This window comes from Anabrus simplex, chromosome 10 (assembly GCF_040414725.1).
Source record: "Anabrus simplex isolate iqAnaSimp1 chromosome 10, ASM4041472v1, whole genome shotgun sequence".
NCBI lineage: Eukaryota > Metazoa > Arthropoda > Insecta > Orthoptera > Tettigoniidae > Anabrus > Anabrus simplex.
The window spans coordinates 56126304-57279736 of NC_090274.1; the positions used below are offsets into that span (position 1 = coordinate 56126304).

Here is a 1153433-nt window from a genome sequence, read left to right on the forward strand (position 1 = left end):
GAGATCCAAATGTCCCCCCCCACCCCTAAGCAGCTCTTGCAGTGTTTCCGCTGTATGAGGTGGGGCCACAGTCAGGTTACTTGTCGGCTCCATTCAAGTTGCAACCGCAACAACACAGATTGCACGGCACCTAGTAAGACACCGGTGTGTGCAAACTGTGTGATAAGCCACCCGGTGTCTCATCGCACTTGTCCAGTATATAGGACCACGGCACGGGCAGAGAGGAAGGAATCTCGTTGACATGTGCCTGCACCCTCCAAAATATCGCATAGATTGGAGACTAAGCACGAGGGATCCCATGTACACCAGGTTGTGTCGCAGGTCATGGGGCATATCGTGACATTGCTCGGTAGCCGGAAAGGCCCGCGCTAGCTAAAGCAATGGCTCGAAGAACTGATTTTCAGTATAATTGGAACATCTCGGATCTTGTTTAATAATTTGTACATGACATTTGTACGTAAAATAAGCTGGACCATCCACCCCATTAAATGCTAGAACTAAACCAACGTAAGTCACATATTAGTCATTTTACAGGAGAGAGGATAAACTTCAGTTGAAGAGCATTTTTGCTGCATTATGACTTAGGCAATAAACGTTCATCATTTTTCTTGTGTCATTTTGATCACTGAACACATTCACTAACATATTTTACACTTAAAATGATTAACTATTATTTTATTGCCATAAAAATAAAATGACAGTGGACTTACGTTCATGTGGCTCTAAGTTTCATAAAATGTGACTTAAGACGCTTTGCCTCTCAGGTACAGATTTATTTTCCCCTTGTACTCCTTCCCAAAGACACTCTTCAAGCTTTTAAGATATAATTTCGACAGTTCTTCTGCAGACTCTGATAAAATACCAACATCATCGGGATAATTGCCAATAATGGCACAATGACAATTAAATTTGTATAGAGACAATGCTGTATGGCTATGTTGTTGTTTGCATTGTTGTTAGTGGTAATGGTGGCACGATTGTACAGAAAACAAAGGTTTTAGCCTAGCTGAAGTGTTACGTTTTACATAAAAAGGAATTAATAAGACGAAACTCAATGAGATAGTATTCATACTCGGTTGTAGTATACAACACTACTTCACAGAAATGTCTAGTGGTTTGCCTACACAGCTGGGCGTCAGACTATTTCTTTTAATCTGCTATGGTCTTCATAATTATTCGGTCATGCAGGTCTCCAGTCTAAACCCATAGCCTCCGTTACAGAGAAGCCAGTTTCATTAACGCTACTGAACACTCTGGCCTTCTAAATTGAGAAGGCATTATTATGCAGCACATATCCATGGGTATAAATCAAATATGTGAAAGCTATCTCTCACAAGAAGTTAACACCTCCGTTATTTGTGTAATTTCCTGCCCCCCAAAAGTCATTCTCTTAAAATTACAGATAACGAATTCTGGAGAAATTACCTCGGTGAAACTTCGGTCACCATTATAGCCTCAAGAACAAAATATAGTTGTAACGAGATAGAATCAACTTATCCCCTTAGACAGAATTGTTCGAAACACAACTTGGTTGAATGTGTTATTAATACAAGCTGGAGGCCATGTTCTCGCCCAGAACCCCAACTATAACCTCAACTCAGAAGTTTTACGAGCAGTCGTCTTGAGCGCCGCCGAGACGCAGATACGACCACCTTGCCATAAAAGTCAGCGGGGTGTTCCAAGCAATCCACCCAGAAAACAGGTAGCACTTGGAGTCGCCATCGCTACGCGCCAAATGTTTTTATACGACGAAGTACCAGAGATAATGTGAATATTTCCACGTAACAGTTGGAGGGCAGGAATATCAGTGGTGGTGTCTTATCAGGGTAGCTATGGAACTTTTGCGAAGTATATTTCCCAAGGCTGTCTGTTGAAATCCTACTTTAAATGGAACAGTCTTTCATGGAAAGGCTGGACCGTCGTGAAATACTTCTACATTGAAACGAACACCCGTGTTTCAAGACGTGAGTGACGGTTCCTTAGAGTTTGCAAAATGCGTAGTACAAGATGATAATTTCTTGACACATTGATGACGTATTGAGAAAGAATGTAAAGAAATGTTTTCACGTTTGTCTAATGGCTGGCGGGGGGGGGGGGGGCGGTTGTCATCCGAAAATGTGTGTAACGTAACGCAACGAAATTGAGTGATGGAAGTGTAACCGTAGCAACTTTGCAGGCAGTGGTTGGTCGGACAATCTTACCTAGCAACAATGCAGGCTATGCCTTATGACTGGTTGTCGTCTGAAATTAGCAGCCGTTGATGGATGGCCAATACTGAGAAACATATTTATGATCATTTAATCTTCACAAAGGGAAAAGTGGTTGGTTTATTTTCTAAATAGACTTTCAACCTATTAGGTCATGTTACGTACATTTAGTACGTGTTGAAAAGATGTTAAGTACGGAACAAAAATGGCCAACCGGACACAAGCGGGATCCGAACCCACAACCTCCCGATTTCGCGTCGGTTGCTCTACCAATTGAGCTATGGTGGCCTAGATCATACTTGTTCTGTTGGAAAGGATCTAAGCTACAGCTCTGACACTATTGCCATCACACTGTAGAGTGCGTTTAAGTAGCCCGTTGAGGGACAAGTCAATTAATATTGAATTTTCACGACCGCATTGTAATCGAAACAGACTTTCAACCTATTAGGTCGTGTTATGTACATTTAGTACCTGTTGGTTTGTTTGTTTGTTTGTTTGTCTTTTTTCCAATTTTCTTGACGTCGTCCCGACACAGACAGGCCTAGGTCTTATAACGACGATGAAACAGGAAAGGGCGAGGAGTGGGAGGAACTGGCCAGCCCTTTATTAAGGTACAGCCCCGGGGTGAAGAAGATGGCTTCACAATGTGTTCCAGGTGTGAACTTCATCTCCCCTTTGTCGTTTCCGGCCTTTCAGCTTTTCTGACGTAGAATATTTTATAGCAGGGTGTTACAATAAAGAACGTCGAAACTTTCAAGACACATTGCTCACCTATAGACGTATTACTACTACTAATATCAATCAAATTTTCCACAACAAGCCTCCTGTGAAGGAAAATATAGTGACAGTGCACCAGGGGAGGTATATACCGCCACTTCCATAACTGGCTGCCTTTGGCCTTATAAGGAATACCTGCGATAAAATTAAAATTTCTAAACTGTAGGCATATTAACAGACTCCCTAATGGAAAATATACACTTGTATCTAATATTATTTTTAAATCATTGAATTTTTTTAAGCTTACTACTACTATTCAGCGCTTTTTTGTGGCAGTACACAAGGGCTCGAAAGGAACAAAAAATTAAATTGGATATTCTTCGGAATATTACTATTATATTTCCTATGAAGTGTTTTGTACATATAATGTGTACGAGTGTATGATTGAAGTTTCTGTAAACTGCCGATATAAAATTATTGACTCTGTTCTATTACTCATTTCGTGTGGTGAGTTCGGAGTTAGAGGAAAATATCGTTGCTGTTCGAGCAAACGGTTATAACACACAATGCTCCCCTCTCCATTATTTTCCTTAACATTTTTCACGCCAGCAACATATGGATATGCAGTCCATAGAACAATTTTCATTCTGTTCATTTTCGTATGCTAACGTGTAAAGGAAAATTAACCTTAAGGACATTATACTGAAGGAGTGGGTAAATAAGTCATGCAAACATTCATTCCTAGAGTGCGGTAAAGTTTATTTTCCTTTATACTTAAGTAAAGGAAAAACAACACAAGGAATATTGTTCTGATGGACTAAATATCCATATGTGGCTAGGAAAAGTGACCAGTTTTAAGGAAAATAATGGATGGGAAGAGCATTTTGAGATATAAACTTTTGCCCGAACAGCGACGATATAATCTTCGCCTTGCTCTTTCTTGTCCCTCCAAATTTTTGGCTACCGGATTGCAATAGATTAGGAGGTTGGTTTTCTCACCCTTCAGCGAACAAGCTTTCCTTATCAAGGAGAACCTAACGGTATGCGTATGGCACCAATTACCATGAATACCAACGTAGCAGCAAACTATAGTAAATAGCTGAGAGTCATGAGTAGAGCCCGGATTTTTATGCATTAATAGGTTAGATTGCAAACTTACTGGAGCGAGTTGCAAGTATAGTCTACCTTCAAAACCATTATGCTATGAGGTTTGCATAAACCCCTATAATTTATGTAACTCTTGCTACATTATGGAAGAACGGGTGGCCGCCACTTCCTAGTAACCAAATTAGTTTGCAATCTAACCTGTTACTGCATACAAATTCGGGCTTTAGTCATGAGTTAAAGTATGTTTAAATTTAACTGATTTCGTAGTTTTCAAAACAGTCTGAAGAGCATGAAGTATTTGTTTTGTGCTGTAGAGACAAGTTATAGTTATTTAGTAGGAGCAAGGGGGGCACGTATTTCACAAGTTAGAGAAGTGAAATGAGTAAGAGAACTAAATATTTTGTACCGGTGTGCAATGAAAAAGCATGACAATTCCTTTCTAGTATCTCCTGAAACTGTGAATGTGAGGAAATCATCGTAAGTACCAATAGATTTACTGGAGTTCATGAGGGAAACTATTGTGACCATGATGGGCCCAATTATTGGACATTAACTCAGTAAAATGACTTCTTCGAGACAGACGAGTGCCTTTATGCGAAAAATAAAATACTAGGTTTTAAGTTGTGCCAAGATTTTACAAATTTACGACAAGAAAAACAGACAGAAGTCAACATTTCTCCAGAGTGGGCCAGTAGAAAAATCAGTACATTTGGGAGAGAAGAAGATGGTACATCTGGGGTTAAGAATGAATGAATGAATGAAAATCCACATTCTGTTTTAGTGTCATTCGACCGCGTCAGGAATGGGATGAATGAAGCCCCCATCTAGCGGCGAGGATGGGAAATGTATCGGCTGCCGAAGCCTGTCTGGCTGGCAGATGAAATTATATTGGAGAGTGGGTGTTTCTAGAATGAAACATGGCAGGTAATACCGGAGTACCCGCAGAAAAACCTGCCCCACCTCCAATTTGAACTATGGAACCCAGCGATGAGAGGCAAGTGCGCTGCCGCCTGAGCCACGGATGCTTCTGGAGTTATCAACAAAGTGGGGTACTCACTTTATAAAGAAGTTCGGGTGAGTACTACCACGTTTTCCTTAGAAAAATATACTAGTACTACTACTAGTAAGGTCTGTTCTTACGCACCTTCACAGGCCTGTGCCACATAGAAGGCATATAGTGGTGTTTCAACGGTGCACTAGCCACCAGTGCCTTGGAAAGGTATAGCAATTCAACTGATGATCCCACTCCTACGCTAGGGCGAAACGTTGATAATTTCAGTATTGGAAAAGCCTGAAGAGAGTGAATGATTTTAAAATTGCAATCGATGTAATTAAATTATTGTTTCCTTTCCAGAACAAGTGGTGGTGCGTATCTCCCCTAGTGCACCGTCACAGCATTGTACTACATAGGAGGCTAAACGGCGCATGAACCGCCAGCGTCTTGGGAAGTAGTAGCAATCAAGCTGATCAGCACACTGCTGAACTAGGGAGAAACGTTGATAATTTCACGATTTAAAAGACATAAAAAGCTGTAATGTTTTACTACATCTGCAATCATTTGGGAACTTGCCTAGATATTAAAAAGGTTTACCAAGAAAAGCTTTGTCCAGTCCATTCGGCGGTTCTGCTGGACCTATTTGCTTCGTTCCTATTTTATTCTTCCCGGAATAACTTGCCACTTTTTCTTGGCAGTGGAATGGTCAGGGTTTGACATGAATAAATAATCGAAATCGACCGAAATTAGTGTCGAATCCATACTTTTGGGGGTAGCTGAGAGGAAATGTTACAGCCTCCATCGACATAGGGGTCAGAAGGGTTGAAAAATGTCCAAAATAACAGAGATTAGTGTTGAATCCATAATTTTCTAGTTCGCTAGGCTAATTGGCGACACTCCAGTGACAGATGGAATCGTGTACATCATATATACAGCGCGACGCGTAAATACTCACAATTAACATTTACTTTTACTATTTATTTGAAAGGATAAACTACTTCCCAGTCAATATGGACTGCAATAAAAACAAAGCTAAACGCGAAACAAAATTATTGTGAACTAAATCTTTAAATTAAACACAGTTACTTCAACGAATGTCAAGTGATGTCACTGCTGTTAAGGAGACATAACACATAATTTAACAAAATGCCGTCTCATAAAGTATTGCTAAATTAACATGGCAGCAGTCCTGTGTTAAACCTGTTAACAGTTGTTTACATTTCAAAATCGCAGGACGCCGAAGACGTAAGTTTGAAGCTTCACTGCTTTACTCTACTAAATAGAAAGGACTTTTTAGAGTTGTCAGAAGAAAGTTTTCTACAGTGATACCTCATTACCAAAGCCATAAGTAATAAGGTACTAGAAGAAATTGAAAATCTGTCAGAGTTTCCCACAGATTACAACTTTTCAGTGTCCCCAGTGCAGCAGTTGCCTCTTGCTCTTATATATTATACTTCCATCGGGAAAGAATTCCTGCTGTCATTGCAGCATCAACAAGGCATTACATTAATTCCCGCACAGTAAAAGAATGCCCAAAGATCAATTATCACATTTTGCCGTGTTGTAGGAGCCTCGTATAAGAATATACACTGACTGACAGAGCAAATGCAACACCAAGAAGGAGTGGTTCGAAAGGGATGAAAGTTGGGGAAAAAACAGAGATGGCACGGACGAATAATTGATGTTTATTTCAAACCGATATGCAGGTTACACAATGCGCACGGCATCGACTCAGTAGGATGTAGGACCACCGCGAGCGGCGATGCACGCAGAAACACGTCGAGGTACAGAGTCAATAAGAGTGCGGATGGTGTCCTGAGGGATGGTTCTCCATTCTCTGTCAACCATTTGCCAAAGTTGGTCGTCCATACGAGGCTGGGGCAGAGTATGCAAGCGGCGTCCAATGAGATCCCACACGTGTTCGATTGGTGAGAGATCCGGAGAGTACGCTGGCCACGGAAGCATCTGTACACCTCGTAGAGCCTGTTGGGAGATGCGAGCAGTGTGTGGGCGGGCATTATCCTGCTGAAACAGAGCATTGGGCAGCCCCTGAAGGTACGGGAGTGCCACCGGCCGCAGCACATGCTGCACGTAGCGGTGGGCATTTAACGTGCCTTGAATACGCACTAGAGGTGACGTGGAATCATACGCAATAGCGCCCCAAACCATGATGCCGCGTTGTCTAGCGGTAGGGCGCTCCACAGTTACTGCCGGATTTGACCTTTCTCCACGCCGACGCCACACTCGTCTGCGGTGACTATCACTGACAGAACAGAAGCGTGATTCATCGGAGAACACGACGTTCCGCCATTCCCTCATCCAAGTCGCTCTAGCCCGGCACCATGCCAGGCGTGCACGTCTATGCTGTGGAGTCAATGGTAGTCTTCTGAGCGGACGCCGGGAGTGCAGGCCTCCTTCAACCAATCGACGGGAAATTGTTCTGGTCGATATTGGAACAGCCAGGGTGTCTTGCACTTGCTGAAGAATGGCGGTTGACGTGGCGTGCGGGGCTGCCACCGCTTGGCGGCGGATGCGCCGATCCTCGCGTGCTGACGTCACTCGGGCTGCGCCTGGACCCCTCGCACGTGCCACATGTCCCTGCGCCAACCATCTTCGCCACAGGCGCTGCACCGTGGACACATCCCTATGGGTATCGGCTGCGATTTGACGAAGCGACCAACCTGCCCTTCTCAGCCCGATCACCATACCCCTCGTAAAGTCGTCTGTCTGCTGGAAATGCCTCCGTTGACGGCGGCCTGGAATTCTTAGCTATACACGTGTCCTGTGGCACACGACAACACGTTCTACAATGACTGTCGGCTGAGAAATCACGGTACGAAGTGGGCCATTCGCCAACGCCGTGTCCCATTTATCGTTCGCTACGTGTGCAGCACAGCGGCGCATTTCACATCATGAGCATACCTCAGTGACGTCAGTCTACCCTGCAATTGGCATAAAGTTCTGACCACTCCTTCTTGGTGTTGCATTTGCTCTGTTAGTCAGTGTGTTATTGAATGTTGTGACATAAAAGTATGTTCTATAACCCTCGAAGTGCTATCGTCTCGCAGTGAGACGATTCGTAAGAATTTAATTTCGCATCGAGAATATTCCTAAAATTGATTGTTATACCAATTTTAGGAGTTACATCGATTTTACTGCGAGATGATAGCACTTCAGCTGGGATACGAATCGTCTCGTAGTGAGACGATAGCACTTCGAGGGTTAACTTTTCAAGCACACTAGCACACTCTCAAATTAAATCTATAATAACGTTTATCTCGTATTCATTATAATGACGCTTTTGTTGCCTCTTAACGTGTTACGTCTTAGCGCTCTCCGCTAACCATAACCTACAATAACGTCAACCACGTGTAACGAAGTACACGGCCGACTTGATGCGTCGCTCTAGCTAACTAGCGCGCAGCGAGGGATTCAGTCGTCCGTGCAAAGTACTATTTCAACACACCGCTAGAAGCGCTGTATGTAAAGAAACAAAAGCCGCTCACTGCCAAACGCGTTCAGAAACCCCACAGATACGTGTTAATTTGTCTTTAACTATTGTTTCGTGACGAATGTGTTCCTGATAAAACAGGGTACTTTTAACAGAAGTGGTAAATTAATAACAATATTAACAGTTTGTTAAATAAAATTTAAATCATATTTGAAGAAACCGGGCATAAAACTACAAAATAGTTCGTGAAATATCAATCAACGTCACGATAAAGAAATATATAAAATTTAACCTGACATGAAATCCTAAAAAACAATCAGAAAGTACCCGGACAAGGAATGGAGGATTTTCATGATAAAGATACGTTACCTGGCCTACATATTGAAAACGAATGCTGTGGAGCATCACGGGTCGAATAGTTTCTTTTTTTAATTATTCTAAAATTTGTATTTTTGAAAATGTACATTCCCCAGTTGTCATCCTTCTTTGCATGGAAGGTAACTACTTGGAGACCAGAACAATCTGACCACAGATGTGTAAATCAAATAGCATAGAAGCGAGGCTGACACTGGAACAAAAGCGTTACTCTTTAGCCTCACAATGGAGAGTAGAATTTCAGTTCAGCAGCGTCTTTCACTTCATAATCGATAGCAGAAATTATTTTAATTGCAATCTCGAACAAGAGAGAGAAAGAATGGTATGATAATATGAGTGAATGAATCTCATTAATTAAAAAGAATTCCCATCAAGCACTTTCGTGATAAAAGATGTGGGTACAAAGAAGGACTTATCGTCGCAGAATCAAAGCAGTACTTAAGAGAGAAAATTTCAAAATCGTTCTGCAAGCCAGTAAAGGAGAGAATTACTCCAGTTTCCAGATCTTAGTTAATGTAGAGGAGGGATTATAAGACATAGTTGCTGTCGTCAACAAACAGACAGTCGAGACTCAGTGGCTCGATTTACCGGAAAGGTGAGGTTTAATACCACTGTTTTATTTACGTTTAATCTTTTTTTTTCACCGATCAAGTGGCTGCTCTGTTTGCGTAACGTAACTATCAGATTGTATTCTGGAGATAGTGGGTCCGAACCCCCTGTCGACAAACCTGAAGATGGATGTTGATGATGATGAAAGCCCCGATTTTTATGCAGTAACAGGATCGACTGCAAACTAATTTGGTTAGTAGGAAGTATCGGCCACCCGCTCTTCCATAATGTAACAAGAGTAACATAAATTACAGGGGTTGTGATGGGGCCATACCCCTCGTGTTTATGCAAACCCCATCGCTTAATCGTTGCGAAGGTAGACTATACTTGCTACTTGCTTCAGTAAGTTTGCATTCTAACCTATTAATGCATCAAAATCCGCGCTCTAATGATTATGTTTGTTGTTTAAAGATATCTAACACCTAGCTAACCAGCCCCTGAGTGTGCGAAGTGCAACAAAATGACACGATAATTAATACTTCTAAATACATCCACTGACTAGAACCTAAAACGAATGATGATGATGAACAAAAAAATGACCATGAATTCAAAACAGTCAGTGAATCCTTATTTTCAGAGATGATGCTTGTTGTCCAAAGGGGTCCAAAATCCAGGTCGGCCGCCCCCCACATAAAAGAAATAGAAAACGTTCAGGCTAAATTTCTAAGATATTTATATTTCTGTATCTCTAAAACTAGTGCAAAATATAGTTTCATACTAGAAGAACGTTAACGAGTGTAAAATACCTACATAGAAATTTAAAAGTTATAGCAAATAACCGAGAGTTACCCCACCAAATAAACCTGTATTCACCGTTTGGAATCAAGATAAATAATTTAATATTCTTTATTAAGAGGTCAAATACAAATAACCATATGAATTCACCATTAAACAGAATATGTCAGTCAAATAATAAAATGCCTAACATGGACGTATTTCACGAAGAGAGTAACTTCTTAAGGTCAGTCAGAAGGGAACTCACACAGACAGAAGATAAAAATTAAATAAAGGTACACACTTATGTATCATGAAAAGTCTAGTCCTTATTATTAATTTAGATTAGCAATGTATATTTTAGGATAAATCAAAATATTAAGTTGAAACACTCACTCACGACTGTCCATAGTTCATATTTATAGTATTAGGTTTCATATTTTAATAATTATTGTATATTATTTATAATATTAGAAATAAGAAATGGAAATTTTCTGTAAGTGGGCAGGAATTCCTGTTGAACAATAAATCAAATAAATAAATAAATAATCACCAGTAAAGCAAAGACATGGTGTTCCTCTCTTGGCGGTACTGATCACAGGTCATGTAGTCCCATGGTATGTCACACACAATGGCCCCACTCTCACGCAACGCAGACCCATGGTGCTTCTCACAGAGCGAGACTAATCAAGAGCACCGGTACTCCCGTGGAGTTCCTCACTTAGTGGAACTAATACCGGTACTAAGCATAGGCAATGTAGACCCACGGTGCTTCCCATCAACTTGTACTACTCATAGGTACCACAGACTCATACTGAACACAGTGGAACCGACCGGTGGAATACACACGATGACACTGATCACAAGCAACGCTCAAACCCGTAATGTTCCTCGCATAATGGTACTGCTCCCATGTAATGTAGACCCATGATTTTGTCGCAAGATGGTACTAGTCAAAAGTAACGTCGAACCATGCTGTTCTGCACATAATGATACTAATCACAAGTAATTTCTTGGTCCTAAGTCGCCCCTTTTAGTCGCCTCTTACGACAGACAGGGTATAACGTGGGTGTATTCTTCATCTACGTCCCGCACCCATAGGAGGACCCTGAAGATGGTGGTTTTCAATGATTTCCACCGAGCTCGATAGCTGAAGTCGCTTAAGTGCGGCCAGTATCCAGTATTCGGGAGATAGTAGGTTCAAACCCCACTGTCGGCAGCCCTGAAAATGGTTTTCCGTGATTTCCCATTTTCACACCAGGCAAATGCTGGGACTGTTCCTTAATTAAGACCACGGCCGCTTCCTTCCCATTCCTAGCCCTTCCTTTTCCCATCGTCGCCATAAGACCTATCTGTGTCAGTGTGACGTAAAGCAACTAGCAAATTTCTATGATTTCCTATTTTCTCACAAGGTAAGTGTCGGTTTCTTACAACCTACTCTCAGCCCTTTCCTGTCGCATCCTCGATGTAGGAGCTGTCTGGGTATCTTTATTTCGCAGTATTCAATCACTGGCTGATGTACTAGGTAATTAATGACCTAATTGAGGGATTGGATGGCCCCCTTATGGTTAGATCATTAGCAACACATAAGTTAATCAGTGTTTAGGAACGCTCGATACATTATGCAGCCATTAATCAGAGATTAGTCCCTAACTAGGTTAGAGCATTGAATGCAACCAGCTGCCTGCATTGTCCGCAACAAGGAGCGATACATCAGGTCAACACACAAACAATAAGTGAACGCAGGAGGATGGGTTGAAAACCGTCAAGACTACGAGGGATTTATTGTTAAGGAGACGCTTACAATTCAAAACTAAACCATCCCTGGAGAAAATGTGATCGCACGCCGTATCCATTTGTAACTAGGTAATGCGACTTGCATAGCGTTTCCGGGAAGTTTCATCCAAATACCTACCATACGACCACGAACATTTCGTTCAACAGTTATTCTTGTTCCAGCACACCTCTTTGTCCACTATGAATATTTTCTCCGTGATATTAACCCTTCAAATTCTAATTTTAAAACATATGGAATTGCTCCCTCTCCTGAGATATTTTTACCGTTTTATTAAACTCATTTATGTATGCCTAAATATCTTACAATACATTTGTTTACGGTACCTAACTCGAGAGGAACAGATTGCTAATTTTTCTGCCGCCAAGTGTGATTCCAACTCCAGAAACTGAGACCTCCTTTGACGACATATCCTGCATAGACGTTGTACAATTGAGGTGATAATATACATCTTATGATTCTGAAGATGATAGGGATCAGATACCGAGAACGAAGAATTATCTACAATATGTGTAAAAATCAGTCTGCAGTGATAAGCATCGAGGGCTTTGAAAAAGAAGCAGCAATCCAGAGAGGAGTGAGGCAAGGCTGCAGTTTCTCCCCTCTCCTTTTCAACGTTTACATAGAATAGGCAATAAAGGAAATCAAAGAGAAATTTGGAGAGGGAATCACAGTCCAAGGAGAGGAAATCAAAACCTTGAGATTTGCCGATGATATTGTTATTTTATCTGAGACTGCAGAAGATCTGGAGAAGTTGCTGAATGGTATGGATGAAGTCTTGGGTAAGGAATACAAGATGAAAATAAATAAGTCCAAAACAAAAGTAATGGAGTGCAGTCGAACGAAGGCAGGTGATGCAGGAAATATTAGATTAGGAAATGAAGCCTTAAAGGAAGTAGATGAATATTGTTACTTGGGTAGTAAAATAACTAACGATGGCAGAAGTAAGGAGGACATAAAATGCAGACTAGCACAAGCAAGGAAGAGCTTTCTTAAGAAAAGAAATTTGCTCACTTCAAACATTGATACCGGAATTAGAAAGATGTTTTTGAAGACTTTCGTGTGGAGCGTGGCATTGTATGGAAGTGAAACATGGACGATAACTAGCTCAGAAAGAAAGAGAATAGAAGCTTTTGAAATGTGGTGTTACAGAAGAATGCTGAAGGTGAGATGGATAGATCGAATCACGAATGAAGAGATACTGAATCGAATTGGTGAGAGGAGATCGATTTGGCTAAATTTGACGAGAAGAAGGGATAGAATGAGAGGACACATCTTAAGACACCCAGGACTTGTTCAGTTGGTTTTGGAAGGAAGTGTAGGTGGTAAGAACGGTAGGGGTAGACCAAGGTATGAATATGACAAGCAGATTAGAGCAGATGTAGGATGCAATAGTTACGTAGAAATGAAAAGGTTAGCACAGGATAGGGTGGCATGGAGAGCTGCATCAAACCAGTCTATGGACTGATGACTCAAACAACAACAATATACAACCCTCCATTACTAGATCAATATTTCCCGTATTTCAAAACGATCATGAGGATCATTAATAAAGAATGAAACACGGATCACAATCAAGTAGCTTAAATATTACATATAAGAGGTCCGCCTATTCATTACATTTACAATTTATTAAATCTAGTACGTGTTTCTTCCCCTAAGGGACATGATCAGCTAGAATGAATCATACAATATATCACATACAAAAATTATAATAATAGATTGGTAAAACAAATTAAAGTACACTTTTATACACAAGATCACTTAAAATAAAATAATTGCAAACTTTGTTAAACTTTCATGTCATAAAATCAAAAAAATTTATGTGAATTTTTCATTAAAAATACTTGATGACAAAGTTCGCGGAAACTAACATTTGTATTCGTAAAATCGTAAGATGAACATTGATGTGAGGAAAAACTTTTGATTAAATATATTTCTTGATAAAGGATCCTGAAGATCTTTGATAGAAATGCCTTTAAATTTCGTTTCAGGATTCCAAGTCAACACGGGACCGAAGCAGTAAAGTTAGTTGTAGAACTGAATAATGTTACGAAAGATGTAAAGTTCAGAAATTCAAAGAAGACTCTTCATAATAAAGATTCAAGATTACACCTTTCCTTAAACTGCCCTTAACCATATTCTGCTTCTTCATTAACATACTCTGCTGCTCTCTTTTCTGCTCTAATCAACAAGAAAATAATATACGGCCTTCTAGTGTATAAACAACTGTCAGAAGTGTGTAAAAAGGCATCTTCCATTGCCTATGTGATGGTCGTGGCATACTTCAGTGCATGATTAATTAATTTTAAATGCAATTTGTAGATCGAATTTCAATGTAATATTTCGTGATTATATTCTACTTCATGCATACCTTCAAGAAAATCAGTACAAAGAAATTGTGTTTTATTTTTCTATCTGCGTCTCCTCTTAAAGACCTTTGCCGCTGGTATAGACGAAATGTTTGGAGCCACTATTTCAAGAGTACTGTAATCAGCAGGATTGCCAACATTGGTAGGAAGGCGGCGTCCTTATAATAATATGAAGAAGAATGATTAAAACTTGACAAAAATTAACAGGGACAGGTACAGGTTCTGAAACATTTGTAAGCAACAGTGGGTCATGATGTCGTATTTCAAGATGCTCGAGCTCTTACCCACTCTAAACGCTACAGGTCTAGGATTTTAAGGGAAGCTGTGAAAATATGTAAAAATCCAGTAGCAGTGCTAAGAAGCTCGGGGCCCGCCAGCAATAATTTAAAATGTGCCCCAAGTATCCTGATTAAAATGTTGCAAGTTTATTTCGTAGTACAGGTTTTTTATTATTACAATGAACAACAACTACACAATAATAATAATAATAATAATAATAATAATAATAATAATAATAATAATAATAATAATAAAAATAATAATAACCTAATTTCGTTTTCAAATCCGAAGGAATTAAAAAATACACTTACATGATACGAACACACACAGTAAATGCATATTCCAATTATAGTAACCAAAACGCGCTGACCGTCACAATATCAAGAAGTACTCTCATTCCTAGGACCAAATTATTGACAACTCAACCGTCCATCGTAGGCCTACTTAGCTACACCGACTGCCGAGAGTTATAAACAGGCTCGAAATGTCTTTGTTATCGCATCTTCGCTGACTACTTGGTTCTCAGAACTGGCTAATTACTTCAAAAGCCTTGTTGATTGTTGTGAGTGGCAGCAAGGGATGGTTATTATTGGAACAGACTGGGAAACTCACATTCATTCAGAAATAACTACCGTACTCCTATTGACGAATGAAGCTCTGCACTACGACGGCCTAAGTTTGGAATAACCCTCGGTAATACAAATAATACTGTCTTGTGTTCTGTAGCTTTATCAATATGTAAAACCACTCTTCAGCTACTGAAGTAAGAAACAGTCATGGGCCCCTCACAAAACATGATCCCCCTCCTCATCTCGCAGGATCTTCGGGGTCCTTATCGCCACTGTAAAAATCCTAACAATTTCAACAAGGACACTGGCTATCAATTAAGTAATACGTGGTGGCCAGCCGTTAAGGATTTACGTATGCAGATCTCTTCCGTCTCCTTTCTATGTTGTTATTTCGTTTCAGTGTTTTACAACGTTCGTCTCACCAGTTGGTTCATTCCAAGCCTTGGGTTTTGTGTTATGTCATATTGGAGCTCAATATTTCCTTCAGCTCCCGCTTGGAGCGCTGTGCCAGCATACAGCGAGCCACCTGGTGCAGAACGAGCGTACCCCTACCTTTCTCCCACGGCCGACTGGATCCGTCGCTGAGCTAGGAGCTAGCTAGAGCGACGCATCAAGTCGGCTGTGATTCTGCAATGGTAAAATAGTTATTCTTAAATTCTTATGAAGACGCTGAGCAAAGTTCTCTGGGAAACATAAAGAGTTTCACCTTGTTTTCTTGATACGGCATAAGCCCAAACGCCCATATCATGTGTAACAGTGAAAAATCTTAAATAGCATACAAGGCATGGACTTAACAAGTTTCCAGAACAAGAATATTGATGATGGTTTAATCTCACTCCCTATTAGACCCACCCATAAACATACGAAAGGAAGAAAACTGTGTAGACGAATAAATGTGATGTCTTCATCTTGGAAGAATATGAAAACTTTGCGGGTAAGAAGGTAATTCCACGGCCTGTGCACTTAACAACATCTGGTCCCCTTGCGAGCCCGACACATCTTATATAAAAAGAGGCTCCCATTACCGGCACAGCTAAGGTGTTAGTAAGTCTGCAGCCCCGGAGTTAAAGCATTAATATTAAGTGCGGGGCATCAGCAGAACCTCTCCACTCTCAAGAAATAGTGCTGCTTCCTAAGAGTCTCACCTCCTTCTCCTTACACACCATTAGCCTCCTAAATTACTCACAAGATATACAATAGAGTAGCTATGAATACTGAAGAAATAATGGAACAAGTATGGTACGAGGGTTGTTCAATTCAGACTAACAAATATGAGGGTATTTAGGTGTTGTTGTAAGGATGTAAAGGAGAGGGCATATAGGTATGGTTCCAGTGTGTGGGACCCTCACCAAGATTACTTGATTAAAGAACTAGAAAAATCCAAAGAAAAGCAGCTCGATTTGTTCTGGGTGATTTCCGACAATAAAGTAACCTTAAAAAATGTTTCCAAGTTTGGGCTGGGAAGACTTGAAAGAAAGGAGACGAGCTGCTCGACTAAGTGGTATGTTCCGAGCTGTCAGTGGAGAGATAGCGTGGAATGTTTGAGTGGTGTCTTTAAAAGTAAGAAAGATCACAATATGAAGATAACATTAGAATTCAGAGGATTAATCGGAGCAAATTTTCATTTATATGAAGGGGAGTTAGGGATTGGAATAACTTACCAAGGGAGATGTTCAATAAATTTCCAATTCCTTGCCAAACATTTAGGAAAAGGCTAGGTATAAAACAAATAACGAATGCCCTAAATGCAGATCAGCATTGATTGATTGATTGATTGATTGATTGATTGATTGATTGATTGATTGATTGATTGATTGATTGATTGATTGATTGATTGATTGATTGATTGATTGATTGATTGATTGATTGATTGATTGATTGATTGATTGATTGATTGATTGATTGATTGATTGATTGATTGATTGATTGATTGATTGATTGATTGATTGATTGATTGATTGATTGATTGATTGATTGATTGATTGATTGATTGATTGATTGATTGATTGATTGATTGATTGATTGATTGATTGATTGATTGATTGATTGATTGATTGATTGATTGATTGATTGATTGATTGATTGATTGATTGATTGATTGATTGATTGATTGATTGATTGATTGATTGATTGATTGATTGATTGATTGATTGATTGATTGATTGATTGATTGATTGATTGATTGATTGATTGATTGATTGATTGATTGATTGATTGATTGATTGATTGATTGATTGATTGATTGATTGATTGATTGATTGATTGATTGATTTCTCCCATCTTGTATGTTAAGAAGGAATCCAACATAAAAGCTTTTCAGACTGTCGAGGTAGGATTAAAAATACACAGTATTAAAAATGAATATCATCAGGTTCTATCAAGTCACAAGTCACATTTGGAAATATTTACGCTTATTTCTGTCTAAATATCCATGCTGGAGTGGAGACAAAGCAGGACTTCATTAAGACAAATTCCAAATTTCAAATTCCTAGGTGTAATTATAGTTTTTAAATAAAAGTATGAGTATCCCATAATTGAATTTAAAAATCGTGTAAATGAGATGTTTATTTAAATGTATATAAATAAATTTGTAGGAGGACAGCTGTCTGTAATTTCATTTATTTTGTCAATTTTCCAGATATTTATCCGACTTAGGTCAGCTCAAGACCGTATCAGCGGTTTTTAGCTTTCATGTCTGTCTGTTTGTTCCACCATCACGGTGAAATGGCTGGATAGATCTCGACGAATTTCGAATAAAAATCACGGGAAAATCTGAGGATTTATAGGGGAATAAAAGATATTATTTGATATTTCCTCATAAACTTTGGATTTTCTGTAAAAATCCGTCCACTATATGTGAAACGCCCCTACGTTTTAAATAGTTTTTTTCTATTTACATAATTTCGTTTACTCTTCAAATGTCGGAGAAAAATACTATTTTCTACACGTTTCATGATCTGTATCGAGTGACGGACACCCTCGCACACCGATAAAGACGTCTCTGACTGCTTGCCAGCAGGGAAGTAGCGTAATGCCATTTTCGTCATCATTCCTTTAAACTCGTGGTTTTTCGTTGGGTAGAAGGTGAGAGACGTCGGTCCCATGGTGTAGGGGTAGCGTACCTGCCTTTTACCCTGAAGGCCCGGATTCCATTCCAGGCCAGGCCACGCACATATACCTGGTTCTGGGGGCTGTTTCGAGGTCCGCTCAGCCTGCGTGATTACAAATGAGGAGCTATCTGACGGTGGGGTAGCGGCTCCGATCTCGAGAGCCGAGAGGATTCGCCGTGCTGACCACACGTCACTTCGTAATCTGCAGGCCTTCGGGCTGAGCAGCGGTCGCTTGGTACGCCAAGATTTTTTTTAGAAGGCGAAAGACACGCCGAACATTCATTCTGCGCTATATTTGTGGAATACCGTTGGAGGTTACAATCGTCTTCGAATAACACTAAAGGTGGCTGTCAATAGTTCAAGAATACCACGAAGTGTAGCCCATTATTTCACACCGTAAGTTGTTTTCTGGCGTTTACTACAATTCTTACTGTATTTCTCTTCCACTTCCGTTTTCTACTTTAATTTCCTGCCTATCCTTGACTCTTCAGGCTTAAGTTATAACAGCATAAGTTATCTTCTTATGTGATTATCTAAAAATCCCTGCGCCTAATTACTCCCATCTTACTGCTTTCTTAAATCCGTAACTCATAGCAGCACAATTTAGTGATGAACATTTTCATTTTTCCAATACATACGCTTGGTATTTACATATTTGTTCTATCCGGCTGTCCTCAGTAATTATACGGTACTGTCTTCAATTAATGTAAACTTTCTTCCTTAATTTATCCGTATCTATACGAGTGCTAATTCCGAAACCTGGACCCTCCTTCCTTTGACCAAAAAATCCAAGCTGTTCAAGTGTGTAACTTCTTTCGCCCCGCAAAAATTTCGAAATATGGAGACAATTTTAAAGACTTTGCAGATATTCGTTTCGGGTAATTGGTGGCTAATCGGTAAGTCTTATCACAAAAGAAATAGCACAATCACCGCTCAATTTGTTGAAATGTACAACTTTGGTCCAATGTCATGTTGTCGTACCTCGATCACTTCTACGTTGGATAGAGGTGCATTTTTCGATTATAATCAAAACTCGCCACTCGATTGTGACTGTCATTAGGTAAAGGGGCCGGACATTGTAACGAAAACTCCCCAACTCGATTGTGAATGGCAGTAGCAAGTGGGCCTGTCGTTGTGGTAGAAACTCTTGAAGTCGGTTGTGAATGTCAGTAGGAAATGTTCCTTGCTGTTACCATCAAAACACCCCAACGGGCACTTTTTTTTTTTTTTTTTGCTAGGAGCTTTACGTCGCACCGACACAGATAGGTCTTATGGCGACGATGGGATAGGAAAGGCCTAGGAGTTGGAAGGAAGCGGCCGTGGCCTTAATTAAGGTACAGCCCCAGCCAGCATTTGCCTGGCGTGAAAATGGAAAACCACGGAAAACCATTTTCAGGGCTGCCGATAGTGGGATTCGAACCTACTATCTCCCGGATGCAAGCTCACAGGCGCGCGCCTCTACGCGCACGGCCAACTCGCCCGGTCCAACGGGCACTTACATCGGAAAAAACGTACGGGGACCTTCCCGTGATGCATCTCGGATAACGCTAAGAGACATGCAACTTAATATAATCTTACTCACTGCGTGTACAGTAATTTACGTAGAAATCTGTATACAATGTAGAATACTGTATTGGAGCACGGGCACATTTGCTACGCAGATTTAAACTTAAAAATCAGATCATTTAGATTTGTTTTTATATAGCACAATATATGAACCCTGCATGTAAGAAACGATAGTTATCTACCTTGCTCTTTCACTCAAAAGCGATCTTCATCACTGCCAAAATTTAATTAATGAGAATGACATCTCCTTCCAAACACATAATGAGAAGCACAGACGTCAATAACTCACCTGCCAGATGAGGATGATGAACAAGTGGACGAATGCAAACGTACCTGAAATGGAGGAAAAAATGTTAGGAAATGGTCTTCAAGAAGACAGCACATGAAAATACAACTTATCAACCAAGGGAGTGTCCATACACAATTCACTTGTCCTAGTGTAACATTTATTATTATTGTTATTATTATTATTATGATTATTATTATTATTATTATCTATTCGTTATGCCCAATTAAGAAGCGCGTTTAAACTTATTAGAACATATTTGGAGGGTTTGCTTCTTCTCTTCCCAATATCTCTTCATCCTCTCGCTGTGTTCCTTTTTCCTTTGTACAGTACATCCTGTATTTAGTCGGGTGGGTTTTAGAGAAAATTAATGTTTTTGAATTCAGGTTCTGAATGTTATTCTGTATTGAATGGTTTCTTCATAAATGCCAATTTCATTTACGTCTTTCACTTTTTTTCACTGATAAGGTTAAGTTCAATATTTTCCCTATAAACCTGTTATTATCCATTCTATATGAGTCGCCATAAAATTGTAATCACCGTTTCCTTATTGTATCTGTGATCTGTTCTGTAATTTGATAGATTTCATGTGATTTTTTCTCATCCAAATTCCATTTTCGCATTTTGGTCCTACGATTTTCCAGGCCATTATTCTTTCTTGTTTTTCGATCATTTCTATTCGAAATCTGCTACTTATTATAGTAGCTTCCAATGCCTAAAGTGCTTCTGTTTCAACTACTGTGTTATAATGTCGTAATTATGCCTTTCTTGAAATGGTTCCGTATATTTATCTTTTATTGTATTATATAATTCACAATTTTACAATATTGGGCTTATGTACTTCTTCGGTACAATATTGAAAAACTGACAGATATTTACAGGGTATTATCAATTCATAAACAGCCAACATTATTAGTAGAGCCCGGATTTTTATGCATTAATTGGTTAGAATGCGCACTTCCTGAAGCGAGTAGCAAGTATAGTCTACCTTCACAACGGCTAAGCTATGGGGTTTGCATAAATATTTAGGAGCACGGCCCATCAGGACTCCTATAATTTATGTTACTCTTGCTACATTATGGAAGAGCGGGTGGCCGACACTTCCGACTAACCTAATTAGTTTGCAGTCTAACCTGTTACTGCATAAAAATCCGGGATTTTTATTAGTAGACGATTTTCATTAATCCTCTGTATATTGTGGATGGTTCACGCCAATAAACTTCATCAGCAAACGCTAAAAAGTAATATGAATAAATTACTTATTTTATTGATGTCAAATGACGGAGAGCACTGAAATTAGTTGGTTACGCCAAAATAAGAAAATCCGGAAAAAGGATCTAGTTTCTTGCCTGGATGAGTGAATTATGATCGAAGGAAAATTTTACCAGCCAACTTCCTCTTTCATTCCTCTGTTATTATAATTAGCACAATTTTCTTCTACTTTTACATGGGACTGCAATGCAATATTCCTGTGTGTATTCACAGTCTCCCGTAAACAATCTTAGCGGTCCATCATCCGTTGGTATCTTGTCTAGCCACGTGCCTCACCCACTGCCATTTCACTCTAGCAGTTCTGTCCCCTATGTTCTTCATATTTCCTCCACTGGAATTTTGTCCCTTAGATTGATGCCTAGCTTAGCGCGTTTTGTGTTTTCCAGCTTTAAAGTGCTGGTCTTTGTTCAAGTTATAATTGTAACTTGCAAGATGCGTGTGCTGTACTCCTTGGTCATCAAGCTAAATGTAATACCTCTGTATGTTTTCTAAACTCAGCCCTATTCTTCGACGGATTTCCCCAATGTCGTTGCTTCTTCCTGCATGCATTTTAAGGCCAAAGCAGGCGTATTCATAGGCAGCTTCGATAATTTGATGCCCAGTGTCAGAATGTTGGCTTTCGGGACTTACTCATATTTTCGCTATCTCGAGGTTCGTCTCTAATCCAGTCGCTAATGAAGCAGTCTCGAACTCGTAAATCATTATCAGTACATCACGTAAATACTAGTATCCTTCACTGCTACCTGTAAGGAGAGTAGGCACTATTATTAGCAGTGGGATGTCCACTAAAGTAACACGGAGTCTCTCTGCTAATTAATACTGTGCCATGTCTGCTGGGCTGCAGAACCGTCAGGGGCAGCTCAGTCTCTCTCCCGTGGCTCGTACCATCAAATATTTATACGTCCCAAAGCCTGTTGCCTGAGTATTAAGAGGGTTTGCTTGCCAACATTTCATCTAACGAACGTTATAAAAGAAGACATTACAAACCCAAGTGTCTGACCTGATTCATTTATCTGCGACCACTGGAACACAGGCGTAAAGGTGAAACTTTAAGAAGCTTCGAATTATAAAACCAAATAATTTTCGAACTTAGCCCTATGGGACATTCCTGTCAACTCGGATGGCAGAAAATTTACTTGGGTTAACAAAATATGAATATTTTTAAACTGATGTAGAAAGCTTTCAAAATCAAGACTATGTTAATGATATTTTCGTAACTATAATAACCGGGCGAGTTGGCCGTGCGCGTAGAGGCGCGCAGCTGTGAGCTTGCATCCGGGAGATAGTAGGTTCGAATCCCACTATCGGGAGCCCTGAAAATGATTTTCCGTGGTTTCCCATTTTCACACCAGGCAAATGCTGGGGCTGTACCTTAATTAAGGCCACGGCCGCTTCCTTCCAACTCCTAGGCATTTCCTATCCCATCGTCGCCATAAGACCTATCTGTGTCGGCGCGACGTAAAGCCCCTAGCAAAAAAAAATAACTATAATAGGGCTCACGGAAACTTTCATTAAATTTATCACGATTTCTGACTGGCCCATACTCCAGTTACCTTTAGATATAGGAAATTGAATGAGGTCTTGTTTTCGTAGGCTTTTTTAAAGATATGTAAATCATGCGTGTTGTTCGCAATGTTATTGAAATAATAATTAACATGTTCAAATATTTATTCTTATTCCACAATGGAAAACATATATGAATACATTAATACCTTTAGTTTCGGCAGTTGAATAGATCAGTGTTGTCAAATGTATGGGGCCACGGATGATATACGAATAGAAAATAAAGGATTACTATAGTGAGATTAAGCTCGTGGAAGGGAGAAGAGGCACTAATTGCCAAAGACATCTCTGGTGCACAGAAATAGATTGCTATTCAGGAAGAGCAAGCAGCAAAAGTAGGACATAAAATGTCTTGTGAAAAAGGTAAAATCATGACAAATACCAAAACTGCTCCACCTTAACTTACAATTGATATGAATACAATTGTAAGATTAAAAGAATTTAAGTACTTAGATGAAAGGATCACTGAAAATGTCAATGAAAATAAATCAGTAGCTTCAAGACTTCGGACGCATGTTTCGTCGCAGCTGACGATCCGACTCAATAATACATCGCCTTCTTCCGCAAACCTTGATGTAAGCCTCTAAATTGACCTCCAAAAGTCTCAACTTCAGATTTTCGGTCAAAAGGCGAGGGACCCCGCTGGAACACACTTTACGGAACTGTAGGTCGTTTGTGATGATTGCTTGACAGCTCCCATAACTGATTCCGACTTGTTCTGCAATTTACGATACTGTCGCCCGTCGATCGTCGTCAATAATGTCTTTAACCGCACGAATATTTTCGTTTGTAATGCTGATCCGAGGACGGCAATCGTGTTGCTGATTTTCCACACTTTCTCGTCCTTCCTTGAACTTTTTATGCCGAGCAAACATACGCGTCCTTGACAATGTTTGATTACCGACCTGTGCAGGCAATCTCTGGCAAATTTCCGCCACTGTAACTCCTTCACCAGCAAGAAATTTTATAATTATGCGTTGCGCAATGGAAGGGTGCACCTGTTGCTCCGACATCGTGAGCGTTACTGACGAAACGATGGGAAATATCTAACAGCACCCTCTCCCCACTCCTAACGGTCCCACCAAAGCAAAGCAGAAGCGCGGGGCCAGTCCTACCAACTGTTCATGTTCAGGAACAAAAATCCCGTTTATATTTGATCGTAATACTTTTAACAATAATTCAGAAAATAAGGGAATCACAAAATTTCGGTCATTGGTCCCCACAAAGACAACTCTTAAATTAGCTACCAACAATGCATTTACAAGATGATAAAGTCCCCGTCCACAATAACAACAGAAACACTACACAGAAGACAAACTGACTTATGAGGTTGAAGCCATTATTGTTAAAAACATTGAGAATATAAACAAGCTAACTTATCTGGGTCTTACCGGGGACCGTACTGTATTCTTGAATAATATGGAAGTAAAATTTGGCTTCTTCTTCTTCTGCGCGAAGGGGTCACGTGCAAATATATTTTAAAATATCTAAACTTACTGATACAATCAGACTGCGATGAATTCATATCCTAAGCCATTTGGAAATAATGAATAACAACAGACTTACTTAACGAATACACATTTTTTTGCCAATCAAACGTACGAGATCAACATGGCATAAGCAAGTAGAGCAGGGCCTCTCAGGGTGCATTCACTGTGCACGGTGTAAAAGAAGATCTCGCTTGGTTGGCCAGAGTGCAAACCCCCACTCCTCGATTTGGAGCAATTGTGCTTCATCTCTCTTTCCCACCGCCTGTCTCGCTCGCTCTGCCTGTCTCCCTCTTCCTCACTTGCTCCGTAGCGCTCTAAATCCGAGCCGAGTTGAGCCGATCTTAGCCGAGTAGCTCAGAGACGAAACGTTGTTGCGAGCTGAGCCGAGTGGGGCCGATGCACTATGCACAGGAACTCTGCGCCGCAGTTTTCACGCGTAAGATTTTGGGCGTTTGAGAGGCCCTTAAGTAGAGGAAGACCTCACTGAATTAGGATCACCAAATCTGCAGGATAGAAATTAATGAGGAAAATTGTTCACACAAGGGTATTTGAGGAAGATGAAAACAAACCAACACGACGTACTTGGTCGAGGAACAGAAGTTACAACAATTGATGAAAATGGAGAACTATTGGGCAAGGAGGAAAGCTCAATAAATGTTGATTCCGCGTGGTGCTAAGTGACCCTACAGTTCCGTAAAGTGTATTCCAGATGGGTTCCTCGCCTTTTGACCGAAAATCTGAAGTTGGAAAGTTTGGAAGTCTGTCAGAGGCTTACAGCTAGCGTTGAGGAAGAAGGTGATGTACTGTATTTTGTAGTCGGATCGTCACCTGCGACGAAACATGCGTCCACCACTACAATCCCGAATCCAAACAAGCCACTAAGGAGTGGGGGAGGAAAGGGAAGGCAGCATCAGTGAAAGCCAAAACTCGACTGTCAGATGGCAAAGTTCTTGCAACCGCTTTGTTTCGATCGGCGAAGCATTTTGATGATTGATGCTTTGGATGAGCGACACACAATCAAAGCTGCTTACTACTGTGCTGAGCAAGGCGAGGGTTGAATATCGCCGCAAAAGACGAGACCAACCGATTCGATAGGTCAACCTCCTTCACAACAATGCGCGGCTCCATACTGCAGCTCTAACTTTCTCCAAGCTACAGGAAATGCACTGGACTACACCTTATCATTCTCCTTAGAGCCCGGAATTATCGCCCTGCGATTTCCATTTGTTCGGACCGCTTAAAGAAGCTCTAGGAAGGCAACGATTTGAAGACGACAAGAGTGCGGAAAACTTCGTGCGCAACTGGCTGGTGACACGACCCGGTTCTTTTTACGACGTGGGCATCAAAAAGTTGCCTATAGGCTGGGGGAAAATGCATTTCCAAAGCAGGAAACTATGTGTGAAAAAAATTGGAATTGCCTTGTTTTTTCGAGAAATTAACTTAAATAAAAAATAACATCCCCTTTATATTTGATTCCCCCCCCCCAATCAGAAAATGGCAGAATATTTCAAGTTGCGCCGTTTTTGAACGTCGCACGGACATTGCAATAGGCTGCCGTGTGGGCGTCTCTGCCACGCCTACCTCACACTGATGGCATTTTATATTCTGACAGCATTTTGCCGTTTCCGTTTGATTTTGGCCCCAAGGTTTGACAAATGACAGCGGTATTGTGCCAGCGCTTTACGATCTTCCACTGTTTACCTCATAATCATTCAAAAAATAACAGGTACATTCAAAACTTCAGATGCCTTTTCTAACCTTCCATTTTTCCAGTGCTTTGCTTCTTTCGAAAAGCTCCAAGTGCTGCAGTTCTTGTCTGACTGGCATGAAACTTTCTGGAGTTATAGCAATACCTCCATCTAACAAGGCATACTTATAAAGAATTGTAATTGTTCACTGGAAACAACGTAACATGCATTCAGATCAAAATTTTCTAGTATGATAAATATTTTAGGAGAACTGCATTTTAACTAAGTTATATGTAAACACCATTATCAAAATTTGAAATCATAGAAACCAAAATTATGTCTTAAGGAATTTTTCGGTAACTCATGAATAAATATTAAAAAATAATAATTGAAGAAGATTGAACCAACCCAATGCTTTGAAACTTGGTATAAAATGTAATAATTACTTCATGAATATGCTCACAAAATTTCGTGCTGGTATGTGTAGAAGTTGAAAATCTCAGTCATAAGTCCCCTTATGAGAATAGCTCAATCTTACTAACACTAAACAAACGTGACTTACACCACTTTGGTGTTGACTGGTCCACACATCGTCATCATCATCATCATCATCATCATCATCTGTTTACCCTCCAGGGTCGGTTTTTCCCTCGGACACAGCGAGGAATTCCACCTCTACCGCCTCAAGGGCAGTGTCCTGGAGCTTCAGACTCTTGGTCGGGGATACAACTGGGGAGAATGACCAGCACCTCGCCCAGGCCGCCTCACCTGCTATGCTGAACAGGGGCCTTGTGGAGGGATGGAAAGATTGGAAGGGATAGACAAGGAAGAGGGAAAGAAGCGGCCGTGGCCTTATGTTAGGTACCATCCCGGCATTCGCCTGGAGGAGAAGTGGGAAACCACACAAAAACCACTTCCAGGATGGCTGAGGTGGGAATCGAACCCACCTCTACTCAGTTGACCTCCCGAGGCTGAGTGGACCCCGTTCCAGCCCTCATACCACTTTTCAAATTTCGTGGCAGAGCCGGGAATCGAACCCGGGCCTCTGGGGGTGGCAGCTAATCACGCTAACCACTACACCACAGAGGGACTGGTCCACACAAGAAAAATAATGCATGGTCATTAAAGGACAAAACAGTTTCACTCACGATTCAATGCAGATAAGTCATAAATTTTTAGAAACAAAATCAAACGCAAACCCCCTCATATAACGGAGAATATTTTCTACAACACTGCGTGAGAATCGGTTATTTCGTATTGTTTAAAAATAAAAAATACTTCTCCTGAGTGAATTTATGTCCTTGCTAATATCTGGTTCTCAGACATCGCAAACGACGGCCGTATACGTGGGCAAGAGCCGGATACACTGCAAGATATCAAATAAACTTAATTATGATTAGAAAGAAATTCAGAAACTAGGTGTTGATTTACAGGACCTTACCAGGACCTTACCAGGAGCAGACAACTTGGTGGTCGTGAAATGTTCCCTGAAGTTGAAGAAATTGAAGAAATGAATGTAAGGGGACGGGATCTAGTCAAGTTGAATAAAAATAGAGTGAGTGCAGTGCAATGATAAATTAGAACAAATCTGCGCTAATTACAATTATTATTTTTTTAAAATTAGTTTTACGTCACACCGAAACAGACGGGTAGTATGGTGACGATGGACGGGAAGGGCCTGGGAATGGGAAGGAAACCGCTGTGGTCTTAATTAAGGTACAGCCTCAGCATTTGCATTGTGTGAAAATTTAAAACCACGGAAAACTATCTTCAGGGCTGCTGACAGTGGGGTTCGAACCCACTATCTCCCGGATGAAAGCTCGAAGCTGCGCGCTCCTAACCGCAAGTCCAAGTCGCCCGGTATCCTCCGTATTGGTCTCCACTTTACGAGTAATTGCTATTACAGTATTATTATTATTATTATTATTATTATTATTATTATTATTATTATTATTTTTATTCATCTGTTTACCCTCCAGGTTCGGTTTTTCCCTCGGACTTAGCGAGGGATCCCACCTCTACCGCCTCAAGGGCAGTGTCCTGGAGCTTCAGACTCTTGGTCGTGGGATACAACTGGGGAGTATGACCAGTACCTCGCCCAGGCAGCCTCACCTGCTATGCTGAACAGGGGCCTTGTGGAGGGATGGAAAGATTGGAAGGGATAGGCAAGGAAGAGGGAAGGAAGCGGCCGTGGCCTTAAGTTAGGTACCATCCCGGCATTCGCCTGGAGGAGAAGTGGGAAACCACGTAAAACCACTTCGAGGATGGCTGAGGTGGGAATCGAACCCACCTCTACTCAGTTGACCTCCCGAGGCTGAGTGGACCCCGTTCCAGCCCTCGTACCACTTTTCAAATTTCGTGGCAGAGCCGGGAATCGAACCCGGTCCTCCGGGGGTGGCAGCTAATCACGCTAACCACTACACCACAGAGGCGGACATTATTATTATTATTATTATTATTATTATTATTATTATTATTATTATTATTATTAATTTGTTTTATTCTCTTCCTTGCCGCCTCAAGGAATAAACTACCAGCTAAGAGCCTGGAGTGCTGACTTTTTCTTGTGAATAGCATTTCGTGTCAATCAATGAACAAAGAAACGAAGATAACATCTGGGAGCACTGTAATCGATTTTATAGCTTATAACATTAAGTTGTCATCAAACTTTAATACGGCAGCACAGAAAAGGAGATCGAGCGACCGAAGAGACATAAAAATTGCCTTTCAAATTGAGTTTATTCGTGAAAGGTGCAGAAAGTAAACAATAAGCTCAGGTGAGAGATCTCTTTTTTTTTATAGCCAGGCGCAGAAAATAGCTTGAACTCAATAAAATGTATTGCAGAAAATACACGTCGGCATGTTCCATTGATAGTAGCGTGAATTGGGGAGCTGATATTCCTCATGAGATGCAGAAATACCGGGTGGCAAAATAAAACTGGACCGGAATATATTTACAATAGGACTGACGCGGGACAGACGCGGGACCGATGTGAGATTGACCCTTGTCAATGAGCATCACAGAAGATGCTGGAAATGGCCTCATCTGAAGAAATGAAAAGTTGGGGATCCAAAAGTCCTGAGTTCACTTCACTCAGAAACCACCGGCAGAACTCAAGACGCGAAGGTTCATCTGGACGCTTAAACGCATGCGCAACAGTAAATTTCTAAGGATATAAACGCAGGTCCTTTTTGATAGTATTTCGACACGACGATCTCCTAATTCTCACTCGCACAGACAAACGACGCTGACACTTCTTTGGACTTCGTTCCAGGCTTTCCTTCACTCGAGCAACGTTTTATGGTGATCGAACTCTTTTCGGATAGTTACAGCTTTATTCGCTACGCTATTGCACTGCAGACTTTGCTAAAGATTTTGGCAAAACACGTCCAGTCTTAAATTCTTACGCAAACAGTTCTGCACACGTTTTCCACGAATCGTGCTTCGCATAACATTCAACACGTCTGCTCCTGTCACTCATCCTTTCCTCAAGAGTTAAAGCTGAGTAGAAACATGTAAGTTTATGGGCCAAATTTGTAAAATATATAAGAAAAGTAAAATACCTTATAGTGTACTTACGGAAACGGTGAGGTGGGGTCAATAATGGCAGCGCTATTATTTCAACACTGGGTAGGACGATCACGGACAACATTAGTGAACAGCCGCTTCATCAAGAATTAGCCTCCAACTGAGGGTGAAGTATAAGTAACAGCAACAGTTACGGAGTAAAGTGAGGACCATTGTAGAGCTGTGCAGTGTGACTGGTGCCATAATCGACCACACCTCACCATTTGAGGGTTAACCTCCAAGTCGACTGGTAAAATATATATGTCTGCACACGGTGACCAAGTCCATATTATTATTATTATTATTGATTTAAACAAACTATAGAACGCTTATGACCAGTTTTTTTGGATGTTCGCTATCGTTCCCAGTACATTTTGAGTCCAGCTATTAATTCTTCCTTTCTTCCCTGTGAAAGAGGTTTGCGAGATTTAACAACATTCGGTAGAATAGACCATGAGTTTACCATTCTAAAAAATGTGGGGCAGTCTGAGACATCTGAGCCACAGGCTTCGAGTCCTCTAAGTTATGATGAGTGGGAAGTTCTTCGTAAGCTTGCCGTTGTCCATTCTTGGCCGCCTACGTCGCATGCTAGCGTTAACCGTTTCCAACTGTAGGTGCAGTTCAGAGTTCGCTTTCAGTCACTAAGTTCCGTCCTGGAGCACTATGGGCCGAAGAAGTTTCCGGAGGCTACGTCTTTCGACTTTCTCCAGGTCGTCGATCGTGCCTTTCCCGTTAATCAGTAAGATCTCCGCAGCATATAAGAACTGGGCTCTGACAACAGTCTTGTAATGGTATATTTTGGCGTTGTTCAAAATGCACTTCCTGTTGTAACGGGTTTGCGACAGTTGGTATTCTGCGTTGAGTTTGGTAACATCTGTCTACGATGGAGGTTCCGTCTCTACCATTGGGGTGGACCCATTCGCCAAGATACCGAAAGCGACATTACGGAAGCATTCGCCCGTATTTATGTTTGCTTGTGCGTATTGAAATTACCCCTGATAATAGACGGTCCCGCCGAATGTAAAATAAGCGCTGAGATAGTAGGTTCGAATCCCACTGTCGGCAGTCCTGAAAATGGTTTTCCGTGGTTTCCCATTTTCACACCAGGCAAATGCTGGGGCTGGACCTTAATTAAGGCCACGGCCGCTTCCTTCCCACTCCTAGCCCTTTCCTGTCCCATCGTCGCCATAAGACCTATCTGTGTCGGTGCGACGTAAAGCAACTAGCAAAAAAAAAAAAAAAAGAGATTCGATTTTTAAATGGAAAAGGCGTGAAAGCTGTTGAAATTCATCAGCAGATTAGTGAAGTGTATGGAAAACACACTACAAGCAAAGGAATTGTAAGAAAATGGGTTAGAACGTTTAAAGAAGGAAGACAAGGTTTGTAAAATGTCAATGCAAAGGTACGAGAAAACAGATCCTTTACGATTTCGTTATTAGTTACGAGTTGTGTTCTTTATGAAATTGTGTCAGGACACTTAGATCATCGGAAGTTGTGCTCACGCAATCCAAAATAAACGGCTTGTCATGCTCACAAGGGGCGTTCTTTTGCTTAATGAAAATGTGCGACCTCACATGGCTAATCGAACCCGAGACCTCGTCGCTTCACTTGGTTGAGGAAAATTTGATCATCTCCCGTATAGTCGTGACCTACTGTCTAGTGACTACCACTTGTTCCTGAGCCTGAAAAAGCATTTAGGAAGTCAACGCCACGACGACGATGATGATGACCTAAAAACGACCGCGCGACAGTATCTGGCGCATCAGGCGGCAGATTTCTATAAGGACGGAATTCAGAAGCTGCCTTTACGATATAAGTGCCTTAATAATCCTAGAACTTAGGTTGAGAAGTACAGTGGAACTTCGAAATCTCGAATCTTGAATCATGTATAGCACATAATGAATACATTATTTTTAACAATATTTAAAAATATACAAACAAACTCTATTTAACGGCATCATTTATTATGCTAACTTCTTAGAAGAAAGCATACATTACACACAGTCGTGAAACATGAAACATCCTTCCGTTAACACCTTTGGAAAAAAATCCGTTAGTCTCTTCTGTTTGTCACTGTTAATTTTTTCTCCCTTCATGATGAAACTTCTCGTAAATACCACGCAGGCAATATTTGTAAATGGAGCTTGTCATCCGCGACTTCGGGGGTTGCTATCGTACGTGACCGGTAATTAATTCACATCCGAGAAACAGCGAGGCTTCTCCGATTTTCCGATCATTACAAGTTTGACTTTTTCGGTTCCCGTCATATTATCAACCAGCATCATTGTAACCCTTCCTTTACTTGTTAACTGTTCCTCACAAATGCCATATTGCACAGTTAATGTGGCACAAAATTCAAGTTACAGAGCATTTTTTGCTACGAGGGAGGAAATGTTTGCTTCGAGAAATCGAGAAATTCCCGTAACCGAATTTTGAGTATTAGAGAAATAAATACACGTGAAGAATACGACAAATTTAAGTTACTTCAAGATATTGGAAATTCGATGAATGGAGGTTTGAGATATCGAGGTTCGACTCTAGTTTCAGGTACAGGCTTACATGTAAAAAAAGAACTGTTTAAAGAATGCATTACTTCTTGTTCTATATCAAAACGGTACTTACTTCAAACAACACGCCTCGTGTATAAGGATTAAGGCAAGTTTTACGACGACGTGAAAATTGGAAACCACGGTGAACCAACCATCTCCCGAACGCAAGCTAACAGCTACGCTAATGTAACCGTACGATCACCTCTGGTTCTCTTGCCGTCTACGATTGTGTACATCAGTGCTATTCACAGAGCGCTAATACGTTCATAACCGCTATCTCAACAAGTAGATGTCACAACTAAATTGGATGCTCTCCCTGAAGTGCGGGCCACTTAAAGAACAAAGACTGCCACAGAAAGAGGATTGTGCTCCACAAACTCCTTGTCGGCTGTTCATACTCTGCCTCACATCATTTTACAGCTAGTCATTTCATAAGAAAGACAGCGGCATTAACGAGTGCATGTGGTGTGACTTGACAAACGATCTGCGAGGCCTTCGTCGTTCCCTTCTGTATGGGGGTATAGAAAACTTCCATGGTTTCTCCTCCCCATCACAGCCCTACTGTGGCTCTCAACATGAGAGCGTCGGTTGGCGACCACGACCCATTTAGGTGAGGTGAGTCGTTTTCTTCATCTAGAAGTGTCATATTCTCACAGATGTTTTTCATTTATTTTAAACAAAAAATGTGTATAACAAGAAACGTCGAATTACTCTCTCAGACTCAAAAGAGGCTTACAGCACTTGAAGTGCGCCTGCGCTATGATTTGAGTTATTGACATGTGATTTGCTGCTTCTACATTGGTTGTTCCCTCTCCTATTCCTTCCCCTTCCCCTCTCAAGCGTAGCCTTGGTGACTGGTTGCGTCCAGCGTTTGTCTTTAATGAATTATTTGTCGCTCGATCTGAGCATCTACTAGGGGGTTCCTTTCGAACCCGAGACTGCTGGGCTGTGAATATCGGAGCATAAGTCGTGAGTGAATGTTGCATGTGTAAATTGAGTGTAAGGTTAATGCTTGTGGCAGCGAATGGGTGTGTAATTGGGTAAGAGTTGTGCTTCTGTGTGTGCTGTTTTGTGCTGTGTGGATGTGCCGGGTTCATAGCCCAGGGGCCTATGAGCCAGTTGAAGGCCGTTTCATTTTCGTAACATGTATTTCTTTAATGTTACATTCTGGTAATACTTGTATTTCTTTTATATTACATGTGGGTAATAGATCTTCTGTTCTCTGTTGAATGTACAAGGCCAATAGAAGTTTATTGGTTTACTATTGAAAGGGTGCTTCAGTTATGATATTGTAAATATTTTGTTACATTTGAATAAATGATGGATGAATTTACGGATGGAAAACTCCTTAACCTCGGTCCACCTCGCTTCCCCTCTGGGTGTGTTCCTTTTTCCTCGGCCCTTATGCTAGCACCTTCTCAGGTGGTAGCAGAGCGTGGTTTCGATGCACGGACCACTGGGTTATGGGCCCAGCACGCTTCCATATCTTCTTACACAAACTCTAAATCTACTAAGAATATCCTCAATGCTGTCAATCCATCGTCATCCCAATTGTAAATGTTTTCCGGGACAGTCTCCCTTTGCCGACCCGATATTTCTACATCTCAGGCTTCTCTACTAACAGCTGCTCTAAAGGTAGGATCGTATTCAAGAATATTTTTTGGCAAGTTGCTTTACGTCGCACCGACACATATCGGCCTTACAGCGACGATGGGACAGGAAAGGGCTAGGAGTGGGAAGAAACGGTTGTGGCATTAATTAAGGTACATCCCCAGCATTTTCCCGGTGTGAAAATAGGAAACCTCGGAAATCCATCCTCAGGGCTGCCGACAGTGGTGTTCGGACCCAATATCTCCCGAATACAGGATACTAGTCGCACTTAAGCGATTGCAGCTATCGAGCTTGGTGTGTTCAGGAATAAGTCCTTGAGACAAAGTCTACTTTGCACCCACTACCGTTACCATTTCCGTATTCAGAGTCGAGACTTTCCGGAAAGTAGACTTTGATTCAAAGACCCCAGTGGCCCATACTTTGACTTCATAAAAACCACTGTACAGGATAATGCAATGGCGGACATTCTAAACATAATCCAGTTTGAGAAAGACTTTGAATACGTCCAGGGGGTTATGAAGCCTCCGTAGCTCAGGCGGCAGCGCGTCGGCCTCTCACCGCTGAGTTCCGTGGTTCAAATCCCGGTCACTCCATGTGAGATTTGTGCGGGACAAAACGGAGGCGGGACAGGTTATTCTCCGACTACTTCGGTTTTCCCTGTCATCTTTCGTTGCCAGCAACACTCTCCATTATAATTTCATCTTTGTCATTAATCATTGCCCCAGAGGAGTGCGACAGGCTTCGGCAGCCGGCACAGCTTCTATCCTCGTCGCTTCATTCCATTCCTGATTCGGTCAAATGACTGGAAATAGGCTGTGGATTTTCATTTTTCCAGAAGGTTATCCAAGCCCTACATACTCCTCGTCGAGTTTAAGAGGTGCGCAAAATCCAATTGAGAACCAAAAATGGAAACGATGTAAGTGCCGAAATATGAAAATTGAGTTGTTTTTTGTAACAAGGAGATGTATTAGCCATTGCGTGTGTGCCTGAGGTCATAAATTTAGTTAGTAAGAAGTTCAACAGGTAGAGCCACAGTTCAATGTGCCCAGCTGAGTTTGGAGAGGGAGGATGAATGTGCCGAGCAATTCTGCTGTGCTGTGTATTGTGTCAGCGTGCAATCACTCTAGTGTTTTCTAATTTCTGAGCAACTTAATTAAAGAAATGAAGTTTATAGAATCTGAATATTGTTATGTAATTATATAACATGTATTGGATTTAGTATACTTGCACATGAAAAATTACGATACGCTCGGCCAGATCAGACAAAAGTGATTAAGAGAAGCCGCTCTTCTCCTGTTTTCTATTAACATTGCAGATGTTATCATTGCCAACCTCAAATAGAGTTCATAAAATTTCTACTTTGCAAAGTCTAGTTCAAGCAAAGTCAATTCTGGAGATAGTAGCGTCTATGAAACAGACTTAGAGAGAAATTAGACTTTCCCATCAAAGTAAATTTTGTAAAGTATCCGCTTAAAGACTTGTTGTTGAATAGTACCCTTACATAACTGTGCTAATATGGATGTTATTGTGCCTCTGGCCCCAAACATAAGACCCACTACTTCTATACACGTTAACTTATATTTAGTTTTCTAGTATGGAATTGTGGGTAGGCATCGCATTTCTCTTGATGAAAATTTGCTACTTGAGTTTTTCAGTGGTCTCAGGTCTAACTGAAGGGTCAATTATAAAATCATGAGTGGGGCCTTTTGAAATGGCTATTACATCTATCCTCCTGCAGATTCAATTTGGACTTCAGAAAAGTCAAATCTTCATAAACGATGTCTATCCGAGTAGAAAATGAAAATAAAAAAACATGTCACTAAAGAAGGGTTTGAACTCCCTCAACTCTGAGAAGCCTGCTTTCTTTCTTAATCCGTTCACCCTCCAGGGTTCGTTCTCCCCCGCCACTACCACCTCAAGACCTCAAGCGGAGCGTGAGACATTTGGTCGAGAATATAACTGGGGAGGAGTGTCCTTGTGGAAAGGAAGTAAGCAGTCATGGCCTTATTTAGGTACTTAGAAGATGGCTGAGGTGGGAATCGAACACCTCTCTACTCAGTTGAACTCCCGAGGCTGAGTGGACCCCGTTCCAGTCCTCATACCGTTTTTAAAATTTCGTGGCAGAGCCGGCAGTCGAACCCGGACCCCCGGGAGCGGTAACTAATCACACTAACCACTACACCACCTAATACTACGAAGCTAATAAAAGCGTGCATCTTTGTGCATTCTAACTCTGTATTCTGTAGGAGTTCTGTTTTAATTAATGGTATCTTCTTCACGTAAAATTTGTTAATAAATATCATTTCAGTTATTTTCTGAATTTATGTTGTTCTGAATCTTTCAAAAGAATGTAGAAACTCTCAGTTATAAAACTTCAACATTTGCATTTAATTTCATTTTGGCGACTCTTCTAGGAATACCGCACTAAATAAGCCAGTTGATGATGAATTGGACCACTGGCGTATGTTTCCTAACCAGGAAAAGCGTCGTCGCTCAGGGACTCTTCTTCCACTTACTATTCCTTGATGTACGAGTTGTTGGAGGTGGTATTTCTCGTTACGCATAATGTTGCCAAAGTATGCTGTCTCCCTTTCTCTGATGGTCTTTGTTACTTCAAGATTTCTTTTTCATGCACTGAAAAACCACGTCGTTCGTTACATGATGCAACCAATATGAGTCTGGCATTTTAATTACCTGTTTTAGACGAGTCATTTCTTTCCTAGAAGTCGCTGTTCGTGTGAACTTTCCAGTAAAATACTTGGCAATTGATCAGCGTTATCGCGACGTAGTGGCTATCTGGAAAATTTCGCCACGTGGCTGCCTCGTTAGTGTGTGAACCTAGCAATGGAACTTATTAATATCATGGTACGCTGGCAGGAACGGTGGGAAAACTTCAATTTCTTCCTCTACAGTAAATTACAGTAAACTAACCTCGTATCCTCGTCCCGAGGTGGTACAGTTCTTTTCAGTCACACCCCCAATGGAGGCGAGCTGTATACTAGGCCGGTTCTAACTCACAAGATAGCGCCCAGTTGGCAGCCACAGAAATTTTGCCGTCAGGTTGGCAGCGCTGCACCGCCATCTTCTGTGTTAAAACAGGCCTAGTATGACTACTATAAAACTATAAAGCTTCCCAACATCTATGAACCCGAACAGGGAAGGGCACCTCTCTTCACAACTTTGCGTTATTGTTGTGCCCAAAGACAGTAGGGCAATTAGCCGTAATAAATTCCACGAACTCAACAAGGGAAGGGCAGACCTCTATTCAAATAGGCCCCAGAGAAAGGCAGGCAGCCGTGAAACTGCGCTTCAGACAAACATAGAAGGGCATCCAGTCGTAAAACTGCGCTTCATCCACCTTAGAGCCGTAGAACGTATACGAGGACGAGAGGGGTAAAGGAGGAGCCCAGAGGGGGACGGGATGGAATTGTCGCCATCTTGTGAATTAGAACCCGCATTTAATCAGGGCCCCAACGTGTTTCAAGGCGAATGCACTGTCGCCATCTTGGAAGGGAAATTTCCCTCCTGTCAAGTTGGCAGCGAGAGAAATGTGTTTTTGTCTTCTTGAGAACACTGCGCCGCCATCTTGGTGGAGTAGAACCCGCTCTGAGTTAGTCCCCAGTCAGGAAGACTACTCTGCATGTAATATTTGTATCACATACCAGCTCTCCTGACATTCCTAAATCTCTGGAAGTACGGGAATCGAACCAGAGCCTCGAAGGACTCTACCGAAGTAGACACTTTCTTCGTTGATCTTGTTCGAAAGGGACTGACGGTACTTTAAATTGTCAGGTACAATAGAAGAGCTGAAACTAAGAGGAGAGAGGCCGTATTTAGAAATATGTGGTGATTATCCTCATCCTCTTTTGCTTTCCTGTTTGCCCTCTCCTCTCTCCATGTTCCTTCCTCTTCCCATTTCGACCTGTCATTATGTCTATCCTATAACATGTTCCTATCTGCATATGTGTTCCTTTCCATCACTCACATTGAAGGCTCATTTCCACCTACTGTGCTTGTCCCAAGTTCCAAGTCTTTTACCACCTACATGAATACTTCTCTCTCTTATTCTCTTCCTGTTTTATCCGATAACCTTCTTACCCTAAACTTCTGACTCAAGACTGAAAACCTCCCAAGATAATCTCTCAAAGTGCGCAGATGCTCGCCCTCCTGAGGATCCTGGCAAGAAGAAAAGAGTTCATCGAATCTGAGAAGAGATGCACGTGCAACAAAGGGGGTTGATATGGAGAGACTTCATCTACAAGGTTTCTTCAAAAAGTAAGGTAGAACGCGCTCGCACGGAGAAATTTTATTTCACAGGTTGATAAAGGATACAAGAAGCCTGCGTGGCTCAGGCAGCAGCGCGCCGGCCTCTCACCGCAGCGTTCCGCAGTTCAAATTTCAGTCAATCCATGTGAGATTAGTGCACGAGAAAGCGGAGGCGGGACGGCTTTTTCTCCGGGTACTCCTGTTTTCCCTGTCATCTTTCATTCCAGAAACACTCTACAAAAATATTTTATCTGTTAGTCATTAATTTTGGCCGCAGAGGAGTGCGACAGGCTTCGTCAGCCGGCACAATTCCTATCTTCACCGCTAGGCGGGACTTCATTCATTCCATTCTTGATCCGATTGAATGACTGAGGAATTTTTAACAAAAGGATACACAGTAGCATTGCTTTGACACGGATTACTACTCAATATATTCACCATCCTTGTCCAAGAATTTCTTCCCATGGTACACGAAGGCATGCATGCTGGCATGGAAAAAATATCCGTCCAGTCCCTGAAGCCACATCAAGATGATATGTTGAACGGCCGCGCCTTTACAACCCAGGTGATACTATAACGGTCCAAACAGACGGTAAACACTTGGTGTCAGATGGGGGGTTGTAGGGAGGATGGTCCAATAACTCCCACCGGAAGCGCCGCAACAATTCTCGCGTGCTTTTGGCTGCGTGTTTCTGCACCATGACTCGAAAATCTCAACAAGTTGCCGATTCATTTCTGCCCTTCAGACACAAAAAGCAAGTCAGAACACGCACTCCCACGTTTGACCATGCTTCCATGAGCGTAGCCGTCTTTTTGTTAAAATTTAGAAGGTATGACGAAACATATGCACCATCTAATGGCTGCATGAGAAAGCTGTGGTCTCCTGATTCGGTTATGGCGGAAATTTCGAACATGGAAGGTAATATACCACCCGTTACCTTATGAAGACATAAGTAAGTCTTAGAGCTGGAGGACACCCAAAATGTGTTTAACGGAAGAGTCTCATGCAAAAAATGCCTGACGCCATGTTACCAAGGAACAGCACCTTATGTGCTGCATAGGCCGTTGATTGTATGTCATGGCCATCCATCAATACCTCATATCATAGCCTGAGCGGTTGCTAAGTAACATCGCGTCACTCGTTTCATTGAAAAACATATTCATGATTATTTGATCTGCTAAAAGTATATTTAATGACTTTTTGAAACGCCCTTGTATGCGAAGAGAATGTGGAAATTGACCTTCTACACCGTATTCATATTTATCCTTGTCTGTTCTCCCCATACTGACTCATTGTTTTCTTTCTACTACTATGTGCTCCTTTTCATACTCCTAGATTAATATCACCTATGCTGTCAACTAATGTCACACTGTGATCTTCATAGCGAATAGAGTTTATACAGTCCGAAGAGTCAGGATAAATTGTTTAAGATCTGTTTATATGTGATGCAAACTTCTGCTTTGAAACTCCTATGGAAGTTGACGTCATACGAGCGAACTGCTTTCCTAACATGAGACAGTTTCTGCATGTGAGACAGCTCATATCACAACTCAATAGCATGCGGGTATTTTGAATATAAGGTGGAGGTAGGAGACCCCTCTTCCTCTCATAGCTGAAAGGGTGGACTGTACAATGGTGCACCATTCTCTTTGTGGAACAAGGAAATGTCACGGCTGTCGTTCCGTTTAGAGAAAGACTTCAGTGTTCTTGACAAGTAGACACTTATTGCAAAACGAACAGCAGGAGCACAGATGTGTGTGTCCGAGAATCACAGACTGTAAGTGGACTTTATATGTCACCTATTTTCTTTGCATGAAAACACATTGTCACCGTTAGTGCACACCGGGATTAGTTTTGAATATCTTAATATAACAGTTTATGTTCTTCATACGATTTTTCAAATAAAACACAATTATTCTGAAAACATCATGTGCAAGAATACAGTACGTTCCTTTATAGAGTTTTACAAACATTCACCCAAAAAATGCAGGGTTCGGTCCCTCCTACTTATAGGAACCAAAAATATATGCCTTTTACAGTCATTAAGTTCGTGGACTGGCTGTCTGGTGTCGCTCTGGTGCACTACAGCAGAGAGTTTGCTTCACAGGATGTTGCCGTGACAGTTCGTGCATACAGTATAAGCAGAACTACGGTCTCTATTGTGAATATTGTATTCGAGCAACGGGAAAATTTTAAGATCTGCCAAAAACTAGGCAAATCCGCTAGCGGTACGTGTGAGATGATCAAGTCGAAATCGCCCGGATCACCACGACGGGAAGAAGACACGAAAAGACAGATCAAAGGACTACATGATCCTTAAACTGTTACGAATAGCGCCAGTCCATAAACATATTCACTGCAGTATGTACATAGGTGTACACTGTGTTGCCTACACTGTGAGCGCCAGTCCAAGACGTTATTGACCGCAGTACACGAGTGTAAGCCGTGATGTCTATACTGTAGCCGCCAGTCCACGAACATATTTACTGTAGTACGTACACAGGTGTACACTGTGTTGCCTACACTGTACGCACCAGTCCACGAACTTATTGACTGTAGTACGTACATAGGTGTACTCTGTGTTGCCTGCACTGTAGGCGCCGCTTCACGAGCATATTGACTGCATTACGTACATAGGTGTATACTGTGTTGTCTACACTGTAAGCGCCAGTCCAAAACGTTATTGACTGTAGTAAACGAGTGTACGCCGTGCTGCCTACACTGTAGTTGCCAGTTCACGAACTTATTGACTAGTAGTTCAAACATGGTGGGTCAGAAAATTTGCAGTTACTGAAATATCAGAGTGTGAAGTATCGTGAACGGGAATGGTATTTTCATCGGACATGTATGACCAGGTACAGATGAGAATTCAGGAAGTTTGTGAATAATTAAAATTCCAGGCTTGTGGAAAACCTGTTCACGGCGTTCAATCGGAGTGAATCTGAGTTGATGGCTTCTGCGAAGTTCAATATTTTCGCGTTTTTTACTCGTAATACTGAGAAAAACTAAAACGTGGGGATGCCAGGGATCGCACCCGCGGTTCCGTCGACAACCCGGCAGTATGCCACCCCCAGTGACATAATTATGTATCTGGTATTGTTTCCGACTTGTCAGACTTCACCTTCCCATCCGAGCTGCTTTAGTCACCTCCTGTGATACGCGTATTACTACACATCCATGGTATCCGCTGCCTGTCGTAAGAGGGAGGTGAGGGGCAATCACCCTCTCCACTTTTTGGAGATTTTTTTTAATACCAACATAAATGGCTCTTTATTGGACATTGAACATTGGTATTATAAATTTACTCATTCGGACAAATATTTAAGGTTCCCTATGGGAATCGACATCTACATCCATTTTTTTAAATTTCATTTTAGCCACCTGACTATTTTTTGTAATTGGACAGATTGAAGAACCTAAGAGTTATTTAAAAAATTGCCTGAAACTAGAAATTATAAAAGAAATCAATTTTTACAATCCGTATTGTTCTTAGATGCTTTAGATGATGGCAGTGACTTTATAGCCGATGATTCAGATTTTAGTCCGACTCATTGAGGGTAGCAGGGGTATAATTTTTGCCAAAGTCATGGACACAGGTATGATTCACCCTCTTGCCGCGCGCATTTGTCATTCCAACAGTCTCGCTCAGTAACTGCGTCTTTTTATTTCTATCTAGTGTCACAACTTCTTTAGTGTGTAGTCAAATACTAAATAACATTTTAATTTTATAATCACGCCGAACTTCTATTTAATTGTAATACATGTGTAATTATTGACACTTTCGTAAAGGTTTCCTTGTATAGTACTAGTATTATCGCACTAAGGTTGGTAGAGTCAAATCTTAGGTCCCTATTGAAACTCACTCAGAGAGGATTAAAAAGGCTTATCGTTTTGTAGCTATACATTTTTCAATTTTTATGCCCTACACCACTGCTCTGGCCGTTGTATCCGGGTACTTTTTGCTGTCTATAAATTTTGTGCTTCCCCACTTCTAAATCCCAATCGCCATTACGGGTTACAGTTCGCACAAAATCGCTCTGAAGACTCTACGTTGTAAAGGCCCGGTGTAGGGCGTGAGAATAGTTTATAATATTTGTCCCATCGGACCATCCCGAGCCACAACCGGTGAGAGGACTCGCTGCGGTCTTATCTCAGGTTGGCGTTCAAATTAATTTGTCCTCTGGTCGGGATGTACGAAGTCGATAGTTTTATCGTGCGACCACAAAATGGGACATAAATAATAGAGACAGATATTACTTTGACATAAATATGTCTTACAGGTGGGGGTCATCCAAAAATTTGTGTAATAAAATAGTTTACGTAACAAAATATGTGATGGAAGTGTAACCTAGCAACCGTGCAGGCTATGGTGGATGAATGGCCAGACAATGTTATCTAGCAACCGTGCAGAATGTGATGAAAAGAATGGATGGATGCCAAGACAACGTTACCTAGCAACCGTGCAGGCTGTGATGAAAAGTATGGATGGATGACCAAACAATGTTACCTAGCAACCGTGGCACTTGCTGGAAACCACGGTGGGTTAGCTTTTGATGCTCATTTCTCAGTATGACTCTCAAGCCCGACCAATCAACGTGCAGATTTAGCAACACCGCCTCGTAAAGCCCATCTGAAGTCACCCGCGAAGCGATCTGATTGGCTAACTTCAGAAGCTGGTAAAATGACAACGACGCGAGATATTGACGTAATTTTTTTGAATTACCTATCAGTTTGACCAACATTCTAACACACATATTCTCGGATAACGTAGTTTCCGACCACCCTGTATATGATAGTAGTACATAAGCCTGTCTCCGACAGTCGAAATTATTTTCTGTAGTAAGGATGTAAAGGAGAGGGCATATAAGTCTCTGGTAAGACCCCAACTAGAGTATGGTTCCAGTGTATGGGACCCTCACCAAGATTACTTGATTCAAGAACTGGAAAAAATCCAAAGAAAAGCAGCTCGATTTGTTCCGGATGATTTCCGGCAAAAGAGTAGCGTTACAAGTATGTTGCAAAGTTTGGACTGGGAAGAATTGGGAGAAAGGAGACGAGCTACTCGACAAAGTGGTATGTTCCGAGCTGTCAGCGGAGATATGGCGTGGAATGACAGTACTTTGAATGGTGTCTTTAAAAGTAGGAAAGATCACAATATGAAGATAAAGTTGGAATTCAAGAGGACAAACTGGGAAAAATATTCGTTTATAGGAAGGGGAGTTAGGGATTGGAATAACTTACCAAGAGAGATGTTCAATAAATTTCCAATTTCTTTGCAATCATTTAAGAAGATGCTAGGAAAACAACAGATAGAGAATCTGCCACCTGGGCGACTGCCTTAAATGCAGGTCAGTATGGATTTATGATTGATGATTGTATAAAGTCATTGCAAATTCTAAATGGACTATTAATATATCTTATGAATAGAAGTTACCCTTTCCAGGTTTTACATGGCATTCTAATGGAAACAGCATTTTCTTAGAACCATACTGAGGGCAGTTGTAGCTCGGAGTTGTACTTTGACGTCTATGGATCTGCGTGCTCTTGAGAAAGCTACATACAACTGTCCAAAAGGAATTACCATCTAGAGCGTCATATTCCCTCATTCCATTTGAGCACTGCGGAAGGCTTTTGGCACGCATTCTAGTGAATAGAAATTCTAGAAAACCACCTCCCCTGCCCTGACGGCCAACAATCTGATGGTAAAATTGTGTTCAACGAACGGGATTCGAACCACATTACCACGCTGCCAGACCGTATACATTTCATGCGATAAGAAACATGGCCATCACGTGGGATTCTTCATCTCATGCTTATCGATAGAGATAAACCCCAGAATGGAAAAAGATAATTTTCATTCATTTCACAGAAAGATATTATTTTTCACTGAAGAGTGCAGGTACGATGGTCATCATTGCAGTGCTCACCATTTTAAGTCTCTCAAACATATCTGTACCGGGAGAGTTGGCCGTGGGGTTAGGGGCGCGCAGCTGTGAGCTTGCATCCGGGAGATAATGGGTCCGATCCCCATAGTCGGCAGCCATGAAAATGGTTTTCCGTGGTTTCCCATTTTCACACCAGGCAAATGCTGTGGCTGTACCTTCCCCCGTAAGGGTCGGCTTCCCGGCTTACACATGAGCATAAAGGCAGACACTTCTTACAGGGGGTTGTGCAGAATATGTATTAATGACTGATGATGGAAGATTATTCTTCAGTTTCCAACCTTTTCTAGGAGTTGTGTGTGTTTCTCATAACGGGGGGAATATTAAATTTTTCCAGCAGATTGACTACAGCCCTGCGAGTGCTCTTTCTTATTTTATTGACGTAGAGCACGAGATCTGAATATTCATCACCTGTACAAACATTAGATCAACATTTAACTGTTGAATTATAAAACATTTCTATTACTCCGCTGTTTTCTCTCACGCATCTGCATTTCAGATGAGGTCGTCGGAAGACATACAGGGATACAAAGAAGTCTTCCAACTGGATGTCTTCACCGGTACATTTCGTTTAAAGATTAACATCTTAGGTAGGTCATTCTCTATCGGCTTATGATGCCTGTGACGATAGATTCTCGACTTAATCTGGCATTAAGTAGCTTCATCCAGTGCTGACGAGAAAGCTTTCAGCTGGAGGAGCAAATGTTACAGCAAGCAGAAATATATTTTAGTAAATAACGTTAAGAACGATTTCATTATTTTGCTTCTGAGTGCAATCAAATGATACACCTCATCCCTGTTCATAGACGACACATCAAAATGCCTTGAAAAATACTTTCAGTGATATCTACGAGGAATTTTCAAAATCACCTGGATAGATAGGGGAACAAATATCAGCGTGCTATAAGAAGCTGACCCTAATAAATTGAGTATAATTTAAGACTTCATAGTGGAGTACCGAGGCATAGGAGCGCAGAGAAGCGGTGGCAGTGAGCGAACGTAATCTTCTAAAAGAAGCGGCATGATTATTCAATAGACACTAAACGAGACCGGATGATGATTGTTTTTAAAGGGGCCCAAAATATAGATCATCGGCCCCTAATGCTACGAAATGACACGATAATTAAAACCTTTAAAATTTAACCACAGACTTGTAACTAAAACAAATAACGATGAAAAACGACCATGAATACAAACAATCAGAGGATCCTGTTTACAATGCCTTATTTTCTGAGATGATGCTTGTTGTCCAAAGGGGTCCAAAATCCAGGTCATCTAGCCATGTAGCCGTACTTCCATAATTCCTTCGCGTTTACACAATACAAGCTCAAACACACTAGGATACACCCAGCGCGCACTACGCGAGCTCACCAACTGACCAGATTTGACGTGCAAAACATCTGTCCGAACACGCCAGGGGCTAAGTCGGTGCATGTTTCAGTTAGAGCACTCTTACTTGCACGCAGCCACAAACAGTAAACATGAATCAGTCGAGTTTTGATTTTTGAATATATATCACGTTTCACAGTTTCTGCCCCACTGTGAGCTGGTTGAGAGATTTCCAAATAGCCCAGGGTAGTCGGAAACCAACATCCAATTCCTCTCTCACTTTAATCAATCGATTTCGTCTTTGTCGTCAGCACAACTCATAAGCCCTCACGCCATATGAAGACTGCGGAGAGGTTTCGAATTGGACCAAGACTTTGGCACGCAAACCAGTGATTAGAAATTGTATACCACCACCTGGCCGGCTCCAAGGCTAAATGGTTAGCGTGCTGGCCTTTGGTCACAGGGGTCCCGGGTTCAATTCCCGGCAGGGTCGGGAATTTTAACCATCATTGGTTAATTTCTGTCCGGCTCCATGGCTGAATGGTTAGCGTGCTGGCCTTTGGTTCAAGGAGCCCCGAGTTCGATTTCCAGCCGGGTCGGGGATTTTAACCTTAATTGGTTATTTCCGCTGGCTCAGAGACTGGGTGTGTGTGTCGTCCTTAAGCAGAAAACGAAACGAAAACAAGAAAAGAATGAGAAAAAAAGAAAATATCGGTAACAATAAAAAATAAAAAAGTAAAAAACACCTCTACTCCCGTGTCGGCCAACGTTCTGATGGTGAAATAAGTTTCCACCAACAGGTTTCGAACCAGTTAACCACAGCGTAGGACCTGAAGAAAATTGAAGACTTAACAATCGTGGTCATCAGAGGGCTATAATAATAATAATAATAATAATAATAATAATAATAATAATAATAATAATAATAATAATAATAATAATAATAATAATAATAATAATAATGATAATAATAATAATAATAATAATAATAATAATAATAATAATAATAAATGATAAAGTCATCCGTGAGTGGCGCAAAGAAGTTAACAACGATGGGCTCCAAAATCGTGTGAGATTAGGTTACAAGAACATGAACCTTTCAATTGATTGCTTAGATTTTGCAGATGATCTAACACTTTTCTCTGATTCTTTAGACATGGATGCAAAGCGAATTAAACACCTTATGACACAGGCGGAAAAAGCAGGCCTCCAGATATCTTTGGAGAAAACGCAATTCATAACTAATATCAAGCCAGCACCAAGAGAGCTAAACGTAAACCAGGGGGCAATCAAACGGGCAAATACGTTTAAATATCTTGGCGAATGGATAGAACCAAACATCTCTGAAAAAGAAGCCTTCGCGTCACGCATGAATGAAATGGAAACGGCTTATCAACTGATCAAAGACGTTTACAACAAAAAGTCCATATCTTTGTACTCAAAACTCAGACATTACTGCACTCTCATAAGACTGCTTTGTTTGCAGCGGAATGCCTTGCTATGAACAAGAAAGGCCTGATAGAAAAATTGGAAATTAAAGAGAGAAAGATCTTACGGAAAATTATTGGTCCAATTCAAGAAAAAGATTAATATAGACGTCGGCATATCTATGATCTATATACTCATGTCCAGAACTCTGATGTCATGGGGAGAAGGAAAATTGCATTTTATGGCCACTTGCTAAGATTGAAACCCACGCCTGTTTTAAAGATAAGAAGATCCAGCCAACTTGGTTCAAAGAGGTGGAAAGGGACCTGTAGGAGATGAGAATCACTTATGAAGATATACAAGAACGCAACCCACTCAGGAGGAAACTAAAAGACCACTAGGGTTTTCAAAAAAGGCTAAAGTTGAAGACGGGAAAGACATGGACGGAGGAAAGAAAAGAATCACACCGGCACCGAATGAAGGAGCACTGGGCAAAGATCAAAGCCCAGAGAAGACAGCTCAAATAACTTGGTCCTTAGTAGGCCGAAACGAACAAATAAATAATAATAATAATAATAATAATAATAATAATAATAATAATAATAATAATAATAATAATAATAACAATAATAATAATAGAAAACATTTTAGAAGAAGAAAGAAGAATCCTGAGGAAAATTCTCGGCCCCCGAAAAACAGAAGATGGATATAGACTGAGGTCACGCAAAGTGACAGAAGAGCTTTCCAACATTGCAGCAGACATCCGCAAAAGACGTCTGAAATTTTATGGGCACGTTCGCAGACTGCCGGCAAGTAGACTGACACACAAGATTCTCGCCTACATAGAACATCTAAAAAATATTCCATGGATACTGGAAGTGAAGAAGGATCTGGAAAAAGCCCATATGGACTCAACTGACACCGCGGACAGAAACCTCTACAGGAAAAAAATTAATGGATGGAAAGTGCAACCAGAGAACAAAGTGAAAAAGAAAACTGGAGCAATGTGGACAGAAGAACGAAAAAGGATCCACGGTGAAAGGATGAGAGCTGTTTGGCAACTCAGAAAACAGAATCGTTAGAGCTTTGCGTGATCCATTGGGTCCATACGCACATAATAATAATAATAATAATAATAATAATAATAATAATAATAATGGTACAATTCACAGAGGCCCTTAAATTTAAATACATCGAAGAATTTATCGAATCGACAGGCCTTGAAAAGATCACACTACAGTCTTGTCTCCAAAAAATTTAATTAGCATTAGTGTTAGTCGAAAACATCTACAACAAAAAAATCCATTTCAAGACATACATACATTCATTGGGCATTACAACACAGTCATAAAACCAACAGTCCTTTACTCAAGTAAAATATTGGCACTCCACAGAAAGCAAGAACTTAAAGAAATTAAAAATGAAGAGATGAAGATTATTAGGAAAATCTTAGGAGCAAGATACACCGAAGATGGTTACAAGTATCAATCAAAATAACAGCAACGTTCTCAAACAACGAAATTGACATTAGGGAAAGACGAATGAAATTCTTCAGCCATCTGATTACATTACCAGAAAATCGATTGACAATCGCTTAAGAACTAAACAGCCTGGCTTAACTAACTTCGAAAGTATCTCAAAAACGCAAATAGTCATCCTAGAAAGAGACATTTTCAGGCACAAAGTAAATAATTTGGAAGCTACATAACATCAACCGCAACAAAAACAGCACAGGCCGAAGTGAACGGAAGAACGTAAAGAAGGAAAACTTGTTGGAAAATTCGGAAGAACCCACAGAAGAAATGATTGAATTATTTACTTAACGTCTTCCAATATTGGGAGAATTCGCTAATAATAATAATAAAAACATGCCGGGCTGAGTGATTCAGACGGTTTGGGTGCTGTTCTTCTGAGCCCAACTTGGCAGGTTCGATCCTGGTTCAGTGTTGTTCAATTTGAAGGTGCCGGAAGATTTACTGTCACGTACAAGTACCCCGGCACCTCGGCGTCTCCGAAAAACTGCAAAAGTAGTCAGTAGTCGATGACGTCGTACACGAAGCACTGTGGGCTAGGAAAGTGACCATCCACGAAAAGAATTTCATTTTATAAACGGTTTTATGTGGAAATCTGTTTCTCCTTTCTCGTTGCGAAAGCTTCAATTGCTCTTGAGAATTTGTAATTTCAACAACTCCCGACCCAACTTTCAAGTCAAGTGGTTTGCGTACTTGTGTCAGAGTTTGGACAGCCCTGGATCGATAGAAATGGGGGCTGTACTCAATCACATGCTCCGAGAAGCATTCCAGGACTGTGCGTGGAACCTATCAATGGAAAGTATCTGATACATTTACAGACATTATAAATCCATTTGTGACTCTAAATGAGTTCTCTGTACATGCTCCATCTAGAAGGTGGAGAAAATAATCTACTAAGTCTTATTCTAGCTTTGTGGCGTACTAGGTCGGCTGGTGAACCACCATGTAGCCTCAAGAAACAAGATCCTGTCAGTGAACGAAATATCTCACAAGGCTGTGGTTTATACATGCCTTCCTTCATGAATATCTTAGGTACACACAAAGAAAGGGTTTGAAAAATTCTGCTCTTAGGGGATTGAAATTGAGGTTAAAGACCAAAAATTAAAATATGCCAGCCTGTGTGCTGTAGTGGTTAGTGTGATTACCTTCCACCCTCTGAGTCTCGGGTTCGATTTCCAGCTCTGCCAAGAAATTTGAAACGTGCAATGCCGGGATGGTGTCTAACTTAAGGCCAGGACCGCTTCCTTCCTTCTTCCTTGTCTATCGTTTCCAAGGTCCCTGTTCAGTAGATCAGGTGAGGCCACCTGGGTGCTGAACTGGTCATCCTCTCCATTTGTATCCCCGACCAAATGTCTCACCCTCCAGGACACTGTCCTTAAGGTAGTAAAGGTGGAATCCCTCTCTCTGAGTTCCTTACACATGCAATACAAACCCTGGAGAGGTTGAAGGAATATTTTGAAATTCTTCTCAACGTAAAAGGGTATCTTCCTTGCGATGTCACAAACAACCGATCTCATGAGGAGGAGGACAAATGATGTTTGAGAAATTACACTTGATGAAGTGGAAAGGATGATAAATAAATTCCATTGTCATAAAGCAGCAGGAATAGATGTAATTAGGCGAGAAATGGTGAAGTATAGTGGGAAGGCAGGGATAAAATGGCTTCATAGAGTAATAATATTAGCATGGAGTGTTACTAAGGTACTTTCAGATTGGACAAAAGCAGTAATTGCACCTGTCTATAAGCAAGGGAACAGGAAGGATTGCAATAACTATCCAGGTATCTCATCAATCAGTATAACAGGCAAAGTGTACACTGGCATCTTAGGTGGGAGGGTGCGATTAGAGGTTGAAACTAAGTTAGATGAAAACCAGTGTGGTTTCAGCCCCTCTGTGGTCTGAAATCAAACTGATTTCCATCCAAAGACTGGACTTCCATCGGAAACACCGAATAACTTTTCAAGTTGGCTAAGGAAAGTGGAGCTTTCTCCAGGGCGATCTCCAACGTTTGGAGGACCGGATTTGGCTCTCTCTCGAAGAAGAAATTTTCCTTATAGAGCTTCCGGATAAACTAGATATTTTAAGCGTCCTTCCATTTGGAGCTGAGATGTATAGTGTGTTTGCCTTTCCACCTCTTCAACAACCCATGTACAGTTGACAATGGAAGAAACAACGTTTCCGAAGATCGAGCCTTACAACCTTACGCGATTGTCCCTTTGCCTTGGTGGTGCACAAAGGGAAACTGAAACGAACGGGGAACTTCTGGCGTCTAAATTGAAACGGTATACCCCAAGGGATGTTTTGAATGCCAGGAATGAATACTACATCGCCCGCAGCATGTTCAGTCACGATGGTGGCTTCAATAACATTTCGCATCAGTTTCTCGACTCAGAGTCGTGCTCCGTTCCATCTAATGTAGTATATCAGGGCCTCGCAGGGTGCATGCCCCGGTGCATTGCGCGGCGCAAGGTGCAAAAGACGACTTAGTTGGGTTGACCAGAGTGCAGGCAACCACTACTTGATTCTGAGCAATAGCGCTCTCTCTCTCTCTCTCTCTCCTTCCCTAGACCTGACTCACTCGCTCCGCCTGTTTCCCACTTCCTCACTTTCTTTGCAGCGCTCCACCATCCGAACAGATTTGAGACGAGCTCAACCGAGTTGCCCCGATAGGAAACGCTGGCCCCAACCGAGTGGAGTTGGACCGCTGTACGGTGCACAGAACCTCTGCGCCTCGGTTTGCACACGTGAGATTTGGGAGGTTTGAGAGGCCCTGTACTATACGTTCCCTCTGAATAAAATAATAAATTATAAGACAGAGTTAGTTGAAATTCGGTTGAAGTTTTATACAGCTTAAGATCTGCTTTCATTATCATTTATAACTGTTTTAATCGTTTTAATTATTTTAAACTGGAAAAGTTTTAACAATATCAAAGATCAAAAATTAATTTTCAGTCGAAATTTTTCACTCTGACCGATTTTCCTCTCTCCTGTAAAATTTCAATTTTGGATTTTATAGCTTTCGGGAACTGCATTTTGCGTGTCGATAACTTTTACTCTGATATTGTGCCTTTCAGGTTTTCCTCTTTATTTACATCGTTGATTTGATGAAGAAGACGAGTATTTCTTATGAAAAAGAAAAATGTAATGTAGTGCTATCAGCGTACCAGCGTTTCTGCATTTTCCATTTATTTTGATATGACCCTTACAGCTTTTCGTTGATTTCCTTAGTACCCACACCCCGTAAATGTCGAATAATATGAGGTTTAGTACACAAACTTTGATGGAGCCTCTTTTCCTACTTTGAAGGACTCAGTGAATGTGTTATTGTCCTTCAATTCACTGATGTTCTTTCCATACGAGGATCTGATTATGGTAACTATAAAGAATGAGTTATCATTTCTGCGTCATGGTCTTCGGTTTTCAGCACCCTGAGTTAGATTACCGGCCAGGTTGAGGGATATAATCTTAATGGTAATATACTTAATTCCGCTGGATCGGAGACTGGGTATTTCTGCTGTTCCCATTATCACTGCACCTCAAAAGCTGTACACATCACACTATCCTCCACCACATTATCACAGAGTTTCCTACATACGGCAGACGCTACCCACCTTTATGGGATGGTCTGCCTTTCAAGGAGTGTATCAGACTAGAAACAAAGCCACACTGACTGACTTTTATCGAATTGTTAATTACTTTTCCGCTCATTTTCATGTCACCATTCCAGTCTTATGTTGTTTTCCACATTATCCACTTCCCGTATTTGGTGAATAATGTGGGGTTTAACATATAGCCTTGTGGTAACCCTATTCCTGCTTTGAAGGACACAGAAGCTTACTAGCGACTATTAGTTAACCACTGTTGGTTAAGTTAACTAGTTGTAATGGTGTTCTAGTTTCATCAAATGTCACTGACATCGACTGCCTCATGCATGCATTTACATTTCTGTTCCCTTTTATCGAACAGCTTCTAAACTCTTGTGGTCTCTTACAGTGAGACATCCGCAAAAGAAAAGGAGAAAGAGATAAAGCAAGGTATTTGAAGTAAAAGTTGAGTGGAGACTGATCAATAGAACAAGTTTTTGAAGAGATTCTTGATAAGAATAAATAAGACTTCCTTTTCATCTTCTTCTCGGAAAACTATTAAAGGAGTTTTATTTAGAGCGATAGTATCATATTGCAGAAAGAACTTAAAACTGAATAACACACCGATAGAACAAGTCACAGAATTCTCCACGGTAACAGATTCCTTTCGGAAATAAAGAAAAAAATATTGGTGGCAAAACAAGCTTTCGAAATAAGAAAAACTTATTACTAAACAACCATCTCAGTTTGCAGACCAGAAAATAATTTCTCAAGACCTTTATATGGAGTGTTCTACTGTATGGACACGAAACCTGGACATTAGAGAAACAGTAAGAAACAAAACCTGAGGCTGCAGAAATGTGGTTTTGGGGAAAATTACAAAAACAAGTTGGATGCAAAAACAAATGGTCTTGTTTTAAAAAACGTAAAGGTGTTTATTAAATACGATTAAGAAGAAGAAAACAAAGATCCTTGGACACGTACTGCGACAACCACTGAAGGTAAAGTACTGCGAAAGAGACCCAGGGGACGACCAAGGATGCCATACATCAGGAACTCCGTCCGTGAACTGGTATGTGGTTCATATAGCAACATGCAGAGGCTAGCAGAAGATCGTCAGATGTGTCTACAACAAGTCATTGCTTTTAGTCGATGATAAGGATGAACGTATACGTGCCAAGTCTAGTGAAAACGAACCCATGTTCGTAAGTCATAGAATCAACTGAATCGCCGCAGCCACACTGGACAAGCGAGATGTATCAGAACCTGGCAGTGCGTATGACGTCATGTCAGCGTCGGATGTACTATGTTCATCTTGTACAGTGCGTATCTCTTGAACGGATGGAGATATCTCGATGATTATATCACCATCATGTCTTTGTTGATGAGATCTACCTATGTTTGAATTTTTGGTGATATGTATTCAATAGAACCGGAGGCACAGGCTTTAGCTTCACCTGGAGTTTGTATCACAGTACTGTCACAAGTACTATGCTAGCACCTCTTCTGGAGTGTATGTCTGTTCATATTTTAAATTATACATCAAACAAATGAAGGAACTGACACCCCGGCTAGCAATAGCAAGTTAAAAGGTACAGAGTACAGAGCTCACGCTTGGATGGCGCATCGCAAGCGCCGTACACCCTGCACCTGCGACTGAATAAGCGTGCTTCAAACGAGCGAAGTATCGAATCAAGTACAGTAGCTACGTAACAATATGTGAACAATTGCTTTGTAGTTTATAGCCACACCAGGCATTAATTCTTCGTGTTTCCTTCGTATTTACTCGACCTGCCGACAGCATCTGTCTCCATAACGGGTGCGCACCTAGATGTACTTGCTCGATGTATGTTGTCCTGGCCGTGTTGCATTCCTCGTTCGCTCCTCTTTGTAGCTTGATACGTTCTCTTTTGTCTGTGTCTTTGTCTGATAGGTTAGCATAGTCACCTTCGGATCAGAGGACTCCGGGTTGGATTCTGGCCGGGTTGAGTGTCGGAGAGTTTCACCGTAAATGGTGATGTCCCATGGCTCGAGGAGTGGGTGTTTGCACTTTCCTCAACACTCCTGCAACTCACACACAAAACTATGCTCCACTATAAATACACGGACTTCTCATACACGGCAGACATCACCCACACTCCACAGTAACTTTTAAAGTGTCCTTTGTCTGCTTCGTTTGGGTTTACTTGGTCGTTTTACCACCAAGTTACCAAAACTGTGAAATGTTCACATTTCTCACCTGAAATGCCTATCCACTATTATATCTTAATCATAATCATCATCAACATATAGAATTTCCAGCCGTTGGCCAGGTCTCCTTTAAACAGTACACTCTCCTCCACTCCTTTTATCCACCTGAGTTTTGGTCTTCCCCTTGGTCGTTCTCCTGTAATCTCCATTTCGTGCATCCGCCAGGCTATACTTTCCTCTATCATTCTCTTCATGATCGCATACCATCCAAGACTAGATGCCCCTATTCCGTTCTGTATTGGCTCTTATTTTACTATGTCTCTAACCTTCACATTTCCCATCTTATCCATTCTTGTCACTCCGATACTGCTTCCCAGAAATTTAATTTCACTTGCCTGTATCCTACTTACGGCTCTCTTCCTCATTACCCTAGTTTCGGCTGCATACGTCAAAATAGGTACATAGTACGTCCTGTATATCACTCTTTTGCTTCTCTGAGGGACATCCTTACTCCAAACGAGGCTTCTGACACTCAGGAACGCTCCTGCTTGTCTTCCACGCTCGATTATTTCCTTATCATTTCTTCCACTTTCCTCTATGATAGTTTGCAGGTTCTTGAAACTCTCTACCTTCCTAAGCTATTCCCTTCCAAGCATTATCCCTTTCGTAGGTCTCCCCTTCTTTCTAATTATGATCACGATCTCGTTCTTCTTGGCATTAAATTTCATTCCATATTGTTCCACCTCTTCCTCACACGCATTTAACTGTTCCAGGATATCCTCTTCCCTTTCTACCCAGACTAACAATTCAATTACCCTTCCTCAATTTTCCTTCACCACTTTTGCCATTAGCTCGTCCATCATTAAATTGAACATCAAAGGTGACAGAGCATTTCCTTGTCATTATCCACTTTTTGCTCAAACCAGTCTGTTCTCTCTCCTACTATTTTCACAAAATCATAATAATGCTCATTAATCCTTATTTTTAGATCCATTAGCTATAAAACCACATTTTCCGAACTATACTACCACTCACCTTCTCGAAGCTACAATAATTTCCATGCCCTGGAACAAAGTAAATCACCAGTCATATTGACATCCATCTTATTGTGTTTGATGATGTCGTCAACGTAACTTAGCATTTTATTCTTTTGTGGTCCTTTAGTATTTTCTCCTTGTAAATACGCAGTAGAGTCATGAAGTTCGCGGACTGGCAGTCTAGCAGCACTGTGGTGCACTAGAGCGTAGAGTTCTCACCACAGGATGTTGTCGTGACAGTCCTTCACTAGTCCCTGCAAGCGTCAGTAGCATGCATACAGTATAAGAAGTACTACGGTCTCTGTTATGAAGGTTAGCTTAATGTCAGCGACGGAACTTGAGAATGTCGTATTTTGAGCAACGGGAAAATTTCAAGTTCTGCGAAAAATTATACAAATACGCTATCAAAACGTTTGAGATGATCAGGTCGAAATCGCCCGGATCACAACGACGGGAAAAGGGCGCGAAAAGGCAGGTCAAAAGACTATGTGATCCTTGAACTGTTAGTGCCAGGACTGTAGGACGTACATAGGTGTACACTGTGTTGCCTGCACTGTAAGCGCCAGTGCAGTAAGTTATTGACTGTAGTACACGAGTGTACGCAATGTTGCCTACACTGTAGGCGCCAGTCCATAAACTTACTGACTCTTGTAGTATGTCATTACATTAGTTCTAAGTGCAACGTAACTATGTTCTCTGTGCCTTTCATATGTGACTACAAATCTATTTCATCAACTATTGGTACCGAATTTAAAGTCATTTCCACGTCGAAAATCATGTGAAAAGTTTGTCCTACACCCGTGCTGAATAGATCAAACGGTAGAGCGCTGGTAGCTTCCATCTTGGCTCAGTCCAGTGGTACTTCAAAGTGCTCGAATTCGTCAACCTCGCGTCAGTAGGTTCACTGGCATGTAAGAGAACTCCTACGGGATAAACATCCAGCACATCAGACGTAAAAGCAATAACAAGTAAAAAGAAGTAACATATTATCCAGTAAGGTAATGAAAAGGAAACCGTAAAAATGTAGAAGCAATATACCTTAAGTAATGAAATTGTGTAAAAAAAAAGCCCTAGTGAACCAAACATGACTGCTTGAAAATGAACACGGATGGAGACAAATAAGCTTTCTGTCACATATCCTGTATATAATTATGATGTATGGTGCCACGGGGATAACTGAAACAGCTAGTGGAGGCATAGGAATAAACGCAATGCTATTTGTACATGACATTGAGATTTGAGCAGGAGGATGGGAGGGAAGTCGGCAACAGAATGACCTAGTGGAAGGGAAATTATTATCAGTAAGAAGAAAAATTATTTCTCTCTCTCTCTCTCTCTCTCGCTCGCTATTTCGGTAAGGTAAACTAAGGACCAAGATATTCAACGTTGACGTTTATGTGCGCAATCTCTGTTCGTGTTGCTACTTCCTCTCCTTTGTCTACAGGGCGCCTGTCTTCTTACGGGGCGGATTGCCCTGGAGCCTCCTCCTGAGTGGTGAACGGTCACTGACGTCACTCACAACTATTCCTAGTTCTTCAAGATATTTAGCCACTCCCATTAACCACGAGGTCTTAATCTTTCCCTTCGGCCAGTAGGACAGTATACGATTGGTCACTCTGGCAGAATTCATCCTTGCTATGTATCCATAAAAGGTCAGGCGTCTCTTTCTGCCCACGTCCGTGATCTTTTCCGTGTAGTTATAGAGATCCTGATTGTGTCGCCTCCTGTATGTATTTTGACTGGCCTATTAACTTCCTGAGAATCTTTCTTTCTTTGATCTCTAGTTTTCCAGCCAGACTTTTCCTGTTGAGCATCAGGCACTCAGAGGCATGCAGGGCTTCTAGGCAGATTTTATTTATATCGTGTCAGAAACTCATATAAGTTTTAAATTAAATATGAGGAAAGAACATAAAACATAATATAAATTCTTCAGTGACGAAGAGCCACATTAAACTATGCGAGCCCAAAACCTTGCGACATCAAATGCATTTGGCTTTGCTCTAACCAGGTCTTCTGTTGTGCAACTGAATGGGCATGAATTACATTGCAGCAAATGGGCTGTGGTTTGCTCTTCTCCACATACACACAAGGCACTATCTACTTCGGAACCCAATTTCTTCTGGTTTACCCTGGACAACGTAACACCAGAGCGCAGTCTGCGTATTCAGTGCTTTCCAATTCACCCAGTCTGTAACATGGCCAGGAGGGAGTTCCTCTTTTCGCGTCATCCATTTACTGATAGTCGTATGTTGACTCCTGGCGTACCATTCTTGAATTCTTGCTTGCTGGGCAGGTGACAGCATGGTAGTGTATGTATTTGGTGTTGCGGGAGAGACGCATTTTGCTGTCCGTGTTTATTTGGCCATATGGTACCGAGCTCGATAGCTACAGTCGCTTAACTGCGGCCAGTGTCCAGTAATCGGGAGACAGTGGGTTCGAGCCCCACTGTCGGCAGCCCTGAAGATGGTTTTCGTGGTTTCCCATTTTCACACCAGGCAAATGCCGGGGCTGTACCTTAATTAAGGCCACGGCCGCTTCCTTCCACTTCCTAGGCATTTCCTATCCCATCGTCGCCATAAAACATATCTGTGTCGGTGCGACGTAAAGCAAATAGCATTGGTCATATATTATTATTATTATTATTATTATTATTATTATTATTATTATTATTTGGATAAACATGGAGCACATAAAACATAAGTCTATCTGGCAAAATCTTCTTCTTCTGCTTCTCCTCTTCCAAGAAACTCAGGTACTCAAGAATTTCATCTTTATAGAAAACGACAATTTTTATATCCAAACAATAGCCAGATGTTCCTTTATATAAACTGGCTTTATCCATTTAATTTCCGTTCAAAAGAGCTATTGAATTACTTTGAGTTCCGTTTTCTCATAATGGTCTGCATGATGATTGGTTCTTTCTGATTAATGCTGTCAAATGAAGGTACAGTCCCAGCATTTGACTGGTATGAAGATTGGAAACACTGAGCAGTTTGGTTCACGTAGCTATCAGCTTGCATTCGAAAGATAATGGGTCCGAACCCCGCAACCCTGAAGATGGTTTTGCGTGGTTTCCCATCTTCACACCTCAATTAAGACCATAGCCGCTTTCTTCCCACTCCTAGCCCTTTCTTATCTCATCCATCGTAGAAAGACCTACGTATGTCAGTGGAACGTAATGTAAATTGTTAAAAAAAGGTAAACATAGGAAACTATCTTAGGGAGTGGCGATGGTACGGTTCGAACTTACCACATCCCGAATGCAAACTTGCAGCGTACACGATTCTGAAGGACTTATCAAAAATCAGCTTCCGCATATCAGTCATCAATCAATCATCAATGATCTGCATTTACAGCTGTCACCCAAATGGCAGATTCCATATAAGTTGTTCACCTGCACTTTCTTAAACGTTCTTCAAAGAACTTGGAAATTTATATAACATTTCCCTTGAAATATATTCCAATCGCCTACTCCTCGTCCTATAAACGAATATTTGAACTACAAATTTATCTTCATATTATGATCTTTCCTACATTTAAAAGCTCCACTCAAGATTAGTCTATTAATGTCATTCAACGCCAACTCTCCACTGACAACTCGAAACATACCACTTAGTCAAGCAGCTATTCTCCTTACTCCCAAGTCTTCCCAGCCCAAAGTTTGCAACATTTTCATCACTCCTTTGTCGGAAACCACCCAGAACAAATTCTTTGAAGATTTATAAAGACGCTGAAAAAAGAGCATTGTATCCAATGGGATATTTTGTGAAAGATGGTGAAAATATGAAAATAAGTTAAGGTTATTCGCCAACCGACGATAATGATGATGATGATGATGATGATGATTATGATCAGGGCCAGGATATTCACGGCCTAAAAATTAAAATTAAAATATGACAATATGACTTAAAAATTTTTGGTCACATTTTCGAAATTTTCAAAATCTTCCCGCTGATTAATTGCATTGAAAATATACTTTGAAAATCTATAACATTCAATAATAATCAATGAGTAATAATATTAATTTTATTATTATATTTTGAATTTATTTAACTACTCTCGACTCCACACAGAATCAAATAAATGTCACATTTTGATGGGCGATCAGAAAGAATTGCAATAGCAAATTACATATATTTACAAGTTTTAAAATAGGAGCGATGTTCTATTTTCAAGCAACATTGACTTGTAACGCGAAAAAGATCGGTCAAGTTCACAGAATGTTATCGGGTCATATTTGAAATATGTCAAATCATTAGAGTTCAATCGAGGTTCACGATTCTGACTTTTTATATGCATTTGTCTCTTTCTATAGAACTCACGCTCTTAATTCACGTAAATATGTATCTCTAAGAGAGATAATTATAAGAAATTATGGACAACAATTAGGAGATGTGAAAATCCGTCTTTGAGACGACTGAACGTAGGTATGCGAAAATGGAATAAAAAGATTTAAAAAATATAACAAAAACACGAAAAATCAAGGGAAAATATGGCTATAATATAAACAATTGCCTGAAATGGGAAAAAAAGGTTAAAGTCAAAGATGACTTTATATGACCCGTGAATATTGCGTAATTTTAGTCATCGTAGATAAAAACATGCTAAACTTGTATTTTCCAAAGATAAAATATGACATGTCATAAACATCCGGGGTTTAATTATGATGATGATGATGATGATGATGATGATGATGATGATGATGATGGATCATCATCATCTTCATGTATGATGGATGATGATGTATGTTTTTAAAGGGGCCTAACAGCTGGGTAATCGGCCCATAATGGTAAGAGGTGCAACTAAATGAAAATTAAAACTTCAAAATTTATCCACTGACTAGAATCTAATTCGAATGATGATGAAACAAGGATTGTGAATCCAAAACAATCAGTGGATCCAATTCACAATGCCTTAGTTACGGGGATGATGCTTTTTATCTAAAGCGGTCAAAAATCCAGGTCAAGGGCCCTTATAATGGTACTAAACACTGTTATACCGGAACGATGGTGTTCCTACTATGTTTGTTCAGTCCATGAGAGATTCCGCTGGTGAGATCCTCAACAGCTCTGCCATCAGCTGTCATATATGGCCTAGGCATCACTGAAGAGGCGTACTAGGGAAATGAGGAGTGAGGTAGTTTCCCGTTGCTTTCCTCACCGAGCCAGAGTTGCTATTACTTATCAGTCTGCCAAGCCCACTGAAATGCATACACCAACCAATCCTATGACCAACATTTTCACACCATTCATAGCAGGGACTAGCTGCACAAGGATTGGCACTACTAGCATCGCTCATTCCTCAGTCACTTTCATATTGTCAAAGCCAAGGATAAGACAGAGGCAGATCAATGAAAGTAACAAAATTGCTCTAGCCTATACCAGAAGACATAGTGCACTGTAAACACTAGGTCCTGCCAGCAAAGGCATGTTCCTACTATAGCGGTACCAATCAAAGGTAACGTAGACTCATGTTGTTCCTTGTATGGTGGTACTAATCATAAGTATTGTTTTTGCTATTTGTTTTACGTCGCACCGACACTGATAAGTCTTATGGCGATGATGGGATAGGAAAGGCCTAGGAGTGGGAAGGAAGCGGCCGTGGCCCTAATTAAGGTACAGCCTCAGCATTTGCCTGGTGTGAAAATAGGAAACCACGGAAAACCATCTTCAGGGCTGCCGACAGTGCTATTCGAAACCACTATCTCCCGATTACTGGATACCGGCCGTACTTAAGCGACTGCAGCCATCGAGCTCGGTAATCATAAGTATTGCAGACCCATGGTATGTCATAGATAACAGCATAACTCACAGGTAACACAGACCCATGGTATTCCTGACATACGGATACTACTTAGTAGCAACGAAGTCCCATAGAGTTCCCCACATTGTGGGACTAATCACGGGCGCTGGCTTTATCCGTGATGTTCCTCATATAGAGGTGCTAAGCACAAGTTACGTACACTCATGGTGTTCCCCACATAGTGGTACTAATCATGGACAATGTAGACTCACGGTGTATCAGACGTCATGGTATCACCCAGAGGCAACGCAGACCCATGGTGTGCCCCCACATAGTGGTACTAATCATGGACAATGTAGACCCACGGTGTATCAGACGCTATGGTATCACCGACAGTTCAAGACAGACCATGGTGTTCCCCACATAATGGTACTGATGACAGGCAACGTATAACCATGGTGCTAACTCGTAGGTAACGCAGACCTATTCTGAACACAGTGGAACCAACCCATTCCAGCGCAGCGCTCGGCACTTATTCCAGGCTGTGCAACTGGGCGCTGCTCCCCCACCACCCACCACCCTGGAATGCACATGACGGTACTAGTCACAGGCAACGCCCAGATCCATGGTGTGCCATACATAATGGTTCCGCTCCTAGGTAACGTAGCCCCAAGGTGCTCCTCACATGGTGTTACCAATCGCAATTAACATCTATGCATGGTGTTTATCACGTAATAGTACTAATCCAACGTAGCCTCATGGTTCTACTTCCATCATCCATTGGTCGCCACATTTAGTCGCCTTTTACGACAGGTAGTAGATCCCATGGATGTATTCTTCGTCTGCGAACCCCACCAACAGGGAGTTCGCCAAAAGAAATGCATAATAACTCTTTACTGAACAGTCCTCTTGTGTCGACACTGAGAAAAATAGAGTTCCCTACGTCAGTTCCAGAAGGAACAAATTAATCATGCCTGGTACACATCAGTGGGCAAAACTGTCCCCATAACATTCACAGCGGCTCTTAATTCTAGGAGAAAGTGAACCATATTGTTTAATAAAGTCCAATTAAAAGCGAGCAGAAGACCGACCACGGCCGTCTTTTGTTTTGTTAATGCAGGCAGAGAGCAGCACCAGCGGCGATGCTTGGTCCTTTGTAAAGGGATTACATTGCATTAGACAATTCCTGCTCCGTCCCATGTTCAAATAAAGCATTAGTGTACGTCTCCAGTGGGTAAATCATAGCGGCCTGCGTCCATAAAGCGACTTACACCAAAAATGTTTCACGGCACAGCAGAGCAGAAATTGTTTGAAGAGACCACGTTCTCTGTAATAAAGCTACACTCTGGTACTATTATACGAGAGTTCATTTTATTTATACACATAGAATCTATTCACAGGGTGTAGCATAACTAGAGACCGGGTTTTTATGCATTAATAGGTTAGAATGCAAACGTACTGAAGCGGGTAGCAAGTATAGTCTACCTTTACAACGTCTATGCTATGGGATTTGCATAAACATTAGGGGTACGGCCCATCAGGTCCCCTATAATTTATGTCACTCGTGCTACATTATGGAAGAGCGGGTGGCCGACATTTCCTACTAACCAAATTAGTTTGCAGTCTAACCTGTTACTGCATAAAAATCCGGGCTTTAAGCATAACGTATTCTTCTGCGAATCTGTCTTGAGATATGTATCAACTGGAGATCCTCCATGATTCTCTGTCCCGAGCATCTTGCTTCAGTTTTTCATAGGTTCGCCATGGTTTCTGTTAACATTCCAAACCTCCTTCTTCCTTTTCTTCCATCTATTTCTCCCACCATCACCCTCTGCGGAAGATAATTTCTACGTAGTATGTGACCCCACCAGGATATTTTCCTCTTCCTTATCGTTTTAATCAGGTGTCTCTTCTCTCCTACTTTTCTTAGCACTTCATCATTTCTCACTTTATCTGCCCACTTCACTTTTTCTATTCTTCTCCACAACCGTATTTCAAGACTTTCCAAATCCTTAGTTTCATTCTTTCCTATCAATGTGTCAGCTCCATACGACACTACGCTACACACACAAAAAAAACCACTTTGCGATCATCTTTCTTACATTAATAGGGATTTCCTCAGATGCCAAAAGCCCGTTTACCTTTCCGAAAGCTTCTTTTCGCATAGACAAAATAAATCACAATGCTCATCGTGTTATGTTAAGAACAATGGAGGCTCCAGGCGAGTTGGCCGTGCGGTTAGGGGCGCACAGCTGTGAGCCTTCATCCGGAAGATAGTAGGTTCGAACCCCGCTGTCGGCAGCTCTGAATATGCTTTTCCGTGGTTTCCCATTTTCACACTAGGCACATACTGGGGCTGTATATTGATTATGGCCACGGCCGCCTCTTTCCAGTTCTAGCCCTTCCTTGTCCCATCGTCGCCATAAGACTTATCTGTTTCGATGTTGCAATCGGATTGGCGGTGAAAATTATTCTTTCCGAGAAAATGACGTTACAATTGATGCTTTCACGGCTCGTACTTATAGACATGATACAGGCTTTTGGGTTTATGCCGTGTCAATAACATAAGGTGAAATTCTTTACGTTACGCAGAGAACTTTGCTCTGCGCCATCAGAAGAAAATCTCGACTGTCCAGGAGAAAAGAGTCTAAACAAATGAGGTTTGAATTTAGACGTTATAATAGGAGTGGAAGTGGTACGTTCATTCGTCACCAGATGGCTCGTCGGACGCGGTACAGTGCTAGCGTACGAGGCAAAAGCTGACGGAACCATCAGAATCTATCTCAGAGGGAGTCACCTAACAACAGGCCTACACACATACGAAATTATGACATACTGTAGATACAAGCCTGGAATGAAACATCTGTTACTCTGTTACTTCCGAGAGCGCGTTTCAAATTGACGAACTCGCCGTATTTTGCCATGCCAGAGCACAAGCCGCTTCAGGGACGAGGAGAGCAGGGAGGGGAAGTGAGATGTATGGTGGAGACAGAGATAATGCACAAGTTTCCTCGTTCGTCTCGCCCAGGATTGACCTTGCCCCTTACACGCAAAATCCACAGTTCGTTTATTAAAGAGACGTAACTGCACACAAAGTACAAGAACACACAGCAATTAAGATACACTCGTCAGTCAAGGAATGCATCAGATCGTTTATCCTCTCGTCTGTTGGTCGGAGTAACGTTCTGTAATATTTAACATGCTCGAAGATCCAACGTTGCCACCCCACGATTGTGTGTTCCATCACTCACAACTTTGCAAATGGAATGAAATACTGAGCGAAGGAATCAATACGCCCAGGGGATTCATTACAGTAGATGTTCAATATGCCCTACTCCTATTTCGATGCACGGTTCACAACGGTGTAGTAGTCACCCTTGGACTCTGTTCAGGATGTGTGGTGTGTCGCAAACGACCTAGAATGCTGCCTGTATTTATGGCACAAATTCATCTTCTCTTTCTACGGTGTTCACATAGTACTCAATTTGTACAGAACAAACTGCACACTGCCTTCTGGGGCTGAAAAGTGAGTATGCGAAATGAAAGAGACACTTGTGTATACACACCGAGCATTACCCCTTCCTTCCTTCCTTCCTTCCTTCCTTCCTTCCTTCCTTCCTTCCTTCCTTCCTTCCTTCCTTCGGACAGTAAATACAGTTTCTCGGAAAGAAAAATCGGATTGGACAATCGTTCTTAGCATAACAAAAAGAGCATCTCTGACTTTTTGTCGGTATATTTGTACTTCCTCTTAAAACAATAATCACCACCACCACCAGCTGGACGTGAAAGAAGATGGAGATTACTTGAGTTAAAAGCCAAAACAATTTCATCTTTCTTCAAGACAACACCAAACCGCATGCAGCAGGAACTGTTCGAAGGTAACTTCAGCACTCGAGGTAGGAAGTTTCTTACAATTTGCTCTGAGTCGCACCGACACAGATAGATCTTATGGCAACGATAGGATAGGAAAGGGCCAGGAGTTGGAAGGAAGTGACCGTAGCCTTAATTAAGGTACAGCCCCAGCATTCGCATGGTGTGAGAATGGGAACCCACGGAAAACCATCTTCAGGGCTACCGATAGTGGGGTGCAAAACCACTACCCCCGAATGCAATCTGATAGCTGAGTGACCCAAACCGCGCAGCTACTTCCTCGGTGTTTCCAATGTTCACACCCCTCGAATGCTGGGACTGCACCTTCATTGGACACCATAAATCATGAAGGAACCCACCATCATGGAGAACATTCTCAGAAAACTGAAGTCAAATGGCTACTTTGTCCGGAAATTAAATGGATAAAGATAGTTTATGTAAAGGAACAACTGGCTAGTGGTTCGTAGCGGTGGAACAACCGCCATACTCGCCGGACCTGTCTCCGTGCCATTTTGACCTCATCCCCAAAGTGAAAAAAACTTTGCATGGGAGATGGTCTCAGACACGAGAACACATCGCCAACGTGTTAAAACGCCTGATATCCGACATCTACTGCATCCTAGGCAACATATTATGGATAATCTAGGGGACTACTATGGCGGTTTACTGTAAAGTTTACTGTACACTCTCAGCACAAGGATTTTCTCGCTTTATATCCTACACCTTACTCGGCACTATTCACACATTCCACAGCACCTTATGCTCCCCACTCACATCTTTATATTTTTTTTTGCTAGGGGCTTTACGTCGCACCGACACAGATAGGTCTTATTGCGACGATGGGATAGGAAAGGCTTAGGAGTTGGAAGGAAGCGGCCGTGGCCTTAATTAAGGTACAGCCCCAGCATTTGCCTGGTGTGAAAATGGGAAACCACGGAAAACCACATCTCTATATCGCCATTTGTCTGGTCCATCCCAAATTCCTGCGAAAAAGAAGTAGTTCCCATGACATCCGTCCCAACGCTCCTAATTCCTAAAAAACAGATATTCAGTACCCCCCCTTCAAAGAAGAACGGAAGTTGTTCCTAGCAACAAAAATCTGACTTCCATGGCTGACGAGATAGACAGGCTAATGCGCGTAGGTCGCATTCTTTTGTGAAGTCCCGCAGTTGCTCTGACAGCTGTGCAGCGCAAATTAATGCTTTATCCACTGAATTATGTTATAAACAAACAATGTTTCCAAACGCGGATGGAAATGTAAACAATCACATAGTAATTATAATGAATATGAAGCTCTGAACCTTGTTTATACAAGAAAATGACAGGAAAACTATCAATAACGAACATGACTTTAATTTGCAGATACATATTTAGTATTCTAATAATAATGGCATTTTCCTCACGTCCCACACACTATTTTTACGGTTTTCGGTGACGCCGAGGTGCCTGAATTTTGTCCCGTAAAATTTCTTGTAAGTGCCAGTAAATGTACCGACACAAGGCTTAAGTGAGCACCTTCAAATACCACCGGATTGAGGCAGGATCGAACCTGCCAAGTTGGAGTCAGAACGCGAGCGCCTCAACCGTCTGAGCCACTCCGCCCGGCTATTTACTGCTCTGATATTACACTGTTACAACCTACTCCTTTTATTTTTTTACGTCTTACCTTTAAATACGAGGTGTGGTTATGAATGAGACAATAAAATGGTTTTAAGTACTTCCATATTTTATAACAAAGTCATCGTTGTTGCTTTATTATTATTATTATTATTATTATTATTATTATTATTATTATTATTATTATTATTTGCGAATAAGCCCATTAGGACTACGCAAAGTACTTAGAGACAGGCATTTGCCTTTCTTTGTGCCCACACTTCCTTCATTCGTTTGCTGTGTGCTCCTTTTCTCTCTTGAGACCATGCTGTTCCGGTCTTCTTCCTTGGTTCCTCCTCTTGCTCAACTTGCCACTTATGAACTTTGGCTCTGAAGATAACCCGGCTTTGGATGTCTTCAGGTGTAATTCCTGCCAGTTTGAGGTCTGTTTTAATTTCGCCAATCCATTTTATTGTGTCCGTATTGGCTTTACTTCGGTTTTCATAAAATTCAACTCTTTGCTTGGTAAGTCTATTGGGTTCATCATTTTTATATGTCCAAAGAATCTTAATCTGCGTTTTCTGATGTCGCTGTGAATGTTAGAAAATTGTTTGATTTCCTGTTTTCCTCTAAGGCGGTACTGTTCATCTACGAGTTTTGGGCCTAAATTTTTTCTAATGATCGTGCATTCCTTTATCTGGATATTTTCTAGATCAGTTTTCCTGTTCAAAATTAGTGTCTCTGATCCATAGAGGCATTCTGGTTTTATTACTGTATTATAGTGTCTTAGTTTTGCATGCTTGGAGAGACACTTTTTGTTATAGATATTTTGGGTGAGTCTATATGCAGTTTCCATTTTTTGGCATCTAACGTCGTTGGCTTTTGTTTCCATTCCATTCTCCTGAATTATTTCACCGAGATATTTGAATTGCTGGACCCAATTTATTTTGCCATATTTTGTCTCCATGAATTTAGGGGCTTCTTTGCTGCAGGTCATGTATTCAGTTTTTTCAAACGATATTTGGAGGCCGACTTTTTCCGCTGTTTCTTTCAGGAGTTCGATCTGGTTTATGGCTGTTGAAACGTCACGAGTTAAGATTGCCAGATCGTCCGCAAATGCCAGGCAGTCTACTGCTAATTTGCCCCTACCAAGAGTGATTGGTTGGTCAATCTTGAGGACAGACTTCTGTTTGCGCCATTCCTGTATTACCTTTTCAAGGACGCAGTTGAAGAGTAGTGGAGAGAGCCCATCTCCCTGTCTTACTCCTGTTTTGAGCGGAAAAGGGTCTGAGATTTCCCCCATGAATTTAACCTTAGATTTTGTGTCTGTCAATGTCTCTTTTACAATTATTATTATTATTATTATTATTATTATTATTATTATTATTATTATTATTATTATTATTCACTAGGGCCACTAAGGACTGCGTGAATGGACATACTTCAGTCGAGTTGGGATTCTTCTTGATGAACCTGTCTCAGTTTGTGTTTCAGTGGTGCTCGGAGTTGAATGTCTGTTTCTGAGATTCCGTACTTTAAAAGATCTTTATTTTTATTATTAATATTAATATTTATTCTCCGAATAATGTAGCCATATCTTACCTAAACGTACGTTAGGGCTATAGTTTATAACAATACAATATTAAATGTTATTAATACAATACCTAGTAGAAACAAAATACTGCAAATGATATTACTTTTTTTTTTTTGCTAAGGGCTTTACGTCGCACCGACACAGATAGGTCTTATAGCGACGATGGGATAGGAATGGCCTAGGAGTTGGAAGGAAGCGGCCGTGGCCTTAATTAAGGTACAGCCCCAGCATTTGCCTGGTGTGAAAATGGGAAGCCACGGAAAACCATCTTCAGGGCTGCCGACAGTGGGATTCGAACCCCCTATCACCCGGATGCAACTCACAGCCGCTCGCCTACAATTCTTTTTAAACATTTTCTAAGTTTACTTTGCAGTAACTCATATGTCCTAACAAACTCTTCCTTTTGATAGCATGTAGTAGGTAACAGAAAATTACATTAGCTACTTTTTGTTCTGATTGGTGAATGTATTTTATACCATTGAAAATAAACTGTGTAGGGAAAAAAAGACAATTTATATACTCCAGCGCTTTCTAATTTTGACAGTATCAATCAATCAGTCAGTCACTATTGTTGTATACACAGTCTTTTCTTAAATAATTGCAAATACTTTTGAAATTTATTGAACATCTCCCTTGGTAAGTTATTCTAATCCCTACATCCTCCTCCTATAAACGAATATTTTCCCCAATTTTTCCCCTTGAATTCAAACTTTATCTTCATATTGTGATATTTAATACTTTTAAAAACACCACTCAAACTTATTCGCCTACTGATGTTATGCCACGCCTTCTCTCCACTGACAGCTCGGAACATACTACTTAATCGAGCAGCTCGTCTCCTTTCTCCCAAGTCTTCCCAGCCCAAACATTGCAACATTCTCGTAACGCTACTAATTCGTCGGACTGTTACGGCAATACTTGTTCTAACATAATTAAACGGAATCACTACATACAGCGTAGTAGAAAATGACTTCACTAAACACTTAAAGGGAAATACGCAATTAAGCAATATAATTTCACACAAGCATTATAAGAGTAAACATTTCTGTAATTATGAATGTCAAGCGAAAAAGTAAATATCGCTCTTGTAAAAACAGTAACGAATGGCGACAATTTTTTTACTCCTTACTTCATAACAATGTTCTTTTTTCCACCGCTTTCCCCCACTCGCGTACGGTCCCGAGTGGGAAATGTGCCTCACATGTGAATGCGGCCCTGTTTTACGGCCGTATGTCCTTACTGGAGCAATCCCTATGGGGAGAGATGTAATCTCTATTGCGTGTTTCTGTGGTGCTTAATATATGTGCTGCGTTGTCGGAATATGAAGAGGAAAGTGATGGGACAAATACAAAACACCCAAACACCGAGCCACAAGATTTAATTCAACCCAGGACCTTCAGAACGGAAGATCTCTTCTCTGACCATTCAGCCAAGGAGTCATAAACAGAAAAATAATAATAATAATAGAACAATAAACCGCGTGTATAAGTTTAGATGCCTTGATGAGTGGATCCAATCAAACGGACTAGATACAGAGACCTTAGCGGCCAGAGCAGGGAAAATTGAAGTAGCTTTCCAAACCATCCGTAAGATATATAACAAAAGGTGCTTTTCAATAAATACCAAAATTCATCATTATAACACTGCCGTCAAACCGGTCTCTCTCTATGCATCAGAATGCCTTATCCTCTCTCAGAAATGTGCACTCCCTAAGTTGGAGCAAAAGGAGAGAAAGATTCCCCACAAGATTTTTGGCACATATTACACAAAATCATAAGACCATAAGAAAATCCAGACATGAAATCTTCTCTAAGATAAAGGAAATCACGGACACAATGCGCAAAAGCAGGACTCACTTCTACGGTCTCTTACGACGGATGGACGACTCTTGATGGACAAGACGCATTTGCAACAGTTTTGACTCAAAACCAATAGGAATAAACACCTCGAAGAAATGGCCTACGACCATATGACGCGCACGAACGAGACCTTAATCACAACAAGCATCGTGACTGTTGACACTTTCTGGGATGCGAAGTGGACAACTGGGGCAAAGTGGTCGGATGAACGCCGTGATCGACACACCGAGCTAATGAAAGCCTACTCAGCCCGGCTGTACAAATATACGGATGCTTAAACGTTACATAAAACACCTTAAACCAGAATTGAGATTTTGAGATTTTTTTCATGCAAGGGACTATATCCTCTGAAAATACTACAAAGCACAATTAAAGGGAGAAAAAACAAAAGCACTTAGATCAGCTGCGTTTTGTCTACAGGAGGAGGCCAGATCGGAGATGATCGCTGTGTGTTTATCGTGATAGTAGAGCAACCGTCCTTCTTTAAATACTTGGGCACCAATCTTAACGACCAATGTGATTCCAAACGAGATATAAAATCTAAAATTGAGCAGGCCAGGAAACAATCCGTTACCGTGAAGAAATTATCGGCGAAAGATCCAAGGAATTGGTGCTGTGTTTAAGTGGTACAAACGTTTTTCACAGGGAAGAGGCTGAACGCAAGAACGAAGAAGTTGCTATTCTGGTGCGTGCCAACCGCTCCCAATCAATAGATGATCTAGCAGCAACAGTAGAGATCAGCCACGGTACGCGGCAAAAAACTCTGAGTGCTAATCTGAACATGTTGCGTATTACCCAGTGCAATGTGTCTCGCATCCTAACGCAAGATCAATTTGACCATTTACGGTGACCTGATAACTAGTGCTAACGAAGATTGCTCGTTTCTCAAGCGGAGACGAAACGTGGTGTTTTCTTTACGATCCGCAACCGAAACGACAATCGGCCACCTGGAAATCTGCATCACCGCCACTATGGATAAAGCTCCGAAAAGACGGGGCAAAAGGGAAAATTGATGCTTAGCCTGTTTTTCGAATCATTGCGTACTGTTCACATGGAATTCATTCAAATAGGAGCAACTATTTTGAGGGAGGATGTGGTTCTCTGTAAATGTACGCCGTGTTGTGCGGCAGCATGTAAGACTCACTGTTTCTGCTAGTAGCCTACACTCTAGGCGCCAGACCACGAATTTTATGACGACTTCTTCTTCTTCTGCCACATCTTCCACACCTTGTGATGTCTGGGGTGCGAACTGTGTCGCACATATGGATTTGGCCCTGCTTTAGGGCCATATGTCCTTCCTGACACCAACGCTATCTGGAGGGGTGTATATTTGGTGTTTCTTTGGTGGTTGGTAGTGTGATGCGTTGATTGAATATGAAGAGGAGAGTGTTCGTAAAAATACAAACATCCATTCCCCGAGCCATAATTAACAATCACACGCGATTAAAATCCAGGACCCAGCCGGAAATCGAACCCGAGATCCTCTGAACCGAAGGCCTGAACGCTGACCGTTCAACCGTGGAGTTGGACACTTTAAAAAGTAAACAATGGAAGGCAAAGCAATAATTCAAAAAAGTTTTCCCTGCACAATAAAAATCGCATAAACAATTTCAGTATCTTAAAAGTGATGGAAAATATTAAGAGAATTCAGGAAGTAATATTTGAAAATGGACCTGAGTGTCTGAAAACGGTTTCGGAACTGAAACATTTGTGTGCTGATACGACTGTTTATTAATAATAATAATAAAAACCAATAACAATAATAATGTCGCAGTAGTCGATGAATTGGGGATTTGTGGGTATAAAAGGATTCAATATTATAACATATACAATAACCTATTCTGAAATTCGAAAAAATTATTTGCTCCTAGTGTCTCTCATCCAACGGCCGTAGTCGTGTTGAAACACCGGATCCCGTGATATCTCCGAAGTTAAGCAACATTGGGCGTGGTCAAGATTTGGATGAGTTGCCACGCGCTGTTGGCGGGGGGTAAGGGAATGGAGGAGGGGAAAGGAGCTGGCCACCCTACCGTACGTAAACTCCGGCTCAGGCATACCTCTGCGGAGGTTCGGACTTGCCTTCGGGCAGAATACACCCTTAGTGTCACTCAGTCTTATTGGTCAGTTAGTTTCATTCCCCTGCTGACATCCTACGCAACTCCAAGACCTTATTGTAGACAGTAATTGGAATGCGGAATATTAGGCGGCATCTGTGATCTTATTGATCGCTCCCGCGTAGTTCGAGCATAGGCCAGCGCTGGTTATTTTTATTTTTTATTTTTTTTGCAGATTTATAGGCCTTTCAAATGTGGTGCTGGCGTCGCATGTTAAAAATACCCTGAACCGATTCATAAGAAATTAACAAGTGCTGAAAATTTTGAATGAAAAGTAATACCTGATAAAAGTATTACAGAACGAATAGATTCATAAGACACCTGCTAAGACATTCAAATAGGTGTGCCAGTCTGATGGAGGGAAGAATGAAGGCCAAAAGGAGAATAGAAAAACCAAGAAAAATCCAGAATCCTATTGGGAAAGCAGCGCAATGTTGAAAAAGTCCTAAGGATATGAGCTATGAATTTTAGGTAGATAAAATATAATAAAGCATGAGAATTTATTCTTTATTTATTCCTAAAAATTCAATCCTTTTCTTAATCACCGTTATCCGGAACGATAAGATTTTTTAAATATTTTTAGAATTTTTTACTTTTACCGATATTTCCTTATTTTTCTCATTCTTTCCTTGTTTTTGTTTCATTTCTGCTTAAGGACGACACACACACCCAGTCCCCGAGCCAGCGGAAATAACCAATTAAGGTTAAAATCCCCGACCCAGCCGGGATCGAACTCGGGGCTCCTTGAACCAAAGGACAGCACGCTGACCATTCAGCCATGCAGCCGAACAAAAAGGACATGTTCAGCTCGTCAGGTGCAGGTCTTTTGATTTGACTCCCGTAGGCGACCTGCGCGTCATGATTAGGATGAAATGACACATACACACAGCTCCCGTGTCAGCAAAATTAACCAATTACGATTAAAATTATCGACCCTGCCTGGAATCGAACCCTGGACCCCTGTGACCAAACACCAGCACGCTAATCATTTAGCCATGGAGCCGGACGATTAGCAGTTATTTTTTTACCACTACGAGCGCTAATGTGAGGCAATGCTGAGTTTCACTTAATTCCTTATAACTACAATCGGTGTAGACATTTTTCAAAACATCAAAAATCAACTGAGGGTATTGAACCAAGGAACACATTACAGAAAGAATTATGTAAATAAGTTAATTTGGCTAGGATTTGAATAAAAAAGAAAACGAGTAAAGAAATAAGCGATTTCAGACTGCTTCTTCCGCAACTGCATTTAGGCCGGAAGTGATTTCCAAAATTTGTTTTATTTAGTTTGATAGAGCTATCCAACACTGATATTTTGAAACCTTTCCGAGCCCTTTGGCACTTCAACTTTCATAGTATGGGGACCCCTTATTTGTCTTCGAAGAAATGTTTTCAACGTCAATAATAATAACTACTTTTCAACAGTTTTCGGAGACGACGAGATGCCGGAATTTTGTCTTACGTGCTAGTAAATCTACCAACACGAGGCTGAAGTATTTGAGCATCTTCACATACCACCAGATTGATTTTAAACATTAAAACATTATGAGAATGGACGACCGTGCACAACAGCAAAAATATTAGCACTGGTGGGAATGTCTCTATCGTGAGAATGACAATACTTCCCACCAACCATGTAAGGTTGAGGAGATAAAGAAGAAGAAGATGAAGAATTTTGCACCCGTGACCATTCCTTGGTGTGGGAAAAAAAGGGTACAGGATGTAGCCAAACTGTAGTGTCATAATTCGCTTTATCTTCAGCTTGAGAGAACTTTCTGCTGAACAGCGAAACGTAGCGTACTTATTGTATGCCCCGCGTTGTTTAGAATAGAGTGCTGTATAGGTCGACGACCCCAGTTTACCGTTGCTAGGCCAAAAGGTAATAAGTCTCATGAAATCAGTGGCCACATTCCGGTAGTGTTATTAGACATTTAGGTTGGTTTACGAACCGTTAGAGCACTGTGGGTGGACAGGGAGGGGCTTATCTCGCCCATAAAACAGAACATAAAAAAAGCCTATAGTGTTAATTATCACGGGTTTTAAAGCTGCAACTCACCCGTCAGCAGTAAATAGAGGCCAGCATCGTCAGCAACAGGGTGTTTCCCTAAACAAGTATACACAATCTGAGATAACCGCCGCATTTCCCATGTACAAATGTATACGGAAACCTACCCTAAACTATCCTGTTAAGTGTTGCTTACCCTATGTGGGTGGGAAATGCAGACAAAGATTACACCCACGGTACCTCCTGCCTGTCGTACGAGGCAACTAAAAGCGGCGACCATGGGTTGACTTAATTGCAGGGGCGGTGCGTGGTATTGTTGCAGGGTTGCACAACTCCCAATAATTTTGCATTGCATTTGTCGTCTTTTCTTCTAATGTTTTTGTTTAATAAACCTACATGTATTCGAGAACATGTTAAAATCGACCATCTTCGATCGTTCGTTGTACTAATGCCTCGTAACGGACCAATAAACGCTGCTGGCTTCGAATCAAACTCAAGGGGTTTGCTTTCCTACGGCAACTCCCTAGCAGACAGCGCGGCGCAATGTACCTCAGCAGGGACGAGCCCGCATAGCATTAGGTAGCATGAACGCCAGTATCCGTCTCAGGGAGTTGCGCGAGACTAGCAAGTCTCCTACCGAGAAACAGTTCCAAATGTCCCCGTTAGATTGCTCTACTCTGCGGAGATTTCTTCATTCCTACTTTATCTCCTCTCGCAAAGGTAATTCATTTCCATTTTTAAAATTCACAAATTTCATTTAGGTTCCACCGACGCAGATAGGTTTTATGGCGACGATGGGATAGGAAAGGGCTAGGAGTTTGAAGGAAGCGACCGTGGCTTTAATTAAGGCACGGGCACAGCATTTGCCTGGTGTGAAAGTTGGAAACCGCGGAAAAACATTTTCAGGACCTCCGACAGTGGTGTTCGAACCCACTACACCCCGAATGCAAGCTCACAGCTACGCGACCCTAACCACACGGCCAATGTTCTGGGCAATTTCTTTTCCACGCCATACCAGACCAGCCACAATATTACGAACATCTTGCTTCAATGAAAAACAGGAGGGCAAATTTTCCATTCAAGTGAGGCAAAAGTAACTGTGCCAGGCTGAGTGGCTCAGGCGGTTGAGGCGCTGGCCTTCTAACCCAACGTGGCAGGTTCGATCCTGGATCACTTCCGGTGGTATTTGAAGGTGCTCAAATACGTCAGCCTCGTGTCAGTAGATTTACTGGCATGTAAAAGAACTCCGGCACCTCGACGTCTCCGAAAACCTTAAAAAGTCGTTAGTGGGACGTAAAGCCAATAACGTTTTTATTAAGAGTAACTGTAGTTACAGTGTATAATTAGCCTCTTATTTCCTGGGTTGTAATTGACAGATATATGTTTATTTTTAGTAGGAATGTAGTTCATTATTTTACGATAGTAGGGTTTCGTGTTGTCCGCCTCTGTGGTGTAGTGGTTAGTATGATTAGCTGCCAACCCCGGAGGCCCGGGTTCGATTCCCAGCTCTGCCACGAAATTTGAAAAGTGGTACGAGGGCTGGAACGGGGTCCACTCAGCCTCGGGAGGTCAACTGAGTAGAGATGGGTTCGATTCCCACCTCAGCCATCCTGGAAGTGGTTTTCCGTGGTTTCCCACTTCTCCTCCAGGCAAATGCCGGGATGGTACCTAAATTAAGGCCACGACTACTTCCTTCCCTCTTCCTTGTCTATCCCTTCCAATCTTCCCATCCCCCCCGCGAGGCCTATATTCAGCAAATCAGGTGAGGCCACTTGGGCGAGGTACTGGTCATCCTCCCCAGTTGTATCCCTAGACCCAATTTCTCACGTTCCAGGACACTGCCCTTGAGGCGGTAGAGGTGGGATCCCTCGCTAAGTCCGAGGGAAAAACCAACCCTGGAGGGTAAGCAGATTAAGAAAGAAAGGAAAGAAAGGGGTTACTTGTTATTTCCTTTAGCTATAAAAATGTGACACTGGGAATGTTGGCGCAACACCCAGCGTCAGATACCACCAGCCGCCACTGCTTAGTTGTGATTAGTACCATCGTGTGCATTCTACCGAGATGGCTCGGCTTCACGGACTGGCGTCCGTGCGGGAGGAGGTGCCGTGTGACGCGCTAAATTGCGTTGGTTCCTCTGTATTCATAACGGGCCTGCCTGGTTACCTATGAGTATTGCCTTTATGTAAGGAACACCACAGGATTATGCATTGCCCATGATTAGTACCACTATGTGTGGATCACTAAGTGAGGAACACCATGAGTCTCTGTTACCTGTGATTGGAACCACTATAGGAGTAACACCTTGGTTCTGCTTTACCAGTGATTAGAATAATTATGAGGGGTCGGTGACCTGGATTGGACCCCTTTGGATAACAACCATCATCATCATCATCATCATCATCATCATCAAGTGTTGCTTATTTATACGTAGTAGAGTCATTAAATTCGTGACCGTCTCCTTGGTTGAATGATCAGCATTGAGACCTTCGGTTCAGAGGGTCCCGGGTTCGATTCCCGGCTGGGTCCGGGATTTTAATTTATTTTGTATTTTGTATTTAGGTATTATTTATTTATTTATTTATTTATTTATTTATTTATTTATTTATTTATTTATTTATTTATTTATTTATTTATTTATTTATTTATTTATTTATTTATTTATTTATTTATTTATTTCTGGTTAGTCTATACAGAGGTTGCCTCTAGCTTGGACCCTGTATTGTTAGTAAAGAACCAAACATATATACAGTTAAAATACACAAACATGCTGCGGAAAGTAAAGTAGACCCTCCACAGAGCGACCACCGCCCGGTGTGGCCCGGAGTATTGTGCCCTCCGCGCGATGTTCATTGCGTTTTGGAGTCTGGAGATTAGTATATCATCAGCGATTGCCAGTAATCGCGAGGCATTTTTGAAATAATAAGAGTAATAGGTCCCGCCAGTAGTGCTAACTGCTGGCGCGGGGTTATTCACAATAAAAATTATTGGGAATCGTGAGGCTTCTCACGATAGGGTCCGGGATTTTAATCTGACTCGGGGACTTTTGTTCAAAGAGTTCCATGTTCCATTTCCGGCCTGGTCAGAGATTTTGATCACCAGTGTGTATTTCTTCTGGCTTGGAGACTGGTTGTTTGTCTCAACATTGTTCTCTTCATATTCAGACAACACACCACACTTCCAGCCACCACAGAAACACACAATTGTGATGACATCCCTCCATATAGGGCTGATATCAGGAATGTCATCTAGCTGTAGAACAGGATCAAGTCTGCATGCCGACGATCCAACAAGGTGTCGAAAAAGCGGTAGTAGAAGAAGTAGTTTACTTTAAAAAATATTATATGAACGAAAATCCAAACAAAAATATCTTTTCATTTTTTCAAAAACAACTCGCAGGCATTTTTTTTTCTATTTTTTACAATTTGCTTTACGTCACAGGGCACAAATAAGTCTTATGGCGACAAGATGAAAGGAAAGGGCAAGGAGTGGGAAGGAAGAGGCTGAGGTCTTAATTAAGGTACGGTTCCAACATTCGCCTGGTTGTGAAAATAGGTGAATTTTCCTGATGCATTCTTTTTCCATAGCTCCAATCCATGTAGGTGCGCCGTATAGCATTGTTCCTTCACATATTATATTAAGAGCCTCATGTTGAAGCTCCCAACATATTTCCGCTGATTTTTTACAGCGCGTGAATTAATTTCGTGCACTTCTCAGGTTCATGTTATATATAGTGCTTAAAGTTAAGTTTGTGGTCGAATATTTACTCCGATATTTTATCCTATGAAGCCTTCGTGGCTCAGGCGGCAGCACGCCGGCCTCTCACCGCTGGGTTCCTTGATTCAAATCCTGGTTACTACATGTGAGATTTGTGCTGGACAAAGAGGAGGCGGGACGGATTTTTCTCCGGGCACTCCGGTTTTCCCTGTCATCTTTCATTCCAGCAACACTCTCCAATCTCATTTCATTTCATTAATCATTACCCCAGAGGAGAACGACAGCCGGCACAATTCTCATCCTCGCTGCTAGAAGGGGGGGCTTATTCACTCCATTCCTAACCCGGTAAAATGACTGGAAACAGTGTGTGGATTTTCATTTCATTTCATCCTGTCGACATGCTTCAAGGTACTATTACCGACGAAGAGTTTTATCACTTTAAATGAACTTTATTATTTTTAGCCCATATTGCTAATTTGTTCATTTCCATGTTCATGTAGCATTCAGTTTCTTTAACGGCGAATACTAAATCATCTGCGAATGCTTCTTCTTATGTACGTTTTGTAAATTCAAGGTTAAGCGAAGAGTTATACTGTATATTCCAAAATTCTGGTCCACAACCCGAACCTTGTGGGAAGCCCCTAGTTATATTTGTATAGAAATGTCAACATTAACGGTCATAAAAGCTGTCCTATGGCTTAAATAACTCCTTGTCAGATTGTATGTATGTATGTATGTATGTATGTATGTATACTGACTGGCCAAAGATCATGGGAAGACACTGAATGTGATGTTAATAAAGAGTTGATCCTCTGCGAGCCCTCAAAACGGCACCAGTAGGGCGAGGCATCGACTCTACAAGGACTTGGAACCGTTCGGGAGAGATCTGGACCTACGCATCTTGCATTGCTACCCACAATTGGTCTTGTGTAGTTGGTGCGGGGTTCATGGAGCGTACTCCAGCATCGATAACATCCCATAAATACTCGATTGGATTAAGATCGGGGGTTCTGAAGTGCCAATCCATGGTCGTAACTTCACTGGCGTGCTACTCCAAACCCCCCTGCGTGCCACCACAGAGCGATGACATGGCACATAGTCCTGTTGAAACATGGCACTTCCATCAGGGTACTCTAGGGCCAGAAAGGACTAGGTCGTCTGAAAGAATGTCCACATAACGTGCACCAGTCAGCGCTCCCTGTAGCCGGACAATGGGGCCTAATTGCGACCATGAGAACGTCGCCCAGACCAGAACTGAGCCACCTCCCACCTGGACACAACCTTGTTGACACGCAGGATCCATAGCTTCATGGGATGTACGCCACACTCTCACGCGCCTATCAGCAGGAACCGGGATTCATCGGACCATACCACACGCCGCCACTGTTCCATGGTCCATTGCCCATGTTCGTGGGCCCATGCACGGCGTTGAGCTCTGTGTCGAGGTGTCAGCAAAGGGACACGAGCTGGTCGTCGGCTGGTGAAGACTATGCGGTGCAGTTGCCTCCTTATAGAACTGGTAGAAATGGGTTCCTCACTCCCAACATTCAACTGAGCGGTGATCTGACTCACAGTAGCCAGTCGAGCGCTCAGTATAGTTCTGCGGACGCGACGTGATGTCCGTTCCTTAAACATCTGTGGTTTTTCCGTGCGGCGGTTTGCGCGGGAGGTAACATTCTCTCTGCGATATTGAAAATCCATCCTCGACACTGATGACCTCGGAAACCCAAATTCGCGTGCAATCTCCGCAACGCTATGACCCATGCGCCGTGCGCCGTGCGCCGATGGTCACCCCACGTTCAAAGTCTGTTAACGCGTGACGTGTTACCATCTTCACGACACTGGTGTCTGCGACAGACTACTCAGCTACGTCGCAGATAGCCGCAACGCTATATATATGAATGAATGTATGTTCCTTACAGAATACACTTTTGCTTTAATGGTCAGCGCGCTTACAAGTTCTCAATTTTCCAATATTAAATTCCAAGTCTGATGATCTCCATCTTTCTCTCTCAGCTTCGTCCGATTGGAACGCAATCATTTCCCCTCTTTCTTCTGCGCCTCATTCTTCAAAGCTTTGAGGCTCTGTTCCGTTCTGTACGTGCCATACAACTTTATGAACAGAAGCACAAGATTTGTATAGAAAAGAAAACAAGAAATAATATATTAGAACAGAAACATCGGTTCGATTTAGACTTTAAGGCTCAGAGTAAATACATTCCTTGTCGGAAACTCACCCTTATTATCGGAATAGCTTTTCTGTTTCCCTCCTTTAGAATACTAATTGCTTTCGTCTGAATCCAATTACCTACGTTCTACAGGAGTACGTATTCGACAATTGCAACTTTCTTGTTAGCATTCAGAGTGTGCTTTGATCTACCGTTGCCTCTCTATCTTCTTTCATTATGAGGACAAGTAATGATTGTTAAGGCCTCTTACAGGGCCCACTATTGGTCTCTCTTATGCACATATCGTATCACTATGCAAATGTTAAAACATCACGTTGACAACAAAGCAGTGGGAGTGATAATCAATCTAATCTGCATTTTAAATGAACGGTAATCAGATACTTTTTTAAAGTAGACTACAATCACTTGCTTCAATATTCATGGAGTTGTCTCGGAGATAAAATATTCAGCAAGATATATCTCGGATAATATGTCTCTGAGATAAAATGTTTTGCTAAGTATATCTAGCATAAAATAGCCAAAAGCGTATCTCTAGGATAAAATAGTCAAGAAGGAATCTCTAGGATGAAATTATCAGAAAGGTATCTCTGGATAAAATTTTCAGGAAGGTATCTGTAGGATAAAATTATCAGGAAGATATCTCTAGAGTTAAGTAATCACTGATGGAGTAGGCTACGCAGTTTGAGTCATGTGGCTGTGAGCTTGCATGGGTTTGACTCCCATCGTCGGTAGCCCCGAATATGGTTTTCCGTGGTTTTACCACCGTAAACCGTAGGCCTCTCACTTTCGGAGCGTAGATTTAACTACGGGTGCCCTATCTGAACTGGCATTGCTTCTCGTTATTTATGCAGGGGAAGTATGTATCCTTCTTTCCTGAACCTATCTTGAAACGTTGGTGATATGAGTTACGAGAAAAGCACATGTATAAACTAAGGGGCCTCTTTCCACTTCAAGGCTCTGAAGTACCCCCCTCAGTTACGCATATCAGAAATAGGAAAGTGATACTTGTCGCTACACATTGAATTGTACAGCCCTTACTGCAGGTGAGCCAACAGGGGAGTGGGGAGGAGAAACCGTAAATCAAGGTCCTCACAGCTTGTCAGTGAGACAGGGATGTCCAGATGTGCCGCGTTACTTTCGGACCACGTGGGGCCTTGCAAAGGAAACAGGCTGTTAATTTTCGCATGTAATCTTCTCGTAACTGCCCGACTCCTTGGTTCAATGGTCAGCGAACTGCCCTTTGGTTCAGAGGATCGCCAGTTCGATTCGCGGCCCCGACGAGTATTTTTATCGCTTATGATTAATTATTTTGGGCTCGGGAACTGGGTTTCTGTGTCTTTTCCAACATTCTCCTCTTCATATTCAGACGACATACCACACTACCAACTACCACATAGGGTTGGCGTCAGGAAAGACATCCATAAAATAGGACCAAATCAATATCTACAACGCAGTTCGCACCCGTGACCCCTCAGGTGTGGTAAAAGCTGTATTAGAAGAATTGTTCTCATCATTAAAGTTCCAAGGTAGGTTAAGGCACGGAACGTGTGGCTCTTCGATTGTCAGCTTTATATTTCTATCTGACCTTCGTCGGTCAGCTCTTGTTCGTTACAGACTCCGATGGTATTAACATGCTGAACATCCCTATGGACATCGGTGAATATTTTTCGATTTCCGACTAGGCCACAATGGACACGGTTGTCGGCTTGCAGAGGGTAAAAGAAAAGTTTCAGCCCACAGAGCAAAATTTCAACAAACAAAAATTGGCGCCCAACGTGTGAATTTTGCATGCCGAACAGTCATATTCACAACTCAATTTCTTTTCTCTTCCTCGAAGTTTTACAATTATCCATGTCAACTTTGATTAGTCTTGATAGACGTTGCCCTGATGTACGGAGTAGATTCCCGGTGATATCAAGGATTTTAGCCGCATTTGATTAAATCCTCTGGTTCGGGAATTGGCTGTTTGTGTTTATCTGAATACACCTTTCTTCACATACACACAGAAAACACATCGCATTATAAACCATCCTAGAAGCACGCAATAGTCAATACATACCTCCATACAGGGTTGCGTCGGTAGGAGTTTCCGGGCGTAGAATAGCGCCAGATCCATATTTGGGGGACAGTTATCACCTGCACTCTCACCAGGGTGTGTAAAGAGCGCTATAGCTCATTCCATATTAAGAAAACAGTACTGTTTTATGGACCTACAAGGAGCGAACACCCTCCCTGTTAGACACGCATAATATCCCGTGATTATGGAATGTTATATTATTATATTACGAAAGGAATAAAAAAGGATGAGGCATTTTTTCTCGTACGTTATTAAAATAACTACTAAAGTTTTTACATTTATAACCCTAGAGTACTAACATTATTCGGTAGTTGTCCAATACTAACATACGTAACATACGTGCATGTCCATATGTACGCTAAAACAATACTCAAACTTCACATTGTTGCCAGAAGTCGTATATTATTTAAGAACTACAAAGTAGAAGTTGCATATGTTGTTAATAAAGAATAATTCGAAACAGCTAAGTGGATCAGCTTGTACGTTCGACGTAAGTTCTGGTCGTGAACTATGTTCTTTCTTGGGTATTTTCCTGTGTTTGAATCAGTTGTTTTCCATATATGCCCAACCTTACCAAGGAGTTTATCCATTTCACAGACAAAAAAAAGTTGTTCTAGAGATTGAGAGGTTGAAGCCGAGCTGTTTGAAGTAGTCGCTTCTGTTATTCTCTTCCTGTTCCTTTTTGGGATCTCCCTTTTGATGGACGCTCTATTTGCTGAATTTCGCCAGAAGCTTGTATATTTGGATCACAGTCGAGATTATCTTCCGAACCATCATCACTGGGTGAATAGTTCGGTTCGTCATCAGGGAGTCTTCATACACAGATTCAGTTTTTAAACGGATGTCTTCCCCGCTCTCATCTTCATCCAGCTCGTCAAGAATATGGCAGATAAACATTTCTTATTTCACTCTGCGTTTATCCATTGTGTCCTGGGAACCCACATGCCTAATAACTAAAGCTCGGATTTTTATGGAGTAACTAACAGGTTAGATGCGAACTAATTTGGTTAGCAGGAAGTGGCGGCAACCCGCTTTTCCACAATGTAGCAAGAGTAACATAAAATCCGGGCTCTACTAATAACAATGAAACAGCCATCCAGAATGATCAATCTACCCGCGTATGTCAACATCCAAGTACCTGTTACATACCAACAATAATGCGTCAAAACTAACAATATGTAAAAGGAAAGCGCAGTGACTTACAGAAAATGAACTCTCCCGACATTCGCTCCTCACTCACGCATCTAAATGCTATGGTGGCATCATCTACATTGATTAGTGGAAGCACTGCAAAGAGGTGGTCTGTTGGGAACGAGCAGTGCGCACTTATATGAAGCATACACGTTAATTTTAAGTATTTTAGTATTCCAGAGATAAATACATTCGCAGGGAGGAAGCACAAAGGCGGGAACACCTATCGCTTTGTTCTCTTCCATCAGTTTCCTTCTGCGTCCCTCTGGTACATGTAAAGCATAATCCGTTACTCTGTGAAGCCCAGCAGCTTAACACTGTTGTAGAGAAGTCGTTTCCCATGTTTCTTACGCCCGGTTTCAGAAAAGCCAATCAAAGTTTGACTGGAGGTTGATTGGCAATCAGTGGATTTGATTGGTAATCATCCTATGTGAGTTGCAGAAACAGCAATCAGTGTTTGATCGACGATCAATCTCCCATCAGATTTCACCAACAAATTCATGCTGATCAAGCACTGATTCTTCAATCAGTGCTTGCAGTCTTTAAATTCAAGGGTGCTTTTCTTTCATTTAAAAAACCTGATTAAAGATTTCAATGATAAATTCAAGTTAATCTAGAAAGTGCGATTTGAGTGACGTACTATTTTGCTTTCCATAGTCATTATTCTCACAAGAAACCCTAATCCTGAACATGGAACTAGTTAATTTATATCAATCAAATCTTGAAATAAATACTTATTTCTGGAAACTCAGACCTTTTTGGAATTAATAAGCCAACGTTTACAAATCTTTAACCTATCCGCAGCATGGTTGCTTACTCTTTTGTAATTTTGCCCACACAGCATCCATGCTTTTTTTTCAATTATACGTACAGTAAGTATCCCTCAACTATATTAAGTAATCAGACTCTATCATTCAATAAAAAATTTGTCCCACTTGCGTTCTTAGTGGGGATATCACTCATATTGTTGACAATTAATTAAAATCAAACGACAGCCCCAAAATCCGCTCTTTTCTTCACCTTTCTCAAACACGATCAGGATCACCTGTTCCCTGATTCACTTCCACTTTGATGTCTTTGCTAGACACCAAACAGGATAAAATAGACACCATCCTTAACGAATCATCTCGGCAGGGGTCACTATTTGCACTGTTGCCAGATTTATTTCCTTCTCAGATCTTCAATCAGTAAATTATAAAATGTTGATCGGGGTTTAGGTTTTCCGCTATGCACTCTGGAATTAAAGTTGATTGGCAATCGGCTGATCTTCCATTAAGGACTAATTTGATGAACCTTTCTGTAACCGGGCATTAGTCTTTATTTTAGTGCGTACTTGTCTTGTGTTGAGTTAGTGTTACGTGATCACCTACGTGTGCGATTTCTTTCCTTAACATTAATACAGTGATTTATTTACTTTATGGATGAGTCTGAGGACTGTGCTTAATTTGGAGCTTATTTTCTTCCCCCCTTTAATCTTGAATTTAAAAACTGAATTTAAAAAATGTATGTACCACCGTTTTCCCGTTATGTTGTTGAGCAGAGATGTTCGATATGGCAACATTGTTGTCATAACAGCAATACAGATTTCTTAACATGGAATGATCTCTAGATTAATAAGAATAACGCTTCCCAGTTGTGCATCCACTTAAACACCACCACTCCCCACCTCCCAATTGAAGCTTTCAGCTATACGAGACTAGCTGAGTAGTCAAGCCACTTGGACTTTTCTCTGGCGTTTTTCACCAACTTCCAAAGTGTTACCATCCTGTTTTTCAGATCAAGGGTAGAAAAGCTTATTGAAAGCTTATTTTATACCAAGCACTAGATGTAATGGCAATATCCCGACCGTCAGCAGGCAGTTGTATCGAGAACAAAGGATCCATCTCAATTACATCACAAGCTGGAACAGTAATTGGGTGATCTGCCACAGCGAGTCAGCCTGGCCGTTCATCACCCAGATATTAATGTTCCCAGCTATATCTTCCTCTCAGTAACATTTAATGACGAAATTATCAATGCTTCGTTCTGTGATATAATAAACCAATATCGCTCGAAAAATATCATCAAAAAATTATTAAAATTATTGAATCGAATTCAAGAAAAGTGAACAGTCTTCATTTTCTACCGAATACTGATAATTATGTGGGGATACATGTTGTTTTGAACAGGTCTATTGAGGAAGAAGGAGAAAGACAATCTTAACAATAATATTTGGACTAGTCAGTACTGGGATTATCTGGATAATAAGAAAGAAGAGTTTGCTTACGCACACTCTCACCAACACAATATGAAAAGTAAAGTTCTTGGATGAGACTTCTCTTCACTGTACCAACACTCAGAGAAAATCTCAGACACATTTAGGAAAAAGAAACTTTACGGACATATTCTCAGAATGAGTGATTAGATTACCAGCCGAGTTCGCCGTGCGGTTTGGGGCGCGCAGCTGTGAGCTTGCATCCGGTAGACAGTGGGTTCGAACCCGGCAGCGCTGAAGATGGTTTTCCGTGGTTTCTCATTTTCACACCAGGCAAATTTTAAATAAATTAAAAAAGTAATTAGATTGACCAAAAAGCATACTGAACGTAAGAAAACAACTGGCTGCTCGAGGTTGCAAAAGAACTTCAGGAAATAGCCATCGCAAATGACATTATATTAGATAAATCTAAGTTCAGAAAATTAGTCGACAAGCACTGCTTTGCAGACTGTCCAAGCAGTACCACCAACAAAACATGGTCAAAAGATGACAGGAAAAGACACAACGAGAATATTCTATTTGCTTTACGTCGCACCGACACAGATATGGCTAATGGCGACGGTGGGATAGGAAAGGCCTAGGTGGTGGTGGTGGTGGTGATTATTGTTTTAAGAGGAAGTACAACTAGGCAACCATCCTCTATATAACACTAATCAGAGGGAAAATATGGAAGGGGTCCGACACTTCGAAAAATGCAAAAGAAAGACAATGGCCACGAAGGGCGTGAAAATGAAAGACTCCCTAGCCCTCGCAAACCTAATAGCGTCGGGGTCGGTAAAGAACAAGAGTCGACCAAGGGAGGTCGGATAGGATAGATGAAAGTGAGGAGCCTGGCACAAGTAAGTGGAAGCAATGCCAGGACTCAGCTGAGGGCTCCGTGTTCGCCAACCCACGCTCCAAAATTCAGAACCCCTGGGGCCAAAAGGCCTAGGAAGTGGAAGGAGCGGCCATGACCTTAATTAAGGTACAGCTCCGGCACTTGCCTGGTGTGAAATTGGGAAACCACAGAAAACCATCGTCAGGGCTGCCGGCAGTGGGGCTCGAACACACTATCTCCCGATTACTGGATACTGGCCGCACATAAGAGACTGCAGGTATCGAGCTCGGTACGAGAATACGAAGAGATTTGGGGAGAAGGAAAGCCAACATCAGCTAAATATGTTCAACGCGCTACTTATTGATGCATTTCCTTTCCCATCGCCGCCATAAGACCTAACTGTGTCGGAGCGACGTAAATCCAATTGTAAAAAATAAAAAGAAAGGATGTAAAATGCATGGTGTATAAGTCTCTGGTAAGACCTCAATTAGAGGATGGAACACACACCAGGAATACTTTATATGAGAAGTGAAAAAAGACAGAAAGGAAAGTAGCTCGATTTGTTCTGGGTGATTTCCGACGAAATAGTAATGTTACCAAAATGTTGCAAACACAGGGCTGGGAAGAGATGGGAGTAAGGAGACGAGATGTTCGTCTATGCGGTATGTTTCGAGCTGTCAGTGGAGAGTTGGCGTGGAATGAAATTAGTTGAAGATAAGTCTCAGTGGAGCTGTTAAACATAGGGAAGGTCATAGTATGAAGATAAAGTTAGTTGGAATTCAAGAGGACAAATTCAGGCAAATAATTTATAGGAATAGGAATTTGGGATTAGAATAATTTACCAAGGGAAATGCCCAATAAATTTCCAAGTTCTCTGAAAAGGACTGGTTAAACAAGTGAAAGGAAATCTGCCACCTAAGGCCTGTTCCACGAACGAACTTTGTGACTTTTCAACTTCGCGCTTTTCAATTATTGCAAAATGCAAAGTCCGTCTGTTCCACCATGATCTAGGTATTATTTTTCAATTTCTTAGCAAAGTGAAAAGTTTTTGCGTAAGAGCAAATCGATCAAGTGTATTCCATGAACAAACTTTATAATACTGCATGATTTTAATGTTTTATTTTTTACGGCGAAGACGATATAATTATGGTACCGGTAGTTTTAAAGTTTTGATTTTTGATAATGGAAAAGAAGGATAATTAAAATAATCTGGCTGTGCAGGAAGTTGTCAAAGAGAAACATACTGAGCGAGTTGACCGTGCGGTTAGGGGCGCGCGGTTGTGAGCTTGCATCCGGGAGATAGTGGGTTCGAATCCCACTGTCGGCAGCCCTGAAGATGGTTTTCTGTGGTTTCCCATTTTCACACCAGGCAAATGCTGAGGCTGCACCTTAATTAAGGTCATGGCCGCTCCTTCCAACTCCTAGGCCTTTCCTATCCCATCCTCCCATCGTAAAGCCACTAGCAAGAAAAAAGAAACGGGACATCCTTTTTGGCAACTTTAAAAATAATATTGAGGGAATGATACCCATGTATATCAACATCAACTTTTTCGTGGTCAGTAAGAGCATAAAAAATTAACGCACAAAGAAAGCAACCCCTCATTACAAATTATTTCGCTATATTATGTGAATTATCAGACCAACGTACTGTGTTAGGAAATATTACATTTAACATAGCATCGACGACTTTAGTAACAGTTCTGAAAATAGTTAATTTTGATGTCCCATGCATTGCTGCTACACCGTGCAGCTGAGCACCATTTCCTCATTAGTGTAAGCATATAAGAATTTGTTCCTTTTCCCAAATGGATTGTCTTCTTTTTGCTGCAGGTTTCAATAAATGAACAATCACTTAAAGAATATAGTCAGTTTATGTTGGGGTAACACGAAAACACTCACGAAATTCTATTGAAGTGAGGTTATGAAAATTGATGATGATGATGATGATGATGATGATGATGATGATGATGATGATGATGATGATGATGATGATGATGATGATTGTTGTTGTTTTAAGGGGCCTAACATCGAAGGTCATCGGCCCCAAGTTATGAAAATTAATCCTGTCTTTGCACGTTCTCTTGTTGGATTCTACATCACTATCCTCACTTGATGATAACAATATCTCTCGTCGTAACATGTTTATATCACTAAATCAAATTCTACGATTAGAAACTAGTGTAGATACTCTTGTTAATTAACAGGTGAAACGGGAATCATCTTTGCAACATTTCTGAAAACGTTTAAATTAATTTCTTTGCACTTTGCATTTCTGTACCGATGAAGGAACATAACAGGCTTGGAAAGTGAAAAGATTCCTAACTATTCACTTTTCACTTCGAAAGACAAATCTGAAAAGTGATGGTGGAACAAAATCTGAACTGAAGAATACAAAGTGAAAAGTTGCCAAGTTCGTTCGTGAAAGAGCCCCTGGGCCTGAACGATGATTGATAATGGTAATTATTATTATTATTATTATTATTATTATTATTATTATTATTATTATTCAGATGGCGCGTTCCGTCCCCCGAGCTTCGGCGATCATTCTGAGAGTATCTTTCTATCTTCAGCAATCTCGCTCACCATGTTGATACCCGTCCATGTTTTAATATTGTCCATCCATGAGATCCTCCCTTGTACCACACAGAGATTAACCTGTTACTTTTTCCTTCAGGATTAGCTGCGTAAATGGTACTTTTCTCCACGTAATATGTGTCCAAGAGAAACAATTTTTCTATATTTCACACTCAAAACGACTTCACTTCTTTCTTCGGCCCGTACCCGAAATTCTTCGTTTTTCAGTCCAAGGAATACGCAAAACTCTGCGAAGAACCTACATTTTAAACGCCTAAGACGAATTAAAGAGCTCTTTCATTACTATCCAGCTTTCTGCCCCATACAGAAGACTCGGCGAGACGTAATTTTGGACCAAACTTGACGCAACTTCTTGTCATTACAGAACAATTTTCTCATTTAAAAGGAACATGTTTTTAGTGCTTCTATGTTACTATTGATTTCCTTTACAGGATCCAGATCCTCTGTTATTATCGAACAAACTGTCCAGGTATTTGACTTCTGAGACACATTCAATCACAGTGCCATTGAATGTTAACGGGGCACTCGCATGGGAATCACGACTACTAACTTAGCACAATTGCGACAAGTGCATGCGTCTCGGAACACTACCCCGCCGCAGGATGAAATTCATCACTTGTATGCTCGCCTGCATGCGAGAAGACAAGCCTGTGTGGCTGCCGGAGGGAGAACACTGTGTATTGATGTGGCGGTAAGCACCTTCAGTACTTGGAGTCTATGTCTTTGTTTGGTCTGTATTCTTGATCATGTAATATAATCAAGCCATATTACGTCTAGTTGAATCGCGAAGAAAGTGGCATTTTATACAGTCACGGTGTTGGGGTGGTTTCTTCCGGCAGTGCACGATAAATAATTCTTCACACGTCAAACATTTATTCGTGCGTAAGAACTAAAGACTTAGCAGGAATAAGGATGTAGCCAACAAATCAATAATCTTCCATGAGAGAGGAAAATTATTTTCCGGTCTTGTTTCATGGTACTTAAACCAATTGCACATGCAAGTCTACAGAGGAGTTCGTCTATTAAAAAGAATATTTTACCGTTATACCTTAAGGTTAAAAAAATGAATGAATTGGAAGTTGTAACGGATTCGGCTTACCTCCGCCTCCTCAAGCCTTTGCATCCGCACTTCGCCTCGTGTGTCGAAATACTCTCAGATTTCTTCTCTGCCAGTCCTCCGGACTACGTCATCGGCGCTAGATTCTACTCCTAAGTTCCAGCATGTTCCTCGGCGTGTGTATTGTGCAACTGCGTCATAATTTACCTGCTGCCTCTCCTCTCTCCATGTGCCTAAATAAGCCCACTCTATCCGCCTACTATTCGACCGGTGGATGCACGACTCTATTATGGTTCTACGCCCCTACATTCGGGAAACGGGACAGAGCTGGACCTCATGGCTGGCCCCAATCGTCGGCTGTCCTGAGAATGGTTTTCCGTGGTTTTCCATTCTCCTGCACTAAGGTGAATGCCGGGACAGTTCCTAGTATAGGCCACGGCCGCCAACCCCCTCACCTTCTCCGTACATCTACATCACCGTAACAAATCTCCCGGCCTGAGAGAAGGCGATACCGACTAAGAGGCCCGTCTCCCCCTTCAAGGGAGGAATGAAAATATTTTAGTAATAGTAGTAGTAGTAGCCTAGTATTCGAGAGACGTTCTTCGACAACTGGAGAGAGGAGAGGCAGAGGGAAAATGTGGATGAGACGGAGAAAAGCCGCATGAGTTGCAAAGTGATACAATTGAAAATCATCTACAAGTACGTCACACATTTGTATATAACAGGAAAGAAATCGTGTACATGCACTTGGAACACAAATGATAGCAAATAGTAGTCTTCTCTGTATCCCACATGTGATTTTCCCCTGTTTTGCGGCCGGATGCCCTTCCTGACGCCAACGGAGGGATGTAATTGAGTGTTTCTGTGGTGGTTGGTAGTGTACTGTGTTGTCTTGTGTGAATATGAAGAGAAAAAATGTTGGGACAAACACAAACGCCCACTCCCAGGGCTAGAAGAATTAATCCAAGGCGATTAAAATCCCTAACCCGGCCGGGAATCGAACCCGGGACCCTATGAACCGATGGCCTCATCGCTGACCATTCAGCCAATGAGTCAAATAATAGAAATAACAACAACAACAATATAAATACCAAGAAAATAATATCAAAATTTAGACGTGATTTCGTCGGTTGCATTTTTTTATGATCTATTACACACAAGCACTGTTCAACACTTTGGCTGATGTTCCATCCCTGCACCACGGAGGACGACGTTCTACTGGCTGGAAACCAGCTTGAAGTTCAAATGTAAGACATAAGACGACGCTACAACATAGAGGCGTGGTAATACACCCTATTTCGCGTTTCAAAAATGTATTCGTTGCATGCTCATTTCGGAGATGTCCTCAATTATTTGACTCGTGGGAAAATTAAAAATAATTAACCGTATCGTCGCCATAAGACCTATCTGTGTCGGCGCGACGCAAAGCAAAATAGCAACAACAAAAAATTTAACCGAGCTGAGTATCTGAACGGGTACAGAATTAGCCTTCTGAACACAAGTAGATGCATTTCATCCTGTCTGGTATTCGAAGGTGCTTATTGTTAGGTACGTACGCCTCGTATCGCCAGGTATACTGGCGTGTAAATGAACTGCTGTAAAAGAAATTTTTGACTTCTCAGTGGCCTATATAGTATATATAACATTATTCTTGCAATTAATTGAAGTAAAATGAGGATATTTTAATCAATGAACTCCATTTGCAATACGACATTCTTACTAGAATGTGAAAAATCTCCTCAGATTGAGATTGAAATTAGGACTAGCATTTCATCGCCTTCACGTTAGAAAATTCCCGTTTTGGAGTCTCTAACTTCCAAAGCAGTTTATAAACAGACGGGATGAATAGCTCATGTGGTAGAACACTGCCTTTCTGAACTTAAGTTAGTGGGTTCAATCCAGGCTCAGTCCGCAAGTATTTGAAGGTGCTCAAATATTCCAGCCTCGTATCGGTGGATGTGCCACCACGTACGAGTGGGACCAAGCTTAAGAATATTGACGTCTCGGAAACAGGTGAAACACGTTAGTGGGACGCAAACCAAGACTGATTATTTATTTATTTATTTATTTATTTATTTATTTATTTATTTATTTATTTATTTATTTATTTATTTATTTATTTATTTATTTATTTATTTATTTATTTATTTATTTATTTATTTCACTCTCGAGGATTTCGTAATTTGATAAATATTACTAGGTCCTCGGTATTGCACTAAGACATTATATGTAAATCCCTCAAGTGTAAAACTCACCGAAAAATTGCACTTCATTAGACCCCAAAACCACTTTGTAAACCACGTTTGTGGCATTGCCTTTTGGGGCTAAGATGACCAGGCTACTGGCAGACCTAAATCTGGAACATGCGACACGGAACTCTATGTGTGAGAAACAGTCCTCCAAGTGCGGCCAGTATCCAGTATTCGGGAGATAGTAGGTTCGAACCCCACTGTCAGCAGCCCTGAAAATGGTTTTCCGTGGTTTCCCATTTTCACACCAAGCAAATTCTGGGGCTGTACCTTAATTAAGGCCACGGGCGCATCCTTCCCACTCCTAGCCCTTTCCTGTCCCATCGTCACTATAAGACCTATCCGTGTCGGTGCGACGTAAAGCAACTAGCAAAAAAAAAAAAAAAAAAAAGAAACAGTCGTCTTTTATGTCGAAAAAAAATTTCTTTATTTCTAAAGGAAATTCCAAATACCAATGTTCACGTCTGTAACATCTTAGTTTTAAAGATATAAGTATCCCCATAAATACAATTCAACACCTTCTTCACTTATTTTTGATCTCTAGCTATGTTGATTTGCCGAAAACAAAAAATTCATGTTTCTTTATTTTTAAAGGGGACTAAAATTTCAATTTTCACGTTTATAGATATACTCATTTGAGAAACTGCCCCACTCCTTGGCTGAATGGTCAGCGTTGAGGACTTCGGTTCACAGGGTTTCGGCTTCGATTCCGGGCAGGGTCGGGGTTTTCAATCGCGTGTGATTAATTCTTCTGGCTCGGGGACAGGTTGTTGTGTTTATACCAACACTCTACTCTTAATATTCACTCAGCACGCCACGTTACCAACCACAACAGGAAGCACAATAGTAATTACATCCCTAAACATGGGGTTGCCGTCAGGAAGGGCATCCAGCCGTAAAACAGGGTCAACTCCACATGTGCGACACAGTTCGAACCCGCAACCCCATAGGTGTGGGAAAAGCGCTAGAAGAAGAAGATACTCATTTTTTAAAATTCACCCGCTTTTTTATTCTTTTCACCCCTTTAAGTGGTTTTTCCAAAAGAGTGTGTTCATTAATTTTTAAAGGAGATTCCAAGTACCAATTTTAAAGTCTGTAACATCTTCAGCTTCTGAGATATGTGTATCCTCAGACAAAGAATTCAACACCTTCCTCATCCCTTTTCATCCCCCTCCCTCTCCCCCTTAAGTGGATTTTCTAAAAACAAAAATGTGTGTTCTTTTATCTTTAAAGGAGATTCCAAATACCACACGACACTCCGTAATCTGCAGGCCTTCGGGATGATCTGCGGTCGCTTGGTAGGCCAAGGCCCTTCAGGGCTGTTGCGCCGAGAAGTTTGGTTTATTATTATTATTATTATTATTATTATTATTATTATTATTATTATTATTATTATTATTATTATTATTATTATTATTATTATGTCCTGTTTTACGGCTGGACGCCCTTCCTGACGGCAACCCTATATAGAAGAATGTAATAACTATTGCGTGCTTCTGTGGTAGTTGTAGTGTAGTGTGTTGTCTGAATATGAAGAGTAGAGTGTTGGGACAAACACAAATATCCAGTCCCCGAGCCAGAAGAATTAATAAGACGGGATTAAAATCCCCGACCCAGCCGGGACCCTATGAACGGAAGTTTCCAACGCTGACCATTCAGCCAATGAGTCTGACGATTATTATTATTTATTCCTTCCGATGGGGCTCGCTAAGGACCACGTGCCAATTTCTATTCAATTCTTCATACTTTGTTGTTCTCTCTTCCGTTCCTTCCAGTATTCTTTCACCCATTCACTATGCTGCTTTTTACTGTCCTCGCAACAGGTTGCTTGTTCAGTCTTCCTTGGAATCCTTCAATACTTACTACCCTGTTCCTAAAAATTATTATTATTATTATTATTATTATTATTATTATTATTATTATTGTCATACTCCAATATAGGAATGGTTCACATTGTCACGGCTTCGCTTCCCGGCCGGCCGGGCGATTTTAACTGCGTACGATTAATTCATCTCGCCTGGGAATTGGTACCAGCTTCCTTTCTAAAACACACTCAACACACCATCCACAATTGAAACACGCATTAATGAACACATGCCTTCATGGAAGATTGGTGACAAAAAGGTGATCCTGCCGTTCAATTGAGCCAAATTCATATCAAGTTCCAACCATCATAGCATAAACAAACGCCATGAATAATAATAATTCATTCTAGAAAAACTCTCCAATATAATTTCATTTCATCTATCATTCATTAATCATTGCCCCAGAGGAGTGCGAATCTTCGGCAGCTGGCACAATTCCTATCCTCGCCGCTAGATGGGGGCTTCATTCATTCCATTCCAGACCCGGTCGAATGACAGGAAACAGGCTGTCAATTTTTCATTCCTAATACCTATTTTCATGTCTATAACATCTTTAGTTTTCGAGATATAAGTACCCTAATACAAAGAAATCAACTAATTTTTCAATTCATTCACACCCTTTAAGTGGATTTTCCGAAAACAAAATAATCGTGTTCCTTTACTTTGAAAGAAGATTCCAAATACAAATGTTCACGTCGTTAACCTTCCGTTTTTTTTAGATATAAGTATCCCCATAAAAAGAATTCAATTCTTTCACTTCACTTCCCTTCACCCTCCCCCTTAAGATAATTTTCTAAAACCAAAAACAAAAATACGTGTTTCCTTATTAATATAGGAGACTCCAAATACCGATTTTCACTTCCTTAACATCTTCGGTTTTAATAATAATAATAATAATAATAATAATGTTATTTGTTTTACGTCCCACTAACTACTTTTTAAGGTCTTCGGAGACGCCGAGGTGCCGGAATTCAGTCCCGCAGGAGTTCTTTTATGTGCCAGTAAATCTACCGACACGGGGCTGTCGTATTTGAGCACCTTCAAATACCACCGGACTGAGCTAGGATCGAACCTGCCAAGTTGGGGTTAGAAGGCCAGCGCCTTAACCGTCTGAGCCACTCAGCCCGGCCATCTTCGGTTTTACAGATCTCACTGTCCTATTAAAAATAATTCAAACCCCCCCAGTAAGTGTTTTTCCCGAAAACAAAAAAATATATATTTATTTATTAATTTTGAAAAGATTAAAATACCAATTTTCACGTGTGTAACATGTTAATTTTATAAGATGTTCTGTAGAAATTCTCATTTTAAAAATTCACCCCTCTTTCAGTTCCCCTTTGGTGGATTTTCCGAAAATAAGTTATGTTTCTTTACCTTTACGGGAAATTCCAATTACCAATATTCACGTCTGTAACAATTTACGTTTCAGAGATATACTCTAAATATAGTCTTTATAAAAATTCACCCACTTTGTCACTCCTGTTCACACCCCATTAATTGGATTTTCCAGACGCAAAAATATACATTTTTCTTTATTTTTTAAGTAGATTCCAAATACTAATTTTCACGTCTCTAAACGTTTAAGTATTTGAGATATAGATATGTTCATTTAAACAATTCATCCCCATTTCCACCCCCTTAGCGACGGAATATCCAAAACTCCTCCCTTAGTGAGCACTTACACTCTAATACAAATGTATTCCCAAAATTTCATTTCTTTATGTCCAGTAGTTTTGGCTTGGCGATGATGAATCAGTCAGTTAGTCAGGACATGTTATTAGATTTACCACCAATTATAGTAGTTTCAAATGTATAAAGTGCTCCTGTTTTAACTACTGTGTTATGATCTCGTAATGTTACCTTTTTATATTGTTCTCCTTTTTATTAGCTTGCCGATTTATCCTCGCTGGATCAATGATTTCACCTAGAAAGAAGAAGAAGAAGAAGAAGAAGAAGAAGAAGAAGAAGAAGAAGAAGAACGTCAAGAGAGGAATACTTTTCTGACATCGATCTCCTGTAATTAACCATATTTGCACACCGGTGGATAGTTCTTCGAATGCAGGTGTTGTTCATTTAACCAAGTACGGCTTGAACTGGTGTTTGAAAGACATAAAATTCCAGCAAAAATAATCACCAATGGGATTTGAAACTCAGTGCCTGGTAAGCCAAAAAACATCTCACAACGTACCGAGCTTCTCTAATCGGTATTAAAGCAATAATCGGTTCCTGAAAAACGTACTTAATAATTAAGGTTGAATTTTGTAAGCATAATAAATAAGTTAATTAATTATTAATGTATGTTGCAATATGTAAAATCCTACTTTTTGTGCAGTGATTTATAAAATTGCAGGTTATATGCAACCCTTCCTACAGCGTTGTATTGCGCGTGACTCAGGTAACAAGTTACCTGATATTCAAATGTAAATCGATAAATACCAGCTGAATTGCGTGTATAAACCTTGCCCCGTTCCTCAACGGGGCCGGGTATGAATGAATCTTCGTAGCGAGTTTATACGACCACATGCCCATCCTGACGTCACCCTCATCAAAAATGAGATGGAAGGAATGACGTTTTATATGATAACAGGAAGGGAGATGGTGAAACCAGATGCCGGCACATAGCCTGCTCCTGTCGAATAGCACGAACCTGTCTACTCAAGGCTTTACATCCCCATCCGACGTATTTAATTTACAACGCTATATGCCCTCACTCCATATGAATATTTCTGAGAGTTTTGGAATTGAATCCAAACTACCTCTCCATCATGCCAGCCAATATTCGGGTGGTGAAATTTGTTTCGACCAACGGGACTCGAACCGGTTAACCACGGTGTCAGACCTATGCTTCTTCTTCTTCTCCTTCTTCTCCTGTTTACCCTCCAGGGTCGGTTTTTCCCTCGGATTTAGCGAGGCATCCCACCTCTACCGCCTCAAGAGCAGTGTCCTGGAGAGTGAGACATTGGGTCGGGGGATACAACTGAAGAGGATGACCAGTATCTCGCCCAGGCAGCCTCACCTGCTACGCTCAACAGGGGCCTTGTTGGGGGGATGGGAAGATTGGAAGGGATAGACAAGCAAGAGGGAAGGAAGCGACCGTGGCCTAAAGTTAGGTACCATCCCGGCATTTGCCTCGAGGAGAAATGGGAAACCACGGAAAACCACTTCCAGGATGACTGAGGAGTGAATCGAACCCACCTCTACTCAGTTGACCTCCCGAGGCTGAGTGGACCTCGCCCCAGCCCTCGTACCACTTTTCAAATTTCGTGGCAGAGCCGGGAATTGAACCCGGGTCTCCGCGGGTGGCAGCTTATCACACTAACCACTACACGACTGAGACCTTTTATACTTGACGCAATAAATACCATGGTGGACATAAATACAATCTCAATTATATATTTTTAAATTTACGGTCCCGTTAATGTGATTACCGCAATGACGATCAAGGAACACCTAGGAACTTAACAATGTATTTTGACCCCCATAAACATAGTACCGGTAATTAAAAGTGCGAAGTACCGGGCGAGTTGGCCGTGCGGTTAGAAGCACGCGGCTGTGAGCTTGCATCCTGGAGATAGTGCGTTCGAATCTCACTGTCGGCAGCCCTGAAGATGGTTTTTGGTGGTTTCCCATTTTCACACCAGGCAAATGCTGGGGATGTACCTTAATTAAGGCCACGGCCGCTTCCTTCCGACTCCTAGGCCTTTCCTAACCCATGGTCGCCATAAGACCTATCTGAGTCGGTGCGATGTAAAGCCACTAGCAAAAAAAAATCCTGCGAGGACTGGCTGAACAGGAAACCAAACGATTAGAATCGAACGTAACAATCACCAAGACAAAGGCAGACTGAAAATCAGAGTCAGGTGATCTGCCTCGAACATATTTCCAACATTGCTTTGGATAAACTCCGTACGTTAGCAACCAGCAGCATACGTAATCAGAGTTAGGGCTTCAAGTATGCGAAAATTCAAATCATTTCAACCTTATTCTTATCTCTTGTTGCCGAGCTGAGTGGCTCAGACGGTTGAGGCGCTGGCCTTCTCACCCCAACTTGGCAGGTTCGATCCTGGCTCAGTCCGGTGGTATTTGAAGGTGCTCAAATACGTCAGCCTCGTGTCGGTAGATTTACTGGCACGTAAAAGAACTCCCGCGGGACTAACATCCGGCACCTCGGCGTCTCCGAAAACCGTAAAAGAGTAGCAAATAACGTTATCTCTTGTTACTGTTTATTTTGCGTTTACTGAAACAGACAGTACTTACCATCAGAAGTGACCCAGTGGTACAGAACTCACAATAAAAATGGGAAGCCACGGAGAACCACTTTAGGGCTTGCTACAGTGTGGTTTGAACCTACTATTTCTTGAACTCAAGATGACAGGTACATGATTCATACCGTAAAACCACTCGTTCGATCATTTCAATTTTCAATTGGTCAAGGTGGTGATTAATGGTGTAAATATTGTAATTATGAATGAAAGCTTTGACGCTTCGACGAATGACAAACACCACCCCTTAAGACCAATCAGAAGAGCAAAGTGAAAAAACCACATGCATAGAAAAATGGAGGCACCGAGTGAGTTGACCGTGCGGTTAGGGGCGCACAGCTGTGAGCCACACTGTCACAATAAGACCAATCTGTATCGGTACAACGTTAAGCAAATTAGAAAACAAAAATGAAGGCATCGACTAAGGAAAGGGAGGGCTACGAAGGTCGTGATACGAAAGGGTTTAGAAGGGTTGAAGAGAACAAGAATTGACCAAAGGAGGTCAGATATGAAAGATGAAATTGAGGAGCTTAACACAAGCATGTGAAAACAGACCATGTTCGGCAAAACACGACCCCCCCCCCCCCCAAATAAAAGAATTTCAGGAAATTGCAATTCAGATAGTCGAGAATAGCGAGAGAGTTGGTTGCGCGGTACAGTCCATGTGGCTATAAGCTTGCATTCTATAAATTTTGCCTTCGAATCCCACTTCTATCAGTCCATGAGATAGTATTTAATGATCTCTCATTTGCACATCAAATAATGCCAGAGCAATAGTGGTGGTGGTGGTGATTATTGTTTTAAGAGGAAGTACAGCTTGGCAACCATCCTCTATATAACACTAATTAGAGAGAAAAAATGGAAGGGATCCGACACTTCGAAAAATGAAGATATCGGCCAAATAAAGACAAGGGCCACGAAGGGCGTGAAAGTGGAAGACGCCCTAGCCCTCGGAAACCTAATAGCGTCGGGGTCGGAAAAGAACAAGAGTTGGCCAAGGAAGGTCAGTTAGGATAGATGAAAGTGAGGAACCTGGCACAAGTAAGTGGAAGAAATGCCAGGACTCAGCTAAGGGCCCTGTGGTTGCCAACCCACTCTCCAAAGTTCAGAGCCCCTGGGGCCCCTTTTAGTCACCTCTTACGACGGGCAGGGGATACCGTGGGTGTTATTCTACCGCCCCCACCCACAGTGGGATGCCAGAGCAATACTATGTGAAGATAAACTGCTATCAAATAAAAACAATTTTGACCAAAAGAGGTTAGAAGGAAAGTAAAGAACCTCGTATAAAGAAGTGGAAGGAATCACAGACTCAGCTACAGTTCCCGTGGTTCCCACACCACGCTCCGAACTTAAGGGGGAGTACAAAAGGTGGTATTGGTTAAAAATGCGATTTTTAGTGTTTTATAGAAAATTATTATTTGGAGTTTCCTCTGTAATTTAACGTATATTTCATTGATTTTAGTTGACAAAGTATTCAAAAATGTTAAAAAATGTTACTGCACAACCTACTTCTTCAGATTTCCTGAACACTTGTTCAGTTAAGACAAGATATCTCGGGGAATATTTGTTCTAGAAGACGGTAATGTATGTTGATTTATAGTAAACATCTTGCTGCATCAGACGGCCACATTGGATATCACTTTCTATCTAGTGTTTATGTAGTAAGAAACATGGTAGTAGTAGTAGCACTGCACTTTCAAAGTGATTTCTGAGAAACTACAATTTTTTGCAGATTTTTCCCTTTTTTCTCAGAAACGGCTGAAATTTATACCTGTCATTAAAAACATCATTGTTTTATATGGATCTACAACGGTAGGGGTACCACACATAGTTCGAACATAAATACGTGTTTTTGAATAAATACCTTTGAAAATGTAAGAACCTAATTTTGAAAATCCATATCTTGATTTCTAATAAACGTAGAACCAAGAAAATAGATCAATGATTGTACTAGGTATGAATCTAAATCTTAACAAAATTTCGTGTTAATACCTTGGACAGTTCCAGAGAACCGGGATGTAAATATGTTAAATTTAACATTACCAGGATAGGCCTTTGATACCTCCCTTAAAAGCCGTCTGGTGTATTCCGTTGTAAGTAGATATGAACAGGTAATAAGAAGAAATCTCAACAACTCACCTTAGAGAAGAGAGAGATCACTGCTTCCGTCGATTTTCGCCAATCTTCCGTATAGCAAAAATGATATGTCCCACAGATAATAAATTTCCGAATAAAAGCACTTATTTTAATTAAAATTTTAATCTTAGCAACGAATGAATATCTTGTGCAAAAATAAAGTAATATCTCTAAATGACACCACAAAAATATAATTAATTTCGGGGGGGTAAATATTAATTTAAAGGATATATTATTAAGCAATGGTATATAACAGCGAGTAATACTATGCGATTCATTAATTTCACTGTTAAGAAAATGTTAAAATTTAATTCCTCTTCTTTTTTTGTTAACAGTAGGTCCGAAGGCGCACGACGACAACTACCCCTGGCGCGGCAGGCAACACTCAATCCACTGTACGATAAACTCTCCTCGCTAGTACCAGGTCGCTCGCTATCGGTAGCGCTCCGCGTGCCAGCGTCGGGAACTAGCTCGCGTACAATCAAGGCAGAAAGCGATTCGTCATTCCCATACATCACAAGGAATAAGTGAGCTTTTAGTTTGATATCATGTAGATATACTCCGGTCCTCTGGTTCCTCGTATAATGCGAAAGCTATCTAACATATTCCATTCGAAAATTCTCAAACTCGCATTCGACTATTATGTCCCAAAATAAATGTAATGGATGCTGGAATCGTAAAGAGAGATTTTTAAAAAAATATTTTCGTCCTGAAAAATATCTGAAGGGCTTATTTCCAAAAGTGACGCATCTACAAGAAACACAATTTTTCAGGAAACACCGTTTTTAATTATTTGATTTCCTAATAAGGTAGAGACTCCATTTTTTCTATGCAGCATCATCACATTGAACAAAATCTGCTTGTCATGGTGGCTAAAATATTAGTGCAAAGAATACCATTAAAATGGAACTGAAATTTGGCTTGAAATAAAAATTATGCAGAACGGCGTAGGCTAGGTTTTATCGTATGTGTTCGAACATTCAAAATATAACGCCTAATACCTCACAAATGCTGTATTTATATACAATTTAAGAATTTCAAACTACACATAATATTAATAGAAAATAAAAAGGACTACCATGTAAAAAAAAGCACAAATTTAATTTAGCAAAGCCTAACACACGACTGAAAACAAACACGAAGATGATTGTCTCCTATTTTTGAACACACAAATGTTCGGGGGTAAATGTTTGGAAGGACCACATGATCAACTCACAAAATATATTTTAAAAAATCATTATTAATACATTCGAGTTAAAGGACGTAATATTTTTCTTTGTGGGTTTCAATATTCAGCAGTTAAGGGAGGCTGGGACTGAGTTTTTTGTGAAAAAAGTAAAAATTATCGATTTTTCAATTTGTGCATATTATTGTACCCCGGAATCCTGCGGATTATTTGCCGGTGGTATTTTTCGGGTTCCGCCATTTTTACAGTACTAGCGTGACATTTAAATGTCCGGTTGAGTCCCCGTCCACTAGTTTTACTTACAAAAAATATTTTTTTTTTCATATACACATTTTCAGGTATTTAAAAAAATGTTCCAGCAGAACCAATTTGGTTTCAAATTCCATGAGAATTTCATGGGTTGTTAACACCTGTATTGTCTTGATATTAACAGAAGGAATGTTTTATAATGTTGATACTTTAAAAGATAGTAGCCTTCAAAGGGGTATTTTTTAGCATAATGTGAGAAAAACATAAACACATAAAACACATTTTTTCCTCACATTTATGGACTACATATGCAGACTTTCTCTCTGTTAAAATTCTTTCCATACCTTGAAGTGCCTGTACACCAGTCTTCAATGTGATATTTGAAGTAACTGTTCAGCTGGAGCTTTTTTATGCTTACCGATTTTCAAAAATTTTAAATTGTAAGTGTTAATTTCTCAGAAAGTTCTGTTGCTATTTTTCTGAAAATTGGCATATAGCTTTATTTGACCATTAGGAGATCACAAACCAAATTTCATTCAATTCTCTGAAAAATTACTATTTTTTATAAATTCAGTCCTAACTTCCCTTAAAGTAGAAGAGAGCATTGTATCATGAAATGCCATGGTAGGACGTCCTTCACGTACACCCAGTTTATCGAGGAGGCTCCTAATATCCTTGACTTTGTCTTCTTTGAGGTCGTTGTTCCCCTTCAAGAAACAACCATTTTCTACCACTTCTCAGCAGGGTGTGTTTGTACACTGTAAAACCACGAGCAAAAAAGGAGAGTCCCGCCACAACCTGTAAGTGGTCACGTGATATGTGCACGCCGGGCCATTGGTCATGTGGAGTAGTGGTGGCACTTTGGAAATAAGCCCTTCAATTTGAAAATTTCGTTACTAATTTGATGTATCATTTGTAAAGAATTGCAATTTATTGAAAAACTAACGACATTCCGGACATTCTGGATTTCTACAAAGACAAAGTTTAACTACATAAAAAACATAACAAAATTAAATGTGAACTATTAATAACACATTATGCAGTCTACAGCACTAAGATCTATAGCTGCAGTCGCTTAGGTGCGGCCAGTATTCATTATTCGGGAGATAGTGGGTTTGAACATCCACGGTAAGCAGCCCTCAAGATAGTTTCCCGTGGTTTCCTGTTCTCACACCAGGAAAATACATACATAAATTAAGGCCACGGCCGTTTCCTTCCCACTCCTGTCCCTTGCCTGTCCCATCGTCGTCATAAGACGAATCTGCGTCGGTGTGACGTAAAACAACTTGTAGAAAATAAATAATAAAAATTTGTAAATACAAAAAATAATAATTTTTGTTTGCTATTTGCTTTACGTCGCACCGACACAGATATGTCTTACGGCGACGATGGGATAGGAAAGGCCTAGGAATTGGAAGGAAGCGGCCGTGGCCTTAATTAAGGTACAGCCCCGGCATTTGCCTGGTGTGAAAATGGGAAACCACAGAAAACCATCTTCAGGGCTGCCGACAGTGGGGCTCGAACCCACGATCTCCCGATTACTGGATACTGGCCGCACTTAAGCGACTGCAGCTATCGAGCTCGGTAAAAAATTTAAAGAACAATGCATTGGTTACTAGGTCATTAAAGAGAACTACTGTGAATACAGATGTTATTTTTAAATGTATAAAGATCCTTTCCAAATGGCAAGTACAAAAATATTGATCCTGGACTTCTGTAAGCCGAATCTGTTCCAGAAATTCATAAAAAAACTTCTTATAGTGCCATACGCCCCTACCATTAAACCCAATACTTCAACCTCTTCTAAATTTTACTTTCCCCTGTAAAATTCGATTGTAGGTGTGTATATGTTCCTCTTTCAACGTTAATCTCCTCAGGATGGCCGGTGTGATGCTCTGTTCTGACAGTGGGATCGAGAGAGATAATCCACTTGATATCTGCCCCAATTAGGCAATCAAACGATCGGCCTCCTAATCAATTTACATGAATAATATTTATTTTATATAATGTTTGGATTAAGCAGGCCTTGAGTCATAACTCAATATTACTATCACCACCATCAGGCAGATTGTCTGTTTTATTTGAGAAAGGAAATCCAATACATGTTTCTTCAAGTTAGAGAGTGCAAGTGGTGTCTTACAATCGCCAATGAAATTTTCAACGCTGAGTCCGCTATGGTCTGGATAATAGTGTCCGGGATTTTGTTTATTCTTAGGAAGTTCAGCGTCTCCTTAGGAATTGTTCCTCTAGCGCCAATCATAAGGCCAATGATTTCCCATTTTGTAATTTCGTACTTCTTTCTGAGATCGTTAAGGCATGGCCTTTTTTTCCTCACACATTGTTCATTTTCCTCGAATCTTCCAGTAGGATCCATCACCATACTCGTACCCTTCGCCCGGTCGATGACAACAATATCAGCTCGTCTTGTGGATCAATTTTTGGAAAGACATCCAACTTCTTCATGGATCTCCACATGTTGTTGTTTACTGAGGCTTCCAGCAATCAATTGTATTGTGCCGATGGACCCTCATGAGCTCTCCCTTACGACAGAACCCTAATACACGAGTTAAGGTTTCGAACCTTCCTTTCTGTCTTTTTTAAAAGCTACCATGTCAATTCTTCCGGTGCTCCCGTCTGTTGACAAGGCGTGAACCACTACGTAAACGGTACAACGCCTTTGCACGGAGCTCTCCGACAATGAATGATCTAATTTAATGAGGGTGCGCGTTTCTTAATGTATCATCATAAGGGTAGTTTCCCAAGATGTGACCCAGCGTTTCATTCTCTCTGCCACATCTGGGACAGAGGCTGCCGTCTCGAGCTCTCCCGGGGATACTTCTAACTGAGGAAACATTAGTTGTCAATTTTATTGTCTCGCGCCTTTTACTACATGTAATAAAGACATTGATGGTACTACATCCTGGTGTTGGCAGGAGTATATGCTACTCCTATGCCATTTTGAGGTCATTTACACCTCTTAAGAAAATCTCCTTCATGGACTTCACTGCGTATTTAACTTGTATCAAGAAGATTGGATTTCTGATTTAATATGGGTAAACGATTCAGGATTCCGAGTGTTTTCAAGCAATCCATAGTCTTCGTTGCGTGGTTTCTAGTTGCAGGTTGTGTGTAAATTAAGTTCCGTTTCACCCCGAAGCAGTATTGAAAAAACGAAACAGGTCCCTTGATCATATGATGAAGCATCAGTTAATAAGGAAAATCCGTTCTGGAAGTAATAAACAACATTTATTTATTTATTTATTTATTTATTTATTTATTTATTTCCTTTCTTAATCTGTTTACCCTCCAGGGTTGGTTTTTTCCCCTCGTAGTCAGCGAGGGACCCCACCTCTACTGCCTCAAGTGCTGTGTCATCGAGCGTGAGACATTGGGCTGAGGGCTACAAATGGCGAGGAGGACCAGTACCTCGCCCTGTCGACCTCATCTGCTATGCTGAACAGGGGCTGAGATTTTAATGAATTTTGTCGGGTAAACACCAAATGTGCCACCAGAGATCTTTTACATGCCGACATCGTACCACATGGAGTGTCGAATGGACTTTTTACCGCCCTTCAAAAATCCCACTATCTCTGCCGGGTTTGAATCCGCTATCCTGGGATCTGGAGGCCGACACTCTACCACTGATGCACAGAGGCAACTATAGCATAAGTAATATTACATCATAATATTAATTAATATTTAAATATTACATCATAATATGAATTAATATTTAACCCTTAAATGCACAGCATTGCACATGTGCAAAGGAGAATTTACTTGTTTGTTAAACCTGCTATACGATTTCACAAGTTTGCATTTATTTCTACCTTACAGATGAATTCGCTAGGTGTCACTAGTATATTAACAATAATAACAAATGCATTTATGATTTTTCTCGCTAATCAGTTGGAGTGAAGTGTAAACTTTAAACAGTTCTGGTAAAACAAAGGAAACGTTCTTTATCTCAGATCATTCGTAAGCAAGGATATCCCTAAGACTGAAGTGTGGCAGTAGATACCGTAATCTTGCAGCATGACGAATATAAGAACAAGGGTGAGGACTCTTGGAGTTCAAGCGCGCTCCGCCAGGCAGCGTTAGAGTGGGCAAGCTCCACCGTACCGATCGGCTGGTCTTAGGAATGATGCCACAGGAAACATATTACTCCGAAACAGATAAGTATATACACTGTCTTAAAAAATAATGAGAGATTACAACTAAAATACTATGGCAGAGTACAATGTAAAAAAATCGTATATGGAAATAAGAGCTACGGCCTTCATCACATGTTGCGGAAAGCACAGGTTACTGGAGTGTACATATACAGATAAATAATGATAATATTTTCTTTTCCACATCAGAAAGTACACTAGAATGACCCAAATGTTGATCAACATTAGATTGACATTTTAATTCCCCATTCGCTGTTGCACTCTCGTCTTCAATCTTCTTTCCTCTTTTCCTGATTGTGTCTAGATTCCTTTTCCTGTTGGGAGTTTCACGGGACTCGATCTCACTTGAAATGTATTCCGGCAAATTAGGAAAAATGTGAGGCTCTGCTCCTGGGCGTAATTTACATCTCACACGAGAGATATCCACTTTTTCACAATTCACTATAACATTATGTGATTTTGATATCAAATCATCAGAGAAATGAACATGACAAATTCTGCTATTACGCGTTAACTCAGTATCCTTCCGTGAAACGAATCGCATATCATCAACTACTTTACCATAGCCTGACTCACAGCCAGGCGCAATACAGTACGGCATGCTCAACTATTAAATTAATCAAGCCACATAAGATGCATGCTTGAAGTACACAAGCCGGGCTGAGTGGCTCAGACGGTTGAGGGGCTGGCCTTCTGACCTCAGCATGGTAGGTTCGATCCAGGCTCAGTCCGGTAGTAAACTGACTGACAGAGCAAATGTAACACCAAGAAGGAGTGGTTCGAAAGGGATGAAAGTTGGGGAAAAAACAGAGACGGCACGGACGAATAATTGATGTTTATTTCAAACCGATATGCAGGTTACACAATGCGCACGGCATCGACTCAGTAGGATGTAGGACCACCGCGAGCGGCGATGCACGCAGAAACACGTCGAGGTACAGTGTCAATAAGAGTGCGGATGGTGTCCTGAGGGATGGTTCTCCATTCTCTGTCAACCATTTGCCACAGTTGGTCGTCCGTACGAGGCTGGGGCAGAGTTTGCAAACGGCGTCCAATGAGATCCCACACGTGTTCTGGAGAGTACGCTGGCCACGGAAGCATCTGTACACCTCGTAGAGCCTGTTGGGAGATGCGAGCAGTGTGTGGGCGGGCATTATCCTGCTGAAACAGAGCATTGGGCAGCCCCTGAAGGTACGGGAGTGCCATCGGCCGCAGCACATGCTGCACGTAGCGGTGGGCATTTAACGTGCCTTGAATACGCACTAGAGGTGACGTGGAATCATACGCAATAGCGCCCCAAACCATGATGCCGCGTTGTCTAGCGGTAGGGCGCTCCACAGTTACTGCCGGATTTGACCTTTCTCCACGCCGACGCCACACTCGTCTGCGGTGACTATCACTGACAGAACAGAAGCGTGACTCATCGGAGAACACGACGTTCCGCCATTCCCTCATCCAAGTCGCTCTAGCCCGGCACCATGCCAGGGGTGCACGTCTATGCTGTGGAGTCAATGGTAGTCTTCTGAGCGGACGCCGGGAGTGTAGGCCTCCTTCAACCAATCGACGGGAAATTGTTCTGGTCGATATTGGAACAGCCAGGGTGTCTTGCACATGCTGAATAATGGCGGTTGACGTGGCGTGCGGGGCTGCCACCGCTTGGCGGCGGATGCGCCGATCCTCGCGTGCCGACGTCACTCGGGCTGCGCCTGGACCCCTCGCACGTGCTACATGTCCCTGCGCCATCCATCTTCGCCACAGGCGCTGCACCGTGGACACATCCCTATGGGTATCGGCTGCGATTTGACGAAGCGACCAACCTGCCCTTCTCAGCCCGATCACCATACCCCTCGTAAAGTCGTCTGTCTGCTGGAAATGCCTCCGTTGACGGCGGCCTGGCATTCTTAGCTATACACGTGTCCTGTGGCACACGACAACACGTTCTACAATGACTGTCGGCTGAGAAATCACGGTACGAAGTGGGCCATTCGCCAACGCCGTGTCCCATTTATCGTTCGTTACGTGCGCAGCACAGCGGCGCATTTCACATCATGAGCATACCTCAGTGACGTCAGTCTACCCTGCAATTGGCATAAAGTTCTGACCACTCCTTCTTGGTGTTGCATTTGCTCTGTCAGTCAGTGTATTTTGAGGTGTTGAAATACGTAATCCTCGTGTCGGTAGATTTACTGGCACGTAAAAGAACTAAATTCCGGCACATCGGCGTCTTCGAAAACCGTAAAAGTAGTTAGTGGGACGTATAGCCAATATTATTATTATTATTATTATTATTATTATTATTATTATTATTATTATTATTATTATTATTATTATTATTATTATTAAACCTGAAGTGCTGTATGCAAAAGAAATCTTGGTTCTTAATAATAAAGGTGATCTGGAAAACATCTTGAAGGAGGAAAGGAAGATCTTGAGGAAAATTCTGGGCCCAGATAAAAAGGAAGAAGGGTATAGGCTCAAATTACGCAAAGCTACGGAAAGACTGCCTAACCTTGCCGCAGACGTCAGGAAACGAAGACTGAAATTCTGTGGACACGTTCACAGACTATCGTCTTCAAGGCTAACCCACAAGACATTGACATACACCGAAAAACTGAAGAACGTACCATGGATACAAGATGTCAAAAATGATCTGGAAAAGGCCCAGATAGAACCATCAGAAATAGTGGACAGAAACATTTACCGTCACAAGATACATAGATGGGTAGTAAAGCCAGAGAATGAAGTCCCTAAAAGATCGGGGACTAAGTGGTCAGAAGAAAGAAAACAGGCACACAGCGAAAGAATGAAAGCAATATGGTCTGTTAGAAAGGCGAATCATAAATGTAATGCGTGATCCAACAGGGTCCATACGCAAATAATGAATTAATTATTATTGAAGTACACAACACACAGTTAACTGAGTTTAGGAACTGAAAGCCAAAAAAAATCAACTTATTCACTGAAGTATCTCGCACAGTAACGTCTCCCGCACTTTTCCATAACCGGCTTGCCGGAACTACTGGAGCACGTGTTGGATATAATCGCTTGCAGTGCTTGTAGCGGTGGGATCACAAACTATCATGCTATAATGGCCGAGTCGTCACACTTGGTCTTACATTCGCCATGCTTGCAGCTTTGCATATACTGGTACACAAAATATTCAAAACTCTTAACATTTCGACCGATCCAAATAAATTAAAAAGACTTATTTTGACAAATATGTTTTATAATTCTTTTATACCGTGCGAATTGGCCGTGCGGTTAGGAGCGAGCCGCTGTGAGCTTGAATTCTGGAGATAGTGGGTTCGAACCCCACTGTCGGCAGCCCTGAAGAGGGTTTTCCGTGGTTTCCCATTTTCACACCAGGTAAATGTTGGGGATGTACCCTATTGAAGGCTACGGTCGCTTCCTTCCCACTCCTAGCCCTTTCCTATTCCATCATCGCCACAATACCTATCCGTGTCGGTGCGACGTAAAGCCAATTATTTGTATTTTTAAAATATTTTTCTGATAATAATGTATTACTTCTGGAAAGAAATATTAAATTGCGCATTTAAGGGTTAACTTAATAATTTAAAATTATTAGAACTTGAGACATAATAAAGTGATGAGTGTTATTTACAATGTTAACACTAATTATTGTTAATTTCTTCATATCTATTACATTATATTGAGTATGGTTTATGTTTCGTTTCGACGAGCAAAGTTGTAGCTACACAAGAACTTCGTTTATCCGGCCCTCATTAATCAGGATCTCCGCTTTATCCGGATCGAAAATAATAAAGATGTATTTTTACTTGTACAGTATTTCTTTTACGGGGTCGATTCTACTTGAATGTCTTTCCCGCCAATGAGAGTTAAGATTTTATTTTTATTTTTACAAGTTGCTTTACGTCGCTCCGACACAGACATGTCTTATGGCGACGGTGGAACAGGAAAGGTCTAGGAGTAGGAAGGATTCGGCCGTGGCCTTAATTAAGGTACATCCCCAACATTCGCCTGGTGTGAAAATGGGAAACCAGGGAAAACCATCTTCAGGGCTGCCGACAGTGGGATTCGAACCCACTTTCTCCCGAATACTGGATACTGGCCGCACTTAAGCGACTTCAGCTATCGAGCTCGGTGAGTTAAGAAAAGGAATTGGAAGTAAGTTGGGCGCGGTCTATCAAAGGCATCGTCCCGACGTTTACCTCGAATTGAGGATGGGAAACCGTGGACTCTTCTGAGTTCCTTGACACATTTGCACGCATTCCCGGATGCTCGGACGTAGATGTGAACGACGTAAATGACTGGTTGAAAAATTGCTGTAATTCAGGCTATGACATAGTGATAGATGAATAAATTATTGCCTCTTGTTCCTCGGCAGATAATGATGATGATGATGATGCTTGTTGTTTTAAGGGCCTAACATCTAGGTCATCGGCCCCTGATGGTACGAAATGAGCGAAATGCAATGAAAAAATAAAATCCAAAATCTTCCACTGGCCAGAATTCAAACCGTGAGGACGAAATAAACGGATGGATATGAATTTAAAACAATCAGTGGAGCCGACCCGCAATGCTTCAGTCACAGAAACTGAGTGAAAACAGTAGTAATACTGACCAAGGGACTGCTGCTCTAGATCAATACTAAATCGGTGATGCTTGCAAGCTAAAGGGGTCCAAAATTAAGGTTATTGGCCTCTCATAATGGTACTTATCGCTTGGAAAGTAGAACCATGGTATTTGTCATGGTGCGGTACTAATCAAAAGTATCGTAGACTCGCGGTATTCCACACATTATGGTACTACTGACAGGTTATGAAATTCGCACATGTAATACAGACCTATGGTGTTCCGCACATAGCGGCGTCATTTACAGGCAACGCAAACCTATGGTTTTCACCTCATATAAGTGTACTAACCGCAGGAACTCGTATTATCCCGTGGCGTTCCTTATATAGTGGATACTAATCATAGGCAAGCCAGAACCCTGATGTCGCTCATATAGTGCTACTAATCACAGGTACTGCAAAAGCCTGACCGCACAGTGCTCCTGATTGCTACTAATCAAAAACCTATTTGGTACCTAGCATAGTGGTACTACGCACAAGTAAAAGCGACCCATGGTGTTCCCCGCGTGGTGGTACTAATCACAAGTAGTTTCATGGTTCTAATGCAATCATCCCTTGGTCGCCCCTTTTAGTCGCCTCATATAACAGGCAGAGGATACCGAGAGTGTATTCTTCGCCTGCGTCCCCCACCCACAGGGGGTTGCGTGTTTGGTCTGCCACAGGTATTTTATTTCCCTCAAATCCATCGGCAAGCCGGTTAGGACCCCCCTATCCGCAACCTGGGACGCGCCACGTGGGAGTATCACCTCTCCCCCTGCTACGCCAGCGTAGTAGGTTCGTGGCCTCGGCAGACAATGGCGAGAGTGATGGTGAATTCGAAAATGAAACCGGCGTTCCATCAGTAGAAACAGTGACTATGGAGATGCAAAAATGCAGCTGGACAAACTGATGGCCTACGTAGAATCCCAGACTGAAACCACACCGGCAGAACTGATGTTAGTAAAACGTCTTCGTGATCAAATGTAAAACAGAAAAAACCTTATATATTATTTTAGTGCATAAAACAGAGTCGTAAGTATAAGACAAATCTTCTTATATTTTTGGTACAATTCAAAGAAGTATTAGTGTACAACTTATGTTAATATATTGTATAACAGGTACGGTATTTGTTTTTTCGGATTATCCGGATTTTCTATAATCCGGATCAGTTCCGGTCCCACTTAATCCGAATAAATGAGGTTCTTGTGAACTTATTATAGCCCACAGTGGAATATTTTTCGCCAGTTACTTTTAAAAGTGCACCGATCCAACATTACTACTACTTCAGATTTATGACAAAACATATCATAGCAGATTATATCTATCTACAGATCGTCGCCGTGCCTAGAAAAACCGCTATGTGTTAATATTTCAGCTTAGAACTCTGGCAAGAAAGGTTCAATATTGCCTGACCTGTATCAACGACTTTTCGTTCTAAGTGGTACATGTGCTGCGGATCAGTATTTATCCCCTTATTACTGTCAGCCAGCGCATGCCTACATAATAATACGTTTGTGCGTTTTGTCTAACATACCTCTGCCACGCAAGGACCGATGTCAACCAAACTTCGTACACATATGACTTACTATCTGGACAAAGGTATTGTTGGATTTTAAGACAACCGCTAATACCCTAGGGGCAGGGGTGAGGAACGGAGTAAAAATTATCGAAAATGACCGATATTAGAGCCGAATCCATAGGTTTCGTGGCCGCTGGGAAGAATCGTGACACTTCGGATAAAGTCCGAGTTCGGCCCTCGTCGGCATGGAGGGTGAGAACGAGTGAAAAATATTGCCTGAACTTATGGATGTACGTGTGTATGTTCCAACATAGCTCTCGACCAAACTTGGTACACATACGAGAGAACTTCAAAAAGTAAGTTACACATTATTATGGCAGGCCAAGTAACTTTAATTGATTGTTGCATTACACTAAAACGTGGCACAGATACATGACACTATTTTTCAACATAGTCGCCAAGTCTCTGTCAAAGACGGTCTGAACGTTCTGCAAATCGTTCAATTCATCCACGATAGAAATCAGCTTCTTGGTCACGGAGACATTCGAGATCACCGCTGTGTGAAATTCCTCATCGCCGGAAAATCCCCCCACCCTCACGATGTTCTTTCAACTTTCCGAAAAGATGGAAATCGCATGGTGCAAGATCTGGACTGTATGGCGGATGATTCCATAGCTCGCATCGAAAACGCTGAAGCCAAGCTCGTGTCGTACGCGCCGTGTGGGGTGTAACATTGTTGTCCAGGACAACAATACCCTTGCTTTATTTTCCATTACTCTTGTATTTTATGGCGTTGCGTACTGTCCCTCGTATTTCAACTTTGGAGTACGTTCGCAGCTGACACGCAACTTCACTCGCACGCTGTGATGCACCTCTTACCAGTGCCACAGCAGAACTGTGCCTGCAGGAAGCCCAGAAAATGTACTCTTTTCTGACAATGCGTCGTTCTTGTTGGGCAATGGTCTAAGCGTTGGACGACTTGTGTAAATTATTATTTGTTGAAGTCCCTACCTGTGACCAACTATCTGAAAAAAATGCTGTAGAAGTAAGACACCCTAGGGGTGCGATGGGGTATCTGTATAAATAATCGAAAACAACCAATATTAGTGAAGAATCTAAATATTAGTGTAGAATTCACAGTTTACGGGGCTGCTGGTAAGAATAACTACACTCCAGAGCCGCTTTAGTCCAAGTTCGGCCCCATCGGTATAGAATGTGAAAAAGGGTGAAAATAAAATGTCCAGTATGACCGACGTTAGTGTCGTTTCAGGATCCCTACGCTGATTCGTGACAGTTCCTGTGACGGTTTTAATCGTGTATACCATATCTATAGCGCACCGCGTAAATACATTCTGTCATCACTTACATTTATTATTTAGCTGAAAGAATCAACCACTTCCCAGACAATCTGGATTGTCGCAAGGACAAAATTTAACGCGAAAAGAAATAATGCATATTCAAAGAATTTACTAAAAACAGCTTTAGCAAATCCGTCTCCCCATTCGACAAGACAGATTCTACTAGACAGATATGGAAGCATTACTTTGCTACGCTGCTGGTGGAAAACGCAACTAATTTTGGTAATGTCAAGCAATTAACATCACAGACTCTATTTTGGATACTGTTGCTACTCAACGATAGACTAAGATTGGTTAAAACGACTCGGCTTCCAACATCTCATTACTAGATCCTACACTTTCAGGCAGTCATAAGTTAGAGTGCAAACTACACTGGCGGAAAAAATATCCAAACACCATGAAATAAGGAATGTAGAAAACGGAAACTTTGGCAATATATTTGTCGAGGTAAAATGTTTAATTGTTTAAAGGTACAAGACTACAGGTTAATATCCGCGCGAGAAAACCCATCGCAAATGTGCCATGCTGGTCCATTAATAACCGGTGTAATCACCTGACTGTTGAATGCAGGCATGCAAAAGTGCATGCATTGTGTCGTGTAAGTGCCGGATGTCAGCTTGTGATATGGAGTTCCATGCCTGTTGCGCTTGGTCGGTCAATATAGGGACGGTTAATGCTGGTTGTGGATGACGCTAGAGTTTTCGTTCAATGATGTCCCATGCGTACTCTGCTGGAGACATATCGGGAGATCGAGCAGGCCAAGGCAACATGTCGACACTCTGTAGAGCAGGTTGGGTTACAACAGCGGCATGGGGGCGTAAATTATCCTGTTGGAAACACCCTCGTGAAAGCTGTCCTTGAATGGCAGCAAAACAGGTCGAATCACCACACGGGCGTACACATCTGCAGTCAAGGTGCGTGGGATAACCACGAGAGTGCTCCTGCTGTCATAGGAAATTGCTCCCCAAACCAGAATTCCCGACGTAGGTCCAGTGTGTCGACGCCGCATACAGGTGGAATGCAGGCGCTCACATGGCCTCCTAACCAACACACGGCTATCACATGCACCAAGGCAGAACCTGCTTTCATCGGAAAACACAATGGATCTCCACTCCATCCTCCAATGAGCTCTCGCTTGATACCACTGAAGTCGCAGACGGCGGTGGTTTGGGGTAAGTGGAATGCACGGCGCAGGGCGTCTGGCTCGGAGCTGTCCTTCCAGTAACCGATTTCGAACAGTTCGTTGCGTCATTATGGTGCCAACTGCCGTTCGAATTGCTGCTGCAGACGCAGTCCGCTGCGCCACAGCCATACGCCGAATACGGCGGTCCTCCCTCTCAGTGGTGCCACGGGGACGACCGGACCTCGATATTCTTGCGAGCGTACCTTCTCTTAACCAAGGTTTGTCTAGGGAGGTCAAGTCACGAATGTTACTTACGGAGCCGCCATATTGGGTCTTTAAGTGAACGTAGTCAAAGGCAAGTGTATTCCAATTTAGAGGGTTTAGGCACCAAATATTGAACAAAAAACAAACGAAAAATTATTTCTCATGCAGAATTTAACCGGGTATCTATTGTTCATGTATATATAATTTTACAACTCGTAAATGACATGAATGCATTCACAGCTACTGAAAAGGAAGATAATTAATAAAACGTAAAAATCATTTTGAGAAACAACAATCAGGAGAAGTGCTCATGCCTACCCTTTCACGTCTATATTACTTGATATTACCGTGTTTCTAATCTATAGCGTCTGTCAAAGTACGTAACGTCATTGACGGAAACATAGAAATCTGTACATTACCTCTATTATATCATGAATAGATGAATTATTGAGCTTAAAAGTATTTTAAGATAGTTGTAGTAAATTTCCATTGCTTTCTTGTTAGTTGCTTTACGTCGCACCGACACAGATATGTCTTATGGCGACGATGGGACAGGGAAGGGCTGGGAGTGGGAAGGAAGCAGTCGTGGCCATAATTAAGGTACAGTCCTAGCATTTGTTTGGTGTGAAAATGGGAAACAACGGAAAACCATCTTCAGGGCTGTCGACAGTGGGGTTCGAACCTACTATCTCCCGAATACTGGATACTGGCCGCACGATGTTGTTATCCATTCTTTCTTTCTTAATCTGTTTACCCTCCAGGGTTGGCTTTTCCCTCGGACTCAGCGAGGGATCCCACCTCTACCGCCTCAAGAGCAGTGTCCTGGAGCTTCAGACTCTGAGTCGGGGATACAACTGGGGAGGATGACCAGTACCTCGCCCAGGCGGCCTCACCTGTTATGCTGAACAGGGGCCTTGCGGGGGATGGGAAGCTTGAAAGGGATAGACAAGGAAGAGGGAATAAAGCGGCCGTGGGCTTAAGTTAGGTAGCATCCCGGCATTTGCCTGGAGGAGAAGTGGGAAACAACGGAAAATCACTTCCAGGATGGCTAAGGTGGGAATCGAACCCACCTCTACTCATTTGACCTCCCGAGGATGAGTAGACCCCGTTCCAGCCCTCATACCACTTTTCAAATTTCGTGGCAGAGTCGGGAATCGAACCTGCACCTCCGGGGGTGGCAGCTAATCACACTAACCACTACATCACAGAGGCGGACTGTTATCCATTCATGTGGTAAATTCTTTGTGTTCTGAGGCAAAAATACTCTTCTCATATATAACAAAATTGATGTTCTTAGCTACTCTAACTAGTTTATGGATAACCCATGCAGCTGACTAGTACAAAGTGAAGGTGGTGATTATTGTTTTAAGAGGAAGTACTATTGGGCAACCATCCACTTTTAACACTAATCAGAGGGAAAATTTTGAAACGATCCGACACTTCGAAAAAATTGTGGTACTGACCAAAGAAAGACAAAGGCCACGAAGTTCGTGAAAATGATAAACTCCCAAAGCTTCGATTGCTCTAATACCGTCGGGGTCGGAAAAGAACAAGAGCTGACCAAGGAAATGAAATGAAATGTCCTATGGCTTTTAGTGCCGGGATACCCCAGGAAGGGTTCGGCTCGCCAGGTGCAGGTCTTTCTATTTGACTCCGTTAGGCGACCTGCGCGTCGTGATGAGGATGAAATTATGATGAAGACAACACATACACCCAGCCCTCGTGTCATTTGAATTAACCAATTGGGAACATGCATCATTTTCAAAAATATTTTTTTTGAAAAGTACACTAATGAAATAGTACGTAAACGTATTACATTGTGGTATGTTGCCTTGTTTTCTACCATTAAAAAAATATTTAATAGTGCCTTTCCGCAAGGCGAGTGAAACGGCCTCTGACGTAAGCGGCGCGCTGTGACGTCACGATCCAGTACCGCATGGAGCTCTACCAGCCGTTGTGCATCAGCCGTTGCTAAAAGCCGATTGTTTATTATTCATGATCGCGAATAACTTCGATATGACAGAAGAAAGGTTCAAAACAGCACAGTCAGACAATCTACCATGTATAGATGTCATCATTCTTGAAAAATGCGACTTTTGTGGCCGCAGAAATTCGCGGATAACAAGCAAGTTTGTAAGTGGCGTCTTTTATATACGTGCAATGTACTGTAAACCATAGTATTAGGATAACAACGAACCTGGATAGATATCACATCACTTTCAACATTTCTTTCTAGACTGATTCCCCTATTAAAGAATAACATTACTAATGCTGAAAGCCCGAAAATGTAAAGTAAGAAATCGGATTTCAGCACTAACATAAACATATAGGTAGCATTATAGTACTAGTCCGCTTCTGTGGTGTAGTGGTTAATGTGTGCCACTCCCGGAGGCCCGGTTTCGATTCCCGGCTCTGCCATGAAAGTTGAAAACAAATAGTACGAGGGCTGGAACGGGGTCTACTCAGCCTCGGGAGGTCAACTGAGTAGAAGGGTTTCGAATCCCACCTCAGCCATCCTCGAAGTGGTTTTTCGTATTTTCCTACTTCTCCTCCAGGCACCTAAGGCCACGGCCGTTTCCTTCCCTCTTCCTTGTCTATCCCTTCCGATCCTCCCATCCTCCAACAAGGCCCCTGTTGAGCATAACAGGTGAGGCCCCCTGGGCGAGGTAATGGCCCTCCTCACCAGTTTCATCACCATACTCAAAGTCTCATGTTCCAGGACAGTGCCCTTGAAGAGGTAGAGGTGAAATCCCTCGCTGAGTCCGAGAGAAAACCAACCCTGAAGGATAAACTGATAAAGAAAGAAAGAAGGAAAGAAAGAAAGATCATAGTACTATAGGGCTATAATCTATCATTCCCAAAAATATATATATTTATGGTTGGGACAACAGGCCTACCCACTTTCGGGGCCCATGAAAGAGAATTAAATATCTTTGAGGAGGGAAAAAGTTAAACATGATAAAGGTAAATATGACTTCATCTAGTTTTCACAAGTCGGGCTGAGTGGTTCAGACTGTTGAGGTGCTGGCCTTCTGACCCCAACTTGGCAGGTTCGATCCTGGTTCAGTCCGGTGGTAGTTGAAGGTGCTCAAATACGTCAGCCTCGTGTCGGTAGATTTACTGGCACGTAAAATAATTCCTGCAGGACTAAATTCCTGCACATCGGCGTCTCCGAAAATCGTAGAAGTAGTTAGCGGGGCGTGAAGCCAGTAACATTAATTACATTTGGCTTTTAACAAGCTGAGCAGATCAGGAAAGAAAAGTGTCCTGGTGACATTTTAGTCGCTCAATACAGGAATGTCTTTGGGTGCTGTGACTTTATTATTATTATTATTATTATTTTTTTTGCTGTTTGCTTTACGTCACACCGTCACATAATGGCGACGATGGGACAGGAAAGGCCTAGGAATGGGAACAAAGCGGCCGTGGCCTTAGGTACAGCCTCAGCATTTGCCTGGTGTGAAAATGGGAAACCACGGAAAACCATCTTCAGGGCTGCCGGCAGTGGGGTTCAAAACCCACTATCTCCCGGATGCGAGCTCACAGCTGCGCGCTCCTAACCGCACGGCCAACTCGCGCGGTATTTTTACCCTTCGGTTTATTGACTTGGCTTGTATAACCTAAAACTTAGGCTAAGTTGGATTATATTTTAAACACCTACATCACTATTTTCACCTGTGTGCAATTATGTTATTTATTTCATTAATATTATGATAATTATTATAATTGAGCATTGTTAACTTATAAGACTCCAACAGACAAGCATTGGTTTTGTGTAGAGTTATACATTTGTTAAATTCACGTCGTTTCCTTTCATGCTGTACACGCCTATTCTTTGTTACATTATAGGGTATGTGCTATTGCACATCGGAACTCTACATCATTTATAAGTTTTCTGCCTCACTGTCTGCGCAGGATTCATTTTAAGTCTAAAATATACCACTCAGATTATTATCCAATGTATAGACCTCGAATTTAACCATACTAGACACTAACGTAAAGTAGAAATACGCGAAGTGTATCCTGCTTCTCACAGCACACTACGTGTTATTTCGTCTGCTAATTCAGTCAACCTGTACGATGACGTCAGGCCAATGAGATCGCGTACTTGCGTGACGTGACATTTTCGTAGATTTTTATCATGTTTGGAGTTATTATTTGTACATTCTGATCACATTTTTGAATTCTGCATGCAATTTTGTATCAGATTAGCATATTTTTAATTAAAACCCCGGATCATGCATGTTCCCTATTAAGGTTAAAATCCCCGACCCGGCCGGGAATCGAACCCGGGACCCTCTGAACCGAATTGACCAAGAAAGGTCGGATACGATAGAAAAAGTGAGGAGTCTGGCACAAGTAAGTGGAAAGAATGCCAAGACTCAGCTAAGGCCCCGTGGCCAACAGCACACGCTCTCAAGTTAAGAGTCCCTGGGGCCCCCTTTAGTCGCCTCTTACGACAGGAAGGGGATGATAGCCTGGATGTTTTCTACTGTCCTCACAAAATGGTTCAAACCCGACATGTGTATTATGTTTATGTCAACATCATTTGAAACCCGGTGATAATAATTTGTAGGGATACAGTCTTCAGTTGGCTTTTGGCCAAAAAATCAAGGTAGTACTCATCATCAGCATCATCATCATCAGAAGAAGAAGAAGAAGAAGAAGAAGAAGACCGAGCAAGTGACTGTGCGGTTTCGGTCGCGTAGCTATCAACTTGCATTCGAGAGATAGTGGGTTCGAACTCCACTGTTGGCAACCCTGAAGATGATTTTCCGTGGTTTCCCCATTGTTCACACCAGGCAAATGCTGGGGCTGTTCCTTAATTACGAGCCATGGTCGCTTCCATCCCATTCCTAGCCCTCTCCTATCCCATCGTCACCATAGGACTAGCCTATATTTATGTGTCGGTGCGACGTCAACCATATTGTAAAAAATTCTTACGCATTATGTGAATATTGGACTACGCTTATCATTCTAATCACACATATCGCTGATGTAGGAGTGGTATAACACTTGCGGTATATAAGTGCGAACCTGATTGTATTGGCTTTCATAATCTTTACCCCCTCCCTGGGTGGGGGGTGGTAGAATAACACCCACGCTATCCCCTTGCTTGTCGTAAGAGGTGACTAAAAGAGGCCCCAGGGTCTCTTAACTTGGAATCACGTATTGGTGACTACGGGGCCCTTAACTGAGTCCTGGCTTTTTTCTGTCACTTAGCTTACTTGTGCCAAGCTCCATACTTCATTTTATCCTAAACCACCTCCTTTTGTGTAGCTAACTCGAAAAAAAAGGAAACACGAATAATATTATTATACACTTCCTATTACATTTGCTGCGTCTTTAAAAACACGTATTTGTTTGGAAACTTTCCTGTAACATTTTATAGACTTGGGTGGATTAGAAACATTTTTGGGATCGAATTCCACTTGAGTGTTACCGTCCATCTACACTCTTCTGTTCAAATTTCGATTCATAAGAAAATACATAATGGAACCCACAAATACAAGAATTGTTCATATAAACATGTGATTCTTCAGGAATAATTCCATTGTAATAAGTGGGTTGCCATTTACCACGCCTGAATTTTTTTTACCGTATCCACTGTGCTCACCATTGCTTATCACTGGGAAGCGAAACACTATAATCCCGCCAGTTGACTTATTCTGACAATTTGGTGTAGCGCAGTATCTCATTTCCCTTAAAAATGCAAATATATTTCATATTATCACATCGGGCCCGCCCATATCATAACGATGCTTAAGACCCAATATGGCCGTCACCGCAAAGGATTGTGGTAGCGTGACCAGACCTTCCTATACTGACCTTGCTCGTAACCACTGCTGCCAGCACGCATGCACAGTGGAGACATTCCTGCCAAGTCGTTCTGCAATAGTGCGGAAAGAAAATCCCTATTATACGGCCTCGTCCAACCACAGCGAGCTGTTGATACTGGCCCTTTCGTCGTATTAAAGGTATTCTTGACCCACTCACAGTCACTCCGTCCAATCTCACAGGTAACTAACGCTCCCGCGCAGTACAGCCCTTGTTTAAAGCAAACGTGATGTGAAACGTCATGGAGCCGCTACTAGCGCCACGCTAATGCAATTTGCGGGAAATTTGAATGAACGCCATATTCCTGATGCATAAACACGCCTACCAAGTTTCGTTCCTTCATATAGCACAACACCTTCTTGGTGTTTGGATATTTTTTCCGCCAGTGTACAGTAATTTGGTTATAAGGAAGTGTTGTCTAGTCTATTCTTCCGTAATGTAGCGAGAGTAACGTAAGTTCTTGCAGTTCTTATGGACGAACCCCTAATGTTTATGCAAAACTCGTAGCATAACCGTTGTGCAGGCAAGCATATACTTGCAATTCTAACCTATTATTGACTAAAAATTCAACCTCCAAAGAAACACCTAAGAGTGAATACGTTCCTCCACTTCTGACTGGTGTCAGGAAGTGCATCCGTCCGTAAGACTGGATTTATTCCACATATAGAGCCAACGTCAAATAATTGAGGGAAAGTCAGCAAAAGTAATCATTTTCAATTTTTAACAGCTTACAAGGTGAGACTTTACAGTTGTAACGAAGAACTATCCTTTCAAGTTAATGAAGTTCAGTTGTATTCGAAGTGTTACACATTCTGCTGTATGTAATGCTTCAGATCTAATTACAGTTTGATAATGTCTAGTTATTACCATTACCGGGCGAGTTGGCCGTGCGCGTAGAGGCGCGCGGCTGTGAGCTTGCATCCGGGAGATAGTAGGTTCGAATCCCACTATCGGCAGCCCTGAAGATGGTTTTCCGTGGTTTCCCATTTTCACACCAGGCAAATGCTGGGGCTGTACCTTAATTAAGGCCACGGCCGCTTCCTTCCAACTCCTAGGCCTTTCCTATCCCATCGTCGCCATAAGACCTATCTGTGTCGGTGCGACGTAAAGCCCCTAGCAAAAAAAAGTTATTACCATTATCTACATAAATAAAGTTGTAGGGGTTCCGCTGTCTTTAATTTCGTTCATTTTTCCAATTTTGTAGACATTTATCCGTCTATTTGTTTGTTTCACCATGGCGGTTACCATAGCAAATTTCTGGCTGCTTGCCAGCAGGGAAGTGACGTAATGCCACTTTCGTAATCATTCCTGAAATTTTGCGGTCGTTCCTTAAGTTGAGGGCGATAGAGGCGTCAAACTGCCACTCTGCAGGACATTTGCGGAATACCGTTGGAGGCTACAGTCGTCTTCGAACTGCACTAAAGAGGGCTGTTAATATATGAACAGTACCGCGGATTGTAGCCCATTATTTCGCACCGTAATTTGTGTCTGGTATTTGATATAACTTGTAATGTATTTCTATTCAACTTCAGTTTTCTGCTTTAATTCCTTGTCTCTGCCTCTCCTCTTTAGGCGTAAGTAATAACATCATAAGTCATATTTTATCAGTTTATTTAAGATTCTTGCGCCTAAATGCCTCCTATGTTACCACCTTCTTAAAGCCGTAACTGATATCATCACAATTTAGTGAGGGACATTTCATGTTTCAATACATCCACTTGGTATTTACATATTTGTCCATTGGGCGAGTTGGCCGTGCGGTTAGGGGCGCGCTGCTGTGAGCTTGCTTCCGGGAGATAGTGGATTCGAGCCCCACCGTCAGCAGCACTGAAGATGGTTTTCCGTTGTTTCCCTGTTTCACACCATGCAAATGTTGATTCCGTGGAGGGAGTTTCTTAAAATTCACGCCGGGAGACCTTTAAGATGCGGTGATCAGAGTGATGTAATCTTTCGCTACGATGATTATTAGGGCTGTACCTTAATTGAGGCCACGACCAACTCCTTCCTACTCCTAGGCATTTCCCATCCTATTGTCGCCATAAAACCTATCTGTGTCGGTGTGACGTAAAACAAATTATTTACAAAAGTGTCCTATCTGGCTGCGCTCAGTTATGATCCTATTTTCTACTGACGACACCTGTCTTCACTGTTTTATTTCCTTCTTTAATTTCTTTTTATGTGTTCGAGTGCTAATCCCGAAACCTGGACAACTTTCCTTTGATGAAAAACTCCAAGTTGTTCAAATGTATAACTTTTTGCCCAGGAAAATATCGAAATATTGAGGTAATTTTAATGATGGTGCAGACCTTCGTTCCGGGGTAATAACTGCTAGATACACGCTAGGTCATATCACAAAACAGATTAGACAATCTCCGCTCAAGTTGGAGAGATCATCAACTTTGGTCGTATGACCTCAGTTCCTTATACGATATATAGAGGTGCATTGCTCGAGTATAATCAAATCTCTAACTCGATTGGGACTGGCATTAGGAAAGGGGACCTGTCTTTATAATGAAAACTCCTCATCTCTATTATGAATGGCAATTCGCAATTGTAGTAGAAACTCCCGAACTTGATTGTGAATAACAGTAGGAAACCTAGCCTGCCATTATCATCAAAACTACCCAAAACGCACCTTGCATCAAAAACAACGTATGGGGTCCTCCCCGTTTAGTTTCTCGGATTGCGGTAAGAGGCAAGCAATTTAATATAATCTTTTTCACCGCGTGTACCGTAATTTAAGTAGAAATCCGTATACAAAGTAGAATAGCGTAGCGACGCACAGGTACATTCTTAAATTTTTCTGCCTATTTTAGTCAGAACTTCCGGGATCCTAGTGACAAGATAAGGTAGCGTGGCAGGAGACATCGTTTTTCAACATCGGGACTTGTTACCGTGGTATTTTTGTTAACATGTGTGTGTTAGGGTTGGGCACTATGTCCCTGTTTCGGCACACTGTGCCGGTGCACAGTTATGTTCCGCTGTTCCAGAGCACCGAGTGTCAATTGTTCCGAAACATTCTCAAGCGAGCCGGAGACACTGACTTGCTGGCCCGTCAGAAGCGCCACTATGTACTGCCCTTCGCCTACTAGCTGAACTGTGCAGTGGGCGCGCGGGACTGTAACCGCGCAGTGTAGAGAGAACTTCGGGAGGCAACATTACATGCTCCGCGCCAGTGGGAATGTGCCTGTACAGAACGTGCTGTGTGGTGTGTGCCTGTGTGTAGTTATGGCCATGGTCCAGCATAAAGTTGCAGCGAACGTGAATGAACAGTCGGAACACTGAAATTCGCGCCTAATAATCACGTTTAAAGGCTGCTTTTAGGTAAAGTTCTTCCGGTCAATATAAAATACACATAACTCGGTTACAATGGCAGTGCAGGTGCTTACAAGTAACTAATTCAAGAATATTTTCATCAGTTTAATGTATTGGCCTGAATTGTATTTAGTGCCAGGATAAAACTTCACGGCACAAAATAAAGCAGTCGGAGCTCTGAATTAAATACTCACCCAAAAAATCATGTCTAAATTTTCTTTTTAGGATAATAATGTTTTCATTCATTCTGAAATACACCTGTCACGGTTACACTGACAGTACAGGTGTTTACAAATGTCACAATGTTATTTTCACCAATTGAAAGCATACTTGCACAGTTGAAGACACATTCGTCAGTGCTCTATTCACGTACACAATATACCAGCGGAACACGAAAATAAAAACTGTGAGATGTTTACGTTTCAAATGTCTTCTCATTGTGCCGGTTGAAGGTCCCTTTGCAGACAAAATAGAACATAAATTGCATTTCACTATGTCCGGTTTTCTTCTAGTAAAAGTCCTGAACAGGACTCCGATGCGACATTATGCAAAGTTTACCTTCTTTCGTACGGTTTAATTACTTTCGTGCTGTTATGCTCTTTGCACTTCGAATTCCTTCCCTCTCAACTTCCATTTACTTTCTTTAATATCTCGAAAATTTCCATCAACACTTTCTAGTAAAGTGGACTTCCATTTACTTTCTTTAATATCTCGAAAATTTCCCTCTACACTTTCTCGGGGATTGATGTTAAAAATTAATTTGGACTTTAAGGAAACTTTTAAGCCCAAGAAAAATACAGGTCATCGCTTTGGAATTAGAAATATAACTGGATGAAAACATTGTTGTACTTTCGTGCTGTTATGCTCTTTGCACTTCGAATTCCTTCCCTCTCAACTTCCATTTACTTTCTTTAATATCTCGAAAATTTCCATCAACACTGTCTAGTAAAGTGGACTTCCATTTACTTTCTTTAATATCTCGAAAATTTCCCTCTACACTTTCTCGGGGATTGACGTTAAAAATTAATTTGGACTTTAAGGAAACTTTTAAGCGCAAGAAAAATATAGGTCATCGCTTTGGAATTAGAAATATTACTTTATGAAAACATTGTTGTACTTTCGTGCTGTTATGCTCTCTGCACTCCGAATTCCTTCCCTCTCAACTTCCATTTACTTTCGTTAATATCTCGAAAATTTCCCTCAACACTTTCTAGTAAAGTGGACTTCCATTTACATTCTTTAATATCTCGAAAATTTCCCTCTACACTTTCTCGGGGATTGATGTTAAAAATTAATTTGGACTTTAAGGAAACTTTTAAGCCCAAGAAAAATACAGGTCATCGCTTTGGAATTAGAAATATAACTGGATGAAAACATTGTTGTACTTTCGTGCTGTTATGCTCTCTGCACTTCGAATTCCTTCCCTCTCAACTTCCATTTACTTTCTTTAATATCTCGAAAATTTTCATCAACACTTTCTAGTAAAGTGGACTTCCATTTACTTTCTTTAATATCTCGAAAATTTCCCTCTACACGTTCTCGGGGATTGACGTTAAAAATTAATTTGGACTTTTAGGAAACTTTTAAGCGCAAGAAAAATATAGGTCATCGCTTTGGAATTAGAAATATTACTTGATGAAAACATTGTTGTACTTTCGTGCTGTTATGCTCTCTGCACTTCGAATTCCTTCCCTCTCAACTTCCATTTACTTTCGTTAATATCTCGAAAATTTCCCTCAACACTTTCTAGTAAAGTGGACTTCCATTTACATTCTTTAATATCTCGAAAATTTCCCTCTACACTTTCCCGGGGATTGATGTTAAAAATTAATTTGGACTTTAAGGAAACTTTTAAGCCCACGGAAAATATAGGTCATCGCTTTGGGATTAAAGATATAACTGGATGAAAATATGTTGACACTCCAGCACAGGGCGGCACACAGCCCGTATCGACAGTCAGACACAGCCAAGGCCAACTAATCTATCCAGTGCGGCCTTGACATAGCACGTTCGGTTCAGGCACATTCCAGCTGAAGCGGAGCATATCATGTTGCCTCTCAAAATTCTCTCTAGGATGCAGTTACAGTCCTGTGTCCCGTGTCCCGGCACTCTGTACCGAAACACTCCGCCTCAAACTCATAATGTTGCGGAACAAGTGAATGTTCCGGTCTGCCCAACCCTAGTGTGTGTGATAGTCTGCCATTACATCATAACTGGAAGGTGGGTCAACGAGTTAGCGTGAAATTTCGCTTTAAACTGGCCAAGTCGGCCACTACTACTACTTAAATGTTTTCGTTCCTACCCTGAAGGGAGGAGGCGGGCCTACTGGATCGTGACGCCATCTCTCAGGCCAGGAGATTTGTATCGGAGAAGGAGATGTACAAAGGTGAGAGGGTGGCGGCCGTGGCCTATATTAGAAACTGTCCTGGCATTCGCCTTAGTGCAGGGGAATGGAAAACCACGGAAAATCATTCTGAGGACAATCGACGGTGGAACCAGCCCCTCGTCTCCCGAATATAGAGCTGAAAATCTGTGGTCACTGTTAGCCGAAGCTACTCTGCTTGTTAAAAGCAAATAGCTCAATATAATAGAGAAAACTCCTCCGAGAAAATGGCGACACTGCTTCTGCGTGCCATCCAGGGGTTCGGGAAGATAAGTCCACTTCCTACTGCAGTCAGCTATACATAGTGATGTGCACGAATGACGGCTGGAATCGCGAGAATCGGTCCCTACGACTCCGAGGTCGCACTCAATGTCGCATGCGAGGAATCGGTTCCGTGATGACGTCACCAGAGTGTGCTGAGCGCACTCACTAGAGTGAGGCGTCTGAATATAAGTGGGGCAAATTCGAACGTGCAATATTTACTATTTCTTTTATATACAGTATAGTATGACAACCATTTAAATTAAGTCTCTTATTGGTTGTCACGAATTAGGGTAAATATGCCACATAATAATTAAATAACAATAGAACCTGGTAATCTGGGTGTAGTCCGCCTCTGTGGTATAGTGGTTAGTGTGATTAGCGGCCACCCCCGGAGCCCCGAATTCGATTCCGGACTATTGCCACGAAATTTGAAAAGGGCTACGAGGGCTGGAACGGGGTCCACTCAGCCTTGGGAGGTCAACTGAGTAGAGGGGGTTCAATTCCCTCCTCAGCCATCCTCGAAGTGGTTTTCCGTGGTTTCCCACTTCTCTCCAGGCAAATGCCGGGATGGTACCTAACTTAAGGCCACGGCCGCTTCCTTCCCTCTTCCTTGTCTATCCCTTCCAATCTTCTCATCCTCCACAAGACCCCTGTTCAGGCTAGCAGATGAGGCTGCCTGGGCGAGGTACTGGTCTTCCTCCCCAGTTTTATCCCCCGACCCGATGTCTGACGCTCCAGGACATTGCCCTTGAGGCTGTAGAGGTGGGGACCCTCGCTGAGTCCGTAGGAAAACCAACCCTGGAGCGTAAACAGATTAAGAAGAAGAAGAAAATAGAAGAATCTGGGTGCGGCAATCGACGTTGTTATTTATGCTTATAATTTATTCTGCTTCTAGTGAGGTTTTCAAATATCGCTAGTATAAACTTATAAAATCTGTGGACTCACATTTGTAATAAGTACACAGCTTGTTTGGTAGCGTCCCCGTCTTCCATTACATTGAATTTGTAATGAACAGTTCATACTACAACTAAATATGATTATGAGAAACTGCTAGAATTACTATTTTTATTACCGAGCTCGATAGCTCCAGTCGCTTAATTGCGGCCAGTATCCAGTATTCGGGAGATAGTAGGTTCGAACCCCACTATCGGCAGCCCTGAAAATGGTTTTCCGTGGTTTCTCATTTTCACACCAGGCAAATGCTGGGGCTGTACCTTAATTAAGGCCACGGCCGATTCCTTCCCACTCCTAGCCCTATCCTGCCCCATCGTCGCCATAAGACCTATCTGAGTCGGTGCGACGTAAAGCAACTAGCAAAAAAAAAAAAATATATATTTTCATCACCTCTTAACACCAGCTAAGGTTGTCTCTTTAGTACAATTGTTCTACTACTACTACTACGAAGGTTTTCATTGCTCCCCTGAAGTAGGAGGCGGGCCACTTAGACGGTAACGCCGTCTCCCAGGCCGGGAGATTTGTGGCGGTGACGGAGATGCTCGGAGAAGGTGAGTGGGTTGGCAAACGTGGCCTAAACTAGGAACTGTCCCGGCATTCGCCTTAGTGCAGGAGAATGGAAAACCACGGAAAACCATTCTCAGGACAGCCGACGGTTGGGGCCAGCCGTGAGGTCCAGCACTGTCCCGTCTCTCGAATGCAGATGCGTAGAGCCACGGTAGAGCCGTGGCCACCCCTTCTCTGTTCGGTTGGTCGGTCAGACTACAGAGCTGTTGGACCACGGACCAGCCGTGACCAACGTAAAGGCCGAGACCCACTCTGTCTCTACCGACGGTACAATTGTATTTTGTTCAAATTGTAGTATTATATTACGTCATAATCCCCGTACAAGTTTTGATTTATTGTCAATCCATACAATTTGATTACTTTCTAATAGAGAATCATATATCCTGTTCAAATTACAGTAGTATTAAAATATCTAACTCCATGATCCAATAATGAGAGCAGGCATGCCATGTAAAGTGACCTGATTATAAACCGAAACGAACTCATATTACAGAACACATTCATACTGCCCGTGTTTACGTATCTACATAGTAGTCCCTCGGAATCGATTCCGGAATCGGGTACCAGTAGCAACCCATCGCTAGCTGTGTATGTTAGAAGTGGCACATTTGTAGTTCAGATAGTTTTGTTTTGTGCTTGCTGTGTATCACTATTTCGGAAATGGCAGGAAGAGGAGTTATGTGTGCTATAAACGGGTTTTTTTTATTTACGAAAGATAAATGGATCGCAAGTCATTTGACAGATTACGAAAACTGCTGTGAGTATGTGTTTTTAATGCTTACGTGCCTGTACTTTATTTTCTATTTATGGGAACGTACATCTTTAAAATATTCTTATGATTAAACCCATGCATTTAATTGATGTTCAGGCGTACTCGGTGGGTTGTGAAGGGCAGATTTAAGTGAAGTTCTGAGGACCAAAGGACCAGATCATTTAAATTAAAGTCTATGTAGTGTGCTCACACCACTTTACAGAAAAAGGTTTCAGAAACAAAAATCTTCCTTACAAACCCAGACCGTCCAGCGATGTTTCTACTCTCGGAGATCTAAGCAGCTGTACGTGAGGAGCGCGCATAGTTCTTGACCTTGCAAGCATCAGTCGCCAGTCTGAATGTCAGCTGTTAACATGGTGAGACAGTTATCATTGCAACACCGTATTTTCGTATGTACAAGTTATTTTAAGTACGAGTCGGCTGGATGAGTACGCGACGCATTTTGTTCAGCAATTTCCTGGTGAAGTGCCACCTTCATAAGCACAGATTCACCCAATTGTAAATAAATTTGAAAATACCAGCTCAGTGCTCAATAAAAAAAAAAGCATGTGCGCACATTAATAGTTTCAACAGAGGAAAAATTAGATGACATTGGTACGAATCTTTCATCTTAATGGTCGTGTGAACAGTCATAACTGGTATGCAGAAAATCCTAATGATGTTTATGAAGTCCCTCATTATGAAGGGTGAAACTTTCAGCGTCTTTTATAAGGTAAGATTTCATATAAGGTTGTATACCGCTTGTGGCAGGGCGGGCCGCGCGCGACGTAAGGTGGACTGACGCAGCTGCTGTAGCGCAGAGTACGAACACCGTGCGCCCGGTCTGTGTTTATAGGCGAGTCTCTGTAGTTTCTTGTGGTATTTCTGCAATGAAACTATAGTGCCATAAGAGGTGTAATGGTAAATCAATTGCTCTGTGCTTCAGATGACAGTAACTGTGAATCTGATATTGTAAACTTTTTATTGACATAATGATGTGATGAAGAGCAATTTTGATGCTAATGCCGCTAAACAGTGTGAGTTAAGTTATCAGGTAAATGATTATGACTGTGATGTAATACAGGAAAACGCAAACCATTATGTCATTGGCTGGGAATGTAATAAGTTACCCCAAGCTGAGTGTAGAGATGTATTGTCATCATATGATAATGATTATAGCATGGGGAATTCGCACATAGAAATGGAGAAGTATGATCATTTTAAAATGATGTTACCAAAAATGTGTGGGGAAAAGTTGTCTGCCAAAATATTAGGAACATTTGAAAATATTTTTTATTGGAAAGCACACATTGAATTAGAAGCAAATAACCGACAGTTTTTTATCAATTAATGTACTGAAGGTATGTATAAGAGTTTTATAAACTGACTGACTGACTGACTGACTGACTGACTGACTGACTGACTGACTGACTGACTGACTGACTGACTGACTGACTGACTGACTGACTGACTGACTGACTGACTGACTGACTGACTGACTGACTGACTGACTGACTGACTGACTGACTGACTGACTGACTGACTGACTGACTGACTGACTGACTGACTGACTGACTGACTGACTGACTGACTGACTGACTGACTGACTGACTGACTGACTGACTGACTGACTGACTGACTGACTGACTGACTGACTGACTGACTGACTGACTGACTGACTGACTGACTGACTGACTGACTGACTGACTGACTGACTGACTGACTGACTGACTGACTGACTGACTGACTGACTGACTGACTGACTGACTGACTGACTGACTGACTGACTGACTGACTGACTGACTGACTGACTGACTGACTGACTGACTGACTGACTGACTGACTGACTGACTGACTGACTGACTGACTGACTGACTGACTGACTGACTGACTGACTGACTGACTGACTGACTGACTGACTGACTGACTGACTGACTGACTGACTGACTGACTGACAAGTTTTAAAGGTGTTTTAAGGCGCATGTAAATAGAACCAATGATTCAACAGAAAATTCTTGCCAGTAATCGTCATCATCATCATCATCATCTTCATCATCATCCTTCATTCACCACCCTGAAGGGCCACCTAGAGGGTTAGCTTGTCTCTGGCCAAGAGATGTGATGGAAGACGGAGGCGGGTAAGGGATGTGAAGAGGTACGAGATGGGGTGAGATTTCAGGCCTCTTGGCTAAGCATTGTATAGGTTTATTTATTAAGTTAGTTACAATTTGGTCTTTTATATATATTGTAGATTTTTTGCTATGTCTACAGTTACATAAATTCATAAGTGAACTCTGCTTTTTAACAAGGAACTGACTGGTAATTTTCCCTTGAGTCCTACACATGGAAGTACTAATAAAAAAAGAGACTGTTGAATATGTAAAAATGCTAGTGTGTGGTATATTTGTCCTCTTAGTACACTTACAACCTACGATGAAAATAATATAAGTGGCAGCATTGGTGACTGTACACTGCGTGGAAAATGGAACTTATTGTTAAGCTGGGGGATCTGTGAGTGGTTTTAGACAAGTGTTTGTAGAGGTGTGAACTGAATTGAGAATTTAATCCAGAATAAGTGGATGAGAAGTGAAGGTTAAAAAAGTTCAGATTTGCCACGGCTTGTAAATTATGAAGGACTAAATATCTGTCGTAGGGATGAACATTGAGTAATGAAATGGTTAAGAAATGGATGAGATCTTCGATTGTAGGTAGCGAGAAAAGAGAACTGGTGGGTGATGTGGGCTTGCCGATGGTTCTCTTGGGGGCTATAACCTCAGGTTGGTTTCGGGGAGGTGCATGGCGCGAGTATACTGGGTGAGTGCCCCCACAGGTGTGACACGGGGGGAGGGGGTGTGGGGGTCTGTTGATGTGTGTTGGGACATCGGGGTGTAGAATGTTGTTAACTGCAGTTGCCAGTAAAAATACCAAACTAAAAAGTATATTAAATGTTTGATTTGCTCTTAGAGATGTTATCAGACTGTAGTCACAACATGACGATCGAATATTTTAATTTAATAATACGTACATTTGTTTTATTCTTATCACTGGTTCTTTCAGATCAACATCCACCTTCTTCCATCCCAATATTATGTTATAAGGACGACGCAAACGTCTTAAAATCTGTATTTCGTTGGCTTTTCGAAGTGAAAATATATAGTGTTTTAATAGCTTGTTTTGTTAGTGTTCTCCTCGAGCCACCAGATGGCATGTCGTATTCCCGCCAACAGGTGAGATGCCGAGCGGTGTGAATGGAATCACCTGATGGCTAACAACAGTTCTAAAAACGAAAGGAATATACGATGGTAATTTATAGGTGTTGGGTACGTTGGTTGTTAAGAGTTGAAATTCATATGATTTCCCATATATGTGCCTATATTAAACAGATGATGTACAGAGAATATACACGTACAATTGAAGTAGGTCACTTAGTGTGGCGTATTGGAACTAGCCTTCCTCAGAACGGCTACTCCAAGCAAATGCAAGCGGACTCTAAGACATTAAGTACCACTGAAATGCTAGAGCGATGTAAAAACAGAGTATCGTGGAGTCTCACAGAGATTCCTCAAGCTTTAAGTTGCCAACTACGATAAAACCCAGAAGATCGTCGTCATAAGACCTATCTGTGTCGGTGCGACGTAAAGCAAAATAGCAACCAAAAAACACAGAAGATCTAGGGCTGAAGTCGAAAATCAAAGTATGAATGAAGAATACCAAGTGTTAGCACCAGTGTTCAAACTTGATCTACTAAGAAATACAGCCTGTGATAATAAAGTTCGGTGAATAGTCCTGCACTATCAATATGATGAACAATGCACGACAGTGACCTTTCTGTCCTTCGAAATAGTCCCTTCCCATAACTATGCACTGTTGAGATCGGCGATACATGCCCTGGAAACTTTGCAAGAAGGCTTCTTTTGGGATGGTGTTCAAAAGCCTCATCACGTTTCGTATTATGGCAGGAATATCATCAAAAAAGGTGACGAGCATAGTTTTGAAGCCTGACTTTTCGGCTCTGACCTTTTTGTCGACGAGGGGATCACGTAGAACGCCATTCCATGCTTTGCCGTTTCATTTCACGGTCATACCTGAGATAGCAGGTTTCATCCTCAGTGGCAATACAGTTCAGGACATTTGGTGTCGTATCCGCCGTTTCGACAAAATCCTGTGAAGCCCGTATACGTTCCTGCTTCTCATCGTCAGTCAAATGATGTGGCAGAAGACGAGAACACGTTTCCCTCTTCCCTAACTTCTGGGCAACGATTTATCGCACGGATTCACGGTTAATCTGCAGTTCATCCGCTATCATGTGCACGGTTAATCGCCGATCATTCGTGATTTATGTCCTCACCTTCTCAATGTTTCCGTCACTGACGGCGGTCAGTGGTCTTCCGCTATGGGGGTTGTCAGAAACACTTTCCCGGCCTCCTCGAAAACGGACGAACCACTCGTACACACACTTCAAGGACAGTGATTGATCTTCATAAACACGTACCAACATCGCATGCGTTTCTTTCGGTGTCTTGCCAAGCTTAAAACAAAACTGTACTTTGATCTTTTGATCGTTCATGTTCCTGTTCGCAGTTCAGAACCAACGCACTAAACACGCACTGTGTCAAACAGGTCTTACACGGCGCACACACGTTGCTCATCTGAACAACGTTAGGAGCAAGTGATCAAAACCTGCTGATACACAGGTTGTGTGTCGCCAGTGTTGCCGGATCGACCTTCTGACTTCATTCACTGAACTTTATTGTCACAGGTTGTATTCTTAGTAGCGAAACCTCTTCGAGAGTCGACCGCGATTCCCTAACGTGAGCGGAAGTCAAGGCCTCCAAGACGAAAACTAAATTTTAAGTATGGGACCTTTCAAACTACCCCTTTTCTTGCTATCTTCAGACGATAGGACGTGACTATTTAGATTGGCGGTATCGACTTTCTCGTAAGACCTTCAGACCTCACAAGACTATGTTTTAAACTTCATTCCTTATCACCCTAACACATGGCTGCTTAGACAGCACTGCCAATGGATTGAGTTTTCAAAGTAATAACTATGTACCACTTATTTTACCCAATGCTACTTAAAGCAGGTTCGTGTCCCTGGACATGACAGGCAGCACTACGCGCTGTCGCTGCTACTCTGCGTAGTAAGTGAGGAGAGTTTCCATTATTATCATATTAAGCTATTTGGTAAAAGCAAAATTCACAGCAACTTTACTACAGTGCTGTATTGTTGCTAATGCTGGGAGATGCGAGCAAATTTCTTCGTTTTTAGATAACACGAAGTTCACCTAAATATAACAAGAAGATTAAAAGTTATACGTACCACATTTACCGGTGCTCAAATTAATTTCAATTGAAACTATTCTCCAACCACGATTACAGACACATATCTAGAATTACTAACGAAATCTTCCGGCATAGTAATGCAACTGTAACTTCTGACAGCCTACAGCTAACAGTAATACTGAAGGTGGCGGACCCTTGTGGTCAACTGTAATACTACGTCTGGTTTGAGCACGGCCGACTTGATCCCCGCTGAGCTTCTAGCTAGAGCGACGCATCAAGTCGGCCGTGGGTTTGAGCAGCGCCGCCTCGCCATCTCGATCCTCTTATATTGCCTGCTCTATGCTACTAGCATGACGAATAGAAATGAATAGTGTGACGACTCCGTCAGAATCACGCGTTAACAGAACGGCCGACCGCATTTATGACTGTATACCGTGGCTATGTGGTAAAATGAAATAGCGTATGGCTTTTAGTGCTGGGAGTGTCCTAGGACAAGTTCGGCTCGCCAGATGCAGGTCTTCTGATTTGACACCCTTAGGCGACCTGCGAGTAGTGATAAGGATGAAATGATGATGAAGACGACACATACACCCAGCCCCCGTGCCAGCGAAATTAACCAATGATGGTTAAAATTCCGGACCCTACCGGGAATCGAACTCCTGTGACCAAAGGCCAGCCTGCTGACCATTTAGCCATGGAGCCGGACGCCTGTGTGGTTTGCCGTCGGTCGACCGAACACCCGAACTCCACTGCAAAGTTTTTAGGGACTTGCTTTTAGGACTCAAAAAGAAAATTGTGTATCCTTGAACCGCAATCATTTAAGAGAATAACTTAAAATAGTTATGGGAAAGCACAATGAAACTATTAAACAGAACAGAAAAATTATGTCTTTTAATAAATAGTGTTTATTTTCTAGGCTATCAGCGACTTCTTTTAGGGGTCAAAAAGAAAGTAGTGTATCTTTGAACAGCAAATGAATTCAATAATATGGTCTAATTGACAGCTTTCTCTAAGTTGAAAACCACGCTACGCCCTTAGTAAATATGCATAAGAACCGGGTGTTCACGTGCTAATGTGCTCTTGAGAGCTCACCGTCACTGGCTGCTATGGTATGTTCTCCTGCTGTGCTGTGCTGTGCTGTGCTGTTGCACGTGTGCTGCACTCTGCGCACACGAGTAACGTTTCCTCGCTCTCAATCTCTACATAGTGCCTGCTCTGTGCCGCGAGAATTGCGTTTACAGCGACATTGCAGATGGCAGCACTTACCGCACCCAGAGGACATGTTGGTTTAAATGAGAGTTGGTCCGTAACACCAATATAAAATAATCCTTAACATGTTACTAATTGAGAAGATAATGCACATACAGAAATTAACATTTCACATTTGAGCTTGGTTTAATATATAGAAACGCAAAATATATAAAGTCTTACCAGTTACAGTAGATGTATTAGAATCATCCCATGCTGCATGGTGCATAACAATTTCAGAATTTTCTCGACACGAATAACGAATCACCTTTTCAGTCCTTTTCTTACGGTTATTTACCAGCAACGGACGCAAAAAAAATTCTATCACTATTTCGCTGACCCTTTGTTCATGACCAGTTTTCAGGATACGTTTTACAGCACATAGTGCAGTGCGTGCGTTCGTCATGTCATATCCACCACCCAATCTCACTGAACTAAATAGAGCTCCTATTGCGTCTCCAGAAAATCATCTAGTGAGAACATAAAATAACCGATTTTGTAACAGGTAAGACACACATTCCACTATAGATTTCACAGTTAGCGAGACAGCATCTGCCGTCTCTTTAGTCAGACGCTTCAGTTGTTCAGGTTTTGATTCCAACAGAATTATTTTAAAGTACTCGATGAAATCATTTCATCCTTTGTAAGTATTTATCTGATCGTGAATAGAAATGCACACAGTCTGGATTGTTTTGCCGAAAGGCATTACATTAATCATTTCTGAACTGGAAGGGATAGATAAATCGGAGACTTCTAAGCCTTTAACGAGGAAGTAGGCAGCAGGACTAGAGAACTACTTTGAAAGTCGGATTAAAAGAAAACACAACAGTTTATTCGCGAGAGCAGGAGATTTTACAATATCTGTGCCGCATACACCTTCAACATTGACCACGCAAACGAAGTCACTGGTTAGGTCGTAGAGGAGCCGTGCCTAATTAGGCATTTAATCGGCGATCACTGTTACACTCCTCTCTGTTGGTTTGAGAGTTTTTCATTTAGCTCTAAGTCTTTCCTTCACTAATTGAGAAATCCCGACAAACACTATCAACATTTTCCATTTAGGCTACCTGTCCTGTTACGTTGTGACGGAGCTGACACTAAGCCAGAGGTCCTGCCATATACGTAACCGTTTGTGATAATATTCCCCACGCCACATAGTACCGCGTGATTTGTTCTGACTGACCAGATTTTTTCTTGCGAAAATTATGGATTTGATCTTTTTTTAAACGGTCGTTTTTCCTTTATATTTGGCTGCTTCCTTTACTTTGTCCAGACCATCAATTTCTGGGTTGCCTTCGAATTGTCTCTGTAGTCATTATGGTTAGTCATCAGCTGTTATCGCAGTCTCAGAATTCTTGATCGGAGCCCATAATGTCTGATTTTCTGATCACTCCTGTCATTCTTACTCCTTGGAATATTGACTTGGATTGAGAAATCGTTGTTCAAATGAATTTCGTACTCGTCATCCAATGTATTTCCTGCGGTTGAAGAGCTTGCTTCATCACAGATTCTTCCGAAGAAATATCTTGTCGATGTCTGGTCTTTCGTGAAGCTATTTTTCTGATTTGAAGGTAATGGGGATAATTCGAAGACCGATTAGGCACGCTCTCTGGCTTCAATATATTTTTCTTTTACGTAGTTTTATGTTTTATCCCCATCTCTAAAATTCAGGCTAAAACACGAGAATAATCGGATGGAGTCCATTGATTACCCTTGGTTGATCCTTGCCTTGATATAGCGTTAAGCCAATTTTCCCAAAGTTCTTTAGTTGGGGGAATAACAGGAATCCTCACACCTGAAGAATTTGGATTTCCTGCTTTGATATACAGAGAGGAACATAACAGTTAATCATTTTACAACCAGAGACACACACATAAATGTTCGATGCAAACGCATTGGAACACAATAACGTGAGTACGGAGATAAGTTGGGTGCGTTAGCTGGCGCTTCTAGCGGAGGTTTCTGACACTAAGAGCTCACGCTGAGAAGCATGTTAACCGCATAGCATAGAGCAGGCAGTATATAGGATTGAGACGGCGGTGCTCTTGACATAAACAAAGAATCCACACTGGAAAGCGAATCAAGTAGAATTTTGGAATCCTTGCTTTTATTCTGAGCTGCGTTCTCGGGAGAGTGACCCAGAATTGAAAGTGTGTGTAATATACTCCAGCAGCTGCAGATGATTATCTAGTGACTACCATGTTCCATAACTTAAGTGTATTACCTCTCAAGTTTTAATGTTGGAAACAATTCTTAGCTGACAAAGTAGTTGTCCCCCACTGTACAAAAAACGTAAAATTAAGCGTCTTCCTCAATTGTGCCGAAAGTTGAAGGGCTAAAGGGCCCGTAAAGGTTTCAAATTTTGAGTCTTGAATAGTTCTGAAAATGAAAACCTACAACCTGTTTTCCAGTCATTGACCGGGTCAGGGATGGAATGAATGAAGCAGATATAGGCTGCTAGTACGATGGGGTCGCCACTCCCAAAGTGATTTATTTATGAGTGATAGATGCTATGAAATGAGAATGGAGAGTGTTGCTGGAATGAAAGATGACAGGGAAAACCGGAGTACCCGGAGAAAAACCTGTCCCGCCTCCGCTTTGTCCAGCACAAATCTCACATGGAGCGACCGGGATTTGAACCACGGTATCCAGCGGTGAGAGGCCGACGCGCTGCCGTCTGAGCCACGGAGGCTCTTGAATAGTTCTATCGAACTAAAAAAATTCTAAAGTCACTTCCGGCCTAAATGCAGTTCAGGAAATAAAGCTTAAAATCGATTGTTTATTTAATTCGTTTTCATTTCGATTCAAATCCTTGCCAAATTAACTTATTTACATAATTCTTCGCCAACGGCCGTAACCGTGTTGAAACACCGGATCCCATGAGATCTCCAAAGTTAAGCAACATTAGGCGTAGTCTAGATTTGGATGGGTTGCCACGCGCTGTTGGTTGGGGGGTAAGGGAATGGAGTAGCGGGAAGGAAGTGGCCACCCTAGCGCACGTAAACTCCGGCTCAGGCACACCTCTGCGGAGGTTCGGACCTGTCTTCGGGCGGATTACGCCCTTACCTTTTACATAATTCTTCTGTGATATGTTCCTTGGTTCAATACCCTCCGATGTTTTGATATTTTTAAATGTCCAAACCGAAGTGCTTAAGTGAAATTCTGCACTGTCTTACATCAGCGCTCGTAGTGGTGCTTAAGTGAGACAATGCATTGACTCACATTGGCGCTCATAGTGGTAGAAAATGGCAAACTGCTAATCTCATCGAGCGGATAACGATAATTAAGAAAAGGATTGTAATTGTTAGAAATATATAAATAATTTATTCTCATACAATCATAATTGTATTTTATTTACCTAAAATTCGTAGCTGATATCCCTAGGATATTTTCAACCTCCATGGCTCAGTCGGTTAATCGTTTTGCTTCAGTTTCTAAGATGATAGCGGACTCGCTCACAGCAACTACTGGGGAGGATATTTTTACGACAATGCGATGTTCCATAAAATCTATAGAATAGAAATAATGCTAAATAAATAAATAAATAAATAAATAAATAAATAAATAAATAAATATTTACTTATTTCTTCTTGATTCCTTATGCCTAACTAAGGAGCACTTTTGAACTTATTAACACTTTCTTTTTGTTTTGTTTTTCTTCTTCTCTTCTCATTATCACTTCATCCTTTCGCTGTGTTTCTTTTTACGTTGTTCAGTCCATTCTGTATTTAGTCGGGTGAGCTTTACAGAAAATTTGTGTTTATGAATTAAGGTTCTGAATTTCGTTCTATCTTGAATGATTTCTTCATTAATACCAATTTCAGTTAAGTGTTCACTGATTTCTTTTGGACAATTCTTGTGATCTTTCATTGATAAGGCTAAGTTTCTTTGTGAACCTATTATTATTCATTCTATATAAGTGACCATAGAATTGTAATCGCCGTTTTTGTCTGCAATATTTTCTGCAACTTGATATATTTCATGTGATTTCTTTTCCATCCGAATTCAATTTTTCGCATTTTGGTCCTAAGATTTCCCAAAGAAATTTTCTTTCTTGTTTTTCGATCATCTTTATTCGAGATCTGCCACCAATTATAATAGTTTCAGATGCATAAACTGCTTCTGTTTTAACTACTGTGTTATAATGCCGTAATTTTGCCTTTTTTTAAAATATAGATTTAATATAATTTGTATTAATATTTACGATGAGGCATCCTTACTTGTTGTTCACTCTTTCGTTCTTTTCAGTATTCCTTCAACATTGCACTATGCTTTATTCTTTTCTCCTCAGACCATTTCATTCTTCCTTGGAATCAGTCAATTCTTAAAAATTTATTTTTAGAAGTCTCTCTTTCTAAATCTTTCTTCGCCTCTTGTATCCAGTTTATTGTTGACTTTTTCCTCCCAAAAGTACTTGAATATCTGTTTTGTCAATCTGTTATCATCCATCCTATAGATATAACCGTAGAATAGCAATCTCATTTTTCTTATTGTTTCTGTTATACCTTCTGTGTTCTGGTATATTTCCTTGTTACTTCTTATTTTCCATTTTTCTGTTGTTCCCATTGGTCCTAAGATTTTTCTCATGGTTCTTCTTCCTAGTACTTCATGTTTATCCAAGGTATAGTTCAAAACTAGACATTCGCTTGGGTACAGACATTCTGCTTTCACCACCGTAATTTAGTGTATTATTATTATTATTATTATTATTATTATTATTATTATTATTATTATTATTATTATTATTATTATTATTATTATTCCCCTGTGAACCATGTGACCTTGCCGCGGTGGGGAGGCTTGCGTGTCTCAAAGAAGCAGATAGCCGAGCCGCAGGTGCAACCATATCGGATGGGTATCTGTTGAGAGACCAGACTAAGGAATGGTTCATCGAAATGGGGGTAGCAGCCTTTCGGAAGTTGCAAGGGCGGCAGTCTAGATGATTGACTGGTATGGTCTTGTAATAATACTCAACATGGCTTAGCTGTGTTGATACTGCTACACGGCTGAAAGCGACGGGAAACTACAGCCTAACTAACTCCCGAGGACAGCTCTCTCTGTATGAATGAGGTACTGATGATGGCTTCGTCCCGGATAAAATATTCCGTAGGTAAACTAGTCCCCCATTCGGATCTCCGGGTGGGGACTACACGAGAGAGGGCGATCATCAGAAAGATGGATACTGACATTTTGCGAGTCGGAGCGTGGAATGTTAGAAGTTTGAATCGTTGTAGTAGATTAGAGAATCTGGAAAGGGAGATGGATAGACTAAAGTTAGATGTAGTTGGTGCAAGTGATGTACGTTGGTAGGAAGAACAGGATTTTTGGTCAGGCAACTATCGAATTATCAACACAAAATCAAACAGAGGAAATGCAGGAGTTGGTTTAATAATGAATAAGAAAATAGGGCAGCGGGTAAGCTACTACGACCAGCATAGTGAAAGAATTATTGTCGTCAAGATAGACACCAAACCAATGCCCACCAAAATAGTGCAGATCTATATGTCTACTAGCTCAGCGGATGATGAGGTAATCGAAATAACATACGAAGAGATAGGAGATTTAATCCAATATGTAAAATGTGACGAGAATCTAGTTGTGATGGGAGACTAGAATGTAGTGGTAGGCCAAGGAAGAGAAGGTAATACAGTAGGAGAATTCGGACTGGGACAAAGGAGCGAAAGAGGAAGTCACCTGGTTGAATTCTGCACTGATCATAATTTAGTCCTTGCCAATACTTGGTTCAAACACCACGAACGACGGCTGTATACGTGGACGAGACCTGAAGACATTGGAAGGTATCAAATAGACTTCATTATGATTAGGCAGAGATTCAGAAACCAGGTGTTGGATGGCAAAACTTTCCCACAAGCAGATGTGGACTCTGGCCACAACTTGTTGGTCATGAAATGCTATCTGAAGCTGAAGAAGTTGAAGAAAGGAAAGAATGCAAACAGATGGGATCTAAACAAGTTGAAAGAAAAGAGCGTGAGGGATTGTTTCAAGGAACATGTTGCACAAGGACTAAATGAAAGGTTGAAGGAAACACAATAGAGGAAGAGTGGATAGTCATGAAAAATGAAGTCAGCGGGGCTGCTGAAGAAAAGAAGGAAGAAAAGATCAACTAAGAACCACTGGATAACTCAGGAAATACTAGACCTGATTGATGGACAACGAAAATACAAGAATGCTAGAAATGAAGAGGGCAGAAAAGAATACAGGCGATTAAAGAATGAAATGGATAGCAAGTGCAAGGTAGCTAAGGAAGAATGGCTGAAGGAGAAGTGCAAGGATGTCGAAGGTTGTATGGTCCTAGGAAAGGCAGACGCTGCATACAGGAAAATCAAGGAAACCTTTGGAGAAAGGATATCTAGGTGTATGAATATTAAGAGCTCAGATGGAAAGCCACTTCTAGGGAAAGAAGAAAAAGCAGGAAGATTGCAGGAACATATCAAACAGTTGTATCAAGGTGAAGATATAGATAATTTGGTCCTGGGACAAGAAGAGGCTGTTGATGCTGATGAAATGGGAGACCCAATTTTGAGGCCAGAGTTTGACAGAGCTGTGACCGACCTAAATAGGAACAAGGCACCTGGAATTGATGACATTCCCTCTGAATTACTGACTGCCTTAGGAGAAACCAGCATGGCAAGGCTATTCCATTTAGTGTGTAAGAGATAGGAGAAGTCCCATCCGATTTTCGGCAGAATGTTGTTATACCTATTCCCAAGAAATCCGGTGCTGACAGGTGTGAAAACTATCGCACCATTAGTTTAGTATCTCATGCCTGCAAAATTTTAACACGTATTATTTTCAGAAGAATGGAAAAACAAGTTGAAGCTGAGTTGGGAGAAGATCAAATTGGCTTCAGAAGAAATGTAGGAAATCAAAGAGGAATTTGGAAAGGGAATCACAATCCCAGGAGAGGAAATCAAAACCTTGAGATTTTCCGATGATATTGTTATTTTAAATGAGATTGCAGAAGATCTCGAGAAGCTGCTGAATGGTATGGACGAAGTCTTGTGTAAGGAGTACAAGATGAAAACAAATAAGTCAAGCAATCCTGACTTTACATCTGACCTTAGAGCATCAAGAAGGACAATCCCACGTACATGGCATTCGTAGATCTAGAAAAGGCATTCGATAATGTTGATTGGACCAAGCTATTTAAGATTCTGAAGGTGATTGGGATCAGATACCGAAAACGAAGAATTATCTACAATCTGTATAAAAATCAGTCTGCAGTGATAAGAATCGAGGACTTTGAAAAAGAAGCAGCAATCCAGAAAGGAGTGAGGCAAGGCTGCGGTTTGTCCCCCACCTTTTCAATGTTTACATAGAACAGGCAGGAAAGGAAATCAAAGAGGAATTTGGAAAGGGAATCACAATCCAAGGAGAGGAAATCAAAACCTTGAGATTTGCCGATGATATTGTTATTTTAAATGAGACTGCAGAAGATCTCGAGAAGCTGCTGAATAGTATGGACGAAGTCTTGTGTAAGGAGTACAAGATGAAAATAAATAAGTCGAAAACAAAAGTAATGGAGTGCAGTCGAACGAAGGCAGGTGATGCAGGAACTATAAAATTAAGAAATGAAGTCTTAAAGGAAGTAGATGAATATTGTTACTTGGGTAGTTGAGCGAGGCATTGTATGGAAGTGAAACATGGACGATAACTAGCTCGGAAAGAAAGAGAATATAAGCTTTGAAATGTGGTGTTACAGAAGAATGCTCAAGATGAAATGTATAGATAGAATCACAAATGAAGAGATACTGAATCGAATTGGTGAGAGGAGATCGATTTGGCTAAATTTGACGAGAAGAAGAGATAGAATGATACGACACATCTTAAGACACCCAGGACTTGTTCAGTTGGTTTTTGAAAGAAGTGTAGATGGTAAGAATGGTAGGGGTAGACGAAGGTATGAATATGACAAGCAGACTTGAGCATATGTAGCATGCAGTAGTTACGTAGAAATGGAAAGGTTAGCACAGGATAGGGTGGCATGGAGAGCTGCATCAAACCAGTCTATGGACTGATGACTTAAACAACATTTTTATTATTATTATTATTATTATTATTATTATTATTATTATCATTATTATTATTATTAGTGGTGGTGATTGTTGCTTGACGGCGTAATACAATCAGATAGCCGTCTCATAATAACAATTACAAATAAAACTCGAAGAGTGCTGACCATATAAAGAATGAGATTATCGCTAATGGAAATGGAAGATTCGCGAAGGATGTGGAAATGAAAGATTCGCAAATATAATAGTGTTGAGGAGGATGAGAACATAGTTCACCAAGAGAATTCGCATACGAAATACCAAAGCGAGGGGGCTGGTAGAAACAAGGCTCAGACAACAGCAAGCGGTCGCCATTCCAGTCTTGCAAGTTCAAAGACCCCAAAGTCCTCTTATAGTCGCTTCTTACAACAGGCAGTGGATACCGCGAATTTTTCCCATCCTAACCCTCAGAGGGGTAACTAAGACATGAATATGACAATGGTAGAGGAGACCAAGATATGAATGCAACAATGGTAGAGGAGACCAAGATATGAATATGGCAATGGTAGAGGAGACCAAGATATGACTGTAACAATGGTAGAGATGACCAAGATATGAATATGACAATGGTAGAGGAGGCCAAGATAAGAATATAACAACGGTAGAGGAGACCAAGATATGAATGTAACAATGGTAGAGGAGGCCAAGATAAGAATATAACAACGGTAGAGGAGACCAAGATATGAATATGACAATGGTAGAGGAGACCAAGGTATGATTGTGACAATGGTAGAGTGTCGAAGATATGACAATATGATAGTGGTAGAGGAGACAAAGACATGAATATGAAAATGGCACACATAAAACAAAGCAGAATCTCATTAATTCACCCTGTAATAATGTTTCATCAAGAATGCAGCTTTTTTAATCAACATGGACACAGAAAATCATGACTACTGCTCCAAATAGTACTAAGTCGCGGGATATATTCAGTCCATCTAGGTCAGGGCTGGACGTAAAAGAGTTATATTTTATATCGACCCGAGAGTAATGGACATCGTCGTGGTATAAAAAGGGTTTCTCGAGGGGAGCAGTGACGTTGCCTACTTTACTCGAGAGAGGGAGTAAAGGGCTACTTATGCGCTCCACTGAGCTAATGAGGCTCCTTGGACGAACTACAAGACAGGGGTACTCAACGTTGTCACAAGACCAAATAGGCCGTAGAGATTTCGATGAAGGCTACATACAAACAAGAACTGTGTGGCCGCGATTGTAAAGGCGATGGACTATTTTTTAAAAATATTTTACATCTCTCACAAATCAAGGTGTCTTCAATAATGTTCATTTTCAAATCAGTTCCAATAAATTACTTTTTTTTTGTCGGGAACTGGGTTCTGAAGAAGTATCGTACAGGAGCTGTTTGAGAAACAAATACGTCTATTCCCAGTATTTTGTGCAGCTTATTCCACCCTCTCTTTTCTGCATTATCGTGCTGTTCGCACGAATTGCTGCACGAACTAGGATGATATTGATCATGGAAGCAGGGGAAATAATGAGAGATGTGAAATATTGATCAAAATGACGTTTAACGGCGGGATTCGATCCAGTGATCCCGCAATTAAGAACCGGAGCGCTTGTCGCTGCGCCACGAGCTCGTTGTCTTGTCTGCAAACATAGCTTCCACATAAGCGCACTGAAATGTTTCATTAATTAATTTCTCGGAAACGGCTCAGAATTGCGCCTTACTACTTGCGCCTGTTATCCTCCTGGTCATGCCCTACATGTGTATCAAAGGTGGATCGAGTCTGTCACCCATGCGCCGTAGCCTTCCCTTGTAAGGAATTTCCAGGAATGTTTGGCGTTCCGTGCAAATGTCAACACATTCCATCTCCTTGCAAGTGTCACAACTTCCCCGGAAGTCACCTCATTACCTCGAAAAGAAAACTTTTCTTCGCTAATCCTATTGCACCACCGTTCTTGACATAACACGAAGAACATCCCTGAGTGTTTGTCGGCATAGTTTTGATACACGCTGTACATGCGACTATTACTATAGCCACCCCTACATCCCATTAATAGACACGACTTTCTTCGACCTCTCTGTCTTTGGACTTGATCTTCCCATCAACAAATCTTATTTTTGCTCGGCCGGGGGCTCTTCAACTATACTAAAGCTCTCTGCCGACCTGAATGAAGCATATGGCCGACACCGCATTGGAAGTCAGCCTCCCCAGCCTATATTACGCTCTAACCAACATGGCCAATGCCACCACCACGACCATGACGACCTCCTCCTTCGCTTATCCTTACCTTCCTATCACCACAGTATTTTCCCATCCATCACCGATTGCTACAACGATTCGTCCTCTGCCATAACACCCTGATCCGCCAACTTTTCTTCGCATCCCTCCCCGCTACAACAGTTTGTCTACCAACACCGACGCCTCAGCAACGCCACGGGTCCCGCAGTCATCCCCCTCAGCCGATACTGCACCATCATCTACGCCGCCGCCACCAGATCGCTCAACTGCAGAAGCCGCTCGAGAACCGTCATCACCACCACCGCCATGCGATCGCACCACCATGTACAGTTGTGTCCTTCGCGGCGTGATTCCTGCATTCTCAGACCACGACATCCTCCACGAATTGCACCTGGCGGACATACCTGTTCGTGGAGTCTTTCCAATCTAGAATGACTTGGGACCGACTTATTTAGTCCGCCTCCATCTGCCCACTGCGGACGAAGTACAACGCCTCATCGCCAGCGGAGCACGCCTTTACGGTCTAAGCCTGAAAGTGGAACCATCCCGTTCCCCTCCCAGACTATCCAACAGCCCACGTCATCGACCCTGGCCACCAACTCCATATCGTCCTCCACCACAAGTCCGTCCACCTCCTACTCCAATTCGCTCCTCCTCCTCACAACCATCGCAAGCCGAACTCCTCCGACATCTTACTACCTCCCTTTGCACTATCTCCGCTACACTTCACCTCCTCACTCTACATCTCGGAACTCCTAACTAAACCCCCGACCCCCTCAAAACGCATCACCGTAGCCAAGAGGCCCCTAACATTTCTCCTTCTCCAAATTGCATCTTCGCTTACCCACCTTTCCCATCTCACAAATCGCCTTGTTCTCTTTACTGTTCCTGGCCCGATAGATCGCGTAACGATCTAGGAGGCCCGCCCCACTCTCCAGGCGGGGAATGAAAACTATTCCGCCGCCGCCATTAATAACTGAATCTCACAATCAGCTTCTAATTCTTCTTTTGATTCCCTTATCCTCCATGCCATATTTATTAAGCGCTATGTCTGGAGTGTGGCTCAAAAGTCCCGGGTGTAGTGTACAAGCGCTCGCCACTTCTTCCTGTCAGGATATAGTTTCTGTTCCTCAGTGTCCTCCCACTTTATATTTCTCTGCTAGCCTCCGATTTCACCGTGTCTATCCATCGGCTCCGTGGCCTTGTGTGGCTCAGAAACGTGGACTGTGCATGTGATAAGTAACGTCCGGAGGCGTTTGAGACGTGGGGCTGGAGGAGGATGGAAAAGATAATAAATAATAATAATAATAATAATAATAATAATAATAATAATAATAATAATAATAATAATAATAATAATAATGTCCGCTTCTATGGTGTAGTGGTTAGTGTGATTAGCCGCCACCCCCGGAGGCTCGGATTCGATTCCCGGCTACGCCACGAAATTTGAAAAGTGGTACGAGGGCTGGAACGTGGAACGGGGTCCACTCAGTCTCGGGAGGTCAACTGAGTAGAGGTGAGTTCGATTCCTACCTCAGCAATCCTGGAAATGGTTTTCTGTGCCACTTCTCCTCCAGGAAAATGCCGGGATGGTACCTAACTTAAGGCCACGGCTGCTTGCTTCCGTCTTCCTTGTATATCCCTTCCAATCTTCCCATCCCCCACCCAGGCCCCTGTTCAGCATAGTTGGTGAGGCCACCTGGGTGTGGTACCGGTCATTCTCCCCAGTTGTACCCCCGACCCAATGTCTCACGCTCCAGGACAGTGCCCTGGAGGCGGTAGAGGTGGGATCCCTCGCTGAGTACGGAGGGTAAACAGATTATTATTAATAATAATAATAAAAATAATAATAATAATAATTTTGTTAAATTCAAGTACCCTGGTGATTTACTACAGCCTAACGGGCTCGATAAGGAAGGAAACCGCGAGAGAGCCAGAAAAATGGAACTTGCAATTCCATCTTACGAAAAACGCAACAAGAAAGCGATTTCTATTAGGACTAAACTACGACACTATCAGACAGTAACGGGACCAGAGTCCGGCTACATGGCTAAATGGTTAGCGTGCTGGCATTTAGTCACACGGGTCCCGGCTTCGATTCCCGGCGGGTCTGGAATTATAACCATAATTGGTTCATTCCACTGGCGCGGGGTTTGGGTGTATGTGTCGTCTTCATCATCATTTCATCCGCATCACGACGCGCAGGTCGCCTATAGGTGTCAAACCAAAAGACCTGCATCAGGCCCCTCCGGAGGCCACACCTGTTAATAATAATACCGAACCAGAGTGCCTCTATGCATCAGAATTCCTAGGAATATTTTTTTTTATTCGCTTTACGGCGACGATGGGATAGGAAAAGACTAGGAGTTGGAAGGAAGCGGCCGTGGCCTTAATTAAAGTACAGCCCCAGCATTTGCCTGTTGTGAAAACGGGAAACCACGCAAAACCATCTTCAGGGTTGCCGACAGTGGGGTTCGAGCTCACTATCTCACGGATGCAAGCTCACAGTTGCGCGCTCCTAACTACATGGCTAACTCGCCCGGTCCTAGGATTATTAAGCAGAAAAGATATTGAAGAAATCGAGAACAAGGACAGGAAGATTTTAAGAAAAATTCTCAGACCAAACAATATGCTGACACACACCGACTACGCAGTAAGAAAAGTTTGATCTTCGTCGAGAATTTCTGGCTTATACTCATCTAAATCGAAAAGAAAACCAAAAATTTCTGAGTCTTCTTCTTTTATAAAGTTCTGCAAGTAAGCGAAATTGAATGAAGACTATTGCAAGGATATAAAAACATACACTTAAGAAAATGGAAATTGCAACACCACGAAGGCATTGGTCGTTTGTGTTGATTGTCAAGATATGGAACGATGCCATGTAGGTATGTAAACGATCAAAGTTTCAGACCCATTGTATTGTTGCTACAGGTCTCCCCACGTGATTGGTCGCGGAGGAATCAACTCCAGTATACGAACTCTGGTGTAGCGTAGTTGACTTGCAGTCTGTGCAGTGAAGTGTTCCCCGTCAAACATGCCTCGACGACAGAGAAGAGCACGCTATCAACAACTGTCGCCGTTTGAGAGAGCTCGGATAATTGAGCTGTGTTAGGCTGGATTTTCGTTAAGGACTGTCGCTGCACGTGTTGGTCGACAGGCATCTACGGTACAACGTGTATGGCAGCAGTGGTCAAATGAAGGTACCCACACTCGTAGACCTGGCACAGACCCAGCGCGACAGACAACTGTGAGAGTGGATCGCCGCATCATTCGGATGGCCCGGATGGAACCCCATGCAACAGCAGCGCAAATTCGAGCAGCACCCCACGTTACACAACAAACAGTTGGTAATCGCCTACGTGCAGCTGGCTTACGAGACCGTGTCCCTGCAGAAGGTGTCCCATTGACCCCACAACAGCGACGTGTAAGGCTGCCCTGGTGTCGAGAAAGATCGACGTGGGTCGACGAATGGCATAGGGTCGTCTTTAGTGATGAATCGCGCTTCTGTCATGCCCGCAGTGATCGCCGGAATCGTGAGCGCTGACGTACCGGCGAGAGGGGCCGCCCAGATCTTATTGTCGAGAGCCACACAGGGCCAACACCAAGCATTATGGTCTGGGGAGCTATTGGCTTTAATGTGAAATCACAATTTTTTTTCTTTGCTAGGGGCTTTACGTCGCGCCGACACAGATAGGTCTTATGGCTACGATGCGATAGGAAAGGCCTAGGGGTTGGAAGGAAGCGGCCGTGGCCTTAATTAGGGTACAGCCCCAGCATTTGCCTGGTGTGAAAATGGGAAACCACGGAAAACCATTTTCAGGGCTGCCGATAGTGGGATTCGAACCTACTATCTCCCGGATGCAAGCTCACAGCCGCGCGCCTCTACGCGCACGGCCAGCTCGCCCGGTGAAATCACAATTAGTGCTTGTTGAGGGCACTATGACTGCTCGACAGTACGTTGACAGGCTACTCAATCCAGTGGTTGTCCCTATGATGGTGAACATTGCTACTGGGATGTTTCAGCAGGGCAATGCCCGGGTTCACACTGCACGCATCTCCAGAGAAGCTCTCCACGACATCACAACCTTAGAATGGCCCGCCAGTACCCCGGACCTCAGTCCTATTGAGCATGTGTGGGACATGGTGGGTCGACAACTGGCCAACCATCCTCAGCCACCCACAACTCTGGAACAACTGACCCGTGCAGTGCAGCAAGCATGGGCCACAATTCCTCAGGAAGCGATCCAGGGCCTTATTGACTCCATGCCTCGACGAATTCATCAATGTATTGCAGCTCGTGGTGGGCACATCCTGTATTGATTGTTGTCCAAACTTGCGTTCAGAGGGACCTGAAAGTGTAATCATCGAATCACAATTGAACACTCGTCCTGTATGTTCAATTTCAGCAGTGTAGCACCACTCCTTCTGGGTGTTGCAATTTCCATTTTCTTCAGTGTAAAACATGCAGGCAGGATTTCAGATACCGTATGCAAACGAAGGGTTAAATTCTCTGGACATGCCCGATGACAGGCTCACTAAGAAAATGTTTAACCATTTCAACAAGCCCAATAGGAAAGGCAACCATTATGACAATCGGTTTGTTAACACCAAGAAGGATCTGCAAGAAATGAACATCATGGATCAAGACATCCGCAATAGAACCACTTTCAGAAACAAGATACAAAAAGATTAGGTGTTTCTAGAGCTAGAAACAGTGACCAAGAAGAAGAAACATTGGAACAGCTGAAAAGAAAGAAGCTCTAAGCAGAGAATGAAGGAACTTTAGCGCCAAAGAAAACTGAATCATAAAGAGTTACTTTCGTGGTCTATATTAACCAGAATCGATTATGAATGAATGAATAATGTCATTAGCTTTACGTCCCAGTAACAACTTTTACGATTTTCGGAGACGCCGAGGTGCCGGAAGTTAGACTCACAGGAGTTCTTTAAGGTGCCAGTAAATCTACCGACACGAGGCTGACGTATTTGACCACCTTCAAATACCACCGGACTCTACCAGGGTCGACCGAATGGATAAGCATCGTGCCGCATGCGACCCATCAATCACTTACAATTGATCTGCATTAAGGGCTATCACCAAGTGGCAGATTACTTATAAGTAGCTAACTTGGTCTTTTCTAAAATAAAGGTCTGACACCGTGGTTAGCAGGTTCGAGTGCCGTTGGTCGAAAGAAAAAATATAATAATGTTGCTGGCTTTACGTCCCAGTAACTACTTTTATGGTTTAAGGAGATGCCGAGGTGCCGGAATGTTGTCCCGCAGGACTTATTTTACGTCCAGTAAATCCACCGACACAAAGTCGGAAGACCAGCATCTCAACCGTCTGAGCCACTTAGCCTGGATGAAAAACAAAATCACTATCAGAATGTTGGCCGGCAGGGTAGGAAAGTTGGTGGTAGACAGTTTCTAATCACTAGATTGCATGCCAAAAGCCGGGATTCAAATCCAAACCTTTTCGCAGCGTTCAAATGGAGTGAGGGGATATGATGCTGTTGATGGTGACTGGGCCGTCGGATGGAGACGTAAAGCATTGAGCAGACCCCTTGGTATTATTCGAGAGGAGTAGGCTACGTGCCGAAGCCAGGTTTCATCTCTCCCTACTTCATTATCATAATCCCACATCCAGACGCGCAGGCCGCCCACGGGAGTCAGGTAGAAAGACCTGCACTAGGCAAGCCGAACACGTCCTCGGACACTCCTGGTACTAATAGGACACGATAAGTAAGTAGGCCTAAGTCGTAAATAATTTCAGAGAATTAGGATCTTTTTTTTGTTTTGCTAGTGGCATTACGTCGCACCGACACAGACAGGTCTTAAGGCGACGATGGGATAGGAAATGGCTAGGAATGGGAAGGAAGCGGCCCTGGTCTTAATTAAAGTACAGCCCAAGCATTTGCCTGGGGTGAAAATGGGAAACCACGGAAAACCATCCTCATGGCTGCCGCCAGTGGGATTCGAACCCACTATCTCCCAGATGCAACCTCACTCGCCCAGTGGAAAAAGACGTAAACGCATCACCATGTTTCGTGTTGTAAAACGAGTTCCCCCCAGAAGTGTTATGTAAAGTATTTATTTATTTATTTATTTCATGCCTTCATTTGTGGCGAAGTTAAGGCTCACGGCCCTCTCTTACACTTAACCACATATCTAATAAACTTTATAAAACAGAATAATGAAATAACCACATATCTAATAAACTTTATAAAACAGAATAATGAAATAATTTAACAAAATATAAATCCTAACCTCATTCATTCTTCCATTCATACTGCCATTCATACAAGTAGGGGCAGTAGCTGCTTATAGGACTTACTGAAATGGCATTGCACTTCGTTTACCTTGCCTTATCTTGGGTGATGACACAACTTATCAAATGACAATTTGCTTGTCAACGCCGGTCGCATCCGGCACGGTTACAGATTATGCTGTTACAGGAGTAATATAGTTTTATTTTTATAGGTAGATCTGCTAAAACGAAATGCAGTCCTTCAGGTTTAGTGTTCTTTTTTTGTTGGTTGAAATCGAACCCGTGATCATGGGTCAGACACCACCACTAATCTCCTGAGGAAGCTAATTAACGAGTGAACGATGGGAACGACCGCTGTAAAATTCGACGTTTTTATTTAATGATTATTATTATTATTATTATTATTATTATTATTATTATTATTATTATTATTATTATTATTATTATTATTATTATTATTATTATTATTATTCGCGCAGGTCGCCTACGGGAGTCAAGTCAAAAGACCTGCACCTGGCGAGCTGAGCATGTCCCCTGACACTCCCGGCACTAAAAGCCATACGCCATTTCATAATAATAATAATAATAATAATAATAATAATAATAATAATAATAATAATAATAATAATAATAATAATAATAATAATAGTATGAGGGGGTTGATTTTGAAAATTGAATCGGGGCCATCGGATCAAAGGTAAGCATTCTATCCATTTAGCCACAAAGCCGGACTTTAATTTGATAAACCTTAGACTACCATCTCGACTGATCAGGTGTTGGGTATTGGCAGTGGCAGAGGCCAGGGGCAGTGGTTTGTGAAGCAGCCTTGACAACACAGCAGGCTTCTCCGTTGGCTACTGGCTGCAGCTCAAAACGCTGAAGGCTTGGCGTTCACTAAACCAACTATCGAAAAGGGGTAACCTAAGTCTAGTGGTAGCCCACGCCTTGATCCCAGCATACGCCACTGCAACGTGTCTACTGTGGTGTACTACACCTGCCCACGAAACACGAAGTCAGAATTGTAGTCGGAAAAAGATCCTGGCGGAGGGGACCGGAGACGCGTTTCCCGGCTTGTAAATCAAAATCACTTCCAAACCTGACGGAAATAGCTGCAGTCAGTGAATGAAGGTCCATCACAACCTGTTCGCAAGAGAACATTGCGACGGGAATTGCATGCAATGAACATCTGGAGTCGGTCACCTCGCTTTATGTACCGCTCACACCGGCACATACAGCTGCGCATCTTCAAAGGACTAGAAATCACCGAACGTGGACTGGCGGAACGTAAAGTGGTCTGATGAATCACGTTTATGTCCGTATTCCAATGACGCACGCCGTCGAGTGTACCAAAGGCCAAATTAAGCATTTCATCCTGGACGTGTGCAAGGTCAGGTACAAGTCGGAGGTGCGTCTGTGATGTTTTGGGGGCGTTTTTCGTTTCATGGATTGGGCCCGCTTTCTGAGATGACCACTAACACGAACCAGCATGTTTATTTAAACATTCTGGATGATCAGGTGTTGCCTTTCAGGCAACATCTGCATGACGAATATGGTATTGATACCTCAATTTTTCAAGACGACAACAAGAAAGTTCATAGGGCTGGAGGCATATGTGACTGGTTTTATGAACACTCCTCCACCCTATTAGGGGCTGCCTGGCCGAGGCGGTAAAGGCGTGCTCGGTTCGCCCGGAAGGACGTGGGTTCGAATCCCCGTTAGGAAGTCGTAAAATTTAAGAAACGAGATTTCCACTTCCGGAGGTGCATATTGCCCTGAGGTTCACTCAGCCTACACCAAAAATGAGTACCAGGTTAATTCCTGGGGGCAAAGTCGGCCGGGCGTAGAGCTAACCACTCTACCCCATCACGTGCCGAGGTTAACAATGGTGGAAGCCTTTACCTTCCACTCCTCCAAGGGCCTTCATGGCCTGTACGGAGGTGACTTTGCTTTGCTTTGCTTTGCTTTTCCTCCACCCTACTACATCTCGATTGGCCTGGAAAATCACCTGACTTGAACCCCATTGAAAATCTGTGGGACATGTTGGAACAACGGGTAAAACGCCGACATCTGCATCGCCGCAATTTGGTGGAACTGCCCGATCAAATCCCCAGCGAGTGGCTTAACCTGGATGCGACATGCCTGCACAACCTTGTAGACTCACTTCCTAGCCGAATCCAGGCAGTTATCAAGCCCAGAGGCCGAGTTACTGGGTATTAAATGATGCTTATAATGATTTCTCTAGGGGTGACTAACTTTTTGTGCGTTAAGCTTATATCGGGGAAATCAGGAGTGGGAATTAGTTTTTCCAAAGAAGTAAGTACAGGTACGTCAGTAACGCTTCATTTTACCTGGCAAGTTTATTTGTCAATAAATTATATATTAATTCTAAAACGTAAGGAATAGAGATGGCGGAAAAATACCGTAGCAGTTACTTTGTCACAGTTACATGCCTGTCACTGTTACAAATGTAACGAGGACAATAATTAACAGGTTACCGAGTAACGGCAATAGAATAGCGTACTAGTGAAAACAGTAACTGGGAAGTGGGAACTAATATCGTAGCAGTTATTTTGTCACAGTTACATGCCTGTCACTGTTACAAATCTAACGAGGACCATAATTAACAGGTTACCGAGTAACGACAATAGAATAGCGTACTAGTGAAAACAGTAACTGGGAAGTGGGAACTAATATCGTAGCAGTTACTTTGTCACAGTCACATGCCTGTCACTGTTACAAATGTAACGAGGACAATAATTAACAGGTTACCGAGTAACGGCAATAGAATAGCGTACTAGTGAAAACAGTAACTGGGAAGTGGGAACTAATATCGTAGCAGTTATTTTGTCACAGTTACATGCCTGTCACTGTTACAAATGTAACGAGGACCATAATTAACAGGTTACCGAGTAACGACAATAGAATAGCGTACTAGTGAAAACAGTAACTGGGAAGTGGGAACTAATATCGTAGCAGTTACTTTGTCACAGTTACATGCCTGTCACTGTTACAAATGTAACGAGGACAATAATTAACAGGTTACCGAGTAACGGCAATAGAATAGCGTACTAGTGAAAACAGTAACTGGGAAGTGGGAACTAATATCGTAGCAGTTACTTTGTCACAGTTACATGCCTGTCACTGTTACAAATGTAACGAGGACCATAATTAACAGGTTACCGAGTAACGACAATAGAATGGCGTACTAGTGAAAACAGTAACTGGGAACTGTCAGTAGTAGCAGCTTACAGACGCAGAATGTGACCTTCAGAGTTCAGATAGTACGCATGTCTTCCAAGTGAGAGCGCTTTCGTAGGAGATTGCTGTAAGTCAAATACACTATAGTGTATAATATACTCTATAGTGTATTTGTTTAAGTTGCTGCTGTCATCTGATAACTAAAATTTTAATCTGTTATGACATATTCAACTGCTCAGGGGTAATCGTTGACTCAGACATCGCGCAGGGCTACTTTCATTATAATATTTTCACCCGTATAATTTTTCTTGTACCATAAATAAATTAGTAAGCTAACTTTCCATATTGATATTATAGATAACATATTATAGATAACATAAGATTACTTCATTTTACTTAATCGATCCTCTTGTTCCAGTTTGTGCCGAGGTTTGGCAGACAAATCATCAAGTTTTCTTGTCTTCAATTCTCGATGGGGGCATTGTCAAACTCACTCCTCTAGATTTCAGAAAAGATGCTATGTTGTCTTCTCATTTCATCCGTTGTCAGCCTCTCGTTAATTTTATAGCAAATAGGAATGCGTGTTTGGCTGCAGCGACTTTCAACAGTGTAGTGATGCGTGCGCGCATGTGCGAGTGAATGAACGGGACTTCGCAACACAGACAAGCTTGAAGCCGTGACCAGGCTGTGACCAATTAAAGGTGAGTAACGTTAGACGTTATTTTTAACTGTTACTTTCTACGGTTACTTTATTGTAGAAGTGACAGATGTAGCAGTTAAACAAAAATAACTGTTTGTCACACCTCTAGTAAGAAAATTATTGTTTGGTTTTGTACACACCATTTATACAAATATTTGTATCGTACTTAGTCCAAATAAACGCCTGCAAGACCTTACCACTCACCCCACATTCCTCTACTTAACTAAACCTAATATCCCAGCCAGAGAAAAAAGAGAGTTGCGCTTTAGGTGGTCCGCTCCACCCCTTCAGGATGAAGAATTAAAACTATCAAAAAACATTAAAATGTAAAAAAAATTAGCACAGATGTGAAATATGATTGGGAACAAAGAAAACAAGTTATATGAGGTGACTGTTGGCCTGTAGGCTATTGATCGTCTCCACCTGTAAGCTGCCAGCGGTGAATTAACATTTTTCCTAGCGACGCTGTGGTGAAGGTCTTCCATTTTTAATTCGTGTTCAACAGGTTCCCTTGGCGACTCCAAGTTGCCTGATCAATCGCTGTGTACGTACAGTCAATCACAGCCACCTTTAAGTAGGATAACTATTTACGAAAGTAGTTTGTTGGTGAAATGGTAAAGACAGGTCAAGAAAATAAGGAAAACAGCTTTATTTCGGCACAGAAAATCAATAGTATAAGAGAAAATGGAAGAAAACTGTTGATGGTTTCCTATAAACCCCCAGTCTATTCAGTGATTATTAAATTATATGCATATCTAAACCTACGCCTGGATGAGTATAGTCTATATATGAAGTTTAGTCGAGATCTATCCAGCCGTTTCGCCGTGATCGTGGAACAGACGGACAGACAGACAGACAGACAGACAGACAGACAGGCATACTTTTAAATACTGTAACCCCATCGTGTACATTGGACAGATTTTTAACGAACCGTACGTGTCCAACTTAGAAGTTTCACTGTAATATTATTTGCTCACACTGAACCTAACACTTGCGGCCAGAAACAATAATATCCTAATACTGGTAGGCCTAATAATAATAATAATAATAATAATAATAATTGTTACCGTGTTTTAGTGGTAGGTAGAGGTGAAAGAAGGTGCGGGCGTGAACGGGTCTCAAACTACGGAATCAAAGTTAATGTAAAATTTAACAAGGTTATATTTTCTTTTCAAAAACAAAGAAATAACAAGCATGGCAGGTACAAAGTAGCAAGTCCAAAGGGTAGTTACAATATTCACAGGATTTGGGCTTCGCGCCCCGACCTCACAATGCTTGGGCAATCAGCTCAGTTTTACCCCAAACACAAGTTTCAACAGAGGGGCAGAAAACCCCATTCATGCCTAGGAGTCCTTGCTCCAAATTACACTGAAAAGCCTCCACGAGGCATACAACACTCAATTTTCAAAAGAGTCACACGCTCTCAACTTTAAGCCTCTCAAAGGCCACACCAAACTCCACCTTCGAGTTGTCCTCACTGGACATAGACACAGGGGTAAAATACCCAACCTACTGAGGTCTATTAAATGAAAAAGGGCAATTACATGACCTCTAAAATAACAATTTGAGAGGAGGCGATCTGCACTCCTAATACACTTGTTTTTAAAACCTAATCTGGCTCTAGGCCACTAATGCAAGGGCTAATCCCATACTACAGAGGTGACTTTAGAAAAGAGCAATTTGTTTTACGTTAAGGAGGAATAGGTTGAGAAAATAAGTTCACCTCAAAACAATGTGAGTGGGAGCTCGAGAGGGTTAGCACTCTCTATCCCAATATGCAGCTTTAAAAGAGAATAGATGAAAAGATTGGTTACATTTTAGGAAAAGGTTACATGGTGGAAACGCTTCGAACCCGCTCCGAGAGTTAAACTGCCAACCTAGCAAGAAAAGAAGTTATTAAGAGGCCATTACCTGGTGTTGAACAGCTGGAGAAGAAAGAGGCGCTTCCCGCCCCCTGCTATGTACTTTACACACTGAAAGATGGAACAGAAGTGGCGCAGAGACCCAAAAATCAGCAGTTTATATACTCTCGCGGAAGGTTCTAGGCGTTAGGGGAATGAAAACACCCGCCCACAATCACTTTATTGGCTAGGGTACGGAAACATATCCAAGTTGGGGGAAGATACATCGGATTGGTCGGAAATTACTAAAAGAAATTCGGGATTGGATAAATCTAAAACAAGGGGGAAAAGAGGGGTATACAGCCAACTTAAACAATAACAGAAAGAAATTTAACAAGAAACAAACTTTTGAAATAAGAACTTCTCCAAAAAAAATAGTTCTTTCACTCCGCACTAGGGTGCACTATTGTTGATCTTCAATAGTGTCCTCTAGAAGAGAAAGTTCACACTTCTTACTACAAGCAAAACAAAAATACGTCGAAAATGACACAGTTCAAAAACTCCAAAATTTCCAGGTAGAGACATCTTCTGAGAAACTTGAAAATTAATACTGTCCATAAAGTTCAGACTTCCTCCAGCAGAGGAGTTTCAACAGGCGCACATTTTAAATTAGCGGTGTGGAGGTGTACCGCCCGGTACAGACCTCCCCCCCCCCCAAAGTTCCTCCAGGGGTGACACATGAAATTGTTTGAAAACAAGGTCCAAGTTTTGATGTAGATATGGAGATTAATTGCCAAAAAAAATTTATAAGATTTTCTTAATTTGGTTTGATTCAGTTTCAAAATTTTGTTGTTGCAGGTGAAGTACAGTCTTTATGTTTGTAGAAGTTGAGTTCTGAAGATAAACTTTTAATACTTAAAAGTGATGAAAAATTTTGCAATGTCCACCAAATATTGCTGTTGAATTCCCAAATGTAGTCATTGCTTATAGTAACTGTTCATGTAGTTGATGTTGATGAAGTTGGATGGCCAGACCGGCCGTTGCAGCTTGCGTCCAAAGGAGGCCGCTCGGACCCCTCAAGTACCCTGAGATACCGCTCGCCCGCACTATGAGGGGAGCAGTGGTGTTGAAACACGCCGCGCCCGCGGTGAAGGTATACAGGCTGCGGGCAAGTAGCAGGTCGTGCGCCGCACATCAGCCTTGGCCGGGAGGAGAGCTCCGGCTCGCCGTGCACATGTCGTCCTCGCTGGGGCCGAGGGGGCCCGTCCTCAAACCCAGTCGTGGCACAGCGCCGCGCGGCTGCGGGGGCACTGAAACATTAAAGCTAGGCGGCAGAATATTGTTGGACCATCATCTTTTTTGAGGGCACAGGCTCGGTGGAGAGGTTGAGGGGCCAGCGGCGTGCAAATATCCATGGCATTTAATCTAAGCAAGCCACAGTGTGTATAGCAGGAGACGGGAGCGTGGTAATGGCCATGGTAAGGACAGAATGGCAGTTTAACGGATCGGGGAAGGTTTTACAAAAAATGCTTACATATAAAACAAAATAGAAGGAGCAGAATGCCTTAAGAGTGGAAACTCAAAAAAAAAATATATAACCTTCATATTCCTATCAAATTATATGAAGCAAGTTGACACAAAATTTACACCGGTTTCACCTGGGACAGGTGAACCCTAAATATCCTCTCGGTGGCTGGATTGCTTACTAACAATGTAACCGGCGTAAGAAAATCGAGAATGATACAAGGCCCATGAAATCTGGGGGCAAGCTTGCCCGCGGGAACAAAGTTCTTGACCATAACTTGGTCACCTACCTTCAAAGGGGTGGGTCTCCGTCCACGATCATACCTTTCCCTAACCTTTTCATGAGACACTTTAAGATTGGCTTTAGCCTTCTTCCAAAGATCTTTAATGTTGTCCGGATCTATTGTCTCGGGTAGAATGTCACTCAGAGACCAGAGGTTAGAGAGCGGCGTGTTGGGAACAAACTTGAACATCAACGAGGCTGGAGTAAATCTATGTGATTCATGAACCGCCGAATTCAAAGCAAAAGCTAACCAATGCAGGGACGTGTCCCACCTGGAATGATCTTCATGGTGATAGGCAATAAGTGCGGACCTGAGATTACGGTTAACTCGTTCAGCCAGAGATGGCTGAGGGTAATAAGCAGAAGTAGTTACATGAGAGATGGACAAATCAAAACAGAATTTACGAAATAAATTAGATGTAAAAGCCTTAGCATTATCAGATACAATATATTGGCACGGACCAAAAGAAGCAAAAATAGAATTTAAGCAAGTAATGGTAGACTGAGCGGTAGCCAGCTTAGTCGGAAATAACCAGGAAAATCTAGTAAAGCCATCTACACATACAAGGATGAACTTGTTAGCATTTCCCTTTGACTGGGGGAAGGGTCCTACATAATCAATATACAGGCGTTCCATGGGGCGCGACGCTTGATACGAAGACAAAAGGCCTACCTTGGTGGACATGGTGGGTTTACTAAGCAAACAAGATTTACAAGCTTTTACAAGTTCGCGGATTTCACCGTCCATACCTTTCCAAATGAACCTTTCACGAATCTTTTCACGAGTTTTAAAGATTCCGAGATGCCCGCCCAATGGGGTCTCATGATAGTACTTGAAGATCATAGGTACAAGTACAGCTGGAACGACAACTTTCATCATCTTATCATGCCTCGAAGGGCAACATAAAACACCATTCCTCAGAACATAAGGGACAACATGTTCCCCAGAAGAAAGGGTTTCCATTATCGGAGCCAGCGTCGGATCTTCACGTTGGTATTTCTCAATATCCCTAAAAAGCATGGGAGCATCTGTTAAGATGGCATTAACACCAGATAGTATGGACTCGGGAGGTGATGAACTGTCGACCGGTTCATGGGTCTCGACGTCGTTAGAAAACATACGACTGAGTCCATCAGCAACAACATTTTCGGTACCTCTGATATGCCTGACATCGAATTGGAAGGCAGAAATACGGATGGCCCAACGGGCTATACGACCAGTACGACGCGGCCTACCTAAGACCCAGCTTAAGGCTTGATTATCTGTCTCCAGGTCGAATTTGACGTGTTCCAGATAGAGACGGAACTTTTCTAAGGCGAATAAGACTGCCAAACCTTCGAGCTCATAGATGGAATACTTGGCTTCTTGAGCCGACAAGGTCCTAGATGCATAGGCGATGGGTCGCCTCCCTAGTTCAGTCTCTTGAAGAAGGACGGCCGCTACTGCTGACGACGACGCGTCAGTTTGGACGATGAATTTCTTCGAGAAATCAGGCATAGCAAGTACAGGGGCATTACAGAGAGCCAATTTAAGATCTTCAAAAGCGGCTTGTTGAGAAGGTCCCCACTCGAATTTGATGCCTTTTCTACGAAGAAGGTTTAAGGGCGCCGCTCTATTAGCAAAGTTAGGAATGAACTTTCTGAAGAAATTCACCATACCAATAAACCTGGCGATGCCTTTAATGTCCTTGGGAGGTTTAAAATCACGGGTGGCCTGTGTTCTCGAATGATCGACTGCAACACCATCAGGTGACACAATATGCCCTAGGAATGACATAGAGGGCTTAGCAAAGGCAACCTTGGACAACTTGACAGTTAACCCAGCCTTACGAAGGCGATTAAGGACTTCTCGCAGATGATCTAGATGTTCTTCGAAGGTTTCCGAAAATACGACGACATCATCCAAGTAGTGGTACAAGTATTCAAATTTGATGTCGGAGAAGACCCTATCTAGCAGCCTAGTGAGTACAGCTGCTCCCGTGGGGAGCCCGAAAGGCACGCGGTTGTATTCATATAAATTCCAGTCCGTGGCAAACGCTGTAAGGTGTTTAGATTCTTCGGCAAGGGGAATTTGATTATAGGCCTGATTCAAGTCCAAGATAGTAAAGAACTTGGCCTTACGAAACCATGAAAAACAAGAATGAAGGTCGGGAAGGGGCACAGATTGTAACACCACCTTCCGATTGAGAGCCCTGTAATCAATGACAGGCCTGAAGCCCCATTGGGGTTTCGGGACTAGAAAAATAGGCGAAGAATACGCTGACTTAGAGGGCCTAATAATACCATCCTTCAACATCTGATCGATAATTTCTTTCAGAGCTTTCATTTTAGGTGGAGATAGCCTATAAGGTGGAAAACGGACAGGAATCGAATCCGTGACCTCAATTTTGTATTCAATTAGGTCAGTAACAACAAGAGTATCAGAGAACACCTCCGGAAAGGACTGACACAATTTGCGAATACTATCAGCCTGCTACTCAGGTAGATGTCGAAGGTCTAACAACATCTCATCCTGGGTAGGCGAAATAGATGAACATGATACAGAATTACACTTTAACAAGGGAATGTTACAATTGGACGCAAATTTGAATGTGCACGACTTACTCTGAAGATCGAGCACAAGACCAGTGTGAGAAATGAAGTCCGCTCCCAGTATGATGGGGCAAGACAAGTGCTTAGCCACAAACAGTTTGGTTTTCCATGTAAATTTAAAAATACGAATTTTGACCAGTAAGGAACCTAGAATTTCTAATGGAGATGAATTAGCCGAAACATATAGGACAGGAGATGAGACATAGTCAGGTAGTTTACAAACAGATTTCAATTTAGAATACCATTCAGCCGAAATAATCGAACAGACACTGCCTGAATCTAATAAAGCGGTTATAGGCTCATTGTTTAACTCAATCTTAAGAAAAGGAATAGGTGCGGGGGAATCCGCCGCAATCCTAAGACACTCTTTGGGACATTCAAAAGATGCATTTGAAAATTGCTCGTTCCCTGAATTTACAACCTGTTTACTAGGGGCTGAGTCTCGGGAAGATGGATTAGTCGACTCAGCCGAAGCCACTAGTCACTTTTTATTATTGGCATAGGTGGAATTTGCACCAGAAGTTGAGCAGGAGGGGGTGCTATTCGAATCTGGGCAATTCTTGGCGATATGTGAGAAAGCCCCACATTTAAAACAGCCTTGTGATGAACCAGCCCCATTACTTGTCCCACTCGACTTGATCAGTGGACACTTATTGCGCAGGTGGTCAGGCGACCCACAAGCATAACATTTACGAGGGGTGACTGATCGGCGAGGTGGAGGCCGAGTATTACTAAAGGAAGGCGGGGGTTCTTTCGCTACACGCAAAGAATCGGCGTATCTAACTCCTTCCGCTGAGACGGCCAATGCTTCAAGTTCCGAGAAAGTTTGCGGGCACGCCGCGAAACACAAATATGACCTGTAGGGTGGTGAAATCCCTTCCACAATAGCTTGTACAATCTGATCCTCAGGGAAATGAAGAGCAAACACCCTAGTATAAAACTTAATATCTTGGATGAAGTCTGCCAAGTTTTCATCCAAGCGCTGTACCCGATAATAGTACTTCTGAATAAGGGAGGACCTGGCCCTCGCAGGGATGAAGTTAGCTAGCAAGTGGGCATAGAAATCCTCAATAGATGATTGCTCGGCAATGGCTCTTACGATTTTATCAGAGAGAATACCAATAGCATACGGATAGATAATTTGCAAAATTTGACATGGAGAAAGAGAAAAAACAAGGGCATGATCCTGAAATTCAACTAGAAATCTTAAAAATGAAATTACGTCACTGGTGGTATTAACGGAAAACTTAGAGATACCTCTGAGCAACATTGCCAAGGGATGAGGCAAGCTACTAAACCCGGGTGACATAGTAGGTAAAGGTTTCAATGGCAAGGTAGTTAATTCAGAACGTACATTATTTAATGAGTTACGGTGTTCAGACTCGTCCAATGGGGCAGAGGTTGTTTGAGCAGCAATGGTTTTCCTATTGACTTCTCCCTTATGAGGCTCTTCCTCGCTACCTACATTCACCGTGACGGGTTGATCAGTTTTGGGAGGAACCTCCCCAGTTAACAATTGAGTGACCTTGCTAGATAATTCAGACATATTTTCAAGCAGCGTACTAGCTTCCTTCTTCTGAACGTCATTCAACTTTAGAGACAACAGACCGTTAACTCTATTTGAAAAATGAAACAGCCTAGCTTGCACACGCTTAATTTGATTAGGAGAAGGATCATTTTCATCAAAAAAACTAACTACAGAAGCTAGCCCAGTAATATTCTCCGTGATCGTGGAAAGAGAGTCGTCAATTTCTTTCTCTCCCAAGGTGGGGATGGAAATGGGCAAATCAAGGGACTCTCTAAGCTTATTGGTGTCTACTGCAACCGTGCCTCCAGATTGCACATTTCTAATAGTTAACTCATATATCAACTCCTCTTTGCGCAAATAGTTAAGATGGAGAACATCGCGAGGGCCGGGCATGATGACAGAACAATTTTGAAAAAATCAAAAAAAAATTCCAGCAACTGAAAAAATTATTAGAGTTCGGAACAAAATAATGTTTAGCCGTCAAAAGGGGCTAAAATGATACCCATTCAACCACGCTCTGCTACCACTTGTTACCGTGTTTTAGTGGTAGGTAGAGGTGAAAGAAGGTGCGGGCGTGAACGGGTCTCAAACTACGGAATCAAAGTTAATGTAAAATTTAACAAGGTTATATTTTCTTTTCAAAAACAAAGAAATAACAAGCATGGCAGGTACAAAGTAGCAAGTCCAAAGGGTAGTTACAATATTCACAGGATTTGGGCTTCGCGCCCCGACCTCACAATGCTTGGGCAATCAGCTCAGTTTTACCCCAAACACAAGTTTCAACAGAGGGGCAGAAAACCCCATTCATGCCTAGGAGTCCTTGCTCCAAATTACACTGAAAAGCCTCCACGAGGCATACAACACTCAATTTTCAAAAGAGTCACACGCTCTCAACTTTAAGCCTCTCAAAGGCCACACCAAACTCCACCTTCGAGTTGTCCTCACTGGACATAGACACAGGGGTAAAATACCCAACCTACTGAGGTCTATTAAATGAAAAAGGGCAATTACATGACCTCTAAAATAACAATTTGAGAGGAGGCGATCTGCACTCCTAATACACTTGTTTTTAAAACCTAATCTGGCTCTAGGCCACTAATGCAAGGGCTAATCCCATACTACAGAGGTGACTTTAGAAAAGAGCAATTTGTTTTACGTTAAGGAGGAATAGGTTGAGAAAATAAGTTCACCTCAAAACAATGTGAGTGGGAGCTCGAGAGGGTTAGCACTCTCTATCCCAATATGCAGCTTTAAAAGAGAATAGATGAAAAGATTGGTTACATTTTAGGAAAAGGTTACATGGTGGAAACGCTTCGAACCCGCTCCGAGAGTTAAACTGCCAACCTAGCAAGAAAAGAAGTTATTAAGAGGCCATTACCTGGTGTTGAACAGCTGGAGAAGAAAGAGGCGCTTCCCGCCCCCTGCTATGTACTTTACACACTGAAAGATGGAACAGAAGTGGCGCAGAGACCCAAAAATCAGCAGTTTATATACTCTCGCGGAAGGTTCTAGGCGTTAGGGGAATGAAAACACCCGCCCACAATCACTTTATTGGCTAGGGTACAGAAACATATCCAAGTTGGGGGAAGATACATCGGATTGGTCGGAAATTACTAAAAGAAATTCGGGATTGGATAAATCTAAAACAAGGGGAAAAGAGGGGTATACAGCCAACTTAAACAATAACAGAAAGAAATTTAACAAGAAACAAACTTTTGAAATAAGAACTTCTCCAAAAAAAATAGTTCTTTCACTCCGCACTAGGGTGCACTATTGTTGATCTTCAGTAGTGTCCTCTAGAAGAGAAAGTTCACACTTCTTACTACAAGCAAAACAAAAATACGTCGAAAATGACACAGTTCAAAAACTCCCAAAATTTCCAGGTAGAGACATCTTCTGAGAAACTTGAAAATTAATACTGTCCATAAAGTTCAGACTTCCTCCAGCAGAGGAGTTTCAACAGGCGCACATTTTAAATTAGCGGTGTGGAGGTGTACCGCCCGGTACAATAATAATAATAATAATAATAATAATAATAATAATAATAATAATAATAATAATCGGTTCTCTGCCTATCAGCAGGTTTTCGCATGCATTTCCAAGCTGATCTGTCTTCTGCCATCCTTTTGGGGGGCTGTGACACTGGATCGATCGAACGACTGCGATCAACCGACTAAAGAAGTAAACCTACAGAGGGCAATCGTACCAGTCACACAACATCGATCGTCAGCAATCAACTACGAGCGATGAAGATCGACTGCATGGGTACCCATACCCGGGGGCAAGGTGAGGACGCCCCACCCCCTAGCTCTCAGAGAAAGGAAAAATTCGAATATATTCAAGTATTTTTCTTTCCAGAAAATGATTTAAAAATCTGTATTACGTAGAAGTGGTAGGGGATACCGTGTGTGGTATTCTACCGTCGAATACAAGTCGCCATTCATCTTCCAAAATATTAAAAATACAACATACCCCCAGATCTAGCCTCTCCCGCGCCCCCTGCCCCTAAAAACTGTCCTTGATATCCTGGTTTGTGAAAAACAAGCGTGTCCATTTTAAGTGCCAGTCGGTCGATTATGGCGGACGTAACATGTGCTGTGTTGATGAAAACGAAACATTAATTTGCCTAGTGTATAACCCTAGACATCATCATGAAAAGTTTTCATTTCCCTCCATGAGGGGGAGGGGCAAGCCACCTATAAGGTAACGACTTTCTCTCTGACCAGGAGATTCGGCGGGGTTGTGCGTTTAATGGAGTATGACACTGCCTTGCCAACGTCCGTAGCCGTGTTGAAACACCGGATCTCGTGAGATCTCCGAAGTTAAGCAACATTGGACGTGGTCAGGAGTTGGATGGGTTGCCAAGCGCTGTTGGTGGGGGCTAAGGGAATGGAGGAGCGGAAAGGAACTGGCCACCCCACCGCAAGTAAACTCCGGCTCAGGAACACCTCTGCGGAGGTTCGGATCTGCCTTCGGGAGGAATAACCCTTACCTACACTGCCTTCGTAATATACATCACGAAGGCAGTGAGTAGGAGGATGGGCTAGGGTGATTTGGCATGGTGAAGGAGGTGGGGGAATTTTTCTCTGGCTGTGTGCTTTATTACTAAATTGGGTCTTTTACAATTATATCAGAATTTTACATCGTTTCATTTACAAATTACGATTTGACTCCGATGCATTCTTCAGTGGTGGTATATACGGTGATGTATAATTACATATGTACAGTACATAAAATCATGTGAATAATAATAATAATAATAATAATAATAATAATAATAATAATAATAATAATAATTGGATTATTTACAATGATCTAACTGGGTAGTTGTTCTTACATACATGTGTTGTGTCCAGTCGACATTTCTATTTGGTCGGTTAGGGAGTTGGGAGGGCGTCTATGAGGGCTCACCGAGATGTTGACTTGCCTTTACGATGTGATTTATTGTCTTGTTGGGGTGTTAGGTGTGCGGGTGATGTAATAGGCGTGGGGTGGGGGTTGGGGGGTGATGGTTACCGTCACAGTTCTCTTGGAGGCATCACCTTATTGTGGGGGTAGGGATCGGTAAAGGTGGTAAAGTGTCTGAATGAATTGCGGGGAAGGGGGAGGTGGGCCATTGAGGAGGTGGTTTAGGGAGGGGCCATCCCGGTCAAGGGCTCGTCCGTAGGCGCGCTGAAATTGGGTGAGGACATAGGAGTCTAGTTTGCTTTACGTCGCACCGAAACAGATAGGTCTTATGACGAAGAGTCTAGTTTTGGGAAGGGAAAGATGACGTGGAGATCCGAGGTGGGTTAGCGGAATGGGAGCCTGAGGGCGTGGAGTACGGTGCGCCGTTCTATGGAAAAGAGGGGGCAATAGAGGTTAGGGTTGGATTTGACTACGGCTGCCCAGGCGGTGAGTCCATAGGTTATGGGTGGTCGGACAAAGGACTTGTATGTGTGGAGGAAGAGGGAGGATTTGAGACCCCACCGTGTGCCGGCCAGGCGGCGCACCACTAGGGCACGATTGGCTGTGTTGGATTTGAGGTGTTGGAAGTGGGGACGGAAGGTTAGGTGCTGGTCAAAAAAGGATGCCGAGGTATTTTAGGGTGGGTTGGGTGCGGATGCGTATGTCCCGGACATAGAGGTTGAGGTGGCCGTGATTGTGGGTGGTGCTCAGTTTACCGCGGCTGCGGCGGAAGAGGATGGCTTGGGTCTTATCGGGGTTTAGCTTCAGGTGCCACCAGTCGCACCAGGAGAGGAAGGTGTCGAGGTAAGGTAAGGTTGGATGTTTCGGTTGATGGCTTGTACTGAGTATAGCGAACTGTAGGAGCTGGGTGGGGGCAGGGGGTTGGGGGATATCTGCTACGAATAGGATATCTCCTGTAATCGAGTACTGGTTAAAATATTCGACACGTTATTTACCAGTCACCACTATGAGGTATTTTCATACCTCTGCAATACTTCCAAAGTCACGATAATTGTACCTACGACGATATTAAAATTAAATTAAACATAGGCATTCATTAATTGCCCCTGTAAGGTGGTGTCTTTACAGTAAATGCATAGATGTACGTTCCCTCAAAAGACTTAGAGATAAGAATCATATGAAACAATTAATTTACTTGGCAAATTATTTGAAATATTAGAAGTCATTAACTAAAATGAAATTGAGAGTAAAAGTTAAGTTCTACTACTAAATGTTTCCATTCCTTCCCTGAAGGGGGGAGGCGGGCCTCCTAGACGGTGACACCGTAATCTCAGGCCAGGAGATTGCTATCGGAGAAGGTGAGAGGGTTGGATGTCCTGGTTTATACTAGGAACTGTCCCGGCATTCGCCTTAGAACAGGAGAATGGAAAACCATTCTCAGGACAGCAGACAGTGGGGACCAGCCACTCTCCGTCTCTCGAATACAGAGGCATAGACCTATGGTAGAGTCGTAGCTACCCCGCCTCTGCTCGGTTGGTCGGTCGAAGTGCAGATCTGTCGGACCACGGACCAGCCGTGACCACTTGTGGACCGAAGTCTACTTTTCAACCACAGACCGGCCAAAGATAATTTCGAAATTTCCAAGGCATCATGTTTCATCTCAGCCAGTGATGATACCCACTTAATGTCTTTATGCTATTAATAATAATAATAATAATAATAATAATAATAATAATAATAACAATAATATGCTTTTGCAGATGACCTCGCTCTCCTTACTACCCCTTCCGAACTAGCTACTCAAAAAATCTATCACCTGCATGAATGCACAGCTAAGATTGGCCTAAAAATCTCCTACGCCAAAACCTACATCATTTCTCACATGACACATGCTCCATCACATCTTCTGACTTCCCACGGTAGAATCTTCAAAGTGCAAAGATTTAAGTACCTTGGTGAATGGGTTGAATCCAAGAATTCTGAGATGTTCGTCGTCTTAATACGTGTTAACAAGTTTGAAACAGCCTTCCGACTCACTCAAAACATACATAACAAAAAGTCCATCTCTCAAAATGCAGCAGAATGTCTAACACTTCGAACGCACAGCCTGCTTGATAAACAAGCAATTAAGGAAAGGAAGATTATCCGAAAAAATCTTGGTCCCAGTCTCAAAGATGGTGTTAAAAAGACTTCGGAGCAACTTAGAAATATACATCCTCACTGAAAAGATATCAAGCGTAATCTGGAAAAGGTAAGGTAAGGGTTATTCTGCCCGAAGGCAGGTCCGAGCCTCCGCAGAGGTGTTCCTGAGCCGGAGTTTACGGTAGGGTGGCCAGTTCCTTTCCGCTCCTCCATTCCCTTACCCCCACCAACAGCGCGTGGCAACCCATCCAACTCCTGACCACGCCCAATGTTGCTTAAATTCGGAGATCTCACGGGATCCGGTGTTTCAACACGGCTACGGCCGTTGGCTCCGGAAAATAAGGATAACATTTTACGCTCACCTCTTCAGATTGCCAGCTGAAAGAATATGTAAACGATTTCTCCTTGGTTAGTCGAGATCAATAAAGATCTTTTAAAGTATGGAATCTCGGAAACAGACATTCAGCTTCCAGCATCACTCAAAACACAAACTTAGACGGGTGCACCAAGTAGTTACAACTCGACTGAAGTATGTCCATTCTGATGCTTGGAAGAAAGCACTCTCTGAAAGGATAAAAACCTGGTGGGTCCGCAACAAGAAAAACAGTGGAGATCTCGCGGTCCTTAGTGGCCCCAAAGTGAATAATAATAATAATAATAATAATAATAATAATAATAATAATAATAATAATAATAATAATACCGTAATTGATTTAATTACTTCTGGAGAAAAAAGACCACCACAACATGGATTAAGGAAACGAAGAAGGATATGGAAAGGTTAAGCATCTTGGAAGACCAGCTGTTAGAAAGGAATGCGTTTAGGAGGAACACACTGAAGAATTTGGAAGGTGTTCAAGCCGCAGGAAGAACTAGGAAGACCGGAAGAGCCTGGACAGATGAACAACGGAAGCAGGCCAGCGAACGTATGAAGGAGTATTGGACACAGAGAAAACTCCGCACGAAGAGAAAGAAATGAAGTTGTAGCGTGATCCTTAGTGGTCCATTCACTTGTAAAATAATAATAATAATAATAATAATAATAATAATAATAATAATAATAATAATAATAATAATAATAATAATAATAATCATCATAATAATAATAATCATAATAATAATAATAATAATAATAATAATAATAATAATAATAATAATAATAATAATAATACTTGTACCGGAGGTACAGCCACTCCGTGCACTTCAATCGAGCGCCTTTTCGAAGGCCATCTGTAATATAAACTGAAACTGCTAGTGAATGAAGTTTGAGCATTTATCGTCGGATGCCCATACTGTCGACTTATGTGCGCCCTCTGGTGCGAAGATGAACAATCAATTTTTCGAAGTGATTCTGTGTTTCAAGGTTTCCTAAACTGATTTGTTTGTAGATTATTTTTGGTGTTCTAAGGTTTCTATCTCTTACCACCGGCTTTAAAAATTAACCAATAAGGAATGTTTTAAATTTATTTAATTTACCAATAAGAACTGTGGGTGTTCTCAGGGCTTCGGCCCAGAGATTCCTGGAATCTTGCTCTCTGCTACAAAAGCTGGGACCTTTCGGGCCATATTGTCTTTTGATCGCTCCAGTCCAGCAGTAGGTGTGTTAGTAGAGGAGGCAGGGGAGGGCTTGCCTCGTCCACCTGCGGAAGGTCCACCAGCTCAAGGTTATGGGAGACATATTTTAATCATGTAATAGTCTCAGAAAGCTAACTTGAGAGGAAGGTTTCAAAATTCTTTCTTAATATAATTCGGCCATGTAAATTCTCAATCTGAATTAAGATGTTAATTTAACTTTGGAATAAAGAGTGGGAACCCTTCAACTTCAACTTGGCCTTGAAGTGACTATGATTTCGTTAACTTTAAATTTATCTTACCCTTGTAATGTAAACTTTCTCTCCATCTGGTCACCTCCGTAGTACAGGCTTAGACTCTGAAACTTATTGCCATCAGCCCAAATAAGGTTTTAGGTATTTTTCAAGTGTATTTCAGAGGAGTGCAAGTGATCGCCTCCCAAAATTTTGATTTCCGGCCAATAACTTTAAGCTCTGCCTGCTGTCATTTCTTGATGGATACAGTACTTTTGCATCCATCTCTTGGCACAGGCCAGAGTAAAGTGTAGCTTCCACCGAAGTCCCAGTCTCATCCATGGCTGTTACAATATGGAAGTTGCTGGGGTATGGGTAGTGCTGAGTAATGACATTCGGAGCATGACTAGTGCATCTGAGTGTTATGAAAGGTGCTGCTCATAGGGTCAGCCATGCTGCAGTAGTACTTTCTGACCCAGTGAGGAAAGCAATGGCAAACTACCTCACTCCTCATCTTGCCCAGTACGCCTCATGTTGGTGCTGCCATTGGTTTTGGGGGTTTCCTTATAACCGCATAACCTTCGGTGGTGCTATTTGAGGATCCAACCAGCCTCTGGGCTGATGACCTAACAGACAGACAGACAACTTTAACCTTTTCTTTTACTAAGGCCCGGTAGAATGGGCACTTATTGCCCCTGTTAAAGTTAACTACTATTATTTTATTTCCTATGTAAATTCGATTGTTGAGCAAATAAGACCGTGTCTACTGTTCGGTTTTGGTAAAATATAGATCGTGCATTTAAGAGGCTTGGATCTTACAAATGTTGGATAACAGTCTCCGAGTATGTGAGCCAAAGACGCTCCTTGTGAAAGTGGTAAATTTTGGAGCTAAGTCTCCTTGAGTTTATTGAAAGGAGCAATAGTCTTCTTCTTCTTTTCCTACCGCTTTTCCCACACCTGTGCGGTCGCGGGTGCGAACTGCGTCGCACATGTGGATTTGGCCCTGTTTTACGGCCGGATGCCCTTCCTGACGCCAACCCTATATGGAGGGGTGTGAGCACTATTGCGTGTTTCTGTGGTGGTTTGTAGTGTAGTGTGTTGTCTGAATATGAAGAGAAGAGTGTTGAGACGGACACAAACACCCAGTCCCCGAGCCAGAAGAATTAATCAGAAGCGATTAAAATCCCCGACCCGGCCGGGAATCGAACCCGGGACCCTCTGAACCGAAGGCCAGTACGCTGACCATTCAGCCAACGAGTCGGACGAAAGGAGCAATAGTGCTCTTGTAAAAAATTGTAACTTGCGAGCTTCAAGCTCATTTCGTTAAATCGTTGTTGATCTATGCCATTCTGATATTGTTTATAGAGCTTTTAAGTAAATAAAGTATGAGAATATATGCTTTACTTGTTCCTAAAAAATGCAAGCCTTTCCTTAATCATCGTCATCTGGTCGATTAGATTAGATTAGCAGTTTGCCTTTTTCTACCACTACGAGCGCTTATGTGAGTCATTGCAGAGTTCCGCTTAAACCCTTGTAAGTCAGTGGCATATCCTGGAATCTCCACTGAGGCATGCAACTAATAACCATGCAGTTAACACAACGTATTAAGTAAATTTCAATTCTACTCACCCTAATTACATGTAGGAGAACTCGAGCCAAACAGTTTTACTGTAAGTTTCTGGATTGAACGTGCGTACACAATTCTTGTTTTCTGTTTTTAAATGTACGAGAGAAGTTAGAGGTCTCCCGGCTTTAACTATTTGAATCTTTTCTTCAAACGAACGGCCAGTAAGTGGCTTTTCAAACAGATTTACAATTATATCCGTTTTAGACTCATCCATCGTTAATACCACATGTGCGCAAAATATAGTAAAACACCGAAAACGACGAGTAGCGCAGGAACAGCACACACAGAATGAACTCACTAATCAGCAAAATACACAATGAATTAACTCACTAGTTAGCCACAAGTCAGGCACTGGAGGTACGTCCCCCAGTGGCACTGGCCAGTTTCGTCACGTTGAGTTCTCGCTGGCGGGTAATCTGTGGGTCCCGTTCGTTGTAAACTTATACATGCCGACTTTCTCCAAGTTGCTAACAGATGGCAGAGGGTAGCACGGGTATGGGGTGACAAATTCTGACCAAGTTTCAATTGTAGCGACATCATTCGGAGGGTTTCAGAACTATGTCTGCCACCGAATGCAATTTTAAGATTGAATGCCTTACATCCTTAACTCCACCATTTGCTGTCTATTTCTTCCTCGAGTGGAATAGACGGCGAGACTACACCAGCACCACACGTAGTCAAGCAACGGAACTAGTACAGTTGCGCGGAACTTTTGAACTTCTGAGAGATGAAATCGTTAATATTTGACTTGAAACAACCTAAAATCGTACATCAGATAGTTCTTTGTGTTATCATAACGCATGCAATGAATGCCTTGCATTCAAGGAGAATACGCCCCTGTTCCACATTCGGTGTGGATATTTTCAAAAAAAATCAAAAACGCATTAGGGTATTGAAACAAGGGACACATTACAGAAAGTATTATGTAAATTAGTTAATTTGGCTGGGACTTGAATCAAGAAGAACCTAGCAATTTTTTGCTGTTTTTTTCCGGAACTGCAGATAGCCCGGAAGTGATTTATCGATCTTAAACCTTTCCGCGCCCTTTATCCCTTTAAATTTCGACACAATTCAAGAAATTGCTTAATTTTATGTTTTTGTATGCTAAGAAATGTTTTCGTTATTTAAGAAAAGTTTCCCTGTTTGAAAATCAAATGATCATAAATATGTCTCTCGGTCAGGCCCGTCGATCAACGCCTGATAATTTCAGACGATCACCAGCCATAAGACATACAGTAACCTACAGGTTTGCTATGTAACATTGTCTGGCCATCCGTCCATACCTGCACGGTTGCTAAGGTTACACTTCTGCCACACATTTTGTGACGCTAACCCCCGTAATATGTATTTTCAGATAACCCCCCAGACATAAAGGGGCCCAAAGACGTTCAATATTATTGCGCAATATCGGGGTTTGTGCAATAAAATTGATAGTGTGTATTTAATATTGAAGGGTTGTGCAATATATTGTACGAAATCAAGAAAGTTTGAAATATATTGCGCAAATCACAAAATACTGTGCTGTGTGTTGGCAGTATTGTGCAATATCCCGTCCTCCCGCCAGTTGGTATCAACAAGCGTTGGAGAAGGTATCGTGATGGCGGGCAAAAAGGAGGAGAAAAAGTTTATTTTGGAGTTTATCGAAGTGTATCATGTCCCTCCGGCTCTGTGGGACGTTAAGAGCAAAGCGAGGAGTTCATCATAATTTTCACCATTCATGCGCAGAAAGTTTCGAAAATCATTTGATTCCCGTTTTCTCAGTTCATTGAGTAAATTTTCAAGAGTGTACTTTTCTCTGTCTAGAAACCACTATTTGGCCCTTGTGCTTCTTTTCTGTTTCTGCTTCTTTTTGGCACTTACGCCCACGGCGATCAAAACGCAGCAAAGATCAGTGTCACTCAATATAATCACCAAATAAAATACCGGCATGGACTGACTATATATTGCAACGCATATTGTACGTCTATGACCGCTTTGCACAATATATTGCACAACTATCAATATTATCTCCACAAGATTCTATTTATTGCTCAAACTCGATTTTTGTGCAATAATATTGCACGTCTATGGGCCCCTTAAGACAATTATATATGCCAAAAGAGAACACAAAATAAACACTTTTTCCTTGGAAATTTTTATTAGTCCAGTCCCATGCGAAAATAAAACCATGATTTCTTGAGGACTGAGTTTTTTTTTGAAACGTGATTGTAATCTTACATATTACTCGTTGAAAGCGTAATTTGTAAATGCAACTGAGTAACTTATTCATCCCAATTACCTTTATATTCTACTCTTTCAGTCACTGGCTATTTTTATTGTCTTGTGGCAATAATGTGAAATATGAAAGCTTTTGAGGTGCAAGTCTTGCCTAATATTCTGACATGTTAATTAATGTCCGATTAAACTGATTAGAGAATACGATCAACTTTTTGAAACATTTGACCTTTTAACAAAAAGTCAGTGCGTGACAATTTAAAATGTGCATTGGTCGTATTCTTCAGATTAAATATTAAGTTACAGTATCAAACGCGACGTTTTATTTTAACAATCCTAACAAAAACGTCTTCTTCTTCTTCTTCTTCTTCTTCTTCTTCTTCTTCCTCTTGCGTTCCGGCCTTCTAAGGACCACGTTACAATTTCAATTATTCCTCCTTAGTTGTTCTTTCCTTTCCTTCCAGTATTCTTTCATTGTTTCACTGTGCTTTATCCTGTCTTCAGTCCACTTTGTGCCTGTTTTCTTTTCATTCCTCCGTTGGAATCCTTCCATTTGTAAGACTTTCTTCCTAAAAATCTTTCTTTCCAATAATTCTTCTTCTCGTGTGTTGATCCTTTCCAGGTCTTTCTTGACTTCTTAAATCCAGGTGGTAGTTGATTTATTTTCCCAAAAGGTACTTGAAGATTCGTTTAGTTAGTCTAGTGTCATCCATTCTGTAAATGTGACCAAGAAATAGCAATCTCCTTTTTCTTATTGTTTCTGATATGTTGTCTATGTTCTGGTAAATTTCATTGTTACTTCTTAATTTCCAAAACTCTGCAATTCTTACAGGACCTAATATTTTCCTTACAATTCTTCTTTCTAATATTTCTAATTTATCGAGCTTGTAGTTCAGTGCTAGTCATTCGCTGGCATAAAGGCATTCTGGTTTCACTACTGTGTTGTAGTGCTTTATTTTAAGTTTTCTTGATAAGCACTTTTTGTTATAAGTATTCTTAGTTATACCGTAAGCTCTTTCCATCTTTTGTATCCTCTCCTCTATAGCAGATCTTTCTAAACTATTTTCTTGAATTGTCTCACCCAAATATTTGAATTTCTTTACCTTTCCTATTTGATCAATATCCGTTACTAAAAACTTTGGGGCACTTTTTATATTCGTCAAAAACTTTATTTTCTCAGCAGAGATTCTCAAGCCTGTTATGTTGGCTGTCTTTTCAAGGAGATTGACTTGCATTGCTGCATCTGTAAGGCTTTCTGAAAGTATGGCAAAGTCATCTGCAAATGCTAGGCAATTTATTGCAACACCTTTGTTCTTCTTCCCCAGCATGAGTGGCAATATTTTGGATTCTTTCAGTTTTTCATTCCAAATTCTTACAATTTTCTCCATGACACAATTGAAAAAGAGTGGAGATAGACCATCGCCCTGCCTGACACCTGTATTTATTCTGAAAGGTCGAGATATTTCACCCATAAATTTTACTTTCGAGATAGTGCTGTAAGTGTTTCACGAATTCACTATTAATATTAATACTGATTTTTAACATCGTTATAGCAGCTTTCTTTAGTTAACATTAAAGAACAAACACCGTACCGATATGTCTCCAATCTGTTTTCTTAACAACCTTCCTCAAGATATAGCACGACCAGGAACTGTTCGCAGATAGCAATAACTACACTTCCCGGTACAGAAAATTGGGAATCGCTTGGCCAGTGAGTTTGTAACGAACAAGTTTGTCACGATAGTAAAGGAACTGCTGGGGCAGGTTGTCGCTGCTCCATTTTGAGAATAGGTGAAGCTTACGTTTACATTAGTATTCAATACTTAAAAATAACCACATATCTAGAGGCATGATTTTTTCGCATTAACGATAAACGCGAAAAAATATTTTGAAGCGATTTTGAAATATCGTAACGAATCATAAGATTGTGGTTAAGAAATTAGTGATTTTATTTTCGCGAATTACAGCGAATTAAATCGACATGTCCAGCTTAAAGCGAAATTTACTTATTTTCCCGTAAGTGTGAAAATGCAGCGAAATTCACGCGGAAAATAACGATCTTAAAATTGTATTCCATTATCACGTGTCTGAAAGGGAAGAGAAGACAGAGTAAGGATTTCTCATTTCGACAGAAGTATCTTTTCGTATTAATATTCTATAAAATCCCTCAATGATATGGCCATGCAGGGTGAAAGGGTAAGTTGTTGTGTAATCTTGATTAGGGCTGTATTGCAGTTCGTATCAATATTATATAAGGAATAATGAATGATTATCAATATTGCTTCACGTTATTATTTATCTTTCGCACAAATCTCACGAAATAAACATTTTATGAATAACTTTAGGAAAGGATTAAAAGCGAATTTGAAGCGATGAGGTCAGTCCTATTTCGCGAAACAACGCCGTTTTTTTTCCTTTTCGCGAAATCGAACATAAATTAATGCGAAAAAATCATGCCTCTACACATATCCAACTACTGTAGTTACTAGACAGATAAATCTATCCGCCTGTTCAGGATATGAAACAACGAGATCTCGTTGGAAATCAACCAAGCTGGGAGCATTTTTCCTAGGACACACTATTTTGTTTTTATTGTACGAGTATATTTACGTCGCTCCGACACAGATAGGTCTTATGACGACGTAGGGATAGGAAAGGGTTCAGAGTAGGAAGGAATCGGCCGCAGCCCTAATTAAGGTATATCCCCAGCATTTGCATGCGCGACACTAACCGCACGGCCAGTTCGCTCGGCGTACCTTGTTTATATTAAGTACATAATGTTTATAAACCTTTATCATCTTCTACAGGATGACCCGAAAGTCTATTAACATTGGCGTGACATGGGGGTTATATGTGTCAATTATCACCTATCTTCCTCCAATATTCTGTGAAGTATTGCCTCGTCAAATGTGAGCGGGCTTTTGAATCACCCAGAACAGACGGTGACGCCGTCTCTTAGTCCAGGAGATTTGCTGCGGTGAAGGAGATGCTCGCAGAAGTTGAGGGGATTGCCGGCCGTGGCCTATACTAGGAACTGTCTCCGCATTCGCATTAGTGCAGAAGAACAGAAAACCATTTTCAGGACAGCCGACGGCTGGGGCCAGCCATGGGGTCCATCCCTATCCCGTCTCCCAAATGCAGAGGATTAGAGCCAAATACAGTAGAGACAATACACGACACTGAGCGAGATATCGAGGGACAGCTATTGGAGCGCACTCTAGCGGATAGACCTGAACGGTACTGATTCTGTCATAAGAGCACGTGTATTTTTGTGTGACGTTTTTGGTGTTATTTATGCGTTTTCAGTGAGTTGACATAATTAAATAGTAGCGTGTGTCATTCCTTGATATCTCCTCTCAACATGAGGGGAAAGGTATGTGCTGTGTTTGGCTGCAGTAATTACGAAGTAGAGAAAAATGCGCGGTCGTTCTTCAGGTTCCCTCGTGACAAGAACATGTAAGTAATTGTGTTTGCATATATATTCTGCCAGTGACAGAGATTTATATAGTACTTCATAATCTTCTGACCTGCTCGACCCATGTTTTAACGGGCTTAAAATATAATACGCATATTTTATTGCATAGTGCAGCAGTTAACCTTCAATACCGATGTGTTGTTGCAGGTGTGATCTGTGGGTTTTGAAATGTCACAGAAGCGATTTGGATAAAGTGTACAAGAAAGAAGGGACGTTACGCTTGTATAAGAATTATAAGATCTGTTCAGATCATTTCCAGGCCAGCGACTTTAAAAATCCTCGACTATACAGCCAAGGGTATGTTACATTTTTACTCTAATTGTACGTAAATATTCCTCAAAGCATCACTATCGACAACATTTTCAAACTTTTCTTTCTTTTATCCCTCTTCTCAGATTAAAGCCGGGATTTTATAGATTTTCTTTCTGTTAGTAGGCTTCATGTTAAGAGGAAAATTGTCCAGCTATTAAATGTTAATTCATTGCATCATATGTGAAGGAATGTGCCGATATTTTTATTGACAAATGTCTTAATGTGATGATACAATGTTTTTAAATGAGGAAAAAAGACAAATCCAACCGTAAGATTTCAGGCAGGTATGCTAAAGCTAAAAAAGTAATGCATAAATGAAAGATCAAGCCATTTCACACCTTGTTTATATGTCTAATTTCAGTCTTTGAATAATAACCTTTTAAATAATTCTTCATTCATTTATCCAGAATTGCTTTAGCAACTTCGAAGTTAATATCTCAATACCACTTTCTTTCTAGACGTAATTTATTTATCCATTTCCGTATATACATTTCCATTGATATTTGAATTTAGCGCGATTTGTTCAGGTCAAGTCACTAGGAGCGCCACCGTCGAATTGTCTCCCATTTTAGCAAGGCGAAATCCGTAAGTGTCGTGTATTGTCTCTACTGTATTTGTTAGAGCCACGGTATAGACGTTGCCACTCCTCCTCTGCTCGGTTGGCCGGTCAGAGTGCAGAGCTGTTGGACTACGGAGCAGCCGTGGCCACTTATGGACCGAGACCCACTCTGCATCTACCAATCTTGCACACGTATCTCAGTGATAAGTTCATTTCACTTTGTTTTGGAACATGTGAAGTTTTGATTGAACGTGTAGCATGCTCATTACGGTTGGTGATCACCATATACTGCTGCACTCTACTGTGGGAGAGTTACACCAGCGCTTGTTCTGAGTGTCGTCAGATAGCAGCACGGACCAGGCATTCCCGATTAAGTCGATACGTACCATTTCTCGCTTTTGAACCGCCCATTTGAAAGGCATTTTGTAGAAGACTTAATGGCCAAGTGCATCAACCTTGTTTAAGATTCTCCTGAACAGTGTGTACGTAAAAGTGTTTTACATTTAAAGACTAGTTACAGGGAATCACCGAGCACCATTCTTACTCAAGCACGTTTAGTTGACTGTGGAATTAAACACTAACCTGAAGGATCGCCTGCGAATGAACGTACTACGATGATTTCGCGTTTCCTTTGTGAGGAGGAAGAATAATATTCAATTCTGTATTGCTGAAAATACTTATTAGCAACAGGAAGAACAAAAGAGAAAAACGTCGCCTAATTGTCCTATTTATAAACCGATATTGTAACAGAATTAGTTATCAGACACAAAGACCCAATTGAAAATAAAAAAGACAGATAGAATTACCATAAAACATAAAGAAGAAACATGGAACAAAATCGCAGATTGCTGGCAGAAACAGGATGATTTAAATAATAAACAGGAGCTTCATTTAAACTTTTTTTTTCTAGTGGCTTTACGTCGCACGGACACAAATAGTTCTTATGGCCACGAGGGGATAAGAAATATTTAGGAGTGGGAAGGAAGCGAGTGTGGCCTTAATTAAGGTACAGCCCCAGCATTTGCGTGGAGCGAATATGGGTAACCACGGAAAACCATATTCTGGGCTGCCGGCAGTGAGGTTCGAACCCACCATCTGCCGGATGCAAATTGATAGCTATGTGACACAAACTGCACCGCCATTTGCTCGGTCCACTGGTTGATACTTGCTTGCATTATGTGTACAAAACTAAATTAATTTAAACAAGCAAAGAAAATAAATCGGGTTCGTCCTTCACAAACCCTACAATAGGCCCTATATCTGATTGGAAATGGGAATTCCAAGCAAGGGAGACCAAGTTCGAACATTATTGAAAAAGGCACAAAAAAATTTCGGGGATCATCAATCCATCCGACTGATGTAAGGAAGGACTCTAGTGACAACTGACCACAGCGCAACGAAAAAAAAGAAAACTCGCGGGACATCCCAGCTGCCCCGAACCTATCGGAATAGAGGAGGGTGGGGGGTGTTTCAAGTGCAAAACATTCAAAATTAAGAAACTTATCTTAATTTTAAATCAGCATTTTTAAAAATTGATGATCTCTAAGAATGAAAAATTAGAATTCATAAAATGCGCGTTTAAGTGTTAATTAAGGTAGCTGAACGCTATAATTTCCTTCCAGCATTACAACTGCATTTGCTGGTCTGTTGGGCTATACTTTAAATAGTAGTTACAGTAATTGTTGAAGAATGACTGCCCTCTCTCTGTCCAGGAGAAGCGTGGTGATTTGCGGTGCAGGAGGAGAGATACTACCTACTCAAGGTTTCGGTAATAATGTTCTTGGTTTTTACGTCCCGCTAACTACTTTATACGGTCTTTTAGAGACGCCGAAGTGCCGGGATTTTTTCTTGCTGGAGTTCTTTTACGTGCCAGTAAATCGACCAACACGAGGTTGACGTATCTGAGCGCCTTCAAGTACCATTGGACCGAGCTCTGAGCCACTCAGTCCTGCACGACAGGCAAGTCGTGGCCTATGATACGACATGTTCGGGCATTTACGGCGAAGTGACAAAAGGAAACCACGGAAAACCATTCCTCGGACACTCGAAGTTGGGGATTTAAACACACCGCGTCCCGAATGCAGAGTTGTTAAACCATAGCCACTCCGCTTGGTGGTGTACTCTAGTTGTACTCAACAACCCGAACGTCATCTTCCTACTACTGATAGAGCACGGCCGACTAGGGATGAATCACGCAAAACTTGTCCGCTAGGTAGCGTAATGGTAATACACGGTATGCACTTTCCGCTTCTCGATTGTTTTACATGAGACTCTACGGATTATTGCTAAAATTATGATCATCCAAAGGAAACTGTTACTTTAAATGCATGAAAATGAAATTACAACATTCTGCTGATGTTTTGAAAGAAATGGGAAATGACGACTGCGGATTTGTAAATGGAACTGAAGGAAAAAGCGGAAAATTATTCGGAAAGAAGCGAGTTCACGGGAAGCGAAGGACTAAAAGCAAATACAGTAGAGATAATACGCGACACTAACGGATTTCGCCTTGCTAAAATGGGAGACAATTCGACGGTGGCGCTCCTAGTGACTTGACCTGAACAAATCGCGCTAAATTCAAATATCAATGGAAATGTATATACGGAAATGGATAAATAAATTACGTCTAGAAAGAAAGTGTTATTGAGATATTAACTTCGAAATTGCTAAAGCAATTCTGGATAAATGAATGAAGAATTATTTAAAAGGTTATTATTCAAAGACTGAAATTAGACATATAAACAAGAAGTGAAATGGACTGCTGTGAAATGGCTTGATCTTTCATTTATGCATTACTTTTTTAGCTTTAGCATTCGTGCCTGAACTCTTACGGTTGGATTTGTCTTTTTTCTCATTTAAAAGCATTGTATCATCACATTAAGACACTTGTCAATAAAAATATCGGCACATTCCTTACACATATGATGCAATGAATTAACATTTAATAGCTGGACAATTTTCCTCTTAACATGAAGCCTACTAACAGAAAGATATTCCTTACACATATGATGCAATGAATTAACATTTAATAATAATAATAATAATGTTTTTTGTTTTACGTCACACTAACTACTCTTTTACGATTTTCGGAGACGCCGGGGTGACGTAATTTAGTCCCGCAGGAGTTCTTCTACGTGCCAATAAATCTACCGACACGAGGCTGGCGTATTTGAGCACCTTCAAATACTACCGGACTGAGCCAGGATCGAACCTGCCAAATTGGGGTCAGAAGACCAGCGCCTTAACCGTCTGAGCCACTCAGCCCGGCGAATTAACATTTAATAGCTGGACAATTTTCCTCCTAACATGAAGCCTACTAACAGAAAGATAATCTATAAAATTCCGGCTTTAATCTGAGAAGAGGGATAAAGAAAGAAAAGTATGACAATGTTGTCGATAGTGATGCTTTAAGGAATATTTACGTACAATTAGAGCAAAAATGTAACATACCCTTGGCTGTATAGTCGAGGATTTCTAAAGTCGCTGGCCTAGAAATGATCTGAACAGATCTTATAATTCTTATATAAGCGTAACGTCCCTTCTTTCTTGTACACCTTATCCAAATCGCTTCCGTGACATTTCAAAACCCACAGATCACACCTACAACAACACATCGGTATTGAAGGTTAACTGCTGCACTATAGAATAAAATATGCGTATTACATTTTATGCCAGTTAAAATATGGGTCGAGCAGGTCAGAAGATTATGAAGTACTATAAAAAATCTCTGTCACTGGAAGAATATATATGCAAACACAATATTACTTACATGTTCTTGTCACGAGGGAACCTGAAGAACGACCGCGCATTTTTCTCTACTTCGTAATTACTGCAGCCAAACACAGCACATACCTTTCTCCTCATGATGAGAGGAGATATCAAGGAATGACACACGCTACTATTTATTTATGTCAACTCACTGAAAACGCATAAAGAACACCAAAAACGTCACACTAAAATACACGTGCTCTTATGAGAAAATCAGTACTGTTCAGGTCTATCCGCTAGAGTGAGCTGCAGTAGCTGTCCCTCGATATCTCGCTCAGTGTCGCGTATTATCTCTACTGTATTTGCTAAAAGTAGCAAACCTATCTTTCACAAGAGGAGGCCATGGCGCATGGGTGACCTTTGGTACACGTGTAGGGTATGACCACGAGTATGACAGGTGCAAGTAGTAAGGCGCAATTCTCAGCCGTTTCCGAGAAAATAATTAATGAAAAACTGTAGTGCGCTTATGTGCGCAAGTTATGTTTGCGAAAACGACGATGAGCTCGTGGTGCAGCGGCAAACGCTCAGCTTCGTAAGCGCGCGATCGATGGACGAACATTTTCAAATATTTCACATTTCTCACAAATTAATAATGTTAACTTTCAAATCAATTCCAATATTTTATTTTTTTAGCGAGAAAAGCGTTCTGAAGAAATCGTAAAGGAGCTGTTTAAAAATTAATATATTCCCAGTATTCTGTACAACTTATCCTACTCTATTATTTTATTCACTATCGTGCTGTTCGCGACAAATTACTGCATGAACTAGGATGATATTGGTTATAGACGTAGGGAAAAACAATCATTATTGCGTCATCTTGCGCAAGCGTAAATGCTGTATTTTTACATTGGCAGGTTTTTTTAAAATACATCTATCTCAAAGCAAACTTCGGTGACATTCATGAACAATTTCCTGTCATCGCACAATTTGGCCACGAACCACGCGTATTTTAACATGCTGCAGAAATCTGGTGCCGACAACAGATGGTGTGCCAGAGATCAAATTTTTATACACACTTCTCTTGTTGTGGAAGTTATTGAAGACACCTTAGTTTGTGAGAGGTGTGGAATATTTGAGAAAATCGTCCATCGGCGGAATTCGATCCATCGATCCCGCGCTTACGAAGCAAACATTGCTAGCACATAAGCGCACTGCAATTTTTCATTAATTAATTCCTCGAAAACGGCTGAGGATTCCGCTTACTACTTGCATATGTTATACTCCTGGTCATGCCCTACAACACACACTTTACGTCAGGACCAGAGAAGATCTCCTCACCAAACTCAGAATCACCAACACACCTCAAAATGTTTGCGGCTGGGTGGCCCTCAACTTTATTTGCTACTCAGTCGGCCCAAGAATAATTAATAGGCAGACGCCTAGTTGGCTGTCGCCTCCCCACTACATCACAATACGTCATGTATTCCTGCCTCATCACAGGTGTGGACACCGCCCTCACGGAGTACTCCATCCTAAGTGAACTTTGCAAGTCCGGCTCCCGAGTCGACGACGTTCGCAGGCTCATGGACCGAACAACCTCCCGGCCTTCAACTCAGGTCCTAGCTTATCTACGAGACGGCAATGAAACAGCAATCCTCGAAGCCTGCGGCGCGAAGATAAAGGACAGAATTCATCAAGTGGTGCCAACCCCAGAATATATCTTGGAACAAATGTTCAATAATCGTACCATTCTTCCCACCGTCAACAAATACCAACCTAGCACAACTCAGCAGCTCCACCGCCTCCAACCACCATTTCCTCCACACCAACTACTACTACTACCACCATCACCACTTCGGCCTACAATCCTCCCAATACTTCCATCATCACTACCACGATCACCACCCCTCTCCCATAATGTCTATATCCATCACCACCCCAAACACTACACCACCAAGTCATCAGCAACCCCCTGCCAACCCAACAGATGCAACCACCACAGTACAGCCAGCCTCTCAAGAAAATACAACCGCCGCAGCACCAGCACGTCAGCAGCCACCATTTCCAAGCTGTGTAATACGAGGCACTGACCCAGCCATCGCAACAAGTGACATAGTAGAAGAACTTCAAACAGTAAGCGTCCCAGTCCTCCGGGCATATCGCATCCACAACAGTAATGGTCCAACATTCATGGTGCGGATTCAACTCCCCTCCGAAGAAGCAGCACAGCAATTGATAACCACCGGCGTCCGAATTCACAGCCAACACCACCGAGTACAGCACTCTCGCTCCCCACCCCTTACTAGCCTCTCCTCTCCCAACAACTCCCACCGTCACCCCCGGCCAACCCCACCACCCACCCCACCCCCGCAATCCGAATTCCTACCTATTCCCCATACTACCTTCTTCTTACCACCCCTCCCGATACTAGATCTACTCCGTCTCCTAGCCACATCCATTGCCAACATCACATCAACTCTCTACCTCCTTACATCCCAACCCTACCCTAATGCCACCCACTAAACCTTCACGTCAAATCAACTAATACTTTCAACACTGTATGTATCTGTAAACTCTATGTAAGCGACTCTATGTATGTAACCCAATATTGTAAATCTGTAATACCACTGTTGAAAAAATTTCTGTACTTCCTAGCGTAAACCCCTTGATATAATAAAGCACCTCGCCATCTCCTACATATTCACATCCTTTACCCACCTCCTTCTTCCGTCACATCTCCCAAACCTGCCCGCATCTCTTGGCCAGGGAAAGGGCGTTACCCTCTAGGTGGCCCGCCCCACCCCTTCAGGGTGGGGAATGAAAGCATTTGTAGTTAGTTAGTTAGTTATGCCCTACATGTGAACCAAATAGGGATCGAATCGGTCACCCATGCACCATAGCCTCCCCTTGTTAGTGAAAATGGAATTCTTTCAGCGCAAATAGCCTTTCGAAAACATGCGTAATTAATATATTTTAGATTGGAGGTGTACATAAAGCACTATATTCGTACGACTGTAGTACCAGAGGCTACATCCAGTTGACCTACTAGTGAATTGAATTTCCCTTGAGCGCACTACATTCAGGACATTGCTTCAGGTCATAAGACATGTAAATAATTTAATTTTGGAACTGAGGAATTATTTCGTGTTCGGGAAGTCTCGAACTGATGGTGTTCCAGTGTCAAATTATAGGTTACTCTCTTATTCAGGGTACACCACCGCCACGGAGTTATGCCTGCTTCCCTACTTCTAAATCCTCTTGCTCAGGGAATTATTTCCAAGGTGCCGGTGACATTCCATGAAAATATCGAAGGTACAGCGTTCTCTTTAAGTCTTCGTCTTTCATCTAAAATTACTGAATAATAATGAAAACCCTCAATCTGTTTTCCATTCCTTCGACCGGGTCAGGAATGGAATGAATGAAGCCCCCAACTAGCAGCGAGGATAGGAATTGTGCCGACTGCTGAAGCCTGTCACACTCCTCTGGGGCAATGATTAATGGCTGACAGATGAAATGAAATGAACTTGAAGAGTGTTTCCGGAATGAAATATGACGGGGATAACCGGAGGAAACGGGGGAAAATCTATCCCACCTCCCCTTTTAGCAGCACAAATCTCACATGGAGTGACCGGGATTTGAACCATGGAACCCAGCGGTGAGAGGCCGGCGCGCTGCCGCATAAGACACGGAGGCTCATTGAATAATAATAATAATAATAATAATAATAATAATAATAATAATAATAATAAAGAATTTGTTTGTGTTTACGTCCCACTTAGTACTTTTACGGTTTTCGGAGATGCTGACGTGCCGGTATTTTGTCCCGCAGGAGTTCTTTTACGTGCCAGTATATCTATCGACACAGGCTGACGTATTTGAGCACCTTCAAATACCACCGGACTGAGTCTGAATTGGTCTTGGAAGGCCAGCGTTCTACCCTGCGAGCTATTTAGCCCGGCTAAAATGATGGAAGCAGGTCATATTAACTAATCGTAACGTCACTAACTTATTATAAAATGATTTAGAATTAATCATCTCATTCACTCATTTCAGCAATTACAAAATCTTCAACTGCAAAATGTTTCGAGCAGACATTGATATTATGAGTCACACTTATATTTCTTAGGTCCTGTCACCGGGCGAGTTGGCCGTGCGGTTAGGAGCGCGCAGCTGTGAGCTCGCATTAGGGAGATAGTAGATTCGAACCCCACTGTCGGCAGCCCTGAAGATGGTTTTCCGTGCTTTCCCATTTTCACACCAGGCAAATGCTGGGGCTGTACCTTAATTAAGGCAACGGCAGCTTCCTTCCCATTCATAGGCCTTTCCTGTCCCAGCGTTGCCATAAGACCTATCTGTAAAACAACCAGCAAAAAAAAAAAAAAATTACGTCCCGTCCACGGAGCGCATGCAACCACTTTTTACAGAAGGGCTCCTCCTTAGGAAATTGATGGTATGAATACGATTGCCATTAATTTTGAAACATTGGAATAGTGCAATAGTCAGGCAAAACAGTTTTCTTGCTTTTCTTTCTGCCTTTGTGATATATTAAAACTTTCACTTCATCAATTAACTAGGCAACTTCCATTAAAAACACAGAGGAACAAATGACGATCGAGAAGCGCATACCGTGCACTACTCGTGAGACTTCAATCGGTAGTGTTTCAGTACATCACTACTACTATACTGCCAAAATGTTTTCATTCCTCTCCTGAAGGGGGAGGCGAGCCTATTGGACGGTGACGCCGGTCGGAACACGTCACAAAAATTCTACTCATTACATTCTGCAAAAAGGATGAGGGACTTCCTTCCAAGAAACACAAGAAAATTATTAGTACAGAGTCTAATATTTCCAATATTTGACTACGGAGATGTAGTTTACAATAGTATGAGCAAAACACTTTCATGTTGACTACAGCGAGCCTACAATGCTTGTGCTTGATTCGTATTAAATATCCCAATACAAACTCATATTAGCCCTTTCCTCTCTCAGCTGTCGTGGCTAAGATTGACTGAACGACGTAAATACCACGCTGTTTCCCTTCTCCACAGTATTCTGCAAACGAGCAAACCAGACTATCTTAGAACAGACTTTAAATACCTCTCCCCTTCCGATAGAGCTCCCTCAAGGTCATCCACACGTTCCCTCTTGTCCATTCCCATTCACCACAGTAACTCGTAAAACAACTCATTCATACCTGCTACCATACGTTCCTGGAACTCAATCCCAGCTGAAATTAGAGGCATAGGCAATCCGAGGCTATTTAAAAGGAAATGTTTAATGTGATACTCGAATATGTAAAAAGTAGATTTCACCAACGTAAAAATTTAATAATTAGCTCTTAATTATCAAAAAGGATAGAAAATTATAGAGGTTAAGTAAATTACTTTTAGTGATTTTTAGAAATATATGTAAAAATGATTTTATAAAGCTGTTGTATAATATGGTTTGGCATAATAGCAGGCTTCATAGCCTGAGCCCCGCCATATAAGAAAGGCAATAAACTAAACCCTCAGGCCGGGAGATGAAATTTGTTACGGTGAAGGAGATGCTCGGAGAAGGAAAGTGGGTTGGCGGCCGTGGCCTGTACTAGGAATTTTCCCGGCATTCGCCTTTGTGCAGGAGAATAGAAAACCATTCTCACGACAGCCGACGGTTGGGGCCAGCCATGAGGTCCAGCACTGTCCCGTCTCCCGAATGCAGAGGCGTAGAGCCACGGTAGAGCCACGGTAGAGCCATGGCCACCCCTGCTCTGCTCGGTTGGCCGGTCAGAGTGCAGAGTTGTTGGACGACGGACCAGCCGTGGCCACTTAGGCCGAGACACACACTGCATCTACCGACTATCAGTATATCCCTCTTGATGCGTCTAGATTTGTCTGTGGATGCGGCGCTTCAGCTAGCGCAGCGAGAGATGAAGTCGACAGTGGACAGATACTAACACAAAGCATCTAGTGGGAGATACTGAAAACTGTATTTGACAGAGGCATTCATGAACAACATACTTATTTTAGAAGTTTAAGATCTTCAAGACATTCAGAACAATTGTGTTCACTCCATAGTATCTTACTTTACGTAGGCTGTACCAAGACCAACTACAGTATTGTAGATTGTAGTAAACTCCACGATGCGACGGCACATGTTTATTTCAGCAGTGATAGGTAGCAGCACAAACACGGAGCTTAGTGGTATTTGAACGTGCTCAAATACGACAGCCTCATGTCCGGCGCGATCAAAAACAATGTGGAACATCGACATTCGTCCGACACATATTATATTCGAAGTAAGACATTTTGTGACAACTACAATATTATATATGAACTTGTTTGAAGTAATATATTATTCTTGAAGCAATTGTATGACTAATCAAAGTATTTTATAACGTATTCGGGACTGAAGACAATAAAACATAATTACGCTCGTAGTTACCTAGTAATTAAAATCATTGAAATTAATACACGAACTGTTTTAATCATAGTCGAGCTTGTTGAAGCTGCAGGTATGTCCAAAATTGGACTGTACTGCAGATTCAACGAGTTCGACTATAATTATAACCAAATAACTAAATATTGTAATAGTGGAAACTCCTGCGAAAAACTGGCATGCCGCTTCTGCGTGCTATCTAGCTGTTCGAGGAGTTAACTAGTCTTGCTACTGCTGTCAGCAGTGTATGTTAGAAATGTCTCATTTGTACTTCAGATTGTTTTGTGCTTGTTATGGATCACTATGTCCGCCTCTGTGGTGTAGTGGTTAGCGTGATTAGCTGCCACCCCCGGAGGCCCGGGTTCGATTCCCGGCTCTGCCACGAAATTTGAAAAGTGGTACGAGGGCTGGAACGGGGTCCACTCAGCCTCGGGAGGTCAACTGAGTAGAGGTGGGTTCGATTCCCACCTCAGCCATCCTGGAAGTGGTTTTCCGTGGTTTCTCCTCCAGGCGAATGCCGGGATGGTACCTAACTTAAGGCCACGGCCGCTTCCTTCCCTCTTCCTTGCCTATCCCTTCCAATCTTCCCATCCCTCCACAAGGCCCCTGTTCAGCATAGCAGGTGAGGCCGCCTGGGCGAGGTACTGGTCATACTCCCCAGTTGTATCCCCCGACCAAGAGTCTGAAGCTCCAGGACACTGCCCTTGAGGCACTAGAGGTGGGATCCCTCGCTAAGTCCGAGGGAAAAACCGAACCTGGAGGGTAAACAGATGATGATGATGTATCACTATTTTGGAAACGGCAAGCCGGGAACGGCAGAAGCGGAGCAGTTACTTTCACTCTTGCTCCGGAGACCTCCGATTGAATTCACTGGCGGAATATTCGAATTTTTTTAATGTGGGCAAAGTGATCTTGGGTGTAATTACAATTTAAGTTTCAGTAATAATTCCATAGATGCATGTGTTTCCCTGCGGCTGAAGTTCAGTTTGCAATAGGTGCAGGTGGATAGAATAATGTACACTGAATAATGCCATATATATTGTACCCTTGTAAATGCATTTACAATATTATTAACTGTAAAACTGTTTAAGTAATAATTATATTCCATTGCTTGTAAACATGTATTATATACGATGCTCTTACATGAATTATACTCGTAGCCCATTTATTACTGAAGAGTAAGAACTGACTGAAATTGTTTATATGCTATACCGGGCTGAGCTCAAGTCTGCGGTTTCAATTCCGACTTTGCTCGGTGGTACTTGAACGTCCTCAAATACGCCAGCCTCATGTCGGCAGGTTTACCGGCACATAAAAAGAATGCCTGTGGGACAAAATTCCGGCACCTCGACGTCGCAGAAAACCACATAAATGGTTAGTGGGACGTACAATAATAATAATGATAATAGTAATAATCCTTCTTTCCGTTTACCCTCCAGGGTTGGTTTTACTCTCTACTGCCTCAAGAGCAGTGACCTGGAGCGTAAACTTTGAGTAGGGGATACTTGTTTTTTTCTTACAATTTGTTTTACGTCGCACCAACACAGACAGGTCTTATGGCGACTATGGGAAATCCACCTTCAGGGCTGCCGACAGTGGGGCTCGAACTCACTATCTTCCAAATACAAGCACACAGCTGTATGCCCCTAACCACACGGCCTACTCACCCGGTAGTCGAGGAGAAAGACCAGTACCTCGCCCGGCCAGCCTCACTTGCTATGCTAAATAGGGGTCTTGTGGGGGGATGGGACGATGGGAAGGGATAGACAAGGAAGCGGCCGTGGCCTAAAATTAGGTACCATTCCGGCATTTGCCTAGAGGAGAAGTGGGAAACCACGGAAAACCACTTCGAGGACGACTGAGGAGGGAACTGAATCCCCCTCTACTCAGTTGACCTCCCGAGGCAGAGTTGACCCCGTGTCAGCCCTCATACCACTTTTCAAATTTCGTGGCAGAGCCGGGAATCGAACCCGAGCCTCCGCGGGTGGCAGCTAATCACACTAACCACTACACCACAGAGGTGAATAATAATAATAATAATAATAATGACAATAATAATAATGAAACACTAACCATAAATGAGAATGTATATATTTCATTTATTCGCCTTCTCCATGCGTATTTAAAAAGCAGTATTTACTACGTCGCTAGCACATCCGTTACGCACCACTACTAGAACTGCAAGCGAGCACACATTCAGTACTGTTCCTCCGTCCTCCGCTGGCCTCCGCCGCTGCCTACCTATAATAGTATCTAGTAGGCTTGGCCTCCGCTCGGCTTCCGAAACACCGATTGGTTTCTAAGTAACAGTTTACTACCGGAGAACACCGGATGGAGCGCTGCACTCGCACTACCGATTGCAATCATAGGAGCAACTGCACCGTTCCCAGCCCTAGGAATGGGAAGGAATCGGCCGTGGCCTTAATTACGGAACAGCCTGGTGTGGAAATGGGAAAACCACGGAAATCCACTTTCAGGGCTGCCGACAGTGGGGTTCGAACCCACTATCTCCCGTATGCAAGCTCACAGCTGCGCACCCGTAACCGCACGGCCAACTCGCCTGGTATTTAAAATTCTAGTGCAAGGTATGAATGAAACGTAATCCGAAACTATATTGAAATTTAAATTTAAACATGTTTGAGTCAAAATATTTATTGTTATCTATACACCGAATATAGAAAAAAGGAAGACTTATGTTTTGTCCAGCCCCCTTCCAGTCAGCAACAGTTTAAGAATTTTAAAACTCTAATTGAATAATGACTCTTAATCTCAAGCCTAACATCAGAAGATAAAAGTGTTGTGGTAAGTTCCGCTATGTATCTAAATGCTATGGATAATAAAAGTGATTGTTATTATTCCTCACAGTTAAGGAACGTCAGTTGGACTACTCCGTCTCTCCGCAGTTTCATTACCCGACATTATTTTGGCAAACATCAACGAAAGTAGCCTTCAAAAGTATTAGTAAATTACATTCTCCTTCTTTCCCTAAATTAAAATAAATCGGTAATCAGAGTCAATAACAGAACGTCAGCTGGACTACTCCATCTCTCCGCAGTTTCATTTCACATTATTTTGGCAAATATTAACGAAAGTAACCTTTAGGACTAATCATTTTAACAGCATTAACCTATGAAACGTTCTCCATATCGCTAAAATACGATAAATCGGCAATCAAAGGAAATATCTTTTCCAAAGAGGAGTAGATAGGCCTAGGTCGCCAACGCCTCGTGTCGAGCTATGAAATTACTCCGATTACAGTGCGTGGGCCCAATTGTCAAGGCTGGTAAGGAGCTAGCTAGAGCGACGCATCAAGTCGGCCGTGCTACTATACTACTAAAATGTTTTCATTCCTCCCCTGAGGGGCAGGTGGGCCTCGGAGACGGTGACGCCGTCTCTCAGGCTAGGAGATTTGTTACGGTGAAGGAGTTGCTCGAAGAAGGTGAGGGGGTTGGCGGCCGTGGACTATACTAGGAACTGTCCCGGCATTCGCCTTAGTGCAGGAGAATGGAAAACCACGGAAAACCATTCTCAGGACAGCCGACGACTGGGGCTAGCCACGGTAGTAGTAATGGAAAGAAGCAGTTCACCTCTGGGAACTAGTTCATTCACTCTCGCTCCCAAGAAAGAACTACTTCACGAACTACTTCGCGAACTACTTCAAAATGTGTAACTTTGCCGCTAGAGTACTCTGCAACCGCTGAAGTAGTTCGCGAACAAGTTCTTTCTCATTCCCTTCATACAAGGCTTCATCGCTTCGCGAGCTTTCCAGAACGAGGAAGTACACAAAGCGGACAACAGATAGCACGCAGGTGCACTTCTCTGTAACATTCATAAATGCTATAGAGGTGAACGTTCCTATTACCGGTAATGTCAGTTCACACTCCCCCCGCCCTCACACCCTCAGAAATGTAAGTGTAGGAAAAATCTATTTCTTTTCAAAGATAATCAAAATTTCTGTTAAATATTGTCGACTTGAAAATGAAATGTTTTAAACGTGGATTTGCTATCGCAGGAGAACCCTTTTCTTGGTTGTGATTTCATCCCCTGACTGAAACATAAATTTATAACATCTGAGCGTTGGTCAACCTTTTCCTCGCCAGTGGCGCTAAACGTCAGACTCCAACACTCTCGCTCCCAAGAAAGAACTACTTCACGAACTACTTCAAAATGTGTAATTTTCCCACCAGAGCACTCTGCAACCGCTGAAGTAGTTCGTCCGCACACAAGTTCCTTCCCATTCCTTCACACTCGTGAAGTCCTACAGTTCGCGAAGTAGTTCTCGAGAGAGGAGTAAACACTTCACAGTTCGTGGGAGTGAAGTAGTTCCCGAGAACTAGTTCGTTCGCGAACTACCCATCACTACACGGTAGAGACGTGGCAACCCTTCCTCTGCTCGGTTGGCCGGTCAGAGTGCAGAGTTGTTGGACGACGGACCAGCCGTGGACATTTACGGGCCGAGACACACACTGCATCTACCGACCATCAGTACATCCCTCTTCATGCGTCAAGATCTGTCTGTAAATGCGTCGCTTCAGCTAGACCAGCGAGATATATAGTTGGCCGTGGAAAGATACTAACACAAAGCATCTATTTAATAGTGGGTACTGAAAACTATCCCTGACAGAGATATTCATGAAAAACATATTCATTTTCGAAGATCTTCAAAGATCACAACAATTCTGTTCACTCCATAGCACCTTTCTTTATGTAGGCTAGTGATGGGACATTCGATTCATTTTACTGAATCGATTCATTTGATTCCGTTCACGTTACTGAATCGATACAGTGATCCGATTCACGGCTCATCGGTCACCGCTCCTACTGCATCTGTGTAGTATGTGCTGGTAAGACAGCAGCAACAGCATTCAGTGCTCGCAGCTGCCATCTGGTCTTCATACTATGAACTCCTTTCTTAGAAAAAATGCTAGTTACTCTAATACATCGAAGGTTTCCGGTGACGCAGGGTGGGAAAGGTTAGGATTAGGAAGGTAGCAGCCATGACCTGAATTAAGGTACAGTCCCAGCATTTCCTGGTGTGAAAATGAGGAAACTACGGAAAAACCATCTTAACGGCTGCCGACGGTGGGATTCGAACCCACCATCCCCCGAATGCAAGCGCATAGCCACGCGATATTAACCGCACGACAACTCGCTCAGTCATTTTTTTTAAAAAAGTATTTTTCTATCAGCTGAGGATTTTTTTTAATAGTCATATTTTGTATAGGCTACCCGAGATGTACAGTAGCCCGCTGGTTTTCTGATTCAACATACTGTTATTGCGTCTGTCCACATATGATTGAAGTCTTGTGCAACGATGTGACATATGAACTGAGAGAATACTGAGCCGTTCTTCCCAATATAAAACAGGTACTTTTGAGTGGTCATGAGCATGACTCAGTCATAGGGCAGGCTAGAGTCGAGTTTAATTGTCAAATGTCAACTAAGTTATAATACTAAGATTCATTAAACTAATAAATAGTATAACCTAATAGCCTACCTACTTACTAGCTACTTCAGAATTATGTTGTGACTACCTTTTTAACACTGCAAATAAATCCATCTATTATTTAAACCTCCCTGTAAGAAGAGGACAGTGAATGCAAATGGGTATTATTTTCAAATGAGCTGAGCTCGAGAGTCCATTATAGCATACGATTCTTTCAGTGTAGCATGGCTCACTGTATGTCTCGCTGCAGTGAGCCGATAAGGAGCTGTGTGTATCTTGTGTCTCACTGAGCCGCGCTCGTTCACGATTCTTTCGATGTGCCATGGCTCACTGTATGTCTCGCTGCAGCGGAAGCTCGGCTCTCCGCGTGTCCAGTGAGCCGATGAGCCGTGTGTATCATGTGTCTCACTGAGCCACGCTCGTTCACGATTCTTTCGATGTGCCATGATTCACTGATTCACTGTCTCGCTGCAGCGGAAGCTCGGCTCCCCGTCAACGTCCAGTGAGTGCGCCACTCAGCACTGTCCGCTGGGAGTAAGCTGAATCATGTGCCGTGAGCTCGCCGTTCCTGTGAATCGATTCACTCGGACACTTGAATGAATCGATACACTGCTTCGAATCATACATTCAGTAGCCAACACTAATGTAGGCTGTACCAAGACCAACTACAGGACTGTAGAGGCCGGGAAGTGTGCCCTAGTTCTGAGCATAAAAACCGTCCCCAACCAGGTTCGCAGTATCGCCGCCAGATGTCTCGACATCGTGCTATAGTTTGCATTTTGCTGTAGTGTATTAACATATGGAGAAAAGTATTTTTAATACGTTTACGTATAGATTTCACTTATTGTTAGTGTTCAAATCAACTCCAAGTAGATTTCATATACACTATAAAATATGGTATATCGTACGGTAAGTCCAATTCGTCAAAGAAAGGAGAACATTGGAGTTTTCTATCGTTTTCTGCCGATCCAGTCTTAAAGGAGAAGTGGAGAACTGCTATATCCAGACAGGAGGGCAAATTAGGTTCCTTTGGTCGCCTGGGATGTCATCCAGATTCTGTAATTTACATTTTAAATATTGAGCCTTTAGTTTATGGGCTACAGATTCACTGGATCACTTCACTGCCTCCGACTTCCGCATCAAAAGACACTTAAGAAATATGTCGGCTTTTTGAATGGAGAAACTGGAATATCTTCCCTCATTCAAGAAAGGCTCCATTACGAAGCATTGAATCTAACATGCGTGGAGAAAACGTTAGGATCCCTTATCATAGATGAAATGTCTATCAAGCCCAGAGTACCCAATAATCGTAATCTTGACCAGCAATAGTTCTGGAATTACTTGATGAGACGCTCGAAGGTAAGCTAACTAATCAATTCGCGATTATTGTATTTTCTTTCAGATGTACTATTTTTAATAGGCCTAAAATATCTGCAAGTTTTATATTATCTTAGACGCTATTGGCATTAAAAATGACACCATGCTTTTTCAGAGAAACCTGTCACTCTGGAGTTGTCTTCCTTAGCCATGACAGGTGGTTATCTTGTTCGAGTTGCGGAGGAAAATTCAAATTGTGAATCATGCTTGGGACAGATATCCTCGGCCACTATTGAGAGACCACGGATGTGCCTCATTAGGATGAAAGATCGTGAAGCATTACGCTACCCCTCAAGAAAATTTGTTTACTTTCTGCAAAATATGCTGAATTTTACGCGTCACTCCTTACGTTATCTTGGCAATACGAATTTAGTTTAAAAACCTTAACGTTTTTGTTGTTCCAAATTTCACTGAGGCATTCAAATGTGACGAGTGTGATCAGAGAGCACTGACTGTAACTCTCATGACTCTCATTACTTTTAAAACCAATACTCGACAATGAAGCTCATAAAATTACAGATGCTCTTGACTTGGAAAAGAACTTCAGGACAAAGCATTTAAGTTGGAAAATCTTTAAAATGTGAGTGATACGAGCAGTGATCATAGTAAGTCATTTTAATGTGTTGCTTTTATTATTTATTGCACTTGACTTCGCCTAAAATAATTCCAAATATCACTTAATTGTGCTCTACTTAACATTCAATCACTCTAAATAACATTTAGGTCCTAACTTCATTTTTAGCTTTTTACGTCTTTTAAAACCAACATGTACTAATAATTAAATGTATTTCGCGCGAACAGCATTGCACAATGTCGAGACCTCTAGTGGACATTCGTAAAACTACTTGCGACCCGCATTTCTATCGGTCCACTTCCCGGACTTATATATCTCGTACGCAACGCTACAACCGAATAATATTTGCAACTCATTCAATTAATTTATTCGATTATTTATTTGATTATCTAAATAATCGTACGGAGATTATTTGATTATTAAAAGACAGTATTCGATTTTCCCATCAGTAGTTTGAACTTTGTGGTATCAATGCTGCTGCGCTCTGACGGTACTTTTATAAACTAAACGTGTTTACTGTGTGATTACTGCATAGTGCTGCACTCTAGCGTGAGAGTTACACAGAAGCTTGTTCTAAGCGACATCAGATAGCAGCACGGACCAGGCTTTCCCGATACAGTCGATACGTTCCTCACGTCTAGGTTTTATAAATCGAAACCTCTCATTTTAAAAACATTTCAATCAGACTAACTCCATAACACCACATAGGGTGTCAATTGAGGCGCTGCCCTCCTGACTCCAACTTGGCAGGTTCGATCCTGGCTCAGTCCGGTTTTATTTGAAGGTGCCCAAATACGTCAGCCTCCTGTCGGTAGATTTACTGGAACTTACAATAACTCCTGTGGGACAAAATTCCGGCATTTCGATGTCCCCGAAAACCATAAAAGTTGTTATTGAGGCGCAAAAACAATAACATTGTTATGAAATGAAATTTGAAACGAAGCTTATAATTGCGGTTTAGATCCTTTTTTTTTTTTTTTTCTATTTGCTTTACGTCGCACTGACACAGATAGGTCTTATGGCGACGATGGCATAGGAAAGGCCTAGGAAGTGGAAGGAAGCGGCCGTGGCCTTAATTAAGGTACAGCCCGACATTTGCCTGGTGTAAAAATGGGAAACCACGGAAAACCATCTTCAGGGCTGCCGACATTGGGGCTCGAACCCACTATCTCCCGATTACTGGATATGGCCACACTTACGCGACTGCAGCTATCGAGCTCGGTGGTTTAGATCCTTTAATTAAAACGGTTTTGGAAGGCAAATTATTTTTAAGACATTAAAATTTAATGTTCCTTTTTTTGCTTTTGTTTTCATGTCACATGGGACTCGGAAGGAAGCAACCGTGGCTTTAGTTAAGATGTATTTCCAGTATGTTCGGCGAGAACATAGGAACATGCCGACCGCTGGGTTCGAATCCACCACCTCCCGAGTGCAAGCTCACTGTTACGTGACCGAACCACATAGACAACTTGCTGTGTATCTCAGACAATAGAAAATTCCATATATAAATTCGAAAATGTCTGTTTTATATGCCCAGAATTCAAAAGAACAAAGAGTTTATCCAACATAATTAGTACTGACTTTGTATAGAACATTCAATTTTACATGTTTCTTGCTCCCTACTAACTTGCTGATCTTTCCAAAAGTTCAATCTGCCACCGGAGTGAACATTTTCTACGAAGTACTCGATGCCAGAAAGCCGGTGCTGACAATGAATGAGGTATTCGACTAGGGAATATTTTTTCCATTCCATTATTATTTGATTATCCGCCCGAAACTCCATTAGAATCAATGAGGTAATCGAATAGTGAATTTTTCCAGTCGATTATTTTTTTCGATTATTCATTCAGAACTGCATTCGAATGAATGAGGCAATTTAATATTGAATGCTTTCGAAATAATTGAATGAAAAGTGATGTTATTAAGACAGTTAAATCACTCATGTAATTTCAACATTTGGAGATACGTTTGGAAAAAGGCGTATTTCTATTTTCCATAAGAGTTCATCTATTCGCTTATTTCAATCGTTTATCCATCCGGCACACTTAAAGCTAAAAATGTATTCATGACGCATCCGAATATTCTATGCGATACAACTGAGTGATATTTGAAACTCGTTCGATTATTTATTCGATTATTTAAATAATCGGATGGAGGTTATTCGAATATTAAAAGTATTGAATTATGCCATTGCTACAACTAAATCATATTTGAAACTCATCGATTATTTAATTAATCCGATGGAGGTTATTCGAATATTAAAAGCATTCAGTTATCCCATCACTAGGCTGGCCCCACCGTCGGCTGTCCTGGGAACTGTTTTCAGTGGTTGTCCATTTTCCTGCACTAAGGAGAATGCGGGGACAGTTCCTATTTTAGACACGCCATACCTTCTCTGAATTTTACGCCATTGCCGCAGATCTCCTGCCCTGAAAAAAGGACGTCACCGTCTAGAAGGGCCGCCGGACCCTGTCCGGATACGAAATTAAAACTTTCACCCATTCAGGATCCAATGTGACTGAGGGTTGACACATGTATCAATGCTAACGGAGGGCATTTTGAACATCTCACGTGACGTGCTGGTACGTTATGTCCTTATGCGTTTCCGATTATTACTGTACTATGTAAAGTTTTAGAAAATTATCTCTAACTTGGAAATAAAGCATTTCCGGATCCATGTCCATATAACATAATTTCTTCTTCTACGTATGAGGAATATGTTCGGAAAAATTGGCTATACCTTATTGTAGCATTCTGTATATTAAATCAATAAGAAAAATTAAAGTCTATACTCCTAAAAATCAAATATGAACTCAAAAGTAAGTGTCTTTTCTATCCTGGTAAGTTAAATGAGTTTATCGTAACAGAACCTACTTATATATGAAGATCACAATGGCCGGTTTCTGAGGGCTTATAGGTCTCTGGTAATACCCCAACTAGAGTATCGTTCCAGTGTATGGAACCCTCACCAGGATTATTTGATTCAAGAACTGGAAAAAATCCAAAGAATAGTAGCTCTATTTGTTCTGGCTGATTTCCGACAAAAATGTTGCAAAGTTTGTGCTGGGAAAACTTGGGAGAAAGGAGACGGTCTGCTCGATTAAGTGGTATGTTCCGAGCTGTCAGTGGAGAGATGGCGTGGAATGACATCAGTAGACGAATACATTTGGGTGGTGTCTTTAAAAGTAGGAAAGATCATACGGTAATATGAAAATAAAGCTGAAATTTAAGAGGACAAATTGGGGCAAATGTTCGTTTATAGGAAGGTGAGTTAGGGATTGGATTAACTTACCGAGGGAGATGTTCAATAAATTTCCAATTTCTTTGCAATCATTAAAGAACAGGCTAGGAAAAAAAGGACAGTAGTGATTGATTGATTGATTGATTGATTGATTGATTGATTGATTGATTGATTGATTGATTGATTGATTGATTGATTGATTGATTGATTGATTGATTGATTGATTGATTGATTGATTGATTGATTGATTGATTGATTGATTGATTGATTGATTGATTGATTGATTGATTGATTGATTGATTGATTGATTGATTGATTGATTGATTGATTGATTGATTGATTGATTGATTGATTGATTGATTCGTGTACCTAACAGAAATAGACCTACAATAAGTAGGGAGGACTTTAAAAATCTAAGGAACAATTTCTGAAGAGATATAGATTGTCAAAATTACGTCGTCAATGAAATTCTCGAGAGGTTATAACAAATAACTGACCGAAACAGGCCTATCTCTCTCTCCTATACTAAAGGTATTGATTGCATTAAAGTTTTATACCATAGGGTCATTTCGTACAATTGTCGGAGACAACAAGGGTTATTTTTCGGTCAGGTAATCAGTGATTCTAACCTCGAAATTCGTTATAAAGATGCAAGATGGCCTGTAATGTAGGCAACGCTATTAAATTCCCCTGTTATTTATTCCCATGTGACCGGGCGAGTTGGCCGTGCGCGTAGAGGCGCGCGGCTGTGAGCTTGCATCCGGGAGATAGTAGGTTCGAATCCCACTATCGGCAGCCCTGAAGATGGTTTTCCGTGGTTTTCCATTTTCACACCAGGCAAATGCTGGGGCTGTACCTTAATTAAGGCCACGGCCGCTTCCTTCCAACTCCTAGGCCTTTCCTATCCCATCGTCGCCATAAGACCTATCTGTGTCGGTGCGACGTAAAGCCCCTAGCAAAAAAAAATAAAAAAATATATTCCCATGTGTTGTCCTTTTCTTTTAATTTTACACCGTCATTCTTCTTGTATTCTATAATGCTTTAGTACTTGGTGGCAAATTCAATAACTAATGTTGTTGTTTTTTTTTGTTTTTTTTTCAAAAGCAGAAAAATTTGTGCATTACTTCTTCCATTTTTCGATCACTCGCAATCAGTTCTATCACGATCACGAAAGAACAATATCTACCACGGAAGTGAGGTAGAAAACGAAATAGTGCGCAAGAAATAAACGAAAGAACCACACAAGAAGTGTGTTCATAATCTCTGAATTTTAGTCGCTGCCTCCTTGATCGTTACGGCAGCTGTTTCCGGCGAAGGTTAATACGGTGTTAGTTTACTCTCTGCTGAAATAGCTTGGTGAACTCGTGACTCGTAAGAATGAGTTAAAATATTAACCCTAAGTTAACAAACCTAGGGTTAGAGTATATTTAACCCACATTGATGAAACCAGGCCTAAGAAAATTTAAAATCTATACTCCTAAAAACCAAATATAAAGTGTCTTTTCTATTCCTGATATGTTAGGTGATTTTATCGTAACGGAACCTACAGTACTTATGTATGAAGATCACAAAACATGTGTTGTTTGTTTCACCAGTCCACAGACTGGTTTGATGCAGCTTTCCATGCCACTCCATCCTGTGCCAACGTTTTCATTTCTACATAACTATAACTACTACATCCTACATCTACCCTAATCTGTCTGTCATATTCATACCTTCGTAACGAGCTCGGTAGCTACAGTCGCTTAAGTGCGCCCAATGGTTTCCCATTTCACACTAGCCAAATGCTGGGACTGTACCTTCATTAAGGCCACGGCCGATTAATTCCCACTCCTAGCCCTTTCCTGTCCCATCGTCGCCATAAGACCCATGCGGCGTAAAAACTACTTGTTAAAAAATCTTACCATGGTCTACCCCTGCCTTTTTACCGTGAACACTTCCTCAAAAACCAACTAAACAAGTTCTGGGTGTCTTAAGACTTGACCTATCATTCTATCTCTTATTTTGGTCAAATATCGCCGAATTGTTCTCCCCTCACCGATTCGATTCAGTATCTCTTCATTCGTGATTCGATCTATCCATCTCACCTTCAACACTCTTCCGTAAGACCACATTTCAAAGGCCTCTGTTCTCTTTCCTTCTGAGCTAGACACAATGCTCAACATACGTGGAACTCGAGTGAGCATTTCTGGACTTAGCTCTTCTTTTAAAACGCACTGGGCTTGGTACTTACATCCAAAAGCCATCAACATCTATTTCTGTAAAAAGACATCAAATGGCCCTTATTACCAACAACATTCTCTCGGATAATAACATTTCAGGTTGGCAGCTCATCGACGACTGGAATATTTAACTGAAACAGAACATCACAGTGACGAGGAATATGGACTAAGATTATGCAATAAAACATCTTAGATAGATAACTAAAGCCCGGATTTTTATGCAGTAACAGGTTAGACTGCAAAATAAATTGTTAGTAGGAAGTGTCGGCCACCCGCTCATCCATAATGTAGCAAGAGTAACATAAATTATAGCGGTTCTGGTGGGCCTTACCCCTAATGTTTATGTTACACCCCATAGCATAGACGTTGTGAAGGTAGACTATACTTGCTATTCGCTTCAGTAAGTTTGCATTCTAATCTATGAATGCATAAAAATCCGGGCTCTGTAGATAAAAAATGTGCTACATACTTTGAGGACTTCGTATACACTGATTTTGAAACTAGTTTTCGGTTATCTAAAGCTTGGACACTGTCAGTCTTACCCATAACCTGGAATTGCGAACAGATAATTAATATGAATTCTCGATTATTGATTATCGTGTATGGTTCAAGAATGGGTATGATTTTTTAATTCCTTTTTCCTCTTCTCATTGCTGCATCCTCTTTTGTACATAATGTGATATTTATTTATTTATTTATTTATTTATTTATTTATTTATTTATTTATTTATTTATTTATTTTTACTGCACTATACCGTTACTTATGTGTACCGTCTGTATTTATTTTACTGTGCCTAGCTTTAAGTTCTTCTCTTCGTTTTTCGTTCAATCTTCAAATTTCCTCGTTGTTTTTTTGCCTTTATGTTTTGTTGTCAATTGTTTTGTCTCTACAGTTATTTTATTAGTTTTTAATTGTTCTCTATTTTTATCATTAGATATTTTTTCTTCATTCTCCTTCCCCTTATTTTTTTATGTTTGCCTGGTACTATTCTATTGTAAATATATTTTTCATTGTGAAACTCTGTAATTCGGCTTCTCGCTGTTTTGGTTTCGTAAATAAATAAATAATTAAATAAATAAATAAATAAATAAATAAATAAATAAATAAATAAATAAATAAATAAATAAATAAATAAATAAATAATGAAGAACTAAGAAACATTGCCTTATTTATTGAGTGAAGTATGTCCTACAATGTGTAGGCTATAATTCGATTTCTTATTCTATTCGAAACGAATGTTTTCTTCCATCAAATTTAATAAAAATGCCTTCCTTTTTTTGCTAGAGGCTTTATGTCGCACCGACACAGATAGGTCTTATTCCGACGATGGGACAGGAAAGGCCTAGGAGTTGGAAGGAAGCGGCCGTGGCCTTAATTAAGGTGCAGCCCCAGCATTTGCCTGGTGTGAAAATGGGAAACCACGGAAAACCATCTTCAGGGCTGCCAACAGTGGGATTCGAACCCACTATATCCCGGATGCAAGCTCACAGCCGCGTACCCCCAACCGCAAGGCCAACTCGCCCGGTCCTTCTGTTCTGGTCAATAGTGGACATAATTTATGATTAGAGCCCGGAATTTTATGCATTAATAGGTTAGAATGCAAACTTACTGAAGCGAGAAGCAAGTATAGTCTACCTTCACAACCATTATGCCATGCGGTTTGCATAAACATTAGGGGTACGGCCCATCAGAACCCCTATAATTTATGTTACTCTTTTTACATTATGGAAGAGTGGGTGGCCGACTTTTCCTACTAACCAAATTAGTTTGCAATCTAACCTATTACCGCATGAAAATCCGGGCTTTATTTATGATAAACCGGAACTATTTGCAAATACTAAACCTATTTGAAAACTTTTTTACATTTCAATAATGGCGGCAGTACGTAGTCAATCGTTTTCCAGAAGTTCAAGGTTCACCTTTGAGGATGAAATTCAGGTTGAAAGGAAAAGTAAGTTTTCGTAAACCGAGATAATACATTATGTGGTGAATACAAAAGTAAACCTTATCCGAGATAATGACATTCTTAATTAATTAATTTATTTATGAATGAATGAATTAATTAATTTATTTATTTATCACGATCTGCTTTACGTCGCACCGACACAGATACGGTAGGTCTTAAGGCGACGATGGGGCAGGAAAGCGCTAGGAGTGGAAAGGAAGCGACTGTGGCCTTAGGTAAGGTAAAGCCCCAGCATTTGCATGGTGTGAAAATGGGAAACCACGGTAAACCATATTCAGGGCTGCCGGCAGTGGATTCGAACCCACTATGTCCCGAATTCAAGCTGATATCTACGTGATCCAAACCGAAGAGCCACTTGGTCGGATTTTGGAAATATAAGATAACAGCAAAAGGGGTCTTAGTCCCCTTTTGAATTCGAAGTCTTCGGTTACTGATCTCAAAACTGAATATATTAATTATCGCTTATTCGTGCTATGGTATTATCTATAATACTGACCACAATGGCCACCAATAGGCCGTATTGACTTTCATCACTGTTATTAGACGTCCACCCTGTCAATAAAACATTGTCAAATATTGTTGTGGTATGAGAATTGTTAATCAGTCTAATATCAAGGCCGTAAATGTGCTCTCACACGTTTTCTTTTTTTTTTTTTTTTACAGAACAAGACTGGGCATGATATTCATGTTTGAATTTTTAATATGCCTTCTTGTATTGTTTTTAACCAGTTTTATGTTAGGGTAATTTCTTAAATTATTTTAAATTATTTTCTTCTTCTTCGCGAATGGGTCACCTATTACCACTTGGAATCAACTATTTTTGACCTTCCTTTTTTTTTTGCCCAGTAGTTCTTCATCTTCAATCATTGTGCACCTCTCTGGTCCTCCGAGCATGCCGATCGTGCGGCGAGATTCCTGTCTTGTTCTCAAATCCCCGTGTTTGAATGATTTTTGTATTTCCTTTCGATATTGTAGATTTGGCGATCCTAATTCATTAAAGTCTTCATCTAATAATCTGTACCACTTTGATCTAGTGGCCTAGTTTCGTAGAAATTTGTAAATTTCATGTGAAAGTCTTTAAATTATTTTATTATTAAATTATTTTGAATTATTTAATTTTTTAAATCACATTACACGTATGTGATTTTAATCTGTAAGCTGAAGAAGAGAATATTAATGGATTTTCGAAATATGTACTTGTGTATATTTATGTATTTGATGCATTAGTAAATATACTAGACTTTGAGTTGTATTGACAAGGCGGACCTTTAAATAACTAATAACAGCAGGGTCTTATCTCTCATTCTTCCTGTGGGATCTCCAATGATCGACTCTTATCCTCTGTCGGTTCCGACTGGATTTGCGATACCTAATGAGATCCTTATTTCCCGGATGCTTCCGTATCCAATACCTCATTTCTGGAAGAGCAGAAATATTTCCCTTTCCTCTATTGTACCCGTTATGGACTACTTTTATACACTTCTTGGACCTACACATAAATTCATTTAAGGGGAGTCGTACTGCTGTATCTCATCAATGTTAAAATAGCTGAATAAATGAACCTTTTTTCTCAGTAGCCATTGAATGTAGAAAGACGATTTTTTAACATGATGTTAATTCATGTCTTTTGCATACACTAATCTAGAATGGCTTTAAAATATGTGCTACCAAAAAAATTATAACTTTTTGAAAATATTCCCCAATTGTAATTTTTTCTGCAGGTATTTTATTATAAAAACAAACTATTCAAGAAATGTCAACCAAAGTAGATCCATACTACCACAATAGTATCACAAATATTTCGTAACCATTTCACGAAAATGCACCCATTAGTTTCTGAGAAAAGGGAGCATTTGTTTCGGAAAAATGATTTTGAGTAAATTGCACTTAAAATTAAACATTTACGGTAAAGCTCACCTACTGCAGATTAGAAGCTTTAAAATCCTGCGGCAAAACAACACTGCGTCTTGCGATTGCAGTTCAGGCAAGGCGACCAACTAATAAACAGATATTTATCTTCAAAACACGGCAAATCAAAGCTTTCTAGAGTGAATAGGCCCTAATATATGTGCAAATCAGTGATACATTGCATACAACGTGTCTTTAAATAGAAGTGCACCAATATTAAATACATTATTTAAAATAGTGAATATTAGAATATTTTAATGAAATGCCACATTAAACGGACAGATTCACACGTTAATAAAATGAGAATGTCAAAATTTGCCAATTTGGACCTTTACGACTTCCTTTAAAAAACAAGGCCAAAGTGATGATAGAGCCAGAACTAATGGCAACCTCCCAACAATGTGGAGAGTTGACGGTTTCTTATGTTAATGACAAGTTCGTATACGTAGGATCACTATTATCAAACTCTGGAGGCTCTACACCTGAGATAGCCAAATAATTCTGATGGCAAAGACGGCTGTAGTAACATTAACAAAAATCTGGAGAGATCGCGTCATCACCAAATGGGCAAAACTTTGACTGAATTAGACACGGCCGACAGGATCCCTCGCTGCGTTCCTAGCTAGGTAGAGCGACGCATCAAGTCGGCCGTGGAATTAGATTAGCATTTTGTCTTTTTCTACCACTACGAGCGCTAACGTGAGTCATTGCATTGTTTCACTTAAGCACCACTACGAGCGTTAATGTGAGTCATTGCATTGTTTCACTTAAGCACCACTACGAGCGCTAAGTGAGTCATTGCATTGTTTCACTTAAGCACCACTACGAGCGCTAACGTGAGTCATTGCATTGTTTCACTTAAGCACCACTGCGAGCGCTAACGTGAGTCATTGCATTGTTTCACTTAAGCACCACTACGAGCGCTAACGTGAGTCATTGCATTGTTTCACTTAAGCACCACTACGAGCGCTAACGTGGGTCATTGCATTGTTTCACTTAAGCACCACTACGAGCGCTAACGTGAGTCATTGCATTGTTTCACTTAAGCACCACTACGAGCGCTAATGTGAGTCATTGCATTGTTTCACTTAAGCACCACTACGAGCGCTAATGTGAGTCAATTCCGAGCAAGGTCAGTCAGAGTTTTACGTAAGACCTCATAACTACATTCGGTGTGGACATTTTTTCATTAATTCGAAAAACGCCTGATTGTGTTGAACCAAGGGACACGTTACAGAAAGAATTATGTAAATTAATTTGGCTAGGATTTGAATCAAAATGAGAACGAGTAAAGAAACCAGTGATTATAGGGTGTTTTTCCGAAACTGCATTTAGGCCGGAAGTGATTTTGGAGGTGTGTTTTTTAGTTTGATAGAGGTGTCAAAGACTCGAAATTTGAAACTTTTCCGGTCCGTTTAGCCCTTCAGTTTTGGGCACAATTAAGGAAATTGCTTCATTTTACATTTTTCGTAGTATGGGGACCCATACTTTGTCTGCTGAGAAAAGTTTTCAACATTTGAAAAAAATAAAGTCCTTAGCCGAAATTAGAATTTTTTTTAAAAATGCTATTTGTTCGGGACGTCGACCTAGAAAGATCTTTTGCGCCTACTTGCCCCATATGTGAGAAACCTGCGTGTATTTTGTAAAGGGTGGAAGTGTGTAAAGTGTTGAATGTGAGGAAGGACTACACAAACACCCAGTCCCCAGGCCAGGGATATTAATAATAATTTTCAATTTAAAAACCCTGACCCGGCCGGGAATCGAACCCGGGGCGGCCAGGTGACAGGCGGACACGTTGCCTCCTACACCGCGGGGCCGGACTGAAATATTAGAATTACTATGTGATGGTATTGTATTTACAATGTAGAGCTAATAGTTAGATTATTGCAGTGATCAAAGCTAATAGCAAGAGAGTGTTCCACTCAATCTACTGATCTAATGTAGATCGTAGTGTTAAAGCACTGGGAATGTTAAGTACCAGTGCTCTTGACAATTGTTAACGAAGTTGTGATTGTCTTATAACAATTATTACTGTGTTACACTACTTGTAATGGAATATTTTGTAAATTTTGGGTGAATTTCTTAGTGACCACGTTATAATTGTGTTACATTAAAATGTAACGGAATATTTAATTTTATTTTTCGTTATATTAGTGTAAATTTTTATGTATTTACGTTAATGATAACGCTATACTACTCATACGTCATTTATTTGTCTTTTCTTTGCTTCCCGTTTTCATGTATAGACACCCTTTTTAATTTTTCTGCTGTAATCGTAATTTATTTTTTGTTTTAGGAAATTTCGATGTAACTTCTTGTAATAGTTGATTTCCATGTAATTGTTCGTAATATTTTGTTGTTATGTAATATATGGTTTAATTTTAATTCGTTCTAATGCAGTACTCCTGTAAATAAGCATTGTGTTGAATTTTTCACAGCTTGCCCATTCACATCCACAACCACCTTAAATAGGTATGGGCTGAGGGCTGATCCCTGGGGTAAACGAACTCTTACTGGCAAGCTCGCTATCCTTCCTACACTACTTCTCAATTGTGCCACCATATCTTCTACCTAGGTAGCCGGTCATAAGTTATACCTTCTCTAGGTCTATGAACATGTGAAGGTGAGTCTGTACCTCCCCGTATCTTTCCGTAATACAAAGATTGCATCCATTGTACTACATCCTGGCATACATGTTTAAATCTCCGACCCGGCCAGGAATCGAACCCGAGGTCTTCTGGACCGAAATCCACTAAGTTGATCATTCGGCCGAAGAGCCTTACACTTAAAGGCACTTCTGCGAAATGGAAATTTACGTATTTTTAAACTATGAATACCGTATGTTAAAATGATGAATTATTTATTTTGTAGTTCTTTTAGGAGGTAAGTGTGATAATAAGTCCTGTATTATTGTATTAATGTAATTTTATAACCTAGTAAAATGCACATATGAAAGCATGCAATTCTTCTTCTTCATCATCATCTTCCTCTTCTCCTGTGGGCTATGGTTGTTAAAAGCATCTCCGGATTGTTAATAGTAACGTGCCTTCGCAAGTCTTACTCTTAGAATTTTGTACATCATGAGGGATGAGTTGGTTCAATATGGCCACTCATACGCCAAGATTCTAACCTGAGATATTTGAGAACGCATCATCCCAAGCTTTTGTGAACGATACCAATATTGTGGTTCATGTTGCTATTTGTAACTTTATATCTTGTAGACCCTTTCACTGATTTGTCAGATTTAATTGTTATAGTGCGTATTACATAACTTTGACAGAAAAATGTTTGTTTCAGAAGGTATTTAATGCGTTGTTTTGGTATTTCTGACGATACCATTACATCTATCAAACAACTGTGTGATACATTTTTCTATGTTGGCGTTCATGTTCTGGAACGCTCTGGTGTGAGATGTTCTAGCAGGCCTCGCCTCGTCTTATTGAAATTCGCGCTTTACAGCTGTAGCAGTGGTCGTTCTTAGGTTCACCGTGAGAGTGCAGCACAGTCCTTCACTTACAGAGTAATCCTATCGACCAACAGATGGCACTAGCACGCTGCTTCGTTTACCCAGCGGGACTTGCTACGAACGAGATATATTTTGAGGTAAAGAACCAATATTCCTCCAAATACACATATATTTTATATGATCTTAAAAGGTGTGTTTAAATCAGCGTACGGAAACAAGAAATAACTTTCGGTACAGAACTGCCCACTCGAGTTGACAAGTCGCAAGAAATGAAGCGTATTGACATCAACTAGAACGTTTATCTTTGCATATTTCAAAAGAAAATTTACTGACCATCTTTGGTGGAAAATTTATAGCTTTGTTATGTTGAAAAACTTAACATATTTTAAACAAATGTAATTAACTAAACCAAAATTAATAATATTGCAGTTTCTTATTTGGGAAGATAAATTTAGATTTGGGTCGTTTCTCTCATGTATTGGCTTAGTATGGTTAGCTGCCACCACCGCCCCCTTCCCCCCATTCCCGGAGGCCCGCGTTCGATTCCCAGCTCTGACACGAAATTTGAAAAGTGGTATGAGGGCTGGGACCGGGTCCACTCCGCCTCGGAAGGTCAACTGAGTAGCGTGGGGTTTCGATTCCCACCTTAAGCCATTCTCGAAGTGGTTTTCCGTGGTTTCCCACTTTTTCTCCAGGCAAATGCCGGGATGGTACCTAACTTAAGGCTACGGCCGCTTCCTTCCCTCTTCCTGGTCTATCCCTTCCAATCTTCCCGTCCCTCCCCCACAAGACCCCTGTTCAACATTGCAGGTGAGGCTGCCTGGCGAGACACTGGTCCTCCTTCCCAGTTGTATCCCGCGACCCAAACCTCGTGCTCCAGGACACTGCCGTTAAGGCGGTAGGGGTGAGATCCCTCGCAGAGTCCGAGGGAAAATCCAATCCTGGTGGGTACACGGATTAAGAAAGAATAAATGAATGAAACAATTTGTTTGAAACTGATTTTGAAAAAAAGGATCCGCTATGCGTGGTTTTTCTCAAATTTATTGCCAACACGTGAAATTTCCAGTAATATTAACGACGTTTATTTGCCTAGTCATATTTCCTCCCAGAAATATAACTGTGGCAGACCTACCTTCGCGCGATGCTCGTGTTATGAGAAATTTCTGTGTTTCGAATGCTTCTACGATCGGCATCATCTAAGAGTCCGACTCGTTGGCTGAATGGTCAGCGTACTGGCCTTCGGTTCAAAAGGTCCCGGGTTCGATTTCCGTCCGGGTCGGGGAATTTTAACCTTCATTGGTTAATTCCAATGGCTCGGGGGCTGAGTATTTGTGCTGTCCCCACCATCCCTGCAACTCACATACCACACATAACACAATCCTCCACCACAATAACACGCAGCTACCTACACATTGCAGATGACGCCCACCCTCATCGGAAGGTCTGCCTTACAAGGGCTGCACCCGGCTAGAAATAGCCATACGAAATTATATATCATCTAAGAGAATGCACCGTATCTCCATGAAGCGTTAAGTGAACTTACAAAACATTGAACTCTCTGAAAATGAACACACATATAGATAGGCTATATACAGTATAATAAATGCATAACACTTTTTTGTGAACCCCAGTTGTAATTTACAATCAATATAACGCCCTTGTATCCACTAACTTGATAAGAAACATTCGTGTAGTCATCGTCAATGAATATACTGTAAGTAGATAAACGAAGTCCGCCCCTGTGGTGTAGTGGTAAGTGTGATTAGCTGTCACACCAGGAGGCCCGGATTCGATTCCCTGCTCTGCCACGAAATTCGAAAAGTGGTACGAGGGCTGGAACGGAGTTCACTCAGCCTCGGGAGCTCAACTAAGTAGAGGTGGGTTCGATTCCCACCTCAGCCATCCTCGAAGTGGTTTCCCGCGGTTTCCCACTTCTCCTCCAGGCAAATGCCGAGATGGTATCTAACTTAAGGCCTCGGCCACTTCGTTCCCCCGTCCTTGTCTATCCCTTCCAAACTTCCCATCCCCCCACAAGGACCCTGTTCAGAATAACAAACCAGGCCGCCTGGGCGAGGTAGTGGTCCGCCCTCCCATTTGTATCCCCCGAGCCAAAGTCTCGTGCTCCAGGACACTGCCCTTGAGGCGGTACGGGTGGGATCCCTGCTGAGTACGAGGGAAAAACCAACCCTGGAGGATAAAAGGATTAAGAAAGAAAGAAAGAAAGAAAGAAAAGGCAAAACAAACAAACAAACAAACAAACAAACAAACAAACAAACAAACAAACAAAACAATTAATTGGGATTTGAGAGCACAAAAGTGTCAAGCCACTGCGTCACCGAGTCAGTTACATTTGTTGCGTGCTAAAAGTCAAATAAAGCACGTCGGAAACTCAGAATGTCATTTTTTTGGAAACGGTCGGATGTCTACGAATATGCCGACACATGTGTCCGCTTATTTCGATCCCTCTTTCCCTGACCGATGTTTCTGGGAAATCGGCTTGTTAACACTTGGCTGGCTCCCCTCCTTAGTTCTTCGTGGACATTGTTGAACCATGCGGCTGGCAGTGTACCTTTTAGCGCCAACGTCGCAACATAGTCAAGGTCTTTATTTCCACATGTACAATAGGCATAAACCGTGGTCCGTCTGCATGCGATTCAGTTGCGATGAGATCTTTCTAGGATGAGTAAACCTAGGCAGCTTCTTAGTTACTCATAACATTTCTGAACTCTCTGGAGGGGCAAATAATTTTGTTTCATGAGACTATTTCTCTCCCTGGTTGAAATGAAATGAAATGGCGTATGGCTTTTTTTTTTTTTTTTGCTAGGGGCTTTACGTCGCTCCGACACAGGTAGGTCTTATGGCGACGATGGGATAGGAAAGCCCTAGGAGTTGGAAGGAAGTGGCCGTGGCCTTAATTAAGGTACAGCCCCAGCATTTGCCTGGTGTGAAAATGGGAAACCACGGAAAACCATCTTCAGGACTGGGATTCGAACCTACTATCTCCCGGATGCAAGCTCACAGCCGCACGCCTCAACGCGCACGGCCAACTCGCCCGGTCGTATGTGCTGGGAATGTCCGAAGACATGTTCGGCTCGCCATGTGATGGAGACGATACATACACCCACCCCCGTGCCAGAGAAATTAACCAATGATGTTTAAAATTCCCGACCCTGCCGGGAATCGAACCCGGGATCCCTGTGGCCAAAGGCCAGCACGCTAACACTGCCTTCGCAATATACAGGCCGTACTGTAGAAAGCAAACCAAGACAATCCGCTGATCAATTGAGGCGAGCTAAGCGAATATTACAAGTTGTACTGGTGAATGTAATTCATAAGGATTGGGATCGTGCCTTTGCTGGCGGTACCTAGTGTTTACAGTGCACTATGTCTTCTGGTATGGGCTAGAGCAATTTTGTTACTTTCATTGATCTGTCTCAGCTTTATCCTTGGCTTTGACAAAATGAAAGTGACTGAGGTATGAGTGATGCTAGTAATGCCATTCCTTCTGCAGCCAGTCGCTGCTATGAATTGTGTGAAAATATTGCTCATAGGGTCAGTTGGTGCATTTCAGTGGGCTTGGCAGACTGATATGTAATAGCAACTTCTGGCTCGGTGAGGAAAGTAACGGGAAACTACCTCACTCCTCATTTCCCCAGTACGCCTCTTCAGTGATGCCTAGGCCATCTCCGACAGCTGATGGCGGAACTGTTGAGGATCCAACCAGCCTTCTGGCTGAGGTAGAAGGAAGGATTGGGATCATTCTTTGGGTAATTGTGACTGTGAAAAACAAAACTTTATATTTAAGTATATTGCATCTTTGTTCTTTAAATTTATTACATCAGGATTTACGTAAGCAACTGTTATTAAGATAATGAGACCTCATAGTTTAGGTTAGGTATTGTATCTTCACGTGATGAGTTATATAAATTCAAGGGTGTAATACTTATCTTGGAATTTATTCATTTAATTATTATCGTATAACACTTTTTTTGGGGGAAATATGATGTGTTGCCGAATTTAAATACAATGTGTAAAAGTTCGCAGTTGCCACAGTGCTAAGAACGGTTGCGTATCACGGCGAAAATGCAACTATACAATTAAATATACGCTAATACTTTCATTTTCTTCGTATGAGGGAAGGATACCTTTATGAAAAAAGAAAATCCCGACCGAAAATATACCTGTTACGAGGAATAAAAGGGTATGTTTCACTCATTATCCTGAGCTGATGATGAGTTCTACCTTTGACTTTCATGTTACACAGATTTACATCAGGGCGTTTTATTGCTGACATAGAATAAGCATAAGAAATGGACAGTAACCAATTGAACGTACGTATGGTAAAAGTAAATAAATGCAATTTATAAAACCTAACCTTCTGTTAAATGATTTTAGGAACCCCACTGTCGGCAGTCCTGAAAATAGTTTTCCGTACTTTCCCATTTTCACACCAGGCAAATGCTGGGGCTGTACCTTAATTAAGGCCACGGCCGCTTCCTTCCCACTCCTAGCCCTTTACTGTCTGTGTCGGTGCGACGTAAAGCAACTGGCAAAAAAATAAATGATTTTAGCACTTTTATGCATAGCAAAGCAAAGTCATCTCCATACAGGCCATGAGGGCCCTTGGAGGGGTGGAAGGTAAAGGCTTCCGCTATCCGTAACCTCGGCACTTGATGGGGTAGACTGATTGGTTCTACGCCCGGCCGCCTTTGCCCCCAGGAATTACTTCGGTACTAACTTTTTGGCTGAGTGAACCTCAGGGACATGAGATGAGCACCTATGGAAGTGGAAATCTCGTTTCTTAAATGTTTACGATTTCCTGACCGGGATTCGAACCCACGTCCTTCCGGGCGAACCGAGCACGCCTTTACCGCCTCCGCCATGCAGCCCCTCCACTTTTTTGCATACATTTAAAAATTTTACTGTTGCTGGCAGATAACATTTAGATGTCAGAAGCAATGCAACTTAAGTAATCAATACCTAAGTAATAATTAAGAAATTATTCCTCGGCAACGTCTATGAACGTGGGAAATAACTAACAGATCTTGATGGTCAGTGCATCAGTAATTGGGAAAACATGGGCTATTCCTAAATAAAAAATTATTCAAATGTTTGTGTGGAAGAACGGGTCTGAAGAATATCGCCAGAAGTGTCAAGGGAAAAAAAAAGAAAGCTGCTGTATTTATGGCCATCTTGAGGTATGCAGTAAAGTCTATTATTATTATTATTATTATTATTATTATTATTATTATTATTATTATTATTATTATTATTATTATTGTTATTATTATTATTATTATTATTATTATTATTATTATTATTATTATTATTATTATTATTATTATTATTATTATTATGCGTTTGTTGTCTCCATATTTGTATTAATGCATAATCATTATTTGCTGGGTACATTCACGACTAAAACCCTCCAGCTTTGATCGCGTTGATCACACTTCAAACCTAATTTTCCTAAAATTACATAGACCTGACTTACGAGTTATGATGCGATTACAGGTGATCTCACCTGTTATATCAATACAACATTTGTGAATATTTCATAAGATCAAGGTACAGGCGCATCATGTGTTTGCATTGCACGGGTCGGATGGTGGAAACCGTTCGGCTATTTGCGAACAGCTACAGTACGGCCTGTACATCACGAAGGCAGTGACGCTAACTATTTAGCCATGGAGCCGGAATTTGTTAGCTATAACATTCTCTGAAGTACAACATTTCTAAAAAATAGAACACGGAGAATTAGGTGAAGTGTTATCTGATCGTGTAATGATCAAGAGTAGGGTTCTAGTGTTATTGGACATTTCTTATAAAAAGAACTGGAATCAGAGGTAAGGAAGGCTATTTGCGGACGATGTTACACTGTATAGAGTATAGTAGGGCCCACGAGAGTTGAAGTCTGACAGGTGAGCGGCGAAAGCTGTAACTACGAAGTACGCTGCGTTGTCATAGTTACCTCCATTTGCAGCCTACCACCCTTTCAGACAGGCTGAGTGTTTAATAAAACATGTAGGCCTAGGCCTAATACAATTCGTTTACCTTAACCGGTTCCTAAGCTCGTGTTAATAATTCCAGCATTTAAGACAGAACACGACATTATCGATATATATAAAAGATTTCATAAGCACTAACAAAATCATCAGTTTCTGACAATAACCTCAACAAATGCACATGTTAATCACAGAATAGAACAACACTACCCACATTGATAGTTTTTTATTATTTAACTCCGATTGATAATGGTACCTGTACAATTCAAAAATAATCTACGGCATAATAAACACAATAGGAAGACGATACTTCATCGAGAAAAGAAATCAGTCAGAATATGAATGACAAAAGTGACTGAGAGCAAGCCAACCCACGTGGTGATAGCGTCCTAAAATGTTGCAACTCTGTTATCGTTGCCATAGCAACAGGCCATTTTCGAGCAGCGTTAGTCAACTTTTTTTTCGCCGGTGGCGCTAAACGTCAGACTTCAACTCTCGTGGGCCCTACTTTAGTATTAAGTTACTGCATTGTGAGCGACAGTGTTGTGAGGTGGACAGCAGGCAATGGTATGATAGTACACGAGATGAAAAGTCAGTTTGTAAGTTTCACCAGGGGGAAAAGTCATCTCAGTTTTAACAATCGAACCTCGATATCCCGAACCTCGATATCTTGAACCTCGATATCTCGAATCTCGATATCTCGAACCTCGATATTGAACCTTGATATCTCGAACCTCAATATCTTGAACCTCGATATCTCGAACCTCGATATTTCGAATTTTCAGCATCTCGAAGTAACTTCAATTTCCCGACCGTTTGTCCTCTTCTTCACGTATATTTATTTCTCTATTATCGAAATTCGGTTAGACGAATTTCTCGATTTCTCGAAGCAAACGTTTCCTCCCTTGAAGCGAAAAAATACCCTGCAACTCGAATGTTGCACAACATTGACTGTGTAATACAGCACTTGTAGTTTGTGAGGAACAAGTTAAAGAAAGGGTCACAGTGATGCTGGGAGCTAATATGAGGGGAAGCGAAAAACAAACTTCTAGTGATAGAAAAATCGGCGAAGCCTCGTTGTTTTTCCAGTGTGAATTCATTACCGGTCACGTAGGAAAGCAACCCTGAAAGTCGTGGATGACAAGCTCCATTTACGAATCTTGGCTGCGTGGTTTCGAACCTACATACAGAACCAGTCAAATATAAATGACCGTGTTTCCCACAGCAATAAATATTGTTGAAAAGGATGTGGAAGGAAAGAAGGTTATAACAAAAAAAAAAAAAAAACCACAGAAGAGACTAACGAATTTTTGTCAAAGGTGTTAACGGATGTATGTTTCTTGTTTCCCTACTGTATATACTGTATTCAATCTTCTAAAAAGTTACTTTCATAAGGGTCGTAATTAAAGCGATCCCGTAAAATACGAGTTTGTTATTGTATTATTTTTTAAATACTGTATTCAGTATAAGCCCGTAGATATATATGATTCAATGATGCGCTATATATGCTCTATATGTCGAAACTTCTATAACCCGAAGTAAAATTAAGCTCTCGAGGTGATTTGAGATATCGAAGTTCCACTGTATTTCTGTGTTGATGGGGTGAAAGTACCTGGTGGTTGTGGTTACTCTTTTAAGAGGAAGCACAACCAGGTCATCATCCTGTTTATAATACTAATCAAAGGGAATAAAAGGCATCGGCCAGGCAAAGACGAAGGCCACGAAGGGAGTGAAAAGGAAAGATTCCCTAGTATTCGCAAACCTAATACGGTCAGGGTCGGAAAAGAACAAGAACTGTCTAAGGGAGGTCGGATAGGATAGATGAAAGTAAGGAGCCTGGCACAAGTAAGTGGAAGCAATGCCAGGACTCAACTAAGGGCCCTATGATCACGAAAGCACCCTCCCAAGTTAAGAGCCGCAGAGGCCCCTTTTAGTCACCTCTAACAACAGGCAGGGGATACCGTGGGTGGGTGATAGTACCTCATGGGAATCAGTGTAAGTACCTAGGTGTTAATGTAAGGAATGATCGTATTAACTAGGGTGAAAATAAAGCTTACAGATCTCTGGCCGATGGATTGATGACTGATTGAATATAATAATAATAATAATAATAATAATAATAATAATAATAATAATAATAATAATAATAATAATAATAATAATAATAATAATACCGGGCGAGCTGACTGTGTGGTTAGGGACACACTGCTGTGAGCTTGAATCCGGAAGATAGTGCATTCGAGCCCCACTGTCGGCAGCCCTGAAGATGGTTTTCCGTGATTTCCCATTTTCACACCAGGAAAATGCTGGGTCTGTACCTTAATTAAGGCCACGGATGCTTTCTTCCCACTCCTAGACCTTTCCTGTCGCATCTTCGCCATAAGACCTATCTGTGTCGGTGCGACGTAAAACAACTTGTAATAATAATAATAATAATAATAATAATAATAATAATAATAATAATAATAATAATAATAATAATAATAATAATAATAATAATAATAATAATAATAATAACAGCCGTAACCACCTCCCGAGGACATGCAGCTCTCTCTGTATGAAAGATGTACTGATGATGGCTTCCTCCCGGGTAAAATATTCCGGAGGTAAACTAGTCCCCCATTCGGATCTCCGGGTGGGGACTACACGAGAGGGGGCGATCATCAGGAAGATGGATACTGACATTCTGCGAGTCGGAGCGTGGAATGTTAGGAGTTTGAATCGTTGTGGTAGGTTAGAGAATCTGAAAAGGGAGATGGATAGGCTAAAGTTAGATGTAGTTGGTATAAGTGAAGTACGTTGGCAGGAAGAACAGGATTTTTGGTCAGGCGACTACCGAATTATCAACACGAAATCAAACAGGGGTAATGCAGGAGTTGGTTTAATAATGAATAAGAAAATAGGGCAGCGGATAAGCTACTACGACCAGCATAGTGAAAGAATTATTGTCGCCAAGATAGACACCAAACCAATGCCCACCACAATAGTGCAGGTCTATATGCCTACTAGTTCAGCGGATGATGAAGAAATTGAAAGAATATATGAGGAGATAGAAGATTTAATACAATATGTCAAAGGTGACGAGAATCTAATTGTGATGGGAGACTGGAATGCAGTGGTAGGCCAAGGAAGAGAAGGTAGCACAGTAGGAGAATTTGGATTGGGACAAAGGAACGAAAGAGGAAGTCGGCTGGTTGAATTCTGCACTGACCATAATTTAGTCCTCGCCAATACTTGGTTCAAACACCACAAACGACGGCTGTATACGTGGACGAGACCTGGAGACACTGGAAGGTATCAAATAGACTTCATTATGATTAGGCAGAGATTCAGAAACCAGGTGTTGGATTGCAAAACTTTCCCAGGAGCAGACGTGGACTCTGACCACAACTTGTTGGTCATGAAATGCCATCTGAAGTTGAAGAAATTGAAGAAAGGAAAGAATGCAAAAAGATGGGATCTAGACAAGTTGAAAGAAAAGAGTGTGATGGATCGTTTCAAGGAACATGTTGCACAAGGACTAAATGAAAAGGCAGAAAGAAACACAGTAGAGGAAGAGTGGAGAGTCATGAAAAACGAAGTCAGTAGGGCTGCTGAAGAAATGTTAGGAAGGAAGAAAAGATCAACTAAGAATCAGTGGATAACTCAGGAGATACTAGACCTGATTGATGAACGACGAAAATACAAGAATGCTAGAAATGAAGAGGGCAGAAAAGAATACAGGCGATTAAAGAATCAAGTGGATAGAAAGTGCAAGGTAGCTAAGGAAGAATGGCTGAAGGAGAAGTGCAAGGATGTCGAAGGCTGTATGGTCCTGGGAAAGGTAGATGCTGCATACAGGAAAATCAAGGAAACCTTTGGAGAAAGGAAATCTAGGTGCATGAATATTAAGAGCTCAGATGGAAAGCCACTTCTAGGGAAAGAAGACAAAGCAGAAAGATGGCAGGAGCATATCCAACAGTTGTATCAAAGTAACGATGTAGATAATTTCGTTCTGGAACATGAAGAGGCTGTTGATGCTGATGAAATGGGAGACACAATTTTGAGGTCAGAGTTTGACAGAGCTGTGAGTGACCTAAATAGGAACAAGGCATCTGGAATTGATGATATTCCCTCTGAATTACTGACTGCCTTAGGAGAAACCAGCATGGTAAGGTTATTTCATTTAGTGTGCAAGATGTATGAGACAGGAGAAGTCCCATCCGATTTTCGGCAGAATGTTGTTATACCTATTCCCAAGAAAGCCGGTGCTGACAGGTGTGAAAACTACCGCACTATTAGTTTAGTATCTCATGCCTGCAAAATTTTAACACGTATTATTTACAGAAGAATGGAAAAACAAGTTGAAGCTGAGTTGGGGGAAGATCAATTTGGCTTCAGAAGAAATGTAGGAACACGTGAAGCAATCCTGACTTTACGTCTGATCTTAGAGGATCGAATCAAGAAGGACAAGCCTACGTACATGGCATTCGTAGATCTAGAAAAGGCATTCGATAATGTTGATTGGACCAGGCTATTTATGATTCTGAAGATGATAGGGATCAGATACCGAGAACGAAGAATTATCTACAACCTGTATAAAAATCAGTCTGCAGTGATAAGAATCGAGGGCTTTGAAAAAGAAGCAGCAATCCAGAAAGGAGTGAGGCAAGGCTGCAGTTTGTCCCCTCTCCTTTTCAATGTTTACATAGAACAGGCAGTAAAGGAAATCAAAGAGAAATTTGGAAAGGGAATCACAGTCCAAGGAGAGGAAATCAAAACCTTGAGATTTGCCGATGATATTATTATTTTATCTGAGACTGCAGAAGATCTCGAGAAGTTGCTGAATGGTATGGATGAAGTCTTAGGTAAGGAGTACAAGATGAAAATAAATAAGTCCAAAACAAAAGTAATGGAGTGCAGTCGAACGAAGGCAGGTGATATAGGAAATATTAGATTAGGAAACGAAGTCTTAAAGGAAGTAGATGAATATTGTTACTTGGGTAGTAAAATAACCAACGATGGCAGAAGTAAGGAGGACATAAAATGCAGACTAGCACAAGCAAGGAAGAGCTTTCTTAAGAAAAGAAATTTGCTCACTTCAAACATTGATATCGGAATTAGAAAGATGTTTTTGAAGACTTTTGTGTGGAGCGTGGCATTGTATGGAAGTGAAACGTGGACGATAACTAGCTCAGAAAGAAAGAGAATAGAAGCTTTTGAAATGTGGTGTTATAGAAGAATGCTGAAGGTGAGATGGATAGATCGAATCACGAATGAAGAGATACTGAATCGAATTGGTGAGAGGAGATCGATTTGGCTAAAATTGACGAGAAGAAGAGATAGAATGATAGGACACATCTTAAGACACCCAGGACTTGTTCAGTTGGTTTTTGAAGGAAGTGTAGGTGGCAAGAACGGTAGGGGTAGACCAAGGTATGAATATGACAAACAGATTAGAGCAGATGTAGGATGCAATAGTTACCTAGAAATGAAAAGGTTAGCACAGGATAGGGTGGCATGGAGAGCTGCATCAAACCAGTCTATGGACTGATGACTCAAACAACAATAATAATAATAATAATAATAATAATAATAATAATAATAATAATAATAATAATAATAATAATAATAGCAGCAGCTAGATGCATTCAACCCATTCCATAAATATATCGTTATGTAAACTTACCCGTTTAGAATGGTAATCCGGTAATTAATTAAATTATTTGTGAGACTCCTTGGCTGAATGCCCTTCAGGTCAGAGGATCCCGGATTTGATTCCGGGGACTGGCTTTTTGTGTTTGTCCCAACACTCTCCCCTTCATATTCAGACAACTTACCCCACTATCAACCACTACAGAAATACGCACTAGTGATTACATCTCTCCGTACATCGTTGGCATCAAGAAGGACATCAGACCATAAAACAGGGCCAAATCACCATGTGTGACGCAGATGTGATAAAAACGGTATAATAATAATATTATTTATTTATTTATTTTTTTATTATATTTATTCGGTTCGTTTGGGCCTACTAGGGACCACGGAGCTCGCCTTAACTCTTAGCTAGGGTCTTATGCTTTTTCTTGGCCCAGTACACTTTCGTTTTTTGGCTGTGTGCCTGCTTCCTCCCACCCATCCACTTAGGTCCGGCGGTCTCTGTGCTCCTTTTGCTTGTGAGGGACATTGGGAAGACTCCCTGTCAGTACTGAGATCGGTTCTCCGTGGTCTCTAATGGGATCTGCAGTTCCTCTAGCTTTGATTTTACTGAGGTCTTTCTTGGTCTTGGGAGCCTTCCCCCTACTTGTCGCTGTGAGGATTCTCCTGGTGAGCCTGCAAGGTTTCAAGCAGGTCATGAGCCCGTAGAAGGTCAATCGCATTTTCCTCATACACGCGACCATGTCTTCCTGATGTTCGTAGAGTTTGGTGCCTGATCCTGTAGATGCCATCCTCCTCTCTGATGGGTCCTAGTATCCTCCTCAAGATCTTCCTCTCTTTAAGTTCTAGTTTCCTGAGTGGGTCTTTTCGATTTATTTATTTTGTTTATTTGTGTGCAGAAGTCTGTGGGACCTCTTAAGCCCCGGCTCTAACAGCATTGCAGGATTCGCGGGACCTAACGTTACGCTACTTATTACACTACAGGCCCACAATTTCCAGAGAGTACAATTTATGGCACTACTTAATACTCCAGACCCTCAAGTTCGAGTGCATTTAGAGTTCAAGATTTCTTAATTTTTTTGTTTTACGACCCACTAACGAGCTTGACTTATTAATATAAGGGGCATAGCTAATCATAAGGTAACCTCAACTCAGATGTGGGGTTATGATTTATAATACTTGCATTCCTTATCATTTCCCATGATATTATCTTGCTATTTGCTTTACGTCGCACCGACACAGATAGGTCTTACGGCGACGATGGGATAGGAAAGGCCTAGGAATGGGAAGGAAGCGGCCGTGGCCTTAATTAAGCTACAGCCCCACCATTTGCCTGGTGTGAAAATGGGAAACCATGGAAAACCATCTTCAGGGCTACCGACAGTGGGATTAGAACCCACTATCTCCCAGATGCAAGCTCACAGCAGCAAGCTCCTAACCGCACGGCCAACTCGCCCGGTAAAACTGGAGATAACAGACTAGTTTGAATAAGACGGAATCTGCTCGTTTTCACATCAACTTACCAGTTCCTTCCAACGCCTTCCACTGTGTTTTGAGGTCTAACTTCATGCCTCACCATACAGTGGAAATTCTAGCCGGAGGAAGTCATCACAGTAGCACCATCAGAATACACTCAGCCATCATTTCAGCAAACCTCGTCACATTTTTAAGCTCGTGCAGTATTAATAATAATTCTCACGCACAGGTGTGCTTTTTTTCTACCCTCTCCCCTCCTCCCCCCCCCCCCCACCGATGCACGTGACAACCCTTTTAATATATTAATGACGATGCAGTTTTACAATGCGTTTTTAATAATTAGTCATGCATTATAATTACACAAGATCAAATTTTTTAAATACCTGCAGTTTGCAATGTTATTTTTAAAATTATGACGCACTTAATTTTAATAAATTATAATTTTTTTAATCGCATACGTATTTTTAAAATGTTTTATGATTGTATATATTACGGGATTTTTAAATATGTTATCATCGTGGGAAACCAAAATTGCTGTTTTTAACTTGGCGTAATTTCCGCTGCAGTAAACACGTTATGTTTGTGGAATTACACAACAAATACCCCAACTCATTGTTTAGCGATTAAGGCTGTGAAACATCAGTATAGTTTCAAATGTTATCACACCTGTATTAGTAATAGATATAGTAATTTAGGAAAAGGTCCACCCGCCTCCTATAAACTAGTTTTATGTAACCCGTATAGATACCCTGAAAATATTGGTCCCCGTCCATAAGAGGGGTTAGTAGACTGACATATTTGGGCTTTAGCTCGAAAATACAGATGGAATCCTTAGCGCCGATTATAATTCAATAATAGAAACTGTACTTGTTATAAAAAAAGAACCCTTTTAGAAGATCAAATGATCATAAATATATATCTCGGTCGTGGCCACCCATCAATGGCTGTTAATTTCACATGACCGCCAGCCATAAAACATAGCCAGCACGGTTGCTAGGTTACATCCATGCAAGACCAACTACGAGTACAATACCTCAGACCTTAACCGTTCTATCGAAACTATGGCGGCAATTATAGTACTAGCTTGTGTCTATTTTGATTTGTATAAGTCGTGTTGATGCCTTTGCTGGCGAGATGTAGTGTTTACAGTGCACTATTTCTTCTGGTATGGGCTGTATAAAATTTGTTACTTTCATTGACCTGTCTCAGTCTCATCCTTGGCTTTGACAACATGAAAGTGACTGAGGTATAAGTAATACCATTGCTTATGCAGCCAGTCCCTGTTATGAATGGTGTGAAAATATCGCTCATAGAGTCGGTTGGTGCATGCATTTCAGTGGGCTTGGCAGACTGATATGTAATAGCAACGGCTGGCTCGGTAAGGAAAGCAACGGGAAACTACCTCACTCCTCATTTCCCTAGTACACCTCTTCAGTGACGCCTAGGCTATTTATGACAGCTGTTGGCGGAGCTGCAGAGGATCAAACCAGCCTTCGGGCTATAGTCTTTAAAGGTCTATAGAGCCTCTTTCAGTGCCGTAAGAAACCGTGTGTTCTTAAAGAGCTTATTTATTCGCTGTAAGCCCAATTATAGGGGTAGTGCACTATCTTCGGTTTTCAAATTCAAAAAGACCTCGTATTAAGGCAAATATGGGTTAAGTGCAGATGCAGATGCCGCCCACCTTCATCGAAGAGTCTGCCTTACAAGGGATGCACTCGGCTAGAAACAGTCACACGAAATTATTATTTATTTCTTTTTGCTAGCGCATTTACGTCGCACCGACACAGATAGGTCTTTTGGCGACGATAGGATAAGCCTAGGAGTTGGAAGGAAGCGGTCATGGCTTTAATTAAGGTACAGTCCCAGCATTTGCCTGGTGTGAAAATGGGAAATCACGGAAAACCATCTTCAGGGCTGCCGACAGTGGGATTCGAATCCATTATCTCCCGGATACAACCTCACAGCCGCACGCCCCTAACAGCACGGCCAACTCGCCCAGTGAAATTAGTATTATTACGTCGGAAGTTTGTTATGCGAAGAGAGAGTTTCTCCAGATTTATTATGTCGAGTATGGCCTTGGTTGCTATGTGCTTACTCAACATAATAAATCTGGAGAAAATGTCTCTTGGAATAGCATTGTGGCCCTTTCACATAAAGATTGCTCCAATAGCCTGCTATGCTCTGAGAGAAATATGGGCACTTCTCGCCGTTGCGAATTTGAGAAGACTGGAATCATTGAAAACTACATACATTAAAAGAACACTCCGGTTATCCAAAACTACCCGAACTAGGCTAGCGTATTTCCTGGCAGGCACGGATTTCTTTATTAAGGAACTGGCAGTGAGTTTTACCTTGGTATCTACCTCAGCGTATGATATTCTCATCCAGGATGTGGAACAAAAAGCCTTAATGGTGGACCTCGACTTCCTTCAGACGAAAACGCATGAACACTGACGAATGGCAAGTCAGACTTTGCTCTTCGACACGTGTATCCCAGGTTGAGCGTTCATGGTTTCCACCATAGATTCTGCACCCTAAGAACATATCAAAACAGCAAAAACAAAGTCATCTCCTTACAGGCCATGAAGGCGCTTGGAGGGGTGGAAGGTAAAGACTTCCACTATCCGTAACCTTGGCACTTGGTGGGGTAGAGTGGTTAGCTCTACGCCAGGCCGCCCTTGCCTCCAGGAATTAACCTGGTACTCATTTTGTGGTGTAGGCTGAGTAAACCTCAGGGCCATAAGCACCTCCGAAAGTGGAAATCTCTTTTCTTAAATTTTACGATTTCTTGACGGGGATTCGAACCTACGTACTTCCTGGCGAACCGAGCACGCCTTTACCGTCTCGGCCAGGCAGTCTCCAGTAGTTAATTCATTATTTCTGTGCTCTCTGTGGTCATATATGCGAGCAATATCATATTTTTTGTTGTCAGCCTAAAAGTAAAACTTTGGCGTACTATGCAGATGATAACATTTTGAATGGTGTGTGTTTATTAAATATTTAAAAATCAACCGATATGAGATTAGCGTATTTCAGCACCTTCAAATACTACTACACTGAGCTGGGATCGAGCCCACGCACTAGGATTCAGAAGGCCAGTGCTATATCGTCTAAGTCACTCAGCCCATCCTGAAGGAAACTATAACGCGCGGTTCTTATGGTGACCATGTTGACCCGCTCAAATCACAATAATTGATCAGAGGGATGCGGTAGTCACACCTGGCTTGACAACTCTCCAGTAATTCATCCAGCCAGCTCGCGAGAGAGAGAGAAGGAGTAAGAAACCGTGAAGAAAGGAGCGGGACAGAACGAGGAGTTGATAAAAGTTAGATGAGGAGTTCCTCCCTGAGGACAGGCAAATAAGAGCGCCAGACGGATATAAAGACGGAAAAGTTTCCTGTCTTATTCGAATAAAAAAAATATATAAGGAGAGGAGAGAAATGCGGAAGAAGGAAGGGGGGATGGAGAAGAAAAAGACGAGCGAAAGAAAATTATGCATGACAAATTTAATTAAAATAGGCGAAGTGTATTCCACAACCTCCCTCTGCATCGTCCTCACCTCATACTGTGTGTGTGTTATAATACTGCTCGCCTAAACTTACAGTACCTCTCCTGAAGGTTTGTGTTGTGCGCTACATGGATTTTGCTTAAAATTGGCTACTCATTACAACTCGTCAAGAGTTTCACCTGATTAATTTACGAGTTTTTTTTTTTCAGATGACGTTCACTTAATCTTGTGTGCAGTTAATATCTGTCCGATAGAGAACTGAACGCGGAGGGCATCCCAGTCAAGAAGACATTCAGAATCAAGAACTTCACGTGGCCCACATTCTTCTGCCAACGCCCGAAGATGTCGACTATGTCTTGGCCAGCGTAGTCTCCATACATAGACATCACTATAAAGTGGAATCATCTCACGCCCCACCTTCACAACCCATCCGGTGTGAGCGCTGTCTCACGCCCAATAATTCATACTATCATTCAGAGTACCGCCAAGACTCCTAAATGTGGACATTGTAATCAATACCACTTTACAATCAGGTGTCCCAACACGCATCAACCCCCACTGTGGAGGTAATCTCGCAGTGTATAGGGTCTCTTTTATAAACACTGACCGACCGCACACTGTTTGTACTCTGCGCTACAGCAACTGCCTCAGCCCAACTTACGTTCCGCGCGGCCGCCCTGCTTTAAGCGTGTATACAACCTTATATGAAACCTTACCTTATAAAAGAATCTGGAAGTGCCATCCTTCATAACGAGGCACTTCATAACCACCATTTGGATTTTCTGAACACCAATAGCGAGAGTTACGACTGTTCACACGACCATTACGGTGAAAACAGGCCTCATCTGAAAAGAACACGACCTATGGGTTGAAGAACGATCATTCCACGATGCAAGATACCTCTCACAATATCTCACTCTTCTGGCTGGATCAGCAGGTTTTAAACAATGGGCCCATGTACTGTTTGATGTGTAACAGCTTTGTAGCTCTGTGTTCAGAAAAAACCGAAACCCATACTTGTCAGTGCTAATTTTGTGGGTGATTTATTCGTCGATCGTTCAAGAATCGCACCAATGTCATCTAGCTTTTCCTCTGTTAAAACTATTGAACTACATGAATATGTCCCTCAAGATATCACCAGAATTACAGAGAACTGACAGCTGACAATTGCCAAGAAGCATTTTTTTTTTTTTTTTTTTTTTTTTGCTAGTTGCTTTACGTCGCACCGACACAGATAGGTCTTATGGCGACGATGGGACAGGGAAGGGCTAGGAGTGGGAAGGAAGCGGCCGTGGCCTTAATTAAGGTACAGCCCCAGCATTTGCCTGGTGTGAAAATGGGAAAGCACGGAAAACCATTTTCAGGGCTGCCGACAGTGGTGTTCGAACCTACTATCTCCCGAATACTGGATACTGGCCGCACTTCAGCGACTGCAGCTATCGAGCTCGGTTTGCCAAGAAGCTGCTGAGGAATTATTCTCCTATGCATTAAAATATGACCCATATGACTGATGATTGTCCCATAAGGGGAAGTTATGTCATATCCCAAAATGAGTTTGCAACAACTTTATATTCTTCTTCTTCTTCCATGTTTCTTCAACCCGAAGGTTGGTGGGCAGCATGGTCTTCTCCCAATGACTTCTGCTCTTGAGCCAGGTATTTAATTAGCTGGTGGGGGCACCTTCTTTTTATGTCATCCAGAAATTCTGTTCTCAGTCGACCTCTTTGTGGTCTCCCACTTTTCCTTCGATCAGTGAGATGCACCAGCATGAATGACGCAATAGATGACCAACCCAGCTGTTCCGTCGTTTTTCAATGGTTGGTAATAAAGAGTGTTTCTCTTCCACTCTATTTAAAACTTCATCATTGTTACCTTACTTGTCCACCACCACATGCCAACACCACATTTCAAAAGCTCTTATTCTTGCCTCGTCCCTTTTCAACAGAGTTCAGGTTTCGGAGGCGTAGATTGCAATGCTCCAAACAAAGATTTTAGTTAAATATTTCTTCACTGAAAGTGAGGTAGCCTTCGATGTTAGTAGACTTCTCTTCTTATTGAAGGCTTCTTTGGCCTGGGCAATACCAGGGCGGACATCATTTTTACATCTTCCATCTGAAGAGATGAGATTTCCCAAGAATTTGAACTGTTTCACTTGGGTAAGTCTTTCTCCATCCAAGCAGACATTTGCAGTCTGATTTCCGTCATTTTAATCCCATGTGTGCATTCAGATGTGAACTCCATTACTTCATCATTGTGCAATATTAAAAAGTAGAGATTACAGACTGCATCCTTGCCTTACTCCTTTGGTGATTTTAGCTTTCTTTTCTCTCTGCCTCTTAGTGAATTTCGTTCTTGTACAATTGGAAGATGACTCTTCGATCTCTATAATCTACTTTTAAATGTTTAAGGATTCTGAACAAGCTAATCCAATTTACCTTATCAAAAACCTTTTCTATATCAATAAATGCTCTTGCAAATTTCTTGTCCTTTTTCAGAGATTTTTCTATTATTAGTCTGAGACTTAATTGCCTCTATCGTTCCTCTGTTTCGTCTGAAACCACACTGATCTTCCGAAAGATTCTCACCTATTTTCTTCTCCATGCGGTGGTATATAATTCTAGTCAAAATTTTGGACGCATGGGTTGTTAGGCTTATTGCTCTGTAGTCCTCACATCTTTGTGCATCCTTCTTTTTTTGGAATCGGAATCATTATGGTATGATCATGAAATAAATGTTGGTAACAAATCTCAGGTAAACTATTATCTATAGCTAGGTGAACGAAAAAGAAAAACATTTCTTTTCAGTTTTTGATAATTCAATTTTTCCAAGAACCTTTCATTTTTAATTCTGTTTTGGAGCAAGTTAATAGGACAGTTCATGTAAATTGCATGCCTGAGTCACGTCTTCCAAAACAAATCATGTACTGCCAGTTGAAGGTCGGACAGAGAAAACAGGGTGGGCAACAAATACGCTACAAAGACGTTCTGAAGGCGAGTCTAAAAAAATGTCAAATCGAGGAGCTGGGTGGAAAAACGATTTAACGTACGTTAGGCAGATTTTCCGATTATTGAACAAGTAATATCCTCCATGTTCTGTTTCTCGACCTAGAAAGTATTAATTCAATACCTCCATCATAGAAGGCGTGGTCTACATTTTAACATCACAGTCTGTTAAGCAGTTGTTCCATAGAGCGCGCGGGCTCGCTTGGACAGCTTAGACAATACCGCCAATCGCGTGTAAACAGTGTGTTGTGTTTCTTGGCGAGTTAGAAGTTTTAAGTGTTATGTTAAAATCTGTGCAAAGGATTTTTTTTGTTTTGAAGCACTCCATTATATTCATGGCATTTTACTTTTTTGTACAGAGTGTGGAGATGGCTCAAAGTTCTGAAGAATGGGATTGCTACAACAGCAGCAGTAGCTGTAATTCACATTCATCAACCGAGTGTGCAGTAATAAATGTTGGTGTTAAGGAACATATACGTGGAGAAATGGAAGAAAGAAATTGCCAAAAATAAAAGGAACCCCGAAAAATCATATGTTTCTGCAGTAGCTTGGAGAAAGGTCAAAGGTAGGGTTGCGATACGTCCTGAAAAAGGTGGATTGTCCTGAATTTGAACGTTTCCCGACGTCCTCACTGAATTTTTTAAAAAAACTAAATGTCCTGAATTTGAATAAATCAGAGCATTTTTTTAAAACTTTGCTCAAATGCTTTTGAAAGGGAATGTCCCATTTGTTATAAGTAGTATAATACAGGGATTCTGCCGCCGCCTCCTCCTCCTCCCGCGGGAAATTTGAATTTTGGCGAGAAATTTGAATTTTGGCCGGAGATTTGAATTTGTAAACAAAGCCACGTGCTTTTTGACAGCCGTCATCGACAACAACGCATCGCTAACCTCACTGCTGCCATCTTGACGGGCCTAAACCTCAGTGGTACCAACTTAACCTAACTAGCCTAACGTTGTTGTCTGTCAAAAAGCACGTGGCTGTCGAAAAACACGTGGATTTGTTTACCTATTGAAATCTCGCGCTAGTGAGGTTAAGTTGGTACTACTGAGGTTTAGGCCCGTCAAGATGGCAGCAGTGAGGTTAGCGATGCGTTGTTGTCTGTCAAAAAGCACGTGGCTTTGTTTACCAATTCAAATCTCGCGCTAGTTAGGTTAAGTTGGTACCACTGAGGTTTAGGCCCGTCAAGATGGCAGCAGTGAGGTTAGCGATGCGTTTTTGTCGGTGACAGCTGTCAAAAAGCACGTGGCTTTGTTTACAAATTCAAATCTCACGCCAAAATTCAAATTTCCCGCCAAAATTCAAATTTCCCGCGGGAGGAGGAGGAGGCGGCAGAATCCCTGTATTATACTACTGTTATATAAAAATATAGGCAAATAACATTGAATATTATTTAATTTTGGAGTGGTCTGTAAAGTAGGTATTTTACATAAAGTATGATTTCTTATTCTTCCTCTATTTGATTTTTAACATTAACATCATAAAACAAGTGTGTCTTTTGGTAATGGATGGGACAGTTCACATGGAATTACCCAAATACACTCGTTGGAACCATAGGCGCCAACTTATGATCTTGAGCACGAGGGCAAGGATGAATATATAAACTATTTTTACGGGAGCAAAAGCACGATTGCGTCCCCGTATCATTATATACATGGAGGCAAGGGCTCCCGTGGAGTCGGTATCTGTGTTTGGAACTTGTCGATGTTGGCCTCCTGAATTTCATCCTGAACCTTATGGCAACCCTAGTCAAAGGTTAGACGTTCGTAGTTTCTAAGAAGTGTTGTGCCAAGAAATATTTTCCCTAAGGGATACTTATAATCAGGAAGAATTTTACAAGAACTTCTGAGCTGTAAGCAAGAAAAACAATCAAGATACAATGCTTTTAGGTCTTATAGATCAAAGATGTGTGTCAAGAAGGACAAGTGAAACGAAGTCGGGTAAAAACAGAAGTACGTAATGCTTATGTACATCAGATGAAAGTGGATGGAAATAAAGTGCCTATTTGTACATCGTTTCTTTTACAAGTTCTCCAGATTAGCGAAGGTAGAATGAAAACTATTTTAAAAGCGGTAAATTCAAGAGAGATTTAATTTGAAGACAAAAGAGGACACCATCAAAATCAGCCCCACAAAATTAACACTGATGTTCGGAATATGGTGAAAACACAGTGGGATTTGTTTCTTTCGAAAAGTTCGCATTATGGGCAGAAGAGACACGAACAATCTGTTTTACGTCGCACAAACACAGATAGGTCTTATGGCGACGGTGGAATAGGAAAGGCCTAAGAGTGGGAAGGAAGCAGCCGTGGCCTTAATTAAGCATTTGGCTGGTGTGAAAATGGGAAACCACGGAAAACCATCTTAAAGGATGCTGACAGTGGGGTTCGAACCTACTACCTCCCAGATGCAAGCTAACAGCTGGCCAACTCACGCGGTATGGACTGAAGAAATCTGAGTGAAATTACTTTGACCTCTTTGACAGAAAAGAAAGGAAACATTAATATCAGAACTCAAGAGGAATTGTGAAGGAAAGCGAGCATCCAAAAAGGACTAGTCATAAGTGTTCTCTAGTGGGCTTAAATCAATAATATTTTAATGACTCCGGATTGAACCCGCTGTCTTCGGATCTGGAGGCTGACATTCTATGTCTGTTTCATAGAAGGAACTGTCTCAGAATACATGACCTCAGTGAAGAAGTTTTTTCAGTACTTTAAACAATAAACAATTTTTTATACAAATGAATGCAATCCATCATTAAACTTTCAACAGGAGGAGAGCTGACGAAACACCTGCCGCTTGGATCGTAGGGATAGGAGGACTTCCTCAATACACTGACTGATAGATTATTGGATTACTGCTCCCCAAAGTGTTCTCGGCCTCCCCCAGAATAATACATTGTTTTAATTAAAGAAAAAACTTGTGATGACAGTCGTTCGCCCTGAATCACTGCACAAGTGAGGGTGGGTTCAGAAGAGAAATTCGCGGGACGTGTCGCTTCAAAAGGATGAAAGCACAGTGCTACAACTGGAATAAGGCCATACTTCCGGTATCGAAAAATAACCTACATTATTTTGTAAAAGAAGATGATGATGCTTGTTGTTTAAAGGGGCCTAACATCAAGGTCATCGGTCCCTAATGGTACGAAATGAGACAAAATGGTATGATAATTTAAAAATACATAATCCTCCACTGACCATATTCGAATACGTGAGGACGAAGAATGAATGGATGGATATGAAGTTAAAACTATCAGTGGAACCGACCCGAAATGCCTCACATTCCCAGAAACTATCGTTAAACAATAGTATTACTGACCCTGGGACTGCTTCTAAAGCACGATACTGAATCGATGATGCTTGTAGTCGAAACGGGTCCAAAATCCAGGTCATCGGCCCCTCATAATGGCACTTATCGCTAGGAAAATAGAACCATGCTATTTGTCATGTTCCGGTACCAGTCAAAAGTAGCGTAGACTCGCGGTATTCCACACATTATGGTACTACTCACAGGTAATGGAATTCGCACAAGTAACGCAAACCTATGGTGTTTCGCACACTGCGGCGCTATTTATAGGCAACGTAAACCTATGGTGTTCCTCACACAGTGGGTACTAAGCACAGGCAAGGGAGAACCATGGTGTCGCTCATCCGATGGTGTTGCTCATATAGGGGTACGAATCACAGGTACTGTAAAATACATCCTGAGCCACACACTATCGCTACTAATCGCAAACCTATTTTGTACCTAACACAGTGGCACTAGCGCAAGTATAACGACCCATGGTGTTCTCCACATGATGGTACTAATCACAAGTAGTTTCATGGTTCTAATAAAATCATCCCTTGGTCGCCCCTTTTAGTCGCCTCTTACGGCAGGCAGGGGATACCGTGGGTGTAATTCTTCGTCTGTGTCCCCCACCCACAGGGGTTGTGTGTTTGGTCCACGAGAGGTAATTTATTTCCCTCAAGTCCTCCGGAAAGCCGGTTAGGGCCCCATTATCCGCCACCTGGGACGCGCCACGTGGGAGTATCACCTCTCTTCCTGCTACGCCAGCGTAGTAGGTTCGTGGTTTTGTAAAAGAAAGGAAAATCCAGGTCATGAAGTCCCGTGGAAGAGGAGAAGATGAAAGGCCAGGCCCTGCGTCCAACCGATTTCAATGAGCTTCAATGTACCTGTCGGGGGACACTCAACAGTAACTCCTGTGGAACGGTTCAGGTCAATAGGCTTTCGTTTCCGAAAAAATTAGATCAAATGTCACGACGCTGGGTCCTCTTCGGACCAAGCGGATGTGACAGAACACTAAAAGGCGAACAAATCTATATAAATAAGATTGTAGGGGGTCCACTCTCTGTAATTTCGATTGTTTTGCCAATTTTTCATATTTTTATCAGTTTTAGGTCACCTCAAGACCGTATCGGTGGTTTTTATTTTTCGTGTCTGTTTGACAAAAGACACTCACTACTGATATGCATTTAGGGCAGTCGCCCAGGTGGCAGAGTCCCTATATGTTGTTTTCCTAACCTTTCCTTAAATGATCGCAAAGAAATTGGAAATTTATTTAACATCTCCCTTGGTTATTCCAAACCCTAACTCCACTTCCTGTAAACGAATATTTGTCCCAATTTGTCCTCTTGAACTCCAACTTTATCTTCATATTGTGATCTTTCCTACTTTTAAAGACACTACTCAAATGTATTCGTCTACTGGTGTCATTCCACGCCATCTCTCCACTGACAACTCGGAACATACCACTTAGTCTTCTTTCTCCCAAGTCTTCCCAGCCCGAACTTTGGAAAATTTTTGTAACGCTACTCTTTTGTTGGAAATCACCCAGAACAAATCGAGCTGCTTTTCTTTGGATTTTTTCCAGTTCTTGAATCAAGTAATCCTGGTGAGGGTCCCATACACTGGAACCATACTCTAGTTGGGGTCTTACCAGAGACTTATATGCCCTCTCCTTTACATCCTTACTAAAACCCCTAAATGCCTTCATAACCATGTGCAGAGATCCGTACCCTTTATTTACAATCATATTTATGTGGTTACGCCAATGAAGATCTTTCCTTATGTTAACACCTAGGTATTTACAATGATCCCGAAAATGAACTTTTACACCATCAACGCAATAATTAAAATTGAGAGGACTTTTCCTATTTTTAAAACTCACAACCTGACTTTTAACACCGTCTACTATCCATCTCACAACATTATCGAGGTCATTTTGCAGTTGCTCACAATCTTGTAACTTATTTATTATTCAGTACAGAATAACATCACCTGCAAAAAGCCTACCTGTGATTCCACTTCTTTACTCATATCATTGATATATGTAAGAAAACATGAAGGTCCAATATTACTGCCTTGATTAATTTCCCTCTTAATTGTTACAGGGACAGATAACGCTTCGCCTACTCTAATTCTCTAAGTTCTATTCTCTAGAAATATAGCCACTCATTCAGTCACTCTTTTGTCTAGTCCAATTGCACTCATTTTTGCCAGTAGTCTCCCATGATCTACCCTATCAAATGCCTTAGATAGGTCAATCGCGATACAGTCCCTTTGACCTCCTGAATCCAGGATATCTGCTATATCTTGCTGGAATCCTACAAGTTGAGCTTCAGTGGAATAACCTTTCCTAAACCCAAACTGCCTTCTATCAAATCAGTTATTAATTTCGCAAACATGTCTAATATAATCAGAAAGAATGCTTTCCCAAAGCTTACATGCAATGCATGTCAAACTGACTGGCCTGTAATTTTCAGCTTTATGCCTATCACCCTTCCCTTTATACGCAGGGGCTACCATAGTAACTCTCCATTCATTTGGTATAGCTTATTCATGCAAACAATAATCAAATAACTACTTCAGATATGGTATTATATCCCTTTAGTACATCCCCAAAACCTTATTAATTCCAGCTGCTTTTCTAGTTTTAAACTTTTGTATCTTACTGTAAATGTCATTGTTGTCATAGGTAAATTGAATACTTATTTGGTATTAGTCACCTCCTCTATATGGACATTATCCGTGTAACCAACAATCTTTACATACTGCTGACTGAATACTTCAGCCTTTTGAAGATCCTCGCATACACACTCCCCTTGTTCATTAATGATTCCTGGAATATCCTTCTTGGAACATATTTCTGCCTGAAAGTTCCTATACGTACCCTTCCATTTTTCACTAACATTTGTAAGACAGCCAATTATGCTTGCCATAATGTTATCCTTAGCCGACTTCTTTGCTAGATTCAATTTCCTAGTAAGTTCCTTCAATTTATCTTTAATTCCACAGCCATTTCTAACTCTATTTCTTTCCAACCTGCACCTTCTTCTTAGTCTCTTTACTTCTCACCCATTTCCCACCCATTATAATTAATTTAGAAGGAAGATAGTAATTATTATTATTTTTCATTGGCGAATTATCATTATTCAGCAATTCTGGTTTTAAGTTTTGGATATTTAATTCAATTAACATGCATCAGCCTGCCGTCGAATTTAATCCCAGTACAAGAGCAAGAGGTGAGCCTCCGTGGCTCAGACGGCAGCGCGTCGGCCTCTCACCGCTGGATACCGTGGTTCAAATCCCGGTCAATCCATGTGAGATTTGTGCTGGACAAAGCGGAGGCGGGACAGGTTTTTCTCCGGGTACTCCGGTTTTCCCTGTCATCTTTCATTCCAGCAACACTCTCCATTCTCATTTCATAGCATCTATTACTCATTAATATAAATCACTTTGGGAGTGGCGACCCCATCGTAATAACAGCCTATATCTGATTCATTCATTACATCCCTGACCCGGTCAAAGACTGCAAAACAGGTTGTAGGTTTTTTTCACAAGAGGAAGAGAGTCTTCGCACCCGTATCAAAGTTAATGGAGAGCATTTTGGACATTCCATGCAAGAAGTAGTTTCATGTGTTATGCTGGTAGGTTTTGTTCCTGTGTGTTTCCCGTAATTAATGTACTATGTAGAGTTGTAGAAAATGAGTTCTGACGTGAAATAAAGCGTTTGCGGACCCTTGTACATATAACATACTTTTTCTTCTACATCGATTCCATGAAAACAGACATTACGCCAATCCATGTGTCTCCCTTGTTGATAAGAAGTGCAAGATTGACGTATTTCAATCGGAAAAAATATATATGTGCAGTTTTACTTATGACTTTTAGAATAATATAAACACGCTTTTAGTGGAAGTCTGCTTGTTTACAACAAAGAATTCAATGAAAACTGTTTGTTCCTCCTGGGACTCATCTGCAGTCAGCAATATTTTTATGGAGCCTGTGTTCGAAGTTATTCTACTTTGTAAATATTGACATGGTTTTCCTTTGGCGCTTAAGTGAAGTGATTGTAAGTTGTGTAATAGAGTTTCAATGTGTGTTTATGCCTAACCAATATTGGTATTGTTTCAGAGATGTCAAGTCATAGCGAACTAACAGACGAGCCATTATTTGCCATATTGGAAGAAATTCTTGCATTTGTTATATACTGTAGCTAGGAATATCGGGGAATCCTATTTGAATTTTAATAATCGCCTGGCAGTAGCAACCCCAAGGGATGTTTGGCTACCACACAGCTGTTGGATTTCTAGACCGGGGCCGTCTCTCACTGTCATTTCCCTGTGGGTGGGGGTGGAAGAATACATCCACGGTATCCCCTGACTGTCGTAAGAGGCGACCAAAAGGGGCCCAAGGATCTCTTAACTTGGGAACACGAGTTGGCGACCCTTAGCTGAGTCCCGGCATTGTTTGCACTACATCTATTCTATTCGACCTTCCTTGGTCAACATTTGTTCTTTTCCAACCCCAATATGGAGGCATAGGGTGTCCTTCATTCATACACCCTTCGAGGCCATTGTCGTTCTTTGGCCGATACTTTCATGTTTCGAAATGTCGGATCCCTTTCTTATTTTCCCTGTGATTAGTGTTATATAGAGGATGGTTGCCCAGTTGTAGTTCCCCTCAAAATAATAACCACCACGACCACCACCTCCCCCTCTTCTCCTCCCATATAAGCTTAAAATCAAGAAAACCGAGCTCGATAACTGCAGTCGCTTAAGTGCGGCCAGTATCCAGTAATCGGGAGATAGTGGGTTCGAGCCACTGGCTAGTGACTCAGACGACCTGGGATCTCCCAGCAGGCTTGTGGAATGGGGCCGGCCCTGCCGTGTATTGTTTTCGTCGGCCGACTTACCTGTGAGTTTCTTGGGAGATTCAACGGAAATGTTCTGCCTCAAGTGACATCGCGAAATTTTTGGCTCAAATCACCCGAGCTATAAAAAGGGAGGCTAGCCGTGGGCAGTCAGTCAGAGTTGGACTCCGTGTGAGACTCAGTGTGTTGGGCTGAGGGCGACAGAGGTGTTGGCTGCCGCTAGGGTCCCACCGAGGTCTGAACGAGGAGCTGTTGTTGTGGTGTCGGAGAGATCAGTGAGTGGGTTGGCTGGAGAGGACGAAACGGAAGATTGTAATGTGTGTTCGTGTATTTCTGCGGACTGAGGCTCGGTGTGAGTCAGCGAGGGTAGCCGCTATCGTGAGTGTGAGGATAAATGGACCTGTGTCAATGTACGCTGTTGTGAGTATCGTCCTGCTGTTGAAACTGCTGAGCTTTAAGTTGTTCACTGCATGTGACTGTACGAATTACTGGACTGTCTGTGGAGTCGAGCAAATGAACAGTGATCGTGTGCCGAGTTGCCCCTACCCCTTTGTTGAGATATAACGGTGTATATACAGCTGCTGCATGAGGTGACTAGACCTGAGGAAGTGAAAGTAAGGACTAACCGTTCGCAGATATAGCAACGGGCTGGACCGCCTGCTGTGCCGTAAGGAAGAGAGACTTGTAAATAGACAGTAATTAGTAAGTGTGGCCATTCATGGTCAATTAGAATTGTGTGAATATATATATGTGTGTGTGCATTTATTGGGTCATCCTGAAATAAATGAGAGTAGTGAAACATATGGAGTTTTATTGGTAACAATATGTTAATTCATTTCTAACAAATAAATGTCGAATTCTATCAGATCACACTCAAATATTTAGAAATAAATATTTATGTTTATTTCTATTTAAAATTTAGGAATTTGAAATCTGGAAGTTATCTTAATGATGTTCTCCTTTTTCTCCACTCCAACATTTACTGCAGTAAGTTGTTTCTTTTCCAGGTAGTTTATGAATTTATTTACTCGAAGTTAGTTTCAGTACACTAAGGAACCTAACAGTTATAAATTAACTGAGTGGCCAAAAGTCATGGGAAGACACTGAATGTGATATTAATAATGAGTTGCTCCTCCGTGAGCCCTCGAAACGGCAGCAATGCGGCGAGGTATCGACTCTACAAGGTGTTGGAATCGTTCTGGAGGGATCTGGACCCACGCATCTTGCACTGCTACCCACAATAAGTCTTGTGTAGTTGGTGCGAGGTTCATGGAGCGTACACCATCATCGACAGCATCCCATAAATACTCGATTGGATTAAGATCGGAGGATCTGGAGATGGTCGTAACCTCACTGGGGGTGCTCATTCAACCCTCTGCGTGGCACCACAGAGAGGTAACATGGTGCATTTTCCTGTTTAAACATGGTAGGCCCAGAAAGGAATGCAGATGGTCTGATAGAATGTCCACATAACGTGCACCATTCAGCGTTCCCTACAGCCGGACAATGGGGACTAATTGCGACCATGAGAACGCCGCCCAGACCAGAACTCAGCCACCTCCCTCCTGTACACAACCTTATTGACACGCAGGATCCATAGTTTCATGAGGCATACGGCACACTCCCACGCGCCCATCAGCACCATACAACTGGAACAGTGATTCATCGGACCATACCACACATCTCAATTATTCTATGGTCATTTCCGATATTCGCGGGTCTGTGCACGTCATTGAGCTCTGTGTCGAGGTGTCAGCAAAAGGACACGAGTAGGTCGTAGGCTGGTGAAGCCCATGCGGTGCAGTTGCCTCCTTACAGTCCTGGTAGAAATGGGTTCCTGACTCTCAGCATTCAAATGGGCGGTGATCTGACTCACAGTAGCCCGCCGAACGCCCAGTACAGTTCTGCGAAGGCGACGTGATGTCCATTCGTTAAAAGCCCGTGGTTGCCCGTGTGGCGGTTCGCGTGGATCGTAATATTCTCTCTGCGATATTGAAGATCCACCCTCGACATTGCTGACCTCGGAAACCCGAATTCGCCTGTAATCTCCGCAATGCTATGACCCACGCGCCGTGCGCTGATGATCATCCCACGTCGGTTAACTCGCAACGTGTTGCCGTCTTCACGACACAAGTGTCTGTGACAGACTACTCAGCTACGCCGCAGCCAGCCACAAAGCTCAGGGGTCATACACGGTACATTTTCTAATAGGACACCCCTTCCCGTGACTTTTGGCTACTCAGTGTATATTGTGATGGCGGCAGACTACTTGAGGTGGGAATGCAGAGACGCCATTGTTGCTGTAGATGGGTAAGGAATCACAGTGCTGCGATCAGGCGGAGAAGGAATTCAACAGGGTTAAGTTAGGTGTTCACTGCTTCCTAATTTCCCCGACTATCCATGTGTACATTACTGTGAGGTGGAATTCAACCTATCAGAGACTATTTCTAACATAACATGGCGGTAACTAAATTACAGTACGGTAAAGCGGCATTACCCGTACTCTTTTGAGTATGGAGAAAAAGGTAACTACGTCATAGTATGGGATAAAGCATATTTTACCTTTCCGCTGTAAGGGAGAAACGGGGAATGTAAAGCGTGTTTGAAGAAGTTTCCAATTCTCTTTTTTTTCTAAAAAAAATGCATTAATAAGCAACCTAATTTAGAGGGCGGTGTTAGCAGTAATCCCCTGCTAAGGCAGATACATATGGATGAACCTAAACACGCAAGCACTCACAACATTGAAATTCAATTTGTGTGTCTTATTACTGAGGCCCAGTTGTCGCCAGATCCCAGCTACTAACTAGTTCCCGAAGATATTTATTCCTTTTGGCTCCTGGAAGAGAAATGGTAAGGGAATAATCTGTGCGGAGATTTATTGGCAAAGGAGAGCATTGCAAGAACACGCCCTGTAGATCAAGAAGTTAATCACATCCTGTACGTGTTATTTCCATCTTGCAAAAATACTTTAAACGGATGTTTCAACATCATTGGTTCACTCTAACAATAATAATAATAATAATAATAATAATAATAATAATAATAGTCTAATAATAAAACTTGAAATCCAGGAAAGAAAGATAATGAGGAAGATACTGGGGCCAGTCAAGGAAGGGGACAGTTATAAAAGACGGCCTAACCAAGAGCTCTACAAGTACTGTGAAAGAATAACGAGTGTAGCATGGAAGAGACGCCTAGCATTCTATGGGCACGTCTACAGGATGCATCCTACCAGGTTGACCAACCGGATTCTCAGCTACTGGCAAAATAGGAAGACCAAGTCACCATGGTTGATGGAAGTGGATAAAGATCTACAGGAAATGGGAATAACAGAAGGAATCTTAAAGGATCGTACAGCACTCAGGAAGATGCTTAAACATAAGAAGTTCCAGGACAGATTACCAACAAAGAAGACTGGCGCCCTTTGGACAAAGGAGAGGAAGGAGCAACACAGCCTGAGGATGCGCAACTACTGGGCAAACATCAAAGCCCATTCCAAAATGCAATAGTTGAATGTCGTGGTCCTTAGCTGGCCTATACGAAACAAGAAGAAGAAGAATAATAATGTTGTATGTTGCGTATTCATCCCGAAGGCTGGTTTGATCCTCTGCAGCTCCGCCAACAGCTGTCATAAATAGCCTAGGCGTCACTGAAGAGGCGTACTAGGGAAATGAGGAGTGAGGTAGTTTCCTGTTGCTTTCCTCACCGAGCCAGCCACTGCTATTACATATCAGTCTGCCAAGCCCACTGAAATGCAGGCACCAACTGACCCTATGAGCGATATCTTCACACCATTCATAACAGGGACTGGCTGCATAAGCAATGGTATTACTAGCATCACTCATACCTCAGTCACTTTCATATTGTCAAAGCCAAGGATGAGACTGAGACAGGTCAATGAAGTAACAAATTTGATATAGCCCATACCAGAAGACATAGTGCACTGTAAACACTACATCTCGCCAGCAAGGGCATATAATAATAATAATAATAATAATAATAATAATAATAATAATAATAATAATAATAATAATAATAATAATAATAATAATGATAATAATAATAATTGTACCGAGAGGTACAGCTTAACCCCGTGCATTTAAATGAAGCGCCTTGAAGAACGCTATCTATCACATAAAAATTGAAACAACTAGTACAAGAAGTTGGGACATTTATCAACAGATGTCACTACTGACGTGATAGAGTAATGTACTATTTTAAGGTTTCCTAAACTGACTGGATTTCTTTTGTTTTTCTTTGGTGTATCACAGTTTGCAACAACTATTTCAAGAAGTTTGGACTTTTCTCCATAGGTGTCTCTATTTCAGAACTGATGTCATGCACTCTGGTGCAAAGTGGAATAACTGGAAATTTAAAGAAATTTTGTATTTATAAGTTTTCTGTACTGAATTTACTTTCCTTGTTTTTGTACTTTAAGGTTTGCAACATTTCTTACTCATCACGCCAGCTTTGGAGTCTGGCCAATTAGAAAATTTGTGTATTTATTTTTCAGCCAATCAAACGCTTCTTGTACCTATTTTATCTGCCAATAAAATGAGAGGGTGTGTCTGGTTTTAGTCCAGAGCCTTCTCGAAACTTCCTCTCGGGTATAAAAGCTGACGCCTTTTCGAGCTAACTTGTCTTATTGATCGTCATATTATTGAGTGTGTGTACTAAGAGAGGAGGCGGGAGCCTCGTTCTTCGGCAGGCAGAACATCAGCTAAGGTAATGGCCCCCATTTTTCTATCTCAGTAGTTATCTCCGCAAGCCGACTCTAGGGGAAGTTTCCCATCTTTAACTATGTAACAGTCAATTTCCTCAAATGTAAACTTTCTTCCTTCTGATGTAAAAGTTCAAGTAAGTCATAAGTACTTAAACTGAAAACCGGGGATAGAGAGTGCGTCACCCTCTCGACTTCCCCTTCAATTAATCTTGAGGTGACTATGATTTTTTAACCGTTTTCGCTTGTAAATTGTGACTTAACTTGTCCATCTAGTCACCTCAGTAGTTTAGGATTAGTCTCTGCATCGTCGGGCCACAAGCCCCAGTAGGGTTTTAACCTCTTGATTTCCATAAAGGCCCAGTAGACTGGGTACTAGATACCCCTGTGTAAAATTAAAAAAAACAATTGATATGTCTTATAAGTTGTAGGTTGTGCCTAGAGAGGCCTGAAAGTGTAATTTTATTGAGCAAAGATGCTCTAACCTCTAGTGTAAAAGGTAAAAGTTGCCTTGAGTAGGCGGTTAGGGTTTGGGAGCGCAGTCTCCTTGGTTGAATTATAGAGCATGGAGGCTCTTTTGTAATGTAATACTGTAGATATTTGTGTGGTGCCTTTGGAAGGCCATAACTTGTAACCTTTGGAGTAAAGTGCTCTTGAAAATTATGATTTAGAATTTCCTGTGAAACAAATTGGGAGATTCGTCTCCTTGCTTATCTAACTAAGCGCAACATTAGTGATGTTGGGACCTTTGTAATTTATGAGCTTTAAGCTCACATTGTAAATTACCAATTCCTGGTTCTTCCAGTTTTTTCTATTTTGTACAAAACTACCTCTGTACCCGAAATCTTGTTGTTTGTTAAAATTTTTATTTCTGAAAAGAAATCAAAAGAAAATTTTAAATGAGTCTTCTGACTGTCAAAGATAGACCCATTCAAGCCCGCACCCTCTTTCACCTCTGTGATCCACGAAAACTCGGTAATAATAATAATAATGATAATAATAATAATAATAATAATAATAATAATAATAATAATAATAATAATAATAATAATAATAATAATATTGAGAATGGGGTCAGGCTAGGTTGTAAGAGAAAGAACCTAACAATTGATTGCTTAGCCTTTCGCGGATGATCTGGTGGTTTATCTATAATTATGTTATTTGCTTTACGTCCCAACGACTACTCTTTCCACGGTTTTCAAAGACGCCGAAGTGCCAGAATTTAGACCCGCAGGAGAATTTTACGTGCCAGTAAATCTACCGTCACGAATCTGACGCATTTGAGCACCTTCAAATAGCACCGGACTGAGCCAGGATCGAACCTGGCAAGTTGGCGTCAGAAGGCCAGCGCCAGAGCCACTCAGCCGGGCGGTTTTTCCTTCTGATTCACATGACACAACCAGAAACCAAATAAACCAACTTCAGATGCAAGCGGCTAAGGCAGGCTTCCAGATTTCACTTAAGAAAACCCGGTTCATAACAAACATCAAGACAGCTCCCAGAAATCTACAGGTCATGCAGGGCAAAATAAAACGGGCAGAGAAATTCAAATACCTAGGCGAATGGATAGAACTTAATATTTGTGAGAAAGAGGCATTCAAATCAAGAATCATCAAGATGGAAATGGCCTACCACGTCACCAAACATATCTACGACAAACGGTCAATATCTTTCAAATCCAAGCTTAGACGTTACTGTACAGTAATTCGACCTGAAGCTCTATGTTCAGCAGAATGCTTTTCAATGAATAAAAAAGGTCGGTTAGAACAAGTGGAAGCCAAAGAAAGGAAGACCGGGCGAGTTGGCCGTGCGCGTAGAGGCGCGCGGCTGTGAGCTTGCATCCGAGAGATAGTAGGTTCGAATCCCACTATCGGCAGCCCTGAAGATGGTTTTCCGTGGTTTCCCATTTTCACACCAGGCAAATGCTGGGGCTGTACCTTAATTAAGGCCACGGCCGCTTCCTTCCAACTCCTAGGCCTTTCCTATCCCATCGTCGCCATAAGACCTGTCTGTGTCGGTGCGACGTAAAGCTCCTAGCAAAAAAAAAAAAAAAGGAAGGAAGACTATAAGGAAGATCTTGGGCCCAGGAAATGAAAATGGAAAATATAAGAGAAGACACAATCATGAACTATATCTGCATATGGAGAAAATAACTGACACTATTAGGAAAATAAGGATTTCTTTCTATGATCACTTAACACGAACCAGACCAGAAAGAAAGTCCACTCAAATCTTTGCCTAATTTCTAAATAAGGAAAACTAAAGGGGCTTGGTGCACCAAGATGGAAAAGGATTTACAAGAATTAAGGGTCTTACGTGATGACATCTCGCAACGTGATCCTTTAAAGAAGAAATTTGAAGGTCTACAGAGTTTTCGAATAAAGAAGGTTGCGGGAGTACTGGGCGAGTGTTATAGCTCAAGACAGAAAACGGAAATAAAAGAAGAATAAGAAAAAGAAGAACATGAAAATCCGTGGCACAACCATTTCATTCTATGATGAGGAAGTCGAGCAAGTGGACAGTTTTACATACTTAGGAAGCTACGTTATCAAAGATATGCACTCTTCAAAAGATGTAAAAACTACAGCTGCCATAACAAAGGAAGCATTCTGCAGGAAACGAAGGCTGATGTGTAGACCACAGAATAAAGATCTAGAAAAGATGATGATGATGATGATGATGATGATGATGATGATGATGATGATGATGATTGCTCTGCCACTCCTGCTTCCAATGAGACATTATCAAATGCCTCAACTGAGAACGAATGTCACTGGCTGGAGCTTTGCACAGCAACGGGGGGCAACACTTCGTTTAATGGGTTCTAACATCTAGGTCATCGGCCCCTGATGATATGAGATTAAACAAAACAAAAATATATTTTACAATTTACCCACTGACTAGGATTTAAATAAAGATGACAAAGGTGAGAAAAAATTACTCTGCATTAAAAATAACCAGTGGATCTAATTCGCAATGCCTGATGTTGGTATAAAATTATTAAAAACCAGAGTGAAATACACTGGTGTAAAAAATCCAAACACCAAGAAGGGGTTGTGCTAGATTACGAACGTTGGTAGGCGTTTTTACACATCTGAAAGATGACTGTACTGTGCAAGAATGTTAGTTACCTGTGAGATTGGACGAAGTGACTGTGATTGAGTCAGGAATGCCTTTACGACGACGAAGAGGCCAGTATCAACAACTCACTGCTGTTGAACGAGGTCTATAATAGGGCTACATTAAAGTGGATTTTCCTTGCGTGCTATTGCAGAACGACTTGGCAGGACTGTCTCCACTGTGCATTGCATGCTGGCAGCAGTGGATACTAGAAGGTACGCTCGGAAGAAGACCGGGCTCCGGACGTCCCCGTGGCACTTCGAGCGGCAGTTGGCAACACAGTGACGCAACGAACTATTCGAAATCGCTTACTTGAAGAACAGCTCCGAGCCAGACGCCCTGCGACGTGCATTCCACTTAACCCAAACCACCGCCGTCTGCGACTTCAGTGGTGTCAAGAGAGAACTCATTGGAGGATGGAGTGGAGATCCGTTGTGTCAGTGATGGCCGTGTGTGTGTGTGTGTGTGTGTGTGTGTGTTAGGAGAAGGCCAGATGAGCACCTGCATTCCACCTGTCTGCGGCGTCGATACTCTGGATCTAAAGCAGGAGTTCTGGTCTGGGGAGCAATTTCCTATGACCCTGACTGCAGATGTATACGTCCGTCTGATGACTCGACCTGTTGTGCTGTCATTCAAGAATAGCTTTCACGAGGGTGTTTTCCAACAGGATAATGCACACCCCCATGCCCCTATTCAACCCAACGTGCTCTACAGAGTGTCAGCATGTTGCCTTGGCCTGCTTTGATCCCCGATGTCCCTAATCGAGCACGTATGGGACATCACTGGACGACAATTCCAGCGTCATCCACAACCGGCATTAACCGTTCCTGTATTGACCAACCAAGTGCAACAGGCACGGCACTCCATCCCACAAGCTGACATTCGGCACCTGTACGACACAATGCATGCACGTTTGCATGTTTCTATTCAACAGTCAAGCGATTACACCGGTTATTAATGGACCAGAATGGCACATTTGCGATGGCTTTTCTCACGTGGATATTAACATGTAGTCTCGTACGGTTAATCAATTGAATATATTACCTCGACAAGTATATTGCCAAAATTTCCGTATTCTACAATCCTTATTTCCAGTGTATAATAAAATTGAACAAGGTGCTGCTTTAGCAGTAAATAATGTGGTAAAGAATTGTTATATGAGAGTTGGACAGACGAAGAAATTAAGTTCGTAGTCTGAGTGAAGCAGGGGAAAAGATGGTAGTGAGCCTAATATATTTAGATCAACTCATCATGAAACGATATTCCGAGGTATCTCACGGTTTCATTGGAGCGTCTGGTGGGAATTTATCCACAATCACTGAGTAACACAGGGTTTTGGAGAGAACACCTTCGACGATGTTCATGCACTTGGATTTACTGATGCTGATATCCAGATCTATCTCACGGAATTTTATAATGGCTGAATTATGTCGCTTTATGAACTCGGTACATAAAGTCTTAAGAAACTATTAAAAACCGTTCCTATTTTGGTCCGTTTCATGGTGCTAAACCACTGTATACTAATATAAAAAACGGTATGAAAAGCTAAAGAAAATTAAACCACCTTTTCCTTTGTAAAAAGTAAATGACCATAAATATGGGAAGATTGAGCAAAACGGGGTAGTGGGCAGAATAGGGTATATCGCTTATCTCCCCGTTAAGTGGTGCAATCTGACGGAATCTTTCGTAAGTTGGAGAACACGTGGCTATCTGCTACTACACAACAGCTTTCTGCCATTCTTTGCGTGTGTTATCTTGGCCACTGTACAGTATTCTGCGATTCTTTTGCAACTGGTCAGCATTCTTTCGTCTCGGGTAAGTAGAAATGATATATATGTAGACAACATGTTTTATCAGTTGGAAGTGCGCATTACGAGCTTCTTATTCTGTTGCGTTACTTAAAATATTTTAATAATTTTTTTTTTCTGTCGAGACCTCACAACCGTGAAAAATGAGCACTTGAGACAAAATGGGGTGGGGTATAATTGAGGTAGTACCCCTTCGAATTTGATTATATATATTTTGTTTATTCTTATGGATTACTTTTCCAATTCTATCTTTCAAAGTGGTCAGAAAATATAAAAGGAAGACGAAAGGGCACCAGTGGTCCACTGTATGCATGGAAGGAGCAGTTCAGGCTGTTGTGAAGGGCTCTGTGGGGTACAAATGGACAGCTACTCAATTTTGCATGAGCTTCACATTAAGAAAACAAGGGAGAATATGTAGTTCAAAGTTCATAAAAATATGGGACGTTATGTATGTACTTTTAATTAAGCGTAGGAAGTAGAACTTGTGCATTTTTTTTATTAAAACGTAGCCTAGACTTACCGCAAACCAAATCCCAAATGTTAAGCAAGAAAAACAAAATACCCTTCTAAGCATGGCAAAAGCATTAATCAGGAAACTTCTTCCTCTCACCCTAGAGGCGTAAAATCCTGCGATAAATAAGATGGGTATTTCTATTGCCATGATTTTTCAGAAGAGGAATTGATTGCATATGTGTCGTGCAAGAAATGGATCCTCAATTCATGTGCAGAAGTTGAGACAGATAACGAGGATGCCACCTTGTGCATTATGCGAATAGAACAACTATGTTTTCAATTTACTTTGCCACGTATGATACACTAGCCGTTATCCGCGGCTTCGCTCGCGTGGATTTCGTAATTTGATTTCAGTAATCGTTCCTCGGTACTGCACTAAGACATTATCTGGAAATCCCTCAAGTATAAAAGCTCACCGAAAAACTGAGTTTCATTTTCTCCAGTACCTCTTTGTTTGTGTTATTGCCTTTCGGGGCTAAGATGACCAGCCTACTGGCAGAGCGAACTCTGGAACATGCGACGTAGAACTATATGTGTGAGAAACAGTCCTCTCTCAATTCAATTAAAAAAAGCGTTTCTCTATTTTAAAGGAGATTCAAATACCAGTTTCCACGTCTGTAACATCTTTATATCGTCATAAAAAGAAATACACTCTTTTTTCAATTCCGAAAACAGAAAGAAATACGCGTTCCTTTAATTTTAAGGAGATTTCGAACACCAACTGTCACGTCTGTAACCTTCAGTTTTTTGAGATATAAATCATCCTCATAAAAGTAATTCAATATTTTACTCTTCCTTTCACCCTGCCCCCGTAAGTGGATTTTCCGAAAAAAATCACGTGTTCATGTATTTATAAAGGAACTTCCAATAACAATTTTCACGACCAAAAAATTTCAGTTTTGGAGAAATAATTTCGTGTGGCTATTTCTAGCTGGGTGCAGCCCTTGTAACGCAGACCCTCGGATGAGGGTGGGCGGCATCTGCCATGAGTAGGTAACTGCGTGTTATTGTGGTGGATGATAGTGGTATGTGCGGTGTGTGACTTACAGGGATGTTAGGGAAAGCACAAACACCCAGTCCCCAAGCCAAGGGAATTAACCATTTTAACGTTAAAATCTCCGACCCGACTGAGAATCGAACCCGTCACCCTCTGGAACAAATCATATAGCCTCGAAGCCGGAAAGTTTTGAGATATAAGTATATTAATAAAAATAATTCAACTCCAACCCCCTTAAGTTGATATTCTCCCCCAAAATAAGGGTTTATTTCTAAAGGAGATTCCAAATACCATCTTTCATGTCTGTAACATCCTTAGTTTTTGAGAAATTGGTATCTTCATGAAAGGCATTCAACCCCCTTCTTACGTTTTTCCATCCCCCTTAAGGGGATTTTCCGAAAACAAAAAATATATGTTTCTTTATATTTAAACTAGCAAGATACCCGTGCTTCGCTACGGTATTATACTGAAATTTATAATTGAATGCTTATTGTTTTAGATATATAATCCGCCGAAATTCGCGATCTGACTCGTTTTCTGCGAGAATCCACCAAAATTCCCGATCTGACTGGTTTTCTATGATTTTAGGGCACGTTTCCTCCCATTTTTAAATGTTCCATTCCAGCAATCGATTTCGTACTTCCCGGGCTAAACTCAGGTATTCCTCCCGGTCAGTTGGGTTCGTAAATCTTTGCCATCTTTTCCTATAATATTTTTAATATGGATAAAATCCTTCAGGAGATCCGGCGTGGTGTCATATTGGGTGCCTTGGTGGCACTGAACCCGCGTCCGGACTGCATTCTTAGTCATTACCCGTCCAGGAGCCGTTTCCAGCGCGGTCCGCGCATTTGACGACGGTCCGGAATATTATTATTATTATTATTATTATTATTATTATTATTATTATTATTATTATTATTATTATTATTATGTGTTGCTGGAATGGCTGATGACAGGGAAAACCGGAGTATCCGGAGAAAAACCTGTCCCGCCTCCGTTTTGTCCAGCACGAATGCCACATGGAGTGACCGGGATTTGAACCACGGAACCCAGCTGTGAGAGGCCGGCGCGCTGCCGCCTGAGAAACGGAGGATCCTGATAAGTACATTAATAACAGTAAAATCAATTGGTCTCACCTCCTTCTACACCCCACCCCCCACCGCCGTTAAGTTTAATTACCGCCACCCCCACCCCCACCAACAAATTTAAAAGAATGCTTGTTTCTTTATGTTTAAGGGAGATTCCAGACACCAATGTTCACGTCTATTACCTTCGATTTTGAGATGTAAATATCCCCATAAAAATAATTCAATTTTTTTCACTTCCTTTCACACTCCATCCCCCCCCTCCCCTAAGTGAATTTTCCCGCAAAAAGTACTTGTTTCTTTAATAGTAAAGGATCTTCTAAATACCAATTATCACGACTCTGACTTCTTCAGTTTTTGATTTATGTGTCCTCATGAAAGGAATTCAACTCCTTTACACTCCCGCCCTCCAAGATGGTTTCCCCACCAAAACGCGTTCTTCTTTGTTTTTAAAGGAGGTCCAAATACGAATTTTCACGTCTGTAACAACTTTAGTTTTTATTAGATGTATGTATTCTCATACAATTAAGTGAATTAATTTTTCAATTCTTTCACCCCCCCCCCTCCCCCTTCTTTGGATTTTCCGAGAATACGTGTTTCTTTACTTTTAAAGCAGATTGCAAATATCAAATTTCACGTCTGTAACATCTTCATTTTTGAGATATTAGTAGCCTAATTAAAAGAATTCATCACCATTTTCAGTCACTTTTCCCCCCCCCCTCCCTCCCTCCAACCAAGTGGTATTTCCGAAAACTAAAAGTACACGTTTCTTTATGTTTAATAGAGATAAAAAAATACCATTGTTCTCTTCTGTAACATTTTAAGTTTTTTTAGATATACTGTAAAAATTCTCATTTTAAAATGTCACCCCTTTTGAGTTCCCTTTAAGTGGAGTTTCCAAAAACAAATCACCTATATTTTTTTACATTTACAGGAGATTTACACCCACTCTTTACGTCTGTAACATTTTACGTTTCCAAGATATTCTGTAGATAGTCTTTCAAAAAATTCACCCCAATTTGTCACTCCTGTTTAACCGCCATTAATTGGCTTTTCCAAAAACTAAAACATAAGTGTTTCTTTATTTTTAAAGGAGATCCCATATGCAAATTATCAGTTCTGTAATATCTTTCGTTTATGAGATATGTGTATCCTCATTAAAGGCATTCAACCCATTTTTCACCCTTTTACACCCCTCCTATTAGGATTTACGGGAAACAAAAAAAATACGTGTTCCTTTATTTTTAGAGGAGATTCTAACTACCAATTTTTACATCTGTAAATTTTAAAGTTTTAAGATGTAGACACACTCATTTTAAAAAATTCACCCCCTCTTTTCACCCCCAATATTTGGATTTTCCAAAAACGAAAAAATGCGTGTTTCTTTACTTTTAAAGTAGATCCAAAATACCAATTTTCAGGTCTGTAATATCTTCAGGTTCTGAAATATAAGTAGCCTCATGAAAGGCATTCAACCCATTATTCACCCTTTTAAACCCTTCCTATTGGGATTTTCCGAAAACAAAAGAATACGTGTTTTTTTATTTTTAAAGGAGATTCTAAACACCAATTTTTACATGTATAAACTTAAAAAGTTTTGAGATATAGATACACTCATTTTAAAAAATCACCCCCTTTTCAACCCCCCCCCCAATTAATTATATTTTCCACAGAAAAAAATACGTGTTTCTTTAAAAGGAGATCCCAAACACCAATTTTCAGGTCTGTAATATCTTCAGGTTGTGAAATATAAGTAGACTCATGAAATGCATTCGACCCCTTTTTCAACCTTTACCACCCTTCCTATTACGATTTTCCGAAAGAGAAATATACGTGTTTCTTTATTTTTAATGGAGATTCTAAATACCAATTTTTACATCTATAACTTTTAAAAGTTTTGAGATATAGATACAATCATTTTAAAATATTACCCCCTTTTCACCCCCCTTAATTGGGTTTTCCAGAAACAAAAAAATACGTGTTTCTTTATTTTTAAAGGAGATCCCAAACACCAATTTTCAGGTCTATAATATCTTCAGTTTCTGAGATATAAGTAGCCTCATTAAAGGCATTCAACCCCTTTTTCACCCCTTTTCACTCCTCCTATTGCGATTTTCCGAAAACAAAAAAATACGTGTTTCTTTATTTTTAATGAAGATTCTAAATACCAATTTTTACATCTGCAAACTTTAAAAGTTTGGAGATATAGATTCACTCATTTTAAAAATTCACCCCCTTTTCACCCTCCCATTAATTGGATTTTACAAAAACAAAAAAATACGTGCTTCTTTATTTTTAAAAGAGATCCAAAGTACCAATTTTTAGGTCTGTAATATCTTCGGTTTCTGAGATATAAGTACCGGTATCCTGATTAAAGGCATTCAACCCATTTTCCCCCATTTTCACCCTTTTTCATCCCTCCTATTGGGATTTTCTGAAAACAAAAAAATACGTGTTTCCTTATTTTTAAAGAAGATTCTAAATACCAATTTTTACACCTGTAAACTTTTAAAGTTTTGAGATATAGATACACTCATTTTAAAATCTCACCCCCCTTTTCACCCCCTTAGCGACGGAATATCCAAAAATCCTCTCTTAGCGAGCACCTACATCATAATGTGAATATATCCCCAAAATTTCATTTCTTTATGTCCAGTAGTTTTGGCTCGGCGATGATGAATCAGTCAGTCAGTCAGGACAAGTTATTTTATATATATAGATGACATTCCAAATACCAATTTTTACGTCTGTGAATTGTTAAGTTTTTGATATATAGATATACTCATTTAAACAATTCACCCCCCCCCCCCCCCGTCCCTTTTCACTTCCTTAGCAACGCAATATCCAAATACCCTCCCTTAGTGAGCACCTACACTCTAATGTAAATGTATTCTCAAAATTTCATTTCTCTGTGTCCAGTAGTTGTGTGTCGGCGATGATGAGTCAGTCAGTCAGTCAGTCAGTCAGTCAGTCAGTCAGTCAGTCAGTCAGTCAGTCAGGTCATGTTATTTTATATATATAGATTATGTATGTTGGGTATTCAGTCCGAAGGCTGGTTTGATCCTCTACAGCTCCACTAACAGCTGTCATAAATAGCCTAGGTGTCGCTGAAGAGGCATACTAGGGAAGTGCGGAGTTAGGTAGTTTCCCGTTGCTTTCCTCACTGAGCCAGAAGTTGCTATTGCATATCAGTCTGCCAAGCCCACTGAAATGCAGGCGCCAACCGACCCTATGAGCGATATTTTCACACCATTCATAACAGGGACTGGCTGCATATGGAATAGCATTACTGGCTTCGCTCATACCTCGGTCACTTTCATATTGTCAAAGCCAAGGAAGAGACTGAGACAGGTCAATGAAAGTAACAAATTTATTCTAGCCCACAGCAGAAGACATAGTGAACTGTAAACACTACATCCTGCCAGCAAAGGCATATATATATTAAATATTTAATTAAAAAAAGGATAATGTACTCTGTTTTACCCGGGTTAATTACACTTTTTTGATGATTGATTGGGTTGAAAGGACTGGATTTCAATTATAAACATATTTTGTACTTTCTGACACTGTAATAAATGCGTATATGTAGTAAAAATAATGCTTTTAAATTATTTGATGATTACGAATAATCAGATCCAAACATTAAGTACCCCGTTTAGCCCCACCTTCCCCTACGTCTCCTGGTCATGCCCATCCATCAACAGTTGCTCATCTCAGATGACCGTTAGCCATAAGAGAGCCTGCACAGTTGCTAGGCAACGTTGTCTGGCCATCCATCCTTACTCTACATCACAGTCTGGATGATTCCTAGGTTACAACTCCTTCACATATTTTGTATCGCTGATTTCCTAACGCATAATGTCAGATGACACCCAGCCGTGATATACAGGGTTATTCACCTAACATGTTACACGGAAGTAACTTCTAAAGCATTGAAGATATCGGCATTCTGTTTTCATATTCGCAAATGGTACGCAAGGTCTTATAAAATAACGTGCTACTTAGTCTTATGAGGGTGATTAACAACCGAGATATTGATACTAACTCTATATTTTTAAATGGAACGGCACAAATTCATACAGCTGATTTAAAAGTTCATTTGCGTACAAGTTCAAATATGTAAGTATTTTCAAAATCGGACAATTACTTTTTGAGATATAAATAAGAACAGCATGCGCTGTTTTGCATGCCGCATCAGACGGCGTGAAGTCGGGCAAGGACATATTGAGGCGCAAGCAGTTTCCTGGGAGTGAGTTCAGTCACAGAAGGGATACCAGGCATGTAAGCACCTCGTACACATGTGATGGGTTGGCAAAGTGTGTACGACAGCGAACACATTACAGGACAGGGAGGGTTGATGTGTTTAAAAGGAATAAAATAAGTACTTTGCCTTGAAAGGAACATAACGAAAGCTATAATTCTCACTGGTTTTAGTGTTCAGTTCATACTACTCTATGAGTTGAGAAATAAACATAACACAAAACACCGGAAGAGCTCCTTCTAGGAAAGTAAAAGTTCAGAGCTGATCGTGGTGAGATGGTAGCAACACTATTATTTATGTTTTATTTTACACGCATTAATCTCCGCAGAGCTCCAGCGTGACTGTAGTAGCGTGCATTCGGGAGAGCGTAGGTTCGAGTCCTGCCTCGCCCAACCTGAAAGTGATTTTCATGGCGTCCCATGTACCAGGCAAATATCGGATATCGGATAGGTACCTTTGTGATAGGCCACGGCCGACTTCCTTTCCAAATCCTCCCCATTCCCATCCATGGGAGAAAACACTAAACTGAGCGCAACCTGTTATATGTCAAAACAAAACAACATAACTTTAATCTCCCTTCCCCGTTGTGTGTTTGCCAGTCATACAATAACGTTGCACACCCAGGGTATGTTACGGTACATCACATTATGTTTACAGTACATCCTGGTATCCGTTCTGTGGCTGGAATCAAGGCCAGGAAGCAGCTTGCGCCTCAGTATGTCCTTACCCGACTTCACGCCGTCTGATGCGGCATGCAAAACCGCGAATGCTGTTCTTATTTATATCTCAAAAAGTAATTGTCCGATTTTTAAAATTCTTAGATATTTGAACTTGTACGCAGTTGAACGTTTAGGCCAGCTGTATGAATTTGTGCCGTTCCATTTAAAAATATGGAGTTAGTATCAATATCTCGGTTATTAATCACCCCATGAGACTAAGTAGCACGTTATTTTACAAGACCCTGGATACCATTTAAGAGTATGAAAACAGAATGCCGATATCTTTAACAGTTTAGAAGTTATTTCTGTGCAACATGTTTTTTTTTTTTTTTTGCTAGTGGCTTTACGTCGCACCGACACAGATAGGTCTTATGGCGACGATGGGATAGGAAAGGCCTAGGATTTGGAAGGAAGCGGCCGTGGCCTTAATTAAGGTACAGCCCCAGCATTTGCCTGGTGTGAAAATGGGAAACCACGGAAAACCATCTTCAGGGCTGCCGATAGTGGGATTCGAACCTACTATCTCCCGGATGCAAGCTCACAGCCGCGCGCCTCTACGCGCACGGCCAACTCGCCCGGTGTGCAACATGTTAGGTGAATAACCCTGTATATTTATGTCACGTGCCTGATACACTATCCGGATATTTCTAAACTTAAATAATGAGCTTCATGAAAATGATACCGGACTTTTAGACAGTAAACGGTTAGAATATAAATGAATTTGGGTATTAGAAAGCGTTATCCCTAATAGTTATGCAAAGCTCATAACAGAACCGTTGTCCAGGATAGACTATACGTGTGGCCCGCTTTAGGAGGTTTGCATTCTGACCAATTAGTGCCCACAAACCAGGACTATATTCATGACATTTTTCAAGCAAGTTTCCCATGATGTATACACAAAATTGAACGGAAACCACTTGCAAATTATATATACTCAATCCGAGAAAAAACGAAGGATGTGGCAAAAATCTGAGGGGTAAAAAAATTATAATGTTATATAAATGACCAAAAATCGAAACCACACCTACCTTTCTCCATAGGAATAGCTCTCACAGCGGGTTGTTCATGAATTTCAGAGTCAAACATTTTGCAACTTACCAATTCCAAAAATGGGAAGAGCACGCTTCATTAATATCTTACGCTGTCATTTTAGATACGTCGTACATCCATAAGGAATCCATTTTAAGTCTCCATATGTCTTTCTTTTAAGTACAGGGTATTTTATTACAGAGATTTATATAGAAAATTGTACGTTGGCAAATTCTCTGCCTGAGTGTAATAATTAATAAGGCCATTTCGTTCTTTCAGAAGAGTGAAAGATGATGCTAGTCTGCATGTTGCATGAGGCAATATGGAGTGGAAAACAAGTGGTTCATCAAACATGCATAACGGCATTCCAATGAATAAAGAGAAACCTGGTGAATAATACAAAAGGTAGTATATTCTTGTTCTCGGGTTCCGTTGTTGGCATGTGACTGAACTCGAGCGAAGATTTGATATTAAACGTGCTAGCTCGGAGAAAGCCAAGACATGAATTTGACAATAGTAGAAAAGGCCAAGACATGAGTAAGACAATAGTAGAGGAGGCCAAGACATGAATATGACAATAGTAGAGGAGATCAAGGCATGAATATGGCAATAGTAGAGGAGATCAAGGCATGAATATGGCAATAGTAGAGGAGGCCAAGACATGAATATGGCAATAGTAGAGGAGGCCAAGACATGAATATGGCAATAGTAGAGGAGGCCAAGACATGAATATGGCAATAGTAGAGGAGATCAAGGCATGAATATGACAATAGTAGAGGAGATCAAGGCATGAATATGGCAATAGTAGAGGAGGCCAAGACATGAATATGGCAATAGTAGAGGAGGCCAAGACATGAATATGGCAATAGTAGAGGAGGCCAAGACTTGAATATGACAATAGTAGAGGAGGCCAAGACATGAATATGACAATAGTAGAGGAGGTGAAGACATAATATGACAGTAGTAGAAGAGACCAAATTGTGAACACAACAAGGGTAGTCATATTCAAGAAGATATGCAGATTGTCACACACGCGATCACTTGTAAATAATCGAATGATTGGTCGCCATTTAATTAAAGGGCAATGAATAGTGGCAAGTATTCCCCATTTTATAACAGACGTGCTACCACATTTATTAGGATGCATGCCATTGAACATACGGTAATATACAAGGTACCTAAAAGTTGGCTGTAGTTAATGAAGAATTACAGCAATTCTTAAAGGAACATGTCAAGATCGCTGATTGGTCACTTCGGACAGAATTGCCCCTGCACGTTCACCAGACTTGACACCAAAGGACGTTTATTTGTGGGGAAAATTAAAACATCAAGCATAACAAGAGCACCAAGGGTAGCGACGAGTTCTGAATTCTGTGACAAGTCGGGTGAAATTCGACGTTAACTGTTGTCCGTACAAAATTATTTTCCAGCATGTAGCATTGCTCACGAATTAGAACACAAATGTAAGTCTCATTTATCGAAGTTATTGATCGTTTCTTTGATTTATTTATCTTTGAATGTTTGTTTAGTTTATTGTCGGTTTCCTCTTTATTTTCCTGTTTGTTAAAATTCTAATCCCCCAGTGACATCCCCCCCACCCTCGGGACTGTGCTCCTTCATGCTACACACAATCAATCGGAACCATTCAGGTGACGACCTGCCACTAGTGATGAGATTCAGGCATCTTGGTTCCACGATTGCTGATGATGACCGACTTATCAAATGAAAGGATATCTGCAGCCTGGATGAAATGGCGAACAACGACCGGCGTCACTTGCGACTGGAAGATTAAAGATAATCTCAAATCAAAAGTTTATCGCACTGTCATCCTACCGGCTGGACTGCATGGTTGTGAATGTTGGCCAACTACGACTGAGACGGAGCATCGATTGGGCGTCATGGAGACTAATAGATGCTGAGGTGAATAGCTGGATCGCGTCTCCAATGAATCCATTAGAGAGAGGGATTTGGCGTTGCACCGATTCAAAAACAAAATACGCAAGTGTCATCTACAATGGTGACGCCGACACCATCGCGAAGACCGGTTACATGTTAGAAATCGCTGGTACGAGACCAAAATAGCGATGGGCCGACACCCTTCACAAAGATCAGAAGAGCATCAATATTCACCCGCATGGCCCAGGACAGAACTCAACAGAGACAACGAATCCATGTCGCGGACCCCGCCAGCAGGAGGAACAAACGCTGAAGAAGAAGAAGAAGAAGAAGAAGATCAAGATAGACTACTGACAGAAATGAGGTCTACTGGACTAAAAAGAGAGTGGCTGAATGGGAGGCCAAATTTCTAGAAAACATAAATCAGAATTGAAGTGTTATCTGAGCCTATAATAAGAGGTGAGTCCGTCAGGGCGGAATTATTGGAACTATATATTTTCTTATAGCCTATATACAGTAAATACGAACATATAAAACGGGTTCCACACTTCAAATACTTTGGAGAAATTGCAGAACCAACAGGAACTGTGATCAAAGGTGAAGTTCTATATGCGAGCGAAGCGCTGGTACTCAGTAGCAAAGGGGATTTAGAGAAGACTCTGAAAGAAGAACGAAAATTCTTGATCCAGAAAAAACTGAAGACGGATACAGACTGAAATACCATAAAGCAACAAAGAAACCGTTCAACCTGACAACAGATATTAGAAAACAAAGATTGAAATTTTACTGACACGTTCAAAGACTCTCCCAAAAACGAGGCTCACACACACGAAGATCACGACATAAAGCAGAAAACTGAATAGTCTACATTGGATCCAAGATGTCAAAAAGGACCTGGAGAAAGCTCATAAAGTTATATAAGAAATATTAGCCACAAATCTGTTCCGTAAAAAAGCAACATATGGGCAGTACAGCCAGAGAATGAAGTTCCAAGGAGACAAGGAGCCAAGTAGACTGAAGAAAGAAAGAGAGCCCACGGAGAAAAAATGAAAACCATATGGAAGACCAGAAAGGCATGATCCAACAGGTTCCATAAAGTTTGAAATAAACAGCCTTCCGACTCAATCAAAATATATACAACAAAAATTCCATCTCTCAAAATGCAAAAATTCGACATTATCAAACTGTAAATTAGACCTGAAGCATAATTTTTTTAACACTTTGAACGCACAGCCTGCTTGAAAAACTAGCAAATATGGAAAGGAGGATTATCCGAAAAATTCTTGGTCCCAGTCTCAAGAATGGTGTTTAATTCGGAGCAAATTCGAAATATACACGCACACCGAAAAGATATCAAGCGTGATCTGGAAAAGAAGGATAGCTTTTCACGCTCACCTCTTCAGGTTGCCAGCTGAAAGAATCTGAAAATATTTCCTATCCTACTTCAAAAGTCTCACGATGATTCCTCCTTGTTGGTGGAGATCGACAGGGATTTTTTGCGAGTCTGTCCATTCTATGGATATGGCTATATTATTGTCAATATTGGCGTTAACGTTCAAAGTATGGAATCACAGAAACGGACATTCAACTCCGAGCATCACTCAGACAAAGACTTAGACAGGTTCACCAAGAAAGAGTCCCAACTCGACTGAAGCATGTCCACTCTGATGCATGGAAGAAAGCACACTTCGAAAGGATGAAGATCTGGTGGGCCCACAAGAAGACAGACAGTTGAGATCTCGCGGTCCTTAGTGGACCTAAATAAATCAATAAATAAATCAATCAATAAATAAATAAATAAAAAAATAAATAAATAAATAAATAAATAAATAAATAAATAATAATAATCTTTCTTAATCTGTTTACTCTTCAGGGTTGGTTTAACCTCGGACTCAGCGAGGGATCCCACCTCTACCGGCTTAAGGGCAGTGTCCATGAGCGGGAGGCTTTGGGTCCTGAGATACAAACGGGGAGGAGGACCACTACCTCGTCCAGGCGGCCTCACCTGCTATGCTTAACATACATCTTAGGGGGGATGGGAATATTGGAAGGGATAGTCAAGGAAGAGGGAAGGAAGCGGCCGTGGCCATAAGTTAGGTACCATCGCCGCATTTTCCTGGAGGAGAAGTAGGAAACCACGGAAAACCACTTCGAGGATGAAGGGATGAGGAGGGAATCGAACACACCTCTACTCATTTGACCTCCCGAGGCTGAGTGGACCACGTTCCAGTCCTCGTACAAATTTTCAAATTTCGTGGCAGAGCCGGGATTCGAACCCGGGCCTCCGGGGGGTGGTAGGTAACCACGCTAAGACCAAAAGCATATCCATGATTCTATGATTTTTCAGTGTAGCGGAGAACACGTAAGAGTGTGAATTTTTTCTTTTAATAATTTAAATAACGGCGGCTTTAAAGAGTACACCCCTCTAAAGCAGTAGTTTCCAATTAGCTAAGAGCTTCGCACTGCCTGTTGTTTTTGAAAATCTGCTACGGACCCCATGCTTTTAATAGTAATATTTTTAAACAGGGAACCTTCCCACAAACCTCATTTATGACAAGCTAGCCGTTACCCGCGGCTTCGCTCGCTTGGATTTCGTAATTTAATAAAAGTAATCGTTCTTCGGTACTGTACTAAGACATTATCAGAAAATCCCTCTAAAGTGTAAAAACTCACGCAATTATTGAGTTTCATTTCCCCCAGAAACTCTTTGTGAACCACGTGTGTGGTATTACCTTTTGGGGCTAAGATGACCATGCGACATAGAACTGTACATGTGAGAAACAGTCTTCTCTCAAGTCGAAAAGAAAACCCAACATTTTTTAAGGCGATGTTAAATACCTATTTCCACGTCTGTAACATCTTCAGTTTTTGAGATATAAGTATCCAGAAAAAAAGAATTCAACCCCTTTACCAGTCCTTCGCCCATCCCCACCTAAGTAGATTTTACGAAAAAAGAAATACATGTTTCTTTATTTTTAAAGGAGATTCCTCATACCAATTTCCATGTTTGTAACATATTTAGTTTGTGCGATATCAGTATCCTAATAAAAAATAATTCCACCCGATTTTCATTTCTTTTTACACCCCCTCCCCCCACAAAGTGTTTTTTCCGAAAACAAAAATGCATGTGTTTCTTTTCTTAAAGAGATTTAAAATACCATTGTTTACGCCTGTAACACGTTAAGAAGAAAATATGCTCATTTAAACAATTCACCCCGATTTTCACCCCCTTAGCAACAGAATATCCAAAAATCCTCCCTTAGTAAGCACCTACGCCAAAATTTAATTTCTTTATGTCCAGTAAGTTTTGGTTCGGCGATGATGAGTCAGTCAGTCAGTCCATGCTACTTATATAGATTAAATTTAAAAAGTACAGACTCGTAACTTGTTCATTTAAATATCACGGGAGAAATCATGCATCTTTTCGTTTGCAATAAATCCTGATTCTGTATTTCCCACCAGTAGCCTTAATGATGATGAAAACGGAGGCGATTTCTATGTTTGTCCTTCGGATAAGTAAATATAGAAATCGTTTCCTACAAGGTATGTGAAGCAAAATGAAAACTAATTATTTCCAAGCTTGTTCACCTACTTTCTTAAATACCTCCTGTGAGTGCGGGACGCAGATGAAGAATACAACCACGGTATCCCCTGCCTCTCGTAAGAGGCGACCTAATGATGATGGAATTCTAACAAAGAGATTACTTGTGGTTAGTATCATCATGTGAGGAACTCCATGGGTCGAGGTTACTGGCCATTGCCTGTGATTACTACCACTGTGTGAGGAACACCATGGGTTTGTGCATTGCCCGTGATTAGTACCACTGTGTGAGGAACACCATGGGTTTGTGCATTGCCCGTGATTAGTACCACTATGTGAGGAACACCATGGGTTTGTGCATTGCCCGTGATTAGTACAACTATGTGAGGAACACCACGGGTTTGTGCATTGCCCGTGATTAGTACAACTATGTGAGGAACACCACGGGTTTGTGCATTGCCCGTGATTAGTACCACTGTGTGAGGAACACCACGGGTTTGTGCATTGCCCGTGATTAGTACCACTATGTGAGGAACACCACGGATTTGTGCATTGCCCGTGATTAGTACCACTGTGTGAGGAACACCATGAGTTTGTGCATTGCCCGTGATTAGTACCACTGTGTGAGGAACACCACGGGTTTGTGCATTGCCCGTGATTAGTACCACTGTGTGAGGAACACCACGGATTTGTGCATTGCCCGTGATTAGTACCACTGTGTAAGGAACACCATGAGTTTGTGCATTGCCCGTGATTAGTACCACTGTGTGAGGAACACCATGGGTTTGTGCATTGCCCGTGATTAGTACCACTGTGTGAGGAACACCATGGGTTTGTGCATTGCCCGTGATTAGTACCACTGTGTGAGGAACACCATGAGTTTGTGCATTGCCCGTGATTAGTACCACTGTGTGAGGAACACCACGGGTTTGTGCATTGGCCGTGATTAGTAGCGCTATGTGAGGAACACCACGGGTTTGTGCATTGCCCGTGATTAGTACCACTACGTGAGGAACTCCATGGGTTTCTGCCTTTCTCGTGATTAGTACCACTGTGTGAGGAACACCATGGGTTTGTGCATTGCCCGTGATTAGTACCACTGTGTGAGGAACACCATGGGTTTGTGCATTGCCCGTGATTAGTACGGCTGTGTGAGGAACACCATGGGTTTGTGCATTGCCCGTGATTAGTACCACTATGTGAGGAACACCATGGGTTTGTGCATTGCCCGTGATTAGTACCACTACGTGAGGAACTCCATGGGTTTCTGCATTTCTCGTGATTAGTACCACTATGTGAGGAACACCATGGGTTTGTGCATTACCCGTGATTAGTACCACTATGAGAGGAACACCATGGATTTGTGCATTGCCCGTGATTAGTACCACTATGAGAGCAACACCATGGGTTTGTGCATTGCCCGTGATTAGTACCACTACGTAAGGAACTCCATGGGTTTCTGCCTTTCTCGTGATTAGTACCACTACGTGAGGAACACCATGGGTTTGTGCATTGCCCGTGATTAGTACCACTATGTGAGGAACACCATGGGTTTGTGCATTGCCCGTGATTAGTACCACTATGAGAGGAACACCATGGGTTTGTGCATTGCCCGTGATTAGTACCACTACGTGAGGAACTCCATGGGTTTCTGCCTTTCTCGTGATTAGTACCACTATGAGAGGAACACCATGGGTTTGTGCATTGCCCGTGACTAGTACCAGTATGAGAGGAACACCATGGGTTTGTGCATTGCCCGTGACTAGTACCAGTATGTGAGGAACACCATGGGTTTGAGCATTGCCCGTGATTAGTACCACTACGTGAGGAACACCATGGGTTTGTGCATTGCCCGTGATTAGTACCACTACGTGAGGAACTCCATGGGTTTCTGCCTTTCTCGTGATTAGTACCACTATGTGAGGAACACCATGGGTTTGTGCATTGCCCGTGACTAGTACCAGTATGAGAGGAACACCATGGGTTTGTGCATTGCCCGTGACTAGTACCAGTATGAGAGCAACACCATGGGTTTGTGCATTGCCCGTGATTAGTACCACTACGTGAGGAACTCCATGGGTTTCTGCCTTTCTCGTGATTAGTACCACTATGTGAGGAACACCATGGGTTTGTGCATTACCCGTGATTAGTACCACTATGTGAGGAACACCATGGGTTTGTGCATTACCCGTGATTAGTACCACTATGTGAGGAACACCATGGGTTTGAGCATTGCCCGTGATTAGTACCACTACGTGAGGATCACCATGGGTTTGTGCATTGCCCGTGATTAGTACCACTATGTGAGGAACACCATGGGTTTGTGCATTGCCCGTGATTAGTACCACTATGTGAGGAACACCATGGGTTTGAGCATTGCCCGTGATTAGTACCACTATGTGAGGAACACCATGGGTTTGTGCATTGCCCGTGATTAGTACCACTGTGTGAGGAACACAATGGGTTTGTGCATTACCCGTGATTAGTACCATTATAGGAGGAACACAATGGGTCTACGTTACCTGTGATTAGTAACACTATAGGAGAGACATAATGCTTCTGCTTTACCACTGATTAGTACTATTATTAAGGTCCAGTGACCTGGAATTTGAATCCCTTTGGACGACAGACATTATCTCAGAAACTAAGGCATTGTGAATTGGATCCACTGATTGTTTTGGATTCACGGAAATATTTTCATTATCATTCGTTTTAGATTACAGTCCATTGATATATTTTGAAGTTTTAATTCGTGTGCCATTTCGCTGCACCGCGTACCATTAGAGGCCGATGACCTACAATAATACAATATTACAAAAAGGAATATATTCTGAAGTTGACGGTCTTTGTAGAAATGATGTCACGGACCACATAAATTTGTTGCCTTCAACGGGCGAGACTGCTCTTAAGCAATGTAGATTTCCACTGCAAATAAATGTACCTTTTTTAATGAAGGGGTTTTGATGAGCCGATATTTGTCAACTCTACCCAACATTTCCTGTCTTAAATTACTCGTCGTGGTTCTTGAGATGTTCATCACGTGCGATCTTTTGATCTTGCAGGCTTGTTAGTGGGGGCTGCCAAATATGTGTTAACACATGTTGCTTGGTTGGTTGCTTGGCAACTCTACTCTGCTTCGATGTCCTACGACGTGTGTGTGATTCGGAGCGTGAGGTGGCTGAAGGCTGTCTTATTCGCAACGAGCTATCGTTGAAGGGTTAGGTTCTGGCTTGACAACTCCTTGACACGGAAGGATGTTTGCACTGAAAACAGAGATCACTATAACAGTATGCTGCTCTGTGACTAAAAACTGGAACGCAATTGTTTTCATTTCTTGACTCCAAACCTCATCCGTAGGTGCGGGGTGACACGGTGCTTGTGATACGCCATTCGATCTCGCTCTCAGGACCTTAAGATTGCTGCTGCTAGCTGACGTGTTTGTTTGATTCTTTCACCTATCACTTGAAAGCCGAATACGCAGTCTGAGTATCTCAGGTGGAAAAACGCTGGCATTCTTAGCTCCATTTAGCGGGTTCGATACCGGCACAGTCTGGTGTTATTTTGTAGGTACTGAAATACGTCAGTTTCGTGTCGGTAGATTTACGTTATAAAGAACTCCTAAGGGACAACATTCCGGCACCGAAGCTTATCCAGAGCGTCTCGTAGTTAAGAGCATCGTGAGGCGACTTATAAGCGCAAGTGGAGACACAGCTAAGACACATCTACTGACCCAGTGGCGAAACATTTACAAGCCATACTGACCGGACACTTAATTTATACAATACCTATAACGCGGTATTATTCTTTATAGCTTAAGTGCGGCCAGTATCCAGTATTCGGGAGATAGTAGGTTCGAACCCCACTGTCGGCAGCCCTGAAAATGGTTTTCCGTGGTTTCCCATTTTCACACCAGGCAAATGCTGGGGCTGTACCTTAATTAAGGCCACGGTCGCTTCCCTCCCAGTCCTAGCCCATTCCTGTCCTATCGTCGCCATAATACCTATCTGTGTCGGTACGACGTAAAGCAACTAGCAAATATATATTCTTTATCGAAACTCATGGCCTTGACCCTGACAGACACGTGTTCGAATTTTTATTTTATATTAGGTACCGTATACAAAAGTGAATGAATTTTCACGAAACTTTGTGGGAATGTCACTTACATAAAAGTAGAAAACATTTCTTTCATATACAATTAATAGTTTTTTCCAAAATATATTTTTTGAAATTTTAAATTCCAATTTTTCATGAAATCTCATTAACATGTTAATGTTAATTTGTAATTAGGTAGATAATACTTCTTTCAAAAGCACAACGTATTGATTTTTCTGTACATAATTTATATGAGGAGATATTTGGTTCTAAAGTTTGTGTGTGTGATTTTTACGTTCTAAAATTTTGGGCTTAACATCCCTATTAACCAAATCAAAACCAAACCCCATAGCACTACAGCCCTTGAAAGGCAATGGCCTACTAAGCGACCGCTGCTCAGCCCGAAGGCCTGCAGATTACGAGGTGTCGTGTGGTCAGCACGACGAATCCTCTCGGCCGTTATTCTTGGCTTTCTAGACCGGGGCCGCCATCTCACCGTCAGATAGCTCCTCAATTCTAATCACACAGGCTAAGTGGACCTGGAACCAGACCTCAGGTTCAGGTAAAAATCCCTGACCTGGCTGGGAATCGAACCCGGGGCCTCCGGGCAAGAGACAGGCACGCTATGCCTGGATTGGAAGGGATAGACAAGGAAGAGGGAAGGAAGCGGTCGTGGCCTTAAGTTAGGTACCATCCCGACATTTTCCTGGAGGAGAAGTGGGAAACCACTTCCAGGATGGCTGAGGTGGGAATCGAACCCACCTCTACTCGGTTGACCTCCCAAGGCTGAGTGGACCCCGTTCCACTTTTCAAATTTCGTGGCAGAGCCGGGAATCGAACCGGGGCCTCCGGGGGGTGGCAGCTAATCACACTAACCACTACACCAGAGAGATGGACGAGGTTCTCATTTTGCGCATGAATGTGCTTTTTGATGGCCTCTCGTCTAGGTTTCCATCAGCTTTTCGTCTTATACCGTACAAGCACGCACATTAATTGTGTCCCGACATAAACAATAAACACTGCCCCACTCCAGTACTGAAAAGGAGGGGAGAGAGTGAACAGGTAGTGCTGAATACATAGTGTATGTATTCCGGCGTTATACTGTAACATTGTAATAAGATGGCCCCTATCCTATCACAGGTGAATCGAGGCCGTATTATTGGCATGTGGGAGGCTCACATGGTCCCCCAAGCAATAGCACAAGCAATAACATGCAGTCTTAAGACAGTTTGGAGATGGATAGAAATATGGCAAGAACGAGGTGAAGAAAGATTGGTAGACCCGATATAACGCAGCTACAAAATATTCCTAACTAGTATAAAATACTTTTCGGTTAAAAACCTCCTTTACCTCTTAATACTGTAAATATCAGAGTAGGTTACTTTTTGTAATTGTTTATGTTAAAATGCTATTTGTTCGGGGTGTCGACCTATAGAGTTCTTTTGTCCCTACTTGCACAATATATGAACCTGCATGTAATTGGAATTGCGGAAGTGTTGAGTGTTGAATGTGAGGAACGTTAAGGACGACACAAACACGGAGTCCCCAAGCCAGGGATATTAATAATTTACAATTAAAACCCTCTGACCCGGCCGCGAATCGAACCCGGGGCGGCCGGACGCGTTGCCCCGTACACCGCGGGGCCGAACGAGTAGGTAGCTGTACTTCAGTACATCCGCTACTGTGCCCATTTCGATCACAACGAAGTCTTGTCGCGGGCTGTCTGCGTGCAGTCCATGCAGCAATGCGTTAAGCGAGAAGGTGAGTCGTTGTGCCTTCGACACTACCCCTTCACTCTCACCCCTCTTTTTCAGTACTGGAGTGTGGCAGTGTTGATTGTTTCTGTCGGGACATCATTAATGTGCAGGTCTGTACGAGGTTGATTTCAGACAAAGAACCTCGTCACTAATCTCTTCATGGGTATGGATGCATTCAGCTCGAGAAAATGTCATATCTCCTATAGTAAAAAGCGTAGCTTCGCATTTATTTTTAGTAAACCTCCAGCATCGTTTAGTAGGACTTTTTATTAGACGATAAGACTTATATTTAAAGTTTTTGTAAATGAGAATTTGTTTACCTTTCTCACTGACCATAGTGTCCGACTCGTTGGCAGAATGGTCAGCGTACTGGCCTTCGGTTCAGAGGGTCCCGGCTTCGATTCCTGGCCGGGTTGGGGATTTTAATCTTCACTCGTTAATTCCAATGGCTCGGGGGTTGGGTGTTTGTGCTGTCCCCAACATCCCTGCAACTCACACATAACACTATCCTCCTCCACAATAACACGCAGTTACCTACAAATGGCAGATGCCACCCACCCTCTTCGGAGGGTCTCCCTTACAAGGGCTGCACCCGGCTAGAAATAGCCACACGAAATTATGTATATACTGACCATAGTCTGAATAACACCACTTGCTTCCATAATAAGAAATGTTACAAAAACCACTTCGTCCGCCTCTGTGCTGTAGTGGTTAGTGTGATTAGCTGCCACCCCCGGAGGCCCGAGTTCGATTCCCGCCTCTGCCACGAAATTTGAAAAGTGGTACGAGGGCTGGAACGGGGTCCACTCAGCCTCGGGAAGTCAACTGAGCAGAGGTGGGTTCGGTTCCCACCTCAGCCATCCTGGAAGTGGTTTTCCGTGGTTTCCCACTTCTCCTCCAGGCAAATTCCAGGATGGTACCTAACTTAAGGCCACGGCCGCTTCCTTCCCTATCCCTTCCAACCTTCCCATCCCCCACCAAGGCCCCTGTTCAGCATAGCAGGTGAGGCCGCCTGGGCGAGGTACTGGTCATTCTCCCCAGTTGTATCCCCGACCCAATGTCTCAAGCTCCAGGACACTGCCCTTGAGGCGGTAGAGGTGGGATCCCTCGCTGAGTCCGAGGGAAAAACCGACCCTGGAGTGTAAGCAGATTAAGAAAGAAAGAAAGAATGCTACACTGTTGAAATTGAGTACAGATATTCATAGTACCACATACTTTGACCCAAAAAATATTAAGATGGTATAGTGATATTTAAAGGAATCAGAAATTTCAGTCCAAGTGTCCCTTAATATAATAAATTTATTTGAATTCAAAGAGACTTCTTTCTTCTTTCGATGTATAACATCTAGGGACAAGTGTGACCCGACAGGACTGACTAACAGGTTAGGAAAACGGGGAGGAGAGGTTAGTCGACGCAGCAGGGCCAGGTGGTTTTTTTTTTTTTTTTTTTTTGTCTGGGCAGCAAATCGCTCACTTCGAGTGTTGGGGTTTAACCAAGGCAGATAGAATTTGCTCAGTTCGTCTGCGCCGGTAAAATATTCAGCTTAGTTCGAGTATATCCCAATATTCAATTTAAAATACACTCTCGCGTCAGGAACATACAGTGTGATACATTCCTAAATTCAAGAACACTTACTCTTTCACAGGAAAAAAGATTTTTAAAATATGATTTTATGAAGCGTCTAGGTGCCCTTAAAACCTTACTGAACATCTGAATTATGTGTAAATGAAATGAATACGTCTTATTGGTTTAAGATGCTAATCGAACACGAAGCCATTACCATTAAAATGAACAATAACAGTGGCATTGTCTAGCTTACCTGTCACCTCTCCCAGTGATATCGACATTCTGCTGAAATGTTATGTAGCATTATAAACCATAGAGCACTCACTAAATACACTTTATTTCCAGCACATTGCATTTACACTGCATTAGTTTAAAGGAACACGAAGCACCCTTCACGATGTTGTTATTCCCGGCAAGTCTAACACTCAACTGACTGGGGTGACACGACCTTGAACAGGCTACGTTACTCATGATCTATGTGGCAGTGCCTTCCAAACACGTGCCAGTCCAAAAACTAGGTTACCGATCTGTAAAGATATTACTCCTAGGCAAATATGCATTTGTCTTGCTCATAAAGACGGCCATGGTTTTAATTTCTCAATTCTTTTCACAGTTGGCTTTGTACTGTTTCTATCTACGAACTAGTGGCAGTGAACTCACGGTGAATATAACTAACTCTCTTTGTTGATCAGTGGTAGGGTGTTGGCAGAGGAAGTCTCATTCCTGAAAGGGGAAAGTCCGTCGAAATTGATATACAAGCAGCCTAAAATAGAGTCAAATGCACATACGAGTTGAGACCATATTATTATTATTATTATTATTATTATTATTATTATGCAATTTAATCCGTTTATCCTCCAGGGTTGGTTCCTCCCCGGGACCCCACCTGTACAGCCTCAAGGGCAGTGTCCTGGATAAAACTGGGTTGGACGACCGGTACCTCGCCCAGGCAGCCTCACCTGCTATGCTGAACAGGAGTCTTGTGGGTGGAATGGGAAGATTTGAAAGGGATAGGCAAGGAAGAGAGAATGAAGCGGCCGTGGTCTAAGTTAGGCATCATCCTGCCATTTGCTTGGAGATGGTTTGGGAAGCCACTTCGAGGATGGCTGAGGTGGGAATTGAACCCCCTCTACTCAGTTAACCTCCCAAGGCTGAGTGGACCCCCTTCCAGTCCTCGTACACTTTCCAAATTTCGTGGCAGAGCCGGGAATCGAACCCGGCCCTCCGGGGGCAGCTAATCACACTAATCACTACACCACAGAGGCGGATATTTTATTCTTCTTCTTCTTCTTATTATTATTATTATCCTGGCCTTTTCCCTTATCATCTGTCGTCGACCCTAATGATGAACGAGTTTTACGACAGGATGCCCTTCCTGACACCAACCCTATGTGAAAGGAAGTATTCACTAATGCGTGTTTCTGTGCTGGTTTGTAGTGTGATGTGTTATGTGTACATGAGGGTGTATGAACACAAATACCAAGTCCTCGACTCGGCAAGGAATCCCATGCTTTTCTGGACCGTGTGCTGGCCAATACGCCAAGAATTCTTCTTCTTATGATTATCATTATTATTATACTGAACAAGTTAGCATTGCTGTAATGGGGTGCGTAGCTGTGAGCTTGCATTCGGGAGATACTGGCTTCGAACTCCACTGTCAGCAGCCCTGAATATGGTTTTCCGTGGTTTCCTATCTTCACACCAGGCACATGCTGGGGCTATTTCTTAATTAAGGCCAAGGCAGCTTCCTTCCCACTCCTAGCCCTTTCCTGTCCCATCGTCGCCATAAGATCGATCTGTCGCACCGACGCACATAGGTCTTATGGCGGCGATGGGATAGGGGAAAGGACTAGGAGTGGGAAGGAAGCGGCCGTGGCTTTAATTAAGGTACAGCCACAGTATTTGCCTGGTGTGAAAATGGGGAAACCATGGAAAAACCTCTTCGGGGTTGCCCCGATAGCCGGATTGCAACCCACTATCTCCCGAATGCAAGCTCACAGCTGCGCACCTCGAACCGCACGGCCAACTCGCTCGGTATTATAATTGTTGTTGTTGCCGGCCCCGCACGCCCGGGTTCGATTCCAGGCTAGGTCAGGGATTTTTACTGGAATCAGAGGATTGGTTCGAGGCCGACTCGGCCTACATGATTACAATTGAAAGGCTATCTGACGGTGAGATAGCTGCCCCGGTCTAGAAAGCTAAGGAAAACGACCAAGAGAATTTGTCGTGCTGACCGCACGACGCCCCGTAATCTTTAGGCCTACGGGCTGAGTGGCGGCTCTTTGGTACACCATGGCCCTTCGAGGCTATTGCATCATGAGGTTTGGTTTGTTTGGTGATATTATTATTTATGAACATTAGCAGTAAATACAAAGCACCTAATGTTACGTAAGACTTATGCCCTGTGAATTGGCAACATAATGCATGTGGGGTAGCCGTAAGCCTGCATCTGGAAGATGGTGGGTTCGTATTCCTGCATAGCCAGTCCTGAAAGTGGTTAATCTTAATTTTCTATGATACTACCTGAACCCCTTTTCAAGAGGGCGAAATACTGGACTGGAAGGTTTCAGCATATTCTGGCATGAATACTATATATACAGTACATCCAACTGAATCCTTCTTCCTTGGCTCAGGAAAATAATCGATGTGTTTTACACGACGTAATTTCGCACTTCAATTAATTCTGTTAGCCTACTTAAAAAGTAGGATACACTACCTGTTGAATCCGGCGTTGTTGGGTTATTATTTAGATAATTACAGTAGTAATGGCATCTAGCAGATGGGAGTGGGAACTGAAGAGATGATGGCGGTGACTGTTTTGACATAAATTAATATGTCTTATGTATTCTGAAAATTTGCGTTACGGAAGTTGGTGTGACGGATGTGTAACCCTAGTAACTGTACACTCTGTGATGTAAGCTATGGATGGAGAAGAAATAACACAAGGAAAACAATGTAATGAAAAACGAGAACAGAAAAAAGAAAAGAAAATAGAAAAAGAGAAGAGAAAAGGGGAAAAGGAAAGAGATATCCGGAAGACAGAAAAATGCTCAGAAACTTCTAGACCCAAATGTAAAAAATGGGGAGAGGAGACCCATTTCTAACAAAGAATTGTATCAAAGAACAGAAGGATTGGTGGAATCCATGAGGAGGAGTGTGGACACTTGTTGAGGATGAACAATAACGGACTAACGAAAAGAACCTTTGAATTCTTCAGAACTTGTAGCTCGTGAACTAGCCTCGTGTAAACGCCCCTTAAGGGCCTCAGGGCAAATAGTCTGGTTCCATCATTTCGGGCTCAGGGAAAGCTTTGTAACAGTATCCCACAGGGAGGGGAGGGAAATTGGAATTGATACTTCGAAGGGAAATGGCCGATTTGGCTTGTAACTTGAAAATAAAATGTTTACTTTGGTTGGAAGGCCACTGAACACCGCCGGGGATTGGAAGACACCAGAAGGCACCGTGCAGAAGGTGGAAAAATTTGAGTACCTTGAAGAATATGTGACAGGAAGGAAAACAGAAGCAGCGAGGGGATAAAAGAGATGAAGACGACTTACCTTGCGACCAGACAGGTGTACAATGAAAGAAACATAACATCGGATGCAAAGTTCAGACACTACAATGCAACAATGGAGAACGCGGGACTGTACGCGGACGAGACCATGATAGTAGGAAGGCATGGGGCAGAGCAACTGTGGAAAGAAGATAGGAAGGTCATGAGGAAGTTACAGAGGCCGAAGATCAAGGAACGAACTGTACCGGAACATGAGGACGATTCGAGAAAGAAGTACCATTCAAAAGAGCAAGATTTTGTGGACCTGTGGTCAGATTGGACATGGAGAAAATAGAGTATGGGAGACAACAAGTAGGATGAGAGGAAGAACAGGAACCAAGCGGGTTGTCTGGACTGAGTTGTGGATCAAGGTGGAAGGGACAGAGAGCTTGATAAATAAATATATACCAACAATCATGACGGAGCTCAACGACACAGAAGGGTACAGGAAAAGGATAGAGAAGCACCACTGGGGGTGACAAGAAGTTCAGGGAGGAGGAGAAGAAGAAAATCCAAACCATCACGAAGATTTCCACTGTTCTACAGAGCCACAACAAAAGAAGAAGAACTAAAAGGTGAGCTTTCAGATACCAGAGGCTTCTACTCTCGCGAAGTATTCCTATAAAAGGCAGGCTGGACGAGCTTCAGTGGTTCAGTTTCGGGAGCGATTGGTATGATCACTATGTGTGTTTGTTGGTTATTGTACTTGCCAGTCTGTTTATTTAGCTATCCGTCCTCACATTACACAACGTTCACCTATACATATCAGCCGTAGTATGACTGTTACTTTCCCGCATTGTCACTGTGCATATCTAAGCACTCGTTCCACTGGTACAACACCGAATCTAAGCCGACACAGGATAATTCCCTGTCAAGCCCCTAAGACCATGCTGGAACCGTTTGCTCTCCCTTCAATGGTCCAAAACAGATGAAAAATCACTAGATCCAGGATTCTTAGGCTCTAATAGGTTAGAATGCAAACTCACTGGCGCGGGTAACAAGTATAGTCTATCCTGCACAACGGTTACGCTATGAGATTGGGATAAGCATTAGGGGTTTGACCCATCAGAACCCCTAGAATTTATGTTACTCCTACTACATAAAGGAGGACGAGCTAGACCAGAGGGTTCTAAATGGCGGCCCGCGAGGGCTTTAAAAATATTTATTAGGAATGTGAAGAAAATTTACAAAAAATTATTTCTTAAAGAATGTGTTAACTTTGATACCATTTTATAGACCCAAGTTCATTTTTTAATATTATTTCCTGTTTTTAACTATTCATTTGGGCTGAATAGATTACATTAAAAATAAAATCCAAACTTCGGTGGAAAGCCAGCCCTCACAAATGCCAGTGCTTTGTCTTAACCATTATAAATTCTTGCTCCATGGCAAGCTCACTGTGGACATGTTATCCAACGTAGTATGCTATGAATACTAAGAAATACCGTACTTTAATTGTCATTGTAAAAGAAGCGGTTTCAGTTACTCGTTCCTCTCTCATTGGTAGTACTAGCTGGAACACAGCGCTGCACATTTGAAGAAATTTTCAGGGAAGTACTCGTGGAAGTGCATTGCTGGGATTTTCAGCTATTACAACTATATATCATTGTTCCCTTCACATTACTTCCACTAAACTGTCCTTTAAGTTTTGTTTTGACTGCATTACTCATTTCAGTTTGTACCTCGGCATTTTTTATTTTACTTTTTGTCATTTGTTAAGTATTCATTCAAATGAACTGACATTGTTGGGTGCTCTTCATCAAAAATAAATTGTCCTGGGTATGATGGAATATCCTCTTACCAGGAGGCCCCGGGTTCGATTCCCGCCCAGGACAGGGATTTTTACCTGGACCTGAGGGCTGGTTCGAGGTCCACTCAGCTTACGTGATTAGAATTGAGGAGGTATCTGACAGTGAGATAGCGGCTCCGGTCTAGAAAGCCAAGAATAACGGCCGAGAGGATTCGTCTTGCTGACCACACGACACCTCGTAATCTGCAGGCCTTCGGGCTGAGCAGCGGTCACTTGGTAGGCCAAGGCCCTTCAAGGGCTGTAGTGCCATGTGGTTTGGTTTTTTATAATAGAGAATATTTTTAATTGTACTATTTTATGCAATTTTAAAACAGTGTTTTAAGCATTTAAAATTATTAAACCTTCATTTCGATTGAACTTTGAGTATTATTTCATCCTGTTCCTCTGTTCTGTTTAAGGAACTTTACGAAAATTGGCCTATTATTAAAGCGTGGCCTACCATTATGTCTAAGGTTTCCAAGGTGGCCATCGAACCTTTACTAATTGGAAACCCCTAGGCTAGACCAAACTTCCTAATAACCAAATTAGTTTGCAATCTGTCTAAGAATACAGAGTCTAAAAATCACTGGGGTGGATGCGGTTGGCCAGCCTGAGCTCTTACTGAAGGCAGTGCCCCACAAGCACACCCATTTCCGTGACATTAAGTTCGCGTGGTATATCTGGACAAGTTTGGCGATGATCTTTTCCTGGTGTAGTCCCCTTATGGTCGCACTTCAATGTTTGTCCACTCGCAGCCATAGTGCAAGTGATGTAGCAGGGAATGCCTGACATGCTGCCCCAGTGAACGACCTCGCTCTTATCCCACCTGGTAGACAACGCGTCAAGTCTCTCTGTTTATTTATTTACAATTTTCTGTACGTCGCACCGACAAAGAAAGCTATTCTGGGAACGACAGGACAGGAAAGGGCTAGGAGTGGGAAGGAAGCGGCCGTGACCTTAATTTAGGTACAGCCCCAGCATTTGCCTGGTGTGAAAATGGGGAAACCACGGAAAACCATCTTCTCTATGGTCGAACACCGTGGTTGGCCAGTTCGAGTCCCGTTACTTGAAGAAGTTTTCACCATCACGGTGTTGGCCGGCAGGGAAGAGGACGTGACAGTGTACAATTTCACCGAGCTCGATAGCTGCAGTCGCTTAAGTTGCGGCCAGTATCCAGTAATCGGGAGATAGTGGGTTCGAGCCCCACTGTCGGCAGCCCTGAAGATGGTTTTCCGTGGTTTCCCATTTTCACACCAGGAAAATGCTGGGGCTGTACGTTAATTAAGGCCACGGCCGCTTCCTTCCAATTCCTAGGCCTTTTCTATCTCATCGTCGCAATAAGACCTATCTGTGTCGATGCGACGTAAAGCAAAAAAAAAAAGGTGTACAATTTCCAATCAGTGTGTTGCGTGTCAAAGGCGTGGATTCAATTCCAAGCCCCTCCGCATGGAATGAGGGCAGAGATCGGCCTACAAGTGCCCACGGCTAGTTCGTGATCCGACCGACCAACCGGCTAAACACCTCTGCATTCGGAAGAGGGGCTGGTCCCCTTAGTCGACTGTCCTGAGAATGGTTTTCTATTCCCCTGCACTAAGGCGAATGCTAGGACAGTTCCTAGCATAGGACAAGGCCGCCAATCCCCTCACCTTCTCCGCACATTTCCAACATCACCACAAATCTCCTGGCCTGAGAGACGGCGTCGCCGTTTAAGAGGCCAGCCTCCACCTTCAGGGGAGGAATGAAAACACCCCCCCCCCACTGTGGGTCAATATGGTAGAAAAACATCTACGGTATCCATTGCCTGTCGTAAGAGGTGACTAAACGGACCCCCAGGTTCTCAAAACTTGGGAGAGTGGGTTGGCGACCACGGCATCCTTAGCAGAGTCCTGGCATTGCTTCCACTTACTTGTGCCAGACTCCTTACTTTCATGCGTCGTATCCGACCTCACTTCGTCAACTCTTGTTGTTTTCCAAGCCCGCGAGGCCTACGGAATCTTTAATTTTCACGCCCTTCATGGACCTTATCTTCCTTTGGTCGATACGTTCATTTTTCGTAGTGTTGGTTCCCTTCAATTTGTTTCGCTCTGATTAGTGTTAACGGAGGATGTTTTGCCAGTTCTACTTGCAGTTAGAACAATAATCAGCCGGGCTGACTGACTCAGGTGGTAGAGGCGATGACCATTTGACCCCAACTTTACAGTTTGCATCTTGGCTCAGTCCGATGGTATTTGAAGGCGCTCAAATATGTCGGCCTCGTGCGGGTAGATTTACTGGCACGTAAAAGAACTCCTGTGGGACAAAATTCCACCACCTCGGCGTCTCCGAAAACCGTCAAACTAGTTAGTGGTACGTAAAAACAATCTTATGATAATTTATTAAAACAATAATCACCACCACCACCAGAAAACAATTTAGTAGTGGTAGTGTTGATGGTGATTCGTGCGTCGGATAGGGAGCCTTAAAATATGAGCAGGCCTCTTGGCGTTATTCGACAGAAGTAGGTTTCACCCTCTCCGTACATCACCAGTCGTGTCGAATAGAAAGGCCTGCACCAGGCGAGGCGAACATGTCTTTGGACACTCCCGACACTAAAGCCCATACGTGAAATAGAGCAGAGGGAGGTATATTCGTGATATAAATCTTTGAGCAAGTGCCATGAACTAAGCATTTCAGCTTTGTTTCTAGTTCCATGAGTTCTCAACAGATGTCTCTAGCTACTTGCGCTAGAGTAGTGGAAGCGGGCCCTCTAAACTAGCAAGGGCAGGCCGTTCGAGAGGGCATTCAATTAATAAATTTGGATTTTATTGACGATTTTCACTGCCGAGTCACAGGCGCAACTCTTGGCACCCACTTCCCGGTAAATATGTTCTTATTCTTCTGTTGCCCTCTAGACGTTTCGAGTATGTGACTCGATTGAAGACAGTAGTAGTCTAGTAGTAGTGTGACTACTGTGCTTTTCGACTCAGAGGTCCTCAACCTCACTACAACCTTGCATGTTATCAACTTCATGATGTTGCACATGATTTTATATATTACAGGGTGCGGCAGAAATACCTGATGAATTTCAGACGTAAATAACTTAGCAACGCAACAAGACATTCGCAATTTTGTTGCGCAGTTTAAAAGAGCAAGGTTTGCCATTAATGTCACATACAGTAGATTGGTCGTATTGGCCACAGCTTTCAAACAGGTGTTATTGACGTAGTGCGCGCGGTCTTGGCCTTGGAGAACACGAGCATCGTCTCGTCCGGGCTAGTCAGTCAGTCAGCCAGCCAGCCAGTCGCTAGCATGGTGTGGAGTGGTGAACACCGAGGTTTCGTGATTGAGACTTATTTCAGAAATGCCGATTCCTTACGGGGTGACGTTCCATGGCCAGTCCATTCCCCTGACCTCACCCCGTATTTTTCATTGTGTGTTTTGTCATAACATTCTTTTAGCTTTAATTATCTAGCTTTTCATATTTTCACTGAAGATGACTCTAAAATGAGCCGAAACATGTCTGATTGAATTATTCTATCTAACATGGATATACATATATTGAGCAGGTGGACGTAATAAACCTTTTTCCTTTGCAAAGTGAAAACTGTCAATACGGAATGATTTCAATATCTTGTAATATATCCCTTTATCCTAAATAATAATTAATCTCCCCGGCTTTAGGGTTGGCAGCATTCGAACACTAGAGTGAATATTACAGCCCCGATGGTACTTGTTACACTAATTATTGAACCGCCCTCGTAATATTTAACATTTCTCACTCAGGTGATTCTACGATTGTGTCTACCCCCTTGTATTTCTCCTGTGGTTTTGAGCGGTTTCTTGGGAAGGTTCTTGGAGGTGAGTTAAATACATTCAGACACACATACACACAATAATTGCACTTGGGTGATATACTTTAATATGGACACAACAAAATATACAAATAGCGTATTCCTAAGGAAGATCGGGCATCGAACTTCCTAACATGTCTCACTTAATAACCCATAACAATAAAGAAACCAATGAAATAACTGACCAGTATTTTATATCCTATTTATAATTAATAATATTTAATTAATTTATTTATTAAGAACTCTGGCGCAGGATTGATTTTGTTTGTTTCTTTGTATTTATATATGTATATATTTATAAGTAACATATTTACACAATTCAGCTATACGAAACACAGTTTATTCATTATCATTTTCTTCCACAATACACCACACTAGTTCTGAATCCACATAACTTGATTTCTTCCTTTATATAGGCTGTACCTAAAAAGTCACTTTACAGTCACATAGAAGTTTGACTTTTGACAATAAATAGGATCCAAACATTACGGGAATATGTGCGTGTCACGAGTTAAAGCAAGTGTCTGAAATACGCCCTACAATCCCTCTACTTCATAAACAGAATGGAAAAAAAGGGTAGTGTACGATGATTCTATAATGGCGAGATCCACTCGGGGGGATTTTTCACATTGTTAGTCTTGTTTGCCCTGCGAAGTAAGGAACATGGATAATGACATTTGATTGCTGTTAGTGCTGTGTGTGTATGTGTGAAATAACTGCGAGCGCACGATAGTGCGGCAAGGAACAGTGAACGGACAGTGTACAGCATTGTAAGATTGGGACGTGCTCGCAAGCTGTAATGTGTCTAATCTTGATAGTTCACAGCAAACGTAGTAGTGAACCGAAATATGTCTATGTATGTGGGGTTGGGGACTTTTTCACAGTCCTAACGGTACAGTACAGTGACGAGATAACAATTCAGCAGGATCGTAGCAAAAGGAAATTCATGACAGAAGCAATTGTATTTGCTTTCAGAATTCATTCCTGTCAGCAAAACAGGGCACTATATCTAGATATTTTTCTTTCCCGTCGTTTCCAGGAGTCCATTAGTTGCATGCATCCTGAAATGTGGCGACAACATCCTACGAGTACCAAAAACTTTCCGGACAAACATGCAGTTTTTGTGATTCTACACGCCGCCTAATGACCAGACTTAGCCTCCTGTGAACTTAACCTCCTTACAAGGACGAAACAACATCTAAATTGATGCCATATTGCATTAGGAAATGGGCTACAGTAACTACGTTACTCCAAGGATTAAAAGGCGTCTGTAGTTACATTGTCAACATTTGGGATAAAAGCACTTTCGGAGACTTTCACGATGACTAGATGATGGCGAGATCAAAACTCAGCAGGACTGTAGCAAAGGGAAATTCTTTTGACTTACAAGAAAATGTGCTTCTGGAGTATACTCCTGTGGGTGAAACAACAAGGTATGTCTAGGTATCCCTTTTTCACCGGTTCCGGGAGTTCATCAGTTGCATTTTGTACATCCTAGGATGTGGGAACAACGTACCTACTGGTCTCAATGTTGCTCACCAAACACACAACTTATCTGCTTCTACCTGCCACCTATTCGCCTGACATAGTCCCTGATACTTTTATTTCTTAACAGGGATAACAGATACCTGAAGTATATCTCTTTGGATGCACAAATGAGGTTAAAGTAGCACCGCAAGAGGTATTACAGGAGGTTTCCACAAAAGGTCGCTTCCAGCATCTTTACCAACTCTGACAAAAACTGTATAGTCACCCAAGGGAATCACTTTGAAGGTGGTTGCATTTCGTTGCTTTAAAGTATTCTTGGTGAGAAACTATACGCCATGTTCTCGAACATTTGGATCCTACTTCTCTTCCATTTGTTTTTAAACACTTCATGGCACCATCTATTTTTGTGTTGCAATTAATTCGTTCCTTATGTACAAATCAACAATATTACACAATATCTTCGTCTAGAATGAGTTCCATGAAATAAGTTCTTATTGTACAAAGGAAACAAAATAAAAATCACATTTGACTATCTTCTTGAGTCCTGTTCTTCTAAATTCGTAATAAGAGTCTTATGTACATTATATTTATGATTCGTTATTAATCAACATTCTAGTGCCCTTTTAAATAAAAAAATGAAATTTTTGTTTTTCATTTAAAAACAAAATACGCACACGCACACACTTCACATCTGAATATGTACACCGTATATGCGGTAAGCCACACACGTTGAAAAAACACACAATGATGTTCGCTTCATTTTTTTTTCAAATTTTAAATAGTTTTTTCTTCAGACACAAACAATGTGAAACTAGAAAATGGTAACAGAATAACAAATTCTTTATTATATTCTCTTTGTTAAGCTGCCTCAAAACGAATGACTTCATTATATTGAACAATAATTATTACACTTTTAATTTTTCTTTCTGTTAACCATTGTTATTATTATCTTGAATCAACCCCTCTGGAGAAAGATGCGCAATGATGTAGAACAAACCGAGAATGACTGATGGAGGTTAGATAATACACATATACAGAATGTAATTGATCAATTTTTTGAAAGCCAAGTAAGAACTTTTACGTATCTTGGAAGTATAATAAATAGAGTCCGGATTATTAGGTGCTGATAGGTTAGAATGCAAACTTACTTAAGCCAGTAACAAGTGTACCCTACACTGTACAACGGTTATGCTATGAGATTTGCATAGATAGTAGGGGTACAGCCTAGAGAACTCCTTGAATTTATGCTACTCTTCCTACATTATGGTACAACGGGTTGCAGGACACTTCCTACAAACCAAATTACTTTGCATTCTAACCTATTACCACCTACAAATCCGAGGTATAATAATAATTGAAGGCATGAGAGATGCAATCAGGAGGTGAAAACTCGCATAACTGTAGCGAAGGAAACGTTCAATAGGAAGATGAGATTATTATGTGGCACATAAGATAAAGGTTTGACAAAATAAAACTCGGAATGGTTTGTTTGGAGTAGCATTATATGGGACAGAGACGTGGACATTGAGAAGAGAAGGCGAAAAAAGGCCAGAAACGTTGAGTGTGGATGTGGAGAGAATAAGCTGGATGGAAAGAGTGAGAAATGATGAAAAATATTGGAAAGAGTTGGAGGGAAGAGAAGATTTATGCACGTTATTACGAGAAAGGAAGCAGAATTGGATGGGATACTTGTTGTTTGTTAACAGAAGCACTGGAAGGATTAGTTAGCGGAAAGAGAAGATGCAAGATGATAGGTGGCACCAAAGGAGGAACTTACAAGGATCGGATTGGACGATAGTCTCCCATGTCCGAAGGCGTTTGACTTTTCAGAAGAGGCAGCACAATAGCCTTCTTCCAGAAAGTTGGATATGTGGAGTATAATAGAGAGAAATTGATTATATGAGTTATGGTTGGTATTATAATAATTATTAGTTTGACCATGACAGTCCCAACGTTATCAATTCGTTTCGCTTTCGTGCTTATCTTAAGGACTGATTTTCTGAATTGGAGGGTTGTCACGTGTCTGAAATAGAATTTATCCCTGTCAGGGGTGGGGTGTGTATCGTAATAGTTCATACGTTCCTGTTTGTTGTCAGGTCGTACTGCAGAGGAACTAGCAATAAAGTATTCGTTTGAGAGTCCCGAGCGGGCACTGTAACTTCGTCTTTGTTTTGTTCTTCGTAAGTCCAAGGTTATTAACAGATTTCCACAATGTCGTCGCTGTTCTATCGTTAGGCGTAATTAAACTGTAAGCGTGTCGCAGTTTAGCATTTCGTATTTGTTGTGTTGTCTTGTTTCGTAAATTTCCTATATTCGTCAAATTTGTATACGGTAGGGTCATTTTTGTATTTTCTGTGGGCGCAGTCTCTTTGTTTCATAGTTGTCTAATTTCGTCATTTAACCACGGGGAGAGTCCTTTGGATATTCTCGCTCGCCGCTTTGGGGCATGCTTGTCACATAGTTCCGTTACTTTGCTGTTAAAGAAGGTGGCTTTGTCGTCTAGTTTGTTATTGGACGTTATGTCACGCCATGGTATTTTGCCTTTCTTTTTATTTTTCAATGGTCGGTAGGTAATACATTTCTGGGAGGGTGTCGGTGGGCGGAGGTTATACGAGATGTATACTGCGTTATGTGCAGACATACCAGGCACAGAGGTTTGATCAACATTGAGAACTCTGAGCTGCTGGTACTATAAGATATAATTAAATCCCGGATTTTTATGCAGTAACAGGTTAGATTGCAAACTAATTTGGTTAGTAGACAGTGTCGGCCACCTGCTCTTTCATAATGTAGCAAGGGTAACATAAATTATAGGGGTTCTGATGAGCCGTACACTTATGTTTATGCAATCCCCATAGCATAATCGTTGTGAAGGTAGACTATACTTGCTGCTCGCTTCAGTACCCAATTAATGTATGAAAGTCCGGCCTCTAGATATAATAGTGTGTGAGAATGAGATATGTAGTGAGTTGGAGAGAGAGATGCAGGAAGTCCATTTTATAGGCTTGAAACAGTGTTTTGAGTAGCGTGGTTTCGGAAGAAGTTACGTCCGTATTAAAGTCTCCCATAATTATTGTGTGAGGGTAGTCTGCCAGTGGTTTAGATAAGTCAGCTTCAAAATCTTCTAAATGCTCTGTACTCGGGGCTTTGTAAACTACTCCTACAAGGGCTTTAATTCCGTTCGCTGTTATTTATCCCAACATGTATTCTGGTTTCCTCTTGTACCTACTTGGCCAATGACCTAACAACTTGGGTTTGAGGCTGGTTAAGAAATATCCACAAACCCTTCCACAGCATTTGCGAGTTACCTTCAAGATAAAACAATAACAGGCATCTCAAAAAAACAGACCTGCTATGCTATTGCCTCCAGTCAGTCAATAAGCGACGTGACCCTACAGCCCCGTACTTTCTACTTGTAAGTGTCCCATCTATATTAGTGATGAACAAGATGCCTAATCACTAGTTTACAAAGGAGCGCTACAACGTGTTAAGCAGACCCTACACGGTCAATAGAACTGTCAGTACCGAAAAATATTGACAGCAATACTGATCGCGTGTGGACTGGAATGATGGAATGAAAACCAGATTTCCCGATCTGCGAGCGTCAGTTCTGTAGAGTTGTGGCGATACTGACAGTTATGCTGACCGTATGAACGCGTTCGTCATTATTTCTATCAGTATTAACGGAGCAGCGATGGAGGACAAATGTGTTTCTCACCAAGGACAAGTGGAACCGCCAAGTATGCAAAAGTTTATCGAACTCTATGACACGCTGCCAGAGTAAACACAACACAATACTTCAGATGTTTCCACAACCGGAGTACTGATGGGAACTGGTGATATTATAGCGGAAAACTTTAAATCTTTCAAAATTTCTACCAGTTGTAAGATACCTCAACGTCACCGCTGATCTCTCTTCCACCGATAAGTAGGTCCGCGTATTTGTATTTTGCCTTATTAGAAAAGGCTCTACCATTCGCAAAAGTACCCTCACTCATTCGGAGATAGTTTCGATAATCTGCCTTGGTATATTGTATTTCTCTCTGCGTTTCGTGCAGAGTACTAATATGATAGCTACACATGCCCGTCTTTTACGATCCATTTTGACAGAATACCGCAATGGTAAGCAAGTGCACTAGTAATGACCAAAATATTGACAGCAATAATGATCACGTAAGGTCGCTACAGTATTAATGCGTACTGTCATTATTATAGATTCAGTATTACTGACCTTGTAGGGTCTGCTTTATATTTAGGATGGGAAACGAATAGCAATCATATTACTACACATGTTTTATAACAGGTGCGTTTGTAAATTACGCCAAAGATACAGATAATATTTAATAACTCTTTGATTTATACACGTACAGACATTCCACCCTGCTAAAGATTTACTTGCGTGTGGCACGTGCCTTGAACGATCCATTAGCTGTGAATTGAAGTTCTGTTCGGCAAATTACGTGTGTAGAAGTCAGGCTGCTATTTAGATACTCCTGTGCACACCGTCCGCGAGCTTCGGCTGCATTCCAACCAGATTCTTAAGAGATTAAAATTATGTCTATGTATTCTTCGTTGCTGAACACATCAGTCATTGTCAATATGTTGACAGCAACTGTAGTGCTGTTGTATCAAATACCAGCGTTCGAAACGAAGGCTTACTAACGCAAAGCGGCGCATTAGACGAGGAGTGGTGAGGAACACGGCCGTCCGGTTCTTAATCCTTCTGAAGTAACATGCCTGCTGCAGGCAGTAGTACCCCTCTGCAAATCAGATAATAGACATCCCATTCATCATTAGTGCATACGGGACACTTATAAATAGAACGTATGGACTTGGCGAGCTACCTGTTATTTCTAACACAATAATCGCAAAGTGTTCATTTTTGATTCCATATCAAGCTGATTTCCACAAAGGAATAACAAACAATATGACTAGATGCTAAACAAAAAATCTTGAACACTAGATATCACATAAGATTATCGAATAGCGATCAATATTATTATCACCGCCACAATCAGCTCAAAACAACAAGGCTGTTTTTTTTTTACAAAATATTCTATCATTTGAGAATCACAGCGTGACTTTCAGAGCCAAAAAGGTTTGTGAACCTGTTTTTTGACATGCACAAATTTGTTTGTTATCTGAGGAATTGATTCAAGATAATATTTGTTTTGTACTGAGATGTATTAGCTCTTCCATTAGGGCCTACAAAATTATATTTCTGAAGATGGATTAAACCACAAATTCAAGTTAGTAAAATTATTACAATATTCTAAAGGAAACTTATAATGTACAGATATTTACACTGAGATATGAGACGATGATATTCTTGCATGAGAAAAGAAATGGATGAATAAAAGAAGGAAGCTATGGCACTTACAGCTGACTTGGGAGGGGGGGTGTTGTTGAAGGGTTCACTTCTATATTTTGGACACATGATATCCCTAGTATTACTATTACTATGTTAATATGACTACAAAGCTTAACATAACAGCATTTATTTCACTACGTCAGCAAAGTACAATATTTGAACACACTTTCCTCAATTTTTAAAAATCAAATATAGAAAGTGAATGATTACAAAATATCCTATACAAAAATGATTTCCAAGTATTGAAATCTTTCGAAACTAAATTTTCCAAGTCTGTTGTTTCATCAACCGCAAATTTCTGAGTTTTAAATATAAGCTCATTCTGAGAACAGACAATTTTGTTAAATGTATTTCAAACGGTCAGAAATTTGCAGTTAAGAGGGTATTGGAATTTGTGTTAACTTTTTAACAGTACTTATAATAATAGAAACTGAAAAAGCCACCAGGTTTAGAATTATCGCCAATGTATGAGAGAATACAGTGTTTGTGGTTAAGATTTTAGAGATAAAACTCTGTATCACTAACACTGGTAATAACGCGAAACCTAATTTATCCTCAACTGAGTTCTAACCTTCAATACAATATTCAAAAATCATTATCAGAGTCCGAATTTTTATACAGTAATAGGTTAGAATGCAAACTAATTTGGTTTTTAGGACTGTCGACTAGCCCGTTCTTCCGCTATGTAGCGAGAGTAACATGAATTCTAGGGGCTCTTATGGGCAGAACCCCTAATGTTTATACAAAACGCACAGCGGGATAGGCTATACTTGTTACTCTCATCAGTAAGTTTGCATTCTAATCTACAACTGCAGGGCCTCTGAGGGTGCATGTACCGGTGCATTGCGTGGCGCAAGGGGCAATAGACGACTTGGCTAGGCTGACCAGAGTGCAGATCACCCCACTCCTCGATTTTGAACAATAGCGCGCTCTCTCTCTCTTTACCTACGCCTGCCTTGTTCGCTCCTCCTACCCCCCCCCCCCTTACCTCAATTTATCTGCAGCGTTTCACCACCCAAGCAGAGTTGAGCCGAGCTTAGCCGAGTCGCTCCGAGTCAAAACGCTGGTCCGAACCGAGCAGAGTCGGACCGATGCACGGTGCACAGAACCTCTACCCCTCGAGTTGCACGCGTGAGAATTTGGGCGTTTGAGAGGACCTGTACTCCTGTCTAAGCACCCGAGATCTAATTATTATATTTAAAATAAATCACGTTTAATTGAAGAAAATGTGTTCAAACGTTTAGGTGTGTAAATGCTGTGGTGACATCAATACTCTCTGAACAGACGATGTACTGTATATCAATGAACCAAGCGATTTGTCGTCGTCTGAATGGACATTCATAACTATTTCATAAATAAAACAAGTAGTTTCCTGATTTATTTAAAATTTGTATGTTCAAGTCTTATACTGAATAATATTGTCCATCAATCACACTGTTCGGTCAGTTGAACTGTCCTACTGAAAATCACTTTTAGAACAACTAAATAGACGCAAAATAGCTATCATAGTCACATTAATTTTAAGGTGGTCATATACTATATTATTATTTATTTAAAATTTTTACATTTAAATGTCGGCTGCAATAAATATGATTTTTGTGCATTGTATTATCATTTGATACAATAATAAATAACGTGAGTGAAGCAATAATTTGCATACCAAGATAGAGAAAATAATACAGTTTCTTGTGAACAAGAGGACCAAAGTACGCTGGATCCAAGAGGTACAAAGGGATCTAGAAGAAATGGGAATACAGGAACTAGAGATATACAACAGACTGATTTTTAAATAACAATTCAGGCTTGCACAGCTTTTCAAGACAGAACTAGGCCCAGAACGGAATCATCTTGGACAGAAGAGCGAAGAAGGTTGCAAAGTATGAAATTGAAAGACTAATGGACATGGAAAAAGACCAGAAGAAACGAAGCTAATGGACAAAACGAAACTAAGAATAAATGATTAATTGTATAAAATTTAAGCCTACTAAACTGACATTATCTACACACAAAATTCTTCGGAAAGCAAAGGATTCACCAATTCAAAATGCTCGAATTTTGTGAAAGCAGCACATTCGTATCAGTTGGTACTTATCTCGATCTTGTGAAATTGCTTCTGGATGAGCTATTGTTCAGTGGATATTTCTCATAAAATATCAAGACACTATTTACTGTACAACTTCACCTAGCAGAGACAATAAAGTTATGCTGAGTTCACCCACAAGGTTGTCTGTTCGATTCCCTGCCAAGAAGTAAACAACGAGACTTCTGAAAAGGCACACATATCCTGGGTTTTCTATTCAGTCTACATCAGAAATCACTAACAGATTAATTCCCAGAGACAAAGGCGGCCAAACTTAGAACTCACTACCTTATCCCACTTTGCACTCAGGTTACGAGTAGTAGAAATCATTACCTTCCACTAACCTAGGAGGCTCCATGGCTCACACGGAAATTACGTTGCCATGTGTAAAAATCTAGATGGTTAACTATTAAAATTCAAGCTCTTTGTGTATTGGAATATACTCATCATTCATTGAATAGACGACATAATTAAATTACCTAATAATAGCTATTGCAAGGTTTATTTTGTAGTCCAAACAAACTACTTCCAGAAGGAACTGCTATTGTACCATTCGGTACAAACATCGGCAAGTTCCGTAACATTTATAATTATTCACACTGCATAAACACCTGGAAAAACAAACATGGTTCCATAATAGCTGTTTGAAATTCAAAGAATGTACTTACAGATGATCCCAAGAATTGAATAAACCGTAGTTAGAAAAAAATACGCAATTTTGTTTTTTACGAATTTGAATAAGTTATTAATTTTGGTGAACATAGAACACAGAATGTGGAGCTTCGCGTGCTTAGGAGTTCACGTGATCAATGTAATGACTAAAGCCCGGATTTTTATGCAGTAACAGGTTAGGTTGCAAAATAATTTGGTTAGTACAAAGTGTCGGCCACCCGCTCTTTCATACTGTAGCAAGGGTAACATAAATTATAGGAGTTCTGATGGGTCTTACCCCTAATGTTTATGCAATCCCCATAGCATAATCGTTGTAAAGGTAGACTATACTTGCTGCTCGCTTCAGTAACTTTGCATTCTAACCTATTAATGCCTGAAAGTCCGGACTCTAGTAATGACTGTTTGGCTCTCGTGACAATGGAAATTACCTCTCATATCTGACAACTCCTTAACTTGGTGTATAGTTTTCCATATATGGAACAGAAAACTCAGATCTTACAGAAAGAAACTGTCCGCTTATTCCACACAGTTTAGAACACTTCTTTGCATTTTGATAAAGAAATATGATGCCTGCAAAGTTTTCCAACTTGAAGCAAAAATAACAAATACTTAAGTTATGATAAACAATTATTTAAGAAAGAATAAGTTTGAGACAGTGTTAAGGTGAAAATTATACATCTATAGGAAAGATTAGAAAGATTACCATTAGTGTGACATTCGTTATTGAAAACAAACTGATCTAAGTATATGACCACCTTAAGAACGAAGTACAACAGAGACTGGACATCAATTTGAAATTCCACAAACTTTTAGCACGTATATTTTGCCACTGAACCAAGCATGTATCGGCCATTAAATGTAGCATGATTTCTCGACTCTCTGATGCGTGTCCTGGAACTACATACCATTGAACAATTCCGTTCGAACAAACGGTGTCCTATATGTGCCATCCAAGAAAATAATTATATCCCTTTCCACCCTCAGGATTTGTACCCGCAATGTCAACATGTTTGGGCTCAAACTGCTAGTAACACAATAGAAAGGTATATCTTGGGCTATAATTTTCTGAAAAAATCCACCAGGAATAAAATATGTGGTATGGCTAAATCTAAATTGTGAAATCTATATTGCTCAACTTCAAAATCGTTCTCGTGAACCTTTCTTATTCATGGAAGAAAATCAATAAAACAAACTGTGTGTTTCTAGTTGTCTCAACAAACTTTGTAATGCCCGAAAAATGCCTATTTAAAAACTCTTCATTGGCATCCTTTAAAATGAAAATTATTCCACTTACAGCACAAGGAAACAATACAACTCCTTAAAATTCAATAAATCCAAGGCATCGTGACAGTATCAATCTCGTGAAAATCCAATGGCATACATTTTCAAAGGTAGCTTCTTGCCACCAAGATGGTGGTATTTAACAGCTTGTAAATGTGATTAATGATGCACCCCCATGGCTGTGCGAGTCTATCTGCTCGTATATATACCCATTCTCGTATAGTGTAGCAGCAAGAGAGCAAAAAACGGCCTCATTGGATTTTGAATCCTTTCTTTTCAATAGAAAATCTATGACCAGTCACGATGTCAGCAGGGATCAGCTCAATATACCCGCACATTTTGTAGGCAACACTACCAACAGAATCATATTCTCATCTGTTAGAGAAGGACTGCGCTGCATACTAACCGGGAACTCAATTTCTGCAGTCTCTGTCATATTCGGCAACTTGTCTAACTTGACACTGTTGCGGGTAGCCGTTTCGCTGCATTACTTTGAATCCTCCTACACTCGATGAGGTAGACTACCCATTCTACAGTGGAGTATGTATCTGAAGCATCCGACATGCAGTATTAACCACATGTATTCACGCATAATCAATGCTCTAAGTATCACCGCACAGATTCGACGCGTCCTTTTCTGGGAAAAATATGTATTTAAAACCGTACCCACAAGACGTGAAACGGAAACAGTTGATGCGCCACATACGAAACTGCCACAATCAAAGACATTAAATAGTAGAAGTAGTTGTACTTCCTCTGAAAACAATAAATCACCAACACCTTTAAAATAATAACACAGACTCGCGTGGAGCGCTAGTGTATTACTCCCCCGCTTGAAGTGAAACTCTGCCGTCATCTTGGAGGCATGAAGCATTCGGACTTCGATGGAAAGAGATATGGCACCTGGTTGCTAAAAACTGACTACTGACCTCTCTCAACATGGTGTAAACATTCATTCAAGAAAATTAACATTATTTGTACTAATATTTATTACTATCTACACAATATGAGATCTTAATACATAAAGATTGGTTTTTAAGGGCATAACAAAACAACTAACAATTTTACTAAGTAACTTGATTCATGAAGGAGAAATGTATAATATTGTATTCGTGTACGGCCCTAATGAAAGAGATAACTCTGAAGCACTTATTCTTAACACAATTCGAGATCACAATTTCCTGATGTAACTGATACAAAACGATAAACAATAATTACCATTTCCTTATCAATTTTACTAAGAATGGGTCAACAACAGTTGATAGAATGTAAGACAACAACAATAATAATCATTAATAAGTCCACAACAATCTGTGCTGTTGTTGGCTAATTCGGTTCGATCTTTTAACCTCCAACTATCGGCAGGTGCTTAAGACGCAGCAGCTCTCGAAGCACCTGAAACAGACCAAAAAAGGGCAAATATAGTATATTTCATAAGTACACATATATCTTTTTTTACGTAAAGAACTATTATGCAAAGGTAAGCAATTCTATCTGATATCGCGATTATAGACAAGGGATCTCTAATTTTAGATTAAATCTGTATCATAGAAACGCTAAAATTCCGCAAATACTGACCGTGGTTCGAACCACGATCACCCTGACGAGGAGCCAGTGACATTGTCTCTAAGCTATCACAAACCAAAAACCTATAATGTGATTGATTTTTCTTATAATAATAAAATGATAGCTCAAATCCCGTACAATGCGTGAGGTATTTTTGAAACAAATATCACGTGTTTGTAGTTGGGATTCGACTGGAAACTGAAGATCCCGAGACTATGATCACGATATCTACATGCATGTAGAATGTAGGGCTAGTTCTCCTTTTCATAATAATAATTATTATTATTACTAGGAAAATTGTTCAGACATTGGTATTTGAGGAAGATAAGAAGAAACCATCACGACGTACTTGGTCGGAGGAACACGAATTACAACAATCGATGAAAATAAACAAAACCTGTTGAACAAGGAGGAAAGCTCAAGAAATGTTGATACCAGGCCCTAAATAACCCATTCGCGCAAAATAATAATAATAATAATAATAATAATAATAATAATAATAATAATAATAATAATAATAATTGGAGCTAGGACTTTTAGGCTGTAATAGGTTATAATGCCAACTTAATGAAGCGGATAATAAGAATAGACTCTCCTGCACAACGGTTATGTTATGAGAGTTGCATAAACATTAGGGGTATGGCCCATCAGAGCCCCTATAATTTATGTTACTCTCGCTTCAGAATAGAATAACGGGCTAAACGACAGTTCCTAACAACCAAATTAGTTTACATTGTAGCCTATTACTGCCAAAGAAACCGGAGTCCAATAACAATAATAATAATAATAATAATAATAATAATAATAATAATAATAATAATAATATGTACCGGTATTGTCTTTGGCTGGTTTGTCGTAACAATAACTATCTTGGGCAGTCCTCCTAGCATCCTCGTAATTCTTAAGCCAAGTACCGGTGAAGAAATTCTTCATCAGGGCGTTTTCTGGACTTCGACGAGGGCGTTCTATACTCCATCCACGATAATCCTCTCCTCTGAATCTAGATGACCAACTGGTGTTCCTAGAGTACTCAATCAATCATATCAGTACTGGACATCCTTTATACCCAGCTTACTTTTCTCCAAACGGTGCCAACACTACATCTCAAAGGCCACTAATTTTATAAAGTCTCCTTTACTCAGGGTGCAGGTCTACAGTGTATCACAACTACCATGCGTAGATCATCAAGGGTATTTTTCTTAAGCTATTAGAGAAAAAGTAATATTCGGGATATCGATGGCATACTTCTAAAACCTCGTATGTCCCAATGCTTTTTCCGTTTTTCATTATTCATGTAGTTTGGTGCTATTTTAGGAGCAAAAATATGAAAGTAATATTCAACTGATAATAAAATATTTATGTATGTATACATAAATACATACTGAAACATTATCTGCAAATTTCACAACTCTACCGCAAGGAGGATTTTGTACATGGCAAAGAGCTGAAAATATTTTAAGCTAGAAAATTGCAACTGAAAATATTAAGAAACGTACTGTACTTGCTTTAAAACTGCTCTGGGCTGTAAGTTCTTCTTCTTCTTCTCCTTCTTCTCCTTTTCTTCATGGGGCCTCAAAATATTAGTTCCTAATTAGCGTCGACCTCAAAGATCTTTTGCTACCATGTTTTTCCTTCATTCCCACCTAGATATACCTGCTCCCTTCACAAAGCTGCAGGTTGTTCTTATTGGGTCTTCTTGGATTTCTTCTCTCTCTTCACCTGGTGGTCCTAGAGTGGAGAGTCTGACTCTACCCAGCGCCTCACATTCGAGAAGTATATGTTCAGCTGATTCCTCTGCTTCATTGCATTTCCTACATATATTGTCTCTTATTACTCCAATTCTACGTAGGTGTTTTTTCAGATGGCAGTGTCCTGTCAATAGTCCTACTACCCATCTTATATTTTCTTTGCGGAGTTTCAACAGTTCTTTAGTGTGCTTCTTGTTTGGTCCTTTTATCAGTTCCTTTGCAAGCCTGCATTCTGGAGTATTTTTCCAGTTTTCCATTTGTTTCTTTTGTACCCATTCTTCTATGTAGTGTCGGGCTTGTGCATAGGAAATCCCGCATACAGGTTCTGGGCCTACACAAAATGTGTTCCTGCCCCTTTTCTAGCCAGTTTATCTGCCTTTTTATTTCCTTCTATTACCTGCATGCCCTGGTACCCATATTATTTTGACAATGTTATACTTTGAGAGCTTCAGGAGAAGTGAATGGCAAAACCAGACAATTCTGGATATTATCCGGACTGCTTCTAGTGCTTTAATGGCCGCTTGGCTGTCCGTAAAAATGAAAGTGTTCTTATTCCTATAGTTCATTTCCAGATTTTCTTCAAGACATATTGTGATAGCTACACTTCCGCTTGAAAGACTAGTGTGTTTGCCGAGGCTCATCTGGATTGATCTCTCATGTCTTCGCCCGTTGATTCCTCCTCCTGTGCCATCCCCAGTCTTTGAACCATCACTCCACCACGCCTATCTTCTTTTTCAGTATTCCATTTGTTGATACCCCAGTCTTCTTTTTTTATTATCTGGGTCTCAAACAGTTTTTCAAAGTTGTACTTTGGTATCATATGATCAGAAGGCATGTCTAGAAGCTCTGTTATTACTCCATTAATTTTGCAGTGTCCTAGATTGGATCCTTGTGCATTCCAGCACTCTGATTGTGCCAGTCTATATGAACTCATTCTAGCCTGTCCTTTCATGAAAATGCATAGTGATGGGAGGTCTAGTAAAGTATTCAAGGCTTCTATCGGCTAAGTTCTCATAGCCCCAATTATGACTATGCACGCCATTCTCTGTAGGCTACCGAATCTACTGCCGACTTTTCCTTGACTTACTTTCTGCCACCAGATGATTGCAGCATAGGCCGTCAAAGTTCTAATGATCGTTGTATATATATACATTACCATTGATGGCCTTTGGCCCCATGTCTTCCTAACGGCTTTTTTACATGCATACAGCAAGTTCTTGGCCCGGGTTATGTTCCTATCTATATGTGGATTCCAGGTTAGATTTTTATCCTACACTATACCTAGGCGCAGTGCCTGTTCTTTCATATATATGTCTTGTCCAAATATCTTCAGTGATCTCTTTCCCTCCAATTTTCTCCTTATTGTAAAAGGGACCAGAGTTATCTTGTTCGGGTTGACTGATAGTTGTTCTTCCCGACACCAGTTCTCCACAAGGTTAAGTGATCTTTGCATGAGGTCCTGGATAACACTCATCAACTTACCTTGTACGACAATCACTATGTCATCTGCGTATCCTTGTATATAGAAATCTTGTACGTTGAGCATAGCTATGATTTTGTTCACCACGAGGTTCCACAGCAGAGAAGAAAGAACTCCTCCCTGAGCACAACCTCGGGTGGCCCTAACCGTCAGCGTTTCTTCAAAAAGGGTTGCTTTTATCTTCCTTTCGTCTAACATGGATTTAATCAATTTGACGACGGTTTTACTCACCTTGCTCTTTTCCAAGGCTTTGATCACAGAGTCATAAGTTGTATTTCTGAAGGCTCCTTCTATATCTAGAAATGCCGCCAGTGCAATTTTTTTATATTCTAGGCTTTCCTCTAGTTTACAAACCAACAGGTGGAGTGCTATTTCAGTGGATCTGCCAGGTGTATATGCAAACTGATTTTCATGCAACGTTCAGTTCAGCTGCATCGTTCTTCTGATTTATTTATCCAGAATTTTCTCCACTGCTTTCAGCATGAAGGAGGTCACACATGATGGTCTGTATGCTTTGGCTTGGGCATAATTTGCCCTTCCAGGCTTAGGTATGAATACTGCTTTAGTTTCAGACCATGATTCCGGCACTTACCCTAAAGCTAGACTAGCTCTGAAAAGGTCCGTCAGGGCATTGACGAGTATCTCCCGTCCTTCCTGTAAGAGCATCGTAAGTATCTCATCAGGTCCCGGAGTCTTTATAGGACGAAACGTGCCGATTGCCCATTTTGCATGGTTATGTTTTATTATTCTGTTGGAACAGTTCCCAGTCTGCTCTTCGAGCTCCGGTCTCTGGTCCAACCGTTTCTTCTTCTGTCATCTCCTCAGCCTCAGGAAAGTTACACGCCATTAGTATCTCCAGCGTGTACCTCCCCGTCGAAGTAAATGACCCATCTGGTTTCTCCAGTGTTCCTACTTCATTTATATGGGATGCTTTCAGAACCTTCTGGAGCCTTGCTGTTTCAGTGTATGATTTCACTTTCTCACAGAACAGTCTCCAAGATTTTGTTTTAGCTTTCCGTATCTCTAGGTTATACTCTGTGAGTTTCCTATGATATACGCCCCACATACCATTTCTAGACGATATTCTATACAACATCTTAACCTCTTTTTTCATTTTGGCTACTTTATTGTTCCACCACCTTACTGTCTTGGTGTTCTTCTATTCTTTGAGAGGACACCTTTCATGGAATGAGTCTATAATGGCCTCTTCTAATAGTTCCACTGCCTCATCCAATTCTTTCTGTCCTCTCACGTTAGTAGGAATTTTTTGTACAGCCTTCCCTAGAACTTGTCTGTATCTGTCCCAGTTAATTCCTTTTGGGTCTCTGTACATCTCAATCCCACATAGTCTCGCATCTATGGCAAATTGGATGTGCTGGTGGTCTGCCAATGATGGTTCCTCCAGCACTTTCCAGTCTTTAATAAAGTTTGCAATAAGCGTTGTGCCTAGTGTAATGTCTATTACCTCCCTACGATTTTTTATTTATAAATGTAGGCTTGTTTCCTAGGTTTAGTATCGTCAACTAAGTTCCAATAATAAACTCTAGTAAAGACTTACCTCTTGCGTTGCAGTTCATGCTGTCCCATGCCGTGTGGTGTGAAATTGCATCTACTCCAAGGACTAGGTGTTTGCCTTTCCTCTTTGCGTTGCAAATTAGGTTCTCAACTTCTTCTGATGGGGGCAGATTAGTTGAGTCACATGGGAGGTATGCAGAGGCTATGGTTATTTCTCTTGGTCCCTCCCAATTTCCAAGTTTAATCTTGGCCACTGTTAAATCCCGTGAACAGTGTTCCTGCAACATAAGACATTTTAATTTCCTGCTCGCCTTACCTCCAGATTTCGCCAGTCCTGCTACTCTGCCCTTGACTAGCCTCGAACTTAAACTTCCTGTCGAAATTGGCCACAGCCGCTTCTTTATCCTGAAGATTGGCCTGAAGGACCTTCAGCTCCATCTTTATCAACACTGGGTTTCTTTTTTCCCGTGAAGACTTGAAACTTGATATGCCCAAGTCCGAGCTTAGCTTAAGGCTTCTCTTTTTGAGCTCTTCAAAGTCTCTTTCACCAAGGGCTAAAACGACTGTCCTTCCTGTCTTGTCGATTGAGGTGGCATTCAGCACTCTCCACTCTTGTGTTAGAAGTTTGGTATCGTGCTGATTGACTCTGACAGCAGTCTGCTATACTGGAGCTTCTGTTGCCATTTCTTGTTTTGAGTCGGCGACAGCCAATCCAATTGAGACTTCTGTATCCAATTTTTCATCTTCGGCTTGCTCCCGGATCTGCTCTACTGGAGCTCCCTTGGCTTCCCTTGATGTCGAAGTTTTTGAAATTGGTTCTTTATAAGCATCCCTATTTCAATCAATTATAGAGTTTTGCCCCTTCTAGGGTCCTGAGCGTCGTTCTCACCATCCGTGGTGAGGCATACAGCCAGACATTGTCCTCCCGCAAGTCAGGCTCTCCGTAGCAGAGACCACGCCCCTCAGTCGTCCATCCAGCGGTCCGTCCCTGGCGCGAACCTAGCCAGGTTTGTTCCTCCTTCAGTAGGCCTACTCACGTGGCCTCCACTTGGCATTATAATGACTGAGTTCCGAGCCATAACTTTCCCCCTAGGTTGGGATCGCCCCTTTCCCAACCCACGGCTCGTCCAGGCTACGTCGAGCAAAGTGATGTGTTGGTTTCAGCACCCCGCAGTGAGCCTTCACCTCAATCGCCAACCCCACTTCACCTGAACCACCGTATCACCCATGAGGAGGAACCATGGATGACACTCTGGCATGTGTGGGCGAGGCCAGCACTTCCAAGCCTTGACTAGGGCTAGTAACAATGGGTTGTAAGTTACTCCTACAGAATTCTGTCTCCTCTTCTACACAGCCTAGGCCAGGGATGGCGAACCCACTAGGTGACACGTAACACGACTCCTGTGGCATGTTTTTAACACGTAATATATAGATCGTAAGTACAGCAACATATCATATTCTAAAATTACGCTTTAATAAAGAAGTATATCTCAATTAATTATATGGCCTATTTTTACAATTTTTTTGCTAGTGACTTTACGTCTCACCGACATAGATAGGTCTTATGGCGACGATGGGACAGGAAAGGCTTAGGAGTTGGAAGGAAGCGGCCGTGGCCTTAATTAAGGTACAGCCCCAGCATTTACCTGGTGTGAAAATGGGAAACCACGGAAAACCATCTTCAGGGCTGCCGACAGTTGAATTCGAACCCACTATCTCCCGGATGCAAGTTCACAGCCGCGCCCCTTTAACCGCACGGCCAACTCGCCCGGTTTTTCAAATTTTATCAGGTTAAAGCAAAAATATACATTATTCTTAAAACCTACCTGTTTTTTAAATGTAACTGCCATTGACTCGAATGAATCAATGAGTAATGCATTCTTCTTTCTGTCTGTCTTCCTTGTTTAATCTGTTAACCTTCAGGATTGGTTTTTCCTTCGGAATCAGCGAGGAATCCCACCTTTACCGCTTGAAGACAGTGTCCTCGAGCGTGAGACTTTGGGTTGGGGTATACAACTAGGAAGGAGGATCAGCACCTCACCCAGGCAGCCTCACCTGTTGTGCTGAACAAGGGATGGGAAGTTAGATACCAGCCCGGCATTTGCATGGAGGAGAAATGGGAAACCACGAAAAACCATTTGCCTGGCGGAGAAATGGAAAACCACACACCCCTCCTCGACTCAACTGACCTCCCGTGGCTGCGTGGGCCCCGTCCAGCCCTCATACCATTTTTCAAATTTCATGGCTGGGCTGGGAATCGAACTCGGGCCTCCAAGGGTAGCAGAAAATCACACTAACCACTGCACCACAGAGGTTTGACTGTTGTTTAATGCAATCTAATACCAAATAACCGATGGCACACTAGAGAGAAGAAAGTAATAATTGACTCCGCATACCTGCCAACCTTACAACACCAAAAATCGGGAGATTTTGATATGAAAATCACAAAAAGCAATTGGTCAAAACTGCTTGATCTACATGTCTTGCGCAATGCAGGAGTACTATGGTACATATTATAATAGTCCTTGTCTCAAAACCCGACTGTTGCTATACGAGGCTACAAGGCTAAAAATTACACATCTCTATTCCCTCATAGGAAGTATGTGAATGAGATGATCGGTCTCTGAGAAGCCTTCCGAAAATAGTATGACCTCATGCTCCACACGTGTGAATCACGCATGCACTTAGATGCCATTAGTTAGCAAATGTATAGATTAATATATTGCATCACGTGCCCACGCGATTATGCTATGCCCGGCCACCTTTGCCCCCAGGAATTAACCTGGTCCTCTTTTTTGGTGTAGACTGAGTGAACCTCAGGGCCATATGCACCTCCGGAAGTGGAGATCTCGTTTCTTAAATTTTACGACTTCCTGACGGGGATTCGAACCCACGTCCTTCCGGGCGAACAGGGCACGCCCTTACCGCCTCGGCCAGGCAGCCCCTTTTAACTTAAATATAGCTAAACAATTTTTTTCAAGTAATAAACTAAAATTCGCCAGAATTGTCTCCAAGTGGCTCCTAAGAAAAGTCAATAGTCGTTATTTTTGAAATTCTGTCACAAAATTACTAAAAGAGACTCCAAATCTAGCGACCAGTCTCTAGAATCGACTAGACTTATGTGAAGGAACACGAACATAACAAGGGATTGATAATCGATATACGCGTCGCGATATACAGGTTTCAATAATCATCGCACATTCGCACGTATTTCTCGTATTAATAATCGTCGATATTTCATTTGAAGGAAGCCAATTAGCGAAGGACTTCCGGCCATTGGCGTACAAAGCTGAAATGGCGGAATTTGAAATCAAATGTTTAAAGATCACCAAAAAATGAAAAAGATAAAATCGGGAGAAATAATAGAATAATGGGGAGGCGGGAAAAACTGTCGAAAATCGGATCCTACTTTTAGCCGTCAAACAGGGCTAAATCTAGACCCATTCAACCACGCTCTGCTACCACTTGTTACAAATTCTCTCTTCTAAATTGGAAAAGTTGGCAGGTATGGACTCGCTAGTTGGTAAAGGTTTGACCTCCCATTCCTAGGACTACTACAAGGTATTATTGAAATGGTAGTCCGAAAGGACTTTGAAGCTAATGTTGACTGACAGTGTGAGAGAAAGTGGTGTGGTACGCCGTGCCGTCACCCTATAAATCCGACACTGAGAGCTTTTAAAATAGCGTTAGGGCAGAACTGATATCGGATTTGAAAGAGAAAGAACTGGCGGATTTTAAGGTAAAGTTTCAAAAATTATATGTATTTTTGGGTGAGAAATCGCAACATTTCAATCAGGACTCCCCCTTCCTTAAGCATAAGACAAACAACGAAGAGATACCCACCAACCAGTGTTGAAGATGACGCTCAGAATCTGCGGAAAAATTGGTGGGCTTAGCACGGCTACGGCTAGTTGTACCTGCAACAAGAAAAAGAATGTATTCCAGTTAATACATTGGCAACATTTACTTTAAAACAACAGGAGAGGATCAACAAAAATGAACTTCAGAAACAGGTTCTCAATACATCTTTTTACGAAATTAAATAAATTTAAATACAATAAAACACTAAGGTGAAACACAAACTAACTAAGAAATAATACTAAAACTATTAATAATAATAATAATAATAATAATAATAATAATAATAATAATAATAATAATAATAATAATAATAATAATAATAATAATGATGATACATTGGCAACATTTACTTTAAAACAACAGGAGGGAATCAACCAAAATGAACTTCAGAAACAGGTTCTCAATACATCTTTTTACGAAATTAAATAAATTTAAATACAATAAAACACTAAGGTGAAACACAAACTAAGAAATAATACTAAAACTAATAATAATATTAATAATAATAATAATAATAATAATAATAATCATAATCATAATAATAATAATAATAATACTTATAATAATACATTTAATTTAAATATAGCAAAAAAAAGCAAAGTCATCTCCGTACAGGCCATGAAGGTCCTTGGAGGGGCGGAAGGTAAAGGCTTCCACCATTCGTAACCTCGGCCCGTGATGGGGTGGAGTGGTAAGCTCTACGCCCGGCCACCTTTGCCCCCAGGAATTAACCTGGTACTCATTTTTGGTGTAGACTGAGTGAACCTCAGGGCCATTTGCACCTTCGGAAGTGGAAATTTCGTTTCTTAAATTTTACGACTTCCTGACGGGGATTCGAACCCACGTCCTTCCGGGTGAACAGGGCACGCCCTTACCGCCTCGGCCAGGCAGCCCCTTTTAACTTAAATATAGCTAAACAAAATGTAGGTAAAACTGCAAACAAATTGTCATTACTAGCGTCTACTTGTACTTCAGATTTAATGCGCTGTTCATACTGATTGCCACAGCTCTTCTCTTCATCATCATCATCATCATCATCATCTGTTTACCCTCCAGGGTCGGCTTTTCCCTCGGACTCAGCGAGGGATCCCACCTCTACCGCCTCAAGGGCAGTGTCCTGGAGCTTCAGACACTTGGTCGGGGGGTACAACTGGGGAATATGACCAGTACCTCGCCCAGGCGGCCTCAACTGCTATGGTGAACAGGGGCCTTGTAGGGGGATGGGAAGATTGGAAGGGATAGGCAAAGAATAGGGAAGGAAGCGGCCGTGGCCTTAAGTTAGGTACCATCCCGGCATTTGCCTGGAGGAGAAGTGGGAAACCACGAAAAACCACTTCCAGGATGGCTGATGTGGGAATCGAACCCACCTCTACTCAACTGACCTCCCTAGGCTGAGTGAACACCGTTCCAGCCCTCGTACCACTTTTCAAATTTCGTGGCAGAGCCGGGAATCGAACCCGGACCTCCGGGGGTGGCAGCTAATCACGCTAACCACTACACCACAGAGGCGGACTAGCTCTTCTCTTACCAAACATATATATTTCATGCCTTACTTTTATATATCAGTTGCTTTAACTGGTGTCAGTTTAAGACTAGAGTTATTTCTTTTATAGATACTAATTCTTAATTTATTTTATGTTTCTGTATTTCTACTTTTATTTTATTCATTTTTAGATATTAATTATTTTAGGTCATAAGTCCACTTTGAACTTGAAAACGTATTGATATGCTGTAAATTCTGTTTGCTGCTTTATTCTTAATATATTGTATATTTTTATTTTTAGATATTAAGTTCTTTCTGACATTTGTTATTATTGATAATTAATGTATAATGACTACGCCACCTGTAAATGGAGAAACATCTCTGTTGGTGGTATGAAATAAAATAAATTATTATTATTATTATTTTCAGGTGGTATGAAAGCTATGCGAAGAATTCACGATATATTTTCATGCTCTGTATTTATCAATCTGGGAAACGTATCAACTGTGAACCAGTCGCTTCTTTGGAGAGATCGGGAAGTACTAGGCTTTTCTGTCGCCCCGGTTGAAAGTAGAGATAGACTCTTCCCCTTGTAGGTAGACACCCACCTCAACTTTCAATTAATATTAAGAATGGCTGGATTATACGCAATTCTGGTGGAGGCTTAGGAAGACGTAAGACGCAGGTGTGATGGTGGACGTGCAAGGAGACTGGTTTCAGGGATCGGCGCAATGTTTGCGGAACACTTAGTGGCCTTACCTCACTACTTCACTTGGTAAAACAATGTAGAACCATGCATCGCCAATCGAAATGTCCACTTAAATTCCCTGCTTCATGTTTGCTTTATGCTACTTACTCGCGATTTCATAAGATTCTGAAGAACGTCGGAATCAAATAGAGAGGAAAATCCACAGTTCTAGCCCTTCAGGCAAGCAACTCAATGTTGAAAACATCCTAGGGATATGATCCACAAAATTTAGATAAATAAAATATAACGAAATATGCGTATATATTCTTTATTTCTTAAAATTTCAATGCTTTGCTTAATCATTGTTATCCGGTCGATTAGATTAGCAGTTTGCCTTTTTCTATCACTACGAGCGCTAATGTGAGTCAATGCATTGTTTCACTTAAGCATCACTACGACCGATAATGTGAGTCAGTGCATTGTTTCACTTAAACACCACTACGAGCGCTAATGTGAGTCAATGCATTGTTTCACTTAAGCACCACTAGGAGCGCTAATGTGAGTCAGTGCATTGTTTCACTTAAGCACCACTACGAGCGCTAACGTGAGTCAGTGCATTGTTTCACTTAAGCACCACTACGAGCGCTAATATGAGTCAACACATTGTTTCACTTAAGCACCACTACGAGCGCTAATGTGAGTCAGTGCATTGTTTCACTTAGGCACCACTACGAGCTCTAATGTGAGTCAAAACGGGCGAGTTGTCCGTGCAGTTAGGGGCGCGCAGCTATGAGCTTGCATTCGAGAGATAGTGGGTTCGAACCGAACAGCCGGCTGCCCTGAAGATGATTTTCCGTGGTTTCCCGTTTTCACACCAGGCAAATGCTGGGGCTGTACCTTATTGAAGGCCACGGCCACTTCCTTCCCATCGTCGCCATAAGACCTATCTGTGTCGGTGCGACGTAAAGCAACTAGTAAAAAAAAGTGAGTTAATGCAGAGTTTCACTTAAGCCCTTATAACTACATTCGGTGTGGATATTTATATTAAAAAATTAAAAACGCCTGAGGATACTGAACAAAGGAACGCATTACAGAAAGAATTATGTAAATAAGTTAATTTGACTAGGATTTGAATAAAAAAGAAAACAAGTAAAGAAACATGCGATTTTAGGCTGTTTTTTTTTTTCTGGAACTGCATTTAGGCCGGAAGCGATTTTCAAATATTTTTTAGTTCGGTAGAGCTATCGAAGACTCACAATTTAAAACCTTTCCGGACCCTTTAGCCCTTCAACTTTCGCCACAATCGAGGAAATTGATTAATTTTACGTTTTTCGTAGTATGGGGAGCCCTACTTTGTCTGCTAACGGCCGTAGCCGTGTTGAAACACCGGATCCCGTGAGATCTCCGAAGTTAAGCAACATTGGGCGTGGTCAAGATTTGGGTGGGTTGCCACGCGCTGTTGGTGCGGGATAAGGGAATGGAGGAGCGGAAAGGAACTGGCCACCCTGCCGTACGTAAACTCCGGCTCAGGCACACCTCTGCGGAGGTTCGGACCTGCCTTCGGGCAGAATACACCCTTAATTTGTTTGCTGAGGAAGGTTTTCAATGTTGGCTGTTCCCCTCTTAGTAGCCTAACACCCACGGTATCCTGCCTGTCGTAAGTGGCCGACTAAAACGCGCCCCACGGGGCTCTCAACTTGAGAGTTTGGGTTGGCGACAACGGGTCCCTCAGCTGAGTCGTAGCATTGCTTTCACTTAGTTGTGCCAAGTTCCTCACTTTCATCTCTCCTACCTTCCTCGGTCTTTCATTTTCACGCCATTCGTGCCATTTTTCTTTCTTTGGCCGATACCTTCATTTTTCGAAGTGTCGGATCCCTTCAATTTTTTCCCTCTGATTAGTGTTATAAAGAGGATGGTTGTCTAGTTGAACTTCCTCTTAAAACAACACCACATTTTAGCAGCCTATTACATCAAACACCACTGAACTTAATTTCGGGCAATCGCCTAGGTGGCATATTCCCTACCTGATTACCTAGCCTTTTCCTAAATAATTGCAAAGAATTTGGAAATTTATTGAACGTCTCCGTTAGTAAATTATTCCAATCACTAACTCCCCTTCCTATAAACGAATATTTGCCTTAATTTGTCCTCTTGAATTCCAACTTCATATTGTGATCTTTCCTATTGTTAAAGTCACCACCCAAACGTATTCGTCTACTGATGTCATTCCAAGCTATCTCTCCACGGAGAGCTCGGAACATACCATTCATAAACATTAAAGAAATAATTTTACATCTCCTTTCCAATATTTATCTTTCCTTATATTTACGATATAAGCATTACAACTGGTGTTGTTAGATGGGACATGCTTCGCTTAACTGTCGTAAGCATCATTAGCCGAAATAATTCTTAGCCTAAAGTTAGGTCAGGGCCCCGAACCTAGTGGCCTTAAAGTATATGGTACCCTAAGATTCGCATTTATTTTATAGAAAATCAATAGTCTTAAAACTACTGTGAAAACTTCTAACAATGTTCGACATGGCTAAGAGCATCTCGTCTCATTTCTCCCAACTCTTCCCAGCCTAAACTTCGCAACATTTCATGACGCTATTCTTTTGTCGGAAATCAACCAAAACAAAACGAGCTGCTTTTCTTCGTTTTATTTTTTTTCATTCCTCGAATTAAGTAATCCTGGTAAGGGTCCCATACACTTGAACCATACTCTAATTCAGGGCCTATCAGACGCCAAAAATCTCACGCGAGCAAACAGCGGCGCAGAGTTCCTCTGCACAGTGCATCGGTCCCGCTCGGCTCGGACCAACGCTTCATCTCTGGGCTACTCGGCTAAGCTCGGCTCAACTCGGCTAAACTCAGCTCGGATTTGGACCGCTACGGAGCAAGTGAGGAAGAGGGAGACAGGGGAGCCAGCGAGACAGGCGTGGGGAAAGAGAGAGACAGCGCTATTGTTCCAAATCGAGGAGCAGGGGTCTGCACTCTGGTCAACCAAGCGAAGTCGTCGTCTGCACCGTGTACAGTGCATGCACCATTTATGTGATTACCCCAATGAAGATCTTTCCTCATATAAACACCTATGTACTTTCAGTGATGCCCATACGGAATTTTCACCCCATCAACGCAGTAATTAAAACTGAGAGGACTTTTCCTATTAGTGAAACTCACAACCTAAGGTGTTCAGAAACAGCATCCTTTGACTCTGTCCATAGCGCTGGTAAAATGTCCCGATAAATCGAAAGAAAATTAGCGTATCCATACAGGAATGGTAAGACTTATGAATTGTGAGAAAATGAGACACATTGTTTACCTGGTCATTATTATTATACCAGGGGTGCACCTTCTCCGACCAGTTAAACTGCGCGCCTTCTCTAAAGCCATCTATGTAAACAAACTTGAACTTGTGTACTACAAGATACTTTGGTCATCAACTGGTAGATGTCTCTACCATCGGTTTAGTTGGTCCCTCTAGCGGGTTAAACTCTAGTTATTTCATAAAGAATCAGTCTAAGCGGTTCGGTCAGCTTCCAATTAGAACGCTAGTGTGGTGCCACGTCCTAGGAACCATCTGGTGGCGAATGAACGTACCAGTTCCCCTTCTATTATAACGTCTAAATTTGAAGAGTCATTGTTTAAGAAGCCTTTCTCTTGGACAGTCGAGATTTCTTCTAAGAACACAGAGCACAATTCTCTGCGAAACGTGAAGAACTTCACCTTATTTCTTGACACGGTATATGCCCAAAAGCCTATAAAGTATCATGTCTATAATTACGGGCCGTGAAAGCATCAATGACAACATTAAAAACCTCTATGTTTTTGTACGATTATTATGTGGACGATGCTGGAAAAGGTGATCACTAAAACCCGGATTTTATGCAGTAACAGGTTAGATTGCAAACTAATTTTGTTATTAGGAAGTGTCGGCCACCCGCTCTTCCATAATGTAGCAAGAGTAACATAAATTATAGGGGTTCTGATTGGCCTACCTCAACGTTTATGCAAACCCCATAGCATAATAGTTGTGAAGGTAGACTGTACTTGCTACTCGCTTCAGTTAGTTTGCATTCTAACTTATTAACGCATCAAAATCCGGGCTCTAGTGATCGCTTATCGTGACACCTGACACCAAGAAATAGCTTTTCACTTGAAGAATAATAACAGGAAATATTGACTCGACTGCAAGGAGGAAACTGACTTTAATGACATATTTCTACATATGCAAGATCTGTTTAAATGCATTTTCATTTCTTAGTATATAGACATTTTCCTTATTGACTTCAAAGAAACTTTGAACTTTCCTTATTTTGGTCAAAAAATATGTTCAAGGAACTCAGCCCTCTCCGTTTCAAATTGTATACAGAACAGGCGGTGCAGGAATTCAAAGAGAAATTCGGTGAAGGAAAGATATAATTCTGAAAATTTTGGGGAACGCACTGATTTTTTTTAAAAAATCTACACACGATAGTAGGTACACATCTTGGAGAAGACGCACCTGCGCACAACCGAAAGTTATGCAGTTATATTGGTTTCCTTCTCCCACCAACTCTATTTGACTACCTTCGAATACAATTACACTGAGTCGGAATCAAACCGGCCAAATTTGGCTTATAAATCCAGCCCTCTACTGTCTCAGCCTGTAGCCAGGCTTCTTCTTCTTCTTCTTCTTCTTATTATTATTAGTATTATTATTATTATTCATCGATAGGGCCACTAAGGACCGCGAATTCTCAACAGTCTGTCTTCTTGCGGGCACGCCTTTCGGAGTGTGCTTTCTTCCCTGCATCAGCATGAACATGCTTCAGTCGAGTTGGAACTACTTCTTGGTGAACCCGTCTATGTGTGAGTGGGGCTCGGAGTTGAACGTCTGTTTCTGTGATTTCATACTTTAAAAGATCCTTATCGTTTTGAGACTTTTGAAGTAGGATAACAATCGTTTTCAAATTCCTTCAGCTGGCAATCTGAAGAGGTGAGCGTAAAAAGTTATTATTATTTTCCGGATTACGCTTAATATTATTATTTCTAAAAAAAAAATAACTTCGTCGCCATAAGACCTATCTGTGTCGGTGCGACGTAAAGCCCCTAGCAAAAAAAAACTCTTTCCATGATTTCTTCTCTTCTATTATGTTGTTTGATATAGCTATCCACGCCACCCTATCCTGTGGTAATCTTTTCATTTCTACGTAACTGCCACATCCACTCTGATCTCTCTGTCATATTTACCCCTTAGCATTCTTCTGTAACACCACATTTCTAAAGCTTCTTTTCCCTTTCTTTTGAGCTAGTTATCGTCTCTGTTTCATTTCCATACAGTGCCACGCTCCAGACAAAAGTCTTCAAAAACATTTTTCTAATTCCTATATCAATATTCGAAGCGAATAAATTTCTTTTCATAAAGAAAGACCTTCCTTGCTTGTGCTGGCTTGCATTTTATGTCCTCCTTATTTCTGCCTTATATTATTACGCTCCAGATATTTCTTGACCCCTTGAATTTAGGTTGTTGTTAACCTTTTCCCCACAGGTATTTGAATAACATTTTTGTTAATATGTTTTTAATCCATCCTAAGTGTATGGCCAAAAGACATCCTTTTTCTTATTGTTTCCATTACCTTACTGCTTAATTTGCAGAATTGAACCCAAGATTCTTTCAACTGTTGTTCTTTCTAATATTCTAAGCTTATATTACTTGCGGCTTCGCTCGCGTAAATTTCAAGGAAACGTGCGGGAAGATGAACCACGCGTCCTGGTCTGGAGACGACCTGGGCAGTACCACCATTGTGCGCTTCCTTTCTAGTTTTGGTACGTTGAGGGTCGGTGGTGGTACTGATATTTTCTTTGAAGGGGAAAGCTGCTTTGAACCGGTATACTGAATTGCGCTTAGTTGATCCATCGACACCACTAACTGGGTTTTTCGAAAAAACAAATGTGTTCTTTATTCTTAAAGGAGATTCCAAAACTTTTTTATTCTTTTCACCCCACCCTCCGAAAAAATTCTGCTCTTTTACTTTCGAAGGAGATTCGAAATACCGACTTTCACGTCTGTAACATATTATACTTGTGAGATATAAGTATCCTTATAAAAATAATTCAACGCCTTTGTTTTTACTTCTTTTCACTCCCCCTCCCCCCTTAAGCGGATTTTCCGAAAAATACGAGTTTCTTTATTTTCAAAGGAGATTTCAAGCACCAATGTTTATGTCTGTAAATTTTTAAGTTTTTGAAATACGCATGTTATTTTATATATGTAAATATATTATTATTATTATTATGATTATTATTATTATTATTATTATTATTATTATTATTATTATTATTATTATTATATTAGTTCTAACGGACCGGGCGAGTTGGCCGTGCGTTTAGGAGCGCGCAGCTGTTAACTTGCATCCGGGAGATAGTGCGTTCGAATCCCACTGTCGGCAGCCCTGAAGATGGTTTTCCGTTGTTTCCCATTTTCACACCAGGCAAATTCTGGGGCTGTACCTTAATTAAGGCCACGGCCGCTTCCTTCCAACTCCTAGCCCTTTCCTATTCCATCGTCACCATAAGACCTAACTGTGTCGGTGCGACGTGAAACCACTAGCACCAAAAAAAAGGTCTAACGGATTTTATTTTTCTGGAGTGGGACGGGAAAGGAACAACTGTTGCCTTAACTAAGGTATCGCCCCATCATTTGCATGGTGTGACGATGAGGAACCACGGAAAAGTTTAAGGCTGCCTACAGTGGGAGTCGAGGAGCAGCTTTTGTTTGTCAGAAGCAAATTTCGTCACTGTACTACGTCCTATAAAAGTAATCCGATACAAACTGCGGATGATTTTGGAACTCGGTATATTCATTACGTCACAAAATGAGGACTTTTTCTAGTGTATTAAGTGCTCGGGGAGACAGGGGACGGGGAGTAAATTCAGTGGCTACGAGCTCACCTGTGCACACGGATGAAAGTAGTAGAGAGAGAGAATAGGGATATCGTCGTCGGAGCGGCTAGCGTCGGTCTCTCCATTGATGGCGCCACTAGTTCTGGAGCCTGGTGGTGGCGCCAGAAGCTCCATAGCTTGCGCCCCCCCCCCTTTCCCCCACACTATTCCCCACTCTCAGAGGAGTGGGCGCAGAGCCAAAAATGCCGCCACACTGGGCATAAAAAGCGAGCTGCTTGTCATAAGGAAATGAGCGATGGCTGAGCCAGAAGATTGGGCGCACCAAAGCCCCCTATAGCCTCTCTTCTTTATCGATTTCTAAGCCCTCCCCAACAATTTGCATGTCTAGACTTTTCTCTGTCTTTTTTTTCCCTCTCCTTTCATTCATTTCATATTTTTTATTCAATTCGAAACACACACACACACATACAGGTCAAATCTTGAATTATAACGCAGAGATACATAAACTAAGAATGCTTTTTTCCCAGTATAAAATTTCTGATGCATATAGAATTAACTTTACCATCAGCCAAAAAATTCCGAGCAATACAAAATTTTATTGGAGTAAAAGCCAGTTCAATCGAAGGACCGTATAATCCAGGATACAAACTATATCTATGCAAATTCCATGTCGAGAATAACCAACAAAGCCCAGAGAAAAGCTGTTAGTGGTACAGAGTGCATCATTCAGTGGCATTGTGTATGTACCAATCACCTAGAATCGAAGTTGTCTGGAAATTGCAAAGCTGCAAGATACTTAAGAGGTTTCATAGAAATACCCAAGTTAGATTTAAATTTTAGAGTGCTGTTGACAAAACACGGTTGTTTAGGTATGGCAGGTTGGGAGAGTATGATTAGGACACAGACTTAACCACGCGTCTTGTGACAATACTGAGATCAATAAACATTCTCTTTATGTGTCAAAATGGTTAAGAAATAAGAAAGTATTGGCTCGACCACAGTAATTTTTCAGTACAATCAAACCTCATTAATCCGGACTGAGGCACTAGGTTGCCCGAATTACTCAAAGTCCAAATTAAACTAAATAACTTGTGAAATGAACCAAGGTACTGTACCCTTGCGTACCGACTGTCAACATCTGCCTCTAGCTCTTGTAAATGTAGATTATTCTATTCTCATGAGTTCCGCGGTCTGCAGTCACTTGTTGACATGAATCAGCGGGTGGCATAAGGAAATCTAATTATTACTTGAAATAAAATTCAAGAATTGGGCTAAAATGGATTTACTATAAAGAATTAGTACTAACAAGGGGGCATTCCCTACTCGTCACCGCCGATTTCGCTCAAATTTATAAAACATGCAGGGTTTGGCTAGAAATTGAAGTACCCAAAGTGGGAACTCCAGATGGCCAAGCGTATAGAAAATAAGAATGTTGACGCCGCTCTCGCACCGTATAAGCCACTTACGTTAGTGCGCACGCCGAGCGGTAGTTGGCGTAGCGGTAACAGCTTGGACTATTAGTTCGATGGCGGTGGGTTCGACTCCCTGTGTCGAGAACATTATTCTCAATTTTTACATTATTCATTTATTTTAATTTATTTTATTTATTTATTTATTTATTTATTTATTTATTTATTTATTTATTTATATGCAAAAGGCATACACAGTAGGACGTCATTATTTTAATGAGCGTGCAATTGTAGAAAATTTGGAGTTGCGAACTTTCCCGACGTGTTCAAACAGAAATTCTTCTTTTTCTCTTTTATTGGCTACCTCCCCTGCTTGGGGAATGTGCCATAAACGTTAATAGTCGTTTCGCTGTAAGTTTCATTTTCACCTGACAAGTGAAGGTTCCTCCTGGCGGCTGTACACAAACAATAGACTCTTGGCGCAGGAAGAGAAAAATCTGACAATGAAATCCCAATTTTTTACCTTTTCTATGCCTTTTGTGTATAAATAAATAAAATGAATTGTGCACCTCTTTGCTTAATTGGAACATGAATAATATAAAAGTTGACACGACGAGTCGAACCCACGACCATCGAATTATCTGTCCGAGCTCTTACCGCTACGCACTAACGTAAGTGGCTTATACGGTGCAAGAGCCGCGTCAACATTTATATTTTTTATTTATTTTCTATACGATTGGCCATCTGGAGTTCCCACTTCGGGTACTTTCATTTCTAGCCAAGCCCTGCATGTTCTATAATTTTGAGCGAAATCGGTGGTGATGAGTAGGGAATGCCCCCCTTGTAAGTTCAATAGATGTGAGACATCAAAAAATTGACATAAATGAAACAGCTGACAGAAATTTGACCTAAATGTGGATAAAATGAAGACCTCCGAAAAACTAGGTTTATGATTATTCAGTTAACGTAAATTTCCTCTTTGTGTATAACTAATCGGTTCAAATACAACCGGAGGTTGTTTCAGTTCGATTAAGGGTCCATTCGCTGGCTGATGATATCCTACGCGGTGCTTTATAATCGGCGGATAATCTCAGTTAAAGAAAAATTCAGAGTCCGGTTACGGAAACTGATTCTTCACGGACCAAGTGAATCGACCAACGGCGTTACTTGAAAAGCGGTAGTAATTTTCAGGGTCTTCTCTTTTCAGGTTTGTTATTAAATTTTATTCTGGCAATTCACATTTAACTGAACTCAATAACAATAAAAGATAATTTTTCTGAGGTCTTCATTTTTAACCACATTTAGATCAAATTTCTGTCGGCTGTTTCGTTAATGCAATTTTTTATTCGACGCCTCACATCTATTTAACTTAGAATTAATTGTTTTTGTGATAAATCCATTTTAGCCCACTTCTTGAATTTTATTTCAAGTAATAATTATATTTCCTTATGCCAGACGCCGATCCATATCAATAAGTGACCGAAGAACCCGGAACCTCTGAGAATAGAAGAATCTATATTTACAAGAGCTAGAGGCAGATGTTGACAATCGGTAAGCAAGGGTGCGGTACATGTTTAAACACTCTGTTCCGTAATAAGAACGAGTAAAGTACAGTATTTTATATTTAAGAAATATAACTGTTATTTAGTATACAAGATATAATGCAATACAGTATTCGGCCCTACAAAATACAGTGCAACATGGCAATCAAGGCACACTTTCACTGACCAAACCTGACACGCTTACTGGTGATCGTGTGATCTTTTGTTGTCTTCCATTGACACTCACTTCCATAATAATTATTAACTCACGCAGATGCCTCAAATGTTCGTTATATGCAGATATGTTTTCATCGTACTCATCTTCAACGTATTTAATGACAATGTTTAGATGGTCTTTAATTTCACCAATATCATCTTCTTCATACGTTTCAGAACTTTCTGCAGCGACCACACTTTCAATGATCCCTTCCTCTGTTAAAATGTGATAACCTGGATCATCTTCATCTGCTTCTAGTCACAACTCAATGTCTTCCAGTGTTGTGAAAATCCTCTGTTTTCAATCGAGTCGTATCTGCTTCAACATCTTCATTTAATAATTTTTTCTTCCACGAGCTAATCAAAGTTGATGATTTTATATCATTGACAGCAGATGCGAATATGAAAATCACGATTTAAAATTGAAATTGCATTTATGCATTATGTCCGGATTAATGAGGTTTTGCTGTATTTCAAAAATATGCCTTCTAACTAACTGAACTACTGTCTAACTCGGATTGGGAAGATGACTTTGGCGATATTACCAAAAGTTTACGCCCGAATAATATAGGATTCTGCAGCAAACATTGCTTCTAAATTATTAAGACAAGGAAACAACAATTCAAAAATGGTACATATAAGAGTATATTTGCGTGTAAAGTTATTTCACGCATAAAAAATACACATATTACATAATCCAGAAGTTAACCGGTGGATGGGTTCAACTGACTAAGCCACGATGAGGTATACCATTCCAAAAATCATTCTGAATATAATTTTAGCACATAAAGGTTAAACCAAACAACTTCCGAAGGAGGAAGTGTTGATATGCCGAGATGAAACTATAAAATGGCAGGATAAACATCCGCAATTTTGAAGCTACGTTAATTGCAAAGCAGATAAATATTTTTAAGCCAATAAAAGATGAAACCCAGATATAAATATGATAATAGTAGAACAGGCCAGGATATCAATATGACAATGGTTGAGGAGGCCAAGATATGAATATGACAACGGTAAAGGAAGCCAAGACATGAATATGATAAAGGTAGAGGAGGCCAAGGTATGAATATGACAGTGGTAGAGGAGGCCAAGACATGAATATGACAATGGTAGAGGAGACCAAGATATGAATATGACAATGGTAGAGGAGGCCAGGATATGAATATGACAATGGTAGAGGAGGCCAGGATATGAATATGACAATGGTAGAGGAGGCCAGGATATGAATATGACAATGGTAAAGGAGACCAGGATATGAATATGACAATGGTAGAGGAGGCCAGGATATGAATATGACAATGGTAGAGGAGGCCAGGATATGAATATGACAATGGTAGAGGAGGCCAGGATATGAATATGACAATGGTAAAGGAGACCAGGATATGAATATGACAATGGTAGAGGAGGCCAGGATATGAATATGACAACGGTAGAGGAGACTAAGACATGAATATGTCAATGGTAGAGAAGACTAAGACATGAATATGACAATGGTAGAGAAGACTAAGACATGAATATGACAATGGTAGAGGAGACTAAGACATGAATATGACAATGGTAGAGGAGGACAGGATATGAATATGACAATAGTAGAGGAGACTAAGACATGAATATGACAATGGTAGAGGAGGCCAGGATATGAATATGACAATGGTAGAGGAGACTAAGACATGAATATGACAATGGTAGAGGAGACTAAGACATGAATATGACAATGGTAGAGGAGACTAAGACATGAATATGACAATGGTTGAGGAGACTAAGACATGAATATGACAATGGTAGAGGAGGCCAGGATATGAATATGACAATGGTAGAGGAGACTAAGATATGAATATGACAATGGTAGAGGAGACTAAGACATGAATATGACAATGGTAGAGGAGACTAAGACATGAATATGACAATGGTTGAGGAGACTAAGACATGAATATGACAATGGTAGAGGAGGCCAAGATATGAATATGACAATGGTAGAGGCGGCCAGGATATGAATATGACAATGGTAGAGGAGACTAAGACATGAATATGACAATGGTAGAGGAGGCCAGGATATGAATATGACAATGGTAGAGGAGGCCAGGATATGAATATGACAATGGTAGAGGAGGCCAGGATATGAATATGACAATGGTAGAGGAGACTAAGACATGAATATGACAATGGTTGAGGAGACTAAGACATGAATATAACAATGGTAGAGGAGGCCAGGATATGAATATGACAATAGTAGAGGAGACTAAGACATGAATATGACAATGGTAGAGGAGGCCAGGATATGAATATGACAATGGTAGAGGAGGCCAGGATATGAATATGACAATCGTAGAGGAGACTAAGACATGAATATGACAATGGTTGAGGAGACTAAGACATGAATATAACAATGGTAGAGGAGGCCAGGACATGAATATGACAATGGTTGAGGAGACTAAGACATGAATATAACAATGGTAGAGGAGAACAAGACTTGAATATGACACGGGAAGGGGAAACCAGGACATGAATACGACAATGGTAGTAGGGACCAGGTACGAAATTTCACAGTTTCCTAACCCGTGAGTTTCGTTTAATACAGAGATCGGCTACGTTTCAATCCAGTAAGAGGAGTAGTCTCTACGTGAGATGAGAAAAGGGCAGAGAGTCGTGGCGATACGATATGCACTGACGCAACTTCTGGCCATCACATCAATCCTGCGAGCAGCCAGCCGGTCCGTATCAATCATCTCAAGCACAGTTACAGTCTTAAATGGATTGAGTCCTCTCGAAGTGTCACTGTATTTCAATATATAATAGGTACCCAATGCCTGCCGCAGGGAGTTAAAATTAGTGAATCATTTGGGAGGAACATGGTGTGTTTACGTCAGTAATTGAATGTATCAATACATTTTCTGAAAAACATCTGCGCTTTCTTAAATATATAGCAACTGGAGGGACGATAAGCACATAGGAACTATTATTACAGAAAGAAAGAAAGAAAGAAAGATCTTCTTCGCCAAGATCTCCCCTATCATTCTTTCTTCTGTACCTCCTGCATTAGCTCATCCCTCCTTCAAAAGGAAATACATGAATCATCATCATCATCATCATCATCATCATCATCATCATCATCATCATCACCAGTTCTCTGCCTGTCAGTAGGTTTTCGCATGCATTTTCCAAGCTGATCTGTCTTCTGTCATCCTTTTAGCCTTCCAGTACCATCCATTAATCTTCACACTGCCCATTGTCTGGCACCTATTTCTTCCTCTCAAGCTTCTCCCTGCAACTTTTCCTTCCAATTCCTGTGTTGATAAACATTTCCTTCGTAAACAGTGACCTAAAACATTCTTCTTTCTCTTTTGAATGGTTTCGAGTATTGTCATCCTTTCTTCAACTACTATTTCCAATACTACTGCATTCCTTATTTTGCCTTGCCAGTTCATGTCCATTTTACTCCACACCCATATTTCAAAAGATTTCAATCCTCTTCCTTTCTTCCTTCTCGCAGTCCAAGTCTCAGACCAATAAAGAGCAAAGCACTTTACTAACCTCGTCTTAAGGTCCCACTCACCAGTAATCTATGCTTCCTTGGCCATTGCGATCCTGATCTTCGCCTCATCCAGACACTTCTGATTGGGCTTCATAAATATCTAAATGCAGATACCTGTTCTATTTCTTCACCTGACAGAACTATATTTGCTGTTACATCCTTCTTCTCACTCATAATCATTGCCTTAGTCTCCTTTCTGTTAATTTTCATACCTAAATTTTCACACGAATCTGCTCAATTTTCCCAGCATGATATTCATCATTTTCTCAGTTTCTGGTAGCACCAACAACCTAACCTCATGGCACTACAGCCCAGAAGGCCTTGGCCTACAAAGCGACCGCTGCTCGGCCCGAAAGCCTGCAGATTACGAGGTGTCATGTGGTCAGCACGACGAATCCTCTCGGCTGTTATTCTTCACTTTCTAGACCGGGGACGCTATCTCACTGTCAGACAGCTCTTCAATTCTAATCACGCAGGCTGAGTGGACCTCGAACCAGCCCTCAGATACAGGTAAAAATCCCTGATCTGGCCGGGAATCGAACCCGGGCCTCCAGGTAAGAGGCAGGCACGCTAACTCTTCACCACGGGGCCGGCTCCAGGACCACCATGTCGTCATCAAATCTGATGCATTCAATTTTCTCTTCTCCCACATTAACACCTTGCTTACCTTAATAACAACTTCGATTTATTTCCTCAAAGTATACATTAAACAAGGTTGGTGAAAGACAGGAACCTTGTGTAACCCTTTTAATAATAATAATAATAATAATAATAATAATAATAATAATAATAATAATAATAATAATAATAACCCATTATACAAATTCCAACAAAGATGTGTACACAAACAATTCGTAAGAGACGGGCACGATATTACGAATGAACGGAAACAGGTTGAGTAAACAGATCTTTCACTTTTTTTTACTCCAAACCCAAAACCACAACGCCCTGGTTTATGAACACGAAGGAAAAGCTCCAAATGCTGCATATAAAACCCGAAGACACCTTCAACAGAGATCTCCTCCGCAAAAGGATACTGACGAATGGGCTAAACCGAGACAAGCAACCGAAAAGACGACAAGGTATCACCTGGACAGAGGAACGCAAGTTGACCCACTCACAGAGAATGAGGGAATTCTGGGCTCGAAAGAAAGCGAACTAAACTGCCAAATGTAACGAGATTTAACGTGGCCCTAGATGGCGCCAACGAATAATAATAATAATAATAATAATAATAATAATAATAATAATGATAATAATAATAATAATAATATTAATTTACTTTATATTTAAAATGTAAAGCTTCCGGACAGTAGAGGAAAAAGGAAATATTCCTCTTTATGGCCGTTTTATCCAGATGAATACAGAGAGACTAACGAACAGGATACTTTATTATTTAGATAGAATCCCAAAGCATAAATCCGATTTTTTATGGAAGTTAAATAGGATATGGCCGAGCTGGTTATCACAAAAAACGAAATATTAGATAGTACTATTTTCAGAAGAAAGGATTAAGTAGGTTGGGGCGGTTCCAGGAGAAATGGAGAAGCAAAAGGAAATTTCTCTGGATGGAGGAAAGAAGGAAGAAATACTGGAAAGACAAGAAGGCAAAGAGAGAAATCTGGAATCCTGCAAGTTGAGCCTCACAGGATTTGGTTTCAGGTCCAAGGTTATTTACGAGGAAAACATTTCTACTATTTTCTGTAAAAGATAAAGCTTTGGATCTTGATACACCCTGTAGCACAAAGAGTTGAAGATCGCTCTCAGTGGCTACATCTTATCAGCGGTAGAGCAACGGCTTCCGATTCTAAGATCACGCGTTCAACCCTCGCAGAGGTCATCGCATTTTTTTCTTTTTTTTTTTTTTTTACAAGTTGTTCTACGTCGCACCGACACAGACAGGTCTTATGGCGACGATAGGACAGAAAAGGGCTAGGAGTGGGAAGGAAATAGGCGTGGCCTTAATAAGGTGCCTGAAAATGGGAAATCACGGAAAACCATCTTCAGGTTTGCCTGCAGTGGGGTTCGGACCCACTATCTCCTGAATACTGGCCACACTTAAGTGACTGCAGCTATCGATCTCGGTTCGTTGGATTTTTGAGAGGCGGAGAAAAAGTTAATTTGACCCTCCATGTACGATGTTAACGATCTCTGGTGTCACATTTGGCACCCGCAAACAGAGATCCTGTCTACTCTGCCATCTGGTGGAGTAAAATGGGACGTATAATTGAAACGCAGGCAATCTAAATGGCACAAAGGAAAATATTGGGTTAACATGAATAGAACAAAGAAGTGAATAAAGTGACTGATGATTATGAGTCACTTAATTAACACAATTAGTTCTACATAACAAATTGAGTTTGCAAAAGAATCCAGAAGAAACATTATTATTACTATTATTACTATTATGTCCGGCTCCATGGCTGAATGGTTAGCGTTCTGGCCTTTCGTCACAGGGGACCCGTGTCCGATTCCCGGCAGGGTCAGGAATTTTAACCATCGTTGGTTAATTTCGCTGGCACTGGGGCTGGGTGTATGTGCTGTCTTCGTCGTCATTTCATCCTCATCACGACGCAAAAGGAGTGAAATCAAAAGACCTGCATCTGGCTAGCCTAACATGTCCTCGGACACTCCCGGCACTAAAAGCCATACGCCATTTCATTTTTTCAATATTATTATTATTATTATTATTATTATTATTATTATTATTATTATTATTATTATTATTATTATTATTATTATTATTATTGTAATCAGTGCTAGTCTTCGACAAAAATAAAATTAGTTCCATGTTCTCCGCTTTTTGGCTTCAGAAGAAATGTACGATCACATGAAGCAATCCTTTCTTTACGTCTGATGGTAGAGAATCGAATTAATGACAAGCCCACGTTCATGGCGTTCGTAGTTCTAGAAAAGGCATTCGATAATGTTGATTGGAGCAAGCTATTTGAGATTCTGAAGGCGATCGGGATCTGATACCAACAAAGAAGAATTATCTATAATCTGTACAAAAATCAGTCTGCAGTGATAAGAGTTCGAGGGCTTTGAAAAAGAAGCACCACTCCAAAAAGGAGTAAGACAAGGTTGCAATTCGTCCCTTTTCCCTTCCGTTCAATGTTTATGTAGAACAAACGGTACAGGAAATAAAAAAGAAATTTGAAAAAGGAATCACAATCCAAGGAGAGGAAATCAAAACTCTGAGATTTGCCTATGATTCCGCAGAAGATCTGAGGAAATTGCTGAATGGCATGGGCAGACTCCACAACAAAAGCAATGGAGTGCAGTCGAACGACGTCAGGTGATGCAGGAAATATTAGATTAGGAAATGAAGTCTTAAAGGAAGCAGATGAATATTAAAATCACAGGAATAGAACCAGCTTTTGGGTGGTTAGGCCGTGTGCATTATGCAGAGTTTCGTCCAGACGTGCCATTTGGACTCATCAGCTGGAATGGCACGCCCCTCCAGGACTCTGCTTAGCAGTGGCAGACCAAACTGTGTGGCCCCGCCGTGTTAGCAAATCAAGTTTGCTAACCTGCTAAAGGAGAAATGACTTCTCCGTTTAAAAAATGCTCCCCCATTGGAGATACAATTCCTGTGATTTTAAGATCTGCGGCCGTGAAAGCCTTTTTTGGCAGATGAATATTGTTACTTGGGTAGTAAAATAACAAACGATGGCAGAAGTAAGGAGGACATAAAATGCAGACTAGCACAAGCAAAGAAGACCTTTTTTCAGATAAGAAATTTGCTCACTTAGAACATTTATACAGGATGTGGAGGACAGTGGAAGGCAACGGGAAACCACCACTGGCAGTATCTTCCAAGACGTTCATGAGATGGACCTCTTTGTAAAAGATTCCGGAGGTAAAGGAAAAACTTGGCGCAGGACAGGCAACAGTGGAAGAGGTTCATCCCATGACAAGACCTGCCATAAGGCAGAATACCTAGATAGATAGAACATTTATACAGGAATTAGAAATATGTTTTTCAAGTGGAGTGTGACAGTGAATGGAAGTGAAATATGGATGATAACTAGCTCAGAGAGAAAGTGAATGGACAATTTTGAAATGTGGTGTTAGAGACAAATTCTAAAGGTGAGGTGGGTGGATCGAATTACGAATGAAGCTATACTGAATCGAATTGGAGAGAGGAGATCAATTTGGGTAAATCTGACGAGAAGAAGAGATAGAATTATAGGGCACACCTTAAGGCACCCAGCATTTGTTCAGTTGGTTTTTGAGGGAAGTTTAGGCGGTAAAAACGGCAAGAGTAGACCAAGGTATGGACAGGATAGGGTGGCATGGAGGGCTACATTAAACCAGTCTATGAAGTGATGAACCCAACACACATTCCTCGCTCGTTGGAAGGTCACGTGGATGTAAAGTTCACCTGAACAGGGTTACCAGGCACACTAATTCGCGCTGTACCAGGGGAACTTGCTTCCTTGCTTCTTCCTGAACAGTGCTCGAAGAGAAACAAAAGAATGTCAGAAGGCGCCGTTTAATGCTGGTATTGAAAAATCGTGTGTCTCCCCAATTTGAATCAATCATGAGTGATGGTGACCTTTGATGGGGTAGTAAGGGTGGGGTAAGGGCGTGTCTTTCATATACTCCACCCCCTATAGTCGCGTGTGCATCCTATAGCTCCTCCCACAGACACACAAGTCTATACTTTTTTTTTATATTTCCTGTGATTAACCCTGTATTAGAGACGATGGAACAGGCAATTGCTGTAATCGATGTCACATATGATTCAAAATTACGTAAGTTTAACTCGTCTGGCCTAATACAGCGTCCATCTGCGTGAGCGCGATAATGTGGGATCGAATGTCTAGTGGTTGATGCGTGTTGTTTAAAGGGGCCTAACATCGAGGACATCGGCCCCTAATGGTACCAAATGAAATAACAAAAAATTCAAATTAATCGACCGACCAAAAAAAAATTGTCATGAAGAATGAATGGATGGACATGGACCCTACAAAAAGCAAAAAACAAACAAACAAACAAACAAACAAACAAACAAACAAAAACAGTGGACCAGACTCAAAAAGAAGGTAGTTAATTAGAGTATTACTGACCAAGGGACCATTTATAAAGCACAATGGTGCTTGATGTCTGAATGGGTGCTAAATTCACGTCTAATGGCCCACAGAATGGTACATGTCGCGAGTAAAGTAGAACCATGGTATTTGTCATTTTGAGGTACTGATCAAAAGTAGCGAAGACTCACGGTGTTCCACACAAGATGGTACTACTCACAAGTATTGCAATTCGTACAGGGAACGCAGACCTATGGTGTTTCTCACACAGTGGCGTCACTCATAGCCAACGCAAACCGGTAAGGTTCCTCACCTAGGTGTACTAGTCACGGGCACCGGTATTCCCGTGGTGTTCCTCACACAGTGGGTACTAATCACAGGCAACGCTGACCCACGGTGTCGCTCATATAGCGGTACAACTCACAGGCTACGCCCAGACCCGCGGTGTTGCTCACATGGGTACAAAGACGGGTACTGGAATCCACCAGGCCAGGCTTTCTACCGCAAATAATCACAAACCTATTTCATACCAATTTAGTGATACTACTCGCAAGTACATGCAACCCATGGTGTTCCCCGCATGATGGTACGAGTAGTTTCATGGTTCTAATTCAATCATCCCTTGGTCACCCCTTGTAGTCGCCTCTTACGACAGACAGGGGATACCGCGGGTGTATTCTACATGTGCGTCCCCCACCCGCAGGGGGTAGTGTGTTTGGTCCGCGAGAGGTATTTTATTTCCATCAAGTCCGCCGGCAAGCCGGTTAGGACCCCCCTATCCGCCACCTGGGACGCACCACGTGGGAGTATCACCTCTCCTCCTGCTACGCCTGCGTAGCAGGTTCGTGGAATGTCAAGTGGTGTCAGGCAGTTCGGTTACTGGCACGTCCACGAATTAATTTCCAGGTCTACTTTCTAGCACTTATACGTGTCTTAACAAGTACAGCACTGAATTTATAATGAATGCGCTAACTAATAATAATAATAATAATAATAATAGTGACAGGAAACTTATAAGTCCAAATCTCTCTCCTATCAGGCCCATCTCAGACACTATAATTCCGTGGTGAAACCTGAATGCCTTTATGCAGCAGAGACAATTGCCAGAAAGGGGATTAGAGAAATAGAAAAGGAAAATCGTAAATGTCTGAGGAAAATTCTGGGTACCCAAGAAAGCAACAGGAAATGAGTTAACCCCTCGCTTGAGATCAAATCAAGAGCTGTATGAAAAATTCGAGAACATTTCAACCTCGACAAGGAAAAGGCGACTAACATTCTATGGACACCTGAGAAGAATGGGATCCCCATCTTCCAAAAAAGAAGAAAGATCCAAGTACCATGGCTGAAAGAAGTTCATCAGGATCTTAAAAAAAAGTGGAATTGAGAAAAGAGATATTGCAAACAGAACAGTGTTCAGAAGGAAAATTGCGGAGGTCACTGATCTGTTCGTAGAGAAACCCAGAAGAACAAGAAGGGTGATCTCGGATGAGGAATGAACAAAAGCGAGCCAGAGAATGAAGGAGTATTGGTGCGAATGTAATGTTGACCTGAAGTTCAGTACACTTTCAATATCTTGAGGTAAAATACTCGCAAATTCTTACAATCCACAATGAATGAGACTCCTTCAAGTGAAAACCTTAGATATACATAATACATAACATATGATCCATGAGTGATCCTTGAGGAACTCTATTCGTATTTCCAATGCAATTTATTCAGAAATGATCCTATATAAATAAAATAATAATAATACAGAAAGTGTCTCAAATTTTCAGAGGGCATTTGGACTGACATGGGATTACTAAAATAAACGAGTAATGTCACGTAATGCTAAATTGAAACATTACAAAACAGTTATCCTACCAGAAGCGTAACCTTTAGCAGGTCGTTAAAAAATTAGAGATATTGAAAAACAACGTAAAATTCTTAGGAAAAGTTTCGGCGCCAAACAAGAAAATGGAATTTGGATCAAAAGGCGATCTTCAGACCTCTATAGTCAGATCAGTTCTGTACAGAGGAGAAGTTCAAATTTTTGGACACATTCTTAAGATGGCTACTCTAAGACTCACAAGAAGATTATTCAATGCAATAAATTCCCAAAAAAAAGAGAATAAATTAGCTGGGACCGGAATGAGTTGATCATCGGGGAAGACATCATGAGAAATGACGACGTCTTCAGGACCTCCGTAAATTAACACATATTTGTGGTGAAAACTAGCAGCAGGACTGATATAAACTGGTCAGAAGAATGGAAGAGGCAACACAATGAGAACATAAAGAGATTTTGGAAGAATAGGATTTTTAAAGTCTTCAAGCCAATCAAAAGGTTCTACGGCGCTGACTATGAATGAGCATAAAGAAACAAGAAAAATAATAATAAACATAACTAATACCACATCCAAAGTAAAATTCATAGAGTTATTATCAAAAGAGCTTTGCGATCAGAACAGGTGTTAAGACAAGAGGATGTCGTATGCCCAATCCTCTTCATCTGCCTACTAGAGAAATTCATTCGTGTACGGCGATGACGTTAACCGGCAGTTCCGGTTTGAGAATTGGCAACAGAACGAACAAGCCAATGGACAACTGTCTGGTCTTCGCAGAGACTTCACAATTCTTGCACCCAGTGTGGAAGAATTCTTGCACCCAGTGTGGAAGAAGCTACACACAATCTCTACTCCTTCAACTATGCAGGGTGTAACAATGATGTAGGCCAACCTTAGGACATATTCCTCACACGTAAAAGAATAAAATATGTTATATGGACATAATTGTTAATTGCGTTAATTTTCTACAACTAATCAGCTTCTTACGGTGCGGATGTAATGTTGAAATGAATTTCTGTACACTTTCAATAACTTAAGATAAACTAGTCGCATATTCTTACAAACCACAATGAATGGGACTCCTTCAAGTGAAAACCCTAGATATAGATAATAAATAACATAGGACCCAAGACTGATCCTTGAGGAACTCCATACGTAATTCCTATAGTAAATTAATCTTGGGAATCACGCAGGAACAGAGTATAACACAAGCAACTGTCCCTTACATAAAACGTTCAAAATGCCCACCGTTAACACTGATAAATGCATCTACCCACCATCACACTGAATTTGGAATGCGCTGATGTATACTTTGATGTACCTATTCTGTGTCGAAACATTAAAACCAGACAATATTCAAAGCAAATGTTATGCTAAGCATTGACGGAAGCTTTCATAGACCTACCATCGGGGAAGACATCAAAGAGACCTATCATCTTCTAAATGGCCGTTATAAAATCAGAACATGTTAAATATGAACCATGTGTCGAGTGATTCTTAATTATTGGGCTCAATGTAAGGGATAATGTTGATGAAGTATAATGCTTCACCTCTTTCAATACGGCAATCACGTTTTGAAAGACTATTTAGTCACTCTTTCAGCCGTTCATAAGATACGTATAAATGACTAAGCAGTTTCTTACGGTGCGGATGTAATGTTGAACTGAATTTCAGTACACTTTCAATAACTTGAGATAAAATACTCACATATTCTTACAATCCACAATGAATGGGACTCTTTTAAGTGAAAATCCTAGATATAGATAATAAATAACATAGGCCCCAAGAGTGATCCTTGAGGTACTCTATTAGTACTTCCAATGCTATTTATTCAGATTCACTTTTGTCCCTTCTCTAAATCGTTTCCATTCACTATAGAATTTTATAACGCCGTCTAGAACTGCCTTCAGCGTGAATATCTGTCTCAGTTCCAGTCTCGAAGTACTTAAAGCAGAAGGCTGTTAAGTCACAGCTAGGCGATAGTCTCGTTCTTAACTAGGAGCCGGCGACCCCGGTAATGCCATAGAGCGATCATGCAGAGCAAGAAGGATTTTAACAGCACAATGTGAAATATGAACCACGGGGACGAGCACTGGTAACAAGCGACGGTCCCAAGGCGGCATCCATCACCCAGATAATAACGTTATTAGACGGCGACGCTAGGCGTCGTGATAAACCGTGTACCAGCCCAGTTACAAGCGAAAATAATAACAGATGCAATTCATCTTGCGGCTCGCTGTAGAGGGAGCTTTCGGAACACGGTGTGTCGGCCTGGTTGAGTTAGAAATAGCGTCTTTACGAGGTTGTAATAATTATCAATTTACGGGGTAGGACTATGATGCTGTCAGTTAATCGACAGGTGCAGGATCAAAGCGGCAAAGAGCTATCGATCTACCAAGTTCGAGTATCAAAGTCGAAAAGTTTTATAACAAGACCTCGAGGTGGCGAAGTACAGAAATGACCATTTCACTGTATTTATTGAGACTTGTATCGTCAACATGGCCATGGGAACTGCAGGTTCATGTATGCCTCACGTACTGACCGGGAATCGAACTGTGGTGAGAAACTCTATTTTGTTAGTAATTAATATTACTTTAATTAGTGAGTTGGAAAGAACGCATTGTTGGTAATATCTGGACGTTTCCAAGTATTCTACCAGAACTAAAGTAGAGCTTTAGAAGATCAAAGGTGGGATTGAAACCTTTTATACTTCTCAGTGTTCCCCGCGAGGCTGATACTGCTCCATATAAAGGGTTTGGGACACCGTACTCAACTGTCCCTAACTCCTTTATGAGAAAACCCTATCTGACAACCTATATGGAAGTAGTGTACGAATTGCCAGATGGAGGATGTATTTTTCATATATTTATTTTGTATTTCAAAAATTATTGGCCGTGTTCTGTAAATTAAGAAATAACATTGTGTATCTGATAATTATTTCCTAGAACATCCCGACCAGGGCTACAGCTAAACAAACCCTCAAAATACCAAATCACAGATCCACCCTCTACAATGATTCTTTTGTTGTCAGTACAATTCCAGCATGGAATTCGTTGCCCCATGAGCTAAGGGACGCCCTATCGGGACCAGTATTTAAAAAGAAATATTGGCAGCGGTACTTGGAGGGATCAAGCTGAGTGTAAATACATGAATTCTGCTTTCCTGTTTCGTTATTTAATTCCATGTGTCACTGAGGTTTACTAAATTGGTTTTTTTGTTGCTGTACGAGGGCGAATCAAAAAGTAAGTTACCTTTCCAAGTTATGGCCATTTATGAAATCACCTACACGTAGGCAACACGGCTGTGACAACATACAATGTAAGTTCACTTTTCCACACAGTCCCCAAGAGACTGTAAACTTTTGTCAGAACGGTCAACCAGCTTTTCAATTCTGGAAGTGTAGAAATCACCTCGAGCGCTATGTAACCGCCGGTTGTGTAAGGCAATTAAAGAAAAGCGGCGGGGAAAATTGAGCGCCGGTGTGATTCTGTTGCACGATGACACAACACCTCACACGGCCCGCCAGAATTCCGAATTGCTGCAGCGAATCAAGTGGGAAGTATGGCAACATCCTCCATACAGTCCAGACTCAGCGCCATGCGATTATCATGTGTTCGGTAAGCTGAAATAGGATCTCGGTGGACGACGATTCCTAAACGATGAGAAGGTGAAAGCAGCTGTCTCCAGGTGCCGATGTGGTTCCTTAAATGGCCATAACTTGGAAGGGTAAGTTACTTTTTGATTCGCCCTCGTACTAGGAGGATTTTACTTGTTCTTGATTATTTTAGATACGTTCCTGTTATAACTCGTATATTGTTAAACGGTATGTACACTGGAAGACATGGTCTGGCATTATAGCAGGCTTCATAGCCTGAGTCACGCCATGTGAATTAATTAATTAATTAATTAATTAATTACTATTTAGCTGACATGCCATACAGCTCCCTCCATATTTAACAGATATTGCACTATTCGATATTCTGTAGCTGTACGAGATTAACTAAATAGTCCGAACAATTGTCACTATTTGTTTTGGCTTCTATGGACAACACACTGGAGTCTCCCCTCTGAGCGTTAAGTAAATAAAACAAAAATGCACTCCTGAGCTCGTGAGATTAAAGTAATGTGGTGTAGTGATCTCGACGTCACATTTCGAAGTCCATTATTTAGGTAAGAGCTTGCCTATTGCCCATAAAAGTCAAGGTACCGTATGGAGATAGTGGTTCACCTGTCCACATATGAGCAGCCGCTTTATCTGTAATGACAAGGTGAGCCGGCTACCTGCCATCATTATAACGTCACATACACCGTTAGACTGACCAACCAACCAAAACAATAGCGTAGTAAATTACAAAGAAAAAAACCTATCAGGGAATTTACACTGCCTATATCACAGGCTTGTAATGATATAATAACTCTAAACAGAAATGTCAGTCTCTCAGGTCAAGCGGTAATTTAAAAGAGAGAGTATGGCGACGGCCAGGTTGCATAGCTCAGACGCTAGAAATGCTGTCCTTCTGAGTCCAAGTTCGTGGTTCGATTCCAGCTCCGTACTCTGGTATTTAAAGTCACTCACATACTCCAATCTCGTGTCGGTAGAACTACCAGTACGTAACAGAACCTGTGTGGGACAAAATTCCGGCACCCCAGTGACTGTGAAGTCCATAGAAATAGTTCGTGGAACAAAAAAGCTATTATTATTACCGAGCGAGCTGGCCGAGCGGTTAGGGGCGCGCAGCAGTGAGCTTGCATTCTGGGAGATAATGATTTCGAACCCCACTGTCTGCAGCCCTGAAGATAGTTTCTCATTTTTACACCAGGAAAATGCTGGGGCTGTACGTTCATTAAGGCCATGGTCACCTCGTTTCAACTCATAGGCCTTTCCTATCCCATCGTCGCCGCAAGACCTACCTGTGTCAGCGTGACGTAAAGCAAACTATTATTTATATTATTATTATTATTATTATTATCATCCTCTTTACTTCCTCTTATTCTGTTACTTCATTTCCTTGGTTCTTTCTTCCTTTTATCATGTCTTCTACAGAAATAAAAAAAGGAAAGACAGAGATAATGAGAGGAGAATATTGTTTGATTATGAACTAATCATCGAGTTAGCGAAACATTTGGTTTCTATTGAGAAATGCTAAGTTTTTCACTATAATTAATTCATGTATTCATTTATACAATGCAATTGTACGGCTCAAACTTGAATATGTGAGCTAACTTTGGAATCCGTGTCGCAAAATTAATTTCAAAAGCATTGACAAAGTTCAGAAACGATTTCTCAGATTCCTTCATTTTAAAACATCAGGCAATTACTGTACTTTAAAAATAAGAAACTGTTATTAAAATTTGATGTGAAGAAATTGGAGTTTCGATGACAGATGGATGATACGAAATGTTTATACAAAAGTGTTCGTAAATGTAACAATTGATAATCCGGTCTTCCTGTCACTCCTCAATGTCAGTGTCCCCTGTATTACGTCAAGGGCAATCGCAACATTTAAGAACCCTTACGTAAACAAATTTGTATATACAATAATTCAGTAAAATCTGTCTAAACCGGAATTACTAGGGGTCATACAATATTTCCGTTCTATGCAAGGTTAATCAATATTTTAAGATTACTATGTTCCTATTTCAATGCACGTATGGGAAAATAGAAATTGGAAAGTCTTCATTGAGACGAACAGCATTGCAAGTAAATACTGTACTACTGTACGTGTTTCTATTTTCATTTCTTTCTCCACCTTCTTCCTTTCTCTGAAGTGTATCACAGGCCTGTGTTTTCTTTCACACTGAAATAACAGATATTTCACCGACTGCTTCTGATTTTCAATTTGCTTCAACGAGCTAAACGTTTTCAACAAGGGGCAGAGTTGTATGTTCCTTCCCTACCATATCCACTAACAAAGTGTTATAAAAAGTACAGCTCAACAACACAAGCATGCTTACACAGGTAGAACAAAAGGGCAACTGTTTTGAAAGTGCAGTACTCTGTTAAGATACGCGTTTTCCTGTTCAGAAAAGCCCTCAAGACATGAGCAGATAGTAACAAGTTCAATAAGATGAACGCGATCACATTATTGGCTCCAATTATTCCAAAATCTCTTCAGCATCGTGAGCAGCCTCGCGATTCCTGGCTAAGGCCGATTATCTGGTAACCTCTAGACTCCAAAACGCAGTGATCACTGCGTGGAGGGCACAATACTGCGGGCCCCACCGGGCAGTGGTCACTGCGTAAAAGGTCTACTTTACCTATCACAGCATGTTTGTTTATTATAACTGATTATTTGTTTTGTTCACTACTAACAAGGCAGGGTCTAAGTTGGAGGTGACCTCCATATAGACCCTTTGGAAATAAATAAATAAATAAATAAATAAATAAATAAATAAATAAATAAATAAATAAATAAATAAATAAATACATAAATAAACAAATACAAATTATTGGCTCCAACAAATGTACTTTTTAAGCCCCTAAATTAATTACAGAGTAAGTACAACAGAAAATAGGTTTCATGGTAGAATTTCTTGCTTGCCGTTCCTGTTGTACGTATTACAGGTAACATTACATTGGCAGGAGTTCCATTTAATTCAGAGATTATTTCCTCGCAAAAAATCAGTCCATTTACACGTTGAACAGGTTCGGTATTAGGCTACATAAAATGCTACATACCTTCATAAAATACCTGTAGAAATGAAATGAACAATTATAAATGGAATGACATGTTTCGTTCTACAAGAACATCCTAAAATTCTAACAAATCACTTTAAACTGTGCATATTTACAGTAAAACCTGTATAAACCGGAACCTGTCTTGAACGGACTTTATTTTTAAGGCAAATAGCAAGTATATACTAGCGTGCACAACGGTTATGCTATGAGCTTTGCATAAACATGAGGGGTACGGCCCATCAGAAGCCGTAGAATGCACTGATGATGATGAGTACAGCCCGGTTTTTTATGCAGTAACAGGATAGATTGCAAACTAATTTGGTTAGTAGGAAGTTTCAGCCACCCGCTCTTCCATAATGTAGCAAGAGTAACAAATTTTAGGGGTCATGATTGGCCGTACCCCTAATGTTTATGCAAACCCCATAGCTTAATCGTTGTTAAAGTAGACTATACTTGCTACGCGCTTCAGTAAGTTTGCATTCTAACCTATTAATGCAACAAAATCCGGGCTCTAATAATAAGGATTGTTCTTTAAAGGGTCCTAACAGCTAGGTCATCGGCCGCAAATGATACGAGGTGCAACGAAATGAAACGATAATTTAAACTTCAAACTTTGTCCATTGACAAAATTATGAAACGAATGATGATGAAACAATAATCATGACTCCAAAACAATCAATGGGTCCAATTCAAAACGCCTTCTTTTCTGAGATGATGCTTGTTATAAAATGTGGTCCTAAATAAATGCCACCGGCCTCTCATAATAGCACTAATCACTGGTAAAGCAGAACTATGGTGTTCCTCCTATAGTGTTACTTATCACAGGTAACATAGACGCATGGTGTTCCTCATAGGTAATGCAGACCCATGGTATGTCACACATAATGGCATCACTCGCAGGCAACACAGACCCAGGGTGTTCCTCACTTAGTGTTGCTATACTACTCTCAGGCAATGCCCGACTCGTTGGCTGAATGGTCAGCGTACTGGCCTTCGGTTCAGAGGGTCCCGGGTTCGATTTCCGGCGGGGCCGGGGATTTTCATCGCTTCTGATTAATTTTTCTGGCTTGGGGACTGGGTGCATGTGTCCGTCCCAACACTCTCCTCATCATAATCAGACAACGCACCACACTACCAACCACCACAGAAACACGCAGTAGTGATTACGTCCCTCCATGGCGTCAGCAAGGGCATAACGCCGTAAAACAGGGCCAAATACACATTTGCGATGCAGTTCGCATCCGCGACCACACAGGTGTGGGAAAAAAGCAGTAGGAAAAAAGAATACTACTCTCAGGCAACGCAGAACCATGGTGTTCCTCATATAGTGATATTAACCAAAGGGCACGCCCAGATCGGTGGCGTTCCTCACTGAAGGGTACTACTCCTCGGTAACGTAGATCCATGGTGTTCCTAACATAATGGTGCTAATCGCAAGTAACGTCGATCCATGGTGTTCCACACCATCACAAATCATCCTTTGGTCGACTCTTTTAGTCGCCTCTTACGATAGGCAGGGGATACCGTGGGTGGAAGAACAGGCTAGATGGCACTGCCTAATAACCAAATTAGTTTGCATTCTAACCTAGTACTGCCTAAAGTCCGGGGTTTAGTAGTGAGCGATCCCTCTAGGACGAATTCCTCGCTCCCCTGCACGTGATAGCTCGTAATAAAGGAAATATTACCGTCTTGAATACCAGGTGGATTAGTTATGAATATTACATGTAGAGTATGCGTATCACACAAAGACTACTTCGGAAATGATTACAGGAAATACACAGAGTTAACGAGAGGCGTGATTCTTCTCTGGTAAACGATTTGGTTAATGATAGAAATTACGAATTAAGTAGACTCTCACTAAATAGGTTGATCAACGTCCAATGATTGATCAAGTCATTAGTGCACTGTTCGTATAATGTTAGTATTGCATTTCAGAGTTAACCTTGAGTTGTTGTTTGAGTCATCAGTCATAGACTGATTTGATGCAGCTGTCCATGCCACCCTATCCTGTGCTAACGTGTTCATTTCTAAGTAACTAATGAATCCTACATCTGCTCTAATCTGCTTGTCATATTCATACCTTAGTCTACCCCTACCGTTCTTACCGCCTACACTTCCTTCAGAAACCAACTGAATAAGTCCTGGGTGTCCTAAGGTGTGTCATATCATTCTATCTCTTCTCGTCTAATTAAGCCAAATCGATCTCCTCTCACTAATTCGATTCAGTATATCTTCATTTGTGATTCTGTCTATCCATCTCACCTTCCCCATTCTTCCGTAACACCGCATTTCTAAAGCTTCTATTCTCTTTCTTTCTGATCTAGTTATCGTCCATGTTTTACTTCCATACAATGCCACGCTTCAGACCAAAGTCTTCAAAAATTTGTTTCTTATTCCTATATCAATGTTTAAAGTGAGCAAATTTATTTTCTTAAGAAAGCTTTTCCTTGCTTGTGCTAGTTTGCATTTTATGTCCTCCTTACTTCTGCCATCGTTAGTTTTATTTTACTACCGAAGTAACAATATTCATCTACTTCCTTTAAGACCTCATTTCCTAATATACTATTTCCTGCATCACCTGCCTTCGTTGAACTGCACTCCATTAGGTTTGTTTTGGAGTTATTTATTTTCATCTTGTACTCTTTACCCAAAGACTCCGTCCATACTCCATACCATTCAGCAACTCCTGGAGATCTTCTGCAGTCTCAGATAAAATAACAATATCATCGGCAAATCTCAAGGTTTTGATTTCATCTCCTTGGTTTGTGATTTCCTTACCAAATTCCTCTTTGATTCCCTCTTATTCCTGTTCTACATAAACACTGAAAAGGAGGGGGGACACACTTCAGTCTTGCCTCTCTCTTTTCTAGATTGTTGCATCTTTTCCGAAGTTCTCGATTCTTATCAGTGCAGACTGATTTTTATACAGGTGTTAGATAATTATTCGTTCTCTGTATCTGATCCCAATCACTTTCAGGATCTTAAATAGCTTGGTCCAGTCAATATTATCGAATGCCTTTTCAAGATCTACGAACGGCATGTATGTGGGCTTGTCCTTCTTAAATCGATCCTCTAAGATCAGACCGTAAAGTCATGATTGCTTCACGAGATTCTACATTTCTTCTGAAGCCAAGCTGATCTTCTCCCAATTCAGCTCCAACTTACTTTGAATTCTTCTGAAAATAATACGTGTTAAAATTTCGCAGGCGTGAGATACTAAACTAATGATGCGGAAGTTTTCAGCACCAACTTTCTTGGGAATAGGTATAACCTTGGGTAACGAACTTCAATTACTTTTGTTACAGGGTGTAAGAGTAAGGTAAGGTGAAACTTTAAGGACATACTCCTCACAGCAGGACAAAATATGATGTATGGACATGGGTCTAGAAACGCCTTATTTCCATGTTAGAACTGATTTTCTACAACTCTACCTAGTACAGTAATCATGGGAAACATACAGGAACAGAAAGTACCAACATAAAACATCACAGTATTTGTTACTGGAAATATTCAATATGCCCTCCGTTAGTACTGATACGGCTACGAAGACTCTAAACATCTTGTACAAGGATTTGCCGGGCTGAGTGGTTCAGACGGTTGAGGTGTCGGCCCTCTGACCCAAACTTGGCAGATTCGTTCCAGGCTCATACCGTTGTGGTATTTGAAGGGGCTCAAATACGTCAGCCTCGAATCGGTAGATTTATGGACAGGTAAAAGATCTCCTGCGAGACTAAATTCCGGCACTTCGGCGTCTCCGAAAACCGTAAAATTTAGTTAGTAGGACGTAAAGCCAATAACATTATTAATCTTTCATTTCGACAGACTATGGACCACTTCATCTACTGTATTTCTGGTCTTTTCTCCTTGTCCATTTCTTCATTCTTTCACTCTGCGATCTCCTCCTTTCTCCTGTCTTGGGTACGGGATCTAACTTTTTCTTCAAACCACTTCATGTCCTTGATTCTCGACTTGTAAGCATACCTGTTGCTAATTTCTGTTCCTTGTATTGCCATTTCTTCCACGTCCTTTTTCACCTCCTGATACCAGCGCACCGTTGCTTTCTTGATCTCAGAAAATCTTATTACCTGATTGGTCAGTCTTCCCGGGTTCATTCTGTAGATATGTCCGAAGAACATGGCTCTCCTTTCCATCTTGAGGTACAATTCTCAGTTCCTTGCATTCTGTATGATCCATCCTCTGTGCTTTGAGGTCCCATTGTCATCCTCACAATCTTTCTCTCCACTAATTCCAACTTCTTGACAAATTTTGTTTTTATCAGCTTCAAACATTCAGCTGCATATATTATTTTTATTATTATTGTGATTTATACCCAGATTCGGCAAGTTGATACATGTATTAATGCTAACTTCGAAATTAGAAGAAGGGAGGCTTTATTTTACCAACGAAATTTTCCGAGCGGTTATGATCGCGTAGCTGTGAGTTTGCGTTCGGGAGATAGTGGGTTCCCACTCCGCTGTCGGCAGCACCGATTTTCCGTGGTGTCCCACTTTCACGCCAAGAAAATGTTGAGAGTATACCTTAATTAAGGGCACGGCCACTTCGTTCCCACACCTGGCCTTTTCCTGTGCCATTGTCGCCATAAGACCTACCGTTGTCGGCGGGACGTAAAACAAATTGTGAAAAATAAAACTTTATTTCAGGGATGCCAACTTACAATCACCATAAATACCGGGTTTGAGTGGCTCAGACGGTAGAAGCGCTGGTCTTCCGAGCTAAAGTTCATGGGTTAAATTTCGGCTCAATTCTATTGTACTTGAGGATGTTCAAATACGTCAGCCTCGTAGCGGTAGATTTACCGAACTAATACATATATATTAAATTTCCATCACCAGCACATTGCGGGCTAATTTGAATGACGTTTCAAGCAAACTTCACAGACATGGGCATACGACACAAATATTTATTGAATAAGAAACTTAAAGAAACAAGAATTCCGGGGTAGATTTGTGAAACAGAATGGAACGGAAATGTTTAACGCGCATTTACTGAGTACACGTGAAGGTTGTTAAGAAGTTTCCTTTCCAGGTCTATAATAGATATTTATTTCTGACAACAGAGTCTAAGGTCAGGAGAGAGTTTATTCAAGGAGAAAAAAGAAAAGTGACAGAACCTTGTAATTCATAGTGTCTGAGGGCAGGAGAACGGAAACAAGTGTTGGGACTTTATTTTCAAACACAACACGACCTTGTTACGTCATAAGCGGGAATGTGGAGCCTGTTCAGCTAAAACCTTGCGGCGTAGATAACACTTAATACACCTGTGCTATGCGGGAGGCACGCACTCTCCTCTGCAGGCGCTCATCAACAGCGGAGTGTAGAATGACAAAAACTACTACAGTCGTGCACTGCGCGAAGAACATGTTCAACTCTGCAGACGAATGCTTGTAAGCAAGGCAAATTACACGGGAATTACCGAGAGAGTGCTTATGTAGGACTTTACAGTATAAACCAATTATCTCCCTAACGCAAACTCACAGCTGCACATGCTCGGTCAAGCCGCAATTTATTATTACTTGCGAATTCGCCCATTTAGGACTCTCGTTATGAATTTGACTTTCTTTGTGCCCACATTTCTTTCATGCATTTACTATGGGTTTCTTTACACTCCTGGGTTCAAGCTGATCCGGTCATATTTCTCGGTTTGTTCCCTTATTCTATCTATAGTCTGGGAGTTTTGGTTCGAAGAATCTCCCTGTGTTGGATGCCTTCTTGTGTTACTCCTGCCAATTTAAGGTTGTTATTTCGTTTTGCCAACCTATTTCACATATTTATTTATTCATTAATTCATTCATTCATTCTATTTGGCCACATGAAGCAAATCCATTATATCCTTCCTCTCCTTGTCTTCCTATGTCTCCAATATTTTTTCATTCTTTCACTATGTTTCTTCCAACTTTTCTCTGTCCACACAAATTCCTCTGCTTCTTGCCTTTTTTCTGAAATCCCCAAGCTCCATAATCCTTCTTTTTTCTGAAAAAGGTCCTATGTAATATATCGTTTCTTTTGATACCCAGCCATACCCTTTATAACTTCCGATGAACCATCAAATTTGTATTTTGGATTTTTCTAACGAAATGATCATATATTCTTTTCGTTATCCTCTCAACAATCATCTGCACCAAATAGCCACAAAAGGTAATCCTACTTTTTCTGATACTGTCAAAGTTTTTCAGTTTTCAGATATATTTATTTATTTCTCCTCTTCCTCCATTTGTTTTCATTTTTCTTTGGATCAAAACTTTTTGTTACTTCTTTCCTAATTAATCAATTTCTCCCTTTTTGTTTAAAACCAAACATTTAGCCGCACACAGGGACTCAGGTTTGACTGATAAACTAGTTATGTTTTCTTTGTGATCTTGCTTAGTTTCTTCATGAAAATCGCCAGGGTGAATTATTTCTATGAGGTACTTAAACTTGTTTTATTTCTTAAATTTAATGTGAACATATTTTGGAGCATCTTTAATAATGTTCGTCATCGATTCCGCCCTGTCAAAAGTAATTTGTAACGCTGATTTTTCTGCTTTCTCTTTCAAAAGTTTGATTTGTTTCGTTGCACTTGATGTCTGCTGCAATAGCTAAATCATCTGCAAAGGTTAAACAGGTCGACTTAATGTCGGAAGTTTCGTCCTTAGAATTTCCTTAGAATTTTACAATGGACCGGGAATATTTTTCGCTTTTACGTAGATCCATTCAATATAACGGTCGTGAGCGACGGCCAAACACTTGGCGCATACAGAGCTTCAAGCCAGGTGTAATGGCGTTTTTGGCCTGCCATGAGAACAGCCTGGACTGATAAAAGGGTTTATTGAGGTGAAAACACTGTTTGTGTGCTTGATCCGATATTTCAGAGCTTCTTCCTCTGATGCGTTAAAGGAAATTATCTCCTCGAAGTATATTGACCCACAATTGAATACCAGCATGCGTCATATACCTGGCACCATCAGATCATTTCCAGTCCACACGATCCCACTGTTGTCTGGAAGTATGCCACCTGACTTACGAAGATCCAGTTCTCTTGCTCTGCAAGAATCCTCTGCTACCTGTTCTAAATGACATAGCAACTCTTAGTTTCCAAAGACTGAAATCACGACATCCACCCTCTTGTGATGCTGCTCTGAAGAAGTCTACCAATTTCAATGGTTAAGAGGAGTGGAAAGGCCGCTGGAATAACTTTACTGACTTGCCCTGCATAGCATCTTCAGAGGGGAAAATATTGCAACTTAGTCCAGACTGAACAGGATCCAAACAGGTCATGGAAGGTGCAGGGATTCTCTCTACAAGGGGAACTTTGTACCATCTCCAGAATGTGATTGTAGTGCTCCTCGCCAGACAATAACCCACACTGTAAGCGAGTGTCAACTACGGGCTTATCCAGGTGGATTGGAAGACTCCCTACCACCAACAACGGAAGCACTACAGTGGATTCAAAATTTGGACATTGAGATATGATAACAGATAACCCTAACGCCTGAAGTGAATCAATGGTCTTCTGTTACTTAAAAGGAATGCAAAGTTTGAATTTTAAATACTTAGCATCGAGAAATGATGATCGAATATCTTTACTTCAGAGTTGTCAAAATGAATTCTGGCCAGCTTTGCAAATGCTAGGCATCGAAGTTCACCGCTTTGGATCCAGTGCCCAATGTAATACCATTACTAAGTAATGTACTTATCCACTCTGGGATTACTTTTCCAGCGAAAACAATCGGCGAGATGACATTGCCTTGACGAATGCTAGTTTTAAGGATAGAAAGATTCCACTCGTGGATTTCATCTGTGAATAGGTGTTGTAAGAGTTTATCCACGCCATTCCCTTGAAGTAATCTGGGTATTCTTACTGCCATGGATATGTATTAGGGCTGGGAATCTATCTGGAATTGTTATTGTAGTTGCTTAATCATCAGTCCATAGACTGATTTGATGCAGCGATCCATGGCTCCCTATCCTGTACTAATCTTTTCATTTCTATGTAACTATTACGTCCTATATCTGCCCTAATCTGCTTGTTATATTCACACCTTGGTCTACCGCTACCGTTCTTATTACCTATATTTCCCTCAAGAACCAACTAAACAAGTCCTGCATGTCTTTAGATGTGTCCTATCCTCGTGAAATTCAGCCAAATCGATCCCCTCTCGCCAGTTCTATTCACAACCCCTTCATCTCCCATCTCAACTTTAGAATTCTTCTGTAAAACCACATTTCAGAATCTTCCATTCTCTTTCTTACTGAGCTAGTTATCATCCATATTTCACTTCCGTACAACGCCCCATTCCAGAAGAAAGTCTTCAAGAACATCTTTCTAATTCCTGTATACATATCAGAAGTGAGCAAATTTATTGAGCCTTCCTCCTTGCCCTACAGTTCTTCATTTCCATCGATTGTTGTGATTTATGTTCCTCAGACCAAGTACGTCGTCTTGATTTCTTCCCGTCTTCCTCAAATCCCCTTGGGTGAACAATTTTCCTGATTACATTCCTATCCTGCAGATTTGGTGATCCTAATTCAGTGAGGTCTTTCTCTGCTTGCTTGTACCATTTTGAACTCTTACATTTGACTCGCAAAACATTGTGTATTCGATACGTAAGTCTGTTGTTATTCGTTCTTTACAAATGGCTTTAAAATTGAATCAGTCGCAGCCTCATGGCATCAGTAAGTTGAGATATTTTGAAATATATTTTCGAGTTTTAATTCTTCTCAATAAGATTTTTCTTTCATTAATCTCTTATTGTACCTTTACATTTTTATGATCTAAATTGACGGCTTCAGGTCATATCACTGTTAAGTAATGACGAATTTTACTGTTCCAGAAAACACTTTTCGTAATAAACATTCTTTGTGTGTTGAAAAGAAATTTCCATTTTCGGAATTCTTGAAGCTACTGATTTATTTGCATTCACTCTTGCAATTTTATTCGTATCAATGGTAAGTTCAGGTGGAGTAGGTTTGATATTTGTCGTAAACTTAATTCTTTCCATATGATATTATAGCCAGCCCCGTGGTGTAGGAGTAGCGTGCCTGCCTCTTACCCGGAGGTCCCGGGTTCGATTCCCGGACAGGTCAGGGATTTTTACCTGGACCTGAGGGCTGGTTCGAGGTTCACTCAGCCTACGTGATTAGAATTGAGGAGCTATCTGACGGTGAGATGGCGGCCCCGGTCTAGAATGCCAAGAATAACGGCCGAGAGGATTCGTCGTGCTGACCACACGACACCTCGTAATCTTCAGGCCTTCGGGCTGAGCAGCGGTCGCTTGGTAGGCCAAGGCCCTTCAAGGGCTGTTGTGCCATGGGGTTTGGTTTGGTTTGGTTTGGTTATATGATATTTTAAGTCCTATTTTTGCTGCTTGCTCTGCGAGTATAGCAATATGTTTCTGTGCAACAGGGATGTCTTCGGCAATTAGTGCCATATCATCAGCAAACATTATTAATATTATTATTATTATTATTATTATTATTATTATTAAGAGGGCAGTGAGAGGAGCTAAAGAGTGAATGTTGCGCTATTTTTGTCCAAGACGTCGACCTTGAAGGCCGGAATGTAGGCCAGCGAGTGTTAAGTAGCCACTTGTAGTACAGCCTGTGGCAACAGAATGATAAATCATTGAACACGCATGCTCTGGTCTGGGAGCAACAAGTTGACCGTGTTGTGTTTTGTTGTGTGTTGTGGTAGCGAGCTCGCGACCAGAGCGGCAACTTGCGGAGCCGTACTCAACTACATCGTACGTAAGTGGTCGATTGTAATCCGTCTTTTAGTCAAGGCGCTTTTAACAACCGAACACACACTCTCTCTCTCTCTCTCTCTCTCTCTCTCTCTCTCTCACGTCACGATTGAACAACATCCTTTTGGAATAATAATAATAATAATAATAATAATAATAATAATAATAATAATAATAATAAGCAAGCTAACAAATAAAGAACTGAAAATTTCAAAGAGCGTACACAATTTCTTGGAACAGATACAATAAAATAACTATATCAAAACAGGCAAAATTACGGCATTATAACACAGTAGTTAAAACAGCAGCACTTTATGCATCTGAAACTATTGGACTATGATTGGTGGCTAATCTCGAATAAGGGTGATCCAAAAACAAGAAGGAAAAATCCTCAGTAAAATCTTAGGACCAAAATGTGAAAATGGAATTTGGACGTAAAAGATGACACATGAAAGTCATCAAGTTAAAGAAAAAATCACAGATTCAATCAGGAAATGGCGATGACAATTTTATGGTCACATATATAATGGATAATAACAGGCTCACAAAAATTTAAACTTAGCCTTATCAACGTAAAATCACAATTATTGGTTAAAAGAAATCAGTGAAGACCTAAATGAAATTAATGGAGAAATCATTCAAGATAGAATATAATTCAGAACTTTTAATTCACGAACACAAATTTTGCGTAAAGCGCACCCGACAAAATACGGAATAAACTGAGCAACGTAAAAAGGAACACAGCAAGAAGGTGAGGAGATATTGGGAAGAGAAGAAGATAAACAAAAAAGTACTAATCAGTTCAAACGCACTCATTACTTGGGCATAACGAATCAAGAAAATTAATATGGTCACATCTGTACAATGGACAATAATAGATTTACTAAAAAATTATTGACTATAATCAGTTCAAAGAAGGTCAAGATGAACTAAATGGAAAAAGCTAATCGGGATTTACAAGGAAAAACGCTGCAGATGATACCATTAAAAAACGTAAACTCTTTGAAATTTAGGTTGCAAATTACACTTTGGAGAAAAAGAACTAAAAAGACCAGTGGACAGAAGGACGGAAGAAACACCACAGCGAATTCATGGAGAGATTTTCGGATAAGAAGATGAAGGGGAAATCGTCAGACCTAGCTAACAAATTCAAGCGCGCTCTTAAATTGGGCTGAACGAAGAAAGCAAGAAGAAAAGAAAGAAAGAAAGAAAGAAAGAAAGAAAGAAAGAAGAATAAAGCAGGAAAATCTCTTGCTATAGAATGCATGTTCACTAAATAAAATCAAGAGGCATGGAGGAGATAGAGAAAAAGGAAAGTAAGATTCTGAGAATAATTTGGGGACCACTGAAAACAGAAAAAGGAAAGTTTAGTTACAGGAAGAACGAATATCTCTAGAAGAGTAAAGAAAGTGAAAATATGTCAGATAAAATCAGAAACGGGAGAGTTAAATATTTTGGCCACATAAGAAGAATGGATGACGATAGATGAACACATTTTTAGGCATGTAAGTATGGCAATCAGTGGGTCAAAGAGATGATGAAAGACATGGAGGAAATGGAGGTAACTGAAGACATAATATATAGCTAGGACAGAAGAACTTTTTGAACCTTAATACAATATTTTAAAGGTTTCCAAAAGAAGAAAACAAGAAAAGAAACTGCATCTCAACGGAGGAATGAAGAGCTGTTAGCGAGCAAGAAATGAATTACGTAAACAATTCAAATAAGTGTAATGGGTTACTTTAAGTGCTTCTTCGATGGCCAAATTCAAACAGATCATAATTAGACCCCGGATTTTTAGATTCCTCAGAATCTACCTTTCCTTTTTTCTCTATCTCTTTCATGTCTACTGATTTTATGTAGTTATAATGCAAACTAATTTGAATGTTAGGAAGTGTCGTCTAGCCCGTTGTGTAGCGAGAGTAAAATAAATTCTAGGGGTTCTCAATTGGCTAGACCCCTAATGTTTATGCAAAACTAATAGCATAACCGGTGTGTAGTGAAGACTATACGCATCACTCGCCTCGGTCAGTTTGCATTCCAACCTGAAAATGCGGGCTGTAATAATAATAATAATAATAATAATAATAATAATAATAATAATAATAATAATAATAATAATTTTCTTCCCTAAACTACTTTTACGGTTTAGGAGACGCTGAACCAGAATTTTGTCCCGAAGGAGTTAATTTACGTAACTAAATCTATCAACACGTACTGGCGTATTTGAGCACTTTCGAATACAACCCAACTGAGCCAGAATGGAATCTATACGGCTGAGCTCAGAACGAGAGCTATCTACCGTCTGAACTAATCGGTCAAGTATTTATTATTATTATTATTATTATTATTATTATTATTATTATTATTATTATTATTATTATTATCTTATTATTATTATTATTATTATTATTATTATTATTATTATTATTATTATTATTATTATTATTATTATTCATTTTTCATCACCTCATGATGATTATGATGATGATGACCACGTGAGAGATAAAACTTGAAAAACCCCAAAACAGCTGACACCGAGCAGCGTTTATACCGGGAAGTTGAAGGAGATCGAGACGAAAACGAAAACAAGAAGAAAAACAAGCGGAAAATAAGATAGGTAAACGAAGGAGTAGAAGAAGAAGAAAAATTACAGAAAACAGGAAAAGGAAGAAAAAGAAAGACTAAAGTAAGGTACGAAAAAAGACGAAGAAATAAAATAAATAAACGGAGGAAAGGGAGGAAGAAAAACAAAGGTAAGAAAAGGGAGAAAAAGCAAAAGAATTAAAAGTAAAAGGAGAAAATGAAAAAACAGGAATAGAAGAGGAAGAATGAAAATAAAATACGATAAAAATGGCGTATGGCTTTTAGTGCCGGGAATGCCCGAGGACATGTTCGGCTCGATAGGTTCAGGTCTTTTGATCTGACGTCCGTAGGCGACATGCGCGTCGTGATGAGGGTGAAATGATGACGAAGATAACACATACAAGCAGCCTCCGTGCCAGCGAAATTAACCAATGATTGTTTAAAATTCCCAAGCCTGCCGGGAATCGAACTCGGGACCCGTGTGACCTACGGCCAACACGCTAACCATTTAGCTAAGGAGCCGAACAATAAGATGATGATGGTGATGATAATATAGAAGTTAAAGAAGATGATGAAGAAGAAGAAGAAGAACCACGCGCCCTTATTGAACAACATGTTCGGAAGAATGTGACACGGTCCGCAACAAATTGCTAGTTCGCGCATTTCGTTTTGGCTTATAGAGCTTGGCTACCCCTGGTTTGGAAAGTGAAGGACGCCACCCGGTAATTAAACGTCCAGTTAACAAACAAAAGCCACAAGGAGAACAAAATATGTCAAGCCCACGTCACTCAGGTGTCTACAATGTTGTATATATATATTTGTGGGATTTCATTTCGCATTGTAGTAAAGTTGGGAACACTGTGGCCAATACGACTACTGTGGCAGCTAAAATACAATTTCTTCCACTCTAAGAACTTCTTTCTTAAAGGAGTGATGAATGGAGACAGGGATAAAGGATGGTGGTGGAAAGGGTGTTCAAAACCTCATGCACAGCAGTTTTGATTTATTCTGAAATACATTCCACGGAAATGCGCTGGACTTCACGAGGGAAAATACCGGGTGTCCACAATTGAACTGACGGTGTTCAGCACGGGCTGTAATGATCGCAGGAGTCTGAAATTTCGTAGATATGCCAATTAAGCAATGCACTCACGAATTATGAATTATTAGTTCCAGGTCCTGCCAAGAGGCGAAAATATGGCGCTGTAAGCAGTCTGAACGTGCAATATTCCGTAACTCTAACGTCAATTCCTTGGTGACGCATACTGATTCATTCCTGCGCATCATTTCTAGGCATTTTCCGGATGCGTGGCCTTCAAGATCCTCGGACCTAAATCAATGTGAATTTTTGAAAGATTGTGTCTTTCAGAGACATATCCTGACTATGCCTGACCTAAAGGCTAGCATACAAGGACATGTCACTCTGATTTCACCCGATACTTTCACTTAGGATATGTTGCAGAGTTGGGAGGCCACGTTGAACTTTTTTTGTAACCGTAAATTCTAATGAACATACCAGAACTACCGTCATCATGTGTTTGATCTTTCCTGCCATTTTTTCTGCGACCCTATCACTGCTTACAGCGCCATATTGTCACCTGGTGGCAAGATTTATAGAACTAATAATTTTTGTACCACAGTTCGCGAGCGAATTGCCTAGCTAGCATGTCTACGAAATTTCAGACTCCTACGATCATTAAAGCCCGTGCTGTATCGCATTGAACACCGTCAATTTAATTGTAAACACCTGGTAGGTTCCAGGTTCTGCAAACGTACCCAATAATGATGCCTTGATTACAGGAGAAAATTTCAAGACAATTAATATATCCATGGCCAGTTTATTGTTATTATTAATAGAGCCCGGATTTTGATGCATGAATACGTTAGAATGCAAACTTACTGAAGCGAGTAGCAGGCATCATCTACCTTCACAACGAATAAGCTATGGGGTTTGCATAAACACGAGAGGTACGGCCCATCAGAACCCCTATAGTTTATGTTACTCTTGCTACATAATGGAAGAGCGGGTGGCCGATACTTCCTATTAACCAAATTATTTTGCAATCGAACCTGTTACTGCATGAAAATCCGGGCTTTAAATTTATTATTATTATTATTATTATTATTATTATTATTATTATTATCATCTTTCTTCGTTATGACTTGATTGAACTTATTTAGCAGATGCCGTTGCCTTTGTCTTCACCCAAAATCTCTTCATCTTCTCGCTGTGGCTTTTCTTGCGATCTTCTGACCAGGTTTTGCCGACTAATTTTATGAACTTAAATCTGTCTAATATAATGTTTTCTGTGATATCCAATTCCTGAAGATCTTGTCCAACTTCGAGCAGCTAATTGTTTACAGAGCAAGGTTCAGAATTATTTTAGTCAATCTCTGATTACTCTTTCTGAGAGTATGTCCGTAAAATTTCAACGTGTCTGAGATTTTCTCTGTGTGTTGGTACATTTCATAAGATGCACTTAGGCTATTTTTCCATATTGGGTTTCCATTTGTTGTCCATCTAGTACGGAAGAGATCCTTCTAGGTAATGCATTTTTGGTATGAGATCTTGAGTCCTGTTCAGGATGCAATTTCATGTCGTTTCCTGTCTGTTATTGGGTAACACTGCTAAGTCATCAGTGAACGTCAAACACTGTAAATACATTTTTTTCCACGTGATCTGCCAAGGGTTATTCCTTTAACTTTTTTTTACCTTGTCCTAAACACTTTTTTCCAAAATAAGATTATGCAATAGAGAGGGCAACTCATCTGCTTATCAGACTCCGGTTTTAACAGAAAATGGTTTGGAAAATACCCCAAAGAATTTAACCTTTACTATCATTCCTCTTTGTTCGTATCAGCCTACTGAAGATCACGTTATTTTATCTTTCTTCTCTGGGCTTTGATCTTTGCCCAGTGCTCCTTCATTCGTTTCCGGTGTTGCTCTTTCCTTTCCTTCGTCCACGTCTTTACCATCTTCAACTGTGGCCTTTCCTGAAAACCCTGGTGGTCTTTTAGTTTCCTCCTCGGTAGACTGCGTTCTTGTACATCTTCATAAGTGATTCCCATCTCTTGTAGGTCCCTTTCCACCTCCTTGAACTAAGTTGGCTGAGTCTTCTTATCTCTAAACTAGGTGGAGATCTGGTCCGATTAACGTGTTGGTTTCATTTTTAGCAAGTGTCCATGAAATGCAATTCTCCTTCTCCGCGTGGCATTAGAAATCTTCTGGAAATGAATATACATCTCATGGTTATGCCGACGTCTATATTCATCTTTGTCTTTAATTGGTCCGGGAATTGTCCATATTTTCTTTAATTTTCAATTTTTCTAGCAAGGCTTTCTTGTTCATAGCAAGGCATCCGCTGCATACAAAGCCTCCGGTATTTTGGCGGTGCAATAATCTCTGAATTTTCTTTATTATTATTATTATTATTATTATTATTATTATTATTATTATTATTATTAACTTGCGCGTGAGGGAGAGGCATCGTTAACATAAATTCTCATTGGCATTCTGAAGCGACTTGGAATCTCCTTTTGACAACAGTAATTGTGTTACAGAACCTGAGGAGTGTTTGAAAAGGAAAAGTGAGGGCGGGGAAAAATAAATTTTCTGCTGTGAGGAAGATTTTTTTGCTACTAGTAATGTGTACATTTTTTACACTTATAATTTTTTTTAAGAACTCGTACTATAAAATCTTGCTTGTTTCTTGCAGGAATTTGTGTGTGTGTGATGGTCTGGGGTAAGTAAGTTAGTAAGTTAGTTAACTAAGAAATGCGTGTTAGGGAGTGGGAGGTTAAGATAATAAAAATGCAGAGAGGGAAGGAATGAAGATTAGGAGGAGGAGGAGGAGGAAAAGGAAGAAGAAGATTGTGTTGATGAATTTCATGTGACATGTCGCGAAAAGTTGTCGGAACTAGCGCTTGTCTTCCTCTTGTAACCATCTTTCTTTCTCTTGGGGCAAGCTGTCGCCTTCTCGCAATCTCATTACATTTGCATCAGTGATTGGTGGTCCATAGAGACCTCTGTCGGTTGTCTTCTTCTTCTCCAAGACTTGAGGACTGGGAGGGGTCAGCGCCAGGCTCACTTAATGGTAATTATTGTCAGCCACAAGAAAAACCCAAGCATATCCAGGTAAGTAAAATACCTTCTCTACATTAACATAACAAGAACTAGGCGTTTTCTAAACAATACTGTGTTTGAAAAGTAAGCCTTTTCTGGACATTGTGAAATATTATAATGATGGTTGTTTAAATGAGCCTAACATCTAGGTCATCGGCCTCCAATGGTACGAGATAAGACGAAATATACTGACAATTAAAATTCCAACATTCATCCATTAACGAGAATTCAAAACATGATGATGAAGAATGAATGAATGAATGAATGAATGAATATGTAAAATAATCAGCGGATCTAACTCACAATACTGAAGGTTAAAATAATTCAAAAATCCTCCACTGACTAGAATTCAAAAAGACTGCGATGAACAAGGATTATGAACTTAAAGCAATCAGTGGATCCGACCCGCAATGCCCCACCTTCCAATAACATAACATAAAACAATGGTATATACTGAACAAGGGACTGCTTTCAAAGCAAAATCCTAAATTGATGATGCTTGTTGTCTAAAGGGGTCCAAAATCCAGGTCACCGGCGCCTCATAATGGTACTAATCACAAATAACGTAGACCTATGGTATTCCTCACATAATGGCACCACTCATAGGCAACGCAGACCTGTGGTGTTCCTCACACAATGTCACCACTCACAGGCAACGCAGACCTGTGGTGTTCCTCACATAATGGCACCACTCATAGGCAACGCAGACCTGTGGTGTTCCTCACACAATGTCACCACTCATAGACAACGCAGACCTGCGGTGTTCCTCACATAATGGCACCACTTTTAGGCAACGCAGACCCATGGTGTTTCTCACATAATGGCACCACTCATAGGCAACGTAGATCTGTGGTGTTTATCACATTATGGCACCACTCATAGGCAACGCAGACCTGTGGTGTTCCTCACATAATGCACCACTCATAGGCAACGCAGACCTGTGGTGTTCCTCACGTAATGGTACCACTCATAGGCAACGTAGATCTGTGGTGTTTATCACATTATGGCACCACTCATAGGCAACGCAGACCTGTGGTGTTCCTCACGTAATGGTACCACTCATAGGCAACGCAGACCTGTGGTGTTCCTCACGTAATGGCACCACTCATAGGCAACGCAGACCTGCGATGTCCTTCACATAATGGTACCATTCATAGGCAACGCAGACCCATGGTGTCGCACTTTCATTATACAATCGTTGAATATGACCATAATATTTCAGTCGTCTTGCTCTAATAGTGCCTGATATTTTCTCAGAATGCTGGTATAATTCAGGAGACCACCTTTTCATCTTCACTGCTGCTATGCAGACTGGGCCGAAACTTTTCCTTAACATTTTTCTTTCTTGCTTTTCTATATCTTTTATGAGTGGTCTACCGCCAATGATTAAGGTTTCCGATGCGAATAATGCTTCAAGTTTTATTCCTGTATTATAAAGTCTCAGTTGTCCGGCTCGTTGGATGAATGGTCAGTGTACTGGCCTTCGGTTCAGAGGGTCCTGGGTTTGATTCCCGGCCGGGTCGGGGATTTTAACCTTCACTGGTTAATTCCAATGGCTCGGGGGCTGGGTGTTTGTACTGTCCCCAACATCCCTGCAACTCACACATCATACATAACACTATCCTCCACCACAATAACACGCAGTTACCTACACATGGCAGATGCCGCTCACACTCAGCGGAGGGTCTGCCTTGTAAGGCCTGCACCCGGCTAGAAATAGCCACACGAAATTATTATTATTATTAATGTCTCAGTTTTTTTCCGAGACAATGATTTTTTGTTATATGTGTTCCAAGTGATTCGATATTCTTTTTGTAATTTAGTAATTCTCTCCTCATTTGCTTCACGATTTAATCCAGAAGGTTGAATGATTTCTCGAAGGTATTTGAATTTATTTACTTGGGAAACCGAGAGGCTCCTTCCATTATTATTATTATTATTATTATTATTATTATTATTATTATTATTATTATTATTATTACTTTTACTACTACTACTACTACTACTACTATTATTAAATTCCGATCTTTCACATCATTTATTAAAATGTCACGAGCCCTACGTACGAACTTCGTGAGTGTCCATATCAGGCTAGTTCTCCCCTCTCGCAGCCAACAAGAGCGCCTGCAGGTCATCTCCCTGTGTTATTTCCTCCGCAGCCACTGTTATGAGCACCTGTACGCTCTATCTTCAGTCAGAGCCCCCCACCACTGAACGTTACAACGTACCTGTGCTATGCTCACCTTATCAAGGAGGCCATGTTTTCCAGTAGTAGCAATAACAATCGAATGACGATAGCGAAAGAATAACTGACGTCGGCAAAAGAGAGAGAGAGAGCAGAATGACGCAGTGATTAAAACAAAAGAAAGACAATAGAGTAAATATATGCGTGATGTGTGAGGTATGATTCCTATGAGAAACCGATAGATTACACTATGAAACTGGGGATATAATGTTTACTATAGCATTTGTACCCGTTCTTCGTACGGGATTACATGTTTCTTTCAGGAATTTATGCGAAGAAACATGGCTCTATTTACATGTTTAACGCGATATGTTAAAATTATATTTCCCATGAAAGCGCGTGGCAATAACGTGAAATATGATGAAGCAGACCAAAGTCGAGAGATAATGAGGACGATTTCCGAATTTTTTGTACAGTACCTGGTCCGAAATTGTGCGAAATTCTCCGTAGTTCTCAGGTTGCTGTAACTCATCTTGGAATCTCCATCAATGAGAATCTGACCTGGAATGAACACGTAACTAATATATGTAGAAAGGTTCATGCAGCTTTATATCCCCTGAAATGTCACAAGAATGCATTTCCTCAAAACCTTAAATTAAAATTAATCCAAGCACTACTATTCCCAATTTTAGGTTATTGGAATACGGTACTAGTCAATCTAAATGCTGAAAAAGCTTTGAGACTTCAACGAGCACAAAACTCATGCATACGATATGGCTTCCATTTGCTTCATGACGCTCATGTTACACTATATTTCAAAACATCGGGATGGCTACGCATAAATGAACGAAGGAATTTTCACCTAATGACACTTCTTTACCAAGTACTCTCGGCGAACACTCCTACTTACCTACCGTTCCCTTTCCTCATTCCATGAAATTAATACCCGTTCTGGCTCCCTACTTGAAATTCCACTAAATCGAACGAATTTCTAGAATGATTCCATTTTATTTACAGCATCGAGACTCTGAAACACACTCCCAATGGACATTCGGCACGTTACTTCCTCTCAAAAATTCAAATCTGACTGCCGAAAGTTTTTCCTGGGAACATATAACTGAGTTGTGTGAGCCATTGTGTGTATGTTGTGTGAATGATTTTTTTAATCTACTATGCACTTTAACTATTATTATTATTATTCCTCTTTTTATTACCGTTGTCACCCTAATTGCCGTATTGATTTGTAACTTAATCTTAGTTAATCTGTCCGTAGTATTATGTCTTTGTAGAATTACTGTAGTCCGCCTCTGTGGTGTAGTGGTTAGTGTGATTACCTGCCACCCCCGGAGGTCCGATTTCGATTCCTGGTTCTGCCACGAAATTTGAAGAGTGGTACGAGGGCTGGAACGGGATCCACTCAGCCTCGGGAGATCAACTGAGTAGAGGTGGGTTCGATTCCCACCTCAGCCATCCTGGAAGTGATTTTCCGTGGTTCCCACTTCTCCTCCAGGTAAATGCCGGGATGGTACCTAACTTAAGGCCACGGCCGCTTCCTTCCCTCTTCCTTGTCTATCCCTTCCAATCTTCCCATCCCCCCTGTTCAGCATAGCAGGTGAGACCGCCTGAACGAGGTACGAGTCTGAAGCTCCAGGATACTGCCCTTGTGGTTGTAGAGGTGGGATCCCTCGCTGAGTCCGAGGGAAAAACCGATCCTGGAGGGTAAATCGATAAAGAAGAAGAAAAAGAAGAAGAAGAAGAAGAAGAAGAATTACTGTATCATACCTTTTTGTCATTTTTAAAATGTTACTGTTTCTAGTGGTTAAGTCTAAAAGAGGGCCGTGAGCCCTAACTTCACCACAAATGTAAGTCAGGAATAAATACAAATTAAAAATATCTCTGACCATTGACGCGCCGCTCTGACGAATAATCGGGAAGTAATATTCGGCCATTTCTTCGGTATTATGACGAAATGGCTTACATTGTTAGCGTCAAAAGGTCACAAAAAATTAAATGTAAAAAGTGACATCTGTTTATTCCGTGGGATGAGTGAATTTGTTGTACGACAAACGCGCAGAAGAGCTTTCGTTCTCAAGTGTCTACCTCGGGAAATGCGTACATTCAATATCGAGCACATCATTCATTCTGTTTATGATAAGCTCGAGTGAAATTCGTATACGAGACATGAAGGGAGTGAAGCCTGAGCATACCCTCTACATGGCGATTAAGATCATGCACATCTGTCTGGCCGAAAGTTTGTGCACCATGTTCAAAATCACTTGTGATATAGCAAACCTTACTCGCGCCGACGTAGAACACAGGCTGTATCGGGCGAATCTCTCATTCCTCATATTTGGGTTGATTTCGTACAAATCTAAAAAATAATAGCGGAAATTCCATAATAGTATGATTTCATCTGTTAAATACGCTTTTCTCAGATTTAAGAACAAGGACGTTTTGATGCTCTACAATATACCGGCAATTCAGCAAAATCGGTCAATGACACGTCAATGCCCAAACTTATAGGATGAAACAGCCGCATAATCTTGAAATTACAATAAGAATGGAAAGAATTGTCCAACAAAGGAATAAATAAATTTCATTACAACAGAAACAATGAGAATGCATACAAAGAGAATTTCAACATCAATGGTTCAGAGAATCAATATGGCCTTCATATTCTGCTTATTAGAGACCATGCATTTCAATCAGAAGAAAGGACAGAATAAAAGAGGCGTCTCCGTAATTACATCAGGGGGCTTTGTATTAAATATTTCACTCATTCCTCTACACTTTCAACGAACGGCTAAACCGGCTTTCGAATAACTTCTCCGATATCACTGTATTTTCACATACAATTTAGCATCATATTATGATTATTATTACTAGCCTCCCTGGCTCAGGCGGTAGGGCACCGGCCTCTCACCGCTGGGTTCCGTGGTTCAAATCCCGGTCATTCCATGTGAGATTCGTACTGGGAAAAGCAGAGGCGGGGCAGGTTTTCTCCACGTACTCTGGTTTTCCCTGTCATCTTCCATTCCAACAACACTCTCCAGTATCATCTGTCAGTCATTAACCATTGTCCCAGAAGAGTGCGACAGGCTTCGGCAGGCGGCTCAGTTCTTATCCTCATCGCTAGATGGGGGCTTCATTCATTCCATTCCAGGTCGAATGACTGGAAAAAGACTCTGGAATTTCATTTTCAAAGATACGAAACAGCAGTAATCTGTATTTATCTCTGTCTTTCGTTTTCCCAAACTGAGGAGAAGGTTATTTATTTATTTATTTATTTATTTATTTATTTATTTATTTATTTATTTATTTATTTTTTAAATTTACTTTTTAGGATTTTAATACGGCTGTCCAGCTCTTTGGGTGAATGGTCAAAACACTAGTCATTGGTTCGGTTCCCTGCCAGGTCAAGTATTTTAACTCTATATGGTTAAGTCCACTGGCTCGGGGACTGGGTGTGTGTGTATCGAGCGAGCTCTGCCAGTTTCCAATAAAGCAGATTTTGACGTACAAATACGTTGAATCGAACGACAGGAAGCATGACCAACAAATGGCAAATAAGTTAATATGGGAAGGATCTTACAATATTATTAAAGAGTTGCCACAACCGGCACGGTGCAACTCACGGCTGTGGGAAGATTTGCAGAAATAACGGGGCACAGCCGTCTAAAATTGTGTACAGCTCAGAGTGGGAAATTAAACTTGGTTAAACAAGAAAGAGAAAAACACGCGAAATTAAACCAGTGAAGAGAAAATTGTGCAGAAGCCTCCCACTGGGCCCTCAAGGAAATATGAGCATTTCAAAAGACCATAATTGAGTTGCCAGGAACCTTCAAGTGACGACCAGTGTGTGGTCCTCTTTCACGTATTGAGAGTATTTTTTAATTAAGGGTGGGTGCACGTTTTAAATTAAAATTCCTTTTAAGGTAGGGAATATTTTTTCCTGTCTCAAAGGGATGCGACTTGAAATGGAATTTCACATTAAACAATGGGCACATTGTTTTGGTGGTGGTACCTTGGTGAGTACAGAGTCCGCAGAATTTTCAGAAATATATCTCAAAGTAACCAGGTGTTAGAAATATCAACTCTCTACCTCAACTTTCACGATAACGAATATTCTTGGTGTTATAAGTAAAGGGGATATAAATACTCGGGATTATAAGCTGCTTAAATCCTTAACAGATTCATAATTTTTTCCGTCGTCCTTGCATCAAAGGGCTTGGGAGTCAAGCAGGTAAATGAGCATCACTGTGGGTTTCAGCCAGCGCCTCCGCAGCGCGCTTGCTTGTTAAAGTCTCTCCCCTGGAGAAGGTTATTTCTTCTCTCGGTTCTCACAAGCCGGTCATAAGCCACATACAGATTTAGCAACACCGCCTCGCAAAGCCCATCTGAAGTCGCCCGCGAGCCGATTTGGTTGTCAAACTTCGGCAGCTGATAAAATGACAACGACGAGATTTTTAATTACTTTTTTCCAATAATTTATCAGTATGATCAACCCTTTAACGCTCATATACCCGTTCAGCGTTGTTCATGACACCCTTTATACATTGAACTCTCTCAATTTCTTCTCGTCTAAGTCCTTTTCCATACTATTCTTCTTCTACTACCGGATTATTATAGTGAAAAATCTTACCATAAAGCCACCTTATTCTCAATTCTAGGCCTACGAACCAGGACAGATATCGATATTACACCAGTATTAAGATAGTCCTCAGATCGACAGAGGACAAGGTATTCAGAATAAATTATAGTGTGTATTAAAAATAACAATGGACCTATGTAGGAGCCCTGTGGAAGAACAGAACTAAAAATTACGGGCCAATAAAAATAATAACTACTAATCCCTTAGTGAGGACTTAGCGAAGTCCTAAGAGTATATTTCACTTATTTAGGCCATCACTCAATCACCATATGAACAGAGAAGTCTGTCACGAGTCTCGTCAGGCTAGGCTTTTACGAATCTTTTGTAAGAATTAAAAGAGAAAATAATTTGTTCCCACAATTAATGCAAGTACTATATGTCTCCATGCGTGTGTGTCACAATCACGGCCGTGCGCTTTGTGAGCGAGTACATTTCCACTGCATATATTAATAGGTCAAGGGTTTCCTTGACCTTATCCATCCAGTGCGTAACATACAGGAAAAACCTGTATACAGCAACAACAACAACAAAAAAGGAGAAATAAAAATAGCTACCATTTCAATATTCATAGAGAAATTACAAGGACAAATATAAATTACGACATTCAAATAAAAATTCGACGTATGCACTGCGCTTTAAAAATCAGAGGATAGCAATCATTTCACAACAGATTAAACGTATACCACACTGAAGCATTATTATCGTCATAGCCCATTGTCCTCGAGGTTGAGACTTACGTGCATAGGTTAGTCTCCTTTACCACTATCATATTCATGCCTAAAGCTTTTCAGTACGGCAAAAAATTAATTATAACACTATAGCACTAAAACATTATTTCACCGGACAAAAATTAGTCACCCCTGAAAAAATCATTATAAGCATCATTTAATACCGTGGCACTCCGCCTCTGGACTTGAAAAACACCTGGATTTGGTTAAGAAGTGAGTCCACAAGATTGTGCAGGTATGTCGCATCCAGGTTAAGCCACACGCTGACGACTTGATCGCGCAGTTCCACCAAATAGCGTGAATGTTGATGTGGGCGTTTTACCCTCTGTTCAAACATGTACCACAGATTTTCATTGGGGTTCAAGTCAGGTGATTTTTCTGGTCAATCGAGATGTAACAGAGTGGGGAAGTGTTCATAAAACCAGCCACGTGTACAGTCAGATAAACTTCGCTGTTGTCATCTAGAAAAATTGCACTCATCATGCAGATGTTGACTGAAAAGCAATATCTGATCATCCAGAATTTTTAAATAAACAGTAGTTATGTAAGAGAGCGGGCCCAATCCATGATACGAAATACACTCCCAAAACATCACAGAACCACCTACGGCTTGTACCTGACCTTGCCCAGTTTGGCCTTCGGGGTACTGAATGACGTGCGTCATTGGAATACAAGCAAAAACGCAATTCGTCAGAGCACATTACGTTCCGCCAGTCAGACATTGTCCACGTTCAATGACTTCTAGTCCATTTTTTTCCTATGTTTTCATTCCCCTCCCTGAAGGGGAGTTGCGAGCCACCTTGAAGGTTACGCCTTCACCCTGGCCAGGAGTTTCGGCCGGTTGGGGAAGGAGTGATAGTGTGAGAGGAGGGTAATTAGAAGTAAGGAATGAGGAGGTGTGTGCGTGGATATTATTTAAGGGGATGTATTGAAGGACTGAAAATTCAGAGGAGAGTACGAGGGTGGGGATTGAAAAGGTGAAGTGAAAAGTTCTTATAGAAGGAGGAGAAGTTTATGAGGGATGTGAGCAGTAGGCGAAGAATATCTGATGGGGGCGGAGGTGGGGAAAAGTAATTGGGTGGGGGTGGATGAAACCGCATATTGGGAGTAAGTGGAGGAGGAGGATGAGGGGCAGGCCAGGGACGCTGACGAGGTGATGTAGGTCGGGTCAAAAGTTGGGGAGGTGAGTGGGAGGGTTCTACTCGATGGTGGCGACCGTGGAGATGGATTCCATGAGCGATGAGGCGTTGATTATCTGCAGACGTCGGGAGTTGGAGGCGCACGAGATATGTGGGTCCAGCGGCGTTGTGGATGCTGAACGCTCTCCGCACGGGGATCCCTGCCAGACGATTCGTGGGCGATGACCTCAGTTGGGAGATTCGGATTCACGCCGCAAACAACACAGCTGTAGATGGTATGCGGTGATGGTTAGGCCATTGAAGATCCGCAGCTTTATGTCCCTGTGTCAGTAATGGCCTCTTGCTAGGTGATCGACTCCAATTGTTAATTGCATCGCAATGTTCCCCTCACTAACAGGTTGAGATGGACCTTCATTCACTGACTGCAGCAATTCCTGTCGGGTTTGGAAGCGATTTTGATTCACAAGCCGTGAAACACTTCTCCTGTCCCTCCCAGTCGCGATCTTTTCCGACCACAATTCTGACGTCGTGTTTCGTGTGACGTGTAGTACACCACTGCTGGTAGACACGCTGAACAGTCCGCTGGGAAACACCAAAACATCCAGCAATTCCAAGCACCGTATGGATATGGGAAAGGCCAAACACGATTGCCTCTGGTTGCCACTCTGTCACACCCTTACATCTACCCTGTTGACGTGCACTGTCGGGTGGAAACATCAAGCTTCTGTCTTTTGAGTGCGGGTGCGGTTGAACACGGGTCTCGTTCGCTGCTCCATTTGTACAGGCTTAACGATCCACTTGCGCATGTGCACTAAGGTGACTCAATTCTTTTTGGCTATTTGCTTTGCGTCGCACCGACACAGATAGGTCTTATGGCGACGATGGGATAGGAAAGGCCTAGGAATGGGAAGGAAGGGACCGTGGTCTTCACTAAGGTACAGCCCCAGCATTTGCCGGGTGTGAAAATGTAAAACCCCGGAAAACCATCTTCACGGCTGCCGGCAGTGAGGTTCGAACCCACTACCTCCCGGATGCAAGCTCACAGCTGTGCGCCCCTAACCTCACGGCCAACTCGCCCGATGAATCATTTTTTGTCCGATGAGTTTACCTTTAAAGATACACACTACTGAACAAAAATGACATGTTTCGTTCTACAAGAACATCCTCAGTTCCATCAAACCACTTCAAATCAGGCATATATACAGGATGTCCTTGAAGAAGGTCCCAGTAGTTACAGAGGAGGCAGTATGCAACAAACTAAGGAAAAATGTTCGTATACTTATTGCTCTATGAAGTCATTTAATCCCTATCTTACCGTTATATTTCATAATTTCAGGTGTAATTGCATCTGTTCCTTCTGCTTTATGTTTTGGTATTATAATCATTTCTCCTGTTTAAGAAACAACTTTGACGACTTATCCAGAATATTTTTCTTTTTTTTTTCTTTCTTCCTTAATCCGTTTACCCTCATCGGTCTCAGCGAGGGATTTCACCTCTACCGCTTCAAGGGCAGTGTCTTGGAGCGTGAGACTTTGGATCACGGGGATACAACTGGGGAGGAGGTCCAGTATCTCACCCAGGCGTCCTCACCTACGCTGAACAGGGTACTTGTGGAGGGATAAGAAAATCGGAGGGATAGATAAGGAAGAGGATCGGAATCGGCCGTGGCCTCAAGTTAGGTACCATCCCGGCATTTTCCTGTAGGAGAAGTGGGAAACCACGGAAAACCACTTCGAGGATGGCTCAGGTGGGAATCGAACCCCGTGCAACTCAGTGGACCTCCTGAGGCTGAGAGGACCCCGTTTCAGCTCTCGTACCACTTTTAAAATTTCGAGGCAGAGCCTGGAATCGAACCTAGGCCTCCGGGGATGGCAGCTAATCACACTAACTACTACACACCAGAATATATCTCTGTCCAATAAAATATCTCCCGCGAGTTTTGGTTGGCATTTCTTAGGTGAAATTGATAATAAAATTCGATTAAAAGTTATTCATGTACGGTGTATAATTATATGTAATTATTCATACCATTTATTCCGAACATTCATCCCCCAGTTTTAAGAGGACAGATGTCCGGCACATTGGCTAAATGATTAGCATGCTGGTCTGGTCTTTAGTTCAATGTGTCTTGAGTTCGATTCCCAGCCAGGTCGGGGATTTTAACTTTCATTGGTTAACTCTTCTGTCTGTGAGATTGGATATTTTTTGTCGTCTTCAGATTATAGAGTGCGAACGCGAAAAACCTGCGACAGTCCTCTACGAAGGTCAAACGCCACAGATTTGGAATGAACTTTCTGGAAAATTCACAAATGGGAGAGCAGAGATGTCAGAGAGGAGGCTAGAGTTACTTATCAGTTAAGTGTAACCTTGATGTGTGCTCTGAAGGTGTTCTACTAGCAAGAGGCTACTCCTAACACTACACAGCGTCGTAAGAAAGAAGGAGGCCGCCAGACAACCTTGTGAGCAAAACGTTGGGCCTGAGCCAAATTCTGTATTTGTGTTTGCTCACCAGTTAGCGAAGGGTGAATAGACAACTAACCCCTATCTCGACATTGTTAAGTGTGTGAATGTTGTGCTCTCGAAATCAACCCTCTATGGGTGGGGCAGTAGAATAACATCCATGGTATCCCCCGCTTGTCTTAGGAGGTGACCCGTAACTTTAAGTTGTGTTCTTCCACAGGGCACCTACATAAGTCCATTGTTATTTTTAACACACGATATAAGTTATTAAGAAAACCTCGTCCTCTGTCGATCTGAAAACTATCTTAATACTGGTTTAATTGCGGTATCTCCCCTGGCTCGTTGGGACAGAATTGAGAATAAGTTGGCGAGCAAACGGAAAGGACCGGGCGAGTTGGCCGCGCGGTTAGGTGCGCGCAGCTGAGAGCTTGCATCCGAGATAGAGTGGGTTCGAACCCCACTGTCAGAGCCCTTATGATGTTTTTTCGTGGCTTCCCATTTTCACAAAAGGCCAATCCTGGGGCTGTACCTTAATTAAGGCCACGGTGGCTACCTTCCCACTCCTAGCCCTTTCCTGTCCTATCGTCGCCATAAGACCTATCGTAAAGCAAATTCTTTTTTTAAAAAAGGGAAACCGAATGCAGGCCAAATAAAAGAAAGGAATGGGAGAAAGAGTCAGGGAGCGAATAAAAAGAAAAGAGAAAGGGAGAATGAGCAAAGGACGAATAAAAGAAAGGAATGGGAAAGAATACGGGTCAATAAAAGAAGGGTAAGGTAAGGAAAGGAATGTGATGAGTAGAGCCGAAAAAAGAAAGTAAAGGGAGAAAGGATGAGGGAGCTATAGGACTCTTAACTTGGGAGAGTGCTTTGGCGTCCACGGGGCCCTTAGTCGAATCCTGAAATTGATTCCGCTGGGCTGAGTGGCTCAGACGGCTGAAGCGCTGGCCCTCCCTCTGACCTCAACTTGGCAGGTTCAATCCTGGCTCAGTCCTGTGGTATTTGAAGGAGCTCAAATACGTCGGCCTCGTTTCGGTATATTTCCTGGCACGTAAAAAACTCCTGCGGGACTGAGTTCCGGCACCTCAGCGTCACCGAAAACTGTAAAAGTAGTTGAAATGTGAAATGTCGTATGGCTTTTAGTGCCGGGATAACCCAGAACGGGTTCGGCTCGCCATATGAAGGTCTTCCCATTTGACTCCCGTAGGCGACCTGCGCGTCGTGATGAGGATGAAATGATGATGAAGACAACACATACAACCAGCCCCCGTGCCATTGGAATTAACTAATTAAGGTTAAAATCCCCGACCCGGCCGGGAATCGAACCCGGGACCCTCTGAACCGAAGGCCAGTACGCTGACCGTTCAGCCAACGAGTCGGACGTAAAAGTAGTTAGTGGGACGTAAATTCAATAGCATTATTAATATTAAACTGATTCTACATCCTTGTGCTACGCCCCTCACTTTCATCTATCTTATCTGACCTCCATTGGTCTACTTTTGTTCTTTCCCGACCCCGACGGTGTTAGATTTCGAAGCCTAGGAGGTCTTCACGCCCTTCGTGACCTTTGACTTTCTTTCGCCGATACCTTCATTTTTCGAAGTGTCAGACCACTTCCCTCTGATTAGTGTTAACAGAGGATGGTTAACCAATTGCACTTTCCCTCAAAATATTTGCAGGTGATTCAAGAAAAATGCAATCTTTTTCCAAGTCTTCCGTTTAGCTTTTAAGCAATTAAAGAAGACTATTGGGTTAGAATGCTTCGTTCATGAGGTAAGTGCAATATTAGCCGACAGCTGAGAAAGACTGACAATGTTTTCGCCACATTTAAACAGCCATTTAAAAGACACGTCTGTTGCAGGAACATGCAAATATTATACATTCTTCGATTCAGAACAGCTTACTCTATTCATAAATGTACACTTCAAATATCTGTAGATTAGTTTCAGGTGTTGACATTCTGTTTTCATACTCTTGAATTATTGTACTGTACAGTAGAGTAAACATGTATCGTTCTCACCTCCACTGCACGGATATGGGACTAGGCATGATTTATGCACCATCACATCAGTGTTAAACTAGGGAAATTCAGACAAGCAACTCTATGCTGAAACCATCCTAGGGATATGAGCTACGAATTTTAGGTAAATAAAATATAATAAAGTATAAGAATATATTCTCTATTCATTTCTAAAATCCCTGAAGATGTTCTCCGTGGTTTCCCATTTTCACCGGATGGGTTTACCTTAATTAAAGTCACTTCCTCCCCACTCGTAGGCCTTTCCTATCCTGTCATCGCCATAAGACCTATCTGTGTCGGTGCGACGTAAAGCAAGCTGCAAATATATATCCCAAAATTTACAATCCCTTTCTTAATCATCGTTATCCGGCCGATTAGATAGCAGTTTTACTTTTTCTACCACTACGAGCGGTAATGTGAGCCAATGCAAAGTTTCACTTAAGGATTTATAACTACATTCAAAAATTTTAAAAAACGCCTGAAGGTATTGAACCAAGGAACACATCACAGAAAGAATTGTGTAAATAAGTTAATTTGGCTAGGATTTGAATAAAAAAGAAAAAAAGAGTAAAGAAAAACGCGATTATAGACTGTTTACCCGGAAGGTATTTTCGATTATTTTTTTCAGTTCGATAGAGCCATCCAAGACTCACAATTTGAAACATCTCTGGGCCATTTAGCCCTTCAACTTTCGGCCCAGTTGAGGAACTTGCTTAATTTTACGTTTTTCGTAGTATGGAGACCCCAAATTTATCTACTAAGAAATGTTTTCAACGTTGAAATGTAAACAAATAGAAACATGGAAATTTTATGATTTGTTACATCGTTTAAGGCTTATCACGAACTTTTTAAGAGGTACCTTGATCGAACAAATACTGGTGTACTGAATGATTAGATCCAAGGTCCACTTCAAATAGCTGTAGATTAGTTACAGGTGTTGACATTCTGTTTTCATATTATTGAATTATTGCACTGTACAGCAGAGTAAACATGTATCCTTCTCACCTCCACTGCACGGATATGGGACTAGACATGATTTATGCACCATCACATCAGTGTTAAATTAGGGAAATTCTGTGGCATACAGCTTCTTAACCTACAATTCCCCAGGTCTCACCCAGACGATATTATAATTTGTTTCTCTCATTATTGACGCACCCTAGTTCATTTTTCTTTAAAGTGTGAGCAGCTACTTCGATTAACCTCATGATTGCGTTCAGCGTCTTAAGACAGTAATCACCACCAGATCTTGTTAACACGCAAGTGACTCTCCCTTCCCTACATGTCAAGTCTTCAAGTCCATGACCCCAACAAGTAAGTCATTTGAAATCTATTAAGAACAACATGTTTGATATGCGACCAATTATTTTATTATGGTTTATGTACGTGAGAGAAAGAAATTACCTTGAAGAAGTCGCTAATTCTGGGAGCATTTGAATATTGTATTGTGTATTAAAGGAGTCGATGATAAACTGTGAACTGGCATGCGACCTCCACAAACAGCGATCAATTATTGTTTATTTAGTAGAAAAGGATTGTCTCTCTCTCTATCTCTCTCTAGGATTATTATTAGTTTGTCGTTATTAGGACCATTAAGAGCGGTGAGGTATTGCCCGCAGTCACGTGACGTATGTCCTGGTGTACACGTACTGAATGTGGTGACGTGGCTATGTTGGCACCCTCCATGATCGTGAGGAAAAGAATAAAAGAAGGAAGGAAGGAAGGAAGGAAGGAACAACGAAACGATGAAAGAGGGAAAGATGGAAGAAAGGAGTGGAATGAAGGAAAGTTAGAAAGAGGGAAAAGACAAAGACAATGGAAGGAGGAAGAGATAGATAACCGAAGACAAGGAAGGAAGAGTAGAAAGAAAAATCGAAGAAGAAATCAAAAGAGAAAAGCGACAAGAATAGTTGAGTGTATTAAAATAAGTATTTATTTTACTTACTTGTTTATTTATTAATTCATTTTAAAAAGTGACAACGATCTACGGAAACCTTCGTTCATTGATTAAGAAAGTTACAACTGGAGAACCTGTGGATATGTTCACGATATCAACAGTCACGTAAAGCTTATGGTTCCACGGCTATGATCACGTTATCTACAGATACGTAAAGCTGAAAGTCCCACGACTATGATCACGTTATCTACAGATACGGAACGCTGAAAGTCCCAGGGTGTGATCACGTTATCTACAGATACGTAACGCTGAAAGTCCCACGGCTATGATCACGTTATCTACAGAAACGTAACGCTGAAAGTCCCAGGGTGTGATCACGTTATCTACAGATACGTAAAGCTGAAAGTCCCACGACTATGATCACGTTATCTACAGAAACGTAACGCTGAAAGTCCCAGGGTGTGATCACGTTATCTACAGATACGTAACGCTGAAAGTCTCACGACTATGATCACGTTATCTACAGATACGTAAAGCTGAAAGTTCCGCGGCTATGATCAGGTTATCTACAGGGAGAACTTGACTAACATTGTAACTGAATTGAAGGGAATTACGAGAACTCAACTTGTGGAGAAAAGTATGGTGGAAATGAGTTCTACCATTAAATTGTGAAATATTTGTGCAGACAAGAAAGACAGGTAATCCGAAAAATAAACCTATTCAGTTCTTGTTTTTAAGGAATATTCCGACACTAAATATTTAAAAAAAACGTTCAAAACTTGTGCCGGGTGACTTAGGTCTCACGACAACTATGAAAGTATTTCACATCAAAAGGATGATAAATTTTGTATTAAGCCTGAACATATTTGAATTTTTTTAATAAAATGTGTACAAATACGTAATATTCACTTTGTGTACATTTGTACCCCACTTGGTAACCCGTGTGTGTGCTTAATCGTGGCATTAGCGAAGGATATAGGTGAATGAGTGTCCACATACCAGCCCTCACCTACGCTTTCATATTACTTTCGAGAACGTGGCAATTACAACCGTATTTCATCGACAGTTAAGTGGTAATAGTTCACTATACTCAAAAGAAACTGAAAGCCATCACAACATATAATTAAATGTCTTTAGTTAAAATTCATTTTGGTAGGTTCAGCTGTGCAGGACGCAATTAGATTATGTCAATTTCTGATCAGCGTGCGATGTACGAAGTTAGGAACTGTTACATTCTTAGTTAGCAAACAAAACCCCACACATAAAATACTGTACAGGAAACTGAAGAAGTTAATTGTCTTTTAATTATGGAGCAGTGCTTAGTCCGTCCACTCCTCGACGGTGACATACGCTTCTTGATGTTTTAATTGCTGGTTGGGTTCAAAAGGCTCTTATAAGCGTGTATTTATAAACCCATTTCCTAGCTTATAGATTTTTTTTCTCTGTAACTCTTGGAAACGTTCAAACAGTGTTACGGACATTTGCATAGACGCTTACGTCTTGTGCCCACTGAATTATTATTATTATTATTATTATTATTATTATTATTATTATTATTATTATTATTATTATTATTATTATTATCCACAACCTTGCGCCCAGCTAAGGAGCGCGATTGAACTCATTTGGCAGATTAATAATAATAATGTTATTTGTTTTACGTCCCACTAACTACTCTTTTACGGTTTTCGGAGAGGCCGAGGTGCCGGAATTTAGTCCCGCAGGAGTTCTTTTACGTGCCAGTAAATCTACCGACACGAGGCTGGCGTATTTTAGCACCTTCAAATACCACCGGACTGAGCCAGGATCGAACCTGCCAAGTTGGGGTCAGAAGGCCAGCGCCTCAACCGTCTGAGCCACTCAGCCCGGCATTTAGCAGATTAATTTGTTTTCTTTCCTTTCCAGAATCTCATCCTATCGCTGCGTTTTATTTCCGGTGTTTGTTCTCATCTTGGGTTTTTCAACGCTCTAAAACTAAGCCTGCCCCTTATAATTTCACCATTTTCCCCTGATTTCTTGATCTTTTTTTTTTCAATTTCGATCACACAGTTACTCTTGACTTTCAGTGAGCAGGCATAATTAAATATCACTTCAGTTCTTTCATTTGTCCGGCTCCATGTTTAAATGGTTAGCGTGTTGTCCTTTGGTCACAGTGGTCCCGGGTTCGATTCCCGGCGGGGTCGGGAATTTTAACCATACATGGTTAATTTCGCGGACACGGGAGCGGGTGTAGGTATGTGTCGTCTTCACCATCATTTCATCCTCATCACGACACGCAGGTTGTCTAAGGGAGTCAAATCGAAAGACCTGCATGTGGTGAGCCGAACTTGTCCTCGGAAACTCGCGGCACTAAACGCCATATGCCATTTCATTTTTTTTTCAGTTTCTTCATTGTCCATTAGTGTCTGATATTATCTCAGAATGCTCAAGAACTCCACACTTATTCTATGTATACTGGGGCAAAAGTTTTCCTAAGGATTCTCCTTTCTTGTTTTTCTAAGTTTTCAACTTGCGATCTGCCTCCAATGATCAAGGCTTCTAATGCGTATAATGCTTCAGACTTAATTACCGTGTTATTGAGTTTTAATTTAGCGTTCCGAGATATTGACCTTTTTTTGTTGTATACCTTTTCCATGTGATTCTATAGGATTTTTGTAATTAGAAATCCTCTTTTTGTTTTGCCTGATGGCTGGATGATTTCCCCTAAGTACCGGTATTTAAAATTATTTATCTGAGGGATATTGCCAAACTGAGTTACCGGAGGTTGTTTGTCTAGGTATCGACGAGATCTTTCCATGTATCGGTTTTTATCTTATGAGATTATTTTGTAGTCCACTTTTTGATGCAATTGCATGATTTTTCCCAGGGACTGAACTGCTTCCTGCCTACTGTTGGGTAGAATTATTATTATTATTATTATTATTATTATTATTATTATTATTATTATTATTATTATTATTATTATTATTATTTACTCGCGGGGGCCATCGAAGACCACGTTGTCCTGTTACCTTTGGTAGTGAACTTTGCTTTATTTTGAGCCCAGAATTCCCTCATTCTTTCTGCTTGCGTTGCTCTGTCCAAGGGACACCGTGTCTTCTTTTCGGTTGTTCTTCTCGGTTTAGCCCGTTCCTCACTATATTTTTTTTTCGGAAAGGACGTCAGTCAAAGACGTCTTTCGGTTTGATCTGTAGGACTTGAAGGTCTTCTTTGGTGTTTCTAAACCTAGGCATCGTGCTGTTAGGTTTTGAATGAAACAGGTGAAAGATCTGTCTAGTCAACCTGTTCCCGTCCATTCGTTTGAGGGGACCGTAAAATCATGCCTGTCTTTTATGGATCGTGTCTTCATTTTCTCTATTTTGTTACAGACTTCCTTATTGGATCATTTCTGGTAGATGCCATTCTTGTAGTTGTATCCCATGAGTACCCTAATTATTCTGCGTTCCTTTTCTCCAGTTCTTCGAGGTGTCCTTTATTGGTATTTAAGAATAGGGTTTCGGATGCATAAATAACTACTGGCTTCAGAACCGTTTCATTTTAATATTATCGTACATTTAGTCCGGTTTTAGTTTAGTCCAGAAATAAGTAAAAAATAAAAAATATGTATGCTTAGAAACTGGCAGTTATACTGTTTCTAGAACTGTCCATCAACTGCTACCGGATTTGTGAAGGTGTTATTACAAGAGTGCGTTATCTGCGAAGAAATCCCCTGGTGACAATATAGGTCACATTAAATATTACCTTGAAGTACTTGTGCTAACACGGCCCGCGTTACATAACCTCACATTTATCTCCAAATCCAACAAACATGGCGACCTGAAGATGACGTCACTGTATCCTCATTGGAAGAGCAAAACTCGCTCCTCTTCTGTAGCACTGATGAAGTCCCCATCCGTGATAAGAGGACCTTGAACAGTTCTTCGCGTTACAACCTTCCTGACAACAGCAGGAGGCCATGCTCTGAAGGTGAACACTCTTAACAGGTGCTACTGTTTCAGGCGAATATGGCACGATCAAGTCACGCATCTTCCTTAAAAGAAAGATTCCGTTTCTATCTTACATAATGAAACCGTTCATAGGAATTAATTAGGGACTAGAAATTTGTCATAAAGGGCCTACTGCATTCAGAGATATTGCTTTCCTTTTTAGAAGGACCTATACCTTTGAACACAGAAAAATGGGGTGTATTAAACTTTTTTACACAGCAATTGAAATGAATAGTACGAGGAAACTTAGTATGACAAACACATTATTCCTTAATAATATACCTACATATTTAGGAAAGATATAAACCTATTCCATTACACATAATTTATTATTCAAAATGGCGGAGTATGATGCCCACTCATTTTTGCCGTTTCCCTGATAATTTCCAAACACATTCTATGATTCTTTTTTCTTATTATGTTTAATAATGTTATAGCTACAATCTATACCAGAATCAGTGAAAACCATCAAGTATAAATATTTTCTTCAATTAAGTTATTTTCAAGTAATCAATTTTTTCATTTATCTTCATTTGAAAATATATTTTAAAACTTAATCAATGAAGATGGCTCAATATTTCAAGTATATCTTCTTCTTCTGCTATGTGAATTGTACGTCCATGAAAAATTCCATCTTAATATCTTAAAAACTTTCAGAATTATCAGGGCTTACTTGGGTGGTAAGGGCTTCACGTTTCTGGTCATAACTACGAAAGTACTGGAGATATTAACAAAATTTTATAAAGAGAAAAGTTCGATTTTAAATGAAAACCAATAAATTGAAAAATCGCGCATTTCTGGTCGGTCAAAGGTGTAGGTCGTCGCCCCCCTCCCCGACCAAAATTGATAAGAAGTTCCGTTGTGAGCCTCCCGAAATAATCCATGGAAATTAGGGTACTGATATTATTGGAGAGGTCCATATCACTGGAATATATTCAGTTAACAATTAAGAAAGATACGGTGGGTTAGGAACAACCACTAGAGTATTGACGTCAAATATCGTGTACTTGTACCATAACGAATAATATAACAACAAGTGTGAGGACTCCTCGAGTTCAAACGCGCCCCGCCAGGCAGCGCTAGAGTGGGCAAGCTCCACAGTACCGATCAGCAGGTCTTAGGAATGATGCCGGAAGAAACGTATTACTCCGTAACTGATAAGTATATACACAGGCTTTTAAAACATGAGATTACAATTAAAATACCACGGCAGGGTACAATGGAAACAAAATCATACATGGAAATAAAAGCTACGGCCTTCATCACATGTTGCGGAAAGCACAGGTTACTGGAGTGTTCATATACAGATAAATAGCACATAACTCCCAGCATATTAAAACAAACACCCATGAACTATTTAAAGGCAATACTCTACTTACTAACAAGCACCTTTATATATTGTCGGTCAGTGGATGCTACGTAGTCAAGTTGCCGCAAATTCTAGAACTTTGCAGGATTTTCCAGTCGAAGCCACTTCTACAATTTCAGACGCTTCGAGAACGTCGCTTTCTGATACGAGGAACTCCACACTTCTCGATTATTCGATGGCTGAACGTTCTAGGTCTCCTTCGCCTGATATGGACATTGAGCAGGAAAAGCCGTGTCGACGGAAAAATCAGTACTCCGACCGGAAGAAGCATTGTGGAGACGCTTCTGCATCTGCTTTTTCCCTGGCCTCGACATACACCACCCCCTCACCTTCTCCGCACATCTCCTTCACCGTAACAAATCTCCCGGCCTGAGAGACGGCGTCACCGTCTAAGAGGCCCGCCTCCCCCTGCAGGGGAGGAATGAAGACATTTTAGTATTAGTAGTACTTACTAACTCAATTTGTAGGTTACTGGACTTCCGAAAGCTTGCATGAAGATTTGGCGGATGTTCGTGATTGTAAATCTCACCGGATCGCCTTCATTTTGAAGAAAAGTTGGCACTTCAGATAATGATAAACATTTTTAGGCGCCTTTTCAGCGATAATATTCTCCTTTCGGCATCAGAAAGTACACTAGAATGACCCAAATTTTTATTAACATTAGACTGACCTTTTAATTCCTCATTCACTGCTGCACCTTGCGTCTTCTTCTTTTCCTGATGGTGTCTAGGTTCTTTTTCCTGTTGGGAGTATCACGGGTCTTAATCCCACTTGAAAGATATTTCGGCAAATCAGGAAAAATGTGAGGCACTTATCCTGGACGTAATTTCCATCTCACAGGAGATATAACCACTTTTTCACCGTTCACTTAGTTTACTAGCAAATCATCAGAGAAATAGCTGCCTCTGTGGATCCGTGGTAGAGTGTCGGCCTCCGAATCCCAAGATAGCGAGTTCAAACCCGGCAGAGGTAGTCGGATTTTTGAAGGGCGGAAAAAAATCCATTCGACACTCCATGTCGTACGATGTCGGCATGTAAAAGATCTCTGGTGATACATTTGGTATTTACCCGACAAAATTAATTAAATCTCAGTCATAGACGCCCAAGAGAGATCCGGTTTACTCTGTCTGCCATCCAGTGGGCCTAGAGTAAAACGGAACGTCGAAATTGACGAGCAGACAGCCAGATGGCGTCAAATCGAAATGTCTGCACACGGTAGCTGAGGCCATATTATTATTATTATTATTATTATTATTATTATTATTATTATTATCAGAGAAATGAGCATGACAAATTTTGCTATTACGCGTTAACTCAGTATCCTTCCATGGAATTGCTCTAGTCCACTTTTCAAATTGATTTCTATCCTTCGGTGGTGAAAAAATGTCGGATATCAACTGCTCTACTGACTTACAGCCAGGCACAAAAGAGTACGGCATGCTGATTTATTAAATTAATCAAGCCACATAAGATACACGCTTGAAGTACAGAACACACCATGAACTGAGTTTGGGAAATGAAAACTAAAAAAATTCAACTTATTTGCTGAAATATCTCGCACAGAAACGTCTTCCGCACTTTTCTGTACACGGCTTTCCGGAACTACTCGAGCACGAGTTGGATATAATCGCTTGCAATGCTTGCAGTGGCGGGACCACAAACTACTATGCTATAATGGCTGAGTCCTCAAGCTTGGTCTTATATTCGTCATGCTTGTACCTATACCATTAATAAAAATAACATGTTGTTTGTTTGTTCCGGATAGGTTCGAAAACTACTGGACCGACAGAGCGGACATTTACAGCATGAAATCCCCTTCACGCAAGGGATACTTCTGATTTGATCTATTTCCCTGTTTCGAACTATAAGGAGATTTTACTGCCTGAGGAGGTAATGACGTGCTCGGTTTACCCGGAAGGACGTGGGTTCGATTCCCCGTCAGGAAGTCAAAAAACTTCAGAAACGAGATTTCCACTTCCGGAGGTGCATATGGTCCTGAGGTTCACTAGGCCTACACCCAAAAATGAGTACCAGGTTAATTCCTGGGAGCAGAGGCGGCCGGGCGTAGAGCTAAACACTTTACCCCATCAAGTGCCGAGATTACGGATAGTAGAAGTCTTTATCTTCCACCCCTCAAAGGGCCTTCATGGCCTGCACGGGGTTCTTTTTTTTTTTACTTGTTTATATTGGTTGGTTCTATCGAAAAATCATGTACAACATGTGGCATAAATCTAATGATTTTCGAGAATATTCAGTATTGTTTGTTTTTGAGGAGTTTTTCTTATTTTGGGCTATGGTCGCCTTCACTAATGAATAGTCGTCATCCGAATCAATCAATCAATCTTCGATCCAGGATTATTAGATAAGTACACCTTGACTTATATTTCGAATAATTTTCTCCTCCGAACTACAAGGTTATAACCCCACTTAATTTTTGACTTGATTTTCGTAGCTCAGAAAAGATAAGCAGGGAAAAAGGAATAAGAGAAGGGAAGGAAAACTATGGAAAGAGTTTTAAAAATAAGTTGTTTTAAGAATGGAAGGATTCCAAGAGAGAATGAAAAGTGGACTGAAGAGAGAAGAATAATGCACAGTGCAATGATGAAGGAAAACCGGAAAGAACGGAGGAGGAAGCAGTAAAGGAAGGATGAATTAAAACTGACATGTGGTCCCTAGCAGGCCTCACCGGAAAAAATTATGATGCATACATACATCTTCATTACAGAGTATTATGCCTTTCAGCGTTCAGTCTGCAAGTTTCTGTGTATTTACTAATCGCCGTCACAATCTTATAATTGGTGGCCTTGTTTATTTCCATACCTCTTGTCTTTACATCGTTAGAAACTGAGTCTAACCATCGTCATCATGGTTTCCCTCCAGGGTCCCTGTTTCGGCACACTGTGCCGGTGCACAGTTGTGTTCCGCTGTTCCGGAACACCGAGTGTCAATCGTTCCGAAACATTCTCGAGCGAGACCATGATAGTGACTCGCTATCCCGTCGGCAGCGCCACTATGCACTGCCCTTCACCTACTAGCTGACTGTCGATACCGGCTGTGAAAAAGTAGTTCGAGAACGGAAAAATGAAACGAAAGGGATGAATATTAGTAGACCTTGATTGCCTCGCCTTTGCGGATGACTTGGCAATCCTCTCCAACAACAAACAAGAAGCACTCCAGTCCGTAGAAAAACTTCATGAAATAGCGACAAGAACAGGTCTACAAATTTCATACGAAAAGACAAAGTAGCCTATAGAGAAGGTACAAAATCAGGATTTAACAACCATTCTCTAATCACTAGACACGGGAAAATCTGCCAAGTAGATAAATTCAAATACCTAGGCGAAATTATACAAGCAAACGGGATAAATCAGCAAGCAAACAAAGAAAGAATTAAAAATTACAAAAAGTACACTACATTGTCTGGAGGAGATACAACAACAACAAAATACCCCAAAACGCAAAATTACGACACTACGAGACTACAACACAGTTGTCAAACCAGAAGCCCTTTATGCATCAGAAACTCTGACAACTGGTGGTAGATCACAGATAAAAATCGTCGAATATCAAGAGAGAAAAATTATAGGACCTAAATGCGTAAATGGTATTTGGATGAAAAGGAAATCACAGGAAAAAAATCAAGTAACAGGAAATATTACATACACGATTAGAAAGAGAATGTTAAAATTCTATGGTCACCTGATCAGGATGGATAAGAAAATATTAAATCTCGCAGTATCTCTAAAAATCATAACAACTGGCTCACAGAAATAAACAAAGATCTTCAGGAAATTGGTATAAATGAAGAAATGTTGCAAGACAGAAAAAAATTCAGAAATGTCCTTAACAAACACAAATTTGTTGATCAACCTAAAAGATGGACGGAAAAACGCAAAAAGAAGCACAGCGAAAGGATGAAGCTTATTTTGGGAAGACAAGAAGAAATGTTGTGTTAAAAATGTTCACACGCCCTCCTTAGTTGGGTATAATGAATCAAAATATTCAGAAGAAGAAGAAGAAGAAGAAGAATACCTACCATATGCAGGCATTTTAAATCGCACGATCTAGGCTGTGTGAGCGTTAAGTTCTAGGTTCCCTTGGCGCTAGGTGCTAGTGGTTTCTAGTGGTATTTAAGAAGCCGTTTAGAGGATAATCCTATTCTACGGTTCTGAAAATATAAAGCTTCAAAAGTACCAACAGGGTATAACTTTGAATATGTGCAGATTTTGTAATGATCGACATTAAGGCATGTCTTTTAACTGCCATCGGTCGGCTGAGCGTTCCAAACCGTCTCGGCGCTAGTTATATCACAAATATCACAAGCGTGTTATTTGCAATCTCCAAGCAACAAGTCCCACTTGCGGGGTCTAATTTCATTTGTTTGTTTTTTCTTTACTCTTCGTTTTTTCTCCACTCACCCAGGAGGCCATGGGGGAGGGAATGTTTACTACGTCTGCGATCACCAAGGCCAGCAAGAGAACACACCCGCGTGACGTCACGGACTGTCTACGTCACACAGGACCAGAAGCACGAGAGGTGTGTGTGCGCGACTTGGAACCTGTTAGCCTTACGTAACGTGCCTAGTAGTAAGGACAACTAGTGCGGACGAGCGGGGGAAGAAAAGTCAGCGAGGACGCTTTATGTAAGTCACCTTTCATCCTATAATCCTGGATTAGTGCATTTCAAGACCAATAGTAATAATCAAGGCAACAACAAGCTAGATTCAAGAGGTCAAGAAAGATTTAGGAAGAAATAAGAGGAAACTGTGGAAAGAAACCCGGTCCAAAGTGTTCTGAGGAGAGAAGAAATGATGAAGGAATACTTAAAAGAACGGAAGAGAGAATAACAAGGAAGGATGAAATTGATAGGTGGTTGCTAGCAGGCCTCATTGTAACTACTACTACTACTACTACTACTACTACTACTACAATAATAATAATAATAATAATAATAATAATAATAATAATAATAATAATAATAATAATAATAATGTCCATCTCTGTGGTGTTATGGTTAGAGTGATTAGCTACTATCCTACGGGGCCCGGGTTCGATTCCCGGCTCTGCTACGAAATTTGAAAAGAGATACGAGGGCTGGAACAGTGTCCACTCAGCCTCGGGAGGTCAACTGAGTAGAGGTTTTCCGTGGTTTCACACTTCTCCTCCAGGCAAATGCCGGGATGGTACCTAACTTAAGGTCAAGGCCGCTTCCTTCCCTCTTCCTTGCATATCCCATCCTATCTTCTCATACCCCACAAGGCCCCTGTTCTGCATAGCAGGTGAGGCCGCCTGGGCGAGGTACTGGCCCCCCTTCCCAGTTGTATCCCCGACCCACAAGTCTCACGCTCCAGGAGAATGCCCACGAGGCGGTAGAGGTGGGATCCCTCGCTGAGTCCGAGAGAAAAACCAACTCTGGAAGGTAAACAGATTAAGATAATAATAATAATAATAATAATAATAATAATAATAATAATAATAATAATAATAATAATAATAATAATAATAATTTTATTTGCTTTACGTCCCAATAACTACTTTTAAAGGTCTTCGGAGATGCCGAGGTGCCGGAATTTAGTCCCGCAGGAGTTATTTTACGTGCCAGTAAATCTACTGACACGGGGCTATCGTATTTGAGCACCTTCAAATACCGCCGGACTGAGCCAGGATCGAACCTGTCAAGTTAGGGTTAGAAGGCCAGCACCTTAACCGTCTGAGCCACTCACCCCGGCAACAGATTATGAAATAATAATAATAATAATAATAATAATAATAATAATAATAATAATAATAATAATAATAATAATACAGTGTTCCAATCCTTTGAAAGATTGAGGTAAAGGTATCGGAAAATTGTTCCATGGCTAAATGGTTAGCGTGCTGGCCTTTGGTCACAGGGGTCACGGGTTCGATTCCCGGCAGGGTCGGAAATTTTAACCATAATTGATTAATTTCGCTGATACGGGGGCTGGGTGAATGTGTCGTCTTCATCATCATTTCATTCTCATCACGATGTGCAGGTCGCCTACGGGATTCAAATCTAAAGACCTGCATCTGGCGAGCCGAACTTGTCGTCGCACACTCCCGGCACTAAAAGCCATACACCATTTCATTTCATCGGAAAATTAAATGGAAGAGCCATGAGGATCACGAAAATTAAAACATTCCCTGGCTCTCACAAAATACCCTTCAGATGAAAGCGTACAACAGTAACGAAGGAAGGCCTCGACAAATGCAGACGTACTAATACGTGTTGGGTGGGTCGCTTAGAAAAGGATGTAGTGTAACGCTAGAGTCCAACAACAAGACGTGGTCATTTTGTAGGTTATCATGAACCCATTCCACGCTCTCCCCCCCCCCCCTCCCCCAACACCCTACACTTCGCTGGCGAACACCTGTCGGAAACACACGTCAATTAATGTCCAGCATAGGCGAAATTGATGGACAGTCTTTTATCGACCTTATCGAAGAGTGGAGAAATTTCTACACAAGACGCGTCAGGTATTGCCTCAGAAGGCCTACCATATTATTGACACGGTCGATAATAATAATAATAATAATAATAATAATAATAATAATAATAGCTCGTGAACGGACGAGATTTTCTTCTGAAGATGCAGAGCAAACTTCTCTGCGAAACGTTAAGAATTTCACCTTGTTTCCTGCCCGCGGGCTTATTATCGTGTTCTCAAATACAGCCCTAAAAAGTAACAAAAATGACGTGAAACACCAGCTCTTCATAGTTAAAAACTAAATTGTATAAATTTCTAGAAACGCACAATATTAATAATGTAGGCTATTATTTTTGTAATTTTTACATTACAATATTTCAGTTTGGAGCCTGCGTGACTCAGACGGCAGCGCGAAGGCCTCTCACCGCTGGATACCGTCATTCAAATCCCGGTCACTCCATGTGAAATTTGTGCTGGACAAAGCGGAGGCGGGGCAGGTTTTTCTGCGGGCACTCCGGTTTTCCCTGTCATCTTTCATTCCAGCAACACTCTCCATTATTATTTCATAGCATCTATCAGTCATTAATAACCACCTTGGGAGTGGCGACCCCATTGTAATACTAGCCTATATATGTTTCATTCATTACATCCCTGACCCGGCCTAAGACTGGAAAACAGGTTGTAGGTTTTCATTTTCAATAAATTTCCTATAAGGATAATTCACGTTAACTTTCCAGGAGATAGATACAGAAACTGGTTGGATAAAAGTTGGATAAGTAACAATAATCTGAAATAAAATCGTAACCACCGCGTGTCTGTACACTGACTATTTGGACGAAATGTTCATTCAGTTATCCGTTTCAGGTGTAATAATAATGACCATATGCATATTTTGTAGTTTTCGTGTGGATAGTTTCACCTACTTGGGCAGTGTAGTTACCAAAGATGGAGGAGCAGTACAGGATGCTTCTCAACGTATACAAAAAGCAAATGGTGCCTCAACACGTACTAAATGTACGTAACACGACCTAATAGGTTGAAAGTTGGTTTCGATTGCAAAGCGGTCGTGAAAATTCAATTTTCATATGGACCTTTTGTTGTAGACTCCCTTGGTTACATGGTACGCCATTTCCATTTTATTTATTTATTTACATAATTATTTTTCTTTTCAGATTATTTCCGTGTCACTCCCCTGCGACTGCACTCAATGAAGTCTATGGCTGGGTGCAATAAGGATGCTGTTCTACGCTGGTGGGCAAGCGGCGATCCAGGTGGAGCTAGCGACCTATTTCTGTCAGAGTTGGCACTCGCCGAATGTAGGAGAGGCACAGGCGGTATTTCTACTCCCCCATCTCGCAGCCTACAAGCTGCTTCTCTTGACGAGGGAAAGGTAAACACTGATTATTCCTCTCTGGTTCATTACATCTGAAAATCATAAGGTCAGGATTAACGTGTTTTAAGTCTGCAGTCAAATATATTGGAATTATAATAGATGTGAAGTGAGAACATCGTATGAAAAATTGGTATTTACAAAGATGAAGTTATGTCCACTGAGGAAAAGCCCAAGAGGAATGAATGCCGGGTCGAGAATACAAGAATGGAACAGAACATTTCAAGTGTTTGAATGAAAAATACCGGGTGGTAAAATGATTAGAAAATAGAAGGTGATGACGATGATGCATTTTGTTGAAATGGGCCTAACATCTAAGTCATCGGCCGCTAATAGTACCAGGTGGACGACATGATATGGTAATTAAAATTTTAAAATGTATCCATTCACGAGAATTTAAAACAAATGGTGATGAACAGTGATTGTGAGTTTAAAATTATCAGTGGATCTAATTCGCAATGCCTTATTTTCGGTAAAATTATAGACGATAGATTATGGTAGAACCCATGCGAGTAATCTGGCAAGTTCATAAAGTACGTGGTGGAGTAGCCCCCTGATGAACTACTGGTGAACTAAGGAATAAACAAATCAAGACAATATTAGACAGTCTTACTTACCACTTAAAGTAATCTTTGATTTTTTTAACATTTATGGTATTCACTTGAACGGAAGCAAATGCAAGTTCCGGAAGTAATTTTTGGTTTTAATATCGTTATTTTCTTAACTGATAATTGCAGCATGTTATAATGACATAAAACAGACATCCCAGTGGCCAAAATGTGAAGTGAACAGCAATGATGGCGCGTATTTTCTACAACAACAGTATTTGCATATCGCACACTTCGTTCAATTTTTTAAACTCGTTTTTAAAATAAATTATGAATATTTATGAAATGAGAGTGCAATTCGTCACTGCTAATGCCTATTCTCTTTCTTTTGAATGCTCATTTGTCACGATCAGTTACTTGTGAGCGCCGCAAAGGGGATCTATACTACTTAAATAATATACTGTATAATGCAAGACATTGCCTTAAAATGCAATAATGTATCATGCAAATAAAAATAACACATTAAAATACAAACACAAACTAAACACAGAATAAAACGTAATAAACAATAATACAAAGGCTGATACGAAATACTACGTTTATGTAGGATGAAAGAAACCAATATCCCTGACTGCTCGTGATCTCGTAGGAGTTTTATGCTACGACGCAGGTCGGCAAGGTCTACGCACATTGTGTACCACGATAAGATGATCGCTGCAAGTACACACCGGATGGGGGGTTTTCCTTTCAGTAAATAGGAGTCCGTTACTATACCGTGGCCGATCCGAAGACGATATAATACCACTGCTTCACTCCGAGAAGTCCGGAAGGAAGTCCTCCATACCTTCGGCGTTCCTTTCATCGGTCTCAGCTTATTCGGGAGTAGAGGGCCCTGCCATTCCATCTCTCAATGGAACGTAACCAAATGTCTCAGCTGAAAGCGAATATCACTGGCCGGAAAGTTATAAGTAGAGCCCGGAATTTTATGCATTAATAGGTTAGAATGCAAACTTACTGAAGCGAGAAGCAAGTATAGTCTACCTTCACAACCACTATGCTTTGGGGTTTGCATAAACATTAGCAGTACGGCCCATCAGAAGCCCTATAATTTATGTTACTCTTTCTACATTATGGAAGAGCGGGTGGCCGACATTTCCTACTAAACAAATTAGTTTGCAATCTAACCTATTAACGCATGAAAATCCGGGCTTTACTTATAAGGCAACGGGGACAATGTAACAGCCTCCCTGGCAAAAATAGAAAGAAGAGATTATAAATCACCTACATGGTGAGCGAAATAAAAATGGCGTGGACAATATTCAAAAGGAAATGCTGGAAACCGTGATTTTGATGCACTTAATCGGTTGCTATTAGATGTCTGCGCGTGCGTATCTCCTGAGTACGTCGCTGTGTCATTACGTGTGAGTGAATGAGAGGAGCAGACGTGTTTAGTGACCAGTTGAAGGCAACACAAAAATGGGGCTCACGATAAAACATCGGGTGTTCACTGTCAAGTGTTATGCGAAGCACGATTCGTGGAAGACCTGTGCGGAACTGTTTGCACATGAGTTTAAGACTAGAAGTGTTTTGGCAAAACGTCCAGCAAAGTCTGCAATGCAAAACTTAGTGGTAAAATAGCCTGTGAAACGGGCTCTGTAGCGCAAAGATTTCAAACACCAGAAAACATTGCACGAGTGAAGGAGACCCTGGAACGAAATCTCAGCGCCGTTTATCTGTGCAAGCGGGAATTAGGAGATTGTCGTTATCAAAGAGGACCTGCACCTGTATCCTTACAAATTTACTGCTGGGCATGTGTTAAAGCATCCAGACGAACTTTCGCGTGTTGAGTTCTGCCGGTGGTTTCTGAATGAAGCGGAGTCAGGACTTTTGGACACCCAGTTTTTCATTTCTTCAAATGAGGCCACTTCCAGCATCTCCTGTGATGTTCATTAAGAAGGGTCATCCCCGCGTCGGTCATATTGCAAATACTTTCCGGGTCAGTACTAAGACATTCAAACTGGTACGCCAATCTGATGGAGGGAAGGATGGTGGCCAAAAGGTGAAGAAGAAGAAGAAGAAGAAGAAGAAGAAGAAGAAGAAGAAGAAGAAGAAGAAGAAGAAGAAGAAGACCAAGAAAAGAATTTACGACGGAGATCGAGAACACATCTATCGTGAGGATGACAAGGCTCCCCACCAACTACGTAATGTTGAGGAGATAAAGAATTCGATTCTCACAGCATGAGAGTTTAGTAAGTGAAATTTATTAAAGATATAACGAAGATAATGCAGTGAGCTGGTAGTTCTCGGAGGAAATAAACTTAATTTTGCTGTATGGAAGTGAAAGCTGGGTGGATCCAGGATAACTTAAGAATACGTCAGAAGTACCTGTAGTAGATATAAGAGTGGCGAGGATGGTAGCTGCTAAAATAACAGGAACCAACGGCAGGAGAGTACTCGGAATGAAGATACAGGTGCTAGTAAGTTAGTAATGGACTCTATGAATGTAGCTGTACGCATGAACTGGCTACGGTGATGGGGTCATGTCAAGCGAATACGGGGGATATTTCACGTAGAAGAATAGACTGGACCTTGCAGGGTAAGGAAAGTAGAGGAGACCAATGCGACGATACTTATACTCATTTTAATGAAATTATAATAAGTGGAGTAGGACGATTATTTGCACACTTTTTATTGATAAATGGACACTCTAGTGCTCAATCGGTCGACCTCGGCAATATTCGAGATTCGTATTGGCAACCTTTCAAACACAAACCTGAATCGCTTATGCATCGCTGTGCGACATCTGGCGTACACATTACGTACTAGTACTGTTGTTGTTTACACAGCAAAGCCAAACTATAGAATTCATGCTAGGAATAAGATTCGCATCGAGGAATGTTATATAATGTGTGTGTGACACAGTTATTGGCTTAAGATAACAAAGGTTTAGAAAATTCATATCGATCGATCATATTATCGATTCAATTCGGATTTCATTTCCATTTAGTTGGCAGTATTATCGGAACCGGGAGAGCTCCCTCCTTACTCCTTACACCGGTACACAATTTTATCACTAAAAAGCGTGCGAGTAATATATGAAACCACGTAAATCGTTGTTAGTAGTAGGTTGTGGAGGCGCATAGTTAACCCACAGAGACTTGCAGACTGAACAATGAAAGCGCTATAATCTATAAAGAAAATGTTTATGTGTAGTCTAAGTTGTTATTATTATTATTATTATTATTATTATTATTATTATTATTATTATTATTTCCTGTGACTGTATCTAGCCTGGTGAAGCCCTTGTAAGGGAGACCCTCCTACGAGGGTGGACGGTATCGGCCGTATATGGGAAACTGGGTGTTATTGTAGTGGAATATAGTGTTGTATGTGGCGTGAGAGTTGCAGGGATGTTGGGGACATTACGAAACACCCAGTCCCCGAGCCAAGTGAATTAACCATTTAAGGTTAAAATTTCGGAAACGCCTTGGAATCGAACTCAAGTGCCTGAAAACAAAAGATCACTACGCTGGCCACTTAGCCCAAGAGCAAGACATAACAGTCTATTAATAATAATAATAATAATAATAATAATAATACCTGTAATAATAATAGTATTGATTTTACGTCCCACTAGCTATTACCCTTACGGTTTTCCGATACGCCGAGGTACCGGAATTTTGTCCTCCAGGAGTTCTTTAATGTGCCAGTAAATCTACCGACATGAGGCTGACGTATTTTAGCACCTTCAAATACCGCTGGTCTGAGCCAGGATCGAACCTGCCAAGTGTGTGGCTCAGAAGTTGTTTTCCGTGGTTTCCCACTTCTCCTCCAGGCAAATGCCGGGATGGTACCTAACTTAAGGCCATGGCCCCTTCCTTCCCCCTATCCTTGTCTATCCTTTCGAATCTTCCCATCTGCCAAGCGGCAAGAAACACATTCCACATCTTCCAAAGACTCCTAAGGGCTTGCAAAAGGTTGGTGGAGAAGGCCTCTGTTCAGCATAACAGATGAGGTCGCCTGGACGATGTACTGGTCCTCTTCCCCAGTTGTATCCCCGACTCAAAGTGTCAACTTCCAGGACACTGCCCTTGAGGCGGAAGAGGTGGGATACCTCGCTAAGTCCGAGGGAAAACCAACCCTTGAGGGTAAACAGATTAAGAAAGAAAGAAAGTAAGAACTAATAATAATAATAATAATAATAATAATAATAATAATAATAATAATAATAATAATAATAACGTACGTCTACCGCTAAGGAGAGATTGAATTATACGACACGTTTTTACGGCCCTTCTTGTCGCCAACATGATTTGAGAACCTAATGAGGATTAAATGCATGATGGTGAATTAAGCAGGGTAAGGGCGTGGAAGGAATTTACTGTGGCCTATGAATAGAAACTTTCCCGGCATTTGCCCGTAAGTGAAAATGGGAAACCACAGAAAACTATTTTCAGGACAGCCCACGGTGAGATTCGAACCCACGCGTCTCCCGAATGCAGAATTTAGTTCTATAGCCGTAGCGTGTTAACACCCGCGGTCACTCCGCTTGATGATAATATTTTAATTTTTTTTTTTTTTTTTGCAATTTGCTTTTAAGTATTCTGGCGACGATGGGATAGGAAGGGGCTAGGAGTGGGGAGGAAGCGGCCGTTAAGATACAGCCCAGCATGCGTCTGGTGTGAAAATGGAAAACCACGGATAACCATAATCAGGGCTGCCGACAGTGGGGTTCGATAATCGCTTATTCGATTATTACATTTTATTTTATTATTCAATTATATTTCCCTTTCGATAATTCATTCGAATGAATAAGGCAATCGAACAGTGAATATTTTTTCCATCCGATTATTCATTCGAAACTCGATTCGAATAAATGAGGCAATCGAATAGTGAACGCTTTCGAAATAATCGTATGAAAAGTGGTGTTATTAAGACCTTTAATTTCAACGTTTGGAGATACGTTTGTAAAAAAGCGTAGAATATTTCTATTTGTAATAAGAGTTCATCTATTCGCTTATTTCGATCGATTATCCATCCGACACACTTAAACCGAAAAATTGATTCATGACGCATCTGAATATTCTATGCGATACAACGGAATGATATTTGAAACTCATTCGATTATTTAAATAATCGGATGGAGGTTATTCGATTATTGAAAGTATTCGATTATCTCATCACTAGTTTCAACCCACTATCTACCGAATGCATGCTCACAGATGCGCGCCCATAACCGCATGACCAACTCACTCGGTAATAATAATAATAAGTTGGAGAATCTGGAGATCCTACAAAGAAGAACATTACGGAAAATCTTGGCCCAAATCCAGAATTAAACCGGCTGGAAACTTCGGAAGAACTATTAAGTACAGAATGGATGAAACCAGACTACCCATAAAGTTATTTGGCTACCTGTGAAACAAGAAGAAAACGATAGCATGGATTATGGAACTTCGTAAAGATCTAGTGAAGTCAAACATGCAGAAATTTCAGATATTAGACAGGAAAACATTTCGGACCATGATTCAAAATTTGGAAGGGTTTCAAGTCGAAAGAACTGCAAAGACGGGAAGATCCTGGACGGATGAACAGAAGAAACAGCATAGCGCCCATATGAAGGAGTACTGGAAGAAGAGAAAACATCAGACAACGATGAAATAAAATTATAGCGTGATCCGAAGTGGACAATTCGCAAATATTAATAATAATAATAATAATAATAATAATAATAATAATAATAATAATAATAATAATAATAATAATAATAATACATTTGACAATTTGTCCATCGCCCATTACGAATCTGTGTAATACCACACCTTCATCAAGAATGATTATAAAGAAAGTTTTTCTCTTAACATTTCAGATATTGTTCGATTTATCGCAATTATTCTGATATTAAATGGTACACTGCCTTGGGTGTTTCAGTGCGTAAGATTAAGCCTATTTCTTGAGATACATTGAGGTGTTATTTCCGAAATTCCAAGGACCGGAAGTGTCCAAGATGACAACGCCCATCTCTCATTCTTTACACACTCCGAAGGCCACGAGAGTTAGCTATGGGACTGGACTACCTTGAAGAGGAGCTGGTGGGACAAGATTGATGAATGGAGCGGGTAGAGGGGAAACAAATGACGTGCGGGCCGCGCTCGCAATCGCCTTCGCAGGGGGAACGTCTTAGCAGCAGTTAAGTGCTCGCTCGGGTTATATCAAAAGGACGTGGAGTTTGCAATGTCATTGGCGGTAACAAGCCAGTAAATTAGTGAGGAGAAAATCATGCATCGGATTACTTTGCAGTATCATTGGCGTTAAATAGCCACTAAATTAGTGGGAAGAAACTCATCAATCGGATTAATTTTGCAGTAACATGGGCGGTAAGCAGCCACTGAATTAGTGGGGAGAAAATCATCAATCGGACTACTTTGCAATAACACTGACACTAAATTAGTGGGGAGAAAATCATCAATCGGACTATTTTGCAATAACACTGATAGTAAATTAGTGGGGTGAAAATCATCCATCGGACTATTTTGCAATAACACTGATACTAAATTAGTGGGGTGAAAATCATCAATCGGACTATTTTGCAATAACACTGACACTAAATTAGTGGGGAGAAAATCATCAATCGGACTATTTTGCAATAACACTGACACTAAATTAGTGGGGAGAAAATCATCAATCGGACTATTTTGCAATAACACTGATACTAAATTAGTGGGGTGAAAATCATCCATCGGAATGTTTTGCAATATCATTGACACTAAATTAGTGGGGAGGAGAAAATCATCCATCGGACTATTTTGCAATATCATTGACATTAAATTAGTGGGGAGAAGGAAAAAATAATCCATCGGACTATTTTGCAATAACACTGACACTAAATTAGTGGGGAGAAAATCATCCATCGAACTATTTTGCAATATCATTTACACTAAATTGGTGGGGAGAAGGAAAAAATCATCCATCGGACTTTCTGTAATATCAGTAACACTAAATTAGTGGGGAAAAAGTCATCCATCGAACTATTTTGCAATATCATTGACACTAAATCAGTGGGAAGAAAATCATCAATTGAACTAGTTTGCAGTGTCCAACCACTAAATTAGAGGGGAGAAAATCATCAATCGAACTAGTTTGCAGAATCCAACCACTAAATTAATGGGGAGAAAATCATCCATTGAACTAGTATGCAGTGTCCAACCACTAAATTAGTGGAGAGAAAATCATCCATTGAACTAGTATGCAGTGTCAAACCACTAAATTAGTGGGGAGAAAATCATCAATTGAACTAGTTTGCAGTGTCCAACCACTAAAATAGTGGGGAGAAAATCATCAATCGAACAAGTTTGCAGTGTCATTGGCAGTAATCAACCACTAAATTAGAATGGGGGAAAATCATCCATCAGACTCACTGAATGGACTTTATTTATGTATTTATTATCTCGTTCAGCAAATTAGTGAGAGTGCCTGCCTCCGTGTCTCGGGTTCAAACCTGACAGATATGGTCACATGTAGAAGATATCTGAAGACACATTCGGTGTTTACCCGATAAAATTAAATGCAACCCAACAATAATGACAACACTGCCAAGCTCCGTGGGTGAATTGTGAATTATGACCGTAATGGCCTCCGGTTCAAAGAAGCCTGGATACGAACCGGGATCGGAGGGTTGGTTCGAAATTCACTCCGCCTGGGTGAGAAGATTTGAGGAGCTATTTGACGGTGAGATAGCGGTTTCAGTCTAGAAAACCAATAATAACCCCCGAGAGGACTGAAGATACCATCCAAGCGTTACCGCGTTTCGATAGCATACCTAGCTTCCTCCTTGTTCTTAGTGATTTTTATTATCTGTATATTAAAAGAATTTACTAAAAACAGCTTTGAAAAACCCGTCCGTCCGTTTTACTGGACCGCTTTGTTTCATTTTTGTTTAATTCTCTCCGGAGACATTGATAGGTCTCTAAGTTCAGCCAGCTTTGAGTGATCATAAACTAAAAACATTAAGTGATCTCTACAACAACAACAATAATAATAATAATAATAATAATAATAATAATAATAATTTCATGTGGCTATTTCTAGCCGAGTGCAGCCCTTGTAAGGCAGACCCTCCGACGAGGGTGGGCGGCATCTGCCATGTGTAGGTAACTGCGTGTTATTGTGGTGGAGGATAGTGTTATGTGTGGTGTGTGAGTTGCAGGAATGTTGGGGACAGCACAAACACCCAGCCCCCGGGCCATTGGAATTAACCAATTAAGGTTAAAATCCCCGACCCGTCCGGGAATCGAACCCGGGACCCTCTGAACCGAAGGCCAGTACGCTGACCATTCAGCCAACGAGTCGGATCTCTACAATAATTGCAGGCGAAGGCTTACCCTAACCCGCAATTCATTCTGTACTTGAACCTCAGTTACTCGTCCCTCTGTGGGTGGGGGCGGTAGAATAGCACCCACGGTATCCCCTGCCTGTCGCAAGAGGCGACTAAAAGGGGCCCCAGGGGCTCTGAACTTTGGAGTGTGGGTTGGCGACCACGGGGCCCTTAGCCGAGTCCTGGCATTGCTTCCACTTACTTGTGCCAGGCTCGTCACTTTCACCTATCCTATCCGACCTCCCTTGGTCAACTCTTGTTCTTTTCCGACCCCGACGCTATTAGGTTTGCGAGGGCCAGGGAGTCTTTCACTTTCACGCCCTTCGTGGCCCTTGTCTTTCCTTGACCGATATCTTCATTTTTCGAAGTGTCGGTTCCCTTCTATTTTTCCCTCTGATTAGTGTTATATAGAGGATGGTTGCCTAGTTGTACTTCCTCTTAAAACAATAATCAGTTACACGAATTTCTCGAAGCAAACATTTCCTCCTTTGAGGCAAAAAAAAAAAAAAAAAAACTTGTAACTCGAATTTTGTACAACATCAACTGAGCGATATGGTATTTGTGGTTTGTGAGGAACAGTTAACAAGTAAAGAAAGGGTTACAGTGATACTGGGAGCTAATATGACGGTAACCAAAAGACTAAAACATCTAGTGATCGGAAAATCGGCGAAGCCTCGCTGTTTCTCGCGTGTGAATTAATAACCGGTCACGTACGAAAGCAACCCCCGAAGACGCGGATGAAAAGTTCCATTTACGAATCTCGGCTGCGTGGTATTGACGAGAAGTTTCAACGTGAAGGGAGGAAAGGTTAACAGTAACAAACAGAAGAGACTAACGGATTTTTTTTCCAAAGATGTTGGCGGAAGTATGTTCTTTGTTTCCCTACTTTATGTACTGTATCATGTCTTCTAAAAAGTAACTATCATAAGGTTTATATTGAAAGTGATGCCGTAAAATAGAGTTTGTTTGTATACTTTTGAATACTGTTAAAATAATATATTCCGTGTACTGTAAGCTCATGCCTTTGCTGGCGGGACCTAGTGTTTACAGTGCACTCACTATGTCTTCTGGTATAGGCTTGAGCAATTGTGTTACTTTCATAGATCTGTCTCTGTCTTATCCTTGGCTTTGACAAAATGAAAGTGACTGAGGTATGAGTAATGCTAGTAATGCCAATTCTTCCGCAGCCAGTCCCTGTTATGAATGGTGTGAAAATATTGCTCATAGGGTTGGTTGGTGCGTGCATTTCAGTAGGCTTGGCAGACTGATATGTAATGACAACTTCTGGCTCAGTGAGGAAAGCAACGGGAAACTACTTCACTCCTCATTTCCCTAGTACGCCTCTTCAGTGATGCCTAGGCCATCTATGACAGCTGATGGCGGAGGTGTTGAGGATCCAACCAGCCTGCGGGCTGAGGACTAAACATACACATACTGTAAGCCCGTAGATACAGATGATTCAATTATGGGCTACACATACTCGAAAACGGCATTCTATATATCACGAAATTTCGATAACTCGATGTGATTCGAGATATCGATGTTTCACTGTACAGTAGCGAACTTAGAGCACTTGGCACTACCCTGTTCTCTGACCAGCCCTGGGGAGATTTTAATGACCTTTATCTTTGCCCGGAAACTTAATTTCTAGAAGGGTTCCTCTTTTACGATACTCGCTCCTATAAATGACGATGACTGTCTGCTTGATTCTCTTTCGGGGCCACCTTGGCACGTGTGGTCCGATCACTGTTGCCTTGCCAACTTGTAAATCACGTTTTACCATCATGATAATTAATGCTGTTTGCTTTCTTGAGAAAAGAAAAAAGCGAGTCGTCGTCAGGATGAACCAGTGTCAACAGTCAGACGGTGTGAAGTGTTCTTGTTAACACCTCGTTACTGTGGGCTCACCACAAACTCACCAATGCTCTCACCACCTCATGAAAGTAGACATCCTAAGCAATATCTTGGCCTCCTCTACCACTATCATATTCATAATGAAGGTTCAGGAAAATAAAAATAAAAAGTGAAACAAGTAAGTCAGCTTCCCTCAGAACCAGCTACATTTTAATCTCAAAATTTTTCTAGATACACAAATAAAAACCTAGAAGATTATGTACTTTGAATAACTGGATTCCGAAATGTAGTAAACTGGACTAAGTTTGGTCCGATGTTCAGTATATCACCCCTAACTCGATTATGACCTAACATTGACTTACTCTACCATTGTCTATTGGACACTGCAAACTAGTTTGATTGATGATTTCCTCCCCACTAATTTAGTGGTTGGGTACTGCAATCTAGTTTGATTGATGATTTCCTCCCCACTAATTTAGTGGTTGGGTACTGCAAACTAGTTCGATTGATGATTTTTCTCCCCACTGATTTAGTGTCAATGATATTGCAAAATTGTCCTATTCATATCTTCTTCTCCTCCAACACTGTTGTATTCATATCTTGGTCTCCTCTACGACTGTCATATTCATATCTTGGTCTCCTCTACGACTGTCATATTCATATCTTGGTCTCCTCTACCTCTATTATATTCATATCTTGGTCTCCTTTACCGCTGTTATATTCATATCTTGGTCTCCTCTACCACTATTATATTCATATCTTCGTCTCCTCCACCACTGTTATATTCATATCTTGGTCTCCTCTACCACTATTATATGTATATCTTGGTCTCCTCTACCATTGTCATACTCATATCCTGGTCTCCTCTACCACTTTCACTATCGTGTCTTTGTCTCCTCTACCATTGTCATATTGATGTCTTGCTCTTCTCTAACTACTGTTAACAATCGTGTCCCAGAACTGAATCGTGTCTCCCCCACTCCCTCAACGGGGCGCCACAGAGCTTACACCTTATCGCAAGGCTGCCCTCCCTTTATGTGGTCATTCACCAGCAGCGAGCGGGTGATCACGGAGACCGATATTTTGGGCGTCTGCTCGCTGGAGCCACTCGTGGATATATGACAAGCCTACTAGACCTCGAGCAAACGAAATCACAAGACACGATAAAAGACGGACGTAATCACAAGGATCCTTGATGCTGTGTAGGTGAAATAACTAGAAATTGTTAACTAATTCTCACTGTCACTGAACAAAGTTAACAAGGTATTAACTATGTAGCGTTTTGCTTAGTCTCTTCGGGTCTATTTCCAGGATTACCATTCGATTTAGTTTATAGAATAGAGAACACAACTGGGCAGAGAAAATAATTAAATTCTCACTTTCGGCCACTCGAGAAACGGACCATAATAGCAGCCTACTATAACGTGAGACGAATGCGCTTTCACTTGCTGTGCATACTGTACTTATATCTCTTTGTGAAAATTCTGCAGAGGTATTAACGGTTCATTAAATGATGGTGTGACTTGTGTACCCAGTAGCAGTATCGTTGTGACGGTATCGCTGTTTATTCAACCTTTAGTGCCACCCAGTGGAGAAGCCACTTGCGAAACAGTCTGTGGAGATACCGCTTACCGAACACCCTGGAGATACCACATGCCAAACAGCCTGTGGAGATACTACTTACCGAACACCCTGTAGAAATACCACCTTGCCGAACACGCTGTGGAGATAGTACTTGCCGAACACCCAGCGGAGATACCACTTGCCGAACACCCTGTGGAGATACTACTTGCCGAACACCCTGTGGAGATACCACTTACCGAACACCAGTGGAGATACCACTTACCGAACACGCTGTGGAGATACCACTTACCAAACACCCTGTGGAGATACCACTTGCCAAACAGCCTGTGAAAATACCACCTTACAGACCACGCTGTGGAGATACTACTTGCCGAACAGCCTGTGAAAATACCACCTTACAGACCACGCTGTGGAGATACCACTTGCCAAACAGCCTGTGAAAATACCACCTTACAGACCACGCTGTGGAGATACTACTTGCCGAACATCCTACATACTATCAAAGGCTGACTAGCTCAGATGGTGGATGCGATCCTGGTTCAGTCCGCTGGTATTTGAAGGGATTCGAATACGTCAGGCGCGTTTCGATAATTACCATAGGTAAAAGAACTTCCACGGGATAACATTTCCAACATCCCGAAATCTACAGAAATTTTAAAAGCAGTGTAGTGCGGTATAAATGTATTATTATTATTATTATTATTATTATTATTATTATTATTATTATTATCATCATCATCATCATCAACATCATACCAGTGATCGCACGCTCATTGGGTGTATTATTTTTCACACACTATGCAGGGATAACACTTGTTGTGCAACCTGTAGTCATATCACATATTGTGCACCCCATAGTGACACTAATTGTTGAGCAGCCTGTGGTGATATCACCTTCCATGCACCCTGTAGTGACGTAACTTTTTTGAACTCTGTAATGACATCACTTGTTACACACCCTGTAGTGATATCACTTGCCGTATACCCTCTATTGATATCACTTGTGACATCACTTGCAGTGTATCCTGTAATTATATAAGTTATGTCTGTTTACTGCTTAATGAGATCAATGGTCACACAGCCTGTGAAACCTCCTTCCGAACATCCCGCGGTGATACAACTTCCAGAACACCCTGTGGTGATACAAATTCCCGAACACCCTATAGAGATACCACCTCACCGAACACCATGTGGAAAGAGTACTTCTGAACACCTTGTGGAGACACTACTTTTGAACATCTTGTAGAGACGCCCCTTGCCGAACATCGTGCGACGATACCACTTCCCGAACACCCTGTGAAGACACCCCTTGCTGAACACACTTGGAGACACAAGTTCCGGGACACCCTGTGAAGACACCACTTGCTGAACACCCTGTGGAGATACAACTTCCCGAACACCCTGTGGAGATACAACTTCCCGAACACCCTGTGGAGACACTACTTCCTGAACACACTTGGAGACACAACTTCCGGGGCACCCTGTGAAGACACCGCTTGCTGAACACCCTGTGGAGACACCACTTCCTGAACACTCTGTGGAGACACCACATGCTGAACACCCTGTGGAGACACGATTTCCCGAACACTCTGTGAAGACACCGCTTGCTGAACACACTTGGAGACACAAGTTCCGGGACACCCTGTGAAGACACCACTTCCCGAACACCCTGTGGAGACACTACTTCCTGAACACACTTGGAGACAACTTCCGGGGCACCCTGTGAAGACACCGCTTGCTGAACACCCTGTGGAGACACCACTTCCTGAACACTCTGTGGAGACACCACTTCCTGAACACACTTGGAGACCCAACTTCCGGGACACCCTGTGAAGACACCGCTTGCTGAACACCCTGTGGAGACACCACTTCCTGAACACCCTGTGGAGACACCACTTCCTGAACACACTTGGAAACACAACTTCCGGGACACCCTGTGAAGACACCGCTTGCTGGACACCCTGTGGGGATACAACTTCCCGAACATCCTGTGGAGACACCACTTCCTGAACACCTTATAGCCGAGTGCGGAGCTGACGGGCAGATAGATGGCGCTACCTAGCCAAGTGTGAAAGTGTGAATTAAACGATGTGTTTACACCCTCAAGAATATTCACAAGTAATTAATTTTTAAAAAAAGAAGCCCCTTCCTTTTCCTTATGCGGTAGTAGGGCTTCTGATGAGAATTTGATGGAACAAGTTATTCATGCACGGCATCTTGAACGGCGGCGGGGGAGGATGGGGGTGGTGGGGGGCGTATAGAGGCGTCTGCAACTCGCACATGATGTCAGGTTCGGAGGAAACCACAACAAGCAGGTGAGGCATCAGCCAGGATTCAGACACAAAAGAGGACATTTATCTCGAAGAATCTTTGTTTAAACAGTGGCATAGGCGAAGGTGTTAAGACGAAATCATGACAAAGAATATTTAGGGGGAATAGGGGAGGAGTGTTGGTTTTTTTTGTTTTGTTTTTTTTGCTACTTGCTTTACGTCGCACCGACTCAGATAGGTCTCATGGCGACGATGGGACAGGAAAAATCTAGGAGTGGGAAGGAATCGGCCGTGGCCTTAATTAAGGTACAGCCCCAGCATTTGCCTGGTGTGAAAATGGGAAACCACGGAAAACCATCTTCAGAGCTGCCGATAGTGGGGTTCGAACCTACTATCTCCCGAATACTGGATACTGGCCGCAATTAAGCGACTGCAGCTATCGAGCTCGGTGGGGAGGAGTGGTACAGGAAATTTCATTGATTTTCTAAATTGTCTGTAACTTGGACATTACTTGATTTAGAATCATGAAACTTTGCACACTCATTCAAACATCTGTTGACAGGGCGAGTTAGCGTGCGGTTAAGGGCGCGCAGCTGTGAGCTTACATCCGGGAGATGGTGGATTCAAGCCGGCAGCCCTGAAGATGATTTTCCGTGATTTCCCATTTTCACACCAGACTGTATAAGGTACAGCCCTTTCTTATCCAATCGTCGCCATAAGACAGAGCGACGTAAAACAAATTGTTAAGAAAATATCAATCAGTTAATCTAGATTAAATGTTTTTGAAAATTATATTTTTTTTTTTTTCAATTTTGAATGTTCGTCATATTGATGCACATTTTTTCAGAAATGCTGAGGTTCTGAACCTTGCTCTCTTTTTATCTGTGATTTCAAGAATTTGATGTTTTAATGCCTGCAAGCGTTTTAAATGTAATGCATATTTCGACTTTTAATGATAAAAACATTTCTTAACAGACAAAGTAGGGCTAAATGGCTCGGAAAAATTTCAAATTGTGAGTCTTGGATAGCTCTGTATGTATGTTAGGTCATCAGCCCAGAGGCTGGTTGGATCCTCAAATAGCACCACCAAAAGTTATGCGGTTGTAAGGAAACCGCAAAAACCAATGGCAGCACCAAAATGAGGCGTAGTAGGCAAGACGAGGAGTGAGGTATTTTGCCATTGCTTTCCTCACTGGGTCAGAAAGTGCTATTGCAGCACGACTGACCCTATGAGCAACACCTTTCATAACACTCAGATGCACTAGTCGTGCTCTGAATGCCATTACTCAGCACCACCCATACCCCAGCAGCTTCTATATTGTCACAGCCATGGATGAGACTGGGACTTCGGTGGAAGCTACACTTTACTCTGGCCTGTGCCAAGAGATGGATACAAAAGTACTGCATCCATCAGGAAATGGCAGCAGGCAAGGATAGCTCTATCACACTTTAAAAAAAAAATCGAAAATCCACTTCCTGCCTAAATGCAGTTTCCGGAAAAACAGCCTAAAATAACTTGTTTCTTTACTTTACTCGTATTCTTTTTTATTCAGATCTTAGCCAAATTAACTTATTTACATAATTATTTCTGTAATGCGCTCTTTGGCTCAATACCTTCAGGCGTTACTTAATTTGTTGAAAAATATCCACACCGAATGGCGTTATAAGGGGTTAAGTGAAACTCTGCATCGACTCACATTAGCGCTCGTAGTGGTGCTCAAGTGAAACTCTGCATCGACTCACATTAGCGCTCGTAGTGGTGCTCAAGTGAAACTCTGCATCGACTCACATTAGCGCTCGTAGTGGTGCTCAAGTGAAACTCTGCATCGACTCACATTAGCGCTCGTAGTGGTGCTCAAGTGAAACTCTGCATCGACTCACATTAGCGCTCGTAGTGGTGCTCAAGTGAAACTCTGCATCGACTCACATTAGCGCTCGTAGTGGTGCTCAAGCGAAACTCTGCATCGACTCATATTAGCGCTCGTAGTGGTGCTCAAGTGAAACTCTGCATCGACTCATATTAGCGCTCGTAGTGGTGCTTAAGTGAAACAATGCACTGATTCAATCAATCGATCAATCAATCAATCAATCAATCAATCAATCAATCAATCAATCACTACTGATCTGCGTTTAGGACAGTCACCAAGGTGGCAGATTCTCTATCTGTTGTTTTCCTAGCCTTTCCTTAAATGATTTCAAAGAAACTGGAAATTTATTGAGCATCTGCCTTGGTAAGTTATTCCAATCCCTAACTCCCAATTTCTCCCCTTGAATTCCAACTTTTTCTTCATATTGTGATCTTTCCTACTTTTAAAGACACCACTCAAACTTATTCGTCTGCTAATGTCATTCAGCGCCTTGTCTCCACTAACAGCTCGCCTTCTTTCTCCCATGTCTTCGCAGCCCAAACTTATCAACATTTTTGTAACGCTACTCTTTTGTCGGATATCACCCAGAACAAATCGAGCTGCTTTTGTTTGGATTTTTTTTCCACTTCTTGAATCAAGTAATCCTGGCGAGGGCTCCGTACACTGGAACCATATTCTTGTTGGGGTCTTACCAGACTGTTATATGCCTTACATCCTTACTACAGTCCCTAAATACCCTCATAACCATGTGCAGAGATCTGTAACCTTTTCTTTTTTGTGCAAGCTGCTTCACGTGGCACCGACACAGATAAGTCTTGTGGCGACGATAGGATAGGTAAGGGCTAGGAGTGGGAAAGAAGCGGTCGTGGCCTTACTTAAGGTATAGCCCCAGAATTTGCCTGGTGTGAAATTAGGAAAACACGAAAAACCATTTTCAGATCTGCCGACAGTGGGGTTCGAACCAACTATCTCCCGGATGCAAGCTCACAGCTGCACGGCCCTAACCGCACGGCCAACTCGCCCGGTACCCTTTATTTACAATACCGTTTATGTGATTACCCCAATGGAGAACATAAGTTATATAATAACATCTAGGTACTTACAGTGAGCCGGCCCCGAGGTATAGGAGTAGCATGCCTGCTTCCTACCCGGAGGCCCCGGGTTCGATTCCCGGCCAGGTCAGGGATTTTTAGCTGGATCTGTGGGCTGGTTCGAGATTACATTTGAGGGACCATTTGACGGTGGGATGGCGACCGGAGTCAAGAATGCCAAGAATAACGGCCGAGAGATTCGTCGTGCTGACCACACGACACCTCATAATCTGCAGGCCTTCGGGCTGAGCAGCGGTCGCTTACGTAAGCCAAGGTCCTTCAGAGCTGTAGTGCCATGGGGTTAGGTTAGGTTTTGTTATTTACACAAGAAAAATACCTCGATTTAACTACTATGCTTTTTTAATACCTTATTCTTTTTCTAGGAGATGCCATATAGTGTACTAAAACATTGTTCAGCCAAGACAATATTGCCAACTCTTAGTTCTACCGAAACCTTAAAAAAGTTTTAACATTTTTCTTTCCATGTATCCTTTGTCAAGGAGCGTAAGTCTACGTTAAAAAACAACTACTTTCGCGGTTTTTATAGACAACGAAATGCCGAATTTATGTCCACAGGAGCCTTTCTTCATACGCTACTAAATCTAATGATACAAGTCTGACCTTTTTCAGCACCTTCAAATACCTTCAGACCCAGCATCAAAGCCGTAAACTTGAACTCAGACGACCAGCGCTTTTATCATCTGAGCCACTCAGCCAAGCATCATAAGCACCAATGAGATAGATTGTCCTCATCTTCACCGAAAGATCCTGTAACCCACATTACAGTTCCGTTGGAAGGTTTTTTATAGTGCACTGTGCCCCCAATGCATATGCAAACCTTTCAACAGTATCGTTGAGCAGGCTTGGGGTTATTCCTTGAATTATTGTAGAATACAACCACAACTCTCAAATCTGAACGTTTCCCCGAGGAGGAATTTCTTTGCCTTCTTTTATTGTCAGGTGATGTCTCGCCAGAGCGCACCACCGCTTCTGAATGTTGCATGAGAGTTCCCGTCTTATGATTGATGTGCGACTACTTGCCACCTACAAGCTATCCATTAATTACTGTGTACCACACCAAGAAAGATGCCTTCCTCCATCTCACTCCCTCTCTCTCTCCTTTTTCCCTAATATTATTATTATTCTAAGCTTTCGCTAGTTTTTCTTCGTCTTCCTTTCATCGAGCAACATCCGTTTTTTTTTTCAGACTCTTCGTTTCTTAGAAGAACACTTGTGGTACATATTCCATTACCGGACTACATGAGCTTCTTATGTTCCTCTTCTGCTTTCAAAACTGGGTAATTAGTAGGGTGAGTTTTAATCAAGCTTAATGAAACGGAATATGAGCATTGGGGGGGGGGGTGATAAATGAAGTGATAGGAATCGAACCACAGGCATCTAGCCCCGTCAATATAATGGAGGATAAAACTTTCCAGAATTTGTAAAGGGGAACCTGCGTGTAATTTTGACCGATAATATTTTTGATATTCACAAATGTTCTTCCTGGAAGTGGACTTATAGTGTTGAAGGAGGAATAGGAAAACAATGTTAATACTCACATTCCTTCTAATCTTATACGGTGACAAATGAGTGTACTGTGAAGTAGTTATTTCAGCCAAGAGGGTGTTTAGCTTTTACAATATATAGGGAAGTTTTAACATAGTTTAATTAATAAATTTTAAATACCTAGCATATTATTTAGTTTTCTTATTACCTCTTTGCATGTCGTGAATTTGGACTGCTCGAGAGTATGTAATTTGGGCCGTTAAAGAACTTATTTTATAATTTGCTAGTGGCTTTACGTCGGACCGACGCAGATAGATCTTATGGCGGCGATGGGATAGGAAAGGCCTAGGAGGTGGAAGGAAGCGGCCGTGGTCTTAATTAAGGTACAGCCCCAGCATTTACCTGGTGTGAAAATGGGAAACCACGGAAAACCATCTTCAGGGCTGCCGACAGTAGGATTCGAGCCCACTATCTCCTGGATCCCGGCGCAGCGAAGTAGGAGTAGCGAGCTTGCCTCTTACCTAGAGGCCCCAGGTTTGATTCCCGGCCAGATCAGGGATTTTTACCCGGATCTGAGGACTGGTTCGAGGTCCACTCAGCCTACGTATTTACTATTGAGGAGGTATCTGATAGCATTGTATGTGACAAGTATTATGATGACGATTGGATTCAATGCAACAGTTGCAAAAAGAGGGCTCATGAAAACTGCCCAAAATTCAGGATGAATTGTTTTACCATTGACCAACATGCCAAAAGTATTTCATAATAAATAAATACATACATTAAATCTTATAAGTGTTTATATTTACTAGTTCAAATTACATGATCACTTTTTTCAAGTTACACGCCATCGGTCCAAATTACACGATAACAAATTTTCGAATAAATATTACCTTTTTTTTTTTTTTTTTTGCTATGGGCTTTACGTCGCACCGACACAGATAGGTCTTATGGCGACGAATATTACCTTTAAACAATGCCTAAAGATAATATTTATTTTCACCAAATCATTTGATTCATTGTACTAATAATCGTGTATAAAATTTAAGAAATATTCATTACCGACAATGCAGTTATGGACGTTTAACGTGAAGTGGTTCAAATTACACGGACTTCCCCTAAATATTAAGGATTGGTATTTTAATGGTGGCAACTATTTTTTTTTTTTTTTGAAAACGGATACAAAACAGATACTTCAGTAAATTTTAGTCAGGCTCTGGATGTGAGGAACCATTCGCTATAAACAGTGAGACGTAATCTGTTACCTATGTGGGGACTGTACTAACACATCTTCGTGGAGCTCGAGAGAATTGAGAGGCTTACTTCCAAAAGGTACCAAGTAAGTAGAGATAGGGTGTGACAAAGACTTCTAGTCACCACTCCGAACTACTCTGCTCCGGGGAAGTTACTATGACGAGAATCTGAGATTTTGTCACATTTCTGATTTTACTTAACGTTGTTCCGTGTTCGTCAACACCTACTTCTACACATGTATCTTAATCAACTAATTTGGATGAAACTACAAGAAAATCGTGAAACAGTAAATAACTCTGTAAAATATATGTTTGCAGGTTAGATTTTAAAATATTGAACGTATTTATCTTTAGGCTCTACAGCAGGGCCTCTCAGAGTGCACGGTGCAAAAGACGACTTCACTTGGTTGACCAGAGTGCAGACCCCCACTCCTCGATTTGGAGCAATAGCGCTGTCTCTCTCTTTCCCCACGCCTGTCTCGCTCACTCCGCTTGTCTCCCTCTTCCTCACTTGTTCCGTAGCGCTCCAAATCCGAGCCGAGTTGAGCGGAGCTTAGTCGAGTAGCCCAGAGACGAAGCGTTGGTCCGAGCCGAGCCGAATTGGACCGATGCACTGTGCACAGCAACTCTGCACCTCAATTTGCACGCGTGACATTTTGAACGTTTGAGATGCCCTGCTGTACATAATATAAACTACACGTGGATGGGTTATAGGCTACATTGGAATACAAATATTTGAATTTTATGCAGAATGATTTGACGTTTCTATTATATAATATTATATTAGGATTATTAGCATATAGTAATCAGCACCCACTCCAAAATTAGTCAACTAGTTTATAGTCATATCTTCATACATGTACAGGCTATAATATTAAAAGGGGTTCAAACCCGGCAGAGATAGTCAGATGTTTGAAGGGCGGACAAAAATGTCTATTCGACACTCCATGTCGTACGATGTTGGCATGTAAAAGATCTCTGGTGACACATTTGGTGTTTACCCGATAAAATTCGTTAAAACTCAGCCATAGACGCCCAAGAGAGATCCAGTTTACTGTGCCATCTAGTACATGTAGAGTAAAGGAAAATGTAGAAATTGTCCAGCAAGCAGCCAGATGACGTCAAATTAAAATACTTACATATGTCTTACGATTATTATTAATATCAGACGCCAGAGTATTCTGCTATAGTGTTCGCGAATGGGCTGGTAATCTTACCGCCTCACCCCTTCCAAACAAAGAGTTGCGCAGAAGCAATCCTCCCCTATTGCAAACAATACTAGTTAACGATAATAGCGGTGCAGAGAAATTCTATACGTCTCGTAAGAAGGAGGGAACTAGGTCACTTGCAGGACATTCTAATGACTTTATTTTCTACTTGATCACCGCAGTTCGTACAAATTATATTAGAACTACTCCTAGGATTTATTGATCAATGTGACATCGCAACTGTGTCCTCCACTAAATTTCAATATAAGGCCACACTCTGGAGATAAAAAATCGGTACTTGGTTATTATGGTGAAATTTTTTATTGACTGAAATTGAAAGAATTGAGTTTCATTTTTTCTTGTCACACAGTTATTCGGCTGAATTCAAACAATTTATCACAGTAATAATACTTTGTTTGCCTATTTTAATATTACATTTAAATCCTATTTTCCCATAATATTCTGCCAAATGTAACAACATTTGAATCGTTTGTTTCAGAAACGACACTTCTCCAACGTACCAAATTGTTCAGAAAACAGGAAAAACTGTCTGTATTGTGTAATGTCATTTCTATCCTTCCGATATTTATTATGCTTATTCTACTGTTGAAATGACTATGACAGATAGGTTTTTTTGTATAAATTAGTCCAATACGTTCCTTTACAGACTTCGTTGAAAGTGGTGGAGACGTGCCGTTTCTGCAACAAACACCATTAATGAGAATATAAGGAAGTGTAACATTGATTTTAACGTCATTTCAATTTCAAAAGGAACTTTATTAAATAAAGTACAAATTTTGTACTGAGGAAATACAGTGTTTAAACCCATTATTTAATAGTTATTTGTAAGACTTACTTATTTGCACTGATGTTATCCATGCAAACAGTTCATTATGAAACTCATTGTGTTCTTCTGGTATGTAAGATTCCAACTTCTTTATGTCTGCTAATTTCTTTTCATTTAATGGAATACAGTCTTGTGGATAAACAAGTCTAGTTGGTAACACAGGGAGACGGGTTGCAGAAATAAGCAACTTGAAAGTATGAACGCACAGTCCATCAATACAGAATTTTCCAAAGACATGATTTGCCACATACTGAAACTGCATAAATTGATTTATATGAAACGGGACTTTTTCATCTATTTTCACACCTCTTCCTAGCGACTCAAGAGAAGGAAAAACAACACCTCTCCAGGATAAGTGTTCTTTCTGCACAAAACGGAAACTTTCATTCGCGACTGACAGGCAGAGATATATTGTAGAAGTGTTTTTTCTGCACAGAATGGTAGCCCTTCGTGCATTAATCATGGCAGTATTAATAACTCATATAGTGTCAAAAAGTGGAGAAGTGCTGTTTCTGCAACAAACGATTCATTTGTATGGTATATGCATCACAGCTCGAAACCTAAGCATGTGTTTTTTATTGCAGAAATTTTTAAAATAGTAGGGATTTATAAGTCCAAAATTTTAGAACGTAAAAATTACACAAAATTTAGTACGGTGCATCTCCTTATAGAATTTATGAACAGAAAAACCGATACGTAGTGCTTTCTAAAGAAATATTATATACCTAATTACGAATTTACATTAACATGTTAATTAAACTTCCTTTTTTCATGAATTAAAAATATCAAAAAAATTATTTTGGAAAAACTATTAATTGTATATGAAAGAAATGTTCGTGATATCTCTACTTTTTTGTAGGTGACATTCCCATTAAGTTTCGAAAAAATCCATGCATTAGGTAACAATATCTTTTTATCTCCGGAGTGTCGCCTTAAATGAAGAAAGAGTTCCTTCCACCTATTCAATACACATTTATTACAGTAATTGTACAGTAGGTTAAAACACCGGAGTACTAGCTTCGACTTTTCTTGGAAGTATCTTCAGGCATAAATCTTAAAAACTGACATGACCATGACACATTGTTTTACAATGAGGAACAATAAAATCTGGTGATATTTCTAGTTACATCGTATGTGTGTTACGAAGTAAGAGCAAGGTATCAGACGAATGAGACATGAATGTGATACAGGAAACAAATAGAAATAAAAATTATAAAATAAAATGAAGTTCAACGAAAGACTCACAGGATAGAAACATAATAGAGCTGAAGAATGGAAAGAAAGAAACATCTTAACCCTTTCGTGGTCAGTGGGTGACCTAATTTCTACATTTTATTTGTGCTGCTACCTGGTGTGGACATCAGAAAATCTAGGAAAAAATTCTTCTCGGGTATATTTGCAGTTTCTAGGTTGGTAGACGTGTTTGTTTACATGTGTGTAGTGTATTGACTGCCAGGAGCGCGCATTTTTGGGAAGTGAAGTGACTTTCTGCACCAGAAAGATGGATGATAGTAATTCTAAGCTATTTACGTTATCATAAATTATGCTGTAGTGCTTCAGACATAGATTGAGCATATTTTTTTCTCAGTATGGGTAAATAAATAGGATTTATGTCAAAGTGAAACTCAGGAACATAAGTTTTTCATATTGCCATGATAACTCATCTCCAGAATTATTTTGTTATTTTATTTTATTTCATTTTACGATGTTACCGAGTTCCAGAAATTCCATGAAATATAAAATGTAATGTATTAGTAGCTTCTTTCATGACAAGTAAGTGTGTTCAGATTACCTTTCCAATATATACAGTAATTGTGGATATATTATTCGTTTGGCTTTCACTTTGTACACCCCTTATTCCACCTGAAAATATGGTTACAGCTGTATTCAGTGTAAATTAGTTATACTTCTGTGTGGTATAAGATGAACGCACATATTCACATTCTATGTCCTGATTTTTGTGTGCTAGCATTTGGTTATTGGGAAGTATATTTCCCACATTTGTGTCACTTAGGCATAATGTCAGCCATTGGGATATGTAGTTCCCACATAATTTTTTTACAGTTCCAGTGTTTGAAATCTTAAAAAAAAACAGCCTCTCATTCTTTGACATTCCATCACTACAACAATATGTCTAGTTCCTAAAAATGCATTTCTTAAATAATTTGGCCACGAAAGGGTTAATTGGATCTTAGATGGTGTCATCAGGTCCCACTTGGAATAGTAGCGTACGGTGAACCATCTGGTGACGAATGAACATACCATTTACTACAGACCCAACAGGAAAGCATACTACTACTACTACTACTACTACTACTACTACTACTACTACTACGTCGGTGGATGCAGAGTGGGTCTCAGCCCACAAGTGGCCACGGCTGGTCCGTGGTCCAACAGCTCTGCACTCTGACCGGCCAACCGAGCAGAGGAGGGGCGGCCACGGCTCTACCGTGGCCCTAAGCCTCTGCATTCGGGAGACGGGACAGGGCTGGACCTCTCGGCTGTCCAAAACTGTCGGCTGTCCTGAGAAAGGGGGAGGCGGGCCTCTTAGAAGGTGACGCCGTCTCTCAGGCCAAGAGATTTGTTACGGTGAAGGAGATGTGCGGAGAAGGTGAGGGGGTAAGCGGCCCGACGGTGAGGACCAGTCCCTCTCTGTCTCGCGAATGCAGAGGCGTAGAGCCACGGTAGAGCCATGGCCATCCCTCCTCTACCCGGTTGACCGGTCAGAGTGCCGAGCTGTCGGACCACTTGTGGGCCGAGATCCACTCCGCATCCACTCAAAAGCATTATTAAATTCAAAGCTTCATAATTGGAGAAGTCCTTCTCGCTAACAGTCGAGATTTTCTTTGACGCAGAGCAAAGTTCTCTGTGAAACGTAAAGAATTTCACCTTATTTTCTTGAAACGGTAGAAGCCTAAATTTTACTATCATGTCAACATAAACGAATGTTTCTATTTCGACAATATTTAGTGCAGTGATAGACTGCTGCTTGTGTTGTTTGAAGGGGCCTGACATCTAGGTCATCGGCGCAAAGTGGAAGACTTCACCTGCCATTACTGTACAAAGGCGTAATCCTGGCCAATTCGACCGTAGTTTAACAAGCCAGACCGTGTGTGTGAATGTGCGTGTAGGGAAGTCCCACGCAGCAACAGGTTGCGTGGCCACGGCCGGTGGACAGCAGACGAATTTCTCTCTCGCACTGCCAGTTCCCCACCGCTTGGCATCCTTCACCCCCTCCCTATCTCATTATACACGCCCAGCAAGTTCCTGTACGCCAGCAAATTGTCAGCTCTTTAAATTTCAGATTGAATTTCCGCGGGTAAGAAATTTGATTACACTGAAGGACATGACTTCACCTCCCGCCCTCCTCCGTCGTGCCTTTTATGATGTTCAAAAGTTTGTTCTTTTCAGAGGTCTTAAGCCAGCCACGGGCTTGACACTTTAATATCGTTACACATTTCCAGGCAGTCTCAAAAGAGACCCTCTAACTTCTTTTCCTCTTACAAGATTAACTGTTATACTCAATCAAAATGAGCAAGAAGGGTAGAAGAAAACTTCGTTGCCTGTCTTCAACCCCCCCCCCCCCCCGCCCGCTGGTGACTTCACAGATTAATGAACAATAAAAACTGTTTTCACAATCACTTCCCGTACAGCTAATTGCGAATTAAAACGAGGCTGATAAAGGAATTTTCAATGAATTTAATTTGCCATCTTCGTGGGGTAGTGGTGAAGGGACAACCTCTTTCATGCAGGCCCCGGGTTCGATTCTCAGTCACGTTTCTACATGGATCTGAGGTCCAATCGGCCTAATAAAGAACAGCTGATAATCTAACTGACGGTGCGATAGTGGCTCCGGTGTAGAAAACTAAGAATAGGCAAAAAATGATTCGTTGCGCTGACCATGCTTCATCTAGTAATCTGCAGGCCTTCGGGTGGAGTAGAGCTCGCCTGGTAGAACAGGAGGGTTGTAACGCCGTGGGTGGGTTGGTTGGTTGGTTGGTTGGTTGGATAGGTAGCTACTTGATTAGATGGTTGCTCGGTTGAACAGGTACCTACTTGGTTGGTTGGTTGGTTGGTTGGTGGGTTGGTGGGTTGGTGGGTTGGTTGGTCGGTCGGTCGGTCGGTCGGTTGGATTTTCTTTCTCTCATTGTTTCTTCTTTGCTTTGATAAAGGAATTGTCAATGAATGAATTTGCCATCGTCGTGCTGTAGTGTTACCGAGACAGTCTCTTACCGTTAGGACATGGATTTTATTCGAGCTACATTGAAGCATTTTAATCCTGCTGCTATTCATATGAAAGGTACTGCAAGTCCACCAATACATTGGGGGATCCCACCATGCTCACTATCCGGTAGTGAAATATCTAAAGAACTTCTAACATTAGCAGCACTCCTCCAGACAGACCGGGCCAGCTTGAGTGGCTCAGACGGAAGAGCGTTGTTCTTCTAAGTCCACATTTGTGGGTTCCATCCTGGCGCAGTTTGGAGGTATTTCAAGGTGCTGAAATACATCAACCTCGTTTCGGCAGATTTCTCGGCACTTAAAAGAACTCCTAGTTCTTCTTCTAGCTGCAGCCGTTCAATTCTTTTTTCATGCGTCCTTCACTTTATTTATTTATTTATTTATTTATTTATTTATTTATTTATTTATTTGTTAGTGGTTTTCAAGTGGCAATAACTCGGATAGCAGTGTCGACGTTGGGGAAGGGATAAAACTAGCTACTTGCTTTACGTCGCGCCGACACAGATAGGTCTTATGGCGACGATGGGATAGGAAAGGCCTAGGAAGTGGAAGGAAGCGGCCGTGGCATTAATTAAGGTACAGCCCCGGCATTTGCCTGGTGTGAAAATGGGAAACCACGGAAAACCATCTTCAGGGCTGCTGACAGTGGGGTTCGAACCCACTATCTCCCGATTACTGGATACTGGCCGCACTTAAAGCGACTGCGATAAAACTAGCAAGGAAACGATCGTTGCATTAGCACTTATCTGGTGTGAAAATGGGAAACCACGGAAAACCATCTTCAGGGCTGCCGACAGTGAGGTTTGAACCTACTAGCAGGCTGATGGTTACGTGATATAAAAACACGCAACCACTTTCTCTGTACAATTATTATTATTATTATTATTATTATTATTATTATTATTATTATTATTATTATTATTATTATTATTAGGCCTACGATATTTTTTACGCTGTCTCCTATTTCGTCTCTTAACCAGAAATTTTCCTTCAAAAATGTTTGTAAAAGAACGTATTATGCATTAAAAAAATACAATCTGCTTTACGTCATATCGACACAGATAGGTCTAACGGCGACGATGGGATAGGAAAGGGATACTAGGACGAAGGAAGCGACCGTGGCGTTGATTAAAGTACAGTTTTAGCATTTGCCTGGTATGAAAATGAGAAATCATGGAAACCATCTTTAGGGCTGCCGACAGTGGGGTTCGAACCCACTAGCAAGCTGATGCTACGTGATAAAAAAAACACGCACTCATTTGCTCTCTACAATTATTATTATTATTATTATTATTATTATTATTATTATTATCATCATCATCATCGTCCTTTTACGTGATCTCTTCTTCCTCTCTTACCCAGAAATTTCCCTTCACGCATGTCTGTTAAAAACTTATTGTGCCTCAACAATTGTTTCTTCTTCAATGTATATTTACTAAGGCGTTTCTCCTTTGAAACATCTTCTTTATGTTCATCTACTTTCCGTCTTCTTTAAAGAGAGTCCAACGTTCAAAAGTATTCAGCAATACTGTACATTTCATATAATTTTCTTTGAATGACTTATTTGGTTGATTGGTTGATAGACATGGAAGTGTTTCAATAGAATATTAGCAAATTGATTTTAAAATTTTATTCTGAATCCACGGTGCATAACTGCATAACATTGCTGTTCAGTCTGTCTGCATTATTAGTCTAATGAAGGTAGATAAAGCTCCTGCTGGATAGATAACTAACAACATCGTTATGCATAGCATGCTGTCAACATTTCCCCTCACTTCATCTTCTGATTATTTTGTTTATGAAGTACCAGCACGGGTTTATACATTCTTAATTGAACTCATATAGTTGAATTCGCTGGTAATAACAATTTACTGTTTCATTACAGAGGTTTCTCCAGAAAAACAGGAAGAACGTACTCGAATTATATACTGCTAGAGATAACCTTGGACCATAAGGATATTTCGGGCGTACAAGGAACAATAGTAAAACTGGCGCGTGCTTAATAGGCAACCAGCAACGCGCATTTGTACGACGTGTTACTTCACAATATTTCATCCGCTTACGATCATAACACAGCCAGTGCTAACCTCCGATTGTAAAGTCAACAGCCCGGCATTGAAGTCCTCTAATAAAGCTCTAAAAACCTCTAACTCGTGACTATTTGTACTCCCTTACCAGCTACATAAAATTATTATTGTAGGCTCCATTATTTATTTATTTTTTCTTAATCGGCTCACCTTTCAGGATTGACTTTTCCCTCGGAATCAGCGAGGGATGCCACCTCTACCGCCTCAAGGGTAGTGTCCTGGAACGTGAGACATTTGGGCGGGAGTACAACTGGGTAGGTGGACCAGTACCTTGCCCAGTTAGCCTCGCATGCTATTCTGAACAGAAGCCTTGTGGGAGATGGGGAGATTGCAAGGGACAGACATGGAAGTGGGAAAGATATGGCCGTGGCCTTAAGTTAGGTAGCATCCCAGCATTTGCCTAAAGGCGAAGTCGAAAACCACGGAAAATCACGTCGAGGATGGCTAAGGTGGGAATTTAAAAAAAAACTATACTCAGTTGACCATCCCAGGATGAGTGGACCTCGTTCCAGCCCCCATACCGTGTTTCAAATTTCGTCGCAGAGCCGGAAATGGAACCCCGGCCTCCGGGGGTGGCAATTTATCAACACTAACCACTACACCACAGAGGCGGACATTATTATTATTATACATAATACATCCAATTCTTCAAAGGCAGGGAAACCATATTTTAGGTAAATACAGTACAAAGTCAAATATTTTACACCAAAATTATGCAAATCTGAAGTGATTTTCTTCGCTAGCATATATGAAATTAGCGACTTCTTGCCAAAAGTCAATTATATTTCCTGTATTGTGCCTTTCTACTACAGATAAATTGTTCCACCGAGTGCCAGTTATTTAGGATATCATCGTTTTTAATCTTCGTCAATTCTGCCAATGGTATGGTTGCAAATGGTCAAAGAAACCCATTTTAGTCGTGAACATTCCATTGATAGAACCTAAACAGCTGGATCTAAATTTCCTTCAGAATTATATGACTTTTAGACCCGGTTGTACAAAACGAGGAGAAACAGTCGCCAGTGAAGTTGAACTTCGATTATCCGTTGTATAAATGCTAATCTAAGATCATCTCTTCTTCAGTTCAGATTTGACTGCCAAATATTCGTCGGTTAATCTCCTTGAACCTAGATCCTCATCATTCGTATTAAACATTGGACTAGACCTGAAGCCTTGAAGAAGTGTTTCCTTGTATCTTATCTGCATAAGAATACATTAATAATATCGAGATGAGTTATAAATATCTCGAATGCTAGTAGTTAAATGGTAATGCTAAAGATCGCTGGATATTTTTGCACAAGTGAGGTTATGTGAATACCATATAAACAACAGCCTACTGCGATACAAACACATCCTTAATACTTAGTTTTATAACTTCAATAATTAATTGTTTTAAATATTTTTCAAGTTTAAAAAACAAAGCATGCTTATTTCTCGAGATTACAGTATTATCGAATGTCACGCGGCAAAACAACTTCGTACTTCATTTGTCAACAGTCATGGCCAGCTCAATTCACCATGTAAGTATCATCCAAGGAGCAAAGCAATTTCGTATTTCATTTGTTGACAGTCACGACTAGGTCAATCCCACCGTTTAAGTATTATCGAACGGGCAAAACTATTTCGTACTTCATTTGTTTTGCGGAGTTGCAAACGTCCACTTATCTGAAATCCGATTACATTTGAACTACCTGTGTGTAAACCGAATTCAGTTTTGAACAACGCGACGAAGCGGTAATCTAAGTTCATTTTCAGAACTACGTTCTAAATTGATCTCCGGTCAGATGTCTTTACACAACCGGGCCATAAAGTCATATTTGCAGACGTTCACTGAACCAGCTGACAATGATTTTATAAACTGCAGACATTATTTAAGGGTCTCGTAAAGTGGTAACAAAGAAAATGTGGCACTTTAATTCCATCAAGAGTGGGTATGATGGGGCCACAATTATGAGCCACTGCTAAAACTGATTTTCCACTCGGCCGGCCAAAGCTAGAGTTTCCAGATCGGGGTGACAGCGACTCGCTTAATGGGGCGTGTTGTGACGGTAGGTGGGGTGGTGCGGGAGGTGGTAGAGGAGGGCAGCGTGGCGCGTCGCAGCGCTGAGCGTCGTCTTATTTTCCAGACGCTACCTCGTGCGTCGCAGCGCATGTCGCTCTCTCGTTTGGCGGGAATACATGTACACAGTACCATCTTAATTAAAGTGTGTGGGTAGATGTTCCATTTACATTTACAATTCACCTCGACGGTGCGCGATAGAAATGGAGCGCCAATAAACACGACTACAAATATTCCCGCTAGACTATGGTCTAGTAAACACGGAGGCTAGGTGATGATATTGCGTGTCTAAGGTATGAGAAACGACGCAAGCGATCGTCTTAATTATGTGGAGTGCAGCATTTTTACGTTTGACTAGCTGCACTACCCGTCGTGCAAAATGTGCAAAATTATCCAACTCCCTAGCTACTTTCCGCCAATATTCAGGCAAGTTTTTTCACTCGGGACGCAGCAGTAATCCCATTCATGGGAGATGAGTGGCAGTAGAAGAGACAAATGATATCACAATTGTACCGGGAGGTACACCCCAAAGCCCCGCATTCAAATTCAGCGCCTAAATGAACTCCTCTATTGGTAAAACAGTGAAACTGAAAATACGCCAACTTAGAACTTTACTCAGAAGATGTCACTACAGAAATATGATTTAATTTTGTTATTGTGCAGTTGCCTAAAATGAGCGAATTTATCCTTGTTTTGTTTGCCATTCACCACGAAGTTTGGACATTCTTCCACAGATGACAGTACTAAAAGCTATGATCACGCACCCTGGTGCGAGGTGTAAGAAGTTATAATTTAAAGAAGTTTTGTATTTCTAGGTTTTCATAACTGAATGATGTTCATTTATTTTTGGGTTGGCAATATTTACTTTTTCTTTCCACCAGTTCTGAATCTAGATAATCAATAATTTCTGTAATTAATTTTCCACCTATCACAGGCTTTTCGTTCGATTCTGAGTGTTACTTTTGAAATATACCAATACAATTGAGAAGGTGTGGCTAGTTTATTCTTCAATGATCTCAAACCTTCCCTGAGGGTTTACAAACTGCGGATTTTCTCGTTTCTTGGCCAATCAATCGACGTCTATCTGAGTGTGTGTGTTAAGCAGGAGGCGGGCGGCCTCTTTCGTCGGCAACTATAACATCTTCAAAATAATGGCCACATAACTTAATTCTATCTTGCTACCTCCGCAGTTTACCCTGAGGGAAAGATCCGACTCTTTAGTATGTAACCACTTTTCTAAAATGTAACTTTCTTCCGGCTAATGTAAAACTTTCAATAAATCTTTAACTGTAAATCGGGAATAGAGAGTGAATTACACTCTCGAGCTCCTCTTCATCTTGGTTTGGGGTGTCTACGTTTTTCTCTAACTGTTTTTTCCTACTGGAATGTGTTAAAGTAATTTCTATACGAGTCACCTCAGTAGTTTGGGAATAGCCCCTGTTTCATCGACCTCGAGCCCCTTAGGTTGTCTTAGCGTTCATATCTAGGAGTGCAATTATACGCCTCCTTTCAGTTTGTGTTTCGGGCCATTTACTTAACCTGTTCTTTTCCGCAAAGGCCCTATAGGTTGGGTACGAGGTACCTCTGTTTCAAATTGTAAGTTGGGCCATGGAAGGCCAGAGAGTGTAAGATTTTTGAGGTCGCCTCGAGGAGGCTGAAAGACATTCATCAGCAATACCTGTAGTCGAGTGACAATGTTCTGAAAAGCACTGTACAGCATATCCGTAGGTATGGCGAGAAATTGCCTACGGATGTTGTCTTTTAACATCCCTAATGAGGTTGGACGATCACGGTAGACATGCGACTTCTCGTGTACTTTATTTTGATGTCAATAAAACCCCATGTCATGCCAAACATGTGTGTCTATTATTACATCTCCATCTCCAATATTCTGTGAAGTATTGTCTCATCAAATGTTCACGAACCTTTGGGTCACCCTGTACTTAACTCTAAAGTGCGTCAGTTCTTCTACATAATAGTTGTCCCTCTTCCCGTCTTTCTCCACACATTAAACAATGATTTGGGTTATATTTCTCTCTCTGTCACTTATTTTTATATAGACCCACACCTCTTACTTTTCTGTCTGAAAGCCTTTCTTTCCTTACTGACATATTTCACAGAATTTCAATACTGTTCTTTTAGTCTCACATTCTGCCATAATCATCTGGTTCTCAATATCCTGCGCTCTAATCGTTACTTTCTTGCTGAAGTACTTATTTATATAATGCATACAATCCTTTATTTACGAAACTGACCTCAACGGGTTTAAGCAAATTATCACAAAAAATAATGTATTCTATTATCACCACCTATTCAAAACAAGCCACATGCTAAGTGGATGAAATCTACATAATACTATATACACTTCTTAAGGACATGTTTCGCCCCGTGTTTTTTTTTTGCTAGGGGCTTTACGTCGCACCGACACAGATAGGTCTTATGGCGACGATGGGATAGGAAAGGTCTAGGAGTTGGAAGGAAGCGGCCGTGGCCTTAATTAAGGTACAGCCCCAGCATTTGCCTGGTGTGAAAATGGGAAACCACGGAAAACCATTTTCAGGGCTGCCGATAGTGGGATTCGAACCTACTAGCTCACAGCCGCGCGCCTCTACGCGCACGGCCAACTCGCCCGGTCGCCCCTTGTTAAGGGCATCATCAGCCTGTAGGTAACCTTAAGGTCAAATGTCTGAAATATCTACTCATACATGGATTACAATGAAAATTACGTCACACATTAAAAACATCTTAAAGTTAACATGCTACAATTATGATATTTAAAAAATGGCACATCACACACTATGAGTATCGAGAACTGATAGTGTCTATACTTGTGAAAATTATTTTTTTATGTTAGTGATGTTCCTTTTAGATTCTAGAAAAGTTCAGAGCTAAAATGGAACCTCTTCATAATAACTTACAGATCATTGGGATAGTAACAGACTTGAGTAAAGAGTGTAATCTTCTTAGGGTACATTAGCCCCAAATGTTCTGTACCTGAACTTGATAAAATCAATGCCAATTAATTATAAACAACGGCTGGATGTTGTTATTAAAATGTAATTTAAAAATGATCGTATGTTTTCTGTCGCGTAAAGCGGTGTCACAATTCCAAGTTGAGGCTGCTGCTTAATTGTTAAATTGTGTCCTTGACGTTACGAACAGTCGTGTGTGAATAGTCTCACTTGTAGATGTGATTATTAGCATTTGAGAGGGATATTGTCTGTAATGAATTAAAAGAGAAGTTAAAATTAGTATTTTGAAGCACGCGTATTGACAAGAAACTTCAAGGAGTTAATATGTCACTTGAGAAGTAACTTTTATGTCAAGGTAGTGCTAGGTAGATCTCTTCTAACCCAACGGGTTTGCCACGAAACAGAGTATTGTACGATTTTTATATTTTGCGGTATAAAAAGTTCCTTAAAAGCAGCACGGATCCACGCACAATCGCCTCAATAATAGTGGTTTGGTAGTTTTGCTTGAGGGCAAACCTCATCAGCGATATGGTACCTCTTGAGTCCACTAACTCTTCACGAACGGTGACGGAGTTTATATGATATTTCTCCACGATGTAATTGAATAGAGGAACCTAGATTTCCTGCTTTTCAAATTGCACATTGTGCATCTGTTGTTCCCCTGATTCTAATAATAATAATAATAATAATAATAATAATAATAATAATAATAATAATAATAATAATAATAATAATAATAATAATAATGTTATTGGCTTAACGTCCAACTGCTTTCGGAGACGCCGAGGTGCCGGAATTTAGTCCCACAGGAGTTCTTTTACGTGGCACTAAATTTACCGACACGAGGCTGATGTATTTGAGCACCTTCAAATACCATGGGAGTGAGCCAGGATCGAACCTGCCAAGCTGGGGTCAGAAGATGTATGCTAAATTCAAAATTTCCTTTCTTTCTCGCTTTTTTTTTTTTTTTTTTTTGCTATTTGCTTTACGTCGCACCGACACAGATATGTCTTATATGTCTTTTTCTTACCTCTCGTCCTATCATGAACACAATACAAGATCTGGTTCCTCTCTTGCCATACCTATAAACCGTACTGCTGTGTACAACCGCTCCTTCATAATCTCTGTGTCTAGGTCATGGAATTCACTACCTGCGAACATTAGAGAAAATCCTTCTCATCGCAAGTTTAAAGTGGCTTGCCGGGAGCATTTGCTGGGTAGATCCCGCTGACTTGCTGGATAATTGTTGAGTGAATGAAGGAATGAATGGGATGAATGAATGGATTACTGCAGTTAAATAATTTAAGTGTACGTTATTTTGTGTATTTTAAAATTAAGGATTCTTTCATTATTATTATTATTATTATTATGTGCGTATGGACCCAATGGATCACGCAAAGCTCTAACGATTCTGTTTTCTGAGTTGCCAAACAGCTCTCATCCTTTCTCCGTGGATCCTTTTTCGTTCTTCTGTCCACTTTGCTCCAGTCTTCTTTTTCACTTCGTTCTCTGGTTGCACTTTCCATTCATTAATTTTTTTCCTATAAAGGTTTCTGTCCGCGGTGTCATTTGGGTTTATCTGGGCTTTTTCCAGATCCTTCTTCACTTCTAGTACCCATGGAATGTTTTTTAGATGTTCTATGTAAGTGAGAATCTTGTGTGTCAGTCTACTTGCCGGCAATCTGTGGACGTGCCCATAGAATTTCAGACGTCTTTTGCGGATGTCTGCTGCAATGTTGGAATGCTCTTCTGTCTCTTTGCGTGACCTCATTCTATATCCATCTTCTGTTTTTCGGGGGCCGAGAATTTTCCTCAGGATTCTTCTTTCTTCTTTTAAAATGTTTTCTAGGTCACCTTTCCCGTTCAGTGTAAGGGTCTCGCTGGCATATAAGACTTCGGGCTTTATTACTGTATTATAGTGTCTGATCTTTGCATGGCGGGACAAGCACTTTTTATTGTATATGTTGTGAACCCTACCGTAGGCTTTCCGAAATTTTTGTAGGCGAATTTTCTGGGCAGCCTTCTCGCCTCCCGTTGGTTCAAGTATTTCTCCCAAGTACTTGAAGTGTGGTACTCGGTTGATTTGCCCATGTGTCGTGTTCAAATTTTGGATGTCAAATTTTGAGCAGAAGAACTTAGTCTTTTCAAAGGAAATTTGTAGGCCAACCTTTCCAGCACATTCGCTAAGGGTTTCAATTTGTTTAACGGCTGTGAATACATCATCTGTAAGTATGGCCAGGTCATCTGCAAAAGCGAGGCATGATATCTCAATACCGTCTTTGGGTCGTCCTAGTCGTATGGGGCGCCAGTATCCCATATCTTTCAATACCTTTTCCCACTCGCGGATGACTTTGTCTAGGACGAGGTTGAAAAGAAGCGGAGATAAGCCGTCACCTTGTCGGACGCCAGTTTTAATCGGGAATGGTTCAGAGATCTCCCCCATGAATTTAACTTTGGAGATAGTGTCAGTGAGTGTTGCCTTGATGAGGTTGAGGGTCTTGGACGTTAAGCCAATAACATTATTATTATTATTATTATTATTATTATTATTAGTATTATTTGTTTTATTTGTATTCGAAATTATAAGTTATGTATATGTATACTCATTTAGTGGTTAAGTGTAAGAGAGGGCCTTGAGCCCTAACTTCGCCACCAATAAAGGCATTATCTATCTATCTATCTATCTATCTATCTATGGCGACGATGGGATGGGAAAGGCCTAGGAATGGGAAGGAAGCGGCCGTGGCCTTAATTAAGGTACAGCCCCAGCATTTGCCTAGTGTGAAAATGGGAAACCACGGAAAACCATCTTCAGGGCTGCCAATAGTGGGATTCGAACCCACTATCTCCCGATTACTGGATACTGGCCGCACTTAAGCAGCTATCGAGCTCGGTACTTCTCCCCTTCTTAATGTTAAGCAGTATTTTATTACTTCCCTACATCTACATGCTTGAATACTCATACCTTGACATAGTCTTCTGACTCCACTATTGGGTGTACAATCATGTTTGTACGTCCAAAAGTCAAGCCATGACTCCATTTCAAAACTCACGAGCCCGTGAACAACATTTGTCACGCCAGTTAACAGCTAACCAATCACTTCTCCCTCTGGACTGGATCACTACAATCCATTAGCTGGATACGGCCCATAAACATATTTTAAATAAAACACTAATTCTCTGGTCTCCCGGTTATGTCCTCACATTTCGAGCGAAAAACTTAGCATCTGTAACGTGGCGTCACGGGCCATCGAGTGCCACATTCAATTAATATGGAGGTGTTGACAGTTTGATGGCTCGTATTTTAACTGCACCTTGTCGGGCTGCGCTTTGTTCTATATGGGTGAACAGTCAGCAGAATTATTTCCTAAGGAGGAGAGAAATAATAACATTACCTATAGACCTGTAACCTGCTACTACGTATACTATACTATCTACTTTCATTCCACTCAAATTTTCCTCAGATCAGTTCAGTAGATGCCGAATTACAGTAAGTAGCTACGCGAAGCAGGAGGTATATTCCTAGAGATACCCTAGAAGTTCCAAAGATCGACATTTTCGACGTTCTGCGCCTGCCTGTAGTACCAGCGCCGAAAAATATCGACGTTCATAAAAGTCGCGATAAAGGTATCTTAAGGCCGGCCATACACGTTGCGGCGTACCGGAGAGGTTTACTTGTACAGTTGACCTGCACAGGTTTCAGCTCAGTTGAAGCAGGACAAGCGCAGGAAGAGGGTTGCGTTCTGTTTATTTGTTTTTGCAAAAACCACTCGGTTTGTTTTGTTTTGTAATTTCTTTTTGGTTAGCGGTGATGTTTTATTTTATTTTCATAGAATACTATACGAAACATGTCAAACCGTAAGAGAACTCAACTTTTAGAGGAGTTTATCGAGTTGTACAAATCTGAACCTTGTCTGTGGCGTGTGAAGAGCAAGGAGTATCATAATCGTGCACTGAGAGATGCCACTTATACAAAATTATTGACAAAGTTGAAGGAATCCGAGAGGTCAACTGATGGACAAACCGTACCGTGTGTGAGGTCGCCGCCTGTACAGGTTTACTGCTCAGGTCGACTGTACAGGTTAACCTCTCCGGTACACCGCAACGTGTAACATCTACTGACAAAACATATACCAAGTTGTCAAGCATGGTTTGAAGTCTATTTTTACTGCTGTGAGGTGTACGTATGTATGTATGTATGTATGTATGTATGTATGTATGTATGTATGTATGTATGTATGTATGTATGTATGTATGTATGTATGTACGTACGTACGTATTGAACCCATATCCGGAAGTGTTGAATGTACAGCCCGGAGGCAGGTTTTGACCTCAATAGCTCCGCCATCAGCCGTTATAGGTGACCCAGGCGTCACTAAGGCGGTGAGCTAGGAAAGTGAGGATTGAGGTAGTTTCCCGTTGCTTTCCTCACTGAAGAGGGGAGCCCGACAAGTTTAACGATTTTCCAGAAAGAGGGGTCGAAATAAGCGAACACATACTTCGGCTTATCCGTAGACACTCGACCATTTCCGGGAAAATGATGGTCGAAGTTTCGGACGTGCTTTAGCCGCGGCTTCTTACTTCTGCGCCCCGCGTTCGAATCCCGATGAATTGTGTATTTTTCATTTATTTTACTTTTGCCCATCGACGATTACTACATGAATGGTTTTGTTCAAATTATTTTTAAATATCGTTGTCCTTTGTCGTCTATTAATGTTCTGTCTGGTAAGTTAATTTTAAAAAGATCAAATGCTCTACACTCATTGCACAGCAAAGGGATATCACGAGTAAACGTGATGCAATGAAAAATGAAATTGCGTATGGCTTTTAGTGCCGGGAGTGTCCGAGGACATGTTCGGCTCGCCAGGTGCAAATCTTCGTGATGAAGATGAAATGATGATGAAGACGATACATACACCCAGCCCTCGTGCCAGCGAAATTAACCAATGATGGTTAAAATTCCCGACCCTACCGGGAATCGAACCCGGGACCCCTGTGGCCGAAGGCCAGCACGCTAATCATTTAGCCACGGAGCCGGACACGTGATGCAATAAAATCCACGCATTGATTCATGATCAATTGCAAGCGCCAGTTTTTGGAAAATGATCCGTTATGCGTCGTTTGTGGCAAACGTATTGCCAGCAAGTGAACTTACGAAACATTGTAATCCCTGAAAGATACCATATATTAATGATGGCATAATCGAATACTTTTAGTAATGGAATAACCTCTATCCGATTATTTAAATAATCGAATAATAATAATAATAATAATTTCGTGTTGCTATTCCTAGCCGGATGCAGCCCTTGTAAGGCAGACCCTCCAATGAGGGTGGGCGGCATCTCCCATGTGTAGGTAACTGCGTGTTATTGTGGTGGAGGATAGTGTTATGTGTGGTGTGTGAGTTGCAGGAATGTTGGGGACAGCACAAACACCCAGCCCCCAAGCCATTGGAATTAACCAATGAAGGTTAAAATCCCCGACCCGGCCGGGACTCGAACCCGAGACCCTCTGAACCGAAGGCCAGAACGCTGACCATTCAGCCAACGAGTCGGACATAAGAATAATAATAGTAATAATAATAATAATAATAATCGTATGGCCTCAGCTACCGTGTGCAGACATTTCGATTTGACGCCATCTGGCTGTCTGCTCGTCAATTTCGACGTTCCGTTTTACTCTAGGCTCGCTAGATGGCAGACAGAGTAAGCCTAAACTCTCTTGGGCGTCTATGGCGGAGATTTAATTAATTTTGTCGGGTAAACACCAAATGGATCACCAGAGATCTTTTACATGCCGACATCGTACGACATGGAGTGTCGAGTGGACTTTTTTCCGCCCTTCAAAAATCCAACTATCTCTGCCGGATTTGAACCCGTTATCTTGGGATCCGGTGGCCGACACTCTACCACGGATCCACAGAGGCAGCTAATAATCGAATAAAATAATCGAATGAGTTTCGAATATCATTAAGTTCAACAATTGAATAGTTTTAATAAACTTTTACCCGATTAATTAAATAATCGAATAAACAATAAAAAAATAATCGAATAGAAAACAGTAATCACTATTCCTTTACTTCATTCATTCGAATGAATAATCGAATCAAAAATCGAATTACCGAATCGAAAATAATCGAATAAAATGAAGTAATCGAATAAACGATGATTTTGTTTTCGATTATCCCATCACTACCATATACAGGGTGAAGCGTAATTCGCGCACTCGGGCGTCGCAGCGCGACTCCTCACATGCCAGCAATAAAAAAATGTCTCTTACAAAATTTCGTCTTGAGAGTATATCTGGCAGGAAAACGACGTTGAAGAGTAGCAATCTGGCAACACTGTAACCATATGTAGGGTAACTACCTCTGTCAGCGGATGTTAGTCGTACTGTACAGTTGGTGCAGTGGGTAGAGTTTTGGGTTAGCATGCAGGAGGTCGAGTGGTCGATCCTGGGTTGAGGCGTTTGTTTTTTATTTCGTAAATGTAGTCCAGGTGGTATGGTATCTGGCATCTTAATCGTCAACAGCGATTGCAGCGCGTCCTCTAGAAACCATTTGCACTTACATACTACGATCCTAGAAATGGACGAAGAGTCGTTTTCATTGGTCAGTGGGCGTGAATGTATTCGCACCACTTCATCTACTAGATGCGAAACCTGTTTGTTTCAGCTGTCTATTTCTTATTAGTCTAACCAGGTATTTGTTGTTTCAGCGTTACATCATCATCATCATCATCATCATCATCATCATCATCTGTTTACCCTCCAGGTTCGGTTTTTCCCTCGGACTTAGCGAGGGATCCCACCTCTACCGCCGCAAGGGCAGTGTCCTGGAGCTTCAGACTCTTGGTCGGGGGATACAACTGGGGAGTATGACCAGTACCTCGCCCAGGCGGCCTCACCTGCTTGTGGAGGGATGGGAAGATTGGAAGGGATAGGCAAGGAAGAGGGAAGGAAGCGGCCGTGGCCTTAAGTTAGGTACCATCCCGGCATTCGCCTGGAGGAGAAGTGGGAAACCACGGAAAACCACTTCCAGGATGGCTGAGGTGGGAATCGAACCCACCTCTACTCATTTGACCTCCCGAGGCTGAGTGGACCCCGTTCCAGCCCTCGTACCACTTTTCAAATTTCGTGGCAGAGCCGGGAATCGAACCCGGGCCTCCGGGGGTGGCAGCTAATCACGCTAACCACTACACCACAGAGGCGGACTTCAGCGTTACAAAATGTTGTAAATGTAGGATACATGTCACCTCAGAAACGGTGTCTTACTGTATTACAGTAGGTAATGTCAGGTGGAAATTAGCAAATAAAAATGCGACTCAACCCAGGATCGAACCATCGACCTCCTGCATGCCAACCAAAAACTCTACCCACTGCACCAACTGTACAGCACGACGAGAACGTGCTGACAGCGGTAGTTACCCTACATATGGTTACAGTGTTGCCAGATTGCTACTCTTCAACGTCCGTTTTCTACCAGATATACTCGCAAGACGAAATTTTGTAAGAGACATTTTTTTTTATTGCCGGCATGTGAGGAGTCGCGCTGCGACGCCCGAGTGCGCGAATTACGCTTCACCCTGTATATAAAAAATAAATACATAACACTTATTGTGAAACCCAGTTGTAATTTTCTAATCATAATAACGCCCTTGTATCCACTAGCTTGATAGGAAACATTCGTGAAGTAATCGTCAATGGACATAAGTAGATAAGTGAAACAAGAACAAAAAAAATCATCGGGGGCTAGACAACCGGGTCATTTGAAGCAGTTATGCTCTATAAAGGCACCTAAGTCACGTCGGAAACTTCGAAACTATATCAAGATACGAAGCGTAATCCGGAAAAGAAGGTTAACTTTTTACACTCACTTCTTCAGATTGCCAGCTCAAAGAAACTCTAAAGGTTTGTTATCCTACTTCGGACGTCTCAAAATGACTTCTTCTTGGTTGGTGGAGATCGATAAGGATTTTTAAAAGTATGGAATCTCAGAGTCCGCCTCTGTGGTGTAGTGGTTAGCGTGATTAGCTGCCACCCCCGGAGGCCCGGGTTCGATTCCCGGCTCTGCCACGAAATTTAAAAAAAAAGTGGTACGAGGGCTGGAACGGGGTCCACTCAGCCTCGGGAGGTCAACTGAGTAGAGGTGGGTTCGATTCCCACCTCAGCCATCCTGGAAGTGGTTTTCCGTGGTTTCCCACTTCTCCTCCAGGCGAATGCCGGGATGGTACCTAACTTAAGGCCACGGCCGCTTCCTTCCCTCTTCCTTGCCTATCCCTTCCAATCTTCCCATCCCTCCACAAGGCCCCTGTTCAGCATAGCAGGTGAGGCCGCCTGGGCGAGGTACTGGTCATACTCCCCAGTTGTATCCCCCGCCCAAGAGTCTGAAGCTCCAGGACACTGCCCTTGAGGCGGTAGAGGTGGGATCCCTCGCTAAGTCCAAGGGAAAAACCGAACCTGGAGGGTAAACAGATGATGATGATGATGATGATGATGGAATCTCAGAAACACACATTCAACTCCGAGCACGACTCAGACACAAACTTATAGTTCAGTTCTTATGAGTTTCGACTTGACATAGGAGCGCTGCCTTTGTGTGGAGGCTAAGTGCATTAATAAACAGCCAATAGTATGCAGCCGATCGCTCCGATAGAGCGCGTTAGACTCTAGTTCCTGTTACCAGTGTTGTCGATCTGTTGTTCACTGAAACCACGTGTTATCACCTGTGTATTGTATTGTGCCCAGTTCTTTCCGCGGTCTTTGTCAGTTCACCCAGTCATTCCTGACAAAGCACCAACAATGAAGTCGCGTACTGGCCTTAGGTTCAGAGGGTCCCGGGTTCGATTCCTGGCCGGGTCGTGGATTTTAACCTTAATTGGTTAATTCCAATGGCAAGGGGGCTGGGTGTATGTGTTGTCTTCATCATCATTTCATCCTCATTACGACGCGCAGGTCGCCTAAGGGAGTCAAATAGAAAGACCTGCACCTGGCGAACCGAACCCTTCCTGGGATATCCCGGCACTAAAAGCCATACGACATTTCATTTAACCAACAATGAGGGTTGAAGGAGCACAATATTTCGGTTCGCGATGACATGAGGATGGGGGGGATCTCGTGCATCTTGTGAAACGAAACAAGCTCTAGTACCCAGTATACGTGGTGGATGAAATAGCCAGGAGGCATGGGCATAAAGGTGTTCGCCTTCCAAACTACCATTGCCATGCTAACGTCATAGAACTGATTTGCGACTCTTCACAGTTTCGGAAGTTGAAAGACTTCTTTGGGAAGCCCTAGGCCGTGAAAATGCGGAGTACTAGACCAAGGTAGTGAGACACAGAGATAAGTGAAGCTTGGAAGAGGGAAAATAGCAGATGATAATGTTGAAGACGTTATTATCTCGTTACGTTCAAGCGATAGTGAAACGTCAACAGACGATGACAATGCCAATGAAATGAAATGAAATGAAATGGCGTCTAGCTTTTAGTGCCGGGAGTGTCCGAGGACAAGTCCGGTTCGCCAGGTGCAGGTCTTTTGATTTGACTCCCGTAGGCGACCTGCGCGTCGTGATCAGGATGAAATGATGATGAAGACGACACACAAACCCAGCCCCCGTGCCAGCGAAATTAATCAATTATGGTTAAAATTCCCGACCCTGCCAGGAATCGAACCCGAGACCACTCTAACCAAAGGCCAGCACGCTAACCATTTAGCGATGGAGCCGGACGTCAATGCCGATAGGGACTCAGAAATGAGTGGTATATTCCCTTTGTAGAATTTTTCCTTCCTTCGGAGAAACTGAATCGATTAGCAACGCGAGCTCTTCTAGATGAACACTAGAAATTTCATTTCATTTTCTCGCGTTTTATCTGTTCGAGCAATGATCTATTTTCATCTTATAGCCTTATCCTAAATATGTGGTGTGTTACTGTTAATTTTAACTGAGTTATGTAGCTTGCTACAAAGAATAATTGATTCTGGACTTATATTAGAGTATATACATTTCCGTTCGTATTGTGTGTCGTGGATGAGCAGTTTGTACTCGTAAGAATTCCCACCGATATCTGACTTCCGGTTAACTGTCAAGTTGAAACTCATAAAAACGGAACTACAGACAGGTTCATCAAGAAGAACTCCCAACACAATTGAACCATGTCCATTCTGATGCATGGAAGAAAGCACTCTCCGAACGAATGAAAGCTTGGTGGGTCCGCAAGAAGACACACAGTTGAGATCTCGTGGTCCTTAGTGGCCCTAACGATGAATAATAATAGTAATAATAATAATAATAATAATAATAATAATAATAATAATAATAATCATCATCATCATCATTTACGATACATTTTTCTTCCCATTTATCGGACCTCTTTATCTACCCTGAGAGTGAAGTCAAAGGAAGCATTATATGTACCCTCGCTGCGCGTTGTAAGAGGTTACTAAGAGGGAACAACCAAATAATCTATGCCGGGCTGAGTGGCTCAGACGGTTAAGGCGCTGGCCTTCTAACCCCAACTTGGCAGGTTCGATCCTGGCTCAGTCCGGTGATATTTGAAGGTGCTCAAATACGACAGCCTCGTGTCGGTAGATTTACTGGCACGTAAAAGAACTCCTGCGGGACTAAATTCCGGTACCTCGGCGTCTCCGAAGACCTGAAAAAGTGGTTAGTGGGACGTAAAACAAATAACATTATTATTATTACAAATAATCTGTATTCGCTCTCTTTGTCTACCCCTGTGGGTGAGGGACGCAGATAAAGAATACACCCGCGGTATCCCCTGCCTGTCGTAAGAGGCGACTACAAGGGGCCCCAGGGGTTTTTCAACTTGCGAGCGTGGTTAAGAGACCACGGAGCACTTAGCTGAGTCCTGGAATTGCTTACACTTACTTGTCCCAGACTCCTCACTTTCATCTATCCTATCCGATTTCCCTAGGTTAACTCTTGTTCTTTTCCGACCCCGACGGTATTAGAGCATTCGAGGCCTACGGAGTCTTTCATTTTTACGCCCTTTGTGGCCCTTGCCTTTCTTCGTCCGTGACGTGACAGATCCCTCCTTTATTCTCCTTTTTTCTCTCTGTCTACTCCCTGTGGGTGGGGGACGCAGACGAAGAATACACCCACGGTATCCCCTGCCTGTAGTAAGAGGCGAATAAAAGGGATGACCAGAGCAGGGGATGATTGTATTACAGCCATGAAACTACTTGTGAACAGTACCATCACGTGGGGAACACCAGGTGTCTCCTTTACTTGCGAGTAGCACCATTATGTTAGGTACACAATAGATTTGTGATTAGCAAGCAGAAGGGAGTGGTTTGCTGTGGGTTTCCAGTACCCGTGATTAGTACCCACTCTATGAGCGACACCATGCGTCTGCGTTGCCTGTGATTAGTACACCTAGGTGAGGAACACCATGGGTTTGCGTTGCATATGAGTGTGTTGAACACCGTGAGTCGATGCTACTTTTGATTAGTACCGAAACATGACAAATACCATGGTTCTACTTTACTAGCGATAAGTAGTATTATAAGGGGCCGTTGACCCGGATTTTGGACCCCTTTTGACCTCTAGCATCATCGATTCAAGATTGTGCTTTAGGAGGATTCCACCGGTCAGTAATACTATTGATTTGAGATAGTTTCTGGAAAGGTGGAGCATTGCGGGTCGGATCCACTGATTGTTTTAAATTCATATCCATCCATTCGTTCTTCATCATCACGTTTTTGAATTCTGGACAGTGGATGATTTTGGACTGTTGAACTGTCATTGCATTTCGTACCAACAGGGGCGGATGACTTAAATGTTAGGCCCCTTTAAACAAGCATCATCATCATCTCGTCTTCTGAGCCCAACACATACTCATGATTCTGTTTTTAGTGTACCAGAGAAAGTGTAAGAATGCGAAGTATTCTGTTTGCCAAACTCACTTGATTCATCCTTCTGATGTGTCCATGAAAGACCAGTCTCCGTTTCCTCGTCGTCATCATTTTTTTCGATTTTTTTGTAAAGTTCCTGGTTTGATATCAACCGAAAAGTGTTTTGGGCATATTGCAACTTTTTTGGACACATTCTTCTTTCTTTTCTTTCCTTCTCTCTTTTCTTTTTTTGTTATGCCCATTCAGAGACAGCGTTTGAACTTGTTCGCCTTCTTATCCTCCCAAAATCTCTTCACGAAAGCACTGTGTTGCATCTTGCGTTCTGTGGACCACTTCCTACCAGTTTTCTTTTTTAGGTTTCTTCTCTAATTTGTGCTTGGCTACTACTGTGCTAAAGGCTCAACGATCTTCTATGATGTCTGTGATATTCATTTCTTGGAGATCAGCTTTACTTTCTTCTAGCCAGTTTAATTTGAACTTCTTTGAGTTGATTACTTTAAATAATCTTTTGGCGAATGTGTCGCTGTCCATTCTATACATATGGCCATAGAAGTTCAAGCGTCTCTTGCGTACACCAGTGAACCTGTCTGTTAATGAGTAGAGCTCCACTGTTCTCCTCTTAATCCACATTCCATTTCCTCTCGTGGGACCATAAATTTTCCGGAGAATATTCTTCTCTTGTTTTTCAATTTCTATAATTTTGGAGTGACCTCCAAGGGATATGGTTTCTGAGGCGTATAACGCTTCCGGCAAAACAACTGTCTTGTAGTGTCGTAATTTTGCAATATACGATATGACTCTTTTGTTGCAGTAATTCCACGTCAGTGGAGTTTATTGGTTTTTTTCTATGTTGGCCCTACTGTCTACTCCCGATGGTATAATGATTTCTCCAAGGTATTTGAAGGAGAACACCTGAGAAATTGTGGCTTTTTCCATATCTAGCGGAGTTTTTTTTTTTTTTGCGATATTCATGTAGATTTTCTATGTACTGGAATTTTTCGCACGATATATTTTGTAATCTTTGTACGGCGCAACTGGTTTCATATCTGGTCTTAATAATGATTGCTAGATCATCAGCAAAGTCTAAACAATTCACCTTGGTTTTGCTTCCCAAATATTCGATGCTCTCACCTTTGGCGTCTATAATTGTTATTATTATTATTGTCCGACTCGTTGGCTGAATGGTCAGCGTACTGGCCTTCGGTCCAGAGGGTCCCGGGTTCGATTCCCGGTCGGGTCGGGGATTTTAAACTTAATTGGTTAATTCCAATGGCCCGGGGGCTGGGTGTTTGTGCTGTCCCCAACATCCCTGCAACTCACACGCCACACACAACACTATCCTCCACCACAATAACACGCAGTTACCTACACATATCAGATGCCGCCCACCCTCATCGGAGGGTCTGCCTTACAAGGGCTGCACTCGGCTAGATATAGCCACACGAAATTATTATTATTATTTAATCTCTTGCACATTATTATCGCAAATTCCGTCAAGTTTAGTAACGAGTAAACACATGGACATTCTTCGCTTTACGATACTCCCCACGGGTGCTGACGGAAATACAGACCACGTACAGTGCGCAGGTCATGGTGTGATAAGAATAATATTGACTCAGACCATTCAGAAATGCAAGCCAATTTTAGCCGCTCTCTGTTCCTTTTCGAAGTGTATTTTGAGAGCGAACGGAGGTCTGCTACCAAAGGACGAAATGAGTTCGCCTTCATTGGAGTTTGACGTAATGCTTGTGTCTAACTTCGGACTGGCTGTTCGGGCATTTAATGGCTTTTCTGGGTACGTCTGTGCGATGTATATTTAACCGCAGGTGCATTGTTTTCTTTTTTATCCAGTTTCCACTGGAAATGAACTGTGTAGTTGTAGGAATATGTGTTTGCGACCCAACGTTTTACACGTAACACGCCTTTTTTTTGGAATAGACTAAGTAGGACTAAACAGAAGTAGGTGCCATGGAAGAAGAGATACAGGACAGAACCATATTTAGGACAAATATTTAAGTAGCAGGATTGAGGGATGAACACGAAAAGGCAAGGAACATCTCGGCAGAGGAACAGGAAAGAGGAAACCAAAGACTAAAGGATCTTTAGCAAGAGTGTAAAGAGAAGGTTATTAGTCTGCGTGACAGAAGAGCAGGTAAATTGAGTAAGCGTGGCCCACAGATTCTGTATCGATTAATGAACTAATAATAATATTAATAACAAGTTACAACATAAATTTTATATCCCAAAACGTAAAATTACGAGACTACAACACAGTTGTCAAACTACAAGCCCTTTATGCATCAGAAACTATGATAATTGGTGCCAGATCACAAATAAAAACATCGGGAAACAAGAGAGGAAAATTCTCAGGAAAATTCTAGGACCTACATGCGAAAATGGTATTTAGATGAAAAGGAAATCACAGGTAATCTATCAAGTAACAGAAAAATTCACAGACACCATTATAAAAAGAAGATTAAAGTTCTATGGTCACCTGATCACGATGGATAACAATAGGCCAACAAAGAAAATACTAAATCTTGCGATATCTCTAAAAATCAGAACAACTGGCTTACAGAAATCAACAAAGATCTCCAGGAAATCGGTGTAAATGAAGAAATCTTGCGAGACAGAAACAAATCAGAAATCTCATAAACAAACACAAATTTGCTGATCAACCTAAAAGACAAGCTACAGGATAGACGGAAGAACGCAAAAAGAAGCACAGTGAAAGGGTGAAGAGATTTTGGGAAGACAAGAAGAAACGTTGTGCTAAATAAGTTGAGACGCGCTCCTTAGTTGGGCATAACGAATCAAAATAATAGTAATAAATACCAAGAAACAGAGGGCTTCATGTTCGCCGTACAAGATTAAGTCATTGCCACAAGGAACTACAGAAAGCATATAGCCTACTGCACGATCCATCTGTATATTGAGATCAGTGCCGATGATGTAATACATCTCCAGAAACAATAATAATATTATTTCATTTACATCCCTCTAACTACTTTTACGGTTTTCGGAGACGCTGAGGTGCCGGAATTTAGTCCCGCAGGAGTTCTTTTACATGCCACCTTCAAATACCACCGGACTGAGCCAGGATCGAACCTGCCAAGTTGGGGTCAGAAGGGCAGCGCCTTTACCGTCTGAGCCACTCAGCCCGGCCCATCTCCAGAAACCATCCAGCAAATAACCTCAGGTTGTCGATTAATGGCAAATACAAACTACAAGTATAGGCATGACCAAACTGCAAAAAAAAAGTATTCATCAAAAAGTAGCCCAACGAAACAATCCAATCCATTATACTACATAGAATTTTGGAAGTACAAACCCCAATCAGTCTCGGAAAGTGAAAATTACAAACTTTACCGGAATAGAAGTATCATCACCGATAAAAATATTATACCTTTTTGTAGATATAAACAAGAAAATCTGCTTCATATTTCATCTGCCCTGATCCTCACAACCTTCAATCAACACATACAGAGAAGATATCCAAGTACACAGATCTGGCCACAGAAAACCCATATGGAAACTCAACAATGTTGTCGTCATTGCAGTAGAGATTGGATGTATTGATATTATACCAAAGACACTACACAGGAACATTGAAGCACTTAATCTCCAACCTCTGAATTATAGGGAATTACAAAAAGTAGCAATCGTGGTGACTTGCCTTATAGTAAGGAAGTTTATTGGCATGAACTGTCCACCATATGCACAGGACTAAAGAAAATCGTCTACTTATAATTTTAACCTCCTGAGGCCCAGACCATTTTTCTTTTGGTCAAATCTCATAAAAGTGCTTGCTTCCCTAACAGTGATCATCATACCACACCAAGGTGAATGAATTTCCGAAAATTCCTAACACAAACTTTTGCTAAATTTTTATTTTAAAAAAAATATAAATATAAATAAACGATTCATATTTGAACAGTGTCCTTTTAAAAGGACGCCAGGTCTCAGGAGGTTAACTATTTAGGTATTGGAAATACCCTATAAATATTTAATAATAAGCTATAAATATTTGTTCCGTATTGAAGTGCAATTATAAGAAATAAATTATATATATATATATATATATATATATACTTATATAATATTATATTACATGTCCGACTCGTTGGCTGAATGGTCAGCGTACTGGCCTCCAGTTCAGAGGGTCCCGGGTTCGATTCCCGGCCGGGTCGGGGATTTTAACCTTCGTTGGTTAATTCCAATGGCCCGGGTGCTGGGTGTTTGTGCTGTCCCCAACATTCCTGCAACTCACACACCACACATAACACTATCCTCCACCACAATAACACGCAGTTACCTACACATGGCATATGCCGCCCACCCTTATCGGAGGGTCTGCCTTACAAGGGCTGCACTCGGCTAGAAATAGCCACACGAAATTATTTTATATATATTACATGATCCATCTGTCCATTCAGATCAGTGCTGACGAAGTAATACATCTCCAGAAACCATCCTGAACTATTATTTGCATGATATATTGTAATGATACATTGTCAATTTATTTCCTATAAAATATCTGTCAAATTTATTTTTCAATATTGTATGTAAAAGTATATGCATAGATCATATGTGCGTATGTACTGAATAGTGCTTCATCCATGTAGATTGTAGCGAAGAAGTATATAAAGTAAATTGTAAAATTGCGAATTATATATATAGTAAAATAATAAAAAGAAGAATTTTGAGAAAAATACTGGGACCTCTAAGCAACAACGTTGCCGAATTTAGACTACGATCAAACAGACAGCTATATTTAAAAGTTAAAAAACTGACAACTGTAATGAACAACAACAGACTAACTAAACAAATCTTCAGCTTATTGAACAGATACAAATCCAAGCCAGCGTGGTTCATTGAAATTGAAAAGGGTATGAAAAAGCCTGGAATTAAAATAGGTACGATAGAAAATAGAACACGTTTCAGAGAAGTAACACAAAAGGCAGAATTTCAGGAGAGAAAGAAGTTAACAAATGGAAGAAAATTGAGTCAAGAGGAAAAGGAACAAAATTCACATTAAATGAAGGAAGTTTGGAAACGAAGAAAAGTAACCACAGTTGATTTATGGTACCCTCAAAAGGTTTATTCGAAGAAGAAGAAGAAGAAGAAGAAGAAGAAGAAGAAGAAGAAGGGCAAAATCAAACGGGTAGGAAATTTTAAATATCTAGGTGAGTGGATAGATAACATATATGAGAAAGAAGCCTTCATGTCCCACATAAATAAATTGGAAATGGCATACCATCCAACCAAGGGTGTCAATATCCTTGAACATCAGGTTCGGCACTACCGCACCGTCATGCGTCCGGAGGCGCTCTACGCAGTGAAGTGCCTTGCGATGGATACAAAAAGCATTATTGAGAGGCTTTAGATCAAGGAAAGAAAGATTTTGAGGAAAATCTTGGACCCTATCAAAGACAAATGTGAATTTAAAATATGGCGCAACCACGAGCTTTATTTCTACGTGGAAAAGGTAACCGATACGGAGGTGAAGGATGGGCCCTGCAAGGTCAACCAAGTGGATCTTCTCCTACTTGCAAAATAAGAAGACAAAAGGGGCCTGGTTCAGCGAGGTAGAGAAAGATCTACAACAAGCGGACATCACACATGATGATATCCTGGAGCGCAACCCACTTAAGAAGAAATTGCAAGACGACAAGAGTTTCCAAGAAAAGATATGTTCAAATCAGGGAAGGCGTGGGGCGAAGAAAGGAAGGAACAACATCGACAATGAATGCGGGAGAACAGGACAAATGTTAAATCCAGGGGAATGAGAAAGTTGAAATATCGTGGTTCTTAGTTCAGTGCAATGAAACGAATACATGATTGAAAGAAATAATAATAATAATAATAATAATAATAATAATAATAGGAATATGATTGCTACCAGTTGCCTCTAAAATTCTATCCAAGGCACTACAAAACAGGACTGAAGGGATAATAGAAAAAGAACTTGGTGAATACCAGGCAGGATTCCGGAAAGGGAGATCATGCAGCGAGCAAATTTTCAACCTAATCTCCATAATACAACTACGTGCACTCACAGCCAAAAATCTAGTGATTGTATTTGTGGATTTTAAGAAAGCCTATGATTCAGTCGACAGAGCAACCTTGATAAACACGTCAGAAGAGTTTGGGATAGATAAAAAAAAACTAGAAATTTAATCAAAGAAACCATCACTGACACTACATCACAGGTTAAGTTTATGGGCATGTTGTCAAAACCATTCAAGATCGAAACAGGTGTCCGACAAGAGGACGAGGTCTCACCACTCCTGTTTAATGTTATACTTGAAAAAGTGGTCAGAAAGTGGAGGAAGAGACTGACGGAATTAGGGGTGGAAAATGGAATATCACTGGGAAGATCTGGAATCAAAATTGACTGTCTAGCATTCGCAGATGATATGGCAATACTGGCAGAAGACACTGAAACAGCCAAGGTACAAATTGAAACACTTCAAGAGACTGCTGTAAAGACGGGACTTCAGATATCCTTCGAAAAGACGGAACTAATGATTCAGGACAAAAAGGATCCGACACAAAATATTGTCACCAAATATGGAACAATTAAAAGAGTACAGAAGTTTAAATATCTAGCGGAATGGATAACCCCAACAGGACTACCAGGAATAGCATTACAGGAAAGGGCAAGAAAGATGGAAGCAGCATACCAGTTATGTCGAAATGTCTACAATAAAAAATCAGTTTCATTCACTGCAAAAATCAGACATTACAACACTGTCATCAAACCAGAAAGTCTATATGCGATCGAATGTATTCTACTGAACAGGAAGGGCTTACTAGAAAACATTGAAAAGACAGAAAGGAAGATCTTGAGGAAGATACTAGGGCCCAGGAAAGTGGGTCAAAAATTTAGACTGCGACCAAATGAGGAACTATACAAAAGGACCGAAAAAATCACAACATCCTTCAAGTAGAGAAGACTCTGCTTCTACGGACACATTAAAAGAATGCCACCAGAGAGAAAAGCCAAGCGAATTCTGGAATTCATGGAGAACAGGAAGACACAAACTAGCTGGCTTAAAGGGGTCAAGGAGGATATGGAGGAAAATAATATATCACAGCAGGCAGTATACAACAGACAGGAATACAGAAAAATCATCAACAAAATTAAGGGATTCCAAGATTAAAGTAGCAAAAAACGGACCGGCAACAACTGGTCACGAGACAGTAAAGAAGCCCACTCCGAAAGGATGAAGAACTACTGGGCCGATCGAAAGAGGAAGAACCGTAAATGAATGATGCTTAACGTGGTCCATAGTAGACCCATTCGAAAACAATAATAATAATAATAATAATAATAATAATAATAATAATAATAATAATAATAATAATAATAATAATAATAATAATAATAATAATTCTTTCTTTCTTAATTTATTTACCCTCTAAGGTCGGCTTTTCCCTCGGACTCAGCGAGGGATCCAACTTCAACCGCCTCAAGGGCAGTGTCCTGGAGCGCGAGACGTTTGGGTCGGGGCATACAACTGGAAAGGAGGACCAGTACCTCACCCAGGCTGCCTCCCCTGCTAATCTGAACAGGGGCCTTGTGTTGGGGATGGGAAAATTGGAAGGGATAGACAAGGAAGACGGAAGGAAGCGGCCGTGGCCTTAAGTTAGGTACCATCCCGACATCTGCCTGGAGGAGAAGTGGGAAGCCACGGAAAACCACTTCCAGGTTGGCTGAGATGGGATTCGAACCTACCTCTACTCAGTTGACCTCCCGAGGCTGAGTGGACCCCGTTCCGGCCCTCGTTCCACTTTTCAAATTTCGTAGCAGACTCGGGAATCGAACTCGGGACTCCGGGAATGGCAGCTAATCACGCTAACCCGTACCACAGAGGCGGAAGCTGTAGTGCTATGTACTGGAAATAATTAAGTCGCGTGTGAATTTGTATATGATGATGCAGGATAGAGAATGCTAAACCAGTAGTATATATTTCTTGTAATATTTTCTGTCCATGGAATTGCTTGTTGTACTCTTGTTGTTGTTTTGGGGTAACTGTGTTTTAACTTTACTTTATTATCATACTACAGTAAGTTATCATTGCCACCGGGATATTTCCCAATTGCGATGTATTTGTTGACGCAAGTGTAATGGACTAGCATAACCTGGAAACAATTCTCTAAACCCATGGGTAAATATTGGAAATATCGAGCTCGGTTAGTAGGCGATATTATTATTATTGTTGTTTTTATTATTATTGTTATTATTATTACTTGTGAGGTGTGGCTATGAAGTAGTTTACGTCTATTATTATTATTATTTTATTATTTACGTAATTATGTACGGACTTGATTTGGTATAAATTGTGGTCGTATCAGTTATTATTTGTGTGTTGTATGATCTGTCTTGTGTAACAAAACATGTGAGGTTATGTCACGATACATCTGCTGTATGTATATTAATAAGAGTTTATTTAATGTAAGAACACGTAATTAATAGTATATAATTTATTATTACCCGCCATTTGCTGGGAAGTGATTTGGTTACTCTTCGGTGCGCGAGGATCTGTCACAAAATTTTCAATGAATTTCTTCCTTCGTTTGGGTATTCTCGTTTCGTATCTAAACGATATTTGTTTAGAAGTTTTACGAGATTCTTTGGCAATGGTAAATCATCATTTGTACGGTATGTGTAAAGAAAAATAAAAAGTTTTCCTGATCGGGGAGAGCTGTAGAGCTACAACAGGGGAAATTCAAAATTTTAAAAATATATATAAGCTCATTTTATACTAAGATAAATAGTGCGAAAATAGATAATAATTTGATGCTGTTACCGTACGGTAGAACAGCTATCCCTTGTGGATTCTCTCTCTCTCCAATGTAATGTTGTGTAAGACATGGTAATAACCCAGAACAATGCATCTTGTCACTAGAGCTGTATAGAATGTTCTATTCATTTGTACGTAGGTTACTGGAGACTCGAGAAGATTCAAGAAAACATGTTGTGTCATACTCTTCTAGAAGCCTGGCCGGGCAAGGTATATAAAGAGACGGTGTAGAGCTGTTAGCGAGGGTTGTTAGTGAAAGTCGCTGGTCGAACTCAGTGTGTGAACTCATGACATGCTAACGTGGCAGTCTTCTTCTTCATAGCAGTGTTTTGTTCAAGATAGCAGTTTATGTGTGTGTGTGTGTGTGTGTGTGTGTGTGTGTATAACGTGTATTACTTCAGCATCGACCCCATAATTTGTAAATAAAACATTGTACAAAGTTGACGGCATCTCCTGTGCGCGTCTTTGTAGTTACGACATTGTTAATAATAATTTATTGCAGCCAACGGCCATACGCCCAATAATACACAATGATTAGGTTTCATAGGTAATTAAATTCCATAGGAAACAATGTACACAGTCACATAGTCATTGCCAGGTACTCACTAGCAGTCATAGTGGGGAACGACTTCCGTTCCGTTTGTGGGACTTCTTATAAAACTCCTTTGGAGCTCCTTTAGGTTAAATCCTCTCTTGAGTCACGTACCGTTACACATAGCTAGGGTAGGCCCCTTGCTTTTTCTATTTTTGGGAGTGCATTTAAGCGGTCGGTTTTTTTAGTGACACGGCATTGTTAATAATAATAAATGAACTTAGACTTTGGAGTCGAACCAGGACGCAATTGTAGTTCAAAGAGCGACGAAACATCAACTCTAAGATACGTTTTATGGAGTTGCATATGAACATTACACGAGATATAATGCTATAAGATGAACTCACCATGCCGCCGCCGCAGCTGCCCGGCGCTAGTGGACCCATGATGGTCCAGTCGCCACGGTGGTGTAGGGTGTGGCGCCTTGTTGCGGAACGTGCTGCTGGTGTTCAACTGGAACTCCTGGTCCTCCCCCTTGGGGTAGGTGGTGGTGATGGTGGTGATGATGATGGTGGTGAGGGAAATTGAAGTCCAGACTTCCTTCCATACTTAATTCGTGTTTAATCACTTCGTCAACATTACAGTCAAAGCCTCCGTGTAGGGTTTCGATGTTCAGGTTCAAATCATCCAACAAGGTGCTATTGTTCAGAGCACCCATCAGCTGACCCATGATTGTGGGAGGGCTTTCTCGGGGATTGAACTGCGAACCTGGTCCTTGTTGTTGTTGTTGTTGCTGCTGTTGCTGTTGTTGTTGTTGTTGCTGTCCTCCCATGGGGTCTGGAGATGGTTCTGACTGTGGATACGAGGGCGACATGCCGGCCGGTGAGTGTTGTTGTTGAAGGTGACAAGAACAAGGTTGTAAGCGATGGATGTGACATTGGGGGAGACCGTAGGGTGAAGCGGCGTGTAATGTGTGACGTGATCCGTACTGCTGTTCGAATGGGGGTTGGTACGGTGGGGGTGGAGGCTGCGGCTGTGGTGTCGGTGGTTGACTGCCGCCGTAACCCTGAATATATGCCGCGTCGTTATGGTGGAGTTTCATACTCTCTGCAAGGCTACCGGCGAGCTGTTCCGGTCCATACCCTGGGGGACCGGGGTACGGCGATGAGGTACCCCACTCAGGTTCCACACCCAGGATAGCGGGAATTGGAGACAACCTCCCGGCTGAAGAAGCGTTTGACGACGCCCTGGGTCGGAAATCAGGGCTGAGTTGGAAGCCGGTGGTTGGATGCATCGGAGAATCTGGGAAGAGATCCAGACTCTCAGACACCGATGAGCTAGGACTAGGGGTGGCATCTGCAGCCAGGCCGTTGCGTAGAGCCTCCACCTTCTTCTTAACACGACCACGCCGCTTCTCAAACTTGGACGTCTCCATGGAAGTCGCCCGTCGACGAGCGCTCTTACCAGGTTTCGCGTCAGGGTTGATCATCCACCAAGATGACTTCCCTGTCCCCTCGTTCTGCACCCTCATGAAGCGGTTGTGCAGCGATAGGTTGTGCCGGATTGAGTTCTGGAACAGAAAACCAAACCCTGAAATTAGAATTATTTCCCACTGCAAAAGAATATGACAGAGTGTAAGCCAGGGATGGCAAACCTTTACCCAATTAGAATGTCAGTTAAAGTCCTGTTTAGATCTTTTTACTGTCTAGTGTGCCATAATAAGAAATAAATTGACACGAGGGTCCACATTTCAATAGAATATGTCAAGTAAGTACTATTACGTAAGTCTTGGGACCAGTTTCAGCCATTTAGTGGCCATCTTCACCCACAATAAAAATTAAACAGATCATGTGATAACTAAAACATGGATATAAGATAAGGACAATGTTGCAGGAATTCTTTCTTTTCTGTTTGTTTATTCAAGAAATTCTTCCTTTTAAATTTATTTTCCGTTTGTTTATTCACTCCTAATTGTGGTTATATCATTTCCAGATTTACTTTATTGCCTGAGGTTCTAACTCAACTTAAAGACATCATATTATGACAAGAAGATCACAACCATAATTGTTGTTGTTATATGTATTTTAATGTTATACTTAGAGCCCGGATTTTTATGCGTTAGTAGGTTAGAATGCAAAGTTTCTGAAGCGAGCAGCAAGTATAACCTACCTTCACAACCATTATGCTATGGGGTTTGCATAAACATTAGGGGTACGGCCCATCAGAACTCCTATAATTTATGTTACTCTTGCTACATTATGGAAGAGCGGGTGGCCGACATTTTCTATTAAACAAATTTAGTTTGTAAACTAACCTGTTACGGCATGAAAATCCGGGCTTTAGTTCTAATTATTCCTGCTACATTGTCTTTATCTTATATAAATATGTTTCAGTTATTGCATGATCTGTTTTTTTTTATTGTGGCTGAATATGGCCACTAAATGGCTGAAACTAGTCTCAAGACCAATGTAATATTATTTACTTGATATATTGCATTGAAAAGGCACCTCTTGTCAATTAATTTCTTATAATTGCACTCCAATACGGAAGAAACAATGAAATTTATAGCTTGTAATTAGTGTGCCATCGGTTATTTTCCTTTAAAATCATCATGAAACCGATCATCTGACTTCATTCAAGTATCAGTTTTCATGACACACAAATCCATTCGACTGAATGTTTGATGATTTTATTTTGCGAACATCACTGAAAAATACATATTAAAAGAACAGGTAAATTTTAAGAATGAGGTGTATTTTTGCTTTCAACCTAATAACATGTGTAAAAAAAATCTGTAAACTTAATACTAGGAGAAACAGGCAGAAGTATGCAGAGAATGATCAACATACTTGCAGAAACTTTAGGCAGATGGAATCTCAAAATCAATGCATGTAAAAAAAAAAGATGACAATATGTAAATTCAGGAAAACACCAATAACACCTATTGTGGTACCTACATCTACAATCAACACGGCGGAGTGCAGCGCTGGATAATGATGTCACACCAATTTTCAGTATAAATTGGCATGCAGCATTAGCTGCGACACATTACCATACGCCGGCCTGTCTACATCGTACTCCAGCCCCTATTTGAAAATGTGGTCTGGACAGGTCGTGAGGTTTCACCTCTACAGGCGCAAGCGTAACCTTGGAAGGAGCCTTTCCCATTCTTCTTTTCACTGTAGTCCTCCTTGCTTTCTCGTGGCATATTATATGTCCCATTATACATGTACAGAAGGACTTAAGTCCTTACCATTGATTTCAGGGCTTCCCTTACTACTTGGGCCGATTGAAAAAACGGTGTTTAGACGATGTTTACGTTTAAACAATGTCTAAGTATGGCATTGACGTTATTTATGAGTTAGACACTGTTCAACCAGCCATGTTTAAACACTGCCGGGAACACTGTTTAACCTCAAATGTGGGGTGTGAATCACAATCAGAGATTATGAACCATGAAACATATAATTTGTATTATCATGTTGAGACGATTCCGGGAAGAAAGGTTATTCCGACAGCTTCTCTGTGGGTCATCTGCTGCGAAATCACAGCAATTCATTTGAAATGTACGGGGAGGTACAGTTTAAAATACGATACTTGTTTCTTGAAACTGACGCAAGGGACAGTCCGGTAACTATCAACTTTACTACAATTCGCCGAGTCTACAGTACGCTGTGATTGCAGTAGTGCCAGACCTGTAGCTTAGATCCTTTCCAACAGAACAAGGATGACCTAGGCAACCATAGCTCCATTGGTACAGCAACCGACGCGAAATTGAGAGGTTGTGGGTTTGGATCCCACTGGTGTCCGGCTGGCCATTTTGTTCTGTACTTAATATCTCTTCTACAAGTACTAAATGTACGTAACAAGACCTAATAGGCTGAAAGTCGGTTTCGATTACAATGCGATCGTAAATATTCAATAATAAAAATAATAATAATAATAATAATAATAATAATAATAATAATAATAATAATAATAATAATAATAATAATAAGCTATCGTCCGATAAACGAAGGGCGTGTCTGAGGTCTTTGCAGACGAGAGTTAGACTTTATAAGGTTACAGTAATAAAGACGTCACTTATTAAAAGTTGTGTAAACAACCTCTCTCGAGAGCAGTTATGTCAAATACCTTTTCTTAGAAAATGAGGTCGGCACATTTTAGTCTTAATTAAATGTACAGTAGGTAAGAGGTAAGTCGGAGAGGTATAAAGATTCCAATTCATCATTCTCTTTCAAGTTGGCGGCGAAACTCCCTCTCTACTCCCTGCCTGCCTGCGACGCGTCTGGGCGCTTGGCGCCGCTTCTAGGAGCTCACCAACCAGGAAACAGTCGGCCAATCGCGAAATCTTCAAAGATTCAAATCCAAGAGGGCCATAAAAAAAAGAAGAGAGCTTAACAGTTGGAGGAGGTATAAAACTTTGTCCAGAGGAAGAGGAACGAAGAGAGAAAGGCCGTTAAGATGGTCGCTACCATCAAAAGTTCCCTCTACAATGTGTCCTTCAGAATCGGGATTTATAGTCTAAATCCAATTCCCCCCCCCCCCCGCCTACTGCCTGCTAATTACCTTAAGTGCATGATTTCGACCTTAATTTCCCTTTTACTATTTATAGTACAAGGAACTTTACGTTACCGTACTTTTGGAGACAGAACACAAGTAACTTTAGGTTTAACTCATTAACTGCCATGAAATCCATACGGGAATTCTTTTGCTGCATAAATCTGGAAGCAATCCTTAGGTTGACACTGGCGATGTATTCTTTCCATTGCTGTTCAATGAATGTTGAACTGTTTTTACTGTGATGTGCTACTTGTAGGAAGAAAAAAATATCGCTCGAGTACATTGATTCCTCCAGACGAAAAACAGCAGACTCATGGATATGTTTTTGGGCGTATAAGACGAGAGAGTTAGTACATATTATCTGGTTCTTCTCCACTTAGTAGCTTCTTACGACATACAAGGGTGGGAGTTATAGATAATGGACCTTTCACTCCGCCCACTGAGAAGATAAAGAGTTACGATAAATGGAAAGAAAAATGAGTGTGATGATGATGATGATGATTATTATTATACCTCGGATTTGTAGGTGGTAGCAGGTTAGAATGCAAAGTAATTTGGTTTTTAGGAAGTGACATGCAACCCGTTGTACCATAATATAGGAAGAGTAGCATAAATTCAGGGAGTTCTATTGGCTGTACCCCTAACATCTATGCAAATCTCATAACATAACCGTTGTACAGTGTAGGGTACTGGCTTAAGTAAGCTTGCATTCTAACCTATCAGCACCTAATAATCCGGACTTTAGTGATGATGATGATGATGATGATGATGATGATATTGTTTGTTTTTTAAAGGGGCCTTCCAGCTAGGTCATCGGTTCCTAATGGTACGAGGTGCAACGAAATGAAAATTAAAACTTCAAACTCTATCCACTGATTAAAATCTATTAAGAATAATGATGATGAAAATGATCGTGAAAGAAGATACAATTTACAAGTTGCTTTACGTCGCACCGACACACATAGGTCTTGACGATGGGACAGAAAAAAGGCTGGGGGTGGGAAGGAAGCAGACGTGGCCTTAATTGAGGTACAGCCACAGCATATGTCTGGTATAAAAATGAGAAACCATGGAAAACCATTTTCAGAGCTACCGAGAGTGGGGTTCGATCTCACTATCTCCGAATAGTCTCAATTACTGGAATGATGTTTATTATCTAATCCAGGTCGCTGGTCCCTCATAACGGTACAAATCAGTAATTAAGCAGAACCATGGTGGTCCTGGCCTGGTGGTATTAATCACAGGTAATGTAGAGCCATGGTATGTCAAATACAATGGCACCACTCACATGTAACAAAAACCTATGGTGCTTCACACATAATGGTACTACTCGTGCACATGGACATTACTCCGAGCAGACGAATTCCCCCCCCCCCCCCCGCCCTCAACGCTTCGGTGGAATTCATATAATGGTACTAATCACAGATCCTGGTGTTCCTCACATAATATGAAGGCTGATCAACAAAGACTGACACTGAATTTTTCCTGTAGCTTCCGTGATAAGTTTCCAATCTGTAACATAAATATTTGAAAAGAGCGGGTTTTTATGTGTAATATCCGTAGACGGCAGCACTCTCGTATCAGTAGGTTGGAGGTAATGCTCTATTTTGTAGACGCAACGTGCATTTCGCATACCAGACAATGGAGGTGACGCTAGAGGATCAGTACAGCGCAATCTAATTCCGTTTTTGTTTAAACCATACAGCCACTGAAACTTACGAAAAGCTGATACATCATTATGATCCTGAAGGAAAACTAGCCAGCACAGTGTGAAAATCGGCAAAAAGAAAAGGCAAAAATTGTTCCATCTGCAGGGAAACTGATGGTGATGACAATTTTCGACTGTAATGGAATGATTTACCAGTATGCAGTTCCCCCTCACACTACTTTTACTACAGGTCAGTATTGACTTCACTGAGCAAGCACATTGCAAAGAAACGACCGGAGCTTTCTCGGACTGGGTGGCGAATTCATCATGGCAAGCAGTTTCTGGTTCGATTCAACACTACCTGTGTACCTCATCCACCTTATAGTCCTGATCTGTGATTTTATTTTATTCCCATCGGTAGACGCATGATTTTTTCGCATTAATTTATGTTCGATTTCGCGAAAAAAAACAATGTTTCGCATTACATCGCGAAATAGGGCTGACCTTATCGGTTTAATTTCGCTTTAATCGTTTAGTAAAATTATTCATAAAATGTTTATTTCGTGAGATTTGGGAATTATTTATGTGAAAGATAGCTACATAAATAAAGAGAAACAAAATGGATAATCATTAATTATGCCTTATGCAATATTGATTAGAACTATAATATAGGCCTAATCAAGATTAATAACAAATTGCCCTAACACTATATATGGCCGCAGCTGTCACTCTACTGTATAATGCCATACCACTAAGGGATTTTACAATTTTAATTAATACGAAGGAATACTGTACTTCTGTCGAATTGAGAAGTCGTTATTCTGTCATCTGTTTCTCTTCATACACGAGATATTGGCATACAATTTCAAGATCGTTATTTTCAATGAATTTCGCTGCATTTTCGCACTTATCGCAAAATAAGTGCATTTCGCTTTAAACTGGCATTGTCGCGAAAAAAAAGTCACTGATTTCGTAACCAGAATCATATGATTCTTTAAGATATCTCAAAATCGCTTCAAAATATTTTTTGTCATGCTTATCGTTAAAGCGAAAAAATCATGCCTCTACTCATCAGTAAAGGTAAATCTTAGGGGCTCCGAAATTATGTGTTCAGTATTAGACATTTCTTCGCCAGTTGCTACATAACCTTGGCAACAGCGTAATTTCTCAGCGTAATTTGGTGGCCGCGACAATAGGATGATCTACCGGCATCTTAACTACTGGAAGAACAGGAAGATAGAGACACCACGGCTAACAGAAGTGGTGAAAGACATACAGGAACTGGGAGTAACTGAAAACGACATCAGAAAACCGAACAGCTCTCTAAGGAATAATCGCATAATCAAACAGAGGAGGTTTCAGAACAGACCACCTTGTAAGAAAACAGGCGCCCTCTGGGCTAAGGAAAGAAGGGAGAAACATAGCCAGAGAATGCGCGAGTATTGGACGGACGCCAAGTCCCTTTCTAAGCGGAAAGTTGAACACCGCGGTCCTCAGGTGGCCCAGTCGACTTAATAATAATAATAATAATAATAATCATAATAATAATAATAATAATAATAATAATAATAATAATAATACGTCCTTGAAGTCATCCGTGAATGCCGCAAAGATATTAACAGCCATGGGCTCCAAAATGGCGTGAGCAGGGGTTACAAGAACATGAACATTTCTATTGATTGCCTAGCTTTTGCAGATGTTTTAGCAATTTTCTCTGATTCTTTATACATGGCTGCAAAGCAAATTAATCACCTCAAGACACAGGCGGAAAATGCAGGCCTCCGGATCTCTCTGGAGTAAACGCAATTCTTAACTAACATCAAGCCAGTACCAAGAGAGCTCCAGGGGGAAATCAAATGGACAGATAAGTTTAAATATCTTGGCGACTGGACAGAGCCCAAACATGTCTGAAAAAGAAGCTTTCGCGTCACGCATGAATAAAATGGAAATGGCTTATCAGCTGACCAAAGACGTTTACAAGATGTAGTACATATCCTTGAAGGCAAAACCCAGACATTACTGCAGTGTCATAATACCAGAGGCTTTGTTTGCAGCGGAATGCCTTGCTGTGAACAAGAAAGGCCTTATAAAAATGGAAATTAAAGAAAGAAAGATCTTAAGGAAAATTCTTGGTCTAATTAAAGACAAAGATGAATATAGACATCGGCATAACCATGAGTTGTATAATCATGTCGAGAAAATCACTGATGTCATGGGGAGAAGAAGAATTGCATTTTATGGCCACTTGTTAAGACTGAAACCCAGACGATGATCGAACCAGTTCTTTACCTATTTTAGAGTCCGACTCGTTGGCTGAATGGTCAGCGTACTGGCCTTTGGTTCAGAGGGTCCCGGGTTCGATTCCCGGCCGGGTCGTGGATTTTAACCTTAATTGGTTTATTCCAATGGCCCGGGGGCTGGGTGTTTGTGCTGTCCCCAACATCCCTGCAACTCACACACCCAACATAACACTATCCTCCACTACAATAACACGCAGTTACCTACAAATGGCAGATGCCGCCCACCCTCATCGGAGGGTCTGCCTTACAAGGGCTGCACTCGGCTAGAAATAGCCACACGAAAAAAAAACCTATTTTAGAGATATGATGACCCAGCCAACTTGGTTAAAGGAGGTGCAGAGGGACCTGCAGGAGATGGGGATCACTAATGAAGATATACAAGAACGTAACCAACTCAGAAGGAACCTAAAAGACCACCAGGGTTTTCAAGAAAGGCCAAAAATGAAGACGCGAAAGACGTGGAGGGAGGAAAGAAAAGAGCAAAACCGGCAATGAATGAAGGAGAACTGGGCAAAGATCAAAGCCCAAAGAACACAGTTGAAATAAAATGGTTCTTAGCAAGCCGAAACGAACAAAGATAATAATAATAATAATAATAATAATAATAATAATAATAATAATAATAATAATAATAATAATAATAATAGTAATAGTAATAATAATAATAATAATAATAATAATAATAAGTGACTTCCGTACGAAACGAATGGCTCATTCATTACTGAAGGGGAAACTCTAAATAACGCTTCATAAAAAGGGAGAACTCGAAAATATCCTAAAAGAAGAGCGAAAAAGCATGAGGAAAATTTTAGGACCAAGACAAACGGAGGAAAAGTACCTCCTACAATCCCGGAAATCCACAGAACAATTATCTAATACTGCGGCAGACCTCAGGAATAGAAGGCTAAAATGTTATGGACATGCTAAGAGGCCTACAGAAACCAGACTAACCCACCAAATTCTTGAAGGAAGGAGTTGATAAACTGAAAAAAAATTCTTGGACACAACACACAAAAACGGACATGAAGAACGCACAAATTCAACCTGAAAAAAAAAATTCTGAATCGAAACTAAATAGAAAGAAAATTGACAAGTGGGAACTTACTCCAGAGAAAGAAGTACCAATATAGCGGATACCAAGTGGACGGAAGAAAGGAAGTGGATCTTCAGTGAGCAGATGAAAACATCCTGGGTTGTCCGCAAACGAAATTATAAATAAAGCTTCGTTTGTTCCGAAAGGGACCATTCACGCATAATAATAATAATATTAATAATAATAAGTAATAATAATCGTATGGCCTCAGCTACCGTGTGCAGACATTTAAATTTGACGCCATCTGGCTGCCTGCTCGTCAATTTCGACGTTCCGTTTTACTCTAGGTCCGCTAGATGGCAGACAGAGTAAACCGGATCTCTTTTGGGCGTCTATGGTTGAGATTTAATGAATTGTGTCGGGTAAATACCAAATGTATCACCAGAGATCTTTTACATGCCGACATCGTACGACATGGAGTGTCGAATGGACTTTTTTCCGCCCTTCAACAATCCGACTACCTCTGCCGGGTTTGAACTCGCTATCTTGGGATTCGGAGGCCGACACTCTACCACGGATCCACAGAGGCAGCTATAATAATAATAATAATAATGGCGTATGACCTCCGAAGAGGCCTGGTGCGGGTCTTTTTCTAGTAGACGGCCTATTAGGCGACTTGCATGTCTGTGAATATGAGGGCCCTACCTAGGATGATTTCTAATGCTGAATACGCCACACGCACACACACAGCCTCTGAGACAATGGAATTAACCAATTAAGGTTAAAATCGCCGACCCGATCGGGAATCGAACCCGAGACCCTCTGATCAAAAGCCAGTACGCTAACCATTTAGCCATGGAGCCGGACATAATAATAATAATAATAATAAGAAGTTCTTTGTACGAATCTGTGGGCAAGGAATAAAGTACTTAATGAGGCAAAATATAATGTGAATGATAAAATCACTAAATATGAATCCTAAAGCTACACAATATTTAAAATATAGAAACACGGAATAGAAATACACTGACTGACAGAGCAAATGCAACACCAAGAAGGAGTGGTTCGAAAGGGATGAAAGTTGGGGAAAAAACAGAGACGGCACGGACGAATAATTGATGTTTATTTCAAACCGATATGCAGGTTACACAATGCGCACGGCATCGACTCAGTAGGATGTAGGACCACCGCGAGCGGCGATGCACGCAGAAACACGTCGAGGTACAGAGTCAATAAGAGTGCGGATGGTGTCCTGAGGGATGGTTCTCCATTCTCTGCCAACCATTTGCCACAGTTAGTCGTCCGTACGAGGCTGGGGCAGAGTTTGCAAACGGCGTCCAATGAGATCCCACACGTGTTCGATTGGTGAGAGATCCGGAGAGTACGCTGGCCACGGAAGCATCTGTACACCTCGTAGAGCCTGTTGGGAGATGCGAGCAGTGTGTGGGCGGGCATTATCCTGCTGAAACAGAGCATTGGGCAGCCCCTGAAGGTACGGGAGTGCCACCGGCCGCAGCACATGCTGCACGTAGCGGTGGGCATTTAACGTGCCTTGAATACGCACTAGAGGTGACGTGGAATCATACGCAATAGCGCCTCAAACCATGATGCCGTGTTGTCTAGCGGTAGGGCGCTGCACAGTTACTGCCGGATTTGACCTTTCTCCACGCCGACGCCACACTCGTCTGCGGTGACTATCACTGACAGAACAGAAGCGTGACTCATCGGAGAAAACGACGTTCCGCCATTCCCTCATCCAAGTCGCTCTAGCCCGGCACCATGCCAGGCGTGCACGTCTATGCTGTGGAGTCAATGGTAGTCTTCTGAGCGGACGCCGGGAGTGTAGGCCTCCTTCAACCAATCGACGGGAAATTGTTCTGGTTGATATTGGAACAGCCAGGGTGTCTTGCACATGCTGAAGAATGGCGGTTGACGTGGCGTGCGGGTCTGCCACCGCTTGGCGGCGGATGCGCCGATCCTCGCGTGCTGACGTCACTCGGGCTGCGCCTGGACCCCTCGCACGTGCCACATGTCCCTGCGCCAACCATCTTCTCCACATGCGCTGCACCGTGGACACATCCCTATGGGTATCGGCTGCGATTTGACGAAGCGACCAACCTGCCCTTCTCAGCCCGATCACCATACCCCTCGAAAAGTCGTCTGTCTGCTGGAAATGCCTCCGTTGACGGCGGCCTGGCATTCTTAGCTATACACGTGTCCTGTGGCACACGACAACACGTTCTACAATGACTGTCGGCTGAGAAATCACGGTACGAAGTGGGCCATTCGCCAACGCCGTGTCCCATTTATCGTTCGCCACGTGCGCAGCACAGCGGCGCATTTCACATCATGAGCATACCTCAGTGACGTCAGTCTACCCTGCAATTGGCATAAAGTTCTGACCACTCCTTCTTGGTGTTGCATTTGCTCTGTCAGTCAGTGTATAATACGATGTCGATGATAATGATAATGGATGAACAAACGAAGTACGGCCCACAGCAGTTCTCAAATATTGATGAGCACACTTAGTACTCCCAACAACGTTTGTCAAACCCGTGTCCCGTTTCTCTACGGGGTCGGGTATGACGTGAGATGGATCCGTCGTGGCGGGTTTTTATGACCGGATGCCCTTCCTGACGTCAACCTCATCAGAGGAGTTAATGAGATGAAATGAATGGCGTGATATATGATAGTAGGAAGGAAGAGGGTGAAACCCGGTGCCGGCACATAGCCTACTCCTGTCGAATAGCACCAAGGGGTCTGCTCAAGGCTTAACGTCCCCATCCGACGGACGAATCACTATCAACAGCATCATATGCCCTCACTCCATATGAGCACTGCGGAGAAGTTTGGAATTTAATCCAGGCTTTTCGCACGCAATCAAGTGATTATAAATTTTATACCACCACCTCCCCTACTCTACCGGGCAACATTCTGATGGTGAATATATTTTCAAACAACGAGACTCGAACCGGCTAACCTCGGTGTCGGACCGTTTAGTCTTTAACGCCTTAATGATCATGGCCACCAGGTGGGATTTAGCACTCTCAACAATACAACCCCAAAAATCTTTCCGCGGAATGGCGCACTCATTTTTCAGCTGGCCTGATAACAAACGAACAACGACTTCCGTACAAAATGAGTGGCTGATTGATTAGTGAAGGCGAAAACAGAGTTACGAAGAAAATGCATATGACGTTTCTTGTAAAAAAAAAATCCATTTCAAGGTCACGTGGTGAACTTAATTTTTCGATAGGACCTACCCTTTTACCTGTTACTTTAGTTGATTTAAAGCCAGAAATTCCCGCACTGGTTCGAAACGGTGAAATATATTAAAATCAAAAGTATCCCTTGTATGACTGAGAATTCCAAGCTATATTCTCCCCAAATTTCCGGTTAATCGCTCAAGTAGTTTTCGAGCCTATCCGGAACAAAAAGACAGACTTTATTAGTATCTAACGAAGATAACTCTATTCACTCTTCATTTTCTTCGTCTATCTCCATCTTTTCTGTTCGCACCCATTTCGAAGAGGTCACAGAATACCTTGCGTGTAGTGATGGGATAATCAAATACAAAATAATAGTTTATTCGATTATATTTTCCATTCGATTATTTTTCGATTATTCATTCGAATCAATGAGGCAATCGAACAGTGAATTTTTCCATTCAATTATTTTTTCTATTATTTATTTCTATGTTCGATTATTTTATTCGATTATCTAAATAATTCGATGGAGGTTATTCGATTATTATAAATATTCGATTATCCCAATATTACTTGCATGGTGAACAACGTGCTCCCTGGTGTACATGCGAGCCGATCATTGGGAGTATAAAGAAAATGAAGTCCCGTTAAATCTCTCCAAAAAAAACTTTCACATTGATTACATTAGTCCTGCCGTAGTTACCAAGAAGTTTCTCTTCCTTATCGCAGTCTATCTACTTTATGGTGGCCCCCCTCCTCCATCAACGGAGATAATCTCCTAGCATTCCGCTGACTGCTGCTGTTGCTGCATTCCTATTAACTGATTCTGCTGCCGATCTTTTCAAACACAATAAGTTTCCTTGGAAAATGCTCTTACTTCCCCTTGCATATTGATAGATAGTAGCAGTCCTACATCGGAAGAGAAGATATTGGAATAAATCAGAGATTCCAAGATTTGAGTACAGAAATGATACTTAGTATGCCCCTCTTTTATCCTTTTTCCTGCTCCCCTAACTCACATCTCTTTCTCTCAAGACTCAGCCTGAACTGCGATCATGAAAGTCGAGTGTGAATACCATTGGATTCACAACAATGTGGTCACAGCTCGATTCCTACATAATGGATGTGGAAAATACTGTATCATAATTTATGTCTCTGAGATGCGGAATGATTACGATATCAAATCCCATGTTGGAATGGAGGCGAATTGGTCATAACAACGATATCAACAAAGTAGGTAAAACCAGATGTTCCGTGGATACACAATATCAAAAATCACACAAAAATCCACAATTCTAGCCCATCAGGTAAGCAACTCAATGTTGAAAATATCCTAGGGATATGAGCTACGAAATGTAGATAAATAAAATGTAATAAAGTATGAGAATATATTCTTTATTTATACATAAAAATTTAAAAATTTTCTTAATCATCGTTATCCGGTCGATTAGATTAGCAATTTGCCTTTTTCTACCATTACGAGCACTAATGTGAGTTAATACAGATTTTCACTTAAGCCCTTATAAAAACATTCGGTGTGGACATTTTTTCAAAAATCAAAAAACGCATGAAGAACGCCAAGGAACACATTGCAGAAAGAATTATATAAATAAATTAATTTGGCTTGACTTGAATTTAAAAAACCGAATAAAAGAACAAGCGATTTTAGGCTGTTTTTCCGGAAATGAATTTAGATCCGAAGTGGTTTTCGACTTTTTTTTTTGATAGAGCTATCTAAGACTGACAATTTCAAATCTTTCCGGAACCTTTAGCTCTTCAACTTTTGGCATTATTGAGAAAACTGCTCAAATCTACGTTTTTCATAGTATGGGGACCCCTAATTTGTCTAATAAGAAATTATTTCAACATTCAAATCACAGAAAAATCGACGTCCTGTGGCTACATAAAAATGGACGTCGCGTCACTATGATGACTAGAGCCCGGAATTTTATGCATTAATAGGTTAGAATGCAAACTTACTGAAGCGAGAAGCAAGTATAGTCTACCTTCACAACCATTATGCTATGGGGTTTGCATAAACATTAGGGGTACGGCCCATCAGAACCCCTATAATTTATGTTACTCTTTCTACATTATGGAAGAGCGGGTGGCCGACATTTCCTACTAACCAAATTAGTTTGCAATCTAACCTACTACCGCATGAAAATCCGGGCTTTAATGATGACAATATCAAATGTGGCATTAAACCACATGTACCCTGGCTATGATCACAATATATATATATATAGTAAAATAAAACTACTTTAACAGTTATCGGAGATGCCAAGATGCCGGAATTTTGTTCATTTGTAGTTAAATTTACCGGCATGAGGCGGATGCAGCTGAGGACCTTCAAATATCACCGGACTGAGCTTGGACTTAGGTCAGCCCCCCTACTGTCTTTCCCAATACTATGAAGGTTGCCCATCCAAGTGGTCACCTCATCCAACGTTGCTAAACTTAGGAGATCTCATGAATTATGTACAAGAAAGCTTGAGTATTATATTCAATGTTATGCTTGCCACGTGGATGAGTGTTAAGAGTGTCAACGAGTTCGACCCCAGTTAACATACTCGACTTCTTGAATGCGCGAGAACATGTCTGCATACTATGTCATGTTGTTGTTCCCATGTTAAAGACCTCTGGTGACATTTTCAGGGTTACCCTAAAGAATTACAGTCGAACATCCGTTACTCGAATTTCCAATACCTTGAAATAATTTCAGTTTCCATGCCGTCTGTTATGTGCATTTATTTCTGTATTTCTCGAAATCTGATTACACTAATTTCTCCATTTCTCGAAGCAAACGTTTCCTCCATATACGCCGAAAATATTCTGTAACTCGAATATTTTACAACATTAACTGTAAAGTACAGAATTCAATGTTCGTGTGATATTGTTACTTAACGTACTGCGGTGTATCTTCCCATCAGACTTCCGTATTTTTATATAGCGACATATCTTGCTCACCCCTGGTGTGTTGGAGATGTATGAACCTTCTCCTAGATCGTCACCAGACCAGGCGTAAAGTGCAACGACTATCCTTCGATATTACTAGAGCCCGGAATTTTATGCATTAATAGGTTAGAATGCAAACTTACTGAAGCGAGAAGCAAGTATAGTCTACCTTCACAACCACCATGCCATGGGGTTTGCATAAACATTAGGGGTACGGCCCATCAGAACCCCTATAATTTATGTTACTCTTTCTACAATATGGAAAAGCGGGTGGCCGACATTTCCTAATAACCAAATTAGTTTGCAATCTAACCTATTACCGCATGAAAATCCGGGCTTTAGGTATTACCTACAGAGTCAGTCGAATATAAATGTTTTACAGCAATAATTGTTGTTGAAACCTATGTGAAAGAAAAGCTTGAGGATGAAAATCAATGTATTTTTTTCCAAGTTGATAACGGAGGTATGTTTCATGTTCCTCTCTTGTACGTATTCGGTCTTCAACAAATTGCTATAATAAGTGTTGTAATTAAAATGAAAAAAAAATACTTCGAGTTTCCGCTTTCACTAAGAGATGGCGCCAGCGAACAGTACGCAGCGTATGAATTTGATACATACGTCAGTTTGTTCGTCTGACATTACCCTACCAAAACACACAAGTTGAGTCCGTCTGTGTTCGTATCGTACAGTGATCATGTCGACGTTTGTTCCTGAAAAAGATCAGTTGTGCCACGCATTGCTTTTCTCTTTTAAACAAAAGAAAAAGGCTTTGGAAAGTCATCGTTTGGCGGTAGAAACATATGGTGAACACGCTCCATCGATTAGAACATGTGAGACAATTTAAACGTGGTGATTCCAATGTGAAAGATAGAGCGCGCTGTGGTAGACCGCAAAAGTGCGAATACTCTTGAAGCCCGGCGAAACCGTTAATGTGCAACGCTATCGCCAACGAATGATTAATTTAAATCACGCATTGATCGAAAAACGACCGGAATGGGCCAGAGGACATGGCAAAGTGATTTCGTTACACGACAATACGCCGTCTCACACAGCTAAACCAGTGAATGACACCTTGAAATCGCTTGCATGGGACATCCTTCTGCACCCGCCGTACTGCCCCGACCTGGCACCATCTGGCAATCACCTCTTCGCATTAATGGGGCACGCGCTCGCGGAGCAGCACTTCAGTAATTTTGAGGAAGTTGGAAAATGGCTCGACGAATGATATTCCGCAAACGACACGCAGTTTTCTGGCATGGTATTCATTACTTACCTAAAAGATGGGGGAAGTGTGTAGAAGCCGATGGTCAATATTTTGAATAAACAAAAATGAATTTCCCTTGAAAATTACGTGTTTTATTTACCACAAACCGGCAAAAACTTACGCATACACCTGGTGTATAGTTAAATAACACTTATGACGGTATAAAGCCTTAGTTACACGTGATTCGATTTCGTGCAAATCTCAAAGGCGGGAATTATCGATATCTCGAAATTTCGATAACTCGTAATAAAATTCACCTCCCGCGGTGATTACAGATATCGAGGTTCGACTGTAATTCAGTCACAAGAAGCAAAGAAACGATAGCAGAAGAAGAACGATGTCGGTATGGGTCTAGAAGGTCTGCAACTCGATATATCTGAGCGACCAGGAATTCAATAAAATATTCTTCTAATGAAGGACTCAGCCAATGTTCGTTCCTCAGGACCGCCTGGGCCATCGAATGACTACACTGCTGTGGCGGGGAGAGAGTGCGGTGGAAGACCAGGAGGAGCTGCATGGACCCCACAAATAGCCGAGAAGAATCTTACAGACAGAAATAGAGAGCTTAAAAGCTGCCAACAGTAAAAAGTAAAATACAAGTACGGTCATGAGTTCGACACCGTGCCCTATATAAGATGTTACTGTGTTAAAGGGAATCTTTAGCATGCACCAGAGAAAACACTGGAAGCCTTAGAGTGTATTAACCATTTGACTGTCAGACAATTTCACTACATAAATAATATAAAGGTATTTCACACAGCAATGGTGTTTCACTGTCATAATTAGAGCCCGTAAAGGGATTGACTGCAATGTTACTAAAGCGGGTAATAAGTGTAGTCAGCCCTGCATACCGGTTATGCTATGAGCTTTGCATAAACATTAGGGGCATGGCCCCATCAGAACTCCTAAAATGTACGTTATCCCCGCCACATTACGGAAGATCGGGCTAGTCAACACAGCCTAATAACAAAATTAGTTTCCATTCTAACCTATTCTTTCTTTCTTTCTTTCTTTCTTTCTTTCTTAATCTGTTTACCCTCCAGTGTTGGTTTTCCCCTCGGACTCGGCGAGAGATTCCACCTCTACCGCCTCAAGGGCAGTGTCCTGAAGCGTGAGAGTTTGGGTCGGGAGGATACACCTGGAAAGAAGGACCGGTACCTCGCCCATTCTAACCTATTACTACATAAAATTAAGAACTATTAACAAAACATTTTTGGTCCGAATTAATAACTGTAGATGTCGTATTCACGAAGTTAGATTGTGAAATTTGATAGTCCGAAATTTTGAAGCGCCGTGATTTCTAAAGTTGTAAACATATAGAAATGAGTGGGGACTTATATTAAAGGTCTCATTAGTTACTTATTTAGTTAGTTATGTTTTATTTTACCTGGCAACATTAAGGCCTTCTCTTCCATCTACTATGTTTTAAAAATCGAAGAGTTCTTTAAATCGCCATAAAATATCTGCAGCACAGAGAACATGGCTTCAATAAAGAAGGGAAAAATCAATACCATTAAAAGTGGCAACAAATAAAGGACGAATTGAACATTAAGGAAAATCCAGCCAAGTCTGACGTAGAACGTAGGTGCGACCTTTCTACAACAACAAAATGGCTCCGGGTTCTCCGCGCACTGGAAGCATTATAACTAAACAATTGATAATGATAATCCACAGCCTATTTCCAGTCATTCGACTACGTCAGGAATGGGATGAATGAAGACCCCATCTAGCGGCGAGGATACGAATTGTGCCGAGTGTCCAAGGCTGATGCACTCCTCTGGGCCAATGATTAATTACTGACAGTTGAAATGAAATGGTATTGGAGAGCGTTGCTGGAATGAAAGATGACAGAGGAACCTGGGATACCCGGAGAAAATCCTGTCCCGCCTCCACTTTGTCCAGCACAAGTCTCACATAGAATTTCAACCACGGAACCCAGCGGTGATTGGTTGATCAGCGCGCTGCCGCCTGAGCCACGGAGGATTTAACTAACGAATTCTACAGTTCTAACGTCGTAATTTTCTTTTTTTTCTAACATATTGAGAAGTATCTGACCTATCTTCTGCCTGTGTCAGGTAAAGTGAAATATGTTTCAACAGGAGAGACAGCACAAAATGAAACATATGGTATTATAGAGTATTATACCAAATAATAATTATTAGAAATTCCAAATTATTTACTCACCCGGAAGTAACTGTTAATTTGTCCATAAATTTAGTACGAAGCAAGTTAAAATATTCATCGGTAATTTGGGACCCCCTTTATAAGGACCAAGCACGTCACATTGAAACTGTACAAAATACATTTCTAAGGTATTATTATCATATTGTCCGACTCGTTGGCTGAACGGTCAGCGTACTGGCCTTCGGTTCAGAGGGTCCCGGGTTCGATTCCCGGCCGGGTCGGGGATTTTAACCTTAATTGGTTAATTCTAATGGCACGGGGGCTGAGTGTATGTATTGTCTTCATCATCATTTCATCCTCATCACGACGCGCAGATCGCCTACGGGAGTCAAATAGAAAGACCTGCACCTGGCGAGCCGAACCCGTCCTGGGATATCCCGGCACTAAAAGCCATACGACATTTCATTTCATTATCATATTATCATTATTCATTTCAACCCATTATTTAAGAAATTTGTTCAGGAGGACATTCATTTCGTTGCAGATATTGAGAAAAATTTTGGAATGGAAAAACTGACTATTAAGAAATACTTACCTTCATTCCATTTCATGTACCACAGGTAACACATCACGTCAGCAAGTACTATTTCACATCCCAAGATCTAGAAGCGTTCATCACTCTAATTCACCACTAGCTTTTTTTTTTCTTGCTAGTTGCTTTACGTCGCACCGACTCAGATATGTCTTATGGCGACGATGGGACAGATAAGGCCTAGGAAGTGGAAGGAACCGGCCGTGGCCTTAATTAAGGTACAGCCCCAGCATTTGCCCGGTGTGAAATTGGGAAACCACGGAAATCCATCTTCAGTGCTGCCGACAGTGGGGTTCGAACCTACTATCTCCCGAATACTGGATACTGGTCGCACTTAAGCGACTGCAGCTATCGAGCTCGGTCACCACTAGTTAAAACATTATCGATTTATAATTCAATTAGTGCACAAGGCGATTTATTTTCTGGCGCTAGGTTTTTCAATAAGCAAATAAAGTCTATTTTTACTAAATCATAATCACCATTAACATCGTTTTTGCTTGAATGCTAGTTACTCGTGAGTTACTGTTTTTTGTTTGTTTACTTGTTCAAGTTTTTCTTTATACTCAATTCGTCCTTTATTTGTTGCCATGTTTAATGGTATTGAGTTTTTCCCTTCTTTATTGAAGCCATATTCTCTGTGCTGCAGATATTTTTATGAAAAATTCCTGTTAACAGCGTGAGGATTTACACTGTTAGGGGCCTAACCTCCAGTAAAGGAACCAAACTTGAGATTTGTTCCAATACTTGAACATTCTTACTGGAGACTTCAGAGATGTACGTTTGGCAATAATAACACACGTGGGAGAGGCTGTTTGACTCCCTTAAAATATAAATTCAATTGTATTTGAATTACTGACTGCCTTAGGAGAAACCAGCAAGGCGAGGTTATTCCGTTTAGTGTGCAAGATATAAAATGATACAGGAGAAGTGCCGTCCTATTTTCGGCACCTATTCCCAAAGAAGACGGCGATGACAAGTGTGAAAACTACCACACGACTAGTTTAGTGTCTCATGCCTGCAAGATTTCAACCCGTATTATTTACATAAGAATGGAAGGAAAAGTTCAAACTGAGTTGGGAGAAGATCAATTTGGCTTGAGTAGAAAGGTAGGAACACGTGAAGCAATCCTGACTTTGTCTGATCCTAGAAGATCGAATTACGAAAAACAAGTCCAATACAAGGCATTCGTAGATCGAAAAAAGGCATTCGAAAATATTGATCGGACAAAGGTATTATTTGGGATTCTCAAGGAGATCGGAATCAGATAACGATCTGTCTGTTAGGTCATCAGCCCAGAGGCTGGTTGGATCCTCAAATAGCACCACCAAAGGTTATGCGGTTATAAGGAAACCACAAAAACCACTGGAGGCACCAAAATGAGGCGTACTAGGCAAGACGAGAAGTGAGGTAGTTTGCCATTGCTTTCCTCACTGGGTCAGAAAGTGCTATTGCAGCACGACATCGAAGAATTATCCACAGTCTGTATCAAAGTCAGTTATATAAGAACTGAGAGCTTTGAAAATGAAGCAGTAATCCAGAATGCCGTGAGGCAAGGCTGGAGTTTGTGCCTACACCTTTTCAATGTTCTTATAGAACAAGCGGTAAGGGAAATCAAAGAGGAATGTGGAAAAGGAATCACAAATCAAAAACCAAAGAGAGGAAATCAAAACCCTGAGATTTTCCGATCATATTGTTATTTTATCTGATTCTACAGAAGATCTAGAGAAATTACTGAATGGTATGGAGACAGTCTTAGAGAAGGAGTAGCTACAAGAAGAAAATACATCCATCCAAAACAAGAATAATGAAGGGCAGTCGAATGAAATATTAGATAACGAAATGAAGTCCTAAAGGATGTAGATGAATATTGTTACATGGGTAGTAAAATAACTAACGTGGCAGAAGTAAGGAGGACATAATATGCAGACTAGTACAAGCAAGGAAGGAATCTTTTAAGAAAAGAAATTTGCGCACTTCGAACACTAATATAACAATTAGAACGATGGTTTTGATGATTTTTGTATGGAAGCGAAACGTGGACCTTAAGGAGCACAGAAAGAAAGAGAATAGGAGATTCTGAAATGTGGTGGTACAGAAGAGTGCTGAAAGTGAGGTGGATAGGCCTAGATCGAATCAAGAATGAAGGGATACAGAAACGAAATGGTGAGAGGAAATCGATTTGGCGAAATCTGACAAGAAGGAGAGAGAAGGTTAGGACACCCACTACATGTTCAGTTAGGTACTGCTATTTGCTTTACGTTGCACCGACACAGGTATGTCTTATGGCGACGGATAGGAAAGACCAAGCAATGGGAAGGAAGCGGCCGTGGCTTTAATTAAGGTACAGCCCCAGTATTTGCCTGGTGTGATCATGGGAAACCACGGAAAAACATCTTCAGGGCTGCCGACAGTGGGGTTCGAATCCACTATCTGCCGATTACTGGAAACTGGCCGCACATAAGCGACAGCAAGTTAGGTACTGAGGGAAGTGCTGGAGGTACGAACAGTAGAGGAAGATCAAGGTATGAATATGACAAATCAATTAGTGCTGATGTATGATGTGGTAGTTACGCAGAAATGAAGAGATTAGCACAATATAGGGTGGCATGGACAGCTGCATCAAACCAGTCTATGGATTGCTGACACTTAACAACAAAATATCTCACAACGAAAGAATAAGGTCTGGAGATTTCGGTTGCCAATCTTTTGATTAATATTCTAGTAAGTTCACTTGATCATTCCATTCTTTCTGTATTCTGTTAAAGAAGTCCCCCTCATAATTAAGCAGTACCAAGCACGCCTCAGTTATAGACAGATCTCATTTCTGAGTGACAGAGAAAGTGGCGTCGTTAAAGTGTAACTACCGTGGCCAAGACTTCAAAGTACAGCAGAATAATACAGAGGGAAGATCGCGGTGAATGATTGAATGCACCCTCTTGATCGCTGTGGCTCGCCGGCCATTCCTAAGTAATGGCTATGTTAATTTAATGGGATGGCGGTAGAACAGGTAGCGTGCTGCCATCAAATCAAATTATATAGAAATACTTCAGTAAGCCCGCAGCCGATTGTCAAGCTATATAACTCTTTTTCTTCCTTGAAATGAAGGCAGAGCTTTTTAAGTCTTTAATAAAGAAACCATTTCCAGAATTCCACAGATCAAACCAATATGTTTTGAGGTAAATTCGGTGCCGAATACATTCGATAATTCGGTCCTAAAAAGGATTTTAAAATTTACATCAGAATTACATGCATTCAACACTCTTATGCATGAGAATTGGCGAGTAGTTTCCCAATGAACCGTCTGAGGTGTAGAGGTTAGCCCGAAAGGTTCTGTTCGGTATGGATTCTCGGTTCGTTTCCCCAGCATTGTACGAATTTCGTGGTAGCTTCGTTGTTGGTCTGCGAGAGTGTCAGTCAGTCAACGCCGAGAATGAAGCCCGCAGAAAATAGATAGATAATTGTATTTATTGGCGTAGTTAAGGCCGTTAGGCCTTCTCTTTCACTAAACCAATTATTGTACACAGAATCGAAGTTAACACTACCGTAATTAATACTAAATATAGCACACTTAAATACAATCGAAATATGTTATTACAGAAGTAAAATTCCACCCCAGTGAGATCTACATACTTAATAATAATATCTAGTGCTTATAGTCTAACTAGGACGATCAATAAAAGACCAGAAATGCACAGTTCATTCGTATCCTCCTGTACCTGTTAACGCTCTTTTAAATGACCCTTTGGTTGATATTCCTCTGACGTCATCCAGTAAACGGTTCCAGTTCGATGCTGAGGAATGACGAGCAGGATTGATGTTTGAGTCCTTGCATCCCTGTTACGCAAATTTGAGAAGTAATGGAAACGCGAAGAAAGGTAAGATGAGGAAGATGTAAGGACTAGGTGGAGGAGAGACAGAGTAGGATGATTACGACGAAAATGGAGTCGCCACCACTCTAGGTCTAGGAAAGATGATTACACGTTTTTCATATTTTCTTAGATTGCATACATACCTCACACATGCATTTTGAGCGCGTTATAACCTTGTGGCCTCACATCACTGAAAAAAACATCGCAATAGTCAAAATGTGGCATTAAAAGAGCTTCGATTAATTTCTGTTCAAGTTTTTTTGGAAATATATATTATATTCATATAAAGCATGAAGAGTTGAGGAAACCTTTTAGCAGATATGTAAGATATGTTCAGACCAAGTCAAGCGTTCGTCCATGATAAAATAGTAATTTTCTCCGTCATTTGAAAAGTAAGCGCAGAGGGGCTGACAGGATTAGATTTTCAGTACGCGCCAGGTAATTGAAAAATGCTACGAGAGGAATAGGCAGTTGTTTTTATGTTTCGTAGATCTAGAGAAAGCATATGACAGGGTACCGAGGGAAAATATGTTCGCCATACTGGCAGACAATGAAATTAAAGGCAGATTATTAAAATCAATCAAAGGCAATTATGTTGACAATTGGGCTTCAGTGAGAATTGATGGTAGAATGAGTTCTTGGTTCAGGGTACTTACAAGGGTCAGACAAGGCTGTAATCTTTAACCTTTGCTGTTCGTAGTTTACATGGATCATCTGCTGAAAAGTATAAAATGGTAGAGAGGGATTCAGTTAGGTGGAAATGTAGTAAGCAGTCTGACCTATGCTGACGACTTGATCATAATGGCAGATTGTGCCGAAAGCCTGCAGTCTAATATCTTGGAATGTGAAAATAGGTGCAATGAGTATGGTATGAAAATTAGCCTTTCGAAGACTAAACTGATGTCAGTAGGCAAGAAATTCAACATAATTGAATGTCAGATTGGTGATACAAAGCTAGAACAGGTCGATAATTTCAAGTATTTAGGTTGCGTGTTCTCCCAGGATGGTAATATAGTAAGTAACCTTGTGGCCTCACAAGGTGTTGTAAAGCTAATGCAGTGAAGTCGCAGTTGCGATCAGCAGTATTCTGTAAGAAGGAAGTCAGCTCCAAGACGAAACTATCTTTACATCGGTCTGTTTTCAGACCAACTTTGCTTTACGGGAGTGAAATCTGGCTGGAATCAGGATGTCTTATTCATAAATTAGAAGTAACAGACTTGAAAGTAGCGAGAATGATTGTTGGTACAAACAGGTGGGAACAACGGCAGGAGGGTACTCGGAATGAGGAGATAAAGGCTAATTTAGGAATGAACTCGATGGATGAAGCTGTACGCATAAACCGGCTTCGGTGGTGGGGTCATGTGAGGCGAATTGAGGAGGATAGGTTACCTAGGAGAATAATGGACTCTGTTATGGAGGGTAAGAGAAGTACAGGGAGACCAAGACGACGATGGTTAGATCAGTTTCTAACGATTTAAAGATAAGAGGTATAGAACTAAATGAGGCCACAACACTAGTTGCAAATCGAGGATTGTGGCGACGTTTAGTAAATTCACAGAGGCTTGCAGACTGAACGCTGAAAGGCATAACAGTCTTTAATGATAATGTCTGTATAATAATAATAATAATAATAATAATAATAATAATAATAATAATAATAATAATAATAATTATAATAATAATAATAATAATAATAATAATAATGTTTGTTTGTCCAACCCTTGTTCCGTTTCTCTACGGGGTCGGGTATGAGGTGAGATGAATCTGTTGTGGCGGGTTTTTATAACCGCATGCCCGTGCTGACGTCAACATCGGAGGAGTAATGAGATGAAATGAATGACGAGATATATGATAGTAGGAAGGGAGAGGGTGAAATCCGGTGCCGGCACATAGCCTACACCTGTCGAATAGCACCAAGGGGTCTGCTCAAGTTTTAACGTCCCCATCCGACGGACGAATCACCATCAACACCGTCATATGCCCTCACTCCATATGAGCACTGCGGAGAGGTTAGGAATTTAATCTAGGCTTTTGGAACGCAATCTAGTGATTATAAATTGTGTCCCACCACCTCCGATATCCTGCCGGCCAACATTCTGATGGTGAACTTTTTTCGACCAACGGGAATCGAACCGGCTAACCTCGGTGTCAGACTGTTTAGATGTCAACGCCCTAACGATCATGAACACCAGGCGTGCTAATAACAATAATAATAATAATAAAGAATAAGGGTAAGAAAATAAGATTTGTTGTGTCACTTTTTTGAACGGAATTTTTCATATTCTCTTCGCGTAAAGAAATCAACACTCCTACGGTTCAGCCACTACATTATTGCTGGATGGAGACCCGAAAATTTACTGTACTATGAAATTGAGTTCTTCAACGTACAAATAAATTGACAGCAACTAGGCACCCTTAATCTCCATCTGATTACGGGAGAATTTGATCTCATACCCTTCATCTAGGTAAGAGGGACCTAACCATTATGCTATGTAACCCGAAACAGATTTATACCTACTAACAAACAAGATGCTAATCTTATTAAATAAACTCCTACTGCTCCACAACATATACTACAGATTTGTACAGCATTTTGCATAAACTGTAGGAGCAGTACTCCTGAGAGTTATGCAATTCTTCTCCCAGTTATCCACGATGAGTGAGGAAGCCCCTGAAGCCTGCTGAAGAAGATACGAAACTGCAGTGGTAGTGCCTGAATATACTCCCCCTAGTGGTAGGGAAATGCAGAGAGACAGAAACAGAAGCAAAGCACAGCAAAGAGAATGCTAATTATTGCCGAGGACACAACGATTTATTGGACGACAATATATTGAACATCCCTCTCTCTCTCCCCTCTCTGATTTATGTCACCACTTTGAGCTCGACTTGATATACAGTCAAAGTTAGAGGGTTCCCCTCCTCGCTGAAACATCTGTATTATTAGCGCTCTTAATATGGGAGTAATTTAGGAAATGGATCAAATAGATCTCTACAGACGATGTTGAGTTGTTCTGACTTCAGGAGGGGCTTGTACTTCTATAGCCACAGGGGAGCTTACCTAACTCCAACACAGCATACGGAGATTATTATTATTATTATTATTATTATTATTATTATTATTATTATTATTATTATTATTATTATTATGTGCGTATGGACCCAATGGATCACGCAAAGCTCTAACGATTCTGTTTTCTGAGTTGCCAAACAGCTCTCATCCTTTCTCCGTGGATCCTTTTTCGTTCTTCTGTCCACTTTGCTCCAGTCTTCTTTTTCACTTCGTTCTCTGGTTGCACTTTCCATCCATTAATTTTTTTCCTATAAAGTTTTCTGTCCGCGGTGTCATTTGGGTTTATCTGGGCTTTTTCCAGATCCTTCTTCACTTCTAGTACCCATGGAATATTTTTTAGATGTTCTATGTAGGTGAGAATCTTGTGTGTCAGTCTACTGTGGACGTGCCCATAGAATTTCAGACGTCTTTTACGGATGTCTGCTGCAATGTTGGAATGCTCTTCTGTCTCTCTGCGTAACCTCAGTCTATATCCATCTTCTGTTTTTCGGGGGCCGAGAATTTTCCTCAGGATTCTCCTTTCTTCTTTTAAAATATTTTCTAGGTCACCTTTCCCGTTTAGTGTAAGGGTCTCACTGGCATATAAGACTTCGGGCTTTATTACTGTATTATAGTGTCTGATCTTTACATGGCGGGACAAGCACTTTTTATTGTATATGTTGTGAACCCTACCGTAGGCTTTCCGAAATTTTTGTAGGCGAATTTTCTGGGCAACCTTCTCGCCTTATTATTATTATTATTATTATTATTATTATTATTATTATTATTATTCATACATCTTCATTATACACCGTTATTTCTTTCAGTGTCCAGTCTGCAAAACTCTATGAATGAGCAAAGCGTCTCAATCTCCGGCCCCGTTTAGATCCACTCCTCTTGCCCTGAAACGAACAATGGTCGCCTTAGCCTCCTCCCCCTCCTTTTTCTCTTACCTTGCATGGCAGAATCTATTACTCCCTTAAATAACCTATTTTCCTCCATTCGCCTCACAGGATCCCAACATCGAAGCTAATTCATTCTGAACATTGCTAATATCTGTCAATTACGAGCGCCTTTCCTACCACGACTTGTCTTCTTCTTCTGATTTTGTCCCACTCTGGAATGCGAGAAACAACTTGTTTGCTGGTTCGCCTCTTTTTCCTCTTCCAGAAGTTTCTCATCACTGACGATCCATCTCCTCTCTTCCGACCAGGTGGTCTTGATCATTGCATGTTGTCCCTGGAACCCCCTGAATTTATCAACCTTAGTTTGAAACAACTGGAAGAAAATGGACTCAAGAGGAAAAGGAACAACATTCTCAGAAAATGAAGGAAGTTTGGAAACGAAGAAAGTTAAATGCAAAGAAAAGTAACTAAAGTTGATTTATCGTACCCTCAAAAGGGTTATTCGAATAATAATAATAATAATAATAATAATAATAATAATAATAATAATAATAATAATAATAATAATAACTGTACCGGGTGGTACACCTCCACGCCGCTAATTCAAACCTTGCGCCAGTTGAAACTCCTCTACTGGAGGAAGCCTGAACTTTATATACTGTGTTAATTTTCAAGTTTCTCAGAAGATGTCCCTACTTGTAAATTTTGAAGTTTCTGAACTGGGTCGTTTTCGATGTATCTTTGTTTTGCCTGTAGTAAGAAGTGTGAACATTCTCTTCTAGAGGACACTACTGAAGGACTACAATGGTGCACCCTAGTGCGAAGTGAAAAAACTGTTTTTTTTTGGAGAAATTTTGTGTTCAAAAGTTTGTCCTTTGTTAAATTTCTTTCAGTCATTGTTTAAGTTGGCAATATTAACCCTTTCTTTCCCCTTGTTTTGAATTTACCAATCCCGAATTTCTCTAATTAATTTTCCACCAATAATGTGTTTCTTCTTCATCTGGTGTAGGGGTTTTCGTGATTAGCCAATAAAATAATTGTGGGCGGGTGTTCTCATTCTTGAAACGCCTCGAACTTTCCGCGAGAGTATATAAACTGCTGATTTTCGGGTCTTCGCGCCACTTCTGTAACATCTATCAGTGTGTAAAGTACGTAGCAGTGGGCGGGAAGCGCCTCTTTCTTCGGGCAGCCGTTCAACCACCAGGTAATGGCCTTTTAATAACTTCTTTTCTTGCTAGCTCAGCAGTTTAACTCTCGGGGCAGGTCCGAAGCCTTTTACCATGTAACTTTCCGGTAAAATGTAAAGACACTTAATATCAATTCCATCCTTCTAAACTACAAATTGGGATAGAGAGTGCTTAACCCTCTCGAGCTCCCACTCATATTGCATTGAGGTGAACTTATTTTCTCAACTGTTTCTTCCTTAACGTAATGTAAATTGTCTCCTTCTATAAGTCACCTCTTTAGTATGGGATTAGCCCTTGTATTAGAGGCCTAGTGCCAAGTAGGTTTTAATAAAGTGTAGTAGGAGTGCAAGTACGCCTCCTCTCAAGTTGGTATTTTAGAGGCCATGTAATATTTCTGTTTCTTCACTGAATAGGCCTCAGTAGGTTGGGTATTCTTACCCCTGTGTATGTGTCCTTAGAGGACAGCTTGAAAGTGGAGTTTGGTGTGGCCTTTGTTAGGCTCGAACTTAAGGGCGAGTTGTTCTTTCTTAAAATTTGTTTCTGTATGCCTCGAGGAGGCTTTGCTGTGTAATTGGGAGCAAGTGCTCCTAGGCATGATTGGGGTTTTCTGCCCCTTTGTTGTACCGTGAATATAAGTAAAGTTGGGCTCATTGCTCAAGAATTATGTCCGGCTCACGGAGCACAAATCCTGTAACTCTGTAATTATACATTCTCGTTTTTGCTTGCTACTCTGTACCTGCCATTCTTGTTATTTCTTGATTTTGCAAAGAAAATATAACCTTGTTAAATTCTATCTTAACTTTAATTTCGTAAATCGAGACCTGTTCATCCCAGCACCTTCTTTCACCTCTGCACATCCACAAAACACGGTAACAATAACAATAATGTGTTACTGTTCTTATCTCTTCTACTACTTCCTATCTTATATCAGCAATAGTATAACCATATTTTGTGTCTTTGTCATGGTTTGTCTGTGTAGCAGCCTTGATAATATTTAGAATATAAATAAATAAATAAATAAATAAATAAATAAATAAATAAATAAATAAATAAATAAATAAATAAAATAAATACCTTTATACTGTAAACCTAATGTGGTTAAATTTAAGAGAGAGCCTAGAGCCCTAATTCCGCCACTGAACGAGCCACTAAGAAAGAAAGAAGGAAGGCTAGAAACCAGTGACTTTAAGGTAATACCGAGGCAGGTGGCTATTAGTAACTCAATGTCCATGGTGAGAAGAATGCAAAAACCATTATTATTATTATTATTACTACTACTATTATTATTCAGGTGAGTATTTCCCTTCATCCTCTTTTTAATTCCTTTGGCAATGTTTCATTAAATGTACGGATATTTCTGCCGGACTCCACGGCTAAATGGTTAACGAATTGGCTTTAAATCCTTAGGTTGTTGGGTTCGATTTCCGGGCGGGCTGGAAGTTTAACCGCTTATGGTTAAAATCTCCGGTCTGGGACTGGATGTTTTGTTTTCGTCTTACTAACACTTATCTGCGTATACAAACAGAAAAATCACACAACCATCTACCACAGAAACAACCAAAAGTGAATACATCCTTGTCCATTGATTTTCCGTCCGGAAGAGCATCAAGCAGTAAAACTAGGTCGAAGCCACGTCATGTGGGAGATAGGAGGAAGCAGTATGTTAGGTTTAGTATAGAAATGTGTGTTCATAAATATATTTTTCTTTTTCTTTCAAATAAATGCTTTAGAAACATCTAGCGTGTTTAAATTAATAAACACGGAGCTCGATAGCTGCAGTCGCTTAAGTGCGGCCAGTATCCAGTAATCGGGAGATAGTGGGTTGGGTTCGAGCCCCACTGTCGGCAGCCCTTAAGATGATTTTCCGTGGTTTCCCATTTTCACACCAGGCAAACGCCGGGGCTGTACCTAAATTAAGGCCACGGCCGCTTCCTTCCACCTCCTAGGCCTTTCCTATCCCATCGTCGCCGAAAGACCTATCTGTGTCGGTGCGACGTAAAACAAATAGCATAATAATAATAATAATAATAATAATAATAATAATAATAATAATAATAATAATAATAATAATAATAATAATAATAATAATAATAATAATAATAATAATAATAATAAATATTGGAGTCGACATCGTCTACGTAATTATGACGATGATTCTCCACTTCAAGGACACAACGAAGGTAGTCTATACTGTTCGCAAGCTTTCCGAAAAGGTAGCTCTATACTCTGTGGACATACAAGTAACCAATTACCGTCTCCTTGCTAATTTCTAACATTCCCGTCTCCACACGTTCTACTGTGTTCTGAACTGTCAAGGCCTTCTTCTGGATTTAAATCAATTGGCGGCACCAGCCAAGAAGGCTGCTAAGTAGATTATAGACAAGTTCGTCGTTCCAGCACTTCCAGAACTTAAGAGGAGCAGAATAGAAAGAGTTTTGTGTCGAGAAGTTGAAGAAACTCATATCGAAGTGAGCCAAGTCATTTGCATACAACTTGCAGGTTGTCTAGCGGGATGGTTATTAAAGACAGAAGCTTCCATAGCACATATGTGACATTCTAGAGGAGTGAAACATATTTTAATAATATGGAGGATACAGGATGCCACATAAGTAAATTTTTTTTCTTCGATTTTTAGCGTCGCACTAACAGATTTAGGGATTTTGGCCACGATCTGGAGGGGAAAAGGTTGCAAATGGAAAGGAAGAGGCCGTGGTATTAAATAAGGCAGAGCCACGGCATTCGCCTGGTGTGAAAATGGGAACCATGGAATATCATATTCAGGGCTGCCGACTGTGGGATTCAAAGCTACCATCTCCGAATTCAAGTCCACATCTACGCAACTCTGGCTGTGTGGATCAGACAATAGAGAGCAGGTTCGATCCACGTATTTGAAGATGCTCATTTCCAGTCGGTAGATACACAAGCAAATGAAATAACTCCTACATGACAAAATTTCGGCACCACGCCGTTTCCAACAACCGGAAAGCAGTTGCTGGGACGGTAAAGAGATAACATTGTTATTATTGGTTTTGAATAAGCCCATTTAGAACTATGCAATGTATTTAGAAGTCCCTTTTCTTTTTCAATTTGCTTTACGTCGCACCGTCACAGATAGGTGTCTTATGGTGTCTGTACCGGGCGGTACACCCCTACGCCGCACCTTTAAATCTTGCGCCAATAAATCCTCCTCTACAGGAGAAACTCTGAACTTAAAACGGGACCTACTTAAACCTTTCCTCTGAAGATGTCACTGTGTGAATTTCGACGAGTTTTTGTTTACTATTTATCAAGAAGTTTGGACATTCTCTCATAGATGCTTCTGCAAAAAAACTATGATCATGCACCCTGGTGCGAAGTGAAGGAACTTTATTTTAAGAAATTTGGTATTCGCAAGTTTGTTCTTAACTAAATTTAGTGCATTTATTTTTGGGTTGGGAATATTTATCCTGTCTTTCCGCCTGTTTTGATTTTTCCCAATCAAGAATTTCTGTAATTAATTTTCTACCAATCACAGGTTTCTTCTTCGATTTTGGTGTGTAACTTTAAGCGACCCAATAAAATTAAGTGGGTGTGGCTCTTTCATTCATGAAACGTCTCGAACCTTGCCCGAGGATATAAAAACTGATGATTTTCACGTCTCCTGGCCACTTCGTCAACATCTAACCTAGTGTATCAACGTATAGCAGGAGGCGGGAAACGCCCCTTTCATCAGGCAACAGCTCTTCAGTAAGGTAATGGCCGTTTAACATCTTTATTTTCTCGCTAGCTCAGCAGTTTAACCCGCGGGAAAGGTCCGAGACGTTTACCATGTAAGGGCTAGGAGTGGGAATGAGGCGGCCGTGGCCTTAATTAAACTACATCCCCGCAATTTCCCGGTGTGAAAATGGGAAGTCACGGGAAACCATCTTCAGATATATTGGTTTAATATTACCAATAGAGCAAATTCTATCCCGACAGGAAATACGGGCGAATTTGCCCATCACAGATACAGTGAGTTTCTGTCATCGTTTGGCCAGCAGGCGCGCCCAGCTTATCTGACTCCCGTTGACTCACCACTTCCCGTTACACAGCGCAGGGACAGCACGGGAATGCCCGCACTTCACAGTTCAGGTCCGTGCTTAGCACGTGTATTGCGTCTTCACCTATCTCTGCAACAGTTCTCGAGTGGTGAAGTGTTACTTCGGGGTATAATTCTCATAATGCCTCCACATGGTAGAGGAAAGGGTATTTATGCACGATATTTATGTGAAAACAAAGTCTTGCAGGGAAGTTGTTAGGCGATTAGTAACCATTTCCAGGTGTACGCCTTCCACATAGAAGGACCGTGTGGAAACTCGTAAAAAAAAATTGAGAAGAATAGGTTTTTCACTCGATAAGAAGCGAAGTGTTAAAAAACGTGTACTTAAGGAGGAAAAAGTAAATGAAATCTCAGAAATATTAGAACATACGCGCACAAAATCCCTAAGACGACTTGGATAAGACCTCGGCTAAAGAGTACGAGTCTGAGCGATTCAGTGTGACGTGAATTTTTCTTTAAATATTGAGAGGAATAATGTTTAAAATTTGGCCGTACTTTACCATTATATAGTAGTCTCTACAACACAGTGTCTGTATGTTACCAGATGCCTCCGAATGACAGGAATCTCGGGATTAAGAGAAACCAAAAATGCAAGGGAAAAATCGTCCGCAAGATAATGGGTACAAAAATCGTGGATGGCCAGTAAAGATCACGAGAAAGGGCAGAATTATACCTCGAAAGCGAAAGATTGATTGAGTCATTGAAGAAAATAAGACATCTGCTTACAATGGACCAGAACAGGCTAACGAAAGAGATTTTTTTTACGTCGCACCGACACAGATAGGTCTTATGGCGACGATGGGACAGAAAAGGCCTAGGAATGGGAAGGAAGCGGCCGTGGCCTTAATTAAGGTACAACCCCAGCATTTGCCTGGTGTGAAAATGGGAAACCACGGAAAACCATATTTAGGGCTGCCGAGAGTGGGGCTCGAACCCACTATCTCCCGGATGCCAGCTCACAGCTGCGCGCCCCTAACTGCACGGCCAACTCGCCCGGTAAACAGATTTTTAAAACGCAAGACATTAAAGCTAAAGTTTTCGACAAATGGTTCAGTGGGGCTATGAAAATATCTTGAGGAGTCTGGATTAAATCAGGAAGACATTCTAAAATGAAAAAAGAATAGATCACCGATGGACAGCTTCAAAGGCATCCACGACACACAGAAACTGAACAGGGGATAGACAGAGGAAAGAATGTAAAGATTTTGGGCTGCAAAAAAGGCTTCCAGTAATGTGTGTTGGGTGCTTAACGTGGTCTCAAATGGCCGTAAGCCGGGCTGACTGGCCTCCTGATCCCAACTTGGCAGGTTCGATTCTGGCTCAGTCCGGTTGTATTTTAAGGTGGTCAATTCTGCTAGTTGCTTTACGTCGCACCGACACAGATAGGTCTTATGGCGACGATGGGATAGGAAAGACCTAGGAGTTGGAAGGAAGCGGCCGTGGCCTTAATTAAGGTACAGCCCCAGCATTTGCCTGGTGTGAAAATGGGAAACCACGGAAAACCATCTTCAGGGCTGCCGATAGTTAAGGTGGTCAAATTCGCCAGCCACGCGTCAGTAGATTTACGTAAAAGAACTCCCGCGAGACTAAATGCCGGCACCTCTGCGTCTCCGAAAACCGTAAAAGCAGTTAGTGGTATGTAAAGCAAATAACATTATAAATGGTCTAAATAATAATAATAATAATAATAATAATAATAATAATAATAATAATAATGGTGATGATGATGATGAAAACCCTCTTCCTGTTTCCAGTCATTCAACTGGGTCACGAATGGAATCAATGAACCCCATCTAGCGGCGAGGATAGGAAGTGCCTGTCGCACTCCTCTGGGGCAATGATTAATGATTGACAGGTGAAATGAAATGATACTGAGAGTGTTGCTGGAATGAAATATGACAGGAAAAACCGGAGTAACCGGAGAAAAACTGCCCCGCCTCCGCTTTGTCCAGCACAAATATCACATGGATTGACCGGAATTTGAACCAGGGAACCCACAGCGAGAGACCGGCGCGCTGCCATCTGAGCCACGGAGGAACAAATAATAATAATAATAATAATAATAATAATAATAATAATAATAATAATAATAATAATAATAATAATAATAATAATAATAATAATAAAGTAGTCGTTGATGGAAATCCCTTGCCATATTGGCACCAGAAAGGAATCACTTCGAGCAATGTGATGCTGATGATGTCTGCTCAGTTTCAGATGAAACGTGTGAACAGAATGCCTAAGATATTCTTGAATGCGTATATTATTATTTAACAATCGATTATTTGTGCCCGTCCTTTCTAGCTGAAAATATGAGCGATATTGATAGAAGAGGTTATGACACTGAGGCGTAAGAAAGTAGTCTCCTAGGAGGGGGAGATGGGAGAGGGGGAATTCGACTGGGTCATTGAGCAGCAAGTTGCGGTGTAAGTTTTCCTCATCATCTCACAACTGAGACAGAGAGAGAATTAGGGCCGCGTTACTACGTAATAAGGTACCGGTCCGAGCCGGATAACACCAGAGTCGTTAGCCTGCAACGCATGCAACCCTTCATACAGGTACACCACGCGCGAAGTCCGCCTAACCTACCAGGCGCAACCAACATACGCTCATCGGCTCGTCATTCAGAAGTAAACGAGGAACAGGTATTACAATCTCTACGATAATTAACAATCAATATAACAATTTAAGATTCTGATTATTTCCTCCATCACTAACCTTATTAGTGTATTAAGTAGTATTTTATTGAAAACTGAGCAGATACTAGTTGAACGTATCTTACAGAAATGCAGGAGCTTCTGCAGACAAAAGTAATGATTTTCTCTGTATTTTCATTTGTCTTATTTTTATTTTATTATTACCAAACATAGCTTTCAATGACCTCCAGGACGAAACACATGGATATGTTTTTTCATTCTAAAAATTCCACATATATTGCCCAGAATTCCATTGGCGATCACATTCGTGGGAAGCGTCTACATGAATTAATAGCTTTTTCTTTACAATCTGTTTTACGTAGCACCGACTCAGATAGATCTTATGGCAACGATGGGACAGGAAGAGCTGGAAATGGGAAGGAAGTGGCCATGGCCTGAAATAAGGTACATCCATTCCTTGCCTGTTCAATCCGATCCAAAGTCCCACACCCCAGGCCAAAGCCCTCGAGGCGGTAGAGGTGGGATCCCTCAATGATTCCGGGGGGAAAACCAAACGTGAAGAGTAAACGGATTGAGAAGGATAGAAACAAAGAAACAAGGAAAGAAAGAAAGAAAGAAAGATACAGTAAGCTGAAGGAGTATATATATATATATATATAAAAAATTTCGAATGATACGTCCAAAGTACTCAAGTGTCTTCTATTTTATGTTTTGCATGACCTCTAGCACTTTGTTCAGGTGTTGGAGTACTTCAGTGTTACGTATTCTGTCAACCCGTGATATTCTGAACAGGCGTTGGTAAAACCACATCTCAAAGGAGCGAAGATCTTTGGTGGTGTTCTCTGTTAGGGTCCAAGTCTCGGCACCATAAAATTAGACAGAAAATACATAACACCGAAATAAACGGAGACGGCGATTGAACTTATAAAGTCCCTGTTACAGAGAAGTTCTCTCATTCTCTTGAAAGCAGTCCTTGCCTGTACAATCTGGAAGCTAATTTCAACAGCATTGTTCCATCTGTCGAGATACTTAAAGCGTTGGACTTGCTCCAGCGATGTGCCAGCAACTGTCAAGTTCACAGGTTGAAAGACATCTTCACTTATGACCATTACATTGATCATTTTGGTGTTTAAACGCAGACCTGCAGCAGTATTGTATTCAACCACACAGTTTAGTAATGTCTGCAGAACTTATCATCTGCATATCGCAGATTATTTATTGCGAGCCCATTAAGAATGATGCCCTCCTGTTTTCCTTCCAATGCTTCAGAAAATACTCTTTCATAGTAAATATTGAAGAGGAGTGGAGATAAAACACAAACTTGCCTTGAATGGATTTGGCAGCAGAGAGGCATTGCTGGGGATACAGATTTTGGTACAAAGATGCATAGATATGTCTGTGGATGTACATTACCGGTCAAAAGTTTTCGATCACCTATGCACAAAACTAGATACACACACATCGTAAAAATTAAATAGACCAACAAAATATATATTTTCTCTCCCTATCATTAAGTAGAATACAATATGGTTTATATTTTAGCCTTTTCAAAGTATCCACTCTTTGCCCCCCGAACAGCTGCACAAACTCTTGGCATTCTGGAAATAATATTTTGTAGTGTTTGTGTAGATACTGCAGTCCAACAGCTCTGTAAATTATTCCATAGCTCTTCAACATTAGTTGACCTCAGTTTCCGGACCCCCCTGTCAAGTTCATCCCATAACAGTTCAATGGGATTTAAGTCTAGTGACTGACTTGGCCAAATCATATTTTTTAGTTCCCCACATTTCTCTTTTCTATTGACATACCCTCTACACAATTTAGAAGAATGTTTGGGGTCATTGTTCTGCTGCAGAACAAACCCACGACCAATAAGCCTCTTGCCAGATAGCACTGCATTGACTCTTCATACATTCTCCACGAAGTCGACGAACAAACATTCGAAGATGGCTCCCAAATACTTCAAACTTCGATTCATCCGTGAACAACACCTTGGACCATTGCTGCACGCTCCAGTTTTTATGTTGCTGTGCCCATTGCATTCTTTTCACCTCATTTTGTGTCCGTAATTAAGGATTTTGGCCGCTATGCACCTCTTTAAACCTTGTTCACGAAGACGGCGTTGCACTGTTGAGACAGAGATTGGAGCAGCTCGCATATTATTGACTTCCTCGCGAATTTCAGGTGCTGTATGAGTCCTCTGACGTTTACTCTGTACACATATGAACTGATCGTCCCTGTATGATGTTACACGGGGTCTTCCAGATCGCGAAACACTTACATTGGCACCGGTTTGCTTGAACCGCTGCAATGTATATACCACTGTAGATTGGGCTACGCAAACTTTTGTTGCTATTGTCCTACTAGAATACCCTTCGTGATACAGAGCTACAATTACAGCACGTTTTTCAGTTCCAATCTCCTGCTTCCGTCCCATTTGGAGGTAATATGTTATGCACCTGATCAGATACACAAACACACTGCTAGCTGCACACAGTGTACTGAAAACTAATATGAACTGCTTGCTACACAGACAGCTGAAGGAATGAGGCCTATTCGAGTGGACACGTCTAGGGTAAAGACACGCCAGTGTTTTTGTGGTTACTCATCAGCGACCCCCCATGCGGAGAACCGCTCAAATACACAACAGTCTTTACATGTTTATGCTTGTTTTATTATCCGAACAGGGCTATGATAGATTATTTAAGTCTACATCTCTGTTTTAACCACAAATCCATAGTTGTGATAGGTGATCGAAAACTTTTTATCGGTAATGCATATGCTTGTTTTATTATGAGAAAGCTGTCGACCACGTGAAACATGAAATACTGCTGCATATCCTACATGATATCGGCATGGACAATACAGATATCCGCATCATTGCCAACCTGTATTGGGGCATCACATCACAGCTCACTTCTCGACAACACGCCTTCGTCGTCTGTCTCTACAGTGGACTGTCTTCTCCATTACCTCATCCCAAACTATTTTTGATTCGGCCGGGTGACGCAGCAACTCTAACATCGCAGCCAGCCGACCCAACAAAGCATATCGGCCAGACACCAAGTTGGAAGTCGGCCTTCCCGCCATGTATTATACCTGTATAGTCCGTGATGTTGACCTTGCGATCTCCGACGAAGCCATCCAGACCGATCTACACATCCTCGGCGTTCATAGTGCCGCACGACTCTACGACGGCCCCGCGCCATCACCGGATGTACTTCTGTATATCGACTCTGCAGATGCCTACTTCAACCTTCACGATAATGGTGTGTTCATCCAACATCGCCTTCACCGTGTGGAATCTACTCCTTCCAACGTCTTCGCGCAGCTCATGGACATCGCACCTGCTACAGCCGCTTCGCCCATCACAACCCCTCCATCCCCGTCACCCCCAGCGCACGTGTTCTCTAGCTACACCACCACCGTTACTACCATTACTACCACCACCACTACCACCTCTGCGCACACCTCACTCAACACTCCTATTACCACCACAACGATGTCCCATCATTTCCCCCTTATGATGTCTTATCTCCCCCATCCCTCCCACTCCTGATCTATCACGTCCCCAGAGCACATCTCTTCAGCCACCTGCCGAGGGAACTGTTACTCCTGATACTCCTGGAACTATGTTACGTCCACCATCGACGCAACTGTCTTCGGACAGTAATATCCTGTATAGCTGCGTCGTTCGCGGTGTGGAACCAAGTATACCAGCTGACGTCATCGCCCAGGAACTCCGCCAGTCAGGACTGCCCGTGCGAAGAGCGTTTCGCATCCACAACGTCGACGGTCCGACCTTCTTAGTCGGACTCCATCTTCCAACCTCCGAAGACGCTCAACGCCTTATCGACAACGGGATAAACCTCTATGGCCGCTACCATCGAGTTGAACCATCTCGCTCGCCTTCCCAAACCTCGCCCCGACGTACCACACCTCGTCGCCGTCCCCGGCCTGCCCCTCCTCCTCAACCACCTAGTCCATATCTCCGACCTTATCCACCCCCACCCCGTTACTTTTCGCCACCATCGCCAACCTCTCACCTCCTTAGCCTTCTACTCACTTCTCTTGTTAACTTCTCTTCCTTCTATCACATCCTTGCAGCTCATCTTATCCCTTGCAACCTTGGTTAAACCGTCCCTTCTTGGCTTCTCTCCTATACAAGTATTTGTAAATCTGTCCACAAAGCACTAAATAACCTACACATCCGTTATTCTCATCTCCTTAACTTCTTCATACCGCATTACCCACTTTCCTCATTTCTCACACCTCCCAGTTCTCTTCACTTCTCACGGCCTGAGCGAGGACGTCACCCTCTGAGAGGCCCATGAAAACATGGAAACAACAACAACCTGTATTGGAATCAGACCGTCAATTAAGGTTGACAGCACAAACACCTGCGCTATTGAAATAAAGCAAGGAATGAGGCACCGTACTTGATCACAGCTGGAACAATGCTGTTGAAATTAGGTCCCAGATTGTACAGACCAGGTCTACATTCAAGTGAATGAACAAAGTTCTCTGTAACAGGGACTTTAAGATCAATCTCCTTCTCCGTTTACTTCGGTGTTATTTATTTTCTGCTTATTTTACGGTGCCTAGACTTGAATTCTAACAAAGAACACGACCAAAAGCCGTCCATCTTTTGAAATGTGGTCCTACTGGCGCCTGCACAGAATATCGTGGGTTGACAGAATACGTAACACTGAAGTCCACCAACGCCTGAACAAAGACCTAGAGATCATTCACAACATCTAAAAGAAGGAACTGGACTTCTTTGGCCATATCATTCGAAATGATAAATATAGACTCCTTCAGCTTATCTTCCAAGGTAAAATTGAAGGAAGGAGAAGTAGGGGAAGAAGGAGAATATCTTGGCTCCGGACTCTACGAGAATGCTATGAGCCCAGCAGAGAAGGATATTGTATGATAAGTCTTTGAAAATACTGGAGAGGTAATAATAATTTCGTGCAGCTATTTCTAGCCGAGTGCAGCCCTTGTAAGGCAGACCCTCCGATGAGGGTGGGCGGCATCTCTCATGCGTAGTAACTGCGTGTTATTTTGGTGGAGGATAGTGTTATGTGTGAACTGCAGGGATGTTGGGGACAGCACGAACACCCAGTCCCGAGCCATTAGAATTAACCCATGAAAGTTAAAATCCCCGACCCGGCCGGGAATAGAACCCGGGACCCTCTGACTCGAAGGCCAGGTCGCTAACCATTCAGCCAACGAGTTGAACACTTGAGGGGTAGGAAAATACCTCATCCTGCACTATCGAAGCTGCTGGTTCTGCAGAAGCAGAGCTAAAATAAGTGACCCTCATCACCATCACTTCATTTCTTTCCCATTTCTGTTCCATGAATTATCAATTACCAGAATGTAACTACTTCAGTTTTAACTTACGAATTACGAGAAAAATATTCCATTTTGTAAAAATATACTCATTACTAGAGTCCGGATTATTAGGTGCTGATAGGTTGGAATGCAAACTTACTTAAGCCAGTAACAAGTATACCCTACACTGTACAACGGTTATGCTATGAGATTTGCATAGATATTAGGGGTACAGCCTATAAAACTCCTGGAATTTATGCTACTCTTCCCACATTGTGGTACAACGGGTTGCATCACACTTCCTACAAACCAAATTACCTTTCATTCTAACGTATTACCACCTAAAAATCCGAGGTATACTCATTACACATAATTCAATTAGTTTTACTCTTATCGTTTATCAACTATGTCGATAATGTAACGTTTAATATGCCCGTGAATTTAGGAGTTTCTGACAAGAGAACAAATAAATACATAAATAAAAAAATTAATATCCTACAAGAAGAGCGACAAATCGTGAGGAAAATTTTAGGACCTAGAAACACGGAAGAATGGTACCGCTTCCAAGCCCGGAAATCCACAGCAAAATTATCTAATATTGTGGCAAACCTCAGGAAAAGAAGGCTATAATATTATGGACATGTTAAGACGCCTCCAGAAACCAAACTAACCCACCAAATTTCTGAAATAGTTGATAAACAGAAGAATTTCCCTTCGACAAGCCAAGCAAAAGTGAACATGAAGAACGCACAAATTCAACCTGAAGAAATTTTGAATCAAATTACACATAAAAAGAAAATTGACAAGTGGGAAGTTATTCCCGAGAATTGAGTACCAAACAGAGCAGGTACCAAGTGGACGGAAGAAAGGAAGAGGATCTTTAGTCAACAGATGAAAGCATCCTGGATCCTCCGCAAACGAAATCATAAATAACGCTTCGTGCGTTTCGAAAGGGACCATTCACGCATAATAATAATAATAATAATAATAATAATAATAATAATAATAATAATAATAATAATACCGGGCGAGTTGGCCGTGCGCGTAGAGGCGCGCGGCTGTGAGCTTGCATCCGGGAGATAGTAGGTTCGAATCCCACTATCGGCAGCCCTGAAAATGGTTTTCCGTGGTTTCCCATTTTCACACCAGGCAAATGCTGGGGCTGTACCTTAATTAAGGCCACGGCCGCTTCCTTCCAACTCCTAGGCCTTTCCTATCGCATCGTCGCCATAAGACCTATCTGTGTCGGTGCGACGTAAAGCCCATAGCAAATAATAATAATAATAATAATAATAATAATAATAATAATAATAATAATAATAATAATAATAATAATAATAATAGGGCTGAAGTCGTACATGTTACGTCCTGGGATTCGACCCACTATCTCCCCAATCCAAGCCCACAGCACTTAATAGTTTAACGTACCGGTATTTGAAATAGCGTGTAAACTCTAAAAAAAAATTAGAATTTCCACGACATGTACAAGTTAGAGCCGGAACAGCGTGTACTGAGAAGATACCGGCGACTTGTAGAACTTGAGCTGATGGCAGGTCGAGTGTAGCCTCGCCGGCTACTCTCTGGCACTCGGTTATAAATTGTGAGAGAGCTAGCTAGCACCCCGGCGCCACGCGGGTGTCAGGCAGTCCACCCCCACCCCCTTCACGCCCCGCTACTAATTATTACTTGACGGGCTACATCACACCCCGGCCGGTAGCACCAAACCCAATTAGCATCCAAATGCAAGTCACTTGCTCAAGACAAGGGCACAGCGGAATGTATCAATAGGAGACTCCACAACAGAGCACTGGGGACATAGACATCCGCAGAATTATTATATGATAGGAACAATTTAAAAAAAATGAAAACATTCCTAGTATGCACTTTAATTGAGCCGGTACGAAACGGGACATTGCACCGGGAAAATGTATTTCTGTCCCAGTGTACTAGGAAGAAATACACAGGGTCATGAAATATTCACCGTGTACTTGCTGAAGAACTTAGGTTCGTAAACAACACAATATTTTCAGAAATATTCAAAATGCTCAATCAAGGCGATATTCTGCCGCTCTCCTGTACCAACTCCTGATTTTTAAAAAAATTGTATATATTTGGCTTTTGGCCTTTTTACAATATAAATTTAAAAAACTCTCAGAACAGATAAATTTGCATTTCTTAAATGTTAGCATCCTAAAAGATTTTAATATTACTAGGAAACAGAGTTATTCAATATTTTTAGTATTCGTCCCAAATTTCAGGTACACTTTACTAAGGAACTATTAAATATACAGAGCTGAATTTAAACATTCTGTTTATGTGTACTGTCATCTGTAAGGCAGAATTAAAAAACAAAAAATTCTTAGTGACCCACAGGGCATATTTTTTGAATTTTTTCCATTTTCATGATCAGAAATTTAAGGTGTCTGAAAATAAAAAGTAAGTTAATTTTTGTTGTAACCGAAGTTGATTATCACACACCGATCCTATTAGGCATGATTCTGAAATAAGACTTCCTGAAGTACAGCCATTACCTAGCATAGTGCCCTGAAATTTGGGCAGCATGCTAAAAATTAAATTGTACTATAATTAAGAAGTATAGAATAACATTACTTTCTGGTAACATTGAAAACTTTTAGGATGCTAACAGTAAAGAAGAAGTACAAGTTTACCTGTTCTGAGAGTTTTGAATTTATATTACAAAAATACAATAAGATATTCTAGTTCAAATCTTATCTATTTGTAAATCACTTTCTCCCATAATGTCCTCCACCACGCCTTAACAGCCACATATCTAGCAAAGCAGCCTTTGCTGGCGGGACCTAGTGTTTACAGTGCACTATGTCTGCTGGTATGGGCTAGAGCAATTTTGTTACCTTCATTGACCTGTCTCAGTCTCATCCTTGATTTTAGCAATATGAAAGTGACTGAGGTATGAGCGATGCTAATAATGCCATTCCTTCTGCAGCCAGTCCCTGTTATGTATGGTGTGAAAATGTTGCTCATAGGATCGGTTGATGCATGCATTTAAGTGTGCTTGGCAGACTGATATGTAATAGCAACTCTGGCTCGGTGAGGAAAGCAACGGGAAACTACTTCACTCCTCATTTCCCTAGTACGCCTCTTCAGTGATGCCTAGGCCATCTATGACAGCTATTGGTGGAGCTGTTGAGGATCCAACCAGCCTTGAACTGTTGGAGGAATATGTAAACAAAGGAGGGCACTTTAAGAAATACTGTTAAAAGAAATTGCTCTACTATAAGTCCTAATGTTCAAAGTTAATTCTTTAGTATCATCCCGAAAAAACGCGGTATTTTCACATTTTTAATAAAATAAAGTAAATAGAAATTCGCCAGCCCCGTGGTGTAGGGGTAGCATGCCTGCCGCTTACCCGGAGGCCGCGGGTTGGATTCCCGGTCAGGTCAGGGATTTTTACCTGGACCTGAGGGCTGGTTCGAGTTCCACTCAGCCTTCGTGATTAGAATTGAGGAGCTATCCGGCCGTGAGATAGCGGCCCCGGTCTAGAAAGTCAAGAATAACGGCCGAGAGGATTCGTCGTGCTGACCACACGACACCACGTAATCTGCAGGCCCTCAGGCTGAGCAGCGGTCGCTTGGTAGGCCAAGGCCGTTGAAGGGCTGTAGTGCCATTGGGTTGGTTTGGTTTTAAATAGAAACTCTGTTAAGAATGGGGTCAGACTAGGTTGTACGAGCAAGAACCTAACAACTGATTGCTTAGCCTTCGCGGATCAAATAATAATAATAATAATAATAATAATAATAATAATAATAATAATAATAATAATAATAATAATGTTATTTGCTTTACGTCCCACTAACTACTTTTACGGTTTTCGGACACACCGAGGTGCGGGAATTTAGTCCCGCACGAGTTCTTTTACGTGCCAGTAAATATATCGACACGAGGCTGACGTATTTGAGCACCACCGGATTGAGCCAGTATCCAATCTGCCAAGTTGGGGTCAGAAGGCCAGCGCCTCAACCGTCTGAGACACTCGGTTCTGCCCTTTGCGGATCATCTGACGCTTTCCTTTTCTGATTCACTTGACACAGCCAAAAACCAAATAAAGTAACTTCAGATGTAAGCGACTAAGGCGGACCTCCAGATTTCATTCGAGAAAACACGGTTCATAACAAGGCGGCTCCAAGAAATCTAGAGTTTAACCAGGGCAAAATAAAACGGACAGGGAAATTCAAGTACCTAGGCGAGTGGATAGAATCCAACACCCAGAAGCATTCAAATCAAGAATCAGCAAGAGAGAAATGGCCTACCACCTCACCACAGGTATCGATAACAAACGGTCAATATCTTACAAATCCAATCTTAGACATCAATGTACAGTAATTCGACCTCAAGCTCTACAGTATGTGCATCAGAATGCCTATCAATGAATAAGAAAGGTCTGGCCGAACATCTAGAAGCCAAAGAAGGGAAGATTCTAATGCCTGTTGCTCACGGTAAAATTTTCCGTCAAATTTATTGTACAATAATTTAATTTTATAAAATTTCTGTTGCTCACGGTCAAATTCAAGTTTTATAAAACTTTTCGTAAAATAGGACATGTTCTATTCCGTAAAATTATTTTTTAGAAACGAACCAATCAGCGAAACTGACATCACGATGATACTGGCGCTACGTCGTGAGAAGATTGTGAAGCTCGATTGTAAACAAACACTTCTTTCTAAAATGGCAGGATTCGGGTGGACTAAGGAAGCTGTTGGTGTTTTACTGGACAAATACCAAAATATCCTTGTTTGTACGAAGTTAAAACGCCACTTTACCACAACAGAAATGCAAGAAGAGAGTCAGAAAACACAATCGCCGAATTCTTATATGAATGCTGGTCTTCTAACCTCAATTAATTTTCGACCAAGGACAGCAATCCTCTACCTTCTTCTCTTCTTTTGATCCAACCCGAGTCCAGCATTTCCTGGCATTTCTTTTCTCCCTTTTTACCACTGTACAACATATAATTGCAGCTAAAGCAGCACGTTTTGCTTTGTTTGTTTGAGCAATACTCTCAAACACACTGTAAGTTGAACAGCTGATTCTTGGTTTAAACGTTTATCGATAGATGGCAGCACATTCACATCCTAGTTCAGGAGTGAGTTCATAGATGGCCAACCTGATGCTTCAACGGATTTTATAAAATAATTTTACAGTGAGCAACACAACTTGTTTTCACCAAATTTTTATAAAATTAATTGTACAACAAATTTTACGAAACGTTTTATCGTGAGAAATAGGCTTAAGGAAGATCTTGGGCCCAGTAAAGGAAAAGAGGAGAAGGTACAATCATAAACTATATCTACATATGGAGAAAATAACACGCACCGTTAGGAAAGAAAGGAGTACTTGCTGTGGTCACTTAACACGCATGAGATCAAAAATCTCTGCCTACTTTCTGAATCAGAAAACTAAAGAGGTTTGTAATCGAAACAGACTTTCAACGTATTAGGTCGTGTTACGTACATGTAGTACGTGTTGAAGAGATGTTAAGTACAGAACAAAAATGGCCAGCCGGACACCAGTGGGATCCGAACCCACAACCTCCCGATTTCGCGTCGGTTGCTCTACCAATTGAGCTATGGTGGCCTAGGCCATCTTTGTTCTGTTTGAAAGGATCTGAGCTACAGGTCTGGCACTGCTGGCCATTTTTGTTCTGTACTTAACATCTCTTCAACACGTACTACATGTACGTAACACGACCTAATACGTTGAAAGTCTGTTTCGATTACAATGCGGTCGTGAAAATTCATTATTCATAAAGAGGTTTGGTTCACCGGGGTGGAAAAGGTTTTACAAGAATTGGGGATCTTACGTGATGACATCTTGCAACGTGACCCTTTAAAGATGAAACTTGAAGGTCTACAGAGTTTTCGAACAAAAGCTAACATGAAGGCAGGCAAGACGTGGACCGAAGAACAGAAAGCAGCTCACCGAAGAAGGATGCGGGAATACTGGAGGAGTGTTAAAGCTCTAGACAGAAAACGGTTGAAATAGCGTCGTCCATAGGCTGGCCGAAATGGAAGAAGAAGAAAGTAAATAACAACTATAAACAAGAGAAATCATATTCTTTCCGTCATTATTTATGAGTAAAGCCCGTATTTTCATGCGGTATTAGGTTAGGAAATGTCGGCCACCCACTCTTCCATAATGTAGAAAGAGTAACATAAATTATAGGGGTTCTGATGGGCCGTACCCCTAATTTTTATGCACACCCCACAGCATAGTGGTTGTGAAGGTAGACTATACTTGCTTCTCGCTTCAGTAGGTTTGCATTCTAACCTATTATTATAAAAATTCCGGGCTCTATTTATGAGACATTCATCTGAAGTGTTTTACACAGAGCGTTCGGAAGCAAGTGAACCGGGTATATGAGCATTAGAATATTCAAGAATAATTTGAAGAAACTAATTCCGTAACTCGCGCCCTTGTCATTACATTAGCTGCTGAAGTTAGCTAATCAGAACAATCCGCGGGCCAATTCAAACTGACTTTGGGAGGCGATGTTGCTAAATCTTTACGTGGCTTAAGACCTATTTGACAGCACCAAGAGAAAAAAAAACTCCGCCAGGGGAGGGATTGTAACAAGGACCTTCGAACTGGCAGGATTGTGCCATAGCAAGTGCGCTCTGGTGACACTGTTTGCAACGTGCGGTGTGTTTGTGTTTGATGCTGATTTCTCGGAATCGGTATCTGAGAGACGATCGGTTATTTACGGAAGTGTGGCGTGCGTACAGTCGACTTGGACTCACATGGCAAGGAAAATCACCTGGGTCATCTATATGCAGGGTAGACAAAATAAAAGTAGCCCGGAATATATTTAAAAGATTGACGCGGAAAACAAGATGTGGCAGTTGGATGAAAAAGATCTGAATGCATTCGATTTGCAGATGACATGGCGGTTCTAGCAGAAACTGAGAAAAAATTAGGCATGAAAATTAATAGGAAAAAGACCAAGACAATGATCATGGGGTCAAAGAAGGACTCAACAGCTAAAATAATACTTTCGGAGGAGGAAATCGAACAAGTGTCTAAATTCAAATACTTGGGAAGCATAATCAGAAGTGATCTTTATTCCTTGGACGAAGTGAAGACTAGAATTACAATGGCCAAGGAAGCATTCATGAAACAAAGTACACTGTTGAGTGGGCCTCTAAATAGGGATCTAAAGAAGAGGTTAGTGAAGTGCTTTGTGTGGAGTGTGATGATTTATGGGTCTGAGACTTGGACGTTGAGAAAAGAGGGAGAAAGACGACTAGAAGCATTTGAAATATGGATCTGGCGGAAGATAGAGAAAATCAGCTGGCAGGAAAAAATAAGGAATGAGGAAGTATTAGAAAGGAGAATGATATTGCAATACATTCAAAGACGAAAGAAAAATTGGTTACTGCTTGCGACGAAATTATTTAATAACCAAAGCATTGGAAGGGAAGATACGAGGGAAACTGAAGAGAGGAAGGAAGAGGCATCAGTTAGTGGACAGTGTAAAGATAAATAGCAGCTATTCGAAGACAAAGAGAATGGCTGAAGACAGAACAGCGTGGAGAATTCATGCGAAGACCTGCCGATAGGCAGACCACCGGAGATGGTGATGGTGATGATGATGGCGCGGAATTGACCCTTGTTACTGAACAGGAGAACTGCCCATCACATGAAATGCTGGAAACCATGATTTCGGTGCACCAATCGGTTGCTGTCACATGTTTGCGCATTCGCATCTCCCGAGTACATCCCTGTGTAATTACGTGTGAGTGAATGAGAGGAGCAGACGTGTTTAGTGACCAGTTCAATGCAACACAAAATGGTGCTCACGATAAAACAACACGCATTCATTGTCGAGTGTTATGCGAAGCACGATTCGTGGAAAACCTGTGCGGAACTGCTTTAGCAATAGTTTAAGACTGGAAGTGTTTGGCGAAACCTCCAACAAAGTCTTCAATGCAAACCTTACCGGCAGAATGGCGCGAAAAGAGCTCTGGACCTGCATCTGTATCCTTACAAATTGTGCATGAGTTAATGCATCGAGACGAACCTTCACGTGTTGAGTTCTGCCGGTGGTTTCTATGTGAAGTGGACTTTTGGATCCTCATTTTTTTCTCATTTCTTTAGATGATGCCATTTTTTTAGCATCTTCTGTGATGTTCATCAACAAAGGTCAATCCCAGGTCAGTCCTATTGCAAATATTTTCCGGATCAGATTTATTTTATCAGTTTTATTGAGCCATTTCTGGCCAGATTGGCAGCCAGTTTTAAGTATTTTTCGTCACCTGGTGTTGGTAACGCTGCTTCTGATGTCCCAATTGACTATACTATCAAATTACCGAGCTCGATAGCTGCAGTCGCTTAATTGCGGCCAGTATCCAGTATCCGGGAGATTGTGGGTTCGAACCCCACTGTTGGCAGCCTTGAAGATGGTTTTCCGTGGTTTCCTATTTTCACACCAGGCAAATGTTGGGGCTGTACCTTAATTAAGGCCACGGACGCCTCCTTCCCACTCCTAGCCCTTTCCTATCCCATCGTCGTCATAAGACCTATGTGTGTCGGTGCGACGTAAAGCAAATAGCAAAAAATATCATCAAATTTCACTGGAATATGTCTAGTTCAATGCAAACAGTTGCCATGTTAGAACTAGGTCAGGCTGTGCGTTTAGAGGCGCACGGCTGTGAGAGAGAGTGGGTTCGAATCCTACTGTCGGCAGCCCTGAAGATGGTTTTCCGTGGTTTCCTATTTTCACACCAGGCAAATGCTGGGGCTATACCTTAATTAAGGCCACGTCTGCTTTCTTCCCACACCTAGCTTTTTCCTGTCCCGTCGTCGCCATAAGACCTACCTGTGTCGGTGCGACGTAAAACCACTAGCAACAAAAAAGAACTAGGTCAACCGAGCTCGATAGCTGCGGTCGCTTAAGTGCGGCCAGTATCCAGTATTCGGGAGATAGTGGATTCGAATCACACTGTCGGCAGCCCTGAAGATGGTTTTCCGTGGTTTCCCATTTTCACACCAGGTAAATGCTGCGGCTGCACCTTAATTAAGGCCACGTCTGCTTTCTTCCCACACCTAGCTCTTTCCTGTCCCATCGTCGCCATAAGACCTATCTGTGTCGGTGCGACGTAAAACAAATTGTAAAAAAAAAGAACTAGGTTACGTTCAATAGAAGGCTTTTTCTTACAACTGCTCCAAGTATCCGAATAGAGATCGCTTCGCCTTTCCTTACCTTCATTTAGGATCGAGCTGGTTTAGCCTGTAAGACATTGGAGACTATATTAATAAGACAGGAAGTTCAGTCTGCTTTCCCTTTCAAAGTTTTGCGCGCTAAGTAGATGAGAAGTCATTCCGTTGAGCCGATGTCTGAGAAGGAGGAGAAGAAGAAGAAGAAACCAAAGCACCACCTAATCAGTGTAAAATGCCGATGGAGGAGGAAGGAGAAATAGCACAAGTTTATTAAGTGAAATGTACAACTTGACTTGTGCTGACTAAGACCATTTAACTTTAAATGCTATCTCCATCCTTTTCTCTCTCTCTCTCGCGCGCGCGCGTTATCTATGATGGATGTTCCTTTTCTCTCTCTCTTTCTCACTGAACGGAGAGCCCAGACTCATCACTTTGGGCTGCACACCGCCGGGACGACACCACGACGCCGACGCTACCACCCCCATAGCCCGGTCAGTGAGGGAAACGGGGGAGAGAGACCCTCGTATTAAGCGCCCCGTAGCGGATTATTACGGCGCGAGGGCTACTCTTCTATACACATACAGATATGAGGAATAAGCTATCGGCAGCACTATCGATAATTGTACGTCTCCTCGATAAGAATATCGATACTTTAGACTATTTCAACTATCGATAGTAGTTTTTGTGTTAGTCCTGTGAGCAGAAATATTTTCCCAAAGGAAAATGGAAAAATAAAATCGCTATTTTACTCCTCACTGCTTTATCTTAGGCACAAAAAATTAACCATGCGAGTTGGTCGTGTGTTAGTGCCCCGCAGCTGTTAGCTTGCATTCGGGAGATCATGGGTTCGAACCAAACTATCGGGCTATACCGTAACTTAGGCCACGGCCACTTCCTTTCCACTCCTATCCCCTTTCTTATCCCATCGTCGCCGTAAGACCTGAGTCAGTGCGACGTAAAAAATTGTAAAATAAAAAAAGTAGTGGTAGAGTGTTTGTCGAATCTCAAGATGCCAGCTTCAAACCCTGTAGAGGCAAAGGAAGTACCTTCGGTGTTTAATTAGAAATATTAAAGCGCAGTAAAATGTCAGCGCTGTGATGTAGGAATAGCGAGCCTACCTCTTACCTGAAGGACCCAGGTTCGATTCCTGGCCAAATCAGAGACTATTACCTGAAACTGAGGGCTGATTTCAGGTCCACGTGATTACGATTACAATTCAGGAGGTATCTGATTGTGAGATGGGGACACCCGGTCTAGAAACAAAGCACAGAGAATTGACCGCGCTGACTGTGCGTCAGTGAGCAGTGGTCGCTTGACAGGCCAAGGCCCGTTAGGACTGATGATCGTGAGACACATGAGAGCTCTGATTTACTTTATGATTTGGAAGAGTGGAAAGGGCCGTAAAAAAAATGTTACTGGTCTTCTCCAAACCAATGGTTGTAGCTCTAACCTACCTTTCGGCCAGGCTGAGTGGCTCAGACGGTTGAGGCGCTGGCCTTCTGACCCCAACTTGACATGTTCGATCTTGGCTCAGTCCGGTGATATTTGAAGGTGCTCAAATACGTCAGCCTCGTGTCCGTAGATTTACTGGCACGTAAAAGACCTCCTGCGGGACTAAATTCTAGCACCTCGGCGTGTCCGAAAACCGTAAAAGAGTAGTTAGTGGGACGTAAAGCAAGTAACATTATTATTATTATTATTATTATTATTATTATTATTATTATTATTATTATTATTATTAACCTACCTTTCATCTTTCGTGTTATTCAATATCTGTGGGTAATGTACTGACGTTGGCAAGCCTGTTCAGTGCATTGCGAGCTCGTCGAAGCCGCTGCTATGTTGGATTCATAACATGTACTGTAGGTATCATTTCTTCGTTGTATAAAGACCAGTAACCACTAGAAATAACACCAAAAGAAAAAGCAGATACAAGTATTTTGCTTCAGCGAAGTTTCCGTGGCTCAGGCCGGTCTCTCACCGCTGGGTTCCGTGGTTCAAATCCCGGTCACTCCATGTCAGATTCGTGCTGGACAAAGCGGAGGCTAGACAGGTTTTTTTTTCTCCGGGCACTCCGATATATCCTGTCATCTTTAATTCCAGCAAAACTCTAAAACTCTACAATATAATTTCATTCCATTTTTCATTACCCCAGAGGAGTGCAGTTCATATCCTCACCGCTATATGTGGATTCATTTATTTCATTCCTGACCCAGTCGAATGACTGGAAATAGGTGTGAATTTTCAATTATTCTGCTTCAGCAGTTGATATTTGGAGAACGAACTTCATACATGGAAGAAAACAAGTATTCTGCAGAGTATGCAACAGTGCATACATTCTTGTTTCTTAGTGCATATATCAGGTGTATGCATAAGTCTTTTTCGGTTTCACTAAGAGATGGCGCCAGCCAACAGTACGCAGCGTATGAATTTGACACATATGTCAGTTTGTTCGTCTGGCAATAACCTACCAACACACACAAGTTGAGTCCGCCAAACACTAGTGTATGTGTTGTATCGTTCAGTCATTTGTGCCTGGAAAAGAACATTAGCGGCATGCATTGCTTTTCTTACTTAACCAAAAGAAAAAGGCTATTAGTAACATATGGTGATCATGCTCCATCGATTAGAACATGTGAGACATATTTTCGGCAATTTAAACGTTGTGGTGGCATGGTATTTATAACTTACCTAAAAGATGAACGAAGTGTGCAGAAACCGATGACCAATATTTTGAATGAACAAAAAATGAATTTCCCTCGGAAAGTACGTGTTTTCTTTACCACAAACACCGGCAAAACTTATGCATACACCTGGTGTACATGCATATTTTGGTTTTTTTTTAATACTTAAGAATCGTCCCTCTTGTTATTACATAAAATAATAACAAGAGAATTGTGTCGACTATAAGGTCGTTAATATCGGAAGGTCGTGTAATAAGATGAACCAACTTACCCTCTGATTTCCCCCTTGTACCGGAAATAGCGCTCCAAGTTAAGTCTTTAAACTCTGTGTAAACCTCCCTCGGATCATTTAAAGTTCATTTTCTCCAACCCCCTTTTGTATCCACATTTTTGTTCACCCTTCCTCCTAGATGTTTCTGAGGGTTGCTTCCCGGAGGGGGAATGTCTTTCCGATGGAGGTCATTGCTCTCGAACTGGTAATTGCTGACATCACGTCTTATACCTCCCCTGGTTGGTGAACTCGTATTTTTGAATGTAAGCTAGAAAAATTCAATAAGTACGAAATACGATCGAAAAAATTACATCGCGAAGCAGTGATGAAAAATCAGCCACTGATTCCAATGAAGTGTCATTATTTACGTTTAGTTTAATTTAAACATACAAGTAATTGAATTTGTTAAATATGCAGAACTCAATTTTTACCTCAAGACTTTAACTTACCTATTATTACATTAGTGACACAAATACAACAAGAAAGCGATTTCTATTCAAACTTCTGCCACCAACTTGGTAGATTCCATCCTGGCTCAGTCCGGTGGTATTTGAAGGTGTCCAAATACATCAGCCTCGTGCGGGTAGGTTTAAAGGCACGTAAAAGTATTACTGCGGGACTAAATTCCAGCACCTCGACGTCTCCGAAAAGATAGTTAGTGGGACATAAAGCAATGAAATTATTATAGAATTATTTCCCATAAAATTATTTCCTACAAAAAATTAATAAAAACTAGTTAGGTCTATAGGAGTATAGTAAAGCAGTCATCTTACATAGCAGCCCTTGCTTTAGTTATCGAATGTTCTGTGAGCCCCTGAGGCAGCTCTTTCGTTAGGTCTATAAGAACAGAATGTAGCAATCATATTGCATAGCACCCCTTGCCTTAGTTATCGAATGTTAGGCTGATAAAACTAATAGGTCATAAGTTAAAAGCTGTGAGCCCCTGTGCCAGCTCCGCTCTTTTATCACCAGGCGAGTTGGCCGTGCGTTTAGAGGCGCGCGGCTGTGAGCTTGCATCCGGGAGTTAGCGGGTTCGAATCCCACTTTCGGCAGCCCTGAAGATGGTTTTCCGTGGCTTCCCATGTTCACGCCAGGCTGTACCTTAATTAAGGCCACGGTCACTTCCTTCCAACTCCTAAGCCTTTCCTATCCCATCGTCGCCATAAGAACTATCTGTGTCGGTGCGAGGTAAAGCCACTAGCAAAAAAAGGCTCTTTTATCACTACTACTAAAGGGGGTTTCTACATCAAGGGCTAAAGTGCAAGATGGCGGCCGCGCGCAATTACTTTAGTGCTAGGGCCGCTATACACTCGTTATATGAGACTAACTTTAAGAAGCTGGGCCAGGAGCTAATGGTAATACATTATTATTTTAGGCTTAACACAACAGAGCAATCTCAGGGACTCACAAGTTTTAACTTCAGAACGCCTAGGTTTAACAACCAGAAAAGACATTGAAGAAATCGAGAAGAAGGAAAGAAAGATTTTAAGAAAAATTCTCGGACCAACAAAATGTGCTAATACATACCAATTACACTGTAACAAAGAAGTGTATATAACATGCAGCAGGATTTCAGATACAATACCCAAACGGAGGGTTAAATTCTTTGGGACCGATCTCGATGGTTGCAGTCACTTAAGTGCGGCTAGTATCTAGTATTCGAGAGATAGTGGCTTCTAACCCCACCGTCGGCAGGCCTGAAGATGGTTTTCCGTGGTTTCCCTTTTCATACCAAGCAAACGCTGGGACTGTACCTGAATTAAGGCCACGGCCGCTTCCTTCCCACTCCTAGACCTCCCTATTCCATCGTTGCCGTAAGATCTATCAGTGTCGATGTGTCGTAAAGCATTTATTTTTCAAAAAAACTTCGACACATTTAAAGAATGCCCAACAACACACTCAGTAAGAAAATTGTTAACCATTCCAACAAGCCAAATAGGAAAGTCAACTCTTATGACAAACGGTTTGTTAACACTAAGAAGGATCTGAAAGAAATGAACATCACAGATCAAGACATGCACAACAGAACCACTTTCACACATTTGAGGGGTTCCTAGAGCGAGAAACAGCGACGAAGAAGAAGAAACAACATTGGACGGCCGAAAAGAAAGAAGTTGCAATAAAGGGAACGAAGGAATAGCAAGCCAAAGAAAACTGAAAGCATGATGAGTTAATTACGTGATTCATAGTTACCCTAAATCGATTATGAATGAACACGACTTTGACGGGGTCCGCAAAAGTATAGATCCATGGAAAGGGGGTATGCAGTGGTAATAAGTTTTGATAATCACTAAAGCCCGGATTTTCATGCAGTAATAGGTTAGATTGCAAACTAATTTGGTTAGTAGGAAATGTCGGCCACCCACTCTTCCATAATGTAGAAAGAGTAACATAAATTATAGGTGTTCTGATGGGCCGTACCCCTAATGTTTATGCAAACCCCATAGCAAAATGGTTGTGAAGGTAGACTATACTTGCTTCTCACTTCAGTAAGTTTGCATTCTAATCTATTAATGCATAAAATTCCCGGCTCTAATAATCACTGTCCTTCATGATGGACAAATACGGAGGTCGAATCATAAGTCGTGGCAACTTTTTTTTTCTTCTCACGAACAGGAGACAACACGGAAAATTTAACATTTGCATTTGGGAATGTACGGTATGTACTTGCGTATGATGCCACTAGATGGTGTATGTAAACAACAGTGTGGGTCTAAGCATGCCCCCAATTTCAGTGTGTGAGTGAGAGCGTCACAAAATGGAAGTCAACAAGCAGGAACAACGATCGTATATTAAAATAGCAGTTCTCCACGGCAGAAATGCACGCCAATGCCATGCAGAGCTGCGGGAAGCTTTAGGTGTATGACTATCATCTAATCCCTAAAGTCAAGAAGCCATTATGTGGACAACGGTTTGCTAACAAAGAGAACATCGTAATAGCATTTCGGAGAGAGGTGTCACACGTTAGCGATACACATGCAGCGAATGGTATTCAGCGCCAGCCTCGCCGCTGGCAACGCACAGTGGAAACCTTGGGTGATTATTTCGAAGGTCTGTAACCAGTGGAGACCTGTCCTTTGTACACAGTATTGTGTATTTGCTTTCTATACCACAATAAAACAATGTTTACCAATGGCCTGTGTTCTGTCAGTTTCCTACGAGAATCTCCTGAAGTCAGAATTTGTCTTCAGACACTATGCATAAGTACATACCCTATATTTTCAAATTCATATCTTAGATTTTCCGTGTTGTCTCTTGTTCGCGAGAAAAAAATAGTCGCCATGACTTATGACTCGAGCCCCGTATAATATTATATTCCGCGGTGTATATTAATGGTTGATTTTTTAATAATTTGCTTCGCATATAGTAGAAGATAAGAGAAAATCAACGATAAAGGAAACGGAGAGGAACTACAATCACTGTTCAATTATAGCAAATACCCTATAGAAGAATCCAATCCGATGGTACTGTATCTGCAAAAGCACAGCTGCCCCTTTCGTTCTGCAACGCTGCCAACACATGTGTAATTGAAGACAGGCTAATGCCAGTAATTCATCGTAATGTTAAGAATACTCCTGCTCTGTTATTATAACACGTGGCTCGAACAAGCAAATTGCCCTTCTTTCACGCTACAGTTAACGTACAAGATCATTCCTTCCATAACAATTTCCTTCTACACATTTTTCTTATATCCTCTTTAGAATGATGCAACAGTTGTATGATATAAGATGTCTTTTGTGGTTTTCTGCCAACTGTAGGTGTATAACAAAACCTTCGTCTGGAAGCATATGTTATTGGATAACCAAACATTTCTCAAAGTTAAAAATATTCATCTTGAAAATAATGACCTCCAAGTTGCATGAGCTGAATCCTCCTAGTGCTAGAGAGCTTGTCCTAATTAAAGTATAGCTCCTGTTCGATAGCCTAATTCGATTCCCGGTAGGGCCGGAGATTTTCGTCGCGTCTGATTTATTTCTCTGGCTTGATACTGGGGGTTTGAGTTGGTAAATATACAATATACAATACACAACATACAATATGCACACAACTCAGCATACTATCAACCACAGCGAGTGAGTAGCTGCGTGGTCTGCGTCACTTAGTTCTCAGCTTGCATTCGAGAAATAGAGGGTTCGAACCCCACTGTCGGTAGCTCTGAATATGGTTTTCCATTTTCACACCAGGTAGATACTGGGGCTGTACTGCATGTAAGGGAGCCGGGGTACTTCAAATGTTCCACTTTCATCAAATTTTCTCCATCTATGCCGATGGTTGCATCGGTTTGACAACGACATTTCATATATTCCGGCTTCTTCTTGGTATTCAGGCGAAATCCGACTTGCTGGAGCCGATCTTTCCTTTGTCATGTTTGCCCTTCGAGGTTCTCGAGAAGACGTCGTTTGCATAGAGGACCGTTCATGGATTAGCTGACTGGAGGTCACATGTTACTGTGTCCATGCACAGAACGACCAGTAAGGGCTCAAGCGCAGATCCTTGAGGTACTCCGACAATGATGGCGAAAGGAGAAGATGTGCCCACTGCGCATCGGACCGTAACAGTGGCGTAGGTAACGGGGGGGGGGGATAAAGGGGTATATTTCCCACATGAGACACTTCTACTCGTTATTGTAAATATATACTTAAACATAATACTCCTACAACAAAACATCAATTTGCAAAACATTCGTTTAAAATATGTTTTTATTATTATTATTATTATTATTATTATTATTATTATTATTATTATTATTATTATTATTAAGATTTATATCCCCCGCCCTCAATAATTATAAATTTAGTATCATGTTCCGTTTTTATATTCGTTCAGTTTCGTTTATGTTCTTTACATGTTGTATATTTCCTAATTGGTAATATTTCAGTTGAAAATGAAATGTCATATGGCTTTTAGGACCGGGATATCCCAGGACGGGTTCGGCTCGCCAGGTGCAGGTCTTTCTACTTGACTCCCGTAGGCGGCCTGCGCGTCGTGGTGAGAATGAAATGACGGTGAAGACAACACATACATCCAGCCTCCGTGCTATTGGAATTAACCAATTAAGGTTAAAATCCCCAACCCGGCCGGGAATCGAACCCGGGACCCTCTGAACCGAAGGCCAGTACGCTGACCGTTCAGCCAACGAGACGAACATTATTTCAGTTCACTGATATGTACTCGGTATTGTATTCCTTCTAATTAGGTTGTTGTTTCTTAGTTTGTCTGTCTGTTTGTTGGTTTGTTAGTTTGTTTTGGCTGAAATACATACATGCCTAATTGTCAATATACGGTATATATTAATTGGATGTGGGCTGAACGGGAACATTCATTCATTCACTCATTGATTCATGAAACTCTCTCCCAAGTTGGTGGTTATCCGTGATTGGGAGGGAGGAGATTCTCGTTGTATTAATTAGTTGATTAATTAAGTTAAGTAACGAATTCATTCATTCATTCATTCATTCATTCATTCATTCATTCATTCATTCATTCATTCATTCATTCAAGTCATTCAAATGGATGTTGTAAGGGTAGGATTACGTTAAAGTATGTGTAACAATACATGCAATATCCCCCGCCCCGCGTAAGAGCCACCGTGGCGCAGGCGGCAGTGCACCGGCCTCTCACCGCTGGGTTCCGTCGTTCAAAATCCCGGTCAATCCACGTGAGATTTGTGCTAGACAAAGCGAAAGTAGGGCAGGATTTTCCGGTTTTCTCTGTCATCTATCATTCCACCAACACTCTCCAATATCATTTCATTTCATCTGTCAGTTATTATTCATTACGCCAAAAGAGTGCAACGGGCTTCGGCAGCCAACACAGTTCCTATCCTCGTCGCTAGATGGGGCGCTTCATTCATTCCATTCCTGACCCCGGTTGAAATTGGAAACAAGCAGTGGATTTTCATTTTAATGTTTATCACCACCCTCTCCCATTAAATTGTATTTAAAGGGAATCCTGCGCATTTAAAATGTGTTCAGTAGTAGTAGTATTCATATCCCCCTCCCCCAAGGAAAAATAGTATCTACGCCAATGGATCCTAACATATGCAAATTATACCAACTCTGCTTCAAATAATGTCATCAATCTCAGCAATCCCATGTTGAAATTGTACCTGCGCACAAACATGATTTCATGCCTGAATAAATATTGCATCATTCAAGAAAATAATAAGCTAGTTCTTTATTCTACGTATGTGATGTGGTTTTGTCCTTCTTGCAGCAATCAGAAGTAACTATTAGTTATAGGAAGTAAATACTAAAAAGTATATTATACTCTTCTTCTACCGCTTTTTCCCCACACCTGTGGGGCCGCTGGTGCGAACTTTGTCGCATATTTGGACTAGGCTCCCTGTTTTAAGACCGGATGCCCTTCTTAACGCCAACCCTACATGGAGGGATGTAATTACTATTGAGTGTTTCTGTGGTGGTTGGCAGTGTAGTGAGTTGTCTCAATATGAAGAGGAAAGTATTGGAACAAACACAAGTCCCAGGGTCAGAAGAAGTAATCGGACGCAATTAAAATCCCCGACCCGGCCGGGAATCGAACCCGGAACCCTCTGAACCGAAGGCCTCAACGCGGACTAAAAATATATTGTACTATATTTAAAAATACATAATAAACGTGTTTCCTAGTAACATTAAAAACTTATAGGATGCTAACAGTTGGGAGAATATACAAAATTTAGCTTTTCTGAGAGATTTTAATTTATATCGCAAAAATGGAGTAAGATATTCTAGCTAAAGTCTTGCCTATTTTTCTGTCACTTTTCCCTGTAATGTCGTCCACCTCCCCTTAAAACGTCCAATTGCATTTTTCTAGTTTAAAATATTTTCAACTCTTTGCCATGCATAAAAATGCTCCTTGAGGCAGAGTTCATATTAGGTTCACCTGAAAGTTTCAGAGAACGTTTGAATATGTACAGAAAGTAAAAATACTTCTGTATTCTATTATCAGTTGAATATTACCTTCATATTTTGCTCCTATAATAGAACGAAATTAGAGTTCTGCATATCGTATGAATAATGAGAAATGTATCCACTTATATCTCCACTAGTTTATACCCGACTGAAAAATCTACAGTTATTATTAAGTACCGGTATCTCAGTATTTTTAACAAGTCTGCCAAATTTCCCACCATTTTCCTTCAGCAGAAGTGGGAAACCACGGAAAAACCACTTCGAGGATGGAATCCCCCTCTACCTAGTTGACCTCCCGAGGTTGAGTGGACCCCGTTCCAGCCCTCGTACCACTTTTCAAATTTCGTGACAGGGTCGGGAATCGAACCTATGCCTCCGGGGGTGACAGCTAATCATACTAACCACCACACCACAGAGGCGCAAATAAATAAATAAATAAACAAATAAATAAATAAATAAATAAATAAATAAATAAATAAATAAATAAATATATATATTTCGTATCAGACTGCTGATATATAATTTGCACAGTACAAATATAATAATAATAATAATAATAATAATAATAATAATAATAATAATAATAATAATAATAATAATAATAATAATGTCCGACTCGTTGGCTGAATGGTCAGCGTACTGGCCTTCGGTTCAGAGGGTCCCAGGTTCGATTCCCGGCCGGGTCGGGGATTTTAACCTTCAATGGTTAATTCCAATGGCCCGGGGGCTGGGTGTTTGTGCTGTCCCCAACATTCCTGCGACTCACACACCACACATAACACTATCCTCCACCACAATAACACGCAGTTACCTACATATGGCACAGGGCTGCACTCGGCTAGAAATGGCCACACGAAATTATTATTATTATTATTATTATTATTATTATTATTATTATTATTATTATTATTATTATTATAAAACACATTTTAAATGAATGATTTTGCAAATGGGTATTTTAATATTGTGATATTTTTACCTGTATAAAGTTAATACATACATACATACATTATCATTATACACTGTTATGCCTTTCAGCGTTCAGTCTGCAAGCCTCTGTGAATTTACTAAACGTCGCCACAATCCTCGATTTGCAACTAGTGTTGTGGCCTCATTTAGTTCTATACCTCTTATCTTTATATCGTTAGAAACCGAGTCTAACCATCGTCGTCTTGGTCTACCTCTACTTCTTTTACCCTCCATAGCAGAGTCCATTATTCTCCTAGGTAACCTATCCTCCTCCATTCGCCTCACATGACCCCACAACCGAAGCCGGTTTATGCGTACAGCTTCATCCATCGAGTTCATTCCTAAATTAGCCTTTATCTCCTCATTCCGAGTACCCTCCTGCCATTGTTCCCACCATGCAGATAATAAAATTATGTATTTATAATAATGAGTCCAAACGCCTCATTGGGAGGGGTGTTGATTAATCTCCCTTATCCCCACTTACATACGCCATTGCATACATACAAACGTGAGAAATCCCAAATGCGACTTGAACACTTTTTTGTAATCAAGTGCAGCTTCTTCTTCACGCTATGGTGGAGTCACGGCCTTCTATGGTTGTATTCTAAAGCGTGAGACGGTCCATCGACCTTTTACCACTATTAGGTTAGGGCATCAGGTGTGCCGTGTCGTATGTGAACCCGCAGTATTCTACGCTGGCCTTCGGATATGCACACAATCAGGAGACAAACTTGATCGCCTTGCCTGTAGCGACCTTCGCACTCAACGCGAGGCCCAGCAGACCCCCCTCCCCTCCCCAATCTTCCCCCCCCCATCAACAAACCGACAGTCTTTAGTCACGAGAAGAAAAAACAACAACAACAACAAATGAATAGAAACTGAATAGAGAGGGGATTGCAAGCACGAAATTCATTGAAAACTTCCTAGAACAATTCAGTTTCTACTACGCAGTAAATACTACGTCGTTGTAATCGATGCAAAGCAAACCATAGCAAAGGTCCCTGAAGGAGTTGAAGGTAAAGTATTATCACCCGTAATCTCGGCATTAAGTGTCCGACTCGTTGGCTGAACGTTCAGCGTACTGGCCTTCGGTTCGGAGGGTCCCGGGTTCGATTTCCAGCCGGGTCGGGGATTTTAACCTTAATTGGTTAATTCCAATAGCACGGGGGCTGGGTGTATGTGTTGTCTTCATCTTAATTTCATCCTCATCACGACGCGCAGGTCGCCTACGGGTGTCAACTCGAAAGACCTGCACCTGACGAGCCGAACATGTCTTCGGACACTGCCGGCACTAAAAGCCATACGCCATTTCATTTAATTTCGGCATTAAGTGCTATATAGTAGACTATTTATTCATCGAATTCCGTACGTTTCAAATTAATGTGAAGTTCCTCATTGCACTTGACTTTTACTAACATAAAATGATTCCATCAGAAGCATTTTTCCATTCATATAAAACCGTTTCTTTGATAAGCGGCGACAAAACTCGTCTTGAAATCCTAGTCCTATTAGAAATATATCCCGTAAACCAATCATCAGCTGTACTATTCACAAGTGTATCAGTTCTGAATCGACGCATCTAACTGATCAAAATGACTACTTATTCCCAAAACTAAATTACATTTTTATTTTTTTTTGCAAATTGTTCTACGTCCCACCGACACAGATAGGTCTTGTGGCGACGATGGGACAGGAAGAGGCTAGGAGTGGGAAGAAAGCAACCAGCATATGCCTGGTGTGAAAATGGGAAACCACGGAAAACCATCTTCTGGGCTGCCGACAGTGGGGTTCGAACCCACTATCTCCAGAATACTGCACACTAGCCGCACTTAAGGACCAAACTAAATTTCTAACTTTTAATAATAATAATAATAATAATAATAATAATAATAATAATAATAATAATAATGTTATTTGTTTTACGTCCCACTAACTACTTTTACGGTTTTCGGAGACGCCGAGGTGCCGGAATTTATTCGCGCAGAAGTTCTTTTTACGTGCCAGTAAATCTACCGACACGAGACTGACGTATTTGAGCACCTTCAAATACCACCGGTCTGAGCCAGGATCGAACCTGCCAAGTTGGGGTCAAAAGGCCAGCGCCTCAACCGCCTGAGCCACTCAGCCCGGCAATTTCTAACTTTTAGTACCGGTACTGTGTTGTATGTCTGTGTTTACTACTCCTTAGTCCCGTCTCGTGATAAGGGGTCAGAGATGAGGTGGGAATAACTTATGGCATGTTTTCCGGCCGGATGCCCTTCCCGACACCAATTTCAATTGGTATTTAATGAATGAGGGCGAATGAAATTGTGTAAGGAAGTAGAAAGAAGCGGCTGTTGCCTATGAATAGGAACTGCGGCGGCATTTTCCTGGAATTGAAAATGGAAACCACAGAAAACCAATCTTAGGAGAGCTGAGGGTGGGATTCGAACCCACAATACTTGGCCCCGTGGCCGTACCGCGTTAACATAACTTTATATTTTACCAGCAAGCAGCAACATGGCATCAAATCATATATATTATTTCAGAAGTATAGCTCTCTTTTGCGGCACTCACAAGTAACCGATCGTAACAAATGAGCATTCACAATAAAGAGAATAGACATTAGCAATGATGAATCGCACTCTTATTTCATAAATATCGTCCGCCTCCGTAGCGTAACGGTTAGTGTTAGTAGCTGCCGTCCTCGGGGGCCCGGGTTCGATTCCCGGTACTGCCAGAAATTTAAAATTGGCAGGAGGGCTGGTATGTGGTTGAAATGGTACATGCAGCTCACCTCCAATGGGGGTGTGCCTGAAAAGAGCTGCACCACCTCAGGATGAGGACACGAGTTTAGTCCGACTCGTTGGCTGAATGGTCAGCGTACTGGCCTTCGGTTCAGAGGGTGCCGGGTTCGATTCCCGGCCGGGTCGGGGATTTTAACCTTCATTGGTTATTTCCAATGGCCCGGGGCCGGGTGTTTGTGCTGTCCCCAACATCCCTGCAACTCACACACCGCACATAACACTATCCTCCACCACAATAACACGCAGTTACCTACACATGGCAGATGCCGCCCACCCTCATCGGAGGGTCTGCCTTACAAGGGCTGCACTCGGCTAGAAATAGCCATACGATATTTCATAAATATCGATCATTTCTTTTAAAAAAGAGTTTAGAAAAGTTATACGAAGTGTGCGATTTGCAAATACTGTTGCTGTAGGAAAATACGCATCATCATTGGTATCCACTTCACATTTTGGGCGCTGGGACGCCTGTTTTAGGTCATTATAATACGTTGTAATTATTAGTTAAGAAAAGAATGATAGTAAAACCAATAATTACTTCCGGAACATTCGTCAGTATAATAATGCACTTGCATATGTTTCCGTTCAAGTGGATACCATAAATGTTAAAAAAATAAAGGATTACATTAAGTGGTAAGTAAAACTTTCTAATATTTACTGACTTGTGCATTCCTTAGTTCACCAGGTAGCTACTCCACCCAAATCTTTATGAACACGCGAGATTTCTCGCACGAGTCCGCTAGTTTTAAAACAAATGCATCAGATTATTATTATTATTATTATTATTATTATTATTATTATTATTATTATTATTATTATTATTATTATTATTTGACAATTTCTAAGTACCATTGTTAGTGTAAACCAAAAATACATATTTTAACTAGTTAATTATTGTAGCAGACTAGCCTGTCTGGTAGCCATGGCGTCAAGTCTATATGGTCTAACATAGTGGTTACCTGGTTCGAGTCCCGTTTCTCAAAAGCATTTTTCTTTGTTTCTTAATCTGCTTACCGTCCAGGATTGGTTTTTCCCTCGGACTCAGCGAGGGATCCCACCTCTATCGCCTCAAGAGCAGTGTCCTGGAGCTTCAGACTCTGGGTCGGGGATACAACTGGGGAGGAATGAAAAGTACCTCGCCCAGGCGGCCTCACCTGCTATGCTGAACAGGAGCCTTGCGGGGGGATGGGAAGATTGGAAGGGATAGACAAGGAAGAGGGAAGGAAGCGGCCGTGGCCTTAAGTTAAGGACCATCCCGGCATTTCCCTGGAGGAGAAGTGGGAAACCAGGGAAAACCACTTCTAGGATGGCTGAGGTGGGAATCGACCCCCCCTTCTACTCAGTTGACCTCCCGAGGCTGAGTGGACCCCGTTCCAGTCCTCGTACAACTTTTCAAATTTCGTGGCAGAGCCGGAAATCGAACCCGAGCCTCAGGGGGTGGCAGATAATGACACTAACCAATACACCACAGAAGCGGACGAAAGCATTTTTACCATCAAAATACTGGCCGTCACGGTAACAGAGGTGGTTTTATACAAATTCTAAGCACTAGATTCCGTGCCAAAAGCCTGGATTCAATTGCAAACCTCTCCGCAGTGATCATATGGAGTAAGGTGTTGATAGTGTTCGGTCCGGCGGATGTGAAAGTTAAGCCTTGACCAGGCACCCTTGGTGGTATTCGACAAGAGTACAGTATGTGCCGGCAGAGAGTATCGCCCACTCTCTCCCTTCCTACTATTACGTATCACAACAATTCATTTCATTACTTCTGTGATGAGGCTGACGTTAAGAAGGGCATCCGTTTGTAAAATCTAGCCAGAAAATTCATCTCGCTTCATGCCTGACCACGTGGAGAAACGGGACAGCGGTTGGGCACAAAAAGAAACGTTGTAGCAGAAATGTGTTTTTTATTCATTATGGTAAGATTAAGATGTGAGAGGTGACTGGAGAAAGGGTTGGAGGCCACAGGGTAAGGCTGAGGATCACATTGATAAATTCGAAAATTAAGTAGTAAAACAATTTGCTTTACGTCGCGCCGAAACAGATAGGTCTTATGGCGTCGATGGGACAGGAAAGGGCTAGGAGTTGGAAGGAAGCGGCCGTGGCCTTAATTAAGGTAATCCCCAATATTTACCTAGTGTGAAAATGGGAAACCACATAAAACAACCTTTGGGGCTGCTGACAGTGGGGTTTAAGCCCACTATCCCCCGTAAGCTGCGCGTCCCTAACCGCAATGCCAACTCGCACGTGACACTTGTATTAAAATTCGTCCTCCTTAAATAGTGTTCGCTATATTACGGAATTGAAGTATAATAATATACAGAGTAAGCAGAAGAGGTCCAAGCACAGATCCCTGTGGAACATCTGTTTGCTTCGTCTTTCAGCCCGTGGTCATACCGTTTATGAGAATAATAATAATATAATACCGTGGTGAAGCATGAATGCCTCTATGCAGGAGAGACAATTGCCGGAAAGGGGATTACCGAAATAGAAAAGAAAGAGCATAAATTTCTGAGGAAAATTCTGGTACCCAACAAAGCAACAGGAAATTAGTTTACCTTCCGTTTGACATCAAATAAAGGGCTGTTTGAAAAATGCGAGAATATTTTAACCTCGATAAGGCAAAGGCGACTGACTTTCTATGGACACCTGACAAAAATGGGACCTGAACGCCTAGCAAATAGGATCCTCATCTTCCAGCAAAGAAGAAAGACCCAAATACGATGGCTGAAAGAAGTTCATGAGGATCTTAAAAAATGTGGCATAGAGGAGGGAGATATTACAAACACAAGGAAAATAGCGGTAGTAACGGATCTGTTCGTTCAGAAATCCAGGAGAACGAGGAACGAGCAAAAGCGAACCAGAGAATGAGGGAGTACTGGCGTAAAAAGAAAGAACATCAACAGTCAAGGATGTTGTGTAGTCGTAACCCATAGGAGGTTGAAACGATTATAAATAAATAAATAATAATAATATTGTCCGCCAGCGTAGCGTAATGGTTAGCATTATTAGCTACCATCCTCGGAGGCCCGGGTTGAATTCCAGGTATTCCCTAAGATTTACAAATAGCAGAAGGTCTCTTATGTGTTTTTGTAAATTAAAAATGCTATTTATTCAGGCGTCGACCAACTTTGCCCCTATATTACACATATGTTATGAACCTGCGGAAGTGTAAAGTGTTGAATATGAGGAAAGGGACATTAAGGACGACACAAACACCCAGTGCGCAGGCCTTGGATATTAAACATTTACAATTAAAAACCTCTGTCCCGGCCGGGAATCGAACCCGGGGCCGCCGGCTGACAGGCGGACGCGTTGTCCCCTACACCGCGGGGACGGATCTCGTTTGTGGTTAAAATGGTACATGTAGCTCTCACCTCCTGGGCAATGCGAATGAATTACAGCTAACAGTATGTCTGCCACAATTCCAAAGCCCGATTAACTCCTCAATCACGCGCCAATTACACGGCCTTCACCGACGTACCCTTAAGCGCGAGCTGCTGTTACGCTTGGCTTAAAAGTGAAGTGCAGTGGGGAGATGCAATACAACATAGTAAACATTGCAGAGAACGGCACGAGGCAAGGGCAAGGTCGTCTACACTTCCCGGTACAGGAAAAGTGCAAGCAACCAGCATGCCTTGCCTTGCCTTGCCTCGTCACGACAATACACTGTCGCCATTATATATCACAAGACGTCATCAGCGTATTCAACACTCTTGCTGACTCTTCTTTGTATTGAGTGCTGGAACCCCGCAAATGTTCGAAAGAAAAAAAAGTTACAAAATGTATGAACGTTGAAAAAAATGTTCCAATACAAAATACCTTGGCACAAAGTGCGGCGCTAAATCTTCATTACACTACTCACGAGGGGAACCAGCCAAATGTAACAAGCCGATTTCACAAGGGAAGAATATGGCACATGGGTGGCCGATTCCATCCACCTTTGCTACACTTGTAGGACATGACGAAGAGTATAACAGGTGCAAATATTAAGGCGATATTTTCAACAGTTTCAGAGAAAATAATTAATAAAGAATTCTAGTTGGCTTATGAGCAAGCGCTCCGCTTCTTAAGCGTGGTATCGTTGGATCGAATCCCGCCGATGGACGACTTTTTCAAATATTTCACATCTCACACAAATTAAGGGATCTTAAAAAATGTTCATTCTCGAATCATCTCCTTCTTCTTCTTCTTCTTCTTCTTCTTCTTTATCTGTTTACCCTCCAGGGTAGGTTTTTTCCTCGGACTCAGCGAGGGATCCACCTCTACCGCCCAAGGGCAGTGGCTGGAGCTTCAGACTCTGGGTCGGGGAATACAACAGGGAAGGTGACCAGTACCTCGCCCACGCGGCCTCACCTGCTATGCTGAACAGGGGCCTTGCGGGAGGTGGGAAGATTGGAATGGATAGACAAGGAAGAGGGAAGTAACCGACCGTGGCCTTAAGTTAGGTACCATCCCGGCATTTGGCTCGAGGAGAAGTGGGAAACCACGCAAAACCACGTCGAGGATGGCTGAGGTGGGAATTGAACAAACCTCTACTCAGTTGACCTCCCGAGGCTGAGTGAACCCGGTTCCAGGCCTCGCACCAATTTTCAAATTTCGTGGCACAGCCGGGAATCGAAATCGGGTCTCCGGGGGTGGCAGCTAATCACACTAACCACTGCCATAGAGGCGGACTCATTCTAGAATCATTTCCAATATATTATTTTTTTAGCAGAGAAGGGGTCCTGAAAAAATCGTAGAAACAATGCAAAAAATATACGGCATTCATCACTTGCGCAAGATGTCACAATAATTATTGTTTCCCCTGCTTCTATGACCAGAATCATCCTAGTTAGTGCAGTAATTCGTCGCGCCAACAGCACGAGAGTGAATAAAAAATAGAGGGTAGAATAAGTTGTACAAAATCTATCTTAATCGGGCTCAGCGAGGGATCCCACCTCTACCGCCCCAAGGACAGTGTCCTTGAGCTTCAGACTTTGGGTCGGGGTATACAACAGGGGAGAATGACCAGTAGCTCGCCCAGGCGGCCTTACCTGCTATGCTGAGCAGGGGCCTTGTGGAGGGATAGGAGGATTGTATTGTACAGGCAAGGAAGAGAAAAGGAAGCGGCCGTGGACTTAACTGAGGTACCATCCCGGCATTTGCCTGGAGAAGAAGTGGGAAACCACCGAAAACCACTTCCAGGATGGCTGAGGTGGGAATCGAACCCACCTCTACTCAGTTGACCTCCCGAGGCTGAGTGGACCCCGTTCCAGCCCTCGTACCACTTTTCAAATTTCGTGGCAGAGCCGGGAATCGAACCCGGGTCTCCGGGAGTGGCAGCTAATCACGCTAACCACTACACCACAGAGGCGGACGTTGTAAAAAATACTGGGAATAAAACTATTAATTTTCAAACAGCCCCTGTACGAATTTTTCAGAACCCTTTTCCCGCTAAAAACAATTGACTGGAATTGATTCCAAAATGAACATTATTGAAGACACCTTAATTTGTAAGAGATATGAAATATTTGAAAAAATCGTCCCTCGGCGGGATTCGATCCGGTTAACCCGCGCTTACGAAACGGAGCGGACCGAGCTCGATAGCTGCAGTCGCTTAAGTGCGGCCAGTATCCAGTTTTCGGGAGATAGTAGGATCGAACCCCACTGTCGGCAGCCCTGAAGATGTTTTTCCGTGGTTTCCCATTTTCACACCAGGCAAATGCTGGGGCTGTACCTTAATTAAGGCCACGGCCTCTTCCTTCCCACTCCTAGACCTTTCCTGTCCCATCGTCGCCATAAGACCTATCTGTGTCGGTGCGACGTAAAGCAACTAGCAAAAAAAAAAAAAAAAATAGTAACGGAGCGGTTGCCGCTTTGCAAACATAGCTTGTAGATAAGCGCACTGGAATTTTTTAATGAATTAATTTCTCGAAAACGGCTGAGAATTGCGCCTTAGTACTTGCACCTGTTATCCTCCTGGTCATGCTGTACGCGTGAACCAAAGATGAAACGAATCAGTCACCCATGCGCCGTAGCCTTCCTTTGTCGTTCAACGAAGGGTCGAAATAATTGGACACATGCATCGGCTTATCCGTAGACACTCGACCGTAACCAAGTAAGTGACGGCCAGTTTCCGACGTGCTTTATGTACCATTTAGCGCGTAACAAGTTCATCTGACCTGACTCGGTGACGCAGCGGCTAACGCCGCGGTTTTAGACATTTGCGCCCTGTGTTCGAATCCCATTTAATGCTTTTTTGTTTGTTTTATTTATCTGCTTATGTGACCTGCATCGGGCGAGCCGAACTTGTCCTTGGGCACTCCCGGCACTAAAAGCCATACGCCATTTCATTTTTCTGCTTATGTCCAATGACAATTTCTACACGAATATTTGTTAGGACTATCAAGTTAGTCCGCCTCTGTGGTGTAGTGGTTAGCGTGATTAGCTGCCACCCCCGGAGGCCCGGGTTCGATTCCCGGCTCTGCCACGAAAATTGAAAAGTGGTACGAGGGCTGGAACGGGGTCCACTCAGCCTCGGGAGGTCAACTGAGTAGAGGTGGGTTCGATTCCCACCTCAGCCATCCTGGAAGTGGTTTTCCGTGGTTTCCCACTTCTCCTCCAGGCGAATGCCGGGATGGTACCTAACTTAAGGCCACGGCCGCTTCCTTCCCTCTTCCTTGCCTATCCCTTCCAAACTTCCCATCCCTCCACAAGGCCCCTGTTCGCCGCCTGGGCGAGGTACTGGTCATACTCCCCAGTTGTATCCCCCAACCAAGAGTCTGAAGCTCCAGGACACTGCCCATGAGGCGGTAGAGGTGGGATCCCTCGCTAAGCCGAGGGAAAAACCGAACCTGGAGGGTAAACAGATGATGATGATGATGATGATGATGACTATCAAGTTAGTGGATACAAAGGCGTTATGTTGATTGTAAAATTACAAGTGGTTTTCACAAAAATTCGTCTACCCTCCGAGGTTGATTTTTTCCTCCTTCTTCTTCTTGATCCGTTTATTCTCCACGGTTGGTTTGTCCCTTGGACTCAGCGACAGATCCTACCTCTACCGCCTCAAGGGCAGTGTCCTGGAACGTGAGACTTTGGGTCGAGGGATACAACTGAGGAGGAAGGCCAGCACTTCGCCCAGGTGGTCTCACCTGCGAGCGATCCCACCTCCACCAGAGCAGTGTCCTGGAGCATGGGGGATTGGGTCGGGTAGGGGGGGGGGGTTTGAACTGGGAACGAGGACCAGTACCTCGCCCAGGTAGCCTCACCTGCTATGCTAAACAGGGGCCTTGTTGGGGGATGGGGATGGGAAGGTTGGAAGAGATGGACGTGGAAAAGGGAAGGAAGCGGTTATGGTCCTAAGATAGGTACCATCCCGGCTTTTACCTGGAGGGGAAGTTGAAAACCGAGGAAAACTACTCCGAGGATGACTGAGGAGGGGAACGAACCCCTCCAACTCAGTTGACCTCCCGAGGCTGAGTGGACTCCGTTCCAGCCCTAATACCACTTTTCAAATTTCGTAGCAGTGCCGGGAATCAAAATCGGGCCTCCGAGAGCGGCAGATCATCACACTAACCACTACACCACAGAGGACACATAGTCTTCTCAAGATTCATAAATCAAGAATAAACTGTGCAATGAATAATAAAAGAACGAGACATTCTTCAGATTCCTGAATATATTTTAACAGTGTCATGCATTTTTATACTTCATTCCGCATGATTCATAAATGAACGTGCTTCTTTCTAATAAGCAATTTATCAAATTTAAAAATAAATGTCCAGGTATAATCTGTATATATATTTAAATATTGTCACAAGAGGATGTTCAAAATACTTCAGGCCACGGCCCCTTCCTTCCGACCTCCTTGTGTATCCCTTCCAATCACCCCCTTCCCACAAGGTCCCTGTACAGCACAGCAGGTGAGACCACCTGGGCGAAGTACTGGCCTTAATCCCCAGTTGTATCCCCCGACCCAAAGTCTCACGCTCCAGGACACTGCCCTTGAGGCGGTAGAGGTGGGATCTGTCGCTGAGTCCAAGGGAAAAACAAATCGTACGGGATAAACAGATTAAGAAGAAGAATTTCTAATCCTTACGTCGATAAACTGTATAAATATCCACTGAAAATTCTGTGTTATTTTTGTAATTAACTCGGCCTCCAAATTTGCAACTTTCATTTGTCAGAACTTTTCTTTTACATAACAGAACTTGGATGCAATTTTTTTACACGTTGCTTTAAGTCGCATCAATACAGGTAGGTCTTATGGCGACGATAGGGTTTTATATCTGAAGTAGTATGAATTACAGAAGATGACCAAATGTTGTTCAAAGGAAGGTGAAAATGAAAATCTACAGCCTGTTTCCAGTCATTTGACCGGGTCAGGGATGGAATGAATCAAGCCCCCATCTAGCGGCGAGGATAGGAAATGTGCCGGCTGCCGAAGCCTGTCGCACTCCTCTGGGGCAATGGTAAATGACTGACAGAAGAAATGAAATGTGAATGGAGAGTGTTGCTGGAATGAAAGATGACAGGGAAAACCGGAGTACCCGGAGAAAAACCTGTCCCGCCTCCGCTTTGTCCAGCACAAATCTCACGTGGAGTGACCGGGATTTGAACCACGGTATCCAGCGGTGAGAGGCCGGCTCGCTGCCGCCTGAGCCACAGAGGCTTCAAAGGAAGGTCAATAAAATAAAATAATAATACTGTCCGTAAGTCTCTTATGACGAAATGGAGATATCAGAAAAAAAGTTATTCCACGTTCATAAGTAAAACATAATAAATAAATAAGGGGAAACCACTTCTCCCTTTGCAAACAACGATTGATCATAAATATTTCTGCCGGTCATGGCCATGCTAATTTCATATGACCACCAGCTATCAGACAGCCTGCACGGTTGCTAGGTAACATTGTCTGACCATCCATCCACACCTTACATCACTGCCTGCACGGTTGCTATGGTAACACTGTCTCGCCATCCATCCACACCTTACATCACTGCCTGCAGGGTTGCTAGGTAACACTGTCTGACCATCCATCCACACCTTACATCACTGCCTGCACGGTTGCTATGGTAACACTGTCTCGCCATCCATCCACACCTTACATCACTGCCTGTACTGTTGCTAGGTAACATTGTCTGGCCATCCATCCACACCTTACATCACAGACTGCACGGTTGCTAGGTAACACTGTCTCGCCATCAATCCACACCTTACATCACTGCCTGCACGGTTGCTAGGTAACATTGTCTGGCCATCCATCCAAACCCTACATCTGGGCGTATGCTAGGGTTACACTTCCGTCACGCTAACTTCCGTAACGCAAATTTTCAGATGACCCCCTGTAAGAGTGGTGATGGTGGTGGTGGTTATTGTTTTTAGAGGAAGTACAACTGGACAACCATCTTCTATTAACAATAATTATAGGGAAAACATGGAAGAGGTGCGATACCTCGAAAAATGAAGGTGCCGCGTTGAGAGGCACTCGCCTCTTACGACAGTCAATCAATCAATCAGTCAATCAACCAATCAATCAATCAATACTGATCTGCATTTAGGGCAGTCGCCCAGGTGGCAGATTCCCTATCTGTTGCTTTCCTAGCCGTTTCTTAAATGGTTTCAATGACATTGGAAATTTATTGAACATCTCCCTTGGTAAGTATTCCAATCCCTAACTCCCCTTCCTATAAATGAATATTTGCCCCAATTCGTCCTCTTGTATTCCAACTTTATCTTCATACTGTGATCTTTATTACTTTTAAAGATGCCACTCAAACTTATTCGTCTACTAATGTCATTCCACGTCATTTTTCCACTGACAGCTCGAAACATACCACTCAGTCGAGCAGCTCGTCTCCTTTCTCCCAGTTCTTCCCAGCCCAAACTCTGCAACATTTTTGTAACGCTACTCTTTTGTCGGAAATCATCCAGAACAAATCGAGCTGCTTTTCTTTGGATTTTTTCCAGTTCTTGAATCGAGTAATCCTGGTGAGGGTCCCATACACTGGAACCATACTCTAGTTGGGGTCTTACCAGAAACTTATAAGCCCTCTCCTTTACATCCTTACTACAACCCCTAAACACCCTCATAACCATGTGCAGAGATCTGTATCCTTTATTTACAATACCATTTATGTGATTACCCCAATGAAGATCTTTCCTTATATTAATACCCAGATACTTACAATGATCCCCAAAAGGAACTTTCACCCCCATCAACGCAGTAATTAAAACTCAGAGGACTTTTCCTGTTTGTGAAACTCACAACCTGACTTTTAACCTCGTTTATCATCATACCATAGCCTACTGTCCGTCTCACAACATTATCGAGGTCATTTTGCAGACAGGGGATACCGTGGGTGTATTCTTGGTCTGCGTCCCCACCCACAGGGAAATGTGTGTTTTGTCAGCGAGAGCTATTTTATTTCGCTCTAGTCCGCCGGCAAGCCGGTTAGGACCCCGCTATCCACCACCTGGGACGCGACACGTGGGAGTATCACCTCACCGCCTGCTACGCCAGCGTAGCAGTCACTGAGGGACCTGTCATAAGACATATTTATATTTAATAAATTTCCTCTACAATATTGCCTCCTACGTTTAAGATTTGAATATTCGTGTGCCGCTGCTCTAACGTCTCAACAGTACGTTTGAGAGGGCCTTGGCGGTCACATTCCAGTATATATTAATGGTGCGCGCTGTGTTTAAATAGCTGGGCTGCCCAGCTGATCGCCATCTTCCCTGGTGGCAGTTCTCGGAAGTGAAGCAATGTAATAAATGAAGATCAACAAGCGAGGTTAAGTAAGTAGTAACGACCACTAAGAAATATGACTGTGTTCTCTTCTGTCAGACGAACTGTGTAGCCACCAAAGGCGAGAGCGAAATGGGGCTTCCCTTAACGAAGAGATTAAACAGTGAAATTATTTCATAAAGTTATGACCTCTTGAATCATTCACTAGCACTTTAACCCAGCAGACGTTTAGACAAATATTAACAAATTCGGAGGTATTCCCCGTTCCCGAAACAGCAAGAGAAATGCGGTTATTTGTAGTATATTGCTGTAAGGTTCGTTAAGCATCATGTAGGTGGTGGCAGGTTCAAGAATTTATTTTACATTAAGAAATGCTACACAGAAGCCCATGAGAATTCTCCTCTCAATAAAATTCTGAAACTTTATAATAAATTAAAATACACAGAGTTTGGATATATTTTTCATGAATCAAATGAACTTTGAATTGGCGTGTGATACATTCCTATAATACACATACACCCTCCCCAACCCCACGGCACTTGACGCCCTTGAAGGGGCTTTGGCCTGCCCAACGACCGCTGCTCAGCCCGAAGGCCTGCAGATTACGAGGGGTCGTGTGGTCAGCATGACGCATCCTCTCGGCCATTATTCTGGGCTTTCGAGACCGAGGTCGCTATCTCACCGTCACATAGTTCCTCAATTCTAATCACGTAGGCTGAGTGGACCTCGAACCAGCCCTCAGGTCGAGAGAAAAGTCCCTGACCTTTATTTATTTATTTATTTATTTATTTATTTATTTATTTATTTCTTCAATGATGAACATAACAGGCTTTCGCCCAGTTACAATGTGCACAATATACAGCACAGTACAATGAATAGTTACACTACTAAACATTAACTGAAAAAAAGACAATGCAATGAACCCAATGAACAACCCGTGGTTCCTCATTTTCACACCAGGCAAATGCTGGGGCTGTACCTTAATTAAGGCCCCGGCCGCTTCCATCCAAATCCTAGCCCTTTCCTATCCCATAGTCGCCATAAAACTATCTGTGTCGGTGCGACGTAAAACCACTAGCATAAGTTTTTGCTGGTTTTTTGGTAAAGAAACAACGTAATTTTCAAGGGAAATTCATTTTTTGTTTATTCAAAATATTGGTCATTAGCTTCTGCACACTTCGCCCATCTTTTACGTAGGTTATTTATACCATGCCAGAAAAACTGCTTGCTTTTTGCGGCAAACCATTCATCGAGCCATTTTCCAACGTCCTAGAAATTGCTGAAGGCTGCTCTGCGAGCGCCCGTGCCCCATTGATGAGAACAGGTGATAGATGGCGGCAGGTCGGGGCAGTACGCCGGGTGCGGAAGGATGTCCTATCCAAGCGATTTCAAGTTGTCTTCCACTGGTTTTGCTGTGCGAGACGGCGCATTGTCGTGTAACAAAATCACTCTGCCATGTCTTCTGGCCCATTCCGGTCGTCTTTCGATCAATGCGTGATTTAAATTAATCATTTGTTAGCGAAAGCGTTGTGCATTAACGGTTTCGCCGGGCTTCAAGAGTTCATAATACACAATACCGTACCAGAGTGCACACTGTCTTTCACATTGAAATCACCACGTTCAAATTGTCGAAACCATGTCTCACGTATTGTAAACGATGGAGCATGATCACCATATGTTTCTACCAGCAAACGATGACTTTCTACAGCCTTCTTCTTTTGATTAAATCAGAAAAACAATGCGTGCCACAAATGTTCTTTTTCAGGCAAAAACGTCGACATGATCACTGAATGATACAACGCAGACGCTAGTGTGTGTTTGTTGGTAGGTTAATGTCAGACGAACAAAATGACGTATGTGTCAAATTCATACGCTGCGTACTCCTCGCTCACGCCATCCCTTAGTGAAAACGGAATAGACTTATGCATACACCTGGTAATTTCTTGCCCTTATATGCTGATTCCTTTCTTTTGGCAACATTTAAGACAATTAGATGTTAAGTTCAACAAAATTTACTCAAAAAGAAATATGCTAACCTTTTCCACTGCTGAATGGTGGAAAGAAGGTTCAATCAAAAAGAAATACACTAATATTTCCCGCTACTGAACAGCAGAAACGAGATTCAATCTAAAAGAAATTATTTATCCTTTCCACTGCTAAATGGCAGAAAGAACGTTCAATTCGAAACAAGTTACAAGATAAAAGGTACAGAGCGCTGGAAGTAAGCTAGGCATGCTCAGTACAAGCTATTTATAAAGTCGAATATAAGCTTTCCTCCGGAACTGTGACGTGACTCTATGACGCGGACATGTCTGTTCCACGGTAGTGTGTAAGAAGTGTTGCCCACCCGTAAGCCTTATTATAGGGCGTGATCAAAAAGTTTCCGTTTTGAGGGCGTTGCTACAGCGGACATGAAACGAAGCGCGACTCCGATGCGGGTGTATAAGCACAGATATGTAGGCAAAGTGTGGCAATCGTGTCGTGGTTTAAATACGGCCACGTGAACTATGACGACGTTATTACTAAATGCGTCCAAACAGGACCAACGGGCGGTTATTCCGTTATTAGCTGCCGAAGGACAAACACCGGCGGACATCCATCAGAGAATGGAGTATGGGAGCAGCATGTCTGTCGAAAACTACTGTTGTCGAATGGTGCACTAAGTTCCGTGCGGGTCGCGTTTCGATACCAGACGCCGGTCAGTCTGGGAAGCCAGGCTCATCAACAACAAGCGGGCGGTGGATGAGGCGATGAGGCATTATAGTCCTGATCTCTCCCCATGCGGTCATCACGCCTTCAGTCCCCTCAAAGAGGCCTTGAATGGTCGACGCTTCCTGTCGGAGGAGAATGAGCAGCAGGTGGTTATGGACTTCTGCACGCAGCAGGACACGGTTTTTTTGCCACACGGGGATCTTCAACCTGGTACGTCGGTAGGATGAGTGCCTCAATGATCACGGCGACTTTTTCCTGATTGACATCCCGATTTAGCACTGGACGGCCATCGAACGGAAACTTTAATCCTACAAGAAACGTAACAACCTCATTTCATTTTTTACGTACAGCCCACTGTTTCTCGTTCCCCTATTCCTTCCCTCGACGTGACGCCTCAAGAGCACGACAGCTCAATTAAATGATACTTATCGGGTATTGCGGTTCTTATCTCTTCACCTGTGTCACGCCAGACGCTGATATGGCACCGATACACGTGCCATCGAAAACTCAGCCACTGGCACGGCAAAATACTATTTCACACATTCCAGGTGAGCCAAATTACAACGCGGCACTCCAGACGCTTCACCAAACATCGTTATTTTCAGCTTCCAGCCCCGCAAGTCTTTCTCGTACTTGCAAACTAAAAGAGCAGGAAGTCAGTGTTTATTCGTCCGTTATTCTTTCGTATCGCAATACTGGGCAACATACAGTGGCGGACAGTTGGAACGCTCGGACTTTCAGGCAGTAATACAGGGTGACCCAAAAGTTCGTGAACATCTGACGAGGCAATACTTCACAGATTATATGAGACAGAGAGGTAATAATTGACACACATCATTGGCATGATTGGATTGAAGATCATGATGATGATGATGCTTGTTGTTTTAAGGAGCCTAACATCTAGGTCATCGGCCCCTGAAGGTACGAAATGAAATGACAAATTAAAAGTTTTAAATCATCCACTGACAAAATTTAAAAAAATGGCATGAAAAATGACTGGATGGATATGATATTAAAACAATCAGTGGATCCTCCAGAAAAACTACCATAAAAATAGTATTACTGACCAAGAGACCACTTCTAAAGCACAATCCTGAATCGAGGATGCTTGTTGTCTAAAGGGGTCCAAAATACAGGTCAACTGCCCCGCATAATGGTACTTATCGCTAGTAAAGGAGAACCATGGCATTTGTCTTGTTGGGGTACTAATCAAAAGTAGCGTAGACTCACAAGCATTGGACATCGTACAGGTAACGCAGACCTATGGTGTTTCTCACATAATGGCGCCACACACAGGCAACGCAAACCGATGGTGTTCCTCACATAGTGGGTACTAAGCACAGGCAACGCAGACCCACGATGCCGCTCATATAGTGGTACAACACACAGGCAACGCCCAGACCCGTGGTGTTGCTCACAAGGGTACGACTCACGGGTACTGGAAAGCCACAGTGACTCACTCTCAGCTGCTACTGACACAAACCTATTTCGTACCTAATATAGTGGTAATACGCGCAAGCACAGGCAACCCATGGTGTTCCTCGCGTGATGGTACAAATCGAAAGTAGTTTCATGGTTCTAATGCAATCATCCCTCGGTCGCCCCTTTTAGTCGCCTCTTACGACAGGCAGGGGATAACGTGGGTGTATTCTTCGTCTGCATCCCCCACCTTCAGGGATTTGACAGAGAAAAAGGAAGAAATAAGCAGGGACCCGTCACTTCGAAAAACGAAGTAACGGACGAAGAAAGACAAGGGCCACGAAGGGCGTGAAAATGAAAGACTCCCTAGGCCTCGATTGCTCTAACACCGTCGGCGTCGGATTAGAACAAGAGGTGACCAAGGGAGGTCGGACAGGATAGATGAAAGTGAGGAGCCTGGCACAAGTAAGTGGAAGCAATGCCAGATCTCAGCTAAGGGCCTCGTGGTCGCCAACCGACGCTCCCAAGTTGAGAGCCCCTTGGGCCCCTTTTAGTCACCTCTTACGACAGGCAGGGGATACCGTGGGTGTATTCTTCATCTGCGTCCCCCACCCACAGGCGGTCATGATTGGATCGATACCAAAAGTAAGTACACAAAATGACCAACAGATGGCGCTGGACAGCAACACGTCAGTGATGTCTGATAAGACCCGTTTACGTTATAAACGTAGCTGTCGTGAGAGAGGGCATCAGATGCGCCTGAAATCGCAGCATGTCGTGCTTGGCCTCCCCGTCTCCCGACCTCAATCCGAGTGATTATTGGTTGTGGGTTACCTGAAGTCGCAAGTCTACCGCGATTGACCGACCTCATTAGAGATGCTATAAGGCAATATTCGACGGCAATCTCTCACTATATACCTACGGATATGCTGTAGTGTGCTGTTCATAACATTGTCTCTAGTCAACAGGAATTGAGCATGTGTAATACAGGTGTGACAAACCGTTATTTTTTGTAACTGCTACATCTATCACTGCTACAATAAAGTAACTGTGAAAAGTAACAGTTAATTAATTTTGTAACTGCTACATCTATCACTGCTACAATAAAGTAACTGTGAAAAGTAACAGTTAAAAATAACGTCCATCGTTACTTAACTTTTATTGGTCACAGCCTAGTCACGGTTTCAAGCTCGTCTCCTTACAGCTATGCTGCGAAATCCCATTCATTCACTCGCACATGCACGCACGCATCACTACACTGTTGAAAGTCGGTGCAGCAAAACACGCATTCCTATTTGCTATAACGTTAACGAGAGGCAGACAACGGATGAAATGAGAAGACAACATAGCGTCTTTTCTGAAATCTAGAGGAGTGAGTTTGACAATGCCCCGATCAAGGATAGAAGACAAGAAAATATGATGATCTGTCTGCCAAACCTGGACACAAATCGGTACAAGAGGATCGATTAAGTAAAATGAAGAAATGTTATCTACAATATCAACATGGAAAGACAGCATACTAATTTATTTACGGTACAAGAAAAATTACACGGTGAAACTTATAATAATATTATAATGTAGGTAGCTCTGCGCGATGTCTGAGTCAACGATTACCCCTGAGCAGTTGAATATATCATAACAGTTTACACTTTAGTTACCAGATGGCAGCAGCACGTCAGTGATGCCTCATAAGACGCGAGAGAGGGCGTCAGATGCGCCTGAAATCGCAGCATGTCATGCTTGGCCTCCCCGGTCTCCCGACCTCAATCCGAGTGATTATAGGTTACCTGAAGTCGCAAGTCTACCGCGAACGACCGACCTCATTAGAGATGCTATAAGACAATATTCGACGGCAATTTCTCACTATACCTTCGCATAGAGTATAGAGTATATTATACACTATAGTGTACTGTATTCGACTTAAAACAATCTCCTAAGAAAGCGCTCTCACTTGGAAAATATGCCTCCTATCTGAACTCTGAAGGTCACGTTCTGCTTCTGTAAACTTTTACGAGTGACAGTTCCCACTTCCCAGTTACTGTTTTCACTAGTACGTTATTCTGTTGTCGTTACTGGGTAACCTGTTATTTTTTGCCTTCGTTATATTTGCAGCAGTGACAGGCATGTAACTGTGTCAAAGCAATTGCTACGTTTTTTTTCAGCCATGTCTAATGTGTAATAAAGAACACCATCTTTGCTAAACCTCGACTGTTATGCTAATTATTGCTTGTGTATCGTGTAAAGCGCCATCTGTTGGCCATTTTATGTACTGTATTGTGGTGTTAATAAAAACACATGTTATGCCAATAATGTGTGTCAGTTATTACCTCTCTGCCTCCAATATTCCGTTATGTATTGGCTCATCAAATGTTCACGTACTTTTTGGGTCACCCTGTATATTAGTGTCGTGTAGCCCAGTCTTCCGTAATGTAGCGAGAGTGACAAATTCTAGGGTCTCTAACAGGTGTACCCTTAAAGTGTATGCAAACCTCACGGCAGAACCGTTGTGCGGGCTACAGTATTCTTGTTTAAATACTCCAGTAAATTGCATTCTAACGCAATACCGCTTAAAAATCTGGCCTCGAGATGGCATGTTACAAACAAAAATCACCATCTAAACGCAAATTTTGCGATCGACGGGAACAATAGTTTTTCTCAGTTCCCAAGGGAGAAAACTGAAAATGATATTTTTACTTTTCGCAAACCTAACTTGTAACCGTTAGGTTCTTCGGTCATTCTGAGTGACTCGAACCATTTGACTTCGTAATTTGTCCGACTGGCTGAATAATTTGTGGTATCTGAAGCCATCTCATTTGACCCTGTTCATTTACAACTGTCGGGTTCTTCAGTCTTTTGAGCGATCTGAGCCTTTTGGCTTCAAGTCGAAACCGGAAAGAGATCACAGATTCAGACATCACAAATTTTCGTAAATCCTGTGCAAAGGTAAGATTGCATTTTCAGCTAGACTTTATATCCGTGCTAAATGATACCTTCTTTAAAATCTATGTCAAGGCAAACTTCATGTATATAGTATGTATGTATTAAAACATGTTTACAGTTGCCAAACACATGAAAACAAGATTATTTGCAGCTAAAATTTTGGCTCTGTTTGATTGTACTCACTTGTATGAGCAACAAGAGAACTATGCCAAATCATAACATACATCTCCGTTGACTAACAACAACAGTTCGCGGATCTGAAAATAACGAAGTGAAACCTGGAATTTAGTGAAAATTTGCAGGTGTGAAATAAATATAATTTAGAATTTGTAATTTATTATTGTTTAGTACTTGTCGAAGAATGCTAACAGCAGCCACTAAACTCAATGTCCGTATGTGACTCAATTTACCGACTCACTCCCAGCTACGTGGTGTTTAATGGCTTTGGATGTTGCCTGTCAGAAGTTTTGACTTTGACCATACAAAGACTAACCCAGCATTTATTTCCTTTCTAAATAGGGACGTGATGCAATGCTCTTCGCTTATGAAATTTTCAATAATTATTACAATTTCGTGTGGAATGATATTCCAGGCTATGAACATTTGAATCATCATCAATGTTAGTGTTTTTCTCTAGGGCAAGTCTTCACACTGCAGTCCTCCATGCAATCCTGTCACCTGCTACCCTCTTCGTTTTCTCATAATTGACTTCTATCCTTATGGTATCAACCATCTGGTATCTTCTGCGCCTTCTTATTGTTCTTCCATTCACCGTTCCTTTCATAGCATCCATCGGTAAACAATCTCTTCTCATCCTATGTCCAAGCCAATAATTGTGCTCTCCCATCCTCCTGATTATCTTCAATATTTCTGTCTTTTCCCCCATTCTACTCAGCATCTCTTCATTTCTCGCTTTCTCTACCCATTTTATCCCTTCCAGCCTCCTCCAAATCCACATCTCAAATGCTTCCTCTTTCCTTAGTGCCCACGTCTCAGTCATTTTCTTCCTCAGGTCCCGATAGCAAAGAACCCTCCTCTTCTTACTAAATGCCTCCTTGCGATGCGAGTTCTTATCTCGTGTTTGCATCTCTTGCCTTCCGTTATTACTGTATGCCTCCCTAATCTTTGAAAGCACTTACTTGTTCTTACTTTACAGTTGTCCTTACTTTTCTTGCACTTAATCATCATACACTTTGTCTTTTTCTTATTGATTCTCTTTCCAAATTCGTCACAGGTCACATTTTCATCAAACTCTGGTAAAGAAAGTTCCATCATCATCTACTAAATGCAATGCCTTGTCGCTGTAGCCACATCTGACGAGCTCCTGCTAGCCTCTTCATGTTGCTATATGAACCACGTGCCAGTTCACCGACGGAGTTCTTGATGTATGACATCCTCTGTCGTCCCCTGTGTTTCCTTCTCGGTATTTTACCTTGAATGATTTTTTGGAGAAGAGTCATGTCTCAATACGTGTCCGAAAGTGACCTGTTATCAGTGGTAATTTCTAGAGCCCGAATTTTGATGCATTGATAGGTTAGAATGCAAACTTACTGAAGCGAGTAGCAAGTATAGTCTACCTTCACAACGATTAAGCTATGGGTCTTGCATAAACATTAGGGGTACGGCCCATCAGGACCCCTATCATTTATGTTACTCTTGCTACATTGTGGAAAGGCGGGTGGCCGACACTTCCTACTAACCAAATTAGTTTGCAATCTAACTTGTTACTGCATAAAAATCCGGGCTTTACTAATTACTTTACCCAAATAGGAGAATTCTGTGACTTGTTCTATCGGAGTGTTAATTAATTTTAAGTTTTTCTAACTGTATGCTTCTTTTTATTCTACTATCATTTTCCTTATATTTATTTTTAGTTTACATTTTTCTTAGGATGGGTTGAATGTTCTTAGCATCTTACTCAAATCCTTTTCAGAATTATCTAAGATAGCAATATCATCTGCAAAGAGGATACTGTGCACTTGAATACCATTAAAATTCATCCTTTAGTATGCTCTTTCATTTCTCTAACTGTATTTTTCTATGAACAGGTTAAAGAGATTACGAAAAAAATCTTCCTCGCAATTTTTAGTGAAACAAAAATCACAAAACTTAGTTTTCTCTTTGTAGATAATAAAGTAGAAGTATGTACTACTGTTTATATTTCACCCTGAACTGTTTTTATGAAATACTTCCTCTCATGCAGAGGCTGCCTTGCGACAAAGTATACTTTTACATTCATTTTTAGAAGAGAAATAAATATACAGTACTTGAGAAAATATGTTGATTGTAACCTAAATTGCAACAATGATTCCTTATAATAATCAATAAACACCTTAAGGCTATGATGGCAGTCTCCCCTAATGTTGTAACTGGCAGACATATCTGTTTCCAAAAATTGGCAGCAAAAACGGGAATTGTTCCCCTCGCTCCCATCATCAGGCCCACTATGTCGATTTCCTCTAGCTGGTATTTCTTCCTGTAGTAAGCAATTGTTGATAAGTAAATATTCCTCTTCTCGAGGTTGATATCTGAAGGATGCGACTTATAACTTTCAAAGCGGAAGGCAATGATGTCGACCCCTCTGTGGCTTTCGTTGTCCGCTAAGTCATGAACCTCTTCAAACACCCGAAAACCAAGGTCTTTCAGCGTTGTCGCAATTAACGAGCGGATGTTATGATGACGCGGATTCCTTAAAAGTTCACCATGAGGACAAGATCCCAGAACATGCACTAGAGTTTCACTAACCTTGAGGCAGCGCGTACAAGGGGAATCGTTCTGAGATCTTCCTGGTACCGATCTAACTGCTGAAATGTTTGCTGCCATCTTAATTGCTTCACGCCATTCACTACATGGCAAGCGTTGATGGTGTCGAATCCAGGAGTTGGCAGGAGTATATTCATTGTATAAACATACACCTCTTCGTTTCTGCTGCAAGTTATACCACTCACTGAATGCCCTTTCTCTCAGTACTCTTCTCACTCTTCTGGCATCAGTTATTTCTAAGCGAGGATGTAGCAAATTGTCAGATGGAAGGACATTGTGCGATGGTAGTGAGAGAGCTATTTCTTCTTTTATATTATTGTAGTATGGACGTATTCCTCACCTTACACATGCTAATGTGCTGAAGATGCGCTTCCCAACTGGCGCAGAAGAGTTCCAACCTCTGTGATCTGCTAAATCACTTTTATACACAGTTTGCAAACAAAATCCATGAACAAATTTGTCCATCATCAATTAATGAAGTTCCTATCAATTATGAACGAAGACAATAAATCAAAGTAATCTTGACCCTAAAAACCAATAAACGCACTTAGCTACACCCAACATTACCACTTCCGGAGCCAAATGAAAAAAAAATTTTAAAACTTTATCCTGCAACGCACTATTCAAATATTTAGAGGGCGTAAAAAGTTACAAAACTGGACTTAAGAGGGAATATGGAGGGATCTAGCCTACACCACTTACATCCACACACATTTCCAATAATAATAATAAAATAGCATTACCTGCAAACCCTTTTTACTTTATAATCTCTGTCTTGTTGACAAAGCTTAATAGAATTCAATAGGCTTGAACTGAGGGATTTACTTTGTCGCGGAAGGGCATACTGGTACTTGTATGTGTGGTAATAATCAGTAATCTTTATGCCGTGAAGTGGGGAGCCAAACATATTTAACGAGCGAAATTCACTTCCAACATCATTAATATTCTGATGACAGATAGAGAAAAAAGAGAAATCTCGTCCAATTCCTTTTTCGTATTATCGGATTTAGGAATCGCCTTTATTATTTATGTTAATTCGGTTATTTGTCCACCAGCAATGAGAATAAAAGCACATTCTCTTTACATTTGACGGACTCTGAAACATTCGTTGTCTGTCATTGTAAAACGTGAAAAATATGATAGTAAAGAACACATTTTTCTCTTAATTAGTTAGCAGTAGTATTTAGCTCGGCATGATTCGAATATTTGTTGTTGTTGTTGTTACAAGTCTTGATTCGCGTGAAGGACACTTACAAGGGGAGGCTGGCATGTGGTTTACTAGAAAAGTGATCGAAGTATAAGGATTTGCCCTTCATTAAAAAATTAAAATATTTTAGACCTGTTCGAGCGTTCTTGCCATTACGGCATATTTTGTTGTAAATTTAACGTTTAAAATCTGTTCTCAAACTTTTGTAGTTTTATTCCCGCAAATATTTCCGACTTATCTCCGTGGCATTGAAGTTTCCGAGTTCGAATCTGATCTTGATTTTTCCTCTTCTTTCTTCTCTTTTAATTTAATGTTTTCGTACAATATTTATTTTTTTAGATTATATAAAAATCCGCCTCTGTGGTGTAGTTGTTAGTGTGATTAACTGCCACTCCCAGAGGCCCGGGTTCGATTGCTGGCTCTGCTACGAAATTTGAAATGTGGTACGAGCGCTGGAACGAAGTTCACTCAGCCTCGGGAAGTCAACTGAGTACAGAGTGTTCGATTCCCTCTTCAGCCATCCTCGAAGTGATTTTCCGTGGTTTCCACTGCTCCTCCCGGCAAATGCCGGGATGGTTCCTAACTTATGGCCACAACTGCTTACTTCCCTCTCCCTTGTCTATCCCTTCCAATCTTCCCATCCACCTCAAGACCCCTGTTCAGCATAGCAGGTGAGGCCGCCTGGGAGAAGTACTGGTCCTCCTTTCCAGTGGTATCCCCGGCTCAAAGTCTCACTCTCCGGAACACTGTGCTTGATGTTGTAGAGGTGGTTTCTCTCGCTGAGTCCGAGGGAAAAGCCAACACTCAAGGGTAAACGGATTAAGAAAGAAAGAAAGAAGGAAAGAAAGAAAAAAAGAAAGAAAGAAAGATTACATCAAGTACTTTATTATTTGTTGTTGTTTTTCTATTTATAATATTAATAACATATTACATTATTTACTATATTTGTCACATTATCACTAACGAATAAAACTTACGACACGTTCAAGGACGAATAATGATTTAAAATACTGAATTAGATTAGGTACGAAATATCATTTCCTTTTCATTGTAGATATAATGTTAAAATAGTTTATACAGAAGCCTCCGTGGCTCAGGCTGCAGCGCGTCGGTCTCTCACCGCTGAGTTCCGTGGTTCAAATTCCGGTCACTCCATGCGAGATGTGTGCTGAACAAAGCGGAGCCGGGACAAGTTTTTCTCCGGGTACTCCGGTTTTCCCTGTCATCTTTCATTACAGGAACACTCTCCAATAACATAACATTTCATCTGTCAGTCATTAATCATTGCCCCAGAGGAGTGCGACAGGCCTCGGCAGCCGTCAGAAATCCCATCCTCCATGCAAGATAGGGGCTTCATTCATTCCATCCCTGACCCGGTCACTGGCTGAAAAACAGGTTTAGGTTTTCATTCAATAGTTTATATATCACGTTATTAGATTTATTTGAACTCGTTGACATGTAAACAACTGCCACTGTAATTGGGATTACAATTCCTATAGTGTGAACCAACCAACCAACCAACCAACCAACCAACCAACCAACCAACCAACCAACCAACCAACCAACCAACCAACCAACCAACCAACCAACCAACCAACCAACCAACCAACCAACCAACCAACCAACCAACCAACCAACCAACCAACCAACCAACCAACCAACCAACCAACCAACCAACCAACCAACCAACCAACCAACCAACCAACCAACCAACCAACCAACCAACCAACCAACCAACCAACCAACCAACCAACCAACCAACCAACCAACCAACCAACCAACCAACCAACCAACCAACCAACCAACCAACCAACCAACCAACCAACCAACCAACCAACCAACCAACCAACCAACCAACCAACCAACCAACCAACCAACCAACCAACCAACCAACCAACCAACCAACCAACCAACCAACCAACCAACCAACCAACCAACCAACCAACCAACCAACCAACCAACCAACCAACCAACCAACCAACCAACCAACCAACCAACCAACCAACCAACCAACCAACCAACCAACCAACCAACCAACCAACCAACCAACCAACCAACCAACCAACCAACCAACCAACCAACCAACCAACCAACCAACCAACCAACCAACCAACCAACCAACCAACCAACCAACCAACCAACCAACCAACCAACCAACCAACCAACCAACCAACCAACCAACCAACCAACCAACCAACCAACCAACCAACCAACCAACCAACCAACCAACCAACCAACCAACCAACCAACCAACCAACCAACCAACCAACCAACCAACCAACCAACCAACCAACCAACCAACCAACCAACCAACCAACCAACCAACCAACCAACCAACCAACCAACCAACCAACCAACCAACCAACCAACCAACCAACCAACCAACCAACCAACCAACCAACCAACCAACCAACCAACCAACCAACCAACCAACCAACCAACCAACCAACCAACCAACCAACCAACCAACCAACCAACCAACCAACCAACCAACCAACCAACCAACCAACCAACCAACCAACCAACCAACCAACCAACCAACCAACCAACCAACCAACCAACCAACCAACCAACCAACCAACCAACCAACCAACCAACCAACCAACCAACCAACCAACCAACCAACCAACCAACCAACCAACCAACCAACCAACCAACCAACCAACCAACCAACCAACCAACCAACCAACCAACCAACCAACCAACCAACCAACCAACCAACCAACCAACCAACCAACCAACCAACCAACCAACCAACCAACCAACCAACCAACCAACCAACCAACCAACCAACCAACCAACCAACCAACCAACCAACCAACCAACCAACCAACCAACCAACCAACCAACCAACCAACCAACCAACCAACCAACCAACCAACCAACCAACCAACCAACCAACCAACCAACCAACCAACCAACCAACCAACCAACCAACCAACCAACCAACCAACCAACCAACCAACCAACCAACCAACCAACCAACCAACCAACCAACCAACCAACCAACCAACCAACCAACCAACCAACCAACCAACCAACCAACCAACCAACCAACCAACCAACCAACCAACCAACCAACCAACCAACCAACCAACCAACCAACCAACCAACCAACCAACCAACCAACCAACCAACCAACCAACCAACCAACCAACCAACCAACCAACCAACCAACCAACCAACCAACCAACCAACCAACCAACCAACCAACCAACCAACCAACCAACCAACCAACCAACCAACCAACCAACCAACCAACCAACCAACCAACCAACCAACCAACCAACCAACCAACCAACCAACCAACCAACCAACCAACCAACCAACCAACCAACCAACCAACCAACCAACCAACCAACCAACCAACCAACCAACCAACCAACCAACCAACCAACCAACCAACCAACCAACCAACCAACCAACCAACCAACCAACCAACCAACCAACCAACCAACCAACCAACCAACCAACCAACCAACCAACCAACCAACCAAATAAATAAATAAATAAATAAATAAATAAATAAATAAATAAATAAATACAGATGGCATTGTGTTAGATCTATGTTAGGAAAATTAGTCCAAGCACTACCACCAACAAAACCTGGTTAGAAGATCACAAGAAAAGCCACAGCAGAAGATGAAAAGATTTTGCGAGGAGAAAAAGGCAATGACATCAGCTAAATAAGTTCAATCACGCTCCTTAGCTGGAAATAAATAAATAAATAAATAAATAAATAAATAAATAAATAAATAAATAAATAAATAAATAAATAAATAAATAAATACTTTGAATGACGACCCTTCTCCCTGCATTTCATATTACACTCCATTCTGGTTTATCAATATTTATAAGATCACACGCCCCCCCCCCCAATCAGATATAAACGCTGTGGTCACGCTTAGAGAAATGTGTGGCACCCGCCGCGGGCACCCAGTGTGTTGTTTACAAACCACTTCACACAGCTAGACGGGGGGAGAGAGAGAGAGAGTTACATACAAGCTACCGGAATTTGCTAACACGGACTGACCTACATGTTTAACTCGCTCTCCAAGGCTAGACTCAGAGGCCAGAAAATAATTAAATTTCAATGTACAAGCTCACATATATCAGCGATAATAGTGAGCGTCTATATGTATGTAGTATCCCGAATACAACACCAAGACAGCCAATGGCAAAGTATAAGAATTTACGAACATATATCAACTACAACATTGACTGTACTGGTGAAATAAAGTCCAGGATTGGCTAAGCCAGAAATGCATTCGATAAAATGAGGAATGTGTTCTGTAACACTGTAGCAGAGACTTTAGTTTACATCTGAATAGGGGCACGATCTTTTCGCAATAATTTATGTTGGATTTCGCGAAAAGGAAACAATTTTTCGCATTATTTCGCGAAATAGGGCTGACCGCATCGCTTTAATTTCGCGTTAATTATTTCCTAAAGTTATTCAGAAAAACTTTAATTCGTGAGATTTGTGAATTATTCATGTGAAAGATAAATAAAGAGAAACATATTGATAATTATTTATTATTCCTTATGTAATCTTGATGAGACTATAATATAGCCTTAATCAAGATTAAATAACAAATTACCCTTTCACCCTACATGGCCGTAGCTTTCACCCCATGTGTCCGTACTATTAAGGAATTATATACAATATTAATACGAAGAAATACTTCTGTCGAAATGGGAAATCTTATTTTGTCTCCCGTTTTCCTTCACACACGTGATATTAGAATACAATTTCACGATCGTTATTTTCCATTAATCGCTACTTTTTCGCACTTATCGCAACATAAGTAAATCTCGCTTTAAACTGGCCTTGTCGCTGTAATTCGCTGTAATTCGCGAAAACAAAATCACTAATTTCTTCACTAGAATCATATGATTTGTTAAGATATCTCAAAATCGCTTCAAAATATTTCTTGTCGCGCTTATCGTTAATGCGAAAAAATCATGCTTCTACATCTGAGATGTTACGTCTTCTCGACCTTGTTCTATGGAGTTGAGCCTGCACCATAAAGAAAAGAGAAATGATCAGATTAGAAGCAACTGAATTGTGGACTTACAGAAGGATACTGCGGTCGAATTGGACACATAAGGTCACAAACGATGAGGTAATGAGGCTAATGGGAAAGAGAAAGGAAACATTAAATCAGGACCTCTCAAACGCCTAAATTCTCACTCGTGTAAACGAGGCGCAGAGGTTCTGTACACCGTGCATCGGCCCGACTCGGTTTGGTTCAGACCAGAGTTTTGTCTCGGGACGACTCGGCTAAGCTCGGCTCAACTCCGCTGATGAGCAAGTGAGGAGGGGGAGGGGGCGCAGGTGGAGCGAGCTAGACAGGCGTAGGTAAAGAGAGAGACAGCACAATTCCTCCTAATCGAGGAATGGGGTCTGCACTCTGGTCAACCTAGGGAAGTCGTATTTTGCATCTTGCGCCGCGCAATGCACAGGTGCATGCACCCTCAGAGGCCCAGTATTAAACAGTGTCAAAATCAGAAAGCTCCAGTATCTCGGTCATATATGGCGTGTGACCTCCGGAGGGGCCTGGTGCAGGTCTTTTTATTTGACTTCCGTAGGCGACCTGCGCGTCCTGATGGGGGACGACGGCACGTACACCCAGTCCCCGGATATCTCGGCCATGTGGAGCGACGAGAGAAATATCATCCGCTGTAGCTGGTCATTCAAAGGAAGATACAAGGCAAAAGAAGACCAGGAAGGAGACGCATTTCTCGCACTGATACTCATATATTTTCAGTTTTCCTCTATGGAGCAGAGACGTGGATTCTCCCTGCTACAGACCTGGAGAAAATAGATTTTTTTTTGGAAATGTGGTGTTGGCGAAGAATGTTACACATAACATTTCGCACTAATGATTCTGTTATAAACCAGCTCAACATCAGAATCACTTTAACATCAATGTATAAGCAAAGAGTTTTACAATTCTTTGTACTCACTGTGCGACATGGGAATGGCAGCATAGAAAAAACTGATCATTCTTGGAAATGTTCCCGGCAAGAGAGATCGTGGACGAGTTCACACTCGATGGTCGAACATCATCAAGAATATAACAAGGTTGAACATCTTTGGTGCAGCTCGTCTGGCCGAGGACCGCAACAGATGAAGATGTAGTATTAACACTAGGCCTATATGGTTTTATTATTATTATTATGATTATTCTTTCTTAATCTGTTTACCTTCTAGGGTTGTTATTCCCTCGGACTCAGCGAGGGATTCCACCTCTACCGCCTCAAGGGCAGTGTCCTCGAGCGTGAGACTTTTGGTTGGGGTACAACTGGGCAAGAGGATCATTACCTCGCCCAGGTGGCCTCACCTGCTATGCTTAACAGGGGCCTTGTAGGGGGTAGGAAGATTGGAAGGGCTCTGCCACGAAATTTGAAAAGTGGTACGAGGGCTGGAACGGGGTCCACTCAGCCTCGGGAGGTCAACTGAGTAGAGGTGGGTTCGATTCCCACCTCAGCCATCCTCGAAGTGGTTTTCCGTGGTTTCCCACTTCTCCTCCAGGCGAATGCCGGGATGGTACCTAACTTAAGGCCACGGCCGCTTCCTTCCCTCTTCCTTGCCTATCCCATTCCTTCTTCCCATCCCTCCACAAGGCCTCTGTTCAGCATAGCAGGTGAGGCCGCCTGGGGGAGGTACTGGTCATTCTCCCCAGTTGTATCCCCCGACCGAGAGTCGGAAGCTCCAGGACACTGCCCTTGAGGCGGTAGAGGTGGGATCCCTCGCTGAGTCCGAGGGAAAAACCGAACCTGGAGGGTAAACAGATGATGAATGAATAAATTATTATTATTATTATTATTATTATTATTATTATTATTATTATTATTATTATTATTATTATTATTATTATTATTATTATTATTATAAGTATGTATATCTCACTGGGGTGGAATTTTAATTCTGTTATAACATATTTTGATTGTGTTTAAACTGTGCTATATTTAGTACTAATTACGGTAATGTTAACTTTGATTCTATGTACAATATTTACGGCCTAACTACGCCAATAAATACATTTATCTATCTATGTTATTTGCTTAAAATTCATAGCTCATATCCCTAGGATGCTTTCAACAATGAGTTGCTTGCCTTAATTTTTCAAATCTATTTTGAAACCCAATATATCAAAAAAATCGCAGAAATATATATTTTGTTATAAGGACATTTACTCCTCTGCGCTTACTTAACACATTGCGCTAGTTTTAGAAACGCCGGGAGACAGAGGAAAAGTTTACGAGAAACGAAAAATTCCTGATGGTCCACCACGTGTACTGACACGTGCATTGTACCTGGACTCGAACCAAGAGGTGAGGCCTGTGACCTTGAGGTACCTTGACCCCACACATCATTTGCATGGCGATTGTCTCCCTGAGACTTGACTTGGACCCAACAAGGTCGACCCCACCTCGTTGGCAACGTTGCCACATGGGTCAAATTCGTATCGAGATGAAGGTAAGGACCACGACACGGGAGGAAGGACATTATTGGTGGTGTAGGGTCACATAAGAGAGTACCACAACGAACCTGTTATTTGAAAACCTCAGCAGGTAGGTAAGGATCGCACTTGAAAAGCCTGCGGTTTGATGACCGGTAATATCCAGTATCTATTACAACGAATACATTATGCATTTCCTTCTACTCTTTCGCTCGGATTTAGAACTGTCTTCTGGGTATTTACAACCCAAACGAATGGCAATACAGACCTGACGGGCCTTGGCTTACTAAGCGACTGCTGCTCAGCTCGAAAACCATTATTCTTGGTTTTCTAGACCGTGGTCGCCATCTCACCGTCAGATAGCTCTTCAATTGTAATCACATGGACTGAGTGGACCTCGATCCAAAATCTCTAAGAATCTCTAATCTGACCGGAAATCGAACCCGGGGCCTTCGGGTAATGCACAGACACAGGCATTTCTTCTTTGGTGCAGCTCTACTCAGGCACATTCCCAGTGGAGGATGCTCGTGTCATTTCTGCCAGTTACTGGAATCGAACCCGGGCCCCGTGAACGGCAGCTAATAGTTACAGTACGGAGGCGGATAAACTCGTAACCTCGTCCCGAGATGGTGTAGTTTTTTTCAGGCACAACCCCAACAAAGATGAGCTGCGTGTACAATTTTTAACCTCATACCTACCAGCCCTCCTACAATTCTCTGGCAATGCGGAGAAAAGAACTCGGGCCTCGTGAACGGCAGCTAACAGCGCTAGCCGTTACAGTACAGAGGCGGACTTCGCTTATGTTAACACAGTGCCATCTATCAGATTAATAAATTAATAACAGCCTGCAAACATTGCTGAACATAAACCACGTAAATCAATCATTCTTTTACGGTATATCAGGGGTTCCCAAATGGCGGCCCGCGGACCACATGTGGCCCGTGAAGCCATATAATGCGGCCCGCGAGAGCATTTTAATGAATAATGTGCAGAATAGTTACAAAAGAATATTTTGTTGGTCGTTCAAAAATGTATTCATGTTTATAGACCCAAATCTGAACCAATTTTATTGTTTTCGTCGTTTTTAAATATTCACTTGATCTGAATAGATTATGTTGGTTTATAAAATTTTTAAATCCAAATTTCAAGTCCCAATAACTACCTTTGATGGCTTTCGGGGACACCGAGGTCCCGGAATTTTGTCGCGCAGGAATTCTTTTACGTACCAGTAAGTTTACCGACGTATTTGAGCACCTTCGGAACGATCTAACATCGAATCTGCCAAGCTGCCAAGAAGGCCAGGCCCTCAACCATCTGAGCCACTCAGCCCGGCTCCAAATTTCACTCTTTTATGCTATTGTAAAGTAATGTTTTACTTGAGTAATTAAAATTATCAAACCTTTATTTCAATTGAATTATGCATATCATTTCGTAATGGTACTTATGTAGACCTACTATACGCAGAATTTTACGAAAATTGGCCTATTATACAAGTGCGGCCCGCGAACATGACTAAGGTTTCGAATATGGCCCTCCAGCCCTTACAAATTCGAAACTCCTGCGGTATATTATATGAGAGGGCATATCAAAATAAATCTAATATTCAAACTTCTGGACATGATAGGGTAGACAAAAGAAGATGAAAAAAGGCATTCGACTGCGCCAGGGATGGAATGATTGAAGCGGCGAGGATGGGAACTGTGCCGGCTGCCGAAGCCTGTCGCAGTCCTCTGGAGCAATGATTAATGGCTGACAGATGAAATAAAATTATAGTGGAGAGCGTTGCTGGAATGAAATTCGACAGGGAAAACCGGAGTAGCCGGAGAAAAAACCTGTCGCACCTCCACTTTTTCCAACACAAATCTCACATGGAGTCACCGGGATTTGAACTACGGAACCCTGCGGTGAGAGGCCGGTGCGCTGCTTTCTGAGCAAAGGACGCTCACAAAAACATATATTTTTTATTAAACAATCGTAGGTCAGAAATCAAAAGTTGAAGTACATTGTATTATTATGTACCTACAATTTGTTTTACGTTGCATCGACACAGATACAGTATATCTTGCAACGGCTAGGACTAGGAGTGGTAAGGAAGCGACTGTGGCCTTAATTAAAGTACATTAAATAAGTTATTCTTCTTCTTCTTAATATGTTTATCCTCCAGGGTCGCTTTTTCCCTCGGACTACGCGAGGGATCCTACCTCTACCGCCTCAAGGACAGTGTCCTGGAGTTTCAGACTCTTGGTCGAGGGATACAACTGGGGAGTATGACCAGTACCTCGCCCAGGCGGCCTCACCTGCTATGCTGAACAGGGGCCTTATGGAGGGATGGGAAGATTGGAAGGGATAGGCAAGGAAGAGGGAAGGAAGCGGCCGTGGCCTTAAGTTAGGTACCATCCCGGCATTCGCCTGGAGGAGAAGTGGGAAACCACGGAAAACCACTTCCAGGATGGCTGAGGTGGGAATCGAACCCACCTATACTCAGTTGACCTCTCGAGGCTGAGTGGACCCCGTTCCAGCCATCGTACCACTTTTCAAACTTCGTGGCAGAGCCGGGAATCGAACCCGGACCTCCGGGGGTGGCAGCTAATCACGCTAACCACTACACCACAGAGGCGGCAAATAAGTTATTTCTTAATCAAATTGAGAATCCTGAAGATTAAAAGGGAGAATGATGCCACGAGGGTAAAATTAACAATTCTAACAAGCTTGAAATATAATATTCCACAAGGGGAATACAAGAAGATATATGTGTCTGTTGTGTAAATGGAAAACCACGGGAAACAATCTTCAAGGCTGCCGACATTGTAGTTCGAACCCACAAACTCCCTAAAGCAAGCTGACAGCTATGTGATTCAAACCACACATTCACTCACTCGGAAAGTGTGCTTCTCATTGGGTGTCTGTTAAAGGCCATATTTTCTATCATCAGGTCGCACAATGACATCACTTTAACAAGGGATACTAACGCATAGTTTCCAGTGCAAAAAATTAGACATAATTTCTAGAAAACGGATTAATTTAAGTTAATTATTAATCAAATTGAAAATCCTGAAGATTAAAAGGGAGAATGATGCCACGAGGTTAACATTAACAGTTCTAACACGCTTGAAATTTCATATTTCCAACCATCCAACCTACCAACCAACTAACCAACCTTATGGTACTACAGCCCTTGATAGGTCTTGACCGAAGGCCTGCAGATTACGAGGTGTCGTGTGGTCAACACGACGAATCCTCTCGGCAGTTATTGTTGGCTTTCTAGACCGGAGCCGCTATCTCACCGTCATATAAGTTGAGTGGACCACGAAACCAGCCCTCAGATCCAGGTAAAAATCCCTGACCTGGCGTGGAATCGAACCCGGGGCCTCCGCGTAAGAGGCAGGCACGGTACCCCTACACCACGGAGCCGGAGAATTTCATATTTCACAAGAAGCAATACAAGAAGATATATGACAATTTATTCGTATGAGGTACGAACACCTGCTGTAATGCTAATTATCCTCTGACAGACTACGCACTATCTACAACAGAACACTTCGTACAAATGACTCATTAGACTTCAGCTCCCCAGTAAGAACTTCCACAGAAGGATTCATAGCCTGTAAGCAAACTGTAGAAACATTCCATTCATTAACGACTCCTGAATGACGAAGTTGTAATTAAATGAAAATAATCCGCTGTGAATATTCTAATAGAAATGATTTTGAAGTAATTATGTCATAATGTATGTGACTATTACGACATAATTAATAGTAATACTGCTGTGGCCCAAAATGGCAGCTTCGATCCGAGTTCCGTCCGGGGATATTTGAAAAATTCTGGCACATCGCTGTCTCGAAAACCTTAAAAATCAGCCATTTGCTCAGGGATCAAAATCACAAATTCAGGATCATAAGTTTTAACAAGAGTTATCATTCACCAAGGCAATATATTAATAACGAAACCTATATAATGGAAGACCGACTCACTTCGGCGGCGGCGGTGGTGGTGGTTCGCGGTTCGTTTAGGAATCTGCAATTCGGCCCGACCACAAATTACGTTGAGAACCCCTGCTATAAATGGTTTATAAGGCAATGTTAAAACACCTGATCTGATTCTATACACTTGACATGCATACAATAGGGGAAGTTGAACGTTTATTCTATACAGTACATTAACGTCTCCATTTTCAAATGTTCAATTAGTTTTTAGTAAAATTCTCGGAGACAGGATTTCATACCAGTAGATCAGTAAAGGAGAAAGGAAATTATATATTATATATTTATTATTTTAGAAGTATAAATCCCTTTTATGGCGCTCACAAGTAACCGATCGTGACAAATGAGCATTTAAAAAAAAGAGAATAGATTATTAGCAGTGGCGAATTGCACTCTCATTTCATAAATATCGATCATTTCTTTTCAAAATTAATTAAAAAATTGTACGAAGTGTGCGATTTGCAAATACTGTTTCTGTAGGAAAATACGCGCCATTATTGCTGTCCACTTCACATTTTCGCCGCGGAGACGCCTATTTTATGTCACTATAATATGCTGTAATTATCAGCTAAGAAAAGAATGATAGTAAAACCAAAAATTACTTCCGAAACATCCGTCAGTATAATAATGCACTTGCATTTGCTTCCATTTAGGCGGATACCATAAATGTTAAAAAATCAAAGCTTACATTAAGGGGTGAGTAAGACTGATTTGTGTATTCCTTACTTCACCAGTCGTTTACCAGGGAGTACTCCACCACACACTTTATGAACATGCGAGATTTCTCGCACGAGTCCCCTAGTAAATATATAATTAACCATACGGGAATAAATTAATAGAATAATAAACAGAGAGCGGATTTTTCGGCATTAATAGGTTCAATTGCAAACTTAATAAAGCGCTCACCCTATACTGCACAACAATTCTGCTATGAGGTTTGCATAAACTTTAGGGGTACGGACTATCAGAACCCCTGTAAATTATGTTACTCTCGCTATATTATTGAAGAGCGGACTAGCCTACTAGCGAAATCAGTTTACATTTCTAACCTCTTAATGCCTAAACATCTTGACTCTAATAAATAATAATCTACAAAAAGAAAACAATATATGAACGAATATAATAAAGAAATAAACATTAATAATTCTTATGTACTCTGTGAAAACCGATGAAATAGAAGAGAGAGAGAGAAAGGGAAATATTGAGAAACATATGGAGACGATTGAAAGTGGAGATCTATTCAAGGAAGAAGAAACTGAAGGGATGTCCGACATGATTAGAAATAGGGGAATTAAAATTTTTGGGCACATAATTAGGATGAATAACAACAGCTTGATAAAAACGAGTGTTTAACCAGGTTTACAAGAGCAAGAAGGTAACCAGTGCAACCAAGGGGGAAAATGTTATGGCCGAGATTGGAATACCAGAAGATATAATGCATGACAATCCAACTTACAGAAGATACACAATTTCGAGAGCTTCCAGGAGATGGAAAAGAGGGAACGAAATAACATCTGGACACAAAAGCGGAGGAAACAGCAAAGCAAAAGGATGAAGAAGTATTGGAAGTCAAGCAAAGAAGGGTCCTCCGATGGACAAAAACGACAACAAGAAGAAGAATTAAAACATAACAAAAAATAAACAAAATGTAGGAAAAAGTATTGTATCCCTCTGGGGCGATTGGTGATGATGCTTCAAGTAGAAGCCTGTAAGACTTTGTTGATGCAATTTGAAAGCACTATGGCACGTGGGAGGAATGCGACGACCTGTTTTAAACTGTATTTATTTGTATGTTATATGTCAGCATTACTCCACACCGTGTTGAGAGGATGTGTAAGCACTTCTTGGGAGCCACGTGCTCCCGTGGGCGACTGAACGTTGGCAGACGTTCAGCGGAGAAACATACGTGAATTACTAGCGGGGGAACTATGTGGCAATATGATTTCATTACTGCCAACGAATCATACGCCAGAGTTTAACAGGGTACGTATTAAGCATAGAAAAATTGACTGTCGGCCAACACAGAAGAGAATGTGTCTAGTTTTAGCACTGAATATGTATCAAAACGGATTTTTCTGGATGCACCAAGGGTCAGTAATGGGGCCACCAATTTTGTCGCTATACATCAACGCCATTTATCATAAGCAAACAAAAAGGACTTGCAGTAAGTACCAATTATCCAACTACGATTTACAGATTTACATAAATAATCGTCCGAATTGTCTTAATAGAGCAGTTGACACGAACGGGAACTTGGCATCAGTGGTTGTATTTCCAATGGACCAGAACCTTCAAGTTTCATTCCTTCACCACTGGCCATTCATACCTTCGTTCTAATGGAAAATTCAGTTGGATATTATGACGAAGGTCCTGGGAATTTAGACAGAAAAAATTAAAACGATATTGCTTACATTACGTATTGTTAATAACTAAAAACTAACTAATGATTTTGTCGCTGTGGATAAGAGCGACAAAGGGTGATCTAAGATAGCAGTTAGACCTTAGATGTTTTCTTCTTATATTATTCCACTAGAGAACCTCGTGCATTACCAGTAAGGCTGTCATCGGCTTTAACTATATCCCCTTACAACGAACGCTACTATGCTTGCTGCTTGTTATTTACTATGGCCTCGTTCCGTAATCTACGACACTAGGTTAACTTGGGTTTGTTTCAAATGATACCGTGAAATCCACCAGTGGATATCTTCGATGAGTGCTGATTACGTACCGATTTTACCATCGAGTTTCTGATTGTCCTTAGCTTTACGAACATAACGCTGAGGGTGGCGCCAAATGAAGTTAATCACATATACATAATATTAAATTAATATGTTTGTATTACATTAAGCACAGAATGTGAATTCTTTGTGTGCAATTTCATTTCAAATTCTGAAACAAAATCATCTCATTTTCGCTTTCTGAAATTTCAGATTCTGATGATTTAGAGTATCTACTAAGCACAGAACAGGGTTAAAATTGACTGTCGGCCAATCCAGAAGATATTTAATCTAGTTTTAGCACTTCGAATGTATCAAAACGTATTTTACTAGATATGGGTGCTCCCCAAGGATCAGTAATGGGCCCGCTAATATAGGTACATTTTTAACGAAAATAAACTCCATTATCACTGTGAACTATCAGTCAGCTGTTTTACATCCGACGAAAATATAACAAAATTAGTTCTGTGAATGTATTGATATTACAGAATCACCGACGAGACTGAAGACAGGTTACTAATTCACCGGTCATATTTCCGTTTGCTTTAAGAACACACTGATTCTACCAATGAAAACACCGGTGACTTTTTTAGAACTTTTACTCCCCCCTTCTGATACCTCGTACTCTCAGTGTGTCCTGAATTTCAGCAACTTAATTTCATTTGAGTACAAATAGTAATTTCACATAAGACTGTGTCGTACTGAATGGATTCACTTACAATCCTTCCATTAAGATTTCGTCCAACCAAACAGCTGAGCTCACCTGAAACAAAAACAGAGGAAATCTGATCAGAAACTCTTCTCCGAAAGTGAATATTCTGGAAATCAAAGTGAATGAAGAGACAAGAAAAGTAAAAGCTGAAACGAAGCTGAAGCCGTAAGTCATAAGCTAACACAAGGAAACTGATTTTCAAAATTTTGTTTCATAATCTCGTATATGGCATTTATGACGAGCTGTGAGGGACACACCAGCAGATCACAGAAGTTTAGGATGTAGCAGGTTAGAATGCAACCTTCCTGAAGCGGTTAACGAGTGTAGTCTGGCCGGCACAACGGTTATGCTATGAGTTATGCATAAACATTAGGGGTATGGCCCATCAGAGCCCCTATAATTGATGTTACTCTCGCTACATAACAAAAGAACATACTACTAGACGACACTTCCTAATAAGCAATTAGTAACATAAATACTAGGGGTTCTGATGGGCCTAACCCCTAATGTTCATGCAAAACGCATAGCATATCCGTTGTGCGGGCCAGACTATACTTGTTACTCCCTTCAGGAAGTTAGCACTCTAACCTATTACTTCCTGTAAATCTGGAGTCTACTCATCAGCAACTGAGTTAGCTGCCGTATTGAGGAAAGGGCGCTGTTCTCGGCCAGGCGGACGTAATGTGAGGGCGTGGCATGTAACAACTAGGATGTCAGCCCTTGTACGTGCTGTATGAGCAACAGTTCACCAGAGAACGGGTAAGACAGGAGACCACAGTGCATTTGATCGCGGTCAGATTGTTGGCGCCAGACGTATGGACCATTCCATCTCTGATGTCCTGCAGAGATAGGGATTTCCAAGTGTCACCGTAACAAGAGTGTACCGTGAAAACATGGAATCGGGAAAATCCACCGACGCCAGGGTGAAATGTCGTGCTGTTGATGGCAGAGGTCGCTGTTAGCTTGCTCGGATCGTCAGTCCGGATAGACTGGTCACAGTGCAGCAGGTCCCTCATCAATTCAATGTTGGATAGCAACGATGTGTAAGCAGCCAAACCAACCAGAACCATCTCCGTCTCCGAGTTGCAATAGTAGCCCCAGTGTACAAGGGAAAGTGTGACAAGCATAAAGCAGATAATTACAACTTCACATGTGTTGTTTGTAAGCACTGGAAAAGCATCATTTCCGATTATATTAGACACGATTTTAAAATTACCAACTGGTTCGGTAGAAGGCAGTTCGGGTTTAGGAAAAGTTATTCCAGTGAAGCTCACCTGTTAGGATTCCAGCTGGGTATAGGAAATATTTGAGATCCAGGAGGTCAAATGGACGGTGTCGCTATTGACTAGGGTAGATCATGGGAGATTACTGGCGAAAATGAGGGGAATTGGACTAGACAAAATAGTGGTTGAATGGGTGGCTACATTTCTAAAATAAATAGAACTCAGAGCAGGTGAAGCGTTGTCTGATCCTGTAATGATTAAGACGGAGTCCCGCAAGAGAACTGGAATCAGAGATAAGACTACTCCCGGAGTACTAAATGAGTTGCAGGTTTGAGAGCGACTGCAGGGGGACTTAAACAATGTTATGATACGCACAACAGACAATGGTATGAACGTAAATGGGAAGAAATGTAAAATCAGAAGTTTCTCCAACAGGAAAAGTCCTCTCAGTTTTAATTACTGAGTTGATGGGGGTGATAATACCACATGGCGAACACTGCAAGTACCTAGGTGTTAATACAAGGAATGTCCGACTCGTTGGCTGAACGGTCAGCGTACTGGCCTTAGGTTCAGAGGGTCCCGGGTTCGATTCCCGGCCAGGTCAGGGATTTTAACCTTAATTGGTTAATTTCTACGGCACGGGGGCTGGGTATATGTGTTGTCTTCATCATCATTTCATCCTCATCACGGCGCGCAGGTCGCCTACGTGAGTCAAATAGTAAGACCTGCACCTGGCGAGCCGAACCCGTCCTGGGATATCCCGGCACTAAAAGCCATACGACATTTCATTTCAATACAAGAAATGATCTTCATTCGGACAATCATATAAACGAGGTTGTTAGGAAAGGTTACAGATCTCTTCACACTGTTATGAGAGTCATTTGCTTTAGTAAAGATGTAAAGGAGAGGTAAGACCCCAATTAGGGTATGGCTCCACAGTTTATGGGACCCTCACCAGGATGACTTGATACAAGAAGTGGAAAATATCCAAAGAAAAGAAGCACGATTTGTTCTACGTGATTTCCGACAAGGAAATAGTTTCTAGTTTCATGCTATTTCAGGAGTAAAAAAAGAAGGTAATATTCAACTGATGATAAAATGCATAACTACTTTTAATTCCTGTACATATTCAAATATTCTCTGAAAATTTCAGCTGAATCCGGTAAGAAATCTGTGGCAAGGAACATTTTAAGCATACAAAGAAGAGATCAAAGCAATGGAAGCTTTAAAACAGCCCTGGACTGTACATTACTCCCTCAATTGTCTATCTCCTCTTACGCACAGCGTAGGTCTACTACAAGGTAAATATATTTCAGCGGTGTTATTGAAACTGTAGTCCGAAAGGAACTTTGAAGCTAATATTGTCTGACAGCGTGAGGGAAAGGCGTGGGCTTGCTCTATATACGCCAATCCGTTAGCATAAACCTTTAAAAATGACGTAACGAAAAACTGATAAGGGAACTTGAAAGATGAAGATTTGGATTTATTTAGGGTTAAAATTCAAAACTGGATTTGTTTGCTCAAAACTGTAACATTCCAAAAATCATGCGGGACAAAATTCCGGCACCTCGGCGTCTCCAAAAACCGTAAAAGCGGAACGTACAATCAATAACGCTATTTTTTATAGGAAACTAGGTGTTAGTGTTTGTGGTAGAGGACAGTGATGTGTCTTGACTGCGCGTTTCAGGGATCTTGCGAACAACCAGTCCTCAAGATAAGGGAGTTGACCGTTTAAACTTTTCCCAACCGACCAAGAATCGAACCCACGACTCCGATAATCAAATGCTAAGACGCTGACTATTTATCCATACTGCCTGCAATGTCTACTGAATGTAATACTGATAATTGTAACATATTTTTCGCACCTTAGATATAAGCATATGAACATCGAGGAAAGAAACAGAGAATTATGTCTACATACCGTATGGACACATTCCCTTGAGTGACGGGGCAAGACGCAGTAGAAACAGTAAAGCCATTGGCTAATGTGGAAAATTTCATAAAAATCGGTTCACTCGTTAAAAGGTCATTAAGGTGCCACAAATAGACAGAGAGATGGACGCTGGATGACCTTGTGAACGTTGTATCTAGCCCTTGTACAGAAGCAGTCTTTACGAACATGATGGGGAGGGGGAAAAGAATTCGAATTCTAAGCGAAAACAAACGGTGAAAGCAACCTTCGGAAGGTCAAATATCATTACCGGTGTTTCCTCTGCAGGGCAAAGGTGAAAATGTTACGGAATAGAGAAGATGAGGCGGCAAAAAACTAATGTGCATGAATCCGTTGTGTGCATCCCATTAACGAACGTATCTTCGAATTAGGAAGAACTGAGCATTTACTGAGAGATTATTTTGGGAGGGAGGGGGAAGGGGCAGATAGATTGTTGCAGGCAATTCAATGTATTTAAGCTGATAATCAAGCTGCAAGGTGAGTTGAGAATTCTTAGTTAAAGGTACAGTAAGTACAGGGGTTTCCCCAAGGATGCGATCTTTCCTCCTTATTGTTCAGCATTTACATGCTGAAAGTGGGTAGGTAATTAAGATGTCACCTGAACTGTGGGTGGGTGTGGCAGAATACGTCGACGGTCGTAAAAAAATGACTAAAAAGACGTGGGAGAGAAGGCTGGCAACCACAGGGCCCATTGCTTCCTTTCTTTACTTGTGATAGACTCTTCACTTTCATCTTTCCTATCCGAACTCCCTTGCTCAGCTCTTGTTCTTTTCGGACATCGATGGTATTAGGTTTGCAAATGCTGCGAGGCCGTTCACTTTCATGCCCTTCGAAGCCATTTCCTTTTAACGATCCCTTCATTTTTCGAAATGTCTATCTCTTATTTTTTCCGTCTCCTTTAGCGGATGTTTTTCCATTTGTACTTTCTCTTAAATCAATGATCACTGGACCTAACTCTCTTTCTTTCTCTATTGATATGTCTTTCAAGATCACCAGCACCTTTATATCCAAGTATTATTTATCGCAGTATGCCTGACTTTCATTACGTCTGACTTGAAAACACGAATTTCACTCGCGTTATTTATAGTTTATATTATATTCGTATTATTATCTTATACCAATCATCGTCAGAAGACCCTGGATTTATATGCACTAATAAGTTAGAACACAAACTGATTTCGTTATCAAGAAATGTTGACTACGCCGCTCTTCCGTAATGTACAGAGAGTAACATACATTCTAGGGGATCTGATGGGCTGAACCCCTAATATTTATGCAAATCTCATAGCATAATCGTTGTACTGGGTAGACTATAAGCAAGATTGCATTCTAAACTATTACTCGCGAACAGTCTGGGTTCTAATCATCATTAATCGAATTACTAATTTCCGCAATGGCTTTGTCTTTGCTGGTCCTCTCTGCTGTAGCTTCGCCATCCCGGACGATCCTCGGTTTTCTTCAGATCACAATGGGAAGATAAATCAGTGAAGGATCTCACTTGTCCTATCCATCTAATTGCGGTCCTTCTCCATGAACTCCTGTCCTCAACCTTCCCGTTCATGATCAACTTCTCTAGATTTCCCCTAGGTCATCTCGCAATGTGTCCAAATAAAGTATTCTTTCATTGATACGGGAAGAAAGGACTTTTAAAATATTCACCAGAAATTTGAAAGCTAGCAAGTACCGTACACAGAAAGAATACATTAAATTGTATCTCTTTCGTTAGTAAACGATCGCACAAAAGAGTAACTAGAAAGTGTACAGCCCCATCTTCCCTACCCTACCGGCCAGCAATCTGGTGGTGAAAGTTTTTCCATCAACGGGACTCAAACCAGCTAACCACGGTGTCAAACTAGAAAGATTTGATGCCTTGATGATCACGGCCACACCAGGCAGGCTATCAATAATATTATCCACAGCCTGTTTCCAGTCATTGACCGGGTCAGGAATGGAATGAATGAAGCCTCCATCTTGCGGCGAGGATAGGAATTTTTTCCGGCTGCTGAAGCCTCTCGTACTCCTCAAGGGCAATGATTAATGCCTGGCAGATGAAATGATACCGGAGAGTGTTGCTGGAATGAAAAAAAGACTGGAAATACAGGAGTAACCGGAGAAAAACCTGTCGCGCCTCCGTTTTGTCCAACACAAATCTCACATGGAATGGAACCCAGCGGTGAGAGGCTCACAAATATTATTACCGAATTGAATTCATTTATATTAGTGATTTAAGTTCACTAAGGAGCGCTTATAACTAGTTCTTTTTGGATCCTCGCTTTCGTTTCCAATTCCTCTTGAGTCCTGCTATTAGTAGTTCCTTTCTTTCTTGTCTAACAGGTTTGCGAGATTTAACAACTTTTGGTAGAAGAGACCACAAGTTTACCATTCTACAAAATTTATGTCTTTCTGAGACACCAGTATTATAAATATCAGCGGAAGCTAAGTCTTTATACTTCATTTAGCCACATGCTTCCAGTCTTGTAGCTATTGATGAGTGAGATCATCTTCGTATGCCTGTCGTTGTCCATTCTCAGCCGCCTACGTCGCATGCTAGTGTTAGCCGTTTCTAACTGCTGGTGCAGTTCAGAGTTCGCTTTCAGTCGGTAGGTTCCATCCGGGAACACTCTTGGATCATGAATTTTCCGGAGAATAAGTCTTTCGACTTTTTCCAGGTCATCCCTGGTGCTTTTCCTGTACATCAGTTAGGTCCCCGCAGCAAATAAGAACTGGGGGCTGACAGCAGTTTTGTAATGGCATATTTTGGCGTTCTTATAAATGCACTTCTTGTTTTAACGGTTTTGCGACAGTTGGTATGTTGCGTTGGTTTGGCATATCTGTCTAAGATGGAGGTTACGTCTCCTACCACTGGGGTCGACCCATTCGCCAAGACACCGGAATCGATTAACCTTTCCAATCTTTCCATAAATGATCGTCAAAGGGACACTCCCGGGGCGCTTACTCTTGAAGTATGATACCTGTAGTCCTGTCTCGTGTAAGTATTGAACAGCTATTACAGCTTCCAGAGTTGTTCAGTCACTCTCCTTAAAAATCACGTTTTTTGTCGCATACGAAGTCTCCATTTTAAAGCGACGACATGTTAATATGAAGTGTGTGATAATTTTTGTTATTTTTAATATTTTATTTATTTTTATTTTTTTATTCTATGCCTTTATACGTGGCGAAGTTAGGGCTTATGGCTCTCTCTTTCTCTTAACCACATCATACAGTACATAGTCACATGATTTGGAAAATACCATTGTTAACACTCTCTAGAAACTACTTAAATTAATGTCCGACTCGATGGCTGAATGGTCAGCGTACTGGCCTTCGGCTCAGAGGGTCCCAGGTTGAATTCCCGGCCGGGTCGTAGGTTTTAATCTTAATTGGTTAATTCCCATGGCTCGGAGACTGGATGCGTGTGGCGTATTCAGCATTAGAAATCATCCTAGGTAGGACCCTCATTTTCATCTAATAGGTCGTCGACGAGGAAAAGTCCCGCATCAGACCTCTCCGGAGGCCATACTCCATTATTATTACCTAAATTAATGGACTAATATTACAATTATAATTTATTGATTAATATTATCTATCTACATCATCCAACCATAGCTCTAAACCAGGGCCTCTCAAACGCCCAAAATCTCACGCGTGCAGATCGAGGCGCAAGAGCTCCGTGCACTGTGCATCGGTGCCGCTCGGCATGGCTCGCATCAACGCTTCGTCTCTGGGCTAGTCAGCTCTACTCGGCTATACTCGGCTCAACTCAGTTGCTACGGCGCAAGTGGGGCAGAGGGAGACAGGCGGAGCGAGCGGGACAGGCGTGAGGAAAGAGAGAGTAAGCGCTATTGCTCCAAATCGAGGAGTGGGGGGTCTGTACTCTGGTCAACCAAGCCAAGTCGTCTTTTGCACTGTGCACAGTGCATGCACTACGCGCATGCACCCTGAGATGCCCTGCTCTAAATCATACTTGCACTCACACATACTAACATTCATACAAGCTGATCACATATTTAAGAGGAAATCTCGACAAGACCGTTTAAATGAGACTATTGAAGTGCTATTACGTATACGGATAAGTAGAGTGTTCGATATAGCCTTGCCCCAGACAATAGGGATGAGTGGCTGTATACAAATGAGTGATTAACCTGTATCATAAAGGTTTTTTTTTTCTATTTGCTTTACGTCGCACCAACACAGATATGTCTTATGGCGATGATGGGATGGGAAAGGCCTAGGAATGGGAAGGAAGCGGCCGTGGCCTTAATTAAGGTGCAGCCCCAGCATTTGCCTGGTGTGAAAATGGGAAACCATGGAAAACCATCTTCAGGGCTGCCGACAGTGGGGTTCGAACCCACTATCTCCCAATTACTGGATACTGGCCGCACTTAAGCGAATGCAGCTATCGAGCTCGGTGTATCATAAAGGTAGAAGTCGATATGGTATTATGTCCATGGATAGATGAGAGAAAGTTAAAATTGTGAGGATAGGTATTCAGGTGTAGATTCGTTCAGAAGTCGAAAAATTAGCGGCGCAGTACGTAGATTCCTTAGTTGATCGATTGTTAGTTTCAAGTGTTTAAATTTTAAAACGCACGACGAATGTGAGTAGAACTACTAATGCCGGGCAATTACAATTAAACGGGCCAAATGCACGAACAAACGAGTACTATAGAACAAAGTTTCTGAATTAACTACTACTACTACTACAGTGGAACCTCGATATCTCGAATCACCTCGATATCTCGAGTTATTTCGAGTTATCAAACTTTCGAGATGTAGAGAATACCGTTCTTGAGCATATATAGCGCATAATTGAATCATCTCCGTACAGGCCATGAAGGCCCTTGGAGGAGTGGAAGGTAAAGGCTTCCACCATTGTTAACCGTGGCACGTGATGGGGTAGAGTGGTTAGCTTTACGCCCGGCCGCCTTTGCCCCCCAGGAATTAACCTGGTACTCATTTTTGGTGTAGGCTGAGTGAACCTCAGGGCACCTCCGGAAGTGGAAATCTCGTTTCTTAAATTTTACGACTTCCTGACGGGGATTCGAACCCACATCCTTCCGGGCGAACCGAGCACGCCTTTACCGCCACGGCCAGGCAGCCCCTTTATACTGCATACAGTATTTAAAAATATACCTATACACTCGTATTTTACGGTATCACTTTAATTATAGTAACTTTTTAGAAGACAGAACGCAGTACATACTTTAGTGAAACAAGAAACATAACTCGGTTAACACCTTCGGAAAATATCCGTTAATCTCTTTCTTCCCTGTTATTTTACTGTTAACCTTCTTTTCTTCCACACACTTTTCAACAACATGTATTGCTGTGAGAAACGCTGTAATTTATATTCAACTGACTACGTATGTAGGTTCGAAGAATAGCCACTGCACTTAACGTAGCTGCAACTCTTCTCGTTGGGAATCTTCTTACACTTCTGTTTCTTTTTCTTCATCTTCATCATCTTTTCTTCTTCTTCTTGGTCTCCAGTAGCATTGACGGTATACCTAGGAGGCTCGCATCAGAGAAAAAGCGAGGCTTCCCCGATTTTTTGATCACTAGAAGTAATAGCTTTTTCGTTCACCTCATGTTGGCCCCCAGCTACACTGAAACCCTTTCTTTACTTGTTAACTGTTCTTCACAAACCATAAATACCGTATCGCACAGTTAATTTTCTTCTTCTTCTTCTTCTACCGCCCTTCCCACACCTGTGAGGCGCCGGTGCGAACTGTGTCGCACATGTGGATTTGGCCCTGTTTTGCGGCCAGTTGACCTTCCTGGAAGGATGTAATCACTATTGCGTATTTCTGTTGTGGTTGGTAGTGTAATGCGTTGTCTGAATATGAAGAGGAAAGTGTTGGAACAAACACTAACACCCAGTCCCCGAGCCAGAAGACTTAATCAAACACTATTAAAATCCTCGACCCGGACGGGAATCGAATGCGAGACCCTCTGAACCGAAGGCCTCAAAGCCAATGAGTCGGACTGTATTGTACAGTTAAAATTGTACAAAATTCGACTTAAAGAGTAATTTTTTTCTTGAAGGAAGGAAACTTTTGCTTCGAGAAATCGAGAAATTCGTGTCACCGAATTACGATTAATAGAGCAATAAATACATGTGGTCCGCCTCTGTGGTGTAGTGGTTAGCGTGATTAGCTGCCAGCCCCGGAGGCCCGGGTTCGATTCCCGGCTCTGCCACGAAATTTGAAAAGTGGTACGAGGGCTGGAACGGGGTCCACTCAGCCTCGGGAGGTCAACTGAGTAAAGGTGGGTTCGATTTCCACCTCAGCCATCCTGGAAGTGGTTTTCCGTGGTTTCCCACTTCTCCTCCAGGCGAATGCCGGGATGGTACCTAACTTAAGGCCACGGCCGCTTCCTTCCCTCTTCCTTGCCTATCCCTACCAATCTTCCCATCCCTCCATAAGGCCCCTGTTCAGCATAGCAGGTGAGGCCGCCTGGGCGAGGTACTGGTCATACTCCCCAGTTGTATCCCTCGACCAAGAGTCTGAAGCTCCAGGACACTGCCCTTGAGGCGGTAGAGGTGGGATCCCTCGCTAAATCCGAGGGAAAAACCGAACCTGGAGGGTAAACAGATGATGATGATGATGATGATGATGATGATGATAAATACATGTGAGTAATATGACAAACGACCGGGAAATTGAAGTTACTTGGACATACTGAAAATTTGAGTAATGAATGTTGGAGAAACTGAGTTACTACAACTACCACCATTATTTTAATCCACATTTGGCCAGCTGTGGACAGCATAGAACCCAGGGCAGATGATCAGGAACAAGAAGAATTGAGGGCTCTGTAGCCGTGTTAGAGCAGCGGAGACACTCGGACAGTCGGATGCAAGACGGCAGGTTTGCAACAGCCACGTTAGGTAGCTCAGCCCGGTGACGCAACATGCTAACGACGTCCTAATGAAGCAGGCTTTTAGCAGCTCGTGGTACCACCCGAGCCACTGGGAAACAGCACTAACATCGCTAAGAAGATTTATTAAATTTCAGCTTTTAATTATAACTAGCGATACGCTGTCTCATGAGCTCGAATGGCAATCTTGAAAGTGGAATAGTATTCAAATTGAGGGCGCATTCCGCTACCGATGTGGCTAAAGCGGTACAGTCCACACTAAGATACAGGAGATAACGTTAATTGATGTAATGGATACGAGTTGTTTCCAAATGGTCCGTAATGGGCATGGCCTGAGAAATTAAGTAGCGAATGCCCTATAAAGAGACAAGACACTCAAAATCCTGCAGCCCTTCGGGCAAGCAACTCACTGTTGAAAACATCCTAGGGATATGAGCTACGTATTTTAGGTAATTAAAATATAATTAAGTATGAGAATATATTCTTTATTTACTCCTCTATTCTTAATCATCGTTTTCCGGTCGATTAGATTAACAGTTTGCCTTTTTCTACCACTACTAGCGCTAAAGTGAGTCAATGCAGAGTTTCACTTAAGCCCTTATAACTACAGTCGGTGTGGGCATTCTTCAAAGAAATCAAAAAACGCCTGAAGGTACTGAACCAAACAACACATTACGGAAATAATGATGCAAATAAGTTAATTTGCCTAAGATTTGAGTAAAAAATAAAAGAGTAAAGAAACAAGTGATTTTAAGCTCTTTTCCCGGAACACCATTTAGTCGGAAGGGATTTTCGATTTTTTTTTTTTCTGGTTTGATAGAGCTATCTATGACTCACAATTTGAAACATTTCTGGGCTCTTTAGCCCTTTAGCCCTTCCACTTTCGGCACATTTGAGGAAATTGCTTAATTTAACGTTTTTCGTGGTATGAAGACCCCTAATTTGTCAGCCAAAATTTTTTTTTCAGCATTAAAAAAGACTTAAAAGTAATAATGCGTTCAGCCGGGCTGAGTGGCTCAGACGGTTGAGGCGCTGGCCTTCTCACCCCAACTTGGCGGGTTCGATCCTGGCTCAGTCCGGTGGTATTTGAGGGTGCTCAAATACGTCAGTCTCGTGTCTGTAGATTTACTGGCATGTAAAAGAACTCCTGCGGGACAAAATTTTGGCACCCCGGCGTCTCCGAAAACCGTAAAAGGAGTTAGTGGGACGTAAAGCAAATGACATTAAAAATTATTATTGGTGCGTTCAAAAATCAGTCTGCAGTGATAAGAATATAAGGCTTTAATAATAATAATAATAATAATAATAATAATAATAATAATAATAATAATAATAATAATAATAATAACAATGGCTCTTGAACACAGGAGACTCAAACTAGATAAGGCTTACCATGCCTGTAGAAAACTATATGCTTCAAAAAATCTGTCGATGAATGTCGAACTAAGACACTACAGTGCAGTAATCAGACCTTCAGTCCTCTATGCAGAAGAGTGTCTATATTTAACTAAGAAGACCCCAATAAGAGCCCTCGAGGTACAAGAAAGAAAGCTCCTGAGACGGATAGTGGGACCAAGAATCGTGAGCTATATAAACACCAAGAAAATCTCATAGATTGCATCAGAAGAAGGCGACTGGCTTTTTAGGGACACCTATCCAGAATGGACTCAAATAGGTTATCCCATAGGATCTTCAAGGCTGCTAACAAAGGCAAAGCTACTGGATTCGTGTGGATGAAGCAAGTGAAGAAGGACCTTTCGGAACTCCATATAAATCAAAATGGCATAGCTGATCGGAGTAACTATCATACAACTCTTAAAACTAAATCCTTTGTAACATCCCTCACAGACCAAAAGACGAGACCAGGAAATGGTCTGAAGAACGTAAGATTGAATTTAGCCGGAAAATGAAGGACTACTGGGCCATCAGAAAAGCTCGAGGTACCAACAAGAAAACAGCTGCCAAACCAAACGCTAAGAACACCAATTGTGGCAAACAACGACGATCACATCAAGAAACAGCTAAAACACAAGCCCCGTGGTCCATAGATGGCCCTAACGAAATAAAAGAAATAAAAAATAATAATAATGGTATTTGCTTAACGTCCCACTGACTACTTTTACAGTTTTCGGAGACGCCGAGGTGCCGGAATTTTGTCCCGCAAGAGTTCTTTGACGTGCCAGTAAATCTACCGACACCAGACTGTCGTACTTGTAGAACTTGTAGAATGATAAAAGCAGTAGTCACTTCCCCCAACTCAGACTGTGGATTTCTAATGTAGAACTTGTAGAATAATAAAGGCAGTAGTCACTTCCTCCGCCTAAGGTCGCGGATTTCAAATGTTGAACTTGCAGACTAATAAAAGCGATAGTATTTCTCCCAGCTCAGGCCCTGGTCTAATAAAGGCGGTATTCCCGCCCCCAGGCCAGCTCGACCCGCCTCATCACGTACGGCCAGATGCAGTCAGTCGGCCATGGTACACTAAAGACACGTATGGAGGAGCGCCGCACAAAAGGTGACACTCCTTGCTATGATAAATAGTGTACCGGAACGAACGACTCACTTGACTGATAAGTTCCTTAATATTCATTACCGACCACTGTACGCTAACAGGCTCCTCACAATGGAACACTTACCGGGCAGAACTCCAAAGTCCTTCTTCAGGGTAAACATGATCGTACAGACAGAGCAGTCTGAAATCACTCTATACAAAATTAAATTATGTCTATCTGACTGTCTAACTTCCGAAACATCATTTCTAAATTGCTGTGAAGAATTTGTCAAATGTTTTTATAAATATTCTCAAGAGGGAATTGTCACATGAGCAATAAGTATGTCTTTTTCCTTCTTTCAAATATTTACCTGAAATTTATTATTTGAAAATATCGTGTATAACTTAATTGAATCTCACTCAATCTCGCCGAAACCATTACTCGAGTTAAGCTGAAATATTGTGTGGATACTCTAGTTGGGGTACTATCAAAGAACTACACTGATTTTACTATTTATAGGCTACAAGGCCTTTCAACATTCAACGGCAAAACTTCAGGAATGAATTCATGATGATGCTTCAGTCATCAGTTCATATACAATCAACCACTACTGATCTGCATTTAGGGCAGTCGCCCAGGTGGCAGATTTACTATTTGTTGATTTCCTAGCTTTTCTTAAATGAACAGCAAAGAAATTGGAAATTTACTGAACATCTCCGCGGGTAAGTTATTCCAATCCCTAACTCCCCTTCCTATAAACGAATATTTGCCTCAATTTGTCCTCTTGAATTCCAGCTTTATCTTCATATTGCGATCTTTCTTACTTTTAAAGACACCACTCAAAGTTATTCGTCTACCGATGTCATTCCGTGCGATCTCTCCCCTGACAGCTCGTAATATACCACTTAGTCGAGCAGCTAGTCTCCTTTCTCCCAAGTCTTCCCAGCCCAAACTTTGCAACATTTTTGTAACGCTACTCTTTTGTCGGAAATCACCCAGAACAAATCGAGCTGCTTTTTCTTTGGATTTTTTCCAGTTCTTGAATACAGAAATCCTGGTTAGGGTCCCATACACTGGAACCATACTCTAGTTGGGGTATTATCAGAGACTTGTATGCCCTCTCTTCTGGTTTGATGCAGCTGTCCATGACACCTTATCGCGTTAATTTCTAGGTAACTACAGCATTCTACATCTGCTTTAATCTGCTTGTCATATTAATACCTTGGTCTACGGGTCTCACCGCGTAACACTTCCCTTAAAAGCAACTGAACAAGTCATGGCTGCCTTATGATGTCCTAGTATGTTTCTTTCCATTTCATAAATGGCACCTGTCGTGCTGAGTGGCTCAGGCGGGTGAGGCGCTGGCCATCTCACCCCAACTTGGCAGGTTCGATCCTGGCTCAGTCCGGCGGTATTTGAAGATGCTAAAATACGTCAGTCTCGTGTCATTAGATTTATTTATTTATTTATTTATTTGCTAGTTGCGTTACGTCGCACCGACACAGATAGGTCTTATGGCGACGATGGGACAGGGAAGGGCTAGGAGTGGAAAGGAAGCGGCCGTGGCATTAATTAAGGCAAAGCCCCAGCATTTTCCTGGTGTGAAAATGGGAAACCACGGAAAACCATTTTCAGGGCTGCCGACAGTGGGGTTCGAACCTACTATCTCCCGAATACTGGATACTGGCCGCACTTAAGCGACTGCAGCTATCAAGCTCGGTAGTAGTAGATTTATTGGCACGTAACATAACTCCTGCGAGACTAAATTACGGCACCACGGCGTCTCCGAAAACCGAAAGAGTAGTTTGTGGGACGTAAAGCCAATAACATTATTATTATTATTATTATTATTATTATTATTATTATTATTATTATTATTATTATTCTGCTAGTGGCTTTACGTCGTATTATTATTATTATTATTATTATTATTATTATTATTATTATTATTATTATGCGTAAATGGTCCCTTTCGGAACACACGAAGCTTTATTTATGATTTCGTTTGCGGAGGATTCAGGATGCTTTCATCTGTTGACTAAAGATGCTCTTCCTTTCTTCTGTCCACTTGGTACCTGCTCTTCTTCGTACTTCATTCTCTCGAGTAACTTCCTACTTGTCAATTTCCTTTCTGTATATATATCGATTCAAAATTTCTTCAGGTTGAATTTGTTCGTTCTTCATATACGCGTTCGTTTGTTGTGTTTAAGGGAAATTCTTCAGTTTATCAACTCTTTCAAGAATTTGGTGGGTTAGTTTGGTTTCTGGAAGCCTCTTAAAATGTCCATAAAATTCTAGCCTTCTTTTCCTGAGGTCTCCCGCAATATCAGATAACTTTTCTGTGGATTTGCGGGATTGGAGGCGGTACCCTTCCTCAGTGTGTCTTGGTCCTATTATTATTATTATTATTATTATTATTATTATTATTATTATTATTATTATTATTACTACTACAAATCGCATATGGGACTAGAGATTGAAATAGTGTTACCTTTTAGGAGCTGAGTAAAGGGGCAGCGCGCGATAACGGGTATGGAGCCAAACTCCGAGTTCGGGAGAAGAGTGCGTTCGAAATCCATCGTCAGTTGTTTCCCATTTTCACTTCCAGGTAAATGCCGGAGCTGTTTTCTATTCACAGGCCACAGTCAAGTTCTTCCACCTTCTTACCCAATTTTTTACTCACTACCATCCATTAAATCTTCAGTGAGTTTGGAGTAATGTCATATAATTTCACCTCAACTCATCAGGGCCCCGTATCGCGAAACAGGACAAAAGGAGAGCCTACTACGGGAGTTTAAAACCGATTAACCCCTCATTGCCATAATTATAGCTCATGATCAGATAATTACAACGTAATAAACAGTGGCGTATAATAGCGTAAATTAATGTAAATCCTTAGCGTTGATAAAAATCTATATTGAAATTATGTTAATTGGCTGATAATACGTGGTACTTAACCAAAAGGATTTGAGTGTGGCAAAACTAGAATAACATTCTGGGTAATGACCAACAGGGGCTGGATTTAAGAGCATTATTTTGACAAAAATATATCTTATGATGGGGGGGGGGGTCATGCGAAAATTTGTGGAACGTGACGTGACAAAATGTGTGACGAAGTGTAACGATAGGAATTATTCAGGCAGTGACGTAAGGTATGGATGGATGGTCTGACAATGTTACCTAGCAACCGTGCAGGCAGTGATGTAAGGTATGGATGGATGGTCAGACAATATTACCTAACAATCTTGCAGGCAGTGATGTAAGGTATGGATGGATGGTCAGACAATATTACCTAACAATCTTGCAGGCAGTGATGTAAGGAATGGATGGACGGTCAGACAATATTACCTAGCAACCGTGCAGGCAGTGATGTAAGGTATGGATGGATGGTCAGACAATATTACCTAACAATCTTGCAGGCAGTGATGTAAGGTATGGATGGATGGTCAGACAGTGTTACCTAGCAACCGTGCAGGCAGTGATGAATGCAATGGATGGATGGTCAGACAATGTTACCTAGCAACCGTGCAGGCAGTGATTTAAGGTATGGATGGATGGTCAGACAATATTACCTAACAATCTTGCAGGCAGTGATGTAAGGAATGGATGGATGGTCAGACAATATTACCTAACAATCTTGCAGGCAGTGATGTAAGGTATGGATGGATGGTCAGACAGTGTTACCTAGCAACCGTGCAAGCAGTGATGTAAGGTATGGATGGATGGTCAGTCAGTGTTACCTAGCAACCGTGCAGGCAGTGATGAATGCAATGGATGGATGGTCAGACAAAGTTACCTAGCAACCGTGCAGGCAGTGATGTAAGGTATGGATGGATGGTCAGACAATGTTACCTAGCAATCTTGCAGGCAGTGATGTAAGGTATGGATGGATGGTCAGACAGTGTTAGCTAGCAACCGTGCCGGCTGTGTCTGCTTGCCGTCTGAAATTAGCAGTCCTTCATGGATGGTCATGACCGGGAGACATATTTATGATAATTTGATTTTCGTAAAGGTGGTGGTGCTGGTGGTGGTGAGTATTGTTTTAACAGGAAGCACAACTAAGCAACCATCCTCTATATAACACTAATCAAAGAGGGAAAAAATGGGAGGGATACGACACTTCGAAAAATGAAACTATCGGCCAAAGGGCGTGAAAATGAAAAACACCCTATGCCTTGGAAACCTAAAACCCTCGGGGTCGGAAAAGAACAAGAGTATACTAAGGAAGGTCGGATAGGATAGTTGAAAGTGAACAGCCTGGCACAAGTAAGTGGAAGCAATGCCAGGACTCAGCTAAGTGCCGCGTGGTCGCCAACCAACGCTCCAAAGTTCAGAGCATCTGCGGCCTCCTTCAGTCGCCTCTTACAACAGGCAGGGGATACCGTGGGTGTAATCCTACCACCCCCTCCCACAGGGGGTTTGATTTTCGTAAAGGGAAAGGTGTTTTTTTTTTTTCTTTTCTTTATTAATCTTCCCGAAATTATAGATGATCACAAGAATATAGAATGGTAAAATGAAATGAAAATCCACAGCCTGTTTCCAGTCATTCGACCGGGTCAGGAATAGAATGAATGAAGCCCCCATCCAGCGGCGAGGATAGGAATTGTGCCGGCTACCGAAGCCTGTCGCACTCCGCTGGGGCAAGAAGTAATGAATGACAGATGAAATGAAATGATATTGGAGAGTATTGCTGGAATGATGTATGATAGGGAAAACGGGAGTGCCCCGAGAAAAACCTGTCCGACTCCGCTTTGTCTAGCACAAATCTCACATGTAGTGACCGGGATTTGAATCATGGAACCCAGCGGGAGAGGCCGGCGCGCTGCCGCCCAGCCAGCAGGCTCACAGAATGGTAAAAATAAATGAATAAATCAACAGCGAGCAAAGGAAAATAAACAGGTAGAAATATCAAAAGGAAATTTGTGATCGTGGCGGACTGAACGTTAACACGTGGATGACATCTATGTTGATTCTGAGTTTGTTGCAGAAATCGACAAGCTAAGACGGAATCGTTCTGTCCCCGACCGTAAGCCCCACAACTTCAGAATTCGTGAGGTGAGAGTAGGGGACACATAATATGTACCTATTTCTTCTCTCTTTCTAGACTTCTACTAGTTATGTTTCATCAGTCCTCATTCTTATATTGATAAGGAGATACAGAATCTGAAGAATAATCTGCAATCAGTACCAACAGAACTAAGACAACTCTTTAGTCTAGAGTTTGGCTCCAAGGTTAAATGGTTGGCATACTCACCTTTGGTCCAAGAGGGCCTGGGTTCGATTTCCGTCCGAATCGAGGATCCCGACCTCCATTGGTTTATTTCCTATGGCTCAGAGATTGGGTACGTGAGCAGTCATTAATATTTGAATTCGTCTTAGGTAGGGCTCCATCTTCACACCCGTAGGCCGCCTTAACAGCACAACAATGACGACCTGCACCAGGTATTATTATTATTATTATTATTATTATTATTATTATTATTATTATTATTATTATTATTAACATCATCATCATCACCTTTGAAAGCTGAGTAGCACAGACAGCACAGCATAGCCATTCTGAGCCGAATTTCGAAGTTTCAATCCTGGCTTAGCCCGGTGGTATTTGAAGGCGCAAGTCAGCCTCGTGTCGATAGATATACTGGCACGTAAAAGATCTCCTGCTGGACAAAATTCCGGCACGTCAACGTCTCTGAAAACATTAAACGTAGTTTGGCGGGACATAATAATAATAATAATAATAATAATAATAGTTTATTATTATTATTATTATTATTATTATTATTATTATTATTATTATTATTATTATTATTATTATTATTATTATTAGGCTAAGTAGCTCAGACGGTAGAGCGCTGGACTTCTGAGACCAACTTGGCAGGTTCGATCCTGGCTCAGTCCAGTGGTATTTGAACGTGTTCAAATACGTCACTCTCGCGTCGGTACATTTACTGGCACGTAACAGAACTCCCGCGGGACAAAATCCAGCATCTCGGCGTCTCTGAAAACCGTAAAAATAGTTAGTGGGACGTAAAACTAATATCATTATTATTACTCTCTGACCTCCTCTGGTCAGCTCTTGTTGTCTTCTAACTCCGCCGGTATTAAATATGCTTAGCCAGAGAGAGTGCTTCCCTTTTCTCATCCTTCGAGGTACTGAATTTTCTGTAGGGTCGAACCGCTTCTAATGTTTCTTCTAATTAGTGTAGATAGGATTGTTGTCCTGTTATACTTCTCTTAAGGGAGTCACCACCACTATCAACATTCTCCACTGCTCCTATTAACCTTCATATACCACCTCATTAGCAGGTCGTCTCTCGAGGTTGAGTGAACTCTACTACAGCCCAAGTCCAGAAAAATTAAAATCCTCAGACTGTTCGGGACAATCGAACACGATGCAGAGGCAGACTACACGTACACTATGAGGTACGCACTGCAGCATTTAAACAGCCTCAAAAGCAAACCTATGCCGGCATCCAACACGCTGTCTAGAGAACAAAATATTTTCCTTTCTAGTCTTTATCGAATCATCTGCGGTCGATTAAGACCACTTTTTCGGGAAGATGCACTTCCTGTCGTCAAACCAATGTGGAATGTATTCACCAGTGCGTGTTTTTGTGGTCGTTTGAAGTGTGTTGTGTTTATATGAGAAACAAACATCCAGTCACGAGCCAGAAGAATTAAAATTACGCAGTTAAATTCCCAGCCCCAGCCGCGAATCGAAACTAGGATCATCTGAGCCGAAGATCAGTACACCAGGAATTTTATGGTCCCACGAGAGAAAATGGAATGTGTATTAAGAGGATAACAGCGGAGCTCTACTCATTAACTGACAGGTTCACTAAAGCCGTACGGAAGAGACGCCTGAAATTAGATGGCCATATCTATAGAATGGACAGCGACAGATTCACCAAAAGATTATTTAAAGTAATCAAATAAAAGAAGGTCAAAATAAACTAGCTAGAAGAAACTAAGGCAGACCTTCAAGAAATGAATATTACGGATCAAATCATAGAAGATCGTGGAGCCTTTGGTACAATAGTAGCCAAACACAAACTCGTGGAGAAACGTAGCTACCAAGTCGTCCAGGGAACGCAAGATGCAACACAGTGCATTCATGAAGAGATTTTGGGAGGATAAGAAGGCGAAAACCATCAGGCCAACGAACAAGTTCAAACGCACTCTTTGAATGGACATAACGAAGAGATGATAATAGTAATAATAATAATAATAATAATAATAATAATAATAATAATAATAATTGGACGACTCTTGATGGATGAAACGCATTTTTATCAATTTTGACTCAAAACTAAACACAACCTGGTACGTTAACGTCAAGAAAGACCTCGAAGAAATGGGCTTACGACCAGACGACGCGCACAAACGACGAGACCTTCTCAGAACAAGCATTGTAACTTTTGGGACTTTACGGGATGTGAAGTGGACAACTGGTGCAAAGTGGTCTGATGAACCCCGTGCTTGACACAGCGATCTAATGAAAACCTACTGGATCAAATGAAAATAATAATAATAATAATAATAATAATAATAATAATAATAATAATAATAATAATAATAATAATAATAATAATGTCCGACTCGTTGGCTGAATGGTCAGCGTACTGGCCTTCGGTTCAGAGGGTCCCGGGTTCGATTCCCGGCCGGGTCGGGGATTTTAATCGCTTATGATTAATTCTTCTGGCTCGGGGACTGGGTGTATATGTCCGTCCCAACACTCTCCTCATCATATTCAGACAACACACTACACTACCAACCACCACAGAAACACGCAATAGTGCTTACATCCCTCCATAGAGGGTTGGCGTCAGGAAGGGCATCCGGCCGTAAAAACAGGGCCAAATCCACATGTGCGACGCAGTTCGCACCCGCGACCCCACAGGTGTGGGAAAAAAGCGGCAGGAAAAGAAGAGGAAAAGAATAATAATAATAATAATAATAATAATAATAATAATAATAATAATAATAATAATAATAATAATAATAATAATGTCTAACCCTTAGTCCCGCTTCCTCATACGAGTTCGGGGATGAGGTAAGATTAAATATTAAATGCCATGATTTTACGGACGGATGCCCTCCCTGTCACCTACCTCAGTTAAGGTGCTAAAGCAGATGAAACGTATGATAGTGAATTATATTGGGAAAGAAACTACAAGGAAGCGGGCGTGGCCTATGAACAGGAATCACATTGCAAAAACAAAAGTACATCCCCCTACCTTTGATGGATGGGCGTTTTTAATTTTTCATTCTTTTTGGCGTAAAAAATCGAATTTCTGAAAGTCGAATTTACCGCGAGAGCGTGATTCTATGCTTCTACACTACATGGCAATACACGGAGAACTGTGGTTAATTTTTTGTTAGGATGGCACTCCCCGAAAATTTGACATTAAAAAATTCGAGCTTTTACCGCTAAAGAATATTAGCCTAATTCAAAATTCAAAAATGGCCCATACATCCTCTTATATTAAATAAATAAATGGACGTCGGATTGGAGCAATCTACTGTATATGAAAAATAAAGGTATAAAAATGAAAATAGGAGTGAATTAATGAGGCATCTCCAGGAACCTTAGAAACTTAAAGCTTGGTGCCATAGAAGCTGAACCTCAGGATCCCTAGAAAAATCTGAAATTCTCAAAATTCCCTGAGGGGACCTCAATGGGGGTTTCAAATTTGCGACTGAGCATAAGTACGCAGTCGTATATATGTATCCAAAACGATAACCTATAGGTTATAGGAGTGTTGTCCGACTCCAGGCTGAATGGTTAGCGAGCTGGCCTTTGATCACAGGAGTCCTGGGTTCGATTTCCAGCAAGGTCAGGAATTTTAACCATCATTGGTTAATTCCGCTGGCACGGGGCTGGGTGTATGTAATGTCTTCATCGTCATTTCATCGTCATCACGACGCGCAGGTCAAATCAAAAGAACATATCCTCGGACACTTCCGGCACTAAAAGCCATACACCATTTCATTTTATAGGAGTGGTGGTGGCAGGTGTACTTTTGTTGGTGCGCTGTGACTGGTCAGAAAACTACTTCAGACTGGTTTTTACCCTACTGAAATTATTCCGATTTTATTTAAAACTTGAATATTTTCGTAATTTTTCATTCACCAGACCAACTACGAACTATACATCAAACATTGATGTTGAATTCGAGAAATCACCGAGAGAATTTTGCTAACTGTTCTGAAGAGGTTCCTTCAGCTTCGATATTGCTGGAAACTACGACGTAACAGCCTGTCATTCACTTCGAATGTTCAACTAATGACCACCCTACACTGATTTGATATGACATTAGGGTCACTTTTTCTTCGCAAACCCTGTCTGACCGGCAGAGAGGTCCAAGAAGAAAGACGAGTTCCCACAAGAGAATATGGCCGCTCCTTTCTGGTTAGAGCACAGGAAATAGGTAAAAGATCAGACAGACCCTTACTGAGTTTTTTTTCTCCCTCGTCTTTAGAATATTGCCAATATTATTATTACTTCTGCTTCAACCATCTGCTCCAGAATCCCACTACCTTTTGTCCTTTCAGCTGCCCTTCACGCCGGATGAACATTTTCCACACAAAATATCTGCACCCCCTTCCATCCCCCGCCCTCTTCTCAAGGTCCACCCTTGGCTATTTTTAACTCTTTCTACCTGAGCACTCCCCAGAGGATGGACAATATCGACGGTCGCTAGCTCACAACACTTCCGCCGACAACTGCTGGCAATGAAGGGAAGAGAATATTACACTTTCTATGAAATTCAACTCTCCAGAAATCTGTCAGATTTTGTACCCCTCTTTGCGAGTCTCTAAAGCAGTGTTGAAATTAATAAGGAAATATTACGATGATCATAAATGTATTTAATAGCGTAGCCAGGATCGGCCGATCGTAGGGGGAGGGGTCAGGGGTGGGGGTGTTAGTTACAAAATGATCATAGAAGACAATGAAGGTTCTTGTTTTTGTCCGTGTGCGGTGCGCACATGCAAGACTTGCGTCCTTATAAGGACACTGATACATGTGAATTATGTTGATAATCAGATTGCAGAACACTACAAGAACAATACGATCAAAGTCAACAGTTTTACAGCCAAATGGTAATAACTAATAATAAATGGAGTATGGCTTTTAGTGCCGGGAGTGTCCGAGGACATCTTCGGCTTGCCAGATGCAGGTCTTTTGACCTGACACCTGTAGGCAACCTGCGCGTCCTTATAAGGATGAAATGATGATGAAGACTGCACATACAGTACACCCAGCCCCTGTGTCAGCGAAATTAACCAATTATGGTTAAAATTCCCGACCCTGCCGGGAATCGAACCCGGGACCCCTGTAACCAAAGTCCAGTACGCTAACCATTTAGCTATGGAGCCGGACAGCCAAATGGTACGTTCAGTTTACAATCTAAAATCCAACTTCCGAAGCTTCTTAGAAAATAGATTCAACAGATCTGTTGGTTCTACAATTATATGTCTCTGAATGTTTGTTTAGTTTATTGCGAGTTTCTGTTTATATTATTTTTGTAAAATTTCCACGACGGGGGTTATGACTCCCAGTAACCACCTACCCCCTAGTTACGCACTCTCAGTGAGTGTTTCAGCGGGTGAAACCGGTTCCACCAAATGCAAGACTATGAGATTTAATTTCTTTTTGAAAACGCAACTTTGGAAAACATTAACGACTGTTGATAATAATAATAATAATAATAATAATAATAATAATAATAATAATAATAATGTCCGCCTCTGTGGTGTAGTGGTTAGCGTGATTAGCTGCCACCGCCGGAGGCCCGTGTTCGATTCCCGGCTCTGCCACGAAATTTGAAAAGTGTTACGAGGGCTGGAACGGAGTCCACTCAGCCTCGGGATATCAACTGAGTAGAGATGGGTTCAATTCCCACTTCAGCCATCCTGGAAGTGGTTTTCCGTGGTTTCCATTTCTCCTTCAGGCAAAGGCCGGCACGGTACCTAACTTAAGGCCAAATCCGATTCCTTCTTTCTTGTCAATCTTCCCTTTACCCTCCCTCAAAGCAAGTGAGGATGCCTGGGTGATGTACTTGACCTCCTCCCCAGTTGTATCCCCCGACTCAAAGTCTCACTCTCCAGGACACTCTGCCCTTGAGGCGGTAGAGGTGGGATCCCTCGCTGAGTCCGAGGGAAAACTAACCAGAGCTCAGAAAGAAAATTACAGAGATCTGGTGGCCAAATTTTAGGTTCTAGATGACATTTCGTGATTTCTTTATATGTCCTATACTTCTTACAGGTACTGTAATCGGATTACATGTACAGAATTAGTAATTTTACTTGAAATAAAATTGTGAACATTACATTCTAGTCTGCTATGCATCGCATGGAAGCAGAAAGGTGAAAAAATAAATTATTTATGATGAAGATAACTTGTTCACTTCTAACACAACCAGTAGCTTCTCCAGTTCTTGATGAGGCATTTTCTTACCTCCCCAGTACTTCCAAAGACATTCCTACGATGTTCTTAAAATTTAACACAGGTATTCCTTCATGTGACCTTTCAGGGCGTCTTTTCAGTAAATGCAAAGATGTACTTTCTCTTTAAGACGTTTAGGATTATCGATATATATATATTAAATGCTTAATTCTGTCTGTCATTCACAGCGATACTGAGAAAACGAGAAGGTTTAAAGAACTGAAATTGGTTACCAGTAATAAATTTCTATGTCTTCTTCTGAAGAAAAATAAAATGGACCACTCACGACTTCAACTTCTGTACATTTATAAAGAATTTGTTTTTTGCTAGGGGCTTTACGTCGCACCGACTCAGATAGGTCTTATGGCGACGATGGGATAGGAAAGGTCTAGGAGTTGGAAGGAAGCGGCCGCGGCCTTAATTAAGTTACAGCCCCAGCATTTGCCTGGTGTGAAAATGGGAAACCACGGAAAACCATCTTCAGGGCTGCCGATAGTGGGATTCGAACCTATTATCTCTCGGATGCAAGCTCACAGCCGCGCGCCTCTACGCGCACGGCCAACTCGCCCGGTATTTATAAAGAAAAAGATAAAGATGACGTAAATACACAATTATATGTATCGGCATGATTTGGAACTACGTACATCCTGTCTTTTGTTGCCTTCCAACAGGTACCAGGTATGGGTTAGAAGAATAATTCAATGTTGACCATCATACTGTTAAATGAAGAATACTATCTTTCAGTAAAATAAGTACATTTTCATTGACTCCATAATATTATAATTAGAGCCCGGAATTTTATGCGTTAATAGGTTAGAATGCAAACTTACTGAAGCGAGAAGCAAGTATAGTCTATCTTCACAAAGATTATGCTATGGAGTTGCATAAACATTAGGGGTATGGCCCATCAGAACCCCTATAATTTATGTTACTCTTACTACATTATGGAAGAGCGCGTGGCCGACATTTCCTACTAACCAAATTAGTTTGCAATCTAACCTATTACCGCATGAAAATCCGGGCTTTAATTATCATCATCATCATCATCATCATCATCATAGGTTGTTCTGCCATCCGGCAGGTACAATCATGGCTGTGACCTCCATATTTCTCGATCTTGTGCCCTTTTCTTCACTTCTGCATAATCTTCCTTCCTTTTTCTAATGCTGTCTTATAACAGATATCGTCTCCTTCCTCTTCCTCGTTTTCCTTTTATCATCTCTTCAATTGCTGTTGTGTCTTAGATTATGCCCTATCCAATTTTTCTTCCTATTGTGGATTACGGTCAGTATGCTCCTCACTTCTCCCACTCTCTTCAGAACTTCCTCATTTGATATTTTATCTTCCCACTTTACACCTTCAATTCTTCGCCAAATCCACATCTCAAATGCCTCTATTCTTCTCTGTTCTTTCTTCCTTAATGTCTAAGTTTCAACACCATATAGAGATATACTCCATATGTAACACCTTGCAAGTCTCTTCCTTAGATCTTTCTATAGCGGGCCACAAAACAGTTTTTCTTCTTATTGAAGCTTTCCTTGGCTAAGACAATTCGAGCTTTTATGTCTATTATAGAGTGAAGGTCTTCAGTCACAATACTTCCAAGGTACTTAAACTTATTCACCTGTTCAATAATTTCTCCCCGTATCTTGATTGTCGCTTTTTCACCTTTATCTCCAAGTATCATGAATTTGGTTTCTCTTTTTGTTTATGCTCATTCCATACTCTTCACATTTTTTGTTTCTCTCAGCATTTTGCGGAGGTCCTCCATAATATTAAGGAAGTTAATAAAGCTGGTTTGTGCAATGGAACGAGATTCAATTTACGGAACCCAGACAAATATATCGTTCATGGAGGAATTCAGACGGACTCAGCTTCAGAAAGAAAGTGTTTTAATCCAAGAATAGATTTAGCACCTGTGTATACCATTCGTTCTTAAACGGAGGTAATTTTCTCTACATTTAGCCTTCTCTGTCACAATGAGTAAGTCACCAGCATAAATTTCTCCACACCAGTGTTTTGCACAGTTGTATGTAACTTTCCCAAAAGTACGCAAATCCATAGATGTCAAAATAGATCTCCGAGCTACAACTGCATTAAAAATACTGCCAATATCTGTTTTTATTCCATTCGAATGCTACATAAAGCCTGGGAAGTGTAATTTTTATTCATAAGATATATTTGTAGTCCATTTAGAATTTTCAATTACTTTACAGATAGTAATTTCGACCATCAAAGACAGGCTTCTGTACCAGTAAATAAATAAATTAATAAACATGACACTAATGGATTATTCGAAAATTTGTGGCCAACTTAACACTCGAAATGGCTAGATCTAGCCATACCGTGGCTAAATTGGCAACCCTGATCACACGTCAACAAAATGCAGTCCCTGCTCATACGTATTCCCTTAAGAGTGCAGATATGTCTGTTGTAGAAGGAACGGCGGATTCAAGAGCGGAAAGAAACACTTTGTTTCAGAAGATATAAGAAGCATATGTTTGAGCTCCAGATGATATGAACTTTCCAGAAGGCTGTCAGTAGCGCGACAGCTGCACCTCCTAGAGATTTTCTGGTCAACGTACAAGGTCAGGTCACATTCCAATATGGCGACCGCAAGCAGCTGTTTCTCTCTCTCTCTCTCTCTCTCTCTCTCTCTCTCCATACGCAACTTATTGTTCTTCTTCAGCCTTCCTTCAATTCGATCAGTGATCTCATTATGAACAAGATATTGTACGCAATGCTACACAAGGTGCGAGGGCTGTTACGGGCAGCGGCCATGTTGTTGGACGTATAACCAACACGAATGTCTTGTAAACACGTGTTATTATTGTTTGGGTCCTGAGCCGGCAGATAATCTAATACACCTCTCTATGCCACTCTTCTTTTCCTTCCACCACTTTGTCGCACTTGTGGACCTGTCCTGTTTTACGACCGGATGCACTTCCTGACGCCAACGCTACACGGAGGAATGTATTCATTATTACGTCTTCCTACAGTGGTTAGTAGTGTTGACTGACAAACACAACCACTCAGTCCCCGAACCGTAGGAATTAACCATATGCAGTTCAAATCTACAATCCAGCTGGGAATCGAACCCGGAGTGCTCTGATTCTGTGAAAGTAAGGAGGACATGAAATGTAGAATAGCATAAGCAAGGAAGGTCTTTCTTAAGAAAAGAAATTTGCTCACTTCCAACATTGATACAGGAATTAGTAAGACGTTTTTGGAGACTTTCGTCTGGAGCGTAGCACTGAAAGGGAGTGAAACACAGACGTTAGACTACCTCAGAAAGAAAGAGAATAGAAGCTTTAGAAATGTGGTGTTACAGAATGCTGAAAGCGAGATGGGTAGATCGAACCACGAGTGAAGAGATACTGAATCGAACTGGCGAGAGGAGAAGGATTTGGCGAAATTTGACCAGAAGAAGAGACAGAATAGTACGACACATGTTAAGACACCCAGGACTCGTTTGGTTACATTTTGGGGGACGCGTAGGCGGTAGAAAACGGCAGGGGCAGACCAAGGTATGAATATGACAAACAGATTTGAGTAGATGTACTAGTTACTTAGAAATGAAAAGGTTAACACAGTATGAAAAGCTGCATCAAAGACCCAACAACAACACAATTATGCACCTTACCATTCAATATATGCCTGTACCTGCACATAAATATATAGCTATTTCTCACATATAGAATCAGTAGCCAATAATTAAACTTAGATAAAATCTAACCCCGATCTGTATACTGTATATCATTTTTTTAATACATGGTTCGGTTTGCTCACGGTTTTTTTTTTTTTTTTTCTTTTCTAATTTTCACTGTCTGCTTCGTTTCGGACGGCTGTGGACCAATAATGTTTACATCCTTGAACTGTAATTCTTTCGCATTATTCCCACATTCGCTTTCCGTGAGTCTCCTTTATTTCGTCAGTCAATTTCTTGCCTGTTTTCATCTTCGGCTTTTCTTGGAATCGCTGGTATGGTCGAACTTTCCTTCTTGAGAGGAACACGTTCCTGGATGCCTTGAAGGTCTTCATTATTGGAAATCCACAGCCTGTTTCCAGTCATTCGACCGGGTCAGGAATGGAATGAATGAAACCCCCATCTAGCGGCGAGGATAGGAATTGTGCCGGCTGCCGAAGCCTGTCGCACTCCTCTGGGGCAATGATTAATGAATGAAAGATGAAATGAAATGATAGTGGAGAGTGTTGCTGGAATGAAAGATGACAGGGAAAACCGGAGTACCCGGAGAAAAACCTGTCCCGTCTCCTCTTTGTCCAGCACAAATCTCACAAGGAGTGACCGGGATTCGAACCACAGTATCCAGCGGTGAGAAGCCGGCGCGCTGCCGCCTGAGCCCCGGAGGCTTTGAAATGTCTGTTGTAATTGGAGTACAACTCTGTTACAGGCAAGTGTCTTAACCAAATTAATTAATTAAATAATTAATAGGTTTAAGGGCGGAAAATGGTTTTCCGATCGACGAGGAAACACGCTAAAGCCCATTAAGAAGGTCTGAATATATGCTACGAGCAAAAGCTGAGAGTACTGGTAAGTTAGGCCATATTCCGCAGATCCACGGGACGACCTAAATGATAGAACGACATGAAAGGCGTAATTCTACGCCACGATACCGAGAACAGAAACGGGGGAGCTACATCATATAGTCCTGTCTCCATTACTCTTGTTTGTGTCCTAAAACGAACTGAACCGCATCAAATAAAAGTATGGCCTTAACTAATTAATTATTAATGCATATTTTTACACACTAATATATTGTATTATTAATTAGTTTCTACATTATACAATTGATTGTTTTGAGATTTTGTGATTTTTTAAAATGTTTTTTTTATAATTGCATTAATCTGCATCTATCATTAATAACGTCATTTGTAAATACAGAATGATGATAATTTTTATAATAATAATAATAATAATAACACTCGGACAACTGGTTAGCAGAAATTCATGAAGATCTACAAGAAATGGGTATTGGGGACGAAATCATTCAAGATAGAATGAAATTTAGAAGCTTAGTAAACAAACATAAATTTTCAGAGAAACCAACAAGAAAAAATACAGGCTGGACAGAAACACGCAGAAAGGAACACAGTGAAAAAATGAAGAGATATTGGGAAGAAAAGAAGAAGAAACATTGTGCAAAATAAGTTCAAACGCGTTCCACAGTTGGGCACAACGAATCAAAAAAAATAATAATAACACTCGGACAAGCCTTTGCTGGTGAGACCTAGTGTTGACAGTGCACTGTCCTCTGGTATGGGCTAGAGCAGTCTTATCCTTGGCTATGAAAATATGAAAGTGACTGAGGTATTAGCGATGCTAACAGTGTAATTCCTTATGCAGCCAGTCCCTGCTATGAATGGTGTGAAATTTTGCTCATAGGGTCGGTTGATGCATGAATTTCAGTTGGCTTGGCAGACTAGTACGTAATAGGAACTTCTGGCTCGGCGAGGAAAGCAACGAGAAACTATATCACTCCTCATTTTTCTTGTACGCCTGTTCGGTGATGCCTACGCCATCTAATGACAGTTAATAGTGGAGCTATTGAAGATCCAACCAGCCTTCCGGCTCAGAACTTAACATATATATATATACAACACTCAGACAAGCATGCTTCACTTTACGTCTCCAATACTGAGCGGAGTACAGTACTTGTAACAAAAAGCTTGTATTCCTGAGATGCTGAGTTCGAATCCCACTTGCTCCTTTAGACAGTCAAGCCCTATGCATTCCTATGTCTTAACAAAACGTTAATGCAATCCTTGGTCCCTAAATCTATTTCTTTTTCTACTATTTGTTTTACGTCGCACTGACACAGGCAGGTCTTATGACGATGATAAAATAGGAAAGGGCTACAACTGGGAAGGAAGAGATCCTGCCTGATGTGAAAATAGGAAACCAAAGAAAACCATCACCAGGGTTGCCGACACTGGGATTCTAATCAGCCACCTTCTGAATGCAATTTAAAAATTGAAAATTGAGCACTGTGATGTTTCAAAGTAGCAAAAAGAATTTAAAGAAAAACCACGTGTGTTAGACGTACGCTTCTTCGGCCTGAAGCCCAGATTTGATTCGTTCAGCACGCCAAATTTGTTCTGCTCTCCTGCAGGTAAGTTTCGAACTACGACTACACTACTTTGCCTGTATATACACGACACATTAAAGAACTGATTTGTGGTGCCAATTTTTTATTTGAAATTGTATCAAGGTACAGCAAAGCTAATGCAGTGAGGAACAACAGTATTCTGTAAGAAGGAAGTCAACTCCGGACCGCACTATCTTTACACCGGTCCGTTTTCAGACCAACTTTGCTTTACGGGAGTTAAAAGCTGGGTGGACTCAGGATATTATATTCATAAGCTAGAAGTAACAGACATGAAAGTAGCGAAAATGATTGCTGGTGCAAACAGATGGGAACATTGGCAGGAAGGTACTCACAATGAGGAGATAACGGATAAGTTAGGAATGAACTCGATGAATAAACCGGCTTCGGAGGTGGGGTCGTGTGAGGTGAATGGTAGAGGATAAGATACCTAGAAGATGTAACATAGAAAATTTGCAGTCTGTCAGCACACAATTATTTCAATATAAATTATAACACTATAAACATACCTCTAAAAAAATTACACACTATTATACTAAGAATGGAATGTTTCGTTCTACAAGAACATCCTCAGATTCTATCAAATCACTTAAAACATGCGTATATATGTACAGTATTGTATGTTGCGTAAAGTTGTCAATAATAGAGTATTAGGTGATAATATGAACAAGAATTGATAAATAATTATTTACAAGTATAACATAGAGAAATCACTTCTGTACTTAATCTAGACTGCCGATGTTAAGACCGTTGTCACCAAACACTATTTCAGGATTGTGGTCATGGACAGGCAGATGGAAAGATTTGGGATAGTTGTGGGTCTTCCTACTGGATGTTATAATCTAGCATACGTACCATACCGAGAAGAATAATGATCTCTCTTTTGGAGGATAACCCAGCAAAAAACGCAAGCCACATTAAACCCAGCAAAAACGCAAGTCATCATACTTGGATACTCGAAACTACTCGCGAAGGTCAATCGACCAGAGATTCCATCTACTAACAATACCATTCATGTCATCAGTAAAAGTCCTAGGCGTTACTTTCGATGATGACATGTCATGGAAAACGCGTATTACGAACATCACTCAGAAAACATTCTCTGCATTGCACATGCTGCGGGGGTATAAATACTTATTTCCTGAAAAACTGTTTTTTTAATGTTGGTAGAAGCTCTGGTTTCCCCCCCATTTCGACTATTGTGATGCGATTTATAGAGACGCTGGGTGCAAGTTATTGAGCAGATTACGTGGTCAAAATGAATGTGTGAGATACGTCTGTAACCTACGGTACTATGACCATGTAACTCCTTCATATAACCACCTATCTTGGCCCCGACTAGAAATCCGTCGCACTGTGCATACCCTACATCATCTCCATAAAATCCTTCATTCTTCACAGCCATTTTACCTTCCTTCATATTTCAAATACCTCTCTTCTTATCACAGTCTTAACACCAGCTCTACTATTAAGCCCATCCTTGCTTTACCTACCCATAGAACTGTCATCTACGATGAATCATTCAGAGTAATTGCCTGCCGTGAGTGGAACCTCCTTCCCGAAAGTATCAGAGGGTTAAGCGCCTTTCGCACTTTCAAGAAAGCACTGTGGAGACAATTTATGTACCAGTACGGGTCATCTGTAAACTTGATGCTGTTACTCACAACCATTCTACTGTAGAATGTAGTCCTGGTAGAAGATTAGTTTTCCAAATGTTATTAAATTTTATGAACTACCTCTTTTTTATAAGTAGAATATTAGTTTCAAGAAGTTATCCTTTTATTATATGTAATGTATTTCATCTTAATTTAATCTCATCACTCATCATTCTTGTATTATTATTATTAATTAAATTTGTATGCAATCTAATTATTGTAAAGTAACAGTGCCTGGTTAGATGTAAGAGAAGGCCTGAAGGACTTAATCTTGCCAGGTAAAATAAAAAACATTACTAAACTACTAAACCAAACCAAACTAAACTAAACTAAACTGAACCAAACCAAACTAAACTAAACTAAACTAAACTAAACTAAACTAAACTAAACTAAACTAAACTAAACTAATGATGATGATGATGATGCTTGTTGTTTAAAGGGGCCTAACATCGAGGTCATCGGCCCCTAATGGTACGAAATGAAATAACCAAAAGTTCAAATTAATCCACTGAACAAAATAAAATAAAAAATGTCATGAAGAATGAATGGATGGATATGAACCCTACAAAAATACAAAAACAAACAAAAACAGTGGATCAGACTCAAAAAGAAGGTAGGTAATTAGAGTATTACTGACCAAGGGACCATTTATAAAGCACAATGATGCTTGATATCTGAAGGGGTGCTAAATTCACGTCTAAGGCCCCACAGAATGGTACATGTCGCGAGTAAAGTAAAACCATGGTATTTGTCTTGTTGGGGTACTAATCAAAAGTAGCGAAGACTCACGGTGGTCCACACAAGATGGTACTACTCACAAGTATTGCAATTCGTACAGGGAACGCAGACCTATGGTGTTTCTCACACAGTGGCGCCACTCATAGCCAACGCAAACCGATGAGGCTCCTCACCTAGGTGTACTAACCACGGGCGCCGGTATTCCCGTGGTGTTCCTCACCTAGTGGGTACCAATCACAGACAACGCTGACCCACGGTGCCGCTAATATAGCGGTACAACTCACAGGCTACGCCCAGACCAGCGGTGTTGCTCACATGGGTACAACGCACGGGTACTGGAATCCACCAGGCCAGGCTTTCTACCGCAAATAATCACAAACCTATTTCGTACCAATTTAGTGATACTACTCGCAAGTATATGCAACCCATGGTGTTCTCCACATGATGGTACGAATCAAGAGTAGTTTCATGGCTCTAATTCAATCATCCCTTGGTCGCCCCTTGTAGTCGCCTCTTACGACAGGCAGGGGATACCGCGGGTGCATTCTACATGTGCGTCCCCCACCCGCAGGGGGTAGTGTGTTTGGTCCGCGAGAGGTATTTCATTTCCCTCAAGTCCGCCGACAAGCCGGTTATGACCCCCACTATCCGCCACCTGGGACGCGCCACGTGGGAGTATCACCTCTCCCCCTGCTACGCCTGCGTAGCAGGTTCGTGGACTAAACTAAACTAAACTAGAAGTAGAAGGAGACAAAGACGACAATGGTTAGATTCAGTTTCTAAAGATCTGAAAATGAGGCAACAGATCTAGTTACAAATAGAAGCGGCGAGTTGTAAATTGACAAAGGCTTGTAGACTGAATGCTGAAAGGCATAATAGTCTATAATGACGATGCAGTATATGCGTGTATGCTAATTTTGGACTTTCACCACTTGGAAATTATCGTTCCATTTGGTACTTACTATAATGTTGTACTTGGAAACATTTTCCGCACAGTCGGTCGCAGGGTGTAAACGAGTATTTCTGGCGCATTTGCTGACACCAGGGCGCGAGGTCAGTGTCATTGGTTAAGCACGTGCTGAAGCGAGCAAGATGTAATAATATAATTTTAGGCAGTTAATGTGTAGTACGTGTCAAGGCGAGTGTCACGCTAGTTGGAGCTATACGTAATTACCAGGTGCTACTCTATTTGCACGTGTTAACGACCATCGCCACACCTCTCAAGGATATGGCTAGCTCTTCTCTGGAGCGTGATAGCCGAGTGGCTTCTTCAGCCAGCCAGGCGGCAGTTAGAATACCACCCATTCCACGTGGGACGTTTGAAATGTAAGTTTCGTCTCAGTGTTTACATTTTCGGGTAATATAGATTTGTTCTATGGCTATGATCACCATATCATAGTTAGGCAAATTAACATAGCTTGTAATAATAATAATAATAATAATAATAATAATAATAATAATAATAATAATAATAATAATAATAATAATAATAATAATGTCAAGAAAGATCTGAAAGAACTGGGCCTACAAGCAGAAGATGCACAAGCCCGAAATCTTTTCAGAGCAGCCATCAAGACTTTTGGGACTTTCCGGGACGAAAAACGGGCAACTGGTGCTAAATGGACAGAAGAACGTCGTGCTAAACACAGTGAGCTAATGAAGACGATGTGGATCAAGCGAAAAATGGACAAATGACAGAATGTAAAGTGAGGCTTATCGTGGTCCCTAGTTGGCCGATTAGCGAAGTTGAAGGAATGAATCAATAATAATAATAATAATAATAATAATAATAATAATAATAATAATTTCTGTAGGAGAACCATATTCATGACAAGTGCATAAAATATCTCCAAAGGGAAAGAGGTTCCACTCACGGCAGGCAATTACTGTGAATGTTTTTTTTTTTTTTTTTTTTTTGCTAGTTGCTTTACGTCGCACCGACACAGATAGGTCTTATGGCGACGATAGGACAGGGAAGGCCTAGGAATGGGAAGGAAGCGGCCGTGGCCTTAATTAAGGTACAGCCCCAGCATTTGCCTGGTGTGAAAATGGGAAACCACGGAAAACCATTTTCAGGGCTGCCGACAGTGGGGTTCAAACCTACTATCTCCCGAATACTGGATACTGGCCGCACTTAAGGGACTGCAGCTATCGAGCTCGGTGTGGATGATTTATCGTACATGGTAGTTCTCTGGGTAGGTAAAGCAAGTATGGAATTATTAGTAGATCTGGTGTTAAGACTGTGATAAGAAGAGAGGTATTTGAAATATGGAGTAAGGTAAAATGGCTGTGAAGAATGAAGGATTTTGTGGAGATGGCATACGGCATGCACAGAGCGACGGATTTCTAGTCAGGGCCAAGATAGGTAGTTATATGAAGGAGTTATATGCCCATAGTACCGTAGGTTACAGACGTATCTCATACATGCATTTTGACCACGTTGCAATCTGCTCAATAATTTGTGATGCCGTAAAATAGAGTTTGTTTGTATTCAGCAGAAGCCCGTGGATACATATGATTCAATTACGAGCTATACATGCTGAAAAATGGTATTCTTTATATCTCAAAATGTCGATAATTCGAAATAAAATTTAGCTCCTGAGGTGATTCGACATATCGACGTTCCACTGAAGTTTATAAATTAATGTATTCAAAATCAGTTTCTGCAGACAGAAGAACAAATTAGGCCTAGTCAAACCCGAAAATAGATAGCTTCAGAATAAAATAAAAAGGATGTTAGATGTTCACTAAAATTGAGGGTATACTAAAAATAATTTACGTTTTAATACATTCCTGTCACATCACGAAACCAAAGACGACCACAAAATGAGTTTAAGAAACAGTAAAAGACATGGAGGAAGTTGGATTCAATAAACAAAAAAGAAATGAATAGGTGTTTCGAAAGGAGGCTGACAAATTTAAGGAATGCCAGGAAAAGCAACGTACAAGAGCCAGGGTCATCTGATCTCTCTTTCTCTCTGCAATCGTTCCACTCATGAGTGAGTATTGTGACCCAAGGACTTTGTTGTTTCTTTTATAAGCTGATTTGTACGAACTTGCGTTTTCCGGGCAGTAACTCTCCATGGTAAGTCCATAATCTCTCTTACTTGATCAACCCATCTTTTTGCGACCCGTCCTCGTAACCTTGTGCCAGAAACGTTTCCATGGACAATTAATTTTTCCAGGTTGTCATCCTCTGTTCTCATAATGTGACCAAAGAATTGCAGGATATTCTGGTACACAGCTTAGCATAGACTTTCCAATTTCCCGGATGACAGAATCATTTGTTCGCGACATCCTTCTCCAACACCACATTTTAAAGGCGCTGATTCGGTCCCTGTCTTTAGCCTTTATTGTCAGTGTTTCACATCCATACAGGAAGATCGAGAACAGATCTTGCCAGATCTTCTTTAATTTTGCAATAGCTGTACGTCCCAGAATGATGCGACGTTTGATTTCTTTTTCACAGCTACTTGTATACTCGATTATTGAACCAAGATAAGGAAAGTGACAGACTCTTTGGAGACTGTTCAGGTGCTGTGGCAGCTGCTGATCAGAAAAAAAAGTCAGAGAAAAACGAAAAAATTCTAGCAGAAAGAGAAAAGGCTAACCAGCCAACCATCTGCTTCTAGAGGTCCTTAAATCAGACTCGAAGAAGAAACAGATGAAAATCACAAGAATGTTTCTTTACCAGAAGCCGTTGCTATTGAACCGAACCTCGTACATTTGTCTCTACAGAATGTTAGTGTTATTACCTGCGGTCCTCAGAGGCCTGGGTTCGACTCCCTAAACAGAGAGAGAAAATGAATCACGGGTGATGGAATGACGTCGTCATCATCATGAATTCTTTCCAACGAGCAGGGTTGGATGCTTAAGGAGGATGTCCCTCCATTTATTGCGGTCTTGGTAAGCTATGGCATCCCATGATTCTCCTCTCTTCTCTAGGTCTTTTCTTATCTGATCTAACCACCTATTTCTAGGACCTCCAGTAGGTCTTCCACCAGGAACGATCTTCTCAAAATACTGCCTTGGAGCTCGAGTTGCCTGTATTCGCTTAAAGCCACTTCAACCCTGGAACAGTCAGCCTTTCTTCCGTGGTCTCTTCGTATCTGATAATTCCTAATTCCCTGATTTAAGGAACTTCATTTCTCAAGCTTGCAGTTGATTTACTTCTCTTTTATGTATGACATGGAATTACGTATGTATGGTTTATGTAAGCGAGACATCATGATCATCATTATCATCACAAAAGTTTTCATTCCCCTCTCTCTGGCCAGGAGAGATGCGGAGTTTAAGGAAGAATGCGAAAAGGAGGTGGGTACCTTTGATTTGAAGGGCTGGAGGGAGAGTTGGTATTGTGCCTCTGGGCTAATAATTTTATTGCATTCATTGTTTTACAATAGTCATATTAAAAAGAAATGAAATTTACTTCTTTGGTCGGTATTTCTTCGACTCCCAAATAAACCTTAAGCATTTTATTCATAACTAGGGCCCGGACGTTTATGATATGTCATATTTTTTTCTTTATATTAACCAGCGTTTCGTCTTAGGTCTGACACTAGACTCATCAGAGTGGGATGTGTCAGACCCTACCCACTGACGCTGGGGTGTATGCAGGTATCCAGGTATCCATTCACCACAATGCTGTCATGTAACATGTTCCGTGTGGATAGGAGTTGCGTACCCTAGGTACAGATTTTGCCACAATGTTTGAGTTATCTTAGGCGACTGTTACGCTAGGTGAAGCGAGAAAAGATCCCTAAGAAGAAGGAGGAGGCTGACAAACCGCTACTCAATTTGAATTGACGTAAGGTGTAGGGCGCATTTCTATGCGCAAGGATTGAAGCTGGAGAGTGTCTTTGTCAGTCGGTGTGAATAATGAATAATTATGTACACTTAAGATGAAGAGGAGGAAGAACCTGTGACTAACGCGGACTAAGTGGCTGGCCGGAATACAGATCACTGTATGTGTTGCGCCACCCGCCATCTTATGGTAATGAGGAGAGTCTACCACCCGTCTCCCACGCTATAGAGTAGAGACGATGGTAGAAAATAAGAAATGAAGCAGTAAGTGAGAAGGTAGGCTATGCTAGTGATGGAATAATCGAATACTTTTAGTAATCGAATAATCTCCATCCAATTACTTAAATAATCCAATAAATAATCGAATAAAATAATCGAATCAGTTTCAAATTGCAATCAGTTGTACCGCATAGAATACTAGCTAATGTACCCCTGCTTCGCTACGGAATTCTGCATTGTATACAGAATTGTAGGTTAGGTAGTGTACACGTTGTGAGCAAGACCGTATTAAATTGCATAGCTCTTAACGTTACCCTAGAAACGCGACGGAGAAATCACCAAACGTCTTTCCTCATATGAAGACTGCGTTAGGGAATTTTCATTGTAATGGTAGGCCCGCTTGCCTACGATCAGTCACAATCAGGTCGGGGAATTTCATTATAATGGCAGACACTCACTCTCCACCTGCCTTTTTACATCATCACAAAGACTGTCTTAGTGTTTTTCCCAACTGAAATGAGCATAGGTCATTACAATGACGTCAGTAGGAATGGCGCGAGTAAAAGCGATGATTTCACATGAAATACTTGATCAAATGAAAAACCACACATTTTCTCACTTTTAACGAACAGTACTACGCTGCCGATCTAACAGTCCAAAGTTCCAGAGCTGGAATGACCAGGCCGCAGGCAGCCGTAATCTGTTGAACACTTAGTATTTTGTCAGGGGTGGGGGTTCGAATAGAGGAGAGTCCCAGGGTAAAACTATGCCCTTTTACTAATCTGTTTCCTAGGAGTATACCCGATGAGTCGGTGAAATAAATCTCAATTCACTACACTGGCGGCGGAAAAATCTATCTGACTTGAAGACAAATGTTTCCTCCAAGCCAGAGGAGAAACCCTCTCTTCACTGCTCATTTGGAATAAAATGAATGTAAAATTTAATAACAGTGAAGAGGAAGCAGCTCATTTTAAGGAACAGTTCTTTTCATGGTTGAATTTTGAGTTATTTGGCGAAATGTGGTGCTATACTTTGGAATATGCCTAAATTGTAATTCTAGACCAGGACATACTACTACTACTACGACGACGACGACGACGACGATAGACAGACAGAAATTACAGAAAAGTAAATAGTACATTTCCTTGTAAGTATGGACATGACCGATACAGAAATACCATTCTTTTGAAGTTCTGAGCAATGTACAGACAAAAGTCTTACCTTTGCTTTAAGTGTGCACGCTGCTCATTCAAAACAGCGCGTCAGAGTAGGGATCGAGTGGCTGGAATACTATGATGAACCAGTGTGTTACGTGCCAGCAGTACGGTATCAGAAAATGTATGAACCAGAGGAATGACGTGCTAAAGAAGAAAGTTTTCTAACTCCCCAGCTATTTCCCACCAATATTCACTCAGGCTGTTATACTTGGTACGCAGCAGTAATCCCATCTATCGGAGTTGAGCGACAGCATAAGAGACAAAGAACATCACAACAAATAATGGTCAATGTAATGTTAGTTTCCTTCCGACTCTGAAATACCACTCTTATCATAGTCGGTGCGGTAAAACTGAATAAAACATAATTGGTCGGAAATTGTATTCTCTATAACTTTTCTTATGTAGTACTTTTTGATAGGACCAAAAATATATGTATTTCAAAATTAAATTTTAGGCGCCTTCCTCTAAACTACAATTTCATCCAGGGTGAATACAACTGTTTATAACTTAGGCTGTAGTTTATTACTCCTCGACTCTATATACCGAAAATTCTGTTAACCCATTTTCTCGTGGCTCGGCCTCGATATGGACATGGCAACAAAAATGCAAATTCATGAATATCTGAGTTATCAAAGCCTGTATGGTAACAATGTATGACATAAATGATCAGAAATTTAATTCTATATAACTTTAGTTATGTAGTATTTATCGATAGGACCACTGATAATATAAATATTTGAGAATTAAATTTTAGGCCTTCCCCTAAACTACTTTTTCACTCAGAGTGAGTAAACTGATTTATAGCCCAGATTGTAGTGGTTCATCCCCCGATTTCACATACCGAATTCCATTAAATTCTCTTTAGTCGTTTTCTCGTGATGCGTGTGCATACATACATACATACATACAGAAATTACGGAAAAGTACAAACTGCATTTCCTTGTTACTATAGACATGACCGATACAGAAATACTATTCTTTTCAAATTCTGAGCAATGTACAGACAAAACTCTTATCTATATATGGCACAATCCTCGTAAAATATAATTATGTTAATAGAAACTTGCTGGTCTTTATTAGGGCAAACACAAAACTCAAAATATCTGATTTCTATCTAACTCAGCCCACTCACCCACTCATTCTCTGCCTCAAATGCATCAGTAGTAGAATTTTCTAATAGGCAGGGTTAGTGGGACAGACAGCAGAGCGCTTGCTTTCAGTCCAGTGGTATTTTAATGTGCTCAAATACGTCAGACTGATGGCAATAGATTTTTACCAGCTCGTATGGAAGGATAGACTGGCAACTAGTCACTCTTCTTCTTATTCTTCTTCTAAATCCGGTCTCCAGACACTGGCGATCACCCTGGAGAAAGCTCTCCCTTTATTTAGCTAACTTGAAGAATTGTTCGGAGTTGTTGATGCAAGTTCAGTCTTTGATATTATAGTCATGACATCGGTAGTCTACCAACTCCTCTCTTGCCTTCTATCTTTCCTAGTAATACGAGGTATGGAAGCCTGTACTTTCTACCTCGTAGAACATGACATGGCTTTGAAGACGTCTGCCAGCTCATGTTCAGTTCTAGCTCTCCTTAACACTTCATTATTTGTTACAAAATTTGTCCAGGTTACTGTGAGTATTCTCCTAAGCAACCACATTTCAAAGGCGTATAATCTGTTCATGGAGGAAGCTTTCACAGTCCAAGTCTCTACTCCAAACACTGACCGACACAACATCGAAAGTAAAATTTTTTGGAGAAATTTCTGAGCCATTTGAAATCAAAACAGACAAGGAGATGGATTATCTCCCTTACTATTTAATTTAGTTCTAGAAAAAAGTGATTGGGATATGGCAGAATGAAACTAAAGGTATAAATATTGGTAGATGTATCCAAAACAAAATTCACCTTAATTTGGTGATAACATTGCTAACCTATCTAACAACAGACAGCAAGCAAGTCAGTCTGTAGAAAAACTCCATGAAATGCAGCCAAAACAGGACTCCAAATTTCTTATGAAAAGACAAAATATATTGAAGGGACTACATTAGATTTCAACAGTCAACCATTAATCACCAAATATGGCAATACCGCTCAAGCAGACAAATTTAAGTATCAATGGCTGGAATGGTGGAATTTCGATTGGTGGCAGAAAAATGAATAACCTGCGCTTTGCAGATGACACTTCCCTCATCGCTGGTAGTGAAGAGGAACTTCATGACTTGCTTACAAGGGTGAGGAACACTAGTCTTCAGTATGGTCTAGAGATAAACATCAACAAGACCAAACTAATGGTAGTTGATCGGCAAGGTGAAATCTAACTTACGGGATACCTAAAGGACCTGGATATAGTTAAGGAATTTGTATACTTGGGGTCTGTCATCAATGACACGGAAAGCTGTGATAAAGAGGTAAAAAGACGTATTGTCTTAGGTCGTGCTGCAATGGTTAAACTTACTAAGATCTGGCAGAACCGGGCAATATCAAAAGCCACGAAGATGCGCTTGGTAGAATCACTAGTGTTCTCTGTCTTTTTGTACGGCTGTGAGACCTAGACCGTGAATGCTAAAGACAAAAAGCGCATTGATGCCTTTGAGATGTGGTGTTGGAGGAGAATGCTACATGTATCCTGGACAGAAAAAAGAACTAATGTTTCCATTCTGGATGAACTCTGCATCACCTTGACCACATTTTAAGACGAGATGGAGAAAACTTGGAAAAGGTCATTTTACGAGGCAAAATTGAAGGCAGTAGACCACGAGGAAGAACAGCAAGCAGATGGATAGATCAGGCGAAGAAGATCACTGGGCTACCACTTCAGGTCATATTAACGAAATGTAAAAACCGCTCGGAATGGAGACATCTTGTCAAGGTTGCAACAAGGAAATGGTGGAGTTATGAGGTCACGACGCTCAGTAATGAGCACAACGACTAATGATTATGATGTGGAATTATTGAACCATCAGGGTTAAATCAGCAAGCTAACAAAGAAAGATTTGCAAAACTTCAAAGAGCATACAGAATTACTTGGAACAGATACAATAAAAGAACTGACTTATATCAAAACAGGCTAAATTACGGCATTATAACACAGTAGTAAAAACAGAAGCACTTTGTGCATCTGAAACTATTGTAATTGGTGGCAAATCTCGAATAAAGATGTTCGAAAAACAAGCAAGAAAAAATCCTTAAGAAAATCTTAGGACCAAAATACGAAAATGGAAGTTGGATGAAAAAGAAATCACATGAAATCTATCAAGTTACAGAAAAAAAAATCAGGAAACGGCAATTACTATTTTATGGTCACTTGTATAGAATGGACAATAACAGGCTCACAAAGAAAATTTTAAATTAAGCCTTATCAATGAAAAATCACAAGAACTGGCTAAAAAAAATCAGTGAAGACCTAAATGACAATGGCATTAATGGAGAAATCATTGAAGATAGAATAAAATTCAGAACTTTAATTCACAAACACACATTTCGTGTAAATCCCACCCGACTAAATACAGAATGGACTGGACAACGTAAAAAGAAAAACAACGAGAGGATGAAGAGATAGTGTGAAGAGAAGAAGGAAAAACAGAAACAAAAGTGCTAATAAGTTAAAATGCGCTGCTTAGTTGGGCATAACGAATCAAAAAAAAAAGAAGAGAGAGAGAGAGGTTTGTCGTATGGAAATGCGATCTGTACGCTTTCCTTCCAAATGTTGTAAAATGTTAAATTTCAAATGTACAATTAAAAATTAGAAATTCCGAAATTCGAAAAGGTAAAATTCACAACCCCGTGTCCATCAGTTGTGAGGTACAAGGAAGCAGTGCTCTTGGTCGTGGTTGGTATTCTCCTCCTTCAAGGAGATGTTAGTCTAGACTGCGCTGCACAGTGCTTTGTTCAAGAAGGGCGCCACACAGACATCAGGTTCCAGATTAATGGATCATTTTTCTTCTTTACCCGCCATTCGTTTAGTCTACTTCTTCCTCTCCAGCATCCCACCACCACTACCACCCTCCTTAAAGAAAAGGTCCTACCCTTTCAACAGTCCACCTCCCCCGACCCCCTTTTGCACTCCGCTAAAAACGACCCACTTTTGCATAGGGTGTACAATTTCAGCTTAAGAACGAACAGATAATATGGAAGACAGAGAGAAGGAGAAGAAGAAGAAAGAGGAAATGACGGAGAAGAGAACAGTTTTGTGTGAACATTAATCACGACCATGTTCAAATCGATTAAAGGCAAAGTTTGTGAAAGAAAAGAGAGAGCAACGTGTTTCTCCTCGTCTTTACCCTAAACGAGAAAAAGCTCTTTTCCCTTCTTGTTATTATTAATTATTGCGTCCTTTTCGGTGAAAATAATATCCCCCCCCCCCAAACACCCCTCATAACTGGGTTCCTTCTTAAACACACAACATACGATCCGTCCGTTACACCTCCGTCAACTAAACATACAATAATAATAAAAAGGAGTTTCCATTCTTTAAAAAAAATCTCTCTCAACTTATTCCTTCCCTCTTCGTCACACTGATTCTCATCATCATCCACTTTCCATTCTTTCCTTTCCTCCTTTTTTCCTCCTCTCGAGAAGGCTTTCATCAAGAAAGCGTCTTTCGATATTAGGAAAACATCGGCTCAAGCGAATCAATCATGAGGCAAGCAGCTATTTTGTTGAGCCGTCTAGCTGTAAAGTACAGACCACTTTTGAAGGTGTTTGCTCTGAGAGCGTCGTAATGGAAACAGAGCCACTTGTCTTGCTTCATCCTCTTCTTATTCTTTGGCAAAAAGAGATGCAGTGAGAGACAGGAGAACAGATTTTTTTAAGTAAAGGGAACCAAGACTTTAAAGCATCTTATATTAAGATACTACCACAAAGCTGTCCTGTCTGTGTTTACATACAAGCCTCAGTTGTTTAGTAAACATGTCACTAATTCCGACCTCAGACGAAGTGGCTTATTCTATCCATGGTTATTCATTGTTGTACGCGGTAGGTGTAGAATTACTGCAGTGATATAAAACCTTTGTTTCCTCCATCTGTTCTCTACATAATTGTTCCAATATGTCTTGGTCTCCTATATCACTGTAATAGTCATGACTAACCCTTTCCTACCATTATCACCATTACAGTTTAACTTTTCCTACTTCTGTCATATTCATACCTTGGTCTCCTCTACCATTGTCATATTCAAATCTTGGTCTCCTCTGCCATTGTCATATCCATATCTTGGTCTCCTCTGCCACTGTCATATCCATATTTTGGTCTCCTCTGCCATTGTCATATTCACATTTGGCCTCCTTTACCATCGTCATATTCATGTCTTGGTCTCCTATGCCATTGTCATATTCACATCTTGGCCTCCTTTACCATCGTCATATTCATGTCTTGGTCTCCTATACCATTGTCATATTCATGTCTTGGCCTCCTCTGCCATTGTCATATTCACATCTTGGCCTCCTTTACCATCGTCATATTCATGTCTTTGTCTCCTATACCACTGTCATCTTCCTAGCTTGGTCTCCTCTACCACTGTATATCCATATCTTGGCCCCCTCTACCATTATCATATTCATATCTTGGTTTACTCTACCACTGTCATATTTATATCTTGGTCTTCCCTACTATTGTTATGTTCATGTCTTGACCTCCTCTACCACTGTCATATTCATATATTGGTCTCCCCTACCAATGTCATATTCATACCTTGTTCTCCTCTACCATTATCATATTCATACCTTGTTCTCCTCTACCATTATCATATTCATATCTTGGTCTCCTCTACCACTGTCATATTCATGTACTGGTCTCCTCTACCACTGTCATATTCATATCTTGGCCTCCTCTACAATTATCATATTCATATCTCGGTCTCCTCTACCACTGTCATATTTATATCTTGGTCTCCTCTACTACTGTCTTGATTTCACTCTGTAGGAGCCATAGCCTCGGTTTGCACTGACGAAGGCGTATGCAGTAATCGAAACTGAAACAACCCTAATAAATAAGAAATTGATCTTCAAAAGTGTCAGTTATATGGAGTTACACCAAGTACATTGCAAGATAACTTGTCTGAGTCTTGTTTACTTGTTGAGAGAGTTGGAAGGTCGGACAGTCCCTGTGGACTACAGTCCAACACCTGCGGAGAGCCAGACTAGAGCCATCGATCTGATGACAAGTGGCTCAAGTCCCCGTTTTTCATACGATAGTGTAATGACGTAATAATATCGGTCAGCAAGCCTGGGATTTTGTTTCTTTGGGCCAAAGAGAAAGAAAGCAGACCTCTGGATTGTGAGAGACACTCCTCAGCAGTCTTAAGAAATGTATTTCGATTGTATTTCAGAAACAGGCCAATGTACCTTACCGCACGGATTGCATATCTTGCAGGTGCTGTTTTTGCCTTTAGCTCGTTCCCAAGTATCGGAGGAATCGAAAAAACCGAAATACAAATAAATTCTGTTTCATTAATATTAGAACCCTGGCATATCCACCGCTAAGGGAAGCAATTCTCTAAAGATATTCCTTAAGGCACGGCGAATCACCGCATTACATCGTGTAGCTGTTATCTGTGTTCTGTTGGTTCTTTCATGGACGGATGTTTATCCTAGAGTAGCGACACCGAACCGGTGCGAAGTCTGTTCACTTTAATTAATCTTGTATGCTAAATATTAGAACACTAAACCCGAAGTTGGTCTAAAACCAGACATCAGGTTAACACTCAAAAAGAACAAACAGAAAAATGATTATAAATTAAACAAAAATTAATACATGCATAAATGAAGACACAAAGAAAATACATACCTCTAAATGATACCCTTCCATTAATCATTGTCAGTAGCACTCGGTATATTCTTTTTTCGAATTAGTTAGTTTAGAACTGAGGGCTTCAATTAGTTTAATGAACACCTGTGGGACAATTTGCTGATACCTGAGTGTCTGTTAAAGACTACAGAAATTAGACGTTTAAACAGTAGTAGTAGTAGTAGTAGAACAGAAAGAACAGCAACAAGGTGACAGCTACTCGTGATTAAGATATTAATATTCAGGAAATTAAGATCCGTATTTACGATTTCCTGTTCTTCCTTAATCCGTTTACCATCAAGGGTTGGCTTTCCCTCGGATTCAGCGAGGGATTCCACCGCTACCACCCCAGAGGCAGTGTCCTGGAGCGTGATACTTAGGGTCGGGAGGATACAACATGGGAGAAAGACCAATACCTCACCCAGGCGGTCTCAACTACTATGCTGGAGGATAGAAAGATTGGACGGGATAGACAAGGAAGAGGGAAGGAAGCGGCCGTGGCCTTAAGTTAGATACCAACCTAGAATTTGCAGATAGGAGAAGTGGGATATCACGGAAAACGCTTTCGAGGATGGCTGAGATGGGAATCGAACCCCACTTTACTCAGTTCAGCTCCTGAGGTTCAGAGGACCCCGTTCCAGTCATCGCGCTACGTTTCAAATTGCGTGACAGAGCCGGGAATCGAAGGCGGGTCTCCGGGGGTGGCTGCCAATCACACTAACCACTACACCACAGAGACGGACATGATTTCCTGTTTCCAGAATAAAATGACTCAGAAGCAACATTTTTTGCATTTCTTTCGTAAAACCGCAGTTGGTGCACGGAGAATATGCACTCAAAACAGCAAACTTTAAACTGGCGAAGTTAACAGGATTTATCTTGCTGCATATGTGTTCATTATATCTCAATAGTATCAGCCATCTTTTGTCAAAACTTCTCCATAAAATCCTGCGAACCCTTTCTTTATTTTATTTTTTGTTATTGGCTTTACGTCCCACTAACTACTTTTACGGTTTTCAGAGGCACCGAGGTGTTGGAATTTTGTCCCGCAGGAGTTCTTTAACATGCCAGTAAATCTAACAACACGGGGATGATGTATTTGGGCACCTTCAAGTACCACCGGACTGATCTGGGACTAAACCTGCCAAGTTGGAATCAGGAGACAAGCGTTCTACTCTCTGAACTACTCAGCCCGGCGCTCCTTTTACTGACAGGCACAATTATTATTATTATTATTATTATTATTATTATTATTATTATTATTATTATTATTATTATTATTATTATTATTATTCAACTTTGCCAATCGGCCAACTAGGGACCACGATAAGCCTCACATTACACTCTGCCATTTGTCCATTTTTCGCTTGATCGACATCGTTTTCATTAGCTCACTGTGTTTAGCACAACCTTCTTCTGTCCATTTAGCACCAGTTGCCCGTTATTCGTCACGGAAAGTCCCAAAAGTCCTGATGGCTGCTCTGAAGAGATTTCGGTCTTGTGCACCTTCTCCTGCTGCTACTAACCACAAACCTCACCCGCAAGTAAAGGCGACCCTTGGTGTTCCCCGCGAGATTGTACTAATCAAAAGTAGTTCCATGGTTCTAATACAATCATCCCTTGGTCGCCCCTTTTAGTCGCCTCTCACGACAGGCAGGGGATACCGTGAGTGTATTTTTCGTTTGCATCTCCCACCCACAGGGGGTAGACAGAGAGAAAAAGAAGAAAAAGAAGGGATCCGTCCCTTCGAAAAATGAAGTAGCGGACGAAGAAAGGTAAGGGCCACGAAGGGCGTGAAAATGAAAGACTCCCTAGGCCTCGAGTGCTCTAACACCGTTGGGATCGGAAAAGAACAAGAGTTGACCAAGGGAGGTCGGACAGGATAGACGAAAGTAAGTGGAAGCAATGCCAGGACTCATCGAAGGGCCCCGTGGTCGGCAACCCGCACTCACAACTTGAGAGCCCCTTGGGCCCCTTTTAGTCGCCTCTTACGACAGGCAGGAGATACCGTAGGTGTATTCTTCATCTGCGTCACCCGCCCACAGGGGGGTAGTTAGTAATGACCGGGGAGCTTTAATCAGTAGGAGTTTTATCTTTATATGTAAAATAACCTGGACTGACTGACTGACTGACTGACTGACTGACTGACTGACTGACTGACTGACTGACTGACTCATCTTCGCCGAACCAGAACTAGTGGAAATAAAGAAATGAAACTTTGGGGTTATATTTATATTACAGTGTAGGTGCTCACTAAAGGAGGATTTTTGGATATTCCGTCGCTAAGGGGGTGAAATGGGGAGTGAATTGTTTAAATGAGTATATCTCTACCTCAAAAGGCTAACCGTTTACAGACGTGAAAATTGGTATTGGGAATCTCCTTTGTAAATAAAGAAACGCGTATTTTTTGTTTTCGGAAAATCTAACTGGGGGGGGGGGGGAGTGAAGTTCAGAAATGAGTATATCTACAGTATATCTCAAAAACGTAACATGTTACAGACGTGAAAACTGGTATTTGGAATCTCCTTTAAAAATAAAGAAACATTTTTTTCGGAAAATCCACTTACAGAGTGGGGGGTGGGGAGGATTAGGTGAAGAAGGAGCTGATTTCTTTTAACGACGATACTTATATATCAAAAGATGAAGATGTCGCATAAGTGGAAATTGGTATCTGGAATCTTCATTAAAAATAAAGAAACATGTAGGTTTTGGTTTTCGGAAAATCCAGTTAATAGACGGGGGTGTAAAGACAAGTGAAAAAGGAGCTGAATTATTTTAATGAGGACAAATATCTCAAAAACTAAAGATGTTACCGGAGTAAAATTTGGTAATTTTTCGGAAAGTCCGTTGTAGTGTGTGGATGGTGGAGAGTGAAAGGATGTGAAAAAAGGCAACTCGGGACTCAGGGTGGATGTTTCCTTGAAATCTACGCGAGCAAAGCTGCGGGTTACAGCTAGTAACTAATATTTCGTTCACTTCTGGGTAAGCACTGCAATGACCAGCCACCACAGCGCCTTGTAAAAGGCTGAAGAGAATAGCTGGCTACTAAGACGCATCCTGGAGATCGAAGACCCCGAGTCCGACCACTCCTCATCGGCTCATCAGCATCTCAATCGCCGCCAGGACAAAAGCCACGGACGACGGCTCCTCGTCTAAGATTTCTAAAGAAGAAGGCACAAGTGGCGTAGCGGATTGTTCTCTTCACAGCATCTGCATGTCGGCGACACTGGCTGCTAATTACACCACAGTACAGTTCGGTGCGGACAAAAATAGAGCACTGGAAGAAAATACCTTAACGCAGAGATTCGCAATCGTTTTGTCTCTAACGACCCCTGAGCATATCGCATGCATTACCAAGAACTCCTTCTGCCATTCAGGCACGCAACTCAATGTTAAAATCATCGTAGTGATATCAACTACGAATTTTAGGTAAATAAAATATAATACAGTATGAGAATAATACTTTATTTATTTCTAAAAATTACAATGCTTTTCTTAATCATACTTATCCGGTCGATTACATTAGCACTTTGCCTTTTTCTACTACTACGAGCTCTAATGTGAGCCAATGCATTGTTTCACTTAAGAACCACTACGAGCTCTAATGTGAGCCAATGCATTGTTTCACATAAGAACCACTACGAGCTCTAATGTGAGTCAATGCATTGTTTCACTTAAGAACCACTACGAGCTCTAATGTGAGCCAATGCATTGTTTCACTTAAGAACCACTACGAGCTCTAATGTGAGCCAATGCATTGTTTCACTTAAGAACCACTACGAGCTCTAATGTGAGTCAATGCATTGTTTCACTTAAGAACCACTACGAGCTCTAATGCGAGCCAATGCATTGTTTCACTTAAGAACCACTACGAGCTCTAATGTGAGTCAATGCATTGTTTCACTTAAGAACCACTACGAGCTCTAATGTGAGTCAATGCATTGTTTCACTTAAGAACCTCTACGAGCTCTAATGTGAGTCAATGCATTGTTTCACTTAAGAACCACTACAAGCTCTAATGTGAGCCAATGCATTGTTTCACTGAAGAACCATTATGAGCGCTTATATGAGTCAGTCCCAGAGTTTCATTTAAGCCCTTATAACTACATTCCATGGGGACATTTAAAAAAATTAATAAAACCCCTCAGGGTACTGAACCAAGGAACGCATTACAGATAGAATTGTGTAAATAAGTTAACTTAGCTAGGATTTGAATAAAAAAGATACCTAGTAAATAAACAAGCGATTTTAGACTGCTTTCTTCGGAAATGCATTTAGGCTGTAAGTGATTTTCGATTGTTTTTTCGTTTGATAGAACTATCCAAGACTCACGATTTGAAACTTTTTCCGGGCCCTTTAGCCCTTCAACTTCCAGCACAATTGAGGAAATTGCTTAATTTTGCGTTTTTCGTAGTAAGAAATGTTTTCAACGATAAAACAAAATTTTTAACGATACCATGTTAGATTTTATTCGTATTATATTTAGGACTAATATTCACTTTGTTTAGGTAGCCTCCGCGTCGGCCTCTCACCGCCGGATACCGTGGTTCAAATCCCGGTCACTCCATGTGAGATTTGTGCTGGACAAAGCGGAGGCGGGACAGGTTTTCCTCCGGGTACTCCGGTTTTCACTGTCTTCTTTCATTCCAGCAAGACTCTCTATTCTCATTTCATAGCATCTATCAGCCATTAATAAATCACTTTGGGAGTGGCGACCCCATCGTACTAATAACCTATATGATTCATTCATTACATCCCTGACCCGGTCAATGACTGGAAAACAGGTTGTAGGTTTTCATTTTTATTTACTTTGTTTGAAAGGTTAATTTAACTTCATTTACGCAAAGATACTTTACAATTGCACAGAAATTATAAAACAATGTGACACTCAGTTAATACAGCAGCTGGATCTGGAAAGTTCCTGGATCAATGGGACGGTTGGCGCTGTTTTCCAAAGAAAAACCCCATGGCACAACAGCCCTTGAAGGGCCTTGGCCTACCAAGCGACCAATACTCAGCCCGAAGGCCTGCAGATTGCGAGGTATCGTGTGGTCCCCACGACGAATCCTCTCGGCCGTTATTCTTGGCTTTTGAGTCCGGAGTCGCTATCTCACCGTCAGATAGCTCCTCAATTCTAATGACGTAGGCTGAGTGGACCTCAAACCAGCCCTCAGGTCCAGTAAAAATCCCTGACCTGGCCGGGAATCGAACTCGGCGCCTCCGGGTGAGAGGCAGGCACGCTACCCGTACACTACGGGGCCAGTCTGTTTTCTAAAGACCAAGCGTTTTACAAGCGTAGTCGCTCGAACCGAAGATCAGCCTGTCCATTAGCTCTGTTTCTCTACTTCGCTTTCATTTGTGTGAAAGCAAGAAAGGTATACTCGCACAATTATGTTGTCATGAAAGGCATTAAACGTAGTATTTCCATTCTAGAAATTGTAGGGTATAGGGGATGCCACTGACCCAAAAGTCATTCAAAGACGTGGAGTTGTGATATATACATTCCTGGTGCTAAACATGTGGCTCCATCTGATTCTCCACCCATATCATACTTCAATTTATTTTTCACTTTCTCTCTGCCAAGATACTTCGGCTAGTTGATCTTCCTTGTGCTAAAAGAGGCTATTTTCGTTCCTCACACCTCAATCAAGGAGGCTGTTTGTCCACTGCCTGCTGTACCTTACACCAGCAAGCGGAGAAGTTTGTGCTAAAAGAGGCTATTTTCATTCCTCACACCTCAATCAAGGAGGCTGTTGTCCACTGCCTACTGTACCTTATACCAGCAAGCGAAGAAGCTTGTGCTAAAAGAGGCTATTTTCATTCCTCACACCTCAATCAAGGAGGCTGTTGTCCACTGCCTACTGTGCCTTACACCAGCAAGCGAAGAAGCTTGTGCTGTAAGAGACTATTTTATTTCCTCACACCTCAATCAAGGAGGCTGTTGTCCACTGCCTGCTGTACCTTACACCAGCAAGCGAAGAAGCTTGTGCTAAAAGAGACTATTTATTTCCTCACACCTCAATCAAGGAGGCTGTTGTTCACTGCCTACTGTACCTTATACCAGCAAGTGGAGAAGCGTTCTTTCCTCGTAACTCAATCTAGGCCTAGGTGGCTTGTTTCCACAGCCTCCTGTGACCTACAGGATCGAGCAGACCTGGCCTGTGATACAGGGAGCTGTTCTCTATTACCACTCCTCAATCAAGAAAGCAGACGTCCACAGCCTCCTGTGACCTAGAGGATCAAGTGGACCTGGATTGTGATAAAGGAGGCTCCTTTCTGCCGCCACTCCCCAATTCCAGCAATTGGCTAAACAACAATGTTTCGTCATTATATTTTGGAAGGCGAAAGCACGCATACACACAGTAAGTTCTTATCGGCCAGCTACTGTAGAAGTTAAGAACGAGGTCAGACTGTGAGGGACATTAAGATACGCTCTAATTACCGCTAGCAGAGATAAGATAGGATCTCGTACGAGAGAAACAGTAGCATCGCACAACTTCTCACTTAAACCAATTGGACTTGTTCTTATTTTTCTTTTAAACTTAAACGGAAGCCTATCATATTTCAGATCCAAAGTTTTGTTTTGCCTCAAGTTTCAAATATTGACATTACTCTTTTATGTATTAAGCTTCTGCTCGATTTGAAACAGGGTTGAAATGCATTGAGTCACAAAGGAATCAGTGATTTTTGTTTTCGCGAATTACATCGAATTAAAGCGACAAGGCCAGTTTAAAGCAAAAAATACTTATTTTGTGATAACTGCAAAAATGCAGCGAAATTCATTGAAAATAACGATCTTAAAATTGTATCCCAATATCACACGTGTAAAGGGAAACAGAAGATAGAATAAGGGTTTCTCAATTCGACAGAAGTATCTCACCGTATAAAAATTCTCTAAAATCCCTTATTGGTACGACCATTTAAAGTGAAAGCTATGCCCATGAAGAGCGAAAGGGCAATTTGTTATTAATCTTGATTAGGATTATGTTATATTTCTAATCAAGATTACATAAATAATAATGAATGATTATCAATATTGATTCTTTTTATGTATCTACCTTTCACATAAGTAATTCACAAATCTCACGAATTTAACTTTTTATGAATAATTTTAGAAAATGATTAAAGCGAAATTAAAGCGATAAGGTCATACGTATTTCGCAAAATAAGGCAAAAATGGTTCCCAATCGAACAAAAACAAATACAAAAAAATCGTACATCTATCATACACAATCGTAATTTGTTGTGTTATGAACAAGAAGTTGGTTGATAATATTTATCATATTTTTACGTGCCATCTAACGTGTATACCTTGTATTACTATGTCACTACTTGTTAGTTATCTTGTCCAGAAATTAACACAAGTATGTCTGATTCTTTGGTATTATGCTGCTGCTCGAGGTCACAAGGAAGCTAATACAGGCCTCGATGGACAGGTATACACACCGTACGTTTGACTGTCAAGTGCAATACAAAATGCAGGAGACAAGTTCAGTATATCATCAAGCGTTGCGAAGTAAAGATACGTTGCAGTGTAATAATGAACCGTCAGAGAGGCTGGTCTTCGAAAGAAGGAAGAGAGTTGATGATTTTTCATTACAAAACAGGAAAATCATTGAGAGATTGGCAAAATTGCGAGAAGAATTCATTCACTAGTGCAATGTGTTATAGAGAGGTATAACAGTACCAACCGGATTGAAAATAAGGACAAAGTAAGTCAGAAAAGAAACTTTAATTCCATATGAACGTTGGATACTATGGGAGGTTAAGAAGAATTCAATAATTAGTGCTCCAAAACTTGCTCTGATGGTTGAGGAACATACAGGAAATAATGCCCATCCAGAAACAATTAGGCGCATTATCAGGCAAATTAATAGGCATGGAAGGGTAGGTAAGTACGAAAGAACATTGGTCAACAAACTGAAGAGGAGGAAGAGGTTAAAATTTGTTAGAGAGCACATGGGAAAAGGTTTCGACTTCTGGAAAACGAAAATATTTGTAGAAGAAAGCAAATTCAACTTCTGTGAATCAGATGTGAAAGTTACTGACTGGAGAAAACCGAATGAAGCGAAAACCTACTAATATGTGTCCAAGAGTTAAATACGATGAAGGAGGTATGAATTGCTGGGGGTGTGTGGCAGCTAGTGGGGTACGGAAATTTTTTGCTATTGGCTTTACGTCGCACCGACACAGATAGGTCTTATAGCGACGATGGGATAGAAAAGGGCTAAGACTGGGAAGGAAGCGGCCGTGGCCTTAATTAAGGTACAGCCCCAGCATTTTCCTGGTGTGAAAATGGGAAACCACGGAAAACCATCTTCAGGGCTGCCGACAGTGGGATTCGAACCCTCTATCTCCCGAATACTGGATACTGGCCGCACTTAAGTGACTGCAGCTATCGAGCTCGGTGGTACGGAAATTGATTTTCAATGATGGGATAATGGAAAAAATGTAATTTATCTACTAGTGGTCAAAAACTTGGAATACAAGTATTACAAAGGTAACGACCCCAAGCACAAAGTTCATATAGTGAGAATGTGGCTCCTGTATAACTGTCCAAAGGTGCTGGAAACACCGCCCCGGTCACCAGATTTAAATGTTGTAGAGAACTTGTGGTATCACTTAGAAGTGGCAATAAGGAAACATAAGATTTCCAACAAAGATGACCTTAACGCTGTTTTACTCGAAGAACTGGAGGAAATAACTCCATCATACTGCGAAAAATATGTAGATCCCTACTTGCCCGTTTGAGAGATGTTAGACGAGCTAAGGGGTATCCAACAAAATACTGAGTTTGTAAGTGATTGCGTCTTATTCCGAGCTTCATGGACTTACCACAAGGTGTATGAGTTTCACTGTGATCCTTTTTTTTTTTCTTGTGTATGTCTGAGAAAAGCCTTATAGGTTCCCTCGTAGATGAAATATTTTTATGGTAATTTTGAATACTGTAGTAAAACATGATGCATTGGTTACAACAGAGTTAAAACCAGCTTCAAATAAACATTCTGTTATATGCTTGTTGTAAATGTTCAGACATTTTTGTTCTGATGTACAGGATGTATCCGTCATGATGTTACACAATTTTAGGGATGATGGAGGATGGCAAATGGTTCAATTTGAGATAAATAACTATGTTCCGGAAACGGCAGAGTAAAAGTTAACCAAAATTCTACTCATTTAAGTCCGTTTGCCTGCACAAGTTTCACAGGCTGCTCAATTTACGACAAAAGTTCGAAATGCCATCGTCGAACAAAGTTTTTTTGCTAGTTGCTTTACGTCGCACCGACAAAATGGCGACGATGGGACAGGAAAGGGCTAGGAGTGGGAAGGAAGCGGCCGTGGCCTTAATTAAGGTACAGCCCCAGTATTTGCCTGGTGTGAAAATGGGAAACCACGGGAAACCATTTTCAGAGCTGCCGACAGTGGGGTTCGAACATACTATCTCCCCAATACTGGATACTGGCCGCACTTAAGCGACTGCAGCTATCGAGCTCGGTCGAACAAAGTTTTGTCGTACCCTTTCGAATATCCCCGATGTCGTCTGAACAGCGTCTCAGGCAGCGAGAATTCTTGTCAAGAGATCCTCTTCAGTCTCGACAGGTATCTCATGCACATGTAGTGTAGAGTAGAGTCGGAGGTATCAGAACGATTTTTGCTTTAACTTTTGACTGCCGGCCGCCGTGGTATAGTGGATACGGCGTTGGTCTACTAATCCCAAGTTAACGGGTTAAGTGAGATCGGTGGCCTGTAAGGGTGTCTAAAGGTGACAGCCCCATGTCGTTGGTTTCCGGCACGTTAAAGAATTACTGCGGGACAAAATTCCGACACCCCGGCGTCTGTTAAGAACGTTTTCAGAATATGGTTCCTTATCTCAAATTGCGGCAAGGCTGTCCCTTATCACCTCATCTTTTTAATATATTCATAGAATTCGCTATTAGAACAAGTAAAACAAAAAAAAACAATGGGATAAATTTTAATGGTAAACAAATTCATAGTATTCGCTTTGCAGATGATATTGCATTGATAGCGGATTCAGAGCACAAAATGACTAGGATACTAAACAACACGTTAGAGAAGTTCAGGCTAAAAATAAACACAAAGAAAAGGAAAATGATGGTCGTTCAAAATAAGAAGATTGAACTGGAAACAAACATTAAATTAGGCTGTGAAAAAATCTGTGGCTTGTTTCTAAAAGGGCCAATGTCAAAAAACCTGTTTCTAAGCTATGAGCATTTGAAGTTTTTCTTATAGTTTTCCAATTATTTTTTTCAACAACTAACTTTAAATAACTTTATACTTTCTTTGTGGAAGTCACCTGATTAAACGCTAATTTTTCCTATCCTACTCTTTAAAAATTGCCAGGTCTCTAATCTTTATTGGTAATCTAACATTATTGGCAAGGGCTTATTTAATTAAACGTTAACAGTTCGTTTAGTACTTAACAGAGACATTGGCCCTTTTAACATGTTGCAAACCAGGATAAAACGCGTTTGTATCAGTTAATATCTCAATTTCAATTTTTAAAAAATGACATTGGCCCTTTTAGAACCAAGCCACAGAAATAGATCAGGTTAAACAATGTTGTTATCTGGGTAGTGTTATTACTAATGATAATCAGAGCCTAACAGAAGTCAAAAGAAGAATTGCTATGACAAAACAAGTGTTTCAAAGCAGGAAAAATCTATTTTTAAAGAAGCACATAGGAATTGAAACCAGAAAGAAACTTGTTAAAACCCTTCTTGGGAGTGTGCTAACTGAAACCTGGACTTTGGGAAAACAAGCACAATAGAGAATAGAAGCAGCGAAAATATGGTTCTGGAGAAGACTGACAGGGACGAGTTGGACAGAAAAGAAGACTAATATCCACATCTTGAATGGCGTTAATTAGAAACGGACCACAATTTATTCAACAGATCAGACGAAAGCTAAATTTCTTGGATACGTCCTACAACATGACACCTTTCTCCAGAATGTCTTCAAAGGAAAGGTCCTAGGGAAGAAGTCGAGAGGAAGACCTCGTATCTCATACCTTAGGAACATAATCACTCAGCTGGGTTTTGCTTCCTATGTCACGGTGAAAAGGACTGTTGAAGACCGTGGGATGTGGCTGCAGCGACAAGGCTTAGCCTTTAGATAATGGATGGATCTCAAATCGATCCATTTGCCGTCCTCGATCGACCCTGAAAGTTTGTACATCATCACGGATAGACCCTGTATAAGCTTCATTGTGACTCACTGTAAGTAACGAAAAATAACTTGCAGCAAATGAAAGCGTGTGACAACATTGATTCAGTTTTCAAAATTCAATAGCTCTATGAATGGCCATAAAAATTCTATTTCCAAGAGTGCGAAGCCCAAGGTTAACATGTTGTATAAACAACATAACACATTCGGCAGTAAACTGTAGCAAGGTAGTATCCAAATCAGACGGCTATCTTTACGCTGAGGAAGGCGCTAACATATCCAGAAACGGATACGGGCTCTATCTGTCTTGTGTTGTTTTAACAACATGTTCTAATTCAGGGCAACTGATCAATGACTGTTCCGTGTCCGCTAGCTCGCCGGACATGACATAAGAATCACGGGCCGGTTGAGCTTGTTACTTATTCAACATAGGCACCGCCTGTAATTGTTGATACGGTCCGGATAAGTTGGAACAATACTGAGCCGGTGACACGATAGGTAGTACAGGGTGGCTCTGAAATACCGATACAGTTTCCAAGAACGTATACTAAGTTGACTATGTGACTGTCCCACATACGTAGCTCATATTAAAAATGCACAGCCTGTTTCCAATCATTTGACCCGGTCAAATGAAGCCCCCATCTAGCGGCGAGGAATTGAGGAACTGTGTCTGCTCTCGAAGCCTGTCGCACTCCTCTGGGGCAATGATTAATGACTGACAGATGAAACGCAATGATAGTGGAGAGAGTTGGTGGACTGAAAGATGACAGGAAAAACCGGAGTACCCGGAGGAAAACCTGTCCCGCCTCCGCTCTGTCCAGCACAAATCTGGCATGGAGTGCCCGGGATTAGAACCACGTAAGCTCTCAGGTAGCTCCTATTATATGAGGAAATCTCCTTTTCCCATTTTTCTCACACTTTGAGGCAGATGCAATCTCAGTCACACGCGTACATATCGCACAGTTTTAGCAGAGAGTGCCCTTTCCGATTCTCCTATTACGTCGCAACGTTTGTTATGTCTTATGTCGACGATGGGAGAGGAAGGGCTAGGAGTATGAAGGAATTGGCCGTGGCCTTAATTAAAGTACAGCCCCAGCATTTGCCTGGTGTGAAAATAGGAAACCACGGAAAACCATCTTCAGGGCTGCCGACAGTGAGGTTCGAACCCATCTTCTCCCGAATACAAGCTTACAGCTGCGCGCTCCTAACTACACGGCCAACGTACTCTGATTATTATTATTATTATTATTATTATTATTATTATTATTCAACCTCTGTGGTGTAGTGGTTAGTGTGATTAGCTGCCACACTTAGAGGCTCGGGTTCGATTCCCGGCTCTGCCATGAAATTTAAAAAGTGGTACGAGGGTTGGAACGAGGTCCAGTCAGCCTCGTGATGTCAACTGAGAAGAGGGGGGTTCGATTCTCACCTCAGCCAACCTCGAAGTGGTTTTCCGTTTTCCCGCTTCTCCTCCAGACAAATGCCAGGCCACGGCTGCTTCCTTCCCTCTTCCTAGTCTATCCTTTCCAATCTTCCCATCCATCCACAAGGCCTCTGTTCAGCATAGTAGGTTAGGCCACCTGGGCGAGGTACTGGTCCTCCTCGCTAGCTGTATTCCCCTGACCCAAAATTTCATGCTCCAGGACACCGGCCGTGAGGCGGTAGAGGTGGGATCCCTCGCTGAGTCCGAGGGAAAAACCAACCCTGGAGGGAAAACGGATTAAGAAAAATTATTATGCGTGAATGGTCACTTTCGGAACACACGAAGCTTTATTTCTGATTTCGTTTGCGGAGGATCCAGGATGCTTTCATCTGTTCACTAAAGATCCTCTTCCTTTCTTCCGTCCACTTGGTACCCGCTCTGTTTGGTACTGGTGCTTCATTCTCTGGAGTAACTTCCAACTTGTCAATTTTCTTTCTATATATTTTTCGATTCAAAATTTCATCAGGTTGAATTTGTGCGTTCTTCATGTCCGCTTTTGTTTGTTGTGTTTAAGCGAAATTCTTCAGTTTATCAACTCTTTCAAGAATTTGGTGGGTTAGTCTGGTTTCTGGAAGCCTCTTAACATGCCCATAAAATTTTAGCCTTCTTTTCCTGAAGTCTACCACAATATTAGATCATTTTTCTGTGGATTTCCGGGATTGGAGGCGGTACCCTTTCTTCCGTGTGTGTTGATCCTAAGATTTTCCTCATGATTATTCGCTTTTCTTTCAGGATATTTTCTAGCTTCCCCTTTTTATGAAGCATTAGAGTTTCCGCTGCATATAAAGCCTCAGGTTTGATTACAGTATTGTAATACTTAATATTATTATTATTATTATTATTATTATTATTGCAGTGGCGATTGATTGATAAGTAAGGTAACTACTACTAGTAATAATAATAATCCATGTATTTCAACAATTAACACTAATGGTGTTCTTAACAATGATGGATAATTGTTAAGGTGCCCTTTATAATCACAATCACCGAGCGCGTCAAGCTAATCACTTGTCTCACTAGCAAAAGCACAGTGCCCTACTAACAACAGAGCCTTACAGGACAGAGGATAGAACAAAGAAGCTGTTGTGTCCCGCCAGGTAGCTACTTGCTCGTCGCACGAGTGTGCCGTAAACTCGTAATATTCAGCCATCAATACAATCGACAAACAATTGTTTTAGAAAGGCGCAGTAAAAGATAACTACTTAGAAATGATACCACCATAGCGTGCCCCTTAGAGGAAACAGATAAGATTTCGTATTTGCGCGGTATTTTCGAAGTTCGGTAATGTTTTGAATAGGTCTCGCATTTCTTGGTAGAGGAGATAAGTGATCGCGAGGGAACGAACTTGTACGGAGGTGTGTGTGTGTGTGTCAGGGCCTAGAAATTAGTGGGTCCCTCACCTCCCCAAGAACTCGTCAATCATGAGGACAGCGTTTCCACGTGGAGGAAGAGAAAGTTTGCTTCCTTCCTGTTTAGGGATATCACAGCACGATAACATATCAGACGTGACTTAACGTAGTAGAGATACTGAACAGCAGGTGTCCAGCCTTCTCTAGAGCATATCCAAAACTCTCCGATTATACGACACCTTCTGTATTAATGTACAACACATTTCTTGGCACACAAAGCAGGAGTTCCCATACTACAAAAATCATAAAATTAAGCATTTTCTTCAATTGTGCCGACCGAGCTCGATAGCTGCAGTCGCTTAAGTCCGGCCAGTATCCAGTATTCGGGAGATAGTAGGTTCGAATCCCACTGTTGGCAGCCCTGAAAATGGTTTTCCGTGGTTTCCCATTTTCACACCAGGCAAATGCTGGGGCTGTACCTTAATTAAGGCCACGGCCGCGTCTTTCCCACTCCTAGCCCTTCCCTGTCCCACCGTCGCCATAAGACCTATCTGTGTCGGTGCGACGTAAAAGCAACTAGCAATTGTGCCGAAAGTTGAAGGTCTAAAAAGGGCCTGGATAAAGTTCCAAATTGTGAGTCTTGCATATCTCTATCAACTTTTAAAATAATTCGAAAAATCACTTCCGGCCTAAATGCAGTTCCTAAAATCGCTTGTTTCATTACTCACTGCCAACGGCCGTAGCCGTGTTGAAACACCGGACCTCGTGAGATCTCCGAAGTTGAGCAACATTGGGCGTGGTCAGGAGTTGGATGGGTTGCCACGCGCTGTTGGAGCGGAAAGGAACTGGCCATCCTACCGCACGTAAACTCCGGCTCAGGAACACCTCTGCGGAGGTTCGGACCTTCCTTCGGGCAGAACAACCCATACCTTACCATTACTCATTTTCTTTTTATTCAAATCCCAGCCAAATAAACTTATTTACATAATTCTTTCTGTAATGTGTTTCTTTGTTCAATATCGTCTACGTTTTTTGAATTTTTGAATAATGTCCACACCGAAGGTAGCCATAAGGGCTTATGTGAAACTCTGCATTGACTCACTTTAGTGCTTGCAGTGGTAGAAAAAGGGGAAACTGCTAATCTAATCGACCGGATAAAGATGATTAAGACAAGGATTTTAATTTATGGGAATAATTTAAAAAATATTATCATACTTTATTATATTTTATTTACCTAATATTCGTAGCTCATATCCCCATGAAAGTTACCTCCAGTTCCTGGGACACATTTTGAGGAGAGGAGACAGTTTAGAAAAGACCATTCTGCAAGGCAAAATTGAAGGCACCAGATCAAGAGGCAGAACAACAAGTAGATGGTTAGACCAAGCAAAGAAGATCACCGGTCTACCTCTTCACAATATCTTAAGAAGAGCTGAAGACCGCTCAGCATGCAAAAATCTCGTTAAGGATGCAGTTACTAACGAAGTGAAGAAATGAGGTCACGACGCTCAGCAATGAGTAAACCGACTGATGATGATGATGATGATGATGATCCCCAGGATGTTTTCAACTCTGAATTGTTTCCCTGAAGAACTAGATCTGTGGATTTTTCAAGTTTTCGCTGTAAGGCCATAAAAAAGTTACCAGAAATTTAGAAACCAATGGAATTAAATCCTACATCTTCATTATGGACTGTTATGCCTTTCAGTTTGCAAGGCTCTGTGAACTTACTAATCGCCGCCATAATCCCCTATGTCACCTCGTTTAGTTCCATTTATATTTAAACCGTTAGAAACTTAAGTCTTGATCTCCCTCTATATATCTTACCCTCCATTATTCTGTGAGCTTATATTCGTGAGATAGTGGGTTCGAACCCCACTCTCGGCATCCCTGAAGATAGTTTTCCGTAGTTTCCCATTTTCGCACCAGGCAAATGCTGGGTCAACAGGTACTTCTTTCCCATTCCTGGTCCTTTCCTATCCCATCGTTTGTGCCCATGCGAGGTAAAGCAAATTATATTATTCTCTTAGGTAAACTTCGCCTCACATGACCCCACCACCGAAGCCGGTATATGCGTACAGCTTCATCCATCAAATCAAATGACCTTAAATATGTCTCAATAAGTGTCCCCGGGGCTCTTTACTTAGGAGCGTGGGCTGGCGATCACGAGGTACTTAGCTAAGTCGTGGCATTGCTCCAACTTACTTGTGCCAGGCTCCTCACTTTCATCTATCTTATCCGACTTACCTTGGTCCAGGGAATCTTTCTTTGCCCAACACCTTCATATTTCGAAGTTTCAGAACCCTTCCGTGTTTCTTCCTCTGATTAGTATTAATAGAGGATGGTTGCCCGCTTGTACTTTTCTTTCAATTGGTTTTACGTCGCACCGACACAGATATGTCTTATGCCGACAATGGGATAGGAAAGGCCTAGGAAGTGGAAGGAAGCGGCCGTGGCCTTAATTAAGGTACAGCCCCGGCATTTGCCTGGTGTGAAAATGGGAAACCACGGAAATCCATCTTTAGGGTTGCCGACAGTGGGGCTCGAACCCACTGTCTCCCGATTACTGGATACTAGCCGCACTTAAGCGACTGCAGCTATCGAGCTCGGTAAAGAAATATCTTAGGCATGGTCAAAAGAACAAGGAGAGTACAGAAGACAACAGACCGATGAACTCTATGTACACGTGGGGAAGACAACGGACAACATACGCAAGGGAGAATCTCTTTCTACGGCACCTTGACACGAAGGAGCTCCGGAAGATTGTCCAGTCGAATGTGTGCCTACTTTGTGGGAAAGGAAACCAAAGGGATCTGGTTTATAAAGGTGGAAAAAGACCTACAAGAACTGGGAATCTCACATGAGGACATCTTGGAACGTGACTCTTTGAAGAAGAAACTTGGGGAAGAAGAGAGTTTTCAGCCAAAACCCAAAATGAAAACAGGCAAGAAGTGGAGCGAAGAACGGAGGAATGCTCACCAAAGAAGAATGCAGGAACACTGGGCAAATGTGAAAGACAGTAGGAGAAAGCAGTTGAAATAGAAGACTGAAATGCCAAGAAGAAATAATAATAATAATAATAATAATAATAATAATAATAATAATAATAATAATAATAATAATAATAATAATCTCCCTCTCCTTTTCAATGTTTACATAGAACAGGCAGTAAAGGAAATCAAAGAGAAATTTGGAAAGGTAATCACAGTCCAAGGAGAGGAAATCAAAACCTTGAGATTTGCCGATGATATTGTTATTTTATCTGAGACTGCAGAAGATCTCGTAAGTTGCTGAAGGGTATGGATGAAGTCTTGGGTAAGGAGTACAAGATGAAAATAAATAAGTCCAAAACAAAAGTAATGGAGTGCAGTCGAACAAAGGCAGGTGATGTAGGAAATATTAGATTAGGAAATGAAGTCTTAAAGGAAGTAGATGAATATTGTTACTTGGGTAGTAAAATAACTAACGATGGCAGAAGTAAGGAGGACATAAAATGCAGACTAGCACAAGCAAGGAAGAGTTTTCTTAAGAAAAGAAATTTGCTCACTTCAAACATTGATATCGGAATTAGAAAGATGTTTTTGAAGACTTTCGTGTGGAGCGTGGCATTGTATGGAAGTGAAACATGGACGATAACTAGCTCAGAAAGAAAGAGAATAGAAGCTTTTGAAATGTGGTGTTACAGAAGAATGCTGAAGGTGAGATGGAGAGATCGAATAACGAATGAAGAGATACTGAATCGAATTGGTGAGAGGAGATCGATTTGGCTAAATTTGACGAAAAGAAGAGATAGAATGATAGGACACATCTTAAGACACCCAGGACTTGTTCAGTTGGTTTTTGAAGGGAGTGTAGGTGGTAACAACGGTAGGGGTAGACCAAGGTATGAATATGACAAGCAGATTAGAGCAGATGTAGGATGCAATAGTTACGTAGAAATGAAAAGGTTAGCACAGGATAGAGTGGCATGGAGAGCTGCATCCAACCAGTCTATGGACTGATGACTCAAACAACAACAACACAATAATAATCTCTGGTCAAACTGCAAATAATTTCAGTGACTGAAATAAGGTGACTTGCACGTCAAGTTCTTGTCAACAATTCGCGCCAAAGAAGTTACGTACATACATCACTCCTAGCAGTTGAAAGCACGACCTCTGCACAGGTAGATTATCGAAAGGGGACTACATTGTATGTGGGGGACATACATTAACACCGAAAAACCAGTTCACATATCTTGGGATCACTCTACAAGTCTCCTGGACGACCTTTTTCAGTACACATAAAGATAACTGCTACACTTAGAAGCATAAGTGAAATCAAAATTCTGCAAAGAATGTCACTGGAGACGGCCATTGAAACTTTTCCAAGTCGAGGTGCTACCAACGCTCACAAACGGATTAGAAGTAATATGGGAGTACATATCACGTAAACAGCTACGAGAACTGGAAGGTATGAAACTGAGATACCTTAAGAGGGTCCTAGGGGTATCTAAATTCACCCGATCCTGGTAAGTAAAAGGTTTAGCCCGGGAAACCTTCTGGATAGAGGATTTAAGACTACAAATGCCTCTACAGCACACTCCGGCATACGAGGAACTGTTACGAGAACTACGAGAGAAAAGTGACTCGATCGAGGAAAGCTTTTACAGTACAGACGCACTGATAAAAATAAATATTGGATGAAAGAGGAATATGAGTTGAGACATTTGATGACACGCTTTGCAATACACGGCTTTCACCACCATATCTGTGCCAAGAAATCCAGCCCGGAGTGTGTATGTGTACTGTGCAATGAAAAGTGTGATACATATCACGTAATGAAGTGTAATAAGAGAACAGATTATCTTAATCAATTTTGCTCTGAACAAAGTTCTCCTTGAGTGAACTGTAATTTACTTGATGTAATATGCAAATTTTGACATTGTGCACAATAAAATTTATTATTAGAATGTCTGGAGTATGTTATCAAACAAGCATCTCAAGAGTTCTCCCCAGGAACTTTTACGTAAAACATGAATGTTATGGTGTGCTAAAATGCCCGAAACCGCGTACCAGTAGTAAAATAATTGTCTTAGCGTTCAGCTAATTCACAGAGGCATGCAGACTGAGCGCTTATACGATGAAGATTTGTATTACTACGCTTCCTCATTTTTTCTGAGATAAGTTACCATACTTTTGGAGTATTTGCGGTAAGATCGAGCATATATTCATTAAGGTACGTACAGGTGAGAATTAAATTATGGTGGTGGATCTCCCACATCATTAAACTGAGTAAGTTGTTAATGACGGTAGTAATAATATTAATAATAATATTATTAATAACTGATCCTAGTTTTATCATAATTTGATTATAATTCATTTTAATCCGACATACATTTCGTTTCTATTTTCCTCTTTTCTTTCCCGAGTTAATTAACACATTATCCAAATAAAGAGATAATTCCTTCATTATGGCGAAAGCTTACAGTTAACACGAAATAACCGGTAAACAAGAAAAACTCCATACCCAACAGTGCTCATGTCGGTAATATATTCGTGTGTTGGCTGTCCTGCATGGCGGGCTGCGTCTCTCACTTCTACAGGGGTCATAACACAAGTGGTTGTTCAACTTGTCGCTCACGGCTTAGTTTTGGTACACTCAAGAGAAGCAATAGCGTGTAGCGGTTATACATGCCAGCTAATAACAGACAGTGTAATACATTGATGATATATCTGGCTAGTAGCGTGTAGCATCGCAATCTTCTAGGTGGCCCGCCCCTCACCTTCAGGGAGGGGCTGGTCCCCACCGTCGGCTGATTTTAGAATTGTTCTCCGTGGTTTTCCATTCTCCTGCATTAAGGCGAATGCTGGGTCAGTCCCTAATATAGGCCATGGCCGGCAACCCTCTCACTTTCTCCATACACCTCCTCCGATACAAATTTCCTGGCTGGAGAGACAGCGTCACCGTTTAAGAGGCCCGTCTCCCCCTTCAGGGGAGGAATGAAACGAAATTAGTAGTAGTAGCGCCCCATTTTGCCCTGATAAAGGCAGTGCGTGGCGTGACATGGACTCCAAAAGATATCGAAGGCGTTAGGGAGCCATACTGATCCATGAACACCGCACAACAGAGTGCGAAGATCCCTCTTGATTGCATCTCAGAGATGCTCAGTAGCATTGAAGTCGGATGACCTTCGGGACTAGGCAATCGTCCTCGTATGTGTGGAGTGTTCAATGGACCAATCTTCCGCAATTCGGATGCGATGGGCCGATGCATTGTGTAGGCTTCCTGCAGAGCGCTGGAGACGAACGAATGAGTGAATATGATCAGACAGTAGCTTCCTGTAACGTCCGCCGGTGAGGGATATATCAGGCGTTGAAATCTGATATATTTTATGCATAAAGTTCCACTCCCTCGTTATGATCAGTCTCGATGTGAATCTGCATTTGTGGATGTATTTGAGAGTATAAGGTAGCTTCAAAAAATAGGGAAACAAGAGCTCACACACAGAAAATGTATTTTTTTACAGGGACAGGGCACAGTAGCAGGGCATAGCCACCATTCTTGCCCAAGCACCTGTTCCACGGTCCAGTAAAGTATCGATGTCGGCATGGAAAGAAGTCTGGGTCCATGTCAGGAAGCCATGCCATGACGGCGTGCTGAACGCTGAATCGCATAGCACCTGGGTGGTTCTTGAAAGTTCCGAAGAGATGGAAACCACTACAGATCAGGGTAGTATGGAGGACAGTCCAGCACCAGCCAGCGGAAGCGCCGTAACAATTCACACATGTTGTTGGCTGTATGGCCTGACGTTGTCTTGCAACAACATAACACCTGTTGAGAGAAGTCTAGGTGGTTTTTTTATGAATTACTACCTGCAAACGCTCCAGTGTAACGGCTAGCATTCACTGTCGCTCCCCTTGTGATGCAACCATCTGGACTATCCTCCATGCAACCCTGACTTGGCACCCAGCGATTTCCATTTCTTCGAACCGTCGAAGAATCAACTGAGCTGTAAGGGATTCAGCGAGCAATATGGCCGTTCAGAGTGCAGTTCCATGCCATGCTATGCCTTGCTGTATCGTTGGAACAAGATCTTGGACACGGAAGGCACTATGTTGAATAATAATGTGTATCGTTGAATCTGCCTGTTAAGTACATTTCCTCCTTGCGAGCTCTTGTTGCATTATTTTTGCAAGCGCCCTTATCATTTGGGCTAGGATAATGAAGGGGTGATCGAACTAAGTACTGCTGAATGGCTAAAACTTAAAACTTAGCGACATGGAGAAGACCATGTCACGAGGTCATAAGGATAAACTAGTAACCACTACGAGTCGGGGGAAATGAAATTTCTGGCACTGCCTCACTTCTCTGGATGTACTACTGAGAGTTGATATGGTAAGAAACAATTAACACCACGAGGTGCAAATTCAAATAATATGACACACTTTAGAAACATTTACAAATTAACGAAACACATCCTACCAGCTTGACCAACGTAGTCCGACATGACCACTTTAACAAACCTTTCTTAAAATGATCACAGCGTTTACCTATCAAAGAAAATGCAACCTAACATGAAGTGAAAACATTTCAAACCAGATTCTGTACAGGTACCAACCCAGTATTCAAGAGCCACAATACGAAAAACCAAGCTGAAATCTGCGCTAGATCACTGTCTGAACTGATATTTCCACAACTGTTGCCACAAAGTACAAGAGCTTTTAAATCTCAATTTGCTTAAAAAGTAATATATATATATATACACGTTACTACGATGATGTAAAGAATATCAGAGACAAATACTGACAGTCTTGAAGAAGGATGGATTGGTTTCAGAGAATCCCTCCCAGGCGTGTGATGGTCAATGCATCATGAAAACGGAAGCATGCGTCAACAGTTCTGTCCAAAGGTTTACCTTTTGAATTCAAAGAGAAAGGAACATCACACATGTCTTTACGAAAGGAAAATGACAAATTAACCATCGTTAAGAGAAGAAGTACCAATAATACAATATTATTAAAAAACACTCTTGTATAAGTATTTTTTATGGCGGGAAGATATTTTTCTCGGAGAGAAGAAAGAATGTCTTGTTCCATCATGAAATGATCGATTATCTATTACTTGTATTCCAATTGAAGAGTGAAGATTCGCCGAGCGCGTAAGAGGTTTTATGAGGACAGGGAAGAGGATAGAAGGGGGGGACGGGACTATTAGTCAAACACATCAAAACAGGCGCATTGTTCTGGTGAAGGATTCCCCGAAGATGACAGATGAGCCCCCAGCCAGGCTCTGACAGCCGCCTCTTAACACTTTGCTACTGCAGCGGAGGAAGGAGATAAAACATCAAAGAGAGACAGATACTCCCTGAAAAGGGATCCTTACAAGATTGAGCGACAGGCTACGAACCCAGGATTGTCAACAACACTTTGTGCAAATTTCATTATTTAGTATTCTGGATGCTTTAATCTGTACCACCTTATCCCTTGCTCGATGGTTTCCACTTCCTATCCATCAAGTCCCATCCCAAGGACTAAGATTATGCTGAATATGCACCGCCAAACTTCCTGCATTCGGTTAACGAAATATAAAAATTATAAAATACAGTGAATATCTAAGGTAATTTGTATGATAAATAATAATCGAGGTAATTCTATGACAATAGAAAAAATCGGACTTCTCAGTGAATCACTTCAGGCATGTGATGGCCAATAAATCATGAAAATAGAAGCTTTCCATAATTGTTCCATCCAAATGTTTACCTTTTGAATTCGATGAAATAGGAACGCAACGAAATTAATAGTCGTTCAGAGAATGCCATATACATCTAGGAGATGTCTTCAGAAATAAAAGGGCTTAGATAGTATACGCCTAAGGAACGGAGCGAAGTGGTCGCTGACTGAAAATATATACGGTTTCCTGAAAATACTTACGTCAAAAACTTGCCTTTCTAGAACATTGTTTCCTTATCTTCTTTATATAAAATAGCATGTCCTGACTGACTGACTGACTGACTGACTGACTGACTGACTGACTGACTGACTGACTGACTCATCATCGCCGAGCCAAAACTGCTGGATATAAAGAAATAAAATTTTGGGGGTACATTTACATTACAGTATGTGCTCACTAAGAAAGGTTTCTTGGATATTCCGTCGCTAAGGGGGTTAAAGGGGGGGATGAATGTATTAAAATGAATATAACCGAGCTCGATAGCTGCAGTCGCTTATACCGTATATATATATATATATATATATATATATATATATATAACCTAACAGTTTAAAGACGTGAACATTGATATTTGGGATCTCTTTTAAAAATAAAGAAACACGTATTTTTATTTTTGGAAAATCCACTAAAGAGGGGGGGGGGGTGAAAAGGACTGACAAAGTGGTTGAATCCTTTAATGGGGATACTTCTATCTCAAGAACTGAAGATGTTACAAATGTGAAAATTGGTATTTGAAATCTCCTTTAAAAATAAAGAAACACGTATTCTTTTGTTCGTAAAAATCCACTATGGGTGGGGGTGAAAAGTAGTGATAAAGGGGGTGAATTTTTAAAATGAGTGTATCTCAAAAATTTAAGGTGTTACAGACACAAAATTTATATTCCGAATCTCCTTTAAAAATAAAGAGACACATACTTTGGTTTCCTAAATTCTACCTAAAGGGTGGGGGTGGGGGTGGGGGTGAAAAGAAATAAATAAGGAGTTGAATTATTTTTATGACGATACTTATATCTCAAAAACGGAAGATGTTACAGACGTAGAAATTGGTATTTGAAATCTCCTTTAAAAATAAAAGGTCTTTTTTCGATTTAAGAGAAGGCTGTATCTGACATGAAGTGAATAAAACTCAATTTTTCGGTGAGTTTTTTACTTAAAGGATTTTCAGATAGTGTCTTACTGCAGTACGGAGGAACGATTGCTTTCATCAATATTACGACATCCACTCGAGCGAAGCAAGCTAGCTAGCCAGCTAGTCTCTCCATAACAACTGACCTGCAATAAGAATGTGCCAGCAATTAATTAGAATGACAAAGAATTACGAAGAAATTGACTTTCTGATTCCTCTTACTAAATATCTTATTCATCTACGAGAATCCTTCAGATTAAAATAGACAGTCTAAGGGGAGATGGAACACAAGTGTAAAAAATATATAATATTAGATATGTTGTCCGCCTCTGTGGTGTAGTGGCTAGTGTGATTAGCTACCACCCCCAGAGGTTCGGGTTCGATTCCCGGCCGGGTCAGGAGTTTTTAATTGTAATGTTTAATATCCCTGGCTTGGGGACTTAGTAGATGCTTGTGACGTCCTTAATCTTCCTTTCCTCACACACAACAATTACACGCAGATTCATACAATATGGTGCCAGTAGGGACATGGGTCGATGCCCCGAACAAATATTTATTTTTAAATTGTTTCTAAGTTGCTCCGAAGTTTGTAAACATCTTTGAGTTTGGGACTAAGATTTTCTCGGTTAATCCCCCTTTCCTTAAGGGGACACTATAGTGAAATTTCTAACTTCTATATTTTTCAATGAATTTTTACAAAAAAATTTCTGAGGTGTAACTCTTCAGGTATAGTAATGCAACCAACTTTCAATATTGTACCTATACAACTTTTTGTGTAGGAATTTTTTTTTACTTTCCTTTTACCAGCATCGTTAAAAAAAGTCCCTTGCATCACAAAATCTTTCCATTTGGCACCAAATTTTGCACAAATATGCTGTATAGTTATGCCAATAAACATCAGTAGTTGTTTGAGAAATATATTGGCATATAGAATTTTTTTAAATTTTAATGTTTACATTTTTTTATAAAAAATGTTTACACATTTCGTAGTTCAAAAAAAATTGAATCACTTTAAACAGCAAAATGCACACTGACATTTATGCATCAACTACCTAACTACTACTGTGTAAACTTTCACCTTAGGTAAGGGTTATTCTGCCCGAAGTCAGGTGCGAACCTCCGCAGAGGTGTTCCTAAGCCGGAGTTTACGTGCGCTAGGGTGGCCAGTTCCTTTCCGCTCCTCCATTCCCTTACCCCCCACCAACAGCGCGTGGCAACCCATCCAACTCCTGACCACGCCCAATGTTGCTTAACTTCGGAGATCTCACGGGATCCGGTGTTTCAACACGGCTACTGCCGTTGGCTTAACTTTCACCTAAATCAGACAAAAATTGCATGATAAGGGATTACTTTTCTGAAAGAAATCATGAAGATTTTGCTAAGCCATAAAATGTAACATGAAAAATCTATGCAACTTCACTCACTTTAGAACTGTCCTGCACAATAAGTATGCCCTTCAGACTTCTTGTTTCTCTCCTTCAGTGATATTTTATCACATTCGTTTTTCCTTAGCTGTTTGCTTTCATCTGAGCTCCTTTTCCTGCTTTCCTGTATGCGCCTTTGGTCTCGCTGTGACTGACGTCCACAATACTGGCTTCCCTCTGGTGGACTGAACGACTTCAAGTGTTCTAACACAACCCATACTGAACTCACTTACAGCACTCACAGTACCAAACTGAAGTTTATTCCTAGTAACAAATACTTATTTTGGACAATTATTCCAAAGAACACTGTGAAGGCTCTCATTTGGATTTTGTGTCATCCGTTTTGTGCACCTTTGTAGCAGTGGATCTATGCATTATTTTTAAAACTACATCATACAGAATACCACATCTGCTACTCAATTCTTAGATTACATTCGAAATCCAAATGAGAGAGACGTAAGAAAGGGATGATTTCTAGCAGCAACTGGAGGGGCGTGTCCAGTAGAGCATGGCACAGTTAAATGCTAGCGCAGCGCCATTTGAAGGAGGCGCTGTATGCTTCAAAAATGGCGGCATTTAAAAAATAAAAGCATTTTTTGAAAGAACACACATCAGGGTATTTTTTTGTTCTAAACCTAATTTTGATATTTTCCTCGAAATTCATGAAATTTCACTATAGTGTCCCCTTAATTGCCAGTTTTTTCAAGCATGCTATTATTATTACTAGGTTATTATTACTCAATTCCATTCAGCTGACATCTTCAGATTACACAGAAGTTGAAGAAGGCTGTGCAAAAGTACGCACATAATTACGAATCTGACAATGTCGATTTTACCAAACGAACCATATCATTGTTCATTTCATGCATTCATTTTTATTTATTCCATTCGATGAATTCGATAGCTCTGGTATGTTCTTATTATTCTTTATAAATCACCGAACTAATTAAAACTTCCCCATTTCGTGGCGTAGTAAGTCTGTAGGCCTCGCAGCGAAGTATAACTGAATGCCATAATTTACGAAATAATACATTTCAACCTTATTACATGGAGGCATTTGTCATGAGTGCTGTAAACTTTGTGATCAAAGTAATTACGGGTACAACAAACTGTAATTCAGTTACCTGTCGCAGGAGAGAGACATGCTTAAAATGAACTTTGTGAAGACACTTTTTATGTACTCCCTAGTGAAAACAAAATTACAGAAGAGTAATGTATGTGCTTCTGTCTCTCTGTCTGTCTGACCCGTAGGTAGGTGACGGGAGAGTTCAGGTCGTAAAATATTTTGCAAGTACTTTAAGGTAATAATAATAATAATAATAATAATAATAATAGAAACATAATGAAGTTCGAGTCAGTCGAATGCAATCCGTAAATCAAAAGGTAAAGTATACAAACTGAAGATGTATAAGTTCGTTCATTCAAGTAGAAATTTTCAAATTCGTGATTACATGTCATACGAGCAACCTGAAGATGTCTATACTTGACTGGACGAAACGTGTCATTCCGTAGTTGGTAGTTATTTTCATTCAGTTATGTTTTAACATTCCCACTGATGGCAGGTCGTGAATAATAATAATAATAATAATAATAATAATAATAATAATAATAATAATAATAATAATAATAATAATAATAACAATGATAATAATAATAATAATAATAAAATAATCAAGTTATTGCGACACAGTTCGCAACCGCAACCTCACAACGATGGGAAAAGCGATAGAAGAAGTATGTCAAGGCATTCCAATCGCCGAAGACAATTAATGAATACCAATTAAGATACAAGACTCAACCCTATCTTCCCTTCAATCACGTGTCCGCGCAATCTAAAGATGTCCACTTTATTGAACGAAACATTTCATTTTTTATTTAGCCGAAAAACATATTATTATTATTATAATATATTACATATAATAACAATAATAATAATAATAATAATAATAATAATAATAATAATATTTTTTGCTAGGGGCTTTACGTCGCACCGACACAGATAGGTCTTATGGCGACGATAGGATGGGAAAGGCCTATGAGTTGGAAGGAAGCGGCCGTGGCCTTAATTAAGGTACAGCCCCAGCATTTGCCTGGTGTGAAAATGGGAAACCACGGAAAACCATCTTCAGGGCTGCCGATAGTGGGATTCGAACCTACTATCTCCCGGATGCAAGCTCACAGCCGCGCGCCTCTACGCGCACGGCCAACTTGACCGGTGCTATATAATAATAATAATAATAATAATAATAATAATAATAATAATTGATGTTAATACATTTCCAAATCGATCCTGCAGCAATGATCACCATTGTGAAAGCCTAGCGAACCGTTTAATTTGGTCGCCCGATGACTGACCAGTAAAATGTGGAGAGACAGAAAGGAAATAAGTAAGTGATTGAGATCTTTAGAAAGAGTGATGATTATAGGGCAGTCAATGGATTTAGAAAAGAAAGGCGAGTTCTCATTAAGTAGGTGTGTGTATAAATGAGTGGAGGGGATTCCCCTCAACTTCACGTGACACCTGGCTGCACGGACAGACGAGCCCTCGAGCCGAGCCCACGCTCAAGTCGATATTAATCGAAGTATCGACCATTACCTTCCCGAGATGAGATAGCCTGTTTGTCCATGCGCCTCGCGACTGACAGCGGTCGTAATCACATCCCTCACGCGACCACACTCACAAAGGCACGAGTCCCCAGTCCTCACTACAGGAATAATAATAATAATAATAATAATAATAATAATAATAATAATAATAATAATAATAATAATAATAATAATAATAATAATAATAATAATAATAATAATATGCATCCATCTTCATTATAGACTGTTATGCCTTTCAGCGTTCAGTCTGCAAGCCTCTGTGAATTTACTAAACGCCGCCACAATCCTCTATTTGCAAATAGTGCTGTAGCCTCATTTAGTTCTATACCTCTTATCTTTAAATCGTTAGAAACTGAGTCTAACCATCGTCGTCTTGGTCTACCCCTACTTCTACTACACTCTCCATACCACAGTCCATTATTCCCCTAGGTAACCTACACTCCTCCATTCGTCTCACATGACCCCACCATCGAAGCTGGTTTATGCGTACAGCTTCATCCATCGAGTTCATCCCTAACTTAGCCTTTATCTCCTCATTCCGAGTACCCTCCTGTCATTGTTTCCACCTGTTTGTACCAGCAATCATTCTCGCTACTTTCATGCCTGTTACTTCTAACTTATGAATTATGAATAACGTATCCTGAGTCCACCCAGATTTCACTCCCGTAAAGCAAAGTTGGTCTGAAAACAGACCCATGGAAAAAGAGTTTCGTCCAGGAGCTGACTTCCTTCTTACAGAATACTGTTGATCGCAACTGCGAGCTCACTGCATTAGCTTAGCTACACCTCGATTCAACTCACTTATTATACTACCATCCTAGCAGAACATGCATCCTGAAAACTACCTATTTACCTATTTCAGCTTTGAATCTCCAATCTCGCCTTCAGTTTACTTTGATTTCTTCCCTACTGAGGTCAATTTAGTCTTGAAAAGGCTGATTTTCCAACCTTACTCATTGCACTTATCTTCAGGTTCCAACATATTAGATTGCAGGCTTCCAGCACAATGTGTCATTAATAATAACAATAACAACAGTAATAATACGATGGTCTAGGATGGCATAAATCAATGCACACTATTATATCCAATCATGAATAAACAGACTCCACGAAGTACTGTCTGTAACAGCAGGACGCCAGCGGTGCGGTTTTTACCTTAAACGGGCGATGATCCTTATTGACAGGTTCAAGATTTCACTTTCGGTCCCTTCACCAGCAACCACTGCACGCAGATATGTTATGAACACAGGACTGCTGACTCCCTTAAAACACATAACGATTGTTCCTTGGCTCGACACCTGAGAAAGTCCACCAATCTCACGCTTAACACAGTGTACTACTTGAACCTGAAAAAGTAACACCAACAACTCAACAGCGAGAATCAACAGAACAATACTCCTCACAACAATGACCATTAACAATGTTCCTATTCTACTCACGCCGAGTGTTTCACATACAGACTCCAAGGCAGTCTGGGGGTCCAAAATAAATAAATAAATAAATAAATAAATAAATAAATAAATAAATAAATAAATAAATAAATAAATAAATAAATAAATAATTAAATAAATACCTAGGAGAATGGATAACTCCAAACATGAATGAAGATCAGGCCATGAACAGCAGATGCATCAAACTGGAAAATGCCCACCACCTATGTAAGAGTATGTACAAATTCAAATCCCTCTCCCTTAACCTCAAAATCAGGCATTACACTACTGTAGTGAGACAATCAGTACTATACGCCTCAGAATGCCTAAACATGGTAAGAAAAGGGCAACTTAGAAAACTGGAGCTGAAGGAAAGGAAGATCCTGAGAAAAATCATGGGCCCCATTAAAGAAGAAGGCAAGTACAGAATCAGGCACAACAACGAACTGTACCAACAACTGGAGAGCATTACAACATCTATGAGGAAGAGGAGATTGAACTTCTACGGTCATGCCATGAGAATGGACAATCAGAGGCTCACCTCCAGAATCTTCCACACCATCTTTAGAGGGAAAGCGACTAATGCCAAGTGGGCAAGACTCGTCAGAAAAGACCTTCAAGAATTGGACATTGCTCCCAGTGAAATTTATGACAGGAATAGGTACAGAACGTTGATCAGAACATCAAACTCTCTCCAGTCACTAACAGAAAAAACAGTACGTCCGGGAGGAGGTGTGAAATGGACTCAGGAGCGAAAAGGCATTCACAGTGCAAGAATGAAGGAGTACTGGTCAAAGAAGAAAGCTGCTAGAGATAAGAACCACGTGGTCCATAGCAGGCCCAAACGGAACTAAAAATAAATAAATAAATAAATAAATAAATAAATAAATACAAGCGATTTTTAATTTTGAAAATACCAGCGTTTGATATTCGAGTAACCCATGCTCCCCATCCCTCGGTAGATATGCTTCTAATGTCTGGAGAAACTATGGTTGATGCGACACGTGCCACTGAGTGGGAGAAGGGAAAACATCGCCTATGGTACTCCTCATGTTCTCATTTTAAAAAAACGACCTTAACACCTTTACATTCATAAATTATAGGAATATTTTCCTACTGCGAAACACTGCCATACGTGACGCACGCCTCCAATCCCTGTTCGCAGACAAGCCAGTATCAGCATCATATGTATATTGGTTGGCACGGAGTGAAATACCTCACTTGTCTGAGGTCAACACTTTAAACGGGCAGAGATCTGTTTTGCTAAGTGGAAGGAAGGAGGTCTGGAGCGAGCGGTGTGAAGTCCTTGTCTCTTACTACGTGCTGAGAATACGTCTGCTCCGATATGCAATCCTCACCACGTACATCTGATTCGCTGCCATTCACGCGCTTCGACAATGAACGAGGTCTCCACTTGTATCCGTCTTTCGGGTCGCTGTTAATAGTGCATTTATTGACACGCTTTAATGCAGCAGCTTCTTCATTTCGACTAAACTGTCAGATCCCGTATGTTATCTTAACTTGACGGTCATATTTCTCTACTACTGTCATAATGTCTCCTCTACCACTGTTATGTCTTAGTCTCCACCACCATTGTTATATCTTGGTCTCCTCTACCATTGTTATATCTTGGTCTCCTCTACCACTGCCATATTCATATCTTGTCTCCTCTACCATTGTTATATCATGGTCTCCTCTAGCATTCTTGTATTCATATCTTAGTCTTTATGTATGTATGTATGTATGTATGTATGTATGTATGTATGTATGTATGTATGTATGTATGTATGTATGTATGTATGTATGTATGTATGTATGTATGTATGTATGTATGTATGTATGTATGTATGTATGTATGTATGTATGTATGTATGTATGTATGTATGTATGTATGTATGTATGCATGTATGCATGTATGTATGTATGTATGTATGTATGTATGTATGTATGTATGTATGTATGTATGTATGTATGTATGTATGTATGTATGTATGTATGTATGTATGTATGTATGTATGTATGTATGTATGTATGTATGTATGTATGTATGTATGTATGTTCAGTTCATCAGCGATTCCGCTGGTGGGATCCTCAACAGGTCTGCCATCAGCTGTCATAGATGGCCTAGGCATCACTGAAGAGGCGTACTAGGGAAATGAGGAGTGAGGTAGTTTCCCGTTGCTTTCCTCACCGAGCCAGAGTAGCTATTACATATCAGTCTGCCAAGCCCACTGAGGTGCATACACCAACCGACCCTATGAGCAACATTTTAACTCCATTCATAACAGGGACTGGCTGCATAAGGATTGGCATTACTAGCATCGCTCATACTTCACTCACTTTCATATTGTCAAAGCCAAGGATACGACAAAGACAGATCTATGCAAGTAACAAAATTGCTGTAGCCTATACAAGAAGACATAGTGCACTGTAAACACTAGGTCCTGCCAGCAAAGGCATTTAGTCTTTATACCATTGTTATATTCATATCCTGGTTTCCCCTACCACTGTCATATTCATGTTTTGATCTCCTCCACCATTGTCATATTCAAATCTTGGTCTCCTCTACCACTGTTATATTCATGTCTTGATCTCCTCTACCATTGCCATATTTACGTCTTGGTCTCCACTACCATTGTTATATTTATATCTTGGTCTCCTCTACCACTGTCATATTCATGTCTTTGTCTTATCTACCACTGTCATATTCATGTCTTGGTCTCCTCTACCATTGTCATATTTACGTCTTGGTCTCCTCCACCATTGTTATATTTATATCTTGGTCTCCTCTACCATTGTCATATTGATGTCTTGGTCTCCTCCACCATTGTTACATTCATACCCTGGCCTCCTCCACTATTGTCATATTGATGTCTTGGTCTCCTCCACCATTGTCATATTCATATTTTGGTCTCCTCTACCATTGTTATATTCATATCCTGGTTTCCCCTACCACTGTCATATTCATGTCTTGGTCTCCTCCACCACTGTCGTATTCATATCTTGGTCTCCTCTACCATTGTCATATTCATATCTTGGTCTCCTCTACCATTGTCATATTGATGTCTTGGTCTCCTCTATTACTTTCATATTGATACCTTTTCCTCTTACTATCCCTTTAACGACCTATTATAGTCTATGCTACACTTCCAAGCTGTCCGATCGTACAGAGGGAAACTCTCAAAAGCGATCCCCGAGAACGTGTTGAAGAAAATTGTAGGGATATTAAGTATGTGAGAACAGGTACTTGATTGAAAAGAAGTTCTTCTTAAGTGATACAATGGTTGACAGTAGCCTCATACAAATATTGTAAATGATTATTAATGTGGATAAACTGGAGGTCGCTGGTTTTTTGAGAACATAAGAAACCTAGACATATGGTATAAGTTTCATTGAAACCACGAAATCAATGAATACACGTGTGTTGTTGCTTAAAGTAGAGTAATAAAAATATTAATATAGCTATAGAAATCATATGATTTAGTTAGACTGCCTATCTTACTAACATCTTACTATGGAGAGGTTTGGTAGATTTCAGGCTGTTCGGATGCAATATAGCAATTAGAAATTGTATACCACCGCCTCTCCTACCCAGCCGGCCAACATTCTAATGGTGAATATTTTTTTCGACCAAAGGGAGTCGAACCATCATCGTTAAGTCGTCTGACGCTATTGTTAATGTCCTGAGGGGAATAAAGTGAAATGTTGGAAATATTTCTTAGCAAAGTAGGGTTTCTCATGCTCCGAGAAACGTAAAATTAAGCGATTTCCTTAAATGCGCCGAAAGTTGAAGGACTAAAGGCTTCAAATTGAGAGTCTTGACAGCTCCATCAAACTAAAAAACAAATGTCGAAAATCACCTCTCGCCTAAACGTAGTTCCGGTAAAACAGCCTAAAATAGCTTGTTTCTTTACTGGTCTCTCATTCAAAACCTAGGCAAATTACTGTAACTTATTTACATAATTCATTCTGTAATGTGTTCCTTGGTTCAGTATCCTCAGGCGTTTTTTGATATTTTTTTAAAATATCCACACCGAATGTTGTATGGGCTTAAATGAAACTCTGCATTGACTCATATTAACGCTCGTAGTGGTAAAAAAAAAAAAAAGACAAACAGCTAATCTAATCGACCGGATAACGATTATTAAGAAAAGGATGGTAATTTTTAGGAATAAATAAAGAAAATATTCTCACATTTTATTATGTTTTATTTACCTAAATTCGTAGCTCACATCCCTAGGATGTTTACAACATAGACTTACTTGCCTGAAGGATTTTCTTTTACACAGTATTCTCATCTGGCTACTCATTCCTGCCACCCGGCTGACGAAAAGTTCTGGGAAGAACACCGATATCTGGGTCTCCGTACCCTAATGATAAGATTGTGTAGTTTCTTTATTATACAGAAGACAGGAATATTAATGAATACAGAGAGAATTTAGCAAGAACTGATTGAAAATATCCTGAGAAGCACGGTTTATAAGTACTAAGCAAGTAAGCAAGTAACCAGACTGAGTTGCGCCGATAAAATCTGCTCACTTCTTGTCGACTGGCGTGAACAAAACCGTGCGCACATTCTATTAAGAAGGTCTGTTGACAAGTCATTAATTAGACCGAACTATAATTAAGCGGTGTTGTTTATGCCGCGGGACTGTTTTTCCCCTCGGAAGGTGGAGTTAATATGCTGTGAACACGGCCAAGTGCATCGGAAAGCTTTAGATAGCATTTCCAATGACATGACTTGTGTTATAGAGACAAGCTGGAAACCCTATACGTCGACATTTGATGCTCCGGCCTTTCATGGCCGACTGTGAAAGATACACGGCCTTCTAAACTTCCAGATCACGGCAGTTTGGATCTGTAAACATCTGGAGAGCGCATGTATGGGACCTCCGTGGAAAACAGGCGCATGGGACATTACTTTTGTTTCTGACTTTGCACTTTATCTTTAAAATATAACTGCCGGTAGTTTGTTTAAATAATGATTATATGAATACAGTTTTATTGCAGAAGGTTGTTTAATCACTGTGTAATTGAGTCATGTACTGATCCCTGTGTTAGTGCTGTATTTGTCAAAAGATACAAAGATGCGACGTCCATCAGGCATTTGTACGGGAAACGGAGTGCAAGGGCTGTTACTATGGCCAGAATGGTACTCGCCGAACTTGGGTTTCAGAGTTCTGATACGCTCTTATCCACAAGTAAATTATTCCCATTCGTTTAATGTTGAAAATATTTCTTAGGGGGTCCCGACACTACGAAGAAACGTAAAATTGAGCAATTTCCTCAATTGTGCCGAAAGTTGAAGGGATCATGAACCAGGAAAGTTTCAAATTACGGGTATTGGATAGCTCTCAAACTTAAAAAAAATTCGGAACTCACTTCCGGCCTAAATGCAGTTCCGGCAAAACAGCCAAAAATAGTTTGTTCCTTTATGAGGTTTCTTCTTGATTAAAATCCTAGCAAAATTAAATTATTTACATAATTCTTTCTGTAATGTGTTCCCTCAGAATTTTATGATTTTAAAAAAAAATTCCACACCGAATGTAGTTATAAGGGCTTCAGTAGAACTCTGCACTGACTCACATTAGCGCTCGTAGTGGTCCAAAGAATGTAAACTGCTAATCTTATCAACCGGATAATGATGATTAAGAAAAGGATTGAATATTTTTGGAATAAATAAAGAATATATTTTCATACGTTATTATATTTTATTTACCTAAAATTCGTTGCTCATATCCCCAGGATGTTTTCTACATTGAGCTGTTCGCCTCAAAAGCTAGAACTATGGATTTTGACTTCGCACTTTATCATTTAAACGTAACTGGCGGGAATTTGTTTAAATGATTAGGTGCTGTATGTGTCTAGAGATACAACGATGCAATGTCGTCAGGCATTTTCGCGGGAAACGGAGTGGAAGGTCCGTTACTGTGGAGCAAGTGGTACTCGTCGAACTTCGGTCCCAGAGTTCTTGTGCACTCTTATCCAAAAGCGAATAATCTCCATTCATTTTTCTGTCTATCTGTCCTTCTATCTTCCACATTTCTAGTCTCCTATAGTGTACTTTCCTGTATTCTGAATTTTTTCCGAGTTTCTGTTTTCCCGTTGTCTATTCTTTCCGTTTTGCTGGCCCTGCGGTGTAGGGAGTCCCGGAGATCCCGGGTTCGATTCCAGGCCAGGTCACGGAATTTTACCTGGATCTGAGTACACTCAGCCAACGCGATAACAATAAAGGGCTATCTGACTGTGTGATGGCGCCCCGGTCTAGGAAGCCAAGAATAACGACCAAGAGGATTCATCGTGCTGACCACACGACACCTCGTAATCTGTACAGGCCTTCGGGCTGAGTAGCGGTCGCCTGGCAGGCCATGGCCATTCGGAGCTGTTGCGCCAGGGGTTGGTTTAGTTTCATTTCGTTTTCCACACTATTTGTTTTCACCACCTACATCATTTTCTTTTCTTTCAAACTTTATCTCTTCAACTTCTTCGATTTTTCATTTCCTTCATATTTTCTCCCCTTCCTTTCTTTTGTTTCTGTCCTCTTATTGCCCTGGTTGTGTTTTCCTCTCACCACTGCCGGGGTGAGTGTCTCAGACGGTTGAAGCGCTGTCCTCCTTACCCCAACTTGGCAAGTTCCCACCTGGCTCAGTCCGGTGGTATTGGAAGGTGCTCAAAAACGTCAGCCTTGGGTCAGCAGATTTACAGAACTCCTGCGGGACTAAATTTCGGCACCTCGGAGTTTCTGAAAATCGTAAAAAGTAATAATAGTAGGATGTAAAACCATTATTATTATTATTATTATTATTATTATTATTATTATTATTATTATTATTTCACCACATCTTTTTCATCGACTCTGTATCCTTCACTTTTCAATTTATTCATTTCCTTTGTTCTTATATTCTCATTTTTTTTTAATTTCCCTTCCCCATTTGTAAATTTCCTTCGTTTTTTCTAAATATCTCTTTCATTTCCTTCGTCCTTTTCTTTTCTTCCTTTCTCTTCAAACTTTCCATTTATTTCTTTTCAATTTTTTCGTTTTTTCTCTTCTTTTATTGTTTTGTTTCTTTCGTCTCTATAACCTTCCACCCTTCTCCCCTGCTTTACTTCTCACTTTCTTCATTTTCCTTGATGTTCCCTTCCCCATTTCGTAATTTCCTTCGTTTCTTTCTTCCAGCCTCCTTCATATCCTTCGTTCTCGTATCACTTTCTTCATTACCTTCCTTCATTATTCTCTTCTGTCTTCATCAGCTTCCATTATTCCTTTCTTTATTTCGTACATTTCTGTTTGCTCATTCCCTTTATTTGTCCTTCCTCATCCCCCTTCTCTACCCTATCATCTAGAATATTTTCCAATCGATCGCCAGAAGCCCTCTTTGTTGTAGTCACTCCCTCGCCCCATCAATCACAACTCCCTGGCGACTAATGTAGTTACAACTGACAAGGGGTGATTCCAATTCCCAGGGAGCAACTTAACTTAGTAAAGATCACACCAGGATAAGAACCACGCATTTTATGTGTAATTCAGTGTCCAGTCTGCAAGCCACCGTAAAGGTACTATAACATTCCATAACCCCCCTTTACGCTATCGCATCTCAGTGCTTTATCCAGCCCCTGATGTTGGACAGATACTCAGGTATGCCAACGAATAATTGGTGAAGCTTATCAACAGGTAGAGAGTCCTTTACATCGTGCCTACCCAATTAATGGCACATCAAATGTTTCTTAGGCCATTTCAATGCCTTCTCAAATCAGAAGAATTTCACGGGAAATTTTTTAATTGCAAATTACGCCAATGAAGTTCGTATTCCACGCAAAACCTCACCTCTCGCAGATATGATCGCATGGTTGCATAAATTCAAGGGTACATCGCCAAGGCATCGCTTTTTAATGTTCAAAACTTTTTTTTAGCAAAGTAGAAGTCCCCGTACTATGAAAAACGTATTATTAAGAAATGTCCTCAACTGTGACGAAAGTTGAAGGACTAAAGGGCCAGGAAAGGTTTCAAATTTGAGTCTTGGAGAGCTCTATCAAAGTAAAATAACAAATTACGAAAATCACTTCCGGTGGTTTCGAAAAAAACAGCCTAAAATCGCTTGTTTCTTCACTGGTTTTCTTCTTGATTCAAATAATGATTTCTGTAATGTGTTCCTTGGTTCAAAACCCTCAGGCGTTTTTTTTTTTTTTGTTTTTTTTTTTAAATGTCCACACCGAATGTAGTTATAAGGGCTTAAATGAAACTCTGCATTGACTTACATTAGGTCTCGTAGTGGTGGGAAAAGGCAAACTGCTAAACTAATCGACCCGATAACGATGATTAAAACGAGGATTGTAATTTTTAGGAATAAATAAAGAATATATTCTCATCCATTATTATATTTTACTAGTGGACCGGTGCGCTGCTCCACAACAGGTCAGATAACTCATCTTGATATGCCTATCGGAGTCATACTGTTTATCCTGCCCATTTCAAGAATTTTATGAACATTTAATACCGATAATACAGTTTATGGATTTTCCAAAAATTAAAAAATGTGTTTCTTTTTAAAGATTCCAAATACCAATTTTAACGTCTGTAACATCTTCAGTTTTACGATCCCGCTCGTATGTGTGTGCCTTACCCCACAGTTTTCTTTCCCAAGCAGTAAGTCATAATATGTTTACCATACCGATTGGGAACGAACTTTGACTTAAACGGCATTCAGAGTGTCACAGTTCATCACAGCTACCCCAAAGACTATGAATTCGTCACTAATATCGTCATTTTCGGATTTTTAAGTTTCACCCCCTTCCTTTAGGGGGCTAGGGGTTTCCCGCCCCTACAGTAATTTTTCCAGATAAAAGAAATAAGTTTTAAGGAACACATCATAATTTTCACATACTGTTGGGTAGGCAACCCGCTGATCGGACTTGTCTTGCGGTTTGCTTCTTTTCCCTTATTTTATTTTTCACCTCTTACTGCCAAACTACCAATCAGATTTCGTTCAAACCATTTCATAATCCCTCTCAGATGTAATAAGAACAAACTGTGAAAATTTCAGGGAAATCGGTCCGGTAGGTTTTGAGTATATTAGCTTCAAACATACCAACAACCAATTTTATATATATAGATTTGCCTAACATTCGGATCCTATATCCCTAGGATGTCTTCAACATTGAGTTGCTTACGTGAAGTGCTAGAACTGTGGGTTTTTATAATGGATATGCTTTTTTAAGGGCATACGGAACGGTTAAAATGGTCAAAAATATCATTTTATATTTTTTATATTTTATGGATCTCTGAAGTCTGCCCTTTAAAATGATGTATAATACATTATAGTTGCCACAATTTTAATTTAAACTTGCGCTAACAATGAGAAAATCATATGTGTGGAAAGTTTTAACTGCAGTATTCTCAGTTTCCATTTTTTTCAAATTTATGTTCCTTTTTCTAAGTGACTATTTATCACAGAGCTGTGTAATTTTCATCATTAATTTGTCTCATATTGGTTAACATTTTAACGGAGGGATTTCCTGATTTATATAAAACCTTTTGAGATTTGGCTGTTTTTAGGGGGAAAATATTCTATTTATTGACTGTTTAAAAAAACATGTATCTGAGTTCCCTTACGTCCAATAACAGAAACGCTCCGTCAGTATGTCAAATAAGGTTTGAATAAAATGTGACATACATTTCATTTTCATAACTTTGTTAGATCCTGAGAAAAAGGAACATGAATTAAACAAATTTAACATTGCTAAGATAGGCGGCTCCATATCCCCTTAACATAGACTAAGGTTCCTCGACAACGCGTACATGGAGAGAGAAAAAAATTTAGACGCTTTTAGTGTTTGATTGTAATGTGTATATCGCCGACAGTATTTTAACTTACGATTATGTTTAATGTCTCAATGGATAGATGAAAGAGGAGACTATCTGTTTCAAAAAGAAAAATTGAAAATCTGGAACGGAGTTTTCCTGAAATAGCGCTTTAAAATAAGACAAAATATGTGCTAAGTATGTGACGTCACACGCATTCTCTGTTGTAAGATGGCACTGTGTTTCATAGCGCGCTCAGTTGGAGGTTAGCTGAAACAGCGAAAACTATTTAATACGTCTACAAAAACCTCAAAATCTTGCATCCGTTAAGATAGTGAAATCCTACCGCCATTCTTTTTTTTTTTGATGACGATCTATGTGGAATAAGAGTAATCAATTTCTCGCCACCGTCGTAACCATAACAACCAGTGTTCGTCTATGTACGCTGGGTGCGCTGCCGGGCTGAATGGCTCAGGCAGTTGAGGCGCTGGCCTTCTGACCCCAACTTGGCAGGTTCGATCCTTGCTCATTCAGGTAGTATTTGAAGGGAGTCAAATATGTCAGCCTCGTGTCTGTAGATTTACCGGCTACGTAATAAAAATTCCTGCAGGACAAAATTCGAACACCTCGGCGTCTTCGAGAACCGTAAATGTAGTTAGTGCAATGTAAAATAAATATTATTATTTCACATTGTTATGCCCAACTCATTTAGCTGATGATTCTGCATTCATCCTCTCACTGAAATTCTTCTTACGTTCTTCTGTCCAGCTCCGCAAAACAATGATTATTTATGAGTGTTCTGAAAGCAGATCGCTTCTTCACAGTTTCCTGGTTGATGTTGATTTCCTGAAGATATGATTCTATTTCGTTTAGCCAATTGTTCTTGACTTTCAGTGTGAGGGCAAGATTTAGAATTCTTTTAACCAGTCTATCATTGTTCATTGCGTAGGGACCTTGTTGGATCACGCAGCGCTTTTATGATGCGCCTTTCTGGTCTTCCATATGGCTTTCATTCTTTCTCCTTGAATTCTCTTTCTTTCCTCAGTCCTCTTGATTCCTGGTCTCCTTGGAACGTCATTCACTGTCTCTCTAATATTTCTGATATATCTATCTGGGCTTACTTCAGATCCTTTTTGACATTTTGAATCCATGGTAGACTCTATAATTTTCTACTGCAAGCTTTGTTGTTAACAGTCTTTGAATGTGTCCATAAAATGTCAATCTTCGCTTTCTAATGTCTGCTGCCAGGTTGGACAATTTCTCCGTTGCTTTGTGAGATTTCACTCTTCAGTTTTTTCTGGATCAATAATTTTCTTCATGATATTTCGTTCTTCCTTCAGAATGTTCTCCAGATCCCCTTTTCTATTGAGTACTAGCGTTTCGCTCATGTATAGAACTTCAAGTTTGATCACAGTATTGTAGAGCCTGATGCTGTGTTTGTGGATGTGCATATTTTCTTGTAAACGTCGCATGTTCTCCAGAACGCTCTCCTGAGGCGAACTTCCTGTGCTTCCTTTTCTAACCATGTTGGCCGTACAGTTTCATTAAGGTCTTTGAAGCGTGGAGCTCGTTTTATCTGTCCGTATTTTGCATTTAATTTCTAAATGTTGAATATAGTAAAAATGAAGTTAGTTTTCTCAAATGAAATTTGTATCCCCACTTTTTCAGCACATGATTTGAGGACTTCTAACTGTTTGATTGCTTTGATTTATATATTATTATTATTATTATTATTATTATTATTATTATTATTATTAGTAGTAGTAGTAGTAGTAGTAGTAGTAGTAGTAGTAGTAGGTAAAATTAATGACATGGTCAAATTTAGACGCATCGTAAATAGGTACCGAGGCTTTAAGATGGAATCAAAACCCAACAGACGGAGAGGACCTCTACACGAAGAGCACAAGACGGTGCTGGAGATGCTTTTTGTTGAAAAGGGTCTAACATGTAGGTCATCGGCCCATGAAGGCGCTGGCTGATGGCCTCAAGAGATAGTGGAACAATCTCAAAGCCGAGAGAAGAATAAGATCTGGACACCGCAATGAAATTGTTCGTCATCACGCAGTTCAAAAAGGCTCAACTCGTTACCATAATAATAAGAAAAGAAGATAAGGAGAAGAACAAGTTTGAAGATTTTACATAACTATTGATATTTTGATCACAGGCTTGAAACTTCTTGTGTTACGAGCAATCAGAACTATCAAACCACGAAATTCCATTTGAAGAATCACGCATGCATTGGTTGGGAATACGTCACCTTGATGAGAAACAAGCGGCTACAATACTTGGTCACTGCGCCCACGATATTATTATTTCATATTATTATTATTATTATTATTATTATTATTATTATACAAGCTGGCCACTGTTGGCCGCACGATATCGGTGAGCCAGAAGTAATGATGTACACCCCTCAGTAATGCTGTTACTGCAAGATCCCGTGGTCAGCCAATGATACTCCCGCGGGACACCGCTCTACCCTCGGTAATTACGCCTAATGACGGGTAATCGAACTTACCAGGCTACCCTTTACCTTTCCAAGTCACCGGACTAACTGGGACGGACCGCGCAGAAAACAAGCCTTGGGCCTCGGGGGAAGTCCCTGGCCGCCGCCATCACTGCTTCCGGCCACTCTCCAATCAGCCGGCATGCGACTCCAAGGGTATTGCTTCACTGAGAGACCGAAGATACCTCCGAACGGATGTGGTAGACTTCAGTTTGTAGCCACAATCAACTTCCGGTATATTTTCATCTACATTTATCTTGTATTGACAGGTTAGAATAACTTATAGGAAATTCTCGATAGGAAGAAGACTCAAAAATAAGTGAAAATCAGCTAGAATCATACCAGGGAACTACTTCATTCAGGATGTAATTTTCGCATGTGTTTCACCTACCTGTCGTAAGAGCCCAGTGGGTCCACTTTGTGGAGAAAAAAAGTACATTTTAAATCCATTTTAGCCACCTGTGACTATGGATTATTCAAAATTAAAGCAATCTATACAAACACTGTTGTATTTTCAGCTAATTCTTTCATTCAATTTCTTTAATTATTAAGAAAAGTACTTAATGGAAATACAGTCCATCGTCGATATCTCGAACCTCGATATCTCGAACCTCCTTTACGCGAATTTTCAATATCTCGAAGTAACTTAAATTTCCCGGCCGTTTGCCCTATTCTTCACGAGTATTTATTTCTCTGTTACTCGAAATTCGGTTACATGAATTTCTCGATTTCTCGAAGCAAATATTTCCTCCCTTGAAGCAAAAAATACTCTGTAACTCGAATTGTGCGCAACATTAACTGTGCAATACGACATCTGTGTGTTGTGAGGGAAGGGAAGGGTTATTCTGCCCGAAGGCAGGTCCGAACCTCCGCAGAGGTGTTCCTCAGCCGGAGTTTACGTGCGGTAGGGTGGCCAGTTCCTTTCCGCTCCTCCATTCCCTTACACCCCACCAACAGCGCGTGGCAACCCATCCAACTCCTGACCACGCCCAATGTTGCTTAACTGCGGAGAACTCACGGGATCCGGTGTTTCAACACGGCTACGGCCGTTGGCTGTGTTGTGAGGAAGAGTTAACAAATAAATAAAGAGTTACATTGATGCTGGGAGCTAATATGACGGGAACCGGAAAAGGAAAAACTTCTAATGATCGGAAAATCGACGAAGCCTCGCTGTTTCTCGGGTGTGAATTCATTGCCGGTCACGTACGAAAGCAACGTACGAATCTTGACTACGTGGTATTGACGAGAAGTTTCTAACGTGAAGGGAGGAAAATCCTCCTTTTATTGACTTTCTCATCCTATGGAGCTCGTTCAGGAGTTAAAAGACAGTACGCATGGCCTTCTTGCCACCGAACTTAACATCCGAACATAGATAGCCCTTGTACGAACGGGTGATAAAGAAACTTGAATCATTTCCATAGGAAGAGAGAGAATTCTCAGAGGAATTGAATCCGAGGAGTCATTAACGGACATTAATCTACTACAGTCGATAACAATGCTGAGTAAATCGTGGGCTGACCTGAAGCAAAGCAGGATTTTTGAAAGGTGACTCCGGATTCAGAACACGAAGAGGAGGAAGTCACTCCTGTTCCTAAAGTATGGATGGTGTATCAGCAGTTTGTTTACTACGAAGCTGATATTGAGGCTTACATAAATGTAGACTCTGGCGTTATAGTGGCCGAGCCTCCTACAGACACCGTCAGCACTACTACCGAGTTGGAAGAATAAGAAGAAGAAGAAGATTCCCAACAAGAAAGAGCTGCATTCTCCTCTAACGTCAGCAGACCAGGCAATAAGTGCAGTGGCTATTCTTCGATCCTACATACAGAGTCAGTCGAATGTAAATGACAGCGTTTAGACGGCAATAAATTTTGTTGAAAAGAATGTGGCCGCCTCTGTGGTGTAGTGGTTAGCGTGATTAGCTGTCACCACCGGAGGCCCGGGTTCGATTCCCGGCTCTGCCACGAAATTTGAAAAGTGGTACGAGGGCTGGAACGGGGTCCACTCAGCCTCGGGAGGTCAACTGAGTAGAGGTGGGTTCGATTCCCACCTCAGCCATCCTGGAAGTGGTTTTTCCGTGGTTTCCCACTTCTCCTCCAGGCGAATGCCGGGATGGTACCTAACTTAAGGCCACGGCCGCTTCCTTCCCTCTTCCTTGCCTATCCCTTCCAATCTTCCCATCCCTCCACAAGGCCCCTGTTCAGCATAGCAGATGAGGCCGCCTGGGCGAGGTACTGGTCATACTCCCCAGTTGTATCCCCGACCAAGAGCCTGAAGCTCCAGGACACTGCCCTTGAGGCGGTAGAGGTGGGATCCCTCGCTAAGTCCGAGGGAAAAACCGAACCTGGAGGGTAAACAGACGATGATGATGATGATGATGATGAAAAGAATGTGGAAGAAAGGACGGTTAACGGTAAAAAACAGAAGAGATTAACGAATTTTTTTTTTCGAAGGGAAGTGGAGGTATGCTCTTTGCTTAACTACTGTATATTCTTAATTCTGTCTTCTAATAAGTTACTATAATGAGGGTCATAATTAAAAATAGAGTTTGTATATTTTTTATAACTGTACAAAAACAATGTGTTCAGTATAAGATATATGATTCAATTATGTGCTATACATGCTTAGAAACGATATTCTCTAAATCTGGAAATTTCGATAACTCGAAATAAAATTTAGCTCCCGAGGTGATTCGAGGTTCCACTATATGCACAAAATAATGTTCGTCGCGGCTAACCGAATTGTACAGCGCCACAGCAAGTAGTGGAGACTCACGGGACAATGTGTAGCATGCACGATAGCACTGGTATTGTTTTGCCAAAGACACCCACTTGTCAAGCGCATTAGTCAGTCTGCCAGTGGTGTGTGCTGGGATCAAGACGTGGGCTACCACTACACTTGAAGTTACCCCTTTTTGATAGCTGGTTTATTGAGCATTATCAGCTGCAGCCAATAGCCAACGGAGTAGCTTGCTGTGTTGTCATGGCTGTTTCACACAAGTTACTGCCCTGGTCTCTGCTAATGTCAATTCTCAACACCTGATCAGTGGAGATGGTGGCCTATGGTTTAGCAAATTAAAGACAGACTTTGTGGCTAAATGGATAGAATGCTTGTTTTTGGTCCGTTAGCCCCAAATTAAATTTTTAGACTCAACCTCCTTGTACTGTTAATTCTCCTGGCTTGGGGACTGGGTGTTTATGACCACCAAGGCTATACAGATGTCATTCACCATTATTATTATTATTATTATTATTAAATTGAAAGTTTGAGTTTTATATCATTACCGGCGGTCGTACCCATCGTTCACTGGTTTACAGTATTAGCTTCCTCGGGAGATCATTAATGGTGTCCGGCCCATGATCATGGATTCTATTCCAACCAACAAAAGAGAACACTAAACCTGAAAGATTGCATTTTGTTTTAGCAGAATGAGCTATACAAAAAAAAAACTATATTACTCCTATAACAGCAGCCCTGCAGTGTCTTCCTACACGGACGTAGAAGTAAACGGGAGTGAAATACGAGCACTCTGTTATCTATATAATTAAACCAAAAGGATGAGGCGAGGAAGTATATACGCATGGTTGTTCGTTAGCAGTGGCGATCTGACGGAGCGAAGCCTAGCACACCTATGCCCCCCTGAACCCCGCACCTTATTTCACACTGAGCACCAAACTGCGCGAGGTGAGAGGGACGCAGCGCTTGGGCTGCAGTATCAGTCTCTGATGCCTTGCTCTCAGAAATACGTGCGACCTTTGTTTTTCAAGTTTTGTAAATGGGACATTGTGTCAGGTGCTTACACTACATTTCTTTTGTTCTCACTTAAGGTTTGGGCTTCCCCGATAACCTTGGTAGTCCTCAGTATACGTCAATGATGTCTGTCCGGTTCTATACATTGTATGTTACTTTCTTAGTGTGTAATCCAATACTAAATTAATTAACTGTAACACATGCATAATTATTGTTCCCTTCGTGAAAGTTTTATTGTATAAAATAGTACAATTATTACCACAATTATGTTGGTAGACTGTCAACCTTTACGTCTCTATTGAAATTCGCTCAGCGAGCATGAAAACGTACCATTTTATAGGGTTTTTTTTTCAATGTCTACCCTCCCCCAAATCCCCACCACCACCACAACCACCACCACACAGTTTCAATTCCCATCACTGCTACTGTAACGAGCCGACTAAATGGTTACCCCACAGACTCTCAACCTTCGAGGGGCCACGAAAGAGTTAAAACGAAAGACTCCCTTCGCCTCAGAAAGCTGATACTATCGGGTAGAAAATACTGAATTAGGTGGATCTCTTCTATTTTTCCCTCTATTTAATATTTAATTCCTCTTAAGACAATCACCACCACCACCTCTGAACGCGGTATTCTCTCTACTGACAGCTAGGAACATACCGCTTAGTCGACCAAGTTTGCAACATTTTTGTAACCCCGCTGTTTTGTCGGAAATCACCCAGAACGAATCGAGATGCTTTTCTTTTTTTATTTTTTTTATTTTTACATTTCTCGAATCAAGTATCCCCGGTGAGGGTCCCATACACTGGAACCATACTCTAGTGAAGACGTACATGCACTCTCCTTCACATCCTTACTACAACCCTTCATAACCATGCGAAGTGACCTATCCCGTTTATGTGATTACCTCAATGAAGATCTTTCCGTATATGAACACTTAAAATACTTTACCTTGAAATCTAGCTGCCATCATTCTGTCTGAGATGGGACTCCAATTAAACTGTTCTTCGATGTCGTACCTAGCAACATATCCACTCCATTTCCCCTTTCCGCATCCTCCCCAGACTAAACAAACGTGTTCCCATTTTGCGTCATAATCTCTCCAAAATCGCACCACCTCACTGCATTTAAGCCAAGAATGTCCAAGCCATAATTTTGCATCTTCTCCTCAACCTGCTTTAGTTTACCTTCCTCTGTCAAAATTCCAACAACCAATTCTCATTTTCGGTTTCGAGCCAAAGTTCGTCATCGAGGTATCCACCCGGTTTCGTTTCACTTCAGTTTCTTTAATAACTGGATTTAAGATGCGAAAGTTATTAGCCCACAGCACGCGAGCTTGGTGGTGGGACTGCCACGCGAGCCTCCAAGCATGCCGTTTTCTGTAGGGGTTTTCTCCCTTACCCTTTGAAGACCCCTCTTCCCCACAAGGCAGTGGTTTTCCCCTATTTCTTTAACCCCACGGTAAGAGGGTTGTCTCGTCTGCCAGATTTGCCATGCCAAATGTCTCATTTTCCGCCGCATCTACCATTGAGGACTTCAACAGAGCTCCGTTAGCCGTCATTTTTCAGGGTTCCTGAAGGGCCTTCACAGCTCACGTAACGGTCCTGGGGCACACACAGTCCCCGCTGTACATCACCACTACAGGCAATCCCCTACTTCATGCCGTTGCCCATCTCCCACGACGTGGACGAGTAACTAAATCTGAGAGGAATTCTCCTCTTTGTAAAACAAAGATTATTACTTGTGGTGCCACCTGCAGCTATGGTCAACGCGACCGATGTAGAGAGGCGAAATCATTGAGAAATAACATCGCAGATGCAGATAATGTCGGGTATATTTTCCCCATACGTTCAATACTACGTAGAGTTCAGATGTGTACGGTAGCTGAAGGACTGCCGAAGGATTATACACTTCACTGTGGTTTACTTACTTTCCTTTCTTTTTTATCTAGGCCTACTGTTGTTATAAACCGTTACTGTATACCTTAAATAACCTAATCTTTTATCATCTTTCATATCTTTGTAATTTACAACTTTGCAGGCTATTGTTTTTTTTTGTTGTTATTTGCTTTACGTCGCACCGACACAGATAGGTCTTATGGCGACGATGAGGCAGGAAGGTGCTAGGAGTAGAAAGAAAGCGGCCGTGGCCTTAATTAAGGTACAGCCCCAGCATTTGCCTGGTGTGAAAATGGGAAACCACGGAAAACCATCCTCAGGGCTGCCGACAGTGGGGTTCGAACCCACGATCTCCCGAATACTGGATACTGGCCGCACTTAAGCGACTGCAGCTATCGAGCTCGGTGGCTATTGTTAAATTCCTTTATACAGTGTGTGTAATTGCCATGTGTTGTGTGTGTTTTGGTGTCCTGTTCCAACATATCCCAGAACTTACGCTAGTATGTCTCAAGGTTACATTATTTTTTTAGGAAGATATATTGTGTTAAGGCGACATACAATTGAACAGAGAATATCTCCTTCACGTTAAGTATGTACAAGTTTAATCATAAATATATTCCGGATTTTTACGCAGTAATAGGTTTTTTTATTTAAAAATTCTATTTATTTGCGACATCGACCCAGAAAGACCTTTTGTCCCTACCTTGCACCATATGTTATGAACCTGCGTGTATTTGGAAATTGCGGAAGTGTAGAGTGTTGAATGTGAGGAAAGGAACATTAAAGACAACACGAATACCCAGTCCCCAGGCCAGGGATATTAATCATTTACAATTAAAATCCCCCTGGCCCAGCCGGGAATCGAACCCGGGGTTGGACAAGTAATGGGTTAGAATGCAAACTTACTGCAGTGGGTAACCAGTATAGCCTATCCTGCACAACGGTTATACGATGAGATTCGCATAACCATAAGGGATACGGCCATCAGAACCCCTAGAATGTATGTTACTCCCGCTACATAACGGAAGAATGGGCTAGATCGCACTTCCTAACAACCAAATTAATTTGCATTCTTATCTATTTATGTCTGAACATCCGGGGTCTAATCATAATACTCAATGAGCGATCATGATATTTCACTTATTGAATGACCCTCGTATAGAAAAAATATGGATGAATTATTCGTAGCGTACAATTGGAAGAATTGTACCTGTTCAAGTCTTAGAGTCGATATGGAGAATCCATGCTATATGGTCCAAAAGGGAAGAAAATGAATGGGTCCACACAAAAACCATTGTCGGAATGATCTGCTGCCTAGTTACAGCGGGTTGCAGAGCTGCTGTGTTTACCAGGGACAAGGAAGCCAGACAGCTTTACCTGGGGCAGGCACAATGCGAGAGAATATTAAATTAGCCGTTTCGTTCGATCTGGAAACTGCGTAGTATCGGACTATTATTATTGTTATTATTTTCAGGGGAAGTGACAGAAACAAGACAGGAAAAACTTTAAATAAACGAGAAAATCAACATTTTTTTTGCTATCACACTTACATAAACTTTAAAACACATTCGTAATTGAACGTAAAATTTTCACTATAATTTTTCTGACGGACTAGACGACGTGGACTGTTTGTGGAGAAATACGGACAAAATGTTCCAGTAACTATACTCTTTTACTCCGGCGGAAAATGAAATACCAACACCAAGAAGAAATTAGATTAGATGAGTGCAATTTAGGCTAAACAATTTTCTAGGTACCATTTATTTGATTAAATTTTCCAGGACCGGGCGAGTTGGCTGTGCGCGCGGCTGTGAGCTTGCATCCGGGAGATAGTAGGTTCGAATCCCACTATCGGCAGCCCTGAAGATGGTTTTCCGTGGTTTCCCATTTTCACACCAGGCAAATGCTGGGGCTGTACCTTAATTAAGGCCACGGCCGCTTCCTTCCAACTCCTAGGCCTTTCCTATCCCATCGTCGCCATAAGACCTATCTGTGTCGGAGCGACGTAAATCCCCTAGCAAAAAAAAATTCCAGGTCACAGGTTCTCGTATGCACTGCAGTTACCACGATTTTGAACGCAAGCAAGCATTGTGTCGTACAGGTGACATACCTCATTTTGTGGTATAGAGTTCCACACGTGTTGCGCTTGCCCAGTCAAGTCAGTAACGGTTAACGCTGGTATAGGATGATTCTAGATTTGTTGACCAATAATGTCCCATACGTGCTCAAACTGAAGAAAGGTCCGGTGATCTCGCAGGCCAAGGCAACTGGTCGGCACTCTGTAGAGCACGTTGGATGACAGCAGCTGAATGAGGAGGAGCGTTATCCTGGTGGAAAACAACCCCTTGAATGCTGCTAATGAATGGCAGCACAACAAGTCTTACGTCAAACCCGCTGTCAATTATCTTGGGATAACGACAACAGTGCTTCCTGCTATCAAAGGAAATCGCTCCCCAGACTCCTGGTGTAGGTCCAGGGAGTCGACGCCGAATACAGCTTGATTCCAAGCGTTCACCTCGCCTCCTTCCTACCAACCTAGAGCCATCACTGGCACTAAGACATGAACGGTTCTCGTTTGAGAATATAACAGATTTCCACTCCGAATGAAGTCGTAGATGGCAGTGATTCGGAGTTAGTGGTACAAACTCTACAAGACGTCTGGCTCGGAGATGTCCTTCAAGTATTTAATTTGTTACAGTCCCTAGTCTCATTCAGATGCCAACTGAAGCTCTAGATGCAGTACGATCCACCACAGCCATGCGGCGAATACGGCGGTCTTCCCTCTGCATAGTGGCCCGTGTTAGGCCGGACCCCAGTCTTTTTGAGACAGTGCTTTCCCGTGACCATTGTTACTAACAACGATGTACTCTGGGTACATCCCTGCCAAGTCTTTCTGCAACATCGCGGAAAGAACATCCACCTTCTCGTAGCCTTATTACACAGCCTCGTACAAACTCAATAAGCTGCTAATATTGTTGTCTTCGTCTCCTTAAAGACATATTTGACTCATGCATACCTCACAACGTCAAAACCCGACGATGGAAGTGTACAAGCGCGTATTTAGCAAACGGATATAGCAAGGTTATTGTGGCGCTACTAGCACCACTCTTCGTGCACCAGCCCTAATGTGAATAGGTGTCATCCTTCCATTTTCCGCCAGTGTGTGGAAAATCATGAATTCCAGGAATTGGCCATTTTATGTTTGACAATGAAAATTCCAGAAACTTTGTGCGATAATGTAGATTTTAGTAATCGACTAGTTACAATAACTGACCATGCTAGATCGCACTTTCTGATACCTAAAAGGAAACTTGACATACGCACAAAACAACTCAGTTCTGATATGGAGTTAGTTTCGCTGCCCGTTTCTCACTGCGAATTAAACGCAATTGAGCTCGTTAGGGCTTAGATTAAGGGGAAAGGGACGAAAGTAAATATCACCATTGCCACGGAAAGAGGGAGAAGTATAGAAATAATTAAGGACCTATGCACTTAAGCTTTGCTCCCGGCAACGGGTGAATTATGGAAATAATGTATTCAGCACGCGCAGAAAATTGAGTACCATTATTGAGATAACGTTGAATTTCCTGACATCATTTCTCCAATGGAACCCATTATAATTAACAAGGATTCAATTCTGATTTAACACGAACCGTGTCTAATGAGGAAATATTGTACCTGTATATATTTTTCCTTGTTTTTTTCTTTTTGTACTCATATACATACGAATGGTGATGATTAAATCTGATGTATTAATGTTATGTGCACAACAAAGAAAATGGCAATGCTTTTAAACAATAAGCAGCTCACCATTTTAAACCTGCCTTTGGAGGTCCAAAGCTTTCATGCAAAAAGGTGATGGGAAATGGTAGATGTTTAATTTCATTAAATATAATTCCTGCTTTAAAGAGAGAGTTGGTAAGTATTTACCTAATAACGCGCGACAAGGCAGCGCTGTGAAGGCAAATAGATTGAAGTCGTATTGTACGCTTGGCACTCACGCAATTCCCTTCTCAGATATTAATGGTAACAGAAGAATGGGCTAGATGACACTTCCTAATAACCAAATTAGTTTGCAGTCTAATATCTTACTGCCTAAAAATGCATTCAATAAAATGAGGAGTGTGTTCTGTAGCAGAGATCCTAGTTTACATCTAAAAATTAGACTTTTGACATGTTACGTCTTCTCCATCTTGTTCTGTGAAGTTGAGACCTGGACCGTGAGGAAAAGAGAAATGATTTGAGTTGTGGACGTACAGAAGGATTCTGCGGTTGAGTTGGACAGATAAGGTCACAAACGATGAGATAATGAGACGAATGGGAAAGAGAAAGGAAATATTCAATACTGTCAAAATAAGAAAGCTCCAGTATCTCGGTCATGTTACGCGAGGAGAGAAATATCATCTATTGCAGCTGGTCATTCAAGGGAAGATACAAGACAAAAGAAAGACTTTTCTTGGATTGAACTTGGTTCGACTGTTCCACTATCGAGCTGTTTCGCGCGGCATCACCTAAAGTCTTTTTTTTACAAGCTCCTTTATGTCGCAATGACACAGATAGGTCTTATGGCGACGATGAGACAGGAAAAGTCTATGTGTGGTAAGGGACCGTCCGTCGCCTTAATTAAGGTACAGCCCCGGCATTTTCCTGGTGTGAAAAATGGAAATCACCGAAAAGCATCTTCAGGGTTGCCGACAGTGGAATTCGAACCCACTATCTCCCAAACACTGGATACTGGCCGCACGTAAGTGACTGCAGCTATCGAGCTCGGTATCATCTAAAGTAAGAATCTCCATTTTACTAGCAACCTTCTAAAAGGAGATAGCACTTGAAGAAAAAAAGAAGAATCTCGGGTCTATTCACTTGTAAACAACAAATGAATCATCTTACCGACATAAAAGGAGGCAGCTAAGTTCGTAGGTTCGAAGGTCTGATGGACCGTACCCCTATGTTTATGCAAACCTCACAGCATAACCGTTGTGCAGGATAGACTATACTTGTTACTCATATGAGTAAGATTGTATTCTAACCCAGTGGTTCTCAACCTTTGTGGGCCCGCGCCCCTTTTGTATCCATAAATTATTTCACGCCGCCCCTAATGAATTACTGATTTACAGAAGTTCTACTTTTCTGTTAGGGTTAATACCTCAAAAGTGTTTTATAAATTTTTTATTATTACAGGTGGAAATGCAGTAAGCAGTCTCGCCTATGCTGACGGCTTGGTCTTAATGGCAGATTGTGCAGAAAGCCTGCAGTCTAATATCTTGGAACTTGAAAATAGGTGCAATGAGTATGGTATGAAAATTAGCCTTTCAAGGATTAAATTGATGTCAGTAGGTAAGAAATTCAACAGAACTGAATATCAGATTGGTGATACAAAGCTGGAACAGGTAGATAATTTCAAGAATTTACGATGTGTGTTCTCCCAGGATGGTAATATAGTAAGTGAGATTGAATCAAGGTGCAGTAAAGCTAATGAAGTGAGCCCGCAGTTGCGATCAGCAGTATTCTGTAAGAAGGAAGTCAGCTCCCGGACGAAACTATCTTTACATCGGTCTGCTTTGCTTTTCGGGAGCGAAAGCTGGGTGGACTCAGGATATCTCATTCATAAGTTAGAAGTAACAGACATGAAAGTAGCGAGAATCACTGCTGGTACAAACAGGTAGGAACAATGGCAGGAGGGTACTCGGAATGAGGAGATAAAGGCTACGTTTTGAATGAACTCGATGGATGAAGCTGTACGCATAAACCGTCTTCGGTGGTGGGGTCATGTGCGGCGAATGGAGTAAGATAGGTTACGTAGGAGAACAATGGACTTAGTTCGCAGTGTAAGAGAAGTAGAGGGAGACCAAGACGACTTTGGTTAGGCTCTGTTTCTAACTATTTAAAGATAAGAGGTATAGAAATAAATGAGACCACAGCACTGGTTGCAAACCGAGGATTGTGGCAACGTTTAGACTGAACGCTGAAAAGCATATCGGTCTATAATGATGATGTATGTATTATTATTAATTATGAATGCTTACTACATAATATTACATATTTAAGTAATAATTACAATGTAATCACTTTACAAAGAAAGTCATTAATAACACAATGATAATACAAGAGAATAAAACAAATTACAGTAAAATACATTACGGAGGATTCTACACCCACTATAATTAACATTTGAAACTGCATCATTTGATTTGATTACGTAAGAACAGAATTAATGATTGATGGGAGGGAATGTTTTTCTTTCACATTTTTTTAAATGTTTGGTTCCAACTGTGAAAGTCCACACCTCAGATCCCTTTCAACATCTAGTCGTGCTCGGTATTTTGACTTGATGTAAGCCAGCGTAGAAATCTCAGATTCACATAGATATGTTGATGGAAACTGCACAATATAATTTGAAAATAAAATGTTCAAATTATTTCCTGTAATTTCGTTATATATTCATATTTATCAGTTGACTTATTACTTTATTTCCATTTCTGTCACTGAATTACATTTCTAATATACGTAAAAAGGTTTGTATCAAAAAATTATAAAAAGTGGAATTTTTTCTATACTTCACGATAAAAATTCTTGTATTTTTATAATTTTTTACATTTTTCATTACACGAATTCCTTGTCCCAACGTTAGTATAAAATATAATAATTTTAGCAAAATCTTTTTTCTACCTGAATGATTTAGCGGTGACGAAGATAATTTTTTGTAGTAAATAAGTTTCTTTGTGACAACCTTTTACTGTTTAGCAAATTCGTGTGTGATTTTCACTGCTCACAACGCCTCCCCAGAGGGGCACGCTCCCCAGGTTGAGAACCATTGCTCTAACCTATTATTGGCTAAAAATTCGGGCTCGTCTAAAGAAAAGGATGTCCGGATACATTTAATCAGACAGTGAATAACCTGACGGAATGAGCTCGGACTCGCTCTACAAGGTGCAATCACTGAAGTGAGACCTGTAAAGCAGTTCGGAAGTGCATCGAGCATCTGATAACAGAATGCTCTCAGTGTCTGTGAAGAGTGGGTGAGTTTTTGAGAGTTATCCCAGGAGCAGTTCAAAGGGGAAGAGAACAGAATTGTAAGCAGAAGGTGGACGAAATTCCTCTTAAGGAATAGGCAGAGAGCAAATCAGGAAGCAGAAAATAAACAACTCTTTTAAAACACTGGACGAAATGACGCATTTCATGTAGCAAGACGGGGATGCGGATGTAGAAACCAGGCAAGTTCAGATATTTTATGTGCAATCAAGACTTCAGATTGCAAACTCAGTGACGTGTCATGGTTAGACAGTATACGCTTCATAAATCAACGAACAGAGGCTGGGTGATAAACCACAGAATATTGAAGTTCGCATAGTTAGAGAGCGTTACCAGACGAAATTTCTCAAGGAGTAGGCAGGGAGTTTATCAGTAAGCAGAAGAGAAACAACGCTCTTAAAATGCTGGACGCAAAAACATAAGAGACAGTGACGCATTTCCTGTACCCTTCTTCGCAAGACGGAAACTGGATGCAGAAATCAGAATCGGGATTGAAAGAAAAGTTCAAATATTATATGTGCAACCGATATTTCAGACTGCAAACTCAGTGGCGCGTCATGGCTGGACACTACAGGCTTCGTGAATCAACGAACACAGGCTGAATGATGTATCGCAGAATGTTGAAGATCGCATAGTTAGAGAGCGTTACCAGATGAAATTTCTCAAGGAATAGGCAGGGAGTTTATCAGTAAGTAGAAGGTCAACAACGCTCTTAAAATGGTGGACGCAAACTCATTTGACAGAGTGACGCATTTCATGTACCCTTCTTAGTGGTTGGACACTACAAGTTTCGTGAATCAACGAACGCCGGTTGGATGATGTATCGCAAAATGTTGAAGATCACATGGTTAGAAAGCGTTATCAAAGAGGTGGTGTATTCTGCCATGCCGGAAAATAAAGTGAAGTTCCAGTTATCGCAGCGCGGGAAAGAAGCCTACTTAGGTCACATCTTCCGAAGTGTAAAGAAAAGCCTGATACAACAGGGAAGATAACAGGAAAATACTAAAGTTGGCAGCGAAGATCAATCACGGCGCGGAACCTCTGGCAGTGGTTCAACATCCACGATGCCGGAAGGACAAAATAGAAATACAGGCTTTCAAAAGTCAAGAATCAGGAGATTTCTTTCTGTTTTTTTGTTTTTTTGTTTTTTTTTTTTGTTTTTTTGATATCCCGACATGTTACTTTGAAGAATATTTAACACATCATACTACTCAATTATGTCATTTCTCTTATTAATTAATTAATTAATTTATTTATAAATACTGAAACGTTCCATGTATCTCAGCTTTAGTTCACATGACTCTTCACTGTACCTGCCTTAGGGCTCTTCATAAATTTCTGAACTAGATTTATGCATAAACAACTGGCCTTGTAGAACGGGTTTTTTAAGGTTTAATTTTTTAGAATTCTTTTCGAGAAGCTTTGATCTGAATTGAGTTTCTATTTCTGTAAATATGCTAAAATATAGTCGGCATAGCTATGTGGAAATGATAAAGTAAAAAGCATTACGTTAGAAACTCTGTCATATTTAAGAACACCACCAGCTGATTGCATCTGCCTCGCCAGTGCCCATTGAACATCAATTATCTCCAGCTATTTAAAGAATGAGAAAAAAACCTGTGATTTTCAAAAAATACAGTAATACTAAATCTGTTCTCAAAATCGGGAGATAGGTTTCTGCGACCAGGAGAGAGGAAGAAAGGACCAAAAATACGGGGTCTGCCGCTTAAATCGGAGGAGTTGGCACGTGCCTAATGGCCACCATCTTTCTGTGAAGAGATGACACCAGAAGAAGATGGAAAAGACGAAAGAAGAAAAAATGACAACTGAAAAATGTAAAAAGAAATTCTGTAGCAAGCAATGAACAAGAGAATTTCATTATACAAAGGTCTGTACATTAGGAAATATCAAATGTCACTGTCCAACAAACAATATTAGTTGGTTCACTTACCAGTCCTAGAAACACTGCTCCATATAAATGACCACTGCTACTCACCTGAAACAAGAGAAAAGTAACCAGTTATACCAACAGCAGAATAAATAAGAGAAGAAAATGTATGGTGTGAAATTTCCCTTTTTGTCGCCATAAGACCTATCTGTGTCGGTGCGACGTAAAACAAATAGTAAAAAAATCCCTTTGGAAGAACAAAACGATTATAAAGTATTATAAATGTCTCTCAGTCATGGCCATCTATCAACGGTTGCCGGGTAACATGGCATCACACATTTTATATTGCTAATTTCAGATGGCCGCCAACCATAAGACATAGCCTGTACGGTTGCTAGATAACGTCGTGTTACACATATTGTATTGCTTAATTTAGCCATAACATACATACATTGTCGGACAAATTACAATATTACGTTGCTTGTAAGTTGATAAATACTATCTCGTGTAATACTTGCACGATATACTTCCTAAGAATTAATTTTCTCCACAAAAATATGATCTCTACCTCCCTTTATTGTAAGTTTTAAAATGGATACTATCCTGAAAGATATAAATAAGCATGGTCTAATTCAGTTATAGAGGACGGCATTATAGCCAGACTTGAGTATCATTTGGATTTATCCTCAACTAGCTTAAGTATCCGTTCTTCATACGGATTTATGAGCAAGGATTAAAGTGATTAATGATGTAAATGAAATGTGCAATATGAATCCTAAAACTAGACAGTATTAAAAATATTAAAACAACATGGAAAACAAGTATACAGTGGCGATGATAATGGCTGAAGAAATAAACTACAGCCGACAGCAGTTCTCAGATATGGATAAGCACGCTAGCACTCTCAACAATAATGTGGCTTGCACTGCTGATCTCGTTGTTTACATGGACAGTCTCGATAATCATAATACAAAGCAGTTACATACTGAAGTCTCCGTTTAAATTTTCATATAGAGAGTGAAGAGTAACGGTCACAAGATAGATCCCTGCGGAACTCGCTATGAGTAACTGCACATGGGGAAGGATATAAAGGTATATCGTAATGCATAGAACCTTGGAGGCTTACCGCTGATAATATGGTTTCATAGTCACATACAAACCAGGAGAAATACAAGAAGCATACAATGGGAAACCAGTAGTCTCAAGCTAAAAATATAGTAATATATAACTGAGTCACAAGACTATTTTTAAAGAAATCGCCAGACTGAGTGGCTCAGATGGTAGAGCACCGACCTTACGAACCGAAAGTTGCAAGTTCGTATCAGGCTCAGTTTGGTAGTTTGCTTCTCCTGTAAACTCCCAGACCATTCAAGGGTTTTGACATAAAGAATTTCTAAAATCTGCTGATTGATTACTAGACACAAAATAACAATTTTGGTCTTCCACCGTTTCGCGGTGAGAATGAAAAAAATTCGAAATGTAAAAACAGACCGACAAGAAAGGTAAACACCCGGAAACGTGTCAATATATTTTAAGACCTGGTAATGAAATGAATTTAGAAGCAGCAGATTGCCTATATTGTAATTAATACAGGTAGAGCAAGATTTGTATAGTATATAATGTGTATTATCAATACATTTCGCAGATTAAATGGCTCAGCGAATAATACACTGAGCCTGAGCTGGAAGATTCGATTACGACTCAGTCCCATGATATCTGAAAGTGACCAAATAGACCAACCTTGTTCAGGTAGATTTACTGACACATTAAAGACTTTCTGTCGGGTAAAATTTCAGCACCTCGACGCTCCAAAAACTATTATTATTATAATAGTGTTTGGTATTAGTGAATTTCTTTCAACTCACCAGTGAATGATACAATTATGAACAGTTGATAATAACACAAAACATTGTAATGCCAAAAATTTCCTTGAAGGAATGTGAGAATATGGAGAAGATGGTCAATTTCAATTTCATTTCGTTACCTATATGCGACATAAAATGTCCGGAATAAAATATATTTATATACATCCTGGTCTTGCATATTATCAGTTTCGTCGTCAGAGTGCGTTTCAAAACGTAACACAAGTTACGCCTTAACAGAGAAAACTTACGCCGATTGGTAGATTATATCACACGCTCTGTCCAATCAAGAGAACTATGATTCCCTATCTTCTAAGGATGATATATCCCGGATATGTCCATCATCTACCGCTAACCAGGGTTTGGCCGCACACCGCAAGGATACCGCAAGTTTCCGTTCTCGGACAGTCGCTACTGACAAACTGGTCATTTAAAAGTGACCGAAGCTACAGCTGCTTACTGAGGTGTTGCAATGAGCTCATTGGAGTTTTAGGACAGAATTCACACCAAGTAAAACACACCATAAGCATCTTTACACTTAATATTTGGCAAGACTCTTGCTGATTGTAAGTCACATCAGGTAAATTAAATTTGACCCAGAGGATTTAATTTTTTTTGACATCTCTGTTTGTCAGCGCTTCTGATGTGGAAAAGAAGCCGGATTTAACTTTCTAAAAGGTTGTTGGAACACTAAACATAGAAAAATTGATGCTCTTAGATATTCATCCCACAATAAACTACTATTTCCTTATAAAATGGCTATACAATTTATTACGAAGTTCGATCCAGAAATTTTTGATATTTACTAATTCACAGTTAAGATCGCCCATTTCTCACATCTTTGTTTTGAAACAAAGTGACAGAGAATGCTTTGGTTTATACTAATTTGTACAAATATGTTTATTAATTACATCTATAACCTAATCGTATAAATAAGGCAGGCCATAATGAGGTCCTTGATTTGTAATTCAATACTTCACTGTAGGGGTATATGTAATGTATTGACTTTGATGGCAACTTCTTTGATTTGCTATTTTAATATACTGTGTATATACAACAACATATCCCTCAAACTAAGAAGAGAAAGTACAGAAATCTTCATCAGTGATTTAAAAACTTGAAATGAAACACACTGGCAGGGAACAGTATTCTCAATGAATTAGATACTCTTACGTATTGTATATCCCTCTCGATAACTGTGATAGTTAAGATGAAATCATATTCAAATCATGAAGGTCACTTCGCTCTCGATAAGTAAACTCTCAAGGAATGCCAAAATCAGATATCTCAGAAGATTTTAGAGGTACAGGGCATAAATTTGGAAATTTTGATATATGTGAGAGATGTCATTCTACCTACCCTTAATTAGACTTTTGACACTTAAGAAAAGATTATAATTTGACAATTATGACGAACAAATTGACTGAAGTGAGGGTTTTGTGACGATTCAAGAGAGTTCATTTATAAATGATCACAGCTAGCTGCTACTCTATCTATTGAAAAAGCTTGAATCAAAACCTGATATTAAAGTTGTCCTTCCTTTCGTTTCAGAATGCTTTTCTGCTAGATTACGTGAAATGATTGGACGCGTACCTAAATTTGACAGCCGATTACTGAGACAAGATAAATAATGTGGGCATTTCACTGTCCTAGACAGAGATTCCTATCCCGAGTTTAATATGATGTCAATTTCCAATGCACGTGATCACTTTAAATATTGAGTCAGTAATTCTTCATCCTACACATGTTTACACACAGTCGAATACTGAAGACAAACAAACATGATTTTTGTATTATGTTAAAAGTTCGCGAAATATTAATAAAAATTTACTGCCAAACCATAACGGAATTTATTCCACCATCCAACTGAACAACAGTCAGTCAAGCCTCCACAAACAACGGAAACTAAAAGACTCAAGCTTTGCAGTCACCTAGATTTTCTTCTGTAACCTATCTCACGACGTAGTGTTAATAAGAACACTTAACAAATTATTTTCATGTCGAAACCAGCGATGATCTATGAGGCATCTGCGTGAGTGGACCATATCGGAGATAGCAAGGCAATGAAGAGGTTCCTGATACGAAAGACCAAAGGTTATTCAAGATAAAGAGTTCTACAGGCAAAATATTTCTACACTCTACACTCATAATTCTCCAGAAAAGAATTCAATAACTACTCTCGGCTTGTCGACGAGTACAAATGTTTATGAGCCTACAAGATAAAGAGGGCTTAGCTTTACATCCGTTGTTGAAGGTGAGACTAATTAAATTTTGGACCCAGAAAAGGGAAGAATTTAGATTTGTTTAATTAGTAAACACTCACTTTCGGACACAATTTATACCAAAAAAAATTTAAGGAACAATTAGAGAATAAAGATAAGAAAATAATGAGAAAATCTAAGGGCCAAGAATTAAAAATGGGATATATTACCCCAAACCCAACTCGAAAATATATTTAAAATATCTAAACTTACTGATGCAATGAGACTGAAACGAATTATATTTTTAAGCCATTTGGAAATAATGAATAACAACAGATTTACTTATTGAATACACAAATTTTTACAAATCAAACGTACGAGATCAAAACGGTACAAGCAAGTAGAGAAAGACCTCAATGAATCAGGATGACCAAATCTGATGTAATCAGGAAAATTGTTCACACAGGGGAATTTGAGGAAGACGAGAAGAAACACCAACACGACGAACTTGGTCAGAGGAATATAAATTACAACAATCGATGAAAATGAAGAATTATTGGGCAAGGAGGAAAGCTCAACAAATGTTGATGCCGAGCGGTCCTAAGTGATCCATTCGCGCAGAAATAGAATAATAATAATAAGAAGAAGAAAATGAAATGGCGTATGGCTTTTAGTGACGGGAGTGTCCGAGGACAAGTTCGGCCTGCCAGATGCAGGTCTTTTGATTTGACTCCCGTAGGCGACCTGCGCGTCGCGATGAGGATGAAGTGATGATAAAGACGACACATACACCCAGCCCCCATGCCAGCGAAATTAACCAATTAAAGTTAAAATTTCCGACCCTGCCGGGAACCGCACCCGGAACTCCTGTGACCAAAGGCCAGCACGTTAACCATTTAGCCATGGAGCCAGACAATAAGAAGAAGAGACACCTAACATGTATCTAAGCTTTGCTGTTCCTCAGAGGTAATTTATTCTAGAATTCAAGATTAAGCATACAAACCAGTTTTAGCGTGACTCGCTTCCAAATTTGCAAAAAAAATTAACGTAACTATATGTTGTTCGTAATTTGTAGTGTGCATTCCTCAAACGGTTCCAAACTTTCAGAAATACCTCGAGTCAACGTATAGAAAAGTCAACTGTGTTCAAGCTGCGATACCAGTTATTAAAGACAAAAAATGTTATTTTTTCCCAGTGGATTCACGTCGCGCTAGCACATCGAAGGTTCTCAGAGACAAAGGGATGGAAAAAGTGTAGCGCCGGGAGCCTTCATTGAAGTACAACCGCTGGTGTGAAAATGAGAAAGCACGGAAATCCATCTTCAGAGCTCACAGAAGAAACGGGTGGCCAACTCACTCCGTAAAAAAAGGTTAAAAATTATTCCTAAAGCCTTGCTAAATTTAACAAGCAAGTTTGGATGATGATGATGATGATGATGATGATGATGATGATGATTGTTTAAGGGAATACGGAGCCGCCTATCTTACCAATGTTAAATTTGTTTAATTCATGTTCCTTTTTTTTAGGATCTAATAAAGTTATGAAAATGAAATTTATGTCACATTTTATTCAAACCTTATTTGACATACTGACGGAGCGTTTTTGTAATTGGACTTAAGGGGACTCAGACACATATTTTTTTTTAAACAGTCAATAAATAGAATATTTTTTCCTAAAAAAAACAGTGAAAAATCAAACAGTTTTATATAAATCAGGAAATTCCTCCGTTAAAATGTTAACCAATATGAGAGAAATTAATGATGAAAATTACACAGCTCTGTGATAAATAGTCACTTAGAAAAAGGAACATACATTTGAAAAAAATGGAAACTGAGAAAACTGCAGTTAAAACTTTCCACACATATGATTTTCTCATTGTTAGCGCAAGTTTAAATTAAAATTGTGACCACTTTTAATTGTTAAACTATAATGTATTATACATCATTTTAAAGAGCAGACTTCAGAGATTCATAAAATATAAAAATATAAAAAATGATATTTTTTACCATGTTAACCGTTCCGTGTTCCCTTAAAAGGCCTAAAAATTAGGTTATCGGCCCCTGATGGTATGAAATGAGACGAAATGTAATGACAATTTAAAAGTCTTAAATTCATCCACATACCATATTTCAAAACTTGATGATGAAGAATGAGTGGATGAATATGAAATTAAAATAATCAGTGGATCCGACCCGCAATGCCCCACATTCCCAGGAACTATCTTAAAAACAATGCCATTACTGACCAAGGGACTGCTTCCAAAGCAAAATTCTGAATCGATGATGCTTATTGTCCACAAGGGTCCAAAATCAAGCTCAACGGTCCCTCTTAACGGTACTTATCGCTAGTAAAGTAGAACCATGGTATTATTCATGATGCGGTACTAATCAAAAGTAGCGAAAATCTCACGGTGTTCCACATACTCTACTCGCAAGTATTGTTCGTCGCACATGTAACGCAGACCTATGATGTATCTCACATAATGGGCGCCACTCATAGGAAACGCGAACGCATGGTGTTCCTCACCTAGGTGTACTAAACACAGAGACCCGAACTATCCCGTGGTGTTCCTCATATATTGGTACTAATCACAGGTACTGTAAACGCAAAGTGAACCACTCTCTGCTGCTATTAATCACAAACCTATTGTGCACCTAACATAGTGGTACTACTCGCAGGCGAAGGCGACCCATGGTGTTCCCCGCGTGATGGTACTAATCACAAGTAATCTAATGATTCTAATTCAATCATCCCTTTGTCGCCCCTTTTAGTCGCCTCTTACGACAGGCAGGGGATACCGTGGGAGTATTCTTCGTCTGCGTGCCCCACCCACAGGGGTACAATCAGTTTTTAAACTAGAACAGAAAAAATGGTGCGCTTGGAACAGTTTTGATAAAAGAGCGCTTCTTAGAATTTAAAACTTTTGAAACTAATCAATCAATCAATCAATCAATCAATCAATCAATCAATCAATCAATCAATCAATCAATCAATCAATCAATCAATCCATCCATCCAATTACCACTCGACAGCATTTAGGGACAGATGAATTAAGTAGCTATCACCACTGAAGTTAAAAATTACTTTTCTCAAAACCTTAATTTTAATTAATGATTTATTGCATTTCGAATTATGTACCATTTACTTTATATAATAATGTTATTGGCTTTCAAAATTCTCACCGCTAAGCCTCCACTACTTGGGTGAAAGTATACTATATTTCCATTTGGTGAAAGGACGCTCTACAGGGATAGTTGAAGGAATATCTGTCCTAATTTTTAACAATACCCCCAGCAGTGATGAATATTATAGAATAGGACTCTGGAAGTATTGGAGAGGCACAAAAGTATCTCATCCAGCGCCATTGAAGCTAATGGTTCTCTTCTATCAGAACTGAAAAATTTATCTTTATCATCACTTAATTTAATCCCATTTCCGCTTCCATGCGATGTATACTAATTACTAGATTCAATGATTCCAATTTAATCTCAAAAAGAAATTTACGAGTAGAAATTAAACTTTATAAAAAAAGTGACGACTATAAGTAAAAAAGCTAAGAAATCACTTGAATCATGGAAATAAAAAACGCACTAACTCCAGCAAACCAAACTCTACAGGAGTAACACAAAACTATTTCCCATTACATAATCTTAATATTCGTTTAAATTGCAAGACTACCGAAATAGTGGTTAATGCCAGGCAAAATGCGACTCAAATTACACAACATGTGGGGTTGTTTCTAATGTTCATTTTGATAAAAGTCTTATCTAGGAAACACAATGGATATTATTGGGTTCGTGGATAAACAGCTGACGAACCTCAAACACTGTGCTTTGCCAAGAATTTCCTGGTAGCCGTGCGTTTTGGGATAAACTATGCAAGACCGCGGCTATCTTTGGACCACCCTTACCCTGCTATTTCTAACTGTATGTGGTCCAGAGGACAAACTCCAGAAGGGGGACAGACAAACCTCTATTGGGACTGGACCTTAATGACTCATTCCATCAGCTTGAATTATGCAACGCACTTCGACCTTAAGAATGACGTCACCGGCGATAATCTCTCACACCATCTGCAAATAGTTTCAAGATCAACAGATGTAGACTGCGTGGCATCCAGCAACAACAAAAAAAGAAGAAAATATTAAGAAACAATATTGCATAAAATGATCTGTTCCCCTCAAGGATCACTCCTACAAAACTCAGTTTGCAATCAGTAAGTTCTATTGGCATTATTTAAAAATTCATATTAATAACCCGTTCCGGATTTCGTAAGATACTGCTGTAGAGATGCGTCGCTTAATTGTTATTTTTCATGTATAATCTTTTAATTCTTGTAATCCCTTAAGTTAAATTACATATTTCTTAGAAAGGTTGCCAAAGAATCTTGTTTCTTTTTTTATTTCGTTAGGGCCATCTATGGACCACGGTGCTTGTGTTTTAGCTGTTTCTTGATGTCATCGTCGTTGTTGGCCTCAATTGGTGTTCTTAGCGGTTGGTTTGGCAGCTGTTTTCTTGTTGGTACCTCAAGCTTTTCTGATGGCCTAGTAGTCCTTCATTTTCCAGCTAAATTCAATCTTACGTTCCTCAGATCATCTCCTGGTCTCGTCTTTTGCTCTCTGAGTAACTTCTGTGAGGGATGTTATAAAGGATTTAGTTTTAAGAGTTGTATGATAGTTACTCCGATCAGCTATGTCATTTTGATTTATATGGAGTTCCGAAAGGTCCTTCTCCACTTGCTTCATCCAAACGAAACCAGTAGCATTGCTCTTGTTAGCAGCCTTGAAGATCCTATGGGATAACCTATTTGAATCCATTCTGGATAGGTGTCCGTAAAAAGCCAGTCGCCTTCTTCTGATGGCAACCATGAGATTTTTTGGTGTATATATAGCTCATGATTTGGTTGAAACCATCGGCTTCCATCTGGTAAAATTCTTGGTCCCACTATCCGTCTCTGGAACTTTCTTCCTTGTACCCCGAGGGCTCTTAGTGGGGTCTTCTTATATAAATAAAATTCAGGTTAGGGAATTAATCTAACTACGTGTACCATATCTCTGCACATGGTTATGAGGGTGTTTAGGGGTTGTAGTAAGGATGTAAAGGAGAGTGCATATAAGTCTCTGGTAAGACCCCAACTAGAGTATGGTTCCAGTGTATGGGACCCTCACCAGGATTACCTGATTCAAGAGCTGGAAAAAATCCAAAGAAAAGCAGCTCGATTTGTTCTGGGTGATTTCCGACAAAAGAGTAGCGTTACAAAAATGTTGCAATGTTTGGGTTGGGAAGAATTGAGAGAAAGAAGAAGAGCTGCTCGACTAAGTGGTATGTTCCGAGCTGTCGGCGGAGAGATGGCGTGGAATGACATTAGTAGACGAATAGGTTTGAATGGCGTCTAGAAAAGTAGGAAAGATCACAATATGAAGATAAAGTTGGAATTCAAGAGGACAAACTGGGGCAAATATTCATATATAGGAAGGGGAGTTAGGGATTGGAATAACTTACCAAGGGAGATGTTCAATAAATTTCCAATTTCTTTGAAATCATTTCGGAAAAGGCTAGGAAAGCAACATATAGGGAATCTGCCACCTGGGCGACTGCCCTAAATGCAGATCAGTATTGATTGATTGATATGAATAACGGAAATCAAAAACCATCTAACTCCTTTTTTCTGATTTTCGGTGTTATGGTGGAAAAGTACCGCAAGCGAAGCCTACTATCCATATACGGCATAAAACATCCTAATCCGAGGGTAACTTGTCAGCTGCACGCTGTTTATTTTTCGTGAAAATCACAAACGAACTCATTCTATGGAGTTAACGAGTTTCTCCTTTCCGCTTGTTGGCAGCACAATGGCATGCCAGCACTTTCGATTTTCAGGCAACGTTTGTGATGAATTCTACCTCAGGCGGATGTGGGTGAATAACTTTGGTGTACGTCGATTTTTTATTTTTTATTTTTTATTTTTTGCGATTTGTTTTACGTCGCACCGACACAGATAGGTCTTATGGCGACGATGGGACAGAAAAGGCCTAGGAATGGGAAGGAAGCGGCCGTGGCCTTAATTAAGGTACAGCCCCAGCATTTGCCTGATGTGAAAATGGGAAACCATGGAAAAGCATCTTCAGGGCTGCCGACAGTGGGGTTCGAACCCACTATCTCCCGGATGCGAGCTCAAAGCTGCGCGCTCCTAAGCGCACAACCAACTCGCCCGGTACGTCGAATATCAGACAATAAACAAGGAACGTATATTTTTGCAGTGAAGCAGACGGCCACAAAGGTCTTCTGATGCTTGCAGTTTGTTAAGATACTGTGGAAATCAGAAACCACCACGTATTAAAGTCACGTATAATATTTTAATATTGAAAGTAGGGCTCCCCACACTGCGAAAAAACATAAATTAAACAATTTCCTCAATTGTGCCGAAAGTTGAAGGGCTACAGGGCCCGGAAAGGTACCAAATTGTGAGTCTATGAAAAAAACAATACATTTTTCGAAAATCACTTCTGACCTAAATGCAGTTCCGGAAGAACAGCCTAAACTCGCTTGTTTCTTTACTCGTTTTGTCTAAATTAACTTATCTACATCATTCTTTCTGTAATGTGTTCCTTGGTTCAATACCTTCACGAGCTTTTACATTTTTTTGAAAAATATCCACACTGAATGCAGTTATGAGGCCTTACGTGAAACTCTGCATTGTCTCACATTAGCGCTTGCCAAGTTTTCATTGTAGTGAATCCACAGCTCACCTCAGAATGCTCCAGCATCTAATTAATAGGATATCTAGCTAACTTAATCAGATTCTTGTATGAAGACTGCAGCGGAAAAGGGGTCCCGCAAGGTTCTGTATTAAGCCCCATATTATTAAGCACCTACGGGGAGTGGGATGGTGGCATCAAAATAAGCTGAAAAATATATTTTTAAAATCAGATAGACCTACATTACATTAATGCTAAGTTCAGAAGGAGAAATTGTCACCCTCCTCCCCTAAGACGAAGACGTACGCCGCGAGAAGGAGCTGGAAATCAAAGGGTAATGTGGAAGAAGATGGGGAAGGCATTTGCACAAAAGAGAATTCTGATAGTCTGACGACGATAGTGGTGATGAAATTTTTAAAAAACAAATAATAAATTTCGAAGCAGAGCTGAATATTTACTTCAGTAATTACTTCGCCAGACAGTAACAAGTAACGTAGGAGGTAGGAAACAAAGTGTTCTTCATTGTATTCTAATTCTTTCACATTCCATACGTCCTTCCGAGGTCGCCGTGTTGTCCGACATTGCTGTGTTATACTATGTATGTCATTTCCTCAACACTGCTTATCGTAAATCACGAATGGCATTCGTTCTGTTGCACGCATCCGAAAGTAATAGCGGTATAACGGTGAACAGACAGGAATTATTATTATTATTATTATTATTATTATTATTATTATTATTATTATTATTATTATTATTATTATTATTATTATTGTACTGAATCTACATATCTGGCGTGTCCAAAGGAGCTAAGTTGAGTCATCGTTCAATACAAATGTACGCGTTGACAAATTGCTATAATATTGTGGACAGTGGTCGGGGACATTATTTTTTTACTGTTCGTTTTAACAAATTATCTCTGGTTTACAGATAGTAACGTGCGGAGCTGTCAAGATGGTAATTTGCTGTAGGAGTGATAGTGATCTTCCTCCCCCAGCGGCCCCAATCCATCATACGGAGACCGCAGCTTGTTGCTCTGCCTGTCCTGACCTGCCCTTAAGTACGTCAACCAAAACAAATGTAATTTCATCGCCGTGGATTAGAAAGGCATCGATCAAGCTCGTCATTAGCCCCGTTCACAAAGAGATCAAATCCACTGGCTGATAACAATGTCGTGCAGGAGCCAACATTCCTCAACCTATATTTACTCACCTACAGACTGTTCCCTGAGCCTGCAATTGCGGAGAATTCCTGTCTGGAACATAACTCTGTGTGGGGAATATTTATTCGAGTTATTTTTATTTAGCGTCAGAATGGTCCGAAACCTGGACCCTGGGGAGAGCGGAAGTGCTGAAATTCGAGGCCTTTGAAATGTGGTGCTGGCTGAGGTGTACAGTCACAAACGAGACGCGCACCTTGGTTGAAACCTTGAACAGGAGAAGAAATAGCCTCGTTTGCCACTTGTTTCCTCATTCTGACTGGTGTACCAACACGTAAAAAGGAAAACTGGAAGGTAAAAGGAGCAAAGGAAGAGCTAGAGCGGTGTACGGGTAGAGAATTTTACCTGAATCTGAGGGCTGGTTCGAGGTCCACTCAGCCTACATGATTACAACTGGAGAGCTATATGATGGTGAGATGGCGGCCCCGGTGTAGAAAGCTAAGAATAGCGGCCAAGAGGGTTCGTAATACTGACCACAGGATACCTTATAATCTGCAGGCCCCGGGGATGAGCAGCGGTCGCTTGGTAGGCCATGGCCATTTGCGGCTGTTGCGCCGTGGGATGTGGTTTGGTTTATTAAAGGGAAGCACTCCTACTGACACTTGAAGCTGTTGGCACAAACATAAATGCAATAATACTGTTATTGTTTTCTAAGTACTGTCGAAGGTTTTCGGAGACGCCGAGGTGCCGGCATCAACCCGCCGATCAACTGAATCCCGGATGCGCTGATGTCACTACTGCATATGAATGTCTGCTGGGAACCACTGAACTCCTTGATGCGTTATCTAAATCTATCTCTATGTCGTCTTCTTTCACACCCAATCTTAGTAAAGTTAATTCTCATTTACAGAAAATACTTTGACTCAGCTCCCCTTTGTCAGAATAACTCAAAAATTTGTTTCTTCAGCCGGTTCCTAACCACAGAACTGTACTGTATTCCTCCACATCAGTTTAAATACTCTTTCTCTTTTCCGGTACCGGTACCTAGTATTCTTTGCTAGTTCCCAGCCCCTTCTTCCCATATATCTTTAATTTTTGGGCTCAGAATTTTCCCGAGTACGTTTTCGTTATTAAACATAGTATTATCATTGAAAGAGACTGAAATTTTAGGTAGTAATAGGATAGAATACAAACTAAATGAAGCTAGTAACAAGTATAGACTATCCTGCCTAACGGTTATGTTATGTGTGTTGCATAAACAGTAGGGGTACGACCCATTACAACCCCTAGAGTTTATGTTACTTTCTCTACATTACGGAAGAGCGGGCTAGGCGACATTTCCTAATAACCAAATTACATTGCATTCCGAACTCTTATTGCCTAAAAATTCAATCTAACCATCGACTTTACATCCTAATAAATATTTTACAGGTTTATTTCCGACACATCGGTGTGCTAGAGTTTTGTCCAAGAGATGTTCTTTTATGTGTCGGTAAGTCTAATGCCGCAAGGCTGATGTGTATGAGCCGGTATCAAACCCGCCAACCTGAAAAAGGAAGGCCAGCGCTCTACCATCTGAGCTACTCAGTTAAGTATTATTATTATTATTATTATTATTATTATTATTATTATTATTATTATTATTATTATTCCTTTATTAATCCGTTTACCCTCCAGGGTTGGTTTTCATCCGGAATCAGCGAGGGATCCCACCTCTACCGCCTCAAGGGCAGTGTTCTGGAGCGTGACACTTTAGGTCGGAGGATACAACTGGAGAGGAGGACCAGTACCTCACCCAGGCGGCCTCACCTATTATGCTAAACAGGGGCCTTATGAGGGAATGGGAAGTTTCGGAGGCATGGACAAACAAGAGGGAAGGAAGCGGCCGTGGCCTTAGGTACCACCCCGCCATTTGCCTGGAGGAGAAGTGGGAAACCACGGAAAACCACTTCGAGGATGCCTGAGGTGGGAATCGAAACCCCTCCTACTCAGTTGACCTCCCGAGGCTGAGTAGACTCCGTTTCAGCCCTCGTACCAATTTTCAAATTTCGTGTCACAGCCAGGAATCGAACCCATGCCTCCAGGAATGGCAGCTAATCACACTAACCACTAAACCACAGAGGCGGACATTATTATTATTATTACGTGATAAAATGTCAGCAACTAAATTTTGTATCTAGCTATCACGGGAGTTTCAAACAATCCTCAAGGAATGTCTTGCGAGACAGTCTGTATGCATGTTAAGTACAGCGATGGACAGTTGGAAGGGCTCTCATTGTGCAAGGAGATAAAATATATATAAAAAGTTCTTCTCAACTTCGGGAGACAGTGGTGTTTGTTTTGTGTTGCTGTTTTGTTCGCTTTCTTCTTCCTCTAACTTGGAACATTTTAGCCCAGTTCAACAAGTCGACACAAAAGAGTGGGATTCTCCCCACCCACCTCGCGCTGTCACACTTTACGTTCAATTCCTTCTCAATGGTGGGTGCTTAGCATCACTCAACAACTTTGCATTTCTTTTACAAAATACATCTATCTCTTAGGATAGGAACGTCTTTGTAAAGAGTGCAAGAATCGCTGGTGCATTCTGAACTTGCCTTCAACTGTAGATTCCTCATTTTTCTTAATTCTTCAGGTAGGCAAGGGCAGATTTTTCAACACTCAACCTTTCAGTTTCAAATTACCTTGAACTTGCACAACTAAATCTTACGAACATGTAACAATTAAGACAGGGAATGGCAAATTTTTTATCAGCGGGCAAAGCACAGTCTTGAACTTTGCTTTATTAACGATCACAAACTAGCTCTAATTCTTACGATAGGGGAAGGGCTGTTTCTTGAACAGTTAAGGGTAATAATTAATTTCGTGTGGCTATTTCCAACCGAGTGCAGCCCTTGTAAGGCAGACCCTCCAATGAGAGCGGGAGGCATCTGCCATGTATAGGTAACTGCGTGTTATTGTGGTGTAGGGTAGTGTTATGTGTGGTGTGTGAGTTGCAGGGATGTTGGGGACAGCACAAACACCCAGCCCCCGGGCCATTGGAATTAACCAATGAAGGTTAAAATCCCCAACCCAGCCGGGAATCGAGCCCGGGACCCTCTGAACCGAAGGCCAGTACGCTGACCATTCAGCCAACGAGTCGGACAACAGTTAAGGGTTAGAGCCAACATTCCTCAACATATATTTACTCACGTATAAGTTGTTCCCTGAACAACGCTCGGCGTGTGCATGGTTGCCGTCAGCAAACCTGTGCGAATTTCAGCCTGCAATTGCGGAGAAATCGTGTCTGGGACAGCCGATGATTTAGAGCATCCGTTACAAACTTGTCTTCAAGTATGGATTAATACCGCTTACAAAGCAACCTCTGCTGAAATACCGTGTACAGCCAGAATTGTCACTAAGAAAATTTTGGACGCAAGCCACAAATCTCCTTGCAAAAGAGTACAAGGAGGGAAACGCTATCCTATTTTGGCCACATAACTTGTTAAGAAGGAAGCCAAAGGAGGATATCATAAAGAAGGCGCAAATTTCAAGTTCCTGAGTATTAAACAAAAACTAACAAAAATATTCTACATATCTCAGTGTAACTTGATAGAACCTGATGATGTTCTTTCAGGAACGAAACATGTCATTCTTTGTTTAATATTGTGTATTGTTATTCCTTGTTTAATAATGGGTTCTAATGTTGAAAACAATTCTTAGCATACTACGAAAAACGTAAAATTAAGCAATTTCCTCAACTGGGCCGCAAGCTGAAGGGCTAAAGGGCTAAAGGGCTAAAGGGCCCGGAAAAGTTTCAAACTGTGAGTCCTAGATAGCTCCACCAAACTTAAAAAAAAACAAAATTCGAAAATCATATCCGGCTTAAATGCAGTTCCGGAAAAACAGCCTAAAGTCACTTGTTTCTTTACTTGTTTTCCTTTGTGATTCAAATCCTAGACAAATTAACTTGTTTACACATTTGTTTCTGTAATGTGTCCCTTGGTTCAATACCCTCAGGCGCTTTTTTAATTTTTTAAATGTCCACACCGAATGTAGTTATAAGGGCTTAAGTGAAACTCTGTATTGAATCACATTAGCGCTCGTAGTGGTGCTCAAGTGAAACAATGTATTGACTGACATTAGCACTCGCAGTGGTAGAAAAAGGCAACCTACTAAACTAACCGAGGTTTATGATTTTTAGGAATAAATAAAGAAAATGTTCTCTTACTTTATTATATTTTATTTACCTAAAATTCGTAGCTCATATATGCCTAGAATGTTTTCCACATTGAGTTGCTTGCCTGAAAGCTTATTTTTACAGGTATATTATAGCGTAATATTTATCCCTAACTTGCGCATTTGACCGATTGAAAAGTTGTTAAATCACATTGGTCACATAATGACTGGCACTTACTTGGAAGAGTGGAATACGAGGTGGTAAAATGGGAACTGGAAGGGCAAGATCACGTTGGTTGGATGGCATCGAAGTGTTACTGTCCAAAATTAGGGACAATATTATTGATTGTCCTTTGTTACATGTGCTAAGTCATTTGAAGTGTCCTGTTGAAATAATTATTGTCTGGAAGAGTAACAGTGTTTTCAATTGCATTATTATTTTTCTTAATAATAGTACCTTTTCCTGATTTTGGTGACCACTTGTTCTGTGGTGTAAAACCTTTAGTTAACAATGCTGAGTATATTAAATGTTAAGGAAATATCCGAGTTGGTTTGTAGTACTTATTTCTGCCATTTAAATGCCTATTAGGTGAATGCCTATTTGGTGATTTTAAGTGCATATTTGCCTGACTATTTTTGCTATTTTATTGCCTATTTTGGGTATTTTAGTGCCTATTTGATGATTTTAAGTGCATATTTGCCTGACATGTTTTTAGCTATTTTTATGCCTATTGGGTGATTTTAAGTGTATATTTGCCTGACTATTTTTGCTATTTTTATGCCTATTTGGTGATTTTTAAGTGCATTTTTGCCTGCCTATTTTGGTTATTTTTGTTCCCATTTGTTTATTTTTAAGTGCACATTTGCCTGCCTACTTTTTGCTATTTTCGTGCCTATTTTGGTTATTTTAGTGCCTAGTTTGGTTATTTTTAAGTGCATATTTGCCAGCCTATTTTTGCTATTTTAGTGCGTATTTGGCAATTTCAAGTGCATTTTTGCCTGCCTATTTTTGCTATTTCAGTGTCTATTTGGTGATTTTTAAGCGCACATTTGCCTGCATATTTTTGCTATTTTAGTGCCTATTTGGTGATTTTAAGTGCACATTTGCCTGCATATTTTTGCTATTTTAGTGCCTGTTTGGCGATTTTAAGTGCACATCTACCTGCCTATTTTTCCTATTTTAGTGCGTATTTGGTTATTTTAAGTGCACATTTGCCCGCATATTTTTGCTATTTTAGTGCCTGTTTGGTGATTTTAAGCGCACATCTGCCTGCCTATTTTTCCTATTTTAGTGCGTATTTGGTGATTTTAAGTGCACATTTGCTCGTTTTTTTGCTATTTTAGTGCCTGTTTGGTGATTTTAAGTGCTCATCTGCCTGCCTATTATTGCTATTTTAGTGCCTATTTGGTGATTTTAAGTGCACATCTGTCTCTGCCTATTTTCGCTATTTTAGTGCCTATAAATACTCGTCCTAGATATTACATATCCCTTCACAGTTAACACATTTGCGAGTACTCCTGTATTTCAGAGGAAGGTAGGCGGTGGGCGGATCTATATCAAACATTCCGTTATCGGCTCGTCTAATCGCAGCTTTATACAGGTGTCGATGTGAGATATCAGAACTCATAATGTGTGTGTGTGTTTACCTGACAAACTCAAGGGCACAGTGGCCGAGCCCCTGACGACCAGCCCTCCGCACAAACTGCGCAGTAGGTGAGGGCTGATCAGACACGAGAACAACAGATTACAGGAATTAAATCTATACAGGCCACCGCCTTCGACAGAGATACAGATTAGATAGTTTCAGAGAGCCATGATCAATGAACATGCCCACAGTGGAAATAGTAGAACAAGGCAGGACTGTGACCTACAAAACGCAAAATAAACATTCGGGACCAGGTAGATCACCTTCCAGTCAGTGCAACTTCCAACACTAGATTTCTTTAATTTTGACATTTTATCCCAGAAAGAAAATTACACATTCCTGATGAAAGGACTGCAAGTTTCATCAAGAAACATGCTCCAGAAGCCAATTATTAGTTCATTCTTCTAATAAAAAAACCCCTTACTTCAAACAAAAAATGTATGCTTTCTTCACTACGAAAGTTGTTCCGGAAACAAGTTTTAGACATTCACGATGCTGTGGGATATAGTACCATACTTGATTACTGTGTGAATGACGGAGCTGTACCAAATGAATGGAGCGGAGCGTTGATATAGTAGCCTCAGTGTACAAAGGAAAGAGTGATAAACATAAAACTAACAATTACAGACCTGACATATATTGCATGTGAGCTATGGGAAAGAATGCTTTCTGATTTTATTAGACTCGTTTGTGATATTACTCACTGGTTTTATAGAAAGACGTTCAGGTTTAGGAAAGGTTCTTCCAGTATTCCAGCAAGATACAACAGATACTTTAGATTCAGGAGGTAAATCCACTATTGACTTATCCAAGGCTTTTGACAGGGTAGATCATAAAAACTACGGAGAAAATTAAGGGCTACTGGACTAGACAAAAGAATGACTGAACGAATGGCTAAATTTGAAGAAAATAGAACTCAGAGGATTCGAGTAGGAGGTGAAGTATTATCTGACCCCGTTATGATTAAGACGGGTGTCCCGCAAGGCAGTGTAATTGGACCCTTATATTTTCTTATATACATAAATGATAAGGGTAAGGGACTGGAATGATAGTACACTATAGAGTAATATATGTAAGTTACAGGATTGTGAGCGACTGCGAAGAAACCTCGACAATATTTGTGAGGTGGATGGTAAATGGGGTGGAAAGTGAGGTTGTAAGTTTCACCAAGAGGAAAAATCCTCTCGTTAATTGTTGAGTTGATGGTGTTGTAATATGGATGTAAAGGAGAGGGCGTATAAGTCACTGGTAAGACCCAATTAGAGCATGGTTCCTATGTATGCTACCTTACCAGGATTAATTGATTTTAGAACTGGAAAAGATCTAAAGGAAATCAGCACGATTTGTTCTGGGCCATTTCCAACAAAGGAGTAGTGATACGAAAATTTTACAAACTTTGGGCTGGGAAGACTTGGGAGTAAGGAGACGCGTTGCTCGACTACGCGGTATGTCAGTTGAGAGATATGATATTAGCAGATGAACAAACTTGAATGGAGTTTATACAAGCAGGTAGTAAAGATAATCCTATGAAGATAAAGTTGGAATTCAAGAGGACTAACTGTGGCAAGTATTCTTTCAGAGGAAAATGAATTAGGGACTGGATGTGCACATGACCCTGAGATTCACTCAGCTTACACCAAAAGTGTGTACCAGGTTAGTTCCTGGGGGGCAAAGGCGGCCGGGATTACAGCTAACCACTCCACCCCACCAAGTGCCGATGCCCCCCCCCCCCTATGATCTTCATGGACTGCACGGAGATTAGTTCATTTTTATCTCTGGGAGAAATGTTTACCCTCACAACAAATGAAAATGACCTTCCTGCAGACACATTCGTACCCGTATTTCAACGTGTCTGGAAGATCCCTGAATATCTGTAGGTCAATACTGTTGATTTCTGTGAGAATAATCTTCTTCCAATCTTCTTTAATGCAGCCACAAAAGAAAAAATCTGGTGGAGTGAGGTCGGGCGATCTGGGGGGCCATAATATCTGTGAAATTATTCGGTCATCGAAGAAACTTTGCATTAGGGTGAGAGACTCATTTGACATGTCGTATAGAATTAACCTGTCTCCTGAGAAAAACGAAATGTGCGGTGTTCGTCAGTACTGCTTACCAAAGAACTTGTTGTTTCAGTTTCCTAACTAAGGCGAGGATTGTGAATGTCCTTTCTCTAGCAGTGATAGAGTTCGATATACCTAGGAAGGGAAAATATTTATTCAGAGGATGCAAAGAAGCTAGTCGACAACACGAGCAGGATAGCCAGAAGGGTAGGGTTGTGGATCGCCTACGAAAAGACTAAGAATCGGAACACCACCGGGGTTTGAACAACATCGGAAGGCAGCGTGCAGAAGGTGGAAAAGTTTCAGTACCTTGGAGAATATGTAACAGGAAGGAACAGGGGCAGTGATGGGATAAAAGAGAGGGTGAAATAGATGACAATTTCCTACCTTGCGACCAGAGAAGTGTACAATAAAAGGAACATATCAACAGCTCAGGTACAGTGAGGAACGTGGAACTGTAAGCGGAAAGACGATGTCAGGAGGAAGGCATGGAACAGTGCAACTGGAGAAAGAAGAAAGAAAAATCCTCAGGAAGATACAGGGACGAAAAGGATGAGGTGACGGATGGGAAAGAAGATCAAGAGACGAACTGTACCGCAACATGAGGACGATCTCCGAAGAGATAAGACTCAAAAGAGCAAGATTTGCTGGTTATCTGATTAGGATGGACATGGAGAGTATGGGAGACAACGGGTAGAACGAAAGGAAAGACAGGAACTACTGTAAGTGGTTTGACTGGACTGAGATGAGAATCAAGGTGGAAGGGAGAGAGAAATGGCGAAATAAATATAACCAGCCAATATGCCATAGCTCAATGACAGAGAAAATTACAGGTATAGGATAGAGAAGCACCAGTGTAGGGAGACATGAGAAGAGGATACTGAAAATATCAGATGAATAACGGGATGAAGAGGTTCTGGGAGGAGAAGAAGAAAACCCAAACCATGACGAAGCTGTCCGTGGTCTAAGAGGTGCCGTAATGAAAGAAAAACGAGAAGATGAAGAAGATATTGACTAAAACAACATCACTTAGTACTTCACAGAAGTAAACCCCCATGCTTCCAATTTCCTTTAATACAAAAAGTATCAAAATCCGCGGAGTATAAACAAGATTTTCTATTTTAAATCCACCCGTCATAATATTGACCACTCAGTATAGATATTACACGCATAAACCTCCATATGATATAACCTACTGTGCCGCATGAAGTACAGAGTCTCATGATGTAACGTCAGTTTACGCTAAGATACCTCTGACAATGTAATGAAATAAAAAAAAAGCGAGCAGAGTAAATCACACGATCTGAAGCGGAGCCAAAGCCCCACATAACTCCTTCTTGCATGACAAGACAAGAGGGCTTAGTACCATTGTTATCTTAAAGATGTAGAGTCGAGGTTGAGACGCCACCTAGAGGAGAGAGAGCCAAGCAAGAGGTCAAGGTCCCTGTTGGCAAGAGCTACCTCCACAAGGAAGAGGGAGGGGCCAAAAATAGCTCCTTGGGGAACGCGCATTCCATCCCACATCCCCGCTATAGCGTACCGAACAAAATTCCTCGTAACGAAGTTCTGCATTAGTGCAATCCCTCAAAAGTGGACCGAGCATAAAAATTATAGATTTCCCTGAAATTTTAAGATCTTAACATTTTAAAATACCTAAATCTGTATCACACGAGATGGCTTCCATGGACTGATATTTTCACACTCTGCCGTATTTTAATTAAACTGTTCACAGGGAGGAGTACAATGATGACCGCGAAATTACGCTCGAAGACGTAGAGAGGGAAATTAATAAAACAGATCGTCATAAAGGAGCAAGTACAGATGAAATCAGACCTAATCTTCTTCTTTAACACGCCGTCCCCATACGGAGATTGCAGATCCACGCAGCCAGCTGTGATCTTTGCATTGTACTGAAACATTACTATGTGAATTTATAAGGATATCCTTGGGGATCCTGAATGTTGTCTTCTGCATCCTAATGCCGTCGACCAAAATTTGGTTCCTCCACCTTTAGGGACAATTTCTTGCCCCCAGGACAGTAGATAAGTAGAAAGGGAAATTAATAAAATGCATTGCCATAAAGAAGCAAGTATACATAAAATCAAACCTAATCATCTTCTTCTTCTTAACACGCTGTCTCAGGGAGACTGTTGGCACTTGGTATAGGGCAAATATAACCAGAGTGTTCCTTGGATGGCCTAATTCTGAAACAAAAACTAAGCTACTTTGGACACATCATGAGAAGACACAATTCATTAGAAAAGACCTTAATGCTGGGGAAGATCGAAGGCACAAGGAGAAGAGGGCGGGCGTCAAAGAATGAGATGGATTGATGGCATCACAGGAGAACTAAATTCCAGTTTGGAAAATCTTCGGGAGGCAGTGCAGGACAGAAGAAATTCGCGTATTTTAGATCATGGTGTCACGGAGAGTCGGAATCGACTAAACGAATAGAGAGAGAGATGGGGGATCTGCTTATACCGGGAGATAGTCGGTCCCTACGCAGTTTGCCCGCCTTAAAGATGGCTGACTAAGTAAGGGCAAAAGGTATCAATAAGCAATACAAACTGCGTGGCCTAGACAACGTAGAACGAGAAGAGTAGAGTCCCCATCTGTATCATAGTTTCCATGGCTATACAGAATGTCCGACACTTAGGGCAGTACGATCGACAAAAATAATAAATTGTCCTTCTAAGTGGATTGATTGTAAGAAATCAAGATATCAAACAATTAGCGCACAAAAATACAGCAAAATATGACCCTAATATCACTAATAACAGATCGCAGCCACAAGGTAACACTAACACACGGTCAGTACATACAGGGTGTATCCGCAATGATGTTACGAACATTCAGGAATGAGGGAGGATGGAAAATGGATCAGTTTGAGAAAAGGAACCGTAGTCCAGAAATGTTCGAGCCAAAAGTTATTAATAATCCAGGTTGTTTAACGTCCGTCCGTTCTTAAGAGACGCCGGGGTGTCAGGAATTTCGTTCACCTGATCTCACCCCACTTGATTTCTTCTTGTGGGGCCTTGTGAAAAGCCTTGTGTATGAGACACCTGTCGAGAATGAAGAGGATCTCTTGGCAAGAATTCTCGCTGCCTGCGACGCTGTTTGAATGACACCGGGAATATTCGAACGGGTACGACAGAACTTTGTGCGACTATGCTGTGCCTGCATTGACGTAGGAGGACGCCTTTTCGAGCATTTGTTGTACATGGAGCAGCTGGTGAAACTTGTGCGGGTAAACGAACTTAAATAAGTAGAATTGTGCTTAACTTTTGACTCGATCGTCTCCGAAATGTGGTTCCTTATCTCAAATTGATCCAATTGCCCTCCTCCATCATCGCTGAAAGTTTCTAACATCATCACGGATACACCCTGTATAACAAACCACAAATACAGTAGCTCCTAGAACCCACAACTGAGGCACAGTTCTTCTTAATACATCGATATATTACTCAGCACATCTACACCTGACTTTACTCAAGGCCTGATGTAGAATATATATACTGAGAAGACCATTCGTGGCCCTTATCTTTCTTTGGCCGATACCTTCAGTTTTCGAAGTGTACAACCCCTTATATCTTTTTCTCTCTGATTAGAGTTAATAGAAGATGGTTGTCCAGTTGTAGTTCCTCTTAAAACAACAAACATCTATCATAAGACAGAATTAGCATGGATTGAACTAATGTGCCTTCTAATTATAAGAAAGCAGTAATTAATTTGCACCTATCTTCAAACAAGGGAACAGGAAGGATTGTGACAACTGTCGAGGTATTTCACTAAACTGACATTTTAGAAATTAGGGTGCATTCAATGGTGGCGAGTATGTGAGGTGAAAACAAGACCACACAGGGGTTGTCAGGACCAAACTGTCACTATCGCCGAAAAATATCACTAAAGGAAAGGATGGTTATGCTTAAGTTTTTTTTTTTTTTACAACTGACTTTACGTCGCACGGACACAAACAGGTCTTATGGTGACGATCGGGTTGGAAAGGTTTAGGAATGGGAAGGAAGCGGTCGTGGCCTTAATTAAGGTACAGCCCCAGCATTTGCCTGGAGTGAAAATGGGAAACCACGGAAAACCATCTTCAGAGCTGCCGACAGTAGGGTTCGATCCCACTAACTCCCGGATGCAAGGTTACAGCCGCGCGCCCGTAACCGCACGGCCAACTCACGCGGTATGTTTAAGTTACGCAGATCCAGAGAAGACAGAGTACCAAAGGAAAGTATATTACGCGTTCCCGGAGATTATAATTTGGTTATTAAAGGCAATCAAAGTCATTGATGTTGATCGCCCTGTGGGTGGGGACAGTAGAATAGCATCCAGGACACCCCCCTGCCTATCGTAAGAGGCGACTGAAAGGGGCGTATCACTTGGGAGCGTGGGTTGGTGACAGGGCCCTTAACTGAGTCATGGTATTGCGTCCACTTACTTGTGCCAGCCTCCTCACTTTCATCTAACCCTATCCGACCTCACTTGATTAACTCTTGTTCTTTTCTGATCCCGACGGTTTTGCTGTAGGTGTCGAGGCCTAGGGAGTCTTTCATCTTCACGCCCTTCGTGACCGTTGTCTTTCATTGGTCGATACCTTCAATTTTCGAAGTGTCGGACCCGTTCAACTTTTTTCTCCCTGACTAGAGTTGATAGAAGATGGTTATCCAGTCGTACTTACTTATCCGGCGCTACAGTCCTTGAAGGACCTGGGCCTTGCCGATCACTTGTCTCCTCCAGTCGTCTGTCGAAGCGGCCAGCCTTCTGCAGTTCCGTATTCCCATTCTTCTCAAGTCCGCCTCTACATCGTCCAGCCATCGTTAATCTTGGTCGTCCCACCGAGCGGCTTCCCTCGGGCTTGGTGACTAACACCTTCCTTGGCACTCGTCGTTTCTCCATTCGCTGCACATGTCGCAACCACGGTAATCTTCTAATCTACATATCTGAAGTTACTGACGAATTCTTATAGAGTTCATACGGCTCTTTCTTGGTCCTAATTCTCCAGCCACCCTTCTCGTATACTGTACCATGTATCTTCCTCAAAACTTTTCGTTTCAATTTTATTCAAGAAAGAATTTACAAACTTTTCGTTTCCATGCATCCTCTAATTTGTTGTGTTTCCGATGCATACATAACTACAGATTTTATAATCATTCTATACACTGTCAACTTCAGCTGCTTTGAATTGTTCGACGATCGCAAAAAGTTATGGAAAATATAATAGCATCTGTTACCTGCCGCTATTCTTGTCTTAATCTCGACTGGTACTACATTATCTTCCGTGACTATTCCTCCCAAATGTTTGAACTCTTTCAAACCCTTCTAACTGCTCTGTCCCTCTCCACCTTGTTTTACTTCTGGTGTTGATCATATATTTTGTTTTCTCCTTACTTATGACCAAGCCCAATGTAGCCGCTTCTATTTCCAGAACTGTGTAGTTCTCGAGCAAGTACTTTCTATTCCTCCCAAGCATGGCTATATCGTCCGAAAAAACCATACTCTGGGACATTCTGTTGAATGTAGTGCCATCTAATTTGCTTGGCAGTTTGCGCATGATCCCCTCCAGTGCCAGATTAAAAAGTGTCGGTGATACAGAATCTCCTTGTTTTAGTCCTTGATTGATTGGAAAATTATTTGTATATCTGCCATTTGCCTTTATTTTGCTTAGAGTCAATTTCACGAGTCGGTTGTTCAGTTGTAGTTCCTCTTAAAACAATAAACATCAGCGCTCACTGATGTTGACAATCTGGGCACAATGAGAATTGATGGTAGAATGAGTTACTGATGCAAAAGAAGGTACAGGGGTTCCACAAGGATACAATATTGCGCCCTTATTAGTCAACAGTGTACATGAATTAATTACTGAAATGCGTAAAATAACAAGAAGGGTTTCAGTTGGGTGAAAATGTAGACAGCTTGCCGACGACTTGATCTTAATGGTAGACTATGCTGAAATTGACAACCATAAAGTTAGACCAGGAAATAATAGAACAGGTGGATGCTTTCAAATACTTGGGAAGTGTAATAATAGAGAACACGAGGTGCAGTCGAGAGGTGAAAACTCGTATTTCGATTGCGAAGGAAGCATTTGATAAGAAGAGTAGATTTTTTTTTTTTGTGGGGGCATGGATAGAGACTTGAGGCAGCGATTCGTGAAGTGCATTGTATAGAGTGTGGCACTGTATGGAGCTGAGACATGGACACTGAGAAAAGAAGACGAAAGAAGACTGGAAGCATTTGAGATGTGATTATTTGAAGAAGAATGGAAAGTATACAATGGATAGAAAAATAAAGAATGAAGAAGTCTTGAGAAGAGTTGGGGAAGAGATAAATATATTAAAATAATCAGGAAGAGAAAGCACGATTGGATTGGTCATTGGATGGGGAAAGATTACTTGCTTATATATGCTATAGATGGAACGGTAAGTGGAAAAAGACGAAGAGGACCGAGAAGATATCAGATGCCGGACAGTATCAGGATAGAATACAAGTATGAGGAAGCAAAGAGGGTGGCAAGAGACAACACTGCGTGGAGAGCTGCAATGTGAAGACCTGCCATATGGCAGAACACTGATGATGATGATCATCATGATGATGCTAAAATTCTGCAATGTAATATCGTACAGCCCGAAAATTCGTATTTCCAAGGTGAAAATCATATCAGTTGGGAGAAACCTAGAAGTATTGTGTATCAGATAGGGACTACAAAACTCGATTAAGCGGATCATTTCAATCACTTAAGGATGTGTATTTTCTCAGTGTGGTAACATAGTAAGCGAAACTGAATCAAGGTGAAGCAAAGTTAATGCAGTAAGATCGCAGTTGCGATGAACGTTATTGCGTAAAAAAGTAATAGACGAAATTATCCTTACACCGCATACATTCTCATACCTTCGTAGTCGAGTTCATTATTCTCTTACCTAACTAACCTATTCTCCTCCATTCGCCTCACATGACCCTATCATCGAAGCCGGTTCATACGCAGAGTCTCTCTTTGAGAATTCATTCGTAACGTAGCCTTTATCTCGATTTACGTTTAGTTCCGACTTTTGTCCCGAAATGCCATTAATGCACAACACTGTGCGCAGGGCCATGAAAGCGCAAAACACAACAAAGCAGCCTATTTCGGTCACATCATCCGAAATACCACATAGCCTACTGCAAGATACAGAAGGCAAGATAGCAGGCGTGGACAACCTATCAGCAAAGTGAGTGTTATTGCAATGGGGCACACTTCGAAAACAAAACATTTTTGCTCAGTAAATACTTGTTTCTAAAGTTACATGTCATCCATAGCGATGTAGGAAGGCTAAGTATAAAATATAAATAATCTATATTATAGAAACTGCATTAGCAGAGGAAAGACAGGAAACAATAGGCGTGGGCGGAGATTATCCTGGATGCAGAACCACCAACAGTGACTCAACATCCTAGATACAACTCTTATACGAGAAACACGGCATAGGAAAAATTACATCATGACTGTGGCCAATATTTTGCAAACAGAAAGAACCAGGAGAAGAAATAAGCAAACATTTTTTTAAAAATAATTTTAAATTTTTGTCATCTTTCAGCTATGTATACCCCAAAGAGAATGTCATTTTAAAGTAATTGCAGGCTGAGCATAAAGCAATTAGCTGACGATATAGGGAGCGTCCCTTGTGAGGACACTCAGAAATTTACAGTATTTGTACTGTATTAGTACATCTGAACGGATTGAGTCACAAGCGCAAATGTTGAACGACGTCTGTCCCCCAGAGGAGTGGAAATATGGAAAACCTATCAGCAAAGTGTGTGTTATTGCAATGGAGCATACTTCGAAAACAAAACTTTTTTACTCAATAAAATATTTGTTTTTAAAGTTACATGAAATCCATAGCGATGTTGGAAGCCTAGTATTAAATATAAATCATTTATATTATAGAAACTACGTTAGCAGAGGAGAGACAGGAAACAAGCTCATACAATTATCACAATATATTTTCTATGGTTTTCATCCTACCATGATATGTACAAAATCTCCCAAATAAAGGAACGTACTGTAGTTTGCGAATAGCCATGGAGAAAGACAGGACATGTCCAGATCATCACAATAACAAGCAAATGACAGCCGTTTTCTACGGAGCTTACGATATACACAATAACTCTAGGATTTTTCTGAGAGAGTACATCAGGAAAGACAAAAAGAGTAGAAACAATAGCAAAAAAATGGAAACTCATCAATAAATTTTAAATGGTGTAAAAACGTCACTACAAAAACCACTAGCAAACAATGGGTTTTACACTCGGAGAAATATTTGGCTAAACAAAATAGAGAAAGATAAACAACATACACACAAATCATTGTACTATTTTACAGTTTTCCACGCAAGCAAGGAAAATACGTGACATGTCCAAAAGACACAATGCCGGGCTGAGTGGCTCAGACGGTTGAGGCGCTGGCCTTCTGACCCCAACTTGGCAGGTTCGATCCTGGCTCAGTCCGGTGGTATTTGAAGGTGCTCAAATACGTCAGCCTCGTGTCGGTAGATTTACTGGCACGTAAAAGAACTTCTGCGGGACATAATTCCAGCACCTCGGCGTCTCCGAAAACCGTAAAGGAGTAGGTAGTGGGACGTAAAACAAATAATGTTATTAAAAGACACAATGAAACGATGATCCGTATATCGCATTAAAATTATCCACTGAAGAAGCTTTTCTATGGAGTAACGGAAGATACAAAATACGCATAATCACCCTAGGTTTTTATAAATGTATTTTAGGCAACCAAACGAAGAATAAACGATTAGAAATACCAGTACAAAATAAAAAATCGATAAAAATTCGCTGAGAAGTTTTAACTGATCGAGAAAAGGATAAAAGAACATATACAAACACAATAGGATTTATCTGAGTAAGTATATAACAAAGACAAAAGCAAATTTTATTAGAAAAATATGTGAGTTCTCTATTAATAATTTTAAGTTAATAAAGGAAAGGAACTATAACATACATGTACAGAAATATCAAATTGGAAAAGGCCCATGGATAAATTTAACGCGACAAAACAATGACTAGAAGTAATTTACACTGCCAAGACCGACAAGCTGAGTAGAAATATCAGTAAACAGACAAAAGCAAGAGGAAATATTTCATACTAGCACAACAAAAACAAAGAAAAACTTACAAACACGATACTACAAAAATAACGTGAAAAGGAATGATATACACCATCATTCCTGGATTTTTATGGAAGACAAAACGAGTAGAATCATGAATGCAAAAATAGCAGAGAAATACTAATCGAAATATTTTAGTTGGCGGAGAAAAAATATATAATACATATACAAAATCAATAAACAATTAACTAGGAGAAGACAAAACTTTTTCCGAACAAATATTGGGCTAATAATCGACAGTAACATTAAAATACAAAAGTATTTCACGGTTTTAAGTAAAGATAGGACAATTAAAAGTGTCGATACAAAAAAAAGGATAAATGATCCAAGGACAAAATTCAGCCTACAGAAAAAGAAAAGGCTATAAAACACACGGAAATGCCACATAATGTGTGTATGGGAGTATTTCAAGCAGAAAAACAGGGCAAAATAAACTGTGTATAAATGTCACTTTAAAATAAGTAGAGAAATATACAAGTACTCTAGGAAAGACATCAAACAAATACAATCATTCCTACAAAAGTGACTAGCTGGTTGGAATCCATGGAGAAATTTAACTTGACAAAAGAATGACAAGATACAAATCACGTTCCAATTCCAGGGAATGTCACTGTTGTAAACAGAGGCTCTTAATGAGTCTGTAATTAGCGCTATGTTAATTACAAATGTCCAGGCTATACCCGTATCGTCTAATGGCTTGAGAATGAGCAAGCCTGCTACTTCCTAATGGATTTTCTATTAATTTCTTCTCCTCCTCTTGTGTGCCCCGAGTCTAATCCGATTTCAGACTAATTTACCCGAGAAGAGAAGAATCCATCGCAGAGCGAAGGAGCCAGGTCTGTGGCGATACGGGGGTGGGCACCCCTTCTGAGTGAAACAAGGGACCACGCCGAGGTTTTTTTATTAAGCCCTCCGTTTAGTAGCAAGGGGTTATTACTCAATTTCTTGATTAAATTTTGTCAAGCAAGAATATGTAACAACGTAGCGTATTGAGCTCGGAAATAAATTGGTCGTGTTAGCGGAATGGAATTATAGTAATTGAAGAGAAACGATGTACCAAGAACAACAATGAATATATTTTGTCCTACTCTCTGAATCAATGACTCCATGTCATAAATACGTGGTTGGTAATTTTATGAATGGCTCCACTCCACTTTCCATACTTCTTTATAATCGCCTTCACTATTAGGCACTCGCTAACTTTTGGTGCACTTTAACCGTCGTGCCTCAAGAGTATTCTTTTTCCTTTATGTACAAGGCATTTCGTTTACAAATTCTGATAATCCTTTTGCCTCCAGCGTGACAATCAGACAGTGATTCTTCCATTTCTCATATGAGCCATACCCACTGTACATACTCCTTTGGAGTTCTACAGGGTGATATCATGGGACCACTCCCTTACATTGAGAATATCAACATGTGGATCGTCAAGAATAAAATCTCATTTAATATAAGCAAATGCTTCGTGATGACTTATTCTGCGGTGAATGATTCTTTTCAGTGCGAATACTTCATGAACGGACAGAATCTAAAACGAATCGAGTCCGTAAATGACTAGGAGTTACAGTGAGTAGTAACTTATCATTCAGTGCATATATTGAAATAATAGTAAGTACAGCACTGAAAAAACTAGGTTTTATCGTACGAAAGGGGAAGGACATAAATAACATTAATACTTTATGTGTTCTCTATAACGCATTCGTGAGGTCAAAATTAGAATATGCATCCGTTATATTGGATGCCAAATTACAAATCATATATAAATAAATCTGAAAAGGTTCAAAAGAGATTCTTATGGTTTGTTTATTACAAGAAGCATAATCAGTCAGCATATAGGTTGAGAATATCATACAGTCGCTTATTAGAAGAATTTAGCTACAATTCAGTAAGCACTCGCCGAGAAATATATAAACAACTGTTTCTACACAAAATTATAAATGGCGTTATAGATAGTGGTGATCTACTAGCCAGAATAAATTTTAACGTAAGCAAATCTAACTTGCGTAATCGGACGTACTTTTACAATCCCTTATCCAACATGTTAATTCACAAAAATTCGCCATCAATAAGGATGTGTAGTACGTTTAATGACTTATTCAAAAACCACGACATAGATCTCTCAATGTCCCTAACAGACTTCAAAAAATGTCTAGCGATTTTCTTTAGTGAATATACTTTAACAATCTTCACAAACAGCAATTCATATAAACAAAAAAGAATTCATTATACTATTTCTTTGTCAATAATACAAATGGAATTCAATTTTCTATAAACTTCGAGATATTATTTTTACACTGTTAAACAAGCACCTGACCTGTTCGCATATGTGAGTGCCTGCACATAAAGTTTTAGTTCTTCCTTCTTATGTAATCAGGAGCCAGTAATTGCAGCACTATCTAATCCTGATTTGTATATAACCTATTGTTGTTTTTGTCATTTTTCTTCTAAAATTTGTTTATTATAATTTTTCAAAATCTGTTGTTAATTTTTCGTGATCTTTTTCTGTTTTGCAATATATATCATTTAGTAATATCTGTTGTAATTGGAGTGCAACTCTGTTACAGATATGTGTCATAAATAAATAAATAAATAAATAAACCGACGATCCTGTAATTATTTCGTATCTTAACTGAAGTTTCCTATAATATCAAGCCATACTTCTTCATTATCTTCTTCACTATCAGTTAATCTTTCTCTTCATGCCTCTCAGACAGACCACTAATTCAGTCGTTTTCTTTTATGATGAAAGCACCTAGTTCTCAAAATCAAATGAATATTTCCTTCTTCCGTGACATTCCGTCTGTGACTGCCATTCGACAAGTACGCCAGACGTAATGGAATCAGTCTCTAGATTATCTTGGAGTTCCACAGGCTAACGTAATGGGACCTCCCCTTCTCATATCATTTATTCAAGATTCGGTAACAATTTCTATTGTTCGAGGATGATTGAAACATTTTCAAACAAACTCATTCTGTTCCAAATGCAACAAGTTTTTAATACATACGCAGCACAGATAATTGTAAGTAGAGTATTCTTTGTTCCTAAATTATGATTTCTGACCCGTAATCTGATGCGAAGTTTGCCACTCCTTAGACTACTATTACCGAACGAAGGATTATTAAGAGAAATTTTAGATGATCAGGCTAATTTATGAAAACTGTCACCTCTCAAACAATTTTCCAAACAAGAATCTTCAAGTACATCCTAACTACAACATGCGTGTGACAGCAACAGAACAGTGACAGTTCCAAAAGTCGAACGACGATCGGAAACGGAAGGGGATTTGATAACCAGCCTAGGAATGGGAAGTCAAGGAGGATATTGCAAGATTCACACCACTGATAGGCTAGGAACCACGGTTCTGGTTTCTGATCACGCACGACATGTAACCACATACTAAGGATGTTCTGTTAACAAAATATCACCACGAGTTGGCTTCAAGGAAAAGATAAATGGGTCAAAATCTCACTACAATTCTTCTTATTCTCCAAAATGTAGGGGCACGGTCTTTGATCGTAGCTCGGATTCTTCCTCGGTTCATAAAAATATATTCATACTGATCTGAGGATTGGATCGGAGTTAACTCAGCGTCCAGAGATCAAGCGATGAGATGTTGGTAAGAATGGCGCGGAACCTGGTCAAGAAATCCCCGAATTTCACGCGGAATACGAACCAAGGGAATTCGAAATATCATTCTGAAAATCCCACTCGCATTGACTAGAATTCCAAACGCAGCCGCGTTGGTAAACAGCCACTGATTAGCTTTCAGGCCCTCAAGAAATTTAAACCGCCATGCAGTGGTTCAGGAGGTAGAGCACAAGTCTTCTAAGCTAAGTTGGCAGGTTCGATCTCGGTACATTCAAACAGACAAATTTTAATCATAAATAATTTTTACGTCGCAAATTTTCCATGCTTGCACGTTTTCTTTTTTGCATCTTGCTATGAAAGACATAAGAGGTGTGTACATGGGGTTATGTTGTAACAAAACATAAAAATACATGCTATTTGAAGCAGCCTACAGTCCAATAAGCTACCAGAATCGTAAACACGGTCCTCTGGTCGTAGTTTAATGAAGGTAATAAGAACTGTACGACATACTGTGATATATGCGACATTTATCTGCGTTGTAACTACAAAGGCGCATACACGAAATGCTGTTAATTGTGTATAGTTTTATTTACAAATTATACACATACACACACGCTAATAACTGCCCTTTTGAGCAAAACACTGCTATGAAGTAGTAGAAGAAGAAAAAAAAGACTGCAACACTTACATGTCAACCAACTAAAAAACCCAACAAAGTTCACATACTTGACTAACGACTTCCATTACAAGTCTCGTTAAACAACTCTACTCTACCCTCAAGACTGCCTCTTTATATGCATTGCCTTGCTAGGCTTCTAGAAGAATATGACACAGCATGTTTTCTCGTGATTTCGAGAGTCTCCAATAGCCTATTTACAATGAAAGGAATTTTCTACACAATTCCAGTGGCAAGATGCGCTGTTCTGAACTATTACCGTGTGCTGCACAACATTACGCTGGATTTATACATCATATTTACAGGTAATAATAAATTGTATGATATGCATATGTTCTTACACTAAATAAACCCATATTTAAATCCATATAGCAGATGTTTCACGACATAACCTCACAAATAATACGATCACGATTTATACCAAATAAAGTCCATACATAACTACGTAAACACTAATAATAATAATAATAATAATAATAATAATAATAATAATAATAATAATAATAATAATCGAGATCGATATTTTAATTACACTGACTGACAGTGACGATGCAACACCAAGGAGGAGTGGTTCGAAAGGGATGAAAGTTGGGGAAAAAACAGAGACGGCAAGGACGAATAATTGATGTTTATTTCAAACCGATATGCAGGTTACACAATGCGCACGGCATCGACTCAGTAGGATGTAGGACCACCGCGAGCGGCGATGCACGCAGAAACACGTCGAGGTACAGAGTCAATAAGAGTGCGGATGGTGTCCTGAGGGATGGTTCTACATTCTCTGTCAACCATTTGCCACAGTTGGTCGTCCGTACGAGGCTGGGGCAGAGTTTGCAAACGGCGTCCAATGAGATCCCACACGTGTTCGATTGGTGAGAGATCCGGAGAGTACGCTGGCCACGGAAGCATCTGTACACCTCGTAGAGCCTGTTGGGAGATGCGAGCAGTGTGTGGGCGGGCATTATCCTGCTGAAACAGAGCATTGGGCAGCCCCTGAAGGTACGGGAGTGCCACCGGCCGCAGCACATGCTGCACGTAGCGGTGGGCATTTAACGTGCCTTGAATACGCACTAGAGGTGACGTGGAATCATACGCAGTAGCGCCCCAAACCATGATGCCGCGTTGTCTAGCGGTAGGGCGCTCCACAGTTACTGCTGGATTTGACCTTTCTCCACGCCGACGCCACACTCGTCTGCGGTGACTATCACTGACAGAACAGAAGCCTGACTCATCGGAGAACACGACGTTCCGCCATTCCCTCATCCAAGTCGCTCTAGCCCGGCACCATGCCAGGCGTGCACGTCTATGCTGTGGAATCAATGGTAGTCTTCTGAGCGGACGCCGGGAGTGCAGGCCTCCTTCAACCAATCGACGGGAAATTGTTCTGGTCGATATTGAAACAGCCAGGGTGTCTTGCACATGCTGAAGAATGGCGGTTGACGTGGCGTGCGGGGCTGCCACCGCTTGGCGGCGGATGCGCCGATCCTCGCGTGCTGACATCACTCGGGCTGCGCCTGGACCCCTCGCACGTGCCACATGTCCCTGCGCCAACCATCTTCGCCACAGGCGCTGCAACGTGGACACATCCCTATGGGTATCGGCTGCGATTTGACGAAGCGACCAACCTGCCCTTCTCAGCCCGATCACCATACCCCTCGTAAAGTCGTCTGTCTGCTGGAAATGCCTCCGTTGACGGCGGCCTGGCATTCTTAGCTATACACGTGTCCTGCGGCACACGACAACACGTTCTACAATGACTGTCGGCTGAGAAATCACGGTACGAAGTGGGCCATTGGCCAACGCCGTGTCCCATTTATCGTTCGCTACGTGCGCAGCACAGCGGCGCATTTCACATCATGAGCATACCTCAGTGACGTCAGTCTACCCTGCAATTGGCATAAAGTTCTGACCACTCCTTCTTGGTGTTGCATTGGCTCTGTCAGTCAGTGTATTTATCCATCGGTTAGAGAATTGTTTCCAAGTTATACTAGTCCATTACACTTGCATCATCTGTTCGAAATGGTTTAACCTAATACATTAGTGAGCATTGTGATGGCGGCTGATTAACTTGAGGTGGGAATGTAGAGACGCCATTGTCGCTGTAGATGAGTTCGGAACCACAGTGCTGCCATCAGGCGAAGAAATAATGCAACAAGGTTAAGTTTGATGTTCCCTGATTCATGATCTCTCTGATTATTCGTGTTTACATTACTGTGAAGCGGAGGTGCTGCCATCAGGCGGAGGAATAATGCAACAAAGTTAAGTTTGATGTTCCCTGATTCATGATCTCTCTGACTTTGTGTTTACATTACTGTGAATCAGAGGTGCTGCCATCAGGCGGAGAAATAATACAAGGTTAAGTTTGATGTACCCTGATTCATTATCTCTCTGATTATTCGTGTTTGCATTACTGTGAAGCGGAGGTGCTGCCACCAGGCGGAGAAATAAAACAAGAAAGTTAAGTTTGATGTTCCCTGATACACGATCTCTCTGATTATTCGTGTTTACATTACTGTGAAGCGAAGTTCAACCAATTACAGATGATTTGTAACGAAACAGTGCAGAACGTAATGACAGTACGGTAAAGTATCACTTCCCGTGCTCTTTTGCATTGCGGGAAGAGGGCAATTACGTAACAGTATGGAATAAATTATTGCAACTTTTGCAAAAAGTGCGAGTTAAATATCTACTCTCTTTATTTCCATATGCGTAATGGACGAAGCTGTAATGGATATTTAATTTTTTTCAAGAATCGTTTCTCGAAAATATAAACTTATTGAAGTACTCGTATTCAGAGGTTGTTTGTAGTAAAGATGTAAAGGAGAGTGCGTTTAAGTCACTGATAAGACCCCAATTAGAGTATAGTTCCAGTGTATGGGAACTTCACCAGGATGAATCGCTTGATTCCAAAGGCGACCAGCAAGGCCAGCTCGCTCGGTGTAGGCACTGTTTGAGAATTTGATCCAGTTTTGTGGCCAGATACCTTTCCTGTCACCAATCCAATGTGAAGCAAAATATTTATAATAACATGTTTCTTTGGTGGTTGGGAATGTAAAGTATGAAGATGTTTATTGTGATTAACCTAAACACAGTCGCTGAGCCTGAGGAGAATAATCCCAGGCCCCATATGGAATCGAACAGGGCGTCCTCTGAAACGAAGAGCGCTACGCTGACCACTGAGCCAAGAAATCGCACAGATTAATTTATTAGATATCGCTTTATGCTTCATTTAAAAGAAAGAGAAGGGCATAAGTTCAGTTACTGCGCCACTTAGTTGAGCTAGTGACAAAACCATTGGTCTGGATCGGATAGGTCCGGTTAGTGATACAATCATTGGTCTGGATCGGTTAGGTCCAGATAGTGACAAAACCATTCGTCTGGATTGGTTAGGTCCGGCTAGTGACAAAACCATTGGTCTGGATTGAAGAGGGCCGGCTAGTGACAAAATCGTTGGTCTGGATTGGATAGGTCCGGCTAGTGACAAAATCATTGGTCTGGACTGGATAGGTCCGGCTAGTGAAAAAATCATTGGTCCTGACTGGATAGGTCCGGCTAGTGACTCACCATTGGTCTGGATTGAATAGGTCCGGCTAGTGACTCACCATTGGTCTGGACTGGATAGGTCCGGCTAGTGAAAAAATCATTGGTCCTGACTGGATAGGTCCGGCTAGTGACTCACCATTGGTCTGGACTGGATAGGTCCGGCTAGTGAAAAAATCATTGGTCCTGACTGGATAGGTCCGGCTAGTGACTCACCATTGGTCTGGATTGAATAGGTCCGGCTAGTGAGTAACCATTGGTCTGGATTGAATAGGTCCGGCTAGTGACAAAATCATTGGTCTGGACTGAATAGGTCCGGCTAGTGACAAAATCATTGGTCTGGACTGGATAGGTCCGGCTAGTGAAAAAATCATTGGTCCTGACTGGATAGGTCCGGCTAGTGACTCACCATTGGTCTGGATTGAATAGGTCCGGCTAGTGACTCACCATTGGTCTGGATTGGATAGGTCCAGCTAGTGAAAAAATCATTGGTCCTGACTGGATAGGTCCGGCTAGTGACTCACCATTGGTCTGGATTGAATAGGTCCGGCTAGTGACTAACCATTGGTCTGGATTGAATAGGTACGGCTAGTGAGTAACCATTGGTCTGGATTGAATAGGTCCGGCTAGTGACAAAATCATTGGTCTGGATTGGATAGGTCCGGCTAGTGACAAAATCATTGGTCTGGATTGGATATCTCCGACTAGTGACAAAAGCATTGGTCTGGATTGAATAGGTCCGGCTAGTGACTCACCATTGGTCTGGATTGGATATCTCCGACTAGTGACAAAAGCATTGGTCTGGATTGAATAGGTCCGGCTAGTGACTCACCATTGGTCTGGATTGAATAGGTCCGGCTAGTGACAAAATCATTGGTCTGGATTGGATAGGTCCGGCTAGTGACAAAATCATTGGTCTGGATTGGATATCTCCGACTAGTGACAAAAGCATTGGTCTGGATTGAATAGGTCCGGCTAGTGACTCACCATTGGTCTGGATTGGATATCTCCGACTAGTGACAAAAGCATTGGTCTGGATTGGATAGGTCCGGCTAGTGACTCACCATTGGTCTGGATTGGATATCTCCGACTAGTGAAAAAATCATTGGTCCTGACTGGATAGGTCCGGCTAGTGACTCACCATTGGTCTGGATTGGATATCTCCGACTAGTGAAAAAATCATTGGTCCTGACTGGATAGGTCCGGCTAGTGACTCACCATTGGTCTGGATTGAATAGGTCCGGCTAGTGACTCACCATTGGTCTGGATTGAATAGGTCCGGCTAGTGACTCACCATTGGTCTGGATTGAATAGGTCCGGCTAGTGACTCACCATTGGTCTGGATTGAATAGGTCCGACTAGTGACTCACCATTGGTCTGGATTGGATAGCTCCGGCTAGTGAGTAACCATTGGTCTGGATTGGATAGCTCCGGCTAGTGACTCACCATTGGTCTGGATTGAATAGGTCCGGCTAGTGACTCACCATTGGTCTGGATTGAATAGGTCCGGCTAGTGAGTAACCATTGGTCTGGATTGGATAGGTCCGGCTAGTGAGTAACCATTGGTCTGGATTGAATAGGTCCGGCTAGTGACTGACCATTGGTCTGGATTGGATAGCTCCGGCTAGTGACTCACCATTGGTCTGGATTGAATAGGTCCGGCTAGTGACTGACCATTGGTCTGGATTGGATAGCTCCGGCTAGTGACTCACCATTGGTCTGGATTGGATAGCTCCGGCTAGTGACTCACCATTGGTCTGGATTGAATAGGTCCGGCTAGTGACTCACCATTGGTCTGGATTGGATAGCTCCGGCTAGTGACTCACCATTGGTCTGGATTGGATAGCTCCGGCTAGTGACTCACCATTGGTCTGGATTGGATAGCTCCGGCTAGTGACTCACCATTGGTCTGGATTGAATAGGTCCGGCTAGTGACTCACCATTGGTCTGGATTGGATAGCTCCGGCTAGTGACTCACCATTGGTCTGGATTGAATAGGTCCGGCTAGTGACTCACCATTGGTCTGGATTGGATAGCTCCGGCTAGTGACTCACCATTGGTCTGGATTGGATAGCTCCGGCTAGTGACTCACCATTGGTCTGGATTGGATAGCTCCGGCTAGTGACTCACCATTGGTCTGGATTGGATAGCTCCGGCTAGTGACTCACCATTGGTCTGGATTGAATAGGTCCGGCTAGAGTAACCATTGGTCTGGATTGAATAGGTCCGGCTAGTGAGTAACCATTGGTCTGGATTGAATAGGTCCGGCTAGTGACTGACCATTGGTCTGGATTGGATAGCTCCGGCTAGTGACTCACCATTGGTCTGGATTGAATAGGTCCGGCTAGAGTAACCATTGGTCTGGATTGGATATCTCCGACTAGTGACTCACCATTGGTCTGGATTGAATAGGTCCGGCTAGTGACTGACCATTGGTCTGGATTGAATAGGTCCGGCTAGTGACTCACCATTGGTCTGGATTTAATAGGTCCGGCTAGTGAGTAACCATTGGTCTGGATTGGATAGGTCCGGCTAGTGAGTAACCATTGGTCTGGATTGGATAGCTCCGGCTAGTGACTGACCATTGGTCTGGATTGGATAGCTCCGGCTAGTGACTCACCATTGGTCTGGATTGAATAGGTCCGGCTAGTGACTGACCATTGGTCTGGATTGGATAGCTCCGGCTAGTGACTCACCATTGGTCTGGATTGGATAGCTCCGGCTAGTGACTCACCATTGGTCTGGATTGAATAGGTCCGGCTAGTGACTGACCATTGGTCTGGATTGGATAGCTCCGGCTAGTGACTCACCATTGGTCTGGATTGAATAGGTCCGGCTAGTGACTCACCATTGGTCTGGATTGAATAGGTCCGGCTAGTGACTGACCATTGGTCTGGATTGGATAGCTCCGGCTAGTGACTCACCATTGGTCTGGATTGGATAGCTCCGGCTAGTGACTCACCATTGGTCTGGATTGAATAGGTCCGGCTAGTGACTCACCATTGGTCTGGATTGGATAGGTCCGGCTAGTGACTCACCATTGGTCTGGATTGAATAGGTCCGGCTAGTGACTGACCATTGGTCTGGATTGGATAGCTCCGGCTAGTGACTCACCATTGGTCTGGATTGAATAGGTCCGGCTAGTGACTGACCATTGGTCTGGATTGGATAGCTCCGGCTAGTGACTCACCATTGGTCTGGATTGGATAGCTCCGGCTAGTGACTCACCATTGGTCTGGATTGAATAGGTCCGGCTAGTGACTCACCATTGGTCTGGATTGGATAGCTCCGGCTAGTGACTCACCATTGGTCTGGATTGGATAGCTCCGGCTAGTGACTCACCATTGGTCTGGATTGGATAGCTCCGGCTAGTGACTCACCATTGGTCTGGATTGAATAGGTCCGGCTAGTGACTCACCATTGGTCTGGATTGGATAGCTCCGGCTAGTGACTCACCATTGGTCTGGATTGAATAGGTCCGGCTAGTGACTCACCATTGGTCTGGATTGGATAGCTCCGGCTAGTGACTCACCATTGGTCTGGATTGGATAGCTCCGGCTAGTGACTCACCATTGGTCTGGATTGGATAGCTCCGGCTAGTGACTCACCATTGGTCTGGATTGGATAGCTCCGGCTAGTGACTCACCATTGGTCTGGATTGAATAGGTCCGGCTAGTGACTCACCATTGGTCTGGATTGGATAGCTCCGGCTAGTGACTCACCATTGGTCTGGATTGGATAGCTCCGGCTAGTGACTCACCATTGGTCTGGATTGAATAGGTCCGGCTAGAGTAACCATTGGTCTGGATTGAATAGGTCCGGCTAGTGACTCACCATTGGTCTGGATTGAATAGGTCCGGCTAGTGACTCACCATTGGTCTGGATTGAATAGGTCCGGCTAGTGAGTAACCATTGGTCTGGATTGGATAGGTCCGGCTAGTAACAAACCATTAATTGTGTTTTTATTATGCGCGGGTCGGTAACGGAATTCATTTGACTTGAATGCTGGGAATAACGTCATATCCGAGTGTGTCTCAGCCAATGGAAATGCTACTGCGTGCTTCAGCAATGGAGAATGGCGGGTAATGAATTACATTAAGTTATAAAAATACTTCTGGGGGCTGGTGGGTCGATCCATGGCTCTCGCATTGAACATATCTCTGCCCTACAAGGTATTCCACGTAAGATTTCTACTATTTCAAATCTTTTATCATCATCATCATCATCATCATCATCTGTTTACCCTCCAGATTCGGTTTTTCCCTCGGCCTCAGCGAGGGATCCCACCTCTACCGCCTCAAGGGCAGTGTCCTGGAGCTCCCGACTCTTGGTCGGGGGATACAACTGGGGAGAATGACCAGTACCTCGCCCAGGCGGCCTCACCTGCTATGCTGAACAGGGGCCTTGCGGGGGATGGGGAAGATTGGAAGGGATAGACAAGGAAGAGGGAAGGAAGCGGCCGTGGCCTTAAGTTAGGTACCATCCCGGCATTTGCCTGGAGGAGAAGTGGGAAACCACGGAAAACCACTTCCAGGATGGCTGAGGTGGGAATCGAACCCACCTCTACTCAGTTGATCTCCCGAGGCTGAGTGGACCCCGTTCCAGCCCTCGTACCACTTTTCAAATTTCGTGGCAGAGCCGGGAATCGAACCCGGACCTCCGGGGGTGGCAGCTAATTACGCTAACCACTACACCACAGAGGCGGACTCAAATCTTTTCTAATGTTAGAAAACTTAGGGCGCAGTTACTGAATTTTTAACAGGAGAAGTTCAACGTTTAAGTAGGGCAGATGTGTTGAACCCAGCAAGCACCTCCCAGCCCCCTCCCCACCTTGCATGCGCCACTGCTTCGTACTTATCCTTTTTAGCCTCCACAATGACCAGTGCGTATCAAGAAGTGTCAGAATGAATTTTCCGATTTCTTATCTGGAAATCGAACCCACGTCCTTCCAGGTAAACGAGGTATCGTTAAGTGACAAGAGATGTGTATCAGTGCGGTAGAACACGTGTTTATTGTATTGCATGAGGGAACTCGCTGATCAAAGATTGGTAGTGCCTGCAATTGTCATGAACTGACGAAAAAGACAAATGCGCTCTCTCTTGCTCTTGATTAAAGTTCGCTTATCGCGATGAGAACATGCGCGGCCTCAATATTTCAAGGATACAGTAACTACATGAACTCCATGGTCAGCAAGGGCTGCCAACTTCATTCTATCTGGGTTGCAACCAAACATTCTTGACAATGGGTAAAACATTAAGTACAGCTCAGTAAAAGACGAGGGGGGCAGACTATGACCTACGAAATACTGAATAACATGAAAATAATAGCAATAATAATAATAATCATTGTAATAATCTATACAGGGTGAAGCAAAATTCGCGCACTCGGGCGTCGCAGCGCGACTCCTCACGTGCCAGCAATAAAAAAGAATGTCTCTCACAAAAGTTCGTCCTGCGAGTATATCCGACAGAAAAAGAACGTTGAAGAGTGGCAATCTGGCAACACTGTATCCACATGTAGGGTAACTACCTCTGTCAGCACAAGTTAGTCGAGCTGGACAGTTGATACAGTGGATAGAGTTTTGGGTGAGCATGCAGGAGGTCGAGAGGTCGATTCTTGGTTGAGGAGTATGTTTTTTTATTTCGTAAATGTAGTCCAGGTGGTATGGTATCTGGCATCTTAATCGTCAACAGCGATTGCAGCGGGTCCTCTAGAAACCATTTGCACTTACATAATACGATCCTAGAAATGAACGAACATTCGTTTTCATTGGTCAGCTTTGAAAGACGACCTTTCCACGTCGTGGGCGTGAATTTATTCGCACCACTGTATCTACTAGATGCGTTAAAACATGTTCAGCGTTACTAAATTTTGTAAATGTAAGCTACATGTGACCTAAGAAACGGTGTCTTACTGTTGCAGTATGTAATGTCCGATGGAAATTAACAAATAAAATAATGCGCCTCAACACGGGATCGAACCCTCGACCTCCTGCATGCTAACCCAACACTCTACCCACTGCACCAACCGTACAGCACGACTAACACGTGCTGACAGAGATAGTTACCCTACATGTGGTTACAGTGTTGCCAGACTGCCACTCTTCAATGTTCTTTTTCACTCGCAGGACGAAGTTTTGTGTTGTTGTTGTTTGAGTCATCAGTCCATAGATGGTTTGATGCAGCTCTCCATGCCACCCTATCCTGTGTTTCATTTCTACGTAACTATTGCATCCTACATCTGCTCTAATCTGCTTGTCATATTCATATCTTGGTCTACCTCTACCGTTCTTACCCCCTACACTTCCTTCAAAAACCAACTGAACAAGTCATGGGTGTCTTAAGATGTGTCCTATCATTCTATCTCTTCTTCTCGTCAATTTTAGCCAAATCGATCTCCTCTCACCAATTCGATTCAGTATCTCTTCATTCGTGATTCGATCTATCCATCTCACCTTCAGCATTCTTCTGTAACACCACATTTCAAAAGCTTCTATTCTCTTTTTTTCTGAACCAGTTATCGTCCATGTTTCATTTCCATACAATGCCACGCTCCACACAAAAGTCTTCAAAAACATCTTTCTAATTCCGATATCAATGTTTGAAGTGAGCAAATTTCTTTTCTTAAGAAAGCTCTTCCTTGCTTGTGCTAGTCTGCATTTTATGTCCTCCTTACTTCTGCCATCGTTAGTTATTTTACTACCCAAGTAACAATATTCATCTACTTCCTTTAAGACTTCATTTCCTAATCTAATATTTCCTGCATCACCTGCCTTCGTTCGACTGCACTCCATTACTTTTGTTTTGGACTTATTTATTTTCATATTGTACTCCTTACCCAAGACTTCATCCATACCATTCAGCAACTTCTCGAGATCTTCTGCAGTCTCAGATAAAATAACAATATCATCGGCAAATCTCAAGGTTTTGATTTCCTCTCCTTGGACTGTGATTCCCTTTCCAAATTTCTCTTTGATTTCCTTTACTGCCTGTTCTATGTAAACATTGAAAAGGAGAGGGGACAAACTGCAGCCTTGCCTCACTCCTTTCTGGATTGCTGCTTCTTTTTCAAAGCCCTCGATTCTTATCACTGCAGACTGATTTTTATACAGATTGTAGATAATTCTTCGTTCTCGGTATCTGATCCCTATCATCTTCAGAATCATAAATAGCTTGGTCCAATCAACATTATCGAATGCCTTTTCTAGATCTACGAATGCCATGTACGTGGGCTTGTCCTTCTTGATTCGATCCTCTAAGATCAGACGTAAAGTCAGGATTGCTTCACGTGTTCCTACATTTCTTCTGAAGCCAAATTGATCTTCTCCCAACTCAGCTTCAACTTGTTTTTCCATTCTTCTGTAAATAATACGTGTTAAAATTTTGCAGGCATGAGATACTAAACTAATGGTTTTGTGAGAGCTATTTTTTTATTGCTGGCATGTGAGGAGTCGCGCTGCGACGCCCGAGTGCGCGAATTTCGCTTTACCCTGTATACTAAAAGAGTTGACTAAAACAGCCTTTGTGTTCCAAAAAATCTAAGTATATCTCTGCCAAGATCCCGGAAGGCCGGTGATCCAATTGCCAAGCCGTCTTGTTGGTATATTACATTGTCGAATGTGAAAAAAATTGTTATTCACTACCAATTTTAAGACAGTCATGCAATCAAGAATCTCAAATTTACTCATGTGACTATATGTATTCCAGTTTATTTCAATAATGGGAAATAATTTTTTGGTATTAATGCTAGGGTACATGTTGACAATATCGAAAGAATGAAAAAGACTGGTGTGGTTAAATTTCAAAGTTGTTCAATTTCTCATTTAGCACTATAGCGCTTTTAATAGATTTTTTCGATAAAAAATTATTCTTTAGAAATTTCTGAATGAATTGGGCGAATTTGTATAGCGGGCTAGGTCTGTAATTAATGATCGGGCGAATGGGGACATCAGCCTTGTGGAACTTCTTTTTATTTATTTTTTTGCTTTACGTCGCACCAACACAGACATGTCTTATGGCGACGATGGGATAGGAAAGGCCTAGGAAGTGGAAGGAAGCAGCCGTGGCCTTACTTAAGGTACAGCCCCGGCATTTGCCTGGTGTGAAAATAGGAAACCACGGAAAACCACCTTCAGGGCTGCCAACAGTGGGGCTCGAACCCACTATCTCCCGATTACTGGATACCGGCCGCACTTAAGTGGCTGCAGCTATCGAGCTCGGTTCTTGTGGATCTTAGGGAAAGCTTTTGCAGTTGGCAGACCCGGATTCATGTTCAATAACTTTGTTCTCTCATGATCGGTAAATAGGAAAGAGGTGTTTTTTAATGTTTGTTGAAGAAGACGTTGAATCTGTTAAGTTGGGTCCTTTTAATTATTGAAAAAGAATTATTGCAGAAAAAGTGTTTGGTTTTTTTCGATGTATTCAATTTTACGTACTAGTGAAAACAATAACTGGGAAGTGGGAACTGTCACTAGAAGCAGGTTACAGGCACAGAATGTGACATTCTGAGTTCAGATAATACGCATGTCTTCCAAGTAAGAGGGCTTTCGCAGGAGATTGCTTTAAGTGAAATACACTCTAGTGTATATTACTCTACAGTGTATTTGTTTTGCCTGCTGCCATTTCATGATGGATACAGTACTTTTGTATCCATCTCTTGGCACAGGCCAGAGTAAAGTGTAGCTTCCACTTAAGTCCCAGTCTCATCCATGGCTGTGACAATATGGGAGCTGCTGGGGTATGGGTGGTGCTGAGTAATGACATTCAGAACACGACTAGTGCATCTGAGTGTTATGAAAGGTGTTGCTCATAAGGTCAGTCGTGCTGCAATAGCACTTTCTGACCCAGTGAGGAAAGCAATGGCAAACTACCTCACTCCTCGTCTTGCCTAGTACGCCTCATTTTGATGCTGCCATTGGTTTTTGTGGTTTCCTTATAACCGCATAACCTTTGGTGGTACTATTTGAGGATCCAACCAGCCTCTGGGCTGATGACCTAACAGACAGACAGTGTATTTGTTTAAGTTGCTGCTGTCATCTGGTAACTAAAGTGTAATCTGTTATGACATATTCAACTGCTCAGGGGCAATCGTTGACTCAGACATCGCGCAGGGCTACTTTCATTATAATATTATTATAAGTTTCACCCGTATAATTTTTCTTGTACCATAAATCAATTAGTATGGTAATTTTACATATATATATATATATATTATAAATAACATATTGTAGAAAACATAAAATTTCTTCATTTTACTTAATCGATCCTCTTATAGCGGTTTGTGTTGAGGTTTGGCAGTCAGACCATCAGGTTTTCTTGTCTTCTATCTTTGATCGGGGCATTGTCAAAGTCAGGTTTTCTTGTCTTCTATCTTTGATCGGGGCATTGTCAAAGTCAGGTTTTCTTGTCTTCTATCTTTGATCGGGGCATTGTCAAAGTCACTCCTCTAGATTTCAGAAAAGACGCTATGTTGTCCTCTCATTTCGTCCATTGTCTGCCTCTCGTTAACTTTACAGCAAATAGGAATGTGTGTTTTGCTGCACCGACTTTCCACAGTGTAGTGATGCGTGCACGCATGTGCGAGTGAATGAATGGGACTTCGCAATACAGCTCTGAGGAGGCTGTGACCAATAAAAGGCAACGTGGGACGTTATTTTTTACTGTTACATTTCACAGTTACTATATTGTAGCAGTGACAGATGTAGCAGTTACACAAAAATAACCGTTTGTCACGCCTCTAGCGTGAATAAAATCCCTTCTGGAAGGTAGAATAGCGTCCTCTTTGAACTGAACAGGAGGTACGTAAGCGATAAGGACCACAAGGGATCAATATCTATGGAAGCAACAGAAAGATTACCTGTCTGATTGGCTACTATCTCTCAGGATTAGTTAGTTTCAACTGTGCGGTCACCTTGAAGACACGGCACTATCGCGCCCACCGCTACGGGGGAGAAGTTCCACGTACTGATTACCGCCAAGACTTATCGTGAACAGCCCATACTTCAAGGAAGCCACGCGCGTCAACTCAACGTAACTCACCGCGACATTTCTGGCTTTGTTTATCTTTTTGTTTGTTGTTCTTGTATCAGTTAATGGTTTCACGGATTTGGTATACAGGAAGCAGTACAATGAAAGAAGAAACAATCATTCGGTTTACCGTAAACCCACCCATACTAACACATATCTTCATGGGTTCTCTCCTCACCATCCTTGCCAAAACCATCCTGTGCTTAGCACACTTATCAGCCAAGCAAGGGAGGTTTGTGAAGAGGGTAAATTAAACGCTGGACTTGCGTTCCTAACCATAAAATTCCTGAGCAATGGCTACTCAAAGAAACAGATTGACGAAGTGCTACAATTCAGGTGCATGCATTGTGCACGGTGCAAAAGACGACTTGGCTTGGTTGACCAGAGTGCAGACCCGCACTCCTCGATCTGGAGCAATAGCGCTGTCTCTCTCTTTCCCCACGCCTGTCTCGCTCGCTCCCCCTGTCTCCCTCTTCCTCACTTGCTCCGTAGCGCTCCAAATCCGAGCCGAGGTGAACTGAGCTTAGCCGAGTAGCCCAGAGACGAAGCGTTGGTCCCAGCTGAGCCGAGTAGGACCGATGCACTGTGCATAGGAACTCTTGCGCCGCAGTTTGCACGCGTGAGATTTTGGACGTTTGAGAGGCCCTGTGCTATATCCCAGACGAAAAGACACGTTGTTGCCATTGATGCTTTCACTACCCGAGCTTATATACATGGTATAGGCCTATATCATGCCGAAAGACACATTGTCACGTGATTCTCGTCCTTTGAGTCTGACTTCTTGCCATACGAACAATCTTGTCACGGACAAGATTGGTAACATTCTCAGAAGGCACAATATCAAGACCATTTTTAAATCTAATATCATCATAGTCTTTGCTCGCGATCTGTCAAAGATCCTACTGGTTTAAAAGGTGCTGGAATATACATATGATTCCTTGCTCCTGTGTATCGGTTTATGTTGACCAAACATGTAGGGTTAAAGAACGCTTCAGGCACTTACGTCTTTGCCAGCGAGAAAAGTCTGTTAGAGGAAAACATGCCATATATTATTACGATTATTATTATTATTATTATTATTATTATTATTATTATTATTATTATTATTATTGTATGGCATTTGCAAGCATAATGTGCAAAAATATACAGGGAACATATAAGTTAAAATAGAAATTGTATGGCTTTTAGTGCCGGGAGTGTCCGAGGAGAAGATCGGCTCGCCAGATGCAGGTCTTTTGACCTGACTCCCGTAGGCAACCTGCGCGTCGTGATGAGGATGAAATGATGATGAAGATGGCACATACACCCAGCCCTCGTGCCAGCGAAATTAACCAATTATGGTTAAAATTCCCGGCCCTGCTGGGAATTGAACCCGAGGCCCCTGTGACCGAAGGCCAGCACGCTAACCATTTAGCCATGGACAGTTAAAATAGAGGAATAATTAGACTAGAATGTCCAGCTTCGACAACCAGTCCACTGCACTTGGTGTCAATTCATGCAGAGCCCGAAAACCGTTCCATGAAGCAATGCCTGCTTCTCAGCACCACACTAACATGCAGCATTTTCACAATATCACCCTTTTTCATCATATATCGGCATTTGCCGTAGCCTGTTCTGAAACGGTTGAGTTTAGACCACTCATGTCGAGGAAGATCGAAACCTGGCACTTTCTTCGTTGAGTCTTTAATCAGAAAGGCGTTGGTGGGTGGACATTGTTCCCATCGCTGTCTTCATTTTGCTGTTACACTGAATTTTTCATAGGAGTGTAGATCTGTCCTGAGTGGATTACTGGATTTTAAGCTCATCACAGGTGGATCTCGTAAGGCGTGGAACAAGAGTGAGTTCCTGTGTGCAAAGGTCTTCTTGAGCAACTGTGCTTTCGCTGCTTTTCTCCTCAAATCTGGAGGAGCAATGTTTGCTGATGATGATGATGATGATATTTGTTGTTTAAAAGGGGTCTAACATTGAGGTCATCGGCCCCTAATGGTACGAAAAGAAACAACAACTTAAAATTCCAAAATCCTCCACTGACCAGAATTCAAAGCATGAGGACGAAGAATGAATGGATGGACGGATATTAATTTAAAACGATCAGTGGATCCGACCCACAGTGCCTCACATGTACAGAAGTTGGCACTAAACAATAGTATTACTGACCAAGGGACTGCTTCTATAGCACGATGCTGAATCGATTATGCGTATAGTCGAAACGGGTCCAAAATCCATGTCATCAGCCCCTCATGGTGGTATTTATCGCTAGGAAAGTAGAACCATGCTATGTGTAATGTTGCGGTACTAATAAAAAGTAGCGGAGACTCGCGGTATTCCCATATTTTCAGTTTGGACACCCCTTAGGGCAGGGATGGCGAACCTTTTCCAGCTAGTGTGCCATTTTAGGTCTGGATTATTATTCTCAGCTGTTTACTGTGCCACTTGTTATTTTCGTTTGTAATGGATACAACCCCGCCCCTACTCACCACCGCCACCACTGACTTCCATCCCTGATTACAAATTGTGTTTTATAATATGATATTACATATATATTATAAAATACAAAATACATGTGATTGCATGTTTCATGGTCGTATTTTGCGAATACCGCAAAAATACTTAGTAGCTTTGTCATTTATGTTAGGTTCATAACTTGTCTTCACAACATTCACTGTAGAAAATATCTGCTTGCAGGCGTATGATGACCCAAACAAAGTAAGTAGCGCTGTAGCAAGTTTCTTCATGGCCGAAAACTTTTGTGGCAGACTGTTCTACTGTTCAAGTATTAAGTTCTCCGGCTTCTGGTGAGAGTATTCACCATCCACAGCACACTCGAACTTTTTCACCCATACATGCTTCCTTAAAATGCAGTCAACTCCATTTCTAAACTGTCCATATCTAACCACTCCAAAAAAAAAAAGACTCCTTTGTGCAAGATGAGGTTTTGAAATAAAGTGCGATACTTTCTCCATATCTCGAAATTGGGATAACTTCTTGGCAACTATTTGTCTTACAAAATTCACAACAATAAACAGTTACTCACTAGGAATAATTACGCGATGCTGGCAACCACACACAAGCCAAACTTCACTAATTCGCTGATATGGCTCGTCGCCTGCATCTGACATTTATTTCACTTGACTTCCGGACCTATGGGTGTTGTAGTGTTGCCATAATGCACTTTCTAATGGAACTAGAATTTAGATATAAGGTATTTATTTCTTAAACCTGAAACACTATAACTATACGATGGACGAGATATGTATAGCCTATAGTACAAAACGTACATACAAATTTTTTATGTGCATGTGGTGTGCCACCGAAATCGTGTTCGCGTGTCACCTAATGACACGCGTGGCATAGGTTCGCCATCCCTGCCTTAGGGGGTGCCGGTTGCGGTGCCAGTACCGGTGCGCTATGCCGCGCTCCTCACCTGGCCTGTTGTAGAAAATAAGTATAAAAAGAATAAAATATATTTGGGTGATAATAATAATAATAATAATAAAAATGGTGGAAGTTTTACTGTTAAGTGGGTGCGGTTGTGTGGTATTATGGTGAAATTCAACCTTATTCGTTGTGTGCCATGGCTGGATGTTAAATAAATATCTAAATTTGTCTTTGAGCCAGCGGCAAGGGCAAATTTGGATGATCACCCATCCATGTTTTGACCACGCCCGGTGTACGGCACTAGTCATAGGTAATGTAATGCACACATGTAACACAGACCTACTGTGTTTTGCACATTGCGGCGCTATTTGCAGGCAACGCAAACCTATGGCGTTTCTCACATAAGTGGACAAACTACAGTACTATTCCGTGGAATTCCTCACATAGTGGGAACTGAACATTCTCAGCCTGCTTCCAGTCATTCAACCGGGTCGGGAATGGAATGAAGCCCCCATCTAGCGGCGAAGATAGGAATTATGCCGGCTGCCGAAGACTGTCGCGCTCCTCTGCTGGAATGATTAATGACTGACAGATGAAATGAAATGATAATGAAGAGTGTTGCTGGAATGAAAGATGACAGGGAAACTCGGAGTACCCGTAGAAAAACCTATCCTACCTCTGCTTTGTAGAGCATAAATCTCACAGGGAGAGACCAAAAGTTGAGAGATCGGTGCGCTGCTTCCTGGACCACGGAGGTTCTGAGCCCAAGCCTAATTTACATTGTGTTAATGGCGATACAACTCGGTTTGGAGCTCAAAAAAAAAAAAATTAAACACCGAACAATCTACGACAGGACATGTGTAGAATGTTCTACAGGACAGATACCCTACTTTCCACCACGCAGTAAGTCATTGGAATTCAATTTCAGGCCGATAAAGCTCAGCATGGTGCACGTCTCGATACTACGTTCGGGTTAACGGGCTGATAACGAGGGCGGTACCTGTGCACTTGGAAAAAACTATGCTCAACACGAGGCCAGTGCTTTCTACCTTCTAAAGTACAAGTTCCTTCAAGCTCTGCGTCGCGATGCCTGATTTAGCACGTATATTTAAAAGCTCTCCATAACACCCTATCCTGTGCTAACATTTTCATTTCTATATAACTACCACATCCTACCTCTGCTCTAATCTGGTTGTCGTATTCGTACCTTGTATACCCCTACCGTTCTTACATCCTATACTTCTCTCATAAACCACCTATCCACGAACCTACTACGCTGGCGTAGCAGGGGGAGAGGTGATACTCCCACGTGGCGTGTCCCAGGTGGCGGATAGGGTGTCCTAACCGGCTTGCCGGCGGACTTGGGCGAAATAAAATAGCTCTCGAGGACCAAGCGCACAACTCCCTATGGGTGGAGGACGCAGACGAACAATACAACCATGGTATCCCCTGCCTGTTTTAAGAGGCGACTACAAGGGGCGACCAAAAGATGATCGAATTAGAACCATTAGACTACTTGAAATTAGTACCACCACGCGGGGAACACATTTTACTTGCGCGTAGTACCACTATGTTTGTTGTTTAGTAGCAACAGTGTGTGCTGTCAGCTTTTACAGTACCTGTGATTAGTATGAGCGACACCATGGGTGGGTGACAATATGGTTCTGGCTTGCCTATGATTATTACCAAATATATGAGGAACACCACGAGTCCCTGTGGTTAGTACACTTATGTGATGAACACAATAGGTTTCCGTTGTCTGTAAATGGCGCCGCAATGTGCGAAACACCATAGGTCTGTGTTACATGTCCGAATTTCATTACGAGTGAGTAGTACCATAATGTGTCGCGAGTCTACGCTACTTTTGATTAGTGTCGCAACATGACAAATACCATGGTTCTATTTTACTAGCGATACATACCATTATGAGGGGCCGATGACTTGGATTTTGGACCCTTTCAGACTACAAGCATCATCGATTCAGTATTGTGCTAGAGAAGCAGTCCCTTGGTCTGTAATATTAATTTTTTTACGTCAGATTCTGTGAATGTGAGGCATTGCGGATCGGATCCACTGATTGTTTTAAATTCATATCCATCCATTCATTCTTCGTCCTCACGTTTTGAATTCTGGTCTGTGGAGGATTTTTGAGTTTTAATTTGCCATTAAATTTCGTCTCATATCGTAGATGTTAGGCTCCTTTAAACAACAGGCATACTCATCATCATCATCAAAACCACCTATCATTCTATCTCTTCTTCTGGTCAAATTTACCCAAATCGATCTCCTCTCACCAATTCGATCCAGTATCACTTCATTCGTGATTCTATCTACCCTTCTCACCCTCTGCATTTTTCTGTAACACCACATTTCAAAAGCTTCTATTCTCTTTCTTTCTGAGCTAGTTATCGTCCATGTTTCACTTCCATATAATGCCAAGCTCCAGAAGAAAGTCTCCAAAACATCTTTCTAATTCGTACATCAATGTTTGAGGTGAACAAATGTATTTTCTTAAGAAAGGCGAATGCCTGTGTTAGTCTGCATTTTAGGTCCTCCTTACTTCTATCACCATTAGTTATTTTATCACTCAAGTAACAATATTCACCGATTTTCTTTAAGAATTCAGTTCCTAATCTAAATATTTTTCCTGCATCACCTGACTTTATTCAGCTCCACTCCATTAATTTTGTTTTGGACTTACTTACTTTCATCTTGTATTCCTTCCTCAAGACTCTGCCCATACCATTCAGCAATTTCTCCGGATCTCTTGCAGAGTCAGGTAAAATAACAATATCATCGGCAAATCTCAGGGTTTTGATTTCCTCTCCTTGGACTTTGATTCCCTTTCCAAATTCCTCTTTGATTTCTTTTATCGCCTGTTGTATGTAAAGACTGAAAAGGAGTGGGGACAAACTGAAGTCTTGCCTCACTTCTTTCTGGACAGCTGTCTCTTTTTCAAAGCCCTCGATTCTTAATATTAATAATTAAAGCCCGGATTTTTATGCAGTAACAGGTTAGATTGCAAACTAATTTGGTTAGTAGGAAGTGTCGGCCACCCGCTCTTCCATAATGTAGCAAGAGTAACATAAATTACAGGGGTCCTGATGGGCCGTACCCCTAATGTTTATGCAAGCCGCATAGCATAATTGTTGTGAAGGTAGAGGATACCTGCTACTCGCTTCAGTAAGTTTGCATTCTAACCTATTAATGCATCAAAATCCGGGCTCTATTAATAATAATAGTAATAATTTTATTCATTCCTGATACAAAAGGGGGTGACAAATTATATTATCACAATTACTGAAGCCCTACGACTGGAAGATGAGGATATGTCCAGCATTGCACAGTGTAAATTGGAGACATGTGCAGAGCGATGTATCGATAAGGTGGTGACGGAGTGGTCGGAAAGGGAGAACGATATCCAGGATGTGGTGATCAGAGCGGACATCGAGGATACTCCTTGTGGTTCAAGTCCGTTTCCGCTAGAACGAGACTTCACTTTGGATGGGACACCTCGCCGCGAGACAGGTTGATCTGCTACAGATATATTTTACCGAACATTCAGAGCTAAAATTTTTCACGTGGAAACTTATTTTAATAGTGAAAACATTTCTTAGCAGCAAAAACGTGAAGTTAAGAAATTTGTTCAATCGTGCCGAAATTTAAAGGGATGAAGGGCCCGAAAAAAAATCAAATTGTGCATCTTGGAAAGCTCTATCAAAAACAAATTTCGAAAATCACTTCCGGCCTAAATGCAGTTTCGGAAAAACAACCTAAAATCGCTCGTTTCTTTACCCGTTTTCTTTTTTATTTAAATCCTAGCCAAATTAACTTATTCACATAATTACATCTGTAACGTGTTCCTTGGTTCAAAACCCTAAGGCGTTTATTTTTTATTTTTTGAAAACTGTCCACAGCGAATGTAGTAATAAGGGCTTAAGCGGATCTCTGCACTGACTCACATTAGCGCTCATAGTGGTGCTTAAGTGAAACAATGCACTGACTCACATTAGCGCTCATAGTGGTGCTTAGGTGAAACAATGCACTGACTCACATTAGCGCTCGTAGTAGTGCTTAAGTGAAACAATGTACTGACTCGCATTAGCGCTCATAGTGGTGCTTAAGTGAAACAATGTACTGACTCGCATTAGCGCTCATAGTGGTGCTTATGTGAAACAATGCACTGACTCGCATTAGCGCTCGTAGTAGTGCTTAGGTGAAACAATGCATTGACTCACATTAGCGCTCGTAGTGGTGCTTAGGTGAAACAATGCACTGACTCACATTAGCGCTCGTAGTGGTACTTAGGTGAAACAATGAACTGATTCGCATTAGCGCTCATAGTGGCGCTTAGGTGAAACAATGCACTGACTCACATTAGCACTCATAGTGATGCTTAGGTGAAACAATGCACTGACTCACATTAGCGCTCATAGTGGTGCTTAGGTGAAACAATGCACTGACTCACATTAGCGCTCATAGTGATGCTTAAGTGAAACAATGCACTGACTCACATTAGCGCTCATAGTGGTGCTTGGGTGAAACAATGCACTGACTCACATTAGCGCTCGTAGTGGTGCTTATCTGAAACAATGCACTGACTCATTAGCGTCTCATAGTGGTGCTTAGGTGAAACAATGCAATGACTCACATTAGCGCTCATAGTGGTGCTTTGGTGAAACAATGCACTGACTCACATTAGCGCTCGTAGTGGTGCTTAGGTGAAACAATGCACTGACTCGCATTAGCGCTCGTAGTGGTGCTTAGGTGAAACAATGCACTGACTCACATTAGCGCTCGCAGTGGAGCTTAGGTGAAACAATGCACTGACTCACATTAGCGCTCGTAGTGGTGCTTAGGTGAAACAATGCACTGACTCGCATTAGCGCTCGTAGTGGTGCTTAGGTGAAACGATGCACTGACTCACATTAGCGCTCATAGTGGTAGGAAAAGGCAAACTGCTAATCTAGTCAGCCGGATAACGATGATTAAGAACAGGATTGTAATTTTTAGGAATAAATAAAGAATATATTCTCATACTCATATCTCTAGAATGTTTTCAATTTTGAGTTGCTTGCCTGAACTGTGGATTTTTTCAGTCCGACGCTAGGCATGGACTCGCGGTGAAACGCCCGTCAAAAACGCAATGTTTTTTATTTTCGAAAGCTCATATCTCCATATGTATTACGATATCGCCACAGTAATTATTAATGTTTAGGATGCAAACTAATATGCTGAGTAGGAGCTGTACATTAGCCCGCTCTTATGTAATGTAACGGGGAGTAACATAACTTTCAGGGTTTCTAAGTGGCCGGGCCCCTAATGATTTTCAAATATCATAGCAGAGCTGGTGTGTACATACGTGTCACTCGCTTCAGTAATTTGTATTCTAACTTATTAATGTTTTAAAATCCGGGCTATAGTAATTATACCATTGCAAGGAAGAAATAGCTTTAATTTGACATTTTAAAAAATTCTGTAACGTCATCCGTCAACTCAAGGTGGCTGGGAAATAAGACACCATAATGGCGGTACCGTGCCCGAGAGAAATCATCATAACTTCGGAATCCTCAGGCCTATTTCGAAAAGCAAGGTGTCATTCGGAAGCCTATAAAATGCCCTACAAAAATACTTAAAACTAATTGTAGTTGCTGAAGCCCTTAGTGATGGAGACGTCTCTTCAAAAATATCTGGTTTTCGAAATTTCCGACAAATTTTCCGAATGTCCAACTTTAAGCCACAACGAAGTAAATAAAAACGTCCGATCATTGCACCATTGACAAGAGGACTAAATTCCGAACAAAAATAGACTAAAATCAGCTCTGCAGGTTGCGTTGGAGTGGCACTGTGTGTGTGTGTGTGTGTTTTTTTTCTTGTTCACTGTGTCTGACAGTGTGAATTACTGAACTGTGTCTGGAATCGAACCAGGGAACATTCATCGTGTGTTGTGTGGCCCACAGCCCTGTTTTTAAATCTAGCTGTCAGCATGCACCTGCTGTGTCTGGTGGACTGGACTTGGAGGGGTGAAAGTAAGACGAGCTTGTGAACAGAATTATAGCCCTCCCCGACAATTCCAACGAGATGTGACTCCCTGCTGTATGTAAAGATCGAAAACTTGTAAATACACAGTAATTAATTAGTTAGTGTTACCATTTTTGATTGTATAGAATTGTGTGGGTGTGTGTATATGCATTTATTGAGCCATCTTTAAATAAATTAGAGTAATAAAACACACGGTATTTTTTTAGTTAGAATATTATGCACTTAAAATTCCCTTCTGAGGCCACCGAGAACTACTGGAGTTATCTCGGTACTTGTCGCCATTAAATTTCAATTACCGTTACAAAGATAAGATGATGATTTAGTGACATTGTAAGGGAAGAAAGAAAGCCATTTAAAGTGAATAATAATAATAATTATGGTGGCATGACCTGGCCCAATAACAGGTGAAGGACGAGTTGCGCCCAGCAATGCAAATGCCTTGATCTCGTCACGGGATAAGAGGGCGAACTCGTCGCGCGCCGCAAGAACTTCTAAAGTCTAGGATTGTTCAAAAGTTAGTACCGCTATTTCATATTTACAGAGACTGGGTTTTGCTTTTTAGAGGGTTGTGGATTTAGCAGATTGTAGGTTGGCTGAACTAGTTAGAGGGCTGTGGATTTAGCAGTTTATACGACCTTTGGCTGAACTTGTTAGAGGGCTGTGGATTTAGCAGTTTATAGGACCTTGGACTGCACTAGTTAAAGGGCTGTGGGTTTAGCAGATTGTAGGTTGGCTGAACTAGTTAGAGGGCTATGGATTTAGCAGTTTATAGGACCTTTGACTGCACTAGTTAAAGGGCTGTGGGTTTAGCAGATTGTAGGTTGGTTGAACTAGTTAGAGGGCTGTGAATTTAGCTGTATATACGACCTTTGGCTGAACTTGTTAGAGTGCTGTGGATTTAACAGATTGTATGTTGGCTGAACTAGTTAGAGGGCTGTGGATTTAGCAGTTTATAGGACCTTGGGCTTAACTAGTTAGAGGGCTGTGGTTTTAGCAGTTTATAGGAGCTTGGGCTGAACTATAGAGAGGGCTGTGGATTTTGCAGTTCATAGAACCTTAAGTTTAATTTGTTATAGAGCTATGGATTTAGCAGTTCGTAGGGCCTTATCTAAAATAGTTAGAGGGCTGTGAATTTAACAGTGCATAGGGCCTTGGGCTTTACTAGCTAGAGGGCTGCAGAGGTCCATAGAGCGTAGGGCTTAACTTGTTATAGGGCTGTCGACTTCATAGAATCTTGAGCTTAACTTGTTAGAGAGCTGTGGATTTAGAAGTTTATAGGGCCTTGGGCTAAGCTAGTTAGAGGGCTGTGGATTTAGCAGTTTATATGGGCCATGGCCTTAGCTTGTTATAAGATCATGAAATTAGCAGAACCGTTTATACAGCCTCAGACTTAACACGTTAGAGGCCGTGTGATTGACAGTTCATATCATCTACGGCTCAACTCTTAAGAGGGCGATGGATTTAATCTTTTATAGGACCAGTTACTTAGTCGTACACTAAGGCATTGATGAACCGCTTCAAAGAAAATGGGTCTTAACAGTTTAGATACACCTGAACGCTTCTCCATAAGTCACCAACACTCATGAGCAATCGAATTAGCTATCGTTTTGGCGAAATGACGCTGTCGTCAGATCGAGAGTCTAGCACTCTCTCTATCTCTCTCTCTCCTCCCGCCATACTGCACACTGGTATAATGAAATCGCTACCAGTTCAACAGTGTCTCAATCAATCTAGCTCATTAAGCCAGGAAATACTCTAGGATCCAGAATTACCTTCCCGCCTTCCACTCAACAAGGGGACAGAACTGCCGCTACCAAAATAAGGAGAGGATAACGGGAGACAATTTGACCTTCAGCTGAGAACAGTCAATCAGCCGACTCATGAAATAAAATCGATGCAAAATGTAAGTTGGGATTACTCTTCTCTTTCAATTCCATATCAAAAATTAAGCCCTTGGCTCAATGTTTTACAAAATTTACAGACCTCTAAGTAGCCTAGTTGATCCCTAGATCCTATCAACTGCAAAATCTACAGCCCTCCAACTAGTTAAGCCCAAGGCTCTATTAACTGCTAAATCAATCAATCAATCAATCAATCAATCAATCAATCAATCAATCAATCAATTGATTTGCATTTAGAGCAGTCGCCCAGGTGGCAGATTCCCTATCTCTTGTTTTCCTAGCCTTTTCTTAAATGATTTTCAAAGAAATGTCTTCCCTTCTTATAAACAAATATTTACCCCAATTTGTACTCTTGACTTCCTACTTGATCTTCATTTTGTGATCATTCCTACTTTTAAAGACACCACTCAAACTTCTTCGCCTACTAATGTCATTCCACGCATCTCTAGAATGACAGCTCGGAACATACCACTTAGTCCGGTAGCTCGTCTCCTTTCTCCTGAATCTTCCCAGCCCAAAATTTGCAACATTGTTGTAACGCTACTTTTGTCGGAAATCACCCAGAATAAACACCCTATAACAAGTTAAGCCCAATAACCCATGGACTGCTAAATCCAGAGCCCTCTAACTAGCCTTCTAAATCCCTAGGTCCTATCAAGTCCTAAATCAACAGTTTTCTAACTAGTTAAGCCCAAGGCCCTATGCACTGCTAAATCCACAGCCCTGTAACAAGTTAAACCCAAGGCCCTATGAACAGTTAAATCCACAGCCCTATAACACGTTAAGCCAAAGGCGTATACTCTTCTAAATTCGTTCTTCATACATTCATTTAGTAATTTTCAAAATAATTAATTTTTTCATAACTTCCTTAAATTATTTTCGTCAAGCTAATTCCTAATTTTTCCGAGAATTCGTAAGTTCATTGTCATTAGTAAATGCTCGTCAATTCAGAGATTCACCGACGAACATCAATGAAACCGATTTCAAGAAAAAGTGTTCTTCAATGTTACGGGCGCTGAGAACTTGTACTTTTCTCACTTCTTCTTATTATTATTCTCCTTCTTCTTCTTCTTCTTCTTCTTCTTCGAGAAATGGTCGGTACATACACAATATTTTCAAGAATGTCGGGACGCCCAAAATTCGAGTTTTTATTTTTTAATTCTGTGCAGCTAAATGCCTTTAACCCACGGCCAGAAACAGAGAATTGCTCTGGAAAATCAAGATGTAGAAGAAGGGAAAAAAGAGAAAGAGTTCCAATCACTAGTCTATTGCGTGGTGTCGGAATGAAATCATTTGCTAGCCAATCAATTGTACAGGCACTTACGGGGGAGGGTCTACGCACCACACGCAAAGACGGACCCTGGCACTGTTCGACACCGGAGAACGTCTTCACAATAAGGCACGGTAAATTACATAACGACCCTCACAATGGATCTTTAACCAATCAAAGAACAAGAAAAAAAGTCCCCAACGTACTGTCTTTCAAATCTTAGCACACGTAAGACTGAGAACTCATTTCTTTTGTTAACTCAAATCACAGAGTGTAGAGGTTAGTGTAACTAGTTGACCTAGGTACTCAGATGGGATCTAACGAACGAGAAAATAGAAATGGGTTAAAATCTTACCCTTCAACTAATTAAATTAAGCTTTGCGTGGCTTTTCCCACATTACCTGCAGGCAAATTCGAGAACGGAAACCGACGTTTAAAGCACTCACAGTTCAGGTTTACATTCAAGGCAAAGAACACTTGTTCATGGCAAAATTTTGGCATCTCTGAGAACAGTCAGCAGACTCAGAACTAAATAATAATAATAATAATAATAATAATTTGTTAGGCAGAGGAGAATGAGTCACGATACGGTAATAATCTATCACCTGGGATATCCTGCGTTCGAATCCCATCCACTGGCTAGGATTTTCAATATCACCAGTGACGGAGGCAAGTAGAAGATGCCATCTTATTAATAAGGAACATCGTCTGAGTGCCCCTACCACCTCTATAGACATCTGAGATTGAAGACATTTATTTATTTATTTATTTATTTATTTATTTATTTATTTATTTATTTATTTATTTATTTATTTATTTATTTATTTATTTATTTATTTATTTATTTATTTATTTATTTATTTATTTATTTATTTATTTATTTATTCACTGTCATCAATTCATCGATTATTTCATTCATTTTTAAGGAATCATCAATTCATTATTTTCATCAATTCAATCAACTTTCTCATCAATATATTCACTTCCATATATTAATTGCTATCGATTGATTGATTAATTAATTAATTCATTCATTCATTCATTTAGTTTCTTCCCTCATTTAGTTGTTTTCATCAAATTAATTCTTCATAACTTTCTTCATTTACTTTCATCAAATAAATAATTAATTTTTCAGTGAATTCATAAGTTCACTGTCACTAATTAATGCTTGTCGTTCATTGATGAACATCAATTTATTAAGTCGCCTATTTTCATCAATCCAATCATTCATTCTGTTTCGTAAATGTATTCATTTAGCATTTTATCAATTCAATTATTCATTTCTTTAATTATTGATATCAATTCGAAGATTAATTCATTTTTATCTAATAATTAATTGACACATTTTCAGCAAGTAAGTAAATTCATTATTTCGTTGATTCCATTTTTATCAGTTCAAGTACCCTGCAGCAACTGACGCATTTATTCATACTCGTCAATTCGGCCATTCATTCGTTTAATCAATTCAATTAATTTTCCACGAATACTTTCACTCATTTTCAATAATCCATTAATTTTTGTTTTATTTTATTTTTCGCTACTTTTTAAATGTTGCACTAATGCAATCGAAGGTTTTAGCGACAGAAGGATGGTAGAGGGCTAGAACTGGGGAGGCGGCGGCCGTGGCTTCTGTATCAGGATGTCACAAGAACAGTTCGTTTTCCAGCAGGAACTTCGCCTTCATTTCCAATCAATGTAGGGGTCCCCCAAGGATCTGCACTTTCGCCTCTGCTTTTCATTCTGTGCCTGGTGTGAAAATGGGAAATCACGGAAAACCATCTTCAGAGCTGCCGACAACAGGGATCGAACCACTATACCCGAATGCAAGCTCACAGCTGGGTGGCCCTAACCGCACGGCCAACTGGCTCGGTACAACTAATTAATTTATTTAAATTCATTCATTCACGCAGATAGTATTTTCAAGAAAGAATTAATTTATTCATTTTCCTCGTACTTTCTATTTATCGAAATACTTATTTCTCTCTTCACAACGGGCCGATCCAGTAAGCACGGCCAATCAGCGACTAGATAATGGATTCTCCACATGAAATGGCGCGCTACATTGCTGGTGACGAATGGACTTGTCCAAGCTGTCTGTCGAACCGTGAGCTATGAAAGGTGTGTGTCACATTTTCATACTCCGTAATAGATTACAGCCTTCAAGGAAATTCTCAAGAAGAAAAAAGACGAGGATATACCCCGATGATAAACGGAACGAGAACTTTCTTTTAAAAGTGACAAATAAGTATTAATGTGTCCTCCGCCCAGAACGTGAGTTACAGCCAGAATTGATTAGGACAGTTTAGGCGCAAACACGAGTTCCATTGTCAAGCATAGGGAGGTCCACAAGTAATCACCATATGCCCATGCATATCCCACTAGACTACAATATTCTACTGTACAAAATATTCTCCTGGGGAAAGCTGAACTTATCTGGAGGGCACGCCGAACATATGACGTCCGAGAAGTCTATGCCCGATGCGTCCAAATACTGTACCAGGATGTCACAAGTACAGTTCATTGCCCAGCAGGAACTTCGCCTTCATTTCCAATCAGTGCAAGGGTCCCGCAAGGATCAGAACTTTCGCCTCTGCTTTTCATCCTGTACATGGACAACAGTAACGTCGCGCATCCAAACACCTCGTCTATGGACGATTATATATGCTGAAGATGTGATTCGTGCGCATAAATCTCGCCAGAGCTTAGCAGACAGAATACAGGAGTGGAATGATCGCATGAGTGAAAATGGCCTGCGGCTCAACATTAAGAAAATCGACCACCTTGAATGTGACAAAAACAGGATGGCCACTTAATTGTTAACGGTAAAGATCTCGTTAGAACCACCCAGTTTAAATACCTCGGTTCCTAATTGAGCTAGGATGGTGAAACACTTCTTGATACTCAAACAAGTGTAAACTCAGTGTAGTTGAAATTCTGCAAGTCACCGGAGTTCTCTGCGACAAAAAATACCCGATTATCTCAAAGGGTCAGACCAGTTGCACTCTATGACTCAGAATGCTGCCCAGACATGAGCAAGCCCTCCATGGAATGAAAATGAAAGAGCTTCGTTGGTCGTTAGGACTTACGAAACTCGACTATGTCAGAAATGATTACATCAGACAACGGATGGGAGTTGCATCAATTTCGGACAAGATGTAAGAAGCTCGCCTCAAATGGTATTGACATGTCATGAGAAGAGATGACAGATCAGTTACTAAGACATGCTCCCCAATGCAACCCAGGAGGAAAACTACCACGTGACCGTCCCAAGAAACAGTCGTTTGATCGTCTGAAGAAAGTGGATGTCATACCTGACGATGCCCTCAAGAGGACGAACTGGAGAATGGCGTGCAAAGTAGTGGATCCTGCAGAATCGCAGACAAAAAACGCTAAGAAGAAGAAGAAGAAGAAGAAGAAGAAGAAAAGGCTGTGTCCCACAAACACCTTGGCACGCGTCTGTTAGGGTGGGCGTTACACAGCACAAGCGATATTATTATTACTATTTTTTCACAAACTTATGCCCAACTAAGGAGCCCGATTGAACTTATTTAACAGATGAATTTACTTTCTTCTCTTCCCCGAATTTCTTCATCCTCTTGCTGTGTTTCTTCTTCCGTTCTTCTGTCTATGCAGTGGTGGTTCTCATATTGGGTTTTTCAGCAAAATGATGTTTGTTCAACAATGTTCTAAAGTTAGGCCTGTCCCATATAACTTCACCTCTTATGCTGATTTCTTGAAGGTCCTTTTCAATGTCGATTATCCAATTATTCTAGACTTTTAGGGAGGAGGCGTAATTAAATATAATACTTTTATTAAGTCTTTCATTGTTCGTTCCTTGAATATGCCCATAACATTCTAATGGTGTCTAACTTTTTCTCAGAATCCTGGTATAATTAGTAGACCTCGCACTCCTTCTACGCATACTGGGACAACGTTAGTGATCTGTCTCAAATGATCAAACTTTCTGATGCGTATTATTGTTATTATTATTAGCCCGCCTGGTAATCGTTAAGGCATCACTCTGTACCGTCAGACACCGTGGTGATCCGGTTGGAATCCCGCTGGTAGAAAAAGTGGCCGGCAGGATATGGGAGGTGGTGGTATACAATTTCCAATCATATGATTCCGTGCCAAAAGCTTTGATTCAACTCCAAATCTATCCGCACTGGAGTGAGGGCATCTGACACTGTTTTTAGTGAATCCTCCGTCGGATGGGGACGTAAAACTTAGAGCAGACCCCTTCCAGTAGCCTACTCCCTGCACGTGGATTTCACCCTCTTCCTTGCTACTACTCGTATCATATATCACGTCATTCATGAAATCTCTTATGCGGTTAATTTCGGGAACTTGGTACGAATATTCACCTCACTTCATAACCGAACCCGCAGAGAAACAGGACAAGGGTTCGACATACATACAATTAGATTAGTATTATCTTTACGATACCTAGAATGCCTTTCATTTTCTCTTTCATGGATACACTCATTTAAAAAAATAATGTGATTATTTCTACGCCGCTAAATATTACACTACAGAAGGCTACGTCCTGGAGAAAGCTGAATTAATCTGGCGGGCACTCCGACCACATGAAATCCCAGAAGTCCACTTGCGAAGGGTCCAAATTCTGTACTAGGATGTCACAAGCACGGTGTGTGACCCAACAAGAATTACGCCTTGATTTCCAATCAGCTTGGGGGTCCCCCAAGGATCTGCACTTTCGCCTCTGCTTTTCATCATGTCCCGCAGGCGTTCTTTCACGTGCCAGTAAATCTACCGACTCATTTTTTTCCTTTCGATTTATCGGAACTCCTACCTCTCCTGGGGGGTGGAGTCAAAGGATGCACTATGTTTAACCCTCTGCATGCCGTAAGAGGTACTAAGAGGGGAGCAAGGAATCTGTACTCCGTCTCTCCCGTTCAAAGCCAAGTTTTTCCGAAAAAGATTTCGATTTCAAAATCATCATGTATCAGTGACACACACCAACCCACGTACGGCTCTAAAACTATTAGAGCTATTCTATTTCAAAACGGTTAACAATCCCCATCGGTTACGCGACGTGAGATCTTTTACCCAGTTCGATGAAGCCGCCCACTCAGTTCCCGCCCACCCAGACTAATCTAGGTAAATCACCAACCGTATCAGAGACAAAAACCATTAGATTGTGCTGTTCTCAATGGACTGTTTGAGCTAATTGTGCAGCACGTCAATCAAGCTGGCTGAATGCTCGTATGTCTAATTAATGTTATTACCAACAAAACAAGAGCTAATATCAATATTTGGTCGCGTGCGTTGCTCGAGAACCGGCGATTAAACGTACAGCAATGCTCCCTGTTAATTCCGTGTCTTGTATTCAGCCTGAGGGCGGAGATTCCGTCAGAGTGAGCAAAAAGCAGCTCTGTGTATAAGAAAGAGGCACATGTCCATTTTCCTAACAGTTCTTCCAAATGACAACGTGACAATAACTTGATTTTAATAGGAGTTTTCTTCACAAATTATTCTTGATAGGTAACCTACGAGAGTAATGTACTAGGCCACAGAGGGTAAGACATGAAGAGGCGCATGGTTATAATAATAATAATAATAATAATAATAATAATAATAATAATAATAATAATAATAATAATAATAATAAACTTTTTGTTTCTTTCTTTTTTCTTTAATTCTTTCTTTTTTCTTTCTTAATAAATTCACCCTCCAAGGTCGGTTTGTTCCTCGGACTCGGAGAGGGATCCCAACTCTACCGCCTCAAGGTCAGTGTCCTTGAGATTGAGACTGTAGGTCGGGGATACAACTGGCAAGGAGGACCAATACTTCGTCTAGGCGGTCGCACACGCTATACTGAAAAGGGGTCTCGTGTAGGGTATGGGAAGATCGGAAGCGATAAGCAATAACCACTGCACCACAGAGGCGGACAATAATAATAATAATAATAATAATAATAATAATAATAATAATAATAATAATAATAATAATAATAATAATAATAATAATAATGCTGTGAGCTCGCATCTGGCAGATAGTGGGTTCGAAGCACTCTTTCGGCAGCCCTGAACATGGTCTCCCGTGGTTTCCTATGTACACACCAGCCAAATGCTGGGGCTGCACCTTTCCCTTCGTCTCCATGAGATCTACCTGTGTCGGTGCGACGTAAAGCAAATAGCAAAAAAAATGATAAAATTAATAATAATAATAATAATAATAATAATAATAATAATAAAGACAACGGACAAGAGAAAGCTGCTGTAGAAGAACGAATCTCAGAAAATGAGAGAGCTTTCAGACTAACAAAAAAAATATCTACAAAAATTAATGCACCTCATGGAATGCCAAAATAAGGCATTACAACTCTGTAGTAAAAATAATAATAATAATAATAATAATAATAATAATAATAATAATAATAATAATAATAATAATAATAATAATAATGTCTGTATCCTAGCGAATGCCACTCGTTAATTTACAAATTGAAGAAGCTGGAGATCCTAGAAAGAAGAATGCTGCGGAAAATCTTGCAGCCAATCCGGACTGAATCCGGCTGGAAATTTCCGAACAACAATTAAGTCTACAAAATTATGGAGAAAATTTCAGAGACCATAAAAAGAGGAGGTTATCATTTCTCGGACAAAACCAGAGTAATTAAAAAGTTATCCGACTACCTGTGGAACAAGAAGATAACGACGGTATGAATTTATTAATTTCGTTAGCATCTACAGAAGTCCAACATCCAGGAAGTTCAGATGTTAAAACAGGAAAATATTTCGGACCGTCCGCCTCTGTGGTCTAGTGGTTAGTGTGATTAGTAGCCACCCCCGGAGGCCCGGGTTCGATTTCCGGCTCTGCCACGAAATTTGAAAAGTGGTACGAGGGCTGGAACGGGATCCACTCAGCCTCGAGAGATCCACTGAGTAGAGGGGGGGGGGGTTCGATTCCCTCCTCAGCCATCCTGGAAGTGGTTTTCCGTGGTTTCCCACTTCTCCTCCAGGCAAATGCCGGGATGGCACTTAACTAAAGGCCACGGCCGCTTCCTTCCCTCTTCCTTGTCTGTCCCTTCCAATCTTGCCATAACCCCACAAGGCCCCTGTTCAGCATAACACGTGAGGCCGCATGGGCGAGGTACTGGTCATCCTCCCCAGTTGTATCCCCGACCCAGAGTCTGAAGCTCCAGGACACTGCCTTTGAAGGCGGTAGAGATGGGATCCCTCGCTGAGTCCCGAGGGAAAAACCGACCCTGGAGGGTAAACAGATTACGAACGAACGAACAAACGAAATATTTCGGACCATGATTCAAAATTAGGAAGGATTTCAAGTCGAAAGAACTGTAAAGACGGGAAGAGCCTCAACGGATGAACAGAAGAAACATCATAGCGCCCATGAACTGAAGGAAAAGGAAACTTCAGACAAAGAAAAAATGAAACTGTAGCGTGATCTTAAAAGTCGTCAATTCACAAAATAATAATAATAATAATATTAATACACACTTCGTAGCAACTTAAAAATATACACCCACACCACAAAAGGGATCAAGCGTAACCCAGAAAAGAGGGATAATTTTTACACTCACGTCTTCAGACTGCCAGCTCAAAGAATCATTATCCTACTTCAGAAGTCTCAAAATGTTTCATCCATGGTTGGTGGAGATCGATAAGGATCTTTTAAAGTATGGAATCACAGAAACATACATTCAACTCTGAGCACCATTCAAACACAAAGTTAGACATGTGCATCAAGAAGACTGAACCATGCCCATTCCGATGCATGAAAGAAAGCAGACTACAAAAGGATCAAAACAAACAGTTGAGATCTCGCGGTCCCTAGTGGCCCTAATGAATAAGAAGAAGAAGAATAAGAAGACGAAGAAGAAAAGAAGAAGAAGAAGAAGAAGAAGAAGAAGAAGAAGAAGAATTGTTTCACGACCCGTTCTTCCGCGATGTAGCGAGCGAAACATACAAGGGGTTCATTTGGGCCGAACCCCTACTGGTTATGCAAAGCACGTAACATAACGGGTGTGCAGTTGTGTATACCTGTTCCTCGCTTCAGTAAGTTTACATTCTAAACCATTACCGGCTGAAAAAATGAACCCCGAGCGCGTAGAGGCACGCGGCTGTGAGCTTGCATCCGGGAGATAGTAGGTTCGAATCCCACTATCGGTAGCCCTGAAAATGGTTTTCCGTGGTTTCCCATTTTCACACCAGGCAAATGCTGGGGCTGTACCTTTATTAAGGCCACGGCCGCTTCCTTCCAACTCCTAGGCCTTTCCTATCCCATCGTCGCCATAAGACCTATCTGTGTCGGTGCGACGTAAAGCCCCTAGCAAAAAAAAAAATTAACCGGGCGAGTTGCCCATGCGGTTAGGTCTGCGCAGCCGTGAGCTTGCGTCCGAGAGATAGTGCGTGCGGACCTCACTGTCGGCAGCCCTGAAGATGGTTTCCGGTGTTTCCGATTTTCACACCAGGCAAATGCTGGGTGTGTACCTTAATTAAGGCCATGGCCGTTTCCTTCCCATTCCTAGCCCTTTCCTCATCATCGCCATAAAACCTGTCAGTTTCGGTACGACATAAAGCCAATAGTATTTTATTTTTTAATTGAAGTCTTATCAACACAACGTAGCATTTAGTATGATGACTGAAGCAGCGTGTTTAATAAATATGGCTGTTAATGAAGTTACATGTCACGCGTATACACACAGAACCCATCATCTTTACGTAACAGGTCTGTTCACTGGATTCAAGGCCACCTCAGCATAGGTACGTTATAAGCGTCGAAACGGCGCAATTGGCTTAAGCAATAAAACAAAAGTCAACTAAATTCAACCCATTTTTAATGTTGAAAAAATTTCTTAGTAGACAAAGTAGCCCACCCTTCGGGCAAGCAACTCAACGTTGGAAACATCCTAGGGATATGAACTACGAATTTTAGCTAAATAAAATATAATGAAGTATGAGAATATATTGCAATGAAGCACCATCTAGCGGGGAGGATAGGAATTGTGCCGGCTGCCGAAGCCTGTCGCACTCCTCTGGGGCAATGATTAATGAATGACAGATGAAATGAAGTGATATTGGAGAGTGTTGCTGGAATGAAGGGCAGGGAAAACTGGAGTACCAGGAGAAAAACTTGTCGCGCGTCCGTTTTGTCCAGCAGAAATCTCACATGGAGTGACCGGGATTTGAACCACGGAACCCAGCGGTGAGAGGCCGGCGCGCTGTCGCCTGAGCCATCCTGACCCGGTCGAATGACTGGAAACAGGCTGTGGATTTTCATGAGAATATATTCTGTATTTATTCCTAAAAATTACAATCCTTTTCTTAATCATCGTTATCCGCTCCATTACATTAGCAGTTTGCCTTTCTCTACCACTACGAGCGCCAATGAGACTTAATGCATTGTTTCACTTAACCAGCGGTACGAGCGCCAATGTGAGTCAATGCAGAGTTTCACTGAAAAAAATGAAATGGCGTTTGGCTTTTAGTGCCGAAAGTGTCCGGGGACAAGTTCGGCTCGCCAGGTGCAGGTCTTTTGATTCGACGCCCGTAGACGACCTGCACGTCGCGATAAGGATGAAATGGTGATGAAGACGACACTTACACACAGCCCCTGTGTCAGTGAAATTAACCAATTAAGGTTAAAATTCCCGACCCAGCCGTGAATCGAACCCGGGACCCCTGTGACCAAAAGCCAGCACGCTAACCATTTAGCCATGGAGCCGGGCAGAGTTTCACTTAAGCCCTTATAATTACATTCCGTGTGGACATTGTTCTTATTCTTCTTCTTCGTTACCTGTTTACCCTACAGGGTCGGTTTTTCCCTCAGACTCGGCGAGGGATCCCACCTCTACCGCCTCAAGGGCAGTGTCCTGAAGCTTCAGACTCTGGGTCGGGGGATACAACTGGGGAGGATGACCAGTAACTCGCCCAGGCGGCCTTACCTGCTATGCTGAACAGGGGCCTTGTGGGGAGATCGGAAGCTTGGAAGGGATAGACAAGGAAGAGAGAAAGAAGCGGCGGTGGCCCTTAAGTTAGGTACCATCCCGGCATTTGCCTGGAGGAGAAGTGGGAATTCACGGAAAACCACTTCCAGGATGGCTGAGGAGGGAACTGAAACCCTCTCTACTCAGTTGACCTCCCGAGGCTGAGTGGAACCCGTTCCAGCCCCCATACTACTTTTCAAATTTAGTGACAGAGCCGGGAATCGAACCCGGGACTGGCAGCTAATCACACTAACCACTACACCAGAGAGGCGGACGTGGACAGTGTTCAAAAATAAAAAAACGCCTGAGGGTACTGATCCAAGGAACACATTACAGAAGGAATTATGTAAATAAGCTTTGCATCTGGAAAAAAAAAAACGAGTAGCGAAACAAGCGATTTTAAGCTGTTTTTTTCGGAACTGCATTTAGGCCGAAAGTGATTTCCGAAATTTGTCTTTTAGTTTGATAGAGCTATCGAAGACTCAAAATTTGAAACATTTCTGCGCCCTTTAGCCCTTCAATTTTACCGAGCTCGATAGCTGCAGTCGCTTAAGTGCGGCCAGTATACAGTATTCGGGAGATAGTAGGTTCGAACCCCACTGTCGGCAGCCCTGAAAATGGTTTTCCGTGGTTTCCCATTTTCACACCAGGCAAATGCTGGGGCTGTACCTTAATTAAGGCCACGGCCGCTTCCTTCCCACTCGCAGCCCTTTCCTGTTCCATTGTCGCCGTAAGACCTATCTGTGTCGGTGCGACGTAAAACAACTAGCCCTTCAATTTTCGGCACAATTCAGGAAATTGCTTAATTTCACATTTTTAGTCTGCTAAAACATGTTTTCAACATTAATATTTACGAGAGTTGCTACATATAAGGCTCAAAATGGTTCGAGAAGAGGAAAAGGAACAACATACGACGAATCATTGAAATTGGCACATGTTCATTAAAAGACCCTAACGGAGAAAGAAAAGTAATAATAATAATAATAATAATAATAATAATAATAATAATAATAATAATAATAATAATAATAATAATAAAATGAAATGGCGAATGGCTTTTAGTGCTGGGAGTGTCCGAGAACAAGTTCGGCTCGCCAAGTGCAGGTCGTTTGATTTGACACCCATAGGCGACCTGCGCGTCGTGATGAGGATGAAATGATGATAAAGACAACACATACACCCAGCCCCCATGCCAGCGAAATTAACCAATGATGATTATAATTCCCGACCCTGCCGAGAATCGAACCCGGAACCCCTGTGACCAAAGGCCAGCACGCTAACCATTTAGCCATGGAGCCGGACAATAATAATAATAATAATAATAATAATAATAATAATAATAATAATAATAATAATAGTTTTCTTTCTTTCTTAATCTGTTTACCCTCCAGGGTTGGTTTTTCCCTCGGACTGAGCCTCTCATGGGCAATGTCCTTGAGAGCGAGACTTTTGGGCCGGGGGTTTCAACTAAGGAGGAGGACAGTACTACACCCATGCAGCCTCACCTGTTATGCTCTCCAGGGGCCTTGTGGGGGGGAGGGGGAAGATCTGAATGAATAGACAAGAAAGAGGGAAGAAAGCAGTCGTGGCCTTAAGTTAGGTACCATTCCGGCATTTGCCTGGAGAAGAAGTGGGAAACCACGGATAACCACTTCGAGGATGTTGAGATGGGAATCGAACCCCTCTCTAATTAGTTGACCTCCCGAGGCTAACAAGGGGAGGTAGGGTCACGAAATTCGCATTACCGATTTTGTTCAAACTTTGTAGGTTGGTAGTACTACATCACAAAAACACACTGGCAAAGTAGTGGCGCGCAACTCTCAGACATTTTCGAAAAAAGCGAGTTTGAATTGACAGTAAAAGATAACAGAGATTTAGCATGGCAGGTACCATAAAGCGAAAGACTGTGGCGCGGTGGTGCCGTGGTTAAGGTTCTCCACATCAGTTAAGAAGATGACGAGTTCGAGTCACGCTGCTACTAGGTCTTTACCACCTTTCCCCCTTTTTTCATGTATTAAAAATGTATTTTGTTCTATCACTGTCAAAATAGATTTAAAATTTTTCTCTCCCAGTAATTCGGCTTCTTCTTTAATCCGTACAGAGTCGCCGGGTTCCAGTAAGCGATTGATATAAAGAAGGTACTCGACGTAAGCCATGACCCTTTTCAACTGTTTATTTATTGCTTGCCCTCCCGGGAACTCGTTTGAACTTTGAGTAGCTTCACATTCAAAAAAACACTTTCATTCGAACATAATTCAACATGTGAGATCTCCATGGCGATCGACTTATGATGAGCATGTCTGGTTACGTCGCACACAACCGTTACATGACGCAACGCGGTCAGACAGTGACTAACTGCTGCTCTCATTCCCAGCACGAGAAAAAAAGGGGATCAGGAAATGTCAGAAAGAAAAGTTGAGACGAGCGTGTCTCGAACTCACGATCTTCATAACTGAAATGGAGAACCTTAACCACTCGACCACCGCGCCACAGTCTCTCGCTTGATGGTACCTGGCTTACGAAAGCTCTCGAAATTTTTCTCGACATTTTCAAAATCGATTTTTTGGCAAAATTTTGAGAGTTGCGCGCTACTACTTTGCCAGTGTGTTGTAGTGATTCAGTACTACCAACTTACAAAGTTTGAATAAAATCGGTGATGCGGACATCGTGACCTCTCCTTGTGAGCACGCCCGGTTCCATCCCTCATAACACCTTTCAAATTTCGTGGCAGAGCCGGGAATCGAACCCGGGCCTCCAGAGGTGGCAGCTAATCACACTAACCACTACACCAAAGAGGCGGTTAATAATAATAATAATAATAATAATAATAATAATAATAATAATAATAATAATAATAATAATAATAATAGTTTACGTCGTACTAACTACTCTTACGAATTTCCGTGACGTCAAGCTATGCTCGAAATACTGTCCCACAGGACTTTTCTGTACATGCTGGTTAATCTACTGACATGAGGCTGATGTATCTCAGCACCTTCAAATACCCCAGCATTAGGCCAGAATCGAACCTGTCCGCTTGAACTTAGAGAAACTCCCTGGACTGTTTATGTGTTTCAGTGAGCAATGCGGGTCAGGGAAATGAAGGTACTAATCATGTAATCGCGGAGATAGAGCATCCTTGGAAACGCTTCGCTCACGGTTGTCATGGCAACGTGACTCGGTGCAGAATGTATACACAAACACGGGGGGCCTTGGAACTGGGAAGAGACTTACATATTATTTTATTGCACCGCTCTAATTGCTCTATTGTCTCAGCCGATAAAATATTTACTCTACAAACAGATCGCAGGGTCACATGTGGTGGTACAGCTGTGTCCATAAGTCTCCAGTAATGTATTAACCGTAATAGTACCAACCTTTCTTGCATTTATCTGTGCTACGAAGCATATTTTTTAAGTAAGTTTTTAAATAATTATGGTCGCTGCAACGCATCGATCCTCGTTCAGAGCAAGTGCGCTCAGTTAGTAGAGTGTAGGCTAGCCACAAACGCCATTACGGAAGCATTCGCCCATATTTAAGTTTGTCTGTGCGTATTGAAAATGCTTCTGAAAATTAACGGTCCCGCTGAGTGTGAGGTACGCGCTGTGATTCGATTTTTAAATGGAAAAGGCGTGAAAGCTGTTGAAATTCATCGGCAGATTAATGAAATGCATGGAGAACACAGTATGAGTGTAGGAATGATAAGAAAATGGGTTAGAGCATTTAAAGAAGGTCGTGCTAAGTCCACAAGGAGAAGCGTAGTGGGCGACCGTCTGTCAATACTGAAGACGTGGTACAAAAAGTTGATGCAAAGGTTCGAGAAAACACATGCTTTAAGATTTCGTCGTTAAGTTATGAGTTGCCTGACAATACAAGGAGTGTTATTTATCAAATTGTGGCAAAATGCTTAGATCAGGGCCTCTCAGGGTGCATGCACCACTGTGCACGGCGCAAAAGACGACTTCGCTTGGTTGACCAGAGTGCAGACACACTCCTCGATTTGGAGCAATAGCGCTGTCTCTCTCATTACCCACGCCTGTCTCGCTCGCTCCGCTTGTCTCCCTCTCCCTCACTTGCTCCGTAGCGCTCCAAATCCGAGCCGAGTTGAGCCGAGCTTAGCCGAGTAGCCCAGAGACGAAGCGTTGGTCCGAGCCGAGCCGAGTGGGACCGATGCACTTTGCCTCAGTTTGCACGCGTGAGATTCTGGGCGTTAGAGAGGTTCTACCTTAGATTATCGGAAGTTGTGCGCACGCAATCCAAAACGATCGGCTGGTCATGCGCACGAGGGGGATTCTTTAGCTTCATGACAATATGCGATCTGACACGGCTAATCGAATACGAGATCTCGTCGCTTCATTTGGTTGGGGACAATTTGATCATCCTCCGTATAGTCGTGACCTAATGTCTGGTGACTACCACTTGTTCCTGCCCCTGAAAAAGCATTTACGAAGTCAACGCCACGACGATGATGATGATGATGATGCCTAAAAACGACCGAGCGGCAGCGGTTGACACATCAGGCGGCAGATTACTATGCGGACGGAATTCAGAAGCTGGCTTTACGATATGGCGATATGACTAGAACTTGTGTTGAGTAGTAGTTTAAGGTACACACTTACATGTAAAAAATGAAGTGTTTAAAAAATTGCATTTCCATTTTTCTATATCAATACGGTACTTACTTAAGAAACACGCCTCGTACAAAGCAAGTGACTGAAGGGATTGGGTTACGTACAGCATTGCCAACCGTACGGCCTGAACGGATTTCAACCTTGTATGTGCGTTATATACGGTTCTGCGAAATTTTTAAGTTAACATTTTTTATTATTGGATATGTTCAGATTTTGTATGACTTTTGTTTTTTCTGTTTGAACATATCTCATTTCCTATGTGTGAATTTAAGTTGAAATTCAGATTGCAGTGCCGCCTCTGTGTTGTAGGGGAAGCGTGCCTACCTCTTACCGGGTTCGATTCCCGTCCATGTCAGGGATTTTTACTTGGATCTGAGGGCTGGTCCGAGGTCCACTCAGCCTACGAGATTAGAATTGTAGAGCTATCTGACGGTGAGATAGCGGCCCCGGTCTAGAAAGCCAAGAGAAACGCCCGAGAGGATTCGCCGTGCTGACCACACGATACGTCGTAATCTGCAGGCTTTCGATCTGAGCAGCGGTCACTGGATAGGCCAAGGCCCTTGAAGGGCTCTAGTGCCAAGGGGTCATTTAGTCAGTTTATTCAGATTGCAATACAGGACAAAAATTTTACATTAAACTACTTCTTCTGTTTACCATCCAGGGTCGGTTTTTCCCTCGGTCTCAGCGAGGAATCCCACCTCTACCGACTCAAGGGCGCTGTGTTGGAGCTGCAGACTCTGGGCCGGGGATACAACTGGGGAGGATGACCACTACCTCGCCCAGGCAGCCTCACCTGCTATGCTCAACAGGGGCCTTGTGTGGGGATGGGAGGATTGGAAGGGATATACAAGGCAGAGGGAAGGAAGCGGCCGTGGCCTTAAGTAGCATCCCGGCATTTGCCTCGAGAAGTGGGAAACCACGGAAACAATTTCTAGGATGGCCGAGGAGGGAATCGGACCGGACCCACCTCTACTCAGTTGACCTCCCGAGGCTGAGTGGACCTCGTTCCAGCCCTCGTACCACTTTTCAAATTTCGTGACAGAGCCGGGAATCGTACCCGGGCCTCCGTGGGTGGCAGCTAATCACATTAACCACTACACCACAGAGGCGGACACATTAAAATACAGAAGAAGAATAATATGATCAAGGTCAACAGTTTCACAGTAAATGGTATGTTCAGTTTACAATTTAAAATCCAACTTTCGAGGCTTCTTAGAAAATAAATTCAACAAATCTGTTAGTGAGAAGAGATGTCCATTCAGTTTACTGTTTATTGACAGTTCCTGTTCATTTTCTTTTTCAAAAATTTTCATGAAGTTCACGAAAAGTTCCAACCCCGCAGTGACACCCCCTCCACTATTTATCAATGTTCGATAAATTTCCAATTTCTTTGAAAATATTTAAGAAAATGTTCGGTAAGCAATTGACAGGAATCAGCCACCTGGACGACAGTTCTAAATGCATTTGACCGACCAACCGATTGATTGATTGATTGATTGATTGATTGATTGATTGATTGATTGATTGATTGATTGATTGATTGATTGATTGATTGATTGATTGATTGATTGATTGATTGATTGATTGATTGATTGATTGATTGATTGATTGACAAGGGACCAGAGGAACTAGAACCCACGGCGAAAAAGCACACATGGTGAGCCGAATGGGTTTTTCTCCAACCTTCAAAAATCCTACCTGATCTGCTTAATTGATTACAGCTGACGGTCGTAAGCTAGATTTCGGTTAGTCACTATTGGTAGTTTTCTCACTTCTGGTCCTAATAAATGCCGGAAGTCTCCCAAATTCGAAAATTTCAAAATTATTAACACACTCCCCTACTCAGGTAAGAAGTCCAATGGAACAGATGACAAGGTTATCGTACCAGCTGACGATACTTCACATAAGGAGACCACAAACAAGTATTCACGTCACTGGAACAACAAGTTACATCACAGTTTATTATAACCTGTTCCTGGTAATAACTGCTAAACGTCAAAAATAGTTTTTAAGGCGGTATTAAACCATCCTTGTGAAAACACGTTATATTCCCTTGGATGTTTTGGATAAATTCGGTGTATAGAGGAAAAAAATTCTTTCTCCGGAGGGATTCTGGCCGAGATCTATTTATCACATGTGGACCCAGTTAAGTTTTACAGATGGATGCTCCTTCTGACCCCTATCTATCTAAATATCTGTATATATAAAATAACATGTCCTGACTGACCGACCGACCCACCGACCGACCTACTTACTGACTGACTGACTGACTGACTGACTGACGGATTCATCAACACCGAGCCAAAACTACTGGACGTAAAGAAATGAAATTTTCGAGATACATTCACTGAATTCACTTAATTCACTGAATTTTCTTAGCACCCTGGAAATCGGAGTGACTAGCTACCCGAATTCCCAACAAGCTGAGAGCAGTCAAGAGGACAACTGTCGTGTTGTGGTCCTCTTTCCGGCCTTCTTGGAAAGAGACCGCGTATTACAGTGTAAGTGTTCAGTAAGGAACGATTTTTGGATATTCTATCGGTATGTGGTGGAAAGGGGGGTGAATTTTAAAAATGAGTATATCTATACCTCGAAAACTTAACTGTATGAAGACTTGAAAATTGGTATTTGGAATCTCCTTTAAAATAAAGGAACAAGTGTGGTTTTTTGGGGGAAAATTCACTTAAGAGACGTAAAACTAAGTAAAAATTAGGTTGAATCCTATTTATGAGGATACATATATGTCAAAAACCGAAGATGTTACAGATGTAAAAGTTCGTATTTGAAATGTCCATTAAGAATGAAGAAACACACATATTTTTGTTTTCGCATAATCCACTTAGGTGGGGGGGGGGAGGGGAAGGTTGTTTCTCATGGAGCAGTGGAAGGTAAAGACTTCTACTGTACTTAACTAATAGTTATGTGAGAGAGCGTGGCCAGTTCTATGTCCTCATGGAGTAGTGGAAGGTAAAGACTTCTACTGTACTTAACTAAACATGAAATGAGATAGATTGGTCAGTTCTATGTCCTCATGGAGCAGTGGAAGGTAAAGACTTCTACTGTACTTAACTAAACATTAAGTGAGATAGATTGGTCAGTTCTATGTCCTCATGGAGCAGTGGAAGGTAAGGACTTCTACTGTACTTAACTAAACATTAAGTGAGATAGATTGGTCAGTTCTATGTCCTCATGGTGCAGTGGAAGGTAAAGACTTCTACTGTACTTAACTAAACATTAAATGAGATAGATTGGTCAGTTCTATGTCCTCATGGAGCAGTGGAAGGTAAAGACTTCTACTGTGCTTAACTAAACATTAAGTGAGATAGATTGGTCAGTTCTATGTCCTCATGGAGCAGTGGAAGGTAAGGACTTCTACTGTACTTAACTAAACATTAAATGAGATAGATTGGTCAGTTCTATGTCCTCATGGAGCAGTGGAAGGTAAGGACTTCTACTGTACTTAACTAAACATTAAGTGAGATAGATTGGTCAGTTCTATGTCCTCATGGAGCAGTGGAAGGTAAGGACTTCTACTGTACTTAACTAAACATTAAGTGAGATAGATTGGTCAGTTCTATGTCCTCATGGTGCAGTGAAAGGTAAAGACTTCTACTGTACTTAACTAAACATTAAGTGAGACAGATTGGTCAGTTCTATGTCCTCATGGAGCAGTGGAAGGTAAAGACTTCTACTGTACTTAACTAAACATTAAGTGAGATAGATTGGTCAGTTCTATGTCCTCATGGAGCACTGGCAGGTTAAGACTTCTACTGTACTTAACTAAACATTAAGTGAGACAGAGTGGTCAGTTCTATGTCCTCATGGTGCAGTGGAAGGTAAAGACTTCTACTGTACTTAACTAAACATTAAGTGAGATAGATTGGTCAGTTCTATGTCCTCATGGTGCAGTGGAAGGTAAAGACTTCTACTGTACTTAACTAAACATTAAGTGAGATAGAGTGGTCAGTTCTATGTCCTCGTGGATTAGTGCAAGGTAAAGACTTATACTGTACCTAACCTAGCATTAAGTGATATAGATTGTATGGGTCTATGCCTGGCGGCTTTTGCCTCCAAGAAATGTCGTGGTCCCTTAGAAGGGGACGCAAATTGAGGCGGCGTTAAAGTCATATTACTACTACTACCACGACTAACCTTACTACAACACAGCCTAACACAGTAGTGTAATGGTAAACTGGTTACTAATGGCCGTTCATACGTTCATCTGAAGAACACGAAGCAGCCCTTCACAAATTACAATAGTAACACTACGTGTGTCCAACTTGTTATCATGTTTCCAAGTAGTGTCCTTGCCCAATGTTGCTAATATGTCTCCAAACAGGAATACTGTATGCTATTTCGTTATTCCAGTGTCTGTGCATTTGGCAACCTTTCACGTTATATAGATTAATACCCTCTCCCACTGCGAGGGTGGTATGTAAATCGTTCACGAAACGTTCTCATCAGCCATCTACCGGTGGAGGCTCGAAGCTCTTCCTCCAATCGATTAAAGTGTGATCGTATCGCGTGCGCGAATTCAAACGACTGCTTGGCGGCTGTGTTCGGGGGTTTCCCCCAGAAGATTGTGTTGCTGGCATCCACGAGACAGCGGTGATATCGCTGGCCTGGATCCGCCCACCTGTTGCTCGTAGCCCCACCACGACCATCATCTCCCCTTGCCCGTCACCCCCCGACCCATCCATAACGTAGCTCAAGAGCGCGGAACAAGTCTCTCCACACATTAAAAGATTTAAACAACAACAAGGAAACACACACCAAGAAGCTGGCTTCCAGCCATCACCCCGGCTGTTTTGCATCCAGGAAAACGGCGTGAAGGGCCCTAAATAAAAACTGTACACATACCGGCTGTCTAATTCAATTTCAAAAGATAAGGTTTAGAGGTCCGGGTGGCTTTCGAGGTACGATAAACTTGCATGTGGTGTCACGGGAGTATCAAGTGAAATTAGGGACATGACGGGTGAAGAATAAATAAGAAAGCATAATATACTTTGGAGACAGATATATTGAAACAAGCAAACCGAACCTCTTACAAATTTTCAGAAAAATATGAATATATAAATGTGGTACTTTCCCAACCAGTTATACAAAAATTGAAGGGTTGGATGCAAGAACCAGGCAGCTCCACTTTTCGTCAAAATGGACATTTTCATATATATCGAATGTAAACAAATAGGCGCACATTTCTGTGCAAGAACCATGAAACTCCAATGACTTCCATTGGCGATACAAAGGAAAAGGAGCCACATGGAGATAGCATTCATCATAATTTTAATGCAAGAAGAAGGCAGCTCCAGGAGCCACCTGGTTCTTCTATCGATTTTAGTTCAGTGCATCGTCACTGGTGCCGAAGCTTCGGTATAGTAGAAAAAGAAAAACGGAAGAGAGGAAGACTGTATGTTCCTACTGACTATGTGAACCTCATAAGAGGGTTAAGCTCAAAATTTGTTGTCAAACAAATTGAGAGAGAGACAGCTTTCTAGACTATAAAAGTACTTTTGAACAATCTTTCAAGAAGAATGTTAGTGGTGTAGGTAAAGAGAAGTTCTCCATTTCAAAATATCGGTTGTTTATTCATAGTGAAGAATTTTGTGGAACTGTTAAATGTTCAATGAATGCATCAGGTTTTTCTCTACAAGAGTTTCCTCTCTTGAAAAGGAACAATACTCCAAAGTTTCCTCACGCGAGTCAGAAACTGTATCCAGAAGCCCTGCACATCAAGGAAGCAAAATTTCGGGATATAATGGTACTGGCCAAACGCTATGTACCTCCCACTACCAAGTGGTATTACAACAACATAACCAGCCAATCAAGAGAAAATAATGTGAACACCTCATCTGGATGTGAATAACATCAAATGTCATACTGTAATAGTGGATACACTTCATATTTAAGGTTCTTAAAATTTCTGTGACTTATTAGGAAGTGTTTACATATTGAAATACTGTAATTTATTTTGCAAAAATACAGTTTTGGTAAGTATAAGCACAGAAATCACTGAATTAAACATTTTCTATGCAAGAACCAGGTGGCTCCAAAATTAATTTATTGCTATAAAAGTCAAGAAAATTGAAAATTCTGCTACAATACAGACTAAATGTATCAAGGAGGTCATAATTAACATACTGACAGAAATAAGTATTTATACCATCATTCATACTTATTTTATACAGTTTTTTCTTGCTCCTGAAAAGTTAGAAAAAATGGAGCTGCCTGGTTCTTGCATCCAACCCTTCAATTCCAATCTTTATACACAATAAAATGCTAAAGGAAAAGAGAGCAAATGAGGTAGAACAAAGCAGGAATGGAAAGGAACAAGCAAGGAAAAGGAAAAATACGCCTATCTGATGAGAAACCAAGAGTAGCAAGAAATGTAAGGAAAAAGATATACACAATTACAAGATCAGAATACAACAGCAAGAAATCTTCGAAGTAAAGTCCAAATATATAAATCAGAACTGCATCAGTTACCATTAGTTACCACACCAATTGACACCAAGTAAAATTATTATGCAAGCCGAAATCACACTATTATTCAAATACAGCTGTTCCAAGACAGTCACTTTCAAAGTTAACCAACTACAAACACGAATGGCGAAGCACTGTTTACGTATGAGCGTGTGTAGGACTCGCGGAGTTCCAAATACAGCACACGCACAGCTCGAAAGAGAGTTGTAATTAAGTTCTTCAATGGAAACTTTAAATAGTTTAAAAGTGAGTGGAATCTTGGCCTGGAAATGCTATGCTCCCTATCAGAATTCGAAAGTGAAATTGTTCCCGGTGCAACTTGAAGTTTTACAGAAAATAAATTAACAGTTTGTCATACCTCATCATGAAATACGTAGTACTGGCGCAAAATGGAGACTCGTGGGCACATGTCCCTAAGGAGGTAGACGACGTTTGGTGTTCCTCCCTCCACACAGGCTAAAGTCCATCTCAAAATATCCAGAGAAAAGCCAGATTTTTATACGGTAGAGTAGAGGGGAAATAATGATGAGAAATACGTCGGGAAGATTCCAGATCTTACGGGAGCATGCGCAACAAACCAAGCGGTGTCGTATGACGTGAGCAGGCAAGAAGGTAGTCAGTAGATAGCAGATCGTAGAGATGGATAGAGCGGAGTTTGTGCAAAGAATGTTGATGTCCAAATAAATATTCCCTGAAGTATGTAAGTCCCAGTTGGAGAGAAAATACGGTGTATATCAAGATGAGGGTGAGTCCAAATTAGTACTAGAAAAAAGTTATGTGCATGGCGAATTTCGTAGATGCCGGTGAAGTGACGAGTTCGTTACAGTAGAATAATCTCCATTGATTTGAATATGAAAATTAGGGATTAAAGAAAGGAAGATCATGAGAAAAATCTTACGGGCAAGGATTTAAAACGGAATACATTACCCCAAACAAAACTCGTAAATATATTTCAATATATCTAAACTTACTGATACAATGACACTGCGACGACTTCAATTTTTAAGCCATTTGGAAAGAATGAATAACTACAGACTTACTTATCGAATAAACAGTTTTGCAAATCAAATGTACGAGATCACAATTGCGTAAGCAAGTAGAGAAAGACCTCACTGAATGAGGATCACCAAAACTCCAGGATAGGATTATAATCAGGAAAATTTTTCACACAATGGGATTTGAGGAAGACGGGAAGAAACCAACACGAAGTACTTGGTCGGAGGAACAGAAGTAACAACAATAGATGAAAATGAAGAACTATTTGGCAAGAAGGAAAGCTCAAGAAATGTTGATTTCGAGTGGTTCTACAAGATTTGCATAAATATTAGCGATCTGAACTATTAGAACCCCAAAAATGTATGCAACTCCCCAACATAACTTTAAAGCAGCTAGACGATATTTGCGCCTTGTTGAAATATATTTGCATTGAAGTGCCATGTGTTGTGTGCGAGTTGTAAAGGAGTGTAGAAACAGTACTATGGCACAGTCCCCGAAAAACCCACGGCCTAACTGGGAATTGAACCCAAGCACCACTGGACTGAAGGTTATCACGCTCAAATTAAGCTAAGGAAGCGGACTGAAGACCTCTTGCCCTCTTATTCCTCGAGATTGTACAGGTTGTACTTAGGATGGTGCTTCAGTTATGGTAACTGTTTATATGCTGTGCCTGACGATGACATTCTATGCAGTTCTGTATGGAGCTCTCATCGTTCTTAACCTTAGAATTGGCAACTGTCGAATATTTAATACTCTACTCACTGCTGTAGTGGCACTGTCGAATATTCGATATGATCTTATTTCTTCTCGTAATTTCCTCATTATTTTTTCAACAGATATCATGACAGTCTACTTGTTTGTCGTTCCCGATGTCCACAGCAGCCGTGATTATTTACAACCTCTTTGGGCGCAATTGCAAAGAAATAAATGAGTGCGATTTTCCGACGATCTGTTTGGGCGCCATTTCTGTAGTGTCTGTAAACGAACCTTTACGGGCTCTGCTTTGCTATTTTGTTTTATTTCGTAGCTTTTCGTTCGATGCGAGTTGTTTACTAATGTATATATAATTTGATTTATTATATACATTACTGATACAAGGTGTGTCTAAATATGGTATCTTCACTTCATTACGGAAAATTAGTGATGGAGTAGGGCGAAATTTGTTGAAAGATGAATGTGATGCATCTGACTTCGAGGTTACTGAGAATGAACCGACAGATTCAGAGTCAGATTTGGAACGTTTATCATCTATTTCTTCGCATCAAATATCGGAAAGTGAAAGTGATGACGAAACAATGTGGTCAAAGGGCACGCATCCAAATGGTTGCATGCAATACATTTTCCCTAATATTTTCAAGAATATACCTCTCAGAGCGATGAAACGTTTGTTAACGCATTACAGATCGGTACATTATTGACAATCTGTATACCTCACTGTGTTACATGTTCCAGTTTGAGGACAAATGATCTGAAGTTCTGTTATTATTTTGAATGTAGAAATTACACTTTCTGAACAGACTGTACATGTTTTAATCAAATCATTTATGCAATTTATGTCATCAGGACAATCCTTAGTGTATTAGCTGTACGTAGATATATACCGGTAAAACTTCGTGCATTTATTTCACAGCTTGCGGATATTTTGTATTTTATTTAGACAATATAAGTTGTCAAATATGGCTGCCACCACAAGATGTAACACTGCCAGTTCTAGGGTTAAACTAACTTAATTGGACCTCTTGGTCATAATTCACCATCCCACGTGGTTTCAAGTAAGACATATGATGGTGCGACAGTGACGCTGACCCCAGGTGTGTTGTGGACGACATTTTTTTAACCACAAACACCAGCCATCCTCCAATTTAAAATATCTGACAGTACCGGGAATAAAACCCAGGCCTCCGTGGACCGAAGTTAATAGCGCACTGTGAAGGTGGACACGAAATTAGTAAATACAGGTAAAGGTTTTGGAGATAGTTTACAACAATACGTTTGAAGAGTGCGTTTGGCCAAGTAGCGTAACCTATGGTGTGCTAGGTTTGCGAGGTCAAGGACTCGTGCATATTCACAACCTCCGTAGCCTTTCGCTTTCTTCTGTTGATGCACCGAGGTAGGAAATGGCATAATCAGGAAACATTTTGTCTCTGTAGTCACATCATTTGTTTAAACATTAATCTGTTTGGTTCTTCTGATCATAATCCATCTATCCAGCCGACTTCAAGTAAAACTTAGGATGGTGCTTCAGTTATGTTAACTGTTTGATGTGCTGTGGTCGGCGATGCCATTTTTACACAGTTCTGTAAAGAGCTCTCATTGTTCTTAAGCATCACTCTGGAGATAGAATGATTATGGTGATTGTTTTAATGACTGATATTAAAAGGATTGAGTTTCTCTTTTCTTGTCACGAAGTTATTCCGCTGAATTCAAACAATTTATCACTGCAATAATGCTTTGTTTGCCAATTGCAAGTTTACATTTAAATCCCATTTTTCTCCCATAATATTCTGCCAAATATAACAAACTTTGTATGGTATTTTCTTAATATCATAGTTATGTTAAGAAACCTGCGAATGGATTTTATTACAGAATATTTTCAAGTAGTAGGGATTTTTCGTCCAAAATTTTAGAACGTAAAATATTACACAAACTTTAGTACGATACATCTTACATAAATTATGTACAGAAAAATCGATACGTAGTGCTTTTAAGAAAAGTATTATCTACCTAATTACGAAATTCCATTAACATGTTAATTAAACTTCATGAAAAAAGTTGAATTAAAAATTTCAAAAAAATTATTTTGGAAAAACTATTAATTGTATATTAAAGTAATGTTCGTGATGTCTCTCCTGTAGGTGATATTCCCACAAAGTTTCGTGAGCATCCATGCGTTAGGTAAAAATATATTTTTATCTCCGGAGTGTCGCCTTAAAACTAATTTAATTGGACCTTCTGGTCGTAATTCACAATTCCAGGTGGTTTCAAATAAGACCTATGATGGTGCTACAGTGATGCTGATCGCAGGTGTGTTGTGGTCGACGTCAGCTGGGCAGGAGGGCGCGGCGCGGTGGCCTGGCTCCGTGCCCGCACTTGGCCCCCTGCCAGTCTCCTACTTGTGTTACCGAGCTCAATTAAGCCACCGCATTCCCAACATTTTTTTGTGTCTTCGATTAATTCGCTTCATTTCGTGGTACTATGTATTCCACACTTGTAAACTGATAAAGGGTAAAATCTAGGAATAGCTCATAATTCTCTGCTTGTACCTTTGTATTCTGTTGAACGTATGAAAACTATAACGAAAGTAAAGTCGACAAGAGGAAAGCTTCATTAAGCTTTTTTTTATTATTTTTCTCCTTGTTTGAATACTTTGGCCACTCTCATTTTGTAGGAGTAACACAATCTCTAATGTCTCCCTTTTCTACCACTGGGCTTGAATCCTAGCTCGTTGGACTAATCAGTTGCTAATTGACTGATGTCCCATCAAGGGGATCTGGTTTTAAAAGGCACCAAAGTGCCTGCAAGTTGCTTTAATATGTGGACTATTGTACGTGCTAGTAAATAAATATTATTATCATCGTCATCATCATCATCATCATCATCGTCATCATCATTATTATTATTACTATTACTATTATTATTATTATTATTATTATTATTATTATTATTATTATTATTACACTAGAGTCCCGTTAATCCGAACCCCGTTAAACCGAAAGTCCGGTTAGTCCGAAATGAAATATTAAATTTTTTAAAAGAAATCTCCTTATTGAAATGAAATAATATATTATAGAATGAAGATTTACTTGCATTTTATTAGTCATAACTTAATAGAATAACTTAATAAAACAAAATTACACATCATAAATCATCAATCACTGGTTGTTTATCTATACAAAGTCTGTCAGTTTCTTTTGCCGTAGTGGTTGGAACCTACTCGAAGATGCAGTGTTAAACCAACGTCTCATAAACATCACATCAGTGGGCGTAGCAGCGGAGTGTTGCTCGACGTAGCATACGGCAAGTTCTAAGGCGGCCGTGCCATCTGAATGTGACACTAGTTGTTCATTGTTGTCTTCTTCGTCGTCACTCTGTTCCTCATCAACACCAGATTCTTTCTCCACCATAGCTACAATTTTTTGGTCTGTTTGTAATTGATGACAGTCAGCTTCCATTCACTCGCTAATGTCATTTTCATTGTCGTTTTCTTAACTACCCTACTGTAATGTATACAGTATTTTATTGATGTAACTGCTAAAGAATGGACATCTGAAATTACAGTATGCATTGTACTGTATTGTAGAAACTATTTTCCTCAGACGGTTGAGGCGCTGGCCTTCTCACCCCAACTCGGCAGCTTTGATCCTGGCTCAGTCCGGTGGTATTTGAATGTGCTCAAATACGTCAGCCTCGTGTAAGTAGATTTACTGGCACGTAAAAAAATCCTGCGGGAGAAAATCCCGACACCTCGGCGTCTCCGGAAACCGTAAAAGTAGTTAGCGGGACGTAAAAACAATAACATTATTATTATAAAATATTTTCCGGTTAATCCGAAAATGTCGTAATCCGAAGAGACTCCGGTCCCAATTAGTTCGGATTAACGAGACTCTACTGTATTATTATTATTATTATTATTATTATTATTATTATTATTATTATTATTATTATTATTATTATTAATATGAGCTTATCTTAGCTTTCGTTTCTGGCCGTAGCATTTAAGGCCAGATGTCCATGTTACTTTCTAGGTGTAAAATTCCATCGGTGTGCGAACCTCAGCCGTTTGAGTTGAAAACCTGTAGGTGACTTGTGTACACGGATTTTATTTACAATTATGACGCATTCTGATAATCATGTCGGTAATGATAATACGAGTATATCAAGCGAGTTGGCTGAGTGGTTTCCATTTTCACAGCAGTGTACCTCAATCAAGGCCATGGCCGCTTCGTTCCCAATTCTACTCCTTTCCAAGCGTGACTAGCATAATAATAATAGTAATAATAATAATAATAATAATAATAATAATAATAATAATAATAAATAAAGCACTACAACACAGTAGTGAAACCAGAATGCCTTTATGCCAGCGAATGTCTAGCACTGAACTACAAGCTTGATAAATTAGAAATATTAGAAAGAAGAATTATAAGGAAAATATTAGGTCCTCCAAGAATTGCAGAGTTTTGGAAATTAAGAAGTAACAATGAAATTTACCAGAACGTAGAAAACATATCAAAAATAATAAGAAAAAGGAGATTGCTATTTCTTGGACACATTTACAGAATGGATGACAATAGACTAACTAAACGAATCTTCAAGTACCTTTGGGAAAATAAATCAACTACCACCTGGATTCAAGAAGTCAAGAAAGACCTGGAAAGGAACAACATACGAGAAGAAGAATTATTGGAAAGAAAGATTTTTAGGAAGAAAGTCTTACAAATGGAAGGATTCCAAGGGAGGAAGGAAAAGAAAACAGGCACAAAGTGGACTGAAGACAGGAAAAAGAAACACAGTGAAACAATGAAAGAATACTGGAGGAAAAGGAAAGAACAACTAAGGAGGAACAATTGAAATTGTAACGTGGTCCTCAGAAGGCCGGAACGCAAGAATAATAATAATAATAATAATAATAATAATAATAATAATAATAATAATAATAATAATAATAATAATAATAATAATAATAAAAGTATCCCAGGCAATGTGCCATAATTAAGGCCAAGGCCGCTTCCTTCCCATTCCTAGGCCTTTCCCATCCCATCGTCACCGTAAGACCTATCTGTGTCGGTGCGACGTAAAGCAAATACCAAAAAAACAAAAGTATTACCATATTAATAATGGTGAATGAATGCCGGGCTGAAAAAAAAAATGAAATGGCGTATGGCTTTTAGTCCCGGGAGTGTCCGAGGACATGTTCGGCTTGCCAGGTGCAGGTCTTTTGAGTTGACACCAGTAGGCGACCTGCGCGTCGTGATGAGGACGAAATTATGATGAAGACGACACATACACCCCGACCCCGTGCCAGCGAAATTAACTAATGATGGTTAAAATTCCCGACCCTGCCGGGAATCGAACCCGGGACTCCTATGACCAAAGGCCAGCACGCTAACCATTTAGCCATGGAGCCGGACAATGCCGGGCTGAGTAGCTCTGGCCTTCTGAACCCAACTTGACAGGTTTGATCCTGGCTCAGTCCGGTGGCATTTGAAGGTGCCGAAATACGTCAACCTCGTGTCGGTGGATTTACTGGCACGTAAAAGAACTCCTGCGGGACAAACTTTCGGCAGCTCAGCGTCTCCGAAAACCGTTCAAAAGTAGTTAGCGGGGACGTAAAACCAACAGCATTTATTTATTTATTTATTTATTTATTTATTTATTTATTTATTTATTTATTTATTTATTTGTTTGTTTGTTTGTTTGTTTGTTTGTTTGTTTGTTTGTTTTCAAGATGTTTGCGACCATTTGAAACCACAATAAGCAACATTTAAACATTTTAGAAGCCTTCCTTTCAGCCCAGTATCTTTGCATTCCCTCTGGCAGGCTGTCTCCTTTCTGCTCTCCACCCACTGTTCTACTGTTCTTCTTCACGAAAGCCCTTGAAGTTATTGATCTGGTGTCGGTACTCTGTTCTATTAACAATGTCTCCACGATTTAGTCCAATTATTTTCAGATCGTTCCTGGCCTCATTCAACCACTTATCACATTTGTTAGGTCCATTAATTTTGCATAACATTGTTCACTCATTTCAGATCGGTTGGATTCCTGGCAGATGCACCATCAGTTGTCTGAGAATACCCCGACGTCAATGAACACTCGCAATGGGAAAAGAGCTCTCAGGTAGTTTCTCGTCATTTTTCCCTCACCAAGACATAGCAGGGATCACAATCCATAGAGAAACGTTATAAAAGATATATCTATTAATTATTCCATATATCGTCAAAAATAAGTTACCAATACTCGTCAAGAAATAGGATGGACAGGATGTTGCATCTGTTAAGATAGTAACATGAGGTATGAGTTACGGAGGTGAGATGTTTGTATAAACTGCTCCACATCGGACAATGCCAAGTTGTTACACAGAGATAACCACACTTGTTGACTGGAACATAGTATACAATTGATCTTCTTCCACAATGCTACAGGTACTGACACCTTCAGTGTGAACATCGACGTACCTGGGACGGAATGATACCCGTATCATTGGCTCTAGGTTGATAACCAGAAGGTCCTGATAAGTGGCACTTTAGCATAAAGAAACATCTTAAGGACACTCCTCTTTTCTCACAACAAAAAAGCTATAAGTTTTTAGAATGTTAAATAGTGTTAGAAGGCTCAATGAATTCTGAAATGTTCCAGTGCGTTGTGAAGAATTGTAGGGACAACACTACCACGCAGTGCCTGAACCACTGGAATTAACCACTGGCGGTTAACTGGGTCCAACTGGGAATCGAACCCAAGTCCCAATGGACCGAAGGCTAGCATTCTGCCACTAAGCCAAAGAAGCCAGGCCATCGCGCCACGTCTTCCTGCCCAGCTAACGTCGAACACAACACTTGCGATCAGCATTACTGAAGCTCCATCATAGGTCTTACTTGAAACCACCTGGAAGGTCAAGTTAAATCAGTGTTTAAGAACGATGAGTGCTCTAAATGAGGATGAGGCACTCAGGACAATTCTAGATCCGCAATCTTCATTTATAAACACGGTAACGTAAATTCGTATCCTCATCTCGAGACGGTGAAGATCTTTTGACGCACAACCCCAATGGCGCTGACTGTATGTACCTTTTAAATCATATACCAGCCCTCTTGGCAGTCTTAAACTTCTGGCAGTACCGGGAATCGAGCCCAGACCTCTGAGGACGCTGCTAACAGCAATAACCCTTACACTACTGAGGCGGACAGTTATAAACAATCATTTCACGTTGTCATTTTCGATTTGACGCCATTTATCTGGGGCAAATATTCGTTTATAGGAAGGGGAGTTAGGGATAGGAATAACTTACCAAGGGAGATGTTCAATAAATTTCCAATTTCTTTGCCATCATTTAAGAAAAGTCTAGGAAAACAACAGACAGGAAATCTGCCACCTGGGCGACTGCACTAAATGCACATCAGTAGTGATTGATTGATTGATTGATTGATTGATTGATTGATTGATTGATTGATTGATTGATTGATTGATTGAACATTAAGCTGTCTACGAGTCATTTTCAATGTTCGCCAGATGGTAAGGAAACTATAACTCTATTCGGTAACGTACTGCTAAGCTTTTACATTAATATTATCGGATGAACATCGAATCTGACACGAACCCAAGCCCCAGTGGACCAAAGGCTAGCAAACTGCCACTAATCCAAAGAAGCCAGACCATCGCGCCACGCCCTCCTGCCCAGCTGACGTCGAGCACAACACACCTGCGATCAGCATTACTGAAGCACCATCACTGGTCTTACCTGAAACCACCAGAACTTTTCCATGCGGATATCGCATGAATCAATGAACCAAATGAACTTGACCCTTCCAAAATCAGACTACCTCCGCCTAGTTTGACCTCGCGGTCTTTGGATCCGTAGGTCAACATTCTACCACTGATCCAGAGAGGGTGTTTCGCAATTAATGGGATCACAGACAAAAGGATAAAATCTAACGGCTACTACATTTTACACACTATATTGTACCAGAGTTACACTCATTATTTGCATCAAATTCAGCGAACCACTTGCAGTGATAATTAATACTTTATTACAGTATTACTGGTCACCTTCTTTAGGAAGCGAAAAACGTTCCGAGAATCCTCACTAACTGTTTAAAACCTGTTCTTTCACCTCGCTATTGCGCAGTGATGTGGCGCCAATCAAGTGGCGTGGCCGCAAAACCCAGCTCTAGAATGAGGCGTCTGTACGAAGACTGTTATATCCTACAGTCTTCAGTCTGTAAGCCTGTGTTAATTAACTAATCAACTCCACAATCCTCTATTTACAACTAGCTTCACGTAGTTCCACACATCTTATGTTTAAATCATTCAGAAACGAATCTAACCGTCGTCATCTTGGTCATCCTCTGATTTTCTTACTCTCTATGTCCGTCCGCCTCCAGCGGTGCTCGGGGTCCCGCCTTCGATTCTAGGTCCGTTCGAGGAGCTTACTCATACTTCAGCAAATGACGTATGAAGAGTATGAATAATACGGCTGAAAATTACAATCTTGTCTAGCCCTTGTAAAAACGTTGAACCAACAAGACATGCTAACACCATAGGTGGCGTATTATTGCATGAAAACTCGACACGGAAAACATAGAATCATGGGTATGTTTTTGGGCTTAGAAAACAAGAGAGCGAGTAGAGATTATTTGGTTGGTCCCCTTTTTGTAGCCTCTTTCGACAAGCAGAAGGTACAGATAATGCATCCCTTGACACCAGCCACCACAGGGGAGATAAAGAGTTACGATAAGTCGAAAGAAAAATGAGTGTATGCTGGAACTGTACCTTAATCAGGACCATAGTTGATTCCTTCCCACTCCTACACATTTCCTATCCCTTCGTGGCGATAAGACCTATCTGTGTCGGTGTGACGTAAAGCAAATTGTAAAATAAATAAATAAATATATATATATATATATATATTTCTTAATTAGTTTACCGTCTAGAGTTGGTTTTTCTCAGCGAGGGATCCCACCTCTACCACATCAAGGGTAGTATCCTGGAGCGTGAGACTTTGGGTCGGGGAATACAACTAGGAAGGAGGACCAGTACCGAGCCCAGGACGCCTCACCTGCTATGTTGAACAGCGACCTTGTTGGGAGATAGCAAGATTGGAATAAATAGACAAAAAAAAAGAGGGAAGAAAGCGGCCGTGGCATTAACTTAGGTACCATCTCGGCATTTATCTTGAGGAGAAGTGGGAAACGACGCAAAACCACTTCGAGGATAGCTGAGGTGCGAATCGAATCCACCTCTACTCAGCTGACCTCCCGAGGCTGAGTGGACCCCGTTCGAGCCCTGGTACATCTTTTCAAACTTCGTGGCAGAGCTGGAAATCAAACCAGGGCCTCCGAGGGCGGCAGCCAATCACACCAACCACTACCCTACAGAGACGAACATTATTTATTTATTTATTTATTTGTTTATTTATTTAGGATCGTTTCAACCTCCTATGGGTTACTTTTACACAACTTCGTTGAATACGTTCCTTCTTTTTACGCCAATACTCCTTCATTCTCTGGCTCGCTTTTGGTCGTTCCTCATCTGAGAACACCCTTCTTGTTCTCCTGGGTTTCTCTACGAACAGATCCGTCATCTCCGCAATTTTTCTTCTGAACACTGTTCTGTTTGTAATATCTCCCTTCTCAATGCCACATTTTTTAAGATCCTGATGAACTTCTTTCAGCCTTGGTGCTTGAGTCTTTCTTCTTTCCTGGAAGGTGAGGATCTTATTTGCTAGGCGTTCAGGTCCTGTTCTTCTCAGGTGTCCATACAAAGTCAGTCGCCTTTTTCTTATCGAGGTTGACATGTCTTCGCATTTTTATACAGCTCCTGATTCGATCTCTAACGGAAGGTAAACTCATTTCCTGTTGCTTTCTTGGGTCCCAGAATTTTCCTCAGAAATTTACGCTTTTCCTTTGCTATTTCGGGAACCCCCTTTCTGGCTATTGTTTCTGCATTATTATTATTATTATTATTATTATTATTATTATTATTATTATTATTATTATTATTATTATTATTATCCATCCCTGTGGTGTAGGCCCTAGGTTTGCTTTCCGGCCATTTCAAGGTTTCAATTCTAGACCGAGGAGCAGAACGTGGTTCACTTGGTACGGGAATTTTCTGAAGCTCTTAGTTACGGGAAGAAAGCGCACAGTGAGAAGATGACGCTACTGAGCTAGTGTACATAGACAACACTGGTAGCAGAACGTGGTTCACTTGATACGAAATTTTTCTCAAGCTCTTTGTTACAGGAAGAAAACGCACAGTGAGAAAATGACTCTAATTCCAGACAGAAGAGCCTCCGTGGCTCAGGCGGCAGCGCGCTGGCCTCTAACAGCTGGGTTTCGTGATTCAAATCCCGGTCACTCAATGTGAGATTTATGCTGGACAAAGCGAAGGCGGGACAGATTTTCTGCGGGCATTCTCCAATATCATTTCATTTCATCTGTCAATCATTAATCATTGCCCCAGAGGAGAGAGACAGGCTTCGGCAGCCACCACAGTTCCTATCCTCGCCGCTAGATGGGGGCTTCGTTCATTCCATTCCTGACCTGGTCGAATGACTGGAAACACGCTGTGGATTTTCAATTCCAGATAGAACCCCCAACTCAAAAACATATTCATGTTTAAAAAGAATGTCATTGTCTGGACGAAGAAGTTGATTAACAGTTGTGAACAACGCCCTATATAACAGGACATATTGCATAAGTACATAATTTAAAAAGTGAACACAATACAATGTACATATAATTTGTCACGTAAGACACTGCTAATATTTAAGCAGTAGCGACCTCCTGGCACCAGTTAAAGCGTTACTAGGAAGTATTTCTCTGAATGCAAACTGGATGTTGTAACAAATTAACAGCAGGCCATGGAATGTGCGCGCTTGTAAACCTGTCGAGAAGGAGACCTAGAGACTCGATCTTAAGATTAGCGTTAGGCCTTGGATACCAGTTTAGCGTAATTCATAGATGCGGCAAATAAATACCTTTATTGCTTGACTTAGGAGTTCCGTTTTGCCTTGGAATGGTGCGTAAAGAAACCGTGGCCTTCCATGAGAAACATGTCTCTATTATTGTCATTATAAGGGAAAAGTAGCCAACGGTCGTAGCCGTGTTGAAACACCTGATCCCGTGAGATCTCCGAAGTTAAGCAACATTGGGCGTGGTCAAGATATGGATGGGCTGCCACGCGCTGTTGGTGGGGGGTAAGGGAATGGAGGAGCGCAAAGGAGCTGACCATCCTACCGTACGTAAACTCCGGCTCAGGCACACCTCTGCGGAGATTCGGACCTGCCTTCGGGCAGAATACCCCCCTCCCCCTCCTTAAAGGGAAAAGTTCCAAAGCTGCGAAACAAGAGACATCCAGTGGATCTTTAATGGAGTGGTCTGGCCTTCTCCATACAGCGCCGTTTAGGTGCAGTTTCTCACTTCATGGACAAGAAAGTTGCCTACCCTATGCTCGCTCATGTGGATGCCTTTGAGATGTGGTGGTGGAGGATGGAATAGATCTCATGGACATCAAAACTCACAAGTGAAGAAATTCTTAAACGAATGGCTTAAGAAGAACTTTACTATCAAAGAAACGAAAGAAAAACCGATTAAATGGCCATCTTTACAGGCACTGTAGTTTTATAATAAATGTTATGGAAGGAATTATTATTATTATTATTATTATTATTATTATTATTATTATTATTATTATTATTATTATTATTATTATTATTATCCAACCTCAGTCCAGAATTCGAATCACTGGACTGGCTGAGAATCGATCTAGGGGGCCTGAAAGTAAGAGACAAGTAATTTGTGCTGAGTATTGCGAAGGAGGCGGCAGAGGCGATGTTTTAAGCACCCGTAATCGCTTGGAGTTGACGAGTAATATGGAGAACAAAAAAAAAACCATCGTTTTCCTCCCTTTAAAAAAAATATTTTTATATGTACAGATAGAATGAAGATAAGTAAAAGCTCTCTTCAGTGTTACGTTATCTTGATACTAAGTAAGTCTGCGCTTCGTTGGGCACAAAAAAAGGGGGGCGGATCATGGGTTAAAAAAGCGGTGGGTAAACCATTCAACCCCGCACGTTCCCCACCTTGCGCCACTTGTCTTGCTTTACAACTTCCCGCCCTTCCTGGCGTGAGGCAACGACAGTCACGTGCTATAAAACTCTCTCTCCCCTCCCTCATACACTTGCTCCAAGACAGGTTCCGCGAGTGATCGACCTTGAAGGACGCAACTCGGGTTTTAAAACCCATTAAAACAGAACCCTAATTAAATACCACACTATTCGGAAGGTCGGTGTCTTTTCTTGAAACATTTCTCGTTTCAGAGATATGACGGTGCAAACGTTATGTGACAGACAGTTTTCTACGATATAAATTTGTCACGTCTTTTCAGGCACGAAACTCCACCTCACCGTATGCTTATTCCTAGGCGAGAGGTCAACGATCTTTTATAAGCTAGGGCCCGGACGTTTATGACATGTCATATGTTATTTCTTTATATTATTTCCATGGAAAATACAACTTAAGCATGATTTTACCTACGGTGACTAAAATTATACAATTTTCACGGGTCACATAAAATCATAATTTGACTCGTTTGACGTTTTCTGTAATTTTCCGGTAATTTTTCATATTATGGTCATATTTCCCCGCGAATTTTCGTGTTTTTGTCATTTTTTTTCCATTTTCGCATACCTGCTTTCTTACGATTATCTTTCTTAGAAATATATATTTATGTGAATTAGGAGGGTAAGCTGTATAGAAAGAGACAATGCGTATAAAGCGACGTTATAGTGACCCTCAATTGAACTCTAATGATTCGTATTCCAAACATGACCAAATAACATCCTGCAATGTTTAGCGTTCATTTTCCCGTTACAAGTCAATGATGCATGAAAACAGAAGATCGTTCCCATTTGAAATCTTTAAAATATATGTAATTCTTTCTGATCGCCAATCAGACTGTGACATTCATTTCATTATGTGCAGAATCGAGAGTTGCCTCTGGATTGAGTGTTTAAATTTAAAATATAATAAAACAATTAACTGTTGCAGTAAATTGCCTAGCATTTGCAGATGACTTTTCCATACTTTCAGATAGCCTTGCAGATGCAGCAATGCAAGTCAATCTCCTTGAAAAGACAGCCAACATGACAGGCTTGAGAATCTCTGCCGAGAAAACAAAATTTTTGACGAATATAAAAAGTGCCCCAAAGTTTTTAGTAACGGATATTGGTCAAATAGAAAAGGTAAAGAAATTCAAATATTTGGGTGAGACAATTCAAGAAAATGGTTGAGAAAAATCTGCTATAGAGGAGAGGATACAAAAGATGGAAAGAGCTTACGGTATAACTAAGAATACTTATAACAAAAAGTGCTTATCAAGAAAACCTAAAATAAAGCACTACAACACAGTAGTGAAACCAGAATGCCTTTATGCCAGCGAATGTCTAACACTGAACTACAAGCTCGATAAATTAGAAATATTATAAAGAAGAATTATAAGGAAAATATTAGGTCCTCTAAGAATTGCAGAATTTTGGAAATTAAGAAGTAACAATGAAATTTACCAGAACACAGAAAACATATCAGAAACAATAAGAAAAAGGAGATTGTTATTTCTTGGACACATTTACAGAATGGACGACAATAGACTAACTAAACGAATCTTCAAGTACCTTTGGGAAAATAAACCAACTACCACCTGGATTCAAGAAGTCAAGAAAGACCTGGAAAGGAACAACATACGAGAAGAAGAATTATTGGAAAGAAAGATTTTTAGGAAGAAAGTCTTACAAATGGAAGGATTTCAAGGGAGGAAGGAAAAGAAAACAGGCACAAAGTGGACTGAAGACAGGAAAAAGAAGCACAGTGAAACAATGAAAGAATACTGGAAGAAAAGGAAAGAACTAAGGAGGATGAATTGAAACTGTAACGTGGTCCTTAGAAGGCCGGAACGCAAGAATAATAATAATAAAACAATTAATATTATTACTTATATATTATTGAATGTTCTAGATTTTAAAAGTATATTTTCAATATAATGTTAATTTAAACAGCGGCAAGACTTTGAAGATATCGACAAAGTGATCAAAAAAGTCACCGGGCCTTATTATAACCACTTGAAGTGCATCAACATGGATCAGTAAAAAGTGTTTGGATATCAAGTTCTCCTCAGTAGACTATGATCTATTTCGTACAAAGATGCGTATTGAGTCTCATAGAACTAGCCGCAGGTATGTTAATGCAGATTTCATACACAAATGCATCGGTACATTCCTTGATTGTTCTAATTTACCCGAGTTCCTTCCCTAACATCAGACACTTACCGGGCGAGTTGGCCGTGCGCGTAGAGGCGCGCGGCTGTGAGCTTGCATCCGGGAGACAGTAGGTTCGAATCCCACTGTCGGCAGCCCTGAAGATGGTTTTCCGTGGTTTCCCATTTTCACACCGGGCAAATGCTGGGGCTGTACCCTAATTAAGGCCTCGGCCGCTTCCTTCCAACTCCTAGGCCTTTCCTATCCCATCGTTGCTATAAGACCTATCTGTGTCGGTGCGACGTAAAGCCCCTAGCTAACATCAGACAAACTGTCACCTTTCAGTTGCCCAGGTACAGAACTGAAACACATAGGAACTCTTGGTTTATGCAGACCTTAAGATCCCTGAATGAAATTAGGGGGATGGTGGATATATTCCCTTCGACAGCTACTGAAATTCGGAGACATTTAATGGACGCCTCATAGACAGTTCCTTGTTCTGCGTTTTTGGTAACTGAAACTTATATTAACTTATTTTATCTATTCAAATGTATTTGCACTTTTCTGTTTTCGTGTTCTTTTCTTCCTTATGTGTTTTGTAAATACGTATATACAGTCGAAATTCGATATCTCGAACCTCCATTACTGGAATGTTCAATATCTCGGGTAACTTAAATTTTCCAGCCGTTTGTCATATTCTTCACCTATATTTATTTCTCTATTACTCGAAGCAAACATTTCCTCCCTTGAATCAAAAAATACTCTGTAACTCGAATTTTGTGCAACATTAACTATGCAATACGGCATTTGTGGTTTGTGAGGAACAGTTAACAAGTGAAGAAAGGTTTAGAGAAATGCTGGGAGCTAATATGACGGGAACAGAAAAACTAAAACTTCTAATGATCGGAAAATCGGCGAAGACTCGCTGTTTCTCGGGTGTGAATTAATTACCGGTCACGTACGAAAGCAACCCTCCAAGCTCCATTTTCGAATCTAGGCTGCGTAGTATTCACGAGAAGTTTCAACGTGAAGAGAGGAAACATAAGAAACTATCGAAGATTTTTCAATGTGTCAACCGAGGTATGTTTCTGGTTTCACTACTGTGTGTATTCTATCCTGTCTTCTAGAAAGTTACTCTACCGAGCTCGATAGCTGCAGTCGCTTAAGTGCGGCCAGTATCCAGTATTCGGGAGATAGTAGGTTCGAACCCCACTGTCGGCAGCCCTGAAATGGTTTTCCGTGGTTTCCCATTTTCACACCAGGCAAATGCTGGGGGCTGTACCTTAATTAAGGCCACGGCCGCTTCCTTCCCACTCCTAGCCCTTTCCTGTCCCATCGTCGCCATAAGACCTATCTGTGTTGGTGTGATGTAAAGCCAATAGCAAAAAAAAAAAAATGTTACTACAATAAGGATTATAACTGAAGTGATGTCGTAACATAGTTTGTATATTCTCCCCCCATCCCACCCCCACACTCATGGCGTAACAGCCCCGAAGGGCCATGGCCTACCAAGCGAGCGCTGCTCAGCCCGAAGGCCTGCAGATTACGAGGTGTCGTGTGGTCAGCACGACGAATCCTCTCGGCCGTTATTCTTGGCTTTCTAGACCGGCGTCGCCATCTCACGTCAGATAGCTCACCATCACGTAGGTTGAGTGGACCTCGGACCAGCCTTCAGATGCAGGTAAAAATCCCTGATCTGGCCGGGAATCGAACCTAGGGCCTCCGGGTAAGAGGCAGGCACACTACCCCTACACCGCGGGTCCGGCATTTTTTATTTTTAAATACTGTTAAAAATAGTGTATTCAGTATAAGCTCGTAGATATATATGATTCAATTATGTGCTATACATGCTAAAAAAAACTGCATTCTCTATATCTCAAAATTTCGATAACTCGATATAAAGCTAAGATCCCGAAGTGATTCGAGATATTGAGGCTCCACTGTATTACGTCTCATCTGGAATTGAAAAAGTAATAACTCTGTTGATGATAAGTAAACAAATGAAATCAAACTATTTTATTTGTTCGCCACATGTTTCTAATTTCGACATGTTTTGTGCTCCATCGTAGTCTTCTCTGGCCATTTATCGGGGCTTCGAACAGAATTAAAGGTATAGGTGCAGCTTAATGAATAGAGAATCATGTCACTAGCAAGCAGTATCATTATGCCCCATGGTCGATCGTTAAAAAAAAGTTATCTTTGACTTATTCGTGCATAAAAGAACTCCTGCGGGACGAAATTCCGGCACCTCGGCGTCTCCGAAAACCGTAAAATTAGTTAGCGGGACGTAAAACCAGTAATATGTTTAATAAACGAGACAAGCAGCTGCGAGCTTGCATTCGGGAAATGGCGGTTTCAAACGCCACCATCGGTAGCCCTCGAGATGATTTTCCGTGGTTTCCCATTTTCACTACCAGTCCTATCCCATCGTCACCAAGAGAACAGAGCTGGTGCGACGTTACGATACTATGAAATAATAATAATAATAATAATAATAATAATAATAATAATAATAATAATAATAATAATAATAATAATAATCTTTCTTTCTTTCTTTCTTTCTTTCTTTCTTTCTTTCTTAATCAGTTTACCCTCCAGGGCTGGCTTTTCCCTCGGGCTCAGCGAGGGATGGAATCCCACCTCCAAAGCCTCAAGAACAGTGTTCGAGAGGGTGGGACATTTGGTCGGGGATACAACTGGGATGGAGGACCAGTACGCCGCCCAGGCGGCCTCTCCTGCTATCTTCAACAGGGAAGATCTGAAGGGAAGGGCTACGCAAGGAAGAAGCGAGCAACCGTGGCCTTAAGTTAGGTACCATCCCGGTATTTACCTGGGTAAGAAGTGGGAAACCACAGAAAACCACTTCGAGAATGGTTGAGGTGGGAATCGAACACTCCTCTATTCAGATGACCTCCCGAGGCTGAGTGAACCCCGTTCCAATTCTCGTACTATTTTTTAAAAAAAATTCTTGGCCACACCAGGCAAATGCTGGGGCTGTACCTTAATTAAGGCCATGGTCGCTTCCTTCCCACGCCTAGTACTTTCCTATCCCATCGTCGCCATAAGACCTATCTGTGTCTGTGCGACGTTAAGCAATCTGAAAAGACAATCTCAATTATATCGACATACTTCAAAGTGCATGGGTTTTATATAATCGAGGCATATTCAAGTACTAGAAGAAGCAGAAGAAAAAGAATCCCGTGACGTACCATAGGGCTGCCAATAACAGTAGTAACAATATGTATTTAATAATATATTTACTTCAACTATTCGCAGCATTAACAGGAATTGACATTCCAGAAATTTGCACTGAGAAAGGGTTCTTTAAAAATCGATCTACTGTCTCAATGGAGCACGTGCCAATCAACTACGCCAGGAATTCAACACAGGAGATAAGCACTCGGTATCGCAAGATACGCAGCAGAACAAGGCAAGGTTAAAGCGAAGACCCTGGCAATCCCGTTAAAAGCACACACACGTGTCGCGAAACTTGTTTTATTTCTATTAATCAAACGCGAATCCGTACACATGAAGTATGGCAGCTATAGTTCCTTAAACAAATCTGAAGGAATGTAAGCCTGATAAGCCTGCTGACACTTGTTGCATGCTCGGTGACGTCATCTGTCGTCTCTAGGAATATTCCACGCCCCCACGTGACTGTTGATGCAGCTATTATAGTACAGGTAGATACTGGGGCTCTGTGCTGCGGGCGTGTACACTTCACAGGGGATCCCATTGCCAGAGCACTTGCTCGTCTTTACTCGCCAGAGCATCTTCCGTACTGGTTCTATCAAACACTTGTCGCTGCAATATTAAGGTAGAACTCCTGGTGAAAAGCGACGTACTGTCCGGCTTTATGGCTAAATGGATCGCGACCTGACTTTCGGATAAAGAGGCGCCGGGTACAGTTCCCAGTTCCCGACGGGGATTTTAAACTTAACTGGTTAATTCGTCTGCTTTAAGGAATGTAGGTGTTTCGTCTTTAACATTAGAATTGTGTTTATCTCAAATTAATAAGTTACCTTAATAAGTTAATTCACAATTAGTAGAAAATTATATAAACCTCTTAGTAGAGATAGTAAATAATAATAATAATAATAATAATAATAATAATAATAATAATAATAATAATAATAATAAAATGAAATGGCGTATGGCTTTTAGTGCCGGGAGTGTCCGAGGACATGTTCGGCTCGCCAGGTGTAGGTCTTTGGTTTGACTCCTGTAGGTGACCTGCGCGTCCGATGAGGATAAAATGATGAAGACGACATATACACCCAGCGAAATTAACCAATTATTGTTAAAATTCCCGACCCTGCCTGGAATCGAACCCGGGACCCCTGTAACCAAAGGTCCGCACGCTAACCATTTAGCCATGAAGCCGGACTATAATAATTATAATAATAATAATAATAATAATAATAATAATAATAATAATAATAAAACCCACAGTCCGTTTCCGGTCGTCCGACTCATTGGATGAACGGTCAACGGTGAGGCCTTCGGTTCAGAGCGTCCCGGCTTCGATTCCCCGGCCGGGTCGGGGATTTTAATCGCGCCTGATTAATTCTTCTCATTGGCCGAATGGTCAGCGTTGAGGCTTTCGGTTCAAAGGGTATAGGCTTCGATTCCCGGGCGGGTCGGGGATTTTAATCGCGTCTGATTAATTCTTCTGGCCCGGGGACTGGATGTTTGTGTTTGTCCGAAAATTTTCCTCTTCATATTCATACAACACACTACACCACGAGCCGCCACAGAAACACGCAATAGCAATTACATCCCTTCATGTAGGGCTGGCGTCAGGAAGGGCACCCAGCCGTAAAACAGGGCCAAATCCACATGTGCTACGCAGTTCACAACCGCAACTATACAGATGTGGGAAAAGCGGTGGAAGAAGAGGAGCCTGTTTGCAGTCATTCGACCGGGTCAGGAGTGGAATGAATGGAGGCCCTATCTAGGGGCGAGGATAGGAATTGTGCCGGCTGCCGAATCTCGTCGCACACCTCTGGGGCAATGATTAATGGCTGATAAATGAAATGAAATGCCAGACTTAGTGGCTCAGACGGTTGAGGCGCTGGCCTTCTGACCCCAACTTGGCAAGTTCGATCCCGGCTCAGTTCGGTGGTATTTGAAGGTGCTCAAATACGTCAGCCTCATGTCGGTAGATTTACGTTCATGTAAAAGAACTCTTATGGGACTAAATTCCCATACCTCGGCGTCTCCGAAGACCGTAAAAAGTAGTTTAGTGGACCTAAAGCCAATATGATCAGCAGCATCATCATATCTTCTGGTTGCAGAAGAGACTTCGTGGTCATAAGAATAAACTAAATTCGCAAGCAAGTTTGATATCGTAATCATAGCCATAGGACCTCCAGTTTTACGTAAAATCTGAACCACAGAGCTGTCATTTCAAAAATGTCATACTCATTGGCCGGGATTACCGGTCAAGAACGTCAAGAATAACAACCGAGAGGATTCTGTTCCGCTATTCTATTCTCATGTATGGGGTTATTTTCTCTTTCACTCACCAACATCTCCTAAAGGACCTAATTCAACAGTCATCTTCACTAAAATATGAACCATCACATATCTAACGTACATGGGGCTTGGTCCTTTTTCACTAGACCATCCACGAATTCTGCAGGATGTATGATAATAAATAAATAAATAAATAAATAAAATAAATAAATAAATATATAAATGATACCCTTTCCCGTTTCTGTCACCTCAATCCCCTAACAAACCTGATTGCATGGTTATCTTCACTAAAAGAGGAATCTAGACTCAAATACAAGACCATTCTGTCTTTCACTCATCCTGGTCCCTAAACCGATTTTTTTTTACAAGTCACTTTACGTCGCACCGACACTGGTAGGTCTTACGTCGACGATGGGACAGGAGAGGGATAGGAGTGGGAAGTAAGCGGCCGTGGCCTTAATTAAGGTACAGCCCCAGCATTTACCTGGTGTGAAAATGGGAAACCACGGAAAGCCATTCTCAGGGCTGCCGACAGTGGGGTTAGAACCCATTATTTCCCGAATATTGGACTCTGGCCGCACTTAAGCGACTGCAGCTATCGAGCTCGGTAAACGGAACTAGTTCCACTGGCAACCTTCACAACAAGACGAGGCAGGACGTGAACCTTCTGTACTACAATTATTTTCCTATAGAACAAGTTGGCTTTATATTTACCATCGGATTCATTTCGCCATTCTAAACAAACTTTCCACTGCTCTTGACGAAACTAGGTGGCCATTTACTGTTCCACTCACCCCAGTCTCTTAATGGCCCTAATTCCATGACCACCTTCACTAATCGGACCTGGTTCTACGGCCACCTTCACTGAAGGACGAAGTTAAACTCGGTCCATTTTCTCTTTAACTGGGCCCAGTCTCCTCATGGACAGGTTCCACGACCAGCTTCACTAAAAGACGAAGTTAAACTTTGTCTACTTTCACTTTAACTAAACCCAGTCTCCTAACCGACCTGGTTCCACAGCCATCTTCACTGAAAGACGAAGCTAAACTTTGTCCATTTTCTTTCGAACTAACCCCAATCTTCTAACCGACCTGGTTCCACAGCCATCTTCACTGAATGACGAGCTAAATTTGGTCTATTTTCTCTCGAACTAACCCCAGACTTCTAACCGATCGGATTCCTCAGCTATATTCACTGAAAGACGAGCTAAATTTGTACCATTTTCTCTTCAACTAACCCCAGTCTTCTAACCTACCTGGTTCCACACCACCTTCACTGAAAAAACGAAGGTAAAGTCTGTCCATTTTCTTTTTAACTAACCCCAGTCTCCTAATGGGCCTGATTCCACGCCACCTCACTGAATGACGAAGTTAAACTCGGACCATTTTCTCTTCAACTAACCCTAGCCTTCCAACCGACCTGGTTCCACGCCACCTTCACTGAAAGACGAAGCTAAACTCGGTCCACTTTGTCTTCCATTCACCCCCATCGTGTTACGAATCTTGTTCCATGGCCATCTTCACAAAACGACGAAGCTGGAATCAACAAACGTTAATTCCACGGCCACCTTCGGTAAAAGACGAAGCTAGACTCGATTTATCCTCCACTCAGCCCCGTCGCGTTGTGAATCTTGTTCCACGGCCACCTTCGGTAAAAGACGAAGCTAGACTCGAAACGTTTTATCCTCCACTCAGCCCCGTCGCGTTGTGAATCTTGTTCCACGGCTACCTTCGGTAAAAGACAAAGCACTTCCTTGTTCACTCACCCCATCGCATTACGAATCTTGTACCAAGGCCACCTGCACCAACAGACGAAGCAGCACCTGAGCCTTCTGTACTGCAATACATGTTGTGTTTATATTTACCAAGGGATTCATCTCGCCATTCTAAACGAACTTTCCACTGCTCGGTGATGTGATGACCCACCCACACTTGTAAGTCCCGCGGCTCGGCCTAATTTAAGCCTCACGGTTATATAAATACTCGTGTTAATTTCCCTTCTCCCGCCTTCCCTTGGCAGCAGTTCAAGTTCGCGCCTCAATTAATAGCATTGCTATAACTCAGCACTTTGGCAAACGAAACTGAGCGACCGATGTATCAAAATACACTTCATTTAAGAACTTAAATTATTGTATTTTAGGAGGGGGGGAGGGAATTAAATGAAGGCTGTGGCAGGGAATTATTAACTTCAAAAGATGTCTGATTAAGAAAAATGTAGATAGTTAATAATGTGTGAATAATAATAATATTAATAATAATGATACGATTCCTGTCCGACTCCTTGGCTGAATGGTTAGCGTTGAGACCTTCGGTTTATAGCGCTCAGAGTTCGATTCCTGGCTGGGTCGGGGATTTTAATCCCGTCTGATTAATTCTTCTGTCTCGGGGACTGGTTGTTTGTGTTTGTCCCAACACTTTCCTCTTCATATTCAGACAACACAACACATTACCAACCACCACAGGAACACGTGATAGTGATTATATCCCTCCATACAGGGTTAGCGTCAGGAAGGGCATCCGCCCGTAAAACAGGGCCAAATCCACATATCCGACGCATTTCGCACCCGTGATCTCGCAGGTGTGGGAAAAGCGGTATAATAATAATAATAATAATAATAATAATAATAATAATAATAATAATAACAAATACAAAGTCACCTCCGTACAGGCCATGAAGGCCCTTGGAGGAGTGGAAGGTAAAGGCTTCCACCCTTGTTAACCGCGGCACGTGATTGGGTAGAGTGGTTATCTCTACGCCCGGCCGCCTTTGCCCCCAGGAATTAACCTGGTACTCATTTTGGTGTAGGCTGAGTGAACCTCAGGGCCTTCTGCACCTCCGGAAGTGGAAATCTCGTTTCTTAAATTTTAAGACTTCCTGACGGGGATTCGAACCCACGTCCTTCCGGGCGAACCGAGCACGCCTTTACTGCCTCGGCAAGGCAGTCCCTAATAATAATAATAATAATAATAATAATAATAATAATAATAATAATAATAATAATAATAATAATAATAATAATAATAATAACCAAACCCCATGGTACAACAGCCCGAAGGGCCATGGTCTATGAAGCGACCGCCGTTCCGCCCGAAGACCTGCAGATTCTGAGGTGTCGTGTGGTCAGCACGACGAATCCTCTCGGCCGTTATTCTTGTCCTTCTAGACCGAGGCCGCCATCTCACCGTCAGATAGCGCCTCAATTGTAATCACGTAGGCTGAGTGGATCACGAACCAGCCCTCAGATCCAGGTAGCAATACCTGACCTGGCCACGAATCGAAATCGGGGCATTCGGGTAAGAGGCAGGCACGCTATTCCTACACCCGGAGCTGGAATAATAATAATAATAATAATAATAATAATAATAATAATAATAATAATAATAATAATAATAATAATACGATTCCTACAATTTAAACAGGTCGGTGGAACAATTAAGACAATCCGAATAGAAACAACAGCCAATAGCCAATGCAATTACTGTAGATGGCAACAAAAAACAGAAACATCCAAAATATCTACAAAAAATAATATCCACACATACGAAATTAAAATAATCATAGATACTCTCATGGACACAAAGTCCGAAGTGTAATTCTTGGCAGATATCTTAAGGGAATTTACAATTAATACTGATGTGAGACAGGGGTATAAATTGTTCCTGATTCTTTTTAACTAAGGATAGATTGTCCCGGATTCCCTTTAACTAGAGAATAGATTGTCCCCGATTCTTTTAACTAGAGAATAGATTGTCCCCGAACACTTAACTACAGGATAGATTATCCGCGATTCTTTTTAACTAGAGGATAGATTGTCCCCGATTATTTTTAACTACAGGATAGATTGTCCCCGATTATTTTTAACTACAGGATAGATTGTCCCCGATTATTTTTAACTAGAGGATAGATTGTCCCCGATTATTTTTAACTACAGGATAGATTGTCCCCGATTATTTTTAACTAGAGGATAGATTGTCCCCGATTATTTTTAACTAGAGGATAGATTGTCCCCGATTATTTTTAACTAGAGGATAGATCGTCCTCGATTCCTTTTAACTGTTTTTAGAAAAGGTAATTGCAGGGAAAAAAGCTTAAAGAAGGAGGAATCCACCATGAGATACTGATGATATTACAATACTTTCTAAGGAATCAAAATTAGAATGAGCCTTGCAAAGAGTGTGTTCTAAAGTTAAAACATCCTGAGTGCAACCGTGTCGTGAAGTACTGTTTTAGGGTATCGAAGGGAGGACACTAAAGGTTTTGTCAGTGAACGGAATGCAGCCCTTTAAAGCTGTATGGCGGAATGTTTCAAGATCTCGAGGGAAGAAGTAATCATGCGAAATCTTCAACCTAGCAAAACGCAAGAAAGCAACCCATTTCGATCACATCTTCTGAAATGAACAATACTTGAGAAACGTGTACATGGCTGGTAAAAGTCATCCTGGACGCAGTACCTCCGACACGACACGGCAACTCTGCACATGATTATGAGGGTATTTACGGGTTGTAGTAAGGATGTAAAGAAGAGGGCATATGAGTCTCTGGTAAGACCCCAACTAAGGTATGGTTCCAGTGTATGGGATCCTCACCAGGATTACTTGATTCAAGAACAGGAAAGAATCCAAGGAAAAGCAGCTCTATTTGTTCTGGGGGATTTCCGACAAAAGAGTAGCGTTACAAAAATGTTGCAAAGTTTGGGTTGGGAAGACTTTGGAGAAAGGAGACGAGCTGCTCTACTAAATGGTATGTTCCGAGCTGTCAGTGGAGACATGGCGTGGAATGACATCAGTAGACGAATAACTTTTAGTAGGAAACATCACAATATGAAGATAAAGCTGGAAGTCAAGAGGACAAATTGAGTCAAATATTCGTTTTCAGGAAGGGGAGTTAGGGAATGGAATAACTTGCCAACGGAGATGTTCAATAAATTCCCAATGTCTTTGCAATCAATAAATAATAATAATAATAATAATAATAATAATAATAATAATAATAATCGTATGGCCTCAGCTACCGTGTGCAGACATTTCGATTTGACGCCATCTGGCTGTCTGCTCGTCAATTTCGACGTTCCGTTTCACTCTAGGTCCGCTAGATGGCAGACAGAGTAAACCAGATCTCTCTTGGGCGTCTATGGCTGAGATTTAATTAATTTTGTCGGGTAAATAGCAAATGTATCACCAGAGATATTTTACATGCCGACATCGTACGACATGGAGTGTCGAATGGAAAACAACAGATAGGGAATCTGCCACATGGGCGACTGCCCTAAATGCAAATTAGTAGTGATTGATTGATTGATTGATTGATTGATTGATTGATTGATTGATTGATTGATTGATTGATTGATTGATTGATTGATTGATTGATTGATTGATTGATTGATTGATTGATTGATTGATTGATTGACGTTACCACATGTAAGGGGCTTTGCTGTGACCTAGACGATACGCCAGTCAAAGACAGTGGAAACTCGTTTAAAACCCGGCGCCATATCTACCTGCTATACACAGAAGGCAGTGTTCTGGCACACGGTAATAACGTGAGGAGGAACATGATGAAGACTTGTTGCCTCGTTACCACGGTGTCGGTTTTCTGTCCACGCTAATTGCATATGGACCCCCAGCCAAATTACATATCCATGTTAATAACGTTAGTCTCTTCAGAGATTAGTATCGTACGATATTTCGAGCTGTGAACATGACGGAAAGATCCTGTAATACCTTTCATTAATTTAGTGGAATTGATTGGTACAATTTGTAAAAATAAAATGTAAAATATCAAATTAAAACGGCTAAATTTTAATACGGCTTTTTATATTCATATCTACTTACCTTATAGTAATCAGAAGTTTTTTATCTGAAGAAATGGCCTTCCTGAAGGGTGTATCATTTTCTTCAAGGGTTCGTGACACTAAGATTTTCAGAAAATGAAAATTTTCAGGATTCATTCGATAAAACTCCCTGAATTTTGATTCATGTTGAGACAACTTTCGAGAAACAACAGCCGAGCTATGGTGCAGGTTGGTAAGATTGTAGGGACGTACCCAGTATTTCCTTTTTCTCATCCTACTCCTGAACCAATAAGCCACTAGAACGTCTTCCTCACTTGCACTCATATTTGTAACTGATGTAGTGAGAATTGTTCCCACCAAATTTTTATCGCCCAGATCGCGCCGATTTATCGCCCAGTGTCATGAACCTCCCTAGTAATATATCGTCGCAATATATTCCTTACTATATATAACTTATCTTATATCGCCTTAGTGTGAACGGCGCCCAAGAGTTACAGATAAAATTAACATATGATAGACCTGTTGAGAAAGAGGAGGGTCATCCAAAGATAAAATAATGTAAAATGTCTGATAATATCCTTAAAATGACTTCGTTACATAAGACATTGTCGATCAGACCTGACAAGTACTGAATCAAATTGTACTTTACGGTCGTCAAGTCTTTATTAATTGTTCCCACCCGTTTCTAGCCAAGCAGGTTCTCCTCCCCGTACTCGTCGGCTTCTTTGACGACCACATGAGAAGCCTACGCACAGCGACGATCTGCACTACCAGCAGATGAGCGTACGTGCAACAATGAGAGACTGCTTCGTCGGGAATAACCACGAGTATCGTAACCACCATTCTCTTTAAACAGGCCATCGATTTAGCACTTCGTACACACTTACGTATAACTTGTTGGAGGACCTTGGATTTTATTGAGCCTTAGGCAACTTTCTAGAAGGCCTTGGATTTAATACTTTATGGAGCCTTAGACTTAACTTGTTAGAGGGCCTTGCATTTATTAGTTTATAGAGCCTTAGACTTCACTTGTTATATGTAGTTCATAAAAGCCTTAGACAGCCTGTTAGAGGCCTTGCATTTAATAGTTTATAAAGCCTTAGACAACTTGTTTAGAGCTCATCAAACCTTAGACTTACCTTGTTAGAAGGTCTTGGATTTAGTAGTTTATAGAGTCTTACCCTTAACTTGTTAGAAGGCCTTAGATTTAGTAGTTTATAGGGCCTTAGAGTTAACTTGTTAGAAGGTCTTGGATTGGTAGTTTATAGAGCCTTATTGAATTTGTTAGAGGGTTTTGAGTTTAGTTGTTTACAGAGTCTTGGACTTAACTTGTTAGAAGGTCTTGGATTTGGGAGTTTATACAGCCTTATATTTAATGTGTTAGAAGGCCTTGGATCTAGCCGTTTATAGAGCCATAGGCTTAATTTGTTAGAGAGCCTTAAATGTACTAGTTTATAGAGCCTTAGACTTGACTTGTTAGAAGGCCTTGAATTTAGTAGTTTATAGACCAGCTTCAGCGGTGGGATGATGTGAGGCGAATGGAGGGGATAGGTCACGCAGCAGAATAACGCAATGTGTGACTGGAAGGTAACAGAAGCACACAGAGACCGAGGGGAGGGAGAGGTTGAATGAACAAAACCACAGAACTACTTGCAAAGAGAGGATTGTGGAGGTATACAATTCAACCACACAGGCTTGGAGACTGAACACAAAAGCATAACAGTCTATAATAAAGATTTCCATAAAACGAGAAGTGTTACAAAAATATTGCAATCTTTGGGTTGGGAAGACTTGGGAGTAAGGAGACGAGCTGCTTGACTAAGTGGAATGTTCCGAGCTGCCAGTGGAGAGTTGGCGTGGAATGACATTAGTAGACGAATAAGCTTGAACGAGTTTTTAAAGTAAGAAAGATCAACATATGAAGATGAAGTTGGAATTCAAGAGGCCAAACTGGAGCAGATATTCCTTAATAGGAAGATAAATTAGGGACAGGAATAATCAACCAAGGGACATTTCTAACTTCTTTGAAATCGTATAAGAAAAGAATAAGGTAGGGAATGTGCCATCTGGGCGACAATAGTTTATCGAACCTTATTAGAAGGCCTTGTATTTGGTAGTTTATAGAGCCTTAGACAATTGGTCCGACTCGAAGGCTGAATGGTCAGCGTACTAGCCTTCAGTTCAGAGGGGTCCCGGGTTCGATTCACGGCCGGGTCGGGGATTTTAATATCTTCTGATTAATTCTGGCTCGGGGACCGGGTGTTTGTGTCCGTCCCAACACTCTCATCTTCATAATCAGACAACATACCACACTACCAACCGCTACAGAAATGCAATAGTAATTACATCCCTCCATACACAGTTGGTGTCAGGAAGGGCATCCGACTGTAAAACAGAGCCAAATCAACATGTGCAACGCAGTTCGCACCCGCGACCCCACAGGTGTGGGAAAAGTGGTAGGAAAAGAATAAGAAGATCCTTAGAGAACTTAGAAGGATCGGATTTAGTACTTTATAGTAGAACCTTAGACAGCTTGTTAGAAGGCCTTGGATTTAGTAGTTTATAGAACCTTAGACAATTTGTTAGAAGGCCTTGGAGTTAGTAGTTTATAGAGCCTTAGATAACTTGTTAGAAGGCCTTGGATTTAGTAGTTTATAGAACCTTAGACAATTTGTTAGAAGGCCTTGGATTTAGTAGTTTATAGAACCTTAGACAATTTGTTAGAAGGCCTTGGATTTAGTAGTTTATAGAACCTTAGGCAACTTGTTAGAAGGCCTTGGATTTAGTAGTTTATAGAACCTTAGACAATTTGTTAGAAGGCCTTGGAGTTAGTAGTTTATAGAGCCTTAGATAACTTGTTAGAAGGCCTTGGATTTGGTAATTTATAGAGCTTCAGACTTAACTTGTTATCCATATATGCGTACTTCAGGAACACTCGTGTGTTCTCTCAGTAATTCAATGCTCCAAATCACCATCACTCAAGTCACAACACTTATGGAAAGAAATTCTAATTTCAGTGGAAATAATAATACCAGAATCATTTTCATTCTCACTGCTGATCGGGTTTCGCGAGAGAGGTTAGCCGTACATGCGTACTTCAGGACCACACAGGTGTTCTCTGAGCAATTCAAAGCTCCAGATCACCATCAATCAAGTAAGCTGTGGTCTCTCATTCAGTAAAGGGTAACACGCCGGCCACCTTTGGTCAACTTTAGCAATAGTTAGGGTTTCTTTCTGAGTGCGCTCACATCTGCTCACAATTCTCACGGTCCTCCTGCACACCCCCCAAACTCTGTGACAGCTGACAATCGGGTAGCACACCATTCTGCGTAGCAACGTCACAATGCGTAGCAAAAGATGCGATGACAAAATATCCATAAGTTTCCATAAAAGGGAAATAATAACAGAATGGATGATTCCAGATGAATAAAAAGGATTTTCAAGTACTGTGCCTTTGGGACAAAAAGGCAACAACTAGCTGGATTCAAGAAGTAAAGAAGTATCAATAAAGAAATAACATAAGAGAAGAAGGAAATGACATGACGTATGGCTTTTAGTGCCGGAAGTGTACGAGGACATGTTCGGCTGATTTCACGCCCTTAGGCGACCTGCGCGTCATGAAAACGATGAAATTTTGATTAATACGACACACACACCCAGCCCCTGTGCCACCGAAATTAACCAATGATGGTTAAAATACCCGACCCCGCCGGGAATCGAACCCGGTACCCCTGCGACCAAAGGCCAGCACACTAACCACTTATAAGAAGGAAACTATGGACAGACAGATTTTTAGAAAGAGGGTAGTAAGTATGGAAGGGTTTCAAGGAAGATTGAACAAGAAACCTGGTGCGAAGTGGTCCGAGGACAGAAAGAAACAGCATAGTGAAAGCATGAAAGAATATTGGAAGGAACGGAAGAGAAACGAACAAAGTATGAAGAATTGAACTGAAATTGGCACGTGGTCCTTAGCAGGCCTCATCGGAAAGAAGAGGAATAAGAAAGCTTTACACTGTCGGCAGCCCTGAAAATGGTTTTCCGTGGTTTCCCATTTTCACACCAGGCAAATGCTGGGGCTGTACCTTAATTAAGGCCACGGCCGCTTCTTTCCCACTCCTAGCCCTTTCCTGTCCCATCGTCGCCATAAGACCTATCCGTGTCGGTGCGACGTAAAGCAACTAGCAAAAGAAAGCTTTAATAGCACCATAAATTAAATATTGCTTGTTATGTAAATGTCTAGGTGACTCCCAGTTCCTTCCTGCGGTCAATTTTTTACTCGTGATTCCCTCAAAAATAAACATTGTAAGTATCCCAGTTCCCTCTTCGTCACAAAAGGGCAGCGAGATGATTCCCTCCCATAAAACGCCTATCTTTGTATTAGAATTCTGTAACACACCACTGACTGAAAATAGAAATCGATTGATCTCATAGCATTTGGCCTTCGTCTTGTGTTGGTTGCATTTAATGAGTTGAAGTGGGTGTGGCATTGAAATGTATATCGATGGCCTAGATTGAATACCTCGTATCTCAAAAAGTTCTTTCTATCCATTATTTCCCTTAAGACCGGTCACGCCTCCCAGCCACATATGAATATGGAGTCCATCAGAACAATGTTCATTGGGTTTATTTTCCTATGCCAATCTTCTTCTTCTTCTTTTCCTGCCGCTTTTCCCACACCTGTGGGGTCGCGGGTGCGAACTGCGTCGCACATGTGGATTTGGCCCTGTTTTACGGCCGGATGCCCTTCCTGACGCCAACCCTCTATGGAGGGATGTAAGCACTATTGCGTGTTTCTGTGGTGGTTGGTAGTGTAGTGTGTTGTCTGAATATGATGAGGAGAGTGTTGGAACAAACACGAACACCCAGTCCCCGAGCCAGAAGAATTAATCAGAAGCGATTAAAATCCCCGACCCGGCCGGGAATCGAACCCGGGACCCTCAGAACCGAAGGCCAGTACGCTGACCATTCAGCCAACGAGTCGGACTATTTTCCTATGCCAATGCATAAAGGAAAATGAACCTTATAAATTTATACTGTACGAGTCAGTAAATTTGTCACGCAGGCATACTTTCCTATAGTACGGTACGATAAGGTACATTTTCCTTCACACGGCTGCATAGGAATAAAGAACACAACGAACATTGTTCTGATGGACTGCGTATTCATGTGTGACTGGGAGGCGTAACCAGTCTTAAGGGAAGTAATGGATAGGAAGAACTTTGTGAGATACGAGGTTTTCATTCTAGGCCATCGATATACCGAATCTGTTCTCCTGATCCTTTACAATATCAATACTAAGGTGGAAACATATGCTGCTGTTGCTTATTTTCATAAATACATGCCGAAACAAAAACAAAACAAAATTCAAACGTTATCAAACCTGCTCTGATTAGAAAAACTTCCAAACAAAAACAGTTATTTAATTGATAAAAATACAGTCGAAATCTGTTATGACACCCCCGAAGGGACCACCAATCAACAGTTGATATAGCCGACAGTCACAAAACCGGTTTTGTTTTTCGATTTTGCTGAAAAAAGAAATGTCGTATGGCTTTTAGTGCCGGGATATCCCAGAACGGGTTCGGCTCGCCAGGTGCAGGTCTTTCTATTTGACGCCCGTAGACTACCTGCGCGTCATGATGAAGATGAAATGATGATGAAGACAACACATACACCCAGCCCCCGTGCCATTGGAATTAACCTATTAAGGTTAAAATCCCCGACCCGGCCGGGAATCGAAGCCGGGACCCTCTGAACCGAAGGCCAGTCCGCTGACCGTACTGCCAACGAGTCGGACTTCGTTTTTGCTAAAAAGGTCATATCTGTTAGGTTTAGTTGGACAATTACATGTTTTATTAACAAAATTAAATTACAACTTACAAAAATTACTAAAATAAGTACTGTATTTACAGTACAGTATTTGTGGGGTGAGACAGAGGAATTTCATTGGCTTTCACTTTAAGAGTAGCTGCACTGAACGGCACATTATTTGTTCTTTGCTGCGTAAACCATGTAAGTAAAGCCTTGACTTTTAAAGAATTTTCTTCGAAAAGACACCGTATTTTCTCTCTGTCCTTCCAAATTGCAGAAATCGTTCAATGTGAAACACACAATTCCTTCGCAGTCCCTTACGTTTGTTTCCGAATTTTCTAATCGCCATATTATGCGTCACTTTTTTCAGTATTAATCCTTCAACCGGACGTTCGAGGTTCAGTCTAAAAACCCCAACGTGCGATTGATCGGATGTTCCGGAAAAAATACTTTCCAAGTTATTTATTCGTTTTAATAATGTATAATACATGTTTTGGACTAGTACTGGATTAAATAAGACTATATACAAAAACTTTATTTGAGAAACTTGCTGCCGAGTGCCTTGGTGGCCAAGAAGCAATTTAGCTTCCGCAGCCGGGTAACGAACCCCTTACTATTTTACCGAAAAAAAGAGGAACGCAACTGTTCCGTATTCAGAAAGATTAGTACTAGTCAAGGTGATAAATAGAAAAAAGACCATATACATTTGTAAACAGTGTAAGAAGAGTGTACACCCTTTGTGCCTCCCTAAGCACATTTGCTAGAGCACGTCATAAACATGTGTAAATATTAGTAAATAATTTCTTGTATCATATATGTAAGGCAAAAAGTGAATTTTTGAGTGTTAAGCCTGTGTGAAACAGCCATTAAAAGCAATTTTTTTACTTAAAACGAACCAGGAACTGCAGCATTTGCATACAATGTAAGATTAGAAAAATTCACGTTAATACAATAATAATAATAATAATAATAATAATAATAATAATAACGTAACTGTAATATTGTACACAAGGCTCTATTATATATATAGCATAGTAAACACCAGGTCTCTAAAATCATGCAGCTTTTGATAGTAAAAATATTTTTTTTCTTACCGGTTTTTTATCATGAAATACATTTTTTAAAGAAAGGATATATTTATTTGAATTATCACTTCATAAAATAAAAATTTATAAAATAAAGGTGCATTAAATTACATCAATAAAATGTCCGAAGCATTACCTTCGAAAGAAAAAAAAATATCCATCCAATTTACATAAATTGAACAGAAGTTATTACGAATAATTTACCGCAAGGTAAAAAGTGCTCATTAGGCCTTGGCGATATAGGACATGGACACCGCGTATGAGGCTGGCGGTCAAAGGGTTAAACACTTCCCTTTTTTTTTTTGCGCCATCTTCACAGCGATATGAAATCTAGAATAATTAGCGTTACATTGTTGTGAGCAATACCCAAATATGTAACAAACAAAAATCAACATTGGACGTTATAGCTGATACACTTCTCGAAAAATATGATCAAAATACGTCGTTTTACACGATATGTCGCAATACGTGACGCCGTACTAAGCGATTTTTTAAATACAGTGTGTATATAGGATTTTGACATGACCGTTAGATTTCGCCGTTATATACAATATGTCGTTACAAGCGATGTCGCTATAAACGGATTCGACTGTATATCCTGGATATGTTCTTGGGTTAAGAAGAAGAGAAAGCGAGTATAGATTTTTTTGGTTGTCTCCCTCTTGGTATTACAAACCATTATTCTCGTCATTATTCCGTATTGAAAATAGCTAATCACAAAGTTTACACAAGGAGTAATTTTAATACCACCTACTCAATAACATTTATTCCACTATTGTGTGGTCAAATACACATAGAAATTACCAGAATTTTTTAAAGGTACATGTTTCGCCCACTATTTATTGGGCATCATCAGCCTCGTTCAATCTTAAAACACACCCTGGTCTGAGGAATCTTAACAAATCACATAAAACGTTTGGTGAACACTTAATGGTGTTGATAGCGTGGTTGCATAATGATTACAGCACAAAAAAAAATATTGAATAAAATAAGTATACATACTAAAATCACTTTGAAAATTTAAAACGTTCGTCAAAAAGTAATTGTGTCACATTGTATTTTAAAAATAATGCATGTCTGACATTGAAATGGGTCTTTTTGTAAAAAGCTTGAACAATATATATCACGCCTGGGGAACAGATTATTATTATTATTATTATTATTATTATTATTATTATTATTATTATTATTATTATTATTATTATTATTATTATTATTATTATTATTATTATTTACAGAGGTGCCAACTATTACGAATTGTCCGCAATTATTACTGATATCACTTCGCGATTACGGAGTTACGGTCAAAGGGGAAATTATCACGGAAAAGCTGACATTATCACGAAAAGATAATTTTCGACGGAAACAAAAGAAAAGGAAAAATGTTCAGTCCTTTCGAGCCTTTCTCCTAAATCGTCTTTATTTCAATGCTTGTGAGTTGGCAATTGTATGAAGTCCTAAAAATAGGGGAAATTTTAAGGTGAAGTTCTATGATATTATGCAATATAATGTACTGCTTCATTTATTTTATCATTTTACTTTGTCGTGTGTTGTTCCACGGCATTAAAATAAGGTTCTTTAGTCTTTTGAAAAATACTTTCATATTTTATATCAATATTGTGCAATATAATGTATTGCTTCATTTATTTTATCATTTTACTTTGTCGTGTGTTGTTCCACCGCATTAACATAAGGTTCTTTAGTCTTTAGAAAATACTTTCATATTTTATATCAATATTATAGGAGATTAGATAAAATTGTAGAATATAGTTCAGATATAAGTTTTACCATGTTAATTGTAGCTTATCTGTCGTAGTTGCCACTGTAATTGGGACACTAAGTCCTGTAGTGTGCAATAAATAAATAAATAAATAAATAAATAAATAAATAAATAATTATTTGATGGTGACTTCCTTTTGCTCAGGCACTGATCTTCTCCACTACAAATCCTTCAGTGATGTTGTATTTGCTGTGTTAAGTGTACCTGACGGTTCACAGAAAGATTGAGAAAGAAGTGAGGCCTACATTAAGCACATCTGCACAGGTATCGCTTATGGTTCAGAAAACGAAAATGACATCACAGTCGGAAGGATGCTTCAAGAAAAACTACACTGAAAAGCAGTTACTGCGTGAGAAACAAGCTACAAGGAATGTTTTATCACAGAACCAACAGGTTGCGTGCAAATATTATTGTGTAATATGATATACTTTTGGATAGATTGCTAGAGGTAAGGGCAAAGGGGGTGTTATTATCAAGAAGGAAGGAGCATGCTTTGGACTTGACTCGAAATTTTTCTCGGGGACGGAGGGCGATTACTGACAATCCACTTCAAAGTTGGCACCTCTGTTATTATTATTATTATTATTATTATTATTATTATTATTATTATTATTATTATTATTATTATTATTATTATTATTATTATTATTATTATTATTATATTACCTAGCTATTTTTTCACTTTAATTCTGGTCTTGACTTGCAGAACACACTGTTACACTCCTTTCACTTTACCTTCCTCTCCCACATCAGGCATGCTGCCCTGTAGTCGGCTTCAAAAATGTGCAAGTAACCCACGAAAGAACCCTTTTTCGGCTTATTATTTATTATTGTTGAAAGGTTGGCCTGTCCTCCCCCGCAGCTCCCTAACCACCCTTGTCCACCCACTGTGCAGATGGTCGGGTCAAGCCGCCCCCAATTCCATTGTGTCTGAGCTAATAATGCTTTTGAAAAGAGAAGGTGGTCGCAGGCACTGGAAGGAGAAGAAGAGGAAAAAAAGAAGCCTGATTTCTGTGAAAAGGGAAGGTTTAATATCGCTGTTAAAACGACGTGGCACTGCTGTATTCTGGCGCAGAGCATTAACAGCTACATTTGCATTCGCTCCTACAGACATCTGGCACGTGGTCTCGTGTAGCCTCTCAATGTCTGATTCGCTTTTTGAATGGGAATTATTTCTTTCCTGGGGCGTGTGAGAGCGTGAGCTGATGCTTATAATGTATGGCAGTTCGCTGCTACTCACATTTCTTTTTTTTTTTTTCTTTCTTTCATCTCGTGCACACCACTTGAAGGCAGTTGAATGACGAACACAGTTACCTCATCGACTGATACTGAATCGTACCAACACGATGCTCGCAATTTCGAAGATTCCACATCCACACCGACAATTTTACAATACGGTAATAGTAAGATAATGTAGAATCCGGCCCCGCGTTCGATTCCCGGCCGGGTCAGGGGCTTTTAATTGCACATGATTAATAATAATAATAATAATAATAATAATAATAATAATAATAATAATAATAATAATCTCTCTCTCTCTCTTTCTTAGCATTAATCCCGACTTGCAGGGTCTGCTGCTTTGCTACATCTCCTCCATTTCTGTCTGTCGTTGACATCTTCTGGTGTTAAGCCAACACTGTGCATGTCTGCCCTGATGTTGTCAGTCCATCTCTTTGCCGGTCTTCGTCGTGGTCTTGTTCCCTCTGGGTCGATGTGGAGCGCTGTTTTGGCAACTGAGTCGTCCTGTTTTCTCATGACGTGGCCGTACCAGCGGAGACGGGCTTCCCTCACTTTGTCTATGATGGGCGCGACACCAAACCTTTGCCGGACGTCCGTGTTCCTTATGTGGTCACATCGGGTCAGCCCCATGGACCATCGAAGCATCTTCATCTCCATGGTTGTCAACATTTGCTCCTGTTGTTTCGTCATGGGGCGACATTCAGTCCCATAGATCGCTGCTGGCCGTACCACACTCTTATAAACTTTTGCCTTTAGATATTGAGGCATCTTTTTATCACAGAGGACTCCAGTGACCTGTCTCCACTTGAGCCAAGCTGCATTTACCCTCATCCGAGTATCAGGAGTGGTGTCACAGTTTGAGGTGACGACGGATCCTAAGTACTTAAATTGCATGGTCTTCTGCAGGTCTTCTTCACTGATACTTATGGTACCTCTGGTTTGGGGGCCACATTCCAGGTATTCTGTCTTCTGGATATTGAGGTGCAGTCCATTTTCAGCCAGTCTGTCCTTCCACGTTTGAACCTGATGCTGGAGTTCAGGACGGGTTTCTTGTGCAAGTACCACATCATCGGCATAAAGAAGGGTCCAGGGATGTGAAGTCTGTATGTCAGCTGTTGCCGTATCCATGCAGAGGATGAATAGCAATGGTGAAAGGGCAGAACCTTGATGAACACCCACAGTGATATCGAAAGGCGGAGAGATTCCAGCAGGAATAATAATAATAATAATAAATAATAATAATAATAATAATAATAATAATAATAATAATAATAATAATAATAATAATAATAATAATAATAATAATAATAATAATGTTATTTGCTTTACGTCCCACTAACTACTTTTACGGTCTTTGGAGACGCCGAGGTGCCGGAATTTAGTCCCGCAGGAGTTCTTTTACGTGCCAGTGAATCTACCGACACGAGGCTGTCGTATTTGAGCACCTTCAAATACCATCGGACTGAGCCAGGATCGAACCTGCCTAGTTGGGGTTAGAAGGCCAGCGGCTTAACCGTCTGAGCCACTCAGCCCGGCTACATGATTATTATCCCTGGCCTGGGGACTGGGTGTTTGTGTCGTCCTTTACGTTCCGTTCCTCATATTCAACACTGTACCCTTCCGCAATTCCAATTATACGCAAGTATAATGGTGCACGTAGGGGCAAAGATCTCTATAGGTCGACGCCCTGAACAAATAGCACTTTAATATTATATTTTTAAAAAGGTAATGTAGAAAAAAACCGATATTACTAAATATCGATTTCGACTCATTGTCGGTAAACTATGTGTCTGTTATTTTCTAGCAATTCTTTTTCGTGTGGCTATTTCTAGCCCTTGTAAGGCAGACCCTCCGATGAGGGTGGGCGGCATCGGGCATGTGTGGGTAACTGCGTGTTATTGTGGTGGAGGATAGTGTTATGTGTGCTGTGTGAGTTGCAGGGATGTTGGGGACAGCACAAACACCCAGTCCCCGAGCCACTGGAATTAACCAATGAAGGTTAAAATCCCCGACCCGGCCGGGAATCGAACCCGAGACCTTTTGAACCGAAGGCCAGTCTGTTTAAGATATTTCCAGACTTGGTCTGTCTTAAAACAGTGTCCCTTGGAGAGGCTTTATGTTATTCACCCCCGATGTGTTAGACTGACGACTAATGTCACTAACCAGAATGTGCGTAGAACAATACCGTATTTCAGCGGCTCTAAATTATATGGAGCCTTGAAGGAGGCCGTTGCTGTTCTTATTACTTATCAACTAAAATACAAGGTTAGATTATTAAAACTGATGGTAGAACAATAGGGCGATTAAGGCTATGATCATTGGTTCCATTTAAACACCTCTGAAAGTGACCACCAGTGTAATTCAATCAGTCTCTAACAGTCCGTGCAACTCAATAACTAAGACCTCACAAACTTGTTTCCCCCAAAAAATAAAATACTCTCAGATTTTAGCAAAGGAGAGAAACGCAGTTACCATACCCATGGCACTACAGCCCTTGAAGCGCCTTGGCCTACCAAGCGACCACTGCACAGCCCGAAGGCCTGCAGATTAGGAGGTGTCGTGTGGTCAGTACGACGATTCCTCTCGGCCGCTATACTTGGCTTTCCAGACCTGGGCCGCTATCTCACCGTCAGATAGCTCCTCAATTCTAATCACGTAGGCTGAGTGGACCTCGAACCAGCTCTCAGGTCCAGGTAAAAATCCCTGACCTGGCCGGGAATCGAACCCGGGGCCTCCGGGTAAGAGACAGGCACGCTACCCCTACACCACGGAGCCGGCTAGAGAAACGCAGTTAGGAAATGTATTTAGTTGACTGAATCACTTCAGAAACGGCTTAATCTCCAGTTTACCATACTTATAAGAAAAACTTTGAAAAATTATCCTACTTCGAATATAATATTGTTCTTATCTATTAAAATATCCTTAGAATAACATGTTTGAAATACTGCTATTGTATTATTAGGATAGTGTGCAATTTTCCTACTGTATAAAAATGTTTTTAGAATTTATATTTATTATAACGAACAAATGCTTGTCCTGGAACAGTAAAATTCGTGATCACTTAACAGTAAATAATAATAATAATGATTATTATTATTATTATTATTATTATTATTATTATTATTATTACTTAACATTGATCAAACCTGAAGCTCTTCATGCTTCGGAATGAAATGAAATGGGGTATGGCTTTTAGTGCCGGGATGTGGCCGAGGATTTCGGCTCGTCAGGTGCAGGTCTTTTGATTTGACGCCCGAAGGCGACCTGCGTGTCGTGAAGAGAATGAAATGATGATGAAGACGACACATACACACAGTCCCCGTGCCAGGAGAATTAACCAATTATGGTAAAAATTCCTGACCATGCCGGGAATCGAACCCGGGACCCCTGTGACCAAACACCAGCAAGCTAACCATTTAGTCTTGGAGCCGGACTGCAAAGGGAATAATTAGAGATTTTTTAAAAAAACGGAAATCATCTGAAAAATCTTAAGTCCCAGAATTAAAAATGGAAAATATTGCCCCAAACCCAACTTGGAAATATATTTTCAAATATCTAAACTTACTGATGCAATGAGGCTGCGACCAATCCAATTTTTAATTTAATTTAGTTTAGTTTAGTAATGTTTTATTTTACCTCGCAAGATAAAGACCCTCAGGCCTTCTCTTCTTTTTTTTGGTAGTTGCTTTACTTCCCGCCGACACAGATGGGTCTTATGGCGACGATGGGACAGGAAAGGGCTGGAAGTGGGAAGGAAGCGGCCGTGGCCTTAATTAAGGTACAGCTCCAGCATTTGCGTATGTGAAAATGGGGAAACCACGGACTGCCGACAATGGGGTTCGAACTTACTATCTCCCGAATACTGGATACTGGCCGCACTTAAGCGACTGCAGCTATCGAGCTCGGTAGGCCTTCTCTACCATCCAAGCAGGCACTGAAATATTATATTGTTTTACTTTACACTAATTAGACGAAATACAAATTAAATTAAAAATAATACAAGAATTATGAGTGATAAGATAAATTAAGATGAAATAAATTAGATATAATAAAAGGAAAAATTGTTAAAAATACATGTAAGAAACGAGGGACCAGACTCCGTTTTTCTGCTATCCCTCTAAGGATTTCGGTATTGCTCTTCATTTCAGTCCAACGTATCCTCTGCATTCTACTCCAGATCCACATTTCAATTGCCTCTAGTCTTGTCTTTTCCTGCTCTTTTAATGCCTAGCCTTCGCAACCATACAGAAGCACGCTCTGTACATAGGTTTTTGCAAAGGCCTTCCGAGTTTGTATATTTGTATGTTTGTTGGCCAGCAGGCCCTCTTCGCCATCGCTATCCTTATCGTGACTTCTGTTATGCTCCGATTATCACTCGTGATTACGGTCCCTAGGTAACAAAACTGTTTCACTTGTTCAATTTTATCAGGGCCAATTTTGACGTGCATTAGAGGTGTAATAACATGCGAACCGGCACTTACAAAAATAATGGATTAGTATATCTCAAAAGGACAAACTATTCTGTTCTGCAAATAACTTCATAGTTAAAATTAAACTAGACAGTTTTTTTTTTTAAGTAGAATAGAGTATACTGCTGAGTGTCAGGTTTTAAACTGTAAAATATGGAAAAAAAAAATCAATCATACCTCAACTTAGAGAACATGTAGGCACTTTTTCCTGGGCAACACCTCAAGTATGAGCAGGCTGTGTTCTTACCTGGAACAAGAAGAAGAAAAAGCTTCGTTCAAAAATAGTTTTCTGCGCTAACAGACACACACACGCAACACGTTCAATCAGATACTACACTAACAAACTGAAGTGGAGCGGCATATATTTATTATATTTCTCAACAAGAGACGTCCAACCACATTTGTGGGGGGACAACAAGTAGTAGTAGTAGTAGTATTTATTCATTCATCATGTCGTTTACATATTTACAGGACTCTGTTTTATATATACATAACTCTTCTAATAACATTATTACTTGAGAAATATTAATCTTATAACTAAACCACATATATTACAGAAGTAGTAGTATTATTATCAACATATTAATACTTAAAATAAATTGAACTTCTAACTATCTCTTGCACACATTAAATATATTATTATTATTATTATTATTATTATTATTATTATTATTATTATTATTATTATTATTATTATTATTATTATTATTATACAAAATCACACCAACCTCAACAGAGTCGAGTAGATATCAGTAAAATACCACGTATTACGCAGACAAAGCAAACTCCTTTTACATCTAAGGAAAATGTCTACAATAATGATTAAAATAATGTCTTAAAGCTAAATTACTAATGAACATTAAACATTGTAAAAAATAAACTGAAAGAACATGAACAAAAATCCAAGTGAATAAAAAAACTGGATAACGAATCTTTCAGAACAAAAAGTGATTGATGATATAAATCTTGGAGCGCGAATCCCAACTTCTTGTTGTGTCTTTAAATGAGGCATATGTGGCTTCCTCCACTTCCCATGATCATCCAATGGTGCTGAAGTTCTCACATAATTGAGGGTCACTTCTTCTCGACCACCGGTGACGTCTGTTGTAGGATCCAACAGAGGACATTCCTCCTCCAAGCAGCGGATGGCAATAATATCCGCACGCTTAGTTGAACCATATTTCCAGATGCAGTGAACTACTCCTAGATTTCCCATTACTCTTTCCGTACAGTAGTAAGGATGTACTTTATGATATCGGCTATTTCTCTGTCATTCTACTTTCCGACAGCAACCGAATATAAAAATGATAATGACATGAATTACTGAGCATCTGAAAATTATTTGCTGATTTTTTCTTTGTTTTGAATACTGTTTTGTAATAATTCTCGGGCGCTGAAAGAGAATATGTTATCAGTTTTTTCCCATTACGTCACACTTTTCTGCAAATAGGAGATCTACATTTCGGCTTTTACGTTCTTTTTTATCAAATGTTGTAATTCATAATCTTGCTTACAAAACAGGTTACAAACTATCATTAATTTAAAAGACACATGTCACTGATGAACTCCTCTCCTTCTGTGTACAGAAATAAAATTCCTGGGGAAAAATCAAATATTTCTTGGTCGAAAATTTCACGTGATAGAAATCACCGGATTACATTTTTTAACTGTAAGAAAAAACCGTTCAGGAATTTTTGTTCACAGTTAAACATAGAAATCCATGTAAATATTGTCTTACTGCGATATTCCTAAAAAAATCGAATATTTTAAATTACTGAAAAATATGTTGTGATAGAAAAAGGATTGTATATTTTAATCTTACGGAAAAATGTATTTCGGAACATTTATACATTGTTGCATAAAAAACTGATAATTTATTTTTTTCTTAAAACTCAAAGAGATTACAATTAACAGGCCTCACACATGAAAGCGGTCACTCCATGGGGAAGATGTTAAAATTTTCAAACACGCACATATTCTACATCAATAATAATCTAACAGTTGCCGCTGATACAATTTCAAAGCATCCATTTATCCTCCTAGAGTTTAGCAGCCTGGTATCGAACCAATGAAAGCTAGTAGGCGTGTAGAATTAAACTCCTGACTCGCCTCTTGAAGAATTTAAGTTATTTAATTACTGCTCGGCCGAACAGGGTCGCTCATAACTTTAATTAATTTTTTTTTTGTATTTAATTTCACCCTCGCGTGCGGCAGGATATTGTGTCCTTGGTCTACAGAAATATCGAAATAGTATTGATTAAATCGATAGTTATTGGATAAGTGGCGGACGGATGTTGCTACACAACACTCTAGCTCCTGCTGTAGTCGACATCGCCTGACACTGGTCACTTACCATTTCCTCCCATTAAAAACTGAACCTGACGATTTATACTTCAAGAGCGATTGGGCAAAGAGATCTAAGTGCCAAAGGAATGTTTGAACATTCTTATAACAGCCAGGAATGTTGGGTAATAATTTATTATAGAAAAAGCAGTAAAGGAAATCAAAGAGGAATTTAGAAAGGGAATCACAAACCAAAGAGAGGAAATCAAAACCATGAGATATGTCGATGATATTGTTATTTTATCTCAGTCTGGAGAAGATCTGAAGAAACTGCTGAATGGTATGGACACGGTCTTGGAGAAGAAGTGCAGGACGAAAATAGATCCAAAACAAAAGTAATGGAGTGCAGTCGAACAAAGTCTGCTCATGCAGAAAAAATTATATTACGAAATGAAGTTCTAAAGGAAGTAGATTAATATTGCTACTTGGGTAGTAAAATAACTAACAATGGCAGAAGTAAGGTGGATATAAAATGCAGACTAGCACAAGCAAGGAAGGTCTTTCTTCGAACATTGATACTGGAATTAGAAAGATGTTTTTGAAGACTTTCGAATGGAACGTGGCACTGTACGGAGGTGAAACATAGACGAGAACGAGCTCAGAAAGAAGGAGAATAGAATATTTTGAAATGTGGTGTTACAGAAGAATGCTGAAGGTGAGCTGGATAGATCGATTCACAAATAAAGAGATACCGAATCGAATTGGTGAGAGGAGATCGATTTGGTTAAATTTGACGAGAAGAGATAGAATGATAGGGCATATCTTAATACACCCAAGACTTGTTCAGTTGGTTTTTGAGGGAAGTGTAAGCGGTAAGAACGGTAGGGGTAGATCAAGGTATGAAAATGACAAGCAGATTAGAGCAGATGTAGGACATAGTAGTTACGTAGAAATAAATATATTAGCACAGAGTCCGACTCATTGACTGAATGGTCACAGTTGAGACAGGGTTCAATTCCCGGCCGGGCCGGGTATTTTCATCGGCTCGGATTAATTCTTCTGGCCCGGGGACTGGGTGTTTGTTCCAACACTTTCCTCTTCATATTCAGGCAACACACTACACTACCAACCACCACAGAAACACGCAATAGTGATTACATCCCTCCACATAGGGTTGGCGTCAGGGAGAGCATCCGGTCGTAAAACAGGGCCAAATCCACAGTGCGACACAATTCGCACCCGCGACCTCACAGATGTTGCAAAAACGGTAGAAAAAGAAAAAAATATTAGCACAGCATCAAAACAGTCTATGGACTGATGACTCAAACAACAGGATAGAATGCCAATTTTCTGAAGCCCGCACAACGGTTCTGTTCTTATATCTGCATAAATATTAGGAGCACGACATGTTACAGCCCCCAGAATTTTTACTCTCCGTACGTTATGGCGACGATGAGATAGGGAAGGGCCAGAAGTGGGAAAGAAGCGGCCGTGGCCTTAATTAAGGTACAGCAGGAAACCGACGGAAAACTACAGGCGAGATAACATTGCACTGTACAGAAGATGAGGTTATTCCTATCTTATTCTCGATTTCAGGCATCTGTTAACAACAATGAACCTTGCATTCTTACGAATACAAACCGGGCTAAGGGGAAGTTGTTTGTGCACCCTGTTCTCTTACGTAATCAGTTTTATTTCCCCGCAAGTCTTTCACACACATGTCAACTCACGTGAAGGAGAATGTAGTGGGTGAGGTTGGAAGGGGGTACAGAAGAGCTCATTTTATTTATCGAACATCTGGAATGCTGTCTCCCACATCCACCCGCGCACACAGATCCACATGACGCATTCGGGCCATGCTGTGCTCCTTGCGTGACGCAACCAGGTGGACACCTTGCAAGTGATGGGCAAGGAATATCGCCGACAACTTTTTTGTTTGTTCATTATTACGCTAAACACGTGCTGGGAGCTACATTTAAAAAAAGAGAACGGCCACCTTCCCCTTCTGCCGACAGGACATGTAAGACATTTCACAGATTATTACGAGTGACAAAAAAATGCACCGATTACAATCAATGCGGTAAACTTACATAACTGGGTTTAACGGCCGACCTTCTGCCTACGATGGGGAAGATATTACTGTATTTGTCTTTATTCAAACATTTATGCAGGAAAATTTGAACACTTCTGATCTTCGTAATCTTCATCTTCTTCTTCTTCTTCTTAATAATAATAATAATAATAACAATAATAATAATAATAATAATAATATTGCCCGCCTCGGTGATGTACTGGTTAGAGTAATTAGCTGGGGTTTCGATTCCCTCCTCAGCCATCCTCGAGGTGGTTTTCAGTGGTTTTCCACTTCCCCTCCAGGCAAATGCGTACATGGTACCTAACATAAGGCAACGGCCGCTTCCTTCCTTCTTCCTTGTCTATCCCTCCCAATCTTCCCATCCCCAACACAAGGCCCCTGTTCAGCATAGCAGGTGACGCCGACTGGGCGAGGTACTGGTCCTCCTTCAAGTTGTATCCCCGATCCAAAGTCTCACGCTCTAGGACCTGGTGGCGGTAGAGGTGGGATCCCTCGCTGAGTCCGAGGGAAAATCCAACCCTGGATGGTAAACGAATTAAGGAAGAAAGAAAGAAAGAAAGAAAGAAAGAAAGAAAGAAAGAATTTTTTTTTGCTAGTTCCTTTACGTCGCACCGACACAGATAGGTCTTATGGCGACGATGTCACAGGGAAGGGCTAGGAGTGGGAAGGAAGCGGCCGTGGCCTTAATTAAGGAACAGTCCCAGCATTTGCCTGGTGTGAAAATGGGGAAACCACGGAAAACCATTTTCAGGACTGCCGACAGTGGGTTTCGAACCCACTATCTCCCGAAAACTGGATACTGACCGCACTTAAGCGACTGCAGCTATCGAGCTCGGTTTGTTATTAATTAGGATGTAATTTAGTGTATTTCAATTTTATTCTAGTTATTATTTGTATTATTGTAGTAGTTTCAATTTTAAATTCCACTGTAAATTAACAGACATCTCACCTTGAATTTGGTCGAATTTTGAATGTAATGCATATGTCCCATCTATACAGCCCCTTAAAATAAATAAATAAATAAATAAATAAATAAATAAATAAATAAATAAATAAATAAATAACAGCAGGAAATGTATTTCACTTAAGATAAACTGACTTATATGTTTGAATCGAATTTGATTAACAATATTCAAAATATTAACAAAATAACTCAACTTAACCGGGAACTGTTTCGTATTCTCGAACAACCTGGAAGTACAACTTGCCTATTTCTTCAATATTATGACGAAATGACTAATCTTGTTAGTGTCAAAGAACAGGGAGCACTAATGTTAGTAGGTTACTGCAAAAAGTTAAAAAAATCGAAGGTAAAACACATCAGTGTTTCCCCCGGGATGAGCGAATTATATTCGTGTGTGTGTGTGTGTGTGTGTGTGTGTGTGTGTGTGTGTGAAAGCAGATGAAAGCCCTCTTCTACAGAAAACACGAGAAGCCACTGCGCAAAACGTCGGAAATGAGAGCGTCTCACGGACAGAGAGAAACAAGCAGTTGAAATGGGAACGAGACAGAGAATGTGTTTTCTTGACCAGTTCCAAATACTTGTTGTTGAGAAAGGTCATCGCTTCTAGCCAAGGTTGTTGTGGTGTTATTGACGTCACAATCTGGGTTACGCGCGACAGAACATTAATATAGAATTTCTTTTCGCAGTCAAAGGAAAGCTGGTCGCTTCACTGCTTAGCAAATCGTGACGGCCTTTAACAGACTAACAATGAAGTTAATTATTTTTCTATTAGGCCGAGGTGCCAGAATTTTGTTCTCTTACGATCCGGTAAATCTACTGATACGAGCGCCTTCAAAGTACCACCTAATTTACCTGGTATCTACCCCACGCTCTAACATATCGTCCTTTGGAATTCTCTCATAGGCTCATTCTGCACGATGAAATAATTATGACATTCTGTGTTTAATAACGATTTTATTTCTTGTATGTCTCAATGGATTTTCTTTTTATATCATAAACTAGCTGATGTACCCGTGCTTCGCTACGGAATCCACATTGTGAACAGAATTCTAGGTTCGGTAGTGTACACGTTGTGAGCAAGATTGTAATCAGTCACAATCAGGTTGGGGAGTTTTCATTATAATGTCAGACACTCACACTCCGCCTCTCTTTTTACATCCTCAGAAGTGGTTTTCCCAACTGAAATGAACACAGGTCATTACAATGACGTCAGTAGGAATGGCACGATTAAAAGCAATGCTTTCATACGAAATAGTCTATCAAATGAAAAACCACACATTTTCTCATTTTTAATGAACGCTGCCGATCTGACAGTCCAAAGTTCCAGAGCTGGAATGACCAAGCCGCAGACAACCGTGATCCATGAACACTCTTCGTCTTTTTTTTCGGGGGCGGGGAGGCGAATAATGGAGAGTCCCAGGGCAAAAGCTATGTCTTTTTACTAATCTGCTTCCTAGAAGTACCCGATGAGTCGGAAAATCTCAATTCAATACACTGGCGGCGGAAAAATCTATTGGAGGCAAATTTTCCTCCAAGCCAGAGCAGAAACCCCATATTCACTGCTAATTTGGAATAAAATGAATGTAGAATTTAATAAAAGTGAAGAGGAAGAAGCTTTTCTTAAGAAACGGCTCTTTTCCGGTTTGAATTTTGAGTTATTTAGTGAATTGTGGTGCTATGATTTGGAATAGGCCTAAACTATAGTTCTAAACCAGGTCATACTACTACTACTACTACTACTACTACTACTACTACTACTACTACTAAGTGAGCCTCTACCTTAAGTGGGCATACTGCTCATTCAAAATAGCGCGTCAGAGTAGGGATCGAATAGCTGGAATACTATCATGAACCAGTATGTTACGTACCAGCAGTATCAGAAAATGTATGAACCAGAGGAATGACATGCTAAAGAAGAAAGTTTTTTAACTCCCCTGCTATTTCCCGCCAATATTCAGTCAGGCTGTTATACTTCGTACAAAGCAGTAAATCCATCTATCGGAGTTGAGTAGAAGTATAAAAGACAAAGAACATCACAACAAACAATGGTCAATGTAATGTTATTGTTGCTCGATGTTATGCGCTTTCGATATTGTAGGCCTTCACATTTAGTTTTCTTCCGACTCTGAAATACCACTCTTACCATAGTTGCTACGGTAAAACTGAATAAAACACAAATGATCAGAAATTGTTCTCACTATAACTTTAAAAATTAAATTTTAGGCGCCTTCCTCTAAACTACAATTTCATCCAGGGTAAATAAAATTGTTCATAGCCTAGACTGTAGTTTCTTATTCCCCGACTCTATAGACCTATATCGATTTTCATTCAATTCTGTAAACCCATTTTCTCGTGGCTCGGCGTTGATAAGGACTCAGCAACAAATATACAAATTCATGAATATCTGTGTTATCATAGCCGGTACGATAAAAATGTATAAGACATAAATGATCGTAAATTTAATTCTATATAACTTTAGTTATGTATTATTTATGGATAGGACCACTAATAATATAAATATTTGACAATTATGTTTTAGGCCTTCCCCTAATCTACCATTTCATTCAACGTTAATCAAATGATTTATAGCCTAGATTGTAGTGGTTCACACCCCGACTTTACATACCGATTTTCATTAAATTCTCTTCAGCCGTTCTCACGTGTTGCGTGTACATACATACATACATACATACATACATACATACATACATTCATACATTCATACATTCATACATACATACAGACAGACAGAAATTACGGAAAAGTAAAAAGTGCATTTCCTTGTTACAGTGGACATGCCGATACAGAAATACCATTCTTTTCAAATTCTGAGGAATGTACAGACAAAAATCTTATTTTATATATAGATTGTAACACGTTCATCTTCTGTCCAATTACAGGATTAATTCCTATCTAGCGAAATAAAACAGAAGCTTTCCAAGGACATATAATCACTGAGATTCATTTGTAAGTTCTTTCAACAGGAAAACTATCGGCGCTCTACAAACCTTAATCATTCAAAACCGGATGCTTTGTTTTTTGTTGTTTCATCCTTCTAATAAATCCTGTCGGAGGCATCCTAACAGGTTTTATAGCAGCTTAGTTTTGTGTCTCTGCTTGACGTAAGAACGTTAACTCCTAGAGTTATAGTAGGCTTTGGTTAAGTTAACTGAGTCACGAAATCAATAAACAAGGCCTGCTGTTCAGAAAGAAAAAAAGTAACACGAAGTGACCATTCATTATCTGATAATGACATCTACACCATCAACAGCTCTATAGTGTAGTAATAATAATAATAATAATAATAATAATAATAATAATAATAATAATAATAATAATGATAATAATAATGATATTATTTTTTTTTACAATTTGATTTACGTAGCACCGACACAGATGGGTCTAATGGTAACGATAGGTTAGGAAAGGCCAAGGAGTGGGAAGGAAGTGGCCGTGGCCTTAATAAAGGTACAGCCCCAGCATTTGCCTGGTGTGAAAATGGGGAAACCACGGAAAACCATCTTCAGGGCTGCCAACAGTGGGGTTAGAACCCACTATCTCCCGGATGCAAGCTCACAACCGCACGCCCCTAATCGCACGGCCAACTCGCCCGGTAATAATAATAATAATAATAATAATAATAATAATAATAATAATAATAATAATAAACTCCGTCATTACCTCACAGTTGTCCTCCCAGAAGCACTGTACGCAATTGAGAAGTCATCCCTAATCATCAATATCAAAGACACAGAGAAAATAGAAGATTCAAGATGGTAAACAAGAAATGGCGTATGGTTTTTAGTGCCGGGAGTGTCCGAGGACAAGTTCGGCTCGCCAGGTGCAGGTCTTTTGATTTGACTCCCCTCGGCGACCTGCGCGTCGTTATGAGGATGAAATGATGATGGAGACAACACATAAACCCAGCCCCTGTGCCAGCGAAATTAACCAGGTACGGTTAAAATTCCTGACCCTGCCGGGAATCGAACCCGGGACCCCTGTGACCAAAGGCCAGCACGCTAACCATTTAGCCATGGAGCCGGACATTAAAGATGGTATCTGGATGCGTAAAAGGTCAGAAGAACTTTATTCTATCACTAAGATAATCTCCTCAGATTCACAGAAGAGGCGAATGAAATTGTACATACATATCGCACGAATGGACGGCTCTCAACTGACCAAACAAAAAATCCCCTTCATCATTAACGGAACCCGACAAACCAAATTACGCTGGCTGTTAGACACTCAAAGCGACCTCGAAGAAATTAATATTGACCCCCTTTCAACGATAATGGCCATATTCACAGTGAAAATCAACTCACGTAAGTTCACATCCAAGAACCCAATAGCCAAGAACTTGAAACTCAAAAATGATTGGACACAAGAGAGAAGACAAGCTCATGGTGAAAGGATGAAGAAGATTTGGAAAGATAAGAAGAACAAGAAAACCAGGGTTAAATGATGGTTCTACGCGCTCCTTAGAGGGGAAAACGCACTATATAATAATAATAATAATAATAATAATAATAATAATAATAATAATAATAATAATAATAATTGTACCGGGAGGTACACCTCAACGAACATCTCTATTGGTAAAACAGTGAAACTGAAACTACACCAACTTGGAACTTTAATCAAAAGATGTCACCACTAAAATATTATGCAATTTTGTTATTGTGAAGTTTCCTAAACTCAGTGAATTTCTCCTTGTTTTGTTTGCCATTCATCAAGAAGTTTGGACATTTTTCCACAGATGACACTACCAAAAAACTATAATCATGCACCCTGGTGCAAAGTGAAAGAACTTATAATTTAAAGAAGTTTTGTATTTCTAGGTTTTTGTAACTGATTGATGTTCATTTATTTTTCGGTTGGCAATACTTACTTTTTATTTCCGCCAGTTTTGAATCTGGCCAATAACAAATTTCTGGAATTAATCTTTAACCTATAACAGGCTTCTTGTTCGATTTTGAGTGTTACTTTTGAACTCAACCAATAAAATTGAGAGGGTGGGGCTGGTTTAGTCTTGAATGATCTCGAACCTTCCCTGGGGGTTTATAAACTTCGGCTTTTCACGTTTCTTGGCCAACTGATAGTCGTATATCTAAGTGTGTGCGCTTAAGCAGGAGGCGGGCGGCCTCTTTCGTCAGCAGCTAGAACTTCTACAAGGTATTGGCCACATAACTTTATTCTTTCTTGCTACCTCCGCAGTTTAATCCGAGGGAAAGGTCCGAATCTTTAACTATGTAACCTACTTTTCTAAAATGTAAATCATCTTTCGGCTAATGTAAAAACTTCATAAACCCTTTAACTGTAAATCGGGGATAGAGAGTGAATTACCCTCTCGAGCTCCCCTTCATCTCGGTTTGAGGTGACTACGGGTTTTTTTTTTACCGAGCTCGATAGCTGCAGTCGCTTAAGTGCGGCCAGTATCCAGTATTCGGGAGATAGTGGGTTCGAACCCCACTGTCGGCAGCCCTGAAGATGGTTTTCCGTGGTTTCCCATTTTCACACCAGCCAAATGCTGGGGATGTACCTTAATTAAGGCCACGGCCGCTTCCTTCCCACTCCTAGCCCTTTCCTATCCCATCGTTGCCATAAGACCTATCTGTGTCAGTGCGACGTAAAACAACTAGCGAGAACTACGTTTTATAACTGTTTTTCATTCTGTAATGTGGTAAAGAAATTTCTATACGAGTCACCTCAATAGTTTGGGAATTACCCCTGTTTCATCGGCTTAGAGCCCTTTAGGTTTTTAGGTTTCCATTGTCTTGGAGTGCAGTGTATGCCTCCATTCCTTTTGTGTTTGGGTCAGTTATTTAAACTGTTCTTTTCCATGAAGGCCCCGTAGGTTGGGTATTAAATACCCCTGTATAAAATAATTCTCCAAATTGTAAGTTGTGACTTGAGAGGCCAGTGATTACCTTGAGTAGGCTTGGAAAACTGAGAGCCTGTTACCTCTTTTTCAAAGTTTTTGTAAGATTAACGAGTGCCTCCAGAAGGCTAGAAATTGTATTTTGGGAGCAAGTGCTCCATGAATTAGGGGATTTCTGCCCTTCAATAAATTTGTGCTCTTTTGTAAATTTGAGCTGGGAGCTCAGAAATTGTAAAGGGCCTGAATCCCAGGATCTGTAAAGTTCACTAATCTTGGATTTTCCTAGACTTGTTTCAAGATTGTCATTGTACCTGATGTTTCATTGTTATGAAAAATTGTTAAGTTTGAAGTTCTACAAGAAATATAATCTTTGTTAAAGTTTTAAATCTATTCTTGATATCGTAGTTAGACCCATTCAAGCCCGCACCTTCTTTAACCTCTTTCTGCTCCACGGGTATCCCCGTCCCAATAATAATAATAATAATAATAATAATAATAATAATAATAATAATAATAATAATAATAATAATAATAATAATAATAATAATACTTCATCGTTAGGACCAATAAGAACCGCGAGATCTCAATTGTTTGTTTTCTTGCGAGTCCAGCAAGTTTTCATCCTTTCGGAGTGTGCTTTCTTCCATGATGCATCATCAGAATGGACATGCTTCAGTCGAGTTGGGACTACTTCTTGAAGAAACTGTCTAAGTTTGTGTCTGAGTGGTGCTCAGAGTTGAATGTGATTCCATAGTTTAAAAGATCTCCTTATCGATCTCCACCAACCAAGGAGGAATCGTTTTCAGACTTCTGAAGTAGGATGAAATGAAATGGCAACGACAATGACCATGTTCACACTGTTCTGTAATGTGGTAAAGTAATTTCTATACAAGTCTCCTCAGTAGTTTGGGAATAGCCCCTGTTTCATCGGCCTAGAGCCCTTTAGGTTTTTAGGTTTCCATTGTCTTGGAGGAGTGCAGTGTATGCCTCCATTCCTTTTGTGTTTGGGCCAGTTATTTAACCTGTTCTTTTCCAATTATGGTTAAAATTCCAGACTCTGCGCGGAATCGAACCCGGAACCCCTGTGACCAAAGGCCAGCACGCTAACCATTTAGTCATGGAGCCGGAGTGAAGTAGAAATAACAAACATTTACAGATTCTTTCAGCTGGCAATGTGAAGAGGTAAGCGTAAAAAGTTATTCTTCTATTCCGGATTACACTTGATATCTTTTCAGTGTGGGTGTATATTTCTAAGTTGCTCCGAAGTCTGTAAACACCATCTTTGTGGTTGGGACCAAGAACTGTTCGGATAATTCTCCTTTCCTTAATTGCCTGGTTTACAAGCAGGCTGTGTATTGGAAGTGTTAAACATTCTACTGCACATCTATTTTTTTTCCATGGCACTACTGCCCTTGAAGGGCCTTGGCCTACCAAGCGACCGCTGCTCAGTCCGAAGGCCCGCAGATTACGAGATGTAATGTGGTCAGCACGACGAATCCTCTTGGCTTTCTAGACCGGGGCCGCCATCTCACCGTCAGATAGCTCCTCAATTCTAACCACGTAGGCTGAGTGGACCTCGAACCAGCCCCCAGGTCGAGGTAAAAATCCCTGACCTGGCCGGGAATCGAACCCGGGGCCTCCGGATAAGAGACAGGCACGCTACCCCTACACCACGGGGCCGGCGCACATCTAATTACAGTTTGATAATATCTATTTATTTTGCATTTCGAGAGATGGACTATTTGTTATACACAGTATGTTTTGAGTGAGTCGGAAGGCTGTTTCAAACTTATTGATGTGTGTTAAGACTGAGAACTTCTCAGAATTATTGGATTCAACCCATTCACAAAGGTATTTGAATTTTTCCACTTTCAAGATTCTACTGTGGGTAGTCAGAAAATGTGGTGGAGCATGTACGATGTTAGAAATGAAGTTGGGTTTTGTGTAGGAGGTTTTGAGGTCATTCTTAACTGCGCTCGCATGCAGGTGATTGATTTGTTGAGTGGCTAGATCAGGAGAGCAAGGACATCTACAAACCCAAGGCAATCCATATTGATACCATTAGCAGTTCGTCCTATTTAAACTCCATTAGGAATTCCTTTAGATTGCAGAACATGTCTCCATTCCCGGGATCGGAAAGGGCTAGGAGTGGGAAGAAAGCGGCTGTGGTCTTAATTAAGATACAGCCCCAGCATTTGCCTGGTGTGAAAATGGGAAACCATGGAAACTATCTTCAGGGTTGCTGACAGTGGAGTTCTAACCCAAAATCTCCCGAATACTGGATACTGGCCGCGACTGGGTAGACTGAGGATGGTAATCCGGTTTATACCGTTGAGAGAGTGGCATCCGAGACAGTTCTACAATGCATTCAAGAAGATGATGCAAACTGCATATTTACGGAAATGCTCGAGCCTTCGTCTCGTCTACAGATTGAGTATGTATTTGTAGAGACTCAGCGGGCCGTGGCGTTGCCATCGAAACCACCTGTTGAAAGGCCAAGCGCTGTCCCAGATCCCGTAACACGTGGCGCACAGCTTCAGAAAGGATTCTCCAGTATAATGTAGGAGGAAAACCTTGGCACGCGTGTACAGTCCATGTCCTATAGCGAATTATTGCGCAGTTCAGATAGCAACCATGCATCTTACGGCTATATCAACAATTTTATAACAAACTATGCATTCGCATACAAATTTGTTGTCTAGTGATTACGTGCCATTATTGTATCTATTTCCGCACAATTTCAATGAAAATTCATGTTTCTGTTTATTCAAAATATTGAACATCGGCTTCTGCACACTTCACCTTTCATGTAAGTTATGAATACTATGCCAGAAAAAGTGCTTGCCTTTTGCGGCAAACCATTGGTCGAGCCATTCTCCAACTTCCTCGAAATTGCTGAAGAGCTGTTCTGCGAGCGAGCGCGGGCCCACTGACGCGAAGAGGTGATAGTCAGATGGTGCCAAGTCGGGAGAGTACGGCAGGTGTGGAAGGATGTCCCATCCAAGCGATTTCAAGGTGTCATTCACTGGTTTTACTGTGTGAGATGGCACACTGTCGTATAACAAAATCACTTTGCCACGCCTTCTGGCCAATTCCGGTCGTCTTTCGATCAATTAATAATTTGTTGGCGATAACTTTGTGCATAAACAATTTCGCCGGCCAATTGCTCGTCTTCGCACTCTTGTGGTCTACCAGAGCGCGCTGTCTTTTACATTGAAATCACCACGTTTAAGCTGTCGAAACCATGTCTCACATGTTCTGATCAATGGAACGTGTTCACCATGTGTTTCTACCAGCAAACAATGACTTTTCGCAGCTTTTATTTTTGATTAAATAGGAAAAGCAATGCGTGCCGCAAATGTTCTTTTTTCAGGCACACTGTCGACAGGATCACTGAACGATACAACACAGGCGCCAGTGTTTGGCGAACTAAACTTGTGTGTGTTGGTAGGTTAATGTAACATGAACAAGCTGACGTATGTGTCAAATTCATACGCTGCATACTGTTCGCTGGCGCCATCTCTTAGAGAAACCGGAAGAGACTTATGCATACACCTGGTATTTTATATTTTAATCACCTTTATGAAACGGAATACTGAATACAGCGGAAAAAATCCGTACCCTTAGGTTTCCCGTGAGGGTAGGTTTTACCTACAAACATTCTTCATCCAGAAGGGAACTGTAACAAACATGCTATAAAAGCTCTTAATCCAAATGCATTCTAAATTAAAAATCCATGTTAATGAAACTGCATTACATGTGCAAGCCAATCTATTCTATTTATTATTAGAACGAAGGGTTAAGGACAGGAGGGAGAAGTGAAAGGTAAGTAAGAAGGCTGATTGGTTACCTTATCACTAGAGCCCGGATTATATGTAATTACTAATTACGTATTCTGTTCCCATATATGTAGCTACAAGAAAAGCTAAGATGTCGGCGAATCACACTAAAAGGAACATTATTCCAGGAGTTTAAAGTTACATATTTTTATATATTTCGATGCATAATAACTATTTTTATACTATCAGATACTAGCAAATATACCCCTGCATCGCTACGGTATTTTATATTGTATAAGTATTTCTCCGTAAATTACTGTAAAGGCAGTGAGTAAGATTATATTAAATTACATCTACAAACGGACTTCACCATCAGATGTCTCGTTCAGTGTTCTACATGGTTGGTCCTATGACATTTTCTCCTATCTCCTACATTTATGGGTTCGATTCAGTTGATCATTAAATGAGGTGAAATTTGGTACAGTTTTCACACACTACTTTAATTTTTTGATACTCATGTGACATTGGAATCATAAAATTTGACGAACATATGGCCACTGGTCACGTCAATGCACGTGCCCAATGTCATGATTGCGTCTTTCCTATAAGTGTGCCAAACGATAACATATACGTGTAAAAAAAGTACAAAATTAACTTGAACTCGAGAAATGCCGTTCTATTTATTGTATAAGGGATAGAAATACGACAAAAATTCATAGAATCAAAGTTATAGATAACCCCACTATCGGCAGCCCTGAAGATGGTTTTCCGTGGTTTCCCATTTTCACACCAGGCAAATGTTGGGGCTGTACCTTAATTAAGGCCACGGCCGCTTCCTTCTCAATCCTAGGCCTTTCCTGTACCATCGTCGTCATAAGACCTATCTGTGTCGGTGCGACGTAAAGCAAATAGCAAAAAAAAAAAAAGTTGTAGATCTCTCCAAAATGAAAAGTGATTGTGCTTTCTGTTTTGTGATACGACTTACCGTTTAGCCACCAATATTATCCCGAAAGAGCCTCCGTGGCTCAGACGGCAGCGCGTCGGCCTCTCACCGCTGGATACCGTGGTTCAAATCCCGGTCACTCTATGCGAGATTTGTGCTGGACAAAGCGGAGGCGGGACAGGTTTTTCTCCGGGTACTCCAGTTCTCCCTGTCTTCTTTCATTCCAGAAACATTCTCCATTCTCATTTCATAGCATCTATCAGTCATTAATAAAATCACTTCGGGAGTGGCGACCCCATCGTACTAACAGCCTATATATACTGTATGATTAATTAATTTCATTCCTGACCCGGTCAATGACAGGTTGTAGGTTTTCATTTTCATTATCCCGAAACGAAGGTCTGCACCGTCATTAAAATTGCATCCATATTTCGATATTTTCCGGAGCCAAAAGTTGTACATTTGCATAGATTAGAATATTTTCTCAAAGAAAAGAGTGTCCAGGTTTCGGGATTAGCACTCGCATACATACGGAGTAATTAAGGAAGAAAATAATAGTTAATAAAGTTGAAATTAATAGAAAATAGGTTTATAGGATATGGAAAATCAAATGCCCTTCAATAAATTATGCTGGTATGAGTTATGGATATAGGAAAGCGGTAACAGAGGAGAAATTTAGGCGCAGGAATTCTTAGGTAAACAGATAAGAAGATGACTAAAGCTATTCGAGGACAGTTATAACCTCCAACGACAATCCTCCAGTATCCCGCAGAATGGCCGATTGACGCCTCTCTTGCTTTATACCCAAGAAACAACCACGAATTTACAGGAATGATGACGAAAATTGCAATATGTCGCTTCCCTGTTGGCAAGCATTCAGGGACGTTGCCATGGTAACCTGTAGGTTCGTTGTCGGTCTGTCGGTCACTCAATGCAGAGCATGATACCCGCAGAAAATAGTAATTTTCTCTGTCATTTGAAGAGTAAGGTAAATTATGAACATAACGAAAGTTATTTTAAGGAAGACACGTTTCACATACAGTCCACGGAGTTTACAGAAAATCAGTAGCATAAGAGAAAATGGAGGAAAACCGTTCTATTCAAAGATTATAAAATGATATGCATATCAAAACCTTCCGCGGGATGAGTATCCACAAAATATGACGTTTGGTCGAGATCTATCCAGCCGTTTCGCTGTGATGGTGGAACAAACAGACAAATGGACAGACACGAAAAATAAAAACCACCGATTCGGTCTTGAGTTGACCTAAAACGGATAAATATCTTTAAAATTGGCAAAACAAACGAAATTACAGTCAGCGGACACCCTACAACTTTATTTATATAGATTTTAAATATTTTGAAGGATATAGCACATTTGAAAGAAAACACGATTCTTTTTTCACTAATTTTACATCGACTTAAAATTTTCAAAAAAAACCACTTGAAAGTAGTTTAAATAGCCTGCACGTCTCTAACATCTAAACATAATTTAATAATTTTAAGTGTGGTATTCCGTCAAAGAATCGCACCGCTTAGCTATGTCGACGGCGCAAGTCTTGGGAGTCTCGAGCTGTGTCTTCCCTTGCACGAACTTTGTCACCATCATTCTCCTCTCAGATTTAGTGACTCTTCATTTGTGATCACTTCGTCAATCCTCTGTTTAATGTTACATGTTAAAAGCGCCTTTTCTCTTTCTTTCTTTCTTTCTTTCTTTCTTTCTTTCTTTCTTTCTTCTTCGGTTTTTGTCCATGATTCACATCCATAAAGGGCTACACTCCATACAAAAGTCTTCAGAAACATTTTTCTAATAAGCATATCTGTGTTTGATGAGATCAAATTTCTTCTCTCTTAATAAAGACCTTCCTTGTTTGAGCAAGTCTAAAATTAAACATTTCTTTGCCGGGCAATTTGAAATCCGCGCCAGTGACTTTCATGTGAAGTTGAAAGGTCTTTTTCTATATATACGAACATCCTAACAAATAGAAGGCATTCGGTGACCGCAGAAAATTTGCAAAAATATTTAGTTAATAACTGCGCCTCCAAATGAAAATTAGAGGGTGAATAACATCTGCACTTTTAACTTTTTTCGGTTTTGTTTATTTTTCTGGGTACAAGAATACATCAAATAAAGCTTGGATATTAAGTTATATATTTTTTATTTATTCCTAAAGCCCGGATTTTCATGCGGTAATAGGTTAGATTGCAAACTAATTTGGTTAGTAGGAAATGTCGGCCACCCACTCTTCCATAATGTAGAAAGAGTAACATAAATTTTAGGGGTTCTGATGGGCCGTACCCCTAATGTTTATGCAAACCCCATGGCATAATGGTTCTGAAGGTCGACTATACTTCAGTAAGTTTGCATTTTAACCTATTAATGCATAAAATTCCGGGCTCTATTTATTACATACTTAACTACATATTTTGTCAATTTTAGCTACATATGTATGTACATATTTAACATTTTTATATTACATATAATCCGGGCTCTAGTTATCATATCCGTCGCCTCTCCCCCACCTGTTGGATGGCGGGCAGGCGGGCGCTATAAAACACGTGTAGTGTGGGAGATGACCCGATTACAAGTCCTCTCCTCTCAAGTCACAAGCCAGTGCAGGAGCCGAGAGCTAGGGATTAATTAGCGCGCCAACTGCAATTAATTTAAATAAAACAACAGACAGGCGCGACGCGAGAGAAGATGCAATACAAGGTTAGACACGGAACATCGCGTAGCGCAAGATAAAAGTCAGTAAGGCGTACCACGCACATCCATTGAAGAGGAAGCACAAATCAATAACACGATGTCATTAAGTGATAATATGGTTCAGAATGGTTTGATGGATCAAATAATAGGTTTTCTTGCCTTATAATATGATTGAGAATGGTTTGAATGATCAAATAATAGGTTTTCTTACGTTATAATATGGTTAAGATTGGTCTGAAAGATCATATAATAGGCGTTTTCTTACGTTATAATATGGTTGAGAATGATTTGAAGATCAAATAACGGAAAGTTTCCTTACGTTATAATATGGTTGAGAATGGTTTGATGGATCATATAACAGAAAGTTTTCTTGCGTTATAATATGGTTGAGAATAGTTTGAATGATCCAATAACAGGTTTTCTTGCCTTATAATATGGTTGAAAATGGACTCAAAATCAAATAATAGAAAGTTTCCTTCCGTTATAATATGATTGAAAATGGTTTGATGGATCAAATAATAGGTTTCCTTCTGCTATAATATGGTTGAGACTGGTTTGAATAATGAATTAATAGAAGATGTCATTGCGTTATATGGTTGAGAATGTTCAAATAAAAGAAGGTGGTTGAGAATGTTTTGAAGGATAAAATAAGAGACGGTGATTGAGAATGGTTTGAATGCTCAAATAATAGGTTTTATTCCGTTATAATATGATTGAGAATGATTTAAAGATCAAATAACAGAAGGTGGTTAAGAATGGTTTGAAGGTTACGTTCCGTTATGATATGGCTGAGAATAGTTTGATGGATCAAATAGGTTTCCTTCCGCTATAATATGGTTCAGACAGATTTGAATAATGAAATAACAGAAGATTCCCTTGCGTTTTAATACGGTCGAGAATGGTTTGGATGGTCAAATAATAGAAGGTTTCCTTGTGTTATAATATGGTTGAGAATGGTTTGAATGCTCAAATAATAGGTGGTTGAGAATGGTTTGAATGATCAAATAATAGAAGGTTTCCTACCGCTGTAATATTGTTGAGAACGATTTGAAAAATTAGGACTTTATTATTTTGTTGAATACAGTGTGAAAGATCAATCAGTGGAAGATTTTATTATGCTACGAAATATGGTTGAGAAAGATTTGAAGGATCAGGATTATGTTACGTAATAACGACTGGAAAACTCCTGAAGGCTGAAGCAAACGGAAGCTTTCGTTGCGACATAGCATAATTGATAGATGTTTGCAGCCTCATAATTTACGGGTACGTAAAGACATGATTGACACATTTTCAAAGACTCAAACACAAAACATTTATGTATGTATCCGTTCATATGCTTATGAATTTGAAATATGGAACTTATGTTAATGAAGTCCTCTTTTGTCTCCAACCAAGTATAGAATGCTTGACACACATAAACATAGATGTTTATACATTTCTAAATATCTGAGTGTGATTTGATAGAATCTGATGATGCCCTTTCAGAATCGAAACATGTCATTCTACTTTAATTAAGATGTTTATTTTTCAGCTAGTTTATAAATTTATTACTTAAAATTAGTTTCGGACGACTGAAGAATCTAACAGTTAAAAATTAAATAAATCGAAACTGAAAAGAGTCGGTTACAGATATTTCGAAAATAAATAAGTAAATAAATAGATTAGTTAATTAATTAATGTATGGCTCAAAACAGTGAGGGTAAAACATATTAATCCTTGTCACGTAGTAATGTGACCCTTGGAACATTCCGTTATGAAATTATTTTATAAAGAATTTGTTCAGGAGGGAGAGCTCGTTGCAAAAAAAAAAAAAGATCATTTTTAGAATGATGGAAAATTTCTGAAAATTCAAGCACTGAGATATCACGCTACAGGGAATATTGAATAAACATAGAAGATTTTGTTGCGTAATGATACTGTTACGTGTAATGCGACTGTTAGCACTAGAGTAAACAATGTTAGGCAGTAATATGTTAGAATGGAGTAGGTACAACCGTTCTGCCATCAGTTTTGCGTAAACATTAGAGGTATGGCCCATCAGAGCCCCTAGCATTTATGTTACTACACGACACTTCCTAATAACTAAATTAGTTTGATTTTTAATTTATCCAGAGTCTAGTCAGCACTCTTCAGACTCCCTCCGGTAGTGAGGACTGGTATTCTCGCCGAACTTCGAAGATTCTAGAACTTCATCACCAGGTACATAAAAGAAGGCTCGCCTCGAAGAACTGATTGTTGTGTTAATTAGTCAGTTCCGAGCCGTAAGCTGAGAGCTCAGTCAGTGTGTGGAGCGGTCACGTGAGTTGTTTGTACGAATTATCGGTCTTGTCTGGAGTCGAACCAAGTGTAAGTCATCATGCGCTGCCAGTCAACGAACAAGCGCTCGAGCCAGGCTACATGGAACTGCTGTGTGAGGTGACTGCAGTGCGTGCGCAGCGAAGTGAAAGTGAAAGGTGAAACTTGTCAGACAAGATTACGGAAGATCGCCCGTTCCGGCTAAAGACTACCAGATGAAGACCAGCTCAGAGGACAAAATATTTTTCCTAACAGCCAGTAATAAGAGAAGTGTTGTCATTCATTGTCGACCGTTATTCTGTGAGCGTATTGACTGGGTTTTTCCTCGATTAAAATTAGTTCAACAAAACGGTCAGAAAAACCTGTGGTCATGCGATGAGAGATCCTGAGTGGTGAAGGCTACTTCAGCTAAAAATGGTTGGTGAAGCTGTTTTCCTTTTCATGTGCCGGTAGGCTATTTGCAGTTGTCATGTCAACAAGCATACGCATGTCATTGAGTTTATTTGGAACATTGTGCTCAGGCAAAGAATTAATCAGCATTTGGAAACAAATTAAAAATTAAAAAATGTCGATGGTGGGACTTAAAACCCAGGTCGCGAGGATGGGAAACCGCCGTGCATCTGCAAGCGCTAAGTATACTCGAGGACATACGTGTAACTTTAAGCCTATTTAAACCAAAATGAATTTTTTAAATCGACATTTCTCAAAAATGGATGCGGGTGGGGAGTTGCGTCTTAATATTTTGACCTGTAACTCTTCTGTCCATGCTCTATAACTCAACCAAAATGAACCGAATCACATTTTTTTAAAAAATTATATTGGTTTTATTACCCCTTTAAGGGTGTTCCGAAGTGCCGGAATTTTGTTCCGTAGGAATTCTTTTTCGTGCCAGTAAATCTGCAGATGCGAGGCTGGCGAGCACCTATAAACACTATAGGACTGAGTCCGGATTGAACCAGCTCAGAGTTGAGCAACTCAGTAGGCTAAGGAGAATAAGAATAATAAAAAGAAGAGGAGGAGGAAGAAGAAGAAGACTCACAAATTACATCCCTAATAACGAAACAAGGAATAAGAATCAAATAAACGGAGAGGAAAGATTTGTTTATCGATTACCATACCTTAAGGTTCGTAATTAGAGAAACATTGTCAACAAAAGCGAATTTTTTGAATCGATATTTCTCGCAAATGGGAGGAAGAAGTGGGAGTTGCGTCTTAAGTCCTAGAAGTCGGTATCAAATGGGAAGCGTCTTGACCTTGAGATTCTAGTTGGAAAAATCCAAACACAGGGGCTGCTGTGTTGTCGCCTTACTCCACCCACTGAAGGCGTGGAAAATTTAACTCTTGCGCCAGGCGAAAATAGTTTTCCTTCACAGAACCAATCGACACTGAAACAGCTTCCTGTTTAAAAGGGACTAGTCTCCGATTACACCACTGGCAGTTCGTCCTTCAGAACACACCTAAGAGTGATAGCTAAGTAATAAATTCTCGTAAATATCGACATTGTAGCGACCTCGTGAGTGAGTGAGTCTCTGAAGAACTTCCGTATTGCCGTCTGGCACAGATTCAGCAACACTGTGTTCTGCTCTGGGCTGCCACGGAGATTCCTTCTCTGCGCTTCACTCTGTACAATGACACTCTAAAGCGGCTCTCTAGATTCATACTGTCTCTGAAGTGATCAGAGTAGAGAAATAATAGAGTGAAAATAATCGAACTACTTGTGCCTCCGTGCCTCTGGCGGCAGCGCGCCGGCCTCTCATCGCTGGATTTCGTGGTTCAAATCCCGGTCACTCCATGTGAGATTTGTGCTGGACAAAGCGGAGGCGGGACAGGTTTTTCTCCGTGAACTCCGGTTTTTCCTGTCACCTCTCATTCCAACATAATTTCATTTCACCTGTCAGTCATTAATCATTGCCCCAGAGGAGTGCGACAGGCTTCGGCAGCCGGCACAATTCCTATCCTCGCCGCTAGATGGGGCTTCATTCATTCCATTCCTGACCCGGTCGAATGACTGGAAACAGGCAGTGGATTTTAATTTTTTCAATCGAACTACTTGTAACGATTATATTCTTAGGTGTTTATTTAGAAATAAACATTACTATTTTCAAATACTGAGTGTGACTTGATTGAATCTGATGATGTTCTTTTAAGAACGAAACGTCTTAGTTCAAGTTATCTAGGGTCGACAATAATGTGAATTAAGCCTAGTTCTTGCTGACGTGCACCCTATGTAGAAGGATATAAGTATTCACTACTGCGAATCCTGTTGTGGTTAGGATTATGATGTGTATATAAGCGATGTGTAGGAATGTTATCCAAACGTGATTTAAATCCTTGGCCTGGCCGGGAACCGAACTCAAGCCCTGTACGCTGAGTCAACCATGCTTAGGTTTCCGTACTTAACCAGTTTTGCTTCTGAGCCCCAATTAACTGATCAATTGGCCCCGCAGGGAATTCTGAACATTTTCTAAGAATCTTAAAGCTATCATGTCCTCTCATACCAAGTTTTAAAGTTCTAAAGCACCTGGAAATGTCTGACTAACTGATGTACATGTCAGGCCCCAGGTTCGATTCCCGGCCGGGTCAGGGGTTTTTAATTGTAAATGATTAATATCCCTGGCCTGGGGACGGGGTGTTTGTGTCGTCCTTAACGTTCTTTTCCTCACATTCAACACTTAACACTTCCGCCATTTACATAATACACCCAGGTTCATATCACATGGTGCAAGTGGGGGCAAAAGATATCTATAGGTCGGCGCCCCGAACAAACAGCATTAAGTTAATAAAAATAAAAATAAACTGATGTACATCACGGACATAAATGTTGGAACAGTCCGATGTCAGCAGGTTATATTGGTAAAAATGGAAGGTGTGAGACAACTTTATCCCGACTAATTTGACATCTGAATAGAATGAATAATCTATTCTAATCCTTTCATCGGCCTTCTTACAAAAATACTCTTAGCATATTAAAACCTTTCATTATATTGCTACAACATGTTTCCTTAAATAATGGACATATATGACCTTTAAAATATTGGTTACTGGTACACAGTTAAAATTATATATATTATTTCAATAGTACAGATCCCTTTTCCGGCGCTCACAAGTAACCGATCGCTACAAATGAGCATTCAAAAAAAAGAGAATAGACTTTAGCAGTGACGAATTGCACTCTCATTTAATAAATATTCATAATTTATTTAAAAAATGAGTTTAAAAAATTGCACGAAGTGTGCGATTTGCAAATACTGTTGCTGTAGGAAAATACGCGCAATCATTGCTGTCTACTTCACATTTTCGCCGCTGGGACGCCTGTTTTATGTCATCATAATATTCTGTAATTATCAGTTGAGAAAAGAATGATAGTAAAGCCAAACATTAGTTCCGGAACATTCGTCAGTACAATAATGCACTTGAATTTGCTTCCGTTCAAGTGGATACCATAAATGTTACTAAAAATTGAATATTACATTAAGACTGTCTAATATTGTACAGATTTATGTACTCCTTAGTTCACCAGGGGGCTACTCCACGACATACTTTATGAACATGCGAGATTTCTCGCACGGATCCCCTAGTATTATTATATTACATGTGCTTGTTATTAGACGTAGTGTTTCAGTAAGGCATTAATAATTTAGTGAATTAATTTCCGATTGTAGATTGGAGGTAAGCCTTGCTGACTAATAATAACCAAATCCCATGGTGCTGCAGCCCCGAAGGGCCATGGCCTACCAAGCGACCACTGCACAGCCTGAAGCCCTGCAGATTACGGGGTGTCGTGTGGTGTCTTTTAGTAACCTTTAAAATATATCTTGTCATTTCTGTCACTTAAATATTTTTTCTCCATCTAGTCACCTCAAGAACAAGTTGAGAGGGAATACAAGAGGGTACCTCACTCTCTATTCCCTGATTTTGGTTTAAGTTCTTTCGACTAGTTTGAAATTTACATTTAAAGTTTGAAATTTACATTTGAGAAAATAAAAGCTACGCTACTGAAGATCTGAAACCTTCCTCTCGAGCTAGCTTTCAAAGACTATCACATAGTTAAGACGAACTGCCATTACATTGAGCTGGCGGACCTCCCGAAGATTGACGAGGGAGCCTTTCCCTGTACCACTCTTACGTACACACACTAGAATGGAGCGAACACTACGACAACCTGGTCCGAAAATCTGCCAGCTATTATAGCACAGGGGAAGGTTCCAGAAAACTCTGGGTCAAAGCCCTGACACACCCCCAATTCTCATGGGATAAACAACTAAATATCAAATTTTTATCATTGGTGAATAAGTAAATGTACAAAACGTTTGATTGGCCGACGCCTTCAGTTGGCTGGCAAAGATAGAAGTGTTGATAATTTTTGAACATAAAAAACAAACACTAAACACTCCAGTTTAGGAAACCTTGACATACCAAATTACTTTAGAAATTAATAGTTCATCTTCACCCCAGAGGGCACAACATAAGTTGATAGTAGAGACATCTGTCGAAAAATGTCCAAACTTCTTGCACCAGTAGTTTCAAAGTTTATGTTGCAGATGGCCTTATCCAAGGCGCTTAATCTGAATACGCAGGGCGGGTGTACCTCCAGTACAATAATAATGACAATAATAATAATAATAATAATAATAATAATAATAATAATAATAATAATAATAATAATAATAAGCGAAGATCGTCTTAAATCAATCATTGCTGACAGTGTTTACTTACAGATAATAATAATTTCGTGTGGCTATTTCTAGCCGAGTGCAGCCCTTCTAAGGCAGACCCTCCGATGAGGGTGGGTGTCATCAGCCATGTGTAGGTAACTGCGTGTTGTTGTGGTGGAGGACAGTGTTGTGTGTGGGAGTTGCAGGGATGTTGGGGACAGCACAAACACCCAGCCCCCGGGCCACTGGAATTAACCAATGAAGGTTAAAATCCCTGACCTGGCCAGGAATCGAACACGGGACCCTCTGAACCGAAGTCCAGTAACCTGACCATTCAGCCAACGAGTCGGACTTTACTTACAGGTTACCGTACAGTAATACACATAAAAGCTGTCTACTTCTTTGAGATATTTCTCTTGCATTCTCCTCGTACGCTGCCGTTTTATGGTGGTACTCTATGGAGTCCACTGAATATAGGCAGGAATGTGCCTCATACTTAGCCATTAATACACATACAACATTCCTCGGTCATGAAGACGAAGCTATTTTTGTTGTTTTGAATCCCGTCCCGGCAATCCCATCATGCTTAGCGGCATAGCGCACATCGTTAATACTCGAATTCCAGTGGTCAATTCTGTCACAGACTTGGCAATTCTTTCATCAATTGGTATGTTCTAATCCACTTCCAAGACTTTTGAGGACTTCTCAAAACTATTCAAGTACTGCAAGTGATTTGACAAGTAAATTTGTGAAGTATTGAAAATTCTTGTGAAGTCTTTTGAATTTGACAAAAATCCAGGACAGCAACTCAATGTTAAAAAAAAACCCGTAGGGATATAAGCTACGAATTTTATGTAAATAAAATATAATAAAGTATGAGAATATATTCTTTATTTATTCCTAAAAATTACAACCCTTTTCTTCATCATCGTTATCAGGTCGGTTAGATTGGCAGTTTGCCTCTTTCTGCCACTACGAGCGCCAATGGCAGCCAATGCAGAGTTTCACTTTAGCCCTTATTCAGTGTGGACATTTTTCAAAAAAATAAAAAAACGCCTGAGGATACTGAACCAAGGAACACATTACAGAAAGAATTATGTAAGTAAGTTAATTTGGCTAGGGTTTGAATAAAAAGGAAAATGAGTATAGATACAAGCGATCTTAGGCTGTTTTCGTAACTGCATTTAGGCCGGAAATGATTTTTCAATTTTTTTTAAAATTTGATAGAGCTATCCAAGACTCACAATTTGAAACCTTTCCGGGCCTTTTAGCTCTTCAACTTTCGACACAATTGAGGAAATTGCTTAATTTAACGTTAAAATTTGATTCGTGTACAACAGGCTTATTCCTATACTTATGCTCGTGACTGTACACTGTACTACTTTTACATCTTCTCCCTTGTATAAGAAGCTCCATTTTCATTTATTACTGTAGACTGGCAAGATACGCTAAGCTGAATATTCTTTCAGGAGGAATTCCCTCAGCCTTGCGTTGACACGTCAGTCACCGAGTGAATATCTATCTCTGTCTTGTACTTCTTAATTCCATCCTTTAAACTGCTGTTTAATTACGAGCCGGCAGGGTGAGGAAGAAGAGGAGCGAGAGTGGGGGGGGGGGGAGGGAGAATTCAAGGGCGCGCGCGGTATCTTGGCAACGCGACACGACAGACAGTAGCGCATCGGTATCCCGAGTGTCAACATCGTGTAGCGGGATGCTGAACCACAAGGGTATCGCAGTAACGTGTACAACAGCGCTCGTGACCACACTTTAAAAACTAGTCCCTCTAGTTTGGGGGTCTCCACTGGACAGAGAAAAAACGAAGAAATACAAAAGTATTCTTATTCCAACATTTTAAAAATAAAACGAAATACAAATTTGGCCATACTCTCCAATTCGTTTCGCTAATGCCCATTTACAACTCGATCTGATTGGCTCAGCCTCAGACGGTATAGAGTGGAAAATGAAATGGCGTATGGCTTTTAGTGCCGGGAGTGCCCGAGGAGAAGTTTGCCTCGCCAGATGCAGGTCTTTTCTATTTGACTCCCGTAGGCGACCTGCGCGTCGTGATGAGGATGAAATGAGGATGAAGACGACACTTATACCCAGCCCCCGTGCCAGCGAAATTAACCAATTAAGGTTAAAATTCCCAACCCTGCCGGGGATCGAACCCGAAACCCCTGTGACCAAAGGCCAGCACGCTAACCATTTAGCCATGGAGCCGGACACAGAGTGGTAAATTTGGCTAGTTAGATCACGGTTCAGTCCAATGGTAATTCAAGCTGCTCTATCACGCCAGCCTTGTGTTACAAGTAAAATAACTCTTAGTAGTCTCCGCAAAGAGTGAAAGTAGTTTAGGACGTAAAACCAAACGCATTATTATTATTATTATTATTATTATTATTATTATTATTATTATTATTATTATTATTATTATTATTATTATTAAATCCAAACAAAAAGTAATGGAGTGCAGTCGAAGGGAATCAGGTGATGTAGGAAATATTAGATTAGGAAATGAAGTAAAGAAAGTAGATGAAAATCATTACTTAGAGAGTAAGATAACTAACGATAGCAGAAGTTAGAAGGATATAAAGTGCAGACTAACACAAGCAATTTGGGCCTTTCTTAAGAAAAGAAATTTACTCACTTCGAACATTGATACATTGACGACTTTCGTGTAGAGCGTGGCCTTGTATGGAAGTGAAACATGGACGATAACTAGCTCAGAAAGAAAGAGAATAGAAGCTTTTGAAATGTGGTGTTACAGAAGAATGCTGAAGGTGAAATGGCTAGATCGAGTCACAGATGAAGAGATAGTGAATCGAATTGGGGAGAGGAGATCGATTTGTCGAAATTTCACTAAAAGAAGAGATAGAATGATAGGACACATCTTAAGACACCCAGGATTTGTTCCGTTAGTTTTTAAGAGACGTGTACACGGTAGGACTAGTAGGGACAGACCAATTATGAGTACGACAAGCACATTAGAGTCGATGTAGGATTTAATAGTTACGTAGAAATTGTATTATTATTATTATTATTATTATTATTATTATTATTATTATTATTATTATTATTATTATTATTATTATCCGGGTCCTTGGCCGAATCGTCAACGTCGAACCCTTCGGTTCAGATGGTCCCGAATTCTATTTCCGGCCACGACGGGGATTTTAACTGCTGTGGTTATTTCCTCTGACTCGGCTCTTTATATAGGCTACACACCAGACAATACACCACACTGCTAACCACCACAGAAACAAGCAATAGTGAATAAACACTCCTCCATATAATTCTGGAGTTAGGACGGGCATCCGACCGTAAAATCAGGCCAAATCAACACAATAAATTTCATTTCATGACCACCTGAATAGAGTTACAAGCTACTGAGTTAGCTTTCAGTTTCAAAGCCTCCTGAATAGAGATACAAGCTACTGAGTTAGCTTTCAGTTTCATGGCTTCCTGAATAGAGATACAAGCTACTGAGTTAGCTTTCAGTTTCAAAGCCACCTGAATAGAGATACAAGCTACTGAGTTAGCTTTCAGTTTCATGGCCTCCTGAATAGAGATACAAGCTACTGAGTTAGCTTTCAGTTTCATGGCCTCCTGAATAGAGATACAAGCTACTGAGTTAGCTTTCAGTTTCAAAGCCACCTGAATAGAGATACAAGCTACTGAGTTAGCTTTCAGTTTCATGGCCTCCTGAATAGAGATACAAGCTACTGAGTTAGCTTTCAGTTTCATGGCCTCCTGAATAGAGATACAAGCTACTGAGTTAGCTTTCAGTTTCAAAGCCTCCTGAATAGAGATACAAGCTACTGAGTTAGCTTTCAGTTTCATGGACTCCTGAATAGAGATACAAGCTACTGAGTTAGCTTTCAGTTTCATGGCCTCCTGAATAGAGATACAAGCTACTGAGTTAGCTTTCAGTTTCATGGCCTCCTGAATAGAGATACAAGCTACTGAGTTAGCTTTCAGTTTCATGGCCTCCTCAATAGAGATACAAGCTACTGAGTTAGCTTTCAGTTTCATGGCCTCCTGAATAGAGATACAAGCTACTGAGTTAGCTTTCAGTTTCATGGCCTCCTGAATAGAGATACAAGCTACTGAGTTAACTTTCAGTTTCATGGCCTCCTGAATAGAGATACAAGCTACTGAGTTAGCCTTCAGTTTCAAAGCCTCCTGAATAGAGATACAAGCTACTGAGTTAGCTTTCAGTTTCATGGCCTCCTGAATAGAGATACAAGTTACTGAGTTAGCTTTCAGTTTCAAAGTCTCCTGAATAGAGATTTTTTTTGCTAGTTGTTTTACGTCGCACCGACAAAGATAGGTCTTACGGCGACGATGGGACAGGAAAGGGCTAGGAGTAGGAAGGAAGCGGCCGTGGCCTTAATTAAGGTACAGCCCCAGCATTTGCCTGGTGTGAAAATGGGAAACCACGGAAAACCATTTTCAGGGCTGCCGACAGTGGGGTTCGAACCTACTATCTCCCGAATACTGGATACTGGCCGCACTTAAGCGACTGCAGCTATCGAGCTCGGTATGAATAGAGATACAAGCTACTGAGTTAGCTTTCAGTTTCAAAGCTTCCTGAATAGAGATACAAGCTACTGAGTTAGCTTTCAGTTTCAAAGCCTCCTGAATAGAGTTACAAGCTACTGAGTTAGCTTTCAGTTTCAAAGCCTCCTGAATAGAGATACAAGCTACTGAGTTAGCTTTCAGTTTCATGGAATCCTGAGTAGAGATCCACCGATCTCGATAGCTGCAGTCGCTTAAGTGCGGCCAGTGTCCAGTATTCGGGAGATATTAGGTTCGAACCCCGCTGTCGGCAGCCCTGAAAATGGTTTTCCGTGGTTTCCCATTTCCACACCAGGCAAATGCAGGAGCTGTACCTTAGTTAACGCCACGGCCGCTTCCTTCCCACTCCTAGCCCTCTCCAGTCCCATCGTCGCCTTAAGGCCTATCTGTGTCGGTGCGACGTAAAGCAAGTAACGAAAAACTGAGTAGAGATCCAAGCTACTGAATTAGCTTTCAGTTTCAAGGCCTCCTGAATAGAGATATAAGCTACTGAATTAGTTTTCAGATTTAGGGCCTCCTGAATAGATACAAGCTACTGAGTTTGCTTTAAGTTTTTGGCCTCCTGAATAGAGATAAAAGCTAATGAATTAGTTTTCACTTTCAAGGCCTCCCGAATAGATACACAAGCTACTGAGTTAGCTTTTAAATTCAAGGCCTCCTGGATAGAGATAAAAAGCTACCAAGTTTTACATCGTCCAGTCCCACGGCCTTCTTCTGAGCAGACACAAGTGTTACTATACGGACACCCAGTTCCCCACGAAGAGATCCTAGTTACTCTAATTTACATGGAAGTGATTGGCACATTTACGCGACACTTCACACTGTTAGCCAGTAGACGTGAATCGGCACATAATGACGTAATGGGGTAACCACACCGAACTCTACAAGCGACAAGGTTCATTCGTGAAGTACAAGTAACAATGTAATCGTCCGTGTCTGCATGAAGGAAAACACCGGAATTTCTTATCAATTACCTAATACTGAAGAAGGCAATGACGAAATGAAGATGAAGAAGAAATGGAGCTAGAGAATGATAATCACATAACTTCGCAATGTTCTAGTAAGTTGCCTGACTGCCTGAATCAAAGGTAAAGTTAAAAAAAAATACATTAACAACCAGAATCACAATTACACCTAGGAATTAAACAAAAACTGATCTGGCCAGAAACCGAAGTGGGAGCAACTATTCCAAAATTTAAACTAAATTAGAAAAATATAACTCGTTACCAACGTATAGAATAGTTAAGCTACAATCATCGTAGCCACCTCTTAACTGGTGACCATTCATGCACCTAAACAACGGAGTTGTTAGAAAACTCCTGTCCTCTCTTCACCTACACGGGGGCACAGTGAGTGTGGTGATGGTGATTATTGTTTTAAGAGCAGGTACAACTAGACAACCATCCTCTATATAACATTTATCAGAGGGAAAAATGGGAAGGGATCCGACACTTCGAAAAATGAAGGTATCGACCAAAGGAAGACAAGGGCCACGAAGGGCGTGAAAATGAAAGACTCCCTAGCCCTCGAAAACCTAATACCGTCGGGGTCGGAAAAGAGCAAGAGTTGACCAAGAAACGTCGAATAGAATAGAGAAGAAAGTGAGGAGTCTGGCACAAGTAAGTGGAAGCAATGCCAGGACTCGGCTAAGCGCCCCGTGGTCGCCAGCCCGCGCTCCAAAGTTCAGAGCCCCTGAAGCCCATTTTAGTCGCCTCTTACGACAGGCAGGGGATACCGTGGGTGTTATTCTACCGCCTCCACCCACAGGGGGAGCACAGTGAGTGTGTGCCCTCACAAAATGTCATAAATCAGACATGCTAAATCAAATCCAACGTTTAAACATTTCATAGCTTCAGTTTAAAGTTAAGTTAATTAAAGCCAGGATTTTTGGGCAGTAAAAGATTGTAATCCAAACTTACTGAAGCAGGTAACAAGTATAGTCTATTCTGCACGACGGTTATGCTATGAGTTTTGCATAAACTTCAGGAGCACGGCCTATCAGCGCCCCTAGAATGTATATTACTCTCGCTACATATCGGAGGAACGGGCTAGATGTCACTTTCTAGCTAGTTGCTTTACGTCGCACAGACACAGATACGTTTTATGGCGACGATGGCACAGGAAAGGGCTAGGAGTGAGAAGGAAGCGGCCGTGGCCTTAATTAAGGTACAGCCCAGCATTTTCCTGGTGTGAAAATGGGAAACCACGGAAAACCATTTTCAGGGCTGCCGACAGTGGGGTTCGAACCTACTATCTCCCGAATACTGGATACTGGCCGCACTTAAGCGACTGCAGCTATCGAGCTCGGTAATGTCACTTTCTAATATCCAAATTAGTTTGCATTCTAACGTATTACAGGCTAAAAATCTGGAGTCGAATAATAATGTTATTGTCTTCACAATCCACTAACTACGCTTGACGGTTTTCGGAGACACCGAGGTGCCGAAATTGTGTCGCAGGAGTTCTTTGTGTGTCAGGAAAATTAATGACACGAGGCTGAAATATTTTAGCACTTTCAAATACCACAGAACTGAGCCATAATCGAACCTGCGAAGCTGGGGTCAGAAGGCCAGTGCTTCAAACGTCTGAACCACTCAGTTCGGCTAAAAAATTGAAATATGGTCTGCATAAGGGTGGCATTGCACAATGACAGCTGCCAGTTTTTGATTTCTATCACCATAAGACAACCATGTTCACACCTTTCTATTAATTATGTTAATGTAAACAGTGCGAAGTAGTGGCTACGGTAGCCTTGAAATTACAGGGAAAGGAATCCCTATAGGAGCAGGAAGGGAAAACATGGAAAAAGAAAAGGAAAGAGATTCATTTGAAGCAACTGGGATGTGTATTTGGAGAAAAATGACGAAAATATGCTCGACTAAAAAAGAAAAAGACGAATCGAGATGTTCTAAAAGAAGTCAATGGGCAACGGAGACTGATAAAGGATATGGAAAGAAAGCAGTGAGACATAATGACTTCCTAATAAACGTGTTTGAAGGAACCTTTCAAGGCCTTGAGGACCACATTCTTTGTCAACGACTCTGGCACTTTGAATCTCGAGCGAAATTATTCAAAAAAACTTAGGAATTATTCCTCTAGCAGCGATCATGAGGCCTAAAATCTCGATGTTACCCAATCCGTAGAAGCAGGTAGCTGGTTCATAAATGCTTTTCTTTTCCTCGTATACCTCATTGTATTGGTTAGCGTGCGATTCAAAACGAACCGTAGGATCAATAATATATCCACTGTTCTTATTTTTTAAGTATATCATATCAGTTCTGCGTGTACTGCCGTTCTCCGACTATCCATGGACCTCTTCATGTACGATGTAACCAGCGTCTCGTAATGACTGAACGATGGAGGTTCGTATAGCGTGATGTCTAGTAAGTCACAATAAATACCGAAGACTTCAAAACCTGGTCAATGATACATTTTCACATGATAAATATGATTTCAAAATTTCGCTGAAATCGACCCTGTAGAAGAAAAGTTAAAATTTTCGGCTGAGTCCCCCCTAAACAGCTCTGTCGCGTAACACATTTCCATTTTATAGCTCCTTATAAAATTTCCCCCATACGGTAACATTTTATTTACTGTAATTCCGTTTATATTTACATTAAAAGCAATTTGGGCAATCTCCCCTAGAACTGTCTAGATCAGGATCTGGACTTCCTGGCCATCCTATGTGCATACGTTCATTGCCCCTGCGTGACACCGCATCTACTGTTTTAAAATACTCGGCATTCTTGTCCACCGTGTTTATTTCTGCACGCCAGTTTCCCACTGCACAGTACTGGGGGTCTAATCAGAATTGGCCGGAGACCAAACCTCGTCATTGTCGTTTGCTCAAGTGATATAAAGTGCGGATTCTGTTCTCTTCTGTATTGTATTCAAATGTGGCCGGTAAAAATGGCACGTGGACAATTTGAACTGGCGCCAAGTCGGCCATCTTCAAGCGAAGCGCCAATGTTCTCTCGTGCCAGGCGTTACTCACTCGATTCCCTTCCCCATCTAGTTCATGCAGAATTTTTCGAGCTGAAGTTGTTCGTGTTATCTACAGCGACTCTTCATATAATTCGTGGCGTTATTGCAAAAACCTTTCGCAATAACGGGTGGAAAGTATATGAAGAACTGAACTGCTTAAAGCCCCTACACACGACCAAATCGGTCGGGCCTACATACGAGGGTTGTAAGGAAAGTATTGGCAGCATAGTCCAGACACTCGCAGGAGATCGAGCATGCGCAAAGAATATAGGAGCGGCCAGGTGGCGCTGTTGTCGATGTGTAGTGTTCATTTGACGGGCATCCAGTTAAGAGTGTTTTTGTTTGTTGTGTGGCGTTGAAGTGAAGAGTGTTGATTACCATGTATTCAAAAGGTGATCAGCGTTTGTGGATTAAAATCGAGAATGCCCGTGGCAAAAAATGCATCTGAATGTTTATCGAGGATGACGTGAAGCCTATGGCGAGAATGCGTTAGCGTATAGGACGGTTGCACGGTGGGTCAAGGAGTTTCGTATGGGTCGGAATGAGCCTGTGGTTTTGCAGCGCACATCGTCAATGGTCTCCACAGGACTATCCCTTTCACTCCAAAAATTCCACTTGCCTGCTAGCCCCGCTTCCTCTCATGTTAGCTCGGAGTGTCACAGTGTTCTAGTCATAATTATTTAGTGCATTCTAATTATGCTTCATATGGAAGCTTGAACGAACAGTCACGGGAAGGGCTAACCTAACCTAACCTAACCTAACCTAACCTAACCTAACCTAACCTAACCTAAACACATCTGACGGAATCGCCGGGTTAGTGTAACAATTTCCCCGTACGTAGCTGGCCTACTGAACACTGCTGGATTTAAATAGTAAAGAGAGGTGGTCGGGAAAACCCAGAAAACCCTCAGGAGCACTCTTTAATGAGAGCGACCTCTTCCGGAGGCGAGTGTCCATGGTGAACAGCTGGACTGCACTAATGGACTGTGAGCTACTGTCACATATTTTAAAAGGGGTCCAACACCTTTGACCGACCAAAATTTCTGTTAATATCTCTAATAATTTCGGAGTTACAACCAAAAACGTGAAGCTCTGTCACCCAAGCAAGCCCTTTGCCGGTCATTCTGTTGCTCGTTTCCCGGAGAACTCTGAATGTTTTCAAGATTAAGAGGAAAGTTTGCATGCATTTATACTGGACAGAGAAGAAGAAGAAGACATACTGTACTAGAATTAACGCGCTATCTTCATTGGTTAAATTTTAAAAATAAATGAAATTAAGGGACACGGGGACTGAGTTTTAGGCATATTTTATCAAATGCTATTTTCTCAGTTTCACATTTTTAGATGTATAAAATAGTCTACGCACTACAGATATGATGCTATTATCTTGAAAATTCACATGAATGTTCCTTATTAAATTATCCACAAACGTGTGCGTTACTTTTATGATTGAACTTCCGATTTGCCTGTAAAAAAAATTCAAACCTTAAAATTTCAATAATTTTACAAAAAATAAACTTCATCGGGGAAAAATCCCATCTCCATATTAAATAATACAATCTCAAAAATGATGCACATTTTCATTTATATAAGAATGAGGTACTAGATCATTATTTTAAAAAATGTGCTATCTGGATCGCTTTGATGCGCTGGACATTTAGAATATTTGAATAATTTGCATATAAATACCGGAAAATAATTAATATCTATGAAACAAGTAAATCTATACTGATCGAATTTAGTACAGATATAACTACTAGTACATACCTTGAGCCAACAAAATATTAACGTGATATCTTAATTTTTACAGGAATTAGAAATTTAGTCCCAGTGTCCCTTAGAAAAATTGCCTATTTGAAAATAATTTCATGAAAAAATATTTATACTTGATGGACTTCACCAGTTGTGGTATATGTTGTAGGTATAACATTACTAATTATAATAAAAAAGGAATCATAGAAAAATATTCATGCGTTTGGAAATTATCAGGGAAAAGGCAAAATAGGGGCCATGATACACCGCCATTTTGAATAATTAATTATATAATGGCGTAAATTTATATGATTTTTAAATATGTAGGTGTATTATTAAGGGGTAATGTATTTGTCATACTAAGTTTCCCCTTAGCATTAATTTCCATTCCTATGGAAAAAGTTTAATACAACCCATTTTTATATGTTCAAAGGTATAGGTGCCCCCCTTAAGCTGGGACTGTTGACACTGGGGGCGACTGACAGGACACCCTTATCTTTAGGTCGCTGGGGATCAGATGGTATTCCCACAGTCTTGTTAATTTTTTTATTTTTTTTATTTTTTATTTTTTTTTACACGACCACCTTTACCAGGTTGCACCTTAATTTTTTCTCTTCTCGTGATGACCCAGAATTCGCTATCGAAAGATCCTAGGATAAATGGAAAGCTAGACAGTTGGACTTCATTGGACCAATTTGGATTGCGCAGATAAAGGAACAAGGTGAACTGTTGAGGAGTTCAGGTGAGTGGTATACTCAAAAGAGAGAAATGTATACAGTATTTAGGGATTTGCAAAAAACCCTTCAACAAACTTAACTGGAACAAGCTGATGGGGGCATAATGAAGAGGAAAGGAATAAACTGGAAGAAGAGGAGACTGACCAAAAACCTGTCCGCGTTCAGATTGTGAATGAGATGACGGAATAAAGCATATTTGGAAGAGGGTGTTAGGCAAAGTTGCTGCCAACGTAATTTCCATTTTATCCTGTTTTTCGGACGCTTTCACTGAAAATCAGGTATGAAGGAAAATGTTGATTATGCTTTTTCGACCAGAAGGTTCATAAATTTGGTATTTAAGCGCTTAAAGTACAGTGCAGTATTGTGTTTTGTTAAATACAAGAACAACTCACGGTGGGATGTGGTATGATTACTCACTGTAGCCTACATTGGCACCGTGGAATGGAGGTACGCTTAAACTCATAGAGTGAAGACACTAGTAGTGCACAGTTTTGTCAATAACCCGAGTGATACGAGCTGTAGTGAAGAGAGGAATCCGACTGGTAACGAGTTTGTCTTTTACAAAATTCTATAATATTAAGAGGTTTTTTTTAATTTTCTTAAATATTGCCTTCTTCTTCTTCTTCTTCTTCTTCTTCTTCTTCTTCTTCTTCTTCTTCTTAATCTGCTTAACCTCCAGGGTTGGCTTTACCCTCGGACTCAGCGAGGGATCCCACCTCTACCGCCTCAAGGGCAATGTCCTGGGGCTTCAGACTCTGGGTCGGGGGATACAACTGGGAGGATGACCAGTACCTCCCCCAGGCGGCCTCACCTGCTATGCTGAACAGGGTCCTTGCGAGGGGATGGGAATACTGGAAGTGATAGACAAGGAAGAGGGAAGGAAGCGGCCGTGGCCTTAAGTTAGGCACCATCTCGGCATTTGCCTGGAGGAGAAGTGGGAAACCACGGCAAAACCACTTCCAGGATGGCTGAGGTGGGAATCGAACCCACCTCTACTCATTCGACCTCCCGAGGCTGAGTGGACCCCGTTCCAGCCCTCGTACCACTTTTCAAATTCTGTGGCAGAGCCGAGAATCGAACCCGGGCCTCCAGGGGTAGCAGCTAATCACACTAACTACTACACTACAGAGGCGGATATTGCCTTCACAAAACTATATTCCCCTTCAATTATTTTATTTTATTAAATATATTCAATGTGTGAATTTTTCCTTACTGTATATGTAGGGATCTGCGTTTTTCGCATCTGGGATAACACCAAAGTTTAGCAACATAGGGCATGGTCAAGATTTGGATGGGTTGCCACGCGCTGTTGGTGGGGGGTAAGGGGATGGAGGAGCGGAAAGGAACTGGCCACCCTACCGTACGTAAATTTGGGCAGAATACACCCTTACCTTACCTTTTAAAAAAATATTCCTTAAAATGATTGCGAAGCAGTTACCTATACATAACGTTGTTAACAATTCGAAAACTGCACAGATTTGTTTCGCGAAGCAAAACAAAATGAGACAATAACGCGAATATGTCAACTTTATAAATTGTATATGCATAAGTGTTTAGTCCAGTATTCATCATTAACAGAAATGTCGATTCAGCACTACTGGAAAAAGTGAAGTCTATTCCATTCTTTAAATCTGAGAATGATTCAGTGATCACAATAGGGTACAGTGAACTTCAAGAACAAACCAATCAATTAGCGAGATGGAAAAATAAATATTGTGAAAGTTCTGATTAGTTTGCTTGACAATCATCCTGAGTTTAGTGGCAGAGCTCTCCAATTAATGTGGTAACCATGTACTAATGTTGACTGCGAGCGTTTCTCTTCTTGCTACTCAGGAGTCTTGAGCGACTTGCGTTGCAACAGGAAAGTGGCAATATTCTCATTTGACAGTTAGAAAAAACAATATGTATTTTTCTTTCATATTATGCCTTCTTCAGTGATAAATGAACGATGAAAATGTGTGTTTGTGTGTCTTTAAATAAAAGTGCATATTTTTCTTCAATAATTTAAAAGTACCTTCAAAATCCCAAACTATGATAAAAACATGATTAAAAATAACGTGAAATTCTTCAAAAATAACCCCGATTTACAACAAAAAACGAAAAATGCAGTTCCCTGCTAATATGTGCTGTTGTCAATGATTTACTATTTATTTACGAATTGAGCATAGCTTCAAATCCGTCAACCTTGTTTAATTTCTTTCTTTTCTGGGATGTTAAATATCCGGAAGTGATTTGTCATTCACTTGTTGTTTTTACCTCGTGGACAGTGAATATCATTTGTCTGGTAATCCACATCACCACGACATTTCACCTGCACGTTGGCAACAGTCTGATGTAATCGCGGTGATCAGGCGAGGTAATGACAGTTCCGAGAACACACCATGTGGCACTTGTCATCTGCTCGGAAGTAGTCCGATGGTTCTCCAATCAACGTGGAGACCGCGAATGGATGAATGATCTTTGTTTACATCAGTTTCGGTTTTCTCGATGTGGAAAGAATATATGAGACGTCCAGAAACAAAACTCTGCGAGTGCACCAGAACTTTTTTTTTTTTTTTTTTTTTTAGGGAAAGTGAAAAACGTATTACTTCCTTTGTCTGGGAGATGTTCAAAATTCCTTTTAGTTGTAGATTTATGTTCACTTAGGGACTATTTATCAGACAATCTTTAAAATATTCTGGTTCCACTTTTTTAGTTATTACCAAAAATGGTTTGGATTCACTGAGTTTTGCTCCTATTATCATGCATCTACAGAGATTTACATCATAACGCAAATGGAAAGAGATGCCTTAATGTTGGTTCAAAGGAGAAAAAATATATTTAATAACTACCAGTAACTACGATTACAAAGTATATGACGTCTAATGAAAGCCTGCAAGAAGTAAAAAGTCCACAACCTTGCACAGGCAACTCATTGTCTTCTGTTTGAATTTCAAACCGTGAGTCCTTCTCTGCATTGTTCCCGGTTGTTTGAGGATCTATTGGATTCTTATAGACAGCAAGATCTTCCATTTTCTTTCCAAGTCTCCCAAAAATACTTTCTGAGCAGAAAATCAATGTCACTAACTTTAATTTCCTTTAAATTCGGATAACATTTGGCTTCATGGACGAGTAGGCTTTGCTAGTACTGTTTCATTCTTTCTCACGGCTGTGTGCAGCAGAGTCAACTTGACACAAGCTCAGAACTAACGTACATGGAGAAGAAAGCTGGGAAAACAGCATTGTTCAGACACAGAACACATTGGGCCGATTGCAGAAACGATGACTAGTTTTAAGAGTTAGACAACGTCTACCAAAACAACGTCCAAAGCGAGCACGATCTTCCATTGCATAAACCATATTCAGCCGATGTTTAACTAGACATCGTTTAAAGTTTCAATATTGGTTTGAAAATGGAGATTGAAGTATCTTTCATGCAACTCTTTGCTTGTCGCAACCAATAACATTTGTCGGTGCGCGCGCTGAATAGCAGTCAGTTGTTTGTCTTCCTACACATTATTCAAATATGGCTAAGCATGAGCATGACGCGCACAGATAAGAATATCGCTTTCGGTGGAAATTAAATTCAATCTCATAATATTATCGACACTAAAGCGACTTCCCACCGTACGAGGATGTGTAGCTTTTGATTATAATGTTGTTACAGTGAGTGTAATCTACTCGTAAATACGGTGGCTTCGACGAAGGGAAGATGAAGCAATAGTAATGTGTAACCGAGCGTGTTGTACGGGCCATATAGACGTAGCTTGCATTCTGGAGATCATAGGTTCGAAACGCATCGTCGGCAGCCCTGAAGATTGTTTTGTGTAGTGTCCCTATTTTTACACCAGGCAACTACTAGGGCTCTCGTTATGGCCACGGCTCTTCTTCCCCAGTCCTCCTCTTTAAACAATAATCACTACCATCACCACCACTTTCTGAAACCTTATATGAATATATACACATATATACCACATACAACCTACTTTTTAGTTTTCACTATTATGTGTGTTTATTTGGCAGTAAATATAAGTGAATCCTTCCCGGTCGATGTATGTGACAGCCCTCTGACAATCGGGATACGTAATGCTGACATGTATGTAGTCGAAGTACCCTATAATTCCATGGAAATTACCCAATGTATATATATATGAATTGTATTCAAGTTGACAGTTACCGGACTGTACCTTTGTCAGTCTCAAGAAACAAGTCTCTTGAAAAGCGAAATCTTATTTTAAGTTCTACCTTCCCGTACATGTCAAATGAATTGCTGCGATTTAGCAGCGGGCGACCCACAGAGAGACCGTCGGACTAACCTTTCTTCCCGGAATCGTCTCAACATGATAATACAAATTACATATTTCTCGGTACATAACCTCTGATTGTGATTCACTCATCTCATTCGAGGTTAAATAGTGTTTAAACATGGTCGGTTGAACATCGGTTCTAGACAGTGTCTAAGTGATAAATAACATCTCTGCAATGCGACAGCCATACTTAGGCACTGTTTAACGGTAGACATCCTCTAGACACCGTTTCTGCAATCGGCCCAATGTGTATCAAGCTAGTCATGCAACTTCAAACCACCATAAGAAATGGCGCTTGGTAAGGGTACACCAAGTTATTTTCTTTATGATGAAAAAAGGATTCACTCAGTTTTGCTTTACAAACAGGAGTGGATACACACACTTTTGCATGTGTAGGCTGTTTTCCAGGTACGTTTTAGGAAAGACGGAAACAGATTTGACTGTGTTTCGTGGGCCCAATCAACAGACGGCCGCACAGAGAACATAATGGTGGCAACAATTCATTTTTGAGAAAAAGTGGATTTATTGCAGTTTGCTTCTGGGCGCCTCATATGTAGACTCTACAACAGGCATGCGCAAACTTGGCTCGCTAGAACAGTCCAGCACGCTAGGATGACCCTGATTACCGACCCGGTTTCTTCAACGAATGTTAAGAGCTAACACTGCAGTTAACTACACTTAACACACAATTTAATAAAATGACCGTCTCATCAAGAATAGTTTACACTAACAAATTGTTAATACAGTCGAACGTCGATATCTCGAATCATCTAGGGAGCTAAATTTTATTTCGAGTCATCGAAATTTCGAGATAGAGAAAAGACCGTTTTTGAGCATGTATAGCACATAATTGAAATGTCTGCTTCGAGAAATCGAGAAATTCATGTAACCGAATTTAGAGTAATAGAGAAATAAATACACGCGAAGACGAGGACAAACAGCCGGGAAATTTATTAAGTTACTTCGAGATACTGAAAATTCGAGTAATGGAGGTTCGAGATATCGAGGTTCGAGATATTGAGGTTCGAGATATCGAGGTTTGACTGTACTTGTGTTAAATTGACACGACACCAGCCCTGTGTTCAGCCGCTTAACAGCTGATAACATTTCAAAATGGCAGCATCTAGAAGACGTAAGTTTGAAGCTACACTGCTGTATCAAAACCAGTAGAGGCCGGCCCTTAAGGAATCCCGGACGGTGCTCTCCCTAGAGAACGAAAAGGTTCTTTTATTTTCTCTCGACATTTGAAGTCAAATATGACTCGAAAAGTGCTAGGAAAAATGCATTTCATTGTAAAACTGTAAATTCTCATCAATAAGGAAGAGTGTTCAGCAATGTCAAACTTATGTGACTGACTGACTTTCAGCGCGCAGTTCACTGGTAAATGTTTTTAGGTTGAAGATAAGGTACGTACTCTCGAACTTCCGTCCGAGATTACAGTGTGGGTGAGGGGGTTGAGATGTAAGGGGGAAGCGCGCAGGTGGACAGTTTCGGGGGGAGGAAGGGTGCGGAAAGAGTCTTTCACTTGGGCACAGTCCGTAGCATTGTAGCAGTAAAGATGTCCCCACAAACCCCGCGCCAGCCAAATCTCCATGGTCGCACACATTAAAATTAAATAATAATGCATGACCTTGTTTTATATTTTAAGAAGAAAATAAATAATTAGATTGATATGTAATATTTGAGACCGGGATTTTTTTATTAAAATTGGTCCTCTAACTTGCATCCCGCGTTTTGTAAGGGTTGGCAGCAGTTTCGCGATGAAGACTTGAAGGGGTGCGGTGATACTGTTCAGTAGCATAGAAAGAGTTCTGGGAAAAAGTACTGTGCCCCACCTACCCCCGACCAGGAAGCCCATCGGCCGCCACTTACGAAAACAATCTAAGAACTGAAGAAGGCAAAGGACGATCCATACTTTTAAAAAGGACCTTCTAGAACTGTCAAGAAATATTTTCAAAATCATCATCATCATCATTTTACAGTTCCAGTTTCCCGGGTACTGTTAGCGAACCACTTCCGTTCAGTCTTGTTGAGATACGTTCTGTTGTTAATGACGTCCTCCAGTGTCCTTCCCCTACTTGCAATGTCCATCTTTTCAAAAAAGATATCTAATTAGCAAAGTCATAATGAACAAGATAGAAGAGGTAGACACTTTTCATGTAACTGTAGGTAACTATGTTCATAAGTGCAAGACAAGAGTGTGCAGAATAATTGTGCAAAGAGTTGCGTCAGAAAGGCATTAGATTATTTTCCCCGCAGTAAAATAATGCCCGGAAATCATTCAGAGCATATCAATCATCACATTTTCTCGATATACGATATCGAATGCTGTAATATAACTGCCCGTTCTTTTATTGTTCAAACACACACGCATATATTCTAATTAAATCTATAATAATAAAGTCTATGATCTATAATTAAATCTATAATATATAAATATATAATTCATTATAATAACGCTTTTGTTGCCTCTTACTGCACATGTCTTAGGAAGTCTCTGCTAACCATAGCCTATAATAATGTCAACCATGTGTCACAAATAAAATTTAAGAAATGAGATTTCCACTTCCGGAGGTGCATATGGCCCTGAGGTTCACTCAGCCTACACCAAAAATGAGTATCAGGTTAATTCCTGGGGCCAAAGGCGCCCGGCGTAGAGCTAACCACTCTACCCCATCACGTGCCGAGGTTACGGATAGTGGAAGCCTTTACCTTCCACTCCTCCAAGGGCCTTCATGGCCTGTACGGAGATGACTTTGCTTTGCTATGTGTGACAAATTACACTTCCAAGATACCGCTCTGAGCGCTGTAGGTAAAGAAACAGACGACACTCGTACTGCCAAAGGTATTCAGAAATCTCAGAGAAACCCGTTAATTTGTCTTTAACAATTGTTTGATGAAGCTTGTTGTTTAAAGGGGCCTAACAACTAGGTCATCGGCCCCTAATGGTACGAAATGTAATGGCAATTTCAAAGTGGAAAAATTCATCCACTGACCAGAATTCAAAACGTGATGATGAAGAATGAATGGCTGAATATAAATTTAAAATAATAAGCGGATCCAACTCACAATACTGAAAAGTTAAAAATCATTCCAAATTCGATCCACTCACTAGGATTCAAAAAGACGACGACGGACAATGATTATGAACGTAAACAGTGGATCCGACCTGCAATGCCTCACCTTCCCAGAAAATATCTTAAAACAATAGTATTACTAAACAAGAGACTGCTTCTAAAGCACAATCCTGAATCGATTATGCTTGTGGTCTAAAGGGATCCAAAATCCAGGTCAACGGCCCCTCATGATGGTACTTATCGCTAGTAAAGTAGAACCATGGTATTTCTCATGTTGCGGTCAAAAGTAGCGTAGACTCACGGTGTTCCACACATTAAGGTACTACTCACTAGTATTGTACGTCGCACCTATGGTGCTTCTCACACAATGGGGTCGGTAGATGCAGAGTGCGTCTCGGGCCATAAGTGGCCACGGCTGGTCTGTGGTCCAACAGCGCTGCACACCGACCGGCCAACCGAGCAGAGGAGGGGTGACCACGGCTCTACCGTGACTCTACGCCTCTGCATTCGAGAGACGGAAAAGGGCTGGACCTCACGGCTGGTTCCAACCGTCGGCTGTCCTGAGAATGGTTTTCCGTTGTTTTCCATTCTCCTGCACTAAGGCGAACGCCGGGACAGTTCCTAGTATAGGCCACGGCCGCCTACCCCTTCACCTTCTCCGAGCATCTCCTTCACCGTAACAAATCTCCCGGCCTGAGAGACGGCGTCACCGCCTAAGAGGCCCGCCTCCCCCTTCAGGGGAGGAATGAAAACATGTTAGTAGTAGTCTTAGTAGTAGTCACACAATGGCGCCACTCATAGGCAACGTAAACACATGGTATTCCTCACCTAGGTGTACTAATCAGGGCGCCGGTATTCCCATGGTGTTCCTCACATAGTGCGTACTAATCAAAGACAACGTAAGCCCGTGGTGTTCCGCATATAGTGGTACTAATCACAGGTACTGGAAACCCACAGTGAACCGTTCTCTGCTGCTACTAATCACAAACCTATTGTGTACCTAACATAGTGGTGCTACTCGCAAGTAAAGGCGACTCATGGTGTTCACCGCGTGATGGTACTAATCACAAGTAGTTTCATGGTACTAATTCAATCATCGTTTGGTCGCTCCTTTTAGTCACCTCTTACGACAAGCAGGGGATAACAATTGTTTCGTAGCAAATGCTGGAAATGTGTTCGTGAAACAGGACTCTCTTAACCGAAGTGTTAAATTAATAACACTTGTTGGTTAACATTTGTTAAGTAAAATCTAACAGAGAGTTGAAGAAACCGAGTCATACTCTTCTACCACTACCATAAATAATTTTCATCTGAATAATAGTATCAGTCTAATCCTATACGAGAAAATATCCAGGATGAATCAGAAGTATATGCCTTCGTTGGCGGGACCTAGTGTTTACAGCGATGTCTTCTGGTATTGTGCTACAGGAATTTTGTTACTTTTACCGACCTGTCTCAGTCTTATCCTTGGCTATGACAATGTCAAAGTGGCCGAGGTATGAATGATGTTAGTCATGTCATTCCTTATGCAGCCAGCCGCTGCTATCAATGACGTGAAAATGTTGCTCATAGGATCGGTTGACGCATGCATTTCAGTGGGCTTGGGAGAATGCTCAGTGAGGAAAACAACGCCATATTACTTCACTCCACATTTCCCTAGTACGTCTCTTCAGTGACGTCTAGGCCATCTATGACAACTAATGGCGGAGCTGTTGAAGATCCAACCAGCCTTCGGGTAGAGGACTGAACATGTACATCAGAACTATACCGACAAAAAAATCAGGGATGCCCTTCTTGTAAGAAGTATGTTACAATGGGATTGACGGATAATTATTTTCTTTTCGAAAAAATGAAGCTTTCTTGGTTACTTCCGGACGCCACATTGGCGACTGCTTTAAATGTAGAGCAGTGGTGATTTATTTATTATCCGGGCAAGTTGGCCGTTCAGTGAGGGGCGCAGCTGTGAGCTTGCATCCGGGAGATAGTGAGTTCGAACCCCACTGTCGGCAGCCCTGAATATGGTTTTCCGTTGTTTTCCATTTTAACACCAGGCAAATGCTGGGGCTGTACCTTAATTAAGGCCACGGCCGCTTCCTTCCCACTCCTAGCCCTTGCTATCCCATCGTCGCCATAAGACATATCTGTGTCGGTCCTACGTAAAGCAACTAGAAAAAAAATACTGTATTTATTTATTTATTTATTTATTTATTTATTTATTTATTTATTTATTTATTTATTTATTTATTTATTTATTTAGTGGTTCATGGTGTGGGTAACTGTAGTCACGTCCTAGTTCGTGATCCATGGGCAACGGCTGAGTGGCCTAGTAAGTGGTCCTGAGAGTCGGGACACCAGTTGCTATGGAATGGGAGTGGTCATCTCGGACATATTCTGAGTCATGGGCCTCCTTGTGCGCAGGCGGCTAGGGCTATACAATCCATCGGTGGGCCCTAACCCGTTAGAGGAGAGATCCTCACTTGGGTTATGTGTAAGTAGGGTAGCATCCTGCTTCATGAATTTACCGAGCTCAGAACATTTTAAGCAAACCTCGGACCTATAGGTGTAACGGAGTCCCACTCCCATTTGACAGGCGAAGGACTCCTTGAGGTTTAGTAAATTCACAGAGGCTTGCAGACTGAACGCTGAAAGATATAACGATCTATAATGATGAGTTATATATGTAATTAATTAATTAATGTACTGATTATTGCAAAATGAAAGTTATCAACTGGTGAATTATTGCAGTTTTCTAGATCGTCAGCCTACAGATCATATTTGCAAAAATGCTAGTTATCATTTAAATCATTTAAGTATAAATAAAAGGAAATGGGTCTGGTAAGACTGGTTTTACACATTTTCTTTGAGGATGCCCAATTGTTTCGTACAGGCTGGCTGGCCTCCTTCACCCATGCGAGAATTGCACCGTGCAGGTAGCCGAATGTGATCTGCGAAATGCCCACCAGCAGAGTCCAGGAAGTGCCGGGCTGCTCCAAGGACGGCGCAAATGACCCCACTACTGATCGCAGAATGACGCAATTAACAAGGCTATTAGCTAAGACAAGCCCTGTTGGAGCGAGCTCAGTAAAGCACGCTGTAACTTTCTTAGCTCAAACTGCAAGAACAGTTCGTGTACACGGATACTCATTACACATGGTTCGTGTACATGGACACCATTTACGCAGTTACATTTCGGCCCATCGCCAATTCAACTCCAATAGTTAGGCACGTCAGCCAACCAAGGTCAGTTATTCAAGTCCCAGTACTTTTCCTAACAACGCAATTAACAGTGGAAGGATTTATTCCTAGTAAAATATCTAAATTTGTGCATAATCATGCAAGAGAAAGAAACATCTGTTCCGCTCGCCGGCGAAACTGTCCACGTCGCAGTCTGAGGTTCATAGGGCCCCACGTTCGATCGCCGGCGGGCTAGAGATTTTAGCCGCTTCTGTTTAATTCCTCTCAATCGGAAACTGGGGGTGGCGTGCGCCAACCAAGAGTAAGTTCTGTTTCCGTAGTAAAGTACCTCAAGCATTCGGCGACTTCCATACGAGAGTAAATTACTTCCGAAGTATTTTAGTCCTTTGAGATACTCCTGGACTAAATTACTACAAGAGTAACATCTTGAAGAGCACCGTCTTGTAGTTTATTACTAAAGAAGTAAATAACGCACGAATATAGGTTAGAATTTACTCTACCGAGCTCGATAGCTGCAGTCGCTTAAGTGCGGCCAGTATCCAGTATTCGGGAGATAGTAGGTTCGAACCCCACTGTCGGCAGCCCTGAAAATGGTTTTTCGTGGTTTCCCATTTTCACACTAGGCAAATGCTGGGGCTGTACCTTAATTAAGGCCACGGCCGCTTCCTTCCCACTCCTAGCCCTTTCCTGTCCCATCGTCGCCATAAGACCTATCTGTGTCGGTGCGACGTAAAAAAAATTTACTCTCACGTCGTGCATGGAGGTTTAGGGGACAACGCGTCCGCCTGTCACCCGGCGACCCCCGGTTCGATTCCCGGCCGGGTCAGGGGTTTTTGATTTTAAATGATTAATATCACTGACCTGGGGACTGGGTGTTTGTGTCGTCTTTCCTCACATTCAACACTCTACACTTCCGCAACTACAATTACACACAGGTTCATATCATATGGTACAAGTAGTAGCAAAAGATCTCCAGAGGTCGACGCCACGAACAAATATCATTTCTTTTAAAGCTAGGTACAGAGTTGTTGACTATACGAGAGGAAGACGTTTCAAACGTGTTTATAGATCCCTTAGATTACATTGACGATCTCGACGCAGAAAACGACGGGAAATGTAATAGTGTGTACAGTGCATGAAAGGCGAGAGCCGTATGATGTGCACACGGAGAGAGTTTCAGGAAAGTTTGGTCTTAGGAAGTAATCCTTTACTTTTCTTCTAAATCTACTTGGAGATCACTTACAGTTGAATACCTGTCTTACAGTTGTTGTGTGCAATATGAGTGTTTCGTTTGTATGTTCAGTCTTCAGCCCTAGAGCTGGTTGGATCCTCAACAGCTCTGCTATCAGCTGTCATAGATAGCCTAGCATTACTGAAGAGGCGTACTAGGGGCATGAGGAGTGAGGTAGTTTCCCGTTGCTTTCCTCACCGAGCCAGAAGTTGCTATTACATATCAGTCTGCCAAGCCCACTGAAATGCATGCACCAACCGACCCTATGAGCAACGTTTTCACACCATTCACAGCAGGGACTGGCTGCAAAAAATGGGGATTTTCGTGCAGTCAGTTGCACCCACGATGTGTGGGAACTTGGAAACGTGGAAAAATTTCCTTTATTTTCCGAACAATCATCATCATTAATTCACTAGTGCTTTAACCACGCGGTGAAAGATACGGCCACCGAGCTCGATAGCTGCAGTGCGGCCAGTATCCAGTATTCGGGAGATAGAAGGTTCGAATCCCACTATCGGCAGCCCTGAAAATGGTTTTCCGAGATTTCCCATTTTCACACCAGGCAAATGCTGGGGCTGTACCTTAATTAAGGCCACGGCCGCTTCCTTCCAACTCCTAGGCCTTTCCTATCCCATCGTCGCCATAAGACCTATCTGTGTCGGTGCGACGTAAAGCCCCTAGCAAAGAAAAAACCGCACAGCCAACTCGCCCGGTCATGGCTTTTCTCTTTCGGATGGTATCTGAGATCTTTTCCATCTTGAGATATAGTTATTGGTATCCTTTCTTTCTGTATGATCCATCCCCTGTTCTTTGGGGTCCCAGAATCTTTTTAACTCCACCAGTTCCAACTTCTTGACCAATCCTGTTTTTATCGGATTCAAACATTCAGCTGCATACAAAGCCTCCGGGCAGATCACTGTCTGCTAGTGTCTGAGTTTTACATTGATCGAGATATTCTTCTTGTCAGTGGCGTGCACTAAACCCCATCTGCTCCAGCGCTGCTGGGGTAAAGAACTTTGTATTAACATTTTCTAATTATTCCTTAGAACGCTTTTTATAATGCTTAAAAATTTGCGAACATCTAAGCTAAGCCAAGTACAGGTGTCTTGACAATCCGCTCGCACTACCACAGTTCAGTTTCTCCAGCGAGCAGTGTTTCCTTGCCGGCGCGAAAGAGAGCGAAATTTAAGGTCGCTTGCGGGACGCATGCACTTGAAGCTTCCTCGAGGCGGAGCTGTGGTTCCTCCCCTGACAGCAATTTACGGCGACAGGCCAGCTAGCTTAGGTAAGGGGTGTTAGTTTTAATACTTGACACTCGAAGTCTTCAGCGCCATACACTAGAGACTGCAAGAAAAATATCAACATCTTAACAGTATAGCAACTTGAACATCGTTTTTCTAATAAAAATAGAGCCAGTATATGAAATTAATTGTAATATAAAATAATATATTTTAGTCTTAGGTTTCGGGATGTACACAGTTTTTTCCGAGCAATTCACTGATGGCATGTGTAGAGTATGTGTTCCGATAGCCGCAGAAAACTATTTAGGTTGCCCAGCATGAACTCAGTGTTAAGCGCGAATGGTTGTCTGTGACGGTGGTATATAGTGAATTTTTGTAGCGTTCCTCTTGGATTATAGGTGAAGGTTTCGCGAGTTCTGTGGCATTCTTCATGAATATAACGTGTCTTATACGCCGTGACAAATACTTTCCCTCGTTTGTCGTTGATGCACGTACACTAAGTATGAGAGTGAAACTATAAAGTAAAGAACAAATAGTTAGTCCCAGTGTATTTTTGTGAAAATCATGACTGTTCTGTGGCGAAGCGTCACCGGATGAAACTGTAAGTACATTGTTTAAAATCTGCTACAGATTAAGTTATTATGGTGCCGTCACTGCCATGAATATCTATTTGGAAGTATGTGCAATCGTGTGGTTGAAAATATTCTTGAAAAATCTTTCTCGGGTAGACCTTTCCACACGGGCGGGTTGGCCGTGCGCGTAGAGGCGCTCGGCTGTGAGCTCGCATTCGGGAGATAGTAGGTTCGAATCCCACTATCGGCAGCCCTGAAGATGGTTTTCCGTGGTTTCCCATTTTCACACCAGGCAAATGCTGGGGCTGTACCTTAATTAAGGCCATGGCCGCTTCCTTCCAACTCCTAGGCCTTTCCTATCCCATCGTCGCCATAAGACCTATCTGTGTCGGTGCAACGTAAAGCCCCTAGCAAAACAAAAAAAGACCTTTCCACGAAAAATGCACCTTTATAAAATGGTAATGTTGACTAATCGAGGATGCTTGATGTCTAAAGGGGTCCAAAATCCAGGTCAAAGGCCCCTCAGAATGGTACTTATCGCTAGTAAAGGAGAACCATGGTATTTCTCAAGTTGTGGTACTAATTAAAGGTAGCGTAAACTCACGGTGTTCCAAACATTATGGTACTACTCACAAGTATTGTACGTCGTACAGGTAACGCAGACCTATGATGTTTCTCACAATTTGGCGCCACTCGTAGCCAACCCAAACCGATGAGGTTCGTCACCTAAGTGTACTAGTCACGGGCGCCGATATTCCCGTGGTGTTCCTCACATAGTGGGCACCAATCACAGGCAACGCAGACCCACGATGTCGCTCATATAGCGGTACAACTCACAGGCTACGCCCAGACCCGCGGTGTTGCTCACGTGGGTACGACTCACGGGTACTGGAAACCCACAGGGGAACCACTCTCTGCTGCTATTAATCACAAACTTATTTCGAACCTAAATAGTGGTACTACTCGCAAGTAAAGGCGACCCATGGTGTTCCCCGCGTGATGGTACTAATCAAAAGTAGTTTCATAGTTCTGAGACAATCATCCCTTGGTCGCCCCTTTTAGTCGCCTCTCACGACAGGCAGGGGATACCGTGGGTGTATTTTTCGTCTGTGCCCCCCCACCCACAGGGGGTAGAGAGAGAGAGAGAAAAAAGAAGAAGAAAGAAGGGATCCGTCACTTCGAAAAATGAAGTAACGAACGAAGAAAGCCAAGGGCCACGAAGGGCGTGAAGGTGAAAGACTCCCTAGGCCTGGAATGCTCTAATACCGTCGGGGTCGGAAAAGAACAAGATTTGAGCAAGGGAGGTCGGACAGGATAGATGAAAGAGAGCAGCCTGGCATAAGCAAGTGGAAGGTAAGGTAAGGATTATTCTGCCCGAAGGCAGGTCCGAACCTCCGCAGAGGTATTCCTGAGCCGGAGTTTACTCCCCACCAACAGCGCGTGGCAACCTATCCAACTCCTGACCACGCCCAATGTTGCTTAACTTCGGAGATCTCACGAGATCCGGTGTTTGAACACGGCTACGGCAGTTGGCAAGTGGAAGGAATGGCAAGAATCAGCTAGGGGCCCCGTGGTCGCCAATCCACCCTCCCAAGTTGAGAGCCCCTTGGGCCCCTTTTAGTCGCCTCTTACGACAGACAGGGGATACGCAGGTGTATTCTACATGTGCGTCCCCCACCCGCAGGGGGGTTCGAAAATCGTCTTTCGTTGTTTAGTTACTTTCAAACGGCCCTTACTTAGAAAAACACGCATCGTAATATTGTTGGATTGCTCTCGATTTCTGCGTGGTTTAGAATGGTAACCGTCTGTCACGTGACAACTTCATCGAGACTTCTTGTACTCGCTTTCGAACGCTACATTTCTCGGATGCCGATACCGGGCTTCGTGAGTTTCTTGGCGCGCTATTTATAAGGCGCGAGCCACCCAATCAATGATCGGTCATCGCCCCCACTAAACCTGTCCTTGTTAGCACTTTGACACTTCTCTTTCCAGCCAAGTCGCTGCCAATTTGAGAAGCCGCCCTTTGTCTAGCCTTGCACTTATTGGAGATGACGACTTATTAAAATGTTCTCGTAATACCAGGGGGGATGCCTCGCCGAGACGGTGTGTTCTGAAGTACGTGGGTGCGATTCCTGTTCAGGACCGCAAGAAAACCATTCAGTGTGCACCAGCAATGGATGATAGGTTAATTAATTCCTTAGACAAAGACTCACGGACACAGGGGTAACCAGTCTACCCCCCTGTAGGTAGGAGGTGGTACAAAACACCCATGGTATCCCCTCCCTGCCGTAAGAGGCAACTAAGAGGGCCCCAGTGACTCTGAACTTGGGAGTGTGGGTTATCAACCACGGGATCCTTAGCTGAATCCAAGGAAAACTTACCCCGGAGAGTAAACGATTAATTAATTAATTAATTAATTAATTAAATATAAATAAATGGAAAAAGATAATTTCCTGATTAATTAATTTCGAGTGGCTTTTTCGAGCCGAGTGCAGCCCTTATAAGGCAGACCCTCCGAGGAGGGTGGGCGGCATCTGCCATGTGTAGGAAACTGCGTGTTATTGTGGTGGTGGATAGTGTTACGTGTGGTGTGTGAGTTGCAGGGATGTTGGGGACAGCACAAACACCCAGCCCCCGGGCCGTTGGAAGTAACCAGTGAAGGTTAAAATCCTAGACCCGGCCGGTAATCGAACCCGGGACCGTCTAAACCGAAGGCCAGTACACTGACCATTCAGCCAACGAGTCGGACAATTTCCTGATGAATGTGGATTAATGTGAATTAGGCTTTTCAAAAGAACTTCTTGCAACTAGATAGAGGTTCTTGACTGTTGAAAACATAACACCAGTTCTGACGTGAGTGCAGAAACGTTTGCAAAAATCATTTCATACACAAGTTTGTGATTTCGACTAGTTTGCGAAAGCAAAGCAAAGCAAAGTCACCTCCGTACAGGCCATGAAGGCCCTTGGAGGAGTGGAAGGTAAAGGCTTCCACCATTGTTAACTTCGGCACTTGATGGGGTAGAGTGGTTAGCTCTACGCCCGGCCGCCTTTGCCCCCAGGAATTAACCTGGAACTCATTTTTGGTGTAGGCTGAGTGAACCTCAGGGCCATATGCACCTCCGGAAGTGGAAATCTCGTTTCTTAAATGTTACGACTTCCTGACGGGGATTCGAACCCACGTCCTTCCAGGCGAACCGAGCACGCCTTACCGCCTCGGCCAGGCAGCCCCTAGTTTGCGAAGTAACTTCAATGATTACATCGGTAGCAGTACATAATAATAATAAAAATAGTATTATTATTATGATTATTATTATTATTATTAATATTATTATTATTATTATTATTATTATTATTATTATTATTATTATTATTATTATTATTATTATTATTATTATTATTATTTAACCCGTTTACCCTCCCAGGTTGGTTTTTCCCCCGGACTCAGCGAGGGATCCCACCTCTACCGCCTCAAGGGCAGCAAGATATTTGGTCGGGTATACAACCGGGGAAGAGGAGCAGTACCTCTCCCTGGCGGCCTCACGTGCTATGCTGAACAGGGGCCTTGTGGTGGATGGGAAGATTGGAAGGGATAGGCAAGGAAGAGGGGAGGGAGCGGCCGTGGCCTAAAGTTAGGTACCATCCCGGCATTTGCGTGGAGGAGAAGTGGGAAACCACGGAAAACCACTTCGAGGATGGTTGAGGTGACAATGGAACCCCCTCTACTCAGGTGACTTCCCGAGGCTGAGTGAGCCCCGTTTCAACCATCGTACCACGTTTCAAATTTCGTGGCAGAGCAGAGAATCGAATCCGGGCTTCCGGGGGTGGCAGCTAATCACACCAACCACTACACCACAAAGGCGGACATTGGTAGTATTTCTTTCTTTCTGGTTTTCTTTCTTAGTTCGTTTACCGTCGAGGGTTGTTTTTTCCCTCGGACTCACCTCTACCATCTCAAGGGCAGTGTCATGGAGCGTGAAACATTTGGTCGGGAGGATACAACTGGGGAAAGGGACCAGTACCTCGCCTAGGCGGCCTCACCTGCTATGCTGAACAGGGTCTTGTGGGGGATGGGAGAATTCGAAGGGATAGGCAAGGAGAAGCGGAAACTAGGGAAAAGTACTTCGAGGATGGCCGAGGTGACAATCCATCCCTTTCTACTCAGATGACTTTCCGAGGCTGAGTGAGCCCCTTTCCAGTCTTCGTACCACTTTTCAAATTTCGTGGCAGAGCTGGGAGTCGAACACGGGCCTCAGGAGGTGGCAGATAATCATTCTAACCACTACACCACGGAGGCGGACCAACAAGAATATACAGAATTTCTTTAGTTATTTTCCTTCTGTGTATTCCAGCCACAGTGAATCTCTTAACACAGATGTGCTTCATGGGCTAGCTGGAAGCAATCGTGTGACTGCACACTGGCAAATCATTTCAGTAAACTGTACCAGACTTGCTCGAAAACACGCCAAGTTCCATATCATGCAGGACCTCAAGGTCGCGGTGCTAGGCTCATACGTCATATCATCTTAATTGGCGACCCCAAGAGCTGATGCGTCAGAAGCATGGCGTCTCATGCCAAGTGAAGTTTAAGACGTTTGAAATGCTAACAAGTCCACTTGGTTTGACGTCACACCAAGTGCCACTGTATTCTGCAGTTTAAGCGCACAAGTAGTCGAACTGCAGATCGGCGTCTAGTATTCCCTTGTGAAGTCAGAAATAGCTCCAACTTTTCGTAGGCACTCAATAAAAACTTTTCGACGAAGAATACGACTATAGATTCGGAACCGTATTGATACGGATATGTTTTTGCCAGAGGGTCTAGCTGAAATTCTTCTTCTTCTTCTTCTTCTTCTTCTTCTTCTTCTTCTTCTTCTTCTTCTTCTTCTGCTGCTGCTGCTGCTGCTGCTGCTGCTGTGAATCTGTCGTGAGAGAGGTATCAACTGGACAGCCTTCATGATTCTCTGTCCTGAGCATCTTGCTTAAGTTGTTCATAGCTTCTCCCTTGTTTGACATCTGTTAACATTCCAAACCTTCTTCTTATTCTTCTTCTTCTTCCATCTATTTTTCCCTCCATCACCCTCTGTTGAAGATAATTTCTACGTTGTAAGTGACCCAACCAGGAATTTTTCCTCTTCCTTATCGATGGTTCAATTCCCTCAGGCGTTATTTGGTATTTTGAAAAATGTCCACACTGAATGTAGTTATAAGTGCTTAAGTAAAACTCTGAATTGACTCACACTAGCGCTCATAGTGGTGCTTAAGTGAAACTCTACATTTCCTAGCCCTTCATCATTTCTCACTTTATCTGTCCACTTCACTTTCTCCATTCTTCTCCACAACCATATTTCAAAACTTGCCAAATACTTTCTTTCTTAACGTCCGTGTTTCAGTTCCATCAATTTTGCGTGGACAGAAAACCGACACCGCGGTTACGTGACGATCAGTATTATTATTATTATTATTATTATTATTATTATTATTATTATTATTATTATTATTATTATTATTATTATGCGCAAATGGATCACTTTGGACCTCGCGTAATCAACATTTGTTGAACTTTCCTCCTTGCCCAACTGTTGTTGTTGTTGCTGTTGTTGTTGTTGTTGGGGTCATCAATCTATAAATTGGTTTGATCCAGCTTTCCCTTCCACCCGATCTCGTACTAATCTTTCCAGTCTTTTCATGTCTACGTAACTAATGCATCCTGCATCTACTCTAACATGTTTGTCATATTCGTACCTTGGTCTACACCTACCACTCTTACCACTTACACTTCCCTCAAAATTTCACAGTTCCATCCCTTCAGGAAAGCAACTCAATGCTGAAAACATCCTAGAGATATCAGCTTCAAATTTCAGTTAAATAAAATATAATAAAGTATGAGAATATATTCTTTATTCCCAAAAATTACGATCCTTCTCTTAATCATTGTTATCCGGTCGATTAGATTAGCAGTATGCCTTTTTCTGCCACAACGAGCGCTAATGTGAGTCAATGCATTGTTTCACTTAAGGGGATACGGAACGGTTAAAATGGTCAAAAATATCATTTTTTTATTTCTTTATATATTTTATGAACCTCTGAAGTCTGCTCTTTAAAATGATGTATAATACATTATAGTTTAACCATTATAAGCTGCCACAATTTTAATTTAAACTTGCGTTAACAATGAGAAAATCATATGTGTGGAAAGTTTTAACTGCAGTTTTCTCAGTTTCCAATGTTTTCAAATGTATGTTCCTTTTTCTGGGTGACTATTTATTACAGAGCTGTGTAATTTTCATCATTAATTTGTCTCATATTGGTTAACATTTTAACGGAGGAATTTCCTGATTTATATAAAACTGTTTGAGATATGGCTGGTTTTTTTTAGGAAACAATAATTCTATTTATTGACTGTTCAAAACAAATATGTATCAGAGTCCCCTTAAGTTCAATTACAAAAATGCTCTGTCAATGTGTCAAGTAGGGTTTGAATAAAATGTGACATCAATTTCATTTTCATAACTTTGTTAGATCCTGAGAAAAAGGAACATAAATTAAACACATTTAACATTGGTAAGATAGGCGGCTCCGTATCCCCTTAAGCACCACTACAAGCGCTAATGTGAGTCAATTCAGAGTTTCACTTAAGCACCACTACGAGCGCTAATGTGAGTGAGTGCAATGTTTCACTTAAGCATCACTACGAGCGCTAATGTGAGTCAATTCAGAGTTTTACTTAAACTCTTATCTTATAACTACATTCAGTGTGGACATTTTTCAAAATATCAAATAACGCCTGAGGGTATTGAACCAAGGAACACATTACAGAAAGAATTATCTAAATAAGTTAATTTGGCTAGGATTGAATCGAAAATAAAATTAGTAAAGAAAAAAGCGATTTTAGGCTGTTTTTTTCCGCAACTGCATTTAGGCCGGAAGTGATTTTCGATTATTTTTTTTTGTTTGATAGAGCTATCCAACGCACAATTTGAAACCTTTCTGGGTCCCTCGGCCCTTCAATCTTCGGCTTAACAGAGATAATTGCTCAATTTTACGTCTTTTTGTAGGCTGCTAAGAAATGTTTTAACATCAAAACCAACTGAACAAGTCCTGGGTGTCTCAAGGTGTTTCCTATCATTCTATCTCTTCTTCTGGTCAAATGTTGCCATATCAAACTCCTCTCACCGATTTCATTCAGTACTTCTTCATCCGTGATTCGATCAATCCATCTCACCTTCAGCATTCTTCTGTAACACCACATTTTCAAAAGCGTGTATTCTCTTTCTTTCTGATCTAGTTATCAGACTTGCTTCACTTCCATACAATGCCACGCTTCAGACGAAAGTTTTCAAAAAACATCTTTCTAATTCCTACATCAATGTTCGACGTGAGTAAATTTCTTTTCTTAAGAAAGACCTTCCTTGCTTGTGCTAGTCTGCATTTTATGTCCTCCTTACTTCTGCCATCGTTAGTTATTTTACTACACAAGTAACAATATTCATCTACTTCCTTTCAGCATGGCATAGCGTTCGACTTCATGCAATCAAATACCGCAGATGAAAGGGAAACCTTGTAATGTTCCACGTCATGAAGTGTTGCAAACTATATTTGTATAAAATATAGGTGTTTTAATGTTACAAATACATTTTTACACAAAATATCATGTGAAATATCGATTATGGCTCGCTTTACGTCATATTAAACTTATCACGGAGAGCTAAAAGGCATTACGTTTCTTTTTCAAAATTAATTTTAAAAGCAAAGAAAAGCAATCACCTCCGTACAGGCCATGAAGGCCCTTGGAGAGGTAGAGTGGTTAGCTCTGCGCCCGGCCGCCTTCGCCCCCAAGAATTAACCTGGTACTCATTTTTGGTGTAGGCTGAGTGAACCTCAGGGCCATGTGCACCTCCGGAAGTGGAAATTAATTTTAAACATCGTTTATTAAATTAAAATTGACTACTACTACTACTACTACTAATAATAATAATAATAATAATAATAATAATAATAATAATAATAATAAAATGTTTTCATTTCTCCCCTGAAGGGGAAGCGGGCCTCTTAGAAGGTGACGCCGTCTCTCAGGTCGGGAGATTTGTTACTGTGAAGGAGATGTTCGGAGAAGGTGGGGGGGTTGGCGGCCGTGGACTATACTAGGAGCTGTCCCGGCATTCGCCTTAGTGCAGGAGAATGGAAAACCACGGAAAACCATTCTCAGGGCAGCCGACGGTTGGGGCCAACCGTGAGGTCCAGTCCTGTCCCGTCTCCCGAATCCACAGGCGTAGAGCCACGGTAGGGCCGTGGCCACCCCTCCACTGCTAGGTTGGCCGGTCAGAGTGCAGAGCTGTTGGACCACGGAGCAGCTGTGGCCACTTATGGGCCGAGACCCACTCTGCATCTACTGACCTTAAAATTTACCTTCCACTAGCAAAAATATAACCCGAGTAGCTGCTTCACAATATAGTGTCTTTATTAAGTTCTATTCGAGTAGGCTTAATTACATTTTATCTTTATCCCGAAAAGTAGTGAAAATTGTCTTAATAATTTTCAACTCTTGCGAATTCAATTGCTCGACAGTCCGGTCTGACGGACAGTACGAGAGAAAGTGAGTGTTGAGTGCGTAGTGGAAGTGTGGAATGCTGAAGTGCGTAAGGTGAGGCGACAGGTTTCAGCGAGACTAACCTTTCACCTTCCTGGAGTTGCATAACTTTTGTGTTGTAAGAGCATGTGTGCGGAGGTGGTGCAAACGTATCCGATTGCGAATAAAATATATATAAAAAACAGGTTACAGGTCTTCTCTCAATAACCTTTGGAGAGGCCCAATAAAAATAAATCTTGACTTTGTATAAGACGGCTGCGAGAACAGAAAAGAGATTAGGCAATCTCTTGTGATCTTTGAGCTAACTGTTCCTGGAGGAGTGTGTAATATTGGGGGTAATCCCTTCCCTATATGGAAACTAGTTTCTTGAAACCTTAAGTGTGAAATATATTTCAGATTGGAGACAATGATCTCCGGCGGAAAATCTTTGTGACGCTTTTCGTGTAACACAAAAATTAATCATAACTCTAAAACTATTACAGGCATATACAAGGTGGTCGGAAAAAATGTGAACCGGTTATATGAGCGTTAGAAGGTTGGTAATACTGATAAATAGGGCTATAGTGGTTAGCATGATTAGCTGCCACACCCGGAGGCCCAGGTTCGATTCCCGGCTCTGCCACGAAATTTCAAAATTGGTACGACGGCTGGAACAGGGTCCACTCAGCCTCGGGAAGTCAAGTGAGTAGAGGTGGGTTCTATTCTCACCTCAGCCACCCTGGAAGTGGATTTCCCTGGTTTCCCACTTCTCCTCCACGCAAATGCCGGGATGGTACCTAACTTAAGGCCACGGCCGCTTCCTTCCCTCTTCCTTGTCTATCCCTTCCGATCTTCCCATCCCCCTACAAGGCCCCTCTTAAGCATAGCAGGTGAGGCCGCCTGGGCGAGTTACTGGTCATTCTCTCCAGTTGTATCCCCTGACCCAGAGTCTCATGCTCCAGGACACTGCCCTTGAGGCGGTAGAGGTGGGATCCCTCGCTGAGTCCGAGGGAAAAAACAATCCTGGAGGGTAAACGGATTCCGTGTTTGATGCCGTTTTCTCGACATGGCTCTAGTCATTCTCAAATAAATAAATAAATAAATAAATAAATAAATAAATAAATAAATAAATAAATAAATAAATAAAAGACAGAGTACATAGAATACAAACATAAAGAACATCATATGGAAACAAAGTATGGGAAAGTCAAGAGTCAGATAAATTTAAATATCTTGGTGAATAAATCCATCCGAATGGGATTGGTAAAGAAACAAGTAAGTTAAGGGTCAGAAAGATGGAGTTAGCCTAGAGATTAGTACAGAACCAAACCAAACCTCATGGCGCAACAGCCCCGAAGGGCCACAGCCTACCAAGCAACCGCTGCTCAGCCCGAAATCCTGCAGATTATGTGGTGCCATGTTGTCAACATGACGAATCCTCTCGGCCGTTATTCTTGGCTTCCTAGACCGAGGCCGCTATCTCAGCGCCAGATAGCTCCTCAATTGTAATCACGTAGGCTGAGTGGACGTCGAACCAGCCCGCAAATTCAAGTAAAAAATCACTTTTCGTGGCCAGGAATCGAACCCGGGGCCTCCGGGTAAGAAGCGGGCAAACTAGCCCTACACCGCGGGGCCGGCTAGATTAGTTCAGAATAAATACAATAAAAGAACTATATCTTACAGAGCAAAGATCAGACACTATACCACGATTATAAAGCTACAGGCACTTGACAGTCCAGAATGTCTCATACTGAATATGAAAGGGGAAATGGATTAGCTGGAGAAGAAAGAAAAATCTTCAGAAATATCTTAGGACCCGAAAAAAGAAAGTATAGTACACGGAGGAATAGGAGAAATGAAGATCTATACAGACAAACAGAAATGAAATGAAATGAAATGAAATAGCGTATGGCTTTTAGTGTCGGGAGTGTCCGAGGACAAGTTCGGCTCGCCAGATGCAGGTATTTCGATTTGACACCCTTAGACAACCTGAGCGTCATGATGAGGATGAAATGATAATGAAGACGACACATACCGGGCGAGTTGGCCGAGCGTGTAGAGGCGCGCGGCTGTGAGCTTGCATCCGGGAGATAGTAGGTTCGAATCCCACTATCGGCAGCCCTGAAAATGGTTTTCCGTGGTTTCCCATTTTCACACCAGGCAAATGCTGGGGCTGTACCTTAATTAAGGCCACGGCCGCTTCCTTCCAACTCCTAGGCATTTCCTATCCCATCGTCGCCATAAGACTTATCTGTGTCGGTGGACGTAAAGCAACTAGCAAAAAAAAAAGACGACACATACACCCAGCCCCCGAGCCAGCGGAATTAACAAATTATGGTTAAAATTCCCAACCCTGCCGGGAATCGAATCCAGGACCCCTGTGACCAACGGCCAGCACGCTAACCCTTTAGCCATGCAGCCGGACAGACAAACAGGGAAGATCACAGGCGCCATACGTAAGAGGAGACTGGAGTTTTATGGGCACCTCAGAAGAATGAATGACTAACAAAGAAAATATTTAACTAGATCATCAAATTATAAGCAACTACTAAATGGGTAGAAGAAACAAGAAAAGACAAGGAGGAAGCTGGCATCAGTCCAAAAGAAATCTTTAATACACATATGTTTCGAGCTAAAGTTGATAAATTCAAGGGGTTCGAGGAAAAGCAAAATGAAAAGTCCAAGAACATGTGGCTCAGAAGAGAGGAACCACAGCGAAATGATGAAGTTCTGGGAGAAGAAAAAAAAGGACTAACCAGCAAGTCAATTGTTTACCGCGGTCCAAAGTAGGCCAAATCAAAGAATAAATAAATAATTAATTAAATAAATACACTGACGAATCTTCTCACTCGCTGTTTCCGACACCTGCTTCATCCTATCTGGTCTGTTAACCAACTGACGTCGATTACGAAACCAGAGATTTATTACGTCAACTGTTCGGAATGAACTGTGTCTTCAATGAGCTGGCAGGTCGATATGTTTAGAACTAGGGATTCCCATTACTATACTCCATGGCCTTGGCCTCCTGAGCCATGTAACCTTCTTGATCGTCAGTGACAAATCTGCCAGTACTGGCAAGTTCGACTGCCTACCTGTTGGGTAGATCGCAATAATTTCTGAAAAAAAAAATAGAATGAAAAATGAAGAGATACGCGGACTTTCTGTTTCTGTCTACCTTGTCTTGTAATGTCGTAATTTTGCATTACGCGATATGACTCTTGTTATAGTAATTCTACGTCAGTCTGTACGGCTTATAGAGTTTAGTGGCTCTTTTTATGTCTAGTCCCGATGGTAGTGTGATTTCTCCAAGGTATTTGAAGGTTGGGGTTTAAACCGTGTTCCAAACCCATAGGAGCCGATTTCTCAAACTCTTTCGAAGTGAGCTCCTAACAAATCTTGCGAAATTTCAATTTCCTACATTAGGACCTTTTAGCACTAATAGGTCAGAATGCAAACTAATTTAATTGTTAGGAAGTGTGGACTACCCCGTTCTTCCTAATATATCGAGAGTAACATAAAATTTAGGGTTTCTGGTGGGCCGTACCCCTAACGTTTATGCAAAACTCAAAGTATAACCTTTCTGCACGTTGGACTATAGGCCTACTTGTTAACGCAATTCAGTAAATTGGCATTCTAATCTATTACTGTCCAAAAGTTCTGGCGCTAGTGATAAATTCAGTGCGTCAGTGGATTTTCGCTTTTACAAAATATACTCGCTTTTGCTCGTCCGGGCTCAGCCCCCAAACCCGCCGCCAAGTTCCCAATTGCTCGATATTGGGAAGGGGGCATTTGGAAAATTACTGTGGCGAAACGGTACGTCGTACCGCGAAACGGATTGCGCCACCAGACTGCCCTTTTCGTTTGGTCCTATAACACTTTCTCGTATATTGGTTATCTATAGCACAGACAGAAGTAAACGTTTCGACTTGGAGCAAATTTCGTACGTTTTTCACAAAATGAGAAATTATTTTCCTCACCTAATGGACGGCTATAGTCTTCAAATCTGGGAGGCGTATCGTGGTTGAAACGGTCTACATTTTGGTTCTTGGACGTTTTGTCGTATCTGCATCGAGTACAACTTAGATTGGTTTAGAAACTTAAATTAGGCTGAAATTTGAGTATAGTATACACATATTCCTTTCGTTTTTCTATACTTACTGTACATGACAGCTAGAATCATACAATTTGGCTCCCATATGACCCACGGACGTACCAATGGGCCTGCCGAATTTCATGATTCTATCAGTCTTACAAAACTAACGTAAGATCGGAAAATGCCGCTCTATCTAATGTATAAAGGATCGAGATATGATTAAAAGTCACAGGACCAAAGTTGTAGAACTTCATAATAGGTGCCGAATGTGTTGTCCGTCTAGCGATACAACATACCGTTTAGCCACAAAATACCTCAAAAAGTAAAACACTGGAACTTTTTGGAATTTGTCCGTCGGTTGCAGGCCAAGAGCTATATAATTTTGCCAACTTTCTATTTCCTAGCACACATGGAAGTTTGCGTCAGTCATTTTGTTGGGGGAAGCTTGAAAATTTAAAATTTTGATTTTTTTTTTTTTTTTAATTTTTCCTTTGGTTACAACCTAATAGCTATTAGTTTGTCGAATTTCAAGTTTCTAGCTCGTCTCGAAATGGATAAAGATTAATATTAGTGAATGAGTGAGTCAGTTAGCTTTCTGGCTTTACAGTAAGTAATACGGAAGATAGAGATTTTGTACGGCAGAGCGTTGACTGGGATTCGAACAGCGGAGTCTCGGTGAGAAACTAGACTTTGCGCCTTGAAGAAGGAAGTGTGAGAGTGTCTGATTCAGGTCTTAAGAAGCAGTAACAAATTATCGACCACCCCCACCTGTTGGACACGTGAGCCACGCACTCCCCCGCACCTGTTGTTGTTTATTAATATCCCTCTATGCGTCATATCTGCGACTGGCAGGAACACTCTCGTGACGTCACCTCACGGCACGTTTTTACTTTTTTTAACAGACGAAGAATCTATTTTCAAAGATAACCCATTATTCTTTACCTGTCCGCGAACAGAAGAAAGCTTCAAATTAAATGCTATTGTATTTGTAAGATCAAATGGAAGTCCGAACCGAGACAATCCAAGTCACTCTTTGTAAAATTGCGCTTCAGTTGACGGCAAAGAAAGTACTGTATTGAATTTTTGACTGCAGATGCTTCCCGTTTCATTCCACGTGCCAAGAATTCCCGACCTCCTCTACTCTCCTTAGCAGATACTATCTGTGTTACCCAACTTTCCTCTGCCTTACAGACGGACCAGTTCCTCCTCATACTCGTAGGCTTGCTCCAAAGGTCGGCAGATGCAGGGTGGCTCTCGGCCCACAAGTGGCCACGTCTGGTCCGTGGTCCAACAGTTCTGCACTCCGACCAGCCAACCGAGCTGAGGAGGGGTGGCCACAGCTCTACCGTGGCTCTACGCCTCTACATTCAGGAGACGGAACAGCGCTGGGCCTCACGGCTGGCTCCAACCATCGGCTGTCCTAAAAATGATTTTCCGTGGTTTTTCATTCTCTTGCACTAAAGCGAATTCCGGGACAGTTCCTAGTATAGGCCACGGCCGCCAACTCCCTCACCTTCTCCGTGCATCACCTTCACCGTAACAGATCTCCCGGCCTGAGAGATGGGGTAACCGTTTAAAAGGCCCGCCTCCCCCTTCAGGGAAGGAATAAAAACGATTCTGTAGTAGATGTTGTTAAAAAAAAGCGCATCCGGACGAATACGAGCAAGAAAGTCAAAATCCACAGCCTGTTTCCAGTCATTCGACCGGGTCAGGAATGGAATGAAGCCAGTGGCGTAGATAAGGGGGGTTACGGGGATATATACCGCCCCCCGCCAGGAGAAGCTTCTGTTCCTTATTATAAATAGATACCGGTATTAAAACAGAATACAATAATAAAAACATCCACTGGAAAAACAATCGATTTAAAATGTGTTTTATCATTTGTATTGTTATTACGAGGGCTCGGAAGTTGAGGAAAAATCCGTTTTTCTTCCCGAGTATCCGAAGACGAGGCCCAACCTAATACACTGTCGAAACCGTTTATTGCGACATCGCTTTTAACGGCATATTGGATATAACGGCGAAATCTAACGGTCCCATCTAAATCCTATAAACAGTGTATTTAAAATATCTCTTAGTACGACATCGCTTATAACGACATATTGGATATAACGACATATTTTATCACATTTTCGGAGAAATGTACCGGCTATTACGTCCAATGTCGATGTTTGTTTGTTATGTATTTGGAAATTGCTGACAACAATGTAAAGCTTGTTTTCAGTAGAGTGTAGATTTCAAACCAGTCTGTCTGTTAAAGAGTCAAGGCAAGCATTGCTGTGAAGATGTCACTAAAGAAAGGCAAAGTGTTTAGTATCGAAGAAAAAAATCACAAAAAAATGCCAAATAAAATGGGGAAACTCAAAGATTTCTACAATTTGGAAGGAAAGAGAGCACATCTCATTTATTAGCCAAGACCTGTGCGACGTTGTTGATCACTGTTGTGTACATTATTGATATTTCTTTCCGCATTTATTATTTTGCTGGCATATTATTGCTGTACGTACTGTGTAAAGATTATAAGAAAAAGAATCCTCTCAGCCCCACTCCACAAATACTGTATTACAAATCATCATATATATTATTTCAGTAGTATAGATCCCTTTTGCGGCGCTCACAAGTAACTGATCGTGACAAATGAGCATTCAAAATAAAGAGAATAGACATTAGCAGTGACGAATTGCATTCTCATTTCATAAACATCGATTATTTCTTTTAAAAAATTAGTTTAAAAATGTACGAAGTGTGCGATTTGCAAAAACTGTTGCTGTAGGAAAATACGCGCTATTATTGCTGTCCACTTCACATTTTGGCCGCTGGGACGTCTGTTGTATATCATATAATATGCTGTAATTACCAGTTAAGAAAAGAATGCTAGTAAAACCAAAAAATACTTCCAGAACATTCATCAGTATAATAATGCACTTGCATTTGCTTCCGTTCAAGTGGATACCAAAAATGTTGAAAAATCAAAGGTTGCATTAAGTGGTAAGTAAGACTGTCTAATATTGTACTGATTTGTGTAGGTCTTAGTTCACCAGTAGTTCACCACGGGGCTACTCCACCACATACTTTATGAACATGCGAGATATCTCGCACGGGTCCCCTAGTTCATTTTAAATTCTGCAACTACTTTTTTAACAAACACAGAATTCCTTTGTTTTTAATTGTTTTAATCTCCGAAACAAGAAGTATTTCACTCACAAATGTTTGCAATGTATGTTATATACCATGAGAATTTTATTTTGAACATTATATTCGTTCATTAAATATGTAATTAAAAATGAAATTATGAGTGAATGTGGATCGTATCTTTACTTCTTTTTCGGAAATTTTAGTTTTTTTTTGGATAATTTTAGGTCTTGTCTTAGGCAATTTATAGCTTTTCAACTTCGGAGCCGTAGTTATTACTATTCATATTCCTCCGTAAGACCCTTTATACCTCAGGCGGCCTCTCACCCCTGAGTTGCGTGGTTCATATCACGGTCATTCCATGTGAGATTTGTGTTGATCAAAGCGGAGCCGAGACAGGAGTTTCTCCGGATTTTCCCTGTCATATTTGATTCCAGTAACACACTCCAATATTATTTCATTTCATCTGTCAGTCATTAATCATTGCCTCTGAGGAGTGCGATAGGCTCCGGCAGCCTGCACAATTCCTATCCTCGCCATTAGATGGGGCTTCATTCAGAGGGGTAGATAGAACATTTCCACGGTCTCCTGAGTATATAATTCACTTCCCCTGCAAGTTCCATGGCCTTCTGAATAGAGACACACATTTTTGTTCTGATGTCCATATCCATGGCCTCCTGAGTATGTAATTCATTACTCCGGCCAGATCACATGGCCTTCTGAATAAAGACACAAGCTTGTATTCTGACGACCAAATCCATGGCCTCCTCCTGAGTATATAATGAATTACCCCGACCAGATCCATGTCCTTCTAAATAGAGATACACACTTTTGTTCTTACCTCCAAACCCATGGCCTCTTGAGTATGTAATTCATTTCCCCGGCCAGATCCCATGGCCGTATGAATAGAGACACACATTTTTGTTCTGACGTCAAAATCCATGGCTTCGTTCTGAGTATATAATTAATTTCCCCGGCCAGATCCCATGGCCTTCTGAACCAAAATACAAGCTTTTGTTCTGACGTCCAAATCCATGGTTTCCTGAGCGTGTAATTTATATCCCAGGCCAGATCTATGGCCTTGTGAATAGAGATGCACATTCTTGTTCTGACGTCCAAATCCATGGCCTCCTCCTGAGAATATAATTCACTTCCCCGGCCAGATCCCATGGCCTTCTGAATAGAGACACAAACTTTTGTTCCGACGTCCATATTCATGGCCTCCTCTTGAGTATATCAGTCACTTCCCCGGTCAGATCACATGGCCTTCTGAATAGAGACACACATTGTTGTGCTGACGTCCAAATACATGGCCTCCTGAGTATGTAATTAATTTCCCCGGCCAGATCCATGGCCTTCTGAATAGAGATACACATTTTTGTTCTGACGTCCAAATCCATGGCCTCCTTCTGAGTATACTATTCACTTCACCGGCCAGATTCATGGCCTTCTGAATAGACACACATATTTTTGTTCTGACGTCAAAATCCATGGACTCCTTCTGAGTATATAATTCATCTCACCGGCCAGATCCATGGCCTTCTGAATAGAGATACAAGCTTTTGTTCTGACGTCCAAATCCACGGACTCCTTCTGAGTATATAATTCACTTCCCCAACCAGATCAATGGCCTGCTGAATAGACATACAAACTTTTGTTTTGACGTCCAAATCCATGGCCTCCTGAGTATATAATTCACTTCCCCGGCCAGATCCCATGGCCTTCTGAATAGAGACACAAACTTTTGTTCTGACGTCCAAATCCATGGCCTCCTGAGTATATAATTCATCTCCCCGGCCAGATCCATGGCGTTGTGAATAGACACACACATTTTTGTTCTGACGTCCAAATCCATGGACTCCTTCTGAGTATATAATTCATCTCCCCGGCCAGATCCATGGCCTTCTGAATAGACACACACATTTTTGTTCTGACGTCCAAATCCATGGCCTCCTTCTGAATATATAATTCATTTCCGCGGCCAAATCCATGGCCATCTGAATAGAGATACAAACTTTTTTATTCTGACGTCCAAATCTATGGCCCCCTCCTGAGTATACGATTCACTTCCCCGGCCAGATTCATGGCCTTTGAATAGATATACCGCATATTAACGTAATTATCTATAAAGACTTGGAATAAAAGTGCTCGTCTACATTCTTTATAGTGAGCGTAGCATCTACCGTTAAGTATAGGAGAAATTAATTGTGCATAGGTCAGTGACATTACACTTGGGAGTGACCATTTTGATGGTGAAATAAAATCTTACACGAGCTCTTAAAGACAATAGTAATGACATCATTTCTCAGCATAGAGATAACTTGACACGAGAATATGTTTCATACTGTACGACTTGGAACTATCCCGCTAGGAGAACAACGGTTTCATCATTTCATTTATTACAATTGAGGACCGTTTTTGTAACACGCAACAACTACAAATTTTCCAAAAATGAGTTGTATATGAGGTCGTGTAGTTTAATAACAGAGGAACCAATTGCACTCATCAGAATTTAGCTGAACTGAACATCTACCACTGTAACAGAGCTTCAAATGTTAGAGGAGTTTTTGCAAAACTCCAAATCTACGGGAATAAACATTTATCACAACTAAACATATACATACGAGGAATTTTTGGTTTCTTACTTTTGACAACCATGTAAGTTTTTGGTAATATTCAGAAACAACTGAGAAAAGTGGGGACTATATCAGTCCCGTCTCAACATCACAAAATACTGAATTAGCTCGGGTGATATCTTGTTCTTGGGAAGAGGTGGGAAGTGTATGACTTGAAATCAGCAAGTAGACAGATTCGGAAACACAAGTTACGCTTAAAGATAATAGAAGTGCGGGTTTTAACGTATGTGAAATCTAAAAATCGGTGCAAAGTTCAAACAAAGTATTTTGGTGATCCTATTGTTGTTGAGGTGTCGAAAAGTGATACAGCCAACTTCAGAAGTATGGACAAGACATTGCCTACCAAATTATCAAATCACGTCAATGTTAAGAAACAGGGACTTACGAAATATTTCGATGCATCTTCCAAGGAGGCAAAACTGTTCTATTCTGCAGTGTTGCAAGATTCCTCAGAGTGAAGTGAGGACAATAATGATGCTGAGTATAAAAACGAGCCAAACTACTAATTTTCAATGTGTAGTTCTACATAATATGTGAAATATGACGTTTGAAAATATTTTGTTAACTTGTATTCCTATAGATGTAGAATTTTGCAGAAAATCCGAAATTTTTAAAACTATTTTCTAGTGTTGTTAATAATTAATAATTAATAATTAATAATTAATAATTAATATCTAATTTTTCTTTCGGAAGATAATCAGTAAAATGTGTTTCCTGAAAATTTTACATTTTGTAGTTGCTGAGCTTTTCAAAACTGGTCCTCAATTTATCATAGCATCAGGAACCTACAGTGTCCGAACAGCCTGTGAAGAAAATAGGGCGACCATTCTCACAACAGCTGAAGAAGTCCTCCGAAAATACAGTTCTTGAACAGCCTGTAAAGATAAAGAGAGCGACCGTCAAACCAACTGCCAACAGAATAGAAGGACCAGCCGAAGAAAACGAAGACAGAAATATCCCAACCTGTAAAAGTAATAATATGATTACTTACACGAACAGTGTTTTCGTTTATTTACATGCTAGCAGAAGTACCCGTTCTTCGTACGGGTTATCAGACACTGGCTTTAGTTACTCATACTATCGGTGTGAGTGACTTCATTAGATATTTATATCATTGGGACCGAGCTCGATAGCTGCAGTCGCTTAAGTGCGGCCAGTATCCAGTATTCGAGAGACAGTAGGTTCGAACCCCACTGTCGGCAGCCCTGAAAATGGTTTTCCGTGGTTTCCCATTTTCACACCAGGCAAATGTTGGGGCTGTACTTTAATTAAGGCCACGGCCGCTTCCTTCCCACGCTTAGCCCTTCCCTCTCCCACAGTCGCCATAAGACCTATCTGAGTTGGTGCGACGTAAAGCAACTAGCAAAAAAAAAAATCATTGGGATTCTTATCTAAGTACGTAGAAATTATTTGTCATGTTGGAAATTAGAGTGTAAGTAAACTGCCGCTAGGTTTTGAAAAGTAGCCTAAGTTCCAAATAGCAATTCATATGTGTACCAATTTTGGGTGGCAAATCTCGCTGCTGTAGAATCCTTGAGCTGACGTTGCCATGTTTACGGCTGGTCGTTTCTTTATCGGATTCCTAGAGTAGGGGTAGCGGTGCCAATATCTCCACAACGGTTGGTTTTAGCGTCTTAAAACATGGTTTTCGAGTCCGTATGGCTTACCGAGTTTTGTTCCTTGCACCAAGGGGCTTAAAAAGCGCTTTGTCTCGTCCTTGTACAACAAATTCAATATTTCGCCTATTATTTTAATATCGTCCCCCGTCGCCCCCCTCCTCTGTTTTGAAAATTTAATAGTAGCCTAAATTACTCCTTATACCAGCATCAATCTGGCAGTGAAAGTCCCGTCAAAATCGGTCCAACCGTTTCAGAGACTAGCCGGAACAAACAGACAGGCAGACAAAAATTGTTTTAAAAAATTAGTTTTACATTTTTTACAAGTTGCTTTACGTCTCACCGACACAGATGGGTCTTATGGCGTCGATGGGACAGGAAAGGGCTCGGTGTGGCTGCCGACAGTGGGGTTCGAATCCACTATCTCCCGAATACTAGATACTGGGGTTTGTATGTATATACATTACATGCTGACGACTTGGTCTCAATGGCAGATTGTGCCAAAAGCCTACAGTCTAATATCGTGGAACGTGAAAATAGGTGCAATGAGTATGGTATGAAAATTAGCCTCTCGAAGACTAAATTGATGTCAGTAGGTAAGAAATTCAACAGAATTGAATGTTAGATTGGTGGTACAAAGCTAGAACAGGTCGATAATTTCAAGTATTTAGGTTGTGTGTTCTTCCAGGAAGGTAATACAGTAGGTGAGATTGAATCAAGGTGTCGTAAAGCTAATGCAGTGAGCTCGCAGTTGCGATCAGCAGTATTCTGTAAGAAGGAAGTCAGCTCCAGACGAAACTATCTTTACATCAGTCTGTTTTCATACCAACTTTGCTTTACGGGAGCGAAAGCTGGGTGCACTCAGGATATCTTGTTCATAAGTTAGAAGTAACAGACATGAAAGTAGCAAGAATGATTGCTGGTACAAACAGGTGGGAACAATGGCAGGAGGGTAATCGGAATGAGGAGATAAAGGCTAATTTAAGAATGAACTCGATGGATGAAGCTGTGCGCATAAACCGGCTTCGGTGGTGGGGTCATGTGAGGCGAATGGAGGAGGATAGGTTGCCTAGGAGAATAATGGACTCTGCTATGGAGGTAAGAGAAGTAGAGGTAGACCAAGACGACGATGGTTAGACTCGGTTTCTAACGATTTAAAAATAAGAGGTATAGAACTAAATGAGGCCACAACACTAGTTGCAAATCGAGGATTGTGGCGACGTTTAGTAAATTCACAGAGGCTTGCAGACTGAACGCTGAAAGGCATAACAGTCTATAATGATAATGTATGTATGTTATAAGTATATATTTTAATATAAACTTAGTAAAATGCTGTTATTTTGACGTTATAAACAGACACTTCAATTTTATTTACTGGTATAGTTATATTTCCTTTTGTTTTCTTTGTATATGTCGATGATTTCAGATGATAATACACGGTAAACGCCACCTTTTAAAAGAGGAGTTTCTGCACATTTAGAAACCACAGAACCCCCAAAACATGTTTTTAGAGATAAGGTTCCACTTTTTGGGCACGATCACAGGGAGACATAGTGAGACTCTTTTACAGCATTCGTGAAACAAGAGACAGCTGAATAATGACGATGATCAATTTCAAACAAACTAGGGGACCCGTGAGAGATATCTCGCTTGTTCATAAAGTATGTGGTGGAGTAGCCCCCCGGTGAACTACTGGTGAACTAAGGAATACACAAATCACTACAATATTAGACAGCCTTGCTTACCACTTAATGTAATCTAAAATTGTTTTAATATTTATGGTATACACTCGAACGGAAGCAAATGGAAGGGCATTATGATACTGACGAATGTTCCGGAAGTAATGTTTAATTTTACGATCATTATTTTCTTAACTGATAATTACAGCATATTATAATTACATAAAACAGGCGTCCCAGTGACCAAAATGTGAACTGGACAGCAATGATAGCGGGTATTTTCCTATAGCAACAGTATTTACAAATCGCACACTTCGTACAATTTTTTTAAACTCTTTTTAAAAGAAATTACCGATATTTATTAAATTAGAGTGCAATTTGTCACTGCTGATGTCCATTTTCTTTCTTTTGAATGCTCATTTGTCACGATCGGTTAGTTGTGAGCGCCGCAAAAGGGATCTATACTACTGAAATAATATATATGATTTATTGTATTCAGATCTTCAGTACGCTCACTGTTATGCATTTTAAAACCAAATCTACCTGCAAAAAACAGTAAAAAATAAAGCGTCAATAGCTATGCAATATATTTCAATACCTTGCTCCCTTGATTAGTCCATGGACAGCCGACATGGCCAGGTGTTCCATATACATTGCTGCATACCCTCTGTCTCCCGAGGCAAAATATAGCATAATCTACTCGACCCGCACTGAACAAATTTTACGTATAAACATTGAATTGTTTCCATTCAAGAGAATGTGAATGCTTCATAATTTACATTCATATTATTTGCACATCCACGTGATATATTACTGTTCCTTTATTCTGTGTTTTAAAATGATTAAGTGTCATCGGATATAAAGACAGAAGGCAGAACCTTCACATTTACAAAACTCATAGAGAGTAACAACAGTAATTAATGGGTGTGAAAGAGAGTCAAAACTAGGAAAAGATTTAGGTTGAAATACCCACTACTACCATATACAGTGAAACCTCGATATGTCGAATCACCTCGGGAGGTAAAGTTTTATTGCGAGATATCGAAATTTCGAGACATAGAGAATACCTCTTTTTAGCATATATAGCGCATAATTGAATCCTATGTATCTACGGGCTTATAATGAATACAGTATTTCTTACAGTACTTAAAATTATACAAATACACTCTATTTTACGGCATCACTTTAATTATAACCCTTATTATAGTAACTTTTTAGAAGACAGAGTACAGTACATACAGTAGTGAAACAAGAAGCATACCTCCGTTAACACCTTTGGAAAAAAAATCCGTTAGTTTTTCTGTTTTTACTGTTAACCTTCTTTCCTTCCACATACTTTCCAACAACATTTATTGCTGTGAAAAACACTGTTATTTATATTGGACTAACTCTGTATTTACTAACCGCCACCACAATCCTCTCTTTGTAACTAGTTTTTTGACCTCGTTTAGTTCTATAACTCTTTAGAAATTGAGTCTAACCATCGTTGTCTTGGTCTTTCTGTACTTCATTTGCTCTGCATAACACAGTCCATTATTTTCCTAGGTAACCTACCCTCTCCCATTCGCCTCATATGACCACACCACCAGCTTCATCCATGGAATTCATCCCTAAATTTTCTTTGATCTCCTCATTCCGAGTACCCTCCTGCCATTGTTCCTACCTGTTTGTAGGAGCAATCACTTCTAACTTATTCATAAGATACCCTGAGTCCATCCAGCTTTCTTTCCGTAAAGCAAACTTGGTCTGAAAACGGATTTTGTTCATAGGCCTATAACTTGACTACATATTTCATTACTTCCACCTGCTGTAATTTAATTTAGATTAAGTTACTCATAGATTTTACATTTTATTTGTGAGGGCCCGAATTTGTTTTTTGGCAGCGAGCCGTTATCCACATTTATTACGTCATTGGGAGAATCTGTACGCATTTCCAAATATAATATCTGGAATTCATTCCGTACAGTTCTACACATGCATTTATAATTGTGTTTTATATTTATGTACCTTGAGGAAATAATTCGAAGTTTACCCATCAAGGTAATCAAGGTGTTAATATGGGAGTAAAGAAAATTGAATGCATCAGATTTGCTAACGACATGGTAGTCCTAGCAGAAACTGAGAAGATGATGAATATCACGCTGGAAAAAATTTAGCAGATCGTGTGAAAACTTTGATATGAAAATTAACAGAAAAAAAAAGATTACGGCAATAATCATGAGTAAGAATAAGGATGTAACAGTAAAGATAGTTGTGTCAGGTGAAGAAATAGAACAAATATCTGCATTCAGATATTTAGGAAGTACAATCAGAAGTTATCTATATTGTTTTGATGAGCTGAAGAGCAAGACCGCAGTGGCCAAGGAAGCTTACATAAAGCAAAGGGCCCGGATGTTTATGACATAAAAATGTATTAAAATATGACTTAAACATTTTTTGGTCACATTTTCGACATTTTTAACATTTTTCCACTGTTTCAATTAACATTATATTGAAAATATAATTTTAAAATCTAGAACATTCAATAATAATAAATAATTAATATTACTTTTATTATTATATTTTGAATTTATTTAATTACTCATTCCAAAGGTAACTCTCGACTCCACACAGATTTTGATGGGCGATCAGAAAGAATTACAATAGCAAATTACATGTATTTTGGAGTTTTCAAGTAGGAACGATTTTCTATTTTCACGCAAAGAAAGACTTGTAAAGGAAAAAAGACGCTCAACATTGCAGGATGTTATTGGGCCATATTTGAATTACGTCAAATCATTAGAGCTCAATTGAGGCTCACTATTCTGTCTCTTTCTATACAGCTTACCCTCCTAATTCACATAAAAATATACATCTGAGAAAGATAATGTTAGAAATTACAGACAAGAATTAGGAGATGTGAAAAATCCGTATTTGAGACTACTGAAAGCAGGTATGCCAAAATGGAAGAAAAAGATAAAAATATGATAAAACACGAAAATTCACGGAGAAATATGACCAATATATGAAAAATTACCGGAAAATGACAAAAAACGTTAAGAGAGCCAAAATATGACTTTATATGACCCATGGAAATTGCAAAATTGTAGTCACCGTAGTTAAAACCATGCTTAACTTGTAATTTCCATGGAAATAATTTAAAGAAACAAATATGACATGCCATAAACATCCGAGCCCTAGTGATGAGTGGGTCACTGAAAATGGACCTTAAGAAGAGGTTAGTGAAGTGCTTTGTATGGAGCGTTGCTCTTTATGGCTCTCAGACTTGGACTTGAGAAGAAGGGAGGAAGAAAGTGAAATCTTTTGAAATGTGGGTATGGAGAAAAATGGAGAAAATAACTGACAAGACAAACTAAGGAATGAAGTAGTATTGGAAGAGTAGGTTAAGAAAGGACAATACTGAAAACCATTCAAAAGAGAAAGAAGAATAGGTTAGATTACTGTTTACGAAGGAAATGTCTATGAACACAGGTAGAGGAAGGAAAAGTTGCAAGGGAGATGGTTGAGAGGAAGAAAGAGGTGTCAAATGGACAGTGTGAAAGACTAAACGTATGGCAGATATCAGGTCGGCCTAGAAAATGCATGCGAAAACCTGCTGGTAGGCCGGGAACCGATGATGAGGAAGAAGAAGAAGATAAAGAAGAGGACACTGCCCTCACGGATCAACATATGGATCGTGGGGAATGGAACACTAGGAAAAAGGAACATTGCCTATATTAATAGAATTACTGAAAGTGGTAATGTCAACTTTCTCCAGCGGCAGTACGACGCGAATGGCGGAGGGCGCCACGCTGGTGACATCAACGAGCGAGTAAGAAAGGAAACGCCCATTTAGCTCCATGTTGACCAATCGTGGCGATGTCCATTACCTAAAACTGCTTGTGCAAGACGTGGGACAGCAGACCAGTTAAGAGATGCAGGCGACCTAGTGGCCCCGATAGCTCCTCTTTACAGCACTTTGATGAAATCTTCTAAACTGGAGTGAAGACCATGACCGACTTCCGTTTAGGAGATCAAGTCTTCAGGGCAGCAGAGGGAAGTTTACACTATTTGAATAATAAAATTGTTCATAAATCTAAAGTGGATAATGCTCAATGTTTTAAATCCAGCTATTAGGAAATGAGATCGTCCACTCCATACGCTTATTTATAATAATAAATAAATATGTAAATCATGCCTTTAGTTTTAGGTGACCTGATCTCGGGGTCATTGCCACCAATCCCCAAGTTTAATGAGACTGTTGACATCGGGACCATAGCTACGGAACCTCCATTTTTATGTGACTGTTGACAGCGGAACCATAGCCACGCAACCTCCATTTTAATGTGACTGTTGACAACGGAACTATAGCCATCGAACCTCCAAATTTACGTGACTGTTGATATAGTGTTCAAAGCCACAGAACCCATATTTGTATGTGACTGTTCATTTCATGATCATAGGCACAATACCTCCAGTTTCACGTTATCGATCAGGTTGGGGAGGGCGCAACTGTGAGTTTACATTAGGGAAACAAAGAGTTCGAAAAGCCCCAGGTCGACATCACTAAAAATGGTTTTCCGTGGTTTCCCATTTTCATACCAGGAAAATGTACCTTAATTAAGGCCATGTCCGCTTCCTTCCCAGTCAGTGCGACGTAAAGCCGATTGTTTTTTAAAAAAGTTTCACGTGACTGTTGTTATCGTGATCATAGCCACAGAACCTCAAGTTTCACGTGACTGTTGTTATCGTGATCACAGTTACGGAACCTCAAGTTTCACGTTACTGTGTTATCGTGATCACAGTCTCGGAACCTCAAGTTTCACGTGAGTGTTGTTATCGTGATCACAGTCACGGAACCTCAAGTTTGACGTGACTGTTGTTATCGTGATCACAGTCACGGAACCTCAAGTTTCACGTGACTGTTGTTATCGTGATCACAGTCACGGAACCTCAAGTTTGACGTGACTGTTGTTATCGTGATCACAGTCACGGAACCTCAAGTTTCACGTGACTGTTGTTATCGTGATCACAGTCACGGAACCTCAAGTTTGACGTGACTGTTGTTATCGTGATCACAGTCACGGAACCTCAAGTTTCACGTGACTGTTGTTATCGTGATCACAGTCACGGAACCTCAAGTTTCGCGTGACTGTTGTTATCGTGATCACAGTCACGGAACCTCAAGTTTGATGTGAATGTTGTTATCGTGATCATAAGCACGGAACCTCCAGTTTGATGTGAATGTTGATATCGTGATCATAGCCACGGAACCTCAAGTTTGATGTGAATGTTGATATCGTGATCATAGCCACGGAACCTCAAGTTTGATGTGAATGTTGATATCGTGATCACAGTCACGGAACCTCAAGTTTCACGTGACTGTTGTTATCGTGATCACAGTCACGGAACCTCAAGTTTGATGTGACTGTTGTTATCGTGATCACAGTCACGGAACCTCAAGTTTCACGTGACTGTTGTTATCGTGATCACAGTCACGGAACCTCAAGTTTGATGTGACTGTTGTTATCGTGATCACAGTCACGGAACCTCAAGTTTGATGTGAATGTTGTTATCGTGATCATAACCACGGAACCTCAAGTTTCACGTGACTGTTGTTATTGTGATCATAGCCACGGAACCTCAAGTTTGATGTGACTGTTGTTATCGTGATCACAGTCACGGAACCTCAAGTTTGATGTGAATGTTGTTATCGTGATCATAACCACGGAACCTCAAGTTTCACGTGACTGTTGTTATTGTGATCATAGCCACGGAACCTCAAGTTTCACGTGACTGTTGTTATCGTGATCATAACCACGGAACCTCCAGTTTGATGTGAATGTTGATATCGTGATCATAACCACGGAACCACCAGTTTGATATGAATGTTGTTATGATCACGGCCTTTCCAAAATTATTTGAAGAAGTCGAAATAATCTAATAACAATAATGAAAGTATCATCACACCAAAGAGTCCTTGGGCAATAACAGATTGTTGATGCTTGTTGTTTTAAGGGGCCTAACATCGAAGGTCATCGGCCCCAATAACAGATTAAAAATCATTTCTCTCCATGCACAATCTGAGAATGCCTGCGCTATGTCACTGACTTCCAGAACATACCACGTTCTGAGCTGGCGCTTCTACACTGAAAACGTTAAAAGCCGAAGCTACCAGCTACAAAGACGAGGCTATTACGGGCGAATCCTTAAGAAGTCATTCACCGAGGAAGAATCTCTTAACAAGGGTTCAACCCTTTCTCGCAAAAAGTGTCCCCTGTCAGGAGTGGACAAAGAACAAGGGTTGTCCAATCTATCAGGAATGTTAGAAGATGTGAAACAGCAATGAGTATGTCCAGATACATACATACATACATACATTCATACATACACAGATACATACATACACGGTTGATATATATATCATCGTTCAGTTCGATAGGCTTTCTGAGTAAAACCAGTACCTTCATTAACCGTATATTAGAACATCTTTCTCTTATCTGTAATGTTTGACTCCTGGTCCCACACATAAGTTTTCTTTAAAGTATTGGGCTCAAGATTTAGATACGCAAACGTTGAAAAAGAGGGTTCGATTCCATTTTTCTCTGTTTCTATGTTTGTTTTCCTCTTTATTTTTAATTTTCTTTCGTTCTTCGACAAATCAAGCGGACAGTGAGGATCTTAATTCTATGAAACTCCATATTTCAGTTGAAGTAAAGAATTCGTGTAACGTGCCTGACTGCCCCTTACCCGGAGGCCCCGGGTTCAATTCCTGACCAGGACAGGGATTTTTACCTGAATCTGAGTGCTGGATCGAGGTCCAATTAAGGTGGCGGCTCCGATCTAGGAAGCCATGAATAACGGCCGAGAGGATTCGTCGTGTCCACAACACGACACCTCGTAATCTGCAGACCTTCCGGCTGAGCAGCGGTCGCTTGATAGGCCATGGCCCTTCGGGGCTGTTCCACCATGGGGTTTGGTTTTATTGGTTGTTAGGAAATGTCGTATAACCAGCTCTTCCGTAATGTAGCGAGAGTAACATATATTCCAGGAGTTTTGATGGATGAACCCCTAACTTTAATGCAAAACTCGTAGCATAGCCATTGTGCAGGCTAGAAGTAAACTTACTACTCATTCCAATAATTTTGAGTTCTAACCTATTACTGCCTAAAAATCAAGCCTCTACTTATTATTGTAGGGTAGGATTCTGATTAATGAATCTAAATGCTTGAATAAATAAATAAATAAATAAATAAATAAATAAATAAATAAATAAATAAATAAATAAATAAATAAATAAATAAATAAATAAATAAATAAATAATGTGCTGACACATACTGATTACGTGGTAACAAAGAAGTATATAAAGGATTTCAGATACAATACGCGAACGAAGGGTTAAATTCTTTGGACATATTTCATGAATATCCGACGACAAACTCACTAAGATTATTTTTTAACCATTTCAACAAACACAACAGGAAAGGCAACTCTTATGACAAATGGTTTGTTAACACCAACAAGGTTCAGCAAGAAATGAACATCATGGATCAAGACATCCACAACAGAACCACTTTCAGAAACAAGATACACACATTCGAGGGGTTCCTAGAACCAGAAACTTTTTTTTCATTGTTACAAGTTGCTTCACGTCGCACCGACACAGATAGGTCTTATGGCGATGATGGGACAGGAAAGGGCTGAGAGTGGAAAGGAAGCGGCCGTGGTCTTAATTAAAGTACAGCTCCAGTATTTGCCTGGTGTGAAAATGGGAAACCACGGAAAACCATTTTCAGGGCTGCCAACAATGGGGTTCGAACCCACTATCTCCCGAATATTAGATACTGGTTGCTCTAAAACGACTGCAGCCATCGAGCACGGTAGAGCCAGAAACAGCGACCAAGAAGAAACAACATTGGAGGGCTGAAAAGAAAGAAGCTGTAAGCAAGAAAATTAAAGAACACTGCCACCAATGAAAACTGAAATCATGAAGAGTAATTTACGTGGTTCGCACATGGCCAAAATCGATTACGAAATAAATAAATAAATAAATAAATAAATAAATAAATAAATAAATACATACATACATTAATAAATAAATAAATACATACATACATACATACATACATACATACATACATAAATACTACCGACCGCGCTAGAAATTAGTCTTCAGCTTATTACGTAGTGCCCAGTACATATACTGTAATACATGCCAAAGAGATGTTAAGTACAGAGCAAAATATAGACAACCACACAGCATTGGGACTAAATTCACAGCCTTCGGATTTTATATTATTGCAGGTATGCTCCTGACACGAGAATATTAACTGTCAGAATTAGCGAGCCCATGTTAAATCCCTGTAACATAACTATACCATGAAGGTGTGTTCTTTCAAGGGAGAAATTATGTATCTTCTGAGGCTGGTGCGAAAATCTAACTGGAAATAGGACCCACTTAGGACGAGAGGAAGTGGCTATTCTCCCCCTCCCTTTGGGACAAACGGAACGGTTCTTAAAATAAGAACTGGGTCAAGTATGGTGAAGGGTAAGTCTGGGACGGCACCCGAGGCCAGGCGGAAAGTGAAACCGTCGGAAGACATTAGCAGTACCGGCCACTTTCTCTGTACATTATGGTGTAGCGTCTTCGTTGACTCACGAAATCCTACTACACCCACTCCGAACCTAAACAGTGAGGAATCTTAGTTACTATCACCTAATCTGTAACAAAGAACTGGGCCGGACTGAATGGCTCGAACGGTAGAGCGTTGGCCTTCGATCCTCGCCCAGTCCGGTGGGATTTGAAGGTGCTCAAATACGTCAGCCTCGTGTCGGTAGATTTACTGGCACGTAAAAGAACTTTTTTTCTACAAGCTGCTTTACGTTGCACCAACACAGATAGCTCTTATGGCGACGATGGGATAAGAAAGGCCTAGGAGTGGGAAGGAAGAGTCCGTGGCCTTAATTAAGGTACAGCCCCAGCATTTTCCTGGTATGAAAATGAGAAACCACTGAAAACTTCAGGGCTGCCAACAGTGGGGTTCAAACCCACTATCTCTCGGATGCAAGCTCACAGCTGCGCGTCCCTAACCACACGGTCAACTCGCCCGGTCGTAAAAGAACTACTGCGAGAGTCAATTACGGCACTTTGGCATCTCCGAAGACTGTAAAAGTAGTTAGCTGGACGTAAAACCATGATTATTATTATTATTATTATTATTATTATTATTATTATTATTATTATTAACAAATAATTCATCTCTGACAAAAATGTTCACTTCTTCCTCTTCTTGTTCTTCTTACCGATTTTTTCCACAAATGACTGCGGTGATCTTTATGTGTGGATTTGGCCAAGTTTTATGGCCGGATGCCCTTTCTGACGTATCCACTGTCGTGTGTTTCTTTGGTAGTTTGTAGTGTGATGTGTTGTGCTGTATGTTAAATGAAGATGTGTAATAAGACGTAAACAAAGACACAGTCCCCGAGCCTGCGGAATTAACCAGGCACATATAAAATCTCCAGCTCCACCGGGAATCGAAACTAGAGTCCTCCGAACCGAAGGACAGTAAGGTAAGAAAGAAGCTGAATTATTATTATTATTATTATTATTATTATTATTATTATTATTATTATTATTATTATTATTATTATTATTATTATTATTATAGGTGGAATTATCTTGTAGACATGTTTATATTCGACGTATGTCAGGCTGCCTGCCTATCAATTTCGACGTACCGTTCTACTTCAACGGGTGATCAGAGAAACCATATCGCTTAGTTAATCTATGACTGATTTTAGACTGATTTTTCTGTACAGGAGTGAAAACTGAACGGAGTCGGTATATGCTGTTTATAAGTTTCAGACAACAGACTTGTCCGCCGCTGTGGTGTAGTGGTTAGCGTCATTAACTGCCACCGACGGAGGCCCGGGTTCGATTCTCGGCTCTGACACGAAATTTGAAAAGTGGTACAAGGGCTGGAACTGGGTCTACTCAGCCTTGGAAGGTCAACTGAGTAGATAGGTGCTTCTATTTCCTCCTCAGCCACCCTCGAAGTGGTTTTCCGTGGTTACCACTTAAGGCCACGGTCGCCTCCTTCTCTACCCCTTCCGATTTTTCCATCCACCCACAAGGCCCCTGTTCGGCATAGCAGGTAAGGCCGCGTGGGCGAGGTACTGGTACTCCTCCCCAGTTATATCCCCACGGCCCAAAGTCTCACGCTCCAGGGCACTGCCCTTGAGGCGATAGAGGTGCGATCCCTCGTTGAGATCGTCGGAAACACCAAACCTGGGGAATAAACGGTTTAAGAAAGAAAGAAAGAAAGAAAGAAAGAAAGAAAGAAAGAAAGATAGGTAACAGACTTGAAAGTAGCGAAAATGAGTGGTGGTTCAACAAAGTGGGAACAATACCAAGTGGAGCACTCGAAATGAGGAGATAACGGAAATAATAATAATAATAATAATAATAATAATAATAATAATAATAATAATAATAATAATAATAATAATAAATAGAGCTCTCCCACTGAGCGAGTTGGCCGTGCGGTTAGGGGTGCTCAGCTGTGAGCTTGCATTCGGGAGATAGTGGGTTCGAGCCCCACTGTCGGCACCCCTAAAGATTGTTTTCAGTTGTTTCTCATTTTTAAACCAGGCAAATGCTGGGGCTGTTCCTGAATTAAGGCCACGGCTGCTTCCTTCCCACTCCTAGCCCTTTCCTATCCCACCGTCGCCATAAGACTTATCTATGTTGGTGCGACGAAAATCAAATTGTAAAAATTCTATTCCTGATTATTATCATCGAATGTGCACAGACTCCAGCAGTCAGTTCATGTTTCTAGAATTCTATGTTCTTGTCTTCTCAAGACGTTGTTCAAGGAGTTTGAAGGGAACGGAGCAGTGGTCATTTGACCAGCCCGTGTCTTAACCCAACCCCAACCCACCCTCTACCCTCTTTGTATACCTAGCCTTGCTAAGTGCACCCCCACTTGAGTGGAGGAAAAAAAAAGGTACTGTCACTGCTTGTGAAGGGCTTGGCCTTCTCCTCGTTGCTGAAGTGTATTTTAACTACTCTATGTGGACATTCTGAGGAATGAAGCATCCAGCCCATACATACTCTTAAAATATTGTGAGTGACAGCTAAAAGACCTCGATGAACAGAAAACAATGCTGTGATGGCAAACGGGCTGAAAAAATCAGATCGTAAGTTTCATCCAAGAAAAGTCTTCTCGGTCTTAATTACTGTGTTGATTGGGTGATAATATCTCATGGGGTAGAGGCATGATTTTTTCGCATTAATTCATGTTCGATTTAGCGTTATTTCTCAAAATAAGGCTGACCCCTCAGCCTTAATTTCGCTTTAATCGTTTCCTGAAGTTAATCATAAAAGGTTTAATTCGTAAGACTTGTGAATTATTTATGTGAAAGATAGATAAATAAAGAGAAACAATATTGATAATAATTTATTATTACATAACAAATTACTCTCCCACCCCAAATGGCCATAGCTTTCACCCTATACAGCGATACCATTAAAGAATGTTATAGAATATCATAACATACATACATACAAACAAATGTAACAAAGGTTTTTCAGTCTGTCAAACACACAGCAAATATAATGTAAATTAAAACACTATAAACATACCTGTAAAAAACACACTAACATACAAAGAATGACATGTTTCGTTCTACAAGAACATCTTCAGATTCTATCAAATCACTTTTAAAAACCATCTTATATATGTACAGTACTGCTTACGTAGCGTAAACTTGTCAATGATAGAGAGTTTAGTGATAACATGAAACAGTAATGACAAAAATAAAAATATATACAAGTATTAATATATTGAAAACTTAGGTACTAATCTAGACTGACGATGTTGTGACAACGGACTACCGACTTATTGACCTTTGCTCCTTATTTCCATTAATTGCGGACAGGAGCCAGCTAGGCTTAGGTCATATTTTCGGCTTTACGGTCCCAAGGCTCTTTATATATCACTATTCTCCCATACCAATGTCAAGGATCGCCTAAGTACAAGCAAAAATAAGAGTATACCTCAGTAAAAATCAATAAACGTCATTATTTAGAAATCATCAGCAAAACTATCCGCACTACAATACAGTTTGTATCCACCAAGACATTAACTTCGCGGATACCCGTGGATAAATCCACTCTACTTACGGCACAGCACTCTGGGATAGTGTTCCGACAAGATAATGCACGGCCACACACAGCACGTGTCTATGGACTGCCTAGAGAAGATCCGCGAAACTCTCCATCATTAAACACGTGTGGGATGACATTGGAAGAAAACTCCGTCCCAGTACCAACCTGCGGGATCAGGAGGGACAGTTGCAACAACTGTGGACGAACTTGCCCCAGGAGAGGATCCAAAGGCTGTTTCACACCATTCCGAACCCTATAAAGGCATGCATTGCAGCCAGACGGGGTGTGACACCCTACTGACCCGGCGCCAACATTACACCTGTAACTGTCAACGGCCTTGTCTCCTTCATCCCATATAGTAATCAGGGCACGGTCTTTCAGCATATGTAGTTTCATTCACTTTCAACGACTCCTTCTGGGTGCTTAACGTTTTTCGTCGGGCATGTGTATATCATAGCTCGCCAACGAAGAGCTATTCAACTACTGTCGCGCCCACCAAATTAGGCGGGTGAGGAAAACTGCGCTGTCGTCAGATAACGGAACAGCGAAGCGGCAGATGGTCGAGAGTCGTTTCCCTCCGAGCACGGATTGGCAGTGCTGCCTAGTTGAAGGCCATCCGCTCCAGGCCACCTTAAATATTTTGCAGACTGTGAACTTCAAGAAACGCCCAGAATTGACTGCAACAGTGTGTAATGTTAGCCTTCGTTTAGTCCAGAGATGTGTTAATGAAGCGAAATATTCACTCAACCAAAAAACACTTTCATCTCCAAGGAAAAACTTGATGAATTAGGTCTCTCTTGGGGCCATGAGGTAGTAAGGTTGCCACCCTACCACTGCCAATACAACCCAATTGAATTGATTTCGGCTCAAATCAAGAGAGAAGTGGCAGAGAGGAACAAGACATTCAAAATAAAGGACGTAGAAAAACTCACGTCAGAAGCCATCGACCGTGTGACTGGCGGATTGGGAAAAGTGCTTCATTCGCCCGGAAAATCTTCAAGCAGACGATTGGGCCAAGGAAATAGGGGCAAAATAATGGAGCCATTCATCATCAGTGTAAATGACGACTCTACAGATAGTGAGATGAGTGATGACAGTGACTAAGAAATCTTAAACTGCCTTGTAGCTAGAAACCGATTCTTAATTCATTGTAAGTTCATGTAAACCTATTCTTTAAAGTAGTTCTTTTTCTATATTACTCAGTCCGATATACAGTATTCAAATATTTAAAGTTATAATGTAATAAAACTGATACAGATTAATATGTAATCCGAAAGTATTTACGGCGTCCTGCAGCGTGTGCTGGCGCGCGCGCCCCGAACTACCTCACCTAGCGACATTTACATGATCGCTTTCCGAGCCATTTTCCAGGAGAACTACAAGACTCACGGAAATATGTTTCAGATAAAAAAATGTCAGGCATGTTTTTTAATTTTTCCCACAGACAAAATTTTATTGGCGGAAGAAATAAAAACGTGGCCGCTTACTGAAATTTTCAATCCGTGATTCTACGGATTTAAACTTACTCCTTCAAGATTTTATTTTTTAATAATTATTTAAAGTGGTTTATATGAAAAATAGTTATACCACTGAAATGAGCAGTCTTTTCTGAAGCTAGAAGTATAATTTGTTTTTTAACATTGTATGAAGTAACATCAGGAGCTTGAGAGAGAACAATCTGCCTCGCACTCCGAAATTATACGCTCGTTGGACATTTCTTCGCCAGTTGCTATATAACCTTGGCGACAGCGCAATTTCTCTGACCCGCCTAATTTGGTGGCTGCGACAATAGACGTTAGGAAGTAGTTGGGCCCGTAAAGCGCTAGTGGCGAGTCACGTGACCCGAACTAGATCGCCGGTAAGAACTAGTCTAGTGCGACACAGCCCTTAGGTAAGTTCTCTCAGGATCTTCAGCTCGTGATCTGCAAGCTGTTTACTTATGTTCTTTTGCTACTAATGCCCTAATTCGAACCCCACTTCTGACACCCATACTTCAACCACATAATCGTGTTTAACTGGATGGACTGATTAGGATTGATTCCTAGTTCGTATAGTCTATTATTTATATTTTCAATCCATACTGCAAAAGGCATTTAGTCTGATAACGAATGCTACAATGTAAACACAACAACGGCAAATTCATAACGCAACGATACAGCTCAGTTAAAACCGCTTAGTAAGCAGTTCGAGAAATGTTCAACACGGAATATGATTACTGCTCTTTTATCGTTTATTCATTAGATTATCAAAATTCTCTTACCATGAGCAGAAATCCTCATGCTGACTTCAAAGAAAGCGAAACTTGGTCAGATTCTTACCTGAAACAAGGGATAAAATGAACATTACCTACTAAGAATATTATAACTCATAAATTTCATAATGGTTCTGTATTGACAATACAACATACAGAGATTCGATTCTTTAAAAAAAATATTAAATAGATCCACCTACAACTTATAATTTTAATTTTTGTCCCGTATTGGCATCAATTAAACTAAGGTTAGGTTGAAAGGAGAATCCCACTTTCTAATACGTATTTGTTTTTATTGCTAGTCTATGTAATTATGTAACATAACCCAACTCCTATCACAGCCATACACATACACACTCAATAAGCTGACGGCGTAATGGAAGAAGTAAACAGAGCGAGACCGCCTGGGAGGCAAGCATTGTCACTGTTCCGTAGACACTTCACTACCGTATATTTACAAGGTTTTTTCTTTATTTCCTTTAAAACGAAATTAATTTCTTTCGTTACAGACTTCTTTCAACATCATAAAACTTTAACACAAAAAAACCAAACTCAACTTCTGTTATTCTTTAGTAGTTTCCCCCGAACATCGTATTTTAAAATTTTACATTTTAAGTCTATCCTCAAAATACTATAGTACATACTTCTCCAGCTTTTGAAGAAAGAAGATTTGCTACTTGCTTTACGTCGCACCGACACAGATAGGTCTTATGGCGACGATGGGATAGGAAAGGCCTAGGAATTGTAAGGAAGCGCCCATGGCCTTAATTAAGGTACAACCCCAGCATTTTCCTGGTGTGATAATGGGAAACCATGGAAAACCATCTTCAGGGCTGCTGACAGTGGGATTCGAACCCACTATCTCCCGGATGCAAGCTCACAGTGGCGCGCTCCTAACCGCACGGCCAACTCACCCGGTGTTGAAGTTTTAACCCAACATGACGGAACATTTTATCTTATTATTATTATTATTATTATCATCATCATCATCATCATAAGTGTTTTTTTATTTTTGTATCTTTTTAGCTCAAGATGTTCCACATTAGGAATGAAACATGTACTTTTTAATATTGTAATTACATTTTAAGCTGGATTATGTTACATAAATACATAAATTAGCAATAAGAAATAAATAAGTCCTGGAAGGTGGGATTCTCCATTCATCCTAATCTTAGTTGTTTTAGATCCACCTATTCGATACTTGTCGTACTAATTAGATTGACAGTTCATTTCATGGTTTGACAGAATAGCAGGCTTCATATCCTGAGTTACGCCATGTAAAGAAAGGCGTAAATAATAATAAAATACTAGGACATCTTCAGCTCTAATCAAAATTGATATAAACGCACTGAGGAAGTAAAACGCCCTTTACAAAACATACATAATAAAATACACGTTAATGTTACAATAAAATGAGCATCGACTTAATAAACGTTGATCAATGGTTAATGGGTTTGAGAATGTGTGGTTAATGGGTTTGAGAATGTGCTGGTGAATTCTTCATTGAAAAGCAAATAAAACAATATATATAAAAATAGATGTAATTGTCTGTGTTCTAAAACAAGTACAATGCTTCCAGCTGTATACCACCGGCATTCACCATAACTAAAGCCCGGATTTTCATGCGGTAATAGGTTAGATTGCAAACTAGGTAATTTGGTTAGTAGGAAATGTCGGCCACCCACCCTTCCATAATGTAGAAAGAGTAACATAAATCATAGGGGTTTTGATGGGCCGTACCCCTAATGTTCATGCAAACCCCATAGCATAGTGGTTGTGAAGGTAGACTATACTTGCTTCTCGCTTCAGTAAGTTTGCATTCTAACCTATTAATGCATAAAATTCCGGGCTCTAACCATAACACATGTCAGAAATAGTAGAGTGGCGTCTTCACACTCTTTTATTTGCTTGTTTTTAATAATGTATCTTTGTAAAGGACATTTCATTTTTTAAAATGGTTTACATCAATTTTTGATCCGAGCTGAAGATGGCCAAAATTAAAGGGCGAAACATGTCCTAGTATTTTACATGAACTGTTAATATAATTAGTACGACAAGTGGTGAATCTATTTAATGAGTTATTTTTTAAGAACTGAATCTCTTTACCAAGAATACAGTTTAAATAATAAGTATGTGAACAAGTTATCCAGTAAAATGAACACAATTTAAAAGGAGTATGAACAAAAACGTTAATAAATAAGAACTATACTAATAATAATAATAATAATAATAATAATAATAATAATAATAATAATAATAATAATAATATAATTAAAATAATCTACCAAGAACTAAGAAGCACGTTTGCAACTTATAAACAAGAAATTTAAGTAAAACAACAGTTTTCGCATTCGCAACGAAAAAGTACTCTTGTTAAATCTAATTCAATCCACTTCATTGCTGTCAGATTCAACGTCATAAATAGAGGCCCTCAGTTTGTGTCGCAGAATATCAACAGTTTCGAAACGGCAATTGGGGCTGTGAGCGTTACTAAAACTTGAAAGTCTGAAGAAAAATAAACGCCAGACTATGATTCGCTCTGCAAATTTATAATTTCCTTCAGATTATGGATATTTCCTTTACTCATAGAAGGAAATTGCTGGCTGATAGAAAAGAAACTACAAAAATTAAGAAATGATTTTGGGATGGTTCCACGGCTGCCAATCATTAGTCCGGTAACAGGAACTTTCTCCAAGGACTACTTCCTCTTAAAATTTTCCACTCTAGGTTCGTATAACTAACTAACTAAATAAATAAATAAATGCAGAAGTAGACAAACAATCTCTGGGAACTGAGTTTGGCAAAATACCTCAGGTAGATAATTTCAGTGACTAAGGGAAATACATCCAACCATTTGGATTATATCGTGAAGTGAACAAAGAGAGAAATTCTAAATTATAAAAAAGCCTAGAGAATCACGTGAAAATGGTACAACAAAAAATAAATAACTGAATTAGGACACTATAACACAGTGATTAATTCTGAAGCATAATAAGAATCAGAAACCCTGATCACTGGAGGCAGATCAATAATTAAAAACTTAGAAAAACAAGAGAGGAAAATAATAATGTTATTGGTTTTCCGTCCCGCTATCTACTAGTACGATTTTCGGAGACGCCGAGAAGCCCGAATTTCGCCTCGCGCAGTTCTTTTATGTGCCGGTAAATCTACCGACACGGGCTTGATATATATATGAGAACGCTCAAGTACCACCGGATTCAGCAAGGATCGAACTAGACAACATGGACCCAAAAAGCCACCGCCTATAGGTCTGAACCAATCACAGCCCGGCCTTTAGGGAAATCTTTGATCCAGAACGCGTAGAAGAATGTCTCCTGAGTTACACCAGCATTCTGAGAAACTATTAGAAACTACTAGAAAACAAGAAACCTATTTTCCCCTTGCGAAAATCAAATATCATAGATATGTCTCCCGGTCATGGCCATCCACCCATACCTTACATCACAGCCTGCACGGTTGCTAGGTAACATTGTCTGGCCATCCATCCACACCTTACATCACAGCCTGCACGGTTGCTAGGTAACATTGTCTGGCCATCCATCCACACCTTGCATCACAGCCTGCACGGTTGCTAGGTAACATTGTCTGGCCATCCATCCACACCTTGCATCACAGCCTGCACGGTTGCTAGGTAACATTGTCTGGCCATCCATCCACACCTTGCATCACAGCCTGCACGGTTGCTAGGTAACATTTCCATCCATCCATCCATCCATCCATCCATCCATCCATCCATCCATCCATCCATCCATCCATCCATCCATCCATCCATCCATCCATCCATCCATCCATCCATCCATCCATCCATCCATCCATCCATCCATCCATCCATCCATCCATCCATCCATCCATCCATCCATCCATCCATCCATCCATCCATCCATCCATCCATCCATCCATCCATCCATCCATCCATCCATCCATCCATCCATCCATCCATCCATCCATCCATCCATCCATCCATCCATCCATCCATCCATCCATCCATCCATCCATCCATCCATCCATCCATCCATCCATCCATCCATCCATCCATCCATCCATCCATCCATCCATCCATCCATCCATCCATCCATCCATCCATCCATCCATCCATCCATCCATCCATCCATCCATCCATCCATCCATCCATCCATCCATCCATCCATCCATCCATCCATCCATCCATCCATCCATCCATCCATCCATCCATCCATCCATCCATCCATCCATCCATCCATCCATCCATCCATCCATCCATCCATCCATCCATCCATCCATCCATCCATCCATCCATCCATCCATCCATCCATCCATCCATCCATCCATCCATCCATCCATCCATCCATCCATCCATCCATCCATCCATCCATCCATCCATCCATCCATCCATCCATCCATCCATCCATCCATCCATCCATCCATCCATCCATCCATCCATCCATCCATCCATCCATCCATCCATCCATCCATCCATCCATCCATCCATCCATCCATCCATCCATCCATCCATCCATCCATCCATCCATCCATCCATCCATCCATCCATCCATCCATCCATCCATCCATCCATCCATCCATCCATCCATCCATCCATCCATCCATCCATCCATCCATCCATCCATCCATCCATCCATCCATCCATCCATCCATCCATCCATCCATCCATCCATCCATCCATCCATCCATCCATCCATCCATCCATCCATCCATCCATCCATCCATCCATCCATCCATCCATCCATCCATCCATCCATCCATCCATCCATCCATCCATCCATCCATCCATCCATCCATCCATCCATCCATCCATCCATCCATCCATCCATCCATCCATCCATCCATCCATCCATCCATCCATCCATCCATCCATCCATCCATCCATCCATCCATCCATCCATCCATCCATCCATCCATCCATCCATCCATCCATCCATCCATCCATCCATCCATCCATCCATCCATCCATCCATCCATCCATCCATCCATCCATCCATCCATCCATCCATCCATCCATCCATCCATCCATCCATCCATCCATCCATCCATCCATCCATCCATCCATCCATCCATCCATCCATCCATCCATCCATCCATCCATCCATCCATCCATCCATCCATCCATCCATCCATCCATCCATCCATCCATCCATCCATCCATCCATCCATCCATCCATCCATCCATCCATCCATCCATCCATCCATCCATCCATCCATCCATCCATCCATCCATCCATCCATCCATCCATCCATCCATCCATCCATCCATCCATCCATCCATCCATCCATCCATCCATCCATCCATCCATCCATCCATCCATCCATCCATCCATCCATCCATCCATCCATCCATCCATCCATCCATCCATCCATCCATCCATCCATCCATCCATCCATCCATCCATCCATCCATCCATCCATCCATCCATCCATCCATCCATCCATCCATCCATCCATCCATCCATCCATCCATCCATCCATCCATCCATCCATCCATCCATCCATCCATCCATCCATCCATCCATCCATCCATCCATCCATCCATCCATCCATCCATCCATCCATCCATCCATCCATCCATCCATCCATCCATCCATCCATCCATCCATCCATCCATCCATCCATCCATCCATCCATCCATCCATCCATCCATCCATCCATCCATCCATCCATCCATCCATCCATCCATCCATCCATCCATCCATCCATCCATCCATCCATCCATCCATCCATCCATCCATCCATCCATCCATCCATCCATCCATCCATCCATCCATCCATCCATCCATCCATCCATCCATCCATCCATCCATCCATCCATCCATCCATCCATCCATCCATCCATCCATCCATCCATCCATCCATCCATCCATCCATCCATCCATCCATCCATCCATCCATCCATCCATCCATCCATCCATCCATCCATCCATCCATCCATCCATCCATCCATCCATCCATCCATCCATCCATCCATCCATCCATCCATCCATCCATCCATCCATCCATCCATCCATCCATCCATCCATCCATCCATCCATCCATCCATCCATCCATCCATCCATCCATCCATCCATCCATCCATCCATCCATCCATCCATCCATCCATCCATCCATCCATCCATCCATCCATCCATCCATCCATCCATCCATCCATCCATCCATCCATCCATCCATCCATCCATCCATCCATCCATCCATCCATCCATCCATCCATCCATCCATCCATCCATCCATCCATCCATCCATCCATCCATCCATCCATCCATCCATCCATCCATCCATCCATCCATCCATCCATCCATCCATCCATCCATCCATCCATCCATCCATCCATCCATCCATCCATCCATCCATCCATCCATCCATCCATCCATCCATCCATCCATCCATCCATCCATCCATCCATCCATCCATCCATCCATCCATCCATCCATCCATCCATCCATCCATCCATCCATCCATCCATCCATCCATCCATCCATCCATCCATCCATCCATCCATCCATCCATCCATCCATCCATCCATCCATCCATCCATCCATCCATCCATCCATCCATCCATCCATCCATCCATCCATCCATCCATCCATCCATCCATCCATCCATCCATCCATCCATCCATCCATCCATCCATCCATCCATCCATCCATCCATCCATCCATCCATCCATCCATCCATCCATCCATCCATCCATCCATCCATCCATCCATCCATCCATCCATCCATCCATCCATCCATCCATCCATCCATCCATCCATCCATCCATCCATCCATCCATCCATCCATCCATCCATCCATCCATCCATCCATCCATCCATCCATCCATCCATCCATCCATCCATCCATCCATCCATCCATCCATCCATCCATCCATCCATCCATCCATCCATCCATCCATCCATCCATCCATCCATCCATCCATCCATCCATCCATCCATCCATCCATCCATCCATCCATCCATCCATCCATCCATCCATCCATCCATCCATCCATCCATCCATCCATCCATCCATCCATCCATCCATCCATCCATCCATCCATCCATCCATCCATCCATCCATCCATCCATCCATCCATCCATCCATCCATCCATCCATCCATCCATCCATCCATCCATCCATCCATCCATCCATCCATCCATCCATCCATCCATCCATCCATCCATCCATCCATCCATCCATCCATCCATCCATCCATCCATCCATCCATCCATCCATCCATCCATCCATCCATCCATCCATCCATCCATCCATCCATCCATCCATCCATCCCTTACATCACAGCCTGCACGGTTGCTAGGTAACGTTGTCTGGCCATCCATCCATACCTTACATCACAGCCTGCACGGTTGCTAGGTAACGTTGTCTGACCATCCATCTATACCTTACACCACAGCCTGCACGGTTGCTAGGTAACGTTGTCTGGCCATTCATCTATACCTTACATTACAGCCTGCACGGTTGCTAAGTAACACTGTATGACCATCCATCCATACCTTACATCACAGCCTGCACGGTTGCTAAGTAAACATTGTCTGGCCATCCATCCATACCTTACATCACAGCCTGCACGGGTGCTATGGTTACACTTCCGTCATACATTTTCTCGCATCACATTACACGAATTTTCGGATGACCCTTAGTCGTAAGACCTATTTAGATCAAGGTGATTGAAATTTTAATACCTTATTCAAAGAATGGACAATGAAGGACTTGCTAAAAAATATATTTAATTATGCCTCCTTACTAAATGTCAAGAATAATTGGATAATCAAAATTGAAAAAGACCTTCAAGAAATCAACGTAACAGGTAAAATTATATGGAACAGGCCCAGCTCCAGAACGTTGGTAAACAAACATCATTTTGCTGAAAAACCCACGATACGAACCACCACTGCAAGGACGGAAGAACGGAAGAAAAAACACAGCGAGAGTATGAAGAGATTCTGGGAAGGGAAGAAAGTAAATTAATCTGCTAAATAAGTTCAATAGTGCTCCTTAGTGGGAAAAAACGTTATGAAAATAAACAAATAAATAAATACATCAAAGGAGTTAATCTATACACAGAACATCATTTCCGGCAAGGAAACGTACGATATTTTTGGATTTAAACTCTTTGGACGGCAGTCCTCAAATATGTCAGCTGTCGGCTTCACTAGTAGAACACAGTTACGTAAACGTAGTATTAAAGACAACTGAAGCACAATATTGCGATGATTTTATATAAAAACAAGTCCATGTAGATGCGATAATACGAAATCGATCATTTTGCCACGGAATACAGCTGGTGATTGGTTTAAGTTCCTGACATTCTTATAGCAGATTAGTCACAGGAGCCATGAGCGAAGTAGTCTCTTAAATTGTAAATCTGCTATTTTCTGACAGTCTGGACGGCTACTATGAACAATGATGTCTCTAGACCGGAATTATAGGCATTAACAAGATACAGTAAATACACATTTAAAAAGCGAAAAACACGTTCGCTCTATACTGCACAACAGTTCTGCTATGAGATTTGCATAAACGTTAGGGGTACGGACTATAAAAACCCCTGTAGGTTATGTTACTCTCGCGATATTTCTGAAGAGCGGGCTAGCCTACGGGCCAAATTAGTTTGCAAACTAACCCGTTACGTTACTACCCGACCCAACTGATGTCGAAAGGAGGTGGTCAAGGAATTGACATACCATGGTATTTAAATCTGACTACGTCTATACCAGTGCAGTGCTGAGTTGAGGAAGGGTTTCCCCACATTCTCGGTACCCAAGAGATGCTGAAACCACATGTTCCTGTCTGTGGTCATCTTCTCTGATAACCCTAGACAAAGGACATACTAATTAAATACCCTCGACTGCAGGAAACGCAGACTCTTTTAAAACCTGTCTTTATTTCACATGTTGCTTACGTCACACCGACACAGATAGGTATTATGGCGACGAAAGGACAGGAAAGGGCTAGCAATGGGAAGGAAGCGTTCGTGGTCTTAATTAAGGTACAGATCCAGCATTTGCCTGGTGTGAAAATGGGAAATCATGGAATACAATCTTCAGGGCTGTCCACAGGGGGGTTCACACTCACCATCTTCCGAGTACTGGATACCGGCCGCACTTAAGCGAATGCAGCTATCGAGCTCGGTTCTATCTTTATTATCTCGAGGGGTAATGTACATGCCTTTTAACAGGACGGCCCGGGTTCGATTCTCAGTCAAACCAGGGATTCTAATTTTCATTTGAGGGCTGGAATGGGGTTCACTCAGCCTCTTAGGGCTAGCTGCACAGCTGTCCGATTGTAGGGCTCGGATTTATATGTCGCCATTTATTTTATCCAAGCCTCCTTTTACTAAATGAAGTTGATCACATTTCTAGTTTCTTCGACCGAACAAGTTGGCCGTGAGGGCAAGGTCGCGCAACTGTGAGCTTCCATTCGGGAGAAAGTGGGTTCGAATCCCACCGTTGGTAGGCCTGAAGATGGATTTCCGTGGTATCCTATTTTCGTACGTGGCAAATTCTGGGGTTTACCTTAATTAAGGAATTCAGGTTCAAACCCCACTGTCGGTAGCCCTAAAGACGGCTTCCGTGGTTTCCTACTTTCACACTAGGCAAATTCTTTATGAAGGCCACGGTCGCTTCTTTCCCACTCCTAGCCCTTTCCTATCTGTGACGGTGCGACGTAAAGCAAATCGAAAAAAAGAAAGAAAATAAAAACAATAAAAATTGTGTTGACACATACTTTTGACGCAGCAACAAAGAAATATATAAAACATGAAGCAGGATTTCAGATACAATACGCAAAGGAAGGGTTATATTATTTGGACATACCAAGAATGCCCGACGACAGACTGGACTAAGTAAGTAAATATATTAAGAATATAATAATAAAATTCTTATTATTATTTATTTATTATAATTGAATGTTTTAGATTTTTTAAAGGATGTTTTCAATATAATGTTAATTGAAACAGCGGGAAAATATAGAAAATTCCGAAAATTTGTCCAAAAAATGTTAAAGTCATATTTATTGTTATATTTTAATACATTCTAGATCATAAATGTTTGCATATTTCTAACAGAAACATCCGGACAACTTATAACAAATGGTTTTTAACATCAAGAAGGATCTGCAAGAAATGAACATCATGAATCAAGACATCCACGACAGAACCATTTTCAGAAACAAGATACACACATTCGAGTGGTTCCTAGAACCAGAAATTTGTTGTTTGATACAAGTTGCTTTACGTCGCACCGACACAGATAGGTCTTATGGTGACGATGGGACGGGAAAGGACTAGGAATGGGCAGGAAACGACTGTGGTCTCAATTAAGGTACAGCTCCAGCATCAGCCTGGTGTGAACATGGAAATCCACGCAAAACCATCTTCTGGGTTGCCGACAGTGGGATTCGAACCCACTATCTCCCGAATGCTGGTAGTAATCTCCACCACGGTTGGGTTTCTATTGATAGGTTTAGGTCCAATCTTAAGATAGTGTAAAATCTGCCTCGGGCTCATTTATAGGAAGGTACTACTCTCCAATTATGCGAGATGCTCCGTAATGAAATTCATGTCACTGTCTGCTCACAGTATAATGCGTAAGACGTAGAAATAAACAACCTCCTTCCACCGCTGACCTCTAGCGGACAAACACTCGAGGTTTCAACTGCATAGTCATAGTAAAATATGGAGGAGTCGGCAGATCGTTGCTATTGGAGGAAACAGCAAAGTAATAAATAAGCACGAACGTATTGCACATTGGCATGAAGTCTAGAAAATGAAATGAAAATCCACAGCATGTTTCCAGTCATTCGACCGGTTCAGGAATGGAATGAATGAAGCCCCCATCTAGTGGCGAGGATAGGAATTGTGCCGCCTGACAGATGAAATGAAATGATAGTGGAGAGTGTGGCTGGAATGAAGTAGAAGAGGGCAAATCGGAGTACCCGGAGATAAACCTGCCCCGCCTCCGTTTCTTCCAGCACAAATCTCACATGGAGTGACCGGGATTTGAACTACGGAATCCAGCGGTGAGAGGCCAGCGCGCTGCCACCTGAGCCACGGTGGTTGATGAGGTCTAGAATCACTTTAAAAAAATGAATAAGCGCATGATAATTAATTTTCATTACACTTAATCTTCGTCTTCTTCCTCTTCTCAGCGAATCGTTCACTTAGCAACACGCGGGGTCGACAGTTGTTGAGCTATCCTGCTTGCCCAATAGTTCTCCATTTTCATCGATTGTTGTAATTACTTTTCCTTCGACCAAGTACGTCGTGTTGGTTTCTTCTCGTCTTCCTCAAATCCGAACAATTTTCCGGATTACTAAAGCCCGGATTTTCATGCGGTAATAGGTTAGATTGCAAACTAATTTGGTTAGTAGGAAATGCCGGCCACCCGCTGTTCTATAATGTAGAAAGTGTAACATAAATTATAGGGGTTCTGATGGGCCGTAACCCTAATGTTTATGCAAACCCCATAGCATAATCGTTGTGAAGGTAGACTATACTTGCTTCTCGCTTCAGTAAGTTTGCATTCTAACCTATTAATGCATAAAATTCCGGGCTCTACTGATTACATTCCTATCCTGCAGATTTGGTGATCCTAATTCAGTGAGGTTTTTCTCTACTTCCTTATACCATTTTGATCTCGTACGTTTGATTTGCGAAAAAATTGTGTATTCCATAAGTAAGTCCGTTGTTATTCATTCTTTCCGAATGGCTTATAATTTGAATTCATCGCAGTCTGGTTCCACCAGTAAGTTTAGATATTTTAAAATATATTTCCGAGTTGGGTTTGGGTTAATGTATTCCAATTTTAATTCTTGGCCCTAAGATTTTTTCTTTAAGATTTTCCTTTCTTTAAACTCTAATTGTTCCTTAAAATTTTTATGATGTAAATTTACCGATTCTGCAGTATAAAGAGCTTCAGGTTTGACCACTGTTAAGTAATGACGAATTTTACTGCTCCAGGACAAGCATTTTTTGTTATAAACATTCTTCGTGTGTTGAAAAACAATTTCCACTTTCCGAATTATTGAAACTACTGATTTATATTCATTGTCATTTTCAGCGATCTATACACCTAAGTACTTAAATACCGTCACTCTTGCCTTTTTATTTATATCAATGGTAAGTTCAGGTGGAGCAGTTTTGGTATTTGTCATAAATTTCGTTTTCCATGTGAGATTTTTAGTCCTATTATAGGTATCATAAAATAACAAATTTATTAGGCCCTATGTTAAAACTGTCCGATTCGTTGGCTGAAAAGTCAGCGTACTGGTCTTCGGTTCAGAGCGTCCCGGGTTCGATTCTCGGCCGGGTCGGAGATTTTAATCGCTTCCGATTAATTGTTCTGGCTCGGGGACTGGGTGTTTTTGTCCGTCCCAACACTCTAATACTCCTCATATTCACACAACGCTCTACACTACCAACCACCACAGAAACACGCAATAGTGATTACACTGACTGACAGAGCAAATGCAACACCAAGAAGGAGTGGTCAGAACTTTATGCCAATTGCAGGGTAGACTGACGTCATTGAGGTATGCTCATGATGTGAAATGCGCCGCTGTGCTGCGCACGTAGCGAACGATAAATGGGACACGGCGTTGGCGAATGGCCCACTTCGTACCGTGATTTCTCAGCCGACAGTCATTGTAGAACGTGTTGTCGTGTGCCACAGGACACGTGTATAGCTAAGAATGCCAGGCCGCCGTCAACGGAGGCATTTCCAGCAGACAGACGACTTTACGAGGGGTATGGTGATCGGGCTGAGAAGGGCAGGTTGGTCGCTTCGTCAAATCGCAGCCGATACCCATAGGGATGTGTCCACGGTGCAGCGTCTGTGGCGAAGATGGTTGGCGCAGGGACACGTGGCACGTGCGAGGGGTCCAGGCGCAGCCCGAGTGACGTCAGCACGCGAGGATCGGCGCATCCGCCGCCAAGCGGTGGCAGCCCCGCACGCCACGTCAACCGCCATTCTTCAGCATGTGCAAGACACCCTGGCTGTTCCAATATCGACCAGAACAATTTCCCGTCGATTGGTTGAAGGAGGCCTGCACTCCCGGCGTCCGCCCAAAAGACTACCATTGACTCCACAGCATAGACGTGCACGCCTGGCATGGTGCCGGGCTAGAGCGACTTGGATGAGGGAATGGCGGAACGTCGTGTTCTCCGATGAGTCACGCATCTGTTTTGTCAGTGATAGTCACCGCAGACGAGTGTGGCGTCGGCGTGGAGAAAGGTCAAATCCGGCAGTAACTGTGGAGCGCCCTACCGCTAGACAACGCGCCATCATGGTTTGGGGCGCTATTGCGTATGATTCCACGTCACCTCTAGTGCGTATTCAAGGCACGTTAAATGCCCACCGCTACGTGCAGCATGTGCTGCGGCCGGTGGCACTCCCGTACCTTCAGGGGCCGCAAAATGCTCTGTTTCAGCAGGATAATGCCCGCCCACACACTGCTCGCATCTCCCAACAGGCTCTACGAGGTGTACAGATGCTTCCGTTGCCAGCGTACTCTCCGGATCTCTCACCAATCGAACACGTGTGGGATCTCATTGGACGCCGTTTGCAAACTCTGCCCCAGCCTCGTACGGACGACAAACTGTGGCAAATGGTTGACAGAGAATGGAGAACCATCCCTCAGGACACCATCCGCACTCTTATTGACTCTGTACCTCGACGTGTTTCTGCGTGCATCGCCGCTCGCGGTGGTCCTACATCCTACTGAGTCGATGCCGTGCGCATTGTGTAACCTGCATATCGGTTTGAAATAAACATCAATTATTCGCCCGTGCCGTCTCTGTTTTTTCCCCAACTTTCATCCCTTTCGAACCACTCCTTCTTGGTGTTGCATTTGCTCTGTCAGTCAGTGTATATCCCTCCATATAGGGTTGGTGCCAGGAAGGGCATCCGACCGTAAAACAGGACCAAATCCATATGTGCTACGCAGTTCGCATCCGCAAACCCATACGCGTGGGAAAATCGGTAGGCAGAGACGAATTATGTTAAAACTGTGCTGATATTATTATTATTATTTTTTATTATTATTTACATAGTTTACGCCCACATTGGAGCACTTAAATCAAACCCAAATACACTTACGTTAACAAAGAATTAACTGAATTATTATTATTATTATTATTATTATTATTATTATTGTTGTTGTTGTACCGGGCGGTACACCTCCACGCTGCTTATTTAAACTTTGCGCCAGTTGAAACTCCCCTACTGGAAGAAGTCTGAACTTTGTCTTATGTGTTAATTTTCAAGTTACCCTGAAGATGCCACTACTTGGAAATTTTGAAGTTTCTGAACTGTGTTGTTTTCGATGTAATTTTGTTTTGCTTGTAGTAAGAAGTTTGAACTTTCTCTTCTAGAGGACACTATTGAAGAACTACAACGGTGCACCCTAGTGCGAAGTGAAAGAACTGGTTTTTTTTTGGAGAAAATTTAATTTCAAAAGTTTGTTCTTTGCTAAATTTCTTTCAGTCATTGTTTAAGTTGGCAATATTAACCCTTTCTTTCCCCTTGTTTTGAATCTAGCCAAATCCGAATTACTTTAATTAATTTTCCACCAATAATGTGTTTCTTCTTCATATTGTGTAGGGGTTTTCTTTATCCACCAATAAAATGATTGTGGGCGGGTGTTTTCCTTCCTGAAACGCCTCGAACTTTCCGCGAGAGTATATAAACTGCTGATTTTTGGGTCTCTGCGCCACTTCAGTACCATCTTTCAGTGTGTAAAGTACATAGCAGGGGGCGGGAAGCGCCTCTTTCTTCGGGGAGCAGTTCTACACCAAGGTAATGGCCTCTTAATAACTTCTTTTCTTGCTAGCTCAGCAGTTTAACTCTCGGGGCGGCTCCGAAGCGTTTCTACCATGTAACCTTTTCCTAAAATGTGACTACTCTTAGCATCTATTATCTTTTAAAGCTACATATTGGGATAGAGAGTGCTTAACCCTCTCGAGATCCCACTCATTTTGTTTTGAGGTGAACTTATTTCTCACAACCGATTCTTCCTTAATGTAAAGTAAATTGTTCTTTTCTAAAGTCACCTCTGTAGTATGGGATTAGCCCTTGCATTAGTGGCCTAGAGCCAGATTAGGTTTTAAAACAAATGCATTAGGAGTACAGATCGCCTCCTCTCAAATTGTTATTTTAGAGGTCATGTAATTAACCTTCTTCTCATTTAATAGACCTCAGTAGGTTGGGTATTTTACCCCTGTGTTTACGTCCTTAGAGGACAGCTTGAAGGCGGAATTAGGTGTGGCCTTTGACAGGCCTAAAATTTGAGAGCAAGTTGCTCTTTCTTGAAAATTTTGTTTTCTGCGCGCCTCAAGGAGGCCTTACTGTGTAATTTGGAGCAAGTGCTCCTAGGCATGAATGGGGTTTTCTGCCCCTCTGTTGAAACTTGTGTTTGGGGTAAAACTGGGCTAATTGCTCAAGAATTATGAGGATGGGGCTCGAAGACCAAATCCTGTAAATATTGTAATTGTACTTTTATTGCCTTGCTACTCTGTACCTGTCTTTCGTGTTATTTCTGAATTTTGGAAAGAGAATATAACCTTGTTAAAGTTTACATTAACTTTAATTTCGTAGTTTGAGACCCGTTCACACCCGCACCTTCTTTCACCTCTACCTACCACAAAAAAAGCGGTAACAAGTGGTAGCAGAGCGTGGTTGAATGGGTCTCAATTTAGCCCCTTTTGACGGCTAAACATTGTTTTGATTCGGACTCTAACAATTTTCTCTGTTGCGGGAAGTTTTGATTTTTTTCCTTTTTTCAAAATTGTTCTGTCATCATGCCCGGTCCTCGCGATGTTCTCCATCTTAATTATTTGCGCAAGGAGGAGTTGATCTATGAATTGACTATTAGAAATGTGCAATCTGGAGGCACGGTTGCAGTAGACACAAACAAGCTTAGAGAGTCCCTTGATTTGCCCATTTCCATCCCCCCTTTGGGAGAGAAAGAAATTGACGACTCTCTTTCCACGATCACCGAGAATACTACTGGGCTAGCATCTGTAGTTAGTTTTTTTTTGACGAAAATGATCCTTCTCCGAATCAAATTAAGCGGGTGCAAGCCAGGCTATTTCATTTTTCAAATAGAGTTAATGATCTGTTGTATCTGAAGTTGAATGACGTTCAGAGGAAGGAAGCTAGTACGTTGCTTGAAAGTATTTCGGAATTATCCAGTAAGGTTACCCAATTGTTAACTGGGGAAGTTCCTCCCAAAATCGATCAACCCACCACGGTGAATGTAGGTAGCGAGGAAGAGCCTCCTAAGGGAGAAGTCAATAGGATAACCGTTGGAGCTCAAACGATCTCTGCCCCATTGGACGAGTCTGAACGCCGTAACTCATTAAATAATGTACGTTCTGAATTAACTTCTTTGCCACTGAAACCTTTACCTACTATGTCACCTGGGTTCAGCAGCTTGCCTCATCCATTGGCAATGTTGCTCAGAGGTATCTCGAAGTTTTCTGTTAACACCACCAGTGAAGTTATTTCTTTCTTAAGGTTTTTAGCTGAATTTCAGGATCATGCCCTTGTTTTTTCTCTTTCCCAATGTCAGATTTTGCAAATCATCTATCCCTATGCAATAGGTATTCTCTCAGACAAAATAGTTAGAGCCATTGCCGAGCAATCATCGATTGAAGACTTCCACGCCCACTTGCTAGCTAACTTCATCCCGGCTAGGGCAAGGTCCTCCCTTATTCAGAAGTACTATTATCGGGTACAGCGCTTGGATGAAAACTTGGCAGATTTCATCCAAGATATTAAGTTCTATACTAGGGTGTTTGCTCTTCACTTCCCTGAGGATCAGATTGTACAAGCTATTGTGGAAGGCATTTCACCATCCTATAGGTCATATTTGTGTTTCGCGGCGTGCCCGCAAACTTTCTCTGAACTTGAAGCATTGGCCGTCTCAGCGGAAAGAGTTAGATACGCCGATTCTTTGCGTGTCGCGAAAGAACCCCCTCCCTCTTTTAGTAATCTTCAGCCTCCACCTCGCCGACCAGTCACACCCAGTAAATGTTATGCTTGCGGGTCGCCTGACCACCTTCGCAATAAGTGTCCACTGATCAAGTCTAGTAGGGCAAATAATGGAGCTAGTTCATCACAAGGCTGTTTTAAATGTGGGGCTTTCTCACATATCGCCAAGAATTGCCCAAACTCAAATAGCACCCCCTCCTGCTCAACTTCTGGTGCAAATTCCACCAATGCCAATAATAAAAAATGACTAGTGGCTTCGGCTGAGTCGACTAATCCCTCTTCCCGAGGCTCAGCCCCTGGTAAACAGGTCGAAAATTCAGGGAACGTTCAATCTTCAAATTCATCTTTTGAATGCCCCAAAGAATGTCTTAGGATTGCGGCGGATACCCCCGCACCGGTTCCTTTTCTTAAAATTGAGTTAAATAATGAACCAATAACAGCTTTATTAGATTCAGGCAGTGTTTGTTCAATTATTTCGGATCAATGGTATTCAAAATTGAAATCTGTTTGTAAACTACCTGACTATGGTTCATCTCCTGTTCAATATGTTTCGGCTAATTCATCTCCATTAGAAATTCTCGGTTCTGTAAATGTCAAAATTCGTATTTTTAAATTTACATGGAAAATCAAATTGTTTGTGGCTAAGCACTTGTCTTGCCCCATCATATTGGGAGCCGACTTTATTTCTCACACTGGTCTTGTGCTCGATCTTCAGAGTAGGTCGTGCACTTTCAAATTTGCTTCCAATTGTAAAATCCCCTTGTTAAAATGTAATTCTGCATCATGTTCATCTATTTCGCCTACCCAGGATGAGATGTTGTTAGACCTTAGACATCTACCTGAGGAGCAGGCTGATAGTATTCGTAAGTTGTGTCAGTCGTTTCCAGAGGTGTTCTCTGATACTCTTGGTGTTACTGACCTTATTGAATACAAAATTGAGGTCACGTATTCGATTCCTGTCCGTTTTCCACCTTATAGGCTATCTCCACCAAAAATGAAGGCTCTGAAAGAAATCATCGATCAGATGTTGAAGGATGGTATTATTAGTCCCTCTAAGTCGGCGTATTCTTCGCCTATTTTTCTAGTCCCGAAACCCCAAGGGGGCTTCAGGCCTGTCATTGATTATAGGGCTCTCAATCGGAAGGTGGTGTTACAATCTGTGCCCCTTCCTGACCTTCATTCTTGTTTTTCATGGTTTCGTAAGGCCAAGTTCTTTACTATCCTGGACCTGAATCAGGCCTACAATCAAATTCCCCTAGCGGAAGAGTCTAAACATCTTACAGCGTTTGCCACGGATTGGAATTTGTATGAATACAACCGCGTGCCTTTCGGGCTCCCCACGGGAGCAGCTGTACTCACTAGGCTGCTAGATAGGGTCTTCTCTGACATCAAATTTGAGTACTTGTATCACTACTTGGATGATGTCGTCGTATTTTCGGAGACTTTTGAAGAACATCTAGATCATCTGCGAGAAGTTCTTAGTCGCCTTCGTAAGGCTGGGTTAACTGTTAAGTTGTCCAAGGTTGCCTTTGCGAAGCCCTCTATGTCATTCCTAGGGCATATTGTGTCTCCTGATGGTGTTGCCGTCGATCATTCTAGAACACAGGCCATCCGTGATTTTAAACCTCCCAAGGACGTTAAAGGTATCGCCAGGTTCATTGGTATGGTGAATTTTTTCAGGAAGTTTATTCCTAACTTCGCTAATAGAGCGGCGCCCTTGAACCTTCTTCGTAGGAAAGGCATCAAATTTGAGTGGGGACCTTCTCAACAAGCCGCGTTTGAAGATATTAAATTAGCTCTCTGTAATGCCCCTGTACTTGCTATGCCTGATTTCTCGAAGAAATTCATCGTCCAAACCGACGCGTCGTCGTCGGCGGTAGCTGCAGTCCTTCTTCAAGAGACTGAACTAGGGAGGCGACCTATCGCCTATGCATCTAGGACGCTATCGGCTCAAGAAGCAAAGTATTCCATATATGAGCTCGAAGGTTTGGCAGTCTTATTTGCCTTAGAAAAGTTCCGTCTCTATCTGGAACATGTCAAATTCGACCTGGAGACAGATAATCTAGCCTTAAGCTGGGTCTTAGGTAGGCCGCGTCGTACTGGTCGTATAGCCCGTTGGGCCATCCGTATTTCCGCCTTCCAATTCGATGTCAGGCATATCAGAGGTACCGAAAATGTTGTTGCTGATGGACTCAGCCGTATGTTTTCCAACGAGGTCGAGACCCATGATCCGGACGGTAATTCTTCACCTACCGAGTCCATGCTGTCTGATGTTAATGTCATCTTAACAGATGCTCCCATGCTCTTTAGGGATATCGAGAAATACCAACGTGAAGATCCGACGCTGGCTCCGATAATGGAAACCCTTTCTTCTGGGGAACATGTCGTCCCTTATGTTTTGAGGAATGGTGTTTTATGTTGCCCTTCGAGGCTTGATAAGATGATGAAGGTTGTCGTTCCAGCTGTTCTTGTACCTATGATCTTCAAGTACTATCATGAGACCCCATTAGGAGGGCATCTAGGCATCTTTAAAACTCGTGAGAAGATTCGTGAAATGTTCATCTGGAAGCGGATGGACGGTGAAGTCCGTGAACTAGTAAAAGCTTGTAAATCCTGCTTGCTTAGTAAACCCACCATGTCCACCAAGGTAGGCATGTTGTCCTCTCATCAGGCTTCGCGCCCCATGGAACGCCTGTATATTGATTATGTAGGATCCTTCCCTCAGTCGAAGGGAAATGCCAACAAGTTCATCTTTGTATGCGTAGATGGTTTTACAAGATTTTCCTGGTTATTTCCGACTAAGCTGGCTACCGCTCAGTCCACCATTACTTGTCTAAATTCTACCTTTGCTTCTTTTGGTCCGTGTCAATATATTGTATCTGATAATGCTAAGGCTTTCACATCTAATTTATTTCGTAAATTCTGCTTTGACCTGTCCATATCTCATGTGACAACTTCTGCTTATTACCCTCAACCATCTCTGGCTGAACGGGTTAATCGTAATCTCAGGTCCGCGCTTATTGCCTATCATTATGAAGATCATTCTAGATGGGACATGTCCCTGCATTGGTTAGCTTTTGCTTTGAATTCGGCGGTTCATGAATCTCACAAGTTTACTCCAGCTTCTTTGATGTTTAAGTTCGTTCCCAACACGCCGCTCTCTAACCTCTGGTCTCTGAGTGACATTCTACCCGAGACAATAGATCCGGACAACATTAAAGATCTTTGGAAGAAGGCTAAAGCCAATCTTAAAGTCTCTCATGAAAAGGTTAGGGAAAGATATGATCGTGGACGGAGACCCACCAATTTGAAGGTAGGCGACCAAGTGATGGTCAAGAATTTTGTTCCCGCGGGCAAGCTTGCCCCCAGATTTCATGGGCCGTGCATAATTCTCGATTTCCTTACGCCGGTTACGTTGTTATTAAGTAATCCAGCCACCGAGAGGATATTTAAGGTTCACCTGTCCCAGGTGAAACCTGTATAATTTCTGTGCTAACTTGCTTCATATAATCTCGAAAGGAATATGGTTATATATATATTTTTTTTTTTTTTTGGAGTTTCACTTTTAAGGCATTCTGTCCCTTCTATAATATTTTGTTTTATATGTAAGCATTTTTGTAAAACCTGCCCCGAACCGTTAAACTGCCATCCTGTCGTTGCCACGGCCATTACCATGCTCCCGTCTCCTGCTCCACTACACACAGTGGCTCGTACACGAAAAGAATTTCTCCACGCCGCTGGCCCCTCAACCTCACCACCATGAATGTACCCTACTATCATTCTGGTTCAACAAAAATTCTGCCGCCGAGCTTTAATGTTTCAGTGCCCCCGCAGCCGCGCGTCGCCGTGCCGCGACTGGGATAGAGGAAGGGCCCCCTCTACTCCAGCGAGGACGACATGTGCACGGCGAGCCGGAGCCCTCCTCCCGGCCAAGGCTGATGTGCGGCGCACAACCTGTAACTGGCCCGCGACCTGCATGTTCACCGCGGGCGCGGCGTGCTTCAACACCACTGCTCCCCTCATAGTGCGGGCGAGCGGTATCTCAGGGTACTTGAGGGGTCCGAGCGGCCGCCTTTGAACACAAGCTGCAGCGGCCGGTCTGGCCATCCAATTTAATCAACTACATGGACATTTACTATCAGCAATTACTACACTTGGGAATTCAACAGCAATATTTGGTGGACTTTGAAAATTTTTCTTCACTTTCAAGTATTAAAAGTTTTTCTTCCGAATTCAACTTCTACAAACATAAAGACATTACTTCAGCAGTCACTACGAGAATTTTTGAAACTGGATCAAAGCAAATTTCAACAATTTTGATAAATGCTTCTGCAATTAATCTCCATAGCAACATCATAACTTGGACCTTGTTTTCAAACAAAAGTTTATGTTATTCTGTGTTACCCCTTGGAGGAACTTTTTGGGGGGGGGAGGTCTGTACCGGGCGGTACACCTCCACGCTGCTTATTTAAACTTTGCGCCAGTTGAAACTCCCCTACTGGAAGAAGTCTGAACTTTGTCTTATGTGTTAATTTTCAAGTTACCCTGAAGATGCCACTACTTGGAAATTTTGAAGTTTCTGAACTGTGTTGTTTTCGATGTAATTTTGTTTTGCTTGTAGTAAGAAGTTTGAACTTTCTCTTCTAGAGGACACTATTGAAGAACTACAACGGTGCACCCTAGTGCGAAGTGAAAGAACTGGTTTTTTTTTTGGAGAAAATTTAATTTCAAAAGTTTGTTCTTTGCTAAATTTCTTTCAGTCATTGTTTAAGTTGGCAATATTAACCCTTTCTTTCCCCTTGTTTTGAATCTAGCCAATCCCGAATTTCTTTAATTAATTTTCCACCAATAATGTGTTTCTTCTTCATATTGTGTAGGGGTTTTCTTTATCCACCAATAAAATGATTGTGGGCGGGTGTTTTCCTTCCTGAAACGCCTCGAACTTTCCGCGAGAGTATATAAACTGCTAATTTTTGGGTCTCTGCGCCACTTCAGTACCATCTTTCAGTGTGTAAAGTACATAGCAGGGGGCGGGAAGCGCCTCTTTCTTCGGGGAGCAGTTCTACACCAAGGTAATGGCCTTTTAATAACTTCTTTTCTTGCTAGCTCAGCAGTTTAACTCTCGGGGCGGGTCCGAAGCGTTTCTACCATGTAACCTTTTCCTAAAATGTGACTACTCTTAGCATCTATTATCTTTTAAAGCTACATATTGGGATAGAGAGTGCTTAACCCTCTCGAGATCCCACTCATTTTGTTTTGAGGTGAACTTATTTCTCACAACCGATTCTTCCTTAATGTAAAGTAAATTGTTCTTTTCTAAAGTCACCTCTGTAGTATGGGATTAGCCCTTGCATTAGTGGCCTAGAGCCAGATTAGGTTTTAAAACAAATGCATTAGGAGTACAGATCGCCTCCTCTCAAATTGTTATTTTAGAGGTCATGTAATTAACCTTCTTCTCATTTAATAGACCTCAGTAGGTTGGGTATTTTACCCCTGTGTTTATGTCCTTAGAGGACAGCTTGAAGGTGGAATTAGGTGTGGCCTTTGACAGGCCTAAAATTTGAGAGCAAGTTGCTCTTTCTTGAAAATTTTGTTTTCTGCGCGCCTCAAGGAGGCCTTACTGTGTAATTTGGAGCAAGTGCTCCTAGGCATGAATGGGGTTTTCTGCCCCTCTGTTGAAACTTGTGTTTGGGGTAAAACTGGGCTAATTGCTCAAGAATTATGAGGTTGGGGCTCGAAGCCTAAATCCTGTAAATATTGTAATTGTACTTTTATTGCCTTGCTACTCTGTACCTGTCTTTCGTGTTATTTCTGAATTTTGGAAAGAGAATATAACCTTGTTAAATTTTACATTAACTTTAATTTCGTAGTTTGAGACCCGTTCACACCCGCACCTTCTTTCACCTCTACCTACCACAAAAAAGCGGTAACAATTATTATTATTATTATTATTATTATTATTATTATTATTATTATTATTATTATTATTATTATTGCTACTGGCTTTACATCACACCGACACAGATAGGTCTATGGCGACGATGGGACAGGCAAGGGCTAGGACTGGAAGGAAGCGGCCATGGCCTTAATTAAGGTACAGCCTGGTGTGAAATTGGGAAACCACGAAAAACCGTTTTCAGGTCTGCCGACAGTGGGGTTCAAACCCATTATCTACCGAATACTGGATACTGGCCGCACTTAAGTGACTGAAGCTATCGAGCTCGGTATTATTATTATTATTATTATTATTATTATTATTATTATTATTATTATTATTATTTTTATTATTATTATCATCATCATCCGTGGCTCAGGCTGCAGCGCGCCGACCTATCACCGCTGGGTTCTGTGGTTCAAATCCTGATCACTTTATGTGAGATTTGTGCTGGACAAAGCGGAGGCGGGACAGGATTTTTCTCCGGGTACTCCGGTTTTCCCTGTCACCTTTCATTACAGCAGCACTCTCCAATATCATTTCATTTCATCTGTCAGTCATTAATCATTGCCCCAGAGGAGTGCGTCAGGCTTCGTCAGCCGGCATAGCCTAATTCCTATCCTCGCTGCTGGATGGGGGCTTCATTCATTCCATTCCTAACCCGATCGAATGACTGGAAACAGGTTGTTGATCTATTAATTGATGCTATGAAGTTCCAGTGTTTCTAAAATGTTTAGTCTTATCCATTTTGGAAGAGTAAATAAAATGGTGAGAGAATTTTGAACTTTGTCACTTCTGGTCGTGTGTCATGCTGAAGTACAGCAACTCTTGAGTTACCATGCTTATGTAGCGGAAGTGCCGCCATGTGCTTTTGGAATCTCACGACAAATACTCTGCCAGTTTGTCCATTGTAAAAAGAGTCTACTTTTACAGGTGATTTTATATACATCAGTACGGAAAAAATGGAGCAGATCAACTGGAAAGATAAGGAATGAAATGATACTGGAAAGAGAGGTGAAGAAAGGACAACAATACAGGAAACCATTCAAAAGAGAAAGAAGAAGAAATGGTTAGGTCACTGTTTACGAAGGAAATTTTGATTAACTCAGGCACCGGAAGGAAAAGATGCAGGGAGAAGCTTGAGAGGAAGAAAGAGGTATCACATGATGGACAGTTTGAAAAATAATGAACGATACTGGACGACTTAAAAGGATGACAGAAGACAGATCGGCCTGGAAAAGGGATGCGAAAACCTGTTGATAAACAGAGAAACGACGACGACGATGATGATTATGATGACGATGATGATGATGATGATGATGACGACGAGTCCATTTAAACTTATCTGGTGTACCGACTGAGTGTGGAAGAATCTGACCTACACTTTTATGGTAGAGAAATTCATGAATACATTTTGCTTACTGAGGTTCTGGCTAATTAATATGATGCTTTCGAAATTAATTATTTAATAAAATTTCAAGTGACTGGTAACATTGATTTTACTGTTTCATAAAAAAGTATTTCGCAATCATGGACCCCCCCCCAAAGGCACAAGAGTCCCGAAAGGCCTTACCTACCAAGCGACCGCTGCTCAGCCCAAGGCCTGCAGATTACGAGGTGTCGTATGGTCAGCACGACGGTTCCGCTCAGCCGTTATTCTTGGCTTTCTAGACGGGGGCTGCCATCTGACCGTCAGATACCTCCTCAATAGTAATCACGTAGGCTGCGTGGACCTCCAACCAGCCCTCAGATGCAGGTAAAAGTCCCTGACCTGGAAAGGAATCGAACCCAGGGCCTCTGGGTCAGAGGCAGGCACGGTATCCCTCCACCACGGGGCCGCCAGTCATGTACAAGGGGTACTTCAAAACAGGATATATGTAAATTTCTGTGCCACACGGAAAAACATAGAATCATGAATATGGTTTTAGTCTTAGAAGACGAGAGGGCGAATACAAATTCTTTGGTTGTTACCCTCTTAGTACCCTCTTATGACATGCAGGGGGTACAAATAATTCATCATTCCACTCCACCCACAGGGTAGATAAAGAGTTCCGATAAATCGAAAGAAATATGTAGCATCAAGATCTACGTCCAACAATATTGCAGCTGACCCAGTACACATTTCCATGCCATGCCACAAGATAGCCTCACCTGTCAAGATATACGTCCAACAATATGGCAGCTGATCCAGAACACAACATTCCAATGCCATGTCACAAGATAGCCCCACCTATCAAGATATACGTCCAACAATATGGCAGCTGATCCAGAACACAACATCCCCATGCCATGTCAAAAGATAGCCCCCATATCAAGATATACGTCCAACATAATGGCAGCTGATACAGCACACAACATTCCAATGCCATGTCACAAGATAGCCCCACCTATCAAGTTCTACGTCCAACAATATGGCAGCTGATCCAGCACCCAACATTCCCATGCCATGTCACAAGATAGCCCCACCTATCAAGATATACGTCCAACAATATGGCAGCTGATCCAGAACACAACATCCCCATGCCATGTCAAAAGATAGCCCCCATATCAAGATATACGTCCAACATAATGGCAGCTGATACAGCACACAACATTCCAATGCCATGTCACAAGATAGCCCCACCTATCAAGTTCTACGTCCAACAATATGGCAGCTGATCCAGCACCCAACATTCCCATGCCATGTCACAAGATAGCCCCACCTATCATGATCTACGTCCAACAATATGGCAGCTGATCCAGCACACAACATTCCCCTGCCACGTCACAAGATAGCCCCACCTATCAAGATATACGTCCAACAATATGGCAGCTGATCCAGAACACAACATCCCCATGCCATGTCAAATGATAGCCCCCTATCAAGATATACGTCCAACAATATGGCAGCTGATCCAGCACACAACATTCCCATGCCATGTCACAAGATAGCCCCACCTATCATGATCTACGTCCAACAATATGGCAGCTAATCCAGCACACAACATTCCTATATCATGTCACAAAATAGCACCACCTATCAAGTTCTACGTCCAACAATATGGCAGCTAATCCAGCACACAACATTTCTATATCATGACACAAGATAGCCCCATCTATCAAGATATACGTCCAACAATATGGCAGCTGATCCAGCACACGAGACACAACATGCCATGTCACAAGATAGCACCACCTATCAAGATATACGTTCAAAAAAATGGTCGCTGATTTATCACAAAATGTTATTAATATAAATATTCGCAAGATACTTATTACGAGAAAAATCCTGCTGCCTTCGGTGACATTACTGTGTAAGTGGCTTTACTGTGACGTAGACGAAACGCCAGTCAAAGACAGTGGAAACTCGCTTAAAACACGGCGCCAGTTGTACCTGCTGAATATACTGTAGAAGGCAGTGTAATAACATTAGGAAGATGATGACGAACACATGTTGCCTAGTTACCACGGTGTCGCTTTTCTGTCCACACTAAATTGTCTACGCTACATTATTTCCAGATCAACCCACATCCAAAAAATTCTGCATATCCATGTCACCATGGTTATGTTTGACGTTAAGTCTTCAGTTCTCTGAAACGCGCTGTTCCACAGTGATTTAAATGGAGCAATTGATGAAGGAGACAGATGAGGGGAAGAGGAAGTGGTCATACGAGATATATCTTCCCCGACGTTAATTATCGCAATGAGAAACCTCAATGTTGATATCTAGATACCAGCTCTAGACCACATGAATTGAGCAATTAGTTAATTGCTCACAAAAACTATCGATATCGGACCCTACAATCGATTATCACTGATATCGCTTGGCATTGAACTACCAATACCCTCTCCCAGCCACCTATATATAACTGCATGAGTGCCAGGCCATTGTTAATTTGGCTGCAGAATAGTGATGGGACATTCGATTCATTTTACTGAATCGATTCATTTGATTCCGTTCAGGTTACTGAATCGATACAGTGATCCGATTCACGGCTCATTGGTCACTGCTCCTACTGCATCTGTGAAGTATGTGCTGGTAAGACAGCAACAACAGCATTCAGTGCTCGCAGCTGCCATCTGGTCTTCATACTATGAACTCCTTTCTTAGAAAAAATGCTAGTTACTCTAATACATCGAAGGTTTCCGGCGACGCAGGGTGGGAAAGGTTAGGATTAGGACGGTAGCAGCCATGGCCTGAATTAAGGTACAGTCCCAGCATTTCCTGGTGTGAAAATGGGGAAACTACGGAAAACGATCTTAACGGCTGCCGACGGTGGGATTCGAACCCACCATCCCCCGAATGCAAGCGCATAGCCACGCGATATTAACCGCACGACAACTCGCTCAGTCCTTTTTTTAAAAGTATTTTTCTATCAGCTGAGGATTTTTTTAAATCGTCATATTTTATATAGGCTACCCGAGATGTACAGTAGCCCGCTGGTTTTCTGATTCAACATACTGGCATTGCGTCTGTCCACATATGATTGAAGTCTTGTGCAACGATGTGACATATGAACTGAGAAAATACTGAGCCGTTCTTCCCAATATAAAACAGGTACTTTTGAGTGGTCATGAGCATGACTCATAGTCATAGGGCAGGCTAGAGTTGAGTTTAATTGTCAAATGTCAACTAAGTTATAATACTAAGATTCATTAAACTAATACATAGTATAACCTAATAGCCTACCTACTTACTAGCTACTTCAGAATTATGTTGTGACTACCTTTTTAACACTGCAAATAAATCCATCTATTATTTAAACCTGCCTGTAAGAAGAGGACAGTGAATGCAAATGGGTATTATTTTCAAATGAGCTGAGCTCGAGAGTCCATTATAGCATACGATTCTTTCAGTGTAGCATGGCTCACTGTATGTCTCGCTGCAGTGAGCCGATAAGGAGCCGTGCGTATCTTGTGTCTCACTGAGCCGGCTCGTTCACAATTCTTTCGGTGTACCATGGGTCGCTGTATGTCTCGCTGCAGCGCAAGCTCGGCTCTCCGCGTGTCCAGTGAGCCGATAAGGAGCCGTGTGTATCATGTGTCTCACTGAGCCGCGCTCGTTCACGATTCTTTCGATGTGCCATGATTCAATGTCTCGCTGCAGCGCAAGCTCGGCACTCCGCGTGTCCAGTGAGCCGATAAGGAGCCGTGTATATCATGTGTCTCACTGAGCCGGCTCGTTCACGATTCTTTCGGTGTACCATGGGTCGCTGTACGTCTCGCTGCAGCGCAAGCTCGGCTCTCCGCGTGTCCAGTGAGCCGATAAGGAGCCGTGTATATCATGTGTCTCACTGAGCCGCGCTCGTTCACGATTCTTTCGATGTGCCATGATTCACTGTCTCGCTGCAGCGGAAGATCGGCTCCCCGTCAACGTCCAGTGAGTGCGCCACTCAGCACTGTCCGCTGGGAGTAAGCTGAATCGTGTGCCGTGAGCTCGCCGTTCCTGTGAATCGATTCACCCGGACACTTGAATGAATCGATACACTGCTTCGAATCATGCATTCAGTAGCCAACACTACTGCAGAAGAGGAGCCTAGGATGGAATGTCCACACCTCAAGGATGCAGGACATGAAGATAGCCATGTAAGCACGGGACTGATCACAGGCACTAGAGACTATTGGGAAGGCGACCAAAGTACTGGGAAATAGCTGGGCATTATCCTCCGGAACTGATAATATTTTAAGGTCAACAGCATATAAATGGTAATTGCAATATTTCAGTTGTTATGGTATGCAATTATTGCGTACAAAATAAAAAGTAATGGTCTAAATACAGAGCCTGGTGGTACTCCTGTCTGTTCCATTGTTGATAAAAGAGGCATCTTGTGTGAAAATGTCACCTCCAAATCGAAACTCGTCGACGTATCGTGAAGATATGTGCTACCGGTGCTGCTTCACGTGTAGAAAGATGAACAATAAATACTTTGCCAACGAACCGCCTATAACCTAAATCTTCGGAGCCAGAGGTACCTTAGTCTACAGGACACTGACGGAACTAGGTCTCCTCGTCAACGTCCTGAACAGCAGCATCCTAGATGTGATAAAGGACCAGTTCTTATTCAGCTTTGGAACTTCAAGTTTATTTCGTTTGAAACACTAACCTGTTCTTCTTGATTTTCCTAGCCAAATTAAAATCTCTTCATCCGTATCAAGACTTCTTTACAATTTTTATCTCATTAACCGCAAACAACGAGCAGTTGTAAAGAATAAGATTTCTCAATGGGCAATGAAACAATCAGGAGTACCATAAGGCTCTGTAATTAGTCCATTACTTTTTATTTTGTACATAAATGACTAATCATATCAATTGAAATATTGCAATTAACATTTATATGCTGATGACCTTCAGATATACTATCACACAAAACTGGAAGATATTCGCATAACAACTGAAAGAATGAATGCAGAGTTATAACATATAACATCATATTCTGGTGAAACGTCTATAATAATAAATCCCTCCAAGAAAAAGGACATCATATTTGGGCAATCGGAATTAAGAAACATGGCAAAGACTTTGGATATGCCTTCACCCTATCTGCCACCAAACTTCCATATGAAACTTCGGTAAATATCCTAGGTATCATCGTAACTGAGAATCTAAACTGGAACGAACATATCACTCGTACCTATAACGGAGTATATGCCTCACTCCATCCTCTGAACTATCGTCAAATCATATCAGTATTAAGTATGAAAGTTAGGCTTATAGAATTAACAACTTCTTTTAAGAGGATATAATGAAATGGACGAGTGGTACTCAGAGCGGTACCGTGCAGTTCCAAATACAGGGAGGAGCAGCGGAGCGAGCATGGTCAGCGGTAAGCGTGCGTAATGAATGTGCGTAATGAATTCTTATTGAGCGCACGTTATTAGCATAATATTCCTACAGTTCTTGTTGAATGTAATTTATGTGAACCATCAGTATGATGACCTATAGTATTGGACAATTTCCTTTTTGATACAGTTAACTCGGATCAATTTAATAAAGTGACCCAGTTCAATTACCTTGGGTCAGGCATCACCTCAGACTGCAGTGCGATTCCTGATGTCAATACAAGAGTAAGCACCGCATGGATTAAATAGCGCCAAGTTACTGGAGTCCTGTGTGATAAGAAAATTCCATTGCATCTAAAATCTAAAGTCTAGCGCACAATGATTAGACCGGTGACTCTTTATGGATCTGAATGCTGGCCTACAACATCGAAGCACGAACAGGCACTTCATGAAATGGAAATGAAGAATGTGCGGTTGTCCAATTGCTTGACTCAACTATACCATATCAGGAACGATGCTGTGCGAAAGAAATTCAAGATTGTCCCAATCACAAAGAAAATGCGTCAATCACGTCTGCGATGGTATGGGCATGTACTCCGTAACAGTGAAACCTCATTTGAAAATACTGTCCTTCAACTGAAGGAGGGTCGCCGACCTCGAGGGCGACCTCAAACATGCTGGTTGGATAGGGTGAGAGATGACATGCGGCTCACCGAACTCAGCCCTCGGGACGCTACGGATCGATTGAAGTGAAGGAAACATTGCAACAAGAAGGCAGAGCCCACATAAATGGGAAAATGCAAACAAGATGATGAACTCGGGACGTTATCTGCAAAATATTCTGCAGACATTTTTAAAACGTTGAGTGAGGAAGATGAAGATAATCAGTTGCCTACTTCCAGGAGGATAACGCCTCAATTCACTGATTTTCTCTGGATTTTTAGGCAGTAATAAGTTACAGTGCAAACTAATCTGGTCGTCTAGTCCGGTCTGTTATAATGGAGCGAGAATAACACAAATTTTAGGGGTTTTTATGTGCCGTACTCCATGTTTATGAAAAGCTCATGGCATAACCGTTGTGCAGGGTAGACTATATTTGTTACCCGCTTCAGTAAGACTAGTGGTATGTTGTCAACCTCCGGATAACATGTTTGCAGGTCAAACCTTGCAGAGGTTGTATGACTTTCGGAGGCCGAGAAACAAAGTTCAATCTGTAAATAAAAGATCTGTTCTGACACATTCGGTATTTACCTGGAAAAAAAAAAAAAAAGGATTTGTGATGAGGAATGTCGAACTCTTTAAACATGTAAAGACTGTGTACGCCTCTATATCTCTCTCCTCCGGCGCGAAGTAAAATACGCACGCGTTGTATGGAATCCAGCAAACAAAGTATATATTGCACAGATCGAAAAAAATCAAAAGAGATATTTAAAATACTTACATTTCAAATAAGCCTGTAATTATCCGCACATAGCATATAACGAACTTCTGCTAAATTTTGAAATGGAAATCCTGGATTTGAGGAGACAAAAGGATGAAATGAAGTTTCTGTACAAAACTGTAATTTCTGTTGTTGACAACCCTGACTTTTTATGCCTTTTGAGCTTCCACGTGCCCCGGTTTAATGCGAGAACAAATGTAAGTTTTCAGAAAATAAATCTGATCAATCGCTCACAAAAATTCCCCACTCTACAGGCTATAAAATGTCTACAACAGTGCAGTTCAAAAAATAATTCTTTAGACTTCTGCGTACCTACAGACCTGATTTTACAACAACTCATGACCTCCGTAAAAAAATCTCTAAATAACTTGTAATGTTGATTTCAACCACAATATATATTTTAAAAATTCCACACTAATCCCTATTCCACCAATGTACTTGTAAGTGTTAGAACTAGTGGAAAATAATATTTTTTTTGATACGAAATTACGTTTTTTTTTAATTTTTTACTTTCTTGTAAAGATTAAATTAGATTAGATATAAAACATTATTTCTTTCCATTGTAAATATAATATTAGAATAGTTCAGATGTTAGGTTATTAGACTAGTTTACGTACGAAATTATGTTTTATCATTCTTGCAAGGATTAGATATGAAATATTGCTTCTTTCTCATTGTAAACATATTAGAATAGTTTACATATTAGATTATTAGCCTGCTTTGAAACAGTGAAAAATAAACACATATAAACAATTACCACTGTAAACCATTATCATTGTAATTGGAATTAAGAATTCTGTAGTGCGCAGTAAATAAATAATTAAATAAATAAATCCTTTTTTTAATTCTCCCAATGGAGTTCCGGTAATAAATAAATCCTTTTTTAATTCTCCCAATGGAGTTCCGGTAATAAATAAATAAATAAATAAATAAATAAATAAATAAATAAATAAATAAATAAATAAATCCTGTTTTTAATTCTCCCAATGGAGTTCCGGTTCACTAGATAGAGGAACGAGAACAGTCGAAACTCCCGTACAAGAAGTTTAAATGGTATTGTACTGGGATGATTCCTTTCTGCATAAAATGATACCAATCTCAAGACAAATAGTAATTCCGTCAATAGACTCACTTTAGCATAATGTTCTTGTAAGGGTACATGAAACATATCATTCTGAGTCAAGAGTTTTGTCAGTCAATGACGACAGCGTCGTGGCTAGTCCAAATCCCCCTTCTCGCCAACTAATCCATCTTAGATGATGACCCGCCGCTGACAGGAGATCAATAAGTAACAGTTTTTATTTCTTGATGAGTTCATCCATTTGAAAAAGTGTCTTTGCTACGTCGTGAGTAGTCTGAAAATGTTGGCAAGCTGGCATGGCCGTAATAAGTATAATAAACACCACAACAAAAATTCAATATGAGTTCATCTAGAACCTGTGTTGATATAACGGTAAAAATGCCGTATGTCTATTAGTGCCGGGAGTGTCCGAGGACAAGTTCGGCTCGCCAGGTGCAGGTCTTTTTATTTGACTCCCGTAGGCGACCTGCGCGTCATGATGAGGCTGAAATGATGATGAAGACGACACAGACACCCAGCCCCCGTGTCAGTGAAATTAACCAATGATGGTTAAAATTTCCGACCCTGCCGGGAATCGAACCCGGGACCCCTGTGACCAAAGGCCAGCACGCTAACCATTTAGCCATGGAGCCTGACGATATAACAGTAAGATATTATAACAGCACTCCCTTAAATAAAATGGCATTACATTTCCTTTCCTTTGTCAAATGAGCACAAATATGTCTTTCAATAAAATATGTGATACAATATTACCTAGCAACCATGCAGGCTGTGATGTGAAGTATTGATGGATGGCCATGACCTACAGATCCAGGACGTGTACAGCTCTCAGGTACTGTTGCTAGGTAGCATCGCGACACACGGTTTGTTACGTGACACTATTCCGTTACACAAATCTTCGGATGACCCCAAGTTCTAAGACATATTTACGTCAAGGAAAATTATAACTACAGCACTGATTATACATAAAGATAAAACTACAGTGGAACCTCAAAACACCCCGGCAGCTAAATTTATTTCGAGATATCGAAATTCTGAGGTAGAGAGAATACCGTTTTTGAGCATGTATAGTACATAATGGAATTATATGTATCTACGGGTTTATAGTGATTTTTAACAGTATTTAAAAATATACAAACTAAATTTATTTTACGGTATCGCTTTAATTATAACCCTTATTATAGTAACTGTGTAGAAGGTACGATATAGTAAATACAAGAAACATACCACCGTTAACACCTTTGGACAAAATCCGTCAGTCTCTTCTGTTTGTTACTCTTTACCTTTCCTCCCTTCACGTAGAAACTATTCGTCAATAACACGCAGCCGAGATTCGTAAATGGAGCTTGTCATACGCGACTTTGGGGGTTGCTTTCGTACGTGACCGGTAATTAATTCACACCCGAGAAACAGCGAGGCTTCACCGATTTTCAGATTACTAGAACTTTTAGTTTTTCGGTTCCCGTCATGTTAGCTCCCAGGATACCACCCAGCCACACAGAGGGTAAAATCTAGGAAACGTTTTCTTCGCACATCGGTTAACCTTGAGGGGAAAGCAGAGAATGCTAGAGTCACAATGTGGAAAGAATCCACCACCTATCCAACTGCATAGAGCCGAAGGAAAGTCTTCCATGTGGACACCAGGAGAAGTGGACAGTATGGAAAGCCCTGAACAGACTCCGTACAGAAGTCGGCAGAACAAAAGTAAATTTGCGGAAGTGTGGCTTCTCAAGTGATTCATCACTTTGTGATTGCGGAGAGCAGCAGACGATCCAACATCCATGTCAGTGTGTTTTATGTCCTTCAATGTGCACTATGAAAGACTTGATTGCAGCCTCCCCCAAAGCTATTGACGTCGCCCAATACTGGGCAAGCATCATCTAGCTCTCGAATATTGTTGCTCTACCTGTGATTGTATAATAGACTTGTATATATTTGTATCGTAGGAATGTAGATATCTTGTTCCTTTTTGTTACATATCTGTAAGTAAAGTTGATACTTTTGACAAGAATAAAGAAAGAGTTCCCAGCATCACTGTAACCCTTTCTTTACTTGTTAACTGTTCCTCACAAACCAAAAGTGCTGTATTGCACAGTTAATGTGGCACAAAATTCGAGTTACAGAGGTTTTTTTTTTTTTTTTTTTTTTTTCTTCAAGGGAGGAAATTTTTGCTGTGAGAAATCGAGAAATTTGTGTAACCGAATTTCGAGTAACAGAGAAATAAATCCACGTGAAGTACAGGACAAATGGCAGGGAAATTTAAGTTACTTCCAGATACTGAAAATGAGTAATGGAGATTCAAGACATCGAGGTTCCACTGTACTTTCCATAAAAAGGTCACATGGGTAGTGTGTACGCTGGAATTGTGACAAAGTTCCAAATTTTCGATTCATAGATGTTTCAATAGGGATAAACATAAATACTATCAAATATTGAATGAAAATTGATAGAGCATGTTAATGTTATCATTAAAGCCCGGATTTTTATACAGTAACAGCTTAGACTGCAAACTAATTAGGTTAGTAGGAAGTGTTGGCCACCAGCTCTTCCATAATGCAGCAAGAGTAACATAAATTATAGGGGTCCTGATGGGCCGTACCCCTCATATTTATGCAAACCCCATAGCACAGCCGTTGTGAAGGTAGACTACACTTACTATTAATGCATAAAAATCCGGGCTCTAGTTATCATTGATGTTTTCATGGCCCGTACTTGTCGACATGATATAGGCTTTTGGGCTTATGCTGTGTCAAGAAAATAAGGCGAAACGCTTTACGTTTCGCAGAGAACTTTCCACCACGTCTTCAGAAGAAAATCCCGAGTGTTCACGAGGAACACTTCCACAATAAATGTGATGAAGACAGGTCTTTTAAAAACGAAACATTTTGTTTGGTTTGTTTCTCAATTGAGCCTCTATGGACTGCGTGTTGACAACCAATTTCATTTTCAGTGTCCGTGTCTTGTTCGTCCGCCGGCTTTGACGTCCTGCCAGTATCTCTTGAGCCCATCGATCAGGGCTTTCTTCCGGGCTGTGTCTCCACCATAAAACCCTGATAGCTTTTCACCATCCTTCTGAAACTAATCCTGTCATTGATTTTTATCCTCCGTGATGTCCAACTCTCTCAGATTTTTCTCACACTCTTAGAGCCATCTCAATTTAGTTGCCTCTGGTTTCAGAAAATTCCTTTTTCAATAATGTGTTTTACACAGGTATACTATTGTGTAACATTTATAGTACGCGTACGGCCCATCAGGACCCCTATAATTGTGTGTTTGGCAGATTGGAAAGTACAACTAGGAAACCATCCCTGTATATAACAATAATCAGAGAGAAAAAATGGAACAGACCCGACACTTCGAAAAATGAAGGTATCGGCCAAAGAAAGGCAAGGGCCACGAAGGGCGTGATAATGAAAGACTCCGTAGGCCTCGGGTGCTCTAATACCGACAGGATCGGAAAAGAACAAGAGTTGACCAAGAGAGGTCGGACAAGATAGATGAGCGTGAGGAGCCTGGCATAAGTAAGTGGAAGCAATGCTAGGACTCAGCTGAGGGCCCCCGTGGACGCCAACCCGCGCTCCCAAGTTTAGATCCCCTGGAGCCCCTATTAGTCGCATCTTACGACAGGCAGGGGTTACCGTGGGTGTTATACTACCGCCCCCACGCACAGGGAGAAAAAAGCCTTTAAGTGTACATGCAACTAATACGTTAGAATGCAAACTGACTATAGTCTTCCCTGCACAACGGTTATGCTATGAGTTTTGCCTAAACATAGGAGTACGGTCTATCACAACCCCTAGAATTTCTGTTACTCTCGCTACACTACGAAATAACGGGTTAGACTACACTTCCTAATAATCAAATTTGTTTGCATTCTAAACTGTTACTGCCTAAAGTCTCGAGTCTACACATGAGAAAATCTCTTTAAACACTACAATTTACGAACACAGACGGTTCTTCTCTTTCCCGAGTGTAAACACACGTAGTTAAATCAGTTTTAATCAAGCAGGAGCAGGTCGTCTCAAGGGAGCAATGTATAGTTTATGTGGTTTTCGCCAGTCAGACGATCATTTACATAATACTCTTGTACTGCCTGCGGCTCGCAGCACATTTAACATATTCATTACACCCCGGCGACTGCTAAATTGGACGGCATCTTTTTTCCTTAATTTTTCTAGCTCAGAGTCTTCTTCACGATGTGTCATTGTTGAATTAGCAGCTACAAAATTTGTTCTAATTTACAACACGCACACCCGGGGATACGAACTAGAAGTACTGTTAGTCTGGAAACGAAAATATAAATAAATCAATTCAAATCAAATCACAAATGAAACAAAATCCACAGTTCTCGCCCTTTAGACAAGCAACTCAGTACTGAAAACATATTTGTTATTTATTCCGAAAAATTACAATCCATTTCTTAATCATCATTATCCGGCCGATTAGATTAGCAATTTGCCATTTTCTACCACTACGAGCGCTAATTGGTGTCAATGCAGAGTTCCACTTAAGGCCTACATTCGGTGTGGACATTATTCGGAAAAAAATCAGAATGCCTGAGGGTATTGAACCAAGGCACACTTACGGAAATAATTATGTAAATAAGTTAATTTGGCTAGTATTTGAAAAAAAAGAAAACAAGTAAAGAAACAAGCGATTTTAGGCTGTTTTTCCGGAACTGCATTTAGGCCGGAAGTGTTTTTCAAAATTTGATTATTTTTTTTTTTTACTTTGATAGAACTATCCAGGACTCACAATTTGAAATCTTTCCGGGTCGTTCATCCCTTCAACTTATGGCACAAATGAGGAAATTGCTTAATTTTACGATTTTCGTAGTATGGGGACCCTTAATTTCCCTGCTAGAAAATATTTTCCACAGTAAAAATCAACATGAAGAGAACAAGACCTGCTCAATGCTACACTGCAGCGAAGCGCTGGCAATTTCACGACTGCAAAGGCCGGAAAAACCTAACTGGTTTTAACATTTGCAATCGCTGAAATTATATAATAGCTTCCTCCCGGGAACCTAATTTTTGAAGCAAGAATAATGTTATATTATTTTACGTCCCACTAACTACTTTTGACGGTTTTAAGAGACAGCTAGGTGCCGGAATTTTGTCTCACAGGAGTTTATTTACGTGCCAGTAAATCTACCGACAAGAGACTGACGTATTTCGGCACCTTCAAATACCACCGGACTGAGCCTGGATCGAACCTGCCAATATGGGATCAGAAGACGAGCTCATCAGCCCGAGAATAGAACAAACAACGAGACAGATCAATTTTCTTTTACATTTTCCGATGTACATCCGACAGTAATTATGTCCTTCCGATTAAAGGGTGCTTTATACGAGATAAGTGCTATACATGTTTGTTATACGTCTAATGTGGAATAAGTTCACGAAGTTTGGCGGTGCCGTTCGTTATCTTCCACCCTATACAGTAGTAAAGTGAGATTAAAGTGAATTTTTCAATCACCACTGATCAACAATTAGGGCAGTCTCATAGCTGGCATGTTGCTTTGCTCATCTTTCTTAAATAATTGCAAAGGACTTGGAGTGATTTATCGAGCATCTCCCTTGGTAAATTATTCAATCCCTAACTCCTCTTCCTATAAACGAATATTTGCCCCCATTTGTCGTCTATACTTGTCAACTTTATTTTCATATCGTAAACTTCCCTATTTTTAAAAACACCACTCAAACTTTTTCGTCTACTAATGTCATTCCACGCCATCTCTCCACTGACAGCTCGGAATATATCACTTAGCCGAGAAGCTCGTCTCTTTTCTCCGAAGCTCAAATTTTGCAAAATTTTCGTAACGCTACTCTTTTGTGGGAAATCACCCAGAAAAAAATCGAGCTGATTTTCTTTGGATCTCTTTCCAGTTCTCGAATCAAGTAATCCTGGTGAGGGTCTCATACACTGGTACCATACCCTAGTTGAGGTCTTACCAGAGACTTACATGCCCTCTCCTTCACATCCTTACTACATCCCCTAAATACCCTCATAACAATGTACCCTTCATTTAACCTACATTAAAAGACGAGAGGAAGCGAAGATCAGAAATAATAAAAAAAAGAACAACACACAGAGAAATCAATTGATTAATTCAACGTATCCCAAAGAGGGAGAAAGGAAGAAATACAAATAGAGTCTGCTTAAGGCTTTACGTCACCGTCCGACGGACGAATCACCATCAACAGCTGCATATACCCTCACTCAAAAAGAACATTGTGGAGAGATTTGAAATTTAATCCACGCAATCTACTGATTATAAATTTTATACGACCACCTCACCTAGCCTGCCGGCCTTCTGATGAAGAATTTTTTTTTTCACCAACGGGACTTGAACCGCGTAACCATGGTGTCAAACCATATAGACTCGACCGCCTCCTTTTTTTTTTTGCTATTTTCTTTACGTCGCACCGACACAGATAGGTCTTATGGCGACGATGGGACAGGAAAAGCCTAGGAATAGGAAGGAAGCGGCCGTGGCCTTAAATAAGGTACAGCCCCAGCATTTGGCTGGTAAACAACGGAAAACCAACTTCAGGGCTGCCGACAGTGGGATTCGAACCCACTATCTCCCGGATGCGAGCTCACAGCTGCGCGCCCCTAACCGCACGGCTAACTCACCCGGTGACTTGACCCCTTAATGATCATTGTCACCAGGCGGGCTTTTAAGGAAAACAACTAATAATAATAATAATAATAATAATAATAATAATAATAATAATAATAATAATAATAATTGTAAAAATGTTTCTTTGTAACGAAAGCGCTAATTTATACAAATATACCGAGCTCGATAGCTGCAGTCGCTTAAATGCGGCCAGTATCCAGTATTCGGGAGATAGTAGGTTCGAACCCCACTGTCGGCAGCTCTGAAAATGGTTTTCCGTGGTTTCCCATTTTCACACCAGGCAAATGCTGGGGCTGTACCTTAATTAAGACCACGGCCGCTTCCTTCCCTTTCCTAGTCCTTTCCAATCCCATCGTCGCCATAAGACCTATCTGTGTCGGTGCGACGTAAAGCAACTAGCAAAAAAAAAAAAAATACAAATATTCTATCGATATGTATTTGTTAGGAGGCGTGCGGAAAATGGGGTGCAGAATTTGTTTTTCACACTCACTGCAGGAATAACAAATTTTCACTGGGCATTTCCTCGATGGAAAAAATTGTCTTTCTGCACCTCTGTGTAAAACCTATCTAGTTACCTTGACAACGAAGAATTTCCTGCACTATTCAAAGCGATTTAGAAAAAAAAAGGCCTGGCCAATTTACTTAACGCATGCCGCACAAATTGTTACCAGCGGCTGGTATTTTGTGGTCTCAGTTTAATGTGAGTTTTGTAACGCTCCATTATCGCACGTTAATGCTGTTTAGACTCGTCTCCTTTGTCCACTCTACGGCCGACAACCGCACTAATTAATGGAATGAATAAATGAAATCCAATCGCAAAATGTCAACTTCAAAATTTTACTCCCTGGAAGCTTTAATAAAACGAAGGCCCAGAGTCAAATCCCAGAACGCGCCCATTTTCAACGCAATGAATGCTTTAATAGCTTATTCAAATATGTCTTTCCAATGCCCGAGATGTTAAGCCCTTTAAACATCGCCATCATCATCATCATCATCATCATCATCATCATATGCCTTTCACGTCTGCTTAAAAATTTCGCTAGAATTATGGTTATACATTACCGCAAACGTTAAAAATTATTATTATTATTATTATTATTATTATTATTATTATTATTATTATTATTATTATTATTATTATTATTATTATTATTATTATTATTATTATTAGTGAATGGTTCCTTTCGGAACACACGAAGCTTTATTTATGATTTCGTTTGCGGAGGATCCAGGATGCTTTCATCTGTTCACTAAAGATCCTCTTCCTTTCTTTCGTCCACTTGGTACCTGCTCTTTTTGGTACTTCATTCTCTGGAGTAACTTCCCACTTATCAACTTTATTTCTATATATATATATTTCGATTCAAAATGTCTTCAGGTTGAATTTGTGCGTTCTCCATGTCCGCTTTTGTTTGTTGTATTCAAGGGAAATTCTTCAGTTTATCAACTCTTTCAAGAACTTGGTGGGTTAGTCTGGTTTCTGGAAGCCTCTTAACATGTCCATAAAATTTTAGCCTTCTTTTCCTGAGGTCTGTCGCAATATTAGATAATTTTTCAGTGGATTTCTGAGTTTGGAGGCGGTACCCTTCTTCCGTCTGTCTTGGTCCTAAAATTTTCCTCGTGATTTTTCGCTCTTCTTTTAGGATATTTTCCAACTCGCCCTTTTTATGAAGCGTTAGAGTTTCCCCTGCATATAAAGCCTCAGGTTTGATTACAGTATTGTAATGTTTAATCTTAACGTGGAGAGACATATTATTATTATTATTATTATTATTATTATTATTATTATTATTATTATTATTATTATTATAAAGAAAATGGTTTGGAAAACTTCACTGTAGAAGAAAGAATGCACAACTAGGAATATCTATAACAAAAAGTGTTTATCTAAAAACTCAAAATACAACGCAGTAGTCAAACCGCAATTCCCATACGGGAGTGAATGTCTAGTACTGAATAACAAGCTGAATATATTAGAAGTACTGGAAAGAAAAATTGTACAGTAAACAGTCGATCCGCTAAGAACTACAAAAAAGCAAAGCGAAGTCACCTCCGTACAGGCCATGAAGGCCCTTGGAAGGTAAAGGCTTCCACCATTGTTAACCTCGGCACGTGATGGGGTAGAGTGGTTAGCTCTACGCCCTGCCGCCTTTGCCCCCAGGAATTAACCTAGTACTCATTTTTGGTGTAGGCTGAGTGAACATCAGGGCCATATGCACCTCCGAAAGTGGCGCTAAGAACTACAGAACTCTGGAAATCAAGAAGTAATGATGAGATATATAGGGACATAGAAAACATAATAGAAACAATGCGGAAAAGGAGATTACAGGAAGGATGACAACAGGTTAACCAAACAGGTCATTTGGAACAACAAGTCAACAACAACCTGGATTCATGAAGGCAAGAAAAATTTGGAAAGAAACAATATAAGGAAGGATTCCAAGGTCGGAAGGGAAAGAAAAGAGGCTCAAAATGGTTTGAGAAGAGGAAAAGGAGACAGAGAGAAGACGGAGTATTGAAGGAAGAAGAACGAACAATAAAGGATGAAGCATTGGAATTGTCACGTGGTCGCTAGAAGACGCTAACGCAGAAATAATTATAATAATACCTGGTGAGTTGACCGTGCGGTTAGGGGCCAATGGCTGAGAGCTTGCATCCGGAAGATAGTGGGTTCGAACCCCACTGTCGGCAGCCCTCAATATTGGTTTCTAATTTTCACACCAGGAAAATGCTGGGACTGTACCTTAATTAAGACCACGATCCTACCCCACCGTCACCATAAAATCCATCTGTGTCGGTGCGACGGAAAACAAATTGTAAAAAAAAAAGAATAATAATAAATAGGATGTTCCCAAACACATGGGGATTCATCCAGGGGTGCATAGTACACCAAACCCCATAGCGTTACAGCCCTGATGGCGGGCATTGGCCTACCAAGCGACCACGGCTCGGCACAAAGGCTTACAGATTACGAGGTGACATACAGACAGAGCGACGAATCTTCTCAGTGGTTATTCTTAGCTTTCTAGACCTCCATAGCTCTTTTACCATTCTCGTGTAGGCTGAAGAATGGACTTCGATCCAGCCCGCAGATCCAGCTAAGATTAACTGAATTGAACCCAACCCCTCCCAGCAAGTGCCGGTGATCTGAACTTATAACGTCCATCCGATGCTCTACTGACTGAGCTACGATTTTCTGTCTATTGGCTACGTTTTCAGTTATAGGTGTGGTACTATTCCCAGTACAATCGTAGACAGTGATCTGCCGTCTACTTGGGAGAATGTCGCAACCAAGTAACTGAACAACGCCACGAGATTAAAAACTGAGTTATATTTATGTTTCGTAGTTTTAAAGAGGACGAATTAAGACTATATAAAGGAAGATCATGTTAGCCATACTCTGGGATTATGAGATAAAGGGTGCCTTATTTAGAGGCAATAAAATGCATTTATGTTGACTATCAGGCTGCAGTTAAGAGTTCGTGATAGAATGAGATCTTCGTTCAAAGTGCATGCAGTTATGGGGGTTTCGCAAAACTCAAATCTTACTCCCTTCATGTTCCTTGTCTACACAGTTCTTTTACTGAAAGCCATATGATAATGGCTTACAAAGTCGTAAGCAGCCAGACTTGCACACATATATTTGATCTTAATGGCAACCTATGTTTATAACTAGCATTTTTAAAATTAAAATAAAGTGCAGACAGTAATGGGATCGGACTTCCTGGTTGGTCCCCTCCAGTATATCTTCCTTTGATCCTAGAGAATTAACATTGGAATGCCATCTTGTCCACTAGATCTGGTATTCTTTCAACATCACAAAACCATCAACTTTCTTTTTAATTTCTTAGAATAACGTCATTTCGTATTTTGTCCAACCTGGTCGTAGTATTTTCATTTCAGCATCGTTTAGTTTCTCTTCGCCCTTCTTCTTCGTCACCCAATATTCAGGGTCATACAGCATGTAGCATATAGTATTGCAGTTAGAGTTCATGGTAGAATGAGATCTTGGTTCGAAGTACATGTAGTTACAGGGGTTACGCAAGGCCCTAATCTTACTCCCTTATTGATCCTTGTTTACACAGTTCTGAATACTTTGCTTTTCAGATGGAGAGGCACCTTTATATCACAGAGAAACCCTGTTGCTGCCCACCAGTTTGCCTACTTATCCTTCAGCACGTCTCTATCAACATCTTGAACAACTGATCCGGGATATTAGAAGGTATTTGTACTGATAACCCCTTCACTTCAGTACACAGTCCTCTCTGTCTGCCAGAGGAAAACGGAGTATAGGTATTCAGTTTTCTGCCTATTTCACCAAATCGACTTCTATACCAGGTAGGAGGAACATCGTCTTTCACAGAAGACCTGATGACAACTTATAACATGACACCAACACCTGCCACCAAAAGGTTCCAGGGCAAACTACTCCAGAAAGAAAAAAGCAGAAATGGACTCAGAATTCTTTAATACTCCCACCATGAACAATGATGAATGGAAAATAACCAATTTGCAGCTAGTCACCTCTACACCAATTCACGGCTTTCATCGCCGTATGTATAGTAAGAAAGGTTTTCACCAGGTACCCAGTGACTGTGATGGTGAAATCTGGGGCTCCGAATGTTCACGTACCACCTGTTCGATTGCGTACAAAGAACACTACGTTTTTACCATTATGTAAACCTTGTACTGACAGCGTAATTTCTATATTTTCAGATCATACGTACGCATTGTGTTTAATATTAAATATTATTATGTCTGCTTATTTTAAGCCCATTTTTTCCAACCGATCATGCCAGATATAAGGTTTCTCTTGAAGTGCACTCATATTTTACATATACCGCGAGTAAGATAGAAAAAATATCACTCGCAAGACTGAAGTGTTGTGTGTTAGGCAGGAATCTAAGAAAACTAAATGTCATGACAGCATCTAGAACATAAGGTATTTTCAAGTACCGAGGAAGTGTAGGCCTATATTCTCAAAACTGAAGTATTGTAAGAAAATCAACTCTCACAAGGGGAGCTCACCATCTGGTTTTCTAGAAAAAGTCTTCGAATTTTTGAGCGTTTATCCATCAGTAGGTAAAGTAGGTAAGGGTTATTCTGCCCGAAGGCAGGTCCGAACCTCCGCAGAGGTGTTACTGAGCCGGAGTTTACGTGCGGTAGGGTGGCCAGTTCCTTTCCGCTCCTCCATTCCCTTACCCCCTCCCCCCCCCCCCCCAACAGCGCGTGGCAACCCATCCAACTCCTGACCACGCCAAATGTTGCTTAACTTCGGAGATCTCACGGGATCCGGTGTTTCAACACGGCTACGGCAGTAAAAGATATTTTAAACTCGTTCGACCGTTTAAGACAATGGGCATTAATTTGTTCAAAAATTAACGTTTAAAAATCTAGCCTCAAAATTTTGTACTCTTATTCCCGCAAATATTTCCGACTTGTCTCCGTGGCGTACTATCCGCGAAACATTTCGTGACACTTCATATTACGGGCGTGAAGAGTAAGGAGGGAGCTACAGCGGTTCCGGTAATACTGCCAACTGAATGGAAATGAAATCTCACTTGAATCGATAGTATGATCGATCGATATGAATTTTCAAAACTGTCGTTTCCGTGTAGGAGTTCTAGGTTGTTCCTGAGATGTACTTCAATTTTTGCCTATATTTGGACTTTGCTGTATAAATAACAATAGTATTTAAATTGTTGCAATTATAACGCCAGATGTCTCACGGCGATGCATAATCGATTCAAACTTTTTGTGTCAGAGGTTGCCAATACGAATCTCGAAGATAACCGATGTCTACCGAATCAGCACTAGGGAGCCGAAGTGTCACTAAAAGTTTCGCGGACAAGTAGTCACCAGCGCATTGACGTTGCGAAATTAATGTTTCGAGGTCGAACCCGACCTTGGTCAGCACTTGTTTCTTTCTTCTTTTTTCAATAATTTATTTTCTGTGGTCTTTTTTGTTTTGGAGCTATTTGCAAGGTTTTAAATCCTCATCGTCCTTGTCGCTTGAACGTGTCGTATGTTTTATTCGTTGGAATGGCCGGCGACGCTCTAAAACAAAAGATACCACAGCAAATAAATTATTGAAGAAATAAAACACCTCTGTGGTGTAGTGTTTAGTGTGATTAGTTGCCATCCCCGGAGGCCCGGGTTCGATTCCCGGCTCTGTCGGGTTTGGTATGAGGGCTGGAACGGGGTCCACTCAGCCTCGGGAGGTCAACTGAGTAGACGGGGGTTCGATTCCTTCCTCAGCCATCCTCAAAGTGGTTTTCCGTGGTTTCCCACTTCGCCTCCAGGCAAATGCCGGGGTGGTACCTAACGTAAGGCCACGGCCGATTCCTTCCCTCTTCCTTGTATATCCCTTCCAATCCTCCCATCCCACCCGCAAGGCCCCTGTTCAACATAGCAGGTGAGGCCACCTGGGCGATGTACTGGTCCTCCTTCCATTTGTATCCCCCGAACCATTGTCTCACGCTTCAGGACACTGCCTTTGATACGGTAGAGGCGGGATCCCTCACTGAGTCCGAGGGAAAAGCCAACCCTGGAGGGTAAACAGAATAAGAAAGAAAGAAAGAAAGAATGCATCAAGAAAAAATAAAATAAGAGATGCATCAGTAAAAAAAAAATGCTAACCAAGGTCGGGCCTCGAACTCGAAACCTTCATTTCCCGACGTCAATGCGCTAGCGACTACGCCACGGAGACAAGTCGAAAATATTTGCGGGAATAAAACTACAAAAGATTGTGAACAGATTTCAAACGTTAAATTTTGAACGAAGTAAGGCCGACTAGCACATATTTGCGTATGACTTTTTGGATGCATTCTGAGAAACATTTACAGCCATCACTATATTATAAACAAACGTCTGGATCCTGGACGTATCTGATGGAATTCGGGTTTGCCATTAGGAATTCCTCATACTCTCCTCAGTAAGCTCTATATCTGCAGTCTTCCCTAACATGTTCAGAATGAACTGCCGTAGTGCGTCGCAGTCACATGCGGGTGAGGATTGCACTCTCCACTTCAAGAGTGAGTCTCCACATCTTCCAAGTCCTGTTCTCAACCGATTGAGTGTTGCCCATACCTTGCTAGGTAGGTCAAACCCAGGGCCCGTCTCAGAGATGCAAGGTAACAGCTGATATGATTCAGGAGCATTTTGAAGCCATTCTCTTCTCCAGGAATCAATTATGTTAAATCTAGTGGGATTATTCCTAAGTGTGAGAAGAGAATGTCTTGAACGAAATCTGTTGATTCTGAGGTCAAGAATATCAGATTGCAATGGTAATCAAAGGTTTGCTAAGATCTTATTGTATTCCCTATCAATGCACTTTTTGGCAAAAACGCTCGGACAGGTCTAAAATCCTCGAAATTTGAACACTTTTCTGGAAAAACCACATGGCCACCTCCCCTTGTTAGTGTAGCATAGCCGGTGTTCGTAGAGGACACTGAAAGAGACTCTGTTAAGAGCTAAGTAACCCTCAGTGTGACTGAGATTGAATCAAACCACAGTGAACGAGGCATACTGTATCTTTTGATACACAGCCGGCAAATATTCCACGCGCAGTCCTACGATTTGATGAATCTCCTATGCGGTGACCTCAAAAGTAAAATACTCATTTTGTGGGAACCACTTTACAGTTAATGTAACATTTATGGCCCTTCTTTTGTCTGCAAGAAGTTAGAAAGTGAAGCTGTTATGGTGCGTGTATATTATCCAAGATCTGGCTGCGGCCCAATGTCGTGGCCGGAATGAGGGGGTTATTTCGCCGTAGGCTTTATTTTATGTTGGCTTAAGTAGCAAAAATAAAATAAAACAAACCTTTTTATATAAAATAGTAACTTTATATTGGTGCAAACTTCAGAGTAGTTTGGATCGTCTTCAGAGAAGGCATTCCAAGGGCCATTAGCCAGCATAGCAGCGCTACCTGGCATCCTGCCCGTCAACTATGACGAGGGAAATTCCAAATATTAGTACAGACCGTGGTTCAGACGGAAAGATCTACTGCTATGAACAGGGGTTCTAATGTCGTGAGTGGGCTGGAAATGGTCGTACATGATTGAAATGCATTCAAAAGAATGGGATATCGATAGGCAGGCGAACAAAATTCCCATCCTCCAAGAGAAGTGGTAGCCACGATCTCTCTTAATTCAAGAAACACGTAATAACTTGAATAATGAATAGAAATGATCGTTTTTGTAATTTTAAGTCCATATATAATTCCATATTTCAATAAAAATAACTAAACATATATGTACATATTCAATTAATGATTAGTACATGTGAATCCGTTCCCTGGTCATCATATACTAAATAAATTCATATAATAATAATAATAATAATAATAATAATAATAATAATAATAGACCTAATACTGCTCTGTATCTGAAAAATTCCCTGTGTTTTTGTTTTGTATATTATTTTGTCATAATTTTGGGGCGCTGAAAAGGAATATGTTATGTTTTTTTTCGTATTAACTTAACATTTTCCTGGTAGACGGGGCATAAATTTTAGCTTTTAACGCACCTTTTGTGAGTTGGCCGTGCGGTTAGAGGCGCGCGGGTGTGAGCTTGCATCCGGGAGATAGTGGGCTCGAATCCCACTGTCGGCAGCCCTGAAGATGGTTTTCCGTGGTTTCCCATTTTCACACCAGGTAAATGCTGGAGTTGTACCTTAATTAAGGCCACGGCCGCTTCCTTCCAACTCCTAGGCCTTTCCTATCCCATCGTCGCCATAACACCTATCTGTGTCGGTGCGACGTAAAGCAACTAGCAAAATATATTTATATATACCTTTTTGTTATACAGTAAATGTTGTAATTCATAGGCCTACTCTTGCTTACAAGCTGGTTACAAACTGCCGGGAATTTCAAAGAAACAAGTCACTGATCAACACTTCTTCTGTGGACAAAATCAGAAAGACGAATTACTGAGAGTTCACAAAAGAAAACAAGTGCAATCTTTATTAGTAGAAAGCATGGCGTGATGAATTAAACGAATTTGTCTCGTAATTTTCGATGTCTTATTTGTTTTCATAATTAGTGTTTGAGGTCCACAGACACATTCTGGTTTAATGACCGTGTTGTAAGTAGCAGAAGCAGCCTTTCCTATCCCTTCGTCGCCATACGACCTAAAGCAAATTACAACAAGAATTGTTAGAAGAAGAAAATTGACGTCCATTTTTCAAAAAAAAATGTAAAATGATGACGAATAACTTAAACATATTGCCTTTTATCGGCCCGAAATTATTACAAAATGATATTCAAAACAAAAACATCGGGAAAAGAATTCAGATACAGATGAGTATTATTACACAAATGTATTTAGTAAATGATGACACGTGTCTAATAGGAAATCTTTTTTTTTTTCGCACCGACACAGATAGGTCTTTGGCGACGATGGGATAGGAAAGGCCTAGGAACTGGAAGGAAGCGGCCGTGGCCTTAATTAAGGTACAGCCCCGGCATTTGCCTGGTGTGAAAATGGGAAACCACGGAAAACCATCTTCAAGGCTGCCGACAGTGGGGGTCGAACCCACTATCTCCCTATTACTGGATACTGGCCGCACTTAAGCGACTGCAGCTATCGAGCTCGGTAGGGAATCTTTATAAAGTTGCTTATGAGGGCCGATTGCATGTAAAGTACGTAATAAATCCAATTCAGGCTCACAGACACCGGGACAAGACTATAACTGTTCCCACGCAACTCTGTTTGCCAGCGCGGCAACTGGTGTCATCTTAAGGGCTGCTTCACATCTGACCAGTCTCCAAGTATTATGTTACAATGTCCGTCCATCTGTACAGTTTGACGTCCAATAATATTCCATTCAAATGCCGCCTTAGAATATGCATATCCGATGCAATCAACAAGTGCAACGATATTCATTTTTAGAGTTCAGAGACCTATCTCCAGTTTTACTAGGTCGAGCTACCTTCTCCACTGTTACCAAAAATATCGTTGGTTTTAAGGCAAGCAAGATTCTTCTTGACACCAGCCAAATGCTATTCACAACCCAGTTGAAGGAGATACAACAATTTGCAATTAATTGTCGTATTCATTTTAAACCAAATCAATGAAGTTATAAAGGGTAAGGGTCTCGGTGACTTCGAGAAAAAAATCATTCCTGTAGAAAGCAAGCTTTGCTGTAACTTTTGAGTTGTAGAAGGCTAGTTCTGGAAAAACTCTCAAACTTGTACAGATTATTACAGCAAAAAAACCAAACAAACAAACAAACAAGTCCGCCTCAGTCGTGTAGTGCTTAGTATATGATTACCTGCCATTCCCGGAGACCCGGGTTCGATTCCAGACTCTGCCACAAAATTTGAAAAGTGGTACGAGGGCTGGAACGGGGTCCACTCAGCCTCAGGAGGTCAACCGAGTAGAGGGGGCTTCGATTCCTACCTCAGCCATCCTGGAAGTGGTTTTCCGTGGTTTCCCACTTCTCCTCCAGGCAAATGCCGGGATGGTACCTATCTTACGGCCTGGACCGCTTTCTTTCCTCTTCCTTGTCTATCCCCTCCGATCTTCCCATCCCCCCACAAACCCCCTGTTCAGCATAGCAGGTGAGGCCACCTGGGCGAGGTACTGGTCCTCCTCCCCAGTTGTATCTCCGACCCAATGCCTCACGCTCCAGGACACTGTCCTTGAGGCGGTACCGAGCTCGATAGCTGCAGTCGCTTAAGTGCTGCCAGTATCCAGTATTCGGGAGATAGTAGGTTCGAATCCCACTGTCGGCAGCCCTGAAGATGGTTTTCCGTAGTTTCCCATTTTCACACCAGGCAAATGCTGGGACTGTTCCTTAATTAAGGCCACGGCCGCTTCCTTCCCACTCCTAGCCCTTCCCTGTCCCATCGTCGCCATAAGACCTATCTGTGTCGGTGCGACGTACAGCAAATAGCAAAAAAAAAAAAACCTTGAGGCGGTAGAGGTGGGATCCCTCGCCGAGTCCCAGGGAAAAGCCAACCCTGGAGGGTAAACAGATTAGGAAAGAAAGACAGAAAAGACAAGATTTGCAAAAACAGGTTGCACCATCGTATAAATATGTATCAATAAAAATGTAAATTTCTTTTTTCCTTATTTTTTCAGAAAACAAACTTTCTAAAAATGGCCCTCAATTTGCTTTACGTCGCACCGACACAGATGGGAAAGGGCTAGCACTGGGAAGGAAGCAACCTTAATGGGGTTCGAACCAACTATCTCCCGAATGCATGCTGATAGATGGTTCATATTAAGCAAGTATTTTACTCTAGTTCGTATTAAAAGTTAGCCCTGCAGTGAAGGGGTAAGTACCCGCCTCTTACCCGGAGGCTCCGTGTTCGATTCGCGGCCAGGTCAGGGATTTTTACCTGGATCTGAGGGCTGGTTCCAGGTCCACTCAGTCTACGTGATTACAACTGAGGAGCTATCTAACAGTGAGATGGCGGCCCCTGTCTAGAAAGTGGGCTATTGCGCCATGAGTTTAATGATAATAAGTGAAATGATAGAATTTTACGAACAGTGATCCCTTGTTGGACTTATTATTCCGACATTTACGCAGTTGAAAAATCCCCCGTAAAATTTGAGATTTATTAGAAATAATTGTGTTTCTTATATATGTGTTATTGCATAAGAATATACCTTCGGAAGGACATTTCATTAAAGTTTGTAGCAAAATTACAACACAATATACATTTAAATATCGCGGAAAATGCTTGGTTAACAGAGACATGTACATTAATATGGTCTGGTAGTGAGAGTGATAAAAAGTGATCAATATTTGGAAATTGTGGAGCAAATAGTTTCTCAGATGTCATCATCATCTTCTTCTTCTTCTACTTCTTCTACTTCTTCTTTCTCTTCTTCTTCCACATCTGTAGGGTCGCGGGTGCGATCTGTCGGTCGATCGGTCGGTTAGTGTATTGTAAATATGCATATATATACAGACTCTAAGTTTAGTTTAACTTGGTTATTTTTTAGGAAATCAGGTGTATTTGTTACATATTTTTTATTGAATCATCTGTAATTCGGCAAATAACCTGTTGAGGATAAATAAATCAATCATTCACCATTGCGTGTTTCTGTGGTGGTTGGTAGAGCAGTACGTTGTCTGAGTGAGACAAATACAAACACCCAGCCCCCGAGCCAGAAGAATTACTAAAACGCGATTAAAATTCCCGACTCGGCCGGGAATCGAACTCAGGACCCTCCGAACCGGAGGCCTCAACTAGTCAGCCAATGGGTCGAACAAATATTCTCAGATAGGAACCCTTTAAAACAAGTACGGTCCATGTCCAGATGGCCGTAAAGTCTTGTGAATGCGGCAGGGCAGTACTGCACAGTTACCATGTTCTCAATGAGGGTAACAATGGAGGAGTGTAGGCCGTCGGCTCCCATGTGGGGTAATTGGGGATGAAATTGGATGTGACGGGGCGTCGCTCTGGCAGCGAGGCGCCACGACGCTCCCGGGCAACTCGCCAACAAGTAGTTATTGTCATATCGCTACACTGAACTTGTCATTAGGGAGAGAAAGTGTTCCGATTATTGCAGTGCACCTCGCAGATTAGGTTCAGCAGAAAAATATGCACTTTGTTCTCGAGTATCCATTAACATACAACCAGTGTGTCATACAACCCCATGGGGTATGTCGCCAAGTTTCTCCCAGGTAATCCATCCTCCTCACACCTACAGCTGGTTCATACACACGGCTACATCCACCGAGTTCATTCCTGACGTCAGGTGATATCAGTACACCTCGATCGCAAAGAGAGCTGTAAGAAGAAACTTCACACAAAGAGAAAGAAAAGTCGTAGTTGCGTGATCCTCACTGGTCAATTCGTTAGGAAAATAAGAAGAAGAAGAAGAAGAAGAAGAAGAAAGATGGAAACTGCGTTTAGATTATGTCAGAACACCTACAAATCTAAGTCGCTCTCCTACCAGGCCAAATTCAAGCACTACAGCACGATAGTCAAATCTGAATGTTTATACGCAGCTGAGACAATAGCCACGAAGGGACTCTCAGATTTGGAAATCAAAGAAAGGAGGTTCCTTAGAAAGATTCTTGGACCCATGAAATCATCAGACAAGTTTATGTTTCGCATGAGACCAAACCGAGAACTATACCAACAATTTGAAAACATGACCACCACGATGAAAAAGAGGAGATTGACGTTCTACAGACATATTAAAAGGTCGGGATCGGAGAGACTCGCCAACAGGATCCTCACCTTCCAGGAGAACAGGAAGACACAAGTCCCATGGGTTAAAGAAGTCCGCCGAGATTTAGAAAAATGTGGGAAAGAACAGAAAAATCTTCAGGCAGAGAGTTGTGGAGGTGAAGGACCTAGCTGATGAGAAAACGAGGAAGAATGGTGCATTCTCGGCAGAAGAACGAGCACGAGCAAGCCAACGGATGAAGAAATACTGGCGAAAGAGGAAGGAGAAAGAACTTGAGAAAGCAATGGAAGTTGTGTAATCGCAGCCCATAGATGGCTGAAACGAAAATAATAATAATAATAATAATAATAATAATAATAATAATAATAATAATAATAATAATAATAATAATAATAATAATAATAATAATGGGCAAATCAACCGACCACCACACTTCAAGTACTTGGGAGAAATACTTGAACCAACGGGAAGCGAGAAGGCTGCCCAGAAAATTCGCTTACAAAAATTTCGGAAAGCCTACGGTAGGGTTCACAACATATGCAATAAAAAGTGCTTGTCCCGCCATGCAAAGATTGGACACTATAATACAGTAATCAAGCCCGAAGTCAGCGACACCCTTACACTAAACGGGAAAGGTGACCTAGAAAACATTTTAAAAGAAGGTTATAGACTGAGGTCACGCAAAGTGACAGAAGAGCTTTCCAACATTGCAGCAGACATCCTCAAAAGACATCTGAAATTTATGGGCACGTCCGCAGAATGCCGGCAAGTAGACTGACACACAAGATTCTCGACCTACATAGAACATCTAAAAAATATTCCATGGGTACTGGAAGTGAAGAAGGATCTGGAAAAAGCCCAGCTGAACTCAAATGACACCGCGGACAGAACCCTCTATAGGAAAAAATGAATGGGTGGAAAGTGCAACCAGAGAACGAAGTGAAAAAGAAGAATGGAACAAAACGGACAGAAGAAAAAGAAAAAGGATCCACGAAGAAAGGATGAGAGCTGTTTGGCAACTCAGAAAGCAGAATCATTAGAGCTTTGCGTGATCCATACGCAAATAATAATAATAATAATAATAATAATAATAATAATAATAATAATAATAATAATAATAATAATAATAATAATAATTTCTGAGTAACCGTGCGCACGCACTTTGATTCCGTGTCATTTAGGTTGCCTGCGAATCAATTACGACTTTTCGTTTCACTCTACCAGTTGAGAGAGTAAACCAGATCTATCTTGGGCGACTTATGGCTGAGTTTTAATTAATTTTGTCGGGTAAACATCAAATGTGTCATCAGAGATTTTTACACGCCAACATTACTTTACCACTAGTCCACAGAGAGAGCGCGGTGTGTTAAGATAAGCAGGAACACTCAGTCCCCAAGCTACTAAAATCCTCGGGTTGCTCTAGTATCGAACCTGGAGTCTTCTGAACGGAAGGCCACTGCACTGCTAACACGCCATAAGCTTACTGCCGTAAAATCTGCGCCTCAAGTTACCGGAGTGGAATGCCACGTGTTGTGAAGAGTGTCTCCTTAATTTGTGTTTCAAGTGAGAACCGGAGAAGGCTCTTCATTTCCATGTGTCGTCCTTGCGTCCTCACATGCATACATATGGAGAGCTTCAGCTCTATTTACACAGCACTGCGTCGTGGACTGAGTTCAGTAGGCTATGGACCTGGAACTGAACGCCATGACTTCACTCAACAGGCCTAGCGTCCTAATTTAATTCAGGAGGCCAAGGACATGAACGTCCATGGATATGAATATCAAGTCAGGAAACCATTAACATCTTTACTGAGCTCAAGAGGCGGTGAACATGAACATCGATACTGAATTCAGGAGGCTGTTGACATGACCATCAATACTGAATTCAGGAGGCTGTGGACATGACCATCAATACTGAATTCAGTAGGCTGTGGCCATGACCATCAATACTGAATTCAGGAGGCTGTGGGCATGACCATAAATACTGAATTCAGGAGGCTATGGACATGACCATCAATACTGAATTCAGTAGGCTGTGGCCATGACCATCAATACTGAATTCAGGAGGCTGTGGCCATGACCATCAATACTGAATTCAGGAGGCTATGGACATGACCATCAATACTGAATTCAGTAGGCTGTGGCCATGACCATCAATACTGAATTCAGGAGGCTGTGGACATGACCATCAATACTGAATTCAGTAGGCTGTGGACATGACCATCAATACTGAATTCAGTAGGCTGTGGCCATGACCATCAATACTGAATTCAGGAGGCTATGGACATGACCATCAATACTGAATTCAGGAGGCTGTGGGCATGACCATCAATAATGAATTCAGTAGGCTGTGGACATGACCATCAATACTGAATTCAGGAGGCTGTGGACATGACCATAAGTACTGAATTCAGTAAACTGTGGGGATGACCATCAATACTGAATTCAGTAAACTGTGGGGATGACCATCAATACTGAATTCAGGAGGCTGTGGACATGAGCATAAATACTGAATTCAGGAGGCTGTGGACATGAGCATAAATACTGAATTCAGTAGGCTGTGGGGTTGACCATAAATACTGAATTCAGGAGGCTGTGGACATGACCATAAATACTGAATTCAGTAAACTGTGGGATGACCATTAATACTGAATTCAGTAAACTGTGGGGATGACCATCAATACTGAATTCAGTAAACTGTGGACATGACCATAAATACTGGATTCAGTAGGCTGTGGGGATGACCATAAATACTGAATTCAGTAAACTGTGGGGATGACGATCAATACTGAATTCAGGAGGCTATGGACATGACCATCAATACTGAATTCAGGAGGCTATGGACATGACCATCAATACTGAATTCAGAAGGCTGTGGGCATGAACATCAATAATGAATTCAGTAGGCTGTGGACATGACCATCAATACTGAATTCAGGAGGCTGTGGACATGACCATAAATACTGGATTCAGTAGGCTGTGGGGATGACCATAAATACTGAATTCTGGAAGCTGTGGGGATGACCATAAATACTGAATTCAGTGGGCTGTGGGGTTGACCATAAATACTGAATTCAGGAGGCTGTGGACATGACCATAAATACTGAATTCAGTAAAATGTGGGGATGACCATCAATACTGAATTCAGTAAACTGTGGGGATGACCATCAATACTGAATTCAGGAGGCTGTGGACATGACCATAAATACTGAATTCAGTAGGCTGTGGGGTTGACCATCAATACTGAATTCAGGAGGCTGTGGGCATGACCATAAATACTGAATTCAGTAGGCTATGGACATGACCATCAATACTGAATTCAATAGGCTGTGGACATGACCATCAATACTGAATTCAGGAGGCTGTGGACATGACCATCGATACTGAATTCAGGAGGCTGTGGGCATGACCATCAATAATGAATTCAGTAGGCTGTGGACATGACCATCAATACTGAATTCAGGAGGCTATGGACATGACCATCAATACTGAATTCAGGAGGCTATGGACATGACCATCAATACTGAATTCAGGAGGCTGTGGGCATGACCATAAATACTGAATTCAGTAGGCTGTGGGGATGACCATCAATACTGAATTCAGTAAACTGTGGGGATGACCATCAATACTGAATTCAGTAAACTGTGGGGATGACCATCAATACTGAATTCAGGAGGCTGTGGGCATGACCATAAATACTGGATTCAGTAGGCTGTGGGGATGACCATAAATACTGAATTCAGTAGGCTGTGGGGTTGACCATAAATACTGAATTCAGGAGGCTGTGGACATGACAATAAATACTGAATTCAGTAAACTGTGGGGATGACCATCAATACTGAATTCAGTAAACTGTGGGGATGACCATCAATACTGAATTCAGGAGGCTGTGGACATGACCATTAATACTGAATTCAGGAGGCTGTGGACATGACCATAAATACTGAATTCAGGAGGCTGTGGACATGACCATAAATACTGAATTCGGTAAACTGTGGGGATGACCATAAATACTGAATTCAGTAGGCTATGGACATGACCATTAATACTGAATTCAGGAGGCTATGAATATGAACACCAATTCTAAACCCAGGAGACTGTAGTCGCGGCCACCATCTCATTTCAGGAGGCCATGAATAGGCCTACTCAATTCAGGTCACTGACACCAATACTCGATGGAAGGCGCCCTAGACAGCAAGCATTTAAATCAGGAAACCAATGACATCAATAGTCAATTCTGAAGGCCAAAGTATTAAAAAAACTCAATTCCGAATTACGCTGCGCATGCACATAATTGTAAAATACTTTGAAGATGGAGGATAACAGCAAGTGAGATGGGCGAAGAAATGGGAAATTTCTTCCATGAAAATGTATAGTTCGATTCCCTCGATTCGAAATTAATTCACTGGTCAGCATTTTGGTCTTAGAGCTGAGGATTTTGGGTTTCATTTCCGGGCGAACAGTGGGATTTTAAACAGGTGTTGATAATATTTGTGGCTTTAGAGCAGGGTGTTTGTTATGCCCTTAATATTTCTGTAGCTCACACTAATGTACTTCTCTCGCTGGAGGGTTTACAGGGTTGTAATCAGCACAAGACTTGACTGTACTTCACCGAGTAGTCAACATTTAAATCATGAAACTTGGAAGGCTGTCTGGTGTCGGGGAACAGCCTGTCTCCAAAAGAGGAGACAACCAGCTGTGACGTAATGAACCAGATCGAGCGCCATTTCCATGCCAATTAACTTTCTCGAACAGGAACTGAGGAGAGCAGTTTCAAAAGAAAAATTAACCACCATACTTTGGTTTCAGATCGAACCCGTGACTCTTACTCTAGATGACCAACGTGCTACCCTCTGTTCCTCTGTTCTGCTGCGAGCTCACTCACACGATTATGAGTCAGTGAATACTGCTGCCAACTTCACAGCCTTGGTTCCCTGCTAGAGATGTGAGTCATCTCGACACACAGTAATTCACTTCCTAAAGGTATTAATTTTATTTCTCAAATTCGAGAGCAAGTCCGCCTCTGTGGTGTAGTGGTTAGCGTGATTAGCTGCTACCCCCCGAAGGTCCGGGTTCGATTCCCGGCTCTGCCACGAAAATTTGAAAAGTGGTACGAGGGCTGTAACGGGGTCCACTCAGCCTCGGGAGGTCAACTGAGTAGAGGTGGGTTCGATTCCCACCTCAGCCATCCTCGAAGTGGTTTTCGTGGTTTCCCACTTCTCCTCCAGGCGAATGCCGGGATGGTACCTAACTTAAGGCCACGACCGCTTTCTTCCTTCTTCCTTGTCTATCGCTTCCAATCTTCCCATCCCTCCACAAGGCCCCTGTTCAGCATAACAGGTGAGGCCACCTGGGCGAGGTACTGGTCATTCTCCCCAGTTGTATCCCCCGACCAAGAGTCTGAAGTTCCAGGACACTGCCCTTGAGGCGGTAGAGGTGGGATCCCTCCCTGAGTCCGAAGGAAAAGCCGAACCTGGAGGTTAAACAGATGATGATGATGATGATGATGAAATTCGAGAGCAGCTAGACCAGAGAATTCGGAGAAACCAAATTAGATGTGACTGTCGATGGGATAGATTTAAATGAGTACTGATGAAGGCTAACCGCACAACGGAGCAAACTAAGCCATCAGTTGTTCGGCCCCGCGGTGTAGGGCGCAACGCGTCCGCCTGTCACCCGGCGGTCCCGGGCTCGATTCCCGGCCGGGTCGGTTTTTTTTATTGTAAATGATAAATATCCCTGGCCTGGAGACTGGGTGTTTGTGTCGTCCTTAACGTTCCTTTCCTCACATTCAACACTTTACACTTCCGCTATTTACATAATATATATGGTGCAAGTAAGGGGAAAATATCTTCATAGGTCGACGCCCCGAACAAATAGGGAAAAAAAAACCACTAGTCAGTAATGGCAAGCTCAATGTCATCAGAACTCAGAGCGCAAACGTAGAAAATTCAGGGTAGATAACGTAACAGATTCACCGAGTACATCGAAAGCACAGCAGTGCAGCGACCACATCACAATGTCCGAATGTAGAACCTTACTCTCCCCCGAATGAAATGCGATCATACGCTAAAATAGCCATTCTCAAACTGTGGTCCGCAAACACCTGGAGGGCCGCGACGACCATCCAAGAGGTCTGCAATAATAATGTAAGTTGTATTTCTTTCTTTCTTTCTTTCTTTCTTTCTTTCTTTCTTTCTTTCTTTCTTTCTTTCTTTCTTTCCCTCTACCGCAAGGGCAGTGTCCCCTGGAACGTGAGACATTGGGTCGGGGATACAACTGGGGAGGATGACCAGTACCTCGCCCAGGAGGCCTCACCTGCTGTGCTGAACAGGGGCCTTGCTGGGGGATGGGAAGATTGGACGGGATAGACAAGGAAGAGGGAAGTAAGTGGCCGTGGCCTTATATCAGGTACCATCCCGGCATTTGCCTACAGAAGTGGGAAACCACGGAAAACCACTTCCAGGATGGCTAAGGTGGGAATCGAACCTACCTGTACTCAGTTGACCTCCTGAGGCTGAGTGGACCCCGTTCCAGCCCTCGTACCACTTTTCAAATTTCGTGGCAGAGCCGGGAATCAAACCCGGGTGGCAGTTAATCAAGCAATATTGATTACATCCCTCTATATACGGTTGGCATCAGGAAGGGCATCCAGCCGTAAAACAGGGTCAAATCCACATGTGCGACACAGTTCGCACCCGCGACCCCACAGGTGTGGGGAAAAACGGTAGCAAAGGAAGATTATTGTAGTGGATCCCATGATTCCCCTAATTATTCTGCGCTCTTTTCTCTCCAGTTCTTCTAAGCGTTCTTGAATGGCATAAAGGATGGGGTTTCGACTGCATACATATCCACTCGTTTCATAGTGACGTATCTTAATGTTTTGGAAAAGGCTATTTGGTAGGCTATTTCAAGTTTGCGTATTAGTTCCCTAAGTGCTTCTTTGCCCAGTCCATTTTTCATGAAGATCTCACCCAGATACTTACATTTTTCTACTTGCCTGATGTCCCCGTATTTCGTCCGAAATTTTGGCGGTGAGTCTTTGATGTTACTCATTACTGCTGGGTTTTTTTTCAAACAATATCTGCAGGCCAGTTTGTTCGACGATTTCCTGTAACAGTTCGATTTTAATCCTAGTGATTATTATTATTATTATTATTATTATTATTATTATTATTATTATTATTATTATTGGAGCCTCCGTGACTCAGACGGCAGCGCGTCGGCCTCTTACCGCTGGATACCGTGGTTCAAATCCCGGTCACTCCATGTGTGATTTGTGCTGGAGAAAGCGGAGGCGGGACAGGTTTTTCTACGGGTACTCCGGTTTTCCCTGTCATCTTTCATTCCAGCAACACTCTCCATTCTCATTTCATAGCATCTATCAGTCATTACTAAATCACTTTGGGAGTGGCGACCCCATCGTACTAATAGCATGTATATAATTCATTCATTACATCCCTGACCCGGTCAATGACTGGAAAACAGGTAGTAGGTTTTTATTATTATTAGTATTATTATTATTATTATTATTATTATTATTATTATTATTATTATTATTATTATTATTATTATTATTATTATTATTATTATTTGCATATCGACCCTGTTGGATCACGCATTACATTTATGATTCGCCTTTCCAACAGAGCATATTGCACTGTGTGCCTGTTTTCTTTCCTCTGACCACTCAGTCCCCGATCTCTTAGGGACTTCATTCTCTGGCTCTACTACCCACCTATTTATCTTCTGACGGTAAATGTTTCTGTCCAGTATTTCTGATGTTTCTATCTGGGCCTTTTCCAGATCATTTTTAACATCTTGTATCCATGGTACGTTCTTCAGTTTCTCAGTATATGTCAAAATCTTGTGGGTTAGCCTTGAAGACGATAGTCTGTGAACGTGTCCATAGAATTCCAGTCTTCGTTTCCTGACGTCTGCAGCAAGGTTGGACAGTCTTTCCGTAGCTTTGCGTGATTTGAGCCTATACCCTTTTTTTTTCTCTCTGGGCCCAGAATTTTCCTCAAGGTCTTCCTTTCCTCCTTCATGATGTTTTCCAGATCACCTTTATTATTAAGCACCAAGATTTCACTTGCATACAGCACTTCAGGTTTAATCACCGTATTATAATGTTTGACAAGCATTTCTTGTTGTAGATGTCGCGGGTTCCACAATATGTTCTTTTCAGCTTTTGTAATCGAACTTTCTGTGCTTCCTTTTTATTCATCGTTAGGGCCACTGAGACGCGCGAGATCTCAACTGTTTGTCGTCTTGCGGGCCCACCAGTTTTCATCGAGTTGAGCCTTCTTCTTGATGAATCTGTCTACGTTTGTGTTTGAATGGTGCTCAGAGTTGAATGTTTCTGTGGTTCCATACTTTAGAAGATCTTTATCGATCTCCACCAACCACGGAGAAGCCGGGCTGAGTGGCTCAGACGGTTAAGGCGCTGGCCTTCTAACCCCAACTTGGCAGGTTCGATCCTGGCTCAGTCCGGTGGTATTTGAAGGTGCTCAAATACGACAGCCTCGTGTCGGTAGATTTACTGGCACGTAAAAGAACTCCTGCGGGACTAAATTCCGGCACCTCGGCGTCTCCGAAGACCGTAAAAGTAGTTAGTGGGACGTAAAACAAATAACATTATTATTATTATTACAACCACGGAGAAATCGTCTTGAGACTTCTGAAGTAGGATAACAGACGTTTACAGATTCTTTCAGCTGACAATCTGAGGAGGTGAACGTAAAAGTTTATCCTTCTTTTTTCGGATTACGCTTGATATAAATTCGGTTTGGGTGTTTATTTCTAATTTGCTGCGAAGTCTGTAAACTCCATCGTTGAGGTTGGGACCAAGAAACTTTCGGATAATCCTCATTTCCTTAACTGCCTATTTTTCAAACAGGCTATGTGTTCGAAATATTAGACATTGCTGCATATAATGCCTCATGTCTAAATACAGTCTACCGAGCTCGATAGCTGCAGTCGCTTAAGTGCGGCCAGTATCCAGTATTCGGGAGATAGTAGGTTCGAACCCCACTGTCGGCAGCCCTGAAAATGGTTTCCCATTTTCACACGAGGCAAATGCTGGGGCTGTACCATAATTAAGGCCACGGCCGCTTCCTTCCCACTCCTAGCCCTTTCCTGTCCCATCGTCGCCGTAAGACCTATCTGTGTCGGTGCGACGTAAAACTAGCAAAAATAATAATTACAGTCTGATAATCTATTATTATTATTATTATTATTATTATTATTATTATTATTATTATTATTATTATTATTATTACACGAACACAGAGCCAACTATGAGCTACACGACTTTTTCTCATTCTCAGACTTACATCTTTTCATTTACATGCTCTCTAAAGATTTTCAAACTTAGGCTGCTTCTACAAAATCACTGATGAGTAAGATGACAATACATCAACACAGTCTACCTAGATCACAATCCAGAGGAACAGGTTCAGGCGCTAAATTGTTACAGTTTATATCCCGTGAGTAACGGAATGAGGTCAGTATGCGACATTAACGATTTGTGGGGGACGTTTATCTTGAGAAATGTGGGAGACACTTTCTTGTTAAATTATGAAGTCGTAAAAGAAAGCTATGTCTGCTGTGGTTACAAATCAAAGGCGAACTGTTCTTGGCCATCCTTGGCCTATTTCACGTGCGTGGAAGATAAAAATAATACTGCATTTCTGCGAGATACTAGATAATGTCCTAATATATATGGAGGATATTTCATAACACAGAACAGTAGACACTATGGCGTTGAAGTCGAGACGGATTCATTCCCTCATCACCACTGAAATGTCCGCTCCATTCACAGAAGCTAAGAATAAACCACTCTACCACCTCAAGAAACCAATGAATGTTCTCAAACTGAGAGCCGTTTCCTGAGTAGCTAATGTTTGCTTTCTTGGCCACAATGGGCAATTTTGTCTATACGTGGGGTGGTATCATAAACCAATCATTCCAAACAACTCTTCGGCGGCACAGTCTTTTCTCGGCAAAGAAATTTCATTTTTATTATGAAGGCACAGGCAAGTACGGTACAATTTTAGCATTGGCCTCCACACTTTCCGGATCTTAACACAACTGATCCCTTCTACAGCGACACTATGAAAAAAGCCAATATTACGCCACAATTGAAGAGTTTATTTTCTTTTAAGGATAGGCAAAAATGGTTACCTCCAAATGACAAAAATACTTTGCATTACACATGACAAAACCCACAAAACATGTGTGTATCACATGAGTTTGTCCTAAAGACTAAATAATTATTGACAATGTTAACCATTTTCTTCAGCTAATCTCATAATTTTTAATGTTTAAAAAGACTAAGCGTTCAGGCAGCTTATTCACCTTTAAGGGTCCCAAACGTACGTTTCCCTCTGACTTGCTCCACATTTTATTTCGCTACATGGTCCTCTTAAGAAAGTGTGATAGAAAGATGTGTTAACCAAAGGTATCAGTTATAAGCTTCCCAAATGTGACCTCCATCAGACAAGCAGTTTATACGTGAAAACAAACTTTCAGATTTATTACTGCTCCCATTTTTTTCCCTTCAATCACGGTTCTCGCAGGAATCCTTTGAGATAGATAATGCCTTTATTTGTGATGAATTAAAGTAGTGGCCCTGAGATTCCGGCCTTACAGCCTATGTTGCCCAAATGATATTATCGTTCAAATGGCGAAAGAAATTTCAAAATCGGTACAGTAGTTTCTGAGATTTACCGTTACATACAAACAAACTCACAGACTCTCTCTTCATATATAAGCGCAGTATATCTTCATACAGGGAGTATAATTTAAGACTTCATAGCGCAGTACCGAGGCAAAGGAGCGATAAGAAGAGGTAACATCGAGCGCAGTGGCCGCACTGGCCAGCGGACGTAGTTGTCTCAAACGTTTGTAAAAACTAAATGAAACTGAACTCACCAGCTATATACATGCTCAAAATAAAAATAAATTAAAATAAATTAAATTAAATTAAATATTAAATAAAATAAAAATAAAAAATAAAATTAAAATTTAAAATTTAAAATTTAAAATTTAAAAATTAAAAATTAAATTAAAATTAAAAATAAAAATAAAAATAAAAATAAAAAATAAATAAAAATAAAAATAAAAATAAAAATAAAAATAAAAATAAAAATAAAAATAAAAATAAAAATAAATAAATAAATAAAATAAATAAAATAAAATAAAATAAATAAATAAATAAATAAATAAATAAATAAATAAATAAATAAATAAATAAATAAATAAATATACATCCATTCATTGCTAAATGAATCTGAACTTTCAACTCAATGAGCCCGGTAAGATCGTAAATGAAATTCTTCTACTTTCCGATGAGGCCTGCTAAGGGCCATGTGCCGATTTCAATTCAATTCGTCATACTTTGTTGTTTTCTCTTCTGTTCCTTCCAAAAATTCTTTCAACCTTTCACTATGCTGTTTCTTTCTCTTCTCGGACCACTTCACACCAGACTTCTTGTTCAATCTTCCTTGGAATCCTTCCATACTTACTCCCCTCTCTCTAAAAATCTCTGTCCGTAGTTTTCTTCTCTTATGTTATGTCTTTCTAAATCTTTCTCTACTTCTTGAATTCAGCTAGTTGTTATCCTTTTATCCCAAAGGTAGTTGAAAATCCTCTTTGTTAATCTGGAATCATCCATTCTGCAAATATGTCCAAAAATTTTAATCTTCTTTTTTCTATTTTTTTCTTAAGGTTTCTGTTATGTTTTCTATGTTCCTGTATATTTCATCATTAGATCTTAATTTCCATACTTCTGTTGTTTGCACAGGGCCTAAGATTTTTCTCATGATTCTCCTTTCTAGTACCTCAAGTTTATCTAATCTATAGTTTAGTACCAGGCATTCACTTGCATACAGGCATTCCGGCTTAACCACTCCTATTATTATTACTTTGCATTACGTGCTGACGATTGTGAAATACCAATTTCCCAAGCTACTCTCCGACGTGACTTCCGTGGACTCACTTGCGGTCTTTTCTGTGTATCTTCTAACCTCTCCTGAGTGAGAGCTGTTCTCCTTCGCTGTTTTTTCTTATTAACTTAGTTACGGAACCAATACTAAGCCACTTGTGAACGAGTTATCACAGCACGTAACATTTTGATGGTAGGTAGAACTGGGAAACCGTCTACGAAATTTTTGAAGGCACATTTTAACTGGTTTCTCCTTCTTGTGCAAATAACACACAAACAAATATATCCTCTGCGTAGCAGTGTACTTTACTTCCGCGATAATGACCTGAAAACACACCTTTAAAGTCCAATAGTTACTAGCGAACTGCTGCGTCAGCTGTCAACACTTCGTATCACACAAGCCATATAGCGCTCGCTTGGGGGTTCCTGTGGCCTGTGAGCAGAAATGCGAAGTCTTAAATTATATTCCCTGTTTATTATTATTGTTGTTATTATATTCGTTTTCGGCCATTTGAGACCACGTTAAGCAACAATCATGCATTACTGGAAGCTTTCTTTGCAGCCCAAAATCTTTGGATTCTTTCTCTGGCAGCCTGTCTTCTTTCCTCTGTCCATCGCCCTATTTATTTTCTGTTCTCTGAAGCTGTCGATCACTGATCTGTACTTTGTTCGGATGTCTTCCCGATTTAATCCAGACTGCTCAAGATCCTTTCTTACCTCGCTGAACCATTTGTCGGAATCTTTAGGTCTACTCTCAAATGTTTTAAAAATCTGTTTTGTCAGCCTCTTCTCGTCCATTCTCAACAGTTGTCCATAAAATTTGCGTCTTCTTTTCTTCATCGGCTCAATCTTTCACTTTCTCCGTGTAATTCTCCCCTTCCTCGTAACCTATAATGGTCATCCACGATTTTTGGACCCAATATCTTGCGGAGGATCTTCCTCTCAAATTTCTCGGGTTCTCTTAGTCCCTAGATTCCTGTCATTCAGAGGCATTCACTAGCATACAGACACTCTGTTTTGATTACTGTATTATAAAGTTTTAGTTTAGCTCGCCTTGAGGTGGCTTTCCTTCATTAACAGGACCGTACGGGATTGGAATAAATTACCTGCAGCAGTCTTTGATAGATTCCCTTCCAGTATCAAGTCATTTAAGAAGTGCTAGTGTAAAGTGCAAAGTGAAAAATTACGGACACTGCATTTGTGACTTTCTGCTTGGTTTAGATTGTGAAACTAGGAGTTTTTCTTGTGGCATTCTCTTTCCAGGGAATTGCTTGTTGTACTCATGCTGTTGTAGTTGTTATTGTTGTTGCGTGATTACCAATGTTTTTAACTTTACTATCACTTGTAATATTCAACCTATAGTATTGTAAGCCGTAGTGTTAAGTATTGGAAATACTTAAGTTGTGTGTGAATTTGTATGTGATTATGCTGTATTTAGAATGTTAAACTAGTAGTAATTCTTCTAATATTTTCTTTCCATGGATTTGCTTGTTGCACTCTTGTTGTTTGTTTGTTTGTTTGTTTGTTGTTGTTGTGTAATTATGTTTACTTTACTTTATTATTACATTACTGTAAATGACCATTGCCACCAGGATGTTTCCCATTTGCAATGTATATGTTAATAATAATAATAATAATAATAATAATAATAATAATAATAATAATAATAATAATAATAAAGTCTGGCACAGACTTGGCAATTATTTGAACAATTAGAATTTTCGCCCTTTCGACATATCAACCCAGTTATTGCGAAATATATTTCAATTTCCTTCATTGAAAAACCAGACGGTCTTTAATTTGTATACGAAAACTAAGAAAAATTGGAATAGGACGATTTGATTCTTTGGACCTTACAAAGCGTATTTCATTCCATGTTCTGCAAATAAGATCACGTCATCACCAATTATTTCACGTTCATAGGTCAAAAGATTGCATCAGTCAAATTCACCCTTCGTAAAAATGACAACGCTTTATAAAATTGTAACAAAATAAGTCTATACATTTAACAAATAGGATAATGAATAAAAAACTAAAAGCCTGTCTTTACAATTTATAACTGTTTGATAATTCTTTCTTTCGGGCATTCGTTATATTTTCCAGTGTACTCATTTGTGTTTTAAGTTTGTTTGTTTGTTTGCTTTTTCTTTGTATTACTGTGTGATTTAAGAGTGCATTTTTCATTTTTTAAAATTGTAAGTGGTATCATACATAATTTTAATATTCATTTTGTTTTATTTTGTGTTTTGTTGATCTTTTTGTTTTTTGTTAAATTTGAACTTCGTAGATATAGACTGATAATGAATGTTAAGAAGGTATTTAATTGGGTGTAAAACCTGTGTACTTTCAAATAAATAAATAAATAAATAAATGTTCTAATTCACTTTCAAGACTTTTGAAGACAAGAAAACTTGTCAAGTATAGAAAATTCTTCTGAAGTCTTGAATATGAGAAACATTTGATACTGTACAACTGGATTTATAGACACACTCACGTCCAAAAGGTCTTGGACCCTCTGTTTCCAAACCAGCCCAGAAATTCTCCTAAAGTCATAATATTTGTTGTACTTCCGCCAAATACTCGCAGCCAACTGTCCGCACAACCGAAATAATTAGCAAAACACTGTCGCGAATTTTCGCGATACGACAGAAGAACAATTTTGTGGAGTAATTATCACAGGAGATACACGACTTTAGCTGTACGTATCAAGAATTCTCCACTCCCGTGCCGCACTTATTTTAGTTCAAGGAAGTAGAAGTGGACCGAGAGTTACGACTCCAGGAATAAAAGGCAGGGCACACACAAAACGACGAGGACGAGTATTTTATAAAAATGCCGACGCATTGTAATAAATATCGGGAGTTTTATTATTTCAACATGGCCACTGTGTGGTGTGTACGGCTGGCCAGAAGCCAGTGCCAGCTCGATCCTACTAGACACAGCCAGAAATACACACACCACGCAGTCCCAGGTTCAAGCCAGGAAATAGCACTGCGTAGACATTCGTTGGCAGTTTACTTGGGAGTTCATGAACTTCTTACAACTGCGTTTAATGTAGGAAACTTGTTTTTCGGATAACTTGCTTGGTCAAAAGCGACACACGAACACTGGTATCAGCCTCCCCCTCCCTCATATTTGCCTGATGTGAAAAGGGGAAACCACGGAAAACCATATTCAGGGCTGTCGACAATGGGGTTCGAACCCACTACCTCCCGAATGCAAATTCACAGCTACGCGACCCTAACCGCATGGCCAAATCACTCGGTATTAGTATTCTTATTTCTCCGGTAGGGTCTTCTAGAGACCACGTGGCAATCTTAATGCTTCATCCTTTGGCCTTAATTAAGGTACTGGTGTGAAAATGGGAAACCACGGAAAACCATTTTCAGGGCTGCCGACACTTTGTGGTTCTTTCTTCTTCCTCCTCCAATAATCCTTCATCTGCTCACTCTGTCACCTCTTACTCTCCTCAATCCATTTTGGGCCTGTTTTCTTTCCGTTCCGACCTTGGAATCCTTCCATTTTTAACACTTCATTTCTAAAACACCTCTCTCTCTCTCTCTCTCTCACACACACACACACACACACACACACACACACTCTCTGGTACTGATTTTTCTCTTATATTGTTCTTTTTTTTTCAAATTTTTCTTGAATTCATGAATCCATGTTGTTGTTGACTTCTTGTTCCAAAGATATTAATGGTTAATCTGTTGTCCAAAAAATATCAAACGCTTCTTCCACATCAATCAATCACTACTGATCTTCATTTAGGGCAGTCGCCCACGTGGCAGATTCTCTATCTGTTGTTTTCCTGGCCTTTTCTTAAATTACTGCAAAGAAATTGGAAATTTATTGAACATCTCCCTTGGTAAGTTATTCCAATCCCTAACTCGCCTTCCTATAAACGAATATTAATTATTATCCTATATATACCACTTAGTCGAGCAACTCATCTCCTTTCTTCCAAGTCCTCCCAGCCCAAACCGTACAACATTTTTGTAACGCTACTCTTTTGTCGGAAATTGCCCAGAACAAATCGACCTGCTTTTCGTAGGATTTTTTCCAGTTCTTGAATCAAGCGTTTCCGCTATATTTTCTGTGTCCCGATGTATTTCTTTATTACTCCTTGATTTCCAGAGTTCTGTAGTTCTTGGCGGACCGAATACTTTCCGTACAACTTGTCTTACCAGTACTTCCAATTCCGGTTTGACTACTGGGTTGTATTTTGAGGTTTTTAGTTGAACACTTTTTGTTGTAGACATTCCTAGTTATGCCGTATGCTCCTTTCATCTTGTGTATCCTTTCTTCTATAGCGGACTTTTTTAAAGCATTTTCTCAATTGTTTCTCCCAAATACCTTAATTTACTTACCTTCCTTATTCGATTAATTACTTAATTAATTACTTTTCAAACCTGTTTTGTTGGCTATTTCTTCCAAGAGATTTACTTGTATTGCTGCATTTTTGAGGCTTTCTGAAAGTATGGAAATCATCTGCAAATGCTATACAGTTTATGTCAACACCTCGGTTCTTTCTTCCTAGTGTTAATGGTGATATCTTGTGTTCTTACAGTTTTTCACTCCAAATTCTTACTATTTTCTTCAGGACGCAGTTGAATAGGAATGGAGATAAACCATCGCCTTGCCAAACTCCTGTATTTATTCTGAATGGTCTAGATATTTCACCCATAAATTTTACTTTTGATAATGGTGTCTGTGAGGGTTTCACGGATTAGGGTTGCCAATTTGGTTTTAACTCCAAACTCGCGGATTATTTTATCTCAGAGTTCCCCTATCAATGGAGTCAAAAACCTTCTTAAAATCTATAAATGTCACTACTATGTCAGTGGAGATCACTAATCTGTGGCGGATTATGGACTTCAAGTTGAGCAAAATCTTCCCTTTCTAAATCCAATCTTGTATTCACCAAAGTTTCTGTCGAGAGTTGCCTCTACCCTGTTCAGTAATATTGTTGTAAATACCTTATAAGCCACTGGCAAAATGGATATATACCTCGATAATTGTTAACATCTTGCTTGTTACCTTTCTTATGCAAAAGATTTAAAAGAACCACTTTCTATTCCTACAGGATCTTCTCCGTTTTCTGGATTTGTTCAAGTATGATTTAAAGATTATATATGATATATTGTTATTACTGTGCACTATGTCTTCTGGTATAAGCTAGAGCAATTTTGTTACTTTCATAGATCTGTCTCTGTCTTATCCTTGGCTTTTACAATATGAAAGTGACTGAGGTATGAGCGATGCTAGTAATGCCAATCATTACGCAGCCAGTCCCTGCTATGAATGGTGTGAAAATGTTGCTCATAGGGTCAGTTGGGGCATGCATTTCAGTGGGCTTGGCAGACTGATATGTAATAGCAACTTCTGGCTCGGTGAGGAAAGCAACGGGAAACTACCTCACTCATTTCCCTAATACGCCTCTTCAGTGATGCCTAGGCCATCTATGACAGCTGATGGCAAAGCTGTCGAGGATCCAACCAGCGGAATCGCTGACGGACTGAACATGCATGATTATTATTATTATTATTATTATTATTATTATTATTATTATTATTATTATTATTATTATTATTATTATTATTATTATTATTAGCCAGCCCTGTAGTATGGAAACAACATACCTGTCTCTTAATGGAAGGCCACGAACTCGTTTTCCGGCCAGTTAGATTTTTGGAAGCTCCTAGTTACAGGAAGAAAGCACGCAGTGGGAAGTTGACGCTACTGACCTAGTAGCTACTGGTTGCCATGGTTACAATAGTGTCGGGAAATTAATGAGCCTGATTCTAGATAGACCCGCGAGCCCAAAAACATATCCGCGATAAAAAGGCACGTGCAGTTCACCTCCATTCTTGGTGTACCTGAGAAGAACTGCACCACCTCGGGACGGGACTGAAATATCTCAAGGCTCGTTTCATTTTTAAAAAAGTTTCTTCGAAAAGAGACTGTATTTTCTCTCTGTCCTTCGAAATCGTAGAAATCGTTGAGTGTAATACACACAATTCCTTCCCTTCTCTCCATTTTCTAATCGCCATATTATGTGTGACTTTTCTTCAATATTAAACACTTTTCTTTTATGACATATTCACAGCGATGCTTGCTTTTAACTGTTTTACAGACGGACTGACAGAGCTCGATAGCTGCAGTCGCTTAAGTGCGGCCAGTATCCAGTATTCGGGAGATAGTAGGTTCGAACCCCACTGTCGGCAGCCCTGAAAATGGTTTTCCGTGGTTTCCCATTTTCACACCAGGCAAATGCTGGGCCTGTACATAAATTAAGACCACGGCCGCTTCCTTTCCACTCCTAGCCCTTCCCTGTCCCATCGTCGCCATAAGACCTATCTGTGTCGGTGCGACGTAAAGCAAAAAAAAAAGAAAAACCACAGACGGACTGATTCGAAATCTGCAATAATGAGCGTTACATTGTTGTTAGGAATCCCCAAATACGTAACAAACAATTCACCATTAGACGTTATAGCCGATACATTTCTCCAAAAATGTGATCAAAATATGTCGTTATATACGATATGTCGTTATAAGCGATCGTAATAAGCGATTTTTAAATACAATGTTTATATAGGATTTAGACGGGACTGTTAGAGTTTGCCCTTATATCCAGTACGTCCTTAAAATATATATCGCAATAAACGGTTTCCACTTTATTATTTTTCCCTAACTCTTTCTACATGAAAAGTGAGTGAAAGCATTTAGAGAACTGGTTTATATCCGCATTTAACTGTCGTGGGCGAGTGATTATTGGACAGTACATCTCGTCCACTCTATACAGCTGCGTCCCCTATACGGACACTTGTTCACCCCCCATTTAGTGCTGTCCTGGCGGACACACAGTCGATAGCGACGTTAAGTAAAAGAATCTGTTGCCATTGGAGGTGTCCACTGAACGGAATGATGATGTCATCCACGCTGTTGTGACAAACTGCTCAGCTGAGACGAGCGAAATCGAACCCGCGGGCTGCCAGGTGGGATGACGTAAGTACTAGCTTTAGCGACGATGAACAGTGCAGCGCACATTAGAGCTGCCAAACAAATTCTCTAGTTACAAGAAAAATATGAAATATGGAATGATTCTAAGTAACAAAATATGAATATAAAATAATATTTAATACGAAAGGAAAATATTAAGAAGGATCATAGGACCAACATTTCAGGATAATGAAATGGCGTATGGCTTTTAGTGCCGGAATGTGTCCGAGGACTTCGGCTCGCTAGGTGCAGGTCTTTTGATTTGACATCCGTAGTGATGAGGATGAAATGATGATGAAGACGACACGTACACACAGCCCCCGTGCCAGGTGAATTAACCGATTATGGTTAAAATTCCCGACCCTTCCGAGAACCGAACCCGGGAACCCCCCTGACCAAAGGCCAGCAGGCTAACCATTTAGCCATGAAGCCGGACAGGATAATAAGATAAAAACTCTCAGATACTATGCCAAAAAGGGTACATTTATACGGTCATCTCAGAATGAACTCTCATAGATTAACCAAACTAATATTTGACTTCTTCTGTAACCGCTAAACAAAACCCAACTGGTTTCAAAAACTGAAGAAAAAGGCTTAGTAGAATTAAAAATGACAGAAAATTCATTATTCGACCGAAGAGCTAAAGTAATAACTAGAGCCCGGATATTTATGCATTAATAGGTTAGAATGCAAAATTACTGAAGCGAGCAGTAAGTATAGTCTACCTTCACAACGACTGTGCTATGGGGTTTGCATAAATATGAGGGGTACGGCCCATCAGTACCCCTACAATTTATGTTACTCTTGTTGCATTATGGAAGAGAGGGTGGCCAACACTTCCTACTAACCTAATTAGTTTGCAGTCTAGGCTGTTACTGCATAAAAATCCGGGCTTTAGTAATAACTGAAGACGAAAATATAAAGTTCCAAGACAAAGCTACATTAAAAGCCAAACCACATATCTCGGAAGACGAGAGGAAACGAAGATCAGAAAGAATGAAGAAATACTGGGCACTAAGAAAAGAACACACAGAGAAATGATTGATAACGTACCATAAAGAGCGCGAAACTAAAGAAGAAGTATATATCGACTTTGAGAAGGAGAAGAAGGAGGCCAGAAGTCCAAAATTAAACTTGTGAAATAATTGCAACGTAAGATTTAAAAAGGTCTAGTAAATTTAGTTCGTAATATATTTTTATACATGTTATATATTATACATTTTAATTATTTTCATTTATTTTTAATATATATATTCTTACATTACACTTATCTCAAAAGTATCATTTTTGCACTTATGGACCTCTTCTCCTCAAGGTGCAACATAACGTTTTCTGAGATCTGCCTATGATACTGTTATTCTATTTTGAGTCTGCAGAGGATCTGCAGAAGTTACTGATAGGTATGGACTGAGTCTTGCAGAAGATCTGGAGAAATTGCTGAAAGGTATGGACTGAGTCTGCAGAAGATCTGAGAAATTGCTGAAAGGTATGGACAGTCTGCAGAAGATCTGAGAAATTGCTGAAAGGTATGGACTGAGTCTGCAGAAGATCTGGAAAAACTGCTGAAAGGTATTGACTAAGTCTTGGAGAAGATCTGGAGAAATTGCTGAAAGGTATTGACTGAGTCTTGGGTAAGGGTACAAGACGAAAATAAATCATTCCAAAACAAACGTAATGGAGTGCAGTCGAACAAAGGCAGGTGATGCAGGAAATATTAGATTAGAAAATGAAATCTTAAAGAAAGTAGATGAATATTGTTACTTGGGTAGTAAAATAACTAACGAAGGCAGAAATGAGGAGGACATAAAATGCAGGCTAACACAAACAAGGAAGGCTTTTCTTAAGAGAAAATTGATATAGAACATTGATATAGGAATTAGTAAGATATTTTTGAAGACTTTCGTCTGGAGCGTGGCATTGTATGAAAGTGAAAAATTGATGATAACTAGCTCAGAAAGAAGGAGAATAGAAGCTGCTGAAATGTGATGTTGCAGAAGAATGCTGAAGGCGAAATAGGTAGATGGAATCACAAATCGAATTGGTGATAAAAGAACGATTTGGCGAAATTCGGCCAGAAGAAGACATCTTAAGACACCTAGGATTTGTTCAGATAGTTTTTGAGGGAAGGGAAGTATGACGGTGAAAATGGCAGAGGTAGACCACGGTATTAATATGAGAAACAGATTTGAGTGGATGTACGATGTCGTACTTACGCAGAAATGAAAAGGTAAGCATAGAATAAGGGGGCATGGAGAGCTGCATCAAACCAGTCTATGGACTGACAACCTAAACAACATAATTTTAGAAATCACACGGGACAAAATTCCGATGTCTTATTATTATTATTATTATTATTATTATTATTATTATTATTATTATTATTATTATTATTATTATTATTTCGATTCGGCAGCTGTGGACCACATCGTTTCAATTATTTTCTTCCACACTTTTTAAACTCTTGTCCCACATTCCCGAATTCCTTTTCGTGCAGCTTCCTTTCTCTCTCCAGTCCACTTCTTGCCTGATGACAGTTTGGACCTTTTTTTTTTTTCCTTTTTTTACATAAATATGCCTCAGAGCCAAGTGGTCATCCTAAAACTTGTGTAACTAAATAGTGTCATATATAACAAAATGTGTGACGTGATGTTACCTAGCAACAGTACCTTGAGAGCTGTACAGGCCAAAGATATGTATGTCATGGCCATCCAAAAGTACTTCACATCACAGCCCGCACGGTTGCTAGATAACATAGCGTCACACATTTTACTGAAAGACATATCTGAATAGAATATTTTTTTAAATTCCGTAAGTCAAGAATTGTAAATTTGTAGGAAAATGATAAAAACTTAATAATTAAGTGCGTAGTGAAATTTTATGCGTTTTTATTGATGCTAAATTTAAATATTTATTCAGCATGCCGTGGAGGTATGTAATTTCCTTCTATGAGTATTACAATTATTTCCAGACCGGTTTAAATGTTTATGACTTCGGGATTTCAAAAACTTAAAACATAAGAAAATTGTGTTTTTAATAAAGTTCATGACGTAGAAATTATTTTGAAGTGAACGTATTTTTTAGCCAATCTCTCTGTCAGTGATATCCCAGTCATACGCGGTTGACAAAAATTTTGAATGTCTCCTTCATTCGGTATGTATATTTAAGATTTTTGCAAATCCTCCATTTTCTTTATATTAATTGGAAGATTTTGTTTGCACGCTCTTTCTTTCTGGCATCACAGTGGCACTGTTAAACACTTATAATACCGTCAACGTACTGGCTAGTATTAACTATACCAATGTGGTCCCTTTATACACAAAATATTTACACTGTGACACCTAAAATGTTACTTTCTTATATGGAGGTACTTCCTTCCCATGACATTCAAGAATAGTGGGAGCCACCGGGATTTGTAGATTTATTGACAGAGTAGTCAAATCTATGGACTAGTGGAAGGTAAAAACTTCTACTGTGCTTAACCCAGCACTAAGTGAGATAGAGTGGTCATTTAAATATAGTCATGGAGCAGTGGAAGGTAAAGACTTCTACTGTACTTAACCCAGCACTAAGTGAGATAGATTGGTCAGCTCTATATAGTCATGGTGCAGTGGAAGGTAAAGAACTTCTATTGTACTTAACCCAGCACTAAGTGCGATAGATTGGTCAGCTCTATATAGTCATGGTGCAGTGGAAGGTAAAGAACTTCTACTGTACTTAACCCAGCACTAAGTGCGATAGATTGGTCAGCTCTATATAGTCATGGAGCAGTGAAAGTTAAAGACTTCTACTGTACTTAACCCAGCACTAAGTGAGATAGAGTGGTCAAATCTACGTCTTCATGGAGTAACTGAAGTTTAAATCGTCTCTGCTAATAAGTAATTGGATAGGTAAGCGCACATACTGTGTGGTTCAGCGGATAGAATATTTGTCTGGTTCCTCTCACGCTGTCTTAAAATTATCTTACAGTGTTCTGAGACACAGACAGTAGACTGTGGTGAAACATTTATTTAAATGCCCCCGTATTATGTAGGAGACTTGTCATTCAAGGAGCCAGTCCGGGCCCGTCCCGACGCATCACAATCACATGTTTAATACAGCAGGACCCGTCATAATAGGGGTCAAGGTCTTCCGCCCACGGAGGGGCAAAGGAATTACGCCTATCCTTCCACAACTGTCCTTATAGCCCGAGACGACACTGGCATTCCGTGAAACTGGGTATAGCTAGAAGGCAGTGGTAGTCCAAGAAACTGGATACAGATAGAGAAGGCAGTGGCAGGCCAAGAATCTGGACATAGATACAGAAGGCAGTGATAGACCAAGAAACTGGGTAAAGATAGAGAAGGCAGTGACAGTCCAAGAAACTGGGTAAAGATAGAGAAGGCAGTGACAGTCCAAGAAACTGGGTAAAGATAGAGAACGCAGTTGCAGCCCAGGAAAAGTGATATAGATAGAGACGACAGTGATAGGCCAAGAAAATGGATACAGATAGAAAAGGCAGTGGTAGTCCAAGAAACTGGATACAAATAGAGAAGGCAGTGGTAGTCCAAGAAACTAGATACAGATAGAGAAGGCAGTAGTAGGCTAAGAAACTAAATAGAGATAGAGAAGGCGAAGTCAGTTGCAGTCCAAGAAACCAGATATAGACAGAGAAGGCAGTGACGCTCCCAGAAAACTGATATAGATAGAGAAGGCAGTGGTAGACCAAGAAACTGGATATAGATATAGAAGGCAGTGTTAGTCCATGGTTCATGAAACTAAATACAGAGAAGGCAGTGATAGTAAAAGAAACCCGATATACAGCAGATAGAGAAGGCAGTGGCAGTGCAAGAAAATGGATATAGGTAGAGAAGGCAGTGGTAGTCCAAGAAACTGGATACAAACAGAGAAGGTAGTGATAGTCCAAGAAACCGGATACAGATAGAGAAGGCAGTGGTAGTCCAAGAAATTGGATACAAATAGAGAAGGCAGTGGTAGTCCAAGAAACCAGATACAGATAGAGAAGGCAGTGGTAGTCCAAGAAACTGGATACAGATAGAGAAGGCAGTAGTAGGCTAAGAAACTGGATATGGATAGAGAAGCCGAAGTCAGTTCCAGTCCAAGAAACCAGATATAGACAGAGAAAGCAGTGACACTCCAAGGAAACAGATATAGATAGAGAAGGCAGTAGTAGTCCAAGAAACTGGATATAGATAGAGAAGGCAGTGGTAGTCCAAAAGAAAACTATATATAGATAGGGAAGGACGTGGTAGGCCAAGAAAATGGATATAGATAGAGAAGGCAGGAGTAGGCCAAGAATATGGATATAGATATAGAAGGCAGTGTTAGTCCGTAGTCCATGAAACTAAATACAGAGAAGGCAGTGATAGTAGAGGAAACTCGATATACAGTACATCGACAAGGAAGTGACAGTGCTAGGAACTGAGCAACCAGAATGCATGAACCTAATTTCTGACTGTCTTCTTGATGCAGGATTATTTTACAACAGGTCATTAATATTCATTGGTATTAATTTATGTAATATTACTTCAACATTCACAGCAAGAGATGTCTTAATACTAGTTGTGGTAAATTGTCTTAGAAAAAAGGGAAAATTATCTTGCCATCGACCATCTAGCAACGTCGCGCACGAACAAGCAAGCAAGCAAGCAAGCAAGCAAGCAAGAACACTAAAAACGAGTCACTTGATACGATTCTTGTTTCATAACCAACGTAGTCTTTATGACAAAAGACATAAAACCTACAAAGATATTTTATTAAAATAATCCGTAAGGAAACATTTAACTTATGAACTGAAATCTGAAAGCATGTTGTTAGTTACAGTATCATTATTCACTATACCGTATCATCCTTTTCCTTTCCTGTGTGGAGAAGATGAATATTTATTAGCATCACTGACAAAAGTCGAGTTCTATATGAATGTTCAAAAGTGCTAAAATAATTTTAACCTTTCCTTGTTTTCAAATGTAGGATTCTACAAACATTCAGTACGAACACAAATTGCACTGCTGCACCGTCGTTTATGATGGAAGCATCCATTTTTACTAGATTCTTTTGTTTTAACGTTATTGTTTGCTGTCACAGTGAACGATTAGTTAATATGTATGGTACTATCATAGTTAATGCCTCATGTTAGCGTATTCATTGTGAGCTAATTTTCAGAAATGATCAGTAGATTCGAACGAGAAATACGCAGTCGAGTGGGCCACAAATTACTCGTATCTGTTCTTATTTTTATGGCCATTCTCGTGAACCGCAGGGCAATATGGCGGCCGCGCGTCTCCGTGCTGTGTCATGCATCCCTCAAGGCCGAGCTAATGACTTAGCTAGAAGAGATTAGAGAAGACTTTCTAGTCTTGTGCTACACACATGCATATTAGGAAACACGGTGCGCGATACGGATCAAACAGGCTGAGATATGAGTATCCATTAAGTTAGGCAACGGCTCCTAAAAATGTACTTACTGTAGGAATTCCCTTGCACGTCGAGAAGGAGAATTCCACTTCCTCCTTGGCCAGTCAATACAAATCTACTTTTGAACAGGACGTGAATTTAATATACAAGTTTCGAGAATTCCAAGCCTAAATTTGCCAAATTTTAGCGAATATCGTTGATTGCCAGGTTAGTGACAGAGACATCTGGCGTTATGTTTATAGTACTATATACTAAAAGACTAATATCGCCGCCTTATTCTGTTTTTTTTACCGGCTCATCACTGCTGCCAACTTGATAGGTTACATACTGAAATCACGAGGCATCACCATCAACAAACTAACCTCAATGTACTGTACGTGTCAATAACGGAGGTTACCTTACCAAGTAAAAATGAAAATGTTCTTATTCCTATGGTTCATTTTCAGATTTTCTTCAAGAAATGTTGTGATAGCTATCACCTCAGCTTGAAAGACTGTAGTGTGTCTGCCCAGGCTCATCTGGATTGATCTCTCAGGTCTTTCCCCGTTGATCCCTCCTCCTGTGCCATCCACAGTATACACAAAGGCTAAGTCTGCAAACCAAAGTCGTGAATAGACAAGGTTAGATTAAGTTGTACTGAACTGATCTTTATACAGGAGGTAATGTTCCTTTCCTTTTCTGAGGAATTCTTACATATTTCTCCTGCTGCTTAGACATCCTAATCGAATTCTATACGTAAATATTGGACGAAATAATACCGTAATTAATAAAATATTGCGTTCGTCATTCCACACCAACTGCATTCTTAAATGCATTGTTCAAACATGTCACAATTCTACTTGTATGGTATTAACTTACCCAAACAGATTTACAACACCACAGAAAAAGTAAATATACTTTAATTATACCCGCAAATGTAACACTAAGGATTTTAACAATAAGGCAGTGGCAACACGTAATTCTCGCAAATCACGAAATAAGCCATGACTGTATAGTGCCAGCGTGCCAGATTAAGAGTAATTGTAAGATGTCGTATCGGCAAGTAGTGTCCCTAAACTGTATGGTCCACGAACCTACTACGCTGGCGTAGCAGGGGGATAGGCGATACTCCCACGTGGCGCGTCCGAGGTGGCAGATAGGGGGGTCCTAACCGGCTTGCCGGCGGACTTGAGGGAAATAAAATACCTCTCGCGGACCAAACACACTACCCCCTGCGGGTGGGAGACGTAAGAGGCGACTAAAAAGGGCGACCAAGGGATGATTGAATTAGAACCATGAAACTACTTTTGATTCGTACCATCATGCGGGGAACACAATGGGTTGCCTGTACTTACGAGTAGTAGGCTACCTCTAAATTAGGTACGAAATAGGTTTGTGATTCGTAGCAGTAAAGAGGCTGGCCTGGGGGCTTCCAGTACCCGTGCGTCGTACCCATGTGAGCAACACCGCGGGTCTGGGCGTAGCCTGTGAGTTGTACCGCTATATGAGCGACACCGTCGGTCTGCGTTGCCTGTGATTGGTGCCCACTATGTGAGGAACACCATGGGAATACCGGCGCCCGTAGGTGAGGACCCTCATCGGTTTGCGTTGGCTGTGAGTGGCGCTATTGTGTGAGAAACACCATAGGTCTGTGTTCCCTGTACGAAGTACAATACTTGTGAGTAGTACCATCTTGTGTGGAACACCGTGAGTCTTCGCTACTTTTGATTAGTACCCCAGCATGACAAATACCGTGGTTCTACTTTACTCGCGACATGTACCATTCTGTGGGGTCTTAGACATGGATTTTGCTCCCCTTTAGACATCAAGCATCATTGTGCTTTATAAGTGGTCCCCTGGTCAGTAATACTATCATTTACGATCATTTTTTAGTATGATCCACTGTTTTTGTTTGTTTGCTTTTTGTTGGGTTCGTGTCCATCCATTCATTCTTCATGACATTTTTTTTATTTTATTTTGGTCAGTGGATGAATTTGTACTTTTTTTTATTTCATTTCGTACCATTAGGGGCCGATGACCTCGACGTTAGGCCCCTTTAAACAACAAGCATCATCATCATCATCAAACTGTATTGTTAGCGACACTGAATCGAACCGAACAGTGAGAAAATAACCACAAATCACTACCTTTAGTATTGCATTAATAGTTTCTCATCCCTGTGTTCATGTTAATCATACTCCCCCAATAATTATCCGAAGTATGGGGCTAATTACTCCTGTTCACCAACTCTTTCCTTCACATTCTGCGTCGACTCCGTTCCATTCTCTTTAAGACATGTGCTACCGCTGCATGTGCAAGCAGTCCATCAACTACTGATATTTTCCCCACGAAAAACGTGTACACATCTACAATGAACCAGATTACAGGGTGGAATGAAGACGAGGAGATGGGGCAGGTCTCATTTCGGACTGTCAGTTCAAACTGAAGATCAAAGTGTACGTGTATGAGGGCTATGCTTCGCAAATCGAGAATGAAGATCTGTCAAAACGAACCTTCAATGAGCGTTGAAGCCCGGCCACCTCTTGATCTTAGGAAGCAGAAATGAACTCATGGCTGAGAAAGATGAAGAAGAACTGGGATTCTCTCTGAACCAATGATTATTCATGTTGCAGTTCCATAGTACACAATAAAATCTGTAAAAGATTTTATTTTCGCTTCTTGAACCGAGCTGAATTGGTATTTTCAAAGAAATGAAAAACCTGTAAAAGACGGAAACCTGTGTAAGGCGGAAAAGTGATCATTGTCCCTCGTAATTACTGTAAAGACTTGTTCTACTACACTGCTATTATTATTATTATAATAATTATTATTATTATTATTATTTCGATTATTCCGAGGGAGGCGTGTTCATATCAGTAACATAACGGGACTAGCATCATTAAGATGCCACACATTAATGACCTCAGTGGGAGGATTTCTTCAATGAATAACTGCCGCTGCTCAGTGACTAATGTGTCTGCTATTTTTGACAACAACCACTCAAGGATCGCGTCCAAACTGAGCTGTCCAATTAGCTTCTTCACTTCTAGAGAGTCGCTAGAATAGACGAAAACGACCTCAGGATACAGTAGCAGAGAATAGAGAAATTTTTACTCCGCCTTCTTTGAGTTATCGTGAGCGCATGCATCTGATAAAGAACAAAGTTATTTTGGAAAGTTTAGGGTGAAGCTTTACGGTTGACTGACTGATGTAGTATGGCCTCCGAAGAGATTTGGTGCAGGTGTTTCTAGGTGACGCCCAGAGGCAACCTGCGCGTCTGTGTGGTGTGTTATTATAATGATGATTAGGGTTCGGAAGTTTATGACTTAAAGAAGTACAAAATATGCCATAAAAATTAGCTATGTGACCTAAAACTAGCTAAATGTGTCCTAAAACTAGCTAAATATGACATTAAATCGAGCTAAATTCGACCTAAAATGAGCTAAATATGACCCAAAACTAACTGAACGTGTCCACAAACTAGCTAAGTATTGCCGAAAACTAGCTAAATATGGGCTTAAAACTAGTTAAATATGACCTTAAACTAGCAAAATGTGACCTAAAACTAGCTGAACGTGTCCTAAAACTAGCTAAGTATGACATTAAAACTAGCCAACCCTAGCTGAATATATCCCAAACGAGCTAAATATGACCTAAAGCTAGCTAAATATGCCCTACACTAGCTAAATATGACACAAAAACTAACAGAATGTGTTCTAAAACTAGATAAATATTGTCTTAAAACTAGCTAAATATGACCCAAAACTAGCTGAATATGTCCTAAAACTAGCTCAATATGGTCTTAAACTAACCAATATATGACCTAAAACTCGTTATATATGACTTTAAAACTATACAAAACCAAGCTCAATAGCTGCAGTTGCTTAAGCGCGGCCAGTGTCCAGTATTCGGAAGATAGTGGGTACGAATCCCAACGTCGGTAGCCCTGAAGATGGTTTTCAGTGGTTTCCCATTTTCACACAAGGCAAATGCTGGGGCTGTACCTTAATTAAGGCCACGGTCGCTTCCTTCCCATTCCTAGTCTCTTCCTGTCCCATCGTCGCCATAAGACCTATCTGTGTCGGTGCGACGTAAAGCCAATAGCAAAAAAAAAAAAAACCGCAAGAAATGCATTAGTGCATATGATGAAATAAACCGAGCATAGGATTTTTTAGAAAATGTGATGTGATGGGGAAAAATTAGCATCGGAACCTGATTCAGGATGCAGAAATCGTCCTAAAAAGCAATACAGGATGGCGGCAATGAAACCATCTCAGGACAGGATCTTCCTCTCAATCTTCCCAGCTTCTCTCCGACCAGCCTTTCCAGTACCTCGGAGGCATTTACTTCCATAGAGACATTCGGGTTTAATCAGCGTGTTGTAATGTAATGTGCGATGTAAAACAACTTGTAAGTAAGTAAAACTAGCTAAATATAACCTAAAACCAGCAAAAAACTAGCTAAATGTGGCCTAAAAAGGTAAATAACTTAGGGATAGGCGGTAAGTATTAGAGTATTATTAACATTAAACGTCCAGCCCCACGGTGTAGAGGGCAACGTGTCCGCTTGTCACCCGGCGGCATCGGGTTCGATTCCCAGCCGGGTCAGGGGTTTTTAATTGTAAATGATTAATATCCCTGGCGCCTGGGGACTGGGGACTGGGTGTTCGTGTCGTCCTTAACGTTGCTTTCCTCACATTCAACACTTTACACTTCCCCCATTTACATAATACACGCAGATTCCTCACATATGGTGCAGGTAGGGGCAAAAAATCTTCATAGGTCGACGCCCCGAACAAATATAACTCTTATAAAACAAATAAGTTAAAAAACATTTTAAACGTGTCAAACAGGTGGTTAGCGATAAAACAGCATACTGGCAAAGTTACAGCAGGTACGTCAAACCTTTATAAGCCCTAGATTTATTCAGTATCTTAGTCCTGAGGGGCTTTTTTTTTCTTTTCTTTTCTTTTCTTTTCTTTTCTTTTCTTTTCTTTTCTTTTCTTTTCTTTTCTTTTCTTTTCTTTTCTTTTCTTTTCTTTCCTTTTTTGTTTTACGTCGCACCGACACAGATAGGTCTTACGGCGACGATGGGATAGGAAAGGCCTAGGAATGGGAATGAATCAGCCCTGGCCTTAATAAAGGTACAGCTCCAGCATTTGCCCTGGTGGTCCTGAGGTGCAGCTCACAATGTTTTCCTTAAAAAATAATATAAACCAATAAAACCACAAGAAATGAAGTATTAGCATGATATTTGGTATCTGTCTGTATACGTTCTTAGACATCTCTCTCTCGGAATCATGTTTTGTTAACCTGCCACCTATCTGTTTCTGGAAAAGAAATCCTGTGTTTGAAACTCGACGCAGATAGCACGTACCGTGTTAAAAAAATGACGCCTCAATTTAAACAAAAATGCTCAAAATGTAAACAAATACTGTATGACCTTATATCATTAAAATGTGCAAAATATGACCAAAGCAATAAAAAATGGGTGAAATATGCATTTATATGCAACACAAAATATGACCAAAGCAATAAAAATGGCTGGAATATGCATTTATATGCAACACAAAATATGACCAACGCAATAAAAATGGCTGAAATATGCATTTATATACAACACAAAATATGACCAAAGCACAAAATGGCTGAAATATGCATTTATATGCAACACAAAATATGACCAAAACAATAAAAATGGCTGAAATATGCATTTATATGCAACACAAAATATGACCAAAGCAAGAAAAATAGCCGAAATATGCATTTATATGCAACACAAAATGTGACCAAAGCAATAAAAATGGCTGAAATATGCATTTATATGCAACACAAAATATGATCAAAGCTATAAAATGGCTGAAATATGCATTTATATGCAACACAAAATAGCTTTAAGCGGGGTCAAGGGCCCATCATTTACAGTTTTTTCTTAAGACTTCGGGTAAAACGAGTTCCGGAAAGAAATTTGATTCCTGAACATCCGAACCTTGATGATAATCATTATGATGATGATGGTGATGGTTCGGTAGGGAGAGGGTGAAACCTGCCGTCGGCACATAGCCTACTTCTGTCAAATAAAACCAAGGGGTCTGCTTAAGGCTTAAAGTGTCCATCCGACAGACGTTTCGTCATCAACAGCGTCATATATCTCACTTCACACTGCGAACTGGAGTAATTTGCAGTGAAAACTACATCTGAAACTTACCATAAAAATTACTTCTTTTGTTGTAAATTTTTATACCCAGATATTAATTATCAGAAGGAATTAACTACGTAATTACACGAGGTTACTTCTCTTACCATCGGTATTTCTTCTATTCATTTTCAAATTAATGATTTGCTTTAACTTTCCATTCAAAAGAGCTAACGATAAACACTCCAGAGTGTCCGGTTCCATAGCTGGCATTTGATCCAGCGAGTTCCCGGGTTCGATTCCCGATGGGAGATTTTAAGCTTCATTAGTTAATTTCGAAGTCTCAGGAGCGGGATGTGTGCGCCGACTTCAGCATTCGAATTCATCATAATTAAGGCCCCCATCCTCACGGCCTACTCCAAATACCTGCACCACTAGTCTTCAGAGGCTACAAGCCAGTATCTCCACAGCGGGAAAGGAGATTCTTGTGGTGTTCTGACCGCAGAGGTATTATGCAATGCCTCAAGTAGAGCCGAGCAGCAAAAGGCACTGGACAGTTGCAAAACTACTCCAGTAAGTAGTAATCCTTGGCAGTTCCAAATTCACAGGTTGCAATGTCTTTAAACCTTCCAATTTACGGCTCTGTTAAATCTGAAGTTAACTTTCGAATGCCATTAGCTTTATACGAGTAGTCACCTCACAATATTAACGTCAAGGCACTTCCGTATACAATGTTTATGACTGCGCTTTGCAAGAGGTGCAGCAGGCTTATGCAACAAGTAAAGTAAAGTTCATTCGTACCGCCGATTCTCCGAGAACATCTCAGGTAAACTTTAAAGGGAGTTGGCTAATGAACCACAATGAACCACATATGAACCATCTTTCCATATTAAGGGAACTGGGAAACGTGAAATGATAGAAAAAATGTAACTTCCTATGTTCAGTTACATATCTCAGAAAGTAAAGAGGTATTCCTTGAATGTTCTATGGTACATTTAGAATACATTCATCATTATTTAGGTCGAATATGAAGCTTCTATGTTTGATATTTTGTGTTAGAAAGAACATCATAAATATTTTTTTTTAAATATTGTTAAAATTTCCCTTAACTGAGGTACCTTTTTCTGAGAAAATACTCAAACCAGACCCAAGAAACGTTGCATGCAGAATATCTAAACCTTTTTTGAACAGCTGAATTAAGTAAAATTATTGGCCTATTGTTGACAGGAGTTGAGAAATTATTAATTTTGTATATCCTAGTTGAAAACTGAAATTTTCTGTAAAATTTTCAGTGCTGTTCAAGCTGGCCATGAACTAATCAATATCTGATTAATTTACTTCCACAAGCAGATCTGTATAGTGTCTAAGAGACTAACAAGTTTCAAATACATTTATGTGATAGTTTCTGAGAAAAAGGTACACGAAGTTTCAAAAAATATGACTTACAAAAAATCCAAAAAGAATGTTTGAATGGTAACTGGCATCTAATGATATTCAGCGTGCAGAGCAATATTTAAACCTAATTTTATTGCCTCAAATATACAGTAACTTCAGGCACAATAATTGATACACCAAATTCTTCAAGAAAATAGAGGTTTTTTTAAGCTCATGAACGAAAATTGACAGTTTTGAGCCTCTCACATTTCCCGGCTCCCTTAAATCAATGACAGGGCCGGAAATCACAATCAGGCCTTCGGCTATTGGACTAGACAAAATAGTGGTTGAATGGGTAGCTACATTTCTAGAAAATAGAACTCAGAGAATTAGAGTAGGTGAAGCGTTATCTGATACTGCAATGAAAGAGCGGAGTCCCGCAGGGCACTGCTATTGGACCTTTGTTTTCCTATGCACACAAATTATACGAGTAAAGAACTGGAATCACAGATAAGGCTATTTGTGGATGATGTTATACTGTATAGGGTATTAAAAGAGTTGCAGGATTGACAGCGACTGCGGGAGAACTAAGCAAGGTTGTGAGATGGACACCAGACAATGGCATGAATGTAAATGGGATAAAAATTCAAGCTGTAGTTTCAGCAAGAGAAAAAGTCCTCTCAGTTTTAATTATTGTGTTTATGGGGTGATAATACCTCATGGGGAACAATGTAAGTACCTAGGTGTTAACATAAGGAATGATCTTCATTGGGGTAATCATATTAATGAGGTTCTTAAGAAAGATTACAAATCTCTTCATATGGCTATGTGAGTATTTAGGGATTGTAGTAGGGATGCAAAGAAGAGGGCGTATAGGTATCTGATAACACCCCAATTAGAGTAACGTTCTAGTGTATGGGACCCTCACCAGGACTACTTGATACGAGAACTGGAAAAAATTCAAAGGAAATCAGCACAATTTGTTCTGGGTGATTTCCGACAAAGGAGTAGTATTACGAAAATGTTGGAAAGTTTGGCCTGGGAAGACTTGGAGGTAAGGAGACGATCTGTTCGACTAAGAGGTACGTTCCGAGCTGTCAGTGGAGAGATGGTGTGGAATGACATTAGTAGTGGGTGGTGTTTATAAAAGTAGGAAAGATCACAATATGAAGATAAAGTTGGAATTCAAGAGGACAAATCGGGGCAAATATTCGTTTATAGGAGAGGAGTTAAGGACTGGAATAATTTACCAAGGGAAATGCTAAAAAAAATCCAGTTTCTTTGCAATTATTTAAGGAAAAACTAGATAAACAACAGATAGAGAATGTGAAAGCTGGACAACTGCTCTGAATGCAGATCAGTGGTAATTGATTGATACTGATCAACAGTCAGGTAAAACTGGCGGTATCGTAGTGTCGTACCTATGGTCACGACATCAACAGTCAGATAAAATTGGCGGTATCGTAGCTATGGTCACGATATCAACTATCAGGTAAATCTAAGATACTTACGTTCTGAGGACTCTGACGCACACGCGACCTGTTCTAACACTAGACACAAAGATGTATTGAGAGCAGCCAACAAAAACAGCAACACTAAATGAGCCACTTCGTCATCAAGAATAAGGTAGCTACCTCAAGCTACGAATCGCATGTCCTAGTAGCGTCATTCAAAAACAGTAGAGTTGCCAAGCAACGGACATGAGTTAGCACATATTTGGCAGCCTTTACTAACAAGCATCTGAGCAGGCTGCAACATCAAAAGATAGAACACGTGACGAAGATCTCAAGAATCACGACGGATAATTTACGACAGGAAATGTTGTGCTCATCAATTCTCCAGTTAACTCCTTCATTAGATAGGTAAATTATTTACCAGAAGTATATTTTATGTTTAGAAATTGCCTGAGAGGATTTTAAATCATAACGTTGCTCCTATTTAAAAGGAATGAGGTGAAAAGAAGACTGCTTTCTTCGGACACGTGAACCCATTCTAATGAGACGATAGACACCAGCCTTTTGACGCTGAGGTTGATGCAAGCCAAGGATTGATCTATTGCAGTTCTACGTAACGGTACAAAGATGAGCTCTACCTTCCACGTCACAATCTAATAATAATATGGTTAATCGAGAGAAAATGGAATGTGGATGAAGAGAAGAACAGCGGACGTCTACTCAGGTTCAGTTATGCCGTACGCACGAGACGTCTGAAATTATATGGCCATATCTGTAGAATGGACAGCGACACTCACGAAAATATTATTAAAAGTAATCAACTCAAAGAAGGTCAAAATAAACTGGCCAGAAGAAACTAAGACAGACCTCCAAGAAATGAATATCGAGGACGACATCATAGAAGTGGAGCCTTTAGCACAATAGTAGCCAAGCACAAATTCGAGGAGAAATCTAAAAAGACAACTGGTAGGAAGTGGTCCACAGAACGCAAGATGCTACACAGTGCATTCATGAAGAGATTTTGGGCGGATAAGAAGGCGAAAGCCATCAGGTCAACGAAAAAAAGTTAAAACGCGCGCTTTGAATGGCCACAAAGAATAAAGAAAGAATAAAGAAATAATAATAATAATAATAATAATAATAATAATAATAATAATAATAATGGCATGTGGCCTCCGGAGAGACCAGGTGCAAGTCTTTTGATGTGACACCCATAGGTGACCTGCGCGTCGTGATGAGGATGACATGATGATGAAGATGACACATACACCCAGTCGTCCTACCACGGGAATTAACCAATTATAGTTAAAATTCCCGACCCTGTGGGGAATCGAACCCGGGACCCCTGTGACCAAAGGCCAGCACGCTAACCATTTAGCCATGGAGCCGGACACAATAATAATAATAATAATAATAATAATAATAATAATATCAGATGGTTAAGGCGCTGGCCTTCTGAACCAACTACGCAGGTTCGATCCTCGCCCGGTCCTTGGCATTTGAAGGTGCTCAAATACATCAACCTCGTGTCGGTAGATTTACTGGCACGTAAAATAACTTCTGCGGCACTAATTTCTGGCACCGTGGCGTCTCCGAAAACCGAAAAAGTAGTTAGTGGAGCGTAAAGCCAATATTATTATTATTATTATTATTATTATTATTATTATTATTATTATTATTATTATCTGCCTGCTGTCATTTCTTGATGGATACAGTACTTTTGCATCCATCTCTGGGCACAGGCCAGAGTAAAGTGTAGCTTCCACTGAAGTCCCAGTCTCATCCATGGCTGTGACAATATGGAAGCTGCTGGGGTATGGGTGGTGCTGATTAATGACATTCAGAGCACAACCAGTGTGTCTGAGTGTCATGAAAGGTGTTGCTCTAGGGTTAGTTGTGCTACAACAGCACTCTCTGGCCCAGTGAGAAAAGCAATGGGAAACTAGATCACTCCTCACTCCTCATCTTGCCTAGTACGCCTCATTTTGGTACTGCCATTGGTTTTTGTGATTTCCGTATAACTGCATAGCCCTTGGTGATGCTATTTGAGGATCCAACCAGCCTCTGGCCTGATGACCTAGCAGAGATTATTATTATTATTATTATTAATATTATTATTATTATTATTATCACTACTAATATATGGAATAATAGCGTGCGGCCTCCAAAAAGGCCTGGTGCAGATCTATGATGAACTGTAATGATGAAGACGGCACACATGTCCAGCCCCCGAAGCTTCGCAATTAACCAATGAAGGTTAAAATCCCCGAACCTGCCGGGAATCCAACCCGGGACCCTCTTGACCAAAGGCCAGCACGCTAATCATTTAGCTATGGAGCCGGTGTTACTTGTTCCGCTCGGGACGGGTGTTTGTCACGTGACAAGAGAGCAGCAGTCAGGCGGGTTGCATATCGTGGCCCTACTGTACTTTCGCCGCTGGCCTTCAGTACATACTACGTCATGCACTTCCCCTACTTGCTCGCTAAGCTGCTCTTGTTCCTCGAGAGCGGGGAGCAAACTGGCTCCGAAGGCATTTCGCTCTCGATTGACGATGACTGGTCTTCGATAACACACAAGAAGCACTTAGGTCTGAACTAAGACGGTTTCTAACAGTTGACTTTACATGTTAATTGCATAAAATAGCTGTTCGCAGGCATATGATGAACCAAACAAAGTAACTAATGCTGTAGCAAATTTCTTCATGGTCGAAAACATCTGTGGGAGGCTATTCCGCTGTTCAAGTATTAAGTTCTCTGGCATCTGGAAAGAATATTCATCATCAACAGCACACTCGATTTTCACCAATTCTTCACCAAGTTGTAGGAATTTGTTCACCGATGCACTGCTTGCTTGAAATTCAGTCGACTCCATTTCTAAACTGTCAATACCTAACCACTCAAAAAAAAAATTGACCTTAATAGGACTTATTTGTGCAGTAGAAGGTTTTGAAATAAAGTGCGATAGTTTCTCCAAATCTTGAACTTGAGATAATCTCTTTGGCAACTATTTGTCTTACAAAATTCGAAACAATAAACAGTTACACACTACGAACAATTACGCGTTGCTGGCAACCGCACATAAACCAAACTTCGCTAATTGGCTGATGTGGATCAGCGAATGGTTCGTCGGACGCATCTGACATTTATATCACTTGACTTCCGGACCTGTCAATGTTGAAGTGTTGCCATAATGCACGTCCGAATGGACCTAGAATTTAGATTTTCAGTATATATTTCTTAAACCTGAAACACTAACTATACAATAACGTACAAAAAAACGTTAATATGTGCATGTGGCATAAGTTCGCCATCCCTGATCCTAGGTACTTACAGTGTTCGCCATGAGGCACTTTCACCCCATCAACACAGTAATTAAAACTGAGAGGACTCTTCCTCTTTGTAAAACGTACGACTTAAACAATTGAAATTTCGTTTATTTGGATTTAACCCGGTCATGTTGAGTACTGAAGACGTTCCTCCGTGTTTGGAAATGTTCCGACTGTGACATATCCCTTCAGTACTATAGAATCCATCAATATAAAACACCGTATAACTTTCTCAGTGAACACAGAAATGGAGCCTGGCTTTCCATACATACGTGAGGCCTTCACGGTTTGAAAACTTGCCAAGTAGTGTTCAGGTCTGTCTAAGCGTTTCATTTAAACTGTGCTATGAATGCTTGGGGCAGCAGACCAGAAAATATGCAAAACAAAAAAAAAAAAAGAGAAAGGAGAATTACTTCCGTTTTATCTTCCGTAACCAGGTGTCAGTCAGGAGGGAGATTCATAATGTCCCACTTACAATATAGGTTTTTACACCAGATGGGACAAGTACAGTAAATGTCCTCTGTTCGGTTCAATTTAATTTTGGTCTATTACAGCATTAAGGGGGAATGAATGAATTGGTGGATTTTCGGGAAAATTTTAAAGGTGAAATCTTAGACAAAATATGGGCCCCATAGTATGAGAAACGTAAAATTAAGCAACATCCTCAATTGTGCCGAAAGTTGAAGGACTAAAGGGCCCAAAAAGGTTGCAAATTGTGAGTTCTGGATAGCTCTATCAAACTTTTTTTTAAATTCGAAAATCACTTCCGGCCTAAATGCAGTTCCAGAAATTCAGCCTAAAACCGCTTGTTTCTTTATTTTTTCTTTTTTTATTCAAATCCAAGTCAAAGTAACTTATTTACATTATTTTCTGTAATGTGTTCCTTGGTTCAATAACCTCAGGCGTTTTTTGATTTTTTTTAAATGTCCACATCGAATGTACTGTAGTTATAAGGGCTTAAGTAACGAAACTCTGCAGTGACTTACATTAGCGCTCTTAGTGGTGGTGCTTAAGTGAAACAATGCAATGACTCACATTAGCGCTCGTAGTGGTGCTTAAGTGAAACAATGCTTTGACTCGCATTAGCGCTCGTAGTGGTGCTTAATTGAAACAATGCATTGACTCACATAGGGCTCGTAGTGGTGCTGAATTGAAACAATGCATTGACTCACATTAGCGCTCGTAGTGGTGCTTAAGTGAAACAATGCATTGACTCCCATTAGCGCTCGTAGTGGTGCTTAAGTGAAACAATGCATTGACTCCCATTAGCGCTCGTAGTGGTGCTTAAGTGAAACAATGCTTTGACTCGCATTAGCGCTCGTAGTGGTGCTTAATTGAAACAATGCATTGACTCACATTAGCGCTCGTAGTGGTGCTTAAGTGAAACAATGCATTGACTCCCATTAGCGCTCGTAGTGGTGCTTAAGTGAAACAATGCATTGACTCCCATTAGCGCTCGTAGTGGTGCTTAAGTGAAACAATGCTTTGACTCGCATTAGCGCTCGTAGTGGTGCTTAATTGAAACAATGCATTGACTCACATAGGGCTCGTAGTGGTGCTGAATTGAAACAATGCATTGACTCCCATTAGCGCTCGTAGTGGTGCTTAATTGAAACAATGCATTGACTCCCATTAGCGCTCGTAGTGGTGCTTAATTGAAACAATGCATTGACTCCCATTAGCGCTCGTAGTGGTGCTTAATTGAAACAATGCATTGACTCCCATTAGCGCTCGTAGTGGTGCTTAATTGAAACAATGCATTGACTCCCATTAGCGCTCGTAGTGATGCTTACGTGAAACAATGCATTGACTCCCATTAGCGCTCGTAGTGGTGCTTACGTGAAACAATGCATTGACTCCCATTAGCGCTCGTAGTGATGCTTACGTGAAACAATGCATTGACTCCCATTAGCGCTCGTAGTGGTAGAAGAAAGGCAAATCTAATCGACCGGATAACGATGATTAAGAAAAGGATTGTAATTTCTTAGGATAATTAAAGAATATATTCTCATACTTTATTATATTTTACTTACCTAAAATTCGTTGTTCATATCCCTAGGATGTTTTCAACATTGAGTTGCTTGCCTGAAGCTCAAGAACTGTGGATTTTTATCTGTTACAGCATCACGGGAGAATAGATAGCTGAATTCTTAAGGGACTTTGTATTCTTTTTCATTTATAATAAGGGCGAATAGGATCTTAGAACAATAATTCGCTCAAAAATTCAGCAGAAGAACTTCAGAGAATGCCTTAAGGGGTGTTTGTAGACTATTTTGGGTTGAAAATGCCATGTTTAAATTTTTAATGATTTTGATAATTGGAAGTCCATTTTATAATATTCATGTGGTTTCTCGTGAAATGGTACGCCGAACGGCATTTAATGGGCATTTAAATGCCACGTGAAATTTAACAAAGCCACGCCTCCTTTCTAGATCTGTTCTTTTTGTCCCGAGAACTTGATTAATTAATTAATTGATTGATTGATTGATTGATTGATTGATTGATTGATTGATTGATTGATTGATTGATTGATTGATTGATTGATTGATTGATTGATTGATTGATTGATTGATTGATTGATTGAGATGAAGTCTTTAATTGGGAAAGGAAGTTCCCTGTAACATATCATACGGTAGTCTCCAATTTGAGGTGACGTGAGTGTACCAGAGAAGCTCGATGTGATCGCCTCCCACACTTAATTATAGCCTGGGGATGTTTAAAGGGTGGGGGGTGGAGCTATCAATAGAACGGCTACACCACGCACTCCGAAACGAACTGTTTCTTGTCCCATTACTTTCCCTTTCTCACTGAAAGTAAATATGTCCAGTTCTAACAACGGTTCTCTCTACAGTGCCACAAGGTAAGAGGACGTGTTCCTCTGCTCAATAAAGCGAGCTTGAAATTTGGATGATATGCCAAACAAAGCCATAAATCGATAAGTCAATCAATCACCACTGATAGGGCAGTCGCCGAGGTGGCAGATTCCCTATCTGTTGTTTACCAAGTATTTTCTTAAATAGTTGCAAAAAATTTGGAAATATATTGAAGATCACTCTTAGTAAATTATTCCATTCCCTAGCTCCCCTTCCTATAAACGAATATTTGTCCCAATTTGTCCTCTTGAATTACAACTGTATCTTCATATCTATATTATAGTATAAGGAGCGATCAAAAAGTTTCCGTTCGTCGCTCGTACAGTCCTGATTCGTGATGCCAATCACGCAAAATCCAAGTGAGCACTGAGGCACTCATCCCGTCGAAGCACCAGGTTGAAGATCCCCGTGTGGTAAAACACCTGTGTCTCCTGCTGCGTGAAGAAGTCCGTAACTGTCTGCTGGACATTCGCATCCGACAGGAACCGTCGACCCTTCAAGGCCTTTTTAGGGCGGGTGCTCGAGTGTCTCCCACATGAGTTGGCGTACCTCCTGCGTGGCCTCCCAGATCGACCGGCGTCTTGTGTCAAAATGCGACCCCCTCGGAACTTGGTGCACCATTCCACAACGGTGGATGTCAACCGGTGTTTGTCGTTCGGCAGCCAAGAACAGAATAACAGCACACTGGTCCTGTTTGGACGCATTTGATAATAACGTCGCCATAGTTCACGTGGCCGTATTTAACGCAAACACTTCTGCAGAACACGACTGTTTGTCTACACGTCCGTGCTTATATACCCGCATCGGAGTCGCGCTACGTTGCATGTCCGCTGCAACAACGCTCTCAAACGGAAACTTTTTTATCACGCCTTATACTTTTTAAAACACCACTCATTCCACGTCATCTCTCCAATGACAGCCGGGAACATACCGCTTAGTTGATCAGCTCGTCTCCTTTCCCCCACGTCTTCCCAGCCCAAATTTTGCAACATTTTCGTATCTTTTGTTGGAAATCACCCAGAACAAATCGAGCTGCTATTCTTTGTATTTTTTTCAGTTTTCGTATCAAGTAGTCCTGGTGAGGATTCTATACACTGGAACCATACTCTAGTTGGAGTCTTACCAGAGAATTGTATGTCCTCTACTTTACATCCTTACTGAAAACGAAAACCTACAACCTGTTTTCCAGACAGTGACCGGGTTAGGGATGGAGTGAATGAAGCCCTCCAATCTTGCGGCGAGGATAGGAATTGTGCCGGCTGCCGAGGCCTGTCGCACTCCTCTGGGGCAATGATTAATAATTGGCAGATGAAATGACAGTAGAGAGTATTGTTGGAATAAAAGATGACAGGGAAAACCGGAGTATCCGGAGAAAAACTTGTCACCGCCTCAGCTCTGTCCACCACAAATCTCACATGGAGTGACCTGGATTTGAACCACGGAACCCAGCGGTGAGAGGCCGACGCACTGCCACCTGAGCAATGGAGGCTTCCCTTTACATTCTTTCTACAACCCCTAAGTACCCTCATAAGCAAGTACAAAGATCTGTACCCTTTATTTCCAATCCCAATGAAGATCTTTTTTCTTATCCCCATAATGAACTTTCACCTCATCAACGCAGTAATTAAAACTGAGAGGACGTTTTCTATTAGTGAAGCCCTTAACCTGACTTTTAACCCCGGTTTATCATCATACCATCACCTGCTGTATAAGTAAGGCCATGAAGAACCTTAGGTAAGTGGAAGGGAAAGATTTCCACCATACGTAACTATAGCGCGAGTAGTGCTTTGAATGAATGAATGAAATAATTAATTAATTAATTAATTAATTAATTAATATTTTGCTGTTTGCTTTACGTCACCGACGCAGATAGGTCTTATGGCGACGATGGGATAGGAAAGGCTTAGGAATGGGAAGGAAGCGGCCGTGGCCGTAATTAAGGTACAGCCCCAGCCAGCATTTGCCTGGTGTGAAAATGGGAAACCACGTAAAACCATCTTCAGGGCTGCCGACAGTGTGGTTCGAACCCACTATCTTCCGGATGCAAACTCACAGCTGCACGCCCCTAAGCGCACGGCCAACTCGCCCGGTAATTAATTAATTAGTTAATTAAATATAATACTCTTCTACTTTATTCATGAATAAATAGCAGTCACAGAAAATACTAAAGATATTCCAACTAAGGAAATGTTATAAAAGATAAATCAAAAATGTTTAATATAAAATCCAAAGTTGGAGGTAAATGTCTCCCCTAGTGCACTGTCCTACAAACGAGGCTTGCACTGGTGTCTCAATGGTACGCTAGCAGTTAGCGTATTGGAGAATTGTGGAAATCCAATCGACGAGCTCCCTTCCACACTGGGGCGAAACGCTGGGAATTTCACGCTTGAAAAGGACCTAAATATCCAGCATACTTTCATTTGAATTTACTCATATATCCCATAAATGCTTCTTGTGTGTATCTTTAATAAGACATTAGGTAAACTTAGACTTTTGAGAAAACTCTGAGACTTTCACTAAGTTCTCGACTCTAGGATAACACTTCAAGGTATCTTTTCTGTTTTCACCTTCCTTAGATTTCTTGAACCACATTGATATTACCTACTTCTGTTGTTCTCTCTTTTGTTGATGGCGTTGTGGAAATGCAGATCTTCAACTATTCGTAATCTCGACATTAAGTTTCCTCATGGAGTAGTGGAAGTTGAAGTCTTCAACTATCCCCAATCTTGACAGAGCAGTTACCTCTAGGTCTGGCAGCCGTTGCCCCCAGGAATTAAACTGGTACTTATTTTTGTGTAGAAGTAGAGTGAAGCCCAGTACCAGATGTATTTTTAGAAATGGAAACTGTCTGATATTCTGACAGAGAACAGAGCCCACAACCATTTAAATAAACTGAGCAGTCATTTACTGGCTCGGCTAGACAACACTCAGCCAGTGTCTACGAATCCTTCCCCTACAACGAGATGGTCAAAGTCTTGAAGTGAGGTAATGGTATGTAGTGCAGATATGTCAAGTGGGAAGGGAAGGGACTGTTCAAATATGTTTGCGTCTTCAATAGTTTCTTTGTTTGGTCATGAGACTTGAAGTGTGTGTAGGCACACTCTTAACAACCATCAGGTGCAATTAATAAGTCCTGAGTGACGGCTGTATTTTTGTCGACGACAGAAGCTAAACATTAGTCAATCGATACGTTATATCGGAGTGACAGAGTCCTCGACAGAAGCTGTTTCCTTAAGCTGTGTGTATTCACCTCATCATTCGAGGAGATAAACAGTAACGGGGTGGCGGGAGGGAGGCCTCTGACAAGTTGGCGGGAACTGTGTCTTTGTGCGAGCACTGTTGTGAGTTCTGGGTGGGAACTGTGCCGAATACAGCACTGACAAAACACAAGCTATGGTTTAACAGTGTATTATATAACGACTTTCCTTTTTACAGCGTTGTGCCCATCTGTGGAGTATGAGAGAATTTATTTAGCTCATGTTAATTTTTGCTCTCCCAAAATCTCATCTGGACACTGAACTCCATTCTTCAGTCCATTATTTATTGGTCCTGGTATTCATTTCCTCAGCAAAATGATGGTTGTTGACTGCTGTATGAACTGGAGTCGATCTTGAAAAATTTCCTGTGGGATTTCCTGAAGGTATTTTTCTATTTCTGTAAGCCAGTTGTTCTTGACTTTCGTTGAGAGAGCAAGGTTGAGAATCCATTAGTTGAGCCTGTCATTGTTCATTCTGAGAATATGGCCATAGAACTTGAATCGCCTTTTCCTCATGGTATTGGTGATCTCAGAACGCCGATAAAGCTCCCGAGATGTCCGATTCATCCATATTCCCTCTGAGTAGACTGGGTCAAAGATTTTTCTCAATATTTTCCTCTAATAAGTGACCTGCCTCCAATGATCAGATTTCTGAGACGTATAGTTCTTCAGGTTTGACACCTGAGTTGTAATGTCTTAATTTTGCGTTCCTGCAAATTGATTTTTTTTGGTTATATCTGATACAGATGAGTTTATAGGCCTCCAGTAATTTTGAGATCCTCTCCTCACGATTCAAGCCTGATGGCTGAATTATTTCTCCTAGATACTTGAACTTATTCACCTGATTAATTTTGCCGAATTTAGTCTTTAGAGGTTTCCCATCTAGATAACGACTGGATCCTTCGATGTAATGAGTTTTTTCATACGATATTTGGAGTCCCAATCTTGACTGCAATTTCATGAAGTTTTCCAAGAGCCTGAAATACTTCTTGCCTGTTGTTAGAAAGAATAGCTAGATCATCTGGGAATGTCAAACATTTCAGAAGAACTTTATTTTTGAGTAGTCGCTCAATAGTTAATGTTGTGTGTGTCCTCCGCATCGCAAGCTCTGCGCCTACAAGCTCCGCAGCACCGAAGTTTCTAGCAGCTACGAGGTGTCTTCACTGCGCCTGGCACGCTCACCGATGACGTCAGCCAGCGATATATAAGGAGCTTCGTTCCGAGCCTCTCCAGGACTACCCCAGTGTTCGACGACCAGAACACACCGCAAGTCAGACACGGAGGCATTCCTCTTAAAAACGTGTTTTGAACAGGTGGACAAATTGCTGGCCGTGAGGTTTCACCTCTGAACATTGCCTCATTATCCTGATCCCCGTAGCCACGTCCAGCCCCGAGTATAGCATTCTGCTACTCCCTTTAGTCCTCACCAGTGCTCCGACGTCCACCTTATCCTTCTGCTATTTGAATAAATTAATGCAAGTTCCTTGCAAGTATAAACCTAGTACCAGCATTCTGCCTCTCTCTACAAGTTACGCTTGTAATTTCACAGAAGATAGTTTTCGACTATCAGGACAATTTATTAGTGAAACAGACTATCTCCTCAAGATAGAACTAAGTGTATATAGAACTCTCGTATTGTATAATTGTACATATGCAACAGACATTCAATTTAAGATTTAATTTCAACATTAACTGCGTGCATTCAAACAAGTTTCAAGAAGAATTCAGTTTTATTTCTTATATATATTGTATCAAATCATTGAAACAATAAACTAGGTAACACTGTCTGGCCATCCATTCATACCTTACATCACAGCCTGTACAAGGTCCTTGTATACAACAGTTAATCCAGTGGTGTCATTTTCCCATGTCCCGATCACTTTTTCAAGCACAAGATTGAACTATAACGACATTATGATATGTTACAAAAACTTTTCCCTTTGAGAAAATCAAATGACCATAAGTACAGTATGTCTCGCGGTCATGGCCATCCATCAACGACTGCTAATTTCAGATGGCAACCAGCCATAAGACAGCCTGCGCGGTTGCTAGGTAACATTGTCTGACCATTCATTCATACCTTACATCACAGCCTGCACGGTTGCTAGATATGACCATCCATCTACACCTTACATCGCAGCCTACACGGTTGCTAGGTAACATTGTCTGACCAACCATCCATACCTTACATCACAGCCTGCACAGTTGCTAGGTAACATTGTATGGCCATCCATCCATACCTTACATCACTGCCTGCACAGTTGCTAGGTAACATTGTCTGGCCATCCATCCATACCTTACATCACTGCCTGCACGGTTGCTAGCTAACATTTTCTGACCATCCATCCTTACCTTACATCACAGCCTGCACGGTTGCTAGATAACGCTGTCTGACCATCCATCCATACCTTACATCACAGCCTGCACGGTTGCTAGATAACATTGTCTGGCCTTCCATTCATACCTTACATCACAGCCTGCACGGTCGCTAGGTAACATTGTATGGCCATCCATTCATACCTTACATCACAGCCTGTACAGTTGCTAGGTAACATTGTCTGACCATCCATCCACACCTTACATCACAGCCTGCACGGTTGCTAGGTAACATTGTCTGGCCATCCATCCATACCTTACATCACAGCCTGCACGGTTGCTAGGTAACATTGTCTGGCCATCCATTCATACCTTACATCACAGCCTGTACAGTTGCTAGGTAACATGGTCTGGTCATCCATCCACACCTTACATCACTGCCTGCACGGTTGCCAGGTAACACTGTCTGACCATCCATCCACACCTTACATCACTGCCTGCACGGTTACTTGGTAACACTGTCTGACCATCCACCCACACCTATGGTTACACTTCCGTCACACACTATGTCGCGTTACGTTACAAAAAATTTTGGACGACCCCCAGCCGTAAGACAATTATGTCAATAAGAAAATATTATTTTGAAAAAAAGGAAAGATGGTAGTGGTTAGAAAGTGTTTTTTTTTTTTTACTAGGGGCTTTACGTCGCACCGACACAGATAGGTCTTATGGCGACGATGGGATAGGAAAGGCCTAGGAGTTGGAAGGAAGCGGCCGTGGCCTTAATTAAGGTACAGCCCCAGCATTTGCCTGGTGTGAAAATGGGAAACCACGGAAAACCATCTTCAGGGCTGCCGATAGTGGGATTCGAACCTACTATCTCCCGGATGCAAGCTCACAGCCGCGCGCCTCTACGCGCACGGCCAACTCGCCCGGTGGTTAGAAAGTGTAGAATTAGAAGCGGTCAACAAAATACTTAAGAATTATAATAACATCGAATGGGATGTAGAATGAGCAAGTAAGACGGGCTAAATGAAATGGTTGTCCGCTTCTTCAAACACAAGGTGATTGGAGAGGAAAATTCCAAATACTGAATACAAGTTACATAAAAATATGTTAAATATGCTGGTGATATCAAGAAATCGGGCAGAAATATGGGGTATTGAAGTAGATAGAAAAGAACTAATGTAATAAGTAGATAGGAAAGAACTAATGTAATAAGTAACACATTCTGCAAAAATAACAATGGGCCTTCAAGAATGTACAGATAGATAATAGCGGAGTTAGAAGACTATGTGAAGTTACAAGCATTCAAGCAGATACGGCTAGAAAAGTATGATTGGTTAAGATTAAAAGGGGAGATGGGAAGGATATATTGAATAGCATACTAACACCAGATGAAATATTCAAATGATGGCTATTGGCTAATGGAAGTTAAAACGATGCTTGGCAGAATAGGAATGGGGTGTACTGAAGTAAGGAGATTCCGAACAAAGATAGTAAATTCAGGAAGAAAGTAACGATTAGAATAAAATATATTGAGAAGCATGTGATTATGGCAGAATATAAGACTAAAAAAATTATATGAAATTATCCAAAACATGTTAATAAGGAAAGAAAGGCTTTCTAATAGAGAAGTAATAGGTATGGTGTGTGTATAATGGGGATATATAAAAACAAGGCTAATAACAAAAAACAATGCTTATTTTGTGGAGAAATAATGGAAGAGGCGCATCTGTTGAGAGTACACATGAGTCGTCCAGTTGGAAAACCCGTTATGTACATTTTTTCTCAAAGTGAGTTATCACCGCCATTGTATACAGCTCATCAAAATACACAATCCAGTAATGTAATACGTGAGCAAAGGCCATTTAATCCATACATTTAAAGGTGACAAATAACTGAACTGCTGCAAAAGTCGTGTGTTATGCAGCAAAGCTCGTTATGTTGCAGAACCCTGTAAGAGGATCATACGTATACGAAAAACAATCAGGCAACTGTGTGATAAGAAGTTAAATAAACTATAACAGCGATTGTGGTGGAAGTGATTGGTGATTGGTGGTGATTATTGTTTTAAGAGGAAGTACAACTAGGCAACCATCCTCTATTTAACACTAATCAGAGAGAAGAGATGGAAGGGGTCCGACACTTCGAAAAATGAAGATATCGGCCAAAGGAAGACAAGGGCCACGAAGGGCGTGAAAATGAAAGACTCCCTAGCCCTCGCAAACCTAATAGCGTCGGGTTCGGAAAAGAACAAGAGTTGACCAAGAGAGGTCGGATAGGATAGATGAAAGTGAGGAGCCTGGCACAAGTAAGTGGAAGCAATGCCAGGACTCAGCTAAGGGCCCCGTGGTCGCCAACCCACGCTCCAAAGTTCAGAGCCCCTGGGGCTGGTGGAAGTGAAAAGCATATTGAACTATGGGATGCCCTTTTCTGCTATTGTGCCAGTACCAGTGGAGGAAGGGGTTCCTCTTAAGAAAGAAAAGCTCAACGGCCTGTTACAAATTGCTGACCAAACATTACGGGAAAATGTGGTTAAGGAACGATGACCGCACGTTCTACAAGGCACTGTTTGACCAGCGGCAAAATTTAAACAGTGAAATGCCAGATGCCACTGATGTGGGAGATTTTGTCGAGGACAATAACGGATTGTTAATATAACTGTACAAAATGTTAAAGAACTTATAAAACGTTTTGAATGAGTGATGATTTCTTGATGTAATCATTACATCAAAGAGCAGGGATTAGATATCAAAACATTATATCCTAAGCTAAATTCTTTCCATTCATGCTATTTTCATAGTGTATTACTTTCAAACGTAGCTACTAAAACACTTTCACCATAAATCTGCACACACTATTCCATATACTGCTGCAAAACTCGTTATGACCAAATATTTTTGCAAAAAAAAAAACATGGGTTCTATAAGTTAAATTTTGTGGATATTTTGCGGGATGACAAAGATGAACGCTTACTGTTTAATTACAAAATTTCAACCTCCTATCTTTGTTGTACAACAAATCACAGTTTTTTACGCTTCCTGAAAAATTTGTTTGTCTGCACATAACGGGTTTTGCAACAGGACGACTTACACGGAGACTGACGCACTTATAGTTAAATATTTGGATAGTAAATAAAAAAACAAACATAGAAAGACAGAATCGTTAAAGTATTAAAGAGTGAACTGCACTGAGAAGAACAGCATTTTTATATATATGAAAACGAAATGAAACAAAAATAAAATAATCCCTGACTAAAAGAATTAAGGGTAGAATACACGACAATACGGACGCACAGGTGGATCGTTAAGCCTTTACAGATGGCGAAGAGAACGAGTCCCGTGCTCTACGTCGTTTGGTCGTGCCCATGGCCATACGGTGCTTGAAATTACTGGATATGTTTGTATTTCTCAACGGAGTGTTCAACGTGTCTGCAAGCAGCGGTGTACTGCACGTGGCCACGAAATAGGACGTCAGAATTGTGGTCGGAATAAGATCCTGACTGACAGGGACCGAAGACGCGTTTCACTGCTTGTGAATCAAAATCTCTTTCAAACCCGACGAGAATTGCTCCAGTCAGTGAATGAAGGTTCATCCCAACCTGTTAGTGAGAGAACATTGCAACGGGAACTGCATGCAATGAACATTTGGAGTAGGTCATCTAGCAAGAGGCCATTCCTCACACAACCACATAAATCTGCGCGTCTTCAATGGGCTGGAAATCATCGAACGTGGACAGTAGCTGACTGGCGGAACGTAATGTGCTCTGACGAATCACATTTTTTGCCTGTATTCCAATGATGCGCATCATCCAGTGCACCGAAGGCCAAATGCAGCATTTCATCCTGGATGTGAGCAAGGTGAGGTTCAAGCCGAAGGTGGATCTGTGATGTTTTGGGGGTGTTTTTCGTATCATGGATTGGGGCCGCTCACTGATCTGACCACTACCATGTTTATTTAAATATTATGGATGATCAGGTGTTGCCTTTCAGTCAACATCTGCAGTGTGAGTATGCTATTGATACCCCGAATTTTCAAGATGACAACAGCAAAGTTCATCGGGCTGGAGGCATAATGACCGGGTTTATGGACACTCCGTCACCCTATTACGTACAGACTGGCCTGCAAAATCACCTGACTTGAACCCCATTGAAAATCTGTGGGACATATTGGAACAGCAGGTAAAACGCCGAAATAAGGATCCCCGTAATTTGGTAGAACTGACCGATCAGATCCTCAGCTAGTGGCTTAACCTGGATGCGATGTACCTGCACAACCTTGTGGACTCACTTCCCAACCGATTCCAGGCGGTTATCAAATCCAGAAGCGGAGTTACGCGGTATGAAATGATGCTTGTAATGGTTTCTCAAGGGGCGACTAATTTTTTTGTCCGATGAGCTTAAAATATGTAGCACTGGACTGCATCTAAGACAAAAAAGATAGAAATAAGGTATAATAGCTTTAATTTAGTGTCTAATACACGTGCTTTGGAAGCACAACACTCGAATTTTCTCTTAAGAAATATAAATATTAAATAAATTAATAAGAAGAAATACAGTAATGTATATACATAGCTTACTGAATGTATTTTGGTCTATTCAGTTCAAGAAATGTGTGAACCTATTTCACCTGTTCATAATTGAAGAGTGGAAATGTCAAACGTTCTAAGTGCCAATTTCTAAATTTTACAGGAGAAGGAAAACACTGCCTATCTCTGTTTGCATTTAATTTATTCCATCAAAAATACGTATGTAGGCAGTTTCCTAAAACAGAATTCTTTTGTACTAGAAAACTTTGCCAAAAATACAATGGTTTAGGAGAAACAAAGCACTAACAACAAGAACGTTCTATGTGCCACATGATGATCGAGTCAGTTACAAGTGCCACTCAACCTGTTGTTGCACTTTATTTAAGGTTTTGGAAGGATATAATAATATCAATAACAAATGATTAGCAGGAACATATTATGTCATTGTACTATACACAAAATAATGCGTCTTATTAAGGAGAAAAGTTCAAAAATGTATTCTATTTAAGAAAAAATGCCTATCAATCTTCACATTCTCTCCTGACAGCTGACAGTTTTTCAGTTTTTTAACACGGGTTGAAAGTAATGTGTCATAAAAAACTCTCTGTGCACTTGAGGACGGAATGGCAACATTGTCGAGAGGTCCTTCTTTTTTCAACTGATAAACGGGGTTGATCTTTTCAGATGAAACTCAGCTTGCTGTATATCAACCACTGATTTCCCTCTCTTTAAAACATTCATAACCTTCCACGCTTCTAATTCTGAGTAAGTGTTTTTAATAGCTATTTGAGATGGATGAGACTGAGATACTTTAAGCATTGTGCATTTTGATATGTTGCGCTTATGTAATGTTAACAGACTATCAGCTGTATTTTTAAAATCAAAGAAATCACTTAACTTCATTGGAAGTACATGGAAAAGGATATTCGTTTCTTCGTTTGTTCTTTTCTCCAGTTATGTTTTACCATTTCCGATCTCAACTTTTCTCCTTCTATTATAAACAATGTTTTATTCCATTTATTAAGGTACTTTCTAACCACATACAATTTCCCGCTCTCAACACACAGCACAAAACACTCGTAAAAAAGGAGCATGGCACTTGGAACAAGAGATGGCAGTGCAGCATGGCTCTTAGAACTGCCCTATCTGTTACAAATTCTTTGAACTACTTACTCCGTGTATTGGCTCTTGGAACCCGGCTAGGTATATGTTCCTGAGCACATAGAACATATTTGTGAAATAAAACTAATTTTTCAAAAACTGGCACTTAGAACGTTTGATATTTCCACTCTTCAATTATATAACACGTTCCATTGCATCGGCAATAGCCTACACATTTATCGTAGAACATTTTCCCAAACGTTCATAGTGATTTGTATGTTTAACGAAACGTAACATCGTAGTAAGTTCATTTTCGCCATTCAAGACGACTTTACAGTCAATCAATTAAATGCCGTGTGGCCTCCGAAGAGGCCCGGTGCAGGTCTTTTGATTTGACACCCGTAGGCGACCTGCGCTTTGTGATGAGGATGAAATGATGATGATGATGACGTATATACTCAGTCCCCGTGCCAGCGAAATTAACAAGTTATGCTTAAAATTCTCGACCCTGCAGGGAATCGCACCCGGGACCTCTGTGACCAAAGGCCAGCACGTTAACCAATCAGCCATGGAGCCGGATGACTTTACAGTGACAAAGTAATTATTACTCAACTGGAAAAATCATAACAAAAAAAAATCATTATGTTATTGCCCGACTTAATAAGCTTGAACCTTATTAGTTATTACGGTGATGGAAACTGAACAATTTCATGTGTAAGGTATAGTAATTAATGTGTTGTCCGTCCCACACAGGTGGCCATGGAAAACTACCGCCGCAAGAGAGCGACTCGGATATAATAACTCGTGTTTCTATGGAAACTTTCAAGGGGAGTACAACAGGCCTTGGAATCAAGTGCTGGCCGATTCTCTCGTCATCAGCGGAATGGTAACCGCTTTGGCGTGAACCCCATGGGGAGGTGGAAGGCTAGTGCATCATCTCACCAATTATTATTATTATTATTATTAGAAAACTATTAACTACTGTATAATAAATTCAAAGGACGTCAAGATTAACCGGTTGAAGGAAATTAAGCAGAATTTACAAGGAATAAACACTACAGATGACACCATAAAATCGTTAACTCTTTGGAATTCTGGTTGCAAATCACACACTCCTGAAAAAAGCTAAAAAGAGACCATTGTAAAGCAGTGAACAGCAGAACGGAAAATACACCACAGCGAATTCATGAAGATATTTTGGGAGTAGGAGAATAAGAATAAGAAGAAGGGGAAGCAGTCAGACCAAATTATCAACTTCAAACGCGCTCTTTAATTGGGCATAACTAAGAAATAATAATAATAATAATACAGTTATTTCAATATGAACATTGAAATAAATTTTAGAATTGAGAGAAACAAAGAAAGAATCGTAAAACTTCAAAGAGCATATAAAATGACTTGGAATAGATACAATAAAAGAACTATATCAAAAAGATGCAATATTACGACATTATAACACAGCAGTTAAAACAGCAGCAATTTATGCATCTAAAACTATATTGCTTGGTGGCAAATCTCGAATAAAGACGATCGAGAAACAAGAAAGGAAAATCCTCAGAAAAATCTTAGGACCAAAATGCGAAAATGGAATTTGGATGAAAAAAAGAAATCACATGAAATCTATCAAGTTACAGAAAAAATCACAGATGCCATTAGAAAACGGCCATGGCACAACAGCCCTGGAAGGGCCTTGGCCTACCAAGCGACCGCTGCTCAGCCCGAAGGCCAGCAAATTACGAGGTGTCGTGTCGTCAGCACGACGAATCCTCTCGGCTGTTATTCTTGGCTCTCGAGACCGGGGCCGCTATCTCACCGTCAGATAGCTCCTGACTTGTAATCACGTAGGCTGAGTGAACCTCGAACCAGCCGTAAGATCCAGGTAAAAACCCCTGGCCTGGCCGGGAATCGAACCCGCGGCCTGCGGGTAAGAGGCAGGCACGCTACCCTTACACCACGGGGCCGGCTTATGGTCACTTATACAGAATGGATAATAACAGGCTCACAAAGAAAATGTTAAACTTAGCCTTATCAATTAAAAATCACAATAATTGGCTAAAAGAAATCAGCGAACACTTAACTGAAACTGGCATTACTTAAGAAACCGTTCAGGGTAAAATAAAATTGGGAACCTTAATTCACAAACACATATTTTCAGTAAAACGCACCCGACTAAATACAGGATGGACTGAACGACGTAAAAAGGGAACACGGCCAGCGGATGAAGAAATAATGGGAAGAGAAGAAAAAACAAAAATGTGCTAATAAATTCAAAAGCGCTCCTTAGTAGGGCATAAGACACGCTTCAATTTTTTTTTCCGTAAGGGGTTCTTTAAAGCACTGAAAACCAACTACATAGACTTATCGCATTTTCAAACCACCATGTGCAATCAATTTTAGCCAGAATCGAATCCACAACCTTCTGAGCAGAAGGACGACTTCTCCTCTGAGGGTGGCCAATGTGAACCCGGCTCCAACTAAACCCGAAAGTGTTAAAAATACAGCACCACAGCCTATTTATTTAAAGCTGATGGCCATGCTGTCCCCTAGAGTAGAACAGACACGGATTAGAGCTAACAAACTTACTGAATACTTGATGCGATAGGCCTTAGAGGCGATCTGTAACGCATACTGTGGATGGATTTTATCTTGCACAGTGGTAAACCGCGCATTAATCGCATTCATAATGAAACATATTGGTAATGTACTGAATGTGCCCGCTGCCTAGAATATTCTAGTGCTCTTATTTCTGGAAATAAGAAGAGAAATGAAACGATATCTGCAGCTATCACAAAATTAATGCTCCACTCGTGCGATCTACCAACACTTAAATGAACTCTATTTAAAAATACCGATGTTCGCGCAACCTTTTTTCGCTCGAGAAAATTTTTGATTTGAAACAATATTTTACCAACACGTTATATACTTAATTTTAAATTAACGTAAAAAATCGAACTCGTACGTTGTCTCCGTTGAAGGGAAAAGCACATATATGTTTTAGGGCTTAGAAGACGAGAGAGCGAGTAGGGATGGCATAATCGAATAAATAATCGAATAAAACAATCGAATCACTTTCATATATCATACAGTTTAGTGATGGCATAATCAAATAAAATAATCGAATCCGTTTCAAATATCATTCAGTTTAGTGATGGCAAAATCGAATAATTAATCGAATAAGTTCCAAATATCATTCAGTTGTAGTGATGGCATAATCGAATAAATAATCGAATAAAATAATCGAATGAGTTCCAAATATCATTCAGTTGTAGTGATGCCATAATCGAATAAAATAATCGAATGAGTTCCAAATATCATTCAGTTGTAGTGATGCCATAATCGAATAAATAATCGAATAAAATAATCGAATGAGTTTCAAATATCATTCAGTTGTAGTGATGCAATAATCGAATAAATAATCGAATAAAATAATCGAATCCGTTTCAAATATCATTCAGTTTAGTGATGGCAAAATCGAATAAATAATCGAATAAAATAATCGAATGAGTTTCAAATATCATTCAGTTGTAGTGATGCCATAATCGAATAAATAATCGAATAAAATAATCGAATGAGTTTCAAATATCATTCAGTTGTAGTGATGCCATAATCGAATAAATAATCGAGTAAAATAATCGAATCCGTTTCAAATATCATTCAGTTTAGTGATGGCAAAATGGAATAAATAATCGAATAAAATAATCGAATGAGTTTCAAATATCATTCAGTTGTAGTGATGCCATAATCGAATAAATAATCGAATAAAATAATCGAATGAGTTTCAAATATCATTCAGTTGTAGTGATTCCATAATCGAATAAATAATCGAATGAGTTTCAAATATCATTAAGTTTAGTGATGACAAAATCGAGTAAATAATCGAATGAGTTTCAAATATCATTCAGTTTAGTGATGGCAAAATCGAATAAATAATCGAATGAGTTTCAAATATCATTCAGTTTAGTGATGATAAAATCGAATAAATAATCGAAGGAGTTTCAAATATCATTCAGTTTAGTGATGGCAAAATCGAGTAAATAATCGAATGAGTTTCAAATATCATTCAGTTTAGTGATGGCAAAATCGAATAAATAATCGAATAAATAATCGAATGAGTTTCAAATATCACTCAGTCGTATCGCATAGAATATTCAGATGCGTCATGAAATCAATTTTTCGATTTAAGTGTGTAGGATGGATAATCGATTGAAATAAGCGAATAGATGAACTCTTATGAAAAATAGAAATACGCCTTTTTCCAAACGTATCTCCAAATATTGAAACTAACTAGACTTTCTTATCGTTTACGTAAATAAGGGCAGTTTTGCTATTTTAAAAATGTTTAAAGGATTTCAATGTAAGATTGCACCAACATTACTAATTTTCCTCGTACATATTTTTAAACATGTTTTAATTGTGTAAATTGTATTTTCGGAACTTATAACAAGTTTTCCTCATTTTTATAACATATATTTTTTTATGTAACTCTTTGACTAGAGTAATCAGGCATGAGATTACGGCTAATGTTGCCCTTACAATGGGCGAAACAAGTCCCGTTAAATTAGTATGACAAGATGTAAATCTTAATTTTTAAGGACCCAATATGTATTGAATAGGTGGATCTCAATAAACTTTTGTATCATTATTGAATTAGTTCTATCAAACTTAAAAAAAAATGAAAATGACTTCCGGCCTAAATGCAGTTCCGGAAAAAGAGCCTAAAATCGTGTCTTTTTTCTCGTTTTCCTTTTTATTCAAGTCCTAGCCAAATTAACTCATTTACATAATTCTTTCTGTAAAGTGTTCCTTGGTTTAATACCCTCAGGAGTTTTTTTTTTCATTTTTGAAAAATGTCCACACCGAATCTAGTTATAAGGGCTTAAGTGAAACTCAGCATTGACTCACATTAGCATTCGTGGTGGTAGAAAAAGGCAAACTACTAATCTCATCGACCGAAAAACAATGATTAAGAAAAGCATTGTAATTTTTAGGAATACATAAAGAATATATTCTCATACTTTATTATATTATATTTACCTAAAATTCGTAGCTTATATCCCTAAGATGTTTTCAACATTGAGTTGTTTGCTGAAGGGTTAGATCTGTGGATTTTTTATTTTATATTTTTGTAAAAACGGACTCGCGAAAGGGAGAATGCAGTTTTTTAGGGCTGCCTATAGGACTCTGCGTGTTGGTGTGGTGAAGAAGAGCTTCCTGTATTAGTTGCAGGAATGTTAAGGACAGCACCAGCTCACACAGTTCTCTGGTTAAGGAATTAACAGTACACAGTTTAAATCACAGCCTGGGGGATCGATGCTGGGTCCTCCAGTTCAAGACGCTGATAATTCAGTCACAGAAGTACATAAATTGCTGGAAGAGAATGTACAAGCTAAGACCCATGCAGTTTACAAGGTACACGATCCTGAACTATGCTGCCGCACTTTATCTTGTAACCCAACGTCGGTCGCACTTCCAATCGGAACGTTATCAATGAAGTATCATACACGTTCATTTTATCACCATTTACCATATCACTCCACCATGTATAAACTGGTTTACTATTTCCGTTCTCCAGCGATAACTTCTTAGTTAGGTGGATACCGTAATTTTATTGTGAACTTATCAGAAAGCTTTTCCGGACGAATATTTTCTTTGGTTAGCGCCCCAGTTGCGGCTGCATAAGGCCATGGACAGGTCTCTTCATGTATGTAGCAGCATTATCAAGTCATTTTATTGCAAAATTATAAGGAGGCTTTTCTAGACTGACGCAGTGTTGCCAGGTCTCCCAAAATTTCAGGAGATCTCCCAATTTTTTGCAACACACCAGGAAACCCAAAAAAACAAAATCCCCCGAAATTTCTGCGAAACCAAATTCAAAGAAAATGAATACATACATACATTATCATTATAGATCGTTTCAGCGTTCAGTCTGCAAGGCGATGTGAATTTACTAAATGTCGCCACAATCCTCTATTTGCAACTAGTGCTGTGGCCTCATTTAGTTCTATACCTTTCATCTTTAAATCGTTAGAAACTGAGTCGTACCACGGACATTCCGTACCACTTGACTTTTGAGGACATTTCGTACCACCTAGGTCATTATCTATCTGCAAAGGGTTTTCCCGTAATCCCCAAATATTTATGCCAGTACGATCCGTACCATTTGATGTCAAACTGGAATTCCAGCGGGCGTAATGAGCCTGACAGGCACACTTTAGAAATCAGAAACTAAAATAATTTACAACATTTGCTCAAGAAAATTCTATATTCTTTTAATATTTGCCCTTTAAGCTATACTTATGTTCACGTAGATATCATAAGAAAGTCGATTTTTTGAAGTATAAAGCCTGAAACAAAACTACAAGAGAAATAGGCATTGTGTTCGGGCGCAATGTGCCTGACGAGCACAAGGATGGATAATATTACCATTATTGTGAATATTTATAAACTACCGCATTATTTCATTATCAAGTATGTAAAATAAAAGATTCTTTGAACTGGCCGATATGGGCTTGACGGTCACGGAGAAACAGGAAACTACTGAGAGATGGAAGTAGCTAGGTCCCCGCGAATGGCGAATACGAGATAAAAAATTAGCACCTGCGCTAATCAGGTCAGTTGCGCCCGACGGAAGGTTAACATCAGTAGTGGTCACACCGTGTGGAGCCTTCTGCGCCATTAGTGGACAATGGATATACAAATGAATATATTAGTTAGGAAATCGTTTTTTCTTCGCAATACTTCAATTATCTTTCAAATGGTACGGAATGTCCTCTCATAAATATTTAACTTTTTTTTAAAATTTCATGTGGCTATTTCTAGCCGAGTGCAGCCCTTGTAAGGCAGACCTTCCGATGAGGGTGGGCGGCATCTGCCATATGTAGGTAACTGCGTGTTATTGTGGTGGAGGATAGTGTTGTGTGGTGTGTGAGTTGCAGGAATGTTGGGGACAGCACAAACATCCAGCCCCCGAGCCACTGGAATTAACCAATGAATGTTAAAATCCCCGACCCGGCCGGGAATCGAACCCGGGACCCTCTGAACCGAAGGACAGTCCGCTGACCATTCAGCCAACGAGTCGGACAATATATAACTGAAAATTCGCAGGTAATCGGCCGTTCAAGTGGTACGAAATGTTCAGTGGTATGAAATGTCCGTGGTACGGAATGTCCTAGAACCAGTGTAACCATCGTCTGTGCATAATATGTTCGTGCCGAAAAATTCTTTCCTCGTCTCACTGCGTGACGTTTTAACGATAAAATCACTCGTTAGGTTCTTCCCCGTATTCATTTCAGGCTCGAATCACATTATCTCTCCCCTCTCATTGAACTCAAAACTCACGCCGCCTGACTGCATCATTCGAAGGGAAATCTTCATCCTGCTACGACTTCAAAATTGGCATACAATGTCTATGCCTGATGAATAACTACATCTACGGAAAGGTGTGGGAGAAAGAGAAGAAGAAGAAGAATTAAGTGGCCAGAAAGTACGGGTGAGTGCAATGGTATATTTTTTCTCATAATAGCTTCAAATGACTATTGCATTCTTTAATTAGTTACATTATAACATTATAACATTTCAGAGCCTCCGTGACTCAGGCGGCTGCGCACCGGCCTCTCACCGCTGGATACCGTGGTTCAAATCCCGGTCACTCCATGTGAGATTTGTGCTGGACAAAGCGGAGGCGGGACAGCTTTTTCCCCGGGTACTCCGGTTTTCCCCGTCATCTTTCATTTCAGAAACACTCTCCACTATCATTTCATTTCATCTGTCCGTCATTAATCATTGCCCCAAAGGAGTGCGACAGGCCTCGGCAGCCGGCACAATTCGTATCCTCGCCGCAAGTTGGGGGGGCTTCATTCATCCCATCCCCGACCCGATCATTGACTGGAAAACAGGTTGTATAACATTTCAGTGCTCGAGAAACTACAGAAATTTTCATTAAAACTCCTGAAATTTTTGCGTACAATCTACTGATTTTTCATTTGTAGACCTGGCAACACTGGGCTGACGACGTATTTGATTGGAATTTCAATTGTGGTTACGTAGGGCCATGGACATGTTCTTCGTTGTTGTTATTATTTGCTTTACGTCGCGCCGACACAGATAGGTCTTATGGCGACGATGAGACAGGAAGGGGCTAGGAGTGGGAAGGAAGCGGCCGTGGCCTTAATTAAGGTACAGCCCCAGCATTTGCCTGGTGTGAAAATGGGAAACCACGGAAAACCATCTTCAGGGCTGCCGACAGTGGGGCTGGAACCCACGATCTCCCGAATACTGGATACTGGCCGCACTTAAGCGACTGCAGCTATCGAGCTCGGTGACATGTTCTTCACTTATACAGTAGCGTTCTCACATCATTTTACTGCAAAGTTATCAGGAGGCTCGTCCGACCCCGCGGTATAGCGGACAACGCGTCCGCCTGTCACCCAGCGGCCCCAGGTACGATTCCCGGCCGGGTCAGGGTTTTTTAATTGTAATGATTGATATCCCTGGCCTGGGGACTGGGTGCTTGTGACGTCCATAATCTTCCTTTCCTCACATACAACATTCCAATTACAAGCAGGTTCATACAATATGGGGCCAGTAGGGGCAAAAGATCCACATGGGTCGACACCCCGAACAAATAGCATTTTTTATCTAAAAAATAAATCTATCAAGAGGCTTTTCTAGATCGACGTATTCATCATCATCATCATCATCATCTGTTTACCCTCCAGGTTCGGTTTTTCCCTCGGACTTGGCGAGGGATCACACCTCTACCGCCTCAAGGGCAGTGTCCTGGAGCTTCAGACTCTTGGTCGGGGGATACAACTGGGGAGTATGACCAGTACCTAGCCCAGGCGGCCTCACCTGCTATCCTGAACAGGGGCCTTGTGGAGGGATGGGAAGATTGGAAGGGATAGGCAAGGAAGAGGGAAGAAAGCGGCCGTGGCCTTAAGTTAGGTACCATCCCGGCATTCGCCTGGAGGAGAAGTGGGAAACCACGGAAAACCACTTCGAGGATGGCTGAGGTGGGAATCGAACCCCCCTCTACTCAGTTGACCTCCCGAGGCTGAGTGGACCCCGTTCCAGCCCTCGTACCACTTTTCAAATTTCGTGGCAGAGGGGTGGCAGCTAATCACGCTAACCACTACACCACAGAGGCGGACCGACCGACGTATTAAGGTTGAAAACATTTCTTAACAGACAAAGTAGGGGATCCCCATAATACTACAAAAGTAAAAGTAATCAATTTTGTCAATTGCGCCAGACGTTGAAGGTCTAAAGCTTTACGTCGCACCGACACAGATAGGTCTTATGGCGAGGATGGGACAGGAAAGGGCTAGGAGTGGGAAGGAAGCAGCCATGGCCTTAATTACGGTACAGTCCCAGCATTTGCTTGGTGTGAAAATGGGAAACCACGGAAAACCATTTTCAGGGTTGCCGCCAATGGGGTTCGAACCTACTATCTCCCGAATACTGAACACTGGCCGCACTTAAGCGACTACAGATATCGAGTTCGGTAAAGGTCTAAAGGGCCCGGAAAGGTTTCAAATTGCGAGTCTTGGAAGGCTCCACCCAAATTTTTTTAAAAAAATTTTTAAATCACTTCCGGTCTAAATGCAATTCCGTAAAAACTCGCTTGTTTCTGTACTCGTTTTCCTCTTTTATTCAAACCCTAGCGAAATTAACTTATTTACATAATTCTCTCCGCAACGTGTTCCTTGGTTGAATACCCTCAGGAGTTTTTGATTTTTGAAAAATGTACACACCCAATATTTTTATAAGGGCTTACGTGAAACACTGCACTCACTCATATTAGCGCTTGCATTGGTAGAAAAAGACAAACTGCTAATCTAATCGATTGGATAACGACGACTAAGAAATGGATTGTAATATTTTAGGAATAAATAGAGAATACGTTATATTCTAATACTTTATTACATTTTATTTGTCTACAATTCGTAGTTCATGTCCCTATGATGTTTTCAACATTGAGTTGCTTCCCTGAAGGGCTAGAACTGCGGATTTTTGGTCGGCGTTTTTTGAGTTGTGGTTACATAGGGCCATGTATACTGTAGCATTATCATGTCATTTTAATGCAAAGTTATCAGGAGGCTTTTCTAGACTGACGTCATATTTGATCGGCGTTTGGGTTGTTGTTAAATAGGGCCATGGAAACATCTCTTCGTGAAACTTCGTGAAAAGTAATTTTATTGTGAAATTACCATCAGGCAATTTCGGACTCTTCTTATTCCTAGCGTTATATCCGCACTATGAAGGAGACCGTTTCTCAACCTATTTCGGACTGACACCTTTAATGATCTGACCTGACTTCTTGTTACAAACGACCATGCATACATCTCATAATTTGATCACACCCCTTTATTTTATAATTTTTTAACCCTTTCTGTACTAGTGGTTTCGCAGTGAAACCATGTTTAGAAGCTCACTTGCCCGGCTTCCTGCTGGTTTTCATAAGAAACCAGGTTGCCTCTCTGTTTACTGGAGCCATCTGCTGGCTATTTCATGTATCTAAGGGAGCTGAAGTTGTTTGCAGTTGGCGCATAGTGTTTAGTTCATGGAGGTATTCATGTAATGGCGTCTTGCCTACTTGCTCTTCATTACGATTATAAATAACAACTTATGTGCTAGTGAACCGTAAGTATTTGTTCATTTTCTTATTACTAAAATCTTAATTAACAAGTTTGTGGGTATTTCAGTTTATAATTATAGAAATATTTTCTATTTGTATGTGAAATATACGTGGTTTCAACCTGAAACCAGTGGGTCACTGCCAAGCTCTAGGGACGTAACCACCAGGTTTACTTTGACAATTATTTCTGCTCTGTAGCACTAATGCAAACTCTGCAAGGAGAAAAGTTTATGTTTGTGGTACGGTGAGGAAGGGGAGAGTGCAAATGCCAAAGGTTTAGTAAACGAAAAACAACTGGAACGTGGTGCTTCTGATTTTAGATATATTAGTAGTGGCATTGTGACACTTATTTGGAAGGACAAGAAAGGAATTCTTTTTCTTTCAAACTTCCATGACCCGTTGCAGCAAACTACCGTTTCACGAAAAATGAAAGATGGAACAACAGTTACTGTCAATTGTCCGGTGATGGTTTCAGATTATAACTCGAACATGGGGTTTGTGGACAAGGCTGACATGCTGAAGTCGGTGTACGAAGTAATCCGTAAAGGTAAGAGATGGTGGTTGGGCATATTCTGGCACTTCGTTGATGTATGCATTGTGAATGCTTACATCCTGTTCATGGAGAGAAGTGAAGGTGGTGCCACACTAACTCTGAAAAATTTCCGAATGTCAGTGGTTGCGGGAATGATTGGGGCCGAATCAACTCCAACTAGAGGCAAGAAAACCCCACGCGTGGAGAACAAATTCAAGAAGTACGTGGCACCAGAAATGCGATTTGACAAAGCTAACCACATGCCAACTAAATGTAAATCCCGACGCTGTGCTCATTGCAGTACTATATCAAATCCCCACCGAACCAAATGGGCATGTCTTGTATGTGACGTAGGTTTGTGCCTGAACAATGAAAGAAACTGTTTTGGCGAGTATCACAAGAAGTGCAAAAGTGCACTATCTTCCCAGTGGTTTCCTGATGAAACCACACCTGGTATGGACACCCTATATTTGTGACGAACAAACTGAGCGTGCTTTATGATTCTGTGTACCTATTGTATAGTCATCTTGTGAATAAAATCAATTTTCAACTTTAACTTCTTTTCATGGGGCTCAAAGGGTTAATGAAGTTATCAGGAGACCTTTCTGGACTAATATCTTTCCCATTCTGCATAAGAGCTATGACTGCACTGTGGATCAGACGCTGGCCTTCTGACCCCAACTTGGCAGGTTCGATCCTGGCTCAGTACGGTGGAATTTGAAGGTGCTCAAATATGTCAGCCTCGTATCGGTAGATTTACTGGCACGTAAAAGAACTCCTACGGGGCTAAATTCCGGCATCTCGGCGTCTCCGAAAACCGTAAAAGTAATTAGTGGGATGTAAAGCAAATGGATCAGAATGCTGGGTGATGACTTCCAGAGAAGACCAGTGGCTGTTACGGTGGGAAATGAAGATATTGAGAAAGATATTCGGTGCAGTAAGAGATCAGGCTGGGTGGAGAATGAGGACAAATGTAGAGCTGCAAGGACTGTTTGGCCAGCCAGATATTGTTACTAAAATTAAGCAGGGAAGAATTAGGTGGGCCGGTCATGTTCAGAGAATGGCAGAAACCTGCAGCGTTAAAAAGGTGTTTACAGGAAAACTTGATGGAAGAAAGAGTGGAGGAAGACCCAGGAAAAGATGGTTTGATGACGTTGAGGATGACCTTAGAAAGTTAAGAGTTAAACGTTGGAGAAGAAAAGCTGAGGACCGAGATGAATGGAGGCAGGTGATAAAGGAGACCAAGGACCTACAAGGACTGTAGCGCCGACCAGTAAATAAGTAAGTAGTAAAGCAAATAACATCATTATTACGATCATTATTAATTATACTGAAAATACTGACCGGGTCAGGAAAGAAATGAATGAACCCCTATCTAGCGGCGAGGATAGGAACTGTACCGGCTGCCGAAGACTGTCGCACTCCTCTGGGGCAATGATTGATGACTGACAGATGGAATGAAATGATACCGGAGTGTAACGAGGAAAACCGGAGTACCCGGAGAAAATCCTGTCTCGCCTACGCTTTGTCAAGCGCAAATCTCACATAGAGTGACCGGGATTTGAACCACGAAACCCAGCGGTGAAAGGCCGGCGAACTGCAGCCCGACCTACGGAGGCTTGATAATATTTTACTATAGTTTAGAATTTGATGTTAAAAACTTGGGGTAACGATTAGTTAATTGGGGAATCACAGATGACTACTGCTGTTAGAATTTACTTTTAATAATAATAATAATAATAATAATAATAATAATAATAATAATAATAATAATAATAATAATAGAAAAATACAGTAGTAATCTGACGTGACTGAGCAAGGGGCTTCGCGGTCTGGGTCATGTAGCTATAAGCTTGCATTCGGGAGATAGTGGGTTCGAACCCCCTGAAGATGGTTTTCTGTAGTTTCCCATTTTCACACCTTAATTAAAGCTACGGTCGCTTCCTTCCCATTCCTAGCCGTTTCCTTTCCCATCGTCGCCATAAGACCTATCTGTGGCGATGGAACGTGAAGCAAATCGAAAAGAAAAAAAACTGAAAAAGAAGAAACTGAAAGTTAAAATCCGCGACCTGGTCGGGAATCGAACGAAGGGTTCCCTGATATTTCAGCGCAGGATCCGGACGCGGTTATAACTGACCGTTCATCAATATACCGTACCTCGTAGAGGGGAATAAATAGGACTTCTCAAACGACACGGAAAATAAGAGCGATCACCAGAATTTATGGACAGGATGCCGAGAGGAGGAAATTGGACCCGAAGGCTGCGTGGTGACTTGAGTAAATCACTTTCCTCAGCACGTAATACTAATTATAGCTCGTACTTGCGGCGACATTTCCGTCCCCTTCGCCGTTAAGAAAGAGCAATAACTCTTTTAAGAGCACAGATAACCTACATACAGGCACTTAATAATTATGTACTTGCGTGAAGAGTCACGCACAGATCAAGCTCCAATGGCCATCGTTGACGGGTTAGATAATACCGAGTGCCAGTACAAGCAGTGATCCACAAAACTACTTTTGTAGAGTCCCGCCCCCTTTCTGGAACATAAAATTGCTTGCGTCTCCTTTATTATTCCTTTCTCTGCTTCCTTTGTTCTCCTCGTACTTTGGCCAGTATCCAGTAATCGGGAGATAGTGGGTTCGAGCCCCACTGTCGGCAGCCCTGAAGATGGTTTCCCATTTTCACACCAGGCAAATGCCAGGGCTGTATCTTAATTAAGGCCACGGCCGCTTCCTTCCAATTCCTAGGCATTTCCTATCCCATCGTCGCCATAAGACCTATCCATGTCGGTGCGACGTAAAGCAAATAGCGAACAAACCTCGTACTTTGTACAAACGAAATCCGGTTCACGAAATCTTCTGTTTGAACCTATCTATCTATTTTCTATTCTTTTCGATAATAATAAATAATAATAATAATAATAATAATAATAATAAATAATAATCGTATGGCCTCAGCTACCGTGTGGAGACATTTCAATTTGACGCCATCTGGTTGCCTGCTCGTCAATTTCGACGTTTCGTTTTACTCTAGGCCCACTAGATGGCAGACAGAGTAAACCGGATATCTCTTGGGCGTCTATGGCTAAGATTTAATTAAATTTGTCGGGTGAACACCAAGCGTGTCACCGGAGATCTTTTAGCTGCCGAAATCGTACGACATGGAATGTAGAATGGACTTTTCTCCGTCCTTCAAAAATCCGACCAACTCTGGCGGGTTTGAACCCGCTATCTTGGGATCCGCAGGCCCACACTCTACCATTGATCCACAAAGGCAGCTTAAGGACCACTGAACATTCGTCTTGGTCCTTCTTTTCTTGGCTACCAATATTTCTTCATCCTTGTATTTTGCTGTTTCCTCCTCTCTCGTGTTTTATTACTTGTCCTCTCCTCCTCCTCTTGGAAATCCAACACCAATAGGTCTTATGGTGACGATGGGACAGGAAAGGGCTAGGAGTGGAAAATAAGTGACCGTGCTTTTAATTAAGGTACAACCCCAAAATTTGCCTGTTGTGATAATGGAAAACCGAGGGCTGCCGACAGTGGGGTTCGAACCCACTATCTCCCGAATACTGGGTACTGGCCACACTTAAGCGACTACAGCTATCGTGCTCGGTCTTCTGAAAGTTGTTCTGTCTTGTATTATATAGTCTGTTACTCCAATCTCTGTCATATCTATTTTAATGTTGAAGAAATTTCTTAAGAGTCAAATTTCCTCAATTGTGCCGAAAGTTGAAGGGCTAAAGGGGCCGGAATGGTTTCAAATTGTAAGTCTTGGACAGCGCCACCAAACTTTAAAAAATCTAATTTCGAAAATGGCTTTCGGCCTAAATCCAGTTGCGGAAAAACAGCCTAAAATCGCTTATATATTTGCTAGTTTTCTTTTTTATTCAAATCCTGGCTAAATTAACTTATTTGCATAATTATTTCTGTAATGTGCTCCTTGGTTCAATGCCCTCAGGCATTTTTTGGATTTTTGATAAATGTCCATATTAATGTAGTTATAAGGGCGTGACTCATATTGGCGCTCGTAGTGGTACAAAAAGGTAAACTGCTAATCTAATCGACCGGGTAACGATGATTAAGGAAAGGATTTTAACTTTTAGGAATAAATAAAGAATATATTCTCATACTTTATTATATTTTATTTACCTCAAATTCGTCGCTCATATCCCTAGGATGTTATCAAGTGTGGATTTATTCCTCCTTGCAATTCTTCGTTCGTTCGTAATCTGTTTACCCTCCAGGGTCGGTTTTTCCCTCGGACTCAGCGAGGGATCCCACTTCTACGGCCTCAAGGGCAGTGTCCTGGAGCTTCAGATTCTGGGTCGGGGGATACAATTGGGGAGGATGACCAGTTCCTCGCCCAGGCGGCCTCACCTACTATGCTGAACAGGGGCCTTGTGGGGGGATGGGAAGTTGGCCGTGGTCTTAAATTAGGTACTATCCCGGCATTTGCCTGGAGGAGAAGTGGGAAACCACAGAAAACCACTTCCAGGATGGCTGAGGAGGGAATCGAACCCCCCTCTACTCAGTTGACCTCCCGAGGCTGAGTGGACCCCGTTCCAGCCCTTGTACCACTTTTCAAATTTCGTAGCAGAGCCGGGAATCGAACCCGGGCCTCCGGGGCTAGCAGCTAATCACACTAACCACTACACCACAGAGGCGGATTGCAATTGTTGAACGCTCGTTTTATCAATCTGCTGTTATCCATCCCCGTTATGTGACCAAAATATTTAATTATTCTCTTTCTGATCGTGCCTGACATCCTTTTATTTTCTTCCTCGTTCTATCGATCTCTAATTCTAATATGTCTAAACTCTACTTCCTATCTAGCCACCTTTCCTTCCTTTCCTTCTTTCTTTCCTTCTTTCTTTTTCTCTTTCTCTGTTTCTTAATTTGTTTACCCCCCAGAGTTGGTTCCACCTCTACCGCCTCAAGGGCAGTGTCCTGGAGCGTGAGATTTTGGGTCGGGGATACAAAGGAGTCGAAGACCAGTACCTCAACCAGGCGGCCTCACCTGTTATACTGAACAGTGACCTTGTGGTGGAAGGGATAGATAAGGTAGAGGGAATGAAGCGGGCGTGGTCTTAAGTTAGGTACCATTCCGGCATTTGCCTGGGGGTGATGTGGGGAACCACGGAAAATCACTTCAAGGATGGCTGAGGTAGTAATCGAACACCCACTCTACACAGTTGACCTCCCGAGGCTGAGTGGACCCCGTTCCAGCCCTCGTACCACTTTTCACATTTTGTGGCAGAACCTGGAATTGAACCCGGGCCTCCGGGGGTAGCAGCTAATCACACTAAACACTACACCGCAGAGGCGGACTCCTCTCCATCTAATTAACAAAATAATGGGAGCCATGAATAAACCGAAAGGAGTGCTCACGCGTTTAATGCGCTACGGCAAGGTAACTAGAATAAAAGGTAGGCTACTCCGGCGGTTACCGGGCGAGTTGGCCGTGCGCGTAGAGGCGCGCGGCTGTGAGCTTGCATCCGGGAGATAGTAGGTTCGAATCCCACTATCGGCAGCCCTGAAGATGGTTTTCCGTGGTTTCCCATTTTCACACCAGGCAAATGCTGGGGCTGTACCTTAATTAAGGCCACGGCCGCTTCCTTCCAACTCCTAGGCCTTTCCTATCCCATCGTCGCCATAAGACCTATCTGTGTCGGTGCGACGTAAAGCCCCTAGCAAAAAAAAAAAACTCCGGCGGTTGAAGCTTTCATTGGCTGGAGCGCTCTGACGTCACGCGGTATGAACGATAGCGAGTAAGGTACACAGTCGCAGTACAACAAGCCTGTGATTTCTCGTGCCTGTGAAACATCTTCTCAATCTTTCATCAAATAGTAGTCTGGTAAGTAACGGCACTTCCAATAGATTTAAAAACGTGAAAATGCGTTAAATTTCGTCACATGCTTAGCAGGTAGAACATCAACTATCAAATACATGACATACAATACGATAAGAAATAAAATACTGCCATGCAACTCAAAATAATTAATTACTTTCCTGATGAAGTAAATGTTTATATCAAATGGCATAGGAAAATATACATAATATGGACATCTTTAGGGAATTATATTAAATTAATAAAACGTACGTAATAGGAGACTTAATCACTTGATGAACCAGCCCAAAGCTTAGCCTTCTTATTGGCGTTACGGTTTGGGAGTCAAGCTCTGCATTCGGGAGACGAATAGGACGCATCGGCTATTCCAGGAATTGATTTCTGTAGTTTCCCAATATCCCGGAGGCCCCGGTTCGATTCCCGGCTCTGTCGCGAAATTTGAAGGGTGGTACGAGGGCTGGAACGGGCTCCACTCAGCCTCGGGAGGTCAACTGAGTACAGTGGGGTTCGATTCCCACCTCAGCCAAACTCGAAGTGATTTTCCGTGGTTTCCCAGTTATCCTCCAGGCAAATGCCGGGATGGTATCTAACTTACGGCCACGGCCGGTTCCTAACCTCGTCCTTGCCTGTCCCTTCCAATCTTTCCATCCCCCACAAGGCCCCTGTTTACGACAGCAGGTAAGGCCGCCTGGGCCAGGTACTGGTCCTCCTCCCCAGTTATATCCCTCGACCCAAAGTCTCACGCTCCAGGACACTGCCCTTGAGGCGGTAGAGGTGGGATCCCTCCCTGAGTCCGAGGGAAAACCAACCCTGGAGGGTAAACAGATTAAGAAAGAAAGAAAGTTTCCCAGTTTAATTTACCATCATTCATTTCATATTCATTAGCTCCTCAACTGCGAGTGGTGTCAGAAAGGGAATCCGGCCGTAAAAATACAACATACAAATTCATCTCGCCTCATCCCCTGTATTATTATGCTTCTCAAAACGTGACCATGTGGTACGATTTTGATGCTCCTTGAACTTGTGCCGCGCCCATGACAGCTGCTGTGAGATTAGGGCCAGATATTCTTTGACTCAACCATGAAAATCAACTTTCATGTGCCAATTTGTGAGGACCTCCAGAAAAATCACTGACGCGCGTTTAGCGAGCAGAACCTTCCTGTACTTTGTCGAGCAATTTAATAGTGAAGAAGTACTTCTTATCCTTTCTCTTCTAAATATGAATGTTACCCAAAACGACAGCTTACAATCCTTCACTGAGCAATAAATATTGCAATTTCTAGCCTGATAGCTCTCTACTAATTTGCGAGAGTAGAAGTTAGAGCAAGTGCTGTTTCCAGGTGACAGCCACTCACACGGTTCAGACGGACTAATTAAAGATCCTGGTTAATTAGAATGTTATCGCGCCCCGGTGCCTTCTTAATGCTCATTACTGATATCTCACACGCGACTGAACCAGCAAGCAGTCACGAGTCATTTGTTGAGAACATCTCTTACAACATTTACAAGTCTTGCATTATTATAGACGCACCTTCACAGGCTTTAAGAGTAACAGCCAGAGAGTGAACTGTAGTTTTTGGCACTGCATTTGGCTTTCGAAGTGTCTGTCTTAGTAAATAAAAATGAGCGAGTAACAAGGATTAACTTCTCAAGGAATGCATAGGCCCTACATCTGGACAAAGTTTCCGCTTAAAGCACAGTGTCGTTGATGCTCTCGGCCATAGAGAGGAATTCATCAAGGCAGTATTATTGGACCTTTATGTTTTCTTATATATATCAATGATATGTGTAAAGAAGTGGAATGAGAGATATGGTTGCTTGTAGATGATGTTATTCTGGGAAGCAAAGTCACCTCCGTACAGGCCATGAAGGCCCTTGGAGGAGTGGAAGGTAAAGGCTTCCACCATTGTTAACCTCGGCACGTGATGGGGTAGAGTGGTTCGCTCTACGCCCGGCCGCCTTTGCCCCCAGGAATTAACCTGGTACTCATTTTTGGCGTAGGCTGAGTGAACCTCAGGGCCACATGCACCTCCGGAAGTGGAAATCTCGTTTCTTAAATTTTACGACTTCCTTACGGTGATTCGAACCCACGTCCTTCAGGGCGAACCGAGCACGGCTTTACCGTCTCGGCCAGGCAGCCCCTACAAGATTGTGAGCAACTGCAAAATGACCTCGATAATGTTGTGAGATGGACAGTAGGACATAGTATGAGATAAACGGGGTTAAAAGTCAGGTTGTTTCACAAATAAGAAAAGTCCTCTCAGTTTTAATTACTGCGCTGATGGGGTGAAAGTTCCTTTTGGAGATCACTGTAAGTACCTGCGTGTTAATATAAAGAAAGATCTTCATTGGGGTAATCACATAAATATGATTGTAAATAAAGGATACAGTGCACATGGTTATGAGGTATTTAGGGGTTGTAGTCAGGATGTAAAGGAGAGGGCATAAGTCTCTGGTAAGACCCCAACTAGAGTATGGTTCCAGCGTACGGGACCCGCACCAGGATTACTGGATTCAAGAACTAGAAAAAATCCAAAGAGAAGCAGCTCAATTTGTTCTGGATGATTTCCGACAAAAGAGTAGCGTTACAAAAATGTTGCAAAGTTTGGGCTCGGAAGACTTGAGAGAAAGGAGACGAGCTACTCGACTAAGTGGTGTGTTCCGAGCTGTCAGTGGAGAGATGGCGTGGAATGACATTAGTAGACGAATAGGTTTGAGTGGCGTCTTTAAAAGTAGGAAATATCACAATTTGAAGATAAAGTTTGAATTCAAGAGGACAAATTGGGGCAAATATTCGGTTATAGGAAGGAGAGTTAGGGATTGGAATAACTTAGGGAGATGTTCAGTAAATTTCCAATTTCTTTGCAATCATTTAAGAAAAGGCTAGGAAAGAATAGATAGGGAATCTTCCACCTGGGCGACTGCCCTAAATGCAGGTTAGTATTGATTGATTGATTGATTGATTGATTGATTGATTGATTGATTGATTGACTGAAATCTTACTTGCTCTTCATTCCAGAGAAATGGATGGATGTACAGTTTCTTACCGTCTTCAATGTCTGCGATTTCCAACACAGAATTTTGTTCAATGGATCCTTACCTGAAACAAGAAATAAACAGAATTAACCACATGAATACTGACACTGTATGCAAAGAAACTGTATATGTGTGAAAAGAATCACTATTTATTTATTTATTTATTTATTTATTTATTTATTTATTTATTTATTTATTTATTTATTTATTTATTTATTTATTTATTTAATCTTATTAAAGCCTCCGTGGCTCAGGTGGCAGCGCGCCGGCCTTTCACCACTGAGTTCCGTGATTCGAATCCCGGTCACTCCATGTAAGATTTGTGCTGGACAAAGCGGAGGCGGGACAGGTATCCCTCCAAGTACTCCGGATTTCCCTGTCGTCTTACATTCCAGCAACACTCTCCACTATCATTTAATTTCATCTGTTAATAAATAACAAATGAAAATCCACAGCCTGTTTCCAGTCATTCGACCGGGTCAGGAATGGAATAAATTAAGCTCCCATCTAGCGGCGAGGATAGGAATTGTGCCGGCTGCCGAAGCCTGTCGCACTCATCTGGGGCAAGGATTAATGACTGACAGATAAAATGAAATGATAGTGGAGAGTGTTGCTGGAATGAAGGAGGACAGGAAAAACTGAATTATCCGAAGAAAAACCTGTCCCGCCTCCGTTTTGTCCAGCATAAATCTCACATGGAGTGACTGGGATTTGAATCACGGAACGCAGCGGTGAGAGACCGGTGCGCTGCCGCCTGAGCCATGGAGGCTCTTCCCAAATTACAGATAACTTTAGAATATTCATAAATATATACGGATTATCAAATAGTGTGTTTCATAGTTCTAGGCACTTTGTGACAGGTGGAACTGTGACGTTTTAAGAGACAACTGTTACATTTCAAGAAGCGAATTATTATATCTCTGTGACAGGTGTAACCGTGATTCAATAAGAAACAACTGTTACATCTCAAGCTGTGACAGGTGCAACTGACCATTATGCGAGAGAACTGCTACATCTCAATGTGAGACAGGTACAACTGTGACTTACGACAGACCTGTTACCAATGAGAGGATATTATTACGAGGGAGGTCAGTTCCTCATGACGGAGGTTAACGACCGCCAGGCACAATTAACTGGCTCGTTAACGGTAATAAAGATAATATTGTAATTGTATTCAATTTATTGTACTGCAATAACCGATTGTGATAACGTGACTGATATTGAGGACGTTAAGGACTGAAGAACTTCAACGGTAAAACGGAGCAGGTAACTAACTTCGACGGCAAATGTAATATCCTAAGTCCGAACTTACTGCCTATCTGAAATCTCGTCAGCTATAATTTTGAAATATATAGATCTTTTCCTTGCAGGGGCGTGCAGGACGGTCCGTCAACGCCGTAATTTCTACTTAGAAGTATCTCGCATTCATTAATGATGAATGAGTTGCCTAATAACCGATTCTCACAGGGGTACTGAGATTCCGAAGGTGATCAGATACCGCGAGTGAGGAATTATCTACAATCAGTGCAAAAGTTAGTCTGCAGTGATAAGAATCGTGGGCTTTGATAAAGCAGCAACAATCCATAAAGGAGTGAGGCAAGGCTGCAGTTTGTACCCCCTCCTTGTCAGTGTTTATACAGAAGAGGCTGTAAAGGAAATCAAACAGGAATTTTTTAAGCGAATTACAATCCAAGGAGAGGAAATCAAAACCCCGAGATTTGCAGGTGATATCGCTATTTTATCTGAGTCTGCAGAAGATTTGCTGAATGGTATAGACGGAGTCTTGGGGAAGGAGTACAATGAAAGCAATTAAGTCCAAAACAAAAGTAATGGAGTTCAGTCGAAGGAAGTCAGATGACGTAGGAAATATTAGATCAAAAAATGAAGTCTTAAAATGGAAGTAGGTGAATATTGTTACTTGGGTAGTAAAATAACTAACGATGGAAGAAGTAAGGAGGACATAAAATGCAGACTAGTATAAGCAAGGAAGGTCTTTCTTAAGGAAAGCAATGGGCTCATTTCGAACAGTGACGTAGGATTTGATTTTGCAAGCTGCTTTACGTCGCATCGACACAGATAGGTCTCATGGCGACGATGGGATAGGAAAGGGCTAGGAGTGGAAAGAGAGCGTCCGTGGCATTAATAAAGGTACAGCCCCAGCATGTGCTTGGTGTGAAAATGGGAAACCACGGAAAACCATCTTCAGGGCTGCCGACAGTGGGGTTCGAACCCACTATCTTCCGAATACTGGATACTGACCACACTTAAGCTACTGCAGCTATCGAGCTCGGTTGACATAGGAATTAGAAATATCTTTATGAAGACATTCGTCTGGAGCGTGACAGTGTATGGAAGTGAAACATGGACAATAACTCGCTCAGAAAGAAAGAGAATAGAAGCTTTTGAAATGTGGTGTTACAGAAGAATGCTGAAGCTGAGATGGATAGATCGAATCACGAATGAAGGGATAATGAATCGAACTGGTGAGAGGAGAAGGGTTAAGAAGAGAGAGAATGATAGGGCAAATCTTAAGACACCCAGGACTTGTTCAGTTGGTTCTTGAAGGAAGTGTAGGCGGTAATAACGGTAGGGGTAGACCAAGGTATGAATATGACAAGCAGATTAGAGCAGATGTAGGATGAAGTAGTTACGCAGAAATGAAAATATTAGCACAGGATAGGGTGGCATGAAGAGCTGCATCAAACAGTCTATGGACTGATGACTCAAACAACAACTACAACAAAAAACTACAGCCTCAAGAATTTACGTCAGAATCCATCCATCCATCCGTTATCTAAAGGCTAAGCCTCGTCGCTGCAGCCACATTCCACGGTCTTCAACAGTCCTTTTCATCGTGACATAGGAAGCAAAACCCAGCTGAGTGATTACGTTTCTAAGGTATGAGAGACGAGGTGTTCCTCTCGACTTCTTCCCTAGGACCTTTCCTTTGAAGACATTCTGGAGAAAGGTGTCATGCCGTAGGACGTGTCCAAGAAATTTAGCTTTCGTCTGCTCTGTTGAATAAATTGCGGTCCGTTTCTCACTAACGTCATTCAAGATTTGGATATTAGTCTTTTTTTCTGTCCAACTCGTCACTGTCAGTCTTCTCCAGAACCACATTTTCGCTGCTTCTATTCTCTATTGTACTTGTTTTCCCAAAGTCCAGGTTTCAGTTAGCACACTCCAAACAAGGGTTTTAACAAGTTTGTTCCTGGTTTCAATTCCTATGTGCTTATTTAACAATAGATTTTTCCTGCTTTGAAACACTTGTTTTGCTATAGTTACCTGCTGCGCTTCAACGGCAAACCTGACCAAGCTAGGTGTCAGTGATCTTCAGTGCCATGGTGAAAATGTGTCGCGCTTGGTGTCGAGCATTATTTGCCGGCTAGACCCAAAGGCAAACTGTGTTCTGGTTCCTTCCCCTAAACACCCCAACCATGCTTGTAAACTGAGATACGATAATACCCGTCTCCTATCATCTCGGAAAGCACATACCCGGGAGAGGGTGCTATTTATTGTAATATTTACTAGCTGACATTCACGAGATAGCGGATTCGAACCCCACTGTCGGCAGCACTGAAGACGTGGTTTCCCATTTTTACATCACAACTGCTGCTTGCCTTTCCTCTACTTTAAAACAAAATACTATTAAACCTTGCCAACTTTTGTCAAATCTTCACCAATCTGGAACAAACTTAGACAAGATTTGACAGTTTTCTCGTGGTGAATTGGACTGAAAGAAAAATTTGATGGTGTACAACAGGTATAAGTCGACGTCCATAAAACGAACATGAATTCGTTTCCCAATGCACTGAAATTCCACCATATTTTGTTACGTATTGGAGTAAATTTTCTGCTTAAAATAAATCATTCGAGCATTTCATATAGTACGACGTCGGCATGTACATGATCTCTGGTGACACATTTAGTGATTACCTGACAAAACTAATTAAAACTCAGCCCTTGATCGGGCGACATAGAATTCCAACTTTTCTCTTCTGTGATAGAGAAACAGAGCGTCGAAATGGACAAGCAGACAGACTGCATGAAGGCAGACGAAACAGACTACAGAGGAGATAATAACGTTTTATTATAATTATAATTAACACGTATTATTGACAGAAGAATGGATAGACCAGTTGAAGCTGAGTTGGGAGACGATCAGCCTACGTACATAGCATTCGATAATGTTTATTGGACCAAGCTATTTGAGATTCCGAAAGTGATCGATATCAGATACCGCGAAAGAAGAATTATCTACAATCTGTACAAAAATCAGTCTGCAGTGATAAGAAACGAAGGCTATGAAACAGCAGCAGCAATCCGTAAAGGAGCGAGGCAAGGCTGCAGTTTATCCCCTCTCCATTTCAATGTTTGGACAGAAGAAGCGATAAAGGAAATCAAAGAGGAATTTGGAAAACGAATCGCAGTCCAAGGAGAGGAAATCAAAACTCTGAGATTTGCCGATGGTACTGATGATGATGCTTGTTGCTTAAATGAGCCTAACAGCTAGGTCATCCGTCCCTAATGGTACGAAATGAAACGAAATGTTATGATAATTTAAAAATCCATAACTCTCCACTGACCAGAATTCGAAAACGTGAGGACGAAGAATGAATGGATGGATATGAAGTTAAAACAATCAGTGGATCCGACCCACAATGCCTCACATTCCCGGAAACTAGCGTTAAACAATAGTATTACTGACCAAGGGACTGCTTCTAGAGCACAATACTGAATCGATGAGGCTTGTAATCGAAACGGGTCCAAAATCCAGGTCATCGGTCCCTCATAATGGTACTTATCGCTAGTAAAGTAGAACCATGGTATTTGTCATGTTGAGGTACTAATCAAAAGTAGCGTAGACTCGCGGTATTCCACAGTATTATGGTACTACTCACAGGTAATGAAATTCGCACATGCAACACAGACCTATGTTGTTTCGCACACTGCGGCGCTAGAGGCAGAACCATGGTGTCGCTCATGCCATGGCATTGCTCATATAGGGGTACCAATCACAGGTACTGTAAATTGCATCCTGATTCACACACTGTCGCTACTAATCACAAACCTATTTTGTTCCTAACATTGTGGTACTACGCGCAAGTAAGAGCGACCCATGGTGTTCCCTGCGTGATGGTACTAATTACAAGTAGTCTCATGGTTCTAATTTGATCAGACACGGGATGCCATGGGTGTATTCTTCGTCTGCGTCCCCCATCCACAGGGGGTTGTGCGTTTGGTCCGCGAGAGGTATTTTATTCCCCTCAAGTCCGCCGACAAGCCGGTTAGGATCCCCTACCCGCCACCTGGGACGCGCCACGTGGGAGTATCACCTCTCCCCCTGCTACGCCAGCGTAGTAGGTTCGTGGCCGATGGTATTGTTACTCTGAGTCTGCAGAAAATCTGCAGAGATTGCAGAATGTTATGGACTCAGTCTTGGAGAAAGCGTACAAGATCAAAACAAGCGTAATGGAGTGCAACCGAAATAAGACAGGTGATGCAAGAAATATAAAATTAGGAAATGAAATCTTAAAGAAAGAATAACTAATGATGTCAGAGTAAGGTTGTCATAAAATGCAGACTAGCACAAGCAAGGAAGACCTTTCTTACGAAAAGACATATGCTCACTTCGAACACTGAAGGACGTTTTTGAAAACTTTCGTCAGGAGCGCGGCAGTCTACGGAAGTGAAACATGGACGATAATTAGCTCAAAAAGAAAGAGAATAGAATAGGAGATTTTAAAATGTGGTGTTACAGAAGAATGCTGAAGGGGAAGTGGGTAGCTCGAATCAGGAATGAAGTGATACCGAAAGGAATTGGTGAGAGGAGTTCGATTTGGCGAAATGTGACGAGAAGAACAGAGAGCATGATAAGACACATCTTAAGACACCCAGGACTTGTTCGGTTACTTTTTGATGTAAGTGATATGCCTGTCGTAGTCATATTATTTGTCTGCCCTTTTCTATAGATTTATGAACATTTAATACCGGTACATAATAATTGATTCATTCCTTGTGTAGTTCATAAGAAAGTCCTGATTTGTATGCAGTAACAGGTTAGACTGAAAACTAATTAGGTTAGTACAAAGTGTCGGCCACCCTCTCTTCCATAATGTAGCAAGGGTAACATAAATTATAGGGGTCCTGATGGGCCGTACCCTATACTTGCTACTCGCTTCAGTAAGTTTGCATTCTAACCTATTAATGCATAAAAATCCGGGCTCTAATTATAACACTTCTTTCCATACAGTATCCATTGTGCTTAGACCATTCGGGCGTATCTGGATCTTAACATTTTCATTCGATCTTGCCCAAGATAGTGCAACATACGATTGACCGTGAATGAATACTGGTTTGGGTAACTAGACACCCACTTTTTCAAGAAGTTGTCCCTGCGCTTTATTACTGGCAATGGTCATGCATAAGGCTAGTCGACTTGATACCTTGCCGTCTGTGCGTACGTCGATGTTTTCTATTAGCAGCATGTAAGTTATTAGAAAATATACCTCAACAGCTTAAACGCGCCAAGATAATTGTTCTCCTTAAACCAGAAAAACGTGCAGTTCTTGTGCAAAGCTACCGTCCTATTGCATTGCTTAGTGTGGTATATAAACTCTTAGAACGAGTATTGTTTAATAGGATTGGGCAAACAATACTTTCGGCGATCCCTGTAGAACAAGCTGGCTTTCGTCCCAACCGAAGTTGCGCAGATCAAGTTTTGGCACTCACGTCACATATTGAAGCAGGTTTTCAGAAGAAGATGAAAACATCTGTGGCTTTCATTGATTTATCGGCAGTCTGGCGGCAAGGCCTACTCTACAAGCTGATGACAATCATTCCATGCCAAAAAGTTACAAAGCTTATTGGTAACATGATTGGAAACAGAGGATTTCAGGTCATTATGGGAAACACCAGTAGCCAGAAATTCCTCCAAAATGGCCTCCCTCAAGGTTCTGTTCTAGCCCCACTGCTCTTCAGCCTTTACATTGCTGATGATTGGGCCATTGCAACTAGACACACTTTGAACCCATGGAAGAAACTGTAACATCTGATTTGTCTGTGCTTGCAGAGTATTTTCGAAAATGGAGGCTTCGACCAAATACATCAAAAACAGAGGTGACTTGCTTCCATCTCAACAACAGACAATCCAATAGGATTCTGGAAGTCTACTTTGATGGTGTACAACTTACCCACATATCTGGAAGTCACACTAGACAGGACCCTGTTGTTTAAATCACATCTCATAAAAACTGCTGCGAAAGTGAGAACAAGGAACAGCATTATACAAAAGCTTTGTGGAACCACATGGGGATCATCCGCCACAACTCTGCGGACGTCTGCGTTGAGCTTGGTATACTCTGTGGCGGAGTACTGTGCACCAGTATGGTTGAACAGCGCCCATACTAACAAAGTTGATAGTACTATGCCCATTATTACAGGAACAATCAGGTCTTCTCCCACCATCTGGCTACCTGTCCTAAGTAAAATACCACCCCCTAACCTGCGAAGGAAAGTAGCTTTGATCAGAGAATACAACAAGATCCTAGCGAACCCTGGGCTACCGGTACACTCTGACATCTCGGACCTCAGAATCAACCGACTCCAAGACATCCACCTCTTGCAACGGACATCAATCACATTGGGTTCAACATCACCGATTCCTGGAGGGGAGAATGGATGCAAAATGCTCCAACTACATTCCAGGCAATGTCAAGCATCAGTAAGACATTTCAAGGGTTTGATCAACTTCGCAAGATATGGTCAATGCTCAACCGCCTCAGGACAGGACACGGGAGAAATGGGCGATTCACTTTCTAAATGGCGAATGCTGTCCTCACCGGTATGCGACTGTCGCACACCGCGACAAACTATTGAACACATTAGGGAGGATTGTAGCAACAGAGCATATGGAGGGCCATATGAAGACTTCTTGTTAGCAACCTCAAAAAGTATTGAGTACATACAAGGTCTCCATGTTTCTTTGTAGTTTAGTTCATTGATTATTGTTGTTCATTTGTAATAATGTATTTGTATGCCATACGCTTAATAATAAGTTATTAGGAAAAATTCTGCCATCTGTTGAGTACATAAAAAAGCTGGGGAAGGTCGGAGAATCAAAGAGTATATAGCATTTAAAATGATATTCTTCCATGATCTCTGGCTTGACAGGTAGCGATCAAACATGGTTGCATGCAATCACATTACTAAGGATGAAAATCGCATAATTATATTGGAATATTAACGAAAGTGTTAGTCGCTTAGCAACCTGCTAAGTACAGAATGTATTGCGGGTTAGTGTAAGCCTTCGCCTGCTATTACTGGAGTGATCATTTAATGATTTGATTTTATGATTACTCAAAGTTGGCTGAACTTAGAGACCTATCAATGCCTCATGATTCACCGGCAGGTCATTTCGGAGAGAATAAGGAAAAAATAAAGCAAATCAGTCCAGTAGAACGGACGGACGAATTTGCCAAAGCCGTTTGTAGTAAACTCTTAATATATGGATCATGACGAAGTTTATATCGTTTATATCGTATCGTATATCGTACGATCCAAACCTTAGTCGTTAGATTCATGGACTCATTTAAGACGTAGAAAAAAATGGTGAGGAATATTGCATTGCTTCCTTCAGTCTGATAAAACGTCGTAACAAGGACTACTTCTTTCCGCATACTAGTGAGTGAATCATAGGTGATTCAGAACTGGAAATACTGCTGGTGAAGTAGGAGACACCCACACACAAACTGGCTGTTAAAGAATCTGTGTGGTGCACTATTCCCGGTGGTCACTTGAAACTCGTGTACAGCAAGTTCAATTCTACACTGTCACGGTCCAAGGTAACCTGCTGTCCAGATCCACAGTCGTCCGTGATTTCCTCATTTCTATGGCAGGCAAATACCGGGTTTGAATCTTAATTTAAAGCCACTTCTTCAACATTCTCATTCCAAGTGCTTTCCAATTCAACAAGACAAGTGTAAAAAGTGCGACATTAAAAGGTTTAACCCATCAACCCATAGAATGTCTTGATGCAGCTCTCCAGATCACCCTAACGTGTGCTATTTTTTCATTTCTGCGTAACTACTACATCCACCTACATCTGCTCTAATCTCCTTTTCCTATTCATACCTTGGTCTGCCCCTACCGTTCTTCCCGCCTACACTTCCCTCAAAAACCAAATGAACAAGTCCTAGATGTCATGTGTTATATCATTTGATCTATCCGACTAATTGACTGAACGGTCAGGGTACTGGCCTTCGGTTCAGAATGTCCCGAGTTCGATTCCCGGCTGGATCGGGGATTTTAACATTAATTGGTTAATTCCAATGGCACGGGGCTGGGTGTATGTGTTGTATTCATCATCATTTCATCCTCATCACGACGCGCAGGTCGCCTACGGGTGTCAAATAAAAAGACCTGCACCTGACAAGCCGAACCCGTCCTGGGGTATCCAGGCACTGAAAGCCATACGGCATTTCATTTCATTTTTTCATTTGATATCTTCTTCTCGTCAAATTTAGCCAAATTGATCTCTTCTCACCAATTCGATTCAGTATCTCTTCATTCGTGATTCGACCTAGCCATTTCATCTTCAGCATTCTTCTGTAACACCACATTTCAAAAGCTTCTATTCTCTTTCTTTATGAGATAGTTATTGTCCATGTTTCACTTCCATACAATGCCATGCTCCAGTGAAAGCCTTCAAAAACATCTTTCTAATTCCTATATCAATGTTACAAGTGAACAAATTTCTTTTCTTAAGAAATTTCATGTCAAAGTTTACTTTCGCCATCGTGAGTTATTTCACTACCCAGGTAACAATATTCATCTATGTTGCCATTGATGCTTTCACGGCCCTGTCCCTGCACTATTGTTATTTCGTCTCGGTGTTTCCCAAATTTGTACGTTCCTCATCGCCAGATGTTTCATTCCAGGCTTGTGTCCATATCATACACCTGTCAATGTCATATGTTACGAACACATGTTATGTGACCCTCTTAGACTGATTCTGATGGTTCGGTCAGCTTCCGCTTCGAACGCTAGCGCTGTTCCACGTCCGGGGGCCATCTGGTGACGAATGAACGTACCATTTTCACTTCTATTATAACATCTAAATTTCAAAAAGCCATTGTTTAAGAAGCCTTTCTCGTGGACAGTCGAGATTTTCTTCTGATGACGCAGAGCACAGTTCTCTGCGAAACGTAAAGAATTTCACCTTCTTTTCTTGACACGGCATAAACCCAAAAGCCTATACAGTATCACTTTTCATCTACTTCCTTAAAGACTTCATTTCCTTATATAACAATTCCTGCGCCATTTGACTGCAATCGACTGCACTCCCTTACGTTTGTTTTGGACTTATTTATTTTCATCTTACACTCCTTACCCAAGACTCCGCCCATACCAGATCTTCTGCAGTCTCAGATAAAGTAAAAATATAATCGGCAAATCTCAGGGGGTTTAATTTCCTCTCCTTGGATTTTGATTCCCTTTCCAAATTCCTCTTTGATTTCCTTTACCGGCTGTTTTATATAAACATTGAATGGGGGGGACAAACTACAGCCTTGCCTCACTCCTTTCTGGACTTCTGCCTCTTTTTCAAAACCCTCGATTCTTATAACTGCTGATTTTCGTACAGATTGTAGGTAATATTTCTTCCTCATTATCTATAGATAAAATAAATAGATAGATATAACTACATCGAGCGAATAAGTCGTGAGGTTAGGGTCACGCAGCTTTTAGCTTGCATTCGGGAGATGTTGGGTTCGAATCCCACCGTCGGCAACCCTTACAACGGTTTTCTGTGGTTTCCCATTTTCACACCAGGCAAATGCTGGGGGCTGTACCTTAATTAAGACCACGGCCGACAACCTTAGATGTGTTAGTCGGACGCTAAACAAGTAGCAAAAATTATATACCGAGAGGGAGGGGGTCGCTCTAGCCTTGAAGGAACTGTTGTGTTAATGATAATAAAAAGAATAATAATGTTACGTGCCAGCCCCGTTGTAGCCCGTTTCGGCACTTCCAGGAAGGGGCTAGTGTCTCAGACGACCTGGGATCTCCCAGCCGGCTTGTGGGGTGCGACCGGCCTTTCCGTGTATTGTTCTCGTCGGCCGGCTGACCTGTGAGTTTCTTGGAGATTCAACGGAAATGTCCTGCCTGTAGTGACATCGCGAAATTTCTGGCTCAAATCACGCGAGCTATAAAAAGGGAGGCTAGCCGCGGACAGTCAGTTGGACTCGGAGTGACAGTTGGGCTCTGAGGTGGAGTCGGTGTGTTGGAGTTCGGCGGCTGGGCTCAGGGCGATAGAGGTGTTGGATGTCGCTAGTGTCCCACTGAGGTCTGAACAAGCGAGCTGTTGTTATGGTGTCGGAGAGACCAGTGAGTGTGTGAACTGGAGACGACAGAACTGAAGACTATACTATGTGTTCATGTATTTCTGTGGATTGAGGATCACCGTGAGCCAGTGAGGAAACCCACTATCGTGAGTGCGAGGATAAATGGCCGTGTGTTAATGTTCGCTGTTGTGAGTATCGTCCTGCTGTTGAATATTGTTCACTTGTTTAGTTGTTCGCTGCATGTGACTGTGTTAAGTACTGGACTATCTGTGGAGTCGAACCAATAAACAGTCGTCGTACGTTGTGTAGCCAGTGGCACTGTGTTCAAATTCAGCGGTCTACACGCAGCTGCTGTAAGAGTTGACTGGACTTGGAAAAGTGAAAGTTAGGATTATAGCCGTCACCAAGTAGTTCCAACCGGCCAGGACTCCCCGGTGTGTGTACAGAAGAGAGGTTTGTAAATAGATAGTAATTAGTCAGTGTGGCCATTCACAGCTGGTTAGAATTGTGTGTGTGCATTTATTAGGTCATACTGAAATAAATTAGAGTGATGAAACAGATGGAGTTTTATTCGTAACAATTATAATTACCAAACTAAGACACTATCACAATGATTAAAACGGAGTGTCTATGTGCTAGCGATGTCTCGGAATGATAGGAATATCGGGTCTAAGAGAAGCCGAGAAATTTGAGAGAAAAAAGATCATTCGCAAGATAATGGTTTCAAAAATCGTATATGGCCAGTATAGGTTACGAGGGAGGGGTAGAAATTATACCAGGAAACCGAAAGACTGACTGGGCCAATGAAGAAAATAATACTCAAATTGTATGAACATTGTTTAGAATGGACGAAAAGAGGCTGACATAACGGATTTTTACAACATTTGAGAGTAGACCTCAAGTTTGCGACAAATGGTTCAGGGAGTTAAAAAATGATCTTGAGCTGTCTGGATTAAATCTCGAAGACATCCTAAATCGAAAAAAGTATAGATCAGTGATCGACAGCTTCAGAGGCTTCCATGAGGAACAGAAACTGAATAGAGAATGGGCAGAGGAAAGAAGACAGACTACTAGAGATAGAATGCAAACAAATTCTAGACAGGAAAGAAGGCTTCCAGTAATGTGTGAGAGTTGCTTAACGTTGTCTCAAATGGTCTTAAACTAATAACAATCACAGACGAAACCATAGCGACTGATGGGAACAAAATCAAAGCGAAATGCTTGGCTTTCGCAGATGACCTAGTTATCATCACTAATAACAAGGAGGAAACTAGGTTTCCTACCGAGACAATACACAGAATAGCATCACAGACAGGCCTTCAGATACCATTCGAGAAAACCAAGTATATCGAGAATTTTCAGAAAAGTGCAAGAAAGATGAAACTGAAGCGACATACGGGACAATTTCACAGGTATCTTTTTCTTAAATGCCTTGGATAAATAATTCTTCCTTCGAGATTAGACAGTTTGGTCAATCAACAAAGGGCCTCAAAACTTAGGAGGGCATTTAGACTAACATAGGATCACCAAAATAAACGCAATGCTAAACTGAAACAGTTATTCTACCGGAAGCTCTATATGCATCAGAAACCTGAATTTTAGGAGGTCATTCTAAAATTGCAGATATTTAAAAACAAGAACGTAAAATTCTTAGAAAAATTTTCGGCCCCATACAAGAAAATGGAATTTGTATCAAGAGGCGAACTGCAGACCTCTATAGTTACACAGATAGTTTCATTAATACTGTACGGAGCAGACGTTTGACATTTTTGGACAAATTTTTAGGATGGGTAATAGACTCACAAAAAGGTCATTCAATGTAATAAGTCCCCTAAACAAGATAATAAACTGGATGGAGGAAACAAGAGGAGACCTGAATGAACTGAACGTCAGGGAAGACATCTTGGAAAATCGCAGTCTTTTGGACCTCAGTAAATAAACACACATTGATGGTGAAAACTAACAGCAGCAAGTGGTCAGAAGAACGGAAGAGGGTACACGGTGAGTTCATGAAGAGATTTTGGAAGAATAGGAAGGCGAAAGTCTTCAAGCCAATGAATAAGTTCCAACGTGCTGTATGAACTGGGCATAACAAAACAATAATAATAATAATACATTCTACAATTGCAGCAGGTGATGCATGATAGTCACCTGTACTCCAAAATCATGAATGAACGACGCATTGCCTCAGATGATGATGATGATGCAAAGAGATAATCGTATTGCATAAGAGACTAATTAAAGCTCCTAAAAGAGAAACGACGACTGCACACGAATCAAATGAGATAAAGGCAAGCTGAAGTTGAACTTATCAAGTGAAGAAATAAAAAATTACCTAAAAAGATAGTGAATTATCATCGGAAGCTACTTATCTCACCTATATCGATATCAAATAAAATTGCGTCTTCTGCTAACGAGACAGTTGAGGATACAAAGATACTAATGTAACCTTCTAATATATAAAAATGAACTTAACATGCCCTGATGAAGGCCAATGCAATTTGGCTGAAAGCTCGGCTTCATTAAATAAACATAGTGGCTTTAATCCAGGAATTATTTATTTATTTATTTATTTATTTATTTATTTATTTATTTATTTATTACTATGAGCCGCGAAAACCTACGTGCATTACTTTGAATATTTTTTTGTTCGTCTCGAATGGACTCAAAAACTACTGGACCGATTTCGCTGAAAATTTCACAATTTGATCTTATTACTCCTGACAGGGTTTAGGAAGTGGCTCGAAGGAAATCCGATAGGTAGTTTTTTTATGATGAGTAATGTTATATAATTTAATTACAAAGCCGCACTAAGATTTGGATAGATCTTGATGAACAGATTGCCGCTAGGTGACAGCCACTTAGCCTGTATCATGATAGTCCGGTAAGAAATGCTGTATATAGGAGGATGGGAACACGCCGCCATGTTTTATGAAGTACCTTTCCACATCTCTTAAACCAGCAATTTCAACCAATTTCAACCAAACTTGGTACACTATGATTTGCTATCTGGAGACAAACGCTGTGGGGTTAAGCCACCCCTAGCACACCCCTAGGGGTGGGAGTGAGAAGGGGGTGGCATATAAAAATAATCGAAAATAATGTGGAATCCACAGTTTTCGGGGTCACTGAGATGAATTGTGACACTCTGGATGCCGCTTAAGTCAAAGTTCAGTCTCCACTGGCATAGGGGGTGAGAATAGGTGAACAAGAATATGTCCAAAATGACCGATTATTGGTGTTGAGTCCACAGTTTTTGCGGTCTCTGGCGTGATTCGCGACAGCCATAGTGACAGTTCGAATCATGCAGGCCTACACCATATCTATTGCGCGAAGGGTAAATACATAGAGTTATAACTAAATTTTATTATCTGCTTAAAAGGATCAGCTACTTCCCTGACAATATGGGCTGCCGAGAGGAAATAGTTTAACGCGAAATTATAATCTCAAATTAAAACTTAAAATTAAACGGATAAAAATCATATATATTATTTCAGTAGTATAGATCCCTTTTAGGAGCTGCCTGGCCGAGGCGGTAAAGGCGTGCTCGGTTCGCCCGGAAGGACGTGGGTTCGAATCCCCGTCAGGAAGTCGTAAAATTTAAGAAACGAGATTTCCACTTCCGGAGGTGCATATGGCCCTAAGGTTCACTTAGCCTACACCAAAAATGAGTACCAGGTTAATTCCTGGGGGCAAAGCAAAGGAGGCCGGGCGTAGAACTAACCACTCTACCCCCATCACGTGCCGAGGTTAACTATGGTGGAAGTCTTTACCTTCCACTCCTCCAAGGGCCTTCATGGCCTGTACGGAGGAGACTTTGCTTTTTGATAGATCCCTTTTGCGGCTCTCACAAGTAACCGATGAGAAGAAAGAAAATAGCCATTAGCAGTGACGAATTGCACTCTCGCTTCATAAATACCGGTAATTTCTTTTAAAAAATTGGTTTTAAAAATTTGTACGAAGTGTGCGATTTGCAAATACTGTTGCTGCAGGAAAATATGCGCCATCATTCCTGTTCACTTCACATTTTGGCCGATGGGACGCTGCTTTATGTCATTATAATATGCTGTAATAATCAGTTAAGAAAAAAATTATAGTAAAACCAAAAATTTACTTCCGGATCATTCATCAGTATAATAATGCACGTGCCTTTGCTTCCGTTCAAGTGGATACCATAAATGTTAAAAAAAATCAAAGATTACATTCAGTGGTAAGTAAGACTGTCTAATATTGTACTGGTTTGTGTGTTCCTTAGTTCACCAGTAGTTCACCAGGGGGCTACTCCACCACATACTTTATGCACATGCGAGATTTCCCGCACAAGTCACCTAGTAACTCTAAATTCACAAACGAAAATCCACAGCCTGTTTCCAGTCATTCGACCGGGTCAGGAATGGAATGAATGAAGCTCCCATCTAGCGGCGAGGATAGGAATTGTGCCGGCTGCCGAAGCCTGTAGCACTCATCTGGGGCAATGATCAATGAATGACAGATGAAATGATACTGGAGGCTGTTGCTGGAATGAAATATGACAGGGAAAACTGGAGTACTCAGAGAAAAACCTGTCCCGCCTCCGCTTTGTCCAGCACAAATCTCACATGGAGTGACGGGGATTTGAACCACGGAACCCAGCGGTCAGAGGCCGGCGCGCTGCCGCCTGAGCCACAGAGGCTCCTTCTAAATTTAAAAAATACTTCATAAACTATCAGTCAACGTCACAATAAAGAAATGTACAAAAGAATCACTTCAAACAGTTAAGACGAATCCTAAAATGTAACGCTGAAGAAAGTACCCGAGGAGAGCCGGGTACTAGACATGCATTAATAAATTCAATATGTATTCAGGGTGTACCAGTCAGGTACGGCCAAACTTCCCGGACAAATTCGTCACACGGAGGAGGAAAAAATATGTTATATGGACAAGGGTAAAACTTACAAAACATAATATCTACAAATTAGTGTAGGCTTACTGTTGCACGTTCAACAGAAATAACAATAATGATAACGATGATAATAAGAGTAATAATAATAATAATAATAATAATAATAATAATAATAATAATAATAATAATAATAATAATAATGATGATAATAATAATAATAACATTTTACACTTAAAACTGGAAACAACTAGAGCAAAATTTGGACTTTGGTCAAAAGATATCGCTACTAAAGTGATAAAGTAATTTTGTATTCCAAAGATCCTTCCACCGAGCTCGATAGCTGCAGTCGCTTAAGTGCGGCCAGTATCCAGTATTCGGGAGATAGTAGGTTCGAATCCCACTGTCGGCAGCCCTGAAAATGGTTTTCCGTGGTTTTCACACCAGGCAAATGCTGGGGCTCTACCTTAATTAAGGCCACGGCCGCTTCCTTCCCACTCCTAGCCCTTTCCTGTCCTATCGTCGCCATAAAACCGATCTGTGTCGGTGCGACGTAAAGCAACTAGCAAAAAAAAAAAAAGATCCTTCCAATTTGAAAACGTTAAAATATATGTAATTTGCTATTGTAATTCTTTCTGATCGCCCATCAAAATGTAATATTTATTTCATTCTGTGCAGAGTCGAGAGTTACCTCTGAAATGAGTAATCAAATAAATTCAAAATATAATAATAAAATTAATATTATTGCTTATTTATTATTATTGAATATTCTGGATTTTAAATGTATATTTTCAATATAATGTTAATTTAAACAGCGGCAAAATTTTGAAAATTTCGAAAATGTGACCAAAAAATTTTACAGTCATATTTGTCATATTTAATACTTGTTAGATCATGAATGTTTGCATACTTCTAACATTTTTAGGTCATAAACATCCGGGCCTTAATGATAATGATGATAATGACGATCCCACGACTTAAACTATAGAAGCAAATGTCACTCAATGGTTTGCATTTTCTTTTTTTCTGGTGGCAGTATCGTTGATATTTTCAAGAGCTCTGGTAGCACCAGCGGAAAAAGCTGAACGCAAGTACGCTGATCGGTGTCTTAATGTGAAATCCTGTTCATCTTTCTTCACACTCAGTCTAATGTGTTTTGGCCGAGAGCTGTCCCGTTAGCAGGTGCTGTGTAGCAAGTGAAAGTTTTGCCGCCAGGGTGGTAGTATGTTATATTTGGCCTCAACGTCTTCCTTGCTCAACAATGTTTTCGCTTTCACGTTTTTCGTCCTGTTCCCCCTCCTACATCGCCATGTCCAAAAATGACGAATCGCTTACAAGGACACAGCGCATTCTCCATGAAGAACAATTCTGTTATCTTTACCACGGAATGAGAGAGGACCTAAATTTAGCATAACATTTAAACCGCTATAGCCTTCGTGGCACAGGCGGAAGTGCGCCGGTCTCTCACCGCTGGGTTCCGTGGTTCAAATCCCGGTTACTCCATGTCGTCGGTAGATGTAGAAAGAGTCTCGACTCACAAGTGGCCACGGCTGGTCCGTGGTCCAACAGCACTGCACTCTGACCGGCCAACCGAGCAGAGGAGGGGTGGCCACGGCTCTACCGTGGCTCTACGCCTCTGTATTCGGGAGACGGGACAGGGCTGGACCTCACGGCTGCCCCAGCCATCCGCTGTTCTGAGAATGGTTTTCCGTGGTTTTCTATTCTCCTGCACTAAGGCGAATGCCGGGACAGCTTTAGGCCACGCCCGCCAACCCCCTCACCTTCTCCGAGCATCTCCTTCACTGTAAAAAATCTCCCAGTCTGAGAGACGGCGTTACCGTCTAACAGGCCCGTCTCCCCCTTCAGGGGAGGAATGAGTGAGATTTCTGCTGGATAAAGTGGAGGCGGGACAGGTTTTTCTCCGGATACTCTAATTTTCCCTGTCATCTTTCATTCCAGCAACACTCCATTAACATTTCATTTCATCTGTCAGTCATTAATCATTGCTCCAGGAATGAAATGAAGGAAGCCCCCTTCTAGTGGCAAGGATAGGAATTGCGCCGGCTGCCGCCTTTATTTTACTGTACTATATATTGTATCAGACCACAGTGACAACCTGTAAATTTCACAAGTTGATGGTTCCACAGTAAATCCTCTTTCTCTCTCTAATTAACTGCATTTTAATATAAAGGAACTAGTGACAAAAATCATTCGTTGGAAGAATTGTACAGTACCGGTCAAAAGTTTAGGACCACATAAAGAAATCAAGAAATGTCATCTAGAACCTAAAATTGTGCCACTAAACCTCTGAAATTTTCTACCTGAGCTCTCACATCTATTAGGAAATATGTCACCTGATTTCATTGAGTTAGTCCCGAAACTGTAGAAATTATGAATTTTTAACTTTTGGAAGGTCACACCAAAAAAATTTTAAAAAAAATTGGTTGTATAATGTAATGTATACTCTAATTGATTGCAAGTATGATTTTTTGTAGACTTAGCAATAGGTGGGGGCCATTTTAGTATAAATATAAGAATTCCGAAAATATGCGGCACCATTTTTTGCGTAGTTTTTTTTCGAATCAGGGGCTAAATGTTTGATTTTTTTTTTTTTTGGCTTTTTCATGTGTGGCCTAAGGTCTCAGGACGAGCTACCGGCGTCAAACTTATCTGCCCTTACAGTTTCATTTGCACTTTGCAGATGGCATCCAAGAACACGTTTCTAATGCCAATAGCTCACAATGAAACAAGAACAAGGAAAACTGACCATTTTAGCGCTGGGTTAAAAAATAATAAACGCACAAAAATCGGTGCCGCATTTTTTCGGAATTTTTATTTTTATTCTAAAATGGCCCCCAACTATTGCTAAGTCTATAAAAGAATCTCGGTGGTGATACTTGAGACAAATTAGAGTAAATAGTGCATAATATTTCCAAAAATGTTGACTTCCTGATTTGACCTTCCCACAGTCAAAAATGTATAATTTATACAATACTTGGCCTAAATCACTGAAATTAGACAACGTATATTAGATGCGAGAGCTCTGGAAGAAATACAGACGTCTAGTAGCACAATTTTAGGTTCTAGATGGAACTTCATGATTTTTTAATGTGATCCTAAACTTTTGACCGGTACTGTACATACACTGACTGACAGAGCAAATGCAGCACCAAGAAGGAGTGGTCAGAACTTTATGCCGATTGCAGGGTAGACTGACGTCACTGAGGTATGCTCATGATGTGAAATGCGCCGCTGTGCTGCGCACGTAGCGAACGATAAATGGGACACGGCGTTGGCAAATGGCCCACTTCGTACCGTGATTTCTCAGCCGACAGTCATTGTAGAACGTGTTGTCGTGTGCCACAGGACACGTGTATAGCTAGGAATGCCAGGCCGCCGTCAACGGAGGCATTTCCAGCAGACAGACGACTTTACGAGGGGTGTGGTGATCGGGCTGAGAAGGGCAGGTTGGTCGCTTCGTCAAATCGCAGCCGATACCCATAGGGATGTGTCCACGGTGCAGCGCCTGTGGCGAAGATGGTTGGCGCAGGGACATGTGGCACGTGCGAGGAGTCCAGGCGCAGCCCGAGTGACGTCAGCACTCGAGGATCGGCGCATCCGCCGCCAAGCGGTGGCAGCCCCGCACGCCACGTCAACCGCCATTCTTCAGCATGTGCAAGACACCCTGGCTGTTCCAATATCGACCAGAACAATTTCCCGTCGATTGGTTGAAGGAGGCCTGCACTCCCGGCGTCCGCTCAGAAGACTACCATTGACTCCACAGCATAGACGTGCACGCCTGGCATGGTGCCGGGCTAGAGCGACTTGGATGAGGGAATGGCGGAACGTCGTGTTCTCCGATGAGTCACGCTTCTGTTCTGTCAGTGATAGTCACCGCAGACAAGTGTGGCGTCGGCGTGGAGAAAGGTCAAATCCGGCAGTAAATGTGGAGCGCCCTACCGCTAGACAACGGGGCATCATGGTTTGGGGCGCTATTGCGTATGATTCCACGTCACCTCTAGTGCGTATTCAAGGCACGTTAAATGCCCACCGCTACGTGCAGCATGTGCTGCGGCCGGTGGCACTCCCGTACCTTCAGGGGCTGCGCAATGCTCTGTTTCAGCTGGATAATGCCCGCCCACACACTGCTCGCATCTCCCAACAGGCTCTACGAGGTGTACAGATGCTTCTGTGGCCAGCGTACTCTTCGGATCTCTCACCAATCGAACACGTGTGGGATCTCATTGGACGCCGTTTGCAAACTCTGCCCCAGCCTCGTACGGACAACCAACTGTGGCAAATGGTTGACAGAGAATGGAGAACCATCCCTCAGGACACCATCCGCACTCTTATTGACTCTGTACCTCGACGTGTTTCTGCGTGCATCGCCGCTCGCGGTGGTCCTACATCCTACTGAGTCGATGCCGTGCGCATTGTGTAACCTGCATATCGGTTTGAAATAAACATCAATTATTCGTCCGTGCCGTCTCTGTTTTTCCCCCAACTTTCATCCCTTTCGAACCACTCCTTCTTGGTGTTGCATTTGCTCTGTCAGTCAGTGTATGTTTGGTGCCTTCCTTAACACACCAGTACTTATAATACATATGTAAGTAAAAATGAATACAAAATAAAAACAATAAAAATAAATACAGGGAAGAAGAAGAAGAAAATACATATACAGAGAAAATGAAGGCTATTTTTATACCATGAAAATATAGGAGTCCGCATCTGTGGTGTAGTTGTTAGTGTGTTTAGCTGCCAGCTCCGGAGGCCCGGGTTTAATTCCCGACTCTGCCACGAAATTTGAAAAGTGGTACGAGGGCAGGAACGGGGTCCACTCAGCCTTGCAAGGTCAACTGAGTAGAGGGGTGTTCGATTCCCTCCTCAGCCATCCTAGAAGTGGTTTTCCACGGTTTCCCACTTCTCCTTCAGGCAAATGCCGGGATGGTACCTAACTTAAGGCCACGGCCACTTCCTTCCCTCTTCCTTGTATATCTCTTCCAATCATCCCATCCCCCACCAAGGCCCCTGTTCAGCATGGCAGGTGAAGTCGCCTGGGCGAGGTACTGGTCATCCTCACCAGTTGTATCCCCCGACCCAATGTCTCACGTTCCACGACACCGCCCTTGAAGCGGTAGAGGTGGGATCTCTCGCTGAGTCCGAAGCAAAAGCCAACCCTGGCGGGTAAGCAGATTAAGAAAGAAAGAAAATGTAGGAATTAAAACAAAGATAATAACGTTTAAAAAAATGAAATATCGTATGGCTTTTAGTGCCGGGATATTCCAGGACGGGTTCGGCTCACCAGGTGCAGGTCTTTCTATTTGACACCCGTAGGCGACCTGCGCGTCGTGATGAGGATGGAATGATGATGAAGACAACACATACACCCAGCCCCCGTGCCATTGGAATTAACCAATTAAGGTTAAAATCCCCGACCCGGACGGGAATCGAACCCGGGACCCAGTGAACCGAAGGCCAGTACGCAGACCGTTCAGCCAACGAGTCGGACATAATAATAAAGTAACAAGTGACTATAACAATAAACTGCTGAACTGCCTTTCACAAAAAGTACACAGACCCTCACAATCTTGTGTACCTTCTCTACTGAAAACCAATTCTTGAGGAAGTTCAAAGGACCAACAAAGCATTTCAATCGGAAAATGTGGATCCCACTCAACAGTTTAGTTATTTTTAAAAGTAGGCCATATAATATCTGAATTTATACATTATAAACACAGGCCTTTAAATGTTTGTTAATGGTAGTGTGTGATTCTGAAAATAAATCTATTCCTACAGCAAATGTGTTGTAAAAACTTAGCATTAGGTGATGAGATGTGGATACTTGAACGTGAAATACTGTGTTCCTGCCAGCTCTAACTTGAGGAACATGAAAGGAGATGAAATTCAACAGTACTATGGAATCAAATTTGTTTACAATTTTGTTAAACTTTTTAACGAAATAATAATTCTTCATACGTAACGACGTGAGGTTAAAATTACTATTACTTCTTAAATACCACGCTGGTGTATCAAAGGGGTGGAAATGTCTTACTTATTTTATAATATAGATACGGCAAAAAAAAGACGTTGAACAACGTCAATAGCATGTATTTATTCATCAGAATGCGGGTCCCAAATTACAGATGCATCCTGGAAGAGTAAAATTTATATTTCCAAGGTCCTTGTGATAGGAAACTAGAGGAGATTTTCAACGCAGCTCATAAGAACGAGGCATTTTACCCTGGTAATGGGAATGCGATATGTCATCAAAACTGATACAGATAGTAGCAGAAGTGAAAGGCACTAAGTAAGACAGAGATAAAGCTTCATCAAACAAATAGTGAATGGCACAGGAGCTGACAGCAATCAAGACAACAGGGAAGCAACTTCACGGCAACTGACCCCGTCCTAGGACGGGTTACTTATAATGACTTATCCCTTACAAGTATCAAAGCAGAATTACTGCACAATCAAACACATAAAAAACATCCATCTTCATTATAGACTTATGCCTTTCAGCGTTCCGTCTGCAAGTCTGAATTTACTAACCGCTGCCATAATCCTCTATCTTTAACTAGTTTTGTGGCCTCGTTTCTCCCGGTCTAGAAAGCCAAGAAGAACGGCCGAGAGAATTCGTCGTGCTGACCACACGACACCTCGTAATCTGCAGGCTTTCGGGCTGAGCAGCGGTCGCTTAGTAGGCCAAGGCCCTTCTAGGGCTGTAGTGCCATGGGGTTTAGGGGGTAGCCTCGTTTAGTTCTATACCTCTTATATTTAAATAGTTACAAACTGAGTCTAACGATCGTCGTCTTTGCCTCCCTCTACTTATCTTACCCTCAATCAGCGAGCCCATTATTCTTCCTGGTAACTTATCCTCCTCTATTCGCCTCGCATGACCACACCACCGAGGTCGGTTCATGTGTACAGCTTCATCAATCGAGTTCATTCCTAACTAAGCCTTTACCTCCTCATTTCGAGTACCCTCCTGTCATAGTTCCCACCGATCATTCTCGCTACGTTCATGTCTGTTACTTCTAACTTATGATATCCCCGAGTACATCCAGCTTTCACTCCCGTAAAGCAAAGTCGGTCTGAAAATAGACCGATTTACATCGGTTTCTTCTGGATGCTGACTTCTTTCTTACAGAATACTGTTGATCGCAACTGCGACCTCACTGCATTAGCGTTACTACACCTTGATTCAATCTCACTATAATACCATCCTGGGAGAATACACGTCCGAAATACTTGAAATTATCTTCCTCTCCCAGCTTTGTATCCCCAACCTGACATTCAATTCTCTTAGGTCTCTTACCTACTGACATCAATTTATATTTATCGCACTTATTTTTCAAGTTTCAAGATATTAGACTCCAGGCTTTCAACACAATCTGCTATTAAAACCAAGTCGTCAGCATAAGCCAAACTGCTTATTACATTTTCAACTAACCGAATCCCTCGCTGCCAATATATACAACACCCATTCCCTATAAATTCGGGATATGGGTGCAGGGGATATGGTGCAATACCTTTCAGTAGGTGATTCGTGTAAACTATTAACAACAAACTCTTGTAAGTACCTTGAACCAAGAACCCACTCTACCATCAATTCTCTACGCAGCCCAATTGTCAACACAAATGCCTTGAATTGCTTTTAATAATCTGCCCTTAATCACGATGTCGCCCAGTACGGCGAACATCTTTACCCTCGAACTCTGTCATATGACTTCTCTAGATCTACGAAACATACACATAACTGTCTATTCCTCTCGCAGCATTTTTCAATTATACAGGAACCTCGTTTATCCTGCCCGTATTAATCCGATCTCCGGTTTATTCGGATCGAAAATAATAAACAATTATTTTTACTTGTACAGTATTTCTTTTACGGAGTCGATTCTTCTTGAATGTCTTTTCCGCCAAGGATAGTTAAGGTCAGGAACTGGAAGTAAGTCGGCCGCGGTCTGTCAAAGGTACCATCCTGACATTCGCTTGGAACTAAGAATGGGAAACCGCGGACTCTTCCGAGGTCCTCGGCTAATTTACACGCATTCCCGGATGCTCGGACGTAGATGTTAACGACGTAAATGACTGGTTGAAAAATGACCGTAATTCAGGCTACGGCATAATGACAGAGGAATAAATTATTGCCTCTTGTTCCTCGGCAGGTAAAGACGAGAGCGATGGTGAATTCAAAAATGAACCCGGCGCTCCATCACAAGAAACAATGACTCATGGAGAGGCAACAATGCAGCTGGACAAACTGATGGCCTATTTAGAATCCCAGGCTGAAACCACACCGGCAGAAATGATGTTAGTAAAACGTCTTCGTGTTCATGCTGCGCGCAAACGCTATACACATGTAAAACAGAAAAAGTTCACACATCATTTTATTGCATAAAACAGTCCTAAATGTGAGAAAAGTGTTCTTATATATTTTTTCAATTGAAAAAAGGTATTACTATACAACTTATATTAATATATTATAAAACATGTACTGCATTTGTCTTTTAGCTTCACGGATTATCCGGATTTTCGATAATCCGGATCAGTTCCGGTCCCAATTAATCCGGATAAACGAGATTCTTGTGTACCTGGCGCATACTGAAAATGTGATCCTGACAGCCCCTTTGTGGTCTGAAACCACTCTGATTTTCTTCCAACGTCCTCTCAACCACTGATCTCACCCTCTCTACACATTCACAGGTAACATTAATGTTTCCAACATAACGCTACGATTTGGAGGAGATAGAGCTCTACAATGACCCCACTACTGGCACATAAAACTTCTAAGGGACAAAATTCCGGCACCTCGGCGTCTTCGAAAATCGTAGTAGTAAGTGGGACGTAAAATCAATATTATTATTATTATTATTATTATTATTATTATTATTATTATTATTATTATCATACTGTGAATACAACACCATCACACAGAAATTCACAGAATAATGGAGTATTTTCTTGAAGAATGCTACATTTTTCGGAAAAGTATATTTTAAGACTGCCGCTGTAATATAGTAATGCATTCCAAACATCAATTCCCTGATTTACAATCGAATACGAATGGGTATGAAAAAAATCTAAAAAATGTTAATGCATTCTTTCTGTACAATATTTGCATTCGAATGCGGTCACTGTTACGATCGAATGTATCCCCAGCGCCAGTTAAAAACATCTCAGTGCTCACAAGTACTCAGAAGGCTGTGCTGGCAGAGATGGTGATGTCATACTAAGCCTGCTGTAACCTCTCGCTCCCAAGATCCAAAGCCACATGTAACGCAGCTGCTCAAGGCTTTCTCACAAGTGACACTGACTTAGGAATTGAGCAATGTTATGTTTCTACCTTACAATAAATTCTCGTTGTGCAGATCCACTCAAATGAAGGAAAAATATAAAAATGCAATCCTAAGATCTTCTGTGGCCTGTTCCTACATGAAATCTACGACTATTTTTCGAAGCCAATCATGGAGATCAGTGATAGAGGTCGCCTGTCACCGCTGCCTGTCCTTCTGAGCACAAGTTGACAGGTTCGATCCTAGATCAGTCCGGTGATATTTGAGGGTGCACGTAATTTACTGGCACATAAAACTTCTAAGGGACAAAATTCCGGCACCTCGGCGTCTTCGAAAATCGTAGAAGTAGTAAGTTGGACGTAAAATCAATATTATTATTATTATTATTATTATTATTATTATTATTATTATTATTATTATTATTATTATTATTATTATTATTATTATTATTATTATTATTATATAATTCGCTGGGGCCATCAAGGACCACGTAAAGTCTTGTTGCATTTGACACTGAACTTGGCCTTCTTTAGAGCCCAAATTTCCCTCATTCTTTGTGAGTGGGCCTGCTTACGCTCCTCTGTCCAAGGGGCACCGTGTCTTCTCTTCGGTTGCTCGTCTCGGTTTAGCCCGTTCGTCAATATTTTCTTGCGGAAGAGATCTCTGTTAAGGGCGTCTTCAGCTGAGATATGTAGCATTTGCATGCCTTCTTTGGTATTTCTAAACCAGGGAATTGTGGTTTTGGGGTTTGAATCAAAAAAGTGAAAGATTTCTTTAGTTAACGTTCTTCCGTCCATTCTTTTCAGATGACCGTAAAATCGTGCCCGTCTTTTTCTGATTGTGTCGGTAATTTTCTCTATTTTGCTGTAGACTTCCTTGTTGGATCTCTTTTGATGGATTCCATTTCTGTACTTTGATCCCAAGATTCCTCTCACAATTTTGCGTTCTCTTTTCTCCAGTTCTTCAAGGAGTCCTTTGTTGGCATTTAGAGACAGGGTTTCGGCTGCATATAGAACTACTGGCTTCAGAACTGTTTCATAGTGACGTATCTTGGTGTTTCGCGAAAGGCATTTTTTGTTGTAGATTGTGCGAGATGTTTGGTAGGCTATTTCCAGTTTGCGTGCTCGCTCCTGAAGTGCTTCTTTGTCCAGTCCATTTTTCATAATGATCTCACCCAGGTATTTGAATTTGTCTACTCGGGTGACGTCCCCGTATTTTGTATGGAGTTTTGGTGGAGCCTCTTTGATGTTAGTCATTACTTCTGTTTTCTCAAACGATATCTGCAAACCAGTTTGTTCGGCAATTTCCTATAAAATTTCAACCTGAGCTCTAGCGGTTTCTATGTCGTTTGAGAGAACAGTAATATCATCGGCAAATGCTAAGCAGTCTGTTGCGATCCCCTTGGATTTGGTTCCTATTCTCAATGGACTGTAGTTGGTTTCCTGTAATCTCACCCGCCAGGTTCTGATGATCTTTTCAAGAACACAGTTGAAAAGTATCGGGGATAGCCCATCACCTTGTCGGACTCCTGTTTTGATGTCAAAGGAATGCGAGAGACATCCGTGGAACTTCACCTTGGATTTTGTATCAGTCAGGGTGGCTCTAATTAATGCCAGCAGTTTCAAATCAACTCCAAATTCATTTAAGCTGTTTAGCAGGACTTCCCGGTCAATGGAGTCGTACGCTTTCTTAAAGTCCACAAAGACAGACACATACTGCTTGGACCTTAGTGTACAATATCTGATGATCGTTTTGAGATTTTGGATCTGTTCAGCTGTTGAGCGACCTTTTCTGAACCCTCCTTGGTATTCACCTATTTGATGTTCGACTTGTGCTTCCAAACGCTCCAGGATGGCAAGTGATAGAATTTTGTAAGTCACGGGTGGCAAAGATATTCCTCTGTAGTTGTTGATCTTCATGCTGCCTTTTTTGTGTAATGGATGGATCAAAGCTATTTTCCAATCTTCGGGTAGGGTCTCCTTGTTCCAAATTTCTTCTATTTGCTTTTGCAAGATATCAAGTGATTCCTCTGGGGCATATTTCCATAGTTCTGCTACTACTGAGTCTTCCCCCGGCGCTTTGTTATTTTTGAGACGGGCAATGTGGCGCTTGATTTCATCTCTGTCGGGTGGTCTGGAATCTGGGTACCTGAGTAAGGGTTCCTTGGTCTCAATGGCGCTTTGAGGTTTAGAGCAATTAAGTAAATTCTTGAAGTAATCTGCCAGAATGCTGCAATTTTCTTCATTTCATGTCGCCAGTGTACCGTCCTTTCGCTCAAAGCATAGAGATGGTGGTTTATAGCCAGTGAGTTTGCGTTTGAAGGCTCTGTAGTACTCTCTGCTTTCATTCTTCCTAAAGTTTTGTTCTATCTTTTCAATGAGAGAATTTTCGTATTTACGTTTCTCAGTTCTGAACACCCTAGCTGCTTGGGCACGTTGGGTTTTGTAGGTTTCCCAATCATTTTCTGATTTCGTAGAGTAGTACTGTTTCCACGCATTGAGTCTTTCTTGGAGGACTGATTCGCAGGTACCATTCCACCAGACATGCTTTTTGCCTCTGTTGATTTCTGCAACGTCTTTGGCGGCCTGAACAAGGAGACTTTTGGCGTTGTTAAAGTCACAGTCATTTGGTCTAGCCTTCTCCTGGAACTCCTCGACCCTTTGCCGAAGTTTATCATTGTCGAAGCGTGTGATCTGTTTGGTTGTCTTCCTTGTGTTTGCGGGAATTGGTTTGAATTTGATAAGAGACATATAATGATCTGAGGCCACATTGATGCCTTTCTTTACCTTGACATTCATAATCTCAGGGCTGTTTCTCCTGGAGATTGCAACATGATCAATTTGGAACTCTCCGAGAGCTTGGACGGGAGAGAACGCCAAGTCATTTGCTTTCTGGGTAGATGGCGAAAGTGGGTCGACATGACCTGCAGGTTGTGATTTTCGCAAATGGACACCAGTCTTTTTCCGTTGGGATTGGTTCTTTTGTGAGCAGGGTAATTTCCTATAACTCTCGTGTACTTCTGTTCACGACCTAGTTGGGCATTGAAGTCACCCAAAAGAAGCTTGACATGGTGTTTGGGGATTTTGTTTAATTTTTCATCCAGTAGGTCCCAGAAATTATCAACTTCGTCTGGATCAGACTTGTTCTTATCGTTAGTAGGAGCATGTGCGTTAACTAGGGCGTAGGTTTTGTTCGCGCATTTAATTGTGCGTATAGACAATCTGCCATTCACAGGTTCGAAATTTGCAACCGATTTAAGGATCTTGGTTCTAACAGCAAACGCGGTTCCAAGCATCACAGCTCCATTGAGGATTCCTCTTTGCGCTTGAAAAATCGGTAGCCTTCGGATTCAAAAATCTCTTCATCTGGGTACCTTGTTTCCTGTAGGGCCATTATGGATATCTGATTTTCGTGAAGAGGTTTGGTGAGGGTTTTCAGCTTGCCAGTTTGTATAAGTGAATTTATGTTGTAAGTTGCTAGAAAGGTTTTAGATTTTGGCCTGAGTTTTTGACTCTTCGGGGTACACCGAGACGCTCCGACTCGTCTCTTGCATGATGTCGAGTCTCCCCCAGAATCCGAACGAGACTCGTGCGCCGTGGCGTTCACGACGAGGGATTTATCCGAAGATTTACCCCCTGGTGTATGTTTCTTGAAATATTGTGCCATCATGCTTTTTGACTTGACTTTGCTTTGGACGGGTACCCATCCTTTTACAACTAGGGTTGTTAGCCCTAGAGGTTGCCTCAAGATCTTTTCTGGCTTCTGGTGATTTATCAGTCTTCGCCGTAACCCTGGCAAGGGACCAGTTTTTTTTCACGTGGTATTTTATTTCCCTACTACCCTCTGACTCTGCTGGCGGCAGAGCCAGCGAGCTTCCCCAATTCCAATGGGACGCGCCCGATGGAGGTAACCGGTAAATTATTATTATTATTATTATTATTATTATTATTATTATTATTATTATTATTATTATTATTATTACAAAGGGCCGCCGTGCAGATCCCAAAATCGCGTGTTCGAATAAGGCAGAAGTTTTCAGACTTTTAAAGGACAGAAGGAGGTCCCACCGGACGAGTTGGCTATGCGATTAGGGGCGCTCAGCTGTGACCTTGCATCCGACAGATAGTGGGTTCGGACCCCACTTTCGGTAGCCCTGAAGATGATTTTCCGTGGTTTCCCATTTTCACACTAGGCAAATGCTGGGGCTGTACATTAATTAACGCCATGGTCGTTTCCTTTCTACTCCTGGGCCTTTCCTATCCCAGCATCGCCCGTAAAGCAAATTGCAAAAATAATCCACAGTTCTAGCCCTTTAGGAAAGCACTCAATGTTGAAGACATCCTAGTGATACGAGCTACGAATTTTAGGTAAATAAAATATAATGAAGTACGAGAATATAATTATTTATTCCTAAAAATTACCGAGCGAGTTGGCCGTGCAGTTAGGAGCGCGCAGCTGCGAGCCTGCATCCGGTAGACAGTGGGTTCGAATCCCATTGTCGGCAGCCCTGAAGATGCTTTTCCGTGGTTTCCCATTTTCACACCAGACAAATGCTAGGGCTGTACCTTAATTAAGGCCACGGCCGCTTCCTTCCAACTCCTAGCCCTTTTCCTATCCCATCGTCGCCATAAGACCTATCTGTGTCGGTGCGACGTAAAGCCATTGGCAAAATTATTCCTAAAAATTAAAATCCTTTTCTTAATCATCGTTATCCGGCCGATTAGATTAGCACTTTGCCTTTTTCTACCACTACAAGCGCTAATGTGACTCAATGCAGAGGTTCATTTAAGCCCTTATAACTAAATTCGGTGCGGACCGTTTTCAAAAAATCAAATGTCTGAGAGTATTGCACCAATGAAATTACAGAAAGAATTATGTAAATTAAGTTAATTTGGCTAGGATCTGAATCAAACAGGAAACGAGTAAAACATACAAGCGATTTTAGGTTGTTTTTTTTTCGGAACTGCATTTAGGCCTGAAGTGATTTTTCGAAAGTTGCTGTTTTAGTTTGATGGAGCTATCCACGACTCAATTTGAAACCTTTCAGGGCCCTTTAGTCCTTCAAGTTTCGGCACAATTGAGGAAATTGCTTAATTTTACGTTTTTCGTAGTATAGGGACCCATACTTAGTCTGCTAAGAAAATGCTTTCAAGATTTTAAAAAAAAAATAACGATAATTCCACACCAAAGTAAAGTAGGGCACTGCCATCTGCACACAATAAAGGATTAGGTCGGGCAGTTCCATCCTCCATAGCTTGGCAGAAGTTCGTTTCCTTGGCGACCTTCCAAAAACAGTGGCGAATGTTCCACATTATTCATTGCAGTTAAGAAGGCAAATTAACCTGTGGTGCCTTCAGGGCTTCCACAGCCTCTCTGGGGCCTTTAACACACCTTGACTTGGTTCTTGTAAATACCTTCATTCCATGAAGTACAATTCGCGTGGGACATTTCCGAGAAGAATCGCGCATCTTCGGTTGACAGCGAGGTAATTAATAGACTAGTTTAGGCTACGTTTAATGTCCCATCAACAGGACAGCTTTCATATAAAAAGGCACCAAGCACCATTCAATTACTTGATCTTTTGCATCTGTGTAAGCCACGGAAACTGTTTTCTCCACTTTATTCTGTTGGCCAAACTTTCTAGATTCATCCTTCTACCGTGTCCGTAAAAGGCCAGTCTCAGTTTCTTAATCGTCGTCGTACTTTTTACGATGGTTTTACACAGTTCCTACCTCGATCTCAACCGGAAAGTATCTTGTTCCTTTTGCGACTTCCTTGGACGCAATATTGTTCGAAGAAATCTATTATTATTATTGTTATTATTATTTATTAGTTATGCCCAACTAAGGAGCACGTTTCAACTTATTAGCACTTTCTTGGGTTTTCTTCTTCTCTTTCCAATATCTCTTCATCCTCTGGTCGTGGCCCTTTTTTACGTTGTTTAGTCCATCCTGTATTTAGTGGCGTGGCCCTTACAGAAAATTTGTGTTTGTGAATTAAGATTCTGAATTTTATTCTATCTTGAATGGTTCCTTCATTAATGCTAATTTCATTTAGGTCTGCACTGATTTCCTTTAACCAATCATTGTGATTGTTCATTGATGAGGCTAAGTTTGAAATTTTCTTTGTGAGCCTGTTATTATCCATTCTATATAAGTGACCATAAAATTGCAATCGCCGTTTCCTATTTGTATATGTCATTTTTTTTATATAACTTGATAGATTTCATGTGCTTTCTTTTTCATCCAAATTCCATTTTCGCACTTTACTCCTAAGATTTTTCCTGAGGATTTTTCGTTCTTGTTTTTCGATCATCTTCATTATTATTTATTCATTCATTTTCAATTATTCATTCGAATAAGCCATCTCAGGAACAGATGAAAAAGTTTTCTTCTTTTTCTTGTCTTCGCAAAACTTCTTCATACCTTCCCGGTATTGTTGTTTTTTTCCTTCTCTTCATTCTCTGCCTGATTTCTTCTTGGCTTTCTCTGGCACTTAACCATAAAATATTGCTTTCCTAAATTCTTTTTCTATTTGTAATTTCTTCGTTTTTAATGGAATAGTTCCAAACCTTCTTTGAAAAATGCTGGTTTTTTATTTGCATAGTTCCAAAAATGCGTTTTGTTAATCTGTCTTTGTGCATTCTGTACATCTTTTTCTGAAAGCATGACCGATTTCTTCTGATGCTTCGTATAAATCTTACTCAGGTCTCAATTTGAACATGCAATTCTTCCCAAATAGGTCCCATATTTTTCCTTAGAATTCTCTTTACTGTTTTGATTCTTATCCTTTTATCTGAGAAGGTAGTCAACCACTCTGTTTCATATACAGCTGCTGGAAGGATTGCAGTTTTGTGTCTTAATTTAGCATTCCTGGGTACTGACTTTTGATATAACTATGTCTTGTCTTGTGCATCGTGACGCGAGAAAATATATGACGGAAGTGTAACCATAGTAACCGTGCAGGCAGTGATGTATGGTATGGCTGGATGGTCAGACAATGTTACCTAGCAACCGTGTGGGCTATGTCTTATGGCTAGTTGCAATCTGAAATTAGCAGCCGTTGATGGATGGCCATGACCGTGGACATAATCATGATCATTTGCTTTTATCAAAGGGAAAGGTGGTTTCTATTATTGTTGTATATATATATATTCATATTCATATTATTATGATTATTATTCGAATAACCCTTTTGAGGGTAAGATAAATCAACTTTTGTTACTATTCTTTGCATTTAACTTCCTTAATTTTCTGAGAATGTTGTTCCTTTTCCTCTTGAGTCCATTTTCTTCCAGTTGTTAATTTCTTTCTCTCCTGAAATCCTGCCTTTCATGTTACTTCTCTGAAACGTGTTCTGTTTTCTATCGTATCTATTTTAATTCCAGCGTTTTTCATATCATTTTCAATTTCAATGAACCACGTAGGCTTGGATTTGTAACTGTTCAATAAGTTGAAGATTTGTTTAGTTAGTCTATTGTTATGCATTCTATAAATGTGTCCAAAAAACTGGAGTCTTCTTTTCCTCATTACAGTTACATTATTATTATTATTATTATTATTATTATTATTATTATTACTATCATCATCATTATTATTTACACCGTTATGCCCATCTGTGGAGTACGATAGAACTTATTCAGCTGATGTATTTTTTCTTCTCCCAAAATCTCTTCATCTGGGCACTGGAAATTTTCCTCCATTCTTCAGTTCAAGATTTATTGGTCCTGGTATTCATTTCCTCAGAAAAAATTATGGTTGTTGACTGCTTGTTTAAACCGGAGTCGATCTTGAATAATTTCCTGCGGGATGCCATTTTCCTGAAGGTCTTTTTCCATTTCACTAAACCTGTTGTTCTTGACTTTCATTGAGAGAGCAAGGTTGAGAATCCTTTTGGTGAGCCTGTCATTGTTCATTCTGAGGATGTGGCCATAGAACTTTAATCGCCTTTTACTGATGGTATCGCTGATCTTTTCAGAATGCTGATAAAGATCCCGAGACTTCCGTTTCATCCAGATTCCCTCTGAGTAAACTGGACCAAAGATTTTCCTTTCCTGCGTGGATTGAGAAGCTAAGTACTTGCTGTTGCCGGTCCCAAGCCCGGAGAAAGGAAGAGGGTTAGCTTAAAACCAGAAAGCGTCTTTAGGGAACCTCTAAGGCTCAATACCTTAATTGTCACATCGATATTGATTACAATCAATCTCCCCAATGACTTCAAGTTATCAGTATTACTTTTACTAGGGGACCCGTGGAAGAAATCTGGCCTGTTCATAAAGTATGTTGTGGAGTAGCCCCCTGGTGAACAAATGGTGAACTAAGGACTACACAAATCAGTACAATATTAGACAGTCTTACTTGATTGTTTTAACATTTATGGTATCCACTTGAACGGAAGCAAATGCAAGGGCATTATTATACTGACGAATGTTCCGGAAGTAAGTTCTGGTTTTACTACCATTATCTTCTTAATTGGTGATTACAGCATATTATAATGATATAAAACAGGCGTCCCAGCGGCCAAAATGTGAAGAGGACAGCAATGATGGCCCGTATTTTCCCACAGAAACAGTATTTGCAAATCGCACACTTCGTACATTTTAACTCATTTTTTTAAAAATAAATTATCGATATTTATGAAACGAGAGTGCAATCGTCACTACTACTCTTTCTTTTGAATACTCACTTGTCACGACCGGTTACTTGTGAGCGCCGCAAAAGAAATCTATACTACTGAAATAATACATATATATGATTATTTTTTAAGTATTATTATTACACAGAAACTGTGAAAATTGAGCTTATGTCAACATATGTATTAAACTGTAAACACTGAGATCCTAATCTCTGACGTACTTAGGAAGAATTCTGCAGAATTTCCTCGAATTTGAATATCCCGTTGGAGGAACATGCCAGAAAGCACGTACATTGTCCCTCAGTCACATGACGCACATGCGTTCCAATTGGCTGTATAAATACTCTACACAGTAGCATTGTGAAGTGCCCCAAATACAGTTCTGATAAGGTTAGATTGTTATCACAATACCTATTTGTTCCTTTAACCGCTAGACATACAGAGTAAAGTTAAAATTCGGTTTTGAATCAAATTATTACGAATAAACAACATTTATTGGTATATATAATTTCCTATTTTGACCCTTAGCGTCTTTAGACCGAAAGTCACATGGACTACTAAAATGAAAAACCACTTTCTGGAGTTTCAATACTTGCATTACAACCACCTGTGATACTAGTTTGCATTTGCACAAGCAAAATTTAAAATTAAAATGTTGTCCATATTTGTACGAAGCTGTGTACCATTCTTTTACCTAATGTCGACATACGTAGCAAATTAACAATACAGAACTATTTGAAAATATTTTAGAAAATATCGTATATCTTCTTCACCGACAGAGAAAGGATACGATCCTGCATCAAACCCGCAAATCAACTGTTCACAGAGGTGCGTTTAAAAATAAACCAAAGTGAAATGCAATGTTCTTCCAGGACCAAACAGTCGCCCTGTAGGACCATCTCTTTACACATCGAATATCCATGAACTGTCAAGAAATCAGACATTTCAGTTCTTGATTTATGCTGGTAACTTAAAAGCATTTTAAGGTGGTCGACCCCACAAATTCAGTATAAAATATTACACTTAAAAAAGGACACATTATTAAACATGGAATAAAAATACACACTATTAAACAAAGTACAGGTTTCGTTCTTAAAAGAACATCATCAGGTTTGATCAAGTACAATATATTTCTCCACTCCAGCATTGTATGCAGGGCTTTATTATGATAACTTCCAGATTTCAGTTTCATTGGTGCTTGGATAGAAATAAACATAAATACTTCCAAATATTGAGTGTGACTTGATGGAATCTGATGATGTCCTTCAAAGAACGAAACATATCATTCTCTGTTTAATAGTTTCATTCCATATTCAACAGTGTGGCTTTTTACAGGTATGTTATAGTGCAATGTAATACAGTCGAACCTCGATATCTCTAATTTTCAATATCTCGAAGAAACTTAAATTTCCCGGCCGTTTGTCGTATTCTTCACGTGTATTTATTTCTGTATTACTCGAAATTCGGTCGCACGAATTTCTCCATTTCTCGAAGCAAACATTTCCTCCCTTGAAGCAAAAAAAAAAAATACTCTGTAACTTGAATTTTGTGAAACATTAACTGTGCAATACGGTATTTGTGGTTTGTGAGGGACATTTAACAAGTAAATGAAGGTTTACAGTGATGCTGATGACGGGAACCGAAAAACTAAAATTTCTAATGATCGGAAAATCGGCGAAGACTCGCTGTTTCTCGGGTCTGAATTAATTAGGGGGCACGTAGGAAAACAACCCCCGAAATCGCAAATGAATCTCGGCTGCGTGGTATTGATGAGAAGTTTCAACGAGAAGGGAGGAAAGGTTAACAGTGACAAACAGAAGAGACTAACGGATTTTTTTCCTAGGTGTTAACGGAGGTATGATTCTTGTTTCACTACTGTATGTAGTGTGTCCTGTCTTCTAGAAAGTTACTATTAAAAGGGTTATAATTAAAGTGATGCCGTCAAATAGAGTATGATGCAACTATGCGCTATACATGCTAAAAAAAACTGCGTTTGATAACTCGAATAAAATTTAGCTCCCGAGGTGATTCGAGATATCGATTTTCCACTGTATTTATACACTGAACTTGTGAGTCGACAGCATAAAAAGCTTTTAAATAAGTCGAACTGCAAAGTACGGCTTTCTTCTTTATAAATTAGTGCTACGATCTGTAATGGGCAAGCAGATGGTTTACACAGCGAACATCACTCGTGTTGCCTGAGTACTCTTCCCTAACGAAAAGTTGTATAACCATAACATACTGTTTCTCCCTTCGTCATGCACAGAATGTAAAGCAGAAACTGCAGAGGATAAGTCCTTGCCCTCCTCTCAGCCCAGTTCGAAGTCCACCACAGACGTGACAGGGTGCTTCTGGTCAATGAGATCATGAAGGAAAATCTCTGAGAACATGTCCTCACATCCTAAATACAACTGTTCGAACATTCCAATTACTTTGACAGAGAATAATTGTATCCATCCTTATTAAAGCGCTTAGAAGGATACTTTTTAATTTTAAAAATTTAAGTTTCTGTTCCATTATATCTCATTGGTTGGCAGAGAGTAACAAGTCACTTGCAATTGTCCGAACAAACAGCAGATGATGTAGTACACTTTGCATTCTGTTAAATCCGATTAGAATGCAAACCCAAGCTCACATGACGTAACATAATATTTTATTTATTTATTTATTTATTTATTTATTTATTTATTTATTTATTTATTTATTTAACTGCCGGTTTACAACTAAATCAGACTGCAGTGAACCTAAAAATTTTTAAAGTACGACTTAGATAGTACGGTCATGTCATCCAAAGCCCTCCAGACGCAATGATACATACAGCCCTCCAATTTGATCCTGGAGGTTCTCGATCCCGAGGTCGTCCCAAGAAACGACGGTTCGAATGCATTAAGGAAGAAATGCGCCTTGTAGGCATCACTGAAGCTGACACCCTTGAGCGCAGGATGTGGAGGATGGCATGTTTTAAAGTGGACCCTGTTCCAATGCGGGAGTAAACGCCAGGAAAAAAGAAAAACAAGACTTAGGTCTTAATAACTAAAAATAAACTTCTTAACAATTAAATTATTCAGTACCTACAGTAACTTTTTGACAGCTGTTAACTTTCTGCGATGAATAGGGAAGCAGTTATCCCGCGCTAATTCTTTCTTTTCTTCTTCAGCGATGTTGGAAGGTGCTTATGTTTTATACAGAGTGGCGAGATTTTTTTTCCCTACCTGATACAATAACTGCGAATGTCAGAAGTGCACTCAGAATGTTCTGTGAGGTTGAGAGGACATTCTCGCAATTTTCTGTTGGAAAATATCCCGACTAAAACGAGGCATAAATGTACACCAGAACACCTTGCAAAATAAGACGTAGTCGACTGCAATGCAGCTGGATTAAGTATTTTCAGTATACCTCAATTCTAATCATGTGAAATTTAAGTAAACTATGCTTTCTGTTATGGTCTACTGTCCATTCTTTTTTATTATTCTCGTTTAGGGCCAGTAGAGCCCACGACAAGTGACTGCAAGGCATATCTGGAAGCCTTTTCTGCATCCCAAAAACGTTGCATTCTTTCTCTGGCTTCTCTGTCCACCCGCTGTTCTGCTTTTGCTCATCGTGGAAGCCCTTAAAGTTGCGGATCACTGATCTGTATTTTGATCGGTTAGAGATGTCCTCCTGATTCAGTCCCATGCTCTTCAGGTCCTTTCTTGTTTCCTTGAACTATTTATCCGAGACGTTGGGTCTGCTGTCCAACACATTAAAAATCTGCTTCGTTAAAAGGCCCCCGTACACGATCAAGCAATTTGTGCAACAAACGGTTTTTGCACAAACTTTTTGATGGTGTATGGCACGGGTTGACCAATTTCACAACTGTTTGAAACAAATTGGGAGAGACCGAAATAATTTGCGCAACACGCTCTGGTTGACAAGCGGTTTTGAACGTCTATGGCAGTGTTTGACGACAGTTGGCCGTGTGAAGACCTCTCCTGTGTCTACCTGAGTCCGGTTTAGTATGTCGTCAACAAAAAATGTTAATAAAGAATTCTGGCGAGAGTCCATCTCAGCTTATCCCAAGTTGGAAAGTGACGAGTGAGGTGTATAGAAATAGGAATATGAACGATGCGGCGTATGAGAAACTGGTGGAGAAGATGAAGGAGATTGATTGATCTCAAAGCAGATAGGGCCCTAGTGCGAACCAAAATGAATACCCTTCGTACTTCGTACCGTAGAGAACTTAAGAAAGTCAATAGTAACAAACAAGCAATAACTATCGGGGCGCAAGCAACTTCTGTGTTGAACATCCTCCCCCGAGAATTTCAAAAATTAACTGTGATTTGCACAAAACATTGCAACGTGTATATACCAAAGTTTGCGCAGACAGGAAGTTGCACAAACCCCTTTTTGCGCAAATTGTTTGGTCGTGTATGGGGCCTTAATTAGTCGGGTTGCATCCATCCTGGACAGATGTCCGTAGAACTTAAGTCGTCGTTTATTGACTCTATCAGTCGTTCATTAGCCCTGTGTAACTCTTTTCTCTGCTATCTTAGGACCCATTATTTTGCGAAGGATCTTGCGCTCATACTTCTCTACTTCTACCATTAAACCAATGCCAGATAAGAAGTGATCAGTCACACGACGGAGCACCAAATGAAGTGAAGCCACGTCAAAAGAGGGCGTTTAGAGGGAATGGCATCATAATACTGCATTCATACTGATTGCAGCACTGACTTCAAAATAACAACTAAATTGATACAATTAAAAAATACATCATGTAGGCCTACAGCAAAAGCAGATTGGTTCACAGTGACCCTAAAGCAGTTTGCGTGTGGTTCAAGCGGTCCAAGACCAGGTATATTTGGGGACAAACATGACGGTCTCAGTTCGGAAGCGAGCTGGAAGCCAGCAGTCAATCACACCCTGCACCCTGCTGAGTTAACGAGTTCCAAGTGATCCATGTTTGGTGTGGAGAGGTTGCCAAACCATTTTGAGTTAACGAGTTCCAAGTGATCCATGTTTGGTGTGGAGAGGTTGCCAAACCATTTTGAGTAAACGAGTTCTAAGAGATAGTTGTTTGGTGTGGAGAGGTTGCCAAACCACTGTCTTCACACTTTCTCCAGCCTTTACCTTTTTCGTGTCGAGGCCAGTAGATGATTTGGCAACTCCGGCTACAGTAGACGTAGTAAATCCTACAAACCACTCATAGGCACCGGGCTGCTGCCAGAGAGTAGTGAGGTAAGGCGAGGTCGTCATGTTTTGTCCCAAAAGTATACAAAGTTGTGAGCGCTGCCTCCGGCGTCTCCTCCTGTTCGCTGAACATCTCTGTCTAACTGCTTCAATGTTACCAGTATTTTCGCCGGTACCATTTTTTATCAATCGGTCATCATTGATCTATATCTTTGCTTGCTTTGTTTCCGAATTTGACCATCTATGGACTGCATAGTACTTGACGCTTCTTGGCGTTTATTCTCTTCTCTTTCCAAAACATCTTCATTCTTTCGCTTCTCATCTTTCTCTCCTGTTTGGAAATGATCCATTCGAGCCTCTGTTTTAGTGGATTCTCTTCAAATGATTTTAGACTGTCGATTCTTCTTCTGAACTCTCTTATACGGGGTGAAGCGTAATTCGCGCACTCGGGCGTCGCAGCGCGACTCCTCACATGCCAGCAATAAAAAAATGTCTGTTACAAATTTTCGTCTTGCGAGTATATCCTGTAGAAAACGGACGTTGAAGAGTAGCAATCTGGCAACACTGTAACCATATGTAGGGTAACTACCGCTGTCAGTACATTCTCGTCGTTCTGTACAGTTGGTGCAGTGGGTATAGTTTTTGGTTGGCATGCAGGAGGTCGATGGTTCGATCCTAGGTTGAGGCACATTCTTTATTTGCTAATTTCCATCTGACATTACCTACTGTAATACAGTAAGACACCGTTTCTGAGGTCACATGCATCCTACATTGACAACATTTTGTAACGCTGAAACAACAAATACCTGGTTAGACTAATAAGAAATAGACAGCTGAAACAAACAGGTTTCACATCTAGTAGATGAAGTGGTGCGAATAAATTCACGCCTACGACGTGGAAAGGGCGCCTTTCAAAGCTGACCAATGAAAACGACTGTTCGTCCATTTCTAGGATCGTAGTATGTAAGTGCAAATGGTTTCTAGAGGACCCACTGCAATCGCTGTTGACGATTAAGATGTCAGATACCATACCACCTGGACTACATTTACGAAATAAAAAACAAACGCCTCAACCCAGGATCGACCACTCGACCTCCTGCACGCAAACCCAAAACTCTATCCACTGCACCAACTGTACAGTACGACTAACTTCTGCCGACAGAGGTAGTTACCCTACATGTGGTTACGGTGTTGTCAGATTGCTACTCTTCAACGTCGTTTTTCTGCCGGATATACTCGCAAGACGAAATTTTGTAAGAGACTTTTTTTATTGCTGGCATGTGAGGAGTCGCGCTGCGACGCCCGAGTGCGCGAATTACGCTTCACCTTGTATAGTGGATTATCTGTAGTGGAATTCCACTGCATTTTTTTATTTTGACCTTTGTCCTTAAGACATTTGAGCATCAACAATGTACAGGGTCCAGAAGAAACAATCTACCACTGTCAACGGTTGGTAGCATGTGCGGCCCTACAGAGAGGATAAAACCGAGCAGGAAGGATGCCATTTTAGTTAGCATGGAGCGTTGGACCGCGACGCATCGCACTTCTGTGACTGAAGCGTATTTCAAAAGTGGTGACAGTGTGGTAGCTACGCAGCGGAACTTTCGACAGCAATTCAACAGTGGGAGACATGGAACTGTACCAGAACGACACATAATTTGGAAGCGGGTTGATCAGTGCCACGAACAAGAAGCCATCGGGAAAGCCAAGAAAACATTGAGAGAGTACGGAATCCTATTGACAGGAGTCCTAGGCGTTCAGTTAACAAATACACTGCTGTTTTACACATCTGAGAGACTCTGAGGCGACGCATTCGTAAAGAAGTCCAGGCAATTCCACCTGAAATGCTGGTCAAAGTAATGGACAGCTTCATTCATCGACTCAATGCCTTCATAGTAAGAGACGGTGCTTATCTAAAAGATGTGAAAACATGATTTGTGTTACTGTGTCATAAAATGACATAATTTTACCTATCAATTACCACTCTAGACCTTTACATTCTCTACTTAGTGTTACTATAGAACCTATACTATGATAGATTGTTTCTGCCGGACCCTGTACAATGTATAAAAGTTACAGAAAAGAGAAAATAATACGACAAGGTAAAATACACCAGAAAGGGTCTACAATAGAGCAAAAAACACACACACATGAAACAAACACACGTGTTTCTTTAGATATTTATACCACTTTTTGCCATTGCAATCTACATACGTAAGTCTCCGCTTGCCAGTAACAGCTGAGTATGTGTTGGAAGGGTAATCCGAAGGTGCACAAGGGTGTCGAACAATTCTGTGCGACAGCATTAGTTCTACTGCACTCGAAGATGATATGGTTCATATCTACTATGTTTCTTGCACTGCACGGGCATTGTGCTAATTCGAGGACTTCAATCCTGTTGAGGTGAGCGGAGAATGAAGCATGATTGAATCTCATGCGGATAATGGTGGTTGGCACCTGGCCCATCTGGCGTCTTGATACCACGGCTTGTATGGGATAGCGGCTGAATGGAACCATGCCAGGTGTATGCATAAGTCTTTTCCGGTTTCACTAAGAGATGGCGCCAGCGAACAGTACGCAGCGTATGAATTTGAGACGTACGTCAGTTTGTTCGTCTGACACACATGTTGAGTCCGCCAAACTCTAGCGTCTGTGTTGTATCGTTCAGTGATCATATCGACGTTTGTGCCTGAAAAGAACAATAATTGCGACACGCATTGCTTTTCTTGTTTAACCAAAAGAAAAGGGCTGTGGAAAGTCATCGTTTGCTGGTAGACACATATGGTGAACACGCTCCGTCGATTAGAACATGTGGCACATGGTTTCAACAATTTAAACGTGGTTATTTTAATTTAAGAGACACTGCACGCAAAATGCGAAGACGAGTAATTGCAGACGTTTACGAGCAATGAGGAACGTCAATAAACTCGGTAAATGGGTTCCACACGATTTGAATAAACGACAAATGGAAAATCGCAGACTTGTGAAATGCTGCTTCAACGCCACTAAAGAAAATCATTTCTGTACCGAATTGTGACAGGTGACGAAAAATGGATTTATTTTGAAAACCCGAAGCGGAGAAAATCGTGGCTGTCACCTGGCGAAGCTTGTCATTCTTCAACACCAAGGCCGAATCGCTTCGGTGGGACCAGAGCGGTATTGTGTATTATGAACCCTTGAAGCCCGACGAAACCGTTAATGCTTAACGCTATCACCAACAAATGATTAATTTTAATCATACATTGATCGAAAGACGAGCGGAATAGGCCAGAAGACATGTTACATGACAATGCGCCGCCTCACACAGCAAAACCAGTGAAAGACACCTTGAAATCGATTGGATGGGACATCCTCCCGCACCCGCCGTACTCTCCCGACCTGGCAACATCTGACTATCACCTCTTCGCAGAACAGCACTTCAGCAATTTCTAGGAAGTTAGAAAATGGCTCTACGAATGGTTTGCCGCTAAAGACAAGCAGTTTTTCTGGCGTGGTATTCATAATTTACCTGAAAGATGGGCGAAGTGTGTAGAAGCCGACGGCCAATATTTTGAATAAACAAAAAAATGAGTTTCCCTTGAAAATCACATGTTTTCTTTACCACAAAAACCGGCAAACACTTATGCATACACTTGGTAGTAGTAATGACCTCCGTGGTGAGTAGTCCTGTTCCACAAAGCTGTGCATTCAACGTAAGTTTCCCTTCTGCTATTTACGTAAAAGTCAGTGCAGGGGAGGCGTAATGAAAGGCATAAGCCGGTGCGTGGGTCTGTATTTAGGGCTGTCATCAAGGTGGCAAATTCTCTCTCAGTTTTTTTACTACCGGTAGTCCTTTCTTAACTAGTCCGACTCGTTGGCTGAATGGTCAGCGTACTGACCTTCGGTTCAGAGGGTCCCGGGTTCGATTCCCGGCCGGGTCGGGGATTTTAATCGCTTCTGATTAATTCTTCTGGCTCGGGGACTGGGTGTTTGTGTCCGTCCCAACACTCTCCTCTTCATATTCATACAACACGCTACACTACCAACCACCACAGAAACACGCAATAGTGATTACATCCCTCCATATAGGGTTGGCGTCAGGAAGGGCATCCGGACGTAAAACAGGGCCAAATCCACATGTGCTACACAGATCGCACCCGCGACCCCACAGGTGTGGGAAAAGCGGTAGGATAAGAAGAAGTCCTTTCTTAACTGATTTCAAAGAACTTCGAAATTTATCGAACATTTCCACTGATAAATTATTCCAAAACCCAACTCCTCTTCCTAAAAATGAATATTTGTTCCAATCATTTTGTCCTTGCTAATTGGCTGATGATGTCCCAAATGTGGAGGAAACATGTCCTATTTTAATAAGTGAATGTTATGTTAAGTGAATAAAATAACGTTTATATTGTAAAGGTGGAAGTTTTCAATAAACATTTATAACGCTTAACATTCCTCCCAACTGGGGGAGTTGGCCGTGCTGTTATGGGCGCGCAGCTGCGAACCTGCATACGGGAGATAGTGGGTTCGAATCCCACTGTCGGCAGCCTTGAAGATGGTTTTCCGAGATTTCCCATTTTCACACCAGGCACATGCTGGGGCTGTACCTTAATTAAGGCCACGACCGCTTCCTTCCCATTCCTAGGCCTTTCCTATCCCATCGTCGCCATAAGACCTATCTGTGTCGGTGCGACGTAGAGCAAATAGCAAAAAAAATAATAATATTCCTCCCCCATTCTCCCTGTTAAAAAGAAGACAATAACAGCATTAACAATGATAATTATTTTCACTTTTCGATGTTTTTTTTAAATTCTATGGAAATTATAACCTGACTGTATGCTGGATCCGAATAATCATCCTCATTGAAGGATGGATGATTTATTATTTCTTTAATAAATCTCTCTTTTGTAGAAAAACTTCATGAAATAGCAACCAAAAGAAGACTCCAAATTTCTTATGAAAAGACGAAGTATATGGAAGGGACTAGACCAGGTTTCAACAATCAACCATTAATCATCAAATATGGAAATAACGCCCAAGTAGACAAAATTTAAGTATCTAGGTGAAATCATTGAACCATCAGGGTTAAATCAGCAAACTAACAAAGAAAGAATTGCAAAACTTCAAAGAGCGTACAAAATTACAGATACAATAAAATAACTATATCAAGAAAGACAAAACTACGACATTATAATACAGTAGTTAAAAGAGAAGCACTTCATGTAATGAAACTATTATCATTGATGACAGATCTCGAATAAAGATAATCGAAAAACAAGAAAGAGAAATGCTCAGGAAAATCTTAGGACCAAAGTGCGAAAATGGAATTTGGATGAAAAAGAATTCACGTGAAATCTATCAAGTTACAGATACAATAAGGAAACAGAGATTACACTTTTATGGTCACTTATATAGAATGGATAATAACAGGCTCACAAAGAAAATTTTAAACTTAGCCTTATCAATTAAAAAATCATCATTATTGGCTAAACGAAATTAGTGAAGACCTAAATGAAATTGGAATTAGGGAGGAAACGATTCAAGATAGAATAAAATTAAGAATCTTAATTTACGAACAGAAATTTTCTGTAACGCCCGCCCGACTAAATACAGGATGGACTGAAGAATGTATAAAGGAGCACAGCGAGAGGATGAAGAGATATTAGCACTTCTATTTGTTTTTATTCTTCTCTTCCCAATAAGTTCAAGCGCGCTCCTTATTTGGGCATAACTAATCAAGAAATAAATCTCTCTCTCTAATTTTAAGGTCATATTTGCTTACATATTTGGACAATTCTTAAGTCTAAAACATCCAAGCCGACTTGATTTGTCATCTTGTATACTGATATTTTAGCTGTGCGATGAATATTTTCCAAAAAAAAATCTTCCGTTATCATTTAGAAACATGCAGCAAAGTATTAGCAGGCTCCGCCTTTCCGCGGATGATTCTGACGATAAATTAAGACTGACAGCCTGCAATGTGGCAACCTTGCCCCAAGGCATGTGACTTGCTCTGATAACCCCCGAACCTTCCAAGAGACCTCTGGACTGATAAGATAAGGGCCCCACAAGAGGAGGCAAGGCGAGAATGCTAGTTAGAGAAATAGTGGAAACTACAGCGCAAAGTGGCAGGTGCATCAACAGTCTTTTATCGGACAAGTAATATTATTATTACAGCCTCCTCTGTATATCACTGGTCGAGTGTCGGCCTCCGAATCGAAAGATCGCGGGTTGAACCCCGATGGAGGTACGGATAAAAAATCCATTCGACACTTCAAGTCGTACAATATCAACTTGTAACAGATCTTTGGAGTCCCATTTGTTTATAAACTTATCAATTGATCGCCCAACAAAGTTCCGTTTTAAACCATCTGGTTAGGTAAAAAAAAGGAACATCGAAATTGATATGCAGAGAGTCTAACTCTCATCAAGTCAAAATTACTGCTGACGGTAGCTTAGGCCACATTATTATTATTATTATTATTATTATTATTATTATTATTATTTTGCTATTTGCTTTTACGTCGGCTTATGGCGACGATGGGACAGGAAAAGCCTAGGAATGGCAAAGAAGCGGCCGTGGCCCTAATTAAGGCACAGCTGGTGTGAAAATGGGAAACCATGGAAAACCATCTCCAGGGCTACAGACAGTGGGGTTCGAACCCACTATCTTCCGACTGCAAGTTCACAACTGCGCGCCCCCAACCGCACGGCCAGTTTGCTCGGTGTATAGTGAAGATGAAACAAGCTGTAGATATATATCATTCAATTGTCAAGTTCTAGTAAAACAGCCAAGGGGGAACTATTGCTAACGTTGTCGTTCCATAACTGATCAGCAGCTGTCTAAATACAAGGTATTTTTAGCCTATTTCAACTACTGTCAAAAATCTAGTAAGGGCTGAAAAGAACTTGGGAGTGAAAAAGTTAATTTAAAATAATTCTTATATAATAAAATGAAGTGTTTTTCTGTGCGTGTGTCCGCGATGCCGAGCCAAATCTACGGCACGCAGAGATTTGAAATTTTTAACGTAGGTAGATGGAAGGGCGTCCAAATGCACCTCGAGGCCAGATTTTTAATTTTCGTGTTAGTTGGTGAATTATGAACGAAAAACCGTCGGAAAACGAGTGCTCGATATGGCAGTCCAACGTGCTGTCACCAGCATTAAATGCAGAGATTCACTGTCGCTAGGCAACGCACATAAGATAGATAATAGAAGACAAGGAGCCGTTTTAAATCCATAGTGCAGGAGGCCATTTTCGATCCCCGACAGGAGGAGTAATGTTCAGTCCGCAATATCCGGAATGTCTCTTTGGATGTATACGATGCTCAGCAAAACCACAACACAACAAACAGAGATCTGAAATGTTTAGAATAGGCGTATTCTTAGATGAATCTATACAGGTAAAGACTTGCTTTCATTAATTATTTATATTACTTTTAATCGTTTTAATTATTTATAGTATATCGGGAAGTTCCAGGGGCGTAGCCAGGTCGGAGGGGGGGGGGGGGGGTACTGGGGATTAGAGGCCCCCCCCCCCCATGGAAATCTCACAAGAAGTAAAATATAAACAAAATGACAATAAACAATAAACTAAACAGATATTCAGAGACATATTGTTGAACTAACACATGTGTTGAATCTGTTCTTTAAGAAGATTCGAAAGTTGGATTTTAGATTGTAATCTGAACATACCATTCGCTGTAAAACTGTTGACCTTGATCGTGTTTTTCTTGTTCTGTATTTTAATGTAAGATGTTGTAGTGTACTGCAATCTGAATAACAACATAATTCACTTGTCAGTGTTCTTATAATGCCAAGTCTTGCATGCGCGCAGCATATAAGCACAAACAACCTTCAATTATGTTCTGTCATAATTTTGTAACTATAAATATAACTCCCCTCTCCCCATCGGCAGATCCTGGCTACACTACTGGGAGGTTTTATAAGGAAAAAGTAGTTTTTTGTTATATAATATGGAAGTTTATTACGAGGGCGAATCAAAAAGTAAGTCACACTTCCAAGTTATGGCCATTTATGAATCTACCTACACATAGGCAGCACGGCTATGACAGCACACAATGCAAGTTCACTTTTCCACATAGTCCCCAAGAGACTGTAACGGAACGGTCAAGCAACTTTTCGATTCCGTATGCATAGAAATCACTTGGAGACAGCTTCTTTCACCTTCTCATCGTCGTCCACCGAGATCTGGTTTCATTTTGTTACACGATAACACAACACCTCACAAACGTCCGAACTGCTGCAACGATTCAAGTGGGAGGTGTTGTAACCAAGGTTGAGATTTACAAAACACAACTTTATTATTCGCTTCAAATGCAAAATACACTATTTACACAAATAAAACTGAAATTTAACTTGAAGCAAAATGAATTAGGAATCTTGAGAAAGAGTCTATCTTTTGTACACTATATACAAGTTTGCAGTATTTACATCCACTACTATCTAGAAAAGATAGTCCTTGTGATAAGAAAAGTCGATAGTCGAAAACTATCCGAAGTACTGACATAAATGTTTTGGAAAGTCCTTCCTTGCTGAGTTCATAAAAGCAAGTTCAATGTTGGAAGAATTCTTACTTGGCGAAACCAAGGGAGCTTGCATTAATTAGGGAAATATGACGGTATGTAATAGTATGACTGGATATGGGCAGCGGAATAAGAGGAGCGGTGACCAGAGGTGAGACCTCGTACTGCCAGAAATTCAGTCCACCTGGCCGAAGCACATTTTCAAGAGGAGTAGCCTCCGTGCTCGACGTAGGGTGTATTCTGGAGCTGGACACCGGGGCAAGTGGGCATCTGGACAGCTGCTGCTGCTGCAGAGCTTTCATTCCCCGCCCGAAGGACGGGGCGGGCCCCCTAGATCGTGTCGCGATCTCTCGGGCCGGGAGATGTGGAGAGAACAGTGGGATGTTTGAAATGAAGAAGAGGGAAAAACGGTGTGAAAATTTGGATGACTGGCTATACGGATTGAGATTTATACAGGAGTGTCGAGAAGGAGGTTTCGTGGAAGTGTAAGGTGGTAAAGTGTTGAAGCGATGTGATAGAGGACAGTTGTGAGGTGTCGGAGATTTTCAAGGGTCGGTGGTGGTGGGAGGGATATATTAGCAGAATAAGGAGTTGGACGGACATAGATAGATCGTTGGAAGGGAGGATGATCAGGCCGGGTATGGCGACGAGAGGTGGAGTGGTGATATCTAGGGCGGGGAGGTGAACGAGAGGGTTCGACGGGATGACGACGGCCGTAGAGAAGTGCTCCGCTGGAGATCAGGTGGGCGACGGCTGCTGCACTGGAAAGCTGAAGTCTGATTAAATACGTCGGACCGGTGGAGTTGTAGATACGGAATGCCCTCTTGACGGGTATGGCTTGAAGGCGAAGTTGTTCTTGAATGTCAGTTGCCGGGATGAGTGGGCTTACGCCGCGGACGACGCAACTGAAGACTTCGTTTGTGGCTGATGTGTCTGACGGTGTTGAAGGTTGATGAGCGGCTGCTGCTGTTACGACGGACAGTGGTGGTGGTGATGTCGTGGTCGGCAAGGCAGATGTAGACAGCGTAGAAGGGCGGGTGAAGTAGCGGGGAGGAATACGTAATAGTCGAGGTGGATCAACAGGAGGTAGCGCGGGGAGAGAGGTGGATAGAAGCGGCGATGAATGGGACGACGTAACAGTTGTGATGGAAAGCGAGGAAAAGGTGTGAGCAGCGGTCGCAAAGGTAGTGGTGATGGTCGTGGTGGTGGTCGTCATGGTGGTTGGTGGTAGGGAGGCTGACATCCAACGAGGAGTCGGCCTATATGCTTTGTTGGCTCGGCGCGAGTGGAAAGTAAAGATGTGTAGCCACCCGGCCGATCAAAAATAACAGGAGTGTCTTCTACGACGAGTTGTGGAGTTCACTTGAGGTTTACCCAGATTGGAGATCCTGGAGAGAAGATTTCTACCCAGAGCTGATCTGGACAGGCTGGGAGTTCCTCTTTATAGTACACACACGATGGTTCAGGCACGCGCACTGAGGGCTGCGCGTCGAGGCTAGAAGAATGACACTTGGCGCGCGTGTAGCTGGCTGGCGGAGCGAGAAGGGAGCGCCAGACATACAACAGGAGGTATGGCAACATCCTCCGTACAGTCCAGACTTAGCGCCATGCGATTATCATGTGTTCGGTAAGCTGAAAAAGAATCTCGGTGGACGACGATTCCTAAACGATGAAGACGTGAAAGCAGCTCTCTCCAGGTGGGTACACAGCGCTGGACGTGATTTCTACGCATTCGGAAAAGAAAAGTTGGTTGAGCGTTCCGAAAAATGTTTACAGTCTATTGGAGACTATGTGGAAAAGTGAACTTAACATTGTATTTTGTCATGGCCGTGTTGCCTATGTGTAGGGGTGGTTTCCTAAATGGCCATAACTTGCAAGTGTAACTTACTTTTTGATTCGCCCTCGTATATAGTTTTTAAATTATTAATGCATGTTTTTAAAACATCTAGTGGTTCGTTTAATGCACGCGGGGAAGCGGCGGGTACATGCCAGTATGAAGATAAAGTTGTAATTCAAGAGGACAAACTGGTGCAAATATTCGTGTGTACGAAGAGAAATTAAATAGAGATTGGAATACAGTCGAACCTCGATATCTCGAATCTCCATTACTCGAATTTTCAGTATCTCGAAGTAACTTAAATTTCCCGGCCGTTTGTCCTATTCCTCAGGTGTATTTTTTTCTCTATTATTCGAAATTCGGTTACGCGAATTTCTCGATTTCTCGAAGCAAACATTTCTTCCCTTGAAGCAAAAATAAAAAATAAAAATCTGTAACTTTTTTTTTGCAACATTAACTGTGCAATACGGCATTTCTGGTTTGTGAGGAACAGTTAATGTCCGCCTCCGTGGTGTAGTGGTTAGCGTGATTAGCTGCCACCCCCGGAGGTCCGGGTTCGATTCCCGGCTCTGCCACGAAATTTGAAAAGTGGTACGAGGGCTGGAACGGGGTCCACTCAGCCTCGGGAGGTCAACTGAGTAGAGGTGGGTTCGATTCCCACCTCAGCCATCCTCGAAGTGGTTTTCCACTTCTCCTCCAGGCGAATGCCGGGATGGTACCTAACTTAAGGCCACGGCCGTTTCCTTCCCTCTTCCTTGCCTATCCCTTCCAATCTTCCCATCCCTCCACAAGGCCCCTGTTCAGCATAGCAGGTGAGGCCGCCTGGGCAAGGTACTAGTCATTCTCCCCAGTTGTATCCCCCGACCAAGAGTCTGAAGCTCCGGGACACTGCCCTTGAGGCGGTAGAGGTGGGATCCCTCGCTGAGTCCGAGGGAAAAGCCGAACCTGGACGGTAAACAGATGATGATGAGGAGGAGGAGGAGGAACAGTTAATAAGTAAAGAAAGGTTTGCAGTGACGCTGGGAGCTAATATGACGAGAACTGAAAAACTAAAACTTCTAAAGATCGGAAAATCGGCGAAGCCTCGCTGTTTCTCGGGTGTGAATTAATTACCGCTCACGTACGAAAGCAACCCTCCGAAGTCGCGGATGACAAGCTGCGTGATATTGATGAGAAGTTTCAACGTGAAGGGAGGAAAGGTTAACAGTTCCAAAGGTGTTAACGGAGATATGTTTCTTCTTTCACTCCTGTATGTACTATATCCTGTCTTCTAAAAAGTTACTAAAATAAGGGTTACAACTAAAGTAAAGCAAAGCAAAGTCACCTCCGTTCAGGCCATGAAGGCCCTGCAAATGCAAACTCGTGTCCTCATCTCGAGGTGGTGCAGCTCCTTTCATGCACACCCCCATTGGAGGTGAGCTGCATGTACCATTTAAACCACACGCCAGCCCTCTTGCCATTCTTAAACTTCTGGCAGTACCGGGAATCGAACCCGGGCCCCCGAGGACGGCAGCTAATAACACTAACCGTTACGCTACGGAGGCAGACTGCTATTTGCTTTACGTCGCACCGACACAGATATGTCTTATGGCGACGATGGGATAGGAAAGGCCTAGGAAGTGGAAGGAAGCGGCCGTGGCCTTAATTAAGGTACAGCCCCGGCATTTGCCTGGTGTGAAAATGGGAAACCACGGAAAACCATCTTCAGGGCTGCCGACAGTGGGACTCGAACCCACTATCTCCCGATTACTGGATACTGGCCGCACTTAAGCGACTGCAGCTATCGAGCTCGGTCGGAGGCGGACTAAGGTAACTGTAATAAAGGAAGCAAAGACACCTTGGACAAAAAGGGTTGTGATTTACTGCATTGGACAGCGCACGTGGTGGTGGCCAACCAGCTGTTTTCTATAGGGGCTTTGACATCAGTGCTGTTGGCGCCTTTGTCATGTATAACGCCTTCACGGGTAATCCTGTGAGAACAAGGTTAAATGGAGTTGTTATAGGTGAATAAATATTTAGTTTACTATACAGTTTTTAAGGTGATGTAGGCTCCTAAAACATAACCGAGGGCCATACTGATGTAGTAGATCCTATTGGAAATAAGAGCCAACAGAGCTCTTCAACACTTGAACAGTGTTTAATAAATCAATGGCAGCCTTAATTCAGCTCATTAGAGCTGATGAGATGATGATGAGAAGACTTAAAATCTGGGAGGGGTGGAAGGTAAAGGCATCCACTATCCGTAACCTCGGCACTTGATTGGGCAGAATGGTTAGCTCTACGCCCAGCCGCCTTTGCCCCCAGGAATTAACCTGGTACTCATTTTTGGTGTAGGCTGAGTAAACCTCAGGGCCATATGCACCTCCGGAAGTGGCAATCTCATTTCTTAAATTTTACGACTTCCTGACGGGGATTCGAACCCACGTCCTTCCGAGCGAACCGAGCACGCCTTTACCGCCTCGGCCAGGCAGCCCCTTATAATTAAAATGATGCTGTAAAATAGGGTTTGTTTGTATATTTTTAAACACTGTTAAAAATAATGTATAGTCCGCCTCTGTGGTGTAGGTCGGGTTCGATTCCCGGCTCTGCCACGAAATTTGAAAAGTGGTACGAGGGCTGGAACGGGGTCCACTCAGCCTCGGGAGGTCAACTGAGTAGAGGTGGGTTCGATTCCCACCTCAGCCATCCTGGACGTGGTTTACCGTGGTTTCCCACTTCTCCTCCAGGCGAATGCCGGGATGGTACCTAACTTAAGGCCACGGCCGCTTGCTTTCCTCTTCCTTGCCTATCCCTTCCAATCTTCCCATCCCTCCACAAGGCCCCTGTTCAGCATAGCAGGTGAGGCCGCCTGGGCGAGGTACTGGTCATACTCCCCAGTTGTATCCCCCGACCAAGAGTCTGAAGCTCCAGGACACTGCCCTTGAGGCGGTAGAGGTGGGATCCCTCGCTAAGTCCGGGGGAAAAACCGAACCTGGAGGGTAAACGGATGATGATGATGATGATGATGATGAAAAATAATGTATTCGGTATAAGCCCGTAGATACATATGATTCAATTATGTGCTATATACGCTCGAAAACGGCACACTCTATATCTCGAAATTTTGATAACTCGAAATAAAATTTAGCTCCCGAGGTGATTCGAGATATCAAGGTTCCACTGTAATTTTCCAAGGGAGGTGTTTTATAAATTTCCTACTTTTTAAAAACAATTTAAGATAAGACTAGAAAAACAATTGAAAGAGAATCTACCACCTGGGCGACAGTGATGGATAATTACGATGATGATAATTAAATCCGCAGTACGCGGTAAACCCAATCATACCTGCAGTGAAAATCAAAACAGTTGTGTCTAATGAACTGGTCTCCATGGAGTGCGATAAGCAAGGCGTACGGTAGCTTATCTGCCGCCATAAAACTCTCTTATTGAGATGTGTCTAGGACGTTAATGAGTGTGGCCAGCAGACATAACACTGGCGCTAGGAGACACAGCACTGGGTTCAAGCCTCTCTCTGGCATTCCGTCACACTAGTAGGAGCATGAAACCGCAGTAGACACGAACAATATTCAGAGTTACTTCCAGCAGAACATCATAGTCTTCTCCTCCTTTGTTTGTATCGGCCTACTAAGGACGACGTTATTTCAGCTGTCTTCTTTGGGTTTTGACCTTTGCCTAATGCTTCTTCGTTCTTTGCCGGTGTTGTCCTTTTCTTTCCTCCATCCACGTCTTTACCGTCTTCAACTTTGGCCTTTCTTGAAAACCCTGGCGGTCTTTTAGTTTCCTCCCTAATGCGATGCGTTCTTGTATAACTTATCTTCAGAAGTGATCCCCATATCCTGTAGGTCCCTTTCAACCACCTTGAATCAAGTTGGCTGGGTCTCCCCCTCCCCCCCCCCCCCCACACCGCATGGCACTACAGCCCTTGAAGGGCCTTAGCCTACCAAGCGACCGCTGCTTAGTCCGAAGGCCTGCAGATTACGAGGTGTCGTGTGGTCAGCACGACGAGACCGGGGCCGCTATCTCACCGTCAGATAGTTCCTCAATTCTAATCACGTAGGCTGAATGGACCTCGAACCAACCCTCAGGTCCAGGTAAAAATCCCTGACCTGGCCGGAAATCGAACTCGGGGCCTCCGAGTAAGAGGCACGCACGCTACCCCTACACCACGGGACCGGCTGCGTCTTCTTATCTTTAAAACAGATAATCGTCTGAGTTTCATTGTTAGCAAGTGGCTATAAAATGCAATTCTACTTCTCCGTATGACATCAGAGATCTTCTGGGCATCATATTATTATTATTATTATTATTATTATTATTATTATTATTATTATTATTATTATTATTATTATTATTATTATTATTATTTTGCGAATTGACCCTTGAAGATCACACTAAAATTTCATTTTTTCGTTGTCTGATGTTTTCTCTTCCTCCAGTTCTCCTTCATAAGGGCGCTATGCCGTTTCTTCTGTTCATCCGTCCAGTCCCTTCAAGTCTTTTTTTTTTCTATTTGCTTTACGTCGCTGTGACACAGATACGTCTTATGGCGACGATGGGATAGGAGAGGCCTAGGAAGTGGAAGGAAGCGGCCGTGGCCTTAATTAAGGTACAGTCCCGGCATTTGCCTTGTGTGAAAATGGGAAACCACGGAAAACCATCTTCAGGGCTGCCGACAGTGGGGCTCGAACCTACTAACTCCCGATTACTGGATACTGGCCGCACTTAAGCGACTGCAGCTATCGAGCTCGGTCCTTCAAGTCTTTACAGTTCTTTCGACTTGAAACCCTTCCAAGTTTTGAATCATGGTCCGAAATGCTTTTCTGTCTGACATCTGAACTTCCTGGATGTTGGACTTCTCTAGACTGAGCTCGATAGCTGCAGTCGCTTAAGTGCGGCCAGTATCCAGTATTGGGGAGCTAGTGGGTTCGAACCCCACTGTCGGCAACCCTGAAGATGGTTTTCCGTGGTTTCCCATTTTCACACCAGGCAAATGCTGGGGCTGTACTTTAATTAAGGCCACGACCGCTTCCTTCCCACTCCTAGCCCCTTCCTGTTCCATCGTCGCCATAAGACCTATATGTGTCTGTGCGACGTAAAGCAACTTGTGTTGGACTTCTCTAGATCTTTACGAACTTCCTTAATCCAGGTCGTCGTTGTCTTCTTGTTCCACAGGTAGTCGAATAACTTTTTGGTTAGTCTAGTTTTGTTCATTCTGTACAAAGGTCCGAGAAATAATAACCTTCTCTTTTTCATTGTCTCCGAAATTTTCTGACTTTCTCCATATTTTTGTAGACTTTATTGTTGTTCCGAAGTTTCCAACCGATTTCAGTCTGGATTGGGCTCAAGATTTTTCGTAGTATTCTTCTTTTCAAGATCTTCCTCCAGCTTCTCCAACTTGTAACTGATCGTGAGGCATTCGCTGGCATACAGAGATTCTGTTTTTACTACAGTGCTGTAATGCCTGATTTTGGCATTCGAACTTGAATTCTGATTACTAATTTTGGCATTCCATGAGATGCATTTCTTGTTGTAGATGTTTTTAGTCAGTCTATAAGCTCTGTCCATTTTTGAGGTTCGATCGTCTACAGTAGCTTTCTCTAGTCCGTTCTCTTGTATGATCCTACCAAGGTATTTGGACGTTTTAACCCTCTTCATCCGTCCAATCTCTGTTTCAAGGAATTGTGGTCCATGTTTGTCGTTCATCATGAACTTGGTCTTCTCTTTCGAGATCCTAAATCCCGTCTTGCTAGCGATCTTTTCTAGAAGGCTGATCTATATGTATTATTATTATTATTATTATTATTATTATTATTACAGTGGAAAGTAATTGAAAAAAATGTAATCGGATTACGCGTAACGATTAAATTCTTATTAATGTTTTACTTGTTATCGTTATATTTTACAAACGTTTCTCAAGAAGGAAGCCATACTTTCAAGTGTCGACTTGGTTACTGCAAATTTAAGCCTTTTCATCGGTCGAAAATACTAACTATAACACATACAACACTACAGCATACCTGTAAAAAAAAAATTCGCACCATAATAATGACATGCTTCGCTCTACAAGAACATGGATGTTCATTGTTGGACACTTGTTTCAATCTGAAACGGGTTTGATGATGATGATGATGAAGATGATGATGATGATAATAATAATAATAATAATAATAATAATAATAATAATAATAATAATAATAATAATAATAATAAGGAATGAACACTGCCTGTCCTATCCAGAGAAATACACTGCAATAGGCTTCTCAGGTAAGAGACTTACGTGTTATAACTTGACCTGGGATTTCAGGCTCTAAACAACGTTGTTTTAGGCAACCAAAATAGGTTTTTAAAACAAGCATATAGGCCTTTAAAGGAGAAAATAGGCACTTATAAATATGCTTTAAAATGTGTAAATAGACAGAACAAAATAGACTTTAAAGTATTACTGTAACGTTAGCCTTCTTTTACTTAAAAAAACTTGGTACACCTGTGCCAATTCTTAATAGAATTACAGCAAAATTAAGGTAGAATTAAAAAGACATTGATCAAAAACAATTATGGATTACATGAAGAATCATAATCAGTACTTAATGCTAAGATCACTGAACACAATACAGCACTGTAAGCATCCCATAATGGTGTAAACGCGAAAGGAGTACGTGTTTACTTATTTCATTTGTAGTTTGATTCACAGTACATAATAAAAACCTTCTCCAAATTTTCTAGAGTCTGGCTGTGTCTTTTGTCTGTCAAACCCATTTCGAAAACAAAGAGCGCTCTACACTCACAGTTGTTAGAGAGGTATAGGAAAATTTACCTACATTTTTCAGTTCAATTTCACTAGGTAAATCTAATTTTTTCCCCATCCATTACCTGATGTACCCTTTTCAGCGCTGAATAACCTGGATTCTTCTGAAGTACGCTAGCCTACATGTCCATATTTTATCCCCTATCTATTGAACACTGAAGTTTAGCCCATAAACACTTCAGTCATTTTAAACTTATGATTTTCATTAGTTGAATTGAAAATTTTGCTTTCATTATGGGCATTTTAGGCATTAAAATAGTAAAATAATCTCTAGAGGAGAGGAGAACAGCGGACTTCTACTCATTAACTGACAGGTTCACTGATGCCGTACGCAAGAGAAGCCTGAAATTATATGGCCATATCTATAGAATGGACAACGACAGACCCATCAAAAGATTATTTAAAGTAATCAACTCAAAGAAGGCGAAAATAAACTGCGTAGAAGAAACTAAGGCCGACGTCCAAGAAATGAATATCACGGGCAAGATCATAGAAGATCGTGGAGTTTTTACCACAACAGTAGCCAAGCACAAATTCGTGGAGAAGTCTAAAAAGACAACTGGTAGGAAGTGGTCCGCAGAACGCAAGATGCAACACAGTACATGCATGAAGAGATTTTGGGAGGACAAGAAGGCGAAAACCATCACACCAATCAACAAGTTCAACCGTGGTCTTTGAATGGTCATGACGAAGAAAATAGAAAATAGGCTCCAAAGGTCCAAATAGGTATTTTAGGGCACTATAAAACTCTGTAAATCGAAGGGGTTTATCATGAAACGTCAACATATTTTTAAAAAATCATGTTATTTCTTAAGGAACAAAATAGGCATTTGCTTTAAAATCCCAGGTCTAGTTATAACGTGACCTTCTCTCCTCATATTGAGTCGATAAAATCTCGTGCTATATTCATATCCTAGGCATTCTTTACAGGTTCACTGAAAGTAATGATTTATACTTTGTCTCCTATGTTCTCCCCATTATTGACTATTGTTCTCCTATTTGGTCCTCATCTGCTATCACAAACATATCTCAACTAAATAGTATTTTTAACTTTTTCACCTTCATTGTTAGGACTCGCAATCCTGTTTTAAAGAACAAAACTAAATATGACATTTTGAACTACCAGTACCTAGGTATATCTGACCTGAGAAGCCGTTTACAGTTCTCTGATCGTTGTTACCTTCATAAAATAATCAATGGCTACACCAAATGTAATACTCTTTATCTATCTATCTATTTAGTTTTTTATTCTGCTCTATTTTTTTTATAAATCGTTTGCATCTCAGAAGTATAATCCAATTCTGCGCCAACACCACATTTCAAAGACGTATAACACAAGAGGGAGGGATAGGGAGGACCTATCCCGAAGGTTGTTGACAAAGGTGAATAGATGGAGGTAGAGAGGGAGAGAGAGAGAGAGAGAGAAATGGGGCGCCTGGGGTGCTGGATTCCAGCGCGCGAGTGCCTGTAATCAAACGGAATTGTAAGGATATAGCTTTGTCAACTGTGTAGAAGGCTGGACGTGTCGTCCCAGAGAGTGCGGCTCCTTTTTCTACTCACCAGGGGGGGGGGGGGACGGCCGGTCAGTAAGGTAGTTATAAGGGTGGCGCTCACATGTGGATAGGTTTCCACCCATGTGAGCGTCCACATAGTAGATTTAGTTTATGTTTTAAGGGTGGCGCTTGCTTGAGGCCCGGTTATCCGCCCATGTGAGCGTCAACATGGTAAATTTAGTTCATACTTTTTATCTTTTCCTCTTTGTAACGGGAACATGTATTGGGGCCGAAAGCCTGTAATATTCTTCAATAAATGTTCAGAATGTTTAAAGACGTATGTTATCTTGTTACAAATACGTAAATATCTTTCCAATGAGAAAATATATATTACATTGGGGCCGATGACCTTCGATGTTAGGCCCCTTTAACCAACAAGCATCATCGTCCAATATCTATGTTTGAGGCGAGAATATTTCTTCCTCACTCGGGCTAGTCTACATCCTATGCCCTCCTTCCTTCAGACATCTTTGATTACTCCAATTAAAATATTCACCTACTTCCTTTAAGACTTAATTTCCTGCATCACCCGACTTCATTCGACGGCACTGCATGACGTGTGTTCTAGGATTTTTTTTCTTCTTGACTTCCTCCTCCCAGACAGCGTCTACACCATTTCGCAATATCTCTAGATCTTCCGCAGACACATACAGATAAAACAGCATTGTCACTGGCAAATCTTAAAGCTTCTATTTAATCTCCTTGAACTGTGATTCCTTTTACAAATTTCTCTTTGATTTCTTTTGTAAAAAGCGAGGAAGCAGGGCGACGAACTGTAACATACAGATATATCCCTCTATTCTTTCCAACGCAAGATGGTTTTTGTACATATTTCAGACGACCTTTCTTCCCCTGTTTGTTTCAATCACCTTCAGAATCGTCCGACTCGTTGACTGAATGGTCAGCGTACTGGCCTTCGGTTCAGAGGGTCCCGGATTCGATTCCCGGCCGGGTAGGGGATTTCAACCTTCATTGGTTAATTCCAATGGCCCGGGGGCTAAGTGTTTGCGCTGTCCCCAACATCCCTGTAACTCACACACCACACATAACACTAACCTCCACCACAATAACACGCAGTTACCTACACATGGCCGATGCCACCCACCCTCATCGGAGGGTCTGTCTTACAAGGGCTGTACTCGACTATAAATAGCCACACGAAATTATTATTATTACCTTCAGAATCTAAACATTAACATGCACAAATTGACAGAATAAATAAATAAAACAACTGGCTTTACATCGCACCGACACAGATAGGTCTTCCGGCGACGATGGGATAGGAAAGGGCTAGAAGTGGGAAGCAAACGGCCGTGGCCTTAATTAAAGTACAGCCCCAGTATTTTCCTGGTGTGAAAATGTGGGGAAATCACGGAAAACCATCTTCAGTGCTGCCGACAGTGGGGTTCGAACCCGCTATCTCCCGAATGTAAGCTCACAGCTACGCGCCCCTAACCGCACGGCCAACTCACTCGGTGCTGTTAAACTGAAGGTACACCTAGTCAACCGACCGTCGTCTATTAACACTAATCAGAGAGAAAAAATGGAGGGGATCCATGAAGGGCCTTAGCCTGCCAAGAGACCGCTGCTCAGCCCGAAGGCCCACAGATTACGAGATGTCGTGTGGTTGCACGACGAATCCTCTCCGCCGTTATTCTTGGCTTTTTAGACCGGGGCCGCTATCTCACCGTCAGATAGATCCTCAATTCTAATCACGTGGGCTGAGTGGATCTCAAACCAGCCCTTCTGTACAGTTTAATATATTGCTCTTTATACCTTTGGTCGACGAGTTGCCTTTCGTAATTGCAACAGTAATGCCATCTAGCGGCGATGAGTGGCAATAGAAACGAGACGACAAACCTGGACTAACAAAAGTGCCAATTGCAGTCCAATTTTTTTAAAAGACGTTTATGGTCGTTAGAGACCACGATATGCAACTTTTACACAAGTTTAGAAGCCTTCTTTGCAGCCCAGTATCGTCCCATTCTCTCTGTCAACCTGTCCACTGTTCTTCTTCACGAAAGCCCGTGAAGTTATTGATCCGGTGTCGGTACTTGGTTCTGATAACAATGTCTTCACCACTTAGTCCAAATTTTTTCAGATCCTTCTTAACATCATTCAACCATTTATCACATGTGTTAAGTCCATTAATTGTGAATAACATTTTTCACACATTTCTGATCGGTTGGATTCATGACAGATGCACCATCAGTTGTCTGAGAATACCCCGACGTCACTGAAAACTCGTAATGAGAAATGAGCTCTGAGGTAGTCTTATTCAACCGGTTGTCATCCATTCTAAATAGGATGTCCAAGAACTTGAGTCGTCGCTTCTGGATGGATTCCATTAGTCGTTCGGTTTTCTGATATACCGTAATTTCGGGAAAGAGGCGGGCACGCTACCCCTACCCCACGGGGCCGGCTATCGAAAAATGAAACTATCGGCCAAAACAAAAGGATAAGGGCCACGAAGGGTGAGGAAATGTATGACTCCGTCGCCCTCGCAACCTAACAGCGTTGGAGTCTGAAAAGAAGACGAGTGGACCAAGAGAGGTCGGATAGGATAAATGAAAGTGAGTAACTTGGGACAATTATGAAAGTCGGGCTGAGTGGCGCTGGCCTTCTGTCCTCAACTCGGCAGGTTCGATCCTGGTTCAGACCGGTGGTATTTGAAGATGCTCAAATACGTCAGCCTCGTGTCGGTACTGTTGGGAGATCAGAAGAATGCACATGCCCGGTGAGGCACGGGACGAAGGGGTTTTCACCAGCAGAGCCAGTGACGCAATGGTTACCATAGCAACTCCGCTACTATCCAGGAGACTTTATATTATCCTCTACTGGCAGTTCTTCGCTCTTGTCAGTTGTAATCCAGCAAACTGCAAAGTGTCAGTCAATGTTTTCGTGTAGCAGATACGAGCAGATAAGAGCGGATCTGTCTGGGCAGAACAGGAAGTTCGTGCTTGCATGCCACATTCCTCATTCTTGCATTCTTCTCATCTCTGTACAGTAGCGTTACTGGCATGTAAAAGAACTCCTGTGAGATTAAATTCCGACACCTCGGCGTCTCCGAAAAACCGTACAAGTAGTTATTGTGACGTAAAAGCAATAACACTAATCAATTATTACAAGTAAGTAAGTGGAAGCAATGACATGACTCGGCTAACGGCCCCACGGTTGCCAACCCACACTACCAAGATAAAAGCCCCTGGTTTAGTGGACTCTTACGACAAAGAGGGGATACCGTGGGTGTTATTCCACCACGCCCACTCACAGGAGGTAAAGCGAGTCCTTCTTTGGCTCTTTTTTTTTTTTTCATGAACTTCGTCACTTTATAGATTATCTCCCTAGCTTGTGCACACAGCCTCTTGTTTTTCTACTTTCGAGTTCACAGGAGGCATTGTCTTAACTAACAGCGCATCACTAAATCTATTTACCGAACCTACACTGAATGACTTTACATATCACACTATCATTTACCGTCACATAATAAGAGAACAATTTCATTAGTTTGCCCAGGATAACTATAAATAGGTGTATTTAAAAGTATGTAAATACAGCCTACCTGTTTTTCTTTCGGCTACAAATTAAACATTTATTGAGATTATCAGTAAATCAGGATGAACAAATTTCAAATCCTCGTCTTCTTGGAAAACAAGTCGCTTCTACAAAGCTACAGTTATCAGGCACGGTGAAGTCGTTTGCTTGTCAACAAGCGCTGGCTCCTTCTGGGATAGAGTTATGATAATAATAATAATAATAATCCTTAACCATCAACATCAAGGACATAGAGGAAAATAGAACGGCGGATACTCAGGAAGATATTTGGACCCAAGATTCAAGACAGTATGCGTAAAAGCTCAGAAGAACTGTATTCTATGTCTGAACAACGGAAGAGGCCTATGAAATGTTATGGACACAGCGCGAATGGGCGGTATGCAATATGTACTGAATCTGGAGTAGTGCCGAAGCTGTAGAGGAAAGTCGTGGTAAATACTGACTGTAAATATATAATTTATTTTAGGTGACGGGATTGTTATATGTTAGGTTAATTTAGAGTGACAAGGCCGCTTTCTTTATTGCCACAGGTGGTTTGTGAATAAATTCAAATCTCCCTGGTAATAATTAAAGCGGCTTTCTAAAGAACTTCAGAAGACTGTAGGTGCCTCTAGTGATTCATACTGCTGCCACAATCCACCTAGATAAGCAGCGTGACATATATAAAATGATATGTTCTTTGCTCATTATATTCTCGCTTAAGCACCTCTACTTTATGCCTGGCCGCAATCTGGACTCATTAATGTGTGTCAAACCCAAATCATCTCCTTCAGGTACACACTTGTTTGCAATCTGGACGACACCGAATGGGCGACTCGCGACTGACCAAAGAAATCTTTTTCATCATCAACGGAACCTGACAAACCAAATTACGCTGGTTGAAAGACTCTCAAGGTGACCTTGCAGAAATTAATATTGACCCACTGGCAACTACACGGACCACATTCAGATAGAAAGTCAATTCACAAAAGTTCACATCCAAGAACGCAACAGCCAGGATACTTGAAACTCAAAAATGCTTGGACACAAGAGAAAAGGCGAGCCCATACTGAAAGGATGAGGAGGTTTTGGGAAGATAAGAAGAACAAGAAGTCCAGTGCTAAATAATGGTTCTACGTGCTCTTTAAAGGGCAAAATAATAATAATAATAATAATAATAATAATAATAATAATAATAATAATAATAATAATAATTTTCTTTCTTAATCCGTTTACCCTCCAGGGTTGCTTTTACCCTCGGACTTAGCGAGGGCAGTGAGACTTTGGGTCGGTAGGATACAACCGGGAAGGAGGACCAGTACCTCGCCCAGGCGGCCTCACCTGCTATGCTGACCAGGGGCCTTGTGGGGGGATGGGAAGATTGGTAGGGATAGACAAAGAAAAGGGAAGAAAGCGACCGTGGCCCTAAATTAGGTACCATCCTGGCATTTGCCTGGAGGAGAAGTGGGAAACCACGGAAAACCACTTCGAGGATGGCTGAGGTGGGAATCGAACCCCCTCTTTTCAGCTGACCTTCCGAGGCTGAGTGGACCCCGTTCCAACCTTCGCACCACTTTTCAAATTTCGTGGCAGAGCCGGGAATCAAACCCGGGCCTCCGGGGGTGGCAGATAATCATATTAACCCCCACACCACACCACAGAGGTGGACCTTAGCGGAAATACGCGATAATATATAAACAATAATAATTATTATGGAGATGAATGGCTACTGGTTAGTTGAAGTTGCAGACATTCTTATACCGGATTAGTAATTGGAGCCATGAGCTCAATATTCGCTTGTAATCCAATTAAGGTCACGGAGCTGGCTAAACATGTTTAAAATAAATGTGATTTCACTTTCATTCAAGTGCCTAAGTAGTTTTTTTTTTCTTCTGTACAGTTTAATATATTGCTCTTTATACCTTTGGTCGACGAGTTGCCTTTCGTAATTGCAACAGTAATGTCATCTAGCGGCGATGAGTGGCAATAGAAACGAGAGGACAAACCTGGACTAACAAAAGTGCCAATTGCAGTCCAATTTTTTTTAAAGACGTTTATGGTCGTTAGAGACCACGACATGCAACTTTTACACAAGTTTTGAAGCCTTCCTTGCAGCCCATTCTCTCTGTCAACCTGTCTCCTTTCTGCTCTCCACCCACTGTTCTTCTTCACGAAAGCCCGTGAAGTTATTGATCTGGTGTCGGTACTTGGTTCTGATAACAATGTCTTCACCACTTAGTCCAAATTTTTTCAGATCCTTCTTAACCTCATTCAACCATTTATCACATGTGTTAAGTCCATTAATTGTGAATAACATTTTTCACTCATTTCTGATCGGTTGGATTCATGACAGATGCACCATCAGTTGTCTGAGAATACCCCGACGTCACTGAAAACTCGTAATGAGAAATGAGCTCTGAGGTAGTCTTATTCAACCGGTTGTCATCCATTCTAAATAGGATGTCCAAGAACTTGAGTCGTCGCTTCTGGATGGATTCCATTAGTCGTTCGGTTTTATGATATACCGTAATTTCTCTCGTCCTCGCAACCTGTATTGCGCAGCCACGATCTCTGGGCCCATTCACTGACCTGCGAATTCAAACTTTCCGATCATTGAATGAAGTTTACATAGTTATCTTTTATATTTCGGGCATGCTGATTCCAGAACTGAAGTCAGTTTTCCCCTATCACGTCAGATTTTTGTGAAAATTCAAAATGAAATATTTGAATATGCAGCAAGCGCACATGCAAAAATTACTATTATAACGCTTCTTTATTATTATTTTCACCCATCTGAACACTCCTATCTTACACTGGTATACTTATGAACATAACATAATGATATGTAGTGTATTGTGTTAACAGATCTGTAGAACAACACAGCCAAATGGACCAAAATTCACCACGCATTAAGCCTCAGAACTTACTGAGAATGTTAAGTCTGCGGTTTCAATTTTATAATGCCCTACCTTAGTATACGAAACGTCTTCGCCATGCTTTTCGTATGTGAGGAGTAGTTGGATCTTCTCTCTTTAGTAACCAGCAATAATCTATCGGCATGTTTTTATTCCATTTCCCTTGGTATCTGCGTTCCATTTGCTGTAGATCCTGATGGAATCTTTCTCCTTGCTCTTTGCTCAGCATTCCTAGGTTCTCAGTCCACATGTGAATGTAACATGTGCACTTTCAAGCTCATTTTTCAGCCTAAATCTTGGAAAGAAACAAGCAATCTACCCACTATTTGTTTGTAGTCTGAATTCTTTGTGTCTACGAGAAAGATTTTGACCACATTCCGGAATGCTGCCCCAGCCGATCGCTCTGCAGTGCACATAACGTCTTCAAAATTAGCATCAGAAAGAAGTTTTCTGATATCTCGACCTGTGAAAATACCCTCCGTGATTTTGAAATTACTGATGCCTCGGAATCGATGACACAGGTACTGAAAACATCCACCTTCATTGTTTAGGGTCTTAACTAATTGCTTCGTAAGCCCTAGTTTGATATGAAGCGGAGGTAACAGTATTTTGCTCTTGTGAATAAGAGTTTCTTATTTTATGTTTTTCGACCCTACAATCCATTGTCTACGTGGCCATTCTTTCTGAGTCCAGTGATGTAACCTTGCTCGACTGTCCCACTCACACAGAAATAAGGGGTCCTATGTTTAACCTCCTTGTAAACCTAACAGAACACCTATCACTTTGAAATCACCACACACTTACCACTTTGTTTCTGGTACTTCAGTTTACACAACAGCATTTCGAGATTTCCATATGTTTCTCGCACAATACCTGAATGAGCAACGGGAATGGATGCAAGTTTGTTTTATAGTGAAGAAGGACACACTTCAAACTATGCTTGGAGGCGTCGATGAAAAGTCTCCAGTCAATACTGTGGTGCTCCTAGTTGGTAAGATAACCTCCGGAATGTTGTTGCAGTAAACCAAGGCCCCTCTTCAAAAACGAAGGGTGTAAATTCGTGTTCGCGATGTCTGTACCAATAGTACGTCGACTCTGGTGCCAACATGTTCCTTTCACAATGTCCAGACCCGAGTAACTCGGCAGAATCCTTTATAAGGCCAAGATCTCGAACGAAGTCATTTAATGCACTTTGCTCGAACAGTATCGCTTCTTTTTCTACACATTCAGGGGAGAAATCGCAATAAGAGTTAGTGCCCGCCATTTCTGCGTCAGATTCAGAAGAGGGACAATCCTGTAAATGTTCTGGACGCTATGGTACTGGTGTATCAGGGCCATGAGGAACGGGTAAAATTGTAGATCGAATATTGCTTGGATTCACATTGTTACCTTTGTTGCTGCTGTTAAATCCCTTCACATTCACAGAACAGGAGTAGCAGTGAGTACTGTGGTCTGGGGGTTCTCGCCACACCATTGGAATACCGAATGGCAACGCAGTTCGCTTACCGTTCACCCACTGCCGTAACTGCTCTATACAGGTTCTACAAGCCTTCTGTGGTGCCCACGGCTTGTCTTGGTCTGCAAGTTTCAAGCCAAAGTAGTCATAGTACGCCTTTCTCTCGAACTCGGTTGTATTGCGCCGCTGTCTCATCGGCACGAAACCTCCACATACACAGCAGAACGTATCTGGATTGTTCTTGCAGTCACGTCGTAGCATGTTGATAGATCTAAGTTCAATAAAAATATTAACACGGTACGTCACTCACATATAGAACACTTATGAAGACAAAAATATATTTTCACTAGTAAGCGAAACACAACTCAGACTGTTGCGGACGAAGCACAACAAGAGAATGACGCCACTCAGCCAAAACCGCGCGTTGCCGGCTCTACACTCTGAGTGTGATAATACAGGACTACGAGATGGCTGGAGGACGTCGAATTAATAAAATAATAAAATAAACGAATAAAAGAATATGGAAATCTAAATTAAAGCAACACTCTTGCTAACAACACAAGTACCGAGCTCGATAGCTGCAGTCGCTTAAGTGCGGCCAGTATCCAGTGTTCGGGAGATAGTGGGTTCGAACCCCACTGTCGGCAGCCCTGAAGATGGTTTTCCGTGGTTTCCCATTTTCACACCAGGCAAATGCTGGGGCTGTACCTTAATTAAGACCACGGCCGATTCCTTCCCACTCATAGCCCTTTCCTGACCCATCGTCGCCATAAGACCTATCTGTGTCGGGGCGACGTAAAGCAATTAGCAAAAAAAACAAAAAAAAACAACGCAAGAAGTGCATTAGCGCATATGATGAAATAAACCTAACATAGGATTTTTGAGAAAATGTGATGTGATGGGGGAAAACTTCTGATCCTGATTCAGGATGCAGAAGTCATCCTAAAAAGCAATACAGGATGGCGGCAATGAAATCATCTCAGGACAGGATCCTCCTCTCAATCTTCCCAGCTTCTCTCCGACCAGCCTTTCCAGTACCTCGGAGGCATTTACTTCCATAGAGATATTCGGGTTTAATCAGCGTGTTGTAATGTCTGAGTTCAGCTTGCATTGAAATGTCCTTTTTCTTGTGCAGGTCGTTCCGCGAAATGCCGCGGTCATCCTATCTCGCGTACTGGTGTTAGCTTCTCTTTCATTAGATCCCATCTGCACAATCGCACGGAGATATTTGAACTTGTTCAATATTACTATACCTTGTCTTTAGTTCTTGGGTAGTCGTGGGGATATTAGCCAAGTACTTTGTTTTATCTAAGGAGCTGGTTAAGTCCAGCCTTTTCTGCTAGTTGCTTCAAAAGATGTATCTGTACAACAGCTGTACCTGTGTTTCTAGAAAGGATCGCTAAATCATTAGTAAAAGCTAGACAGTTGATCTTGATGATGATGATGCTTATTGTTTTAAGGGGCCTAACATCGAAGGTCATCGGCCCCTAATGGTACGAAATGAGACGAAATGAAATGACAATTTAAAATTCCAAAGTCCTCCACTGACCAGAATTCAAAGCATGAGGACGAAGAATGAATGGATGGACGGATATGAATTTAAAATGATCAGTGGATCTGACCCACAGTGCCTCACATGTACAGAAGCTGGCACAAAACAATAGTAGTACTGACCAAGGGACTGCTTCTATAGTACGATGCTGAATCGATTATGCGTATAGTCGAAACGGGTCAAACATCCAGGTCAGCAGCACCTCATAATGGTATTTATCGCTAGGAAAGTAGAACCATGCTGCGTAATATTGCGGTACTAATCAAAAGTAGCGGAGACTCGCGGTATTCCACACAGTATGGTACTATCCACAGGTAGTGTAATGCGCATATGTAACACAGACCTATAGCGTCTCGCACACTGCGGCGCCACTTACAGGCAACGCAAACCTATGGCGCTCCTCACATAGGTGGACTAACCACAGGGACTCGTACTATCCCGTGGAAATATTCACATCCAAGGTACGTAGAATACAAGGTAGGGATCACGAGAGAGGTGCGCAGTGGCAAAGCAGAGCTGTGACGTCACGCTGGACCCTCGCGTTGAATCTGCTCTGAGTGAGGTAGAGGTAGTTCGAATAAGAATCGCTGTGCACGCAGAAGCTAGGTGCTAATAATACACGATAGTAACAACATATCTGTGGTGTATAAGAAACCGTGTGTGTTTATTTTATGAGATAAAACGTAAAAAGCAGTAATAGTGTACACTTTTCAGTATGCTTTGTCATGCCATTGCAGGCTGCACAAATCATAGCAGGCACGCGGGTGAACGAAACATACACTTTCATGTATTCCCTAAAACTACTGACGTAAATAAATGGTGACAGAAGTAATCAAGACATTATCGAAAGCTATCTTTCTCATCTTCGAGGGTTCGGAAGGCTTTATGATGATCCTCTTCCGACAGCTGTGACGCGAAAGGTGAAATCATTGCTTCTAGCCTCAATGCTTCCGAGGCGATAAGAAATTCCAACTGTGCTCCGGAAGATTATGAAATATTCCGCCCAAATATGTACTGCTGAACTCGATCAAAACTCGGATATCATGTGCCAGCCCCAGGTCAGCGTTGAGCCCACAACATCCTATTTTTTATCGGAGGATGAGCAAGGGTTCGTTAAAGTCCTTGAAGATCTAGTAAAACAGCTCGAGGACAGTTGTGAAACCAAGGAGCTGCTTGAAGACTTCACTGGCCACATAGCTTTTAGGATAAAGAAGAAGAACCTCGATAAAGAAAGTAATTACGGAGAGAAAACAGGTCAAACTACAAGGGGTGGAAATTAAATTTCAAAAAGGGTCCCAATTTTTTTTGCAAGTTGCTTTACGTCGCACCGACACAGATAGGTCTTACGGCGACGATGGGACATGAAAGGGCTAGGAGTGGGAAGGAAGCGTCCGTGGCCTTAATTAAGGTACAGCCCCAGCATTTGCTTGGTGTGAAAACGGAAAACCACGGAAAACCATCTTCAGGGCTGCCGACAGTGGGGGTTCGAACCCAATCCCCCGAATACTGGATACTGGCCGCACTTAAGCGACTACAGCTATCGAGCTCGGTAGTTTAAATTTTACCACGGGAAAGAACTGAAAGAGGGTTCTAACATCATCACAAACCTAAATTTATGAGCTTGCAAGTTGCTTCGTGAGAAGCCGTTCTTTTATTCGAATGGACACTTTAAACAAAAGTAAGACATTCAAGAGACCGGGTTTCAGTTAATACAACACCGATAAAGAAAGAAGAAAAACAAAGAAATTCCACTGATGCTATGGATAAGTGTGTTTGATATTTTTTTTAATATCAGCATTATTCTTTGTGTATAACATACCTGTTATTTTTTTTATGAAAGGCAATTTATTATGTTGTATATGAAACCAGTGCTAAGAATATTAATATACAGGCTCATTAATACGGCCTATCTAATATTAACGTGGAATTTGTCATTTCCTGGCACTTGGAGAACATTTACTGTACTGTTCGTGTTGTCGACAGTTTCCGAACATTTGCTGTTTGTGTTGTTGACAGTGTATATAGTTTCCCAATACTGCTTGTAACAACCGACATATTTCTTGCAGTCATTAAGCTTTAATGTTCGAGTCTGTAACAATTAGAGCCCCTTGTTATTGTTAGGTGTTGAGAACATGAACATATGGAATGGCCATTCCACTGCGATCACAGTCTTAGCATTGTTACAACCTTTTATAAAGATCGAAATACTTCAGAAACGCTGCTGGATTCACACTGTATTTGATCTCATTATTACTCTACTGTAATAGTGAAGTGGAATGCATTTTCTTAGGTGATGTTAAAATATCTGTGAAGTTCTCTTATCTCTAACTTGTGGCTAAAACAGAATAGCTTACAGCTGTGTATTAGCCTACCTCATACAGAAGACAAGGCCCTGAGGGTTCACCTTGACGTCATCGACGGCCAAGCGTGGTGGAGAGACCTGCGCGTGATCCCTACCTCTTACTTTAACTACCTTGCTCACATAGTGGGAACGGAGCATAGGTAAGGCAGAATCATGGTGTCGCTAATCCCATGGTGTCGCTCATATAGGAGTACGAATCACAGGTACTGTAGGATCCCCATCCTGATTCACACACTGTCGCTACAAATCACAAACCTATTGCGTACCTAACATAGTGGTACTACGCAAGTAAAGGCAACTCATGGTGTTCCCTGCGTGATGGTACTAATTAAAGTAGTTTCATGGTTCTAATTCAATCGTCCCTTGGTCGCCCCTTTTAGTCGCCTCTTACAACAGGCAGGGGATACTGTGGGTGTATTCTTCGTCTGCCTCCCCCACCCACAGGGGGTACAGTTGATCTTGACACCGTTCTTTGAACCTCCAACGTATACTTAGTTCAGCAAATCTTTCTTGCTAAGTTATTTTTCCCCATTCACGGGTAACCTTCTCCAACGCACAATTAAAGACAATCGGCGATAGTCCATCGCCCTGTCTTTTAATTTCAAACTCCTTGCAGAATTCACCCATGAATTTTACTTTAGAGCGAGTGAGCCTGCTTGATAATTTCTGCCGTTTTCTAATCCACTCCAAATTCACTCAAGATGTCAATTAACACTTCGCGGTCGGCTGAATCGTACACTTTGTGGAAGTCTACAAAAAGCAGATATTTTGAGGTGTAATTTTCCATGACTCTTTACAGACTCCATATCTCCCAATCCCTTTCTGAAACAGTCCTAGCATTACAAGAAGCGTTCTGACAGCTAGCGCAGGGGGGAGGGCCTAATGTAGTGCCGTTGTGCGGTGTTGCTACATTCCTACAAGTGGCGTACTATATTGTTTTAAACTTTATTTTTTGTACGTCCGGGTATGGTTCACATTTCACTTTTGAAGGTGGTGACGTGTACCTAGTGTCTTGTTCCACCGTTTGGTAGCAGCACACGCACAGGAACCAACGAATGCACTCGTCGTATCCATTTCATAGCAACGCTGTTAGCGTAGGAGCAGACAACATGCAAAGCAACCGTCAGGGACAGCGCTATACGACTTGGTTCCTATGGAAACAAGGCGTGACCACTGCAGAAATTCATCGGCGCTTGGTGGCAGTCTGTGGAGATGCGCCGTCACGGAAAACAGTTTACAACTGGGTGGAAGGTTGGAAAACAGGTCGCACATCGGTGGACAAGGGAACCCGTTCTGGAAGGAATGTGACAGTGTCAACACAGCCAACATTGCCCGGGTCGAACAGGCCGTCCAAGGAAACAAATGCATCACATTTACGGAAATGGAGGCAGCCACGGGAATTAGCCGAAACACCCTGCAGCGGATCGTGCACGACCACTTACAGTTGGGGAAGGTGTCATCCACGTGGGTACCTAGACTCTTGTCTGCAGACGAAAAGCAGAGGCGTGTGGACGTGTGCAGAAAACTTTTGCTACGTCATGATCAAGATCCAACCAACTTCGGCACCAATAAATGTAGTGAATAGATTAAAATGAAAAGGGGGATCACTTCCAGTCAACTACATGTTACCATTTTATTTCAAAGAATCTATATCCTGGATGATACAACAACATATCCTAACAATGCTCCTAGACGTTCAGAGACCACAAGTCACAGTCAGAGAGAATGCAAAAATGGATCAGTTTCAAACTCCCACATCCTCAAGCCTTGTGACTAGTGATGAGACATGGCTCCATAACCATGAGCCACAAATGGGATTCACGGTGCTGCTACACCCACCATACTCTCCCGACTTGGTACCAAGTTCGGGAACATGAAGAAACCTCTGCGTGGTCGCCGTTTTCAGGATTTTGCAGAACTGGATACAGCTGTCAAGACATGGGTACTCAGCACTCCGAAAGAATGATTACAGGGAAGTCTGGAGAGACTGACACATCGATGGCAAAAGTGCATGCAGTTACAAGGAGATTATGTTGAGAAGGTGGACGTAACTACAGATATGTAATGTACTTCATTTGGGTAGAAAAAATAAAATGTAAAACAATATATTACGCCCTTTGTATATTCCTTTCTCCGTCTCGCTCTCGCGTTCGTTCAGACCTCTATTCTGTTGTAGCGTGCGACAAGATTTAGCTGAGATTTCAAAGGTTTGGCAACTCCAAGCTAGTTGTTTTACGTCGCACCGACACAGATAGGTCTTACGGCGACGATGGGACAGGAAATAGCTAGGAGTAGGAAGGAAGCGGCCGTGGCCTTAATTACGGTACAGCCCCAGCATTTGCTGGGTGTGAAAATGGGAAACCACGGAAAACCATTTTCAGGGCTGCCGACAGTGGGGTTCGAACCTACTATCTCCCGAATACTGGATACTGGCCGCACTTATGTGACTGCAGCTATCGAGCTCGGTATATCGAGGTTCCACTGTAACTGCAACGATGTGTTTCTTGCTATGACTTTGTGCAGATGTTGTGATATAACAACAACAACAACACTTTACTTACAGTTCTGCGCACGTTTTGGCTAGTGACAAGAAAACCATTGGTCTAACACGTCAGGGGCTCTCTTTCGTGTCAGCCATTGGCTCACATTGTTTAGGATTTTTTTTTTCTTCATGTGCGATGGTTGGTGACGAAATCTATACGTGTTGATTTCTGGGAATTACGTCCGGCTCCATGGCTATATTGTTAGCGTTCTGGCCTTTGGTAGGGTCGGGAATTTTAACCATCATTGGTTAATTTCACTATCACGGGGGCTGGGTGTATGTGTCGTCTTCATCATCATTTCATCCTCATCATGACGCGCAGGTCACCTACGGGTGTCAAATCAAAAGACCTGCCCCTGGCGAGCCGAACATGTCCTCGGACACTCCCGGCACTAAAAGCCATACGCCATTTCATTTCATTTCTGGGAATTACATCATTTTGTATGATATTTCAGTAAACATACTTCTGGCGGTGGGTTGGTCGGTGCCTGTCTATCACAATGCACACATTTCCCCTCTACAAGAAATGCGAGGTAAGATTAGCATCATTTAACCAAGAAACACAGTTCGGTTTCCGTCAAGGAGTTGGTAGGTACCCAAGATGCCATTGGCACTCTTAAGAATTCTCTGAGCCGAAATCTTTAGATATGCTTCTTCGACCATGAAAGAGAATTACATAGACTTTCGTAGCATAAATTATTCCCATTACTAACGAATACAGAAGTGGAATAACAACTCGTCTCACTCATACGGGACCTCTACAATGGTCAAAGCGTAGACGTACGTTTGAGAGAAAGTCTTACAAAACAGAAAAGGATTAAGATAAGCATTTCCTCTCTCTCGAAAAAAAAGTTCAGCATCAGAATGTTGGCGGCAGGTAGGGGAGGTAGGGGCTGCCTTGCCGAGGTGGTAAAGGCGTGCTCGGTTCGCCCGGAAGGACGTGGATTCGTATCCCCGTCAGTAAGTCGTAAAACTTAAGAAACGAGATTTCCACGTCCGGAGGTGTATATGGCCCTGAGGTTCACTCAGCCTACACCAAAAATGAGTACCAGGTTAATTCCTGGGGGCAAAGGCGGCCGGGCGTAGAGCTAACCACTCTACCCCATCACGTGCCGAGGTTTTACCTGTTACCTTCCACCCCTCCAAGAGCCTTCATGGCCTGTACGGAGACGACTTAGCCAGGTAGGGGAGGTGGTGGTACACAATTTATAATCACTAGATCGCGTGCAGAAAGCCTGGATTAAATTCCAAACCTCTCCGCAGTGCTCATATGGAGTGAGGGCGTATGACGCTGTTAATGGTGATTCGTCCGTCGGATGGGGACGTTAAGCCTTGAGCAGACTACTTGGTGCTATTCGACAGGAGTAGGCTATGTGCCAGCACCGGGTTTCACCCTCTCCCTTCCTATTATCATCTATTACGTCATTCATTTCATCTCATTAACTCCTCTGATGAGGTTGACGTCAGGAAGGGCATCCGGTCAGAAAAACCCGCCACGGCAGATTCATCTCACCTCACCACATACCCTACCCCGTAGAGAAACGGGAAAAAGGTTGGACAAACAATTTATTTATTTATATATTTATTTGTTTGTTTGTATATTTAATTAATTATTTAATTTATTTATTTATTTATTTATTTATTTATTTATTTATTTATTTATTTATTTATTTATTTGCGAATAAACCCATTAGGATTAGGGCCTACGAAAAGTACTTAAAGGCGTGCATTCGCCTAGCTTTGAGCCTATATTTCTTTTTCATTCTTTTACTATGAGCTTCCTTTCTGTCTTAAGACCACGTTGTTCCAGTCTTCTTCTTCTTCTTCTTCTTCTTCTTCTTCTTCTTCTTCTTCTTCTTCTCCTTCTGTCTTCCCGCTTTGTCAGCTTGCCATTTGTGAATTTTGGATCAGAAGATTTCCCGGTTTTGTACATCTGCTGGTGTAATTTATCCCTGTTTCAGATTGATTCTGATTTTCATAGAATTCACTTATTTGTTCCGTAAGTCTGTCTGGGTCCATTCGATTTTAACCTGAGTTTTCTACTGTCACTGTGAATATTTGTGCATTGTTTGATTTCCTGTTTGCCTCAAAGTCAGTATTATCCGTTTTCGAAGTTTGTGCCAAGAATTTTTCTTATGATTTTGTGTTCCTTTTCCCCCCCAATTTTTCAAAGTCTGATTTCTTGTTCAAAATTAGCGTTTCTGATCCATAAAGACATGACTGGTTTGTAATGTCTTTTTGTATGCTTGGAGACACATTTTTCTTGTGGATATATTTAGGGTTAATTCATATGCAATTTACATCTTTTGGCATCTAATTTCGTTGGCTTTTTATTTCGAGTCCATTTTCCTGAATCATTTTACAAAGGTAAAAGTATTTAAATAGCATACTCGTTTAATTTTGCCATATTATTATTATTATTATTATTATTATTATTATTATCATCATTATTATTATTATTATTACTGTCGCTCAATACCTAGCTGCGCATGTAGTCTCCAGGACTGGCAGTTCGTATTCATGATAATCTGCGATAATAATATATCAACTTTTAACACCCACTTTATGCATTACTCCTAGCGCGTTCTAGCTAATATCCCTGCCAACCTACAATTGATTCCCATTCCTCAACGCTACAAAACATGGAATTTATTACGCTACCTTTTATGGTACATAAATAATATGAGAACGTTTTCTTGTGAACTGCCGTTCAATTGAAGAGCAAATTACAGACTCGATAATACGGTAAAGTGTGCGAGGGGTGCGAAGAGACTGAATGCAACAAGTGGGTGAGAACGAAATAGCTTGGTAAATACAGACGTCGAGCTTCGTACAGTTACAAGTCATTACGGTTTTGTTTCGGACATTAATATTTTAGTAACCTTATACCGTACTAAACTTCTCACCATCATGGAACTACTGTACATACGTTATTCTCTGATCTACGGTTTATATTCATACCTTGGCCTCTTCTACCATTGTCATATTCATACCTTGATCTCCTCTACCATTGTCATATTCATATCTTGGTCTCCTCTACCACTGTCATATTCATACCTTGGTCTCCTCTACCACTGTCATATTCATACCTTGGTCTCCTCTATCACTGTCATATTCATACCTTGGTCTCCTCTATCACTGTCATATTCATGTCTTGGTTATCATTTTCATATCTCGGTCTCCTCTAGCCTTGTCATATTTATGTCTTGGTCTCCTCTACCACTGTCATATTTATGTCTTGGTCTCCTCTACCACTGTCATATTCATGCCTTGGTCTCCTCTACCACTGTCATATTCATGCCTTGGTCTCCTCTACCACTGTCATATTCATGTCTTGGTCTCCTCTACCAGTGTCATATTTATGTCTTGGTCTCCTCTACCACTGTCATATTCATGTCTTGGTCTCCTCTACCACTGTCATATTTATGTCTTGGTCTCCTCCACCACTGTCATATTCATGTCTTGGTCTCCTCTACCACTGTCACAATCATGTCTTGGTCTCCTCTACCACTGTCATATTTATGTCTTGGTCTCCTCTACCACTGTCATATTCATGCCTTGGTCTCCTCTACCACTGTCATATTCATGCCTTGGTCTCCTCTACCACTGTCATATTCATGTCTTGGTCTCCTCTACCATTGTCATATTTATGTCTTGGTCTCCTCTACCACTGTCATATTCATGTCTTGGTCTCCTCTACCACTGTCACAATCATGTCTTGGTCTCCTCTACCACTGTCACAATCATGTCTTGGTCTCCTCTACCATAGTCATATTCATGTCTTGGTCTCCTCTATCTTAGTCATATTCATGTCTTGGTCTCCTCTATCTTAGTCATATTCATGTCTTGGTCTCCTCTACCACTGTCATATTCATATCTTGGTCTCCTCTAGCACTGTCATATTCATATCTTGGTCTCCTCTACCATTCAATGTTTACTGGTTCATCACACACATTGCCACCTTATAACTGAGGAGTGCCTGTTCAAAAGGCGCTATTCCCACCTTAAGAAAGTTGTGGGCAAACGTAAGAAACTTATAATAAGAGGCACATGAACGTCCCCATGATTGGTTATGGTACAGCTTTTGAGGAATTACGTATCTCTGGTCAGGATTGCTCATGGCATTTGATTAGTTTCCAACTACTGTAATGCATGTGGAGGAAAAACTGAATTTGTTTTTGAAGTGGAAACAGAACCTGTCAAACACACACTCCTCATTTGTAAATCCTGATCATCGCCCCCTGATTACAGAAATGTGTATTTATTGTCATTTTCCTCATTTTTTACTTTTAGTATAGACGCGCATGCGTTAAGCGGCTTTTCATGACGCTGCCCGTCGCGTCGCTTTTGACCAAGTAGGTTCTACACAAAATCTTCTAAGTTTTTACAGTACAGAATTCTGCAGCACCGAATCGATGTTAATTAGACATTAGTATCATGTTTCCGTAGCTTGATCCACAACAGCTGATGTTACATTGGCGTGCTCTTTGGCAGGCTTTGCCCTCTGTATCAGTTCATAATTAATGTTGATAGGACGAAGCTTCATCTGTTCAGTGTCATGGCCTCCTGAACTCTAAGAAAAAAGAATCTGACACACGCAACGGCAAGTCATTCTTCTTCAGTGCATTCGTGACGTAATTTTTCAAGTTGTGTTTTAGTTTACTTTTAAAAAGCGAACTACTAGAGTAACTATGTGGAAAGTGATCGGGGGTTGTACAAACAGACATCTGTACAGTAATGACTGTCGTGTTCCTGTGTGCAGACCGCGTGGTGACGTTTGTCTAACCCCCACCCTTCCCCGATTACCTCCCACATAGTACACCCCAAAACAACACTAGTCCCTATGAACATATACCCTATGGTTAATCGTTTTCGAGTTAGAACATTTCCGACTTTGTACCTGGCACTTCCCACGTCGAATAACTGTCGCCATGTTGGTATAAAGTTCTTGCAGACTTCCTTATTAACGACCTGCATGCTTTTGAAACCTAGATGGCCGGCGCTGTTTACATGTCTTGTCCGCGGAGTGACAGAATTTCCCCAATTCAAGACACAGCTTCTTCAGCTCTCCGTTTTAACTGTATAGCCACTCAGAGTGAGCAGTAAGACTGAATAAAACTGCGTGCAGCTGTGCAACACTGGAGACTGACAAGTGAGTCGGCTTCAGGATCGGCACGTTTTTGAAGTACTCCACGTCGACTGTCACTGACAAAGTAAGCATGCTACTGGTCAAGAGCTATCTGCAGAGGCGACTGTAGACAGTCACAAATCTGATAACGTTTCAGTCGTTATCAAGGAAATTGTGAAAAATATGCCAACAGAGATATTATTGTGGTTGTCTGAACGTCACCCTGAGGCGTGGCTTCGATGTTCCTTGCCTTGTGCCGCGCCAATGACATCTTCAGTGGACCAGGGAGAAATATTCTTTGACCAGAGAGAGCCCTGCGATATCCAATGAAAACCTGAGAATGCTGGACGACAGTTTGTCAACTCCACGTGGAGTGATGCGCTGGGTTGCCATATCTTGTTTCATTATTATATATTTCACAGGTTCGATATACCGGGCAAGTTGGCCGTGCAGTTAGAGGCACAAAGCTGTGAGCTTGCATCCGAGAATTAGCATAGAGGTGGCAAAAAGTGTTTGTAAAACCTGGAAAAAATTTAAGAACGATTAATCCCACGTGTTAAAGTGAATGCTTTGAAATTGCAGGACGTCGACAAATTGTTGACTACACATGACGGCAATCTTTTGACAGCCTCGACTTTTACACAAATTTGCTGGATACAATGGGGAATGATGTGACAGAGAATGAGAAAGAAGTCATTGAAGAAGTTTTTATAGAAACAGGTGATTTGATGGTTTAAATGTTCTATTTATGTAATTAAACACAGTTAATATACACTGAACTCTTATTTAATCATGATTTTCTGTTATTTCACTTGCAATTATATCAATCTCCAAACAATGTTGGATGCTGAAGTGGAAATCTCCACGTGTTATTGCAAACCTGCCAATCTCCAATTGTATTAACCTCAGTGTTCAAAGGTTATCGTAGATATTAGGTTATGCTGCATTTTAAAATGTTTAAGAGTAGAAGGGTTATATTATGTATGTAACTTCTCTAGTTAGAGAGTTCTAAGAAATCAGTTTCTCCTGCAAAATTGGGTTGATTGGACGTTATCAGTTTTGCTTCGAGATCCCTCATAAAAGACATATTTTAAGTCATTTGATTTTCTCATAGGAATATTTGACACCATTTTTTGTTAATTATAAAGATAGTTCGTTCTCACGCAACCTCTTCAAGTGCAGAGCACGTCTTAGGATGTAGGCTAGAACAAATCCCTCACTCAAATCCCGGAACTAAAGGGAAGAGCTGGAATTACATTCCCATCGCATTCTAGATCTGACAGAGAATGAAGTGAACAATAACGTCACTCCTCTTATTTAATCACAATGAATCTTTTCAGAAAGCAGGTGGCGGCGTCCTCCGGCGGTAAAAGCGTCCGTCAAACCAAAAGAGAAAGAAATATGTTTCAAAATCAGTCCCATTAGCACAAGGTTACAGGAAATGTCGGACATTCCTCTATGGCTGCGACATTCCACCATTTAGAATCTCCTTCCTATTCGTTATGCTACCAAAGGAAGGGGATTAATATCCTTCGCGTTTATTTACGTCTTAAATAAGACTCGTAGAGTTAATTCATAACATAAAATACACCACATCCGTGAATGACTTAAGTGTTTGAAACTCCATTTCTCCTAAATCATCATCACTCACCACCAAGCGAGCTGGCGGTGTGGTTAGGGTCGCGTAGCTGTGAGCTTGCATACGGGAGATAGTGGACTCCAATCGCACCGTCAGCAACCTTGAAGACAGATTTCCGTGGTTTTCCATTTCCTAAGTTAAGGCCAATGCCATTTATAGCCCTTTCCCATCCTTGCGTTGCCGAGAAGTTTGAATGTGTCATTACAACGTTAAAAGCAGATGCAAAAGAATCATCATCATCATTCCCCACTGATATGCATTGAGGGCTGCCATGCAGATGTCAGATTCCCTATGGATAGGTGGTCAGACAATGTTACCTAGCAACCGTGCAGGCTATGTCTTATAGCTGGTTGTCATATGAAAGTAGCAGCCGTTGAGAGATGGCCATGACCGGAAGACACATTTATGATCACTTGATTTTCTCATACGGAAATTTGACACCATTTATTTATTTATTTATTTATTTATTTATTTATTTATTTATTTATTTTAAAGCCCAGACCAGGTCTAAGGATGTAGGCTAGACCAAATCCCTCACTCAAATTCCGGAACTCAAGGAAAGAGCTAGAAAACCACACCCGCGCCCACATCTGAAGTTGGAAATGTATCAAACACCCCCCTTGACAAATTATTCCGATTCCTAATACATTTTCCTATAAAAAAAAATATCTGTATGAATTCATCGTCTTTGTGTCCAACTTTATCTTCATATGTGACCCGTCGTTTTTTTTTTCATTTTTGAGATTTACTTGGTTCTAAAATGTTCATAAGATACTGAGCATTTAAGAAAATGATTCATGCTTCTAGGTGAAATATTTCAGAAGATATAAATTACTGACTGAACGAGTTGGCCGTGCGGTTAGGGGTGCGCAGTTGTGAGCTTGCATTCGGGAGATAGTGGGTACGATCCCACTGTCGGCAGCCCTGAAGATGGTTTTCCGTGGTTCCCCATTTTCACACCAGGCAAATGCTGGGGCTGTACCTATATTAAGGCTACGGTCACTTCCTTCCCACTCCCGGTTCTTTCCTATCCCATCGTCGCCACGAGACGTATCTGTGTCGGTATGATGTACAGCAGATTGTAACGAAAAACAATCCAATTCCCAATTCCTCTTTCTATAAACGAATATTTGTCCTAATTCGTCATCTTTGTGTCCAACTTTATCTTCATATTATGGTATTGAATACTTCATTTAAACTACTTCGTCAACTAATGTCATTCGAAGCCATCTCTCCACTTACAGACACCGAGCGAGAAGCCGCGTGGTTTGGGATACGTAGCTGTCTGATTGCATTCGGGAGCGAGTGGGTTCGAATACCACTGTCGACAGCCCTAAAGATGTTTTTCCCTGGTTTCCCATTTTCACACCAGGCAAGCCCTGAGGCTGTGCCATACATACATACATACATACATACATACATACATACATACATACATACATACATACATACATACATACATACATCATCATTATAGACAGTTATGCCTTTCAACGTTCAGTATGCAAGCTTCTTAATAATAATAATAATAACAATAATAATAATAATAATAATAATAATGCGGAAGAGGCGATAGATATTTTTTTGACCTTTATACAGAATGGATGACAACAGGTTAAGCAAACAGATCTTCAAATATCTTTGGAACAAGAAGTCAACAACAACCTGGATTCATGAAGTCAAGAAAGATTTGAAAATAAACAATATAAGATAAGAAAAAGAAGCAACAGAGAGAGAGATTTTTAGAACGAAAATGTTTAAAAAAAAAGGGAAGGATTTCAAGGTCGGGAGGGAAAGAAAACAGGCCCAAAGTGCTCCGAGAAGAAGAAGAAGAAGAAGAAGTGAGCAGAAGAAGGCGTATTGGAGGAAGAAGAAGGAACAAGAAAGGATGAAGCATTGACATTTTCTCGTGGTCCCTAGAAGACCCTAAGGGAATAATAATAATAATAATAATAATAATAATAATAATAATAATAATAGTAATAATAATAGTTCGCCTCTGTGGTGTAGTGGTTAGTGTGCTTAGCTGCCACCCCCGGAGGCCTGAGTTCGATTCCCGGCCCTGTCACGAAATTTGAAAAGTGGTGCGAGGGCTGGAACGGGGTCCACTCAGCCTCGGGAGGTCAACTGAGCAGAGGTGGGTACGCTTCCCACCTCCGCCATCCTGGAAGTGGTTTTCCGTGGTTTCCCACTTCTCCTCCAGGCAAATGCCGGGATGGTGCCTAACTTAAAGCCACGGTCGCTTCTTTCCCTCTTCCTTATCTATCCCTTCCAATCTTCCCATCCACCACCAAGGCCCCTGTTCAGCATAGTAGGTGAGGCCGCCTGGGCGAGGTACTGGTCACCCTCCCTAGTTGTATCCTCCGACCCAATGTCTCACGCTCCAGTACACTGACCTTGAGGCGGTAGAGGAGGGATCCCTCGCTGAGTCTGAGGGAAAAACCGAAGCTGGAGGATAAGCAGATTAAGAAAGAAGATAATAATAATAATAATAATAATAATAATAATAATAATAATAATAATAATAATAATAATAATAATTGTGCTAGGAAAAGGAGAGTAGCTTTCTATGGTCATACAGTAAGACCGCCTTCCAATAGAATGACCAATCACCTGTTCATCTTCTGGTAGAACAAGAAGATCCGAACCACTGTCTGACAGAAACTGGGAAGGACACTGAAGAACTGGGAATATCAGATCTTCAAGATAAACGGTCTGTAAGACGTACCCTAAAGGAAGTCCATGGATTTCAGGAAAAAAACACCGGAAGAAAGGTACCCCCGGAACAGGTGAAAGAAAGGAGTTACAGCGACAGAAAATGTGCGAATATTGGATAAAGATCAAAGTCTAACAACTGAATAAGTGTGGTCCAAAATAGGCTTATTCGAAATAATAATAATAATAATAATAATAATAATAATAATAATTATTATTATTATTATTATTATTATTATTATTATTATTATTATTATTATTATTGCTTTGATGTCCTAGTAACTAACTTTATGGTTTTCGGAGACGCCGAGGTGCCACAATTTAGTCCCGCATGACTTATTTTACGTGCCAGTACAGTAAATCTACTGACAAGAGGCTGACGTATTTGAACACCTTCAAATACTACTGGACTGAGCCAGGATCGAACTTGCCAAGTTGGACTCAGAAGGCCAGCTCCTCAACCGTCTGAGCCACTCAGCCTGGCGCTGGTAACTGAGCTAGTGTAAATTTCGAACGTGAAAATCGTAAATACCCAGACTGAACGTTGTTGAAATGGGTTAAGCCTGGAATCGTACCCGGTACGAGGGAGACACTATCAGCAGCCAATACCACTATAGTACTAATTAATATTATAATAAAAGAATCCTTACCAAAATCTAAATAATACACATAATTTCAACTCCCATATGCCATTATTCACGCAATAGCCATAAGTAATGCTACATCTCACAGTACCTACCTCTGACACTTCGAGAATTACTGCCCAGAGAAAACAAAAAAAAAATCCACTTTAGAAAATTGCGAACTTAAGTTGTTGTTTTTTCCACACGAAATTCGCCCCAGAGGATGCAACTGGCCAGTGTAACCAACAAACTATTGGATGTTTACTGGCTTCGCGTCCGACGCGCTGCACAACGCCACGGCAAAACGAATCGATCCTGCCAATTGTCATTCTATTTACTTACAAAGCAACCAAGTTGGGAAGCGCACAGAAAGAATATTGGATGTCAAATATTTATTTTTACAATGAGAAACAAGTTCCGGTCCGCGGGCTCGACAGTATTAATTCAAAGTAAACAAGCTCTGACTGACCCAGAGCACGGTGTGTTAGGTCTAATATACCACGTTCTTCACATCAGTAGGTACCTTAAAACATGATGGGACACATCCTGACATTAGGCTCTATTGCTTGCGAAGAGTACAGATTCCTAAAATCCACAGTTCTAGCCTTTCAGGCACGCAACTCAATGTTGAAACCATTCTAGGAATATGAGCTAAGAATTTTAGGTAAATAAAATATAATAAATTATGAGAATATTTTCTTTATTTATTCTTAAAAATTACAATCCTTTTCGTTATCTGGTCCATCAGATTAGCAGTTTGCCCTTTTTCTACCACTACGAGCGCTAATGTGAGTCAATGCAGAGTTACACTTAATAGAGGTGGGTAAGAGTAGTTCACCGGAAGGACTTGTGTCAGAACTGCTCAGTCTCTGAAATGAATAGTTCTTTGGGAACAGTTATTTTAGTGCCTACTCTTCCCTCTCAGTAACTTCGCTCGCAAGACAAGAGTCCCAGACGGCTGGGCTGCCGACAATGGCTTGTGACCAGCACGTGGAAATGTTATACCCGCTCACGCTTCACACCACAGCAGCCGAATGTACCTTTAAAAATTAACGATCATGATTTTTTTTAAAGGGCATAGCAATAACGTTCATAACGTTCGGTGATTCCACATTATTAATATTTTTATTAAGAAATTCGGGCTATGATTTTAAACCTTGTAAACATCGCATAACATGCGTTTGAATTAGACCTATTTTAGCTCTGAGTACTTTACATCACGAACACAAAAATGTGAAAAGAATATGTCGACACTTACATAAATTTAGACCAAGTTTTATGGTTTCTTTACTGGTGTTTCGTATTGCAATCAATCTGCACAAGTGAATTTACATATCACTAATCACTGGCCAACCTTATCTTCTGATTAGTCTTTCTCCTACTCTTAGTTCCACCGTGTCCCGCTCATATCGTATGCAAGCGTCTTATTGGTCGGTTGGGACTTAAAGAACTACAACTCCGTAGCTAGTCCTTCCTTGAAGAGTTACTCATCCAAAGGAGCAGTTCTTTAGGAGCAGTTCAGTCAGGAACTACACATCTCTAACACTTAAGCCCTTGGAACTCCATTCGGAGTGGACATTTTTCAAAAAATCAAAAAAGGCCTGAGGGTTTTGAAACATGGAAAACATTACAGAAATACTTATGTAAATAAGTAAATTTTGCTAGGATTTGAATAAAAAATAAGACGAGTAAAGAAACAAGCGATTTTAAGTTGTTTTCCGCAACTGCATTTAGGCAGGAAGAGATTTTCAAAATATGTTCTCGTTTGATAGAGCTATCCAAGACTCACAATTTGAAACCTTTCCGGTTCCTTTGATCCTTCAGCTTTCGGTACAATGGAGGAAATTTCTTAATCCTCCGGTTTTCGTAGTATGAACATCCACAGCCTGTTTCTAGTCATTCCACCGGGTCAGGAATGGAATGAATGAAGCCCCCAACTAGCGGCGAGGATAGGAATTGTGCCGGCTGCCGAAGCCTGTCGCACTCCTCTGGCGCAATGATTAATGAATGACAAATGGAATGAAATGATATTGGAGAGTGTTGCAGGAATTAATTATGGCAGGGAAAACCTAAGTACCCGGAGAAAAACCTGTCCCGTCTCCGCTTTGTCCAGCACAAATCTCACATGGAGTGACCGGGATTTGAACCACGGAACCCAGCGGTGAGAGGCCGGCGCGCTGCCGCCTGAGCCACGGAGGCTCTTTTTTCGTAGTATGGAGACCCCTATTTTATCTGCTAAGACATATTTTCAACATTAAAAAGCAGAGGAAGCAGTACTACTGATTTCCTGAGTATGTACATTACACCAAAATAGTACCGTGTTTGAGTTTCCACCAACAACATTTCGAGTGCAGTATTTCCACTTCCAAACACAAAAAAAACCGATGGCGCAACAGCCCCGCAGCCATGGCCTACAAAGCGACCGCTGCTCAGCCTGAAAGCCTTCAGATTATGAAACGTCACGTGGTCAGTACGACTAATCCTCTCGGCCGTCATTCATGGCTTTCAAGACAGGAGCCGATATTTCACCGTCAGATAGTTTCTCAACTGTTGGCTGAGTGGACCTCGATCCAGCCCTCAGGTCCAGGGAAAAATCCTTGACCTGGCCGGGAACCGTACCAGGCGCCTCCGGGTAAGAGGCACGCATGCTATCCCTATACCACGGAGTCGGCCGTTAAAGTTTCAGGAAGTGTATTTTGAAGATTTTTTTTGTTTACTTCGCTCTCATACAGATAGGTCTAATGGTGAGGATGGGATAGGAAAGGGCTAGGAGTGTGAAGGAAGCGACCGCGGCCTTAATTAAGGTACAGCCCCAGCATTTGGCTGGTGTGAAAATGGGAAACCACGGAAACCCATCTTCAGAGCTGCCGACAGAAGCCGACAGAGCTGGATTTCGTTTGTACAAAGTACGAGGAAAACAGAGCAAGGAAGAATTAAGGAGGCGCAAGCAACTTTATGTTCCAGTTATAGAAAAAAATCATAGACATAATCAGGAAACTGTGATTACAATTTTATGCTCACTTATATAGAATGGATAATAATAGGTTCACAAAGAAAATTTTAAACTTAGCCTTATCAATGAATAATCCCAATAATTGGCCAAAAGAAATTAGCGAAGACCTAAAAGAAATTTTCATTAATGAAGAAACCAGTCAAGATAGAATAAAATTCAGAATCTTAATTCACAAACACAATTTTTTTGTAAAGCCCACCGGGCTAAACACTGGTTGGATTGAACAACGTAGAAAGGAAAACGCAGCGAGAGGATGAAGGGATATTGCGAAGAAAAAAGAAGTGCTAATAAGTTCAAACGCACTCCTTGGTTGGGCATAACGAATCAAAAATTAATATTTTTTTTCATAGTTACGCCCTACTTAGGAGTTCGACTGAACCTGCTTAGCTGATGTACTGACCTTCTCCTCCCAAAATCTCTTCATGCTCTCGCTGAGCTTCTTCCTTCGTTCTTCCGTCCACGTTATAGTGGCTCTGGTGTTCGGTTTTGTCTTCAAACTGGTGATTGTCGATTTTGGTTCTGAATGTCTTCCGAGATGTTGATTTCCTGGTAATCTGTTCCGATCTCACGAAGCCAGGTGTTCTTTTTAGTTAGTCTGTTACTGTTCATTCTGATAATGTGTCCATAAAACTTCAATCGTCTTTTCCGAAAAGTGTGAGAGATTTTTTTTTTTTTCAGAATAATAAAATATTTCCTGGGATGATTTTTCCTCCATATTCCCTCTATACAAGTAGGGCCAAAAAATTTCTTAAAATGTTCCTTTCCTGTTTCTCTAAGTTTATGGTTTTAGAGACCCGCCACTAATGATTAAGGTTTCTGAAACATATAACGCTTTAGGTTTAATAATAATAATAATAATGTTATTTGCTTTACGTCCCACTACCTACTTTTACGGCTTTCGCAGACGCCGAGGTGCCGGAAGTTAGTCCCGCAGGAGTTCTTTTACTTGCCAGTAAATCTACCGACACGAGGCTGTCGTATTTGAGCATCTTCAAATACCACGAACTGAGCCAGGATCGAATCTGGCAAGTTGGGGTCAGAAGGCCAGCGCCTCAACCGTCTGAGCCACTCAACCCGGCGCTTCAGGTATGATTGCTGTATTATAGTGTCTAAGTTTTGCTTTCCGAGATATTGATTTTTTTATTGCACCTGTTGCAAGTGATCCTGTAAGCTTTCTGTAATTTGGAAATTCTTTATTTGTTTCGTGGTTTAAAACAGAGGGCTGAATAATTTCTCCTAAATATTTGAATTGGTTCACCTGAAAGACTTTGCCGAATTAGTTATCATAGGTTGTCCATCAAAGTATTATTATTATTATTATTATTATTATTATTATTATTATTATTATTATTATTATTATTGGCCAATGATCCTGACTGTGTCGTAAGTTGAGCTCGCAATTCAATATCTGCTGGCACATGCACGTATAGCGATGTCGCTCCAAAGTTTAGCGTGCATTCAGGAGACGCGCAAGGGAACTGCCATTACTTGAACATTTTCCACTTTTCCGAGCGTGATAAAATTATTATCTGGTTTGTTGGAGGCAGTTTCCAGCCCAGCTGTTCCACTAGTAATTTGAGATGTCGTATTTACCTCCGGTCTTCGTCATTAACGACAAGTATTCGTGCTTCCACTTCACCAGTTCGTGTGTTAAACAGTTCGGGCCTAAGTCGCCTTGGAAATAAACGGCTGTCTCCTTTACACTTGCTGAAACGCAAGATAATTCTATATTTTTAATGGCGAATATCGGGGTGAGCGTCCTGCTTAAGGGGTGAACGGGGTCCTCACAGCGCGCCAGGCCTGCCAACTTCACACGTTTTTTCAGTTTTTTTTTTTTCAATATATATGCACCTGAGCCAAGGCTCTTCTTGGTGCAATACAGAGAATACAATGATAACCATGTTTCACAATGAAATTACAAAATGTCATAAAGTGATGTATAAATAAGATAGGACAAAGCTTCAGGAACAAAATGCCTTTACTAGGTACTTTAAGTATTTACTTAAAAACCAAACCAAACCCCAGGGCACTACAGCCCTTGAAGGGCCTTGGCCTACCAAGAGACCGCTGCTCAGCCCGAAGGCCTGCAGATTACGAGTAGTCGTGTGGTCAGCACGACGAATCCTCTCGGCCGTTACTCTTGGCTTTCGAGACCGGGGCCGCTATCTCACCGTCAATAGATCCTCAATTCTAATCACGTAGGCTGAGTGGGCCTCGAATCAGCCCTCAGGTCCAGGTAAAAATCCCTGACCTGGCCGGGAATCGAACCCGGGGTGTTCAACAGTTCGGGCCTGAGTCGTCTAAGTATTTACTTACCACTTGAAAATAGATAAAGTTAGTAAAATTTTGATATATTTTGTAAGTGAATTATACATAGTTATAGAAAAAAAGCACAGGCCCGGTTTATTCAATCTCAGTTAAAAGAACACCAACACACTGTTTGTTAACATAGCGTTAAAAATTTAGCAGCATGTGAAGATTTTTGCGTTTATCCAAACATTTCCTGGGAACTGTTAGCTAACACGGTTGTTAACTCTCACAAGAGTCATGATCAGTGAAAATCTAGAAAGCAGTGGCAGAACCGTACGGTTTGTGAGGGCGCTCCGATGCGCTTTTGTTTTAAGACAGCTGTAAACCAAGGCGCGTGAATTTTTTGTCTTGACCGTGAATTTTCTGTTGCTCTATAGACCAATATGAAAAAAAGCCGAGAAGAGAATGCGTGGTTCAAATTTCTTTTCTTTTGGAAATTATTTTCCCAAGTGTTCTCCCTAGGACCTTTTTAATAGGCGCGCCGCCCTGGCGTTTTTACAAACCGCCCGCCCAACATAACCTAAAAATGTGTTAGTTACATGACATTAATACATATTTGAGTCAAAGGGTGTTCCAAATTAAAATGTAAATACTGCAAAACTGTTTAATTAAATGATAAATCTTCATTATTATCGGCACAATTGCATCAATTACAGCCGAGTTCAAATGTTCAACTTGACTACCACGAAGTATCGTGCGCGAACAATGTCCTGATTAGCATGCGAACACAAGATTCCGCATAGCACTCCACAGCAACCGAGGGGGAAGTCCCGGAGTTAAATAGTGAAGAACGAGCAGCAGAAGTTCAAAATACTGTTATGTATTGTTCGTGATAATAACACTAAAATAGTTCAATTCTGAAGTTAATGTTTATCTGTCTGATTTTACTGTTAATGCTCTGAGGGGAATAAAATGAAATTTTATCATATTCATTTCTTACGCAGTATATCCCGCCCGACTGCTGATTCCTGCCCCCCGGCTGGCGAAAATTTCTGTATACCTATTACAGAAACTAAGCAAACTAATGGATCCGTACTAAAGTGACGCTTGGCAAAAAATTTGTAGTGAATTCAATCTACATAATGACGTTAGCCAACTGAAACAACTGTATGAAAATCATCTCTTTGGAACTCTTTCTGGAAAAGACCTATCATATTCCGAATATTCAAGATACAGAAGCTCTTCGTCTAATGCACTTGTCATATTTTAAGTTAACAGAGTATTTAACTGTTTGCACCTGGGCAGTTACGTTAACTGAGAGTTTAACACATTGTTAGTCTTAAGCAATGTTGATTAAATGCTAATTTGGTGAAGTTCACTGTCAAATTATTTTAACAGGCAGTTAAATGTTAACTGAGATTGAAGAGATTTTTTTATTAAGATGCTTTGTAGTCGCTTTAGCACCAAAGATCGCTACTTCTAATTCTAGATTTGACATTAAATTACTGTAAACCGGGCGAGTTGGCCGTGCGCGTAGAGGCGCGCGGCTGCGAGCTTGCATCCGGGAGAGAGTAGGTTCGAATCCCACTATCGGCAGCCCTGAAGATGGTTTTCCGTGGTTTCCCATTTTCACACCAGGCAAATGCTGGGGCTGTACCTTAATTAAGGCCATGGCTGCTTCCTTCCAACTCCTAGGCCTTTTCTATCCCATCGTCGCCATAAGACCTATCTGTGTCGGTGCGACGTAAAGCCCCTAGCAAAAAAAAATAAAATAAATACTATTACAATAATTGGGCACAGATAGAACAAGAGGGTTATAACAGATTTCGATATTTTAAATTTAACAGTCCAGTGTCTTTGTAAAACTTAATATTCGTAGAACTTCAGTGACGTATCTCTTCTCTTTATATATAATTTGAAGGTGTAACAAAATATTATTTGAGGAAACCGCAATACTAAATAAACCTTATGTAGTATTATACTGGATTCAGTGGCAGATTTTAAGATTCGACAATTTACTATACAACATATCCAGTAAAAGAGGAAGAAATTTATATTATCAGCTCGTCACCCTGGCGCCAGCATTAAAACCCGGAAAGGTTTAAAACTCACTCTCTATAATACGTACATTAAATGCTTCGTCGACCAGGAAGACAACCTAATGACTAACAGGATCTTTGAAGGACGTGATCCTACGAACAGCTGGTGTCAAGGCTGGCGCTTCCTTTCACACATCAACAATACCCTGAATTATTAATGTCGCTAACCTGCTGGATCATGCCTGGCATGTGACTTTAAATTATCGCGAACAGCTCCATGTGCCCACAAGTGAATAAGCTGTGGTCACGTAAATGTGAGAGTGCCGTATTTATAGCAACAAAACCTACAGACCTCCCGGCGGGCACTACCAGATTCTTTCTCTGCTGTAGTCATTTGACAATAATAATCCAATAACATCCATCCGATTATTTTAAAAAAATAGAATAAATAATCGAATGAGTTTCAAATACTATTCAGTTGTAGTGATGGCATAATCAAAAATACTTTTAATATTCGAACAACCTCCATCCGATTATTTAAAATAATCGAATAAAATAATCGAATGCGTTTCAAATATCATTCAGTTGTATCGCATAGAATATTCGGATGCGACATGAATCAATTTTTCGGTTTAAGTGTGTCGGATGGATTATCCATTGAAATAAGCGAATAGATGAACTCTTATGGAAAATAGAAATACGCCTTTTTCCAAACGTATCTCCAAGTGTTGAAACTAAATGAGTGAATTGACTGTCTTAATAACATCCCTTTTCATTTATTTCAAAAACATTCACTATTTAATTGTCTCATGCTTTTTAATGCAGTACCGAATGAATAATCGATAAAATAATCGAATGGAAAAATTCATTATTCGATAGCCTCATTGATTTTAATGGAGTTTCGAATTAATAAGGAAAAAATAATCGAAAAATAATCGAATGGAAAAAATTCGTTATTCGATAGCCTCACTCATTCGAATGGAGTTTCGAATGAATAACCGAAAAATAATAGAATGAGAAATAAAATCGAATAAAAAGAAATAATCGAATAAGCGATTATTTTGTATTCGATTGTCCCATCACTACTGTGCTGTTTTTCCCACGCCCTGATGGGAAGGCTGGTGCGATGTGCAAAGCTTTACGGCTGGATGTCCTTCCTGTCACCAACGCTATGTGGAGGAATGTATGCATTACGTGTTTCTGTGGTATTAGGTTGTGTGGTGGAAGCGGTTATTATATCAAGGGGAAGTACAATTGGGCAGTCATCCATTCTTAACCCTGGATTGGGAACGTAGGTTTATTTAGGACATAAACCGAAACATGGGGCACTCAGTATCCCGTGTTTTAAATGACAATTTGTGCACAGCATCCTGCTGTATTACAACTGACAAGGAGAGGCCAGACCCTGCGTCCAACCGATTTCAACAAGCTCCAGTGTACCTGTTGGGGGACACTCAACAGTAACTCGTGTACAAGGGTTTAGGACATCACGCTTTCGTTTTCGAGAAAAATGAGGTCTAATGTTATGACGCAGGAAGCGGTTTGGACCAAGTGGAGGTGATAGAACACTAAAAGGCCAACAAATTTTACTTAAACATGACAGCTCCGCAACCTAATATTTTCCGAAAAATTGATGAGTCCCCGATTCCAATGCTACTTGGAGAGCTATATCGCATTTAACCGAAGTGGTGGCCTAGTGGTCATTGTACTTGTCTGCGAACCTCGACGACGTAATTTCGAGTGTCGTCGAAGCTATGTTTCTTGCACAAAATAAATTCATATTAGAGGGAACGTGAAGATAAAAATGAGAAAAAAATATTACGCAAATTGCAGTACACTTATTTTTCTACCAGAAATTAATATAGGCCTAGGTCTAAACGTTATCTCAGTTACTGCTGAATATATCTTTATATATTTTCATTTGAGGTAGAAAATAAAGTTCACTGCAGTTAACCTAATATTTTTATTCGCATTTTTATATTCACGTTCTCTCAAATGATAATTCATTTTGTACAAAAAAAAAAAAAATAGCTACGACGAGAATCAAATTCTCGCCGCTGAGGTTGATAGACAACTACGTTAACATCTCGGCCACCGCTCCAATTGACTGTGTTGTAACTCTCCAAGTATATGTGCGCCGCAATGGAATCGGGGAAGTCATAATTTTTTTCGAAAATTATTAGGTTGAGGACCTGATATGGTTTAGTGTTCTATCACCTTCACTTTGTTCCGAAGCGGATCCTGCGTCATGACATTTGACTTGTTTTTTTCTTTTCCGAAAACGAAAGCTTATTGGCCTAAACCCTTACACACGAGTTACTGTTGAGCGTCCCCCAGCAGGTACTGTACATTGAAGCTCGTCGAAATCGGTTGAAGCAGGGTCTGGCCTCTCCTCGTGAGACATACAGTACCATAACACTTATGGAAGTAATTCTTAACGAACATAACACGAAATATTATTTCCAAAAGTCGTACTTTCAACAATAATAAAGCGAAATCTGCTTAGGTACGAGTATCTCCATTATACCGTAGGCCAGCGTTAGGTTTAATCTGCACTGCAATGATTTCCTTTTTACTTAAATGAGTCTTATTGTCCAACCACCATCGATAGACAACCCCAAAGCATCGGATGTTGTTTTCACGACCTTAGTATGGCCTTTTGGAGCTGGTCTAATGAACACAATGTCACGCCTCAGTATTCTTCCAGCTTTCATATGATATTTGGATGACCATCGATGACCGTTCTTTCCTTTCCATTTAACATGTTCCGGAAACATATATAACAGTTTCCTCCTCTTCGTAATCTCAAGTGAATGATGTTCCCCAGTTCGCCTCCAATGCAGTCATCATATTCGCAGCAATAGAAGTATTTTCCAGTCATATTATGAAACTATAAGTATTGAAGGAGTCATAGAAAACAGATCCATTATGTTTCTTGCTGGAGAAACAATGATAGTTCCAAACCAAACCAAACCAAACCCCATGGCACTACAGCCCTTGAAGGGCCTTGGCCTACCAAGCGACCGCTGCTCAGCCCGAAGGCCTTCAGATTACGAGGTGTCGTGTGGTCAACACGACGAATCCTCTCGGCCGTTATTCTTGGCTTTCTAGACCGGGGCCGCTATCTCACCGTCAGATAGCTCCTCAATTCTAATCACGTAGGCTGAGTGGACCTCGAACCAGCCATCAGGTCCAGGTAAACATCCCTGACCTGGCCGGGAATCGAACCCAGGGCCTCCGGGTAAGAGGCAGACACGCTACCCCTACAGCACGGGGCCGGCTTAATGATAGTTCCACAAACAATTAAATAGTTGGAGGAACAACAAACTCATGTAAACTGAAACACGTGATACTGCATGCCCCAAAGCTACCACAGAGTACGGGAGAAAAGCTCTGCACACTAACAAATAGTTGCATTCGGATACTGACACCCTCCGAAGAGACGTTACGTCATATGGCGTTCACAGATAGTAAATAAAATGATAGCAGAAAGAAATGTATCTGGGTCACTGTATGCGCCATGTTTCCATTCTAGGGTTAAAGGAAAAGTGCAACCCTTCGAAGCTGAAGGAAGGGAGGGGGGGAAAATGAAATGGGGTATGGCTTTTACTAGGGACTGCCTGGCCAAGGCGGTAAAGGTGTGCTCGGTTCGCCCGGAATGACGTGAGTTCGATCCCCATCAGGAAGTCGTAAAATTTAAAAAACGAGATTTCCACTTCCGGAGGTGCATATGGCCCTGAGGTTCACTCAGCCTACACCAAAAATGAGTACCAGGTTAATTCCTGGGGCCAAAGGCGGCCAGAAGTAGAGCTAACCACTCTACCCCATCAAGTGCCGAGGTTGCGGATAGTGGAAGCCTTTACCTTCCACCCCTCCAAGGGCCTTCATGGCCTGTACGGAGATGGCTTTGCTTTTGCTTTTTGTATGGCTTTTAGTGCCGGTAGTGTCCGAGGACAAGTTTGGCTCGCCAGATGCAGGTCTTTTGATTTGACCCCCGTAGGCGACCTGCGCGTCATGATGAGAATGAAATGATGATGACGACAACACATACACCCAGCCCCCGTGCCATCGAAATTAACCAATGAAGGTTAAAATTCCGGACCCTGCCGGGAATCGAACCCGGGACCCCTGTGACCAAAGGCCAGCACGTTAACCATTTTGCTATGGAGCCGGGATCGGCTGCTAAGAGCGCGGAAAAACAAATGAAAGGCTCTGTACGCCTCGTAAATCGAATGTATGGATCGGAAAAGAAAAAGAGTTGACCAAGGAAGATCGGATAGGAAAACTGAAAGTGAGGAACCTAACACAAGTAGTTGAAGAGCTGCCAACCTCAACTAAAGGCCCCATAGCTGCCAACACACGCTCCCTCTACGACAGGTAGGGGATACAGCGGATGTATACTACGACCCCTCAGCCACAGGGTAGTTCACCGAGAAACGCCTTTTCCATTAAAATATAGTTAAATGGATTCGATGCTGCAACCTTGGGCACAAAATGCAAGCCCCGCATATTTTTATTTTCTAATTAAAATACTTTAAAAACAACTGGACAGAGACCACAGTCTGTTACTGCGTGAGTTCATAAAGCAACTCGAGTAAACCTTGTGGCAGTCTTATATTGCAAATCCCTCCCAGCCTGTGAGTAATTGGAAGCAACGCAGAAACTCCTTCACTTCCGCACGTGGGGTTAGACGGGCATATGGAACTGTTTGTGCAATCCAAGACGTTCAGCGTTCCAACTGTCTTGATATGAAGCTATCGGCATACTAGTGCGGCATTACCTAGCCTTGTCTTGTGAACAACAAGCTCAGGATTGACGGATGTCACACGGCATGGTCTCCGGTGAGTTTTATCTTTATTAGGCTTCTTCAAGGAGCAACCCCTGGTCCTACGAAAGTATGTCTCTACACCTGCAGACTCCAAACTTATTACTTTGAGTTTCTCTGCTGCAAGTAACAGGCATTTTCTTCCTTAATACTGAAAAAAACAATATCAATTGTTTACTAAGAAATAAAGATAATTTATTTTGCATTCCAATAAAATCAGTGAGATTATTTATTTGAAGGCATTCGAGTACATACGTTTACACTGTTGTACTTCAATTCTGGATACTTAATATCGATGTCACCACTCGTGATGAAACTCCCAAAACCATTTAGAGGCTAGCTATTATCACAGGACACCTGTTAAATGTTAAATAATATCTTGAGAAATTCATTGAACAGTCACACAACACTACAACACTGTGCAAAATCATTGTTGCATTATGTAATTATATTACTTTTTGCTTAATGAATAACAGGAATTCTACATTTTTAAAAGGAAATACTGTCATTCCAATGCAAGGAATTGTAAACCGTAGCTTGTAGGCTTAAACCCTGTACCAATCAATCAATTCTGATCTGCATTTAGGACAGTCGCTCAGGGGGCAGATTCCTTATCTATTGTTTCCTAGCCTTTGGAAATATACTGAACATCTCCCTTGGTAAGTTATTCCAATCCCTAACTCCCCTTCATATAAATGAATATTTGCCCCAATTTGTCCTCTTGAATTCCAACTTTATCTTCAATCAATCAATCAATCAATAAATAAATAAATAAATCACTACTGATCTGCATTTAGGGCAGTCGCCCAGGTGGCAGATTCCCTATCTGTAGTTTTCCTAGCCTTTTCTTAAATGATCGCAAAGAAACTGGAAAATTATTGAACATTTCCCTTGGTAAGTTATTCCAATCCCTAACTCCCCTTCCTATAAATGAACATTTTCCCCAATTTCTCCTCTTGAATTCCAACTTTATCTTCATTTTGTGATCTTTCCTACTTTTAAAGACATAACTCAAACTTATTCGTCCACTGATGTCCTCCCACGCCATCTCTCCTCTGACAGCTCGGAACATACCATTTAATCGAGCAGCTCGTCTCCCAAATCTCGCAGTCCAAACTTTGCAACATTTTTGTAACGCTACTCTTTTGTCGGAAATCCCCCAGAACAAATTGAGCTGCTTTTCTTTGGAATTTTTCCAGTTCTCGCATCAATTAATCCTGGTGAGGGTCCCATACACTGGAACCAATAATAATAATAATAATAATAATAATAATAATAATAACAATAATAATAATAATAATAATAATAATAATAATAATAATAATGCATCCGGGAGATAGTAGGTTCGAATCCCACTATCGGCAGCCCTGAAGATAATTTTCCGTGGTTTCCCATTTTCACACCAGGCAAATGCTGGGGCTGTACCTTAATTAAGGCCACGGCCGCTTCCTTCCAACTCCTAGCCCTTTCCCATCCCATCGTCGCCATAAGACCTATCTGTGTCGGTGCGACGTAAAGCCGCTAGCAAATAATAATAATAATAATAATAATAATAATAATAATAATAATAATAATAATAATAATAATAATAATAATAATAAATATAATAATAATAATGTTATTTGCTTTATGTCCCACTAACTACTCTTTTACGGTCTTCGGAGAGGCCGAGGTGCCGGAATTTTGCACCGCAGGAGTTCTTTTACATGCCAGTAAATCTACCGACACGAGGCTGACGTATTTGAGCACCTTCAAATACCACCAGACTGAGCCAGGATCGAACCGTCTGAGCCACTCAGCCCGGCATACACTGGAACCATACTCTAGTTGGGGTCTTACCGGAGACTTATATGCCCTCTCCTTTACATCCTTACTACAACCCCTCAACACCCTCATAACCATGTGCAGAGATCTGTACGCTTTATTTACAATCCCATTTGTGATTACCCCAATGAAGATCTTTCCTTATATTAACACCTAGGTACTTACAATCATTCCCATAAGGAACTTTCACCCCATCAACACAGTAATTAAAACTGAGAGGACTTTTCCTATTTGTGAAACTGACAACCTGACTTTTAACCCCGTTTATCATGATACCATTGAGTACTGTCCCTCTCACAACATTATCGAGGTCGTTTTGCAGTTGCTCACAATCTTGTAACTTATTATTTTGTTACTCTATACAGAATAACATCATCCGCAAAAAGCATTATCTCTGATTCCACTGCTTTACTCATATCATTTATGTATATATAAGAAAACGTAAAGGTCATAAAATACTGCCTTGAGGAATTCCCCTCTTAATTATTACAGGGTCAGATAAAGCTTCGCTTACTCTAATTCTCTGAGATCTATTTTCTAGAAATATAGCCACGCATTCATTCACTCTTTTGTCAAGTTCTATTGCACTCATTTTTACCAGTAGTCTCTCATGATCCACCCTATCAAATGCCTTAGACAGGTCGATCGCGACACAATCCATTTGACCTCCTGAATCCAAGATATCCCTCCTACATCAAGCACTGCCGACTATCAGGTATCTCCCCGCTCGCTTGCCATGTGAGCTACTGCGACACTTGACATATGGCGCCCACTTCCCAGCCTATACAGTACCGTACTCCCGGTCTGTGCGACCACTTCCTGTTTTAAAGTACGTGTACTCGTTTTACGGGTTCATTCGAGGCGCTCACGATTCCTGCTGCCATCTAGTGCGTAAACACACATCTCATAATATTACCCCGGTTTAGGGAGAGGGATCGATGTCTTTCAGAATTGTAGTAAATGTGAAGGGATGCATAAAACTGGATCGCAAGGGGGTGGTGGACCACCCGATATAGTGATGGTTTTCTTCGTGACTTGCGAGAATTACGTGTTGCCACTGCCATATTGTTAAAATCACTAGTGTTACATTTACGAGTATAAATAAAGTAAGCTATATATATATATTTTTTTCTGTGGGATTTAAAAATCTGTTTGGGTAATATCAGCTAAGTAGAATTGTGGCTTGTTCGAATAACGCATTTAATAATGTATTTAGTGTGAAATGACGAATACGGTCTTATTTTGTACAATGCATATGGATAGAATGTATAACAAGCAAGAAAAATCTGCAAGAATTCCTCCGAAAAGGAAAGTAACATTACCTTCTCTGTAAAGATCAGTTCAGGAGTAATTGAAGGAAAATTCGTTATCAACCTAACCTAACCTAACCTAACCTAACCTAACCTAACCTAAGCCTGTATTGTCATGTTACGACTACGCTTTGCAGACATAACCTTCGTGTATTCTTATTTACTTACGGCGTATGTGCATGTAATAATATATTTGTTAGTGTGTATTATTACAGAGAGGTTTCACGTAAGTCCGAAAAGTAATAGCAGATTTCAAGAAGGAAGCTGAATTATTTGTTGTTGTTTGAGTCATCAGTCCATAGACTGTTTTGATACAGCCCTCCATGCCACCCTATCATGTGCTCAATTTTCATTTCTACATCCTATATCTGCTCTAATCTGCTTGTCATATTCGTACCTTGGTCTACCCTTACCGTTCTTAACACCTACATTTCCTTCAAAAACCAACCGTGCAACTGTCTTAAGATGTGCCCTATTATTCTATCTCTTCTTCTGGTCAAATTTAGCCAAATAGATCTCCTCTCACCAATTCGATTCAGTATCTCTTCATTCGTGATTCTATCTACCCATCTCACCTTGAGCATTCTTCTATAACACCACATTTCAAAGGCTTCTGTTCTCGTTCTTTCTGAGCGAGTTATCGTCCATGTTTCACTTCCATACAATGCCACGCTCCAGACGAAAGTCTTCAAAAACATCTTCCTAATTCCTACATCAATTTTTGAGGTGAACACATTTCTTTTCTTAATAAAGGCCTTCCTTGCTTGCGCTAGTCTGCATTTTATGTCCTCCTTACTTCTGGCATCATTAGTTATTTTGCTAACAATAGTCATCTACTTCCTTCAAGACTTCATTTCCTAATCTAATATTTCCTGCATCACCTGACTTTGTTCGACCGCACTCCATTACTTTTGTTTTGGACTTATTTGTTTTCATCTTCTATTCCTTCCCCAAGACTCTGTCCATACCATTCAGCAATTTCTCCAGATCTTTTCCAGAGTCAGATAAAATAACAATATCATCGGCAAATCTCAGGGTTTAGATACCCTTTCCAAATTCCTCTTTGATTTCCTTTGTTGCCTATACTATGTAAACATTGAAAAGGAGAGGGGGGGGGGGAAACTGCAGCCTTACCCCACTCCTTTCTGGATTGCTGCCTATTTTTCAAAGCCCTTGATTCTTATCACTGCAGACTGATTGTAGATAATTCTCCTTTCTCAGTATCTGAGCCCCATCACCTTCAGTATCTCAACCAGCTTGGTCTAATCAACATTATCGAATGCCTTTTCTACTGTAGATCTAAGAATGCCATGTACGTGGGCTTGTCTTTCTTAATTCGATCTTCTAAGATCAGACCTAAAGTCAGGATTGTTTCACGTGTTCCCACCTGAATTATTTACACCAGGTAAACACAGAAGAGTATGGTTATAGGAATGCGTATATCAAAATAAAGGCAGAAATATGCAACATTAAATTGAGTGAAGGTGAAAGAGTGTATATTTTCTTAATTCTTCATTGAGCTTAAAAACAAATTTAATTACGAATATCTTGATTGCTCATTTACTTGGGTAAGGGAACCTCCATTATTGGTACTTACATTGATGTTAGTTTATTGATGGTTATGTCTCGTGACTTTAATATGTAACTAGTGAAGTTGGCAGCATTGATGAGTCATTAAGAAAAAGAGAATAGGGCGACGATATTTGCTTTTTAGTGCATAGCCCTACGTGCCAAACTTACAGACAATTAGATTTACAAGAGGCTCTGACACACGAACAGGAGCATGAGTATTCTTATGTCACACTACAAGCAATAAAAGCAGTTTTATCGCGTAATTATTTGAGTTCAACTTTGGCAAGGAGGGAAACACATTGCAGTGTAGCATCAGCACACCGGGCTGGCTGTTTGACTCATGACAGCGGCACACGGTGGGTAGCTAGAGAGTGCGTCGCGACGCACAGAGCCAAAACTGTCAGGAAGGCGCCGCGCTGGCCGCCTCCCACACACAGGGGTAACCAAACACTTACACACCTCTATCACACGCGAGATACCAGAGACAAGCAAAGAAACACAGGCAAAGAAGGAAGTGATCCACGGGACGAAGGTAAAAGATGTCCAACGACACATTAAATGAAGAGGAAGGAAACGGGAAGACAAGACAGGAAAAGGAAATAAGCAACTGAGCCAAGGGAAGGAGAGAAGCATCGAGATATGAAAAAAGAAAGAAAGCAAAATATATAAAAGGGAATTGAGAAATGAAAACAGGCACAAAAGGAAGTTCATAAATAAAAACAGATAATTAATGAACGTAGGTTTTCGTGGTTCATTGTATTAAAATAAATAATTAAATACGGTATGATTAAATAAGTAGCTTTAACCCAGTATTTATTTTAACAACCGATAAATTTAATTATCGATATCCTTGTCTCGTTCTTCTTCACCAAGCTAATATAAAAATAGTTACTGCACAAAACGGATGAGTAGACTGAACAGAGAATAAAACAAATTAAAAATGGAAAAAGTGTCAAGAAAAGAAGACAGAATATATAAACAAAATAAACAAACTGAAGACGATACAGCTGGCCTCATGGCCTGCCTCTCGCTCGGAGGCACCGGGTTCGATTACCGGCCAGATCAGGGATGAAATGAAATGAAATGAAATGAAATGGCGTATGGCTTTTAGTGTCGGGAGTGTCCGAGGACAAGTTTGGCTCGCGAGTTGACTCCCGTAGGCGACCTGCGCGTCGTGATGATAATGAAATGATGATGAAGACGACACATACACCCAGCCCCCGTGCCAGCGGAATTAACCAATTATGGTGAAAATTCCCGACCCTGCCTGGAATCGAACCCGGGACCCCTGTGACCAAAGGCCAGCACGCTAACCATTTAGCCATGGAGCCGGATGATCAGGGATTATTGCCTGCATCTTAGGGCTGGTTCGAGGTCCACTCAACTTACGTGATTACAATTAAGGAGCTAATGACGGTGAGATGGCAGCTCTGGTCTAGAAAGCCGAGAGGACACGTACCGCTGACCATGCGTCAGCTCGTAAACTGCAGGCCTTCGGGTGAGCAGCGGTCGCTTGGTAGGCCAAGGCCCATCAGGGCTGTAGTACACGCACGCACATTAATGGTGTCCCGACATAAACAATCAACACTGCCCCACTCCAGTACTGAAAAGGAGGGGAGAGAGTAAAGGGATAGTGCTGAAGGTCACTCCAGTACTGAAAAGGAGGGGAAGGGAGTGAACAGGTAGTGCTGAATACACAGTGTGTGTGTATTCCGGCGTTATACTGTAACATTGTAATAAGATTCCTCCTATCCTATCACAGGTGAATCGAGGACGTATTATTGGCATGTGGGAGGCTCACATGGTCCCCCATGCAATAGCACAAGCAATACCATGCAGTCTTAAGACAGTTTGGAGATGGATAGAAATATGGCAAGAACGAGGTGAAGAAGGATTGGTAGATCCGATATAACGCAGCTACAAAATATTCCTAACTACTGTAGTATAAAATACTTTTCGGTTAAAAACCTCCTTTACCTCATAATACTGTAATTATCAGAGTAGGTTACTTTTTTAATTGTTTATGTTAAAATGCCATTTGTTCGAGGCGTCGACCTATAGAGTTCTTTTGCCCCTACTTGCACAATATATGAACCTGCATGTAATTGGAATTGCGGAAGTGTTGAGTGTTGAATGTGAGGAACGTTAAGGACGACACAAACACGCAGTCCCCAGGCCAGATATATAATCATTTACAATTAAAACCCCCTGGCCCGGCCGGGAATCGAACCTGCGGCGGCCGGACGCGTTGCCCCGTACACCGCGGGGCCGGACGAGTAGGTAACCTAATGCTGTACTTCAATACATCCGCCACTGTGCCCATTTTGATCACAACGAAGTCTTGTCGCGGGCTGTCTGCATGTAGTCCATGCAGCAATGCGTTAAACGAGAAAGTGAGTCATTGTGACTTCGACACTACCCCTTCACTCTCTCCCCTTCTTTTCAGTAATGGAGTGGGGCAGTGTTGATTGTTTATGTCGGGACACCATTAATGTGCACGTCTGTACCATGGGGTATGTTTGATTTGAATACAATACAACACAAGTAAGGAAAAATCGAAAAAGTACATTGAAAAAAAACAAAACAGAAATGACCCGAAGGAAAGGAAAGTACAAGGGATACAAAACTATAGAGAGGAGAGAAATATCAAGAACATAATGGGAAAATAAGAGAGAAATGCGAGGGAAATATACCAATGGGAATAATAATATTAATAATAATAATAATAATAATAATAATAATAATTTATATCGTGTCAGAAGCATACGTAAGTTTAAAATTAAAGATAAGGAAGAACATAAAACATAATATAAATACTCCAATGGCGAAGAGCCACATTAAACTATGTGAGCCCAAAACCTTGCAACATCAAGTGCATTTGGCTTCGCTTTAACCAGGTCTTCTGTTGTGCAGCTGAATGGACATGAACTGCATTGCAGCAAATGGGCTGTGGTCTGCTCTTCTCCACATACACACAAGGTACTGTCCACTTCGAAACCCCATTTCTTCTGGTTTACCCTGCACCGCGTAACACCAGAGCGCAGTCTGTTCAGTGCTCTCCAATTCACCCAATCTGTGACATGGCCAGGAGGGAGTTCCTCTTTTGGGGTCATCCATTGACTGATCCTCGTATGTTGACTCCTGACGCGCCATTCTTGAATTCTTGCTTGCTGCGCTGTTCCTGCAAGTGTTTCGGTTACTCTCAAGAAGCTTTTCCTAGACTTAAGCCGCTGGCGTGGTGGCTCATATCCAAACAAAGGGTGGGCTTCCGATGTCAACACCTTTCTCTTTTCTTTCTTGGCTGCCACTTCACGGCGAATATCGGGAGGTGCTATCCCTGCAAGGCAATACACCAGAAGCAGAACTAATCAATAATAATAATAATAATAATAATAATAATAATAAACTACTTCTTCTACTATCATTTTTCCTGCATCTAGTAGTGGAGCCGGGGGTGTGAACTGTGGACGTGGCCCTGTTTAACAGGCGAATGCCCTTCATGACATGTTGTTGTTGCTGTTGTTCTTTGCGTCATCAGTCCATAGACTGATTTGATGCAGCCCTCAATGCCACCCTATCCTGTGCTAACCTTTTTATTTCTACGTAACTCCTGCATCCTACATCTGCTCTAATCTGCGTGGCATATGCACACTTTGGTCTACCCCTCTTACCGACTACACTGCCCTCAAAAACCAACTGAACAAGTCCTGGGTGTCTTAAGATAATAATAGAACTAACAACAACAACAACAACAACAACAATAATAATAATAATAATAATAATAATAATAATAATAATAAATCAATCTGTATGACGTCGCAATTTTTATTCTGATTTATTTATTTATTTAATTTATTTATTTATTTATTTATTTATTTATTTGGCATAACGTCGTACTAACATATCGAAGGGTGTCCGTATCGCCAAGGATGAGAAAGTGATAGGACTGCGATAGTAGCAGCCGTGGCCTTAATAAAGTTACAACCCCAGCATTTGCCTGGAGTGAAAATGGGAAACCGCGGAAGACCATCTTCAGGAATATAGGATTCGAACCCACCATTCTCGTAGTTCTACATTAAATTATTTTTGAGCTATCATTATTTTGAAGAATTTCATGAAAAATGTTACATCTATTTTTCGCTCCAAACTCCCCACTGGAATCTAAATCTGAATGTCAAAACTGGACTTAAGGGGACAGTCTGGTGATAAACAGGTATTTTTGCCTAATGCATGGATTTTCACGAACATTTGTGGGAATATCGCCTAAATAAAAGTAAGGATATCACGAAAATTTATTTAATATACAATTAATAATTTTTCTAAATAATATTTGAAAATTTTTAATTTTATTTTTAATGAATTTTAATTGAGATGTTAATTAAAATTTGGAATTAGGTGGATAATACTTCTTTAAAAAGCACTGTGTAATCATTTGTCTGTACATAATTTATATAAGTCTGCGTAATATTTGTTCTAACATTTTAGATTTAAAGATCCCTGCTACTTGAAAAATTCTACAATGAAAATTTCCACAGACACGTTTCTTATTATAGCTGTGATGCATATACTGTACAGATTTTGTTACATTTGGCAGAAAATTATGGGAGAAAATGGGAATAATATGTAAAATTATAATTGGTGGGATAATGAAACCAAAGCAGACGCCACGCCCATTTCTGCTGTGTACAGACCGGCAAACAAAGCTTTATTACAGTGATAAATTGTTTGAATTCAACGGAAGAACTCCGTAACGAGAAAGAAGAAACTAATTAATTTCAATTTTAGCCATTAAAATGTTTCCGAAAAATGACCAAAATATCAACTTTTATCTCCAGTCTGCCCCCTTAATTCGTATTAGTGCCGACCCACTGGGGAAAAAGGCCACGAAAGCAGATCACTATGAAGAGGTTTCGCCACTGTATATCGTAGTAACCTTGTAACACTGAAGTCCTGGAATGTGACTGACTCACAACACACCCGTTCTCAAAGTGCAGGAACCGCTTCCCTTCCGGGATTCCCTGCTTATCTCCCTCCTAGTAGAGTATTTATGTTTACAGAGCCTCTTGCCGAAAGTCAAGCTTACACCCGTGACTCACCCGTTTTTGTTGACTCGTCAGATAGAGCACGCCACTAGAACTTACCATGGTTGGCGGATGCAGAATGTGTCTCGGTACACAAGTGGCTACAAGCTGGTCCGTGGTCCGACAGCACTGCTCTCCGATCGGTCAACCGAGCAGAGGAGAGATGACCCTCTACGCCTCTGAATTTGGGAGACGGAGAAAGGCTGGTCCTCCACCGTCGGCTGTCCTGAGAATGGTTTCCCGTTGTTTTCCATTCTCCTGCACTAAGACGAATACCGGGACAGTTCCTAGTATACGCCACGACCGCCGTGCAAGTATCTAGGTGTTAATATAAGGAAAGATCTTAGGGGTAATCACATAAATGGGATTGTAAATAAAGGGTACAGATCTCTGCACATGGTTATGAGGGTGTTTAGGGGTTGTAGTAAGGATGTAAAGGAGAGAGCATATAAGTCTCTGGTAAGACCCCAACTAGAGTATGGTTCCAGGCCCTCACCAGGATTGCCTGATTCAAGAACTGGAAAAAAATCCAAAGAAAAGCAGCTCGATTTGTTCCGGGTGATTTCCGACAAAAGAGTAGCGTTACAAAAATGTTGCAAAGTTTGGGCTCGGAGGAATTGAGAGAAAGAAGGAGAGCTGCTCGACTAAGTGGTATGTTCCGAGCTGTCAGCGGAGAGATGGCGTGGAATGACATTAGTATACGAAAAAGTTTGAGTGGTATTTATAAAAGTAGGAAAGATCACAATGTGAAGATAAAGTTGGAAATCAAGAGGACAAATTGGGGCAAATACTCATTTATAGGGAAGGGAGTTAGGGATTGGGATAACTTACCAAGGGAGATGTTCAATAAATTTCCAATTTCTTTGAAATCATTTAGGAAAAGGCTAGGAAAACAACAGATAGGGAATCTGCCACCTGGGCGACTGCCCTAAATGCAGATCAGTATTGAACGATTGACTGATCCCCTCACCTTCCCCGATACAAATCCCCTGTCCTGAGAGACGGCGCCACCGTATAGGAGGCCCGCCTCCCTCTTCAGGGGAGGAATGAAAACATTTAGTAGTAGTAGCAACTTACGATTTAACTTGAATTTTGCACAGTAGAACGAAAGGCGTGTTCGGTTTATCCCGAAGGACGTGGGTTCGATTTCCTGACAGGAAGTATCAGGTTAGTTGCTGCGGGCCAAGGTGGTCGGGGATAGAACTAACCAATTTATCCCAAAATGTGGTTACCAGATACACTTCCTGCATCTTTCACAAGGTAAGATTTCATATAAGACTGTACACACGCTTAAAGCAGGACGGCCGCGCGTGACAAGTTTGGCTCAGGCAGCTGCCGTAGCGCAGAATACAAACACCATGCGTTCGGTCTGAGCTTATATGGGAGACCCTGAATAGGATGTCTTAGAGGATGGTTACCTAGTTGTACTTCCTCTAAAGGCGACTCTCCAAAGATAAAAATTAAAATTTTGATCCTTTTGGTGATTTTTTAATGACTGAAATTGAAAGGATTGTTGTTGCTAGTTGTTTTACGTCGGACCGACACAGATAGGTCTTACGGCGACGATGGGACAGGAAAGGGCTAGGAGTGGGAAGGAAGCGGCCGTGGCCTTAATTAAGGTACAGCCCCAGCATTTGCCTGGTGTGAAAATGGTAAACCACGGAAATTGAAAGGATTGAGTTTCTTTTCTGTTGTCCCGAAGTTATTCAGCTGAATTCAAACAATTTATCACTGCAATAATGCTTTGTTTGCCAACTGTAATTTTACATTTAAATTCCATTTTTTCTCCCATAATATTCGACCAAATGTAACAAAATGTGCATGGTATATACATCACAGCTATATTAAGAAACGTGCGTATGGAATTTGTTATCGCAGATTTTTTTTTTTTTTCAAGTAGTAGGGATTTTTAAGTCCAAAATTTTAGAACGTAAAAATTACACTACCTTTACTACGATATATCTCCTTATATAAATTATGTACAGAAAATCGATACCAATAATTTTAAAAGAAGTATTATCTACCTAATTATGAATTTACATTAACATGTGAATTAAATTGCATGAGAAAAATGGATTTAAAAATTTTTAAAAATATATTTTGGAAAACTATTAATGTCCGCCTTTGTGGTGTAGTGGTTGGTGTGATTAGCTGCCACCCCCGGAGGCCCGGGTTCGATTCCCGGCTCTGTCACGAAATTTGAAAAGAGGTACGAGGGCTGGAACGGGGTCCACTCAGCCTCGGGAGGTCAACTGAGTAGAGGTGAGTTCGATTCCCACCTCAGCCATCCTGGAAGTGGTTTCCCGTGGTTTCCCACTTCTCCTCAAGGCAAATGCCGGGATGGTACCTAACTTAAGGCCCCTGTTCAGCCCTTGTTCAGCATAGCAGGTGAGGCCGCCTGGGTGGGGTACTGGTTATTCTCCCCAGTTGTATCCCCCGTCCCAGAGTCTGAAGCTCCAGGACACTGCACTTGCGGCGATAGAGGTGGGATCCCTCGCTGAGTCCGAGGGAAAAAGCAACCCTGGAGAGTAAACAGATTAAAAAAGAAAGAAAGAAAAATAAAGAGAAAACCATTAATTGTAGGCCTATATTAAGGAAATGTTCGTGATATCTCTACTTTTGTGTAGGTGACATTCCCACAGCGTTTCGTGAAAATCCATGCATTAGGTAAAATTATCTGTTTATCTCCAGAGTGTCGCCTTAAAACAACAATCACCATTACCACTACCGCCTCAGGATGTCTGGGCATATTTTTTTCCTAAACTTCATTCCAGCACAGAGGTAAGATGAACTAGATCCGTTTGAGATGAATGAATACTAATGTGTATTATGTCAAAAGGCATATGCATTGGTTCCTCATCTGTCTGTCTGTTAGGTCATCAGCCCAGAGGCTGGTTGGATCCTCAAATAGTATCACCAAAGGCTATGCAGTTATAGGGAAACCACAAAAACCAATGGCAGTACCAAACTGAGGCGTACTAGGCAAGATGAGGAGTGAGGTAGTTTGCCATTGCTTTCCTCACTGGACCAGACAGTGTTATTGTAGCACAACTAACCCTATGAGCAACACCTTTCATGACACTCAAACACACTGGTTGTGCTCTGAATGTCATTACTCAGCACCACCCATACCCCAGCAGCTTCCATATTGTCACAGCCATGGAGGAGACTGGGACTTCAGTGGAAGCTACATTTTGCTCTGGCCTGTGCCAAGAGATGGATGCAAAAGTACTGTAACCATCAAGAAATGACAGCAGGCAGTGGTTCTTCATATGCAAGTCTTAATCGAACATTTTTTTTAAAAATCTATGTACTGTATTTTATATTTACCTACTCACATGTTACTTTTCAGCAAACTTGTTAACCTGTATATTTGATTCTCTTTAAAGAAATACAATTTGAATTTGTATAAAAAAGATCAACTGATTTTTTCATTCATGAACTTATGAGGCGAGAGGAATCTTTCATGTAATCGGCCTATCTAATGGTAAAACCGCTTAGTTATTTACCCGAAGTAATCTTTATTTTTCAACTTGTTTTACGTCACACCGACACAGATAGGACTTACGGCGACGATGGGATAGAAAAGGACTAGGAGTGGGAAGGAAGTGCCCGTAGCTTTAATTAAGGTACAGCCCCAGTATTTTCTTTGTGTGAAAATGGCAAACCACGGAAAGACATCTTCAGGACTGCCGACAGTGAAGTTCGAACCCACTATCTCCCTGATGCAAGCTCACAGCTGCGCGCCCCTAACCGCACGGCCAACTCGCCCGGTCCCGAAAATATCGTGTAGTGCTTTACTGAAATAGGTGCTTAGTTATTATTTTTTAAATATAAAATTATGATAAATTTTGACAGCTTTTTCTCGATTTTTTCCTATTTCTTAAGTCGCACCGACACAGATATGTCTTATGGCGTTGGTGGGATGGGAAAGGCCTAGGAGTGGGAAGGAAGCGGCCGTGGCCTTAATTAAGGTACAGCCCCAGCATTTGCCTGGTGTGAAAATGGGAAACCACGGAAAACCATCTTCAGGGCTGCCGACTGTGGGGAGCTATCGAGCTCGGTGCTTTTTCTCAGTTCTGATTGGTGCTTGGTACTAGTGATGGGATAATCGAATACTTTTCATATTCGAATAACCTCCATTGAATAATCGAATGAGTTTCGAATACCGTTCAGTTGTATCGCATAGAATATTCGGATGCGTTATGAATCAATTTTTCAGTTTGAGTGTGTCGAACTGGTAATCGATTGAAATAAGCGAATAGATGAACTGTTATTAAAAATAGAAATACACCTTTTTCCAAACGTATCTCCAAATGTTGAAACTAAATGAAGGAATTAACTGTCTTAATAACATCACTATTCATTCGATTATTTCGAAAGCATTCAATATTCAATTGCCTCATTGATTCGAATGCAGTTCCGAATGAATGTGTTAGATTTATTTCAGATATAACTTACCAAAGTTTAACCATATTTCTCCCGCATTTGATAGACTTACATGGCTTCGCTTAAGAGAGCGACGAAATTTACACACTGTTTCTCTGTTACATCGTATAGTGAACCTTAACACTCCTGAATACCTTGCCACACAATTCCATTACCTAGCATCACCTTCTAGTATTCCTACCAGATCATCATCCACTCCCATTCACCGCTCAACTGGCTACTGCAGATCATTTGTAGTCGCCGCCAGTCGAATATGGAATTATCTTCCTGCTGAAATTAGGAGCGTGTCAAACCACCTCCGCTTTAAGAAACTCTGTCAAACCTGGTTAATAAATAATAATTATTCATAACATACGTAGGATTAGATCATAGCTAAGTTATTAGGTTAATTACAACATTTAATTGATACCTTAAGATTTTTTTTTTTTTTTTTTGGCTAGTGGCTTTACGTCGCACCGACACAGATAGGTCTTATGGCGACGATGGGATAGAAAAGGCCTTGGAGTTGGAAGCGAGCGACCGTGGCCTTAATTAAGGTACAGCCTCAGCATTTGCCTGGTGTGAAAATGGGAAACCACGGAAAACCATCTTAAGAACTGCCAACAATGGGCCCCTAACCGCACGGCCAACTCGCCCGGTATATTATATTGTAAATAATTTACTTAGTGTATATTTATGCCTTTGCTGGCGAGATGTACTCTTTATAGTGCACTATGTCTTCTGGTATGGGCTATATCAAATCTGTTACTTTCATTGGCCTGTCTCAGTCTCATCTTTGGCTTTGACAATATGAAAGTGACTGAGGTATGAGTGATGCTAGTAATGCCATTCCTTATGCAGCCAGTCCCTGTTATGAATGGTGTGAAAATGTCGCTCATAGGGTTGGTTGGTGCATGCATTTCAGTGGGCTTGACATAGTGATATGTAATAGCAACTGCTGGCTCGGTGAGGAAAGCAATGGGAAACTATCTCACTCCTCATTTCCCTAGTACACCTCTTCGGTGACGCCTAGGCTATTTATGACAGCTGTTGGCGGAGCTGCAGAGGATCAAACCAGCCTTTGGTCGGAATACCTAACATACAACATACAGTATATATTTAACTCTTAATGTAGGTGTATGTATTGTCGGATAGAAGAGCAGGCTTCATAGCCTGAGTCTCGCCATATAAAATAGGACAATAAATAAATAAATAAATAAATAAATAAATCATCGAAAAAATAATCGAATGAAAAAATATTCACTATTCGATTGCCTCATTCATTCGAATGGAGTGTCGATTAAATAATCGGATGGAAAAGCATTCACTATTCGATTGTCTCATTATTTCGAATAATCGAAAAATAATCGAATGGGAAATATAATCGAATAAAGTGAAATAATCGAATATGTGATTATTTTGTATTCGATTATCCCATCACTATTTGGTACCATCCAATTGTCCGGTTCCACGGCTAACTGGTTAGCGTGCTGGCCTTTGGTCACAGAGGTCCCGGGTTCGATTCCCGGCAGGGTCGGGAATTTTAACCTTCATTAGTTAATTTCTCTGGCACGGGGCTGGGTGTATGTGTTGTCTTCATCATCATTTCATTCTCATAATGGCGCACAGGTCGCCTACGGGTGTCAAATCAAAAGACCTGCACCTGGCGAGCCGAACATGTCCTCGGACACTCCCGGCATTAACAGCCATACGCCATTTCATTTCATCTACCATCCAATTGTAAGTCAGGAGACGGTTCCGTGCAAGCGAGATGCTCTTTGCCTCGAGTTGATGACAGGAGGGCGGCACTTTGCGGTCCAACCTCCCGTTCTACAACAGAGCACAGATTGAGTGCTGAGTTGGGACTTGCTCCACCTGTTGCATGCCCTGCTACAGGGCGTGTCACAAGTGTCATTAGCAAGAGGATCGTTGTCATTCAGTTTATCAAAGGCCTGCAGATTACGTAGTTACGTGTAGTCAGCGCAACGAATCCTCTCGGCAGTATTTCTAGATTTTCTAGACCACGGCCGCTACCTCATTGTCAGGTAGCTCCTCAAATGTTCTCATCTAGGTTGAGAGGACTTCGAACCAGACCTCAGATTAGGATTCAAAAATATAAATAAGTACAGTACCGGTCAAAAGTTTAGGACCACATAAAGAAACCACGAAATGTCATCTAGAACCTAAAATTGTGCCACTAGACCTCGGTAATTTACTTTCTGAGCTCTCACATCTAATAGGATATATGCCGCCTGAGTTCATTGAGTTAGTCCAAGTACTGCAGAGGTTATGAATGTTTAAATCTTGAAAGATCACACCAAAAATTCAAAAATTTTGGTAATATAATGTACTGAGAATGAAAACCTATAATCTATTTTCCAGTCAGTGACCGGGTCAGGGATGGGATGAATGAAGCCCCCATCTAGCGACGAGGATAGGAATTGAGCCGGCTGCTGATGCCTGTCGCGCCTTTCTGGGGCAATGATTAATGACTGACAGATGAAACGAAATAATAGTGGTGAGTGTTGCTGGAATGAAAGATGACAGGGAAAACCGGAGTACCCGGAGAAAAACCTGTCCTGCCTCCACTTTGTCCAGCACAAATCTCACATGGAGTTACCGGGATTTGAACCACGGTACCCAACGGTGAGAGACCGAGCCTAAGCCACGGAGACTACAATATAATATACTCTAATTGGTCCCAAGTATCACCACAAAGATTTTGTAAACTTAGCAATAGGTGGGGGCCATTTTAGTATAAATATAAGAATTCCGAAAATATGCGACATCGATTTTTTGCGTCTTCTATGTTTTTTTTTCGAACCAGCGCCAAAATTGTTGATTTTTCTTTGCCTTTGTCATGTATGGCCCAAGGTCCCAGGACGAGCATTAGGCTTCAAACTTATCTGCCCTGATAGTTTCATTTTCACTCTGTGGATGGCATCCAAGAACACATTTCTGATGCCGATAGCTCACACTGAGACCTATGACAAGAACAAGGAAAAATTGTGCAATGTAGCACTGGTTTAAAAAATAATAATAATAATAATAATAAACGCAAAAAAATCGGTGCGGCATATTTTCGGAATTTTTATACTAAAATGGCCCCCAACTATTGCTAAATCTATAAAAGAATCTTGGTGGTGATACTGAAACCAATTAGAGTATGTAGTGCATAATATTTCCAAAAATGTTGACTTTCTGATGTGACCATCCAACAGTTAAAAATGTATAACGTATGCAGTACCTGGCGTGAATCACTGAAATCAGGCGACGTATATCGTATTAGATGTGAGAGCTCAAAAAAAAAAAAAAAAAATACAGAGGTTTAGCAGCACAATTTTAGGTTCTATATGGAACTTCATGATTTTTTAATGTGGTCCTAAACTTTTGACCGGTACTGTACATGTCTTCACTACATGTAAAAGCATAGAATTGTGGATACGTTTTTGGGCTTAGAACACGAGAGAGCGAGCACAGATTCATTGGTTGTTCCCCTCTTAGTAGCCTCTGACGATGATTATTATTATTATTATTATTATTATTATTATTATTATTATTGCTGTTTAAAGGGGCGTAGCACCTAGGTCATCGGTTCCTAATGGTACGAGTTGCAACGAAACGATATGGTAATTAAAACTTCAGTCCGCCTCTGTGGTGTAGTGGTTAGTATGATTAGCTGCCACCCCCCGGAGGTCCGGGTTCGATTCCCGGCTCTGCCATGAAATTTGAAAAAGTGGTACGTGGGCTGAAACGGGGGTCCACTCAGCCTCGGGAAGTCAACTGTGTAGAGGTGGGTTCGATTCCCACCTCAGCCATCCTGGAAGTGGTTTTTTCCGTGGTTTCCCACTTCTCCTCCAGGCAAATGCCGGGATGGTACCTAACTTAAGGCCACGGCCGATTCCTTCCCTCTTCCCTGTCTATCCCTTTCAAACTTCCCATCCCCCCCCCCCACCATGCCCCTGTTCAGCATAGCAGGTGAGGCCGCCTTGCCGAGGTACTGGTCATCCTCCCCAGTTGTATCCCCCGACCCAGAGTCTGAAGCTCCAGGACACTGCCTCTGAGGCGGTAGAGGTGGGATCCCTCGCTGAGTCCGAGGGAAAAACCAACCCTGGAGGGTAAAGAGATTAAGAAGAACATGAAGAATTAAAATTTCAAAATGTACCCACTGACAAAAACAGAAAACAAATGATGACGAAAACATACCATGAATCCAAAACAATCAGTGGATCAAATTCACAATGCCTTCTCTTCTGAGATGATGCTTGTTAAAATAATAATAATAATAATAATAATAATAATAATAATAATAATAATAATAATAGTAATAATAATAATGTTATTTGCTTTACGTCCCACTAACCACTTTTAGTGTCTTCGGAGACGCTGGGGTACCGGAATTTAGTCCCGCAGGAGTTCTTTTACGTGCCAGTAAATCTACCGACACGAGGCTGTCGAATCTGAGCACCTTCAAATACCACCGGACTGAGCCAGGATCGAATCTGCCAAGTTGGGGTTAGAAGGCCAGCGGCTTAACCGTCTCAGCCACTCAGCCCGGCTGCTTGTTAAAAAAAAAAAAAAAAGGGCTCCGAAATCCAGGTCACCGTCCCTCATAATAGTACTAACCAGTGGTATAGCAGAACCATGGTGTTCCTCCTATAGTGGTATTAATCACAGGTAACGTAGACCCTTGGTTTTCTTCGTAAGGTGGTACTAATCACAAGTAATCTCATGGTTCTAGTTTCAACATCCCTTGGTCTCACATTTTAGTCGCCTCTTACGAAAGGCAGGGGATACCGTGGGTGTATTCTTTGTCGGCATCCCCCATCCAAAAAGGTACCTGTGAATAACAGATCCCTGCCCCCGTTTAAAGCAATTTATAACGCATATTTTGGCCATTTTTTTTTATTGCTTTGGTCATGTTTTGTTCGTTATAGTGATATAAGGTCATGTTTGTTTATATTTTGAGCATGTCTGTTTAAACTGAGGCATCGTTTTTAACAAGGTACAAGTTATCTGCGTCCAGTTTCGAACACAGGATTTCAAAATATTCTAGTAGATGTATTTTTTTTTCTTTCTTTCTTTTCCCGAAACAGATATGTAGCAGTCCACAGTTAATCCACAATCGAATTATCCACACCTGGATAATCAAGAGCTGACTACATTATTAAATAACTGGCGTGTAGTTTGTCTCTTCTATTACCACTTCCGTCCGTTAGATGGCATTAGTTTTGCAACTGTAGGAAAACTAACCCGTCAACGAAGAATAATTATTTGTCAGCCTGGCCATGCTGAATATTGGTTTTTCCAAAGTCGGTCCCGGGACCAGCTCAGACTTAGTTCAGTACTCTCTTAACCTCGCCGTATCCACGCCCCACTCCGTTCGTTCGACCTCATCAAATGCGTGGGTTAACTGGAGCAAACGAAGGCTGTTAACACAGCGGTCAAGTTTGTGTAGCGTGGTCCAGTCCGCAATCGAGCAACGGTATTTGAAAACACGAGTGCGTAGTAGACAAGAAAGCAAACAAGAACTGCAGTCGATCTCATAACATCAACCGGGCTTATTATTGCAAAGTTAGAAAATATTTAAAAAAGAAAGCTTGTAATTTACATGCTTGTTGATTTTGACATAACCGAGCTCGATAGCTACAGTCGCTTAAGTGCGGCCAGTATCCAGTATTCGGGAGATAGTAGGTTCGAACCCCACTGTCGGCAGCCCTGAAAATGGTTTTCCGTGGTTTCCCATTTTCACACCAGGCAAATGCTGGGGCTGTACCTTAATTAAGGCCACGGCCGCTTCCTTCCCACTCATAGCCCTTTCCTGTCCCATCGTCGCCGTAAGACCTATCTGTGTCGGAGCGACGTAAAACAACTAGCAAAAAAAAAAAAGATTTTGACATAGTACATTATTATTTTTATCTATTTATTTCATTTTATTATTATTATTATTATTATTATTATTATTATTATTATTATTATTATTATTATTATTATTTCGTTTCACCATTTTTGGGTACGCTTAATCAATAATTTCCCTGTGTGTTGTTCTTTACTTAGTGCCCAGTATTTCTTTATTCCTTTTGATCTTCCTTTCCTCTCATCTTCCGAGATCCTGTAGATTTGTCTTGGAACCTTATATTTTCATCTTTAACTGTACCATCGAATAGTGAATTTTCAGTTTCTTTAAACCAGTTTTGTTTTGTTTTGCGGTTACGGAAGAAGTCAAAGATTTCTTTGGCTAATCTATTAGAGTTCATTCTGAGAAGGCGACCGTAAAAATATATCCTCAGATACTATTATCTGACAGTTTTTCAATTTTCTTCTAGAGTGTTACATTCTTATGATGCTGAAATTTTGGTCCTATGATCTTTCTTTAAATTTTTCTTCCTTCTAGCTCGAGTTTCTCCATCTGGCCTTTGAAATTCGTGTCTAAAGTTTCTGCTGCGTATAGTTCCTCTGGTTTAATCACTGTTTTATAATGCTTAACTCTGAACGCCCCATGAAAGGGATTTCTTGTTGTTGTATCTTTTGCTAGTTGGAAGGCCAGTTCAAGTTTATTCTTTTCCTGGATTCCATTACTTTGCATTCCACAGCACTTCAATCAATCCACTCTCCATTTTTTTTATTTACTTATTTGATTTGATTTGTTTATTTATCATGAACAGAGTTATTAATTCTCCAATTACAGATGACATAATACATTCAAATAATAAAAATACTAACAGCACTTACTACTATTACTAACTAAGCAATTTATTTATTTATTTATTTATTTATTTATTTATTTATTTATTTATTTATTTATTTATTTATTTATTTATTTATTTATTTTATGGCTTTTTGAGTAGCTATAGCCTAATTCATACGGGGATAGTTTACTGGAGTCAAGAACTAGAAACCTCTAAACTTGAAGCCAATACGTTTAATCAGACGGTGAAAGCGCTCGCTAACTGTTCTTAAAAGCGTACCCAGTGGTTGCAATTCACTGGCAACAGTCTGTCAATTTGTATTCAGTTTATTGAAGTGGAGATGCCAAATGCACAAATAAAAAATGCGTACAGCTAATCTGCACATTACTGTTACATGAATTACAAAACTGTCTTAAAAAGAAGAAGAAGAAGAAGAGGGATACGTGGATTAAAGGATGGATTAGTAGAAGGGCTTTGCATGGTTCATCTAACAACTCGTTGAAAGATGTAGCTGGACAGGATTTGTTAGCTTATAGGTTCATAAATGCCGAGAAACTGTTATATTTTGTTTGCATTCCATACTGTTAGAAGCATTCATTATTAGTATATGCCAACAAACAAACAAACAAACAAACAAACAAACAAACAAACAAAAAAATCGAGAAAAATGCACGTGCTCTGTTTTGTTATTGATTTGCCTACAGGTCGGGGTTCAGATGGGGCAACTAATGAAATCAAGTCAGGCGCGTGATAGGAAAGTGGACGCAACTCAAATTTACTTGCAAGGGAAGTTAATATTTGACTGTCCTGACCTATTCATACGCGGAAAGTTGAAGGAAAATCGAATTGCTTCAAGTAAACTATCCCCGTGTGAATTAGGCTATCTAACAGTGAGATAGCGAGCCCGGTCAAGAAAGCCAATCTACAGGCCTTTGAAATTAGTAGGTAGGTAAGCCAAGGCCCATCAGAGCTGTAACTTTACGTGGGTGGATTTTAGAGCAATTTTTAAAATTAACTTATAGTAAATTATTGCATCACAGGACATAAATCACTTGTTGTTTGGGTGTTCAGTCCATAGACTGGTTTGATACAGCTCTTTATGTCACCCTATCCTGTGCTAACCTTTTCATTAGATGTAACTACTACATTCTGCATCTACTGTAATCTGCTTGTCATATCCATACTTTGGCCTACCCCTACCGTTCTTACCTCTTACACTTTTCACAAAAACTAACTGAACAAGTCCTGGGTGCCCTAAGATATGTCCTATCATTCTATCTCTTCTTCTGGTGAAATTTAGCCAAATAGTTCTCCTCTCGCCAATCCGATTCAGTATCTCCTCATTCGCGATTTGATCTAACCACCTCAACTTTATCAATCTTCTGTAACACCACATTTCAAAGGCTTCTATTCTCTTTCTTTCTGAGCCAGTTATTGTCCTTGTTTCACTTCCATACAAAGCCACGCTCCAGACGAAAGTATTCAAAAATATCTTTCTAATTCCTATATCAATGTTCGAAGTGAGAAAAATACTTTTCTTGAGGAAGGCCTTCCTTGCTTATGCCAGTCTGAATTTTATGTCCTCATTACTTCTGCCATCTTCGTTCTTCTGCAAGTTAAGTAACAATATTCAACTACTTTCAGCCGGGCTGACTGGCTCAGGCGGTTGAGGCGCTGGCCTTCTGACCCCAACTTGGCAGGTTCGATCCTGGCTCAGTCCGGTGATATTTGAAGGTGCTCAAATACGACAGCCTCGTGTCGGTAGATTTACTGCCACGTAAAAGAACTCCAGTGGGACTAAATTCCGGCACCTCCGAAAACCGTAGAAGTAGTAAGTGGGACGTAAAGTCAATAATATTACTAACAACTACTTTCTATAAGACTTCATTTCCTAATCTAATGTTTCCTGCATCACGTGACTTCGTTCGAATACACACCATTACTTTTGTTTTGGAGTTATTTATTTTCATCTGATACTTCTTCTCCATGACTTAGTTCAGACCATTCAGCAATTTTTCCAGATCTTCTGCAGATTCATATAAAATAAAATCATAGGCAAATCTCAAGATGTTTGATTTCCTCTTCTTGGATTATGACTCCCTCTTACCCCCTGTGGGTGGGGGACGCAGACGAAGAATACATCCACGGTATCCCCTGCATCCCCTGCCTGTCGTAAGAGGTGACCAAGGGATGATTGTATTAGAACCATGAAACTCCTTGTGATTAGTACAACCACGCGGGAAAAACCATGGGTCGCTTTTACTTGCGCGTAGCACCACTATGTTAGGTACCAAATAGGTTTGTGATTAGTTGCAAACGAGTTTGTTGCCGGCTTTTACAGTACCCGTGATTAGTAGCACTATATGAGCGACACCATAGTTCTGGCTTGCCTATGATTAGTACCCACTATGTGAGGAACACCACGGGATACCGCGAGTCCCTGAGGTTAGTACACTTATGTGATAAACACCATAGGTTTGCGTTGCCTGTAAATGGCGCCGCAATGTGCGAAACACCATAGGTCTGTATTATATGTGCGAATTTCATTACCTGTGAGTAGTACCATAATGTATGGAATACCGCGAGTTTACGCTACTTTTGATTAGTACCGCAACATGACAAATACCATGCTTCCACTTTCCTAGCGATAAGTACCATTATGAGGGGCCGATGACATGGATTTTGGATCGCTTTCGACTACAAGCATCATCGATTTAGTATCGTGCTATAGAAGCACTCCCTTGGTCTGGAATACTATTGTTTTACGCCAGCTTATGTGCCTGTGAGGCACTGTGGGTCGGTTCCACTGACTGTTTTAAATTCATATCCATCCATCCATTCATTCTTCGTCATCACGTTTTAAAGTCTGGTCAGTGGAGGCTTTTGGACTTTTAATTTTTCATTTCAGTTCGTCTCATTTCGTACCATTAGGGGCCGATGACTACATGTTAGGCCCCTTTAAACAACAAGCATCATCATCATCATCATCATCATCATCATCATCATCAACACAAATTCCTCTTTGATTTTTTGCCAATATTCTATATAAACAGTGAATAGGACAGGAGACGAATTGAAGTCTTGTCTCACTCCTTGCTACTTCTTTTTCATAGTCTTCGATTCCACATAACTCAGCTAAATATTGATTTGATACCTACGCAGTGAACTAGAACACCTTTTATACCACGTTCATGGTCATCTTGTGCTGTCAAAGCTGGCGCGCTCGTGTTGCTCATTAATGAAGACCTAACTTGACATCACTAGCCTTTGTTTGTTCGCTAGTTTCATAATCCATAAAGAACAGACTAACGATACATGCGTAGTAGAACTAAACACATATATACTCTTTGAAGGAAGTACGTAAAACATGGTTTCTGAGAATATTAGCTCTCATGGCCTCCTTATACAGCAGATAGAGGCGTGCTCCCGCTAGCACAGCATGCCACGGAAATACTGTGTTACCATCGCTCTTCCACTCTATACTATTAAGCCTCGAGTGGTCGCATGCATTTTGCAGTTTTTTCTCTTTGCCGTCTTATTAGTTTTTTTGGATTTACCTCATTTATTTGAATGCATTTGACATGTTAATAACTTACATTGAACCACTTTATTCAGAATAACAGTATTTTTAAAACTACAATTCAGCTTCGTTATAACGACATCCGTTTTAGCGACAACACGTCTATAAAGTCATTTTTTTGTGGTACGGCCTTGTTCCTCATAAGAAATGTGTTTTTCAACCTTACTTAATGTGACAAACGTTATATGGGTCTACCTCGCATATAACGTCATTTTCGACCTCAGTTTGGAATAAGATTCTTAAGAACCAAAGTATTTTAAGAAATACTTTGTTGAAATCTGGCCAGCTGGCAAATTCTTTCCTGTCCCGTTTTGTCATAGACCTCGAGAATTCAGGCAGATTCCCCACCCCGTTGTAATTCGCTCCAATTGTTGCGGTATTAACAATACCTGCGTGCGGTCAGTTTCGACTGGAAGTTTTCTCTAAGTCCATTTTAACGCAGTATGACTACTAAAAGGTCCTCCTCTGTGGTGTAGTGGTTAGTGTGATTATCTGCCACCCGCGGAGGCCCGGGTTCGATTCCCGGCTCTGCCACAAAATTTTAAAAATGGTACGAGGGCTGGAGAAGTTCCACTCAGCCTCGAGAGGTAGGGTTCGATTCCTACCTCAGCCATCCTGGAAGTGGTTTTCCGTGGTTTCCCACTTCTCTTCCAGGCAAAATTCGGGATGGTACCTCACTTAAGGCCACGGCCGCTTCCTTCCCTCTTCCTTGTCTATCCCTTCCTATCTTCCCATCCCCCCGCAAGGTCCCTGTTCAGCATAGCAGGTGAGGCCGCCTGGGCGAGATACTGGTCATTCTCCCCAGTTGTATCCCCCCACCCAGAGTCTGAAGCTCCAGGACACTGGCCTTGAGGCAGTAGTGGGATCCCTCGCTGAGTCCGAGGTAAAAACCGACCCAGGAGGGTAAACAGATAAAGAAAAGAAGGATAAAATGTTGCTGCATTTGAACAGAATGGTACGAAAACTGAACAGAGCGGCGTGGAAAAAGCCTAATTAAGTTTATGTTACTTTATTTTTCATCTCCCACTGGCTGAATGGTCAGCATTAAGGCCTTCGGTTCAGAGGGTCCCGGGTTCGATTCCCGGAGGTGTCGGGGATTTTAATCACGTGTGATTACTTCTGTTGGCTCGGGGACTGGGTGTTTGTGTTTGTTCCAAAACTTTCCTCTTCATATTCACACAACGCACTACACTACCATTCCCCACAGAAACACGCAATAGTGATTAGATTACATCCCTCCATATAGGGTTGGTGTCATGAAGGGCATCCGGCCGAAAAACAGGGCCAAATCCACATGTGCGAAAAGCGGTGGTATTAGAAGAAGAAGAAGAAGAAGAAGAAGAAGAAGAAGAAGATTACGAATGTCGGTTACTACGACACTAGTTTATAACGACAACATTTTTCAGGTCCCTTGGATGTCGTTATAACAGTTCTACTCTACATAGAAAAACTGAACTATTTCCCTAAACATGTAAAGAGGCAAAAACATATAACTTAAACATTTCTTCAGAAAAGTTTTTTATTTAGGCCCAAATCTTCTTATTCAAATACATTTTACACTCTTTGATTAGTCATTTTCCTGAGTATTTTGCATGTGATTAAATTTTTATCTCCGTGCAAATTTTGTGGCAGAATGTATAAAAACAGAAATCAAATTCTTCTTGAAACACATTCAAGGACATACCACCATCAGTGTAATCAACTTCTATGTAAATCAGGGCCTCTCAGAGTGCATGCGCCGTGGCATTGCGCGGCGCGAGGTGCATAAGACGACTTCGCTAGGTTGACCAGAGTGCAGACCCCCACTCCTCGATTTTGAGCAATAGCTCTGTCTCTCTCTTTCCCTGCGCCTGTCTCGCTCGCTCCGCCTGTTTTCCCCTTCCTCACTCGCCCTCACTCGAGCCGATTTAAGTCGAGCTTAGCCGAGTCGTCCCGAGACAGAACGCTGATCCGAACTAAGCCGAGTACGGCCGATGCCCGATGCACGGTGCACAGAACCTCTGCGCCTCGTTTTTCACGCGTGAGATTTTGGACATTTGAGAGGCCCTGATGTAAATGTTGCAAACAAGTTGTCAATGTTCTCCACAAATTTAGTTTTGGCACTTGAGACAGACGAAAGATGTCTACCTTTATTTCATCGGTCACATTATTATTTTCATCTCCACCTAGAACTTCATTTTGAGATTCCTTCAACATGGAACGAATCCAGGCGGCATTAGCTTCATCCACTGTAAAACAACAGTCAAAATACACTAAAGCAACAATGAGAGTTTTGAAAATAATGGCCAGCAAAAATGGTCGCACCAGGTCAGCCAAACCCGACAAGTCCATACGCAATGAACTGTCAACGACAACTGAATATTGACTGTGGTGTTTCGTGGGGGCAGAGGAGCTAGTAAGGTACCTAGGATGGAAACAATAAAAAACATATCGAACCGGGTATCTCAGAATCACGTCCGGGTGCACCACTCGCAGTAGATATCAGGCGTTACGAAACCGTGGTAAAACACTTAATGCCTATTGCTCACGGTAAAATGTTTTGTAAAATTTGTTGTACAATTCATTTTATAAAAAATTGTTGAAAACAAGTTGTGTTGCTCACGGTAAAATTATTTCATAAAATCCGTGGAAGCATCAGGATGGCCATCTATGAACTCACTTCTGAACTATGATGTGCATGTGCTGCCATCTATTGATAAACTTTTAAACCAAGGATTAGCTGTTCAACTTACAGTGTGTTTGACAGTATGAACAAGGATCATATAAGAGAAATGGCTCCAACAAACAAAGCAAACGTTACTGCTTTAGCTGCAATTATATGCTGTACAATGGTAAAAAGGAAGAAAAGAAATGCCAGGAAATTCTGGACCTGGGACTGGATCAACAGAAGAGAAGAAGGTAGAGGACTGCTGTCCTTGGTTGAAAATTAGTTGAGGTTAGAAGACCAGCATTCATGTAGGAATCCGGCGATTGTATTTTCTGCCTCTCTTTTTGCATTTCTGTTGTGGTAAAGTAGCGTTTTAACTTCGTACAAACAAGGATATTTCTGGTATTCGTCTAGTAGAACACTAACAGCTTCCTTAGTCCACCCAGATCCTGCCATTTTAGAAAGAAGTGTTTGTTTACAATCGAGCTTCACAATCTTCTCACGACGTAGCGCCACCACCATCGTGATGTCAGCTTCGCTGATTGGTTCGTTTCGTGAAATTAATTTTACGGAACAGAACATGTCCTATTTTATGAAAAGTTTTATCAAATGTTTTATAAAACTTCAATTTGAACGTGAGCAACAGAAATTTTATAAAATTAAATTACTGTACAATAAATTTGACAGAAAATCTTACCGTGAGCAACAAGCATTGCCGTGGTATTGTCATAAACCTGTTGCACCATTGCTAATCCTTGGCTTCGAAACCGCGGTTTCTTGATGCTCGTTTTTCTCGCTATTATTCACCTCGGAAGTAATTCAAAGCAGTATTCAGAAGGCAGTGATGTTTTCGACAATTTCTATTAAGGTAACCCATGAGTGAAATTCAAAAGTCCTAAACTATCAAAGCTATATTTTTCAAATTTATACCAAAGATGTAATATGATATCAGAGGACTGTTTATACCTTTTCAATTCAGTAGCTTTAATGGTTCAGAAGATATGGTCAAATTACTTCATTTTTATGGGACGCCATAGAAAAAGTTCCTCGTATTGCAAATTTGATTTTTTGAACTCCATATGTTGTCAACATGTTCATCAAACATGCAATTTTTAAAATTGCCTTTGGTTTTAATGTGCTAATGATAGATAATCCACTAGAATTTTTTAAATGTATGCATTCATAAATTTTTCCTTAAATCTCAGCAAAAAAATAGTAATTTGAAAAAGAATAATAGTAATTATTTTCCCAGAAGAAAACTGTTCGCAATTTTTATTCATCATATATCTGTGAACTAATGTAGCAAGTTTGAACTGCCTATCTCAAAAACTGTAACGCAAGGGACATTTTATATGCAGGAAGGTACTGAAAACTTGAATTATGAGAAAACAGCAATTAAAGATCCGCATGCACTATTCACCCTAAAATCCTCCTGGTACATATGTGGGGCCCTGAGATTTATTTTTCTCCTGCTCTCCTGATGCTTTAGCAATCTTCTTCTTTCTCAGGTCCTTTCCACTGGTAGAACCTCGCTTTTTGCATTCAAACACAATGCAACGAAAATGTAAATGAAAACTAAGTGATGCATGGACTGAAGAAGTGGGCTCCGCGAGACATTTAAATCGCTGCAGGGACATTAAAAATGGCGGTTGCGGTTCGGCGATGCAATATTTCGATAGAAGAAGGCCCGGGGTATCTTATAACGTCAAAATTAAAATTTCAATTCTTTAATCGATTTTCACGAAAATTCACTCATGGGTTACCTTAAACACTGTTCCGCCTTGTCAATACTTTACATTTTATTATAATTATCTACCGTACATGTTTCGAGAGAACAAATTATACATAAATCTTGAAACAGTTTTTCGTTGATGACTGTATTGTACAAATGTATCAAGTCCAAGGATTTAGTCTGATGTTTGGCACCGCTGATGAAGAGGGTAATAGCTCTCGAAACATGTACAGGAGATAATCTATATATTAAAAAAATGTATGAAAACTTAAGTCAGTCAGTCCGGCCATTCTTTCTGGTCTATTTCCTTCATTATTTTTTTAACTGAAAGGTATTCATGGACAGATTTGTCATCAGGTACTAAAAACCACATAACTTCCGCCTTCCTCAAATTATTTGATTTTTTCAATTTTTTGTAACTTTGAAGCAATCATATCATTGGTTCTAATTGAGGTATGTAGTTCGTTTTGGCCTAAGAACACTCAGTGGATCAAGCTCTTTCATATCAGCTCTTAACTATTCAAATTGGTTGATTCTAAGGAAAGTTATGAGTGCACGTTCAATTTGACGTCTCATTTCTTCAACATTTTTCTCATTGAAACAATCATAACTTTCATTCTAATTGAGGTACGCAGTTCGTTTTGGTCTAAAAACACTCATTGGATCAAGTTCTTTCTTTTGAGGTAATAACTACTTAATTTGGTAGATTCTGAGAATAGTTATGAGTATATTTATCTTCATGACGAAGATCTTTGAAGGACTTTTTGACAGTTCGGCGCGTAGTGTTGTTCCAAGGAACGTTTAATTCAACTTCTTTGTGTGATGCATTTTCAAGTGTTTTGTTGACATAATATTACATTCTATTACCACAGCAGATCATGTGCTTTATTTCATTAAGTCGAAACTTTGCAAATACATCCGTGAGGGTAGTAACGAACAACACCATAGTACATTGCGGGCGGAGCCAGCGGGAAACTGCAAGTTATAATAAAATGTAAAGTACTGACAAGTAGAAAAGTGTTTCATAGAAATTGAATATAAGTCAATACGGGCAAGATGGAACCAACATTGTTAAAATAATCAATATTTTCGACAGTCATATGTCTCTAATCTATCCAGTTCTCAGTTGTTTACGTTTCGTCTGGAATCGCCAGCTGTCGTTTTATTTCTAAGACGAATATAATTGAAATTATATTTAAATTAAAGTTCTATAATCATTTTTCTCCTCGTCAGTAACATTGTAGTCATATTATCGTATCATCTATTACAGCACTTTATTTCTTAGACGAATTAATTTTGTTTCGTTATGTTAGTTTAGGTTAGGTTATCAGTATGAGACGATATGGGAAAGAACGGGCGGACGAGAATGCCAAATTTTAGTGCATTTGATGATGATGATGATGATGATGATGATGATGATGATTGTTGTTTAAAGGGGCCCAACATCTAGGTCATCGGCCCCTAATGCTACGAAATGTAATGACAATTTAAAAGTCAAAGATCATCCAATGACCACAGTTCAAAACATGATGACCAAGAATGAATGCATGGATATGAATTTAAAACACTCAGTGGATCTGACCCGCAATGTCCCACATTCCCAGAAACTAGCTGACCAAGGGACTAACTACATCTAAAGCACAATCGTGAATCGATGATGCTTGTTGTGTAAAGGGGTCCAAAATCTAGGTCATCCGCCCCTCATAATGGTACTTATCGCTAGGAAAGTAGAACCATGGTATTTGTCATGTTGCGGTACTAATCAAAAGTAGCATAGACTCGCGGTATTCCACACATTGTGGTACTACTCACAGGTAATGTAATGCGCACATGTAACACAGACCTATGGTGTTTCTCACATTGCGGCGCTATTTATAGGCAACGCAAACCAATTGTGTTCCTCGCATAAGTGAACCAACCACAGGGACTCGTACTATCCTGTGATGTTCCTCACATAGTGGGTATAATCATACGCAAGGCAGATCAATGGTGTCGCTCATATAGTGTTAGTAAGCACAGGTACTGTAAAACTCACCCTGATTCACACAGTCTCTATTAATCACAAACCTATTGTGTACCTAACATAGTGGTACTGCGCGAAGTAAAGGCGACCCATGGTGTTCCCCGCGTGGTGGTACTAATTACAAGTAATGTCATGGTTCTAATTCGATAATCCCCTGGTCGCCCCTTTTAGTTGCCTCTTACAACAGGTAGGGGATACGCGGGTGTATGCTTCGCCTGCGTCCCCCACCCACAGGAGGAAGTACATTTGAAACGGAAATGCTCACTGACTTAGATTACTTCTTGGAGAAAAGGGATTGCTATGAGTTTGGAATTCTAGTTGCTCACCTATGCAAAAAGGATGTAACAATCTTTTTCTCTCTGTTCATCATTCTCAAGATATTGTAGATATACGGTATGAGGTGCCAAATCCACTTTAACTATAAGATCACGGCACTTTGGATGCACGCACTGTGAGGTTATACCACTCACCGGGCGAGTTGGCCGTGCGCGTAGAGGCGCGCGGCTGTGAGCTTGCATCCGGGAGATAGTAGGTTCGAATCCCACTATCGGCAGCCCTGAAAATGGTTTTCCGTGGTTTCCCATTTTCACACCAGGCAAATGCTGGGGCTGTACCTTAATTAAGGCCACGGCCGCTTCCTTCCAACTCCTAGGCCTTTCCTATCCCATCGTCGCCATAAGACCTATCTGTGTCGGTGCGACGTAAAGCCCGTAGCAAAAAAGTTATACCACTCACTCATGAACGATAAACCTTTAAATCGGATCACGATACTTTTGATGCACGCAATATACAACTTACCCGTGAAGTTATGTAGCGTACATAGGCCTCATGTCCCTTAGCTGCCTAACCGCTCGCTCATGACCGGTTAACAGCGGTAAAACGTCACAAATTTCAAAATAGGGCTTGATGAAGCAGAAATTCGACCTAACCATGGTAAGGCATCCATTTTACCACGGTTAAGTCATAACGGAGGTCGACGCATCAGTGCGACCACTGTACGGTTATTTTTTCAAAATGAGAAGGTGTCTGTCCGTTTGTTTGTTCCGAATAGGCTCGGAAATTACTGAACCGATTGAGCTGAAATTTGGTAAGAATACAGCTTGAAATCTCGAGTATCGCCAGAGATACTTTTGATTTTGATACATCTCACCATTTCGAACTAGCAGGGGATTTTACAGAGGTATGTCAAAACATTTAGGCAATTTTTGCCCTACATCAACAAAAGTAAGAGGTAAACGGTTGACCCTATAAAAAATGAAGCGTAACTTGTGGCCTTGAAATTACATTTTCTACAAGAAACGTCATCTTTGTATCTCTAACGTTTTCCTAGAAAATTCAACTTCCGTGTGGGTTTTTTTTTTTTTTTTTTGCCATGGCCGCCTTCACGCTATTCATTTCGCGCGTAAGTTCGTCATTTGTGTAAACTCGCTGATCGTCCGTTAATAGGCCAGTTAAAGAATCAATCAATCAATTACTACTGATGTGCATTTAGGCCAGGGCCTCTCAAACGCCCAATATCTTACGCGTGCAAACCGAGGCGCAGAGGTTCCGTGCACTCTGTATCGGTCCGACTCGGCTCGGTTCGGACCAGCGTTTTGTCTCGGGGCGACTCGGCTAAGCTAGGATCAACTCTGTTCGGATGGTTTGAGCGCTAAAGAGCAAGTGAGGGAGAGGGAGATATTTGCACCTTGCGCGCGCAATGCACCAGTGCATGCACCCTGAAAGGCCATGATTTAGGCAGTCGTCCAGGTGGCAGATTCCCTATCTCTTATTTACCTTTTTTCTTAAATAATTACAAAGAGTTTGGAAATTTTTTGAACCTCTCCCTATGTAAATTATTCCTATCCCTAACTCCCTTTCCTATAAACGAATATTTGCCCCAATTTGTCCTCTTGAATTTCAACTTTATCTTCATATTGTGATCATTCCTACTTGTCAAAACACCACTCAAACTTACTCTACTAATCTCTACAGCTCTCCAATGACAGCTAGGAACATACCATTTAGTCGCGCAGGTCATCTCCCTTCTCCCAAGTTTTCCCAGCCCAAACTTCGCAACATTTTCGTAAGGTTACTCTTTAGTCGTAAATCACCCAGAACAATTCGAGATGCTTTTCTTTGGATTTTTTTTTCAGTTCTGGAATCATGCAAGCTCGCATTCCGGAGACATGGTTGGAATCCCAGTGTCGGCAGCCCTGAAGATGATTTTTCGTGGTTTCCCATTTTCACACCAGGCAAATGCTGCAGCTGTGCCTTAATTAAGGCCACGGCCGCATCCTTCACACTCCTAGCTCTTTCCTATCCTATCGTCGCCATAAGACATATCTGTGTCGGTGCGTCGTAAAGCAGGTTGTATCTTTTTAATATTGCGTAGGCTGAGTGAGTTTATAATTCACATTTCGTTTTGCGTCATTACCTACATTAATCCCTGCTCATAAAGGAGGAAGAACGGGTACTTTTATCTAGTATCCAATAAAGTTACATTATCCGTTAAGGAAAGACTAGCGATAGCGCTCATTGAATACAAATCTAGGCCAATTTTAATACTACTGTTTCCAATCTAGAACAATTCTTCTTCTTCTTCTTCTTCTTCTTCTTCTTCTTCTTCTTCTTCTTCTTCTTCTTCTTCTTCTTCTGTGAATCTGTCTTGATACAGGTATCAACTGGACAGCCTCCATGATTCTCTGTCCTGAGCATCTTGCTTCAGTTGTTCATAGCTTCTCCCTTGTTTGACATCTGTTAACATTCCAAACCTTCTTCTCCCTCTTCCTTTTCTTCCATCTATTTTTCCCTCCATCGCCCTCTGTTGAAGACAATTTCTACGTAGTATGAGACCCAAGCAGGATATTTTCTTCTCCCTTATCGTTTTCATCAGGTGTCTCTAAACTCCTACTTTTCTTAGCACTTCATCATTTCTCACTTCATCTGTCCACTTCACTTTTTCCATTCTTCTCCACAACCATATTTCAAAACTTTCCAAATACTTTGTTTCTTTCTTTCTTTCTTAATGTCCATGCTTCAGCTCCATATGACACTACACTCCACACAAAACACTTTGCGAATCTCTTCCTTAAATCAATAGGGATAATTAATTATATTATATATTATAACAATTATATGTCCATTAAATTTACAATCCGAATTTTTGACCACAGGTCTAGCGGTAAAGACAGCAACGTTTATCACTACGGTAGGGTTCGACTTTTGATGACATTATTATTATTATTATTATTATTATTATTATTATTATTATTATTATTATTATTTTGCTTTACGTCGCACCGACACAGATAGGTCTTATGGCGACGATGGGATGGGAAAGGGCTAGGAAAGGGAAGGAAGCGGCCGTGGCCTTAATTAAGGTACAGCCCCAGCATTTGCCTGGTGTGAAAATGGGAAACCACGGAAAACCATTTTCAGGGCTGCCGACAGTGGGGTTCGAACCTACTATCTCCCGAATACTGGATACTGGCCGCATTTAAGCGACTGCAGCTATCGAGCTCGGTGTTATTATTATTATTATTATTATTATTATTATTATTATTATTATTATTATTATTATTATTATTATTATTATTATTATTAAACCAACTTTATTGTGGCGAAGTTAAAGCTCTCGGCCCTTTCTTACACTTAACCACTTCATGTACATAAATGACTAATTTACAATATAATTTTTAGTTTTACAATGTTAGAATTTCAACAATTTTCATTTTAATACACGATAAAAATGAAATGGCGTACGGCTTTTAGTGCCGGGAGTGTCCTAAGACATGTTCGGCTCGCCAGGTGCAGGTTTGGATTTGACTCCCGTAGGCGACCTGCGCGTCGTGATGAGGATGAAATGATGATGAAGACGACACATACACCCAGCCCCCGTGCCAGCGAAATTAACCAATGATGGTTAAAATTCCCGACCCTGCCTGGAATCGAATCCGGGACCCCTGTGACCAAAGGCCAGTACGCTAACCATTTAGCCATGGATCCGGGCATTTTAACACATGATACCAGTATAACTAACTTAAACATATTCAATCTTTACAACCTAAAAAACTTAATAAATCGTCTGAAAAACATAATTTAAGTGACGAAAACTCCTTCAAAAATACTTCAAATCAGTTAAGAATGACACAAAAATAGAATTAAAATATGAAAGCAAAATAACAGAGCGTCTGCATGTCGCCATTGTTAGGAAATTATGCAATCAAAAGTGGAAAATACTTGAAAAGCGGAAGGTGAAAGCCGAACTGAGTAGCTGAGATTTACCGACACGCAAAAAGAAATACCTTGCAGACAAAATTCCAGCACCTCGGCGTCTTCGAAAACCGTACAAGTACTAACCGGGACGTAAAATCAGCAACATTCTTCTTCTTATTATACTTCTTCTTCAATTTCAATTCATCCTCCTCCTTTTCCTCTTCCGTTCTTTCCAGTATTCCTTCATCATTGCACTACGCTTTATTGTCCGACTCGTTGGCTAAATGGTCAGCGTACTGGCCTTCGGTTCAGAGGGTCCCGGGTTCGATTCTTGACCGAGTCGGGGAATTTAATCGCTTCTGATTAATTCTTCTGGCTCGGGGACTGGGTGTATGTGTCCGTCCAAACACTCAACAACAGAGCACACTACCAATCACCACAGAAACACGCTATAGTGATTACATCCCTCCATATAGGGTTGGCGTCAGGAAGGGCATCCGTCCGGAAAACAGGGTCAAATCCACATGTGCGACACAGTTCCCAAACGTCACCCCACAGATGTGAGGAAAAAGCGGTAGCAAAAGAAGAAGATTGCACTACGCTTCATTCTTCTCTCCTCAGACCGCTTTCCATTTCATTCTTCCTTGGATTCCTTCCAATATTAAATCTTTCTTTTTAAAAATATATTTTTATAGTTTCCTCTTCTCTTCTTTTATTTCTTCCTAAATCTTTCTTGACCTCTTGTATACACACCTTGCCGACCTTTCTCCCAAAGGTACCTGATTGAATATCTGTTTTGTCAATCTGTTATCATCCTAAATCCAAAGCATAATCCTTGCGTCTTGATAGTGACACTTCCTTCGCCCTTCCTGACAGCAATCTAACCTAATTTAAAGTATGTCATATTACACAATAAAATGTGTACATTACCATTTCTGTGATTAAAAACAATTCTTTGTAGGCTAGCTTGATTTGTACCCATCAGCTACTTTTCAGTGTACGTTTTCTTGAAGCATCCTTCCCTCCTGTGATGGCATTTTTGTCTTCTGAACCCTAAGCAATTTCTACGTAGCTGTGCTTAATGTAGCCCTGAATTGCCTGATATTTTCCATTAACACTGAAAACATTTCCTGTGGGAGAGTTACTGTCAGGTAACAAAAATTACGTAAGGTGTTACAGTCGAGAAGAGCAATGAATTGCACAGTGCTCACGGGTAGCAAAAGTCTGATGATGATGCTTGTAGTAACGCTGCCTAATATCCAGTAACTATTGAATAAGGATCGTTGCCAACCCACAAGCAGTGAAACGAGGAGGGTTGAGCAGTAATACTCGAAATAATTGGACATTTTTCCTTCTTTCCTTTTTTTTCGTAGATTTTTTATGATGTCACTTTCCTGTAATAATTTCACCTTTGACCGTAATGCCGTAATCGTGAGGTGAAATCAGTAATAATTACGGACAATTCATAATAGCTGGCACCTCTCTATGTCCAAAAATAGCCTTTTTTTCTTATTGTTTGTTATATTTTCTGATATATTTACTTATTACTTCTCACTTTCTATTGTTGTGTTGTTTTCACTGGACCTAAGAATCTTCTCATGATTATCCTTTTTAGTACTTCCATTTTATCTAAACTATAGTTCAAAAATAGGCATTCACTTGCATAAAAATATTATTATTATTATTATTATTATTATTATTATTATTATTATTATTATTATTATTATTATTATTATTTCTTTCTAAATCCGGTTACCCTCCAGGGTTGGTTTTTTCTCTCGAACACAGCGAGGGATCTCACCTCTACCGCCTCAAGGACAGTATCCTGGAGGGTGCGACTTTTGGTCGGTAGAATACACCTGGAAAGGAGGGCCAGTAACCTCGCCCAGGCGGCCTTACCTGCTATGGCAAACAAGGTCCTTGCAGGGGATGGAAAGATTGAAAGGGATAGACAAGAAAGAGAGAAGGAAGCGGCCGTGGCCTAAGTTAGGTACCATCCCGGCATTTGCCTGGAGAAATTGAGAAACCACGCAAAACAACTTCGATGATTGCTGAGGTGGCAATCGAACCCGAGCCTCAGGGGCTGGCAGCGGTGCACACAGAGGCAGACATTATTATTAGACCCAGCAGGAAAATATCTAGAAAGCAATAGCTAGATTTTGCAATTACGATGTTTCAAGTACTAATGACCTAGTTTATTTAGAGCAGCTTTCAGACCGAGCAATCCATGAACAGTACAGAATATATTAATCAATTAGGTCATTAGATTCTTCTGCATGCATTGCGATCACTAGGAGATAGTGAGCAATATTCGCCTTGAGTATGTGTATTTTTTCATAGCTTTATCATGAGTTGCATTGATAACTATGTTAAAGAGCGCGTGTCTGATGATAAGGAAAATAAATTATCAGAAAATGTACATAAGTACATTTGCAATTTCAAATACAGTGCCCTTTTTTCTTTATTTTGAAAGGAAGACAATCTTCCAGTCAGTGCCTAGTCAAAAACTAGATTAGACAGACGTAGAATAGTTTCTCATTAAAAAAAAGAACTTTAACCCCGAAATGTCATGCCTGTCGGTTTCCGTCTATGCCAGTGCCTCTCAAACGGCCAAACTCTCACGCGTGCAAACAGCGGTGCAAGGTTCCTGTGCACAGTGCATCGGTCCCGCTCGGCTCGCCTCGGACCAACGCTTCGTCTCAGGCCTACTCGGCCAAGCTCGGCTCAACTCGGCTCGGAATGGAGAGCTACGGAGCAAGTGAGAAAGAGGGAGACAGGGGGAGCGAGCGAGACAGGCGTGGGGAAAGAGAGAGACAGCGCTATTACTCCAAATCGAGGAGTGGGCGTCTGCACTCGGGTCAACCAAGCGAAGTCGTCTTTTGCACCGTGCACAGTGCATGCACCCTGAGAGGCCCTGGTCTATGCGGATTATTGGTACAGGCGTTCTGTCCGATATGCATTCCATCTAACTTTTCCATGGATGAGTACCATACCCACATACTCGTCGCTGGAATACATCACGTGACACTGAATAAGCGTTGTGTTGCGTTATGACATTCCTCGAAGGAGCGGGAGTTCGCGCAGCTAGATAACTACAGTGGCTCCAGAAACTATAGAACACAACGCAAGATAATTTACTGAAATGAAACTGTAAATACAGACAACGAACTATACATTGCTTATAATTATGTATAAAGCATAGTAGCCACAAGGAAAAATAAAACTCTGCACATTTGTCCCTGTTACTTGACAAAGCAGACAAAAACAACAGAGCAGTTCATAAAGTGGTCTCCAAGAATTATTCGTCCATGTATTCGTCTGGCTTTTTCAACGTAACTTTTGGAGTTCAGTACTTCGTTGGGCCACCTTTCTTTTTGTTTAATTTCCTCTGCCCGTCGTCGCGGCATGGACTTAACAACTTTTCAGTCGTGCTTCTTGTGATTTTCTTCCACTCGTCCAACAATGCTGCCTGGAACTCATTCTTGCTGGAAATAGAAGTTTTTCGTATGCTTCCAAAACATCCCATAAATGCTCAATAGGATTGAGGTCCGGTGACTGAGGTGAAGTCTTCATATAACGTAGTGTGTTATTTATCAGCCACAGTCTGGTATTAAGAGCCGTGTGTTTAGGGTCGTTGTCCTGCTGAAAATGTAGTCCCCTGTCAGGGTCATATCTTAACTATTTTTGACAAGATAGCCCTTCAGAATCTGAATATATCCACGGTGGTACAAGATACCTTCAATTGGATGTAAGTCCCCAGCACTACTCGCACTCGTGCACCCCCACACTTTGTTTGGTGCTCGCACCGTGTTTGACAGTAGCAGTCAAGTTCAGTTCTTACATCTCACTTTTCCTTTGTCTCCAAACCGTCACTCTCCCATCCGACTTGAAAATATTAAATTTACACTGGCGGAAAAAAATATCCTAACACCAAGAAGGGGTTGTGCTAGATTAACGAACGTTGGCAAGTGTGTTTATACATCTGGAAGATCACGTTGATTCAAATTTCCCGCAAATAGCATTAGCTTGGCGGTAGTAGCGGCCCTATAACGTTACACATCAAGTTTGCTTTAAACAAGGGCTGTACTATGCGACAGCGTAAGTTACCTCTGAGAATGGACGGAGTGACTGAGTGGGTGAAGAATGCCTTTACGACGACGAAGAGGCCAGTATCAAAAACTCATTGCGGTTGAACGAGGCTTCGTGAAAGTGGATTTTCCTTCCGCGCTATTGCAGAACGACTAGGCAGGAATGTCTCCACTGTGCATGCGTGCTAGCAGCAGTGGTCACGAGGAGGTACGCTCGCAAGAAGACCGGGCTCCGGACGTCCCCGTGGCACCACCGAGAGCGAGGACCGCCGTATTCAGCGTATGGCTGTGGCGCGGCGGACTGCGTCTGCAGCAGTAATTCGAGAGGCAGTTGGTACCACAGTGACGCAACGATCTGTTCGAAATCGGTTACCTGAAGGACAGCTCCGAGCCAGACGCCCTGCGGCGTGCATTCCATTTATATCAAACCACCGCCGTCTGCGACTTCAGTGGTGTCAAGCTAAAGCTCAATGGAGACTGGAGTGGAAGTCCGTTATGTTTTCTGATGAAAGCCGGTTCTGCCTTGGTGCCAGTGATGGCCGAGTATTGGTTAGAAGGAGGCCATGTGAGCGCCTGCATTCCAACTGTCTTCGGCGTCGACACACTGGATCTACACCGGAAGTTCCGGTCTGGGGAGCAATTTCCTATGACAGCAGGAGCACCCTCGTAGTTATCCCACGCACCCTGACTGCAGATGTATACATCCGTCTGGTGATTCGACCTGCTGTGCTGCCATTCAAGGACAGCTTTCACGAGGGTGTTTTCCAACAGGATAATGCACGCCCCCATGCCGCTGTTGTAACCCAACGTGCTCTACAGAGTGTCGACATGTTGCCTTAGCCTGCTTGATCTCCCGATCAGTCCCCAATCGAGCACGTATGGGACACCATTGGAAGACAACTCCAGCGTCATCCACAACCGGCATTAACCGTCCCTGTATTGACCGACCAAGTGCAACAGGCATGGAACTCCAATAATAAAGCAGAGTTGAAAGTACAGGATGACTCAAAAGTCCATTAACATTTGACGAGATAATACTTTACGGAATATTTGAGGTAGAGAGGTAAGAATTGACACACAAGATTGGCATGACATGGGGTTTTATTGACACCACAATTAAGTACAAGAAATGACCAACAGATGGCGCTGGACAACAACGCATTTGCAATCGCTTTTCTCGCTCAAATATTTTTTTTTTTTTGCTAGGGGCTTTACGTCGCACTCGCGCAAATATTAACCTGTATTCTTGCACCTTTGGAGAAAGTCGAAATAAAAAAATAAAAAAATAAATAAATAAATCGGGAGTGCTCATTCAATTGTAATTTATATGTCCTATCACATCTCCTTAAATCTCGTATAGCATTACCAGTACTTGAAGGATAGAGATCCAGAATTCAGGGAAATTTAGACAAAATATCAACTCTCAGCAACTGATGCCGGACCTTCCCTGAGATACATTTCTAAACACGAGCCTACCTCCAGGTACAGTTAGGCAAATGCAGTGTGACCGGGACGCCTATACGCGCTGAACTTGCCCGGTTGCAGATCTTTGCTACCCAACATCGCCTGGCACTTCCCACGGCGAGGGCAGATGGACATGCCTGATTTACGCCGGCACATGTATGATAATGAACAAACCTCTCTAATGTTATGTCGGATCAATTCAAGCGAAGAATCGCTTGAGCAACATCAATTGACCCGTTGAGTCGCATTATGCCGCTAATTGTCGAGTCTACACTTAAACAGCCGCGCAGTCTGACAGGATGCAGCTTGGTTCATTCACATAACAAAACTTTACTCTGCAGGGTATAAGTGAAATAAGGCACGTCCATCTAATACGCGACAGAAGAGACTGTTCTAACCTATGCGAAGAAATTATGAGCTATTTTTAAATTTAGATATTAAAAAGTCCATGTTTACAGGTTTACAGTAACTCTTCAGATAACAGTGGCAAACTACTGCCTATTGTATACCATTATTTGTTTTTCAATTCAATACTTCACAAGAAAAATTGTCAAATCTTGTCAAAAACGTAGAGAAAATTGTAAATAATAGACTAAGAAAATCAACAAGTTTGGTGTTCCTCGATTCATGATCTCTCAGACTATCTGTGTTTAAATTGCTATGAAGCGGAGTTCGTTCAATCAGAAACGATTTCTAATAAAGCAGAGTTGAAAGTACAGGATGACTCAAAAGTCCATTAACATTTGACGAGATAATACTTTACGGAATATTTGAGGTAGAGAGGTAACAATTGACACACATGATTGGCATGACATGGGGTTTTATTGACACCAAAATAAAGTACACAAAGTGACCAACAGATGGCGCTGGACAGCAACAACGGTGGTGCTGGTGATAATTGTTTTAGGAGGAAGTACAACTAGACAACAATCCTCTATATAGCACTAATCAGAGAGGAAAACAACTGAAGGGATCCGACACTTCGAAAAATGAAGGTATCGGCCAAAGAAGACAAGGGCCACGAAGGGCGTGAAAATGAACGACTCCCTAGGTCTCAAGTGCTCTAATACCGTCACGGTCGGAAAAGAACAAGAGTTTCCCAAGCGAGGTCAGATAGGACAGATGAAAGTAAGTGGAAGCAATTGCAGGACCCAGCTGAGGGTCCCGTCGTTGCCAACCCACGCTCCAAACTACAGAACGCCTGGGACCCCTATTAGTCGCCTCTTATGGCAGGCATGGGATACCGTGGGTGTTATTCTACCGCCTCCACCCACAGAACCACGTCAGGTACAAATGGCCACACATGCTTTCACGACATGAGGTTTTATTGACACCAACAACGAGTGCACGAACAGACCAACAGATGGCGCTGGACAGCAACGCATCAGTGATGCTGCATGTGAACTGTTAACGGCATAAAAGCTGCTGTCGCGAGAGAAGGCGTTAGATGCGCTGGAATCGCTGCATATCATGCTTGGCCTCCGCGGTACCACGACTTCAATCCGAATGATTATTGATTTTGGGGTTACTTGAAGTCGTAAGTCTACCGCGACCGTCTGACCTCTGACGGAAATATCTCATCATACCTATGGATATACTGTATAGAGCTGTTCATAACACTGTCCCTCGACTACAGCTATCGCTGATGAATGACGGCTGACATGCTGAGCATCATGCTAAAAAGAGAGATGTTCCACCTATTCAATACAATGATAAACTGTTGCACGAATTAATGTCACAATATGTTTAATTTTTTTTTTTTTTTTTTTTTTTTTTTTTTTTTTTTTTTTTTTTTGCTAGCTGCTTTACGTCACTCCGACACAGATAGGTCTTATGGCGACGATGGGACAGGGAAGGGCTAGGAGTGGGAAGGAAGCGGCCGTGGCCTTAATTAAGGTACAGCCCCAGCATTTGCCTGGTGTGAAAATGGGAAACCACGGAAAACCATTTTCAGGGCTGCCGACAGTGGAGTTCGAACCTACTATCTCCCGAATACTGGATACTGGCCGCACTTAAGCGACTACAGCTATCGAGCTCGGTATTAATTTGGTTAGGGACCGGTTTCGACACACATGTATGTCATCATCAGCCGATAGAAAAAACATGGCAAGAAGTATACGATTATCAACACACAAAAAAACAAAATCATGTTATTCACTACCTAGCAAGAACTTTATTCCTTGCCTAACAACAATTGTAAATAATTATGCTGCATCCTTTTTTTAACCTGAAGATTTGCAGCAAAAGTGTTCAAGAACATCACACTGCTTACGATCTCTACAAAAAGTATCTTCATGGAAAAGTGCTACATGACCTTAGATTGTTCACTTCTTCAAGAAAGTGTCCCATGGGAGACTACTGGCAAAAATGAGTGCAATTGGACTAGACAAAAGAGTGACTGAATGGGTTGCTATATTTCTAGAAAATAGATCTCAGAGAGTTAGAGTAGGTGAAGTTTTGTCTGACCCTGTAATAGTTGAGAGGGGAGTTCCTCAGGGCAGTGTTATCGGACCTTTATGTTTTCTTATATATATAAATGATATGAGTAAAGGAGTGGAATCGGAGGTAAGGCTTTTTGCGGATGATGTTATTCTCTATAGAGTGATAAATAAGTTACAAGATTGTGAGCAACTGCAACGTGACCTCGAAAATGTTGTGAGATGGACAGCAGGCACTGGTATGTTGATAAACGGGGTTAAAAGTCAGGTTGTGAGTTTCACAAATAGGAAAAGTCCTCTCAGTTTTAATTACTGCATTGATGGGGTGAAAGTTCCTTTTGGGGATCATTGTAAGTATCTAGGTGTTAATATAAGGAAAGATCTTCATTGGGGTAATCACATAAATGGGATTGTAGATAAAGGGTAGTACAGATCTCTGCACATGGTTATGAGGGTGTTTAGGGGTTGTAGTAAGGATGTAAAGGAGAGGGCATATAAGTCTCTGGTAAAACCCCAACTAGAGTATGGTTCCAGTGTATGGGACCCTCACCAGGATTACCTGATTCAAGAACTGGAAAAAATCCAAAGAAAAGCAGCTCGATTTGTTCTGAGTGATTTCCGAAAAAAGAGTAGCGTTACAAAAATGTTGCAATGTTTGGGTTGGGAAGAATTGAGAGAAAGAAGAAGAGCTGCTCGACTAAGTGGTATGTTCCGAGCTGTCAGCGGAGAGATGGCGTGGACTGACATTAGTAGACGAATAAGTTTGAATGGCGTTTATAAAAGTAGGAAAGATCACAATATGAAGATAAAGTTGGAATTCAAGAGGACAAATTGGGGCAAATATTCATTTATAGGAAGGGGAGTTAGGGATTGGAATAACTTACCAAGGGAGATGTTCAATAAATTTCCAATTTCTTTGAAATCATTTCGGATTTAGGCTAGGAAAGCAATGGATAGGGAATCTGCCACCTGGGCGGCTGCCCTAAATGCAGATCAGTAGTGATTGATTGATATGTGTTACAGTTATCCTTTAATGTGTTGTGACATTAATTTGTGGAACATCTCTTTTTTTAACATTGTGATTCTCAGTTTAATACGGATCAATTAAGAAGTTTTTAACTTTAAATGCTGAGCATATGTTACAAAGAACATCAACTTTCCTAAACTTCGATTGTTACGCTAATTAGTGCTTTTGTATCGTATGAAGCGTCGCCTGTTGGTCATTTTATGTACTTTATTGTGGTGTCAATAAAACCCCATGTCATGCCAATCATGTGTGTCAATTATTACCTCTCTGTCTCCAATATTCCGTGAAGTATTGTCTCGTCAAATGTTAATGGACTTTTGAGTCATCCTGTAATTACAATACGGTAAAATACCATTTTCTGTACTCTTGAGAGTACGGGAAGAAGGGGATTATGTCCTAGTATAAAAATACAATTACCTTCTTTCCCCCTTACCATATCTCCTCTGGTATTTTTCTCTACTCTTCTTCCCTTTTTTCCTCATCTTTCTCCTCCACTGTTCATGTTTCCTCTTGTATTCTTCCCGTTCTTTCTCCTTCTCCCGGTGCTCTTTCCCCAACAAGAGAAAGTTTATACTCAGCCCCATGTTTGGAGCCTTACCCGTGGCCAGGTTGTCACAGCGATATTAGCCCGCGCAGTAGATTTATCTGCTAGACGACCTTTGGCAAGAAGAGTAGCCTAGTACCGGTTCTCCTCTACGTACATGCAATTGCGAAATTTAGACGGCAAGGTGGGAGATGTGCCAAACGTTCCCTTCAAAGTTCGCTACAATATTGTTGGAGGATATCGCAATAAAGAATTGAACCCAATAACGAGTTTGTACCAAAAACGAGGTCTTGCCATCTATTCAGAAAATTACTTGTATTGCTCAAACACACGGAGGACTTTCAGAATATGGAATTGGCTGCACCTACATCCCACCGTTATTGGTGTTTCGAGTCTGTGGACCACTTACACGACTACCCGGCCGTTGTGTAACAAACCATAGCACCAGAAGGGCTACGACTCAAAATATGTCCAAGATGACCATTCTTATTCTCCGACTCTACGACTAGAGGGCGGATTTTGGCATATTTGCACGTTTGGTTTCAAGATAATCATAATATGCCCATAAGAAGTAAAGGCGATTCATACCTTTTGAAATCAAATGGTTAAGTTTTATAGTGCATATAAATGCATAATTGCAGTTTTTATTATTTTATTTTATATAAAACAACATTCAATATTGTATTCTGATCACTGCCTGCTCGATCTGCATCCGATGGCTGCTTATACTGCCTGCTCATTACAACATTTTAACATGGCACTAAATGAAACACTCCGTTCATAAATACCCACCGCAGGTGGCAGCACCAACCGGCTCCTGAACTGTCGGAATGACATAGCGGGAAATAGGGTGGTACTGTATTTGTTTACAGTGAAAATGGTGTACTGCTGCGTATTCTGCAAATCAAAGAAAGGGAAACCAGAATGCCGTTGTATTTCATTCCATGACACGGGCTCTTTCAGGAGATCCAGTTGAAGCCATGTTTAGTTCTATAAGAATGGGAGGAGGGTGCAATGACATGACTGACTCTCGGCCTACTCAGAATTCTATAAAGAGAATTCTGAAATCCGGTATTTTAATGTCCACCGATGGTGCTAACGTTATCCATAAGCAAAATTCAAAATTTTCTGCCTCAGTATCCTCTCCCGGACTTGACGAAACAGAACCAGTGATGCGCGCTGAGTATGTACTTGATTTACTGGAAGATGTTCGTGAGCCCCTGAGTCAGTGCGTGTCACTTTGGGAACTGCTTCCCATGCATTAGTGTGTGGTTATTTAGTGCGAGTAATCGAAGAAAAAACAATGCAGCACGTGCTTGAGTAACGTTTCAACCTCAGTTAATGCATTCCCGTTGATGAACTTAATCAGACAGTCGAATAGAGGAGGCCTGCGCTATCCCCAGCAACGATTTATTGGCCTAATTATGGGGCTACATAAATTTGTTGAAGCGGCTCTACCGTACTGCAAGAAATCTGCAAGTCTGCTCCAGACTATTTAAAAAAACTATGTTCTACCCTCTCCGTGCCACTGCAAGATTTTAAAGGGTTTTAGTAACAGTAAGCACCAGGAACTTGTGTCAGAAACTGTGGTGGCCAAATTAGTGAAACCTCTGCCTAGTCATGTAGGGAAGTACCATACAAAGTTTCCAGGTTCTCTTGTTCGTCGAAATCTCTTTCTCGAAAAGTCCTGAAGCTATCACTCCCTAGAGCACCACTTTATGTGTACAATTCTTTAATTTTTCTGTTCCTTTCAGATTTTAAATTTTGCTTGTATGCTTATCTAGCTGTATTCACGCGATAACTGGGTACGTCTGGTGCTGCCATCTAGCGGCAGATTGTTTGTAAGTCGTGTTACACGTTTGAATATGGAATGAGCAAGCACTATAAGCAGCCATCGGATGCAGATCGAGCAGGCAGTGATTCTGATATTCAAGTCGGTACAGCAATGCAAAGAAATGAATATGTAAAAATTCCGTTCTCCGGCGCATTGTTGTTGACAGTCGACAGTATTAATAAAAGCTCAACAATGCGTAATTTCTTTCGGTGGTGTTTTGGTATTCAGTGTAGTGGAGTAGTGTTTAAGAACCTTGATTAGGATGATGGAATCATAGAAAAGTAATGTTTTACGAGACCTGAAGTAGCAGAACGGAGAGATTCTTCCTCGATATTCGGCAGGGACCAACCTACCCGCCCCAAAAAGTATTCTTACTTACATAGGAGAATTAAAACAGAAACTATCTGAAACTAAATAATTTTGTTTGTTCCTATGGTCTTGTCATTAGCAGGACCTAACCAGTCCAGCCCAACTGTCTTGTCCAAACCAATATTTTGTAGCTCAAACCTATCTTTACCGTTCATCTTTTTGGTGTCATTCAGTATCTCCGGATAATACGCCGACGTTGGCAAATCTGTTTAGTGCATTGCGAGATCGCCGGATCCGCTGCTGTCATTCTTCCTCTTCTTCCTGTCAAATTTCTCCAAATCGATCTCCTCTCGCCAATTCGATTCAGTATCACTTCATTTGTGATTCGATCTATCCATCCCACCAGCAGCATTCTTCTGTAACACCACATTCAAACGCTTGTATTCTTTTTATTTCTGAGCTAGTTATCGACCATGTTTCACTTCCATGCAATGCCACGCTCCAGACGAAAGTCTTCAAAAACGTCTTTCTAATTCCTATATCAATGTCGAAGTGAGCAAATTTCTTTTCTTAAGAAAGGTCTTCCTTGGTTGTGTTAGTCTGCAGTTTATGTCCTCCTCACTTCAGTCATCGTTAGTTGTTTTAATACCCAAGTAACAATATTCATCTACTTCCTTTAATACTTCATTTCCTAATCTAATATTGCCTGCATCACCTGACTTCGTTTGACTGCACTCCTTTCTTTATTTATGGTCACATTTTAAATGCATGCATGTACATTATTCATTTGTTACAAGGAAAAGCACAGAATTATGGGTATGTTTTTGGGATTAGAAGACTAGCGAGCGAGTACAGCTTCTTTGGCTGTTCCCCTCTTAGTAGCCTCTTACGACATGCAGGGGATACAGATAATGCACCCTTTAACTGCACGCGCAGGGGAGGTAAAGTGCTCCCATAAACCGAAAGAAATATGTAGTATCATGATCTACGTCCAACAATATGGCAGCTGATCCAGAACACAACATTCCCATGCCATATCACAAGATAGCTCCACCTATCAAGATCTACGTCCAACAATATGGCAGCTGATCCAGCACACAACATTCCGATGTCATGTTACAAGATAGCCCCACCTATCATGATATACGTCCAACAATATGGCAGCTGATCCAGCACACAACATTCCCATGTCATGTCACAAGATAGCCCCACCTATCATGATACACGTCAAACAATATGTCAGCTGATCCAGCACACAACATTCCCATGTCATGTCACAAGATAGCCCCACCTATCAAGATCTACGTCCAACAATATGACAGCTGATCCAACACACAACATTCCCATGTCATGTCACAAGATAGCTCCACCTATCATGAAATACGTCCAACAATATGGCAGCTGATCCAGCACACAACATTTCCATGTCATGTCACAAGATCTACGTCCATCAATATGGCAGCTGATAGAGCACACAACATGTCATGTCATGTCATAAGATAGCTGCACCTATCAAGATCTACGTCCAACAATATGGCAGCTGATCAGCACACAACATTCCCTTGCCATGTCACAATATCATGATCTACGTCCAACAATATGGCACCTGATCCAACACACAACATTCCCTTGCCATGTCACAATATTAAGGTCTACGTCCAACAAAATGATCGCTGATTTAGCACACAGTTTTATAGCCATAAATATTCGTTACATACGCATTATGAGAACAATTCTGCTGCCTTCGGTGACGTTACTCTGTGTAAGGGGTTTTGCTGTGATCTGGACGAAACGCCAAAGACAGTGGAAACATGCTTAAAACACGGCGCCATTTGTAGCTACTGTATATAGAAGGCAGTGTAATCACGTGAGGAAGATGATGACATGACTTAGTATAGAAGATGACGAACGCTGGTTGCAATGGTTACAACGGTGTCGGAAAGTTGTGGACGTTAAACTGATGACACTAATTCTAGATCGACCCCAAGCCCAAAAATATATCCATGTTGGAAGAACAAAAGAACCGCGCAAGAAGTGTATTCATAATCTAATTTTGAGTCACAGCCTTCTTGATTGATACGACAGCTGTTTCCGGCGAGAGTTAATAAGGTGTTAGTTAACCCTCTGCGGAAACAAGCTGGGTGAAAGGCGTGACTCACACGAACGACTCAAAACATTAACCCGAAGTTAACAAATCCAGAGTTTATTTAACACTCCTTGATGAATCCGGGCTTTAAAAAAATTGCAGTATGACGTTCCGCAAGTGGTACACGTACATACCTGGTCATTAACAGTATACACGAATGGTTTATTTATTATTTTGCAATAGACGGATGAATGCACAAGGCATGACTCCAGTATCCACCTGACAAAACGCATCTATCAATCAGTCACTACTGATCTGCATTTAGGGCAGTCGCCCAGGTGTTGGATTCTCTATCTGTTGTTTTCCAAGCCTTTTCTTAAATGATTTCAAAGAAATTGGCAATTTACTGAACGTCTCCCTTGTAAAGTTATTCCAATCCTTAACTCCCCTACCTATAAAAGAATATTTACCCCAATTTGTCCTCTTGAATTCCCACTTTATCTTCATATCGTGATTTCTCCTACTTTTAACGACACAACTCAAACTTATTCGTCTACTAATGTTATTCCACGCCATCTCTCCGCCGACAGCTCGGAACATACCACTTAGTCCAGCAGCTCGTCTTCGGTGTTTGCGTTGGCGATTGACTAATTCGAACTACCTTCCGATTTTTAAGCAAGTTATGCCTAGGTACATTAATTTTCTATGTGCGCAGAGTAACTTAAAATAGAATACATTGACTTATTGTAGTTTCTTAAGTGTATACCTGTACTATGTATATTTGAAGGGGAGAAATGTGTCCTTGAGTGCAAGTAAGCCATCTCACTTGGTGTTTTATTTATTTATTTATTTATTTATTTATTTATTTATTTATTTATTTATTTATTTATTTATTTATTTATTTATTTATTTATTCGTACCGTAGAGAAGGACTTCAGCAAATACCTATACTGTATGAGTACGGTACCTATAATAATCTTGTTAAAATACGGATGGAAGGTTCAATGTTTCTTGTTAAGCAGCTCTGAAAAGAGCTGTTTGCATTAGGTGTACGGATCCATGGCTAAATGGTTAGCGTGCTGGCCTTTGGTCACATGGGTCCCGAGTTCGATTCCCGGCAGGGTCGGGAACTTTAACCATCATTGATTAATTCCGCTGGCACGGGGGCTGGGTGTATGTGTCGTCTTCATCATCATTTCATCCTCATCGCGGCGCGCAGGTCGCCTACGAGCGTCAAATCAAAAGGCCTGCATCTGACGAGCCGAACATGTCCTCGGACACTCCCGGCACTAAAAGCCATAGGCTATTTGATTTTTCCATTTAGTGATCTTGACATCATGTGATAGCCAGGAGATCTTTCCAGATAAAGTGGCTGCCAGAATCTTGTTGCTCGCTTAGCACCACCCAGCGGTCAGTTGTATGGTACTTTAAGGTTATACCTACGGACGTGAGCAACGCCAGAGGCAGTATTAGAGTGGATGAAAGGACTGGACATTCTGATTTGAAATTATGTTTTCTTGTTATTTTGTTTTATATTCAATTGTATATATGTACATTTTATGCCATATGCCAAATAAATAAACCGATGATGATGATGATGATGATGCCTTCTCCAACCCATACGGAGCACAAGTATACAGACTACCTACCTCCTTTCTATTCTTTATAATACGACCTTTGCGTGACTCGAATTATCGTCTTATTTTTAGCCCCCTGTGCCCACCCTAAAGTAGTATAGCCTATCTTTTAACGACTATTTTCCAAACTGAACGATAACAGAAGGCAAAACATAATGGCTTATTACATCCTTCCTTTCTCTCTTCTTCCCGTACTTACATTCAAGATCACTTCGTAACTCGTTCAAAACTTGGAGTGGATAGGTAGGAACTTTCTTATGTATAGTGGAGAGACGGGGAAAAGGGAATTAAAAAAACGAATTACGATCGCCTAAAACCAATAAGGAATCCAACATTTACTTTACACTATAGGTTTAATAAAGCTCTCCTATACTGAGATCGAAGGAAGAAACTTACTATGTGGCAACAAGATCTCTTCACAGCCTCCTAAAGAACAAGAATCAACCAACTGCTAACATCGCAAGTTCCGGCATGACCACCTACAAGTAACAGGCGTACGCATGGTCCTCTGAAATAACGCTGTAATGCCGTATTAAGAAAATCAAAATGAAAATCCACAGCCTGTTTCCAGTCATTCGACCGGGTCAGGAATGGAATGAATGAAGCCCCCATCTAGCGGCGAAGGTATGTCGCCCTGTCGTATTCCTCTAAGGCAATGACTATTGACTGACACATGAAATGAAATGATATTGTTGAGTGTTAGTGGAACAAACTGAAGATGACAGGGAAAGCCGGAGTACCCGGAGAAAAACCTGTTCGCCTCCGCTTTGTCCCGCACAAATCTCACATGAAGTGAGCAGGATTTGAACCACGGAACCCAGCGGTGAGAGGCCGGCGCGCTGCCGCCTGAACCACGGAGGCTAATTCGGCTAATTATATAATTTGACACAATGATATTAATAAAGAGAGAAAACATTTACCGTCTTACTAATAAACGGTGTATAACTTTTATACAAGGTTTATACACCGTTTCTTTTACACAAGGTTTATACACCGTTTACGCGAAATTCGTTACTAATAAACCGTGTATAAGCCTCCTGTGTATACATCTGTTATAGTTATTCACTGAATTGCTTATGCAGACCGGGACCCTTGTATAAGCGTTGTATAGCAGGGAGTAGCGGAAAAAAAGAAACGAGTGAGCAGTTTATTTTCGTGGTATTTATTGTCTACAGTAATATAATCGTTGTGAAATATTCCACTTATCCATTTAACATTGAACACACGTTGAAAGAATGGACGATAACGTTGATGATCTTCACGATATTTTAAACATAGAAGACACACCATTCAGAGGTTATGGAAACTAGACATCTTCGTAAAGTAAAACACTTTAAAGAGACGGAATGACAATGAATAACTATAAAAGAAATGATGGTTGGGCGTATTTTTGTGTAATAATGTGTTACAGCTTAATAGACCTTTGATATTGCGAGTTTATTATACACTATCTGCCTCTACAAAGATCTTTCTCAATTGAGTACCTACCGTATAAAAGGGGACATATTCCTCGGGATAAAAAATGGCATAACTTGAAAACCATACGTAATATGATTTCCATACTTTGTGGTTGAATACGCAGAAATATGATGTATAAATGCCTAACAGAAACTTTTTTGATCAAACCTTTCTTTTATGCTACAAAACAGTTTTTCCTTTCTCCTGAAAAGTAAGGATTTTGGAATGTGTACACTTTTCAACTCGCCGATTCAATTACAATTGCCTACGTTTTCCGTATTATCCCAGTTAGGAGCTATTGATCTTTCCTTAAGCATTTCCATTTCTTATTTTGACGTTCATTACACAAGCAAGCTGAAGAAATATTGATATCAGTATAAGCCAATTTCCAGCTGTCTCACTTAGTGCTGCCACTGCCTTTTCGATATGCCGTGCCACTGTGCAACTTTCCGGAAAGTTTTGCTCGTAGATAACCAGCAGAAGCGCTCATAAAGGCGGTGAACGTGCGAAATACACCGGTGAACTGCAGGAAGAGAATCCTACGCCTTGGACGTTACGTTTACTCGTTTTCATTCCCCACCCTGAAGGGGTGGGGCGGGCCACCTAGAGGGTGACGCCCTCGCTCTGGCCAAGAGTTGCGGGCGGGTTGAGGAGGTTTGGTGGATGAGGGAGGTGGGTAGGAGGATGTGAGAAATAGAGGGGATGGTAGTGGGTTGGGCTTCTTTACTGAGCTTTATTGAATGTGCTTTTCCAAATGTTACAGAGAGGATTTTATAAACATAAACAATATTTTTCATTATTAGATAGTTTTAAAGAGTTTAAGAGGTGTTTATCTTTATTTTTTTGTTGTCTATTTTTTCTTTTTCTTTTTGTTTCCGCTATTTTTCTTTCTTTTTTTCTTTTTCTTTTTTCATCCTTCGCCTGATGCTGTACAAAATATTATGCTATAAATACATCTAAGAAGAAGGACAAGAATTTGGTGGTTCTAATAGCATGCCGGTCTGAAGTGATTCTGGATCTTGGGCATTACATTGCGTCATTAAGATATGATGCTATTGTCCATTTCTTGATGCTGAGAGGAGGTTGAGGGGATTTATACGAGAGTTTCTAAGGGTGTGAAGTTAAAATGAGTATTTAAGCCTGAATGGGTAGTGAGAAAATGGAGATTGAGGGTCTGATTAGCAGCAGCCTGAAGGTGTGTGAGAACCAGGTGTCGATTGTATGGATGGATATTTAACAGGGAGATTGTAACAAATCTGACAAGATCTTCAATTGTAGGGTGGGGGAAAAGTGAACGGGTGGGCGTGGTTGGTGGGTCAATAGTTACGCCTTGGAACGAGTGTATACGTGCTGTATAGTAATACAATATACATCGTTTATTAGTAAGAAAAATGTAAAACGCGTATACAGTGTTTATTCACTGTATAATTATACAAGACTTAAACAAGTGTATAAGGACATTTTATTAGTAAGACGGTTATAGTATAATGTTCTCTCCACCTCTCAATTGCTAGTTGTTTTACGTCGCACCGACACAGATAGGTCTTACGGCGACGATGGGACAGGAAAGGGCTAGGAGTGGGAAGGAAGAGGCCGTGGCCTTAATTAAGGTACAGCCCCAGCATTTGCCTGGTGTGAAAATGGGAAACCACGGAAAACCATTTTCAGGGCTGCCGACAGTGGGGTTCGAACCTACTATCTCCCGAATACTGGATACTGACCGCACTTAAGCGACTGCAGCTATCGAGCTCGGTACCTCTCAATTGCAGGCGATATCTCGGTGTCTTCTTGAAACGTATATATATTTGAAACTTTCTTTCAAATAGTATATCTAGTACTTATTATTGATATATTTTTAATATAATCTACGTACAATGTGTATTATATAGATGATATTTGTTTTTCAATGTATGATAAGGTTCTTCCTTAATATCACTACCTTCGATTATTTTATAAATACAATTACTGTTATTAACGTAAATATTGTTTTCATATTATTGTAATCAGTACTTATTATTAACAGTCTTCTAGGTTAAGACTGGTTAAGTGTATGAAAGGGAGTACATCCCTAACTTTGCCAGATTAAATAAAATATATTATTATTATTATTATTATAAATGCAAGAGATTTTATTTTGCAATTTCGCTTTCGTCGCACCGACACAGACAGGTCTTATGGCGTCAATGGGATAGGAAAGGGCTAGGAGTGGGAAGGAAGCGGCCGTGGCCTTAATTAAGGTACAGTTCCAGCATTTTCCTGGTGTGAAAATGAGAAACCATGGGAAACCATATTCAGAGCTGCCGACAGTGGGGTTCGAAACCATTATCTCCCAAATGCAACCTCACACCTGTGCACCCCTCACCGCACAGCCAACTGGCTCGGTAAATCCATCACAAATAACGATAATGTTTGTTAATTGTTTATATACAGATGGAGCTAATAATAATAATAATAATAATAATAATAATAATAATAATAATAATAATAGAGACCGGGCGAGATGACCGTGCGCTTAGGGGCGCGGAGCTGTGAGCTTGCATCCGGGAGATAGTGGGTTCGAATCCCACTACCGCCAGCCCTGAAGATGATTTTCCGTGGTTTCCCATTTTCACACCAGGCAAATACTGGGGTTGTACCCTAATTAAGGCCACGGCCGCTTCCTTCCAACCCCATCGTCGCCATAAGACCTATCTGTGTCGGTGCGGCGTAAAGCCAATAGCAAAATAATAATAATAGATACTGAACAGCAAGAAAGTAAATTTCTCCGGAAAATTTATGGTCCCATAAGAGAAAATGGTATGTGGACTAAGAGGAGAACAGCGCGGACCTCGCTTCATTATCTGACAGATTCACTGATGCCGTACGCAAGAGACGCCTGAAATGCTATGGCCATATCTATAGAATGGACAGCGACACACTCAACAAAAGATTATTTAAAGTAATCAACTCAAAGAAGGCGAAAATAAACTGGCTAGAAGAAACTAAGGCGGAGCTCCAAGAAGTGAATATCAAGGACGACATCATAAAAGATCGTGGAGTCTTTAGTACAATAGTAGCCTAGCACAAATTCGTGGAGAAACATAAAAAAGAAAACTGGTAGGAAGTGGTCTACAGAACACAAGTTGCAACACAGTGCATTCATGAAGAGATTTTGTGAGGATAAGAAGGCGAAAACCATCGGGCCAACGAACAAGTTCAAACATGCTCTCTGAATGGGCATAACGAAATAATAATAATAATAATAATAATAATAATAATAATAATAATAATAATAATGTGATGATGTGCGCAGTGATACACAGATATCTCCTTAGCCTTGAGATTACATCATGAGGCAACCTGGGCCGAGAGCCAACTGCAAGCCAAATCAGTCCCATGCTCAAGGTGCGCCTTCACACGTTCATAGTCACCAGTGTTCACAAGCCCCGTCAACTTCCCATTGAAACAGAAGACATCTTAACAATTGGCTCACTGTCGCAAACCTTGGTCCTTTGATTTTTTGTCCCAGACTTCTTACATCATATTTTTTAAATATTTAAGAAACTGCCAAGGCGGCTGCTACCCATTCAGGTGGTCTGACGATATTGGAGTGTCACGTGGTCAGCGCGATCACCTCTCTTATGACCGTGTCCTCCTACTCTCATATCAGATAGCTCTTCAATCAGTCTCGCAAGGCTGAGGTGAATCCCGTTCCAGCCCTCAATTCAGGCTTTCAATCATTCGAAATGAAAACTAGGACCTCCAGATAAAAGCAAGCACGCTAATAATAATAATAATAATAATAATAATAATAATAATAATAATAATAATAATAATAATACCTTTCCCAAAACACTAAGATACGTCACTATGAAACTGCGCTTAAGCCAGTAGTTACGTATTCATCCGAAATCCTATCCCTAAATGCCAGTAAAGGACTCCACCTGGAAGAACTGGAAAAAGAGGAGCGCGGAATAATTAGGAGAATCATGGGAACCAACTGCAAGAATGGCATTCACCAAAAACGATCCAATAAGGAAGTCTATAGCAAAGTAGAGAAAACTACAGACAGGATCCTCAAAAGACGGGCACGATTCTACGGTCACCTCAAACAAATGGACGGAAACAGGTTGACCAAACAGATCTTTCACCTATTTGATTGAAAACCGAACACCACGATGCCTTGGTTTGGAAACACCAAAGAAGTATTTCAAGTGCCACAGATCAAACCGGAAGACGCTTTTGACAGAGATCCTTTCCGAAAGAAAAAGATAGTGACGAACGGGCTAACCCGAGACGGAGAACCGAAAAGAAGACACGGCGTTCCTTGGACAGAGGAACGCAAGCAGGCCCACTCAGAAAGAATGAGGGAATTCTGGGCTCAAAAGAAAGCAAAGTAATGTAACAAGACTTAACGAGGTCCTCGGTGGTCCCAGCCAATAATAATAATAATAATAATAATAATAATAATAATAATAATAATAATAATAATAATAATAATAATAATAATAATAATAATAATTTTATTTATTTAATTTATAATTCAGTATGTAATCACAGGCCATCATAATTGGTACGTGTAAATCACATGCTATACTATAAGATGCAACTATACCCAGTGTCATGCTCAGTGGAATACCAATAATATTTAGAGATCATGTAAAGAACCAAACCAAAACCAAACCCCATGGCACTACAGCACTTGAAGGGCCTTGGCCTACCAAACGACCGCTGCTCAGCCTGAAGGCCTGTAGATTACGAGGCACCGTGTGGTCAACACGACGAATCCTCTCGGCCGTTATTCTTGGCTTTCTAGACCCATGTAAAGAACCTTGGAGTAGTATTCGATAAATATTTAAGTTGGTCGGAACAGGTCACATAAACGTGTCAAAAAGTATTCTCTTCATTACATTCTCCAAAAGAAAAAAAAATGAAGAACAGGAAACACAAGAAAATTGCAGTACTTGTTCAGAGTCAAATATTCCCAATAATTGACTATGGGAATGTAGTTTATAACAGTATGAGCAAAACACTTCCATGTCGATTATAGCGAGCTTATAATGCTTGTGCTCGATTCATATGAAATATCCTAGTCCAAAGTCATATCAACCTTTTCCTCTCTCAGCTGCCATGGCTAAGATTGACCAAACAACGTAAATACCACGCCGTTTCCCTCCTCCACAGTGTTCTACAAACAATTAACAAGGAAAGGTTTTCATTCCGCTCCCCGAAGGGGAGGTGCGGGCAACCTAGAAGGGAACTCCTTCTCTCTGGCCAGGAACAAGTAAACCAGACTATCTCAGAATAGAGTATAAATACATCTCCCCTTCAGGTAGAGCTCCCTCAAGGTCATCCACACGATCCCTCTTGTCTATTCCCGTTCACAAAATAAGTAATAACGCATATAACAACTCATTTATATCTGCTACCATACGTAAATTACATTATGGGCCGATGACCTAGATGTTAAGCCCCTTTAAAATAACAAGCATAATTATCATCAAATTACATTACTAAGGACTGTACAGTAATTTCTTATCATTTTCAATGTGGTGAAGAGGGAAAGAGTCTACAGTACAAAATCATGATCACTACTATATAAGGCAGGGTTTCCCTAACATTTTGTCTCTTATGCCCCCTGAGCTTATAGCATGCATTTTCAGGGACCCCTTACCCACTGAACATAATACCACATTCAGTAAACAAATAAAACAGAATTTTGTAATGATGCCATGTTTGATTTTATTCGTATAATTTATGACTAATAATTACTTTCTTTGACAGTTTGATTTAACAACATTTACATAGAGATACTTTATACTTCTATCCATCTTAATCTGCTTACCCTCCAGGGTTGGTTTTTCCCTCGGGCTCAGCGAGGGACCCCACCTCTACCGCCTCAAGGGCAATGTCCTGGAGCGTGAGACACTGGGTCGGGGATACAACTGGGGAGGATGACCAGTATCTCGCCCAGGCGGCCTCACCTGCTATGCTGAACAGGGGCCTTGCGGCGGGGGGGGGGGATGGGAAGATTGGAAGGGATAGACAAGGAAGAGGGAAGGAAGCGGCCTGGAGGAGAAGTGGGAAACTACGGAAAACCACTGCCAGGATGGCTGAGGTGGGAATCGAACCCAACTCTACTCAGCTGAGTAGAGTGAGTGGACCACACTAACCACCACACCACAGAGGCGGACAAGATACTTTAAACACGCACAGAAATTATGAAACTGCGTGACACTTGGCTAATAATTACAACAGTCTGGATCTGGAAACGTATTTGAAAAAAATCACTTGTTGCAGTTGTTGGGTCAATGGAAATGATGGCACTGTTTTCCAAAGATCAACCGTTCTACTAGCGTAGTCGTTCGAACCGAAGATCAGCCTCTACATTAGCTCTGTTTCAGTACTTCGTTTTTATTTGTGTGAGAACAGAAAAGGTACACTCGCACGGGTATGTTGTCGTGAAAGGCATTAAACGCAGAATGTTCCTATTTAAGTTTCACTTTCTCTCTGCTAAGATACTTCGGCTAGATGATCTTCCTCATGTTCAGTTTCAAAGAAGGGATTTCTGATGGACGAGATTTTCTCAACTAGAGGCGGAAAATATTGTCAGTGTGGATACTAGCAATTTCAAGTGTCTCTCAATTACATCACTTATACCAGTGGCGGCGACAAGGGCCCCACACCCGAACCCGCGGGGCATGGCTTGTGAGGGGCCCATGACTGTTTCATAATTAAGTAGCGGAAGAGGGATTTTACGTATTGATAAAGCTGCAGCACACAACACGGTATTATTTGTATTACAGAGGGTTATTCCAAACTTGGCCGTCGTAGTGCAGAGCTTCTCTCGTCAATAGGAATACGGTGGCAAATACAGTATTTGACGGTAGTTATTTCTGAAAGAATGTGGGTTTCCCAACCTGTTCCAATAATAACCATCCCTTGCTGTCACTCACAACAATCAACAAGGCTGATGTAATGGCGTATGGCTTTTAGTGCCGGGAGTGTCCGAGGACATGTTCGGCTCGCCAGGCGCAGGTCTTTTGATTTGACGTCCGTAGACGACCTGCGCGTAGTGATGAGGATCAAATGCTGATGAAGACGACACACACACCCAGTCCCCGTGGCAGAGAAATTAACCAATTATGGTTAAAATTCCCGACCCTGCAGGGAATCGAATCCGGGACCCCTGTGACCAAAGGCCAGCACGCTAACCATTTAGCCATGGAGCCGGACTTCAAGGCTGATGAAGCAATTAGACAGTTCTGAGAGCCCAGTAGACAGCGAAGATGCGATAACAAAGACATCCTCCTCATCTAAACTTTAAATACTGAAGTCTCGAGCCTTTTTATAACTCACGGCAGTCAGTATAGTTAAGTAGGCTTAAGATGGACGATTGAGTTGTAAATTATTTGGTCTAGGAACGAGTTTATGTCTTAATATTGTGACGATCAGCGTGTTTTGGTTACTGTACCGGGCGGTACACCTCCACGCAGCTTATTTAAAATTTGCGCCAATTGAAACTCCTCTGCTGGAGGAAGTCTGAACTTTATCTACGGAATTAATTTTTAAGTTTCTCAGAAGATGTCACTACTGGGAAATTTTGTAGTTTCTGAACTGGGTCGTTTTCGACGCATTTTTGTTTCCCTATTGTAAGAAGTGTGAACTTTCTCTTCTAGAGGACACTACTGAAGATCAACAATAGTGCACCCTAGTGCGAAGTGAAAGAACTGTTTTTTGGAGAAAATTTTTATTTCGAAAGTTTGTTTCTTGTTAAATTTCTTTCTGTTATTGTTTAGGTTGGCTGTATACCCCTTTCTTTCCCCTTGTTTTGTATTTAGCCAATCCCGAATTTTTAGAATTAATTTCTAACCAATCAGGTGTATCCTCTCCAAAGGGGATATGTTGCTGTACCCTAGCCAATAAAGTGATTGTGGGCGGGTGTTTTCTTACCTGAAACGCCTCGAACTTTCCGCGAGAGTATATAAACTGCTGATTTTAGGGTCTCTGTGCCACTTCAGTAACATCTTTCAGTGTGTAAAGTACGTAGCAGGGGGCGGGAAGCGCCTCTTCCTTCGGGCAGCAGTTCAACAACAAGGTAATGGCCGATTAATAACTTCTTTTCTTGCTAGCTCAGCAGTTTAACTCTCGGGGCGGGTCCGAAGCGTTTCCACCATGTAACTTTCCCTAAAATGTAAAGACACCTTGTATTTATTCTATCTTTTAAGCTACATAAGCTATTTTTCATAACCGATTCTTCCTTAACGTAATGTAAATTGTTTCCTTCCTAAGTCACCTCTTTAGTATGGGATTAGCCCTTGCATTAGCGGCCTAGAGCCAGGTTAGGTTTTTAACAAAAGGTATTAGGAGTGCGGATCGCCTCCTCTCAAATTGTTATTTTAGAGGTCATGTAATTAATCTTTTTCTCACTTAATAGACCTCAGTAGGTTGGGTATTTTACCCCTGTGTCTATGTCCTGAAAAGACAACTTGAAGGTGGAGTTTGGTGTGGCCTTTGAGAGGCTTAAAGTTTGAGAGCGAGTGGCTCTTTCTTGAAAATTGAGTGTGGTATGCCTCGAGGAGGCTTTTCTGTGTAATTTGGAGCAAGGGCTCCTGAGCATGAATGGGGTTTTCTGCCCCTCTGGTAAAACTTATTTTGGAGTAAGGTTGGGCTGATTGCCCAAGAATTGTGAAGTCGGGGCGCGAAGCCCAAATCCGGTAAATATTGTAACTATACTTTTGTTGCCTTGCTACTCTGTACCTGCCATGCTTGTTATGTCTTAATTTTGAAAAGAAAATATAACCTTGTTAGATTTTACATTAACTTTAATTTCGTAGTTTGAGACCCGTTCAAGCCCGCACCTTCTTTCACCTCTACCTACCGCAAAAACACGGTAACAGTTACTATAATTGGAACATGCATTTCTGTGTGTGTGTTCGTACCATGTGTATGTATGTTGGGTATTCAGCCCGAAGGCTGGTTTGATCCTCTGCAGCTCCGCCAACAGCTGTCATAAATAGCCTAGGCGACACTGAAGAGGCGTACTAGGGAAATGAGGAGTGAGGTAGTTTCCCGTTGCTTTCCTCACCGAGCCAGCCGCTGCTATTACATATCAGTCTGCCAAGCCCATTGAAATGCATGCACCAATTGACCCTATGAGCGATATTTCCACACCATTCATAACAGGGACTGGCTGCATGTTCGTACCACAGAAGTGTATTATTTTAATTTTTTCGGATTTGAAAACTAAATTATTATATTATTATCGTTGCGTCGCTGTAATGATATACAACCCTGTACTACGAAATAAACTTGTAACTTTCCTTATCAGGAAACGAGGGGCCCATTTTCAATTATTGTGGCGGTGGGGGCGAGCTTCTTAGCGCCGCTACTGACTTAAAGTGCCTTGTAGTATTTCTTCTTTTTCCGCTGTACTTGTACCGTACTATCTATCGTCCAGGTTACATACACTATATCTAAATTATATAACAATGATGGCATAGTAACTAAATTTAGTATAATGGTCTATTAACTGTGTGTGTACAATAAAGTTTCGCTCTTTAAGAACTTACATTATTATTATGGACCCCTTGGATTCTCGTCGCGGGCTCCCAAAGGTCCGCGACCACAGTTTGGAAATGGCTACTATAAGGTACTCAATTGCTATTTTCAAACATTACCTTTATGACACAACTCAGATATTTTTGAACTGCAACCAGAATCTTCAATGCCTCAGGACCTACGCACCTCGTTCGCCTTCATCTTACGACTCCGGACGCCGCCCAACACCTCATCGACAATGGAATTCATCTCCAAGGCCGCCATCATCAGATCGAACCCTCTCGTTCTCCTCCCCAACCTTCTTCTACCCGACCTCGTCGCCGTCCCCGACCAGCTCCACCTTTCTTTCCACCGAGTCCACAAATCCGTTTTTACCCGCCTCCACCCGATTTCTGTCCCACACCACCGCTTCTATCAAACCCCCTCCAAATATCACTCCTTTCACTACATCACTTCTCTTGTATCTTCCACAACCTCGTCCATTCCTTCACGCCTTACATGAACCCCTCACTAGTCTCACAGCCTTTGCATCCACCCTTTACCCCATCATGCTTCTCTAACTGCTTATAATTCAATGAATAATCTTTGTAACATGTAGCAACCGAAATTGTAATTCTGTAACTATTATTGGCAATAAAATCTCCGAACATACTACACCCCCCTTAGCCAAAAAAATAAAAAAATAAAAAATAAATAAAAAAATAAAGCTCAGCAACCAGGCCCTACCCACTACCATCTCCTCTACTTCTCACATCCTCCTACCCACCTCCCTTATCCATCAAACCTCCCCAACCCGCCCGCAACTCTTGGCCAGAGCGAGGGTGTTACCCTCTAGGGTGGGGAATGAAAACATTTATAGATAGTTAGTTTGGAACTGCATTTTATGAACTAAAGCCAAAATTTGTTAATCTGTCTTAAATAAATACATACATACCGTTCATAATCTGTACCTTGTTGCCCTCTATTCATGCGATAGGCTCACCACAATAATTCAGATTAAACAGGTCTTACCTGGAAGAAACAAAACAATAGGAATTATTATTCAAGTCATAAAACGAACCACAAGGAAAGAATCAACGAAGCAACATACATACATAAATACAAGGACTTTAATCGGAACGTTAGCGAGTATTGTCAAGTGCAATGATATGGTCATTCTAAGGGTTTTTTTTTTTCTTTTTTTTTTTTCGTGTGGCTATCTCTAGCCGAGTGCAGCCCTTGTAAGGCAGACCCGCCGGTGAGGGTGGGCGGCATCTGCCATGTGTAGGCAACTGCGTGTTATTGTGGAGGAGGATAGTGTTATGTGTGGTGTGTGAGTTGCAGGGATGTTGGAGAAAGCACAAACACCCAGCCCCCGGGCCATTGGATTTAATCAATGAAGGTTAAAATCCCCGACCGACTGGGAATCGAACCCGGAACCCTCTGAACCGCCAGTACGCTGACCATTCAGCCAACGAGTCGGACGTCATTCTAAGTAACTAAAGGATATATTTATGACGTGTACTGTTGGCACAAGATCATCTACAATGCAGTAAATGTAGATGGTGTTGGTTGGCAGTATTAGTTCTATAACACGACGAGCAAATTGCCCACACTACGTAACGTGGCTAGCACAGCTCGCCGCGTGCGGTTATAATATTCATGGTCGTTTACTGCTCCTGAATACGTAATATGTCGCATTCCTCAGAGTATACCGTATTAATAGGCGACAAAATATAACTGGAGTGGATATTATGACCCCCAAATCACTCACTACCGAATAGAATGAAGTTACTTATGAAAGTGACTTGTTAGTACTCGTTTCAGCTTTGCAAGTCAAGAAAGTACTTAACTGGAAGAAGAACATTTATCGTCGTGCCTTAAACTAATGAGTAAGGAAAATATCGAGCCTTGGTGATGCTTGGCTCAGCTAGCCAATACTAGCACCAATAATTTTTGATGAGGTACAGGTCGTCCTCTGAGCAGCCTGTCTACTTTTACAGGCAGTTCGAGTGATAGCGATCTGCCTCAGAAACTAATGTAAACACAATGAATTTTGTCTATGTAGTGCTGGCAAAACTGTTCAAAATATTGATATATCGGTGTTACAATATCGAGGTCATTGAAATATCGATATATCCATTTTAAAAATATTAGCGCTATTATCCATTTTTGTAAGTCTAGTTTTACATTTAACAAAATGATTAAAGGATTCATTAGGTTTAATAAATATGATACAGATCAGGAAACAAGCTTAAAACAATGACCAAGTAACATCACTTTTTCACTACAATGACACATTATAAAATCGTTTACAGCCGAAAGATGTTATAATTCATAGAAAAACAGTATATACAGTACAAGGTGTCTGGTAACTTACACCGAGAAACCATATGAAAAAACCACAAACGTATAATTTGTGTACGAAGTACATCTGATCATTATAATAATAATAATGCTTTTTGCTTTACATCCCACTAAATACTTTTACGGTTTTCGGAGACGCCGAGGTGCCGGAATTTCGTCCCGCAGTTCTTTTACGTGCCAGTAAATCTACCGACACGAGGCTGACGTATTTGAGCACCTTCAAATACCACCGGTCTGAGCCAGGATCGAACCAGCCAAGTTGGGGTCAGAAGGCCAGCGCCTCAACCGTCCGAGCCACTCAGCCCGGCTGATCATTAACAGAAAAGAATAAAACATTTTCCTCCCAACTTCTTCCTCAGCACTGCAATTCCATTTGTTCGTGAAAAAAAAATCATGATGATGATGATGATGATGATAATGATATTAGGTCAATTTCCAATACCTCTTAGGTAAATCATTTAGAAAAAGCAGCTTGTATAACATTTTAGCATTTAATCGGTTTCTCTTTTCCGTGATGGTGTTTCTGGCCTTTGAAAACAATGTCTCTGCTGTGACAGAGGTCGCTATAATGCTCAAGTATTGCCTAGCTAACGTGTAAAGCTATGTATACAAGGTATGCACGATGTACGAGTTGTGATATTATCACCGAAGTGAATTGAGAAATGAAAATTCAAATTTCGTAACTGTAGCATATTGAAAGGGTCTGAAAAAGAATCAAATCGTACCAAAAGTATAAAAATAGAAATATTGATATATTGGGCACAAAATATCGATATCAACAATATATCGGACCACGAAATATCGATGTCGATATATCGATATATTGGGCACAAAATATCGATATCGACAATATATCGGACCAAAAATATCGATGTCGGTATATCGATATTTCAATGTCAAAATATCGATATTTCAATATCGATATTCGTTTACCACATATGTATATTCCAATTTTTGCGTCACAGTTTTGATTTCGGATATGGAGTACAAAGTTGGCAGTCGGTGGTTCATTTCAGTTTAAGTCTGCCTGTCACATCACGGGAGAAAGACGTAAGTCCACAAATATGCGGGTTGTGCAGTAGCTTATATTATTATTAGTAGTATGCAGTGGCGTAGTAAACTTTAAGGGGGCCGAAACGGGAAGTAACAAATTTTTCTCTTAATATTAGCGGCATGGAAACACTGAATATAATGTAAAATATAATGTCTCGATCTTTTAAGTTTAATGCGTTTTTACCTAACAGGACTAATAGCAGATATATTCGCGATTATTGTTTTTTTTTTTTTTTTTTTTTTTTTTTTACGAAATTTCAAGTATCACCACAAATACTAGTTCTATCTAAGAAGTGTTTATAACAATACTGGTAGAAAATCTGATTTACAATTGTTTATATTGGATACATTTTTTTTTACTCTACAAGCTAAGTTATAAGAATGAAAATATTCATGAATATAGATTTGAAGTCCTTCAACGGTGAACATCGCAGTCGTGGAAATGTGGTTCAGATGTCTTAGTAAGGAATTAATTGGCGGTGGTAGTTCTTCTCATGATATGCTGCAAAACTGCGTGGTCATTAGCCCCTATTCATCAGCAAGATAACGATGGTGACTGTTGACATGAGAAAAAATGGAGGAATGTGGAGAACTAGGGAAAAAGGAATCAGAAAATGGTGTGATGGTTGAAGACTCATATGTCGCCGAGTTAGAAGAAGGAAAAAAGATGTGATGGCCTACAACATCCTAAGCGGAGGTGGGGAGTAACTGATTTAAATTGCTTAGAATAAATACTTTTTTCAGTAAATTTTACTCATAATCATTAATTTTTTACAAAATGTTCATTTTTACTCGTAATTTACTCCTTGAAATAAAATCGTAATTTCTCATTCCAGTAATTACCGAGCGAGTTAGCCGTGCGCTTAGGAGCGTGGATTTGCGAGCTAGCGTTCGATAGATAGTGGGTTCGAACCCCACTGCCGGCAGCCTTGAAGATGGCCTTGTGTTGTTTCCCATTTTTACACCAGGCAAATGCTGGGATGAGGATGAAATGATAATGAAGACGACACATACACCCAGCCCCGGTGCCAGCGAAATTAACCAATTAAGGTTAAAATTTCCGACCCTGCCGGGAATCGAACCCGGGACCCTCGTGACCAAAGGCCAGCACGCTAACCATTTAGCCATGGAGCCGGACAGTTTTTCTTAATGAGAGAAGATCATGAAACTGTTCCTGATTTTGACGAAATATTTTTTTTAATTCTTCATCATTTCCATGCAATGCTTGAATCAAATTCACCATAAATTGTTTTCCCTCCAATTTCACGTATACATAGGCCTACTCTTCTCTTTCTGTTTCCTTCTCTTTCTTCGTCTTCCACAACAGCGGACAATAATAAAAGCCTCCTCTTCAATTAATCCGCCATCTTTAAACGGCTGCCTAGTATAGTTCAGCTTAGCTTTTTATTCGTGACATAGCACAACATAGCTTAGCGTAGCGTAGCTCAACGTAGCTTATCTCAGCTTTCTGTGTGTAGCGGCCTTTACTTCAGGGTGCGCGGTTCAAATTGACGTACTCGCCGTATTTGCTGGGCTGGCAGAGGAAGTGAGGTGTATGGTGAAGACAGAGGTAATGCTCCGCGCGTATGCACAAGTTTCCTCGTTCGACTCGCCCGGGATTGTCCATGTTACAAGTTCATCTTCTCTTTCTACCGGGGTTCGCACCTGCTTACTGGGACTGGGAAGTAACTACGGGAAACGAACGATAAACTTGTGCATTGGCACCGAGCATTACCTCTCTTTCCCATCCTCCTCTGACACACAGCAACAGGCAGCGGCTTATCAGTTCTCATGGTCACAATTTTGGACACTTGATGTTACCGAAATATTATCTGATAACAGTATTATTCATCAGTGACCTTCGTGTATCCTAAGTAACCTTCAAAAGACAATCGTCTTCAGACGCACTATTAAAAGGTATCATATCTACTCTCAATCTCCTCCACCTGTGAAAGAAACTATCAATTTCACATTATGTTCCGCTCCGGGCGAAGATGAATACACAGTTCACGTACACCTGTGAGACAGAGCGTACTGGAATCATTTACAGAACATTGATATTATGAGACTGATAAAACTTAACATTATTAGTTTACAAGGCTTGCCTGATGGCCATGTCAAGTCTTTATGCGGTTAACCGCTTCGAATCCCGTTCCTGGGAAAACATTTCACCATCAAAACGTTGGCCGGTAGGGTATGAGACGTGGTGATCAGTGATGGGATAATCAAATGCAAAATCATCGCTTATTCGATTATTTTACAATTTTTTATTATGATTTTCATTATGTGTTCAAGAAATTTAACTCTACCCTCCTCTTTCTGATTGTATAAGTCATTTTCGCTTTTTATCCTCTTATAGAGAGCTTCGTTCTTTCTGTACTTAAACTCTCACTTATTATTATTATTATTATTATTATTATTATTATTATTATTATTATTATTATTATTATTATTATTATTATTATTATTATTATTATTATTATTATTATTATTATAACCCGAATTTATCACATGTCGACTCGGTGAAAAAATAACTAAAACTAAGAAGAGGCCTACTCGAAAGATAACAGAATACAAGCAGATAAAACGAATAACTACCTAGTGTGAACTTCGTTCAGTTCAACTGTTCACTAAAATCACTAACAAAATAAGTACAGCTAAGCCTCACCAGAAGAGAGCAAAGCAAAGCATAGTCACCTCCGTACAGGCCATGAAGGCCCTTGGTGGAGTGGAAGGTTAAGGTTTCCACCATTGTTAACCTCGGCACGTGATGGGGTAGAGTGGTTAGCACTACGCCCGGCCGCCTTTGCCCCCAGGAATTAACCTGGTACTCATTTTTGGTGTAGGCTGAGTGAACCTCAGGGCCATATGAACTTCCGGAAGTGGAAATTTTTTGTTTCTTAAATTTTACGACTTCCTGACAGGGATTCAAACCCACGTCCTTCCGGGCGAACCGAGCACGCCTTTACGGCCTCGGCCAGGCAGCCCCTCCCACCAGAAGATAACCGAACTAAATTATCGAATGTACTGAATTACACTCTAGCTTTCCTGGTGTGAAAATCGGAAACAATGGAAAACTATCTTCAGGGCTACCGACAGTGGCATTCGAACAACTGTTTCCCGAATGCAAGCTGACAGCTGCGTGACTCAAACCGCGTAGCTACTCGGAGCTTTTTGGTATTTAAAAAAAATACTAGCTTTTCCGTTTCTTAATTACTGGCGCTTTTTCACATTTTCTCATTTCCTTGTTTTCCTTTTTTATTTTCTGTATTGAGGACGACATACACACACACACACGCACACACACCCAGCCCCCGAGCCAGTGGAAATTACCATTTAAGGTTAAAATCCCCGACCCGGCCGGGAATCGAACCCGTGGCCCCTGCAACCAAAGGCCAGCACGTTAACCATTTAACCATGGAGCCGGACAATTTGGCGTCCCTCGATAGGTTCGTCTATCCACAAGTCGTCTTGCTCGTGAATCGTAGTTTCTGCAGGAGTTGTGCTTTGTCTCCAGCACTCTTTATTATTCTGTAGTTTGCTTATTATATTCTCACCAAGGTACCGGAAGCTGTCGACTCTCCTTCTCTCCAACCTTCTAGTTGGCTTTATTTTGTTTCCTCACCATAATCTAATGCACTAAATAAAACGAGACATTAGGCATAATAAAACTGGTTTTTTTTCCTAGTTGCTTTACGTCGCACCGACACAAATAGGTTTTACGGCGACGATGGGATAGGGAAGGGCTAGGAATGGGAAGGAAGCGGCCGTGGCCTTAATTAAGATACAACCCTAGCATTTGCCTGGCGTGAAAATGGGAGACCACGGAAAACCATCTTCAGGGCTGCCGATAGTGGGGTTCGAACCCACTATCTCTCGGATGCAAGCTCACAGTTGCGCGCCCTTAACCGCACGGCCAACTCACCCGGTAATAAAACTGTTAAGTTTAAATTTGCTTAGATACGCGCCCCTTCCCTAGTTGTAACTGAGAGCCGTGCAAGCAGCTGCTAGGCTGTACTCTGCTCCTTCACTAGTTGTAACTGAGAGCCGTACAAGCAGATGCTGGGCTGTGCTCTGCTGCTTCACTAGTTTTAACTGAGAGCCGTGCAAGCATCTCCTAGGCTGTACTCTGCTCCTTCACTAGTTGTAACTAAGAGCCGTGCAAGCATCTCCTAGGCTGTACTCTGCTCCTTCACTAGTTGTAACTAAGAGCCGTGCAAGCATCTCCTAGGCTGTACTCTGCTCCTTCCCTAGTTGTAACTGAGAGCCGTGCAAGCAGCTGCTAGGCTGTACTCTGCTCCTTCACTGGTTGTAACTAAGAGCCGTGCAAGCAGCTGCTAGGCTGTACTCTGCTCCTTCACTGGTTGTAACTAAGAGCCGTGCAAGCATCTCCTAGGCTGTACTCTGCTCCTTCACTAGTTGTAACTGAGAGCCGTGCAAGCATCTCCTAGGCTGTACTCTGCTCCTTCACTAGTTGTAACTGAGAGCCGTGCAAGCAGCTGCTAGGCTGTACTCTGCTCCTTCACTAGTTGTAACTGAGAGCCGTACAAGCAGATGCTGGGCTGTGCTCTGCTGCTTCACTAGTTTTAACTGAGAGCCGTGCAAGCATCTCCTAGGCTGTACTCTGCTGCTTCACTAGTTTTAACTGAGAGCCGTGCAAGCAGCTGCTAGGCTGTACTCTGCTGCTTCACTAGTTTTAACTGAGAGCCGTGCAAGCAGCTGCTAGGCTGTACTCTGCTCCTTCACTAGTTGTAACTGAGAGCCGTGCAAGCAACTGCTAGGCTGTACTCTGCTCCTTCACTGGTTGTAACTAAGAGCCATGCAAGCAGCCGCTAGGCTGTACTCTGCTCCTTTACTAGTTGTAACTGAGAGCCGTGCAAGCAGCTGCTAGGCTGTACTCTGCTCCTTCACTAGTTGTAACTGAGAGCCGTACAAGCAGATGCTGGGCTGTGCTCTGCTGCTTCACTAGTTTTAACTGAGAGCCGTGCAAGCATCTCCTAGGCTGTACTCTGCTGCTTCACTAGTTTTAACTGAGAGCCGTGCAAGCAGCTGCTAGGCTGTACTCTGCTCCTTCACTAGTTGTAACTGAGAGCCGTGCAAGCAGCTGCTAGGCTGTACTCTGCTCCTTCACTAGTTGTAACTGAGAGCCGTGCAAGCAGCTGCTAGGCTGTACTCTGCCCCTTCTCTAGTTGTAACTGAGAGCCGTGCAAGCAGCTGCTAGGCTGTACTCTGCTCCTTCACTAGTTGTAACTGAGAGCCGTGCAAGTAGCTTCTAGGCTGTACTCTGCCCCTTCTCTAGTTGTAACTGAGAGCCGTGCAAGCAGCTGCTAGGCTGTACTCTGCTCCTTCACTAGTTGTAACTGAGAGCCGTGCAAGCAGCTGCTAGGCTGTACTCTGCTCCTTCACTAGTTGTAACTGAGAGCCGTGCAAGCAGCTGCTAGGCTGTACTCTGCTCCTTCACTAGTTTTAACTGAGAGCCGTGCAAGCAACTGCTAGGCTGTACTCTGCTCCTTCACTAGTTTTAACTGAGAGCCGTGCAAGCAGCTGCTAGGCTGTACTCTGCTCCTTCACTAGTTTTAACTGAGAGCCGTGCAAGCAACTGCTAGGCTGTACTCTGCTCCTTCACTGGTTGTAACTAAGAGCCATGCAAGCAGCCGCTAGGCTGTACTCTGCTCCTTTACGTGCCTGACCTGGAGCGCTGCTCACTGATCGTGAGCCGAATTGTGCCCGATTTTGCTGTCAACTACTCGTTTTTATGTTCGATCAATTGTTTTCTAAAGTAAATTATATCAAAAGAAACAGCCTCAATAGCTAATAATTTCCGTTTTTCATACGTGTTAACGCGTGGGAAAAACACAACAACATCAACAATAATAACAAATAACTTTTTTTTTTTTTGCTAGGGGCTTTACGTCGCACCGACACAGATAGGTCTTATGGCGACAATGGGATAGGAAAGGCCTAGGAGTTGGAAGGAAGCGGCCGTGGCCTTAATTAAGGTACAGCCCCAGCATTTGCCTGGTGTGAAAATGGGAAACCACGGAAAACCATTTTCAGGGCTGCCGATAGTGGGATTCGAACCTACTATCTCCCGGAATAACACATAACCAACGCCCCATGAAGTGTAAGAAGTAGGAGTAGCAAGGCATGGCAACATTGCCCCCCATAAGTAACAAGAGATTATCTTTTCATGGCCACCTCCGCTCTTGTGATGTGCAGTCTCATGCAGATCTTTGGTCTACAAAAAAGCCTCCGTCTGCCAAATGCGATATAGGAAGCTCTTCTCTTTTGATTGATACTAAAGCCATTTGAGCCACTGATTACAACTGCCGGGGTCAAATGTACAACACCATCCATAATGTTCCCATTTTCGCCAAGACCGAACACGATATCTGCGATACAGTAACAATGCTTTTTACAATAAAATATAAGAAAAGGTATTTTACCGAGGAAAAACAAGTTTTGCTGTTTCTCAAATGACGTATTCCTATGAAAATGAAAATCCACAGCCTGTTTCCAGCCATTCTATCGGGTCAGGAATGGACTTTATGAATGACCCCCCCCCCCACTCCCTAGCAGCGAGGATAGGAATTGTGCCGGCTGCCGAAGCCTGTCGCACTCCTCTGGCGCAATGATTAATGAATGGCAGATGAAATGACAGGGAAAACCAGAGTACCCGGAGGAAGATCTGTCCCGCCTCCGCTTTGTCCAGCACAAATCTCACATGGAGTGACCGGGATTTGAACCACGGAACCCAGCGGTGAGAGGCCAGCGCGCTGCCGCCTGAGCCGTGAATGCTATACGTATTCCTATAAAATATGTAAAAATATTCCAATAAGGTTTGAAATGCTAACTAAAACGGAAATGAGAGGGATTAATTTTGTGGTTGATGGGGGTATAAAATACGGAAACTATTTATTTTAGCCCCGGGTTCAATTCCCTGCCAGATCGGGGATTTTTACCTCGATCTGAGGGCTGATTCGAGGTCCACTCAGCCTACGTACTTATAATTGAGGAGCTATCTGACGTTGGATAGCGGCCCCGGTCTAGAAAGCCAAGAATAAGGCGAGAGGATTCGTCGTGCAGCGGTCGCTTGGAAGGCCACGGCTCATCAGGGCTCTTTTACCGTAGGTTGGTTGATTTCAATTTATTTTATATAATAAATATACGAAAGTGGTTCACACATTAAAAAACTGCAAAGGGAAAAGCAAAATAAGAGAAAAAATATACAGGTGACAAGGAGATGTATAGCGATCGTCTGGTTCAACAGTAAGACATCTCAGAAAAGCCAGTTCTGAGTTCTGAGATTAGAAATTTACGTGTCTACAAAATAAGGCATTTTTGGGAGCTTCTTATTATTTTATCCTTCGGAGCCATTGTAGAAAAATGACACATAACGACATTTCTAAAGGTTTTTTTTTTTTTTTTTTCGATTCTTTCGGTTCTGATTAGCGATGCGACTCATTGCAGCTTGAAAAAGGGAAGAGAATGATATAAATACATTAATTAGAAATAGTGGAGATCGTGTTTTATAAACTAATTTTAAAACCTAAAGCATATCATTATAGACATACAACGGCATTGTCACACATGGTGACATACACGCCAGTTCCCGTTTTGACATACCGCATTTGGACGTGACCAAATATTTGTTATCATATGGCATTCCCCAGGCAATGTAATTTTAATCATAGCTGCATGATCTATATATGAATGTATCGTTCAGCTGAAGATGACCCTATGTAGGGGGTCGAAATCGGTACTGTAGCATAATAACTGCAATAACTAAGTATTCATAGGTGGAAGTCCTTTCCTATTTCTAATTGTGTAGTTCGTCAATACGGATATAAAGATCATAGATTACGACAAATACATCAAAACAGTAATTTTATAGTTGTCGCACTTTTAAACCAGACGATCGACAGTAAGTTGAAACTGAACTGGATATTTTGTACTAGTTTAGGTTATTAAACGGCGAATGGAAGAAATTGCCGAACACAGCGGAACTACATAATATTTTCAGAGTTTTTTTAAATTTTCTTTACATCGCTCTGACACAGATAGGTCTTATGGCGACGATGGGATAGGAAAGGGCTATGATAGGTCTCATAAACCTAAAACCGTCGGTGTCGGAAAATTACAAGAGTTGACTATGGGAGGTCGAACAGGACAGATGTGTCAGGAGCCAACCCACGCTTCGACTGGGCCCTTTTTAGTCACCTCTTACGACAGACAGGGGATAACGTGGGTGTTATTTACCACCCCATCTCCACCCACAAGGAAATAGAGAGTTTCCATAAATCGGAAGAAAAATGAAATAAGTATCCACAAAAGAATGTTAAGGCTCATGAGTTGTGAGAAAATGGAAGACATCTTTGATCTCGTAAATATAATACTTATATTATTATTATTATTATTATTATTATTATTATTATTATTATTATTATTGTCCGTTTCCGTAGTGTAACGGTTAGCACTACTGTTTGCCGTCCTCGGAGGCCCGCGTTCGATTCCCGGTACTGCCAGAAATTCAAGAATGACAAGAGGACTGGTATGTGGTTAAAATGGTACATACAACTCACTTCCATTAGGGGTGTGCCTAAAAAGAGCTGCACCACCTCGGGATGAGGACAGTCCAGCTCCATGACTAAATGGTTAGCGTGCTGGCCTTTGGTCCAGAGGGCCCCGGTTCGCTTACCGGCCAGGTCGGAGATTTTAAGCTTAAATGGTTAATTCCCTTGGCTCGGGCACTGGGTGTTTGTGCTGTCCCCAAAATCCCTGCAACTCACACACCACACATAACGCTATCCTCCACCACAATAACACGCAGTTACCTACACATGGTAGATGCCGCCCACCCTCATCGGAGGGTCTGCCTTACAAGGGCTGTACCCGGCTAGAAATAGCCGCACGAAATTATATTATTATTACTATTATTATTACTATTAGCCAGCCTTGTGGTGTACAGGTAACGTGCCAGTCTGTTATTCCAAGGCCCTGGGTTCGTCTTCCGACCAGTTCAAGGATTTTAATTTTGGACGGAGAACTAGAACGGGGTTCACTTGATACGATATTTTCTCAAGCCTTTTAGTTACATCCTCCTGTGGGCGGGGCCCGTATAATAACATCCATAGTATGCTCTACCTATCGAAAGAGGCGACTAAAAGAGGCCCCACGGGCTCTTAACTTGGCGACCATAGGGTCCTTAGCTGAGTCCTAGCAGTGTTTACACTTAGTTGAACCAGGTACCGCACTTTCAGGTCTCTTATCCGACCTTTTCTGGTTAACTTTTATTTATTTCCGACCCTGATGATATTAGGTAAGGAGGCCTAGGGAGTCTCATTTTCAAGCCCTTCTTTCTTTGTCCGATACCTTCATTTTTCAAAGTGTCGGACCCCTTCCATTTTTTCTCTCTGATTAGTGTTAATAGGGGATGGTTACTTGGTTCTACCTCCTCTCAAAACAATAATCACCACTACTCTTTAGTTACAGTAAGAAAGCGCACAGTGAGAAAACTACACTACTGGCCTGTTATTCTTCATTTCCCTAGTACGCCTCTTCAGTGATGCCTAGCCCATCTATAACAGATGATGGCGGAGCTGTTGAGGATCAAAACAGCCTTCGGGCTGAGAACTGAACATACATTCAACTCTCGATTTACCGTAATCGGATCAACCGCGCTGCGGCTTAACCGCGATATCAAAAACACTAAAAATGAACGAGTGTTAGGAGTTCCAGTAATACAGAATTACAAAGGGTCGGGATAATATTACCAGGATGATGCTCTCGTCACCGAAAAAGTTGTTTTGAGAAACTTGAAAAACCAAAATAAAGAAAAAGTGTTTCTCGGTACAAAAGCAGAAAACCATGACTGATTATTAGTTTCAACGAAAAGTGCTGTTTAGTTTTCCATCTATTAATTGTGCTAAGTGCTACTTTTACTACAACGTATTGGCTAAGTTAATAAAAAACAATACAGTAGTATCATTTATTATCATTTTAACTGTACTTTCAATACACCTGTTCTATTGCTAACTTTTTGCGGGTTAACCGTAATTTTACTTATCCGGGAAGCCTTAACCCTATATTATCCCGGTTAATCGAGAGTGGAGTGTATATAAAATTCTAGATACACTCCGAGCTCAAAAGCATCTCCATATTTTAGATGAGACAAGCTCTGGAGCCCAAATACTTCGAAAGAGACTCCATGACGCTTTAAATCTGCGAAGTTCCATCTGTACCTCTTCCACCAAATGTGCCCGGATTCTGGAGTTGTTAATCACAGTTCAAAGTAGGAGAATCCAGCAATTTCGAACGTTGCCGTTTAAATTACTGTACAAGGAACCTTCAAGAGAAGTAACGATTCTTCTAATTATAACTGAACTTCGGACCGCATCATACTACCTGGAAATGCACACTGTTGTAAATGAGAGTCATTAAAGCCGTTCAGAGCCGGTCGGAACCAGCTCAAAGGAGCTCGCTTTGCAGTGGACGTGATAAAAAAAAAAAAAAATCACGCGCTTCCATTCACGGCGGAAAGTACTGTGTTTTAAAATAATACAGAAGAACCTCGATATCTCGAATGTTCATGAATTTCTCGAAGCAAACATTTCCTCCCTTGGTACAAAAATTACTCTGTAATTCGAATTTTGTGCAACATTAACTGTGCAATACGGCATTTGTGGTTTGTGAGGAACAGTTAACAAGTAAAGAAAGGGTTACAGTGATGCTGGAAGCTAATATGATAATAATAATAATAATAATAATAATAATAATAATAATAATAATAATAATAATAATAATAATAATGTTATTTGTTTTACGTCCGACTAAACTACTCTTTTACGGTTTTCGGACACGCCGAGGTACCGGAATTTCGTCCCGCAGGAGTTCTTTTACGTGCCAGTAAATCTATCAACACGAGGCTGACGTATTTGAGCACCTTCAAATACCACCGGACTGAGCCTGGATTGAACCTGCCAAGTTGGGGAGCTAATATGACGGGAACCGAAAAACTAAAACTTCTAATGATCGGAAAATCGGTGAAGCCTGGCTGTTTGTCGGGTGTGAATTAAGTACCGGTCACGTATAAAAGCAACCCAAGAAGTCGCGGATGACAAGCTCCATTTACGAACCTCGGCTGCGTGGTATTGACGAGGAGTGTCAACGTGAAGGGAGGAAAGGTAAACAGTAACAAACAGAAGAGATTAACAGATCTTTTTCCAAATGTGTTAACGGAGGTATGTTTCTTGTTTCACAGTTGTAGATATGTACTGTATCGTGTCTTCTAAAAAGTTACTATAATAACGGTTATAATTAAAGTGAGTTTGTTTTTATATGTTTAAGTACGGTACTGTTAAACATAATGTATTCAGTATAAGGCGGTAGATACACATGATAAAGAGCCTTTTCATCACACTTTATCCAGAATATTAATCTAGAGCAAGCGAGCAGGAGCCCAGGCAGGTTAGCGAGGATACCCCGAGATTAAGTTAATGAGTCCTATCCCCTGCAGTAGTAGCCGCAAAATCTCCTGTGACTGCTGGGGAATTTCTGTGAGTGGGCACAAGTTTATCTAAGGGACCGCAAATGTCCGTGGCCACAAATGGATATGTGCTATGCATGCTTAAAAACGGTATTCTCTATATCTCAAAATTTCGATAACTCGAAGTAAAATTTTTCTCCCGACGTGATTCGAGATCTCGATGTTTCACTGTATTAATATTTGTCGCAATCGCTACTTAGAAATTCTTAAGAAAGTCAAGGTAGTTACGCATTTATAAGTTGAGATTCGCATCTCCGCTAGAGCTCTGTCACTGTCTTGTGCTTCAAATGGGGTGCATGTAAGTTGCGGTCAGAGTATACAGTCGAAATCGTCTATTGCGACATCGCTTATAACGACGTATCGGATATAACGACAAATTAACGGTGCCGTACAATCCTGTAAATATTTTCCGGGTCAGTTTTATTTTGTCCACTGGGTACATACTGTCCGATTCCATGGCTAAATGCTTAGCGTGCTGGCGTTTGGGCCAGGGGTTCCTGGGTTTGATTCTATCGTAATCGCAAAGACGCACATAGGAGATGCTATCAATTGTGAACACTGTTTTATTTACAAATTATATACACACACAATAATGAGCTGCCATCTTGAACTGACTCGAAGAATAAGAAGACTGCCACATTAGCATGTCAACCAACTACCAACACAAAAAACTCACAACATGAGTTCACACACTTACTAACAACTCAACTCAACAACCCAAGACTGTCTCTTTATATACGTTCCCTGGTCAGACTTCTAGAAAAGTATGACAACATGTTTTCTCGTATCTTCTCGAGTCTCCAATAACCTATGTACGAATGAATAGAACATTCTGTAAAACTCGAGTGACAAGGGTGCGTTGTTCTGGACTATTACCCTGTGTTTTCACAACATTTCATTAGATTTATACATCATATTTACAGGTAAAAATAAATTATATACTATTAATTACGTGTTCTTACTTTAAATAAAGTCGTATTAATACACAAACAGCAGACGTATAGTGATATAACCTCACATGTTTTGTTACAAAAGACAGATCATACAACACACAAATAATAAATTATACGACCACGATGTATACCAAATAAAGTCCGTACATAACTGCGTAAATAATAATAATAATAATAATAATAATAATAATAATAATAATAATAATAATAATAATAATAATAATACCTACTAATCGAGCACGATATTTCCACTATTTACCGATGGGTTTAGATAATTGTTTCCAAGTTATACTAGTCCATTACACTTGCATCAATTCCCGGCCGAGTCAGGAATTTTAACCTTCACTGGTTAATTCTAACGGCTCAGGGCCTAAGTATGTGTTAACCGTCCTCAGAATTAGAATTCATCACAGGAAAGACCTTATCCTCACAGAAGCGCAGGTCGTCCATATTGCGTCAACTCGAAAGATCTGCATCAGGCCTCTTCGGAGGGCACACGTCATTTATGTATGTACATATTTAGCCATTTTATTACATAAGTATCCTAGCTTTGATGATGATGATGAAATAGGACCCGGATGTTTATGACCTAAAATGTATTAAAATATGGCTATAAATAAGACTTGCCACTGTTTAAATTTATATTGAAAATGTCCTTTTAAAAAGTTTAGAACATTTAATAATAAATCGTTCTTAATCTGTTTACCCTCCAGGGTCGGTTTCTTCCCTCGGACTCAGCGAGGGATCCCACCTCTAACGCCTCAAGGGCAGTGTCCTGGAGATTCAGACTTTGGGTCGGGGATACAACTTGGGAGAATGACCAGTACCTCGCCCAGGCGGCCTCACCTGCTATGCTGAACAGGGGCCTTGTGGAGGGATGGGAAGATTGGATGCGACAGGCAAGGAAGAGGGCCTTAAGTTAGGTACCATCCCGGCATTTTCCTGGAGGAGAAGTGGGAAACCACGGAAAACCACCTCCAGGATGGCTGAGGTGGGAATCGAACCCACCTCTACTCGGCTGACCTCCCGAGGCTGAGTGGACCCCGTTCCAGCCCTCGTACCACTTTTCAAATTTCGTGGCAGAGCCGGGAATCGAACCCGGGCCTCCGGGGGTGGCAGCTAATCACGCTAACCACTACACCACAGAGGCGGACAATAATAATAAATAATAATATTAATTTTAGAGCCTCCGTGGCTCAGGCGGCAGAGCGCCAGTCTCTCACCGCTGGATACCGTGGTTCAAATCCCGGTCACTCCATGTGAGATTTGTGCTGGACAAAACGGAGGCGGGACAGGTTTTTCTCCGGGTACTCCGGTTTTCCATGTCATTTTTCATTCCAGCAACACTCAACATTAACATTTCATCTCATCTGTCAGTCATTTATCATTGCCCCACAGGAGTGCGACAGGCTTCGGCAGCCGGCACATTTCCTATCCTCGCCGCTAGATGGGGGCTTCATTCATTCCATTCCTGACCTGGTCGGATGACTGGAAACAGGCTGTGGATTTTCAATATTAATTTTACTATTATGATGTTTAATTAATTTAATTACTCAATCCAAAGGTAACTCTCGGTTCTGCACAGAATGAAATAAATGTCACATTTTAATGGGCGATCACAAAGAATTACAATAGCAAATTACATCAATTTTAAAGTTTTCAAATGGGAACGATCTTCTATTTTCACGCAACATTGACTTGTAGCGGGAAAAAGACGCTCAACATCGCAGGATGTTATTGGGCCATATGAAACACGTCAAATCAATTAAGGCTCACTATAATGTCGTTTTCTACTCATCATCTGTCTCTTTCTGTAAAGCTTCCCTCCTAAAACACATAAATATATATTTCTAAGAAAGATAATATAAGAAATTACAAACAACAACTTCTTCTTCGTTTTGCCTCATGACTGAGGCGTCGTGACTTTCATAATATTCAGCCAACTAGCCGATGAACCATACTCCGCCATTCTTCCCTATCTAAAGCTTTCAATGTGGTTGCTCTGAGAGAACACTGTAGAGGGCCGTCCACCATGTCAATCCATCGCGTTGGTATTCGTCCTCGTTGTCTGGTTCCCTGGACTTTGCCCTCAACAATCAAGTTTTGAAGACTACCATCTCGGCGCATTATATGTCCAAAGTAGCGTACAATCCGCTGGCAGACCTTACACGATAGACGAACTTTTATCTGAGTTTGGTTCAGGATTGATATGTTCGTGCGATGAGCTGTCCAAGGAATCCTCAAAATTTTCCTCCAGCACCACATTTCAAAGCTTTCTATCCGTTCACGATCACGTTTGAGGATGTTCCACGTCTCTGCGCCATACAAGAAGACTGAGAAGACTAGAGATTCAACGAGCTTCATTTTTGTATTGGTTGTGATGTTATTATCTTTCCAGATCTTCCGCAGGTGGATCATTGCTACCTTTGCTATTTCAATTCTTCGCTTTATTTGATCTTTGGAACCACCAGAATTGGACAATAAGGACCCTAGATATACATACTGATATACAACTTCGCAACCTCCAATCTGTTGGATATGTGGACTGTTGTTCTTACGATCAACAATCATGACTTTGGTTTTCTGTCGATTTAGGCGTAATACAATTTCCAGGCTTGCTTCCTCCAATCTCTTGATCAGCTCTGTCAACTCCTCTTCAGATGATGCTATCAAAGTGGTGTCATCAGTAAATCTCAAGTTGTTGATCTTGCATCCCCCAATGGAAAATCCTTTGTCCCAGTCATCTAATGCAGTTCTCATTGCATATTCACCACAGAGATGTGAAAAATCCGTCTTTGAGACTACTGAAAGCAGGTATGTGAAAGTGCAATAAAAAGATTAAAAATATAACAAAACACGAAAATTCACGGGGAAAATTACCGGAAAAGGACAAAAAACTATAAAGGAGCCAAAATATGATTTTTATATGACCTGTGAAAATTGCATAATTTTATTCACCGTAGACAAAAGAATGCTTAACTTGTATTTCCCATGGAAATGATTTAAAGAAAAAGGTAAACATTCGGGCTCTGCTGATTACAATGTACTGTGTGGGCTCCGCTCATGAAGTTCACTTGTGTGCCATGGTGTAGTAGAGACACGCACGGCGTAAGCACACCAGAGGCAGGTAGGCGCCGTGTGCAACCTGCTTGCTGCATTATCAGTGGCGTGGAGATAAGAGTGAAGAAAGGAGACAGGCCAATGATATGTACAGATCCGGTCACTCCTCGGGCAACACCTCATAACACTTCTTGGCTCGCAGCGAACAAAAACAGGTCAGCGATTTCGTCCGAACTTCGGAAGACAGATTTACGTCCTTCCTGGCCCTTGGTCCGACCTTTCTATTTTTACTCTGAATACCCATTTTCATATCAAGAGAGGATGGTTGCTCAATTGTTGTTCGTATTAAAGCAACTACTACTACTACTACTACTACTACTACTACTACTACTACACTGTTTTCATTCCTCCCCTGAAGGGGGAAGCGGGCCTCCTAAACGGTGACGCCGTCTCTCCGGCCAGGCGATTTGTTACGGTGAAGGAGATGCTCGGAGAAGGTGAGGAGATTGGCGACCGTGGCCTATACTAGGAACTGTCCCGGCATTCACCTTAGTGCAGGAGAATGGACAACCACGGAAAACCATTCTCAGGACAGCCGACGGTTGGGGCCAGTCGTGAGGTCCAGCCCTGTCCCGTCTCCCAAATACGGAGGCGTAGAACCACGGTAGAGCCGTGGCCACCCCTCCTCTGCTCGGTTGGTCGGTCAGAGTGCAGAGCTGTTGGACTACGGACCAGCCGTGGGCACCTGAGGGCCGAGACCAACTCTGCAACTACCGACCGTTAAAGTAATAATCACCACCACTATTTAGCACCTTGGTCAGTACTAAATTGGTTTAACATCGCACAAACACACGGAATGTTTTCGGCGATAAAAGAAAGCGAAAGGGCTACGATTAGGACAACCCCAACATTTGCCTGGTGTGGAAATGGGGAAACAACATTAAATTCGATGACGTCTCAGCACCTACCAGTGCTTCAAGCGCGAAGTTGCATTCTGACAAACGAATGTCTCATGTCTCGAGGTTATCCGAAAATTTGTGTAATGTGACGGAAGTGCAACCGTAGCAACCGTGGAGGCAGTGATGTAAGGTATGGATGGATGGTCAGACAACGTTACCTAGCAACCGTGCAGGCAGTGATGTAAGGTATGGATGCATGGTCAGACGATGTTACCTAGCAACCGTGCAGGCTGTGATGTAAGGTATGGATGGATGGTCAGACGTCGTTACCTAGCAACCGTGCAGGCAGTGATGTAAGGTATGGATGCATGGTCAGACCATGTTACCTGGCAACCGTGCAGGCAGCGATGTAAGGTATGGATGGATGGTCAGACGTTGTTACCTAGCAACCGTGCAGGCAGTGATGTAAGGTATGGATGGATGGTCAGACCATGTTACCTGGCAACCGTGCAGAGAGTGATGTAAGGTATGGATGGATGGTCAGACCATGTTACCTGGCAACCGTGCAGGCAGTGATGTAAGGTATGGATGGATGGTCAGACGTTGTTACCTAGCAACCGTGCAGGCAGTGATGTAAGGTACGGATGGATGGTCAGACTATGTTACCTGGCAACCGTGCAGAGAGTGATGTAAGGTATGGATGGATGGTCAGACCATGTTACCTAACACATGTGCAGGCAGTGATGTAATGTATGGATGCATGGTCAGACCATGTTACCTAGCAACCGTGCTGGCAGTGATGTACGGTATGAATGGATGGTCAGACAATGTTACCTAGCAACCGTGCAGGCAGTGATGTAAGGTATGGATGGATGGTCAGACAATGTTACCTAGCAACCGCACAGGCTATGTCTTATGGCTGGTTGCTATCTGAAATTAGCAGCCGTTGATGAATTGCCACGACCGGGAGAACTCAATAATGTTATTGGCTATACGTCCCAATAACTACTTTCAAGGTTTCTGGAGACGCCGAGGTGCCGGAATTTAGTCTCGCAGGAGTTCTTTTCTTGTCAGTAAATCTACCGAGTTGGGGTCAGAAGGCCAACGCCTGAACCGTCTGAGCCACTCCATCCGGCTGCTGCGAACTCTGTCGAAACACTGAGGAGGAGGTGGGATTCTGGGCCTCTCATGGCGAGTGCCTCTACTTGACAGCAGGCAACGGTGAAGAGAAATGGTGATCACTTAGGATGGTTTCGACAAAACTAACAGGCTAAACGGTTAACAAGTTGAGGTTAGCTTCGGTTAAAACTGAACTAATGACGGTATATTTTGGAATGTGAACTCAGAGGTACTTTGTACAAGTACGTGCGCTTGGTACAAATTTTCTTGCTTTGTGAGTATTTTCTACAAGAAAATATTAGGTTATTCAGATCTGCAACTTCTCCGGGATCTAATGGACAAATTGGCGGTTCAATAACAATTCTATGTAACAAGCATGTCCAGGCCTCACCCTAAGGATGGAAGTGAATGTCTTCGGCTAAGAGGTAAAGATTGAAATAATTGTGTTACGTATGATGATAGGTTGAATGCTAGCGTAGTGATTACCTTTCGTACGTTGAGAGATAGTCCTCTCGTTTGTCCCCGTCCAGGTAACTTGGATGATACTCTAACACATTAACCAGTGCTACAAAGCGCCAAGTTAACCTCGATAGTGTCCAATCAAACTGCGCAGGTAATATGGATGGTGTTCTAACACCTTGACCAATGCTAAAAAGTGCACAGATAATTTGGGTGGTGGCCACACAAATTGACCAGGGCTACAAACGTGCGTATAATTAATTAATTGGACGGAATGGTAGCATCGTGGCCACTGCTATAACACATCTAGTTACCTTGGACGGAGCCTTAGCACGCTCGTCAATGGTAAAACCCGCGAAGTTACCTTGGATGGTGTTTTAACACATTAGTTAGAGCTATAAAGCACCCAGCTACCTTGGTCGGTTGTTTTAAAAACCCGATAACAGTGACCCTGATAGAGGAATACATATACACACAAAAATACTTCCACACACTGCACGTTCAATGAACTTCGCGATATCGTGTACAAATATTGAAACAGGAAGGCCTCCACAACACTACCTTACGTGAAAAATACTACCACACATTCACTCGCAAAGGCGTTTTGGAACTCAGGTGTAAACCTGAGATTGCAGAATGGAACACAAGGGACGGAATCCAAAACAATATGACAATGGTAAAAGAGACCAAGACATGAAATTGACACTGGTAGAGGAGACCAAGACATGAACATGACAATGGTAGAGGAGACCAAGACATGAACATGACAATGGTAGAGGAGACCAAGACATGAACATGACAATGGTAGAGGAGACCAAGACATGAACATGAAAATGGTAGAGGAGACCAAGACATGAATATCACAATGGTAGAGGAGACCAAGACATGAATATCACAATGGTAGAGGAGACCAAGACATGAATAGGACAATAGTAGAGGAGGCCAAGATATGAATATGACAATAGCAGAGGAGACCACGATATGAATATGATAATAGAAGAGAGGAGGCCAAGATATGAATATGGCATTAGTAGAGGAGGCCAAGATATGAATATGACAATAGGAGAGGAGGCCAAGATATGAATTTTTCAATGGTAGAGGAGACCAAGATATTAATATGACAATGGTACAGGATACCAAGATATGATTATGAGAGTGGTAGAGGAAACCAAGACGTACATATGGCAATGCTTTGCACAGGACATAAGTACTTGAGTAAAGATGAAAAATCAGCATTAGATACCGTGCGATAGCAGAGTGTGGCATTGAACCAATTGAATGAATTGATTATTTGACAGCAACAAATTCGATAAGAAAGGTTAAGGACCTCAATAGCAAAAGTCAAACGAAATAAATGTAGCTTTCCATTTCATTCAGACCATGAACAAACACTAATATTTTTTTAAACCGAAGTAATTAGAGATGTACGCTCCACTAACACATGATCATCACAGAGTATATGATAAATACCTCTCCCAATCAACGCGGCTACTGAATTTTTCTGTCTGTCGACATCTCTGGCTCATTAGATCACAAATGTTAAACATATATTGATTAGCATGATTTGCGTTCTTGAAGGCGATTATCTTTATATAATGTCACTCGTCTGTCGGCGATACCGTTAGCAACCTGCCATGTCACCTCGAGCCGCTGGACCACCAAGTTGATGGGTGTCATGTCCACTGCCACGTCCATCTTCAGGGAGTCAATTTATCTGCTGTATGTCAAACTACACACTTTGACACATCAAGACGCAGTGAAAGTGTACTGTTGAAATTTACAAGCAAATCACTCCAACGAGCGACTAAAAACATTTCCATTTAAGACTTCAAAGGTTTTTCTTATTCAGTGTGGAAGCCTCTGTGACAGAAATAACTGCTTCCATATTCCTTCAACAGCATCTACCACTTCCGTTCTCACCGGCTTAAAACAAAAATCACCACCGTCGCTTCTATGCTCTTTCTCTGAAATCGGCTATGATTGTTGTTTTAAGAGATATAACATCAAGGTCATAGGCCCCTAACTTGCAATCGAATCGAATCTAAGGATCGATCTATCTCTTCTTCTCTTACCTCCGCGACCCAGTCTAGAATATTTTCCTAGGAAACCTGCATTACACCACAATCAGCACAACACCCAATAATAATAATAATAATAATAATAATAATAATAATAATAATAATAATGATAATAATAATAAATAATAATAATAATAATAACTCTTATTTGTTTCACGTCCGTCCTAAACGCTAGTTCTTAACAGACGCCGGGGTGTCGGAATTTTGTGCCGTAGGTGTTCCTTAACGTGCTGGACACCAATGACACAGAGTTGTTACCTTTAAAGCACCCTTTAAACACAGACCTGAGCCGGATTTGAGCCCACCAACTTGGGCTCAGAAGGACAACGATTAACCAACTTAGCTGCTCAGGCCGGCGGACTTATTTGGGTACCTTCAAATAATAGCGCACTGAGTCGGGACTGAACCCGCTGACTTCAGCTCGGAAGGTATGTCGTAAGAGGAGACTGAACGAGGTCCCAGGGGCTCTTAACTTGGGAGTGTGTGTTGGGGACAGCCATGGGAATTAACCAATGAAGGTAAAAATTCCCGACCCGGCCGGGAATCGAACCCGGGACCCTCTGGACCAAAGGCCAGCACGCTAACCATTTAGCCACGGAGTCAGACTGTCCTCACCCCGAGGTGGCGCAGCTCTCTTCAGGCACACCCCCAATGGAGGTGAGCTGCATGTACCATTTCAACCACATACCAGCCCTCCTGCCATTCTTAAATTTCTGGCAATACCGGGAGTCGAACCTGGGCCCCGCTACGCTACGGAGACGGACAATGAAGAGCTACTGGACAAGGAGGAAAGCTCAGCAAATATTGATTCCGCGTGGTCTTAGTGACCCACTGACTCAGAAGAAGGAGAAGAAGAAGAAGAAGAAGAAGAAGAAGAAATGAAACGAATAAGTCTATGAAACCCTCAGAACCCTACGGTCGTTAAAATAGTGACAGATGATGGTTGCCCAATTGGTTTTTTTTTTTTTTTCCTCTTAAAATATTAATCAGAACCACCACTATCTGCGCTGTTCAACCCGGCTGATTTTTAATGTTCTTACTAGCGTTGAGGAGACTTCTTAAAGTTCTGTTTAATATTCTGTATTCTGAAACACGTGATGATTTTATTTCTAAAAGAAAAATGTGTAGCGTAGTATTGGCCGTTAAGTTGGGAACAGTGGTTATTACTGGAGTTGATGAGTGGTAGAGGATCATTTGAAATAGATTCAACAGCGTGTGCGAGTGAAAAAAAAAAAAGAGCCTTGTAGCAGCTCATTGCTCATAAAATAATCACTCAACATGGGGGAAGCGTGGTATTCATCATATTTATTTATGTGGTGAGCCATTAATTATGAGGCTTGGCCATATATACCGCACAATTAATGCGATTGACACCGACCAACCTCGCAGTTTGTCACCGATAGCGAACGAACGAGTCCGGCCCGCCAAAACCTGCAAAAACAGTTACAAGCAGGGGATGAACGCTTCACCCTCTACGCCACTCACAGCAGGCCTTGGACGAAGGCGGTGAAGCGTGACCATTTTTACAAATCTCGCACTTCCTATGGGTGGAGTACTGTTTCCAGATCTCAAGTATTTTAGTCTTATTTTTTAAAGTCTTCCATATTTAAAAATAATCTCCCGTAAACTTTTGCTGCGCTTTAGAATGGTTGTTTAATATTTAGCCTTAGCCCTCCTACACATTAGCTTTTATCGGTTACAAATTATGCTGAATGACGCATCTGTAGACGTTAATCAAGGCACTGAATGTGTAGTGACGATGTGATAAGACATCATGAGATTTAGAAGGTTATAGCGAATCGGTAGAAGAGTATGAAGATCAAGGTGGGTAAGGATTTAGAAGGTTGTGGCGAATATGTAGGGGAGTATGAAGATCAAGGTGGCTAAGAATTTAGAACGTTGTGGCGAATATGTAGGGGAGTATGAAGAGCAAGGTGGGTAAGGATTTAGAAGGTTGTGGCGAATCTGTAGGGGAGTATGAAGATCGAGGTGGCTAAGGATTTAGAACGTTGTGGCGAATCTGTAGGGGAGTGTGAAGATCGAGGTGGCTAAGGATTTAGAAGTTTGTGGCGAATATGTAGGAGAGTATGAAGGTCAAGGTGGCTAAGGATTTAGAACGTTGTGGCGAATCTGTAGGGGAGTATGAAGATCGAGGCGGCTAAGGATTTAGAAGGTTGTAGCGAATATGTAGGAAAGTATGAAGATCAAGGTGGGTAAGGATTTAGAAGGTTGTGGCGAATCTGTAGGGGAGTATGAAGATCAAGATGGCTTAATTAGCCACCATCCTTTCAGGGTCTCTTGTTAAAAGTGCATTTTCTTCACTACAATCGTTTTGAATCCGTTTCATTGCTAGATGCGACTGCATTGTTGAGTTTTATTGACATGTGTATTATCGTCCAACATTCTTCCAAAATCAAAAGTCACAAATAAGCTGACCTACTGCATTTTTTGTTATTTTATCGAAATATTTAGCTGGCCTTACATTGATCAGATGGCCCCGCAGTGTAGGGGCATCGTACCTACCTCTTACCCACACGCCCCGGGTTAGATTTCCGGCCAGGTCAGAGAATTTTACCTGGATTTGAGGGTTGGTTCGAGTTCCACTCAGACTGTGTGATGAGACTACGATTGAGGAGTATCTGACGGTGAGATGGCAGCCCAGCCACGGTATAGAAAGTCAAGAATAACGGCCGAGAGAATTCGTCGTGCTGACAACATGACACCTCGTAATTTGCAGACCTTCGGGCTGAGCAGCGGTCACTTGGTGGGCCATGGCCCTTCGGGGCTGTTGCACCATGGGGTTTGGTTTGGTTTGGTTTTTACACTGATCAATTCTATGTTTCCATTTACATACTTCGGAGCGTGATTCGGTAGAACTGATGATGATGTTTCAAGAACGAAACATGTCATTATATTTTTAATTCGTTTGTTTTTTTCAAGTAGTTTATTAATTCATTCGGAGCGTGATTCAGTAGAACTGATGATGATGTTTCAAGAACGAAACATGTCATTATATTTTTAATTCGTTTTTTTCAAGTAGTTTATAATTCATTCGGAGCGTGATTCGGTAGAACTGATGATGATGTTTCAAGAACGAAACATGTCATTATATTTTTAATTCGTTTTTTCCAAGTAGTTTATTAATTCATTTGGAGCGTGATTCGGTAGAACTGATGATGATGATGATGTTTCAAGAAAGAAACATGTCGTTATATTTTTAATTCATTTTTTCAAGTAGTTTATTAATTCATAAATCAGTTTTTGCAGACTGAAGAACCGAACAGGTATAAAATAAATGACTCGAAGCTGAAAAGAAATTGCTTCAGAAATTACAAAAAAAAAACACAATCTAACATATCAGGCAGAGTATAAAGGGGCCCAGGCGCTTAACTTCTGGGACTTCAACAAACTACATGTTGCCATCGGAAGCTAATATAATTATACACGGCCAACACTAATTTTGAAGAAATGACCTTTCTAATGCTGAAAGAATTACTGTATTCGATCGAGTTGTTCCAGAGATTACCCTCCACAAACAATCATATTTTCTCTCGAAATCAACACTAAATTCTAAGAGATCTCTTACCGCTAACAATTGGTTTCATCTTTTTTAATTGATTATTCTGTCGTCTAAAACAGGACAACTATGGGAGTGCAATGGCCACAGTTCACTTTTCCTGTTAAAGAAACAGCGCCCTACATAGTCTCGTTGCTAACAGAAAAAACTTGTAATGACAATCAATAAGTTAGTTGTGGCACATGTGGTGACCTTCCCAGGACAACTGTCACTCAGTCACTCACTCAAGCACTCAATTATTTCGGAGGAGCAATCAGTAATAATGATGATGCGAGATTTCTGCTTGTCTACTTTTCCACAGACAGTTTCGACACGGTACGTGCAGCCCCTTAATGGCATTACCACAAATTTCTTCGAAGTGAGCGTTCTGTAAATGATTTATGGATAAATAATTTGAATGCTGCGGAACACAAATTGAATACTTTGTATTTTTACAATCTTTCTTTTGGTGAGTATCGTGTCAAGTTATGTACAAAATATGCAGGCCGAGATTTCTTACTCTACAGTTTTGCCGGGAAAGTTAACGGACACCGTATGACACGAGGACATGAGAACCTGTCCCTGTACGATTAGATGGCGTAAAAGAGTTTTAAACATTTTATTAACATGGGGAAACAAGTATTTTTGGGGAAAATTAGGATTTTCTAAGACGACTCTTGCTCTTTCTCGCAAACGAAAAATTAGGGTTTTTTTACAATAAAACTCAAAATAATTGAGTAACTAACAATGATGCAGTTAATGAAGTATTGCTGGATTGTTTTGCAGCGAATTATATTTTAAATTAGCAAAGGATGAAATGTCCCTTGAAAAAATATTTACCGGGCGAGTTGGCCGTGCAGTTACGGGCACGCAGCTGTGAGCTTTCACCCCACTGTCGGCAGGCCTGAAGATGGTTTCCGTGGTTTCTCATTTTCACACCGGGCAAATGCTGGGGCTGTACCTTAATTAGGACCCCGGCCGATTCCTTCCCACTCCTGGGCCTTTCCTATCCCATCGTTGCCATGACACCCATCTGCATCGGTGCGACGTAAAACAAATAGAAAAAGATTCACAAACGTCCGAGCATTTTTTGAGTTTTGTTTTATCTAGACAAGGGTGGGGAAAGCATGGAATAAGTTGTTTGATAAAACTTCCGAATGGAAACATATAGCGTGCCGCGGTCTGCACAGCAGCGTTCATTGCGATACACTTTGTATGCACTGGTTGCTTCAGATACATACTCCGCAGTACAAAGTGTGGTCTAACTGGTCCGCTGAAGGCGCTTCCATTGCCATGCATGAAACGGCTATCTGCAACAATGTACAGTCCAAAACGTTGCCGAACGCTGCAAGGTCAGTTACGATAATAATAATAATAATAATAATAATAATAATAATAATAATAATAATAATAATAATAATAATAATAATAATAATCATCATCATCATCTACCACTATTCCCACACTTTGTGGGATCGCGGGTGCAAACTGTCGCAAATGTTGATTCGGCCCTGTTTTACGGCCGGATGTCCTTCCTGACACCAACCCTATGTGGAGGGATGTAATCACTATTTCGTGTTCCTGTGGTGGTTGGTAGGGTAGTGCATCTGAATATGAAGAGGAGAGTGTTGGGACAAACACAAGTATCCAGTCCCCGAGCTAGAAGAATTAATCACAGGCGATTAAAATTCCCGACCTGGTCGTGAATCGAAACTGGGACCCTCTGAACCGAAGGCCTCAACGCTGACCAATCAGCCAAGGAGTCGGATAATAATAATAATAATAATAATAATAATAATAATAATAATAATAATAATAATAATAATAATTTTACCGTGCTCGATAGCTGCAGTCGCTTAAGTGCGGCCAGTGTCCAGTATTCGGGAACCCCACTATCGGCAGCCCTGAAAATGGTTTTCCGTGGTTTCCCATTTTCACACCAGGCAAATGCTGGGGCTTTAGCTTAATTAAGGCCACGGCCTCTTCCTTCCCACTCCTAGCCCTTCCCTGTCCCATCGTCGCCATAAGACCTATCTGAGTCGGTGCAACGTAAAACAACTAGCAAAAAAAAAAAATATAATAATAATAAGACACTGAAACAGCCATGGTACAAATTGAAACACTTCAAGAGACTGCTGTAAAGACGGGACTTCAGATATCCTTCGAAAAGACGGAACTAATGATTCAGGACAAAAAGGATCCGACACAAAATATTGTCACCAAGTATGGAACAATTAAAAGAGTACAGAAGTTTAAATATCTGGGGGAATGGATAACCCCAACAGGACTACCAGGAATAGCATTACAGGAAAGGGCAAAAAAGATGGAAGCAGCATACCAGTTATGTCGAAATGTCTACAATAAAAAATCAGTTTCATTCACTGCAAAAATCAGACATTACAACACTGTCATCAAACCAGAAAGTCTATATGCGATCGAATGTATTCCACTGAACAGGAAGGGCTTACTAGAAAACATTGAAAAGACAGAAAGGAAGATCTTGAGGAAGATACTAGGGCCCAGGAAAGTGGGTCAAGAATTTAGACTGCGACCAAATGAGGAACTATACAAAAGGACCGAAAAAATTACAACATCCTTCAAGAAGAGAAGACTCTGCTTCTACGGACACATTAAAAGAATGCCACCAGAGAGAACAGCCAAGCGAATTCTGAAATACATGGAGAACAGGAAGACACAAACTAGCTGGCTTAAAGGGGTCAAGGAGGATATCGAGGAAAATAATATATCACAGCAGGTAGTATACAACAGACAGGAATACAGAAAAATCATCAACAAAATTAAGGGATTCCAAGATCAAAGTAGCAAAAAACGGACCGGCAACAACTGGTCACGAGAACGTAAAGAAGCCCACTCCGAAAGGATGAAGAAGTACTGGGCCGATCGAAAGAGGAAGAACCGTAATTGAATGATGCTTAACGTGGTCCATAGTAGACCCATTCGAAAACAAGAATAATAATAATAATAATAATAATAATAATAATAATAATAATCATTTTCACGGGGCATTAATTACTTTTACGAGTTTTGGAGACGCCGAGGTGAAGGATTTTGGCCAGCAGGGGTTATTTTACGCGCAAGTAAATATACCGACACGAGAATGATGTAATTGAGCACCTTCAAATACCACCGGACTGAGCGAAGATCGAACCTGCCAAGTTGGACTCGCAATGCAAGCGCCTCAACTGTTTGAACCACTCACCACGGCAGATTCGGGAGGGGGATTCAAATAGAGTTCCCGGTTAGTCTGCTATACTCATACTGTTGGTGGTGATGATTACTGTTTTAAGAGGACGTACAACTAGACAAACATCACCTGTTAACATTAATCAAAGGGGGGAAAATGGAAGGAATCCGACAATCCGAAAAATGAAGGTGTCGGCCAGATAAAGACAAGGGCCATGAAAGGCGTGATAAGAGAGACTCCCTCGTTTACTCTAATACCGTCGGGGTTGGAAAAGAACAAGAGTTGACAAAGGCAGGTCGGACAGGATAGATGAAAGTGTGGAGCCTGACACAAGTGGAATGAGGGATATTTTATTATTATTTTTACAATTACAAACGCCGAAATTGACGAGCAGACAGTCAGATGAAGTCAAGTAAAATGTCTGCACACGGTAGCTGAGGCCATACGATCATCTTCTTCTTCTTCTTCTTCTTCTTCTTCTTCTTACTATTATTATTATTATTATTATTATTATTATTATTATTATTATTATTATTATTGTCCGCTTCACCCTCTTTAGGGTACAATAGATGTATCAATGGTTAGTGGGTCGTGTTTTCCTGTCCCCCATTATTTTTTCATCCTTTCAGATCTTGCCTTCCTCTCTTTTTCAGAAATTCTGTATAGTCGTTTGGGCTTCACCCTGTCCTGAAACCTCTTAATTTTAACTTTGGTTATTTTCCTCGCGGATTTATCTACAAGCATCTCTTCTGTAATTTGGAACTCTCGTAGGTCCTTCTCAGTTTCCTTAATCCAGTTTGGCTTGGTTTTCGTATTGCGGAAATAGTCGAAGATTCTTTTAGTTATCCTTTTCAGGTCTATTCTTAGGATGTGGCCATAGAAGTGAATTCTCCTTTTCCTTATTGTGCCGGAAATCCTTTCCGTTTTCCTATACAGGATTTCATTGCTGATGTGTGAAATGTCGTTGTTATGGAATTTGGGACCTAGAATTTTTCGTAGGATTTTCCTTTCCTTTATCTCCAACTTTTCCATTGGACCATAATTATGTAGTTATAGACAGTGTTTCTGCAGCATGAAGGGCTTCAGGCTTGACTACTGTATTATAATATCTGATCTTGGAATTCCAGGAGAGGGATTTTTTGTTATAGGTGTCTTTCGTAAGCTGGAAGGCTATTTCTATTTTGGTTATTATTATTATTATTATTATTATTATTATTATTATTATTATTATTAAAAATCTCCCTCTTGCTGTGGCCTAGCGTTAGACTCATCAGCAAGCCTGCAGTAACACGTGAAATGAGCCGTGCAAACTAAGGGAGTATGTTACATCTGATATAGTCAATGCATTGCACACGCCAGCTGTATGGCAGGCACGCCATACTTACGCATCGCTACAAATTGGCTTCGCATATGTATGACGTATTATGAACTGTTAGGAGGCATTTTGCAATGAACCAGTACGGTGCCACACAGATCAAGCGGTGACGCTTTTAAGGCTCGAATTTTCACACTGTCTTTTAACCAATTAATAATAATAATAATAATAATAATAATAATAATAATAATAATAATAATAATAATAATAATAATAATAATAATAATAAGCGGAGTCAGACTAGGCCACAAGAACAAGAACCTTTCAATTGACTGTCTAGCATTTGCAGACGATCTCGCGGTTTTCGCTGATTCCTTGGATGTGGCCACGAAGCAGATCAACCAGCTTCAAACACAAGCTGCAAAAGCGGGCCTCCAAATCTACTTTGAGAAAACGAAATTCATTACAAACATCAAACTGGCACGAAGTGAGCTAGAAGGGACACACAGAAAAGTCAAGCGAATTGAAAAATTTAAGTATCTTGGTGAATGGATAGAACATAACATGTCCGATAAAGAAGCCTTTGCTTCACGCATGAATAAAATGGAAATGGCTTACCATCTGACTAAAAATATCTATAACAAAAGATCTATATTTCTGAATGCAAAAATCAAACACTATTGCACTGTCATCCGGCCAGAGGCGGAATGTCTCGCCATGAACAAAAAGGCGTGATGGAGAAACTGGAGGCCAAGGAAAGATTTTGAGGAAAATCTTAGGTCCAGTCAAAGACAACGGCGAGTTTAGGAGACGGCACAACCAGGAGTTGTACTCGCATGTGGAGAAAATAACCGATGTGATGCGAAAAAGGAGGATTAGGCTACTTTTTATGGACACATGGCTCGAATGAAGTCAGCACGGTTAACCAACCGCATTTTCACTTTCCTCCAAGAGAAAAAGGCAAAGGGGGCATGGTTCAGTGAAGTACAGAAAGCTCTGCAGGAGATTGGGATCTCATTTTAAGATATCCAGGAGCGTGTCCCACTTAAGAAAAAAACTCCAAGAACATCAGAGTTTCCAACCAAAGCTGAAGATGAAAACTTGAAAGGCATGGACGGAAGAGCGAAAGGAGCAACACCGTATACGAATGAAGGAATACTGCACCAACATTAAAGCTCAAGGAAAACAGTTGAAATGACGTGGTCCTTAGTTGGCCGAAACGAAACAAGAAGAAGAAGAAGAAGAATTGAAAACAAAATTCATCTACCCAGATATCCTTTTTTTGAGAAGACTAAATTGATGTCAAATATTAGGGATTCACCCATGGCGCTAAAAACAGAGTACGGGAAAATCAACAAAATTAATAAATGTAAATAGCTACGTGAAATAATTCAGGTTAATGGACTCGATAAAGAAGCAAACATATCAAGAGCAGGAAAAGTGGAACAAGCATACCAACTCACTGAAGATACCTACAATAAGAAGAATCTCTCAAGGAAAACTAAAATCAAACACTACAACACAGTAATCAAACCAGAGAGTCTGAATGCCACATAATGCATGTTCTTTATGAACACTGGTGAAATAGAAGAGATGGAGAAAAAAGAAAAGAAAATATTGAGGAAATTTTGGAGACCATTCAAAGCGAAGGAAGGAAAGTTTAGACATAGGAGGAATAAAGATCTGTACAAGGATGGAAAAAAAAAATGAAAGGCTGTTAGACACGATCAGAAAGAGGAGAATTAAATTTGTTGGTCACATAATGAGGAAGGATAACAGTAGATTGACAAAACGAGTGTTTAACCATGTTTACGAAAGCAATTATTGCAACTAGTAGATCCAAGGAGTTAAAAAAAGATATGACAGAGACTGGAATAATAGACGATATAATACAAGAGAGAACAACTTTCAGAAGATTAATACAAAATTTCAGAGGAAAGACCATAACATCTGGACACAAGAGAGGATAAAACAGCAAAGTGAACGGATGAAGAACTATTGGAAGTCAAGAAAAGAAGGATTAAGGATAACCTTCAGTGGTCCTTAGATGACCAAAATTGAAGAAAGAATAATACTAAACAGAATGTCGACATTGGTAGTAGGGTGTCATGCCATGGTTTGATTTTTAAAATTGTTTTATATTTTGGTATGATTAGTGTTAAAAGGGGATAGTTGCACAGTTGTACTGCCCCTTAAAATAATACGAACACCACCAGAACCTTTTTCATGTGGAACTGGCTCTGCTTTACAACTGGAGTCCCTTTTTGCTCCCAACCGTGTATATGGAAGGATATAATCACTATTGCGTGTTTCTAATAAAAATAATAATAATAATAATAATAATAATAATAATAATAATAATAATAATAATAATACTTGCTTTACGTTCCACTAACTACTTTTAGGGTTATCGGAGACGCCGAGGTGCCGGAATTTTGTCCCGCAGGAGTTCTTTTTATGTGCCAGTAAATCTACCGACACGAGGCTGACATATTTGAGCACCTTCAAATATCACCGGACTGAGCTAGGTTCGAACCTGCCAAGTTGGGGTCAGAAGGCCAGCGCCTCAACCGTCTGAGCCACTCAGCCCGGCATTGCGTGTTTCTGAGGTGGTTGGTAATGCGGTGTGTTGTAAGCAAATGTGTATTAATATAAACTTATTTTTCTAGTGGCGTTACGTCGCACCGACACAGATAGGTCTTATGGCGACGATGGGACAGGAAAGGCCCAGGAGTGGGAAGGGAGCGGACGTGGCCTCAATTAAGGTGTGGCCTGGTGTGAAAATGGGAAACCACGGAAAACCATCTTCAGAGCTGCCGACAGTGGGGTTCGAACCCACTATCTCCCGGATGCAAACTCACAGCTGTGCGGCCCTAACCGCGCGGCCAACTCGCCCGGTTTAATATAAATAAAAACAATGAGTCCCACAATTAGAGTAAGTAACTAGACGCGGATAAAATCCACGTTTCGAACGGTAATCCAATCCGGTGCCATCTGAACCAAATCCCAGTTCACTGGTCATTCAGCAAAGCATCCGGAGTTAGTTCCAAATAGAAGAGTGCTTAGTTAATTCACAGAGGCATGCAGACAGAACGCTGAAAGGCCGAACAGTTTATAAAGGAGATGTATTATTATTATTATTATTATTATTATTATTATTATTATTATTATTATTATTATTATTATTATTATTATTGCAAAAAATCACCTTGAAGACTGCAAGACAATCATCCCTCCCCTCACAGCCTCCATTTCGGACTTAGTAGCAAGATTTTAGTGACAAACTGCGCTCTACTTGGAGTCTAACCAAATTTGTCAGTGTCATGCCTTTTAGTTTTTATAAGTAGATCCATATTCATGAGCTACAATTTGTTAAGCTGGGCTCACATTAGCGTGGCTGCTGGACTGAGAGACGAGACCAGGCACCTGTTACTTCACAGCTGTGTGGAGGCAGTGTACATCTGTGTCATCATGGGAGACAGCCTAGTTCCTTGCAGTACCCCACTCACTAACACTTGTGTTGTATTCCATCTGATTACATCCCATTTTCTTGTGAAAATTTGCACTGCTTACAGTGAAACGACTGAATTTTGAATACGCTGCTGTAAGTGAAATATAGTCCCAAATATAATCCGAAAACAAAAAATGATATTTTGGTCCTCCAAAAATTATTGCTCGTGGTGACATTTTTCTTTATTCACGTGAGGCAATTTTTAAAGGTCTAGCGGAGGCATTTAAATCACACCCGTGGTTTTGAATGTGGTCATAATTATAATAACATCGAACAAATAATTAAAGTGAAAGTAATTCTAGTCTTAATTGGTGGTGAATGTGAAAGGGAAAATAGCTAGGGAAGTTAGCGGGGTCTTTTTTATATCGAAAAACTATT

General features: G+C 41.2%; 1 protein-coding gene and 1 non-coding gene across 2 annotated transcripts; one reads left to right on the forward strand and one right to left on the reverse strand.

Moving 5' to 3' along the window:
- Nucleotides 1–289442: 289442 nt before the first annotated feature.
- LOC136882259 (forkhead box protein O) lies at nt 289443–924457 on the reverse strand. The gene is made up of 5 exons (XM_067154809.2): nt 924417–924457; nt 751849–751918; nt 428053–429215; nt 298636–298709; nt 289443–289878 (listed from the first exon to the last, which is right to left on the reverse strand). The coding sequence occupies exon 3, from the start codon at nt 429174–429176 to the stop codon at nt 428079–428081; it is 1098 nt and encodes a 365-aa protein (XP_067010910.2). The 5' UTR covers nt 429177–429215; nt 751849–751918; nt 924417–924457; the 3' UTR covers nt 289443–289878; nt 298636–298709; nt 428053–428078.
- A 195353-nt stretch (nt 924458–1119810) lies between these two features.
- Nucleotides 1119811–1119965, forward strand: LOC136882491 (U12 minor spliceosomal RNA). The gene has a single exon (XR_010861194.2). It is a non-coding gene; the product is annotated as a U12 minor spliceosomal RNA (small nuclear RNA).
- Nucleotides 1119966–1153433: the final 33468 nt, after the last annotated feature.

Bases quoted from the DNA above. Each gene is read 5' to 3' on its own strand.
- LOC136882259 (XM_067154809.2), bottom strand. From the start codon at position 429,176: ATGAGGGTGCAGAACGAGGGGACAGGGAAGTCATCTTGGTGGATGATC.